This window comes from Aspergillus tubingensis, assembly GCF_013340325.1.
Source record: "Aspergillus tubingensis WU-2223L DNA, scaffold_11, whole genome shotgun sequence".
NCBI classification, from domain to species: Eukaryota; Fungi; Ascomycota; class Eurotiomycetes; order Eurotiales; family Aspergillaceae; genus Aspergillus; species Aspergillus tubingensis.
Window position 1 is genome coordinate 1 of NW_023336285.1, and position 1,064,148 is coordinate 1,064,148.

At 50.5% G+C, this 1,064,148-nt stretch overlaps 394 protein-coding genes and 3 non-coding genes across 397 annotated transcripts; 202 read left to right on the forward strand and 195 right to left on the reverse strand.

Annotated features, from left to right (window-relative positions):
• Positions 1–7,212: 7,212 nt before the first annotated feature.
• AtWU_09302 (cinnamoyl-CoA reductase) lies at positions 7,213–8,271 on the forward strand (the record flags this gene model as incomplete). The annotated part of the gene is made up of 1 exon (XM_035504408.1): positions 7,213–8,271. The coding sequence occupies one exon, from the start codon at positions 7,213–7,215 to the stop codon at positions 8,269–8,271; it is 1,059 nt and encodes a 352-aa protein (XP_035360301.1).
• Positions 8,272–9,270: 999 nt separating this feature from the next.
• On the reverse strand, positions 9,271–10,897 carry AtWU_09303 (NADH:flavin oxidoreductase/NADH oxidase family protein; the record flags this gene model as incomplete). The annotated part of the gene is made up of 7 exons (XM_035504409.1): positions 9,271–9,330; positions 9,381–9,734; positions 9,815–10,051; positions 10,114–10,133; positions 10,206–10,616; positions 10,670–10,775; positions 10,829–10,897. The coding sequence occupies 7 exons, from the start codon at positions 10,895–10,897 to the stop codon at positions 9,271–9,273; spliced, it is 1,257 nt and encodes a 418-aa protein (XP_035360302.1).
• Positions 10,898–11,614: 717 nt separating this feature from the next.
• On the reverse strand, positions 11,615–12,853 carry AtWU_09304 (NADP-dependent oxidoreductase; the record flags this gene model as incomplete). The annotated part of the gene is made up of 4 exons (XM_035504410.1): positions 11,615–12,093; positions 12,154–12,285; positions 12,340–12,626; positions 12,678–12,853. The coding sequence occupies 4 exons, from the start codon at positions 12,851–12,853 to the stop codon at positions 11,615–11,617; spliced, it is 1,074 nt and encodes a 357-aa protein (XP_035360303.1).
• Positions 12,854–13,611: 758 nt separating this feature from the next.
• On the reverse strand, positions 13,612–14,649 carry AtWU_09305 (alpha/beta-hydrolase; the record flags this gene model as incomplete). The annotated part of the gene is made up of 1 exon (XM_035504411.1): positions 13,612–14,649. One exon carries the CDS (start codon positions 14,647–14,649, stop codon positions 13,612–13,614), a length of 1,038 nt encoding a protein of 345 aa, XP_035360304.1.
• A 445-nt stretch (positions 14,650–15,094) lies between these two features.
• Positions 15,095–16,206, forward strand: AtWU_09306 (short-chain dehydrogenase/reductase; the record flags this gene model as incomplete). Its single annotated transcript, XM_035504412.1, has 3 exons — positions 15,095–15,170; positions 15,213–15,494; positions 15,572–16,206. The coding sequence occupies 3 exons, from the start codon at positions 15,095–15,097 to the stop codon at positions 16,204–16,206; spliced, it is 993 nt and encodes a 330-aa protein (XP_035360305.1).
• A 676-nt stretch (positions 16,207–16,882) lies between these two features.
• Positions 16,883–18,928, forward strand: AtWU_09307 (flavin-containing monooxygenase; the record flags this gene model as incomplete). The annotated part of the gene is made up of 7 exons (XM_035504413.1): positions 16,883–17,069; positions 17,128–17,529; positions 17,591–17,919; positions 17,975–18,312; positions 18,361–18,508; positions 18,576–18,680; positions 18,740–18,928. The coding sequence occupies 7 exons, from the start codon at positions 16,883–16,885 to the stop codon at positions 18,926–18,928; spliced, it is 1,698 nt and encodes a 565-aa protein (XP_035360306.1).
• A 139-nt stretch (positions 18,929–19,067) lies between these two features.
• AtWU_09308 (type 1 glutamine amidotransferase domain-containing protein) lies at positions 19,068–19,766 on the reverse strand (the record flags this gene model as incomplete). Its single annotated transcript, XM_035504414.1, has 1 exon — positions 19,068–19,766. One exon carries the CDS (start codon positions 19,764–19,766, stop codon positions 19,068–19,070), a length of 699 nt encoding a protein of 232 aa, XP_035360307.1.
• Positions 19,767–20,256: 490 nt separating this feature from the next.
• On the reverse strand, positions 20,257–21,294 carry AtWU_09309 (MDR family NADP-dependent oxidoreductase; the record flags this gene model as incomplete). Its single annotated transcript, XM_035504415.1, has 1 exon — positions 20,257–21,294. One exon carries the CDS (start codon positions 21,292–21,294, stop codon positions 20,257–20,259), a length of 1,038 nt encoding a protein of 345 aa, XP_035360308.1.
• A 2,920-nt stretch (positions 21,295–24,214) lies between these two features.
• Positions 24,215–26,290, reverse strand: AtWU_09310 (S8 family serine peptidase; the record flags this gene model as incomplete). The annotated part of the gene is made up of 1 exon (XM_035504416.1): positions 24,215–26,290. The coding sequence occupies one exon, from the start codon at positions 26,288–26,290 to the stop codon at positions 24,215–24,217; it is 2,076 nt and encodes a 691-aa protein (XP_035360309.1).
• A 385-nt stretch (positions 26,291–26,675) lies between these two features.
• On the reverse strand, positions 26,676–28,308 carry AtWU_09311 (CFEM domain-containing protein; the record flags this gene model as incomplete). The annotated part of the gene is made up of 8 exons (XM_035504417.1): positions 26,676–26,986; positions 27,039–27,106; positions 27,155–27,537; positions 27,588–27,658; positions 27,707–27,743; positions 27,795–27,979; positions 28,028–28,169; positions 28,222–28,308. The coding sequence occupies 8 exons, from the start codon at positions 28,306–28,308 to the stop codon at positions 26,676–26,678; spliced, it is 1,284 nt and encodes a 427-aa protein (XP_035360310.1).
• Positions 28,309–30,898: 2,590 nt separating this feature from the next.
• AtWU_09312 (2og-fe oxygenase family protein) lies at positions 30,899–32,110 on the reverse strand (the record flags this gene model as incomplete). Its single annotated transcript, XM_035504418.1, has 4 exons — positions 30,899–31,321; positions 31,395–31,619; positions 31,693–31,759; positions 31,839–32,110. The coding sequence occupies 4 exons, from the start codon at positions 32,108–32,110 to the stop codon at positions 30,899–30,901; spliced, it is 987 nt and encodes a 328-aa protein (XP_035360311.1).
• Positions 32,111–33,060: 950 nt separating this feature from the next.
• AtWU_09313 (gnat family n- protein) lies at positions 33,061–33,666 on the reverse strand (the record flags this gene model as incomplete). The annotated part of the gene is made up of 2 exons (XM_035504419.1): positions 33,061–33,362; positions 33,426–33,666. The coding sequence occupies 2 exons, from the start codon at positions 33,664–33,666 to the stop codon at positions 33,061–33,063; spliced, it is 543 nt and encodes a 180-aa protein (XP_035360312.1).
• A 1,976-nt stretch (positions 33,667–35,642) lies between these two features.
• AtWU_09314 (NADH oxidase) lies at positions 35,643–36,038 on the reverse strand (the record flags this gene model as incomplete). The annotated part of the gene is made up of 1 exon (XM_035504420.1): positions 35,643–36,038. One exon carries the CDS (start codon positions 36,036–36,038, stop codon positions 35,643–35,645), a length of 396 nt encoding a protein of 131 aa, XP_035360313.1.
• Positions 36,039–37,238: 1,200 nt separating this feature from the next.
• Positions 37,239–38,693, forward strand: AtWU_09315 (uncharacterized protein; the record flags this gene model as incomplete). Its single annotated transcript, XM_035504421.1, has 5 exons — positions 37,239–37,854; positions 37,906–37,955; positions 38,008–38,145; positions 38,217–38,514; positions 38,575–38,693. The coding sequence occupies 5 exons, from the start codon at positions 37,239–37,241 to the stop codon at positions 38,691–38,693; spliced, it is 1,221 nt and encodes a 406-aa protein (XP_035360314.1).
• Positions 38,694–41,132: 2,439 nt separating this feature from the next.
• Positions 41,133–42,275, reverse strand: AtWU_09316 (lactonase family protein; the record flags this gene model as incomplete). The annotated part of the gene is made up of 1 exon (XM_035504422.1): positions 41,133–42,275. The coding sequence occupies one exon, from the start codon at positions 42,273–42,275 to the stop codon at positions 41,133–41,135; it is 1,143 nt and encodes a 380-aa protein (XP_035360315.1).
• A 453-nt stretch (positions 42,276–42,728) lies between these two features.
• On the forward strand, positions 42,729–44,713 carry AtWU_09317 (MFS general substrate transporter; the record flags this gene model as incomplete). The annotated part of the gene is made up of 7 exons (XM_035504423.1): positions 42,729–42,932; positions 42,992–43,262; positions 43,314–43,481; positions 43,553–43,830; positions 43,884–44,234; positions 44,283–44,432; positions 44,492–44,713. 7 exons carry the CDS (start codon positions 42,729–42,731, stop codon positions 44,711–44,713), a joined length of 1,644 nt encoding a protein of 547 aa, XP_035360316.1.
• A 593-nt stretch (positions 44,714–45,306) lies between these two features.
• Positions 45,307–47,037, reverse strand: AtWU_09318 (carboxylesterase/lipase family protein; the record flags this gene model as incomplete). The annotated part of the gene is made up of 2 exons (XM_035504424.1): positions 45,307–46,535; positions 46,605–47,037. The coding sequence occupies 2 exons, from the start codon at positions 47,035–47,037 to the stop codon at positions 45,307–45,309; spliced, it is 1,662 nt and encodes a 553-aa protein (XP_035360317.1).
• Positions 47,038–47,491: 454 nt separating this feature from the next.
• AtWU_09319 (Zn(II)2Cys6 transcription factor) lies at positions 47,492–48,827 on the forward strand (the record flags this gene model as incomplete). Its single annotated transcript, XM_035504425.1, has 2 exons — positions 47,492–47,531; positions 47,602–48,827. 2 exons carry the CDS (start codon positions 47,492–47,494, stop codon positions 48,825–48,827), a joined length of 1,266 nt encoding a protein of 421 aa, XP_035360318.1.
• A 15-nt stretch (positions 48,828–48,842) lies between these two features.
• Positions 48,843–50,433, forward strand: AtWU_09320 (fungal specific transcription factor domain-containing protein; the record flags this gene model as incomplete). The annotated part of the gene is made up of 6 exons (XM_035504426.1): positions 48,843–49,487; positions 49,563–49,630; positions 49,722–49,803; positions 49,877–49,984; positions 50,088–50,243; positions 50,308–50,433. 6 exons carry the CDS (start codon positions 48,843–48,845, stop codon positions 50,431–50,433), a joined length of 1,185 nt encoding a protein of 394 aa, XP_035360319.1.
• Positions 50,434–51,126: 693 nt separating this feature from the next.
• On the forward strand, positions 51,127–53,223 carry AtWU_09321 (MDR family MFS transporter; the record flags this gene model as incomplete). The annotated part of the gene is made up of 8 exons (XM_035504427.1): positions 51,127–51,421; positions 51,490–51,511; positions 51,582–51,720; positions 51,793–51,880; positions 51,941–52,128; positions 52,182–52,345; positions 52,421–52,534; positions 52,770–53,223. The coding sequence occupies 8 exons, from the start codon at positions 51,127–51,129 to the stop codon at positions 53,221–53,223; spliced, it is 1,464 nt and encodes a 487-aa protein (XP_035360320.1).
• Positions 53,224–54,291: 1,068 nt separating this feature from the next.
• Positions 54,292–55,413, reverse strand: AtWU_09322 (alpha/beta hydrolase; the record flags this gene model as incomplete). The annotated part of the gene is made up of 4 exons (XM_035504428.1): positions 54,292–54,706; positions 54,758–54,909; positions 54,983–55,299; positions 55,359–55,413. The coding sequence occupies 4 exons, from the start codon at positions 55,411–55,413 to the stop codon at positions 54,292–54,294; spliced, it is 939 nt and encodes a 312-aa protein (XP_035360321.1).
• Positions 55,414–56,098: 685 nt separating this feature from the next.
• On the reverse strand, positions 56,099–57,490 carry AtWU_09323 (uncharacterized protein; the record flags this gene model as incomplete). Its single annotated transcript, XM_035504429.1, has 1 exon — positions 56,099–57,490. The coding sequence occupies one exon, from the start codon at positions 57,488–57,490 to the stop codon at positions 56,099–56,101; it is 1,392 nt and encodes a 463-aa protein (XP_035360322.1).
• Positions 57,491–61,156: 3,666 nt separating this feature from the next.
• Positions 61,157–62,800, forward strand: AtWU_09324 (MFS transporter; the record flags this gene model as incomplete). Its single annotated transcript, XM_035504430.1, has 3 exons — positions 61,157–61,353; positions 61,446–61,902; positions 61,976–62,800. 3 exons carry the CDS (start codon positions 61,157–61,159, stop codon positions 62,798–62,800), a joined length of 1,479 nt encoding a protein of 492 aa, XP_035360323.1.
• Positions 62,801–63,002: 202 nt separating this feature from the next.
• AtWU_09325 (GFA family protein) lies at positions 63,003–63,446 on the reverse strand (the record flags this gene model as incomplete). The annotated part of the gene is made up of 2 exons (XM_035504431.1): positions 63,003–63,071; positions 63,123–63,446. 2 exons carry the CDS (start codon positions 63,444–63,446, stop codon positions 63,003–63,005), a joined length of 393 nt encoding a protein of 130 aa, XP_035360324.1.
• A 1,460-nt stretch (positions 63,447–64,906) lies between these two features.
• AtWU_09326 (class II fructose-bisphosphate aldolase) lies at positions 64,907–65,929 on the forward strand (the record flags this gene model as incomplete). The annotated part of the gene is made up of 3 exons (XM_035504432.1): positions 64,907–65,001; positions 65,076–65,585; positions 65,662–65,929. 3 exons carry the CDS (start codon positions 64,907–64,909, stop codon positions 65,927–65,929), a joined length of 873 nt encoding a protein of 290 aa, XP_035360325.1.
• A 942-nt stretch (positions 65,930–66,871) lies between these two features.
• AtWU_09327 (Ldh family oxidoreductase) lies at positions 66,872–68,009 on the reverse strand (the record flags this gene model as incomplete). The annotated part of the gene is made up of 2 exons (XM_035504433.1): positions 66,872–67,813; positions 67,863–68,009. 2 exons carry the CDS (start codon positions 68,007–68,009, stop codon positions 66,872–66,874), a joined length of 1,089 nt encoding a protein of 362 aa, XP_035360326.1.
• A 241-nt stretch (positions 68,010–68,250) lies between these two features.
• On the reverse strand, positions 68,251–68,712 carry AtWU_09328 (Dabb family protein; the record flags this gene model as incomplete). Its single annotated transcript, XM_035504434.1, has 3 exons — positions 68,251–68,350; positions 68,407–68,635; positions 68,694–68,712. 3 exons carry the CDS (start codon positions 68,710–68,712, stop codon positions 68,251–68,253), a joined length of 348 nt encoding a protein of 115 aa, XP_035360327.1.
• A 502-nt stretch (positions 68,713–69,214) lies between these two features.
• AtWU_09329 (MFS transporter) lies at positions 69,215–70,888 on the forward strand (the record flags this gene model as incomplete). Its single annotated transcript, XM_035504435.1, has 5 exons — positions 69,215–69,409; positions 69,475–69,748; positions 69,799–69,927; positions 70,040–70,557; positions 70,631–70,888. The coding sequence occupies 5 exons, from the start codon at positions 69,215–69,217 to the stop codon at positions 70,886–70,888; spliced, it is 1,374 nt and encodes a 457-aa protein (XP_035360328.1).
• A 349-nt stretch (positions 70,889–71,237) lies between these two features.
• Positions 71,238–72,172, reverse strand: AtWU_09330 (RraA family protein; the record flags this gene model as incomplete). Its single annotated transcript, XM_035504436.1, has 4 exons — positions 71,238–71,519; positions 71,620–71,790; positions 71,862–72,032; positions 72,110–72,172. The coding sequence occupies 4 exons, from the start codon at positions 72,170–72,172 to the stop codon at positions 71,238–71,240; spliced, it is 687 nt and encodes a 228-aa protein (XP_035360329.1).
• A 357-nt stretch (positions 72,173–72,529) lies between these two features.
• AtWU_09331 (fungal specific transcription factor domain-containing protein) lies at positions 72,530–74,784 on the reverse strand (the record flags this gene model as incomplete). Its single annotated transcript, XM_035504437.1, has 3 exons — positions 72,530–73,629; positions 73,683–74,611; positions 74,711–74,784. 3 exons carry the CDS (start codon positions 74,782–74,784, stop codon positions 72,530–72,532), a joined length of 2,103 nt encoding a protein of 700 aa, XP_035360330.1.
• A 588-nt stretch (positions 74,785–75,372) lies between these two features.
• Positions 75,373–76,524, forward strand: AtWU_09332 (amidohydrolase family protein; the record flags this gene model as incomplete). The annotated part of the gene is made up of 4 exons (XM_035504438.1): positions 75,373–75,411; positions 75,456–75,523; positions 75,581–75,636; positions 75,698–76,524. The coding sequence occupies 4 exons, from the start codon at positions 75,373–75,375 to the stop codon at positions 76,522–76,524; spliced, it is 990 nt and encodes a 329-aa protein (XP_035360331.1).
• A 477-nt stretch (positions 76,525–77,001) lies between these two features.
• Positions 77,002–78,109, reverse strand: AtWU_09333 (glutathione synthetase ATP-binding domain-like protein; the record flags this gene model as incomplete). The annotated part of the gene is made up of 4 exons (XM_035504439.1): positions 77,002–77,025; positions 77,088–77,212; positions 77,280–77,912; positions 77,971–78,109. 4 exons carry the CDS (start codon positions 78,107–78,109, stop codon positions 77,002–77,004), a joined length of 921 nt encoding a protein of 306 aa, XP_035360332.1.
• A 599-nt stretch (positions 78,110–78,708) lies between these two features.
• Positions 78,709–79,927, reverse strand: AtWU_09334 (dTDP-glucose 4,6-dehydratase; the record flags this gene model as incomplete). The annotated part of the gene is made up of 3 exons (XM_035504440.1): positions 78,709–79,154; positions 79,213–79,754; positions 79,827–79,927. The coding sequence occupies 3 exons, from the start codon at positions 79,925–79,927 to the stop codon at positions 78,709–78,711; spliced, it is 1,089 nt and encodes a 362-aa protein (XP_035360333.1).
• Positions 79,928–81,060: 1,133 nt separating this feature from the next.
• AtWU_09335 (putative quinol monooxygenase) lies at positions 81,061–81,618 on the forward strand (the record flags this gene model as incomplete). Its single annotated transcript, XM_035504441.1, has 4 exons — positions 81,061–81,117; positions 81,187–81,317; positions 81,370–81,498; positions 81,558–81,618. The coding sequence occupies 4 exons, from the start codon at positions 81,061–81,063 to the stop codon at positions 81,616–81,618; spliced, it is 378 nt and encodes a 125-aa protein (XP_035360334.1).
• Positions 81,619–82,199: 581 nt separating this feature from the next.
• Positions 82,200–83,676, forward strand: AtWU_09336 (MFS transporter; the record flags this gene model as incomplete). The annotated part of the gene is made up of 2 exons (XM_035504442.1): positions 82,200–82,479; positions 82,544–83,676. 2 exons carry the CDS (start codon positions 82,200–82,202, stop codon positions 83,674–83,676), a joined length of 1,413 nt encoding a protein of 470 aa, XP_035360335.1.
• A 73-nt stretch (positions 83,677–83,749) lies between these two features.
• AtWU_09337 (Gfo/Idh/MocA family protein) lies at positions 83,750–85,093 on the reverse strand (the record flags this gene model as incomplete). Its single annotated transcript, XM_035504443.1, has 4 exons — positions 83,750–84,318; positions 84,375–84,902; positions 84,957–84,977; positions 85,042–85,093. 4 exons carry the CDS (start codon positions 85,091–85,093, stop codon positions 83,750–83,752), a joined length of 1,170 nt encoding a protein of 389 aa, XP_035360336.1.
• Positions 85,094–85,706: 613 nt separating this feature from the next.
• Positions 85,707–86,906, forward strand: AtWU_09338 (TDP-4-keto-6-deoxy-D-glucose transaminase; the record flags this gene model as incomplete). The annotated part of the gene is made up of 1 exon (XM_035504444.1): positions 85,707–86,906. The coding sequence occupies one exon, from the start codon at positions 85,707–85,709 to the stop codon at positions 86,904–86,906; it is 1,200 nt and encodes a 399-aa protein (XP_035360337.1).
• A 293-nt stretch (positions 86,907–87,199) lies between these two features.
• On the reverse strand, positions 87,200–87,985 carry AtWU_09339 (alcohol dehydrogenase GroES-like domain family protein; the record flags this gene model as incomplete). Its single annotated transcript, XM_035504445.1, has 1 exon — positions 87,200–87,985. One exon carries the CDS (start codon positions 87,983–87,985, stop codon positions 87,200–87,202), a length of 786 nt encoding a protein of 261 aa, XP_035360338.1.
• A 1,834-nt stretch (positions 87,986–89,819) lies between these two features.
• AtWU_09340 (MIP/aquaporin family protein) lies at positions 89,820–91,746 on the forward strand (the record flags this gene model as incomplete). Its single annotated transcript, XM_035504446.1, has 2 exons — positions 89,820–89,855; positions 89,926–91,746. 2 exons carry the CDS (start codon positions 89,820–89,822, stop codon positions 91,744–91,746), a joined length of 1,857 nt encoding a protein of 618 aa, XP_035360339.1.
• Positions 91,747–92,481: 735 nt separating this feature from the next.
• AtWU_09341 (tellurite-resistance/dicarboxylate transporter family protein) lies at positions 92,482–93,636 on the forward strand (the record flags this gene model as incomplete). The annotated part of the gene is made up of 1 exon (XM_035504447.1): positions 92,482–93,636. One exon carries the CDS (start codon positions 92,482–92,484, stop codon positions 93,634–93,636), a length of 1,155 nt encoding a protein of 384 aa, XP_035360340.1.
• A 176-nt stretch (positions 93,637–93,812) lies between these two features.
• AtWU_09342 (CRAL-TRIO domain-containing protein) lies at positions 93,813–95,025 on the reverse strand (the record flags this gene model as incomplete). The annotated part of the gene is made up of 4 exons (XM_035504448.1): positions 93,813–94,208; positions 94,258–94,641; positions 94,694–94,835; positions 94,886–95,025. 4 exons carry the CDS (start codon positions 95,023–95,025, stop codon positions 93,813–93,815), a joined length of 1,062 nt encoding a protein of 353 aa, XP_035360341.1.
• Positions 95,026–96,056: 1,031 nt separating this feature from the next.
• AtWU_09343 (bifunctional terpene synthase/polyprenyl synthetase family protein) lies at positions 96,057–98,612 on the forward strand (the record flags this gene model as incomplete). Its single annotated transcript, XM_035504449.1, has 9 exons — positions 96,057–96,336; positions 96,395–96,441; positions 96,498–96,745; positions 96,797–97,427; positions 97,487–97,641; positions 97,708–97,973; positions 98,037–98,103; positions 98,160–98,241; positions 98,295–98,612. The coding sequence occupies 9 exons, from the start codon at positions 96,057–96,059 to the stop codon at positions 98,610–98,612; spliced, it is 2,094 nt and encodes a 697-aa protein (XP_035360342.1).
• Positions 98,613–98,804: 192 nt separating this feature from the next.
• Positions 98,805–100,236, reverse strand: AtWU_09344 (major facilitator superfamily protein; the record flags this gene model as incomplete). The annotated part of the gene is made up of 4 exons (XM_035504450.1): positions 98,805–99,476; positions 99,536–99,746; positions 99,801–100,030; positions 100,093–100,236. 4 exons carry the CDS (start codon positions 100,234–100,236, stop codon positions 98,805–98,807), a joined length of 1,257 nt encoding a protein of 418 aa, XP_035360343.1.
• Positions 100,237–101,051: 815 nt separating this feature from the next.
• AtWU_09345 (dienelactone hydrolase family protein) lies at positions 101,052–101,902 on the forward strand (the record flags this gene model as incomplete). Its single annotated transcript, XM_035504451.1, has 3 exons — positions 101,052–101,139; positions 101,193–101,633; positions 101,694–101,902. The coding sequence occupies 3 exons, from the start codon at positions 101,052–101,054 to the stop codon at positions 101,900–101,902; spliced, it is 738 nt and encodes a 245-aa protein (XP_035360344.1).
• A 1,406-nt stretch (positions 101,903–103,308) lies between these two features.
• Positions 103,309–105,096, reverse strand: AtWU_09346 (amino acid transporter; the record flags this gene model as incomplete). Its single annotated transcript, XM_035504452.1, has 7 exons — positions 103,309–103,508; positions 103,574–104,014; positions 104,074–104,217; positions 104,275–104,606; positions 104,676–104,748; positions 104,816–104,829; positions 104,933–105,096. 7 exons carry the CDS (start codon positions 105,094–105,096, stop codon positions 103,309–103,311), a joined length of 1,368 nt encoding a protein of 455 aa, XP_035360345.1.
• Positions 105,097–105,740: 644 nt separating this feature from the next.
• On the reverse strand, positions 105,741–106,159 carry AtWU_09347 (RTA1 domain protein; the record flags this gene model as incomplete). Its single annotated transcript, XM_035504453.1, has 2 exons — positions 105,741–105,866; positions 105,971–106,159. 2 exons carry the CDS (start codon positions 106,157–106,159, stop codon positions 105,741–105,743), a joined length of 315 nt encoding a protein of 104 aa, XP_035360346.1.
• A 1,730-nt stretch (positions 106,160–107,889) lies between these two features.
• Positions 107,890–108,775, forward strand: AtWU_09348 (alpha/beta hydrolase fold family protein; the record flags this gene model as incomplete). The annotated part of the gene is made up of 3 exons (XM_035504454.1): positions 107,890–108,218; positions 108,279–108,517; positions 108,570–108,775. 3 exons carry the CDS (start codon positions 107,890–107,892, stop codon positions 108,773–108,775), a joined length of 774 nt encoding a protein of 257 aa, XP_035360347.1.
• A 217-nt stretch (positions 108,776–108,992) lies between these two features.
• AtWU_09349 (fungal specific transcription factor domain-containing protein) lies at positions 108,993–111,424 on the reverse strand (the record flags this gene model as incomplete). The annotated part of the gene is made up of 3 exons (XM_035504455.1): positions 108,993–111,084; positions 111,141–111,274; positions 111,344–111,424. 3 exons carry the CDS (start codon positions 111,422–111,424, stop codon positions 108,993–108,995), a joined length of 2,307 nt encoding a protein of 768 aa, XP_035360348.1.
• A 1,161-nt stretch (positions 111,425–112,585) lies between these two features.
• AtWU_09350 (salicylate hydroxylase) lies at positions 112,586–113,997 on the forward strand (the record flags this gene model as incomplete). Its single annotated transcript, XM_035504456.1, has 3 exons — positions 112,586–112,717; positions 112,777–113,125; positions 113,177–113,997. 3 exons carry the CDS (start codon positions 112,586–112,588, stop codon positions 113,995–113,997), a joined length of 1,302 nt encoding a protein of 433 aa, XP_035360349.1.
• Positions 113,998–114,493: 496 nt separating this feature from the next.
• AtWU_09351 (zinc-dependent alcohol dehydrogenase) lies at positions 114,494–115,816 on the forward strand (the record flags this gene model as incomplete). Its single annotated transcript, XM_035504457.1, has 6 exons — positions 114,494–114,884; positions 114,942–115,025; positions 115,084–115,174; positions 115,230–115,350; positions 115,401–115,536; positions 115,587–115,816. The coding sequence occupies 6 exons, from the start codon at positions 114,494–114,496 to the stop codon at positions 115,814–115,816; spliced, it is 1,053 nt and encodes a 350-aa protein (XP_035360350.1).
• Positions 115,817–116,027: 211 nt separating this feature from the next.
• On the reverse strand, positions 116,028–117,186 carry AtWU_09352 (NAD(P)H-quinone oxidoreductase; the record flags this gene model as incomplete). The annotated part of the gene is made up of 4 exons (XM_035504458.1): positions 116,028–116,657; positions 116,709–116,795; positions 116,845–116,900; positions 116,949–117,186. 4 exons carry the CDS (start codon positions 117,184–117,186, stop codon positions 116,028–116,030), a joined length of 1,011 nt encoding a protein of 336 aa, XP_035360351.1.
• Positions 117,187–117,684: 498 nt separating this feature from the next.
• Positions 117,685–118,628, forward strand: AtWU_09353 (aldolase; the record flags this gene model as incomplete). The annotated part of the gene is made up of 2 exons (XM_035504459.1): positions 117,685–117,952; positions 118,009–118,628. 2 exons carry the CDS (start codon positions 117,685–117,687, stop codon positions 118,626–118,628), a joined length of 888 nt encoding a protein of 295 aa, XP_035360352.1.
• Positions 118,629–118,743: 115 nt separating this feature from the next.
• Positions 118,744–121,005, reverse strand: AtWU_09354 (nitrogen assimilation transcription factor NirA; the record flags this gene model as incomplete). Its single annotated transcript, XM_035504460.1, has 3 exons — positions 118,744–118,958; positions 119,010–120,766; positions 120,851–121,005. The coding sequence occupies 3 exons, from the start codon at positions 121,003–121,005 to the stop codon at positions 118,744–118,746; spliced, it is 2,127 nt and encodes a 708-aa protein (XP_035360353.1).
• Positions 121,006–122,614: 1,609 nt separating this feature from the next.
• Positions 122,615–123,697, reverse strand: AtWU_09355 (isoflavone reductase family protein; the record flags this gene model as incomplete). Its single annotated transcript, XM_035504461.1, has 3 exons — positions 122,615–122,978; positions 123,039–123,405; positions 123,469–123,697. The coding sequence occupies 3 exons, from the start codon at positions 123,695–123,697 to the stop codon at positions 122,615–122,617; spliced, it is 960 nt and encodes a 319-aa protein (XP_035360354.1).
• A 431-nt stretch (positions 123,698–124,128) lies between these two features.
• On the reverse strand, positions 124,129–125,028 carry AtWU_09356 (amidohydrolase 2; the record flags this gene model as incomplete). Its single annotated transcript, XM_035504462.1, has 1 exon — positions 124,129–125,028. One exon carries the CDS (start codon positions 125,026–125,028, stop codon positions 124,129–124,131), a length of 900 nt encoding a protein of 299 aa, XP_035360355.1.
• Positions 125,029–125,919: 891 nt separating this feature from the next.
• On the forward strand, positions 125,920–127,537 carry AtWU_09357 (MFS general substrate transporter; the record flags this gene model as incomplete). The annotated part of the gene is made up of 4 exons (XM_035504463.1): positions 125,920–126,292; positions 126,350–126,496; positions 126,547–127,277; positions 127,340–127,537. The coding sequence occupies 4 exons, from the start codon at positions 125,920–125,922 to the stop codon at positions 127,535–127,537; spliced, it is 1,449 nt and encodes a 482-aa protein (XP_035360356.1).
• A 729-nt stretch (positions 127,538–128,266) lies between these two features.
• Positions 128,267–129,839, forward strand: AtWU_09358 (FAD/NAD(P)-binding domain-containing protein; the record flags this gene model as incomplete). The annotated part of the gene is made up of 8 exons (XM_035504464.1): positions 128,267–128,374; positions 128,433–128,558; positions 128,605–128,679; positions 128,728–128,913; positions 128,963–129,215; positions 129,270–129,461; positions 129,510–129,710; positions 129,757–129,839. 8 exons carry the CDS (start codon positions 128,267–128,269, stop codon positions 129,837–129,839), a joined length of 1,224 nt encoding a protein of 407 aa, XP_035360357.1.
• Positions 129,840–130,495: 656 nt separating this feature from the next.
• Positions 130,496–131,503, forward strand: AtWU_09359 (TatD family hydrolase; the record flags this gene model as incomplete). The annotated part of the gene is made up of 2 exons (XM_035504465.1): positions 130,496–130,531; positions 130,586–131,503. The coding sequence occupies 2 exons, from the start codon at positions 130,496–130,498 to the stop codon at positions 131,501–131,503; spliced, it is 954 nt and encodes a 317-aa protein (XP_035360358.1).
• A 53-nt stretch (positions 131,504–131,556) lies between these two features.
• Positions 131,557–134,025, reverse strand: AtWU_09360 (glycoside hydrolase family 95 protein; the record flags this gene model as incomplete). The annotated part of the gene is made up of 3 exons (XM_035504466.1): positions 131,557–133,235; positions 133,285–133,508; positions 133,556–134,025. The coding sequence occupies 3 exons, from the start codon at positions 134,023–134,025 to the stop codon at positions 131,557–131,559; spliced, it is 2,373 nt and encodes a 790-aa protein (XP_035360359.1).
• A 535-nt stretch (positions 134,026–134,560) lies between these two features.
• Positions 134,561–135,693, reverse strand: AtWU_09361 (carbon-nitrogen hydrolase family protein; the record flags this gene model as incomplete). Its single annotated transcript, XM_035504467.1, has 3 exons — positions 134,561–134,961; positions 135,019–135,458; positions 135,521–135,693. The coding sequence occupies 3 exons, from the start codon at positions 135,691–135,693 to the stop codon at positions 134,561–134,563; spliced, it is 1,014 nt and encodes a 337-aa protein (XP_035360360.1).
• A 3,177-nt stretch (positions 135,694–138,870) lies between these two features.
• AtWU_09362 (non-ribosomal peptide synthetase) lies at positions 138,871–141,966 on the forward strand (the record flags this gene model as incomplete). Its single annotated transcript, XM_035504468.1, has 1 exon — positions 138,871–141,966. One exon carries the CDS (start codon positions 138,871–138,873, stop codon positions 141,964–141,966), a length of 3,096 nt encoding a protein of 1,031 aa, XP_035360361.1.
• A 1,459-nt stretch (positions 141,967–143,425) lies between these two features.
• On the reverse strand, positions 143,426–145,051 carry AtWU_09363 (allantoate permease; the record flags this gene model as incomplete). The annotated part of the gene is made up of 3 exons (XM_035504469.1): positions 143,426–144,691; positions 144,745–144,813; positions 144,866–145,051. 3 exons carry the CDS (start codon positions 145,049–145,051, stop codon positions 143,426–143,428), a joined length of 1,521 nt encoding a protein of 506 aa, XP_035360362.1.
• Positions 145,052–145,360: 309 nt separating this feature from the next.
• Positions 145,361–146,785, reverse strand: AtWU_09364 (FAD dependent oxidoreductase; the record flags this gene model as incomplete). Its single annotated transcript, XM_035504470.1, has 1 exon — positions 145,361–146,785. The coding sequence occupies one exon, from the start codon at positions 146,783–146,785 to the stop codon at positions 145,361–145,363; it is 1,425 nt and encodes a 474-aa protein (XP_035360363.1).
• An 841-nt stretch (positions 146,786–147,626) lies between these two features.
• AtWU_09365 (putative integral membrane protein) lies at positions 147,627–148,512 on the reverse strand (the record flags this gene model as incomplete). Its single annotated transcript, XM_035504471.1, has 5 exons — positions 147,627–147,694; positions 147,749–147,910; positions 147,967–148,122; positions 148,169–148,294; positions 148,347–148,512. The coding sequence occupies 5 exons, from the start codon at positions 148,510–148,512 to the stop codon at positions 147,627–147,629; spliced, it is 678 nt and encodes a 225-aa protein (XP_035360364.1).
• A 1,679-nt stretch (positions 148,513–150,191) lies between these two features.
• AtWU_09366 (RTA1 domain-containing protein) lies at positions 150,192–151,168 on the reverse strand (the record flags this gene model as incomplete). The annotated part of the gene is made up of 3 exons (XM_035504472.1): positions 150,192–150,655; positions 150,710–150,958; positions 151,021–151,168. The coding sequence occupies 3 exons, from the start codon at positions 151,166–151,168 to the stop codon at positions 150,192–150,194; spliced, it is 861 nt and encodes a 286-aa protein (XP_035360365.1).
• A 443-nt stretch (positions 151,169–151,611) lies between these two features.
• AtWU_09367 (FAD-dependent oxidoreductase) lies at positions 151,612–153,231 on the reverse strand (the record flags this gene model as incomplete). Its single annotated transcript, XM_035504473.1, has 1 exon — positions 151,612–153,231. One exon carries the CDS (start codon positions 153,229–153,231, stop codon positions 151,612–151,614), a length of 1,620 nt encoding a protein of 539 aa, XP_035360366.1.
• Positions 153,232–154,269: 1,038 nt separating this feature from the next.
• On the forward strand, positions 154,270–155,374 carry AtWU_09368 (caleosin family protein; the record flags this gene model as incomplete). Its single annotated transcript, XM_035504474.1, has 5 exons — positions 154,270–154,512; positions 154,583–154,807; positions 154,877–155,038; positions 155,101–155,193; positions 155,249–155,374. 5 exons carry the CDS (start codon positions 154,270–154,272, stop codon positions 155,372–155,374), a joined length of 849 nt encoding a protein of 282 aa, XP_035360367.1.
• A 1,629-nt stretch (positions 155,375–157,003) lies between these two features.
• AtWU_09369 (glutathione S-transferase) lies at positions 157,004–158,054 on the forward strand (the record flags this gene model as incomplete). Its single annotated transcript, XM_035504475.1, has 2 exons — positions 157,004–157,550; positions 157,609–158,054. The coding sequence occupies 2 exons, from the start codon at positions 157,004–157,006 to the stop codon at positions 158,052–158,054; spliced, it is 993 nt and encodes a 330-aa protein (XP_035360368.1).
• An 884-nt stretch (positions 158,055–158,938) lies between these two features.
• Positions 158,939–160,628, reverse strand: AtWU_09370 (phthalate transporter; the record flags this gene model as incomplete). Its single annotated transcript, XM_035504476.1, has 6 exons — positions 158,939–159,208; positions 159,259–159,351; positions 159,402–159,899; positions 159,954–160,166; positions 160,215–160,340; positions 160,395–160,628. 6 exons carry the CDS (start codon positions 160,626–160,628, stop codon positions 158,939–158,941), a joined length of 1,434 nt encoding a protein of 477 aa, XP_035360369.1.
• A 482-nt stretch (positions 160,629–161,110) lies between these two features.
• Positions 161,111–163,237, reverse strand: AtWU_09371 (MFS general substrate transporter; the record flags this gene model as incomplete). The annotated part of the gene is made up of 14 exons (XM_035504477.1): positions 161,111–161,435; positions 161,490–161,581; positions 161,628–161,751; positions 161,798–161,888; positions 161,940–162,047; positions 162,097–162,148; positions 162,198–162,251; positions 162,313–162,472; positions 162,527–162,597; positions 162,647–162,700; positions 162,749–162,830; positions 162,874–162,953; positions 163,003–163,080; positions 163,136–163,237. The coding sequence occupies 14 exons, from the start codon at positions 163,235–163,237 to the stop codon at positions 161,111–161,113; spliced, it is 1,473 nt and encodes a 490-aa protein (XP_035360370.1).
• A 532-nt stretch (positions 163,238–163,769) lies between these two features.
• Positions 163,770–164,816, reverse strand: AtWU_09372 (NmrA/HSCARG family protein; the record flags this gene model as incomplete). The annotated part of the gene is made up of 3 exons (XM_035504478.1): positions 163,770–164,107; positions 164,167–164,587; positions 164,643–164,816. The coding sequence occupies 3 exons, from the start codon at positions 164,814–164,816 to the stop codon at positions 163,770–163,772; spliced, it is 933 nt and encodes a 310-aa protein (XP_035360371.1).
• A 526-nt stretch (positions 164,817–165,342) lies between these two features.
• Positions 165,343–167,378, reverse strand: AtWU_09373 (C6 transcription factor; the record flags this gene model as incomplete). Its single annotated transcript, XM_035504479.1, has 2 exons — positions 165,343–166,908; positions 166,986–167,378. 2 exons carry the CDS (start codon positions 167,376–167,378, stop codon positions 165,343–165,345), a joined length of 1,959 nt encoding a protein of 652 aa, XP_035360372.1.
• Positions 167,379–168,006: 628 nt separating this feature from the next.
• On the reverse strand, positions 168,007–169,120 carry AtWU_09374 (DUF500-domain-containing protein; the record flags this gene model as incomplete). The annotated part of the gene is made up of 3 exons (XM_035504480.1): positions 168,007–168,801; positions 168,864–168,967; positions 169,063–169,120. The coding sequence occupies 3 exons, from the start codon at positions 169,118–169,120 to the stop codon at positions 168,007–168,009; spliced, it is 957 nt and encodes a 318-aa protein (XP_035360373.1).
• Positions 169,121–169,985: 865 nt separating this feature from the next.
• Positions 169,986–171,820, reverse strand: AtWU_09375 (MFS transporter; the record flags this gene model as incomplete). The annotated part of the gene is made up of 4 exons (XM_035504481.1): positions 169,986–170,229; positions 170,278–170,409; positions 170,463–171,449; positions 171,516–171,820. The coding sequence occupies 4 exons, from the start codon at positions 171,818–171,820 to the stop codon at positions 169,986–169,988; spliced, it is 1,668 nt and encodes a 555-aa protein (XP_035360374.1).
• A 1,081-nt stretch (positions 171,821–172,901) lies between these two features.
• AtWU_09376 (oligopeptide transporter) lies at positions 172,902–176,368 on the reverse strand (the record flags this gene model as incomplete). Its single annotated transcript, XM_035504482.1, has 14 exons — positions 172,902–173,095; positions 173,160–173,246; positions 173,303–173,420; positions 173,470–173,651; positions 173,699–173,771; positions 173,819–174,425; positions 174,479–174,654; positions 174,703–174,985; positions 175,036–175,166; positions 175,222–175,380; positions 175,430–175,506; positions 175,569–175,625; positions 175,684–176,007; positions 176,167–176,368. 14 exons carry the CDS (start codon positions 176,366–176,368, stop codon positions 172,902–172,904), a joined length of 2,670 nt encoding a protein of 889 aa, XP_035360375.1.
• A 1,811-nt stretch (positions 176,369–178,179) lies between these two features.
• AtWU_09377 (DUF3425 domain-containing protein) lies at positions 178,180–179,149 on the forward strand (the record flags this gene model as incomplete). The annotated part of the gene is made up of 2 exons (XM_035504483.1): positions 178,180–178,333; positions 178,386–179,149. The coding sequence occupies 2 exons, from the start codon at positions 178,180–178,182 to the stop codon at positions 179,147–179,149; spliced, it is 918 nt and encodes a 305-aa protein (XP_035360376.1).
• Positions 179,150–180,013: 864 nt separating this feature from the next.
• AtWU_09378 (transcription factor domain family protein) lies at positions 180,014–180,303 on the reverse strand (the record flags this gene model as incomplete). Its single annotated transcript, XM_035504484.1, has 2 exons — positions 180,014–180,197; positions 180,257–180,303. 2 exons carry the CDS (start codon positions 180,301–180,303, stop codon positions 180,014–180,016), a joined length of 231 nt encoding a protein of 76 aa, XP_035360377.1.
• Positions 180,304–181,162: 859 nt separating this feature from the next.
• AtWU_09379 (CIA30 family protein) lies at positions 181,163–181,978 on the forward strand (the record flags this gene model as incomplete). The annotated part of the gene is made up of 3 exons (XM_035504485.1): positions 181,163–181,209; positions 181,270–181,725; positions 181,798–181,978. The coding sequence occupies 3 exons, from the start codon at positions 181,163–181,165 to the stop codon at positions 181,976–181,978; spliced, it is 684 nt and encodes a 227-aa protein (XP_035360378.1).
• A 63-nt stretch (positions 181,979–182,041) lies between these two features.
• Positions 182,042–183,505, reverse strand: AtWU_09380 (putative solid-state culture specific protein; the record flags this gene model as incomplete). Its single annotated transcript, XM_035504486.1, has 1 exon — positions 182,042–183,505. One exon carries the CDS (start codon positions 183,503–183,505, stop codon positions 182,042–182,044), a length of 1,464 nt encoding a protein of 487 aa, XP_035360379.1.
• Positions 183,506–185,743: 2,238 nt separating this feature from the next.
• AtWU_09381 (amidohydrolase family protein) lies at positions 185,744–186,082 on the forward strand (the record flags this gene model as incomplete). The annotated part of the gene is made up of 3 exons (XM_035504487.1): positions 185,744–185,857; positions 185,914–186,000; positions 186,050–186,082. The coding sequence occupies 3 exons, from the start codon at positions 185,744–185,746 to the stop codon at positions 186,080–186,082; spliced, it is 234 nt and encodes a 77-aa protein (XP_035360380.1).
• Positions 186,083–187,018: 936 nt separating this feature from the next.
• Positions 187,019–188,719, forward strand: AtWU_09382 (amidohydrolase; the record flags this gene model as incomplete). Its single annotated transcript, XM_035504488.1, has 2 exons — positions 187,019–188,201; positions 188,253–188,719. The coding sequence occupies 2 exons, from the start codon at positions 187,019–187,021 to the stop codon at positions 188,717–188,719; spliced, it is 1,650 nt and encodes a 549-aa protein (XP_035360381.1).
• Positions 188,720–188,947: 228 nt separating this feature from the next.
• AtWU_09383 (alpha/beta fold hydrolase) lies at positions 188,948–190,163 on the forward strand (the record flags this gene model as incomplete). Its single annotated transcript, XM_035504489.1, has 3 exons — positions 188,948–189,207; positions 189,259–189,461; positions 189,514–190,163. 3 exons carry the CDS (start codon positions 188,948–188,950, stop codon positions 190,161–190,163), a joined length of 1,113 nt encoding a protein of 370 aa, XP_035360382.1.
• Positions 190,164–190,200: 37 nt separating this feature from the next.
• AtWU_09384 (NADH:flavin oxidoreductase/NADH oxidase) lies at positions 190,201–191,757 on the forward strand (the record flags this gene model as incomplete). The annotated part of the gene is made up of 1 exon (XM_035504490.1): positions 190,201–191,757. One exon carries the CDS (start codon positions 190,201–190,203, stop codon positions 191,755–191,757), a length of 1,557 nt encoding a protein of 518 aa, XP_035360383.1.
• A 404-nt stretch (positions 191,758–192,161) lies between these two features.
• AtWU_09385 (peroxiredoxin family protein) lies at positions 192,162–192,900 on the forward strand (the record flags this gene model as incomplete). The annotated part of the gene is made up of 5 exons (XM_035504491.1): positions 192,162–192,208; positions 192,259–192,371; positions 192,435–192,598; positions 192,660–192,800; positions 192,865–192,900. 5 exons carry the CDS (start codon positions 192,162–192,164, stop codon positions 192,898–192,900), a joined length of 501 nt encoding a protein of 166 aa, XP_035360384.1.
• A 787-nt stretch (positions 192,901–193,687) lies between these two features.
• AtWU_09386 (type 1 glutamine amidotransferase domain-containing protein) lies at positions 193,688–194,523 on the forward strand (the record flags this gene model as incomplete). Its single annotated transcript, XM_035504492.1, has 3 exons — positions 193,688–193,765; positions 193,832–194,069; positions 194,135–194,523. 3 exons carry the CDS (start codon positions 193,688–193,690, stop codon positions 194,521–194,523), a joined length of 705 nt encoding a protein of 234 aa, XP_035360385.1.
• Positions 194,524–194,760: 237 nt separating this feature from the next.
• AtWU_09387 (MFS multidrug transporter) lies at positions 194,761–196,513 on the reverse strand (the record flags this gene model as incomplete). The annotated part of the gene is made up of 5 exons (XM_035504493.1): positions 194,761–195,655; positions 195,702–196,031; positions 196,076–196,149; positions 196,193–196,214; positions 196,260–196,513. The coding sequence occupies 5 exons, from the start codon at positions 196,511–196,513 to the stop codon at positions 194,761–194,763; spliced, it is 1,575 nt and encodes a 524-aa protein (XP_035360386.1).
• Positions 196,514–197,976: 1,463 nt separating this feature from the next.
• Positions 197,977–199,149, forward strand: AtWU_09388 (gelsolin family protein; the record flags this gene model as incomplete). Its single annotated transcript, XM_035504494.1, has 1 exon — positions 197,977–199,149. One exon carries the CDS (start codon positions 197,977–197,979, stop codon positions 199,147–199,149), a length of 1,173 nt encoding a protein of 390 aa, XP_035360387.1.
• A 387-nt stretch (positions 199,150–199,536) lies between these two features.
• On the reverse strand, positions 199,537–199,880 carry AtWU_09389 (uncharacterized protein; the record flags this gene model as incomplete). The annotated part of the gene is made up of 3 exons (XM_035504495.1): positions 199,537–199,572; positions 199,624–199,637; positions 199,682–199,880. The coding sequence occupies 3 exons, from the start codon at positions 199,878–199,880 to the stop codon at positions 199,537–199,539; spliced, it is 249 nt and encodes an 82-aa protein (XP_035360388.1).
• Positions 199,881–200,351: 471 nt separating this feature from the next.
• AtWU_09390 (Zn(II)2Cys6 transcription factor) lies at positions 200,352–202,374 on the reverse strand (the record flags this gene model as incomplete). Its single annotated transcript, XM_035504496.1, has 4 exons — positions 200,352–201,359; positions 201,414–202,190; positions 202,242–202,267; positions 202,326–202,374. 4 exons carry the CDS (start codon positions 202,372–202,374, stop codon positions 200,352–200,354), a joined length of 1,860 nt encoding a protein of 619 aa, XP_035360389.1.
• Positions 202,375–203,052: 678 nt separating this feature from the next.
• Positions 203,053–204,097, forward strand: AtWU_09391 (aromatic alcohol reductase; the record flags this gene model as incomplete). Its single annotated transcript, XM_035504497.1, has 3 exons — positions 203,053–203,088; positions 203,145–203,555; positions 203,642–204,097. 3 exons carry the CDS (start codon positions 203,053–203,055, stop codon positions 204,095–204,097), a joined length of 903 nt encoding a protein of 300 aa, XP_035360390.1.
• An 88-nt stretch (positions 204,098–204,185) lies between these two features.
• On the reverse strand, positions 204,186–205,846 carry AtWU_09392 (allantoate permease family MFS transporter; the record flags this gene model as incomplete). Its single annotated transcript, XM_035504498.1, has 4 exons — positions 204,186–204,617; positions 204,682–205,084; positions 205,151–205,574; positions 205,633–205,846. The coding sequence occupies 4 exons, from the start codon at positions 205,844–205,846 to the stop codon at positions 204,186–204,188; spliced, it is 1,473 nt and encodes a 490-aa protein (XP_035360391.1).
• Positions 205,847–206,362: 516 nt separating this feature from the next.
• Positions 206,363–207,366, forward strand: AtWU_09393 (DUF1445 domain protein; the record flags this gene model as incomplete). Its single annotated transcript, XM_035504499.1, has 2 exons — positions 206,363–207,109; positions 207,205–207,366. The coding sequence occupies 2 exons, from the start codon at positions 206,363–206,365 to the stop codon at positions 207,364–207,366; spliced, it is 909 nt and encodes a 302-aa protein (XP_035360392.1).
• Positions 207,367–207,454: 88 nt separating this feature from the next.
• On the reverse strand, positions 207,455–209,752 carry AtWU_09394 (putative C6 transcription factor; the record flags this gene model as incomplete). Its single annotated transcript, XM_035504500.1, has 4 exons — positions 207,455–208,609; positions 208,659–209,400; positions 209,457–209,579; positions 209,643–209,752. 4 exons carry the CDS (start codon positions 209,750–209,752, stop codon positions 207,455–207,457), a joined length of 2,130 nt encoding a protein of 709 aa, XP_035360393.1.
• A 499-nt stretch (positions 209,753–210,251) lies between these two features.
• AtWU_09395 (cytochrome P450) lies at positions 210,252–211,985 on the reverse strand (the record flags this gene model as incomplete). The annotated part of the gene is made up of 4 exons (XM_035504501.1): positions 210,252–210,626; positions 210,680–211,002; positions 211,052–211,685; positions 211,767–211,985. 4 exons carry the CDS (start codon positions 211,983–211,985, stop codon positions 210,252–210,254), a joined length of 1,551 nt encoding a protein of 516 aa, XP_035360394.1.
• A 953-nt stretch (positions 211,986–212,938) lies between these two features.
• Positions 212,939–213,350, reverse strand: AtWU_09396 (alpha-L-rhamnosidase family protein; the record flags this gene model as incomplete). The annotated part of the gene is made up of 2 exons (XM_035504502.1): positions 212,939–213,100; positions 213,150–213,350. The coding sequence occupies 2 exons, from the start codon at positions 213,348–213,350 to the stop codon at positions 212,939–212,941; spliced, it is 363 nt and encodes a 120-aa protein (XP_035360395.1).
• A 1,383-nt stretch (positions 213,351–214,733) lies between these two features.
• On the reverse strand, positions 214,734–216,362 carry AtWU_09397 (MFS multidrug transporter; the record flags this gene model as incomplete). Its single annotated transcript, XM_035504503.1, has 1 exon — positions 214,734–216,362. The coding sequence occupies one exon, from the start codon at positions 216,360–216,362 to the stop codon at positions 214,734–214,736; it is 1,629 nt and encodes a 542-aa protein (XP_035360396.1).
• Positions 216,363–219,199: 2,837 nt separating this feature from the next.
• On the reverse strand, positions 219,200–221,667 carry AtWU_09398 (Zn(II)2Cys6 transcription factor; the record flags this gene model as incomplete). The annotated part of the gene is made up of 8 exons (XM_035504504.1): positions 219,200–219,688; positions 219,793–219,967; positions 220,024–220,179; positions 220,277–220,480; positions 220,533–220,665; positions 220,715–221,373; positions 221,423–221,505; positions 221,557–221,667. The coding sequence occupies 8 exons, from the start codon at positions 221,665–221,667 to the stop codon at positions 219,200–219,202; spliced, it is 2,010 nt and encodes a 669-aa protein (XP_035360397.1).
• A 493-nt stretch (positions 221,668–222,160) lies between these two features.
• AtWU_09399 (SDR family oxidoreductase) lies at positions 222,161–223,143 on the reverse strand (the record flags this gene model as incomplete). The annotated part of the gene is made up of 4 exons (XM_035504505.1): positions 222,161–222,703; positions 222,760–222,915; positions 222,966–223,052; positions 223,108–223,143. The coding sequence occupies 4 exons, from the start codon at positions 223,141–223,143 to the stop codon at positions 222,161–222,163; spliced, it is 822 nt and encodes a 273-aa protein (XP_035360398.1).
• Positions 223,144–223,479: 336 nt separating this feature from the next.
• AtWU_09400 (epoxide hydrolase) lies at positions 223,480–224,968 on the forward strand (the record flags this gene model as incomplete). The annotated part of the gene is made up of 6 exons (XM_035504506.1): positions 223,480–223,503; positions 223,559–223,857; positions 223,915–224,122; positions 224,179–224,382; positions 224,442–224,732; positions 224,792–224,968. 6 exons carry the CDS (start codon positions 223,480–223,482, stop codon positions 224,966–224,968), a joined length of 1,203 nt encoding a protein of 400 aa, XP_035360399.1.
• A 1,352-nt stretch (positions 224,969–226,320) lies between these two features.
• On the forward strand, positions 226,321–228,116 carry AtWU_09401 (Zn(II)2Cys6 transcription factor; the record flags this gene model as incomplete). Its single annotated transcript, XM_035504507.1, has 4 exons — positions 226,321–226,380; positions 226,452–227,051; positions 227,109–227,243; positions 227,301–228,116. The coding sequence occupies 4 exons, from the start codon at positions 226,321–226,323 to the stop codon at positions 228,114–228,116; spliced, it is 1,611 nt and encodes a 536-aa protein (XP_035360400.1).
• A 934-nt stretch (positions 228,117–229,050) lies between these two features.
• AtWU_09402 (transcription factor domain family protein) lies at positions 229,051–230,439 on the reverse strand (the record flags this gene model as incomplete). Its single annotated transcript, XM_035504508.1, has 1 exon — positions 229,051–230,439. One exon carries the CDS (start codon positions 230,437–230,439, stop codon positions 229,051–229,053), a length of 1,389 nt encoding a protein of 462 aa, XP_035360401.1.
• A 635-nt stretch (positions 230,440–231,074) lies between these two features.
• AtWU_09403 (FTR1 family protein) lies at positions 231,075–232,367 on the reverse strand (the record flags this gene model as incomplete). The annotated part of the gene is made up of 4 exons (XM_035504509.1): positions 231,075–231,579; positions 231,643–232,088; positions 232,141–232,265; positions 232,340–232,367. 4 exons carry the CDS (start codon positions 232,365–232,367, stop codon positions 231,075–231,077), a joined length of 1,104 nt encoding a protein of 367 aa, XP_035360402.1.
• Positions 232,368–235,212: 2,845 nt separating this feature from the next.
• Positions 235,213–237,944, forward strand: AtWU_09404 (ferric reductase family protein; the record flags this gene model as incomplete). The annotated part of the gene is made up of 6 exons (XM_035504510.1): positions 235,213–235,842; positions 235,895–236,280; positions 236,337–236,569; positions 236,636–236,688; positions 236,746–236,867; positions 236,924–237,944. 6 exons carry the CDS (start codon positions 235,213–235,215, stop codon positions 237,942–237,944), a joined length of 2,445 nt encoding a protein of 814 aa, XP_035360403.1.
• Positions 237,945–240,984: 3,040 nt separating this feature from the next.
• On the reverse strand, positions 240,985–242,573 carry AtWU_09405 (major facilitator superfamily protein; the record flags this gene model as incomplete). The annotated part of the gene is made up of 6 exons (XM_035504511.1): positions 240,985–241,504; positions 241,559–241,701; positions 241,816–242,040; positions 242,098–242,202; positions 242,276–242,491; positions 242,553–242,573. 6 exons carry the CDS (start codon positions 242,571–242,573, stop codon positions 240,985–240,987), a joined length of 1,230 nt encoding a protein of 409 aa, XP_035360404.1.
• A 1,481-nt stretch (positions 242,574–244,054) lies between these two features.
• Positions 244,055–245,098, reverse strand: AtWU_09406 (arylamine N-acetyltransferase family protein; the record flags this gene model as incomplete). The annotated part of the gene is made up of 2 exons (XM_035504512.1): positions 244,055–244,604; positions 244,668–245,098. The coding sequence occupies 2 exons, from the start codon at positions 245,096–245,098 to the stop codon at positions 244,055–244,057; spliced, it is 981 nt and encodes a 326-aa protein (XP_035360405.1).
• Positions 245,099–246,167: 1,069 nt separating this feature from the next.
• Positions 246,168–248,085, forward strand: AtWU_09407 (amino acid permease; the record flags this gene model as incomplete). Its single annotated transcript, XM_035504513.1, has 7 exons — positions 246,168–246,275; positions 246,321–246,391; positions 246,445–246,558; positions 246,617–247,077; positions 247,132–247,155; positions 247,212–247,537; positions 247,597–248,085. The coding sequence occupies 7 exons, from the start codon at positions 246,168–246,170 to the stop codon at positions 248,083–248,085; spliced, it is 1,593 nt and encodes a 530-aa protein (XP_035360406.1).
• A 254-nt stretch (positions 248,086–248,339) lies between these two features.
• On the reverse strand, positions 248,340–249,547 carry AtWU_09408 (uncharacterized protein; the record flags this gene model as incomplete). The annotated part of the gene is made up of 4 exons (XM_035504514.1): positions 248,340–248,748; positions 248,801–248,918; positions 248,975–249,347; positions 249,395–249,547. 4 exons carry the CDS (start codon positions 249,545–249,547, stop codon positions 248,340–248,342), a joined length of 1,053 nt encoding a protein of 350 aa, XP_035360407.1.
• Positions 249,548–251,349: 1,802 nt separating this feature from the next.
• Positions 251,350–252,689, forward strand: AtWU_09409 (ATP-grasp domain family protein; the record flags this gene model as incomplete). The annotated part of the gene is made up of 3 exons (XM_035504515.1): positions 251,350–251,466; positions 251,525–251,613; positions 251,672–252,689. 3 exons carry the CDS (start codon positions 251,350–251,352, stop codon positions 252,687–252,689), a joined length of 1,224 nt encoding a protein of 407 aa, XP_035360408.1.
• Positions 252,690–254,020: 1,331 nt separating this feature from the next.
• AtWU_09410 (O-methyltransferase) lies at positions 254,021–255,459 on the forward strand (the record flags this gene model as incomplete). Its single annotated transcript, XM_035504516.1, has 4 exons — positions 254,021–254,191; positions 254,271–254,400; positions 254,481–254,607; positions 254,679–255,459. The coding sequence occupies 4 exons, from the start codon at positions 254,021–254,023 to the stop codon at positions 255,457–255,459; spliced, it is 1,209 nt and encodes a 402-aa protein (XP_035360409.1).
• Positions 255,460–255,961: 502 nt separating this feature from the next.
• On the reverse strand, positions 255,962–257,284 carry AtWU_09411 (FAD/NAD(P)-binding domain-containing protein; the record flags this gene model as incomplete). Its single annotated transcript, XM_035504517.1, has 1 exon — positions 255,962–257,284. The coding sequence occupies one exon, from the start codon at positions 257,282–257,284 to the stop codon at positions 255,962–255,964; it is 1,323 nt and encodes a 440-aa protein (XP_035360410.1).
• An 815-nt stretch (positions 257,285–258,099) lies between these two features.
• AtWU_09412 (uncharacterized protein) lies at positions 258,100–259,466 on the reverse strand (the record flags this gene model as incomplete). The annotated part of the gene is made up of 6 exons (XM_035504518.1): positions 258,100–258,455; positions 258,516–258,580; positions 258,639–259,015; positions 259,085–259,152; positions 259,211–259,247; positions 259,299–259,466. 6 exons carry the CDS (start codon positions 259,464–259,466, stop codon positions 258,100–258,102), a joined length of 1,071 nt encoding a protein of 356 aa, XP_035360411.1.
• Positions 259,467–259,871: 405 nt separating this feature from the next.
• On the forward strand, positions 259,872–261,662 carry AtWU_09413 (polyamine transporter; the record flags this gene model as incomplete). Its single annotated transcript, XM_035504519.1, has 5 exons — positions 259,872–260,021; positions 260,084–260,630; positions 260,688–260,821; positions 260,871–261,048; positions 261,097–261,662. 5 exons carry the CDS (start codon positions 259,872–259,874, stop codon positions 261,660–261,662), a joined length of 1,575 nt encoding a protein of 524 aa, XP_035360412.1.
• Positions 261,663–262,751: 1,089 nt separating this feature from the next.
• AtWU_09414 (NADH:flavin oxidoreductase / NADH oxidase family protein) lies at positions 262,752–263,855 on the forward strand (the record flags this gene model as incomplete). Its single annotated transcript, XM_035504520.1, has 2 exons — positions 262,752–262,940; positions 262,998–263,855. 2 exons carry the CDS (start codon positions 262,752–262,754, stop codon positions 263,853–263,855), a joined length of 1,047 nt encoding a protein of 348 aa, XP_035360413.1.
• Positions 263,856–264,175: 320 nt separating this feature from the next.
• AtWU_09415 (YwbE family protein) lies at positions 264,176–264,769 on the reverse strand (the record flags this gene model as incomplete). The annotated part of the gene is made up of 1 exon (XM_035504521.1): positions 264,176–264,769. The coding sequence occupies one exon, from the start codon at positions 264,767–264,769 to the stop codon at positions 264,176–264,178; it is 594 nt and encodes a 197-aa protein (XP_035360414.1).
• Positions 264,770–265,205: 436 nt separating this feature from the next.
• Positions 265,206–267,120, reverse strand: AtWU_09416 (acetolactate synthase; the record flags this gene model as incomplete). Its single annotated transcript, XM_035504522.1, has 3 exons — positions 265,206–266,831; positions 266,880–267,002; positions 267,049–267,120. 3 exons carry the CDS (start codon positions 267,118–267,120, stop codon positions 265,206–265,208), a joined length of 1,821 nt encoding a protein of 606 aa, XP_035360415.1.
• A 497-nt stretch (positions 267,121–267,617) lies between these two features.
• AtWU_09417 (plasma membrane Pth11-like protein) lies at positions 267,618–268,820 on the reverse strand (the record flags this gene model as incomplete). Its single annotated transcript, XM_035504523.1, has 4 exons — positions 267,618–268,397; positions 268,452–268,525; positions 268,573–268,609; positions 268,656–268,820. The coding sequence occupies 4 exons, from the start codon at positions 268,818–268,820 to the stop codon at positions 267,618–267,620; spliced, it is 1,056 nt and encodes a 351-aa protein (XP_035360416.1).
• Positions 268,821–270,155: 1,335 nt separating this feature from the next.
• AtWU_09418 (vitamin H transporter) lies at positions 270,156–271,928 on the reverse strand (the record flags this gene model as incomplete). Its single annotated transcript, XM_035504524.1, has 7 exons — positions 270,156–270,795; positions 270,851–271,063; positions 271,110–271,165; positions 271,217–271,317; positions 271,378–271,473; positions 271,530–271,696; positions 271,762–271,928. 7 exons carry the CDS (start codon positions 271,926–271,928, stop codon positions 270,156–270,158), a joined length of 1,440 nt encoding a protein of 479 aa, XP_035360417.1.
• A 1,525-nt stretch (positions 271,929–273,453) lies between these two features.
• Positions 273,454–273,987, forward strand: AtWU_09419 (VOC family protein; the record flags this gene model as incomplete). The annotated part of the gene is made up of 3 exons (XM_035504525.1): positions 273,454–273,596; positions 273,657–273,911; positions 273,969–273,987. The coding sequence occupies 3 exons, from the start codon at positions 273,454–273,456 to the stop codon at positions 273,985–273,987; spliced, it is 417 nt and encodes a 138-aa protein (XP_035360418.1).
• Positions 273,988–274,287: 300 nt separating this feature from the next.
• Positions 274,288–274,796, reverse strand: AtWU_09420 (uncharacterized protein; the record flags this gene model as incomplete). The annotated part of the gene is made up of 3 exons (XM_035504526.1): positions 274,288–274,440; positions 274,606–274,680; positions 274,788–274,796. 3 exons carry the CDS (start codon positions 274,794–274,796, stop codon positions 274,288–274,290), a joined length of 237 nt encoding a protein of 78 aa, XP_035360419.1.
• A 1,267-nt stretch (positions 274,797–276,063) lies between these two features.
• On the forward strand, positions 276,064–278,439 carry AtWU_09421 (vWA domain-containing protein; the record flags this gene model as incomplete). The annotated part of the gene is made up of 5 exons (XM_035504527.1): positions 276,064–276,147; positions 276,203–276,430; positions 276,488–276,671; positions 276,740–277,780; positions 277,832–278,439. The coding sequence occupies 5 exons, from the start codon at positions 276,064–276,066 to the stop codon at positions 278,437–278,439; spliced, it is 2,145 nt and encodes a 714-aa protein (XP_035360420.1).
• Positions 278,440–278,654: 215 nt separating this feature from the next.
• Positions 278,655–279,130, reverse strand: AtWU_09422 (major facilitator superfamily protein; the record flags this gene model as incomplete). The annotated part of the gene is made up of 2 exons (XM_035504528.1): positions 278,655–279,003; positions 279,066–279,130. 2 exons carry the CDS (start codon positions 279,128–279,130, stop codon positions 278,655–278,657), a joined length of 414 nt encoding a protein of 137 aa, XP_035360421.1.
• A 465-nt stretch (positions 279,131–279,595) lies between these two features.
• Positions 279,596–280,996, forward strand: AtWU_09423 (Zn(II)2Cys6 transcription factor domain-containing protein; the record flags this gene model as incomplete). The annotated part of the gene is made up of 1 exon (XM_035504529.1): positions 279,596–280,996. The coding sequence occupies one exon, from the start codon at positions 279,596–279,598 to the stop codon at positions 280,994–280,996; it is 1,401 nt and encodes a 466-aa protein (XP_035360422.1).
• Positions 280,997–281,072: 76 nt separating this feature from the next.
• On the reverse strand, positions 281,073–281,910 carry AtWU_09424 (transcription factor domain family protein; the record flags this gene model as incomplete). Its single annotated transcript, XM_035504530.1, has 3 exons — positions 281,073–281,315; positions 281,365–281,596; positions 281,645–281,910. 3 exons carry the CDS (start codon positions 281,908–281,910, stop codon positions 281,073–281,075), a joined length of 741 nt encoding a protein of 246 aa, XP_035360423.1.
• An 885-nt stretch (positions 281,911–282,795) lies between these two features.
• On the forward strand, positions 282,796–284,997 carry AtWU_09425 (Zn(II)2Cys6 transcription factor; the record flags this gene model as incomplete). The annotated part of the gene is made up of 3 exons (XM_035504531.1): positions 282,796–282,873; positions 282,928–284,875; positions 284,933–284,997. 3 exons carry the CDS (start codon positions 282,796–282,798, stop codon positions 284,995–284,997), a joined length of 2,091 nt encoding a protein of 696 aa, XP_035360424.1.
• A 621-nt stretch (positions 284,998–285,618) lies between these two features.
• AtWU_09426 (fungal specific transcription factor domain-containing protein) lies at positions 285,619–287,965 on the forward strand (the record flags this gene model as incomplete). Its single annotated transcript, XM_035504532.1, has 4 exons — positions 285,619–285,800; positions 286,147–286,316; positions 286,367–286,857; positions 286,910–287,965. 4 exons carry the CDS (start codon positions 285,619–285,621, stop codon positions 287,963–287,965), a joined length of 1,899 nt encoding a protein of 632 aa, XP_035360425.1.
• Positions 287,966–288,365: 400 nt separating this feature from the next.
• On the forward strand, positions 288,366–290,796 carry AtWU_09427 (Zn(II)2Cys6 transcription factor; the record flags this gene model as incomplete). Its single annotated transcript, XM_035504533.1, has 6 exons — positions 288,366–288,472; positions 288,525–288,882; positions 289,070–289,292; positions 289,344–289,375; positions 289,425–290,693; positions 290,740–290,796. The coding sequence occupies 6 exons, from the start codon at positions 288,366–288,368 to the stop codon at positions 290,794–290,796; spliced, it is 2,046 nt and encodes a 681-aa protein (XP_035360426.1).
• A 1,236-nt stretch (positions 290,797–292,032) lies between these two features.
• AtWU_09428 (ATP-binding cassette transporter) lies at positions 292,033–295,947 on the forward strand (the record flags this gene model as incomplete). The annotated part of the gene is made up of 11 exons (XM_035504534.1): positions 292,033–292,408; positions 292,464–292,697; positions 292,744–293,405; positions 293,458–293,620; positions 293,671–293,907; positions 293,957–294,155; positions 294,208–294,279; positions 294,339–294,454; positions 294,509–294,693; positions 294,761–295,275; positions 295,329–295,947. The coding sequence occupies 11 exons, from the start codon at positions 292,033–292,035 to the stop codon at positions 295,945–295,947; spliced, it is 3,378 nt and encodes a 1,125-aa protein (XP_035360427.1).
• Positions 295,948–296,070: 123 nt separating this feature from the next.
• On the reverse strand, positions 296,071–297,911 carry AtWU_09429 (WD-repeat protein; the record flags this gene model as incomplete). Its single annotated transcript, XM_035504535.1, has 3 exons — positions 296,071–296,166; positions 296,226–297,748; positions 297,800–297,911. 3 exons carry the CDS (start codon positions 297,909–297,911, stop codon positions 296,071–296,073), a joined length of 1,731 nt encoding a protein of 576 aa, XP_035360428.1.
• A 457-nt stretch (positions 297,912–298,368) lies between these two features.
• On the forward strand, positions 298,369–299,324 carry AtWU_09430 (5'-methylthioadenosine/S-adenosylhomocysteine nucleosidase family protein; the record flags this gene model as incomplete). Its single annotated transcript, XM_035504536.1, has 2 exons — positions 298,369–299,122; positions 299,176–299,324. 2 exons carry the CDS (start codon positions 298,369–298,371, stop codon positions 299,322–299,324), a joined length of 903 nt encoding a protein of 300 aa, XP_035360429.1.
• A 264-nt stretch (positions 299,325–299,588) lies between these two features.
• AtWU_09431 (DNA photolyase) lies at positions 299,589–301,593 on the forward strand (the record flags this gene model as incomplete). The annotated part of the gene is made up of 2 exons (XM_035504537.1): positions 299,589–300,957; positions 301,034–301,593. The coding sequence occupies 2 exons, from the start codon at positions 299,589–299,591 to the stop codon at positions 301,591–301,593; spliced, it is 1,929 nt and encodes a 642-aa protein (XP_035360430.1).
• Positions 301,594–303,971: 2,378 nt separating this feature from the next.
• AtWU_09432 (MYB DNA-binding domain protein) lies at positions 303,972–310,461 on the reverse strand (the record flags this gene model as incomplete). Its single annotated transcript, XM_035504538.1, has 2 exons — positions 303,972–306,149; positions 306,223–310,461. 2 exons carry the CDS (start codon positions 310,459–310,461, stop codon positions 303,972–303,974), a joined length of 6,417 nt encoding a protein of 2,138 aa, XP_035360431.1.
• A 1,962-nt stretch (positions 310,462–312,423) lies between these two features.
• AtWU_09433 (deoxyhypusine synthase) lies at positions 312,424–313,624 on the forward strand (the record flags this gene model as incomplete). The annotated part of the gene is made up of 2 exons (XM_035504539.1): positions 312,424–312,651; positions 312,725–313,624. The coding sequence occupies 2 exons, from the start codon at positions 312,424–312,426 to the stop codon at positions 313,622–313,624; spliced, it is 1,128 nt and encodes a 375-aa protein (XP_035360432.1).
• A 2,190-nt stretch (positions 313,625–315,814) lies between these two features.
• Positions 315,815–319,809, forward strand: AtWU_09434 (putative MATH and UCH domain protein; the record flags this gene model as incomplete). The annotated part of the gene is made up of 4 exons (XM_035504540.1): positions 315,815–316,223; positions 316,287–318,380; positions 318,430–319,177; positions 319,233–319,809. The coding sequence occupies 4 exons, from the start codon at positions 315,815–315,817 to the stop codon at positions 319,807–319,809; spliced, it is 3,828 nt and encodes a 1,275-aa protein (XP_035360433.1).
• Positions 319,810–320,576: 767 nt separating this feature from the next.
• Positions 320,577–322,868, reverse strand: AtWU_09435 (rRNA (cytosine-C5-)-methyltransferase NOP2; the record flags this gene model as incomplete). Its single annotated transcript, XM_035504541.1, has 1 exon — positions 320,577–322,868. One exon carries the CDS (start codon positions 322,866–322,868, stop codon positions 320,577–320,579), a length of 2,292 nt encoding a protein of 763 aa, XP_035360434.1.
• A 322-nt stretch (positions 322,869–323,190) lies between these two features.
• AtWU_09436 (uncharacterized protein) lies at positions 323,191–323,975 on the forward strand (the record flags this gene model as incomplete). Its single annotated transcript, XM_035504542.1, has 2 exons — positions 323,191–323,301; positions 323,400–323,975. 2 exons carry the CDS (start codon positions 323,191–323,193, stop codon positions 323,973–323,975), a joined length of 687 nt encoding a protein of 228 aa, XP_035360435.1.
• Positions 323,976–324,848: 873 nt separating this feature from the next.
• On the reverse strand, positions 324,849–327,495 carry AtWU_09437 (cell differentiation and development protein Fsr1; the record flags this gene model as incomplete). Its single annotated transcript, XM_035504543.1, has 4 exons — positions 324,849–325,108; positions 325,164–326,999; positions 327,061–327,339; positions 327,408–327,495. The coding sequence occupies 4 exons, from the start codon at positions 327,493–327,495 to the stop codon at positions 324,849–324,851; spliced, it is 2,463 nt and encodes an 820-aa protein (XP_035360436.1).
• Positions 327,496–328,872: 1,377 nt separating this feature from the next.
• AtWU_09438 (uncharacterized protein) lies at positions 328,873–330,006 on the reverse strand (the record flags this gene model as incomplete). Its single annotated transcript, XM_035504544.1, has 2 exons — positions 328,873–329,318; positions 329,376–330,006. The coding sequence occupies 2 exons, from the start codon at positions 330,004–330,006 to the stop codon at positions 328,873–328,875; spliced, it is 1,077 nt and encodes a 358-aa protein (XP_035360437.1).
• Positions 330,007–332,816: 2,810 nt separating this feature from the next.
• Positions 332,817–335,706, forward strand: AtWU_09439 (putative DUF221 domain protein; the record flags this gene model as incomplete). Its single annotated transcript, XM_035504545.1, has 6 exons — positions 332,817–332,864; positions 332,923–333,155; positions 333,213–333,505; positions 333,564–334,487; positions 334,537–334,935; positions 334,991–335,706. 6 exons carry the CDS (start codon positions 332,817–332,819, stop codon positions 335,704–335,706), a joined length of 2,613 nt encoding a protein of 870 aa, XP_035360438.1.
• A 1,219-nt stretch (positions 335,707–336,925) lies between these two features.
• On the reverse strand, positions 336,926–339,707 carry AtWU_09440 (DUF544 domain protein; the record flags this gene model as incomplete). Its single annotated transcript, XM_035504546.1, has 3 exons — positions 336,926–338,065; positions 338,115–339,013; positions 339,065–339,707. 3 exons carry the CDS (start codon positions 339,705–339,707, stop codon positions 336,926–336,928), a joined length of 2,682 nt encoding a protein of 893 aa, XP_035360439.1.
• An 889-nt stretch (positions 339,708–340,596) lies between these two features.
• On the forward strand, positions 340,597–342,395 carry trm6 (tRNA 1-methyladenosine methyltransferase subunit GCD10; the record flags this gene model as incomplete). Its single annotated transcript, XM_035504547.1, has 2 exons — positions 340,597–340,682; positions 340,739–342,395. 2 exons carry the CDS (start codon positions 340,597–340,599, stop codon positions 342,393–342,395), a joined length of 1,743 nt encoding a protein of 580 aa, XP_035360440.1.
• A 192-nt stretch (positions 342,396–342,587) lies between these two features.
• On the reverse strand, positions 342,588–343,920 carry AtWU_09442 (replication factor C subunit 3; the record flags this gene model as incomplete). Its single annotated transcript, XM_035504548.1, has 3 exons — positions 342,588–343,571; positions 343,641–343,728; positions 343,784–343,920. The coding sequence occupies 3 exons, from the start codon at positions 343,918–343,920 to the stop codon at positions 342,588–342,590; spliced, it is 1,209 nt and encodes a 402-aa protein (XP_035360441.1).
• Positions 343,921–344,223: 303 nt separating this feature from the next.
• On the forward strand, positions 344,224–345,203 carry AtWU_09443 (actin-related protein 2/3 complex subunit 3; the record flags this gene model as incomplete). The annotated part of the gene is made up of 6 exons (XM_035504549.1): positions 344,224–344,229; positions 344,297–344,342; positions 344,469–344,743; positions 344,839–344,951; positions 345,024–345,102; positions 345,156–345,203. 6 exons carry the CDS (start codon positions 344,224–344,226, stop codon positions 345,201–345,203), a joined length of 567 nt encoding a protein of 188 aa, XP_035360442.1.
• A 1,313-nt stretch (positions 345,204–346,516) lies between these two features.
• On the reverse strand, positions 346,517–348,110 carry AtWU_09444 (sugar porter family MFS transporter; the record flags this gene model as incomplete). The annotated part of the gene is made up of 4 exons (XM_035504550.1): positions 346,517–346,789; positions 346,845–347,177; positions 347,263–347,984; positions 348,032–348,110. 4 exons carry the CDS (start codon positions 348,108–348,110, stop codon positions 346,517–346,519), a joined length of 1,407 nt encoding a protein of 468 aa, XP_035360443.1.
• A 1,211-nt stretch (positions 348,111–349,321) lies between these two features.
• Positions 349,322–350,862, forward strand: AtWU_09445 (clavaminate synthase-like protein; the record flags this gene model as incomplete). Its single annotated transcript, XM_035504551.1, has 3 exons — positions 349,322–349,355; positions 349,409–349,627; positions 349,685–350,862. The coding sequence occupies 3 exons, from the start codon at positions 349,322–349,324 to the stop codon at positions 350,860–350,862; spliced, it is 1,431 nt and encodes a 476-aa protein (XP_035360444.1).
• Positions 350,863–351,087: 225 nt separating this feature from the next.
• AtWU_09446 (hexokinase family protein) lies at positions 351,088–352,797 on the reverse strand (the record flags this gene model as incomplete). The annotated part of the gene is made up of 2 exons (XM_035504552.1): positions 351,088–352,297; positions 352,349–352,797. The coding sequence occupies 2 exons, from the start codon at positions 352,795–352,797 to the stop codon at positions 351,088–351,090; spliced, it is 1,659 nt and encodes a 552-aa protein (XP_035360445.1).
• Positions 352,798–353,670: 873 nt separating this feature from the next.
• Positions 353,671–354,959, forward strand: AtWU_09447 (zinc-binding alcohol dehydrogenase family protein; the record flags this gene model as incomplete). The annotated part of the gene is made up of 5 exons (XM_035504553.1): positions 353,671–353,793; positions 353,847–353,869; positions 353,931–354,050; positions 354,123–354,682; positions 354,754–354,959. 5 exons carry the CDS (start codon positions 353,671–353,673, stop codon positions 354,957–354,959), a joined length of 1,032 nt encoding a protein of 343 aa, XP_035360446.1.
• An 88-nt stretch (positions 354,960–355,047) lies between these two features.
• AtWU_09448 (putative C6 transcription factor) lies at positions 355,048–357,288 on the reverse strand (the record flags this gene model as incomplete). Its single annotated transcript, XM_035504554.1, has 4 exons — positions 355,048–355,322; positions 355,401–356,474; positions 356,524–357,065; positions 357,122–357,288. The coding sequence occupies 4 exons, from the start codon at positions 357,286–357,288 to the stop codon at positions 355,048–355,050; spliced, it is 2,058 nt and encodes a 685-aa protein (XP_035360447.1).
• Positions 357,289–357,743: 455 nt separating this feature from the next.
• Positions 357,744–358,573, forward strand: AtWU_09449 (SDR family NAD(P)-dependent oxidoreductase; the record flags this gene model as incomplete). The annotated part of the gene is made up of 2 exons (XM_035504555.1): positions 357,744–357,836; positions 357,899–358,573. The coding sequence occupies 2 exons, from the start codon at positions 357,744–357,746 to the stop codon at positions 358,571–358,573; spliced, it is 768 nt and encodes a 255-aa protein (XP_035360448.1).
• Positions 358,574–359,460: 887 nt separating this feature from the next.
• On the forward strand, positions 359,461–361,103 carry AtWU_09450 (MFS multidrug transporter; the record flags this gene model as incomplete). The annotated part of the gene is made up of 3 exons (XM_035504556.1): positions 359,461–360,808; positions 360,870–360,914; positions 360,964–361,103. The coding sequence occupies 3 exons, from the start codon at positions 359,461–359,463 to the stop codon at positions 361,101–361,103; spliced, it is 1,533 nt and encodes a 510-aa protein (XP_035360449.1).
• A 560-nt stretch (positions 361,104–361,663) lies between these two features.
• Positions 361,664–362,782, reverse strand: AtWU_09451 (FPP/GGPP synthase family protein; the record flags this gene model as incomplete). The annotated part of the gene is made up of 2 exons (XM_035504557.1): positions 361,664–362,596; positions 362,663–362,782. 2 exons carry the CDS (start codon positions 362,780–362,782, stop codon positions 361,664–361,666), a joined length of 1,053 nt encoding a protein of 350 aa, XP_035360450.1.
• Positions 362,783–363,592: 810 nt separating this feature from the next.
• On the forward strand, positions 363,593–364,357 carry AtWU_09452 (tyrosine-protein phosphatase; the record flags this gene model as incomplete). Its single annotated transcript, XM_035504558.1, has 1 exon — positions 363,593–364,357. One exon carries the CDS (start codon positions 363,593–363,595, stop codon positions 364,355–364,357), a length of 765 nt encoding a protein of 254 aa, XP_035360451.1.
• Positions 364,358–364,533: 176 nt separating this feature from the next.
• Positions 364,534–365,698, reverse strand: AtWU_09453 (NAD(P)-dependent alcohol dehydrogenase; the record flags this gene model as incomplete). Its single annotated transcript, XM_035504559.1, has 2 exons — positions 364,534–365,490; positions 365,552–365,698. The coding sequence occupies 2 exons, from the start codon at positions 365,696–365,698 to the stop codon at positions 364,534–364,536; spliced, it is 1,104 nt and encodes a 367-aa protein (XP_035360452.1).
• A 371-nt stretch (positions 365,699–366,069) lies between these two features.
• AtWU_09454 (NAD(P)-dependent alcohol dehydrogenase) lies at positions 366,070–367,283 on the forward strand (the record flags this gene model as incomplete). The annotated part of the gene is made up of 3 exons (XM_035504560.1): positions 366,070–366,337; positions 366,399–366,931; positions 367,008–367,283. The coding sequence occupies 3 exons, from the start codon at positions 366,070–366,072 to the stop codon at positions 367,281–367,283; spliced, it is 1,077 nt and encodes a 358-aa protein (XP_035360453.1).
• Positions 367,284–367,531: 248 nt separating this feature from the next.
• On the reverse strand, positions 367,532–368,901 carry AtWU_09455 (aldo/keto reductase family protein; the record flags this gene model as incomplete). The annotated part of the gene is made up of 8 exons (XM_035504561.1): positions 367,532–367,707; positions 367,769–367,914; positions 367,970–368,025; positions 368,083–368,167; positions 368,217–368,413; positions 368,466–368,570; positions 368,630–368,776; positions 368,833–368,901. 8 exons carry the CDS (start codon positions 368,899–368,901, stop codon positions 367,532–367,534), a joined length of 981 nt encoding a protein of 326 aa, XP_035360454.1.
• Positions 368,902–370,587: 1,686 nt separating this feature from the next.
• On the forward strand, positions 370,588–372,021 carry AtWU_09456 (histidine acid phosphatase; the record flags this gene model as incomplete). The annotated part of the gene is made up of 1 exon (XM_035504562.1): positions 370,588–372,021. One exon carries the CDS (start codon positions 370,588–370,590, stop codon positions 372,019–372,021), a length of 1,434 nt encoding a protein of 477 aa, XP_035360455.1.
• Positions 372,022–372,636: 615 nt separating this feature from the next.
• AtWU_09457 (DUF3431 domain-containing protein) lies at positions 372,637–373,785 on the forward strand (the record flags this gene model as incomplete). Its single annotated transcript, XM_035504563.1, has 3 exons — positions 372,637–373,031; positions 373,091–373,681; positions 373,740–373,785. The coding sequence occupies 3 exons, from the start codon at positions 372,637–372,639 to the stop codon at positions 373,783–373,785; spliced, it is 1,032 nt and encodes a 343-aa protein (XP_035360456.1).
• Positions 373,786–374,229: 444 nt separating this feature from the next.
• On the forward strand, positions 374,230–375,951 carry cwc27 (putative peptidyl-prolyl cis-trans isomerase; the record flags this gene model as incomplete). Its single annotated transcript, XM_035504564.1, has 1 exon — positions 374,230–375,951. The coding sequence occupies one exon, from the start codon at positions 374,230–374,232 to the stop codon at positions 375,949–375,951; it is 1,722 nt and encodes a 573-aa protein (XP_035360457.1).
• Positions 375,952–376,664: 713 nt separating this feature from the next.
• Positions 376,665–379,107, reverse strand: AtWU_09459 (heat shock factor family protein; the record flags this gene model as incomplete). The annotated part of the gene is made up of 2 exons (XM_035504565.1): positions 376,665–378,588; positions 378,641–379,107. The coding sequence occupies 2 exons, from the start codon at positions 379,105–379,107 to the stop codon at positions 376,665–376,667; spliced, it is 2,391 nt and encodes a 796-aa protein (XP_035360458.1).
• Positions 379,108–379,376: 269 nt separating this feature from the next.
• AtWU_09460 (Zn(II)2Cys6 transcription factor) lies at positions 379,377–379,766 on the forward strand (the record flags this gene model as incomplete). The annotated part of the gene is made up of 1 exon (XM_035504566.1): positions 379,377–379,766. The coding sequence occupies one exon, from the start codon at positions 379,377–379,379 to the stop codon at positions 379,764–379,766; it is 390 nt and encodes a 129-aa protein (XP_035360459.1).
• Positions 379,767–380,352: 586 nt separating this feature from the next.
• On the reverse strand, positions 380,353–381,388 carry AtWU_09461 (putative aldo-keto reductase (AKR); the record flags this gene model as incomplete). Its single annotated transcript, XM_035504567.1, has 2 exons — positions 380,353–381,039; positions 381,122–381,388. The coding sequence occupies 2 exons, from the start codon at positions 381,386–381,388 to the stop codon at positions 380,353–380,355; spliced, it is 954 nt and encodes a 317-aa protein (XP_035360460.1).
• A 1,374-nt stretch (positions 381,389–382,762) lies between these two features.
• AtWU_09462 (putative GPI anchored protein) lies at positions 382,763–383,415 on the forward strand (the record flags this gene model as incomplete). The annotated part of the gene is made up of 2 exons (XM_035504568.1): positions 382,763–383,066; positions 383,132–383,415. 2 exons carry the CDS (start codon positions 382,763–382,765, stop codon positions 383,413–383,415), a joined length of 588 nt encoding a protein of 195 aa, XP_035360461.1.
• Positions 383,416–392,576: 9,161 nt separating this feature from the next.
• On the forward strand, positions 392,577–394,529 carry AtWU_09463 (putative R3H domain protein; the record flags this gene model as incomplete). Its single annotated transcript, XM_035504569.1, has 3 exons — positions 392,577–392,918; positions 392,983–393,529; positions 393,595–394,529. The coding sequence occupies 3 exons, from the start codon at positions 392,577–392,579 to the stop codon at positions 394,527–394,529; spliced, it is 1,824 nt and encodes a 607-aa protein (XP_035360462.1).
• Positions 394,530–396,713: 2,184 nt separating this feature from the next.
• On the reverse strand, positions 396,714–397,566 carry htz1 (histone H2AZ; the record flags this gene model as incomplete). The annotated part of the gene is made up of 3 exons (XM_035504570.1): positions 396,714–396,961; positions 397,045–397,114; positions 397,468–397,566. 3 exons carry the CDS (start codon positions 397,564–397,566, stop codon positions 396,714–396,716), a joined length of 417 nt encoding a protein of 138 aa, XP_035360463.1.
• A 967-nt stretch (positions 397,567–398,533) lies between these two features.
• AtWU_09465 (PHO88 family protein) lies at positions 398,534–399,256 on the forward strand (the record flags this gene model as incomplete). The annotated part of the gene is made up of 3 exons (XM_035504571.1): positions 398,534–398,550; positions 398,654–398,814; positions 398,871–399,256. 3 exons carry the CDS (start codon positions 398,534–398,536, stop codon positions 399,254–399,256), a joined length of 564 nt encoding a protein of 187 aa, XP_035360464.1.
• Positions 399,257–401,444: 2,188 nt separating this feature from the next.
• Positions 401,445–402,882, forward strand: gpdA (glyceraldehyde 3-phosphate dehydrogenase GpdA; the record flags this gene model as incomplete). The annotated part of the gene is made up of 7 exons (XM_035504572.1): positions 401,445–401,456; positions 401,536–401,571; positions 401,631–401,644; positions 401,746–401,809; positions 401,884–402,568; positions 402,624–402,794; positions 402,854–402,882. 7 exons carry the CDS (start codon positions 401,445–401,447, stop codon positions 402,880–402,882), a joined length of 1,011 nt encoding a protein of 336 aa, XP_035360465.1.
• Positions 402,883–403,990: 1,108 nt separating this feature from the next.
• On the forward strand, positions 403,991–407,092 carry hdaA (histone deacetylase hdaA; the record flags this gene model as incomplete). Its single annotated transcript, XM_035504573.1, has 15 exons — positions 403,991–404,636; positions 404,700–404,988; positions 405,038–405,051; positions 405,107–405,245; positions 405,294–405,406; positions 405,454–405,581; positions 405,631–405,841; positions 405,885–405,996; positions 406,041–406,088; positions 406,146–406,209; positions 406,255–406,347; positions 406,397–406,482; positions 406,533–406,612; positions 406,661–406,767; positions 406,820–407,092. The coding sequence occupies 15 exons, from the start codon at positions 403,991–403,993 to the stop codon at positions 407,090–407,092; spliced, it is 2,403 nt and encodes an 800-aa protein (XP_035360466.1).
• Positions 407,093–408,349: 1,257 nt separating this feature from the next.
• AtWU_09468 (putative BYS1 domain protein) lies at positions 408,350–408,829 on the forward strand (the record flags this gene model as incomplete). The annotated part of the gene is made up of 1 exon (XM_035504574.1): positions 408,350–408,829. One exon carries the CDS (start codon positions 408,350–408,352, stop codon positions 408,827–408,829), a length of 480 nt encoding a protein of 159 aa, XP_035360467.1.
• A 1,477-nt stretch (positions 408,830–410,306) lies between these two features.
• Positions 410,307–413,692, forward strand: AtWU_09469 (a-pheromone processing metallopeptidase Ste23; the record flags this gene model as incomplete). Its single annotated transcript, XM_035504575.1, has 2 exons — positions 410,307–410,537; positions 410,612–413,692. 2 exons carry the CDS (start codon positions 410,307–410,309, stop codon positions 413,690–413,692), a joined length of 3,312 nt encoding a protein of 1,103 aa, XP_035360468.1.
• A 274-nt stretch (positions 413,693–413,966) lies between these two features.
• Positions 413,967–415,186, forward strand: AtWU_09470 (cleavage and polyadenylation specificity factor subunit 5; the record flags this gene model as incomplete). Its single annotated transcript, XM_035504576.1, has 4 exons — positions 413,967–414,169; positions 414,247–414,498; positions 414,566–414,813; positions 414,894–415,186. The coding sequence occupies 4 exons, from the start codon at positions 413,967–413,969 to the stop codon at positions 415,184–415,186; spliced, it is 996 nt and encodes a 331-aa protein (XP_035360469.1).
• A 2,255-nt stretch (positions 415,187–417,441) lies between these two features.
• AtWU_09471 (lipase family protein) lies at positions 417,442–418,484 on the forward strand (the record flags this gene model as incomplete). Its single annotated transcript, XM_035504577.1, has 4 exons — positions 417,442–417,523; positions 417,576–417,741; positions 417,787–418,123; positions 418,176–418,484. 4 exons carry the CDS (start codon positions 417,442–417,444, stop codon positions 418,482–418,484), a joined length of 894 nt encoding a protein of 297 aa, XP_035360470.1.
• A 529-nt stretch (positions 418,485–419,013) lies between these two features.
• On the forward strand, positions 419,014–420,160 carry AtWU_09472 (DUF3431 domain-containing protein; the record flags this gene model as incomplete). The annotated part of the gene is made up of 3 exons (XM_035504578.1): positions 419,014–419,405; positions 419,457–419,899; positions 419,952–420,160. 3 exons carry the CDS (start codon positions 419,014–419,016, stop codon positions 420,158–420,160), a joined length of 1,044 nt encoding a protein of 347 aa, XP_035360471.1.
• Positions 420,161–420,986: 826 nt separating this feature from the next.
• AtWU_09473 (uncharacterized protein) lies at positions 420,987–422,366 on the reverse strand (the record flags this gene model as incomplete). Its single annotated transcript, XM_035504579.1, has 5 exons — positions 420,987–421,479; positions 421,536–421,678; positions 421,733–421,957; positions 422,015–422,119; positions 422,187–422,366. The coding sequence occupies 5 exons, from the start codon at positions 422,364–422,366 to the stop codon at positions 420,987–420,989; spliced, it is 1,146 nt and encodes a 381-aa protein (XP_035360472.1).
• Positions 422,367–423,675: 1,309 nt separating this feature from the next.
• On the reverse strand, positions 423,676–425,589 carry AtWU_09474 (amino acid transporter; the record flags this gene model as incomplete). The annotated part of the gene is made up of 7 exons (XM_035504580.1): positions 423,676–424,110; positions 424,172–424,497; positions 424,549–424,950; positions 425,007–425,089; positions 425,142–425,255; positions 425,307–425,377; positions 425,428–425,589. 7 exons carry the CDS (start codon positions 425,587–425,589, stop codon positions 423,676–423,678), a joined length of 1,593 nt encoding a protein of 530 aa, XP_035360473.1.
• Positions 425,590–426,628: 1,039 nt separating this feature from the next.
• On the forward strand, positions 426,629–427,063 carry AtWU_09475 (uncharacterized protein; the record flags this gene model as incomplete). The annotated part of the gene is made up of 2 exons (XM_035504581.1): positions 426,629–426,723; positions 426,844–427,063. The coding sequence occupies 2 exons, from the start codon at positions 426,629–426,631 to the stop codon at positions 427,061–427,063; spliced, it is 315 nt and encodes a 104-aa protein (XP_035360474.1).
• Positions 427,064–427,259: 196 nt separating this feature from the next.
• AtWU_09476 (putative transporter) lies at positions 427,260–429,191 on the reverse strand (the record flags this gene model as incomplete). Its single annotated transcript, XM_035504582.1, has 6 exons — positions 427,260–427,284; positions 427,341–427,424; positions 427,480–427,598; positions 427,648–428,491; positions 428,546–428,874; positions 428,925–429,191. 6 exons carry the CDS (start codon positions 429,189–429,191, stop codon positions 427,260–427,262), a joined length of 1,668 nt encoding a protein of 555 aa, XP_035360475.1.
• A 1,580-nt stretch (positions 429,192–430,771) lies between these two features.
• On the forward strand, positions 430,772–432,177 carry AtWU_09477 (TauD/TfdA dioxygenase family protein; the record flags this gene model as incomplete). The annotated part of the gene is made up of 6 exons (XM_035504583.1): positions 430,772–430,977; positions 431,026–431,231; positions 431,284–431,738; positions 431,792–431,828; positions 431,878–432,011; positions 432,064–432,177. The coding sequence occupies 6 exons, from the start codon at positions 430,772–430,774 to the stop codon at positions 432,175–432,177; spliced, it is 1,152 nt and encodes a 383-aa protein (XP_035360476.1).
• A 1,054-nt stretch (positions 432,178–433,231) lies between these two features.
• Positions 433,232–435,075, reverse strand: AtWU_09478 (HECT-type E3 ubiquitin transferase; the record flags this gene model as incomplete). The annotated part of the gene is made up of 3 exons (XM_035504584.1): positions 433,232–433,528; positions 433,589–433,891; positions 434,374–435,075. The coding sequence occupies 3 exons, from the start codon at positions 435,073–435,075 to the stop codon at positions 433,232–433,234; spliced, it is 1,302 nt and encodes a 433-aa protein (XP_035360477.1).
• A 271-nt stretch (positions 435,076–435,346) lies between these two features.
• On the reverse strand, positions 435,347–438,226 carry AtWU_09479 (uncharacterized protein; the record flags this gene model as incomplete). Its single annotated transcript, XM_035504585.1, has 1 exon — positions 435,347–438,226. One exon carries the CDS (start codon positions 438,224–438,226, stop codon positions 435,347–435,349), a length of 2,880 nt encoding a protein of 959 aa, XP_035360478.1.
• Positions 438,227–439,218: 992 nt separating this feature from the next.
• On the reverse strand, positions 439,219–440,598 carry AtWU_09480 (questin oxidase family protein; the record flags this gene model as incomplete). Its single annotated transcript, XM_035504586.1, has 4 exons — positions 439,219–439,973; positions 440,031–440,158; positions 440,211–440,356; positions 440,404–440,598. The coding sequence occupies 4 exons, from the start codon at positions 440,596–440,598 to the stop codon at positions 439,219–439,221; spliced, it is 1,224 nt and encodes a 407-aa protein (XP_035360479.1).
• A 548-nt stretch (positions 440,599–441,146) lies between these two features.
• Positions 441,147–443,777, reverse strand: AtWU_09481 (GABA permease GabA; the record flags this gene model as incomplete). The annotated part of the gene is made up of 18 exons (XM_035504587.1): positions 441,147–441,322; positions 441,375–441,453; positions 441,510–441,657; positions 441,714–441,920; positions 441,968–442,169; positions 442,218–442,242; positions 442,292–442,324; positions 442,375–442,403; positions 442,454–442,488; positions 442,539–442,617; positions 442,668–442,782; positions 442,834–442,905; positions 442,953–443,017; positions 443,135–443,163; positions 443,215–443,287; positions 443,405–443,474; positions 443,575–443,608; positions 443,695–443,777. 18 exons carry the CDS (start codon positions 443,775–443,777, stop codon positions 441,147–441,149), a joined length of 1,554 nt encoding a protein of 517 aa, XP_035360480.1.
• Positions 443,778–445,095: 1,318 nt separating this feature from the next.
• On the reverse strand, positions 445,096–449,616 carry pex6 (AAA family ATPase peroxin 6; the record flags this gene model as incomplete). Its single annotated transcript, XM_035504588.1, has 3 exons — positions 445,096–445,564; positions 445,623–449,367; positions 449,433–449,616. 3 exons carry the CDS (start codon positions 449,614–449,616, stop codon positions 445,096–445,098), a joined length of 4,398 nt encoding a protein of 1,465 aa, XP_035360481.1.
• A 733-nt stretch (positions 449,617–450,349) lies between these two features.
• Positions 450,350–452,757, reverse strand: AtWU_09483 (multicopper oxidase; the record flags this gene model as incomplete). Its single annotated transcript, XM_035504589.1, has 8 exons — positions 450,350–450,730; positions 450,802–451,388; positions 451,443–451,587; positions 451,643–451,695; positions 451,754–452,143; positions 452,190–452,213; positions 452,264–452,360; positions 452,419–452,757. 8 exons carry the CDS (start codon positions 452,755–452,757, stop codon positions 450,350–450,352), a joined length of 2,016 nt encoding a protein of 671 aa, XP_035360482.1.
• Positions 452,758–453,320: 563 nt separating this feature from the next.
• On the reverse strand, positions 453,321–453,656 carry AtWU_09484 (uncharacterized protein; the record flags this gene model as incomplete). The annotated part of the gene is made up of 3 exons (XM_035504590.1): positions 453,321–453,477; positions 453,559–453,591; positions 453,643–453,656. The coding sequence occupies 3 exons, from the start codon at positions 453,654–453,656 to the stop codon at positions 453,321–453,323; spliced, it is 204 nt and encodes a 67-aa protein (XP_035360483.1).
• A 5,119-nt stretch (positions 453,657–458,775) lies between these two features.
• ace1 (putative C2H2 transcription factor (Ace1)) lies at positions 458,776–461,230 on the forward strand (the record flags this gene model as incomplete). Its single annotated transcript, XM_035504591.1, has 5 exons — positions 458,776–459,307; positions 459,365–459,630; positions 459,685–459,893; positions 459,945–460,217; positions 460,267–461,230. The coding sequence occupies 5 exons, from the start codon at positions 458,776–458,778 to the stop codon at positions 461,228–461,230; spliced, it is 2,244 nt and encodes a 747-aa protein (XP_035360484.1).
• Positions 461,231–466,877: 5,647 nt separating this feature from the next.
• On the forward strand, positions 466,878–467,930 carry AtWU_09486 (DUF1917 domain-containing protein; the record flags this gene model as incomplete). Its single annotated transcript, XM_035504592.1, has 2 exons — positions 466,878–466,911; positions 466,963–467,930. The coding sequence occupies 2 exons, from the start codon at positions 466,878–466,880 to the stop codon at positions 467,928–467,930; spliced, it is 1,002 nt and encodes a 333-aa protein (XP_035360485.1).
• A 422-nt stretch (positions 467,931–468,352) lies between these two features.
• Positions 468,353–469,264, reverse strand: AtWU_09487 (COG1/VPS51 family protein; the record flags this gene model as incomplete). The annotated part of the gene is made up of 1 exon (XM_035504593.1): positions 468,353–469,264. One exon carries the CDS (start codon positions 469,262–469,264, stop codon positions 468,353–468,355), a length of 912 nt encoding a protein of 303 aa, XP_035360486.1.
• A 313-nt stretch (positions 469,265–469,577) lies between these two features.
• AtWU_09488 (OB fold domain-containing protein) lies at positions 469,578–470,300 on the forward strand (the record flags this gene model as incomplete). The annotated part of the gene is made up of 1 exon (XM_035504594.1): positions 469,578–470,300. One exon carries the CDS (start codon positions 469,578–469,580, stop codon positions 470,298–470,300), a length of 723 nt encoding a protein of 240 aa, XP_035360487.1.
• A 133-nt stretch (positions 470,301–470,433) lies between these two features.
• AtWU_09489 (SKI complex subunit tetratricopeptide repeat protein SKI3) lies at positions 470,434–474,807 on the reverse strand (the record flags this gene model as incomplete). Its single annotated transcript, XM_035504595.1, has 3 exons — positions 470,434–474,376; positions 474,432–474,632; positions 474,692–474,807. 3 exons carry the CDS (start codon positions 474,805–474,807, stop codon positions 470,434–470,436), a joined length of 4,260 nt encoding a protein of 1,419 aa, XP_035360488.1.
• Positions 474,808–475,414: 607 nt separating this feature from the next.
• Positions 475,415–477,880, forward strand: AtWU_09490 (sterylglucosidase 1; the record flags this gene model as incomplete). The annotated part of the gene is made up of 4 exons (XM_035504596.1): positions 475,415–475,798; positions 475,857–476,788; positions 476,841–477,159; positions 477,227–477,880. The coding sequence occupies 4 exons, from the start codon at positions 475,415–475,417 to the stop codon at positions 477,878–477,880; spliced, it is 2,289 nt and encodes a 762-aa protein (XP_035360489.1).
• A 1,017-nt stretch (positions 477,881–478,897) lies between these two features.
• AtWU_09491 (karyopherin MSN5) lies at positions 478,898–483,112 on the forward strand (the record flags this gene model as incomplete). Its single annotated transcript, XM_035504597.1, has 11 exons — positions 478,898–479,725; positions 479,789–479,977; positions 480,032–480,503; positions 480,553–480,677; positions 480,726–480,797; positions 480,859–481,083; positions 481,134–481,237; positions 481,286–481,544; positions 481,594–481,736; positions 481,785–482,383; positions 482,436–483,112. The coding sequence occupies 11 exons, from the start codon at positions 478,898–478,900 to the stop codon at positions 483,110–483,112; spliced, it is 3,693 nt and encodes a 1,230-aa protein (XP_035360490.1).
• Positions 483,113–483,624: 512 nt separating this feature from the next.
• On the reverse strand, positions 483,625–484,259 carry AtWU_09492 (putative NADH-ubiquinone oxidoreductase subunit GRIM-19; the record flags this gene model as incomplete). The annotated part of the gene is made up of 4 exons (XM_035504598.1): positions 483,625–483,673; positions 483,753–483,905; positions 483,980–484,086; positions 484,209–484,259. 4 exons carry the CDS (start codon positions 484,257–484,259, stop codon positions 483,625–483,627), a joined length of 360 nt encoding a protein of 119 aa, XP_035360491.1.
• A 373-nt stretch (positions 484,260–484,632) lies between these two features.
• Positions 484,633–485,898, forward strand: trm10 (tRNA (guanine(9)-N(1))-methyltransferase; the record flags this gene model as incomplete). The annotated part of the gene is made up of 1 exon (XM_035504599.1): positions 484,633–485,898. The coding sequence occupies one exon, from the start codon at positions 484,633–484,635 to the stop codon at positions 485,896–485,898; it is 1,266 nt and encodes a 421-aa protein (XP_035360492.1).
• Positions 485,899–486,396: 498 nt separating this feature from the next.
• Positions 486,397–489,027, forward strand: AtWU_09494 (uncharacterized protein; the record flags this gene model as incomplete). Its single annotated transcript, XM_035504600.1, has 3 exons — positions 486,397–486,415; positions 486,595–488,156; positions 488,209–489,027. 3 exons carry the CDS (start codon positions 486,397–486,399, stop codon positions 489,025–489,027), a joined length of 2,400 nt encoding a protein of 799 aa, XP_035360493.1.
• A 511-nt stretch (positions 489,028–489,538) lies between these two features.
• On the reverse strand, positions 489,539–490,718 carry AtWU_09495 (putative oxidative stress response protein Oxr1; the record flags this gene model as incomplete). Its single annotated transcript, XM_035504601.1, has 2 exons — positions 489,539–489,683; positions 489,748–490,718. 2 exons carry the CDS (start codon positions 490,716–490,718, stop codon positions 489,539–489,541), a joined length of 1,116 nt encoding a protein of 371 aa, XP_035360494.1.
• Positions 490,719–491,140: 422 nt separating this feature from the next.
• AtWU_09496 (epoxide hydrolase family protein) lies at positions 491,141–492,721 on the reverse strand (the record flags this gene model as incomplete). The annotated part of the gene is made up of 8 exons (XM_035504602.1): positions 491,141–491,224; positions 491,279–491,443; positions 491,511–491,631; positions 491,689–491,878; positions 491,926–491,934; positions 491,984–492,256; positions 492,315–492,448; positions 492,501–492,721. The coding sequence occupies 8 exons, from the start codon at positions 492,719–492,721 to the stop codon at positions 491,141–491,143; spliced, it is 1,197 nt and encodes a 398-aa protein (XP_035360495.1).
• Positions 492,722–493,472: 751 nt separating this feature from the next.
• Positions 493,473–494,465, reverse strand: AtWU_09497 (short-chain dehydrogenase; the record flags this gene model as incomplete). Its single annotated transcript, XM_035504603.1, has 1 exon — positions 493,473–494,465. The coding sequence occupies one exon, from the start codon at positions 494,463–494,465 to the stop codon at positions 493,473–493,475; it is 993 nt and encodes a 330-aa protein (XP_035360496.1).
• Positions 494,466–495,181: 716 nt separating this feature from the next.
• AtWU_09498 (shikimate/quinate 5-dehydrogenase) lies at positions 495,182–496,291 on the forward strand (the record flags this gene model as incomplete). The annotated part of the gene is made up of 1 exon (XM_035504604.1): positions 495,182–496,291. One exon carries the CDS (start codon positions 495,182–495,184, stop codon positions 496,289–496,291), a length of 1,110 nt encoding a protein of 369 aa, XP_035360497.1.
• Positions 496,292–497,116: 825 nt separating this feature from the next.
• Positions 497,117–498,645, reverse strand: AtWU_09499 (fungal specific transcription factor domain-containing protein; the record flags this gene model as incomplete). Its single annotated transcript, XM_035504605.1, has 6 exons — positions 497,117–497,310; positions 497,363–497,633; positions 497,684–498,222; positions 498,273–498,416; positions 498,473–498,558; positions 498,617–498,645. The coding sequence occupies 6 exons, from the start codon at positions 498,643–498,645 to the stop codon at positions 497,117–497,119; spliced, it is 1,263 nt and encodes a 420-aa protein (XP_035360498.1).
• A 1,192-nt stretch (positions 498,646–499,837) lies between these two features.
• AtWU_09500 (proline racemase family protein) lies at positions 499,838–500,872 on the forward strand (the record flags this gene model as incomplete). Its single annotated transcript, XM_035504606.1, has 1 exon — positions 499,838–500,872. The coding sequence occupies one exon, from the start codon at positions 499,838–499,840 to the stop codon at positions 500,870–500,872; it is 1,035 nt and encodes a 344-aa protein (XP_035360499.1).
• Positions 500,873–501,064: 192 nt separating this feature from the next.
• AtWU_09501 (uncharacterized protein) lies at positions 501,065–502,398 on the forward strand (the record flags this gene model as incomplete). Its single annotated transcript, XM_035504607.1, has 2 exons — positions 501,065–501,267; positions 501,327–502,398. The coding sequence occupies 2 exons, from the start codon at positions 501,065–501,067 to the stop codon at positions 502,396–502,398; spliced, it is 1,275 nt and encodes a 424-aa protein (XP_035360500.1).
• Positions 502,399–502,571: 173 nt separating this feature from the next.
• On the reverse strand, positions 502,572–503,489 carry rpnL (proteasome regulatory particle lid subunit rpnL; the record flags this gene model as incomplete). The annotated part of the gene is made up of 2 exons (XM_035504608.1): positions 502,572–502,850; positions 502,932–503,489. The coding sequence occupies 2 exons, from the start codon at positions 503,487–503,489 to the stop codon at positions 502,572–502,574; spliced, it is 837 nt and encodes a 278-aa protein (XP_035360501.1).
• Positions 503,490–505,968: 2,479 nt separating this feature from the next.
• Positions 505,969–506,423, forward strand: AtWU_09503 (transcription factor S-II-domain-containing protein; the record flags this gene model as incomplete). The annotated part of the gene is made up of 3 exons (XM_035504609.1): positions 505,969–506,035; positions 506,117–506,351; positions 506,405–506,423. The coding sequence occupies 3 exons, from the start codon at positions 505,969–505,971 to the stop codon at positions 506,421–506,423; spliced, it is 321 nt and encodes a 106-aa protein (XP_035360502.1).
• A 288-nt stretch (positions 506,424–506,711) lies between these two features.
• AtWU_09504 (NAD dependent epimerase/dehydratase) lies at positions 506,712–507,653 on the reverse strand (the record flags this gene model as incomplete). The annotated part of the gene is made up of 1 exon (XM_035504610.1): positions 506,712–507,653. The coding sequence occupies one exon, from the start codon at positions 507,651–507,653 to the stop codon at positions 506,712–506,714; it is 942 nt and encodes a 313-aa protein (XP_035360503.1).
• Positions 507,654–508,190: 537 nt separating this feature from the next.
• AtWU_09505 (S53 family peptidase) lies at positions 508,191–510,021 on the reverse strand (the record flags this gene model as incomplete). The annotated part of the gene is made up of 2 exons (XM_035504611.1): positions 508,191–508,470; positions 508,535–510,021. The coding sequence occupies 2 exons, from the start codon at positions 510,019–510,021 to the stop codon at positions 508,191–508,193; spliced, it is 1,767 nt and encodes a 588-aa protein (XP_035360504.1).
• A 1,308-nt stretch (positions 510,022–511,329) lies between these two features.
• Positions 511,330–512,673, reverse strand: AtWU_09506 (trichothecene 3-O-acetyltransferase; the record flags this gene model as incomplete). Its single annotated transcript, XM_035504612.1, has 1 exon — positions 511,330–512,673. One exon carries the CDS (start codon positions 512,671–512,673, stop codon positions 511,330–511,332), a length of 1,344 nt encoding a protein of 447 aa, XP_035360505.1.
• A 593-nt stretch (positions 512,674–513,266) lies between these two features.
• Positions 513,267–514,317, reverse strand: AtWU_09507 (aldo/keto reductase family protein; the record flags this gene model as incomplete). Its single annotated transcript, XM_035504613.1, has 2 exons — positions 513,267–514,201; positions 514,263–514,317. The coding sequence occupies 2 exons, from the start codon at positions 514,315–514,317 to the stop codon at positions 513,267–513,269; spliced, it is 990 nt and encodes a 329-aa protein (XP_035360506.1).
• A 1,429-nt stretch (positions 514,318–515,746) lies between these two features.
• AtWU_09508 (FAD-binding oxidoreductase) lies at positions 515,747–517,454 on the reverse strand (the record flags this gene model as incomplete). The annotated part of the gene is made up of 5 exons (XM_035504614.1): positions 515,747–515,999; positions 516,071–516,447; positions 516,513–516,865; positions 516,956–517,172; positions 517,233–517,454. 5 exons carry the CDS (start codon positions 517,452–517,454, stop codon positions 515,747–515,749), a joined length of 1,422 nt encoding a protein of 473 aa, XP_035360507.1.
• Positions 517,455–520,362: 2,908 nt separating this feature from the next.
• AtWU_09509 (Zn(II)2Cys6 transcription factor domain-containing protein) lies at positions 520,363–521,749 on the forward strand (the record flags this gene model as incomplete). Its single annotated transcript, XM_035504615.1, has 3 exons — positions 520,363–520,494; positions 520,549–520,978; positions 521,046–521,749. The coding sequence occupies 3 exons, from the start codon at positions 520,363–520,365 to the stop codon at positions 521,747–521,749; spliced, it is 1,266 nt and encodes a 421-aa protein (XP_035360508.1).
• Positions 521,750–521,924: 175 nt separating this feature from the next.
• On the reverse strand, positions 521,925–522,983 carry AtWU_09510 (aldehyde dehydrogenase; the record flags this gene model as incomplete). Its single annotated transcript, XM_035504616.1, has 1 exon — positions 521,925–522,983. One exon carries the CDS (start codon positions 522,981–522,983, stop codon positions 521,925–521,927), a length of 1,059 nt encoding a protein of 352 aa, XP_035360509.1.
• Positions 522,984–523,194: 211 nt separating this feature from the next.
• Positions 523,195–523,574, reverse strand: AtWU_09511 (aldehyde dehydrogenase; the record flags this gene model as incomplete). The annotated part of the gene is made up of 2 exons (XM_035504617.1): positions 523,195–523,215; positions 523,275–523,574. 2 exons carry the CDS (start codon positions 523,572–523,574, stop codon positions 523,195–523,197), a joined length of 321 nt encoding a protein of 106 aa, XP_035360510.1.
• A 320-nt stretch (positions 523,575–523,894) lies between these two features.
• Positions 523,895–525,830, reverse strand: AtWU_09512 (cytochrome P450; the record flags this gene model as incomplete). The annotated part of the gene is made up of 8 exons (XM_035504618.1): positions 523,895–524,054; positions 524,108–524,265; positions 524,316–524,580; positions 524,632–524,748; positions 524,823–525,384; positions 525,467–525,536; positions 525,590–525,682; positions 525,729–525,830. 8 exons carry the CDS (start codon positions 525,828–525,830, stop codon positions 523,895–523,897), a joined length of 1,527 nt encoding a protein of 508 aa, XP_035360511.1.
• A 947-nt stretch (positions 525,831–526,777) lies between these two features.
• Positions 526,778–528,269, forward strand: AtWU_09513 (Zn(II)2Cys6 transcription factor domain-containing protein; the record flags this gene model as incomplete). Its single annotated transcript, XM_035504619.1, has 2 exons — positions 526,778–526,903; positions 526,995–528,269. The coding sequence occupies 2 exons, from the start codon at positions 526,778–526,780 to the stop codon at positions 528,267–528,269; spliced, it is 1,401 nt and encodes a 466-aa protein (XP_035360512.1).
• A 238-nt stretch (positions 528,270–528,507) lies between these two features.
• Positions 528,508–535,919, reverse strand: AtWU_09514 (type I polyketide synthase; the record flags this gene model as incomplete). The annotated part of the gene is made up of 5 exons (XM_035504620.1): positions 528,508–530,205; positions 530,278–534,820; positions 534,876–535,184; positions 535,253–535,727; positions 535,790–535,919. The coding sequence occupies 5 exons, from the start codon at positions 535,917–535,919 to the stop codon at positions 528,508–528,510; spliced, it is 7,155 nt and encodes a 2,384-aa protein (XP_035360513.1).
• Positions 535,920–536,256: 337 nt separating this feature from the next.
• Positions 536,257–537,460, forward strand: AtWU_09515 (SDR family oxidoreductase; the record flags this gene model as incomplete). Its single annotated transcript, XM_035504621.1, has 7 exons — positions 536,257–536,341; positions 536,398–536,574; positions 536,637–536,810; positions 536,868–537,026; positions 537,083–537,139; positions 537,199–537,335; positions 537,386–537,460. 7 exons carry the CDS (start codon positions 536,257–536,259, stop codon positions 537,458–537,460), a joined length of 864 nt encoding a protein of 287 aa, XP_035360514.1.
• A 344-nt stretch (positions 537,461–537,804) lies between these two features.
• Positions 537,805–538,864, forward strand: AtWU_09516 (SDR family NAD(P)-dependent oxidoreductase; the record flags this gene model as incomplete). Its single annotated transcript, XM_035504622.1, has 3 exons — positions 537,805–537,841; positions 537,914–538,161; positions 538,250–538,864. 3 exons carry the CDS (start codon positions 537,805–537,807, stop codon positions 538,862–538,864), a joined length of 900 nt encoding a protein of 299 aa, XP_035360515.1.
• A 153-nt stretch (positions 538,865–539,017) lies between these two features.
• Positions 539,018–539,651, forward strand: AtWU_09517 (cupin domain-containing protein; the record flags this gene model as incomplete). Its single annotated transcript, XM_035504623.1, has 2 exons — positions 539,018–539,251; positions 539,316–539,651. 2 exons carry the CDS (start codon positions 539,018–539,020, stop codon positions 539,649–539,651), a joined length of 570 nt encoding a protein of 189 aa, XP_035360516.1.
• Positions 539,652–539,834: 183 nt separating this feature from the next.
• Positions 539,835–541,545, reverse strand: AtWU_09518 (major facilitator superfamily transporter; the record flags this gene model as incomplete). The annotated part of the gene is made up of 3 exons (XM_035504624.1): positions 539,835–540,740; positions 540,810–540,945; positions 541,001–541,545. 3 exons carry the CDS (start codon positions 541,543–541,545, stop codon positions 539,835–539,837), a joined length of 1,587 nt encoding a protein of 528 aa, XP_035360517.1.
• Positions 541,546–542,157: 612 nt separating this feature from the next.
• Positions 542,158–544,050, forward strand: AtWU_09519 (AMP dependent ligase/synthetase; the record flags this gene model as incomplete). Its single annotated transcript, XM_035504625.1, has 4 exons — positions 542,158–542,224; positions 542,287–542,850; positions 542,933–543,660; positions 543,721–544,050. The coding sequence occupies 4 exons, from the start codon at positions 542,158–542,160 to the stop codon at positions 544,048–544,050; spliced, it is 1,689 nt and encodes a 562-aa protein (XP_035360518.1).
• Positions 544,051–544,168: 118 nt separating this feature from the next.
• Positions 544,169–545,268, reverse strand: AtWU_09520 (thioesterase family protein; the record flags this gene model as incomplete). The annotated part of the gene is made up of 3 exons (XM_035504626.1): positions 544,169–544,826; positions 544,880–545,117; positions 545,172–545,268. The coding sequence occupies 3 exons, from the start codon at positions 545,266–545,268 to the stop codon at positions 544,169–544,171; spliced, it is 993 nt and encodes a 330-aa protein (XP_035360519.1).
• A 245-nt stretch (positions 545,269–545,513) lies between these two features.
• Positions 545,514–547,353, forward strand: AtWU_09521 (cytochrome P450; the record flags this gene model as incomplete). The annotated part of the gene is made up of 5 exons (XM_035504627.1): positions 545,514–545,751; positions 545,818–546,362; positions 546,434–546,504; positions 546,583–547,150; positions 547,222–547,353. 5 exons carry the CDS (start codon positions 545,514–545,516, stop codon positions 547,351–547,353), a joined length of 1,554 nt encoding a protein of 517 aa, XP_035360520.1.
• Positions 547,354–549,152: 1,799 nt separating this feature from the next.
• AtWU_09522 (1-aminocyclopropane-1-carboxylate oxidase) lies at positions 549,153–550,367 on the forward strand (the record flags this gene model as incomplete). Its single annotated transcript, XM_035504628.1, has 3 exons — positions 549,153–549,439; positions 549,495–549,561; positions 549,624–550,367. The coding sequence occupies 3 exons, from the start codon at positions 549,153–549,155 to the stop codon at positions 550,365–550,367; spliced, it is 1,098 nt and encodes a 365-aa protein (XP_035360521.1).
• Positions 550,368–551,796: 1,429 nt separating this feature from the next.
• On the forward strand, positions 551,797–552,537 carry AtWU_09523 (carbonyl reductase; the record flags this gene model as incomplete). The annotated part of the gene is made up of 1 exon (XM_035504629.1): positions 551,797–552,537. The coding sequence occupies one exon, from the start codon at positions 551,797–551,799 to the stop codon at positions 552,535–552,537; it is 741 nt and encodes a 246-aa protein (XP_035360522.1).
• Positions 552,538–552,972: 435 nt separating this feature from the next.
• AtWU_09524 (sterigmatocystin 8-O-methyltransferase precursor) lies at positions 552,973–554,581 on the forward strand (the record flags this gene model as incomplete). The annotated part of the gene is made up of 5 exons (XM_035504630.1): positions 552,973–553,475; positions 553,564–553,659; positions 553,735–553,820; positions 553,888–554,000; positions 554,099–554,581. 5 exons carry the CDS (start codon positions 552,973–552,975, stop codon positions 554,579–554,581), a joined length of 1,281 nt encoding a protein of 426 aa, XP_035360523.1.
• Positions 554,582–554,767: 186 nt separating this feature from the next.
• AtWU_09525 (uncharacterized protein) lies at positions 554,768–556,239 on the reverse strand (the record flags this gene model as incomplete). Its single annotated transcript, XM_035504631.1, has 6 exons — positions 554,768–554,808; positions 554,886–555,477; positions 555,549–555,584; positions 555,698–555,845; positions 555,935–556,020; positions 556,081–556,239. The coding sequence occupies 6 exons, from the start codon at positions 556,237–556,239 to the stop codon at positions 554,768–554,770; spliced, it is 1,062 nt and encodes a 353-aa protein (XP_035360524.1).
• Positions 556,240–556,823: 584 nt separating this feature from the next.
• AtWU_09526 (cytochrome P450) lies at positions 556,824–558,666 on the forward strand (the record flags this gene model as incomplete). Its single annotated transcript, XM_035504632.1, has 5 exons — positions 556,824–556,925; positions 557,002–557,490; positions 557,572–558,186; positions 558,262–558,428; positions 558,495–558,666. 5 exons carry the CDS (start codon positions 556,824–556,826, stop codon positions 558,664–558,666), a joined length of 1,545 nt encoding a protein of 514 aa, XP_035360525.1.
• Positions 558,667–559,167: 501 nt separating this feature from the next.
• AtWU_09527 (protein kinase domain family protein) lies at positions 559,168–560,475 on the forward strand (the record flags this gene model as incomplete). Its single annotated transcript, XM_035504633.1, has 3 exons — positions 559,168–559,217; positions 559,279–559,854; positions 559,911–560,475. The coding sequence occupies 3 exons, from the start codon at positions 559,168–559,170 to the stop codon at positions 560,473–560,475; spliced, it is 1,191 nt and encodes a 396-aa protein (XP_035360526.1).
• A 529-nt stretch (positions 560,476–561,004) lies between these two features.
• AtWU_09528 (PQ-loop repeat-containing protein) lies at positions 561,005–561,986 on the reverse strand (the record flags this gene model as incomplete). The annotated part of the gene is made up of 3 exons (XM_035504634.1): positions 561,005–561,566; positions 561,631–561,885; positions 561,949–561,986. The coding sequence occupies 3 exons, from the start codon at positions 561,984–561,986 to the stop codon at positions 561,005–561,007; spliced, it is 855 nt and encodes a 284-aa protein (XP_035360527.1).
• Positions 561,987–562,529: 543 nt separating this feature from the next.
• Positions 562,530–563,079, reverse strand: AtWU_09529 (PAN-1 domain; the record flags this gene model as incomplete). The annotated part of the gene is made up of 2 exons (XM_035504635.1): positions 562,530–562,598; positions 562,672–563,079. The coding sequence occupies 2 exons, from the start codon at positions 563,077–563,079 to the stop codon at positions 562,530–562,532; spliced, it is 477 nt and encodes a 158-aa protein (XP_035360528.1).
• A 1,185-nt stretch (positions 563,080–564,264) lies between these two features.
• On the forward strand, positions 564,265–568,579 carry AtWU_09530 (mutanase; the record flags this gene model as incomplete). Its single annotated transcript, XM_035504636.1, has 6 exons — positions 564,265–564,348; positions 564,422–564,848; positions 564,924–565,858; positions 565,920–566,872; positions 566,930–568,097; positions 568,250–568,579. 6 exons carry the CDS (start codon positions 564,265–564,267, stop codon positions 568,577–568,579), a joined length of 3,897 nt encoding a protein of 1,298 aa, XP_035360529.1.
• A 2,881-nt stretch (positions 568,580–571,460) lies between these two features.
• AtWU_09531 (uncharacterized protein) lies at positions 571,461–574,691 on the forward strand (the record flags this gene model as incomplete). Its single annotated transcript, XM_035504637.1, has 5 exons — positions 571,461–572,075; positions 572,128–572,805; positions 572,863–573,546; positions 573,604–574,053; positions 574,104–574,691. 5 exons carry the CDS (start codon positions 571,461–571,463, stop codon positions 574,689–574,691), a joined length of 3,015 nt encoding a protein of 1,004 aa, XP_035360530.1.
• An 843-nt stretch (positions 574,692–575,534) lies between these two features.
• AtWU_09532 (putative tubulin-specific chaperone c) lies at positions 575,535–576,929 on the forward strand (the record flags this gene model as incomplete). Its single annotated transcript, XM_035504638.1, has 4 exons — positions 575,535–575,655; positions 575,738–575,898; positions 575,947–576,669; positions 576,723–576,929. 4 exons carry the CDS (start codon positions 575,535–575,537, stop codon positions 576,927–576,929), a joined length of 1,212 nt encoding a protein of 403 aa, XP_035360531.1.
• Positions 576,930–577,818: 889 nt separating this feature from the next.
• Positions 577,819–579,351, reverse strand: AtWU_09533 (uncharacterized protein; the record flags this gene model as incomplete). Its single annotated transcript, XM_035504639.1, has 4 exons — positions 577,819–577,898; positions 577,947–578,164; positions 578,218–579,085; positions 579,132–579,351. The coding sequence occupies 4 exons, from the start codon at positions 579,349–579,351 to the stop codon at positions 577,819–577,821; spliced, it is 1,386 nt and encodes a 461-aa protein (XP_035360532.1).
• Positions 579,352–579,640: 289 nt separating this feature from the next.
• On the reverse strand, positions 579,641–580,294 carry AtWU_09534 (uncharacterized protein; the record flags this gene model as incomplete). Its single annotated transcript, XM_035504640.1, has 1 exon — positions 579,641–580,294. The coding sequence occupies one exon, from the start codon at positions 580,292–580,294 to the stop codon at positions 579,641–579,643; it is 654 nt and encodes a 217-aa protein (XP_035360533.1).
• Positions 580,295–581,061: 767 nt separating this feature from the next.
• On the forward strand, positions 581,062–585,117 carry AtWU_09535 (coatomer subunit alpha; the record flags this gene model as incomplete). The annotated part of the gene is made up of 8 exons (XM_035504641.1): positions 581,062–581,091; positions 581,187–581,236; positions 581,297–581,616; positions 581,670–582,005; positions 582,062–583,028; positions 583,079–583,674; positions 583,723–584,807; positions 584,863–585,117. The coding sequence occupies 8 exons, from the start codon at positions 581,062–581,064 to the stop codon at positions 585,115–585,117; spliced, it is 3,639 nt and encodes a 1,212-aa protein (XP_035360534.1).
• A 565-nt stretch (positions 585,118–585,682) lies between these two features.
• Positions 585,683–586,420, reverse strand: AtWU_09536 (flavin-linked sulfhydryl oxidase; the record flags this gene model as incomplete). Its single annotated transcript, XM_035504642.1, has 2 exons — positions 585,683–586,166; positions 586,230–586,420. The coding sequence occupies 2 exons, from the start codon at positions 586,418–586,420 to the stop codon at positions 585,683–585,685; spliced, it is 675 nt and encodes a 224-aa protein (XP_035360535.1).
• A 631-nt stretch (positions 586,421–587,051) lies between these two features.
• On the forward strand, positions 587,052–588,233 carry AtWU_09537 (putative transcriptional regulator; the record flags this gene model as incomplete). The annotated part of the gene is made up of 2 exons (XM_035504643.1): positions 587,052–587,309; positions 587,403–588,233. The coding sequence occupies 2 exons, from the start codon at positions 587,052–587,054 to the stop codon at positions 588,231–588,233; spliced, it is 1,089 nt and encodes a 362-aa protein (XP_035360536.1).
• Positions 588,234–589,102: 869 nt separating this feature from the next.
• AtWU_09538 (putative AP-1 adaptor complex subunit beta) lies at positions 589,103–591,710 on the forward strand (the record flags this gene model as incomplete). The annotated part of the gene is made up of 7 exons (XM_035504644.1): positions 589,103–589,179; positions 589,235–589,255; positions 589,326–589,457; positions 589,517–590,154; positions 590,210–590,778; positions 590,833–591,194; positions 591,257–591,710. The coding sequence occupies 7 exons, from the start codon at positions 589,103–589,105 to the stop codon at positions 591,708–591,710; spliced, it is 2,253 nt and encodes a 750-aa protein (XP_035360537.1).
• Positions 591,711–592,248: 538 nt separating this feature from the next.
• Positions 592,249–594,457, forward strand: AtWU_09539 (tryptophan synthase; the record flags this gene model as incomplete). The annotated part of the gene is made up of 3 exons (XM_035504645.1): positions 592,249–592,384; positions 592,448–592,751; positions 592,831–594,457. The coding sequence occupies 3 exons, from the start codon at positions 592,249–592,251 to the stop codon at positions 594,455–594,457; spliced, it is 2,067 nt and encodes a 688-aa protein (XP_035360538.1).
• Positions 594,458–595,932: 1,475 nt separating this feature from the next.
• Positions 595,933–597,143, forward strand: AtWU_09540 (NAD(P)-dependent alcohol dehydrogenase; the record flags this gene model as incomplete). Its single annotated transcript, XM_035504646.1, has 3 exons — positions 595,933–596,106; positions 596,173–596,784; positions 596,850–597,143. 3 exons carry the CDS (start codon positions 595,933–595,935, stop codon positions 597,141–597,143), a joined length of 1,080 nt encoding a protein of 359 aa, XP_035360539.1.
• A 323-nt stretch (positions 597,144–597,466) lies between these two features.
• On the forward strand, positions 597,467–599,233 carry AtWU_09541 (threonine synthase THR4; the record flags this gene model as incomplete). Its single annotated transcript, XM_035504647.1, has 3 exons — positions 597,467–597,520; positions 597,615–597,940; positions 598,009–599,233. The coding sequence occupies 3 exons, from the start codon at positions 597,467–597,469 to the stop codon at positions 599,231–599,233; spliced, it is 1,605 nt and encodes a 534-aa protein (XP_035360540.1).
• A 947-nt stretch (positions 599,234–600,180) lies between these two features.
• On the forward strand, positions 600,181–601,317 carry AtWU_09542 (collagen alpha-5(IV) chain-like; the record flags this gene model as incomplete). The annotated part of the gene is made up of 1 exon (XM_035504648.1): positions 600,181–601,317. The coding sequence occupies one exon, from the start codon at positions 600,181–600,183 to the stop codon at positions 601,315–601,317; it is 1,137 nt and encodes a 378-aa protein (XP_035360541.1).
• A 2,340-nt stretch (positions 601,318–603,657) lies between these two features.
• AtWU_09543 (DNA primase subunit PRI1) lies at positions 603,658–605,322 on the forward strand (the record flags this gene model as incomplete). Its single annotated transcript, XM_035504649.1, has 3 exons — positions 603,658–603,872; positions 603,934–604,131; positions 604,191–605,322. The coding sequence occupies 3 exons, from the start codon at positions 603,658–603,660 to the stop codon at positions 605,320–605,322; spliced, it is 1,545 nt and encodes a 514-aa protein (XP_035360542.1).
• Positions 605,323–605,586: 264 nt separating this feature from the next.
• AtWU_09544 (beta-lactamase/transpeptidase-like protein) lies at positions 605,587–607,367 on the forward strand (the record flags this gene model as incomplete). The annotated part of the gene is made up of 3 exons (XM_035504650.1): positions 605,587–605,844; positions 605,908–606,911; positions 606,974–607,367. 3 exons carry the CDS (start codon positions 605,587–605,589, stop codon positions 607,365–607,367), a joined length of 1,656 nt encoding a protein of 551 aa, XP_035360543.1.
• A 210-nt stretch (positions 607,368–607,577) lies between these two features.
• AtWU_09545 (MAM33 family protein) lies at positions 607,578–608,872 on the reverse strand (the record flags this gene model as incomplete). The annotated part of the gene is made up of 5 exons (XM_035504651.1): positions 607,578–607,603; positions 607,660–608,186; positions 608,260–608,318; positions 608,379–608,500; positions 608,674–608,872. The coding sequence occupies 5 exons, from the start codon at positions 608,870–608,872 to the stop codon at positions 607,578–607,580; spliced, it is 933 nt and encodes a 310-aa protein (XP_035360544.1).
• Positions 608,873–609,295: 423 nt separating this feature from the next.
• Positions 609,296–609,955, reverse strand: AtWU_09546 (translation machinery-associated protein 16; the record flags this gene model as incomplete). Its single annotated transcript, XM_035504652.1, has 3 exons — positions 609,296–609,578; positions 609,638–609,722; positions 609,787–609,955. The coding sequence occupies 3 exons, from the start codon at positions 609,953–609,955 to the stop codon at positions 609,296–609,298; spliced, it is 537 nt and encodes a 178-aa protein (XP_035360545.1).
• Positions 609,956–610,402: 447 nt separating this feature from the next.
• On the forward strand, positions 610,403–612,775 carry AtWU_09547 (putative exonuclease; the record flags this gene model as incomplete). The annotated part of the gene is made up of 3 exons (XM_035504653.1): positions 610,403–610,415; positions 610,474–610,621; positions 610,678–612,775. 3 exons carry the CDS (start codon positions 610,403–610,405, stop codon positions 612,773–612,775), a joined length of 2,259 nt encoding a protein of 752 aa, XP_035360546.1.
• Positions 612,776–614,634: 1,859 nt separating this feature from the next.
• Positions 614,635–615,605, forward strand: AtWU_09548 (Fig1 domain-containing protein; the record flags this gene model as incomplete). The annotated part of the gene is made up of 4 exons (XM_035504654.1): positions 614,635–614,662; positions 614,728–614,796; positions 614,849–615,176; positions 615,233–615,605. The coding sequence occupies 4 exons, from the start codon at positions 614,635–614,637 to the stop codon at positions 615,603–615,605; spliced, it is 798 nt and encodes a 265-aa protein (XP_035360547.1).
• An 808-nt stretch (positions 615,606–616,413) lies between these two features.
• AtWU_09549 (MFS transporter) lies at positions 616,414–618,304 on the reverse strand (the record flags this gene model as incomplete). The annotated part of the gene is made up of 5 exons (XM_035504655.1): positions 616,414–616,442; positions 616,502–617,084; positions 617,160–617,656; positions 617,727–617,913; positions 617,984–618,304. The coding sequence occupies 5 exons, from the start codon at positions 618,302–618,304 to the stop codon at positions 616,414–616,416; spliced, it is 1,617 nt and encodes a 538-aa protein (XP_035360548.1).
• A 2,765-nt stretch (positions 618,305–621,069) lies between these two features.
• Positions 621,070–622,938, reverse strand: AtWU_09550 (rRNA 2'-O-methyltransferase fibrillarin-like protein; the record flags this gene model as incomplete). Its single annotated transcript, XM_035504656.1, has 5 exons — positions 621,070–622,141; positions 622,193–622,461; positions 622,517–622,698; positions 622,753–622,800; positions 622,860–622,938. 5 exons carry the CDS (start codon positions 622,936–622,938, stop codon positions 621,070–621,072), a joined length of 1,650 nt encoding a protein of 549 aa, XP_035360549.1.
• A 719-nt stretch (positions 622,939–623,657) lies between these two features.
• On the forward strand, positions 623,658–624,800 carry AtWU_09551 (RING finger domain protein; the record flags this gene model as incomplete). The annotated part of the gene is made up of 2 exons (XM_035504657.1): positions 623,658–623,865; positions 623,914–624,800. 2 exons carry the CDS (start codon positions 623,658–623,660, stop codon positions 624,798–624,800), a joined length of 1,095 nt encoding a protein of 364 aa, XP_035360550.1.
• A 231-nt stretch (positions 624,801–625,031) lies between these two features.
• On the reverse strand, positions 625,032–626,790 carry sld2 (the record flags this gene model as incomplete). The annotated part of the gene is made up of 2 exons (XM_035504658.1): positions 625,032–626,581; positions 626,649–626,790. 2 exons carry the CDS (start codon positions 626,788–626,790, stop codon positions 625,032–625,034), a joined length of 1,692 nt encoding a protein of 563 aa, XP_035360551.1.
• Positions 626,791–627,311: 521 nt separating this feature from the next.
• AtWU_09553 (sucrase/ferredoxin-like domain-containing protein) lies at positions 627,312–628,241 on the reverse strand (the record flags this gene model as incomplete). Its single annotated transcript, XM_035504659.1, has 2 exons — positions 627,312–627,893; positions 627,945–628,241. 2 exons carry the CDS (start codon positions 628,239–628,241, stop codon positions 627,312–627,314), a joined length of 879 nt encoding a protein of 292 aa, XP_035360552.1.
• A 1,565-nt stretch (positions 628,242–629,806) lies between these two features.
• On the forward strand, positions 629,807–632,474 carry AtWU_09554 (putative C6 transcription factor; the record flags this gene model as incomplete). The annotated part of the gene is made up of 5 exons (XM_035504660.1): positions 629,807–630,466; positions 630,565–631,843; positions 631,894–632,195; positions 632,250–632,336; positions 632,394–632,474. The coding sequence occupies 5 exons, from the start codon at positions 629,807–629,809 to the stop codon at positions 632,472–632,474; spliced, it is 2,409 nt and encodes an 802-aa protein (XP_035360553.1).
• Positions 632,475–634,771: 2,297 nt separating this feature from the next.
• Positions 634,772–636,264, forward strand: AtWU_09555 (endo 1,5-alpha-arabinase; the record flags this gene model as incomplete). The annotated part of the gene is made up of 6 exons (XM_035504661.1): positions 634,772–635,583; positions 635,636–635,823; positions 635,874–635,902; positions 635,954–636,015; positions 636,069–636,154; positions 636,233–636,264. 6 exons carry the CDS (start codon positions 634,772–634,774, stop codon positions 636,262–636,264), a joined length of 1,209 nt encoding a protein of 402 aa, XP_035360554.1.
• A 225-nt stretch (positions 636,265–636,489) lies between these two features.
• Positions 636,490–637,352, reverse strand: AtWU_09556 (SDR family NAD(P)-dependent oxidoreductase; the record flags this gene model as incomplete). Its single annotated transcript, XM_035504662.1, has 2 exons — positions 636,490–636,679; positions 636,775–637,352. The coding sequence occupies 2 exons, from the start codon at positions 637,350–637,352 to the stop codon at positions 636,490–636,492; spliced, it is 768 nt and encodes a 255-aa protein (XP_035360555.1).
• A 568-nt stretch (positions 637,353–637,920) lies between these two features.
• Positions 637,921–638,467, reverse strand: AtWU_09557 (kinase domain protein; the record flags this gene model as incomplete). The annotated part of the gene is made up of 3 exons (XM_035504663.1): positions 637,921–638,114; positions 638,199–638,361; positions 638,423–638,467. 3 exons carry the CDS (start codon positions 638,465–638,467, stop codon positions 637,921–637,923), a joined length of 402 nt encoding a protein of 133 aa, XP_035360556.1.
• Positions 638,468–639,977: 1,510 nt separating this feature from the next.
• Positions 639,978–641,030, forward strand: AtWU_09558 (PQ loop repeat protein; the record flags this gene model as incomplete). The annotated part of the gene is made up of 3 exons (XM_035504664.1): positions 639,978–640,380; positions 640,454–640,737; positions 640,839–641,030. 3 exons carry the CDS (start codon positions 639,978–639,980, stop codon positions 641,028–641,030), a joined length of 879 nt encoding a protein of 292 aa, XP_035360557.1.
• Positions 641,031–642,186: 1,156 nt separating this feature from the next.
• AtWU_09559 (4-hydroxybenzoate octaprenyltransferase) lies at positions 642,187–643,189 on the reverse strand (the record flags this gene model as incomplete). Its single annotated transcript, XM_035504665.1, has 2 exons — positions 642,187–642,883; positions 642,942–643,189. 2 exons carry the CDS (start codon positions 643,187–643,189, stop codon positions 642,187–642,189), a joined length of 945 nt encoding a protein of 314 aa, XP_035360558.1.
• Positions 643,190–643,951: 762 nt separating this feature from the next.
• On the reverse strand, positions 643,952–646,597 carry AtWU_09560 (glycoside hydrolase family 95 protein; the record flags this gene model as incomplete). The annotated part of the gene is made up of 6 exons (XM_035504666.1): positions 643,952–644,743; positions 644,790–645,021; positions 645,077–645,943; positions 645,991–646,247; positions 646,315–646,397; positions 646,456–646,597. The coding sequence occupies 6 exons, from the start codon at positions 646,595–646,597 to the stop codon at positions 643,952–643,954; spliced, it is 2,373 nt and encodes a 790-aa protein (XP_035360559.1).
• Positions 646,598–647,115: 518 nt separating this feature from the next.
• AtWU_09561 (FAD/NAD(P)-binding domain-containing protein) lies at positions 647,116–648,737 on the reverse strand (the record flags this gene model as incomplete). The annotated part of the gene is made up of 4 exons (XM_035504667.1): positions 647,116–647,460; positions 647,520–647,888; positions 647,941–648,523; positions 648,604–648,737. The coding sequence occupies 4 exons, from the start codon at positions 648,735–648,737 to the stop codon at positions 647,116–647,118; spliced, it is 1,431 nt and encodes a 476-aa protein (XP_035360560.1).
• A 5,122-nt stretch (positions 648,738–653,859) lies between these two features.
• AtWU_09562 (oxidase ustYa family protein) lies at positions 653,860–654,752 on the forward strand (the record flags this gene model as incomplete). The annotated part of the gene is made up of 5 exons (XM_035504668.1): positions 653,860–653,929; positions 653,987–654,109; positions 654,157–654,275; positions 654,333–654,444; positions 654,499–654,752. 5 exons carry the CDS (start codon positions 653,860–653,862, stop codon positions 654,750–654,752), a joined length of 678 nt encoding a protein of 225 aa, XP_035360561.1.
• Positions 654,753–656,315: 1,563 nt separating this feature from the next.
• Positions 656,316–657,746, forward strand: AtWU_09563 (tryptophan synthase, beta subunit; the record flags this gene model as incomplete). Its single annotated transcript, XM_035504669.1, has 1 exon — positions 656,316–657,746. One exon carries the CDS (start codon positions 656,316–656,318, stop codon positions 657,744–657,746), a length of 1,431 nt encoding a protein of 476 aa, XP_035360562.1.
• Positions 657,747–658,363: 617 nt separating this feature from the next.
• On the reverse strand, positions 658,364–658,831 carry AtWU_09564 (endoribonuclease L-PSP/chorismate mutase-like protein; the record flags this gene model as incomplete). Its single annotated transcript, XM_035504670.1, has 2 exons — positions 658,364–658,662; positions 658,720–658,831. The coding sequence occupies 2 exons, from the start codon at positions 658,829–658,831 to the stop codon at positions 658,364–658,366; spliced, it is 411 nt and encodes a 136-aa protein (XP_035360563.1).
• Positions 658,832–659,107: 276 nt separating this feature from the next.
• Positions 659,108–660,659, reverse strand: AtWU_09565 (putative MFS monocarboxylate transporter (Mct); the record flags this gene model as incomplete). The annotated part of the gene is made up of 4 exons (XM_035504671.1): positions 659,108–659,537; positions 659,647–660,230; positions 660,343–660,449; positions 660,506–660,659. 4 exons carry the CDS (start codon positions 660,657–660,659, stop codon positions 659,108–659,110), a joined length of 1,275 nt encoding a protein of 424 aa, XP_035360564.1.
• A 376-nt stretch (positions 660,660–661,035) lies between these two features.
• AtWU_09566 (Zn(II)2Cys6 transcription factor) lies at positions 661,036–663,336 on the forward strand (the record flags this gene model as incomplete). The annotated part of the gene is made up of 5 exons (XM_035504672.1): positions 661,036–661,207; positions 661,256–661,343; positions 661,396–661,886; positions 662,133–662,214; positions 662,283–663,336. 5 exons carry the CDS (start codon positions 661,036–661,038, stop codon positions 663,334–663,336), a joined length of 1,887 nt encoding a protein of 628 aa, XP_035360565.1.
• Positions 663,337–665,066: 1,730 nt separating this feature from the next.
• Positions 665,067–668,713, reverse strand: AtWU_09567 (bifunctional cytochrome P450/NADPH--P450 reductase; the record flags this gene model as incomplete). The annotated part of the gene is made up of 5 exons (XM_035504673.1): positions 665,067–666,586; positions 666,650–667,636; positions 667,700–668,140; positions 668,206–668,451; positions 668,593–668,713. The coding sequence occupies 5 exons, from the start codon at positions 668,711–668,713 to the stop codon at positions 665,067–665,069; spliced, it is 3,315 nt and encodes a 1,104-aa protein (XP_035360566.1).
• A 782-nt stretch (positions 668,714–669,495) lies between these two features.
• On the forward strand, positions 669,496–669,567 carry AtWU_t237. The gene has a single exon. It is a non-coding gene; the product is annotated as a tRNA-Arg (tRNA).
• Positions 669,568–670,327: 760 nt separating this feature from the next.
• AtWU_09568 (glycoside hydrolase family 16 protein) lies at positions 670,328–671,482 on the reverse strand (the record flags this gene model as incomplete). The annotated part of the gene is made up of 2 exons (XM_035504674.1): positions 670,328–670,622; positions 670,686–671,482. 2 exons carry the CDS (start codon positions 671,480–671,482, stop codon positions 670,328–670,330), a joined length of 1,092 nt encoding a protein of 363 aa, XP_035360567.1.
• A 3,369-nt stretch (positions 671,483–674,851) lies between these two features.
• Positions 674,852–676,126, forward strand: AtWU_09569 (NACHT domain protein; the record flags this gene model as incomplete). Its single annotated transcript, XM_035504675.1, has 1 exon — positions 674,852–676,126. One exon carries the CDS (start codon positions 674,852–674,854, stop codon positions 676,124–676,126), a length of 1,275 nt encoding a protein of 424 aa, XP_035360568.1.
• A 632-nt stretch (positions 676,127–676,758) lies between these two features.
• On the forward strand, positions 676,759–677,556 carry AtWU_09570 (LOG family protein; the record flags this gene model as incomplete). The annotated part of the gene is made up of 2 exons (XM_035504676.1): positions 676,759–676,808; positions 676,884–677,556. 2 exons carry the CDS (start codon positions 676,759–676,761, stop codon positions 677,554–677,556), a joined length of 723 nt encoding a protein of 240 aa, XP_035360569.1.
• A 228-nt stretch (positions 677,557–677,784) lies between these two features.
• Positions 677,785–679,010, reverse strand: AtWU_09571 (adenosine deaminase family protein; the record flags this gene model as incomplete). The annotated part of the gene is made up of 2 exons (XM_035504677.1): positions 677,785–678,447; positions 678,507–679,010. 2 exons carry the CDS (start codon positions 679,008–679,010, stop codon positions 677,785–677,787), a joined length of 1,167 nt encoding a protein of 388 aa, XP_035360570.1.
• Positions 679,011–680,970: 1,960 nt separating this feature from the next.
• AtWU_09572 (uncharacterized protein) lies at positions 680,971–683,938 on the reverse strand (the record flags this gene model as incomplete). The annotated part of the gene is made up of 11 exons (XM_035504678.1): positions 680,971–681,340; positions 681,390–681,482; positions 681,534–681,604; positions 681,656–681,744; positions 681,797–682,338; positions 682,398–682,488; positions 682,544–683,059; positions 683,111–683,231; positions 683,282–683,428; positions 683,480–683,601; positions 683,668–683,938. The coding sequence occupies 11 exons, from the start codon at positions 683,936–683,938 to the stop codon at positions 680,971–680,973; spliced, it is 2,433 nt and encodes an 810-aa protein (XP_035360571.1).
• Positions 683,939–684,761: 823 nt separating this feature from the next.
• Positions 684,762–686,818, forward strand: AtWU_09573 (uncharacterized protein; the record flags this gene model as incomplete). Its single annotated transcript, XM_035504679.1, has 5 exons — positions 684,762–684,831; positions 684,891–684,945; positions 685,002–686,120; positions 686,174–686,460; positions 686,511–686,818. 5 exons carry the CDS (start codon positions 684,762–684,764, stop codon positions 686,816–686,818), a joined length of 1,839 nt encoding a protein of 612 aa, XP_035360572.1.
• Positions 686,819–686,989: 171 nt separating this feature from the next.
• On the reverse strand, positions 686,990–688,009 carry AtWU_09574 (sterol desaturase family protein; the record flags this gene model as incomplete). Its single annotated transcript, XM_035504680.1, has 3 exons — positions 686,990–687,162; positions 687,209–687,714; positions 687,789–688,009. The coding sequence occupies 3 exons, from the start codon at positions 688,007–688,009 to the stop codon at positions 686,990–686,992; spliced, it is 900 nt and encodes a 299-aa protein (XP_035360573.1).
• Positions 688,010–688,744: 735 nt separating this feature from the next.
• AtWU_09575 (CSN8/PSMD8/EIF3K family protein) lies at positions 688,745–689,755 on the forward strand (the record flags this gene model as incomplete). Its single annotated transcript, XM_035504681.1, has 2 exons — positions 688,745–688,914; positions 689,170–689,755. The coding sequence occupies 2 exons, from the start codon at positions 688,745–688,747 to the stop codon at positions 689,753–689,755; spliced, it is 756 nt and encodes a 251-aa protein (XP_035360574.1).
• A 740-nt stretch (positions 689,756–690,495) lies between these two features.
• On the reverse strand, positions 690,496–691,898 carry AtWU_09576 (PDCD2 domain containing protein; the record flags this gene model as incomplete). Its single annotated transcript, XM_035504682.1, has 2 exons — positions 690,496–691,701; positions 691,773–691,898. 2 exons carry the CDS (start codon positions 691,896–691,898, stop codon positions 690,496–690,498), a joined length of 1,332 nt encoding a protein of 443 aa, XP_035360575.1.
• Positions 691,899–692,457: 559 nt separating this feature from the next.
• AtWU_09577 (putative prenylcysteine lyase) lies at positions 692,458–694,175 on the forward strand (the record flags this gene model as incomplete). The annotated part of the gene is made up of 2 exons (XM_035504683.1): positions 692,458–692,617; positions 692,677–694,175. 2 exons carry the CDS (start codon positions 692,458–692,460, stop codon positions 694,173–694,175), a joined length of 1,659 nt encoding a protein of 552 aa, XP_035360576.1.
• A 608-nt stretch (positions 694,176–694,783) lies between these two features.
• Positions 694,784–696,404, reverse strand: AtWU_09578 (glycine hydroxymethyltransferase SHM2; the record flags this gene model as incomplete). Its single annotated transcript, XM_035504684.1, has 4 exons — positions 694,784–695,747; positions 695,817–696,181; positions 696,247–696,297; positions 696,369–696,404. 4 exons carry the CDS (start codon positions 696,402–696,404, stop codon positions 694,784–694,786), a joined length of 1,416 nt encoding a protein of 471 aa, XP_035360577.1.
• Positions 696,405–697,978: 1,574 nt separating this feature from the next.
• Positions 697,979–698,602, reverse strand: AtWU_09579 (RNA polymerase II mediator complex middle subunit MED9; the record flags this gene model as incomplete). Its single annotated transcript, XM_035504685.1, has 1 exon — positions 697,979–698,602. One exon carries the CDS (start codon positions 698,600–698,602, stop codon positions 697,979–697,981), a length of 624 nt encoding a protein of 207 aa, XP_035360578.1.
• Positions 698,603–699,223: 621 nt separating this feature from the next.
• On the forward strand, positions 699,224–700,967 carry AtWU_09580 (2,3-bisphosphoglycerate-independent phosphoglycerate mutase; the record flags this gene model as incomplete). Its single annotated transcript, XM_035504686.1, has 4 exons — positions 699,224–699,254; positions 699,317–700,054; positions 700,107–700,689; positions 700,757–700,967. The coding sequence occupies 4 exons, from the start codon at positions 699,224–699,226 to the stop codon at positions 700,965–700,967; spliced, it is 1,563 nt and encodes a 520-aa protein (XP_035360579.1).
• Positions 700,968–701,531: 564 nt separating this feature from the next.
• On the reverse strand, positions 701,532–702,211 carry AtWU_09581 (tubulin-binding prefolding complex subunit YKE2; the record flags this gene model as incomplete). Its single annotated transcript, XM_035504687.1, has 4 exons — positions 701,532–701,585; positions 701,652–701,712; positions 701,793–701,988; positions 702,151–702,211. The coding sequence occupies 4 exons, from the start codon at positions 702,209–702,211 to the stop codon at positions 701,532–701,534; spliced, it is 372 nt and encodes a 123-aa protein (XP_035360580.1).
• Positions 702,212–702,750: 539 nt separating this feature from the next.
• On the forward strand, positions 702,751–704,268 carry AtWU_09582 (AAA family ATPase VPS4; the record flags this gene model as incomplete). The annotated part of the gene is made up of 4 exons (XM_035504688.1): positions 702,751–703,049; positions 703,129–703,461; positions 703,531–703,981; positions 704,047–704,268. 4 exons carry the CDS (start codon positions 702,751–702,753, stop codon positions 704,266–704,268), a joined length of 1,305 nt encoding a protein of 434 aa, XP_035360581.1.
• Positions 704,269–705,289: 1,021 nt separating this feature from the next.
• AtWU_09583 (putative spindle-pole body protein (Pcp1)) lies at positions 705,290–709,079 on the reverse strand (the record flags this gene model as incomplete). The annotated part of the gene is made up of 3 exons (XM_035504689.1): positions 705,290–705,521; positions 705,590–708,441; positions 708,489–709,079. The coding sequence occupies 3 exons, from the start codon at positions 709,077–709,079 to the stop codon at positions 705,290–705,292; spliced, it is 3,675 nt and encodes a 1,224-aa protein (XP_035360582.1).
• Positions 709,080–709,495: 416 nt separating this feature from the next.
• On the forward strand, positions 709,496–711,442 carry AtWU_09584 (putative regulatory factor Sgt1; the record flags this gene model as incomplete). The annotated part of the gene is made up of 3 exons (XM_035504690.1): positions 709,496–709,760; positions 709,820–710,019; positions 710,075–711,442. The coding sequence occupies 3 exons, from the start codon at positions 709,496–709,498 to the stop codon at positions 711,440–711,442; spliced, it is 1,833 nt and encodes a 610-aa protein (XP_035360583.1).
• A 1,241-nt stretch (positions 711,443–712,683) lies between these two features.
• Positions 712,684–713,738, forward strand: AtWU_09585 (AMMECR1 domain-containing protein; the record flags this gene model as incomplete). Its single annotated transcript, XM_035504691.1, has 2 exons — positions 712,684–713,186; positions 713,270–713,738. 2 exons carry the CDS (start codon positions 712,684–712,686, stop codon positions 713,736–713,738), a joined length of 972 nt encoding a protein of 323 aa, XP_035360584.1.
• A 624-nt stretch (positions 713,739–714,362) lies between these two features.
• Positions 714,363–715,791, reverse strand: AtWU_09586 (serine/threonine-protein kinase; the record flags this gene model as incomplete). The annotated part of the gene is made up of 4 exons (XM_035504692.1): positions 714,363–714,954; positions 715,023–715,353; positions 715,423–715,513; positions 715,612–715,791. The coding sequence occupies 4 exons, from the start codon at positions 715,789–715,791 to the stop codon at positions 714,363–714,365; spliced, it is 1,194 nt and encodes a 397-aa protein (XP_035360585.1).
• Positions 715,792–716,878: 1,087 nt separating this feature from the next.
• Positions 716,879–723,688, reverse strand: AtWU_09587 (DNA polymerase epsilon catalytic subunit POL2; the record flags this gene model as incomplete). The annotated part of the gene is made up of 3 exons (XM_035504693.1): positions 716,879–722,832; positions 722,883–723,022; positions 723,081–723,688. 3 exons carry the CDS (start codon positions 723,686–723,688, stop codon positions 716,879–716,881), a joined length of 6,702 nt encoding a protein of 2,233 aa, XP_035360586.1.
• Positions 723,689–724,165: 477 nt separating this feature from the next.
• On the forward strand, positions 724,166–724,819 carry AtWU_09588 (cytochrome oxidase biogenesis protein, Cox20 subunit; the record flags this gene model as incomplete). The annotated part of the gene is made up of 2 exons (XM_035504694.1): positions 724,166–724,499; positions 724,563–724,819. 2 exons carry the CDS (start codon positions 724,166–724,168, stop codon positions 724,817–724,819), a joined length of 591 nt encoding a protein of 196 aa, XP_035360587.1.
• A 301-nt stretch (positions 724,820–725,120) lies between these two features.
• AtWU_09589 (uncharacterized protein) lies at positions 725,121–725,966 on the reverse strand (the record flags this gene model as incomplete). Its single annotated transcript, XM_035504695.1, has 1 exon — positions 725,121–725,966. The coding sequence occupies one exon, from the start codon at positions 725,964–725,966 to the stop codon at positions 725,121–725,123; it is 846 nt and encodes a 281-aa protein (XP_035360588.1).
• A 648-nt stretch (positions 725,967–726,614) lies between these two features.
• On the reverse strand, positions 726,615–728,322 carry sik1 (snoRNP complex protein NOP56; the record flags this gene model as incomplete). Its single annotated transcript, XM_035504696.1, has 3 exons — positions 726,615–726,890; positions 726,980–728,099; positions 728,159–728,322. 3 exons carry the CDS (start codon positions 728,320–728,322, stop codon positions 726,615–726,617), a joined length of 1,560 nt encoding a protein of 519 aa, XP_035360589.1.
• Positions 728,323–728,703: 381 nt separating this feature from the next.
• On the forward strand, positions 728,704–730,691 carry AtWU_09591 (chaperonin-containing T-complex subunit CCT6; the record flags this gene model as incomplete). The annotated part of the gene is made up of 7 exons (XM_035504697.1): positions 728,704–728,745; positions 728,829–728,923; positions 728,977–728,998; positions 729,059–729,100; positions 729,153–729,173; positions 729,229–729,402; positions 729,465–730,691. The coding sequence occupies 7 exons, from the start codon at positions 728,704–728,706 to the stop codon at positions 730,689–730,691; spliced, it is 1,623 nt and encodes a 540-aa protein (XP_035360590.1).
• A 622-nt stretch (positions 730,692–731,313) lies between these two features.
• Positions 731,314–732,405, reverse strand: AtWU_09592 (putative histone acetyltransferase (MysT1); the record flags this gene model as incomplete). Its single annotated transcript, XM_035504698.1, has 1 exon — positions 731,314–732,405. One exon carries the CDS (start codon positions 732,403–732,405, stop codon positions 731,314–731,316), a length of 1,092 nt encoding a protein of 363 aa, XP_035360591.1.
• A 1,310-nt stretch (positions 732,406–733,715) lies between these two features.
• Positions 733,716–736,770, forward strand: AtWU_09593 (TIGR00730 family protein; the record flags this gene model as incomplete). The annotated part of the gene is made up of 2 exons (XM_035504699.1): positions 733,716–733,937; positions 733,990–736,770. The coding sequence occupies 2 exons, from the start codon at positions 733,716–733,718 to the stop codon at positions 736,768–736,770; spliced, it is 3,003 nt and encodes a 1,000-aa protein (XP_035360592.1).
• A 396-nt stretch (positions 736,771–737,166) lies between these two features.
• On the forward strand, positions 737,167–738,929 carry AtWU_09594 (asparagine--tRNA ligase SLM5; the record flags this gene model as incomplete). The annotated part of the gene is made up of 3 exons (XM_035504700.1): positions 737,167–737,432; positions 737,505–737,625; positions 737,685–738,929. 3 exons carry the CDS (start codon positions 737,167–737,169, stop codon positions 738,927–738,929), a joined length of 1,632 nt encoding a protein of 543 aa, XP_035360593.1.
• Positions 738,930–740,414: 1,485 nt separating this feature from the next.
• On the reverse strand, positions 740,415–742,100 carry AtWU_09595 (transferase family protein; the record flags this gene model as incomplete). The annotated part of the gene is made up of 1 exon (XM_035504701.1): positions 740,415–742,100. The coding sequence occupies one exon, from the start codon at positions 742,098–742,100 to the stop codon at positions 740,415–740,417; it is 1,686 nt and encodes a 561-aa protein (XP_035360594.1).
• Positions 742,101–753,108: 11,008 nt separating this feature from the next.
• On the forward strand, positions 753,109–754,470 carry AtWU_09596 (camp independent regulatory protein; the record flags this gene model as incomplete). Its single annotated transcript, XM_035504702.1, has 1 exon — positions 753,109–754,470. One exon carries the CDS (start codon positions 753,109–753,111, stop codon positions 754,468–754,470), a length of 1,362 nt encoding a protein of 453 aa, XP_035360595.1.
• A 3,927-nt stretch (positions 754,471–758,397) lies between these two features.
• On the reverse strand, positions 758,398–758,893 carry AtWU_09597 (uncharacterized protein; the record flags this gene model as incomplete). Its single annotated transcript, XM_035504703.1, has 2 exons — positions 758,398–758,722; positions 758,784–758,893. 2 exons carry the CDS (start codon positions 758,891–758,893, stop codon positions 758,398–758,400), a joined length of 435 nt encoding a protein of 144 aa, XP_035360596.1.
• A 1,737-nt stretch (positions 758,894–760,630) lies between these two features.
• On the forward strand, positions 760,631–760,936 carry AtWU_09598 (fatty acid hydroxylase family protein; the record flags this gene model as incomplete). Its single annotated transcript, XM_035504704.1, has 1 exon — positions 760,631–760,936. The coding sequence occupies one exon, from the start codon at positions 760,631–760,633 to the stop codon at positions 760,934–760,936; it is 306 nt and encodes a 101-aa protein (XP_035360597.1).
• Positions 760,937–761,034: 98 nt separating this feature from the next.
• On the forward strand, positions 761,035–761,610 carry AtWU_09599 (fatty acid hydroxylase family protein; the record flags this gene model as incomplete). Its single annotated transcript, XM_035504705.1, has 3 exons — positions 761,035–761,140; positions 761,246–761,464; positions 761,516–761,610. 3 exons carry the CDS (start codon positions 761,035–761,037, stop codon positions 761,608–761,610), a joined length of 420 nt encoding a protein of 139 aa, XP_035360598.1.
• Positions 761,611–770,362: 8,752 nt separating this feature from the next.
• Positions 770,363–772,521, forward strand: AtWU_09600 (Zn(II)2Cys6 transcription factor; the record flags this gene model as incomplete). Its single annotated transcript, XM_035504706.1, has 3 exons — positions 770,363–771,027; positions 771,108–771,238; positions 771,335–772,521. 3 exons carry the CDS (start codon positions 770,363–770,365, stop codon positions 772,519–772,521), a joined length of 1,983 nt encoding a protein of 660 aa, XP_035360599.1.
• A 1,341-nt stretch (positions 772,522–773,862) lies between these two features.
• On the reverse strand, positions 773,863–775,786 carry AtWU_09601 (amino acid permease; the record flags this gene model as incomplete). The annotated part of the gene is made up of 8 exons (XM_035504707.1): positions 773,863–773,947; positions 774,013–774,084; positions 774,137–774,466; positions 774,528–774,842; positions 774,898–775,075; positions 775,120–775,235; positions 775,283–775,683; positions 775,730–775,786. 8 exons carry the CDS (start codon positions 775,784–775,786, stop codon positions 773,863–773,865), a joined length of 1,554 nt encoding a protein of 517 aa, XP_035360600.1.
• Positions 775,787–776,781: 995 nt separating this feature from the next.
• On the reverse strand, positions 776,782–778,757 carry AtWU_09602 (HET domain-containing protein; the record flags this gene model as incomplete). The annotated part of the gene is made up of 2 exons (XM_035504708.1): positions 776,782–778,622; positions 778,673–778,757. The coding sequence occupies 2 exons, from the start codon at positions 778,755–778,757 to the stop codon at positions 776,782–776,784; spliced, it is 1,926 nt and encodes a 641-aa protein (XP_035360601.1).
• Positions 778,758–779,826: 1,069 nt separating this feature from the next.
• On the forward strand, positions 779,827–783,115 carry AtWU_09603 (Sec23/Sec24 family protein; the record flags this gene model as incomplete). The annotated part of the gene is made up of 6 exons (XM_035504709.1): positions 779,827–781,152; positions 781,200–781,297; positions 781,347–781,687; positions 781,734–782,171; positions 782,221–782,412; positions 782,481–783,115. The coding sequence occupies 6 exons, from the start codon at positions 779,827–779,829 to the stop codon at positions 783,113–783,115; spliced, it is 3,030 nt and encodes a 1,009-aa protein (XP_035360602.1).
• Positions 783,116–785,331: 2,216 nt separating this feature from the next.
• On the forward strand, positions 785,332–785,874 carry AtWU_09604 (putative extracellular thaumatin domain protein; the record flags this gene model as incomplete). Its single annotated transcript, XM_035504710.1, has 1 exon — positions 785,332–785,874. The coding sequence occupies one exon, from the start codon at positions 785,332–785,334 to the stop codon at positions 785,872–785,874; it is 543 nt and encodes a 180-aa protein (XP_035360603.1).
• Positions 785,875–789,366: 3,492 nt separating this feature from the next.
• AtWU_09605 (cleavage polyadenylation factor subunit CFT2) lies at positions 789,367–792,479 on the reverse strand (the record flags this gene model as incomplete). The annotated part of the gene is made up of 2 exons (XM_035504711.1): positions 789,367–792,265; positions 792,331–792,479. 2 exons carry the CDS (start codon positions 792,477–792,479, stop codon positions 789,367–789,369), a joined length of 3,048 nt encoding a protein of 1,015 aa, XP_035360604.1.
• Positions 792,480–792,848: 369 nt separating this feature from the next.
• Positions 792,849–793,577, forward strand: AtWU_09606 (prefoldin subunit family protein; the record flags this gene model as incomplete). Its single annotated transcript, XM_035504712.1, has 1 exon — positions 792,849–793,577. The coding sequence occupies one exon, from the start codon at positions 792,849–792,851 to the stop codon at positions 793,575–793,577; it is 729 nt and encodes a 242-aa protein (XP_035360605.1).
• A 133-nt stretch (positions 793,578–793,710) lies between these two features.
• AtWU_09607 (vacuolar protein sorting-associated protein 4) lies at positions 793,711–795,376 on the reverse strand (the record flags this gene model as incomplete). The annotated part of the gene is made up of 5 exons (XM_035504713.1): positions 793,711–793,995; positions 794,057–794,190; positions 794,272–794,310; positions 794,374–794,475; positions 794,749–795,376. The coding sequence occupies 5 exons, from the start codon at positions 795,374–795,376 to the stop codon at positions 793,711–793,713; spliced, it is 1,188 nt and encodes a 395-aa protein (XP_035360606.1).
• A 1,752-nt stretch (positions 795,377–797,128) lies between these two features.
• Positions 797,129–800,421, reverse strand: AtWU_09608 (putative integral plasma membrane protein; the record flags this gene model as incomplete). Its single annotated transcript, XM_035504714.1, has 8 exons — positions 797,129–797,287; positions 797,352–799,159; positions 799,210–799,255; positions 799,310–799,394; positions 799,452–799,490; positions 799,602–799,728; positions 799,785–800,331; positions 800,383–800,421. The coding sequence occupies 8 exons, from the start codon at positions 800,419–800,421 to the stop codon at positions 797,129–797,131; spliced, it is 2,850 nt and encodes a 949-aa protein (XP_035360607.1).
• Positions 800,422–800,832: 411 nt separating this feature from the next.
• On the forward strand, positions 800,833–802,095 carry AtWU_09609 (snoRNA-binding rRNA-processing protein UTP6; the record flags this gene model as incomplete). Its single annotated transcript, XM_035504715.1, has 2 exons — positions 800,833–800,922; positions 801,004–802,095. The coding sequence occupies 2 exons, from the start codon at positions 800,833–800,835 to the stop codon at positions 802,093–802,095; spliced, it is 1,182 nt and encodes a 393-aa protein (XP_035360608.1).
• Positions 802,096–802,220: 125 nt separating this feature from the next.
• AtWU_09610 (peptidyl-tRNA hydrolase domain protein) lies at positions 802,221–803,144 on the reverse strand (the record flags this gene model as incomplete). The annotated part of the gene is made up of 3 exons (XM_035504716.1): positions 802,221–802,308; positions 802,381–802,641; positions 802,723–803,144. The coding sequence occupies 3 exons, from the start codon at positions 803,142–803,144 to the stop codon at positions 802,221–802,223; spliced, it is 771 nt and encodes a 256-aa protein (XP_035360609.1).
• A 1,748-nt stretch (positions 803,145–804,892) lies between these two features.
• AtWU_09611 (putative RNA-binding protein (Nab3)) lies at positions 804,893–807,905 on the forward strand (the record flags this gene model as incomplete). The annotated part of the gene is made up of 5 exons (XM_035504717.1): positions 804,893–806,213; positions 806,276–806,455; positions 806,515–807,010; positions 807,073–807,293; positions 807,358–807,905. The coding sequence occupies 5 exons, from the start codon at positions 804,893–804,895 to the stop codon at positions 807,903–807,905; spliced, it is 2,766 nt and encodes a 921-aa protein (XP_035360610.1).
• A 559-nt stretch (positions 807,906–808,464) lies between these two features.
• Positions 808,465–808,951, reverse strand: AtWU_09612 (cytochrome c oxidase subunit 6B family protein; the record flags this gene model as incomplete). Its single annotated transcript, XM_035504718.1, has 2 exons — positions 808,465–808,587; positions 808,727–808,951. 2 exons carry the CDS (start codon positions 808,949–808,951, stop codon positions 808,465–808,467), a joined length of 348 nt encoding a protein of 115 aa, XP_035360611.1.
• A 439-nt stretch (positions 808,952–809,390) lies between these two features.
• On the forward strand, positions 809,391–810,112 carry AtWU_09613 (protein SYS1; the record flags this gene model as incomplete). The annotated part of the gene is made up of 2 exons (XM_035504719.1): positions 809,391–809,638; positions 809,701–810,112. The coding sequence occupies 2 exons, from the start codon at positions 809,391–809,393 to the stop codon at positions 810,110–810,112; spliced, it is 660 nt and encodes a 219-aa protein (XP_035360612.1).
• Positions 810,113–811,408: 1,296 nt separating this feature from the next.
• On the forward strand, positions 811,409–812,585 carry AtWU_09614 (class II aldolase/adducin domain protein; the record flags this gene model as incomplete). The annotated part of the gene is made up of 5 exons (XM_035504720.1): positions 811,409–811,697; positions 811,773–812,033; positions 812,095–812,227; positions 812,285–812,453; positions 812,511–812,585. 5 exons carry the CDS (start codon positions 811,409–811,411, stop codon positions 812,583–812,585), a joined length of 927 nt encoding a protein of 308 aa, XP_035360613.1.
• A 251-nt stretch (positions 812,586–812,836) lies between these two features.
• On the reverse strand, positions 812,837–812,948 carry AtWU_t238. The gene is made up of 2 exons: positions 812,910–812,948; positions 812,837–812,882 (listed from the first exon to the last, which is right to left on the reverse strand). It is a non-coding gene; the product is annotated as a tRNA-Leu (tRNA).
• Positions 812,949–813,718: 770 nt separating this feature from the next.
• AtWU_09615 (Golgi transport complex subunit COG5) lies at positions 813,719–815,152 on the forward strand (the record flags this gene model as incomplete). Its single annotated transcript, XM_035504721.1, has 1 exon — positions 813,719–815,152. The coding sequence occupies one exon, from the start codon at positions 813,719–813,721 to the stop codon at positions 815,150–815,152; it is 1,434 nt and encodes a 477-aa protein (XP_035360614.1).
• Positions 815,153–822,297: 7,145 nt separating this feature from the next.
• AtWU_09616 (C2H2 transcription factor) lies at positions 822,298–824,324 on the forward strand (the record flags this gene model as incomplete). Its single annotated transcript, XM_035504722.1, has 2 exons — positions 822,298–824,103; positions 824,160–824,324. 2 exons carry the CDS (start codon positions 822,298–822,300, stop codon positions 824,322–824,324), a joined length of 1,971 nt encoding a protein of 656 aa, XP_035360615.1.
• A 1,409-nt stretch (positions 824,325–825,733) lies between these two features.
• Positions 825,734–826,269, forward strand: AtWU_09617 (uncharacterized protein; the record flags this gene model as incomplete). The annotated part of the gene is made up of 3 exons (XM_035504723.1): positions 825,734–825,845; positions 825,918–826,018; positions 826,099–826,269. 3 exons carry the CDS (start codon positions 825,734–825,736, stop codon positions 826,267–826,269), a joined length of 384 nt encoding a protein of 127 aa, XP_035360616.1.
• A 1,035-nt stretch (positions 826,270–827,304) lies between these two features.
• On the forward strand, positions 827,305–828,780 carry AtWU_09618 (DNA replication factor Cdt1 C-terminal domain-containing protein; the record flags this gene model as incomplete). The annotated part of the gene is made up of 1 exon (XM_035504724.1): positions 827,305–828,780. The coding sequence occupies one exon, from the start codon at positions 827,305–827,307 to the stop codon at positions 828,778–828,780; it is 1,476 nt and encodes a 491-aa protein (XP_035360617.1).
• Positions 828,781–829,197: 417 nt separating this feature from the next.
• AtWU_09619 (mismatch repair ATPase MSH2) lies at positions 829,198–832,104 on the forward strand (the record flags this gene model as incomplete). Its single annotated transcript, XM_035504725.1, has 2 exons — positions 829,198–829,221; positions 829,294–832,104. The coding sequence occupies 2 exons, from the start codon at positions 829,198–829,200 to the stop codon at positions 832,102–832,104; spliced, it is 2,835 nt and encodes a 944-aa protein (XP_035360618.1).
• A 460-nt stretch (positions 832,105–832,564) lies between these two features.
• On the forward strand, positions 832,565–833,017 carry AtWU_09620 (phosphatidylinositol glycan, class Q; the record flags this gene model as incomplete). Its single annotated transcript, XM_035504726.1, has 3 exons — positions 832,565–832,684; positions 832,767–832,859; positions 832,952–833,017. 3 exons carry the CDS (start codon positions 832,565–832,567, stop codon positions 833,015–833,017), a joined length of 279 nt encoding a protein of 92 aa, XP_035360619.1.
• A 21-nt stretch (positions 833,018–833,038) lies between these two features.
• Positions 833,039–835,417, forward strand: AtWU_09621 (phosphatidylinositol N-acetylglucosaminyltransferase subunit Q/GPI1; the record flags this gene model as incomplete). The annotated part of the gene is made up of 5 exons (XM_035504727.1): positions 833,039–833,173; positions 833,236–834,370; positions 834,427–834,888; positions 834,941–835,026; positions 835,073–835,417. The coding sequence occupies 5 exons, from the start codon at positions 833,039–833,041 to the stop codon at positions 835,415–835,417; spliced, it is 2,163 nt and encodes a 720-aa protein (XP_035360620.1).
• Positions 835,418–835,877: 460 nt separating this feature from the next.
• On the reverse strand, positions 835,878–836,293 carry AtWU_09622 (uncharacterized protein; the record flags this gene model as incomplete). Its single annotated transcript, XM_035504728.1, has 4 exons — positions 835,878–835,970; positions 836,027–836,097; positions 836,153–836,190; positions 836,253–836,293. The coding sequence occupies 4 exons, from the start codon at positions 836,291–836,293 to the stop codon at positions 835,878–835,880; spliced, it is 243 nt and encodes an 80-aa protein (XP_035360621.1).
• A 343-nt stretch (positions 836,294–836,636) lies between these two features.
• AtWU_09623 (exosome nuclease subunit RRP6) lies at positions 836,637–838,991 on the forward strand (the record flags this gene model as incomplete). Its single annotated transcript, XM_035504729.1, has 1 exon — positions 836,637–838,991. One exon carries the CDS (start codon positions 836,637–836,639, stop codon positions 838,989–838,991), a length of 2,355 nt encoding a protein of 784 aa, XP_035360622.1.
• A 315-nt stretch (positions 838,992–839,306) lies between these two features.
• Positions 839,307–840,148, reverse strand: AtWU_09624 (putative membrane protein; the record flags this gene model as incomplete). Its single annotated transcript, XM_035504730.1, has 4 exons — positions 839,307–839,389; positions 839,468–839,601; positions 839,676–839,892; positions 839,962–840,148. 4 exons carry the CDS (start codon positions 840,146–840,148, stop codon positions 839,307–839,309), a joined length of 621 nt encoding a protein of 206 aa, XP_035360623.1.
• A 956-nt stretch (positions 840,149–841,104) lies between these two features.
• Positions 841,105–842,339, forward strand: AtWU_09625 (amino acid permease family protein; the record flags this gene model as incomplete). Its single annotated transcript, XM_035504731.1, has 3 exons — positions 841,105–841,759; positions 841,820–841,899; positions 841,953–842,339. 3 exons carry the CDS (start codon positions 841,105–841,107, stop codon positions 842,337–842,339), a joined length of 1,122 nt encoding a protein of 373 aa, XP_035360624.1.
• Positions 842,340–848,118: 5,779 nt separating this feature from the next.
• On the forward strand, positions 848,119–850,545 carry AtWU_09626 (Ras GTPase activating protein IRA2; the record flags this gene model as incomplete). Its single annotated transcript, XM_035504732.1, has 4 exons — positions 848,119–848,236; positions 848,304–848,437; positions 848,487–850,329; positions 850,385–850,545. 4 exons carry the CDS (start codon positions 848,119–848,121, stop codon positions 850,543–850,545), a joined length of 2,256 nt encoding a protein of 751 aa, XP_035360625.1.
• A 1,714-nt stretch (positions 850,546–852,259) lies between these two features.
• Positions 852,260–853,504, forward strand: AtWU_09627 (SEC14 family lipid-binding protein; the record flags this gene model as incomplete). The annotated part of the gene is made up of 3 exons (XM_035504733.1): positions 852,260–852,477; positions 852,693–852,816; positions 852,893–853,504. The coding sequence occupies 3 exons, from the start codon at positions 852,260–852,262 to the stop codon at positions 853,502–853,504; spliced, it is 954 nt and encodes a 317-aa protein (XP_035360626.1).
• A 572-nt stretch (positions 853,505–854,076) lies between these two features.
• On the reverse strand, positions 854,077–855,021 carry AtWU_09628 (uncharacterized protein; the record flags this gene model as incomplete). Its single annotated transcript, XM_035504734.1, has 2 exons — positions 854,077–854,766; positions 854,845–855,021. The coding sequence occupies 2 exons, from the start codon at positions 855,019–855,021 to the stop codon at positions 854,077–854,079; spliced, it is 867 nt and encodes a 288-aa protein (XP_035360627.1).
• Positions 855,022–855,716: 695 nt separating this feature from the next.
• AtWU_09629 (peroxin Pex23-like-Penicillium chrysogenum) lies at positions 855,717–860,241 on the forward strand (the record flags this gene model as incomplete). The annotated part of the gene is made up of 4 exons (XM_035504735.1): positions 855,717–856,889; positions 856,979–857,332; positions 857,655–857,752; positions 857,811–860,241. The coding sequence occupies 4 exons, from the start codon at positions 855,717–855,719 to the stop codon at positions 860,239–860,241; spliced, it is 4,056 nt and encodes a 1,351-aa protein (XP_035360628.1).
• A 365-nt stretch (positions 860,242–860,606) lies between these two features.
• On the reverse strand, positions 860,607–861,387 carry AtWU_09630 (peptide alpha-N-acetyltransferase MAK3; the record flags this gene model as incomplete). The annotated part of the gene is made up of 2 exons (XM_035504736.1): positions 860,607–860,882; positions 860,956–861,387. 2 exons carry the CDS (start codon positions 861,385–861,387, stop codon positions 860,607–860,609), a joined length of 708 nt encoding a protein of 235 aa, XP_035360629.1.
• A 281-nt stretch (positions 861,388–861,668) lies between these two features.
• AtWU_09631 (phospholipid:diacylglycerol acyltransferase) lies at positions 861,669–863,681 on the forward strand (the record flags this gene model as incomplete). The annotated part of the gene is made up of 3 exons (XM_035504737.1): positions 861,669–861,983; positions 862,056–863,463; positions 863,536–863,681. 3 exons carry the CDS (start codon positions 861,669–861,671, stop codon positions 863,679–863,681), a joined length of 1,869 nt encoding a protein of 622 aa, XP_035360630.1.
• Positions 863,682–865,452: 1,771 nt separating this feature from the next.
• On the reverse strand, positions 865,453–866,848 carry AtWU_09632 (phosphatase PAP2 family protein; the record flags this gene model as incomplete). The annotated part of the gene is made up of 2 exons (XM_035504738.1): positions 865,453–866,350; positions 866,427–866,848. The coding sequence occupies 2 exons, from the start codon at positions 866,846–866,848 to the stop codon at positions 865,453–865,455; spliced, it is 1,320 nt and encodes a 439-aa protein (XP_035360631.1).
• A 6,054-nt stretch (positions 866,849–872,902) lies between these two features.
• AtWU_09633 (VIT1/CCC1 transporter family protein) lies at positions 872,903–873,862 on the reverse strand (the record flags this gene model as incomplete). The annotated part of the gene is made up of 2 exons (XM_035504739.1): positions 872,903–873,431; positions 873,498–873,862. The coding sequence occupies 2 exons, from the start codon at positions 873,860–873,862 to the stop codon at positions 872,903–872,905; spliced, it is 894 nt and encodes a 297-aa protein (XP_035360632.1).
• A 1,464-nt stretch (positions 873,863–875,326) lies between these two features.
• AtWU_09634 (phospholipase, PLC-D) lies at positions 875,327–877,011 on the forward strand (the record flags this gene model as incomplete). The annotated part of the gene is made up of 7 exons (XM_035504740.1): positions 875,327–875,425; positions 875,474–875,887; positions 875,934–876,110; positions 876,160–876,198; positions 876,244–876,452; positions 876,501–876,650; positions 876,696–877,011. 7 exons carry the CDS (start codon positions 875,327–875,329, stop codon positions 877,009–877,011), a joined length of 1,404 nt encoding a protein of 467 aa, XP_035360633.1.
• A 331-nt stretch (positions 877,012–877,342) lies between these two features.
• On the reverse strand, positions 877,343–877,840 carry AtWU_09635 (uncharacterized protein; the record flags this gene model as incomplete). Its single annotated transcript, XM_035504741.1, has 2 exons — positions 877,343–877,553; positions 877,635–877,840. 2 exons carry the CDS (start codon positions 877,838–877,840, stop codon positions 877,343–877,345), a joined length of 417 nt encoding a protein of 138 aa, XP_035360634.1.
• A 1,348-nt stretch (positions 877,841–879,188) lies between these two features.
• Positions 879,189–879,653, forward strand: AtWU_09636 (uncharacterized protein; the record flags this gene model as incomplete). The annotated part of the gene is made up of 4 exons (XM_035504742.1): positions 879,189–879,285; positions 879,359–879,384; positions 879,482–879,540; positions 879,596–879,653. The coding sequence occupies 4 exons, from the start codon at positions 879,189–879,191 to the stop codon at positions 879,651–879,653; spliced, it is 240 nt and encodes a 79-aa protein (XP_035360635.1).
• Positions 879,654–879,908: 255 nt separating this feature from the next.
• Positions 879,909–882,443, reverse strand: AtWU_09637 (carbohydrate-binding module family 48 protein; the record flags this gene model as incomplete). Its single annotated transcript, XM_035504743.1, has 3 exons — positions 879,909–881,702; positions 882,067–882,364; positions 882,421–882,443. The coding sequence occupies 3 exons, from the start codon at positions 882,441–882,443 to the stop codon at positions 879,909–879,911; spliced, it is 2,115 nt and encodes a 704-aa protein (XP_035360636.1).
• Positions 882,444–884,157: 1,714 nt separating this feature from the next.
• Positions 884,158–884,520, forward strand: AtWU_09638 (uncharacterized protein; the record flags this gene model as incomplete). Its single annotated transcript, XM_035504744.1, has 2 exons — positions 884,158–884,184; positions 884,263–884,520. The coding sequence occupies 2 exons, from the start codon at positions 884,158–884,160 to the stop codon at positions 884,518–884,520; spliced, it is 285 nt and encodes a 94-aa protein (XP_035360637.1).
• Positions 884,521–886,171: 1,651 nt separating this feature from the next.
• AtWU_09639 (cyclic nucleotide-binding domain-containing protein) lies at positions 886,172–887,407 on the forward strand (the record flags this gene model as incomplete). Its single annotated transcript, XM_035504745.1, has 1 exon — positions 886,172–887,407. The coding sequence occupies one exon, from the start codon at positions 886,172–886,174 to the stop codon at positions 887,405–887,407; it is 1,236 nt and encodes a 411-aa protein (XP_035360638.1).
• A 569-nt stretch (positions 887,408–887,976) lies between these two features.
• AtWU_09640 (uncharacterized protein) lies at positions 887,977–888,943 on the reverse strand (the record flags this gene model as incomplete). The annotated part of the gene is made up of 2 exons (XM_035504746.1): positions 887,977–888,263; positions 888,430–888,943. The coding sequence occupies 2 exons, from the start codon at positions 888,941–888,943 to the stop codon at positions 887,977–887,979; spliced, it is 801 nt and encodes a 266-aa protein (XP_035360639.1).
• A 531-nt stretch (positions 888,944–889,474) lies between these two features.
• On the forward strand, positions 889,475–892,801 carry AtWU_09641 (forkhead domain protein; the record flags this gene model as incomplete). Its single annotated transcript, XM_035504747.1, has 1 exon — positions 889,475–892,801. The coding sequence occupies one exon, from the start codon at positions 889,475–889,477 to the stop codon at positions 892,799–892,801; it is 3,327 nt and encodes a 1,108-aa protein (XP_035360640.1).
• Positions 892,802–899,961: 7,160 nt separating this feature from the next.
• AtWU_09642 (putative cyclin-like protein (Clg1)) lies at positions 899,962–901,380 on the forward strand (the record flags this gene model as incomplete). The annotated part of the gene is made up of 1 exon (XM_035504748.1): positions 899,962–901,380. The coding sequence occupies one exon, from the start codon at positions 899,962–899,964 to the stop codon at positions 901,378–901,380; it is 1,419 nt and encodes a 472-aa protein (XP_035360641.1).
• A 1,991-nt stretch (positions 901,381–903,371) lies between these two features.
• On the reverse strand, positions 903,372–905,294 carry AtWU_09643 (acid phosphatase DET1; the record flags this gene model as incomplete). The annotated part of the gene is made up of 2 exons (XM_035504749.1): positions 903,372–905,219; positions 905,280–905,294. The coding sequence occupies 2 exons, from the start codon at positions 905,292–905,294 to the stop codon at positions 903,372–903,374; spliced, it is 1,863 nt and encodes a 620-aa protein (XP_035360642.1).
• An 827-nt stretch (positions 905,295–906,121) lies between these two features.
• AtWU_09644 (Dor1-like family protein) lies at positions 906,122–907,627 on the forward strand (the record flags this gene model as incomplete). Its single annotated transcript, XM_035504750.1, has 1 exon — positions 906,122–907,627. One exon carries the CDS (start codon positions 906,122–906,124, stop codon positions 907,625–907,627), a length of 1,506 nt encoding a protein of 501 aa, XP_035360643.1.
• Positions 907,628–908,208: 581 nt separating this feature from the next.
• AtWU_09645 (ELL-associated factor) lies at positions 908,209–909,537 on the forward strand (the record flags this gene model as incomplete). Its single annotated transcript, XM_035504751.1, has 1 exon — positions 908,209–909,537. The coding sequence occupies one exon, from the start codon at positions 908,209–908,211 to the stop codon at positions 909,535–909,537; it is 1,329 nt and encodes a 442-aa protein (XP_035360644.1).
• Positions 909,538–910,480: 943 nt separating this feature from the next.
• Positions 910,481–912,139, forward strand: AtWU_09646 (putative cyclin; the record flags this gene model as incomplete). Its single annotated transcript, XM_035504752.1, has 1 exon — positions 910,481–912,139. The coding sequence occupies one exon, from the start codon at positions 910,481–910,483 to the stop codon at positions 912,137–912,139; it is 1,659 nt and encodes a 552-aa protein (XP_035360645.1).
• An 836-nt stretch (positions 912,140–912,975) lies between these two features.
• Positions 912,976–915,102, forward strand: AtWU_09647 (3'-5' exonuclease family protein; the record flags this gene model as incomplete). The annotated part of the gene is made up of 1 exon (XM_035504753.1): positions 912,976–915,102. One exon carries the CDS (start codon positions 912,976–912,978, stop codon positions 915,100–915,102), a length of 2,127 nt encoding a protein of 708 aa, XP_035360646.1.
• A 733-nt stretch (positions 915,103–915,835) lies between these two features.
• Positions 915,836–918,973, reverse strand: AtWU_09648 (protein tyrosine phosphatase-like protein, PTPLA family protein; the record flags this gene model as incomplete). Its single annotated transcript, XM_035504754.1, has 4 exons — positions 915,836–916,637; positions 916,685–918,330; positions 918,378–918,690; positions 918,744–918,973. 4 exons carry the CDS (start codon positions 918,971–918,973, stop codon positions 915,836–915,838), a joined length of 2,991 nt encoding a protein of 996 aa, XP_035360647.1.
• Positions 918,974–920,129: 1,156 nt separating this feature from the next.
• AtWU_09649 (AGC family serine/threonine-protein kinase) lies at positions 920,130–921,878 on the reverse strand (the record flags this gene model as incomplete). Its single annotated transcript, XM_035504755.1, has 1 exon — positions 920,130–921,878. The coding sequence occupies one exon, from the start codon at positions 921,876–921,878 to the stop codon at positions 920,130–920,132; it is 1,749 nt and encodes a 582-aa protein (XP_035360648.1).
• A 110-nt stretch (positions 921,879–921,988) lies between these two features.
• On the reverse strand, positions 921,989–922,508 carry AtWU_09650 (serine/threonine protein kinase; the record flags this gene model as incomplete). Its single annotated transcript, XM_035504756.1, has 3 exons — positions 921,989–922,051; positions 922,203–922,261; positions 922,319–922,508. The coding sequence occupies 3 exons, from the start codon at positions 922,506–922,508 to the stop codon at positions 921,989–921,991; spliced, it is 312 nt and encodes a 103-aa protein (XP_035360649.1).
• Positions 922,509–923,112: 604 nt separating this feature from the next.
• Positions 923,113–924,589, reverse strand: AtWU_09651 (dihydroneopterin aldolase; the record flags this gene model as incomplete). The annotated part of the gene is made up of 4 exons (XM_035504757.1): positions 923,113–923,301; positions 923,374–924,278; positions 924,338–924,347; positions 924,413–924,589. 4 exons carry the CDS (start codon positions 924,587–924,589, stop codon positions 923,113–923,115), a joined length of 1,281 nt encoding a protein of 426 aa, XP_035360650.1.
• Positions 924,590–925,174: 585 nt separating this feature from the next.
• AtWU_09652 (putative pre-RNA splicing factor Srp2) lies at positions 925,175–927,162 on the reverse strand (the record flags this gene model as incomplete). The annotated part of the gene is made up of 7 exons (XM_035504758.1): positions 925,175–925,561; positions 925,623–925,719; positions 925,782–925,855; positions 926,313–926,473; positions 926,536–926,541; positions 926,606–926,734; positions 927,111–927,162. 7 exons carry the CDS (start codon positions 927,160–927,162, stop codon positions 925,175–925,177), a joined length of 906 nt encoding a protein of 301 aa, XP_035360651.1.
• A 4,444-nt stretch (positions 927,163–931,606) lies between these two features.
• AtWU_09653 (electron-transferring-flavoprotein dehydrogenase) lies at positions 931,607–933,667 on the forward strand (the record flags this gene model as incomplete). Its single annotated transcript, XM_035504759.1, has 3 exons — positions 931,607–931,904; positions 931,996–933,517; positions 933,568–933,667. The coding sequence occupies 3 exons, from the start codon at positions 931,607–931,609 to the stop codon at positions 933,665–933,667; spliced, it is 1,920 nt and encodes a 639-aa protein (XP_035360652.1).
• A 659-nt stretch (positions 933,668–934,326) lies between these two features.
• Positions 934,327–935,262, forward strand: AtWU_09654 (electron transfer flavoprotein-ubiquinone oxidoreductase; the record flags this gene model as incomplete). The annotated part of the gene is made up of 1 exon (XM_035504760.1): positions 934,327–935,262. One exon carries the CDS (start codon positions 934,327–934,329, stop codon positions 935,260–935,262), a length of 936 nt encoding a protein of 311 aa, XP_035360653.1.
• Positions 935,263–938,342: 3,080 nt separating this feature from the next.
• On the forward strand, positions 938,343–939,341 carry AtWU_09655 (putative TATA-box-binding protein; the record flags this gene model as incomplete). The annotated part of the gene is made up of 4 exons (XM_035504761.1): positions 938,343–938,611; positions 938,685–938,772; positions 938,850–939,264; positions 939,325–939,341. The coding sequence occupies 4 exons, from the start codon at positions 938,343–938,345 to the stop codon at positions 939,339–939,341; spliced, it is 789 nt and encodes a 262-aa protein (XP_035360654.1).
• A 1,857-nt stretch (positions 939,342–941,198) lies between these two features.
• Positions 941,199–942,668, reverse strand: AtWU_09656 (NAD(P)/FAD-dependent oxidoreductase; the record flags this gene model as incomplete). The annotated part of the gene is made up of 3 exons (XM_035504762.1): positions 941,199–941,490; positions 941,559–942,543; positions 942,620–942,668. 3 exons carry the CDS (start codon positions 942,666–942,668, stop codon positions 941,199–941,201), a joined length of 1,326 nt encoding a protein of 441 aa, XP_035360655.1.
• Positions 942,669–942,956: 288 nt separating this feature from the next.
• AtWU_09657 (class I SAM-dependent methyltransferase) lies at positions 942,957–944,047 on the forward strand (the record flags this gene model as incomplete). Its single annotated transcript, XM_035504763.1, has 2 exons — positions 942,957–943,063; positions 943,150–944,047. 2 exons carry the CDS (start codon positions 942,957–942,959, stop codon positions 944,045–944,047), a joined length of 1,005 nt encoding a protein of 334 aa, XP_035360656.1.
• A 4,550-nt stretch (positions 944,048–948,597) lies between these two features.
• On the forward strand, positions 948,598–950,243 carry AtWU_09658 (uncharacterized protein; the record flags this gene model as incomplete). Its single annotated transcript, XM_035504764.1, has 2 exons — positions 948,598–949,037; positions 949,112–950,243. 2 exons carry the CDS (start codon positions 948,598–948,600, stop codon positions 950,241–950,243), a joined length of 1,572 nt encoding a protein of 523 aa, XP_035360657.1.
• A 1,538-nt stretch (positions 950,244–951,781) lies between these two features.
• Positions 951,782–954,650, forward strand: AtWU_09659 (C6 transcription factor; the record flags this gene model as incomplete). The annotated part of the gene is made up of 4 exons (XM_035504765.1): positions 951,782–952,176; positions 952,245–952,356; positions 952,434–953,149; positions 953,210–954,650. The coding sequence occupies 4 exons, from the start codon at positions 951,782–951,784 to the stop codon at positions 954,648–954,650; spliced, it is 2,664 nt and encodes an 887-aa protein (XP_035360658.1).
• Positions 954,651–955,380: 730 nt separating this feature from the next.
• Positions 955,381–958,500, forward strand: AtWU_09660 (uncharacterized protein; the record flags this gene model as incomplete). The annotated part of the gene is made up of 1 exon (XM_035504766.1): positions 955,381–958,500. One exon carries the CDS (start codon positions 955,381–955,383, stop codon positions 958,498–958,500), a length of 3,120 nt encoding a protein of 1,039 aa, XP_035360659.1.
• Positions 958,501–959,093: 593 nt separating this feature from the next.
• On the reverse strand, positions 959,094–961,392 carry AtWU_09661 (kinetochore-associated Ndc80 complex subunit NDC80; the record flags this gene model as incomplete). Its single annotated transcript, XM_035504767.1, has 2 exons — positions 959,094–961,286; positions 961,348–961,392. 2 exons carry the CDS (start codon positions 961,390–961,392, stop codon positions 959,094–959,096), a joined length of 2,238 nt encoding a protein of 745 aa, XP_035360660.1.
• Positions 961,393–961,949: 557 nt separating this feature from the next.
• pex14 (putative peroxisomal membrane anchor protein (Pex14)) lies at positions 961,950–963,308 on the forward strand (the record flags this gene model as incomplete). Its single annotated transcript, XM_035504768.1, has 5 exons — positions 961,950–961,979; positions 962,053–962,059; positions 962,120–962,372; positions 962,428–962,512; positions 962,571–963,308. The coding sequence occupies 5 exons, from the start codon at positions 961,950–961,952 to the stop codon at positions 963,306–963,308; spliced, it is 1,113 nt and encodes a 370-aa protein (XP_035360661.1).
• A 436-nt stretch (positions 963,309–963,744) lies between these two features.
• AtWU_09663 (uncharacterized protein) lies at positions 963,745–965,065 on the forward strand (the record flags this gene model as incomplete). Its single annotated transcript, XM_035504769.1, has 3 exons — positions 963,745–964,166; positions 964,247–964,530; positions 964,626–965,065. 3 exons carry the CDS (start codon positions 963,745–963,747, stop codon positions 965,063–965,065), a joined length of 1,146 nt encoding a protein of 381 aa, XP_035360662.1.
• A 283-nt stretch (positions 965,066–965,348) lies between these two features.
• On the forward strand, positions 965,349–967,254 carry AtWU_09664 (aminoglycoside phosphotransferase family protein; the record flags this gene model as incomplete). The annotated part of the gene is made up of 4 exons (XM_035504770.1): positions 965,349–965,496; positions 965,545–965,840; positions 965,906–966,290; positions 966,347–967,254. 4 exons carry the CDS (start codon positions 965,349–965,351, stop codon positions 967,252–967,254), a joined length of 1,737 nt encoding a protein of 578 aa, XP_035360663.1.
• A 229-nt stretch (positions 967,255–967,483) lies between these two features.
• AtWU_09665 (acid phosphatase) lies at positions 967,484–971,819 on the reverse strand (the record flags this gene model as incomplete). Its single annotated transcript, XM_035504771.1, has 7 exons — positions 967,484–968,786; positions 968,974–969,033; positions 969,084–970,003; positions 970,401–970,893; positions 970,953–971,408; positions 971,511–971,695; positions 971,766–971,819. 7 exons carry the CDS (start codon positions 971,817–971,819, stop codon positions 967,484–967,486), a joined length of 3,471 nt encoding a protein of 1,156 aa, XP_035360664.1.
• Positions 971,820–972,510: 691 nt separating this feature from the next.
• AtWU_09666 (CCR4-NOT core subunit CDC39) lies at positions 972,511–979,740 on the reverse strand (the record flags this gene model as incomplete). Its single annotated transcript, XM_035504772.1, has 4 exons — positions 972,511–972,576; positions 972,640–978,548; positions 978,611–978,935; positions 979,018–979,740. The coding sequence occupies 4 exons, from the start codon at positions 979,738–979,740 to the stop codon at positions 972,511–972,513; spliced, it is 7,023 nt and encodes a 2,340-aa protein (XP_035360665.1).
• Positions 979,741–981,343: 1,603 nt separating this feature from the next.
• On the forward strand, positions 981,344–984,684 carry AtWU_09667 (formin-binding protein HOF1; the record flags this gene model as incomplete). The annotated part of the gene is made up of 7 exons (XM_035504773.1): positions 981,344–981,386; positions 981,449–981,553; positions 981,614–981,900; positions 981,953–982,165; positions 982,227–982,325; positions 982,373–984,455; positions 984,515–984,684. The coding sequence occupies 7 exons, from the start codon at positions 981,344–981,346 to the stop codon at positions 984,682–984,684; spliced, it is 3,000 nt and encodes a 999-aa protein (XP_035360666.1).
• A 2,052-nt stretch (positions 984,685–986,736) lies between these two features.
• Positions 986,737–987,488, reverse strand: AtWU_09668 (UPF0132 domain protein; the record flags this gene model as incomplete). The annotated part of the gene is made up of 4 exons (XM_035504774.1): positions 986,737–986,807; positions 986,857–986,959; positions 987,012–987,054; positions 987,121–987,488. 4 exons carry the CDS (start codon positions 987,486–987,488, stop codon positions 986,737–986,739), a joined length of 585 nt encoding a protein of 194 aa, XP_035360667.1.
• A 406-nt stretch (positions 987,489–987,894) lies between these two features.
• On the reverse strand, positions 987,895–988,677 carry AtWU_09669 (DASH complex subunit DUO1; the record flags this gene model as incomplete). Its single annotated transcript, XM_035504775.1, has 3 exons — positions 987,895–987,954; positions 988,011–988,307; positions 988,381–988,677. The coding sequence occupies 3 exons, from the start codon at positions 988,675–988,677 to the stop codon at positions 987,895–987,897; spliced, it is 654 nt and encodes a 217-aa protein (XP_035360668.1).
• A 913-nt stretch (positions 988,678–989,590) lies between these two features.
• AtWU_09670 (uncharacterized protein) lies at positions 989,591–991,003 on the forward strand (the record flags this gene model as incomplete). The annotated part of the gene is made up of 2 exons (XM_035504776.1): positions 989,591–990,342; positions 990,406–991,003. 2 exons carry the CDS (start codon positions 989,591–989,593, stop codon positions 991,001–991,003), a joined length of 1,350 nt encoding a protein of 449 aa, XP_035360669.1.
• Positions 991,004–992,426: 1,423 nt separating this feature from the next.
• On the reverse strand, positions 992,427–994,916 carry AtWU_09671 (Mcm10/DnaG-type zinc finger protein; the record flags this gene model as incomplete). Its single annotated transcript, XM_035504777.1, has 2 exons — positions 992,427–994,834; positions 994,907–994,916. The coding sequence occupies 2 exons, from the start codon at positions 994,914–994,916 to the stop codon at positions 992,427–992,429; spliced, it is 2,418 nt and encodes an 805-aa protein (XP_035360670.1).
• A 608-nt stretch (positions 994,917–995,524) lies between these two features.
• AtWU_09672 (uncharacterized protein) lies at positions 995,525–996,769 on the forward strand (the record flags this gene model as incomplete). The annotated part of the gene is made up of 1 exon (XM_035504778.1): positions 995,525–996,769. The coding sequence occupies one exon, from the start codon at positions 995,525–995,527 to the stop codon at positions 996,767–996,769; it is 1,245 nt and encodes a 414-aa protein (XP_035360671.1).
• A 468-nt stretch (positions 996,770–997,237) lies between these two features.
• Positions 997,238–998,931, reverse strand: AtWU_09673 (galactokinase galE; the record flags this gene model as incomplete). The annotated part of the gene is made up of 3 exons (XM_035504779.1): positions 997,238–997,274; positions 997,335–998,216; positions 998,276–998,931. The coding sequence occupies 3 exons, from the start codon at positions 998,929–998,931 to the stop codon at positions 997,238–997,240; spliced, it is 1,575 nt and encodes a 524-aa protein (XP_035360672.1).
• Positions 998,932–1,001,177: 2,246 nt separating this feature from the next.
• AtWU_09674 (acetolactate synthase catalytic subunit) lies at positions 1,001,178–1,003,533 on the forward strand (the record flags this gene model as incomplete). The annotated part of the gene is made up of 5 exons (XM_035504780.1): positions 1,001,178–1,001,341; positions 1,001,421–1,001,519; positions 1,001,591–1,001,658; positions 1,001,732–1,003,417; positions 1,003,478–1,003,533. The coding sequence occupies 5 exons, from the start codon at positions 1,001,178–1,001,180 to the stop codon at positions 1,003,531–1,003,533; spliced, it is 2,073 nt and encodes a 690-aa protein (XP_035360673.1).
• A 1,043-nt stretch (positions 1,003,534–1,004,576) lies between these two features.
• AtWU_09675 (RING finger domain protein) lies at positions 1,004,577–1,006,019 on the forward strand (the record flags this gene model as incomplete). Its single annotated transcript, XM_035504781.1, has 1 exon — positions 1,004,577–1,006,019. The coding sequence occupies one exon, from the start codon at positions 1,004,577–1,004,579 to the stop codon at positions 1,006,017–1,006,019; it is 1,443 nt and encodes a 480-aa protein (XP_035360674.1).
• A 446-nt stretch (positions 1,006,020–1,006,465) lies between these two features.
• On the forward strand, positions 1,006,466–1,007,090 carry AtWU_09676 (mitochondrial 54S ribosomal protein mL40; the record flags this gene model as incomplete). The annotated part of the gene is made up of 2 exons (XM_035504782.1): positions 1,006,466–1,006,673; positions 1,006,756–1,007,090. 2 exons carry the CDS (start codon positions 1,006,466–1,006,468, stop codon positions 1,007,088–1,007,090), a joined length of 543 nt encoding a protein of 180 aa, XP_035360675.1.
• Positions 1,007,091–1,007,795: 705 nt separating this feature from the next.
• On the reverse strand, positions 1,007,796–1,008,786 carry rho2 (putative Rho GTPase Rho 2; the record flags this gene model as incomplete). Its single annotated transcript, XM_035504783.1, has 5 exons — positions 1,007,796–1,008,083; positions 1,008,134–1,008,325; positions 1,008,390–1,008,395; positions 1,008,466–1,008,544; positions 1,008,752–1,008,786. The coding sequence occupies 5 exons, from the start codon at positions 1,008,784–1,008,786 to the stop codon at positions 1,007,796–1,007,798; spliced, it is 600 nt and encodes a 199-aa protein (XP_035360676.1).
• Positions 1,008,787–1,010,746: 1,960 nt separating this feature from the next.
• AtWU_09678 (FAD-dependent oxidoreductase) lies at positions 1,010,747–1,012,058 on the reverse strand (the record flags this gene model as incomplete). The annotated part of the gene is made up of 2 exons (XM_035504784.1): positions 1,010,747–1,011,991; positions 1,012,041–1,012,058. The coding sequence occupies 2 exons, from the start codon at positions 1,012,056–1,012,058 to the stop codon at positions 1,010,747–1,010,749; spliced, it is 1,263 nt and encodes a 420-aa protein (XP_035360677.1).
• Positions 1,012,059–1,012,936: 878 nt separating this feature from the next.
• AtWU_09679 (putative serine/threonine protein kinase) lies at positions 1,012,937–1,014,105 on the forward strand (the record flags this gene model as incomplete). Its single annotated transcript, XM_035504785.1, has 4 exons — positions 1,012,937–1,013,035; positions 1,013,095–1,013,383; positions 1,013,439–1,013,650; positions 1,013,704–1,014,105. 4 exons carry the CDS (start codon positions 1,012,937–1,012,939, stop codon positions 1,014,103–1,014,105), a joined length of 1,002 nt encoding a protein of 333 aa, XP_035360678.1.
• Positions 1,014,106–1,014,349: 244 nt separating this feature from the next.
• Positions 1,014,350–1,015,139, reverse strand: AtWU_09680 (haloacid dehalogenase-like hydrolase; the record flags this gene model as incomplete). Its single annotated transcript, XM_035504786.1, has 2 exons — positions 1,014,350–1,014,476; positions 1,014,544–1,015,139. 2 exons carry the CDS (start codon positions 1,015,137–1,015,139, stop codon positions 1,014,350–1,014,352), a joined length of 723 nt encoding a protein of 240 aa, XP_035360679.1.
• Positions 1,015,140–1,015,603: 464 nt separating this feature from the next.
• On the forward strand, positions 1,015,604–1,017,582 carry AtWU_09681 (amino acid transporter; the record flags this gene model as incomplete). Its single annotated transcript, XM_035504787.1, has 7 exons — positions 1,015,604–1,015,779; positions 1,015,833–1,015,864; positions 1,015,921–1,015,960; positions 1,016,023–1,016,161; positions 1,016,217–1,017,035; positions 1,017,089–1,017,367; positions 1,017,421–1,017,582. The coding sequence occupies 7 exons, from the start codon at positions 1,015,604–1,015,606 to the stop codon at positions 1,017,580–1,017,582; spliced, it is 1,647 nt and encodes a 548-aa protein (XP_035360680.1).
• Positions 1,017,583–1,020,228: 2,646 nt separating this feature from the next.
• On the forward strand, positions 1,020,229–1,022,075 carry AtWU_09682 (AMP dependent ligase/synthetase; the record flags this gene model as incomplete). Its single annotated transcript, XM_035504788.1, has 3 exons — positions 1,020,229–1,020,549; positions 1,020,602–1,021,018; positions 1,021,068–1,022,075. 3 exons carry the CDS (start codon positions 1,020,229–1,020,231, stop codon positions 1,022,073–1,022,075), a joined length of 1,746 nt encoding a protein of 581 aa, XP_035360681.1.
• Positions 1,022,076–1,024,540: 2,465 nt separating this feature from the next.
• On the forward strand, positions 1,024,541–1,028,269 carry AtWU_09683 (putative stress response protein Nst1; the record flags this gene model as incomplete). The annotated part of the gene is made up of 5 exons (XM_035504789.1): positions 1,024,541–1,025,621; positions 1,025,689–1,025,933; positions 1,025,991–1,027,575; positions 1,027,630–1,027,743; positions 1,027,800–1,028,269. 5 exons carry the CDS (start codon positions 1,024,541–1,024,543, stop codon positions 1,028,267–1,028,269), a joined length of 3,495 nt encoding a protein of 1,164 aa, XP_035360682.1.
• Positions 1,028,270–1,029,503: 1,234 nt separating this feature from the next.
• Positions 1,029,504–1,032,339, reverse strand: AtWU_09684 (vacuolar protein sorting-associated protein 35; the record flags this gene model as incomplete). The annotated part of the gene is made up of 5 exons (XM_035504790.1): positions 1,029,504–1,029,821; positions 1,029,876–1,030,424; positions 1,030,474–1,031,432; positions 1,031,486–1,032,123; positions 1,032,203–1,032,339. 5 exons carry the CDS (start codon positions 1,032,337–1,032,339, stop codon positions 1,029,504–1,029,506), a joined length of 2,601 nt encoding a protein of 866 aa, XP_035360683.1.
• Positions 1,032,340–1,034,035: 1,696 nt separating this feature from the next.
• Positions 1,034,036–1,037,239, forward strand: AtWU_09685 (ankyrin repeat protein; the record flags this gene model as incomplete). Its single annotated transcript, XM_035504791.1, has 2 exons — positions 1,034,036–1,034,300; positions 1,034,349–1,037,239. The coding sequence occupies 2 exons, from the start codon at positions 1,034,036–1,034,038 to the stop codon at positions 1,037,237–1,037,239; spliced, it is 3,156 nt and encodes a 1,051-aa protein (XP_035360684.1).
• Positions 1,037,240–1,038,130: 891 nt separating this feature from the next.
• On the reverse strand, positions 1,038,131–1,039,108 carry AtWU_09686 (uncharacterized protein; the record flags this gene model as incomplete). Its single annotated transcript, XM_035504792.1, has 1 exon — positions 1,038,131–1,039,108. One exon carries the CDS (start codon positions 1,039,106–1,039,108, stop codon positions 1,038,131–1,038,133), a length of 978 nt encoding a protein of 325 aa, XP_035360685.1.
• Positions 1,039,109–1,042,251: 3,143 nt separating this feature from the next.
• Positions 1,042,252–1,044,562, reverse strand: AtWU_09687 (transcription factor TFIIIC subunit TFC6; the record flags this gene model as incomplete). Its single annotated transcript, XM_035504793.1, has 2 exons — positions 1,042,252–1,043,099; positions 1,043,149–1,044,562. 2 exons carry the CDS (start codon positions 1,044,560–1,044,562, stop codon positions 1,042,252–1,042,254), a joined length of 2,262 nt encoding a protein of 753 aa, XP_035360686.1.
• A 678-nt stretch (positions 1,044,563–1,045,240) lies between these two features.
• AtWU_09688 (uncharacterized protein) lies at positions 1,045,241–1,046,293 on the forward strand (the record flags this gene model as incomplete). The annotated part of the gene is made up of 2 exons (XM_035504794.1): positions 1,045,241–1,045,270; positions 1,045,325–1,046,293. The coding sequence occupies 2 exons, from the start codon at positions 1,045,241–1,045,243 to the stop codon at positions 1,046,291–1,046,293; spliced, it is 999 nt and encodes a 332-aa protein (XP_035360687.1).
• A 176-nt stretch (positions 1,046,294–1,046,469) lies between these two features.
• AtWU_09689 (dolichyl-phosphate beta-D-mannosyltransferase) lies at positions 1,046,470–1,047,270 on the reverse strand (the record flags this gene model as incomplete). Its single annotated transcript, XM_035504795.1, has 2 exons — positions 1,046,470–1,047,103; positions 1,047,170–1,047,270. The coding sequence occupies 2 exons, from the start codon at positions 1,047,268–1,047,270 to the stop codon at positions 1,046,470–1,046,472; spliced, it is 735 nt and encodes a 244-aa protein (XP_035360688.1).
• Positions 1,047,271–1,047,621: 351 nt separating this feature from the next.
• On the reverse strand, positions 1,047,622–1,048,099 carry AtWU_09690 (uncharacterized protein; the record flags this gene model as incomplete). The annotated part of the gene is made up of 2 exons (XM_035504796.1): positions 1,047,622–1,047,830; positions 1,047,895–1,048,099. 2 exons carry the CDS (start codon positions 1,048,097–1,048,099, stop codon positions 1,047,622–1,047,624), a joined length of 414 nt encoding a protein of 137 aa, XP_035360689.1.
• Positions 1,048,100–1,048,993: 894 nt separating this feature from the next.
• On the reverse strand, positions 1,048,994–1,051,141 carry AtWU_09691 (uncharacterized protein; the record flags this gene model as incomplete). The annotated part of the gene is made up of 1 exon (XM_035504797.1): positions 1,048,994–1,051,141. One exon carries the CDS (start codon positions 1,051,139–1,051,141, stop codon positions 1,048,994–1,048,996), a length of 2,148 nt encoding a protein of 715 aa, XP_035360690.1.
• Positions 1,051,142–1,053,537: 2,396 nt separating this feature from the next.
• Positions 1,053,538–1,054,797, reverse strand: AtWU_09692 (similar to An16g04370; the record flags this gene model as incomplete). The annotated part of the gene is made up of 1 exon (XM_035504798.1): positions 1,053,538–1,054,797. One exon carries the CDS (start codon positions 1,054,795–1,054,797, stop codon positions 1,053,538–1,053,540), a length of 1,260 nt encoding a protein of 419 aa, XP_035360691.1.
• Positions 1,054,798–1,057,320: 2,523 nt separating this feature from the next.
• On the forward strand, positions 1,057,321–1,057,447 carry AtWU_t239. The gene has a single exon. It is a non-coding gene (tRNA).
• A 469-nt stretch (positions 1,057,448–1,057,916) lies between these two features.
• AtWU_09693 (coatamer subunit protein) lies at positions 1,057,917–1,060,346 on the forward strand (the record flags this gene model as incomplete). The annotated part of the gene is made up of 1 exon (XM_035504799.1): positions 1,057,917–1,060,346. One exon carries the CDS (start codon positions 1,057,917–1,057,919, stop codon positions 1,060,344–1,060,346), a length of 2,430 nt encoding a protein of 809 aa, XP_035360692.1.
• A 391-nt stretch (positions 1,060,347–1,060,737) lies between these two features.
• AtWU_09694 (nuclear transport factor 2 family protein) lies at positions 1,060,738–1,061,718 on the forward strand (the record flags this gene model as incomplete). The annotated part of the gene is made up of 6 exons (XM_035504800.1): positions 1,060,738–1,060,744; positions 1,060,916–1,060,933; positions 1,061,104–1,061,168; positions 1,061,242–1,061,313; positions 1,061,389–1,061,487; positions 1,061,611–1,061,718. The coding sequence occupies 6 exons, from the start codon at positions 1,060,738–1,060,740 to the stop codon at positions 1,061,716–1,061,718; spliced, it is 369 nt and encodes a 122-aa protein (XP_035360693.1).
• Positions 1,061,719–1,062,218: 500 nt separating this feature from the next.
• Positions 1,062,219–1,063,244, reverse strand: AtWU_09695 (PQ-loop repeat-containing protein; the record flags this gene model as incomplete). The annotated part of the gene is made up of 3 exons (XM_035504801.1): positions 1,062,219–1,062,789; positions 1,062,859–1,063,116; positions 1,063,177–1,063,244. 3 exons carry the CDS (start codon positions 1,063,242–1,063,244, stop codon positions 1,062,219–1,062,221), a joined length of 897 nt encoding a protein of 298 aa, XP_035360694.1.
• Positions 1,063,245–1,064,148: the final 904 nt, after the last annotated feature.

A 1,064,148-nucleotide genomic window follows, 5' to 3' on the forward strand; every position in this document is an offset into this window, starting at 1 on the left:
AAAACCCTAAAACCCTAAAACCCTAATAAAACCCTAAAAACCCTAATAAAACCCTAAAACCCTAATAATAAACCCTAATAAAGTCAGCTGAAAAGTGGAAGTAGCTGGAATAGATTTATAATATAATTATAAAAAATATTTATATAAGTACTTTAAAGAAAACAAGAGATATCAGAGATATAATAAATTTCTTTAAATTATATACTACATAGATATATATTCTGTATATTATAATTAAAAATATATTATAAATTATCAATTACAAGTACCAGAAATAGTAAATACTAGAAAAAGTTATTATTTATATTTTAATTATAGATATTTATACATAAGATATAAATAGTATTTATACTATAATATAATATATTAAATAGCATGCTTTGACAACCAGTATATAATATATTATATAATAAAAATAAAAAACTCAAGATTTCTAAGGAAATATTTAAAATAATTAGAATCTAATTAGCCAGACCAGTAGTTAGCAGCTATTAAATTAAAAAAATATTTAAAAATCTAGATAACTATACTAGATCAACCAGTTCAAGTACTAGTAGACTTTAATATAATTAAAAATTATATAAACCTATAATTTATACAGTAACTTGGTATATTCAGAAAATAAAAAAAAAAATTAAAACTGATTACAGGACTGAATGGAGAAAATCTAGAAATTCTTATATTAATAATTAAATCAAGGACTGTATCTATAGCTGTAATAAATTATTTTAAATATATAGATTTTAATATAATATTATTAAAATAATATAATATTATATTAAAAATTTTATAGCTTAAAAATTATAATTTATAGATTAATTAAAGAACCAAGAATCTCTAGTTTATAAATTATAATTATTTAAGATAATATTAATAAGAATTAGATATAGAATCTAGATCTATACTACCCGCTAACCAATATAAAACTAGAGTAAAAATTAAATAATTTATAAAGAGATTAGAAACACTATAGAAATCTAATATATTAGATACCAGAGAAAGCTCAGAGAAAAATAGTATTTTAAATATAATTATATAAGTAATAATAATAACCAAGTTATTATAATAAAATTAACTTAAGAAATTATTAGAATAAATACTAGTAATAATAGATAAATACCAAGAGTACAGTATTAAGAATACTGACTCAGAAACTAAAATATAAGAATAAAGATTTAAAATTAATAATATAAAATAATAAAAGACTCAGGCACAAAGACCTAGATCTAATAATATAAGTTAAAAAATTTAAAATAAATAAAAATCTAAGCACATTAATACAGGACTATAAGATTTATAAAAATTTTTAATTATAATTAAAAATAACCCGTGCATCCCGCTACAGTATGAAAGATTTAGAAATTTATTTAAATAATTAAAATAATTTAAATTATCTCAGCACGGAAAGCATAACCATATTATTTTTATTAAAAAAGAAAAATTACTGATATATAAAAAAATTTATCTAATATCCAAAAAGAAATTACAGGCACTATAAGAATATATTAATAATTAATTAATAAAAAATAATATTAGACTATTAAAATCACCTGCAGAATATAGAATTCTATTTATACTAAAAAAAAATAACAGTTTATAATTATATATGGATTACTAACTATTTAATATAATTATAATTAAAAATTAATACTTATTATTCTTAATCTTAGAAATCTAAGATAAAATATAAAAAACAAAATAGTTTACTAAATTTAATATTATAAATATATATTATTATATACACATTACAGAAAATAAAGAATAGAAAACTATATTTATAATAAAATATAGATATTTTAAATATTTAGTTATATTATTCAGGCTAACCAATATACTTATATTATTTTAATAATATATTAATAAAGTATTTGAAGAATATCTTAACAGATTTATAATTACTTATTTAAATAATATTCTAATCTTCTTAAGAACTAAGAAAAAATATATTAAATATATAAGACTTATATTATATAAATTATATCTATACTAATTATAATATAAACTAAAGAAGTGTGAATTTCATATACAAAAAATAAAGTTTCTAAAATATTAAATATCTATAAAAAAAGTTTATATTGAGTAAGCTAAAATACAAGCCATTAAAGACTAGTCTTAATCTAAGAATCTGAAAGAATTATAATAATTTATTAGATTAGTTAATTACTATTAATAATTTATAAATAGATATATTATTTATATAATACTGTTATTTAAATTTATAAAAAAAATACAGAAATTCAAATAAAAAGAACTGCAGCAGTATATATTTAAAAATATTAAATATTAATTTATTATATTACCAGTGCTAGTACAGCACAATCTAAAAAAAATAATTATTAAAATTAATATATTAAATTATATTATTAGCATGTATATAATATAATTAGAAAATAATAAAAAATCCAGACTAATTATATTCTACTTAAGAAAGTTGGTTCAGGTAAAACTTAATTATAATATTTATAATAAGAAATTACTAGCTATAATAATAGTATTTAAGTAATGGAAAATCTATTTTAAAAAAATAAAATATATTATTACTATGAAAACAGACTATAAGAACTTAATCTATTTTATAATAATTAAAAAATTAACTAGAAGACAGACAAGATGGGCAGAGATTTTATTATAATATAATTTTTATATTATATATTACAAAGAAATAGAGAATGGATATATAAATATATTAAATTATAGATTAAATTATAAAATAAAAAAAAGATTATTAAGCCAGCTATTTTAAAGTAAAATAAAAATAGATTAATTAGTTATAATAAAGCTAATTTTACAGTAATATTAGAGATTAATAATAATCTAATTAAATAGCTAGCTGATACTACTAAAAAAAATAAAATATTTTAAGAAATAAGTAAAAACTCACCAGAAAAGATTATTATTAATAAAAAAAGATTAATCTATTTTCACAGACTAATTTTTATTCTAATTAATATAAGAATAGAAATTATAATTATACATTATAATAAACCACTTAAAGAATACTTAGAAATTAAAAAAACTATAGAATTAATTATTAGAAATTACTATATTCTAAACCTCAGATAAAAAATTTATAATTATATTAAATAATATAAGATATACATTAGAAATAAATCTGTAAAATATTAATTTTATAAATAAATATAAATACAGAAAATATTATAATAATTATAAAAATAGATTATAATTAACTTTATTAACCTATTACCTGAATTAAAAAAATATAATATTATTATAGTTATTATTAACCACTTTACTAAATATATTTATCTTATACTAAGTAAAATAATAATAATAGTAATATAGATAATAGAACTATTCTTAAAAAATATTATTATAAACCACGGGATGCTAAAGTATATTATATTAAATAAAAATAAATTATTTATCTTAAAGTTCTAGAGATTATTTATAGATTTTATAGAAATTAAAAAATAAATAATAATAGCTTATCACCTGCAAATAAATAGATAAATAAAAAGAATTAACTAAATAATTAAGTAATACCTAAGATATTATATTAATTATTAATAAAATAATTAAATAAACCTGCTGCCTATAGTATAGTTCTTATATAATAATACTAATTATTTAATAATTAGAGTCTTATTATTCTATACTAATTATAATTATTATCTAAGATTCTTAGAAATACTATTAGAAAAATAACCAGTTACTAATATAGCTAAAGATATTATTATATTTATAAGATATATGTATACTTAGCTATTTTAAAATATTAAATTTATAAATTTATAAAATAAGATTTATTATAATTATTGACACAGAAAGAAACCTAATTTAAAAAAAGAAGAGAAAATATTTCTATTTTATTAAAATATCAAGATAAAATAACTAAGCTAGAAACTTAATTATTATAAATTAGAATTATTTATTATCAAAAAAAAGAAAGAACCAGTTAATTATAAACTAAAATTATTAAAATTAATAAATAAAATTTATCTAGTATTTTATATCTTATTATTAGAATTCATGCTAAAGAATGCTAGAATTATAAAAAATATAAAAATTAATAATAATACTGAATAAAAATATAAAATTAAAAGAATTTTAGACTATAAGAAGATCAGCAGTAAATTATACTATTTAATAAAATAAAAAGATTATAATATCTCAGAAAATATATAGAAATCTATTAAGAATTTAACAGACTGTTACTGATTTATAAAATAATATTACTAATAAATAAATTAAAATTTATCCAGAAGGAAGGAGAATTAACTAATTAAATTAAATTAGAATCAAGCTCAGATACAGTAATTAATTTAATATTATTATTTATAATAATACTAGTCTTAGTCTTAGATATTACAGTTTTTTAATTATATAGTCTTTCTTATACTTTATATTTTTTCTACTTTTATTTTTTAAGTTCTTCCAGTTCCTTAATTTACTTTATATTATAAACTATGAAATCACCAGCTTATTTTTATAATAATTATTTTTATTTTTATAATTAAAAAAATTTTACTAGAATAATCTTTTTCTCTTTTTTAATAAAATTCTGAGCTTTAACTAAACATTTCTACTTAGTATCAGAAAATAAAAAGTTAGATATTTTATAATAGATATTATTTATTTTAATATACTTGCTATAATAATCAGAACTTTTAGATTTAATATATATTTTATATAAATAGATATAATACTTATAAAAAAAAATTATAAGAAAATCTTTGTCTTCAATCCGCTGGTAAAAATTCTTTTTATAAATAGAAGAACTAGATAATATAATTAATTCTAGATAAAAAAGAAATTAAAAAATATTATTAAATAATTTATCTCAGAGAAAGAGAATACCATAGATTTATATTTCTTAAAAATAAGAAATCTTAAAGAAAAAGAAATAATGTTATAGATTCCTGTTAATTAATTTACTAGTAAAATAAATTTACTAAATAAAAAACACTGATAAGAGCAGCACTCAGATAAAACTAAATTATTAATAAATATAATTTTAGATTATTTTTATAATACCTAAAACAGCCACGTGCCATGTAACCATAGTAATATATTATTAATATATTATAATATATTAATATTATAATCAGGATATATTAGTAATATAAGATAATATACTAGTAGTATAACATATCATGATAACAATATATAAAAAATAAGATATATAAAAATATTCTTTCATATACTTAGCTAGTTCTGTTTTTTATACTTAATAATATTATCTTTAAATAACTATATATTTAGAAACTTAGCTATAGAATACTTATCTATACTTATTTATAAATAGTTATATAGTATTATTTAGTTTTACTTCTCTTCTCTTATCTAAGATTAATTATCTTTAAATAATTATCAGCCTGATACCCCTTCAACCCAGTTCGTCGGTATATATACCAGTGAAGCTAAGCTAACAGGGACGGGAAGCGATCCTAGGGTTTGACAATAATAAATAATTAATAATATAATATTAAAAGATTTAAAAATAACCCTGTAAAACTTAAAATTTTTTTTAAAAAATATTTCTTCTGTATTAGATTATTAATTAAATTTAATTTATAATTAAAATTTATAATTAACAGCACGCCCCCACTTGACTATAATAATAATAATATAATAATATATTAAAATCTCGCGTCTAAAGACAGTTATATCTAAAAAAAAAATATAAGATGTTAATTACTTTATATTTTATTATATAATTATTATATACAGGTCATGTGACCCCTTAAATCTAAAAAATTATTAATAATAATTTTTAAAAAAATAATTAAAATACAGGACTTGCCAGAAGATGAAATAGAAATAAATTAAAGACTTAATAGAAAGTTAGTAGATAATTAGTAGAAAAGAAATAGAACTTACTAAATAAGAATTAAATTTTATAAATATATAAAGCAGCTTGATTTCCAGGAAATAGATAATTTTCTTTTTCTTCTTTAAATTTATTAGTTTTTATGAATATACAGGCTTCATTCAGACACAATTAGTCATTGTAGTCTTTAGATTCTCACACCTGGCAGGAATCTTGGCTCCCGTCTCAAAACAAATGGCCAGACAATGAATGAAGGTGATTATCTCCAATCTGAGAATGGTTTTTACCGATTCATTTGCCAAGGTGACAGTAATGCAGTTATGTACGGACCTCAAAGTACAGTTGTTTGGCAGTCACATACTGATGGGAGAGGTTATCCATCTTTTTGAATTGTCGCACAGGCGGATGGAAATGTCGTGCAGTACGACAGAAATAATACGCCGTTGTGGAAGACAGGAACTGCCACGCCTCAACGCGACCATTCAGAGTTTGTTTTTGTCCTCCAAGATGATCGGAATCTGGTTTTGTATAATCCAGCGGACCATTGGACGCCCTTATAGAGTACCAGAACAGCAACATGATTGTTTCCAATATTATTGGAGTATTCCCCAGCTTTTTCTCCAGAATGAAAAATTTTCCATTCGACTATATTAAATTTCTGTCATATATATTAACTAAATTCAAAATATATATTATTGTCTTTAAATATTTATAACTCCACAGAATAATTCAATAAAGAAATAAAAATTATATTATTATATTCCTTATATAAAGTCTTATTAAATAATATTATTTGACTGTTGTCCTGTTGTGACGATTTCCCTACTAGAAAACTTGATTTTGCTATGTTTTATCCGAAGTATCTTGGTGGAAAGGATCATTTGCTCATTAACTAAGGCTCAAGTACACTCACGTCGAACCCCTTGGTAGGGGTCTGCTCTGTAAGTCTGGGGCCTTTATGAATGCTATTACTCAGAATAGAAAGTATGAGTCGACTGCTGCATGTTCGACTATATATCTCTGTATTTAGGCATTTTCATTTCCTATACCGAACGGAGAGTATGAAGATCGCTACAATGCATCTTGCCACTCCTTATCGAAGGTAATACGAAGCTCGCAAGCCACACAGTAAATAGAGTTTTTTTAGCTGTCGGAGTGACTGTCCAGCCGGCCCCGACTGTGTCTGTCTCCACTGCTGTCCGGAAGTGGCAATGCCGAAATCCAAAAATGACAATATGAGATGGGTCGACCCACTAGAGCCATGGTTTATATGCCATAACCTTTAAAGGCGATTGCAAATGGTGGTATTAAGGATACAAGAAACCGTCTTTCCTGTGGTTCGACTGGCATTCTTTTTCGCCTGTCGTGCTACAGGATTAAAAGTCCAAGCAAGTTATACCCCTTATTCCATCCACATCAACATGACAGGCAACGTTTCAATGGTAACGGGCGCGAGCGGCTTCATCGCCAGCCACGTTGTCCAACAACTTCTTGAAAGTGGCGACCAGGTCCACGCAACCGTTCGCAGTACTAAGAATAAAAAGAAAATCGGACACCTCCTCGACATGCAAGAGCGATGGCCGGGCAAGCTGCATTTATTCGAAGCAGATTTGCTTGTCGCTGGTTCATTTGAAGCCCCAATGAAAGGATGTTCGGTGGTGTATCATATCGCCTCGCCGTTTTTCATCGAGAACAAGATTCGCGACGGCCAGAAAGAGGTTGTTGAGCCGGCTCTGAAAGGAACGCAGCATGTGCTTGATGCAGTCGACAAATGCGAGTCCGTCAACCTGGTGGTCTTGACCTCGTCTGTCGCGGCCATCTTCGGTGATAATGCCGATGTGCTAGGAATGAAGAATAAGACGCTCTCCGCGGACTATTTTAACACGACGAGCTCGGTCACCCACAACTCCTATTCTTATTCAAAAGTGGTCGCTGAAAAAGAGGCCTGGAAATTGTACGAAGCCCAGCCAACGCCCCGGCGCTGGAAGCTAGTCACCATAAACCCGGGGCTGGTCCTGGGACCATCCTTATCCCCCACCTCCGAGTCCGGCAGTCTGGCGTTACTGGATCAGCTCTTACGCGGACAGCTCTTTCTGGGTGTGCCTGATTTGTGGTTCGCAATTGCGGATGTACGAGACGTCGCAACTGCGCATATTCGAGCGGCCCGGAATCCAGATTCTCATGGCCGCTATATTCTGGCCGACAAGACAACACATGGTTTTGTTGAGCTCGCTCGCATTATTCGGTCATTTACACAGTCCTTTACGATTCCGAAGAATACAATCCCGAATGCCTTAGTACGCATGTCTGGGCCAGTACTTGGATTCAGCCAGAAGTGGCTGCGACTCAACCTCGGGATTTCCTTCAACATTGATAATCGTCCCAGTGTGAATGATTTGAATATTGTGTATAGACCACTAGAGCAGACATTGTTGGATCATTATCGGTCTTGGAAAAGTGCCCAGACAGCGTCACTCTAGTTTTTTGGCCATCCAATATCCAGAATTACTTGCTTCTCATAACAAGCTGTGAAGGCACGCGTCCATTTCCCATGGCTTTTTTTTTTTCTACTTTTCTCGTTGTGGTTGACTTCGGCCAACTGTTCATATCCCCGGGGCATACAGTTCGGACAGGTTCCAGGTTTAGTACGATAGGTTCAGAACACCAAGAAATGGCTTAGAAGATATGTTTATACTAAGCTAGCCTAATTATACTTATCAGTAATTATAATAACATTATGGGTATATCTCTAGACTCTAGTTTTAACACTCTATTTGACCGTTAGTTGGATACTTCAAATAATTATTTATTACTAATAGGCTGGCTCGGTGCATTATTCTTATATAGTATTTTTTTCCCCTATAAAGCTATTGGCTAGTTACTCCATATTTAGTATCTTTTATATTGAAATATATCACATAATCTTAGTCGGAGAGGTGTTAGTTCGATGTGAACTCTCACAAGTGTTCGAAGGAGACCTAGACAGCGCCCGGAATTCCGTTCAAAATAGCAAGAAAACACGAGAACCGCGGCCTACGAGACCTTCAAGATTTGAAACGTGTCGAGGGGTCCTCTACAAGTAGCAGTCAGTGGTGTTTAATCTTCTCCAGGGTGCTTACGAAAGAACAGCATGAAAGCTGTTTTATGCGGCGGTGGTGTCCTTCGGAAAGGCCCTCCTGCAATCTGAAAGGATGCGCTAAAGTTTTTGAAAGAATACTGTAAAAGCTGGGAGCTGTATGAAAATGCCTTCCCGGAGGTTTGTCCAAGAGGGGTACGCTATCTCTCCTGACACAATTGCCATTTTCCTGAGTTTGAGAGAGTTCCCAAGTATATTCAACATCTTAGATAAGAAGCTTTATTGGCTCTTGATAAACTATCTTTATATCCTCCGTATCTGCGTCAGAATTATCCCTTTACTTACAGGTTATTTCTAATTGCTTGAATACATCCGATAGTTATTTACGCAAAGGAATCAAAGCTCATGGCGCATACGGAAGTAAGCCCGTAGCTATACGCCGGATCTGGTCTCGGAAATACCGCTTCGTTTTATCAGCACTAATCCATCAACCATCGGCGGATATAAACTTACCGTCTCTGCCCCTCCACCTAACATGCGCATTTTGAGTAGACTCGCCAAGAAAGGAACTTGCACTTTGGAGAATACCACCCGCGCTTCTTGATCCGTGTACATATCGTCCATCATGAGTCGCGGGAAATCTGGCTTCAGCACTGCTGGACGGCCGATGCCGACCAGGTCGCATGCGCCGCTGTTAAGCGCGCCCTCAATTCCTTTCCGGGTCCGGAATCCTCCAGTGAGAAGGAGTATCAGGTCTGGGAACTGCTTTCTTGTCTGTCTTGCGAAGTCTAGGAAGAAGGCTTCGCGGGATTCGGTACTTTGGCTTTGGCCGCGGCTGGATTCGTCGCGGACACCGCGGCCCATCATCTGTTTTTGTTAACCCTGTTAGTGGGTTGATCTATATTTTCTAGAACTGGATTATTGTTTATCATTCTGTGGATGCGTACAGTTGGGTCTTCGTATGATCCCCCAGATATTTCAAGGAAATCGATACCGGCGTCTGCGAAAAGACGAATTTGAGACATTGTGTCTTCACATTCTGATGTGTTAAGATCAGCGGAGTTCAACTTGATCCCGATGCAAAAGTTTGCAGGAACGGCATTTCGAATTTGTTGGGTGATCTCGAGGACAATACGCGCTCGCCGCTCTGCGCTGCCGCCATATTCATCTTGACGGATGTTGCTCTGTTCGAGTAAGCACACATATTAAGGAAACTGTAGTTCATCTGTGGGTATATCATGCTTACTCGGGGTGAGAGAAATTGCGCTATATCCAGTATCAGTCAACCGTGTACGCACGCTCATAAGACCAGCATGAACTGAAGAAAGTAAAGCTTACACAAAAGGTAACCATGCGCCGCGTGAATCTCGATTCCAGAAAAGCCACAACGAGCGAGAATGCGAGCACATGTTACAAACTGGGCAATCACACGTTCTATTTCATAGCGCGACATTGCCTTCGGGACCCCGAAAATAAGATCCCTGATAGCATTCGCGACCCAACCACTTCCTACATCAAGTGGCACTTCGCTTGGAGCGATCGTTCTTTCGAAGAAGCCTCGTTCTCCGGCCCCTCTCGACGACTGCCGGCCTGGATGGCATATTTGAGCGATGGCAGGGGTGCCGTGCTTTTGACAGCTTTCTGCGTATCGCCTCCATGTATCCATTGACTGGTGATCATGTTCATGAGACTCACTCGTAGCTAGATCGCCGTTGCCTCCTAGGTGACGAACATCGACCTGTACGTTTCCTTCTATGGTGTTAGATTTTAAGCCGAATTATTTCGGGGTCGTTGAATTGTACCAGTGAGAAGAGCACCCCATCCGCCGTTTGCCCATTCGCCGTAGACTCGAGATATCCTTGGGCCTGGTAGGTGGCTTCCTTCCGCTAGTCCTTCGGCCATAGCAGCCTGGACAAGGGTATTAGTTACTATAGAATCCGTAGAGTGGTCATCTGCGGTACCTTCACTAAGCGATTAGGAAAAACCAACCCACATGGTAGCCTAAGGGGTTCCTTGATAGCTGTGCTCATCCTCAAGAAACTATGTTTTGTCAATATTTATTGGATTGATTTCCCGTCCCATCCAGGCAAGCGATTCAAAATATAGTCAGTGTTGGTATTGATTCTCTCGATCTGAACCTTAGAGAGAGAAAGAAAACTGGAAAGCCTAGGATCTAAGGTACTGCCGAGGTATTCGTCGGCCATGATTATCAATTTGCTTCTGTTTTTCGGGATCCTATCCAAACCTCATATGGCTGTGACGGATAATACGAGATTCATGCTGAGAAGATCCACTTTGGAGTGCGGACCCACCCAAGGCTTGTCAGTTGTCAATTTATCACGGACATCGGACCAACAATCCATCCGCCACAAAGTTCGATGGCGCCATAAGTGGAGACTGAACTGCATCATTAGCTGAACCCTATTTTTCCCATGCTACTCCTTCTTTCCGCATGGCAGTTTTGCTCGGTCTTTATATCTTTTTTATTTTATGAAATTATGGCCGTATTTGTGCAATGGCAATAGAGCGGATTGAGCACACATTGTCGTTCTATACTACCTGAAGAAGGGAGCAAATTTTCTTCTTATTCTTCTACACAGGGTGGGTATCCTTGTATTTTGGTATGCGTCAATTGACTTTATGAAATGTAATTAGCTGGTGTCCCAATAAGATCCTGCAAGAATTTCAAAAAATTGTAGTAGAATTAGCCTGACAGAAGAACTTCCTAATTATACAGCGAAATTATATTAATCAAACACAATCACAGACTTGCCAACGCCTCCCTTCCCATCATACACCACTTGACAAGCATCCCGGACTGCCTTAATATCATTAAAACTTGCTTTCGTTCCCACAACCGTTTTCAACTTCCCGGCCTCCACCCATCCCCGAATTGAATTTAAATCAGCCGCATTTGGTTCCAGGAAGATGGATGCGTATTTGACCCCATAACGAGATGCACGAGCTACTCGGATTCGATCCATCACGTTGAGTGCAATCCGGAGAGGGAAGGGGACTGTTGCTTTATCGTTCTTGTCGGGCGACAAGCGCATAACGCTTGAATTTTGAAGAACGTCTCCAGAGGTCAATATAGAGACTGTAATAATGGCTCCTTTCGGTCGAACTAGACTCAGATATTCCATTGCACTACCCGTCGTGTCGAAGATGAAATCGACAGATCCCTTGGGGATGACTTCCTTAGGATCGGACTTTCTGTAGTCAATGACTGAAAACATTTGTGAGTCTTCTGGTAATATCAATCAGACCAGAGTCAGTGTCTACTTACTCTCGTCTACTATCCCCTCTCCCAACAGCTCTTTCACCTTGGGAACCTTCTGGGTGGAAACCGTAGTAATCACCTTGCCGGCTTTGAAGATACTTTTTGCGAGCTGGCATGCGAAAATGCCAGTTCCGCCAACTGTGTCAAGGTTAGTTAAGTATTTAGCCTGTGATAACCGAATAGGGAACTTACGACCAGCGGGTATGAAAACCGTCTTACCCGCGAGATCGCCTTCGTAGCCACGCAGCGCCTGCAGGGATGTCATGGCCGCTAATGGAATTGACGCGGCGTCTTCCATAGACAAATTCTTCGGCTTCAATGCGACAAAGTCTTCAGTCGATCGGGCGAGCTCGCTCCATGATCCGCGGTGGCATTCTGGTAATCGCACGAAGACCTCGTCACCGACCTGAAACCGTGTTACCTGAGATCCAATGTTGACCACCGTGCCGGCACAGTCGTAGCCAATTTTATACGGAAAGCTGCTCAGAGAAGTTAGACCAAAAAAATTGTCATGGAGATCAAGTTCGTACCTATCCTTCAGAACCATTTTCGTTGCCCCCGAGGCTTTCTTCACATCTATCGGGTTGATGCTGGCGGCATGAACCTTGATCAAGATGTCGTTGGGCTTCTCCACGACCAGCGAGGGCACATCGCCCAGCTGGTATTGGCCGGGCGCCGTATGTTCTGTAATGTAGACAGAACGCATCTTGGTTGGTAGCAGGAGAGCGAATTGCTTTGAGTCCAAACGTGTTAAGGAATGGAATGCCTGTTAAGTAAGTCAGGAAGTGGCGGTGAATCAGCCAATCGTGCCGAAAGCTTATTTGAGTCGGCGTTTTAATCTGCCCGACGGAAGCGGAGGTGAGGTTACGTTGGACCCTTTTCTTAGTCATAGGTATTGATCCCAGGGAAATTCGTTTCCGAATACAAGCATTTTCACCCGATTCTCTAGCCCACCCAGCAGGCCGTGTCTGTCATTAGATGTAACACCCTGTTCGAGAATACAACACAATCATACTCGCGACCAGCAGACAGGTGTAGTGACAAAAATGGAGAAATTTGAACCTCACTACTCCTACGAAAGACATGGATGAACGACCTCGCTCAAGCCGTTGCTTTTCTAGATTCGCTTAATCTCGCACACGGCGACCTACAACCCGAAACCATTTACTTGATCGCGATCGATTAAAACTGACGGATTTTGAAGCATGCATCGCCCCGTATGGAAGAATTCCCAATAGCAACGAGCAGGATCAAGGACGACGTGGAGGTTCCGGTTTCCCAGGTTCTCGGACCGAACAATTTGCCTTGTCTATAACGTTCTAGAATACTAAAGAGCAATTGCTCTGCTTAGAGATTATAGGCGATTTATCGCATCTGTAGTAAGTATACGCGTCAAGTAAAATTTGTGATCAAAAAGACAAGCAAAAGTCCAACAAAAACACCTAACCAGTAGGAAAGACCTACCTACAGTTTATTCACATTTCTTAACACCTCCTCCATCTCGTCCGCTGCCTGCTCATAGACTCTTGACCGAAGCGTTTTCTCATGCTCCGTCTTACCCAAATGGTCCCAATAGTGCGGCACATTCTCGACCACTTCACACTCAACATGCTTTCCCGCGGCTTCGAATTGAGCAGCCGCCGCTTTCCCTTCCGCCAACAAGGGGTCTAAGCCAGCAAGTTTGACATATATGTGATTCGGCAACGCCCTGCTCATCATCTCCAACGGAGCTAGTCCTGGCGAAATGCAGATCTGGCTTTTATCGATTGTATCGGGCAAGTTCCAAAAATACGCGCGGTCAAAGATATCGCCTATCAATTTGGACGAGGAAGCGGGTTTCTTTTTCAAAGCCATAAATGCCGGGTTCGATGCTGCGCGCTGAGCACGGGTTTTCGTGAGGTCCATAGGCGGGTAGAATGCTGTTATGGCTTTGACAGTGCCTAGCGAGGCGCGATCAATCTGCGGATGTTCATGCTGGGCGAGAGCCTGCGCAAGCCAGTATTGAGACGCGAACGCCATCTGCCCACCGACGCTGAACCCCGTGATGAACGTGCGGTGTTTGTCGACTCCCATTGCTGTAGCATTCTTCCAGATGTAGAGCATGGCGTCCACGCAATCAAGTAAAGGTACCGGGTAGGCGTGCTCTGGCGCGAGGCGGTAGTTGACAGCTACCACGACGGCTCTACCGCGCTGCGTGACTGTCTCGATGAAGCGTTCGTCATGGCGCGCGTGCCCTACGCACCATCCGCCTCCGTGTAGTACGATCACTACAGGGTAGGGGGCTCCTCCTTTCTCCGTGGAGGACTGGTTGTATCCGGGAGGGTGGTAGATGTGTAGGTCGAAATTGCCCGGGGAGGCGGACAGGGTGGAGGGGATGGATATTTGGGAGGTCGGGGTAATTATTGAAACTGGATGTCTTTTGCGATCTAGCCAGGCTAGAAGTCGAGTTAGCCATCGAAGGATGCGTAGTTTGGTGTGGAATGCGAGGGATTCGAATGCCATTGCGATGGGAGGTTTGTTTTTTGTTTTCTTGGTTTTGGGGGGGGGGGGTAAAATAGAGTAGAATGTCTGTATCAGGTTCGGATGGCTAGATTTATCGTCCATACTACGTACCTACGGCCACCACATGGGAACAGTAAGCATCTTGTACCGAGATAGAGATCCGAAAAATGCAGGTGATTGCAATAGAACTAGTTGGTCCACCTACTTAGGGGTGAAGAGCAGTCGGGCGAACAATCCCTCCGCCCACAGACCCACTACCGGTATCCATGGGGCTTGTCAAGCCGGAACTAAATTCATCAGTAATGCAATGCCACTCCAGAACTTTAAGTCTTCTTGCAATGCTTTAACCAATCCTACTTCACATGAAGCTATCACCGTGGCCGGACTGGTGAATATCAGTCAACCTGTAGTATCTCATACACCAAACACCGAGAGTCCAGAGAATATGGTATCCCTTGAAGCTGTCCGCGCTCACAACAGCAATTTAGAAGATCTCGGCACGGGACTCGTTGCTGTATTTGGTGCGTTCAACCCCTCTTGAGACGCTGTAGCTGATGTTCCAGTCGGTGGTACGAGTGGAATTGGACTCTACGCTGCGCGTGAATTCATCCGCCATACTTTATCTCCGACGGTCTATCTAGTTGGCCGCAACGAGATTCGCGCAACAGAGATCATTGACGACTTGAAGTCGCTGAATCCGAGCTCCCAGATTAGATTTCTCAAAGCAGACGTATCGCTATTGAAGGAGGTGGACTCGACATGTGCCGTGATTCGAAGCCAGGTCAACCATGTCAACGTGTTATTCCTCAGCTGCGGTATTTTTACGCTCAACCGTAGTAGAGAAGGTGCGTCTGAGAATCGAGTAGTCCCTAGACCTTAAATAGTTATCTTCACAATCTAACCTAATTCGCCATACATACAGACACTGCGGAAGGCCTCGACAAAAAGCTCAGTCTCCATTACTACGCTCGCATGCGCTTCATCCACAACCTAATGCCGCAGTTGACCCGCGCCAGCTGTATCCTTGGTTCTGAGGGTAGTCATAACCTCTCCCGGGTTATATCCGTTCTAGGCGGTGGCCACGAAACAGAGCTATATCTAGACGATCTCGACCTGCAGAACCACTACGGGGTCGAGAATTGCGATATCCACGCAACAACCATGACATCCTTAATGGTCGAAGAGTTTGCGTCGCGGTATCCGTCGACGACATTTATCCACACGTATCCTGGGATTGTGAATTCGGGGATTTCTCGCGAATCGGGCCGATTCGTAGGCTGCATTGTCAAGGCCGTGATGTTTCTAGGTCGGCCGTGGATGGTGTCGGAGAAGGAGAGCGGCGAGCGGAGTCTTTTTGCGGCGACGAGTAGAGAGATCTCTACGTCTGCGAAGAGTACCACTGGAGATGGCAAAAGGAATGCTATCATACTGAACTGGGACGGGTCTGAGGTGGGCAATCGAAGGCTCCTCGAAGAGTATCGGAAAAAGGGTGTTGGTGATATGGTGTGGAAGCTTACGGAGGAGATTTTTCTAAAGGCTTCCAAGGTTCCTTCTTGAGACTATGGACATCGGTAAGCGAAAGGTGCTGGTAAAGAGTATTTCATAGTCAATATTTGACAGGCACTGCCTGCTAGGTGGCCTAGAAAATCGGTCAGAAACGTTTCGTATTCTCTATCTACGAGTCCTGCGGTGGGCTCAGATTTTCAGTCGCCCAGTGTGGGTTATCTGATGCACTGGCTACATGCAACCTAGCGCCGCAGCTGTACAACCGAGCTCCAACAATATTTGAATTACTGTCATAACGGTCAGGCAGGATGACGTGCACCCGAGATATGTAGAAATGCACGTTGCAGGGAATTATAGCTGTAATTGCAACTACATGCATACAATTACCGCTCGATATACAGGATGTGGCAAATCTCGGACGATTTGGGCTTAGATTATCAGCCCCTGAAGGCAAATTGTTCTCAGTCCTCGGTGATAATGCGAATTATGCGGATTATGCTTTCTATGGTCCCAGCCGGGGCGGCGGGATAACCTTGCTCCCGTCGGGTATGTTCGGTTCGATATTCGTCCGAAGCAGCCAGACATAATCATCGCTGGAAGGTATAACCCTACTGCCGAGGCAACTTTCTACCCTTCTGGGCTCCCGAAACGCTTGCGATTGGATAATATATAACAATGGGACTCAATACAAGCATCTTCAATCACCAGATCGGATGGTTACCCAAATATGCCAGACGCAAGTCCTATCCACGCTAGCTCTCTCCCCTCTTACAGCCAAGTCGCTTGCATTGGGGCCGGAGCAAGTGGCATTGCGCTGGGAGCCACGCTGAAAAGATGGTATGGCTTAGAGGACATCCAATACTTCGAGCGCCAGGCCGACTGTGGTGGAACGTGGCATATCAATACCTACCCCGGTACGAGAATGATTATTTCTCAACCCGCTTCCGCCGTGACGATACTGATGGTTCGTAGGTTGTGCATGCGATGTGCCTAGTGCCTTATACAGCTTCTCATTTGCGCCGAACGCTCGCTGGAGCAAGCTGATGCCCTCGCAGAAAGAGATCAAGTCATATCAGGATGGCGTTGTTGCCGATTATGGACTGAGACAGAAAATGAATTTCCGCACAGAGGTCAAACAGTGTATATGGCGTGAAGATGCATCGCGATGGCTTCTGTTGCTGCGCAACGTCGATACTGGGGCAGAATGGGCACACGAATGCCAGGTCCTTTTTTCCGCTACAGGTCACTTTGCGCAGCCGCGATCGTGCAATTTCCCTGGATCTTCATCATTCGAAGGTGCCATGTTCCATTCGGCGCAATGGGACCACAGCGTCAGTCTAAAGGGCAAGAGGGTCGTGGTTATTGGAAATGGATGTGAGCTGCACTAAAACTGCTTTACCGGGGGTCTTCTCTCATTTTCCTTACGTCAATGTAGGCACCGCAGCGCAGATTGTACCTGCTCTCGTCAAGCAGACGAAGCATTTGACGCAGATCATTCGATCCCAACACTGGATCTTCCCTGCGACCAATTTCACCTACCCCAAGGTTTTGCAGTGGATCTTCCAGTACGTTCCTTTCGCAATGAAACTCCATCGATTGCATATTTTCCTGCTGGCTGAGAATGGCTTTCGCCTGTTTCCAATGACAGCTCGTGCCGCAAGGCTACGACAGAAGCGCAGAAAGGAGGTCGAAAAATATATGAGAGATACCGCGCCAGCCAAGTACCACGATATCCTGATTCCGGACTTCGAGGTTGGATGCAAGGTGCGTTAGACTCGATGAAGCTGCAAGACCTAGACACTGACATTGATTTTATTAGCGACGAATTTTCAATGACGGATATCTCGAATCCCTTCACAGTGCCAATCTTGATCTCACAACGGCAAAAATTCTTGAGATCGTTCCAGAAGGCGTGCGAACTTCCGACGGAGTCATTCCTGCCGACGTCATTGTCTTAGCAACGGGTTTCGAAACAAACCAATTCACGCCCTTCATGGACATCGTGGGCCGCGATGGAAGCCTGAATGACCACTGGAAGAGATATGATGGGCCCGAAGCTTATAATAGCTCTGCCATGAGTGGCTTCCCAAACTTCTTCATGCTATTCGGGCCCAACGCAGGGACTGGCCATACTTCGGCATTGATGGCTGCAGAAAAGTAAGCGCACTGATTCGCGGACTTGATTACCAACTAATAACGCTGAAGCTCCGTCAACTACGCACTCCGTGTCCTTAAGCCAGTCTTCGATAAACGAGCAGACGCCGTCGAGCTTTCTCCGACTGCGGAAGACGAGTATTCCAAGGCGGTTCAAGGTGCCTTACAAAAGCGAGTTTGGAATGCTGGTTGTCAATCAGTAAGTTGCTTTCTCTTCCATCATCGTGTGTTCACGGGATTTACAGTATATCTAACTCTGTGTTAAGTGGTATATAAATGAGAAGAATTGGAATGCGATGGCTTATCCTTGGACTCAAGCCTATTTCTGGTACAGGAGTTTATTTCCAATCAAATCCCATTGGATTAAGAAGGTACGTTATACGTCTCAATATTTACCGGTGGAAAGGACCACAAATTAATGCTTTTCTAGACACGGCCAGGTGGCGCAAAGTCCGGAAACAGCAAATATTGGCTGAGCTTGCCGTTTATGCTTGGGTTGGGCGTCTCCTTGGCCTACAAGGAGATACTTTTGGCTGCTGTCCCCAGGAGCCTGGAATTTGGCAACAAGATACTCTCGTTCATTCATGGATGTGCATCTGATATGCTATCCAGACATTAGAGTGGAAGATGGGCTGTTGTCTGTGTTGAGAACTTGGATCATTCAGTATAGAATTTGAAAATTGATTATTATATTAGAATTGTTTCAAGTCCCAGTTGTGTGGTGGTTTTCCACCACCGAGATACATTACGCCTGCTAGTCACGACCCACTTAGAACCTTAACTACCTTTTTCGCCGTCTCCTTCGCCGACCCAGGGTTCTGCCCCGTCACCAAGTTACCGTCGTTCACAGCATAGGAGGTAAATGGCAGTGTCGCCTTCATATAGCGGGCACCGCGCTTCTTCAGCTCTTCCTCCACATTGTAGGGCACCAGCTTATTCACGCGCGCCAGCAATTCCTCCCTCCACGAGAACCCCGTCAACTTGCGCCCAGCCACCAAGTACGACCCGTCAGAAAGCGTGGTGTTCAATAGGCCGCAGCATCCATGACACACCGAGGCCACGACCCCGCCGCGCTCGAAAATCTCCCGCGTGATGCGCTGTAAGCCTTCGCTGTCTTTGAAATCGTACATCACCCCGTGGCCCCCCGTGAAGTAGATCGCGTCGAAATCGGCCGACTTAATTTGCTCGGGGCTGAATGTGTTCTGGAGCAACGCCATCCGTTCCACGTCCGCTTGCCACGTTTTCGCCGTCCTGTCGACATTAGGAAACTTCAGAGACCGAGGCTCAAGGGGGCAGTGGCCGCCCGCTGGGCTGACGATGGTTTGTGTATATCCGCTCGCCTCGAAGACATCCCATGCGTGTGTGAGCTCAGTCAACCACAGACCTGTCGGGTGGGATGGATCGTCGTAGTGCCCGACGTTGGTGACGACGTGTAAGATACGCTTGGGTCTTGACATTCCTTATGATGTAGAAAACTGTGTGTAGGAACTGTGTTTACGGAGGTGAAGACGTTGGAGACTGAAACAGATCCTTTTCTTATCATCAAGATTAAGGGTGTGAAGGTTCGAAGGGTTATACAGTATATTCATGACACCATGACGTCCTTTGGTTTGGATCCACGGAACAGTATTAGTCGAACCACAGAAACCTTGTTTTATGGGTCGAAGTCGGGGGAATAACTCCCCGACCGGCGGATCCTCTTCTTCGCGTCTCCACTTCAGATAGTTGGCTCGTCTTTTGCTGGACGAGTTTGTTCCTAAGGGAAGCTCTGGGACTTCACGGAATCCAGAAATGGTCGACTGAACCAAGCCACTTCAGTAACTAAGTAAAGCATGGGCCATTGACTGTAGAGTGATTTTTTAATTCTATGTCATATCGGAACTTGTGTAGTTACTACCTACAGAGCCCCAGACAGAACTCCATGATCTATCGATTTGGTCCCTTTACTCAAAACTTCAACAAGGCCTTCCCCTTGTTCTTCCCCTCGAAGATCCCCACCAGCCCCTCCGCAGCGTTCTCAACGCCAACAGTTTCATGGAAGAGACACTTGATCGAGCCGTCCTTGATCCATCTCTGCACATTCGCCTGATGCTCCATGAAATATGCAGGACCGAACTCAGCATCCGCCACAATAAAGCCCTGCATGTACAAGCGCTTCGTGATCACGGCATGGATATTCTTAACCGGGTACGTCGCCCCACTAACGTCCGAAATCATTCCACACGCCACCACGCGTCCAAAATCATTCAAGGCATCAAGCGCCGCCTCAAGATGGTCGCCGCCCACATTGTCATAGTAGATGTTGATACCTTCTGGCGTGAGCCGTGCCAACGCCTCGCGGGGCTTCTCGCGTTTGTAGTTGAACCCTGCGTCAAAGCCTAGCTCGTTCAGGATATACGCGAGCTTTTCATCGGACCCAACACTCCCGATCACTCGGAGGCCTTCGCGCTTGGCCAGCTGTCCTACAAGCTGTCCCACGGCTCCACTTGCCGCAGAGACGAATATCGTCTCGCCGCGCTTGGGCTTCCCGATCTTGTACAGTGACGAGTAGGCCGTAAGTCCGGGCATTCCTAGCGGGCCTAGGAACACGCGCACGTCTTCTAACCCGAGGGGATTCTCCAGGGGCCGCACGCGGCTGATGGATGTCTCCTCGACGGCGACGTATTCCTGAATAGGTAGTTCTCCGAAAACAAGCTGGCCCTCTTGGTAGGCTGGGTTGTTAGTCTTGAGAACCTTGCCGATGGCGAAGGTGTCAACGGGCGTGCCGAGCTTGTATGCTGGTACATATGATTTTCGTTCGGCGCCGCGCATGCGACCTCGCATGTAGGGGTCGAAACTTGCGTAGAGGGACTGCACCAGGATGCCATTGGCTGGGGCGCTGTTGAGGTCGCACTGGGTGACTGGCTCGGTGGCGAGGTCTTCTCCTGGGACTGGGAGGGAGCCAGTAGGGACTTTTTTGAAGATTAGGGCTCTGTTAAGAGACATTGTCATCGGTTGTGGATGTAGGATTTTAGAAAAGAGAAGGGTAGATCTCGGTTCTTGAGAGAGAGGGATCGCTCACGAGCTGATATCAAATAGTTGGGGAGATTTTGAGACAACGACCGAGTGCATTTGCTGGTCAGTCGCTTGTATTATATACTACATATCTGTTTCTATTGTGCTGGCATTGGAGGACCATAATAAACGGAGATACGTTAAGGGAATATCCACATTCTAACGAGGAGATATTCATGCGTCGGATGAATTTAAAATACCTCGCCGTCGGGCAAGTCTCATGGGTGCTTGGGTATTGGGTTCATACTTGGGGAGTTGACGAAATTAGGGCCGATACAAAGTGGAGATTGTTAACCTTGGGGCGTTGGTGGGACTACCTGGTAACGGATAGTTTGTTGCTCCGAACATCGAATAACAGGTAGACGCCACCGGAAACTTTGCCTTTGCCGGCAATAATAACTGATTATCCGTTCCATAAAATTATACCCACATAATCTCAGTACCGACTGTGACGGAGGAACGAGGACACGAAAGCTGTTTCTTAACACCTCTCATCACCCTTTGACATCAACATTTTAGGACAGCTGCAGTTTCTGACTGTCTTCTTTAAATACAAGATCAACAGTTAAGATTTTCCAATCAATTTGTCTGGTGTATGATTTAGCCGTTCATAATAACTAAAAGAGCAGAAAATAGTTGAGTACGCGGGCAGCAAACCAACAGACTAGAATGATAATTTAGCAAGACACTTTTACTCCTATACACCAAAGCTTTCTAATAATCTTATTAGCGCAGAAATATGTCCTACATTAATCTAGGAAAGCTCGCAACTTTACATCATAGATATGCTGAGATTATGCTTCACATCTTAAATAAAAGGAAAGTGACATCTCACCGCAAGTCTGAAGAGTTAGTATCCTCTCCCACTTGATTCGGTTATAGATAAAAATAACTTTAGCCGGGCTGATGTTCATTGCATTAGACATGTTTTTACTGCGTTACACTGGACGCATTACTGTGCGAGTCCAGTCACCATGAAACAAACTAGTACGCTTCCAGCTAGTTATATACATTCTTGAGGGAGATAATATATAATATTTAGTATATTGTCAAAGTCTACTCAAGCATAATACATTTAGTTGTCTTTTCTCCCAATACCCGGCTACAGTAACTGGAATCTGCATGAATAAATACCTTCACTGAATCTAACTACAAGCATATTGTAACCGGCCACTCGAACAATTAAAAAAGTGACTAAAGTATATATTAAGGCTGACAGGTACGGCTTGATAACTCATAATAATTCACACTAGATGCATTTCAAGGGTAGCTTAAGTTAAAGTATTAAATCCCAGTATCATTATACCGGTGACTCTCACATTATATACAGAGCAGGGCCATGCTGCTCCACAGGATCCATTATAAATATCTTATCTGCATTACACCACATTATCAGAGGACTTAGAAAATTATCACATCATATATTCTTTGTAGAAGCCTTGAATATAAATCTGAAGACTAGAAGACAAAAACTTATTAATCAAAAAAAGTTCAGGTTACTGGATACACTTTTACTAGCAGAATCTAATATCTTATCTGTACTAGATCATGGCTTCAGCACCCACGAATGTGGTATTATAGTGTATATACCTTGACAGCTACAAAGGATTTCCTTCTAAAGACGGCAGACTAATATTCTTACCATCATCCTTTATCATTTCTATAGCCTCCAAGTCAATCCCATGCAACAGGCATATCTGATTGACAGTATCTCTATTAGCTTATATATAATCCTCCAATACATTCAACATGCGGGGATCAAAGATAGTAGTAATGGGCTATAATCTACCACTAAATACTCACTTATATTAATAGCACATCCCCGTATTACTACTTTGCATTAACTAATTTATTATAAACATTAGCCCCGCAGCTTCTACAGAAAAAGATCATATAGTGTGCGTGGCGAACCAATATTCCTGTATTATATAGCCCACTTATCTCAGTAATTAATGATATATTAGATAGAACAAAGCATTAATCATTACAAGGATGTTATAAAAGCTGACTCATACTATAACTAATTCTATTTCTTGAATTTCCATATCATCTGCAAAAGCCAGCAAACTGCCTGCAATATAACAATAGCTGCCTCTATAGATTTTTAGTTTAGTAACTAATTCTTTTAAGAAAGATCCTTATTCCATGGAAATAAACAATTATATGCTTACTGGGTTCGCCTTGTACCAATATACATACAATTACAAAAGATTACAGTCAATTACGACAGCGGGGACGGAAACCTTACAGAGAAGCATACAGCCCTGCAATAACAGCTAAATAATTAAATAAAGAAATAAAAGTTATATTATTATATTTCTCATGCAAAGCTTTATTAAATAATATTATTTAGAAATTTATCAGACATCATCTGACCATTGTCCCGTTATGAAGATTTCCCTACTAGATTATTGATTTCCATAATAAAACTATTTATTCTGAATTTCTGATACATTTAATTATTTATTAAAAAATATATAAATAGTTAGATTAGACAAAAATCAATTTAACTACATTTTACTTGTACTAAGACTTAAATAAGTATAATCAATGAAATGTTGATTTTAAAAATAGTTAGAATAATTAATTGTACTAATTATAGTCTTGATTATAGCCAGGTATAAGATTTCTCTTAATCTAACTATTAATCTGACAGAATGTATAAACCTTGCTATTAACCTGGCCTAACCTGACCTGGCTGTTTGCCACTCTATAATAGACTGAAGAACATAGTAACGCTACACATATACTCAATGATTTAGAAACCCCATATAATGTACTTAATCCAATAGCCCGCTATTGTGATCTCTGTGTTGCTATCTTCTCAAACTCTTTAACTAGTACCCGATTTCTAACCCGTCTCTCCAATCACGCTCCAAACAAGTGCAAATGACTGCTTAAGAGGCTTTGGACCATTACCCAACAAGGCATTTTGAAGAATCACACGAATAGTAGCTCTTGTTTCTTTTTTCAACCCTGACCAGATAACCTGCTCGGTATTGTTGATGTCATCTCGGAGGAGATAATCGTGTTCAGTCGAATTTCCAAACCGATCGTCAACCCCAATAGTCACGCACAGATTAAGAATATGTTGCAAAGCCTCTCCTCCCCGGTCAGAATAGACCATAGTAGCCTTTAGAGTTAGTTTCGAGGCATCCTCCGACGGTAGATACTTCGACAAGGGGATGACAACTGTATACACGTCTGAATCATCTTCATCATATACCTCACCCTCAACAAACTCGCGATTTGTGCTTGTATCTCTACCAGGAATAATGATTGAGTCAGCAAGGCTTACACGACCAAAGCCCTGCTGACTGCGAGGAACATTTCCTTCAAGTAATGTTGCTCCGTTGATTAACATGGCCTTGATTAAAGCTGCAGTTGGATTAGCTTTCTTGCATGCAGTAATCAAGATCTGTCGTAATACTGCCACGCATCCTGCTACTTGACCAGTAGCCATACTAGTACCAGATAAATATCTCCAGAGCGGAAGTTCCGCTGGTCCATAATCTGTATATCCCTCTTTTCCCAAAGCCTTAGGATCTCGTGATGCCGCATACAGTACCATTCCACCAGGAGCTACCACATCCGGCTTGCTGCGATATTCTAATGTTGGTCCGTGGCTGCTGAATGGAGAGATAGAGCTTAATGTCCACCTGACATTTCCCCTGGGGCTATACTGGGTTCCAAGCTCATTATATGAACTTGTTCTATTCTGACAAGAGCCGACTGTGATAACGTTTTTGGATGCCGCAACGCCACCAATGTGGCCCGGCCACGATGTGTTGCCGCTTTGGAGTGGTTCCATTCCGAAGTTTCCCGCAGCAAAACAAACACACATGTCTGGGTGCTCGTAAATGAACTGATCAATATCCTTTGATTGCGAGTTGTATGGTTTTTGTCCGGGTTGTATACCCTTTTTACCGTCTGAGTTCGTGACCGCTGATCTCCACCGAGGGCTCCAAGAGTTGTTATGCACACGAGAGGCATGGGTGAAGTAAGATTGCTGGAGGAATGTATTCATGTTGGCAATAATTTGACCCTGCTCGTCGTCTATTGACTGCACAACCAATTTAGAGTTTGGAGCAGTTCCTCTTATATTCCCTTCCCTACACTGCCCGTTTCCAAGTATAGTGCCGCAGACATGTGTTCCATGCCCATTTCTGTCATTAGTTTGCCCTTCCCTGTTAACAGCAACCAGCTTTGAAACACGTGTGCCAAATGCAGGGTGCACGTCCTGTAGACTTCCTTTGTCAAATCCAAAATCAGCAACAGTTATTGTCTGGTCATCACCCTCATATTGCGTGTTGTTGGGCAACTTGTTTACTCCTATGGTCTCTCTCGCTGTGTAAATGTTGTAATCCAGGTCAACTACCTCGCGGATAGCGGCGACACTCTCGAATGATGCAATTTGCATCAAGTCTATTTGCTTTATTTCCATCCGGATTACTGATTGGTTATCTTCAATCGACATTGACTGAGTTGGAATACTGGTCACCGTACTGATTTCCTCGGAAACCTTTTCGGCTGGCATATCTATTTCGCTGCGCAAGAATATTTGCACCTGCCGTGTATCGATCCCTTCATCCCCAGATAGTTGCAGGCTTGACTCGATCTTGAGCTCTGAGGGGCAAGGAATGACACCGTGTACACTTTCTTGGTCATAGATGTCTTGCAGCCTTTCTTTGTCTTTGCAAAAGCACAAGTAGATGTTGTCACCATTATGCTGAAGGATTTGGACGCCAAGGGCTTCGAGCTTTGCTTTTAGACCACGCTTGAGGTAATCTCCAAGAACAAGTAGATAATGCTGAGTCGGGGAATCTTCAATGTGTTGACTGAGTTTTTCGTTCTGTTTATAGCATTCCTCTTTGATCCAGGCAGCATCGAGCTCATTCCCATTGATCCGAGCCTTTGACTGCGCCATTTCGGCCGTAGGTTCGATACTATGTGGATCCCATCATACTTTACTAACCAGAGAGTGAAACTGATGGCACCTATATCCAGACATAACGTGTTGATAAAAACGTGAATATGGAAGTCTAGTGTGTTTCTTTTCCTTAGTCTAATGCTGACCTTTATGAGAGCTCGTTGCTAGCTGTTGGAAATCGTTAGGATAGTTGTCCCGATGGCGTCATCCTTTCATCATGGAATATTTCTCTCCTGTCATTGCTTGTATGATTTCATGGTTAATGATATATACTTAATGTAAAGCAGTCCCAAACAAAAGAAAGGAGATTGTGGAACAGATGGTGGAGCGAAGATAAAATTACAAAATCGGCAATAATTTCGGCTAGAACCGACTCGCTTACTTATGGATGAGCCTGTGGGTCCAATTCCACCAATTGCACGAAACTGCTTCTTTGGGGCTTTTTTTTCCCCCCATAATCGACAGAGTACGAGACTGTTTTGTTAATATGGCTCTTGCTCAATGGTTGCTGGGATCCAAATGCGGCACCTCCGCTAGGCGTGTTCCGTTTGCCATAGGTTGAATGGTCGCTGGTATTGCCCAGGACTTTCGGGAAGAGATGCACGAGCATAGCACGGAATGTGGGCAGACAGGCGCACATGACGGCGATTTGGGTCTCCAGGACCGACCAATGAACGATGGGTTGGAGTTGTTCTGTACTTCTGAATTAGTAGGTATTGGTCAGGGGCGTGGACCCGGGACGAACCAGTGAGGTTGGTGTTCCAACGGTTGTACCAGAAAACGACGACACGAATGATTGCCACTGCTGTCAATCTGAGGAGGGTTAGCAGATACGGCGACAGCGAGAGAGACAATACGTACACTAGACCCATGGCGAACATGACACTGACTCCCAACTTTTTGCGAGCAGACAAGTTGAGCTTGGTCACTTCATAAACCGGCATGAGCACCATGATTATATCGACGGCGATGTTAACAAAAGCGTTGGCGAACGTGACAGCAATGAAGTCGACACATCTCCCTGTTTCGAGCCCTTCCCACTGCGTCCAGGCTAAGTGGACGGGAATGCATCGAAAGGAATCGGTAAGGACCCATGTAATCCCAATAGCAGCATTCAGGCCGATGACCGCCCATGTGGTATAACGAAACAAATTAGACTGGAAGATTCTCAACAAGAACAGACACACTGAAATCTTTGCGAGAGAAACCTGTGTCTTGTACATCACAACGAACCCCTGAAAGCACTAAAAATACAATTAGAACATAATTGTGGCAGTGATGAGTAGACACCCACCTTGAAAATCAGAGTGATATTGTCCATTGGGATAATGTCCCACATGTTTTTGCCGAAACCCAATTCAATCACTAAAGGATGGTTAGACAATCACCTGGTGTCCAACAAACCAAACTTACTCTTAACATTGACACCAAAGATGCCCACTGCAAGGGCCTATAGTCATCATGAGTAAAGAATACGTGGTACGTGTAGCGTGGTACCTACCCATGCTATAGTAATCGTAACATCGTCTGCACCCCAACCACCACCAAGACCCATGATCTTCGCGAGGATTCGGTTCAAGAAAAGGAGCGTTGAGATGACTAGCGGAACAATGGTAGCGGCCTCCACGGCGGGGCGTCCTTTATGAACAGGGATTCCGCATTGTCGGCTATCTAATCGTTTGGTGACTGCAAGTTGTTAGATGGCAGCAGATCAAAGCCTGCACTGCGACATACGGAGCTGTTCTCTGCCTGTACACTTCGCAGTAACACACGTCGTCATGTCATCTTGAAATGCGTCATCATTACACAGGCATGTTGTATCGGTCGTTGCGCATGAGGTCGAGTTGGCAGCTAGAACTTGCGTCTGACAGGTAACCTATTGTACGGGTTAGCCAGGGGCAGGGCGATCCAGTAGCACCCGAACATACCGCGCATTGAGGTAGAGTGGAATTCGCCGCTGAGGCCCCAGCGACCAGAGACACTGAGATCCCAATCAGTATTTCACGCAGGCGCATAATGGCCAAAAGGCCCCTCCAGGTACAGAGGTCACAGGGTCCAAGAGGAGGGAGGTTAGGGAGGAGTCACCACGAGACCGGACTGGAGGGAACTGCCATCTTATATGAAGTCTAGACCACGGGTTCCCGTTGGTGAGCTTTGATGCCGTGATCCACGGGACATGAGCAATGATCCTCATTGAAATTACCCCAAACAACCTTATGACCCGTTCTGTATGAGCTAAAGTTGACTAAACAAGTAGATCCTTATCTAGCATCCCATTTTACCCGGTAGAGACTTTTTCGAGGGGCTTAGGTCTATGGCACTATTTGGTATTCGGGGTACGGACCGGTATTAGCCTGCTACGGTAGCTCACTTTAGAACGTTCCAAGTGCCATGATTCGCGAGTACCAGCCCGACGGGGATCTTGTCCGATTTCCCGAAACACTGGATCGGCAGTCTTGTGCAGGCGGTTTTCGAGGCGTCCAAGTGCGACTGCCGGTCCAGGGGTTTTGAGTGGGTCCTCTTTCCCCGAGAGACTCGTGTTGGTTGCTAAAAACAATGGTCTCGTCGGGCCTCGGCATGGACGATCGTTGGAACAGAATTTGGTACCCAAGCGGGAAGCATTTCCCTTTGATATTTATAGAGAGTATAATAAAGAATACATAAATGTACCAAATACTGAATAAGCTCATAGGCTGTAAAATGATTGAGTTTAGCACTAGTCCCCATTCAGTTCACGTCAGAAGCGGCAATTTCTGACATTTTCCTTGTTGGCCTCCACAGTCCATACACTTTCAACTGCTACTTTCTTCTTTTTGTTTCGCCCCCACTCCCTCTTGATTATTGTAGGCATAGACAGCCCCAAGGTATTTTGGCAGATTGCTCACTTTTTTTTTTTCTTTCTTTAATTGATGCTTCCATGATTCTGCTCTGGCTCACAATCTTCCAGCCTGCCCGGCAGATGCCATGGTGGCCAGTAGCAATTTCCGCCAGCGCCTCGCCTAACCCTACACCGGAGATGCCGACAATACTAATCACAGGCTCGGTTATTCATCTTGGCTTCTCCACCACTTTCCCTCTTTGCTCGCCCCACTTGAACTTTCGCCAATCCCTTGGCTATTGCTGAGAGCTCGCCCGTCACGACTCCTATTCAGGACAAGGGGCGGATCATCAAAACTTACACTTTGCACACAGCATTTAGTGTAGCCACCGAGATCTTCTGGGTCCCTAAACATAGACCACGGCTTTCTATTCCTCTCGATTCATTCTCATTTACAAGCACGAGGCTCCGAAATAGAAAGTCTAACGAGCAGTACTTCCGATCTGCCCTCCATAATCAGCCAAGAACCCCTGACACCGCTCGTGCTAGTCCCTGACTGCCATGTGGTGCACAAACATTTGGGTATGGCTTCACTGGCTCAGACAGAAGAGGGAAAGAGAAAAATGACCGCGGAAAGGGATGCACGATACAGGAACAGCACCTGCTTTCTCCTCTGTACATCTTTCTTTCCTGTTAGTGCTTTGGCCGCTGGGCTACAGCCTGTGATAGGGTAGCCACTGTTTTTGAAGGTGCTCCCGTCTCTGGGCAGTGGGGTCTTGAATATGCCAAACTGCCCATTTCAGTTCATTGCATTATTGGTTAGATTGAGAATTTCCATTACCTCATATTGTCGTCGGGCAGCCTTTTATTTGCAGCGCGTTTCCCTGTCTTTCGGTCGGAAAACCTTGCGTTCCACCACGCAAATTTACATGCTCCTTTCGGCATTTGTGTAGAATAATATACTTAACCGTCGCTAAGCTTCTGCCATGATAACTCTAACCCTACCTGCAGGGTCGGTAACTCAATATATCTAATAAATCGATTCCACTCCGGGATTATGTCAATCAAATCCCTCATATTCAATATTTCGGGTAATTTGAATTAACTAATCCCAATCGATGCGGGACTCGATCTGCGGCCTGTGGGCTGTGTAGCGATAAACAGTCAACACCGTGTGCAGGAGTTCCTCCTTTTTCAGACTACCGAGGAAACCATGAACCACGGCTTATCGTGAATCAGGTAGCCCAAGTGGAGCAAAGACACGAGGGTGACAAGGGTATATAGTAGGTGAGGAGGGTTTATAGTGAAGTCAATGGTGACTAAAGCTTACTTGATCCACTAATAGATATTAATACAAAGAAGCTGGAAACGGATAAAAGCACTTGAAATACTCCAAGAAACTTAACACACGACCACAGAGAAAGGTGACGGGAAAAATTCATTATATGTAATGTTCACCAGTCAGTCACCTTAATGTACTGAGATATGGAAACATCAAGGTTCTCATCACGCAAATAGCTTTTTTTCTTACCCCCCGGCCTTTTTTTCCCACCTCATCTATGTATTTGTATAATCATTCAAGAGTATCTGATTTGTCTTGTGACGTTAAAAGATAGTATTTTGTCGGCTCTCACATCATGTTCGGATTTTCTCTACCGAATCGTCCAAGCAGAAATGGCGTTCTCATTTAATAATGGATGATACTCTCATCATTGCAGACTTGATCCAATAAATGACATCAACCAAAGGATAATCTTTTCCCAGCAATAGCTTCTGCCCACACCGGCCTAATAAAAAGGTGTTCTGTCTCCTGTCGGCTCATCCGCAAGAGAATAGAGCCCTTTTACGCCTCCCTTAGAAGGTAGCTTGAGCTCCTGAGCCATTCCACCCGAAAGTGTCGTGTGCTCTTTCTGAATGGTATGGGGCAGCTCATACATTTCATACTTCTTCATGTACCATTGTTTCGCGCTCGAATTTTCTCCATTGCTGTCCTCAAACTCGGTGGAGTCCGTAGCTCGCAGGAAGTACGATATAGAGTAGCGATCTTCAGTTTGGACGTGGCCCTGAGGCAACACGCGGTGCAATGCAGAGCGCAAACGCTTGTTTGAAAGGAAGCGCAATGTATCGCCGACGTTGACAATTGCATGACCCGGTCGGGGAACGACATAATTCAAAGTAGCATCCTCCGGGGAGAAGACCCGGAGACCCCACTGGCGCGTGGAGGATGGTCAAACTGCCAATATCGGTGTGCATGTTCTGGCCAATTTGGGTCGGGTCTGTCACGCTGGGAGGGAAGTGAAGAAAGCATAGGGTGCTTTTCGAGCGACAGTCGTCCCGGTGGTGACTTTCAAGCCGGGCGTCTCCCTTCAGGCCCATTTCATCCGAGATGCAGTCGAGTAGAAGCTTCGAGAAGAAATGGCACGCAGCGGTGAACTGGTCAAACAGATCGAGGTTGTTCTGTGCGACGGAAGGAAGAGCCCATCGACCATCCGATTCGAATTTGCCGATCTGACACGGTTAGGGCTGGGACTGAATTCATATAGGGGTAAGGAGGATGTTTTCTTTAATATCTCTTACTCACCTTTAGTGCCTCAAAGCCATCTTTGAGCGACTGGACAGCTCCAGACTGGTTTCCAATGGCTTTGAACCTGGATTAGATTGGTTTCAAGATCAGCTGGTTGGACTAACTATGAAATTTATCCATAGATAGACGACCAAACAACTCACCTATGCGAGAGAGACACAGTAGGGGTCTTCCTTTTGACATGCTCAGGCTGAGAAAACCACTTCTTGGTGATAGTGTCGATCTCGTACAGGTCCGTCCAAAACTTTTCGGAACCGCCATGTTGAAGGTCGAGGTAGAAGAAGCCATCTTTTTCGCAGGCTGTGATAATTTTTATCAACTCCGATTTTTCCTTATCAAAGAGATTGATGAACTGGATAGTGGAGAGGTCAGCCGTGGGAACATACATATACTCTGCGGGGCGAGGGGCGGCCATTGGAATTCTTCCTTGGTAAGAATGAACCAACTTTCAATAATGTTGATTGAGCATGTGTAAAATAAAGGATGTTTGCGATGCTTTTATTCTTCCTTGAATGGGACTTAAGAACTCCTTTTATTGTTTCGATGAGGAGCGATACCTGCTATAAGGGCAAGTTGGCCTTCGCACGGAGGGAGCGAACTTGATCGACAAAGGGTGTGACTCTTGCATTCCGGACCGAGTTGACTCATTCGGGGATTGTTTCTGACACTGCCGGCGCTCCAGCGGGTCTCGAAGATGCACGCCACTGGTCACTACGGAAAAATGGCAGCCTGACGGTGAAATTTGAGGCCGGAGCTTTTTTTGACGGGTCTGTAATGCCTTCGGAGCCGGAATTAAGCGGCAGTGGCTCGCTGCCCCCCGATGGCGTCGTTGCGGACGGCTGACCATTCGGCTTGTATTAACGACACCTTTCTAGGGTTCGTGGGCAGGGGGTACTTTGTTATGGATGTACCCAGTTGTAAGTTAATTGTGCCGAAACAGAACATAGTGTTCTCTCCGAAAAGTAGGCATACGTCGCAACAAAGTCGCCGATCTCCACCAGCAAGGGGGGAAATGGAATAGACGGAGATAAAACGTAATAGTAAACTATTTCGGGGAGACCAAGCTCGTGCAAAGATACAGCTCCATCGTACAACCATGATAATGTGGGAATATACTAGATTAAAGGAAGCTACGTAACACTCCTGGCTTGTCAGGTATTCACAGCAAGGAGGCGTTGAACTCCACGGCTACGAGCCCATTCATTCCTGATTAATTATACTAATCTGTGAATGCAGATAATGGAAATAGAAAAAATATCAAAGCCTATAACATCTCTTCCGTGCCGCTACTGATTAAACAAAGTAAATTGTAGAGAACAACCAAATATCTCAGAATATCCGTAGAGAGTTATTGGGCTTATGCAGTCAGTGTTGAGCACCTGGACCTTCCACCATAGCAATAGAGACCCCTTTCATCCCATCTAGCTCTCTATAATCCTTCATGCCAAGAGAATTTGCGAATAGAGGCATCTTGTTCGTAGTCAAGAGCATGGCTCGTCGAAGATGTGGCCACGCTTGCAATTTCTTATTCATGATTTCCAGTAGCCAGCGGCCGAGGCCCGTCCCCTGTTGTCCCTCCAAAATATACACATCCGTCAGATATGCGAACGTGACACCATCGGTTATAACACGAACGAGCCCTATCTGCTTCAGAGGAGTGCAATAGTCTGGCGGTAGATTCGATTATCAGTATCAGTGGACAACTGCTCAATCATAAAAGGCCCACATACTTTGAGGAATCTGCAATGTAGTTGCACAGGACTCGTTTGTGTCAGAGTCACCGGGCGCTTTCTGGTACAGACCAAAGCAAAGCGAGCCATCCAGCGCCCGTTTAAGGGCATCAACTGGCAGGTCACCAGCCCACCACACCATGTCCGATCCGAGAGCTGCATTGGTAGCATCAACCTGCAGCAAGGCTGGATCTGTAGAGATCAGGTAGTCACCACGGGACCAGTTTTCAAATTTCATCATGACTTGAAATGCAATAAAACCTTCCCACAGCTCGGACGTGCAATGGGTTGGATGAAACAAAAGATCTTATAACCCGATGATATATAATAATAAGGGGAGAAATGTCAAGGATGGTCAGTTGCACAAAGTTGAGAGAACAATATCTGCTGGGACTATACTTACATACAACACAAACTATATTGGTTGGCTTTACTTTTACTACCTCGCCTCCTATAGCCGAGCCATTATCGTTCCGAACTTCACCTATACAGACTCCATCAACGTTCTTTTATTATTTCAAACCACTTGGCCGACTTCGTGGGGCCGCTAAATATGATGATCCCAACATCAATAATCGCCGGTATCGCCATTTTCTCGTGGATGGTAGTCCGTACCCCAGGCCAACTGTACGCGTGGACAGTGGTGTACGGCATCATAGCGGGCAGCATGCCCAGTCTTTTCCCGGCGGGGATATCGAGCCTGACCAGTGACCTATCACAACGGGGCGCGCGTACTGGCATGAATTTCACCATCATTAGCTTGGCGACCTTGACAGGAGACCCCATCGGAGGTGCCCTTATCGAGGGTGATGGAGGCAACTATATTAAAGCCCAGGCGTTCATGGGGGCTTGCTTTTTCCTTGGCGGAGCTTTTGTATTTGCTGCCAGGCTCTCGAGGCAACTGAATGCGAAAAGGGACTGGCTGATCAAAATATAAACAGCAAGCAGCAGGCAGACCTATCATCAATACCCCGGTTCTAAGTACCAATGCAGTTGTATGCCTGTTCCCTTTAAGATAATCTTTGAATATACTTCAGATGATACTGAATAGTATGCTTTACATTCATTAAGTGGAAATTGTATGGTCATTAACTTCAAATAGCAGTTTCATAGAACAAATTGAATGTTGCTTCGACAAATGGCCTCGAAATTATTCCTGGATGTAAGAGTGATGCTTCTTTCGTGTCTGTCTGTGTCTTGGTTATGCCTCGGGTGTCGACCTAAGTGATCCTACTCCATGTTCTGTGCACGACAGAAGTCTTGTCGTCGCTTGAGGTATGACACCTCTCTCCATATTTATACTAATTCTAATCCAACAGAAGGCTGTCCTCAAGGTATTAGCAATGAAATAATGATCGTCCACGGTAGAATATACAATCAAGAGGCGTTCTTGCCTTTGCTACGACCTTCGAAACTCCCGTCAATCTGTGTCGCCATTGTTACCTTTACCCCAAGCTCATTGGCGAATGCACGAACAAGCCCAGGGCTTTGTTGAAACCAACGACCAGCTTGAACAGCATCAATGCCCGATTGTATTACCTCCTCCGCAAGATTACCTGTTTTGATTTCTCGAACCGCAGTCCCCACCAGTTTATTCCCCGTTGCTCTCTTGATCTTGTGGGCCCAGTGTACTTGGTATGCAGCGCCAGGCTTAATAGCAATTGCAGATTAAGGATGAATTTCACCGGAACTGACATCCAACAAATCAACACCATGATCAGCTAAGACAGGGACAAGGCGGATAGACTGTTCAACTGTCCAGCTCTCAGGAAACTCCAAGCTTTCCTGGTATTCAAACCAATCAGTTACACTGATTCAGACAAGAAGAGGCACTATATCTGACATAATAACTCTACTAACATCACAGACCTTTACAAGAAGTCTGATCCGATTGTTGAAGCTGCCTCCGTACCTGTCAGTTCGCTGGTTGCTGACAGGACTCAAAAATTGATATAAAAGATATCCATGAGCTGCATGAATCTCAATTGCGTCAAAAATTGCTTGAACAGCTCGTTGTGCCGCTCTTGCAAAATCATTGACCAAAGTACTGATCTTTTCAGAGGTCAGTGCTCGAGAAACTGTATTAACATCTCTCTCGTGTGGAATTGCTGATGAATTAATAATGTCTTCTAGCCATCCAGCAACTTCCTTAACACCCATAGCGTTGGTACTTAACCACGGAGCTACTGCACTGGCCTTTCAACCTGCATGAGATAATTAAATAGCAATTTTCTGACTCTGGCTATGAGCAAATTCAGTGATTCTCTTCAGCGGCTGGATCTGTCCGTCTTTGTATAGCCACAAATCTTGCGGTGTAATGCGACCAATGCTTTGTACAGTAGTTGACTCCATAATTGCCAGCCCTGGTCCACGCTGCAGGATTCCACCCAGATGTGTTAGATGCCAATCGGTAGCATAGCCATTCTGGGCAGAGTACTGGCAGAGAGGGGCTAGGAAAAGAGGATTTGGAAGGGTGAGACCTCGGAGGGTAATCAGATTGAAAAGCTTTACTGAACCCTCAATCTGCATGCCAGCTGGCGGATTCTGGGCCGGTGTGTAGTAAGAAACGCCATGTGCAGGAACTTTTTCAATTACTTCTTGATTGATGGCCATGACGAGGAGGGTCGAAGGATGAAATAGTTGGACAAGGGGTAGCCCAATCTAATCTTGTTTAATAGGTAACGATGAAATGAGTTTTATGTTTCTCTTTATTCCTATAAGCCGAGATTTGAGGTTGAATGGAAGATGCGAGAGAGAATAGACCTTATATCCATGATCGCATCCCTTGGTATCCTTGGTCCCGGTCGGAATATTCGCAGACATTATCACCTCTGCGATCATTGCGTTGCAGATTAATAATGCGCAATCACGCCATAGTGGACGTGATTGCATCGGTTCAATAGGAATATATAATTGGGCCACGGAGTTTCGGACAAGAGGAAACAGTCCATGCTAGTCGAGGATTACTGCCGCGCTAGTCAAGGTACGTCTCAGTAGCATGTGGACAGAGAATCATACGGCGTACTCCGTCCGTCTCCGATCTTCAGCTCGGTGCATAGTAACCAATCGGACGTTTATATTTTCTGTCTTGTAATATATCCAACCGTACAGTGCCCGAAGGGATGTTCAATACCCCCACATTCATGACGTGGTTGCGTTATTAGTGCTATTCAACCTCTTATCGCCCACGACGGGATTCTGGGTCGTTCTCTTCCTGCATCTGTTTACAATCAAAGCCAGGATTTACCTAGTAACTGTGAATAAAAAAGTATGGATTGGCAGGCTGTGTGTAAAGAGGCCCAGGCCTCAGTCCTGAACGCGATACCCGTCCAGTGGCGGTTGATCTCGATGATTATAATGGGCATAAAGACGTATCAAAAGTGCCCTTTACCTGTGGCATCTTGACGGAGGAACAGATTCAGATCACCGACCTCACCGCCACAGAAATCGTGGATCGGCTTGAGTAACGAACATTGAAGGCAGCACAGGTTCTGGAGGCTTTTGCAGCCCGGACCGCCATTGCTCACCAACTGGCATGTTTACATTCTCAGGCTTCACATCTAATTGAGCTAACGAGCGAATCAGGTGAATTGTCTCACCGAATGGTTTTATGAGGAAGGACTTGAACAGGCAAGAGCGCTGGATGACGCCATTGCTGGGGGCGAAACACTGAAAGGACCATTACACGGGGTTCCTGTTGCCTTGAAGGTAAGATGAAAGAGAAGAGATATCTCTCAGAGAACTGTTATTGCACAGAGCCTCTGACACGGAGTCCCATGGGATGTGCACGAACTCAAAGACCATGTTTCGACAATGGGTTATGTCTCCAGAAGGACGAATACCATGAAGGAAGATTGTGCCCTCGTCCAGACGTTGCGTGCCGCAGGTGCAGTCTTTTTCTGTAAGACCACCATGCCTCAATCCGGCATGACATTGGAAACAGTCAGCAATCTATGGGGTCGCACGACGAACCCATTCAACAGGGACTTGGTCGCGGGCGGTAGCTCGGGAGGAGATGCTGTATTGGTAGCTTTAAAGGGCAGTCCTATCGCTCCTTCCACGGACATGGGAGGCTCCATCCAGGTGCCAGCGGCATTTAATGGGCTGTATGGTATCCGGCCTACTTCCGACCGCATACCTAAAGGTGGTATGCGTAACACTAAAACTGGTAACATCACGATCAAACTCTCTTGCGGCCCAGTATGCAACTCTTTAGATGACCTCCTGTTATTTACACGAATTATCAACGCATATCCAAACAACCGGCATGATGTGACTTCCGTGCCTGTGCCGTGGAGAGAGCTTGATCCTTTACCTCGCAAGCTCACAATAGGGATAATGACTTGGGATGGTGTAGTTATGCCTCATCCACCAGTATTACGAGCCATAGACTACACTAAGCAGGTCCTTGAGAAGGCAGGGCATGAAGGTAAGTTTTCGCTTTCTAGAGCTAGTAACTGTCATTGACCCCGATCTACAGTCATAGCATTCGAACCTCCATTTGATTGTTGGGATGCAAAGCAAACCACGGTAATTTTATGTCTGTGATATTTAGGTATGGCTAAACTAACTTGGTATTAAGTTCGATATTTACTACCAGTCAGGGTCTATTGGAACGAAATCGACACTGGCTGCTTCGGGAGAGCCCCTCATACCAGCTTTCGCTGATCTACTCAGGATTTTCAACCCCCGAGAAAGGTCTGCTGCCGAGGCACTGAATGTATGTTCTTGTGGCCCATAGCACCTTGATGCCAGCATTCATGGAAACACTTTTGCTGAACGATTGTGCAGTTGAATCTGAAAACAAGAGCCCTCAAAGAACGATTTGCAGAGAGTTGGGATGGCACCGCTAGCCGCACGGCTTCGGGTCGAGTGATTGATGCTTTGGTCATGCCCTCATCCCCTGCAGTTGGCTATCCCCATGACTTTAACATATACTGGGGGTACACTTCTTTGCTCAATTTGATCGACTATCCTTCTGTGATTTTGCCCATTACCAATTTCAGGGTGGATACCCAACTGGATCCCGTGGATCACAGCTACCAACCGCTGAAAACCAACCCTTATGATAGACCAAACTATGAGTTGTGTAAGCTTACCCCACTGAGGCGGTTCATAGCAGGATTTTGACAGTTTCTCCCCCTTATAGATCGGCCCGAGTCGTTCACAAACCAACCGTCAACCATCCAGATCGTTGGGCGTCCATTCGAGGACGAGGAAGCTATTCGTGCAGCTTTCATTCTAGATGATCTATTTAAGGGGCAATAGAGCGACTACTTGGAGTTGAACAAAGCATAAGAGGGTAGTAATGGAATAATATCGGTTCTATTCGTTGCTTTTCCAGTTATTATAGGCATTTTACTAGCATTCTTGCCATAACGAACATAATGTGAAAAAATAGGCCGTAGATCAAATTAGACGTCGTTCGTCCCTTTGAAACTGTGTCCCAGTCTATCCCACTCTATGATTCCTAAGAACCTCAGACTGGCTATTGTCCGTATCTATATATTCTCTGACCTGCGAGCGTATTCATATTCCGGGTGATGACGTGTCCATAGCCAATGACTTCATGTGTAGGGAAAACGAAGGAAAAAAAAAAAAAAAAAAGACAAAAAGAAACAGTATTTTGCTATGAAATGGTGTAATTCTAACATCATCTCTACAATGCTAGTGGGGATGTTCCTCCCCATGGAATGGATTCTGTCATTTTGATACGTCCTTATCGGAAAATTTAGACTAGAACATTCCGCCGTTTTAGGCCTATGCTCACGGCAATGGGCTTCCTGGCCAGCCCCTCAATGACATCGTCTCTCAGGACAAAATCATATCTTCTCGCCCAAGTTGCCGTGATGAGTCGCAGTTCCATCTCGGCGAGGTTGCGCTCAGACACGCACGCGGGCCGTAATTGAAAGGAATGAAGGCTTTCTTTTGACAATCAGTAAAATTTCCCCACCTCTCCGGCTTAAACTCGTCTGCATCGGCGCCCCAGACGTTTCTCGAATGGTGAAGCGTATAGATCGGAATGCTCAGATAGTTCCCGGAGGGAAATGTTTCCCTTGAAAGGTTATGCCGTGGGGGTTCTGCGGGACCTCCCGAGGAAGACCAAGACTGATCGAAGAGTGGTGCCGTAGCGATTCGTTCACAACATATCCAAGATAGGGAAGGCCTTTCACTTGTTCATACGATTGCACATCAATATCTGGCGAAAGAGCGGAGTCAAACTCGGATTGCAGCTTCCTGAGGACTCCAGGGATTAGGGTTTATTATTATTATCCTCTTCTTCCGATGTAGCTTTCTAGCTGCCGACCAATGCGCATCTTGTTTATTTGCTTTCGTGATCGCGATGCATATTCTATTTTCCTATCTTCGGCCATTCCAGTATACTAATCCGTGGCAATCCAGCCGCTCTCGATAGATCCAGGGGTATGTTAGACTCGACTAAAAGTGTTATGATGGCATTACATGATTCGGATCACTAGATGTCATTTCTATACTGTCTTGTCTGCATGCTATCGTAAATGAGTAGGATATATAAACGATTCTGAGTTGACGCTTTCCGGCGCACCGAACCAGGGCCATGTACACTATCTTGCGTCTTTGCTCGTAACAGCATGATCTAACTAGGATATGGTTAGTTACCTGAACTTCTCAACTCTCGCCATTTTGTCCTCCAAAGCTTCTATTACTCCAGGTGCTGTCCCGTCTTGGGTATCAGATTCATTCTACGTGATTCCATTGCTATCAGTATTTTTGGAAACACAGTATTCCTCTTGAAGGCCCAGTGCCGTCTCAATAGACTTTGTTTTTGACTGCATGAGCTCCACAACCAAGTGACCACAGAGATTTTCGGGAAACGGCACCGTCAACCCTCCCAGTGAAACGTTTGGTCTTGAATTCAGGATGAACTCCTTCACTTTGGGATTGCTTGTGCTTTGTTGAAGGATGTGTGAAAAGATGCAATCATACACGCAGACCAGCTGTAGATAACATGACATTGCACCGAATGAATAGGAGACTATCATCTCCTGTCAGAAGCTCAAGCCACTCTGCACCTCCCTTCGAGACGTCGCATCTTTAGAAATGTGGAGAAGTTGTTCAGATTCGGAAATGGCTTCAAAGGTTCCCTGCAGGGGGTTGAATTCCACATCGTGGAATGACGAGGCCAGCTTGTTTGCTTGAGCGTAAGCTGGATGAGCATTTGGTCATTCCGATAGTATGTCAGAGAGTCCAGGTCCGGTGGTATTGAATCACGCGAAGGGAGTCCCGACACAGCTGAGGTTTATTTATCGGGAGGCTCGATCTTTTCTTTCTCATCGATCGTATCTTTGTCTGCGGTATGGCCCGCCAGTACTGGTAGTTTCTGGATTCTATTCGCTGGCCTCTCTTTCTACATTACCATATCTGCTTTGGCAGTCAAACCCCTCCAAATACTACTATAGCTGTCTCTGGGACAATTATGCTTCAAGACTTGGGGCTTGAGACCACCCCATAAGAATACAGTCAGGTTACTCCGCTCTTATTGCATAAGTTATCCCACTTAAATTCCCTGCAATACAGAACTTTCTACATTATGGCACCCTCTCAGCATGTCTTTCTCCTATATGTCATGACACAGACCACCGGGAGAATCTATCGGCAAGGGGGCAGTCTGTGTCGAAGAAGGGGTATGATGTTCTTTAATACGATCTCAAATCCGTTTCCTTCTCCTCATGGTGGTGTTAACTCTACCATCGTAATGGCGCTAGGCCGGCAGACGGCCACGGTCGCTTGGGTCGGCGTAAGTAGCCCGTTATCATCAATCGCCCAGACTTGCACTTCGTTGCTCACAGAAACCGCGATGTAGAAGAATCGGCCGTCGGGACTAAATGTGCAACCCTTGGGCGAGATCCCATTAATAGTGGCAGTCTGAATGCGGCGTAGGCGACCGGACACCTCTTGTACGGCAAAAGCACTGACAACGTTGTGGCCGCGAACGAGTGTGTAGACATATCTTCCGGTCGGGTGGACACGGAGATCCGACAGCAAGACACCGGGACCCCCGTTTAGGTTCTCTGGAAGAACATCCACTGTCCCTAAAGATACATAGTCACCGCCCAACTTGTAATTAAATACCTCGATTATTGGTCGGTACTCATAATTAACGTAGAAAACGGGCAACGTGGGGTGGAAGGCTGAGTAACGTGGGCCACTGCCTTGCAGGACGTCCCGAATACCCTGCAGGCGTAGTGAATGTGAGGTATAATCAATTATCATCGTGACGAGCTGGTCTTTCTCCATGTCACACTCGATGAGAAAGGATCCATCAGGTGATAGTGAGACAGAGTGCAGGCACGAGGGCTTGCTCTGATGGCCCGAGGCAGCGTGGACGTAAACATGGGATGGCTGATCCGAGCCACCGGTGTCATCGAGAGTAAATAGGACTGTTGTGGCATCATCGTAACGGCGCTCAATGCGATACCCTGACTGGGCATCACCGGCGATAGTGGTGATACCGGTCCGGCTCGTGAAATGGGAAACAATAACCATATCCTCGGAATTAGCAAGGGCTATGCCCGATGGTTGGGTGCCATAGCTGGGCCAGTGACCTCGCTCCGTCAAGCCGCCTGTTGATGGGTCCATTGAGAAGACATAGATCTGGCCACCATTTGGTACTTCGTCCGTGAGGTACAGCATGCCACGTTTGTAGTCAATGGCGAAACTGCCAACGTTCAGCCCAGGCACGTACGATGCCACGAATGTAAGGGCTCCCGTGTCATTGTCAAGTCGGAAAACATGTAGGCCTTCATGCTTTCCCGGTTGAGGCATCACGAAGCTGCCGACGTACACATAGGTTGTGGTGGTTGAAGACATAGTGTCCATTTTTCGGAAGTCCAACAGCCCCGGACAGCGTTACGCAGGTGAAATTGATTTCTGACTTACCAAATAAGATTCATCACCTTCATATTATTTTTGGAAAACTCGATCGGCACCTTACATAACGACTGCTCAGGGTAGGCGAGACAAGCGAGGGATGCCTTTGCTAGTGTCGGCTACCGGAAGAGCTCGCCGCACGCTCAGGCCTTTAGCGAGCCTCACCTGGCGGCACATTCATGGAAGAAAGACACATGAGCAATAGTATGGGTGTGCCTTTAGGCAACATATCCCGCCAGATACGTCAAGCTACCGGGTACATCCTTCAGCGGTGATTAGGAAGTATGGGTTATAACTACCCCGCGAATTCCCCGCAATCTGGGGAACATTAGAGGGATGGCCCTAGTCGCATCTCCACTTTGCCGATCCTCGCATCCAACAGCTCACTCGAACATGGAGAAGAATTCTCCTCCAACTATTGAGAGGGATAGCAGACCTGACCAGAATGCAGCAATATTGCTAGAGCGTGCGCATGCTGCCAATGCCGCGGACCATGCCCTCACCTGGTGGAAAGCGATATTCAAGTACCGAAAAGCCGTCTTCTGGGCGTGCATCTTTTCGTTTACCCTTACCATGCAGTCTGCTGATGCAACTTCAGTGAGTTCGGTTACAGTTCGAGCAAGGCCGTACTAAGTGGATTGCTGACCCGGAACAAGACTACTTCTTTCTACGGTCAGACCCAGTTCAAAGAAAGATTTGGCACCGTGGACAATGGCGTCCTTGAGATATCAGCCGAGTGGCAGACAGGAATCCAGCAAGCAATGGCTGTGGGCGAGCTGATTGGTCTTGCCATAGCTGGATTTTTGGCTGACCGGCTTGGGTGGAAACCAATCCTCAGCGGCATGATGGTCTGGCTTACTGGCAGCCTCTTCCTTTTTGCCTTTGCACAAAACCTGGGGATGATGGTAGCTGCCATGGTTCTCTGCGGTAATCCCTGATCCAACGACCCCGCTGCAAAGAGACTGACGGCCAAGTCAGGGATCCCGTGGGGCGCCTTTCAAACAGGTTGCATTGCCTACTCTTCCGAGATGGTCCCAACTTGTCTTCGCCCTTTCGTCACGGCGTGGATAGGCATCTGTTGGGGCCTTGGCTTCTTTATTGGCTCACTGGTCAATAGAGGCTGCTTGAATTTGATCGGCCAGTGGGGTAAGTAATCCCTACCTTACCATCCTACCATTAAGTTAGTTTTAGCTTCCAGTGACACAGAGTTAACCCAGCCTGGCGTGTGCCCTTCCTTGTTCAGTTTGTGTGGCCCGTTCCCCTCCTCATCTGCTTTCTTTTGGCCCCAGAATCTCCCTACTATCTAGTTCGCAAAGGTCGCTATGAGGACGCTCGTGCGACACTGCGCCGCATCCGGCAAAAAGATATAACGGACGAGGAGATTGAGCAATCCATCGCGCTTATTGACTATACCAACAAGATGGAGATCCAAATTAAAGAGTCCAGTAGCTACGCCGAGTGCTTCCGGGGCAAGAATCGATGGCGGACAGAAATTGTAAGTGGCGATCGGTATGCTGATTTACCTCAAGGGATATTCACAATCAGAAGGTCTGTATAGTTCAGATAGCCCAGACTTGGGGCGGCAATGGTATCAATGTACAGACGGTCCAGTTTTTGGAGCAGGCAGGCCTTTCGGAGCAGGGCGCCTTCGATTTGAATTTGATTCTCAACTCCCAGTACCTCACATTTGGTCTGTTCTGCATTTGGCTGATGACTAAATTTGGGCGTGCAACTATCTTCACCACAGGCCTCATTCTAAGTGACGTGTTCTTGGTTGTCATTGGGGTTCTTGGGTGCGTCAAGCAAAGCACGGCTGTTTCTAATACAGTTGGCTCGCTTCTTCTCGTGTCCACTGTCATATATATTTCCACTGTCGCTCCGTCCTCATACACGATCATCGTAAGTCATGCGGATGTACATTTTGGGACGAGTAGTGACACAAAACAGGGTGAAGTGCCGTCTAGCAAACTGCGAGCTAAAATGGTCTCCCTCGCCCGAGTTGCCTTCAATGTCTCCAGTCTTATTTCAAATGTTCTACTGCCAAAGATGTTGACCGGCGGGTCCTGGAATCTTGGCGCTAAGACGGCCTTTATGTTTGTCAGTATCCTTACCCCTGATCGGTTTCCTGCTAATTCCTGCTGATATGGGTAAAAAAGGCCGGTACGAACGCTTTGATTTGGATCTGGTGTATCTTCCGTCTTCCCGAGACCAAAGATCGAACCTTCCGTGAAATTGATTATCTTTTCGAGGAATCCGGACTACACCCTCGTCAGTGGCGGACGGCAAGGATAAATGTTTTTGATGATGATAGCAACGGCCCCGGCATTGTTGTGGGTAATAAAGAGAAGGAATTTCAGCATGTCGAAAATGCTCTGTAGGTAAGATGGGCAGCAGCGGACACCCAGACATATAGTACAAGGTTACTCGAGGATAAGAAAGAAAGTGTACTTGTGATTCTCCGCATTAGTCTCTACATTAGTGAGCCTGGCATATGTCGAGAAGTTAAAGTCGTACATTCTGTATCGCACTCGATAGCCTCACGTATCTAAGATTTCATAGAGTAATGCGATTGTCATATATTTTATGGTATGTGCTGGAGCGAAGCGTATTACACCTTTTGATGCTAGAGCCCAATGCTCATACATTTATGTATATCTTCCATATTAGCGTTGCTTCACATGTGTATGGAATTCATAGTACATGCAAAAGTGTCACCTACGCTTTAATGTATGATGGAACGCAATTCGTGCCAGTAACTCTCACTAAATGATGACGAGCGACTTCCGACTGTAAGTATTCGATCAGCCGGCGAAGTTGGTAACGTTGGATGTTCACAAAGCCGCGAGTGACATCTTATGGAGGGGTTATTTAGAAGTATCGATTTGAGTATTCATATTGGCAAATATGTCTATCCGGGCTCGGTAATGAGCCTTGCGTGCACTAAGTTTATATGATTCGCGGATAACTGCGTCTACCAAGCCTTCTGGGATCTAACATAGCTTGTCCAGAACTCCTCTATTTCCGGTTCCGTGGTCCGTATTGTCTGCCACTCCCCACCTAGCTCTAACAAAGCGTGGGGGTGTTCAATGAGGTTTGGCCAAGAAGCAACGCCTTCTGGACTCTCATTCTCCCCCGGACGGCCGTTAGGATTGCCACATTTGACGAAGTTGGCCCAAAGCGTAGACACTTTATCGCCAACGATGCGATCGGTATTGCTCCAGGGCCGGAGGTTATTAGTAATGAGGCTGTTGAATGTATAAGCAAATTCCGCACCATGGTAAGCCCCCGTAACAGGACCTTTCTGGTTTGTAAATCCAGGAACCTTTGGCTGCGAATAATCAGGCTGCCAGTTGTTCCAGGGGGGGATGGGATGGGTGAAGTAGTACCCGTACACGGGCGAGGCCGTTTTCTGATGATACTCCTGGGCCCAGAGCGTGATATTGTTGCGCGTGTTATCTCGAGCGGCACTGTTCCATGCGTCCAGAGGACCTTTCCCTGTTTCATGATCTGTGGGCGTGTAGAGTTGATGGAATCGTTTCACCCACTTCGAGTCACCTTGACCGTATGTCGAATGCTGCCCAAGACGACTCTCCACACATTCAACAAAGTCCTCGTACGTGAAGCGAGGCTCGTTGTAGGTGCCGCCCTCTTCACTGTTCATGCCAGCCAGGATTGGAACGTCATTAGCCGGACCCTCCGCGAAGATCTGGTGCCAGGGCTTCGGGATGACATATCCATCGAGGGTCAACCGAAATAGTGGCGGGGGACCCCAGCAGCGAGGATCTCTTCGGGTGGATAACTCGCACAGCTTGTCTATGTCATTGAACTCCCGGAGCTCTTCGATTGACTGCAACCCCAGCTCCTTGAGGAGGTGCACGCCATCATCCTCTGCCTGCTGTAGGGTACGATACGACATGGGGCCATTAGCCACGGCGGGCTCCTGGAATGACCGAGGCCCGGACTGCAAGATGACACCATGAAGGAGGCTTTTCGCTAGAGGCGACACAAGCAGGGTGTGACACATGGCATTACCTGCCGACTGCCCTCCTATCGTCACTTGGCTTGGATTCCCTCCGAAGGCTGCAATATTGGACTGCACCCAGCGAAGCACCTCGACGGCATCAAGCATTCCCATCATTCCGGAGGTGCCTGATGGAGACTCAGCGCTTAATTCCGGATGGGCGTAATAGCCGAAGATGGCTAATGGGTTTAACGTCAGCAATCGCGAGACACTTCGGCATCTCAAAATTTATTCAGGCTTGTACTTACAAAGTCGAAAGGAAGGGACCACAACAATTACACCCTTCTTTGCGAGACCAGTGCCATCGAAATTGGGATCGGCACTGCCACCCTCCCGAAAGCCACCACCATGAAACCAGATGAACACAGGATACGGCTTCTCATGCGCTTCACCGGGCTGGAACACGTTAAGATAGAGACAATCCTCAGACTGCTGATGACCTTGAAGAACATTTATCCAGCGGGGGTCAGGGGGTGCTTGCGGACAGATGGGTCCGATCTCATGGCATTTTTTGACACCTTCCCATGGAATTACAGGTTGTGGAGGCTGGAATCGACGGGGCCCGGTGGGCGGAGCGGCATAGGGAATCCCGAGGTAGAGGGTGATGGAGGCATCCACGTCACTTGTCTTGCCCTCAATCAGCCCTCCGTTAATGGCAACTGGAGGAAACGAGGCAGTCATGCTTATGTGTGGATACTTATCCTAAAGGACGTGCAGTGATAGTAAAAATGGCGCTGTTCATCAACAAAATCACATCGAGACAGCCCCATATTAAGAGTAAAAGTCGGATTGTCTACTGAGCTCGACGCTCGGACGTACAGGCGGGTTCCGAATCCCAGACTAAGCTTTGATTCCCCCGGAGTAATTCCCCCGCACGCGATCGGATCTTATAAAGCATCAGCCGACGCTCGCCTCTGCCACGTTTCAACATCTGTTCGTCCCCTTCCCCTCTCTAGGCCGAGCAGCGGTAAGCAAGCTGAAATCCCTCGCCTGTCTCTCCTTCAGACCGGGTCCCATTCAGAGCCTGCATCTCGTACACCAGCAAGTGAGTTAGCTGCCCGTCAGCTTGCCGCTACTCACGCTAGTGCAACCGAACGAGGGCTAGCATCCTGTTTCCGTTACTCCGGTTCGAGCCATGCCAGAGGAATCCCAGAAGAGAAAGCGGGCCAAGACTGGTAAGTTCCTTGCTATAGAATAGAGGATGACCAAGGCAGCCGCTGATCCACCAGTTAATGTCGCACTCAGGCTGCTTGACCTGTCGTGCCCGTAAAGTCAAGTGCGACGAGACCCGGCCGCGGTGCATCCACTGCGGAAACCTTGGGTTGGAGTGCCGCTGGCCCGAACCTACAATCAAACGTTTCTGTCGTGTCTCAACGCCGTCTTGCAACACACAGGGCCCTCAATCCATCGCTACAGGAGGTCCCCGACTGTCTGCATGCTTCTCTTGTCGTTATGCCCGCTCGAAGTGCTCCAAAGATCGACCGATATGCGCCCGCTGCCGTGCTCAAGGACACGAGTGCAAGTATCCCGAGCCCCAGGGGTCCCACTCTCTCACATCCTCGGCGCAGTCCTGGATGAGGAGACTCCAAACGGCGGAGCTGGGCAACTCCGCCGAACTCTCGCGTTCAGGAGCCCTCACCAGCCTCACTAACTCACCAGAACCAGAGTCTACTCCAACACATCCCGAGACTACTGATGGTCAACGGCTGGCAATGCGGCCAGTCGATGCCAGTGCCCCAGAGACGTCTGATAGGCTAGACGATATTGTCTCCGCTCCTTGTGGAAGCCAGTCATCCCTACCACAAGCTTCAGCAGGTGCCATCGTCACGCTGGGCCCGTGCAGGAGCATTCTACCCAGCCAAGATAATATTGAGCGTCTTGCTGTCGCTTTCTTCCGACACGTCCATGTATACCGGGCGAACGCCTTCCTGCATAGGGATCAGACTCTGATGGCTATTCGTGACGGCACACTCGGTACCCCGGTCGTCCTGGCCGTGTGTGCCGTCGGGGCGCGTTTCACCACTCCGCCCCAACCAGACGATGTGGTCATCAGCTGGGCCACCGAAGCGGCTAACTGGGTCACAACAGCGACCGAGGTCTCACGAAATCACGTTGTGGTCGCTCTTTTGCTCGCTATCTACATGCAGCAAGCTGGTCGATTTGCCCAATCTCATCTTTGGTCATCCATTGCCAATAGCCACGCAGTAAGTCTGGGTCTTCATCGCGAGCCCTCACCCGGCACCTCTTCTTTTGTTGAAAGTGAACGCGACAGGCGCCTGTTTTTCGCCTGCTATGCCATTGGCCGTTTTATATCCAATGGAGCTCCAGAGACAATTCAATGCCCTGCGTCCCGTATCAAATTGCGGCTGCCATGTGACGGCTTTAATTATCGCCACGACGTGAGCATCGAGACGCCTTATGCGACACTCGAGGCAGACGAGCCCGAGACCCCCGGCTCAAAAGGCATGTAGCGGAATGTTGGGGCCATGGGATTTTGGGTGCGACTTGTGAGCGTGAGGATGAAAATTAAGCGCTACTTCCATTCCCTGACGGAGGACAAGGAAGAACGACGCACACATCACCAACCTAGTGCCATTGGCCCGGCACTTGCCCCATGGGATGCTTCCTCCCCATTCGTGGTGTGCTTGGCACAGTTGGCCTCCCTGTCCGAGTCTTTGCCCCCACGGCTGCAGCTCTCCCCCGAGTTGGTGCGTCGACAACACGATGCGCCTGTTTTGGGTCAGATTGTTATGTTTTATCTCTGGTGGAACGAATGCCACCTAGAGCTTTACAGCATTGCTCTTCACGGATATCCCCAGTCCCTAGATCCGACGGTCATGTCAACCGCGCCTGCTGGCTGGATTGACCAGGCCCGTCACAACTGCTTACGGCACGCCCAGGCTATCACGGATGTTTTAGACCTTGTGGACCGGGAAATGCCTCGCCAGCCGTTGACTATCTCTGATCACACCATTGCGCACGTGGTTTATTTGTCTGTACGGGTACAATTGGAACTCCTGATGCCGACGCTCAAGGATGACGGGATGCGTCTTGAATTAGAGAAGAAATTCGACATGATGCTGGGATTCATACAAAGAACAAGTAAATATTTCCATCAAGTGTCCTTGGTCGTAAGTCTTGCCCCACGCGTCTGCTGTCAGATGTTGAGAAGGCGCCAGGGAGATCTGACGTTTTACATGCCGCAGCTTCAGGAGATGCGCCGTATGTTAGCATGCCACGAGCTTGCCTCGGGAACTTTCGAGAGCGAGGATGCGTAAGTCAGGCAAATCTGTCTGCCCCAGTCGTCTCTATCCCTCCTGTGCAGATACTAATCAATAGTGTGCTATTGTTGATCGGTAAAATAGAGTTTCTCAGACTGCCTCTTTGCCTTGGTTCTGCCGTCAAAAAGCGCTGGACTCCAGACGAGCAGCCGAGCAAGCTGATATAGTGAGTCTAAGCCAATTGTGCCTGTATAAAGGCCTGAGGCTTTGCTAACCCGAGACTCCAAACTATCCATCAGATTGCAACACACCTCGAAGCAAGTCTCGCTGAAATTTTGCCTGATTGCATCCCATTTGGCACTATGTCTTGGGTCCGGGGATACGACGTCGATGATTCTTGCAGACTTGTAGGTACTCCGGACTGGAAAGAAATTCTCCCGTTGCGTTTATATATATATATTTATATATATATGTATGTATGTTGAAACTAATTTGCTTCCGTCCGTCCAGCCCGAAACAGCAGAAGCATCGTGGGATATCTTGCCCAATTTGTGGATGGGAGGCCCGCACACTGGACAATCAACTAACAACCTTGTTACAGCCATGACTGATTTTAGCAGCCTCAATATGTTCAATTCCTGGGGACGCATTAATCCTAGCGGGACTGTGAGTTGTCTCCCTTCATAAATGTTACACTACAGGCCACAGGATGAGCTAATGGCATGAGCAGGGATCTCGTTTTGATCCACTGCTTCCTAATCACTCGTTCGCGCATCCCAATGCAACAGGGCCCTGTGGAAATTCAAACGTCATTTCTTCGGATGCTTCCTTCTCTTTGAATTCATTGGACACGTAGGCTGTACTCGGTATTCAAAGGTGGACCCAGCAGCATGTGAATGTGAATCCAAGTCAAATTAGGAATCTTAACAGAGGGAATACCATTGATGTATCATCATCTCAGAGCTGACTGAGAAAGCTTTCTATAGTGATGAGGGAAAGCACCCTTAGACGTCTTTATTTCCCTCCAGGGAGCGTCGTTACACCTAGTAACCATTAGAGTCTTGACTAATACAATACCACTGATTCTTAGGTCTCTCAACGAACCCTTACCATATTCCCATCATTGTTCGTAAATGGTACGGGCTAATTCCAGCATCATGGACTTTGTCTGGAAGGTCATGAAGAGTAATGATTGCTACAACCGGCGCTGTGCACATGGACACTTGCGCGCCGGACCAGAGTGGAACCGGGCCATCGGGAAAAGGATCATCGTCTGAATGCTACTTGACGTCAATAGGCAGGTAGAGACTCGGTTATTTAGGGGCAAAGCTTACATCCGTTATAAAATTAGCCTTGAACGTCAGTTGGCGACGGTCGCCTCCGGTCCTCTGTCAGATGAAATGGTGAATCTGCAATGAAGCTCACTCGTAGCCTCTTTAGTCCCACTACTGCGAGAAGTAGTGTTTATATAATTCCTTTCTACTGAGGCTAGCTTGCAGAGGGAAATGTGCTGTAGGGTGATCACGAGAAAGCCGTTCCCCTTAGAACTATGGCAAGCGACTGGAAGTCAATTACGGTGATAGCCGCTCCAGGCAATTGTGACAGCCCTGGAATCCATCCTCATCCGTTACCTACGGACTATGCTGTGAATGCCTTGCCTGGCCCTGTTGCATCCATACACGATAAGAGCTCTGCAGACGAAAAATATGCTGGCGATGACGACCACATTCAGGGCCGCCGTGCGGTCACGGATGGGCCAGGCAAAGAGCTTCAGACGCAGACAAACTTACTGCCCATGAAGCAGTTACTTGTGGTCTTCTCTGGTCTATCGATAGCGATGTTATGTGAGAAGACACCCCTTCAACCTAGGGATTTTTGGCGAGCTCTTCTGACTTATCAAACATTCTCACAGGCTCGATGCTCAACCAGACTATGTACGTTTATTACATCTCTCTGATTTCCGGGTATTGTTTTTTCCGCCCTAACTTGAACACACACCCCAAGCGTTGCAACTGCCCTGCCTACCCTTGGTGCTGTATTCCATCAGGCCGATATTGTCTCCTGGGTTGGTACTGCCTACCTTCTAACTTGCACGGCATGTCAACCACTATATGGCCGGTTGACGGACATCTTTGGCCGGAAGGTAAGCCTCCCAGATCCGACGACTGAGCAGTTCTGTCTATCATGCAGCATTTGACGGAGCTCAAAACTTTAGTTCATCCTTTTGGGCTCGCTCTTTCTTTTTCTCGTGGGGAGTGTCATCTCAGGTGTCTCGAGGGGCATGATTATGCTGATCATAGCGCGTGAGTCATGGTAACAGATTTGATCTCGCTAGTCTCGACGCTAATGCCATTTACACTTAGGGGCGGTGGCGGGAGTCGGTGGTGGAGGCATTGTTACCGTGGTTAGTATCGTCGTATCTGACGTTGTGTCCCTTCAGGACAGGGGGAAATATCAAGGGATTATTGGTATCGTTGTGGCAGCCGGAACTGCACTGGGCCCTTTGATTGGTGGTCTTTTCACCGAGAAGGTTTCCTGGAGATGGTGTTTTGTACGTTCTCTCCGGCATCCTTGAACTAAATGGCTGTAGCTAAGCGTTACCAGTACATCAGTGTACCCCTATCCGGGGTTGCTATGGTCGTTGTTGCCTTTGCGCTACCCCTTCGGAAGGTCGAAGGCCATGCGTTAGAGAAGATCAAGCAGATTGATGGCTGGGGATGCTTGATTAGTTTCTCTGCGTCAATTGCCATCCTACTTCCCATCTCATGGTATGTCCAACAGTTTTTCCATCCACCTGCAGTATGATTGCTCCCGGGGTATAATAACCATTCGCAATCTATCAGGGCTGGCACGCAGTATCCTTGGACTTCAGCAGCTGTTCTAGCACCCTTGTTACTCGGTGTAGCGCTCGTTGGAGTCTTTCTCTTTGTTGAATTTAAAGTGGCCAGGTTGCCCTTGTAAGTTGTACTTCGGTTAACAAAATCATCATTTATTGAGTGTAACATTAACTTCTTCCTTGCAGGATTCCACGTTAGTCTCAACCACTTCTTTACGGTAGTCAGCCGTTCTTTCACGGCTGATCTCTTCTTAGTGCATATGTTCAAGAATTCGCACGTCTCTATCTGCATCCTGACATCTTTTCTCACCGGATTCATGACTTTTGTTAACCTCTACTATGTTGGAATTCCCCAGGCCTTCTTCTATGTTTGCATCTCAGACTAACAACCCCCTTCAGCTGCCCCAGTTTTATCAAGTGGCCCGGGGCGACTCCTCGCTACGATCGGGTATCCTGATTCTTCCACTAATTCTCTCGCAAATTGTCACATCATTTTCTTCGGGCTTCCTCGTATCGAAGTACTCATGTTATCGAATCAACCTGATTGTCGGCTATGCTCTTTGGACAATTGCGTCGGGGTTGTTTACAATGGTCACTCCGTCAACGTCGGCAGCGGTCCTTGTGATCTTCCAGCTACTGACGGGGCTCGGCAGTGGGCAGACACTTCAGACGACCCTGGTTGCTATCCAAGCTGCAGTCAAGAGGGAAGAGATGGCAGTTATCACTGGCGCTCGTAATTATCTACGAATGATGGGCTCGACTTTGGCTGTAGCAGCCAGTTCGGCTATTGTCAACAACATTGTCCGGTGAGCGAAAATGCATTAATGTCCACCCAACCATTACTGCCTTGCTTTTATGGTTTCCCTTATCTTTTCTTAGTTGGCTCCCAAAGAAGTTTTCATGACAGGAAATAATAGGACGAAGCTCGAGGGAATCAACTTTCCGTCATCGATCATAACCGAAATCATCGCCGATCCTACAAAAATAGCCTCCATGTCACTATCCTCGGCACAGGAATCAGAAGCACTGAATGCGTACGGTGAGTTGTCCCTTGCCACTATTGTGCTTTATTTACCTTATCCGTTTACATCCCAAGCAATGATGTGCCCCCCTCTTTTACTTGGCGGAGCGACTCATTGACTAAATGATTGCGACAGCCCACGGAGTGCAGGTCACATATTACATGATGACTGCCCTGGCCGGCATTCAATTCTTTCTTTGCGTCTTTTTCGTCAAGGACTACTCATTGAAGAGAGACGATGATCAACAGCAAAAGGAGGCTGCTAGAGCTTGGCTGGAGCAAAAAAAGAACAAAAGGGCGGGCAGCAACCACCATGCAGAACCAGCAACTGCTGAAGCTCGACAGCAAGTCGAGAACAAGGTTTAAAGTTACTACGGAACTATGCTGGCGAATAGTATTCTATCTAAGACGCTGTTACACTGGAATATCTGGAATAGATTGATAGTTGGGTTTCTTCAGTATTATTTGTCAAATTGAGGCACGTTCTGAACCAATTTAGTCTACTATCTGCACGGCGAAGAGATATTCTATAATTGTTACCTTGTAACGACCATAGAAAATAATATTCTGCTCTCCTATCCCGAACGGTTCATAAACTATTTAATTTACAGGATGGTTAATGCGGCTATCTCTGACGATGTGAATTGATTGTGCAACGCCCGAGAAAAATATTATTTTCCGCCGCGTTATGGAGAGGTCGAATCCCCGTACGGGTGGCATACGAAGGCGGGGTGGATCCCATCACATACTTCATTCATTCTGTTATATATAAGAGCTTCTTGATGATGAGGCGGTAGGATTTCTAGACTGAGGTACTAGTACTACTTCAAATGGAAGTGCCCCAGCACGCCCCACTCTCAGGCGTCAACAACCTTTGCCCGTGCGTTCCACCAGAATTGGAGACCATCGTTGTTCAGGCCCCCCAGGACATGCTCTGCTGTGTGGGGAGCTCCCGGGACAATAGCTTTCGTGTAAGGCACGCCCAGAGCGTCCAAGCTGGTCCACATGTGCTCATGTGCTTCGCGTAGTCTAATATCCTCGCCGCCAATGAGCAACCGCAGCTCCGGCTTGTCGCGATGGACCTGAGGGAGGATTCCCTTCAGAAGCGTGAGGGCATGATTCGAGGTGAAAAATGCCTGCGAGCCGTTGTAAGTGTCGTAAGTAACCTCAAGGCCTTCCTTGGCTAATTCGGTTCTAAATGAGCCAGCAAGTGACGACAAGGCGCCTCCGAAAACATCAGGATACTTGAGACCAAGGTTGAAGGCACCGTAACTACTCAACTCTCAGTAAAAGGAACACTCTACGAGTGTTTTGGCCACCTACCCGCCTGCTGAGTGACCCTCCAGCCAACGCGCTGATGGATGTCTAATGGTCCTGTACCGCTCATCAATGGCTGTGACGAGATCGTGGCGCATGATGTCCCCAAGGCGGCGGCTGCCGTCGTAACTGTTGATCCAGCGACCTTTTGGCAACGCCTATGAACGGTGTCAGCAGATCCGTAGATAACAATGATCACTTCTCCTCTTATTATTCCACATCCATACGTACCTGCGGTGCGACCAAAATCACCTTGGGCATAGTGCCCAGCTCCATTTTGCGTGCATAAAATTGGAGTGACCAAAGCGCATGGCGGGAGCATGAAAAGCCCCCATGTAGCCAGTAGAGTACGGGGTATCGCTCTCCGTTTACGTCTAGGTCATCGTAGCCGGGTGGTAGGACGACCAAATAGGAGCCCTGGGCTCCGGGACCGCGCGTTGGTTGGCTGTAGAGCTCATAGGTAACATTTTCTGGAAGCTCCCACACGTCTGTGTCAATCCACATGTGGTTGTAGCAGTCCAGAAGGCGCTTTGGCGGAGTCCATCGGCCTGTGCAAATGAATGTAAGCATACTCACCCATTAGATCTAAATTACCGGGTCGACTCACCACCATATACGGGGATTGGGGGATAGACTTCGTCTGGTTTGTCGATAACAGTCATTTTGGGTATCCTGGCCTCAAGAAAGCTAAATTTGGGTTATTTGCTTGATGTACCAAGCAATGGGCCTTATAAATAAATATGTTGGTGGGGATCCGGGACGAATAAGCCATGACAATTACCGGAGACTGTCGCGGATGTCGCCTACATAGGCGATGCTCGCCAATCCGCTCCGACGGTCGCGGACACGTCAACGGCGAAGAGCTGGATGGAGTTCATGTCGCTCGAGCCACCCTACTCAACAGAGATTAAGAGGTTCGTTCAGAAAGTAGGGCGGTCCGTTCTCCTCCATTCAAGGGTGGAAGGAAAGAGAGCAAGAAAAGAAAAAAAAAGGGAAATATGAAACAAAATAACCCTCGCCTTCATTAGTGCTCTTCTGGTTCAACCGCAAGACCGGGCTCGGCAGAAAATAGCCAGTCACTGGTCATATTGTCTTCTTCAAACTAGTTGGTTCGGTATTCTTGGTAGATAGATTTTATTAGATACATATTGACAGGTGTTACTCCGGACACCGTCAGCTGGGCGAAACGGTAGGACTTAGTAAATACATTAGTTTATTAAGGAATACATTAAATCGTCCGACATAGCATGAGGGTTTCACTGTGACATGATGGATGATAGTATAAGAAAGAGTGGCTTTCAGGGTATCAGACTAGGACCATGAGCATATTGAACACGACTTGATGTATTAGTTCGCCCGACCAATCTCATCATCCTGGCGACGAGGTGGCGCTTCCGGGGCAGTAGTCGTCGTTGGTGGCACAGTGGTTTCTTGTGGGTGTGTGACTTGGGGGGAAGAAACCATCGCCATTTCGGGATCAGCCGGAGTAGAAGCCGGAGCAGTAGCAGCAGCAGCAGCAGCAGCGGTGGATGCAGAGGCTGATCCCGGTCGCGATTGTGGCGCCACGCTGGGCGAGGGACTGGGCTCCAACAGTCGAGGACCAGGATTCTTTGCTGGCTGCTTGCTGGTCTTGACCCGGGCGGGTGCAGGACCGAGTACCGGCGGGTACTTGTACCGAAATCCCCAGACGAAGAAGAGACGCAATTTGGTCCAGAACCCCATTGACTTCCACCGCTTGCGAAGGACCTCCCCATCTGCATCAGAGCGAGCCCGATAACCCTTCCGGAAAAAGCATAGCAGTAACAGGGTGAAGGGGAGAATAGTCAGTGACCAGCAGACAGGGAGACCGCGGCGTGTTTGCCAGCCCATCATCAGGCGGCGGAATCGGATCCACGCCTCAATAAAACCTAAGATCAACCAGAGGCCAATCCAGCCAAGTGTCAAGATAAGGGTGAGTGCCAGCGGCGTGATACCCATGTAGTAATCGTCCGTGAACCAGTTGTAACCGTCATCATAGCCGTAATAGCCGTAGTACGAGCTGCCGCTGTAGTACCCGTTCCCGCTGCTGCCGGTGTAGGCACAGCTAGAAGCAGTATACAATGAGGTAGGCCGATTGTACAAGCTCATTGACTCCAGTGAGCTTGTGGGAAGCTGCGTGGGATCAACGTAGACAATGTCGATAGTGTAGGTCGTCGGCTGAAAAGGTCTCACAGAGTCGACCGAGATCGATGTAGCAACAGCCGTGCGTGGGAGCAGATCCTGGATCTCTGTAGGCGGGACAACCTCAACTGCTGTTGTCTGAGTCCAGCGAGACGAGCAACCAGTGGGCGCCGAATATGTCATGTTGACAACGAACTTGGTACTGTGGTAAACGTCGTCGTCGTCATAGCCATAGCCGTAATCGTAGTCGTAATCATCAACCACTGACCCGACGCCTGTTGGGTAAAGTTGTTGAATGATAGTCACATCCTTTTCGGCGTCCTCGTCGTCGTTGTAGTAGTAGTAGTAATTCGAGGAGCCGAGGGAGGTAGCGGTGGAGACTGCCTCGGGCATGGAAGTGACGGTGGGAGTGATTTGCTCAATGAGAGTGGTGGTGTACGTAGCATAGTAATGCCTTTCTGTGGTGACCACCTCCTGGTAGTCTGCAGTGACAATCCATGGGGCAGCATAAACGAAGGAAGAGAGTTGGAACAGAAGCAGAAGGGAGATGAATCCCGAAAACGAACGTGAGGATGCCATCTCCGACGGACAACCGCTGAGGATGGTGGGTGAGGAAGGGAGAGAGGAGGGAGAATCCGAACGAGGGCAGTCCAGGGTCCATTGTGGTGTCCAACAGGGCTTATCTATAATTACCTCGAGGTTCGAGCCTCATATCACTCCACGTAGGAACAAGTGGAAATTGCTGCATCTTGATGGATTGCCTCCTCGGGTAACTGATTGGCAGGGTTTCGAAAAAGGGTCCGGAATGGAGCCATTTGGGAGGGTTTAGCGCCGGCGCTAAGACTCACGCTTTTTTTTTCTTCCTTCCCCGTCGAGATAATTTCACCAGGGTCCAACAGGGCAGGATCTGATACTAAGTTCTCACTGGTTATTATTCAGTCCTTGGAAACTTCGATATCCTCTCCCATCCTACTGTACACTCATGAACAAGTAAACATGGGTTTCTAGGCCTCAGACAAGTCGCGATACGTCCGGATTCCTTTCTTTGTGTGGCAAACCGGACTGGGGGGCGAGAACTGTTAGCGTCTTCGCTCTTGACATTCGATTCTGTTCACGGTCGCAATCGAGTCTAGTGTATGCCACTAGATCAAACAGACTTCGACGGCTTGTTCCGAAATTCCTCCAATGTTGCCTGGCTGGCCCCTGGTGCCTAAGTATCGAGCTATCTCGTGATTGTGCCCCCTAGTCGAGAAGTTGGCTGGAGTTCGTATTCCCTTTGGTCGAATCCACTCTTCGGACAAGCCACGCCGAGGGTTGAACCCTGTGCTAAAAGATGCAACCAATCCAAAGACTCAATAGCCTGTGGTTTTGGCTAAGTGAGCTGCCCTCCATCAGACCGACCTTTCTGGTCGATGGGAAGACACTGAGTTTGTCGATTTTTGCGTACCTTATATCAAAGGCTTCTGTGCGCTTCATGTACAATATACGTGGCGTAACATATAGGTAAATTGAGTCACGAATATCGCCAGCGGGCTAGTTGTTCGACTGGCAAATCGTATAAGGAAGAGCACCAGCAATTAGCATTGGTCTTCATACCACTCCTATGGAGCATCTCATGGCTCAAAGTCTAGGGTCATGTCGTTGGAGAGCTCTGAAATCGATGCACTCGGTGTCATGGGTTGACAGGGTCAGATTGCACAGAGTATCTGAGTATAGATAGGCCATATAGGTATTAATGTCGAAAGTGACGTCGTCCGCGGACTGGTACCCATTCTTGCAAATATCCTTTCCTGGTGCAGTGGTCACACCACTACTAGTCCTGGCAGTTGCTGATCTAGTGACTGCAAATGCTGTAGCCTTAATGCCAACGAGGACATTGAGCAGCCGGTCGAAAACATAGACTCGGATAGATGAAAGAAAAGGGTATTAAGTTCTACACATCCATATCGAAAGAGACTGGCAGAATTATATATGAGAGTCCATCTAGTGGTACTCATCGTACTGCTGCTGAGGTCGAGGTATATTCTTGTGTTGAGGCTTGGATAGCATTTCCGCCGCTTTCTCTCGCTGTTGAATAATGAAAGATGAAAGCTACCTTGATCCTGAAGTGGATGCTGGGCCTATGCCGAGTGATCTAGTAGTCTTGACGGTAGAGCCTGACAAGTCATCAGGAATGTGATATTGGAGCATCATGACATCTATCGTCCCTCCTGGGCTGTGATGCATAGGCCGGTAATGACTGCGAGGTCCAGCTCGCGGCAAAATGTCATGGCGGAGAGATATCGCAATCAATACTGTTGCTTACATCGACGGCCATCTCCAAATTCACGTTCTAGGTGTCCATGCTAAGATTATGACTCTTGATCAAACCTCCTGAAAGTGCTAACCACATATACTTCACGAGTGACAACAATAAAAGTACCGAATAGCAGGGCCGCTCCAATCCCCATAACATGCTACAGGTCAACAAAGCCTTCGCGTATGTTGCTTTTCAACGCAAACCAGCCCAAAGCTGACAGCAGGTAGCATCAGACAGTCTCTCTGGTCCCCTGATAAAAAAGTGGTCCTTGACATACCAATACTAAGCATGGAACCACCTCCTTAGTCAGCTCGAAATATACAGGAAAGGTCATATTCCAGGAACCATTGACATGATTGGCCGCCCCTGGTCTGTAAGCTCCATAACCAGTTCATCAGTCCGTGCGATCCCAGGCATTAAGCTTACTTAAACTCGTCTGGATGAAAAACTGCCACATGCTAGAGCCTCACATCGCGCCATCGCCCCACAGAAGCATGTCTGCATCATTATCTACACCGATAGTTAAGTATCCGGCTAATAGGTCAGTGATTATTCTTCGCTGATGTGTCTGCGCGGCAGATCGCTTCACTAGATACTTCCATAGTCCGTTCCAGGTGGAAGTATTCTATACATGGCAGAAATTGAAATCGGCATCCACCTCAGAACAGCTAGATAGAGGAGAACAATCAAGGAGCTACCTTGTAGCCAGTTTATTGCACACTGTCCTGTGGGCAGACTGATACAATACAGCAGTGAACCTGTTCAGAGCTTCCACCACTAAAAGCGCTTCTATGTCCTAAACTACAAGAATTTATTGGCATTGTAAATCTTGTTACCTTAATTTTGTTGTAGCCCTACTTGCTTGTATAAGCAATACCTAGGATAAGTTGAAATTGCTAGAGGCGTCATAGGGATAAATGTTGAGGTATTACTTTGGAGTACTAGGTTGAGGATATATATTTGTAATCAGTAGCATTGACTACTAGTATGAGTTAAACTTAGACTTCTTACAGAAAGAAACAAGGAGTCTCCAGGTCTGAAAGTGTTTGACCTGATATACTACTACTCCGTAGTGTTACTAGCCTTCTCGACAAGCACATCCAGACTGGCTACTGGTATTACCTCGCTTACCTGGTCATTGGATATTTATGTGAGTTTTTCGTTTTCGATCTCGTTTTCGGTTTCCCATTCGTCCCCCTATCAAATCCTGCTTTGGATTTAGTGGGTCGCCCCACTTTCGGGAAGGAAAACCCAGAGAGCCGAGCACGGCATAAGTATTTCTGTGCAGAATGAAGACATTGTGTTTTCATGCCCTGTCTCCCCAATTTGAGATTAATATCGCCCGACTATATTGTCGAATGATCTTGCCTCATCTACAAGCAGGTATGTTCCAGTTCTACTTGACGTTGAATAGATTATTAGAGATAAAGAGGCAACATTTAGGAGAAGCTAGCTGACGTAAGCTCCTCGGGAATTAAGTAACTAACAAATTAATCAATTTAATTAGTTAGTCTCGTTAGTGTTATGCTAGACATCTATCAGTTATGCATCGACATAAACAGAGTAGCCTACTAGTGTCCCTGTGCAGGGGCATTTATGATGGCTGATTTATGTGTATTAGGGGCTACTGACCCTTCCCATTGGCCCGCGGATGGAAGACAGCCGAAATGATTCTGGAAACTCGTACTAGGAGTGTGGCATAACCCGTTCGGTTACTACTTTGCCATTATTCTAATCTGCCAGTGTTCCTGACGGTCGGCATAACCTCCCATGGGTCAACATGCGATGGGGCTGCGGCCATTTCGTCCTCAAGTCGTCTGAAAATCCTCCTAGCATAAAATCTGGGGCATTGCCCTTCTATCCAGTAGATGTAGTCTGCTTACCCCTGTTTCCGTTCTTTTCCCACCTTCCTTCCAAATCCTTCTACTATACCGAGGAGGGCCAAGATGGGTGCATCCGATACCACCCTCGCCAACCCTGACTTGGAAAAGGGCCAGCCGCCCACGATTCTGCAGCCCACTGAACTGCATTCAGACAACGTCGTAGATTATGATGGCCCCGATGACCCCGAAAACCCATTCAACTGGCCTCGCTGGAAAAAAGGCCGCCAGTTAGTTCTAATGGCGTTCAACACCTTTATCACGTATGTCTCGCTGCTGCTGCTCTGATTTTGGTTATCATATCCTCTTCCGTGCTGTACGTTCTTGGTATTGATGGCTAATACCACCACGGTAGACCCTTGGCTTCCTCCATGTTCGCCCCCGGAGTGGAGGACGTTATGATCGATTTTCATTCCACCAGTACCATGCTCGCCTCCTTCGTGGTGTCCGTCTATGTCCTGGGATATATGATCGGCCCTTTTTTCATCGCCCCGCTCTCGGAGATTTATGGTCGGGTGCCCCTCTATCATGCATGCAACATCCTGTTCCTCATCTTCACCATCGCTTGCGCCGTGGCCCAAACCATGCCACAGCTCATCGTCTTTCGTCTTCTGGCTGGTACCGCCGGCGTTTGCCCCCTCACCATCGGCTCAGGCACCGTGGCCGACATGGTTCCCAAGGAGAAGCGCGCCGGTATCATGGCCATCTGGGCCATGGGGCCCATCCTCGGCCCCGTGGTAGGACCGGTAGCTGGTGGCTTCCTCGCCGAAGCTGAAGGCTGGCGCTGGGTGTTTTGGGTGATTGCGATCGCTGTAAGTCTAGACGTCCACACTCCAGCCCCCCTCCTCCCGTCACCCGCTAATACATGGATCGTCTTGGACATAGACTGCGGTGATGACTATTCTGTGCATGATTTGGTATCGCGAAACATATGCCCCCGTCATTCTGGAGCGGAAAGCGGCCCGGTTACGCAAGGCTACGGGCAATCCCAACCTGCGTTCGGTCCATGACCATGGCCAGCAGGCGCGTGAGCTGCTTCTGATCGCTTTGGCTCGCCCGATTAAGCTTCTCGTCAAATCGCCCATTGTTCTCCTCATGGTGCTCTTTGCCGCCATCACCTATGGCTACTTGTACCTGATGTTCACCACCATCACCTCCATCTTCGAGGATGTCTATCATTTCTCCCCGGGCGTCGCAGGCCTGGCATACCTGGGATTCGGTGTGGGCTGTCTGATCGGACTCGTCATCTGTGGCGCTGTTTCCAACCACATTGCGCGCACCCATTCGGCCAAGGGGTGTTTCACCCCAGAATCACGCTTGCCGCCCATGGTCTTCGGCTGTTGGGCCATCCCCATCGGCTTGTTTTGGTACGGCTGGGCAGCCAAGGCCCAAACCCACTGGATCGTCCCCATCCTAGGCACTGGTGTCTTTGCCATTGGCCTGATGACTGTCTTTATGTCGGCCAGTACCTATTTGGTCGACTCCTACCTCCGCTACGCCGCCTCGGTGACGGCCGCCAACACGGGTCTACGATCGCTGGTTGGGGCCTTGTTGCCCTTGGCCGGACCTTCCATGTACGATGCCCTGGGCTTGGGATGGGGTAATTCTCTTCTCGCCTTCATTGCGCTCGTGATGTGTGCGTGCCCGCTGTTCTTCTGGCGGTACGGGGCACGCATCAGGACACACCCTCGATTTCAGGTCAAGTTGTAAAAGATACCCTAGACGCGTGTAGACAAAAGCATTGATAGAATAATGTACATAGAACATCCTATATGACCAATATTATATCCGACTTACTCATCCCCATGTATCTTGTTCGTATGAGATGGACGAGGTAACATATACCGACGGTGAGTGGAGTGGTTCCGAGCGACGATGAGTGGTGGAGTGGCAGCTGGTACGTATAATCTGGTTAGAAAGATCTTCCATCAACCTTCTTGTAATTCAGTTTGTCTAGATCACAGTCCTCCAGCAAACGGACCTAGATCGATTAGCATCATCTTTGGCCTTTTAGATAGAACGATGCACTCACATTCACTGCTATGATTGGGGGCGCGTCCTCTGCCACCAGCCGGATGAAACAACTGCTCCCACAGGTCCCACAAAACTCGTGCTTCGCCTGACGCCGGCCAAACTGGTGCGTCCGGGTTGTTTCATCGCCGCTCTCAAGGGTGAAGTCTTTGAGTGAGGGGTACACGAGCAGGTATCCATTCTTGCTGCAGATAGAGCAGTTGCAGCTAACGACAGGATATTCGGACAGAGGCGGAGACAGCGAAAAGCGGAAGCTCACAGCGCCGCAATGGCAGTTGCCTTTGTGCATGCTCTGCTCTGATGTTGGGGTAGGGAAGAAGGACATGATGATCAGTCGATGGGTTTGGGCATGAATGACCGTGGGAGGGAAGTTGTAATCTCTTCAACCACCTCGTCTTCCAGGGCTTTGGGCTTCTTTCAAAAGGAGACTTAACCGATTAACCAACAAATCAACTATCAGGACAAAGGCTATTTAACGAACTTTGTGCCGTAAGCAGGCTATCCCCGCACGAATCTCACATCAGCGCGGATCACCGCAGCTCCCCGCCAATACGCCTGATGGTAGTTTTTCTTCGCTCTGTCAGAGGCTTACTATTTTGAGGGTCTTTTGGATTACTTTGACGGAACCTTTTTCTTCTTTCATTTCCCCCATCTCCTTTTTATCTAAGTATTTATTACTTTAATTTCTCTTTTTTTTCTTCCTTCGGCAGTTTTCCGCCAGACTCTCTCACCGTTTCTGTTGTGGAAAATCAAATTTATAATCCTTCTTAGATGACACCGGCACACTGGCAGCTATAACTACAAGTCCATCAATATTTCTATAGTGCGCGTGATAGAAACCAAGGAGTTTTGCAAATCTTGATCCCTCATTTTTCCCAGTACATGAGCCACTCTAGAATATTCTATATATTTCATGAAGCTTTTGTTGAATGACTTGGACGCTTGATGCCGCGATGACACAAATTGATCTGAAACACGCGTATAATACAACCCCGATACCTATTAGGGATGGAGGTTACATATTGATAGGACATTTGAATTTTTAAATCAAACAATAACCTTATATATAGAGTGTAAGGAATATATTGACCGGCATGCAACTAAACCGCAGGTCCATCCCACACCGAACCATCTCAGCACAGGTAATATGGAATACCTCTGATACTACTTTTACACCCTAGTACTATATCTGCATATACTTTGCGGGAACTGCTTGGAATTGAGTCAATCTGATCCCGTTTAAAGGCATGGCCGCCTCAAGTTTCCCACGTATGATGGTGTCTAATACAAATTCATAGACGAGTTACTATTATATCCGGGCCTACTACTGTGGACTCAACTACCGAGAAAGCTCTCAGCCTGAACACGACCCTTTCAAGACACTACATTATCCATTTCCTAAATGATTCACTAGATCATGATATAAAAATCATACTAAGCAACTCCGTCTCAGATACAACTCCCCTATCTACACAGGGCTGCCCGGCTCCTCTTGAAGAAGCCACTCTTCTTACCGTTTCCCTTGATACTATCCATGACAAGTTAGCAATCTGCAGATAATGTTTAACTGGATATATGATAACTAGGATAGGAGGGCCACTGAACGCGGCAACCGGTCGGACTCGGTAAAGATGCGCTCGGAATCCCCCGTTGACGGAGCTGTCCTCGGAGGCAAATCCGTCGGGATTGAGCTAGGTGACGCATTGTATTTTAATTTTAAACAGTGACTACTGCCTCAAATCTCCAAAAGGAACCTCTTCGTTTAACAGGAATTGGAACCTCAAAATGTCCACATACCCTCAATCTTACCACACTAACCGTACGCGATCCATCCTCCATGCCGCAAAGATTGGCAAATACGCTGTCGGCGCCTACAACTGGTACATATTTCCCCCGTGAATCTGTCTTCCAGCCCAATCCTCTCCCACTACGAGACCTGACGAATTAACAAAAGCTATAACACCGACGGCATCATGGCGGTCATCCGCGCCGCCGAGCGCGCGCACAGCCCCGCCATAATCCAACTTTTCCCCTGGACTATGCACTTCCAGGGCGAACACTTCATCCGCTTCGTCGTCACTGCCGCGCATGCCGCTTCCGTCCCCATCGCCGTGCATCTAGACCACTGCATCGAACCCGCGGACATCGATTTCGCTCTCACACTCCCCTTTGACTCGATAATGATCGATGGGTCCAGCATGGATGAGGCTGAGAATGTCGCGGTCTGCGCGAGCACGGTAGCCAGGGCGCATGAGCGCGGTATGGCGGTCGAGGTTGAATTAGGGCGGATTGAGGGTGGGGAAGATGGCCTTCCGAACATGGATCTGGGCAGTGTGATGACGAGCCCTGGCGATGCACGGGAGTTCCTGGAGGCGACTCAGGCAGACTTTTTGGCGCCCAGCTTTGGGAACGTGCATGGGGGCTACGGGGTTGTAGGAGCGGAGGGATGTTGGGATTTGGAGCTGTAGGCTACCCTTCATTTCTCCATGTGATTAGGTCGTGTAAATGAAAGGGGCACTGACTATATTCATACTGTGCAGGCTCCAACAGATCGAAGAGGCTGTACCGTCCACTCCGCTTGTCTTGCATGGTACACATCCGGTCTCCGACGAGCTTTTCCTTAAGGCAATTGAGTGCGGCATGAGCAAGGTGAATGTTAACCGGACGGTGCGCGACAACTACACGGCGTTTGTGGCGGAGCATGCGGGAAAGCTGGAGTTGACTGTGCTCAAGGCGCGGGCAGTCGAGATCTACGCCGAGTCGGTGGAAAGGGTGATGAAGTTGTTTGGCTCGGCAGGTAAGGCTTGATTTTGCTTGAGTGGTCATAGAGAGCGTGGCATCAGTGTGGATGCTTCCCGGCTTTAGCTGTCAAGAATGCATGCATCGAGTGGATACTCCAGAACGTAATCCGATTTGAGATTTCCCTTACGAAAGATTAATGATTATATGTACAGACAGAATGAATGGACACCAGTGGTGTGTGAGTAAGCATTCTGATTTTTTGACATATTGATCAACAAAGTGTTCACGTTTTACTCAATACCCGCCCAAAGACAAGTAGTTAGCTGATAAAACGAGTCGACTGGCGAGGCGATGAAGACGCGGGAAAGACGGATCTAACCGAAGTCTTCGGTAGCGGTCCGATGGATTGGCCCGGCCATAGCCGACCGAGGGTGGGGTTAATGACCACATTTGTGACATAGCAGTTTATGGAAAAGAACGAATCACGAGTATGAGCATCCCAGCAAGCTCGACTGCGCAGATTCTACAACACTCTGATGTAGCTGCCCGGAAATGGACGCCTTCCATTAAGTAAGAAAGAAGTGCATACAAACAGTCGCTGAACAAACGGTCTCAGGACACTAAACATGTGAGAAGCTGGCAACGACCATGACTTTCTGATTTATTAAGGTCTTGGTATGAACGAGTAAACAGGGACGGATTGCTTAACGTCTCCGATGGTATGAGGTGCAGTTTATTATACATATTTGACAATTATGATCACCACCGAATAGAATAAGCTGGTCTTAGATTATCACAACTAAAGTTGATGAAACATTTCTATAATCCAACGTACTATCCTAGATTATAGTATTCGTATGTATGAATCAAGTTAATCAAGCATTGAAGTATATAAGTGAGTTTGAATAAAATTAAGCGGACGTCACGAGACTCTGAACAACTCATTGTATGTTTCTCAAAGAGACCATTGCTGTACGCCTATACATTGTATTTTGGTCTTCCATGATATCAACTTAATGATAGCGGAAAATCTGACAACAGTAGTTCTGGGACACCATACTGCTTTGCGGCATCAGCGAAAAGAGTCTTCTCCGCATCCGCATAAGGAATACCCTCAGCCCGCCTCTGCAGCCCCAAGCGGTGCTCGGGCTCTCCAGGAAACAGCACCTCCGAAAATCCGGGCGCTGGACTAACCCCGTGCACACGTTGCACAAGTGTATCCATTCGAGCTTTGAAATCGTCCGTGCTCATGATGACATCGGGCTTGACAGCAATAAAGCAGTGGCCTACATTCTGGGGCTTCGAATCCTTATACTGGTCCCCAACCTGTCCGCCAAACTCGGCGCCTGCCAAAACGCCCGACATAATGTCCATAAGAATTGCAATACCGGATCCCTTCGGCCCTCCGATGGGCGCCATGCTGCCGTTTAACGCGACATTTGCGTCCGTCGTTGGGTTCCCATTTGCATCTAGGGCCCATCCCGGAGGGATAGGCTCACCACGGCGTGCGGCGCGTCGGATCTTTCCCTTCGCAACAACAGAGGGCGCCATGTCAAGAATATATGGCACCTCGGCGTTTGAAGGAGCACCGGCCGCAAACGGCGAGATACCGAGCAGCGTTTCTTTTCCTCCGAAAGGGGGCATCTGCTTCGCGGAATTGGTGAAGACAAGCGAGATCATATTTGCCTTGAGTGCTTGTAGGACGTATGTTGCCGCCATGCCAAAATGATTAGAGTGATTGACCGTTACCATTCCGATGCCATAGATTTCTGCACGCTTGATAGCTTCATCCATACCGCGAGTTGCGACGACGAAGCCGAAGCCATTATCGCCGTCCAGGTGTGCAACTACGGGGGTTTTGTCGGTGATTTTGATGCTTGGCCGGGCGTTGACCCGACCGTTGCTAACGCGATCAAGGTACTGCGGAAGCCTTGCAAGACCGTGGGTATCCTATCATCTGTTAGGTAATACTAGAGATAAAGTACTTTGGGATTCTTACGACACCGCGGACATCGGCCAAGACTAAACACTCTGCCATTGAGCGTGCGTCTTCGGACTCGAGGCCTGCTTTGACGAGGAGCGCAGCCGCAAACTCCTTTGCCTTTTCTGGATCGGCGTAATAACGCGACTGTATAGCGGTGGTCATCTTGATGATGAGAGGAAAGAAATGGTTAGCTATGTGCAAAACCTTTCGGCGTCTGTGGGAGTAGATTTATAGAGCTGCCAGGGTCTGATGTTCCGATAATCGGATGAGGGGGTTAGGTCGGTTAAACGCCGACACACCCCACACGGATCTTTAACGGTATTCATTGAATGGAACAAAGTGCAATACGTCCAAATTCGCCCTCTTCACATATCTCTCAGCGGCAACTATCTATGGAATTCTTTTACTGTGAGAACAAAAACATGTACTCGTCTTCCGGCGGAACCTCAAAGTCAAATCGGACCAGATCCTCCTTGTATGGGAACATATACGTGCTTGTAACCCTTCGCACAACGATCATATTAGCAGCTTCCTAGACAATGATTAGGTTGCCGCTCACCAGTGGTGTTCCTTGCTTGCCTGATACTTCTCAAGGTCTGCAAGAGACTCATGAAAGCTCAGAAGCGCAAACTCGAACCCCTTACTTCGTTCAATGGGGTCGGTCATTGATGGTCCTCCCACAACTAGTCGATGTTCTTTCACGCAGTCCAGATTTTTGAGCTTCTTGAGTTCTCGAGCGAAGGTCTCTTTATGCGCCGCAGTTACATCGGAGCGGAACTTGAACATTACTAACATCAAACAAGTTTGTTAGCTTGTCATGGCGCGAATGGAAGAGAACCAATGTACCCATGTGCACGATTGTCATTTCGCTCTAATTGCAGATACCGTAGGTGCTATTCTCTGGCTTTGGAAGATTGAAAGATATCTAGAGTAGAACCGGCCAATAACAAACAATCTTATATGGACATTGAGTGTACTAATACAGAACGACATGTCCCGGCTTCTAACCGTTCACGGGGTGGGAGAAGGCAACCTCATCTCTTCGGCATTTTGCCGTTCGCCTCCTTCCCCGAAGCGCCCCTTACGACTGTTATGGCTGCTATCCGAAGGCCTGGCCGGCATTACAGTTCAGAGTACTAGCAAACCGTGTCAAGACTAGTCTCAGCCAAGCACTGCTTCAGCGGGGTTGAAGTGCTTTCCCCGTGGGGTTTGACTGCTTGGCATCCCCGTGGGGAAAGGGTATACTTGATGATGGGTATCCCATGTATTGAAGCTGCCGCAATGATAATTTGTCCAGTACTGTCTCATTTCAACAGATACGACAACTTCTGCTTGGACTCATCAGTTACTTACGTAGTCGCCACACCATGGACCACAAATCCGTCGAGCATACCGAGTTTGTCAGTTCAGGCAAAGGTGGTGTCGAGCCTGATCGACTAACGCCTGCGCGAATAATGACCCCCGAGCAGTTTGCCCTGGCAGAGAGGAAGCTGAAGAAGAAGCTTGATTTGCGTCTTTTGCTCTGTGTTTGGGTTATTTTCGTGATGAACTACCTGGATCGAGTAATTTCCCCCTCCCTGTGCACCTTTGATGGGGCCCTCATGATAAAACGACTTACGTGGTGTAGAACAACATATCAGCCGCAAAGATAGCCGGCATCGAGGGCTCCCTTGGCCTAAGCAGCACGCACTATGCTACCGCCGTGGCTTTGCTTTTCGCTGGTTACGTGCTGATGCAAATTCCATCCAATATTTTCTTGGCCAACTTACGCCCTTCACTCTACATCCCGTCCGTTATGGTCATCTGGGGCATGCTCTCTGCGCTGGTAGGAGTCGTCCACAACGCAGCCGGGTTGTATGCCCTCCGGTTCCTGCTTGGGTTCGTTGAGGCAGCGTTTTATCGTAAGCTGCCAACCCCCTCCTGTGCGACACTCCTGACATGACTCTAACAGCCGGCGCGCTCTTCCTCATCTCATCCTGGTATAAGCGTTCCGAGATGGGTGTCCGCAGCGCCTTCCTCTTCTCCGGCTCCCAGCTGGGAAGCGCATTCTCCGGCCTTATCGGTGCCGGGATTACGAGCGGTCTAGACGGGGCCCGAGGGCTCGAGTCATGGCGCTGGATCTTTATTATTGAGGGCTCAGCAACCATCTTTATTAAACTACCCCTCGAATACCCCCTGGCTAACCCAGGAAGAGCGCGCCGTCGCCGAATGGCGCCTAATTGCGGATGCCGGTCAGGTTGACGAAGATGATGAACGCTGGAGCTACGGGTTCCAGATGGCTTTTAGCGACTGGCGGCTGTACGCCTTCGCGCTCATTTTTCTTTGCATCCAAGTCGCGAGTGCGACGTCTAACTTTTTTCCCGCTGTCGTTAAGACGCTAGGGTTTAGCACTGTTAACACCTTGCTGCTTACTGTGCCACCGTACATGGTAGCCCTAGTCATCTCTATAGCTAATAATTGGTCTGCTGATCGGCTTCGCAATTCGTCCTTTCACGCTATCTGGCCACTTTCAGTTGCGATTGCCGGTTTCATTATTGCGGCCGCTACGCTCAATACGGGCGCGAGGTATTTCGCCATGATTTTGATGGTAGCCGGGGGGCATGGCTCGAACGCTGTCGTGCTGGCCTGGACACAGAAAACAATGCTTAGGCCTAGAATTAAGCGGGCCTCGGCTGTGGCATTTGTTAATGCATTTGGGAACCTTTCGCAAGTACATACCAACTTCCTTACCTTCAGCGAACGAATCAAATAAAAGGATTACCATGCCAACAGTGCTTTTGCAGATCTTCTCCTCGTACTTCTACCCCGACAGCTCCGCTCCGCGGTACGTGACCGCCATGGCAGCGAACTCAGCCTTCTCACTTGGTGCGATTGTGCTAGCGCTATTCATGCGATTCGTTCTCCTTCGCGCTAATCGTCGCATCGATATGGGGGAGTCAACCGTGACGGAGGAGATGAGAGGTCACAGCCAGAGAGAGATTGCTGGTGTCTCTGATGAAGAGCGCATTGCGCGAAGGGAGGGGTTCCGATACATTGCCTAGCCTACCCAAAAGCTAGCGCATTTTGAGGACCGGATGAGTCACTGCTCTTCACTCACCTTTATGCTGCTTTGTATTCACTGCTTTCTGGCAATGTCATTTTTCTATTTCGATGTGTGTTCCCTGATTAGCCACAGTCAATTCAGATATATATTTGGTCCTCGGAGCCATTGAAGAACGTATCCTTTGCTTAATCAAACTACTAGTTACAATCAGACGAAACGAGACAAATCAGCTTTTATTAGATCTCCCTTGCTAAAGCTGCCTCTTCATGGACGGATATACTATCAGACGCGAAGGACCGGATAGCTAGGCTAATGCATCCACGCTTTATGTCACCTATCAACTACCCTTACCGCCCCCTAAACTCCTTGAACACATCTTGTACACTCCTTCCCGCCCTAATTCCCTCTGCACACTTCCGATCGGCCTCCACAATTTCTGGAATAACATCAAGCACCTCCTCCACCGTCTCCCTTGGCACACGCACAACTCCATTCAAATCGGCCACAATATAATCACCCGGGTTGATCCAAGCCTCCTGATGTTCAGAGTGCAGCCGCACGGGAACGTTTACTTCAGAAGGCCGACAGACTGCCCCACCAGCTGTCGTGCCGGCATATCTGGCGAACAGCTGTACCATTTAACGTAGCTGTTAGTAGTGTTGTTGGAGCCAGAGCGCCAACGTGTTTCGCCATGATGGCTCATGAGGAAGCAGAAGAAATATGACATACAGGAAATTTTAGCGCTCGGTGCTCTCCTAAATCTCGTACACGTCCGTCAATCACTACCCCCGCTGCACCTACCGCCTGTGCCCGCAGGGTCATCAGCCCACCATAGACGGCGTTTACCTGCGGCAGGGGCTGGGATATCACAATCACAACTCCGGGTGGGACCATATCAATCTACCTCATAGAAAGCAGTCAGCCAAAACAGAGCTGTGTGTTTGCATGCCCAGAAAAGAGACGTCACGTACATAGTTCCCACTGAGTCTCGGCGCAGCTTCGTCATCCTTTGGCACGAATTTCACCGTGAATGCTTGGCCAACGATCTTGGTCTCTCCAGCTTGGTAATCTGGTGAATACAGGGTCAGGCCTTCGAGGAAGCCTCCCTGTGGGTGTTTGAGTTTGCTGAGGCCATCGGCAACCTAGTGTGAATTAGCAACGATCACGAGCAGACCAAAAAGTACCAATGTGTTGGGTCTCTGCATGGTCATGGTCTTACGTCGCAAGCGCCCCATTGCTTAAGACGCTCGATGATATCTTGTGAATTGCTCGTAGGAGTCATTTTTGAGACAAGCCCAATAGTAGTCGGTGAAGATGATGTCTGGCTGAGGTCGCTGAAGTGCATTTAGTTGCCTTTAAGCGGTTTTTTGGCGTCGTGAACGAGCGATATCGGCGTTATCGGCTGATCCGACGGCCTTCGGGGGTTTGCCGTCTCACGGGAGAGGCTCGGCCTAAGCGGACTACCTGGGTGTGCCTCGATGAACTTGTCAAGGCAATAATGAAACAGTCTAGCAGGCTATAGATATATCTACCCTTGATCTACATAAAGGGAAGCACTTATTCGATCTACATCAATGATATTTTCGACGATATTGTGGGTATCAGCTCATTCTCCAAGACCCCCTCCGGCAAAGTTACCCTAACTATCAAAGCCCATCATAAGCTCGGAAGTATCCCAAACTGGTGGCTGGGTAGGATCCGAGCCCCAATCACTGAGCCAGCCGAGGTCAAACAAATCTCGCAGGATGCCCAATTCATCTATCAGCAGCGATCTACCGTCCTCTTGTGGCACCATGCTATCCCCATTTCCAAGCTGTGTTCCGGCGGTTGGATGCGTTGTAATGTCATCCGCAGTCGCAGATCCCCTTTGGTTCTCAGCGGTCTCGCGCATAGTTTCGTTGGTTAGGGCAATCAGTCGTGAGAGCTTTTCGCATGGCTCCTCCGCTACTGACCACCGCCGTTTAAGGAAGGTAAGGAGCTCCAAGGCGGAGTCTACACGGGATAATGGAACGGTCGCTGGCGTCAGATCTCTCACCGCTGGGTAGGCCCAGAGGCAGTACAGAACTGTAATGGCAGCGACAAAGATAGTGTGGGCAGAGAGCCACGACAACTCCATGTTCCTGAAGCGGTGAAGCTCCGTGTTGATCTGGATTATCTTCATTGCGCTACCAAAACAAGCCTCTATGGCTGCGAATGTCGGATATGGCAGTTGAGGACTGGGTCGGTAGAGAAGCATGATGCACTGGTGGAATTTGATCTCCAATCGTTGCACGATAGTTCCAGATAGTGAGCTAGGACCGCACACGGAAATCCCACGCTGCTGAGTGTAGACTTCAGTTAGGAGATTCTTGCAGGCTTGATCCGTCTCCCGTTGCCAGGCGGATATGTTTGATGGCCAGGGAAAGCGGCGTGGTGAGCGAGAAACGCGGTATATCATGAGCTTGATCTCGGCAGTGATTCGGTCAAATCGTAAGGAGTAAATAAATGCTAGATATGTCGACGGTATCTGCTCGTACGGATGGTGCGTAATTCTTGCACTATCCCACCGGGTTGCTGCTTCTTCAACTTCATCACTTGCATCCAGGCCTGGGAATGGCTGATCAATGGCCTCATCTCTGAGAGTCAGTGGACGACCGAGGATAGTGGTTAGTGTTCGATCCATTGAGTAGGCTGACCAGAAGATGGCGCTACGTCTTTGTGCTGCCTGACGGTATGTCGGCGAATTCGACTCTGCCACATCTTGAAGACAATGTCAGAAATTGGGGCGTTCACATCTTATTGCGTCAACTCACATTCATGCCGCCGTTGAAGTCCAAGGTCCAGACAGCTTGCAATGATAGTGTGGAGCAGATACCAAGCATTCAGACCCTCTGGACTATAGAAGCTGTGAAGAACCATCAGTAACAGAACTTGCACACCCTCCACGCTATCCTGAAGGCAGATCTGGGAACTGTGAGTCATGGCAGAGACGAAAAGGTCACTGGAATCAAAATTGGACCCTAGGCGTACTTCAAGGAACCGTGCACCCAAGGAAAGAACAAGTCCCACTTGCGCCGCAGCTAATCTGATCGGAAGCGCATGGTTCCATGTAGAAGATTCATTATACTTCCGAATCTGGCTTAGGAGCTGATAGAGCCCTTGCTGTGACATGAAAGGATAGAGATATGTGCCCTCAAAGTAAGCCTCGGCGTATTGCTGGCATTCTGCCGGAGAGGGTAGGGGGATGGGCGGAATGCTAGATGCATCTGAGCTCAGCGCTCGTCCCGTCACTGTAGGAGGAAGCACGCGAGGCTCTTTATGCGTGCCTTGGCCTTCAAGTAGCGACAGTGGGAGGCCTTGTGATTGCGGTGCGCTTTCATAAATAAGCCGAGCAAAAGAAATACCAGACGATGGGCCTAGATATTTAGGTTCCGTATTGTTGGCGAGCGACAGAAGGCCAACTTCATGGGCCAGGGGCTGGTTGCGAGTAATCTGGGTCGAGCCCGAAACGGCTGGTGACGGCACAGCAGGGCTGCGGTTGTCTTGACCCATGTGAATGCCATGATGGTCGGCGACAACAGGGGCCGGTGTTGGACTTGCATTGTGCGCATCAAATAACGCATTTTGATCACGAGCGCTTAGGCTATTGTCGGTACTCTCAGCATTATCAGGATTGTCGCGCAAGGGCGATGCCTCCAGTCTTTCCAGCTCTCGAACCCGCCGTTCCAGATAGTATAATCGACTAGCAAATCAATGGATATTAGCAGATAACATAACACCAGGGAGGAAAGCCACCTTCTGGACACAGCAGACGCAGCTCTCCCTTCCAAACAGTCCACACCGGCTTTCGCGCAATTCGAGCATGCGGGTACGGCGCCATCGCAGCGGACCTTTCGCCGTCGGCAGCGGACACATGCCGAAGGACGCCGTTTATGCCGAGTCAGGGCAGTTTGGGTCCGCATCTTAGAGGATGTATTTGTAGAAGGGCGGACCGATGCGTCTGGATACGATAGTAGGCTCCTCTGCTCCATCCTGGGATATCTGGCTACAGCACAATACTGAGGTCTCGGGGCCGAAGGAAGGACGGGCAGAAATCGGGTATATTCGTTGTCAGCGAAGGCAACAAGTTGATCGGGGGACAGGGCGGGGAAAGACAGCCTAGTAGTCAATTTCGGCTGGCAGCCGAGCCGAGGTGCGCTTCAAAATATATAAATACTAACTAGTAGTTAGTTTCGGCATTGGTCCGTTCGTAATTCTAATAACAAGTACTTAGACTCTAAATCTAAATACCATTCCGCCAGCTTCGGATAGATCCGATAGACCACCTAGCAGTCTTCAATGCTCGAACAAAACCTACACTGCCGAACTCCCAGCACAGATATTTGCGGGGTAAGGGTGGAGATGCTTTGATCTGATATCTGGGGAAATCATCAAAATACACTTTAAAAATGGCAGCTTGGTGGACTGCCGGTAGCTGCTGGTGTCTTCAGTTTCTTTGCAACTATGGGTTTCAAGTTTGCTGGCTTCGCCCTTCTACAGACAGTGCGTCCGTTACGTACAGTGATTGGCTCCACTAACATTAACAGTTGCTTCTTCTCGTCAGCATGACAATCGTCAAGGCTAAAGCTGGGCTAACAGTCCCGAAACATGCCTGGTTATTCCCCCGGATCGTGGCCACCAACGATTTACTCTGATGTTGACTCGAAGATAGGGACTCTCATATTCATGTCATTGAATCCGACAAGTTCCCCCTCAGTCCAGATAGAGGTGCGCGCTGTTGACTGTTTTCAAAACCGCAAGCCCAGATTTGACCGACTTGCCTTGGTAGACTACACTCCCAAAGCTGCGACTCGCGAACAGGCCCTGGCATTTGAACGCTCCGTCGGCATTCAGCATGCCGTCATTGTCTTACCCAGCGTATATGGAACCAATAATAGCGTCCTTATCGACGCCCTACGCTCCACCAACGGTACTTATCGCGGCGTCTGCGTCTTGGACCTCTCGGCAAAAATTGATAACAATACCCTTCAAACATTTCATGATGCCGGCGTACGCGGAATCCGCATTAATTATGGCAACGAAGGAACAGACGCACAAATTACCGCAGATACCATTCGCGCGGCGTCGATCGCGCAGATTCACGACTGGACCCTGCAATTATGGGTCCCCATCGCCTCCTTCAAGTCTCTTCACCCCATAATTCCAACCCTGGGGGTACGCGTCGTAGCGGACCACTATGCCCATGCGATGACAGCTTCCCGTACGGGCAATCTACACAATGCGATCGATCCTTTCAGCATCCCCGGTTTCCGCGAAGTGGTGGACCTCATGCGACGAAACCACCTTTTCGTTAAGATCTCGGCGCCATACCAGAACTCCCGGGACAAGCCGCTGTATAGTGATCTGCGGGTTATCGCGGAGACATTTATGCTGCATGGACCCGACATGGTTGTTTTTGGCAGCGACTGGCCGCATACGGCGAGTAAAGAGGGGAATGGGGCTGGTGGGAGATTGGTTGAGCAGGACTTTAGGGACGTCGACGATCAGGCTATTCTGCAACAGACCCTTGAGTGGGCCGGAACGCAGGCGCAGGTGAGGAGGTTGTTTGTGGATAATCCAAGAAGGTTGTGGGGGTGGACCGACATGGAGTCATGATATGAGACATTGTGGCAGGGATGGGCTGTGACAGGAACCTGTTGATCAATATTGTGTTCCTGCTGCTAGCTAATGCTTAGTCTACTTTATGAAGCGGTCCAAGTAATGGAATATTAATGCAGCGCTCGACCGCTTCCTTGAGCTATGTGGCAATGAGACCCAAAGCATATTTTCTAAGTTATTATGTCCGATAACAACGATGTCCTACTCAAAAGTGGCTCTGTCTTCGTCAATGCAGTAATGCATCATGTCCCATGACCACGTAGATGTTACATTCAATGTGCCATACATTGTTAGTAATATACACCACAGGATGAGCAAAAGCTGGAAATATTAGACATAGATATCTTGTCTAAAAAGGACTACTGTAGTTTCTAAATACATTCAACGGCTGCACTCCTTTCAGGATGTTGCCCAGTAACGTGCCGTAATTCCACCCAATCGCAGACGCAGCAATAGCAGTGAGACTCGTCTGATCTAGACGTCCTGGTCGGCCGGGACCTGTCATGTTCTATACTCCTTGAGTCTCTCATCAACGCGACTGGTCGGAATCGATGTCTTACCGGCTTCATGTTTATATCGAACAGGGCAACATCCGACCCTTCTGCAAACCGGCGGACGTCGACGCGAATCGGTGCCTTAGCACCAATGAGAGCAGCGACGCTCTCGCATTCACGCATCACCTTTCCTGTAAGCGGGGTCTTTGAGTTCGCTTCGCGAGACGACCCGGGAATTAGATGTCACGGCGACCACACCATTATAAGGGGCGATGCCTTCGGCATAGTTGAAGCGCGTGACGGGAAGCATGCTCCAGTGCTGGGGATGCTCTATAGCTGGAGGCATGACGGTGATAGTTGCCTCTTCACCAGAGAGAAACTTCTCAATCATGATTAGTGGCGATTCACGAAGGAGAGTCTGGACATGTTGCTGTTGCTGGCCCTTATCATGACACACTTTCACTCCATGGCTACCGCGTCCTCGAACAGGCTTGCCGACAATTGGGTACCGGTCGATATGGTTGATAATTTCACTGATATTTTTAGGACTCACCAGCCAGGACTTTGGTAGGGTGTAGCCTCCAAGCTCCCGTGGTTTATCGTTTAGATAGGCCTTGTCATCAAAGTTTTCAACCAGGCCTGGCGGCTGACCCACTACATAGATCTCAGAGGCCACCGGTGTTACTTCCGGGGATGTTTGAAGTGGGTGTGAGGTAAAAAGAATAGCGTTAGCCCAGAAATGCGTGGCGCCCTGCTGGGCCGCGCTGTAAATTCCCCCCTCCGTGTCCGGGAACGCCCAGCCTACATGGGAGGAGACTGGGGCCGAAGGATCCGACTTTATGACCTTCACGCCCTTCTGTCGAAGCGTATAAGAATGTCCGCGCCGGAATCCTGATAGCCTGGGACGGATTCAGCTATAAGCATGTCTATGAGGGTACTGAGGGCTTACCACCCGGCTTGCGAGGCTTTGTGACGCCATTGATCACGGGTGGGTCAATAGCCTGGTGGAGAACGGCCACGGTCGGGGCCTTTGTGCTAAAAGCACAGATGGCCTGAATAGACTTTCTGACAGCTTTTGAGGCAAACATGGTAGTAGTTTGTTGGAAAAGCCAGAAGCTGAATCGGTTGACGATGACGGTTATTTGAGGCTGTGGTGGGCCTGCTTGAATTCTCCGGGCGTCGGCTCTTATCCGCCCCCTGGGAAACTCTGCACTGCTTTTCGGCGAGTCTCCGAAGCTCATTTCTGGTGAGGGCTATCGCTTTTGTGAATCAAGACTTGGAAACCCATTAGTTGGGCTAGTCCAGACGGTTTTTATGTCCTAATCAAAGAAATGTCCTTTCTTGCACTTTGATGATCGAACCTGTAGGGAGTTCTGTGCTGACATTTAATGTCCTTACCAACAACGCCAGGATGATCCATGGAGTAAGCACTAACATGTGCACTTGCTGACCTGAGAGGTGAAGTTGTTTCGTGGTTAAGATTCGGAGAGTCAACAGCTAAGAGAGGGAAATGTCACAATTACAAGAGGTGTATGGCCGTTCAATAAGAATATAACGTTACTGTATTCTGTCTAGCAAGAGTGGACTCCAGAGATCGGTTATATGATGGCAGTAATACCCTCATATATGGGTCTTAACCTCACCTGAAACGCAAGCAACTCGATGATAACAACTTGAATAAGTAGGATTACCCCGGACCCCCATTCAATTTACAGGCTGGGCCTCTCTCAGACCAAAATGTTTCGCCATGGTCACGATACCATTCTAGCGTCATTGTAAGTGCATCATCAAACGAAACTTTCTCTGCCCACCCTAATTGCCGGAGCTTGGAGTCATCGGTCCAATACATCCGGTCATTGAAAGGCCTATCAGTCACTGTCTCGAGGTACTGTTCGCACGCATCGCTCGGACCCGCATGAAACCACCGTATAATTCGTTTCGCAACCTCTTTGACTTGAATCTGTTCCTTGGAGGAGATATTGTAGGTCTCGGATACAAGACCTCGATGAAGAATGAGATCGAAAGCGTTCACGACATCGCTGGCGAAGACAAACCCACGAACTGCGTTTCTCTCACCATGTAAAGTCATACGCTGGGAACGCAGCATTTGCATTGCAAATTTGGGGATGAGTTCTATGAAAAAATACGTCAGGAATCCGCAGCCCTCTAAAAGCCATCGAGGAGCTCTTACTCTCGGGGTACTGACAGGGACCGAAAACATTGTTGCAGCGAGTTATTATGATGGGCATATGGAAAGAATATCGATAGGCATTGGCGACCATCTCAGCAGCGGCTTTGCTAGCTGAGTATGGATTAGTCGGGTTCAGCCGATCTTCCTCGGTAAAGGCATAGTCCTGGTTTGGCCGATTTTCTCCGTATACCTCGTCAGTAGAGACGTGGATAAACCGTATGACCGTCCCGGCCTGTCGTGCTGCTTCCAGAAGAACGTGGGTCCCAGTCACGTTGTTCCGAGTGAAAGAGACGGGGTTAACTAAAGACTGATCCACATGAGAATTCGCTGCGAAGTGGACAATGGCATCCACTGTGAATTGCTGGAAGACAGCTGTTACACTGTCGGGGTCGCACAGATCGCCTGCAAGAAAGTGGAAGTTGGGAAGATGCTCGACGGGGTGTATGTTGCACTTGGACGCGCAATAATCGAGGACATCAAAGCAGAGTATCGTATACTTCGTTCCGTATACCTGAAGGAGGTGCCGAATGAACCACCCCCCACTGAAAATGCAATGTTAGTTCACCTATCGATGTCTCGACATCCGCATGATCATGGTCCGGTAATAGACTCACATAAATCCTGCGCCCCCAGTAACCAAGATGGTCTTCACACTTCTCATAGCATCCTCATCTTCTGAGCCATTGCTTCCAAGTCCTAGCTGTTGGACAGTCATCGTGCCGCCGAATTTGTGTAATGATTGCACATTAGCACTACAATTCTTGCACAGAGGTTTCGATCATCTATAAATTGAACAGTAGCCTCGAAACACAACTATAGGATAATGAGCACTGGTCTCTTCTGTCAGTTGAAGGAATCTAACATAAAGTTTGCTTTTCTTTGTTTCAATCTTGGGGAGCGGGATACCTTCGTCACCATGTCGACGCCTCTGCGCCTTCGAAGTTCAGACACTTGTGGGTGTGGTTGTACTCTTGTTCCGTACGGTCCGAAATAGTTCCCAAGTCACAATTGTCGCGGATTGAACTGAAAAGCCAGCGGTAAGGTAGGCTATTGGGGTGTGCCACGAGCGGAGATCTATCTATCGCTTTGAATCCCACAGCAAACGACATAGCCTATTGAGCAGTTTTGGCACTGCTCCGCATCACCTTCAGGTCTCCGCAAATAGTCATTTGAATCTCAAACTATGACCTGAAGTATACGTCGTGTTCCAGATTTATGCCCCGCATGACCAAAGCTGGACTCGAATTTGCAGTGCTCACTGTCGCTTTGTTGTCCATGTGTACAGAAAGACAGTAGTTCTGGTATGTTCTTATGCAGTCAGCGTAACCTACGCGGCATAATCAATGACACCTGTATGTACCGAGCCTTGGAGCCAGCGGGAATTTCCTAGTCAGCCTGACAGGCAGACCATATTCTCCACTGCTACCCCAGTAAATGATGGCCAAGATAGATATATCACTGTTCGATATTCACTCATCAATGTCGGTATCTGGATCGACATGCACAAGGATGTACATACCAACAATGCTCGTATCGTCCAGTCAAGATTAAAAGAACAAGTAATTATCCCTCAAAGGAAGCCGCTCCGCTTTGCTGAATATGTGAGCCCAGGAACTAGCAAGGCTCAACACAGTAGGGATATTCCACCAGGAGTATGTAGATGTTCAAGGTGGGCGTTGGGCGTTGCGATCCTCATGGATCTGCAAACACGGTCAATTTCCAGCGCCAATTGCATGAATAACTCGAGCTAGACAACGGAAACTACGACAAGGGTGTACAAGAAAACGAGATAAAATCCCAAACTCCCTCTCGCTAACATGCTGGTCCTGCCAGCAACTGAAGTGAGTCATGGCTGAAGTCCAACTTATTGCCACCCTGCGACCGGCCCATGGTAAAGAGACTGAGGTATGCGCCCCTCACCACACGCTTTGTCGGGCATTCTTCATAATGCACTGATATTCACTGATATATCAGCTCAGACACCTCCTTTGCGACACGGCACGTCTTGTGGAGCAGGTAGAACCATCGTGCATGGCATTTCTATTAACAGAACATCATCGAGTAGATGGTACCTTAGAGTTCAAAGTCATCGAAAGGCATGTATCGTACGGGCCTGGTTTAGGTCTCTGTAGGATAATTAGTTGACCAGTTACACAGATGGGCCGATACCAATGCCCTTGAGCACCACCATAGTCGTCCTTGGCTCCTCCAGATGTATTCAACATTTTCGGAGAAGCAGCTATTAGACGGTCCAGAGCAGATTGAGATGCTGACAGTTATTGCTGGGTTTGCCGTGCGTTAGAACGGGTCTTCATATTCGAGATACTGAAACCATATCCCTGCAGAGCACGGCTGGATGACTACCAACAATCGGGGGTATATCCTGACTACAAGAAGCGTCATTGATGTGGTGTAACTTTTCGGACCCGAATATGTGTTTCCATACAGAATAAACCAAATCTCTTTAGCTGCCAAATACAATGACTACTTGTGCCACGACATAGGCAGGAAGTACGGGCGGAGTGTCCTGATGGACGTGATTGAACCATTGCCACCGGAACTGCAAGTCTCAATGTCCTGGATATACGGAATGAGCCACAACTACAGACCCGGAAATCTCGCATTAGTGTGACACACGGTAGTCTAAGTTAATTGTTTGAGAGAACTAACCGACTTCCTTGCTTTTGTTCTGTCCTCCAGTCCATGCCAAGGCATAGCCTGGAGACACAAGAGATGTCAGATTTTACGAACAACACTATAATCACATATCTTGATAAGTTTGCAAGTAAAGTGAAGAGTCCGCGGTATCTTCTGCGCAAGCCATTGTATGACATTGATCCAATTTCCAACTATTGAAGAAGTCGCACCATGGGGCCGTGCCATCCGTCCTGCTGGAATTTCTGGGATTGATAAGGTGTTCAGGCTTACAGGAGCCTAGGCTCGAGTGGCCTAAATATTATATCTCTCGGTCGGTGGACATAGACTGCATGCTGCGCCTCAAATTCAGCATCTGCGACCGTGTTGCACTGCCTTGCATTCCCGCTTTGTCCCTCCGCAACATGTTGGCGAAGCAGATCCGGTCATCAACCACTTTTGCAGTCATTGTGGTCTGCGTGGCGGTTTTTACTGATATCTTCCTCTATGGACTAGTCGTGCCTATGCTGCCATTTGCCCTCGCCGAGCGCGTGGGTCTCTCGGATGCCGATATTCAGCGTTGGAATTCCATATTACTTGCCAGTTACGGGGCATCCATCATGCTGGGCTCATGTATGTGCATCCATTGTCAGTAGAACCTCACTGCATGCACATACTTATTGATTTATGGTCACAGTGCTATTCGGCTGGATGGGCGACCGAACTCGTACGAAGCAGCTGCCATTTTTGCTCGGGGTCGTGGTTATGGGGGGTGCTACACTGCTCTTTTCACTTACCAGCTCATTGGCTCTGATCCTTCTCGCTCGAATTCTACAGGGCTGCTCCACTGCCATAGTATTTACCATCGGCTTTAGTCTGATGCTGGACACAGTTGGTGAGCAACACATAGGACGTGCCATCGGCTTTACGAGCATGAGTCTCAGCGTTGGCTTATTCGCAGGGCCCATCGTGGGTGGACTTTTATATGATCTGGCGGGATACTTCGCCGTCTTTGTCCCAGCCTTCGTGCTTGTAGTACTGGAGTTTGTGCTACGGGTGCTTCTCATCACGCCGTCGCATGAGATTGATGTCAAGCAAGACCTCTTCGACGAGGAGGGGCGTCCGCTAATGTCAAATGTGGCACGCGCTCCTGTCACGGGCTCTCCAAGAAAGCCTGCACTGTTATACTTGATATGCATGCCTAGGTTTCTCGTGGCAATGGTGGGAATGTTCATGCTGAACTCGTTCATGACTGCCTTGGAGGCCGTACTGCCCGTGTATCTCCCTGAGATTTTCCCTTACCGGTCAACAGACATTGCCATTGTATTTCTGTCTAATACCCTGCCTATTATCTGCTCTCCGCTGGGCGGATCTGTGGTGGATCGCTTGGGTCCGTTCTGGCCGGCGATTTTGGGCTTTTCCTTGATTACCCCGAGCCTTATGCTGCTCTCGCTGATACTTGAGCCGACTGGAGTAATGTCAGTGTTGCTCCGGCTGTTCTTATTCCTTTTCGGTTGTGGGGTATCTCTTGCCATGCCTGCGATGATGACAGAGATTACCTTAGCGAAAGACGACATGGAGAGGGGACGTCCGGGGATTTTTGGGGATGGAGGGGTGTCTTCGCAAGCTTACGGTCTAAGTAACGCCGCATTTGCTGCTGGAACACTGGCTGGGCCTCTGTATGCCGGGTATATTCGGGAGGCTCTGAGTTGGGCTACCATGGCCATCTCACTAGGAACCTTCAGTGCCTTGATGATGATTCTCGCTATTGCATTCACTCCCATGAAAAGGTCGACTGCTACGGCGCGCTCGAATTCTGGAGTCATCTAAACAACGGTGTGATATTAAAAACTACCTAGAAGAGGCATCTTGCATTATACTTAAACGAAGGCTGATAACATGCTTAGTTCATCTTGGCGGGCATAGTTACTGGATAGTCATCTGACTCGACGATATCTGAAAAGAAAAGCCCATGCGCCCTGCGCACTACATCCAGTATTTCGATGACAGTCAGGCTTTCCATCCACGGCATGACTGCACTTTCCTGGCGTTCATCTCGGACACAACGGGCGACCTCGTCCGCTTCGAAGCAAAGCCCATGTGCGCCCCCTGGAACACGATACTCGAATTCTTCCGCTTCACCTATAATACCAAACTGCTGCACTCTTTTGATGATCCGGTACTTGGACGGACACCAAGAGTGGCCATAGATCTGGATCTCCCCTCTGTCCCCCTGGATCCGTACTACCGGGGTGTGACCATCGGGGTCCGCCATGGCGCGTAGGCTAGAACTGGCAACCGCCTGCACCGACACAGGCGACGGACTTGTGACAGGGAAGGCCATAAGAATGGTTGTCGATTCATCCACCCCGGCGCCGAGAAGGGGTGTTGTTGCTGATAGGATGCTGCTGGGCTTGGGATCGGGCCTGGGAGCGAGGGTCTGCATGATCCAGTGGATTGGATATACGCCCACTAAAGTCCAGCCGTCTTTAGTATCGCTCTGCGCTTAGAGGTTAAGCATCACGTACGATCTAGTAACGCGCCCCCAGCCAACTCCTTCTTGGTAAGATAGCTGTCCTTGAACTCCTTCAAAGCGTTCGTTCCGATCGAGTTGTCGGCGAAGATCCGAATAACGGGCCCAATGGCACCATTCTGGACTTCTTGCCTAATCTGAGCCGAGATTTGGAGGAAGCGTGTCCACATGGCTTCCATGAGGAAACGTGCACGCGCACGAGCGGTTTCGACGAGACGATGTGCCTGTCCAGCCGTCACAGTAAATGGCTTCTCGCAGAGAACATGCTTTCCGGCCTGCAGCCCGAGCATAGCGTTCTGGTAGTGATGGGAATGTGGGGAGGCGACGTAGACGACATCTACGCAGGGGTCCGCCACCAGAGCGTCGTAGCTACCATACGCAATGCAGGACGACGGCGCTCCGACCTTGTTGATGAAGCGACTAGCGATCTCGCTGGATCGCGAAGATGCCACCGCCACCAATAAATGCGACACATCAGTAACACCTCGCGAGGCGGGATCAACGAGAAGGTCTTTTGCAAATGCTACATGGCGGATTAGCCGGTAAGAATCACAGCACTATTTGCCAGGTGTAATACTTTCAGCAATGCTTCCTGTGGCTATCAGAAGTCAACAGTCTGGTAAACCTCTCCACGGACAAGGTAATGTAAGCAAGGCACATACCGATAATACCCCAACGGATGCAGAATGGCACGGGCGCAGAATGGGAACTCATGTCGTTGAGTAGGTAAATGACCGACCTCACTCTACCACATAATCCAAGGATGGGCATAAATCCGATCAAAACTTGTGGGGGATGAATAGAACCTGTCCATTTAGCACTTTACTGCAGTCCAAGTCACCTCAAGCTCGGGAATCTAAATCTGTGCCAATCTTGCCCGCCCGCATTCAGTCCAAAAAACACTTGGGCAACCACTCTATGGTGTGACAAGCGTCGGACAGACTGACACACCATTCTGTCATGACAGCCATAAGGGAGGGGTTTGTGTTACATGTCATAACAGCACGAGGGCTGAGGATGTCAGCCAGGGATGTCCGGGAATTTGAAATGTGTCTGGCAGTGACCTTCACGATTCAGGACTTCACCGAAAACAAGACCTTTCGGAAACCGACGTTCGAGCGTCCTCTGATTGTGCACATGACAGCCGTCAAGCAGCAAAGATAGAGAAAAAGGCGCAAGGAAAGTGTGACTAATCATATACGGTGTAGCAAGACTCCCAGATATCTAATGGCCTTACCTCAAACTTTTAGAATATAATTGCTTGAGTCAGATGAAAAAATACAAACTTCCCTCAGCAAGAGTCGGTTCCTAGATGCTTGACGTTGCCATGCCGGGGGCGAGCATACCCACTTTCCAGCCAACAGTCACCGGCCAGGAGCTGGAGGCCATACAAGAGGTACTCGATAGCCGAACTTTGATGGGGAAAGGGAACTACACGGCATTGTGCCAGCGATGGCTTGAATCAAGCATGCCACATGGCAAGGCCTTTGTGTTGAGCTCGTGCACTTCGGCCTTGGAAATTGCGGCCCTCCTAGCCGATCTGCGGCCAGGGGATGAAGTGATTGTACCAAGCTATACGTACGTGTCGACAGTCAATGCCTTTGTTGTCCATGGGGCGCTACCGGTCTTTGTTGATGTGGAAGAGACGACCATGAATATCGATGCGCAGAAAATCGAGGATGCCATCACGCCTCGGACCAAGGCCATTGTGCCGGTGCACTATGCTGGAATCGCCTGCGACATGGACACAATTCGAGATATTGCTAACCGACATGAGCTCCTCGTGATTGAGGATGCCGCCATGGCCTGCGGCAGCCTGTATCGAGGACGTGCGTTGGGAACCATGGGACACCTGGGTTGCATCAGTTTCCAAGAGAAGAAAGTATTCACTAGTGGCGGCCAGGGAGGTGCATTACTCGTCAACCAGGACGCACTTGTGGCGCGGGCTGAGATCCTATACGAACACGGCACGAACCGGGCTCAATTCCTGCGTGTAGAAGTGGATATCTATCGTTGGCTGGATGTCGGGATTAACGCAACCCTGAGTGAGATCCAAGCAGCCTTTCTCTACGCCCAGTTTCAAGCCGCACCAGAGATTCTTTCACACCGTCGACGTCTCTGGTCTCGCTATCACAGATGCCTGGCCCCTCTGGCCCATGCGGGCATCATCCGGCTACCCCACCCGGCTGCAGAGGCGTACCATAACGCAGCCATCTTTTGGGTTCGGTTGGCTGATGCCTCGGACCGACCTGTTTTCATCGAGTATATGGCCGGCGCACACATTCAGACACAGGCCCAGTTCGTGCCGTTACACTCTTCTCCGTTCGGCAAACGGGTGGGACGCTTTCATGGCGAAGATCTGGTGACCACACGCGCCGCAGAGGAAATTGTCTTGTTACCACTCTACTCGGAGCTTACGGAAAGGCAACAGGACCTCGTCATTCAGCGCGTTTGGGGATTCTGGCGGGAAGCGACGACAATCCCGACATTTGAAGACCTCCAGAAGGCTGAATTAATTGGTTCTTAGGCGATATTGTTGCTTTGGGGATGTAACTAGCACTGTTTTCCTCCAAAGTTTGAAACAGAAGGGGCGCGTTGCCAGCAGCAATGGTGGGCTCAAGTCGGTTAAACCCTCCCGAATATAATTCGCGAATACGGAAGGTAGGTTCAATATTCGACAGCCCTGGGATCAAAATGGAGTTGCATTACAGGTAGTAAAGGGTGGTCGAGAAAAGCATTCTTTACATTCGGGACGAGTCTTAACGACGCCCCCTGGGTCACGCACTGAGTCTGCTAATATGACATTCCATCCGGGCATTCTTAAGAGCGTCTTTCTACCGGGTGGTTGTCTTTGCTGGTGGTGCGCGTAACAGTAAATCCCAAGACCTTGCAGAGCGCCTTCAGCCCATGGCCGAGAATGTACAGCCCCAGACTGATGAAGTTAAACCACACCAGGGCGATAAAGTAGACGACTGCCTGAGGCGGGATCCATCGAAATAGTTGTGTCGGATCAAAGCCAGCCTTTTCCTTGAAGTCATTAATTTCAGCCAGGGCCGTCGTCGTCTGGGGCTGATCGGATACCGGCTGAGTGTGCCAATTTTCCGATAAGTTGGGGTCGTTGTAAATCACGGTCGCCATGACGCCGCCAAAGAAGGTCAACAGAAGCAGGAGGAGGCCTTTGCTCAGCAGCTCGTACAGCCATGTGCTGCAGAAAGAGAAGAAAATGAGCGCGCCCCGTCGAGAACCGTTGTCTGCTGTTGCAAGGAGATGCGCGATGGTTCTCCCCTCTGTGGGGGCGACAGGCTGAAGGCAGACCAGCAATCGGCAGACGAGAAAGGTGAGCAAGCTGATGGAGGCGGCCTGCGCGGTGAATGTGGATTCTGTATTGAGAACATTGATGGCGGTCAAACACAACGCTGTGATGGCCCACGAGGCTAGAAAGCCAACAGCGAGAAAGGTGGAGATCTGTCCATTGAGGCGGGAGAGGGCAGCCATAACAAGATAGCAAACAGTATAATTCGTAGTTGGGGTGAAGTCGACCTTTCTCACCCTCTGAAACCGGAGATTCCGAGTCTTATATTCTACAGTTGATGCTTGGCAAACCATTCTAAATACTTTGGACCCTTGGGCCCTTAATGAGCCGGACAGCGATAGCGTTGACAGGGCCATCGCCTATTCCCGAAATAGGGGAAGACGAGGCTATTCCAGGCCGAAGGTGGAAGGCGGACGCTGCTCAAGTGAGACACGCCCCACTGTTCGCCTTTCATCTCCTGTCGGAGTGGAAAACCCCTTCATCTCCGGGTACCTGGCAAGTGCTAAATAGGTAGATGTCCAGTGGCAGGCAGACATGGCTGCCTGTCGGGATCTATAATTAAGTAGCACGGTTCCAACCTGTCACAGTGAGTGAAAGGTAGCCAGCCAAAATTTTCGGCTCAGATTTTGCTACAGTCCGGCACCCGGGGACGTCAATGACAGTAAATTAAGTTATAAGAGCTGACATAGGAGGATGTGCTTTTGCACAAGGGCACTTATGGAGCATTCGTTGGGCTCTGAGTGATCCTTCCAGGGGCCATTTTGTGTTGAGCCGGGCAGAATCTCCTCTCTATGACAAGTTGCCAGGAGGGAACCGCATCAAAATGACGTTTGTCTTGATATAATCATGCGCCTATATAGGAATTGGCAGAGATAGATTCTATACAATGAAGACGTGTCTCCGTTCCCTCTGGAGTTGCCCTTCATTATTCCCTTCTGCCAACTCTTCGCGGGAGTCTCGGATAGACTCCTCGCCAAGACCTTTCCCTGTGCCCCAACAAAAGTCTGAAAAAAACTGATCAAAGGGACCCATGACTATGAGAATGGATGCTCATTAGGTCTTTCAAGCTGGAAAAAAATCCAGCAAACACTGATAAATGCCATTATTCCTCTCCATGCGGGTTTTCTCAAGGCGATAAGGGTTTTCTGTGTAGGATTCAGACCGGGAATCTACCGAGCATCGGAGAATCCTCGGAAGGCAAGATGAGAATGAAATGGATTGGATTATTCAGTGTCTGTCCAGAAAACCGAGAAGCCAGAATCAAGGAACGGAGGAATCGTGCCGGCTGGTTCCCTCGTGGCTGATTCCACGCACGTTCCATCCACCACGAACCATATCACACAACTCTATACAATATCCATCTCGCATTGAAGTACTTTATCACTATGCCGAATATTCACTGGACAATAGTCGGTATTGACACCCGATTACCGGCTGAAGTGGAAATCTTTGACATCTTTCTGGTCCTTCCCACATCAGCCCCCCGATCGATCGATGAGGAGGGGATATGGCCATCCATGGCCCAATAACTCAGGTTGATCGATGACGATGACCACAGAGCACCGTCATTGAGCGGGGAGCATAGTGGATTATTTCTGCCGACCAGGGCCAACCAGCGAAGCATTTGGGGGATCAGGCCAGGAACCAAACCCTGTTGCGTGTCTATTCTTTTGCCTCTCAAGCTTTCCGACAAGCCCCAGCAGGATCCACTCATGACGCCAGTCTTCCCATGTCTTCAACGCTCCCCAATAGTCCGCCCGCACCATCGCAGCCCACTGACCTGTACTTTGTAGATCTCGCGCATCAACTCTGCTCAATGACTGGTGCGGATGCGCTCGCTTACGCCGTCGCTGCAGTCTCTGATCCAGTCGGAGAAGCGGAGAGGGCGCCAGCATGTCGTCGTCATGGTCCATGCTGCTCCTTCACGGCAGTCATTGTTCTCCTATTCTTTATCGTACCCTACCCCTGTTGTTCACTAGCTGGTTCTTAAACATCCGGAACACCGGCTGGGGATCTGGGTGTCTCTCGTAGCCATTGCTTCCAGTTGAGTCGGCCATCCGCATCCCGTCAGCAGTAGCAATTTTATCATCCTCCGAACAAGCATATAGCATCTAATACCGTCACATCATGGACGACGGGGAGCCCAGGCGCCCACGGGCAACGGTATGTTCACACGCATTCCCCTGCAGCTGCACCAGGAGCTGATCGAAGGGTGTTCTACTCGCCTGAGCAGTCCGATGCGATCTCCCCTCGAGGAGAGAATCCTCCCACCTCACCTCTATCACCCACCCGCGGCCGTCGAGGAACTGCTGGTGACGCCGACTTTGTTTCTCCCACCCGCCGTGTGTCTGGTCGTGATGGCTCCGGAGCTGGAGTTCGTCGACGCAGTTCCGCCGCTTCCCGCCGCAGTGGTGGCAGTGGTATTCCCAGTTTGGCGCCACGCACCACGCTGGCTGAACGAACCCAAGGTCGCTTCACCATGGCTGGTCCCGATGAGACGCCTCAGCTGCGACTGGCCCATGAACCTTTTGTGCAACCCGGTTACGGCGATCTCAATCCATCCTACGAACAGCCCGCCAACTCCAAACCGGTCTGGGGTTTGGCGAAGCCGCTCCCTCGTGTCGTCCGACCGGGCATGGTGCCGACGAAGGAGGAGCTGTTGGAAGCCCGTCAAAACATTCAGCTGCCAGCCGAAAACTCACAGAAGTTGGGGCTGGAGGTCGACCCCAATGATCTGGAGCAAGGCCAAATCGAGAAGTCGGCTGACCCTCGTAAAATGGCGGCCCAGGTGGAAGATGCCCGGATCCAACGCGAGAACAATTTCATGAACAAGATTCTGAGTGGGGATGCCACCACAACGCGACAAGGCTCGCGCCTCTCGCGCACTTCGTCATCGCGCATCCGCCGTCCGTCTGCCTGGGATCTCCCGCCGGAGAACCTGTCAACAGTGCCCGAAGGCGAGACGCCGGCTCCCAGTGAGACCCATGAGGAACCCCCTCAGATGAGTAGTGAGGAGCCCTTGGAGCCCGTGCCGGAGGAGCCCGAGCTGCGCGCTGACGATGGCAAGGACGGGATGATGATGGACGACCTGCCCGACCTGGAGGAGATCGAGGCCGCCTATCCGGAGGACCTGCATCCGCTGGTGCAGGAGCTTGTGGAGGAGGAGGTGCACAACAACCACACCACCTGGTCCGTCATCCGCACCCATCACCGCGAAGCCCTGGCCGAGTCCCTGGGGGTCTTCGTGCAGCTGTTCGTCGGCTTTTGCGGCGATCTGGCAGTGACCGTGGCCGACGCCGGTAATCCCAACACCACCGACTGGGTCTGGGGGTTTGCTACCATGATGGCCATCTACGTCTCTGGTGGTGTGTCCGGTGCCCATCTCAATCCAACCATCACCATCATGCTCTGGTTCTACCGTGGCTTCCCCAAGAGCAAGATGCCCGAGTACTTTGCTGCACAGTTTTTGGGGGCCTTCATCGCCGCGCTCGCCGCGTACGGTCTCTACTACCACTCCATCCAACACTATCTCTTGACCAACTCCACCACGGGCATTATCACCAGCTTCGTGACCAGTCAGCGCGAGACCTGGATCGGTCCTGGCACTGCCTTCTTCACCGAATTCTTGGGCACGATGGTGCTGACGGTGGTGGTCCTGGCACTGGGTGACGATCAGAACGCACCCCCGGGAGCAGGTATGAACTCACTGATCGTGGGTCTCATGGTGACCTGCAATACGATGAGCTTTGCCTACCAGACGGGTGCCGCCTTGAATCCGAGTCGAGACTTTGGGCCGCGACTGGCCTTGCTGGCTCTCGGGTACGGCTCGTCGCTGTTCACCAATCCGTACTGGTTCTATGGGCCGTGGGCCGGATCACTTGCGGGCTCCTTCCTCGGTGCCTTCCTGTACGATTTCTTCATCTTCACGGGTGGTGAGTCGCCGGTTAACTATCCATGGGAACGGACACAGCGGGCGATGCGCAAGAGTCGGATGAAGTGGGGGAAGCGGTTGCATCTGTCGCGCCGAGACCGGGGAGAGAAGACTGTGCGTTAAATAGCGGTCGCGTAGATACATATGGAGTTTTGCATTGCCGGTTGATTCATTATATTGTCTGAGAAAGCTTCGCAACTTGCGTGAGGGATGAACCATGGTGTGTGTAGTTATAGGATACACTCAGAGTGACCGCATAGAGCGATAATGGTTGTACATAAGGATTGATGAATTTATTTTGATATAATATGGACAGTTGCATTCATCTTATATTCGGTGTTATAGTTACAGTTGTCAGGGTACCAGAAGTACTTTGTGCATGCATCCTAGTTGGCAGTTTCTATTCGCCTGTTTATTCTATTACGTAGCAGTAGTCCACAGTATATATATTGCCCCTGCGGCCACCCGATCGGTATCCCGAGCCAAATATCGGACCACTTCGGCAATAGACCGAGATGGGGGCGGATTGATAAGGTCTTGTTGACCAGATATTGATTGTTATCTGGCATCAGTTGTTCTTTCATCATCTGTGCCAACATGCCTGGTTGAGAGCGACTCCACTGCGAGTTGAAAATGACGTCACCAACCATTGCCTCCGAAACCATGAGAGACTTGGATATGATGCTCGGTGATGTCCAGGAAAGGCAACAGATGATAAATACAAAACAACAAGATATTTGGACACGCGGTCGGGAGAACACGGTTATTTAGCCCGTGGAGGACCCTACCACCTGGCCATGATTGTTAGTCCGACTCCTCCGCCCTCTTGCCAACCTCACCATCACCATCGCCATCGACATGAGCCAGGATGCAGGAGGACGCTATACAATGTCTCCCATTCGCAGGGTTACCTCATCGGTAGCCTGGGGCTGGTATGCCATCTCACTCAGCTGGGGTGGGATAGCGGTACTGCTGCACCAGACCCCAAACCAGTTCACCGGCCTCACGACCATCGGAACCATCGTCTTCATCGCCAACCTCGTTATATACACCACAGTTACCCTCTGTCTCCTATTCGAGGCTGTCCGACCACAGAAGGCCCCTAAGCCCCTGGAAGAATCGCCCAGTTTTGCCGCCCGGTGGCTGCATATCAAGAAGCCCCAGGACCTGTATTTTGTCCCCGTTTCGCTGCTCGCCTTTGCGACCATCATCTTCTGCACCTCCTACTATGGCACCCCACATTGTGGCCGCTGGTTAATCCTCACCCTGAACGTCTTCTTCTGGGTCTACACTGGCGTCTCGCTATTGCTCTCTATTCTCTTGGGTTGGTGGATTCCGTATACGGGCACCAACCATGGCGACCACTTTGCCATTGTGAACATCCTACCCTACTTCCCACCGATGCTCAGTGGCACCATGGCCGGCGTGTTGGCCCCGAACCAGGCCCCCGCTCAGGCGGTGCCCATGCTTGTAGGCGGCACCACCATGCAAGGATTCGGATTCCTCATGTTCCTGGTCGTTCTGGTGCAGAGTCTGACGGAGATTTCCAGCGAGGGTCTCCCGGTGCCAAATTTCCGACCGGAGATGTTCATCGCAGTGGGCCCGCCCAGTTTCACAATCATCGCCATGATCAGCATGGCGGACGCTGCGGTGGAAAAACTCCCAACCCAATATATCAGCGCCGCAACGAGTGTGCGCACCGCGGATGTCCTGCTCATTGTTGCTGTGGCCGCGTCGGTATTTTTATGGATCTTGGCCTTCTTTCTCTTCTGCATGGCGGCACTAAGCATGCTGGAGGCTCTCTGGCACCACACCATTCGCTTTGAGCTCATCTGGTGGTGCATGGTCTTTCCCATCACTGGCTTCGTTCTGGCGACGATCGACTTGGGGGAGTATTTGGCTTCACCGGCGATTGAGTGGGTCGGGACGGGGATGACCATCTTTCAGGTGTGTTTATGGTTAACCATCACGGTCTGCCAACTATTCAAATGGATGTATAAAAAGGAGTTCTAGCTTACTCATGCGGCATATACCCTTGACGGATTGGTTATTACCCACTAGAGAATAGATAGAAAGTAAAGTGACATAGCTGGCTATGTCCTTGGCGTTTGCGGTCACTACTGTCTTTAGAGAAATTCCTAATAACAAGACCATGCTCTATCTCATGGACACTAAATCATGCTTTGTAGTCAATTCGGTAGCTGCGAATTTATTGTCGGGTTCACTGGAAGAATTGCAACTTCCTCGCATCGCTGCCGACTATCGATGCTTCCTGTTGCTACGGCCCGTCGCTGGCCATTCTCGTCTTCGGTCCACTTGAGTGGCCCTTGCGGGAATGCCTCCTTACCGGAGATGGTCCATTGTAGAGCCTGCCGTATGCCTTCGTCCAAATCCGGCAGCATCCCATTCGTGAACTGGAAACCTCCTCCGAACTGGCTTGGGATGTCCTTGTGTTCGATGTATTCTGCCATGGTCGCGTATGCATCCGCGGGCCTGGTGATGACCAGCTTGTCCGCCGTCATGGGGTCGACAAAGTTCTTCATGAAAGCCCAGATCTTGGCAAAGTAGAAGGGCGCATTACCCACCTAAAAAAGAGTCAACATCGATCTCAGTCACGGTGTAAATATTTCTTACAATAATCCGATCAATGGTCTCTGGATAGCAGGTCGACAGGATCCAGCTGATATCGCGTGCAAAATCCCGCAAATCCCAGGCTTGCTTCAGCGAGATGGCAGAGGCATCGACGATGTAGATTGACTTGGTGACGGGGATGGTCGGGTCAGGCCGGTCGCTCATGGCTGTACAAAGCGGGAGCACGAATCGAGTTAGGCTATCAAAATGTATTGCTGCGCGTTGTTCCATGTCCGGAATGATTGGGTTCGATAAAATCATTTCAGTTTGCCTTGAAATGTCACGCGTCTTCCTCCAGGCTGCCATAGTCGATGCCTTCAAATGAGCGACATCAAGCGCCATGATAGGTCGCCCTCGGCGGTCCCGTCGTCCCGTCCAGTGAGGATACTAGCCCTCGTGTGAGATGGTTTGCATGCGACTCGTCGGGATTTCAGCATACCAGCTTTCGTGTCTCCTCATAATCATTCACGGAGATCAGATCATATAGACGGAGAACCTGTCTATCAGCCTGAAACTGAGCTGCCTCTTGCAATTGCTTTAGGGCGTCCTTTGGGTCCCTGCGACGGGCCTCCAAATATCGTCTATACATGCCAGTCAGTATGGTCTCAATGAAAAGGGATGATTTGCTCACAAAAGGGTAGTGTTGTCAGTGATCCCATCTTCCACATCCCCAGCCTGCAACCCCTCCCGACGCCCCAATAGGCCTTCTGCAGAACAGCACCCCTTGAAAATCTCTAGCACGGTCGACTGGTCTGCAGATAACTCTCCCATATTGAGGTACGAAAAGAGTGAAATGCCAGGAGGTCAGAGAAGTGACCAGATCTATGGCGTTGCAGGATAAGGGTGCCGCTTCAAGGCTTTTGTCATTGCAGTGTCACGGTGACATTCACAGAGCTGAGTGGCTGGGGGCGCGGCTGAAAAGAGTCACGGCCTTAGCGGCATGCAGCCGGATGATGTGTGATTGCTCGCACGCCCCCAATATTCTGGTTAAATTTAGTTGTCTGAGATATGAGGGGTGGATTTCCACTCTATGAACCCACAAAGCACATTGTCAAAGCCAGTTGTCGGGTTTCGCTTCCCGCCGTCTTACCCTTCCCTCGGGAACATCAAGGATGTTAGCGTCGTGAGAGATGAAGTTTAAATCCCATAATGATGGCTTCACTTGCCGATCTTCCGGTGCCAGGTTTCCCTCACCAACTGCCGCAATCTTATTGGTCCTTGCAAGGCAATCAACCCGAAATTAGATGCAATTAAATGTATGTAATCAATGACTTACACTTTTGAGCTTATTCCTTGAATGAGCCGAGCCTGGGTCAACCTTTCAACGTAATCCATAACACGAACTGCACTCTCAACGATCTTCATCTTTGCCCCAATTAGACTCGAAGAATGAAGGATCCAAGTGGATTTTGAGTGGATTCTCCAATCCTGGCACACCTCATCGCGACGCAACTCTGGTTGATGGTTCACAGATCTCCACTGCCCGCAAGGCATTGATTGGCCCATGCCTACAATGATCCCCTTCAGATCAGATCGTGCTTCCCGCTCAGATGAACGCCTGTTCTCGTATACAGATATATCCTTGCTGGCAACGTATGAAATCAAACAATTACGCCGAGTTGCCTCATTATGAAGCTGCGAGTTCTTTTTCCGGAAAAATGGGCTCGTCGGTCCATGGTATTGAATTTAAAGACAACCATGCCAGTCTTGTAGAACTGTCTTATTTTGGCCTCTCACTATCCCTGCATTATATGCAGAGCCACTTGAATGTTCAGTGTTCGGAGATTTATTCGCTTCATACAATGATGGCACTTCCACATTTATTCCCCGATGATACCTCTGACCCGGTTCCTCGTGCCTCACGGGATCTTCAAGGATTCTGCAGAGATTATCCTCTGCGACGTCATAAGTTTGAGGACTGGGCCAATACAGGATCTCAGCAATGCCGAGACGATTGGGAGCAGTATATCGGGCCGATAGAGCGCTGGGGATGCTGTAACCCGTGGGAGGGTCACTTCTCCGCGGTCGTCTTGCCCTTTTGTCGGCCCGATTGCATTGCCATCATTAGCTACTGTTTCGAATGTGAGATTTCAATGACACGCTAAGCCACAACTGTTTCGCCAAAGCTCACACGTAATAGACGCATTCATGTACGATAATGTGGTTGAATCAGCCGCCAAATCCACAGTATGCCCTACAGCGAAGTTGACTCCAGAGAGTCGCCCAGACCTAACCAACTATAGTTAAACAATAACACGGATGATATTGCTCTCGATGAGACAGAGTACCGAACCGTGCGATCGGTCACTGGAGCCAAACAGATCCAGTCTAAAATGCTACTCGACCTCCTGTCGATTGACACTGCATGCGCTGAGGTTGTTATTGACTCCTGGAAGACGATGATCAACACAACCGCCGAGCAGGACAAGACCCGCGCCTTTGAGAACCTGGAGGAATACGTGGACTACCGAATTGTTGACACGGGTGCACCGTAAGAAGTCCCTACTGATTCAAACTTACGCTGCTCTAACCAAAATTACAGGTTTGTGGACACAGTGATGCGTTTTGGAATGGGCCTTCTCCTCACGCCCGAAGAAGAGGAGCTTGTCGCTCCTATTGTCAAGCCGTGCTATGCTGCCCTGGGACTCGCCAATGACTACTTCTCCTTTGATATCGAGTGGGAAGAGTTTCATAAGCCAGAATCAAATCAAACCGCCTTGACGAATGCCGTCTGGTTATTCATGCAATGGCACCAGGTGAATGAAGAGGAAGCCAAACAGCTTGTCCGGCAAGTCACAAACGACTACGAGAGGGGGTACCAGCAACGAGTACAAGAATTTATGGCTGGCCAAGGAAAGTCCAACGCCAAGCTGCAATTGTATCTCACTGCGTTGGGATGCCAAATTCCAGGGAACGTCGCTTGGAGTCTACGATGTCCTCGGTACCACCCCTGGCTATGTGAGGAAGGCAGTGCCCTGTTGCAAGCATCGATGAAAGAGGCTCGCGACTTGCCTAACATAGGTAAACGACGGAGCGTCTCGGGAGATAGTATCTCGTCTATGTCCTCCCTCTGGACTGGAGCAAGTGATCGTTCTGCACGATCATCAGTTTCATCAGCTCCTTCTGTCGACGACAGGGAAAAGGAGACCGACCGGGTTATACTCGGAACAGAGGTATGAGCGTTGTGCAATGTAACCTCTTATTGATGGAAATTTTCTAACAGTCTATAAAGCACCTCAATGGTCCAGCAGAGTATATTGCCTCTCTACCCTCCAAAGGTGTTCGCGAGGCCTTTATCGACGCGCTGAACGTGTGGCTTGCTCTCCCGGATCGCTTCGTAAGCGTCATAAAGACCATTGCAAAGACTTTACATAATGCCTCTCTGATGTGAGTGATTGCATTAAAAGGTTTACCCCAAACGCCACTCTGCTAACGAAATATCCTCCTGCGTAGGTTGGATGACATTGAAGACGGATCGCCTCTGCGTCGGGGCCAGCCCGCGACACACACCGTCTTTGGACAGGCGCTGACAATCAACTCCGCTAACTTTGTCCTGATTCAGGCTATGGATCAAGTGAGGCTGTTGGAGGACTCGCGTTGTGTGGACATCTTCGTCGAAGAGATGCGTAATCTGTTCGTTGGTCAGAGTTTCGATCTGTACTGGACACGGCAGGGCGAGTGTCCGTCGGAGGACGAATACCGGGAGATGATACGTCAAAGTAAATCCAGGCTTTTCCATCTCATCATTTCCTATCACAAACTTGGTACTGACTGGTATTCAGAAACTGGTGGTCTCTTCCGGCTATTATCTCGGTTGATGATGCAAAAGGCGACGTCAAAGAAGAACCGGTAGGAAGCGCGGATGCCTTGATGAAAGACTATACTAATCTTACCCGACACAATAGATACCTCCCATTGGAACCTCTTGTCGACCTTATGGGGGAATATTTCCAAATCCGAGATGATTACAAGAACCTTACTGAAGAGGTCAGTTCACCAACACAGTACAGCTAGACATTAAAATTGACACAAAAGCGCAGTACACCGGACAAAAGGGTTTTTGCGAGGATCTAGATGAGGGGAAGTTCTCGTTTCCCCTGATTCATGCCAATAAGTCATTGCCTGAATCATCGGATATTCGGTATATTCTACAGCACGGCCGCCAGTCGGGCAGACTTGATATCGTGCAGAAGCAACTGGTATTGGACTATCTCCACGAGAGCGGAAGCATGGGACACACGCAAGAAGCACTTCGAGGCCTGATGGGTGAAATCCGGCATCGGATCGACGAGGTGGAAAAGGAATCGGGCTGCCCGAACTGGGTTCTGAGACTCCTTGTTCACCGACTGGAAGTCTGATATTGTATAGACCGATGGATGAAAGTCACGACAGTAATGTGGGATTTGGCGTTTATCTTACCATTGGGGCCGTGATGGCTAGTATGAAATGCTTAGGTGGTCTTGTCCATTTGAACATTTACAGTATATAGAATCTCTGTGTTATTAGATGTGTGCTATGAGCAATGAGTTATCCGCTGCACCGCGCCCTGCTTACAGATGCGGGACATAATCTGACCAGCTAACCGTCTGAAAGGCACTGGCAGGCAAACTGCGCAGTCCGATAAAGTCCTCCGTAAGAACGTACGCTCGACCCACGCAATAGGCTGCACAAAGAACAGAAGTAGGAAATAGCACACGGAGAGGAACCTCCCTCTTGGGATTGCGATACGGATCGATGTTTCTCAACTTGGCTGCTAAGTTTCGCAGAAACGACCGCTGCCGGGATGGGTTAGTCGAGGTCTTTATTGTCGACAAGGGCAGAACCATTCGCCGCTTATACTCCCTGGGCAGCAGAATCTTGTCGCAATAACCGGCATGCAGTCCACCGATGACGGTGAATACCAGGTTGTATATACTAGCGATACGCCACAAAAGATGTTCGACGGGGGAAGGAAAGTGGAAATTCCAGGCAAGCATGAACATTGAGCCGAATACAAGCAGCACTGGGGTAGCAATGCAATCGGCCTTCAGGTCGGTGACGGGAAAGTTGTCACTGACAATGCGATCGCGTGGTTTTGCGGTCATTGGGCGTGAAAACATCGGAATGTGCATTTTTCGCAGGATTTCTGTGTAGTAATGCCAGTGCACTGCGCAAAAGGAGACATCGTCACACACAAAGTCCAGGGGTGTCTCGTGCCATTCTTGCGAAGGATAAGGGCAATGCTAATCCGAAACGAGATACTGTTAACGCACATCACTGGCTAGAGTAGAGTCAAACATACCTGTTCCCGAATGATATTGATATCGGTATTTACGTCAAGAGTCAGGGTACTCGAGATGTCCGATGGCTTAAAGCGCCAGCAGAAAGACGTCACAAGAAATACCACTACAAATGAGATAGTAGTGAGCTCCAAGGTCGTCAGGGCCAGTCCCTGAGCTACACGCATGGCACAGTTGACGAGCAACCACAGTGCCTGGCATACCGCGATCACACTGGAAACTCAAATAAGCGGAAGGCAAACGCTCTCGAGCAAGCTGGAGACGTACCGAGAGAAGGCGTCAGATTTGTTTCGATCGTTGATGTCGTCTTCACCTATCATAGGGTAATCGACGTAGCCCTTCTCAATGAGGAATTGAAGCTGCTTCGCGTTTACTGGGAATGGCCTATCGGTTCCCGGGCCATCGACCAAGAAACCCCCCATATCCGCATAGAAGGCATGAGTTAAAGTCCAACGGGGACGCTTGGTGGTCTTCGTTGTCAATAGTCGCTCGAATCCCTGGCGAGGGTATTAGCCACGTTTATTGTTCTGGGCAGACCAGTACAGAATGATCTCGAGACCTTGACAGACGCTCGCGCCGAGGACCACTGCCCTAGCGCCAGCATAAGCAGAAATTCGGGGCCCAAAAGTCCCAGAGAGGCCAAATGCAGTCGGTCGCGTAGGCCATGATACCATCGGTCGGAGCGGGCAGGGATGTTGGGCATGACAGCCGTCCAGCAACATAGTACAATAGTCAGTAGACAGCTCGAGAGAATGGACCAGGTGCCCCGCCCATCGGGCTCGTCAATCCAGCCATCAACTATAGCTGTGGTAGAGGTAGAATTTGTTGACATGGGAAGCATGGCCCGGACTGAACTGGACTGCCTGTCAGTTCTTCCGGGGGGAGATAGGCTGCCCATATAGCCAGCCTACCACGCGCTGACTGCTTGGAGGTTATGCAGGCACCACCAAATCTTCCCTGGCGGAGATATGAGTGGCCAGGATATCGGCGCTTACCTGAAACCCTCGCTCAACGTGCACCAGCTGGGGATGCGACCGGTGGCTCGGCCAGTCCTTAGATCCCTGCAAGTCTGCCACCCGGTCCATCGCTAAGTGGCTGGTCGGGTCATTGGCGTCTCGAAGAAAGGACATTTAGTCCCCACTACAAGGCGCCGCGGACCGTACCGTGGTCCAAAGCCATCAGGCTGTGGTGTTTTAGCAGGTGGCCTCCTCCATGGTGGCTCAGGTGAGTTGCAACTATTTATAGGTGGTATTGTGGCTTTGCATCTGCATGCATATTCGACACAGTGAGGCCCAGTCCAAACTCCAAAGCTTTCTAACGATGTGACAAACCCGGTTCGATCAAATTTGTCTTATTAAATCGGAATATCCGCAGGGGTCCGACAATAGGCTGAACCTCCGCTGAAAGGATTACGCCAACCGCTGGTTGCCTGCGTCAGTATGCTTTTCCCGTCCCATATTAATTCCTGGCCAGTTCAGCACCTGTTGCTGGCCATTGCTTTGGTGGCCCATCGCAATAATGACTTCCAATGCGCCATCTCAATGCTGCATGGCAGGACATCTGCACGAGGGCAGGGCCAGTGGGGAGATCCAAGAACTTGCCAACAGTGTGTATTTACTACCGACAACGTTGTCACTACCACCACTGATTGTGTGATAGTCTCGACGTACATCGCCTATCCACCTGATCGGTCGACAAAGAATGCCATCTTGTTCCTTACTGATGGCAATGGCCATCGCTTCATCAATGCCCATTTGATGGCGGACCAGTTTGCCGCCCGTGGCTTCCTCGTGGTTATGCCCGACCTCTTCCATGGCGATCCCATCCCAGTCGACTATGGGCCCGACTTTGATATTATGGGCTGGTACAACCAACACCTGCCACCTAGGGTCGATCCTATTATCGATGCTATACTAGGGGAGATGCGCACTACCCTCGCCTGCCAGCAAGTCGGCGCTGTCGGGTATTGTTTTGGCGGCAAATATGTGTGTCGCTACCTCAAAGCTGGCAAACTAAACGCAGGGTTCGTTGCCCACCCAACCATGGTGACGGTGAAGGAGCTGGAGGGGGTCGAAGGGCCTTTGAGCATTGCTGCAGCCAGTGAGTTGAGCAGAACTGTGTACTCTCCTACATTATTGGTTATGCTGACCAATGGACAAGTTATTGATCCCGTCTTCACCACTGCCAACCGCCACGAAAGTGAGGCAATTCTCGCCAGAGTTGATGTCCCCTTTCAGATCAATTTATTCTCTGATGTAGAGCACGGATTTGCGGTCCGCTGTGATCTAGCAGAGCCGCGACAGAGATTCGCCAAAGAAGCGGCATTTGAGCAGGCTGTGGCATGGTTCGATCGTTATGTGAAGGAGTGAATGATTGGGGCCAGCCAACACTTGATTCACTGTTCAGGTTGGACGGCTGAGGCTAGACCTTTCCATTACTTATGGTTCATCGCATGCTCAACCTTCAGCGGGACTATGCATATATTGATGTCTACAAACTTCCATAGGTTACAGATGTATCTTCTTCGCAGACTTCAAGTAGTGCTGGTCCTTGTTTCGGGGATTACACATAGTACATGTACCACGGAGTACTTACTACCTATATACCCAATTCATCAAGGCCAGAGAACTTCCAGGAGAAGTATTGCATGAGCCGAACGAATAACGAGGTTCTATCTTAGAGAACAGCAGTATATCATATAGCCAGGCATCGATCGTTCCTTCCGCATCAGCATATCACGAAACCTAATTTCCTGTCTGGCAATGGAATGATTGCCATCGCGTTGTTTTGAGCGACGCGTTTTCCTGAATAGGCTACTTTCAGTCTTGTGTTATGTCAATGACTAAGCGGATAACTTTATGCACCTGCATACACCCGATCGCGCCACCTTCCGCTCGCAGCAGTCAAGGCAATTATGGCGCGAAGGTGATGTAACGTAGCGTCCTCCAGTGGACCCTGAAGTAGCATCGTCCCCAAATAGAGATCCTCGATCCAACAACGGCTGAGAGACTAAGAAAGATACCTTGATGGCCCAGGGGCCCTAACCGGGCACCTCGGATGATTATGCCTCCATCATGTGAAAGCGGAGATGCAATTCTGTGGGTGACTCACCTGCATCATATTATGGAGCATGTGCTAGTATTGTGAAATCATATGTTTTGAAACACTAGTATCTAGTACAGCCAGGGTTTGGCATTCCGGTTAACTTACAAACTGCTGAATGACAGTTGAAATTGTATGCTTTCAACTCTGGAGTGTGTGGGGTATGCAACGGGTAACTACTGGTGTTCGTTACGGACATATATATATACATTCAAATTCAACTTTATACACATTGGTACCACAAGTCGGGATTTCATCCTCCTTTACTCGTCGTAGAACAGTCTCATTACTACACAGGCTTGCAAATCGAGGTAAATCCAACATTACTAGTACGTAGTAGTAAGTGCCGACCGTAGTATAGGGACAGCTTTGTCGGGAATTTGCTGATTTGAGCAATCGATACTGACCTTGCATTGGGGGCACCATAGAAAGTGCAGCCTGGAGTGAAGAGGCCAACAAAATCACGTCAATATCGATGGAGATGAAACTAGTCAAGTGACACTTGGGAACAGTACTGGGAAATGGCTTGTACATGTCAATCTTGAGCATACATGTACGAATCCAGTGGTGAACAACAAACGCAAAGGGGTATATTAAATAAAGGTCTATCTATAATACAAGTCTATACATATATACAACCCAGTCATGAGGAGGCAGTAGCTCATGACCCGAATTAGGCATTATTGGCGCAGGAGAAGCTGCTGCCAGAGCTGTCACTGGAGATCGAGAGTCCGGAGACCCAGAGACCACAGACACAGATGGTGGCGCCAATGCCAAACAAGGCCACGTTGGCGAGGGTAAGCAGCGTTTTGCGGACAGAGGTGAAGTAGTTGCCCCAGTACATGTACAGCCAGAAGACACCGGGCAGACCGACTAAAAGATTGTTAGTAAATAACTCATAGGGTCAAGGACACATCGATAACATAAGGAATACTCACATGAAAACCAACTAGCAAACAATGCGCTGACCAAGCTGACAAGATCGCTGAAGACAGGGATGGCCTCGGCAATCACCCAGGCGATGATCCAGTAGCCCGCAGCGAGACCAATCCAGGCACCGACACCCAGGGCACTGCGCTTGTGCATGACATCCGTACCGCGGAACAGGCGGACGTAGACGTTCTTGATGGCAACGTGTCCCAGGACGACACCCGCGATGACGATGGTGGGAATGGCAATGCCATAGGCGACCTTACGGACGACAATACCGGCGGAGCCCAGAGCGGGGGAGGTGACGTTCTGACCAGCGTAGCGATAGATGACGGCGGATGCGACCGTGTAGAAGACGATTTCAAAGCCTTGCAACATGCAGAGGGACTTGGGGAAGTCCTTGGGATCCTTCATCTCGGCGATGAAACCGAAGAAGGCAGGATGACCACCTGGACCAAGGATTAGTACTCAGATGCGACCGTTCATAATTGGGGGATAGAAGACGAACAGTAAGCAAAAGCGATGTTAGTGACAGCTGAGAAACCCTTTACGAAAGAAGTTGAGCGGGTGAGCTGCATGGGCGGAGGGTTTGGGTGTTCAACAGCGACTCCAATCATGGTGATCAAGACGGCTGAGAAGATACTGATGAAGGCTGAAACACAAAGTTAGCATGATAGAAGGCTGAAGATGGACACAATGAAGTACTGACAAGTCACGGCCAGCCATGAGACGTTCTTCATGGTACGAGGGAGAGAGCAGGCAAAGGAAAGCACCAAGCCGACAACACCAAACACGACAGAGCAGGTTCCGTGGTTGGTAAGGGTGTTCATCATGACAGTGAAGGTCACCAAGTGACTACCCGATGCGAACATGAAGAACACCAGTTGAGCGAATTCCGTGAACATGCGACCATAGCGGCCGCACAAGACCTCGCCGGCATCAGCCATGCTGTGGATGAAGGGATACCTGGCCCGAAACTGTCCAATGACATAGCCAGAGTAAGTGGCGATGATGCCCATGCCGACGATGAGGATGATGGCACTGAAGGCATAACTGGTTAGCAACAGACTGGGTGACGATGTAGACGGTACGAAATCGTATACTACTTACGGGATCAAGCCAACCTCAGCCACGGTGGCGGGAAGAGACAGAACACCCAGTGACACAGTCTCGGCGATCATCACTGCAGACAAAAAGTCAAGGTTAGTTACATGGATCAGAGGAGACGATATCAAAGTGGAGCAGCATACGCATTCCAGATTGCCTATAATTGAGAAAAAAATGATTTGTCAGTCTCTGCCATGAAGAGTATATACCGTCCGATATAAACGGTGCAGTAGTATATAGTTCACGGGGTCCAAACGTACCACCAGTCGAGAGTCTTATAGTGAACCTCTCCAACAGCTTCATTTCCAAAGGGGTCCTTCTCCACGGAAGGTGTCTTCACGATATCATTCTCCCACATGCCTCCATCTTCTTCGACCCGGCGACCCGGTCCATTCTCAATATCCTTCACGTCCAAGGTCGACATGATTGCTGTTCAGGGATGGGTTGGTTGACAGGCCGACTCCTCGAGCAGGGTGAGTGAGATGGATGGGATATAAAGTGTTGAACAAGCACCCGTCTCGAATCTCTCGAAGTCTCAGCGACAGCAGCAACAGCACCAGGTAAAGGGAGTAGCGGAACTAAACCCAGGCACACCCGCACGATGCGGGCGTCAACCATATATGGCCAGAGTCTGCAAAGCATTGACGCATGGCGAGGAGGTTTTTCTTAGTTAATAGAAGGGTCGCTCTGGCAAATCAGAGGCCGACTTAATGCAATCTCTGCTGGTGTGACACAAACTTTGCCGCCCGCAGAATCCTGCTCCGACATCGGGCTCCTGCTCGCCCTCACGGCTCCACCGGTCGCACCATGCATCGTTCAGGCACAAAAAGCCTCTATCTAAGCTAAAAAAACGTCCAGGGACCATCTGAAGATGATCGACGAACATCCTGCACGATTTTCACACCTCGATTGGACGAGGAATCACCAGATATCGCAAATGCTTGCTGGTCCGGCACCGGACCTGGGGGAAGCATGAGGATCAAATTAAGCTCAGCCCCGGAAATACTACTTTGCGTCCCCTCTTTTTTCCTGTTGCAATCCGGCGGCCGGAGGGGGTTGTCGTAGCCACTAAACCTTATGCAGCGTCGCGGTGGCGGATTCCAGATTCCCCATTCTCAAGGTTTTCCACTTTTCCGCCTTCTTTCCCTCGGCGTTCTTTGTTAGGGCTGGTGGCCAGACGGAGGCCTTTCCCCACTGGGTTAAGAGTTTTTGTGTCTTGAGGCATGGCCGCTGCCGGTTCTTCGGAGCTTCCTGGCAGCACTCCGGCGTTGCCTCCCGTCTAGTTTGTCGAACCTAACCTGGAGAAATCGAAGGTTCTCTAGAAGCTTGCGAAGCCGATCTGACTCGTTCATCCGACCGGTTTGCCGACCGGTGACAGCTCCAGCCAAATTAGCCATGATCCCAAATGGGCCTGGATCCCATTCCCCTCCCCATTCATGCCACGTGCCTCCTTCTGGCGGATCCCCGGAATCGGCCGCGTTTCCCATCTTGCCCTGACTCATATCTAGCGAGCGAGCTCTTTGCAGCCTCACGGACGATCTTGTCCATGGACCCACCCTTTCCATCGGTGACTATCTTCGTTTTGACAGTGTCCATCATGCACCGGTGGCAAATATCCCCAGTTATAGAACTTCCGCATCATGACGTGCGCCTGACTCATACAGTGAGCCGATGCAATGAAGCTAGGGATAGTAGCTTCAATGATTTAGTCAGAGGCTGGCTGTTTCACATATTGCTGTTTCTTGGTGGACTACAGCTGCAAATCTAGCGATGGCAGGATGACGGGAGTGACTCATCGGGATCGTAGAGTGCCGGTTGACCATGTTCGACACTTCAAGTAGAAGGATTGACCATGAGACTAGACTACCTTGCAATCCCAAAGTGTTGGCGAGTATGAGAGTAGCGTCATCTTGTATCGTACACTGGTGACCGTGCAATGTGCATTGGGCTCTCGCTAACGAAGAGAGCGCTTCCAAGGCTATTCGAGCGAGGATCTAAATCGTCTGCAGCTGGCCACTTGGCTATTTGCTGACGGCCATCTGATGCCAATTGCGAGACGACGCTGACAGAATTGGAATTGCCCGCTTAGGCCGTAGCGGATATGTGCTGAGGTTGACGTGGTAGGAATCTGTCATGTCGCAGCTGCTTATACTCCGTGCATCAGATGAAGCCATCATGACTAGCCATAGTGAGCTTGGGCCCCCATTCCACGTAACAAAGTAGCTGTTTCGAGTCGCCCGAGGATGTCTGTGCCAAGGCTTACCCCGTCGTGCCATTTAAGCTTGTTACATTGCGTACATCTCGTACAACAAGATTGGCTGCGCGATTTCTCCGCTTCTGGTGTTGACAACTGCTTTGTTTTCTTAAGTTGACCTCGGTGTTACAGATACACCATGTCAGGCCGCGAATTGGAATATCTGTGAAATACTCAGTCTACTGTATCGTGGTCAAAGCCACAAAGTGGATGTGGACGAGGAATGTGCGTGCGTGAGGAGCAACGCACCTATCTCGCTACGGTGGCACTTGCTCATAGTTCCGTCGGAGTATGCTATTGTCGGAATGGTATTTGAAGCCGCTATTGATTTTCATAATTATGGATGATTTTGTCCACCGTACGTAAATCTATAACTATAAGTGGGAACCTAATCCAACTAAGAAGAATCCTGTGTACTTGCTGGGGCTCCATGTAAACTGTGCAATGTCAAGATAGAATGAGCAATTCCTGAAACACCCTTCTCCGACCCGGAGCAAAGCCCAAGTTCGTGTGAGTAAAGGATATGCGTGCATTTGAGAGTTACCTTGCATCTGCTCCACGATGCAGTGAAGTGCCCCAAGGTAAGTCAGGCGAAGCACCGGACCTATCAATTAATAGCCAACGTTGCTTTGCGTTGGGCGCATGGAGAGCATAATCTGATGTCGGATGCAGCGGAGTCTTACGCATCTGCATCACTTCGGATGTCGTAGGAACCGCTGCTATCAGTAGTCTAAGGAAGTTATGGTAACATGAGCGCTTAGCCCTTGACACAGGCTTTACAACACGACAAAACATAGCACACCTGTTGTCTGGACCACGAAGCTATAAGAAGTCCAGTCATTGCTCACTGAGAAGCCATGCCAGAGTTCGATTCATCGACAGCTTAAGCATCTCTCCCAGATCACAGGAAACCTTGTCTGATTATATCTCCAGCCACAGTCTTGTCTACAGGAATTCACAAAAATGGACGTGTCTCCCTTGTCTGGTGATAATGGACACAAATTTGTGGGAGCTCCAGAGGGAGTGGATGTGACTGGTGACTATGGCACCCCTAGTCTCCTCTTCATGTACTACAATCAGCCGGTCTCCGACAAGCATCGCAAGGCAGTGCAGGAGTTGAGACATGACCTGGAGACCTGGAACGCCTTTGAACTTGGGCGCGCTGAATCCCAGGTCAATGAATTGATGCAGAAGGGAAATCTACCAACCGACGACTACAACGAATCGCGCGTCAGACGCACCGACTATCGCAGCAAGGCGATCCAGTATCTGCGCAAGGAGCACGAATCCTGGTAAGTTTCCATGCTGGGAGTAAATTCTCTTGGAGTGGTCTCTAACGTTTCGCCACGAAGGCTGGTGGAAGCCGACAAGAAGGAATTTACCGTTGAGCTGAAGACAGATGAGAAGAACATGAACAAGAAGGTCGAACAGGAGCTGCGCGGGCGGCTGGAATCCAAGGAAAATATGCCGGCACAGTTTGGCGTTGTCTTGCGCATCATCAACCGCATCGTTGCTGCACGCAAGCAAGACGACATGCAGCAGTACCATTTCACCAATGTGGAAGTGTGTGCTGATGGCAAGGAAAATCCTGGTAGGCAGATATTACTGTCTTCGGTGACGCAGCCACTAATAGGATGTCATAGTAATCAAGTCTACAATGTTCCGGGTCTACGAAGAGGGCGAGGAGGATGAGAGAGGATCTGTCAAGGTCAAGATCGACTATGTCAACCATCGTTGCCAGTTCAACAGGGAGCATTGGGCCAGGGCACGACACAACGTCGAGGACTTCATCAAAGAAGGAGAGAAAATCCGCCGGGCTATGACATTGAACTTTTGTGTGGATGCCTAAGTAGGATCACCAGTAAGCCAGAAGTCCGTGTCGCGTGCAGGACTGCGATTTAACAGTGATCATGAAGGGATCGAGCACGTTGGAGGAAATGACATGTTTGATGGATTAGTGAGCGTAGTCTTGACAGAATGAATATGGTTTTTATATCGAGGTCTGCATGACGTAAAGCTGCCATCTCAGGAAGGTTCATCTGAAGTATCCACGTAGCCCTTGAAGCCTACGCCACATTCATGCTACCGAGAAATTGCTCAAAGTTGCTCCAGTCGAGACTGTACTGCGTGATCGTTTGCAGCGAATCTTGCCACAGGCTTGGGCTACCTAACACAGTGCCATATTGGTCGCTACTAGTCCCATCGAAGTTAGGGTTATGTAACTGCGAGATCTCCAAAGGTTCGATGCCTTCCTGTGCCAAGTCCAAAGATGAGACATTATCATTCTCACCTCGCCTCCGAAGTTGCCCGTTCGCAAGAACAGCTTCGTCGAACTTTTGAAGCACTGACTTAAACCTCTGCATGGTCAGACACCTCGCGTTTTCTTGCAATAGGGACTGCAACCTTGCCACCTGGCATTGAACATCACGCTGAGCTGTGTCTTCTAGCTGCCACATAAACTTGGGAAGATCCGGGGGCATGACCCACAGCTGACGGAGGAGCAGAACCATCCCAGCCGAGTATCCGTAAAAAAGGTCTAGGCTAGTTTTCCCATCGACCCTATTGGCATGATCGAGTAGGATGAGAAGGTTAACAATCCGCATCGCTGCTGTTACACAGCTGGAGGCCAGATACTCAGCGCTTCTCGTCCCGTCTTTCGAAGTATCATGAGATGTAGCCCAAGGGTATTGTTGTTTTGGATTATGCCTTCGACTCATGGAAATAACTGTAAGCAAATATGGCCGCGTAAGCTGGATAACGAGATTATTATAGGTCAAATTGAGGAGAACCGTTGGCCGTAGTTGAGCCGGTGGATAACCAGAAACGAACGCTTCCAGAACTGCCACTTGGGGAATGGTGCACGAATTCAAGATACCAGACGGTATAATGAGATAAGTTGGTATGTTAGTTTCCCAAGTTTTCAGCCTGGTCAGGAGCGATATTGGATCAGTAACCGGCGTATCAGTTGATGATACAGGGGAAGCAGGCCGATGCAAGAAAGCGATCGCATCGCGGAGTCGACTGACTTGTCGTTGAAGGTCAGTGGCCACCTGGTAATGGCTGGGATGACTGGGGAGTGCAGTAGCAGAGTCCTCGGGTGCAGGTCCCAGGGTTACTTCCCGACCGTCAATTACACTTGGGCGTCCCAAACATAAGCAGAGAAATTGCTCAAACGTGAATAATGTAGACCAGACTCGCCTTCGGGAGTCTTGTTCTGTTAGACGAAGGCTCTCGTCAATATCGCTCCGATGCAAGCCCAACGCAATAGCAATTCTCGCAGCACTACCTGTTAGGGTCCACGCTGCATTTCGATCATTGTTGTTGTGCAGGAAGAGTGCCATAAGCAAAAGAGCTTGGACATTAGAGACTGTACATGTGGTCAACAAGCTGGCCAAAGCTCCCCGGGTGAGGTTCCAGCAGCGAAATCTTAGTATGGCTGGATCATCGGCTTCAAATGTAGCGTCATCCTCCAGGATCCAGCAGCCGAAGGCGAGAGCAGCATGGATACAGGCCACCCAACCATCATCCAATCCCTCTATGTGGCCGATGGGATAGATGTAGGACTCGAGCTTGTTAGAGAAGCATCCCCTGTCCAGAAGTGGGAAATCTGCATTTACAGTGCAAAAGAAGGCATTTATTATTACCAGCAGACGATCTCGGGGCATTTTTTGCAGCTGTTCTTTGACAAGGGATGATTCTTGGTCGCGTGTAATTGGCGCTAGATTTGTATTAACAGTTGACGTTGACATCGTACTAGAACTTTGCCGAGCCTCGAGAGACTCCGTCAAAGTATCTGCAGCAAAGCAAGAGGACGGTTGTTGCTCCGATACTAGGCTGCGGAGATCAGCAAAGAATGCAAGGGATGCTGACGGCCCAATGTAATGACTTTGGCCTCGGCTGTCTTTGACCAGCTGTGGTGGGCGCTGGCTGGTTCTAATACATCCACGTTGATCGCTACCATTGCCATCGTACGCCAGCGTATGATTAGCATTTTCTGGGCTCGGTAGTTCAACGCGCTGCTCATCCCCAGTCAGTTGTGGGAGGTCCAGCTTGGGCAGTTCATAGCCGGCTTTCCGGCCCAGCTCCAACAGAGCAGGGATACTATTAATGGGTTCGCCCGGAAAGGCCCCTTTCACAAGTGCTTCAAGACAGTGAATCCTACAAGATAGTTAGTCGGCCATACAGTAGATTGAGGGAAGATTAACCTGGCATACCGATCGCGGATGGTCTCGACACTTCCGTACAATCGGGTCTTTCGCTGGTAGCTGGATACGCACGGGATGCCAGATCGTTGGCAGGCGACACAGTCCTCATCTGAGCCTCCGCGACGGATACATTTGCAACGACGCTAAGCATTCTTGTTAGCATAACTGTGACTGGAAAAGAGTAAGCCAGGCAGGATAAGTTCGCCACTCGCCTTCCGGCAGGTGTCACAGCTCGCGAATGTACGTTTCCGCAATTCATCAGGAACGCGACGGCCAGCTAAACGTTTCTCCATCCTCGGGGAGTGGACTGGTTCAGGAAGAATCGATCCGCAGACAGCATTCGAAGTGGTGGGTGATATCCCAATTGAAGGATATGACAGTTGAGCTCGCTCGGCACAGGGAGGGGGATCGGCGGATACATGCAGCCGGAGCCTCGGATGGCCTCTAATTCACTCAAAGCTTCCATGCTTGGCGTCCCAGCAGTGATGGATATTATCACTACTTCTCCCATTATCAGATAACACTTCCGCTACGCTCTACATTACCCTGTTTTGGGGTATCGAGCTCTTCAGTCTGTTCAACGCGGGCATGAAAGCTCACTGGCACCTGTCATGTTCAACAAGGATACATCACATAGAGCTGGTTACTCCTCCCTTATAAAGGAAAAGAAGAACGGAAATAAAAGGAACTAAAATACGATAAATTCAAAGAGAAAAGAAAACCATCTCATTGATATAATCTATTATGAATAGGAAGGGCAGCCAATCTGCCCCCTGATTATACTTTAACAAGAGTAGAAATGAATGAAAATCCATCAATACGCATAGCCTACGCACGAGGAGTCAACAATCCGCCTCGGAGACACCCTTCAGGCATTGTATAGTCAAATCAGTGATGTCGCATGGCAAGTATAGTCTTGTCGGAGCCACCTGGGCTGAAAAAGTAGGATCGTACTGTGAAGAAGGATTGTTGATACATCTCAAAGTCCATGCCCACTTGTGGTGTGACTTCCCAACGAACATGACAAGGTACTTCTGTCATCGATCTACGGAATTGCTTAGCAATGATATTTTACAACAGCAGACAATACCCATTTCGTAGGCGCAGAATATCCCTGATAGCAGGCGAGGCGGAGAGAGTACGGATTCTACCCCAAGCAGCGACTTGGTGGCTTGATCCGGGTGTGTCATAGTCGGAGCAAAAGCCAGCTGATGGAATTATAGACCCCTGAATCTTGGCAGACGAGCCACAATGGCGAGGCGCAAATGCTGCAGTCTTTCCTTTCGGGTGACATTTCGACTCCGGGTGCATACATCCCCGGTCCGAGGATTTGAGTCCAGGACGCGGATCAGTGCTGCAGTTCGTCGCATATAGCTCACCCATGAGATGCTTCATAAGGCCGCAACAGATACGTACTATAGAAGTTCACTGTGGGATGCCCTCGTAACTTCACAATGTCTCTGAAATCTGAACCCTTGAACATTCTGATCGTGGGTGCTGGACTCGGTGGTCTGTTCGCATCCTTGGCTCTGCGGCAAGATGGACACCGAGTAACTCTTCTTGATGCCTCTGCTGAATTCAAAGAGGCAAGATGAAGCCCTTCACTTCTTCCTCGAGCAAAGTGAGCTAATGCGCGAACAATTAGGCTGGTGCGGGTATCCGCATCCCACCCAACAGCACTCGTCTTCTCCGCCGATGGGGGATCGATTTTGACAAAATGCGAAAATGCCTTTGTCGAGGATACCATTTTCTGCGTTGGGAAGATGGCTCGACAATAACGAAGATCGAATTCGAAGACATGGTCCCACGTCATGGTGAACCATATTACCTGGTTCACCGAGCCGATTTGCATACATCTTTACTAGGGGTCGCAATCGAAGCCGGAGTTGTCGTTCATAAGAATCGACATGTGACCTCCTACGACTTCAGCGTTCCAATGGCTATCACAGCAGAATCCGAGAAATGGATGGCTGATCTCATCATCTGTGCGGATGGTAGGCTTTTCTGCCCAAATTGATGGACGACTGGACTGATGGAATCTATAGGTATCAAGTCCACTGCTCGACCTCTCCTAACAAGTCAGCCAGACCGTCCTCGAGACACGGGAGACGCCGCATATCGGATCCTCATACCTGGTCAGGATCTTCTGGCCGACCCGGATCTCGCTGGTCTCATTACGCACCCGGCAACAACGTCGTGGTGCGGGCCAGATGCCCACCTCGTCGGATATCCCATACGAGATGGTGAGCTGTACAACATAGTTGTGTGTGCGACATCGAAAGGAGAGACGACAGACGAGACTTGGGTGGTAGAGGGTGATAACGAGGAGCTTTGCGCGCGATTTTCCGGATGGGAGCCCCGGGTGCAGAAGTTATGTCGTCTGACAAAGTCCTTTATGAAGTGGCGATTATGCGACCTTCCGGCCCTTTCCACGTGGACCCATCCGTCAGGAAAGGCTTGCCTCTTGGGAGATTCTTGCCATCCCATGCTACCGTATCTGGCGCAAGGAGCTGCTCAGGCAGCTGAGGATGCTGCCACAATTCGCAGGGCTCTGGCCGAGGATACCGATATCACGACTGCTTTAAAGCGTTATGAGCGTATCCGCAACCCTAGAGCGTCTTTGATTCAGTCTAAGACGCGAGAGCACCAATACATCTTACATATTGATGACGGTGAGGAGCAGTGCTGGCGAGATGAGCTTATGCGACAGGACAGTCCGTCTAGTCCAATCTTTTGGGGATACGAGCTTCGCCGAGGATGGTTGTTCAGCCACGATGCTGAAAAGATGGAAGAGGCCACTGCAGAGCCACGTTTCAGAGAAGCTGTTCTACAATGTAGAGGACATGCCGATGGGCTTAAGTTATGAGATACGCGAACTACCGTTTCATCCTCATATGTTCAAAGGCATATCCTTAGATTAAAGAACAAAGCATACTTCTCGTTCGGTAGACCACTGCATTACTAAGATAGGCTCGGTGCGCAGGTTTGGTCCAAGCAGTATATCCGGATATGGCCAGGTAGTGAAGGCAACTGACAATATGCTTCCCATAACTTAAATAATACAATGTACGGTCATAGATTTCGATGCATTGTCTTCACTCCACCTTGCTACCGGCTGCCACAATCGAAGCTCGCAACCTGATTGACTGTCGATCACTTGTCCCCGAATACTATACCTGAAATACTCCAGTAGTTGCGGAGACCCCGCACTCCTCGGCTCCATATCAGGCGGATGGCTGCTTCCCTACAACCCTTAAGAACGGTTCACAACCCGAGGGTCGGCTTCAGTGAGGGGTTGTTTGACATCGATATCTTGCCAAACAAAGGTGAACGCTGACTTGACACACATAGGAGTATCCAACATGAGTACTGATATTCCCTCTACTGGCAAAGTGGCTGTATGTATTGATACCCAACATGTCGAAGTTGAAGAGCGCCCCGTGCCAACACCAAATGACTCGGAGGTTGTGGTATTGATTGAAGCGACCGGTATCTGCGCGACAGACTTACATCTCGTGAGACGGAGTATTCCTTACCTTCAACGGGAGGTCGACGTCTGTGGTCATGAGGGTGTTGGGCGTATTGTTGCTCTCGGGCCGGATGTAGATACTTCAGAGTGGCGCTTGGGAGACCGAGTCGCTCATCGATGGATTTTTGATGTCTGCCGAAATTGCGAGATGTGCCAGGAAGGAAACGAGCAGCTATGCGACTCGAGAAAGCTTAGTGGAAAAGATGTTGAGGGATGCTGGGGAGGTATTATCTCATCACCAACCCACGTCCCAAGTTCTGACCCTAACTGAAACATGCAAGAATACACAATCGTCAATTCGAAGTATCTCATGCGCATCCCTGAAGATATCTCTGCAACTGAAGCCGCGCCGACCTTGTGTGCTGGTATGAGGGGAAGACCCCATGCGAGCGTGTTGATGCTAACTAATAGCGGGGATTTCAGGCACAACGGCATATAGAGCTGTTCGTACTACCGGCCTCACTTCTGGGCAGTGGATAGCAATCATTGGAGCTGGAGGCGGGCTGGGCCATTTGTGAGATGTCCTTCAGACATGATCCCATGGATTCATTAACGCTACCTCCAACCAGGGCAATACAATACGCCAAAGCGAGCGGGCTGCAGGTTCTTGGGATTGACACAGGCCCAAGTAAACGGGAGTTGTCTTGCAAATTGAGAGTCACTTCATACATTGATTTCATGGAGACACCAGTACGCAGACTGCTGGCCTAGGCAGAATGTGGCTAACGGACGTTTTGCAGGATCTCACAGCAGATGTCATCCGTGTTACTGATGGAGGTCCCCATGGAGTAATTGTAGTTAGCTCTAGTAGTAGGGCTTATGAACAGGCCCTGCAATACGTCCGGAAAATGGGAATCATAGTCTGCATTGGGATCAGTAAGCTACGTGAGGCATCCCTGCTACCACATGTACTGATATCCTTCCAGCACCAAACAAGATGCACTTCCCTATCGGTCCTGAATATTTTGTGGCTCGTGGCGTACGCCTTACTGGCAGTAGCACAGGAACGATGGAGGATACGCGCGAAGCACTGCAGTATGTACGCGATGGTCGAGTCAAACCTATGATTGTTAAGGTGCGATTGGAGGACATCGGGGCGTGTCTGCAGGCACTCGAGAGAGGAGAGGCCGACGGTCGATTTGTGGTCAAATTTTGATGAGTAATGAGGCTATGCTTCTGCCAGCGGTCTTTGCGTACAGCTTGCAGTTTCCTTTAAGTCTCTTCATCTCCATTTCTAGCTTAACATCCAGTTCAGAGTTTGTGTCGCTCTCAGCTACCGTTTCTATATAATTGTGTCATGAGTACAACGGGTAGTTATATACACATCGCCTATCTGACCATATCTGTAAGCTATACGTGAGATCTATTCAGTCGTCATTAACCAGACAGATAATCTTCCCAGCGTTGACATTCGACTCCAAGCGCTTATGGGCATCCGATACTTGAGTCCATGGAAACACTTTATCCACCGTCGTCTTCACCTCGCCTGATTTGATATGGGGTAGAATCTTCTCAGAGAACAGATCACGCAACTGTCCTTGATAATCAGCGGCTCTCGTTCTCAACGTTGTAGCCATCAGCCAGATTCGCTTGTTGAGCAATGCACGCAGATCGAAGTCATCCACCTTGCTCCCGCTTAAAGCTGCAACTAGGACCATGCGAGAATCCATGGCTGCCGAGGCCATGTTCCGGTGAAAATAGTCCCGTCCTACGAGATCCACGATCAGGTCCACCCCGCGTCCATTTGTCTCCCGCTTGACCACTTCTGAGAAGTCCTCTCCGGAGCGATAATTGACCGCAAAATCCGCTCCAAGAGAGCGACACAAATCACACTTCTCGTCACTCCCAGCAGTCGTGAAGATCTTCGATGCTCCGCCGACTTTGGCAATCTGGATAGCAGATTGACCGACTCCAGAGGCACCAGCGTGGATGAGCACCGACTGGCCAGGTTGAAGGTTACCGACTAGGTGAATGGCCTGGATAGCTGTGAAAGAGGTCTGTCTGGTCAGTTGGGTGGAAGTGAATGCAGTGAGGATAATTAATCCTACCTCCGGGATACCAGCAGCTTCTTCAAAACTCAGTGTAGAAGGAAGATGCATGAGCATCTTCTCCGACACAGCTATCTTTTGTGCATACTATATCGTGTCAATTGCAATTTTATGAACGGTGTGAACAGTCACCTACTGCACCCCCGTATGCAAGACCGAACACCTTGTCTCCCACTTGGAAATCCCCGGAGCCTGTGACTGTCAACTAATGCTCTCGCAATGTTGAATGTACTAGCTCACAATCTGGTCCCTTCTCTTCTACAATTCCACTAAACTCCACTCCCATGATCTTCCCCGATTCGGGCATTAAAGGGTATGGATAGCGATCCTCTCTTTGCATTATGTCCATGCGATTGAGACCGAATGCCTTAATGCGAACCAGGATGCGATTGCCCGTCGGAACGGGATCAGGCACACCATCTTCGATGAAGAGAGCATCGGCATTGCCTTTGCCGTTTTTTACCCCAACTGCCTTCATGTTGACGATTGCGCTGTGATGTAGAGATGCTGTGTAAAGGGGTAAAAGCAATTTTGATGGACACACTACACGACCAGCGCGAGGAAGAAATAATAATGATAATGGCGCACACGCTGGATTGAACGCATCCCCGCTGACATCACCTGCGGGGACAAGACAAACAGTTTGTCGAGTTGAAAATGAACCATTACTTGCCACTTTCCGAGGCGGATCTACACCTCCGTCCGACGGAGAAAAACCCTCCGTCGCTGGATTTACCGCTCCGACTGGCTCACCCAGTGCAATGACCGCTAACACGGAGATTCTTTCTTTCTGGAAACATGCACGTGGGTAGGGTATAAAATACGCCAATCTCGGGGTCAATCGATCGACTTGTCTAAGCATTTAATCCTGGTCCTACCTCTTTTCGACTAACCCCGTTTGTCTACACCACCTTCTCTATAAGACTATATAAGACTATATATATAATCCGAAGGCACTGACAAGTTGACCTCAACGATGGCCACAACCACCGTCACTGAATCTGCCCCTCAGAATGGTCACAGCAATGGATCAGCTTCGACCAACAAGTTCTTCGACGATGTGCACTTCCTAGGCGACAAAGAGGGCAAGGTTGTGATCCGCTCGCCCCCGACTTTCGACAATATCGAAGATGAGCGGGCATACCAGAAACAGCATTTGGCCGTAGCCTTCCGTGTCTTTGCTCGGCAAGGGTTTGACGAGGGAGTGGCTGGACACATTTCGCTGCGCGACCCCCTGAATCCTCGTCAGTGACTGTGTTTCCCTCTGCAACAAACGACCCACTAACAAAGCCTACAATAGACCACTTTTGGATCAACCCACTCAGCATGCACTTTTCCATGATCAAAGTTTCCGACCTCGTCCTCGTCAACGAGAATGGCGAAGTTCTCCCTGGAGGCGCCCAGCATCCCATCAATGGCCCCGCATTTGCCATCCACAGTGAAATCCATAAAGCCCGCCCAGACCTGAACGCCGCATGTCACGCACACTCCGTCTACGGAAAGGCGTTCTCCTGTTTTGCGCGACCCATTGAAATGCTCTACCAGGACGCCCTGCGCTTCTACAACGATCTGGCCGTGTACCCTCGCTACGGAGGCACCGTGCTCTCCACTGAAGAAGGGGCTCGCATTGCCAAGGCACTCGGTCCAACCTGCCGCAGTGTGATTTTGCAGAACCACGGTATGATTACCTGCGGTAGAACAGTCGATGAGGCAGCCTTCCTGTTCATTGCCCTCGATCGGTGCTGTCATGCGCAGATGATGGCCAATGCGGCGGCCGGACCGGGGTGGGAGAAGGTCTACATCAACAAAGAGGAGGCGGAGATGACGCATAGGAAGAGTGGGAACTCGAGTAAGATGTGGTTGGCGTTTCAACCGTATTATGACCAGGCGGTCAAGGAGGATCCGAGTGTGTTGGAGTGAGTTTACTGAGCTACGATGTGATGTTTTGATGATGTTATGTAATTTATGGGTTCTATTGAACATCGGGCTCAAATCCCGGACCTTCTATCTTGAACTGTGATCTATATACACGTCGCTAATAGGGTACAACTCCGGTGAACATGGAGGATATGGACACGTCGGGCTCGTTCATGAACCCGAACAACAGGTCCAGGTCCTGATTGAAGTCCTGGAAGCCAGAGATCTGATTGGCATGATCCAGTCGCGCAGGACTGAAATCTAGACCCGGGAAGGTCTGAAAGTCTAAGTTGATGTCTACCTGGAAGGGGTCTTGAATAGCCGGGTCACATCCTAAACATCATTAGTGGGTTTGAGGTTTCTTGAGGTGTGTGCAGCGCTTACCAGTTTGGATGGACATGCCGTTGGCTTCCATGAGCCGGCGAATAATCTTTGATGGTGCCGACACACCACAGTTAGGGATGGCCAGCTCGTCCAGACACCGGAGACACACCGTCAGCGGGGACGATGCCTCTTTCCGACGCGTGCTTTCCCGGATAGCTGGATTGCGCGCGTGGATGGTGCAGGCTACATAGACCGCGTAGCTGAGCATGTAGTTTGCTCGACGCAGCGAGTAGGCTGATCGATAGGCCAGCGCCAGGCTGGTGATGTTGCGAGCAGCGGTGACACAACGCTCCCAGGAGTCCGCGGGCGGGTCATCGGAGCGCAGATGTCCGCTACCCATGAATGGATGATGAAGTAAGATAATGAGGGCGTTGTAGGTAGTTAGCAGGATGATGACATTGGGTGCTACAGTGGCGTGCGGTGACTGGCCATCATCTGCCCAGGGCTCAAATCGCAGCTCTGCCGGCAATTTACGATACCAAGCTTCTAGGCGACGGTCAATGAGTTCCAGATGCTTGCGAGTCTTGCTTCCAGTAGCACCAGCCATATAAAAGCGGTCTATAATGCTAGTCATGATCTTGGACAGGGAACATAGCTGCTGAAAAACGGTCACGGAGTAGATGCGCGTGGGGACGTGAGAACGAGCAGTACTGTCTGGTTTCAGGGGATCGATGTATGGCATCCACAACTCGTTCTCTTCAAAGGTATCCATAAAGTCTCGCGACACATGCGCATCACGCAGCTGAATCGTGAATGGACGTCCGAAGTACAAACTCTGGAGTTTATCACAAATAAAGGCCGCCCAAAAGACCCGGCGTCGAACCTCGATATCCTCCGCACTGGCAGCAACCTCCTTGCAATCCAGATGCAGGCCAAGGTCGTATACCATGCGCAAGGCGAATCCCGTATAGAGCCAGCCTTTGGAAGTCTGTCCCCGGGCATTGAAGGTACTGCCAAGCATGATCAAACCGGCAATGGTCGGGATGCTTGAATGGGTCAAGAGCGACTGTTCTGCCAGCAATTGATCACAGCGATCGAAGAACCGTTTGCCGGCTGATTCGGGCCGTTGCGGATCTTCCCGCACCTCAACCCGGGTCGAGAACTTGCTCGAACAAGCGAAGACAGCGTTAAGCAAAAAGTCTGAGCAGTACGGGCCGCCAGTGACGAGGTCACGCATGAAGGCAGGGCGATAGGTCAGCAGAAATGTGTGATGTTGCCGGTTCCAGTGCAGATCGAGCAGATGCAGAGCCAACTCGGATGGTATCCCTCCAATGGTCGGCAGACGTCGCAGATCAGGTTCACGTTGGCGCTGGAGGGCAGCCTCGGCGATAAGCTGGTATCGATCCGGCTCTGCGGCAGGTCGTGAGTTGGCACTGTTGGCTAGGCCCAGGGGACTCCGGGCATGCAACGCCGACGACGGGCCAAAGATGCCGACGGTGCCGCATTCATCGCGGGAGAGAAAGGTGGTGGGATCGTAGTCCTCGTCTTCGGAGGTACTATCATTCAATTCGTCATTGGGCGTACTGTACACATTTGAGCTATTGTCCGAGGCTTGGGTGGGTTGGGAGACCGGAATGTCGTTGATATTGGCACCGAGGCCGGCCAATGATGCCGGCAATTGCAGGACGCCGTCCTTGACATGGATCGAATCCAGGATAGCAGCTCGAGCAACCGGATCAGCCTTTTTCAGAGCAATGATCACATTTTCCGCCGCACGCCTCTGGCGGTGAGCGGCATTGATGAGAGCTCGCGACGGCCTGGCGCAGCAGCGTCAGCGCAGGCGTGGCAAGATAATTGCAGCCATGGATGGCGAGAGGCATCCAGGTGGGATGAACACCTACCTCTGGCGGGGTGGGTCGACCACATAGACACACTGTCGATCATGACGCTGACAGGAGCCACAGGTGGGTTTCTGGTTGTCACAACGGATCTTGCGGACGCGACAGAATTGACAGGCCCGGGGGGTGGTCGGAGAAGACTGGCGCTTGGGACTCATTTCCGCACATGGCCGACCTTGCTCGGAGAAAAAAGCAGTCAGAAGGAAACGAGAGGGGGTTACGGACAGTAAAGCAGCGTGGCCAGGACGGGCTAATTCAGAGACAGTAGGGAGCCGATAATCTGGGGCAGCCAAGAGGAGCTAGTTGGGGGGCACAGCCAGCATGACGCAGTGACCGATCTGACATCTGCGGGGAAAACCGTGCAGGGGAGGGAATTAAGCGAAGTAATTCCCGAGATACAGAGCTTGGACGTCTATCGAGAATTGGGATTGGATATCCCCGCACTGTATACTCAACAGGGGGTAAATGTTGGAGTCGAATTGAGGGCTGTTGCTTAGTCCAGTGTCCTTCCTCTTTGGGACGAGGGGATGCCCCGCTGAGTAATAACCCAAAGCACGCTCTTATTGGCCAGATAGTCACGAGGACGACGCCATACAACGCTAGCCTCTTCTAGACTAGAGTGACGGAGTATTTCGGTCCGTAAACTCCCGGATATCAACTGATGACAACATCTCATCCCCGATCCACAATCATCCCCACTCGCGAGACGGTCAGATCCCCCGTCGCTTGAGACATCGAGGCGAGGAGGTCACACCGGAGGTAGCACTGCGGTTATACTGCGTCTCTATGCAGCTCGCACCAGCATTGCCTGTGTACGCGAGAAGCTGCACGGAGGGTTATCTTCCGTTAGAGAGGTCGCGACAGTCCTTTGTACGACAATGAAAAGGCGTCCATGAAGTCGCTAGGTATTGAGGGCCATGCTGTGCGATATGGCGGTTTCAATTCAGGCGGTGGTAGTGTGAAGTTGTCACCATGGCTACAACACAACTCCCGGCTACCCAGGATGAGTGTCATCACACCAAGACTATACCAAGCCATATTTACTGACTTTAAGCATTCTTGGTACGCTGCTGATTGGGCCTCACCACCATAACCAGATACTCCCTTGCCCCCACCCCCGTGATCCCTAACTTTGCTGGAGACTTGGCTAGAGGTGTGGAAGAAAAAACAACTGCGTCTGTCTTCTTTGAAACGTTCCCCCACATCCCCGATACCGTCTCAATATCCAATCGAACGCGGCAAGACACGTTGGCTAGGAAATGCCAAGGATCAAAATTTGTCTCATACCACCCCTGGGATGAACATCAGGCAGAGTCTCGGAGGTATATGCGCACAGGGTGCTGAAGTCCGCTTGTTGATGTGCAGCTGTGTTTCCACTCGACCAAGAACCAGTTGGTCAATGGTGCAGGTCGTGTATCAATAAGAAGTGCATTTTGTCTGCCACGGACGTGAGGTCCTTCCTACGACGCCAAGCAATCTTCGACCCGGCCAGTGCGCGTGAAGTACCAATGCTCACAAGCAATACCCTGGCGCCATCAACGGAGTTTCAGCCCTGCTAATGGGTTCGCCTACTGGTATTGTGCGGCTTGGCCCGGTGGGTTCTACATAGGGGGGTATTATCTACCGGTCGGGAGCTATTTCCCTGAATATGCCCACCCGTTGTTAATCGGACGGCAAACGAATGACCAAGGAATATCTAATACCTGGCATGGAAGCAGGTGGGATACAAACAATACATCCTATGGAAAGCATATATCTGGCCATAACTCAATGCTTGGCTGGGACCCCCTCGATTTGTGCCCGGATAGAGTCAGTCACCAACTCTTGCAGGCCTCTCGTCTCCGTCACGCCAATATCTTCGTTATCCCGGCGCTCATACAGTGTGCCCCCCTCCGCCCAGATGCGCCGAAGTGTGTAGACCGTAGCTACGGGGTCCTCCTTCTCCCACGCCTCTTTCTCCAAAGCCCGCAGCTCATCTAGTGAGGTATACTCGACGCTCCACTTGGTACCGGTCTGACGTTCAAACTCGGACAAGGCGTCGGCCGGCGTGGTGGTGAATGAGTTGACTTTGAGTGCGCGGTTGCGAGCGGCCTCCCAATGGGTGAGAGCATGCACAACAAACTTACCAACGCTATATTTCATTAGCTATATTGAATCGAAGAGATCAATATCAGCCCAGGGGTCACCATACTCTGTACGTGCCGTGACGCTAATTTTGCCATGCTCATCTCCCACGATGACAGCCTTCTTAGCCAACACATCGAAACTGCCTGCCTTGGAATTGTTGGACCGACCCAAGAAAAACGGGAAATCGGCATAGGGCCCAGTCACCACGTAGGCGTACTCCAAGGTGCTGCGGACCTCTCTAAGAGCTGCGCGGACTTTCAGTTTTTGTTGGTGCGGCTTCTCGTGCTGTGAGGCGGGGCTGTATTCAATATCCGTGCCATATTCAGAAGGCAGGAAGCGCTTGATATTGGGGGTTTCGTTGGCCAGTTGGATCAGAGGATTTTGAGCTGCGATGGCTCCGCGACCGAGCGCGGAGATGACGGTGTCCACCCCTGGTGTAGTCGATTAGTTTAGGTGCATATGTAATGGAAGGGTGGATTGCGGCAGTAATATACCTGCGTATGCCTTGAGCACATCCTGACGATTGCCAACATCACCAATCAAGATGTCGACTCCCTTCTGACGCAGGGCATTGAGCTCGTCGGCCTTGCTACTGACGGTGTTGGGGCTAGTGAAGATAGCGATGCGACCGAAGGAATCCCGGGCGTTGACAATCGCTTCGATGATATACTTGCCAATGGTGCCAGTGGCACCGAACATGAGGAGATTTGACTTGTCGGACATCGTGAACCTCTGGTATCGTGCACAAAGACTATTCGAACGTGGTGTGGTTGTGGTGTGGAAGCTGGCAATTTGGATTTATAATAAAGGCCCGTCCCCGCAGTCCGGCTATCCATGGCTATTCCACCCCGCGGGCTCGGATCGGCGATCCGGCGATTAGAAACCAGATGTGACTTTATCTCATTATCAGTGCTCGGACGTACGTTAAATCCTATAGTGTCATTAATTCTACATATAAAGATTGCCATAGAATTTGCCATTTTCTCCTAGAAGACTGTAGATGCTCTATTCTACGTAGTTTAAGTAGTACTTCATCCAAGCTTCATAGCTATACGGCGATCGGATTCGTAGGAGATAAAGAAATAAGAGCAAAGCACGCAATGGTTTCTCGTGTCGACATAAAAAGACGTCATCGGGGAAATTCAATCCATTGACTACTGAAACAATCTGGCTGGGTTGTTGACCCACAGGTTCTGCCAGGTTTCCTCATCGGGAATCCATTCACGCAATGTCCGGATATGCCCGGCATCGTCGACCTCCCGGAATCCCTCCACCTCTTCCAACCGCTGCTGGTCAGTCTTGCCTTTGCGTGTCACTCCTAACTGCGTATGAGGCCAATCCGTGCCAAAGATGATGCGATCCGGACCGGCCTGGATCACTGCCTTCGCGATGGGCTCGATGGCCTTCATGCCACTTTCGTGACCGTGGTACAGTCGCTCGAAGCCTGAGACCTTCACCCAGACTCGTTTTTCCCGGATCAGGTCCAGGAACGTGGCAAACTCAGCAGAGTTCTCCTCCCCAGGGAACGTGCCCCCAAAATGATCAGCCACCATCTGGATCCGAGGATCCATGTTGCGGATCGTCTCTGCCATGGCAGCCCAGGCACTGACAGGGCAGAAGATGCCAATAGCCCATCCCAACCGGGCCAGCCGGTGAGCCAGAGCTTCTACCTTCTTGATGATGTCGCTGCCACCGCTCTGTTTGCCGTGGCCCCAGGCCATCTCGTGCAAGCGCGCCCCACGCACTCCAGCGGCATGCAACGCGTCCAGTTGTTCATCGGTGACGGTGAAGGGGTCGATGGTTGCCAGGCCTCGGAGAGTGTATCCGGGCATCTCTTGCTGCTTGGACAGAGTATCGACCAACGGGGCCGGTGAGACCCCTTGCATGGAGGCGTGGACGATCACAATGTTCCTGCAGCCCGTGATGACTGTCGGATACTCAGCCATCTGGGCGGCCTGGGGCGTGTACGAGCGCGGCACGGCATAGGGGAATTTCTTGGGATCAAAGACATGAATATGGGTATCCCACGCGTTTTTGGGGACGAGCTCGGCCATGGTGAGTGAGCGGGGAGGGTGATCAGGCCAGACAAATGGTCGGAATAAGACTTATCAACTTGGGAGCAGACGCGAACTCAACTTGCGGTGATTCTGGGCAGCCTAAGCTGAAATGAAGAGACAACGATCTATCCCAAGCGAGATATGCATGCACGACCGACATATATGTTGCTACCAGCTGACTTCGCATGGATGCTTCATTGGTTGGAGCTTGATGCTCCATCTGCCCGTCCCGGACCGGCGCCGCAGCCGTCGTGCGGACTATCGTTGTCCGTCGTGCCATTCTGTTGGATCCCAAGGACAACCAACCCCCGCAGGACGCTTGCTTCTTAGAATAACCCTTGTGGATGGAAACTGGGGAACTGGGGGATCGGCATCTGATCAGACCACGTCGTGGTGGCGACAAACTAGTGGTCATGGTCGCGCGATACAATGAGACTGTCATCAAGAACGAAGGGGAATCGGTTGGTTGATATCAAGCATCTAGGGCTCGATATCGGCGAAGAGCAGGAACACCGATGGGGGCTCAGATATTTCCGATCGGTCAAAGCTTTCACAGCCGACTTGCATCACTAGATCTGCTCGATGACCGTCATGGTGTCTGCACAGTTATGCCGCAATCTTACTGTGCAACCGGTTCGGTGAGCGTCTGCAGCTGGCGATTGGCGAACGATGAGGGGAGATACATGTCAAACCCACCTCGCTAAGGTCAAAACCCAACCAGCTGCTAGACCCTTTCTATTGCGTCTTCCCCCGCACATCTGGGATTCCCCATATGCCAAGATGATGCCAAGTATGGTGTCCCAGATTGAGGTATAAACGTTGCCTCGCTCGAAGGAGGTTTCGATTCTGTCCTCGACCACTCCCTCAAGTTCTCTGTCCACTTTCATCATGAATATCCTTGCTACCCTCGCCACTCTCCCCAGGGAGATCGGCTCCACGCTGCACATGAAGCCTGTTCAGGCGTTAATCTGGCTGGCTTGTTGGGCGTGCTGGACCCTGGGCTCTCTACAATACTATGCCCTTCCATTTACTCTCAGCACCGTGGCGGAAGCTCTTGACGTTGCTGAGACCAATGTGTCAGAAGCCAATACCACTACTATGCTGTCTCGTGCTGTGGGAGCAGTAATCTTTGGTATCCTGTCTGATCAGTACGGGCGGAAGATTCCCATGCTCATTGACCTTATACTCATGTGCGGCTTCACTGTCGCCACGGGGTTCTCGCAGACCTTTCCCCAGCTGATCGGATTCCGGTTTCTCTTCGGTAGGTGTTGAAGATGAGTACTGAAAGGGTTGACAGTGGTAGTGCTAACTTCCCCAGGGGTTGCCTACGGTGGTACTTATGGGTTGGCCATGGCGACGGTGCTGGAAGCAGTGCCGGAAAAGTCCCGTGGTGTGGTGGCCGGCTTCACACAGCAAGGCTTCTCGTCCGGCTATCTCTTCGCATCGGGCTTGCATCTTGCTATGAGTAAGCTTACAGTTTCCCCTTCCTTCGATCACTACTCACCATTTCGAAAGATGGCTACGGTTGGCGCTCTCTTTTCTGGCTTTGCGCCGGCTTGACAGTCCCTATCGCCATTCTTCACGCGGTGACCCCATATTATAGCGTTGCCTCTCCGGCCACTCAAGACGAAGAACACGCCAACGGACCGGTTCAAGACTCCCGCGCAGCTGTGGGAGGAAATCTTCCGTTCCATAAGAAGCTCGCCTACGTGCTACGCTATCATTACAAGGCCTTCATCTACGCCTGCTGTCTGACCTCCTGTCTGGCTACCATGGGCCACGGCACTATGGATCTCTACCCGACCTTCCTCGTCAGCCAACGCAAGCTGAACATTCTACAAGAGACATGGGTAACCTGTATTCTGCAGATCGGAGGTATCCTGGGCGGCGTGGTCGGCGGGTTCCTTTCGCACAAAGTGAGCGCCAAATGGGTGGCAGCGATCGCAGGACTGCTTATTGCTCCGTGGTTACCACTATGGACGCTGCCCACGAGATGGGGGCTTCTCGCTCTGGGGGCCTTCTTCTTGCAATTCTTCTACGGTGCTGCGATCGGTAACTTGGGAAACTTGTTGCAGCAGTTGTGTCCTCATCCTGGTATCAGAGCTGCCTTTACTGGTGTGGCGTACAACATCGGCAATGCAGTATCGTCGATCGCACCCACGATCGAAACGTCGCTGGGAGAGCGGTTTCCTACTGCTGACGGGTCACCGGATTATGCGAAGACACAAATGATCCTGGTGGGAATTGTAAGTATACACGGTTTCTACGTGTGTTTTGAACTGAGATTTGCTAATAGTAGTGCCATTAGGTTATCTTCTGCTTGGTTTTGACTCTGACGCTCATGCCGCTGAACAGCTTGAACAAGAGCTGGGACCGGGAGGATCCAAATGCTACCGTCCCTGCAACACATGCTGAGATGGAAGTCATCGATAAAACCGATTTCAAGGCACAGGAGGCAGATGCCGAGAGGGGTGGTTCGACTCATGTTGAGGATACCAAGCCTTAATTCATGATATGTCCATGATATTATTTGTATGCTCAAGTTTTACGCTGGCTGGCCGATTCGAAATCCTACAAAGTGGAATGTAAAGCACTGCTTCACCGTTCTGTATTACTCTGAATGATAGACAGTTGCACTGGCTGGCCTCATGATTCTACACGCTAGTCATGTTCTGGAGATGAGACAACATTTTCCTGTCCTGTAGAATTGGGACTGATAGTGAGATCTGGAGGAGCATGAACGAGGGTAGAACCCTTTACCCGCAACGGAACTCTCACCCTGGTTCCATGCACATGCACTGCATAGTTAGAGAATATTTCGGCATTGGCTCTCATCTAAATACCAATCGAAGCGCTGCACTGGATCAGTCCACCCCAAAGGGTCCCTGCGGCAGGAAAAAGAATGAGCCGCGTGGCGGGGGAAATACTTCATACCGCGACGGATCCATGGATTTACTGCGGCATCGAGGAAAGATCAGCGGCCCGGTGGAGCAACCATGGAACGAGCGATTTAACGCACTAGAGTATAGGTTCTTTTTGGCCTCTCGAGCTTTATAGGACAGGACAGAATAACAGATTCCGCCGGATACCGTATCTCCGAGCAATTTCCCGAGTCTTCATCTCCGACCTGCTGTGGATATCTTCACCCTGCATTAAAAGCTGTTCAGGAGGCAGGGATGGAACTACCAATCTTCACCAAGAATTTAGCACTACACTAAAACATTGAATCTACCCAATGACCATCTCTCAGGAATCCCGACCGCTGCAGGTCCTCATCGTCGGTGCCGGCATTGCGGGGTTGACGGCTGCCATTGCTTTGGGCCAACAAGGCCATCAAGTTGTGGTACGTCAACTACGTCTATACATGCATGGACTCCTGAAAGATATACTGAGGACTGCAGATCATCGAAAAATCCAAATTCGCCCGGGAGACGGGCGCCGCCATCCATGTGCCTCCCAATTGCACTGCTTTGCTGAATTGGCTGGGCATTGACCCCAAAGACTTTGGTGGCACCTTGTTGGAACAGGTATACCTGGCGTTGCTTGATATCCGCACACCTACTGACAGTATAGATTCACCGATATGACCAATTCGGAAACTTGAAGTACCTGAAAGACTTTGTCGAAATCCGGCAGAAATGGCAAGCAGTATGTCCTCCATACAAGTCTTGGGACAATTCTCACAAAAGAAACCAGGAATGGTATCTGGTCCACCGAGTCGACCTGCACAACTACCTCAAGCAGCGCGCCGTCCAGACAGCCACTCTCCACATGGGCTGCAAGATCGTCAACATCGATGTTGACAGCCCGCGCCCTTCCGTGACTCTCGACAACGGCGAGAGACATGAAGCGGATCTTCTTCTTGGGGCTGACGGTCTGCGCGTATGTAAATGCACTTGCTATTCATTGAGTGTCGACTTACCATATATAGTCCGTCGTCCGTGAGGTGATCGGACAGACGCCGCCTCCTCCATTCCCGGCTGGTAAGTCGTGTTTCCGGTGGCTTCTCCCGACAGACAAGTTGCGCCATCTCCCTGCCACTCAGGAGATTGTGCGCGATCCCGGAGTGTTTATCGAATGGGCTGGTGATGATCGCCGACTTGTGGCTTACCCCTGCTCGGACAATACGATGTTCAATCTTTGTGCTTTCCTTCCCACTGCCGAAGCTGGCGATGCCGCTGAAGGTATGCCCTTTGCCGATTGTTTAGTTTGAGTATTGTCGCTAACGGTGACCGCAGGCTGGCAAGCGGTCGGAAACAAGAATGCTCTTGTCACTGGATTCTCCGGGTTTAGTCCCGAAGTCAGGGAGCTCGTCCACGCAGCAGACGAGAATCTCAAGGTCTGGGAGTTGTTCGATATGAAGTCTCTCCCATCGTGGGTGAGAGGATTCTCTGCTTTACTGGGCGACGCAGCACACCCATTCCAGCCTTGTAGGTCCATCATTTTAAGAGGGTCATCGCATAAGCTAACGATAACAGACATGGGTCAAGGAGGTGCCATGGCCATCGAAGATGCGGTATCCCTAGCGGTGCTGCTCCCGGCTGGAACCCTGGTCCACGAGATCCCGGCTCGGTTGGCCCTATACGAAGAAGCAAGACGATCGCGTGTCGACCTGGTCCTGGAGTATACACGCATTAATGGAGTCGATGAGAATGACACGACCGTCAAGCGCATTACAGGTGAGTTTATCCCGATATAATGAGGAAGAAAGTCTGACGGTTGCAGCTGCCGAGATGGTCAAATTCATGGGCATATTGTTTTCGCATAACGAGGTGCAAAGCTCGGGGGAGCTACTTGCTTCACATTAGACTTATTGCATGATTTTTTCCTGATCTGGTGTTGACCTACGAGCTCGGTGGATTAAACTTCAAATACATACTCGATTCGCCACCTCGAAAAGCTTTGAGGGGAAGGGTCTTAAAAATATAATATAGGGAAGTCGAGTGCTCTCTAGACGTAGATAGACAGTTGTACCTACTCTCCTTCCTTCTGCTCGCTAGAATGGTTTTACAACATATTATTCGTTGTGTTACCCTAATATGCTGAATCCATTTGTGTTGCCAGTAAACTCCACTGCGGGGTGAACAGCAATGTTCCCGCAGAAATATATATTTGGTTAGCAGATGGACCATCGCCTCTAATTACACGCCCAGAACACCTAAACCGGGCGAACAGCAACCCCCAAGATTCAAGATTGCATATGAAACGCGTTTCGTTTGTAGGGGAAGGAGTGTCTGCGTGAAGCATCATGTTGGAGATCGTCGGATGCGCCAAGCACCTCACAAGAAAATTTTCACGCCTTGCCCCAGACAAGCTGCACGCAGCGCCACTCTCCACATTTACCCTCTCAGCACCCAGATATCCTAGATCAGCGATTAGAATTATAGAAGTACACTCTTTCCATCACAACAGTTACACCTCAAGGCCGCCAATAAAGGAATATCGGACACCCGCTCCCTCAACAATGGCGACAGACACAAAGCCCCTCCGCTTCGCCGATGTAAACCCAACCAGAACACAACAATGCTCTTGAACCTTACTAACAAGTAAATAGGTAGCGGTAACCTACACGGCCGACCAGTTCCAAGGCATATACCGCGGCAAACAATACCACCCCTGCGACTTCGGGGAAGTCATCCAGCGAGCCAAAGCCTACAACTGCGAAAAGATGATGTTAACGACTATGAACCTGGAAGGTTTCCACCGCAACCTGGAACTGGTCCGTCAACATCCAGAAACATGCACTCTCACACTAGGCGTGCACCCGTACCACGCAGGGGAGATCTACGCTTCCACCAATGAACCATCCTATCTCTCCCAGATCCGCGAACTAGGCCAATCACTTCTCCGCGAGGAGAATTCCCCGCTCGTAGCATTCGGCGAAATCGGACTGGACTACGAGTACCTCGACCGCGCCGACAAGGAGACGCAGATTCGCGCATTCAAGGATCAACTCGATCTAGCAGTGGAATTTCAACTCCCGTTGTTCCTGCACGTTCGGGAATCCTGTGCCGACTTCATCGACATCATCCGTCCGTATCTACCCCGGTTACCTAAGGGCGGACTGGTCCACTCGTTTACTGGATCTGTGAGAGAGATGCGGCAATTGACCGATGAGCTGGGTTTGGATGTCAGTGTGAATGGGGTATGTTTTCGGACGGAGGAGCAATTGGAGATGGTGAAGGCGATTCCTTTGGAGAAGTTGCAGTTGGAGACGGATGCGCCGTGGTGCGAGGTGTTGAGTGGGGATGAGAAGATAGCGCCATTCTTGGAGAAGGCGAGGGAAATGCCACCGGTGAGGAAGCACAACAAGTTTATCTCGGGGCAGATGGTAAAGAACCGTAACGAGAGCTGTTTCATGGAGAGGGTAGCGATGGTGGTTGCGGGGGTGAAAGGAATATCAGTGCAGGAGGTGGCGGATGCAGCGTGGGAGAATAGTGTCAGGATGTTTGGGTTGGGGGTACGGCAGTAGGTCAGCTCTACTTGAGGAGAGATGTGTATGTATATAGAACGAATGTGTATATACTAGACAGGTACAACCGTGTACACCTTCCCAGCACCTGTCTGTAGACCTCCCGTATATCTTTCTCCACTGACGGTAAAGTCCAACCCATCCTGGACACGAATATCTAACGTGCTGCCACTCTGCGAGGTGATATTCGCCCCCGTCAGGACACCCCCCGACCATGCCATATCAACGACAAAGTTCCCTCTAGCCACCAAACCCGAGACATGTCCTGTCGGCACAGCGGCCGGAAGCGCCGGCAGCAAATGTACAACTTTGTAGCTCTGCAGCAACATCTCCGCAATTCCGGAGGTAAACCCGAAGTTCCCATCAATTTGGAACACAGTATCCGGGCCGGAATCCGTGTTCCACAAGTTCGGACTGGGAAACCTTTGCAGATAGATCTGCGTATGGTTCCAGACCTGATCGCCATCAAATAGCCGGGCATACAGATTCATCGTCCAGCTGCGCGACCAGCCGGTGCTTCCGCTGCCGTGCGCAATGCGCCAATCCAGGAACGCTTTGGCGGCCGTGGCGAGCGTATCGTTGACGAGCGGGGCCAGTTGATCGCCGGGGAACAGACCGACGATCGGACTCATGTGTCGATGGCCGGGGTCGGATTCTTCGTAGTCCAGTCGCCATTCTAGGATCCGACCGGACGAGCCGATCTGTGGTGGCTTGATCTTCGCAAGATACTTTGCAGCGGTGGTGCAGTCTGTGTTATTGATTACCAACACACTGCAGGTTTCAGTGACAGCCTGGAACAGCTCATGGAGCAGGGAATTGTCCATCGTCGGGGCAATGTCTATGCCCTCTTCGTTGCCCGCTGTGGTCATGTCATCTGGCACGATGTAGGAGGCCTCCGGGGACAGTGATGGTCCGGTACTATAGTAGCCCTCAAACGGGAAGAGATAGCAGTAGTAGAACCTCGCAGCACTCTGTAAAAGTGGCCAGATGCGGTCCCGGAGAACACCCTCATCCCGTGTGAAGCGATAGTGCTCCATCAGGTTAGCCGACAGCCATGCCCCGCCCATAGGCCACATCGTCCAGGTGGTCCCATTATCGACGGGAGCAGCATCGCCCCAGAGGTCAGTGTTGTGGTGAAGGACGTACCCGCCGTTGCTGCAGTGGTACATGCTTTCAGCTACATCCAGCCCTCGGTCATGCACGATGTCCAGCAGATCAATAAAGGGCGAAAAGGTGTCAGCCAGGTTAGTGACCTCTGCTGGCCAGTAATTCATCTCGAGGTTGATGTCGATAGTGAATCGTCCACCCCAGGCGGGATCGAAGTCCTGGTTCCAAAGGCCCTGCAGATTGGCCGGTAGGGCCGGTGACTCGGTGGCGCGCGACGAGGCGATCAACGAGTGTCGCCCAAAGTGGAACATGAGGACAGCTAGCTCAGGGTCGCTGTCAGGATCAGTGCGATAGTTTACCAATCGAGTGTCGGTGGGCAGGTTGCCCGCTGAGCCAGAGGAGCCCAGGTTCAGGTCGACTCGCTGCGCCAGAGCTGAATAATCGGCGATCGCATTTTGCTTAACGGTAAGAAAACCCGATCTCGAGGCAGTGTCGAGTCTTGCTTTGATCTCTGCTGTCCACCTCTCGGGAGTTGTGTAGCGATAGGAAGTTTCAGTGTCGATGAATATATCGATTGCGGACGCATTTTGAACTATTAGATATGTACCGTTGGATGTAGTGCGCCCTATCCAAGTCAAAATCTAACCTGCAGATCGAATTCATTCACTACTGACCATCGGAGACGATTTTGGCCTCGGTCGTAAAGCGAATGGGATTCGTAACGTTGTTTGAGTAAGCCTTCAGCGTCAACACTCCGTCATCATCCGAAACGGTTGCTTTATTGGAAACAACATATCGATCACGAGCCAGCGAAGAAGCTACATTCAAACTCCCTGGCTGGCTGGACGACAGCCGCACAGCGACAACACCATCCGGATAGCTGGCCACATACTCTCGTCTATCTTCATCAGCTAATATCCGCTTAAGCACACCAGAGCAACAAACCGATATTGCACAGCCCGATAAGTGTACTCCACTACTGCCGCACCAGTCCTCAAATCTAGGTATCTGGTGTAATTACTTATCCCGGCCTGGTCATGTCCAAAATCCAGGACCAGCGATCCCAGGGCACTGTACGACTGCGGCGAATCAGGGATGCCAACCATATTTGCTAGAGTGGCATCATTCCCCTCTGTCATGTTTCCCTCTGCCAGAAGCGACCGAACTGACCAGAGGGCATCATATGAGCGGGGATTGACGCGGTTGATGAACGGACCACTCCAGATGGAGTTCTCATTGAGGGTGACATTCTCGGTCGCGGTGCCCCAGATGGCGGCGCCCAGTCTGCCATTACCGATGGGGAGAGTGGAGGTGAAGTTGTTGGCCGGGGTGGTATACCAAGAGACATGGGAGGCATCAAAGTTGCCGAGAACCAAGGGAATGGCTGCTACAAACGCGGAGTAGAAGGGACGCATTGTTGGGGGAACATTGGTGCATGCGGGTGGAATATCATTCGCACGTAGGAGATAAACAATATATAGAATAACCGTGCATTTACCCGAGACTGTGGATGAGTAGCATTGAAGTAATAACACGATGCATAGGAGTACAGAGGAGTGCAGCCACGGACCTACAGGGAGTGGTAGGATTCCACAAATCAGAGGTGTTCGACAGGGTGAAGACGCGCCCTGATCGGCAGGACCATTAGCAGTCGGACTGCAGCATCATGTTAGCTCATCCCAGATTTATCCGGTTGTCTTCCGGGCTGCACATGGTGCTGACCATGAGAAGAAAATATTGATGAGTCCGCGAAGTGTCTTCTAATTCTTGAATTGCTCGAAGAAACGTACTCCAAATGGAACATGGTCTTATATTAAATAATTTTATTGGTAATAATTTTGTTCAAAACAAGGTCGGGGTGGCTAATATAAGAAATGTGTTTGCCGGGACCACCATCTGGCAGGATACGTCGGCGGGCTCCGATGCAGGCCATTGAAAGTCGGGATAACCTCAGGTACTTTCCTCCTCCACAAGGACTGAACTAGTATCCAGATTGCTTGTGGTATTGTCTCCTTGTCCTTCCGGTCGGTGTGGTGTTTTCTCGCGCGTGTCGACCCCCAGCCACAACAGGTCGGGACGGCTATAATGGCCACAGGCATCCACAAAGTGTCGACACGACAAGATTACATCCAGATCCACATCTGCGTAGATGAATCCTTCCTCATTAGGGGGCAATGGCTCCGTCAGCTGGCGACCATCAGGGGCGATGACGGCAGACGCGCCTCCTCCCAGGGTATCCCACGGCGGTGACAAGTTCATCTTCTGCACGCAGCTGGGACCTAGCACTGCGGTCGCGAGCAAAACGAATGACGCCGACTCAAGCGCATATACCTGGGAGGCACCCATTCCACCTGGTATCTACGTTAGTTCTCCATGGTAGACCTCGCTGGTCCTGAAAGGGGTCTTACCTTCTTGCGACATGCCCCACAGTGACTCGCCCCCCATATGGGGATGTAGAACTGGCCAGGCGGAGACATGGATTTCCTCCCCTTGAATCATGGTGTGATATTTGAGCAGTGGCTGGATGTGTTCCCAGCACGCGAGGGCACCCACTTTACCAATCGGCAGATCGACGACATTCAAGAGACTCCGCCCGGAAGATTCGCCGAACACGGTGCGTTCCATGTGAGTGGGCTTCATCTTGCGCCGACGCATCACGATCTTGCCGGTGGAATCGATCGTGCACTGGCCGATGTAAAGAGAGTTGCCATCGCGCTCCGAGAAACCCAGGACGACGGTGATCTTGTACTGGGCAGCGGCATTGCAGATGCGGCGCATGTGCTCCGAGTCATACGACAGGGAATTCTTGAGGTAAGTAGTGAATAGGCCCATGTCGACGGGGCGGCACCTGCCTAATGGTTAGTACATATTCGGTCGCGAAATAACTTTCGGATTAAGGATCATGCTAACCAGATCCATGCTGGATACCCCGGAAGCCAACATTCGGGGAAAGCGATTAGCTGGGCGCCATTGCCCGCCGCCTCGGCGATCAAACGGCAGGTTTTATCGACGGTGGCGTGCAGATCTAGCCAGACGGGTTCGTGTTGGGTGACAGCGACACGGACCTTGTTGGAAGCCGACATGATTGCTAGTTTCAAGTCTGTGCGTAGTATGTGATGATATGAATGATAAGAATGAACGGTTCAAGTCAAGCGGGGAGAACACCAGATCTTTTATGTGGTGTGTTACTACCAGAGTGCCAATTCAATTGCGGCTGAGAGGATCACAAAATGGAAGTCAAAGCGACCAGCTGACGAGGCATCAGACAGCTGAGTACGATCGACAGTGTCAATCTACACGAGATTGGACCATGAAGGGTGTGGAAGGAAAGTTGAGGCTCGTCATGGCCCTGGGAAAGGGCGATTTAGGATTACTAGCTACTACGTAGTAGTATCTGGGCATAGGGATAGGGGGCAATTCATTCACTTCCATTGGAAACCACCCCATCCGAGAGACTCCCATTGGCCCGATCGCGAAGAGCAATGAAGGCGAGGCCAAAGAATGGATCAGGGATGCGGCGTAGCTGCTTCTTTAGGGGATGGGATCCGTTGTAGTGGGAGGAGTGGACCCGTTGAATCTGACACTATCCACTTTGTTGTTGGGTCCCTTCTGGGAATAAAACGTGGTGTTTTCTGTCGGAATTGACAATAAGAAAGATGCTGGTGATACTACTCACGGTCGGGTTTTTACCTTCTTGGCGGTGGTTCCAGCAGAGGCCACGGATTTTACATGGTGCAGTCTTCTCCTCACTACCTGAACCCTGAAAAGTTATCCAACCGCGGAGGCAGAAATGACTGCGGGAATATTAACATCACCCCCCTCCTCCCTCCTCTGGTAATGTTTATTTTTAGGGAGGAAAGAAATGATGGATGGATCCATCGAAGGACGGAAGAAAGACCCATGCACATTGGGCCAATCATATCACGGGATTCTGCGGGATTCTTGGCCCCTTCCAGAATCTCATCAGGGAAAAAGGATGGAAGGGATGGATGGCCATCGGGAATCATGTTTCTCGGCGACATACTCTGCCTCACTCCTCGTTCAGCTAGAAGGTTCGATACTGGTGAGAACAGACATTCCTCCTGAAATGGTTACTACCTTCCTGCCATGATGGCATGATTTGAGATCTAGCCACATTAGGGCCCAGGTGACGACTTCAGAATGATTGCAGCGGTGAGATGTGGCGTCCCCCCATACGTAACTAATCTACGAGTACTCTGTATATATTATAGAGAATATAACAGATGTCTTAGGATGGCGCGCTGGACGGTTACTTACTGGAGTCAGGGCTCCCTAAGTGGGATGAGACGTTGCAGGATACTGGCAAACGAATTGAACTTTATTATCCGGGAAATTGAACGGGACCTAATTCACTCATACTACGGTGCGTGTCGGGCTATATGAACAGCAGCTCATGGTAAAGAGGCGGCAAAGAGGCACCCCATCGAACCGTGCCAGAATGTTGGTCGTGCTACGTAAGACATGCACGATGTCCTGCAACTCACTGCTACCTACATACATGCGAAGGTTCGATTCCCTTGCAAAGCCTAGGTCGAGCGGCCTGGCCATGGCCATGGCGCCATCTCCACCCCGCCAGTCTTGGTATGCCCTGTTTATGTGCTGCTAACCAAGTCAATCTGGTTAATTTACAGTTGTCTACGAGGCTCCTCCACGCCGATCGCTCGCTACATCAAAATGATCCACGGACCAGCCCGCCGCTACAATACTTTGAAACTGGGGTTGGGGGTAAAAGAAAGGCTTATATAGGCTCTTGAACAACAACTACGGGGCACAATGAGTCGTACTTTATCTCGAGGTTTCTCCTTTCTATTTTTTTGCCGACAGCTCCAGCGATGGGAATTTGACCCGTAGCATGTATCATAGCGTTATGACGGATTGTGGTGCGCCTTTTTAGAGGTCCAGTCACTGGATAAAGTCCGCGCGAGGGGTGCCGGGTGACTGGAGGCTGCGCACCCAGGAAACTGGGCTACGGTTGCGCCTTGAAAGGGGGACATTTGGTTGCAGGATGCAGTCCGTGAGTGGACATCCTATCTAGTTTATCCTGCAGCAGCGCGGATTCTGATTAGTGACAATCGCCGGAGTCCTGCACGAGGCTGACATAAGCGGTACGCACAAGGGCCGTTGCTGGAACAGCAACAGCAGCTTGAAGAACCCACTGGATCTCCATCAAAGCTGCTCTGGATCATCTTATGCCAATGCTGATGCACACCCAAGGACGGTCCTGGAAACAGGGTCTGATTTATTGAGAGACAGATCATCCCCGCCTCACCGTGGGCGAGAGACTGAGGAACGCGCCGCGGCGATCTCTAAGCTTTTGTATCGCCTCAATCCCGCGCCAATCTCAACCTATTTGGAACGTGCCTGCCCTGTCCAGACGGCAGTGTTGGTGCAGAAAGCCGGGGGCATCATGGAAGCTGGGGGGCTGAGTTGTGGCTTCCAGACCCAGCCGGGTTCTTCTGGACTGTCCTTGTACGTTAACTTCAGCATGCATCATTCACCGCTGCGGCACTAGTTGGCACCGAAAGCCGCTCGCCAGAACACCATGGCAGGTTTGAGCAACTCTGTGGACCTTGAACCCACATATTGATTAACCATAACCCTCAACCTTGCGCCATCGGCCCATCTTACATGGCCACCGCGCCGTCGCCCGTACACCTGACCCATGTCGACTCAAAGTTTCCGGGACCATGTCAACATGCAGGGTCTCAAGTGAATAGACCTATTCTGTGTAAACGCCGCGGAGCCGGATCTTGGTATCAGGTCCAGGTTTTGCGGCATTCCAACCTCCTCGCACGAGCAAGGAGGACCGGTGGCTCGGAGAATCGCGCTGGCTTCGATATACCCCGGTCTTGATGGCGACGGTGAGGGCCTATGTCTATTGAACATCACACCCTGCGTGTCCATGCCATAGTCTTCCTATGATCATCGATCACATAAGCGAGCGGGATTGGCCGCTGGAACAGGCAAGGGATTCGCTTGTCTAGGTCTGCTTCAACAGATCGAGTAGTCGTGAATGTAACAGGAGAGGCCAATGGTATGCCTCTGGACGACCACATCAACCTCGGTGGGCGCAGATTTAGTCATGGAGCATGTCGAAGGCAAGCCCGAGACACAACACTGTCCGTGGAGGAAAGAGTATATGAGGAGACGTCCCCGAGCCGGTAGAGACTGCTCAACCACAGATCCCATTCAATCTTCACAATAGCATTAAGCTGCTGCTTATCTGCTAGTTTGCCACCATGTCACCGTCGTTACTTATCTCAGAGCGTCTGGAGAATGGATGTGACACCGGGCTGGGCCTGGCTGAGCTCCTGGAGCGGCAAGCCATGGTCCGCGGCACAGCCATTGCCATTGAAGAAGGCCAGTACGAAGTCACATACGGCGAACTTCACGAAAAGGCCCTCTTCGTCGCCGACCAGGTCAACAGTATCCTCCACGACGACCCTTCGCCAGTCGGCATTATTGCCCCCCGCAGTTTGAATCACGTATTGTCGCAGGCCGCTGTGATCTACTCGGGCCGGGCTTGTGTGCCGTTGGACCCCAAGCTCCCAGACGAGATGCTCAGAGACATGCTGGAAAACTTGGGATCGACCCTCGTCATCACGGATATTGTACAACAGCATAGACTACCGGGCGTTAAACATCTGGTGGTTGATCATCGCGTGGTTCCGGAGACCTTCGATTTAAACATTGCCCCCAGTCAGAACGGGCCGCAGACATGCTCTCATGTGCTCCACACCTCGGGCACAACCGGCAAGCCGAAGGCAGTCGAGGCGTTTGCGGAGGGGCTAATTAATCTTTGCCTGGATTCAGCGGACCTCATTCGGAAGGGACAGCGTGTTGGGCACGGTTCCAACGTCATCTTTGATACCTCCCTGGTGGAGATATGGGGTCCCTTGCTGCGCGGAGCAACCATGGTCATCATCCCCCATGAGATTGTTCTTGATCCGTCTGCTCTTAGCGTGTTCGTCAAAGAGAAAGAACTCAATGTGTTGCAACTCACAACCTCTCTGCTCACCGTGACGGCTTACGCCTGTCCGGATGCTTTCTCGACTCTGGACACCCTTATTACTGGAGGTGAGGCAATCAACTGCCAGACAATCCAATCCATCTTCGATGCCGGAGCCCCAGGCCGCATTATCAATGGTTATGGTCCGACAGAAGCCAGTATATATGTTTTGTATCACCAAGTCTCGGAAGACGAGGCCCGCCGGGGTGAGATCCCCGTGGGAAAGCCATTCGGCGACGTCGAGGTTTATCTCCTTGATGACAATATGAACACAGTCAAGGCGGGTGAAGTCGGCGAGCTCGTGGTATCTGGCGTAGGTGTTGCCGGGGGATATATTGGGGACGCTCAGAAAACTGCCAAGAGCTTCGTTGTTCTTCCGCAACTGCACCGGAAGGTGGAGCGGGGACCCCACCACATGTATCGAACTGGAGACTTGATGCGTGCAGATGAGAAAGGCGTGTACTACTACCTCGGACGGAAAGACAATCAGATCAAGATTCGTGGCCAGCGCGTGGAACTGGAGGCCTTGGAATCGGCCCTAGTTGGTACGGGCCTAGTGAGTGCTGCTGTGGTGGTGAAGATCACACCGGAAGAAGTTGGCCGTGGCCAGTTTCTGCTGGCCTACTGTATTCCTTCCTCATCTGATGTTGCGGATGGCGCCATCATGAAAGCCTACATGGAGCAAGCACCAGATCTCATGGTTCCCCGTTTGGAGCTCATTGACGTCCTGCCCCTTCGCTCCACCGGCAAAGCGGACCGGAAGGCTCTGGAAGAACGGTATTACCAGAAGCTCAAGCGCTCACGGGCTAATGGAGCCAATGGAAGTGTCAACACTGGCAGCAATGCTGCTAAGCTGGAGTATATCTGGATTGACGTCTTTGGTCTCACTGTCGAGCATCTACGCCCAACCGACGACTTCGTGGCCATGGGTGGAACGTCCTTGATCGCCGCCACCATGATCGCTCGCATCAATCAAACATTTGGCATCTCGTTGCGCGCCCAAATGCTCTACGAGAATACCAGCTTCGAGAGTCTGACGCGGCTTGTGACCAACATCCAAGTTCATGGAGACGACTCAAGTATTCAGGCCGAACAGGAGGTCTGGCTACAGGACTCTAAGTTGGGCGAACACTTGCGGCCTATCGGAGGCGTTATTGCTCACTGGCAGGACAAAAATGAAGGCAGGATCTTCCTGACGGGAGCTACGGGCTTTGTGGGCGTGTTTCTCCTGGCAACACTCGTGAAGCGGCCTGATGTTAAGAAGGTGGCTTGCTTGGTGCGCGCCGAGGACGAACCCTCAGCCCGGGCACGTCTGGAGAAGACCATGGAGAAGTACAGTCTCTACGCAAACATGGACAAGGTCATCGCCCTGCCAGGCAATTTCGGACAGCCAAGGCTGGGTCTGTCTCCGGAGCAGTACGATTACTTCGCCACATGGTCTAGTGTGATCTTCCACCTCGGGGCCAAGGTGAGCTACGTCGCTCCTTATTCCTCCCACCGCCAGGAGAATACTATCGGGACCTTGAACATGCTCGAGTTTGCCACCCACCGGCGGACCAAGGCCTTGCACTACTCGTCCACCATCGCGGCCTACGGTCCAACTGGATATGTTACGGGCGCCAAGCTGCTACCAGAGGATGAACGGCCCGCGCCGCACTTGGCTGCTCTGCCCAGCGACACTGGTTATGCTCAAAGTCAATACGTGGCGGAGGCGATAGTTTGGAATGCCATTGATAACGGCTTCCCCGTGGCCATTTACCGGCCTGGATTTGTCCTGGGCCATAGTAAATCCGGCATCTGTAACCCGGACGATTTCATCTCCCGTCTCTTCACCAGCTGTATGGACATGGGGCTGTACCCCATCCTACCCAACCAGCGCAAGGAATTCATCCCCGTAGACTTCGTTGTCGATTCCATCCTTCATATCTCCACAACACACGAGAATCTGGGCCACGCCTACAACCTCGTGCAGCCTGACCTTAACAACGCTATCGACATCAACACCAGCTTTGACCTGCTCAATCAGCTTTCTCCCTACAAGATGGAAGGAGTGCCTTACGAGCAATGGGTGAACTCGCTCTCTGAGCGATTGGATGATCCTCTGCATCCCCTCACTCCCATGCTCAGGGAGAAGGTGTTTGGCAACATGACCCGCTGGGAGGTCTATGAGAACATGGCTGAGTACGGGCGGGAGAATATCCGCCGCGCCCTGCAAGACGCTCCGCACATCCTGAACCGGGAGGATATTGAGGTGCTCTTCCACCGATCGTTGAAAAGTTGGCTACCATGCTGTGTATGGCACAAGCCTGTACGCATGCAAGTGTGAGAAATGTTCGCTTATTTCTTGTGGGTGATTAGTTCTTGTTCGGGCTGAGGTTTTTATTGGTGGCTCTATAATGGATGAAGAGATGAAGGACAACAAAGCACACCAGCACACCTCAACAGACATAAATGACTGATGATACAATGAAACATGGAATGAGAAAATAAAAGAGGTCTGACCCTAGGAGAACAATGATTTATAACTATTTGATGTCAGAAAGGACGACTTATGACTGCTTGGTAGAATACAATCGAATTTGCTTATCAGCGGTCCACGGCCTCCCTCGTAAGGGCAATGCTGTCACGATAACTCTTGGCACTATTGAAAGGAAATGCAAATGCTTCGTCTGAATGGCTAGATATCTTGCTGCCTGGAGCCATTGCTTGCCTTGCAGGTTGTGTATTCTTGGCCTTCTTCGTAGACCCAGGCTCAGAGTAAGGGTCATCAGGCTGAACAATCAGCTTAGCTGGAAAAATCCTGTTTTCTCTCCCATCGTTGCCTAAGGGATGATATGTATACTAAGTAGGGTAACAATCATGCCTATCAACTTGAAGGGTTAATGTGATAGATGTCTGCGTACTAAGGATGGATACTTGGGCTAAGCTTTGTCACTACTCTTAGACCAGTGATTCATAGATATACTCTATTTTTACCCAGTCCTCGCTAAGAATCTTTCTTCTGAACCTCGTGGGTAGCTTATAATGGGAGCCTGATGCTTCTTTTTGTGGAGTATATGGTTTCCTTCTTTAACGCCTCTGTTCTTCTACTTGCTTACATTCATGATTGTGTTTGGTGAGCACCCGCACTGTTTCCAATACTAGTTAATGATATGAAACGGTGGACATTCTTAACCTGATATTTTTATCGATTCTTTTTTTTCATTTTTTGGATATAGAATGGACATAGCTTTTGAATCGGTAGAAAAGAAGTTACATTAACAATGTGTAAGTTGCCAAAACATAGGTCTGTATACATCTACTGATTACTGACGATGGGTGCGCCGGCGCTACAGCTCGCTCCGTAGAAGCTACCGCAAAGGCTCCATAAGTCTGAATTCAAGCCCTGGATGACTACCATCACGCAGTTTAACCTGCAATGAGTCGGGATGATAAATGGAGCAGCCGAATGCGTCGGGACAGAACCTGGCGCAGCTACTCAACGAGCTCACCACAGAAACTCAGCGCAGGCGGCAGACGCCAGATGCCAGCCAGAGGAAACTTACGGGGTCCAGGAAGCATAAAGCCAAAGTCAATGTTCAGTCTGTTTACGAAGGCGGTGCGAGAGGACTCTTCGGGGCTTTCCTACTAGAGAAATGCAAAGTAAAAGAAATTCCTGGTCGGTAGCACAACTTCAGCCAAATAAACACACTTCCTGCTAGGAAAATACTCAGTAACATACAATTTCGATTGCCTGAAATCGGTCTTGACTCCATGTACATCTACTGAGACAGCTAAATCTCTACCTACAACCGATAGCGGAAGCCGACTGTATTCCAATCGGTCGCATCCTCATAATCCTCCGCCTGCAACTCGACGGACTGCACCAATACAGACACATCATTCCCATCCTGTCGCTGATTGGCAACTTTGCCACCAACAGCACCAGCCAGAGTGGCCGTACCTTGGACACCCTCTTCTCGATCACGCTTCTGATTGAACCACTGCAGATAACATCGCAGCGATAGAGCCAACGCAGCCGAAATAATATAGCAGATGAGGATGGCGCGAAACGAAGTCTGATAGAGGGGGGCCTCGCTCGACTTGAAGAACTGCGGCCCCGCAATATTTCCCGCGCAGTAGGCGATAAACATCATTGAGGTGATGGTCATTTTCTTGGTGACACCACGGTAGTTCGCCTGCAAGAGGGACATGATGAGTGGGAGGGCACCGGGACCCGTGGACAGCAGAAAGTAGCCGAAGAGCTGGGCGCCGAGGGGCACATGGTGAGCACGAGCATAGATGATGGCACTGCCAGTGATAGACAATGCGACAATACACACAATCAGCAGGCAATTCCAATGGTGGGACCGACTGGCTAGCCAGCCGGTGAGGGCGATGGTGCCGGCACTGATCACACTGGCAGGGATGACAATCAGTGTCGACTGAAGTGATGTAAAGCCGAAGGATTTGATGACGAGGTTGCCAAAGTTCTGTGTCCCGCCATTAGGGATCTGGGTCAGCACTGCCAGGGCGAACAGGTGCCACGTCTTGGGGTCGCAGAGGCATTCCATGAACTGCGCCCATTTCCATGTCGTCTTCTCTGTCCGACCGGTACCCGCGATCACGGCACGGTGAGCCATGAATTCTCGTTCTTCGGGAGTGAGGAATGTGGCTGTGGAGATGCTATCTGGAAGGAAGGCGAAAAGCACAAACCCCCAGAGAAAGGTGGCCACGCCGAGAATAATGAACATCCACATCCAGGGATGCAGGGGATGGTCAATGTGGCCGATGCCATAGGCGAGTAGACTGGCGACGAGCCCGCCGACCGAGTTGCCCGAAAACCAGATGCCCGTGCGGAAGGGAATCTCATCGCGGGTGTACCACGTCGAGGTAAGGAACATAAAGGCCGGTGTGATGGTAGCCTCTGCAACCCCGAGAAGGAATCGCACGGTTAACAGACCGCCGTAGTTGGTACAGGCGGCCGTCAGGGCTACCACGGCGCCCCAGAACCAGGTGTTGATGGACAGGTATTTGGCCACGGGCACCCGAGGAATCAAGACGTTGGTTGGCTGAAGGGGAGTCAGTTATCTCACGAAGATATCGAGATGGATTGCGGTCGCACCCATTCCCAGAAGAAGTATCCAAAGTAGAAGATGCTGGATACCCAGCTGTACTGCTGGCCGACCAAATGCTGGCGGATATGTGTTAGTCATACCGAAGATGCATGATGAAAAGGTGCTCACAGTATCTTCGATCAATCCAAATACCGATGCACTCGACAGGATAGTTTTGTCCATAAAGTTGAGCAAATACGTGACGAAGAGAAGAGGCAGGAGACGACTGTCGACCTTGCGTAACACGCGGGAGGCGATCACCGGCGACTCTTCGGGCGCGTCGTGCGCCTCTGCAGCGGGTGCGACCGTGTCCATCACAATAAGTCGCAAAGTTGAGGGATTAGCAAAGGATGATAGGCCTACACGGGTCGAGATTCCAAGAGAGATGATTAAGAATGATATTTAGAGCTTTGAAGACAAGTGCCATATCTTTTCCCCCGCCGGATCCCTTCCGATATCTTGTGCCAACCACCAATCGGCAACATGTACCCTAATAGCAAGGGATCGCCGCTGCGATACGCTATCCACCAATAATCTGCAGGTTTATGATCTGCCAGCCGTGCACTTTGTAGCTACAATCTGCCCATTGCTTCATGCCATTGTGTTCTTCTTTCTGCCACGCTTCTACATCTCTGGTTTCTGTGACCTCCCAATACTCTCAACAACCGATGGAAGCAGTCGATCCACCGCTCGCCAGATGGCCGAGGAACCTGGATATTCAAAAGTCGCCCCCACATAGTACGTATTGCGGTGTCCCTGCAGCTTCTTCAAGTCGTGGTAGAATCCGTCTTCGATGGCCTTCCGGCCAACTGACATTTCGAAGGGGGAATGGTCGGCAAACGCCAGGAATTCCGGGTCGCCGACATCGTATCCAGCTCGGCGCAGTCCCAGAATATCCTCCACAATCGCCCCCTTGACTTGTTCCTCCGTCATTGGCTCCTCGCTACCGTATCCAACGGCCATCACACCTGGTACTGCGGTCGGATACATCATCAAGATACACGGAAGAAGGGGAAGCGAGTAAGGTCTGTCGGACCCACGATTCACAATCTGGACTCCCTCGGGGCATCCGTCTACCCGCACCAGGCCAGCATAGTAGTGTCCGTAGATGAATTGACCGAACAGAGAAGACTCAAATTCATCCAGATCTAGGCCATCCAGCACATGCCCAGTCGGGGGCGCAGCCAAGATAGTCGTGTTGGCCTCGATCATCCAATCTGTGCCATCCGTCGATTCCACCGTCAATCGGTGCATTTCGTCATCTTCCCGACACGCGTTCATTACCACGCTATGAAGCAGAGCATCGTCTCCCAGTTCCTCCAGAGCAGCCTCGTATAGTTCCGAGTTATGGTGCCGAGCAGTGGATAGAAAGCCCGATTTAAGTGCTCGTAACATATCCAACGACACGAACTTCATTAGATAGACGGTCGGGTAGTTTAGCCAGTTGCGCACCCCCTGGCTGTAGATACTGATCAACTCGACGGCAGCCCCAAGGTCGTATTGGTCCACGAATTCTCCGAAAGGCATCAGGAGATCCTCCGGTATGTCTTCCGGGAGGTCCCATCCCTCCAAAAGATAGGGATATTGACGGAGAATGTCTCCGTAGCGTTCCAAAGCCTCGCTGACATTACCAGGATACGGCTCGACGACTTCGCCGGTCTCAAAGTCAATGCGTTCCATGTATCCGCCGCCATTTGAAGCCTTTACAAATGGCACTGCAAGATGAGAGAAAAAGTCTATGGTCTCCGGTGAATCTTCAAACAGGGTCACCCCGAAGTCAAGCGGCGTGTCCGTGCTCGGCTCAATATACGTGACAGTATGGCCACCCAAACGACCAGTCTTCTCAACCACAACGACTGAATAACCTTCTTGAAGTAACTTTATCGCAGCATAAGTACCCGCAGCGCCGCCACCGATAATACAAACGTCTCGGCGAATAACCTCGCATTCACTGCATGAGGACGAATTAATAGTGCTGGATTGACCGATTTGGAAACACGTTGCAAAAACAAACAGAAGTATGGGCGATTTAGCGAATGGACAGAGCATGATTGTGAAGTGCACGATGGACCCGATACGTATCATGCCTGTGTGCTGTTGGTGGTCAGAGCGACCTATCTATACCCGCCGACTACCAGGTTGAACGAGGTCTGCGGTGATAGCAATGTGGCAAACTAATGCCAAAAGAAGGACAGACATCCTTCCTGCAGTCGTCTGCCAGTACAAAGATGCACGTTTGCCTGGATCTTGCCGTTTCTGCTGTTACTCTGAGGGATAGCAGGTGGTACCCGGTGATCGACTGGACCAATTACGACAGTCATGGGATGCGATGACCACCTGTCATACATTCCTATAATGGCAGTAACCTCAATCCTTCCATTGTGATTTGCCAGCTCCGCCACCTCGAGAAAGCTTGAGCACCAAGAAGCTCAGACGTTCTGCCGCAAGACGTCTCACACCGTGGACAAATTAACAATCCATCCGGAGGATGCATATACCCAGGCGCAACAGACAATGCTGTGTCCGGGGAAATCAAACCAGGTGAAGTGCAGTATCGCCATCAGCATGTGATAGGCATATCTACCAGAAAGGCGCGTCATGATGAAATATCAATGAACTAATAATATAACGATGAGACAGATAGCTTTATTATACATAGTTCCGTTGTAGTTGAACAGTTTCTGCTTGTCATGGCCAGTGGCAGCGAGTCCGTGCGCTAGGTATTACTAGTAATCCTCTGAGGGTAATTTCTCAGGGTTTTGATTGCCTGGAGTAAAGAAGGAAACAAGCAGATTGTATCACATGATCGCACAATGTAGAAGGACCTGTCCTGTGTCACGCACTTTGGTCCAACAAAGTCGGTCCAGCTACCGCGGCAGTAGTACTGTGATCAGGCGCACTTGCCACTCTGGCAGGTGAGATTGTCGGAGCAGTCGTTCTCGGTTGAGCAGGAAGCTCCTGAATGCCATGGGTCAGTGTAACACAAAGCACAGGTTCAAAGAAGGGTCATACCGGCACAATGGCCTGACCAGGAGCAGGAAGATGAGGAGGAGCCGGACCCGGAGCCAGAGCTGGAGCTCGAACCCGAAGAACCGGAACTGCAGTAGCTTGAAGCGTCGGCACTGCTATAAGTGTTCGATGTATAGCATTTGCCGCTCGCAAAGAGCTCGTCCGCTTGGTTGATCAGTTAGGTCATATCTGGTAAGTACTGCCTGGGGTCTTTAACATACAGTTGACGGTGTAGGAGGTTCCCGGGCTGATGATGACGGTTTGAGAATCATCCGGGGTCAAAGAATCTTCGCAGTCAATCTGGGTATCGCCACCACTGGACTTGGTAGACCCAGTCCAAATATCGATGTGGAGCTTGCCGTTGTCATAATCGGTAGCTGTTTCTGTCAGCGGAGGCACACTACTAAGCGTGAGGGTACTTACTACACTGCGCGCAAGTGTCCTCGAAGCGGAGGTACTTGCGAAGGTACGGCAGATAGATGATCTCACACTTTTCAAACTCCCCAGGAGCAGTGGCAAAGGTAAGAGGGTCATCATACGTGCCGGTGCCTAGCAGCTGTTAGCTTTGACATACTCAGCCCGAAGAACTTCGAGAACGTACCTCCTGCCGTGTAACCACGACCACAATCATAGGCAATGTCCGCACTGGGAGGATCGTTGTCAGGATACCCGTAAAAGGTAATTTCCACATCAGACTCGGTCGAACACGCCACGGATGCCGAAAGAAGGCCGGCGACGGCAAGAAGTGTAAGAACCTTGGAGCTCATTGTATGATGAGAAAGAATATTAAGCAAAAAAATAGTAGTAAGAATACTGCGTTGCCAAAGAACATGAGGAACTTTGGAGTGGGAAAACCGCGTTTATATGCTTCATGGTCTGGCTAGGGAAGTTACGATGAATATTGTCCTAGAGTCAGTCTCCTGTAAATGCCGAGGTGTCATTGAAGCGATCGCCTACATCAGGGTATAGACGCTATGTTTCAGCCTACTACCTGTGAAATCCTTCTATCAGCGGAAATACGAGATGCCCAACTGTTCTCAGGGATAGACTGAAAGAATTGACTGATCGACACATCCTAGTGCTTATCGCCTGTACCCCAAATCTGACTATCCCAAGCTTCTGTGGTATGATGCCCCAGGTTTTGCGAAAAGGAATGACCGGGGAATTATCGAGCAATATTTATTCATTCCATGTCACTCTCCTACTCGACCATACAGCGTTATCTGGCTTTTCCGCAGATACACCGCTCTCACAGCAGTTATCAGGGTGAGACACCTTCCGTGGCGGCCCCAAATCAATTTTCAAAGCGTTCTGGAGGTAGCGTGGGGTCCGAAAACCCCGGGTCTCTAGCGGGCAGATCGGGTTCAATATGGGCCCGACATCTCCATTTAGCGAGGGCACTGGAGCTTGATCATTATATGGTGGCCCCATCCAGGTCTATTCTTAGAAATAGCTCAGCTGTGGAGTTTCCTGTCAAGGGCCGATTTGGATCTGCTGGTCCGATGGAAATATCCCCCTTGGACGTTCAGGGACAAGAGATATCCTGATATTGACAGCTGCTTAGCGGCCTTTCTGCGGGCGCGGCCAAATGATCCTACTTCATAACGGTTAGCACACCTCTATGCTTGCTTCAGGGGATTTTCCGAAAGAGGAAGGTCAATAGTGTCTGAATCATCGTGCCTCGGAAAATGTGAGTTCGGGGGTGGTATCCGTTATTAATGGCTTCTCAGGAAGCGGGCGTTGGACAATACGAGAGTTCAATAAACATACTAGCCCCACCGCTAGGAAAATGCCCTGTTGTTGCTGTTATTAGTGGGTAATACACTAAAGGGTCCATATCTTTGGCCATTGCATACAGGGTATCGCACGTTAGCTGATGGCATGAATTTGGCCCTACTGGATTACACTATCAGGCGCACGTTGCCATGTCAACTTAGAGTTGAGAGAATTGTCGTGTCCCCAAGGACCACAAGGGCTTTTGCAGAATCCCCAAAATGCCAAATTCTCGGATTGAATAGAGCCGATAAGAAAGCTTGTGATCCTTAAAGCTGCCCCTGACTCGGAATAATGCGGTTGCCCTGCATGGTCTTCCGATGGGGCCAAAACTTAGGGCCGTCGGGGTCCTACCTTGCCCCTTTGCGGAACGGGTTCAAGCGCGCATCAAGTCCATACTAGTGCTTCTTGTGCAGGCAACAACACAAGATGGTATGGTGATGCTAAAGATAGATACTATATCCTCATCTTAGATCAATACTGCCAGCCCTGATCCAACAATGGAGTAGGTAACCTGCGACCTCTTTGCGATGATGAAGGGAAGAGGCATTATATATGAGAACACAACATCTATTGTGGGCAGACTGACAAACACAAGCTAGATGAGACAGTTGACTTTAATAATCATAAAAATCATAAAATACACCGCCGGGAAAAAAAAAATGCAAGCTATTCAAACGGACGAAACCTCCATCTCCACCGGCACCGACATGAACTTTTGCGTCTTAATCACCTTGTCGGAGTAACGGTCTCCGCGCCCCAGATAGCAGTTGACCTGGCTAGGGTGGATGAACTGGAGTACCTCCATCGCCAGGAACATCAGCAGCGCATCAAATACATAGATGAAAACCTCGTGTTTCATAAGGTAGCCGTCGTATCCTTGGAGATATTCTACCACACGGACGATGGAACGGACAAAGATGAGGATGCTGGAGATGTAGAGGGCGTTCATATGGCGACGCCAGATGTGCGACAGTTCCGTCGAGGTGCTAGTGGGAGCCTTTGCCAGTCGCATTTGAAAGACGAGCGCTGTGATGATAAAGAAGCCGAAGAAGATAATTTGAACAAAAAGACCGCCGATGATAATGTGCTCGCCCGTGGTTGGGTCGCTCGAGCCACTGACCATGAGACCAGCGCCTACTGTCATTAGCGATGCTGCATCAGAAGACGGGAAGCTGGGGAAGAACGCACCAGACGCTTGCATCAGGAAGGAAAGAACATCGCCCGCGACAAAGATCTTTGTCACCCACTTCACTTTGAACACCGAGTAGTGTTCTGCTTGTACCAGCCGGATAATGCGACCGAGGGTCATGTAAATACTCGCCGCCAGGAAAGCCGGGGCGATGAGGATAAGGGCGCTTTGCATGGCATACGAGCCCGTGCTGTATTCGGGGCTTTCGAGCGATGAGAGCAGACGACCAACATATCCAATCGTTTCCACTGTGGGATTAGGCTTCAGGTCAGTGATAGTCCTGCAGTTATCGTTGAGAGTAGTGACTGACAGATTCCGCCGATGAAGAAGGGGATCATGAACCATGTTCTGGTGCGGACCAGCTGGAGAAAGTGCAAGACAGTGCTGATGCCGAACAGAACCACAAAGATGCCTGCTGCCGCAGCAGAGGGTGTGTAGTAGTATAGGATGAATTCCATGGCTGGTATGCGATAGAGAAGAGCTGGAGTCGATAAGGTCGCAAGGAGGTAGGGAGCGAGCTTCTGCTTTTATGGAGGGCCATCATCGTTGTCTCCCACTTTTGCAAGGTACCAATATGGCAACGGTCGCGATATACGAGAGACGATAGTGCATCTGTCCCTGAACCTCACATTGAAGACCCGTGGCTGTGAAATCAAGCTCTGCCCTACGTGGTGCTCCTCGTTTTCGTTGCGTATGCCGTTTCGGGTAAGATGCCATTCGTACTCGCACTCTTGCCCCAAACAGGCAATATCCGGGTGATCTCCAGTGGATCGGGAATGTTTAAATCTCTACTTTTCTGAATTTTTTATTTGATCCGGAGTGATTCCGTCTTAGAACTTTTTATGTTTCGTATGCTACACACTAAATACCCTTAAAAAACCATAGATAATATTTCAGCTGCCTAAATGGCTTGCTGCGCCCGCTGCTCCTTCTGAGCGAACGAATCCATGGGCTTCAAGTTCGCCTTGGACGGTCCCTCCACACAAACGCCATCGCAGCTGAAGCGACTACCATGCACAGGGCAATCCCAGCTCTTCTCAGTGTCGTTCCAATTCAACACCGCCTTCATGTGCGGACAGACAGCGCTGAACTTATGCGCCTTGCCTTGCTCATCTTTGTACACGGCTACGGGGTTCGTCAGACCCTCCTTGATCACGCCTCCGGAGCCGACGGCCAGATCCTCGATGTCCTTGATGTCGGACTTCATCCAGCGCTTGTACTGGGTATTGATTTGAACATCATGCGCCAGCATACTGGGCAGGGACTTGGCGATGCTGGACAGTCGGTGGGGGTTGTATAGGCTGGCCCATGGATTGGCAATGCCCATTATCTCGTCCGCAATGAGTCTACCAGCAAGCACGCCGTGTGTGAGACCGTTGCCGCTGTCTCCTGTGACAATGTATGTATGATTCAGACCCTGGTTCTTTCCAATGAATGCCATGTAGTCCACAGGCTCGAAGATCTGTCCACTCCACTTATAGTCGACTGTCCCGGCCTTGGTGAAGCGTTCGCGGACCCAGGTCTCGAGTTCCTCGAAACGCCCACTGGTGGTATCTTGGCCAACCTTATGATCGCATCCTCCGACCACTAGGTAGTCGTCATTCTCATCGCATTCGGTGAAACGAATGTACTTGTATGCTTCTGCCTCGTCATACAGAAGGCAGTCTTCGATCGAGCCCTTGGGAACACGAATGGCAATGCAGTAGGTGCGCATGTACTCCATCTCCGCAATGACGCTCAGTTTCTGAAGAGGCACACAAGTCGCCTCGACCATATCCTTGGCCGTGATAGTGTACCCGTCTGTGGTTGTCACTTGCACCAGGCCACTCTCACTGGACGACATCATGCGAGTGTGCGCATAGCATTGAAAGTTTGGCTGCTTCTGCAGCCACTCAAGTACGCCGACAAAGTACTTGGTCGGGTGGAACGTCGCCTGGTCTGCAAAAATGGCACCGTCCCGCTGGTCGATGCTGCCATCCCACCCCTTCACGGTGAGGCCATCGCGGTAGGACGCAGGAAGACCAAGCTGCTTCGCCAGCTCAACTTCCTTCTTCAGGCTGGAGACCTCTTTATCATGGTTTGGGTCCCCACGGGGGTACTGGGAGATCTCATAGCCTGGAAGCGTGCGGTACTCGCACTCGATTCCGAGTGATCGGGAAATCTCCCCGACTCGCTTGAGCGCCCAGGTATGGCTCTCAGCGGCGGCTTTGGCACCCTGGTGTCCATGCTTCTTCTGGATCTCGGTGTATCCATCGTCCAAGGCATTGGACAAATGGCCACTGGTACGGCCACTTTCGCCGGACAGGACATTGCGGGCCTCGATCATGGTCACTCGCTTTCCACGATTGACCAGCTCATAGGCAATGGAGATACCGGCAATACCTGAGCCGACAATGCAGACTTCGGTTTCGACGTTCTCATTTAATGATGGGAACTTCGGATATTTGGAGTACGGCATAGAGTGAACCCAGACGGGGTCCGTCTCGCCGGAGGTGTTCATCCAATGGGTGGGGCTGGACATGGTGGCTAGTTTGCGTGATTTGGGAGGGGGAGCAGAAGTTGAGTATGAAGAGACAGTATACAGAAGTTGACAATTGACGCGTTTGAACGAAGTAAGCTTACTAGCAGGATGGCAGGCGAAGCCGCGGAAGCTCAGTTTATACAACATGGCAAGGTCGTGCAGAGCAAGACCAACCCTTCACTATCAACTGGAAGATTGGGTGTTCCAATGCGGGTTTATGTTGACGATATACCCCGGGGGCATCATGATGACATAACGACGGACCCAAGAATTGAATTGTGCAAAAGCTAGATAAAGTTCGTTCTGGGATCGAGACAATGGAGCCAAGGACCTCGAATCTGCCTGAAACCGGGTTTAGAGTCAATTTCCCAGAGATTGGTGGTGGAAGCATAGCCTAGACCAGCCTGCGTGGATGTAGCATGCGGGGCGTGGAGATACCATAGAAGACCATTTCGTTTGTGGGCAGACTGTCAAACCCCAAGTAGGCCTGCGTGTCCCATCTTTTAGGTTACACAGCATAAGCTCCGACCCAGCTAGAGGGTATGGCTTGTTGTAGGTTAGACTTCACAAAGGACTCTTGTCACTTGACCTGCGCATAGCGGTAGCCTCTAAGCGTATAACTCAGCCACCCAGTCATGGTGGTCTTTAGTACTCAATGGCGGAAAATATATCCCCACCATCTCAGCGGAAAATTTCCCAGCCATTCACCCCACATTCTTTCAATTGGAGTGTTTCATGCTGCTACTGATAAGCATTAATCATGACATTCTCAGTGGCGATAAGCCCCCACTAATTTACCGACGAAATTTGGTGACTTTTCAAGTGATGTACTATCAATAACACCAAGTATGACCTCACCATGACTCCCGGACCAATGACGCCATCACCACCCAGTCCAACCAACCCTAACGAACGAATTTCCGATACTCCTAATCCGCCATCTCCCATTACCAACAATTGACTCTTCTACTCCATGTTTTATTTACATTTTACCTCCTGCGACCCGTTGCCTCCATTGACAATTCCATAACCACCAAAATGCCTCGCAAAGTATCCTTCTCCGAAACTCAACTACCCAACTTTGACAAACCTATCCGTCCACCCTCGATCAGCGTCGACTTTTCCACCACTGTCCCCGAATGCCCCGTCACTGCGGCCCGCCAACCAGCTCGCTATACCAACGACTACATTGAGAAACCGGGTGTGCCGCGGGCCAACACCACCGCGTCAATTGATCGGCCGGACGGGGATGAGAGCTATACAAAGCAATTTGGCGATTTTGTATGTAATAGCCTCAATAACCATTCTACTTAATCGATTGAACATACCACTAATTTGGTTATTGATAAAGACACCCCTCCAACAACATGTCCTCTTCTGGGACCGCGACCGCGACGGGCAAATCTACCCCTGGGATACATATAACGGCTTCCGCGATCTAGGATTCAATATGCTCTTTTCCTTTCTAGCCGTTCTGATCATCAATTTGAACTTCTCTTATCCGACCCGTCTGGCGCATTCGTATCTCCCGGACCCGTGGTTTAGGGTATATGTGGATGCGGTTCACAAAGCAAAGGTACATACCCACCCCCATGGGGTATTTACGCCTTCACTAAGGGGAGATTGCTAATGGACGAATGGTTAGCATGGCTCCGATAGCAATACCTACGACCCTGAAGGGCGCTTCGTTCCCCAGTCGTTCGAGAATATGTTCGCCAAATATGATCGAGATGGTGATGGCGCATTGACGTTGCGGGAGCTGTTTGATATGATGCATGGGAATAGATGTGCGGCTGATCCGTTTGGTGTATGTTCACTCTTCTCTCCACCAATCGCGCAAAAGATAGATGTAACTGACATGGAGTCTAGTGGGGAGCTGCGTTGTTCGAATGGGGTACTACGTGGTTGCTGATAGAGAAAGACGGCAAGGTATGGAAGGAAGATGTGCGGGGTGTATATGATGTATGTATATCTATCCCTTGGCTGGAGTGAGAAATACAGCTAATGATTATTACAGGGCTCATTATTCTGGAAGGTACGCGAAGCGAATCGTTCAGGACGGGGGTGGTCTCAGGGCTTTAGACCTGGATTATGGGTGAAGCGGACAGTGAAAGGATATTTGAATGCATATTTGGATGGCTGAGCATACATGCATTGCATTAGATCATTGTACACTTGTTTAGAACGATTACATCGCCATCATTCATGTATAACTTCATCATCGAGCATAGTACCAACGAGTTCATGCATTAAAGACCAGAACATGAATTGAGGCAAACAGCACTCTCGGTTAATAAGTGTATAAGTAAACTGTTTTGCTGCAATTCCTATTTACTTACCCAATTGGGGTGCCGCCGCTTTTATAAGGGCAGCACGTAAATAATCTGTGCGCGCTCTGGGATACTTACAGATTACTTACAAAGCACACACCAGAAAACTCCAGTCGCTTCCAGATTACTCTGGCTTATTTAACCAGCAATCCTAAGCAGCTCCTGCTTACTCACTGCAGCAACCCACATAATTAAAACAGACTCTTTAAACCGTGTACAATTAATATTTATTAAAATCTGAGATACTGATACAAACCTACAAAATTTAAGAACATCATCAAAATAAGGACTATCAGTTTTTTTTAGTTTTCCTAATCCAAGATATTTTCAACAGTGTAGTAGATATACTTTAACTATTAAAAATAAGATATTAAATACTTGAAGAAGCACCTTCAAGCCAGTCTATTAATTACTTATTAACCCACAAGGATCCCTATAATATTGACAACCGAGAGGACATAGGGTGAAGGGATATATGTATGGGCTCGAAGGAGATACAGCATATATATATATTAGGACATGTACTGATAGATCGTTTCAGTTGCCCTTTCGGCTTAGCCACCGGGCGTTAATGTAGTGTGTGTGTGTGTATTCCAAGTCCGAAGAGCCTGTTTGGAAGTGGGATCAATTGAAGCTATGTGGTCAGAGTATTGACATTATTTTGGACCGCCGAAATCCCCCACAGTCAGCCAGCAAACTGTCCGGATGGAATCAGTAAATGTGTATCCCAAATTTCCCAGTCCGGGAACCCAGGCTGGGAAATTGGGATCAATTTTATATCCCGGAACCAGCGCTGGGATGAAGGGATAGTCCCATTTTCCGGACCAGTCTGGGTCTGGTCCGGGCCCGGTCCGGGATTTTCTGGTTCCTGCGGAAGCCTACGGGCAAGGCACACCTATCGGGGCTTTTGGGTATGGTGTTCTGCTTCGACTCAGTAGAGGAAACTTTTTACTGTCCCCAGCATAGAGACTAGCGGCCCCGTATTATCACATCTTCACCAAACCTCATCACGAATCGACATATTCAACTCGGTTGATCGATGGCGATCAGAAGAAGAGTTATCAATTGGAATGACTGAAAGCATCCGGGAAGCTGCAGAAGTTGATCGGAAGGTCATTAGTAGACCTCAATTGCAGCACTCAGTAGGCGTCTCCTTTGTCACGTATGTGGATTATAAATGTGTTGGGCCGGGAGGTTCTAGAGCTGATATCATTCCTTGGTTCTCTGCGGATAGCGTGGCTCTAAGTCCTGTTCAGGCCTAGTTACTTGGGAGCCTTGTGTAAGCATCGAACCCACTCCCACGGAGACATTCACAAGTCTGGTCGGACTAATTCGGAACCGCAAAGTTGGTTCTGCTTTAAAAATGCTTGATGCCGAACCTAACCTCTGTCGCTGAGCTTTTGGACATTGAACAACAACTTGGTTCAAGCAGGTCGATGAAGATGCCCCGAATCGTACTTTACCAGTATCCCGGCTCCCCTTGGGGCGCCAAGGTGGCCTTTTATCTGGCCCTTCGAGGTATCGCATACAGCGAATGCCACCAGCCCATGACATGGCCACGGCCAGATCTTGAGCCACTCGGCATCCGATACCGTCGGATCCCGATTATGGCGATTGGGAGAGATATTTACTACGACTCCTCTCTCATTTTCGACAAACTGGAAGTCCTGTACGCGGAAAACCGGATGGGCGCTACGAAGCCGTCTGAGCAGGCTCTGGAGAAGTTGACCGAACGATGGGTCGAGACATGCGTGCTCCCCTCGGTTTTCTCTTTGCTGCCCACCGAGCTGCCATTTGTCAAGGACGAAAAGTTCCTCCAAGATCGGATGACGCTATGGGGGGAGGATATGAGTGCAAAAGCCATCTCCAGTGGCCGATCCAGGTCTTTGGTGGAAATGCAAGGCCACTTTGCTTTTCTAGAGCGTCTGCTGCAGGATGGACGGACATGGCTGCAGGATACTCCTGAACCCAGCTTGACTGACATTCATGGTACGTATGACTCCTACTCGCGGCACCCAAGGCCGGAAGCTCACCAACTTGCTTATAGCCGTCTTTCTGATCGACTGGCTTTCGAAAATGCCGGGCGCCTTGCCAAACAATTTCTTCCCTACCGATGTCTATCCGCGCACGTGGGCCTGGCTTGGAAAGTTCCAAAGTACACTTGCGGAGTGCCAAGGCAGAACCGGGGCGCCAATTCTACTCGCCGGACCCGATGCAGCAAAGCAGATTCTGGCATCCGATTTTGGCGAGCCTCAGGGCATGACCTCTGCCACGACTGGGGAGGAGGAGGATCCCACCGGGCTGAAGAGGGGGCAGTTGGTTGCCGTCTATCGAAATGATGACATCATCTCCCGCACCAAGCATCGAGACATCGGGCGTCTGATGTCATTAACCCCACATGAGATCGTGGTAGCAATTGGCGCGGGTACACGCTCAGAAGTGCGAGTCCACTGTCCTCGGTGGCAGTTTGCGATAGAAGGGGTTGAGGAATAGATAAGAGAATATGAATAATTGGGATAGGGGAAATGATGCATAATTTAGTGGGGCATTTCAGAACCCCAACACGTAACATATCCCAACACTGTAGCTCAGCGTAGTCTGAAATTAATTGGTAATAGATTCAAATCATAAATTCTAGAATTAGACTTTATCTACCTAAAATAAGAACCTATAGATTAACTAATATAATGATATATTATCTATTTTAAGTCCACTCTCTTCTTATCTTGGTTGTACTGTCTAACCATGACCAAGATCCATCTTGTGGAACGCCCTCTCGAGCAGCTGCAAAAACGGCCTCAAGTTGCTAGCAATTCCCATTCCGCATCACATTCAGCAATTCTTCCTTGGAAGACGAGTTTCAGCTCTTCCTGAGCAAGTTCTAATGAGATTACATCTTCATCGATAGCACGCTGCCTGCTTGACCGGGTATCTCCGTTTTTAGATTTTACTGGAGCCATATGGTAGTGCAGCCACTATGGCGTAGACCGGGGAGGGCTACAGGGGTGCTCGTTTATTATCTCTTAGCCACCCTGATCCCTTGAAGCTAGTCAGTCAGTAAGGGAAGTACGGAAATAATGGACATGGACTATGGGATAAAGCGTATGGTAGGCTTCAACAGCCATTTCAGAGTAGATAAGATGGGCGCTTTTGGTTCTTGCAGGATCAAGACCAGAAACCATAGCTGCAAAAACAAACCGTGGAGTATGTTCTGTCCGAAGTTTGTTCGAGATAGACCAGAGTACGAGTGATCCAAATTGCGAGATTGTTCCACCAGGTTAGCGTCAATCAAAGACTGGCGATCAGGGGCAGGCTTGGCGAACTACTGCACGGCATAAATAAGGCATTATCTTAAATCTAGCCAACAACAGTACTAGCTAATAAGTATACCGAAACCCCGGCAGATCCCCGATAACCAACTCTCCCCGATCCACGCGACGATTGCGCAGATACAACCGAATGGTCAACAACCCCACCAGCACTATCGCAGCAGCCTGCAACCCAATACAGGTAAGCATTCCCGGCCGATACTCCGGAGCATCCTGAGACCGAAAGACCAGAGATCCGACCATGCCGCCCGACGCACCGAGACCGACAAAGATGGCGCTGCAGGCCGCTCGCTTCCACTGACCGCGGACATTGTTTGCCTAAAGTCAATCAGCACTGATACTATGATGAGAGGGATGTATAATGGTACCTGATATGCCATAGCAGCAGGAACATTCGAGTTGGCTCCCATAGTAGTAAGGAAGCACCCGACCAGTCGTGGCCCGTTGCCCTTGGTGAAGGTCTAATCTTGTCAGCTGTGTTTACCATTACATTCGTATGGGGAGAATTGACCATCAAAGGCAGCCCAATCAACGCCAACATGGCATTGAAAACAATAATGGGTCCCCGCAACCGATACTTATCCCCAATCCACGATGTCGCCATCATGGTAATCCCTGCAGCCACGTACGGTGGAGCGAAGAGACACAACGATGCTCCCATCGAAAAGCCCATTCCCTGCCTGTATATCAGAGGTAAAAAATATGCAATCGAATAGGCAGTGGATGTAGTGCAGAAGTACACTAGTCCAAATCCCCAAATATTAATGTCCAGTGCAGCGACAAGGTATTTCTTCAGATTGAACGGCTCGAGTCTCACGTCTCCGCGGTCATCGTTGATCTGGTGAGTAATGAAGTCGTATTCTCGGTCCGACAGGAATCGACTCTTGCTTGATCGCATACGATCCAGGAAATTGATTAGCACGAAGTAGCTGATGGCTGCTAGCGTGCAAGTGAGGAGGCCTTGGATGACGAAAATCCAACGCCAGGCTGTGAGGCCGCCTAGGCCGTTCTGTTCGAGCCAATTCTTAGCATGAAAGCAATGAAGAATATGGGGGTCGCGTACCATGAAGGTGATGCCATAAGAAAGAATACCAGTGAATGCCGATGCCACACAGCCGAGAAGGTAGAAGATGGCAAATCGCTTCTGCATCTGATAGCGGGTGTACCAGGTCGCAATAAGATAGACAGCAGCAGGGAAGAACCCTGCTTCCAAGGCTCCGATGATGATTCGAATGCCAGCTAGTTGAGCCCAGTTGTGGACGAATCCACCGCACATCTAACAGGTTAGCTCTTCGTCGGGAGGGGTGTTCCAGTGATATCTTACCATAGCAATACCCCATATAAAGCAAATGCCCGCAAGGAAGATCTTCGGGCCCAGCCTGCGAATCAGCACAGGACCCAGCATTTGCAGACAGATGTAGGGAGGAAAGAACACGACAGCAATGATATTCTATACGACTGTGTTAGTATAGACATGTTTCTTCAACGGTAGAGAAAAACTCACATATTGATTACCCTGGAGGTGCAATTCCTTCTCCATTCCCGCAACCGCTGCAGTAGACAGGTTTCCCCGGTCAAGCAGCGATACGGTGTGCAGGAACCCCAGCATGACAATCAATCGGGCGTCAACTCGACGGATAACCCGTCGCTGCTCCTGTGGAGTCAGCTCCGTATCATCGGTTCGGGAGCTCTCTGCCTCAACGGACAGGCCTTTGATGGTGTCGTCGTCGGCCATCATCCCGAGTTGAGGACGTTGCAACTAAACCGTCGGCTACATTGATGGGAGTGCTCTTGCTCCTAGGGAGATGTGTAGGACCTAAAGTATGATCAAAGCAATGATGCAAATTTGGTATCGATGGCGACATTGGAAGCAATTCTCGAGACTATAGATGCTTTATCAGGTCATAGCAAAAGAAACTATACTAATGGATGGATTTTCATTTGCGGGGAAAGCTCGAGGTCGGAAATCGGCGTTAACCATGAAGCTACTACGTGTGAAGGAGCGATATGACTAGCCAAGCCCTGCAGACTGGAGATAGTCTCTGTCAGCCATTTCTAAACGCCGAAAGCCGAAAAAAAGAGACATGGCAGTTTGCGTAAGTGGTGAAATTTGCAGGGCCAAGGATTGATTGGCGTCGTTGTAGACAAGTCAATTTCTAGGCTGCCACGGAGGTCACAAGCTGGTTTATCCAGCTGTTCAAAATTTTCACGCTACTACCACTAAACTGTCCCTTGACTGACTCTATGTTCATCTTGGGTCACATTCCAATCGTCAAGCTGGCGTGCTTTTGCCTTTCTTCGCTCCTCCCATTTGAAGGCAAAATGAATGCAAACGAACAACACCGCTGCCAAGCATGAAAGACCTAGATACAGCTTTGCTCCAATACGCCAGTGGGGAGCTTCCGATGCTGGATATGCAGCTATGGGAAGGAAGGCACTTAGCAAATACGCGAAGAGGGTTCCGGTGGCGAACAAAACGGTGCGAACTTCTGGCTCCGTCTCCAAATGGGCAGCTGCCCACGCACACAACAGCATTGTTGAGACCCTAAAAAATAAATATCAGCTAGACAGCCGTACCTTCTGGATAGGTGAGGCTTACGCTCCAATATAGTCCATATACCACCCAGCCATATAGGTGTGCTCATTGCTCGGTTGGATCGTCAGGATTATGAGTGATACAATGTTGATCATCTAAATTTGGTCAGTACTGAGCAGTGCTTACTCAGGACCGACTTACCGAATGCAAGAGGAGGAATGGCAGTCTGACTCCAAAATAGTCACTGAACCCACTGAAAAGGATTTCAGCGACAAGTTGGATTGCTTGGCCAGCGATCGGAAGGTAGTCGAGCATGGCCACGGAGCTATATTTCATCAGCTTGGATGCATAGAATGGTAAGGAACACATACTATTTAGCGGATCCATTAGGGTTCTTCAACGACTTGAGCCAGAGGTTGAAGTAGCTCGTTGGCGTTGTGCCGGTGCCGATTGCCCACGCGACTGTGTCAAGATCAGTTATGCGTGCTACAGCAAAGTGAGGTGGAGGCATACTGGCGAACAACCATAAATGCCAGAATCTGAAGCAACGCAGAAAGCTTTTGACGTGGATGCCGATCTGCGGTTTCCGGCCCACGCGGCGTGTACGTGCAATGGCAGTCTCTGTATGAGTTTAGCCAGTTTCTCCACAACTCCTATAACCTTTACATACTAATATGCTGCGGCCCGAGATAGATCTTGGACAATGGATTTTGCCTTTCGGGCTATAGTCACTTAGCAGGGTATCCCACCCGAAGAGCTGGGAATTCTCACAAAGCCAGGTAGGATGACAAATGCCAACAAGGCAATGAATATGGTGCAAACTCCCTACCAGGGATATGAACTAGTCAGCTTCGTCATCTCGAGTATACAATCGGGTCGAACATACGTTTATGATAAAAGCCCATCTCCAACCACTTCGCCCCATGACACCTTCCAAATTGGTTGACATTGCGCCCTGCATGGCACCCGAGAGCATTGCCCCAACTGGCTGAGCCATGTTATACAAACTCATACGCAATGCCATCTCGTGCGGGAGATACCATTGACTTTACTTGTTAATAGTCTCACTACCTGATTATCTAGAAGATTCAGCGACTTACCTGATAATGGTAAAGTAGCCAGGCCACGTCGCACCTTCAAAGAAGCCAATGAGAAAACGCAAGCCATACACCTAACCGATTAGTTGTGCCGGTGCTTGTCGAAACGCTCGGGGTAAATACCTGTTTAGCAGACGTGACAGTGGATAAGCAACAGGTGAGTATACCCCATAGAACCTATTTCCTTGGTCAGCTATATGAATCCCCTATCTGACGAAGACTTACTTCGCATGCTGGCAGCCATATAGCTGGCCCGATGTGGGAGATAATGATGCATGATGGGTAGAGCATAATCATGTATCCGATACTGATGGAGTCAGAATTGCCGGTAGTCAGAGGTGATGACATACTTGAAGAAGGTCGTGAAATAATTGTACTCGTTACCATAGAGTTCGAGATCTGTTTCCATTCCGGAAACGTAGGCATTGCTCTGCCGATGATAAGTACACATTGTTTATGTGATGCATGCGGGTACTAACAATGTTCGTTTGGTCCAGGTACTTGAATGCATATCCCAGAAACCCCACGACGAGGAAGAAGCAGTCGAGTCGCCATACCTAGAATCGGTCAGTCGATGCACACATTTCCGATGTTGTGGACTGGAAATAATACCAGTGCCCTCTCATCCTCCGGCCGTATCTCATCAGATACCTGCTCGTTTACAGATGAGACACTATCAATAGGGCCTTTATTATTATCGTCGGGCGTATCCATCCTAGCGAACTTTCACTGAAAATGAGAAATCATAAAGCCGTGGAATTCGGATTAGAGCCTACGACCGGTATAAATTTCCAGCGACATTAAGGTCGTGGGAGGAAAGCGCGTTCGGTGAGGTCTTATCGGCGACCTGCAGGCATGGCATCAAGGCGGGATGTGAAGGCGTGCTCTGTATAGCCCGCCCCGCTCAATTGGTCTGATGCACGCCGTTATTCGCCAAGCAGACCAGGAAGCTGCTGACGTTGAGGTCTAGAAGATCGTCTCCGATAAAGATGCAAGTGCAATACTCTAACTGTAGCTATCAAATTAGGTAAAATCCGGCACCGGCGTCAAGTATCCTAACTACGCCACCAGCCGCCAAGATTACGAGACATTTGTCGCTCAAACAAATAAGAAAAATGATTCAAGCCATCCCAAATCCATACGATTATTATATCAGTGTAATATGATGACACAATATTATACCTAATCCCATCCTGGGTAATTTGACGACTACACCACTGAGCTCTGACCAAGGAACGCAGGTAGACTAAGCAAACGAAGCCTTGTTCTGCTGCAAGAATTCCTTCCAGCTGGTGAGTTTATACCCCGCCTTAGCCACCAAACCCTTACTCTCGTTGAGGCTCCGACCATTGAAGTAACCCGGGCTTCCAATAAAGAGGTGATTCTCGAGCATTTCCTGACCCATCGGACCCGGCATGAATGACTTGTACGTTTCGGGATCGACCTGCACAAACTGGGACTTCTGTCCGGTCACCTCTTCGAACTCTTCGAGAATGCGAGTAGAAGTGTAGTAATCCTCCGCCACGAGGATCTGCGTGCCGAGTGTCTCTGTCCGATTCTTCAGAGAGGCGGCGATATATTTACCTACATAACTTATCAGTCAGGGCACTCATACTAGAGCAAACGGCTTAAAGATCACATACCCATATCACCCGCGATATCAATCAACGGAAACTTAGCCTCCTTTCCAACAGGATAAGCAAGAGACCATACCCCGTTCTCGCCCTTCCGCAGCAGACCAACAACAGAGTAATTGGTCATGAAATACCCCGGCAAGACAAAGGTAGCCGGAACTCCCAGCGAGCGAATATACTGCTCGACCTGGGCTTTGTGATCGAAGTGATGGACATTCTTGAGACGTCCGGCTGTGGTCTCTGTCACGTTGAGCAGAGAAGAGAAAATGAGATGCTGGACGTTCAACTCCTTGGCCACGTCGGCAACGTTCTTGCCGTGGACCCATTCTGCATCAGATCCAGCAATACCCCAGGCGGGAGTGGTCACAAGGAAGACAGAGTGACTGCCCTCGAGGGCGTTCCGGATAGAGCCTTTGGAGTTCATGTCCGCCTATGTAGTCTGTTAGAGTGGGTTTGTGGTAGAGTTATGGGATGTCAAGCCTTACATTTCGGATTTCGACTCCCTGCTTGGCCAATGCCTGGGCTTCTGGTTTGCTAGCATCGCGGGTTATACCGCGGATCTTGAATTCCTTGGAAAGTTCGGGGTCGTTGAGGATCGTGCGGATGACGGACCCGCCCTGTTGGCCAGTGGCACCGAAGACAGTAATGATCTTGGACATTTTGTCGTGAGAGGTAGATGAATCGTTGGGTTCGTTGAGTTTGTATTGCGTTCAGTCTGCTGAAGTAATTGCCAATGGAAGAGTTCTGCTGCATGGAATTGACCCGGGGCAAGCCTCCATTAAATGTCCCTGGGCCACCCACAGCAGCTGACCAAGATTGAGGTCTCTTTCATGTCCCTTTCGGCTTCAATGTCAGAGAGATGAATTACAAAATACCCCTCGTATATCGGCTTCATATGGGACCGAGGTTAGTAAGAGAGACATTGAAGCCTGACTAAAAGTGGACGAGGGTCGGGTTTGAGATCAATGCCGAGGGGGATCGCCACCCCGACCGTGACACATCTAAAAGTACATGATGGCCATGTTCCATGATCGCTTTCTCCACAACCCGATTTCACATACACGTTACATATCCGTTTACATATAATTATACATATGATTATATTGATATTGTATGTCGAATTATTTTCCACATTTGATTTATGCCGACCAGATACGTCCTTCAAAGGGGTTGAGAGCCCGACCGTTACAGCAATGGCTCCCACAGCCACTCCATGCCCGAGACACCAAAACCAGCCATCCCTAGCGAATAGACATCTGAGGGAATAAAACCTTGATCCAGGGAGATCGGGGAGACATCCATGCCTGGAGCAGGGTTGGTATCTAAAGACATCAACTCCGAACCCATACTATCACCATCCTTAACCTCCGTGCCCAGAGAGGAGCCTGGCGATACACCCATTTTGGCTGCCCTAGTTGAAGCTGTCCGTTGCATCAACCGCTTGAGCGGCTTCCGGAGCATGACACTCTGAGGCGAGCCATCCTGCTCCCATTGCCGCTGGATCTCCGTCACCACCTGCCAGGCATGATCGGTCTCGGCCGTGATCGGGCGGTTGCACAGCTGGGCAAGAATGAATGCGACCGTGTGCCATTGCTTATACGTCTTGCACAACCACGCCCAGTGTGAAGTACTCTCGTTGGTATGCAGCAGAATGGTGAATTTGATGGTTTCGACGGCCGCCCGAAAGGCATCATCGCAGGCGGCTTGCGAGCATTCGGATTCAGACCCATGGCTGGGGATTTTGTTGTAATGAGCGTACAACCACAGCTTCGACAGGGTCAACCGAATGATCATGGCGTAAACCCATTGAATTGGGATATTGATGTCCAAGTGTTGCAAATACCGATTTTCCAGACGGTTCGCTACAGTGGTAACTAGCGGTTCCTGATCGGCCGAGGATTCTGGATCCTTTGCACCATTACGTCGATTTGGCCAGTTGAGTTCCGAGATGATCTCGCACTGAATAATGAGGAGGGTGATATCAGTGGCGCCTGTTTTTTCCGGTGGCAGCTCAGTCATCGAAGGGGTCAGATCTTCCCCGTCAATGTTATGCGGGAGTCGAGTGTCAAACATGCCTGGCTGGATCTGGGTGTCGGTTCCTTGGTCTTCGGAGCACACCATATCCAGGACACAGATGTGCCACCATAAGCGACGCCGCATTTCCGAGTCAAACGGGCTGAGTCCGAGGCTTTGACCGTCGCGATGGACGCCCTGTCCCTGAGCCACACGAACCACGACGGCAGACGCCGCCCAGACGAGTCTGGCATCCCCCCTCCAACGAAGGCAGAGCAAGAAGATCACTGCAGCTTGCAGAACACTGATATTTTGAGCTTTGATGAAGTTGGCTCTCACCAAAGCCTGGTCGACTGCAAGCTGGTAGCTCTGAACCGCCTTTTCGCAATCTACACCCACCAAGCTCATGCACTGGTCTGGGGGTAAACTTACGATGGCAGCAAAGCACACGGCCAGAATGAGTGCTTCGCGAGAAGGGTCCGGATTGATGTTCTCGGACTCTTCACGAACCATGATCTCCACAGACGGTACGTGTAGAACGGCAAGTAGCGGGGCTACATTGTTTTTGTAGACTTGCCATAAGCGTTGGAACTGGTCCGGCTGCAGGTAGGTGTCTCGTAAACCGTGATCCTGCCAGTTGCCCCCAAGGCTACTGGCGAAATGCAAGCCGGATGCCTGCGGGGTCTCCAGTTCATCCTCGGAGGATGATGCATCACAGATGTCCTGTAGTTCTCGGATCTATAGTGATCACGAACACACCCGTCAGGGTCCTTGTGGGGAGTAGAACAGGATTATACGAGGAAGGGAGATCTAACCTTATCCCCCAGCACGGCTGAGGGTGCATCCCCCACATAACGACTTTTACCTTGCTTGACCACCAGCCTGCCTTCCCGCTGGCCTGGTTCCAGTGGGCCAGCGGCCTCCTCCTGAGAATGGCCGAGTGGAGACGAGCTAGAAGCCGATCCAGCCTCCGCAGGTTGCTGAGCTTGGGCGCGCAGGAGCTGGACCTCTTGCTCCAGGTGTCGCAGCTGGGCCAGCACCTCGGCAATTGGGGGGCGTTTCAGCTGTCGAGGTGCTCGTTTAGGACCGGGAAAGACACATTGTTCGCTGCCCTTGACACATCGACCGCAGGGAAACCTCCGGTCGCATCGGACCTTCCGGCGGTTGCAGGGGATGCAGCTACGGGGATACGTGCCACTATCATCCATCTTGCGACATCGCCATCCCTGAGAGGGGTTTTCAAGAATGAATCTGGCGGAACAGAGGGTATGATGTTTGGAGATTGATTGGGTTGGGTTGGGAGAAAAGAGGAATCGGGCGCGGTCCGAGACACTGACAGAAGGAGAATTGAAACCCACGGTCGCGTCTTGCGGATCTTCACCGACGTCTGATTTTAACACAACCAGCAACCGATTACTGACCTCTCTTAGTCTGCTCCGCACCCACCATCACATTGTATATGATTACTTTCACTGCTATATATGAAGCTAGGATAATAATGTAAGAGTCGCTGTCCCAGCTTGCTCGCCGTGTGTCACTTTCATGCTCCCCAATCCTCCCATGGGCGCCATCACCCGCTCTTGCTTGCCTCAGGGGGATGTTACTTGGGACGATCCAACAGCAACCATTAGGTGCGAGGTTGAGATTCCTTTCCTGGATAGTAGTCCAGTGTGCATCGTGCATGCTGCTGTGACGAGAGGTCCCGTCGTGGCCAACCGGGATTATTCACCGTTATTTCTGCAGCCCCGACCGTGCTGGGAGGGAGTCCTTGCCTCCCGAGTTCAACATCTGAGTGATGTTCCCTTGTTATTTATACTGTTCCTCTCCTAGACACATTCAACTCTTCGCAGGCCGCAGCGAGGCTGTCTCGGAGGGCAACTCAGGCAGCAGCGTCTCCGACGAGCCAACCGGTTTGTCGTAGTAGATGTCAGGCACCACCTCTGCTGGGAGCTCGGCGATGAACTCAGCGGGCAGTTCGGCGGGTAACTGGACGATCTCATTGGCGGGCATCTCGATGGGCATCTTCTGGATATCCGTTCCTGCAGATGACTGTGACGGCCGTCCGGACGAGATGGAGCCTTTAGTGGATGCCGAGGAGGTCGCGTACAATTCTGGTCGAGGAGCAAAGAGATCGGAGCGCAACACGCGCATCAACTCGTCCGCCTCATCTGGAGGTGGGAATTGGCCCTCGATCAAATCGCGCGCTTTGATCTTTTTTCCGTATAGCTTCTGGTTTGCGCCGCGGCGTTCAAAAATCATGCTCCCTTCTGTGCTGAAGCCACCAAAGAAACCCTGATTATGACCGTAGACGAAAATGCCCGCCATTCCACCGGCACTGACCACCCCGTTGACCTCTCCAAATCTACCCGATGGACCCATGGCAAACGAGGCAGTCTTGCCCAGGGACAAACTCCCCAGCTGGGCGAATGTGCGAACGGCGCTGGTTGTGTTGAGGACGAATACAAAGTTGGTCACCTCCAAGCCCACCTGGGACCCTACTCCAACTCCCGCTGTCAGAATGGCCGAAGGCGCAGACCAGTCGCCCTCCTCGAGGCGGGCGATTAAGATGCCCGAGCCCATTCGTACTGATCCAACGATACCCAGTTTTGATACAGAGAATATTGCAAAGCCCTGCGCTCGACCGGTCAGTCAATGGCGTGGGGATTATTCGCGACCGTTGTAATGCCACTTGCCTTGGCAGCTCCGAGGATCTTCGGGGGAATGAGACTATCGCGGCCGTCTGGGTTCAATGGGTTCGTAAAGGCATCTAAAATCTGGGCGGCTTTGTTACATTCACCTGCAGGAATTGTTGGTCAGTCGCTGTCTTTTGTAGCAACCGCAGAACCCAGGCCGGCGTCGCTATGTGTGGTATAGACGGGGGAGTGAGCCTACTGCGAAAGGAGCCCGGGAAAGGGCTGTGCATTTTCCGGAGCTTCTCGAATGGCGGCATGGTTGCAATGATCCTTCTATTCCAGGCTATGATGAAGAAAATCGATGAATGATTCGCTCGCGATACAGGAGCAGAGTGACGCAGAAACAGAAAATCCAAGCTCCTCATTCAAGTGGGGGAAGTGGTTTAAAATCGACATTGTGACTCTCTGTTATCTTAACTAGCGGGGGGCTTGTGTTGAGGCGCAATTTAGGTGTTCTTTGCTCCTTCCAATCAGTAATCCAGGCTACTTGGATCATCGTGGTGAGTGGAGGAGCTAAAGTCGGCCAGCGCATGAAATCAATGGATTGGGGGCCAGCAGGATCAGCTTGTGCAAGCCAGAGTGGATCCCATCATTCTTTCTCTGCCGTGTCCCATGCACGCTGACCATCTCAATTCAGCAACCACTTCGGTGGGGGTTCTCATTCATGACGAACTTGTGCATTCTCGAATACTACTACATTTCTGCTTTGTAGGCCACTCTTGTTTCAAATAAGCGGCTGAGACAGTGGGGTGTTTCGAATTGCTTGCCGAATTAGCTCTGGTTTATCTCGATATCATAATCGCAGTAGTAGTAGATATATATTTCCGTTTTGAGCAGCTGGCAACTACCCCGAACGCTGTTAATACCCCCCACTTTATATATTGAATTGGTATTGGCAAACGACAAGGAACCGCACTATAGCCTCATCCTTACCCCTACAGGATGATAAGAATGAATCTCATGGCGACCTGGCTACCGGAGCAGGGGTAGATCGGGGAGAAGCCTGTTCCCCCAAAGCTGTGCCGGTCTTCAAGGACGTCCCCGAGCTGCAAGAGATAGTTTCTGGTGCAAACATAACATCATTAATCTATTCTATGTACAGTTTTCTCAGTCATAACAACATTAAGCATTACTGGTCTTTTCCGTATCGCGAGCCGGCGACGCAGCCAACTTACTCCGCTGACGGATCCACGGCCCAAAGATCATAAACGCAACGGGCATGGGAATCATAATGGCCGCAATACACCCCAGCAGGGTTCCCGCCCACTGCACTCCCAAATTGACCATCATCTGCCGCGAAAATAACGGGAACACGCAGCCCACAGCCGACCGGAGGATAGTGTTCGCCGCAATGGTGGATGCAGCCCTGCGCTCGTTAGCACGGTGTCATGGCTCGCAAGAGGAGGTTACTTACAAAGTGGGATAGCAGTCAACGATATAGTTGAAGCACTGCAGGAAGATGCACAGGATTCCGAACCCGATCAGGATACCAGCTGCTGTCGGAGCCAACCAGTGGATCTTGTTAGTGTACCCGGTCCAGCCGAACCTGGTTTTGGTCAGCATCATCTGTCACGGCATTTAAGAGATCGGACTACCCACCAGAACATTCCAATAGCAAACGCAATAGCGCCGACAATTGCAGCTGGAAGACGCCATTCGGGAATAGGCTTGCCCCCGTTTGCTGCCAGCTTGCGCTTATAAGATCCCTGCAGACAGAGGATGAAGACACCTCCGACTAGCTCTCCCAGGATAAGACCGATAAAGGCGAGTCCTCCCACGCCCGCGCTCATTCCATAAACGTCATCGAAGACCACCGGGTAGGCACCGAGAAGGGCATAGATGAGGCCGTATACGAAAGAGATGTACAGCGAGATGAGAAGCAGGATCGGCTCCGTGATAAGCATACTCAACGGACGAGTGAAGTTATTCCGAACCAACTCTTTGATGTCAACCTCCACCTCGTCCTGCTTGGCATGGATGCCCCAGTTACGGGTCTGTCGACGGAGGACAGCAGCCTTGCGGACCAGAATGACAGGTGCATACGACTCATCGAGGAAGAAGAACACCAGCACGAAGGCAAGAAAGACCATGATAGCCGAGATGTACATGGTCCAGCGCCATCCCAACGGACTCGCGGCGATAAATCCGCCCACAAACGGCGCAGCGAACGGGCCGATAAATACTGCCATGCAGAAGATCGACATGACGACTCCACGGTGCGCTGCGCTGAACAAATCGGCAAAGACGGCGGGGACAAGCGAGACGGGACTGGCAGCAAAAAGACCAGCGAAGAAGCGACTGATCATGATGGTCTGAATGTCTTTCCCGGTGGCAGAGGCAATGGTAAAGATACCGCATCCGAAGAGGCCAATGGACAACGGCCAGCGTCGTCCGATGAGTTCAGAGGCCGGGGCCCAGATAGTCGGTCCGGCAGCGAATCCGAGAACGTACAATGTGACTCCGAGGGTGCTGACTTCTCGACCGACGTGGTATTCCTCACTTACAGCACTGACGGCGGCAGAGAAAACGGCACTGGTGAAGGCTGTGGCGAAGGTGCAATAGCAAAGGATGGTGACTAAAACGCTCCTAGATGCGGTGAGCAATGTGTTCTTCATATCGAGACGACGTATTCCTTCTCCAAGTCCTACCTACCTCCGCAAGATAGACCAGTTCCAAGGATGAAGAGGATCATCCGCACCATCGAACTCGACGACATATTTCTCCGGATCAGGAAGCGAGGGCGGATACTCTTTCCCAGCACCCATGGGCAGCCATTCCTGGCGAGGCTCAGGGCCTCTCGTGGACCCTACGGTAGCACGTTGTTGTAGACGGTATGTGTTGATGCGAGCAAGTTCAAGGGAATCGGGATGTTCATCGGGATGATCATCGGAGTAATCGTCACTATCGGAAGTATGAATCGGAGAGACTTCTTTGGTGTGTTCGGTAACGTGCTCCATGGCTTGCCGATAGCACTGCACTCTGCAGACCAAGTGAAACAACACCGTGCTCGTTTCTCACAATCATCCTGGGCAAGAGACACGGCAACCACCAGATATAAGTATCAGTGACTAAAGAGCCCCATGCTACAAACTAGCCAGCAAAAAAGAGAAAAAAAGAACCCACTTCACTAGGGCCCCATTGCCATACTGGAGAAACACCCACTATCAGGGTTTTCATACCAATTCTATGACCTTCTGGCCATGGCACCATACCCATCCCGAGCCCGAGACACCAACAATGCCTTGTCCCCCCGATCCATCTTTTTCCGCGCGCCGTTACGGATACTCCCTTCTGGCCCTGATCACTAGCCACAACTCCGTTCCTGATGGCATGGAGCCAATCATGATGTCTGCCCTGGATAATACCCTCCAAGCTTGACAGCGGATACTCTCGGCGTTGTGGCTCGTGCAACGGCTAGCCGCTCGGTAATGTGGCTGTTCCCGATACCAACCGAGGATATCCGAGGATAGGCGTTGGGCAGACAAAATTTTCTGGTATACAAAGACAAGACATGTTGATAAGGGATGAAAGTGGGCTGGACTAGTCAATTTGTTTAGAGGCGTTTGATGTCACTGCCTTACGCATGCGGCTGACCGATAAGTCTTCATTGGCTGGTATGATTTGCATCAATCCATGTGGTTGTCAGAGCGTCACTGAAATCGGTTCCGTCGGATCAGGGCAGCTCCTTAATGCTCGGCGGTTATCTATTTTAGTTTAATATACATAATGTAGATGTGTGATTATCGGAGAATAAGTATACCATGTTCTGATTGTGCTTTTCCTCTACCATCTTCCTCACGCTTCCACTGATCTCGCTAGTATCTTGTTTGCTTACGCCTTAACCTTGCTCCAGGCGGTAGGCACCTGGATTTATACCATATCATCTTATTGTATATTCACTATTGATCTCATTGTTCTACACATATATCAACGTTATACTAAAATCCACGGGGCAACCATGTTCCACTATGACATTTATGTCGGCAGTGTATCCACAATGCTACCCCACCACAGTGTGCCCATGATGGCCAAATTCTATTAAAATTCACCAGGCCCCTTGCCGAAATGGCCCCCGGCAGGCACTGTCAGCCATGGCACGGAGTTCTGATCGTCGGTGTTCGATCCTACTGTATTACCCCACCAGTTGAAGGTGGTGTTCGTGTACCCGAGGGCGAAGAAAATCACAATGGTGGCAATGGCCGTACCGGTATCCATCGCTGCCTGGAAGAGGTCTATTGAGTAGTGATTAGTATTGAGCACTTGATGTCGTCTCACTGGTGGACGGGGAATACTCACAGTTGTACTTCTTCCACCAAGCCAAGGCACGTTTGCGAATGAGGTAGTTGAACAGGAATCCGAAAATGAACCAGAGCGAGTATTGTGCTGGGCCATGTTAGCATTTCTTCGTATGCTCGGATGGTATGAAGGAGCAAACAAACTAGTATTGGCAGGAGGAATGTTTCCTGCAGCGTTGAAGAAAATGGGCACGTTGACATATTTGACCCAACTCTGCGGATAACGTCGGTAGATCAGGTACACAATCACCGTCACAACGGGCTGGCTCTATCAGCAAGTATACAACATATGAGGAGCAGATCAAACATACACCAATGAGAAAGAAGTACATCAGCGAGTGATAGACTTGCCCGGACTGAAACATCCGCTGTGGTCCAATGGTACCCCAGATTAGACTAGCGTTATACATTACCTTGGCGCCAGCGCAGGTAAATCGCTGGGCATTGTCGGTATCGCATAGCCCCGAAATATTTCCCATCATCCACCGGAGCACTACCTATCATCAGCTTGTGTTCTTTGGTTAATAATCATGCCCTTACCTCCGGTCTGCGTCATTGTGGCGAGGATGCTGGCATATATCTGTCCGAAGAACAGGACACGGGGAGGAATTTTCTAGACCTGTTAATACTTGCGGCTTGCTATCGATCAGTTAGACTCACCATGTACTGCCCCATTTTGAGGTCCTGAGCAAAATCCATTCCATGCTTAACGGCATTATACCCGTAACACTTGACCATCATGTTGGCGATGGGCTTGCCCGGCCAAGCGTAACCAGCGATCAGCTCTGTGATAATATTGAGGAAGATACGCTGGTTTGTTGTCCCCTCGAGGATGCCTTCTGGGACAATGAGTACCACGCCCATTCCACAGCATACCACGATGAAACCCCAGACCGGCAAACCCGTCTCCCAATACTTCGTGGTGAGGATTCCCAGGCCCGCCATGACAACGAACAACGCGCCGTACCACCAGTCTGGGACTTCAGGGTAAGCACGCATCAAGCGACGATGGATGTCTTCACCACCGTGACGAGCGTTCTTGAACTTGGCCCAGATCTCGGATCCGTTGTAAAGGTAGGTGTGAACCACAATGGCTGTCACCGCCGCGAAGGACAAGCCGTAGGTGAGCGTGTACGACATGGAAAGATACATTGGCGAATACTCTTTGTATTTACTGAGGACGAAATCCCCGTTAGAGTCGACGACCCGGGTCACATTGTATTCGCTTCCGGTGTTGTCGAAAGTGGAAGAAGAGAGCAAAGGCAGGCTGAGCATGCTGTTAACAGACATCTCCATGTGTATCCAAGGTTGGGCACTCACTATGCGCTAAACCAGACATCCTTGTAGTATAGGATTGGGGAGAGGAAGAGGTAGAAAAAGACTACCACGGCAAAGGCATTGCAGGTAATGTAGAAAGGGGTCATAAGAGGGTATCCGGCGTAGTTAATCTGCGTCCAGTCCAGACTGAGCGGCAGCAGCCCCAGACCCGAGTTCATCTACCCATGTCAGCAAGCCTATGGAAGCATACTGTATGTAAGACTTACACCAAAGATAGTGTTGACCTTCTGGTTGTGCGGTGCAATCCAAGTGACGAATGCAAATGCGCTAAGAGTTGTCCAGATGTAGTCGGGGAACCAGTAGATGGCAAAGGCAAACAGAGTCGCGTACCCAAAGAAGCTATACCGACTCAGTCTCCAACCGTTGGCGGGTGCGGTATTTTGGGGCTCATGCAGGGCACGGAACAAGACCGTGGAGGATAGAGATTGAGGCCAGATCAAGGCCGCAGGATAGACGAGCCAACGCCGGCACATTCCAGCAAGGCCGAACCTATATTGTCAGGCAGGTGTGCTGGTGGGAAGTGCAATTGGAACACTTACCCCATCATTTGCGATGTCAAGAGGTATAGGAATGAGAACCCCGCCCCGTAGTCCTTGCCCCAATATTGTGGCATAACGATGGCTACGAGGGAGCTGGAGGCATAAGCAATTGAGGCACTGATGTTCACACACTGGTTCAATTAGACTTTTGGGTACAAACGCCATAGTATACTTAATTGCGCTTACAATGGTAATGAGTGCATGCTCCTTGATGCTGAACGGCCCCGGGTTCAAGTCAAAGGACAATCTTCCAAGAGGTATCCTCCATCGCGGCAGCCTCTCCCATCCTCGTCCGATGGGGTAGACGAGTAACTGAGCGACAACATATTGGACAGTGAGGGATGGCTAAACAGTTAGTTCCAGACACGACGTACGAATGGAGGTTCGCACGTACATATCGCAGACTGAAAAATTGATTGACTGCCGCGAAGACCATAACAAATATCGTGGTCAGAACCCATGCCCGGAATGCTGTGTTACATCAGTATGTCGGCCAGTACACCCCTCCATTCGCCTGGACAGAATTGACTGACTGTTGCATGGTAAGGTAGGATCATCGGTGTTTGGCACACACGCAGCGACTTCTGGAACTGAATAACCGCTATCAGTGAACGAACCATATCAGCCAAACAGGCCAGCAATACTCACAGGGCGATTGGTCCCCCTCAACGTTCCACTTGAAGGCCTCGAGAGGAGTAAGCTCCTTCTGTTCGGCGACAATGTTCTGCCTTTTCAGATCATCATTCTCCTCGAGCAGCTCGGCGTCCACATCGGTGACACCAGCTTGCTTAGTCTCGATGGCATCTTTGGCCTCATTTTCTGGATGATGAACCGAATCCATGCCTGCTGCCTCCTGAGTAACAAAGAGGACAACGTTTGGCGCAGGAGCGACCGAATGAGCAAGCCTTTGTAAGGAAATATGCACCGAGGTCAATAATATTACCCAGGAGCGCCCATAGACCCCGCGGATACCTGCATCTTATCTGTCACAACGATTGAGCAGGTACCACAAAAGTGGCAGGAGTAGCTGCAGTCTGGCGATAGTCCCACCGTAAATGATAACAACCCGCAGGTGAAGCACACCATCCTATCGGGGGAGACGCTTAGCAGATTGGTTCCCTTGCTCCTAACCCCAGCAGGCCAAGACCGACCGTGAAGCTCTAGCGGATGCAGTGTCACCAACCGTGAAGGTTTGTGATAACATGCCGCTCAGTCCACGAGTCATATCCACTTTCAATGGTGGCATCGGAGCGCCCGACACCGGATGGCCATTGTGCATATTTCGGCGCAGTTCTGGAATCCCGCGCGAAGTTTTAGCCAGAGGAGTCGCCATGTGGCAGGCAGCAATCATCCAGGGTTGACGAGCCCTACCAAACACCATTGGGGTCAACTCTTGCGTCTTCTATACTAAATCCATTGATTAAGGTGGTCCGACGTTGATTCTGTCTTTTGGCGTTGGATGGCGTGCTGGAGCACCGCGTTGACTGGCCTTATCGCCGACAGCGCTGAGGGGCCAGGATGGAGCTAAGGATGGAAGCTAATCGATGGTCGATCAACCATCTTCTCCAAGCTTGTTAGCACGTTTATCTACTTATCGGAGTTCAGCTTATTGGCCGCGAGTTTCCGAATCCTGGTCAGGGCTAATTGCTACTCCATTCCCCGCTTTTCGAGAGGTATTCTCCCGGTAGCCATCGCGCTCATGCCCTTGTCACTCCCTGCAGCGGGTGGCAATCGTGTGATCAATTCACGCTGATTTGCTCCCTATTAGAGTGAAAAAAAAAAGCGAATTAGTGTGTTGGGGTGGGGTAGTACCCCGATTCAGGTCTTACATTCCCATCAGCCGACATCCTGGTTAGTAGAATGCAGCTAAGGCAACACTGAGATGTAGGGAGCTGGCAGGTGATAAGATGTCATATTTGTCTCTTTTACTAGTTTACATGGTCCCCACAACTACTCTGACACCACATTTGTAGATAGACACTCCTCTTCCATCCACAGTGGCATGGTCTGGACGAGGCCCAGCAATGACGAACACGGTCAGTGTGTGGATTCTTGTGCCCAGACGTACGGAGTTCTATCCCAAGAGAGAAGGTCTGGCCAGTGGCCGCGGACGCCAGCCTTAAAGGATTTAGTCCAGACAAAAATGGGGGTGAGAATTCCAGCGGATGCTCCCAAGACAAGGCCAATACACGACAAGCATTGTGGAAAGAATAACCATGGCCATGGCTCACATATACATGGAAGGAAGCAGAAACATCTAGCTCCTGATTGGATTGTTTTGGGCCAGAAGGTGTCCGAGCGAGCGATAGGAGAACCTTCAGCTGCGGTCAACGCCGATCGCCCTGGTGTCCCGGTCAGCTGGCCCTTTTCAACCTAATGCTGCATATATACAACCAGTTGGCTGGTTATATTTTGGAACCAAATGTTCCTAGATACTTTCTCGCTAATGGTAGTCGGCTGCCAGGACTTTGCCGATCGCGCTGCGCAAAAATCATTTGAAAAAAGCAACTCTTTCCCACAATCAAACTGGGATGGGCAAGTTCAATACCACTTCCGGGGTGTCCGAGCCGAGGTTACATTATAACCATGCTCATCGGTCTCACTTTTTGTTCTTTTGGGTAATGCATCCCTTGCACCGACCTCGCGTACCGTCTGAATTTGAGTGCCGCAAGGGAAAGACCGTTCAACACCCATCGTCTCTTCGTTTGTCTCAAATGCAGAAAAGCAAGGAGTTCTGATATAATAACCGAGTCAAGCAATAATAAACCCGCCCGCCGAGCGGTACGATGTTAGAATATGCGCCTTGAAATGTGGCCCATCATAATGCCCAGCAGGTACCAATCTGGTGTGCAGGACGGTCTGGTAAGTGCCAGAATATTTCAATGTTGTCGTCGCTTACAATATGTTCCACTGCCTACATGAACTTGGAGGATGCCGTCTATAAGAACGGCAGGCACAGAGCCAAGCGGTGGGGACGGTGGATGACATGGGCCGGACATAAGATCGGCAATAACGGTGGAGAGCGAAAATCATCGTTGCAAACCAGTGCCTGCCCCTCCAACACAGCATTATAGCGTTCTCTAGGTGTCAGTTCGAGCAGTGCTACCACTCATCTTGCACGTCGCATCTCTACGTGGATCAGCCATGCGGGAAGCAGTAGGTGGACATGCGGCTGCTCACCGCGACGCCACATCACCGCCGCAGCAAATTGAGCTTAGACTCGAGGATATGTGGATCGGTGTGACTGATCCGAAGGAAAGGCGCAGGTTGCAGAACAGGTTAAATCAGAGGGCCCGAAGTAGGTTGGCGAACGAGTCTCTGCCGAGTGGGCTGGCTGACGATCCAGATAGGGCGCCGCCAGCACTTGACTAAAGCGCTGCCCGAAAGATCTGAGCCGTACTATCCTCACGCGTGGTCTACAACAGGGTCGACGCCCTATCAACTCGATTTTCAATGTTTGGATGAACTCCGTATCTTTGGTCCGCTTGCCGCGAAGTCCCGCAGTATCCTGCAGCAACTAGAGGCTATGGTGCATGTTGAGTTTGCAACTGGCTCACCACACGCCGATATGCGATTGGGAATAACTCGGTTAAACATTTTGCGGGCATTGTACACCAATGTTGAGATTTTGGGTTATAATGCCAAAGATATGGCGGCTGACGAGGCGCTATCAATGTTTGCCCTGATTGGACCACGATGTCTAGCAACAATCGGTCGGGAGGCTCTCCTGCCACCTGCATTGCAGCCCACAGAGATTCAACGAACCGTGACCCATCATCCCTGGCTTGATCTCATCCCCATACCTAGGATGCGCGACAATCTGATTCTGATGGAGAATTTGATGGACGATCGCCAATTGTGTCGGGATATGTGCGGCTACCGCTCTCAGATACCTCGGTCGGGGCATAGACGTCAGACGGGGATAGGAGAAACGGGCGTGATCGTGTGGAAAGACCCCTGGGATCCCGCTGGCTGGGAGATCACCGAGACTTTTTGGGAATTGTGGGGATGGACCGTCAAGGATTGCTGGGACTTGTTTCGTTCCACCAATGCATGGCGGATGCGTCGGGGAGAGAGGCCACTCTTTGTGATACCTTATGCCGGTAACGACTAGTGTAGTGAGAATGCATATGCTTTCGGAATATACTTCTCGTCTGTGGCTTTGATCATCTAGAGGAAGTGTCATTAGGTCGAACTCCTACTACAGCCTACTCATAGGAGGAGTATAGGTGATACATAAATTTGTTGCAACCCCGGGTTGAGTCAGCGGCGGATGTTATCATCTGGCGATCGCCAGTAGACATTGTTTACCTAAGTATAATCAGTGACCATACATCTCTTCTATTTATAATAAGGTGGTGACAACAACCGGTTTCAACCATGGAGCGTATAGGCGATGTGCATACCCTCGATGATCCGTAGAAGTCAGCCAGCCATCATCGCCAGGGAAAACCGCGGCTTTTCCCGATTTGGCCTGATTGTCAGCATTTAATGCTGCACTAATCCCATTCGGTACACCGTCTAACCGGAGATGGTTAGCTTAGCGAATCATGAGAGACGTTTATCTCGGAGCCTGAGGCAAGAAAATAAGAAATGATTGTGACAGCCAGATAGCCTGCGTGAAGAGCTCGTGGATGTCATCAGTCAGAGGCAGGCACATCCCCGATACCACTACTGTTGTGAAACATTCAGATGTGGATACCTCTTCCACCACTGACACGATCGCGAGCAGGATTGGGCATCACTGCGACTCGATGGGTAGGACAGAAAAAGCACACAGCTGCAGTCATACCCTTCATGACAGATCTCCATCCATTCCATTGCATTGACTTGATAACATTATCATCATAGTACATGATAAACTGAGATAACAGTTGATATGCAAACATTGAAGGTCATAACACCAGACGCCTCCATCATGCCCCTTCAATTATAATTATACGCCCCTAGATTAGACATACCCTTTCCACACATCAAATCAATCCTTCTTTTGATGGCTCAGTGCACGACCAACTCTGTTCTCGCCCGTCTGCCCGCCAACCATGGTATGGATGTCCTTTTGCGAGTACAGCTTCTCTTCCTTGCTTGGTGACTGTGCGCGGAAGAACATCCAACCACCAGCGATCATTCCGATCACACTGAAAATGGCAATGTTGCGAGAGCTATATTGGTCAATAAATCACGCATGATACATTCGAAAATGCAGAAAGCAGAGACATACCGAACCGAGGGCGGGTGACCGCCAGTAAGACCTCCAGCAGCGGCCATTGTGTTTTGAGAACGGTAGAATTGTGAATAAGTTATATGACCGACTAGACAGTGAATAGGCCGATATGATATAGTATATCTGTGCTGTGTATTGTTACTTCCAAGAAACGAGGGCTTGACTGTTAATATAGCTCTAGATGCGATGGCGGGTGGGTGACGTCAAAATTAAGCGTCCGTCCGTCGGGAGAGCGACAGTCGGTTCGTGTTCCGGCGGATAAGCTTATAACCTCTTTGTCTTTTTCACAAGCTGGCTTCTACTTTTACGAGCTTGCGTCAGGGCGACGTTATCATGGTTGAACCGAGGGGATCATGTCCTGCAATGAGAGATCCCTCCTTGTGTAACTGCGTGGCAGCGGCTTGGATTCTAGAATGGCTGCTGTTCACCCTTAACATTACTGACTATTGATAAGATCTACGACAATGGCAATGGCCCTATACAGTAGATAGCTTTGTTCACGAGGAATAACAAGACCTAGCCTGAAGGCAGTGGCAGGTAGGGCAGACTAGTCACGACATGCTCATCATGACACGAGACACATTGAGCTACAATAGTAACCGAAGGTACAGCAATCAAAGTAACCCTAAGTATCACAATTCACGAAACAATGCAATTCTACTCAATATTCAAGCTTTACACAGTGAACTCAAACAAGTCTAGCCCCGTCGCGACCCAAACCCGATCGATAAAGTGCGGCAACGGAAGCTATACAAAGCACCGACGTCATCGAGTCCGGACCGCGGCGATCGATCGATCCACATTCTATCCATTCTCAACAATTCCAATGTTATCGCAAAATTCCAATCGTTTACAATATTCCCCCACTAACCTCAACCAGAACGCAACGCATACACACAAGAAATGTGTACCAAACGTCCATCTGGCCCCTACTTCTTCGGGGGACCGCAGTAAGTCCATCCATCTAAACCATCACATCCGTTCCCACCTAACAAACCACCAAATCAAAGATGTTGGTCCTCCACCGATTGGACCTCCTCTGATGACCGTGTCCGCGGTGGCTCTTCGCAATCTCACCTCACCACCAACGACGACACCAACACCGTCACCTTCCACGGCAATCTCGACATCAAGACCCTTGGCGGAGCAGGCTTCGCCTCGCAATACACAGCCAGTACAACCGACTTATGGGATCTGAGTAGCTACGCTGGACTGGAACTCTCTATCCCTAACAGTGATGGACACACGTACACCTTGAACCTGAGGGATGAACTGCAGGATCCTCGACCGGATGGGCGCCAGCGGAGCGGGTTGGTCTGGGAGGCAAAGTTCAAGGTCGAGAAGGGGCAGACGAAAGTAAAATTGGGGTGGAGGGAGTTTCGGCCGACGTATCGTGGGAGGGAGGTGCATATGGGGAGACCGTTGATCCTGGCGGGGGTGAAGCAGTTTGGGATTATGATTCGGAGGTAAGTGTCTTTTTTTCTGTATTGGTTGGTTGGGCTGGGGGTGTTTGTCTGGTGCTGACATGGTTGTAATAGTTTCTTCGGGGAACAGGAAGGGGATTTTGAATTGGAAATAGAGTGGATAAGGGGTATTGAGAAAGAACAGAGACGGTATAAGGATGACCCGAATGATTTTGAGGATGATGAATATTACGATGAGAAGCATTTTAGCGACGATCAAGAGAGCAGGGGCCTAGGATGGCTATGCTGCTGGTGATGATGCTATATTACCTCTATCAAGAAACACCAATAAACGCCAAATTGAGCAACTATCATCTACTCATAGTTCAGCACTTTCAGCATATTCTCCCGTCTTGACAAATGTCTCGATAACACGAATCAACCGACCCAGTTTGACAGCGTCCTCCGCTCCCACCGTCAGGACGGCATGGCTGCTCTCCTTTTTAGAATCGGTGACCCATGCATTTATTATCAACCTTCCTTGCGCAATATCCGCCGCGAAGAGTTCCTCAAACGCATTCTGCGTGCAAGGAATATCTAAGCGGGAGAGAACTGCCGCTTCACATAAGCCACGTTGCATGAAATGGGTCTTAAGCAGCCCCAAATGGTAGGATCCGGTAACGCGTGGATTGACATCGACTATAACATGCTCCCCATTTGCATCTGTCATGACATCGGCTCCCACCGGCCCGTAGTACCCTTTGTTGTGCAACGCTTTGGCCAAAACCTCTATCGTAGATCTATACCGATCCTGAAACATGGGTTGCAAGAGGTACGACACGCACCCACCATTCCAGAACCCTTCCTGGGTGAAACGCTGTCGAGACGTGGCCAGGTACACCGCACGGCCCTTTTTAGTAACGAAAAATGTGACCCCATGGGCCTCACCTGGCACTAGCTCCTGAATGACGAAGCTTGCAGGGTACAGTTGCTCATTCTCTTCATTGACTTTCTTGAGCCCATCTTCGAGGAGACCCCGTATCTCGTTAATAGCAGTGCCTCTATCCGATTCACGTCGGATAACAAATGTTCCACAGCCCGAGGTAGCAATAGATATTTTAACCACAAAGGGGAAGCTTTGCTGCTGAACAGCTTGCAGCATCCGTCTGACTTCTGCGTCTCGGCCTGCTATCCAGGAGTTTACCGGTAGCGGATCGATAACCTTGGACTTTGGTGTTGGCAGACCACTCACGGCCAGCCAACGCTTAGACAGGACCTCGTAAAGCATCTCTGGTTCTAGTGCTTGATTTAACATTGCGCACATATGATCATGCGGCACAATGAATACTGCACGCGAGTCCGGGGTCAGTTGGACATCGTGCGTACTCCTGACTATTTGCGCGTTGGGCCGTTGCTCCGGGCTCAATTGGTCATAGAGACGCCGTAATTCGTCCTTTGACGTTGTCAAGAGGCTTGAAACTTCTTCACCCCCATTCCCACTCAGGTCAATCATCAGGACAGGGGTACGACCAGCCACGAAGGAATATCGTTGGGCGACACCGCGCTTCTGTAGGTTCGGCATCTCCCCTTCTGCATTCATATCGGGGAAATTGGCAGCGTACAGAAACCGCGGATACGGAGACGAATTGAGTTGGTCGTGGGGGAATTTGCAAGGGTGATCATAAGCGAGAACAATGTTTTCGGGAGTGTCATTGTCCAAGGAGTACAGGTCGTGTAAAGTACAGTCGAGTGTAATAGGGACTTTAGTGATGGCCGTCTTCGTTGAGGTATAAGGCTCAGGCGGCACCACTGGAAGTGGCTGAGGAAGTGTCACAGCAGTCATTATTGCTTGTAAGCAATGGCGAGTTTCGATGCTCTGATTCTTTTTTTGCAGCTCCCTAGAAGACTTTCGCTTGAAGATATGGCCTCTGAGGATTTATGCGTGAGCCACCTCAGATCAGCCCTAACACATGACACATTGTCCATGGAACGACGACATCACTACCTGACGGCCATAACTTCCTGTAGTTAGTAAACGTCAAGAGACGTCATTAAGAAAGATGATTACCGTTCGCGGTCGGAATTTCCGCGAAAGTTGAACAAAACTCCCCGCGGATCAATCCATCTGGTAGCCCACCACCCAGGGAGATAGCCAGAGATAAAATCAGTCCTAAAACAAGTGGATCATTGTTGGAGTCATCGATCTTTGTCCCGGTTCAGCGAGTGGGCGGGCACTTTCCCCACGACTTTGACGGGTCCTGTAGATCGATGTAACCCTGGGAAGTTGTGGGCTCGGGTATATCGGGACCCGCATTTGGAAGTCTGTAATGTACCAAGATTTTCAATTAAGATCGTGCACGGGGTTTAGGGGGGCCTCGCTATCAAGAACCCTTCCAGTTGTATCAATTCACAGTACTGAGTATTCCAATGTATCAGTACAGACATTACTTAATACATGGAGAGTGGAGGATTGAACGCGAAAGTGGGAAGAAAGGGTCAAGGAAAGGAATATCGGACACGCCTATCTGTTGGCTCCACCTATCTAGTGATTAGCTGCCCACCAAGGCAGTTTCGTCTTCCTGAATGGTCTAACCCTGCCATCCTGGCAAGCCAGTGCACACCCCACTCTTCCAACAAAGCTTCGTAGCCAGACATTTGCGGCAAGGGTTTCCATTCTTTCATACCCCCGGATATGGCTGAGAACTACCGCAGACGTCCAGGGTGGCTTCATGCCTCTGGTAACCTTCCTAACCGTATCCAATCATGAATAGAGTGCTCCACTCTGAACAATGGAATGTCAGGAAGCTGTTTAGCTCGGCCCGTGCTTTTGCTTGATCAACCATTCATCCATGGCTGAATGGCGCATATATACCATGGCATATTCGCTAAGACTTCCAGAGCTTTAAGTGAGCATAATCAAATCAAATTAAAGAGGCTATAGAATCCCGCATGTCAGCCTTTCAATTCCATGATAGTCAGTTTACATCTCCTGGTTCTCATGTTCCTGAGTGTGGACTTTGCTGGGCGCACAAGAAGCGGCCTTCAGAATCTTGATATCATCTCGGCGTCCCCGAAACTCTAGACTGCACTCTGAACGGAGGGAAGTTAGTTTACCTATGCCGCTCGGACGGCAGTAGAGTCCCACGAGTGCAAGTCCACATCGAAGCAGAGATTGCAAGATCACATACATGGTTTGCCAAGAATTGGGGAAGTCATTCACCAGAGGCCAATGGCATGATGTTCGATGCCGTCTCCGAGGATCAGGTCAGCTGTACGAATGTATCGAGCCATCAGAGCAAGCCTGGCTCATTATAAGCTTACATCTTGGCAGCAGAATTAGCTTTCGGAGTCAACAATAAGCTAACCTGTGTAACATGCGGAAGGTGTGCAGTTGTTCAGGGCACCTGCGATGGATGATGCTGTCCTGAATTGACGGAACCCATTCTTTCATCACATATATCCAGAGCGGATATGGGAATTAACACGACGTGTGTGTTTTACCTTCCTTCGCACAACCTAGCCCTGCAATATGTAGGAACCCAGTGGCCTTGAAATATAGGCGTAAAGGCTTTAGGTTGTGCACAAAGTCGACTGCGGTATCCTCCGCTCGTTGCACAAGCCTTGAATGCGGGGAGGATGACTGGGAGACTGTAACAACCCCATACTTGAACCGACAACTGTAGCATTCTCCCATCTTGGCGTCGGTGGTTCCTGCGCCGAGGAGGGCGTGTTGTATGAGCAGAAGTAGTAGGCTTGACTTTAAGGAACACAGAGGGGTGTCTCGGATACCCTCCGAATCGAATTGATCCAGTACATCCTCCGAGACAACAAGTTTCCATTGACAATAAGTAGTACAGTAATAATCATGCGATGGAAGGAAACAAAACTAAATGAAAGGTTCGTAGAAGTTGAGGTCTAACGAAGAGCTTAAATAGACCTAGCCTTCCCCAGAAGGCATCATTCTCGAGCTCGATCACGACAGGACCCACTATCAGATTGTCGACCCAATAGTTGATCTCTAATATGTATGTACAACTTCGATCTATATTGTAAGTATGCTAACAAACCAATCAGCATAATCATGAGATTCACCCTGCTCACATCCATGGCCCTCCTGGGTCTTGCCCTTACGGCTGCAACGGAGTCCAGCACTGATGATGTTGGCAGCACCAAGGTTACTGATGGCACTCTCGATGTATGAGCCAGAACCCACAATTTCGTCTGCAAGCCTAACTTTCATTACCTCAACAGGTAAACTACTGTGGCGAACGCTGCGAATATGATTGGGAATGTCGTCGCGGAAACCGCTGCCACGAATGCCGCAAGCAGCACCATGAGGTGAGCATTCTTGTCCTCTGCTAGATCGCCTACTAATTGTGGTTACTAGCGCTATGGCCGCTGCCGCGAGCGATATGATTGAGCTTATCCCCGACTCGGCCTGGCAAGGTGAGGTAGGCAGAATGAAGTACGGTGGTAGTCGGAATGGAAGTTGAAATTAAGCCGTTTACCTTAGGATCAGATACTTAATCAAATATGTTGCTTCTCGAGAAAGTGAGAGCATTCCCGTAGTTGGTACCTTCCAATGCGAGTGGACTGCCAGTAGATTGTGTAAAGTGGCATATACCGAGACGGCAGGCATCAGTTGATATGTTGTGATGGCATGGGGGCAGTATACTACTAGCCGCTTGACTCATCAACAGATTACTATTGCATCGCTGTCAAGTTGACGTTGTAATGAAGTGGGTTGGCTAATGCCGAATGATGAGATGTTACTCTGAGTGTATTTGCTGTATCTCTGGGAGCTAAGGCAGTGTATAGCGCGTACAATGTCGGACAACAGATCAATAGTATGACTGCTTCCACGCTACAGTGGATTCAACTGCAGTGAAAGAATCACAATGCGTGGGCCGTATTCGAGTGGCCCTTGATCGTGGCCCCATAAATTGGGATATGCCTACAAGTACTATCACACAGGATACGGGTGGTAAGGATAATTATGACTGGAAACACGTGAGGGATAGTTAACTGTCTGCTTTCGGGGCCGAATCTGACAATTTTAGAGGGAGAGTTCTGTTTACATGGCGGATGGATGAAGTACTTAGTCTACTGAGAGCTGGCCAGAAGAATCTAGACTGTACAAAACCTGGAAGCTACTCTTAGCCAACACATCCATTCAAGATGCATAGGACCAGTTCTTGGAGGCGTCTGATGAGTGAAATGTTGGGTGTGACTGGTCGATGTGATACGGAATTATTCCGGCATCGGATATCACCTCAACGTAGCCGAGGCAGCGCATGTATAAAGAGCATCAAGTGGACTCTTTTATCAATCATAGCAAACCTACCTATTATCCACAATGCGAGTCTATTCGTCGATCGACTCCAGCAACGCCCTCGCCTTCTACAACGGTCGCGTATATACCATCAACAGCGATCAACCTTGGGCCGAGGCATTTATTGTATCCCCGACGGGGGTCATCGAGCACATTGGCAGGAATGCAGCCATCTTGGAGATCGCCTCGGCTCGCGGCCTCATTCAATATGACCTCCGCCAGCGCTTCGTCATGCCGGGCATCCACGATGCCCATACGCACCTGCTCGTCGCCGGCCTGCAAGGGCTGAACGAAGCCCGCATCGGCTTCGACTCGACGCCCGACAACCTCACATCTCGACTCGCTAAAGGTTCCTGCGCATGCGCCTACGCCAATGTTACCGGGGACTGGCTCATTGGAAACTTCTACCAGGCCAACCATTTCCCGAACGGCGTGCCCGATCGCAAATACCTAGATGATCACTACCCCGATCAGCCCGTGCTCATCCGCGAAGTCTCCTGTCATCGAATCTTGCTAAACACGGCTGGGCTTATCCGTGCTGGAATTGATCCTAATGGCGCCGCGGATCCAGATGGCGGGTACTACGTCCGCCGAAAAGATGGAACAACCCTCACCGGGGAAGTAGTCGAGAACGCCATGACGGCTGTGTTTGACTGTCTGCCTATCCCGCCGTTGGCGCATGTCAAACGCGCGATTCACCATGCGATGTCTATATGCCACAAATATGGAATCACGTCCTGCCAGGAAGCGTCGGCGAATACGCTCTACTTACATGCTGTGCGAGAACTGGAGTTGGAGAACCGGCTGGATCTGGATATCCATACGCACATTGTGTCAGCGCCGGTGTATTTCGCCATGGAGCCGCAGGATAGTCTAGCCGGGTTGCTTGATGTGGCGGAGGGATTCAGAAGCCGACATGTGCATACTCAATTTGTAAAGTTCTGGCTGGATGGGGCTCCACTGCCTCCGGAATTCACGCAGGCGGATCTGGATGCGAATGGACAGCCGATTCCGACGCATTTGGCGCTGGATAAAGACTTCCTGTACAAGGCCGTGAAAAAATATGATGGCCGGGGCATGACGTGTAAACTACATACCGCCGGTGAGGGATCTGCTCGACTGGCCCTAGATGTCATCGCCAAGGTCCGGGAAGGAAATCCGGCTGGTCCCAGACACGAGCTTGCTCATTGTAATGCGGTGCACAAGGGTAAGTCCAGTTCCGTTTGCTGAATCGTCGCGCGTACTGATAAAGTATCAGATGACATCGCGCGGTTTGCTCCGTTGAAAGTGACTGCGGAAATGTCACCCGCCATCTTCCATCACGATGTGGTGGAAGAGTATCCCGAACTCAACAAATGGGCGTTCAACGGGGTGCTCGCGTCGGGCGCACTCATGACCATTGGCTCGGACTGGATGCTCCCCGAGACACCATCATTATTTGATGCTCTGGCTGCGATTGTTGAACGCGTCCGATACAAACCTGGAGGGAGATGCCGGCGTCTCGCGTTGGGGGAGACGGCGATGCAACGCGGAGGAGAGATCCTCTGTCGCGTTCTGACGCTCAGTGGAGCAGAGGCTGTTGGGGCGCAGCATCGCACTGGGAGTTTGGAAGTGGGCAAGATGGCCAATTTTATTGTCGTCGATCGGGATTTGAGCCAGGGGAATTTCAAGGGTGCAAACGTGCTGGAAACGTGGTTTGAGGGAAGGAAAGTGTATCAGGCGTAAGGCTGACGGAAATTGTACGTCCTGCCAAGCAGTAAGTAGGGATGGTTACATTGTTGAATGAAATCATTGTTGAGTACAGGCCGCGTACAAGCCATTCTGCTGTTGCTGCCTGTTCCAAATCCCAACGTTAATCTAGTCTATATAGTCAGGGTCCCCGCACTAACACAATTAACCGAACCGGGCTGAACTTCAACATCTTTCATAATCTTACCTTTAGCCTTCACAGCCATGTCGAATAATACCCATAATGTCCACCTGCTCGAGTTCGTCGCGCAAAAGCGCTTTCACCAGCGGATAGTTCTGCCTGCTACTGCACACCATGGGCGGCTTGCGGTTACCTATGCAGACATTGGACCCCGGACAACGAAGGATGGCTCACCCACCCCGACTATGCTGCTGATTCAGGGAATGGCAGGATCCCGGCTATGGTGCTGCCAGAAAGATCATCTCGCTAACAAACTGGAGGTCCGAATGATCTCCATCGACCGGTATTCTTTGTCACTATTTCCGCCCTTACTGGATGAAAGCTGACATCTTAGACCCGGCCTTGGCGGGTCAACTCCCGTTCTCCCTGGACAACGAGTCCAAGTATGGCTGGAGACAGTGTCAGCGGTGTTGGAACATCTATCCATTAAGCACGTCGTCCCTATATCTCACAGTGCCGGCACTATCTACATCTTGAATTTGTTGATGCATCGACGCGACCTGCTGTGCCCGAAGAGGCCAATGGCAGTACTAATGGGTTAGCTTATCTTTCGCTATCGATTAAACTCACAGCAGGCTAACATTTGCAGCGCCGTGGGTGGAGCCCAAACACTCGGAAATTCTCTCCTTACAAATGGCAAGGATGATCCCTACTGGCGTTCTGAAGCAATGGAACAAGGTGATGAAATTCGTGGTCACCAAAGCGGTCCCTTCGCTCTGCTCGAGTGTGGACGTTCTCGCCTCGATGGGCGGCAGTATCCCCCGTGCGTCCAAAGAAGACATTGAGCACCGTGAACCAAATCTTACTGCAGATGAGATAGACCCACGGACCGCTGAGGAGTTGGAAAATTTATGCATCGAGTACATCTTCCTAGAGGATACCACGGGAATGAACGATGAAACTGTTGTCTGCCTGAAGAAGTCAACCGGGTTATGGGGAGTCTGCGAAGATCTCCCGATCTATATCCGCTGGCTGGTGCGGGCAGAACTGTGGTACCAACAAGGCCACCCGGAGGAGAAGCAGCCTTTGCAGATCAGGGCTATTTTCGCAGAGAAGGATGGGATGATTGGACCCAAGGGACAAAAATACTTCGAGGACTGCTTCGCCAGATCGGATCTCAACGGTGTGGTCTCGTTTGAATCGGTCATGGAGAAAGGGACGGGACATGACACGCTCTGGGGCTTGGACACAGCATTCTTGAAGATGCTGAGAGATATTAAAGACACGATATCTCAGTAGATTTGCCATTCACACTTCTGTGTGCTGGTTGCATTGCATGGCGGCATCCTCGAAACAGCAGGGCTCCCCATCCGAATATCCGAGAATGGCCCATTTGTCAGCAAATCCCCAACCCGAAAATGCTACCATCGGAGGGTCAATTATTAATTCAATTCAACCTCACGGACGCGCTGGGTATAAAACCCACCCGGCCACTGTTCATCATGTCTTCTTGGCTACAGCAATTGCCTCTCGCTCCCTTCCTCCCGACCTCTCCATCGTCATGGGTTCCGTCCAGCAAGCCCCCCGTGTGATTCCCTCCACGGAGACTCCCTACTTCACCCCCGCCAACAATGGCGGAGAAGCCCTCAACCCCGCCGACCCCAACACTCCCACGCTCTTCCGCCCCTTGAAGATTCGCGATGTGACCCTCAAGAACCGCGTCGTCGTCTCGCCTATGTGCATGTACTCCGCCGAAAGCGATACCTCCTCTCCCTTCGTTGGCGCCCTCACAGATTACCACATTGCCCACCTGGGCCAATTCGCTCTGAAAGGCGCCGGTCTCGTCTTCGTCGAAGCCCAGGCTGTCCAGCCCAACGGGCGCATTTCCCCCAACGACGCGGGGCTGTGGGAACATTCCCCCGAATCGGAACAATTCAAGAGCTTGCAGCGCGTGGTGCGGTTCTGTCACAGCCAGGGTGCCAAGGTAGCCGTCCAGCTCGCCCACGCGGGTCGCAAGGCGAGTGTGCTCCCTCCGTGGGTGGCCGTGCAGGCCAAGAAGCCCTGCGTCAAGGCGGACGAGAGCACAGGTGGATTCCCGTCCGAGGTGGTCGGGCCCAGCGGTGGTGCGGACCAGGCCTGGGATGGAACTGGCGAGGGATACTGGGCGCCTCGGGCCTTGACGGTCGAGGAGATCAAGGAGATAGTGCAGGCCTTCGCCAAGAGTGCGGAGACGGCTATCCGGGCTGGTGTTGACGTGATTGAGGTTCACGCTGCTCACGGATACCTGATCAACCAGTTCTTGAGCCCGGTGACCAACAAGCGAACGGACGAGTATGGAGGCAGCTTCGAGAACCGCACACGCATTCTCCGGGAAACCATGACGGCCATTCGGGCGGTCGTCCCCAGCGGTACCCCGTTGTTCCTGCGGATCAGTGCGACGGAATGGCTGGACGGACAGGCTGTTGCGGCGGAATCAGGCAGCTGGAACATGGAGAGTTCGCTCAAGCTTCTGCCTCTGCTTCCAGAGCTCGGAGTCGACCTCTTGGATGTCAGCTCCGGGGGTAACCACCATAGCCAGAAGATCAACATCCACACCAACTACCACATCGATCTGGCCGCACAGGTGCGCAAAGCCATCCATGCGACCGGCGCGAAGGCACTGGTGGGCGCGGTCGGATTTATCACCGAGGCCGACCAGGCCCGGGGACTCGTGGAAGGCGCTGACGAGGCGCACGCCGCCAATGCGACAGTATCTGGACCGGAGCCCGTGGCGGATCTGGTGTTGATGGCGCGGCAGTTCATGCGTGAACCAGAGTGGGTGATGAACGCGGCAAAGAAGCTGGGGGCGAAGGTGGAGGTGCCGGTGCAGTTCTGGCGGGCTGGACTGGTTTAAACCATTAAGCGATCTAGATATAAGATTATAGACCCATCTAATCCACTATTGCATTAAGAGCGATGAATTGATATAAGAAATTTACTAGCGATAATCTCAATTGCCGAGCCGACCCGAGCAAAACGGCGGCATACGGAGACCTCCGAGCAGTGCAGGATCAGAGCTACTTACTTCTTCGGGGGTGGCATCGCGCAATCAGAACCTTGGGGGCGCCACCGACTAATGGATAGCTAGTACTTAGTGAGTACTTAGTTGCAGCTGTAGCTACTTATTAATATGGATGATTACTTCCTCCCACCCTTCATTCAACTACCCCGCAGTTCCATCTCTACAACACCAACAACTTCCCATCCCTTGATTCCTCATCCTCTGCATTCCTTCTCCCACCCACACTAGCAATAACCATGGCTCTCAAACCCGGCGATTCCTTCCCTTCCGATGTTGTCTTCCAGTGGGTGGTCCATTACACGAGTTACCTTATTGCATCTAACAAACATCCAGGTACATCCCCTGGAGCGAAGAAAAGGGCGACATCACCGCATGTGGCATCCCCATCAACTACAACGCTTCGAAAGAATGGGCCGATAAGAAGGTCGTCCTGTTCTCTGTTCCCGGTTTGTACCCCCCTAATTTACTTGTGTTCAAATAAACATCCGACCAACAAAACATTATAATAGGTGCCTTCACCCCCACCTGCTCCATCAACCATGTCCCCGGCTACATCCAGAACCTTCCTCAGCTGAAGGAGAAGGGCGTGCAGGTTGTCGCAGTCATCGCCTCCAACGATCCTTTTGTCATGAGCGCCTGGGGAAAGGCGAACAATGTTAAGAATGATGATATTGTGAGTCCCTCCCTTCGGAAATATTTTCCTTGCTCCATTGCTCACGATGCTTCGATGGTAGCTTTTCCTGACTGATCCCGATGCCCGCTTCGCCAACACCCTTGGCTGGGCCAACGCTGGTCGTACCGGGCGCTTCGCCATTGTCATTGACCATGGCAAGGTGACCTATGCGCAGATTGAGACGGAGAAGGGTGCTGTTAAGGTATGTTCCACATTTATGTAACCGCCTTTGTTGGGAATTGTGGTGTGTATACTGACGAATGTAGGTCTCGGGCGCTGATGCTATCCTGGCAAATCTGTGAACGTTGAGCGTTCACTAGATGGGATGCAGTAGAAACAGTCTCACTTGCGTGGTGGAATTAGATAGTACAGCATGTGGATAGTAATGAAGTGAACTGCCCGAGGTGGAATCAAGTATAGACTAGTAGGTGGTATATATATATCCACAAAAACTGATTAGAGAGTGCTATCACGTCACACTTGCACTTGAGTGACTTTTAAACCTCCATGACGATACACATCAGTAGAATAGTACTAGTACTATTCTCCTGCTACAACACAGTAACTTAAGGGTCACTCCGTATCGAGGCTCTGATCAGCGAGCCAGTCCCACAGCTCATCACACTATAGCGGTCAACCGGACAAATGGAAAGACAGACAACCAGGTCCTCGCACTAAAATGCTGACAGGATTATCAATCGCAATCGGACATAAGCATATTGTCTCCGCAGCCACTAACAGCCCTGAAAGGCTTGAACAGAACCCATTTTGAAGCAATAGAAACCCCCGGACCGGGATCGAAGCCAGCTGAATAATGAACCCTTCAGGGATCGATGCCTGACACTAGTCCCGTCTGGGGAAAGTCTCCTGTGGCCCCACGACATTGAGTGACTAATCAGCAATCACCCCACCAGAGCTATGCCTGTTTGATGTCATCATGTTCAATTCCCCCCAAGCCAGAACCCCGCCAGGCATTTAAATTTAAATACATAGTGGTTTCCTTCTCCCCAAGTTACAGAATAGCTAGGAAACCTCATCATCTCAATTGGCATTCAATCAAGTCAACCAAATATTAACAATTCATCCAAAATGGCCCCCAAAGTCCTCGTCGTCCTCACCTCCCACGACCACCACAATGCCAACAATAACCCCACCGGTTGGTTCTTGGTGAGCTTCCTCCCCAATCCCCTAATCTATCTTCCAAACCTCCTCCCTAACAAAATAATAATATAGCCCGAATTCGCCCACCCCTGGGACGTCCTGCACTCCAAAGCCGAGCTGGTAATCGCCTCCCCAGCCGGCGGCAAAGCCCCGCTGGACCCGGGCTCCATCGAAATGTTCAAGGAGGACCCCGTGTCCCAGAAATTCCTCAAGGAGCAGGAGTCCCTCTGGACCAACACCGTCAAGCTGTCGGATGTTGTGTCGCGGGTTTCTGAGTTCGATGCCATCTTCTACGTTGGTGGTCATGGACGTATGTATCCCATATTTTACCCGTCTATACCCAACATAACGCTAATGAATATCTCTGGGTTATAGCTATGTACGACCTCTACAGTGACAAGACCTCCCTGGCCCTGATCCAAGCCTTCGCCGTGGCCAAGAAGCCCGTCGCGGCGGTTTGTCATGGTCCTGCGGTGCTGGTGAATGCTACTACACCCTCCGGAACGGCCTTGTTGAAGGGTGCGGAGGTGACTGGGTTCTCGAACACCGAAGAAGACCAGGTGCAGTTGAGCTCGATTATGCCGTTTATGTTGGAGGATGAGTTGAAGAGGGTGGGCGCTACGTACGTCAAGGCTGAGCAGCCGTGGGGGGAGAAGGTGGTGGTGTCGCAGGTTGCTGAGTTGGGAGGAGCCGTGATTACGGGTCAGAACCCGGCGAGTGCAACTGGGGTTGGAAAGGCTATTTTGACGGCTTTGGGGTTGTAAGTTGATTTTGTGTGGTGATGGACTCGTTACGAGATAATGTCATTTCGATACGATGAGAATGATATATGCTACGTTGTTTTATCTACAAAAAATCGTGTTTATGAATACTTATTGTGTCTGACAAATCTGATCTCATCTAAAGTTGCATCAACGGATTGCACTCCGGAACGCCCAGACCACATTGCATAGGTCATGGAAATACCCAAACCCGGAAATCAAGCACGACACTAGCACTTTTCAACCTTGTTTGACAAATTGCTCCTGAACCTCCAAACTATGCTTCGCAAATCGGCTCTTCGCACGGATCCGCTCTCCATAGAACAGAAACAACAACGGCACACTGCAGAACACCGTGGCCAACGCTGCCAACAACGAAGCCGCAACATTCGCCCCCAGCCCATCAAACATCTGTCGCGTAAACAATGGGAAGGCCCCCGACATCCCGGCCCGGACCAGCTGCACCGCCGCCGTGCCACTAGCCGAATAGCTCAGATAGCTATCTGCTAGATATCCATATAACACAGTATCGAATTCGTTCAATGCGTATCCAATTAACACGAGAGATACCGTAGGTACCATCCAATGGATATCCTCTGCCTTCGGGGGAATGGTCCAGGCGAACCACCACAGCCCAATCGCAAAAGCAGGGGCCCCGATGGCCAGTCCGGTGAGTTTATCTTCTGGTTTGACGGGTTGAGAGGCTGCGTGTTTGGCGTCGATGATTCGAAAGTCGATAATGCGAGTGAAAGTGCTGAAACAAACACCAACACCTACGGCGAGGAAAGGCAAAGCGGCAGCTGATGGTGTGAAGTTCATGGACTCATAGATGGGCTGGAGAGCCTCGGTGAAGATATAGACCAAGGCGAAGGAGAAGGCGATCATCATGGCCATGGTAAATATGAGAAGCTCACCGAAGAAGAGCTGCAGCGGTCGGAACAGCGAGGCTTTGATGAAGGTGCGGAGGTCAGGGGAGTGGTCGTGGGTCAGAGGCTGTAGGCTGTCGTGGCCCGTTTCGTGGCGGATGCGTGAGACCTCTTGGGCCAGGAGCAGGGCAGGACGTGATTCCCGGATGAGGAGAAAGAACGCGCTCATGACAGCGAGGATGATCGTGTATATGTAAAATACCCAGCGCCTACAAAATTAGAACTAGCTTTGGATAGCCATATCAGGAGACATACCAATGTAGATTTTCAACAACAAGGATGCTGATAATTGGGCCAATTAGGAGACCGACGTTCGAGGCAATGGTCCAGAGAAAGGTGGTCCAGATCCGAGATCGCGAGTTGAACATGTCCTCATTGCTGCCGCTGCCAACAGTGTATGGGATAGCACTCAAGAACCCTCCGACGATGCGACAAATAACCACGGCGACCAAAGAATGAACGAGTCCGATGATCAGGCAACATAACGCACTACCGGTGCTGCTGATAAAATATAGTTTTTTGCGTCCAAAGCACTCGGACCACGGAGGGAAGACAATCGCACCAACAACCTGCCCCATGAGGAATCTGTATGGTCAGTCGGGTACGGTAAGAGGTCCGGAAGAACGTACAATGTCACGAAGCAGAATGTGCACAGGGTATTTCCAATATGGTATTCATTTTGGGCCTCTGAAGCCGCCGATGTCTATGTCCATTAGAAATGCCACACTGTCGGATGAGAAACATACACCAGCAGTACTCGTAGCGGTTCTGCGGTTGTTAGCAGTGTACCAACATCGAGATGTAAATACATACACAAAGAGATCCAGTAGAAAGATCAACCCAATATCATACACCTTGCGTGTTGCACTCCAGTTGCGGGGATGCTTCTTGTTGCCTTTTGCCCACCGGACATATTGTCCATCTGGCGTGAACTCCAGGTCATTCTTCAGCAGATATTCGTCCATGTCCTGAGTCTGACCGACGTGCTTTGCTTTCGACGGGCCTCCTGTGATATCTTCTTCGTCTGCCGATTTATAGTCACAGGGGACTATATGTAGTTCGTTCATGATTGGGGCCATGTCTACAGGACATATCTAAAAGTAGATCGACTGTGGTTTCAGTCGATCATCCCTGTAAGGTGAATCTCCCCTGGTCCGCGACATGTAGTACTTAGATAGTGCATAGCACGCGTCAGGCACTGAATCTGGTAGAGGATCATCGTGCATTGAGTTACTTTGCGTGTCCGCAGAGAGCTTATGTGGATAAACTCGTGTCCATCCTACCAATCAAGGGGTGCGCCATGATCTGGAGATATGCGCAGGTGATGGCCCAGCACGCAAAAAGATGCTGAAATGGAGGTTTGGAGCACTGCTGGGGGCACGCGGGGTTTATGGAAATGTATCTTCCGAAAAGCACGAGTACTCATTGGACGGCGCCGTGGTCAGGCAAGGAAATCTCTATAAGACCAGGAAAGTCGAAGGAAGCCAGTCCAAGGTAACGGGTGTATAGCGAGGAATGTTTGCGCAGCATTCCAATTAGCTGATAGGGATCGATCCATATTCTACGTGGCCAGTGCAGTGGAACGGATGCAAGGGACAAGCAGATGACGAGTGATCTACAGAAGGCATTCCGTACCAGTGTATTGCGGAAATTCTGGAGACAGCAACGGTACTTTATGCGCTTAAGACGATCCCCCGGAGCTTTTTTGTACTTCATCGGCTGCCTGATATACCCGGTGCGTCTGCCTGTTTCAAAGTGCGGCAAGATCAAATTAGCATCAGCTGGTGGTGTCGTCAGCTTAGTGGCTGGCGACAGCTGGGATGGTAAATCTGCAGATCGAGAGGCGGAAAGTTCAATATAATCTTCAAGGTGGTTTCAGTTCCCCTGCTGCTCGTCGGAGAGATGGATGCGTCACAGATGTCCCTCGCAGGCAACTAATGTGCGAGTAGACGCATAATCTTGATGCCCCAGGTCTTGAAGTTGGGGTATGGTAAGGTCATGGTGAGCAAGTGATCCATTGCCAGCAGTAAGAGCTAGGGGTATAAGTGCAATAACCTGTTCAAAATACTTGTGCAGCTCAATCTGTAAATTCCAAATGCAGGAGAGCACACCTCTACAGAATCGTCGTCTCCTAGGGAGCGTGGGAGGTTGTATTGCAGGCCATAAGTGGGTATATACGTTGGACGACCGTCATCGATGGGGAAACAGCATTGGCTCAACCAGAGCAGTGGATGTACGGAGTAGCAACCACGCGAGCGATACCGTGTCCAAGGAAGTCCCATTAACAAAAAATGACCCTGTGGAATGTTGATGACATCCCAACGGGGCAACTGGCCGGGGCTGGTTCAACACCCCACATCAGGCAAGCCTGAGGGCGATCTCCCCCTGAGTTCACCGCCTGCCCTACCCCCCGCCGGTTCTGCCGGACCCCGCAGAAGCAGCAGCTGCAGGACATGCCCTCAACTCAACAGTCAACACCCTTCTTATTAGCCGTTCTCCATTATCAGTTACCACTTCTCTCACCGACAGCATGCCCCCTCACGAAGGACTGGTCCACCCCAAAGAATACGACATCAAGGACAGCAATGTGGAACTAATCGGTTCCGACCTTGACCACCGTGTCAAGTACAACTCCGCCGCTACCGAGCCCGCTTGGAACAACGGATCTATCGGCCAGGAGCCGGGTCTGTTCGTGTGGAGGATCGAGAACTTCGAGGTTATACCATGGCCCAAGGAGCGTACGGGAGAGTTCTATAACGGAGACAGCTACATCGTGCTGCACTCGTACAAGGTTGGGGACAAGCTGGGTCATGACATCTTCTTCTGGCTGGGCAGTAAGACCACCCAGGATGAAGCCGGTACAGCCGCTTACAAGACGGTCGAGCTGGATGAATTCCTGCATGGCACCGCGACGCAGCATCGCGAGATTGAACAGGAGCCATCCGAGGAATTCTTGGGACTGTTCCGGCACATCTCCATACGGTCGGGCGGCGTGCGGTCTGGATTCCACCACGTCGAGCCTGAAGCACCCAAGGAGATTCTCACCTTGCTTCGCGTATTCAAGCATCCTTCTGTAGGTCGCTCGATTATCGTGCACGAGGTGGAGCCCACCTGGGAAAGCCTCGACGAGAATGATGTGTTCGTGCTGGACAAGGGTGATAAGATCTGGGTCTGGCAGGGCAAGAACTGCAGCCCCATGGAGAAGGCCAAAGCTGCGCAGGTGGTCAATGACATGACTCTTGCTAAGCACATTGATGTCGAGGTTCTGTCGCAGCTCGAGTCGCGCTCCAGGGTCATTGTGGACTTGCTGGGAGGCAAGGAGGCCGACCCATCCACATTCCAGGCTCCGCGACCGGGGCGTTTCGCCAAACGCACGGACGACGGCGGCGATGTGCGGTCACGCAAGCTCTTTAGACTGAGCGACTCGTCCGGCACACTCACTTTCGACCTAGTCAAAGATGGCCAGCGTGTGAGCAAGTCCGACTTGGTTGGAAACGACATCTTTCTCTACGATGTTGGCAGTCGGCTGTGGGTCTGGCAAGGCTCCGAGGCCAGCCAGCGTGAGAAAGCGCTGTGGCTCAAGGTTGCCCAACACTACGTCCGTCAGCTGCAGAACCAGCTCCCAGAGGCACACTACATCCCGATCGCCAAGGTCGTGGAGGGCTACGAGAGCCCAGCATTCATGAGAGCCATCGAGGCCTAGGTATGTGCTTAGGCCAAATTTGTGTAATTTATATGTGTGTGCAACAAGCATCGATGACCCCAGACACAGTTACTGGAGCGGCAGGTTCCATACAGTCACAGTCCATTGTCTAGGGTAGTATATACCATCAAAGGTCCAGTACCTTGGATCCATCGAAAATGATTCATTGAACATCAGTCAGAGAAATGTAAAGACCATGTTATGTGTATCGTGTTCTAATCGAAGCGGACTGTCGGTTGACTCGAGGATGACTAGATGGCAGTGAATTGAACCCTCCATCGTTATCTTTCGCACGAAGCATGTCTAAACAGCTTCGACACGTCCATAACGTTCAAAACCCAAACAGCTAACTCCAAACTCCAATGTGCGCCCGCCAGAGAGCCCCGTTCATATATCCTCGTATCTCTCAACACCATTCCAGCCCTACGTTCAGATATTAGCACATACAAGCCAGCGGATCACCAGCCGACATACCTTATCTTCAAAATCTACCATCTCCCTCTTCTTCCCCCACCAAATCCCCCTCTCCCACCAGGCGGTCCAAAGCCACCCCCTCTTCGACCACCAAAGCCACCGCCAGGAGGACCGTGGGGTCGTCCGTAGGAATGCATCGGCATGCCCCCGCCACCACCGTAGTGCGGGCGCGGGGGAGGGTAGCCGTAGCCACCGCCCATGCCCATACTGGGGTATCTCCGCCGGTTGCGGCCCATGAGGGACATGCAGAGGCCCATTGTAGTATTATTGTAGATTTATTCGTACGATGCAAGGATTGTAATAATATCAAGAATATGGTTCAAAGTGATTGAAAAGGTATTGTATCTGTCACACTATGTCTGGTGAAGTGAAGAGGCCCAGGTGTCGAAGTGAGTAGGGCAAGGGATAAATACAGGCGTCGTCAGTCATGGCGTCATCCAAGAGCCGTGACGTAGTACTGCCCCTTCTCCCACTACAACCTTAACTTTGCAACCGCAAGGAACTGAGATAAATTTGTCTTTTATCTTCTGCGAGTAGATCTCTTGGCTGTCGTAATTTATCCGGTTCGCCATTGAGATGGGGGGAATTGAACAATCTGGCGGATATGAGAGGAGCGGCCAAGGAATCTTGTATGTTCTGATGAAATATAGACATGGGCCTGGTGGGAGTCTCTCTGAGCCAGTGGTAGATATCCTGCTGTCAAATCAGGTACCCAATCTGTCGACAATCTATCCTATAAGAGTCTCCAATCCATTATCGATCATCACGTCAATCCAATGCACATGCAATGAACTACTCAACAACAACCGGTCCGCCCGAGCCCAGGTATCTCTTACAATCCTACATGCCCGCCGCACTGTATCTAACCCCATATAAGTGGCCAACTTGTCGAGTCTAGAATCGACAAATAACCGCCAGAACTGTATATCAAATTGTCCACCTGTACGAGATGATCCCGGAGCACCTTCAGTGGATACTTCCATATCGATATCCATGTCTTCAATCCGCTGAAACTGAAGCGTACTTCCCGCTATCACAAGAACCGGCATATGAATCGCCTTTGTGCCAGATGTTTCAGGTATCTTAGCAATAAGCGTGAGAATCGTGATGGCCAGCGTATTCAGATGTTGTTTCAGAGTGTCGTGATTTAACTCCCGTTGGTCCCGGCGCAGCAACTCGGGAAATGTTCGACACAGCTCGAGCATAATCGATAGTTCATAGGCTCTAGCTAGGAATCGGAAATGGAGGATTGGAGTAGATGGATCACCTGTACTTTGGAACTGATCCTGACGGGGAAATTTGTATTGGCATATCAACTCTTCTAGATGCTTGCCTTGCGATAGAAGTTCGTGTCGGTCTTTTTGTGTCCGTTGCGGGGAAGCTATTGCCCGCCGTAGATGGTGCGCCTGTCGGGCGAGAGAGCCGACCCTTGACAGATAGATGAAGAGTTTGGGAGACATACCGCTCCAGGGATGCATGATTGATATGTTGCTTTCGTCGTCGCCGAAGGGTATGAGGTAGTCTGTCGTGTCTGTGCTGTTGTCTATGACAAAAGACATCAAGGCTTCCCAGTAAGCTAAAGCTCCGACGAAGAATTGTCGAGGACGCGGGTCATCTGGTCCCAGCAAACAGGAGTCTGGCAAAGGCTCAGAGTGGCGTTCGCAATATAACGACTTGAAAATAGCCCTTGCCGCTTCGAGGTGCTGCGTTCCAAGTGACGATGGATCATTCCATGACTGGGTAGGGGTTAGAATTAGTGAAGGTTATATCAGCAGCAGAGATATACACACAGATGTTTTTCCGATCATAGTCATCCCAAGAAGTAAGACAGTCGTAGATCCGGTGTTCTTTCGGGAGAGTGAAGCCTTATCGGGTGAGTCTGACGGTGACTGTTTGTCCAGAGCGTCGAATTCAGAAGCAAGTTTTAAAAGTGCTGCTGTGTGGTGGCTTGCAGCCAGTTTACTCATCTCACGCTGTTGCTGCGAGAGATGTGCAGCCGATATGGATAGAACGCAGGTATCGATCACGGGGTGCTCACTGGACAGCCGTGCGACCCATTCTCGCAGTGGATTCGTTGGAGAATCATAAGCGGAAAGGATACGGCATGTGTCGGAAAAATAGTATGCTCGCAACTTCGTAGACAAATCAGTTAGCCGTGATACTATGCCAGCGTCATGTTGTTTCCCCGGGCTGCTTTCGGCGTCGGAGGTCTGCAATGTAAGTGCTGGACCGCTGCCTGTGGTCGAATGATCGGGCGCTTCTGTTCTTTCAACAAATGGATTTGATGTCTCGCATTGCTCAATGGTCTCAGTAGAGGACTGGCTACGCTCAAGAGGAGGTTGCAGATCGCTCAGCAAAGCAAGACGTAGCTTCTCCGCTGGTTCAGTGAACCAACCCATAAGAGGTCCATTTTGTGATGAGGACTCCGATTGTTCCGGATCATGTGAAGCCAGACCCTTCGCTTCATGCTTAACCGACCATTTGACATCCTTGCGATACCCCGGGCAGTCGTATCCTCTCCGAGAACAAGCCACGCAAGAAGGCCTAGTTTCGTCACATTTGATTCGCTGTGGTATTTAGTGTTCTGACGTTGACATGAGAACCGCCGACTAGCTTACACGCTGCTTACACCGTGCGCACCCCGCTTTAATCTATGTTAGTGGCTTATATACTTATTTAGGGTGTTATCAGGACTAGATTACCTCGAGATTTGACTGTTCTTCTTGATTGAGCCAGTTCTTGGCGTTTCATATTGCCCCATTACAGACATGAGGGCCTCACGCAACCAGAAGGATGAAGAGGCGCGTCAATGTCCGTTACAGGATGCTTGCAGCTGGCCACTCATGAGCTCAGGTGCTTAATAATTGCAATGGTACTGACAAAATGCTAAGGATAAGGTTCAGTGGCAATGGACCTGCACAATGCTTAATGCGGTACGTTGTGTTTCTAGCTTAGGTAAACGCTTATGAATAGACTTTGTCTTTGTGCATGTGCCTTATTTGCTTATTGGCAGTTATAATCCACTACGGCAGTTAAGTTGTGTCATTCTGCCCCCTTCTCGACCAATCGCACTTTCACGCCTGAAGTGGTTTAGCGTTCGAGGATCCGGAACAGAAGGCACTCGACCCTCGGAACTATACATGTCATTTCACTGCCGATTTGTAAACCGGGATCAATTCCGGGATGATGGAGATGGCGTGATATCCAGGTACCTATGGCTAAGCACATTTAGGAAACACTTTCCAGAAAGCATCACTTACGTGATTACCAATCCTAATGAGCAAGATGATGTATATAAGTGCTGGATGAAGACCGTCACATTCTTATTATATCTGCAGAACAGTACAGGAATTGGAAAACTTCCAGCAAGATACTTCGATACTCCCAACCATATAAAGCACTACAAAGCCTCATAATCATCCCAGCAAGATGGCTTCCTCACTAAAGAATGTGGTAATTGTCGGAGTAAGTGAATTCAGAAAGTCCTTACTGCCCTTCAATATTAACATCAGCTCTCCCAGGCCGGAGGAAACCTAGGCTCTCATGTCCTAAAAGCCTTCCTCTCATCCAAAGCCTTCAACATCACCGCACTCACCAGAGAGTCATCTACCAGCACCTTCCCCGACGGCCTCCAAGTCATCAAGTCAGACTACAGCCACGACTCGCTCCTCTCCGCGTTCAAGGGCCAAGATGCCGTGATCAGCATCGTAGGCAATGCAGGTCTTTCCTTCCAACAGAAACTCATCGACGCTGCCGTCGATGCAGGAGTGAAACGGTTTATCCCCAGTGAATACGGCAACAACACCGCCGACGACCGCGTCCGGGCTCTCGCACCGCTTCTCGACGGCAAGAAAGCCAACGTCGATTATCTCAAGGAGAGACAGGATCGGCTAACTTGGACTGCGCTCATCACTGGTCCCTTTTTCGATGCGGTAAGTAGATGTACAGCACACAGTTATAGTGCATATCCTTTCCTATGTTGCATTGAAGAAGAAAAGCTAAGATAATTCCACAACAGGGTGTCAAAAACGGCTTCCTAGGCTTCAACCTCCAATCCCACGAAGCAACCATCTACGACGAGGGCACCAACACAGCATCAGTGAGCACCCTCGCTCAAATCGGCCGTGCTCTCGTTGCCGTTTTGCGGAACCCGGAGGTGACCCAGAACCAATACGTCTACGTCGAGTCTTTCACCACCACTCAGAAGCAGATTCTCGGTGCTCTGGAGAAAGCCACCGGCAAGGACTGGAAGGTCACTGATGTTGCCTTGAAGCCGGTTATCGAAGAAAGTACCGAGCGGCTCAAGGGTGGGGACTTGACTGCCGTGAGAGTTTTACTCTTGGCGGCTGGGTGGGCGAGGTTCCCGGATGGCCCGTATGGAGATTGGTCACGGGTGCCCGGGGGATCGTGGAATGAGAGGTTGGGGCTTGAGAAGGAGAATTTCGATGAGGTTGTGGCGTCGCTTGTCAATTAGGATGTCATGGATGATATTCCGTGTTGTACCGTAGCAGCACCAAGTACTTGGAACGAGCAATAAATCTTTGATTAAATAAATAGAGATATTAAGTATGGTATCTGAACTCCACCTCGCCATCGCCGGTCTTCACTCTTCGCGTGTCTTCTTTCTCACCTGCCAGTATCTCCTCTTTCATCTTATTCTCGCGTCTCAGGTACATTGCATGAAGCGCGACAATTATTTGTGATACCACCAATGCTCCAAGGGAGAATGCATTCCCCAGTACATACGGCGACGTGCGGTATACCTGCCCCGCTACGATACCAGCACAGTTACCCACTGTCTGCTGCAGACCAATGGCAAGTGCACGCCGGTACTGCGGCGCCACGTTAACGTTCAACCAGGCCACGTTCAGACCGACACCAGTGTAGACAGCCACACCGCAGAGGTAGGTTGCAAAGTATTTTACGGGGTCGCTGGAGACGGTCAGGAGGAGAATGTAGCCGACTATGCCGAAGATGTTTGTGACTAGGATGAACTATCCATCATGTTAGCACCACCTCATCCCTAGTAAAAGGACCGCTAGGGGGGAAAAGACATACGATAGAAAACCTCCCAAATCGATCTGCACAAAACGCGACAGCAATAAACACAATGGCAGCCCAAATATACACCGGCACCGTGAGAACATTACTCATAAGACTGTTATACCCCAGACTCCCCAAGATGGTGGGGAGGAAGGTACTAAACCCATAGAGAAGAATATCCTGACAGAACTGCGTGAGAGCCGAGAACATGAGCTTGGGATCACGCAGAGCAATGCGCATCTCCTCCCAGCTGAAGTGCTCACTGCCCATGTACTTGCGGCGTTGTTCGTTGCGCACGCGCATCATGTATTTCTCTTCGTCGGTGAGGAAGTAGGCGTTGCTGGGGTCGTTGGGGAGACCGAACCAGATTAGGACGGCGCAGATTAGACTGAAGATTCCTTCGATGATGTAGACCCATCTGATTCTCTCATTAGCATTGGGAATGGGATGGCTGAGAATGATGAGGAAGGGGGGATAGGTTTACCTCCAGCCAGCTTTGCCGCCTATACCGTCCATGTGCAGCAATGCATAGGCGAGGAGACCGCCCACGGCACCGGAGATGGCGGCGCAGCTCATTAGGTATGAGACGCGCTTTGCCTGTTCTTCTCGACGGTATACCATGGTCAAGTACAGGTTCAGACAGGGGAAGAGACCGGCTTCGCAGCCTCCGAGGATCAAACGTGTTGCGTAGAGCGAGGCAACATTGTGAATGAACCCCGTGAACACGGTAGTGATGGACCAGATGATGCATAGACCGGTCAGGATATTCCGTGGCGTGAGCTTCTTCATTGCTACCGCCCATGGGGCTTCCAAGAGCACGTAGGTGGCATAGAAGATAGACACGGCGGTGGAGTACTCGCTGTCAGAGGCGTGGATGTCTTCAGGCATGCCAGCTACCTTTACATTACCTGGATGATCATTAGCCAGCTGCACCAACGTGGAGAATATGCATTGGGGGTTATTCACCGATATTGCTGCGGTCAAGGAAACACGACAGGTAGGTCAACATGATGATGGGCACAAAGGCCATGTCGAGCTTCAAGAGAAGCTTCTTCTCCTTCGCTGGGTCGAGCACGACATCGTCAATGTCGCCAATGGCGGTCTCTTCAGGAGACGCCTGCTCGAATGGTTTCTCGAGCGACTTGCGCTCAACAACGGGATCCATCTGATCAGTAGTCATGATGGATGAAGTGAGTTGTGAAACCCAGAAGAAAGTGGGGGAAGAGGGAAGATGATGAAAGCGTCAATAGCGGAAGATCTGGGGTTAAGAACCATGGACCAGGCCCTTCAGGGTAGCACCTGAAGGCGGCAACGGATCGATAACACGGCCATTAAACCGGGAAGCTATCTATCGTGAGGGGCGAGTAGCATTACGCTCCACAGGGTCACCCATCGGGCCGATGGACTGATAAGCAAAGTTAAGATTGCCCGGGAGGATATCATCTGGCAGCTGCTCATTGGTGAAATCGCGGACTAAAGCGACCAACGCTTATCACGCTGGTGGAGCACCAACACGTTTATCCCCGGATATCGGAGCCCACCTGCCGATAGAGACACGAGGAGTATGGGGTAGATACAAAACAATTGATAGGCTATCAGGTCTATCGGTCGAGAGGTTATTGATTATATATGCTAACTCAATGTCAAAGTTACTGCATGGTAGGTACATATGACAAGAATTCATACAGCAACCCAAATGACCATCACCACCCAGACACCGGAAACCCTAAGCAGCCAGAAAACCCGATTTCTGGCTCGCCAAAACACCATCACCAACACAGCCGGCTACTCCGGGACAAACCTGCAAGCCAATCTCCTCATTCTGCCCGAGAAATACAGCCAGGACTTCCATAACCTCTGCCTCCGCAACCCCGTAGCCTGCCCACTGTTAGGAATTAGCAGCATCCCGGGAAACCCCCACAAAATCTCCCCAACGCCATGCATCCGTAACAGCGACTTTGACATCCGCACCGACTGTCCTGCATACCGAGTATACAAGCACGGGAAATGCATCGCGGCCAACAAACGCGACCTTCTGGACCTATGGTCCACGAATGATGCGGAAGACCAACAAAGTTCAGAAAACTACACAGCCTTCCTCCTAGGCTGCTCCTACAGCTTCGAAGCCGCTCTCTGCAATGCCACCCCGCCTCTAACCCCACGACACCAAGTAACCAACACCCTCGTGCCAATGTACCGCACGTCGCTACCTCTCTCGCCTGCAGGGATCTTCACCAACGCAACATGCACCGTGTCGATGCGCCCATACCACGAATCAGAGGTCGAGCGGGTGCGGGACATCACGCGCCCGTATCTGGCCACGCACGGGGAGCCGATTGCTTGGGGCTGGGATGCGGTGAAGCGCTTGGGCATTCGGGATATTCACGATCCGGATTTTGGGGATAAGGTTGAGTTTGGGGAGGGGGAGGTGCCTGTCTTTTGGGTATGCAAGATATACTTTCTTATTCTTCGTTTTGTTTACCCCCTTGCGTTTTGATGAAGTGTATGTGGAGTATGCTAATGCGGGATCATGGTTAGGCGTGTGGAGTGACGCCACAGATGGCGGTCGAGGCGGCCGGGGAGAAGATTGATGGGTTGGTGTTTGCGCATGAGCCGGGGCATATGCTGGTTACGGATTGGGTGGTGGAGGATCTGGAGAGGTTGAAGGGGGGTATCGCGGCTTTCCGAGCAAAGATTTGATGGTACTCTACATACACGATAGAAAGAGCTGTTATGAAGCGGGCAGCGTCTTGGATACTAGAACAATGCTACATATTGGAAGATGGATTTAAAAACAATCCTTCATCACACTCGACAACTCCTCCCCATAGTCATATCGCTGCCATCCGGCATCAAATCCCTCGGGCGCCATGCCCATAATCTGCGTCTCCAGATTCCCCACCGCTTCGAACCACTCCATTAGCTCGCGTGTCATCTGCGCCCCGTCCAGCGGTGACTGCTCCTGCGTGCCTGTTGACTGGCTCGGTGCGACCTCCACCATGTTGCCAAGGTCCCCTCTCTCCGCTGGCACTGCAGCGCCTCCTCTCCACTCGGGCTCCTGTTGACTCTGCACCGGCCGATGCATTAACTGCGGACCTAGCTTCCTCAAGCTGCGAATGGACTTCCACAGCCGCTGCGAAATATACGACCTCGTCGAAAAGCCCTTGATCAGCTCCAGGGCCATGTAAAACTCCTCCTTACAAGTGGTGCTAAAGTGGGTAGGAGCCTGCGTGACAGCCAGAAAGACCACCGCGACAGCAGAGACCAGAAACCAATTAAAGGTCACCTGCTGCAAGCGATAGATATCCGTCGTCTCGTTCAGATTCGTGATGAATCGGATCGACTCCTTCGCTAACTCTACCACGGTCTGCGACTCTGCAGGGTACTTGGCGATATGTGCCGCCGAGTGCAGCACAGGACGATGGATCAGCATGCGCAATTGATTCGCCCTCAAATACAGCAGAGACCGCAAGCGACGCAAGCTCCGTGGCTCCTCCTCCTGGACGTTACCCGAGTCAATGCTCAACACGGGCGGAACGTCTGCCTTCCACCGCTGGACTTGCCAATCGAGGTAATTCATCTCTTCTTTCTTGATCTCATTGGTGTTGTTGAATGCTGAAATAAACTTCCACACTTTCGCTGCAATCCGACTATACCGAATCATGACACGCAGGTAGGGCGTCTTTTCCTCCGGCTCAGGTAGCCACGGGTCAATGTCGCTGTCCTCAAGGGAGAAGGGCATGCCCGTGCCAAAACTCCAGCGGATGTCGAGAATGTAAATCGACCAGAAGAGTCGGAGGACGCGGTCTTTGCCTGCCTTGGCTATGGATGGCTGGCTGAGGGTTTCGCGGCGGTGAAGGCCTCGTTCGAGACACATGCGCTCGACGATGCCGATGGTACGCCAGGCGAGGGTTTCTTCGTCGATTTGAAAGTAGAAGATGGCCTACAACTAATAAGACATATTTCCGAATATAGGGCATGGGTGTACTCACCACCAACGTCAAGAAGATGATGTTCTTGATCCCCGCTACTCCCCAGACAAAGTTATCCGCCACTTCTCGGACACTCTCGAACAAGCTCAGCGCCAAGGCACTGCTTCCCGCTGCCTCGGCTGTAAGCGCACAAGCAAACACCAGGCGCAGAATATGCACAGCGGTTCTATCCAGCTGCTCTTCGTTTCCCTGAGCAACGGGTATCCGGGGCCACGACTCCGCCCCATACAACAACTCGACCTGATGCAGGAGCTGCGGTAGCTCTAGCACAGGGTACATAATTCCCATTTCTTCCTCGTACACGCGACACAGCCGCAACGCTTCACTCTTCCCGATGGTCCACAGTGGATCACCGGACGGATAATGGCGCGTGCGTGGCGGCGACGCAGCGACAGCCATGGGGATCACCTGAGAAGGGGCCGTATCGCCCTCGTCGCCGTCAACATCGCCGTCTTCAGCATCCGCGACATCGGGATGTTCTTCGACGATTCCGCGACGCTGAAGGCTGGATTTCGCTAGGTCCAGACTGTACGCGGAGGTGGTTGGGCCTTGAAAGACAGATTCTTTCTCTTTGATGGAGGAGTGCCGCCGGAAGGGTCGCTGAGATGCTACGTCCGACCGCGGCAGTGCTGTTGCTGTTGAGACGAGGGTATTTTGCGTCAAGGCGTGCACGGCTGTGGTGAGGGTAGTGATTTGCTCCTGCATGGCTGTCATTTGAGTCAGGAGACGATCGAGTGTTTCACTGGTTCATGTTAATCGTGTTTCTCGTTTTTACATCTCTAGAGAGGATTATCGTACTGGTTCTCTGCGCTGCTCTCTGGTCGTGGCGGCGCCTCGTACACACACTCGATGCGCTGGCGACCGCATCGCTGACAGGGCGACTGCCCATTACATTTGATTTTGCGTCGCTTGCATTCATTACTGGAGAGTAGATTAGATGCGATCGGTGAATGCATCCGAGTAGCTAAGGGGGAGCAGCAATACCAAGCTTTGGCGATGTATTTGCGACGGCGTTTGCGCGGTCGGGCCTCGTCCCGATCGCCAAGATCGTCGTCTGGGGGTCGCTCCCACGAATCGAGGGGATGGCTGTCCATGTTGTGGGAGTGCCTGGTGGGTAAGTATCCAGAGGACAACGACGAGATGTCTTAGAAGAGAAGCAAGAATGCAGAGTCGAAAAGATGGAAGAACGATGCCGAGAGGCAGAGAATCCAGCGATGCATCATTGGATGGGCGGCGGTGAAGGAGCGCCGATCGGCCACCACGGCGGGGTTCCGCAGTCTAGTTCGCAGCCATTGCTTTAGTACGAGAATCTCTCGGGCTGTTATTCGTCAATGGAGATGATGGCTGACAGGCTACAGTGGGACGAGATGCAGTTCCTCGGCTGAAGGTGGGTTCAATGGGTTGCTTTGCTCGCTACGTGTCCTTCGTACAGAGTTGCACCGTGTCACCACTTGCAGGTGGGTTTCTAATGCCACGGAGAAAGTTTGTAGATAGATAGATAGATAGAGAGAGAGAAAGATAGGCAACAGGTCAAGGCAGCATTCTACTATGTATATACATCCAGAATCGTAAAATTCGTCAACTAGGAACCCTTTACAAATCCTTAGTCCGCTCATCACTTTCCACAATCCACTGTTGCAGCTTCACCGGATCTCTCGGCGTAAAGCCCACCTTGAATGGCTTGGGCTCCGTTGTCAATCCCGTGGGGATTTCATTGCACTCCAGCGCATCCAGGATAGGCCGATCGGCCACATCCCGTGAAGGGTGCATGGTGAACGCGGTGATTAACCGAATGTAAGCCGTGTAGAGCTCGCGGTTGGCCAGATGAGAGCCGGCACACATGCGCGAACCAGCCCCGTAGCCATAGTGCGGCGTGCCCGAACCCTCACCGATATCCAGATAGCGCTCGGGAATGAACTTTTCCGGCATCTTGAAGTGGTCCTCGTCGTAGTCGGCGGCCCAGGCGTTCTGACCTAGTTAGCAATCGCGTAGTGATGGGGCACTGTAGTGGCCAGACTCACCATGAAGAAGGTCGTTCCGGCAGGGATAGTGGCACCGTTGTACTCGATATCCTTAGTGCTCTCGCGGGGCAGGCAGATGGGAATGACCGTCCAGAAGCGGAGAGTCTCGCGGACCAGCGCGCTCACGTAGGGCACCTTCTCCTCCACCAGACACTTCTCCCAGGCCTCTCCGTTGGGGTAGACCTTCATAATTTCATCGTAGGCCTTTTGCTGGATCCGCTGGCCATCCTCGGATGCCAGATAAGCGATGCCCATGACCAGATTTCCGGGGACAGTGTCCAGTCCGGCAGACACCATAGTGACGCAGATGGATTTGATCTCGGCTGATAATTGTCAGAATTGTTATAGTCAGAAGCGCGTGGGGCTGCTCACCTTCATTCAACTTAGCCTCGGGGTCCTTCAGAATGTTACCCGTGATGCATGGCTTGTCGGTGCCCTTGGCAATACGGTCCTTGAGAATCTCCAGCAGATAGCTCAGATACTTGTCGCGCCGCCCGCGGAACTCCTGTGCCTCACGGTTCTGCTTGGGGAAGATACGAAGCAGAGGGATGTAGTCCTGCCAGTTGTTGCTGGTACTGCGGAAATTGGCGACACCACGCTCGACATTAACGATCTCGTGCAGCAGCTCATCGTTCACATTGCCCTCGATACGGAAACCGTAGTTAAGAGTAAGACTGGTGTTGAGGGCGAAGCGCTGGAAGTAGGCCTTGGGGTTGATATCGCGGGCGCCGTTCTGGCTGTCCTTGAACAATTCCTTGATACTGGCGGTGCATTCGAGGTCGATAATGGGCATGTAGGATTGCACGGCGGGACGGTTCAGCGCGGTCGCGGCGGCCTTGCGACGACGCTTGCAGGACTCATCCCAGGGCGAGGTACCGATAGTGAAGCCTTGCGAAGAGGATACGACGCTGTGGAAGGTGTGGAAGGTGGGACGGGAGATCAGAGCAGACTGGTCTTTGATCCAGAGCTGGCGGACAGAGTCGAAGCTGTTGGCGAAGACGACACGCTGGAAAGAAGCAAAGAAAGGGCGGGTCAGGAACAGGATCCGTTTAAATTAATTAGGTCTCCGATCGCATATTTCACTTACCTTGTTGCCCATGCGGACTTGGAACACAGGGCCAAATGACTTGGCCCATTTCCGGGCGACGATGGCATGTTGAGTGCCTAGTTGGAGGAGATTGCCAAAGAGGGGCACACCGGGGATTTCGGGGATGCCCTTAATCTTGGGCACATCGGTGCGGTTCATGTAGCGCACCAGGAAGTAGACCACCGCCGCAGCGGCGATAAGAATCGTCTGGATAGCCATGATTGTGGTGTAGACGATGTGATATGGATTCTTCAGTTTCAGGGAAGAATGCGAGCGACGCGAACCCTTTATAAGTATGCTGACCGCAATGCAGCTGTCCTCGGCTGGTGATGGTGGATACGATATCATCTGGAGACAGCCACCCGCCGTCATTCCTACGGCTCCAGTTCCGACCGAGCAACATGTCCAAGCTTTGGCTGGTCCAGTCTGGTAGTCTGGGCGCACTTTACCTTTCACTTTCCCCGCACTATCGCTCCAATCTTTGGCAATCGGCGGCCCGACATTGGCTTTCCACTTATGCCCCAGTGCGGCAATTCGGAATGTCCTTCCGCACTGCGGTTGGCTGCGGAACCCTCCCCCCGGTTGTGTTGGCTCCTGCAGCCGAGAGATGATGATCTTCGCTGGCTTGGAATGATAGGATGAAGATAGGTTGCAGCATCCAGTATCAATATCGAGCGCAGTCTATTGTTACTTAAGTGCGTCGATATCACCTCTGCAGCCATATCGGCATTATATATATATATATCGTTGTGCCCAGTACCTCTGGGGATCCATTCCCCTACAACATATTCCCGCACTTTAGTAGATACTTCACAATAGCTTAACACGGTCATTTTAGTACTCAAAGATACCAGTAGTAGTACTACTTCGTAGTACCATCGAGATTCGAAGCACGGGTGCCTTGATATACCTCAGCTGTAAGGAATGTTTTCAATCTGAATTGCCATGTTCTACTCAGGGTCTGCTTAGTGAGCTATCTATATCCTGAGGTCTACCCTAACTGTTTTCAGATAAGCAGTTCTACCAAGACCTAACCGGAAAGCCATGAGCAACAGAAAGAGGAGTCGAAGCGAAAAGAAAAAGACACTTTAGAAATTTTCTCCACAATTCTCTTTGCACTCCTGCATCATCTACCACCCTGAAACGTTTATGCCCTTTTCACATTCTGTTATTCAAGGCCGACGTGGCCGCCGAGGCGCGCCGGGATGGTAATAAGGATTCGGTGCAAAATAAGCACCTCCAGAATTCTGTTCGATGATATCTCCGTACGCCTTGATATCATCTTCGGAGAACGCCCAGCTGTTTCCGTTTTGCATGGTGTGAGAGGGGAGGGCCTACATCAATTAGCTCAATCACACTGACACAAGATGAAGTGGGGCCTACCTGATCCCACTTGTCATGGTACACATGATAATCGCGAGACCATGTCGAAATGTATCCCAAATAATCGAGACGCATGTATTGTCTCTTTTCGTAGCCATTCGCACTTCCCCCATCGCCATAGAACCAGTACAGACGCTCATGGTTGATGAGAATCGCCCACTTGCCCATGGTTCTACTGCCGTAACCTGTGTACCATTGCATGGTGATGAGAATATAATAAGACACTAAGGGTATATTCCTGCAGCTATTGTTCGATTGATTGTCATAATAGAAAAGGAATTTCTGTGTGCGGTACTTCATTGAGAGACGGGGTGAACATTCCCGTATTTATAGACATCTTCCAGCATCAAATCTATATACGACCGCAGATATCCGCAGATTTACGAATCATGTAGATCGATCGTGAAGAAGTTGAAGGTGTATCTACTTCATGTCCAAGGGGCAATGTGATGTCCAGTGTGATTGGCCCATATCAACTACGCATGGGCCGCCTGTTCACATAGACGGCATCTTTCAGCTCACCACTACCCTACCAGTATGCTAAAAGGAGTCATGATCACCCTGATGTTACATCTCTCAGCTTATAATCACATCTTCAGTGTGATGAGAATGGTCAGTATGAATACTGCAATATCGAATCGGATAGGCGATAATCCCATTTCTCAGCTCCTGCTCTACTCAGAAGTTGCGGAAATGGCGGTGATCGCTACCACAAGAGGAATGCTCATCTCTCAGCTCCCTGTTGTAAAGTGTGCACAAAGCCAGCAATTTTACATTCCAACTGGATATCCAAGTATAGCTGAGAAAGTCTGGTGCGCATGACCCATGTCCTCAGATAACCATGATATCATATATCAGATGGCAGATGACAACGTGTCACTTGATGTCCTTTGCCAACAGGAGTACCCCTTTGCTCTGCACAGGAGCAAGATATATAAGCCCACTACTGTCGTGTTCAGACTTGGTTCAGACTTGAGCTCTCGCACTTCAAGAACGCCATCAATACGCAAATGACCATATAATGAATTATTACCTTCCCCGAGCATCCGTTGAGAAGCTGTCTAACCACTGAAGTTGGCATAGCTCTTCCGCTGACCTAGGATACGGACAACCTGCTGAAGTGGGTGACCAATCCTTATCCTTTCGTACATACATCCAGGTTGGTCTACTCATCCTTCCCTCATCATGCCATATCATACCATACGTGATCCATTTACATCCCTACTGCTCTTAAAAGTAGAGAATTCTAGGCGACGAGGATATTCAATCCTGTATGACTTGAGTATACTGTGGCAAGAGGTTTGGACAAGAACTAAGCCCACCAACACCGGCAGGAACTACAGCTGATAGATCGACAAGACTTTTCAGATAAGTAAACCTTGTTTTATTCCACATACATTGAAGTACACGTGTCCCGACGCCCTGGGAAGACAGCACATCGAGCAGAAAAAGGAGAGAAAAGAAAAACGGGTATCTATGCATACATGCGGATCTTAACCGTCAATCATGGCGTCATTCGGACCAGCCAAAAAAGGAAACTCCGACAGATCGCTCCCTCAAATACCTTTACCGCAAACCAGGCGCTTAGGCCATGGATGTCTTGCGCGAGATGGTGACCTGACTAGACCGACGGACGGCTGCGTGCCGCTGCCGATCCGCCTCCAGAGTCTGGGCGAACTTGCTTCGGGCCCGGATCTCAGGTCCCTTCCAATAGAAGATGTAGATGGGGACTGTCACCAGGACGGACAAGCAGCCAAGAATGGTGCTCGCCCATTGGAGATGGAATCTGCCACCGATATTGGTGTACATCGGTGTTGCATACATGGCTGAGAGTCCAGCGAGCAGATCTCGCGCAAACCCATTGCCTCCCGTCGCAGACGCAGAGTATTCTCCATAAGCGGCAACCATGTAGTCGATGGTAGCCATGTAGATGCCGTAATTAGCAATAGCGATCAGGAACACAAATACTAACGGTACGATCCAGTGGGTGTACTCGGGGCCCATTGAGGTCCAGGCGAATCCAAACAGTCCAATCGTTTCAAGAGGCGCAATGAAGAGCAAAAGTAGAAGGCGTCGCTCAGCGTATCGAGAGGCATTTCCCTCCCGGCGTCGTACCAGGCGTTGACGGTAGATGTCGGGTAGGAAGATACCGTAGGCAAACAAGTAGCCGATCACAATGGCAACGAAGCACAGACCGATTTGGACGGCATTGAACCCCCATTGTGCGAAGACCAAAGAGAACGACTCAATGCAGGTGAAGATGAGCGCATCGGAGAAACCGGAGAGCAAAGATAGAAAGAGCACAATGGGTTCACAGAGGAACATCTCGAAGGGTCGGCGCCAAACGTGTAGGACCTCCTTGATGTTGAGTCGGGAGGGCTTCAGCTCGTTCGGTCCATACACGTTAGGATCCTCGCCGGTTTGTCGTCGGCGTTTGGCCTCTCGGTCCAGAAGAATCGTCGATCGAGTCTCACAGACAAGGAAGAAGTGCAGGAGCTGAGTAGCACCACCAAAGATAAGCTGGATCCAGAAGTTCCACCGCCAGCTCAACCACTGCTGCATCATTCCGCCAAATATCGGTCCAATGGTGGTGCCTCCCACGGAGGACAAGACCACATAAGCGACAGCAAAGCCCTGATCATCGGGCTCCCACATGTCAGCCGTCATCCCGAGAGTCACAGAGCCGCCTGCAGAGCTAATACCACCAAGGCCACGACAGACAACCATCGTTGCGAAGTTAGGAGCAAGAGCACACGGTATCTGCCAGATATTCACGAACAGTAGACTGAGCTGCATTATCGGCCACCGGCCGTACTCCTCACTCCATGGGGCCCACAGTTCACAGCCAAAAGCATATGTGACTAAAAAGATCATTTGGCCTACTCGGGCGGCCTGTTCACTGATATTAAAGTGTTCGGAGAGTTGCGGGACGGCGTTGGAGTAAGTACTGCTGTTGAAATTCATTGACATTTGCACGACGAAGATGACCGTAAGGATTGTCCATTTTTTGTACCATGGAAAACAGAAGCCCAGCTTCTCGTAGCAGTCGTCCTCGGTAAGTTCTCGTTTCACGGGGCCGTGAAACTTCCCTTGAATTTCGCTATCATCATCTGGCTGGGTGGCATGCTCGGCATGCATATTCCCAGGTTGGCGCGTGGGACTGAAAGCCTCCTCCTTTCCTGAGGGCTTCTCCAATAGCTCTTTTGTGTCCATGATCAGAGAATTGTTTCTTAGGTGATCCAAAGAAACACTGCCGTTGTGGGATTCATGAAATATATCTCGAAAAAGGAATGGGCCAGGACACGAAGGCCAAATAAAATGTCGGGCGAGGTTATAGTCCTGTACCAGTAAAACAGAGCGCTGGGAAAGAACAAGGAACTGGAAGGTAGGTGGGTTTGGTATGGATGGAGAAGGCCACACCAGGAACAAGGCGAGCGTCTTATATAGTGAAATCACATACTTCAGCCCTGCAGACCCAACATCGGAGTTGAGGGTGGCCGAATGCACCGCTCTAGGAAAAGCAATGGTGGCACGACGTCATGAACGTCGGAGTATCCGAGGAAACGATTGTAGCGTGTAGCAGTAGGCGTAGGGAAGGTGCAGCTCCGATATCGATCGATCGCCGTGGGGCCACGGCCGGGACGATCAATGAAAATGCCTGGAACGCTCTGGATTAACTTTCATTGCTTCTCCCCACCATTCCTGTGTTGATGAAGGTTAGCCGCACATGGCACACTCAAGTAACACAATGCACTGCGCCTTGTACCCAACGCCTGCAAAGTCCCGCCCTTGAAAAAAGAAAGCAAGAATGTGACAATTTCTATGACAAATGAGCTCAAGCTACACACCATCATCGTCGGCATTACCCCGTGAGATGTCCAGTGCCCAAGCCATCGAATACCTTTGATAAGGACGTTGGGTTGTCGCGCCAATCAGCGGCTCGAGCGCTTGTCGGGGTACCCAAAGCGGTAGTCCGGCCACCGACCGCATCCCAAACCGCAGACGTTGTTTGGTCCATCCCATCTTCAACCACCAACCATGACGCCATTCCAGAGGCAAAACCCTTGACAAATCCGGTTTGCATGGGGATATCCACGTTCTTACTGCATGTAACCCTGCAGCATGGCCATCCATGGATAGGCAAAGCGACCTATCGCCTGACATGAACGAGCTATGACTGAACTAGACGGGCATGTTCAACGTTGAGAATGGTAATGCCCGGTGTAAGCAGAATAGCATCACTTGATGGGCCGAGCAAATGGCATCACTTGCTCTAGAACATTGCCCGTTCAGAATTGTGCACCGCCACATTCCTGGGGGCTACTTCTAGACAATCTACACTCAAGACTCCTTACCGTGGACATTGTGTAGGGTACTTGCCTCCTATCCCTTGCTTCGGAGGATGGGGACCGGTAACAGCGCATTTCCGTCGTCGCGTGGCTGCCGGAAAAGAGACCGAGCGAGTGTCATTGACAACCGAACAGCAAGACGACATGTAGCCTGCAATAAAGGGTGTCGGCACCCAATCGCATTCAAGTATGTATTCACGATGTCCTTTGACAGGTCAATGACTCTGCCTTTCTGGCACCTTCTTGGCGTTACCACTACATTCATGGGGTGATGCATCTGGTAGCACAATAACCACCATGCCGGGATTGCCAAAGTGTTGACCGAGCCGAAAACGTGTCGGGCCGGCATCGGCAGGGCTGCTGCAACAGTTTTCTTACGGAATGTAACCTAATCTTAGTGATGGCGTACAGGTCGTCCAATCATTCGCCCACGGAGATGGTAGGAAGGATGAATCGAACAGCCAACAAAGAGTGTCAAGCGTTCAGTTTAACGGAAGATGGTATCACAGACGCCGACGGAAGTATGGCCTAGGGAGAGGCGAATGCAGAGGGAGTGAAGTATTCTAGTGTAGCTCGACCATGAAGAGGTCCATATTGTCGACCGGGCATTCTCACGATAACGAGCCAGGCATCAAAGCATTGTTGATTCGGGGTACCGGACTGATCCCTCGTGGTTATCCGTGGAACATGTGCCATTCATGCAATTCGATTGGCCTTGCTTGCATGAGGTGAACAAGATGTTACATTCTTGGAATGTAACCTGGCTGTGTCTGCAGGCATGCAGGGAAAGGAATGAGAAAGGAATGAAGATGGAAAGCAAATGAAAGGAAAGGATCACGCCCTTGCGCAGTCGGCAAGTGTTGCCCCCCGGACCCGGGGGCGCCGAAACATTCCCCATTCGGAAGGGACAACCCCAAATGATCCATCCATCTGACATCTCGCTCCATATCTACCTACATTGTACATTCTGCTTGACTCTACAAAACTCGCCCCTTACTGATTCCCCACGCTGTCTTCCGATTTAGCCGCATCTTTTGGTCCATAGCCTTGACATGAAGGTGAAATCAAAATTTCGCCCTTCAAAAGCAAGATTAAAGAGAAATCTCTGGTCCCCAACGCCCCACAGACGGGAGATCGGTTAGAGTATGCCGGACCCGCAGTCTGACCTTCAGCCAGCCTTTCGAAAAGTCAAATGCCGGGTGCTAATATTCGTCTTTCAGAGGTTGATCTAGATCGCAATCCAAATCCACTTCTTCCCACCCCTCTTATCGTGAATCGGATGCCGCTCTGTACGGACACCCCATGACACGCCCACTGCCCACTTGTCATATCGACCACACAATCTAGACAGGCCGAAACAACCCGTTTGTAATCCGTAGCGATGATTGAATGGGTAAGAATCCATCATGGGATTACAGACTAGTCTAGCTTTGTGCTAAGACCGGCGCGTGATCGATTAGAGTACTCGGTCGATGTTGCAGAACAGATTGACAGGGTCTAATAAGTCGTGAGGGCCAGACCGCTTGTAGACCTGCACGAGTGGGGTGAAATTTCAACGAGTATATTGATTACGCTCCGGGGAAACGGGCTTTTGCTTTCCAGATCAACAAAGCCAAGCCTTGTTTTCTCTTCCAATCTCCACCTGCAGGGAATTACCCCAGAAGATAAGAAACAACCATATTATTTCGGCCGATGCACTACCTACATATTTCGGTGGAGAGGCGGTAGGCCGCCCATGGGGTCATAGCTTTCGCATACCTCCTCCCACAAAGAGCTCTCGATGACATCATCAAAAACGAGTTGGTCGTTCAGAGGCAACTGAAACCAATCGAAAGCATTCTCCATGAAATCTATATGGCCGGAAATGTTCATCGAGTCTAGTGCTGTGGTTGGCGTTCCTCTTTGCCCCGCGGAAACGGAACCATTACATTCTGCTCCGCGGTCACGCATGGATGGTTTCGTGGTATTCGGCAGAATTGATGCACCCCCCTCACATTCTAAGGATGTAAGAGCCTTTATTGCGCGATTGCTGCCATAGTTCGTTGAGCTCATTTGGCCCAGGAAGCGGAGATTGAGACGGTAAAGGTGCGTTGTCCGTTGCGACAGAGTGGCATCAGCCGAATTGGCATTCAAAAGATGCACGAGAGATGAAGTTGCCAGGCTATGGACAGCGAACGGGGAAAGAGTTTCCTAATTACAGTTCAGTATTTTAGATAAGATTTCATTATGGGCCAATATGCGTATAACGTAGACGAAAAAGAAGGCGGTGGAGGTGATTCATTAAATGTACTTACCAATGGATAGAAGTTTCTATACGCATTAACGATGGATGTTATGCGAATGGCTGAAAAGGTTGCTGATTGGATATGTACCATTTCCGGGCGCTTGAATTCATCCAAATCATGCATTGACGGGGCTGTTTTGAAAAAAGGACGATGAAGCATGATTTTCAAGTTGTGATATAGCAAGCTGGACATACATTAGCTCCTCATCAACTCTCGTCGTGGTCTCCTAGGATTGTATACTTGAATTGGTAAACAGGTGGGCTCAGTTGCGTCGTAGCGGTGGCAGGGAGTCTGAGATGACTCGGTAAGTTATTGTAGAATTCGGACATGGCGACATGAGTCTTTGTAGCTTTCTCTTCCTTTTCATGTATGCTTAGAGGAGATGCCAGTGCATGACTTGAGGCGCAGTTAGTAAAATCTTCCAAAAAGGCCTCTCTGAGTCTGGCCGGGAAAAAACCATGAGCGCTGTCGATGTTTCGCAGTGAACACTTACATTTCATCCAGAATAGGTGATACCATGCACACTAGCTTACACGCATATTGAAGATTTGACAAACTCGAGAATGCCAATTCTGGACCTGACGCGTGAAACACCGGCCATAGGCGATACTCGACACTGGGAAGGATTGGGACAGGCCCTGGACGCATGTCACCGTCGCGTAGAGCACTTGGCTGGCCAAGGATTTGGGATATGTGTCTATCATGGTATTAGCTTGATGTTCACGTATAGCTTTCTAGATAAATCAGACTTTTCCAGCAGCCAAACACCCCACCATGCAAGTGACCGGGCTTCTAGAACTTCTTGGGAGCCTTGTATCGATTCATCCATTGTTGGTGTTTCGATATGAAGTCCAAGAGTCAGAGAATGTCGAAAGGCAATCCCTGAAAGACATGTGAGCCTTCAATGTGTGCTGTTACCACATGGACTTACCGATATACTGCGAAGCAGAGGACAGATTATCGACTGCTAATTCCCTTAGAGCGATAATAGCTGCTGCCAGGACAAGGGACAGACTGGAATATTCTATTTGCGCGAGTATTTTGCTTTTTGCATGTTTAGCAAGAGCCTCGCCTGATGTTCCCCACATGCTGAGCTGTGCATCACCGGCACACTGGGAGCTGAAGGCTACTATTGCTGCCAATAAGGTTGGGGTGGCATAGACTTTGACTCCACCGTTGGTTAAGTCTTTTTTGAACAGAGGCTCATGGACTAGGACTGGCCAAGTATTTCTCCAGGTCCAAAAGTCGTCTAAAAGCTGGCTTTGTGCATCTGGAAAAAGAAATAGCGGCTCTCCTGATACTGAATCTACATTTTCCAAGATGCCCACCCCGCTAGAGCTTTGCTGTTGTTCGTCAAGCTCCCTAGAGCAGAACAGTCCGTACGCCCCTGAAAGTTGAAAATTTCGCCCGAAGCCCGAAAGGCTATGTGATACAGGCTTTACATTATGCGTCTTCAAGTCTTCCTCGTCACTGCCTAGGCCCACAGTCAGGAGCTCACTTTGTTCTGCACCATGGCGGGTTGTTGCAAGTTGATGTTCCAGGAAAGCAATCCTGGAGTGGAGTGCATGGATGTAGCACTTGGTCGGAGGCCTAGGGTCCTTTCAGCGATGCGTCCAGCCAGAGTATCCGTATCACCAACTTTCGCTTCTCAAGAAGATATGTGTATTCACATTCGCGATCTTCTCTCTCACAGACTTGGCAAACGGGCTTCTGCCCATCACACTATACTCAGGGTCAGGGTCGCAACCAGCTGTCATATGTCTTCAGACTCACCCGACGTTTCTTCTTTCTACATGGTACACAAGCAATGGAGACACGCTGCCTCTTTTGTGTAGCTGGCATTCTCAGAGCAGCGAGATGATGAGGTATTGTGTCGATGTTCATGAAAGGATTGATCGAAAATGGACGACCCTGAGACTGTGGGCCCTGAGCGGGGTGGTTTGTCAGCAGCAAGAATGGGGCCCGCTCACTTAAAGTTGAAGATCCTGTACCCTTAATTATAAATGGCAGTCTGATGAACTACTATCTAACCCACCTTCCATTCCTAGGTACATCATCAGCTTCGTCGAGGCTGACTATAGTCAATGCGCAGAGGAAAGAAAGATTAGTTGGTGGCAAAAAGGGCATAAATAGTTACTGACTTATTCCGTAAGTGTGATCTACTACCATGCAATAACTATTGCCTAAAGACTTCTTTTAGGTCGAAGACCCAGTAGGGACTTGTCTCTTCTAGACCAGTTGTATTCTTTATACAGTAACCCTTGGACTGCTCCAACTTATGATTGATGAATAATAATGACAATCATAATAATGAAAGGAGACTTATTCAAATTCTCTTTAGGATATTTGTAAACTACCATAATGACTGTCATGCCTTTTATGCTTGATTGTCTCCGTCCTTTCGTGCATTCCATTCCCGGTCAAAGCGAGTAAGGCCTCTCTGCGCGGTTGGCACACAGTCGAGTGCTTTAATTGTAGTCCTCTCAGGACAGCTGACCATATACCATACCGCCTCAGCCAGATCCTCTGGTACCAGCGGTTCATAGCCATAGAAAAATTCATCCATCGCGTTTTGATCATATTTGACGCGCTGAAGATGAAAGTGACTGACCACACAGCCTGGCCGGAGAACTGACACACGAATGTTAGATCCAGCTGTTTCCATCCGCAAACTGTTGGAAAATGCCTCAAGACAGGCTTTGTTTGCGTGATATACGGCTTCCCCATCAAAAGGAGGGCATTCAAGCCCGGTAACCGACGAGACGTTTATGATAGTGCCGCGTTTTCTGGGCCACATACTCTCGTTGAGGACGCTGTGAGTCATGTACATCACTCCAGTAATGTTCGTGCCATTCATTTGCTCTACCATCTCAATCGGTAGTTCCCAGAATCTCCCCGGTGCACCAAGAGCGAGCCCAGCCTTTGGCGATGGTCAGCTTTCACATCTCTTACCTCGAATCCCGAAAGCAAGCTTACATTGTTGATCAAAACTTCGATGTCTCCTAGCGCAGATACGATAAGTTTCACAGCCGCGTTGACCTCCGCATGGCTTTGGATGTCAACGCTGTAGGCGCGAACTGTGATATTGGGGCATTTGCTTTCAATTCGAGCCTTCACAGCTTCTAGCTTGGACTAATTTCAAGTCAGAATTCCATGTGAACCAAATTTAGTGCTATACATACCCCGCTTCTAGCCAATAGAGCGACATTCATTCCATTCTCAGCTAGGGTTATAGCAATAGCTTCACCGATGCCCATGGAGGCGCCGGTCTTAGGATAGCATTATTAGCTAGTGAGGGACAACTACGTGGAACAGAGGACTCACAATAACTGCCGTGCGGCCTTTTAGGTAAGACTCCATTTTGATGTTTTTAATCAATAGAAAAGTTCACAATTTTTTGGTCCAAGAGATGTTACAGCCAGTACTGAGGTCTTGTTATAAATCTACACGGGGGATTAATCGTATTCGGTGGGGTTGGCGGGTAATGCCTTTCCGAAGTGGAGAACGCCGACTTGGCCAACTCTGGTTATGATATCAGCGTAAATTTAGGCTGAGTGTATACCACGCCTCTATTTCAAGGGTTCAAAGACGTATAAATCAACCTTCCTTTGTAATTACGTTTTTGACTTCGCAACATATTGGAATCTATGCTGTTGACACCAAAGTTCCTTTTCACAACAGAAACTAAACCGCAACATGGAAAACATCAGACCATTTACTGTAAGGTTTTACATGGCTGGCGTGGTGAAAGATACTAAGCAGAAAAACATCCAAGGTCCATATTTCCGAGACTCTCCTTGAGGAAGCCAAAGCGAAACTCAAGATGGCTCGTCTCGATGAGCGCATGGGTGAGGTAGAATGGAACGACCTAGAGATTGGGCATGCCGAATTCAAGCAACTTGTAGAATTCTGGCGCGATGACTATGACTGGAGAAAGTTCGAAGGCTTCCTGAATACGTTTCGTCATTTCAAGACGCCGATCCAAGTTCCTGGCTTTGAAGCATTGGACATTCATTTTCTGCACCATCCGTCGTCACGGGCGGACGCAATTCCTTTACTATTTGTTCATGGATGGTGTGGTAACATACTGCTTCTGGATTGCCGTTACACGTGCTAATGTACCTCTATTAGGCCTGGGTCATTTCTGGAATCACTTAAGATTATACCATTACTCACGGACCCTCCAGAAGGACGGCAGGCTTTCCATGTCGTCGCGCCATCTTTACCCGGCTATGGTTTCAGCGACTTTTCTCGGCAGAGCGGGTTTGGTTTGGAGCAATATGCCGATTGCTTTGCTCGACTAATGGCTACGCTACATTACGATAAATTTGTTTGTCAGGTAAGCTATAATGTTTCTCAACCGTTTCATCGCCACTGAAGTAAGGGACCGGTTAGGGTGGCGACTGGGGTTCGTCTATTGTTCGATACATGGCATTGGGCCATCCAGAGATGGTACTAGGGATCCACATAAACATGTTCCTAGCGCTTCCGCCCAGTCCAGAAAGCTCAGTTGAGAAGTTCCAGCGGTACCAGAGGATGGATTATGATACGCAAGAGCTAGAGAACTTGGAGAGGACAAGATGGTTTGCGCATAATGAAGTGAGTAGTACTAAGCAGATGACTAACTGCTGTTTGCATCTGACCGGAGCCAATCACAGCGCGGGTATCAGCGAGTCCAAGAGACAAAGAACGTGACGCTCGGTTACGCGTTACATGACTCCCCCGTCGGCATGCTGGCCTGGCTAGTGGGCAAACTAAAGGCATGGACTGACGACTTCCCTTGGACAAAAGAAGAACTCATTCATTGGACATTCATACACTATCAAGGAAGCCCGAGTGCAGCAATGCAAATTTATAAGGAGGCAGAAGCAGTTTTGAATGAAGACAGAAACAGTATGCTCGGCAGATATATATCCCAGCCTGTCGGTTGTTCAGTTTTTCCAAAGGAGGTATGTCAGCTGCTGTTGAATTTCTGTGGCATGGACTGAGATTTCATCCATTGTGATAGCTGTGGTTATATCCCCGCGACTGGATGAGCGAGACATGCAACATTCAATTTTGGAAGCAACATAAATCTGGGGGACATTTCATTGCGTGGGAACGACCAGAGGCCTTGGTGGCCGATGTTGCAGAATTCTTCGACAAGGAAGGACCAGTATTCAAGAACGGTGGAAGCCGTGGCTGAGGTAATATGACGATTTCAATACAGCAAGCAGATGGCCGCAACATTCGGTCGAATGATGAAGTAAGATGAGTTTTTCATGACGTATTTTGCTCTAGTCCCTTGGATATGGTTTTGTCACTCTCCTGTATCTTATGCGCAAGGTATAGGACACACATACAAACTGCACCAACTACGACCTCGAATATGTGGAGTTGAGATGCCGGACGGGGACTGTCAATTACAAATCTACAATCCACGTCATGCAGCCTGGGTTCTCCCCAGAAAGCACCTATCTCCTCCATTAGTCCCCGCTCATTCGGAAAGGAACCGAAGTGTGATAATAGAGACCGATGTACTACCGAGCACTACTGCCGGTGAACCCGCAAAGCGTTGTTAGTAGAGTGCTACTCGAGCATTTGACTCATGTGCCAGGTTGACTAGTCTAAGTATTGCAGATCCTAGGTGGAATGTCGGGGGCCCTCATTCCGAGAAGGAGGACTTAGTAGCCCTCAGCATGAAAAGATCTGTGAGGGCTCATGTGATGTGTGTTGGTAATCAGTAACCTAGATATATGTAGATCGAACACTGAACTCACTACGAGAGATATGAAACGTAGAATGGACTGTAGTTTATCATATACGACTTGGCATGTCCTTCGTAGGCGCTCGTGATATTAAAATGATGTATAAGCGTTGAGGACCCAGCTCTTGAAAGTACTGGCCGACAGGGGTGTAGTAGAATATGAGAAGATGTAGAGAGCATTTAGATCCAGGTAAATAAGCCGGAACATCTCTCCGTTACATGAATTTTTCTCATGTTGCATGAGGGTTCACCGGCTGGTTTTGTGTGCCCTGTACAGGGTATGGATAAACATTTACCGGATATAGAGTCGGCAGTCTCAAAGTAGGTCAAGCTTAAGCCAAGACCGCGGCAGAACTCCTTCTGGAAGGGAAACCTGGTACCGCTGGTGAGAACGGCTGCTTATTGGCTCGCACTCCCGGTGCGGTCTTGGCATCTCAGACGCTAAACCATTTCTGGGGCTACTTTGCGAGTGGCCCCATAGGGCCACGACAGCGCTAAGCCCCAAAGAGATGAGGGTCTGGCACACGTGACATCCACGGAGCGTCGATCCCGCCCGATATCCGATTGGTGGCGGAAAGCCGTCGCACTTCCCCTCTTCCAGACGGGGACCTGAAACCTTGCAGTTGCTGCCCGCTTGCTATTCTTTTTTTGCACTGGAATGAATCACATCGTCGGTCTCGCAAGCACTGCCTCTTTCTGTTGCATGCAAATCACAACCTCTTCCATTCTCCGAGCTGACCTGCATCTGTCCTTGCCTGCATCTGGTAGCTTCGTCTCCGCCGCTTATACACATGGTGTTCCCTGGAAGGCTTAGCACCGGCTGCTATGTATGCCGGAGGCGTAAAGTGAAGGTAAGTTCGGTAACTATGATAAAAACTGTTCTGTCTCTTCTTCTACGTGATTCCTAACTGACCTGGAACAGTGTGATGGTGCTCGACCAGCATGCCGTCGCTGCGTCACACAGGGGAGGCAGTGTACGGGTTATCCGGATGCCTTCGCCTTTCGTGAATATAAAGCCACGAAAGAACCTCAAGCAGGCAAGGCAGCAGCCAGGAAACGAACCAAAAAGTCTACGGACGGTGAACAGCCCGCGAGTGGCTCAACATCACCGTCCGCGGCAGTATCAGACCAAGATGGAACAGATACACGTCTGATTCCCACTAAATCCCCATCCACACCACCTAGTCCCCCTGCTGCGATAACACCATGTCTGGAGTGGCAGTCACTCTGCTATTTCTTTCATCAGCATGTCCTGCCTACTGAGAAGTCTCCCTGTGAGGGTCATCTTGCCTTCCTTCCTGAGCTATATCAGGAGAAAGGCAATGACCCTTCCCTGAGACATGCCATCCTTAGCGTATCTTACCTTTCGTTATTCAACACCGCTCGCGTAAATGAGCTTTACGTGAATGCTAGGAAGCATTATGGCGTGGCATTGAAATCGCTCACAACGTCACTCAGCAACAAGGAGACCTCGACTCAAGACGAGACGTTTGCAGCTGCGCTGTTCTTGAGTATGTTCATGGTAAGTTTACCAATATCGACCGGGGTTAACCGGCACCGCTTGCTTACCAAACCTCAGGATCTAAGCGGCGAGAGACAGGGGGCAGTGAATCCTCACATCCCTGGAATTTGCTCTCTAATGCATCTTCGGGGTAGACCGGAGCGCAGTAGCAAATATGCCCGCAAGCTATTCGGTTGGGCATTCACTCAAATAGTAAGTCAAACCACTGTATTCACAAAAGCCGTTGTTGACTTAGTTTGTACGTTGCAGCAAATTCAAGCGGTAGCCAATAATCAGTTTGCGTATGCCTGCTTGCCAGCATCTATCAATATGGCGTACAATCCCGACTACGTGCTACGCTCAGGAATAATCACCAGTATGATCTCCGAGTTTTGTCACGGGGCCAGCGAGTTCCGAAGAACCGAACACAACTACCCACCCACCGCCAGGGCCCGGTTATTGCATTCCATTCTGGGAAGGGCGTATTTCATCATGGAACAAATCAGTATTTGGGATGAGGCAGTTCCTCAACATTGGAAACGCCAATTTGCCGTGCCGGGTATGGGCCAAGTGAATCATGCAGAGCAGGCTGCTTCGAGAGATCCATGGACCCCATGCTTCTTGGCCGTCGTCCAGGCAGCACAAATTCTCTATCTCGTCCACGTGTTCGAGTGTTGGGAGAAGTACGTTCCATTTGCATCTGCGATAAACGATGAACATATTGAATATTTCCCTGTAGAAACATTCAGCGGGATAGACGATCGGATCAGAAGCCTGATAGAGGTGATTTGCGACACCGTGACTTACACATTGGGACATGTCACCCCAAATCATGAATTCCAGCTGCACCCCAACAGCAAGCTGGCGAATGGATACACGCTTCTGTGGCCGATGTGGGTGGTTGTAAATTCTGGGCTTGCGACAGCAGACCAATTGACTCTATGCCGGCTTGCTCTTGAGTGTGTTGGTTCGACCATGGGTTACCGGTTGGCCTCTGTCTTGTGTGCAGATGGTAGACAGGAAGAACCTCGTTCACGCATACTCGAACAATCCTCAATGACTCGCAGCCTCACGGCCGTGCAGTAAACCGAAATTTTATGAACCTTTCATGCCGTGTCATGAGACACGATGACCATTGTGATTTATACCCTTGATGCTGAGACGAAGCAGTTTCGGCGATTGTATGCCTCAACTGATTTCCCATGTTGCATTCTCATTTCAAAACCTGAATACCTTTTTCAATATTAATATATCTTTTACCTCTTCACCCAGGATAATATCCTTGCTTACCTGTACATATTCTGCTCAAACCACGTGTATTCGTGCTGTGTATATCACGTATGTTGAAGAGCAGGGAGCAAAGCAACTTAAATACTTCTCAGGGGATATTCCCCAGAGCGCAGATTGAAAAGCAACAACTCCCACTGGACGAAAAGCAAATAGAAAAGTCTACTAGAGTGAGACAGGAATAAGCCAGTACTCAACAGCCCCAACTGCCTGTTCGCAAAGGGCCACCAGAACGGGTTAGCGAGGTGATCTTCGTAGGGCTGTACAGGATAAGCCGGGGGTGAAATGCCGTCCACTCGGACACTGAATATCTTAGTGAGCCATTCCCACAGGGGTCAATTGCATGTGACGGCTGGAATTTAACCGTGCTAATATTGAGCGTAGTATTGCTCGGTTCGGGCCCGTCTAGACTGCCAGTGATAGATTTCGGGGTATGGTCGGGGTCGGCGTCGGTTTCCGAATCTGGCAATCGGCGGCGAGGGGACCCAGATTGACAAGCAAAAGTTTCGTGTGGGACTCATCGCAGCACTGCCACGGTGTCAAGGGACAATGTCTTTATCTTCATTGCTAAAAAATCTCTGTTCAAATAGACAAGACGGTTTGCTCATGTGATATGTGAAGATATGATGGATGTAGAATCTATAGTCGCAAATCTAACTAACTATCCAAGCCCAACACCGTATAATAACTCCAGTATAACATGCAAAAGAAAGACCAATGAAAGCTGTGCGAACTACCGCCATACAGGGCCCCAGTAGTCATTGTCCCCCTGAAAGGCGCTATCATACTTCTGGCATCGCGGATGATCGTAATCTTCCTGTGACCCCTGCGGCCAGATAGGAACAGCACAGAATTCATCGTCCTGGCAACCAGAACACTCCTTCCATACACTCCAGTCAAGATAGTGCATCAGGTCCTGCAGAATAGTTGTCACTATACCGTGCTCCTTAGCCTCCATGACTGCCATAAGACTGCTGCAGATCCTACTGCTAACAGTATAGACAGCTCGGTATCCCAAAGAGTCCTTAGGAGCATGAGTTGGAATGAACTGGCTAGCACATCGGTCAATCTCAGCGTAGTAATCACGATTGTCGCGATCGACAAATGGGGATAATATGCGCTCTGCCGTCTCCATAATAAACTCGAGACGAGCAGCCTGATCATCATGATGGGCAGATACTAAGCCGCGCAGAGTGCGACCGTATTTCTCAACCACCATGTCCACCACTCCTTGCCAGTTTATCACCCGCGTCGTAGGATCGTGATTCATGACTAGCGCAGTCAAATCATTCCTAATGGGCGCAAGCGATAAAGCAGGGAGATGCGCAAGACGTGGATGCTTGCTACCACCATGGAACAAATCAAGACCATAGTCATATGCAGTGACGAAAGCGTCATAGTTGACAATGACCCGGTCGCCGCCAATGCCATGGTACCTTGATATGACCGTCCGAAGCAAGTCACTAGGTTTGCCGCTCTTCTTTGCGGGATCCCGAATGGGAAGCGTCACTCGAGCAATATTGACCGTGTCTAGCTTCTGTTCAGGGTTACAGAGAATGATTTCAAAACCCGCTGCCATCCGGACCACGCCGTCGATACGTCCATTCCATTCCTCTTGCGCGATCTCACAGATGGCGCGAGCTCGCGCTGACTCTTGACTTACGCCTCCAGGCTCCAGTTTATCTTGAAATAGGACACGGTCCTGCAGGTCCAGCGTGCCTATTTGTGACTTCCCCGCCGAGGTACCGTCGATGTAAACGAGGCGAAGGTCTTCCGTGGTTGCGTAGGTGTGAAGCCAGCCAGTCTCAGCTGGAGTGATCATTACTTTCTGGGGCTCTGAGTCCACGTTGTGAGATGGTTGTTTTGAAGGAGGACGGGCGAATACCATGGCGTGCTCGGGGTCGAAAGCCATCCAGCCTATCCTGGAGATGGGGTCTGATCGTGCGTCGCCGTGATAGACCTTAACTCCCTTCGGGACAGAGGCAAGGAAAAAAGTCATGCCATTATGATGAAGTGATGATCCCCATTGTCGCATGGAGGAGTGGATGGCGTTGAAGATGTGGTTGGCGTTGTGCATGGGTTGCGGTTCCCTGATGGCGAGGGCTGTGGTGGTGGTAGTCATGGAGAAGGCTGCTAGACACGTTAATAAAATTGATTGATACATGATCATCAAATTGTTGGAGATTGAATTGGACTCACCTCTCTCTAGGTTTATTGGACTCTCGTATAGTTATATGGCGGCTGGCTAAGCTGTTGTCCGCAGCTCGGAGGATCCACATTGAGCTCAAGCCGTCAGGGCTTATCCCCGAGCCTTGCTCGCCACCTAGTTATCTTTCCTTCCCTGCTGATTGACGCGTACTACGAATTTCGTCATGCAGCATCGGAGGTAAAGACGTGATTCTGGCAGTCTCTTATTTTTGTTCCTTACCCCTCATGTTCCCAATTCTAGATCGGATGTTCCGATCAGCCCTACAAACATGGATGATTGTCAGCCGACGGTGGGAATAATAGAATAGTTGCAATTTGATTCACGAAAATAATTAGTTCCTCTAAATTTTCCACCGTAATAGCATTATGTGGCGGAAACTGACATTCCCAGCCCGTAAATCCGAATACAATCATCGCAATCACTAGCTGTTGCCTGGCCGTGCGTGGTAGGCAACTTCCTTTTTCAAGGCCTCATCTTTTGTAGCACCCTTTCAAATCTCGTTAAACGTGTTCATCACAACACCGACAGTAAAAGATTTAGCCGTACGCTTAGGCATTGATCTCCCTGGTAACAATCTGCGATGGCATCCTATCAACCTCCTTGCTCTTCTCAATCACGCCCTCACTGCTGGACCGGCTGGCAGCCTTCTTAGGGCGGATTCTGCGCATGCAGGCCGAGAAGAACGGAATGTAGCCGTAACGTTCATTGTACCACATGCAAACATAAGCAGTGATGATACAGATCCAGTAGAGGTTGTAACCCAGCACGGATCCATAGGTGGCAGAGTTGGTCCAGCCGAAAAGGGCGTTGAAGATACCCCATCCACCACCGCTACCCAGTTCGGGGTTGCAGCAGTTGACGTGCCAGACACTCTGGCGGATATCGTAGGAACCAGCTCCCGAACCCGTTTCGGACGCATCACCACCGATGATATTATTCCAGGCGTTGTTCTGGAGGTACCAGATTGCACGGGAGAAGAGACCAGCGGAGACGAGGTAGAGGAAGCAGGTCGAGATGATCAGGAAGTATTGCAGGGAGGCAGTGTTACCACATCTATTGCAGAGGAAATATTAGCCAGGACTGCAAGCCCTTTCAGCACGAGAGGGCAACACTAACCTGTAAAGAAGATATCCGACGGCAATACCGGCAGCAAGACCACAAACAACTGCGAGCGGGAACGAAGTAGCAGGGAGACCGAGACCCACACCACCGACATACACGACGGCCTCAAGACCCTCACGAAGAACAGTCACGAACGGAAGAAGGAACATGACATATTTCTTGGACCAGTCTTTGAACCGCTGGTAGATACCAATCTTGGTCTTCTCCTTCTCTTCAAGAGCCTGGGCCAGCTTATCACGCCACTTGTCCTGCAGCTTCGAGACACGCAAAAGACCAGCACCCATGATACTGATAATGATGGAAGCGATGAAACCGAAAATACCTTCCCAGATATCCTCACTACCGGTGAAGACATCCTTGTTGAGGCCGTAGAAGGCACCAATCATACCACCGCCGACACACAGACATATGAAGAGACCTAATGCTACACCAAGCCATACCTGGATTATGTAAGAAGGCAGAATGGGATTCTGTATGGGGGAAGAAACATACATGTCGATTTAATCGTTTTAATGTTTGTACATCGCCTTCTCCTCCTAGTGTCTGCTTAAGGAAAGACAGAAGCACGGAGACGATAATGACACTCTCGAGACATTCACGAAAGCAGATGAAGAAAACTGTAGATTGTGAGCACTAGATCAAAGAGCAAATGCCTTGCTATAATAAGGTGCAAGGGTGAGATGTATCATACCTGTCACTGCAAACACACTGTTGGCCATCTTGTCGACAGTAAGCCTCGTCTAAGGCAACTCCAAGAGACAGTTGAAAGCGTCAAAAGTGAATGAGAGTCCAAGCCAAAGAGGTCCTGTCCCAGTCCCTGAAATGACCGAGGGAGATGATAGCAACATATACCCCAGCGGATCAACGGTAGATTTCTCTAAGTCTTCTCCGATTCCCGCAACCCATTCGGATGTGTCTTTTCAGCGGCCCAGGTGCCACCCCAACCATCCATAGAGACACCACACCGAAATTGCCATGGCACTAAGAGCAAATTTGACCGGGACTCCAGCGTCCGGCTGTATACGATGCTGAATTACCTACGTAACAAAAATGGCCACTCCGGTTCTCGCTTATCAATCTTCACAGGGAATAATCTCTGGTCATATGCCTAAAGTATGGCTATCGCGGCATGCAAAGGGTCTCAGAGGCGTGCCTTGGTAACTACAAGCGGGTCAAGGATGTTTGCCAAGACGCAGGAAAAAATCTGATAGCGAGGAGTCAGAAGCGATTGGTTTACTGGAGTCAGGGGCATGGATCTGATTAATCGTACCCGGCTTAAAAATGGGTGCCCCATCGGGCGGATGGTTGAAGTTTGGGTTGATAGTCGGCTGTAACGATACAGTCATCGTATTCCGGATACTTCAATACCTTGCCAAGAGACACGCCAAGATATGGCATTATCACGAATTCACTATGGGCAATGCTCCTTTGACAACCACGTAACAGAGGTATGCTCTGCTCTTGTCACAAGGTACGATCTACTTAGTCATACACAGGAGATCGACTGAAAATGTGTCATTCAACGCCGTCATTGTTAAGTGACAACAACGCTGACGAGAATTTTTACTGAGGTACCTGAACCAAGACGTTGGATATGGTCGAAACATGGCTATAGCGACAGAGCTTAGTGGAAAATTCAGCTAGATTGATGAAGTAGGTGTATGTGGGACCCCGATGTTGGTTATTATACCTTCATAGTTTGGAGGACTAAGGTTTAGGGGAAGAGCCATCTAGAGGGACGCCAGAGTACCCAAGGGAGAAATCTTCTCCCACCGATGCTACTCACACTAACTGAAAGTAAGACCACTTGACTAATGCCCTGTTCTTGTATATCGAGGCGCCAGTGCGGTTGTACTAGTGGTCGATTTGACCTGCATCATAGAATCGACAATTACTCGACCCATGGCCGAAAAAGACAGGACGGCTGCAACCACACACGACGTCCCAATTCAATCTATACTTTGCTGATTCGCATCTGCAACACTCCCCAGTGCTCCAGAATAACGGTGATGTGCATGGGACCAAAGCCGTTCAAGTTACCTTTCAAGGATCGTCAGGCACACTGGACGTAAAATTACCACTCGTTCCATACAAGTATCGTTGATTGATAAGATGACCCATAGAACTCGGTTGCGCCATGAAATCCTAGCGTGCTCGCTAATTAAGCTTTAGGTTAGGCTCGCAAACTAATTCCTTTCTTTCTCATAACCTTCCCTCGGAATATCAGCGGCGGACCGGTGGGACCGCCATACGGGGAGTTCTCTAGTGACTTGCATCTCCTCCTCCTATGGGTCATGGGGCCATTAGATGAATAGGAGGCGGGGAGGGATCGGTTGCTTGACTCGGACAAAGGTGGATACTGGATGCGAAGTTCAACGGGCCAAATTTTGACTGCCTCCAGGCGTGGGATTGACGCCCACATATCTTCATTGCAAGAAGGGTTTCTCGCCGATAAACTCTAGGGACCGATGCAAGATTTGCCGGTTTACCCAAGGTTATTCTATTGTGACATACCATGGTCACATGCACAGTACTCGTGCGGTCATGTTGCCCAACTGATAACCTGTGCTTTGAGCCAGATTTTCATGATTGATAGGAGCAGTCTGAACCCAATATGTGCAACGTACAGCCCAACCATGAACAGAATGCCATGCCAAGCGGCAAAACTATCACAATCATACAATGCGTACATAATTGCCGCAAGAACGCGGACAGGTTACCCTGAAACGTGTATACTTTGCGACAACAAACCTGGAACAACCGCACCGAACGTGGGGAGGACTCCCAATATGGTAAGAATTTGATGCCAAGATAGACCGTGTCAATCCGCTATCTCGCTTAGGACCACCCGGGGCTCGGATACAACGCCCGAGGCAGATACACCAACTACCATTTTTAAAAGGAACCTCCCAAATCATGAGTCAAAGCCGGGAGATGACCGACGGCCCGTACGTCGCTGCGTTATTGCCAAGCACGGCCTTCCAGCTGGTGGCACCTTGTTGGTGGGTTCAAGTACAAGTGGCCAAGAATTTCTCGTCAGTCATATGGCCGCTGCTTGGCCTGTGGATCTTATCTGATGAAGCTTCGGCGATATTAGTCTTGGCAGCCCACATGGCCGGTGGGCTCCGTCGTCGGTGGCTACAGATACGGGCTCCTCTGAACGGGGAAGAATCACTTTGACGAGAACTAGGCATACGTATACTTGGTTGGATCGTTATTTCCGACTTATCAATCTCTTGCGTCTTGGCACGTCCAACCATATGGGTCAATGGTTCGTGGGCGCAATTAAACGGACCAGTAGATGGGGTATGTTACAACGCTTCCCACCATCGGCTGCTCCGGAACTTTGCACAAGGCATAACTGGAGAAGAAATCTCTGCTAGAAAAACGCCTCTTTCGAGAGACTTCAGTTAGTGGGCTCGGATGTATTTGCAATCCAGCGATTAGAATGGGTCCCATTAGGCACCGTATGACAATAGAAGGCAAAATTTTGGCCAGACATATATACCCGGCAATGGGCTTCCTCGACTTGGTCAGACAGACTCTCAGCTCATCCATCTCAACATGCGTTCCCAGGCTGCCATCCTGCTTGGACTGAGCTGGGCCGTGAGCCCGGTCCTCGCCGGACAGGGCTTGACAATGTCGGCTCCCAATCTGGCTGATTATTGCTTCTACGCTATATATTCGTCTCTCGGTTCATACACATTCGAAGGGGCAACCTCGACATCGTCGAGCTCCGGCACCACAGCGCATGGGTCTTCCAGCCAGTCTTCCTCCAGCAACTCCTCTAGCAGCTCCTCCAGTAGCTCCTCCAGTAGCTCTGGACATGGCTCGTCCAGCAGCTCAAGCTCACACCGTCGCCGAGCCATGCGAGAGAAGCGTGGTCATCATGGTGCCAGCTCAACGGGGGGTTGTACAAGTACCGTGGGAGTCATGTCCCTGTATGCCAGTGCAAAGGCTTGGTGCACTGAGGAACAACTCAGTTCCGCAATCCCATCCTACTGGGAGAGTCTTTGTGAACAAAGCAGTGTGTCCCTGATCAGCCTGACCGAGATCGAAGCCAATGCCACCGACGCCTATATTGCCTCCTTGCCTGTTATCGACCCGGAAACGAATAGTACTACTACAACTGGAACCATTGAATCACCTGTCCTTCTGAGCCATTCCTACTACAAGCGGGCTTACAAGTCTTACGTGAGTCAACTGCTCGACTATTTCTTACTCTAGTCAACTAACATGAGCTCAGGTTACTCACGACTATGCATTGATCAAAGACAAACGCTACGGATGGGGTCTCATGGGATACTGGGGCGGTATCCTGGCCCTTGGAATGATAGTGAAGGCCTGGAAGTTTGTCCGTTCCAGTATGAGACTTTCTAATTCTGGTGACGCCGAGAAAATCAGTGCAGGCCCCCGAAGTAAGGCATTCGCACCAGTCGCTGCAGTTGCACACCTTTTGCGCACATACTTTGTGATTCCTGCCAGCTTCGCTCCCTACCTGTCGAACCACCAACAGCTTTTCCTGTTTCACACCATTCCCAAACGACTGGACACCTTGATCGTCTTTGGTTTCTGGGCCGTCGCTATCATTCTGTCTTGCGTGAACTACGAGAGTTTCACGGGTAACATTAGGTGCGTTATCAGTCTACTCAGGGCTACTGCGCTTTAACTAACGGCTCAATTTCAAGCACGCCGAGTCTGTACCAGCAAAACTGGCAATATTCCTCCGACCGCACTGGTGTTTTGTCCTACGCTTGCCTGCCCTTCCTTTGGCTCTTTGCTGGACGCAACAATATTTTCCTCTGGGCGACCGATTTCAACGTGCAGTCTTTCAACATCTTCCACCGTCACACGGCCTGGGTGTGTACCCTTCTGGCTATTGTTCACTCAATCGCCTACACTGTGGTCTTCCAGGTTTATGGTTAGCCCCCTTATCACAACCAGTTTCTACCGTTTACAACTTGTTGACAACATATTCTACATACAGATGGTAGATACCACAGCGCGCTGAAGCAGAACTACTTCTACATGGGTATTGTAGTATGTTAAAGCTATTTTGATAATATGCGGTGCCCAAAAGTTCTAATTGTTCTATAGGCTACGGTTGTTATGGCAGTTATTCTCTTCCAGTCTGGTACTTGGCTTCGTCAGAGATTCTACGAGACCTTCCTAATCATCCACGTCCTCTTGGCCATTCTAACAATCTACGCCTTGTTCCGGTATGCTCTCCTTAACAACGCAATTCACATCACTATCTCTAACAGTAAGACTGCAGCCACACCAGCTTCGACGGAACCGTCTATAATGGCTATCTCTGGCCCATGGTTGCCATTTGGGGCTTCGATCGTGCCGTCCGCTATGCACGCATACTCTACTGCAACCTCCACGTCAAGTTCGGAAAGGGCTTCATCTCCACAACCTCCTCCACGGTCACCTACAGTGCCGAAAGCGATCTGATCCGCGTCGAGATGTACCCTGCCTCTCAGACCCTGAAGCCTGGCCCTGGTCAACATTACTACCTCTACCAGCCCGTCACTCTCCGCGGCTGGGAAAACCACCCCTTCACCATGGGATGCTACGAGAACGCGACTTCGAAGGAGGAGTCTTCGAAGCTTATCTTCTACATCCGTCCCTATGACGGCTGGACGAGACGTCTGCGTGACCAATGCCAGAAGGCCGGCTCTGAAATCCGCCCTAAGCTCCTCCTGGAGGGCCCATACGGACACCAGGCCCCACTTCACACTTTCGACACAGTCCTCATGATCATGGGTGGAACTGGTATTGCCTGCGCGGTGCCTTATATCCTGGACCACATCTCGCGCGTTGAGGCCGGCAAGACCAACACCACTCGTATCCAGCTCATCTGGACAGGCCGTCAAAAGAAGATCTTCGACGAAGTCTGCTGCAGAGATCTGTCCGCAGCTTTGGAGCACAGCGACATTACCACCACTCTTTTCTGCACTGACAAGTCGGCGGCCGGAAACGTAATTGACTCAGGCGCAACGACTCCGACGAAGGAGAAGGAGGCTGTTGCGGATGCTATGGCTCTTCAAGACAGATCCAGTGGGTCGATTCGCTCCGTCGAGGACCTCAACGTCGAGCTTCGCTACGGCCGGCCTGCTATTCGCGCTAGTGTAATGACTGCAGTGCGTGAGGCAGAGGCTAGCTCGGCCCGGTTGGCTGTTATGACCTGTGGTCCGGCCGTGATGGCGGATGAGTGCAGGTCGTCGGTGTACGAGGCCATGAAGGGTGGATTCCAGGATATTGAGTACTTCGAGGAGGCATTCGGCTGGTAAAGAGGGTTTGGGAAAGGGTATGATGCAAGATGATTGGAAGAGGTTTGCGGCATGGATTGATTATGTTTGCCAATGAGTATATGTAATGTGAAACTATGCAGGATTACTGCACAGTAAATGAAAAGTAACTTAATTTTGATATCTACAATTGTTAATTATCTCATTTCTCCCTTATTCGCAGATAGTGTATACTTGAAGCTCTTTTGCGTGAAAGATATAACGGCATCCTCCTGACTACAATTAGCTCATCAATCTATCCTGTAGATTGTACCTAGAGCTGCACCACACCCAGGCAACGACAAACATACAAAGTCCTCACCGGTAATCCCCCACCCGGCCAAACTCCGGCCCCATCGCCCGTTGACACCAAAAACCGGCCCTTCGGGTTAAACTGCCGACTCAGGCTGCTTTGAGCGGGAGGAACCACGGCCGGTGGATCCCGCCGCGTGGAACCATCGCAAGCTCGTACCCGAAATAAGCTAAGATGGCCCCATCCTTGCGGTGATCGATCTGTGTGTGGGCAGAGGGGCTCTCGCAAGCTTGTACTAGATATGCCCCTCTTGGGCATGGATGGGGTGCGTTGTAGGGCATCGGAGCTCGGTAAAACCTCTGCGCTTGGCGAAGCAATTGTTCGAGGAGGTTTAGTTTGTTGGTCGTCTCCGGGCTTGGCCGGGCTGAATCTGGGTGAGGGCTTGGCGCGGACTGGCCAGGCTCGGCTGGTATTCGAGCTAAGATTTTCTAGCGGAATGCGCGCCAGGTGCCTGGGCCGGTTTATTGCCATGGCGTAGGGCGGCATTTCACTCGCTTCTCGTAATATCCTAAATCGCCGAACGAGATCATAGTCAACAAGGCACCTCACAAAGGGGCGGCAGCATTTCCTGCTACTCGAGACAGCCCCAATGTAACATCTGGTTCCCAGTTTTGAAGATGACGACCAGGCTACCGGTGATATATTGTGTCTAATGTGTGGGTCCACGCATAGTCTCTCCTTTCAGCAAAATGGTGGATCTAGACTCTGCCAGGACGTTGTTGTTCCCTCCATTATGGTAATAGGCTCTCAGTCAGTAACCCTACCCAGGTTCCCAGTCGCTACCAACAAATGGGCAACTCTGATGGATAATGAGTTTTGAATAGAATAGTACTTTCATTTGAGGTTGTGACAGCTTATTCGACTCCGACCTATGTCACTTGCCTCTAATACAACCACCTGTACGGTACACATGCATATATATATATATATATTCCGTGCTACGGGTGGGTACACCTTGAAACATTAGACTCCATTCATAAAGATAACTAGCTAAAGGTCCCAATACCGAGGAAGAAATTACAGATGAATATAAGGAATTAAGTAGGAATCAAGTAGGAATTAAGTAGGAATTAAGTAGGAATTAAGTAGGAATTAAGTAGGAATTAAGTAGGAATTAAGTAGGAATTAAGTAGGAATTAAGAAAATACTCAATGCACTATGTCAAATAGAGATTGCGTTTGTTAATATTGGTCTCGAAATCTTCAATGCCCTTAATAACAAGGAATCGAGAGAAACAGGTCATGATGTAGCAAGATTGGTACTTCAATAGATCGCCTCAAACTGTCACTACAGCCATCGAGCGGATATATATATAATATCGCGCTGAGTGAGTACTTATCCCTTGCTGAAGTTATAATAGTATGTAGCTCATATATATATTAGTATATATATATCTCCCGAAGCGGGTGTTCATATTCACAAAACATGAATGAAGTTTTGATATGAGTAATATTGACGTGGTAGAAGAAGTATTACAGAATCAGTGACATTGAATATTCTACTATCACATCAGAAGTGATCTCTTTTGCCCAATTTCTCTAACAATATAACCTCCACCATATTCATTTCGAGAGATACCAGACAAAGCGTGCGTGGGGCACCCACACGTGATAGGGTTCAAAATTAGAGCGGCAGTGTCAGACCGGAGCTGGAAAAACATTTCGGGATGATACCAAATGAGCTTTTATCACGTGCAGAGACATTTTATTGTCAAGCTGGAATTACCCGTAACATCTACTATTTTAAAGAGTTTTGGGGATAATAATCATACTTTCTTATTCTGAATGTACTGTTCAATATCTCGTGCAGAGGTGATACGGTACCAGTAACATTGGCTCACAGTATCAGGAATCCTCCGAATCTTCCTCAACTATTTTTCCGGCTCAGGTCTGACACTGTCGCCCTAATTTCTGCCCTCGTCGGATGCGAATGCCCCGCGTACGGGCCTTTGGATGAAGCAGTTTCTGGTTCCTTGTATATATATATCCTGATTTGAGAGGAACAGTAAATGAATAGATACCCATAAAGTGGTCGCGGTACAGCTCATTGACACGTTATTGGTTTCCCTGGGAGCCCATATGCCCCATTTAAATTATTGATGACATATAATGAGCACTCAGGTCAGTCGCTTGATTGGATGGCCAGGTGTGAGATGTCATTATTGTGGTTTCGATGCTCTTAATGCATTCTGTTGGTTGTTTTGCTTAAAAGACACCCTTTACAAACCTGTCCGTTATCTTCACACGTTCAAGGCTATAAGGAAGCTTTATAATCCTATATTCTCTGGCAGAGATGAAGGTAGCAGGATATATTGTTGGCACATCAAGACGGGTGAATTATTACATAGAGTGACAGCTGGACTAGGCCGCTTTCATTGACGCTCTCCCCCCTCATTCTTTCTCTCACTTTACCGCATAAATGCTCTTAGATAGCTTCCATTTCTGGAACTCAATGCTGGCAAAGCTTAAAAAGAATCTTCTTCTAGCCGTTGGCAACTTGGCAAGAGTACCTTTGATGTGCGATGTTCGAAGATGAAGCAAGAAAACAAGTAAACAATCAGTCAAATATAAAACACACATCGTTGGCCTAATAATAGTATACACGGTATGAGAACCTAACTACACATATGCAAACAGCTTGGAAGCGGAATAGAATTTATTGAGAGGGAGATCCTGTCAGTAAAATCACAGAGCAATTATCTACTATTTGTACCAGAAACATAGGAAATTACTACAAAGAATGTTCACACCTGGCCACACTATTCTCCGACCGCTCCGTCACATCCTCAACAGACCCATTCCTCGGATCAACGAATTCGCACCTCACGCTCCACTGATCTGTTCTTTGAATTACCAGAGTTGACTCCCTCCTACCCAATGGCTGACCCGGAGATGTGACAGCAAACGCTGCAGCAGAAGTGCCCAAGCCCTCGATCTCATCCTCCATGTACCGTGACCTAGTGGCTGATTCTTTAACACCTTTGCTCATACTAGTCATCGCGTACGCATTGCCATAAGAGTTGCTATTGCTGCCTCCACCAATGCGCTTATGTAAGGATACGTTGAGCATGCCGCTGTCAAAGGCGTCGAGGAACGGTTTCAGGCACGGGATACAGGCTGTCATGATGCTGACGCAGAGGACGCATTCTGTTGTGATGGTTGTTGCAAACGCGGCGTCGTTCATGTCGGTGAAGGGGGAGGACTGGGAGTGGCGCATGAGGATAAGGCGAATAACTGTGGTTATGATAACGCTGGCCAGTCTCTTGTTAGGTTTATATTTGCAGTAAATTCTAGAATAGACCTACAAGATGCGGATAAAGAATGCAACCACAACAGTGACTTTCTTCCCGGAGACGACCTGGACTGGTTTCACGATGTAGATAGGTAGGATGCAGATGACGAGTTCTGTTATTATGTCGATAGGGGAGATGCCTGTCCAGAAGGCGAACTGCACTCGTATCTGTCAGTGTCGTTGCATGGTGTGGAAATATATGGATATTCTGATAGCATATGGGGGTGCGCGAGTTTTGGGATGGTAGGCGAGGAGGATCTGCTAACTCACACTATCTACGCAATGGCCTTCGCTAAAATCCCAAGGATTAGGCACTCCGCATTGTAGTGCCAGAGTGAAAAAGACTGGCACAGTCCAAATACCGACCAGAATTGACGTCCAGAATGAAACTCGCTTATGCCACTTGTTAACAGCCAATCTGTTCAAGAGCAGCAGTACTGAGGTCTTTGCTAAGCTAAGAGCAAGAATGTATAGAATTTCCGATGAATAGAGAACCTGACAGACATTGTGATATTAACAAACCTGTTTTATCAGAGACTGGCTAAAACTCACCTTCTCTAGTGTTTGGACTTCCGAGTCACTGAGGCTCAGTTCTCGCTTGCCCAACCCATTCCTCGTTCCAGCAAGAATGACAGCGCATTGTGCAACAGCGAAGATCTACTATCGTGATGGAACCGCATTAATGAATCAATACACCAATTGTCTCGAAAGGCTGGAGCGGTAAACATACCAGTGCAAGCGATATAGTCCCATCGTCCCATTCCAGTGAGCGAAGCATGTGAAGCCGGAAGGCCAGTCGTATCAAAACAGCCAGTATCATCATCACCATCAAGTATATAGTGGCAATGGCTATTTCGTCGACATGATCGGGCGCATGTTTCGTCGCCGGGTAAATTGCGCGTATGCCAATATTAGGGATGCGAAGAGGTTGGTAGATATGAGAGAGCTGTGGAAGCATGTTCGGGATTGACGTAGAAGCAGGAATGCAAACATGAAAGGAGACGTACCAGCATAGACTGTGCGCTCATGGTGGTTTAACACAGGGAGCACGAACGCCTGCGGCAGTAAGTATAGAAAGCAATGTACACGCGCACCCTTCAGTCCACAGCAGCGCCGATTAGTAACACTTATTGCTTGACTCGAGCTGGGAAGTCTCATTATCAGCACATGTTTTAGTTGAATGGCATAATCTCGGACAAGCCCGGCCACACAAATAACCCATCCTCCGTGGGAGTGCACACAGGAGCTGGGACGGGGTCTGAAGCTACTTCTCCGATCGAATGAGCAGACCCATAGTGCGCACTAGGCGCCTACCCCTATCAGACACTATCTCTGATCCCTGTTTAGCTTGACCACCATACCATTAGACCAGGGCTAATCAGTGACGCATGACGGACCGTCGTGTACGTAGGCGAGCGCGCATGTTGCTGGGGAAATTACAGGCCGCTATCCAGGATCCTCAAGCTGAAAGGCAAAACCAGTATACAGCAAGGTCCCCTAATGAGCTACTTGCCTCTGCTCCGCGGTACTATTCGGTCCTCTCTTGTAAAAGGATGGCTAGCTTATGTTAATGCGTCAAGGTTGCCAATCGGTCTAGGGTGGGGGTGGGAACACAAGTTGTAGGAACGGGCTAAAAACATAGCATTAATGGGTGATCGATGACGGGGGATTGTTACTCCTTGTTCCCGACGGGGAGATTGATCAGTGTTGAATTCGCAGTGTCCGTTTGCCTGCCAAAGACGAGTGCTAACCGTGTAGTATCATTGTGCATAAGAATTAAACCGCACGCGAGACAGGAGAGAGGCCGAAGCGAGGTTCAGGGATTGATTATGGACACTTCGAAAGGAAGCATTTCTTCGAAAGCAGCCACGAGCTAACCAGCTATGCGAAACTGGCATTTCCCCGGAAGACGGCTGTGAGTGAGTCGAGGATGAAAGGATTCCGTCCTCGCTTCCTCGGCCTAATTTAAACAAGTAATCCCGACTAATAACTCACGATACAGCTAGGACCTCAGGTTTCTGGTCCTAGCTCGTAGTCTCAACTCAGGGAATATTGTTTATGGCGTAGCATACCGGCGTGTTTTGCGTAGAATGAGCGGGTGCCCAGACGGAAAAGGAGTGAAAGGGCCAGCCGTTCGCCCACTCCGAAGGACGTTCCTATCATACTTAGAGCGAAGCTAATAAATGGCTAAGCAAATGAGCTTAGCATCCTTGTCCTATCTCATTAGTTAGACAAGCTTCATTTGCGCCACGTCAGCGGGATCGGGGAATTCTTATGACTGGCCAGTTCCGCGGCGGGGACAACAAACGGTCCGTACCCTAAAGCGCGTGCTAAATTAACTGTGGCGCTACAATATCAAGATTAAATTGAAATTCCTATCAGTAACAATAGTGGCCAATAAGATTAACTCAAATGTCCAGATGATATTTAATCAACAAATACCCATCAGTGCGCTGATTTGTCTTCCTACAGCCTTTTCCGGATGTCCATTCTCCGGCTGCGCCGTTCTCTAGAGGATTTCCGATATTGTATGGCGAATACTCTCCCGATCGGCCTCGGAGATATGAATCTCGAATACTCTCTCTAGCGCTAGCACGCGCTGCTCATCCGACGCAAATTTCTCTAGCTCCTTGGATGTCGCTCCCAGGCGCTCTTTAAGCGTGTCGTTGAACAGGGTCACATCGCCCACAATCTTGTCACCATCTTCGTTGAGTAACATCCGCACGCAGACAACATGATAAGTGAACCAGCTTTCCCGGCTGGTACTCATGTAGTAGTTGATCATAGTGAAGTCCTCTGGAAGGAACTCCATCTCGGTGAAGCAGTAAGCCGGAATCCAATGACTGTCCCCGTTGCGAAATTCGTACTGCCACAGAGATTGGCTCCTGCTAGTGTGTTGAGCGATAGGTCCGTTGACTAGCCGGCCCGACTGTTCACCAACGTTGTGGAACTCATAATCCTGGACCAGTGGGATGGGCTGGTGTGGCCCATTGGAGCCAAATCCAACGTCTACAAGGTACTTTTGTTCATCGATAGTTACGATGTTGACCATGTGATTCCTTCATTAAAGCTCGTCAGCACTTCATGATTGAGCTTTACCCCCAAAGAAACGGGAAACTTACCATCCGTCATACTTGGGTCCTCTCCAATTCTTCGAGGCAGACATGGGCTGCGCAGCTTCGTTGACTCGCCCCCCTACGGTGGTCACATCGTATCCCAGGCTTCGTAGGACGGTGCCAAACAAGAGACTGTTCTCCATGCAATAGCCACCACGACGAGACTTAGAATCAACGATTTTCTCAAACACCTTGTAAGGATCAATGGAAATACTCCGATGAACAGCATAGTGGAGGTTCAGGTTTTCGAAAGGGACAGCTGCTAGTTGGTATCGTTGCAGCACCTTCAGCAAAGCTAATGCAGACTGGCCATGGAGGATCGCTACATCCTGCAAAGCTTCTCGATAATTTTCGGGGAGCCCGATCCGGTCGAAGTAGCGTCTGAGCTGTTCCAAGGGATATGTGGGACGCGCCGCCCAATCGACCATGCCGCCCATTTCGGGTAACTAGAAGTTGCAGATTCGGACTGAGTTGGCTGAGGGAGGTGGAAATTGACAGTAGAATCCTAGGTTTAAAATGCGAGTGAAAAACGCCAACTTTGAGAAGGCCCATGGATTACTGGGAGAGTAAGCTAAATAAGCCCGGCGTGATATGGTGGTTGATTACATTAAGTTGCTTGTGTTGAGCAGCGGGGTCATGAGATTCAGGCGTTGTTTGCCATCCACACAACAGCGCGGGCGATGGCAGTCTGGGACCTTACTGTGGCACTTAGGACATATAGCTTACTCTTTCCGGGATAGGGTGAAGCTAAGGGCAAGTCATTATGGGCTGGAGCGATACGCTAGCAATTAGTGCATGCACCATGGATTAGTGCTGACATGATAATGACCCAGTCATCGCATCAAGATTAACTGTCAGTCATGGCGTCGCAGCTTGACCTCGACGAATCAGCCACACATCTTATTTCGATATAAAATCATTATCTGGGCATCTAAAATTTACCCCAAAGCTTGTCTGGGTCAGCCGTGGCCGTCTTCACTTCGACTCCAGTCCGACGACCTAGTGCTCGGGCAGTCGTCTAGACAAGGGGCTCGCAGTAGCGCAAACCACGGTGCAATGGAACTAGGTCTAGAAGCTTTCCATGAGCGTATCAGAGAATCAATTAGTGTCGTTTTAGATCCCCGAAGCTAATATGCAGTCAAAGCCGGTTCATTGACGGACTGACGGACGGCCTAATATCCTACGGCCACTTATCATACGAGGTCCAAGGCCTACCTCAGGGGGCACAAATGTTAATTTACTTCGGAAGGTCGGAGGTGAACAATGTTAAATGAGCATGGAAGGCGACCTGCCTATTCAGGGAATCCCCGTGTGAATATTTCAGGGATAGACCTAATTATCGTGCAGCAGACCTGCAGCACCTGCTAGTATCTGTCGGTCGCTCGGTCTAAATAGCATTTCCCATAGTCGTACACCAATATTTCTTTCCTTCTCTTCTCTCCCTGTCATTCTTTTTTTCTGTCTTGCCTGGTTGATTTTCATATTGATGTCCAGTCAAGCAACATAATGTCTTTCAAACATGGAGATATGGCAATCCAGGAGCTGGGCTCCCGGCAATACAAGGATCGTGATGATGAAGACATGGCAAAGTTCGGCAGGAAACAGCGTTTCGAGGTGAGCAATAATTCTGTGTCTGTACGTCGCAACTAATGTAGGCAGAGAAACTTTGGGTTCCTGTCAATGCTGGGCTTCACAACCACGATGATGTGTACTTGGGAGGCAGTCCTTACGTGAGTGTCGACATCTCCACTGTCGAATGTCAGGCAGCTCACCAATGGTACAGCGCTAATCCAGCAGCCATGACTGACGGGGGACCAGCAACCCTCGTCTACGGGTTTATCTTCTGCTGGATTGGAGCTTTGTTAACAGCAGCTTCTCTTGCCGAAATGGCCTCGATGTACCAGCCCCTTTGAACGGTCTTTGAAAAGAGCAACACTAAGACATTTGTCACACAGGGCTCCTACGTCGGCAGGTCAATATCACTGGGTGTCGATTCTTGCCCCTAAAGGCCAGGCTGTCTTCCTCAGCTGGGTAACTGGATGGTTGGACATGATTGGATGGTGGGCCAACACTGCGTCGGGTGTGTATTTCGCTGCGACCGTCCTGCAGGGCCTTCTGGTGTTGAACTATGATGGATACGACTTTCAACGCTGGCATGGAACCCTGCTCATGTTCGCGGCGCTGGTGATTTGCCTTTTGGTCAACTCCTTCGGGGCAAGGCTCCTACCCAAGATCGAAGGTCTAATTCTCATTCTCCATACCGCCGGCTTCCTAGCCATCCTGATCCCCTTGGTTTATCTGGCTCCGCACAAGAACGCCGAATTCGTCTTTGCAAACTTTACCAATACCTCGGGATGGAAGAGCTCTGGCCTTACCTGGCTGATTGGCCTGATGGGGACGAATCTTCCATTTATTGGTACGCTCACACTCCTCGGGCGGACTTATCAATCTAACTGACTCTGTAACCCAGGATATGATGGCCCTTGTCACATGTGTATGTCCTCGACCACATCCTAACTATATTTCAACACATATCTAACACATCTGCAGCGGAGGAGGTAGTGAACGCCTCGGTTATAGTCCCCTGGTGCATGATCGCGACCATCATGCTAAACGGCGTCCTCGGTTTCGCCATGGTCCTAGCCTTCCTCTTCTGCGTTGGCGACCTCGACGCCGCCCTCGACAGCGCAACAGGATACGACTTCATCGAAGTATTCTTCAACGCGACAAAATCCCACGCCGGAACATCTGTAATGACCGCCATCGTAATTGCGCTGACTATCTGCGCCTCGTTCGGGTTCCTGGCCTCCTCATCACGTCTTACCTGGGCACTAGCGAAGGACAAGGGAATTCCATTCGCTGATTTCCTATCTCATGTACGAAAACACCTCCCCCTTGCTTACAAGTACCGTCATTACTAACATAACTGAAATAGATAAACTCCAGGGCGTCCGGCTCGGCCCTCCCCCTCCGCGCCATCGCCCTCTGCGCCATAATCACAGCCATTACCTGCCTCATCAACATCGGCTCGAGCGCGGCCTTCAACGCCATGATCTCCCTGACCACAGCAGGACTCTTCTCTTCATACGAAATTGCGATCGTACTAATACTCATCAAGAAGCTCAAGAACGAGCCTCTCCAGTACGGCCCATGGAAGATGGGCAGGCTCTGGGGTATCCTGGTCAATATCGGTTCGATCTGTTTCTTGACCATCACTATCTTCTTCTCGTTCTTTCCCGAGGAGTTGCCAGTCACGCCAACAAATATGAACTGGTCGATTGTGGTATTTATGGGAGAGTTTCTCCTGGGCTTGGGGTGGTATTTGGTTAGGGGTAGGAAAATTTATCACGGGCCGGTTATGGACATGCCGGTTGCTGTTGGGAAAAATGCAGTGGTCGGTGGGGATTGTGTGGATGAGGAATAAATCTACCTGTCATAGGTCCGTTAGGGGGGTGGGATGGCATTGAGGAGAGATATATATAGAACTAATGTGTCAGTGTATAGTGTTTTCATCATGGTCTGTATGCCGGTCTACGCTAGGAGCTAAAGACAAAAATCATTCTTCGTGTCCCGCGTAACAGGTACTTCGAAAAGCATACTTCAACTACTGGTAGTATGTACACCGGGAGACTATATTAATGTATTATGTTGTAGCCAAAGCTACAAGCGCTCTTTCTATTATATCCATTTTGGTATCGACTCCTCCGCAACGGTCACTTCAACCAACTTGCTTATCCCATTACGACCGTACCGTCCTAACTCAACATCACCCAGAATGTGCCGCCTGTCCTCGACATCATCACCTACGGCTACGCGGTAGCTGCGCGAGTTGTGATAATCGCCCCAAGTGTTTTGCCTTGTCCTCCTACTATCTGCCTCCCGCTGCGACCGTGATCGACTGCTGTTGACTAGCAGACGTACAGAGTCCCGCACTAAGGTCCGAATACAGGGAATAGATGCCGTCGTGATGACCAAGTAGCATTCTAGCAAGGCCCAGATGGTCAACCGGTTTGTTGCAGCCGATTCATCGTCGATGATGGAGAGGGAGGGGAGATTAATGATCCGCATGATTGATCCTACCATGGCGCTGAAACGTCGGTTAGAATTGTGTTGGGTTAGACAATAGTTATAGTACATACATGAGCCCCAGGCTCATCAGAATGATGAGGATTGTCTTTGTCCGTCGTTTGAGGTTTAGACTCCACAAGGTGTATGCGGGGAATATTGCGAGGTAAAGGTCGGTAGCTGTATTAATAGCTGTGAATTCCACTATTAGTGCCATTTATTGCAAGAATATTGGCATGGAAGCTTACTGCACTGCACGTAGCTATATATGATTAGAATACTTGGATTCCAGCATTTGCTCTTTACACTAACATCCCAGATAGCGCGAATATCAGAGCACCGGGCCAGAATAGTCACTGGACTGGCATAATTGGCGATGAGTTGAAGGGCGAATATGAGCCACAGTAGATGTCCAGTGAGATATTTGTGTCGGAAAATGGGTATTAAATATAACACGAAAGCGACCCTTCCTGTGCCCGTGCTGACGATCGTGACGCATTGAAACACCGTGTAGAGCTTTGTAGTCAATATACGGTCCGTTAGATCGAGTTCGTAACCATGTCGTCCATATCCATGAGAGATTGCTATGGTGATAAGGATGGAAGATGTAATAGCCAAAGCCTGCCATTGTAAGCGGAGTTGTATGATCGTTGCAAGCGGTTGCATACATAAGCCAAGACCATGGTTGCATCGTCCCAAGAAAGGTTGCGAATACGATACTTCGCAATGAGCCTCAATAGCATGATCAGGGTTGCTACACCCGTTGCTGCCCACGTGAGGCCCAGAATGCCAGGGCCAGCATTGTAGGATGCAGACTCCATGCGTTAATAGCCTAGCCTGTAGGCTTGCTGGCACACCCGGTGCAAGCTTGCATGATGCGAGAGGAGAAGGCAGCGCGTGAGACGGGGACGGTGTTGCTTTTTATTCCGAGGGTGCCGGCGATGGTTTCAGGATTCGTGGATCTACCGTTCGGAGCTCCTCCATGCGAAAGCTAAACAACACCGAGTAAAGGCCTCATGTGTGATCGGCGGATTCGAGTATTTTTAGCCAGGGGCAGGTTGACACACAGGTCCGCTGATTCTCTGCATGGATCATCGTTTCCGATGAAAGAACGTTGGTACAAAGGTGGTGGCCGTTTGGGTCTCCCTTTTTACATCCATGGCCTAGTCGAGCGTGAAGGCCAGAAGGATGGATGAACCAGTGGGGCGGCGTTGCTCCGACTGTAGTTTCATGTCTGTTTGGGAACTTTTAAAGTTCAACCTTAGCTTCAAGTCGCGTTAAATATTTAGCCGCCAGGAGATCGACTTCAGGGTCCGACACCGGTTTCTGCCTATAACCATGGAACCGTGCCAGCCAGGGACCATAGTGCCGGACCAAGATCCCTTTTAGTCCATATACAACAAAAATAGCGTTTACGTTGTGGTAGGGGCTTGTTCTGGGGGAGCGGAATCGGCACCATGGTTTCAGTTGATCCTCAAAGTAAACTCCGGGCAAATCCCGCCCGTGCAAAGGTTAGGTTGATCAGCACCCAGTATGCAAGTTCCTCGCAGTGGTCCGTGGCTGGCTCGTTTCTCGCCATTGTGTTTCTCCAAACAGCCAGCAGCGATAGTGAATCTCTACGGAGTAGCAGTGACCGATAGCGCACCCCTCTGGGTTAGCGCTTCTTGTGGTCGCCGGACGGAAATAACCCATGCAGAAAGCGGTTGGCCGGTACTAGGGTGGAATGTGGCATAACAGTCACGCCAATCGTTGCCCCAATTACGCCTATTCGAGGTTGTTATCATCCTTGGGGTCTCTAAGAGCTACTTGGCATATCTACCTTATATGACGCCACACTATATTATGTTGAGATCGACGGTGGAATCCCCAGATCGAAGGTTCAGGCATGCACAGGCATATGTGAAAATAATCACCCTATTGGCGTTCGGCAGCAGCCGGCAATATTTTCCGCAAAATAACAGCCAGTGGTACTATTTCGCTGAGTGCACTTTGCATCATGGGGATTTGGTAATGAGGGGGTTAGAATTGCGAGTAAGAAACGGATAACTACTCATACAGCGGTGACCAGGATCAACAATGGCTTTAGTTAATGATATCTTTGACTGCTACAGAAGCTTTAAACTTTTGGAACAATCAACAATATCCCATGCAGCCCTGCAGCCCTGCGGCCAGCTACTAACTGACAAGACCCATTTCCAGCATTGTTTCGGCATAATTGGCCACAAATGGAAATCATTGGCATAACTCCCACCCCCTGCATATTTGCATCACCAAACAGAGATAAACACCCCTGGAAGGGTAGCTTTGGCGAGACACGTGTGTTCCCCTATTGGCTACTATCATGTCTATATCGCTATATTCCTTCTGACCCTATGGCCAATCGCTGCGGTATGTTGAGGTCTGAATATTTTTGCTGCTTTTAGTCTTCGCTTTCTTATTCCACATTCCGTACATTGACGGCACCCAGGAACTTTAAGAAAGGAGATACCCCGTAGCCATGTCCCGTATTGGAAAGTAACTAGGCGTTATCGACATCAAACGGCGCTGCTTGTGCTGGTGATCAAAAGCTTCAATCCACTTTCGACTCGCGCTACAAGCCTCGAACAAGGCTATACATTGCAAAATGCATCTCAAGCGCGTAGCTGTCCTCACGCTCTTCAGTTATGTCACCGCCCTTCCCAGTGACATCAATCTAGGCGTCGCCTTGCGAGCTTGTGATGCTGAGGCCTGTGATATGGAAGTAAGAATGTCTTCCCGCGCAAAGAATTAGATGGGAGAGGATAGCTAACAGCTCATAGTGTAGAATGGCAGGCAGCAGTGGGGGCAATTGTGGGGGCAATCCAGCTCTAAATCTTCTTGGGCTTCCGTTACTTAGCACAAACACGCCGTAAGTGTCCCGGGCTGTGCCATTTGCGTGTTTTACATATTTGATCTAAGAACGACAGCAATTGCACTTGTTCCTGGAGCAATTCTTCAAGTGCAGCCCCAGTCACACTTACAGCTACGGAGACCGTCACCGACGTAGAACCGTCCACGACTACGATGACTACCACCGACACGGAATCGGCCACGGCTACAGAGACTACTACTGACACACGGTCGCTTACGACAACACAAACTACAACTGATGTACAGCCTACCACCGCTACAGAGACGGTCACGGACACGCAGGCGTTGACAGCCACCAAAAGTGTTACCGAAACGCAGCCTACAACAGCTACGCAAACAGTCACCGACACAAAGTCTTATACAGTGATGCAGACTGCTACTGACACAGAGTCCCTGACAACAATACAGACTATCAACAACACAATTACAGCCACACAGACTACTACCGACACAGAATTCAAAACACAAACCATCAACAACACAATCACAGCTATACAGACTACTACCGATATAGAGTCATATACAAAGACAAAGACGAAGAACAACACCATCACAGCCACGCAGACTACGACTGACATAGAGTCTACTACAGCTACACTTACTATCAACAACACACTCATGGCCACACAGACAACCACAGAAACCGAGTCTTTCACAGCTATGGGGATCATCACAGCCACTGCATCCTTTACCGCCACCCAGACTACCACTGATACAGAGTCCATAACAGCCACACAAAACATCACAGATACGCAAACTATGCACCACACAGAGTCCGTCACGGCTACAGAGACCATAACCAATACGGAATCTGTCACAGCTAAACCCCCACCAACCACTGTAACGGACACTCAAATATCCACAACGACTGCCACCCAAACCGCTACCCCTTCTCCAGAAGTTGGGGCCTGCTTCTGCTGCACTGAGCAGGTCCGACTGCCGTATGAACTGAATGGCAATTGTGATAATATCCCAGTTTCTAATTCGACCGACGGCTGCCCATCCGGCGACGATCCGAAGCGGAACCACTTGCTTTGTTGCGATTCGAGTGGATATTGTACCCAGATGTCATAGACATTGATTGCTTTTCTGTCGCAAATTATATTTCATTCTCCCAATGAGGACGTAAGGTTTCCATTGGCATTTTATATACTATATAACTATAAGAATAATATTAATACTGCTGGATTTATATGCAACTATGTATACACACGTGCCGCAACAGGCAATCGAAGATATGAGCCCTCTTTCTGTTAGCATTGCATCTCTTATCCCAGTGTCGCACAGCGGTAATGACTCGACTTTTCTAAGATTAAAGCATGTAGCAGTCGTCGAATAACCATTGCTGACATGGATGCTGGCAGCATCAAATGCAGACAATAGGGTGTTTGGAGTATAAGCTCCCCGCAGTTTATGTCCGCTATTTATGCACCCTATCCGACTGTCAGCGCGCTAGCACACTCAGCGTCCAGGAGATTCTATCCGCAACAAGTCCGAGTTGTCGGAGATGACTACAGTTCCAGATTACTATGATATGTGATGCGAGGTCGAGACGTAGTGAATCATGTTCAAGGTTGTGCGTTACTCCAGATGCAACTCCGCTTTACCGAGGCTGTTAAGAAGGCCGGAGGAGATACTTAGCGTGATCTGTGCTGTAGATTGGTTAGCGTCATCTTCCGGGGAAACTTGGAAGGAAATTGGGTGGGTGCAGCAAGCTAAAGTCAAGATTTCCGAATTGATACAGCTTGGGGCTGCAAAAGAGCGGAAGATGACAAATATTTGCGCCGGGTTTGCGCATAGAACATGGTAGATTAGGAAAGTAGAGAACCATGGTTACTATATCAGCCGCACCGATGACGAGGGGAGGGAAGGATTAGGGGTCCGAGGCCTGAACCCTGCGTGACTGTCTGTCAGACGCAGGTCTCGCATGGGCCGTGCATCGCTAAATAATCTCCCCAAGGGGTATGGCGTGATCAACATCTGACGGTATCCTGCTCCCATTCTATTATATGAGAACCAATCGAACGACTCCCCAACGCTATTTTGACAAGAGCTATTCAGGTCATATCGCCTTAGCGCTGACTGTAGTACCCTAACAAACAGCGTAGAAGCAAAGGCCAAGGACGATACTAGCCAGTAGGCGCATTGATCTCGTTCACGCGAACCGCTGTGTCGGTCCCTCGGTCTTCTTTATTGGCCTCCCTCCAGCGCAACGTCAGATGCGGCTAGAAAGAGCCGTTTAGTAGACCGCGTCATAACACCAGGCGGAGATCATAAGCATAGTATAAAGCCAGCCATAATCCACCTCTATTCCGCGAGTTCCCTTCCACAAGTTGCGCAGTCTGATTCCCATTCGTTAGCACATATTTCAAGCTTGCCGCATTACTCTTTTACAATCATCCATAATGGCTCAGACCATCGCCGACGTAACTGCGACTATCAAAGACGCACTACCCAAGCTTTCGCCTACCGGCGATATCCCAGACTCAGCACGGTTCGAACTTCTCGATATGTTGGACCAACTGCGTGCAGCCGTGGAGCCCCCTATCCAGACAGTGCTGAACATCTGCTGGGCGGTAGGGCGCCTAGTACTTGATTGATCTGAAAAAGCAAATCTCAATTAGCTAACTTAATGCCACTGGGATCTCGTCGCAGCATCATCCCCTAGTCGCAATCCGCACTGCTATTGGAATGGGAGTCTTTGATGCATTTGCCGCTACCGACGGTGTTGAACTGTCTCTTGACCAGTTGAATGAAAAGACCAAGGGCGACAAGGACCTGCTGGGTAAGATGATTCTTTCCAAGCAGTACAATTCTCCCAGTCCTTCTCAATATCTTATTAATATGATGGCATTCACGCTACAGTCAGAATTATGCGCCTCCTCATTGCTAACCGCCTGTTCACCGAACCTGGTGTCGAAAAGTATAAGCCCCAGCCTTTGGCTTTGGCGTTCGCCACAGGCGCTCCGCCTAGCGAGGTTATCAAGAACTTGTACGTGACCTAATCCCAAATTCGAGGGTGAGGGAGAAACAGTGTGACTAACATCTAAACATTACGCTCAGTCACGTCAACTTCCGTGCCTCTGCATTTACGCATGACTTTCTCGAAGCCCGAGGATATCGCACCCCAGATGACGCCTACGACACTCCTTTCCAGCTAGCGTACGGGACCACCCTGCACCACTTCGAATGGCTTGCACAGGACCCGGCCGAGCAGCATGCTTTCAACACAGTGATGGAGACCAGCAATCGCGCAGTGGAGGGCGCTCAGTGGTATGACTTCTACCCCTGGCAAGAGCGGCTGTCACTGGCCACCGGTGATAATGTGGGGGAAGAGCGCGTATTCTTGGTCGATATTGGCGGCGGCAAGGGTCACGATTTGCAAGCATTCAAGAAAAAGAGAAGCCCCATTGGCCGCCTGGTGCTTCAGGACCTCCCTGAGGTCATTCAGGACATCAAGGAGCCTCTTCCAGATGGCGTTGAAGCTGTTAGCTACAGCATGTTCGATGCGCAGCCTGTGCGTGGCGCCAAAGCTTACTATATGCGGACGGTGCTGCATGACTGGCCGGATAAGCAGGCCTTACAGGCGCTGCAACGTGTTTGGGAGGCAATGGCTGACGATTCCGTGCTGCTGATCAATGAGAATACTGTTCCCGAAACCTGGGTACCGCGGTTCAATACCAGCGTCGATCTCATCATGATGAATATGTTTTCTTCGCTGGAGCGCACGGATAAGCAGTGGCTGAGTCTTTTGGAGCGTGCCGGATTCAAGGTCGTCAAAGTCTGGCGCTCGGACGATCAGGGAACGGGGTCCAATGCTTTGTTTGAGGCCGTTCGTGTTTAACTAGTGTCATTTGCTGTCAATCGATCAAGAGACGTCAGGATATAGTAGAGGTAAAGGAAACCCTTATAATCTTTTTCCCCAATAGTTTTATGATAACAATGCTTTTGCTTTTGGGCACTACGTAGAGATCACCATCGAGCGATGATAGAGTGTCGATACTAGAGACTCTTCACTAATAGCATTGTTGCCTGATTCGTATGGGAACTCCAATTGTTGCATGCCAAGTGGGTTCCGAATACCTTAGTCGCTTTGGTAAAGCTGGTGTTTGTTCTCAAACGGTCCGTGGAGTAGTATGGCCGATTATGAGTATTTGTCGCTCGATAGGCTCCGGGGCTACATCTTGGTGTCTATCCGGCTATTGGGAATTGCTCTTGCAGCCATTATATGTCCATTAGTATCGTGCCAAAATTATAGGAATTTATACCCTAATGCTCAATATACAATCAACAGCAGTCCCGACAAGGTACGCAGAGAAAACAACGTTGCGATCCGAAGTAAGTGTTTACACCGGTCCGTGTGTAGTATGAAAAATATCCAACGCATCTTGCAGGTGCTGCTCCACATCTAGCTCCCAGATCCAGCGCATGCGCATGTCCAAATCCTCGCGAATTTTGCCAACATCATCCAACACACCCTCCTTTTGGCACTCATAGAGCATGCCGGCATCCCGACTAGTGCGCACAAGTTGCTGAGTGCGAGGTCTTCGCACGGCATCATACGCCATGAATGCCCGCTCCAAGTGGCTCTTCTCACGGACTTCACCCAAGAGACGAGATAGAACAAAGACGTCTTCCACTGCCATACCGGCTCCAGCGCCCTGATGCGGTGTACTTGCATGGGCTGCATCTCCCACGAGACAGATGCGACCATCCCGGTGATAGGTCCTAGCGGGCGCATGATCAAACATGGCCCATATATCTGCATTCCGCATCAATGACAAGATGGCTCGGACATCTGGTCCCCAGCCCTCAAAGTCCTGCAACATCTGTTTCTTGTTTCCTGGTAGCACCCACTGTGACCCATGCTCCCAAACACGATTTTCCTTTGTCCGGAAGGCCACGACATTCATTGTCTTGCCGTGCTCAATCGGAAAAGTCAAGAGATGGCCGCCGTATCCCCAGTGAAAATGGTTATTGCGTGCTGTGTACTCTCCTAGAGCGGCAACTGCTTCATCCATCGGGATCAGGCCTCGATACGCATATTTACCTGTGAAGACAGCATTAGCTGCCTCCTCTCCTTCGAGCAGAATTTGCCGCACTCGGGACTTGATTCCATCACACCCGAGAACTGCATCGACATATACGGAGGTCCCATCTGCGAAGTGCACTGTGGCTCCGTCTGTTCCCTCATCGATCGATAACAGTCTTTTGCCGAAACTCACGTACCCCTCTTCAGGTGGCAATAGTTCGGTCATGGCCTCAAGAAACCGTGCGCGATGAACGCTACTCCTTGCAACCGGCGCATGCACCTCGTGCAGGTATTCGCCTGCTTTCAGACTGTTCGACGGCGCGCCTTTTCCATCCATGCCCATTCGATAACTAGACCAAAGCTTCTTATCCAAGGCGCCCGTATCTGGCTGAAATGTTGCATGCCGATTGTATGCCGCTGCTAACTCGGTGTCAATGAGCTCCATGGCACGAATGGAGTTTGACCCGAAGGCGATTCCCGCCCCAATCTCAGAGAACTCTGGAGTGGCTTCATAAAGGTGCGGTACGACATTCTGACGGGAGGTGTGCTTCAACAGTGCCAGGAGGAGGGTGACACCTGCGATACCGCCACCGATAATGGCGATTCGGAGAGGTTTGTCATTGTTGGACACGGTCATGTCTGGATGGGTTCTTGTTGCATGCAAAATTCTGGGCAGATCTTCACGGGCGATCCGGTTAGTGCGCTACGTTGGTATACGCAGGGACAATTATTTGACATGGTAGAACGACAACGCGGGCTAGAAGGAGGGGTAAGCTGCTTCGGAATGGCTACTTTCTAGCGTTCTGAGCTAAGGGTTCTTTGGTGGTCAGAAAGCTCCTAGTGTCTACGCTAGGGTCTGGTAGTGAGCTTGCTAAGCACACCGGGTCGGGCTCCCCCGTTCCCCGGCGGTCCCCCAAGCTTGCCAAGTGTGCCCCAAAGCTTATTGAGATGATCGATGATATCCCCTACAGAGAGCGCGCGAAGACGTTGCTAGAAGATAAGTTCGAAATCCCAAGAGTGATGGCAGTATTTTCCAACTCACAAGCGATCAAATCTTGTCACGCGGGGTACGCGTACCGGTGACCCTGACTCGTCGCGAGACCAGGATAAGATTTAGCGATGCCGCTAAGAGCTATCCTAGCAGGGGACTGCATCAGCATCGTACGTATATCGGCCTATCATCCTCCGCGATAATGTGCACACCGCAGCCACGGTCGGCTATACGTTCAGGACGGGAACGAGACCAAGTGACGTAAAATGCCAACATCATCGTCGTTTGATATGCAGTACCCACGGTCTATTCTTCAAACAATGCAATTTCCCAATATATGAAATTCCAGAGCGAAGGTTCCTTTAACGTGTAACCTCAAGGACATAACTTTTGGGCCAAGCCTCATGAAAAGGGCTGGCAAGCATCGAGCGGCCGGTCGAGCCACTAGATGTAGACTAAGGCTAAGTCTCGAAGCCACATTGACTGGCCGACTCCACCTGTTGATTAATCTCAGTGACGATCTCAATATCCCCAATAGCCTTCTGGATTAAGTCTGAGCGACTACTTCCTGACCGATGCCGTGTCCGACTTGCTCCCGAGGTAACATGATTTGACAGCTTTGACAGCTCGTACGGCGGTCGCACATAGCTGGGGTAGGAAGATGAGCCATCCTGGGGACGACTAAAAGATTTTCCGCTGCGCCGCAATTTTCTGTCCCTGACTAGGCGCACGATTGGCATCAAGCTGGGCAGGCAGGATACCACCACCCCGAGGCTGCTCTCGATCGCAGTCCACAGGTGGGAGTAAGTATCTGACCCTATCAGACCGAATTCAATTAGTAAGTCTCGCAACGAGTGACAAGCAATAGAAATCATACAAGTGATATCCGAATCACTGATTGCAATCAGGTTTCCGAGACGCACAATCGAGATGGCGCAGACACTATCAATCCATGATGGTCAGACCGCTGGACTTCTGAAAAACGTCGCAGATATCGTACATGATACCCAGAGTGAATATAATCGACAAACCTATCTTCCTAGGCCAGGGGATTTGGAGTTTCCAGATCTCTCGTGTGGGCAAAACCAACAAAAGGACGTCGGTGCACAAGTTGGTCGCAGCTAGTGTGGTCACGAAAGGGACAAAGTCTATGCAGTGCCCTTTAGTGGTCTTTTTTTGCCACTCGTGATGTATTGGGATACATTGGAAGATGGCAGTTGTTTGAAATGCAACGTACCACGCAGCCAAGAACAACATGACCGAGCGGCACGCAAATATCATGGAAGGCACTGGAAAAATGCGCTGGTGAAATAAGACGATAGACAGCTTGATGACCGGAAGGCATGTATTCCAAAAGAGCTGCATCACATAGAGGTTCTATCCTACCGGATTCGTGGTCAGCCTCAGTTCTATCCCTCGACTGTCACGGGAAATAATGGCAAATACCAAGGAATATTCCTGAATAGTAGCAGCGGAAAGCGTATCGACATGTTCCCCAACGCCGGCGTGGAGACCTTCAAATCACTATTAGCGATCACGTTTCCAATGGCTATGACTAGAAGGATCAGTCACTTTGGAAGAGAAGTGCATTAACTGCAAGAGCCAAAGCCTTTGATAACATCAGCGTGTCTTCGCAGGAAGCAACGAGCGAATTCCTTACTAGAGCGACAATACTCAGGTAGTCTTCTATAAACAGACTCAGACCCTGTAACCTGCGCGCCCAGAGTCTCAGGAAAACTGTTGAAATTGACAATACGACCAGGATGCTATTGATGATGACAATCTGTAGCTGTCTGGTGTTGTACGCGCCCGTCAAAGTCAGCCCCATGGTGTGCTCGGCATATCAGAACTATTCACTCTTTGTCTGTGTCAGACATTGCCAGTTGATTTACTTATAAGTCAGTAAGGCTATAATATATCCAACCAGGGTGTAAGGCATGCCTCATAAAACCCCCGGTCACTCTGAGACGCCATCGTAGGACGGAGAGGCTGGCGGATGCAGGCATTCGGGACAACCCCGGTCTAGTCCAGCAATCAGGATGGCCTAGAACTTAGCATGTCCCACAAAAAGGGCGCCGTTCGTACCACAGGATCTAGCATATAGTGAGCACATTACCCCCTGTCAAATTGCAGTCGGAAGTTTTGCTTTTCCCAAACTCTCTTGCGCGTACGCGGTCGCAATCCCTGTTGTCAATAACAATACTTTCCACGCCTGTGCCGAGAGCCAAGAAAAATGGTCATGTCTACAGCTGATTCATCTAATGCTTTGTATACCAAGGATCATGCGGCGCTTAAACCCTTTGACTCATCAAGTGATGGGCTACGTACAAAGGACGGCATCGTCTTAGTTCCGCAACCATCCCAGGATCCTGAAGACCCATTGGCATGTTGTTTATCTCCTTTCATCATTAACTCTGTCCCCACTGAATACTGACTGCTCACCAGAATTGGGACAGAGGAAGGAAGCTAAGAAATCTGACTATTCTCTGCATGGCAGGGTTCGCGGGGACCGCATTAGATCTCGCTAACCAACTTGCTATGAAGGACCAGGCCAAAAATTGGGACAAGGAACTTATAGACATCACGTACACTATATCTGCCTCGATTGCAGGTATTGCTTATGGGCCATTGTTGATTAATCCCGTGGCGCAGGCACTTGGTCGCGCTGCCATCATATTCTGGTGCCTTGTGTTAGCGATGGCCTGTGCGATTTGGTCAGCTTGCATGACAAGCAGAGGCGACTACGAGCGTTTCGTTGCATCGCGTCTCTTTGACGGCATTTTTGGATCAATTCCGTCCATCGTTGGCGTGGGAGCGGTGTATGACATGTTCTTCCTCCACGAGCGTGGCAAGGCATATGCCGTTTTTCATGTCTCCTTTCTGTTTGGCACTGTTGCGGGCCCGACCTTTGGGGGGTTCATCGTCCAGCATACCGATTGGCCCTGGGTGTTCTGGTGGATTGTCATCGCACAGGGAGTCGTTCTGATCCTTGGTAGGTGTATAGCCCTGAAGTGAATAACAGGTGGGCATCTGTCTTATCTTATTGTAGCTTTCCTTTTCCTGGAAGAGACCAGATACTTTCGCGACGGGGAGACATTATCCGCTGTCAAGCCTAAGAGCTTCTGGGCTAACCGAATGGCCACCCTGCTTCCTCATAAGACAGGGATTTCCCGCGCAGAACTAGTAGCCTTCGTCTCCTCCTCCTATCAATCAATCTCTGACTCAAATGCAGGGTCGCGTCGCTCACCTACCATTCCGCATTGGTCTCTCACCCGTCGGTCTCCTTATTGGCATCTTCCAACTGGCATCTTTCGGCTGGTTCGTTGCAACACACAGCCTCTTGACTGTGTGGCTGGAGAAACCTGTCTCAGTTGGCGGATGGGGATTCAGTCCTCAGCGAAACGCCCTCTGTACGTCTTCCTCTCCCTCTCAATTACTCCAAAGGCTAACCACCAAAGTCATCTTCTCCCTCTGGGTTGGCCTGCTGACAGCCGAACTATGGGGCTACCTCTGCAATGACCGGATCGCTCTATGGATCTGTCGCACGCGCGAAAAGGGCGTATGGAAACCCGAGTGTAGGCTACATGCCCTCTGGATCCCCTCCCTCATCGTTCTTCCCATCGGCCTCGGCATCGTTGGCTCTGCTTTGCAATACCATCTACACTACATGGTCCTCGCTTTAGGTGCCTATCTCATCACCTTTGCTTCTATGAGCTCTGTTCCCGTCGCTGTAACCTATATGATCGAATGCGTCGCTTCGCAGCCCACCGAGGTGGGTGCTTTCATGGGCGCGTACCGTCTTACGCTGGGGTTGGTTGTGCCGTTCTTCATCAATCAGTGGGTTGCCCGGGTGGGCTTCGGTTGGGTATATGGAATGATGGCTTTCTTTTCCATCTTTGCATTTGGGTTCGTGGTTGTGTTGATGATGTTTGGGGCTAGCTTGAGGGAGCGGTCCTTGGCCAAGTTCGCTCCTAGTGAGATTGGGGCCAAGGTTATATATACCAGCGACGAGGAGGGACCGTAGGATGTTAGAGCAGAAGGATCTGCTATAGCAATGCCACAGATGAGGTTACGGGTTCAACTCTTGGGGATGCCAGGTGAACCTTAGCAAAAAGCAATTTCTTTGTGTAATCACCCAACTGGCGATATGTGTTATCGGAAATATGAGGTAATTGATGCTATGTGCCTGATCCACTGTACCACAACAGCGTTGCTTATTGTAAAAGATACCAGTATTCATCAATTTGTTGATTCAATCGTTAATTTTGGATGAGGCACAGCGAGAGTACCCTTGCTCTTGTGAGTAGCCGAGGTTATGTGATTTACTGCTGGTAAATCTCATAGCGGATGTCCGGAACTGAAGGGTGTCCGAGAAAACTAATGTGGGAGATTTAAATCTGTTTCATACAGTTTATCATAGTTCATACCATCCCTTCATCTCAACTGAAGTTCTGGATTCCATGGGGCCGTTTGGCGCGCCCTAATGGAGGGCCCTGTCAGCACCCTCAATCCAACTGCACCCCAGTCAGACATCAGCCGGCCCACTAACGCATTGCGGCAAGACTCCATTTCCCATCCCAAGAAGCTCACGTAGGAAAAGGTAATTTAAGCCAGCTGGATATGGCCCCTGTACTCTGCGTTCAAAAATTATCTCTCTCTAAAATCAAGCATATGAATATCCAAACCACATTACTATCTTGCAGAGCATGCATGGACAAACCACCGTGCCAATATTGGCATTGCGTTTCATCCCATCACACAAAACGATGTGATGTTGAAGCCACGTGTATGCTACTGCCCGCCCATCGGTCTTACAAGCAAGCATGTCTCACATTAAGATCCAATAAGGGTCTATCCAGGGCCCCATAAGGGGTCAAAGTACCAAGATAAGCTCCACCGTTACAAAGGGTCTCGCCCTTAGCTTTAATGATTACCGGGTTCTATTGGCGGTTTGCGCTTCTGCCTAGTCTAAGTAGTTTGGACCTATCGATCAGCCAGGAACTGGTGTTTTCCACTTTCACCCTAAGCTTTGTACCGCATGAGCTTTATCTTCCCGTCATCCTGCTGTTTCTGACTGTCAGTCTTTCTTTGTAGACTTATTATCTACAGCACGATGGCATACGCCCCATCCCCTCGCTTGTTAGTGACCCTCTTTCGCACGTTGCTCAATACCTTTATCCACTCTGCTGGAGACGATCCTCTGCTTGCACAAGCTCATGCCATATGGAAACATGAAGCTACACATTCCGATAATGTATTAGTGATGGTACCTATTGTTATCAACATCATTTTGAGCGGGCTGGTAAGTCAGGGACCTAAAAGAAACTTCCCCCCAAAATGGCATATTGACAGGCTTCAGATCCGGTATATCCTTGGACATGTTTTGATGTCTATTCTCATACTTGAAAGTGTGGAAAATCAGGCTTCTAGATACATTCCTGAACTGAGCGGCAAGAAGCCTGGTCCATCCAGCCGTCACCTACTCCAAACCATCGCCACCCTGTACCGCAAGGGTAGTTTACGTCTCCTCCTGAATGGCATTGGCTCCGCCTCCAGCTATTGGGTAAAGCACTTGTGCACGAAGCAAATGCTAATGAAAGCATTATTTCTTCCTGGCCCGGTCGCGTATGTCGTCTCCTCGGTGCTGCTCGCTGAATACCATTTCTTGTGGACAGCGCGCACCATACTTCCAAGGGACCAGCAGCGCTTCGTGCCAGATTCTCGCGATCGCCAACGATGGAAAGCTTTGGTACCGGCCACGGCACTATATGCGGTTGCTGAATCGTTTATGATGCATGTACCTGCCATGTTTGACAGCGACCTCGCACCGTCCGCCACCACGGAGATCACGAAGGCATACTTGTCGGGTATTGTCGGGTCCGACATCTTGGTGTCGGGAGTCATGCTCGCCGCACAATTGTTGCTTTTCTTCCCTTCATTTATAGCGTTGATTCTCGTTCAGACCAGTCTGTTGCCGTCTGCATGTGAGACGCTGGTCTCAGCGCCGGTGAACCAGCGGCGACAGCAGCAGCAGCGGGGTAGTCGTGTTGGGGAGATCTTTGCAGCGTTCAACAAAGTCCCACTTCTGGTACAGGACGTGGTGAAGATCATTGGGGTGAGGCATGTGTTGTGGTGTGTTGAGTTGCAGGCAAAGATGTGCTTGAGTCTGGTTGGGGTTTCCGCTGTGGTGCATTTGGCGGTTCATAATATGAAGTAACGTCTCACGTCTGACAGATGACTAGAGACAGTGGTTCGCTTCAGGGGTTTTCTTTGTCGATATCTGTTTCACACCCTCGACAGTTGTCTGGAAGTCGCGTCATATGCGGCTGTTTTGTCCCTTTTCCTGTGGTGGCTCAGACGTTGTCCATAGCCCCCGTGCTGCACAAGCTCTCGCGAATACAAAGGTAGATACCCAGAAAAGTAGTATCCAGTCGTGAGATTCAGATAGCCAGGTATGAAACGGATATGAACCCATCTAGATCATCCATCTCATATTCACGACCACACGAGATAGTGCATGAAATCATCGATGGTATCTCAATCAAAATGCTGCGCAACATGATGCGCAACAGCAGCTTCATCGCCCTCAAACACGTCACAGACCGGACACCGAATAACCCCTGCATCCATACTACCTACCCCTTCCACCCCAGAAGCCACTACATCAGCAACACCATCCACAGCCCCATCAGCACCCTTGCCCCTACCCTTCTTCCCCCTCTGCCTCCCCCCATACCCAGGAGTAACATACGCATCCAACCCCACACTCTCCGCTGGCACCTCTCCTTCATCCCCGCCACCACCCAGATAACCTCTCCCTCCGCCCCTCCTACCACCTCTCCGCCCACCTCTACCTCCTCCCCAGGAACTTCCCTGCTCCAGGTCCCCTTGCTCAACACCCATACCTTCCGTACCACCAAGGTTAGAGTTAGAGCTAGGATTAGTATTCATAGCCTGCACCCTCCCCACTCTCCCATCCGTTAAGCGGACTTTGATCCCCCTCGGATGATTACCCCGCGTCAATACCTCACCGACAGTACCGCTGACTGTGCGGCCAGTTGGTTGGTCTTTTTTTAGGACGATATGTACTCCTGCGCCAGGACGGACCTGTTGGGTTGTGGGTGGCATCATCTTTATCTTTATGTTGGGGAAGTTATGGGTGTTGGTGAGTGTTAATGGATGAGTTTGTGATGATAAGATTGCGGTTAAATGGGTGGAGAGTAGGCTTGGCACGTGATTAGTTCGGTGTGATTGGTGGACAGGGGTACTCCCTACCAAATGGGTTGCTGTGAATATGAGGTGCGATGATATGGGATTGGTATATTGGCACAGCTGATTTGACCGAAATTACTTTCTGCATGTGTATTTCAGGTCTGTGGTGAGGTGTATCATGTTTTTGGTGGGAAAAATACCTCGACTATAGAGAGGCCCTGAACAACCTCTTGCTGCGGCCTACGCAGTTGAAGAGCAAGTACTATCGCCTCAAGTGGAATCGCCCTGCTATATTCAAACCACAGGAATCTCACAATAACTGAAAATGAATATGGGATGATCACGGCCTTCTAAATCACTGCACCACCACATCCACCACAGCCCCTCTCCCCTCCTCAACCACAACCCTAACCCCCTCCCTCAGCGCCTCATCCAACTCCTTTACACTCCTCACTCTCGTCGCCCACAAATTACCATTGGCAGCCGCCTTCGCAATTCCTCCATAATCCGGCCCATCCTCCACCAATGAGATCCCTAACTCCTTACTCGACAAACTGGCCGCCTCACCGCCGGGATGCACATCCACTAGACACTGTCTCGTCGCATTCCACCCACCATTGTTCAGAATCACAGTCAAGAACGGACAGCCATATCTATGGCTAGCCCAGTACACTGCCGACGGGACAGAGAAGATAAAACTCCCGTCGCCGGTGATGTTACAGATGAAAGGTGAATTCGTATTGGATTTCACGCGAACATCTGGACGATTAGAGATATCATATCGTGTTGTGGCTAGCTTCACGCCGATGGAGGCACCTCCGGCCCAGCCGAGGCCACTGCCTCCTTTTGTCAGATGAGAGCCTGGGCGGGTTAGTTGTAGCTGCTCGGTCATGGCAACTTGATTGGTAACGGAGTCGGTGACGAAGACAGTATCGTTGGGTACAAGTTCACGAATGCGACTACAGAGAAAATCTACACTGCAGGGTGCATCAGGTGTCTCGAGGAGCTTGGTTGCTCGGGCGTCAATGCGGGCGCGACCTTCGGCGTGGGCTGTGCGCTGGGCCTCACGTCGATCAGTCCAGCTGGTCTGGAGATCAGCGAGAGAGGACGAGGAGGTAATGTGTGCGTTGAGCTGGGTTAGTGCTAGCCCTGTATCCGCGTGGAAGGTAGCTGCTGCTCCAATGTCGAACATGTTCATGCGCTCTTTGCGTGGGTCAAGGTCGATGTGGAAGATGACTGCCTCGGGGGAGGGATGGATGCGGCGGGGAATCCAGGGCACGTCGGCGTCGAGGACGAGGATCACGTCTGCGGTTTGCACAGCTGGTGCGGCGCCGGTTCCTCTCGTTACGCTGGCTGGGTGCGTAGCTGGGAAGCATACTTCGCGAAGCTCGGAGTCGAACACCCTCAGGCCGTGGACGGTGTCGGCCAATTTGATCAATTCTTGGACGGCGCTGTGGTTTCTGCCCAGGTATCCGGTCAGTACTAGGGGTGACTTTGCATTGAGCAGCGCGCTGCCAATGAGTTCTACTGCTTGTGGGGATAGAGAGCCCAGCTGACAAGAAGGGACAGGCTTGAGGCGGGTTTGTGGGCTAGGAATAGGTGTGGCAAGGATTTCGCGGGTGGCAGTGAGGTACACTGGGCCCGGGGAGCCAGTGGTGGCCATGAGAACGGCGCGATGTACCAGGCTACCAACATTGTGCGGCGACTTGATCTCTGCGCTGAAACGACTATAGGGTGCCACGAGCGCAGCCTGGTCGCGAATGTCCTGGTACCATTGGACGTGCTCCGAGCGTGAACCCGGAGCTTCGCCCAGCAGAGTGGATGGAGCGACACCGGCGAAGATCACGACCGGGGCGCGTCCGCTAGATGCATTGTGCAGGCCTTGACCGAGCGCTGCAGTCCCCACGTCCACGTGGGCGATCACACAGGCCGGCTTGTGGCTCATTCGGGCATATCCATCGGCGGCGGACATGGCCACGAACTTGGGCGATCAGTACCACAGCCATCATTGAGGGTGTGTCAAACGTACCTCGTGTTGGAAGAGTACCATCTTGGGGTACTGCCTGGCAGGGTCATTTTGACGGCGGACATAGGCCTCGATGATGCTAGGATGATCCGAGCCAAGCACGGTGAAAAGGTAGTCGATGCCAGCCTATTTATGTGAGAGAAGGTCTATGAGACAGCTGAAGACACTTTACCTCGGCCAGAGCCTCTAAAAATGCATCCGCCACAGTATGGGGAGCAGTCTCAACTGTAGTTTCTTGTGACATTTTGCGATTAGAAGTATTGGTATGCAGGGAGATGCAAATGCCTAGTTAGCCCCTCCTCTTTATGCTGCCACTTGATGGATTAATGCATATCCACCCGTGTCAGCGAGGAGGGGTCGTGTATTGATAAGTATTACACTAAAGTCAATACGCAGCTAGATGGAAGTCTCCACTAGCTAGGAGTGTCCTGGCCTCTTGGCGCCGACCATCGACCCGTCAATATAAGCATCCAGGGCTAATGGGCGCTACGGGCGGCCGAGTGGCAGGCTAAGTCCCCACTAACGGAGGGCCGGACAAGCTCCGGACAAGCTCCGGACCAGAGAATGGACTGTGGCTGCAGCTGAACCGGTGCCAAGAGCAAGGGTCAGCCTTAGATGAAGCTAATAAGGGTGAAACCAATGGCCTGAGGGATGGCAAAGGCGAATGCAATTATGTGCGCTGTGTGGGTATAAGGGCTCGGACGTGTCAATACCACCACCCCGGTTCACGACCAGCGAGCCTCATGGATATGCCGCTTCACTGTGCATGGAAATGCCCGTCTTCACGATGATCTGGTTCTTCGCAATCGGACCCTGGCTTCCAACGCTCTCTGAATCATCTTCATCCCCGCCAATATCAACATCAACATTCCGCGTGCCATTTCCCGACCGGGACCCCAAACGACTCATCCGATAGCTCGGCCTCGTCCGACTCCGACTCTTTCTGGACCCATTTGACAAGGAACCAAACAGACCAGGCAGGACCTTCTGAATGGGATGTTTCAGGAACGGCAAGCAAGCGCAGATGATTCCCGTACTAGCCTCGATGGCACTCCATAGCAACGCATCGAACGACCCCCAGGTTGGGTCCGTCGTTGTCGTGCTCTTCTCCATCGCCCACATGCGAATGATACTCGTCACACACACAAAAAGTCCCATACAGAACACCAACATGACTCCAATCTTTCTAATTCGATCAAGCTGTAGCTGCGCTAATACCGGCAGCGGCAGTAAACACACCCAAATATCCATTGCCGTATTGTAACCCGCCCAAGACCAACGGAAGGGAGCATTCTGGACGCACTTCTTAGGGATATGCTTGTACCAGCTGGCACGAACGGGTGTGCATTGGAAGATGGTTGCTATAACGAAACCGAAGGTACTAGCGAGGACGAGACCGATGGTAATCCAACAGATTATGCGGAAGATGCGATTGGGGAAAACTCGGAGGTAGAAGGTGAGAAAGGAAAGTTTGTTAAGGCATAGGACAAGTTTGTAGAAGATTTGGAAGAGCCAGAAAAACTATTCTGAAAATCAGCTAGGCTTCATACAACAGACTTGGATCAGATAGCAAACCTTCAAGGCCATGACAATGTTGCCGCCTGTTCTGACAATGTCGGCTTTGTGCCGTCCAAAGGCATAGTGGCAGGCTGGATACATTCAGTATTAGTCGCAATCTGGTTGTAGGAAACCATACCTAAATCACCCATAACAGTATTGACAATTTGCATGGCCTGGCTTTGGTTGAGTAAACGTCTAGTACTGGAGATTAGGACTTACCATTGAAAACGCAATAATCCCATCGTCTACAGCAAACCTCCCTTGGACATAGCCCTTCCATGTCAGGCGACAGACCACTAGGACGAATGCAATGCACGTCAAGACGGCTGTTACTTTGACAAACTCAGGGCCTTTATTAGGGACATCCAGCGGACTAACCGCCATGGCGACGCTGCTGTGGCCTGAATAAGAGCAAACAATGGCTAATAACAACAAAAAAAGGAATTATAAAACGAATGACAACCGGAAGCGAGCGTAGGTGGATGTTAGGGACTGAAAGCGCCAGCCTACGACACGGAGTCAATAGGGTTCTGAACGACAACCGACTGCATCAGAAAATGACTACTATGTAGTAAACCAAGCATTGGGCTCAAAGGCTTAATAACAGCTTTTGCTTCAAATTATGCCGGTGGTACAGGGATCCTTAATTCCCGTGCCTAGCTCTTCCATTAGTCTGAGGGATCCAACTCTATGCCCAGTATACAGCTCTGGGCGTTCTACTGTGAGCACTGAAAAGGTCCGGCAAAGTTTCCCAAATACCACCGCTTTCATTTGTTCCGTTAGCGACTAAATCCATAATCTGGAAGGATTTGTTCGTCTCGAGACAATCTTACCATCGATCCACTGTTCTACTCGGCCGGATATTCAGACTCTCTATGGTTCGCATGCACATACAGACCCCTGCCTCTGGAATTTCCCAGTGGGTATGTGTGTCATTTACGTACACCTAGTGAAGCTTGCGTAAAATCTTAGGAAATGGTAATAAAACCACGGTGGGCCACATATGAGACCAGCTCATAGTGGCGTATCTTTAGGGCCGGAACGGCCCCGATACGAGGATCCACGAAGGGAACAGTGGCCACTCGACGCTTTAAAATAAAGACACAATATATATCATGCCACGCTAGATCATGATCCCTGTCAAGGTACTCCGTAGTGTACAACGAATGATTTTTTCGCTCAACGGATTCTTTGTCCTCGCCAAATTGGAGTGCTTAGCACGTGTAACCCTGCCGGTCGCGCGCTCAGGGTTTGAAACGGGAGAAATCGCCGGTCAGATTAATTTCGGTCCAGGGTCTTGAGATAGTACAGACTATGAGCAAGTTTCAGACGACCGATTGCAATTCCGGTGAGTATAACTTCTGCATTGAGAAGAGTGGTACCCTAAGAAGCAGTGGGAGGTGCGTGGCGATAGGTGCCCAATGCCGTGGATTGTCGTTCTAAGAACAACTGCCTCCTATTGATTTAGACTCCTCCTCTGTACTCCGGCGTGGAGGGAATTGGAAGAAACGTAATCACGCAACATTAGCTTGAGCTGCATATTTCAAAGCTAGAGCCTAGGCTACTGTGTGCTACAACAACGTTGGCTACATGATGTTGAGGCGTAATCCTTATACATAGCCGTACAAAATACTATTTTAGTGGCCACGCCATGGTGGATCCAATCAATTGAGCTTGGCCCCGTCCAAGCTAGATCGTGGTAGCCCACACAGATTAAGCCTACAATTGAAACCGGAAATCCGGATGGGCATCCCCGAGGTCATCTGCCTCCGGCGCCATCTCCGATGTTTCCTCCTTGGCCGGCTGGCCGTCCCTGCGGCGATTCTCCGCTTGCAAGGCGAAAAAATACACCGTGCACGCCAGCCCGGCCACCACTGCAAAGGCCAACCCAACACCGAATCCGGTCGGATACTTTGGCGATTCACTGGTGATGAAAACGTTGCCAGACACAAAGGCACCGCAATTGCCGAATGCAGGAAGCAGACCCATTCCAACACTGCGCTTCACGCCTTTGCCCAAGTTGACGCATAACCACACCACAATCGTAGACATCATGATGAATGCTCCGGATGCCACGAAAAATATGCCCATATAGCGAACGCCAGCAGATTGCACATGTGACAGCTCGACGCTCCAGCCGATAATCGTCAACACGGAGCCAATCATAGTGAATACATATCGGTGTCGCAAATGGTCACTCAGCCAGGCGCAGGATAGGGTTAGGACGAAGGCAACGGCATAGACAGGAATGGTGTGTTCCTGAGCGGAGCGGCTAGTCCATCCAAGATCCTTCAGGATGGTTGGTTGAAAGTTTACGAGAGAGCTGGCGCTCTCTTCGGCCCCAAGGTAGGCCAGCACGCTATCATGAGGGTTCAGTTAGTCAATGGCGAGATAGGAGAACGCAGAATACCCACCATATCCATATCTTCCAGTCGGCAGCCATGCTGATCACCCGCTTGAACGAAATAGGGTCGTCGCGAACGCTTCCTCCGTCCGCCTTCAGGCGCGCAAGGAGCAATGTCTTCTCCTCGGCTGTCAGGAATGTAGCGTCTTCGGGGAACGGGACTACAATCCAGTAGCAGATGAGGCTGACACCCATGGTAATGATGGACTCGATCAAGAAGAGCCTAGATTGTAAGAAAATGGACAAACTCCGTATCTGGCTAATCTTACCAACGCCATCCCTTATATCCGTCCAGATTCAAAGGTGTTAAAAGACTCGAGAAGAGCTATGAGCGCATCAGTGAGTGTCGCCGCAACTCTTAGAAACTAGTACTGACCCCGTTGAATGCTCCTGCGGCCATATTTGCACTGAAAAAGATGGCGTATCGTCGAAGAAACTCATCGCGCTTGTAGTAACTTCCGATCAAGTATGCGCAACCTAATTGTCTCGGTATTAGCGAACGTCCTCCAACGCAATCGAAATGTATCATGCGCTAACCTGGAACAAACCCAGCCTCACACATTCCCATAAAAAAGCGGCAAGCGATAAGTCCGCTCGCGGTCTTGACGAGACCCTGACCCATCACGAAAAGGCCTACCGCAGTCACCGCATTAGCAGACATACTCATCAGTAACCGCCAGCCATCTTACCCCATGTAAACATATACAGCACCAGCATCTTCGGCCCGAACTTTTTGACCAGCAGATTTGCCGGCATGCCAAAAATAACGTACGCGACGGTAAACATTGTGACAGCCAGATTGTAGTCATTTCCGACCAAGTGCAATTCCTTGCTCATGCCTGCAATTTTCGCATTGCTAAAGACGTTTCATCGTAAGCACTTCTGGGATTGAACACTGGTTGCGCAGGTAGAGATTCTCACCCGATATTCGATCTGTCCATGAAGGACACCAAGAACAGAAACCATAAAGCGGGGATGACTCTCCAGTCCAGCTTGCGCAAGAGCTTCTTCTCTAGAGCTGGGTCGATGTTGTCGCCAGTCGAGGCTTCCACCACCCGTGGCTCAATCTCAGTCTTCTCCAGCTCCATGATTCTATCAGTCCTTGTGTAATCGGAGAGGAAGGATGCAAAGGAAGAGACTCGGCCTCCACACTGCGGGACACCCTGTTTTTGTACAGGATGCAGCAGGGATAAGTTTCGGAAAATCCGAGCGGCAAAGGAAGAAAGGGAAATTAATCTTTCGGCAAAACTGCGACAAAGCCAGTCCTGATGAAAATGTATCCCTGGCTGGGGGTTAGGGTAAAGATTGGCCCATTGGTCGATACAGCTAACGGGATGATATGGTACGGTATCGTTGTTGTTCAGCTGGTAAAAGTGGCTCCGCTTAGCGCGCCCCACGCCAATATACTAAGTGCAACATGGCCGTCTTGCATGCGCGGAACAAACCCTGGTTTAGTCTGGCCATTAACATATTCACAGAGGAACAGGGGACGGGCAGCTAGATTGTAGATTTGAGTACTCGAGTCGCGACTAGTAATATGTGACTATCTTGATTAGGAAGTTGTCGGAGCCTTTCCCATCACGCATCTACCAATGACTGTCGTGCTTCCTGCAGAACGGCATGGACGCCTTAATGCAACTACTGCAAGAGTACTATGGACAGTTGGCAAGATGGGTGGCCTAAAACCCTAATGTATGTACACAGCAATGTATATAAATGCCACGGTGAATTATTTCATCATACAAGGATTCTAGTACCAATTCGGAGGCTTATCTCCAGAATAGACTGTATCTCTAGTCAATATAGATAAATAGCAAGCACCTTCACAGCTGTGGGTGTCATCTCCACGTGCTGCAGGGAATATTAGTTATTACCCACATAATGCACTTTATAGCAGCACTGTACGGTGTAGAGTGAGCACTATACATGCATGGGTAACACGTGGTGCAAAGTGTTCAATGAAGGAAGTGGGTACCATTCTATGCAACCGACATCGGGAATCGCACTAAACATCTGTTAAGGAATTCCTTCACCTTTCCAACGATCGAATCACCTGTCCTTTCCCTTCCTCATCAATATCCCTGGTGGTGCATTATACGATATTCTGGATTGCGAAAAAGCAAGTGCAACACTAGGGGAGAATTCAGAGCAATACAAACACGACTTGACCTACAAACCAGTCAAATAGAGTGATTCGCAGCAAAATAGTTAGACCTCACCCTATCTATCAGGCATCCAACATGTAGACGGCCATATTCATGTCGGCTCGTGTCAAGATACGCTGTCAAACGAAACTCGACACGATGCAGTAGAACTCGCTCTGTAACTGCATCATCTGCGACTCATGCAAAACCCAATCAACACGCCAGGCAGTCCAATATACATCACAAGTTCCTATCATACAATTCGAAGAGCTGGATCCATACGAGCCGAGGCACTACAGCTAAAACATGATGTTGCCTTCGGCGATTGGAATAACTCGCCGAGCCTCATGCTCGGCGAAAATTGCGACATCCCACGCAGCAGTCACTACTCATCTGGCGCGTCCAGTCATCCCAGACGTATCATATCTCCAAGTTCCCTTGAAACGAATATTGTACCATCTACAGCACTATGGCCGCCAAATTTGCTATCAAGTCTTTAGACCACCTGGTCTTGACAGTCCGGTCCATCCCCGCCTCCGTCGCATTCTATACAAGCCACCTGGGGATGAAACACGAAGTCTTCTCTTCACCTAGCAGTCCAGACATTCAACGGTAAACCTCAAATCCCTGGTCTTTCTTTCTTCAGTCACCCTGATAAATCTCATTCTTCAGACATGCCCTTCTCTTCGGGTCCCAGAAAATCAACCTGCACGAGAGCGGGAAGGAATTCGAACCTAAAGCCCAGAATGTCATGCCAGGAAGCGCAGACCTCTGCTTTCTGACGGACACTAAAGTGGAGAATGTTCTGAAAGCACTCGAGGAAGCTAAGATCGACGTCCTCGAAGGTAACGAAGTCGTGGAACGCACGGGTGCGGTGGGGAAGATCCGGAGCGTTTATGTGCGCGATCCGGATGGCAACTTGATTGAGTACGTATTCAATATCTATATCATGACTTGGCTAATCTGGACTATTAATTATGGTAGGATCTCGAACTACTGTTAAGATGGAAAGAGCTGGTATTTCCTAGCAGTAGGAGCAGAGTGTATTAGCTGCTGACAGCGGGGGTATTTATGCATATGCATATGCTTAGTCATGTGATGTACAGCCCGCTATTGTGCATACATATGAAATTGTTGACAATTTCCCTTTCTTTGTTCCATTTGGATGTAGTGTTCACATCAAACTCTTACTGTAACAAACAGGATGATGAACATCGCTCAAAATGCCACTTTAATAGGCTAAGTCAGATACACACATGGCTTCGTAACAATTTTTCAGTCCGTTCAATCTCAGTCCCTTCCATCATTTCTTAGGCGCCTCCACAAAGCCGGGGAAGCAGTCCTGCAGGGTCTTGTTGTGCTTGTTGGCAGCATGTTCAGTCAAGGCCGGAGCACGAGTAGTCTTGAGGAAAGTCGACCTGCAAGTCATGCAGATGATATCCTTTGCAGCTTCGTTCTGTAGTCCCTGCGTAAGCATGATCGTCGGGAGATTTCCCCTTTCACTTCCACACCTATACATTTCTCTCTCTCTACACAGATCGTGACACCACCCTACAAAAGCTACCCCCTTCTTCTTCAAGATTCAAACAATCAATAAAAACAACAAATAGAGGATACATACGGTCTTCAACTGCGACTTGCCGCCAGCCTTGGTGTCCTTGGCGTTGCGCTCGCGCTTGGTGGCGGCTTTGGCTCCCTGTGGATGATTCTCATGTTAAGTCTGATAAGGCGCAACCAAGTCGCTGGTCGCTTCACTCTAGGAGGAAGGACTTCGCGTAGAGTCAGTAACAGCGAGAGGCTTACGTTTCCCATGATGAATGTGGTGGTTAGTAAAAAGGAGTAGAGTAAGATAGAGATCGGTGTTATGATGTGGGGAAGATTGTCAAGGAGGGGGAAATTTTCAGATTTATATCGGCGTCCCTTTTTTTTGCCTCTTTTTTTTCCTTAGGGGAGGCCGCTTTGACACGCTAAGCCCGCCCGGGTCTGGACCGTGACTGGTCTGTTTGCCGTTCCCTGATTGGTTAGTTCTTGGCACGTGTTTTGTTGGGTTTGCACTACTAGCTGCCTCAGGCTGTCAATCACGCGCCCTGGGTTGCGACCAGCCCTCCCATGGCTTTGCACATATCATGATGGAGTTCAATTGGCATTCTAATTCAATTGAACTTAATTAAAGTAGTGAGTGGTCGGTTCACGCAAAATCCTTCTACCGTCATCTGCAGTCTTGAACCATCTCATGTAGAAGATCCCTGAATGCCATAGATACTACTACAAGGTATTTATATATCAATTTATATATCATGGAGACCCCGGAATGATACTCGCAATTACCATCCCGAATTAATTGGTAGGTATGTAGTTCTCAAGACAATCGGCGATTTGGTTTCGTTAAGATCGAAGATTCCCCATCATTTCTCGCTGATGTGATAATGGAGAAAACCCCCGTCTGTCAAGTGATCACTTGCTGCACGTGGATGCCGCCGCTATTCCTTCCCGTCTTCCGTTTCTTATCACCCCATGCAATCATTTTTCCGCGTCATCTGTCTCTTCACATGGATGTGTCACTGACCGAGGGATCTATGATATATCGTTGCTCAAACCACGGGAATTAAAGTGTGCTGATTTGGTGTCGCTGCAGCGATCTTCTGGTTCTCGTGCGACTCAAGCAGCAAAAGCGCTTCCAATTTCATACACAAGAAGGTACCACGGTTCATTGAGCATACCTAGCGACAATTTGACAGTCTCATCAATCCCCCAACGCTAATTGGAGTTCACAAAGATAGCGAACTCTAATTGATTCGTTCGAGTCTAATATCTCACGCAAGCTCACTTGGCGAATATAGCGCCATTTTAGTCACGATAAACCTCAATGCACCAGCCAATCTGCGGTGCGGAGACCAGCGGCGCCCGGGCCATCTCCGCATTCCGAGCCTTTTGCCTATCCATGATAACCCTCCATCAGCAGAGATAAATACCGCACACTGAGGCTGACAGGAGGGGAAATTGGGCTAATGTTAGTCTTTCTCACCCATGCCTACAGCTGTCATTCGAACATCTCAACGTACCCCTTGGTACCGTCACCATGTTGCCATCAACAGACGATATCGCCAAGTTCATCTCCATCGCCCCAGAGGCTACTGAAGGGAAGGCTCTTATTTTCTTGCAGGTATACAACACAAGCAGCCGAAAATTGGTCATGGTACTGACTTTGCACACCAAAGGAAGCGAGCTCTTTCGATGAGGCCCTTGATCGGTTTTACGAGAACCCGCATAGATACTCTAATGTCGCGGCTGCTAGCAGGTCCGACTCGAGGCTCCAAAGCGATCATGCTGACATGCGAGCATTACCCCCATCATATGAGTTGCACATTAGCTCCGTGAACGGAGCAGAACGTGCTCCTCACAAGAATGTTGTCACCGAAGCCGGGGATCTCCGAGCTCGGGATGAGGTACGCCTCGACGTCAGCACGTGTACGACTTATTCATCTAACATCATCGCCATTTAGCAAGAAATGCAGAACATGCTCTTGGACATCCAAATAAAGTGTCAAATCTATAATACCGACATTGAGCCGGAACACGAATCCAGTGAGTTCATGGCTTGTACGTGCGAAATTCATCAATACAGGCAGAGGAAAGTTGCACGCCTCGATGTGCAGGAGATGTGGTCCAAAGCAGTGATGTATCCCGGTTCGTACCGTCACCCTTGGGTTCAAAGATACCTCAGGGATTAATGCTCTGACTATGGCGGAGAATAGGAGAGAAGGCTTATCACGATTGTTACCAGTCGTCTGTTTTCTCAAATAATCCCTATATCCGGATCCCCTCAGCGTATGGTATTGCGTACACAACTTTACAACGTCCAGATGCAACACGATACACCAACTCCGTTCGGCAGACCATTGCCCTTAATGTGACACTGAACAACAAATCCCAGGCCACAATCGATGCTATGGAGCCACAATGCGACATCTGGGCATTAGATGAACCGGACAACGCCTCCGCTACCTCAAGCCCCGTAGAAAACAAAAGTGCTCCCGCAGCAAGCAGCATAGGGCCATTGAAATCGTCCAAGTTATCGAATTTTAGGCGGGCTCTGTCCATCTCGTCATTGAACAAATCAAGCTCCAAAACAGAAGAAATGTTTACTCGCGCCCGAAAGCTCCGACGGGAAATTCTGGAGGAGGAAACTGGTCGTTGGCCGGACTTAGAGTGGCGAAACATCGTAGCCGCCTACCAAGAAAAGGTTGGCATGAAGCAGAAAATCGCCGAGTTACGAGCCAAACGCCCGATTCAGTATTTGCATCTGCTTCGAGCAGGATACTTTGAGCCCATCCCAATAGCTTGGGCAACTCGTGCATCAAACCCCTTGAAGTTTCGCATCGAGGGACTTTCTGGGTGGAGAGGCATTACTCCGGCTTGGAGAGGGTACGAGAATACGGCAGAGGAGCGGCTCTATTGGGTCCTGAACCATCGAGAGGGAAACACGGGACCTCGCATGAAGCCAGACATGATATCCGCTCTGGAAATGGCTCGTGCGAGAATGGCCACAGCCGTTGAGCCACCCCCGGCTTACTACTCCATGGATGATACCTTCCGCCTTCAGCGTTTGCCAGAGAGTTACTCCCTGCAGGTGATGCCGCCTCCATTCACACCATTTGACCTCCCCGAAACAGCTACTGACAATACGATGATATTACTGGATGTGTCTGGATCAATGGACTTTGACCCTCTTCGACCACTTTACACTCAATACCTAGTCACCGGGTTCGCCCGTTCTAATCAACCTAAGAACAAGGGTACGTGGGTCCCTCTCTTCAGCAATCACACTATCTGACTTAGTATCATAGATGTTGCCAAAGCAATCATCCGCCGATTCACGGATGCAATGTCCATCCATGACCAGAATCTTCATGGCTATCAGCTCGTTACCTTTGCTAACAAGGCTGATTATATTGGGTTTATCAATCACTCGAACTTCAACGATATGTGGAGAAATGTCAAATTAGGGGGAGGAACACGCGTCATGACCGGATGGCAGAAAATCAAGGATCTGCATTTCCAGAGACATTCAGAATCCGCTACCTACCACCCTGTCTATGGCTGGCAAGCAGGCCCGCGAACACCAATGTTGAGATTGCTACTTTTACTTGATGGCGAAGCAACAGACATGGATGAGTTTGAACTTGATCTGCTGGGTCTCTCTTGGGTCCATGTCACCATCTTTCTGATTGGAGTGGACGGATGTCCGCACCACCACCGGCACGCTAACGAGCTGCAAAGGATCAGCGAAGTGAATCCACATGTCTCATTTGTGGATGCACAGGGCAATGCGCCGGAGCGTTATGTCACGCATGAACTACTGAAGCGGCACCTGGGGTATGATGTGCCGATGGCGGAGTTTGAGCGACTGGAGCACTGGCCAGCAAGTGCAGAGCCACCAGTGTACCAAGAGTAAAGTCGACATCCATCTTTACTGGGAGAAAGTGATGGTACAACTTATGTTTAATAAATAGCGCTCTCTATATTTAATTACATGCAATCATACTCTATAATGCGTGAATACAGGGGAATCCAAACAACATCTCGCTCAATAGAACCATGCCCGTAACCCGCTCCACCAAAAGGTAAACACAAAAGCCCCCAAACCAAACTCCACTATGAAGCTTCTCTCTAGCGCCACTCAGGATGCTGATGAGCCTGCTGCGGCTGTTGCTGCTCAGACCGCTGTACCGGCGCGTGTCCCTCGTGGTAGTGGACGGGAGGATGCTGATATTGCGGCCCGGGGTTGGCATAGTGGGGTCCATTGTTCGTGTACTGAAGTCCACCCTGGGGAGGGTACATCTGGGTGTTGTTGTTGTATCCGTACTCGTGGTGGGGAACTTGTTGGAGGGGAGCTTGTTGATGGGGAGGGAATTGCTGAGGGTGGGGAGGCTGCTGGTGGTGATGGCAGCAGGAGCATTGATGATTCTGGTTCTGGTTTTGGTTGGATTGCTTCTTGTCTTGGAATTCATTGGCAGCCCTAGGGGTGGAGTATTAGTATAAAGATCTGACGATCCGCAATGATGCATGAGTGTTACATACTTGGATCCGGCCTTGAGGAGGCCGTAAGCACCGGCGAGTTGGATACCAGTTTTGATGAGACCCATGTTGATTATTGATTGATTGATTGGTAGAAGAGAGGAGTAATGGATTGCGATGAAGGTGATGAACACTTGAGAGTCAGGAAGATACTCTTGGATGCAATTGAAAGCTTGATGATGTTGTTGACGATGAAGAACCCTATTGACTTGGGAAAAACATTCACTCTTTATCTCCCAAACACTCGACGATCTCTACCCGAAACGGTAATGCTAACACTAACCCTACAAGTTGAAGGATCCGAATCCGCCCCCAAACTGCGGCTCATTAGTGGAAACAGAGTGGACACTTCACAGCCTGACACAGCCCAGTTCACTAAAGATAAGCTAAGATAAGTCAAGCTTTGATACCCCCTTGGTCCCTATTCCTGCAAACACCTCTTTCCTAGCTACATACCCGAATCCGAAATTGCCCCTGCAAAGCACATTCGCACCTGTGCTGCACCTCTAACCGAGTCAGTCAAACTACTGGTCATGCCCCCGCGACTCAACCACCGCAAATCCACCCGCGGATGTCGGCGGTGCAAGGCTAGAAAAGTCAAGGTAATTGATCACTCCCTCTTCTCCACCCCACCGAAAGGATCAATTTCCCATAACGACTCGGTACCGAAGCCCTGCGTTAATGTGGACCTTATTGCAAAAACACAGTGCAGCGAAACCCGCCCCAAATGCCAGCACTGCGATCGTCACAACCTCCCCTGTGAATATGCGCCTCTCGAGCCGCGCATGTACACTTACCGAGAGGATACTTCCAGCAATAGAAGCACAAGCACAGCCAGCACTACCACCACCACCACAGCCCTCCTATCCTCACCCACTTCTACATCCACATCCCTATCCATTCCCATCCCCACCCCCTCACCATACACCTCCAACCTGCAAGCCCCCCACCTAGCCCCCCTAAACACCACCTCCCTCCGCCTGCTCCACCTCTACATCTCCTCCACCTCACACACAATGGGCACCGCACAGATCCCCTCCGTGCGCGAAATGTGGGAACTCTCCGTCCCCGAAATGGCCTTTGAGTACCAGCCCCTTCTTTCCACTTTGCTAGCTGTGGCTGCGGCGCATCGCGCACGGCTTGTGCCCCATGAAGCGGAGGAGTTGAGACGTGTTCAGGGCGGGTTTATCGCTCAGGCGGTTGGGGGTCATAGGGCTGAGACGGCGAAGCTGGCGGTGTCTTCCCCGGGGGCGGGTGTTACGGAGACATTGTGCATGAATGCGATTTTAATCTCGTTGTATACGCTTGCGTGCAGGATGGATGGTGGTGCAGGAGGAGGGGGAGGGGGTGCGTACGAGCCTCCGAACCTGTGGCTGAATATGGCCCGAGGTGTAAGGACGGTCGTGTCGATGGTGTATTATCGGCTTGTGGAGGAGAGGGCGCGGATTGCGCCGTTGTTAGTTGCCAGGCCGATTGTGCATCGAGGGGATGTGGAGGTGCAGGATGGGGGGCCTAAGGGGAGTAGTGGGGAGTTGAGGTTCTTGGTAGACATGTTGCTTGGTAATGAGGAGGAAGAGGTGATGGGGGTGTATGTGCAGTGTGTTGGGTATTTGGAGGGGTTGTTGATGGCGGTTAGGATGGGGGAGTCTGGGTATGATATTCGGAAGAGGTTTTCGTCGTTTCCCAGTATGGTTCCCGGGGAGTTTCTGGGGCTGGTGAGTGAGCGGAGGCCTAGGGCGTTGGTTATTCTGGCGTATTTGTTTGCGTTGGTTAGGGGTGCCGAGGGGGTGTGGTGGTTGAGGGGGATTCCGGAGATGGAGGTTCGTGGGATTAAGTCTATTTTGCCGGAGGTGTGGAGTGGGGTTATGAGGTGGCCGGTGGGGGTGGTTAAGGGGGAGGTGGATGTTAATGATGAGGTAGTGTTATGGTTATGATTATAATGGAATGATGGGAATTATATTCAGGTAGTCTATATATACATTAAGGATCGTAAACCAGTCATTAGAGTGATCAGACGGGCACTTCGGCCTGGTTCTTCGGCTGGATGTATTCGACACGACTGCGTGCCAGGTTCCGAGTGACGATACCAACTCCCACATAGATGAGCATGACGAGATACTCGGGAATGGTACCGAAGATGACGCGCACGGCCAGACTGCCACCCTCGAGATTGGAACTGGTGAATGCGGTTACAATGGCATAGACGATGCGAACACCGATCAAGGGCATGGCAACAGTGATAGCGGAGAGAAGCTGTTTCTGTTAGTAAGTTGATTTCCAAATATGAAGGAAAGATACTAACCTGTCTCTCCTCTCCCAGTCGACGGCTATGGGCATTAGCCCCGTACGAGAACCAGATCAGAACGGCCACCATAGTCCATCCCGTCGCAAAGACAACCATCCCCACACGAAGAAGTGTCTCGTTTCCACTGCTTGCTGCAGCAAGACCAATTCCGCCTGCGACAACAATGTGTGTGATGAGGAATCCCCAGAGGTTTAGGAAAGGAGGGAGAAAGCGGTGGATGGAGTGGTTTCTGTAAGGTGGTTAGTTGTGAACTAGGCTTCCTAAGCAAGATACATACGCTTCACGGAGCAGACCCATAGCAGCCATAAGAAGAGGGGATAGACCGATTCCGTTGAGGATCGCAGCTGTTGTGTTGACTTTGTCGTGATGGATAGCGTTGAGGGACATTGCACTGCCGGCTATACGCAGACCACACATGGCGAGAACATAAGCCCAGCCAACGAGGCCATGTTTACCGTGCACGACAAGGCAGTAGATTGTTGGGAGAGAGAGGAGAGCATAGACGGCCAAGTTGGCTGCATCGAGGTGTTCAGTTGCGGACATTGTGTCTGAAGTGGTATGTAGCAGGTAAACCGGTGGTGGGAGTGTACAGTAGTTGATAAAGCAAGTGAATTAAAGATGGATATAAAATTGTATTGCTATTTCCCAAGCAAAGGGCCCTACCATCCTTTATAACTACAATATTCCTACTAGTATATCTCATGTGACATAGCCCTATGTCAATTAAGCAGCGAAACCGAAACCGAGGAGGCGCGGCAGGACAGCCACGTTCTAGTGGATCCAGCGATCATCGCTGCTGGGGCCAAAACGATATCCACCACACATATCGCTTAGATCACTAGCAGGTCGATGGCGTCCTGGAGAATGAGAAAACTCTTCTTTTCGTTGTCGCTGGGTTGGGTAGCTGGCTGATCAACAAGTGATGGGCAGGCTAAGCAGTCTTTCACTGCTAGACCAGTTTGTAAAATGTCGCGAATGACTGAAATAGCAACATTGCTCACACGCCGTTGTTTTGTTGAAGGGGCGAAGCGCGCACAGCATATAGATGGTGAGGTGGATCCAATCCAGACGGATAAGTGTTTGCAAAAGAAGGTCAATTGATGTTGATGAATTGTTTGACGGTCGCAACCCTTTCCCGAGTAGATGCCTTATTGCCTTACAGCCTTCATGTCTTCATGCCTTGATGCCTTGATCATGTTGTGGCCTTGTAGCCTTATGGCCTTACAGCCTTGACTCCCCGCACGTGGCGGCCCCAGCCGCAGGTTCCTTGGCGGCTTCGTTCTTCCCCGCACATTCTGGTTGTTTCCCACCGGCAAACACAATCACTTTCTCTCCACTACCCCGGATTCTATTCAATACAGCCCAGGAATCTCATATATTGATCTCCTCGCTTCTGACGTATCCTTCAGCCACCGCTCTAATTGCTACATGCAGAAAGCCTCTAGGAGGTCGACTCGGTCGCGAATATCCAAGGCTTGCGACCGTTGTCGTCGACAGAAGCTCAAGGTAGGCTCCCACCATTGGACATGAGCAGCTGTGAGCGATTCTTATCTTTTCTAGTGTGACTCAGTTCGTCCGTGTGTACTATGCACTCGTGCTGGTCACAAATGCGAGACAACCACAGCCACAGCATCACGTCGTCGTGTTTCTGAATATCAGGCACCGGCCACCCCAGCGGCATCCGCCGGATCTGATACACCTCAGGTCTTACCGAGAAGAGCGTCCGAGGACCACCAACCATATGCCACTGGTACTTCGGCGATTGGTTTCGCCAGGCAGGTTTATAACGAGGAGGAGACAGGCCGGACCTTGACTGAAGCTGCTGTGCCGGGTGATGTTGGCATGGTGGGTGCTGATAACTCACTATGGGGCCTGAAAGAGACACCCATGCCCCCAACGACTGTCATGCTTGCATTGATCAACGCCTACTTTGACCGAATGCAGTGGTTTATTTTGGTACTCCACGAGCCGTCATTTAGAGAAATGGCCCAGCCAATTATCTCTCAGAATCAATGGCAACGCCGGGATCTTGGTGCAGTCATGACGGTGCTTGCTGTCGCTGTTATCAGCTTACAATCAGTCCTCCCCGACGCAGATTGGCCTGGTCATATCCTTCTATCCAGGCATTCAATTGATGCCCAGGATTTGCTGAACAAATTTCTGACAGAGATTCGTTCCCGTGTGCTTGACATCTTGGAGGACCGCCGTATGGAAGGGGTGCAAGTCTGTCTTCTACTCTGTTGTTATTACATGTTCCACAGCTCTCCAAATATGGCCTGGACCACGTGTGGCATGGCTTTCAGAGCCGCATATGCCCTCAATCTTCAAGAAACAAGCACATCGTCGCAACCTTCTGTCGCTAACGAGACACGCTCTCGTTGTTGGAACCAGATCATCGTTTCGGATACATTTTGCTCCATTCTCTATGGGCGCCCTGCGTCTCTGCCTTCGGCCAGTGTTCGTCATCTACAGCTCGTCGACGACCTGGTATTTGACCACTCACTGCTAAGTAATCTATCGGTGGACAATAGCGACGGAATATCGTCGCGCGCCCCATTTCACGTCTTAAAGACAGATGTGTATGCGATTGCTCGCGAAATTCTTATCCGCTTCCGTCGGCTTGACCTGACATCTGGAATAGAGGAACAGAACTTGGAAGCTATCATTTGTATTACCGAGGAGTCGAATGCTCTACTCACTGACTGGTGGAAAGCCGTCCCGAAAATATTTGACTTTGACTATTGGAAAGCAGATGGTCGCTGGGAAACCGTTGAAGGGCAGCTGCAAACGCTTCCGCCTCAAGCAAGGCAGCAGGTGGAGACAATCTATCTACAGGCTGCTGTTCTTCAGTTGACGTATGATGGCATGGTCATACAAGCAAATAGACCGCTGTTGGAGCGAAGAATCAACAGGCTAACATCCTCGCGGGCAATCATGGATGCGATGCACAGGGCACTAGACCGAGCTACAGCTGCTGCCCTTCGCATATCTCGTGTGCCAGTTCACACGTTAAAGAATCACTTCGCTATAGCAGTTGTATCCATGACAAAATTTACTGCTGGTGTGATACTCTGCATACCTCCAACTGTGAAGCCTTTAACGGCCACCGCTCACGAGGCAAAGGATGGGGTGGTAAGAATAATTCGCGCTAGTCGAAGTCTCAAGAGCCACGATCGAATAGCAAGGCAAACTGAACAGCTTCTGACAGAGCTGCTGAAAGTTACCACTCAGCGCGAGATAACACATGCCTTGGCCGATAATATCGAAACAAATTGCCCTTCAGACACGCGATTAACCGGTTCTGGGGTTGACGGCCCCTCAAATGACTCCTTGAGTGCAGGGCGCTCCAGGACAATTCACGGACCCGCAGCGCAGGCCGCTGTAGATCCTGTCCAAGGTCCCTGGGACACAGACTATAATGCCCCCACCGCCGTAATGGGACCATATGATTTCCTCCCTGCGCAGGCCTTTCAACAGCTGGACGATACATTTGGTGCATTTGGAGAATGTAATGACCCTTGATCCCCCAAGACACAATTCGGATTTTGACTGACCTCGTGCATAGCCATGTTTAACTTGGTCCCTGATGATCAAAACAGTACGTGGAACTGGGGCCGAACATTTCCCTAGCCAAAAGAGCGGGAGGGAGTCAACGTGATCAGTACAGCCTTGTAGGCTCGCTGAAATTTCCTGGGGCCAAGCTAAAGCCCAAGAGAGGATGGTGGAAGGGCAGACATCGCGATGATTAGTATGCTCATATGTAGTCACGCAAAATGGCTTATGGCCACAGTAGCAACAACGGCCGCGGAGTTCAATGGTATGTGGCAAGCCGCCGGATAATTGGGGTCACGGGATCCATGGGTTGGTGGAGTTAGTTCCGGTGGCTATCTTTCCGGTGGAGATAACGGTGGTGACCGCCAAAACTCCTGAGCCCGGAACACTCGGACTCCGCATCGTCCAGTTTTGTGTTTCACAACAGCCATTCGACTACTTAGAAGACGCGGGACACAATCTCGCTCGGTCAATTTGCTAATAATATTTTCTTGAAGCTAAATGGATCTCAAATATATACATTGCCACTGTTTGGTGTGTACAGCACTGCGCCTTGGTTTAACGATGATGATCTTCGAAACCCCCAAAAAGCTGGAGCGGGGGAAGGTCGAGAAGCTCAGTCTAGACTAGATAGGCTACGCATTTGGCAGGCCGATCGTCCGGCACACCACTGGATTGACAAATCATTTGTGACCCTTGATGTTCCGCGGCGTTGAAGCTGGTGAGAATGTGGATCCTGGTGGGGAAGACCAAATTGCCGCCGGAAAAGATGAGCTTCCTGCACATGTCCGGTGGCTCAATCTTGGGCCAGGTCAGGAACTTGGACATGAAAGGGATGCGATTGTTATTCCATATTTACTTCTTGCACCCGCCGACGGCCTGTCTGGACCGCAAATTCTTGGTCAAGTTTCAGTGGAGCAATTCAGGAATTAATATCCGACATGGAGAGTTGCCCTCGACCTCAGGTCTGTAGTCGTGTGACACAGCGGCCTCTACTCGCTTGCCTTGCATGTCGGAGCTCGAAGGTACGATGCGAACTAACACGAGGAGCGACTGTGTGTCGCAGATGCAACTTGAGAAACTTGAAGTGTGTCTACACGAAATCACGAAGGTATTTCCTGTCTAGCTTTCCGTGCGTATTGGTAGCCACGAGTCATTCGCTGCTCTTTGTATACAATGGAATTATGTTGGCGCTAGAGAAAGGCTTCTGACAATTGTATGTTATAGGGCACTCAGAAAGTCTTCAACTAGTCCAAACACGGCGTCCTCCCCTGACACTAATGCCTCGTCTTCGCCATGCTCGGACTCTAGTGGGACCCATGCTGGTATTTCCATTCCCCACACAGGGAGTCCCGGCAGTGTGGATGATTGGGAGAGCAATGGTCTCTTCGACGGTGGTAGGTAACAAGTTATGCTGTCTGCCGCACTTACTCACCTGTCTTTATAGAATCTCTTTCCCAATTATTGGTTTCAGGGACCAAAGCTATATCAGGCCAACCACACATCGCCATCAAGCCTGATGTTCTGTCTACCTATCCTCTTGACAATCTTCTCTCAGACGTTGAGGGACTTCTCGAGCAGCCAGTCTCTTATTTGGCTCCAAGCAAGGGAAATGTCACAGGACCGGACCGGAAATTTCGAACTCGACTCCCAGTGGTCTCACCTGAGGACAGTGAGTATTTGCTAAGGAAAGGAGCTCTGCAGCTCTTGCCACCAGCCTTGCGTAACGAGCTATTGGCGGCGTATGTCAAATATGTTCATCCGCTCTTACCAATTATTGATCTCGGGGATTTTCTCTCAAAAGTCATAGTTGGAGATGACACTCAGTTCAAATCACCACTGTTATACCAAGCTGTCATGTTTGCCGGCAGTATTTTCGCCCGGCGAGACACTGACGAAATGGAACAGCTAACGGGAGCTTTATTTGAACGTACAAAGGTCAGTACTGATCACAACACATCATATTTCATATTTACTGAGCGACTAGCAGGTTTTATACGAGTTTGAATCCGAACCATGTGCCTACACCCAAATCCAAGCTCTCGTACTGATGACTCTCTGGCATGGAGATATGTCACGCCATAAAGGGCCATCCTACTGGCTTGATGTCGCCTTCTCCACTGCGGAACGAATTGGCCTGCTCCATGATGAAGATTGGCCATGCGATAGCCGTTCCTTCAGATCCACTATGTGGTGCTGCCTCTACGTCCGTGATCGAACAATCTCGCTTGGGTCTCGTCGGCCCCCACGGATACCAGTCAGCATATATCCAGACTCGATCCTTCATCTTATGAGCGATGCATCTCAGGAATACGATGAAATCATTCATGAGAGCCTAGGGAGCGCTTCTCCTATGCTTACCAGCACTAACCAGGAACAATCTGCCATGCTCTTCAAGGAATTAGTCAAACTCTCCTACTGTGTTGGAGCAATATTAGACTACCTATACGAAGGGGCCTGGGTTCCAATCCCAGCACGTCGCAGCAGCTTCTATTCACTCGCCCCTAAATGTAGCATTTCGCCATCCATCAGACCCAGTTGTGAGAAGCTTCTCTATTCCTGGATTCAATTCCTTCCACTCAACGCAATTTACCATCCACCGCACATTCCCGCCGATTCGGATGGAAATTCGACCGAAGCAGTGTTTCTCGTGCACAAAGCTTTTCTCTACCTGCTATATCTAGCCGCCATGGCTGTGATATACCGCACAGGAACGCATGGCCAGCAAACCAGCACTGCGCTCCCGAACATGGAAGGTCTAAGGGCATCCACGTCGCAAATCAAAAAGGTACTCGGGGAGTTGCAGGATTTTGGACTACTTCCGTTCCTTCCCGGAGCATCAGTCACAATACTGATGTTCGCTGTTGAGGCTAGTCTGTTGGATCTTCAGGGCTCAGATACCATGGTCCGAAGGCAGGCTATGACAAATCTATATGCTTGTGAGGAGGCTGCGTTACACTTGATGCAGGCTTATCCTACGGCTGAGATGGCAGTATTGAAGACTAGGACAGCGCGCGCAAACCTTCTTGGATTGATTGAGGCTTAAGGAGCGATTACAAACGCCGACAGTTCACCGAAGACGTGAAATTTTGCTTGATGAGTTAATGGATTATGAGCGCCGGGCAATTCTTTGGATAGCACCCATTTAATGGACTTTTAGCAGGAGCATAAAATATACTTGTAATTTGACCAAAGCCCGGGAGCAAGAAGGAAAGTCACGAGGTGGTGGATTTACTTCGCTTAGGATTTTGTAGACGAGATTTCCATGCATCACTTACTACCACCGTCGTCATCGAGGACCACCGTGTCTTGTTAATGTGTCGGATCCCTTAAGTCCGTGGAGATAAGTCACGTGCACCGAGCTTGTCCCAAGCGGGGGATCCTGCTTCCATCGCCATGGACTTAACCAACTCCAAGCCATTCCATCTTCTTATACCTCAGTCACTATGGAATCCAATGGCGTCACAAAGCCCACTTGGGTCTCCAAACCAACGCACCAACCAAAACGGCGCCACCGGATCCCATTGTCATGTGATCCCTGCCGCGCTAGGAAGTGTGTAGACCACCATATGGACTACGTGCAAGATAAGTGCTGACAGTTCCAGGTTGAAATGCAATCGCGAAAAGCCTTGTCAGAACTGTATCACTCGCAATGAGCAGCCGTCCTGCAGATTCAGGGGATCCAACAATGGCGCACCCCCTATACGTCGGGATGGTGGGGATGAAATGAAGAATAGGATCGACCATTTGGAGGGTTTGGTCAAGCGACTGATTGCTGAGCGACAGAATGGACTGTCTGAAAATGCGCCTCATACACCGGAGAGCTCTACACCTGACGATAATAAGGTTTTGCAAGGTGCGCATTCGCATGCTTCGGAGGTTGCCTGTGCTGGGACGACGATGATTGATGGCACTCGCTCTGTGTATCGAGGGGGTGATGAGTGGTATGACGTTTTGGAGGAGGTGAGTCTTCTAATCTGCCTGTGGATCTTTGCTATAGACTATTTGCTTCCCCCACACTGGTCCATTCACTGTATGATCTTTGCTACACCACGTCTCCCTTTTATCATGTTAGCGAACAGCAGCCGCTTCTTCGACGTCGTGACAAGTGTCTTTCCAGAGTAAGGCCCCGCCAGCTAATAGTTCACAGATAAACGCACTCAAGCAAACATGGACCGAAAGTCAGGATGAACCGGCTTATGAGGTCGTCCGGTCTGCTCCCTCGCATATTGCCGATGGCTCGAGCTTGCTTTTTGGCCAGGTCAAGCCATTGGAGCGGATAGAGATCATTTCGACATTACCGCCAAAGCATCAGGTCGATAAGCTCATAGCTCTATTCTTTGACACAGAGAAATTCCAAATATCTGTTCCCCGTGAGTGACCTCGTCCAATGAATATCAAAAAGCTGACTTACCATTGTAAAGCCATCCTACACAAACCAACCTTCATGCGCGAGGTATCAATCTCTTTACTGCCATTATAACCACCTACTAACCACACATCAGTATAACGAGCATTGGAAAGACCCGTCCCGCACAAACTTCATATGGCTGGGCCTCCTCTTCTCAATCCTTGGCCTCACAATGCTCTCCTTTCATCAATTTGGAGAACCGCCAGAGTATGAAGGCATCTCAGAGTCTCTATTTCAACTTTATCGCATCCGTACAGCACAGTGTTTGCTTAATGGCGACATTGCTAAATGTCTTCCTTACACTATTGAGACCTTGCGGTTCAACGCAACAGCTGAGCTCAACAGAAAAGACGATAACCGTCGCGGCCTATGGATCATGACAGGAGTCATTGTACGAGCTGCAATAAACATGGGTTATCATCGTGACCCTTCTCACTCCCCATCTATCTCGCCGTTTCAGGCAGAATATCGACGTCGTGTCTGGATGTCGGTGATTATCATGGACGATATGGCCTCATTCCTTGGTGGCTTTCCTCGAACGAGCTCAACACTATTTTCGGATACAATGGAGCCACGAAACATCCACGACTGGGAGTTAACTGAAGAAACTACGTACCTCCCGCCATCCAGGCCCCTGGAAGAGCCTACCGCAACGACCTACATAATAGCAAAGACCCGCCTCTTCCGTGCCATCGGACGCATTGCAGATTTCAATAACACCCCAACGCTTGTCACCTACGACACTGTTCGCGAAATTGACCAGGCGCTGTATGATGCATATGAGCACTTTCCTTCACACCTAAAGGTCCACATGGAGGGAAATATTATCCCATTAGGGAACGCAGCAGAGGTTTCCAGATTTAGCCTCTGCTCAATGTATCACAGAGCCATGTGCACCCTTCACAGAAAGTTCATGGCTAAAGGGCGACTAGATAACCGATTCAAGCTATCTCACGATCGATGCTTATCCTCCGCGATGACTTTACTAGACTACCAAGTGGCACTAGAGCCGTCGTGGTACAAGTCTTCATTAACGAGACAAGTGTTGACTCTAGCTGCTATGATTCTCTTTCTGGAGTTGGAGCTCGCGCGGCGGTTTAATAGCCCAGATGCATCCAGGAGCATCGATATACTGCAGATATTAGAAAGGTCTTGCGATCTCTGGAGACGCGCGAAGGACTCCTACGAAGAAGCTGGGAGAGTGTACGATATTATTGTGCGGATGATCGCAAGCTTCCGGCCCGAATCTGCAACTACTTCAGCCCATGCCTTAGATCTTCAAGGATTCAGTTCTCTGATCACAGCCTTTGATGGCGTCGATCAATCGCTTGAGAAGGAGACCCTGGATATAGATATTGATTGGGTTCGTACTTCATGCTACTTAACTTGTCCTATACTGACTAGAACAGACTACGTGGGATGCCTTCATCCAGGATACCGAGTTGCAGGACGGGCCTATCTATTGATCAAAGGAGGCTATGTACCTAGGAGTCAAAATCTCATCATCAACGTGTACTCCTTCACAATATCTGAACATTTCATCATGAATTGAGAAGTGCCTTATTATTGCAAGGGCAAAAATGGCGGCACAACGCGCTATTATGACGTGCCACTGCAGCCCAACTGGTCATTGGCTGCATGCTTAGCGTGTAATATCATCTGAGACATAAGGCTGAACTATCGATGCACCACCGCAAGCGACACCTCATGTGGAGCTCAGTCCCCTTGTGGCTGCACGTGCATCAGTCCCCTTATCAGCATACCGCCACTTCCAGCTCCCTCCGGGTTCCAAAGTTTCTTTATTCGTGGCACTGACCGGAATCTCCACAATATTCGAGTTCCTGGTGGTGATTGAAGCGCAATGATCATGACTTTCTCTCAGGCCACCAACAGCGAATTGGGGTCAGTTGTACTATCGTTGGCTTTCCTCCTTGGGATAGCTCGGCGAGTCTGTGGCATTTACAACCTACCAAAGAAGCCAGATTCTGCTTCCCGAGGGTCCATATCGCAGGTAATCGCAGTCGCGCTCTGCATAATTCATTTGATGTCTGTGGCTGGGCCTGGGCCAGACGCACATCTCCACAATGGTCTAGCCGCTTTGGACAATTGCCTCTCGGTTGCTGTAGTAGCAGGTATTCTTGTTATATCCATCCTTGAACATGGTCGAGGAGTTCAATCGCCGCACCTCGTACCTGCGTACCTTGCTGTTACATTAGCACAAGATATGCATAAGATGAGGGGCATGGTATGTGAAACAGTCCTTGACTGTGGGACAACCAAGTTGAGATTATGCTTGGAAGCACTATGGCTTCTCTCCTATATCGGTTCCTGGGGATGGGAAGGATATCTGAATTCACAGGTGTCAACCTCAGAGGATGCGGCTGGGCTTTTTAGTCTTGTCTCCCTCTATTGGATGAGTACTATGCTGAGGGAAGGCTATATCTCGACGCTTTCTTCTGCACGATTGCCTGCGATCCATTGCATGCTGTCATCAAGAATTCTCCGCACGAGAGCAATTAAAGCGTGGAGTTCAAGAAGTGAGAGCATTCATCCAAATTTCACTATTATACTAATGTCTATTAGCTAAGTCCCCCACATGGGCTCTTCCTCTTAATTTGGCACGTTGCCTTAAATCTGCTTTCTTGTTGCCCGTGATTCCTCGGCTCTTCGTCATCGTGTTACGTTACGCTCAACCCTTAGTGATGGACGCCCTTATCCGCTTCGTGAATGATACGGCTACTGACACAGCTCGTGGCATTTGGCTTATCTCATCTGCCGCAATTACGTACATAGGAATGGCGGTCTCTGCGGCAATATATCAACGTTACATCGATCGACTGCGAATCATGGCTAGGGGCGCCTTGATTAGCTTGGTACACGATCAAACGATGAGACTCCCCGGCAAAGAGGCCGAATCAGAGGCTGTGACCCTAATCAATTCCGATGTTGACAGTGTTGAGTCAGTGGGAGAGATTCTTCATGACACGTGGGCCTACCTCTTGGAGGTAATTATTGGCATAACGTTGCTGGCTGCCCGGCTCCAATGGTTTGCTTTCCTTCCACTGGTTATCATACTCGGTATACTACTTGTTGATCCTCGAATATCTATGCTCATCGTACTAATGCACTACAGCGTGTTCGCGGATGAGTGCATACGTTGCTAAGCACCTTGAGCCCCGACAGAAGGAGTGGAATACCGCAACTCAAGCACGCATTGCCACAACCACGAGTGTGCTTAGTGGCATCAAGAGCCTAAAGATGATGGGTATTGAAGATGCAATGCAATCCCTTATTTCACAATTGCGCGAGAAGGAGTTACGCCTGTCAGAACGTTTAAGGCGGATTCTCGTCGCGTATAATGCCAGCGGTATGTGATAAATCCATATCAACAGCTGCAAGCTAACGTAACAAAGCAAATCTACTTGGTATATTTGCGCCGGTACTGACTCTGATCTTCTATGCGCTGTCATCTGGAACCGGAGAACTGCACGCCAGCGATATATTCACGTCAATCGCTCTTCTCTCCATGGTCACACATCCGGCCAACATGGTCATGACATTAGTCCCGCGTGCTGTTGGTATGATGGCAAACTTCACACGCATTGAGGCATACATCAGTAGATCAGCCGTTGTGGATCCCCGGCAGATTGCTGGTAAAGAAACGAGTCAACACTTGGTAGCACTGGATCATGTCTCCATTGGGAATTCAAGAACGGATGCGCCAATACTCCAAAATGTAAGCTTCAGCCTTTCTAAAGGGCAGCTAATCGTATGTACCGGAGCTGTCGGTATTGGAAAAACAACGCTAGTCATGGCCCTGCTTGGAGAATTACCCTCAACCGGGTCAATTAGTCTTACATCGAAGAAGATCGCATACTGTGCCCAGGCTCCTTGGCTACCAAGCGTTACTATCCGGGATGCGATAATTGGTGACTCTGACTTTGACCAAGAGTGGTACAAGCTGGTTCTGGACGCATGCTGCTTGAGCCCTGACTTAGAGAGCCTTCGCAACGGTGACTCGACGTTTATTGAGAATAATGGGATGAACCTATCCGGTGGACAGCGTCAGCGCGTAGTATGTTAATTATTATTGTGGGTTGTTCCTGTCAAGTCGCTAATTGACGCAGGCTCTTGCACGTGCGGTATACTCACGATATGATCTGGTAATCCTCGATGACCCGCTCAGTGCCTTGGACGAAAATGTCGCAGAGCAGATTTCTGATAGACTACTGGGCCCCAGGGGGCTATTCAAGAATATGAACGCAGGTGTTCTGCTCATGAGCAACACCAGTAAGTCTACTTTTTTCTAAAGCCAGTCAGATTTTTCTAATCCGTCATAGCAAAGCTCTTCCCCATGGCAAATAAATTACTGGTTCTGCAAAGATCGGAGGCACGCCTCCAGGATCCTAGCACCGTTCAGCAGGGAAAAATTCCGGGTAGCCTTGTTCCCTCCGCTGCAAGCGATCAGACTACCCAGCCATCAGAGCTGTATTACAGAAAGGCTCCTGGTCAAAGCCAGCGAAACGATAATGCCACCGAAGACTTATCACGGAAGGCTGGCGATATTGCTCTCTATGGTAGATTCTTTTCTATCAAGTTGTACAATGCGTGCTAATTCATACACAGGGTACTACTTCAATGCTGTTGGTTACCGAAATGCCTTTCTGATGACAGTCTGCACCGCCACATATTCATTCTGCTTGACCTTCTCACAGTATGTTCTGAGATGGGCAACAGAGTCTTCGTCTGGGGAGCTTAATGGATATATGGGGCTCTATGCAGGGATTTCATTCATTGCGTGGGCAGCAACCAGTGGAACGATGTGGTTGGTTACCCTGTGTACTAACTTGGCTTCGCTAACATCGAACATATGGAAGGTTTACGCAGATGAAGGTTGCGATTCGCTCGGGTATAGTGTTACATTCCCAGCTGCTTGAGCGGGTACTCGGGTCAGCCTTCACCTCCCTTTTATCACACTACTTTGCTGATGCAGGGTACCTAAATCCAGAGCACCATTGTCCTATTTTGCAGAAACACAGATCGGCATCACTTTAAACAGGTTCTCCCAAGACATCGCGTTGGTGGACAAGCAACTACCCTCCGCTCTCGCCAATTTAAGCACCCGTAAGCTTTCAATCCACCCTCTCAGTCACATTGTCCTAACAAGGTCTGTTCCAGAAATCTTCAAGCTACTAATGCAGGTAGCCTTAATTGTGTATGTACAGCCGGTGATGCTTGCTATGATACCACCATGTTACATACTGGTCTACCTCATTCAAAAGGTCTACCTTCGGACCTCCCGTCAGTTGCGCTTTCTGGACCTAGAGTCAAGGTCGCGCCTGAACACCAATTTCCTAGATACAGTATGCTCAATATGCTCTTGTCGTTCGCCATACATCTCCATAATAAGTCATGTCTAATATATCCCAGACCAGTGGTGTAACCACGATCCGTGCTTTCGGTTGGCAGGACAAATTCGCCACCGAAAATATCCAGGCACTGGACATGTCACAAAAGCCATACTACCTGCTTCTCTGCTTGCAGTGCTGGCTTAAAATTGTGCTGGACTGTATAATGACAATCATTGCCATAGGTCTGATAACACTTACGGTCATGTACCGGAACTCCACGGGGGCTGATGTCGGAATGGCCTTAAATTTAATGATTGGGGCCAACACCACGCTATTACGGTTAGTCCAAAACTGGACATCCTTGGAGACCTCGCTTGGCGCTGTTGCTCGACTGAAAGATGTGCAGGAATGTGTACCGAGCGAAGATGCTGCTAAAGGTGCTCTAGAGCCAGGTCCAAAGTGGCCATCAGCAGGAGACCTACGTACCGAGAATATCACGGTGTCATACTCCCAGGAGTCAGAGCCCGGTCTGCGCAATGTATCATTTCGAGTCAATCCGGGACAGAAACTCATTGTCATGGGTCGGACAGGAAGGTATGATCAGTCATTCCAAATATTTCATGCACCAGCTCACTTGTTGGCTATAGCGGTAAGAGCACACTTATGCTCTCCTTACTCCAGCTTCTCGAGACCAAACACGGATTCATTTCCATCGACGACATCAACATCGCACACGTGCCTCTACAGATCCTTCGACAACGCGGCATCATCGCCGTACCACAGGATGGCTTCAACATCCCCACCGCGAGCATCCGCTTCAATCTGGACCCGTATAATAAATGCACAAGTGATGAAATTGTACAAGCACTGAGGAGAATTCGACTTTGGAATAAGATTGCTGCCGCCTCCACAGGTGTTGACGCTGTACTGGATCTTCCCATGTCGACCATACTTCCCTTATCTGCCGGTCAGATGCAGCTCTTCGCGCTTTGTCGGATGCTGCTCCGTGTGAGGGCGACTGCGTCGACGAAACCGATCATTATTTTCGATGAAGCTAGTTCGTCTCTGGATCGTGAGACCGAGGCTATTTTGGGAGATATTCTGCGTAAAGAACTTCAGTATCATACGGTTATTATGATTGCTCATCGAACTGAGGGGATCATGCATACTTTAAGGCCAGGTGTAGATGCCATTGCTACGATGAAGGATGGAAAGCTACGGGTATATGTTATTGGTACGTCTACAGATTGTGTTGGAGAGAGCTAGATAGTCTTTCTGCGTGTATAGTGATGGTTATAATCTGGTTGAGAATATACATTGTCCAAATACAACGAAACGTACACTGAATGAGAAGTGTGCTAAAGCAATACATGCATATGGTGCTTCAATTTATCCTTGTCGTTGACACTGCGCAGATATCTCGGATATGGATTCAGTAGAGAGTAACTCATGAATGAATCCCTTGTCCTCTTCTGGGTTATCCTTCTATTTGAGATTAGCTATAGATCTCAATGGCTAGCATATCCGCTTAATGTATCACTCACAACTCTCTCATGAAGCGGATATCTCAATAGCTTTACTCTTTCTAACTTGTTGCTCAAGGCAAATAGTTGGATCCAACTCTTCCCGTGTGTTTCGAGAAACACAAATGCCTTCGTGTTTCGGGACATGGGCTCCTCTCCGAGATAGTAATGTTCTACCCATTGGGTGCACGCATACTCCAGCTCTTGGGGAATATTATGCGTTTTCGGCTCTCCCCCGTGCTGAACAAGATTCCGTAGGTTGCTACCATCTTGCCCACATGCTTCATTCAGGAGGTCAAGGCAAGCATCCGCTAGCATACAATGGCTCTGTTTTCGTGTTAATTGAAGGTCTGGGTGCCCCAGTTGACCCAGGTACCCGGCAAAGGATATATGGAGGAAGTTGATAGGTTTGTCACCATCCTCTGGAACATCCACAATAGAATGCAAGTCCTCTAGCATGGAGTCAATGTCCACCCGTATCAGTTTTCCAGAGACACTTCTTGGCAGACTACCAAGAATATGTTTGGGAACCCACAATACTCGCGAAATAGAGTTCCAGTAGGTTGCTTTCTCTTTCTCACTCCATGATTCGTTGACTGAGCCATCTAAGACGCTGGTATAGATTTGATATAACTGTTCAGTTGGAGTTCCTTTTTCCCGGCTTTTTTGCTCTATGTCTCTCAGTCTCTGCCTGATAATCTGGTGGTTTCTAGCATCTCGGACATATTGACAAGCAGTGGCCGCCCAGAGGAAGAGACCCTGGGCAAGACGAACGAAATACGCCACGATTCCGTTCCATGCAGGCTCTGCTTCGAACGGGGCCAGGAGCTTGCCAATCTCGTGGTCCAAGAAGATGCTTATATCTGAGTCAACGACCCTTTGTTCAATATCCTGTAGTTTCAACCTTCTATGCTGAATTCTGGAAAGTTGTGACCGAATGGCGGATTCTGGTCGACTCGCCACAAAGACAAGCACCTTGTTTTCACACGCCTGAGTAATGCCAGATAGTAGACGAAGAATCAAGCGTTGATCTTCCTTATCCGGGCACAAATCCAAGCCATCAACCACAATAAGTATCGGATTCTTATCGTGCTTCTGGGTGAATGCCATAAGTGGCTCCTTCACAAGCCGTGTCCACTGTTCCGACAACCCGTGATAGGGTAAAAGAGGACATCGTTCCAACACATCCTGAATAGCATTTTTCATGCTTGTATCGAAGTTGGCCAGCTGACAAGCAACTGTTGATGCGAAGGAGTCCGCACTACTAGCGTCTCCATTTGTATCTGTAAAGAAAAAGCTCGCAGCCAGCCGCGACTGCTGATCATAATTTCGAGCCACTGTGCGAGCAACCGTCGTCTTTCCAGTGCCTACCATTCCACTAAGCCAGAATATACCCTCGTCATGGTTTGTCTCAATCCATTCTGCTATGTCCTTCAACAAATCCACACGGGTGCCTTCGGGGCAGAATGAGTCGTGCTCCCTTTCCCGGGAGTTGAAGCAAGCACTTTTTGCGAATTGCAAAGTCGAGAATATTTGGACATCTCCTGTCTGGCCTCAGCCCGCTGCTATGGTAGATGGACTGCAAATGTACTCACCGGTACCCATATAGACCTTTTCTCCCGATACACTGCCGAAGTTGTACTGCTTTCCGGTTCCAGCATAGAATTGGCCTGAAAGGGCCGGTCCGACAATTGCTTCCCCTCCCATATTGCCGAACGGTATGAGATGCTTGAAGGAAATGGTGAACACACCCAATGTCCGGGCGGAGATAATGAGACAGTTTTGTAAGCGCCAGGCTAGACATCTACCCCTCAGCAAGTGCATTTAGTCTGGCCAATAACCGCTCGATATCTAGCGCCTGGACGCTGATCCCGGATACCTGTTCTGCGAGCCTTTTCTGCTCAGTTAAAATGGCTTTTATACAAACAAGGAGCATTTTTTATGACTTCTGCAATAGAAGCCCCGTGGTCATATTTACCTGCCGTCGAGCTATATCAGCCCAATGGCTCTGTCACAAGATTACACAGTTGGTATATTCTGCCCACTCGAAGTCGAAATATGTGCCATCCATTATATGCTAGATGAGGTGCACAAGCAAACACAATCCCGAACGACCCGATATGTGTTGGGTAATCTCAGCGGGCACAGCGTCGTAATCGCCACAATGCCGTACACATTCAGGGGAAAGATCTCCACGGCGACCGCTGTCAGTCAGCTGAAGCAAGACTTTCCTAACATCTCTCATCTCCTGCTTGTCGGCATTGGCGGTGGTATACCCACTCAGGGAGTCGATGTTCGGCTAGGAGATGTAGTCATCAGCACCCCTACAGGAACAAATCCTGGAGTGGTCCAATACGACTTGGGCACAGCATATCAAGATAGGTTTGTGCGAGCCGAGCAGCATCTCCTGCCTCCTCCACTGGAATGGCTACACGCTATCTCTAGAATGAAGGTTACACATCGAATGGAAGGTGACAATGTTGATCAGTTCATCGAAGAGCTACATGCACGCTGTGCGCATCAAGCTTTTGTTCGCCCATCAATTGATACAGATACCCTTTTTGAGCCCACATATGATCATGTCGAAGGTGAAGCAACCTGCAATCAATGTAACCGAGACAGGGTTACTCAGAGACCGCCACGCTCCGATCCAACCAAGCCAGTCATACATTACGGACTCATCCTTTCCGGTGACTCTGTGATAAAAGACGCAGCAACCAGAGACCAGATCGCCAGCGATGAAGGTGGAGCCATCTGTTTCGAAATGGAAGCTGCAGCGATGATGAACGATTTTCCCTGTTTGGTCATTCGAGGAATATGCGATTACGCCGATTCGCACAAGAACGATGTATGGCATGAGTATGCCGCTGCCGCTGCTGCTGCTGTAGCCAAGGAAATTCTTCGGTTTATTGAGCCTAGTGAGTCAATTGTCGCCGGATTCATTGCGCAACTGGTAACATTTCCAATGCAGTTGTTCCTCGAATCGAAGATGATCACAACTCTTCATCTGCAGGTACTATGTCCTCGAATGGGGCAATCACAGGCACCTTTTATGCGCAGAATGGCACTATCACCAACATTCAGACTATGACAGCAGCCGGGAATATCTATTTCGGATGAATCTACCCGCTTATTCGGCATCGCTACCGAGTAGTTAATATCAGCCACCATTCCATGGTTCCCAGTCCATTATGGTTGCATCCCGCACATCTAGAGTACAGGGTCAGAGTTAACCAGATACGGTGACATCATACTCACATTCCAACTCCCAACGACAACCCTCAATTCTGCACATCACCTTCACATCCACCTTAAAACATGCCCAATTGACTCAATTATTCCGTTGGCTCTCAATCACAACCCACCTTTTTACATCCGCCCAACATGCCCCAACAATCCCCTCCACCCACCGTGATATTCTGGCACCGCACCGACCTGCGCCTACACGACAACCCAGCCCTACAAGCCGCCCTCTCCCTCAACCCATCGACATTCATCCCAATCTTCACCTGGGACCCGCACTACGCATACCGGGTCCGCGTAGGTCCAAACCGATGGCGCTTCCTGCTAGAATGCCAGGACGACCTGTCGCAGTCCTACCACAAGCTGAACCCGAAGCAGAAGCTGTGGGTAATACGTGAAGCACCTCAAACAGTTTTCCCCAAGTTATTCGAATCATGGGGTGCGACACATCTCGTATTCGAAAGTGATACAGATGGGTATGCGCGGGAGCGCGATGAGACAGTCATGAAGTTAGCGAAGGAGGCTGGGGTAGAGGTTATAGTGAAGTCCGGACGGACGTTGTTTGATTCAGACGAGGTGGTGAAACATAATAAAGGCGAGCCGACGATGAGTATTCATCAGGTCGAGAAGGCTGTTGAACAGATAAATAATGGGGTGCCGGATAGGCCTGTTGATGCGCCGGAGAGTGTACCTGATCCGTTGGGGGAGGAGGAAATGAGGGCGTTGAGTGGAGTTGACCATGAGGTTCCAGATCAGGAAGATGATCTAAATGCTGCGCATCGAACTAAGCACAACGACAATCAATACAAGAACATAGCAGGTCCCAACGGCGACTTCTCCATCCCCACACTGAACGAACTCTCCATCGACCCCAGCCAAGCAACATCTCCCCACCACGGCGGCGAATCCATCGCCCTAGAGATGCTACGCACCTACCTCCAACAAAACGAAGACTTCGTCGCGACATTCGAAAAACCCAAGACTTCCCCAGCGGCATTCCACCCACAAGCGACAACCCTTCTCTCGCCGCATCTGCACTTCGGCTCCCTCTCCGTGCGCAAATTCTGGCACGACGTGCAGGATACTCTCCAACAGCGCGAATCAGCCCACAAACCTACATCGGACATTCCCACCAATCTCCCTGGCCAGCTTCTCTTCCGAGAAATGTTCTTCGCCGCGCAAGCAGCTCTGGGACCAGTGTATGCGCAAGCACGCGGAAACAAGATCGCGCGGTTCATTCCGTGGCATTTACAATCTAATCACGATAAGGAGACGGGATTAGTTGACAGGACTTATACCATCGATGATGAGCAAGCGGAGGTATGGTTCCGACGGTGGAAGGAAGGGCGGACGGGATTTCCGTGGATCGATGCATTAATGAGACAGCTGAAGTATGAGGGGTGGATTCACCATCTGGGGAGACATAGTGTCGCATGTTTTCTGACGAGGGGGGGATGTTACGTGCATTGGGAGAGGGGGGCGGAGGTGTTCGAGGAGTGGTTGGTTGATCGTATGACTCCCTTCCCTTTCTTTCTCTTTTTCGTTTCCATTTTGATAATGATATGATGCTAATAATAGAGTAATAGACGAAACAGCCTCTAATGTCGGAAACTGGATGTGGCTGTCCTGCACGGCATTCTTTACGCAGTTTTATAGATGCTATTCGCCGGTGGCGTTCGGGAAGAAGTGGGACCCAGAAGGGCTGTTCGTGAGATACTATGTTCCGGAGCTGAAACATTATGATAAGAAGTATATTTATGAGCCGTGGAAGGCGCCGGTAGAGGACCAGAAGAGGTGGGAGTGTCGGGTAACTGGGGATGGGATGGTCGAGAAGGATGAAGAGACCGGATTAACAACGTACCCGGAGCCGATGTTCGACTTTGATGAGAGAAGACAGACGTGTATTGCGCAGATGAAGGAGGCGTACGGGGTGCATCTTATGGGAGATGATGAGAAGGTTATGGATGGGTCGTGGAAGGAGGTGTTTGGGTATGAGGTTAAGGATGGGAGGGTGGTGGATGAGACGAATGAGAGGGTGGATGGGGATGGTGGTGATGATGAGGGAGGGCAGAAACGGGGGCGAGAAGTAGGGGATCAGAGTGGTGACGATGGAGATGGAGGACATACTTCGAAGAAGAAAAAATAGAATGCTGAAGGCTAGTTATTCAATACACGGTATCATCTTTTTACTAGTATTGAGCATTTCCTCCGTGTTGTTGACCTCTATGTACTTTGGTACCTGAGAACGGATTGTCTGCGGCCCTGCAGCGCCTGGAAGATCAGATCAGCGTGCTTTCCCCAATTCTTGGTATGGCAAACCCATGGTAATACCCTATTAAAGCAGATTTGCCGATGAAAGTGGAAACTCGCTTAGTTCTGGAAGGGTGCCCTGGTTCGCAGTGTCCGAGTCACCTTTGAGGTCGAAGATGCACTTGAAAGTGTAGACGAACTCATCCGTGTGCATCTGAAGTGAGAGAAATGTGATTTAGGGTATGTGCGCGTGTTTCGAGGCAAACACTAAAGTGAGGGAGAAGAGGGTGGCGCCGCGGAAAGAAGTGTTGAAACTAAGAAAAGACGAAAACAATAGGAGACGGAAATTATGATGGGATGGTGGTTGTTGGACGCGGAAAGAAAGTTGGGAAAGGAAGAAGACAGACGTGAGTTAGGGAAAGCAAAGAGGTGAATGACTTGAAGACAACGCTGTCCCATTTGTGAGCGTTGGCTATACCCTCACCTTCCAAATCGGGAACGGCAAGCGGATCTAGAGAGTCGCTCGTTTGAAACCAATAGCCCTTAAACCCCTCAGACCCATGTAACCCACGAAGTAACGCATGCCATGGCATAGGAAGGTCGTTGCTGTAGTTGATCACAACTGAATACAACAGAAGCAAAGCGTAGTCATATAAATGGCAAATTTGAGGTGTAAATGAGTTTTGCAACTGACTGGCTAGCTGCCAGCCCATTACCTCTGAGTTCACCGTCCTCTCGTTTTTCGCCCCATTTCTTACTTCCAACGTGTTTGTTCCTTCTTATACATAACCTGCTGACTTAGATAGGGCTATATCCATTCAGGATAGGTATACCTGAACAAACTGGTTTGATCCTATATGTGTCGTGGAGGGGAGTGTCTAGATGTGAACAAGATGATGGAAGGGTTGAGTATTATATCTATAACCGTCTCCGTTTACATTTATATTCCCTATCCAGAAACGAACCCTTATAAACATCCTCCCACTCGCTACCACTACCACTACTACTATCACTATCACCCCGTCTCTTCACTCCCAGCCCCTGTCCCATACCAACACCATGGACATGAGAAGGATACACATACACTCTCTCATCACATCCCCATTCGCCTAAAAACCAGTAAGCACACATACACACACAAATTCAAACAAGCCTCCCTCTCAACGGAAGCGAAAAACATACCTATACCCCCGCCACCCATACTACTAAAAGTACCAGGATGTTTATATTTATGACCCAGAAGAAACAACAGATCGTGAATATGTAACCGTCTCCTCAGTCCCTCACGAAGAAGCGCATGTTGATATCGTCGATGATGTAGTCTATTCTTTAGATCGTGGGTTGTTTGTTCGTGTGTTGATTGGTTTTGGTGGTTCATAGGGTGCTGTTGATGGGTATGATGTGGTCTGTGATGTATGAGTTTGTTTATATGTGCCTGTGCGTACTGATATTGATTTGGTAGTGGGTTATAGCAGTAAACTGGATGTGTAGTAATGGGAAGTTGTTTCGGATGGTGGTAAGTCGGTATTGGAATTTGTAGGGGTGCGGAGATATTCTGATGGTGGTCTTGAGGGATATAATATATCCTCTGTTCATGGGGGTAGTAGTATGATGAGGATAACATGATAATAGAATCCTGGATTATCAGAGACTGGAAATATAGTGTGCACACTACTAAAGATAAGATCGGATATACTCCACATATTAATACTACTGATACTCAGAGTACTCCCTTTGGCTACTCAATATATCTACATGATAAGGCTGACTGAATACTACGCAAGTCTTCAGCTTAGCTCACGCGTCATACTGGATTCCAGCGCTAGATCTCCTCGGTTACAGCGCTCCAGCCGTCTTATTGGATCGTTCACTATGGGGTGCTACCTGCCACGACACGGCGTGCGTCAGCTCCCACTAGCCAAGCGCCAGCGGCCGTTTCAGCTCTAAGGATCCACTTTGGATCTCAGCATTGACATACAAATTCCAATCTAGAATAGCTACAAGATATCTTCAATTAATTCTTTCACCCGCTGTCTCATGCTTTTCACTATTGCCATCCATCGAATCGTCTACTGTACATTATTCATAAGAAGATACGGCCCAGGCCGAACAATCCAACCAGGATTAAAAGTGAAAGATCGAAGAAGAATGAGAACAAAAGATGGCTCTAAGAATAATACACACCACACTCCCACGGTATAGACAGAGATGGCGGTGACTGTGCAGCGACAATGTAATCAAAAGATGAAATTATCAACACCTCTCACTCCAAGTCTATCGAGGTGGGTGCTGTGACATTGGCCCAGGCAATGGCCCGGCATTAGACCCCTGACTGTACACTCGGTGGTGGCCTGGCGTAGGGTGACCTCCCGGCACCGCCTCCACAAGCGTTCCAGGTCCCCCGGGTCGTGCTTGAAGTGGGTGCATCGACCCAACGGCCGCAGGTCCACTGGGCGCATAGCTCAGCCCTCCGCCAGGACTTGGCTGCAAGATTGCTGGGGGTGTGTAGGAGCGACCCATCGACATCGACTGCGGCCCCGGTCCAGGCAAGCCCGCTGCCCGGGAGACCGATGCCTGCGGGGGTGGAGTGTTGTGACCGTACGGCCCACTAGCCAATCCAAGCGTCTGGCGGTGCGCAGCTTGCTGATGAGCCCCACTGACCATAGTCTGCACGTGCTGCTGATATGACTGGTGCGCCGCATGTTGTTGCGCAGACATATGGCTGGATCCAGGCGTGGCTGGCGCGGGCGAGGCGTACGATACCGTGCCTGGTGGCTGTCGCGATCCCATCCCCAGCAGATTCGCAGGAGACTGTATCGGCGTCGGCGGACCTTGACGGGTACCATAAGCGAGGCTGCTGGTACGCTGGGTGGGTGAACCGATGCTCTGGCGATACATCTGGCTTTGTGCTGCCAGTTCGCGGGACGACGCAGTAGCCTGTGCGTGAGACACCGGTGAAGGAGCATATGCGGATCCATGATACGCTGGGCGCTGCGCAGTCACTGATGCGGGAGTTGGGACAGGGGATGGAGCGGTGAGGTTCGGCAAGGAAGGATTAGATAAAGATTGAGTGGAGGTATAGGGAGAGTAGGGTGGCTGAGAGGCAAGCGTGGTCGTAGGACGGCTACTCGATTGCGACGGAGCCTGCGGTGGTTGTGGGGGTGGCTGTCCGCGAGGGTCAAACCGGGCCATCCAATCGTTATTCGCAGGCGCTGCGGAGCCTCCTGGAACAGAACTGTAGGACTGGTAGTCTGCGTAGGCGCGTGATGGGGGCAAATACTGGCTTGGAGGACCGTAGGCTGGGGCTCTCTGCTGAGATGACATAACAGTCTCCTCTTGACGTGGGGGTGGCTGTTGCGGGAGTGACTGCATCCCACCGTAGACAGGCCGAGAGGGTGACCCAGTATGCCCTGCGGGTGTCGAAGACGACGGGTCGCCAGCGAACCGTTTGCGCGGCTGGGGTTCTTCCGGCTCGTCATTCAAAATGCTCATGATGTTCGACCGCTTCGCCGGCACGCGAGGGGCCTCGGGCGGCTCCGCAGGAGGCGGTCCAGGTCGAGACAGCTCCTTGGGTGGTGACAGGATTGGGGTGGACTGAGGAATGCCAACGTGCCCGGGCATTGCGAAATAAGGTCGCTGCGACATAGAATCACGTCGAACAGGCGATATTTCCGGCTCCGGCCGCTGCAGCGGTTGCGCCGGGGAGCTGGGCGTTTTCGTGAGGCTGTGCTGACGGGAGTGGGATCCTGTAGGCATCAAGGAAGGTTGATGCTGAGGTTGGAGATATGCCTGCTGCGAGCCTGGCAACGCCGATTGTGCCGGAAGCAATGGTGACCGGTGCACGTCCACGCTGGCGGGTCGGAACCCTTGGCCATGGAGAGGTTCCAGCCGCGCCATCTCGGATGCGGATACCGGAGTTTGTCGCACGGACATGGGGGCTTCCTGGGGCCGTGTGGCAGCTGTGTGCGACAGCACCGTTGCTGGGACTTCTCGTCGTTCTTCGGCAAAATACCCCAATCGGGGTCCCTGCATTCGCGATGGCAAGGGTGCCTGAGAGCTCATGACCCGAGCAGGATCCTCACTAAGCATGGGGCCGCTTGCCATTGGAGCACTAGCGGCTTGCGCAAGCGGTGGGTATCTCGAGACATTTCGCTCTTTCTCTTGGCCTGCGCGAGCTTGCAGAGGCGCCTGCTGGGGGGTTGAACTGACGGGTTTGCCCTTGGATCCCAAACGGCTATCATCTGTATCCGGCGCGGTATCAGTGTGCGGGGCGAGAGGCCGAGGCATGATGATAGAAGATGGTGTAGCTTCATAACGCCGCTTAGAGGCGAAGTTAGGAACGGGCAATGGACCTGTAGGCTCACCACGAGCTTTCTTGCCCTCTGCATCGGCAACGATATCTTCGAAATCTTTCTGGCCCGAGTCAATGCGGCGCTGAAAGTAATTCTTGACCTACTTGAAAGTTAGTTGCTGATAGCCTAGATGATTCAGGAAGGTGTGGGCGTGAGGAAGGGGAAGACCATACCATGACTGTGGTTTTCGTCTTCATGAAGTTGGATATACCCTCAAAGTCACGACCAAAGTGCGCCAGCAGCAAAGGAAAATCGCGCTGTTCAGGCACCGACCAGTAACTCGTCGGCTGTAGAGACCCGTAGCCGCCTACCTCGGGCTGCCGGGCAGGTGCTGGAGCCTCCTGTTCAGTAGATTCGAAGACATACACGCCCTCCTTCGGACGTCCCCGACCAGACCTGGCGCGCGGTGGCACATCGTTTACCTCTCGCTCTTGCGGCTCCTTGGGCCGCACGATCGGGGCTTCGGTGGCTCCATCCATGGATGGCTCCGTAGTCTCCACCTTTGGTGCAGGAGTGACAGCAGCGGCAGCCACTGGAACAGGCGTGCTCTGGAGAGATTGCTCCGACGGGGTGGGCTGTGGTGTTTGCTGTTGCTGCTGCTGCTGCTGCTGCTGTTGCTGCAATTGTTGTTGTTGTTGTTGCTGCTGCTGTTGCTGCGCTTGCTGTTGGGCAGCCTTCCCTCGTCGGCCACCTCGCGTGCCTGTACCGCTTCGAGGTCCACGTCTACTGGGCTTCTCTGCTTGCTCGCCATCCTTGGAGGCATTCCCACGGCGGCCGTTGTTGTCCGTATCGGCAGACGAGTCTCCGAACGTTGGGGCAGCGGCACGTCGAGGACGGCCCGTGTCGGTGACTGGAGCGGGCTCCTCTTCGCCTTCATAGTCCGGTTTGACAACACCCAGGTCAGCCATAAGCGCATTGGACTTGGGTCGAGCAGATCGACGGGCACGCCCACGACGGCTCCACCGTTTGTTGAGTTTGGCCTTGTACTTGATCTCTTCTTTGGTCAAGTAGTAGTGAATGATACACTGCTGGAAGTCCCGTCCTGGAAGCGATTCTGCAATCTTGCCCCATTTCTTCGGATGTGCCATGAACGCGTCGGTAAAGATCTCGTGCTCTTCTTGGCTGAAATCATTCCGAGGCGGCAGGAACCCAAAGACATCCATGGCCTGATCTGGGTCAATGATGTTGTTGGTGTCTTTGTAGATGCCTGCCTTCACCTCTGGGGGCTCAAGCATCTCAGGAATCACAGCCTCGCGGGCGAGGTCCGGCTGTGCAGTAGCCTTGTTGCCGCGACGCCTCTCCAGTTCTTCTTGGGCAGAAATCTCAGAGGCGCGCAGGGCATTTTGGAAGTCCAGTTCGCTATTGCCCTTGTACCGTCTTCCGCTTTCCACCGTAGGTGTAGGCGTCGCCGTGGCTGGGGCAGCAGGTGGTGTTGTGGGCCCGGGACTACCCGAAGTCTTTTCCTTCGCATGGTCCAACTCCCACACATTCAGCCTCCAAGGTTTGTAGTAGGAAAGGTAATCCAATCTCAACTCGGCATTCTTCCGCGCCACGTCCTTGCGACGTTTCATGATGATGTCGCGGAAGGTGTCCTTCAGACGTTCATGAGTGGCCGCATTCTCCTGGTAAACTTCCAAGTCCGATAACGGTGTGGGTGGGCCAGAGTTCAAAAACGGCAGACTCTCGAGAGTAAGTGCATCGGCCGCAGGAACAGAATCCAAAACCACCTTTGCTGGTGGCTCGTGTTCTTCAGCCTTGCCATTCGGCTCACTTTCCATCTCGGGTGCCGATGGTTCCTCCTTGGCTATCTTGGTATCCTTAGCTAACACTGGAGGTGTGGATGCCTTTTCAGGTACCTGGTCATGGGCAATCATCCCCAAATACTGGATGCGCATAAGTAGCGCCACGATATTGGGGTCTTCCAATGGTGGGGGCGGCAGCTCGGCACGGAGAGCATTCATATCCTTTTCGAAAATCTGCTTCCGTTCTTCTAGATAGTCTTGTGTAAACACAACATTCTCGTCCTCTTCTTCATCGCTTGAACGTCCAAAATCCGGTATGACGACGGTGCTCTGATCCTTGGGTGCCTCTTTGGGTGCTTCCTTCAATGCTTCTTTAGGTGCTTCCTTCGGTGCTTCCTTCGGTGCCTCCTTAGGTGCCTCACTGGGCGCCTCCTTGGGCACTTCCTTCTCCGCAGGCTTCTCTTCGGCAGCTGGCGTTTTCGCGACAATTTCGGGCATATCCACGTCCATGGCCGACTCAAACGACACCGCGGGCTTTGGGGGCTTTGATTCTACCGGTTCATCTTCGCCGACAATCTCACCCGCCTCGAGTCCGTTGGCAGACTCATCGGCCTGGCTGTGCGACTCGAGCTTGTGGTCTTCACTAAGAGACAGACTTCGCTCTTTTCCATCGATGGAATCGCGCTTTGATGATGGTGCAGCACTTGGACCAGAGGGTGCGCCGGGGAATCCCGCACGCACCCATTGTTTCATAGCTTTCGAAGAGCCACGAGAGATTGACGGGCGTTGCTGAAGCGCACGAGGTCCGGTAGGAATACTCGATGTAGGCATCCGAGGTGAAGTGTGCGGACCCGGGGAAGTGGCTGACCCTGCGGCCGATGGCCTCCGTCCAAGTTCTGGGGAGGTTATTGTGGGCCCTAGCTTTCTTGGAGACGGTGTTTCCTGAGCGCCTGATGCATCTTTCTGAACCATCGCCGCGGGAGCAGTGGGAGGTGAGATATCTGTCGGTTTCGGCCCGCCGGCTGCTGCTGCGACATGCAGCTTCGGGGGACGGGTAGCCGGCTCAGGCTTCGGCGGGATATCAGGCGTTTCTTCACGGCGCGTATCATCACGTCGAACCCTTTGCTCCAGAGGCTGTTGGGGAGGACCTCGCTCCGCTTTGGGCGCGGTCGGTGGATGCATTGGGGCTTTTGGCGGAAGCTCATGCCGTTCCTTCTCCGATTTCGTAGCTGCGGCGGTTGTTGATGTCGAATCTACCGGGGGTTTCTCCAGTTTTTCGGATTTCTCGACCTTGTCAGGCTTCTCAAGCTTTTCTGGCTTCTCTGGCTTCTCCGGCTTGTCCTGCTTATCCTGCTTCTCAGGCTTCTCAGGTTTCTCGGCAGAAATTTCAGGAAGGGGCGCGGTGACGGAACCGAATGCTGGCACCTGGGGGGCAGCGGGGGGCGGGGATCGTTTCACGGGAGGAGGAACCAAGTCCTTCGCTGGCTGCTCCGGGAGAGGCGCCGGTGGTTCGATGCGCTCGATGCGTTCAATACGTTCAATGCGGTCCATGCGTTGCGAATCACGACGTGCCTCTCCTCCCGAGGGCTTACGAGGGGGCTCTGCGGGTGGAGGGTCTGGAAGCCGTTCAGGCAGACCGGGAACCGGGAGGACAGTTGGCCCAGTCACCGACGACACTGTTGAGCTGCTCGGGATTCGATTCTCGGCGCGACTGGGAGGACGATCGCGCTTCCAATGATCGCCGGGTCGGTCACGTTCATCGCGTTCAACCCGACGGTCCACCTCCTCCCGCCGTTCAAACCTTTCCCGTCGTTCGAGCTCCCGTTCCCTGTCGCGCTCGCGCCGCTCAGGATCGCGATCACGATCGAGGATCACCCGGTCGCGGTCCCGATCACGATCACGCTCCCGCTCGCGATCTAAAATCCGGTCTCGTTCACGCTCCCGATCCCTTTCCCGGTCGCGGTCCCTCTCGCGCTCGCGCTCCCGGTCCCAGCGGGCGTCTCGTGACCGACTTCGACGTCTGAAGGAGTCTCGATCGTCCAGGTACGGCATTCGACCACGACCACGTCCCGAGTCCCATTCACCTCGGCCCCGTCCACGCATGGGCGGGCCACTGCGGGGGTGATGACCGCCACCGGACGGGACATCCGGTACTGCGGATGATACCGAGATCATGCTGTCTCGGGAGCCCCGTCGCATTCGAATCATGTCTGCATCTCGTCCGAGGGGTTCTCTCATATCGCGAAAGTCGCGGGGAGGCGGCGGGGAGCGCGAGCGGCCACGGCCAAAGCCGATACGTGACTCGCGGGGATCGAAGTCGCGGTCACGGCGGCCCCAGTCGCGGTCCCGGTCGAGATCCCGGCGAAAGGGCGGTGGTCCATCCCGAATATCTCGAAAGTCGCGATCACGGTCGCGATCTCGATCTCGTACGTCGCGGTCCCGGTCCCGAAAATCTCCACGGCCCGGATAACCTCTGCCACGCCCACCGAATGGGGCTCCTCGCGGGGGATCGATCAAGGCTTTGGGACCCCGGGGGGGTTCTCTGCCCAGCGGGGGTAAATTCGCATCATCAGTGCCACGGGGGCCAACAGGGGGTCGACGGTCACCGAAGCGTTGGGGCGAACGATCACGGGAATTGAACCCAGACAATGGAGGGTATCTGGACGACATCACCAGGTCATGCTAGTGAGCGTGAGCTAAAGTAACCTGGCAGGAGAGCCTGCCACAGGTTAGTTGCAAGGTAATTTGAGATAAGATCGTGATGGCGATGTGAATGGTAAGTAGATGTGAATATTATAAAAATAGAAAAAGTAAAAAAAAAACACAGAAAAAAAGAAAAGAAAAAACCTAAGGAAAGGGTCACACAATGAGCGCAATGAATGGTAGGCAGGGAAGAATCGCCAGCAAAGGGACGGAACTGGTCCCAGCAGAGGCAAGACAAGACGAGACGAGACAGCCGCCGGCCGCAGCAGCAGCGGCCAGTCAGAAGCGCCTAAGGCGGCGAACGGGGAGTGGAGAGCACGTGACGGTAGGGAAGCATGGAAGGGGCACGGGCCAGGCAGCCAGGCAGGCCAGCTTAGCTAAGCAGCCAATGAGTGGCGCCCAAATCGGACTGCGGATCCCAATTTGGCACTGAAGCAAGATTGCAGCCATGATTGACGGATTCCATCACCTTAGCGCCAGCCACTTGGCGCGGCCTGTTTCACCCGGAACTGCCAGCGCCTGTGGGAGCTTTTTTCAAGGTGGATCGATCGTCCAAGGGAAGTCACAGGATCAGAACCTGTTCATGATCATGGTGGATTTGACCCCAGTCCGCCAGAAAGGAAAAAAGGAGGAGCATGGCCCTTTCTCCTGGGGTTTGACATATGGGTTTGGAATGGGGGATTGAAGGAGGCGTGCCGAAAGTTCGATGCTGGCCGATCCCGTGTCTCCGGGACAAAGTGACTGGTGACAAAAAGTGAAGCACGATCCTGCACCCACGGACGACTAGCCCAGCCCAGCCCACGACCAACGCCAAAGAAAAAGGAGGGAGGGTAGTAATGACAGGCGTAAAAACCAAAACTGGGCATCAAACTGGAAAGCGCGCGTAAAATAGCAAAATTAAAGGAGAAATCTCCGCACCTGGGAGCCTATGCAACGTGTCAAGCCGTGAACCCAAAGTAGACCTGCAAGGAGACCACGCCGGGCAGCAAAAGTCGCAAATTGCAAGCAGTTACGGGAAAGTCTGCTTCTGGGATTATTCGAGACCCGTTCGTTGCTGTGTCTCGGAAGTCGGAGCCGAATGAAAACGTCGAGGACCAGCCTGAGGGGGAATAAAGTAGGGACGCGAGTTGTTGAATGGAATAATACAAAGAGAGTCGAGATGAAGGAAAAAAGTGAGTGTGTGTGTATGATGAAGAGGGGGGAGATGTTCGATTTGAAGGTGAGAAAGAGAAGAATGGGGGAGAGGGGGAGTGAGTAAGTTAGTTTGGTGGTGGTTTGAAGGCAGAGGATCTTGAGACAAAAACGGAGGAAGGAGGAATGGGGCAGAGAACGATGGATGGATCCCTGGTGAAGGGCAGCGGTTGGATGGTTGGATGGGCTGAGTTTAGTTGGCCAGGGACTTTCCCTCGGCCACGACTGACTGGTCTTAGTGTGACTAGTTAAAGGGAATTAAAGGGAACTCAAAAATAACTCTGGATCGCCTCCCCCGGCGTGCATGCCTCAGGCGAGGATCTCTTGCCCTGTCGGGAAGGCCCCATCAATGATGACTAACCTACATGTTTATGCCTCAGGCAATACTTGACCAGCTTAAAGGTGTCAAGTTTTGTGTACGGAGGATCGCTGGGAATTTCCCGGCGATGGCTCGGTCCAGCTTATTGCCTGACTGCCTCACTGCCTTACTGCCTGGGGCATCAGCATGGCGGGTGTCACGAAACGGGCTGTCACACCCCCGCCAATCCCGCCGCCTGCAGAAAAATTTCCAGAAGAGACGGAGGGGATCATCATTCAGTTCATCCCGCATTTGAGTGCCCCGGCTTTACTCCTCGCCTATATCAATTTGGTCCCCGCTTAATTGATAGACTCGGCATTTACTTCACGCTATTGATTACTTCGGCATTCTGGTTTATATTTCCTTTTCGCTCGACAGCCATGTCCGCACAAGACTCCGCCGCGGGCAATGCCCCTCCCTCTGCAGTCACCGATGCCGTGTTGGTGGCCTCGGAGCCCGTGCCTGAGGGGACGCAGCAGGTCAGCGGCGTCGACTTTGACCGATTCCAAGGCCGGGATATTACGGTCGCCGAGATGGTCGACAACATGAAATACACCGGGTTCCAGGGCAGTGCGGTCGCTGAAGCCGCCCGCATCGTCAACGAGATGGTTCGCATCCTGTCTTCTTCCCGGCCATTGAGTGACCTAGCAGTGTAGCTAATTCCGTGACACCTCTACATAGCAAGCCTACCGTCATCCGGAGACCGGCGAGAAGACCACCATCTTTCTCGGATACACCTCCAATCTGATCTCCTCCGGCCTTCGAGACACTATCCGCTACCTGGTCCGCAACCGTCACGTCTCCGCGATTGTCACCACGGCCGGCGGTGTCGAGGAAGATCTTATCAAATGCCTGGCTCCCACCTACATGGGCTCATTTACTGCCCCGGGCGCTGGACTGCGGGCCAAAGGATTGAACCGGATCGGTAACCTCATCGTCCCGAACAGCAACTACTGTGCATTTGAAGACTGGTTGATCCCCATCCTGGATAAGATGCTGGAGGAACAGGAGGCCGCCAAGAAGAAGGCACTGGAGACTGGCGATGAGGAGGACGAATTGCATTGGACCCCCAGCAAGATTATTGAACGCCTCGGCCGCGAGATCAACCACGAGGACTCGGTTCTGTACTGGGCTGCTAAGAACAACATCCCCATCTTCTGTCCCGCCCTCACCGATGGCTCCCTGGGCGATATGCTTTACTTTCACACCTATCGCTCCTCTCCGCAACGGCTGCGGGTCGACATTGTGGACGATGTGCGCCGCATCAACACCATGGCTGTCCGGGCCGCGCGGGCCGGCATGATCATACTGGGTGGCGGAGTCATCAAACATCACATTGCCAACGCCTGTCTGATGCGCAACGGGGCCGAGCATGCCGTGTACATCAATACGGGACAGGAGTTTGACGGCAGCGATGCGGGGGCCCGACCGGATGAGGCCATCAGCTGGGGTAAGATCAAAGCCGACGCCAAGGCCGTCAAGGTCTATGCAGAAGCCACAGTGGTCTTCCCGCTCATTGTTGCGGCCTCGTTTGCCCGAGCCAGTCCGGCGACCCCCAACGGTGAAACGTCTCAGAACTGAGTGTGAGTTTGAGGGACATCACTCCGATAGGGATATTCTCTGCTATCTGTTAAACGCCAACCCCCCTCCTTCTCGCAATTCCTCCTATCAACTCGATAAGATAAAAATTGATTACTGGTCCTAGGCCTGCTGTGTCTATCGACCGTGAGAGCTTCCCCCCTTCACGACAGCTCGGGCCGTTTGGTTGACAGAGGGGCAGCGACAGGGGCGGGCCCCGGCGTGGCAGGCACGCGAAAGGCGCCCCACATCATCCCCTCGAGTTAGGAGGCAAATCGGAGGCTTTGGTTCCGATCAAACACAAAAAGAAAAGAAGAAGAAGAAAAAAAAGAACAGGACAAAACAAAGCACGCAAGAGGGGCCACTCCCCTGGGATGAATTCTGCACGGAGAAGAGCAGCCGCCCGCCCCCTTGAAGAGCCGGAAGTCCGGAACCCACAGGCTTTGGAACCTCGGCGGAGGCAAAGTTTGGAAGGACGAACGAAGGTGGATGGCAAATCATGGGGAGGAAGAGAGTTGAGATGGACTTGGATTGCCGGGGGTCGTTCCACCGGTCGATCATTGCGGTCGGCACGGGGTTTTCATGGCAATAAAGTTTCATCCTTCCGACTTAACTTGCCACCCACTTGTTGGTGGGGGAATCCATCCAAGCAACTGATTGCCCTGATTGACTTGTCATGGGAAGATAATATTGACATGCAGGATGGAGGGGGGGATTTGTATGGAGGTATGGTATAGATTAGATTTTGTCTTGTGTTTGGATAATGGATATAGAGTGATACAAATGATTAATGAGATTACGAGCTCCGAAGAAGGATTGATTGATTGATTGATTGAAGCGGACTAATGACAGGTCAGTTCCTGTCTTTCTCTGGGCTGCAGGGATGCGACGCCCCGCGCAGTCGATCCGTCCGGTCACTCGATCGAATCGCAGGCCCGTATCATATCATTTTCCTTGGTATGGAGTAAAATGATTGATTGATTTCTCCCACCCCGAATTCTTTTATCCGTTGGGACTTTGGGGAGAGGAGAGAGATACTCAAGGGGGCAGTTGGAACGACGACCACCACCTGATGGGGATCCGAAAATGGGACCCGAGTGGCAATCGAGAAAGAAGGTCCAGTTCCAGTTCCAGTTCCAGTCCCATCGGGGGTGGATTGCAGGGGGGTCAGTCGAAGGCAAGACTTGAAGGGGACAAGTTGGGCCAGTCCGCGTCCAGGTTGCGGACCCTCAAGCAGCAGCTGCCAGAGGATTATTGGATGCCAACCAGCGGTGAGGATCCGTGATCTGGTCCTGGGCTGCATTGCCGCCTCATCCTTTTTCTTTTTTCCCCCATTTCTATGCTGCATTTCCTTTCTTTTTTTTCCCAATCCCATCAATTCTTCTTCTTTTTTATTTCTCTCAATATTATTTGCTTTTCTTCTTTCGTTTCGAGAGAAGTGTCTTTCTTTCTTTCTTCCCCTCTCCATCTCTTTTTCCTTCCTTTCTCATCTCAACTTCTCTCTTTTTCCTTATCTTCATCCCTCTCTATCACTCCCACTTCCCGCCCGATCTATATATATATATATATTATAGACCCCCTTCTATCCACCCTCGCCGATTGTTCCTTGGGTTTACCGCTCTGGGCCTAGGGTTACCCCAGTTTCCCTCACTAAAGTACTACTAGACTCGTTCTACTGGTGCTGATAAGCCCAGTTGCCTATTCTTATCGCCCGACCTTCTAGACTTTCATTGCTTCGTTGGTTAACTTACTTGTTCGTTGGGCTGTCGTGCTTTTACTGGCTTGTCATTGCTCGCTATTGCTCTTCTGGTGTGATCTGTCTTATTTCTATTTCTCTTCTTCCACCTTGAGTTTCTTGCTTCCCCTCCATCCCCACCCTCCCTTGCTGATTGTGAGGAGAATCTCATCTCTCTCTTTTTTCTTCTTCTACTTTTCCTCTCCACAGCAGCATCTGAATGTGTGGTTTTGCCTAGATCAGTCTCACTTGCATTCAGAGCCTGACTGCCAAGGCTACTCGTGTTGCTCTCTTCTTTGGCTCTTCTCATCTGCGGCTCTGTCAGCCTACCGGTTGGTCGGCTTATTTGCTGCTGCTTTGCAACTATCCTCTCCTTTCATCTGAACTGTGTCGGTTGTCTTCTCTGCTAAGTTAGTTGTCTTCGTTGTCTGTCTGCTTTCTTTCTTTCTATTTGCACAATGGATGCCTCTCCAGATTCTGGCTCCAATGTGGAGCAGCAGCAGCAACAACAACAACCACCCATCACACTCAGCACTCCAGTTCCCCCTGAGTCGGTCAGGGAAACCACCGTCACCATCGAGGCGGCTACAGATGACTCTACAATCTCTGTCACAAACCCCATCACAACAAGCATCCCCTTAGAGCCCCCCTCATCGGATTCACCCCCAGTCGAGATTCAGGATGAGGCACCTCGAGTCGATATCCCGCCTCCGGTGCAAGCAGACCCCGTTCCGGTGATTCAGCCCCCCCAACCGGAGCTGGAACATGCCTACTGGGCTGATATCGAGGAGGATCTGTCGGTTCCCGATGAGGCAGAGATGAAGGAAATTGAATCGGCGGCGGATGGCGACTACAGCGCCTATGAGTGTAAGCTCACACAAGCAATCACCGGCGGAGCTGGTCTAGAACTATAATAGCTGACAAGATCAGATGACTACTGGGAGAAGAACTTCCACCCCGATCTGGACGACCCCGAATACCGCCCGGCGGAGAAGGCCCGCATGACATGGAAGATCAAGGGCGTGCGAGGCACCCCAGACGCCCCCAACCGCGTCAAGATCATGCGTTCTCCGCCCGCATACATGGGTGGTTATTGGTGGACCATCAAGTTCTTCCCCCGTGGGAACAACGTCAATTCGCTCAGTATCTACATCGAGTGCTCTCCGACCATGCCCCCGCCCGACAAGAATCTGCCCGAGAGCGAGTTTAAGGTGATGCACGGCCCGGCTGATGCAGCCCTGGATGTCAATGCACCGGACGTTGACATGAAGTTCGCTCAGACCAACGATTCCGCAAGTTGGTTGGAGGCTTTCAAGGCCCAGTACCCCGCTGCCGCTCATCAGGCAGAATCGACCGGCACCAAGTCCTGGCGGGTGTCGGCTCAAATTGGCGTCATTCTGTATAACCCCGAGGAGCCGCGGACGGGCTGGATGCAGTCCTCGTGCCATCAGTTCAACCCCCACAACCTGGACTGGGGCTGGACCAACTTCCACGGTCCCTGGGACCAGATCCACCGCCGCCAGCGAGGCCAGCGTCAGGCGCTTCTCCGCAACGATACCCTGGCGTTTGATGCGTATATCCGCATTGTCGACGACCCCACCCGCTCCCTCTGGTGGCATGCTAGTGACACCGAGCCGACGTGGGACAGCCTGAGTCTCACGGGCTACCGGCCGTTGGGTGACTCCGTCATCAACCATAGTGCCGAGGTGGCTGGGTTGGCTACCTGGGTGCATATGGCGCCTTTCTGCAAGATCATCCAGAAGGCCAATGTCCTGGAGCATCTGACTAGCTGCGATGTCAAGCCGAAGCCGCTCTGTGATGCACTGCAAAAGTTCCTGTGGCAACTGCGCTCCCGGGGCCAATCGCTGCAGTATGTGGATACGGACATGATCACCTCGACCTTGCGTAACCTGCACGAATACTCCGGCGATGTGTGCGAGTTCTGGGAACGTTTACGCCGCACGCTCGAAATCGAACTGGCAGGCACAGACGCGGGGCAGGAATTGGCCAGGCTGTTCGACAGCCCGTCAATCGAGTCGCTTCCCAGCGAAGCGCAGACTCAGGACGTGATCAACACTGTCCCGAAGGACTACAACTCCCGAATTTGTGTGCCGGCTGACCAAGTCAAGACCACCAGTGAAGCCTTCAGCAGGTACTTGAGTGCCAAGCCCGGACGCTGGGTGCTTCCACCGGTGCTTCACTTGGAGTTGGGCCGTCAGAAGTTGGACAAGGCTGCTCGGCAATGGCGTTTGCTTTACAACCGAGTTGATCTGGATGAGGAGCTGGACTTGAAGCCATGGCTGCTGGATGGCCAGGAAGGCAAATACGTCCTCTACGGCTACATCGTTCACCGTGGCCGGCGTACGTCTGGCAAATTCTTCAGCATTCTGCGACCGGGAGGCCCTGGAACCAGGTGGCTTGCTTTCGATGATGGCAGTGACAACCGTGTCGAATGCCTGACTCGGAAGACCGCCTTGGGCCCTCACCTCGGCCTGGACGCCTCCCAGAAGGTGGACCACAAGACCGGCCATGATGTTGCCATTGCCGTGATGTACATCCGCAGTGATGTCGTCCAGGAGTTCTTGCCTGGCCCGCAAGGTCCATGGGACGTGCCCGCGAGTCTGAAAGAGTACTATGAAACGGGCATCCCTCCGATGCAATTGGATGACAAGTGCGACAAGGACGAGATCAACGTGGAGGTCTATTCGCTGCCCAAGTACGATCAATTGGGCAGCTTGTTCGATACGTACGATCTGATGTCACAGGCGAAGTTGGAAAACGGTGTCATGTATCTGACTGTGCCCCGCTCCTCCAACTATGTTGATCTCCGAAAGAAGATTGCCATGTGGGCATCTGCCAAGTCTAGCGAGAGCACTTGTGCGGAGCATGTCCGGCTGTGGCAGATTGGTCACACTCGTGACCAATTCGGGCCTACCCTTGCGTTTGCTCGGATCTCCGACCTGACGAGCACCTTGGACTTTCCGTTGAAGACCGTCCGTTTCTGGATGCAGGTCGTCTCTGATGGTATGTTCCTTTTCCTCCACGTATTATACAAGATACTAATGCACAGCAGAGAACGCCAAGTTTTTCGCCATAGCGGATCCACCACAGGCGATTTCGATTCAGGCCAAGCCTGAGGAAGCTGTGGTTGAACGCGCCGGTTCAGAATCCTCGGAAGATAGATTGCCTCTTCCCGAAGGTGAAGCTGCCCGCGCGAGCTCATCGGGAACTGTACCGGAGAACAGCATCAGTGCAACTGGGGGTGCGACAATCACCAACGCTGTGAATGTTTCACACATCGAAATTGTCCCTCAGGATCCTGTGCCTACGGACTCGAGCGGCACGGGTGCGCCTACTACTGGAGACTCCGAGAACGATGCAGTGATTGCTGCCATTATCGCGGAAGATCTCCAGCAGATGGATACCGACCGAGTCCCTGATGCAGCTCCCCCGGTCACTCAGGAGCCCAGTCAAGCGGTACCAGCTGAGCCTGAGACTCAGGCTAGCACAGCTGCGGACATTCCTGCTCCGTCAATCGAGCCGGAGGTCCCCCAGCCAGTAGACCACGTGTACTACTTCATCCAAAGGTTCGATGTGGAAGCGCAGGCCTTGCGCACAGTGGGATCCTTCTTCTCGAAGAAGGAAGAGAACATCAAGAATGCCGTCCGGAGACATCTCAAGATGCCGCCAATGAAGGATTTCCAGATCTGGCAACGTGTGGATGGAACCACCGTGACTACCATGGCTTCGGGCGAGACATTCGAGGTTTATGTTCCCGATGGTACCTGCTTTATTGTGGGTGACAAGTTGAACAAGGACAGGTAAGCGCAACCTATTATCATGTCATTACACCCAGACTAACCCCTACCCCTATAGACGATTGCAGCTCAACGTGGCCGGTCTCTTCGGCAATCCCGATCAGCTAGTCCGCTATCTGTGGGCTGATTCTCGCAACCACCCCACGCGTGCCTTCACTGGCTTCAAGACCATTGATGCATCGTTCACGAACGACTACTACAGTGGGGAGTTCAACAAGGGTCACTTCCACGGCAAGGGCAAGCACATCTCTGACCTTGCCGCAACCTACGTCGGAGATTTCGTGCTAGGCAAGCGCCACGGAACCGGCTTTATGGAGTATCCCACCGGTGACACGTACGACGGTGACTGGTTCGACGGCATCTGTCACGGACAGGGCACGTACGTCGAGCGCAAGACAGGCAACAAGTATGTCGGCGGTTACAAGGACGGCAAACGTCACGGCAAGGGCATCAGCTACTGGGAGGTAGCCGATGAAGAAATGGATCTGTGTCAGATCTGTTACGGAGAAGAACAAGACGCCTTGTTTTATGACTGTGGGCATGTTTGTGCTTGCGTGACCTGCGCTCGCCAGGTCGATCTCTGTCCCATTTGCCGGAAGAACATCATCAGTGTGGTTAAGATCTACCGCACATAGTGAGCCCGTCTGCCTGCCCTCATCCCAACTTTGTTGCAGGGCAAATGGGGAAATAGAGATATGCGTCCCCGCTGCATTTGGTTACAGTTAATATTGCATTGAAGAATTCATCATACCCAGGATGTTGCAAAGACCGGAGTGATTGGTTTGGTTGATATTAGACATGATGTTGTCAGCAGATTTGGAGTTTAGACTTGATTATACTATTCGTTTCAGTTTCATGAAGTCAAGCAATCAAGAACTTGCAGTTACATGTTACATTCCCACAGTAAATAAATACTATTGTAGACACTGTAGCATTTTCACAGCAATAGCTCAACTACTAGGGCATCGTTCAAGCAACTATAAATAAACTCACTCATCGTGCCAGTTATACATAATCACCCATTTACAATACCTAACTATACAGCCCTTAGCAAACAACTACGAATGATAAACAAAATAAAAGAAGAAAATAATGGTATCTATTGACTCGACTCGACTCAACTCACTCACCCAGCCCAAGTAGAAGAACGAAGCTATCTATTTATCTACCACCACCATCATCATCATACCAGAAATAAAAAAAAAGAATATAAAATATGAAGAAACATATGCATGCGCCGCCCGTACAGACCAACAAGACAAGACAAGACAATAACTAGACAAATAAATGCTTTTTATGTCGAACCATGAATATCAACAACAACAACAACAACAGTCACCTCATGAGTTAGATTACAAGAAGGGGAAGTAAGAGTCAATCAAGATAGCAGAAATTGGGTTAATCATTTCTTGCTTGTCTTCTTAGCGGTCTTCTTCGTCTTCTTCTCTGTGGGTTCTTGCGCAGTAGTGGTAGTGGTGGGTTTTTGTTGCTGCTTCTTTGTTGTGACGGGTTCTGTGTCTGTCTTGGTCTTGGTGGCGGGCTTGGGGGACTCAGTCTTGGACTTGGGCTTGGGCTTCTCTTCCTTTGATTCCTTCTTAGGGGTCTCCTTCTCCTTCTTTTCCTCGGTCTTCTTCTCGGCAGCGGGAGAGTCGGAGGACTCGTCCCTGGACTTGGACTTGGCGGGCTTGTTAAGAACAGCCTTAGGGTTCAGACCCTTACGGCGGAGACGGTTGCGCTCGGCGCGGGCGATACGGGCAGCGTCTTCCTCGTCTTCTTCGAAGGGACCGAAGCTGCCGCCTTCGGTTTCGATGACCATGCCGTCTTCGTCGGTGATGGGGGTCTTGTCGATGGGTTCGTCGTCATCGGTGGTGGTGGAGGCGACGGAGGGGGTCTTGGACTTCTTGGCGGAGGAGCCTTCGGTAGAAGTAGCGGCAGCGGCATCGCCAGGCTTGGGGGTAGGGGAGGCGGCGGTCTTCTTGAGCTTGCAGACGAAGAAACCGTCGACGTTCTCGCGGTGCGGGAAGTAGCGTCTCGTGAGAGTCATCTTGGGGTCGAAGTGCTTGCCCATGTAGCTGGTCATACCGGGGCTGCCGAAGTCGCCGAGGCCGGTGTCGACGAGCTTGACGTTGGGGCGCTTCCGCAGGACGTACTGCACGACGGCTTCGTTCTCTTCAACGGTGACACTGCAGGTGGAGTAGACGATGTAGCCGCCGGTCTTGGAGGAGTGGTCGACGGAGTCGATGGCGGCCAGGAGAAGCTGGCGCTGCATGTGGGGGATGGCGAGGAAGTCGCGCTCGTTCTTGGAGGTCTTGACGCCGGGATCCTTGGAAATGACACCGGTACCGGTGCAGGGGGCATCGAGAAGGACACGGTCAAACCCGCCCATGGCCTTGGGGAAGGCGGTGCGGGCGTCCATGTTGGTCACGATGGTGTTCTTGCAGCCCAGACGGTGGATGTTACCGATCAGACCCTTGGCACGGGGCTTGCTGGCATCGTTGGCGATGACGCAGCCGGTGTTGCGCATCAGGGCGGAGATGTAGGTGGTCTTACCACCGGGGGCGGAGGCCATATCGAGAACACGCTCGTTGGGTTGCGGGGCGAGGGCCATGACGGGGAGGAAGGAAGAGGCAGCTTGGATGATGTAGTGACCGGCCAGGTATTCGGGGGTGGCACCGAGGGGAACGGCGGATTCGAAGACCTGGAGACCGACCTTGGACCACTTGCCAACGGGCTCGAGCACGACACCACGGTTGATGAGCGCCTGGGCGAGGGAACGACGGTTGGTGCGGAGGGTGTTTGTACGGATGACGACGGGACGGGGGGTTTCGTTGGCTTCGAAGAAGGCGAAGGCTTCCATGGGGGTGAAGAGGTTGAAGAGCTTCTCGGCGAGGTAGGGGGTGTAGCCGTAGTAGGTGCAGATGTCGGCGATGAGCAGCTGGGTGTAATCGGTACGAGACTTGCCGGGGGCACCGAGGGTCTTGAGATCACCCAGGATACGGATGGTGTCGGTAATTCTGGTACGGAGCAGCTGGAGATCGGGAGCCAGGCCGGGCTGAGTGCCCTCGGCGTCGCCAAAGACATCGGGACGGTCACCGGCGATGTTGGTCTGCATGGCGGATTCCTTCATTTCGCGCTCGGCCTCTTCCTCCTCTTCCTGTCTCTGCAGGTCCAGCTTGCGCGACAAACCCTCGATGTTGGCGGCGGTCAGCTTCTCTTCAGCGTCGGAGAGGTCTTCGTCGTCGGAGAACATGGTTTCGCGAGGGTGGTCATCATCGTCGGAATCGACGAACGAGTCGTTGTCTTCCTCCTGGCTATCCATCGAGCCATCGCTGATACCGTCCAGATCGTCGAACTCATCGGCATCCATTTCCTCAATACCAGACATTTCCTCATCGTCGTCCTCATCGTCGGAGTCCATGAACTGCGGCTTCTTCTCGACGGCCTTGGCCTTGGGCTTGGATTCAGCCTTGGGCTTAGCCTCAGCCTTGGTCGCCTTGCCATTAACAGCGCCATTGGCCTTCTTCTTGATGGCGGGCTTCGCGACCTTCTCATCGGCATCAGATCTTCTCCGCTTCTTTCCCGTCTCGGGCTTCGACTCGGGCTCACCAGCCTTGCGCTTCTTGTAGATGGTGATCTTAGACTCATCCAGCGGGGCCGGAGGGCCCTGCTTCTTCATACGACGACCGACACCCATAATGAAAATGTAAATGGGAAAAGGGTGGTGAAAGTTGGATAACTGGAGTCTGAAGCGGAGAATCCAAACTTTTTTCTTTCGTTACTTTTTTTTCTGCGGGCGGTTGGCCGCGGCAGAAAGAGTCCCGCAAGGCGGTAAGTATTGTAGCCTGAGGCATGTAATGCAGTCAGAGGGATGGGCTTCAGCTACCGCCCAATTGGGTAATGGCAGTACCACATGCCGCATCCATATTGACTGTCTCTATCTCACCTACTCCACCTATACACTTTCTCGCTCTACATACAACCCACCTCATCCACGAACAGCAAAGAAATCCGCCAAAATGTCCGAAGTCGCCTTCATCAAGTCCTTCCTCTCATCGCTCGACTCCCGTCCCATCAAGCTCCGAGCAGACTATGTCCTGGACGAAGAGCGAGTCGGACCTCGCGTCCCTGTACGTCCATCCCATCCTGCCCCCCTCCCTCCCCTCTTCCCTATACCCTCCCACTTGGACCCCCATAACCCAATAAATCTAACAATCAAAACAAACAGTACCTCCTCCCCCGCCTCAGCGCCCCGCACCCCGAAATGCCCAAGAAAGTGCAACGGACGCAAGCCCCGGGTTCCTCGAAATCCATAACCGTACACGTAAAGAGCGCACGCAACCCCGCATTCGAATTCACCTTGCCCAACGCACCCATCACCACGACCTCAGTGCAGGATCTCAAAGACGCAGTTCAGGAACGGGTGGTTGACGCACAGGACGGAAAGGTGTCATTGGAGAAGATCAAGATTTTGTATAAGCGGAAGCCAGTGACGGGGAAGACGATTGCGGAGTTGTTGGCTGATGAGCCGGAGATGTTGGCGGGAGGCAAGGAGGTGGAGTTTGGGGTGATGATTATGGGAGGGGCGAAGGTTGTGGAGGGTGGTGAGGGGGGTGGGAATGCTGCTGCCGCTGCTGCTGCTGGTGGTGCGCCTAAGGCGGCGGTTGGGCCGAGTGGGGAGGAGGTGTTGAGGACGGAGGCGTTTTGGGATGATTTGCAGGGATTCTTGGAGCAGAGGTTGAAGGATAGTGAGGAGGCGAGGAGGTTGAGGGGGGTGTTTAAGGGGGCTTGGGAGAAGCAATGAGTTGTTATTTAATATTACTATTTAGGTTTATGTGTTGGGAGCGTGGGGTGCTTAATGGTGGGTAGATGTGTATGTATGTAATATGATACCTTGTCATGGAATTATTTGACATTGATTTGGATGTGTGGCGTGAGTTCTTATGTGTGAGATTGCATTGGGGTGGAATATGTGGATTGGAATATTGTACAGTTTAAGGGTAGACCAATGCTCAGCGACTTTGAATACATCTATACTTCAAGCTTAGGTACCCTAGTTCGCAAACGGGTTCGAGAATAATTGGGGCAGAAATCAGGCAATGTACAGGCTGGTGCGAAAGGCTCTAAAGGACAGGGCAAGGAGATCATCATACAGCGTTCATCCACAGCACCCCCCATGTACTGGGGACCAGGGATATCAAGACATTCAAAAAAGGCGACCACACGGTCCGCAAATCCTATTCATATGGAAACACACCAAGAAATTCGCTGGTATCGAAAATGTCGTGTTATAAAGACACCTTGCAGACGTGTGGCAGACAGCGGTTGAACGTCACGGAGTATAAAAGCACACATTATATCCCCCCTTCGAGTCCGCGTGGGGTATGTGAGTCAAGGACAGGGCTAAGGAAATAAAAAGAGGTATGAAAAACATAAGCTCGTACCATCAGGCAGGGCTGGACGAGCAAAGCAGCTGATTGTCAATAAAAGGGTAGAAGAGTAAAGAAACTATAACCACAGGAGTAGAAAGGAACATATGCCAGGTAGATTGACACCGTTGCAAATGCTCGAGAATCGGCCAAGCGCTCATCCATCTCATGCGTGCGAAGAACATGCCGTAGGAAAAGGAAGAATCAGCTGTCGAAAGAAAGAAACATACATCAGCAAAGGGGTCTCGCTATCTCGAGAACACCTTGACAACCCCGTCACCACCTCCACTGACGACCCAGCGGCCATCGCGGCTCCAGACGGCGGCACACACTCCTTCACCACGCATCAACCGGTGACTCGTGATTTCTTGAGTGCAACTCCGCTTCTCGAGGTTCCAGAACCGCAAGCTGGCGTCATGACCCGCAGAGACTAGCTCACGTCCATCTGGGGATAGCGAAAGCGAGGCAATCGCCGATGGATGGGCCAACATCGTGTATGTGCATTGGCCTAAGCATAAATTATTAGTATACCAAATATCTAAGGGAAGCTTGGTGAAACTTACCGCTGTTAGCATCGAAGAAGCGAATGTAGCGGTCTTCGTATCCACTAATGATTACGCCTTCGACACCACTGGAGCCAGTCGCACCATGGACGACTTCTTCTTCGCCCATTGTCCGACTGGGGTCAAGTCCTGCCGATCCATCAAATCCGACTGTAGTGGCGACAACAGAGTTAACGCCAGTCGAAGGCGTGCCATCGTATGTCTCCAGACTCGCCATGCCCACAATTTCCTCGCCAGTCCTTGTATCATACACAAGGATGGAGGCGTCGGTGTAGGACACAACAAAGTTGATACCTGCAAGCGACAACGGGCTAATGCACGTTGGGGAGGGAGACTCGGTCCGAACAATCTGACGAACCATACTGTAGTGGAATGGTGTGGTAGTCGCCGTGCTGGGCTGCGGTGACGAGGGGAAGTTGGAGCCGGAAGAGATCGAGTTGGCTCTCCTGCTACCACCAGCGCGTCGAGACCCTGCTTGAGGGGAAGAAAGCTGCGGGGGCGCACTAACAGCCCATATGATGATACGGCCGTCCGCACCACCGGATGCGAGTAGGATACGATCAGGGCCACCGTAATGGCTGCTGGATTCGCCTAGCACAGAGCCTGCGGTTCCAGGTAGAACACAGAGACCCCAGACGGCGTCCGTGTGGCCATCAAGAGTCGCCTTCGGGTCAACACGTCCACGTTCCCACACTCGGACGCTGGTATCTTGTCCACCTGAGAAAACCCAGCCGTCCCCGAGCGCACGGCCTCCATTGGAGAAGTTCTGCGGAGAGCATGCCGCCAGCGCAGTCACAGCCCCCACATGTCCGCGGTGAGTGAAATAGCTGGTAATGTCCAGGTCACTCGAGCTTGCGCCAAAGGTGCCATAAGTGGCGGGTATAATCCATCGTTTGATCGTTCCATCATCACTGCATGTACAAATTTCCGGCTCCGAAGGGCTTCCGCCGCCCGTGAAAATCACCGAACGGACGACATCCAAATGGCCGCGGAGGGCGAACCGAACCTTGAAGGTCGGATCTGGCTTGGGGCCCGCTGCAAGATCAACGGCACCATCACTCTTCCTTCTGGCACCGGAACTTTTCCGCCGATGCGAGAGAGATCCGGACCGCTGCGGAGACTTGGAACTGACAAAGTTTGCATTCGGGAAAGCATCCACATCAGGCCGGTGCGGTGGTACCTGTTCCGCCTGCGGTGCTGGTTCGGCCGGCTCGTCAAAGTTCCAGCCATCTGCATCATCACCTTGCTCTTCCATTCGCTGTTGCTTGGCATCCTTAGCCGCCGATTGTGAGCCATATCCATCATATGCCTGGTCCCCCTGACCGGCGCGCTCATCCATCAGCGAGTTGCCGAGAGCCTGCTTTCTATTATCGATCGCGGTAAGCGGGGTTTGTTGTGGCTCAAGGGGTCGTCTCTCCATCGCTTCCCTGGTCGCAGGTGGGAAACCAAATTGATTTTGTGCGCGAGACATGGCCGCGTTATCTGCGTAGTGTGTGATGACGGGTTGGTGGTTCTGAAGCGCCACCTCTCGCGCCATCATATCGTTCGCCTGTGCTTGCTGCTGCTGGTGCTGTTTCTGGCGTTGCTGCTGGAGGTATGCCTCCTCCAGGCTCTGCTGAGACAGCTGTTGGTTGCCGTAGATGTGATTTGGGAGATCCTGCTCGCCGAGTTCCGGAGGAGGGTGTGACGAAGGAATGACATGATAGGCAACTTCCTGAGAGCACTTCGAAAGGTACAATCGCGACTTCTCTCGCTCGTTCTCTTGGCGATACTCGTGTTCGTTCTCAAGGTTCACATCGATTTCGCTGGGTCCCGTATGAGGCTTGGGGCGTTGAGCTAGACAGCAATCAGTACACCGATACGACATCACCACTCCGTAAACCAACAATAAACTCACCTTTCAGAGAGTTGATGCTTTCCTTGGCAATCTCTTTCGGGTCCCTAGTGTCCTCAACCTTCTCATTGTTACTGAGCTTCTTGACCTTCTCGCGCTCCTTCTTCAAGGCGGCCTCGAGCAACCTGACGTGCTTCCCCAATGATTCATGTAACCGTTTACTCGTACGAACATCACCCTCCAGCTTTCCGATGCGAGACTTCATCTCCGCGCGTTCGATCTCCCAGGCATTGCGGTCACGCTCGTGCCGGTGCCACTCCGTCTGCAGAAAGCGCATCACACCTAGAAACGAACCGAAAAAGCAATTAGCCTCTCCTCACGACCGTCGAGATCTATCACTCGGTACCCACCTTGCAGGGTGTACTCCGTCCCCTGGGGATGCCCGCCGTTAGAAGACCCATCACCCCCGGGGCCGACGTACCCTCCGCCCCCAGCCATGGCCGAGGGAGACTGCCAAGCCATGCAAAATCGACAATGGGAGAGGATGAAAGGAGTGGAATTCGTAGCGACCGAGCAGCGTAGCTCACGAAGTCGCCAGAGGGAGGATCAGGAAGGCGCTGTTCCCAATGGAAAAGGGCGAGGTGTGGTGATCTTCTGAATCGCAGCCGAGTGTTTGTTCTCCGTGTAAGCCCACAGGTGGAGGGAACGGGGCGACAACGGCAGGAAGCGAAGTTCCAGGCCGTGTCAACGCCGAGGGGGAGGAAAAACAAACAATGGGAATAAATTTCAAGAGGGCAGTAAAGGACCCGATTTATTTTTGGGGCCTCGGAAATGGAGCGTGCAGGGGGAAAGGAGACGGTCAGCGATGCAAGCTTGAGCCCCCGAGACGATCGGAGTGACTGGGTGCGCGTTCTCTCCTCGCAGTTGAGGTCGGGGAAAGCCACCGCCGCCGCTGAGCTTTCGTTGGCTCTGTAGGCGCCCACGCGGCCGTAACCGCTTTTAGCGCTGGGCGAGCTGGCCTTCCCTTCCCAACCCCCAATTTTACTCTCTTCTTCACTTAGTATTAAGATGCGGTCAGGGTCAGTGCATGACACTTTTACATTCACTTCATTTCATTTGGGAGATGAAGGGCATGCATGGATTTTCTCTCACCCTTGTATCATACAGATTGCAAATCTGAGGTTGAGAGGGAAAAGTAATTAATCAGGTCCCGGTTGTTGCAGGTACCTGACAACAACCTCCACTTCAGCTACTTACTTCTTAGAAGTAGTAGCGCTGGACAGCTAGATAGTAGATAATAGATAGATCCAACAGTACTACTCCGTCCAGTTCAATACCTCAGGCACTTAATCCCGTCTAACCCACCAATCAGGATGGAATGACGGGTCTCGAATTGGATTTTAGCCTGGCAGGTAACTAAGTATTAGATGGGCCATGTAAGCACAACGTGTCGCTATTTTTATGGTTTTGTATTTTTCTTTTTTCTTTTGTTTCAACCAGCCATTGCCGGGCGGAATGCTGCCAGGGTGGCACGGCACTTGTCATGAGCCTTGTGGGCAATTAATTGTTCATTCAGCCCACATACCGAAACCTTCTTTTGGTACCTCTGCTGTGTTGTCTACGAGAATAATTTGTTGACGTACTCTTATTCCCAAGGCACTTATAGTCCGGAATAAGCTTCTTGTTGGTCACGAAGTCAATTCCCCTGGTGTCATTTACTACAAGATCTCTCTCTCTCTCTTGCACTCAATACATCACGTGGAGATAAGATGCCGATCAGGGGATAACGGATCCCGATTCATGGTATTATTATCCAGATCCAGTGTTTGTATGTATTCACATGATAAAGTCTATCTGAAAAATTAAGATTATAGTCTATGAAATATTAGGCGTCTCTTCAAACAACTCATCATCATCGCGCTCCTGTCCGTAAAGAACTTCGCAGACTCCACCGACTGGCACATCCAGCACAGCATCCGTCCCTTCGCTCCATATCTCTTTCCAGTTGACCTTTCGGTTCTGCGGCCCCATAATTTGATACGATGTCGCGCCAGGCCTCATCTTCGCGGCTCCACCGGGTCGTCGCCTGCCCTTGCCATCAATGACGGCCACATTGGCCACCTCATCCACAATATTCTCCATGCTATTCATCGGTAGCGTCAGATACCCCGTGTTATATGACGCCAGGGCAACGTATATGTAGATGATGGACATGACCAGCCATGAGGGAAACGCTAGGGACCACCACCGATTCGGGTAATAGTATATTCCAAGCTGGTGTAGAAACGGGGAAGGTAGGTAGGACCAAAGGATGTAGATCACTGCGTAATGGAAAGTGTTAGCATGTCTCTGGGCAGAGTGCGCGCTGGACAACTCACGGAAGGCTAAGGAGGAGGCAAGATATAGGACGAATCCATAATATTCATATGTCGGCACCTTCGGACTAGCTCTTGGAACAGTCGTTGCGCGACGGGCGGATTTCGCAACAGCAGCCTCCGTATCATTCGGTGTTTCCACATCCGAGCTGTCAGGGGTGGTAGGTCGAGAAGTAGTCGTGGAGAACGGCGGTCGGAGAAGGGAGGTCAATGATGGAGACGGGGGGAGCGGAGTAGGGGGTCTATTGTAGAAGGGTGGTGCGAACGCATTCGGCCCATGAAGGGAGCTGGTGGACTGGCGAAATGGGTGATGCATAGAAAGACCATCTTCTGGTGACTGCTCCTCCGAGTCCGTGGAGGCATCCGAAAAAGCTTGATCTTCTAAGGAATATTGTGATTGAAAGTCGGCATCGTCCTCTGCATCGATATCCGCGTGGGTGGGTGAGGTTGGATCATGGTCATCTTCTTCGATGTAGTCTTCGTTTTGCGAGCTCAGTGTGGTTGTCGCAAGGTCATCGGCGGGGAGCGGCGGGAACGGTTGCTTGGGTTCGACCGAAGATATCACCGAAGGTGACTCTGAATTATTTCGCAAGTAACCGGAATGCTCGTCTTCTTCGTTATCGAGAAGAGACATTCTCGCGGATGACTAGCCACGACAGACACGGCTCATGCGTGAGTTCAACAGGAGTAGTCGCGACATTGGTTATCGGCACGCCTCAATGGATCCTATACTGCCGCGATTCACCGCTTATAGCCATATCTGATCAATATCATTAGCGCATCTGAGATGGATGATTAAAATTGAATCCAATAGACATTCGGCCCTCGCTATTTTTCTAATAGCCTTTTGCATATCTCTATTTTAGGCTAGTGACTATTGGTTGTCTTGTTTTAGAATCTCTATACATGCATTTTCAGAACTATTATACATGTCCAGTACTAAAATATACATATAGCCGTCTCTAATAACTTTAAGGATCATCTCAGAAGTACTGTTGGACATCAATATCATCTTTTGAGCTTCCACAAGCCGCTTAAAGCTCTAAGAAGCTAAATCTACAAGCAATCAAATAACTTGGCTGTAGACTCTTACGCGCATTTTTTTTTTACATCAATCGTTGGAATCCAATCTCTCAATTTGCAGGAGCACATTCTCTGGGCTCTGATTAGTCTCATTCTGATGCCTTGTCCGGCGTGACTTTATGCAGAAGACTTTTATCCTGTTCAATGATAAGTCTACGTGCCATTGCCCCTAGACAAGTTATTGCCTTGGCTCAAAGTGTGATCAAATCCCGTAAATGAACGTGCATTCCGCGGGCATCGGAGGAATCCAGTGCAACTAGCGTCGAGAAAAATGTCGCAGCCTGGAAAGAAACAATACTACTTCGTGTAGGTAGTACTGACAAACCGAGCTATTCCCACTGTATTGAACCTACCTAAAATCGTGCTGGGGTTTCTTCTAGTCCAATATCTAGTAGATGAATAGCGGTGCAACATAGAAGTTTCTGTTCGAAAAGGGTCTTGGGGTGATCGATAGTCATAGTAATAATCCATTGTTGTGCAAGTAGCTGAACAAGGCATTGTGCGTGTCCGTATTTGCTGGGCTGCAGTCCGAAAGAGTGTTGCTCTTTGGGGTTGTGGTTGTGGTTGTTTGACAAAGCCAAGTCACCGGATCCCGACGCGTGAAGGCACCTCCTCCCCGATGCCTGTTTGGGTCAACTTCACTTCCCCTTGTTTCCCTCTCCTTCCAGTCTTCCTACATCCCCTCATTCCCGGCCATGTGTACCTAAAATTTTTCGCAAAATATTGCTGATAAAGTGTTCCGTTATTCAACGGGGACACAGAGCTGAGTATCTATTGCCCCGCAGGGCTATGATCGACAGTGGACGATCGGAAGGACGGTACGGGAATAGTTGGAAGATGGCTGTCAGCTTGGATGGCCAGCTAGGAAATTGCTCTCCATGTCTCCAGTCTCCCTGCTCCGTGCAGGGATCCTGCGCCAGCCACTGCAGACAAACAGTAGCTAGAATCCTACGGGGAGACTATGCTTTTATGGGGTTACAAGACATAACCTTTGTCGGTCAACCATGCGGCAGTACCCAGTCTAATTGCACGGTGAACCAGAGTTTGAACACGGCATATGTGCATCAGCCAGTCAGTGCAGAACTTGACATTTGACAGCAGGACGGCTCAACCGACGTTGGTCTCATGCAGTGGGACTGGAAATGATTTGGCATACGCCGGGGGCTAACACCTCAATAGCACCGGGACTACGAAGCATACTGATTACTGATCATGGTGTTGGGTGAGGGGAAGATCTGGTCATGCAGATGGCACTAAGATGATCCATGGTTAGCAAGTTTTAGGGTGCTCGGCGGATTCCCGGGAGCTCTCTCGGTCTTTTTGTCCACAAGCTGTCCTCCGAATTCGATAGTGCGCCAGGAACAGGATACGTTCGTTCTCTTCCCCAGATGGAAGTGGCTTTTACTGTTTCAATATCTGATATGAAAATCCACTGCATGTCTCAGTGCAACTTCAACGTGGCACTCCGCTGTCCGGCCGAGACCTTTGGCTGGAAAGGAAGGAGCCTAAACATCCCTTGCGGAGGCTTGAGGGCAAGACGGAGCTGTGATATCGCTGATCGGCGGGACCCATCGTCTATTGGGTAGCCTGCCCTCAAGCCTATGCGCACTAGTGAAGATTAGCGACTGTGGTAGCCTTCCTGCAGCCGATCTCATGCGCGTTCCGCAATAGGGGGTGTTTGTAAACTATCATTGGCCTCGACTTGCACTTTTGGGTTGTCCAGTGTCCATGCCTCCATGGGTCCCGACCGAACGCTTGATCTGGTTCGCAAGTGAAATTTCTCGACCCCTGGCTTCCGGTCGACATGCTGTGTGTAACTGCTCCATAACCCAGATTGATTGCGTCCGCGTTCCAGCGCCGTCCACGCACCGTGCCCGACGGCAAGTGGATCAAAACCTACAGTCGGTTAGTCGCTTAATTGCTAAGTGCCCGGAATTGCAATTTAGTACTTCTGTACAGTGGTCCTCGCCGAGGGCAGGGCGCATAAGCGAACCATGATTGGTGATGGCTGATTAAAATCCACGATAAACACTCGCACATTCCAGACATTTGGATTTCTTGGTCGTCCAATGACAGCCCTGTCAGACAGCACTAGTGCATGCTTCAGCTTGTCCGGACCAGTAGTAGTTTTCACTTGACACCTTTGAGTGACAGGTCCGACAGGTTTCTTGCTCGTGATTTACACACCATGGAATCCGCGACTGTGTGGAGGCAGGGGCCTTTTCCCAGAATAAACAGGATCTGTACGGAGTAGGGCTAGCTATATTACTTATCTATGCCGCCGCCCTTAATCGAACGCCCTTGCCTGCTTTTCACTAAGAGTGGCCAGACGAAGGCCGTCTGAGTTTACAGACAACCACCATGGCCTACCCAGCAGCTCTCAAGGTCCTGTTTACACGGGATCTCCTCGTATGTAGCCGACTGTATACCTCATCTCGTGCAAGTTGTTAACCCTAGGTCGGTCCAGAATCCAGATGACCCTAATGTCGGTTCATCACGAGGAAATGCGTCCTCGACGACGTCCGATGCCATGTCCGATCTTGGCCTTGGAGGGGACTCGACTTCCCTTTCTGCGTTTCTGACCACACTGATTCCAGCGTTGGTGATCGCTGCGTTCTGGTTCGGCCTCTTCTTGATCTGCCGGCGAACCCAGCTGCGATGGTACGCACCGAGAACTCACCTGCCATGTTGGCACCAGCAGTACGTTTATCATTGTCCGTCCCTACTCCACCAGGAATGTTGCTAAAATGCGCATAGTGAGCGAGCCCCACGATTACCTTCGGGGTTTATCAATTGGTTCGGCCAATTCCTGAAGATCTCCGATGCCCAGGTCCTCCGGCATTCCTCCATGGACGGGTATCTTTTTCTCCGATTTCTACGCGTGCTTTCTGCCACATGCTTCACGGGTTGCGTTATAACCTGGCCAATTTTGCTTCCAATTAATGCCACTGGTGGCGCAGGGAATACCCAACTGGACGCTCTAAGTTTCAGCAATGTGACAAACACGCAGCGTTACTATGCACACACAATTATAGCAATTGTCTATTTCAGTGAGAGAACTCTCCACTACATCGGTTGGGCACTACTAACTAATGTTTTGTGTTGAAGCCTTCGTGTTCTTCGTGGTAACTCGCGAGAGCATCTTCTATGCGAACCTACGCCAAGCATACTTTAACTCCCCGGCTTATGCGGAGCGTATCTCTTCAAGAACGGTCCTATTCATGTCAGTACCGGACGAGTATAAAAATGAAAAGACGCTGCGTCAAGTCTTTGGAGACAATATCAACCGGATTTGGATCACGTCCGAGTGCAAGGACCTGGACAAAAAGGTCATGGAGAGAGCAAAGCTAGCCTATAAACTGGAGCATGCCGAAACGAAATTGATTCGAGCAGCGAATTCGGCGCGGCTGAAAGCCATCAAAAAGGGGATCGCCTTATCTAAGCCATGCCTGGATTCAGATAGCTGCGAAGAGTGTCAATCAAACACTTCTACAACATATCATGGTATTAAGAGACCAACTCATCGTGTTAAACTGCTCGGCAAAAAGGTCGATACAATCCGTTGGTTACGCGCTGAGCTGGCAAAGGTCATCGAGGAGATCTCTATTCTTCAGAAAAAGCACCGAAATGGCGAAATGAAGAATCTTTCTGCCGTCTTCATCGAATTTACCACACAAAAGGACGCGCAAGTTGCTCTACAAACCGTATCCCATCACCAGCCACTTCACATGACGCCTCGTTATATTGGTATCTCGCCCAACGAGGTTGTCTGGTCAGCTTTGAACCTGAGCTGGTGGCAGCGGATCGCACGTCGGTTCTTGGTTCAGGGTGGCCTTGCTGCCCTCGTTATTTTCTGGTCTATCCCATCCGCCATGGTCGGAACGATCTCGAATATTACTTATCTCACTAGCATGATTCCGTTCCTAGGTTTCATCAACAAGCTCCCGTCGGTTATCCTAGGTCTCATCTCTGGTCTACTTCCTTCCGCTGCGCTCGCTATGTTGATGTCTCTGGTTCCGATCATTTGTCGAGGTATGATTCCCCACTAGTTTAAAACCCGCAGCTTCTAATCGCTACACAGCCTGCGCCAGAGTCTCCGGTGTACCTTCGACGTCGCGTGTGGAACTTTTTACTCAGAGTGCACACTTTTGTTTTCAGGTTGTGCAAGTCTTCCTTGTCACTACGTTGACTTCGGCGGCATCAGCTGCGACAGCTCAGATCATCAAAGACCCTCTATCGGCCAAGGACCTTCTGGCGGAGAACCTACCAAAAGCGACCAATTTCTATATATCCTACTTTCTTCTTCAAGGCCTGACCATGAGCTCCATGGCGGTCGTACAAGTTGCAGGGGCTGTCATCTTCAAGTTCATTACGACGTTCTTCGACCGTACCCCTCGACGACTATACCAGCGATGGGCTGCTTTGAGTGGTGTAGGATGGGGCAATGTGTTTCCTGTTTTCACAAACATGGGTGTCATTGGTACGTTCAATCTGCCGTTCTAGACTTTCCCCCAAGTCTAACATAGCATTCACAGCAATCACCTACTCGTGCATCGCTCCGTTAATTTTGGGATTTGCCTTCGTCGGACTGTACCTCGTATACCAAGCATATCGGTACAACTTCTTGTTCGTTTACGATCTCCGCATCGACACCAGAGGCCTCGTTTACCCGCGCGCACTCCAACACCTCTTGACTGGCATCTACCTCGCAGATATCTGCCTAATCGGACTCTTCGCCATTAAAGGAGCCATCGGACCACTCGTGATCATGGCCCTGTTTCTCATCCTCACCATCCTAGCCCATATATCCCTCAACGATGCGCTGGAGCCGTTATACTCATTCCTCCCAGCCAACCTCGACGTCGAAGAAGAATCGCAATTATCAAAAGCGGAAGCAGATGCCCTGAACCCCCGCAAAGTAGGGAAATGGGAAGCGGCCTGGAAATGGTTCCACCCGAATCTCTATCGCGACTACGCCGCACTGCGTGGAAAGGTTCCCCGCGACCACGTGGAGATCCGATACACAGAGGAAGAAAGGAACAAGGCCTACTACGAGCCGTGCATTACCGCACGCACTCCGACTCTCTGGATCCCGCGGGATAAATGGGGATTCAGCCAACAGGAAGTGCTGGATACGGATCCGTGCATCCCTATCACCGACGAGGGAGCTCATCTGAACGAGAAAAACAGGATTGTCTGGGATAAATATGACCCCAAGCTGCCGCTATGGGAGTTAAAGATTCTTTATTAGCATACTCTTCTTTATGACTAACGATTTAATGCTGAATTGACTTAGCCACAAGATTGTGATATGTATCTAACCTACTATCTATCTATCTACAAAACCGAATAATAGTAATGAATAAATAACACCCCTAAACTAGTCACTGTGCATTCTACTTCTATAATCTAGGATGAGCCAGATTTCAAGCTGCCCGCTATCATATACTTTCGGGTATCGCGCACCGACACTCACCCATCTTACCCATCACCCCATATCCCAGCCCCCAAACTTAAACAATGCTCCACCCTCCCCCAAAGCTTATAATATGGCCCCATCCCTTGCAGATCTTCGATTCTTCGATCCTCCGTTAAGACACGGTCGATTGCCTTCATGTTTACGGAGTAGAACAGACCGAAACGGAAGTATGCTCGATATTTAGTGTTCCACTGCCGTTGCTAAGCGGAGATTCAGTTATTATTCTATATTTAGGGCATTGCTTAAGTACTATTATCTTTCAGTGTTGTGTTTACTTAGTATCTAGTCAGAAATTGGAACTTACTGGACGGAAAAAGTAGCAATCTTGATCGCTTGGTTGATGCTAGTGGAGGGCTGTTGATGAGGCGTTTTTTATATATATACTACTAGTAGATTGGAGTATCCATGTGATTTCCTTCCAAGTGATATCTGAATGTCTACTTAGCTATTGAGTAAGACGCCATGAGCGAGATGGGATTGTCAGTTGTAGTAAGTAGTATGTTGCAGTTGTGTATTTAGCCGAACTGAAAAATATGACTGGGTTTTGGTGAGTGTGAATGATCATGTCGTTTAGTGCATGATGGTATGTAGATACTGCTAGTATGCAATGGCAGAACATGGCTTGAAAATAGTATGAAGGGGTTTACCCGGGCTTTGATCTGAAAGCTACTACTAGTTGTTCTTACTGAATATACACATGATCTGAGAATGACGGGAAGATATTCGGTATCGAACTTAACATATTATCCATGATAAAAGTACCATTTGCTCTGATATATATCTACCGGAATAGAAAGACAACCAATACCCAGATAAATCCCGCTGGCCATAGTGGCCTCATGTCGCGCTCGTGAATGATAGTCGTCATAGTAAGGCATGATAAGACATTAAATCCGCCTGGCTGCTAGGCGGTTACATAAAATACATAAAGTCATGTACATCGTTTGGGACCCGAAAGTACGGGTAGACTGTCTAATCTCGCAATGCAAGCTCACATCACGATGCAGTCTTTGGGTCGGTCCCTCGTGCGGTCCGAGGGTCCGGTGGTGAGAGGCACACCTGGAGGTCGTCTCCCCTGTTGGTTTCTTTGGTACGTAGACGCATTAGGAGAGTCCGTGAAGTTGGGGCTTCGCTGGGGTGACGGGTATACTGGGCTCCTCGCGGCCTGCTCATATGAAGGCGGAGGAACATCGTCGTCATCCGTCGGTCGGATGGTTGGTATATTAGACTGGGAGTACCGGGCAGGACGTTGGCTCTGCCTGGACGAGCGGTTTCCAGATGCCACTGTGGCGTAAGAAGCACTGCTGGGGTTTACAGCGCTTGATGAACGGTTGCGAGTGTATGCTGCCCCGGGTGCTAGTCCGGCCGATGGCGGGTGAGAGACCGAAGCTCGCTGGGAAGGATTTCTGTTGGTTGAATCCCTATTGGGAGCGGTATTGGCTCGCTGCTCCTCCTCCTGGTACTGAAGAGCGAGCGCGTAGGCGTAGTCTGCATCAGCCTGTTCCTGGGGAGTCATGGCGCTGTTACGCTGTTCCTGTGGCCCGGGAGCCAGGCCGGTGTTGCTCGATGTTCTTGGGCCCGATGGGTCAGAAGGCGGAGGAGCGTCATGGCTGACAGGGCGAAAGTCTCCGGAAAAGAAACCAGCCTGTGAACCATTGACGTCGACCAGACTCTCCCATACAACCTCAGCGTGACTGGAATAACCAGCATCGGTGACCAAGGTAAAGAGCTGATCGAGTTGAGGATGTTTGTACAGCGTTGAGAAATGATCGTTGCGGAATAGGATCGAGAATGACCCAGGCTGCAAGGTCGTCGCCAGATGCTTCAAGCCGAAAGTGCTCAGTTGAGTCGCGTTTTCGAACTCTGTGAACTTTTGGATGGTCTGAATATCACTCATGACGAGTTCTTCCTCCGGCGTCAATGCGTTGCCTCGCATAACGCGGTCTTCCAAATCTTGCTTTCGAAAAGGGAGCAACTGAATATCTTCGTGATACTGACCCACGCGGGCCAATGCTGCATCTGCATCTGTAGACGGAGCTGCAACCCAACCGTGAACCAAAGGAACTCCAAATGTTCCATAGAGACGGATATCTTCGGTCTCAAGGAAAGTACCCAGCGCATCATTAGATTCCTGCATTTATTAGCTGCTGCATCCATTCCCACGTGTACGAACTACTTACCAAGGTGAGCCGGGGATTGACGTTCATGCCGGTATGCAGCATAGTCAAAAACCGACTAAGAGCTTCAATGTCCGGAAACTCGTCATCAGGCCCCAGCCGTGTTGTTAATTCATCAAAGAGTGCCTCGATCAACAGCCCTAGTGAGATTTGTTCCCGAGTCTGCAAAGCTCTCACAATCGGTGGTTGCGAGTCGTGGATTGTAGAACGTAGCACAAGAGCATTAACCAGTGCCAGAAGAGGACACGGTCCATTCTTGTTCTGTACGAGGATAGGTGATTCGCGTAATTTGCCGGTGGTATCAGCCCAATTTACGTGTCTGATCGAATAGGTCTCTGACCGCTGTTCTTGCTGTCGCTTGGCTTCGGCTTCCGAAATTGGTCCACTGAATGCTGAATGAGTATAGACAGCACCGGGGCCTTTCGAGCGATCGGGCAATGGTGGAGCGTCACTAGGGTACTGTCGCAAGGTCTCTTCCCGTGTGCCGTCTGGCGAATTGAGGTTGTAGCTTTGGGGCGCTTCATTTGGAGTATCTGTTTTGGGTGGTGGAATAGGGGCTTCATCCAGTTCAATCAAGACGTGAGACGACCCGGTGGTATTGCTGGATATAGTCGCCGGAGTACTCATACTCCTCGCCGGGGATTCCCTGCCCTCGTCATGTAGCGGTGAGGTTGGCTGAAGATACGTTTGTTGACTAGCATAAGGCGCAGCCGGCACATTCGATGTTCCATATATTATGCCAGTTTCTTGGCCAGTATATAATTGACTCTGGTCGTGGTATTCGTACGGTTGTGAAGATGCCGGGGGTTGCATCGCAGTGGAGTGTTCGCCAACCCAGGGAGTCTCGTCCTCGGGCTGATCAAAGAGCGATAAGCGCGCTGTCATCGGGATGTATCCCTCATCTAAGTGGGTCAGTCTAAGCTGCTAGATTGACAATAATTGACAGTGCATACCTTGTCCGAGATGTCCACTGGCCCCGTCCTGATAAAGGGACGACTCTCCATATGAGGTGTGAGAGTTGCGATCTTGCCATGGATTTGGTTCAGGCGACTTCGGTTTCAGGAAAGGGTTGTTCGACTGTAGCTGCACCGGTGTTTGACCCGTGTACTCCCTGTCAGATCGCCATTCCGCAGCACCTCTCTCTTGAGCACCAGGAAAAAAGGTAGATGGAACTTGGTCTGATGCGTTTCCGTTCACCACCCCCATACCTTGCGAAGGACTACTAGATATTTGTTGAGCAGATCCAACCGAACCCTGGTGATTCAAACCGAACCGCGCAGTGAGCTCGTCCGCCCAAGGATTCGACCCGTCCCCGGCCGAATTCCGGATTGGCGACCTCTGCGCCTGTTCCAACGGCATGAGGTCAAAAGCAGGTGAGGTATTGAGGTCGGGGGAAAAGACTGATTCCTGAGAAACAACCCGATGAGGTTGGGGAGAGCTTTGAGCCCGTCGCGGGCGAGTCAGGCGTTTTGGCGACGAGGATGAGAGAGATTTGGAAGTCGGAGAGAGTTTGGAGTTGGTGAAACGGGACCCTGTACGGTCATTACCTTGAGGAAGGCTGTTGAGGCGTGGCGGAGCTCGTTTTCGCAAGACCATGAGGTGGAATCTTAGTGTACGAGGCCCGGGGTTACCGAGCTCACGGGGGAATCACAAGAGGGTTGGACAAGCTTGGGGGCCAATAAAGTGCGGTCAAGGAGCCAGTCAGAAGAGTTAGATCGACAGGCTTCCTTTGATGACAGGTGAGATTGCCTAGTTTGACAGTCTGACGCACGAATGGGCGCCAGAGTGCCGCAGACGTGGTTGGGAGCTCTCGGGGATGTATACGTAACCAGGCAGTGGCTCCGGAAAAGACGAGGAGATCAAGATTAGCCAGTATACGCGAGAAGGAAAGCAGCAGCCACAGCCATGCCTTTTGCAGGGGGGATTAATGGACGATCCTAGGCAACAAGAAGATGAAAAGTGAAAATTGAGGGAGGAAAGGCACACGAAGTCAACAACAATGGCGGGAATGACCGTCGAGGGTCACAGGCACCCGGATTCCCTGACGGAATGAATGGATTGGATGCGATCGATGCTCGGGATTGGCGGTGGACCCCTGCCTGTTCTCCCGTTACCGCTGTTACCGCTATTTGGTGCGGGGATTCGCAATGTGGCTGCCTGCGATTACTGTATTGTATGGTTACGCCCCGCCGGCACCGCCACACTCTCCGCGTATTGTGCACCGCCACATTAAAATGACGTATAATCACGGAACTGAGGAGGAATAGATGATCCGTTGCTATACTCATTACATAAGCCGTGCATTATCGCAGTGATGGAGGGTCCGTGCGCTATCGCAGAAAAAAGTAACGGAAATCAATTGGAACCAGAAACTGCGACTTTGGTGGGGTTATTGGCTCAGGTCGCTTGAATTGACCTCTTCTTCTTTGCATAGAATGCGCTGATCTTTATTCCATTACATATCACTTGAAGCATCCCCGGCATCATGCATTCCTACGTGCGACCCAATCAATTCATCGCCTTCAAGCTCCCCTCCGAGGCGACGAGGATCCAGAAGGTCGTCCCCAATACGTATGCGCGCGACTTGCCAGCCCCTAACAATTGCACGAGCTAACTACGTTGGGCAGTCAAATCTCTCTAGGAAAATACGGTGCTTTCCCCGCTAACCAAATCATTGGCCGTCCTTTCTACCTTACCTTCGAGATCCACGAGACCCCGGGACAAGCTGATAGCACCTACCTTCGCATCGTATCGGCGGCAGAGCTTCACGCGGAATCCCTCATTACCGAGGGCGAAGGCGACGGCGATGATGTAGAGGTCAATGAAGATGGCACGCCGGTGCGGTCGAACCGCGAAACCATCGACGACCGGTCAACGCAAAAACTAACACTAGAGGAGATTCTGGCGCTGAAGAAGGAAAGTACCGGAGCGGGCAGGGAAATCATCGCGAAGCTACTCGAGTCGCATCAGGCCTTGGATCAGAAGACGGCATTCTCACTGGCCAAGTATAAGCTACGGAAGGAGAAGAAGTACATGAAGCGGTTCACGGTCATTCCTCTGGATGTCAGTCTCCTGACGAACTACATGCTTGAGGACAAGGATGCAGCGCGGACTATGGAATTGCGCGACGAACTGATCGGCCTCATTGGGTGTTGGGGAAATGTGCATCACGGTGGTAGTACCTCTTTTGACGAGACTGTCACCTCAAAACCGAATGGTCGCTATCTCGTTGTCGATGATACGGGCGGTCTGGTCGTCGCAGCTTTGGCTGAGAGAATGGGAATTTTGTATCCTCACGATGGCGAGAACGACCAGGAACAACAGGATGCTATCGAGCGGCCTGCCGCGGCGGAAGCTGATGAGGCAGAGAAACCCCAAGACGGCGAAGAGAAAGCCCAAGAGGGAGAGGAGCAAACCACGACGACCACCACACATCGCCCACCCCGTCGACCACAGATGTCCGCTTCAGGAAATACCATCACCCTTCTCCACGCCAACAAACAGCCCAACCTAAGTCTTCTGAAATACTTCGGCTACGAACAAGATAGTCCGAGCGACACACATCCCCTCTACACAAACCTCAAGACCGTCTCCTTCATGCAGCTGCTCGACCCTAACGCGGACAACATCTACTCCGAGGAACCGTCGGTAGTACCCGAAGAGGAACTTGCCACATACAAGGCCAGCAAGCGTAGCGCCTACCACCGCAAGCGCGGGCGGTGGATGCGCGTTCGCAGGGTGGTTGACGAAGCTCGTGCCGGCGGCTTTGACGGCCTCATTATCGCTTCCCTCATGAGCCCGACAAGCATCCTGAAATACACTGTGCCATTGGTGGGAGGCTCAGCACCGATCACTATCTACTCGCCTACCATTGAACCGTTGACAGAGGTAATGGACTTGTACTCGACAGCGCGCAAGAACGCCTACATCGCCCGGAAGCGTGAGCTACAAGAACAGCAACAGGCCGACGGCCAGGATGAGTCTGGCAAGATGCACCCCGCACTGGAGGAGGAATACACAGTCGACCCTACCATGCTGCTTGCACCGACGCTGCAAACCTCCCGAGTACGCGTCTGGCAGGTCCTGCCTGGACGGACACATCCGTTGATGTCGGGACGTGGTGGTGCAGAAGGGTACATCTTCCACGGCATCCGGGTCATCCCGACGCAGCAGATTATCGAAGCGGCTGGAAATTCAGGCCGGAAGAGGAGGAAGGTGACCAAGGAGACGGAGACACCGACTGAGACGCAGACGGGCAGCGGGGATGTGGAGATGACGTCGTGACCTATCCTAGATTCAATAACCCTACCTGTAACACAGCCGAAAATTGGCTTCAAAAGTATACCATGTGCACACTACAACATGAGATAATGAATCCAGAAACGATGAGGAAGACATCCATCCGGCAGCTCAACCGAACTGTCTGGTATACTAATTAACCTTTATCATAACATTATAATCTTCTTTCGTAGACATCTATTTTCCCATCAACTCACACCCATTCCTCACCACACCCACCAACCCACCAGTCTGCATCGCCTCCGATCCACCCCCAGCCAACCTCCACTCAATCTCCGCCAACCCTTCCAACCACGTAACCCTCGTCTGCGCGGGCACTTCCAACCTCTGCAACTGATCGCCCAGGGCCGCGAGAATATCCGCCAACGCCAAGCCCTTATTGGCCTTGAGGGTATTAATGGTACTCAAACAGGACGTAACATCACTCGTAGCCAACAACGTCGTCATAATCTCCTCAATATCCGACGGATGAGGCGCAGCAATACAATCATAAATCGTCTCATTCGTAATGACCTCAGCCTCGGGCCTCCCCTTCGCATCCTGATCCTTATCCTGATCCTTGGGCGCATTCTTCATCGGCAACGGTATACTACTGGCAAAACAAGCCTGCAGGACATTCAACGCCCGTCGCATATCACCCTTACTCAGACGAACAAGACTATCCACCGCCTCCGGCTGAATATTCACCTCTTCCTTCTCAATAACAAGGTCCACTAATACACGGATATCCGCCTCTTTCAGTGGACTGAAGCGAAACCGCGTACATCGGGACAAGAGCGCGGGGGAGAGCTTGTGTGTGTAGTTGGCGATGATGCAGAAGCGCGTGTTGGCGGTGTATTTTTCCATGATGCGACGGAGGGCCATTTGCGCGGTGGCCGTCATGGCGTCGGCTTCGTCGAGGATGATGAGTTTGTAGGAGGCGAGGTTGGAGGAGGTGGAGGTGGAGGAGGTGGATGACGGTGCCATGGAGAAGATCTGTTTTGTGCTGGCGAAGGTCTTGATTTGTTCGCGGACGACGTCGATACCGCGGTCGTCACTGGCGTTGAGTTCCAGGACCATTTGGCGCATGTTCTTTGCGCCGTAGATTCGGCGCGCGAGGGCTAGGATGGTGGATGTTTTGCCGGTTCCGGGGGGACCGTAGAGGAGGAGGTGGGGGAGGCGCTGTTAGGGTGTTAGACTTGTGAGATTAGAGATATCATTGAGGGGATGAATTGGGGATGGGGGGTGTACGTTTGCTTCGACGAATTTGTTGATTGTTGCGAGGATGTCTTGGTGGCCGGATACATCTTCTAGGGTGTTGGGACGGTATTTCTCTACCCTATATTGTTCCGTTAGAGAATGGCACTCTGCCTATGTGAAGAGAGGGAATATACCAGGGGAGGTTATCTTGAGCTTCAACGGGCAGATCAGCTGCTACTCGCTTTGCCTTGCCATTTGTGTTGTCGGAGCTGAATTGGATAGCGTTCTTGGATGGGACGTCCACGTCCATTGAATCTTCGTAGTCGGACATGATGTGTATTTCAGAGGAGCGATGCACTCAATGTCCAAATAATAATGCAGAGCTCCAATTATATCAAAAGAAATGGGAGTCTGGTGAAATTGTAGCTATCCGGAAATCACGAGAGACGCGTAGCGCGTAAAGAGGCTCGGGCCGGAAAATCTCCCCGCCCAGGAGAAGGACAGCGGCAGCTCCTGGACTGGCACGGGTGATGACATGCACCTCCGTCCCTCTCCCTATTGTATCTACCTATTTCCCTTCCTTAGACCGGCTCTAAGGACCACCACCACCCATTATATTTCCCTGCAGCTCACAATGCCGGTACTATTCCTTTTCCTCCTCCCCTTCCGATATATACCCCCAGATAAATTGACTAATCCCATACCAGGCATACCACTCCATCTTCCTTGAGGACCGGGATGTCCCCGTAATAGGTACGGCCGCACTCACCTCCCCGCCATACACCCACCTAGCTACCCCCCATACAGCGACAGCTACCTACACCATCCACTCCAACCCACCTCTCCCTCTCATCAACCCAACTAATCACCCATTGATAGGAAACTTCCCCATCCTCCCCCTCCGCACTCGCACCCGCGGCCCCGCATACACCCTCCCCCCGCTCCCGCCCACCGCCGACACCACCGATGTGCCCGCCGACAGCGAATCCTACGACTGCGTCGACGAGATCCTCTCCCTGTTCCGCGCAAATGTCCTGTTCCGTAACTTCGAGATCAATGGGCCGGCCGATCGCATGCTTATCTATGGTACCCTGTTCATCAGTGAATGCTTGGGGAAGGTGAAGCCCGGTATGGTGATGCGCGAGGCTGAGAAGGTATGCTTTGCTTGCCCTGGTTGTGCGGGGTTGTAGCGGATTGGTGATGGTGATAAATGATGTGATTGTGAAGTGCTAATGGGTATCATTTGCAGGCGTTGATCAACGTTGCGCTCGACCACTTCGCTATTCCCGGTGACGTGTCCTTCCCTCTGAACCAGGCATTTGAGGCGCCCCGCGATCGCCAGGATGCGGAGACATTGAGACAGTATGTTAAATATCAAGCAGTCCATTTCGACCGGAGCTGGTGTGTTGGATGGTGCTGACTGGATTGCAATAGGTACCTCTCGCAAGTTAGGCAGGAAATTGCGATGCGGTTGCATGCGCGGTTATACCCCGGTGGTGTTGGGCCTTCCAAGGTATATCTCCATACCCTGCCAACATGGAGGGATCTAGGCTAACAAGGATATAGTGGTGGCTGAGCTTCGCCAAGAGAAAGTTCATGGGAAAGAGCTTCTAAGGCGAATGACTGATAGATGGATGTGCTTTTGTTTTTGCTGCCAAACTCAGCGTATGAACAAACTCTCAACTGGACTTTTAGCTGTTGTCCATGTCTAGTCATTTTTACTCTGTGTATATTTGAATCTGAAGCGTTTTGATCCGACTCCGAGTGCTTGGTTGGTGTCATCAGCTATGACTGCTCGAAACGTTAGAGAGAAGCAGATATAGAGTTCTGCTGCTGGCAAGGGATCCACAAGGCCCCTGTTCGACCAGAGTCAGTTGATCCATCATCATGATATCTAGGGTCCTGTTCGACCGGAGCCAAATGTCCTAGAACTGGCTTCCGTATTCTGACCCCGGTCGAACAACATCCCTCCCGTTCTCTTACAGACGACCCTCCCAAACCCCATCACTACACAACCACACACCACTTGCCCCCCAAAACACCAGCACCAGCACCATCAACCAACAACACCCCTATTCAACCCCCTCTAACCCCAATACAACAAGCCGTTACATAACAACTACCACACCCTCCACCTCAAACCCAACCCAAATGTGATCCTCAACCTCTACTATACTCCTCTTGCACCGCTCTGCTTTACAGTCCACATGGACATACTATAACTCCATACCTCGCAGCTCATTTCTGACAAGAGTTTCGGCACAGGTCCTATCCACTAGACACTGCATAGTCCAACCAGATAGATGACGAGGTGCTCAGATCCTCCGGCTTCTTCGATATCAAATCTTACCAAGCATTTCAGCCGCCACTCAGGCCTTTACATGACGCATGAGTCAGGATCAGGCAAAAGCGGCATGATGAGTCGGGGTAGAAGGGGCGGAAGAGGGTCTTTTGTATATATTAGATAGTTCTGAGCGGGAATTACTAGTCTAAGTTATATATTTGTTAGATGGATACTATTCCCTTACTATATATACATTATGCGTGGGATGAACTATCCAGATGCCAGGTGACAATGGCGAATAGATTTGTAAATGATTATGATGTGTAAGACTTGGAGATTAGTGTGAGTAAATGCATGGATGAGGCTCTGAAACTAGGTAAATAGTACTGATGGGGCTGACAACTGGTCATGTATCTACCTATTATCAGGTGAATGGGGTAGCTAGCCTGTTTCAATAATTTGCCCACTGTAAGCCCCAATTAGCGATGTAGAATATAACATATGAAAATTTTGGCATGATCTAAACCACCAGTGGGGTCGCAGCGCTAGTAACCATAAATTTATGGTGAGCAGCTTCATTAAGACATGCATCCGTCACAAATGTAGGCGTCTAAATAGCACGACCAGCAATGCAGACAACGAACTATGCAGCTTCATTATCACCGCCCTTCTCAAACAACTCCTCAATACTCTCCAAGCTCTTCCCCTTCGTCTCCGGCATCAGCACACACACCGCCACCGCCACAAGCGTCGAGAACCCATACAAGAAATACGGACCTGACGGAGACCGATGCAGAAACAAAGGGGCAGTAAGTGTGACGATAAAGTTAACAATCCAATTAGCAAGCAGTTCTACCGCACATACCTTTGCCCGGAGTCGAGTGGGAATAATCTCTGAGGCGTAGATCTTGCCAACCTAAAGAGAACCACATCAGTAAATCAATCTGTGCAGCTCGAAGAACAGTACTCACCACCGCCCACGACCAGGAAAAGTTTGCCACAAAGATAAATATCAGCACCACCACGGCCCATTGAGCAGAGTGAGATTCGAGGGTGACGGCATCGTGGGTTGTGTGACCGTAACGGGCGTACAGTGCTCCAATAATGATGAAACAGATGGACATTGCTGATCCCCCAGTGATCAACGGCTTGCGACGTCCCCATCGGTCTACCCAGATCTGGGCGGGGATGGTAAAGACCAACATCACAATGCCGATGATGCCGGATGACAGGAAGGACGCCTTAGTGGATGTAAAACCCGCTTGTTGAAAAAGGATAGGTGCATAGTATAGGACAACGTCGATCTGTAGTGATTTAGTCCAGCGTCCAGGAGGCCCGGTCGAGAACCATGAGCGCATTGGGAGGGAAGTGGGACGAAGCTGAACTTACCCCTGTCAATTGCTGAAAAGTCATCAGAAACACTCCAAGGGATGTACGACCAATGTACTTCCGACCAAAGATCTCCGCCATACTAGCGGTCGGTCGCCGCTGGTCAGACTGCAGACTGTCCTGAATCTCCCGTAGCTCCTCGTCCACCGTAGATGCAGGGCGCAGTTTACGCAAAACGTGACGTGCATCTTCGTTGCGGCCGACCTGCGCCAGCCACCGAGGCGAGAATGGCAGCATAAGCATCACGACCGACAGCACCGCAGCCATGATGGCCTGGATAATGAACGGCACCCTCCATGACATGCTACCATTGAGATACTGTGTCCCATAGGTGATAAAGTACCCCGCCATAATGCCAAAAACCACGTAGAGCTGAAGTGAGCAAGCCACCACGCCCCGCACATCTGCAGGGGCTATCTCCACCAGGTACACGGTGGTGACGGAAATGGCTTGGCCCATGCCGACCCCGGTAATCAGCCGGGCGACGATCAGGCTAGCGAAATTAGGCGAGCAGGCGGATATTATGGTCCCTGCCAGTGAGAGCAGGCTGCCGATGAGAATTCCGTACTTTCTCGAGATGCGGTCCGAGACATGGCCACTCGTCAGAGAGGATGCGGATGACGAAAGGAGGATACAAGCGACGTAGACACCCTGCTGCGTAGACGATAATCGGCCAATAGAGGATTCAAATTGGGGCATTTGCGTGATCGGACCAATCGAACCTGAAAGTGTGAGTTTCGGGGCCATGGGGTGAGGGAAGTGAACAGACCTGTGTCCAGGCCATACAAGAGTCCGGCCAGGGCGACATGGCCAGCAATGAGGAAAACCTTCCCCTTGGGCGAACCCATCGGATGAGACTGGTGCGGTTGAAAGAGAGCGAGACGGAAATAGATGTTTTGACTGAGGAAGAAGACGATTTGAAGCGACCTCCTTTTTGCATGGGCTTCATTCACCCCCTCTCTAAGGTAGCATCGCCTAAGTTGCTCTTAGACAACAGAATGGTCGCCGGCGTCGGAGTTGCGAGGACAGTCATTTGCGGTCTGGACTAATACCCCTGTAATTGAGACTGACTCTGATAGGATAGTGCAGCAATATATGCATGTTGTGCGCAGCATGATCGACTCCGAGCGGTCAGATCAGTGCCCCAGCGAGGTGGGATCACCGTTGGATTTAGATTGCAGCTTCAGCCCGAGACACCAAAGGCGGGGAGGTAGTGCAGCCCAGCCACCAATCATCCCTAGGAATGACTCGAATTGAATCTAAGTCGAGGTTACATTCACTCGCATGCTGTCTCTAGCGCTTATGCCGATCACTGCTCGCCATATGGGCCAACCCTGTACACAGTCACACCTATCGCTGGGCACCGAGCCGGTCTCGCGAGTCTTCAGGGCCAGTCTCCTTGCGTACATGCGATTTTAAATGCAATTGTCCCACGCGGAATAAGCGGGTGCAACCCACGAGCCTCGTAATCCAGGAAGATGCGTACCCGTTCTGGTAACACGCATCTGACTGACTAGAACTATACCTTCAACAGCAGGTCTTACTCATCTCGGTCAGTAAAGACCACCAAACGCAGGGGTTTATCGACTAATTGCATCGGGATCAGCGCCTCATGTAGGAACGCGAGGAAGACATTGGCGCACCGGGTAGTCCACGATGTAACTAGCGGCGACCAGGGTACGCAACCCGAATATGCAATGTTGCATTGTCGCAATAAAGCGCCCTGAAAGGGAAACAGTTTTATAGGTCATCCGCACACGCGAGCTGAGGCCCAGACATAATATTTACCTCGTATAGACAAGTGTACTGACCGGGATTTGACGCAACACTTGCCGTCGGCTAATTTTTCGCTGACGAAAACCACAGCTAGATGGTCTCGCCAGTGAAGGACCAAGGGGATTCCAGTGTTGACGACGGCGAAAATCGTAATGCCAGTGAATGCATGAGGATCGCCGAGCTGGAATCCCCAAGTATTTAAGGGCCTTGGTTCCTTCACTACCGAGCAGTTTGTAGGAACACTTAAAGCAGAGAGAAAAGAGCCTCTGAACGGATTATAGCCATGGATATCAAAAAGTGCGGTCTGGGTGCGAATGGTATGTTTGTCTTTCACTGAAAGTCTTATCATCTAGTTGACGTACCATTCCAGTCCCAACCTTCTATGACCCATCTGACATCGAGTCCATCCGTGCCTCTGTCTTCAATAATGGTATAGCATTTGTGGAGGGGTGTGAGGAAGAGGCCTTAGTAGGTCTTGCTCACCAACTGGGACAAGTCGTGAGACCGCGGAATGAGGAAACACCCGGCAGTGGTGTAAGTCGAATTCGATTTGCATCAGATTTGGTGGGAAAGGGATACAGCTCTGAAGGTTCGTCCTTAAAACGACAATAGTTTAGCAGGTCGTAGACTGACGTACTGATCACAGAGCTATTCTTCCATACCGATCGCAGCGGATGGGACGAGCCCCCGCGCATTTTGATGTCAACTCTCCGTTCTCAGTCAGAGTCCGGGGGCGAGTCATTGCTGGTTGACGGCCAGAATGTCCTCAACGCTCTTAGGCAACATGATGAGGATCTGTACAACCTATTCACTAGTTCAAAGCACACCAGCTTCCGTGCCGATGATGGAACGTTCGTGCCACGGGCCATGGTCGACAAAGAGACTGGAATCTTTCGCTTCCGGTTCGATGACGGCATCCAGATGTCGGCATCTATGGTTGTTGGCTTCACCAAGCTGCAGGATATCATCTATCAACATGCCTATTTCGTGTCCCTGCGACCCGGTCAGGGTTATGTGCTAGATAACCACCGGTACCTGCATGGGCGAGCCTCCTTCACTGGTTCACGGGAGTTGTTACGAGTCCTTGTCAGGCCCTCCTCTCCACCTAGCGAGAAGGTAATCTTGTTTGACATTGACGGCACACTCTGTCGGTCAGAGGCTCTCAGCATTGACGCATATTATTCCTGTGTGAGCGACATTGTCGGAAAGGACATCAATCATGCAAACACCCCGGTCAACTTGCACGGACGAACTGATCTCGGCCTGCTGCACGACATTTTGGATTATCACCAAGTATCCCTGAAGGATCAGGTGGTGGAGGAATTCCTCAAACTCCACCCACAGTATCTGGAGCGTTCTTTGTCCAAGGGTCTTCCATCGGTGATATGCCCCGGCGCACAGGAAATGCTCAGCTGGCTGATTAGGGAGAATGAGAACTCCGGCCAACCGAAGTTCCAGTTGGGTCTCATTACGGGCAATTCTCGTCCCAACGCGTTGCTAAAACTCCGCGGGGCGGGAGTTGACACCAGCATATTCGACCTTGACATCTCGTCATTCGGGGACAGCCACCATAATCGACTATCATTGTTTCAAGATTCCCTCTCAAAATTGAAGGTCCGCTTTGGCTCTCATATACGCGCAAAAGACGTTCTAGTCGTTGGAGACACACCCCTTGACGTGGAATGTGCGAAGCAAGCTGGTTGCTCAGTCGTGGCTGTTGCGACAGGGAACTATAAGATGGAGGAGCTGGCTTCGCTGAAGCCTAATTTCTGCTGCAGTCAGCTGACTGAAACGAAGGAATACCTTCTGCAGGCGGCCTTTTAGGTGCTACTGCCAGTGTCAATAATTTCCTTTCACACGCACATTATGAAAAGGCCACAGACTTTGTATCGCAGGTCATTAGAAAAGAATATTGGAGTGCAAGGTAGAAAGAAGCCTCATTCGCCCCAATATAAATATGTATAGGCTGTAAATTCTCCATATCGGTCGGAAGTAGTAATAATTATTGGTTCATATTGTTTTCGGGTGGCCTTCGAATGGTGCTTCCACCTAATTGCGCTCTGATTCCAATGTCGAGCCAATTATTCCCTGGATTTCTCCGGCCGCAGTACCAGCCAGAACGCCCACCCCAACTATTCCACCATCGCTGGCCTCTCGAAGGAAGACACTCTTCCCTTCACCCTGTGGTCCAGCACTGAGAATCAATCGGTCGATATGTCGCTGAATTCGGTCCTTGTAGTGAGGGTAGTGCTGGATCACACCACCAGACACGGCCACAACCAGCTCCTCTGGCCCTTTTTGCCAACCGGGTATCACTGCTTTGGAATCTGACACTGTATCATTCTGAGGGCTTATCGATTTGCCTGGTTTTGGATTTTCATCATCCGTTTCTAAGTGTGCTGTGCTCTTCAAATTTACCTCGCCAGTGCATGCCAAAAGACCAACCGTCGCTGCAGCAACCAAGGCAGATGATCTCTCTTGAACTGCCGCAGCGATTATTCGAATATGTCCAGCGAAGTCGGGGGTCCACATCCAGTCACTCGAGGATGGTGACGGGAGGTGGTTTGACAGTGCCACGGCCAGATGTTCGTTTGAGGAGTTCGAAGCCACCACAAGCGACAGAAATTCTGTAGATAGCGAGTTCCTTTCAACCAATTTCTCTGGCAATGAAGACTTTGGAATCTTCTTGACTCCGTGAAACCAATCATAAGAAATTATGCGGACGAGCTCGCCAATGTAACGGCCACCAACCATATACTCTAGTGGCTGAAAGCCGGGACGGTTGGAATGTTCTTCCAGTTCAGCATCCCACTTGGTTACGATACCGAGCTTCTCCAAAGGCCCAGTTGCTCCGTGGAGGGTCCATTCAGTCGAGACGACGGTTTCATCCGCTTCTGGCTGCTTTCCTCGGATATGGGCCACTTTCGATTCCTGTAGGTCAGCAAGTTTCATGGGAATAGCGGAGTTACAGCCGGCGCCGACGATGAGCCCCATGACAACTCGAGTATTGGGAAGGGCCCTTATCGAGTATGCCAGAGAAGCTAATGTAGCGACCGTATCATTGGTCATGACCGTGACCTTCAGCTTCGGTAGACAGTAAGTCTTGCGACGCTTAGTGGGCATGTCACCTGAGTCCTGATCAGACCGCCGGGTGTGACATTCATATCCATCCAGCAAGGCTTGGTGGAGATTCAGCGAAGAGCTCAAGGCGAACCCCTTGCCTGTGGGCATAAGAATGGCCTCATTGAGGAACTTTTGCCTGCGATCAGTTAACCCCACACTAGACACGTTAAATAGGCAAGATACGAACTTGGTAGGAAAACAGAAAGAAATTCCCATGATGAGCTCCTTTGGCGCATCGCCTTTAGAGTTGGCGAGATCGTCCGCAATGACTTCGGCAATGCAGTCACCAATCCAGGCGAATAGGGACTGGGCTTGGTCACGTCGGAGCCGCTCTTCGATGGGCCACGCCTTCTCCAGGGTTCGTCTTACATGAGGTTGCCTTCCGACTGGCTGATGTCCCAGCAGTTCAATGAAGGCGACTCGGAGATAGGAGAGGCCGAGATAGACAGCCAGGTAGCGACCGGTTTCATGGCCGGTGGGCAGCCGGGTGATGGCGGTGGGGAAGAACTGCTCGGATGAGCTGGCTGCCAGCTCCCGATATGTGTGTGACAGACGATGGGAGAGGTCATAGAGTGTGTCATGATCTATACGGAGGGGATGCAGAAACTCTTGGAGATCAGGATCCAACTTTCCCATCTTGGCGGATGGTTCCTTGCCCTGGGGAGGTTGCAAGGGTAATCAACTCACTATCTAGTATTAGTAGTTATTAATGGATGGAAGGAACCCAAGGCGGGCGGCGGGGACGAGCCGCTGGTGCGTGGCTTTTGTTTCATTCCCTGTGGCTCTTTGCCGCGATGGTTCCACGGGTCTTCATGCAAGGGGCAACCCTTGTATAAACGAAGGAAATTAATACTGCGCAGATACTCTATGCTTTGATATACTCAACATAAGTGACAAGGTGGATATATTCTTAGGGTTTGGAGAGTGCCTACTCGACACTTTATTTTTATAAATTTCTCCCGATCCTGCGATGCGCGACAGATCGCATATCTTATCAATCATGACATTATTCTATACTACGGTGAGACTCGCAGATGATTTGCATCAATTTATCTACCAGGGACTAAATTTGGGGAACTTTGTGTAATAGTAGGATTGACTCTGAGCGAGGTGGTCTCTATGATAGTATCTGGAACGTTGTATGCGTGGGTACTCTATCTTGATCTGATTTATAGAGATGCAGTTGAAGGCTTCAGCGACTACTAGTTAATAAGAACAATATTATGTCAGATGATATTTTTATCGTTAATTAGGTTAGTACGGTCTCATATGAGTAATATGCGGAATGGATGGAAGCCTGAAGGTTTGATCCAGGCCGTTTAAGTCCGAGTAAGCACCGGTGCCCCTCAGACCGGTGAATCTGACAGGAAGCACTTTCTTTTCGTGTTCATGAGGGAGAAGAAAGTTTCGACGTCGAAATCATAGAACATTTGCGAAATTATTGCATCGAAGGGCCATTCATTTAAAGTTATAGCAACTATCTACCATCTACTCCCCAGCCTTCACAAGATGACACACAACAAAGCGGCCTGGATTACAGCTCCTACTGAGCATCCGTTCACTATCCAGGACGCCCCATATCCCACACCAGGACCCGGAGAGATCGTGATAAAGAATTCTGCTATTTCTATTGTGCGATCAATCCCCTAATTTCATTGATCTCGGCTAATCTTCTGTTCTCGTAGAATCCCGCTGATTGGAAAATTCAGTACGAATACATGTTACAACTATCATGCAGCGTGAAAACAAAATTCTAACCATATCTACAGAATATATGGCGCACCTTGGCTGAAAAACTGGCCATTTGTTCTGGGCACAGATGTCGCTGGAGTGGTGGTTGATGTAGGCCCTGATGTGGTCCGCTTCACTAGAGGCCAGCGCGTTGTTGCGTAAGTACCACAGTCGCTTCTTCAAAAAGGTACGATAGACAAGCACGGAGACCTGCTAATAACTGTGCATAGATATTGCCACTGTCTGGGTACCGGCAATCCCGCCAACTCGGGATTCCAGCTGTACACACTGGTGAAGGAAACAACTGTAGCAGCAATCCCAGACTCAATTAGCTTTGAAGAAGCATCTGTCCTACCGCAGGCTATCTCAACTGCTGCGGCAGGTCTATTCCTCAAAGAAAGCCTCGATCTGCCCATACCCCCTCCTACCGGTGTGAAGCCGACAGGCAAATCGATTCTCATCTGGGGTGGCGCGTCTTCAGTTGGTGCAACAACAATCCAACTCGCAGTAGCAGCAGGTCTAACAGTGATCACAACTGCATCGGCTCATAACCATGAATTGGTAAAGTCTCTAGGTGCAACTGCTGTTTTTGACTACAAGTCCCCTACTGTCGTTGACGATGTTGTCAATGCGCTCACTAATACTGAGTTCATTGGTGTCTACGATGCTGTTTCTGAACCTGCGAGTCTTGAACTGGTGCGTGTGGTCCTGGACAAATTGAAAGCAGATGTTAGGACTATTTGTGTTATACCTTATGATAAACCTACGGAACGGTTTGCGCCTATATTCAGTAAGGCTCCTTGTGACTCCTTCCACTCACTTAACTCCCCCTACATTTGACTAACGACCTTTCCCATTTAGTCAGTTCAAACTTTCTGACTTTTGACTCAAACAAACATGTTGCAGAGGGTATCTGGAGAGACTTTGTCTTCAAAGCCCTAGAAACTGGACGCCTTCAACCGAAGCCGGACCCTGAGGTGGTTGGGAAAGGGCTGGAAAAGGTCCAGGAAGCTGTTGACACCCTCAAGAGGGGCGTATCGGCTAAGAAGATTGTTGTCACTCTGTGATCGTCAAGATGTGATCAAGATTCTAGGAAGACCTTTTGCATTATACAATATATACGTATTATTGACAAGACGAGGAGTATTTTAGGGTCTACCCAGGAATGGATGAGCCAGGAGCACCTTGTCCCCGCTCCTCCGAATAGTTGTCGAAGAAATTCTGAATCATCAGTCCACCCGCCGCATCCAGAAATTCGGCGTTAAATGACCCAGGAGCATATCCAGACATGTTATCATCCAGCCCTAATGTATTAGGTTTGAACGTTTGTTGGTCGTTCGTAGGGAACCAGAGGGCCCGGAAAGACCCCGGTAGCTGGCTGGAAGCATAGGGAGCCATGTCGCTGGGAACGGCAATTCCATGACCGTGCTCTACCGAATGTCAGCCACGTTCACCGGTGTGCAAGGACTTAATCTTCTTGAGGAATGTAGAAAGTGGTGGGGTCATACCAAGTATATTTTGGAGCACGTCTCTAGCTCGCAGGGCCATATCATGGGAAGAACCCAGGCTCCCTAAACAGTTCACCGCACGTTGTATTTGACATTTCCATGTCGGTGCCAAGCTATGTGCTGGCTCGTAGATATAGGACGTCGCTTGGACAAAGCTGGCCGTTAGCAGCCAGCAGGTCGCATACCAGGTCAGGCCGCGGCGGCGGTTGCTCGTTGACTCAAGAAAGCTGCAGATAGAAGCGACACACTCGTCTGCCGCGGTGAGACAGGCAGCGACTGGACCTGTGGAGGTGGCCAACTCGGATTTAGCTGCAATGCTTTGGAATAGAAAGGGGCGGTTGATAACAATGCGCAAGTGGAACGAGCGCCATAGAAGCACTCGACGCGGGATGTCGAAACGCGGTTCTAGAGGAACGCTGAGCCCAAAATGGGGCGGTAATTCATGGTACCAGGTGTGTATACGCTGCTCTAAATCCGCAGCTTTTTGTTGAGTAGGTAAATGGTGCGTCAATAGCTCTACCTGAACGACATTGGCGATTTTCGCGAGATTCACTTGCGCTATGAGGCAAGAAGTGATAGTTGGGCCGGTGCCACATTCAGGAAGTTCATCCATGTCTACTGCTAGATCGTGGTCATCAACATTGGCTGGTAGATGAACATTCACCCCAACAAGCGAGACGGCTGGTCGGCCCAGGGTCAGCTGGACGCCTGAGACGAATATAAAGAGTGTCCACCAGACGCGTCGACGGATCTCCATCGTGAAAGGGGAAGTACTAGGCATGCCAAATTCCCGGTGCAAGCCAATAGCCAGTGCCATACTCCAGCCTATACCGATCACAATAAAAGCAGCATTCGGCTTGTTGCGTTTCTGCATGTAGTTCGCCATGAGGACTATGGCTTGCACATAACTGAGAGATCCTTTCTCAAGGACATCCATGGACAAATGCTTGCGTGCTTCTTTGAAAAATGGTATATCCACTTTGGTGCCTTGCGAATCTCCGACGAAAGCACCAATGGCGAGTACGATATTGTACAAGATGGGCCAAGAACCATCGCGTGGCTTTGCTAGGGCACCTGCTCGTGGTTAGACATTCGCTTATTGATTGTTGTGACGAAGAGCTACCTGAGACCCTAGCACGAAAGGTTCCCTCATGCAAGATGGGATACGCGGGATGATAGATAGCAAAATAGTCATCAAGATAGCGGAGTACATCTGCTCGTCTCTGCTGTGCAGTGCAGTTGGTGCCACCATCCATGTCGTCATCAAGACAAGACAACGGGCTGAAGCTAGTAAGTGGTAAATATAGTGGAAGTGACTGGAGGAATTTGAGGGCCGCTATGCCAGACTGTGGCCCTGTATAGCCGGCCTTGTGCGGGTCGACCGTCAAAAAGCCCATGCCGTCGGTAGAGTTGTCAAAGTCCTGGGACTCGTCGAACTCGTAGTCTTCGGCGTTGCTGGGTTCTGCAAAACTAGCAGGAGGCTGCTCCGTTGCATGAGTAACCTCACTGAGGTGCTTCTGTCTCTGTGGGCCTTGCTGGATAGCGGTGATAGAGTCGTGTTGAGAGCGAACGGTTTGAAGTGCATCCTGGAGATCAACTGATGGAAGATAGATGGCCCATGCCCGTTCCATGTCAGCCCTCAAGCGCTCTAACTCATGAAGACGTCTATATAAATTAGCATTGATGAAGTAACCAATTTTGAAGCTAGTTGATAGGACAACCTTTGCAGAGTAGAAAGACGTTGGGATGGTGAGGAGTAACGACATGATTTGGCATCCCGACGACAGTTGTTGCAATTTTCGTTGCCAGAGCAGCGTATCTTGCGTCGCTTGCATTCATCACAAGCAAAGGTCTTCCGAAGAATGCGTCGAGACTGAGAGATGTCCATTTCCACGGGTGTAGTTCAAGGGAAGAATGAAGAAGTCGATTGTGGCGAACGGAGATTTCCCCGGGCGACGCCAAGACGGCTCCCCGCAGAGTCCGGGGATACCGACATCTACCTCGACAACGTTGTTCAATGCGGATTCGATATGAGTCCTGATTGTGAAGTACACGTATTGTCTATGAGGCATTAAGTTCAAGATTGGCAGTCTATACGACATGTAGAGGAAACTACGTGGCAAAAGGCAACGGTTTACCGATCCGGCATCCACTCATCGGCACCCGGAAATAGCCCCGATGCACGACGGCGATAGATCCGTTGCTCTCTGCACGGCTCGGACCCAATGACATATTGCAGATTTCGGACGATCATGCAGGCCATTTAAACAATGAAACCGCTGGCAAGACCCGGCTGTATTAGTTGTCAGTACTCGATTCACACACAATCTGAAGAAACCCATCATGTCTCTCGAAGGAAAAGTTGCGATTGTCACTGGCGGAGCGCGCGGAATCGGCGCCGGCATCGTCCGCAGTTTGAGTGAGCAGGGTGCAAAGGTAATCAGCAGCAAATTATACCTATGTGCAAAACATTAATGAATTTAACATAATCGATGTAGGTGGCATTCAACTACGTCTCCCCATCTTCGCACGAAGCCGCAAATGCGCTTATCGAATCGCTCCGGCAAGACAACCATGAAGCCGTTGCAGTTCAAGCCGACATCACCGACCCAAAGGCCCCGAAGATGATCATACAAGCAGCTCTTGATGCTTTCCAGACAGGCCGAATTGATATCCTTGTGAACAACGCTGGCGCGGGTGACAACCGGCCGCTGGAAGAAGTGACCATGGAAAGCTACATGCACCTGATGGACGTCAACGTGCGAGCGGTAGTCTTCATGACACAGGCTATACTTCCATACATACCCCGCGGCGGTCGAATTATCAATTTGTCGTCTATCTCTTCTAGGGGCGGTTATGCCACCCAGTCCGTGTATGCAGCTAGTAAAGCAGCAGTGGAGGGTCTCACACGGGTGTGGGCAACAGAACTTGGTCATAAATACGGAGTAACCGTGAACGCGGTCAATCCCGGCCCTGTTGATACAGATATGTATCAGGCAGCTGGAGAAGTGCATCTGAAGCGGATGGAGGAGCAGAACAAGAAGGTCCCGGCTGGGCAGCGATGTGGAACCGTGCAAGATATCGGGGACATTGTGTCATTCTTGGCTGAAGAGAGGTCCCGATGGGTGACAGGAGATGTGATATGCGCTAATGGTGGGATGTTGTATATTTAAACAGAGGCTTATTTACTCAGACAGAGGATAAATAGACTTGGCAATTTATTTATGGTTTCTGACCGATCTTTTGCCCTAGAGCTACAGGTTAACATCTTCGAGCTCGATACTACGCTTCAGATGTGGTTCTTTAAAACAAAATCAATCCGGCATTACGGCAGCAAGGTCGCCACAACCCCAGCATAATCCCGAAAGTCATCGCTTGGAGTATGTATTCACTGTTCTCCATGGGGAGGCCAAGTCTGTGACGAAGCCTAGTGGATTCTATCGGGAGAACCCCCGTCGTTTATCACGGCGATAGCTCCGCGAGCCGAGTCCCACAGTCAGGGCTCGTCCCGGTCATCGGCCCCAAATATGAGCTCGTGGAAAATTTCACAGCTGCAGAGAACCATATTTATCCGAATGAGGCCACAACTTGATGTGTAGATGTGGTAACAACATTGGTTACCTCTAATCAACTCATTTTCCCAGAGCCCGAATTAGCAAGCATTTGGTCTTCGTGCTGCCGGTACTAGATAGTAGTCATCTGTAGATAGGTCCGCGGACCCGTACCACCAGGAATTGACTGCTACTCAAACCTTTAAACTCAATTATGGCTATATCACGGTGGCTTGCCTCTCGGACAACATTGGACCGGGGCTAGGCAAGAAACCGGGGGTACCCATCAGAACCCATTGGCATGAATGCCGAATTGACAGCCAATGCGGGGGCTATCTCTGGGGTTCTGGGGTAATATAAAACGCCTTTCCTTCTTCGTATGTGGTGCTGTTCTTTCGTTTCCTCCTCCACATGCTCTATTAAGGGGTTCTTCTTCTCAGTTCCTTCACAGTTTGTCTCCCTTTAGTCACACCGTATTCCTATTTTCATGAGTTTTACCCTTCACAGACATGTCGGCTCCCTCAACTGGTTGCCACCGAAAGGGTGCCTCTCAGCAGCCTGCGTGTGACGAGATCGAATCCGCATCACGCCCAAAGATCCTCACCGAAGCCGATTGCTACTCAGAACTTGGATTTTCGTTCCCATCCTCTAAGAAATGGACGATAATCATTGTCATATTCCTCGTGCAGACATCCATGAACTTCAATACCAGTCTTTACTCTAATGCCATATCCGGAATCTCCGAAGAATTCAACGTGAGCAAGCAGGCGGCTCGTTGCGGTGCAATGATCTTTCTCATCTTATATGCCTTCGGGTGTGAGCTCTGGGCACCCTGGAGTGAAGAGATGGGCCGGAAACCTATCCTTCAACTGAGCCTTTTCCTGGTCAACATATGGCAAATCCCCGTCGGTATTGCTCCCAACTTTGCTACCATCATGGTTGGTCGGGCTCTTGGTGGGATCTGTACAGCCGGTGGCTCCGTGACTTTGGGAATGATAGCAGACCTATGGGAGCCAGATGACCAGCAGTATGCAGTGGCATGTGTGGTGTTTTCGTCCGTTGGTGGATCCGTCCTTGGCCCTGTTGTTGGGGGTTTCGTGGAAGCATACCTCCCGTGGCGATGGAACATTTGGATCCAGCTTATCTTCGGTGGCTTCGTCCAGCTGGCTCATTTGATCCTCGTTCCGGAAACAAGAACATCGGTCATGATTGACCGGATTGCCAAGCGGCGGCGAGAAAAGGGGGAGAATGTGTACGGCCCGACTGAATTGATACCTCTCAAGGACCGCTTTTCAGGGTCGGAAATTGTCGGGACCTGGCTTCGACCGTTCCACATGCTGCTCACCGAGCCCATCGTGCTGTGTCTCTCCCTGCTAAGTGGCTTTACTGACGCTCTGATCTTTATATTCATTCAATCCTTCGGACTCGTGTACGCACAATGGAACTTCAGTACCGTTGCTGTTGGTCTCTCCTTTCTTCCCATCATGATAGGCTACGTTATCACCTGGATCATGGTCATCCCAGTGATCAAACGCAACATTCACGAACGTCGCAGCAAGCCCAACGACGAGAGGGCCCAATACGAATCTCGACTCTGGTGGCTTCTTTACACTGCCCCGTGTCTTCCCATTGGACTTATTGGCTTTGCATGGACAAGTCTTCCGCAGACACATTGGATTGGCAGCATGTTCTTTTCAGCTTTGGTCGGAATCGCCAACTTTAGCATTTTCATGGCCACCATCGACTACATGATTTGTGCTTATGGCCCCTACTCTGCGTCTGCTACGGGGGGTAATGGGTGGGCTAGAGATTTTTTGGCTGGTGTGTTGACTGTACCTGCGACGCCCTTTTATGAGAGTATGGCAATCCTCAATCTATATCTGTTTGCCTATGTATAGTGTGCTGACAAATCCTTTAGATATTGGTGGAGACTATCATTTGGAATATGCGTCGACAATCCTATGTAAGTAACATTTGGTCCTGCTGCAGCAAATAACTAATCCAAACTATAGTCTGCATATCCATATTCCTTGTCGCGACGGTATATGTCGTCTACTTCTACGGACCTACCCTTCGCAAACGATCACCGTTCGCCCAGAAGCTATTGCACGCTAGGACAGACATACACGCAACAATGGAACACAGAAAGTAGTGCTAGGATTACGCTAGTGTTGGCCAATGGTGTTATGTGAATATGTCGTGAGACAGGATACCTGTAGGCCTTGCGATAGGTGATACGCTATTTCCGAATTGGAGTTCGTGCATGCTAGCTAGGAAATTTAGCAATGCGCCTGGTCATAGGATTTGTCCAGTATTATCAAGTCAAGTTACCATCTCTCGTCTACTCTGGTCATTATAACTGATGCAGTGAAACATGATTGAATCATGTACGGGGATTGAAGTGACGTAGCGGAGGGATGTCTGTAAGGGGTATAGAGAATCGGTCCACCGAGTAGGCTTGGTGCCCGTCAAAGAAAGTCATTACTCGCAATCTATGTCTCATTTTACCTGAATGAGAAAAAGTGGAATATTACTAATGATATAAAGAATAGCTCAGGAAGAAGACATTCCAGATGTAAAATATATATCGTCGGCGCGCTAAAGTCTAGACCAAAAAGGATATATTGCATCTAGTCAACCGGGCGACAGGGTGATATGTGTTTCAATATACTAGTATATCCCATTCGAGTTTCCGCTATTCCCAGTGGTTTTTCAATGGGGTACTTGCTGCCTTGTCACTCCACGAACAGAGTCAAAAAGAATCTTAAAAATGCCTTTTCTCAAGCCCTCGCTCTCATCCAAGTTGCATATACTAGCTTCCAGCCCGCCAAGGACACGGTCTTCCCTTGATCTGTATTCCTCCCTGAGAGGCAGAAGTTCGAAGATCCGCTGGCATTTCATAGCCGAATCTCGACTTGGCTGACCGTAATTCTCAAGCAGGATATGCCGCTGTTCGGTAGAACACATCCGCAATGCCTGAATAATAACCCAGGAGCACTTATTCTCCTGTACGTCGGTGCCAATTTTCCCGGTCAGACGGTGGGTGCCGAAGATGTCAAGATACTCATTCTGAAACTGGTAAAAGCTTCCCAGCGGGACAAGAATATCCCGTGTTTGCTGGATATTATTAGGCGTGTCGAGTTGTAAATACTGCAAGGTAAGAAGAACCGATAGGTAAAAGCTGTAGTATCCCCCCTTCAACTCGCATATATTATCATACTCTGCCATGTTCCATTGTTCGGTGCTCCGGTTATCGGAAGCAATGCCGTCACATTCTTGTCCAATTTCAGTCAAGAAAGCGAATTCGTGAAAAGTCTCCATGAATTTTAGATATTCTGGGTGTTTCTGGAAGTGTTGCTTGAGGAGAATAAATATAGACGACTTGAGCAGACATCCGTCGTTGACAGCCTTCATCCCGACTGATGTTCGTCTATACCAACACGGTTTGCCTCGACGGGTCAATGAGTTATCCATGATGTCGTCATGAATTAAAATATAGGCTTGGAGCACTTCTACGAGCCATCCAAGTATATTGAGGTCGTGCAACTCCTGTTCCGTTGTAGGACGATCTAGGATCGATAGACCTGTTTGTGGTACAGAGAGAGCGCGAAACATTTTGCCATTTCCTAAGTTCTCGTAGAAGCACTATTTTCAAAAGAGACCAATCAACCCTGATAGCCCTTCTTGGAAGATGTCATTTCATGGTCTTACCTTCGCAACATGGTTTATTACTTCACCAGATGCCCCATTCGAACCAAAATGCTCCTTAACATTCTCCACAAGCTCCGCGAGGACAGGGTCAAACTTGCTTCGGTCAACTGTGAAAGCCATCATGCCTGATCGGTCACTCCCGAGGTAAGGAATAGCTGTAAAACTCCCCAGAGTAGGTCTCGTTACTAATAATGATGAATGAAAGTAGGCTTGATAGCAAACCGTGGTCCAGCATCAATACTCCCTGATGGCGCTGAACAATTGCTTATAAGTCGTAACGTACTCCACAAAACGCAAGGATAGTGCCCTGTCCCGCACCTTCCACGGTCTTGTTTACACTCTTCCAAACCTTGAAGGGCATTAAACTTTCGGCATGCCTTGCCACAACATGTAGTTTGCTGGATTTTCAATGCACTCTTGCATGAGTTCCTATGTGCCTTGATATAATGGGTAGAAGTTTACCCTAGTAGGAGCAAGGGATTATGCATAATTTATTCACAAGCTACTCTTTATAATAGAATATACCTGAATTCGCTGACTTACGCATACCTTATCTGTAAGATATTATTAAAGGAAATTCTCCCACCATCACATTGCAGTTGTCTTCCCTTAAAGGACGTTAAACTTTTGGCATGCCTTGCTATAACATGTAGTTTGCCGGTTTTTCAACATACTTTTGCATGAGTTCCTATGTGTCCTGATACAATGAGTAGGAGTTTGCCCCAGCAGGAGCAAAAGACTATACACAATTCATTCACAAGCTACTTTATACAATAGAATATACCCGAATTCGCTGACTTACGCATACTTTATCTGCGGGACATCGTTAAAAGCAATTCTCCCACCGTCACATTGCAGTTGTCTTCCAAGTCCTTCATTTATTTCCCAAACATTCTAGCACCCTGCACATGTAATCCTTCAACTGACGAAATGTCGAAATCATACCAGGATCTTGGGCTATGGAATTTGCGGAACGTGGGAGGTTACCAAGTCTCACCCGACCGGCGCATGCGCAAAGACGTGATATATCGCTCGGCAAACTTGGATTCTATTGGGCATCCCGGGGCTCGTATACTTCAGTCACAACTAGGAATCAAAACTATTTTCGATCTCAGAAGCACAGTGGAACACAAAATGCCAAAGGTGTTGCTTGATGGAGCTGTTGTGTCTTTGCCCGCTGTCGCGAACCCCGATCATGAAACCCTCCAGACCTATTTCGAGGGAATATCTAAATCACCAGCGGAATCAGTCGCTCGCTTATACATCCATACCGTTAATAACTCGGTGAAGTGCTTCAGAGCTATATTCGAGTATATCAGAGATAATCCCTCATGCCCTGTGCTAGTGCACTGTGAGCTTGGAAAGGACCGAACAGGTGTCTTTATCTCTCTGCTCTTGTTCGTCCTTGGTGTGTGCGAGACGGATATAATCTACAACTACACTTTATCGCAGGACGAGATTAAGGATATTATACACGAGAGAAAAGCGAAACTTTTCAAGACTGCTTTCATGGGCGGGATTTCGGTTTCACCAATTGCCCTTGAGAATCATTTCAAGGCACTCCCGGGCTCTATGAAGCTGTTTCTTTCTGACCTGAGAGAGACGTATCGTGACGGTCGGGCTTATCTATCGTCACTTGGATTCAGTGATGTTGACTATGCTACTATCTACAACTCTCTGACGGAGAATCTCTAACCACATTCTGTAGAGTGTAGAAATGCCTTTGAATGACATATACGTTTCTTAATTTCACGTTTCGGTTCCTACGTCCTTTCTTTACATCCCTTCTCTACCTCAATAGACTTGGAACCTCACTAAGCACAATCCTTTATGCATTCAGATTTTGTAAGTCCAATTCACTATCTAAGGCATCATGCCATCCGCATATGGCTATCAACCGATGGTCCATATATAACACTCTTGATCCCTTTCCGTGCCACAACATTCTTGAACGCCTCTTCCGCCTTTTTAAAGTCAAACTCATGCGTCACCAAGCCATCAACCCGGACCCGTCCAGAACTCAGCAGTCCAATAGCCAATCTATAGTCGCCCGGCCCATACCGAAAACTCCCCTTGAAGGCGATCTCCTTATCGCAGACCATTCCAACCGGGAAGGCCACAGTAGGCTTTCCTAGTCCAACCTGCACAAAAGTACCTCCAGATGCAAGGACGTCAATCCCACACGCAAGACAAGCTTCTGCCCCTGAGGCATCAAGAACAACATCAACGCCCTCAGGTAAACCCGTGAGAGCACGAATCTGCGCTTCATTACTACTACCCCCCTCAGCCTGGGCTGTCTGCATCCGATAAGTATGCGTTGCGCCATAACGACGCGCACATTCTAGTCTCTCCTCCACAACATCAACAGCTACCACCGTACTAGCTCCAAACGCAGCAGCCACGGCACAGCAAAGTAATCCGACCGGACCAGCACCAAATACCACCACACTGCGATATTGCATATCGCCTCCCAAACGACAGGCATGTACTGCGACACTCAAGGGTTCGACCAGCGCACCATCACGAAAGGACACAGTGTCGGGAAGCTTATAGCAGCATTGAGCAGGAACCCGATAATATGTGCACAGGGTACCATTGACGGGGGGTGTGGCAGCAAATTGCATGGACGTGCAGAGATTGTATCTGCCGCTGCGGCAGTACGAGCAGACGTTGCAGGAGATTCCAGGCTCCAAGGCTACACGATCGTTCACTTTCAGTCCATCGACCTTGCTTCCTGTAGCCACGATCATGCCGGAGGACTCGTGGCCGAGAACAAGGGGCTGGGTGACTTCGTATCGACCGAGCTTTCCATGCTGCCAGTAATGGATCTGTGTGAAGACGGTGTCAGAGACTCGTATCTATTATGAATGAGAAGAAACATTCACGTACATCAGAGCCACAGAGACCGGTGGCTACCACGCGGACAAGAACATCCCGATCGGATTCTATAGTCGGGATTTCGCGCTCAGAGTAGGTGAAAGTGCCGCCCGGGTGCAAAACCAACGCACGGTTTACCGATAGCTGCGGTGTTGTCATATTGGTATCCTTGATTATGATTAATCCGAGAGATTTTTGGTCTATGCATCCATGCACTGCTTTGGTCTAATCTTATAGATCAAACATCGTCTCACATTGCGTACAGCTTGAGCGGCGATTGGCCCGGCGCTATCGCCGAACGAATCAACGGTGCCACAGGCTGGAAATATCCCCGAGAGCCCTTCCCCACCACTACCCCACATTTGTCCAGTTGTCCATCGATTCCCCCGCGTCTCGGAGGTATCGCCGCCTAATTTTTGAAGTATGGCAAAAATGAGATCCAAAGGCGAAATAAATCACATAAATATGGCACTTCCCCAATCCTTTCAGAGGTAGATCTTCCTCCTACAACGTTACGCACATCTAACACAATGGAGATCATCCAACAAAAACCCACCAACTACGCCATCCACACCAGCCCAGCCAACGACCTGCGGCTAGTGGAATGCGAAATCCCCAAGATCGCACCAACCGAGTGCCTAGTGCACGTTCGCGCGACCGGAATCTGTGGCTCTGATGTGCACTTCTGGAAACATGGGCATATTGGACCCATGATCGTGACGGGCGACAACGGACTAGGGCACGAGAGTGCCGGCGTGGTACTACAAGTCGGCGAGGCCGTTACACGCTTCAAGCCTGGTAAATTCCTCCCCACCTACCTACCTACATACAACCGCCCACTAACCATTTCAACCTCCAGGTGATCGCGTCGCCCTCGAATGCGGCGTCCCCTGCTCCAAACCCACCTGCGACTTCTGCCGAACAGGTCTCTACCACGCCTGTCCGGACGTGGTCTTCTTCTCCACACCTCCGCACCATGGTACCCTTCGCAGATACCACGCCCACCCTGAGGCCTGGCTCCACAAGATCCCCGACCACGTTTCCTTCGAAGAGGGCTCCCTTCTCGAGCCACTGACCGTCGCGCTGGCGGGTATTGATCGCTCTGGATTACGACTCGCTGATCCACTAGTTATATGCGGCGCAGGACCCATCGGTCTGGTCACTCTACTCGCTGCCAACGCCGCTGGCGCTGAGCCCATCGTCATCACCGACCTCGATGAGAACCTTCTCGCGAAAGCAAAGGAGCTGGTGCCCCGCGTCCGACCAGTCAAGGTAGAGAGGGGCGAGAGCTCGGCGGATCTCGGTCAACGGATCATATCCGAGCTGGGACAGGAGGCGAAGCTTGTGATGGAGTGTACGGGTGTGGAGAGTAGTGTGCATGCTGGTATCTATGTAAGTTTTCTCCTCCTTTTCCCTAATCCACAAATATAATTGTCTACAGTGATATGTGACTGACTGATTGATACAGGCCACCCGCTTCGGAGGCACCGTGTTCGTGATCGGAGTCGGAAAAGACTTCCAGAACATCCCGTTCATGCACATGTCCGCCAAGGAAATCAACCTCAAGTTCCAGTACAGGTACCATGATATCTACCCCAAGTCGATTGCTCTAGTCGCTGCGGGTATGATTGATCTTAAGCCGCTGGTGTCACATCGGTATAAGCTGGAGGAGGGGTTGCAGGCGTTTGATACGGCTAGTAACCCTCGTTCGGGGGCGATTAAGGTGCAGATTTTGGATGATTAGATACAAATAGAGAGATAGAGAATTTTGATTGTGTTTACTTGATGTAACGAGCCGAGAACATAGTTCGATCCTAATATCCTTGGTAATAGGCTTACTACTGCTCATTAAGTTGAATAAGGCAACCATATCTCTAATCAAGGTATCTCCAAGTTTCATTGTTTAGTTATGTACATCCGTCCGCAAAAGTCAGCAGAACCACACATACGACCCATCACCATAGCCTGAACTAAGATGTCAAATTTCTGAGATTAAGCCTTCGCCTTCAACACCCTCTGCTCCTCCGCCCAAGCAAGCGCACTCTTCCTCACACTCTCCTCACCCACCTCCGAGAAAATATCTACTCCAATTCTAGCCGGGAAATTCATCCTCTGGTGTCGCTCCAGTGACTCGATAGTAGAGAATGCGTCATCGGGGAGGAGGAAATCTTTTCAGTGCATATCAGCATATAGAAAAACTATGTACTTGAGGGCAAACAGGGGGATTACCTTGGAAGTTACTCTCGATTCTCTCTGGGGTCACGGATTTGGGAAGCACGACTGTTCCGCGCTGCACGGCCCAGCTGATTAGGACTTGTGCGGGGGTTTTGTTTAGTTTCTTGGCTGTTTCGATGACAAGGGGTTCGTCAACGGCGCTGTATTATCTGTTAGTGGATTGTGGTATGTGAAGATAGAAGATTTGGTGCATACCGGGGAATGTTATAGATGTTGTTGCCTAGAGGGGAGTAGCCTGCTATTACGATTCCCTGTACATTGTCAACTTAGTATGATAGACATGCAGTTAGGGATATAAAGTATCTTACCTTCTGCGTCGACCACTCCAGCAGATCCTTCTGCTGCAGGAACGGGTGAGCCTCGATCTGGTTCACTGCAGGGGTAATCTTCGCTCTATGTCTACCGTCAGCTTTGATACAGACATAGTATCAAAGACACTCACGTCTTCAACAACTCCTCAATCTTCTCGCGAGTAAAGTTGCTCACTCCGATCGAGCGAACCTTGCCTTTCTCCACTAGTTTCTCCATAGCAGCCCATGTATCCTTGATCGGAACATCCACGACATCAATCAGACCCGTTTGTTCATTAACGGGCTGGATGGTGGTTGTTGAGTATCTGAAAGCGACAGGCCAGTGGATCTAACATTTCTCAGCATCACTTCAACAGCTAGTGGACGCATCGTCAACATACAAGATACAGATCAAGATAATCAGTCTGCAAATCAGCGAGCGATTTATCCACAGCCTCTTCGACGTTCTCAGGATGGTGGTGGGTGTTCCATAACTTGCTTGTGAGCTATACAAACATATTAGCCATGTGTCATGTAGTTTAGTTCAGTTCGAGACAAAGCTCACGAAAATATCCTCCCGCGGAACACCAGACACTCTAATCCCATCACCCACTTCCTGTTCGTTGCCGTACACTGCTGCGGCGTCGATGTGACGGTAACCGCATTTCAGGGCTGCGATGACGGCATCGCGCACTTCGTCTTTCTTCGATTGCTATTTAATTGTTAGATATGAAGCGCATTTGTTTTGCGTAGAAATAATTGACGCACCCATGTTCCGAGGCCAACGGCAGGCATGTCATAGCCCGTGTTGAGCTTAAAAGTGCGACCTAATGCCATCTTTATAAAACCGATGTTTTATAGTAGGTGACTTGTTGGAAAGAGTAGAATGGCCACAGTAAATGAGAGTGCGAACGGTGGGAAGTGTATGTTTGAGCAATTTGAGCAACTATGCGGAGGTAGTAATGATATAACTATCGTCTATTTTGAGGTAATAATTCTTCGAGAAGGAAGAATATAGATCGCGTATAAATAATGACGTTGTCGGAAAAGTAGTAGGGTATCCGGATGCTTTTCCGGGCTATTTTCCGAGCTTCCCATAGGATAATATCCCACGCTGTGGGGCAGTGGAAGAGATCGCCAATATCCATTGTCGTTATTTTCCCGTAGGAATCCCCCAAGGTAGTGAGAAGCAGATATAACGCAAAATCAGGATGGAGATCTAGGTTAACCGGAACGGACAAAGGTGTTGAAGCAGGCCTCCATGGCTTCCGGTTACAAAAATCCAGATGCTCGGCACACGGTATAGTCGCAGTGACCAGGTCGATAGCAATGCAATAGTCCATGTTATTGAGAGCTGCGCAACTCGCAATTTGGCGTATATAGAAGGAGTGCTTCAGGTGCCACAGGGTAGCGGAGAAGCATGATCTACCTGGATACTAACTAAAGATTAATGTTTTGGGATTGATTACCATAACCTCAAGCAGATACTCCCGCGGTTGCACCCGGGAGTACCCTTGTGCATCAGATGCGTAGGTGATTCCGTCCGCGATTTTGCTGTGACGGTTATCTTCCCACCTTGTTGCATCTGATGTGTTAGTCCTCTCCCAGTAAAATGCGTTAGCAGAAAAGATAGTATCAAACACACCAAAATAATCAGTATTCACTTGATATAGGTCTTCGGTGTCTGCAATCTGGCAGAGAAACATGAGTGTTAATGAGGAGAGAGAACATAGATCAGAGAAGAGCGAAATAAGGGCAGGTTCAGACGGTATGATAGATATCTCCTGTGGACTAAAGAATTCAGAGCTTAAGCCGTAGGCCAATCTCACTCAGGTTTTAGGGCCAGGAAAGACATGTGAATTAAATTATGCGTAATAATACGTGGCAGAGCAATATCATACCACTGTAGTCATGTGATGCCACTCGGAATCTTCAGTATTTTGCAAGCGTGAAATCATTGGTCAACATCTCCGCCCTATACTGCAGGGACTCCAAAAGTCAAAAGTGGGGAAGAGCCCTGTTTTGCTTCTCCTCGGCATTTGAGAACAGCTCAGGGTCTGGGGAAAGATTAAGTCCCCAACAACACCTCTCAGACATCCATTGACTTTCTATCTCGATACCCATCTTGACATATACTATCGCTTATCTAGAGTATGCTTGATTTCGCTTATTAAAGTCAATTACCTTAATGTCTCTTCTGTTGACTCTTCGTGACAGCCAAGAGACCGGCTACAGCCAAGGCGGGCTATCCAAGCCAACCAGCCCAACGATTCGTCCACGGATTGCCTCCATCTGCATCCGGGTCTAGACTGGCTCAACTCTGTCGGTCCTTCTTTCCCTCTCCAATCCTGCCTTTCCGGGAAACACTCTCGCGGACCCCGCCGTGGGCGAGTCATCATGATAAGAACCTTCTCCGCGGGGTTTCTTCTAAATCCCCCCATGCATGCATGTCTTTACGCCCTTTATAGATAGTCTGCTACTTCCCCTCACTTCTCCTCCCAGTGACACCACGCTTGGCTCATCATGCGCACTTCTTCGCAATCTTCTGGTCTCTGTCTGGCCTTGATGGTCATGTCTCTGGCCCTTCCAGCGTCTGCTGAGAAGGTGCTAGGTGCTTACATCTTTGCTCGGCATGGAGACCGCACGGCTAAGGTGCTGAAGGACACGGAGTTGACCGATCTGGGTTACCGTGAGGTCTATACCACTGGTACCTACTGGCGGAGCCGCTACATCGATTCGGACTCCTCTCTGCAGATCCAGAATATCAGTGAAGACATCGTCAAGCTGAGCCAGATCAGTGCCTCCACCCCCTCTGACGATGTGCTGCAAAATTCTGCCACAGGATTCTTGCAAGGAGTCTATCCGCCTGTCGGCTCGTCAGCCAACGAGACCTTGGCTGATGGAACAGTCGTCGACTCTCCCCTGGATGGGTACCAGCTGATCCCCTTGTCCATGACCGACTCGGGATCAAACAGCGAGGACACCACCTGGCTGCAGAGTGCGACCAATTGCCAGAATGCGGAAGTCAGCAGCAACAACTACTACAGCTCGTCCTTGTATAATTCACTTCTTAATTCTACCAGCGATTTCTATCAATCGCTTTCGTCGCTATTGAACAGTACCTTCTCCGAATCTTCAATGAGCTTCAAGAATGCCTACACCATTTTTGACTACCTTAATGTCGGGTCCATTCACAATACCACCAATGTGCCAACAGCAGAGCAACTCCACCAGGCCTTCCTGCTGGCTAACATTGAGCAATACAACCTAGCTTACAACTCGTCTGAGCCCGTCCGAGCCGTAGCAGGCGCCATGCTGGCAGGTGACGTTCTTCAAGGCTTGAACAAGACGATCACATCCAAGGGGAAAACCAAGCTGAATATTCAGTTCGGCTCCTACGGCACGTTCCTCTCCTACTTTGGTCTGGCACAACTCCCCACTGCGGACGTCAACTTCACTGGAATTCCCGACTATGCTTCCTCTATGGCATGGGAACTGGTGACGAACTCAACCTCAAGTGAATTTCCTTCCACTTCCGACATCAGTGTGCGATTCGTCTTCCATAACGGTACACTCAATGAGTCAAAGAACGATAGCCCTACTGAGTACCCACTTTACGGCCGGTCAAGTGCCACTATTTCCTGGTCCGACTTTGAGCGTCTGAGCACGAAGATTGCCGTCACATCGCAGTCGCAGTGGTGCCAGGCATGTGGTAACACCGATGGTCAATGTGCGTCTTACTCGACCGGCTCCAACACTACCTCTACTTCTACGCCTCAGCAGAAGTCAAGCAGTGGTATCTCCCGGGCGGTAGCGGGTGTTATCGGTGCAATGGTAACTTTGGCGGTCATTCTTGGTGCAGAGGCGCTCCTCCTTCTCGTGGGAGGATTCCGCATTACCAAGAAAGGCGCAGTTGCACAGAACGCAGCTGCCGACGAGGAAGACAAGACCTCTTAGGAGAGACTAAAAGCAGTGAGCATGTATTCTTGATGAGTTTGGATGAGCGATGATTTTATGATGGCTGGAGCATCGTGATTCCCAGTCTTATGCTACTTTTTCCACCAATAACTGGCTTCGTATCGGCATCCTGGTCCGATTTATAATGAGCCTACATTAGCACTACAGTCTTTATGATATTCTACCAAGTTGACGCTGCCGTCATTCCAATATTCTGCGCCGCACCAAATATTCCTCGTAGCTATTTCCTCTTCCACCTCGGACTCTTTGTTAATAGTCAAACCGGTTAATTTCCGGTAACCACATCTTCAAAGTAAATTGCATCAAAAATTGGGTCGAGGCCTGGATGCGACGAACACCCTGAACCATGGATGGATGCACTTCTGGTTCCACCACGGGGAGGCCCGCCATCGCGACACCTAAGCCGTTACATCATGACCTCGGCTGTTCTGGATACAATCGCAAAGTTTCTTCGATGACGAGACACTCGTCTCTCCTTACGACTACCACTCCAGACACATCTACAGTCAATCTCCATGAGGGACTCCGGTGCGCTCTCCAGCCCGCGAACGCGACACCCGCAGCCAGCCTTACAGGCCCAGCATCTACTCGACCATGCAGGTCCTTATCCGCTTAACGATGGCCGCTCTGCTGGTCCTCACTGTACTCTGGGTCGGATCGCAAGTGAGCACAGTCCAGCAACAGCAGGAGGTTATCCCCGAAACGAATCCTCTGGAGGATGAATATCAATCCAGCAAACCTACCCAGTCTATACAGCCGGATATGGCAGACGTATCGCACACTCCTTCAGTGACGCCCTCCCCGTCAGTCGGCAGGAAGAAGCGTCCTTCGATAACGGACCTCCTCCCTTCGTACCAGAAGGACACTGCATCCCCTCAATGGGCCATCGACAACATGCTGGACACGACGCAAACACCCGTTGACGGTGTCATTGTCGTCGGGCGACTCAAGTTCGAGAGACCTGACTGGCTCATCAATGAACTACCTGAGTGAGCGCTCACCTCCTACACCTCATCCATACTTCTTGTATCACCACTGACAATTCCAGCTGGCGCCACGCAATCTACACGCGCGACGACCGGCGCCACCCCCTCAGCATCCCCAAAAACAAAGGCAAAGCCAGCACCGTCTACCTCCAGTACATCATCGACCACTACCACCATCTGCCCGCGACGATTGTGTTCCTGCACAACCACCGCAAACCAGGTCACACTGAGTTCCGCGACTACGGGAACGTGGCAGCCGTTACTTTTCTCCGACGCGAATTTGTGCAGAAGAACGGGTTCGCTAATCTCCGCTGTACTACTAGCAGTAGTTCTGGTTCCAGTTCAAATGACGAGTGCGGGAACGTGATCCGTCCGATTTCCGATGCCAACGAGACTAGTGCGCAAGTCACAACGATTGAACAGGAGTATCCGGTCATCTGGAAGACGGTTTTCAATAGCACTGACGTCCCGGAGATGATTGCGACGCCGTATTGCGGACAGTTTGCGGTGTCGAGGGAGCAGGTGCACAAGCGGCCCAGGGAGGAGTACATGAGGTATCAGCAGTGGGTGATGGAGACGAAGTTGAAGGATGAGGAGATTGAGCAGGTGATGGGATCATTGTGGCATGTTATTTTTGGGAGGGGGGCCGTATAGTAAGTCGAGTTCATGTTTGTCAATGCCTGGGGTGATGTATTTGCTAACTGGTGTTAGTTGTCCTGATACGGCCAAGTGTTTTGAGGATGTTTATGGGTTGTGATTTTCATTGATGTAGCTCCATAATGAAATAGGGATACTAGATTAATATAGTCAGTTATGCTCATATCGAGAGCAGCAGCAGCAGTAGTGGTAGAAGTAGGGGTTAGTTGTAGAGTAGATCAAGCGGAGGGGAGCTACGCTATTAATACTACCGCCGCGCCGGCGCGACATGACGTGCGTGACCCACGCAAATTTCCAACTGCTTCAACTTCATCTCCGACTTCACCTCCGCACGCGCTCCCTCGCACCACGGACCCTACTTCGGGTCGTCACCTCCTACTTGATCTTAATGAATTGAATTAGCCCCATCAATTCAACAACTACCACCTATCCACCTACCTACACGGATCTCCTCAATCGCGCAGCTCCAGCTGCCACCTACCACCAAACAACCACCACCCCAACACCCTCACACCTGCACGCCTCCGTGCGCTCGTGAACCAAAATGTCGACACACTACAACACCGAACCCACCGCCACCGCCTCCGCAACCCTGCACACAACCCTAGGACCCCTACACATCGCGCTCTTCGCCTCCCAAACGCCCCTAACATGCCGCAACTTCCTCCAACACATCCAAGACAACTACTACACAGGGACAATCTTCCACCGAATCATCCCCAACTTCATTCTCCAAGGCGGCGACCCAACGGGAACTGGCTCAGGCGGAACAAGCATCTACGAGGAACCCGAATTCGAATACGACCCGACAGCGCGCGATCCGAACGAGAAAGTAGTCCTGCGCGATGAACTGCACAGCCGGTTACGGTTCAATCGGCGTGGATTGGTTGGGATGGCGAAAGCCGAGGACGGGAGCTACGGGAGTCAGTTCTTCATTACATTGGGGGATGCGAGTCGGGAGTTGAATGGGCAGTGTACGTTGTTTGGGAGGATCGAGGGAGATAGTATTTATAATGTATTGAAGATTGCGGAGGGCGAGGTCGTGGAGGGGACCGAGAGGCCGGTTTATCCCATTAGGGTTACCGGGTGTGAGGTGGGTGAGTTGGGGCCGTTGGAGGGGAAGATTGTGAAGAGGGATTTGACGGCGAGGAGTTCTGCGACTGCGACTGCTGAAGGGAAGGGTGGGAAGAAGGCAGCACAGGCGAAGAAGAAGGGAAAGGCGAAGGGAGGGAAGACGCTGCTCAGCTTTGGTGATGATGAGGGTGAAGAGGGTGAGGAGATGCCTGTCAGGCCGGCGAAGCCGAAATATAATGCTGCGCTGGTGACGGATACTACAGCTGGGAACGGGGTTGCGCCAGCAGAGAAGAAGCCCAAGGCAAGGAAGGCGTCACCGTCACCACCACCGCGCAAGCGCGCTTCGCCCACCCCTCCACCCATTGACCGACCCAAGAGTCCCGACCCAGCGACGCAACTTCCTCTGCGCGATCCAGAGTCTCCTGAGCGCTCTCCCAGCCCAGAAGAACAGCCAGCACAAAAGTCCAAGCTCGAGCGAACCAACGCCGAGATTGAGTCCCTAAAAGCCTCCATGCGCCGCACCGTAACCACGGAATCAGATACAGGACGCAAGAAAACCGCCTTGGAAGCTATGATCCCTCAAACAGCCATCCGCGGCCGCAGACGCCCACCACCAGGATCCTCAGCAAGTACCAGCGCCAGCAACGGGATAACGGGCTTCTCTAGCACCAGCGACAACGCCGCACTGAAGATGTTCAACGCTTTCAAAGCGAAACTTGAAAACGCCGACTCTGCCCCTACCACCACCACTACGACCAGCAAACAACCCCAATCCAGACCCCAGAAAGAAGAGGAAGAAGACGAGGAAGACGAGGAATCTCAACTCTGTGACCTCCACTTCATCGTGAACTGCCAATCATGCAAATCCTGGTCTGACAACAACGCAGCCGGCACTGATGCCGCCGAAGGCAATGAAGACACCAAATTAGGCGACGACACAGACCAAGGCTGGTTAACGCACCAGCTCCGCTTCGGGAAAGATACGCTGGGCAAGGATCTGAAATGGAAGAAAGAGCATCCGGACGACGTGGATAGTTTGATGGTGATTGATCCGCGGGAGAAGGAGAAGGATATTGTTGCGTCCGGGTCCGGGTCTGGGAGGAAGAAGAGGGGGATGATGGAACGGGATCGTGAGAGGGATAGGAAGAGAGGGAGGGTGGGAGATTTGGAGTGGGAGAAGGGGAGGAAGTAACTTTTCTTTCATTGACATTGACATTGGTCAGTTGATGTGTAACATACATACATACTATACTACTTATATCCTATACTACTTCTATATGGTATATCGGAATTGAATGAGGATAGAACGTCAATGGAATTCAATTTCAGCTGGGGGTTTGGGAGAGAAACAAGAAAAAAGCAAGAGAGGAGAACCTAATGTCATTTTATTTTAATTCATACTATGAACAAAACGTGCGCCGCTATCATTAGAATCGTGGTATGTGTAGAAGCATTCTTTCGTGTACGGGAGGAAGAGGAAATAGGAAACCAGACGATTAGGCAAGGGGGAGGAGTGTGTGTGATAAGGGTATGATTGCTTTTTTCTTTTTTTCTTTTGTGAGGCCGTCAGTCAATGGAGAGAGGCGTGAATTTCAATCAATCAATCAGTCAATCAGTCAACTCAGCTGTGATGCGATGTCTTGATCTGTTGTTTGAAATCAGGCGGGAGAAGGGAGAGGGGGATTGACGAGTTCATCATATGGTAAGGTGTAGGTAGGCATGGGTATAGGTATGGGTATGGGGGATTATATGCAGCGATATACCTCATTTGAGAAAAGGCAAGGCAAATGTAAAGTTTAAGCTTTTATTCGTATTCGTAGTTCCAAGGTTGGCTCTTGATATTGCCTTCCGCAGACACACAGCCCCGTTAGTAATGTCATCAAGCAGAATGAAAATAATAAAAAATCAAGCCTTCTTGCGCCGCTTCGCGCCGCCGCCATTGCCCTTACCTCCCTGAGAATCGTTAGTTTCGGACCCGCCATACTGCAAGCCATCATCCACCGTGTTGGCCGGGCTGGTGCTCTCGCTGTCTGGAAGTGCCTCGATGCGATTTGTCTCGTGGTTGATGGGGATTTGCGCATCCGCGCCGACTCCTGAGCTCATTGCGTTGGTTCCATAACCGCTGCCGTCATATCCGTTGTAGTACCCGGCCGTCGACTGCGGGTTGGCTCCGCTGAAGATATCACCCTCTGCTGGGATCTGGTCGAAATCAAACAGCTCGGTGGCATCTTTGATCACGCCGTCCTCGGGACCGGTCGTCGCCGTTGGGTCGGCTGATGTTGTGACCGGTACCGAGTGCGACGAGTCGCCGAAATCTAAGCTGTTTTTATTATGTTCGAGGTCTCCAATGTCCGTGAAGTAGTCGTTGGTGAAGATCTCATCGAGGTTTAGTGGGGGAGGGGGGACGCTGCCGTCAGTGCCAATGCCAGGGATGGTGCCCGTAGGGCTCAAGGGTTGAAGCAGGTTGGTCAGGTTCTGCACAGAACGGTCTTGCTCCGCTTGCATCTTCACCAGGTTGTCGATCTCCGCACGGGTATTGGCCAGTCGCCCCGAGTAGTTGTGTGGCATCGGCGGTGGCGTCGGGGTCATCAGCGCGTTGTTCTGAGACACCGGCGGGCTGGTGCCGCTGGAATTGCTCTCGTTGGCCATCAGACGGAGCATATCTGCACGCTGGTTGGGGGTGAGTGGCGAGTTTCCTCCGGATGTTTCAAGGGATGACAGCACATTAGGGAAGTCGGCGAACGTCGTTGGCATGCCGTTGCGCGCATTGGAGTTCTGAATCACAGACATAATATCCCGTTGTGGGAACTGTTGATTCGCTGGCACCGCCGCCTCCTTTTGCCGCGGGCTCGTGTCAAACACCTCCTCGACATGGCCGGGTTGCGACGCACTCGGCTGCCGGCCATGGCCACGTGGTTGTGAGCGGTCATAGGCGGTGGCAGCAGGGGACAATGTTGTCGCACGGCTCTGCCGGTCAGCCCCCGGGGGGGCTTTCAGCAAGAGGGGTTGCTTCTTCATTGACCGTTGTCCACCAGGGCTATTCAGATTGGACGCACCTAAGGTGCTCAGCGTATACTCGTCCCCCATGTCGACAACGTTGCCTTGGTCTTGGGAAATAGCTCCCGCGAACGAGTTCGCCAAATTCTGCGGTCCCTCCTGCCCTTGCAGACTGCGGTTGTAGACAGTTGCTAGGAAAGTGAGGATGGCATTTATCGAGTTCTCGTGCCGCGTATGCTGCTCCTGGAAGTTGGCCGCCTGCGCGTACAGTTGCTCGTGCTCGCGCCGTAGTTTGCTGATGGTGTTGGAAATGATCTGTTGTTGCTGCCGAATAGCTTGCAATTCTCGATACACGCCTGCCAGTTGGTCTTTGGGCATGACATTGTTCGTGATGAGGGACAATTGGCGGTTGCGCGCACGATCATCTCGAGATCCAATGCCATCATCCCCGTAGTCGTCGTGGTCCTGGTCCTCCGCTTCCTCGGTCTTCACACGCACGTTTGCTTTCCCAGACTTGCTACCCTGGCCCGCCGTGTTCTTGGGCTTCTGAATCAACCATAGCAGGTCAGGATGCCCGCGCTTGAAGTAGGGGTTGGCGTATTCGCTCGGGCTCTTGTTCTTCCGCTCGCTAGCACGCATCGAATTGTCCGACAGCCCAACCTTCTTGTGAAAGCCGTACATGTTCAGCTGGCGAACGAAAGAGGCGTAGTTGTTGTGTTTGAACAGCTCCGGAATGAGGGTCTTCGCAAACTCATCTTCATCCATCACGATGAAAGAGTTTCCATCATCAGACCATCGGATAAGTTCAGTGTTCTTCGACTCGTCCAGAAAACTACACTGCAGTTAGTATTCGTTCATTCGTTCCTGTCAGTCGGTCGACCTACCTGCTCAGCTTTTGCACAAATGGAGGGATCTGCTTCCGCTTGGCCTGCGCCTCCCTCTTCGCAACCATCGCGCGCTTGTATAGGTCCTCCAGACTCTCCCCCCATCCCCCATTTTCTCCAGTCCCAGTACTATGATCGGAGAACGGTGGTGTTTGTTCATATCCTCGACCGCGATTCACCAGTTGAGTTGGGGTTTGACGACGCGCAAGCTGCCCCGGAGCAGCAGCAGTAACGTTGGCCGCAGGCACGTCCGGGCTGGATGTGTAGGCAGCAGCGCTGTAGGGGTTGGAATCAGGGAAGGAGGGACTGGACACGTTCGAGGATGTCTGACCCCATTGCAGAAACTGGTCGTTGGAGAGTTGGTTTCCGGGGTTCTGAGGGTAATTGGATAATGGGCCCAGCTGAGGATGGACGATCGGGGATGTGCCAGGCGCAGGTCTCTTGCGGGTAATTCCTTGAGGACTCATCACAGGCGATAAAACCAACGGTCGGTAAAGAGCAAAGACGTTCTAAGGGGCGAGTAAAGTCGCGTATACGATGGCCTAGGGTCGTCCACTAGGAGGGAAGGAAGAATAACGGCGATTGGGCGAGAGACGAGAGAAGTACTTAGTCGGTCGGGTAAATGGCGGGGTGAGCGGAAGGCCTTAGTTGGCACGGGCAATCCGAAAATGAGGAGGGGAACTTGTCATCAACGTCGTGATTTTCAGAGATGTCCAGGGCGATGGCACTCAGAAGGATGAAGAGCGCTCAGCAGCGGAGAGAGCGTGGGACTGCAGGCGCAAGTGTCAATGGCGGAGACGCGACGGCGCCGCCGCAGACGCTAGGCGTAGTAGCAAGAATCGAATGTAAGGCGGGCGTCAGGCAATCTGCGAAGACGGAAATTCTATATCGGACCGAAAATATGCGTCTGAATGCGATGCAGTCGCTGAATCCGAATTACTTGAGTGAATCAGGCTGGCGATGGAGAATCGACAGAGCCTATTTAACACGGGAAGGCTCTGGGGCCGAAGGTGGGTTGAGAGATACAACCGAGCCGGCGCAACAAAGGCAGGCACAAAGCGCAGAAGAAACAAAGCCTTCCACCACGGGAGGTGAAGAAGAATGGGCGCGACGGAGAACGGGATGAAGCGATGGAGTTGGATCTGAGGGGGCTCAGGACAGGCAACGGCGTCTGGTCACCGCCAGCAAACTCGGGAACTCGAGATGCTTGGCGGGCGGTGATGATCTCAAACCTCGGCGGTGAGTCGTGATTGGCCAATGGCTGACTCAGCGTACGGCACGTGGACGAGGGCGTCTCAGTCGCGATTCGCAGTTTTCCGTTGTTATTCACTCCAATATCCCTCCTGGGCGTCAAAGGCTTTGTTCTCACTTACGGACAGCAACCATCGTCAACGGCAACCATTGCTGCTGACCACGCTACTGTTATGACCTCTACTAAGTACTTGCTAGTGAGGTTGGCTCCCTTCGGGACGGCAAGCTCCCCACTGCCCCATTGTCCAATCACCACCCGCTAATCTTTGCGGCATCGACTTGGCCCATTTCTTCGGACGGCCTGATCCAAAGCCTGTTTTCCTTCCAGAGGTTTCACGATGCTTCTATGGATTTCTGACGCTTCAAATTTTTCCCTAGCCAAACATCTAGGGGCTGCAGAAAGCCAAGCACAGATGTACAGGATGAAAGCAATCAAAGACTTCACCATCAAGAGAATCAGTCTATTCCACCATCTGGTCACCAGTTAACTGCCGGAAGCGTTTCAGTATTCTCTGCCACAGGTCTGGCTGATCCTCCGTAAACCGCTCGATCTTCTGCAGGGCAGCCAAGTCTTCCTCCATATGATGGCGCTTGGTTGTGCCGTCCAACACCGTAGTGTGTCCCAGTCCTAGAACAAGACAGTAAAGTGCTGCAGCTGGCGAGATATCTGCTTCGTGGGCAAGCAGCTGAACAGCATCCGAGCGAATTAATTCTGGATTTGCCGATAGCGTCCAGAAGCTCTGGTAAATGATTTGGTTCTCCCGGCAAAAGGCCCTCAAGGGAACATCGTATTGCGTGTCGGCATAGAATCGGTTCTGAACCACAGCAGGCTTTACCCTTGCTTGGCCAAACAGCTCCTTCAAGATGGACAGAGTCGTGTTGGATATACCCAGGCTACGTATCTGGTGAGGAACATAGCTCTCAACCGCGGACCAAGCCTCCAATGTCTGAGACATCGTCGGCAGCGGTGAATGCAGAATGAGCATGTCAATGTATGCGTCGTTCACACTATCTGCCGTGCCTGAGGGCCGGAGATTATGCAGCGACGACTTGATAGACGCATGGACCTGATCAGTCACCGAGGCCTTGGGGTCATACGGCATATTATCCGGACTCTGGCCATTGACGGACGTGAATTTGGTTTGGACCTGGCATGAATTAGCAACAGGCAGACACGAAATGCAATGGAAAATTTCTAATTTTGGGTTTTGCTGTGGATTGACCACTTACATGAAGATCTTCTCGTCGGACGTAGCCGTCCTGGAGGGCCCTGCGTATGCCTTCCCCGACCAAGTCCTCGCGATAATGCTTGGGTTGGGCAGCAGTGTCCACGGCGCGGAAACCAGCCCCGAGCGCCTGGTGTACCAAATCGGCGGTCTGGTCTTTCTTCCAAGCGGTACCGTAGATTAATGTGGGAATGATGGCGGGAGGTGCGTTTTGCACGGGACGGAGGACGTGACTTTCCCAGGAGAGTTTGGTTATTGCAGCGCGAGCCATAGTGAGGTCGATCAATTCAATGGCTTGGATGATATGCAGGGTTGTAGCCGAGATGCCTTGTCATGATGCCTGCGGATGAGCGGATGCAGGAAGAAAGTAGCGGTTAACTCCGACCGGGTTATCCAAGGTGCGAGCACCTGACTTCATGATGACCTAACTCATAGGGACCTGCTGTGTTGATATCGACAAGACTTTGCAACCATAGGTATCTGGGTGTGTGTGATAGCGGTGGCCTGCAGCAAAGATTGACTAGTGGTAGCAGCTTTGTTCCGGTCCCTCACATTTGCACACAGGCAGCATCATTATCCGAGCTTTAAGTGGCAGATGCAGGTGTGATGTTTCTATAACCTGTGCAGGAACTAAATATAGCGGGGAGGCAGTGCATCCATCCGATGCTAGAACTTCACCCGCGGGTGGAGAAGGAATAGCTTCTTGTACTGTGTACCTGGGCTTTCCCCAAATTTGAGCATTGAACCATTTCATTCGAGACAAATTTCCATGCAGTGTCATGCCAGCTGATGGATAACTCCGGCAGATGAGTTCCTCGTTGGTTCCAGAAGAGCCCCGAGTGACAGTGTCACAGATGACATCATACCTTTATCCCATACTTGACTGCAGTAGAAACCTCCCTTGACTCTATGCAAAAACAGCACTACACCAGCAGCCCCCAACAACATTCCATGTAACCCCGGGAATCATTCCGATCAATCAATCAACCCACTCCACAACTCGCCTACTATTGAACTATCGCGACCCACACTCAGGGACTCCAACTGCAACGGCATATCGGGCTACCCCACCGTGGCGGTGCCCTGACACTATCAAACTATACAGCCATTCAGCAACACCAAATTCAGACTAACTTCCAGGCAACTTCGTTCTCATCTCCCAGATTGGTGTTATCAGAGATGATCAGGGTCCTCCCGCAGCTTGGCATGACCGAAGTGCATATACCCGAGCTACTGATCCTTACTTCCACCTATCTCTCGTGCCGAATCAGGCAAGCTGGGGGTGGGAAGACCTCACGAATGTAGGGAGGACAGTTGTTTCCGATATTGCATTGAGGAGTTGTTGTGCATATGATTCTTCTCCTAGCAGCATGTCACCTACCCCGACTAGTAGTACAGAAAAAAACAAATATAGAAACAAAGTAGGTAGTGGTATACAGAGAAACAAGGTATAAATAAGAAGCAATATCCATCCAACATCGATATATCATCATCAACATCAATTCCTTCGAGAACAAACCATCATCACATTTCAATCATCCCTACTACTTAACGCGGCCTTGTCTCTAAAGCCTCCCAATCGCCACCACAGGAACAACACCACAAACAGCAGCAAAAGCAAAAGCAAAAGCAAAAGCAATCGAAAATGCACTTCCACCTCATCCCAGCCCTCCTCTCCATCACCACCACCCTCCTCTTTACTCCTCTCGTCCGCGCCGACAACGACCTCGACTCTGACGATGTCCCCGACCGGTGCTGGTCCGTCTGCGGTCCCGTCGTAGGCATAACCCAGGGCTGCGACCACCGGTACGACGACAACGACCGCGCCGAGCTCAACTGCATCTGCAACTGGGCCGAGGCACCTACTCTTCTGCCATTGTGCGAGGCCTGCATTGCCAATTATCGCAGAGAGCATGACCATGACGACGACCATGATGCGCATGATAATGGTAGGTTTGCCATTCTAATACAAGTTTTGTATAGAAATGAAAGAATGATGTGCTAACTATAACAGACGCCTACGACATCCTCACCTCCTGCTCTCTGTCCACGACAACCTGGAACGCAGCGGCCGCTACTTCTGCCCTTCAGTCTGTGAACAGCACGAGTGCTACTGCTACCGCTACTGGCTCTGGTGCTGGGGCTAGTGGTACTGGCTCTGCGGCTTCGACCGGTGGTTCTGCTGCTGCCGCGTCTTCTACTGGTGATGTTAATGGGGCTGTTGGAGTGAGCGTTCCCGGGCTCTCGTCTGTGGCGGTGATGTTGGCCATGGGTATGGGGTATTTGGGTATGGTTTGAGATGGATGGATTATTGATTGAGGAAATGCATGGAGGATCATGGTCATGAGAAATGAGTTTTATATTGATGAGATGAGATTTTAACATCTCTAGGATACCTCCGTTGGTTATCTGATATTCTATCTTGGGGTGATGTTTGTGATAGCTGAGGGTGGAGGATGATATAAGGGGTGCTATATTTGATGGATAGGTATAGGACGTTCCTTACAGAAGTAATACATGATTCTGCGCTTTGGTCTTGCTTCTTTGTGGTGTGCATGTGGATAGCTGTATATGCACAACAATCAGTGATAAGATCTTATCATCCTTTCATTATCGAGTCAGATTCGGAATACGCCCCCAATTAGTCCATTGTGAGAACATAATTCTGCTTTGCAGTCAGATCAATGTCTATGACTGCTAAGACTTTGAGTTATTAAGATAGTATGGCCTTTAGGGCCGGGTTCTGAGACATGACGAGGCTCTTCGGTAAATATATATATGCCGTCCGTTATTGCTAAGTACCGGCATATAAGACATACTAATACTGCAAGATGTCACCGACCTCATTCTGCATAGATAATACAATATATCTTAATGCGATGTACATTATTATTTAGGGTAGTAGCATGGACTCTCTCATGCGTCTTAGCCAAACAAATTCCTCGCAGTTCTCATAAGCGCGCACATGGTTGAACACCCACACTTCAATAGCTGATAGTCCAGCCATGCACAAATAAAATCAAATGATTACTCTAGTTCTGTGTCTTTATCTCCTGCAAGAATTTTGAACACCCAATGTGAGGCAGTCCGAGAAAATAATGTCAACAATGTCGTACGGATCCCCTCGATGCACCTGATGTGGCTAGGTGGCTAAGTATCATGGTTCCTTTCCGCTAGTATGGATAGACATCGAGTACTCAGTTGTGAAGTTGGACTTGCTCAACATGCGTGGGTCAAAGCTAATGATGGTCTAATTACTGTGGAATTTGAGAGACGCCTGTTAACATAGCAGCGACAAAGAAGCGAAAATACAATGCAAGATCATAGCCCACAAGACCGGTTAAGCCGACAACGAATCATAGCAAGAGACAACAGTACCCCTAGACAAAGAGACGAGTAGAGACTTTTCTAAAACTTTATGTTCCGCCACTGACAATCTTAAACTCTGCTCATTGGCCTGTGACACTCCGAGTACAAGGTACTTTCTTTAATTATCGGGGATAGACGCCTTCGCACTAGCCCATGTCACAAAGCGTATTTGAACTCCATTCATACTCAATTGATTGAGGTACACAACTACAGAGTTTCAACAGACGCGGAGCGGAGCATATATTGAAGTCAATTGTACAAATAAGGACATAAGGGTCATGAAAGTGTGTAATCAGGAATATAAACGTGTCAATTTCTCTGGTGAGCCGGAAAAGAGCTAGCTTTCACATGTTTACTATGTACCAGTGTGACAGTTTATATAGTGTTTCACAAAGTGTTCTACAGATCCTTTCTATTGTAGGCAAAATCCTAATGAATTTATTCTTTATCATTAACCTTGATGGGAGACACTGAGATTCCCAAGTGTGAAAGGTATGATTCCATCACTGTACTTACTTTTCTGCACTGCTTGAGAAGGCGACCCATTTAGGAGGAATGTCGCTGCTATCAGCTGGCATGATTTCATCGTGCTTAATCCTATAATCACGATGCCCACTTGAACAATACAAAATTATTCAGAAAGAACAAATCATGATTCCGCAGTGTTCCTTGTCTTTGTGTGGAGTAAGAGTTGTGTCCGAGTCCAACGTATAATTGAGTCCGAAGGCCATCATACAATCAAAAGTGAGACAGAAGCACAGCGAGCGATATACTATCATCTCCAAACACCATTGGACATGATTCAAACATCAAAATATATCCCCGATTATACTATATCGTACTACCTACCATCATCCTCATGTCACACACAATCCAAATACAGTGCCTGAAGAACCTGTCACGACTAAGTAGGTAACCACCACCAACCCAGCATAACGTGCACCAGACCCTCATGCCTGTCTGTCTCCTTGCTTGAAAAACGAAATTACTTTAAACTCCTATCAGAGACACGGGCTAAGCACAGATAAGCCCACCACCACTTCCTCCTCAATAAACATTCGACTGGCAAAACAAGGAGTGAGAGCACGCCAGCCACACTCCAAAAGCCACCTAATTTCCATAATAGATACAAGCCACACATCACAGCCACAATTAACCAAATCCATCCTTAATAGGTTGTAGGCAACAAACAAAGCACACGCATTCTGCCTAAAGCCCACACACACCCGCAACTTGCACCGCCCAACCGGTAAGGATTACTTATCTTGGGAATAGGTAAATGCCACGAATACTCACTTAACCACAATACTGTGAATGTGTCCACAACTACTGTACCAGCAACTATGTCCCAACTTTAAGCCACCACTCCAAACACAAGATATAAATTAATCAATTATGTAAACAATACTTAAGCGAAGCGATACTTAACTATTAATTAACCACCAAAATCTTACTGCGCATTCCTTTGAACAATTATCCCATCGGATAAATGAGAAAGCAAAAAATCGAATAAAAAAGCAGCCCACCAATCCGCTGATCGGTAGGTTTTAGTTAGAGACTCAAGTACTTAGTTTCCTGCAACATGCAAAGAATCTGCAGCGCTGAACGAATTACGGGAGTAGTAGAACTCAGGCAGTGCAGTGCAGGGCGAACGAAGGAAAAAAAAGGGAAGGGGAAGGGGAAGGAAAGAAATTCCGATAATTCGGAGTTGAACCCTTACATGAGATTTACTGTAGTGCACGGATGAGTGAGTGAGTGATGGATGAGGTAGTCAAGGGGAGGAAGAATTTCTTCGTTTTGATTTACCTACTTGGTCTGTGATGGAGGACTCTTTATATGAGTTTGTTGGTTTTGGGTTTATCTGTCTGTCGAATTTATGTGTAGTATTTACTACTACTACCTTCATCTCTCATCTTTGGATAAAACTTCTAAACCCTCCATTCTTCTCCCTGTCAGTATCAGAACTACAAGCAAAACGAAGCACAGTTTCAGCTGTTTCATTTTCCGAAGTCTCGCTTGCGATTCCTGTGGCAACAAACCCAGATGGATCAGGTGGCTTACATGGCGGCGCGGCGCTTGCATTGCATTAGGCCCGGTAGCCGGTGCCCAGGATGAAATAGATCAACTTGGACTAGACTAGACTAGACTCTGTACTTAAAACGCCTCCCCTTCGTTTTGCTCAGGTCCATAAAAAATGAACATAAAAAGCAACTTCGGAGGCTCGGAATAAAACCCAGAACACTAAGTAGGAGATTTTGAAAGATTGGGTAGCAATATTTATTGTCATGGTGGAATAGTAATTATTATTTTTGGTTCTTTCTTCCATACTGCTTGGTGGCATGGACAGGTCTCGCCGCTGCAAAGCATACAAGAAATATTGCATAGCCCACAGTGGGCAGCAGTGGCCCTGACCTGCAAGAAATGGATAGTGATCTGACTTGCCTGCTGAAAAGGGCAAAATGTCTCGGATGAATGGATTGGCAGCTCTGTTTGGTCAAATCATGTCCATCCGTCAGTCAGTCGCCGAATACTTGGGCAGTCAGTAAACAATTGTAACTTGGCAGAAAAAAAGGAGTGCTTTTCGATGATCAGCGCTTCCTGGCAACGAAATATGAGGCATTCAAATGTGTTAGTCGTGCTTTTCTTGATTTTCATTGTTCGCACCATTGCCACAGAAAATCATGATGCAGCACTGCCGCACTGGCGTTTTACTCTCTTAAGATTGGGTAGATACCCTTGGTGCCCTGACTATTGATTCATGAGGGTGAGGCAGTCGTCGCCGGTTAACTCTTGAGACTATTCTCCGTAGCGCTTTCAGAGTGTGCCTGGTGCTAATTATAAGCATCGAACAACCATTCTGAGTGGCCGGAATTACACTGCACATTGAATAGTCTTCGATGATCCGAAACTTTTCCTGTACAGTAATCAGTAACACCAGTGAGCTACTTTTTCAGGCGCAACACTTGTGGTGGGCAGGAAGCCAAACCCACACCTGCGGTCTGTTGATCGGATTTGTCAGAGCGGACCACTCGCTTGCTTTCCACCCACTCACTTTCTGCACCGCCTGCAATAACAACAATGGCAGCATGTACTTGACCTACTGTGTACATACTGGACCTCTGCCCCTCCCTCTCACCTACTCACTCCCTAACCAATTCCCTGGCGATTCCGACGAAAAGGATCACGTAAAGCGGTCGAGATGGCCCGGAGCGGGCTGCTCCCCCTATCGGCACCGGTCACGGAGCGAATCACACCATCGTTACACTTATTTAAAATCGAAGCTTCCAATCAGCAAGATCGACTGCGCACTAGGCCGGCTCGTGGTGCCTAGCGGGCTCCAGTCCAATTTGCCTGGAAGGTGAATAGAATCGCTCTCGGTGGACTTGGGAACGGACTAAGAATGTTCTATAGAAACGCTTGGGAGTTTAGCTCGCGCCGGGATCGCCCCCAGAACTCCCCGGTAGGCTATGCGACGGGGACTGGCCCAGTCGGCCTCATAAATTACCCTTAGGGCGCCCCCATCAGGTACAAGTACCGAAACCGAATACGTACGTGCTGGAATTTCATCGTCATCTCGATCCCTCCGATGGCTTACGGTTACCGGCCTGCTGTTAGCCTGCGTGGGAGGCGCCAGATGCAGCGGGCCTCTCTCCATAGCAATATCGGGCGGACAACATCCCATCTCGGGAGCTTGCTCAAGAAGAGCGCATGGTAATCTGACGTCTCCAGTCAACAGGTTCTGGTGACACTCTAGCGGGTTCTAGCTCGGGGTGTTAATCCCAAACCGCCAATATTGGGTCCAGTTACCCCCCATAGGAGTAGTGGCCATAGTACTCTGTAGTAAGCCAAACACCGAGGCCTTGCGGATCCGCGAAAATGACCTCGCCACTTTTGTACTACTATTGCGGCAATTGCATTCTCGATTATTCGTGGAAGGTGATGGGTCACTAGGCTTGGTCTCGATGCCCTGAGGGAGGCGAGTCGAAGAAGAGTCAGGGGACAAAAATTACCTACCTAAATCCTGTATGGTAAGTATCAATTTCCCCGAAATGGATAGGGAGAAACTTTTAGGTATTTCTAGGTCCCGTCGTATAACGGGAGCCATGGAATGCATTCAAGACTTGCGTGTCAAGTAAATAGAGGGGAAATGATGGGAATGTCATGTCCAGACGATAATTATAGCACGGGGTAATCTTAACAGCATTTCCGTACCTGCCTCGAAATGACGGCTGCAGGGAAGGGAAGAAAACTGGACGGGAGCACCGCTAACCGCTCATCAGGGGTCTGCTAAATTCCGAGTGACAGGTATGATCTCCCGGCCAGCGTAGGGGGTTAGCCGGCCATCATCCTCCTCCATGGAATGCCTGATGGGTATCAGGTTGGTGTTCTCCAGATGGTGGTAGATAGTGGTTGCTTGGAGAGAAATCTTTCATATAGAAAATCGAGGTAGCATAACAGTTGCACATCGGCCAACGGACAAACGGGAAAGCTGCAAGAGCTCGTGAATACGGGAGCTTCCCCTATTCGGAGAGGTGATGAAGCTATAGGGCATCCGTTACCCACTCCAGGCGGATCCCGAATCCACCATAGTCTGGCCCTAGGGAGTAGGGACGCGTTGGAGGCTTGCAGCTTTCCCGGATAGGAACCATCAGTCAGGAACCTTTCGGGACCACTCAGCACAGTCGTTTTCGTGGACTAGATGGGGTTTCGATCCAGAAGGAAGCCAAGAGGCAGAGGATGGCCTGCGATTGTCCGGAAAACATCCGACAACGAAAAGAGGATGCGATCTTCGAACTGGTGCGTCATGCGTGATGACAGACCTCCGCTCACTCTAACTTTCCTAGTAGTAGTAGACCTGCTCCTGAAGGAGTCCAGTAGGTAAGGTAGCCCGTGCTGCCGGAAGTGGCAAGAGGGGGAGGAGGAGGAGGAGGAGGAGGAGGGAATTGGAGGCGGGGGGAGGTGTCCTGAGTGCTCCGGTATCGATTCTCAGGGACGGAGAGACACGTTGACGGAGAGTCTGAAACATTGCGACAGGGGGAACGGACCATACCGTCCGTGATATGGCTTGGCTACGGAGAAGGGGTTGACGATGACGCGGAGGAGGTAATCACCAGAGGAGATGATTTATTAATGGGATCAACAAACCTGGGGATGACAGGGGAGGAGGCGAAAGAATTGGAACAAAGAGAACGCCCCAAAGGAAGGGAAAAATAGAGAAGTGCACATGATGATGATGAAATAATGATAATTGCTCTAGATCAGGGGGTGTGTGATGTTATTTTCAGATCAAGGCAAGCAAGCAGGGAGGAAGGTGATGGAGGAAAAGTATCCTTTGAGTCAATTTTCTATTAGCTGGACCTCCGTACTTCCATTCTCTCTAGCAACCAGCGATACCAGAGGGTCCAGGGGGGGAAATCGCAAAGGGAGGGGGGGAACGGAGAACGGGGAAAATACGGCTGTAATACTGCTAGTTAGAACGAAGGGAAATGATAGATGGTAAATTAGTGCTCGAGGAAGGTACCGGATGGGCGGTGCAGCCGGAGGGAGGAAGAAGAGAGGAAAAGGTACCCCATTCTTGCTACTAATACTGAATAGGTACCTGGCAGCCACTCTACTGTCGGTAGAGGTACTTAAGTACATGGCAAGTACCAGCTGCCTATCCAAGAGTCATATCATCCGTCCCCCTCTGTATGCACAGCATCCAAAAGAACAAGAACCATCAAGCAACCTGAATCAATCAATCTCCTACGAGACTCTGACCAAAGGGTGCACTTTTCAGCTTCTTGCTAACTATTTTACTAACCACCATTGATTTCTCTTCTTTCATCTGGTGATCCACCTTCCTGCTTTTTTGGTTGGACAAATAGTTAGCATTGCTTTTTGTTCTCCTCTCTTTTTTTCCACTTTCACTTCTTTTGTTATCTTTTCTTATTTTCCATTATTTATTCTTGTTCTTGCATCTGCATCCGCACCCTCCACCTATTCTATTGTTCGCCCTGTTCCTGTTGGACTCATTCGACCTGCCTGTGTGTTTGGACCAATCAGGATCACACTCCCCTTTTGGGCAAAGCCTCAGATTCTCCATTCTGAATTTGTTCCCACTTCTTCCACTCCCAACGCTACCGGGACTCGCCTTTTTTTCCCTTTCCTCTTCCTTTTTTGTTTTTGCCTCCCGCCACTTAACGAGTTGTGCAGAAAACACGCGCAACGGGCATAGATAGCTCAAAGAGGAGTCAAGGCGGGCAAACGAAGCGCAGGCATCTCCGATCAGCGACGGCCGTCTTCTAGTGACTTCATCACCCGGTGATATCAGGATCAAGGTTCTACCACCATCGAAAAAAAGCACCGATCCGAACCCAAACACAAAAAGCAACGAAAAGCAGAACTAGGAAAAAAGGGAAGAATTGCTAGCAGCACAACAAATTGAAGGAAAATAAGAAAAGCTGCAGCAGCACCAGAGACGAAGAAGGATAAAAAAGGGAAAAGGAAAAAAAAAAAAAAAAAAAGAAAAAGTAAGAGCCCACTAGCGAAGGACATCCCACTGGATACCTTCGATCTTCCCCGTCCGCCGTCCCGTCCCCCATCTGACTCTGGATTACGGGAATCCCTTCATCCCATTCGCTCTCACCTTGGTTGTCTCTGTCTGTCTCTCTCTGGTTGTGTTCGGTTTCTGTGGTTTCGTTTCTCGTTCCCCCCTCCCTTCCAAAAGTTCTACCAGTCTTCAGTTCTCTCTATTTGTGTTGATCATCCTCTTTCCCCCCATCTCCCCATATCCCCCTACTACTCACCCATTCAACATCCGTTTCGGGTAGGGTGGCCCTTATTTAACATTCCCTGGCTATTGTCTTTCTTACCACCTCCAACATCCTTTCTGACAGTTTCATCTATTGTTGGAATTAGGGAGTCAGACCGGGTGTTCCTGACCTTTGGGGGCAAGCCGCGCTTCTCTCGTTGCTTTCTCTCCATCACATTTCCCGCACGATCTATCCAGTGCAGTGCAGCAGAGTGCGTTCAGCCATCCCCATCAATCCTTTTTTATTATTTTATTTCATTTTCTTTTGTTTTCCTTTCCCTCTTGCTCCCTTCCTCGGGGTGTGGATTCGCGGAAAAGCAGAAAAAAAAGACCAGACCAGACCGGACCCGACTAAGCGGTCGCGGTGTTGCCGGCTTTTCTTTCTGCGTGCCGTTTTGGCGGGCGTGCCTTTCCCTTTCCCTTTCCTTCCCTTTTCCCCCCCAGCAGCAACCAGCAGCAATAAGCAGCAACTGCAAGCCAAAGAGTGAGATTCCTTTGGTGTTCCTCTTCCTCCTGGACCACCTCCTGCTACTTGCTCGTTCCTCGTTTTCCTTCCCTTCCCCCTCACTCCTCCCAATTCTCCCTCTCTCCCTCCCTCCCTCTCTCTTTCTCTTGTTCGGCCATCAAAAAGCCTTGGGCACTGCTTATCCTTCCCAGGTAGTGGCAGCTCGTTTTCCTTTTTTTCCCTTATCTTCCTCTTCCCGTGTTAAAGCTCCATTTATTTTCCTTTTCTTCCTTCTCTTGCTACGTCGATTTTTTCCGCACCCCCATTTTCTTTTTCCCGAGTTCTCCCTCGCCTGCCCTCTTCTGATGCCCCTAGGGGTCTTGAGAAGCGAAAGACAAACATAAAAAAAAAAAAAAGCAAAAACGAAAGAAAAAATAGTTCCTAACATTTTCATGCTAAAGGATACGACGGCCATTGATGACCCAATAGTCACGAGAGAATTATTTCAGCAGCTGTGAGCGATTTTGCTTGTTTTTCTTCGGTTTTTGTCGCTTCCACCGCGCTTTTCCTCTCCGCAGTCAACCAACGATCGGTCACTCCCTCCTCCCCTTCGGAAAGTTGACCCTGTTTCGCTACGATCCTCTCGACCTTGCAAACATCCCCAAACCAAGCGTGGTTTGACATCCTCCTCTCCGCTACTGTCCAGCGCCTGTCCGGTCGCTCCTATGTTTGAGTAGTTTCGCCAGACACAACAGTTGCGATCTATTGAAAAGGGTTTGTTGTGTGGTGGATCTCAGTGCCCACATTCCTCGGTTTGGTTGCTTCTAGGGATTCTGCAATCTTTTCGCCGCCATGAGCTATCAACAAGCCCAGGACATGTACCACGATAACTCCGCGGCGCGTTCTCCTGGCTCCCAACGCCACCAGCAGCCGCTGCACCGTCAACCCTCTCGTCAGTTTGACGCGTATGGCCCTATGCCCGTGAACCTGTATGACGACATGGCTCGTTACGACACCGGTCGGCTGGAGCGCCTGAACTCGTCGCTGCACAATAACTCCTATGCCTACGATCTGGCGGGCTCCCAGACCTGGAACCCCAACGGCTTTGCCAATGCGCAAGCTCTTGGAGGCATTCGGTCGGCTTCGACCAGCCTCAAGACAACTTCGCGCACTGGCAGGGCGGGCTTGCCAACGGTATGTATCCAATTGCGTGGGTGGAATGAATTTGATGGAATTGGCGTTGCTGACTGACGAGTAGACATGGCTTGATCAGCAGCCTGGCATCCCCAGCGCCTTCTCCAACCTCGGTCCCGGTCCCCTCCAAAGCAGCGCGATGCGCCCGGAAGCCTCTGGTGGTCCGTCGGAAGCGGAGGATGAATTGATTCCCACCGCCATTGTCATCAAGAACATTCCTTTTGCGGTGAAGAAGGAGCAGCTGGTGCAGCTCATGACTGAGCTCAACTTGCCGCTGCCTTACGCCTTCAACTACCACTTCGACAACGGCGTCTTCCGGGGATTGGCTTTCGCCAACTTCACTTCTGCTGAAGAGACCGCAACCGTCATCGAGGTCCTCAACCATTTCGAGCTCCAGGGTCGGAAACTGCGGGTTGAATACAAGAAGATGCTGCCGCTGCAGGAGCGGGAGCGGATTGAGCGTGAGAAGCGCGAGCGTCGTGGTCAGCTGGAAGAGCAGCATCGCCCCATGGCGACCTCGCAGCTGCAGACTCAGAGTTCCATGTCGTCTCTTACCTCGCACCTTCCCGCTACCTCCCCGTCCCCCGTCTCCCAGCGTGGCCAAAAGTTGGGTAAGTGGCTTTGACACCCTTGTGCTCTTTTCTGCAAGTCGCTAACCCATCCCCCGTATCTGCAGAGGTCGACCTCAACGATAGCACAACGCTTTCGTACTACTCGCAGCTTCTCCTCTTCAAGGAAGATACGGCGCGTGATACCCTCGTGTTCCCGTCCAACCTTTCTCCTGTCCAGCGCCGCACCGTTCATACACTTGCTCACAACATGGGCCTAGGCCATGCGTCTCGGGGATCAGGTGATCAGCGGCAGGTGCATGTTTTCAAGGTCGCTCCTGGCACCAATGTTAGCCCTCCCTTGTCGTCCATCCCTGCCGCTGTCCAACCGGCGGAGACAGCGCGCCGTGGACTGAACCGCGCCGCAACCATTGATTTCAGTGAGTCTCGCAACGACGGACCCACTCATTTTAACACTTTGCGCGGTCAGCCTTCTGCTGGCTTCCTGGGAGTCTTGGACTCCCCTGGCAACTTTGGCAACACGCAGAACCTTCGAGCCGCCAAGTCGTTTGCAGACCTACGCTCCTACACGCCATCCCCCGTCCCCTCTTCTGCCAGCTTCCCTGCAGCGCTGCAGTCTAACGGAGCGCGCCTGCAACATTACGATGGTGCCACGAGCGGCACTTCCAACACCCCTACGCTTACGTCCGCGCCATCCGGTTCCTCCCTCGGTATGCAGCGCGACGACAGTCTGTTGGTGAACAGCCTTAGTAGCCTCTCTCTGGGCACTGGAATTGGTGGGCCGAATGCGAGCCCGAGGAGATTGCGGGGTATGTTCTCTTGGGAGCAGCCAGAAAGTCAGCCCTCTAGCGCTGGTCCCATCGGTAGTAACCGATCCATCGGAGTTGGATTTGACGGTCAGTCACAGGAGCGCATGCCCATTAGGCAGCCGAGAGGCCCGATGCCCGAGAAAGGTCCAGGATTCCGACGCCCGAACGGACACCAATCGCGCGGAAGCGACGAGTTACGCACCAGCTCTGGTGTAGAGATTATTGTGGAGTAAACACTTTGATGGGAAGACGAAGACGACGAAACTTGTTAGATTGCTTTGCCGCAAGATGCATACGACTCTTATATCACGAGGCCTGATCCTGTTCTGCGATTATTGGCTTACGATTCGATGAGGGATGACGAGATGACACTCAACCGAGAGAACCAAAAGAATATTTCTCTGATCTAGCCAAGTTTAGACGTTATTTTGGGGCAGCCCAGCAGGCACGCTGTTTGAACGCAACCTTTTTATGCTTTTCTCCTTGTTTCGCGGAAAATAAAGACCTCCCCAAAAAGAAAGCTGTGGACTATTTGAGACGCGGGCGCCTTGCATGCAGGAACATTTTTATTATCTATACTTTTTTTTTTTTCATTTTACTCTTACTTTTTACCTTCTACAAATTGTGTCGGCGGAAAGCAATATAAAACCAATCATCAACACCTGGATGGCTACGAAGGACGACAACAAAACGGGATTCGGATGTCTTTGTGTGCCCATGGCAAGAGAAATGACTCACCAGCATTTGCATTTAACCTTTTACTTATCTCCTTCTATCTACTTGTTTGTCACTTTGTATATGGGGCAATTTGCATCATTTAATGTTTTTATTTCTCTGTCAGACGTGTCCAATGTGCTTTTGTTCTCTCATCTCCTCTAATCGTGTTTTTTATGGAGCCCCTGTGATAGTGGGAGTGGAGGAATTGACGGAACGTTGTCGGCATACCACATCGTATGCAATGTGACTGTTGCCGAGGACGGGCCATTCATTCTCTTTACAATTTTTCAATTCCCTGACCTGCAGGTGTAATTCAAAAAAACTTGATGACTTGCATGGCGTGCGTTAGGGGAGATACAGTGGCGAATCGAATGGGCGGATATTTGCATTCTTTGCAGCTTCTTGGAGGGGGAGAGTTTTGCCTGTGGGTATTTTTCTAGGGATGAGAATGCCCGGGCAACTATCTAGGTGGACAAATGACAACTCTTGCAATATTGTCCGACTTGATGACGTCTCGTGATTTATCCCTTTTCCCGACGGCGGTCTGGCCGGATTATATTTCCCTTGCCATTAGGTGGGCTCATCACCCTCTTCCCTTATCTACCTTGCCATTCAGATCGCCATACCTCCCTTCCACTTACTAGCTGTTGTTTTTCTGTATTTATATATATTGTTGACTCTCTCCATTCCCTTTTCTCTCCTTCAGACCCTCACAGAGCTTGATTGATCAGTTCAGTTGTTGTTTTCATCATGGTCGCTTCGGGACTTACTAGACTGTAGTATAGCATAGTTATAGTACTAGGTATAGAGACGTCATTCATTCACTTCCAATGCTCAATCGCATCCGTGTTTCGGTTCACTTAGTAGTAGTTCTACTACTAGTGACAAGTAGCGTTTCAATATATGTATGTAGATCACTCTGAAACTACTTATCAACTCAACTAGTACTAACGCGAAGTGTTGGATATGATATCAGGCGTGAATATATACGTACTATGATAGTACTAGTAGTCATTTCATACAAGCTGGTTCAAGTATTCATTCAGTTACTAAGGTAGTTAGGATCTACTCACACCATACACATGTAGTACGACTCCTGTTATATCACACCCACCCATTTCTTTTTGAGTATCAGCAGGGTAGGAATGAATGAATGGGTCAGTCACATAGAAGGAAGAAAAGAAGAAAATAGAAGGCGGTGAATAAGGTAGACTCGTACAGACCCGTTGATTTTAGAGAAAATAGAGAGTACAGGAATAAAGGGGGTAAAAATGTAAAGAAAAGAAAGGTCATGGAAAATAAATAAATAAATAATAACTTTCCCACTACCGAAACATATCCCCTTTTTCCCATTACAGCGCCCTTGGAAAATTTGACATGAAACACGGAATACACACAAAAGACATCAAGCTGTCAGGGGAGATAAAATAATAATAGTAAAATAAAAGATGGGGGGAAGCAAGGAAGAACTTGGAAAATAATCATCTCGAGCTTCGTAGCGTCACGAGAATAAAAGGTGGGCTTTTTTGTTCGTCAGAAGGACGTGACCTGATTTCCTTGCCTCCCTGTTCGGGCGTAATTTTGCAGAGGGGGTGGAAGTAGCATCATGATCACAATAAAGAACCCGTTCCTAGCTTTTTTTTCCCTTTAACGATCATTCAATCACCAAACGCCGGAGTTCGTCGGGTATCCACCATCATTTAAGCCTCGGTCTTGCTCTTCTTCTTTTGCTCCACCTTCAGCAGGAGCGCGCGGTTGATGCGCGGCAGAACACCTCCGAAGGCAATAGTGGCGCGGATCAGGGTATCCAACTCCTCATCACCACGGATGGCGAGCTGCAGATGACGCGGGGTGATACGCTTGACTTTGAGATCCTTGGCAGCGTTTCCGGCCAATTCGAGGACTTCCGCAGTCAGATATTCGAGAACAGCGGTGACATACACGGCGGCTGCGATCGGGATTTGTCAGCATGGCTGAAAGAGAATACAAAGGAAGGTGCGCCTTCTGTAGGCCTGGATAAAAGGGTCGTACCTTTGGCGCCAACGCGCATCTTGTTCTGGGTGTTGTTCTTCAAAAAGCGCTTAACACGACCGCAAGGGAACTGTGATTGAAGGATACTGTCAGCGACCGGGACTGATGATAGTAGATAGGCATGAATGTGTGAAGTGAAGCTTTGATGTGAAGGTGGATACGGGAGGGATCGTGACCGCCACCCCTCTCAACCAGTCGCCCGAACCGCGACAAGCCGGTGCGATATAGCTCTTAAAGGGATTATGTTCGATATAAGAAAGCTATACGCGTGCTTTTGCGAACATAAAGGCGATCGCGAGGGGCAAAGGAGGCAAAAAGCAAAATCCCACGCCATAACGGTTTCAGTGGTATGTCGCCGCCAGACGCCATGGGATGGATCAAATGTCATATGCCTGCAGGGAGAAAAAAAGGACGAATACGGACCTGCAGACCAGCCTTTGCGCTGTGGGACTTCTGGCTCTTCCCCGCAGAGTCCTTGGAGCCGGCCTTTCCACCGATAGACTTTCCCTTTCCACCAGGCATTTTGCAAAAGCGTCGAGATTTGGGGCCGCAGGGGCGAAAATGTCGCGTCAGTCGAGTATTGGAAGTGGTAGAACGTGATGGTGGATGTTGGTGCGATCCGATGCAGCACAAGCACGCGCGTTGTTGATGGATGAAGGAGTCAGAAATGTCAGAGCCATCCTGGTCGCTAAAGACGGGCGTCGACCGTCGAGTGGCGCTAGTCCGTTTTGGGAAACCTGCTCAGCTTCCATCCACGGAGATGTCATAACGGGCGAGGTGGTTGTTGGTCGCCGTTGCAAAGGCAGCGATGTACAAGCTTCAAGTCCTTGTATCTTGTCATAATCCCGAGAAAGACTTTCAGCCAAAGCACCGATGGCCTCGCTTTATCGGGCGCATGGAGCTGGGGCTGAGCGTCCACGCCATTGCTGGGTAGAGTCACTCAGTAGTCGAATCCCCAAATCCCAGACATACCACACTTGTGAGCAAATATAATTGCATCAATATACTTGCACCAGTGGGCCTAATCGGCGGAGAGAGGACATAGAGACTCTTAAACCGTAACGTGGGGAGTTTGCACACGTTCGTAGCGATATAACAGAGGTTGGCAGGAGAGTGTGCAGACCATGATAGTTGCTCAGCGGATTATCTAAGCAACCAGGTGATCTGTGCCTTTTGCCTTGTCCGGGGGACTTTATGCCTCAGGCTGCAGTAGACCTTGAACCGCCGAATCAGGTAATAAACCTGCTTATCACTTGCTTATCGCCGCTATCTTCCCTCACGCCTTACACTGATACGGCTAAGCCAAGAGAGGTCAAGAGCAAGCACGTGATCCTCACTATCTGGACAGCTGTCCGACTTCCCCGGGGCTCCAGTTCCGCAGTTCGAAGTTTCTGTCCTTGCGCACGCGTTCCCCATCCTCCCCAGTTTCACATCATCGTGTGCTGCTCCTCACTTCTCAAGGCTCCCCAGTCCCAGTACTACCGGCAAGATGGTGTCTCCTCAAGTGTAAGTGATTCCTGCGTTATTCTGCACGCGACTCAAACGACCATGGTCTGCCATGTCGTGATGCTACTCGGGGAATAATACTGACATGTCGCCTGTCTTGCAGTACCAACCTGGCCATCATCGTGGTGATGATGCAGCTGGCGAAGAAGGTTCCCTTCGAGGACCCCGATGTCCTTATGCTGGTCCGTGGCATGTACATCCTGTCCAACGTGATCATTCTGGGAGTGTATCTGTACACTCAGTCGAAGATCAACAAAAAGAATGGTATGCTTTCTATTCAGTCTTCATTAAGCTACAGTCCTCTAATACTCTATGATCAGATCTGACTACCCTGAAATACGTGGAGCCTTCTCCTATGGGTAGCGGCGAGGAGCCCAAGCCGGTCACCACTACCAACATGGAGTACGACAAGGGACAGCTGCGCCAGCTGATGAGGAGCCAGCTGATGGGCGTGGGTATGATGGGTGTGATGCACCTTTACTTCAAGTACACCAACCCTCTCCTGATCCAGTCCATCATCCCCCTCAAGGGTGCCTTCGAGTCGAACCTGGTCAAGATCCACGTCTTCGGCAAGCCTGCCACCGGTGACCTCCAGCGCCCCTTCAAGGCCAACAACAGCTTCCTGAACCAGGGCCAGATCAAGAGCGACAAGGCCTCCGTTGAGAACGCGGAGAAGAACTGGAGGGGTGGTGTCAAGGAGGAGTAAGGTGACAGATTCTGGGGAAGGAGCGCGAGAGATATTGCTAGGCCTTGCCTCCTGTGTATTTATAGATGTGGTTTCAATGGAGTGAGCGCGAATTCACCTTGGATTTGCGCATTTCTGGCTTCACACTGGCTTTCTTGGCTGCTGTGATGGGAGACTTTTATGACTATGCATGTTGTCGATATCATTCGCAATGACCGCTTACTATCAATATAATAGAACCACGTCAGTGGTGACCTCACGTCCTATATTCTCCCATGCCGCAGCATGAGTCAGGGGGCAAATAGATCATTAGAAATCCTTGATCGCTATGGCTTCCCAACCAGGTAGGAGCGGAAACGATGATGAGTGGCGAAGTACCTGCCGATGCTTTGTTGTCTCACGGCTTGCGTCTCCTGACATACCAACATCGGTGGCCGGTGAAGACAATGAAGGCATTTCTAAGCAATACGGGCTGTGGCCACACGGTGTCACTTGCTCGAAGTAACCTGGTGCATTTACCCCATGTAAGGCTGGAGGCTGGATGGGGCCACTTTTCAGCAATATGTAGAAAGTACTAGAACCATCTCCCGGTCTCCGCGACCCTGGACATTGACACGCCAGCATGATCATGAAACCCGAGTCAAACCAGAGCCGTTTGGAGTTGTGCTACACTCCCAAGTCATGAATGTCGCCAATTGAATAAATCCGAGCACACCGATGTGGCGTGCAATTATACTTAGTATGTAGGGACAAACCTTGGTGCGCGGCCTTTAGGCGGCCATAGATAGTTATGCTACGGTACCACTGATGTTATTGTACCGAAAAGAAAGAAAAGTCCCAGCCAGTTAATTCCCAAATCAAAGCCACATGCATCCGTTATCATGCATCTGACATATCGGATTCGTCCATTTGGTTGGAGTATTTGAAAGAGGCCAGAGCATCACCGACATGGGTACCCTCAGCAATAATATGTATGCATTATGCCCCCCCATGGATCCGTAGCTTTCAAGCAATTAGACGCGCGCCCGGCCGAATGAGATGAACCGTTGGAGCCATCATCCCACTCATCCCGCTCCAAAAAGGAGAGGAAAAAAAAATATGACCAAGCGCGTGATGACCGGTGAGGACTCCGGTGAATTGATTTGGGTGACGGGAGAGACCCAAGAGGGGCCAGAATACTAAGAATGGGGAAGGAGAAGGTACCGCCTTTGGGGTCCAGCCACGCGACTCCAACATGGAGGGGTACTGGACTAACGTTATTCCATCACCGGGATCACGGGCCGAAAGCGGCAAGGCCGGCACTGCCCCTCTTTTTGGGTTGGAAGAGTAGTAGTTAGCAGTATTATTTTCTGGAGTGAATAATAATAATAATAACAACTGACTACCTAGTAAATACTACTATGGTATATGACTCTATGGATGGGCCGATTCTATTACATCATCTCATCCCGTCCAATTCCTCGCCTCCGCGGCAGTCTACGGGTAGGATCGTAACAAAAACCCGGGGGATAGACCCGTTGTCCCGAGCTGGAGTTCCGTATAACCTAGGTAGTAGGTATCAATTGAACCCGACGAACTGGCAAAATATTCTCGAGAATCGAGATAGTGAAGGGTGAGTACCCGGTGTGATGGAGGTGGGACACGCTCATTGGTCGGTACGGCAGCTGCCGAGGGGGAGCAGGAGATCCAAATATCGTGAGTCTCCTGCTTTGCCCGGTGTATGAAACCGGAAAGGGCTGCTGGGGAACTGGGGAGCGGCGCAAGCCGGGAATCCCAGCTGACAATTGACCCATCTTCATGCCGTGGCAGAGCTCAGGTAGCTTTTGCCCCGTCTGTCTCCCCGGTGTGCGCATTCGACTGGGCGCGGCATCTGTACCTCCTCCAGGAGCGGAGGACCCAGCAGAAGGCCTGATCTGGTCGTTGCGTCAGTCCTGAGGTTCCCTCCCCCTCTACCCTTTTTCTACTTCCCCTCCCCCACCGCTGAACTTTTCCTTCCTCCCTTTTACTTTCTCTCTTCTTCTTCTTCATCCATCCTCTCCTCATCACATCTGTCCTCTTTCCATCCAATTCATCTTCAAGTGAGTCTTCCTCCCATCTCTCTGGCTTTGCATCTTTCACATCATCTCCCTCTCTGCCAGCTTCCCCTCCTCTCATTACATCACGAAGCTTTGACTGACCTATTACCCCGCCGAACAGACACATCTACACAATGGCTCCCAAGGTACGCCAACGACTTGCCAGGCGTGGTTCAGCTATCTACCAGCCTGATGATCTTGTATACTCACATCAATCCCATTTAGGTCGGTATCAACGGCTTCGGTCGTATCGGACGTATCGTAAGTTGCTCTTCCCTCATTATTGCTTCCGGGTGGTAGAGACTAACATGAGTATACAGGTCTTCCGTAACGCGTGAGTGCCGTCTTTCACCGTAACTCGATGCGCCCTATCTGGGACCCATGGAGTCTAATCGACATTGCGAGAACGTTATACTAACATGTTTGGCTGCACAGCATCAACCACGGCGAGGTTGACGTCGTTGCTGTCAACGACCCCTTCATCGAGACCCACTATGCTGTACGTTCCGCCTCATGCATTGTCTGCTATAGATCAACAAGAAGCAAGTGGCTAACGAGGTGAATCTGCAATAGGCCTACATGCTCAAGTACGACAGCACCCACGGCCAGTTCAAGGGCACCATCGAGACCTACGAGGAGGGTCTGATCGTCAACGGCAAGAAGATCCGCTTCTTCGCTGAGCGTGACCCCGCTGCCATCCCCTGGGGTACCACCGGCGCTGACTACATCGTCGAGTCCACTGGTGTTTTCACCACCCAGGAGAAGGCCGCCGCTCACTTGAAGGGTGGTGCCAAGAAGGTCGTCATCTCTGCTCCTTCCGCTGATGCCCCCATGTTCGTCATGGGTGTCAACAACACCTCCTACACCAAGGACATCAACGTCCTCTCCAACGCCTCTTGCACCACCAACTGCCTTGCTCCCCTCGCCAAGGTCATCAACGACAAGTTCGGCATCGTTGAGGGTCTCATGACCACTGTCCACTCCTACACCGCTACCCAGAAGGTCGTCGATGCCCCCTCCAGCAAGGACTGGCGTGGTGGCCGTACTGCGGCCCAGAACATCATCCCCTCCTCCACCGGTGCTGCCAAGGCTGTCGGCAAGGTCATCCCCACCCTTAACGGCAAGCTCACTGGTATGGCCATGCGTGTGCCCACCTCCAACGTCTCCGTTGTCGACTTGACCTGCCGCCTCGAGAAGGCCACCAGCTACGACGAGATCAAGAAGGCCCTCAAGGATGCTTCCGAGAACGAGCTCAAGGGTGAGTTTCTACGTTAAAATGACACCGTCTGGTTCGATAACTAATCCCGTCATAGGCATCCTCGGCTACACTGAGGACGACATCGTCTCCTCCGACCTGAACGGTGACGACCACTCCTCCATCTTCGATGCCAAGGCCGGTATCGCCCTTAACTCCAACTTCGTCAAGCTCGTCTCCTGGTACGACAACGAGTGGGGTTACTCCCGCCGTGTTGTCGACCTCATTGGTAAGGACATTCTATCCTCTGCTCAGATATCTGTGACAATTTACTAACCTTTTTTCTAGCCTACATCTCCAAGGTTGACTCCCAGTAGGAATCAGGACGGCAAGCTGAATTCAGAAGTGTGCTGTGAGTGAGACTGATTGCCGAGCGCAGACGACTCTCGCGGAACCCAGTGTGTGGGGAAGCTTGAGAAGGTCTTAACTCCTAGCGTAAAAGCTCATGATGACGTACAATTTAATGAAATGATACAATGTTCATATTTCACGTTCAAAATTCCGGCCTTGGTCAGTACGTAAGATGTCCACGACGGCATACTAATTTCGTAGGGAGAGACCTGGTAGCATTGGCAATGTAGTAGTTCTCAGCATGCACCGGTTGATAACGTCGGCCCCAGATGCAATGCTGCGGTGGTGACTAAGCTCTGCAGTGAATTGGACTGCGTATGCTTGATCGACTTCGGCGAGCCGCGGGGTTTTCTCGGCGTTTTCTAGCGGTGCAAGAATGATGATACCTCGGGCTTTTGGTCCATGCCACATCCCAGTCATTGCAGATTTTCGTCACCTCCTTCAAGAAACAAAACGAGCTCCATATCCCCTTCTTGAGTGTTCACTTGGTACTTTTGGGTGGACCGAGGGGTGTCCGCGGCCATCCAAGTCACGTGGAGGGCAGCTCGACCACGGATTTTAGAGCTACATTGATCCAAGACTCCTGGACCAGATCTCCTATGCTGGTGTGCGCGTTGCGGTGACTACCGTACCAACAGCCACCCGTGGCCCTTTTAGACTTGGCCTCAAGTTGTATTTTGCGACGCTTTCACTTTCTTCTGATACGGCCTGGTCCTCCTTGCATTGGTCGTTGTCGCGGCTGAGCCTCTGAGCTTCGGACCTAGTACTATCTACTAGTTCCCTTGTTTTGTGCTCTCTCAACTCTCCATACAGCGACCTCGGTTCTGCTTGTGTGCTGGTTCGCAAGGCTCCAACCCCGACCAACTTAGTCTAATCTCTTATTTATCTCTCACTTGTCTGCCACCTGTGCCTTGGGTCATCTGCATTCGTCGTATTCCCGGTGTTACTTTTGAGCGGAACTCCACCGTCTAGTGAACATTATCTGATTCTAATCTGCACATTTGACCATGACATTTGCGCACTGGTAAATCATCAGTCAGGAAGAAACTAGGCGCTCTCACACATCCAATATCCATGGCAATGGATGAGGACGAAGACACCGTCATGGGAGAGGCAGGCTCCCACCACCCCACCTCTGTTTCTTCACATCAATGGCCAAGCAATGGGCCCAGCAGCCAGGGTGCTGGCCAGCTCAATGGTAGCTCGGATCCATCTATTGCACCGCCATTGCTGGGTCCGACCATGAAGCTGCCGTTGTCTGTACACTCGGGAGACCCGAGGCCTGAGAACACAGCATCGGCAGAAGATCAGGGAGTATCGCCACCCAAAAGCCTGCCCAAGTCAGACTCTGGCGACGCCACTACTGAAGACTTTGACAAGCAAGATAGTCTTGTCGAGGACAACTCGGATTGGTCTGATGAGGATACTGTAGCCCGCACTGGGCTTCCCATCGCCTCACTGCCTTCTGGGTTATGTTACGACGTTCAGATGCGTTATCACTGTGAAGTGCGGCCAACAGCGGACGTTCATCCAGAGGATCCGCGACGCATCTACTACATTTACAAGGAACTTTGTCGAGCGGGACTAGTCGATGATCCCGAATCGTGCCGTCCGCTTGTCTCACGACCGCTGAAGCGCATCAATGCTCGCAATGCTACTGAAGCGGAGATCTCGCTGATTCATACGCCTGACCATTTTGCATTCGTAGAAAGCACCAAAGGTAGACCTATGTTCATTGTCTTTCAGGTTCTGGTTCATGTTCTGGTTCTCTAACGGTTAACAGACATGTCTGATGATGAGCTCATTGCATTGGAACACACACGTGACTCAATATACTTTAATAAATTGACGTTTGCATCATCAATTCTGTCAGTTGGAGGCGCGATTGAGACATGCTTGGCTGTTGCAACCCGGAAGGTCAAGAATGCCATTGCGGTGATCCGGCCTCCGGGGCATCATGCCGAGCACGACAAAACTATGGGATTTTGTCTGTTCAATAATGTCTCCGTAGCAGCCCGTGTTTGTCAGAATCGACTGGGTGATAGCTGCAGAAAGATTTTGATTCTCGACTGGTATGCTTAGCCCTTTTCACTTCAATCTGCGGAGATACTGACCGACTAGGGACGTGCATCACGGTAATTAGGGGCTCATATTACGCATGGAATGAAAGCATCTGACTCACTCTTCTAGGAAATGGTATTCAAAAAGCTTTCTATGATGACCCTAATATCCTATACATCTCACTCCATGTGTATCAGGATGGGAAATTCTATCCTGGAGGAGAAGAAGGTGACTGGGATCACTGTGGCGAAGGCCCGGGTGTTGGAAGGTAGGCTGCTAGATTTCTGTTATGCGAAAGCTTGTCTGACATCTTCAGAAACGTGAATATACCCTGGCCGAGCCAAGGAATGGGCGATGGTGACTATATGTATGCTTTTCAACAAGTTGTCATGCCAATTGCTCATGAGTTCAACCCGGACCTTGTCATCGGTACGTAAGGACTCGAGTAGTGGGTGTGTATCTCTAACATGGATCAGTTGCCTCTGGGTTTGATGCGGCTGCAGGCGACGAGCTTGGTGGATGTTTCGTTACACCTTCGTGCTACGCTCACATGACACACATGCTCATGACGCTTGCCAATGGCAAGGTTGCTGTTTGTCTCGAGGTATGCGCACACAGAGGTTGTTGAGATTTGTAGGCTAACCAAATGATAGGGTGGTTATAACTTCAGGTCGATTTCCAAGTCAGCACTCGCTGTCACAAAGACGCTGATGGGAGACCCGCCGGACCGACTTCATACCACTTCACCTTCAGCTCTGGCCACCACAACTGTACGGCGTGTGATGATGATCCAGTCGCATTACTGGCACTGCATGTACCCTAAAGGGCCTCCTCAGGATGGGCTCTTCACCGATAGGCTTCATGGTAAGATCCCGCACCCCTTACCCGGCAATGCTAACTTCTACAGATGTTATACGCGCTTACCAGTCAAAACAACTTTACGACAACTACAAGCTCACATCTCTCTTCATATATCGTACTGCCATCTCCCGGTCTTTCGAAAATCAGGTTCTAGCAAGGTAAGTAGAACCACAACGCGTTTGGCTCTGCTAACTCCATGCAGCCCCAACTATCACCAAGCCGTGCCACTTATAGTGATATTTCATGATCCGTGAGTTCGCTGCCGATGAATTGTCGGCAAATCAAGCGTTTAATTAACCATACGCAGTCCTGAGATCATGGGTTTGCCCCATCCGGTCACCAACAAGTTGGAAGCCCATAACTGCTGGCTGGTATGTGTCTGCGCCATAATAATGCACATGTGCTGACAGTAGTAGGCTGATGTCATGAAGGAATACATTGGGTGGACTGTGAGCAAGGGGTATGCAGTCATCGATGTTAATATCCCTAAGCATGTGACGATCGATCCTGTAAGCTCGGTGACTATATCAGCTGTTGAATGAGTACTGATCCATACAGTCATCCGGTAAATATGAGGAAGAAGACGAAAATCGGCCCACGGCTACTGAGGAATTGGCGGGCTACCTGTGGGATAACTATATCGAGTTAGTGATGCCGGGATTATCAACAGGCAGCCTGAAACTGACAATCGCAGACCGAGCGAGGCCACCGAAATCTTCTTCATGGGCGTAGGCAATGCTTTCTACGGAGTAGCCAACCTACTGATCAACCGAGGTGAGTTATCTTCCTCAAAAAGGGAGGCAGCAGCTGACGTGTGAACAGAAACATTGTATAAGCGAGTGAACAGCGTTGTTTCCTTCGTTGCCGAGAACCCGGTTCGCGCCATAGCCTCCCACACCCAGGTCTGGCTGTCGCGGTGGTACAAAGATGTAAGCCGACCGGCCCCTTCAAATCCTGTGATTCCATACTCACATCCGCTAGAACTCCCTTGTCTTCGTCTCGCACACGCACGGCGTCTGGAACAACGTGGAGACTCGGCGCAAGCCATCCAAGCGCTACGGCCAGCTCGTCCAATCGCCCAAAGCCAGTCTGAGTGAGATGCTCATGCACCACAAAGAGGAGGTATACCAATGGATCTCCGAGCGTGCGGACGTGCAAGATAGCGAGGAGACGGAGGATGAGAAGAAGCCCAAGTCGAAGAGCCGGTCCCCGACGAAAGAGAACCAAGCGGAGCCCCGTTCGGTGCCGAGCTAAGCGAGGTCTTAAGTCGAGTGCGCGCTGTAATTTTGTTTGTGTTGGATCTATGCATAGGTGGGAAGTTCGGTTGTGTCTTGGATGACCATTGCAATTGTACCTAGTAGAGATGCAGGGTACTGGTTGAGCATACTTCATGATAAGGCATTCCGCTGTCGTTGTTCACATATCCCACACTAATTAAAGGGTAGCCCTATAACTGAATTTGTTAGTGTGCCGGGCAGGAAGAACAGTTCTTCATCCCATCCATTGTAGTCCAGGCTGCCGCATAGCACCATAACCACATCCATGCAAACCCCTCATACAACAAGAGATTCGACCCACGCAAGGCCTCCCATCAATATATTAATCTATCTCGCCTACAAAACAATGCTATCTCACCCCACTAACCAGAATCCACTGCAATACGAGCAACCTGCAGACACACCCGCTGACTACTTAATCTCCTGCCAAGGAAACCCCATCCGATCATCCGAATCTCCGCAACCGAACTGAGACATACATGAGTAGTTCATCCATGACTCCTCCACAGCCGAATCTCATGATTGGATCGTGATACCTATTATGACTTACATCCGACATCACGCTGCTTATGTGCTTACTTATGCACCTGACCATGACATACACAATAGTAAAGTTAACCATAAGTATTTATCTCACTCATAATGTAACTCTAATGTCTCACGCACGAACCCCGCGGGGTAAGCCGCACTGCAATATTTCCTATATTTGCATATGTACGGATCGGACGGGACTGAACTGAGCCTCTTGCACAATATATCTTGGAATAGGATGATTGTATGGCTAGTCTATGGGACGCCTGAATATAAGCGGTGTGATGGAATAATCCATTGGTTGGGTTTTAGTCGGGGTCAGTTGATTCATCGAGTGTTCTCTTCGCTTCGGTTCGATTGATTGGAATAGAAGTGGGTGTTATTTTGGGGTGGTACTATATGCTGCTAATGCATCTGGTGGACTGCTAATGTACTTGGCGATGGAGATGGAGAGGAGATGTGAGACATTATGACCTATGCCTATGCCTATGCCTTTGTTCATGATGAGTGGGATGATTGTGTTTGCTATGATGTAGTTGCTATTATTCTCTTCTCTTCATGAATACAAGTAGCTATGTCTACAGAGCAGGAAATAAATAGATATATAAACCACCCTTCCTCCCTTCATCCAAGTCCTATCCATCCAACCAACAATCCACACAACAACACCTCCCATCAAACCCACTCAAACCACTCTACCAAAATGCATCTCACCACCAAAACCCTCCTCTCCCTCCTCCCCCTCCTCCCCCTAACCACCGCCACTGGCTCCGCCATCGTGCAAAACAACTGCACCTCCCCGATCTACCTCTGGTCCGTGGGCGGCTCCGTCAGCAGCATGCAAACCATCGACCCGGGCTCCAGCTACAGCGAGACCTTCTACTACGATACGACCTCTGGTGGTGTTGCTTTGAAGATCACCACCACAGAGAACGGTCTGTACAGCGGCGCTCCGCAGACGGATTACGCCTACACTTTGGATACGTCCTCCGGTAACGTGTTTTATGATATCTCGGATGTCTATGGCGATCCGTTCTCGGGTAGTGTGGTTAGTCTCGTCTCGAGTGATGCTAGCTGCCCGAGTATTTGTTGGGCTGGGGGTGTGCCCCCTGCTGGAAGTGTTGTGAGGAGTTGTCAGGATGAGGCGGATGAGGTCTTGACGGTTTGTGCGGATAGTTGTTAGAGTTGGGTGGATTGTTGTATTGGGGGTTAGAGTGGGAAGTCAAGGGTTAGGGATTATTGGGGTATTTGGGGGTTTAATGTGATGTTGTTATTTGTGTTGACTTGGGGATTGATTGATTGATTGATTGATTAATTGATTGTGGGATGTCTGGAGGAGTGTGTGTTGGTATGTCATTAGCTAAATTTAATGATTGTATGCCATGTCATGATCACGGGAATTTGGTATAGAGTAGGGCAAGCTTATACTAAATCACTGCATAGTAGTAGTTTGTTTCACTGGAATCAATTCCTGCGTTTGGTATATATATATTAAAATATGAAGTAGTGAATATACGGTCTAGCTCTCAGTGAAGCATGCCTGTATGAGAGCCAATCAGTGTGCTGATGACGATATGGTAGGGCAAGATGGCTAATTTACTACAGGTATCCTCGCGTATTTGTTAATGTTTTTGTAGTTGCTGCATGCATCTATTTATATAGTGAACAGGTGTTCGCCGTAGTCGACTAGATATACTCGATAAGAGGAAACAATGGAATTGAGGTGAAGATACTAGACAATTACCATTGAGCAACACGTAGAAGAGATAATCTTAGTTCATGGGAAAATTGTTATTACTTCGAGATTGAATCCTTAGACTCATGAATTTGAATGTGGACTGATGATTGAAATCTGCACTAGCAATGAAGATATCCAGCTGCGGAGTTGCCGAGGTATATATAGAAGCAGTAGTACTAGTGACACTAATAGTCCCCGAGTGAAAGGCCAGCTACTAGGAGTTGGCGTTGCAATTCAACAAAGAAGCAGAATATCTTTAGAGATCAAACTCACATCACAGTAGTAAAAGAGTAACCAATTCACTAGCAAAGACAATATGCAATGAAGTACTATCCCACGTTGACCGCCTTATCGCGGGGCTTCACCGCCTAGTAAGCCCCAAGCCATGCATTGTGCATCGCCTCCCGCCGAGGAACCCACCGACAAGTCACTCTCCCTCCTTCGTGCCACAAGATATACTTCGACCATTGACCCCGGTAATTGCCTCGCTTGCCCTTCACCTCTTCCTACGTGGCGTTCTGCTAACCCCATTTGCTCTGTTTAGTTCTCAAACTGCTAATTTCAAATACGGGACTTCCCTTACCCCTTTCACTTTCCACGCCGGCAACTTTCCCAACACCGCCTGCGCCCCGAGCGGTGCTTCCCGGCAACCGATCCCTCCTTTCTCTGGATGCCTCCAAGGTCCCCTGCAACACGCCGCTTGTGGAACTCTCGAGTGCCTTTATATCTTCGCTCCCCAGCTTTTCGCGCCTTCTCTAAGTCAGGCGCCTCTGCGGCGATTGCCCCTCCTTCTATCTACCCCTCGCCACGCTTCCCCTCACCGAACGAGCGCTACTCCTCATCTCCTGCCCTGCGCTCGTCTCACGCCCTTGTCTCGCTTTCCCTCCCTTCTTGTGCTCGCCTCTTCTCTCATACCGCAACCATGGGATCTATCGAGCGCCTCGCTGAGCAGTTGGAGAAGCCCGAGCTCGATGATCGCTCCTATCGTGTCATTCGCCTGCCGAACAAACTAGAGGCTCTTCTCGTACATGATCCCGACACAGACAAGGCTAGTGCGGCCGTCAATGTCAATGTCGGCAACTTTTCAGACGCAGACGACATGCCGGGCATGGCGCATGCGGTAGAACATCTGCTTTTTATGGGAACGATGAAGGTAGGTGGTCACCCTCGGAATACGAGACCCCTTGTCCGTTTGGGCTTATGCGGAAACATGTTAACTCTGTGTAGTATCCCAAGGAGAATGCCTACAATCAGTACCTAGCATCCAACTCCGGTTCCTCCAACGCCTATACCGCAGCCACCGAGACGAACTATTTCTTTGAGGTCGGTGCCACCACGGCTTCTACTGACGACACACCTAACGGCGCCAATGGAACATCGAACGGCACAGACACCCCCGCAAAGCCGAACCACCCCACGTCTCCCCTGTATGGTGCTCTGGATCGCTTTGCGCAGTTCTTCGTAGAGCCCCTTTTCCTCGAGTCGACCTTGGACCGCGAGCTGCAGGCAGTAGATTCGGAAAATAAGAAGAACCTGCAGAGCGACCTGTGGCGGTTGATGCAATTGAACAAGAGTTTGTCCAACCCTGCCCACCCGTACCACCATTTCTCGACCGGGAACCTGCAGACTCTGAAAGAGGAGCCGCAAAAGCGGGGGCTGGAGGTCCGACAGGAGTTTATCAAATTCTACCAGGCGCACTATTCGTCCAACATCATGAAATTGGTGGTGTTGGGACGGGACTCTCTGGATGAAATGGAGCAGTGGGTGGGTGACTTGTTCAAGCATGTGAAGAACCAAGATCTTCCTCAGAACCGCTGGGACCACGTTCAACCTTGCCTACCGGAACATCTGGGCAAACAGATCTTCGCCAAACCAGTCATGGATATGCGCTCGCTCGACTTATACTTTCCCTTCATGGATGAAGAGTCGTTGTTCGAATCCCAACCAAGCCGTTATCTTAGCCACCTGATCGGCCATGAAGGTCCAGGCAGCATCCTGGCCTACATCAAAGCGAAGGGTTGGGCAAACGGCTTGTCCGCAGGTGTGATGCCTGTTTGCCCGGGCTCCGCCTTCTTCACCATCTCCGTTCGGCTGACTCCCGAGGGTCTGAAACAGTATCGCGAGGTCACCAAGGTGGTGTTTGAGTACATTGGTATGATCAAGGAGCGCGAGCCCCAGCAGTGGATCTTCGATGAAATGAAGAACCTGGCTGAAGTCGAGTTCCGTTTCAAGCAAAAGTCCCCGGCCAGTCGCTTCACTAGTCGCCTGAGCAGTGTGATGCAGAAGCCGTACCCCAGGGAATGGCTTCTCAGCGGCAACCTCCTGCGGAAGTTCGAACCCGAGCTGGTCAAGAAGGCGCTGTCGTACCTGCGACCCGATAACTTCAGAATGGTGATTGTTGCCCAGGATTACCCCGGTGACTGGAATTGCCGTGAGAAATGGTACGGAACTGAGTATAAGGTCGAAGATATTCCGGAAGACTTTATGGACAGCATCCGCAAGGCTGCGGAGACTTCTCCTGAGAGTAGACTGTCCGAGCTCCACATCCCACACAAGAACGAGTTCGTTCCTACCAGACTCACTGTGGAGAAGAAGGAGGTGTCTGAGCCGGCCAAGACCCCCAAGCTGATCCGTCATGATGACCATGTCCGATTGTGGTACAAGAAGGATGACCGTTTCTGGGTCCCCAAGGCGACTGTTCATGTCACCCTGAGGAATCCCTTGGCGTATGCTACCCCGGCGAACCTAGTCAAGACCAAGTTCTACTGCGAGCTGGTTCGCGACGCATTGAACGAGTACTCCTACGACGCTGAGCTTGCGGGTCTCGACTATTCGTTGTCTGCCAGCCTCTTCGGCCTTGATATCTCAGTTGGCGGATACAATGATAAGATGTCGGTTCTCCTTGAAAAGGTGCTTACCAGTATGCGGGATCTGGTCATCAAACCGGATCGTTTCAACATTATCAAAGAGCGTATGACTCGGAATTACAAGAACGCAGAGTACCAGCAACCGTTCTATCAGGTTGGCGACTACACGCGCTACTTGACTGCCGAACGGACGTGGCTCAACGAGCAGTATGCCGCTGAGCTGGTACACATCGAGGCAGAGGACGTTTCATGCTTCTTCCCTCAACTTCTCCGCCAGAATCACATCGAAGTCCTGGCCCACGGTAACTTGTACAAGGAGGATGCGCTGCGCATGACCGATTTGGTGGAGTCGACTCTTCAGAGCCGTGCGCTGCCCGAATCCCAGTGGCACGTTAGACGCAACATGATCCTTCCCCCGGGCGCCAACTATGTCTACGAGCGTGCCCTGAAGGATCCCGCCAACGTCAACCACTGCATTGAATACTACTTGTTCGTTGGAAAGCTTGACGACGATGCTCTGCGGGCCAAGCTGCTGCTGTTTGCTCAGATGACGGATGAGCCTGCCTTTGACCAACTGCGGAGCAAGGAGCAGCTTGGTTATGTCGTATGGAGTGGCGCCCGCTACTCTGCGACGACCATGGGTTACCGTGTGATCATTCAGAGTGAGCGCAATGCTGCTTATCTCGAGTCTCGCATCGACGCTTTCCTGACCGGTTTCGGGAAGAGTCTGGCGAATATGTCAGAGCAAGAGTTTGAGAGCCACAAGCGCAGTGTTATCAACAAGCGGCTGGAGAAGCTTAAGAACTTGAGCTCTGAGACCAATCGGTTCTGGTCCCATATCGGCTCGGAATACTTCGACTTCGTGCAGAACGAAAGTGATGCTGCGAATGTCCGGACGTTGACCAAGGCCGACCTCATCCAGTTCTACCAGCAATTCGTCTACCCCAAGTCCGCGACTCGGGCTAAGCTGGCGATTCACCTCAAAGCCCAGGCCGGTGCCCATGCGCACGCCACCAAGCCTGAGGAGCAGAAGGCCCAGGTCGTTTCGTTCCTCGGCAAGCAGTTGGAGGCGGCTGGCTTCGCTGTTGACCAGGAACGTCTGAGCACTGCTTTTGCGACCGTCGACGTGTCGGGCGGCGACGAGGCTCAAATTCTGGCCACTCTGAAGGCGTTCCTCGAATCTGGCATGAGTCTCTCCGAGCAGCAGACCAAGCCCGTCATCGCGCAGATCGAAAGCAGCCTGGGCTTGCAATTGAAGCAAGCGGGCATCGAGGCTAAGAAGAGTGATGGAACAGTCCAGCCAAATGGCACGAACGGTGACCTCCAGCAGTCTACCTACATCAACAATGTCCCCGAGTTCAAGGCTCGTCTGGCCGTCAGTGCTGGACCCAGCCCGGTAACCGATCTGAGCGAATTCGAAGACTTTGACGCCAAGCTTTAGACTTCATGATTGAGTTGGATGTTGGGGCGGAAGTCCGTCGCATTGATAGACATGATGTTGTATTGTTGGGTTTGCATAGTTGGCGTGGGCTTGTTGCATGGGAGGGATGGGGTTGTGTTTGGGGTTAGGTTGTGATTTGAGTTAGATTTACTCTGATAAATGAGAATAGAATCAGCAAGAATAAACATTATGATGATTCCACTATTACTCCTATGGAAGCTACACTGTAGACTTAAGACTAATAGACTCACACGGCGAGCATCGGGGCGGTCGAATGTTTTCGCGGGAGGGCCGCTCCGACGCCGAGCCCAGCTCCGCCATCATCGCCGATCCACCACCGAGAGCTCCAGCCGCTCTTGACTTCCTGGCTACGTATCCAGCATTCAACTCCTCCAGCCTGTTTACTCGCGGCGCATTGGCTTCCCCTGCGTTCACCATGTCGACCACCACCGCGACGGCGATCCAAAGCTCGCGCCCGTACGTCCTGCCACCGACCTACCTCACTACCGCTTCCTTCTCCACGCATTCACCACTGACCATATCCTGAATAATAGCCCCATCATCCCTAAAGACTTCTCCGCGCAACAACCCAAAACAATCCGCCTGTACCCCCTCTCCAACTACACATTCGGCACCAAGGAAACCCAACCGGAGGAGGACCCGTCCGTGCTGGCGCGTCTAAAACGTCTCGAGGAGCACTACGACCTACATGGCATGAGACGCACCTGCGAGGGCGTCCTCGTCTGCCACGAACACAACCATCCTCATGTGTTGATGCTGCAGATTGCCAACGCGTTTTTCAAGCTGTGCGTTCCTATACCATGTGGATTATGGAGCTTCGAGCTTCTTACTTACATTGTTTTTGGTCTCTAGTCCCGGTGACTACCTCAACTTCGAAGACGACGAAGTCGAGGGCTTCAAGAAACGGCTCAATGAGCGTCTCGCACCCGTCGGCTCGCAGTTCTCGGGAGAAGGCGTGAACGAAGACTGGGAGATTGGGGACACGTTGGCGCAATGGTGGAGGCCGAACTTTGAGACGTTCATGTACCCGTTTCTGCCGGGACATGTGACTCGGCCGAAGGAGTGCAAGAAGTTGTATTTCATTCAGTTGCCGAAGAAGAGTAAGCATTCTATCCCCCACATATGAATAGCAGTTCCGGGCGAGAAGGGAAGAATGGTCCGATTGACATGTGTTGTGCAGAGGTCCTTTCCGTCCCGAAGAACATGAAACTCCTCGCCGTCCCACTCTTCGAACTATACGACAACACGGCCCGGTATGGCCCGCAGCTCTCGGCCATCCCGCACTTGCTGTCGAGATACAACTTTGAGTTCGTCGATGAGAACGACAACGTGGTTGCCGCGACGCCGGGCACGCCCTTGCCGGATCATCAGATCCCCCGGACGAAGGTGCTGGCCGGGGACAGCGGTGACGGACAGGATGAGGGGATGACGGATTACCCATCTGGAGAGGGCGAGAATGGAGCTAGTGCGTAGTTGAGAGTATTGTCATGTCTTGAACTCAACCGGCATGAGCTGTTATTCCGATTATTCCCCGACGAAGGATGGCGGTGATGAGACAGTTCACCTGGCCGGATTGGATCGGACCCCTGCTGATCAGCTCGGGCATTTTTCCTTTTCCGTGGGTTGCTTCTCTAATTTTGTTTTTGTTTTGTTTTTTCTTCCATGCTATGCAAAAGACGTGATGTGAGTCTGGTTGGCGTTCCAGGAGCGAAGATTGATTGTTTCATTCTATCACATTATCATTTCCCTTGTTGTTCTTGAATTAGCTATGCAGGTAGCGGTCAATATATCCTTTGAGCAGATACCAGTGTTGCCATGTGCTGTAGAAGGTACATTCCCGATACTGGCAGTACATACTGCTACTAATGCTATATCACTGGTACATTAATCCCCGAGACCACAGAACCACAGAACCACAAAACAGACTAGATAGTAGCTACGGAGATATCGAGCACAGGCACATAACGGCACCTGCCCACGTACGCACACACCCACAGCTCCTCCTAACCACCTAATACTGTAGCCCCCGGTAGGCCAAGTACTCCACAGGTACCTATACATCCATCCCACACCATCACTTTGAACAACACTAACCACTTAGTAAATGCTAAGAGTAGATAACTAGTCACCTGCCACACCACCCCGACACTAACAAACCGCAGATCACAAGCCGGACTGATTTTGACCGATTGATTGAACCGCCAAAAAGTCTGAAGAATCCTTCAGTTCCAACCAACACACGCACACACACGGTATGGATTGGAAGGAAGGAAGGAAGGGAGGGAAGAAAGTGGGGTTACCCAAGCCAAACTAACAAACTCTGCAAGGTGGTTAACTAATAATAATAACACGAAGAAGAAGAAGGAGTGAAGGAGTCATCGACCTCCCGTCCCCTAACTAACTAACTAGTTAACTATACCCCGGGGTTATAGTACGGGATACTAAGGCATGCACCCCGCAGCCCGGGAAGCCCGGACGTTTGTTGTTGGTGGTGGACTACGGAGTACTAGTAGGGGACTCGTAAGGCAGCGGGACTAATTAACTAACTAGTTAGTTAGGCTGCCAAAGTAAGTACCTAGTGCTGTGTGGGTGGTGTAAGTGCCGGGATGAAGTGAGGAGATTACTTTTTAGGTGAGTAATACTTTCAGGTAGGTAATGGATTGACTTTAGTAGTTAGGTGCTACATGGTAGATGGTAGAGTTGGTTAGGTAATAGGAGATGTGTTTACTATAACTAGGTTATTGTTTGTATTACTATACTGAAACTGTGAGAGTTCTTGGGGAAGGCAAGGTAGTATTGGGGGCGGGAATAAGGGATGAGAGTATTGTTTCAATAGTGAGTTGAGGTATTTTTTTTTTCTTTTCTTTTTGTCAGGGTTAGTTACTTACTTCTTCGATAGTATGCTTGGTATTGATTATGGGCACGTGGACATGTTAAGTTTCTGTACATACGTAGATTTGTTTGTGTGCTTCTTCCCCATCTATAGTATGTATGTATCGTAGTCTGAATGAGTATAAGCGCTGCAAAGTGATCGGCAAAGTGACAAGAAGTCACTAACTCCACTAGTTACTTGCATGTCACGAACCACAACACTGACAGCAACAGCATGTGAAGAAGTCTCAGATTTCGTAACACTATTTCCCGTCTACTTGCTCTTCGATTTGGCCTACTTACCTCGGCCTGTGCACATGTCATGGCCCTATTCCCAATCTCCATCTCAATCTCAATCTATTGCTCATGTGCAGTACCACGCCCTCCACGTTTCTCCGCCAGTAGATCCCTTCGACACCGCCCATTCTCAGACAACATCTACTTTATTTAACTTTTCGGAGCAGACTATGCTTGTCTACGGGCTGCTATAGCAGCCCGTTAACCCCCACCGGGCTTCCGCTCCGGATGGAGCTGGGGCCAAACTGGCACTCCAGTTGCGCAACGGACAACCGCCGACCCGGAACAAAGGATGCGGGTGAGGAGATACGGTGCCTGATTGCATGGCTGGCTTCATCTGCTATCGTGATAGTGCTGTTGGGGTGAATATTGTTGTCTGACTTTACCCCGCTTCTTGCTTTTTTCCCCCCTGAGGCCCCTGATGGGGAATCGCGGTGGGTAATATGATATGGGTATAAAAGGGGGATCGGAGGTGCAGTTGGACAGAGGCAGTGTGTGTGCATTGCAGAAGCCCGTTGATCGCAAGGTTTTGGTCGCCTCGATTGTCTATATACTGCAAGATGTTCTCTGGACGGTTTGGAGTGCTTTTGACGGCGCTTGCTGCGCTGGGTGCTGCCGCGCCGGCACCGCTTGATGTGCGGAGTAGGTGTGCCCGATGTGAGATGGCTGGATGGCACTGATGAAGGGTGAATAGGTGTCTCGACTTCCACGTTGGATGAGTTGCAATTGTTCGCGCAATGGTCTGCCGCAGCTTATTGCTCGAATAATATCGACTCGGACGACTCCAATTTGACATGCACGGCCAACGCCTGTCCATCAGTCGAGGAGGCAAGTACCAAGATGCTGCTGGAGTTCGACCTGTATGTCACTCAGATCGCAGACATAGAGCACAGCTAATTGAACAGGACGAACGACTTTGGAGGCACTGCCGGTTTCCTAGCCGCGGACAACACCAACAAGCGGCTCGTGGTCGCCTTTCGGGGAAGCAGCACGATTGAGAATTGGGTCGCTAATCTTGACTTCATCCTGGAAGATAACGACGACCTCTGTACCGGCTGCAAGGTCCATACCGGTTTCTGGAAGGCGTGGGAGTCCGCTGCCGACGAACTGACGAGCAAGATCAAGTCCGCGATGAGCACGTATTCGGGCTATACCCTATACTTCACCGGGCACAGTTTGGGCGGCGCATTGGCTACGCTGGGAGCGACAGTTTTGCGAAATGACGGGTACAGCGTTCAGCTGGTGAGTTCTTCACAAAGGTGATGGAGCGATAAACGGTTCTGACAATCAATAGTACACCTATGGATGTCCTCGAATCGGAAACTATGCGCTGGCCGAGCATATCACCAGTCAGGGATCTGGGGCCAACTTCCGTGTTACACACTTGAACGACATCGTCCCCCGAGTGCCACCCATGGACTTTGGATTCAGTCAGCCAAGTCCGGAATACTGGATCACCAGTGGCACTGGAGCCAGTGTCACGGCGTCGGATATTGAAGTCATCGAGGGAATCAATTCAACGGCGGGAAATGCAGGCGAAGCAACGGTGAGCGTTTTGGCTCACTTGTGGTACTTTTTCGCGATTTCAGAGTGCCTGCTATAGCTGGACCAGCTGTCAAATTAGTGACGAGAGAAGTGTACATAGTAATTAGTATATTATCAGAGCAACCAAGTGGTGGTGTGGTGAAAGAGAAACAGAGTGAGATCTTATTACGTAGCAGATAAGCACGTGTGGAGGCGCTGTTCCTCCACTTCCAGTTGCGGCCATCAATCATCTTTCTTCTCCTTACATTCGTCCACCACATCTCCCATCCTGCCAGCTGTCGCATCCCCGGGTTTCAACAACGATCGCCTCCGGGGCCTCCGTGGTTCTCCTATATTATTCCATCCGACGGCCGACGTTTCACCCTACACAAAATCTCCCCGAGTCGGTCAACTCGTTCGAACCGCCGCCCGCATCGACCTCACCGACCCCCGACCGTCTGCGATCGTCCATCCGTGCAGCCATGTTCCCTGCCCCGTCACGCTGATTTGACGCTCAATTGACTTCCGTGATATACATACATACATCCAGCAGCATATGATTATAGTCCCCCCGCCTCGTGCCAGTCCCGCCGCCGCCATTGCCAGCCATGCTATTCTTCCGCGGCGGAGTTAACAGTCCGCGCCGGCGCAACCAAGAAAAAGCAATCTTCTGCACCATTCTCATCATCTACGCTCTGTACTTCCTCTTCTTCGCTGGGAGCTCCGATCCGAAACGCTCAGAGACGTCTGCTGAGGATGCGGTGAAGGGAGGCCCGCATCGGGACTCGCGGTCGGGGAAGGCTTCCCCGTCCGCCTCGGCTTCGCGACAGCCTCAGACCTTGGACAAGGACATGGTGGTGGCTAGTATGAAGGGAGACGATGTCTCATGGCTGTACACATACTTTCCTGAGTGGCATAAAAGCATCTACGTGGCGGACGACAAGAAAGCGCCGTTGACGGTGGCTTTGAATAAGGGGAGGGAATCGATGGTGTATCTGACGTGAGTCTCCGTGTCTTGGCCGGTTCTGGGCGCACCAACTCACTGCTGCAGATATATAATTGATAATTACGACAATCTTCCCGACTCGATTCTTTTCATCCATTCCCAACGATACCAATGGCACAACGATGACCCCTACTACGATGGTGTGCCCGTTCTTCGCAACTTCCAGGTCCCATATCTCCAAAAACAAGGCTACGTGAATCTGCGCTGCGCCTGGGTCCTGGGCTGTCCGGCGGAGATTCATCCCCTCAGTGATACGCATCGCAACGACGTCCACGCAGGAGAGTACTTTAAGACAGGATTTATGGAACTGTTCCCCGGGGCGGAGGTCCCTGAAGAAGTGGGGGTTTCATGTTGCGCGCAATTCGCCGTCACACGCTGGAAGATCCGCGAGCGGCCGAAGAGTGACTATGTGCGGTACCGCAAATGGTTGGCTGAGACGACGTTACCCGATGATCTCAGTGGACGGATCATGGAATACTCATGGCACAGTATGTTCCAATTCTTATTATAGCGCTAAGCAAAACTGACCAACTTGTACAGTGATCTTCGGCAAGGGCCCCGTCTACTGTCCCACGGCAGAAGAATGCTACTGCAAGGTATTCGGACTATGCAATTTAGATTGTCCGACGGAGGGAGACTGCGCTGGCCGCTATGTTCTCCCGCCATACTCTTCTCTTCCCAAGGGATGGCCCTATATCGGCTGGAAGGGTCAGAAGCAGGACCCTAGCAAGGGACTCCCGGAGGCTTGATCTATACCTATCGTCTCACAAGTCAGATGAGATGTTCGAGTATAAGATGTTGCGACTCGGGGTATACACTGCTCACTGAGATCAAAACCGGGACTCACTACAAGCATGATGAATGCTGTAATAGGATCAGAGCGGCAGCACATCTGGCAAAACAGGTGGAGCATCAACGTCGCGTATCTCTCTCTCCCAGTGGAACCAGATCTCAACTCTCCCACCGCTGCCAGACACAGTTTGGTACTCCCAAAACAGGCATATGGCATATAACTAACCTACTATGTATTGGCATCTTTGATGAGCGAACGCTGTCACTGAAAAAAAACTACCGATGTATTATAACAACACTATTTCCATTCCATGTGAAGTAATAACTACCTGCCAAAAATATACTACTCCATCTCTCAGATCTCAGATTACATCTTACCATTACTACCTTCAAAAAGGAACAAGTAGCCATGCACTCTGCCTACTTCGGATAGGCCCAGAATTGCGCCTCAGGATGGCTATTTATTGCCTCAGGCACCATAATGATTAGCTTAATGCCTCAGGCCCTCATCCTCCAGGCTACACCCACCTACCTTGGAAGTTCAACAGTAACAGATGCATACTCTAACAAGACATATAAGACATAACATCAGACGAACCGAATGTCAACGTCAGCAATCGTGTTATCTAAATACACACTATTACTTATCATTACCATTACTTTTCTTCCAATAGTATCTGAGCAGTATTCAGGCAAGACCTAGGAGAAGCTGACCAGAATCGAATGTACGTCTACGACTTAGGACCACCACTCTAACAAAAGAAAAGAACTTTTAACTAATTACTACCTCGGCTCACGAGTAACAGTGACCTCGACATTCTTCTTGATGATCATCTTCGTACTCTCCGAACTAGCCACGCTATCCCCATCCGTTCGACTACTACCATCGTACGCAGTAGCGTTGAAACTGCCGGCGGATTGTTCCGGCACAAACGTCGGCTGCGAGTGTCGTGAGTTGTTCAAGCCGTGACCGGCCTCCTCCTGGTTATCCATCGACTGCAGAACATAGCTATGTGATTGTTTCGACACATCCCGGGCGTAATTTCCTGACTTGGATCTAGCGCTGCTGGTGCCGAGGGTGACTTCGCCTGCGTTTCCGTAGGTGACGCTGATGGCGCGCATGAAGGGGGCGAGACAGAAGGAGGTGCATACGATGAGGGAGTAGTTCATGCCCATTTGGGTCCAGACGTAGCTGTCGATGATGTCTAGGGTTGGGTTCGTGGAGTAGGCATAGTTCTTGAGATGGTATAGATGTAGAGAGGTGAATATAATGAGACTATTGTAGATATCGGGTTAGGTGTGTGATGTTTGTGGGTAGTGGGGACTGCGTACGGTAAACGAACGGCGAAAGAAGAGAGGACGATGACTTTTCGGGATGTTGGCATTTGCAGGCTTTTGACGAGAAGGATCGAGAATAGGAAGAGCATGAGCTCAATGATGCTGTCCATCGCACCGATGTATTCCCATTTTTGGAACTGGTGAGGTGCGGTTAGTGTAATTGCAAGGATATGGAGCGAGAGGATTCATACTAATCCAGTGCAGTGGTCAATGGGTCTTGCCCAGGGTTTGTTCAATTCGCAGTTCACAAGGATGATCAGGACTGAAGAGAGAACCCAACAGATACTTAACCCCAGTATCGCGGAAAGAATAAAATGGTGAATGCGCTGGGGAGTCAACCGCGAGAGCATGCCAAGCACACAGCACTTGGACAGAAAGACGGTGATCAAGAACAAAGTATCTGTAGCAGCTGTTGTCTGCATGGCCATAATTCCTGATTAATTTGTGCCCCTGTTTAGATTCTGACAACGTACCCGCTGAACGTTCACCACCTGATCCGAAGAAAGAAGTCTTATAGATGTCCCGAATCCTTTGGCAGAGTTTGACATGACGAGTGAGGTCTGAATTATGGCAAAAGCCTATCCATAACGCAGTGGTTAGTATCAATTTCATAAAGGTATCACAGGAGACAACGTTGGAACTTACCGTAGCAACAAACAATAGATAATCATCACGGCCAAACCCCGGGCTCAGTATTGTTCTGACATACACACGGATAGCTAAGCAGATCAATGTCATTATCAGGGCCAAAGTCCCAACAACAATGACAATGCCGGCATGGTGACTCTCGTTAATGACCACAAGGGGCTTCCCAGATGCTGTCATGACCGGGAGCCACCCAGAGGCTCAGCAAGCGACCGTGAGTCACTTATCGTCCAGTGCCTTTTGGGAAATCAAGAGATCAGGTCAAGATCCCCTAATGCAGGGCCTCCAAAATATAAATACCGGTAGATAAACTGGCCTGTATGCAGGCTTTAGGTATGTTCCGAAACGAACGCCATATTGCCATCTCTTCCGGCTCAAGACTATGGTGGCCTGGTCAGATAGGTTATCAGAATCTGACTCCAATGTGCGAGTCATTGAGACCTATCATTGGCCAAAGTGATAGTACAAAAGGCTCAGCTAGAGCGCCTGGAAGGATTTATGGTCCAGCCTCATATAATGGCCAGTTGAGAGAAACGAACGATGCTTGTTCATTACGGCTGATGTTCGGAATCCAAAGTCCCCGTAGCGTTGCGAGTAGCCAAACCCAACCCTGTACAAATAAAAGTTAATAACGGAGAAGGAAGCACTTGCAGGGATCATAGTACCCCTAGAGTTTAGTATGATTGTAACACGCAATCATGTCGCATCCGTCTCGAACCGTGGCAGACTAGCTAACCCTTAGCTTGACTAGACTGCCACTATCCGTGCTAGTGTTTATACCGAGTATTCTTTCGAAGAAGCTGAACATGATTTTATTATAATCAGTGCAACTGAAAGGTGGTGGCCTCGCGGATATGACAGCTCAAAGATCACTAACAAGCTTGCTGCCTGGCTTCATAAACGTAGTGCTCATTGGCGTGATACCAAACAGGAGCGGGCATCCTTCCGGATCCACAAGGAACGCTCCGGGGAATGTGTCCGCAGCGGCGTTCCCGTTGATCGTCGGGGGACTTGCCCGGATCAGTTAGGGTTCGTGAGAGAAGCGCTGGTAAGCTCCCGGTGCTGTTCCGGTGGGCCGCGGCGGGATCATCTGGCGAACAAGATCCGGCCGGGCCGTCGCCGACATATATGAAATAGAGATTAGGATCCAGAAGTAATCAAAACCTGTCATTTGAGATTCGTAGTATTACCAGCGGTTGAATCAAACCATACGGTAGAAAGAAAACTTTTCGATTTCAATCCCACTGTGGGCAGAAGTCAGGAAGGAATAGCATCCTGGTCATCCTCCATACTAATCGCCAATAAACATAGTTCGGGCTCCATTACGCCGGCGAAGAATGCGCAGGCACTTGCGACACTGATGCAGGCGATAGGCCGGTGGGGTAGAGACCGCGAACGTCGACCTGTTACTGCGCCAGCATCATCAAAACGGAAAGAGGTGGCGTGTTCATGCAGCAGCAATAACGACTCCAACCAACGAACGGCCAAATCAGATTTCGCGCTTGACCAGGGCCACGGGCGGCACATAAGTTTTCCGCCCGTACAACGCATAGTAGATGATGGAAAAAATCAACATGCCACCATACATGAGTGAGCTCCAGTTCATGTTCTCGGGATCCACAGTCGAGTAAAGGGGGAACATAACGAAAACGAACTCCGGGATGAGGAAAGCCAGGGCCCCGAGGTTTACCCAAAGTCCCCATCGGCCCAGTGACCACCGATGTGGGGGTAATGGTTCCCCACGAATTCTTTTCCATGCGACACACGAAACAGTGACGATGTAGGAATTCAACAATGCTCCGACAGTGAGGGTGATCAAGGCATCCAGGGCGACAGTCGAGCCGATGTTGATGAGTGATAGCAGCATCGTAAGCACGAGGGACACCAGAACAGCGTTGAGGGGGATGTTCCAGTTTGGATTGACCTGTTGCCCATCAGTACTTAGTATATTAAAGCTGAAACTAACAAGAAGTGGGAATTCTTACATGACCGAAAAAGCTAGCCAGTGGGACGCCCCCATCACGGGCGAATGACCAAAGTTGACGGGACGCAGTAGCAACCTCCGTAATAACACTGGCAATAAGCGACATGGTCACAATTGCAGTCATTGCGTTTGTAGCTGCGTAGCTCTTGGTGGCGTTGAAGAAAACCTGAATGAAAGGGTAACCAGTAGCGGAGTCTAGAACCTCATTCACGTCACCCAACGTGAAACACAAAGTGACCATAACGACAAAGGCTAAGACCCCGTTCAAGGAGCACGCCGCCATGATAGCTTTGGGAAGGGTCGTGGAAGCGTCTCGAACTTCCTCGGCTGTGTACTGTATTAGCATGTCTGAATGATCGAGCCAGAGCCTTTACTTACACATGTGGACAGTACAGTCATAGCCAATCATGGCAGTAATAGCAGTGATTAGACCAACCATCGTTGCGGTACCATTGCTATTCCAATCACCACCGTTTGTAAACTGGGTGAAAACTGATTTTGCGTCCTTGATGGGTGCCAGAACCCAGAGGGGTATAATCACAATGAAGAATCCGGCAACGTGGAGGATCAAGATGAAGGCTTCAACGAGAGGGAGCTTCTTGGCGAGGAAGGTGTTAAAGAGGACAGAGAAAAGGGTGATGGCGATTGTAATGAGGGTACCGTGCCACCGCTCAGAGACATAATCTGGGTAGTTAAGGATAACCAGTCCTTGGATGATGGTACCTGCTAGGAAAGCAATTGACACAATTGCGCATTCCCAGCCCGTGGCACAGAGCCATCCTAGATGCGACCGGGCTTGTTAGGCTCAGCCATCCTCAGCGGGTAGCTATACATACCAGTGATATAACTCAAGAACTTCTGGTACTTCCTCGGTGCAAACTCTGATACCCAGTGATACTGGCCACCAGCAGTGGGTGCCCTATGAAACGATCAGCTGGTGTACAGTTTCATGATGAAGTGCGTGCACTCACATGGAAGCCATCTCCGCCAAACTGGCGAACAGAAGCAACACGCCAACCGAAACCACGACAAATCCCCAGATGAAGCCAGCAGTGCCACCATCAACCAGAGGCGAGCTCATCATGCTGTCCCAGTATTAACATCATGTACAAGCCCCGGGAAAAAAATTGACTTACGTCAACATGACCTCCCATGAAGCAATCAGAGTACACCCAAAGGCAACGATTGAAATGAACCGGAAATTTCTCTGAGAACACCGTTAGAAAACGCTTTCCCCTGAGTAGACAGATAGCGAACCCTGAGAACTTGTTCCTTTCCCAAAGCCTGCATATCCCTTTGGTCGGCCATAGTGCCGATATACTTTTGAGCGACATGGCCTTTGGCAAGCCCTTCATCAGCGAATACAGTGGAAATATTATTCCCACCCTTGGTGGTTGTGAGTTCAACATTTTCCGGCATTTTTTCGATTTCCTCTGTCTCTCCTTTGGGGGTTGGATCTTGCAAAGAATTGGCACGGATTTCAAGACGAGGGACGAGTAGCTATATTTCAATCTAATCACTCGAGGCCCTGCATCATGCATCCGGATTAGCCAACCCACCATTTCCTGACGAGTTCCCAGAAGGGAAACTCTGCCCTTCATCTCAGTCATCGACAGGGGGTAGGGGTGGCCTAGAAGCCATCGATGCGGGTGAGAAGCTTCAGTAGCCAGATACAGCTGGCTCCAATTCGCCTTGGGTTGGCTGCGATAAGAGGAGCTTCATCAAATCCTGGGTGTTCCACTATCAAGCTTGACCCACCTGGCGTTCTGGAGCTAAGGCGTTGGCGTAGGCTAAGTGGACTAGCGTTAATCTAACGCCCTCGGGGGAGAACCGCGCCATACCATCCCGTGTCGCTTGCAGTAGTATTTCGTCCGGTTATTGACTTTTCTCCGACTGTTTCAGCCTTAGTAAGGCATTTGTGTAAGAAGCCATGTCTCGTGAGGTTAGGTTTGTCCCTTGGAAGGCTTTAAAGACCTATTGGTGCCCAGTCGTTGCTTTATTGACGGTGTATGTTGTTGTCAGTCGCTTCTCGGGCGCCTGCCACTATAAATTAACGAGGGACTCTCGTATAGTGTAACAGAGAAACTGGGTCTTCTTTTCTTTCAGCAAAAGTAAAATCTTTGATGATGTTGGAGCAAAGAGAATGCCTTAGCATTGACACATTCAATGGCGCAGTTGGCCATTGCTATGTTGGTCAATGCCTCTAGAACGCATAGTGGCAGTCGTGAATCTACTCAGTAGTATGTCCAGCCAAGCAAGCACCATCGACAAATAGAATCAAACAAGATACTCCCTCCACGTGACCATCAACAAGCATCTCACCTGCCATGAATTACTAATCTTATCGACGTCATCGCTGTATTCCCCGCATCACCAACACTTCTATACAGCTTCCAGAATATCTATCTCCCTCAACATTATCCTCCTATAACCGGGTTGTGCTAGTTAAAGAAGCACAATGGCGGAAACATACCCCATTGGTACACGCAAAGAATGCGAACGTCTAGTCAAGGACTGGGGCTTCAAGCATGTCTTTACTTGGGCAGACGGAAGGTGAGTAGATAGAAACCATGGTTGTTGTACTATGTACCTCTTGGTGCGTTGATCTATATCATCATTTTGTGCATAGGAGTTACCATAATTCATCTACTCGTGGAGCTAATACTGTCCTAGCAATGCTCATTATCCACCACACTCACACGGTGGTGTCACAACGCATCTAATACGCCAAGGGAGTTTGACAATCACCTACCCGGACGACAATGCTAAGCTGCATAATGGGGAGGTAAAAAAAGAGACATTCGGTGTTGGTGCACGACTGGATGTTCCGGCGGGCAAGTTGCATGAGGTGTGGATTGGAGACAGTGGATGCGAGTATGTCATTGGAGAATAGGCACGAGTGGACATGAATTACGGCTTGTTTCTTACGGTTTATGATCACTTGAGCGAAGTGTTGTATTATGAATTTGCTCTATCGTCTAATCTATAGACTTCAGGGTATCCCGCGGGGCGTCCACCAATTTTCCATATATGCAGTTGGTCATCTATGTTTTAGTTGTATAATATAATCAATCATTAATCATGCTCATCTAGTGAGTAAACCGGAAATCGAGTCTGCAAGGCGATCAATTAGACAGATTATCAGGCAACCTTGCCGGAGGAAGACTCACCGCTTGTTTCCAAGATCCTTATTAGCTGCCAGATATTCCTCCCTCTCTTCACTGGACATGGCACTCCAGCGGGCAGCGTTGTACCTAGCAGCACAGTTAGCATTGTAGTCGTTACTATCGGAGAATTGGTGAGCCATACTTGTTGCGCCAGATGTAATAAAATTTGGCCCCAATGAATAAAGCCATGCTGAACACAGAGATGGCAATGAGAACCTTATTACCCACACGGTAGTAAGGCTTGTCTTTGTCTTGATAAATCTGCAAGGGGTTAGTAGTGAGCCATAATGTGGGGTAGTATCTCACGTACCTGACTGGCAATGATACTCGAGGCCTGGACCATCATGTTATATACCGCGCTCGCAACAGTGCGTGTGCGGACCGAGCCCGCGTTTCTAGATGTCATGGCCACAATGATTGCGTGTACATAAGGGGCTCCAATCAAGAGAGCATTGATGATCCACCGTGCCCATCCACTGGCTCCATCTGGCAGGACTTCGAGCGCGATGAGCAAGACCAAACACCAGAATTCAGAGACGACACCGAGAAGTAGACGCTGGTTGAAGCGTTCTGAGATCCATGTCCAGAACAGTAGGTTGATAATGAAGATGACATATGCGGGGATGGTCAGGAGGTTCGTCTCGAAGGTGCCGAACCCAAGCGACTTCAACTCCAGGGTAATGTAGTTGGTAGCAGGTGTGTTGGGAATCATCCACGTCAGACCAAGCAGGTAGATGGGCCACATGTCGTAGTCGCACAGAGCATGCCAAAGCATCTTCGGTGTGACCGCCTGACGGTTGTGCATGCTTCCCTTGCTGGGATCGTCACGGAGTACACGGTTGACAAGGATCTTCTCCTCGCGCTCGTTGAACCAACCGTCTTTACCGCGGAAACCGCCTTTAGTCTGGGTGGGAGATGCAGGCATCCAGAACGCGGCGATGATTCCGATGATTCCTGTAATAAGACCCTCAAAAGCGAATAGATAGCGCCATCCTCCAGTATAACCGTCAGAGCCGTGGATGTGGAGGAAGCCGAACGCCAGAAAAGCGCCGACGATCGATGTGGCTTCGTAAGAAACCCAGAAGTAACTCAACCGTTGCGGCAGCTCTTTGGACTTGTAGAAGAAGGACAGGAAGAGGATAGTGTCGGCAATGCTAGAAGCTGTTAGAAAACTCATACCCCAAGTAGGACGGTGTAGGAAGACTTACAATCCTCCCTCCAGGAGACCGAGAAGCGCTCTGCAGGCGAAATACCCGGCCTTGTTCTTGAGAAATGCCTGGAATGCTGCGACGAAACTCCAAGCGACCATTTGAATGGGAATCCAGCGGTCCGGACCGACCTTCTTAGACAGCAACTGCGAAGGAAGCTCAGAAAAGAGGAAAGTGAGGTAGAAAATTGTTTGTCCGGTGTTGTAATCGTTCGTGGTCATTCCGAGGTCCCCCAGCATGCTGTCCGAGTTTGCTTGCACAATGTTGCCTCTGTCAAGCTGAAGTGCGAAAAAGGTAACGCATGCGAAAGTACAAACTCGGATGTCAATCTGTTGCCATTAGCTATGTTTCTGAATATAGGCTAGGGGATGGTAGTTACCTTCTTGATTAGTGCCTTTTCTTCCTCTTCCGTCCATTCAAAGTATGGATCCCAGCGATGCGCGCTCTCATACTCGGGAATCGGCTTGTAAAACCTAGGGTCTTCCGTTGTATCGAAGGCGCAGTCAGTCACCTTTGCGACTCTGTGTTCCGAGTCCGTAAGTGAGGATGACGATGCCGATGATGTCGAGACATCAGGGTTCTTCTTGGTGTCCTCATTTACGGAGGCCGTGTCCGCGGGGACTTCCTTGACACCGTCTGTGGTCATCTCGCCTGTATAGCAAGGTGGTGAGAGGCAGAATGATAGTGAAGGACCAGCTTCGGGTGGTTGAGTTCAAGAAATAATCAGCGACTCAGGGGACATCGGGCCTTTTTGACGTGTCCATCAGCGATAAACAGGCGTCGAACTTCATCACGCAATTTTTTGTTAAAGTGTCAGCACGATGTGCTAGTTGTTAGCACGAGAGCTGTGGGTAGCTATACGTAGCCAATTGTCGCATGAGTGGGTAAGGTTCAGCAACCTAGAACGTTGAGCGCATCGATGTGCGACATGAAATGGTTGGCGGAATGGGGCCAACGTCAACTACGGCCGAGAAGTGCCTAAAGACTGATATTCCATGATTCAAGGGCCGCAGAATCTGATATGGCTTTACTTGCCGAAGTGCTTGTTAGTGCTGGAGACTTGCCCGATCTTGCGCGAAAGTCCCGGCAGGGGATGAAATCACGCAAGGGGAGCATAACTGACGTTATGAGGAACAAGTAAGGTTAAGCGGACAAGTGCCGGGACTGAGATTAGCGGCTGCTCCAGATCTCCGCAGTTGATGGCAGAGGAGCCAATAATAGTTCAGAGATTGTATCAAGTTCGCCAGAACTGCGATGTCATCATCGCATTGGCTTATGATGATATGCTAGGGGCTTGACATCGCAACATTGTCTTTTCTGCTGATTTGCAAGGATAAGCCGCTTATGGTGGGGGAAACTGATACGAATGGAGTTTTTATCAAGTTTTTATCGTCTCCAAAAGTTCAGGGTGAGCATTCAAAATGTGGTATATGCGGACTTTGATGTGATTCATCGCGACAAGACAACAGTACCAGTAACACCTCACAATTTGCGCAGAAAGCTCACTTGAGCATATTTTCCAGATAAATCTGGCCCAGATTAACATGCAATAAAATCTTGGAGACAAAGCCTTAGGCGGGGTATGAGTCTGGATTGCACGTCGCCTTGCCGGCGAGCTTAGTTAGGGCGAGTTGCGCGAAGCAACAGCACTATCACGCCATGCTTGGCCCGCTTTACTAGCAGCAACCACCTCCTCTTCTCTTCCTCCCATGCACTACATTGACTGCATTAAATGCAGCACGCCCTCGACGCGAAGAGTACAGGAACCTATGTTGGGTTTAAATGGACTTTAATGATTATGTCCGCAGGATATCCAAAAATAGTCAAGGGCATCTCTCCAGTCATTCATAGATCTGGTTGGCTGCAGCCTGGCTCGGTTCGAGTGAAACAATGATTGATAACCACAGCACTGACGTCTTAACTTTCTTGCATTATCATTGCACCATTGACATGCCCGATCGGCGAGTCATGCTGGCTTACACGACCTTCCCGAGGCTCGCGTAACTCCTTGTCCAAGTTCCCAGCATATCCGACTGCTGTATTGCCGTGATACCTGACAGCCGGGAAATGGCGTCAATCCATACCCCGCAGGAATTGCGTGACAAAAGACGGATATTCGGAATGGGGAACAGAATATATATGGATGATGTTCTCGGTGCAGGATGCGTTCTAGATATCACCATAAAAACAGCACAGCTGTCATAGTTGCACCTGCAGACATCCAACATGGCCCCATCTCTGGTTGAAGAAACTCCTCTGTCGCTTCGGGCGGCACCTAAAACTACGCTTAAGACCGATGCTGGTTTCAATAAGGAGAATGTGATTGGCTATGGAGAGGCTTACAAGCTTGAGAACGAGCTAAAGGGAACTGAGAAGCAGCCGCCTGCTTCTTTCCCCAACTATCTTCCTGTCTGGGACAACGAAACAGAAAGGTAACTATACCATCCATAGATCTACTCACATCGCACTGACAACCATAGATACCCTCCCCTCCAGCCCTTTGAGCACTACGACCACGGAAAGGATGCCGACCCGACCTTCCCCGACCTCCTTCCTAAGGACAAAGCCGAAGTGGACGACATCACACCTACCATTGGCACTGAAGTCCGCGGTGTCCAGCTGAGCCAACTGACCAAGGAAGGAAAAGACCAGCTGGCTTTGTACGTAGCTCAGCGGAAGGTTGTTGGTACGATCCCCTTCTCCAAGCCGAGATGACTTCCCATTAACAAACCATACAGCATTCCGCGACCAAGACTTCGCACACCTGCCCATCGAGAAAGCCCTAGAATTCGGCGGCTACTTTGGCAGACACCACATCCACCAGACCTCTGGAGCACCCAAGGGCTTCCCAGAGATCCACCTCGTACACAGAGGTGCCGATGATAGAAGCGGAGCTGAATTCCTGTCCCAACGTACCAACACCATCACCTGGCACTCGGACGTGACCTTCGAGAAGCAGCCTCCTGGCACAACCTTCCTGTACATCCTGGACGGACCCTCAAGCGGTGGAGACACTCTGTTCGCCGACATGGCCCAGGCATACAGACGCCTATCGCCTGAGTTCCGTAAGAGACTTCACGGGCTGAAGGCAGTTCACTCTGGCATTGAGCAGGTCAACAACAGTCTGAACAAGGGGGGTATTGCTCGACGGGATCCGATTACTTCTGAGCACCCGATTGTCAGGACTCACCCGGTATGCACAACCCCGAAACTGTTCCAAATATCTATTCTAAGAGTATCATCCAGGTGACCGGAGAAAAAGCCCTCTTCGTGAATCCCCAATGTAAGTTCATAATTATCTCACTCCTACCCTATGATATTAACAAGAACAGTCACCCGCTACATCGTCGGCTACAAGAAGGAAGAGTCCGACTACCTTCTCAGATTCCTCTACGACCACATTGCTCTCTCCCAGGATCTTCAGACGCGAGTGAGATGGCGTCCTGGAACTGTGGTCGTTTGGGACGTAAGTCTACCCTCCCCACCTACTCGACAAGAACCAATTCTAACGAGTATAGAACCGCGTTGTTACCCACTCTGCCCTCTTCGACTGGGAAGACGGCCAGAGACGACACCATGCGAGAATCACTCCGCAGGCAGAAGCGCCATATGAGACGCCGTTTGAGGGTTAGCCGCACTGCCTCGACAGTTTCTACTAATGAAGTGCACGATGGCAGCGGGACTGGCCTAGATATGATTTACAGTACAGAGCAGAAATTAAGCAGATTATTATCAACTGTGTGCACCCGTCCAGGACATTTCTACTAGTAAAATGTATAGCAGCGCTTGGTAACACCACAAGCACAAGAAGTTTGAACCCAGCAGTGCACACATCCCCTTTCACTGCTCTCACCACCCTGCAACACGAACCTCATCACGAATCAACACCCAATTCACCTCCCCAACCCCTCATATCTCCCAAAGAAAGAAGCAGACTTCGTAGACCCTTCTCCCCTTTCCTCGCCCCTAACACCAACCACACCAGTCGCACCAGACGCAGACGTAGACACAGTATCCCCAGGCGGATAAATCCTAATAGCCGGCGCCCTATCAGCCCCAGGCCCCATTCCCGTCCCCGTCCCAGTTCCAGTCCCGTCACCCATACCCATCACATCCTCAACATGCACCGCCTCAGACAGTGCATGCATTTCAGGCCTAAGAACCCTTCCACAATTGTTGTCCACAGTAGACCGGTTATCGTTATTGCGAGCAGTAGTATTTATCGATTGAGTTGAAAGTGACGGCGGAGCATGTTCAAGGTGTTCCCACGTGACGGTGTTGTTTTCGTCAGAGGTGGTGGAGGGGGAACGAGGGTGGGATTGAGGTTGGGGTGTTATTGTGGGCATTGCTTATGATTTTGTCTGAGTGTAGACAGTGAGATTGTAGGATTGTAAAGTGTGGATTGGAGTGGGAGTGTGTATGTATCTATGAACGCAGTATTCGGTCAGTATAATGTACAATCCAAACAGGACCAATCTAGATAGAACAGAGTAGAGTAGACTAATTATCTTACCTGCACGAACGCTATCACCACTCTGGAGTGAGTTCAGAATCTCTCTCAACTCTTACTATTCCTGTAGGAACCAATGTAAGTGTTCCCTCCATTCACTACTTCACTACCCCCAACCCGAACAGGAAGGAGCAAACACCCCCCTCCACCTCCTCCATCGAAAGACCTACTACTTACTACCTCCTCTCAAACCTCCACAACAACCCAACCCTCCACTCCCTAAACACCCTCGCCGAGGCCGGTAACATGCCATTCCTCTCCTCCAACACGCCCACCAACTCCCTATACGCTTCCTCCCCAGGAAGTCTCACCTCCTCAATAGCCAACGACTGACTTCCCTTCCCCGCCTCGGGATGCAACACCTCCTCAACATTATCAATATGCTGGTAGAATACCTTCATGGCGAGTTGTGCCGCCGTGCTGTGCGATGCGCTGGTCGTGGAGTATCGGAGGGAGGGGTTGAAGGGCCATATCTATATCTTTTATATTAGCTTTTGTGGATTTGAGGGTAATGGGTATGGGGTTAGGCTTACGAGAAGTCCGTCTGTAGCTCCGCAGTGGATGATGAATCGGCGGTAGCTTTCGCGTTCGATGAGTTCGAGGAGTTGTGCGGTGAGGATTGTTTCCGGGGCGTGGGATTCCCATGTAGATGTCTCTTCGGAGGGTGGGGATGAGGATGAGGATGAAGGGTTCGGGGAGTGGTTGGCCGATAGGCTGGTTTTGAAGAGTCGGTAGCCGTTGGCGATGGGGTCGGGGAGGCCGAGTTGGGTGGTGCAGGTTGTGCAGGTTAGGATTTTTGGTTCTGGCTGGGTTGGTGCTGAGTCTCTGGGAGGGACCTATGAGGAGGGCATTAGCCTGTGGAAGATGTAGATAGGCTGGCAATATATGTATAACACGCTTGATTATCTACATGTATTATCTTGAGCCTACGCTAACTGGTATAGACGATAGATGTACCTCTGCATAATCGCGTCGACTCCATCACTTTGGACCAAGACAACGGAGAAACAGCGAGGCGCAGTCATGATCACAGCACCAGAGCACCCAAGCTACACTGACCCATGCTGAGACGACCACAGGATGAAATCCATCTGCGAGAGAGGATATCTATCCCACAGCGCCCCAGCACCAGCCACTGCACTCGTTCATGCCGGGCCATACAGACCGACCAAGACTCTGTAGTTATAGGGCAATTGTATCGAAGGCCTCATCATTGACTGAAAAGGTCTCCTTCTTGTTGCCCATATCCCACCCTCTATTATAAAGCCATGCTCCCAAACAATGCAACCCAGAAACACATGAACGTAAAACTCCTTACCTTTGATTCCTCAACACCGAGACAATCCACACCCTTCACCAAAAAGCTCGTAACATCCACCAACACCGTCCCCTCGACCGCAACAAGCTGATTACCAGCCCCATACCCCTTCACCACCGCATTAGGATCTTCTCCATCTTTATTCCGCTCCTCCTCCGGCGGATCCGGTTTATGACAATGCCAGAAATCCATCATCTCAGCCCAATTCCCACTGGGAAGGTCTTTCCATACTTTCCCCTCATTAAGTATGGGGTTATGGCACTTGACGCACCGCAGGCGTGTATGCGCGGACATGTCCGTCGCTGTCCAGGGAATGAACCCGTCATTTAGTGTGCTTTCGTCCTTGTGTAGGGACGTGTCATTATCGTCTACTTGCATGCGGAAGGAGTATTCACTTTCACTTTCGCTTTGTGTGGAGGGCGGCTGCTGTTGGAGGATGCGTCGGGAGGATTCGCTGACGCGCGCAGGGAGTTTGATTGTTTCTGAGGTTGAGGAGGGGTCATCTTGATTGGTATCGGAGGAGGTTGTTACGGTGACTGCGCGTCGCGAGTCTGAGAGGTTGATTTGCAGGTCAGAGCGGGGAGTGTTTGGGGGGACGGAAATGTAGAGGGTTAGTTGGCGGATGTTGGGGAGGAGTTCGGCGTGTAGGTGGAGGGATGGAGTTTGGTTAGGTTGTGGTTCATCTTGTAGTAATTGTGACATTGTAGTTTGTGTCCCTGTTACTGTATTTAGTAATAAGTTAGTCTGGCGAGCACTACTTTTCTCTGTGTAGGATATTGTGCTTTTCGAGAACAAATGGATGGAAGACAAAGAGGACCGCGGAGGTGGAGATGCAAAGGAGACAAACTGAACGCGCGCTCACGTGAGTGTTTGTCTATATACATGCCTTAGGCAAAAGGTTAACTATATGTGTAACACCAACACCCTCCTCTTCATGCTATCAACCACTTTCTCTATATCTCAGCCCAGTAGGTCATCCGTTAACTGATGACTTTCGTCGTGAACGGAAAGGGCTCAATTCCCGAAGAAATGATCGAACCACGTGGAGTTTCCCCGTCTCCTTAGGCTTCGCATGCTGCTTCCTACTACCTTTCTGATTCCCACTATGAAATTTCCCATTTCTCTCATTTAGCTGTCTATCTTCAATCACCCTTTGTAGGCAGGCGTATTGCGCCGGAGAGAACAGTTCCTGCAGCACCATGACCGCCGTCCACTGATTTGAACACTGAGTGTCGGGATCAGCCCCATATTCTAAGAGCATCAGGACAGCTGAGTAGTGATTGTTGATATCATCCTTAGACATTAAACCATCTTCTTCGCACTGTTTCAAACGCATTAGATAGCTTTCCCAGGGGGAGCTGGCTGCTGGGCTATTAGGGTTAGCGCCTTTTCGTAGAAGTAGCTGGAGCATCGCGGTATCCGGGGCACTAAGGCTATCGGGCTCATGATCCTGTGCGGGAAATAGTGCTGCCTCCAGAAGGAACTCAGAATACTTCAGGAGCTGATATGGGTTCTCCTTTAGTTTATGCTCAGTATAGCGAGCAAGGCCTGCTTGGACCGACTGGCTGAGTATTGTTAGTTCTCCGTTCAACGGCTTTAGATGTCCCAGAGGCCCGGGACGTGAGAGGACAGTATAGTCATTGTCCGTGTTATGGGTCCGATCCTTTTCTCGATCCCGATCCCGATCCTCAATATGGACCTGGAGAGCTGTTGCCAAATCGTTTAGCAGCGCGAATTGGGAGTATTCGCAGTCTGTATCGCCTTCCAATCTCGCTATGTGACGGAAGAGGATTTTAAAGATCTTCGCAACAGAGGCCGAATGAAACGGTTCTATACCGTTGCGTATAGATACCTTGATCAAAGCTGAAATGGCTTTGCAGATGTCGAGATCAAGGTTAAAATCATGTGGCAGCCATGTACGGAGCAAATCTTGCATCCCCGGCGTCCAGAGGAAGTCTCGCACGGTTCTGTGAAGGAAATCTACGTGGAAGCCGAAGAGAGACATGGGCGATTTCAATTCGATAATTTTGTTTTCTGTGGGATATGGTACCTCGAGGAGCCCTTTGCAGTACGCGTTCAGTCGAGTCCGCGTGAGCTCCATCTGTGCGCTTACCATCTCCAGGTTCAGCGGTTTGACCTCTAGATTAAGCGCATAGTCAGGGACGTCTTGGTCCAGAAACCAGTAGCACATCAGAGGGAGAATCTCATCGGCTTCCAGAGTGACAGCGAGGGCCCGAGCCATTTGCGGGCGGTACCGTTCCTCGACAGTCATCAGGGCTTTCTGGAAGTACTCATCCAGACTCTGGGGGAATTCGAGTAATCGTTCTTGTAGATGGGAGACTGTGTCAGCGTTGGTGAGGCCATCCAGAAGCGAGTTCACCACCAGAAATACCCAGAGGAAGACACCCTGAGCTGCGTCGACAACTGATTTCACAAAATTGGGGCAGTTATCGTCAGATGTTTGGAGCTCTCGGAATCGTTCATGTTTCCCAAGTCTATCTTCAACGTATATACGGATATCTTCCCGCGTTAAGTCGTGAATGTACAGTTTCCACTGGTTGTGTTTACCAAAACTGGATTCGAATTCGTTCCATGGACGACTGGAAACACAAGCTTTGATGTTGGGTGAGGATTCCAAATATTCGACTAGCTGAATAATGTCTGCCGGTCGGCCCTCATACTCGTCTAGCCCGTCTATGAAGAAGCAGAATCGGATTTTGTAGGTTGCTAGGGCTGTGGTGACCTTGTCAAATGCTTCGAGCAGCTCTGGGCTGCTGAAGGGTGTCTCGGCTAAGCCCGTAACGCTGGAAATTGACTGGTTCCACTGGTCGGGAAAAGCGACTCGTATCAATTCTGGACATTGACGTAAAATCTGGTAGAGAATTGACCGGAGTAGGCCGGTCTGTGACTTTTGCAGGGTGTTTTTGGCAGCGCTCCAGAAGTAAAAACTTGCTAGGACAAGTTTGTTGCCTCCAGACCATGTGCTAAGGTGTTCTTGAGTTTGCTCATGTCTTGCCAGGAATTTCATGAGGGTCGATTTTCCAGAGCCCGGCTTCCCCGAAATCCAATATAGCCCGTTATCATGTCGGAGCCAATCCACGAAGTTCACAGGTGGGAGTGTGCTATCCAGTTCCGTGTCTTGCTCGAAGACCCAGGCAAATGTTCTTGCATGTTCTTTCGAAATAGCTTGATACCGATAGTCGATCAGCCGGAAGACAAGGCTGTTCAGCAGGAGCTGCTCAGTTGAGTACGCTTTCCCTTTCTGTGCGCCAGCGTACAACGCCGACCAGGCTCGCGTCTTCTGGCCCTCCTGCCGGACATCACTGATGATGTCGTGTATGGCGGATGTGATCTGATTTCTCAGCGTTTCCAGCTCCTTGGTCCGATTCATATCCAGGCGCTCATTCTCGTCAATAAGACGTTCTAGCTTATAGTCGATCTCTCGCTGTTGGTGAGTAATCAAACGATTGTAAAGCTGTGCTTGAATTTGGTTCAATCTCTGCTGGAGATCATCAATATCGCTCTGCTTCCATACCGATTTGAGCGCTTGGTGGATGCTAGCCCATCCACGCCGGTCGCTCTTGACCTTCACCGAGTTGAGAAGCGCGATAAGCTCATCAGATACACTGATACACTGTGAACTCAGGCTCTTGAGTATCTCATCCTCCTTCGTGGATTGCGTTTCCTCAGCCAATCGACGAATATTTGTGGCGAGATCTTCTAGCTCTAGGTTTTCCGCCGTAGCCCCTGAAGCGGACCGATAGAGTTCCTCGCATCGTGAAATCACCTGGGTTGTAAAATCGACGAAGGAGATGATATTGCTTGCTAGGCCTACTGCAGTGAGCGGATCCATCGTCCGTATTCAAAACGACATTGACGATGTCTGGAGGGGAACATATCTCCGCAAGAAATGATTTTTCAAGTTGCAATCCCATCGATTCACAAACAGTAGAATAATGCTCTCTTCTGTCATTCTCAGCCGCGTTTGCAGCTAGCGTCCCATTTGACCAGCTGCTTTCTGTTGGCGCATAGATCATTGATTGGGCACTCATGCATCAGCTGACGCTGTTCTATTGGCGCTCCAGTCAAGGCAGCGGATCGGCCAACTGCACGGAAGAAGGCTGGGGCTAAGCTCTTGCTGGGGAAGGCATCGACTTACGTTGCCCGGCGCGTGCGCCACAGGTACTGCTATAGCTCCTCAAGTAAACTAGACATTTTTTCCCCAAGCCTTATCGCCCCCGTGGGTGGCCACTGGAAATTTTTAAAACAGCAGACAAAGCCGTCCGGAATAAAAAGGACGGCAAAATAGGAGACTTACCATAGATAAAGAATGATGGTATACGCTTGCGCAATCCTTCTGGCCATACCTGTTTGTAGGAGGGATCACGCCCCTTTAGTACTGTTCACCGTATGCATCACCCTGAGGATGATTGTAGCCCATCGGGTTGGGTGCTAGAGTAGGAGTACAAAAGGGTGCGAAGAAGATGGGATGCAAAGTCAACTTTTCCAATTCAATAACTGTCGGGTAGCTACTCCTGCTTACTGGTATGCTTAAGACGGCACTCGTTGTATGTTTGCGCAGTTCCTTCCTAATATAACAATTTCATTTTATTATCAACTAACACATACTGATTTCTATCCTTCAGTATTATTCTGATACTCAATGAGCAGATAGAGGCAGTTATGTTAATCGAATCCAATTAGTCGATACAAGAACAGAGAAAAGAATTCCCATTACTCTGCACAAGCCTATTAAGTATCACTTTTCAAGTACATAAAAAGAGCAGAGATATCAAGTACACCACCAACAAACCGCTCTCCGTATCCCACACCCATCAATCAAACTCAAACAAACCCACCCCAGCCATTAAACTCCTCACCGAACCTCACCGCCGCCTTGAGATAAAACTCATCCGCATCGCCCCACGTAGCCGCACACTCCTTATAAGCGCGCAGGGCCTTCACATAATGCGCATCAGTGGAATGCTCACTCTTCACAGCCCTCTTAGCAGTCCAGCTCCAATCACGACCACCAAGATCATACTTGCGAATCCGGTCGAGGTCGATCTTCGGACGCAGCTGAGCAATGTAAACGCACAGCGTCATGAGCCACCACTGTCTGACCAGGGAGAGCTGGAACTGGGGAGGGATGAGGGGGAGTAAGACGCGGACAGCGTGGCTGGTAGTGAGGATGTGGACGAAGAAAAAGTCGTATTGCTCGCTGGTGCGGTCCGAGTGCGTGCCGGTCAGGATAGCGACGGCGACTTCCTGGCTCTCGCGGAACTGGGCGATAGGGTCTTGGATTTTCCAGGCGTTCCAGTGGTTGAGCAGGGCGGCTTCGCGGTCGCGGAAGACAATGTCCATGTTGTTGCCGCCGGGGGTGCCGAAGAGGCCATTGAATTGTTTGTCGAGATGGACTTTGTCGAGGATGTCGAAGAGGGAGGTTGACTGGTAGGAGGATTCGGCTTGGGCGTAGGATGGATCATCCAGGTATTTGTGAATCGCACTGTAGCAGGTTGATGTCAGGGCTAGGGCTTCCATGGCTACTTCGCGGCTGGCGAATTCGAAGGCGTATGCTAGGTGGATTAGGGGGTGGCCGACTGCGGTAGATGGTTAGTGAGGTGTTTTGAGTGGGGTGCTTTTCTTGCACAACGTACGATCAGCGATGATAGAGTTGAAGATGGGCTCTTTTCCGGAGAAAAGGTACTCGTTGACTACTTGCTTCCAGTCGTATGACTGGCGGACGAGTTCATCTTCAAAGAAGTCCACAAAGGCACGTTGATACCTATTGAACGCATATTAGCGAGTGGTCGTCAGGTTTGTAGAATGAGCCCTACTCTCTGCAACCCAGAAAATCTCTCCAATCAAAGTCACTAATTTCCCCAGGAGCATCAGTCCAAGGTTCCAGGTGCTTGGACTCTGCCTCATATACACGGTGCAAGTCATCCGCATCAGCACCTTGCATGAACGATGAGCTCAGAATCTGTGCATGTTAGCAGCATCCAAACCAATAAATAGCAGTCTACTTACGTGCGGAGCATGATTATGAAACTTTCGATCATTGTACAATATAGCATGGTTGGCATGGTTCAATTTCAGCAGATGTTTCAGGGCGCGCGCGGGCTTTTCATGGGCCGTATCAATTTCCTGAGTCTTCACAGGAGGCAGCGCGAATAACACGCGGTCCCCGAATATTCTGCTGATCTGGGGTAGAAAGGAAAACATGTTTACTCCAGTTGAGAGGGAAACAGAGACTAAAGACAGCTTAATCGCTATCTAGCACGGTAAACCCGATCTGTTGACGAGCCGTTGGAGCGGCTGGTCTTGGCGTTGAGATCGGGCAGTTTTCGAAGGCGCCGAGAGACACTCGAAGAATCACTCACTCGACAAGTAGATGCACGCTTCAGACCGTGAAGATCGGCAGAGTAGCAGCCTTATCGGTCTTATCAAGTTCAGATCTACCCTGATAATCGCGTGTAGAGAAGCACGAGGCGTGCACGAGGTCAACAAAGAGCAAGTGAGCCGAAGTGTGGGGAAAAAGAGGAGCGGTTATCTGGAGTTGTTGGGATCGGCCCATCTCCCGCCTCTGGATATGACGCAATTCATGCTGCATTCACCGGAGATGGCTGCCACCAGTGGTTCGAGTGAATGACTATTCAGGCTAAACTCTATGCTCCAAGACGCCGTGTGTTATATACAAAAAAGGTTTCCAAAAATGCCTGAGCACCTGTGCTCGGGCCCATGTTCATCCATTTCGCCAATTTGCGACCTGCTTATTTCTCATGGAAGTTGGTAGGCACCACGACTTCATCGGTGCCTTCACCGGGGGCTACCTGGCCACTGATGATATCTACATCCATCCGGGGTCCAGTGAAGTTCTTACGTCCGTCAACAAACCATTGGAAGATCGACACCACCATAACGATGCCAAACACGGCTACACAGTAGTCTAGAGTGGACGCGTTAGAAACTTGGTCAAGTGGATACCAGGACGAACTTACTCATGTTGCTTCCAGTCACAGGGTAGTCAGGGGGGAAGAGGAAGAGCACGGTCGTGAGAGAGACGTAAGCTAGCGAGATCTATCCAGGAAACATGTCAGTATTTCACGGATTAATAGTTTCCCAGTCAGACGTACCAGGTTTGCAATCCAGCCCACGACGTTAGGCAAAACAAAGGACCTTTCCGGTAGCATCTTCCGACCGCGAATGCAGTTCACTGCAATAGGGATGCCGTACGCCACATCAAGCATGACAACCGAAGCCGACACAATAGCGTTGAACGCACTGTTGAGAGGTTAACGTACCGCAATATGTATTTTTACTTTTTGCAGTTTACATACCTAGACGAGCCCAGGAAAATGCACCCAAAAATAATGACCAGAATGTTGGTAAGGTACAGTGCATTCAGAGGAACCTCCAGCTTGGTGTGCACCTTGCTGAAGAAAGGAGAAGCGGGGAGACCGCCATCTCTTGCAAAGGCGTAGATCATACGACTGCTGGTGGTCATGATCGTGATAGCAGCGAAGAGAACACACACGAGAGGGAAGCTTGAATATGTCAGTAAATGCGGGCCGACATCTTAGGAACAACTTACACGAGAAGGCAGATGGCGCCGGCGTTGTTGCTCGTCGCATTCACGAAAATCTGCAGCAAAGGCGTGGCCGCGGAGTTGATATCTTCGTAGATGTTTCCAGCCACAAAGAGGAGAACAATCAAGAAGATTGTGCCAGTAAAGGTTCCAATACCGACGCAACCGATCATGATCTTGGGCCCTACCACCGAGGGGTTTGGAATTTCTATGAATGTTCAGTATGTGATAACGCCAGTAATGTCGGCAGATTTACCTTCGATCATGTGTGCGACACCGTCCTGATTAGAAATTAGTACAGTGTTGTGCAATAGAGAGCAGAAGACTTACAAAGCCTGTGAGACCCAGTCCACCTTGAAGGAGCTACATGGTATGAGTAACAAACTTCATAGAATTTAGGTAGCAAAACATACTCCGAGCAGCCAAGCAAGTCCATCGGGCCCTAAAAGCTGTTAGCCTTGACCGATCAATAAGGGGTGTAGTCTGCCATACATCCTGTTTCGTTGATGAATTCTCCAAAAACGAACCTATTTGATCAGCATAACGTATAGAAGCAATTAGCCGATGTATTACTTACTCTCCGGAGTTGTAGTTAGGCGATGCACATGCTAAGAGAGTGATGCAGATTATAGTGAAGCCGGTAAGGGACCAGATAACTAGACATGTCAGCTCAAGATCATATGTCCAGGCAGATAAATTCACTTACAGGCACCCTTAGTAACCAAGGGAAGAAGCGAGCCCATAAAGGCATTGATGAGGAATGCAATAATGTTATAGGCGATGTAGATCAGGAACTGGTGCCAGCGCTGCGAAACATACGACTATTGAGTTGTGAGTAACTGTCGAGGTCAAAATGATAGAAAGGGACTTACAGGATGCATCAACGAGATAACACCCAAAATCAGTTCACTTCCAAGAAGACCTCCAGTTGCGGTCAGGGCAACCTGTAAGAATTAGCAGCTGTACGTATAAAAGGGGGTTGTATACATACCCAGCCAGTCACGTTCGCCCAACCCGTAATCCACGAAAGAAGGGGCATCCATCTCTCCCAGGAAACTTTCATCTACTGTCAGCAAGGAGCGGCAAGCAACAGGTATCGTAAAACATACTAACTGTAGAGGAAGAATAGTTAGCACTGTAACAGTCATGGAGTATAAAATATGTATCACTCACCTGCAACCCAGTGATATTGTCCACCAGCACTTAACCACAATTAGTCTCAGACACCAAGAAGCACAGCCAGAAGCACCTACGTAGGATAGGCAGACAAGAACTCGGCCAGCGAAGCCGACATGCAAAGGTTACAGATACCAGCCGTGATCAACCCTAGTAAAGACACAAATTAGCCAAGAAACCTCACCCACCACCAACACAATCAGAGCATGAAATATCCCCGCCATGCAGACAAGAACTAGGGATAAACCTTTAGCACCAATAACTTACCCCAGATGACACTAACGCAGCCACCAGACGGCAGACTGAGGGATAAACTGGCCGATAAAGCGGTCCATGACTGCGCGCAGACTTAATTAGCTATCAACTTCCTGGTGTGGTCTAGTACCAGAGACGGTCTCTTATCGAAGTCGAGCGGAGGCGATGATTTGCCGACGTACATTCAGAATAGCAAACGCTAAACCCAACATTGACCTGCATCAACCACGACCATCCATCAGTATTGGTCCACGTGAGAGGTAGATCAGCAGCATCAGGGCATGGGTGGGAAGGTGACATACAGCATAGAGAAATTGCGGTTCAGTTCGGCCTTGTGGCCCATGGCCGCCAACTGGGCGTCATCATCTCCCCGGAAGTCTTTCATAGTGGGAGAGGTGTATCAATTGCCCGAGTATGTGTAACCTGTGAATTGTACGGGATCAAGGGCGAGTCGAAGAGAGAGAATTAGGGAAAGGGAGGAGGGAAGAAGAAGAGGAGGAGGAGGAAGGAGGAAGGTATATTGAATAAAGAGGGTAAAAGTAGGGAATCCCGCGGGAAAATAAGAGAGAAAGCAAAGCACGTCAGACCAGTTGAGGGTTGTAAGGCGACAGCGGAAATGGGAGGAAAGGAAGGGGAGGGACAGGGACAGGGAGGGGTGGTCACGGAACAAGGCTTCCACGCCCAAGCCCGTCATTACGACAAACGGATGCCATCCATTCATTATCCACCGGGATTATCGCAGCTCAATTTGGGAGGGAGCAACAATATCTCCCCGAGGTATGAGAAGCCAGAGCAGCTCTGGCTGGTCGAGGAGCAGCGAAATTGCGGGGAGGGAATCGCAGTGGCGGAGATGCTCCGTCGTCTGTTACCTAATGGATATGGGGTAATATCAAACAGGTACAACTTTCACTGCAGAGAACTACCAGTCAGTGCCAGCCTTACTTGCTTCTCAACCCACCATGGCACTGAATGGGACTGAATGATAAGAACCCCCGTGGTGCAGCTCATCTTGATTCGTGCACAGCGCCGAAGTCGAATCGCCGACCGCCAGTCAGGTTCAAGATAGTGGAGGAAGGGCTGCTGGAGAAGACCGGAGTCTAACCAGGTTTGGGTGACGGAGACGAAGCTTATTTGGCCGGTGAAACATGGATTGGGGCAAAGGACCTGCTCCGATTCCAGCAGAGATAAGCTCCCGCTCCTGGTTTAGATATCTCATAGTTATTATCCCAATGATGAGAATGTGGCAACACGGATGATTAGGGCAGCAATTGACTCACAGGAGGCAAACAGTTTGTGTCGGTTATCAGGAACCGATAAGAAGATAAGTCCCATTTCCCATATTTTTCTCTCTTATACCCAAGATAGAGCTGATTATCTTCCCTTTGACAGCAAAACTAATACCCATCGCTAACTGGAATTCAAGGTCCCCCTAACCCGAATGGGGTTAACGCATTCGGATCCGATCGTTATGAAGCACGCGAGCCGCATGCAATATCTGCCTGCATTCTGAAATAGCAAATGTTTGAATAGTACTATCATGGTATAATAACATCATAATCTCTTCTCACATGGTATGCAGTCATAACAGCTATGATATATGTATAATATGTACACCAGCCCTCCAGATAACCTGATATAATGATAATTAATACAACAGGTCATCTGGTGGCGCCAGGAATCAATCGTCCCCTGCCTCTTCCTCATCACTTGGATCCACCATCCTGTGCTAAGTGGTCAGTACGGATGATATAGTCCTCATCTCCCCCGTTGGTCACCCCATCCTCATCGTCCTCGCCAACATCATCGTAGCCTCCTCCCGTGCCCCGGTCGGCCGTCGGTCCGTCCAGAGACGAATCTGAGTCGCCGTTCGGCATGGCCACGAGCTTGTTCTTCGACTTGCCGCCTGTTCCTGCAGGGCTCTTCCCCTTACCCTTCCCACTAGCCGACTGGCCACTGGGTACTTGCTTGCCTTTACCCTTTCCGGAATCGTTGGCATGCGAGTCTCCATTGGTGGTGGGTCCGTCCATACTGAATTCCAGTTGATCTCCCGATTTGAGTGCCTCCAGCACTTCCTCAATGGTTTGGGGCGCGGAATTGCCCGACTCCTGCTTCTTCTTATCAACCGATTCGAACGTCTGTCGGATCCGCTCGAAGTGTTCCAGTTCCTTGGCACTGCGCGATGTCAGGTCGGGAAATCTTGAAATTAGAACAATCAGTTGCTGTGACTTACCTAACACTAGGAACCAGCTCATCCTGTGCTTCCTTGAAGTCTTCCTCTGTAACCATCACCGCCACATCCTCTGGCGTGGCCAAGTGGTCGAAGAAGTACGCCGTGCTGACCGGTTCTCCAGGGAGTTGCTTGATCTTCTCGTCAACAGCCGTAGCCTTGCGCGTAATTGCCTTGAGCATAGCATCCGAGCACAAGGCGTACAGATCGGCACCCGTGTAGGTCAGAGGCAGCCGATCGGCGACTCTGCGGAGCGATAAATCCGGCGACAATGTGAACTTTCTCGTCAGGGCCTCCAGAATAGTAGACTGCTTTTCATGGGTATCGGAGACACCCAGATAAAGCATCTTATCGAACCGACCAGGACGCAGAAGTGCCGTGTCGAGGAGGTCGGGCCGGTTGGTGGCACCAATGACAAAGACACCACCGCTGTTTTCCTCACCCCCGTTCATACCGTCGAGCTCCGCGAGAAGTTGACTGACAATGCGGTCCATGACACCGCCGCTATCTCCTTGGTTGCCTCGCTTAGGTGCGACGGAGTCCAATTCATCGAAGAAAACAACACAGGGCCGAGCATCCCGCGCCCGCTGGAAGACTCGGCGCACGTTCGCTTCGGACTCTCCAATGTACATGTTGAGCAGCTCCGGTCCCTTGACGGAGAAAAAGTTCAGAGAGAACTCGGTCGCAATAGCCTTCGCGAGTAATGTCTTGCCGGTACCTGGAGGTCCATAGAATAGGATACCACTTCGCTTCTTCATGCCTTTAGCGAATAACTCGGGTCGCTCGAGCGGTAGCTGAATGGTTTCAATCAGAGCATCCTTGACATTGGTCAAACCACCCACGTCGTCCCAGCTGACGTTGGGGATCTTCGGCGCGCCGATGGAATCAGCAAAGTTCTTTCTGGCGGCATCAACTGCCGCATCGAAATCAATCTTCGTAACTCCCCGTGCTGCGTCTCCGCCGGAGACTAGTACATCTCTAACACTGACGACCTGGCCGGCGTTCTTGCTCGCCAGTTCTGCCAATTTCTCGAGACGCGCCGTTCTTGCGGCTGAGGCTCGCTCAACAACATCCACCAAGTCTCCCGCAACGAGAGCGGCGGTCTTCAGAGCAACAGTAGACAAGTCAACATCAGGTGATGTCTTTATACCGCGTTCGGTGACAGCGTTGCGCAAAATCCCCTCACGTTCTTTCTCCTCCGGGGCACCCATCTCAAACTCGTGCGTGAACATGCTACGGATGCCTTCAGGGATCTGCTCCACATCTGTGGTGGTCGCGATCACAACTCGCGCATCCGCCACAATATCAGCCATCGCTGAGATGATACGGTCAGCCGTCAAAACTTCAATATGCTTGATCAAAAGAGCAGTGCATTCCGGCCCACAGTGGAAAGCGCGCTCTGCTCTGGCCTTCAAGTATGCTTCGGTCTTCACATCACCTCCATTGGCGCCACCTTCGGTCAAAATATCGTACGCATCGATGGGGAATGTATGAAGACCAATGTCAGCACAAGCGCGGTTTGCGATGGTCGCCTTGCCGATATGCCTCTGTTGGGATCTGATCAGGATGACGACCGGTTTCATGCCCAGTTGGATTGCACGGGGGCTGGTTGCCACTGACATCAGGTCTCGAATGCGCTGCTGCAACGGAGGAATAAACGACTGTGGGGTTTCCGTGATAAGGCCATGCGGAGTCGGAGCGTCGTTGGCGGCCCGTGGAACTGTCTTGACTCCAAGCCAATATTCCCATCCATTGTTGATAGTGCCTGGTACCCTGCTGACATCACTACCAGCCTGGACCATTCGGGTGGTGGCTGAATCGATAACAGCAACACCTCCCCACTGATTCTCGGGCCCATCCTGTTCATTGGACGTGCTAGGGACAACCTGTCCGACGCGGAACCAGGCGACGCCCACTTTCTTGGATGCGGTTTGGTTAGCATCAGTAACCTGGCCCAAACGAATAGTCACATCATCATCCTGGGCACCAGTGTCACCACCGGTTGTTACAGGAAAGACGGCTCGACCAAGTCCCTCATCGACGCTGATTCCCACAAGATCACCACCTTTGAGTAGTCGTCGTTTCGATTCAAAATATTGCTTGAGACCAGCAAACAGAGCGGGTTGAAGGACACGGTCCATGGACAATGGAGTAGACACTTTAAGTAAAGTTACTTCCTTCGCCACAGGTGGACTCCGCACGACACTTGACTTCACCTGGTGCAAAAGACCAGGTTTAGCTCCATTGGCCGCAGCAAAAGCGATCGGGGAGATGCGTAGATATTTTGGGTTCTCCAGATTGTTCAAGAGCAGAGGCGGGACGAAGACAGAAGGAGTCAAGCGCGTTGGCGCACGCTGAGAGATACTCGACCGTCGCTCGCCAGACTGGTTGATCGAATACCGAGGTTTAGCCGATGGCAGGCCTGGGAGTCCGTATATCTTAGCAGCACGCCAATTTCCAGAGTCCTCCTCTTGTTCGTTGAAGCTTCCAAGCTTAATAGAGGCGAACATATTCAGCTGCGGTTCTTCAGTGGCCTCAATCCTGACCCAGTCTCCTGAAAAGCAACCAATCTTTGCAAGTGTGCTAATATCCACAAAGATGAATGATTCGGTATCATCATCTTCCCGTGGCCTTGGGTGGAGAAGGTCGCTCGATACCCTCCGAAGCAAGCCTTCCGCCTTGAATACCTTCCCGCCGTTTGTTCGCCCAGGGCGCATGGTCGTAGAGGTGAAGTTAGACGCCACGGACCCAGGAGTATGTGTACCGTCCCCACGGCGACCACCTGCCCGAGGTGTGGCAGCAGTCATCGCGGACATGACGCCGGACGGCGGTTGGGGTAGCTCAGGGGCAGCAAGAGAGATCATGTCATCTAGGGAGTCGTCCGATGTGTCGCTAGCATTTCCTGATCCTTCCGTCTCCGACTCATCTGCCGTCGATGTAGCTTCGACCTCTGTGCTGCTCTCCACCGGCTTATCCTCCGCGGCGGAGTAGAACTGTTCGTTGGACGTGTCATCTGCTTCGTCTTCCGCGACTTGCTTCAGAAGACCCGAACTCGACCGTAAGCTTCGCTGTGACCGATGGCCCTGTGGCCGTGCCTGGATCAAAACCACTTTGGTTGTTGGCATCAGCAGGCCCTGAGAAACCGGCTCGCAGTACGAGATGCGCGCAGGAGGGGACGGGGCATAGGTGATGGGATGGGGCGGTAGTGGGAGGGGCAGTACATCGCCAGTATGCACCACCTTCTCAGCTCCCAAGGCCTGCCGTACAGCAGCCGTCAGCCTATCTTCCGTCTCCGCTGCCGCCTTTTTCGACTGCTTCTTGGCCTCGACACCACCTTTCCCTCCCTTCGCCCAATGTCCGTTAGGCCCATTCTGACTGGGCGTAAAACCTCCACCGAACTTGTTTTGAACATCGTCGTGGTTCCGGAGGAGATTCCGCTCCACAGTCACGTAGATGGTGTCCAAAGGTAGAGGCGCAACATCCAACAGCTGAATCTCAATGGGACGTTGTGCTTGGAGGGTATGACGAGTGGGATCAAGCTTGCTCAGGGCATCGGTGAATGGTTGCAGAGAAGTCGCCGAGCTTGGGAAAAGGACGGTGGAGTGAGGGAGCGGCGACTGGGAAGAGCGTTCTTTGGACTGCGGCCGAACGGGAATGATGGTCCAGGCTAGATCCTCAACCGCGTTCGAGCCCGGTTGGTACGGCGAGACGGCGATGTAGTAGATGTCTGTTTCCTTTCCAGTCCCTTCTACATAGCCGGTGAATTCCAAGTCAGCGGAGTAGTACAACCCTGGTGCGGTATGTTTCCCTTACCGGAAGTGTGAAAGAGGTCACCGGCCAGATCCTCGGACACAACCCCGACATTCCCGCGGAGCTGAGGATCGAGCGAGAGACGGGCGGAGATGGGTGCTCGATTGCGCATCCGTCGTCTCACTGCATTCCGTCTCCGCCGCCTGGGCTGGTCTGAGTTGTTGAAGTCACGGTGTTCGAGGTCCATGATCGGAGGCGCGGGTCTGGTCAATTGCCGTGTGCTGGGCGGGGAGTGATGGGTGGTGTCTTTCCGCGACACAAGATATGATGAGGGGAAGGAGGAATTGCCACACAGAGAAGGAAGAAGTGGTCACATTCCTCGCCCAGTAGCGACTCAGGATAATGGAAGGAAAGGGAAGAGAAAGCCACCGATGGGACTAGTGTGCAGAGGAAGAGAGAAGCGGAGAGTCGCGACACAAGTCCGGGGAGAACGACGAGGCCGCCGCAGCAGCTACTGTTGCTCGGCACCGCCCGCCCTCGTTTCTGCCCCTTCCCGATGCCGAGGTTCACAAGATCTTCCTTCTTTCCCCAACTTTTGGGGTCTCTCCCTGATCCACTCTTGACACATGGACTGCTGTGCACATTCCTAGGTTTAGGTGTGGTAGCATTGAATTCCATTGTATTCTTCTACTGTACAGGCTCATTCCTGGAAATGGCCAGTACGAGTGATAAAAACTAGTCATCTAGCAAATTTGATCTGTGATAATTGAATATATATCTTGAGCCGCCTATTACCACCGTGTTGCTTCATCAAATATGATATTCAAGAACAAGATCATACTACTATAATACTGCCAGCACCAGAACGTACTACTATAGCACAACTCTGACAACACAAATGAAGCCACGTTTCTTTTCGCTACTGTTAGTATCAGTCACGTTCATTGACTCCCAACATTTATCCTCCCCAAACACAGACCTCAAATCCCCGAATCATCCTGAAACCTCCCATTCGGATTCCAATGATTCGAAGCATTCGCAAACCAAGCATCCCAACTCTGACACGTCCGATCCAATTGGATTCTCGCAACAGTAGAGTCTTCAATCCCCGCCTTGAAAGCCGGCTGCTCTTCCAGGACCTGGAAAGCCAAACCCGCAGAAGCATGCCATGCAATATGGCAATGTAGAGTCCAGGAGCCTGGATTGTCGGTCTTGAATGCAATCACGATAAAGCCATTCTGTGGGAGAAGAACGGCGTCGCGACGGCGTGGGTTTTCCAGATATAGGTCTAGGTCTTCGCTGCTGTTGTACTTGTCGGTGGAGTATTGTAGGACGGCGAAGTCGTGGCCGTGGAGGTGGATCTGAGGGTATACCAGTTAGTGTAAGGTGCGGCTTGGTTATTGTAAAAAGGGGGATGGGAAGAAAAGCTTACTGGATGTGCGTTGGGTGCCAGATTGCCTCCAGTTACTGGGGGCGTAGCGACGATGTTACCCCCAATTATCAGCATGGAGTTCCATGTGGTCTGCGCGGGCTGGGCCTCAGCAGCTAAGTAGATGACCTCACTACTGTTATAAGGAGGATCGAGGTGATTGACTGTTGGCTCCGCGTAGTTCACCCAAAGAGTATCGTTCAGGAACTGCCAGAAGTTGACAGTCACCTCAGGGTCATCTCCCACCGCTGAGAGGTTCCATTGGCCAATGGTAACGCTCATTGTCTCGATAGGCGATTGTGCCATGGTGTACTTAACCATTGGGATGATGGGGGGTGGCTCATCAATAGTCCAAGGGACGACCGGCACCAAGTCCAGCATGTCACTGCAGGTGTTGTTGTATGCGTGTGCGGTCGTTGTCGGGATCGGTGGATGTGAGCCGCCTCCATACCAGAGGATACCCTGTCTGGCATCTGGGATGGTTTCGAAGTTGTGGCACCCGGTAGCGGGATCGGTTCGGATCCAGTAGGCCATATTCATGGAGTCACTGAAGTCGGTCTTGGTCTCGAGGAGGATATGGTATCTCTGGCCTGGGCCCTGTTAGAATGTGCAAAGGGCTTTGACTCAAGTTGGTGAAGACACACCTATCCCGACATATATATGGTCTGTCGTGTAGGGTTGGACCGGTACTAGATCCATGCCGACCACTGTGAGGTTGTGACCATCAATGCTGAAGATGAAGGTCGTATCGGTTGACCCATTGATAAGTCTGAGAATGTATTTTTTCCCCTGAGCACCAGTTAGCTATGAATAAATGTGACAAATGATAGCAGTGGTTGCCTACAGGTTGAACCTTCTTGTGGTATCTTCTCTCCGGAAAAGAACCAGCATAGCTTCCTATACTGCGTTAAAACAAAACACTGCGTCAAAGGAGGACAAGATCTCTATGACTTACCATGTCCATTAAGCAGAATACTAGTCTGCTTCGGTGGGACTCGAGTCGAATTGTTCGCAAACTGCTCTTGATAGTACAACTGGAAGGCACTTTGGTGGTTGTGGTCCGTGAAGATGATGGGATCGATAGCTTTGTCAAAATTTGCTGATGTTGGTCCATGGATTGTCAATGGCCCCAACACACCATCGGAGTACTGAAGACTGTAGTGGCTATGGTACCATGTTGTGCCATACTGGGTTGTATTGAACACATGGTTGAAGGTGTCTCCAGGTGCTATGGGACATTGAGTTACCCCAGGCACACCATCCATGAGACCATTGCTTAGCATTCGGAGTCCATGCATATGAACTGCCGTTCCATTTCTCCTGAGATTATTCTTGACAGTGATGTCTAATGCTATAAGCGTGGGCCAAGGCAAGGTATGCACACAACTTACTTATCCAGTCTCCCCAGCATGTCTCTAGTCTCGTGAGAATTAGTCTAACAAGTCATGGACAAGGCGGCACTTACGGATCCAAGGACCAGGGTAGCTATTATTGAAGACCTTGGCATAGGGAAATTCAATACCATCCAGATTCAACGATCGTTCGCCCACTGTGAGAATATACTAGGCCATGTTAATCTTGGTAATGTACTTCAGAGAAGCAGGGTCTAATTGAACATACTTTGCGTTCAATCCCAACAGGCCATCTCGTTTCATAGTCCGTGTTTATGTCAAAGTCCAGTGAAGAATTGGTCCGATGCTTGAGCCAGACGCTTCGGTTCTCCGGCGTAGGATTGTATGTATACTCAGCTGCCATGGAAGGATAGTGACACCTAAAAGGCTCGCCAAGGGTCTCTTCCGCGGCACCAGGGGGTACGAAAGAGAGGTCTTTGGGAGCAGGCGGCGTAAGATCTACATCATCGAGCTGCAATGGGTATTGCAGCGAGGGCTGTTGAGTTTCATGGAAGGATGGAAATCCGAAATAAGTAATAATAGCAATAAGGTAGGTCTGGAGAGACATTTTGGACGGTCCTCTAGGCTTGAGCGAAGACTTCAAGGCTTACCACTATAGAAGTGAACTTGTTCGCCATAGGAAGGAGGGTGTCTACTATTTGAGAAAAGCAAGCAGTGAGATACGTCCTTAACCACGCTGGGCGGGCGTCATGCTGCAGCAATGATCCTTGAGAATGAGGCAACTCATTAACGAGCAGCTTTGCTTGTTCATACGGATTTGGACCACTAAGCTACGAGTTCGTTTGGATGTTCGAAGGGACATTCCCTGGAACATTGCTGTGGCTTGCGTTTAACAGAACAAGCGAGGTCGGATATGGTAGTATACTATTCGATAAGTTCTATGTAATTGGATGTCGGGCGCTTCCGGGTTCGTAATGTGTGGAATTACTGGTTTAAAATGAACCGTCAGTCCTGATCTTTCAACTTGACATGTATATATCCTAGGTTTCTCGGAAGACTCGAGATATTCTAATTCGGAAATCAATGGTTACTCCGGACCCAGAAGGCTCGGGGTATTCTAATGTGGAATCAATGATTAACTCCGGACGCAGATATTGGGACAGAGGCATCCTAGGGAACAGAGAATACGAAGGCCTCAGGCAGCATTCGCAAGACTCTCAAGCTCACTATGGTCAGAAAGGGCACACATACGCTGATACAGACTGACATAAGGTTAGGAGTATCCTTGGTCCAGATGAACGGGCCCTGGATTATATCCGAGACATGCCTACGAGCCACGACGGCAAACAATTAACTTTGAGATGAGTGGGATGCCAATGGCTTCGGTCATGTTAGGCAGGCAAAGTACATTGCGGGTTGATGGCGCTCGTATCGCGAGCTGCTGATATCTAGTCAGCGTGACTAGCTCTCGAAAGAGTAAATCCAGACACACCTTATAGGTCCCATATTTGAATGGAGAAGTAGCTGTGCCGTTGGCTACTCGTTTCGTAGTAAGCGGCAAGACAGCATCCGCTGTTGATACGTCAGCTAAAACTACGATCTTCTGCCGCTGAACTCAGCAAATTCACAACGATATTAACCAATGAAAGATTTCAAGGAGCAAAATGACTGCTGGACAGATTGGTTACTGACCAAGCCATCAGGTCAGACAATCTGAGATGGATACGAAGTGCAGATTATGTATCCCGCTCCCCCAATAGTACCGTGCATGACCCGGGAATCTCATAGGCGTTGCAAGCCCTTATACATCCAATAAGTTGCCTTGGTCTTTTGAGCAAAATATGGCAGGTTGCTGAACATTATGGCATAACAGTCTTCCTTGTAGCATAGGCCAGAATGAATGATGTAGTGCATGGTATAAGCTTCGTCGTCAGAAGCTGTATCTGTATGACCCTACTCATGAACAGTATATAACAAAGGCATCCAATTTACCTCTTATGGCCATATTTGTACTATGGTGCTGTGCTCTACTCAAGCACCTTCCGTAGGAAACCTGAAATGTTATCATGTATCAAATTCATACCACTCACGACCGGCGGTATGCGGTATGTGACAAAGAAGGTTAGCCGATGTTCCACAATTCCACTCACTCGGAGTCTATCAACCATCTTTGAAGATTTGGTGAATATTGTGTATCTGGGTTGCAAAGAGGCCGCCCCTCGCCTCCGATTTTTGGGAGCGAGCTCTTTGTTACTACAGTTATTGTGCGGATTTTCAAAGCAAAAATCGAAACATCAGTGGAAAGCTGAACTCCATGTTTCGAGGATGACCCCGGAAACCAGGAGCCGCACGACTGGCAGCCGGGCCCTTTTTTTCTGCAATCCGTGCGACCATATCCGCAATCGACCCATTGCGCCGGGTGCGCCCTTGGAAGTAAACGGAGGCAGCATGTATCAATGATGGCCATCTGCCCGATATGCGTCGATTAATATGAAGATCCAGCCATCCTTAGGACTGACCGACATTTGCTGTGTAACCGACATGCGGACCCGACGAACACCACACGGATCATTGGTTGCCCCTAGATTTCAATGCAAGACTCGCTTAGCCTCGGGCTGAAGTGGTTCAGCTATGCGGCTACATTCCAAGATCGACCTGGAGGATACTCGCCCTATCTTCGGTGATATGTGATGCACAAAGCGTGGAGCCTCATGTTCGAGACAGCATATGCGACCAGATCGAGGCTCACGGAATCAGCCGTGTTTTTACATGCTGTGCTATTGAGGTCCATGGAGGTGGGAATGTTCCTCACCGCAGTCGTGATCGGGATTGCCTTCTTGATCGTAGTTGTTTGAAGTATTGGCGACAGCATCGAAGAAGCAAACACAACACCCACCCTCCGTCCAGGCCGGGCCATCGTGTGATTACCTAGTACTGTAGACCGCTGCACTATCAACCATTGGCTCAATAATACCATCTTCAGATCTAGAACGGACCGCGTTAGCCCCTTCTTCTCTCCCTGGTACTAGGGTCTTGCAGTAGCTGGCTTGGCCAACACGGATGTCGTTCCTTTTGATCAGAAAAGCCTCATACAAACGAGCCCGTGCTAGTAACTACCCTATCCATTGCCGATCTGGATGAACTAGCTTCAAATTAGTACACAAAGATCAGTTGATACCCAAATCAAAGAGGCGATCATCTAATTATCCTTTTGCAGCAAGTGTGCTGTCAAAGTTTTCGCAAGCCTTTTTCAGGGAAGCTCCTAGGATAGTAGCGTAGAGTCAAATTCCCCTAGTGTCCGAATTAGTCCCGAGAGACCCCCTGATCGCGGAAGCTTCCACGAGAGAGGTGTAAATATGCCGACGACAGGTGTAGAAAGATGCAAGGTCTTGCTTTCTTCTTGAAGATCAAAGTGGGATCCCATCGTATTATTCATGATAGTCCTAGGAGGGGTCGGGCAGGATGCTTGGGAACCATAGCGGGTAAGGGTGCTTCTTCTTAGGGAGCTAGCCAAAGCGAATAAGGGGTTCCATTAATGCTCGCCTTGAAGTTAGTAGATCGTGTTGCACCGAGGCAAGCTATGACCCAATGTTTGCCAGAGGAAATCTAGAGGGAATCTGGACTAGCATATTGATGGTAAAGTGGATGTTTTGAGACAGCCTCAAAATACTACTCTGTATACTATTCGCTAACGGGGAAGCTGCGGGTTGACAACAATGTACCATACTGAGATACTGCGTTTTTTTTTTTTTTTTTTTTTTTTTTTCCAGTGAATAAATGAGCAAGTGTGAAGGTTTCGGCATTGTCACAGAAACAATCTCCGCTTGGGTCCAAATTATGAGGATTTCTAAATCCACGTTCCACATCACTAAGCCAGCCCCTTCTGCATTCATTCTGGCCCTATTCCCAGGATATTGAACCCCTGACTGAAGCAGAGACGTCCAGGAACAGCCCCTTAGAAGTAGGTGGTATTAGGTAAGATGGCGCTTCACACACAGATGAATGCATCTACATCGGAGGGGAGTGACAGGCAAATAAATTCTGGTATCTGTTGGTTACCGCGAGACAGAACACGTCTCACCAGTAGGTGGGTGAATGGAGATGCAGCCGTTCAGGTCCTAGAACAATGTTCCTGCACTTTGACGCCAGATAGTTGACATGAACTGCAATGAGCCCAAAGTGGTGAGAAGATCATCAGATAAACCACGAGACAGGCCAATTGATGATCCTGCTAAAAAAAGCTCCGACTACAACCAGGCAGTCTGCTATGTATAGTACCTGCAACTAGTGAATGTTCGATAGACAGTGTCTGTCAACTCTCAACGACCGACAGGGGGATCCCGTCCATGTTCCATCAAAATTGTGCTGCCTTCGACGGCGGCAGAGCACCAGATAATATATAGAAACGGGTAGAACAAACGCCCATTCCGCAATTAGTTTAGTGCTTGCAGAGCTCGACACTCTGTTGGTCGTAGAAGGGAAGAAGCAAAGACATGACAGGTTTTGGGGCCTCATCTCATACCTTGGTCCTGATTGTGGCGCAGCAGACATCAGGAAGCCGTGACATGCACGACTTGGTACTTCAGACTGGAAGTACAAAGCAGATTCCAGGTCGCTGGGCTCCAGAATTAACCCCACTTTGTTCTACTGGTCCTCTTAATGGTCTGTCCTCCCTGGTCTGATAATGTCTCACTTTGGGATTGCCGAGTTTTTCAGCTACTAGCCTCGTATTCAAGGGCGTCCCGGTCGGGGAATGACAAAGCAATGAATAAAAACACAGAGGCCTGTCACACAAATACTCCAGTCTGCGACAGTTTATGTAGGGCGAGGAAGAGATTGACTCCCGCGCGTCAGCGGAACAGTTAGGAAAGCGACACTTTTCATGGTCATTGGCTGTTGCCCTGCTGCAAGTGGTGAGAGACCCTCCAATCACTGAGATGTTGTTGGCATTTGAGGGGGTTGCCATGCACCTCATCGTCATAACAATGAGGCTCATATCCTCCAATGTACTTCGTAGTTAGACGGGAAGCACAAGGATCTACGAATGCTGAGGCTGGTCTGCGAAAATTTGGTGCATCAGATTCAACCCAGGCTACGTGGGTGGCTACGAGGCGGTTGGGGATTGGCTCAGAAAAGATCAGCCTGTCATAAAAGACAGATCCAATGGCATCAGCGACCTCCGCGGTTCGGTCCTCCACGGCCAAGGTCAGTGCAAAGCTCGGCCATGTTGGTGTTGTCCCTTTCTTAGCTCCGTCTTTGGGGTTGGTTACCCAAGTAGGTAGGTCTTTCGTAGTCGGTTATTACCTTGTTAGTACTTAGTACTAGTTAATACTCCCGGAGGCGGGCAGTGGTACTGTATCATATGATAACAGTAAGCGGAGACGGAATTTCTGATTGGCTCTCAACAGGAATTGTGTTGGCGGATGACAGTTTGCGCGATTAGTAAATAAATGAAGTGCTCCTGCTGAGATACATCGTTGCAGGTGTTGATAAATTGGTTGCTTTTGTTTGGTACGGAAGCAAGGTCGAGCCGTGTCCCAAACCCCGAACAAACATCGACCATTCTACTACGGAGGGACAACCATACGACTACGAGATCTCAAAGGAAAAGGACAGCAAGTCCAGGACAAAGTTTAAATTGCCCAAAGTTCCTCCGAGGTTCTGGAGCGTATGGATACTGTTAGTTCTATCGACCCCGTTGGTCTCTATTTTCGGCAGTCCCGGTATGAGCCCCCACTCCAGTTGGAATTACGCTGCGCTATCATTGGCCAGCCCTGGTGAGAGCGGGACCCGGATGAAGCGGAGAACGGGAGATAACGGCCCCGACCACGGATGTATTACCATCCGCCCGTAACTTACACACCAACCTGAGGCGCAAAGCGTGTAAATGAATTACCGTCTTGGCCGTCGAAGAGAATCGTCCCCGATGGGGCAATGCGAGATGGTCCATCCAATGGAATTTTGTCTTACTCTCCGACTATCCCTAGATTAGGCTAGCGCAACTCGTCTATCAGGCAGACATCGAAGACGACTCAGCCCGGATGAACAGCCTCAGTCTCCCTTACCTTCCAAGTGCCATGATCCATACTTGACCCCATCCTTTTCCTTCCACGTTCTATCATCTCCGCTATCCGTATTCATTATTCACCTTTCCCCCCAAACCCTCCTGTATAGCGTCCGTTTTAGGCCATTCATAAGCCTAGATCCATTCTCGTTGCTTGTTTTCATCGTAAGGGGTGTTGATTGTTTTCACCATAAGCCGCCCGGGGCCTCCCGTCACCCCCTTCTCCCTTCACCTTGAGTCGTGATCCTCGAAATACCATCGTCGGTCAGAACCACACCCCTTGAGCCCCAGTCCTAGTGAGTTCCTCCGACTTTCAGCCCCAGCTCCATCACTTACCCCCTTTCCCTTCTCCTGGACTGTCCTATAACCAACTAACTTTCTATCTCTTCGAATCAGCCCATCGCCAGCACCGTACGTCATTAGAGCCGCATCAACAGTGTACATTCATCGATCTCCCAAGTTCTTATCCGCAAACATACCGGACAAGTGAGTCACCGCGGCAAGAGGGGTGCGCCATACTCAGTAACGTGCCTTGGACCACTGCTCCGCTACTCGCCCACCATGAATACCATTCGGAATCCAGACGCCATGAAGTCTCAAAACCCCCGCCGGGGACGTCATGTTTCACGACCTCCATCGCTCGCCTCCACGGCAGACGTTCATGCATCGCGCTCGCGCTATCAGCTGAAGAAGAATCAAACATTTCACTCGAAAAGCCCCTCTTCGTCCGATGATGAGGATCCCCTCGCGGACCTAGCCTGCTCACCTCGTCGCTCCTCGACCTCCCCTGCCGCCCTTCAAGCCATTCTCGCCGGTCAGCAACGTATGAACAAGCTTTTGAGTCGCTTCGACCTAGATTCTAGCGACTCAGCGCCTCGACAAGAGCGCGACGGCCTCCCAGTTCCCAGGGGTTATCTTGACATTCACTTCGAGCGCTCACAATCCGGCAAAGGAGATTCCTTCCATTACGATCTACGCAGAGGCCCCTCGAGGAAGGATTCGCAGACCAAGGTCAGGAAGGTGCACTGCCACCCTTCTGATAGTGGTCTAGGAACATCAATTAGCAGCTGTGAGACCGCATCCGCACGTCAAGGTGAGCTATCATTGCTACAGGCTCCTGACATGCATTTTAATCTAATTTTGCCTGCAGCCAAAGAGAGCCGCTCAAAGACAGTCACGCGCACACAGTCGGCTATCACTAGCTCTTTAATGGCTGTTGAGCCGGAATCTGCTTCGAAGCAGAACCTCAGCCTCAGCGCAAGCGAGGAGATTGAAAAGCGAATCCTCACCCCCCTACTCGGGCAGGAGTTTTGCAAGCCCTTCCATCACCTTGTCGAGAGCGCTCGCGAGCAGATCGAGAAGAAGCAGATTGGTACTCTTCGTGATCTTGAGAAGTCTCTCCTCCACGGAGCTGCTGTAAGCACAATTCGAACACTAGCATCAAATTGCATGCCACTTACAAATTTGCAGGACGTGGAAGCGGAGGTTGGCTCTTACTACCAGTTCTGCAGTTCTACTATCTTGTGTCTGAGTGAGACGTACACTCACCTGGACCCCCGGGACCTGTGTATCCCTACGGATAAGAGCTACAGCAACTCGTACTTTCTCGACCTCACTGCCCAGGTCCACCGTTTCAAGGCCATGCGGGACGAGGCTCGCAAGAACAAGAAAGAGGCATCGTATGTTTACTCCCTAAACAATAGGCAGAGACCAGAAACTGACCAGCTCAGTGAGCTCAAATTGACCCTGGAGGGCGGCATGAGCCAAACTGGACGTCCTCTTGAGCTCGTCGCACAAAAGGAAGGCCAGGCGGTTTCTATGCAGACTGGTGAGGCTTATGATGCCCACGCTCCACCCTTGGTGAAGCGTACACTTAGTCTGAATGAAGCGGACGAGGGTGCTAGGCGGTCTATGGCTCGCCGCAAGAAGAACGCTCCCCCCATGAACATCAACACCAAGTGCTCTCACTGTGACAAGATCTTCCAGAGACCTTGTGATTTGACGTAAGTATTTGTGTAGAGTCAACTTATACGGCTACTGACGGTTCTACAGGAAACATGAGAAAACGCACTCGCGTCCATTCAAGTGCCCCTTTGAAGGATGCAAGTACCACGAGCTTGGATGGCCTACCGAGAAGGAGAACGAGCGTCACGTCAACGATCGTCATTCGACCACTCCCCGCATGTACGCCTGCACGTTCAACGGCTGCGCATACAAGTCGAAGAGAGAGAGTAACTGCAAGCAGCACATGGAGAAGGCTCACGGTTGGAACTATGTGCGTGCCAAGAACAATGGACGCAATGCTAAGCGGCGGGCTACTTCGGCTCGCGCCAGTCCAGCTGAAGACAGCACGGCTCATTCGAGCCCACTGCACATGAGCCCTGACCAAGTCAGCCCTGTTCAGCTGGCCCCCGCTCAGTTGGCTTCCCTCCAAATGGCTTCGGATATCAGCTCTTTGCAGATGACTCCGGACCAGGTCAACTTGCTGCAAATGAATGCTGATCATATGAGCCCTCTCCAATTGAGCCCGGACCATATGAGTCCACTCCAAATGACCCCCGATCGTGCCAGTCCTGCCGAAATGCTCTCCCTTCAGATGAGCCCGGATCAGGGCAGCTCGGTTCAAATGAGCCCACCCCAAGTCAGTCCCGCTCAGCTCAGCACACCGGCAACGGGCCCTCTCCAATCCCCCGGGTTTGTCAACAACTATTCGCAAAACCCGATGTTGCCGCTGCAGGACCCATACTCCCAGCTGAAGCACGAAGACTGCGTCTTGTATACCGACAATGACTTTGCCCCTCTCAACGGAACGACAGACTTCTTCGAGGACGCCTCCTTCGGGTACGGTGAGCATATGTACCAGCCTGGCCAGATGGACTTTAGCTCCATTGGAGCTTTTTACGATGACTCCATCATGAACAGCATGCTCTTCGACACTGCTGCCAATGGCAACAACAACAACTTCCCAGATGAGAGCATGTACATGTTCAACCAAACGCAGATGCCACCGTTTTAGGTAGCTCACTTATGCTGCAGATGAAATGTCGAGTCTGTTGGATCTGTTTTCGGACACTCGTTTCAATTGGCGTTGTTTTTTTTAGCGGATTTAAGGACTGGGAACTCAGATTTACTAAAAGAATGGCCACTCTCTACCCACAAGGCTGCACTAGTAGCCTATGTTTATTCTACATTTCTACCATTCGAGTTGTATGTATCATTTAAGGATAGATTGCCCTCTCACTAGTCACGACCATAGTCGAGAGCCTTCAGAAGCGCAACTTCCTTTTTTATCACGGTTGGACCATTCATTCTTTTGCCTGCACAGTGCAGGTGAGCTACAGGCTATGGGACTTTGGACGAAAGCGAATCTTTTTTCAATTTTTACGAGTTATTCATCTAAAATGGTATTTCCATTCAGACCATCCACCGAATTAGGCTTTCCATGCTGCCTTGTAGACATACTCTTTATGATCATCGTTGAGCATATTATGCATACTGCGAAACCCTGCTTAGACTCGCTCGAGAGGTCTCCGAGCGAGCCGCGCGTCGGTATAGTCAACGCATATGACTTCAAACAGCGTATGTTAATGATTCAGATCATGTAGGCATGCACATTATGAAGTATTCAAGGTGAACACAACACCTTTATCATAAGCCAGTCGTCAGTCACCTGTCTCAGCAATGTCATCCCGTAGCTTCACCTCAAAGTACCCTAGTTCATTTAGTAGGAATAATTACTTATACCAGACCTTAAATAACATACATTTGAGATACCACTTGCCCAGCTTACGCGAGTTGTCACAGTCCAGTATATCCTTTTCAACAGCGAAGAAATGCCGAAATATGGCAGGCGTAGTAAAATTGCTTTCGAAGGACTTTGCTAACTGGGTTGGTTCTTCATCATTAGCCATGCTGAAGCTCCTTGATAGTAAACAGTGTCTTGGGCATCCGTCGATCCAACGCCTTCTCTTACTCGTTCGGTCTGGGTCAGTTTAGTGTAGTACTCAACGGACGTATCCTTCACAAGGGTATTCCATTAAGCTAGTCTAAGAGAACAACTGAAAACCGGGGCCAACAGCCATGAGCACGCCCCGAAGGGCCGCAATGGGACTTATGTCTGCCTCTTTTAAATCACCAAGAGTCAGCGCGACTTCGCATACAGGGGGTCAGGGGTACTCACCATCAAGATCGGGGCAGAAGGGCGACGGCCGGACGAGGGGTTGGTCTCAGCAATTACCAGAGGGTTATTTGACCTTGCGATCCGCCAACTGGAGCAAGAGCTGTATGCTCTTCTCTGCGATGGTTTGACCGTCGGTGGTTGCGTACTTCCAAAGTGTGTGTCGCATCTCTGGTCTGAGGAACACCGGTTAACATCCTCAGTGTCAACTATGTCACTGGAGAGTTTCAGAGTTAGGTTCGTTGTCCATCCAACTTGTTAGCCGTGAGGCGTCAGCTCTGCATTTTTGGGTATCTTAGGTATATATGGTCTTCTTAGTGTTGACGACAAGGAGACGCAATATTAGGAACGGAAGGAGATAGGAACTCTTCTGCTGCACTTTTGCTCTTGCTAAGAGTCTGTACAACCTTCATACGAGTCAGCGGACTGTGTTTGGAGGTATACTTGGGATACACAATATAGTCACTGTTATGTTCAATACTTGTATCACGAGCAGAATCGATGTGGGCTCGGAATATGCATTTATTGGTGAAAGAGATGCAATATCGAGCAGGAAACGACCATGACTATTCCAGCTCAACTTGAGAAGAAACTTATACCCTAGATTCTGGCGAGAGTGACCAATTCTCCGTCCAAAGGTTAGCTCCTATGGAGAACTGCCGCCTCTTTGCACTTCGAGCGGGAAAGTGTTTAGCTCTTTCTGCTCTTCTGAAGTGCCCTTCACATATCTCTGCCGAAGATCTTAACATTCTATACCCACAAGCTCTACCTAGAAGAAATTCAGCTTTGATATATCTTTTTTCTTGAGAAATTGTTGAAGCTATTATTCCATCAAGGCGGAGCACGTTTAGTCTTCATCTGCTGTTGGATTGGCAAACGTTCTAAGGGCAAACTGGATCTACCTGCGAAATTAGTCGTGGATGGTTAGTATTTTCCCATAATTTCGGTGTCCCATGTTAATTTGTATGGCTGATATGGCAAGCCTTGAGATATCTATTTTTTTTTTGATGCTTGATCTAAACTCTTAGCAAGGGGAAGTCCCCGAACAGCCCGTGACATCCGAGTAGCAGAGCAGAGATGTTAGCCCTTTCTATAAATCAAGGTGTGTATTCTTCAATGCGATTTTGAGATTAAATTGCTGGTAATAGCTATCGGTATGCCAGTCGAAGTTTATCTCCTGATACGCACCAGGAACAGACATCCACCGAGCGTTGATTTGTAGCTCAATGAGTCTGTGGTATTCCCGGTTTGGGAGAACAGCTCCACGCGTAGACCGCAGAGTTCGCCTTTAGCTTAATCGCTAAGTGCTGCACTTGAAGCTCGCCCATTAGGATTTATCTTTGTGTGTTCTCTATCGAATGGCTGCTGGCTTAGACCAGGTACTCGGGTTTCGAGGGTAGTCAGCGATGAATAGATTTAAGTACTCCATGTTTTTCAGCCACAGTGGGCCCAAGCAACTTCACGAATAATGCCATGAGTTTCCTCTTTGGATGGAATCTTCCAGCAAAGCAAGATCTCGCTTCGACATTTTCGAGATGCCTTTGTGCGCCTTTTTGAGCTTCTTCTTCTCCACGCGGTTGCTTATGCGGGGATCACCCCTTGAGAAACTGCCGGCCAGAAAAATGGCCTTGTGGATAACCTATGTGAGTCGTCAACTTTAATACCATACGGGAATAATGTAATTGTTCTTCTTAATGGTCATAATTCACTTCAGTAGGATGTCCTCTTCTGAACAGAAGAGGAGTATTACTTTTCTGATCCGATATATGTAAGTAAAGGGGGCATAGAGGTTTCTTGCTTCTGCTTCAGAGACTACCCGAATGCATGTTTGCAGATAGCCAGGTTCGACAGCAAATAATAGAATATGCTAGCGCTTCTCTAGGAGAGTGACATGGGCATATCGAATTATATTGCTAAAACGGACGGTAATGACTGGATAACTGTGAATGTCATTTCCTTGAAGCAGCGGCTATTAAGACCTACGAGGTTTTGGTATCCCATTTGTGAGCGCTCCATGCTTTCTTCGAATATCGTCAGATAATTACTAAGGCATGAGGTCAAATCGTACGGCTCGTAAGCACCATTCGCTGTTCTTAGAGGAGTTCTTATCGACGCTCGAGTAAGTTCTTAGGCCAACAAAACGTAGAAAAACCAGATCGACCTTCATATCACGGAACAATATTCATCTCTTCCAACTCCCCGAATTGAACGACTTCCCCAGATTACTTAGGTCTGTCGAAAGTCACGTTCGCTTCAAGGCGTTGTTGACTGGGAGCCATTGAGTCAGGAGCAGAAATGAGGAGAAGCTCGATCTTTGGCTCCCGACAGCAGGGCCAGATGTCTGTTATTGATCGTGGCGATCCTGCCTGTCCTCAGCATCGGGTAAAGTACCGTCATTGCCATGCGTACCCTGTCACTATATACCAAGGTAATCGCCAGAGCAAGCACCAAGCAGAAGTTCAAGTTTTCGAAGCTTGTCCGCTCCCCATCGCAAGCCGCTATTGCTTCTGGTCCATTCTAAAGTGCAACCGAACCTGCGGAACAGCAATTAAAGTTACAGAGTGAGTAGCTTTCCAATGACTCGTGTAGGTAAAGACGAGTTTTCATGTTAGCGTTTTGGTATAATAGGGCTCGATTATCTGTCCGCCCTCCTTCTGGCCACTATCAGTCAGCAGGCATATCCGGCTTTATGACATTTAGATTGTCACTGTCGTTGTATGCTAGTCTGCCAGCATAAATGGTCCCACAAAGCGAGACAGTGGCTTCCAGGAGTGTTTTTTTGGGTGTTATTCCACAGTCATCTCTGGAGCGAGTCGATAGGAGTTCAACTTGCTCCTACTTGTGGTTCCCGATAAGGTGCACCAACCCTTCCGCGTTGAGTCTGCTCCGAACTACCCTGACATACTACCTTGTGCTCGTAGCGTTGTCCCTATATCTTCGAGCTGTAACATTTCCCGCATGGATCAATGATCTGGACCCATCCACTGTACTCTAGCCCTAGAAGGGAGGACGCACGATGTTCCTCTCTTGCTGAGGTTTTCCAAAAACTCTTCCGAAGAATAAATTGATTGGAGTTGAAGTTAACCTTGATAGGCACCAGCGCATGTTGTTTCTTGTCCCACAACCTGTCCACTTATCAAGGCGACGTGCTGGAAAACGGAAAGTATCGCATTCTAGAAACTCCAGGGCCATCGTTTGCTTCTGAACGATATATGTGCAATCGCAATGTGCAGTATTGGTTAGCCAGCTTATAGAATAGTAGCTGGTTTTCCTGCCTTGTTTCCGCAGGTAAGCTTATTCATTATCATGGCTTCTCAGAAAGAGTCTTGAACTCTACAGCAGGCTATACATATCTTCCACGTCTGTCATGTGGTAGCAAACTTGAAGCCTAGCCACGAGGACATAGCTTCTCATTCGACCCACAGTGTCTGATGCTCTACTTTATCTCTTGGGTAAAGCTTTCTCCTGTCAGTTGTCCCTAGTGAAAGTAGGTTTTACCGATATAGATGCGGCCGCTGATTTCTGTAAACGCATGCGTGCTGTCGCCTCGTCGTAGTCCTTTGATGGCGCAAGAAAGTGACAGCCTCATGGTTCTTGTACAGCTGCATGTTCGATCTCGTCAAGTTTTGTTGAATAGCCGTGTCTTGGCCAACTATCGGTCTGCAACGCTCTGAAATGGTTTTATGGCGTTGGTGCACATTCAGTGCAATTACAGGGTAGGCCTCATTCAATGAGAAGTTTAATAAGAAAGTCCTCGTGAGATTTAGGGCATTATTTCTTGCATTACAACTGTAGAATTATTGAGCAGGGCCCCAGTGCGTTTTGCTGTCCTCCACCATGGCCTCGACTTGAAGATAACATATAAAAATGAAAAGATATAGTAAAAATTGGAATGATCTCTGCAAAGTGTTGTTTTCATAGATACGACTATCAGTATGACCAGGTAAACTTCTCGTGATCTTGGGTCATTCCTTTGAATCCAAGCCACTATTGAGGATCAGGTTCCATATGCCAGAATCATCAAGCACAGCAGTAAGGCGTACTTGCGTTATTGTGATCGGATTAAGAAAGGCAGGTTTGCTTTCTTGATAGGGCAGAGTTACTGATCAAGGCTTGTCTAACACTAATGAACCAGGGCAGTAAGAAGGTCCAGTCCATATAAATGCCTGCAGAGGAGATGACCAACCAGATAGATGGAGAAGAGAAGAAGAGAAGAGCGAGGAAAAGACTGCAAATTTATAGGCAAACGCCAGACCACTAATTCACCCATAATTGGCACAGTGACTGTGGCAGTGGTGGGTGAGAGTGACAAACCCCAGTCGCCTTCACTTGTTCCACCTTCAGCCTCATTCAACCAGGCCTCTCCCCATTCGATCTATCACTCTTTCTCTACCCCCATCCTTATTCATATACGTCCATCTACTATCCTACATCTCGCCCTATTATCACTATCAAATATTCACCACAGATGTCTAACAAAGTCACCATGCCAGACCTATCAGAAGAATCCAGTTTCTACGGCTTGTACTCCCCTCCATGCAAACGAAACCACACACTAACCAACCCCACAGGTTCGGAGGAAGAGACAACACGTCTAGAAGAAGAAGTGTCCAAATTCAACATAGACAACTACTGGACAAACATCCATCCCCATGAGTACAATACCATCAAGCAAAACGTCCTCGCAGCCCGAGGAACCATGCCCTCATCGTCATCCGATGCATCAGATGCACCCGAGCCCATGGACCTCACAACTTCACACCTCTCCAGCGAACCCCCATCAACTCCAATCCCCACCCACGACTTCGACGTCCCCATCTCAAGCACAGACACAACCCCAATCAGACACAACCGCCCCTCACCTAACGAACCTATCTCATCCTTCCTCGCCCGTCTACGCCCATCATCTACCCTCTCCACATCCCCCACGGGGTCCTGGATCTATACCACTAGTTATAGCTATGAACAGCCGCAAGCAGATATCAAGAAGCTAGTGGCAGAAGGGACGAAAGCACTCCATGCTCATGAAGAGGCAATCGCTCAGGTGCGGGCCCAACACGCTAAAAAGCCAAAGAAGACGCAGACACCTGCTGCGCTGACGCGCGAACTCACTAAGCACCGTGTAAATTTGGAAAGGGAGATCTTCGCTCTGGCTAAGGAGACCAACGTGGTGTCCGGTAAATGGTTGCTTTTCGTCTCTGCGGAGAAGGTGGATGAGGTGTGGGCTGTCGTGGCGGAGGCTACGGCGAAGGGGGAGTTGGGGTTCGGGGCGAAGGTGGCTACTGCTGCTGCTGATGTTGCTGCTGGCGATGGAGGTTCAAACAAGACGAGGTTGATTTGTATTTATACGAAGGACTATGATGATAGAGCTGATGTGGAGAGGGTATTGAGGAAGATGGCGGCCTTGGAGCTGGTGGATTTGGATGGACGGCCGATTTATTATAAGTGTGATGCGTATACGCATTTGGATATCAAGGGGGGGAATGTGTGGGGGTTGAGGGCGAGTATGTACTCCAGTCGGGATTTTGGGAAGAAGTAACTAGACTGTGATATTGGGTTTGGAGTTGTGCTTGGTGTCTTGGACATTTGATGTGTGCTTGGATATGATATGATGTGAACCTTGGTATGTATGCATGTTGTGGGTATATGATTTCATTAATCTAAATTGGCTTGTGAATGGTTTGAAGATAGTGGTAGCTCAGAGACCGGCTCGAGCTGCGCAACTGCCTTCATGCGACAAATCTCTGTCGGTCTGGAGGTGACTGAATGGTGATAGCGCGGCACCCTCTTGTGCCATGCTGAGGCCCACGTTATGATTCCAACTTGAAGATAATCCTTCAACTGAACATGGGTGCACCGTAGCGACTTCCAAGAGGCGACTCTCATGTATTGTGGGGCATATCAACCCCAATCCAACTGTTGATCAGTCTCAAAAACCCCTCAGGTATAGAATCTCCCAACTCAAGCTTCCCTCCCCTCCATAACCTTTTCACAAGCCTCCCTAACCTCCTTCACACCTTTAACCCCCTCCCACTTATCCAACAACTTCTTGACCTCACTCCAATCCCCCTCCGCCTCATCCCCCTTCCCCTCCTCCAACAACTTCTCCAACCTCCCCGGCGCCGCAAGCACCCACTTCACCGTCCCCTTCTCCGCCCTCCTCCTCTCACCCCCCTCACTCTGCTTAACCTCCCTCATCCTCCTCTGCTGCTCCTCCCCCTCCTGAATCAGCCCCCCGGCAGTCTCCGCCACAAACGCAATCGCGGGCCCCAGCGTCTTCGTCATCGTCAACGGCGCTCCCCGATCATCCATCGTCCTTCGCATCTTCCCAATCGTCTCAACAGCCCTAATCAACTTCGAGTAATTATCATATACTAATGCTTTGCGCTCACTGTCCAACGTGCGAATATCCCCAACAAGCGTATTCTCCGCTTTCAGGACCGTCGATAGCGACGACGAAGCGAGGAGTTGGTTCACGTAGCGTTGCGGATCGAAGTCCGGGCTATCGAGCTCGGTTCCTGTTGTGGAGAGTATGGATGGGCCACCCGCCGCACCGGCACCGCTACTGCTACTGGAGATGTCGCCTGCGTCGGTGTGCCGTGGGATGCTGCGTGAGCGGCGTCCGTCATTGTTGGGATCGGCTGCGGAGGAGGGTTTCAGGTTGTAGTAGTCGCGGAGGGCGGCGCGGTTGCGACGGGGGTGTAAGGAGGGAGAGACGGCGCGGGCGGTGGATGGGGTGGAGGAGGCGCTGAGGTTGTTGAGGTTGTAGTTGGTGTTGAGAGTGTCGAGGGAGGGTCGGTGCGAGGATGTTGGTGTTGGAGAATGTGCGCGGGATGAGGCGATTGAGGGGCGGGGGGAGGAGAGGGTGGACATGTCGATTGCAGAGTTCGTAGATGTAGGTAAATAGGAAAAGGGAGGTAGAGTATAGGTGTCGATGTATTGTGTAGTGATTCGTGAAAGGAGTTAGTTTGGAGGTTTAGAGATCGCCCCGATAAGGAGAGTTGAAGTCCAGCTAACTTGGCTGGTCCGTTCCCCGGATTCGTTCCGCTCCGCATCGGAGCTACAAGTAAACATTTTCCACCAGAGCTATCCAGCATCTACGTTTCCCAGCACACCAACAACACCGCACAATCATGCACTTACACCCACCTTACATCTCTCCGAACAAGATCTAATATACTTCACAATGACCTCCACCCCTCATCAACAAATAACCACCAACCTCCTCACCACCAAATCCCTCCCCGTCTCCCCCACCTGGCTAACCACCTTCCTGACCTCAACATCAACATCACGCACCATCCCCCTCAGCGCCCTCACCCAAACCGCCCTCTTCCGTATTCTCACCTCCGACATCCGCGACTCCCTCAGCACCAGCAACCCCTCCACCCTCCTCCCAGTCGACATCTTCGACCCCACGATCCAAGAACGCCGTCTCAACGGCCCCATCCCACTCCAAGTCCTCGACATCGAAGACATCGGCACGAGTCTCTGGAGCCAGGTGGAGGCTATTGAGCGCGTGGAAAGGGGGGAGGCGATTCGGGGGAGGGAGATCGTGAGGACGGTGAATGTGGGGGAGGATAGTGAGGCTGCTGCTGCGGAGAACAATAGTAACCAGAATGCAGGCGGAGGTGGAGGTGATAGTAATGGACCGCATCGGTTGATACTGCAGGATGCGGCGGGGACGAGGGCCGTCGGGTTGGAGTTTGCTAAGGTCAATGGGATTGGGTTGGGGAAGTTGGCTATTGGGGCGAAGGTTGTCGTGAGGGATGTTACGGTTGCGAGAGGGTTGGTGATGCTTACGCCGGAGTCCTGTGTGGTGTTGGGAGGGAAGATTGAGGGGTTGGATGTGCAGTGGAGGGAGGGGAGGAAGGAGAGGTTGTTGGGGAGGATTAATGGAGGGGTGTAGACTGGGTCTTGTTATGGTGGTAGGTTGGTTTCCTTGTTGGAGGAATGTGGATGATGGAGTGTGTCTAATGCTTGTATGCATCTATACTAATATGTGTATGTGTGTGTGTGACAGTTAACTAACTACAACACGTCTAGCTGGTCGTTGAGACCGCGTGATTCAACTCCTCCCATCCTGTCTGCTTCCATGGCGCAACCATGATCGCCCGCAGCGCGTCGCTTGCCTTTCCGGTCTGTGCGTATGCCGCGGAGAGATCGATGGCCTCCAGGTTGCTTCGGGGAGGGACACTCCTCGCTGCCCGTTTGGTCGCCATCTCCGCAGGGTACAGTTCCTGCGTGGCGGACGCCAGCTCTACCCAGCCTTGAGGTTCGTACGGCGATCTCATCACCGCTGCTGTGGCCTCGCCGACGCGTCGAACATCCTCGGGTACGCCTGAGTTGTCCGTAAATCCAAGGGTCGAGATGGCGGTCAAGAGCTTGATTAGCTTGCCGCGTTCATGGATCTCAATGTCGTCTCTTGTGATCATATTCTGCAGATCAGACTCGACTGCATCGATGGCATCCGCATCGGCGTCAAGGAGTGCGATTGCTCCTAGGAGCGTGACAGCCCCAATGTGGTCGGGGTTCTCCTCAACGCAGTCGAATAGTTGCTGCCGTGCCACAGCGCGCTCCTCTTCTCCGCCCTTGGCCCACAGAACCTGTGCCAGGAGGCACACCACCTCCGGAGCGTTGTCGGCTTCCTGAAGGGCGTCCCGGAACATGTCAATCGCGTTGTCCATCGACTTCATGTAGTAGTGTGCTAGACCGGCTGTCAAATGGGCCGACAGGCGCAACTTGCGGTTTGTCTCTGGGTCAAACTTCTCGGCATCTTCCTCTCCAGACAGCATAAGAGCTGTCTCCGCCTTCTCAGCAGCTTCTTCGAAGTCATGGCGCGCAAGCAGAACACGAGCAATGTCTGCATTGGCCTGTGCATATCGGGAAAGGGACGACGCGGATTCCGTGACTTCGTATTCACTTTCCATGCCTGCGCAAACTAACCGCAGACTCGCCTCAGCGTCGGTGTGTTCGCCAATTCTTTCCGCCAAGAGAGCAGAAAGGTGGACGAACGGAAGGTCAGACGGGTCCTGGCTGGAGAGCTGGTGCAGGGCAAAGAATGGCTGAATGAGTTGTGAGATCTCGTTCGACAACGACGAATCCGAGAGGAGGTGGTCGAACAAGCTCATCGTATACTGCTTCTTGGACAACCGGGTCGACGAAGTGGAGATATCAAAGGCATGTTCAAAGAGGCCTCTCGCTTCCTGAGGATCTCCGAACAAGAGAGCCAAGAATCCTTGACCAACCCAGGCCGGGGAGTAGTCGGGGTCAGTGGACTGTGCCCGGGTGAAAGCCTCATTAGCGAGTTGAATGTCATTGTGGATGAGATAAAGAGTTCCCAGGTTCGTCCAGACTTGGGCGCTCCTGTCGTTGAGGTGAAGACTGCGGACGAATGCATGCTGTGCGACCTTGGGACTCATGCTCGTGGTGACTACTCCCAGGGCGTTCCAGAACTCCGAATTTCCGGCTTCGAGCTCAATAGCTCTCTTAAAGCATCGCATAGCTGCCTTCAAGAGCTTACGTGACTGCTTCTTATTCTCCGTGTTCAAGATGGTTTGTAAACACCGGTAGGCTCGGTACTCTGCCCAGCCCAGGTTGTACCAGGCGACTGCTTGGGCATGGCTGTCCCGCAGGGAGACCTGAATAGCACGCTTGTATGCCAGGATAGCAGCGTAGAGGCACTGGCTCGTCCGGTTGGCGGTCTCATCGTCCGCTGTTAACGAAGATAGATAGTCATGACCAACATTATCAACTTCTGTCAAGATATCGAGAGCCGTAGGTTCCAGCTGAGTCTCAAGTAGGTCTCGTAGCTCATCAACCGGCAGCCTACCCGCTTTCGACTGGACGTAGGAGAAGAGCGTACAGGCGTCTCCGATTCCTTTCCATAGGTTGAAGACGTCGACCCGTTCCAGAGCAAGCGACTTGGCTACTAGTAGAGCCTTCCGTGCCAGCTCAATACAGTCATTGTAAAGACCCTGGTCCAAACTCTTCCAGGAGCTCTCGGTGAGCGTTTGAAGCAGCGCAATCGCCACTCCAAATTCATTAGGCCGCACCTGCAAGACGTCCTCATATCTCGCAATAGCATCCTCGTACTCGCCGAGCTCTCGCTTGACATTAGCCAGCATGTACCTTGCAAACCAGATCTGCTCCTTGTCGGACAGGTTATCCTCGAGCTGCTGTGCGTGCTCAAACGCCTTTGTAGCGGCAATGAATCTGCCAGAGTGGTGGTAGCTCTCGCCTAGACCGACCCACGAATGGTAGTCATTGGGAGAGATTCTGAGAGCTGCCTGGAAAGAGACAATACTCTTAGGGTACTGTTGCTTGTTGATTTGCACTGTGCCCAGAGCTGCGTAGGGCCAGCTGTAGCCTTTGCGCTTCGAGCCTGGGGCAGGCTTAGCCTTCCCCGAATCAACGACACGTTGGGACACGGCTTCGACAAGATCCCATTCCCTCTGATCGGCGAATGTCTTGGCCAGTCGCTCGGCTGCTTCGATCTCTGACGCTGACAGCTCGAATGCTTTGTGGAAGCACCTGCGTGCTCGGGTCTTGTCCTTCTTGTAGTCCGCATAGTAAAGACCGAGGCTCGTATAGGCAGGAGCAAAATTCATGTTTGACTGGATAGACGCGAGGAAGCTGGCATATGCTCCAGTCCGGTCTTTGCGCGCTGCCGGCGATGGATCATTCTCCCACTGGCAGTATCCCACTCGGTAGAGGATCTCAGCTTTGAATTCTCTATTGTCGGACTCCGCTTCCTGAAGTTCTTCAAGGACGTCTTGCAGGCCCTCCAAGCCAGATGCAATATCGCCGTTGAGTGCCCTACACCACGACAGCTCACCGCGTACTTTAATGTTCGTCGGGTCTCGCTCCAGCGCACGCTCCAGGAAATTGACAGCTTCGGAGTAATCCTCGTCAACCTTGAGAATCAGACCGATACCCAACAAGCAGCTTGTGGATTTCGGCTCTCTGCCCAGAATCTCTTCGAAAATTCGCTTAGCTTCGGGGTGATGCCGGGGAGACTGGTAATAAATAAGCGAGTTGGCGAGCATTATGTTGAGTGCATCCGTGGTGTTTTGCAGACTGATGCCAGTCCTCCTGACAAGGTCCTGTACATTGCGAAGGCCTTTGCGACAGACATCCACTGTGCTGTCGTACTCTTCAAGTGAGAGATATAGCTCGGCCACAACCCGGTGAGCGACGATCGACGCCGAAGATCCTTCGAGGCCTTCCACCATCAAGAGCAGGTTATCCTGGACACCCAGTTCGTTGCTCTCGCCATTGTTGTTCTCGGTATCTTCATCCTTCTTTGCAGCTTCTCTGGGCTCTTTGGGCTCTTTGTCTTTCGGGAACGGTGACAAGTCGCTAGCCAAGAAGCCCTTCAGCAGCTTAGAGAGACCGTCTTCGGGAAAGAATTCAATAAAGTCGTCCAAGAAGTTGCGGTCCCACTCCGAGAAGTTCTGAATATCCTGCCATTCTAGCACGATCTTCCACGCGAGCTCGTAAGGGTGCTTGATGATCACCATATCGTGGGCGGCCTGGAACACTTCCGCTCGCTTGGCGTCCTTTTCATTCGCCGGTAGCACTGAAAGGATATCGTTCGCCCGCTGTAACAACTTCTCTTCGTAGGTACGCCGAACTTCATCATCATGAGACCAATTGACAATTCCACGGTATAGCTCCTCTAGCTCGCTCCGTTTGAAGGCCTCCCTCTTGACCTCTAGTGTAACCTGATCAATTTTCGCACCCAGTCGCGTACGTCGTTCACCGATTTCCCTGTTGATAAACTCCTTTTCCTCCGCCTCGGTCATTTCTATCAATCGGAGGTAGGTGTGCGAAGGATGGGGAACTCTCCCCTCGAGGAAATCGTAAAGCGGGCATGATGGCAGGTGTAATTCGAGGGCTTTCTTGTACTGCGACCGAGATCCGTTCTTCTTCGCGAACCCAACGTACTTGTCGACCAAATCTTGGCAGCGGTTCTTGTCATCTCTGCACTTATTTAGTGATCATTCGGTTTAGAGACGAACACGGAATGAGAACGCACGATTCGGCATATACTTGACCAAGTCGGAGAACTGCGTCGCGATACGTATCGAGCTTCTGAGCTCCCTGCTTCTCAAAGAGGTTGATGAGTCCCTGCCACGCTGTCTTGTCGTTCTCTTTCACCCGGATTGCCGAAAGATAGGCTCTTTCAGCCTCGGTGTTTTTGTTGAGTTTATCTAAAGCTAGACCAAGGAAGACATTGCTGTGATATGGTTAGATAGTGGGCAGCGCAATGGGTACCGCGGGGTCGGGGCAACACACGCATGGTAGATCTGAGGATCTTGCTGCACAATAGCTTTGGCTTTCTCAGCTGCAAGCTCGAAATCCTTTGCGTCGAGTGCTGTTCGCACCGCCTTCAGAGCGGATTTGCTTGACATTCTAGAACAATTGCTTCATGGCCCAGCCGGTCGAGGCGAGATTCTGGATAGACGAAGTGGAGGAGCTGAGCGCCGGTCGAGAAAAGGCTAGCTAGTCTATGTGGGGAAGCCCAAGCGGGTACGGATCGTATATTCGTATGGTACGTCAGAGGCCCGGTCGCCTTCCCGTTATCTCCAATCACCCGTGATACTCTCTCCGCAGTGATCCTGGATTCACTCTACCTTTGATAGCGGATTCTCCAGGCACCAGGGGGGTTTTTGCGGTGCAGGATTCGCGTCATATTTAATAAGTGCATCTCTTCACGTTCCACGTCTGTCTTCACTCTCGTTGACTCTTCCTTTGATGGTCGGACGGTTTGCTCATGCAAGGTTAGCGCGGATCCCCGATCGACACCTCATTCGGTCCCCCCGGCTGTCCTGCTGTACACCGTATCTGACTCTCAACTCCCAGAATAACCTATCTGTCACCCGACCTGTCTCGTTACTTTAGGCTGCGCTAGATATTCTCCGAGAAGTTGTAGTCGTCTGTGTCTACACCCCTTTTATCATACCTGGAGCGTCAACGCCGTTTCGTTGTCGCCTACTACCTACCTTGCCACTAGCAATCATGGGCCCTCTACGACTCCGCATTGATGGTCGGACTTTCAAAGACTCGCACAATAGAGAGATTACATTAAGAGGAATAAACGTTGCTGGTGAATGCAAATACCCTAAGAACCCTGATACACCGTCCTACATCTCCGATAATTTCTTCGACGCCGATAACGTTTCCTTCGTCGGTCGCCCTTTCTCCCTTGACGACGCTCATACACACTTTGCCAGGTTACGCAAATGGGGTTACAATACCTTGCGATACATCTTCACATGGGAAGCGATTGAACATGAAGGGCCCGGAAAGTACGATGATGAATGGATAGCATTCACTATTGAGGTCCTGCGTATCGCCAGGCAGTACCAATTCTATGTGTTCCTAGATCCTCATCAGGATGTGGTATGTTCCCAGTCAATATGCTTGCTTGGTGGTACGAGCCGTTGCTGAACAAGCCCAGTGGTCTAGACTATCAGGAGGCTCCGGTGCGCCAGCCTGGACACTTTACGCGGCAGGCTTGAACCCGCGGACGTTCAAGAAGACCGAAGCTGCCCTTGTTCAAAATACGTATGATGTCCCGGCTGAATTCCCTAAAATGATCTGGAGTACGAACTACACCCGTCTTGTCTGTCAGACAATGTTTACTCTGTTTTGGGGAGGTCGGGACTTTGCTCCGAAAGCGATAATCAACGGCATGAACATACAGGACTATCTGCAAGGCCACTTCATTGCAGCGTGTCGATATTTCGCCGAGAAGATTCATGAGGCTGGCGACATCGAGAATGACGTCGTTATCGGGTGGGAGAGCATGAATGAGCCCCATCGCGGACTCATTGGAGTACAGGACATATCCGTGATCCCACCGGAGCAACAACTTCAGCTCGGCACATCGCCCACTGCTTTCCAAGCCATGCTTACTGGCTCGGGACGGGCATGCGAGCAAACAACCTGGAATTTTGGCAGCTTCGGCCCTCACCAGACTGGCAGAGAACTTGTAGACCCTGAGGGTGAATCTGCATGGCTGCCAGCTGATTATGACGACCACAAATACGGCTGGAAGCGCGATCCCGATTGGAAATTAGGCGAGTGTCTTTGGGCCCAGCATGGAGTTTGGGATCCGTCGACGGACCAACTTCTCCAGAAGGATTACTTTTCCAAAGTGCCGCAGACCGGAGAACCCCTGAATTATGATAGGTTTACCAATACGTATTTTATGGAACACTATCGGGCTTACAGGGATGCTCTCCGAAGTGTCTGGCCGGGGGCCATCATGCTGTGCCAACCGCCGGTCATGGAAATACCCCCGGACTTGAAGGGAACAGCCGATGATGATCCTAACATGATCCATGCGGTACATTATTACGATGGACTTACACTCTTGACGAAACATTGGTAGGTAGTTAACTACTCAAACGTACACATCCTATGGTGCTGACAGCCACAGGAATCGGCTATACAATGTGGATGTAATCGGTGTTCTTCGAGGAAAGTATCTGACTCCGGCATTTGCCGTCAAGATCGGGGAGACAGCCATTCGGAATTGCTTGCGCGACCAACTCAAATTTCTCCGTGATGAAAGTCTCAAGTACATGGGGGACCATCCGTTGGTTTTCACGGAGATTGGTATTCCCTATGACATGGACGACAAACATGCTTATAAAACCGGCGATTATAGCAGCCAAGTTAGTGCGATGGATGCGAACCACTTTGCCCTAGAAGGAAGCACGGGCAATGGCTTCACGCTGTGGCTCTACACCACCACGGTAAGCATTGCCGCCTGACTGTCTGGAAGAGGATCTTGTCTAACAAGTTACTTTCAATGTTTCACAGAATAACCACGAGTGGGGCGACAACTGGAACGGCGAAGATCTGTCAATCTACTCCCTCGATGATCTGGAGCTGCCAAGTGGCAAGCTTCTGGCACTGGAGGGTGAATCCCGAACGGACCCCGACCCTCGTTCACCCGCCTACTCGGAGAGTCAAGGCAACCCTGAGCATCATCAGGTTGGACCCGGTAATCTGAAGGATGCACTGGCCACACCGTCCATCACGTCGGAATACACCCAGTCCAACGCAGACAAACTGGGATTCCGAGCTGGAGAGGCATTCATCCGACCCAGCCCAATCTACACCTATGGAGATGTCTCGAAGTATGTTTTTGACCTTCGTAACTGCACATTCACCCTATCGCTGGTCGGCAGCAAGCGGATCCTGGGAGATGAGGTGGCAACGGAGATATACTTGCCGGAGTTTCACTTTCCCGATACACAAACCGTGGTTTCGGTCAGCAGTGGAGAATGGAGCATCGACTACACGGAGATCAACTCGATCAAGGTGCAACGACTCCGCTGGTGGCATATGGAAGGGGAGCAGGATATCAAGATTCAAGGTGTAAAGCGGAAACCCGGCGACCTGAGCAGTATATCGGCAGATGATCTGAGCTATCTTGAGCAGTGCCAGAAGGGGGGTTGCACGGTGATGTAGATGGCTGGACCATCGCTGTTGCGTCCTAGTATAGCATTTGAGACGACAAATTATATTTTCTCGGATGTTGGGTGGAGTTTCGGTCATACTATAGTTTATGGGTCATACGTATTAGTCTAAGTACGGTAATTGGTTTGCCTGTCTTCTATATAAACTGTCATATAACATATCATCGTAGGTTGCAGTCATGGTCACTGAGTAGGGAACTGAAGCCTCCTATGGTTTAAGGGGTAAATAAACTCTCCTTTTCTGTATGCCGACGGAGAGGGGAAGTTCCAGGGCTGATCCGGGCCTTATCGATAAGGCCAACCCCGGGAAGCGGTGAAGAGCAGGGCGTGCTGTGAGTGGTGCAAGCCCCTCCCTGACCGCCTAGTCGGTGTGGTGATTGGAGCAGCGGCGCGTGGAAAATTCACAGTGAGCTATTTATGATTGATTATGGTTCACCATTCTATTGTTGTTCCCGATCCTCTTCTTCCCTTAAAAGGTACTTTTCTTACTACTACTGCAACTTACTTCCTATCCCACTTTTGCAGTCTTCTTCCCTCCCCCCAGTCCAACCATCGGACGTGATAGACTCGGGTTCCCCCGCTCCCCTTCAAATTAACAAGCTCCAAGAGGAGAGAAGCAATTCCTCAATTCCGTACTCGGAACATTCCTAGTTTCCCCGTGGTTCTCCCCTCCTTATAAACCCTTTCTTTAGGCAGAAACCGCATCCCCCATTCATTCCAGAACACCACTGCACCGCCGAGCCGCAACTGCCTCGGAGGCGGTTGCCGTGTGTCGCCCACCTTTTCTGGAAGGCTGATTGCGGCAGCGTTTGTTATTTGCCCAACGCAGTCCTACCTGACCCGCAACGACGGATCTCTCTCTCATCGGGAAGAGTGACCAAGGCTTTGCAAGGGCCTAGATCATGCCGGCATTGGTGCTGCCACTGGAAAAAGTCTTGAATTAAACCCATTCCGCTATACTTATCCTTTACTCGTCCCCTGGCGGCACTAGTTCCGTCAGATCCTAATCATGGCGGCTGAGGCAGATCTATCGGAGGGCCGCATGGCCGACATCATCCGTGCCCTTGAGCTCATCCATAGCCCCTCCTCGACAAATGAGCTGCGCAGGGAGGCCTTGACCTTTGTGGAGGCCCAGAAAGAAAGCAAATCTGCTGCTCGTAATGGTTTCCTGCTCGCTTCCCCCGAACAGAGCAACCCCTTGGTTCGCTACTTCGGCTTGGGTTTGCTAGATCACGTCTTGCGTCACACCTCCTTTGAGGCATCAGAACAGATCGATGCACTTAGGGGTCTGGTCCTCAAGCTGGCCGAATCGGTACGGCCAGAAGATCCCCCGTATATCCGCAACAAAATCACCCAATTATGGGCCGAAGTCGCCAAACGGAGCTGGGGTTTGGACTGGAACGACATGGACGCCACGCTCGTTCAGTTCTGGAATGCTAGTCTTGTTCACAAGGATTTAGTCCTGTCGATCCTGGAAACCCTTTCCGAAGACATCTTCTACCGCGAAGACACCGTTTCTTCCCTGCGCGGCACGGATCTCAATCGGGCTCTGGTGGAGATCTGCACTCCCCTGTCTGTCTTCGAGGAGATTCACCCAAAGAAGGACAGTATTGACCTGCGCTGTGGCCCGGAAGGTTGGCTTTCCCGCATCTGTGGGTTCCTGGCCGATTGTATTGGGAACATCCAAAACTCGAAGCAAGCAAAAGACTCGGCCCTTAAAGCTCTCGCGACTCTCAAGTCCGTCCTTGCATGGTCAATTCCCAAGGCAATACTCTCTGCCAATTGCGTTCCTTCAATTGCGAGGGCATTCACTTGTGATGACGAATATGTGTTGATGGTAAGTCTCCACCCAACCTTTGGAGGTCGTGCGAGGAGCATGTGCTAATGTTAACCAATCTAGGCCGCGGTTGAAGCCCTACATGCCTTATATAGCCGTTCCAATGTCGACATCGAGGGTTTCCAACCACTTGTCCACGTCATGTACGAAACGGAGTCCTTGAATGTGCTGCAGAAACTCTACGAATGGTCCGTCGTTGGGCCTGACGACGTCGATGACCTACGATACACCATATGTAAGAAAGTGTCTGAGGTATGAAAAAGAACCGCACTTGACGGGGAGGCGCACACTAACGCACATGAATAGATGATATCATATATTGCGGGTTTCCTTGAGGAAAAGTCATTTGCCCTGGAAAGCGTACAGGGCCTTAACCTTCCGTTCTTTTTCCACCTCACCGTCAGCGTTATTCAAAACCAAAGTCTTACTGTTTCGATTCCCGTTCTTCATGTGTGGTCTAAGTTAATCGCATCGGAGAGGATCGGAAATACAGACTTGGTTACTGGCCTCGTGCCTTCCCTACTGAGTATTTGCACCGAAAGATTGATTCGTTGGGAGTCATTCCCGTCCGATTCGGAGAATGCTACGGTTGTTTTCCTCAACGAAGATATTGACACTATCCCCGAAAGACATGCATTCGTTGGTAACTACCGGCGCTACTGCTCGTCTATCATCGAAAGCATCGTACAAAAGAGACCACAGGAAGCCATTCTTCATATCTTATCGGAAGTTGACTCTAACCTAGACAATCTCTACGCCGGAGTGGAGCCTTTCAGCGGTATGTATGTCTTGCCTGGGTTTGAACTGTTAGCTAAACCCTGCATCAGTCAAGTCGTTTTCGAAGAACTCAATGCCCCTGATGCGTGCCGACACGCAGTTCGCAGTCGTTGAGGCAACACTGAAGGGATACAATAAATGGGTGTCTGCACATGGACGGATGCCCCAGCAAGACGTGCGAGACACGACTCCAATCACCGTTATTCAGCTAACATAACTGTAGGAACAAAAGCGGAGCGAACTAGAACAGATGCTAGAAGCATGGGCTTTCAAGCTGATGCAGCGGAACTTTGAGGTTCGACTGATTTGCCCTCGAATATTATGTTTCAATATAACCAACTCATGTTACCCTACAGGATCCTATCCTTAAGCAGCGGGTCATCAAGCTTGTTGTCGATATCTCATCCAAAGCTCTGGATAAGACCCCTAGCTTTGCACTCAAGGCCCTAGAGTATATCCTCATGACGCGTCTACCTGACCAGCCGGAATACCCAGTGTACTCCGAGTCCGTCAAGGAACTCCACGGCTTGACCAGCCATGAACTCCGGAGGTTGGCTATGCGTTATGCAGACTACTTTGCTGTAAGTTAGACCACCATGGCTCCAAGCACTGCTAACTGTTCTGTCCACAGACCTTCTACGACATACTCGAGCCTAAGATCAAGGAGATTAGTATGGCCAACCGGGTAGATGACAAGCTCCAAATGGAGCTCACATCGATCCTGCTCATCATCATGTATGGCTCAACAACATCAGATCTAGCGTCCTAGTGCTGACCTTGCAGGCAACGTGCAAACAACGTCGAACCGTATCTCCGCCAGTCCCGCCTGGTGTCTTTTGTGGAACCCATCAAAAATGCTTGGCAGGAAGAGGAGTTTCGTAATATGAGCTCGACCTTTGAAGGCTTCTGCGTTATGCTCGGATTGCAGAGTGTTGGTCCATACATGCAAGCACGACATGCGCCCAAGCTCGAGGACTGGTCATCCGTGCCTCTGGATAGTGAGGGCAAGCTAATCCAGGAAGAGATGACCGGAAAGTTCCAGGTAATAATTACTCCCTAGTCATCACCAACATGTGCTAATTTCGGGATAGCAATTGCCTTTGAGAGGCACCAAGACTATGTTGGCCGTTTCCTCGGACAAACTTAAGAAAACAGATCAGGCGTACGAACTGGCCTGCAATATCTGGCATGACATTATTCCGACAATTCTGCCAACGCTACTGCAGCTTGTCAGGTAAGCCATCTGTCCATCAGCCCTGTATATCTGGCTAACCACACACAGTAACGCGCATGCCTTCCACAACCCAGAGAACTGGGGTGGCTTGCCTCATGACATGCGCGGTGTGGTCGAGCGTATCCTGACCGATAGATTTTGGCAAGCTGGAATTTCCACTGGAAGCCGGGATGAATTTTATGCCAAGATCACGGCCTCGAAAGCCTCTCTTGAGGGATTTGCGTCCTCAGTAAGAGGCAAGATTCGGGCAGTTAGAGAATCCTGCTACTCCATGTTGTTCAGCATGAGCAGGCTGCGAGAGCATTTCTATGGGTTCGCAGAACTTCCCGGCCCCCTTGCCCAGGCGCTGTTCAAGGACTCCGCCCATCTTTCCTCCCATCAGTTCTCCGTCCTTCTTAACATCTCAAGGTGTTTGATTGATGACTGCCCTGTCCGCTTCCGGGCCCAGTTCCTGCCTCCAATGCTCTCGACTCTTTTCACCAATATCGACAAGAAAGTGACATCCGAGTGGGACGCCATTGAACGTCAGAAGGAGGGCCTTGGGGAAGGGGATCTAACCGATGAAATGAAATCGGAAAGTATCCTACGGCAGTTGACATACTCCGCGGTGATCTTCGTGGCAAGCCTCCTAGACCCGCAGAGAGGGGGTAAGTTGGATTAAAATTATGATCTTTATGATGTGCTAACTCCTTATTCTAGACCCCGACGACGAGCCAGTAGATCCCAGTGTCCCACAGGCGGCACCAGCGCTCTCTGACTCCATCCGGCATTTTGTCCTGTCTTCTCCTGAGATCTTCGAGCCGGTGATGCTCTTCTGCACCCATGCCCTCCGTATGCGCGATACCCGGTGCTGCAGCATCATCACTCGCGTCATTCGCTCCATCCTTCAAGACTTTGCGCCCCCCAATGATACAGCAACAACCGTAACGATCCGCGAGTTTATCTCTTCCGAGGTGCTCAAGGCCTGCATCACATCTGTGCACGAACCTTACTTTGTTGACATGCAGAAAGACCTTGCCCAGCTCATCGCTTCCATCTGGATCCTGTATGGATCGTCCAGCCCCACCCCGCGGGCCGTGATGCTCAGCCTTCCGGGCTTGGACGAACAACGGGTTGCCAACGCAGAGGCTGCTCTCATACGTTCCTCCGCGGCGCGACAGCAGCGTGCGCTGATTTTGGATCTTCTGGAAGGCCTGAGAGGTGTGAGTATCGCCGAGCAGGGTAAAATTCTGGGCTCTCGTGAAGAACGCCGAAAGGCCAGGAGTGCGCTACAGGAACGGTACATGAGTACCGGTGAGATGGAGGGCCAACAGAATCACAAGGTCGATATCAACGATGGCCCGGACCTTGCCGGTGTCGCGGACTTGTTCGGTTAAAATCTCCCCCTAGATTCGGTGCGGCGGCCGCTCATACCCAGGTCCTCCCTTGTATAGTATGGTGGCTTTGGTTTCAAGCCTTCTCCGACATCACAGCCACCTTTTGCGGTTTTGACATTTCTCACATATATAAGCACATAGACGCCTCCCCGGAGGTCATGGCAGCGACGCAGCATAGTCTAATGTAGCAGCGGTTGATAGACGCCAATTGGCAAGAAAAAAAGAATACAAAACACTGAAAACGCATTGCGGAACTGGCCGGTCTCTTTGGTTTGGTATATCTACAACATACAATAGTAGCTCATCTTGACTATCCCGGTGCACCTGTTGATTCTCACGGAACCGCAGCCTACACGCCCATAACTGAATACTCCGAACCCATCATTTGCCTGCACATGAACCCCCCAATCAGATCATGCGCAAGACGCTCGCCGTCCCAAAAAGGGAACGATCTGGGCAAACAGAAGACAACATAATCGAATGCACGCAAAATTTTATTATCTTCCAAGCGCTTATTGAGTGACCTTGCTGGGGGTATAAGTGAAGGTAGGGCGGACGAAGCTGTATTTCCATAAACATGATTAGCATTTCCCTTGCCCAATTGACATCATCCCAAACACAATTGTAGAGGAACACATACCGGTCCGAGTTGTAGATCTTGGCATCCGTACCAAGGAGCTCCTTCTCACGAGCCTTGTCGGCATAGTAGCGACGAGCCTGGTCACGGTCCTCCTCGGCCTGGAGAAGAGGCATGATGTGTATACGGCCCCACATCTTCTCACGGGCGAGTTCGCTATTTCATTCCCACATTTGTCAATTTCCATTTCTTCCTTTGCCGGTTATTCGGGGGGTCAGGCATGGACATACTATTGTTCACGGACACCGTAGAAGAGCTTGTAGTATCCGTAGCCCATGATCAGGTGCATACCGATCAGGTAGTAGATGGGGCGGAAGCCACGGGCAGGGATGTTGCGCTATATAATTCAATTAGCCATTGGCCTTGCTTTGCTCGTTCGTTCGAATGTAGGGTGTGTGTGGTTGCTCGTCGTTGGAACGGATAAATCGGACGTTTCGTTTCGTCTCTGGTTTAACGCACCTTGTACTGCACGGGCAAGTAGCCCCCCTGCGGGGGCATATCCTGAGGCATGGTGACTGAGGAGGAAAAAGGACTGGCGAGACAAGAGGAGGGGAGTGGGGGGTGCCGCAGCCTTTCAATCGAGGGTGGTGCTGGGAGATATGATGCGGTTGCGGATGGGAACTTGGGATGTTGTGTCACGTGATACATGCATGGTTTGGTAATGAGCGCTGAGGGGGTTTTGATTGGTGGGGGGCGCATTTTGGGTGATCTTCAGCTGGATAGCCGCTGGGTGGGTGCTTCAACTGATTTTGTACCTGTTGGTGATTGTCTGTTCACTTTCTTTATTACTCTTTATTTTTTGTCTCTGTAAGGGATTATTTATCGGATTTGTTGTGATAGGGGAGAGAAAGAATTATTGCTGATTGAGGATTCCGACTACGTTATGGAGGAAGACAACGATCGGCCTAGAAAGCTTCCTAAGCTTGATCACGACGAGTCTCAGGATTCTGAGCCCAGAATGACCGGTGCGCTGCAGGTTGCTGATAATGTCTCTACGGCTGCTACGGCTGGGACAGACAATGGCGACAATGAGCAACCTATCATCACAGCCGAGAATGATACTACTACTACTACTACCCACGGCGCCGCCGCCGACAGCACTACAGTCCCCACCACCGAAGATGGAGCGCCCAAGATCTCCAAGCGCGAGATGAAGCGCCAACGCCGCCGCGAACAATGGGACCAGCAGCGCGATCTGCGACTCGCAAAGCGCAAGAAAACCGCACAGGCGCGCAAAGAGCGCCGCCGCGCGGCGTTCGAACAGGCGCGGCTGGATGGTACGGAAGCTGAACTGAAGAAGCAATACGAACGGACTCAGGAGCGCTTCCGCAAGTCGACGCTGCTTCCGCTTACACTCGTCATTGACTGCGGATACGACGAGTTGATGTTGGAGAAGGAGCGGATTTCACTGGGGTCGCAGATCACGCGGTCGTACTCGGATAACAGTCGGTCGGTGTATCGGTCACATCTGGTGTTTTCGTCGTTCAATAAGAAGTTGAAGGAGCGGTTTGATACGAAGTTGAATAAGCATTACTTGAACTGGAAGGGGGTTAGGATCCTGCCGGATGATTTCGCCGAGGTGGCGGAGAAGGCGAAGGAGTGGATGGTTGTTCCTGACGGGGGTAAGATGGAGGGGGTCTTTGCTGATAAGTCGGATATGAAGCCTGAGGAGGGGGAGGTGGTTTATCTGAGCAGTGATAGTCCTCATACGTTGACGGAGTTGAAGCCGTTCAGTACGTATATTGTTGGGGGATTGGTGGATAAGAACCGGCACAAGGGGATTTGTTACAAGCAGGCTGTGGAGAAGGGGATCAAGACGGCTAAGTTGCCTATTGGGGATTATATCCAGATGGCGTCCAGACAGGTGCTGGCTACGAATCATGTCGTGGAGATCATGCTCAAGTGGTTGGAGCTGGGGGATTGGGGCAAGGCGTTCTTGGCTGTTATTCCGCAGCGGAAGGGTGGGAAGTTAAAGGAGTCGGGGGCTGAGGCGGAAGGGTCTCAGCACGAGGAGGATAATGCAGAGGAGGAGGAAGAGGAGGTGTTGGAGCAGGCTCAGGAGGTTACTGATGAGGCGGTTGAGCAGGCCCAGCAGGCTGCAGAGGAGCCTGATCAGGCTATGGCAGAGGCATCTGCGGAGAGCAAGTGAGGGGCTTGCTGTTGAACATAGTGTATATATGCAGCGGTATAAGCTGCCATGAGCTGTCTATTCGATAAGTAGCTGGCTAATCTACATTTCTTCCAATGACTAGCAGGAAGTGATGCTTCATACATACTGGGTTTGTACTGTTGGTGGAAGTGGTGTAGTGAGATGACATAATTACACCGCCACACGTGCTGCGCCACATGGTTGCCACCGAGCGATGGATGACGGCAACCAAAACAACAACAACTTCGCCGTTCCATCTTTTTTTCGTTTCTTCCTTCCAGAAGCTCCACAGAGACTCGCCTGCTCTTTGCTCTGTTTGCTGTCTGGGCCCTGGCCTTCTTCACTCTGCCCCCGGACCAAGGCTCATCCTTTCCTGTTTACTTTCCGTCCCCTCTGTTGTCTGGTGACCTGCCACAATCCCTGTCCCTAGCAACCCACCTTTATCTCAAAGTTCAGTAAACAAGGTTGCTGTTGCTGAGCAGCAAAGCAGCTCCAGCCATGTTTGTGCTCCGCAACGGTAAGTCACTTCCATTCCCGGATGTCTTTTCCTCGAGGGCAGCTCTGCCTTTACTTTGGCTTTGCTACCCCGCCATCTGCCCCTCCTCCCCTCATCCTCCGTCCCTGCTTCCTCCCATCCTACCTTCATCACTTCTTGGTCCCCTCTCATACTGACGTATCCTCTCGGGACTTGTGCAGTGAGCAAGTACCTCTTCGGAGACTCTTCCAAGGAATCTATTATCGAGATCCCTCAGGGACAACTCTACCTCGTTCGCCCTCTGTCGCCCAAGGGCTACTCGGAGCTCATCTTCAAGGACGCCGCCGCCTCCATCAGACGCACCGGTCAGGAATTTCAGTACCAGCTTGTTATCCAGCGCGCCTACGAGGAAGGCGAGGAGGAGCTCGGGGAAGAGGACGACGAACAAGGCGGCAGTGACAGCCTCGACAAGGACGAAAAGGTCTTCCTGCTCGATCAGGCGTTGCACTTCCGCTCCGAGGTGCGCGACGGAGGAGCAAAGATCTTGGCCTGGAGAGACCTGAGTGGCGACGTTGGCGACCTCTTCGAGTTTGTCTGCGACCCCTCCGTACCTTCGGATAAGGTTTCCACCTTCGAGCTAGCCGCTCTGCAGTGCCAGTACGAGCGCGCATACCGCCGGAGCTCCCAGAACGTGAGCCGCGAAGATCTGCAAGAGTTCTCTTTCCAGGAGGAGAGGCCTATCCCGTCTGCAAGCCCTATCTCTTCTTCAGCACGGTCTCCTGCTCGGTCGCTGACATCTGGAGAGTCGACCGCCGCCATGGTGAAGGACGTCGAATACTCGCGGTCCAAGGGACAAATCAAGCCCGCAGCATCGGAGGAAGCCACGGTTGCTCCCCCTTCTGCAGCACAGCCTGAAGCTAGAGAGGTCCTCGCCCAGGAGAAGGCCGAGCTGCACCTGTTCGATTTTGTGAGCGGAACGTTCGTTTTGCAGGCGGCCAGCGTGACTGCAACGGTTTCTGAGGTTGGTGACTGGACGTACTGGCTCCAGATCAGCGGAGAAGATAAGGAGTGGCTTGGACAGGCTGTCGTTGCGGACATCAACCCCGTTTTCAATTTCGAATATCTGTCTTTTATCTTCAATGCCTACGGTGAAGATGGTTCGGCTTACTCCTGGCTCTTGCGTTTCAAGGACCAGGAGACTGAGGAGAAGTTCCAGGAGGGTCTCATGCAGGCTCTGTGGGAACAGCTGAATGAGATGAAGTGGACGAAGGTCAAGGAACAAGAACGGGAGTACGTGCTGGATGCCTTCCAGGATCTCACAATGGAGGATGCCGAGGAACGCGAAGCCGAGGCTGAAGAGGAGGAAGAAGAGGAGAGTGAGGAGGAAGACCACTACGACGGTCAACGTAGCGAACACTACGACTCTGACGAGGAGCAAGATGATGTCGTTACGCGGGATGACGATGGAAATGTCAACTCTCAACTTGCTGTCGGTTACAAGCATGACCGCTCCTTTGTCGTCCGTGGCTCCAAGATTGGCGTCTTCAAACACACTCCCGACAACAACCTGGAGTTCTCTACCAACATCTCCAAGGTTGAGACCCCCAGGGGCAAGCTCTTCAGCCCCAAGAAGGTCATGTTGCACGCCGAAGACACCAACATGATCCTCCAGAACGGTGACGATCCGAACTCGCTTTACCGGATGGACCTGGAGTATGGTAAGATTGTGGATGAGTGGAAGGTCCACGATGACATTCCGGTCACTACCTTTGCTCCTGAGACTGTGAGTAACCTCTTTATCTGGTTTTATGTGAAATATCTGCTGACTTGCCTAGAAATTCTCTCAAATGACCGCTGCACAGACCTTCGTTGGTGCTTCTAAGAATGCCCTCTACCGCATCGACCCTCGTGTCGACGGAAACAAGTTGGTGGACACCGACCTGAAGCAGTATGCTAGCAAGAACGACTTCTCTTCGGTGGCTACTACTGAGAAGGGATACCTTGCTGTGGCTTCCAACAAGGGTGATATTCGGATGTTTGACCGTCTTGGAATCAACGCCAAGACGCATATTCCTGCTCTGGGAGAGCCGATCATCGGTCTGGATGTGTCTGCAGACGGCCGCTGGGTGCTCGCAACCTGCCGGACATACCTCCTTCTCATCGACTCACTGCAGAAGGAGGGCAAGAACGAAGGCAAGCTTGGCTTCGAGCGCTCCTTCGCCAAGGACTCCAAGCCCCAGCCTCGTCGCCTGGGTTTGCAGCCTGCCCATGTGGCCCAGTTCCAGCACGAGACGAAGAAGCCTATCAGCTTCACCCAGGCGCGTTTCAACACCGGTGTCGACAGCCAGGAGACATCCATTGTCACTGCCACTGGTCCTTTCATCATTACCTGGAGCTTGAAGAAGGTCGTTGCCGGACGCAAGGACCCCTACACCATCAAGCGTTACGGCGAGGACGTCATGGCGGACAACTTCCGATTCGGCTCGGACAAGAACGTCATTGTGGCCCTGCCCAACGAAGTCAACATGGTTGCCAAGAGAAGTTTGATGAAGCCCACGCGCGAGAGTATCGCCGGACCCCCCGTCACTCCCCGTCGCCGAACCCAATGGGGCAGCCGGTTAGGCAGGGACGAGATTGTCAACTCGCCTTACTGATGAGTGGCTTTTCATGTTCTTTTGCGCCGCTGCATACCCTCTTGATGTTTCGGTTTCTCATACTTTTCTATTTTCTTCTTCCACTCTGATATTTTGTGAAACGGTTTAATGTCTTTTCACGGTGATATGAACGGATGGCGAACGGTTGCACTGCGGAATTAAGCATTGATATTTGTACCCTTATTAGTAGCTGATAATACGACTACGAATTATGACTGACGTTGCATGATGGTTAATGGATGACATTCTGGGCCGATGGCCACGTAGTATATAGTTGCGCTTATCGTCGACAGGTAGCCCGTACCTGTTGCGGCGCTGCCTCAATCCCGTAGCTAGCTTGACGTAGGCAAATCAAGCCAGCAATTGCACATCCAGTCCCAAAACACCACCACCATCCAACCAACCCATGATTATGGACCATTCTGCCAGCAGATAATAGTCATGTGACGCGTCCCACTCAAACCATTACAGCCAAATTAACATTGGCAATATAGCAAGCAGTACTTCCCACTCAAGACCCAACATACCACACCTCCACATCAATAATATCAAACTTGACGCCCTCATCGGAGAGCGGCTCATTCCCGAAAGTCTGGCACGACGCACTAACACCCTTTTCGAGACTCGAGTCAACCCATAAGCCATAATGTCCGTCACTACACCCATTAGCATCATCATCATAAGACACAGCACAAGCACAAAGAAAAGGAATCAACATACCCCCCACCCAAACTCAAAAACCCCGTCTCACAAAACATCATGTAATCATTAACCCCGGAATACGGAAACGCCTTGAAGCGAATCTGCTCGGGCGTGACAGTCCCACTCGTCCTTCCACTTGCACCACCATTTCCAGCAGCTCCAGAGGTAGAAGAAGTAGGAGAAAGCCACTTCTCGCCCTCCGCCCGACGCAGCGTCGTCGACCGTCCCGCATTCGTTGTGTCCGCGCTCGGAGGCAACGGTAATCCGGCTTTCTCGAGCATTTCGGCCTCTACACCTGCTCCAGCTCCTCCTCCTTCCTCACCAGCGGTATCCCCATTAGTGATGAAATTGCTCAGCATAGCCGTAGCAGGCGGTAACACGCTCGCCCTCCAGAGGAAACACTCCCCGGTGCCGTAGTAATGCGAGTCCGGGTGCGGGGGGTCAGTCATGTAAGCGCCGAAGACGGCGTTCGAGGAAGGGGATGCATCCCTGATGACGAGGACGTAGCCGGCGCGGGGGCTGCGGGTGGAGGCGATGTCGCGGCAGTTGTCGTATAGGGTGGAGAGGGAGGCGCCGTCGCGGTCCAGACTGTAGGCTAGGTGCCAGGTGTTGCAGAGTTGGAGGCGCGGGGGGACTAGCAGGCGGATTTCTTCGGCGAGGGAGCGGGTGAGGAGCGGAGAGGGGTCGGAGAGCGTGAGGGGGGTTAGAGGGGGTGGTTGGAAGGGGGAGGCGGTGCGGATGGGGGTGAAGACGGGGTTGGAGGGGTCATTGGTGGTGGTGGTTGTTTTGCGGCGCATGTTGTTGTTGGTGTTGGTGGAGGGGGGGTCGGTGAGGCGGCGGTAGAGACCGGAGACGACGTGGGTTACTGGGTAGGAGAAGTAGGAGGCGGCGGATTGTTGGAGGGAGGAGGGGGTGGTTGCGTTGGTGCTGGTGCTGCTGGTTGTGGGGGGTGGTCGAGATCCAGATCTCGAGCTGGAGGAGGACGACATGCGTGCTGCTGCTGCTGCTGTGCGGGCGATGACGTGGGTTTTTGGTTTGGGGGATTGATTAGTTAGGATGGGAGGGAAGGGGGGAGATTAATAATGGGGATAGGGGGGAGATCATGCAATTGAGATGGATGAGAGGGGAGGAGAGGATGATGTGGTGGAGAGTTAGAGGGAGATAAGACGATGGGACGGGGAGATGCAGAAGGGAGGAGATTAATTAATTGATTAATTTAATGTTCGTCACGCTTTGCGGATCGGCGGGAGAGCTTCTATACGGAGGTTTCCTCCTGCCTACTTTTGGTAATTAGTCGTGCTTGTGCATGGAACGGCACATGCCAATTGTCAATATTTGTGCAGTTAAGAATACTATTGGTGAATCAACAATTTACAACTACTTATCTGCTAGTTACTAAAATACTGTACTCCTACTTCTGCCATACCTGCTCGACAAACGCCGTCAGATCGGCTTTCAGCTCGCGTGGACGCTCCAATGCGGCAAAGTGTCCTCCCTGTCGATCAATGTCAGATTTTCAACGCACGAATTTATACTGGGGTTAACCTACCTCTACATGATCCCGGAAGAATACTAGATTTCCCGTTGTAGCAATCCAGCTCCGAGGTACAGGACAAAGGTCCTTGGGGAAGTAGGAGAACCCAAACGGCTTGTGAATATATAATTCCTTCTGCAGCATCGTCGCTCCATTGGGAGCGGAGGCAGTTGGGGTAGTCTACACTGTCAGCACAACACATACCAATAGTACTACTGTCACTTCAGGTGACATTCTTCACACATACCTCGCGGTAGGTATGAATTGCCCGTGGGAAACTTTCCGTCAGCCAATACAGGCTGACCATCTCGAGAATGGTCTCAGAAGGGAGGGGTTTATCCACCCATTGGAGATATTTCTCACCAATCCTGGATGCAGTCAGCCAGAAACTTTAACATATATTTGTCCGAAAAAAGCAAACCCACCATGCAAGTAATGCGATCGGACTGCTGGACAGCACGTGGCCAATCGTACTGGGCCGAGTACTGTGCTCCATGGCATAAGCTAGGCCATCGGTCATGAATTTCTCCATTCGCGCGACTCCCTCTTTCTCCGCCGCCGTCAAGCTCTCAATTGACGGGCCTTCAGGGGGAGCCCTCATTGCGCACAGGTTCACTATACTGTTGGTGTCTTGTAAACATATATGAGGGCGGTGCACTTACAATGAACCGCTGGTGGAAGTTAGCATGGCAGCATATTCGATGGCGGAGCAGCACTAACCTTTGCAGGCGTCGAAACCTACGCCCAATAGCCGTCCAACAAAGCTACCAATATCGCCTCCTTGAATAATATAACCACTTCCGAACCCGAGATCCTTCATCAACTGGTCTACGACCCGGGCGTTGTCCATCAAGCCGAAGTTCTTGTCCAGCGGGGGGCCAGATGAGAAAGTATACCCAGGAAGGGACGGAACAATCAAATGGAAAGGCAAGGTTTCAGGGCTGTACTCCTCCCGGAATAGCTGCAGGATTGGGTAGAACTCGACGAAGCTGCCTATGGATTCATTAGACCTGCTTGAACATACCGTAAGCGAGGCAAAGTATATATTTACCGGGCCAACCATGAAGCAATGCGATAGGTACAGCATCCTCCCTTTCGGAAAAGAGAGCAGCAAAGTGAATCGTGAGACCCTCAATCTCAGTAGTAAACTGAGGGAAAGAGTTCAATCGAGCTTCAAATGGTCGCCTAAATTAACCGATCAGCATTGCACATCGATGGACCAGCTAAGGAACCGAACCAGTCAAACTCCGAGAGCCATTTCTCTCGCATAGATGTCAGCCATTCGGAAGTGATGCCAAATCGGCCATCCGACTGCAGGCTCTCATAGGTGGGAGGAGCAATCTTGGACAGTCGGATGAGGGTCTTCAGGTCATTCAATTGTTTATCCGGAATGGAGACAGTGAAGGGACTAGGCGAAATGCTCGCCGACGAGGGAAACTTGGCGAATGGAGCGGACATGATGAGTTGAAGCCAAGTGGATGTATGAATAGAAGACATGGAGATGGAAGAGAGAAGTGGTGAGAAATGAGGGGTTGCCCAGAAAATGTATTGAATGATAAGCAATATTAGATGATGGGCGGGGTCACGGCTGGTCCGAGGCTCACCTATTGCTCATCCAGTGAGCATCACGCAGATACGACAGCGCAAATATTGGACAGAACTAGCATGCTTATAAGCATTTCTGCAAGCCCTCTTGGCATTGCACCAATCATCTGTCATTATAAGAGTCAGCATATACCACTACCTCTCACCTGATGCGGATGGGTGCAGCTATCACTCATTGAAGTAGCTTAGTTCTTCCGTCCTCTATTTATTCGAGACTATGATTTTCCACGAAAGGTTTGGAGAATAAGAACTACCTACAAGTATTTCGGGATCCAAGTAATTTTAACGAGGCCAGCAGATCGACATGCATGTATACGGCCATCATCATGCACAGGTTGTGAAGGCATTGCGACTGATTAGATTACTCTTGAGGTTACTACTGCAGTATTTGTCACTGGTCTAACTAAACTGATTGGAGCTTATTATCTAGACAAGTTACTTCCATTTGTGTCCGGAATCCCTTAGAACAGAACAAACACGGGCAGTATATACTGAAGTATCAAGACACCCTTGGATACCTCCGCGTGGTAATGAATATGGTAGCTAAGAAAATGAAGACACTAATAAACATCCTTTCTGTCATAATAAACCCTTCCAACCCTATCTACATAAAATCTCTCGTCCTCTCCTCACAAAACTCCCAAAACTCACACGCCCTCCCCGTCCCACCCTCCTCCTTACTCTTCATCGCATCCAACAACCCCGGTGCCACAGCATCATGAATCCTCCCCCAAGGAACAACATACGCACCATTATTATCTAGCCCCAGATCCCCCGACAACCCCGCATACAGCACCGTATGAGCCGCCAAAGCCGGACTATGCAGCAGCGGCCAAGAGAGAATCTTCATCCAGCGCGCATTCCTCAAGAGATTCGTATTAGCTGCGCCCGGATTCTGCGCTACGCTGACGATTCCCTTCTCGCCATACCGACGGGCCATTTCCGTGGACAGAAACCAGTTGCCCAGTTTCGAGGTGACGTAGTTCCGCACAGCGTCTTTCGGTGGGTTGGTCAGCTCCGACATGATGATGCCTTCGGGCGGAGCGGAGAGCTCGGCGACTTGACTGCTTGTCCAGATGACGCGGACGGAGCCGGGGGTGGTGAGTCCAGAGTCGGATGATGCTGCGGCTTCGAGGAGGGGAGTTAAGAGCTGAGTGAGGAGGAAAGGGCCCAGACAGTTTGTTGCGAGTTGGAGCTCGATGCCTTGTTTGGAGACGCTGCCTAGCGGGGGTTGGGACACGCCGGCATTGTTAAAGAGGAGATCGAGCTTGGATTCTTTGCTGATAAAGGTAGATGCAGTGGCCTTGATAGTAGAGAGGTCGTCTAGATGGAGTTCGAGAAAATGTAGCTCGCCCGAGCTGGACTTGCTAGCCTCAGGGACGGACTTCTGGATAGCCTGGATGGCCGCATGAGCAGCGGACTCTGATCGTCCTGCTATATAGACTTTGGCGCCTTTGCGGTAGAGGACCTTGGCTACTTCAAAGCCGATGCCTGATGCGCCGCCGGTGATGAGCACCACTTTGCCCGATTGCTGGGGGATGTCATCGGGGGTGAAGGTTGGGCGGGGAGGGAAGAACTGAGAGAATTGGGCTCCCATTGTGGATGTGGATAGTAGTTGGTGCCGTAAGATGGAGATTCAGTCACATATTTATGTGTTGGGTTCTTGGGCGAGACCCCTGCAGGGTATATTTAGTCCCGTCAATCGTTATACATGTTTAGACGAGCGGACCAACCGGCGCTACTATAGAACTGACCGGCTCGGTTGTTAGCGTTGACACTCAGCTAGCTCAGCCTGCTGGAGATTCGCTTTGTTTATGTTTCTGTAATTAGCATGTTTTAGGTAGATCATTACTTGTTGCATGAATAATAGGAAAAGGACGATGGACTGGGGGTAGAGTGTCGTTGGGGAGGAGGCTGTCCAAATGTTGTTCCAGCCTTGCGAAATGCATCCAGTCCTGGCCAGCAGATAGTCACGGGCTGCCATTGCCTTGCAAGATTTAGTTACCGCAGAATAGACCACTAATAAGGCCTTAAGTACATCCCCAATTCGCCCAAGGCTATTGTTGCCGTAAAAACGCCGCTGCGATATCAATCGGCAACATACCCGATAGTCCATAACGCTACGGCAACCCTCCCGACGCATCGGCATCTAAGTACAGTAGTATCCCAATCTCGTAGTATTTAGATGCATCCATACTCCGCATATTCCTATTCAAAGAATCTAATCCCCTAAGATAATTTTCCCTCTATTCATTCCTACCTCATTACACCCTCCATCTACAAATCCCAAAGGAAAAAAAACTAAAAAGCACCATGCACCACCTCCCCAACCCCACCATCCAAACCCTGCTCCTAAACCTCACACGCCCCGAAATCCACCACTTCCTCCACACCATCTCCTCCACCCTCATCTCCTTCTCCACGACCCCGGAACGACAACACCAACCCCCACCAAGCACCCTAACCCGTCCCAACGGACAACGCACACTCTTCCGCCCCTTCACCTCCCCAGACAGCATCGGCGCCAAGCTCGTCGTCGAGCCAGCTCCCAACTCAACCACCGGAAAACGCGAGCACCCGATCCAAGGCCTCCTAATCATACTAGACCCGCTGGGCAATCCCACAGGGATCTTATCCGCCGAGGAAATAACCGGCTACCGGACGTCGATGAGCGCCATGATTCCGTTCTCCTGGCGGAAGCATGTATCGAATATAGTGATATTCGGGGCTGGGATGCAGGCATTGTGGCATACGAGATTGATATTGGGGTTGAGGGGGGAGGAGGTGAGGTGTATTACGTTTGTGGGTTCTTCGAGGGGACGGGTGGAGGCGTTGGTTGGGAGGGTGAGGGGGGAGATGGGGGGGAGGTGGGGATCAGAAGAGTGTAAATTTCGGTTTGTGAGTGCTGATGGGAGCGATGGTGAGGTTGAGAGGTGTTTGAAGGAGGCGGATTGTGTGTTCTGTACGACGCCTTCGCAGAAGATGCTTTTTCCGGCGGCGTGGGTGATGGGTAGGAGAAAGCCGTTGGTTTCAGCGATTGGGTCTTGGTTGCCGGAAATGATTGAGTTGGATCCGGAGTTACTTAGGGGTGTGGTATGTGGTGAGGAGGGGGTTAATCCGTTGACTGGGGAGAGGGGGAGGGGGGTGGTGTTGGTGGATGATAGGGAGTATGCGATGCATGGCTGTGGGGAGTTTGTGCAGAGTGGGTTGGAAGAGGGGGATGTGGTGGAGATTGGGGACGTACTTGCTTTGAAGAAGGGGAGGACTCAGGTATCTGGTGATGAGCATGTTCGGCGTGTGGAGAGGTATATGGAGGAGGGGTTGGTTGTTTATAAGAGTGTCGGCGTGGGTCTTACTGATTTGACGGCTGGGAGGGAGGTATTGAGACTTTATCAGGAGAAGCAGGGTAGTTGTGAGATATAAGTAGTCGATTTTCATTTTTGACGGGAAGTTCACCATTGAGATGTTCAGCTGCAGGACGTATACGGGCATACTAGAACTACCAAATAGCATGGTTGTCCATCATCGTCGATACCCATTCTGCGTCAAACAATTCGATCGAGTTCGCCATGGCCATCATCTCAGAAGATGTCAACGATGGCTCAAATGCACATCCAGCCGCCGGTGTGGTATCACCACCAAGGAATGGATCAGAACAAGAGTTTCCGTCGATAGGTGTTGCAGTATGAGCTTCGTGCGAAGGAAAAGGCTGTCTTGTGTTAAAGTGTAGAGGAACTTCAGAATTGGATTGCCCATTCTGGTCCTGGTTTGGCAAGAGCAAATTCAGTTTCTCTTCTAGCTGCTGTATTTCCGAATGCCGGAAGCGTGCTATCTGATTTCCAGCCTCGACCATGTCATTAAATAGTAGGTCCGCTGTAGCATGCCACCACGTATCGTTGACTACCAATTGACGGTCAATTGCCGGAGCCATTAGAAGCACCACCGTGGAGATGAAAAGAGATTCCAGATCAAAAGTGAGGAAGGTTTCTAGTCGTTCTGTTAGTGCCATAACAATATCGGACGAACATGTTCTTTACCTATAAGGCCCTGAGACGCTAGACCGTGCAGAATTCTTATACTGTGCAGCGCAGAGTCTAAGCACATCTTGATCAGATTCCTTACATTCTGAGATTTTTGAAGGGATTGAACACCTGTTTCCGCAGACTCAAGTCGGATTTTAAGAAAGCAGAACAACAAAGGCCTGGTAGCCACTATTACGCACTAATCGAGTCAATATGAGAAGAATGACTAGGAAGATGAACCCACTTGTTGGTAAAATAGGTGCAAATATGCTGCTACTCGAGAGAGACCACTGTCTGTTGCTTCTAGACGCAGCGGGAATGATTTGTTGAGGTCATCTGCCAGTCCTGCTAGGTTGGACAATGCTCCTTTGATGTTCAATAAAAAGGTTCGGTTAAGTCTGCCATCAGTGGCATATACTGCTGTATGTTTTTGAATAAGGTTATCAAAGCTAGAAAGGAATGGGAACCTTACTGGCATTGATATCAGCTATGCTCCGGCATAATTTAATGTGCATGTCTAAGTTTGTCATATTTTCAGAGCCCTCAGGAGAGGGCAACCTGGCTTGAATGAAGCGGTCGTCGACAGACTGGGGAAGCCCCTGAATAGAGGTCATGTGTCTGTCCAAAATATAGACAGTCCACCAGATCTTCCGGCACCTCTCAACACTATGCCGTCCCAGTTCCGTGACGGGCATACAGGTGTGCATGCCATGAGCCATGGCCATTCGCATCGCTTGACCCACCTGTATCTAATCAGCTAACGACTTCGCAAATATCTAGTGAGGAGGCTGACATAGTTATGAGAGGCAGTTCGACAGTCGAGGGCTTGGTAGAAAATGGCAATACAGCATAGAATCTCGGTCGATACCATCGGTGAGGAGTAAAGGAGGGTGTGATCTGGTAGAATTTGCAAAGCTTTGACAAAGAGGCTGATACCAGGGGGCTTTCCCTTAAGGTACTTCACATGTGTGAACATTTTTCCGAAAGCCAGAATGATAAGAAAGTGGATGTACCATAGGCCTCTCGGTCTTGTCCTCTGACCTTCCGAGTAGAAACTATAGAGTGATTTCATAAAGTCACTGTCATCAAACAAGTGGTATAACTGCCCACAGCGAAACTTGACGGCATTGATCAGGAATATGGCATGGTCAAGTGTTGGAATGACAGGGCTTTCTGGACTCGGATCAGTTCGGGATCCGTCCCAGCCCAGGTCATATGCAGTTCCCTCGAACACCAGCGCCTCTGTTGGTAAGGATTCTTTATGAGCATGTTCATGAACCGCACTGAGTACGCGTCGAGCGAAGGACCAATTTGAGGATGTCCCTAAATAATCTAGAAAGCTGTTAGATGTTGCTCCATCTTATGAAGTGATATTAACATACAAGTTCTTCCATTGCCCGGTGACATAAAGGCAGGTGGCCCAGAGACAAGTGGATTCACCAATTCGGATTCAGGATAATCGCCTTCTGGGGGAGTATGGTAGTTATCCGGTATGCTTTCCGGAGGACGTTCACAAGAAGCTGAGCCTAGAAATGTTAGCATTGACTACGTCGCCAGACTTTGAGGAGAAACTAATGAGTACTATTGTCGGGAGCCAATCCTATCGTGTGAAGGTCACTCGTATGATTCTCCAACTGTGCCGCTCTCTGCTTCAATTCAGCAATATGCCTATGTAGCTCTCAATTGTGAGTCGACGGTATGGATGGTTAGGCCCGGGATGGCAGACCTCCGTGTCACTAGAACCTTCTGGCTCATGTCGTCAAAAATGCAAGAGAAATTTCGGTTGCTACAGCTATAGCATGGCTGTGTTCCAGAACACTTGATCTTCTGTCTTCGACATCGTACGCACCTTTTCAGACGACTATTAGCGACAGTAGATAGTTCAACACTTGAATGCCTCTTACACCTTAGCTGATCTCTTTCTGGCTTGTGCGACGCCTGCCACTGTACTCTTTCTCATATCGGGTGAAACTTCCAGAAGATTGATCCAGGAGAATGTTTCAAGTATGACGGCGCAGTAGGGGAATTCAGTAGAAAAATGCGATAGAACAACTTAGAGTGAGGTTCAGAAGCGAGGCAAAGAAGTGAAGTTCAGCAGAGTGTCAGAATAGAAAAAGGCACCGATCTTACACCTGTATTGAAAAGAGACGTAAGACGAAATCACAAATGAGAAAAAGCTATATACTGAGAAGAGATTGCAACTTGAGAAGCAACTCTGATAAGAAAGATACTATAATGTAAGAAAGATTGATGTGAGAAGAGACAGATGCTTATCAGAAGATACCCCCACAAACAGGCGGGGAAGTATTCCCCGCTCATCGGCGTATTTCCGTTCTAAGACTCGCAATAGCACCAGGTTTACTAACCATAGTGAGATGCCCTTCATGACTCTATGATCCTCTTTCGTGAATCTGATATCATGATGTCAACGGTATCTCTAGACTATTGATTCGGAATAATTTCTTTAAGAATTCAATTGGAAAGGATTGAGCATAGTAGCCAAAATCCTGCCACTTTCATCTAAACCACAACTAACCATAGATGAGTAATCTATTTTGATTGCGACAATTGGCAAATGAGGGTTTCACAATTGCAACAGCTTGTCGGGAACGTTGCCGATGCATGTTGAGATATCGCTTAGGCTCCCGAACAGACTGATCCACTTCCCCGCATGCACTCTATCACTGAATGGCAGTACTATGTTCCATCCAAGTCAGGAACGAATGACAAGTGACCTGAAGCTTGATGGGAAGATGTCTCTGATCGGCTACACTACCGGTGATGTGGCATTGGCTATCTCTCCTGCTACGGACAGTACGCAAAGTATCAGTAGAGCAGACATGCTCGAGCGGGCGCTGAAAGCGATAAATAGCCCACGAGCTCTGGCTAATCCTACAACTGACATCCATCTCAAACCTACTTCCCTTGAGTAATTTCCACCTCGAAAATGAGATTCGCCAGATCCATCAACGTCGTGGGCTGCCACTGTGCCGGCGAAGTATGCGATGTGATCGTCGGAGGTGTTTTGAATCCCTCGGGATGCAGCACCATGTACGAGAAGCTCGTTCACTTTCGCGACAAAGAAGACCATATCCGCCAACTTCTCATGCAAGAGCCTCGGGGACGTCCGGCCATGTGTGTGAATCTCGTCTTACCTCCTTGCAACCCAAAGGCCGACGCTGGGTTTTTAATCATGGAGACTGAGGAGTACCCTGCCATGTCTGGAGGAAACACCATTGCCACTACGACTGTTCTTCTGGAGACAGGCATGGTGCCCATGACTGAACCAGTCACCAAGATAGTCCTGGAAACTCCAGCAGGTCTAGTGCCTGTTACTGCGGACTGCGAGGGTGGCAAGTGCAAGGCGGTCGCGTTTGATAACGTCCCTTCGTTTGTTTTCGCCTTGGATTACAAGGTCGATGTCGCTGGACTGGGGACTGTCTCGGTTGATATTGCATGGGGAGGAATGATCTACGGTATTGTCGATGCGACTTCACTTGGGATTAGCATCAGCAACCAAAACGGGCCGAAGTTGATTGAATACGGAGAGCGAATCAAAGATGCTCTCCAAAAGGCTCCATTTGTTCCCGTCCATCCGGAGAACCCCAGCATAAGAGGCGTTAGTATCCTCGAGTTTACAGAGCCACTTCAGCGGGATACTATGACGGCTGTCAATACCGTTGTGGTTTCCCCAGGGCGGTTCGACCGGTGCCCGTGTGGCACAGGAAGCTGCGCAAGGATGGCAGTACTCCATGCTCGGGGTCAGCTCGCAGTAGGCGAGAGATTCCAGCATCACAGCATCATTGGAAGCACTTTCGAGTGTCACATCCGCGGGACGCAGAAATTGGGGGACTATGACGCTGTCTTGCCGACGGTCAAAGGAAGTGCTTGGATCAATTCGTTCAAGCAGATGGTGTTGGATCCTACTGATCCTTGGCCGGTGGGCTTCCGAGTTGGCGATCAATGGCATATGGCAGAGTAACAGCATGAATTTACGCTTTGGAGTGTAGCAGACAATCCCAGTTCGAGTTATGTCCATAGTTATGTATATATCCTGACTAAGCATAGCGGGATGTATTCCCAAAGCAGCATAAAACCCAAAACGGCAATGCAATTCATCCCACTTGAACATTTAATATAATGAAATATTGATATACTATCAACTATGACAACAATGGCCCAACACCCCTCCTCAGATACAACCATCTTTCTGGACCAGCCTCCAAGCTGTCTCCAATTCCACCCCTCCTCCCGAAACCACTTCCTCGTAGGCACCTACCTGCTCTCAGAACACAAGGAAGATGACTCTGCACCAATCCAACAAACCAAAACCGGCAGTCTCCAACTATGGCACTTAGATGCTGCCACAAACCAACTGTACCCTCCCCCTATACCATCTAAATACATAAGAGGTGTATGGAACTAACAAGTGACAGAACCCTCCGCCACAAACATCCTCTCCCATTCGCAGTCTTCGACCTGCACTTCCACCCCACTGACCCAACCCTGGCTGCGATAGCAACCAGCGCAGCATCAGTGGTATTTTTCCGCATCAACCCCGACGTTGATGCAGGAGAGGACGTCAGTTCCTGTATTAAAGAGATCCACTCCCACCAGGTCCACGAAGACCCCTCCATCCCAGCACTCTATCTAGCCTGGTTACCTGCTGGATGGCATTCTTCCACCACCTCCACTTCCAATGCTAAAACAGAGTACGGCTTCGCCGTAACCTTCTCCGACGGCCTAACCACCATCTTCAACACTAATCTATCATCCCCTCCCAATTCCTTCTCCATAGCAGAGGAATCATCCTACCCCGCCACCCAGCAAATAGAAGTCTGGTACGTAGCAGCAGCTACATACCCCCCACCTCAACCTGATGGTGATAAGATGCGCTACATCTTTACAGGGAGTGACTTTGGCTCGTTGCATACTCGCTGTCTTCCTGCCCCTTCCAGCAACACCAACTCAGACGATGAGGATGAAGCTGAGGCTAGCACGCCCATCCTCTCCCACGACGACCGCGCCCGCCACCACACTGCAGGCGTGACCGCCATTTTGCCACTTCCTGTGCCTATGACTGATGGCGCGCCGTGGCTTCTAACGGGAAGTTATGATGAGTCGTTGCGGGTGTATCATGCTTCTCGGCGGGGGGAGGTACTTGGAGAGATTGGGCTCGGGGGTGGGGTTTGGAGGTTGCAGATTCTTTCAACCCAGTCTCGTACCTTGGATGGTGAGGAGGGGGTTAGGGAGTGGGAGTTCCTGGTGTTGGCGAGTTGTATGCATGCTGGGACGAGGGTGGTTAAGGTGCGGGTTGTGGGTGGGGAGAGTGGGGAGTTGAAGGAGTGTGAGATGGATGTGCTGGCGGAGTTTACGGAGCATGAGAGTATGAATTATGCGAGTGATGTGTGGAATCTGGGGGGAAATCAGGGGGAAGGAAGGGAGTTGGTGGTTGTGTCGAGTAGTTTCTATGATCGGAGGGTTTGTGTGTGGCGGGTTAATGTATGAGTATACTTGCCTAGTCTACATAAGAGCTGGGAAGAGGGAGATGAAGTAGGTTTATGTTATGTTCGTAAAACGCTCGAGAGGTCATATGCAGAAGTGAACATCAACAACAGGTATACCAACGTAACACGCCCCGTCCCGAAACGAAACCCGAGAATGAAATGATTATAGATAAATCAGACGATCGTCTCCAGCTCGCGCGCATAGCCGATCGCATTCTCGATGATCGTGCCGCTGGCCACGAGGATATCCTTCTCGGACCGAGCAGCCGCCTCGGGTTCGACGGGGAAAAAGATGCGGCCGTCACGGAGGACCCAGCCGCGCTGCTGGGCGAACTCGATCACGGCGCCCTCCGAATCGAGGAAGAGGAGGTTCTTGGCGTTGGAGATGGGGAGCGACGGGTACGCCTTTTCGGAGCAGTCTGCGATTTCGCTGCGGATGGTTCCGACCAGGACCTGCATCATCAGCATTAGCTAAACAAACCATCGACGAGAAAACGCGGCGCGCATATTATAGTCAGGCCATGGTATACTCACATTCGAGAACAGCGCAAAGTCCTCCGAGGGCACGCGCTCAGAGTTGGTCTCCCTCCACACCTTATCGTAGCTTCCCTCCATCAGATTCCTCTCCAGCTCAACCGGATACTTGATGAACGGATCATCCTCGACGCTCTTGCCCTTTAGACTCGCCTCCTCAACCAGACCCTCCAGAACCGTGTGGAAGCTCGTGCTGTCGCCCATGCTCAACAGCAGCAGCAGATACAAGCCTGTGATCTTGCTGCGCTGGCTGTTTCGGATGTCCACGTGGCCGGCATTCGTGCTGTCCCGCTCCAGGTCGTAGAACGGCTGAAGCTGCTGGTAGTATCGTGTGAAGGTGGGTGCGTCGGTCTGTCGGATAGAGGCGATAGCTCCGAGCTCGAGAACCTCGCGGGCTTGGGCGACCAGCTCGGCGGGTGCTGACGGCGTGGGAATCAGGACATTCTGCAGGAGGAGGGCGCGCTTGCCGCGACTGAGGAGGTCGTTGACGGCTTCGAATTGTTGCCGGCCGAGGGCGCTGTGGAGCTCGGACACGATGACCTTGAGGTCGTTGGCCATTGTGGATTAGAATAGTAGAATGTATCGGCTGTGTAAATATATGTGTACGAGGAGCAAAATAGGGAGGAATTAGGAATGATAGACTGGTTGGATTGGTGTGGTGGTGCAGTGGTTTCGAGATGGAAGTGCTGGTTGTGACGTTGGCAGCCGCAGCTTCCAGGAGCTTCGGAGAAGCCCATCACGTGACATCATCGGGCAAAACTACGGATCGAGCTTATCTTGTTTACATCGTTTGAACTCTTTTCTCTCTTGTGTTGCAAAGAGCCACTGGCTCTTCTGCTTACAAGCTGCATACTTTCAACTATGCTTCATCATATATTTTCGCATAAAAGGAACCCGCCTTTCTGCAGCTTTTGAAAGACGCCCTCCGCGTCGTCTTTGGCCGCCGCCTCCGCATGAGCCTAATATTCCAGGCTCCGTAGCTGCCAAGGAGTTCCTGAGAGCCACTCGCAAAGGTCATACACCCGAAATCCAAGAGTAGGCCCTTCTCTCTGGCCAGCGACTGTAGCGTCTTGGACATACCTTCTACGGTCTTTTGGGCCGCGGCATGGTCACTACCGTCTTCAGGCCATTCACAGGTGAAAACCCACCCAATAGATTGCGTGACGTCCTTTGGTCCTGTGGTTGAAGATCAGGCATTAGGGGAGAACTGAAAGCAAATTATAGCACTGTTGGACACTTCAAAGGCCCATGATATTTCTCCGCGATCTTGAACGACCTGAACACCAGCCGTACCCATTGACTGAATGGTGTTATGCAAGACAGCGCCAGGAGGGCGGGTCTTGCAGACTTCGAGCCTCGTCTTATGGATGTCCTCATATAGCTCCTGGAGAAATACTCGTAGTAATTTTGCAAATGGGACGTCTGTGATCACGCATTTATTTATCATTTTCGATTGAACTAATGCGTATCGCCCCCGTGGGGTCTGTACTCACTTCTGGGAAGTTTGGGCGTGGCCCACCTCGCCCAGAGCTTGGGAAAATGACAGTAGCGTGCCGTTAGTGGATGGCAGCACTGTAGCCACCAGGCCTTTGAGGCTGTGGAACGGCCTAGAGGCCTTCGGTGGCTCGGCTTCGTGGTCCCTAAAGAACATGCCCACTGCGACAAATCCGTTGTTAAAGTTTGCAAATATTAAATCTTGATCAGAGGATGAGGTTTGTGGTCAAACAGTGTCACAATGCCTGTTTAGCATGTTAACGGATCATCCAAGTTATGTTCGGAAGGTGCCATCAATACCAAAGTTGGAGCCACCGCCCTTCAGGGCACGATAAAAATCAGGATCCTCCTTCGCGTTGGTGTTGATGAGGGTGCCATAGGCTAGTAGAAACTGCAGGGATGAATTGCTGTCAATATCTAGTCCTCAACAAAGACAAAGACTGTAGGAATTTTACCTCAGAATTCTTCACGTCATTAGCACCAAATCCATGGAGTAAGGGCAAAGCTTCCATGCCTCATTTGTGCATTAGTTAGTAACTTTGACTATTCAATTCAAAAACAAGCCCTTCTGCTCCCTTCGCCCCATTTATGCATCCCACAAAGCATCAAACATGTAGGCTGCACGAGGAGGATACAAATCTCCCAAAGGAAATCCGCCGATATCCAATCATACTGCTGATGTTGCAGTTGGTATATTCAAGCACAGCTGATTATTGGTAACGGGCATCAATATCCATGGTTGGAACCTTCCATGTTAGGCCGCGCTGACGCCGGTATAAATGTACATCAGATGCGCCTTACTAGTGGGATCGCTTAACACTTCTGGATGGGAATTCAGTCCGCGACACAAAGCTGTATTATAATTGGGTGTCTGGCTATTCTGAATTTTATTGCAGGTGCCAGTACACGGGAATAGACTTTCGACGCCAATTTGACGTACGGAAAACAAATTGCGATAGTACTTTCAACTGGTGGTCTGAGCACCATCGTCGCACTTTGGTGCTTGGGTTTTAAAACACATCTTAGGTTGATCGATGAGAGTTTGAACCGTTGTCCATGTCGCCCATTATTCATATACCTATGAGACCAAAAGGTCGGCGTAGTAATGTGTCTTGACATCTTATATGCGATCCTAGAACGTGACAGTGACTCACCCAGGAGCATTGTATAGTGTCTGCCATCGTAAGTTACTGCGCATAGAAAGCCGAATCTGACAGCCTAAGACGTTTTTCTATGGCCTTGGGCATTAGTATGCTAAAGGTGGTTAATTAATGCTTGAATAAAAAGGAATTCATTCCTAAACGGGCAAGTATATAATCCCCCGTCTTTGTGCCCAAGCACGTGTTTTACTATATGCTTAACTCGGGTAGTTAACTTCTACACGCAGTATATACTGGACCGCTGAAACCAGTGGCTTGATACATGCCGGTTCTTTTCACTCTTAACCCCAAGCTCCCCATTAAGGCCCTGCATCACCTTCCTAGGTACCATTCAGATCCTCCCATCCCCCTCAAACGCCGTGCCGACTATCTGTTAAGGAAACATGGTCGTCCAGTTCTGCGACGATTGTGGTAACCTTCTGGATGAATCATCCGATGACACTCTTAGATGTGGGATATGTGGAAAGACCGCGAAGAGTATACCCCCTCCATCCCCTCTCTAGGTACAACAAGGCTGACCAAATGCATTAGACATGGCAATACACCATGCGCAGGTATCCACATCGGAGAACTTCCCTTCCAGGCTCAGGAACAGACTGAAATCGAATACGCAAGAGGTGACTTATAAAACTATTGGAAAGGGTCCCTCTATTGATATGGCATGTGCCAAATGTCCTTCTAGGGAGGTGACCTATGCCCAGGTTCAGTTGCGGGGTGCAGACGAGGGAAGTACTATCTTCTATACCTGTGCTAGATGTGGACATAGGTAAGTAGGGGTCTCTCGTGAATGGGGAATGCTAGCTAATTCCGGTCCACCAGATGGCAGGAGGATAATTGAGGCGACATTGGGAACACTTCTTCTGCCCGAGGATCAGAAGGCCATTTCATCGTCGGCTCACGACTTTGATTTCACGAGGATTTTACGAATGGCGTGGGACCTATGCTTTGTCCAAGCCAACCTCTGCATGGAGGTTTTACAGTCAGATCTAATATGGCACGAGACATTGATATCATTTCCAGATAACCGTACATTGCAAAATCAAATAAACAGTCCTTTACATATAACATGCCCAAACAAGCAAACCAACTCATCTCACGTTCAAAACCATAATCAGCAGCATCAGCATCAAGCCAAAATCTCCTTCTCATTCTCCTTCAAGAATGCATCGACAGAAGTAAGTCCCTCCGCCAACGCTCCCAACTGCTCACGACAGTTACTCACTCCATCCCCACCGGGCACCTCATCCGCCCATCTCGACGAAGCAGCACCAAGATGTCCCTCCTTGATCATCCCATCCACGACCTCATCATCCAAAAACTCCACCTTCACCTCTTCACCCACCACCTTCCCAATCTTCTCTGCCAGCTGCTCCACCGTCACCACCTCGACCGCCACATCAACAGCCTTGTTCGCAAACCTTTCAGGCTCCTTAACCGCCGCCGCAACCACAATCCCCACATCCCGAGCATCCACCAACGGCAGCTCCGTGCCGGGCCGATATGCCACGCGCAGGACCCGCTCTTCCTTAAACGCAGGGAACATAAAGTCCCGCACAGGCGGCAGGAGGTTCTGAAGGAAGTGGCCCGGTCGGACAATTGTCCAGCGCCCGCCCTCCTTAGCTTCCGCTACTTCACGAACACGATTCTCCAAGGCATGCTTGTTCAACCAGTACGCTTTCATCGGATGAGCACCGCTTTCCCATCCGGGGAATGACTCGTGCTGGCCTGTCTTCAGCGCCGTACCAAGAATGATATGCGAGAGAGTGGACGACTCCTTCGCAGCGAGAATGATGTTCTCCATGCGCTGGAAATCAGCCTCGGGTTTGCCGGTTTGCACTTCGGTGAAGAACACGGCGTCCACGTTTTGTGTCGCATTGCGAAGAGATTCCAGATCATCGAGGTCGCCTGTGACGAGAGTCGCACCTTGTTCGGCGAGTTGGACTGCGGCGCTGCTGGCTGGGTTGCGCACGAAAGCGGAGACAGAGTGGCCCGCGGATAGGGAGTGCTGGACGACGCCGCGGCCTTGGTTGCCGGTGGCGCCGATGACGAGGATGGTTTTGGGGGACATTGTGAGGGGTTGGTTTGTGGTATTGTAGATTGAGATGTGAATTGTGTTTGATAGGAATGGGGTTGGCAATGGGGTGGTGGAGAGAGAACATTTATAGTCGTTGTGCTGCCTAAGCTGTTTGTTAGTGCTTACTGCGTGTATAGTAATTCTTAGATCTTACGGACTGGTGAAGGATCTCTCACCGTAGTAAGTTATTGTGTACAAGGCTGTACGTATGTGGGTAGGTAAGCTTAGATGTTTCAGAACGATTAGCTTATGTAGTATATTCTAGATTACTACTGCTGTACCTAAGACACTGGACACAGGTAGCGGGTATCCTAACGCCTCGCGGATATTGTCCTCAACACAAGCACCACAATCACTAGCGAGTTCTAACAATCCACCTTCAATCTCTAGTATCGTCCTTCAATTCCGACATTTATCGCCCTTGGTTTGGTTACGAAATCTATTCGTCGCAATCATCTCAAACTAATCACCATTGGCATAACAATAGACAAAACATCAGCAGCACATCAAACAAGGCCAGCCCGCTGCGTACTAAGCTGACAGCGCCATCTGCTCCAGAGTCTGATACAGAGGCGTCCCCAGCCCAGTAACCGGGTCCCAACCCTTGGTGGCATTCCAGCTAGCATACGGGATAAGAGCTCCTCCATTTGACCCCTCACAACCCACTGATCCGCCGTCTACAATATCCGTGAATCCCTTCTGATCGAGCGAATAGAGCCACGGGTTCAGGAACCCTAGGGTGGGTCTACCCTGCTTGAGACGTGCGGCGTTTAGTCGAGAGATGACCGCTGCGAAGACGGGCGCGGCGGCACTATAATATTATTAGCTCGTTCGATTCTAATTGTCCATTTATGTGTCAGTGATGGTTAACTGACCTCGTTCCCGCAGTCTGTAACCATTGTCCATGATCCCTGATAACATAGTTGCTAGCTTGAGCCGACACATCAGGAATGCCCCGTCCGTCTCGGTTATACAATCCATCCCATTTGTCACCCAGACGCGCAAGATACGCTTCCACGCTAGCGTTCTGGTACGACGGACGAGCAAAGCGCTCGGAGAACCCACCTCCCGAGAAGTCCACAGCCTTTTCCGGCTCGACGCCCTCCGTCCCACCCACGGATGTCACGAACGGACAGGAAGCCGGGAAAATAGGTTGGAAGCGGGTCCTCTGACTTCCATCGTTGGATACACAACCCCCTCCGACGCCCGAGTCTCCGCTACTGAAGATCACCGAGACCCCGCGCGCACCTAACTGGGCGAACAAATTGCACGTGGCTTCCGTGTATTCCTCCGGAAGGCTTTGCTCCTCCTCGCCGTAAGACGTGCTAAGTACTGCAGGGAGATCCTCATCCGGAAGACCCACCAGATAGTGGAGCTGTTCGAGATACGGCTCGTTGGTCGACCCGTCGGTACTCACCGTACCCGTGTCCGAGACGGACGGGGCACGTCCGGCCGTGGTGTAGAAGGTCGCGTTAGCGTTGAATGCCATGGAGAGGGCGTATTGGATGTCGAGGCTGGCTTCGGTGCTTCCTTCTTGGGAGTTTTGGGGGTTTTGGCCTTCGTTGATGGAAACTACAGAGAAGTCGGCGTCTATGCTGTCTGGAGAGTATACTTCTAGGAACTCGTCGAGGTCGCTGTAGCGTGCGTATTGGTCGAGGTAGCCGGATATACCGAGGACGTTTCGCGAGTCGGGAGTCGCTTTGGTGCTTGGTAGGCCGTACAGCTGGCGGAGGCAAGCTGGCGTTACGCCTGTTAAGCAGTCTTCGCTTATTTCGTCGATATTGATTGACACCGGCATGAGGCTCGGTAGGCTGGTTTGCGTCTTGGGTTGCCCGAAGCGTGTCGTTGGCTGGATCATTTGGAGAAAGGGATCGACTTCCTCCGGGACTGAGTACTGGAGCGTCCTGATCTGGGTTGTGTTTGTCTCCAGGTGGTGGAAGTTGTAGAAATCTGTCTTCATCATTGTCTGTGCTTGGGCCAACGGGACCGTGAAGGCGACCCAGTCCCCGCGATCTTCGATAGCATCCAATGGAACATGCTCGGACTCAAGCCAGGAGAAGATGGTCTTTGAAACCTGGTCGGATGGGCGCATAAAGGCTCTCACATCGTCGCGTTTCATATGCCGTCCATAGTCTCGGTGACCGGGTGTCGAGATATCGATGACTTTCTGCTCGAATTCCGCCTTGTAGTCGTGATGCATCGATAGCCAGAACTTCATCGAAGTGGATGGCGAGGGAGCTGCGCCTTTCGTCCATCCGTCGGGGATGCTGCTCAGTTGGTCTACCACGACATAATCAGGCGCTGTAGCTATACCCGTGTGCAGAAGGGACAGAAGCCCCATGAGATATTTGAGATACGTCATGGCCGCTCGAATGTCGCATTAGATTCAAGTACTGATACTTGCGCTGTCTCAGGCGAGGCTGTCTCAAACCGTTACCCACCTGCGGAGTAATTCACCGCAGAAACTGTCTCTTCCACTCCAGAAGGATGTCGTGCTGTGGTCGCCCTTAGCTCCCTCCCTCGATATAAACCAAGGAAACCGACAGTTGTTGTGCAGAACACCCCTCTTCTCACCCACGATACTTTTTAGAAATGTCGGGTATGCCAATAAGGCGGGGTATTGTTACCAGTTTCCATCGGTGTGGTTGGAAGAGACGCGTTAAAGTTATCGAGCAATCCAGAGGACATGGAGAATGTGACAGCGTGTTTACCAACAGAAAGAGCATGTAACTCCCGCAGATCCACGGACACTAGACGCCATGGTTGAGAAGAGCTTCAAGAATTGCCAAACTATAACCATGAATCAGTATGTCTACGATGTGCGTATTGAGTGTCTTTTTAGCGAAATCGAGGTATGATAGTGGTTCGAAGCTTCTGCGTCCTTGGCAGCAGCGCGACTCGCTTAAAGGGCGGTCCGGTCGGGATGGAGTCTATTCAGGGCTCAATGCGCGGGTATTTATTGACTCCCTTATTTAGCAAAGGGGCGTTGGGAATGCGCCAATCAAGGAGTGCGGGAGGCTGCAGCTTGTTTTCCATGGGAGATAATCTTGTGGTTCTCTAGCTGAATGGAACGAAGGAATTAGTGCAATTGACAACTTCCTCCAGTGCAGTGTAGATACCCTGCCAGCCCGAGTACGTCATAACAATTGATCATGTATTAAAGAGCTCATGGTCATATGCTGCTTGCTTGATTCACAAGGACAAAGGACTGGGAACATTCAGCAGATACTAGGTTGCTCATACTCTGATTTGTCTTTTGTAATGCTGACTGTCTATCACTGGTAGACACGTCCTAGCTGACACCTCATGAACTCGACAACTGTAGTATGTGGACAAACACAGCCAGCGGTGCGGATCCCAGTATTCGAAATTCGAAATTCTTTCAAGGAGCATAGTAGTTATAGATGTTCAATGTGATGTTTGATCGGCTCTCTTACAAGATTTTTAGACATTTGGGACAGAAAGGGATAGATACATGATTGCTGTATGATTATAAACTAGATGCAAAAATAATGTATAAGTTATTCAAAGAAAAAATATACAATGCGATCTAAGAGTGCTATTTCCTGTTGTATCACTTTTCTATTAGGTCTATCCAGTTCTAGCCTGAAACTTCTTGTCATCTTTATTGAATTGAGAGTTTCTTAGTCCCTGCTGTAGTGCGTCTTCTCTATCCAATGTACTCCGCATTTTCCATGAAGACGACATCAGACCGAAGCTCTTCTATATCCTCATCCCGTAGAGATATCGCAACTACGACATCGCCTTCACGCGTCTTGGGCAATAGAAAGGTCAACCCCTCTACCTCATTGCATCTCAGCTTTCGTACAGCTTCGGGCAATCCCAAGCCAAGGTTAAAGTCGAAGGAACAGCCCCCCAGTTTCGCCCACGAACTGAAAATGAGGTCCGTTGTTGTATCGATCCCCGCGCCAAAGGAGAATTTACTCTTGTCAGGCGTACGGCTCAGGAAGGTTGCAGTGGCACGTGTGTGGTGTTCCAAGTGCGATTTGTCGCTTAGGGCTAACCGAAGCTGCTGCGCAATGCTACCCAATGGCTCCTCAATGAGCCTTCTCATAGGGAACTCGTTATATACATTGCTTTGTATCGGGCCTGGGTAGAGAGAAGAAATACCGAGTACGCCCCGTACATCCACGGCGCGCATTAGGGTCGAGTGAGTGGATGGATCCAACCGCCGCAGACGAGCCCGAGTAACAGATTGCCAGATGAAGGCTGTGAGAGCATCGTCGGTGGAGACGAAGGATGGCGGTGTGAGGGATGCCATAGCAATTGTTTTTAATGCTTCCTGTGAGTGACGAGAGATCTTGAAAGATGTCCATGAGCTTTTGGGCATCGGAGTCTCTGGCGAGTCGGGTGGGTGTCTGTATGGAGCGGGTTTGACCATGTAACGATCGAGCTCGGTTCCTATCGTATGGCTGTCTTCGAGCAATGGAACTATATCTCGGCGTGGGATATTGCCGTCCCGGAGCTCCTTGTCTGTAAAGTCTTCGTTTTGACAGGCCTTAGAAAACAGATAGATGATATTAGTTAGGCCCGTCGCATCCATAGCATTGTGTTGAGCGACGAAGGTGAGAAGAAGGCCTCCCGTTATAAAATTCGCTTGAATGAGGAAGACAGGCGCCGATTCATCTTGGTTGTCTGGAAAAATATTTCGAGGCGCTAGGATGTTTTGGTCAAGCATGCGGATGGGGAATTTGGCACGCTGTAAGTCGTTCATTGTCGCGATTGAAGGGTCATGCTGTAGATCTCTCACTATCAGCTGGGCTTCGTTTTGCAGCGGCCTGATCAAGAAGGAACCCGTATCACCATCTCCCGAGCCCTCATTGACAACCTGACCTGCTAACCACGGAAAGCTTGTATTGAGTCTCTCAAGACCTTTGGTAAGCGTGTCGATGATTTTGGGGCATGCGGAGTTGTCTGGGAGGGGAAAGCAGAAACATGATTGAATATTGATAGTGAAGGTCTGTTGACCGAAGATGTCGAGGTAATCGTTCATACTGCTTGAGAATATAGAATGGGAAGTTAACTTAAGAGATGATGGATATATACATCTAGTGGATATATAAATTTCTCAATATGCAGTGGTTGTATAAATCATCATGATTCATAATGAGTTGACAGCAGACTAGTCCTGATCGGGTCGCCGACCGAACTTATATGTTAATGCATCCAAGAAACGCCCCGCTGAATATCGGCGCATGTAAAGAACTCAACGCATAATTAATACTGCTTTTCTAATGGGCTGGTTGAGTGGATTTGCTCGACAGGGGTACGTGATTCGAAGTCGAGACGTTGTGCGGCGTCACAGTCGGACACACCCGTCAAGAGCTACTACTTAGTAAGAGATCGGTGTCTTCCCTTGTATCGTGTCTGATACTGTTATGCGAAAGGGAGTATTCACCTACAACTATCGCCTAGGATGTGCCCTCAACATCAACATTGTTACATTTGTCTGCGTGGTCACCTCAGGGGCATTGCTCCACCTGACCCTTGGCGGAAATATATATCATTATTCAGGACCATCTGGAAAAGCCCGACAGATTGTATTTCTTGCGATCTGTTCCAAACCAAGACAACCTCCTAAGTATCCTACAAATTCATGAACCGGGCGAGGGCTCCCCCATACCGATCACCATGAACAGGGATCTCCTTTAGAATGGCAGCAATCTCCTTCACCTCGGACTCCGACAACTCCACATCAGCCAGGTTCTCCTCCACCCTCTCGACCGTAGTGCATCCAGGAATAGGAATAACCACCGGATTGCCAGGTAGCCCATTCTGGGCCCTCACCCAGGCAATAGCAGTCTGTGCTAGCGTCACATTCTTCTTCTTAGCAATCTGCTCCAACTGCTCCACCAACTTCAGATTGAGATGGAATACATCCGGCTGGAATCGAGGATAGTTGCGCCGAGAGTCATTGGCAGGCAGATCATCCAACGAGCGTAGTTGTCCTGTCAACCATCCTCTAGACAGCGGGGAGTATGCTACCAGCGGAACATTCAATTCCTTACAGGCAGCAGCAACTCCATTCTCCAATGGATCTGTAGAGAACAGAGACAACTCAACTTCCACAGCAGCTAGAGGATGTACAGCATGAGCGCGACGCACTGTCTGCTCACTGCATTCACTGATACCGATGCCGCCGATCTTCCCTGCCTTAACGTAGTCGGCTATCACGCCGATGGTGGTTTCAATGGGAGTGTTGGGGTCGACTCGCGCGGGCTCAAAGATACTGATAAATACTTTGCCGTTGAGGAGTTTCAAGCAGTTATCAATGCTGGCGCGGATGCCTTCGGGGGTGCCGTCGGGACCTTTGGCGCCTAGACCGCCCTTGACGCTGAGGACTACTTTGCTGCTATCTTCGGGATATTTGGTGAAGTAGTAGTCTAGTAGTTGCAGGGAGTTGGCATGTGGAGGGCCGTAGAATTCTCCGGCATTCCAGAAATTGGCCCCGAGGTCCAGAGCGCGCTTCATGACTTTGACGGCCTCGTCATATGGAGTGGGGTTGGCGCGCCAGGTAAGGCCTGTTGGTCAGCTTAGAAGGGCTGTTCTAGGAGATGGGATGGGAGGGGGATATGGACGTACCCATGAGACCAAACCCGATCGGGCCGATGGTTTTATTGACGAGAGTGACAGTCATGTTGGAAATGTAAAACAACTAAGAGATAAGTTAAGGAAAACGGGTACTGGTGGTGGTAAATTGATATTTCGGGGGAGCGTGTGATGATATCGAGATGAAGACAAAGAAGAGAAGTAAAACGTCAGATGAGGACGAGAGAAGACCAGCGGGGGGTAGTAATACTTAATTAATCCCGCCATTACTGTTTGGAAGGAGGGGTAAATCCAACACTCCATTAACATCAGCAAAATGCCCTCAATCACATCGGATATACGCATTAATGTCCGCCAAACTCCGTGAGAATCCCTGTCACGGACTTGCCTCTCTGAGAGCTCCCCGACCGATCAGAATGCAGCCCTGAGAGACCTAATAGAAATCAAGGTATGTTGGAGGAACCCTCGATCATCTACAGCCCCTCCACGGCCCAGACGCAGATCATCTGATAGCAAATACCTAACACATGCTTAGTGCTTACTTCTCCTTGAGACACAATTTTGGGATACAAATACTCGTACAGTGGCTTTGAATTGCGCTGACGTTTACTGAAGATCCCTCTTCTCTAAGGATCTTCATCTTTTCTTGGCCCAGTTCCTCGATTATACTGACGTTGAAGAGGCCAAGGAATTTAATAGATCCGCGCAAGCGTTTTAGTTTGTTTTACCTGCGCTTAGATGATAGTGCGGTCGGGACCCAGTCCCTGCAGATCACGAAGCAGATCCCCCAACTGCGGACGCAGCTTTTCGTACCATTGCCCATGAAGAAAAGCCAAAAGTACAACATTCAGGACCAGGGTCTCGTTCTTCGGGCACAGCCCCCCAAAGAGCGACGGTGATCGACCAGAATAATGCACGAAATTTAATGAACGTGAGAAATGTGTGTTGCAAAGTCCTGAACGCACCAAGCAGGAGAGAGCAACTCCAACTACAAAGGATGCAACTAGCAAAAATCAATATGATGCAACCGCTCTGCCAGATCTCATTCCTTTCTGGTACCAGACAGCCTTTTGCTCATCGAAACCTAAGTCCGTAGCTACTATGATGTGTCTCTAACCATCATCCAATGGATAATGAACACTAACTTCATCTCCTTCTAATAATACTGATTCACTGCACCCTTTGGAGTGCCTAGCAGGCGATCGTGCCTGCTTTTTCCCTAAGCTTCCCCTGTAGTCCGACTCCTATTACTTATCGGTGACCTCCACTGTCATGACATAATGAGGTAATCAATTGAGTAGGTACTGGGTGGATATACTAATCCTGAATTGGTAGTATAGACTCATAGAAGCAGCATACCGAGACCTTAATATCCAAATGACAGCAAAGTAGCCATTTTCATTGACAAATCTCAGAACAACCAAACAACCATACCTCAACCTATCTACACCTGCCTTCCTCCCTCCTTTCCTCTATCCTGATTTAACCTAACCCAACCTTCCTAATTATACGTGATATCAATGCCTCACCGGCAACCCATTGTTATAAACAAACAACCCCTTGGGATCCCACTTCTTCTTCAACTCCAACAATCGTGGCAGCTTCTCAGCCCCATACCACGCATTCAAGCCCTCCGTGCCATGAGCATAGCTCACATACACCTGAAGCCGATCGAATCCACTGGTCGCATTGAATCTTGTGATCCAACGACTAGCCAGGTCGTTCACCGGCTGTGACAAGGAGGCGTCATCGTAGGCGAATGTGAGCATCCTAAATATCCCCCTCATATTAGTTAATCCTTGCCAACTGAACGAATAGAAGCATTGATGTAAGCCACTTACACATGCGCTGTGATATCCCGATAAGGATACGCTGTTTCTTCATCCTTCACGGCACGCACTGCCTGTGTGGAGAAGAATTCAATCTCGTAGCTGGACCCCGTTGCTTCCGGGTATGCGTAGTAGAAGTCAACCATGGTGTTGAAAAAAGCAATGTGAGTGGGTACATCAATGCGCGCCACTCCCAGCGCCCAAAGATTGTGCATGTCGCCGTCGATGCAGAAGTCCGCGTCCATACCGAAGAGCGCCGATGTATCGAGTACGTTCCATGTCAGCTGGGTGATGTTGCGCTTGTGGTAGGGAAGGTCGAGGAATGGTTGGAGATGAGCGAGACCTTCGGATTTAGGGCCGGCGTAGGCTGCATTGAGGATGATAGAGGGCTAAGTTCGGACAGTCAGTCATGTGTCTAAGTCACTGCGAGTGATCAGATGAATAGAGCACATACACCATAGGTAGTATCGTTGATGACCAGAGTAAACAGAGAAAGTGGCTGTGGGAGAGTGCCGTTAAATGAGGCAAGGATTTCAAAGAACGAGCCATTAGCACTGGCCGGAAATAGGAAGTCGGCATTCAAGACGGAACCATTGTTGGTCAGGTCGTAGATGGTGTATGTCGCCTCGGTAACAATCCCGAAATTGAAACCCGCACCGCGCATGCCCCAGAAGAGTTCGGGCTCCTTGGTCTTCGACACGGTGATGAGACTGCCATTGCTGGTTACCAGTTGCACGGACTCGAGCGCGTCGATAATCAGGCCGTGGATGCCTTGGTAGCGACCCACACCGGCGCCCAGTGTGGCTCCTACCATTCCCACACAGGATCCAGATCCAGTTTCTGGTTTATATCTGGTTATTTACCGTCTTGAATTCCTTAGAAAGCCGATGAACTTACGGATCTCCTTTCCAGCGCTGTAGAGCGGCTCGAAAATATCACGGAACCGCACACCACCTCCTATGGTCATTAGGTTGGCGTCCGCATCCACGGCTACCTGATTGAAGCCGCTAAGGTCAATCTCGAGGCCGTATTGCAGCTCAGCGAACGTTGTCGTGTAGCCGTGTCCTCCACCCATGGCGAGGAAGGGGATATTGTGCGTCGAGGCATATTTGACCTTCCTACCATCAGTACTGGAGAATGGAAAGAGAACAGGAAGATTTGAGTTTCAACTTACAATCCTTTGCACATCAAGAGTCGTGTTCGGCTTGATGGAGGCGAAAAAAGTCGGTTCCTCATATGTTGTCCACCGCTGGGTAGTGTCGGTCCAGTTTGTCGCGTAAGGATAAAACACCTCAGCTGCTGGGGAGAGCTGTGATAGCAGCGCGGTAATATTTGAGGCTGTCGCAATCTGCGCGAGCCCGATCAGGGCCGTAGCGTAATGCTTCAAGGAGACCATGGCCTGTGTGTTTGCAGTAGAGGCAGAATAATGTGTTAAGGCAGTTAGTGTCCCAAAAACACTTGGAGTGGTAATGAGGGTGCATTCTGATGAACGCTGGCTGCTGTCTTTTATATTTTGAGAGTCAACGCAGTGCGTAAACGTAAGATGATGGCTTGAACCCACGATAGATCTGACATCGTATCGGACATCTCTCAACTCAGGTAGCCTCGCAAAAACAATAATATCCGCTGACGAGCAGCCGGGAGGCGAAGGATTCAACTACTATCCTGAAATCTAGATATGGAAATATTAGTGGACTCGCTAACGATGGTGCCTATTGGCAGGTCGTCTGTTCCTTAGAATGGCTTCCTTCATCCGCCGTGGGTGATGATAAGCTTTGAAAAGAATTTTAAGCATTTCTGGCCAATACTTAGTTCCTTGGTGAAAGCGTCCATTGCGCCGTGTCGCCTAGAACCTGCAGAGGTTCGTCAGTCCGTTACGATATCTTGAGAGTTGCGGCTAACTTTAGTGAAAAGCATCCAGCGCTTTTCTGGACTCGACAGGGGTATTCGAAAAGAGATCTGAAACACGTGGTATTCAATCTTAATCATCGTTTGGACCTTGGGTGCGCCTGAGTCAAGCCTTCAGTTGGGTGGAATCAGTCCCACTTCGACCTCTGCCAAAATCTCATGTCAGATTACAGTCCCTCTATCAGCAGGGTTGTGGATCCTAGATCACTTAGCTACTAATGCTGACGACGATGATTCTCGGACTGACCCAGATTGGTAACGCCGAGAGCGTTCGGGCCCATTTCTGGTCTCATTGACCTCGTTGGGTGTTCCTTTTCCACTCTTGGCAAGTTTGATGTATTTTTAACGGGGATTGTGATAGAACGATTTTGCGTCCATCCCCACTTACTCCTTCAATAAATCTTTGTACTAAGTTCCAGCGTCTCATTTTCATCCATAAGAGCGATTCACTATCGATAAAGCCACGTGCCGTGTACAAATATATGTAAGATAATTCTATAGATTCGAAACGTGAGGAACTACTCTAATATAGACCAAGTATGTACCCGACAGTGTTTGGAGAGCGGATCCTAATAACAATACAATTGGCGTATAGACAGGCTCTTTGAATTTACCAGATTAGTGTTCCAGAAAGAAGCTGGAGCCTACCGTCTCATGTCAGGTTCCATACACATTCGGACCAAACGCTCAGGATTGACCTTCATATTACGATTCCGGTCGCCAACACCACAATCCTGGAGAAGGCAACGGCTATCGCAATGCCCGGAGCGTATTGCTACACCTCTGAATGTGCTCCACAACACACCAAAAGCAGTGGTGCGTAAGCGAGGAGCATTCCTGAAGGATGGCCATGTTTTTCGCGGCAGCTCATGGGTGCTTTATGGCAGCGCTGATTGCTCACACGGCACGGGAAGACCTCCAGTCCAGGGGTGCAATCCTTCAATCATTCCTTTTACGGAATACATGTTGAATACTCGAGGCTGTCCAGGGCTGGGAGATGGGTGTCTTGCGGTAAAGACTGTAAGATAGGAATCGCTGACGAGCCTTCTCTACAGCAACCCTCATCAGAAGAACCGGTCCTGTGCTCGGGATTGTGTAAGGTGAAGATTTCTCTTTCTTTTTCTGCATTTCCCTTTCTCTGGCTGTCACGGTCACGGTCCTGGGCTTTGCGAGGTATTCGGAGAGGAACTTGGTGGCTTAGCCTCGGGCAACGGATCATTTCGCTTATTGCTTGCCAACCAGCCAGCTACATGCATCACAACCATCTCCCGCCGTAGCTGCTGTCTCTACAGGCCCCGTCCGGGGTTGTAAGACATACCCCATCCAGGGTCCTCACTCTGGGGCGCAGTGAATACGATGTGGCATTGCCCATGATCCTTCTTCCCGAATCTGGACAAATTCGATGTTATGTTGCCACGGACCACGCGTTGGAGCGATCTGCCGGTGGAGCAGTGGATCACCCCGCGCGCTAATCCAGATCGCTTCACCACCGAGCTGGCGGATTTCTTCACAAGGACGCCGTACAGTGCGACCGGGATGGCGCAGTGGCATTTGGTATTGGCAGGCGAATAACGGGGCGTCTCCGGTACTGGTTCTCACTGATCAGAGGTATCAGAGTGGCTCGCAGCCTGATATCTGATTGCGATCCTGCATTTAACCATCCCTCACCAAGCCCTTATCATCGGGTGGTCCTTGTTAGCTCGGGCAGTGGGCCTGTGCAGTACGGATCATCCGTCAAATAGTAGATGTTTGGTTTGGAATGGCCGGTAGGATGGCGATTTAGGTAGCCAGAGGCCTCCCAAATTTCTGAGCTGTGGATCTGACACAATAAAGACCCAACTACCAAGATGTAAGCACCTCGCTAGCAACCCCCGAAAGGGAAGCTGAAGGATGACGCTCACAGGGGCGGAAAGACAGCGGATGTACTTTTTATCCTCAGATAAATAAGCACTAAAGAATCATTGGCAGGGGAGCGGGCTGCAAGACGAGGCTCTGACAAGCACTTATGCAAAGATTCATGCAACACAATTTAGTCAGATAACCATTCCCAAGGTAATTGGACTCTGACCATCCAGCAATTACTCTATTCAGTTATTAAAGCATTCCATAAATGGTTCTAGCTCTCGTCCGTGCTGAGTGTGTATTCGAGTGGATGGAGTCTTTGGATCCTCGTCCCCCGCTTTCCTTTCCCTCCGTCTAATCTGTTGCCGTTCGTGGTAGTGATCGGCCCTGAGTATACATGGGGTCCGAGGCTATTATGCATGGAAGCAAACTGCACGGATACATTTTCCCGTCATGACATGATTATATCCTGGGTAAACTAATAGAATGAGGGGTATCGCCCACAGCCCTTCATCGTCTTGCACTTCCCCCACAATATCTCTCCAACTATCTCAATGTTCGGGACGCTATCACAGAACCATTCTACCCAGGCTTCCTACATTGTCCAGGTCACCGATCCTCCCTTTCAGACAGACCGCAATGCAAGAACCCCTCACTTGGCCTGCATGGCCTGTCGAACCAAAAAGGTGAGCCCTCAGCCTACGCCACTGCAGCGTCCTCGGTTAACAGAAGCCCTCCAGCTCAAGTGCTCGGGGGAAAAGACGGGCTGTCAACGGTGTCAGATGAAGAATCTGTCCTGTGTCTTCCCAGATCAATCTGCCTCTCGCTCGGCCAGGAAGCAACGCAGCAAGCGTTCCCAGTCCGCTGTGTCAGATACCTCCCATCACCCGACGAACAGCAGCGCCAGCGGCAGACAAGGGTCCCCAGAACCACGTAACCAGGAGGTACAAGGGCCCAGTCACATACATGTGGGCGAAGAAGAGATGGACGGGGATGTATTTCTTGACCTTCCCGATTTCTATGATACGGGCTTGTCCTCTACGCCAGACGCAGAGGATATATCCCGGTTAGAGGCTCCCCTGGGTCTGAACACTGGTCTACCAACCGGCTCTCTATCAACCAGCCTGGAAGACGCTCTTAGCCACGGATCTCTACTAGACATCAGTCAAGGCAAGTCATTAAACTTAACCCCATCATTTTCTCCCTGCGATCCGTCCATACTGACTGAAGGGTGGAGACCGGCACAAGCCCAACTATCCCGGACTGCCAGCCTGCATTGACCTCGACACCGATATTCTTCCTGTATTCTCAAACCCAGGAGTAGAACGCGCCTCCACCTCCCCTTCCAACCAGTGTCACTGCCCCAGCCAAGCCCTTGCTCTGTATGAGCGCACTCAAATTCTCTACAACCGACTTGACGCAACACCTCGCTCGACGATAAATAGCCATGACACCCGGGATACACTCCATCGAAGCAAGGAGATAATCTATCAATGTGAAAATCTAACAGAATGCGCCCTGTGCCGGACACAGTCTCACATCGCTATGATTCTCCTCTCCGTCAGCCACCAGTTGATTATCTGTCTCAAGCGCCAGTGCGCCACCACAAACCATCACAGGCTGACGGACTGGCATCCTAATGACGCTTACCCAGGCCAGGGAACGGGTTTCACTCACCGTAGTAGCCTAGAATCCGCGACACAGAGGCCGCCGATGACTTTCCATCACAGCTTGGAATCAGAGGACTTGGAAGACGAGATCCAGGTGCTCAAGACATTGCTAACGTTAAGAATGCAAGCTACTGCTAAGCTTCTGGCAAAATTACAAAACATCATTGACGTTGGGGGGTGGCGCGAGCATCGTGAGTTGCTGGACAGGGTGTCGGCGCTGCATCAGGCCGCCGCGGTCAGTATTCATCGAATGGGGGGAAGGGAGAGATGAGGCATCTGCGTATCTAAAGAAGTGGATGTTCCCGAGAGCTTACACCTCACCCTGCTTGCCACCTCAGGGACAAGCCACAAGAGTCACCTCATACTTTACAATAAACTTCATAAATATTTACCCTTTACTAAGGATCGTCCACAAGTACTGTAGTGAGCATCATCAAATCAGAGCCCTAAAAACAAATATACGTCGACTTCGCGTTGCAATACTGCAACAACCCAGCCTGTCCGAATTCCACCCCAATTCCACTCTCCTTATGTCCTCCAAACAAACCCTGAAAGCTCGGCTTCTGCGTACTGTTAATGTAGACACTACCCACATCCAACTGGGCGGCAATTCGACGAGCCCTCGCTATATCACTGGACCAGACACTTGCGCTCAGTCCAGTAGGGGTATCATTGGCCCAGTGGATGACTTCTGATTCCGAGCTCCATCGCAGAAGGGGGAGGATGGGGCCCTGTTCCATCGTTAGACATTTAATAATTCGGGAGAGAAGAGAGGGGACACTGACAAACTGCTCCTCACGGACAAGTCTCGACTCCCTAGGCGGATCATCCACCACCATCAAGGGAAGAAAATACCCTCCCTTCTTTCTGCCATCATCCACTCCCTCAAGGCCATGATTCTCCCCACCCGTCAAAACATCATACCCCAATTCCTTCACCTCATCAACCAAGCCCTTAACCTTCTCAAACTGCATCCGATTCTGCACCGGTCCAACCATAACCCCATCCTCAGCCGCACCATCACCGACCTTCATCTCCCCGACCTTCTTAACAATTGCATCTCTCACCACCCCATAAACATCCTCATGAATATAAACCCTCTTCGTAGCCACACACACCTGACCCGTATTCAAAAACGCACTGAGCACGATCTCCCCCGCGACATGCTCAATATTCTTCACATCAGGACACACAATACATGCATCATTCCCACCTAATTCCAACGTCACGCGTTTCAACGTCCCCGCACACGCAGCCATCACTTTCTTCCCCGTGCTCACAGACCCCGTTAAGGAGATTTTCCCAATCCCCGGGTGCTGCGTCATCAAGCTGCCTAAATTGTGCACCTCGTCGACACTGCTGCCAAGACATTGGATAACTCCCGGTGGGAAGAGCTGTTGGGCGATCTCACATATCTTGGGAAGCGTGTAGGGTGTGAAAGGGGAGGGTTTGAGAATTATGGTGTTTCCGGCTTGGATGGCGGGTCCAATTTTGTTCATGGGCATGGCAATTGGGACTAATCACATTCATATCATGTCAGTGGGATATTAAGTGGAGTGGAGGGGGCAAAGGGGGAAAATATACAATTCCAAGGACAAATAGCCCCCACCACACCGATCGGCTCAAAGGTCGTATGTACTACCTTGGAGATATTCTCGTCTAGCACGGTATGTTCGACGGGTTGAAGTGAAGAGAAATGCAGCAGAGTGTCTTGAGCTATCTGGATTTCTGCTTGCGCTAAGAACGTCTTCATGTGTGTTAGAATACGTTTGATATGGGTTCGGTATCATGCATACCGGCTTTCCTGTCTCAGCGATCAACAATTCCGTTAATGACGGCGCATTTTCAGCGATCAGGGCGGCTAGCTTCGTTAGGAGCTCGCTCCGGTGTTTCCAGGTGGTGCTTTTCCAGGTGAGGAAGGCGTCATTGGCTGCGATGACAGCTTCGTCGAGATCCGCTGAGCTGGCTACTGGGGCTTCATGAAGGGTGGTGCCTGTTGCTGGGTTGGTTGAGGTGTAGGTGGTGTTTGAGGTACGGAGGGTGCCATTGATGGTGTTATAGAAAGTAGTGAAGGTGGTCGAGTGAGACGAAGACATCTTGATTGTGTAGTACTATTGAGAAAAGGTACTTTATATTTTTGAGTTGTTGAAGGATATTACCATGCAGCGCTGCCGTCTATTGGTATATATATATTGTTTTTTCTATGGGACTGTACCCCGAGATCATCCCTCGGAGACCCTGAAAGGGAAAGAAGCGAATGGACATCCGCTAATTGAATCCTCCGAGGCCACGAACAGAAGCCCCGGACGATCGAATCGAAACAGACGTGTGCACCCTCCCTCTCTTTCGCTGATCTATGGGAAAATATCCAGTACCGCACATATTCGCGTCACTCTAACCACGGCATACTACGCTATCAAGTTTGTCTCGGCACGAATCGGACATTAATGTCCGGCTTCTGCCAGAGAATATAGTTCAACGACTCCCGTTCGAGGTCCACATCTTTATTGATCAGCTCGCAGTCGAACATGAAGTGGACTTTGGCCAGTACCAGCCGCAGTTCAATGAACGCCAGGCTATCCACTTGTCAGCACAGGTGAGAATGCCATAACATTAGGAGAGCACTCACTTTCGTCCCAAGCACACCCGCGGGCCCAACAGGAATGGGAAGAAGGCCGACTTATCGTCCATGTTAGGGTCTAGCCATCTTTCGGGATCGAATTTCGTAGGGTCGCTGAAATAACGCGCGTCGCGGTTCGTAGTCCATGCATGAACTGAAACCTCTGTCTGTTGAGAACGTCAGAAATGATTGATTTGCTGTTCACCCTAGCACCGACCTTCTTAGGGACATAGTGGCCATCTACATAGGCCCCGGGTGAAATCCTTGGTGGCCCAAAAGGCACCGGGGGGTAGAGTCTCATTGTTTCGTTGAGGACGGCGTGAAAGTAGGGCAGCTGGCCTACAGAACTGGATGTGATCTCACTATAGTCTTTGAACCGCGAGCGAATCTCGTCCCGCATTTTGGCGTAGACCTCTGGATGCTTAAGGATGAAATACGTAGCTGCCGATAACGTTGTCGCGGTGGTTTCACTTCCTGCGATACTGGTTCCGTCAGTCTCCTGGCCTGTGGCTGAATAGATAGTCAACACTCACACCAGATTCTGCCCTTGTGCTGCGACCTCTTCAGTCGAGATTACTCCCTGCCCAGCATTCTCCAGCATAGCAGAAAGAAAGTCAGTTCGCGAATCATCCTTGGGACGCGCTAGACGTCTGCCCGTGCATATGTGCGCTAATTAGCAATGGTCTCTCACAGAACGCAGTAAATACACATAATGAGGGCCTACCTTGCAGCCATTTCTCTTGTAACCTGCGTATGCCGATTCATGTCCTTGATCTTCTCAAAAGGCAAAAGTTCGAACACCTTCTTAAACCCCAATGCCATGCCAAACCGTCTCAAGACATCAATGATCGCCCCCGCCTGCATATTCCCTAGTATAACACTGATCCAGAACGCCGACGTCCCCTTCTCTGTAGCCCCAAATGACTCACCAAAGACCAGCTCCCCGATGATATCAAAAGTGAGGTAATTGAACCAATCCACGACGTTCATGCCCTGCGGACTGCTTCCGAACTTTTGAATCTGGTTGATCAGCAGATCCACATATCGCTGCTCAAGCTCCTCGTGCGCGATCAAGGCCTTAGCTGAGAACCCGAACGCCCAGAGTCTGCGCATCCGCGCGTGTTCGTTGATGTCCGATTCGCCAATGATATCGGAGGCTTCGAAATTGGCCACTTTGTAGAAAGTAGATTTGATGAATGTGCCGCTGCCAGTAGTGTTATAGATATCTTTCCAGGCTGATGCCGTGGCGAAAGACAGTTCGTTAGGAGCGATCCGGACTACGTCCCCTGTTCATTATTTCGCAATTAGCATCTGGTTTCCATACCTTCTCGGGATGTTGGCGGTGACAAGAAGTAAAACCAAACATACCATACTGACGATGCAGTTCCTCTAATTGGAGATGTATTTTCCCACTCATGGACATGCGACAGTAGAATACCTTTCTCCAAATCAGAATTTGCATCACTCAAGCGCAGAGCATGTACAACCCACCTGGCTTATTGCCGCCCATTTTGGTCCGGGAAACTTTGCCAATGGGTGCAACGTGAGAGAATACACAGCCCAAAGACAGGGGAGGGCAATGCCCTGATGGAGTTAGCCGTCAGATCATAACATTAGGCAATGCACTTACCAATAATGTTAGGAAAATAGCCCAATCTTTGAACGATCCCGGTAGCAGCGAGGCCAGGCCGGCTATGGTGCTGGCGACGTGTCCGTCTTCCATGCTGATCATCATTGCTACTACAATGTTATGTGAGGGTTATTTGCCTATCCTGTCATCGATCCTTGTCATATTATTGCTTTGGTCTAGAGGCTTTATCCCATTCCTCGGTAGCTCTCGCTCGGGCCATCCGAAATGGGGGAAACCGATGGGCGGATAAGCTGCAGCTGGGCTATACGTCGATCGCGGGCTACTCGTCATCAGCCATTAATAGATGGATTAAGAGCCCCCAGGATCCAAAGGTCCGGTTGTCCGAATCCGTCGGAGAATCACTCCCAACGTCAGCTCCAATTGTCCAGACCGGATAATCAGACCAGGGCTTATCAGCATATCCACCGTAGTAGCTCCCTGATCGACCGGCTAATCTGACTCATCGACCCGTTTATTATCCGAACAGGACAATAACGGTTATCGATGATAAAAGCTTCTGGAAATCCTTTGGCCAGGATTGAATCCTTTTGCGTTTGATGGATTCCGGGCGTTTCCACCATGACAATCCTCCCTTGCGCACCACTGCCTCTTCTGCTTATTCTCTCCGGCTGTTTCTTTCTTTGGCTCGGCCCGTTCGCTCTGGCTTACCACAAACAGATGGCAGGGTTCAAGATCCTTGCGCCTTCAGTCTGCTCCTCTCCTCTTTTAGGTAATTGCTTCACTCAATTTGTGGACCGGCCATTCGCCGCCACGGCGCTTAGAACGTGGACACATCGCATTAGCGCTGAGGTGAGAGCGAGGCGAGGTCCTCAGCGTGGCTTGTTGCGACAGCGGAGACACCTGTTCCTTCGTGCGGAGAAGATGGTGTTGGATTGCTGCTAAAGGATGCTTATGTACGGCATGCTGGAACTTGACGTTGGTGAGTGGTGAGAGGCCTCCAAAGTCCAGTATTCTGTACATTTCGCTGGCGATTTATATAGGGACGACAAAGAGAGTATCCGGACAGGTTCATTAGTTCGAATTTCAGGATGTTCGGGACATTAGTATCGACTCAATCGGAATCGGAGCCATTTATCTCCCATGTGATTAGACCACCGTTTGAGAGCGATCGCGAGTTGAAGCACTTGGCATGTTTGGCGTGTCGCACAAAGAAGGTATGACACTCCAGCAGCCAAGATACCATTAGAATAATGAGCAAACGATGTTACCATGCCCTATGAGTAAACAATTGACCTGCCAGTGTAGCTGAAATGCACCGGAGAGCGAACGGGATGTCAGCGGTGTCTTGATCGAGGACTTCCTTGCGAGTACCAAGAAGCTAACCCTCATCGAGGTCGACGTCCTCGAGGGGCCAGCTTGAATAACAACAAGAACAACGGAGAGGTCGAAGATTCGACAGATCAATCCTCCGCTTCTGCTGCACCGAAGAATTCGGACGGTTCGAGAAGAGCAAGTCATTCATCGGAAGCAGCAAAAGCCCGCATTAGGTACAGAGAAGAGAAAGAGCAAGGTGGAAGAAGGAGTGAGGGGCCCGGTAGTTTGAATGGAGGCACACCTCATGCCACATCGGACCTGGGCGAAGACGGATTGGACCCCGAGCTCTTGACCAGCATGCACGAGCCAGCAACAGAATTAGGGGCCGAAGTGCAGCTTTCAGACATACCCATGACACCCGATGATGATTTATCCAGCCTGCTACCTGACTTCGGCCATACAGACTTTGCCAGCAACGACGTCAACCAGGACTTGCTCTTCCTTTCACAGCTGGCTGCTTCCAGTACGCCGGAGCTCGTGAACCAGTCGTATCCTCCCAACCCTAGTCCCGCCATGCCACGTCTCTCTTCTTCAACATCCCGTCTAGGGATCCCGGGGATATCCCAATTAGCCAGTAGCCCGAGCATCGCAAATCTGCACATGCCCTCGTGCACATGTCTCCAGTCTACCCTGACCCTCTATGAAAGTATCCGCGCCGTGCAGTGGCGTGCCCAATGTGGTGCCAGCGCGGGTCTTTCGCGCGAAATGGCTCATCTGATCCTTAAAGCCTGCAAATTGGCCTTAAATCAGTGCCATCGGCTCATCGGCTGCTCCTCATGCAAGCGTGAGCCACTGTTCGTGATGTTGCTCTGTTCTGTCTGCGACCAGTGTCTGACCTGTTTTGAGACCTTTCACGACTCGCACCAAAGGCGATTGCGAAGTAGGAGTATGACCTCCTCGTCGACCGGAAGCAGTTTCGTCAATGCATCCGAGGCGCGCTCGGAAATGGATCAGCTTGGGGAGATTGTGCAACTGGCCAATTTGCCGTTTGGCGATGTGCCGGTATTGTTGGATGATGAGGATGATATCAACATGACTTGTAGCTTGTTGACCACGCGGGTGGCCTCGATGGTGAGCCTGCTGCGGTTATTGGGGCCGATAATTGATGGTTGTGGGTGGAGGACCCATCATGATACTTTCTCGGTGTTGCAGAAGCGGTGTCAGGGACTGGCGTATACATTGCAGACCAAATCTAAAGCCCGGTAGTGAGTGTAATGCTAATGTGTCATGATCGGTGGCTGTAGTATTAGATATATACTGTTTCTTTGCAAGATAGCATAAGAGCATTAGTCGAATACGTTACTAGATTGCAGTACTACAATACTACTACTTGTTTACATTCTCGGGAAGGCAAGAGCAACGATTGCAGGTCTAGGTAGTCTTTCCTATTTGTCTAGTCAAATCCTAATCTTCTATCACATCAAATGTATAGTATGGTCCAAGCCTATGCGTCAGCCTCTACATCCGCCAACACCATCTCGCTCAAACTGTCCAACGTCACCGTCTTACTCAACAGCTCCAGGAAGGGAATGTCCGTCTTGAACGCCTGGAAGAACCACGACCGGAACTCCGCAGCGATCATACTATCCATTCCATACGCCGCCAACGGCTTGCCCGCATCCAACTTCGCCAGCGGCATCAGGACAAGATTACTGAATCTGCGCGCGACATGGTCCCCTATGGCTGCACGCAGACTCGCCCCTTCCTCCACCGCGGCCGCGACCTCCATCGGCAACTTGCCCGCCTGATTCTTGAGCGCCATATCGCCCTCACCATCCAGCGCCCGACTGAGGAGAATTGCCCGGGGGTCATTCAACGTCGGATTCGTCCCTTCGAATCCCTTCTTGCGTAGCTCCTTCAACCCAAACGGCTCCAACCCGGTCAGGATATGAGCGTGCGCCCGCTCATCATAGGAATGGGGCACGGTCTGCGTCTCCGACAGGGCAATATCGATCACCTGGATCATCTCATCCTCATTGATCGCCTGGATTCCTTTCCGAAGCAACAGTGCCTCAATCTCTGGGTTTTCATGCAAGTAGCCCACCTCGGAGATCATACCTAGTCCCAGAGCTACCGCCGGTTTGCCCAGCGCGCGGCGATACCGGGCGAACATGTCCAGAAAGTGGTTGCCCGCGCAGTAGTTGGATTCCGTGGCCGTGCCAACGCTGCCGGAAATGGAGCTGGTCATGAGGAAGAACTCCAACGCCGCGTCGTGGCCCTCTAGCGCACGGTGAAGGTTGAGGGTGCCCTGCACCTTAGGGTCGATTCCCGTGTGCCACGCTGCGTTTGACATGGTCGTGAAGAGCGCTTCATGGAGGCCCATCGCGGCCTGGACAACACCGCCAATGGGGCCCGGTGCGGCCGCAACGACTTGGTCAACGTCCGCGCGGGAGCACACGTCCCCGCGCACCACGACGCATACCGCGCCCTGTGTCTCCAGGTCGTGGATGAGGGCCTGCGCACTGGGCTTGTCGGTGCCAGACCGCCCCAGGAAGACAAAGCGTCGCGCTCCGCGCGCCATCATCCATTTGGTCATTGCCCGGCCCAGACCTCCCAGGCAGCCGATCATCACGTAGCTCTTGTTGGCGCTGAAGGTAGTGCGGTGCTTCTGCGGGCGCAGCGCAACCTGTGCCTGGGGGTTCTCCAGCGTGATGACGACTTTGCCCATGCGATTGCGCGAGGAGAAGTAGCGGAAGGCCTTGGTGGCATCGGCGACGTCGAAGGTAGTGATCGGGTTGGCGCGCCCGATCGTGCCGGCGCGGTAGCGCGAGAGGACGTCTTCGAGAAGGGATGCCCAGCGCTTGTGGTAGGCGTCACTCGGATTATAGAACATGTTACTGAGATCGAAAGCCGTGTAGGTCGTGTTGCGCAGGAAGCCGTCCATCTCCAGCTTTCCGCAGTCAATCAGGTCGCGCTTCCCGATCTCGATGAACCGCCCGAACGAAGCGCAGCATTTCCAGCTCGCGTGCAGGAGATCGCCAACCAGGCTGTTCAGGACAACGTCAACGCCGCGGTTCTGGGTGGCCCGCATGATGCCCTCATAGAAGGAAGTGTCGCGCGAGCTGAAGATGTGGTCTTCGGATAGGCCGAGGGTTTCCACGAGGTAGTTCTTCTTGTCTTCACTGGAAACGGTAGCGAAGATCTGGACCAGGATTGATACTCAGCAGACTGTAATATGGAACCAAATTTAGGGGAATGGGGATCGGAGACTTACCTCAGCCTGAGCTTCCTGAGCGACTTGAATCGCCGCAATACCCACGCCTCCTGCGGCGGAGTGAATCAGGACGGTCTCGCCCGGTTGAATCCGAGCTCGGTCGTGCAAAGCGTATATGGCAGTCGCATATACTACTGGTAATGTGCACATGAACTCAAAAGACTCATTCTCCTCCAGTTTCTGACAACTCCACTCCGGCACGACCTCCGAGGTGCGGAAGTGATTAGGAGCCATCACGACGACACGATCGCCTACCGCTACGCGGGTCACCGCAGCCCCAACATTCTCAACAACACCGCAGAACTCCAAGGCGCAAGTGGCATCTTTGGTCTCTGTCTTGCCGCCAAGCACGTAGAAATCTTTAGCATTTACTCCCACGGTCCGTAGCCCGACCTGGACACTCAAGGGGTCTTCCAACGTAGCCGGCAAGGGGCGCATCTGATCGAAAAACAGGCTGTCAAAGTTGCCCGGTTCGAGTATCTGCAACTTCGCCGGCCGAGCCTGCTGCAGGGTGGTTTGCACCATCTCGTGGCCCTGGCGCTGCCGGAATGTGACGTTCAGATGGTCGTCGGGCACAAATCGGCTGACGTGCACCAGTCCGTCGTTCTGAATATATTCGTAGTCTCTGGGAAACTCACTAGAGTGGAGGACAGACAGGATGTTCTTGGCTGTGACGGGGGTCTTTGATGTTGTATTGTCGACATCAAATGTGTAGAATTTCAGCGAAGGATGTTCCATCATGACGGCCCGCGCCAGACCGGAGACCAGGGCAAACTCAGGCTGGGCCCCGTTCAGCGAGTCTCCTGCCGTCACCCACAGCAGCGTTTCCGCGTTGTCGGTCATTAGTTTGATCCCGCGCAGCTCGGATTCAGTGCTGGTCGAGAGGACCGGGTTTTCGGACTCAATAAGGCTGATGATTGTTGCTCCTGTGGGGATCATCCCGTCAACGAGATCATCGAGGTAGACATGCTTGCAACTCTCCGGGCCGTAGGTTTCGTGTAGCTCCGCGACGATGGACTCGCCTAATGCGGTGCTTATGCTGCGATCAACAACATACACTGGATATTGCTGAACAACTGATGTCGCCGGATCGGCGACTGGCTTAGCGAGGAACACACGACCTCCCCCGTATTCGAGAATGCATCCAATGGCCTGGAAGCCATTCTCCGCGGCATGCAGCCGTGCAGTAGAAGGTGACAAGCACAACAAGGATCCGTCGTCGGCCAGCAGGTCTTTGATGATGGAGAGCTTAGTAGCCAGATAGATATCCGTCTGTTCTCTAGCGGGCAAAATGATCAAGTCATATTTCGAACCATCTATGGCCGCGTGGTGTTCCAATGCGCCGTCTAGACGCTTTCCGAGATCCAGTTTTGTACCGTGAAGGACACCGTCATCCTTGATCAATCCCGATGTGAATTCCAGAACTCGTGGGAAAGAATCTCCTCCATGCAACAGATCGAGGGTGGCGTTAGTGATGAGGTGATTCTGATTGCCGAGTTCCAACACCCGCATGGACGGATTCTTGTGGGACAACAGGTCCAGCGTAGCTCCCATCTTGAGGAGGCCTTCGTCGCGAACCGGTGAAGTTGATTCATTGAAAAACTTGCTCAAATACTTCCGGAAATGATCTTCCGGCATCAACCCCAGCCCATACACATCCGGCTTCCACAACACGCGCAGCATCGGATGACGCTGTTCGCCCGCGTCGGCGCCCTGTCCTGTCTGATACGGCGAGAGCTTGACATTGGCGATTCTAGCTGCGACTTGCCCGTCACTGGTGCTCAGTTCGGCATCGATCTCAGAGGTGCCGAAGCCTACCACGCGCGCGACGGAATCGATCGCCCAGGATTTGGTAGCCGCGTCTGACGGCTCAGGGGCGTGAAGGTGGATGGAATCAAAGCTGACGGGCACCTTGGCCCGCAGTTCGCGGACGCGGCCTCCGGTCGTCGCCACGATGGCCGTCTGGAGCATGGCATCGATGGTGATTGGGTGGATGGGGTACTCAACGTCTAACCCTTCGGAGACGTAGTCTTGCAGGAGGGGGACTTGAGCCTTGCAGACAAGATCGGTCCGCATGCGCGAGACATCAAACCGCTGGATTGACTGAAATGCCGGTCCGAAGTTCAGCCCGACCTTGATGAGATTCTCGTACCACACCCGGGGCTGAGTGCTCTCCAACATAGCACGGTTGATCTGAACGTTCTGTACGAGGGACGGGGCCTCGGGGTTGATGCGGACTCGACCCGTGGCCCGAGTTGTGGAATCACCCTGGTCGTATGAGACAATGGAGAAGTCGTACCAGTATTTTGAGTTGCTGGCCGATGTGATCGGGGTTGGCCGGATGGTTGTAAACAGCTCGACTTCGGTCGTGGGTGAGTCCGTCAGGGCCAGGGCAGCCAGGATATTCACATTCTGTAGCTCGTAGTTGGCAGGGCCAGAGGTGGCAAACCCCGCAATCTGTCGCATTCCCTCCACTGCCATGGAGACATATCCGGCTCCAGGAAAGACAATTGTGTTCTGCAGCTTGTGGCTGTCTAGCCAGGGGATATCGGCGACGCGGATGACATTGCGCCATCGCGCTTCCAGACCATTTCCGCCGGGGATCTGTGAGCCCAGAAGCTCGTGTCTGGGATACTTGCGGGTGCGGAACTCGATGCTGCCGCGGCATTCGTGCCACAGCGCAGCGTCATAGGTCCACGGGTATGGAGGTAGATCAGGCAAGACCGAGCAGTCCGACTGGAGGCCGTTGACTTTGCTCCAGCAGATGGATTCTCCGCGGAGGTACAACTGGCCAACCATTCTGAGGATGGTGGTGACTTCATTCTTGCCTCGCGACAGAGCGGAGGCATACGGGAAGTGGTCATCGGACAAGGCAAGCGTCTTCTTGATCTGCTTGATGGGCATCTCCAGGGCCGAGTGAGGGCCTAGTTCAATGAAGTGGTACTTGTCAATCTCTGTCATCTTCTCTACACCATCGCTGAAGAGGACGGGGCTCTCCAAGTTGGATCTCCAGTATGCCGCGTCCGGGGTGCCCTCGCTCAACTGGCCTGTCACGGTTGAAACCCAGGTGACATTGCCTGCGTCAAGCTGTACTGACGGTTCCAACTTCTCCAATGCAGCTTGTAGAAGGTCCTCATAGTTCTGGCCAATCCGCGCCATGTGGTGGGAGTGATAAGCACGACCGCCTGTCTTCAGTGTCCGTGCAAATGTCCCTCGGGCAGCGAGGGTCTCCACCAGCTGTTGCACGGCGTCCCTGTCGCCAGAAACAGTCACGCTCTCCGGCGAGTTCACGCAGGCGACGTTGGCCTTGCCGCCCAACGACATCTCTTTGATGGCGGCATCGGCCTCAGATCTCGAAAGCCCGACAGCCGCCATGGCTCCATCTCCCATATCAAGTGCAACCGCGTAACCGCGATAGTAGGCTGCGGTGATGGCTTCTCCCAGAGACAGGCGACCGGCCGCGAAAGCCGCCGCAATTTCACCGGATGAATGGCCAACCACTGCCGCAGGCCGAATGCCCCAGGAGTCTAGGAGACACACCAAAGCAATTTGCACCGCGGTGCATGCCGGCTGCGACTGGCTCACGTGTTGGATATTGCTACTCTCCGCTGACGCTACTAGCGCGTCCTTCAGATGCCATTGGGGAGGATGGTCAAGGCTCTGAAGAATGCCGTCCATCTCGGAAATGGCGTTCGCAAACCCGGGATACTCTTCGATTAGGTGCTTCCCCATTTGCGGCCACTGTGCCCCTTGGCCGGTGAACACAAATGCGTACTGACCGTTGGCTGAAGAGCTGGGACGGCCGGTGACGAGGTCCTCGCTGACAAGTCCATTTGTGAGACTGGTATCGGAGACAAGGAATGCCCGATGGGGCAAATGCGACCGGCGCGAACCCAGGGTGTAGAGAAAATTGGTCAAGTCCGGATGCTGGGACAGCACATACTGGTGCAGCTGATCAACCCGGGTGGTCAAAGACGCCTCGGAACCTGCCGAGATGGGAATTAGAACCTTGGAACGTGCAATATCATTGAGGCGGTGCTGTTGCTGCATTGGGATAGCATAGGGCCCGGCAGATTCAATGATGGCATGGGCGTTGGCGCCCCCGTAGCCGAAGGAGTTCACGCCGGCTCGGCGCGTTGAAGAGGTCCCAGTCGAAGGCCAGGGAGTCATCTTCTTCACGATGTCGATGTTCCACTCCTCACATTTAATCTTGGGGTTGATCTGGTTGACTCCGATGGACGCCGGGATGCTTTCATGTTCCAGGGCGAGCACCGTTTTGATGATGCCAGAGATACCACTTGCTGCTTCGCTGTGGCCAAGATTGGATTTAACAGACCCGATGAGCAAGGGCTGACCAGCCCGGCTGTGGAAGATTTTCGATAATCCTTCGGCCTCGATGGGATCGCCTACGGGCGTTCCTGTACCGTGGCATTCGACGTACATTGTCTGGGAGAAATCGAGGGCTGCCTTTTCGTACGCTTTGCGGATCACGGCTTCCTGACCTTCTGCGGAGGGGAGGGTGATTCCTGATGTCCGACCATTTCTATTCTCATGTTAGCTGGGTTCCTTTTATTGATCGATGGAAACAGAGAACGTACGAATTTACTGCAGTTCCCCTGATAATAGCTCGAATTGGGTCGTTATCCTTGATGGCATCGGAAAGACGCTTCAAGTAGATACACCCAATGCCCTCTGCTCTCCCATATCCGTCTGCCTCGTCGGAGAAGGTATGACACGTCGAGGTGCCTGACAGCACACCGGCCTTCATTGTCCCGAGGTGTTGTTCAGGCGACTGAATCAGGTTCGCACCCGCGACAACGGCACTGTCGCACTCGCCATTCTCAAGGGCGGCGCAGGCTACATGAAGACAGTACAGAGACGATGAGCAGGCGGTATCGAGAACGAAACTACAATCCATATGAATTAGTGCACGGGCTCAATCCCCCTTTAGTAGACTTCATGGGAATGTATATACCTTGGCCCCTTCAAGTTAAAGGTATGACTGATGCGATTCGCAAGAATCGTCGTCCCCATACCCGTCGCACTATACCGATGCAAATACTCGGGGTCCCTCGTCTGCATCACCTGAAAGTCAACGGTGAAATTGCCGACGTAACATCCCACGTTAGAGCCCGACACCTCATCGAGACTGGCCCCCGCGCTCTCAAACGCCTCGAACACCAATTCCAGCAGTTTTCGTTGCTGCGGGTCCATGTAGGTCGCCTCGATAGGGCTGATGCCAAAGAAGTCCGGGTCGAAGGCGCGAGGATCCTCCTGGAGAAAATAACCACCCGTGGTGTGCATGGATCCAGGTCGATCCACACCTTTGGGGTGGTAGAAAGCATCAACGTTGAATCGACTTGAAGGGATCTTGCATTGTCCTGATTTTCCCTCCTTGAGGAAGTCCCAAAGACGGGAAGGCGAATTCACGTCGCCGGGCAAGCGACAGCCTGGCAAACTTTAGCATTAGCTCTGAAATATTATGTACGCCGAGGTAAGGGGGAGTTCGAACCCATTCCAACGATGGCAATTGGTTCATGCTGGCCACGAGCGGTATCTCTATGTGGGCCTGTGCCATTTGCAGTGAAGACGGAAGGCGACGAAGGAACGGAAGAGGGAATCGATGAGCTAGATGGAGCCATTGTAGAAAGCCTTGGACAATGAAAAGTCTGCTAAATGCAGGAATCATACAAAATTCTGAAATGCAATTGTCGATTAGATCTCCTTCATCATGGCCATATATGATGGTGCCCCGTAACGACAGAGGATAGACCGGGAGGGCTGACGGAGGAGCTCCTTTGGGAAAGCCCCGAAATACTACAGGGCTATGAGTGCCGGTCTCTCATGCTCCGGAGGTAGATGGCCTCTTCTCTCTTTACCTACCTCGATCAATGGTTGCACCTGTCTGAGTGACTCTTCTGTGGACGTTCCTCACTCGACACGCGCCCTATTGCTTTGATACCAGTTCTCTAAGAAAGGATGAGCCACATTAAAGGTGCAGTGATCACAGGATGTGGAAGTGGAGGCATCGGCCATGCGTTGTCTGCGGAATTGAAACGTCGAGGTTAGACTCACGCATGATTCTTGCTTGAGTATAGATAGCATCCTTACGATCGCCAGGGTTTCACGTCATCTCGACGCTCCTGTCCTTTGAAGACCCAAGCCATCTCGAAGCCCTCGACATTGAGGTGGTGCGGTGCGATGTTACCAGTGAAGAAGACGTGACTGCCTTGAAGAGACTAGTGGAGAAACGACTTGACGGGCGCCTTTCCATCCTCATTAACAACGCAGGAATATGTAAGTCATTACCTGGTTAGAAGCCCGATAGAGTGGCTCCAACTGACCGAAGCGCCGAGCAGGTTATACGATGACAGCAACTGATACCGAGGTTGACGAAGTTGAAAAGATGTTCCGGGTGAACGTCTTCGGGCCAATGCGCATGGTCCATCATCTCCATCCTCTTCTTGTGCAAGCCAAAGGCCTCGTTGTCAACATCGGTTCGGTCGGGGGAATTGTGCCCTACGTCTATGGAGGTGCGCTCCATCCCTTCAGCTAATCCTGTAGCTTACTGAGATGTAACTCCAACCCAGCCAGCTATAACGCCAGCAAAGCAGCGCTTCATCATTACGGCAATACGCTGCGCGCGGAACTCAAGCCTTTCGGTGTCCGAGTTGTAAATATTATCTCGGGAGAAGTCTCGACCAATGTCTTGCGCACTGATCGTTCCAACCAGCGAAAGCTCCCAGAAGGTAGGTTTGGAAGGTCTGCATCGCGCTTAAATTTGCCGCTGACCTGGACATTGCAGAGTCGATCTACAGTGTTCTAGCGGAAGACTTTCAGAAGCACATTTATCGTACACCCAGTAGGTTTCACAAGACCCCGATTTTCTCTCCATCACTTGCTCATATACTTTATCTGCAGAAACCATTACCCCGGAACAGTATGCCCGGGGTGTGGTCGACCAACTGCTCAAGCCTTCTCCAGCAGCTTGGGTGTGGTACGGTGCACAGACGGGAATTGTGCGGTGGTGTGACATGTTGCTGCCGCGCACATTCTGGGTAAGATACCCTGCAATCGGTCAATCTCATAGCTAACGCTGATTCAACAGGACTGGCTGTTCTATCATATGTTCAATTTCGAAAAATTGGCGAATGCTGTCCGAGGTGTGAAGGGAGATGTCTGATCCTGGAATTCTTTGTGTATATTGGTAGTAACTTTACCCTCGAATCCCAAACATTGTTGCAGGGGCCAATACTGGCTGTGCTTAAAGCCAGGAATAGTATGGATGTAGTGGAACTCTGAGCACTCAATTGTAACATTGTGGTTGGACCTTAGCTCGGGCCGGTTCTCAAAGGAGCGAACCCCGATATTGAATTTCATCGGAGATAACTAGGTCTGATTTGTGGCTTCAATGAACAGGTTCATACATTGCGATAATCATATTTAGCATTGAATCTGCTCATCGTATAAATGCAAACATACATACACCTTCCTCTCAAGAACAAAAACAAGAATCATTTAGCAAAGATGAACATTGACGGATTCGCACTCGTGACGGGAGCAGGTAGGCGCTGACTGGCAAAGACACCGACCCATAGTGTTCAACAACTGATGTGTATATCGGGATCACTAATAGGTAGTGGCATTGGCCGCGACTGTGCAATTGCCTATGCCATTGAAGGCGCAGCCGGTGTGGCATTCGCCGATCTTGATCCCATCGCAGCGACAGCCGCCGCCGAAGAAAGCAAATTGCTCGCTACGAACCCCAACTACCGAGCATTGACCATTGAGGTTAATGTCCGTGATCCAGACAGTGTCCAGGAGATGGTTGACACAGTCGTCATGGCCTTTGGCCGCATTGACTACTCCGTCAACAGCGCAGGGGTGAGTGACAAGTGACGCCCGTGATCCCAAAAATATATACAGCATAATCTTTGCTATCTTCAGCTGACTATTTGTTCAACCCTTCTAGGTTGGTGTCGAGCAGCCAGCAGAGATTTCCAAGGCGTCAGTGCGAGAGTTCGAGCGCTTCATGGACGTCAACGTCAAAGGCACGTTACTCTGCGTCCGCGCCGTGAGCGCCCAGATGAAGCAGCAAGAAGCTCGGCACTTCTCGTTGCGTAAGTCCACTCCCGCCCGGAGCTGTGGTCGGGGCGTGATCATCAATCTGGGATCGAGTAATTCGTATGTGGCGACGCCCAATATCGTTCAGTATACGGCCTCTAAACATGCGGTGATGGGAATTACCCGCAATGCTGGTGCGTTCCACACGCAGTTCTTCCTCTCTTCCTCCACATTTCAGAAGACTGACAATGAGAAAAATAAATCAGCCCTGGATTTGGCCCCATACGGGATCCGAGTCAATTCGATCTGCCCCTCGTGGGTGGAAACTCCGATGATCGAGCGAGCGGTGGCGGGCGATCCGAATTTGGCATTTGTGATGAGTCGAGTGGTGCCGATGGGTCGGATTGCGACGAAGGAGGAAGTCTCCGATGTGCTGATGTTCATGAGTAGTCCGCGGGCGAGTTTCGTCACCGGGGCAGGCTGGATGGTCGATGGAGGGGCTACTCTGCAGCTGCAGACTTGAGATCAGTATCCATAAACATATATAGTACCTCGATAGTATCAGTATCGTGTTCCTCCACTAGTCCCATCCACGCTTCATTGCTACTTGCTCTCTCTGCGTTCGTATTCCCATTAACAACAACCACTACTACTTCTACTACTACTGCCAACCACCATGGAAGACACCGGCCCTATCACCCAATTCCCAGCTGACGGCCTCCGCGCCTCGAAGCGGCTCATCACGTCCCACAATTCCGAGGGCAAAGGCGTCTTCATCACCGAGGACCACGGTGATCACCACAAGATCATGGTCCGCGGCAAGGGCGTGGCCAACATCATCTACAGCACCAAGGGCAACCCCGTAGACATGACCGATGACGCGGACGTCAAGTTTGCCAAAGAAAATGAGGTATCCCCTTCTTCCCTATCTCACAGCCTCGTCAATCACTTCCTTCTCTAATATTTCAAAACAGCCTCCCCTGCACATCCCCAACGGCTCAGTTGTCCGTCTCATTGACTTTGCCCCTGGCGTCGAATCACCCATGCACCGCGCCGTCTCCCTGGACTATGGCATTGTTATTGAGGGCGAAGTGGAGATTACCCTGGACAGTGGCGAGTCCAAGATCATGAAACCGGGTGATATCTCAGTGCAGCGCGCTACCATGCACAAGTGGCGGAACGTGTCCGATACGAAGCCCGCTCGCGTGGTGTTTATTTTGTTGGATTGCTTGCCATATTCGGTTAATGGGGTGCAGATGACGGAGGATTTGGGCGATTTGGCTGGTGAATATGCTGAGAGGAAGGAATAAGTGCTTTCCCGTGGGACGTGTGATGCGTTTAGATAGGTGATCTTCGAAGACGCCACACAGTTAGAGAAATCGTGGAGACAAATGTCTTAGAATACTACCAGATCTCGCGGAAAGTCAAGGTCATAGAGGAAATAGCAATTATATACAAAAAAGGCAATCAAACTCATAGACAGATGATGGGGCTTATGCAGACTCTGTGGTCAATCTCTTCAGCGCCCGACTCCGGACCCGCGCCTTGTGCCCCCAGACATAGAACAACACCGGGATTGGGATCAGCCCAAATTCCAAGGCAGCCAGCACAATCCCAGCCAAGCGTGGACTCAACGCGTGGTAGAACCGCTCGCCGGCTTCGACCAAGCCTGCCGCGAGCAGCGACCGACAAACGACATTGGACACCAGAGCCGACGAGGCAAACATCCCATACGAGGCCGCTACATAGTTCGTACCGTAGGTGAAGATGACCGTGTTGCCAAACCCGAAGAGGACACCGCCGATGATGGACGCTATCCAGGGAATTGAGGTCGGAAGTGAGGTCAGCGCGAAGATCAATTGCCCGACTGGAGCTAGCACGGCAGCGATGATGATGACGGAGACTGCTGACTCCGGAGCGCGTTTGCCTGTTCGCGCATCGACTGGATGTCGATTGATTAGTCGTCGCAGTATGGGCTCACACAAGACTGTCAGCGTATTACCGATCAGCACTCCCACGAAGGCAAGGCCGGAGATCTCGGGGGACCAGTGCCGGAGGTCGGAGAAGACTATGGGGTAGGCGATGAAACAGAGGTAGAGAACGGCGTAGATGACGGCGATGTACAGATTCCAGAACCACAAAACGGGCTCGGTGATGCACAGTTGGATGGGCCGCCAAATGGCCGTGGGAAGGCGTTGCTGGAGGGGGATTGTCTCATCGTGCTTCGACCACCAGCGTAGATCACCGGTGGACTGACGCTTAGCGGCTGCGCGTCGACGCAGGATGATGGGCTGGTACGTCTCTTTCATGCAGCTCATCAGCAGCCATCCCACCCCGGAAATGATCATAATAAACCAGTTGATGCCTCGCCAGCCCCAGCGCTCGTAGACAAATCCACCCTAGACGAACAAACCTGCCTGTTAGCGCTTTGTTCACTGTGCTTACGTTGTCCCCTCGGAAGATCCTACTATAATCGGTCCAGTTACTGGTCCATTCAATGGACCAATGGAATATACTGACATTGCCAGCGCCAGTCGCGAACTTGGCACAATATCGACCAGGCTCCCCGGCGCAAGGGTGATCATCACTCCACCGAAAATAGACCTAATCGATCGACATAAGCTTTACCAGTCCTGCAAACTGGAAACACAAGACTCACCCCAAGACGCGCGCCACCAGGACGACAGCAAACGAGTTGGCCATAGCAGCGGCTGGAATTAGCCCTACATAGACCAGTAAGGAAACAAAGTACACCGGTCGCCGTCCAAATGTCTCACTCAATGGAGCGAGAACAAGCGCCCCGACCGACCACCCAATCAGATAGAGCGAAATACCCAGGTTGGCGACCGTTTCGCTGGCAATACCCAGCTCGACCATCATCCCCGTGATGCCGCTGGAGTAGCACGTCGAATAGAGGACCGTGGCCCATGCAGTGTATGTGATGGCCATGATCGCGCAGACCTGGTACCAAGTTTTCCAGTTTTTGGGGTTCTCGGGGTCGTCATCGCGGAAGTCAACGCAGAACTCGGGAATGTGCCTGCTAGACTCATTGTTGGGTACAAGATATGCACTCGACGCTGCTTGCGAGGGCGGTGTCGCTTCGCCTGTTGGAGTGGATATACCCCTTTTTGCTTCTAGAGCGATGCTATTTTCGTCTGACTGAGGATCAATATTGGGACTCTCTCGGGTCGGATTCAAGGCCATGGTTGGAAAATGCTAGGCTTTGACACACTGGGACCGGAACCTTTTCGAGAAGATGGGACAACATAGTTCAATGTACAAGTACCCCCGATCGCATTCTTTTATCTTATACTACGTCTACCACCGCTTACGGGTTCTAGTTTCAGTCCGCAGTATTAATTTAGTCGATGTTATCTACCAGCTTATCTGACATGTTCTTCCAGTCACGAACAGGAGTTAGGGAGCGGCAGTGCATAAGGTCAATCACCAACACTAGGCTTCCACCATCAGCTCCCTCCTCTGAAACACGCTAGAAGCTCGAAGCCTGTAGTTCGCCACTGGGAAGTGACAGCTGAAACAAGGCACAATAGCGGGGGCGAAGCGTCGGAGTTCAAGATTTGGGGTTTAGTTGCATCCTGGGGATTTCGGGCTGGCCGAAATAGGAAATGACCATTAGGGCCGGCATTGATTGTGGTGGTCACTCAGTTGGTGCATCGGCCAGGGGCTGAGACACCAGCTGCATGTAAGTCTACTCATTCATAATCATGGGGGCTATATGATCATTTGTCCCTGCGAATGCGTCTACACACTTGTACCTTGACTATACAACAACGAGAGGCAATCTAGACGCCTATCATGGCCGTGTACTTGCCCCGTAAGGATTACAACCTCCCGCAACTCGATTTGTTGTCGGTGATATTTGGTAAGGACACAACAATGATAATCATCGGAGAAGTGAGATTTCTTTTTTGCTAAGATACGCAGACTCTCCCATTTCCTGGACCGAGGAAGACACCGTCCTCCATGCCGAGGCAGACGATCCAAGCAACCAGATCACAAAGGGCCAGGCACGAATTCTGACCAAGCGCGTCGCATACCATCTCCGACATGACTTTGGCGTCGGCTGCTCACCATCTACGGATGTAGTAACTGTCATTTCCTCCGGACAGGTCATGCTGCCAGTGCTGTTCTATGGAGTCATCGCTGCCGGGGGCGTTTATTCGTCCGCATCGTTTACCTGTACTGCATCGGAGTTGGCTGCTCAGATCAAGCGAGCAAGGAGCAATATTGTGCTAGCCAGCGAAGACTGTTCTGAGGTTGCCATTTCTGCCGCAAATAATTGTGGTATCTCCTTGAATCGCGTGCTCATCTTGCAGAGCATGGGACATCGGAGAGAACTCAGATGTGCAGCCACCGATCGCAACTACCTCCAAGAACCTTGGTTTTCAAACCAAAGGCTAGATTGGGAACGAATACAAGATCCTGAAACCCTTAAGAATCGGACGATATGTCTTCTGTACAGCAGCGGAACGACCGGGCTTCCGAAGGGTACGTCCACGAGTGTTGATCTACCTTATACCATTAATTTGGAATACACATTCAAGGACTGACTTATTCTTCTGGTAAATAGGGGTGCGATTGTCTCACCAGAATCTGGTCTCTTCCTCACTTCTTCCGTCCCTACTAGATCGAGAATACATCCTGCAAAGACGGCACAGCGATCCTAGCTACGTCTATCGCGGTACGACACTGGCACATTTACCCACAGCCCATATTGGTGGCTGTCAGGGATACTTCACCATCGCCGCCATCTCCGGTGTCAAGGTGTACTGGATGCGCCGGTTTGACTTTGCGAAATTCCTCGAATACAACAAAAGATACCAGATCACTGAGTTCTTCACGGTCCCGCCGATCTATCTTATGATCGCGAAGTCGCCACACGTCACGGACCAGTTTCAAAGTCTACAACGTGCCTTGTCAGGGGCCGCACCTCTGGGGCCACAGTTGCAAGCAGCAGCTGAGAAACGTCTCGGCTGCCTCATCACACAAACTTGGGGGCTAACGGAAACGTCCGGGGGGGTGACAATGCTCCCCTGGGACGGCAGCTTGAACGACAACTCTGGCAGTGTGGGAGCCCTAATGCCCAATTGCCGTCTCCGTATCGTGGACGACGACGAGAGGGACGTGGGCGATGGCGAAGAGGGAGAGCTATTAATCTCCGGACCAAATGTAATGCAAGGCTACCACGAGAATCCCGAAGCCACTCAAAACTGTTTTACCCGGGACGGTGCTTGGTACAAGACTGGCGATATCGGCCAGCAACGAGGACAACTGTTGTATATCGTTGATCGGAAGAAGGTAGGTTGAGCGTTACAACGAGCGAAATATTATCTCTACTAACTCACGTGCTCGGTATAGGAGCTCATCAAGTACAAGGGTCTTCAAGTTGCACCCGCTGAGATTGAGGGTCTGCTATTGTCCCACCCTTTGATCCAGGATGCGGCGGTGGTTGGTGTGACCGATTCGGAGTCTGGAAACGAGTTGCCGCGGGCATACGTGGTTGCGGATCGCGCCCAAATTCCTGGATCAGAGATCCTGAGCTTTGTGAGCTCTCGATTAGCTGCTCATAAGCAACTTAGGGGCGGTGTGGTATATGTGTCCGCTATTCCGAAAAGTGGCAGTGGAAAGATACTCCGAAGGGAGCTCAGAAAGATGGCAGCAGATGTTGGGAGATCCTCGAAGCTCTAAGCCGGGACATATTTGTCAGGGCCCATATTTTCTCATGGAAGTTGTGTTAGGTTTCCCGCGAGAGATGAGTAAGGTTAGATCATAGCGAGGGTATATACTATTCGTATCTAAATATTTGTCAAATCTTTGCCCGTCCGCCGTTTCTCTCCTTGGGTACAACCAGCACTGATAACTGGCCTATCGCCACCAAATCACCCTCAACATCGCTAATCCGAAGCTCAACATCCATTTTCTTCGACGTAAGCTGCTGAGTACGGGCCTCTTGAAATAACCATCTAACGCCTTCGGCTGGCAATGGCTTGTGCGGCTGTAGCTCTAGTGTCATTGTGGGATACCAAGCAGTCACCCACGTCTCTGCGTCCTCTTTAGTCAACCTCATGCCGACCTTCTTGTCCTCCACCTCCACCATCCGGTTCACCATCCCGACCGCGCTATAAGGCGACGGCTCCACTCGTTCCGCTTTGAAGTTATCTGGAATCTGTGGCCAAAGGTCACTAATCATCGGAATACATTCATTTGTCAAACGGTCGTGAGCAAACCGAGGACCTATCCATTCCACAACCTTGGTCGAGCCAAGTCGAGAATCTCGCGGAAGAATGTAATCGAAATGAGTTCTGACGCGTGAGTAGGGGTCGTGGCTGATTCTACACCGTATCCACGACTCATCTTGAACACTCTCTTCGTCGTCGATGACCATTCGAGGAACTGGCTCGGCTCGCCTTCGCTCAATTTCGGGGTCCAGAGCAATCGCCGGAGTTTTAATCCAAGGACCATATCTGGTTTTGTCTAACATCAGCATCTTCTCATCTATACATTTGTATTGTCCTACCGTATGTAGCACAATGCTCGTACTTGGCCATCCTGTACTAGTCGTATATGAAGCAGGCTGGTAAGGGTCCCCTTCTGTATTTCTTCTACTTCAAAGACTCCAGTTCTATGGATCGCAACGCGCCGCACATACTCCACATGCAGATTTTGTAGGGTCAAAGGGTTAAAAACATCCCACTCGCTTAAATGCACTCGCGCTGCCTCTGCAAAGAGTGCCGCGATGAAGCCGCCATGGGCAGCTTTAGAGCTGGTCAGCCTGTGTTGTTGCCCTTCGAAGATTGGAAAATTATTACCTTGTCCATTTGCATACGCCGACTCGAAATATTTTTCGTATGTATGAGGAGTCAAGCGCTTAACTGACAGTGCGTCACGGAGTTTGTTGGTCTCCATTCTAGTTTTGTATGATTGGGATCAGAGCTGAACAGCGTAGAAGTTTGCTCGCAGCCAACCGCAGGATGATGCCTAGTATAGTCCTGCAGATCGGCATGCACTAATCCGTCGTCGGGGCTTTCCGTAATGGGACGATGGCCGGCACAAATCAAAGTGTACTATATCAAGCAGACATCTCGATGTTAGTACCTGAGAGGAATAGACTACACGTTTCGCTCGCAGACACTACCATGGTAGCGCTCAGGATGCAGGACTATTTTTCTCTGGGCCAGATTGGCCAGATTGGCCTATGCGACGCCGCAAGGATCCTTTTCACCCTATTCGGCTCCTACGTTGTTCTTCGCTTGATGTACAATCGCTACTTCCACCCTCTTCGTAACTTTCCTGGACCGATCTGGGGGAGTCTCACGGATTTCTATAAGCTGTACATTGTGGCGCAAAAGGATGCCCACACTCGTGGTATTAAAATGCACAAAAAATATGGTCTGAAACTACAACTACCATAATGTAGTACAGTGCTCAGTGTCACTAATACACATCAACAATCAGGCCCTATCGTCCGAGTAGCGCCCAATCTCCTGGCCTTCAGCGACCCTCTCCTCCTCCCCGTGGTCTACCATCGTCGCGCCGATAAGACCGAGTTCTACAGCACCGGCATCCTCGGAGACATCCCGCCACCATTCCAGACCCTCAAACACGAGGACCATGCGGCCAAGCGCAAACGCATCGCTCCGTCATTTTCTATGTCTAACCTGCGCCGCCTGGAGTCCGACATGGATGTTCGCATTCTTGAGTTCTGTTCCACCCTACGCAACAAGCATGCCAAAACCGGCAACCCGCTGGATTTCGCTGAGTATGCGCAGTGGTTCGTCTATGACCTAGTGACGCAGCTGGCATTCGGCTCTCCGGTCGGCTTTGTGCGGGAGACGCGCGACATTGGAGGGCTAATCCATCATTTTCACGATATGGCGCCGTTGGCGGGCTTCATCGCGGCGTTGCCGTGGCTAGCTAATCCGATTTTTCAGAACCCCTTGTTCAAGAGGTATCTAATGCCGAAGCCGGGAGATAGTACTGGGACGGGGCAGATTATGAAGGTGAGAGGGGCACGAAGAATTTGGGCGCATGCAAAGAATTCACTTTCACCTTGCTAATGCGGTGCAATCAGTTTCGCGATGACATGCTTGAGCATCGACTTAAAGACCGCTTCGCCGAAGGATACGATGATTTCCTGTCCAAGTAGGTGCCCTTCATCTCCCAGCCTTCTCGGCCCATGAAGGCGCTAATCATCTGTTACCCTGTTTCGAATGAACACAGTCTGCTTAAAGCCCGCAACGAGGATGGCAGCCTGATGACCATCGAAGAGATCAAGACCGAATGCTTTGTGCTGATGGTCGCCGCCTCAGACACTACCTCGGCCTTCATCTGCCCCTTCGTGAACTATGTAGTGCAAAACCCACAGATCTACCAATCACTCATGGAAGAGATTACCACGTACGAGGGGAAAGGCCTGCTCTCGAACCCAGTGGTCACATATGACGAGACAAATGCGATGCCCTACTTCATGGCCTGTGTCAAGGAAACGCTGCGCTACTCGCCTTCCACCCCTATGATAATGCCCCGCTACATAGCCAAGGATGGGATCAAGGTGCTGAATGATACGTATATCCCCGGCGGAACGGAAATGGGCGCCAACCCATACGTGGTTCATCGTGACACGAAGATCTATGGCCACGATGCGCACTTGTTCCGGCCTGAGCGATGGTTGGAGGATGAGGCGCGATCAAAAGAGATGGACAGGTATCTTATGAGTTTTGGGTATGGTTCGCGCGTATGTTTGGGGAAGAACATCGCTCAGCTGGAGACTCAAAAACTGTGCTGCCAGGTACGTCTCATACTTTTTACTTCTGCATGCCCTTCAGCCTGGAATCTCAGTTGGTCTGACTTGAAGCGCAGCTCTTCCGTGACTTTACGATTGACATCGTAGATCGCAATAATCCTTGGGAGGCGAATAACTTGGCCATTATGGTCTTTGCCAAACAGTTTCTTCGAATCAGTGAGCGCACAGCTACCTCGGGAGCCGTTTGAGGCTTTCCCATGGGATGCGGTTTCTCCATTTGTGCTCACTAGTACTAGCTCTCAAATGTGACAAAGAAACCAGATGATTAATTACGTTACCAGGCCTCTCTTTTTAGCTCACTTGCTGTTCATACACGCTTGATGCAGAGAGAAGACATGACAAAATCTTTCCATAATCTTAGACTCTCAGGCACTCTTGTCTACCCTTCCAGTCGACATGTGCCGATAATGATAAATGATTTGGATTTGGATTATGACCATACTGTAACTCATCATAACGCAGTGTTGCTACCCGACCATAATTATTTCGAGGGACTTGGGGCTAACACGCGTTGAACGGCAAAGTGTACGGATCAGGGCATAAACTAGCATAACATTGAATGACATAATAGTGCAGAGGATAATTGAACAAATTAGAATCGGACTTTCCCTTTCTGCTCGGCCCGAGCCGTATCAGGCTTGGCCGATAAACGACCCGTACTGGAGTGCCAGAAAGAAAATGGCCAACTGAATGCATTAACAAATAATTATTTATTGCTGTTAATGTTGGCTATGAGACTATTCGAACTAAGTAGTCGTAGTGAGCACCGTAAGATACTATATTCAAGTAAATATATATGCATTGATCTTCAACGATTACCAACTAGCTTGATGTTCTAGACAGACCTGAAAGCCACCAAATATATTATACTATCACTCTTCCATCCGATACTTAAGTCACCTCAAGGACCAGGTGAGGTGGCTCAAGCACAATAATGGCCCTCACGAACGAAGTTATCATATTCAGGGCTTTAACATTTGGTCCCGTGACGTAATGCGAGCCCGACGAGTTGGAGATCACCTGGACGTTAGAAGCGTACATATAAACAGTTTTGCAAGGCCTTCGTTTGAAGGTGTCTTTGGCGGGCACAAGTAGAGTGGCCTTGGTGTTGAGTTCGGTGAACAAGGGCCGCTGTGGTGCTGAAACCCGAAGTCGACATATCTGCATTTTGATCTACCTTGAAAATAGAGTTAATACTACCTACCATATGTCGCGGGACGATGGTTGAAGCTTGATAAAATCATTTGATGAATTAGAGAATTGTATACCAACTTGCCACTTGGTCTTCACTAAATGAGAAGCAATATGTAACAACTATGAACAGCTCTGGTGGCCGCAAATGTTTTCTATGATCTCTCTCTGAAGTAAAACGCACTCAATAACAGCATCATTGCTTTTTCAAAGAGTTTTACTCATTTAATCTCCCACTTGAGCCCTCCGTCTCGATAGCAGTTGCTGCAGCCTTCAGTACAACCTTTTGGTGGCTTGTATTGGAAGACACCCATGTCTTGGTTTAATCAAAATATGTAGGGTTATACGGAGTGCTTGAAATTTATTCTCCACCTATACTACGTTCACAAAGCCATCTTGTTGGCTTTCGATATCAATACATACCTGGAGAGGGTACATGGTACCGTGATGCACTATCTAAACATAAGGGAAATCTGTTTCGTTTTCTCCATTATAAAAAAGGTATGGGGATGTTGATCTATTTCAATTCCCTCAATGGCCGTACGACGGAATGCAACAATTGTCTTCGATTTCACCAGCCCTCGGTCCTTCCTACTCTGGATGTGACCGGACAAAGCCCTATACGGCAAACCCCTAAACCTGCGGATGTGCATAGCGAATCAAGTCATGTCAGACAATCTGTCTCACTTTTAAGAAGCGTTTAGTCCAAGCGAAACAATAAGAAACTGTTATCGCATGCCCTTATTGTACTGTGGACTTCTTATCTCTGAAACCATATTAGAAATTGTCACATAATATGGACAAACAAGCCTTCCAAGAAGAACCCCCGTTTCCCGAGGGCCTCAACCTAGCGCAACTTGAAGTCATCGACTATGACAAACTCGTCAATGACCCTGATTCTGACGAAGCCAGGCGTTTATTTGAGGCCTGCAAGCATTATGGGTTCTTTTACCTGAAGCTGGACCACAGTGAGAAGGGCCAGCAGCTACTCGACCTCGTCAAAGAGACCTTCACTCTGCAGAAGAAGGTCTTTGACCTGCCTTCCGAGGAGAAACGTCCTTACGATACGGGCCAGTTTCTAGGGTACGTGTACCTGTAGCCCTATGTGACCTTCTCAGACCTCTCACCGGATACACAGATACACTGCCCCTGGCGGAACAGTCATTGACCGTAATGGCACTCGAGACCGCATGGAAGTATGGAATGTAAGTCGACAGGTAATTTCAAGAACATTAGCAAATGTCTCACATGGCATCTCTACTCTCAGATCGGGAAAGACGATATAATGCAGCCCGGCTACAGTATCCCAAAGCCGCCTCTCTTGCTTGATAGTCAGAAAATCCTCCAGACCTTTACGCAGAGCTGTCATGAAGTTGCTTTGACCATCCTGGCCGCCCTAGAATCGCTTCTCGACCTCCCAAAGGGCACATTCGCCGACTTGCACCGACTTTCCGCCGAGTCCGGAGACCACGTCCGGTTCCTGAAGGTTCCTCCTCAGCCAGACACGGACCGTCGCACCGCGCTGGGTGAGCACACTGACTTCGGCAGCATCACGGTTCTCTTCAACCGTCTGTCGGGATTGCGCGTGGTCGAGCCTGGCCGTCAGTACGGCGAGAACGACTGGGACGAATGGCCGTGGGTACAGCCACGGCCCGGTCATGCGATCATCAATCTGGGCGATGCGTTGGTGAAGTTCACAAACGGCCTCTTTCGCTCGAATGTGCACCGCGTGGACCCTCCCTTGGGCACTCAGAAGCTCGTGGATCGGTACTCCCTCATCTACTTCTCGAGACCGCGCGACGATGTAGTGCTGAAGCGCCTGCCTGGCAGTGGGGTTATTCCACCGTTAGCAGATGGAGTTGTGGAGGAAGAGCTCACGAGCAAAGAGTGGATCGAGCGACGTGCAGCTGGGAAGCGTCACGGCAAGTTCAAGGGCCCGGAGCACTGGGACCGTATGAGTGGCACGGAAAGTGCCAGCAAGGCCAAGGCTTCTCCTCTCGTTGCAGTCTAGCTCGCTTTCTCCGTTGCTTGTCTTTACGGGGCTCGCAAATTTGTCTGTTCCCTTTTGCAGTTGGGGATATGATGTTTTGTCGGCGGTACGGTGCCAGACCCGAATAGGACATTGTGAAGATTGTCATCATTGGAGTTTCTATTCAATATGAGTAAAGGCCAGAGACGTGATTATGGTAATGCCAAGTAGACACCTAAAGTAAGCGACACAATTTTGTCTAGGTTAAACTCCTGACATGTCTATGGTCCTACGAGTGTCAATTGCCGATATACTTTTGGCATCATGATACAGAATACTAATATCCATAGCTCGGCATACGAGACAAAGTTGTTGTCTTTATTTTTCCCCTTGCACTAATAGTGTCCTCCAAGGCTTCTCTCTTGGGGTGAAGCAGAAATACTGGTAAAAATAGACGTACTACTCGCGTATATATCACTCGAAGTATAAATATTATATCAAGAGTACCGAGGTATAGCAACCTCCTGGTTCATGTGCTCAGCCCTATCAGCTAACGAAAGGGTTCCTGCCATATTTTCAGTCATTAGAGAATGCAGCCTTCAAAGGCCACTTCATCTTTACATTTAGCGATCGTTTCTACGATTAAGCGCGTGAGAATAATCATACTCTGGTAGCAGTATTTAACGGGCTTTACCTCAGCGCTAACGCATTGTGCCCTCATTATAAACTACATGGCGCACAGTGACCGGCCCGTAAATCGAGTAAAGGAAGAGAAGAGGAGGGGACTGAAAATGCGGGGGAGCCTGACACTCCCTTCTATTGTGGTAAACCGAAGCGACGGGCTCTTCTAAATGAGAAATAGCCGGACAGTATAAGCAGAGACAGACACAGGCAAGGGAGGGTCAGAAGGTGCTGTCGTGGTACTCTGTGAAAGTAGCCGAACCCATCAGGGATCAGAGGCTCGAATCCCGATCACGGAAGCTTGGGAAGATTTTATCATCAATAAGCTTTTTTGTTAAATATAGCAAGTGGGCTGGTGGATCAGAAACCTACAATAATAGGAATATTGATAGTAAGCGCTAACCTCAGTATTTGTCCTAATTGGATGATTGAAGCTGACCTTGCCCGCGGGGGTTCGGGGACGGAGTCAGGCAATCGGGGCATTGGATTATGGGGGGCCTTGATTACATCTTCTTTGTATTGATGTGATGTTTGATGGTAAAGTACCGGGTTTTAACTGTGCATAGCTCGTCGTTAATGCCGATAGCTCCGTCCTCGCCGACGCCCTTTTTCGCCTTCCCCGAGTCGTTAGGATTTGCTTGCCCTATCAGCCCCCCTTGAAGGACCCTTCCCCTCCTTCTCCTCTTCCACATTCCTCTTTCTCAAATCAATGAATCGCTTCCCCGCCTCTCCTGCCCTCAGAAGATTGTCTCACATCGCCTCAACCCTTTCTTCATCTAGACTGCACAAAATGGCTTCTCCTGATAGCACAATCGTCCTTATCACCGGCGCCAACCAGGGGCTCGGCTTCGAGGTCGCCAAAAAGCTGGCTACCGACCACCCGGGCTACCACGTGCTCATGGGCTACCGCGATGCCGCCAAGGGCGAAGAAGCTATTGCCAAGCTCAAAGGCCAAGGATTGACCGTCGACGGAGTGATCATCGACGTGACCGATGACACCTCCATTCAGTCGGCTGCCAAGCAGGTGGCAGACCAGTTCGGTCGGTTAGACGTCCTCATCAACAACGCCGGTGTGATCACCGAGGGACGCTTGCCCGAAGGCACCTCCCTCCGCCAAACTTGGCAAGCGAGCTTTGACATCAACACCACGGGCCAAGTCGTCACTACGGAAGCCTTTATCCCTCTGCTAGAGAAGGCCGCTGTGCCGCGGATTGTCTTTGTATCCTCAGCCTTGGGGTCGTGTACCGGCCGGTTGGACCCCAAGGATCAATTTGCTGCCTTTCAATTCCCCGCTTACCGCAGCTCCAAGGCGGCGCTCAACATGATCGCCTGCCATTACGCCAGTCTTTATGGGCCTAAGGGGTGGAAAGTCAACGCGAGCGACCCGGGATTCTGTGCCACCAACTTCAACGGTTTCCGCGGCTGGGGCACCCCGGAGAGTGGTGCGCTGCAGACGGTTCACCTCGCGACTTTGGACAAGGATGGACCAAATGGTACCTTTAGTAACACCGATGGACCGCTGGGATGGTAACATTGCTGTGTCTTTGTGGGACTACTTTGTTGGGCATATTAACGGATTGGATACGGTTACTGCAGCTGAATGAACCTAGATTGTACACCGTGTAACTATAACCGTATCCAACGACGGGTATCCTGCTCATATAAGAATCAATGATAGATTCTCAGAGAATGGTCACTAAAGCAGTACAACAACACGACTACGTAACTGCATGATAGGCAAAATCCCTGCTGTTTCTTTCACCGAGCTTGCCCTCACACCATCCGACACCCCTTCGGCCATTACCAATTCGACAATATCCCGAATGCGCAATATGTCCATTATGCATAAAGGCAACAGGGGTATCTATAATACCCATTCCTCCCCGACAATAGGCGACATCCCCCCATCCTCATTCCTGCCTTCAATACAACAATCTCTCCATCGGAAGAAGTCTACTCATCCACAATGACCACTTCAGCGCCAACCCTCCTCTCCCTAGCCACGACCATCAACACCCTCACCCAAGCCATCATCACCAAGCTCACCGCGCACAATGTCCCCGAACCCACCTTTACCAGCTCCACGGACCACCCCCTCTGGCAAGACCCCACGCTGGACCTCAACACCACCAAAGCCCAACTTATGGATGCGGCCACCAGCCTCACCCGCCTTGTTGCAGGACCTCTGACCTTCCACCGCGAGGTTTTCGGCAGTCACTTCGATCTGGCCGCGCTGCAAGTTATGCTTGAGCACAGGGTGTACGACCAGATCCCGCTCGCCGGTGGTTGCATGACACTGTCAGAGCTTGGCGAGCGCGTGCGACTGGATCCAGCCAAGTTGGCGCGGCTGTTGCGGTTGCTGGCGACGCTGAATATCGCGGAGGAAGTCGAGGACGGGGTTTTTCGCCATACTGCCTTTTCGGAGGTGTTGGTCCGGGATCGCGAGTTGCGGGCACAGGTGGAGATGCAGTATGTCCTCACCCCCTTCTCTCTGGAGTGAACTTTATTTTAAAGATGAGAAATACTCTTTAGTGCTGATAGGAACGCGGGATGATAGATTAGATGAGATGCACAAAGCGAGTGTCGAGACAGCGAACTACTTCAAGGAGTATCCAGCGGCAGAAGAGAGTCATCTGTCGCCGTTCAAATATCGGTAGGGCATGCACGACTCGAAGAATTAAACCTTAATATTTCAAAGCCACAGCCAAACTGATGATATTACATACAGCTGGGGCACCCCTTTCTACGAGTGGTATGAGAAGAACCCGAAGAAGGGGGCTCGGTTCGCCGTCGCTCAGGAGGGGATTGCCAAGTGTACGTACCACGGCCACCCACACAATGCTTCACTGTCTCTTGCAATACTTCTGACTTACATTTTTAGTGGATCGATCCTCCGCCGCCCTAGTTGAATGGATCAAAACCAGCGGCCATCCCGAAGGCCGACTCATTGACGTGGGCGGGGGCAGCGGCCATGTCGCCCTCGAACTCGCCAAGGTATGATGTTGATATTTCCAGTTGTGTCTCTATCCCCCATCCATACTCTCTCTCTATATATCTCCCTCCTACCAAACCAAACACTGAAATCCGAACAGCAATTCCCGACATGGTCCTTCACAGTGCAAGACATCTCGGAAACCATGTTTTCAGAAAACTCCCAATGCGCTGACCCGAGTCTGCTCTCGCGCGTCGAGTTCAGCCAGCACGACTTCTTCCAACCACAGCCGGTCGTCCCGGAGGACGTGAAAGCGTGGTACATACGCTCGTGTTTGCACAACTGGGGCGACGAGGACTGTGTTCGCGTGCTGCGGCAGTTCGCACCAGCGCTGGAGGCGCGCCCGGACTGCTCGGTGCTGATCAATGAGAGCATTGTGCCGGCTCGGGGTACGGTGCCGCTGCGCGAGGAACATCTCGTTCGTCAGGTGGATGTGGCGATGATGGTGATTGCCAACAGTAAGCAGCGGAGTGAGCAGGATTTTAGGGATTTGATCTTGAAGGCGGATCGGCGATATGAGGTGGTGAGGGTTATTCGGTTGCCGGGGACGATGGGGGTGATTGAGTTTAAGTTGAGGAAGTAGGGTTTTGGACACGTAGGTTGGTTGATATTGATAAGTACTTGGTTTGTTTATTCTATTGATTCTTTGTTGGATTATTGTCAAGCATGGATTTCATATCGCAGCTATTTTAAAGTAGAAGGGACAAGCCCCTAGTACACACACTAACAATCTACCACTCTTATCCGCATACCTCAACACCACCCAACCTTAGAAAATCGCCATCGCATTCGCCTGCGAACTAACCCCACCTACACCCCATTTAGTCGTTAGCAAACACACCCTCCATCCAACACATCAGATCCAGCGATTCCGCTACCTTACTCACCTTCGACATTGGCCGGCGCACTCGTTATGAAGAAAGTCCACCTACCCAACTCTCGACACAACGCAACCACGCGCTCCAAATCCCACATTTCCCCAATTGGCATCCCCCACAATGCTAACACATACTCATGCAGGAAATACTCTTCCTGGGGCGGCCAGCGCTCGAACGCCGGCGCATCCCCTCCCACCGCCGCAAAGTAGCAATCATGCAGCCAGTCCAGCATCGCCGCCTCCTGCTTGAGCCCCGCATACTCAGTTTTCTCGTTCCGCAGAATATCGGCCCTATTCTCTGGAGACATCTGATTATACCTGGCCACGAACCCCGAACGGATCATTAGGATCGTGCCCACGGGGATATCCCCGCCCTGGGAGACGGGTAGGATGTTGATCCCCTGGCTGTGGCCGCAGGCCTGGAGGTCGGTGAAGGAAATGGCGCTGCCTTGGTAGGGGTCATAGGGGAGGCCATGGGTCTGGGCGTAGGTGTAGAAGTCGAGGAGGAGGCAGCGGCCGGCGATGCCGCCGTGGGTGGCGGACCAGTGGTGGATGCTGTTGTTCAGGGTCGGGGTCGAGCCTGTGATGTCGGTGGCTGTGGTCTATTTTTTTTTAATTTTGTTTAGTAGAGATTGATTTGATTGATTGGGGCGGTTAGGGATGGTATACGCACTCCGTTATAGAACATTCCTGACGAAAGGTGTGAAAACTAGTAATTATGTTAGAATACCGAGTGGTGGGGTCTTCACGAAGGGAATAGAATGAAATGAAATAGAGCTTGGAATACACTACAATACTGCTACGGAAGAGTTTCTCACTTACATGCCGGAATCCATCCCACTGCGTCCCGCTCTGGGTGTTCAATGACTCATACAGATCATCGTAGATGAGGTTCTCCTGTAAAGGCTTGATCTTGTGCACAAAGCCTGCTCTACCGAATGCAGGGGGGTTGGGTACACCTAGGGGAAGACTATAGGAGGAGCCCATGTATAATAAGTAAGTATCCGTCAAAGAACTGGAGTGAGCTTTTATGCGGAGAGGTAATATAATATCACCCACTCTAGCCGGATCATTTGGCCAGTCTTGATCTCTGAAGAGGCCGCATCTTTGACACGTGTGGGTGTCAACAAGTTTAACCGTCCGATCTGGGAATAAATTAGTCCCGATTATCCAAGATATGACGCGGACTGAAGGAAGTATCCTACCTGATCATTCTCTCCCCATACCCACGCAGCATCTTTGGGAGCACCAGGTATGTGAGGCAGGTCTTTTCTAGACGGGAAGATTGAGCAATTGGGATCCCAGGGAATCCGATCTGCTGACTGGACCGCACTGTCCTGATCTTGATACTGGGAGAAGGACATATTGACTTCACAGCTCGGTCGGACTCAATGATTTACTCCCTCTTGGAATTATGGGGTCCTTACTGGTTCGTTATAGTTAACCTGATTCGGCGATGCTTTAGGGTCACCGAGAACTACTAACTAAGCTCACCGTTCGGGATTACTGAATGTATACTAGTTGTTTTTGTCCATGACAACCCGGGGCATAAGCAGGAAGTGAATACATATACCACGCCAGAACTTGCTTTTGCTTCTACCTTTGCATGACTATGTGTCCTTCATCCCATTCCCAATTATCATTCGTAGGTCAAGGAAACACGACCAGGGCGCCCTTACCGTACTGGGATGGCCCGATGCTGGCTAACCCGTTCGGAGAGGCTCCGTGGCTAGACCGAATGCAGAATGCCCGGCCTTGAAGACCTTGATGTTGTGCTTACTTCAGTTGGGAAAATATGTTATAGACATGAATCAGAACAAATTTCCTATTTGAGGAAATGATACATCCGCCCCGTCTTTCCCCTTTATGGACTCATGTCCACTAGATAATACGCTGGATCCTGCTACAAAGCCCGCTGAGGCAAGTCACAGCCTTGGGAGAGGGCATCATGGCTGTCTCCAGCTTGCATGGATTGTATATCCTAGGAAGTAATGTCGCTGCGTCCCTGTGGTCCAACCCCCTATACGCGATAAGCGCAGTTCTCATCGCGGTATGTAGTACTACAATTCCATCCTGGTCTCTCACCTACCCCAGGTCCAATCAATCCCCACTAAACCACCATCCAGCTCCCCACCTATTTCACTGCCCTCGCTCTATACAACCTCTACTTCCACCCGCTCTCCAACTACCCAGGCCCCAAATACGCAACTGCCTTCCCACTCTGGTATGCCTACGCTCTCCTCCGCGGTAACTTCCACGAGGACATGCGCCGTCTCCACGCCCTTTACGGCCCCGTCGTGCGCTATGCCCCCAACGAACTCTCCTACACTGACCCGCGTGCCTGGACATCCATCTACAGCGGACGTCCCACGGGCACTGAATTTCCTGAACTAGGAAAAGACCCCACATTCTATGCGGGCTTTGCTTCGGGCAACAAGAGCATCACTACCGCAGGCTTCCACGATCACAACCGCTTCCGAAAGAAGCTGGCCCCCGCGTTTGCAGAGAAATCAATCCGCGAGCAAGAGCCCATCATCAAGGGGTATGTGGACTTGTTCGTGCAGCAGTTGGAGCAGCGCGCGGGCGAAGTGGTGGACATGAGCGCTTGGTTTAATGTGAGTTTCCGCGTGCAGCAGAGGACACGATAATCCCTCTCTGTTTAATTCTTCCACCATGTTAATCATCTAGGGATACAGTTCTGCACCTTCGACATCATCGGCGACCTAGGCTTCGGTGAGCCCTTCGGCTGTCTCAAACGAGGCGCCTATGACGACTGGGTGCGCTTGATCTTCCTAGCTCTCAAAACGAGCATGCTCATACAGATCAGCGCGCGATTCCCCGGTTTGCAGTCCCTCCTGCTGTGGTATCTGCTGCCAGTGGAGCTGGCGCGCAAGCGGCTGGCGCATATCGCCAAGACGACCGAGAAGGTGATGCGCCGACTGGGCAAGGAGACAGATCGCAAGGACTTCATGCAATATTTGTCGGCGGGAGCGCCGGAGCTGTCATTTGCCGAGTTAGCGAACAACTCGTCCACGTTGATCGTGGCGGGGAGTGAGACGAGTGCGACCTCGTTGGCGGCGGTGACTTTTTACTTGCTGAAGAATCCCGAGAAGATGCGCAAGCTGAGGCAAGAGATTGAGACTGCCTTCAGCATGGAGGAGGAGATCTCAATCCAGTCCGTGGCTGGCTTGAAGTACCTGACTGCGTGTTTGGAGGAGGGATGGAGATTGTATCCGCCAATTCCCTCGGGGTTGCCACGACAGGTGCCTGGGGAGGGGTTTGAAATTGCTGGGCGATGGGTTCCAGGCGGGGTACGTCTTGAATATAGTCCATTCTACTTTTGATTATTGAAGATGAGAGCTGCGCACTGACTGAAGACCAACTAGGCCGCCGTATCCGTTCATAGCTGGGCAACGTCGAGGTCACCCAAGAACTTTCGCAACCCGGACGAATTTATTCCGGAAAGATGGTTGGGCGATCCAGCATACAAGGACGATAACTTGCAGTCAGTCCAGGTGTTTCATGTTGGACCTCGGAATTGCATTGGAAAGAGGTATACTTTCCCTTGTCTTCATAGCTGATTGTATGTCTAGGTCGTCGACTGACAACGCTTTTTTAGTCTGGCGTATGCCGAAGTGCGTCTGATTCTTGCTCGTCTACTTTTTCGGTTTGATCTGCAGCTCATGCCACATAGCTCCAACTGGGCGGAGCAGATGTCGTACATGGTCTGGGAACGAGGGCCATTGGATGTCCGCGTGACAGAGAAAAGGACTGCTTCGGATAGATTGTAGAGTAGGGAGTGCTATGTATAGAATGAAAGGGACTCACCAGTCAAGCATATTCCATTCCCTAGGGTTGGAGAATACACGTCATGGCTCGTTTTAGAAACGGTAGGCGAGGTTTCATGTTAGTAGGCGTTAGAAAGAACTTGGCCCCAAATCACGTGATGGGTAAAGAAATACCGCATCCCAGCAAAAATACTAGTGCCGTTTATTGTCTACTGCGTATTGAAACACACCACCTTTATAGCAAGCAAGTAAGATAAGAGCAGCAAAACTAACTGCAACAAGAATGAAATATGAAGTTATCACTATTACAGTACTGACTTAGCTCGGCTAACTAGTTAACTACGTCTTGGTGGTGTCAAAGATACCCCGCTCAAGCACTTCCATATAAGGACGTCAGTTCCCCGTAACCTAAGTCCACTGACAATCTTCTTCTATACACTCCATTTCTTATCCCGACGCGATTTGCTTATAGCTTTAAATTACTCAACCAAGATATCCGTTACCATGAACGACCCCTTGAAACAGTATCTAAAATTCTCCGATGCGGACCGACAGTGTGTATCCCTCGTATTATTACAGCCCATTAGAAAGATACTGACATAAGGGATCGGAAAGCCCACATACTCCAGCGCTGGAGGTAACTCTAACTGCACCCGAAAACTTCTATACTGAAAGCTCGAATTTGAATATCGTTACAGTGACTATCACGAGATCCAAGGAGCACCAGGAATCCAAGCCATGCTACTTCTACTGGTCCCCCAGCACCGATGAAGGATTCAGGGTCTTTCGTGACTCGCCCAGTGAGGGCCTAATGGAGGTGGAGGTGGAGTCAGATTGCTCCTCACCAATAACGCGGCAATCAACCCCTCTTCACCTCTGGTACTTGGGTGCGGATGATGAAGCCGTGTCGTGGAATATCCCTCTTGGGGAGAATCTATCTCGATCCGTTATAAAAAGTGAATGGATCACATACGAGCTCTTCTGGCCCGGAGGTGAGGTTCATTTTTGGGATTGGGGATCGAAGGATACAAGTAAAGAAACGTTGGAAATCACGGAGCTGGAGGCGAACTCGACCCCGATGACACTGCCTGGAGGCGCACGATGCTCTTTCAGATTGATCGAAGGTAGTGCGCCGCCACCGCGGCCAAGGCGTTCAAGTTCTCCTGTGCTCGAAGTAGATCCTGACACTCTGTGAGTACTTCTCTGCTCATTTTGTGTGTAGTAGTAGAATGCTAACATCAGCTAAGTGCCCCAGGCGTACCGATTCTTACCCTCGAGATCGAAGCACCGCCGACATGGAGAACCCAGGAAAGCTGGCCTTTGACCTGGAAGCTTACCTACCATGGGGTATCAGGAGACGAGACCCCCCGACCAATTACCTTCTCAGTCAATGACTTGTATGCTTGGAAGGCATCTTGCTTCTATCGGCGTAGTCCGGAAACGGGAGAGTGGAACTTCTGGCGCAGTTATTCTACGGCCGGATACGCTGTGTTCGAGGAAGAAGATGTTCCGTGCGCAGTGGGTACAAGCGACAGTTTTATGTCACTACAGCCCAACGAGACCTGGACTGAAGTGCGAGAGCTTGAGACTATGATTGATCTACCAGAAGATGCTCGAGATGGAGAGGTTATGCGACACCTGTTCAAAGGATGCAGGTTAAGTTGGTGGGACTGGGGAAAAAAGGAAGATCATATAGATACCATTGTATCAGTCATCGGATTCGGCGTGATTACAAGTCCACCCGATAATGATGGACGGCCAGAGGTGGTGATACCAGCTTCCGATATGATAGAGTTCACAGTTGTGAACTAAAGGTTAAGACAATTGATTGTTCGATTAATGACTTAGCGTCGGGTATGATATAGCCATGGTACCCCCTTCGAGTCGCTAATAGTACTAGCCGGTAGAAGGAGAAGCTCCCTTCTCTAGCTATTGGGATTTGTCTATATAGGATTACCTAACGATTGAGTCGGAATGGTAGTATAATTCCTAGTATTATTACTACCCGACTTATTCTATATCATTCCTGCTACTTGAACATACTAGTGTATGTTTTAACTCTATCATAGCTTCAATATAAAAGAGCTATTACTAGCCTTGACTAGCCTTGACTACAGCGTCAATAAACTGACATGCTTACGAAATAGAGAGAACTACAGGGGTATCTGTGCTATGAGATCATATTGTCTATTTTCGTTTCCCATACAAACCAGCGGACTGGGAATCTCTTTAGCTGCAATGGGAATTAAGTCTACAACTCAGCCATTGACTAAGAGAGACACCAAAAAACAAGGCCTTGGGAGCGGTGAATAACCGACAATGTACACATCAACCGGCTCAATCATCTCCTATTAGCCAGCAACGGTTCAGTCTCCCCATCCTCAGCCAACTGCCAGTGCTTCCTGTTCCTACCCGCCAACCACAGCAGAATCACCTGAACCAGCGCAAAGACCGCACAGTCCACAGCCGTCCAACCAACAGAAACATACCAGGTATACAGCGCAAACCACGATGCAAAAACATTCCAATCAGGATCGAGATATACAAACCGAAATGGCCAACTCAAAGCAAGAACCGTGAACACAACTGCTTGGATCGCAAGTCCTGGAAGACTCAAAGCCCGCGGCGGCGACACCCCCTTTAGCAATTTCGGCGCCTGACAGAACACAGCGCTGAATAAAAGAAGTGTCATGACCGGGTTGACAAATATGAGATGTACACCACTCCAGAGAGCGAACTGCCACTCATTCTCGCTGGTGGGCGGATCCTCGCCTCTACGGCTTGTGAGGACCACGAATACTGACGGGACGACGGCTACGAGGAGGTAGACAATGTATGATAAGGCCGCGGAGAGCTTGACTCGGAAGGATGAGTCGGAGGGGTATCGCAGGCTTAGTGTAAATCTTTTTCAAGAGTTGGAGTCAGTACATGTTTCTCGAGTGGCAATGAATGCACATGTAAACTCACGTAAGGCCAGAAAGTATCCAGACAACAGTGATTTGAATCAGATTCATCCAGTCTCCTAAGGATCCGGGATTCTCCACAAACATATTCTGCTCTGCATCTGGGGTGTTGTTGTAGAGAAGCACAAGCAGAAACTGCTCTGTCGCACAGATGAGGTTTAAAAGTACATAGTTGATTGAAAGACCTGAGCTATTCTTGCTTTTCCAGAGGAGCTGCAGCTGGGGTAGAAATGAGAAGATGCTCAGACCCAGTAGGAAGCTGGTAGGATAGAGTCAGTGCTAAGACCTTCAGATGAGAGTTAAAACTATCCGAGTTACGCACATTCGGAGCCAAGAGGGGAGGAGTGATTTCGTGATCATCGCGATTTGATATAGTGGGGGATTGGGTCAAGAATCCGAGACGAATGATTAACATAAGGGGGGGCATAGGGTATTGAAAGAAATCATAAAATAGAATGAAGACTAACTATCCAGTTATCGTACTGTGAGAAGGGTGACAGATTGGGAAGGAGAAGATTAAAATTGCGTGTGGGGCCTGACTGTAGGCCAGGTACCAGATCGAGTAAAGTCGAAAACTTAGGGATATTGTGTATAAATGACACCTTGCGTGGTAGGCTAGAAAAGGACATACTGTAATTGCTGCCTAATCTTGCTACATATTTCCTCCACTTATTTGAGCTAAGGGTCCAGGTCTCATCATAGTAGCAGGTTAGCTCCATCCACCTTTCTACCTGGCTGAATACTTATCCGCCACTAGGTTCAATTGATTCAACCATGCCCATGATAGTCCATAAAGGTCCACCCACGCGATAGTACCTACTACTTTGTAAGTAGTCCGAGCGTCTAGCTTATCTTGGCGTCGGCGGCCCGTTCGGTCTTTGTCCAGTCGCTTGCCAGAGAGAATCACCGATGGGAATGGTAGCGATGTTGAAGGTAATGCCCGTGTTGCTCTACTCCACGCTTGGAATGAGCCTTTATCAAGGGATACACAAGGCTAGCGTCAGCTTTGCTATCTCAATCGAATTGGGCTAAAGGTGAGTCTTACCACTCCGCTTGGACTTGCCGCAGCATCACTGCTAGCGGCAACTGCGACGGACGAAATTGGAAGATGCGAACTTGTTGATACGACAGCCTCAGACCATAGCCCTGCGGTTGGCTTTGGAATACAGCCGCCATACACGAAGCCCTTATTGGGTGCAATGGCTACTGCCGTCGCACGGTAAAGGTCACACTGGCTGGAATGTCCGATATAAGACCAGGCTTGGCATTTCATTGTTTGGCCACACCAATGTTCACATTCGCTTGCTGTTTCGATATGAAAGCTGTATGTGATGGGAGCACTGCTGAACCAAGCAAATGTTTCGTTATGAACATTGGTCCAACACTCTGAAGTGGCCTCGGCGCCGAAAATGGCTATAGCAGCAGCAAGCATGAGAGAATGGATGAATAACATCGTAAGATATGGGATTACTGCTAGTATTAACGAAATGAAAGGAGAAGATGATGGTGGCACAGCCGAAAGAAAGCTGTCTAGCAGCATGAAATATATATCGTGAAAGTTTCATTCATTACTAGACGATCGGTTATTTTTCACGTTTTGTCCGTTGAACCTTCACCAAGCTACAATTCTGTAATTTTACTACAGACACCCGATGATGAGGAGTGCATGACTAGTAGTGAGCTAAAGAGCTACCTTTTAGATTAAAACCGCTCAGATAGTCATTTGCCCCTTTTGGAGCAGCTCTTCGAAAACTCGCATCCGTTTCTTTCGGTCACATTGCGGTGCAAATGTAATGACCAACAATGATGGTAGTTGTGAAACAATGCTTGTTCCTGCTCTACCGCTGGGCAACCTCTTAGTTCGCTACAAGAAAGCCAGCTACTGGAAGAGGCATATAAATACGAACTTCTAAGAGTACCAGGTGCAAAGCATTATGCATTGGACTAATAAGAACACCTAACAACGAGGGGGGGGAATTCCGAAATTTGTCCTCGAGCGTGACATCCTGTGAGAGCTGGAACCCTAGGAAATTAGTGCCACCGATTAGCAGGCAATTTTGGCTGGTGTGCTAAATTTGATTAATGACTCGGGTGAGGATCAAGTAATCTCTGCTTAGCCTAGCAAACTAGCAATGGGTCTAGGGATTTCGTCGAGCTCTTTCATCCACAAAGATTATACGGATAGATACCTGTGCCACTACCACTGTGGGTCTTCTTATTTTTTATATGGCTCAAAGAGCGGATTGAGCTACGAAGTAAGTGTAATGAACGCACACACTAGTAGTAGTCAAAGCTGTTCAGCCTTCGGAAGTCGAGACTGGAGGTTCGTATTATCTCTTATTCTCATACAGATTAGTGGATCTTCTGTTCAATCCTTGTATGGAGGGTTTATCAAGATTATGTCGAACTATTTAAACGAGTAATTACATATAAATATGAATAGGACAGCTAGCTACCTAATCTTTCCATATTTACCCCAACCAACGGTTACAGTCAGTCTCTCTTTTGTCGTATAGTCCCTCCTTTATTACAAAACTTTTCTTGTCACCTCCTACTTCCTTGCTTTCTTTCCTTAAGATCTATTCTTTCCACTTTTTCTTCGATTTCTGATAGACTGCATACCGCTGCCCAACAGAGTATGAGGCTCCTTTCTCTCATTTGGTGGACCTCATGGCTCGTTCCAAGTCATGTGCGGGCAGCAGCTGTGTTTGCTCACTTTATGGTATGCCTATTGATCATAGTTACTTCTTGAAAGTTTTTCAATGAGGCTGCTGACCCTATATATTCAAATCCAGGTGGGGAATGTTCCTACATGGGATGCTACCACTTGGGAAGACCACATGCTCGAAGCTATGGATGCTCATATTGATGCATTTGCACTCGACATTGCAAATGGTTGGTATGCCAACAATGCTTCGTTGGCTCTGGCATTTCAGGCTGCTGAGACTGCTGGATTTCAACTTTTCTTCTCCTTTGATTATGCCGGAAATGGATCGTGGGTGAAAGAGGATGTGATCGCTCTCATCAGTCAGTACGGAGGATCAAGCGCTTATTACCACTACAATGATCAGCCCTTTGTCTCTACATTCGAAGGTCCAGATAATGCTGAAGACTGGGTCACTATTAAAGCCCAAACAGGATGTTTCTTTATTCCTGATTGGTCTTCCCTGGGTGCCATACCGGCAGCAGCGGCAGCGGATGGAGTAGCTGATGCTTTATTCAGTAAGTAGCAGTGTTACCATTATATGATGACTGAGGTAAAAAGAAACTGATGTGATTGCACTCGGGCATTTGTAGGCTGGGCTGGCTGGCCATGGGGAGACTCGAATATGACTACATTCGTCGATGCCTCTTACATTGAGACGCTGAACAGTTCTGGAAAGCCTTACATGATGCCGGCTTCTCCATGGTTCTATACAAACATGCCTGGCTACGATAAAAATTGGCTCTGGCGGGGAGACGATACCTGGTATCAACGGTGGATACAAATATGGTTTCTCCAGCCTGAGTTTGTTGAGATCATTAGCTGGAATGACTATGGTGAGTCTCATTATATTGGTCCACTTGATAATAACTCCTACGGCTCATTTCCGACCGGCCGGGCTCCCTTCAACTATGCTGAGAATATGCCGCACGATGGCTGGCGAGAGCTTCTTCCTTATATGATTGATACGTATAAGAACGGACGAAGTCTTGTCAGTGAGGAGAAAATTGTGACCTGGTTTCGCACCTCTCTATCGAATGACTGTAATAAGCAGTGGACTACTGGAAATACTGCTTCGCAGTTACAAGAGGAATTTGCGCCTGATGAAGTTGCACAAGATCGCCTTTTTTTTACCGCTTTGCTTGCATCAAAAGCCGATGTTATTGTGCACTATAATGCACCTACAGACATCATTGAAGCTGACTGGGACTATTTGCCTCCTTCTCCAGAAGGACTTGGAGGTGTTGGTTTGTACCATGGAAGTGTCTCATTAAAACACGCAGAACGGGTCACAATTGAGCTTGTGCGTGATGGCACTACTTTCCTTACACTTACTCCTATTCGGAGTATTTCAGCAGATAACTGTGTCAATAATCTCACCAACTGGAATAGCTATGTTGCTGCTAGTGAAGGCCTAGAGGTGACGGCAGAATATGCTGCTTTCCATCTCGACCAGATGATCTGCACTGCTGGCTACAGCGTCGGTGAGTTTGACGAGATTTGTCAATTTACTTGCTCTTTGGGATACGTATGTGACGTCCTTTCATACTTTGCGCCATGAGTGAAACATCATACTAACCTTTATCGAGTGTCCAATTGGAGCTTGTGTCTGCACTAATCTGGGAGTAGTGACCACATTTCCGAATGCCACAGGAGAAGTGGGATACCCTGCTAACGGGGATGCCAATTGGGCTGGTCTCTGTACTTTCGCCTGTAACTTCGGCTATTGCCCCAGTCAACATTGTTCGGACAGTGTACAGCCTCAATGGGTACCAAGTGTGTCCCCTTTTACACCCTCCGCATGTGTGGCCGGCACTGGCGAGGGCAGTTTCTCAGGGCTCTGCAGCTATGCCTGCAATTATGGTTTTTGCCCTGAAAACCACTGCGAATGCACTGAAACTGGAGCACTAGTAACAGCTCCTGCGATTGTGAATGAGACTGGGGTCTCCCTGATTGGTTGGGACTCAGATTTGTGCAAATGGTCCTGTGAACGTGGATACTGTCCGGAAACCGCCTGTGCGCGTGCGGTGTTCAGATACCCGGATAACTCGTGCAGTGCCGCCCAAAAAGCTACAATTGAACTTGAGATGACGAACGCGATTTCTATAGCTTCCTTTGCTGCTTCTGACTTTCAATCTGGTCCATATTATGAATCTTTCTTTCCGGACAGTGTGCGGACGAGCGCTTTCACCTCGAACGCCAAAACAGTGTTTGCGCGGTCCGCCAAGATGCTTTCTGGACAAGCAGAGCAGTCGAACGGCGAGCCGTATGAGTTGCTGATTACCTGCCGTAACGTAAAACTTTGCACAAAGAAGACACAGCAGATGGTTGCATTCATGAATGATCAGCACCATACCATGAACTTCTGTGACCGGTTTTTCGTTGCAGACTCCGACCCAGACAGCAATGATAAGATCACGAGTACCGCCGCGAGGTTGGAACATTGTGGAACTTTGAACCTGCGCAAATGCTCTCGATCCCGGGCCACAGTTATTGTACATGAGTCCATGCATACACGATATGTCATGAATCAAGCCGAGCCGTTGGTTCTTCCCATTATAGTAATACGCTACAACGTGAGCTAATGCTATCTCATCAGGGCTAATGATTATGCCTATGGCCTCAATGGTTGCTTGAGCCTCGCAGCCAACACATTCACTCGAGCATGTCCTCTGTACCAGAATCTACCGTTGCTATGCCCAGATCCCACAACCGGCAAAGACGGGCACTGTGATGCAAAGTACACGGCGATGAACGCCGATTCATGGGCATTGGCTGCTGCTGGGGCCTACTTTAGCGCCCAGTGTAGCCGAGAAATCCCTATCTCTAACGAAGTACCCACGACCGTCAACCTTGCCTCTCATTTATCCAAGCGAGACACAGGTAGCTCTGGTGCCTGTGACTTAATGGACGATTTCATTGTGTGGGACTACTATTACAGCACGGACCAGGTGACTGGCATCGTGCACTTTGGCGATTCCTTCGCGGCAGGTATGGGGACCGGGTCGACAGCTTGGACTTACTGCCGCTTGGGCAGTAGTAACTATGGCCAGCTGTTATATAACTACCTCGATAATGCCAGCCTTCCATTTGAAAACCTTGCCTGCTCGGGGGACACCACAACTGGGCTGGCGGGTAAGGTCAGCGCATGGAAGGGCACATCGAGCACGAATATTGGGACGTTGACGGTGGGCGGCAACGACGTCGACTTCAGCAACATCCTTTACTATTGTATTTTGGATCCAAACTGGCTAACCTGGGCCCCCTACAATCGGAAATGGTGCAATAATTACAAAACCAAGGCACGCAGCCTGATGGCCGACGGTAGCAACGATGGATTGCAATATAAACTCAAAGAGGCCTATCTGAGCATAGTGAACACGGCAACGAACGCGGACTTCAGGCTTTACGTGACAGGATACCCCCTCTTTTTCAACAACGAAACCAGCACCTGCGATTCATCCTCTTTTCACTACTGGTGGGGTGCATATAAAGGTCCCTGGGACTGGCGCATGGTGTACTTGACCACTGCGCTGAGAACCGAGATGAACGAACTGGTGCAACAGATGAACTCAGTGATAACAGCCGCCATAAGCGATGCCAACACTGCTCTCGGAAGCCCAAGAGTTGTGTACGTTGATGTCAAGTCCAACTTTGTCGGACACGAGTTCTGCGAAGAGGGTGTGAAAGAACCAGACCCCAGTCGCGATGAGACATACTTCTTCCTTAGCGGGTGGAACGATGTGATTATTGACAGTCAGGAGATGGTGAGTTTGTTCCTTCTGCATAACTTCTAATACAGAGAGGCGCTACTGCCACACGGGCCCTTTCCCTCACCTGCCTCTGACCCCTCTCCTACCTCTCCTACCTCTTCTATCTCTGTTACCTGACCTACCGTTGACTGAACCAAACTTTGAAGACCACGTCCGCCGTGATAGCCTCCGAGGTGGCCACCCTCATTGCAGATGGGCTCACTCTTCCCGACGCAAACACCTGTAACACCACACTGGGCACGGACCCAGACCCCTACGCGGTGGCCATGTGTCGAACAGCTCTCCGCATCGCTGGTGATCCGGAAGGACTTGAGGCTCAGAGTTTCGCCCAGGCCGAAACAGATATCGCCAACAAGAATTATTCGAGCCAGGATATACCATTGTTCACGCCTGTCAGACAGATCAAAACCTTTCATCCTAGAAGCAACGGCATGCTTGCATTCCGTGATGCTGTCTTGGCGGCGCTTTACTTCTAGCAAGATTCATCTGATCTCAAGACGAAGGAGCAGGAACTGGTTGAACGGTTGAATGGTGTCAAGACAAAGGGGCAAAGATATGGATTTGATCTATCTAGATCTCAAGAAGATGGTTGGTGGTTGGATGGGTGGTTGGAAGAGGTGGTGGTCAGAGGCCACGCAGGAAGAAGAGGCGAAGGATCAGCTGACAGCTGCCTGGCTGCAGTGAATGTCTCAACAAATGGTATGTATGAATCTATCTAGGTTTCCAAGATGTTATGGGAAAGAACCAGCTGATGTCTAGCTAGAGTGAATGTCTCGACGTACGATGATCAAAAAGGGGAAGATGTAGAAGGAACACATGACACTACCCGGCTGTATCAGGGGTGTCGAGGCTAGTTTGACCCTTGATAACGATGCTCAATCTACTGAAGGTGTGAGAGAGTCACTTGTTCGGATTTATGGATCAGTCGAAACAAGTGTGAATAAAATAATACCTCGTAAACTGTGAGTTAGATTAATAGCGACTAGAGTCAATTAATGTCATGGATAAATTTTGATTTTCGTGATATATGATAATTACCTTTGGTTAGTACTAGTTGGCCGTAAGTTGGCCAACACACCTCGGCTTCGCCGCATAATGTCAATGCAGGAGTAAATATACCAGATCATTCTCTTCAATGCTGAGCGCCTTATGAATATGATCTTATTTCTTACCCGAAACAGGTGTCATACGTTTCTGAAACTGAGTATGCTTTTTCAGTACATATAGCTTTCAGCAGGCCTGTGGTCCTAGCAACTTGCATAGCTAAACTTTTATCTAGCCGAGGGCGGTCCCACCATTTCCGAATGAGCTTATAGAAGAGTCGAGTAAACTGATAATCGTAGCTGACTCCGTCCTAGCTGCAATATGATTGAGAAACCCGTCAGAGGTATCTCTAGATGATGCTCCACAATTGACGGATTTATGGGTGATTTGCCTGACACTACGGCAGAAGTAGACACAGAATAGTGGATGGTCCTACGAAGCCTCGTGCACGATCTTTAGTGGGGACCCTGTCAAGAGAGGAACCACCAGTTGCTACTAGGGCGCTCGGGCCTAAGAACGGGGAACCGCCGGCTGTGGCAGTGCACGAGACGAGACCACCACTACTACTTTGTACTCACTACTTAGGGCACAAACTTAATGGTCTCAGGCTCGGTGTACCTCGGTCTAGCTCAGCAGGGTGCAAACATGCTTTAGCGTCAGTTCTGGTTTGGACGGCAACATGATGCTATGAGACAAGCCCTGGGGTTGAAACAGTCGGCCTTGCATGGGCGATACAAGGCTGCATGCATGTCAGACCGAGGGTAGATAAAAAAAGAAAGGAAGAATAAAAAGAAGAAGGAGAAGGTGTGAAGTAATATAATGGTGGTGGTGGTTGGTAAGCACGATGGAGGAAGAAAGCCGACCGCGGCAGACTGACAGAGTACAGACTGAGTGTACAGACAGCAGCTGCTAGATTGGGCGGGGATTGACCATCGGTGGTTGCCGCTAATTGTAGGCGAGACGGACGGGCCGTGGGGTCCAAAACAGTTATAACGGCGGTACTACCGGGACCAGCCTAGTCAGTAACCAAATTAGTTAGCAGGTAGTCGGATCTTTACCTAACTAACTACATGTCAGCGATGAGTAAAGACCGACAGTAGAGGGGAGAGACTCCTACCAGAAATGGTGCCTGGAAAAAAGACTGGAATGATGAGAGACATGGCGGGGTAACGAGCTGACTAGTGAGTAACAATTAGTTATTAGCAGTGACTAGAATCACTAGATGGCAGATACAGCTGTTAGTACGAGGTTCTAGTTTAGCTTAGGCTATTTGGCCCCCTCGTTGTGCCGCTCATCCTCTCAGGCACATCGTAAGCATTCTATGCATCCCAAGTCGGTCATTATCCCCATGCATCTAACCTGCCAGGATCATTGGACGAAGCAACAATAAAGTCATGCTTCGTGAAACATGCCCTGAAGCTTCCCTACGCAACCGAGTCAAGCGAAGGAGCCCTAAAGCGAGCCAGATCCCTTCCACCTGCAATGAGGGTGAGGAGAAGAACCAGGGGACAGCAACTAGTTGCTCCGTCTAGTTGCAGCCTGGGGCCGGTACCTTACTGCTTTGGTCGTTCTCTCCACCCGCAATCCCTGTTCCTCGTCTCCATCCGTCTCCATCTCCTGCCAGGAATGATCTTCTCCGTTTCCACTCTTGCGCACACACTGCCCGCTATCCCTCCTGTTCTGCTTTGCTTTGCTTTGCTGTGCTTCTGTCACATTCGATCCAGCCCGGACCATCGCCCATCAAAGTCCCAATGGGTCCCCCCCAAGCTATGACGGTTCCCACATTAGCCTCTCCAATAACAATCCCTCATTCTTTCAACTGTCGTTGGTTCTCCGATGGCTAACACCACCAATGCGTTACTAGCAAGGGATTACTTCTTAACTTATCATCAACCAACGAGGCTGGGGCGTCTGCAACCCCTCCCGTGTCCATGAGCGGGCCGGATGACTGGGTGACGGGCTGCTAGCAAATCAGCAAAGCGTGTAAGACAGACACGCAGCCTCGCATAAGCTGGCCACAAAAAATTCGAGGAGGGCTGCAGGTCACCGACATAAGGCATTTTCGTCCTAGGACGGCATGGTTGCTTTCCCCCCCAATCAGTCGGGGTCACCTGGCAGCAGCCGGGCACGGCGCCTCAACCTGCTTTCTTCCTTCTCCTCTTACTCTGAAACAACTTCTTCTTTGTCGCTGCGGCTCTCTGTCGATGATCGGATCTCCTTGTCGTGCCCCCCAAACCAGTCATCTGGTGATCGAACTTTAGTCTGCTCGCTCGCTCGCTCTTATGTCCGTGGCCTGCCCTCCCGGTTCTCCCCATGTCACATCCGCTGGTGGCAGCCGTGTGGGAACAGCTGGGCCGCCGTGATCTTGCCCACATCCTACGCGAAATCATCGGAGAGCATGCGCTGGACATCGCGCTCTACCAACAGGATGCCAAGGCATCCGTTGAGCCTCTCACCCGCTCCGTCTTCTGGATCAAGACCATCTTCGACGCCCAGCGAACCTATCTCCAGGGTTTGAGCCATGTTCGCGACTGTCACCCTTACTTCCTGCCCTATCTGCTCCCCACCGAGACCATCTTCTCGGCCCTGATGTACCTAGTCAAAGTCAAAGTCGAGCTCTTTCCCTCCCATAAATCGACCGATGGCGACTTCATTCGATACAGACTCCTCATCGCGCATACGCTACTCACCGGTATTCGAGTGCTCCTGTTGCGCGGGGAGGCGATTGATACCGACCGGAAGTTTCAATTTGAGCGAGCCATGAGAGCGGCCTGGAGGAACCCGGACCTTTCAAATGTCGAGCGCTTCCTGATTAGTGATTTTCTGCCCAAGGCCCTAACTAGTATTGGATCCCCAGATCTGTCAACGAGTCAGGCCTTCCTGTTGGACTGTGGAAAGCCCTATCTTCCTCCTTTCGCAACGGGTCTTGTGAGTGTTGTTGAGGAAACATGTGATGGGACAGAAACTTACTACTTCTTAGTATCCCCTTTCGGGCGCTCCAGAGAGGCTTATCACTGATCTTCTGACGAACGTGATGAAGAATGATGCGGATCAGTTGGTGTCCTTCTGTCTCTTATACGATATGCTTTGGGCAGTAGACTCCGCCATCATCCAGTGTCACATTGATCGTCGTCGGATTTCCCAAGAACAGGGCTACACCAGTCCGGCAGCATATAAAGTGGACGAGTCCTTCAATCAAGCACAGGAAATCAAGAAAAAGCTCACAAGGACGGTCCTGGCTGCCTTCGATGACGAGTTCAATACCGCGCCTCTTCGCATTTTCGCAACGATCATCTTGAGTCAAACTGCCGAAGAACACCCGCCCCTACAGACACGGAGGATTCGGGATACTTGGCATCAAATGGCTCCTATCCGGACTTCATGGGAGAAGGCATCTAGCCAGTTCGTGCGGTGGCTTATCAACCGCCGAGTGCAAATGTGGGATTGTAACGGGGAATTAGAAGCATTCTCCCATGATTATCAACAACACCTCACGCAGTGGTTGCAGAGCTCTTCTGCAGCCGAAGCCGATCCGAAACCTCAACCTAAGACTTCCCGCGTCAGCGCAGTCTACGTGGTCAACTGCCCTGCGGTGCATCCGGTTCCTGGACCACTACTGGAGGAAAGCTTAAAGGCCCATGACAAAGGTGCTTACGAGGTAGGAGCGGAATCTTGATGGTCCTGGTTGTGATTGTGCAGAGTTAACGTTGATTAGCAATTACAAGGGAGCCCCGAATTTCTGACGATGGATATCGACTGTCCTCTATGCCCAGGCAACAAGAGGGTTCAGCATGCTCGGATGATCGAGCCTCTCGAGCAGTTATCAGATGCCTTACATTTCTTCTCGGACTCGGAGGCAGAGCGGCGCCATTCTCTCCTTGATTCGACCTCGAGGGACACCACATCCTGTTCCAGCTCTCTCAGTCACTCCACCAGTCAGTCCTCACGGCTTGAGTCCGACCCGTCAAAACGGCCGATTTCACCCAGCTCGAATCCAGCCCCGTTGTCGAAGGTAACGAGCAAGCAGGCTATCGCTACCACGACCGAAGTCTTCAGCCCGATCCTATCGCGGAGTAGGACGGACCAGTCATTTGACAGGCAAGCGATCAAAACCCTTTCACGCGACCTCAGAAATGTCAAGCTACCTTTTGGAGGCGGGGCATCGCTCTTCAGGAGGAACTCTGCCAGAGGACATCAGTTACCTCGTCAACCTCGGTTCTGCTTTTCGACCTCAGGAAGCTGTCTGCTGTTCTGGGGTGCAGGCAGCAACTGGGTGATGAGGTTCGAAACAAGCGTAGGGGACGGTAAAAAGCCCAAGGGTCACAAATATGATATTCCGGGCGTGCAACAAGCCGCGGCAGGAGACCAGCGGTGCGCCGTCCTGGCTTCTGTTGGACAGGTGTGTATTCATTTTCTATTGTTCTCGACTCCTTGAATTAGACACTGACAGACACAGCACTACGAGCTCGTCGTGTTCGAGAACGACAGCGATGTTCCTCAAGCGTACCTCACCATCGAAACAGAAAACCAGACCTTCCCCATTACCTGCATGGTGATGTCACGCAACGATCGGTATGTTGCGTTCACCCTTCAAGACCAGGTTCGAGTATACGAGATATGCACACGAACTATCCAGAGAGTCTCGCTAGGTAGTGGCATGGATCGGTCGTCGGACTTTGGTCACCGGTCTGTGATGGGCGCGTCCCCCAATGCCAAGGGGACGGCATATCAGGGGAAGAGACAGGAGGCTATCATCGAAAGGAAGTTGCAATTTTCTCCAGATGGAAAACACTTCGCCATTGCCACCCATCTTGGAGACCACTATGCCTACGTCGACGTGTGGAACTGCACGTTTCAGCAATGGAGCATTGTCCCTGACAAGTCGAAGTCGCTCAAGCTTCCATCGGTATGTATATTCGGTCTCACCGAAAGAGATGTACCACTAACTGTTCCTAGTGGACAAGCAACGACGGGGACTTCACGGGTGTGTTTTATGATGGGACACAGCATGCGGTTCTCCTGACGGCCTTCTTTGCGAAAGAATACCCCTCATTTTTCTCGATGTTGGACGACAAGACGACGAACGACTCCTTCAGTACTCGAGTGGTGCATGCGGCGCAGTCCCCCTCCGGGACGCGATTCATTATAGCAAACGGGATGTGCGAAGTATACGTGGGTGATTCCAAGGCCAACGGGCGTCTTCAGTTGTCGCGGGTGAGAAAGGCTTCTTCCAAGATTAGCCCGTCTGTCTTCCGACCAGGACAACTGGCATTGTCCTTCCCTCAAGAAACCGAGGTGCTTGCCTTCTGGGTTAAGGCGGGCAAACTGGTGCTGAGGTCGGTCCGCATGCAAGACGGCATTGAGACGACCAGCGACTGTGATCTGCGATCTGATTTCGACCGACTAGTGGTTGAGCGGCCCATGGCAGCTGATTTCCATACTCAACGTCGACGGCATTCGTTGCTCTCGACCGAACTACTGGCCGAGATCGATGGTCTACCCTCTCTTCCGCGGCCCGATCTGCCAGAGCTATCATCGACGTAATTCTGAAGGGAAAAATGAAGGTGGAGTCTGGCGGCTGACATTGGCGTTGGCGCTTTGGAATAAAAGGCTACAATGCATTCTGGCTGTATGTGTGATGAGCTACTATATATTTTGATTTAATGTGCAATGAATGTATGAAATGTATGCTATCCATAATATACTACTTACTTTCTTCCATAATAATTTATGTCAATTCGGGAGTGGCCGCTGTCGTGGCCTGAAAGAGACTAGTGCGGGGACGCCAGCAACGCGGAGGGGGAGAATCGCCGAATTCCGAACGGCCCGATTAGTCGACGTCACCAACCATCTTCTGGGAGTCAATTACTCTCTCATAGCAGAACTGACCCAGTGAATTCTGGTCTCGTGCCACCACGAGCTGGACACGCTGCTTGTGCATGTCATCCTAACCTACTGGGGTGGGTAATGCTGGATTCCCTTTGCTTCAATTCCGGGGTGTCCGGAGGTGGACCGGCGGGTGATCGACTCGGCATTGGCCATCGAAGCGCGCTTGCCCCTCTCTGTCTTCCCCCTATCGCTGGGGTGGACTGATGCCCTGTCGTGCATTGGACGTGAATAGCTAATCCTTCGTGTGTCTGGAGCTTTCTAGCATTCTGCTCCCTTCAGCAAGGGCAATATTCACCACATCCTGCCTACTCAGTCCCGAAAATTCAAGCTCCAACTTCTGCTGTCCCGGCTGCAAAAAAGTGAAGCGAGCTCGGGTCGACGTCATCAATACATCCCATCCGCCCCGTTCGTCCATCCCCAGAACGTCGTCGACTTTCGGTCTTCTCGTCCTTTCCCTATCTTCTTATACTTTCTATCTTCATCTAAATCATCGCCATCATGTCGATGCCTGAGTTTGACCCGGCCCGTCGGCCCTCTCAGTCCGAGAATCAAACCATTCTCAAGTCCGAAATCCCCTTGAAGGAACGGTTCTTCCGCTATTTTCAGCATGAGATCACCGGTATGATTGAGCTGATCCGTCTGATTACCTATGCTCTTCCTCTTTTCAGAAGAGAGGAATCTGACCCCTGTTCTTCCTGTAGCGCTCCAGGAACAGATGGATCGGCTGGCCGATACGTCGTTAGTGGGAGGTGAACGGACAGACGCAACCGATCACTGTCTGGCGGGTATTGCGCGCTTGTCCAACGAAGTCAAGGACGCAGCCAGCTACATCCCAACCTATGATCAGCGGATATATGCCGAGGTACACATCCTCGTGCCTGAGTAGCGCTTGCCGTACTGACTTTTCCAGGCCATCAAAGCTCTGCAGGACAAACTCGTTGAAACTCGAGCTGCCGTCGAGCCACGACCAAAGTTCAGCTTCAAGACCAAGAAGAATGCTTCCGCCATCTCTCTGTCTGATGCAGCGCATCTTGCCGCTCAAGGTCGACGCAGTATCCCTGGGTTCCCCTCCCCTGACACATCATCGGTTAGCTCGTCTGCGACACAAACCCCCATGTATCCGTCAACGCCGCTGAATGAACCCGACAACCGCCTCCATCTACAAAGACCGGAGCTTGCTCCGACCTCTATCCCTGCATTTACAGTGGACGAAGATGAGGACAAACCTAAGTCAGACGTAGGGGGTGGATTTGCCGCCACGGCCGTGTCCTCGGTGTCTGTGAACAACCATCATAACCTGCACATCATGCTCCCGTCCTCAGGCTCGACCGCAACTGTGCCGGCGTCCATTACCCATCTGCGACACTGCGTAGTCGACATGTCCATTCCCACCGCCAACGGGAAGCCGTACACCAGCTTGACCATCAAGAGCGTCAAGGAGAGTCTGCTCGTCTGTGGCCAGATCAACGGCCCAGCCCATATCACGGGGGTGGAGAATAGCATTCTCGTGGTTGACTGTCGGCAGTTCCGGATGCATAACTGCTCTAATGTGGACGTCTACCTCAGCTGTTCCAGCAACCCGATCATCGAGGACTGCAGCAATGTCCGATTCGGTCGGAAGCCCCGTGTTTACGTAGGTTACCTCTATAATAATGACCATTCTTCTACTAACGATGATAAATCTAGACGCTCGATCACGATCGCCCAGATGACGAAGACCACTGGAGCCAGGTCGAAGATTTCAAATGGATCAAGCCGGAACCCAGTCCTAATTGGAGTCTGCTGGATGCCGAAGATGCCGTGCCGGAAGAAGTCTGGGCGGAGATTGTCCCGGGTGGACCAGGCTGGTCGCTGGATGATATTCTACGTGCGATCAATATTTCATCTCATTAACTGAATGTTTGCCAGTAAGGAGCTGAGGAGGGAGTTGGCGTCCGGTTTAACGAGTGTCATGGTTGCGATTACTGCATTATGAATGCGATGGGGACAAACAAGGTAAACATATTCTATGTACCGGACTGGGTTCCGCGATGCGAGTGTTGCTTCTGAAGTACCCTCTTCTCTTGAGTGGTGGTCAATTTATGGCAGCCGGGTAACCACACACCCGGTGTCGGACACCCCACGGATTCATTTTATTAGTATTTATTAGTCTCCGCCTCTATGGTTCAATTTAAATATCCACTTGACAGTGTCTTATGCTGAAAATTAGCTACTGGATAAATTTGAGTTGTCGCTGCATTTTAATGGTTGTGCTCATGATGGTGAAGGGCCGCATCGGGTATCACCATGAAGTACCCGCAAAAATATACATATATAACTGCTTAGTACTAATAACCTAGTAGCCACCACAATGCTACCAATCCATCACTCACCGTCACGACCATAAGTTGCAGAACCTAAGTACCCCAGTCTAAAACCTCATTCTAAACATTACTTACACCTGATCATCAAGACCATATCCCGACCCATTTCGCATACCTGAACCGACGCGAAATTCATAAACCCTACCAAGTAATAGAAGTGCATCTCCCTTGTTAACTAATCCCAACTACTACCTCAAAAGACCGGATTTAGAGGAACGAAAGGGATACTAGTGCTGCAGACGCGTGGCGCTTCGCTGCATACAATTTGCTTGATAGGATGAATTAGCCAGAGCCGAGGGTCTAGTCCAGTGGCATACAGTTCTCTACAGGCTCTGCAACAGGATACTACTAGGTTCGAGTCATGTCATTTCATTTCATTTCAATACTTATTTTGAGATTCGTCACTACTTTTTGAGCTTTCACTCGCCACTCCAGGTCGTCGGCACTTTGGGATAGTTCTTCGCATCCAATCCTAGATCCTCATAGATGGTGTCGTCGCCTAAATAGAAGTTAGTCATCGGATCACAACATAGGCTTGGCAACTTACCCCGTAGAGCTTCAATCCGCTCTTCATTCTCCTGTTCCAACTTTTCTAGTTCCTCGCCGGGCTGTGCTTCGTTGGCCTGCTTGTCGCCCTCTTCGGCTGTCGCGGCCTTGCCCAGGTCGTCGGTAGCCTCGCCAATCATCAAGAATTGTGCGTTGGGGTAGTCGATGAATTCTGGCTGCAATGGGACCCAGCGGTAGTCGCCGAATTTTTCGCGCACACTGTGATTTGTTAGCGCAGCTCTTTGAAAGGATCTGTGGTGTCTGTAATGTACCTTTCCGGATACTCGGGGTCCTTCTGAATCTGAGCATAGGATGGGCCAGGGTATTTAGGGTTCTTCGACTGGATGACCCAACTGCCTCGAGAATGCAAACCAAAGTCCTCCTGAATGGATCCAATGGTCTCCGGAATGGTCAAGACATAAGCCAAGTGAGACGCCCGAGTCGTAGATGTAATGGCGTAGACGCCCTCGGCAAACGGTCTGGCCTCGGGAACGGTTCGTTCGCCACGGGTAGACGTTTCGTAGGTATCGCCAGCAATGAAGGTCTCTTGGAGTGACTTCATACTCTGTCCGGCCTTTTCGACGAACCCCATATCACGTTCTTTACCAGAGGTGGGAAACTTCTTCTTGGGCAGCATCAATAGCCGGCACTTTGCGCCAGGTTCCACAGAGCCCTGCTGTTGATTCAATGTGGCACCGATGGGTGTTGGTCGCAGCACCAGGAAGCTCCGGGCAACGTCGCTAACGCTCTGCGGGTCGGTCACATTTACGCGCGGTCGGTAGAAGAAATAGATGATTCCCTTTTCGAGTACGTTTGAGGCGACCTTCTCCTCCCGCTCCTGTGATGTCTTAACGCCGGCTTCGGCGCCGTCAGCAGCAGGAGCGGGTTTCTCGTCTTGCTTTGTCTCTGGCTCTGCCTCGCGCTTCTCCTCACTCTTTTCCTCCGGCTTCTCCTCTACATCCTTTTCTGGCTTCTCCTCGGGCTTTTCATCTGGCTTTGGTTTATCTTCGGCTTTGTCGGCGGGTTCAGCTGGTGCCGCTGCGGGCTCTTCATCCGTCTTCTGCGGTTCTTCCTCCTCGACAGGCTTCTCAGGTGCTTCTTCAGACTTCGACTCTGGCTTTTCCGGCTCTTCCGCACGTTCTGATCTCGTCAGCCCGAATTGCCATAGATTGACGGTACACCATACCTTCTGTGGTCTTCACTTCTTCCTCGGTCGTCGGCTGCTGATTTTCCTCGGGCTTTACCTTGTCATCCTCCTTCTTTCCTTTCTTCGGTGCAGGGCCCTTGTCAGAGGTTTCCTTGCGCTTTGCGCCAGCAGGACCTCGGCTCTTGACATCCGGAGCAGCAGCAATGGCTTCCTTCGCCTTCTGAGCCGCTTGACGGGTGGACGTTCTAGTGGCGGCCATTGTAGCAATATGGCTCAACTTTGAGAATGATCAATAGGCCAATTGGGAATGTATGCACACAGGAACCGCGAGTAGAGATGAATGGGCGAGGGGCATGAACGATCGACTGGTGGTCGCCAATGGAAGTCGTTGAGATTCGCCGGAAATGGCGATGAGAACCCCGTGACGTCATACAGGGTCCAGCCCGTTCTGGCTAGTGCCGCGTCAACTACGTCACGTGTCGCATATAGATTCGGAGAATTGCGTCGAAAGGATGAGCGACAGTGTCAATCTCCCGCAATAATATCGCTCATTCATCTAGGTCCATTGCATCGGCATCAGTGTGACTGGAAGGCTGTGTTGCACTGTCATCTGTCGACGGAGACCTTGAACTGTAGCTCCCCGACGAGGTGGTTTCGCTGCTATCGTGCTGCCAGAACATCCCCGGGGACAAATGATCCCTCGCGCATCTGCCTTTTCGGCGCCTCCTCTTGGGACCATCATTGGACTCGTCACGCTGAGCATTGGGTATAGAGTCGGAAGATGACTGTCGGAATGGTCGAGATGAACCGGTTGCTGTTGCGGAAGGCTTTCTTTTCTTCCCCCTCGTCCGGCTAGCGCTTTGGTCTGAGTCGCACTGGAGCCCCTCCATCGAGTCCACCAGCTCTCCCTGCCAGATCTCTGAGTTGTCTCCAACAAGTAAACGTATCGCTGGTTTGTCTGCGGTCTGTCCTGCAGCCTCAGCAGGCTCATCGTCTGGCTCCTCAATAGAATACGGTAGGACTACATCCGCATTCGCCTCATGTTTGTGAATGGTTGGTGAATTACCTTCCAAAGGAACTGTATCTGCTCCAGACGAGATTCCCGGATCGCCTTGCGTGTTGCATGGTTGAGATGTAAAAGCTCTTGATCCATCGTGAGGTTGAAACGTAGGGGGGCTTTCACTTTCAAGAATTTCCGTCATCCTGAGTCAGCCAAAGTCCAAAAGAGCGAATCTTGTATGGACGAAATCGCCCTTCTGAAGGTTAGCTGCTGCTCTGTAGAGCGTGACGCAATCCGCGCATGCGTTGCGAAACGGAAACGATGGTAATTCAATAGCGAACAAAGTCACCCGATGACGCTTTTCCATTGATTTAGATGTATGAACATATAAGACAAACGAAACTTCACAACCACGGCTTCAACCGCTTGTTGTAACAGACAGAAATGGCCCAGATAAGAGGAATCATGTCGGATGGTACTATTCTGAGGGGCCCAGAGGAGAGATGGACCCGACGGGGGAGATCCCGAAGAAGCATCGAGAAGGGGAGAGTGAGATCACACTCGAATAACCTCCGCCGAACTCCACTCGAACCGGAGTGAAGGAGGCAGAACTGCAGCTTGACTAAGTCCCCCAGGGAAATTAGTTAACTGTAATGTTTGCCCCAGAATGTAAGAGAGAGCCTAAAAGAAGTGCCTGGCAGCTGCTCACCGCCGGGCCCATCATTGGCCCGCGGGACTCGCTTATTGGCTGCGACACAATAAGTCCACGTTTACCGCCATCCAAGACGGAACCACCAGCTGCCCAGAGTGACTGAGTCCAGACACTCCGAACTACCCCCCGTCTTCCCCCCTTTGCCCATTATCTCCCGCCGTTGTTGTGGATGCGGTGGTCGCCTTTTTGACCTCTCTTAATACCTGAGTGCGGAGCTTGCTTCTCTATGGTGCGGCTCCGGCCAACCCTCCTTCATCATGCAGTCCTCCCCAAACATGCTCACCAAGGTCCGCTATCCCCTCCCCATTGCCAGCTCCCCCCTATCGCCGCGGAGCTGCTGCTGCTTTCAGGAACAGGAACTAATCTTCATCCTACTTGATAGTTTGAATCCAAATCCTCCCGCGCAAAGGGAATTGCCTTCCATCCCAAGCGGTCAGTGGACAATTGTCCTGTTCAACGCGTCGCAAACGAGTTCGGCTGACCCTCGAACAGGCCATGGATCCTAGTATCCCTTCATTCATCCACCATCCAATTATGGGATTACCGCATGGGAACCCTCATTGATCGCTTCGAAGAACACGATGGCCCCGTTCGTGGCATTGACTTCCACCCGACACAGCCCCTCTTCGTCTCCGGAGGTGACGACTACAAGATCAAGGTCTGGAACTACCAGACCCGTCGTTGCATGTTCACACTGAATGGCCATCTGGACTACGTGCGGACGGTATTCTTCCATCATGAGCTGCCATGGATCCTTTCGTGTTCGGACGATCAGACCATCAGAATCTGGAACTGGCAGAACCGCTCCTTGAGTAAGTCGGAATCTGGCCACCTGTCCCGAGGGGTGCTGACAATGGCTTCACAGTCTGCACCATGACCGGCCACAACCACTATGTAATGTGCGCGCAGTTCCATCCTACCGAAGACCTCATCGCCTCCGCCTCTTTGGACCAGTCGGTTCGCATTTGGGATATTTCGGGTTTGCGGAAGAAGCACTCGGCCCCGACCTCCATGTCCTTCGAAGACCAGATGGCCCGCGCCAACCCTGCCCAGGCAGATATGTTCGGAAACACTGATGCGGTGGTGAAGTTCGTTCTGGAGGGTCACGACCGGGGTGTTAACTGGGTGTCTTTCCACCCGACCCTGCCCCTGATTGTCTCCGCGGGTGACGATCGTCTCATCAAACTGTGGAGGATGAGTGGTACGTCGAGATACTTGATATGGAAATATGGATATCAGGCTGACACGGATGTATAGACACGAAGGCATGGGAGGTTGACACTTGCCGTGGACATTTCCAGAATGCGTCTGCTTGTCTGTTCCACCCACACCAGGACCTCATCCTCTCCGTCGGTGAGGACAAGACCATCCGTTGCTGGGATCTGAACAAGCGCACATCCGTCCAGTCATTCAAGCGCGATCTGGACCGCTTCTGGGTTATTGCTGCTCATCCAGAGATCAATTTGTTCGCTGCTGGTCACGACACCGGTGTCATGGTGTTCAAGCTCGAGCGTGAGCGTCCTGCCTCGGCTGTCTACCAGAACCAGCTCTTCTACATCACAAAGGAAAAGCACGTCAAGTCGTATGACTTCGCCAAGAACGTCGAGACCCCTCCTATGCTGTCGTTGCGCAAGCTCGGATCCCCTTGGGTGCCGCCTCGCACCCTCTCTTACAACCCCGCTGAACGTGCCATCCTGGTTACCTCTCCTACCGACAGTGGCGTGTACGAACTGATTCACCTTCCGCGCGATGCCACTGGTGCTGTTGAGCCTACGGATGTCAAGCGTGGTCAGGGCTCTTCTGCTGTCTTTGTTGCCCGCAACCGATTCGCCGTCTTCAGCCAAGGCAACCAACAGGTGGACATCAAGGATCTGAGCAACTCGACCACGAAATCGATCAAGCCCCCGGCCGGCACCACTGACATCTACTTTGGCGGTACTGGATGCCTGCTCTTCATCACGCCCACCAACGTTGTCCTCTTCGACATCCAGCAGAAGAAGCAACTGGCGGAGCTGGCTGTTAGCGGTGTCAAGTATGTTGTCTGGTCCAACGACGGCCTTTACGCTGCTCTGCTCAGCAAGCACAACGTCACGATCGTGACCAAGTCCCTTGAGCAGGTGAGCAGCTTGCACGAAACGATCCGGATCAAGAGCGCAGCCTGGGATGACGCTGGCGTCCTTCTCTACTCCACCTTGAACCACGTTAAATACTCCCTTCTGAACGGGTATGTCTCCTTCCAAGTGGTGAATGCTTTACATGCTGACAACTTTGCAGTGACAACGGTATTATTCGCACTCTGGACCAGACGGTCTACCTCGTCAAGGTCAAGGGTCGCAATGTCTACTGTCTGGATCGTAATGCCAAGCCCCGCGTTCTGGAGATTGACCCTACCGAGTACCGTTTCAAGCTTGCCCTTGTCAAGAGGAACTACGATGAAATGCTTCAGATCATCAAGACTTCCAGCTTGGTCGGTCAAAGCATCATCTCCTACCTGCAGAAGAAGGGTTACCCCGAGATCGCGCTGCAGTTCGTACAAGACCCCCAGACCCGCTTCGAGCTCGCGCTGGAGTGCGGCAACCTGGAGGTGGCTATTGAGATGGCTAGGGAACTCGACCGTCCCAAGTTGTGGAGCAGACTCGGAGCCGAGGCTTTGGCTCATGGTAACCACCAGACGGTTGAGATGGCCTACCAGAAGCAAAGGAACTTTGACAAGCTGTCTTTCCTGTACCTCTCCACTGGTGACCAGGAGAAGCTGTCAAGAATGGCCAAGATTGCCGAACACCGTGGCGATTTCACCTCGCGCTTCCAGAATGCCATCTACCGTGGCGACGTGGAAGACCGGATTCAGATGTTCAAGGAAGTTGACCAATGTAAGTCCAATACTATCAGTTATAACGGGTTTTGCTAATCAGTCAAAGATCCCCTCGCATACCTCACCGCCAAGTCTCATGGACTGACGGAAGAGGCTGAGTCGATCCTCGAGGCCTGCGGGCTTACTGAGGACCAGATCACCCTTCCCTCCATCGAAGAGCCTGCACGGGTGCCCCACCCGATTGTTCCCACCTTCAAGTCCAACTGGCCTGTCAAGGCTGCTGGTCATTCCTCTTTTGAGAAGGCCCTTCTTGGAGAGGTTGGCGCCGGCGACGAGGAGGCTGCGGCGATCGAGTTTGAGCCCGAGGAGGAGGACGAGGCTATCACTGCACGCGACACCCTCGAGGATGAGGAAGAGGACGTTGCTGGCTGGGATATGGGAGACGAGATCAATGTCGAGGAGGACGTTGACTTTGTGAACGTGGACAGCGCAGAGGCCGGTGCAGGCAGCACCGAGGCCGACCTGTGGGCGCGCAACTCCCCTCTGGCAGCCGACCATGTCGCTGCTGGCTCCTTCGAGACTGCTATGCAACTGCTTAACCGTCAAGTCGGAGCGGTCAACTTTGCCCCTCTCAAGCCCCGGTTCTTGGAAGTGTACAAGGCCTCCAAGACTTTCCTCCCGGCGACCACTGGCCTGCCCCCGTTGGTCAACTATGTCCGCCGCACTGTCGATGAGACGGATAGCCGCAAGGTCCTGCCTATCATCCCCAAGGACCTGGAGACAATCGCCAACGTGGATCTGCAGGAGGGTTACGCCGCCATGCGGGCCAACAAGTTGGAAGATGGTGTGCGGATCTTCCGCAACATCCTGAACTCCGTCTTGGTCAACACTGTCTCATCCGAAGCGGAGGTTGAGCAGGCGAAGAAGATCATTGAGACCGCTCGGGAATACATCCTGGCCATGACTATTGAACTGGAGCGCCGTTCCATCCCCACCGATACTCCTGACAACCTCAAGCGAAGCCTCGAGCTTTCTGCTTACTTCACGATCCCCAAGCTGGAGGTTGCCCACCGGCAATTGGCGCTCATGGCTGCCATGAAGCTGGCCTTTGCCAACAAGAACTACTCTTCGGCCCTCAGCTTTGCCAACCGCATGCTGGCTAACGGTGGCTCACCCAAGCTCCTGGAACAGGTAAGCAATACATGCCTTCTCCGTTGATGATTCGAAATGCTAACCCATGAAATAGGCCAAGAAGATCAAGGCGCAATGCGAGCGCAGCCCGCAAGACAAGATCGACATTGAGTTCGACCAATTTGCCGAATTCGATATTTGCGCTGCTTCGTTCACACCGATCTACGGCGGCTCACCGAGCGTGTCGGACCCGTTCACGGGCGCCAAGTACCACGAGCAGTACAAGGGCACCGTGTGCCGGATCTCGCAGGTGACGGAGATCGGCGCGCCGGCCAGCGGGCTGCGTTTGTTCGTCCCCGGTCAGTACTAAGGATGATGACGAGATGTGACGGCTTTCCTTTTTCTTTCTTCACGCTTGTAATTCCCCGTCTCAATGTGCAAACATGATAGAAATGGGCTTTCTCTGGTGGGGGGAAAAGGAGGATGGATTCTGGTTGGAGAGGAAATGTTGGCGCCCATGGCTGGAGGAAGCTCTCCTGCTTTGGATTGTCCCGATGTGTGAAATTCATAATTCCAGCGACGTTAGTATATTCATTCATCTATTTATTGTTATTGTTATTGTTTTTGATATACTTTTCTTCTTTTCATTTCTTTTTCTTCTTCTATTCTTTTTGCGAGACTGTTCTTGTACAGATAAAGAGGTGAGATAGTATTATCATATCATATCATATCATGATCAGATGCAGAGTAGAGATATCCGTCACCCAATAGTTATTATAGTACACAATGTAAACTCCCCACTCATCCCATCCTACCATCATATGCAATGATAGCAGCAGCAGCAGCAGCAGCAGTAGTAGTCTATATCTATAATCTAATCATACACACTCCCCTCTCCATCCCCCACACATCAAATACAGTATGGAGATGAAGAATCACTCACACCTCCCATCCCCCCACCCCTTCCTCCACCTCTCCTCCCAAAACCTACAATCAAACTCACTCTTCCCCAATTTGCGATTCACCTCATTATGCGCCCTACACATCCAATCCCCGAACTCCTTCCGACCGCCCAACCTAGGCTGATTCTCCCCACTCGGCTCCGCCATCCACGTCCGGAAATCGTCAGCACACACCCAGCACGGATACAGCTTCGAGAATATCCCCAGGAACTGGCGCATCTCGGACTGTTGTTCGCTGGACGCTTGCGCCGGGTACGACGCCGTCAATGAGTGCAGGAACGTCCAGGTGGAGCGGCCGAGGGCTTCTGAGTCCGGTGGGCAGTCTGTGTAGCCCGGGGTGGTGGTGAGGGTTTTTGGGATGGTGCTGGTGCTGCTAGTTGTGGTTGTGGTGGTGGGGGTCGATTTGGCTTGTTTGGTCAGGGCGCGCCAGGAGGCGGCGGAGGTGCAGAGGCGGCATCTATTCATGGGAAGATTTTGTTAGTTAGGGAGGTATGTGGGGAGGGGATGGGGGAGGGCGTACGGCTTTCCGTCTTTGTCGAGGATGACTCCGTTGGGGAGTTTGGTCATGCCTGCGGGGACGGAGTCATCTTTTGTTGTCGCTGTTGGAGCGGGTTGTTGTTGGGTGGAGGATGAAGGCGTAGCAGGTTGTTGCTGTTGTTGGTGGATGAAGAGGTGTTTTTGTGTGTCTGATGGTGGTGTTGTGTCTGCCATTGTGGGCTATGTAGGTGGTGACTGATGCTTGTGGGAGGTGGATGAAGGTATTCGGATGCGATGCGGAGAAGAAGTAGGACGCAGCGCAGAGCAGAAGTAGTCAATTCGGAAGAGTAGTATGTACACTGTAGGGTCTAGTATCCGAGCAGGGCAGAGATACAAAGGAGCAATGTCCGCGACAGAGCTTAAGAGACAACTTCTGGGGAATTGATAGTGATTGATTGGTAATGCAACAAAAGAATGTCTCCGTCGAATCCCTCCGGCTTCTAGAATTGCCATGTGCCTGCTTTGTCAGCCGAGTTATCTCCGCCGCTCCGCCTGTGCCTTGCCTGGAGCAATGGAATGATGGGGGACGTCCAAGCTTTGTGAATCCATACACTGTGATTGATCAACTAGTTAACTTGTTCTTTTCGCGTCAGTACGCGTCCTAGGTTGGACATCCACTGCTAGTGAAATAAGCTTCTGTGCCTGACGAGATTACGAGATTATCAGAAGTGCTGCCAGAACGCGATAGGTAACTCATCGAACTAGCTAATTAACTAGCGCCGTGTCCCCTCCTGCTAGGTACCACGCGACAGTTGAGGTTATCGGAACGCAGTGCCATCTACCCCCATACAGTTATACAAGCGCAATGGCGCCACGATACGCCCTTTCGAGTTCCGAGCCGGAGTCGGAAGCTGAATCTGCGTCTGGTCGACCTGCCGATGATGTCTTGGAGAAGGCACTGCGTGATGCGGTTACGAAGGTGTATAATTCGGGCAAGATGGAGGAATTGACGGTGAAGCGGGTGCGGCTAGCTGCGGAGAAAGCACTACAGCTGGAGGAAGGCTTTTACAAGACTCAGGGGGATTGGAAGACAAGGAGTGAGCAGATTATCAAGGATCAGGTGGTGAGTTTGCGGGTTTCCTGGCTGTCATTGGGGGCATGGCTAAGAGTGTATGATGTTAATGAAGATCGTCTACTGACTTGCTGATGTATACAGGAGGAGGAAGAGAAAGTTACCCAGGAACCGGTGCCGGATGACGAGGAAGTTGCCGCTTCATCTGCTTCGGAAGACGCAAAGCCTGCCAAACGAGCGAGACCAGCGAAGCCATCAACTTCGCGCAAACGCCAGAAGAGAAGCGCTTCGGAATCCGATGACGGAGATGCAACCAACGGATCACCAGTAGAGGAGGAAGACAAGGTAGAAAAGGTCCCGAAGAAACAGACCAAGGCAACACCGAAGAAGCAGCCATCGCCCAAGACTTCCGAAGACTACGTTCAAGATTTCGATGAGGAAGAAGGGGCAAAACCAGAGAAAGCTGAAGAGACGCCAAAAGACGACTCTGAGAGCGAACTTTCAGTTGTCCTAGACGAGGAGCCTAAACCGAAGCCGAACCGCAAGCGACAGAAAAGTGCCGAGGCACCCCTACGCAAGGGCAGGAAACATACAACGGCAAAGGGAAAAGATGCGGATATAGACCCGAACCAAGCGGAAATCAAGCGGTTGCAAGGCTGGCTGTTGAAGTGCGGGATCCGCAAGATGTGGGCACGGGAGCTGGCTCCCTACGATACGCCCAAAGCGAAGATCAATCACCTCAAGGGCATGCTGAAAGAGGCAGGCATGGAGGGGCGCTACTCGGTTGAAAAGGCTAACCGTATCCGCGAGGAGCGTGAACTCAAAGCTGATCTAGAGATGGTTCAAGAAGGAGCCAAGCGCTGGGGTAAAGGAAGCGGCAGCGAGAACAGTGATGATAGTCGACCGAAGCGGCGGCTGAATCGCGGGCGGAAGAGTCTGGCCTTTTTAGAGAGCGAGGGAGAGGAAACGGACTGAGATGGTGGGACGATCAATGTGCGGGTTGCTGCATGATTTAGCTGTCGCAGTATCTGCCTGGCGCAGGCTGTGGGTCGTAATGACACTCGAGATAATTGAATAGTCCATGTTGGCACATCACGCCTTATTTCCCTGTCTTTGTTCCGCCCATACGTTGAGCCACCAAGCTAAAGACGGCGACGGAAGAGATGAAGAGGACGAGGTTGTAGAACTATATAGCATGTCAGTCAATAATTGGAATCATTGTATAGCGACACCTTGCGAGAGCTTACCGCTGTTCTGGAGTACTCGTTCTCTTCCGCCTCTGTTCTAGCCTCGACAAACAGGCGTCGGAGATTGGGTAGATTTGCCTAGAGTGGAGAGGTGAGTAGTAGCTTTTGATGGGGTAATTTTAAGTTACATACCATAGCTCTGGTAGCAAGTAATGCTGTTTGACAGGAGAAGGAAAGAAAGAAAGACGGAAGGCGGCGGCGGTGGTGGTGGTGGTGACGGGGAAGCCAAACCGGGGAAGAAAGAGAGCGGCTCAGGTTAAGTTAGTGTTGGGTCCAGACACTCACTCGCTCGACTCCCTGATTGTATCTGTCCTCCTTCCACTTCCTGCCCGGCCCTCTTGCTTCCCCCCATCAACCCCCCATCTTCCCTCCCTTAGGGTCTTTTTCTATATTTTACTTCTTCTCTTCCTTTGTCCTTGTCTTGTTTCCTTTTACTCGTCCAACCATCCTCTGCCGGATTGCTGCCGTGTCCGGTTCTCCCTGAAGCTCTCGCCGCCTCGCATTAATTCCCCGCAGTCTCCTGCATTCCCACTTCCGATCCCATCTGCTTTTGCGGAGGCGCGACCCCGTCGTCGCTGAAGCCCGGTTTCGCTCAGCATGGCTATGAGTAAGATCAGGGGGGCCTTTGCGGTCCCCAGAAAAGGAGAGACCTTCGAATTGCGAGCTGGTCTTGTGTATGGTGTGCCCCGTGCCCGATCGGTGACCGACATCTTGCTGACCTCTCGACAGATCTCAGTATGCATATGAACGGTACGTCGACATGAATCTGCCTATGCAGAACCGCCGATAGCCCGTGACACATTCTCTGATGCGCGCATAGGAAGGAGTCCATTCAGAAGACCATCATGGCCATGACGTTGGGCAAGGACGTTTCCGCTCTGTTTCCGGATGTCCTCAAGAACATTGCGACCAGCGATCTCGAGCAGAAGAAACTAGTATACCTCTATCTCATGTGCGTGTTCGCTCTTTGATTTTCCAAGTGATCTCTACTAAACACTCGCTACGTACCAGGAACTACGCCAAATCTCACCCGGACCTTTGCATTCTCGCCGTCAACACCTTCGTACAAGACTCCGAAGACCCGAACCCCCTCATCAGGGCTCTCGCAATCCGGACAATGGGATGTATTCGTGTGGACAAGATGGTGGATTATATGGAGGAGCCCCTCCGCAAGACGCTTCGCGATGAGTCGCCATATGTCCGGAAGACCGCCGCGATCTGTGTAGCGAAGCTCTTCGACCTGAACCCCGCTATGTGCCTGGAAAACGGCTTCCTGGATATGCTGCAAGAGATGATTGGTGATCCTAACCCCATGGTTGTCGCCAACTCCGTCACCGCACTGTCCGAAATCTACCATGCTGCCCCTGAAACGCAAGCCCTCAAGGTGACCTCCAACACTCTGCGCAAACTTCTTATGGCCTTGAACGAGTGCACGGAATGGGGTCGAGTCACGATTTTGACTACTCTGGCCGAGTACAGAACCAATGAAGTGACTGAATCTGAACACATTTGCGAAAGGGTTGCTCCCCAATTCCAACATGCCAACCCCAGTGTTGTCCTGGCGGCCGTTAAGGTGGTATTCCTCCATATGAGGAACGTCAACTATGAGCTGGCGAAGAACTACCTGAAAAAGATGGCTCCCCCGCTTGGTAAGATAACCATCGATTTTGCCGACTGACTTACTTGCTGATGTATGATGTTCAGTAACGTTGGTGTCGTCGGCGCCCGAAGTCCAGTATGTGGCTTTACGGAACATTGATTTGTTGTTGCAGAAGCAGCCTGATATCCTGAACAAAGAACTGCGGGTCTTCTTCTGCAAGTACAACGATCCACCTTACGTTAAGTTCCAGAAGCTGGAGATCATGGTCCGCATAGCGAACGACCGCAACGTCGACCAGCTTCTGGCAGAGCTGAAGGAGTACGCGCTGGAGGTAGATATGGACTTTGTGCGCCGCGCCGTCAAAGCTATCGGTCAAGTCGCCATTAAGATCGAGAGCGCCAGCGAAAAGTGTGTCAACACCCTGCTGGATCTCATTAACACCAAGGTCAATTATGTGGTGCAAGAGGCGATCGTGGTCATCAAGGACATCTTCCGCAAATATCCCGGCTACGAAGGAATTATTCCCACTCTCTGCAAGTGCATCGATGAACTGGATGAACCTAATGCGCGCGCTGCGCTCATCTGGATCGTTGGTCAGTATGCGGAGAAGATCAGCAACGCGGGTGACATTCTTGCTGGTTTTGTGGAAGGCTTCAATGAGGAGTTCTCTCAGGTTCGTTTATTTTTCTCGCCAAGCCTCTCGACCAATTGCTGATCCTTTGTGCAGACCCAGCTGCAGATCTTGACCGCTGTCGTCAAGCTCTTCCTCAAGCGGCCCGAGAAGGCTCAGGGGCTTGTCCAGAAAGTGCTGCAGGCGGCCACGGCTGAGAATGACAACCCCGATGTCCGCGATAGGGCTTACGTGTATTGGCGTTTGCTGTCCAACACGAGCGACCCCAATGCTACGAAGAACATCGTACTGTCTGACAAACCGCCGATCGTCACCACAATCCACTCTCTTCCCCCGAATCTCCTCGATCAGCTACTGGGCGAACTCTCCACCCTCGCATCTGTCTACCACAAGCCTCCGGAGCAATTCGTTGGACAGGGCAGATTCGGTGCAGATGCCGTACAAAGAGCTGCCATCGAGTATGTTTTACTCTCGCTTTGCAAAGCTGGTTACTTGGAATCCAGGCTAATGAAAATCCTAGGGAACAAATCCAAAACGCTCGGGAGAATCCGTTGGCGGCAGCGGCGGCAGCAGCAGCTGTTACTGGCAGTGCTCCGCCTCCGCAAGCCCAGAGCAACGTCGAGAACTTGTTGGATATCGACTTCGATGGCACCGCGCCGGCATCTGCTCAGAAAGAACCGGGCGCTGGGATGTCAGGTCTCGAAGGCCTTGCTGGAACGCCCGTGCGGGTGGAATCTCCGGCCGCAGGGGCACCTTCTGGAAGCAACAACCTGGACGACCTGCTCGGAGTGTTTGGCGATGGCGCCGCCGCCGCCGCCCCAGCCAGCGGGAGCGGTGCTCCCAGTGGCGGTGCTGGTGCAGACTTGATGAATGGCTTTGAGGGGCTGGACCTGTCTGGAGGTGGCATGGCTTCACCACCTCCTGGAGGAAGCCAGCCAAAGAAGACAAACGAGGATATTTTGTCGTTATTCTGAGCGCAATGAGCCATGTCTGTATGTTGGCGCACGATTTCGTATAGCTGAATCGCAGGTGCGGGAAGGTTGAGCCAAAAGCACACATAATTCTGTTGATGCATGCCGAATATAGATCTATTTTTCGTTACTCTAGCTTGGGGTCTATCTTGATACTACTCTTGTCTATCTGCTTTTCTCCTGTTTGTCATTCTGGGTGTTTCCGCCCACCTGTATATCCATCTCATCATTGGACTTGACGAGCATTGATCAATTCGACGTATCCCTTACTTAATTGCACACTTCTTTCCCGGTCAACGCATTCAGGAAACTTTTCCCAACTTCAGAGGACTTGCTGACTTTGCATTTAACCATTCTAGCGGGGGGCCAGCAATGCTAGTTGGTCGGAACCGAAACCCTCCCTTGTCCGGGTGAGTCACGGCTGCTCATCCTGCCCGGACTTCCGGCAGTCTGTGAACCACTATAAATAGTCAAGCCATTCTCATGGCTCTCATCGCTTTTCTCAGACTGAAATTCATTGAACTCCTTTTATTAGCGTGCAATGGATCAACTAAAGAAAACTTTCGCCCGGTGTGCGCAGGAGGGCCGGCCAGCCCTTGTGACCTATGTCACGGCTGGCTTCCCTACGGCAGCAGAGACTCCAGACATTATGCTTGCAATGCAGGCTGGAGGAGCTGGTATGCAATGATTTCTAGCTTGTTCAAGTGACAACATCCGCTGGTGTGCTAATGATGTGGTAGATGTCATTGAACTCGGTCTCCCCTTCACGGATCCTATTGCCGACGGCCCTACCATTCAAATGTCGAACCTTAAGGCGCTCGATAATGGTGTTACCATATCCTCTATGTTGCAGATGGTTAAGGATGCCCGTCAAAGAGGCCTACACGTTCCTGTCCTCTTTATGGGTTACTATAACCCGATCATGCGTTATGGGGAATCCGAGCTCCTCGCTGCGAGCAGGACAGCGGGGGTGGATGGCTTCATCATTGTCGATCTACCTCCCGAGGAAGCTGTTCGATTCCGGAATCAGTGTAGAGATGCTGGGTTAGTTACCTTTCTAATACCAATTGTTGAGGCAACATGGCATTGCTTGACCATCCACTGACACGTATCCGTTGAGCAGTCTTTCCTACGTCCCATTGATAGCCCCGTCGACCACAGAGGACCGCATGAAAACTCTCTGCGGAATTGCCGATTCCTTTATATACCTTGTGTCCAGAATGGGTGTCACTGGCGTCACTGGCACTCTGAGTCACGATCTCCCGGAACTAATGAAGCGCGTGAAGCATCTTTCCGGCGGAGTACCGGTGGCCGTTGGTTTCGGCGTCAGCACCCGTGAACAGTTCCTCGGCGTCACCTCTGTCGCAGACGGCGCTGTCATTGGCAGTGAGATAATCACCCAGCTGGCAAACGCCCCTGCAGGCCAGGGTGCTGCTATTATCCAAGACTACTGCTCTCAGATTACATGTCGGACAGTCGAGCCAACCGAACCTCACTCTGTCCCACAGAATACTCATCCATCTTCATCATCATCAAACCTCCCTGTCTCCGAGCAGTCAACTGAAGCGTCCAAGCCCGGCCGCTTCGGCACCTTCGGCGGCCAGTACGTACCAGAAGCCCTAACGACATGTCTCAACGAACTAGAAGCCGGCTTCAATGCCGCCATCGACGATCCAACCTTCTGGGCTGAATACCGTTCCTACTACCCTTACATCGGACGGCCCTCATCTCTACACCAAGCCCCACGCCTCACCTCCCACGCCGGAGGCGCCACTATCTGGCTAAAGCGCGAAGACCTCAACCACACCGGCTCACACAAAATCAACAACGCCCTCGGCCAGATCCTTCTCGCCCGCCGACTCGGCAAGACGGAGATCATCGCCGAAACAGGAGCCGGCCAACACGGCGTAGCAACCGCCACCGTATGCGCCAAATTCGGCATGAAATGCACCGTATACATGGGCTCCGAAGACGTCCGCCGCCAGGCCCTCAACGTCTTCCGGATGCGCCTCCTCGGCGCCACCGTCATCCCCGTAGAATCCGGATCCCGCACACTCCGCGACGCCGTCAACGAAGCCTTTCGCGCGTGGATCACGCGCCTTAACACAACCCACTACATCATCGGCTCAGCCATCGGACCACACCCCTTTCCCACAATCGTCCGCACTTTCCAATCCATCATCGGCCAGGAAACCAAAACCCAGCTGGCACAGCAAATCAACCGTCTCCCTGATGCAGTGGTCGCCTGTGTAGGCGGCGGCTCTAACGCCGTCGGCATGTTCTACCCTTTCTCTGAAGACTCGTCTGTCCAGTTAATCGGTGTGGAAGCCGGCGGCGATGGTACCACTGGCCCCGAGCATCATTGCGCTACCTTATCCTCTGGGACTGGCTCGGTTGGTGTATTCCATGGAGTGCGGACGTACGTACTTCAGAACGAACACGGGCAGATCTCCGGAACGCATTCCGTGTCTGCAGGGTTGGATTATCCTGGGGTTGGACCGGAATTGGCGCATTGGAAGGAGGTGGGCAGAGCGAGGTTCATCTCGGCGACGGATGACGAGGCGCTGGAGGGGTTGAGGTTGTTGTGTCGGTTGGAGGGGATTTTGCCGGCGTTGGAGACGGCGCATGCGATTGCCAAGGTGGTAGATGTGGCGAGGGAGGTTGGGGTAGGTGGTCATGTTGTGTTGTGTGTTAGTGGGAGGGGGGATAAGGATGTTGATACGGTTATGGGGGTGGAGGGGATGGCTTAGGGAGGTGGTATAATACTTCAGCTTCTTTTCTTAATTTTCGGGATGTTATTAATTCTATCAATCTGGTACTTTTTCACTTGAACCTTCCATTGAACCCGAGTATAAATGCAGCATGTTGAAGATGCCAATGGTATAATTAATTGCTTGGGTCTTTCAATTGACGTGAACCCCCAATATAAACTAATAGAATGGATAAGCAGAAAGATACACAGCAAAAGCTGCATACCTTAACTATCCTATGATAATACGTCCAGTACATGCGACGCTCAATGCAACACATAGGCTACTTAAAAAGTAGTAGTATAGATAACGCCATACCACCCCAATATGACCGATAGTTATAGATACTAGTAGTTAGTAGCGGTCAACTATAGTAGTACCATGTCACCGACATAATTCCGAGAATATTACCGAAGTGTACCCTCACGATAATTCATCTCAGTATAGCGAATATGTCCTGATATTCTTTAAATCAATAATGAGACTGGAATAAGAATACCAGTCCGGAAATAATGTATGTAGCGAGGCAGACAGACAGACAGACAGCACAGTAAAGTAGGAAAGTTATCGCTATCTATAATCTGGATCTGGCAAAAGATAAAAGATACCGAATCGGACCCTCCCTTGTTCGGAACGAGATTACATTGATTAGAGTGAGATTCCCGATAAGATCCGATTCCTGCAAGGTTTCCGCGTCGTATTCTTCAACTTGCGGGTTATCCGGGCCGTGACGATATGTCTATGAGTTAAGATCACACCACACATGTCATTCACTTTACTAGGTATAATATTCAAGACATAAATATGGGAGATAATAGAATCAATCAATTAAGGTCGTTAAGGCTGTAGGGCGGTCTTCCCACACTGATTTTCTTTTATTTTTCAATTCTCAGTGGGGGCGCTTCGTCCGTCCACTTTATTAGTCTCATTGTCCGGCTTTGGAGAAGGAAAATTTGGAGACATTGGAGAGACACTAGCATTAAAAAGTATTCGTTCAGTTACAATTAATAATTCAATCTAGAATAATAATACCCAACCCAATTACTGATTTATGGTTTCTGTATAGCCAATTAATCTTGTAGTCTACAGGTAAGGTTGAATTAAGAGCATTAATAATGCTACAAAACAAGCCGACGGATCGAGGTAAGACTCCGCCAGATGTCTATCGGAAAGACTCCATCTAGACCACAAAGTACTTCTTCTCAGTGGGCTAATAGACCATCGATGGGATATCCGCAATACCCGTGCCCTTTCCGCCTCTTCTTCTCCCTTCTTGGCTATTCTGTCTCTGGCCAAAAGTGGGCCATCTGCCGATCCAACCGATGAATGATCCATGGAATAGCAGTTGCCCCTCTGTAGTGGTTCCTGGCGTATAAATTATAAAGATTTGGGGTTATCTCCTATCCCTTTACTTAGTTGGTTGCACCTGTCATACTCCAAACCTAAGCATACCTCTGTCCACTCAATCATTCACAATGGCTCAAGATTACAAGTTTGAAGGATGGATGGGTCTCGACAAGGACTCCGCCGACGGAAAGATGGTCTGGCAGGAGTTTGAGCCCAAGCCGTGGGAGGAAACCGATGTTGACATTAAGATCACTCACTGCGGTATCTGCGGTTCCGATTTGCACACTCTTCGCAGCGGCTGGGTAAGTCATTCATCACCATGTTTGATTTTGTGGAAAGGTCGAGAATTTAGATGCTAACCTCAGCAGAGACCTACCTTGTACCCCTGCTGCGTGGGCCACGAAATCGTCGGCATTGCCGTGCGTGTTGGTTCCAAGGCTGTCGGCGGCATCAAGGTCGGTGACCGCGTGGGTGTCGGCGCGCAGAGCGACTCCTGCCTTGGTCGTCTGGGAGACTGCCCCGAATGTGCAATGGGCGATGAGCAGTACTGCTCCCACAAGATCGTCGGTACCTACAACAATGTGCACCTGAACGGCGGCAAGTCTTACGGTGGATATGCTCTGTACAACCGCACCCCGTCTCACTTCGTTATCAAGATCCCCGACAGCATCTCTTCGGCGCAGGCCGCCCCTATGCTGTGTGGTGGTGTCACCCTATTCAGTCCCCTGAAGCACCACAACTGTGGTCCCGGCAAGCGCGTAGGTATCATTGGTGTTGGTGGATTGGGCCACTTCGGTGTGCTTTTGGCCAAGGCCATGGGTGCTGATAAGGTGGTTGCTATCTCCCGCAAGACTGGCAAGGCCAATGATGCGCTGGCTATGGGTGCCGATCTCTATGTTGCTACGGATGATGAGCCGGACTGGGCTACCAAGTATGCCCGGTCTCTGGATCTGATTGTCTGCACGGTTTCCTCGACCAAGGTATGATTTGACCCCGTCGACTATTCGCCAATAGTGTAAAAACTCGGATACTAATGGGGATATAGATGCCCATGACCGAGTACCTGGGCCTGCTCGCGACGGGCGGTGCCCTGGTCCAGGTCGGACTTCCTGATGACGGTGTTCTCCTGGCCCCTGTCGGCAAGCTGCAGCGTCGTCTAAAGGCCACCAGCTCCTTTATCGGCAGCCCCAACGAGATCCGTGAGATGTTCCAGCTCGTTGCCGAGAAGGGAGTCAAGGCGTGGATTGAAGAAATCCCGATGAAGGACGCCAATCAGGCCATTGTGGACATGCACGCGGGTAAGGCGCGGTACCGTTATGTGCTGGTGAATGAGCAGTGATGTGATGATGGTGATGATTTACGAAGTATGGAGTTGTTGGAGTTTAGTTGGAGAAGAGGACAGCGATGTTGCACAGACATAGATAGAGATAGAGATAGAGACTAAAATGATACCATTTTCGTTGACCGAAACAGGCAGGTGGCGGGCACGTGGCTGCGAGGGGCGCCGCAGTCGGAGGCGCTAAACCCAAAGTGGATTTTTCCCCTCGGCCTTCGCCGCGGGGATCTTTCCGACTTGCCTCTTTGACTCAGACATCTTTATCACTCTTTCTCCTTCTCTCCTTTGGTCCTTACTTACCATTGCCTCATTCATTGATATTCACAATGTCTCCCACTCTCTCCCAAAGATTTCTGAGCACCCGCGGTGGCTCCTACGGCGTAAGTGACATCTTCCGCCTAGATCATTTCTCGTCGCCTATAAATCCTCTCCTCCCAGCGGAGTCAATTGCTAACTGGCTATCTCCAACAATAGCTTTCCTTCGAGGAGGTCGTCCTGAAGGGTCTCGCCTCCGATGGTGGTCTCTTCATCCCCGAAGAGATCCCTACCCTCCCCGCCGGCTGGGAGTCGGAATGGCGCGATCTCAGCTTCGAGGAATTGGCCTTCCGTATCATGTCCCTCTACATCTCCGAGTCCGAGATCCCCAGTGAAGATCTGAAGGATATCATCAAGCGCTCCTATGCTACCTTCCGCCACCCCGAACGCACCCCCATCGTTGAACTTGACGCCAAGCGCAACCTTTACCTCCTCGAACTCTTCCACGGCCCGACCTTTGCCTTCAAGGACGTCGCCCTGCAAAAGTAGGTTTACTGGATACTGCGCATGCATGTGAGAAAGGACACCCGGTGCTGACTTCGATCTCTACCAGTCTTGGAAACCTCTTCGAGTACTTCTTGGTGCGCAAGAACCAGGGCAAGGAGGGCAAGGACAGACACCACCTGACTGTTGTCGGTGCGACAAGTGGTGACACTGGCTCTGCTGCCATTTACGGCCTCCGTGGCAAGAAGGATGTGTCCGTCTTCATCCTGTTCCCCAAGGGCAAGGTTTCGCCCATCCAGCAGGCTCAGATGACCACCATCCTTGATGCCAACGTTCACAACCTCACCGTCGAGGGTACCTTCGATGACTGCCAGGACTTCGTCAAGGCCCTGTTCGCCGATCCCGACATGAACTCCACCCACAACCTCGCCGCCATCAACAGCATCAACTTCGCCCGTATCCTGGCTCAGATCACCTACTACTTCTACTCCTACCTCGCCCTGACCAAGACCCCCGGCTACAACAACAAGATGAGATTCGTCGTTCCCTCCGGTAACTTCGGCGACATCCTGGCCGGTTGGTTCGCCAAGCGCATGGGTCTCCCCGCCGAGAAGCTCGTCATCGCCACCAACGAGAACGACATCCTGGACCGTTTCTTCCGCACCGGCGGTACCTACAGCAAGAGCGACAGCAAGGGTGCCGGCGTCAAGGAGACCCACAGCCCTGCCATGGACATCCTGGTCAGCAGCAACTTCGAGCGTCTCCTCTGGTTCCTGGCATACCAGACCAGCGAGGCCAGCACGGCCGACGAGCGTCGCAAGCAGGCTTGCGACAACGTCAGCAACTGGCTCAACCAGCTCAAGACCGAGGGTGGCTTCAGCGTGCCCCCTGCCCTCTTCCAGGCCGCTCAGGCCGAGTTCGAGAGCGAGCGCGTCAGCAACGACGAGACCATCGCTCAGATCCGCTCCACCTACCAGTCCTGCTTCCCGTCCAACCTGGGCCCTGGCAGTGCCAAGAGCTCCAAGACGGGCGGTTACATCCTGGACCCTCACTCCGCCATTGGTGTCGCCGCATCCCTGCGCTCCATCGAGCGTAACTCTGGCGTTAGCCACATCTCCTTGTCCACGGCCCACCCGGCCAAGTTCGCCAGCGCCGTCGACCTGGCCCTCCGCGGCCAAGACGGCTACGACTTCACTGAAGTCCTTCCCCAGGAGTTCATCGGCCTCGAGGACCGCGAAAGCCGCGTCACTGCCGTCGGCCCCGGTGCCGGCTGGGAGCAGGTGCGCGAGATCGTCAAGGCTGAGGTCGAACAGGAGTTGGAGGGAAAGCGGTAGGCACTTAATCATATAACCTGCATATCATATTTAGTTATCGTCTTCCTTTTGCAATGTCTGTTTGACCAAAAAGCCAAGCTACGTCGATGATATCTCACGATCTTCATGTTTCTTCCTCCCTTTACTTATATCTTACATCCTGTGCATCTTTGGCTTCGCTTCCCATAGATCATTTTATATCATACCATACAATCAAGATAGATGTTTCAATCCTGAGATGGTTATACTAGATGTTCCAGAATTGGGAGAAATGAACGTAGATACAGATAATGAAACTGATGATGGTTGCGACAGTACGAAACGTCAACCGTTCAACCCCGTTCTGTGTTGCAAGATACTTTTGGCTTGTGGATTGGCTGAATCCCCGAAGCGAAGGAGGGTACGTACTTAGGGATGTGAGAAAATCACGACACATGACCATCCATCTAAGTGTCATTGACTACAACCGACGACTCATGCTACATACTGTTACTATTCCGGGCAACGTAACCCGCCGGGGCCGATACGACATCAACCACACGACCCACAGAGCAATACGAACGACGACGTCTATCTAAATATATCTCGATATTCTGTCCACAAGTACAAATTATGCATTATTATGTATTAGAGCATCATTATCTGACACAAAAGCCAAATACATGACTCCTCACCAAAAGCCCTTGGAAACATTCCAGACCAAACAATGTAAGGATATACACTTTGGCACAGGTATGCGTTAGGAACTTGACAAGCAAGGAGCCCAAAGGAGGAAATCACGAAACGATATCAAGAAAAAGTAAAGTAATAGACAAAACAGTAAAAGCCAGATTTTTCTAAATGGGACCGTACCGTACCGTAACACCGGAGATAATATGGGTTATCTTAGTTAATGGGTGACATCGCGATCAAGTGTAGCTTGATCGTTAGATCACTCATACCGGACTGAGCCAATTTAGAGGAGAGCCATGACACCCATGACGGCCGCCAGGAAGCCAGCCGCGGGCTGCATGTTGGAGGAGGCGGCGCCAGTGAAGGCTGGGGAGACGCCCGTTGCGCCAGTGGTCTCGCCGGGGGTAACGGGAGAGACACCGGTGGTTTCTTCGGGAGTGACGGGAGAGACGCCAGTCGCGCCAGTGGTCTCGCCGGGGGTAACGGGAGAGACACCGGTGGTTTCTTCGGGAGTGACGGGAGAGACGCCAGTCGCGCCAGTGGTCTCGCCGGGGGTAACGGGAGAGACACCGGTGGTTTCTTCGGGAGTGACGGGGGAGACGCCGGTCGCGCCGGTGGTCTCTTCGGGGCTAACCGGGGAGACACCAGTGGCAGTAGTCTCTTCAGGAGAAACTGGAGAAACGCCGGTGGCGGTGGTCTCTTCAGGAGTGACGGGGGAGACACCAGTGGCAGTGGTTTCTTCAGGGGAGACGGGGGAAACGCCAGTGGCAGTAGTCTCTTCAGGGGTGACGGGTGAGACACCAGTGGCAGTAGATTCTCCAGGAGCAGCCGAGGTGCCGGGCACAGCAGTCTCGCCAGGCACAGCAGTCTCGCCGGAAGCACCAGGTACAACGCTCGAAGCACCGGGAACAGTGGTCTCACCAGGGACGACGCTCGTGGAGGCTCCAGGGACAGCAGTCTCACCAGGGACGACGCTCGTAGAGGCTCCAGGGACAGCAGTCTCACCAGGGACGACGCTCGTGGAGGCTCCAGGGACGCTAGTCTCACCAGGAACGCCGCTGGTAGAAACGCCAGGGACGCTGGTCTCGCCAGGAACAGCACTTGTCGAAACACCAGGAACAGCAGGGACGGTAGACTCGCCAGGAACAACAGGGACACTGGTCTCGCCAGGAACAGCAGGAACAGTGCTCTCGCCGGGAACAACGGGGACACTGGTCTCGCCAGGAACAGCGGGGACGGTAGACTGGCCAGGAACAACAGGGACACTGGTCTCGCCAGGAACAGCGGGGACGGTAGACTGGCCAGGAACAACAGGGACACCGGTCCCGCCAGGAACAACAGGGACACCGGTCCCGCCAGGAACAGCAGGGACAGTGCTCTCGCCAGGAACAATAGGAACAACAGGAACCGTGGTGTTCTGGAATGGCGGCTGAGTGGACTGAGTGGGAATAACAGTGCTGTTCTGGATTGGTACAGGTGTATGAGTAGTAACGGTTGCAGGTGGGATCACCGTTGTGCCGTTAGTGGGAATGGGGCCGACAGTGGTTTCAGTAGTGACCGGCCTGATAGGAGCGGTACCAAAGCTGGTAGTAGTGATAGGAGCAGTTCCATGGCTAGTGGTCGGCTGGATAGGGGCCGTTCCATGACTGGTAGTCGGCCTGATAGGAGCCGTTCCATGACTGGTAGTCGGCTTGATAGGGGCCGTTCCATGACTGGTAGTCGGCTTGATAGGGGCCGTTCCATGACTGGTGGTAGGCTTGATAGGGGCCGTACCATGACTGGTGGTAGGCTTGATAGGGGCCGTACCATGACTGGTGGTAGGCTTAATAGGAGCAGTCCCATGGCTGGTGGTAGGCTTAATAGGAGCAGTCCCATGGCTGGTGGTAGGCTTGGGCTGAGGCGCAGTACCAGTAGGAAACTGGATAGGAGGAGGGGGAGGCGGGGCCGTGCCAGTACCCACTGTACAAGAATTAGAGACGATCATAAGCAGTAGGGGAATTGGGCATATCTCTTACCAGGGTAGTTGGGGCCGACGACGGTTTTGATGTCAGGCTATCGAAGTTCATGTCAGCATGTGCAAGACAATCAGTGTCAGGATGAGTTCCAGCATACCTCTCCACCGCGGGCAATGACTCCTGCCAGAGCCGGGCCAGCAAAGGCCAGTAATGCGACACCTCCCTTGACCATTTCGATTATCGATACTCAGACCGGTTAATAAAAGCGAACACCGCAACACAACTTTTTAGGCGAAACGAGTGGAAATTGAAACAGCGAGTGACTCCCAGATGTAATACGAAAAGGAAACGGAAGCATGTCAAGGAAGCAGGGAGGCCTGCCCTTTAAATCTTTCATTGTTGAATCTTCCAACCGTTTCCGTGGCCATAGCTCGTGCATGATGGCGATAATGCCACAGTAGGATCCAATGAAAAACAGATCATCGCGCAATAGACGCTCGGTCCAGGAGAAAAAAGCTAGATTTGCTGCTCAACGCCAGGAGCTAGCAAGCTGCGTTGTAAATTAGAGTTAGGCAAACCATGGATAGTGAAGGAACCGATGTAATGGGAGAGGGAAAGTCCTGCCTGGAGAAGTTGTTGGGAGTGTCGCATTCCGTCGTATCATTAACATCAAGGCCCACAATGCTCACATCAGGGTCTTCACGATGCAAATTTGGAGAGAATCCAATAGATGAAAGAACATAGTGGTGGCGTCATCACTCCAATAGAAAATTATTTTTGTGTATCACAGGAACTTCCTCGCACCGAAAGCCCTACGTAAAGCTGGTGAACACCACCTATAGAATGAAGGGTTAACGAGCGGCTGACTATGCTCCATTCTCACAGATGACAACTACCATGGCATTGACGGCATACGTCCTTAGCAATATTGAGTACTCTGCTGTCCCTCAAGCTGTAGGGTCCCATAGACTGCCAAAACATCCGCGGGCTTCGATGGGCTACCCCGGATGGTGGATACTCAATGGGTACTTCTGCAACGTTGCATTTCATGGATAAAATTCAGGGCGGTGGGGGAAACCCTGGAACTTCAGAGTAAAAGAAAACAAGGAAGAGAAGAATCAAATCGAGCAGCTGGGGATGCCTCCACAGCATGTTGAGGCTGCTGTGGGTATCGTCTGAGAGTAACTGGCAAGCATGGGGGATACCCAGCTCACTTTAGGGGAGACCAGTTGTTACCACACAAGGATCCAACTGGATTGGCTCGAGTCAGGCTGAATCAGCTAATACATCAATGAGTCAACAAAATGGTGCAGCCGGATCAGGCTAAGAAGGCCAACTAGAGGATATAGATAGATTCAGTGTGTTGATGGGAGCCTTCAGGTTCCATAGGGCCCGAAGTTCATCCTCATGGGTCAGGGCAGTATACACGTCATCCACCTTTGATTACGAGAAAAGTCCAATGGAACAGCGTCAGCAGATACCGCAAACGGCCAAAACTCTGCCAGGGTGTTCCTGATCACGCAGGGGTGGACCCAAAGATGATGAGGTTGTAGCAGGCAAAGAAGTGGTTGTCGTCGTTGAGGCCATACTTCGGTACCTTGCTGAGTAATCGCCGTTTGCGGATGTAACCACTCACGTGATATGCAGCTTCTTCCGCCCCGAAGCAGCAGATGAGGTAGGGCTTAGGGCTGCCGGGGAACACGCCGATCGCGCTGGGCAACGCGTCGCGACGCGTGGGGTTAATGAGTTGACGATAATGGATGTGGATTGAAGCGCTCATGCAACTCACCACAGCTTAGCACTACGTCAACATTCGGAATGCCTCACTCAGTATCTTCGCAGGACTCATCTGCCGATCGCAAGGATGATGAACTTATGCCTGACGCTCCTCCTACGGAGACAGCATCGGCAAACCAGGAGGACAATGCAGCCGCAGGAGTGAAACTTGAAGACCTATTTAACGATGATGACGATGATGAATACCCAGCCTCTAGTGCACCAGAGACGCAAAATGGTGCTTCATCTGCTCCGGAGTAAGTATACATGCTGCGATATCTCGTGAACGAGAGCATTAATTTAACTGGGATTAAACAGACCTGCTGCTGCTCCGGGGCCCCAGGTTGATACCGATACAATGCTTGCGTTCTATCAACGCCTCTTTCCTTTTCGCTATCTTTTCCAATGGTTGAACCATGGCATTGTCCCATCCCCAGACTTCGGAAACCGTGAATTCGCCCTTACCCTCCAAAACGATGCCTACCTGCGGTACCAGTCATATGCAACTGCGGATCTGTGAGTCCAAGAGTCCTCTATTGTCATTTTTCAAAGGTCCTAACGTTTCCATATCATAGGTTCCGTAAAGATATCCTGAAAATGAACCCCTCTCGGTTTGAAATTGGGCCTGTCTACAACACGAACCCGCGCGACAGGAAGACGCTCCGAGGTGGCCAGATGAAGCCGATCGCCAAAGAATTGGTATTCGATATCGACCTTACGGATTACGATGACATCAGATCTTGTTGTGAAAAGGCAAACATTTGTAGCAAGTGCTGGGCCTTTGTCACTATGGCAATGAAAGTCGTCGACACAGCGCTACGTGAAGATTTTGGTTTCGAGCACATATTATGGGTCTATTCTGGTCGTCGTGGTGCCCACGCCTGGGTTTGCGACCCCCGTGCGCGCAGCCTTCCAGATGATAGGAGAAGAGCCATCGCGGGCTACCTAGATGTCATCCGAGGAGGAAATTCGAGCGGAAAGCGGGTCAACCTTAAGCGGCCTCTGCATCCCCACATGTCTCGCAGTCTGGAGATACTAAAACCATACTTCGCTCAAACTACGCTGGTGGACCAGGAAACCTTCTCCAGCTCCGAGCAGACGCAACGTATTCTTTCATTGTTGCCCGATAAGGGATTGAATGAATCCTTACGGAAACGATGGGAGTCATCACCCGACCGCAGCAGTGCCAATAAATGGGCGGATATCGACGCCTTGGCCAAGACAGGCAAGAGCAGCACTCTCAACCCTACTACACTGCGAGATGCAAAGCAAGACATTGTTCTCGAGTACACCTATCCACGCCTGGATTCCGAGGTCAGCAAAAAGATGATCCACTTGCTCAAGAGTCCATTTGTCATTCACCCCGGCACTGGTCGCGTGTGTGTTCCGATAGACGCCCGAAAGGCGGAACAGTTTGACCCTCTCTCTGTGCCTACGGTTACGGAGCTACTTGCGGAGATCGATGCATGGGATGCGGAGCATCCGAGCAATAATGCAGGTCCGGAAGTGGCGGATGGCGAAGGCAGTGTACCCGAATCTGATGCTAGGGGGAGTCGCAGACTGCAAGACTATGAAAAGACGAGTCTGAAGCCGTACGTCGACTACTTCCGCTCATTCATTGCCGGGCTTCTGAAAGAAGAGCGGACGGGCAAACGGGAAAGGGCCGACGATGCGACTGAGGTCAAGACCGAAAGCATGGAGTTCTAGACATTCCCTGCCAGTTCTATGTTGCGTGTTTGGCTTTAATCGTTGATTCGGATTAGCATGTCGGATATGATACATTTATGGGGAACGGGATTGGCGTCATCGTGCATTGCAAAGGCTGGACACGCTGGAGTTTACTTTTATTTTTCTAGGTCACTGCAACCTTATTCATCATTCTACGTAAATAATCAGTTTTTTTTTGTCATATTCTCAGAACTGTTCCTCGGCACATAGTCCTGACTGTCACCCTAAGCTTCTTCAATTGGAATGCGGAGCTCCGACGGGAAACCTCATGTTCAGCCTCAACCCCGCGCCGACGATGCTCTCAACTCCTTAAATGAGAGACCTTGGCTCGATCATAAGCTTCAATCATCATGCCAGGCAAACATGGCAGCAGACAACACCACTGCCAACCCGCTAGATGAGCGGTTCGAGACCCTCGTCCAAGAAACATTGGACTACTGGCACGTCCCAGGCATTTCAATCGCAGTAGTCGATGGAGACAACACCTGGGCCAAGGCAGGTGTCTCATACATCCCCAACGATCGAGACAACATACAAGAATAAATTATTAACCGATAAACACAGGGCTATGGCATCGCAGCCTTCCCCGCTGAGCCGGTAACTCCCTCTACGCTCTTCTACGCCGGAAGCACCACCAAAGCCTTCACCGCAGCCCTGATGGCCACCATCGTCGAAGATGACGACAACTTCCCCCAAGTACACTGGGATACGCCCATCAGCCAGCTCATCCGCGACGACTTCGTGCTACATGACGAGCACGCAACCGAACACACCACCATCGAAGATGCCCTATCTCATCGCTCAGGCCTCCCCCGTCACGATCAAGCCTACGGCAACCGTCTCACCCGCGACGAAGCCGTACGAACAATAGTGCGCCAGCTGCGCCATCTCCCATTGACCGCCCCTCCGCGCACCAAGCTCCAATACTGCAACCTCATGTACGTCGTCGTCTCCCATGTTATCGAGACCCTCGCCGGCGGAGAATGGCTAGGCGACACCCTAGCCCGCACCATCTGGCATCCCCTCGACATGAAATCTACCTACTTTAGCCTCAATGACGCCAAATCATCCCCTCACCACCTGGCCCGAGGATACTACCATACCCCCAGCGACAGCGACAGCGACACTGACAGCAACCACTACCACGAAGTCCCCTGGATGTCACTAGACGAAATCTCCGGCGCCGGGAGCATCATCAGCAACGTCCTGGACTACGCCAAATGGGCGCGCGCACTACTCCACCAAACCGAGCCCTTATCGCCAGCCGTATACAAAGCGATCTTCGAACCGCGAACTCTACTGCCATCCGAGGCGCCGTTCACGGGCCCACGCGCATACGCTCTGGGTTGGTACACGGGCGTGTACCAAGGCGTGCAGTTCTTCGAGCATACGGGGGGCATGAATGCGTTTGGGGCGGAGGTAATCTTATTCCCGAGTTTGAAATACGCGGTTGTCATGCTGGCCAATACAGCCGGGACGTCGAATTACGCGCAGAAGGCGTTGGCGTTTCGGTTGGTGGATGAGAAGCTAGGTGTGCCGGTTGAGAGGCGGTTTGATTGGAATGCGAAGTATGTTTTGAAGCAGAACCCCGCTCGTGATGTTTTTAATGCTAACAATTTCTTCTTTCCAGGAATATGGCGCATATAGAAGAGGAGAGGAAGAAAGCCCTTGATGCTATTCATAAGGCCCCCGCGCATGTGATACCGCATTCGTTGGAGCTAGGGGAATATGTGGGGACGTATGTGCACCCGGGCTATCAGACTGTTGAGATTTATCTTGATCAGTCGAAAACTATATTGCGCGCTGACCGGGATCGTACGACCTGGCCGGAGTATCTAACCTTTAAGCATGTTAATGGGGAGCATTTTCTCGCTATATCGGAGCATGTTGGAGACTTGGGGGCTTTCTTTCCTGATGTCTATGCGGCGGAGTTTCGCATCGGGGAGAAGGGGAAGCCATGCGCGCTTGGGGTAGCGTGGGAGAAGACTATGAAGGAGAAGATATGGTTTACGCGGTTGGATTGATTGTTTAGAGTGATTTATGCGTGTCTCGGTTTAGAGAGGGGGAGTATCAATGATTTTAACAGTGGTACCTTGCGAGGTTCAACTGAGCATCTACTATTAATATACATGAGCACACTGCAGAAAACAGTGGCAAAATTATTGAAACATGATTCCGATATTTTCATGACGGATTGTCATAACCGTATTAGTTTTAAAGAACACCTTCCACGCTTAAGCGGAGACGAAGTTCTTGACGTCTGTGGAAAGTGTTAGCCAAGTATCATTTGTAGGGATCTAATAGGATGTCACGTACTCTCGAGCCAGCGAACGTACTCCTTCTGCTCCTTAACCTGGATGTAGTCGGGGATCATGTTGGCAAGCTCGGCGTTAATGCCCCTCTCATCGAGGTAGCGCTCGAGGAAGGTCTGCAGGTCCTCATCGAGGTTCTCGAAGGGAGGACCAGCGTACATGCTCTGTCTGGTCCAGTCCTTCTCGGCAGTCTGGGCGTGGGCCAGGTCGGACTTGTTGAAGTAGGAGACCTCTTCGATCTGGAACAGGCCGTCCTGAGCAACAGTCTGGATCAGGAGGGCGCCGTTGCTGGGCTTCTCAACGGTGATGTTGACACGGGCAGGGAAGCTAGGCTCAAGGTCGCGGTCCAACTCATCGCCCTCGCGGTCAGCGGGAGCGACGCGGTCCTCAGCGTGCTGAGAGACGTTGCCAGAGCGGCCCTGGTTGACGGGCTGGTGGCCACCGAAGTCCATCTCATCGAGAGCAGCATCATCGAAGTCCTCCTGCTCGCTGAGGTTCTGAAGGTCGGCGACAGTGAAGGTGAGGCGGATCCTAATGATTGAACGAACCGTGAGAAGAAATGTCACAGTAGAGGGGGGGAAAGATCAGTAACACGGGTACTTACTCCTCGTTGCCGAACTTCTTCGTCAGGACAACCTCCTGCTCACCAGGGACGTCCTTGACCTGTTCACCAGTATATTAGCTTTGATCGACGGCTTATAGAATATCCAGCGAAGAGCGTACCTCCCAAGAGTTGTTCTGAAGAACATACTGGATGTTCTGAACGGAGGACTCGAGGTCCTCAAGGCCAGAAGCCTTCTCGTGCTTCAGTTCGTCCTCAAGCTTGGCGACGAGCTCAACATCGCCTACAATCACCGAAAGGCCCATGTTAGCATCATTCTTTCATAGCTTCGCAATTGACAATTAACAACAGGGTTCTGTCCCATTCCGCCACGAAGAAAAGTAAAGCACAAAGACTCATTCAATCGCTGTTCTCTGGAACCTTTCCTACACAAGCAGATAACTCATATATTCTTACCTTCGGCAGGGGACTGCTTGAAAGCGCGGGACGTCGAGAAAGCAGCATAGGAAGGTCTCGTAATCTGCTTCAGAGAGGACTGGAAGGCATTCTTGGGGACTGCGGACACCGGCCGGGAAATGGCGGAGCGGGAAGAGACGGCGACAGAGCGCGAGATGGTGCGAGGCACGGAGCGAGCGAGAGTGCGGAGGGACATCATTTTGAAGGATTGAGGATGAAAATGGAAAGTGGCAGGAGAAGAGGAAGAAATGGACGGATGATGAAGGATCGGAAAAGAAGACAAGCTGATGATGGATGATGTTACCGCCCGCCAAGACTGGAGCTCTGCAATGAACTGCCAGGCCAATCACGGGTCGCAATGCGGGACTCATACCATCCATCGCATTTCGGCATCATTAAGTTACAACTAGTCATGGGTTGGATGATACTGTGATGAGAATGAAGCATTCTGGTTACCCTCGAGACTTTCATGGACATTATACAGCTACAAAATATGATTCAACAGCTTTTGTAAAATTCTATGTGCAATCGTAACGCCGTTATGCCATCCGTCTCCGCGCATACTGCGAATCTTCGATCTCCGAAATTGAAATGCAAAAAGAAAACTAGAACTTTTGACGTCTCATGACATGCCCTTCGGCGGGAATACTGAAGGTTGTTTTGCTCCATCCTTAGTGATGCGAATGAACTTCATCGTGCTCAGTCCGGACCAGTCTCCGTTCCACGAGGCGAGGGCTTTGAGAACACTCTCATCGCTAAAGTCGGGCATCCAAAATCCCGTCTTAAACTCGCGATTCTCAACGTCTGTTCGCTGCAACAATGCTTCTTCGCGCTTGCTGGGTGGTCGGCCTTTCCGTCTCTCGCTCTGTAGTTGTTCGATCTCGGGCACGCTGCGGTTGATGTACCTATAGTTGAAGATCGTAAGTATATGCGATTTTCGCAAGTGACGAACAGTGTGGCGCACCTGACAACGATGTCCTTCATTTCATCCTCTGACATCGGAGCTTGGCCTTCTGGGACACTCTCGTGGAAATAGGCGATCCGTTCCACTAAACAGGAGAAACATTAGTTATCGCAACACGAAGCACAAAATCCCAACGAGAATTGCTGTACCATATGTCTGTCTGGCCCGCGACATATTGGCGGAGACACGAGCGACTCGATCTTCTCTGGCATTGGCTCGGCGCAGTCTTCTGGCATCTCTGCTAAACTCGTGGAGAGCCTCAACAGCGCCTCTCTTCTTGGCAATATGCTTGGTAACTTTCTGGAATGTCTTCGGCATGGTGGGCAAATGGTTTGATCGGATTCTTGGCTCCTTCCACAACGAATGAAGAAAGATTTTTGATCCGACAGTCAAAAGTCGAATTTCATCTTTTGCGGAGGATTTCTTTTTTCTCCGGCAGAATCTAAAGGCGGTGATATGAGGTGGCGGCACCGCCTCGACAAGACCAATCAGGGGAGCGGATGGATGGGGCCTCCCCATCGCGTTCCTTGCGCGTCAGAGGGACCAGGGAGGTAACATTCCAATCTTGTTGTCTGGGTCATCCTCATTTCGCGACTGTTTAGGTGCTCGTTAGGCCTGGTGCATGCTACTGAGCACTGATGTCCTCTAATTCCCATGTCCGTCGTCAAAATTGACCTCTAAGCACCAACAGACACCAGTTGATGTCTGTTTCGGCGGTGCTACTTCCCTGAACGAGGAGTATTCGGTCTTCTAAGGACGCTGACAATGGGCATTAAAGGTATGCTTCTTATTGTCCTTGACTCGCGAAGTGCTGCATTTGCTTACACACAATACAGGGCTTCATGGCCTGCTCAAATCGATCCAAAAACCATGTCACCTGAAAAAGTTTAGTGGGCAGACCCTGGGAATCGATGCATATGGATGGCTACATCGAGGCACTGTCGCCTGCGCGGTGGACTTGGTTTTGGAAAGGCCTACTAGGAAGTACGTTCATAGCTAACAAGGCTGTATGTCACCATCCCTTTCTCACAGGATCGCAGACACATCGACTTCGTCTTGAATCGAGTCCGCATGCTCCTCTACTTCGGGGTAACTCCATATCTTGTATTCGACGGCGATGAGCTGCCAAGCAAGGCTGGAACCGAGGTGGAGCGTCAAAAGAGACGGCAGGACAGCAAAGCCCTCGGTTTGGAACTCCAGCGAAAAGGGCGGATCGCAGAGGCATACCAGGAACTGCAGAAGGCCGTTGACGTGACGCCCTTGATGGCGCGGGAGTTAATAGAGGAACTGAAGAAGATAGATGTCCAATACGTCGTGGCTCCGTACGAGGCAGATGCGCAACTGGCCTACCTGGAACAGCAAGGCATTATTGCTGGTATCATTTCAGAGGATTCTGATCTGCTCGTCTTTGGTGCAAAGCGGTTGTTATCCAAGCTCGACCAACATGGCGACTGCATTGAGATCAACCGTGCTGACTTTTCGGCCTGTCGAGAGGTAAGTCTGATCGGGTGGACAGACGCCGATTTTCGACGGATGTGCATCCTCAGTGGCTGCGATTATCTCCCCAACATTGCACGCTTAGGATTGAAGACAGCCTACCGAAGCATTCGAAAGTACAAGAACGTAGAACGGGCGTTGCGGATGCTTCAATTTGACGGTCAATACCACGTTCCCTCCGATTACCTGGACAACTTCAGACAGGCGGAGCTTACGTTCCTCTATCAGAGGGTATTTTGTCCGAAAGCTGGGAAACTGGTCACCCTAACACCGCCTGAGGCTGATGTCAAGTTGGAAGAACTCACGTTTATCGGTGGTGACGTGGAACCTGACGTTGCGGTCGGAGTTGCTCGTGGCGATCTCGACCCGACGACAAAGGAACGTCTTGTACTAAAGCCATCGCTCGCAGCTAAGCCGGCCGATAAGAGGCTGACCAACACGATAAGCCGTCGACAGACCCTGGGCTCGTCTGCTGAACTCAAGCCAAACAAGCCGATCAACTCCTTCTTCACCCCCAAGCGCGTTCCCTTGGCAGAGTTGGACCCGAATAGTCTCAGCCCCTCTCCCAGCCAACAACGGCTGCTACAACGCCATGCAAACAGCTCTTGGGACAGTGTTCCTGCGCCATCACGGCCAGCACTCATGCGATCTGCGTCGTCAGTCGGGTCGTCAAACCGGGCTTCTAGCCCTTTGATTAGAAGTGTGGAGCGTAATGCCTTCCTGGCACATGCCTCCATAACATCGAATTTGCAGCCCGCTAAGCGGCAGCGACTATGTTCTGATGCAGAGGAAGCTAACCTCCCGAATCCCCCGGATTCCCGCAGCAGATTCTTCTCCGGCAGTGTTAACGATGCTAGTCCAAGCGCACAGAAGGCTACCCGCACCAAGAAGGCGCGCAAGTCTACCTTGGACGTCTTCTCCGATGACTCTGCAGAAGACCTCATGACACAGCTGCCAGACCCGAGCCAAGCGACTGAAACTCCAAGTCGTGTCAAGTCATCCTCCATCGATGACAAGTCCATTCAAACGCCTGCTGCAGCTACTTCTGAGCTGGGTGCTCCTGAGTCCCCTGCGGAAGACTGCAAAGAGCAAACTCAAGAGCAGAATTCATCCACTTCTGAACAAGCTTCGGAGAAGAGATCGGATGATGTTGGCGACGGCTATACACTAAACCTTTTGCCTGTCGCAAACTCTCCCACGCTTTCAAAATACGTCTTCCAGGCCGGAACTGCTGGTGTGGGTAATCAAAATGATAAGCTTGGTGGTAAGGGTCATCAGTCAGGTTCCTTAAGTGAGCACAAGGCGACTACCGGAGTGCGGCACGGCTTATTGGGAACACCTCCCAGACGTCAGCGGACGACGCCATTGCAACGGCTAGGCCAAAGCGCCTTGGCTCGGTCTCGATCATTGAATTGTGTTTCGCCTTCCCTGGCAGCATTTAGAGCCTCCAAATCACCGGCAAAGAGCCCTGCAGTTCCAAAGCTTGATCACAAGCCTGTGCGAAGTCTGGCAACTCCCAGTCAAGGCAGTGAAGACATGATCATTCCGGATAGTGAAGATGAAGAATCTGAGGGCGAGACCCGAGCCCCAGTGGGACTTGCCTCGTTTGATGTGCGACGATTCTCGTTCATGGGTAAATAGAATCATGGGTTGTCGAAGTGCAATTACATCTTAGACATTGGCATTATTTGGAAGTATCTTACATGCGTGGAATCGGACCTACACTCGCTCTCCCTCGATGTGAAAGCCCTTTCTGGAATTCATTTCATGGCCTTCACGTTGCACCACTTGATTTTCCTATACATATAATCTCGACTCTTATATGCGCTCGCCAGGGCCCTGTTTTGAAGACACAGACTTGGACACCTGCTCCCGTTATGGGTCCTTACAGATTTTGATTATACTTGGCCATCATTATACTTGGCCATGCCGGAAAAATTGGTAGGCCTTCTGTGACAGGGCGTTTGATAAATATCCTCTAGCCTTGCAGCACTCTACACATACCGCATCAAGTAGATGAACTATACTAATTAGATACCTCTTAAATAAAGCATTTGACTATTGTGGCCATGAACCTGAACCAGTAGATACACAGAAGTTGTCATTGTAGGGTCCTCTCTGGAAGCACCTTAATTCTGGGCATGTCTTCGATATTCAAGTGGTCCCAATATATACATTTGAGATTTACAGGTGGGGGAACATTGTCTCGCAGCACCTAGCTTCATGAAATGAGAGGCTTAATGGGGGACGACAGAGTAACGCAGCTGCTACTAGTCGTGCAAGGGCTCGGTTCTCTATGCAGCGCGGCATCTGAAAACAAGTAATATCGTTCAACAACAATTTCAGTATCAGTAGCATTATAAAAATATTACGACTAGCAGTACCAATAAGCAACTACTGGTGCTCCATTTTCATGGATATCAAAGATAACTCCTAGTAGATGAATTGTACTAAACTGGTTAAATATATATATCCAGTACTCCGTACAGCACCACGCTAAAATGTGAGCAACAAGGCAGCTATTGCGAGCGTTGTGAGGATAAGAATGGGACTAGAATTAGCTCTAAAATAGCATCTGCAGCGCCAGCTGTGGGCGGATATAATTAGAAGATGATCCAAAAGTTAAGCAAGGTACCGATGGAGCAGGAGGTACTATTGAAATTGATTCTTGATTTCCGAATTGGAGGCTGGACCGATCAGGTGCCGATAAGCCAGTGGGGCTGATCTGATCCGGCTAGAGTTATCGGTGGACACGATCAACCTGCCCGATCTGGACAAGCGCCAGTAACGGATAAAAATACAGCAGGCGGTGAGGGATGGTTACCGGGGAACGGGAGGCGGGCCAACGCGGTAAACAAAAGACCAGTGGCCCAGCCTCCCCCATTGGGCCACTTCCGCCCGTCACTTAGTTGTATACGCCCTTCCCAGCCTCCTCGATTATCACCACCATCATCGCCATCACCATCCACCCTGCCGCTGCGCGATTCGAGGTTTTCGGAGGATTCGTTTAGCTACGAGCCATCTCTCCCTCTCCCTCTCCCCTTCACTCTCTTGCCCTTCCCCATCTTCCCCCCTCCCATATTCCACTTGCCTCTTTTCGGCATACTGCAACCCATCTATCTCAACCCACAAGACCGATTCGTTACTTTTTCTCTGCATTCTGACTGCCCTTAGATCTGTCAGGGCCCAACGTGGGACAAGGGAGTTATCCATTCTTTCGATCTCCCGCATTGACACATTCCCAATACTCCATCGCCCACGAGATCCGTCACATTCCATTCCAACCATATCGGTGCTCTCCCTCACCAAGCGCGTGCTCCGCCTTACGACCCTATCGACAGTCGACTCGGGCTCTGCCCCTACCACAATAGCTATACCGCTCGTCGTCGGGTGGTGTCCGACAGAGTGAGCCGCACCGGACATTTAATACTCCTTCTCGGAGTCCCGAGAAGCGAGTTGGATTGGATAGAAAGAGGAATACGAAGAACATATCGCCCTAGATGCCGGGACTAACAGCGAAATTACCCCGTATGTCTACATTACGTGTCTCCAGATTGGTTATTTCTCTAGCAATACTGACTGTCCATATCTAGGGGTTCTGCAACTGGTCGGGTACCACCATGTGTTGATGATAATCATCGCAGTGGCCATCATCCTACTATGTGAGCAGTTATTTCCCGACTCTTCCCAACAATGCGACTAACTCTGTTCCAGCGTTACTACTAGCAGGATGCTCATCGTCCTCCCCGCAGATCCCCGACATCTTCCTGATCTCCATGTACTATGAGCGCTACAAACCAACTTTCAACCTCGCTCAGGTAGATCCGGGGGTAGTGACAGCAACAGCAAATATTGTGGGAGGAGCCGAGATGGAAGTCCGTGTGGGTTATTTTGGCATCTGTGTACAGCCAGATGCCGGATCCTACATTTGCAACTCGAATGCGACAGCATTGGCGGAGATTGTCACAGTCGACCAAGATCCGTTGAACCTGATTTGGGTAGCATCGACGTTCAAAGATGCAGTCGTCTTCCCATATCTACTGTACGTTCACACCCTCCACCCTCATGAAGGCATTTTGACTAACGGTCACAATATAGAATTCTTGCCGTCATTCTCGCTTTCTTCTGCTTCGTCATCCTCGCCACCTTCCCTGGATGGCATGACGAGCTAGACCCTAGCGGTTCCGAGATCGAAGCCAGGCCGATTCCGTCGCGGCCTGTATCCCAAGCAGCACTAGCCTTGACTTTTGTAGCCTCGGTCTTCGTCCTTGTGTCCGTACTATGGCAGCACACCGCATCCGTAGCCGCCAGCACGATAGTTCAGGATCTGGGCAACGGAAGTGTCAAGAGTGGCGTGGGTACATCTGCCATGGTTCTCGGCTGGTTTGGATTTGGACTTCTGGTGGTCGTGACGATAGGACTGCTAGTGATGATCCTGAGCGTCAAACTGATCCAGCAGTTGACGGACTAGCATGATCTCTTTTCGCTGTTTTTCTTTCTTGTTTTGATGCTGCATTATATCTGCTTGGATTGGTTTTGGTTTCTTTCCCCCGGACATATTACACCCCGATTCCCCTTCCCCAACGACACGACACGAATACACACGACCATCCCAGCAAAACGAATAATCACGACCCACACCCACACCCACCCCTCAAACTCGAAACGATTGAATTTTGTTATGGACTCTTTTACGGCACATGGATTACGGATATGGATTGCTATGGACTACAATGGATATGGAAATACGGGAATCATGAAGACATGCATAATGAGCATTATTGTCATCACCATCACCATGATAACATATTTGAGACCGTCTGTTTTTAAGTGTCTCGCCCGGATGAACAAAGATTATATTCACTACATGTTGAAAACCAAATGATTGATTGAATTACTGCCAAATATTCCCCGTTGTCCTTTCTTTTTTTATGTACATTCTGTCGGTTTTGCCTTGGATTTGGCTCATGGATGGTTCTCGTTATTATGGTTAGTATTGATGATTGAGCATGTATAAAAGATGATATGGTTCCCGCGATTGGTTGCACGATTGTTTTAAGTTTCTTAGTCTAGATGTAAGTAACTGCAAATGCAAATGCAATGCACGATACAAGATATACACTATGAACAAAATACAATACGCACAGATCATTTCAATTATCCTCGGGGTATTATACTAGAGATACTTTTATACAACGCGCTGTATGGAAAACCATCACTTCATAACCATGACGAGCAAACAAAACAACCCCACCTATCAAATATCATGTCTCGCATACCTACTCGCCATCCTCAACCTCCTCCCAAACTTCAACAACACAAACGGAAACGGCACAAAAAGCACACACAAACACCCGAGCAACGTACACGCCCACCCGACCCCCAAATTATGAAACATAGCGGTAGCAAACAACGGAAACCCCGCACCAAACGACGATCTCAAAAAGTCATTCCCGGCCAGCACCGACGCCGCATACTTCGGATACGCATGCGCCTGGTAACAGAAGATGCAATTGAAAATCAGACACCCACCGACGGCGAAGAACATCGATGCAATGATGGGGACGATCCAATGCACGGAGGCGAATTGGCCCGTCCAGCCGAACCAGAAGAGGGAGATGGGGAGAGCGAAGCATCCGACGCAGGCTGGGGGCAGCTGTCTTTCTGGTGTGATGTTCCAGTTCTCGTCGAAGTGTTTGGCTTGGTATTTCCATTTCCACCAGAAGTAGCAGGGGATGGTGATGGCGCAGGTGGAGATTAGGATGCCGAGGAAGGCGAGGCCGCTTTGGCCGCTGTTGAAGCCGTGGATTTCGCTGAAGATTATCGGGAAGGCTTCGAACCAGATGTAGAGGATGCCGTAGATGAGGGCGATGTAGAGGTTCATGATTAGGACGATGGGTTCGAAGAAGCAGAGTTCGAAGGGGCGGACGAGGGCTTCGAAGATTATGTCCTGTGTGTGGGGGGTGTTGTTAGTGCTGGTGGTCTGATTGTAGGGAATTGAGGGGGGTGGGGGGCGAGAGCTTACCATTTTTCTCATGTTGGCGACCTCGATCTCGGCTTCGCAGCGGTAGTTGGAGTTGCCGGTGATTTGGCGGACGCGACGAGCTCGCCGGTAGAGAATGTTGGGTGCAAATGTCTCCGGGAGGAAGAAGAATAGGAGAACCAAAGCAAAGCCGGAGACCCAGAGGAGCTGCCATATGGTCCATTTCCATCCTTCTGCTTGTGCTGCGAATCCGCCTACCAGGGGTCCTAGGACTGGGGCAGAGATGGCGAATGCTCCCCATATGATGATCATGTAGTCGCGCATCTTAGGATTCCAGATATCACCCATGGATGCAGCGCCAGTGGCTAGGGCTGGGGATCCAATGAAGCCAGTGAGGAATCGAAATGCTAGGAGCATTCCGAAGTTTGTGGCGTATATGACGGCAAATTGGAAGAAGACGAAGACGAACAGTGTGAGGACGTACGTAGGGCTTCGACCGACGGGAGGTAGTTCCGACAATGGAGACCAGACCATTGGGCCTATTATGCTGTTAGTTACCATTATACCAATTCTTGGAGGGTGGTTGTATCAGATTCTGCTAGCACATACCCAAGCCATACCCCAACACGAACAGGGTCAGTCCCAACGTGGCAGCCACACTGCTCACTCCGAACTGCTCACTGACGCCGGGGATGCCAGGGGTGTATATCGCCGAGCCGATGTAGATAGCAAACGTCAGAAGCCATATTAAGCTGCTAACGAACAGCTTCTTGAATGTGCTCCAGTTCTGCGGGTTCTATATGCCTGTCAGTATGTAATCAAGCTATCGGATGCAGGCGGAGACAGTGCAGAAGGTCTAAACGTACTTCAGGATCATCTGGCCCACTCCAGTCGATGACAAGCGATGCATTTGGGTTCGGATGTAATCCTTCTGCCCCGTCGTGTCTAGCTGTCGACGCAGATGATAGGCGACGTGATGCTCTGGACGCCTGCGAAAGAACAGTATAAAGACCCAGGTTTTCCTGATCGCTTTCAGAAGCTGCAGCTTCTTCATCTTTGACCTGTTTCTCCGTCTTCAGGTACTCTGTCCACATGCCCGTGTCATTCTCTTCGGGGTAACGTAGCCATCGCTTTCCGCTGAAGATGCGTACTAGCTTCCCAAATGCTGAGTCTCGAATAGTTTCCATGATGTGGGAGGGCTAGTCGATCTCGGAGGCCCAAGGGAAAAACAAACACACTGATTCTATATCACCACGATACATCAGCGGAGACATAGTTACTTTATAAAAACAAGATGCAGTGGCAATCTGCAGCTATTAGAGACGATCCTCTGGTCAATGAACTCTAAAACGAGTTTAACAGGCGAACGTCCATCTCGGCCGGGGTCATAGCCGTAATGCCGTATATAAAGCCGTATATCCGACGGAAAGACCTGGGGCTGTCGACAGCTGAATGGACGTTGATCCGTCGGATGTAGCTGCTGGTCTGGACTCTGATCCCTTGCATGATTTCATCTCATTACGAGAAACACTGTAGCACGTCACTCGCCCCGTTATGAGTTGCATCGCAGCTATTAGAGACTTCACGGTTGTGACGTCACGACTTGTTGAGCATCCTGGGGACATGCCGGCAGAAGATTTATCACTCAGAACTATCCAGTTCAGTCTTAAGTAGCGGTTATTGGTTTGTACATAATCAATATCTATTCCCGTCAGATATTGGAATGGTGTGTTGGATATGCTCAGCATGTGCAGTATCACAACCGCTGAGTCTGGATAGGCGTCCACCTCAGTAGAAGACCACCACTGCGACCCCGTACAGCAAATCTGCGAAGTGGATCGCGCGAACCGCAGGTCCCTGTCCATGGATTGACATGATGTCGAGGACGAAAAAGAATTTTGCGGATCTAGCAAGCTTCCGGCGGAGGGCTCCGTTGCTGCCAGCGAAACGGTTTACCCGCGATGTCGCAGCTGGCTTTATAGCCATACCCTAACTAGCTAGTACTCTAGGAATCCTGATCAATAGTATTCCATAAAGCCTTTTGGGTGCCACGGTGCTTGCATGCAGTCAATAACAACCAACTATTCAGTAATAATTCAGGAGAAGACCAATGGAATGACTGATTCATCCTCCATCCTCATTGTTGCATTCCTGAAAGTACCCTTGGCATCCATTAAGGAGGAGGGCTGCATCTGACCCGGAGATCTCCGCAGTAAGCGTCTGTTTATATTATGAAAATGATGCGGACAGCATACTTCTCGGTGCGTGTATACTCGATTGAAGGCTAGGTTTAAGCCTCGACGTAACTCAAATATTGAGAGACCACCTGAGCCTCACCAAGGGCAAATCATATGAATGTGTGAAGATTCGCCCCCTTGAATATATTTCAGCATTGAGTTATGTCCCGATGGGTAATCATCTGAGAATGTTGACAAAATGATGCTGGTAGGTGAGGAACATACCTGGATTCTGTATAAGTCGAATTTGATAGAGACTCTCCTCAAACGTGTTTGCCCCGGGATTTAGAAGACAGAAACCAACTTAGAGTAGCAATGTGCTTCACTTCGTCAAATCGCATTACCATGTAAGGAATGAAAGCCGAGCTAGGATAAAAAACCAAACTACTACCAACATCGGTCTTCACAGCCTACATTGTCTTGCATATACTGGTAAGAATCGACGACCATTTGAAGCCATAGCTGCACCCCCTGCTGGGTATTGTGCAGGATCTAATATATTGGATACGATATAATTCAGGGTAGTATATTTACAGTGGATAACAACAGTATTACTGTTTAATCATATATATTTGGTAGTACTAAGCGTTATGTCTGCGGTGCCATATATATAATTGGTACATTTATTATCATGTTATACAATAACGCTAAAGAGAGACTAAATCAACTTAGCACATCTTCAAATACTTTACACACTTCTTAATGGCCTGAAAGAGATTACTCGAATCCTAGCCATGGGTATCGCCGATCAAAGCGACCATTGGAGGGCCGCCAATCAGGCATAAATTAAAAGTGGGTTGATCGCAGTGCCGTGAGAGTCAGACCTCTGCAAGGCTGAGAGTCGGACCCATTCCATTGGCAGCTTTGATAGGCTTCATAAGAGACGAGTCTACCTAGCATATATCCATTTTTGTGTCTCTGCTTATGCAACCTACATGAGAAACTCATACTGCAGCTTGCATGGCCCAATCACAACAAAATCGAGAAGAGCGACATCTGCACGGAGGATCAGCGCATGTTGCATGTGAAGAATGAGGCCTTCCAGCGATTACTGAATACTCGCGAGGTAGATTCGGGTGCACAGGCTACAGAAGAAAACAAGCGGCGCTATGCTTGGATTGAACGAAAATCGGGTAGGGCTTACAAGCCTGATCCTGAGGTCCAGCCTCAACGCTGAATGTACTATTCTGTCATGATTTTCGTTGCTTTCAAGGTTGATTATTGCGCGGAATGATTTGATGACATGAGTTACTCTTCTTAGCTACAGACTGCCAGCTGAATTTCGAATCTAGGATTTTGCAATTGAACTGTTCTTTTTAGGTTAGTTTTATTCCCCTTCTCCTGAAGTAGAACATCTTCATCGACCCCGTGATCGTACCTGGTGAGGGTATGAAGAGACGAACTGAAAGGGAAGATATCAGCGTTGTGACATATACTACTAAACTTTAGAGGTGGTAGAGATGATGGATGTAATATCGAGTCCATTGTCGGAACGGGTTGAATGACATCAACTTGGGTCTCATGTGGTATCTATCAACTAGTCTGTATCATTTCGTGGACCCCTGCATCATGCAGCAGATTGGTCGGATGAGCAATTGCGGTACATAACCTTGGTGGTAGTGTGTCATTTGAGGATATCATTCAATAGCAGTATGCAATAAGTAAACATGAAATGAACAACCCAGGACACCATTGTTTGCTTATAAAAGCCAAAGCTAATAGTTCATCACCGGGCCCCCGCCTGGTCCTGGTTTCTCCTCGTAGTGGTTCCCATCATACCCGCCACCATAATCATCCAAGGACCGATACCCTCCTGGAGGTCCGGCGTCACGGCCACGGCCTCGACCCCGGGTGCCACCCCGGTTCTGATGGCCTCTACCTCGCTGTGATGACCCACGGCCGCGGCCGCGGTATGAGCCACCTCGTCGAGGTCCATCATCGTGGTGATTGCGGTTGTTGCCTCCATACCGCGGGTTATAGTGCGGCCTGCTATGGGGCGGCCCTTCCTGAGTTCCATCTGGATACAGGATTTCTTCATCCCGCTCCTGCTGATGACGCCTCTTGTGGTTTTTGTTCAAGAACTGACTCTCCCATTCGCCCTCATTGGGGTTCTCTTCTTCAACACGTAGGACAACCTTCTCTCCGACGACCGTTTCGAAAGTCAAGGCCTTGTCGGCAGGGACAGGATGCCAATTCTGGATCTTACCCGCGTCAATCGGACGGGCGCCTTTGCGCACCGCCAGCACTACCACGGGGTGGGGGTTCTCTGTGTAGTATTTCTCTGTGGCTGGCACAGGCGTCAGGCGCGCAGCCCAGACGCGGTTCTCAAAGCATGCAGTACCAGTAACCTGCCAGCTCAATTTCTTACCGATGCCACCGACCTTGTCAAGAATTGACCGGGGCGCTGGACGGGGAGTGATTAGTATACTGTTGGCCATGTACTTCAGATCATTAGAATCAGCATGCCCAAATGGCAGCATGGGGTTCAGAATCTGGCGGATTAGCCGACCAGAATCAGCATTGGAGATCAAATATCCAGTGTAGAAAATAGTCCGCTTGATGCGAAGCTTGCCGTAAGGCGATTTGGCCCGGTTGAGCGACGGATTGCGGATAGTAAGGTTATGAGAGTTGATCATCCGCTGCACTTCGGCAGTCTCCATTACAGGGGCAAGGTACATTGATCCTTCGGCGACCTGAATGACTTCAGAGCCGATGGGCCTTCTTCCACTATTTGGTGCCTGGAACCTGCGGTTTAGTTGCTCGAAATAATCCCGGAAAGCTTTCACACTAGCAGAACATCAGAAGTGTGTCATAAGAAAGGTAGTAGCGAACACGCACTGCTTCACGCGATCTTCATAAACGCGAATCTCTTCGGCCTGGTCGTAAGTGAGAACAAGGTCTTCTAGGAAAGTTTGCTTGAACTCCATAGTAGTGGAGAACCGCTGGCTCCTCGGGCCAACTTCAGGCTTGAGACAAATGAGATCAAACTCCAGCTTCTTACTGTCCACCATACGCCGGACAAGATCGGAGAAATTACTCTCGCCGCGGCCTGTCAGAAGCACCGTGAGGGCGTCTTTCTGCTCCATACTCAGCTTGACCAATTGGACCTGTAACAGGTCAGTTCTCTGCCAGCCACGCCAGTCACAATCACTTATGCCGCACAATCTGTTCGTTCCACCATCCCTCCCAAGCTCGTGGCTCTTCCTTATCGATACCGTCCCCGGTCGCGGCCAGCAAGTTCGGATCGTGCCACCAGCCTCCATTCGCGAAGCTCTCGTAGGCCTGCAGAAACCCGATGGTCGGGCCGTTCCATAGTTGTGGGTTTGGAAGAGGACTCAAGAACACTGGACGGTGTTAATTTGACGCTGTCGTTCGCCGGCACCACGGATCATTCTTACAAGTATTATCAAAGTCGTAGACGTGAATAGATCGGATATGGGATACCGCTGATTCGGGAGAGAAAGTCCGTCAGTACAACAATATTCATCTCGCAGAGCTAGCTTACCTGGCAGCTCTCTGTTGGCTATGGACCATCGCCTTAAACTTGTGATGGTTCGCGCCGGAGCGTGAGCCTGGACACGCATGGCGGCGGCTGCGTTTTCAGTGACTACAGCCTTCGCAGATCTCATTGTTCATCAATCATAGCAATCAGCAGTGTATCGTTAGTGCATGTCTCTACATAGAAGTAGGACTTGTCTTTGGCTACAGCTTGCGAGTTGGTGAGTTTGCGGAGATTTCGCCAATGTATGCGGCCGCGAGAGTTGTGATACGGCGGACGCCAGCACCCAGTTTCCCTCCGGCCGAATGGCACGGAATTGTTACACTAACCACACGGCTAGCCACAGTACTCGGATAAAGAACCAGCAGATTAAAGCTACTGATATGGTATGAAGTTAGAATCATATAACTATTATCTCCTTTGATTGATGCACTGTTGGCAAGTCCACCTATATACATCATCAAGCTTGCATTACTATTTGGTTCTTTGGTTCAAGTCTATGGCGAATTCTAGACACTGCTGAAGTTACACAGTAGTACACCCGTGGCGATAAATAACTCCGTGGCATTTAGTAATCCGCAGTGAATACCTGTTTTGCCAAAGAAGCACTACCGTCTCCCCTACTCATTCTGCCGACAGAAACCATTACATTCTGGCGGTGAAGCCCACAGTGAAGGCGGTAACGCCAGGAATGACGTCCCAGGCGGTCAGCGATACGCCGCAAAGCGACTGCTTCAACTCATCTCTCCATGACACCCATCAACCCGTCCTCAAGCTTCCAACAAGCGGTCGGGTGTCGATCTCATGTCCGATGATGTCGACCTGCAACAGGAAATCCTCCAGCGAACTCTGCAAGAGGTAGCGCACGATGAAGGCGAGCACGACGCTAACCCGTGCGTGATCTGTCTCGAACCCATCTCCGAAGCCGCCATCGCGGTGCCATGTCGCCATGCGAACTTTGACTTTCTGTGTTTGGTGAGCTGGCTGGAACAGCGTCGCAACTGTCCGCTATGTATGTATCCCAACTGGTCTTCCCCAGAAGCATTCTGACTCAATACAGGCAAGAGCGAGATCACATCCGTCAAGTACAACCTCGACAACACCAACGGACCCAAGATCTACCAACTCCCAGCCAGCACAAGCGACACCACAACCACCTCACACCTACCAAATCCCTCACACCATCGTCCACCCCGTCGACCCCGTCGCCCGCGCAGCCCCCGTCCCCAACAACAATCACAATCCACCGACCCCCTCCGCCGCCGACAACACATCTACCGCCACCAGCTCTACTCCCTCCGCGTCGGCTCCAACCGTCTCTCCCAATACCGCGAACTGACGCCGGAGCGCTTCAACCGCGAAGAAGACCTCGTCTCGCGAGCCCGGAAATGGATCCGCCGGGAACTGCAAGTCTTCGAGTTCCTCAACCCAGAGCCAGAGGACCAACGACAAGGCGGAGGAGGAGGAGGGGTTGCGCGGCCCGGCCAACAGAGACTCGAAAGCCGGCGTGGCAATAATGCAGAGTTTCTGCTTGAGTATATCATTGCTATTCTACGGACCGTGGACATCAAGGGTAGTGCGGGGCAGGCGGAGGAATTGTTGCGGGATTTTCTCGGCAGGGATAATGCCCGGTTGTTTTTGCATGAGTTGCAGGCTTGGTTGAGGAGTCCGTATGTTTCTCTTGAGGATTGGGATCGGAATGTTCAGTATGAGGATACGGTGGGTGGTGGTGGTAATGCTCGTCCTTCGGACTCGCGGAGGGAGAGGGAGGAGAGTAGTAGGACTGCTACGCCGGTGTATCGGGGTGATAGGGGGACGAGGTTCCCTGGTTCTTCTGGACGGGTGAATAAGCCGTCGTATCCTCGGAGAGGGGGTAGGTCGTCTCGCGATGCTGTGGCTCAGGCGAGACGGGTGCAGTATGCTCGGGATCGGTATGTACCTGATTGAGCTGTAAAGCTCGAAGTATTCGTGTTGTGTGGTATGTACTATAATAGACATATAGACGCCTCAAGTTGATGTATAGTTCAACTGATATGGTATCTCAACAAGAATTATATACTTATGCTATAGTCATTGCTCATATCATGTCCCGCGCAGACAAACACCACAGGGACAACATTGGGTATCCTCTCCACTGTGATCTAACCCCCCAGCCCTTTATACTCATCTACAACCTATCTATCTCCTCCCAAACCGCCCCCCGTACCTCCCCTTACTCCCTCGGTTCCGCAACTTCAAAGACCGATAATTAGCATGCGCCGCCGGATTAACTTTCCTAGCACGCGGCTGAGTCTGAGTCTTTTCCTTCGTCTTCTCCTTCCTCTTCTTCTCCTTCTCATTATCCACTTCCTGATCCTTCGCCCGCCCCTGCGGTTTATCCGCCTCAATCGCCTCCTTCATTCTCTCTGAGAAGCTCTTACTTCTAGCGGGAGGTTTAGATAATGTCTCTTCCTCATCATCGTCGAAGTCATAGTCGGGATCTAAGTCCGGTTCGGATCCTGAAAAGGAATGGAGTGAATTGAGTTCCTCTTCTTCGTCTATATCGTGCGCTTCCGTTCCGGTGATATTGAGGTGTTGTGTTTCGGGGACTATATCCGCATCCGCATCCGCCTCCTGAGTATCTTCCTCGTCGTCCGAAGCAGGTAGCTGGGGTTCTGCTTTCGGTTTCGCGGTAACAGGCTTCATGCGCACTTTGCGGGTAGTTCGTTTCTGGCCCTTCTTTTTGAATGGGCGGTGTTCTTCGGTGGGTGGGTATTGTTGTTGGGTTTGGCTATCTGCGGTATCCCCTCCTGCTGCCTGTTGCTGTTGCAGCTGTTCGGCCTCGATTTCATGAAGTATGTCCATGTCGTTTTGCATTTGCTCTTCTTCCATGTCGCGGAGGCCTTGGACGAGAGCTGAGAGGCCCTTTCCGACGAATTGGGGTCTCTTGCGTACTGCTATGGGGCTTAGACCGCCGTCGTCTCCGGGGTGGGTGTTGGGGTTGTAGCGGGTTGCTGGTGCGCGGCGGAGGAAGGATGGGGTTTCTTCGGCGTTGGGTCCGGGTTGTGCTTCTGTTGGTTTTGATGTTGTGTTGTCGGTTCGAATGTACGCTGGGTACCGGGGGCCTTGGTTTTCGTTCTCCATCATTGCGTAGCGCCATGTCGTGGGGGTTGCGAAGAGGGTGGAAAGCATCCATTTCTTGCCTGATGATGCAGGGGTGCGTGCGCCTCTCGGACTGTCGTCGTCTTCTTCATTTTCGTCTTCCTCGCCTTCTTCGGCGATCGTGTCGAGCTGTTTCCTTCGTCGTGAGGGGGTCTGGACTGCGTTGTCGCGGAGACTGGCGATGCGTGTTGCGGAGGGAGTGGCGGTGCTGCCGCCGGACTCGGAGAGGAGGTCGAAGAGGCCGAGAGCCTTGCCGTCGCGTTCTGGGGTCGGGCCGATGGCTGTCTTTAGGGGGGTTTGATGGGTGCTTGGGCTGAAGAGGCGACGGAGGACGGAGGGGGAGTCGTAGGGATCGACTTCGGAGGGGTGGGAGGTTGCGACGGGACGGGATTTGGAGGGTGTTTCGAATGCTGCCGCGGCGCCTTTGGAGGCTTTTCGGGGAGTTGATGTGGTGAGGGAAGTTGAAGGGCCATTTGGGGATGTGTGTTTGCGTTTCTTGGGCCGTTCTTCTAGTTGGACGGGGTTTTTGTCGGTGGATGAGGATGTCTCGAGGGCTTTTAGGCGGGAGTATTCTTTGTATTTTGCGGCTGAATCGAGGGGTGATGGTGAGTTAGATGATGGATAGAAGAGCTGGATAGAGAGTAGTGTTCATACCGATTTCAGGGACCTTCTTGATATCGCTTCGTTCGGCCTTTCTCCCTCCATTGGCGTCCGCAAAAGCCCGCTCCCATTCTTTCAGTTCGGCGCGTAGATTGGTGGATTGGGTTGCCATCTCCGGAGCCATGACGGTCGCCATTATTGCATGTTGGTGGTGATAGAAGATGTATATGGGGTATCAGTAAGAATAGACTGTTGATAAGTAGAGATGCAGTCTGCAGAGGTGGTTCAAGGGAGTGAGAGCCGTGCGTCAGGAGTAACTGTAGTAATGGCTAATTGCAGCCCCGGCGGTTGGACCGTCGCGTGCGCGAAATCAATTAACGCGGGTAGCACCCGCGTGGAGTGACGTAGCGTGTCTGTCCAATCGGGGTCCTTGACGGCGATAGAGTAGCAGTCACTATCATTTGCCGTGGTCTGCAGATAGTGGAGATGTTTGAGTGATCTTTAATTGCCAATTCTATAGTCGGGTGAATATTAAAATGGTTTCTACTGTGTAAGCCACTGCGGACAAGAGTTAATCACCATTTTCACAGCTGTATGTAGTACGAAGCATTTAATCTGGAAAATAAGGATTCATTGATCATCGCTCATTAATTTATTAGTGGTAATGGTGGTAGGTTCTAGTGTCAATATATATATCTCGCTATAGGAAATATAGTCTCACCAACTCGTCAATCCCCGAGCTCTATCGAATCCTCCGCGCAACTGCGTCTCAGGATGTACTACTTTTCCCTCTAAGAGGGTGTACTTGATGAGCCCCTCGCAATGTTCGGGTCTGATTCTGGCCAGCCAGATCATCTGCTGCTCCTCCTTCCGATAGATCAGAACGTTGGCGGAAAACTTGTGACCACCCACGTGGGAAACGAAGAATATTCCCACACCACCGGGACGCTCGTCGTTTGCATCACGGTAGAGCCCCAAAGGCCGTAAGTGGCGTTCCAATTCTTTCTTGATTAACGGAGCAGTAATTCCGCAGCGAGCGTCGCGTCGTTTATGGGAGCAGAGCAACACCACGTAGTCGTATTGGCATGGCCGGGGGTTCAGTTTGGACCCTGGATTAGCGGGGATGGCGCCATTTTGGGATAATGGTGCGTCCATAAAACGAGAGATCACTTCATTGACGTCGGTTTGTTTGACGGCATCAATAAAAGTGAACGATGGTAAGAGCAGAACTGTGGTTCCTTGGTTTGTTTCATCGTCGGTTTCTGGGGGTGTCAGATTTGAAGCGGAGATCATGAAGCGCTAGTTGCGATTAGCAGCGACTTTCAAAGGAGGAGTTGGGGGTAGACATACGCCATGTTTGGATAGATGCGAGGACTCGTCAAAGGCTTGCATTAAAGAACCCTTCTCGTTCTCGACCTTCTCGGTCCAGTCCGATTTCCCCGTTGCGACTAGGACATGAGTGTGGAACTCCTTAATATGACCGTATAACGGTTTGGCGGTTTCGACTTTCACTTTGGAGGGAAACTGCACGGTGCAGTCGGCGCAATCCCTCTTACAGTCCGGGCCATCTTTTGTCGGATCGACGGTCGGGAAAATGTAGCTGTCGTTGCGGATAAGGCCGCCGCGTGAGAGTAATGATCGGAACATGGTGATTGTCTCGCTAAACACAGCGTGTGTATGTACGATCGCAAGACCAGAGATCAAGAGAAAGATAGTTCAAGAATCAAAAATGATACGCAAAACACCAAACTCGTCTCCTTTAATCCTTATATCATTCTACGGCCGTAAGATTCGGAGATGGCCTTGGGGGCGAATATCCCGAGGCCTATCCCCGACCGGAGGAGATGGACATACGAGCCTGAAGTGCCTGCCAGGCATCCTAATTCTTATGCATAGTCAGACTAGTAGTTACGGAGTCATGGCGTCTGCTGCCTCCGTCCGTTCCCTCCGTTGGCAATCGGTAGTTAAGTACCTCCGTAGTGAAGGGTAAATCTCCAATGAGAGGAGAAAGATTGTCAAAGACGGAAATCCTTCAGCCCACTTCAGGGACCCTTTTTTGCCGTGCGTTTCACAAAGTTAGTAGTGATGGCTGTGAGCAGATGGAACCATTACACGAAGCACATGGCTGATCTCCCTTGCTGTCATCTTCAACTATTTCTTCTGCCTATTATACGGCCAAGACCTTGACATCTCTCTCTCAACTACATTCCATTCAACGAAGTAAATATCATTGAACCGCTGGTGGAAATTACACTCGTAGGTAGTTTTGACTCTCCGACATGGGTCTTTCCCCATCAAGCCTTGTTAAGCTTATAGAAAGTTTAAGAATAAAAATACTAAGAAGAAAAGTGCGCCGGAACCCTTGGAACCCCTACCACTAGGCTGAGACAGGCAAGAAGCCAGAGACCCTCTCATAGTTAATTAGTAGTGAGTTAGTACCAGATACTAGTTTACTTCTTAGTTAATCTGGATGTTGTCGTGACTCGGATGACTAACGCGATGGAGTCCAATGAGGCGCAGTGACTGGTTGATTGGAACCAGTCTGAGTTTGAGGGTCTGTCTGACTGTCTTACCTCGGTCAGGGGGGGTGGGAGAAGGAAGAAGAGAGTTTTTTTTTTCTTCTCATCTTCTTCCCGTCCGATAAATCCCCGCTTAGGGAGTGGCTGCAACCTCAGCAGTCATAATCCATCAAATTCCCACGATTTCCTGACGACACAACAAGGCCATTGGATAAGGTTAAGAGATAACCAACAGGGGATTTGATCTCTGCCTAAATCTCCCTGAACCAATACACGGCACACTCGGAGATCGTTAACATTTCAGGGAAGGATTGAAACCTGGCCGGGAGAAGCTGCCCGTTTTGGGGAAAAGGGCCGGTGGGCCAAACACGTAAGCCCAGCGACTCGCTTCTCTTATCTGAACTGCCGCGGCCGACCGACCGACCGACCGAGTGAGAGTCCAGACAGTAAGTGAGCGACCAACTGCCACTTGATTGAGTGTGTGTGTGTGTGTGAGTGAGAGCTGGGTTGTGTTTGCCCGTCCGACGGACATACACGATTGACTCTACTACCCCCGAGACAAAAAAGAACAATCAATATACAACGACTATCAACAGAAGAGGGGCCAACTAACTCACTCTTTCTTCGCAAGCCACTCCCTTCCTCAGCAGTTGTCTCCGATGAGAAAAAGAAAAAGTATTCATTCCGTTCATTATGGCCGACTTTCATCAGCAGCCTTTGGGGGCCGCTGCTGCTGCTGCTGCTCCTCCCGATCATGAACCCCCGCCCGAGCAGCAACGGGTGAGGAAGCGTCGCAGACGCACCATGGCATGTATGCAGTGTCGCAGCAGGAAACTACGCTGCGACCGTGAATATCCAGTATGCAGTCGTTGTCAGAAGAGCAAGACACCGAATAAATGCACTTATGAGGACGGCTTCCTTTGGCAGCAACCTAATACAGTTGCGTCGCCCGTTTTCTCCGAGCGAGGTCCCACAACCACGGTGCAAATGCCCCCAGCTGATCGGGCGACTGCCCACCCTACCCCGGACTCGGGGATAAGCAGTCTCGCGTCTCGGTCTCATCCCTCGCATCCCATTGAGGAAAAACGTGATAAATTTCTGGAAACCGTCTTGGGTGCCCCCAAGGCCGCCGTCAACCAGGAGCCATATGTCAACACCGACCTCCTCCAGCGACCCCGTCACCTTCCCGAATCCCATCATCATTCCACCTCCCACCCCTACTCAGACGATAACGATGACACTCCTGCATCGCCGTCGCAGCAATTGGATGTCTCCCCTCGGATCATGATGCGAGGACGAGAGACCAAGACCCGTTTCAATGGGTCGGGCATTTTTGCCAACCTTATCGCGCAGGTAAACCTTCTCTTGCTTCCTCGTCTTCCCCCAGCTTGGTATCATATTAGGCGCCCCAGGCATGACCTTAAATTGGCCGCATGTTTACGTCTATGTAGTTTCCTGACCTTAGGGCTTTTGCGGAGGAGATCCGTCAAGCCAGTCCGCATCTGTCAGCGTTACGGCCCGACCTAATGAGAGTCAGGAAAGGCGTCTGGAAGAGAAAGCCTTTGAATGAGCCATTCCCCATGCCCACAACAAGTTCCTTGATCACAATGATCCCGTCACGTGCAGTGGTGGACGAGCTTATCTCCTTGTATTGCACCTACATTGAATCCACCCACCGGATCTTTCACATCCCCTCATTCCTCAAGCAATTGGAAGCGTTTTGGCCGCAGCGAGATCAGCCGGATCAAGTCTCGCCGATTTTTGTGGTGCAGCTCCTCCTAGTGCTTTCGTGTGCATGGAATCTCGCCGATTTCCAGACCCTGCAAATGAAGAATGACGGGCATCTGCAATGCTATACGGCCATCGAGTGGGTCATGCATGCCGAGAAGTGGATAGAGAACGCGCATATCAAGCGCCCGGAGCTGACCAGTCTCCGCCTGAATACATTGCTGATCATCGCCCTCAATATCCATGGCATGAAACGCAGCCAAGCTTGGCTTGCGACGGGAACGCTAGTCAAGCAAGCCATGATGGCCGGTTATCACCGGGACCCGACTCGATATAGCCGGATCTCCGTCTTCAACATGGAAATGCGCCGAAGAATATGGACGACGATTCTGGAACTCGATCTACAGGTATCCCTCGAACGCGGCATGCCGCCGTCGGTCCAGGAAGCCGATTATGACACGGCTCCGGCACTCAATATCAATGACGACGAGATCCACGAGGACAGCACAGAGCTTCCGGCAGCGAAGCCGTTGGGTGTAATGACTGATTGCTCGTTTCAAGCGGTCCTCGCACAATCTCTTTCGCTGCGGCTCAAGGCCTGCGCGTTAATGCATGCCCCGCATATTAGCTGCCGATACGAAGAAATCCTACACTATGACTTCGAGTTGAATCGACACCTTTCTAAGATCCCTACCTGGCCGACATCAGACGTGGACGACTTCCAAACCGCGCACCGCGGAATCCTTATCCGAGCAATGCTGGAAAACAAAATCGGACATTCCCTCTTATCTATACACACGCCTTTCGCCATTGAAGCGCCCAAGGACTCCCTCTTTACACCGTCCGCCCGGGCTCGTTTAGAAGTGGCGTCGATGATTTTATCCACACAACGGCGCTTACGCGAAACCTCGCAACAGCTATCACTCTGCAACATGGGCGACTGGACCATGCAGGCGTACTGCACTATATGCGAGCTCCTACATCAGGGGCAAATGACCAACGGTAAGCCTAGTCATCCTTATGTCATTGGACTATATGCTGATTCAAACCAGGCGCTTCCACCTTTTTGACCCGAACCCTTCCTGGACTACCCGAATCTCTCATATCCCTGGTGGAGGTGGTTCTTACCTGTCTCGAATCCCGGCTTCTCCTTGTGGTCAAGGGAGCCAAGGAATATTTCTTCATGTCCACGATTGTCGCATTGGTTAAAGTAGGTCTCTGGCCGAGTCAAGCGCAAATTTACAAGCAGGAGGTTGTGGAGAGAGTTATTCTCTTTGCGCAAACCCTGTTTACACGACACGCCAATTGCGCCCATCTAGGCGAATGGGGATTGGGCAACTTCAAGACCAACCAAGTGAGTGTTTCTGTCTACTTCATATTCCAACCTGTATTAATCTGGTTGTGATAGGTTCCCAGCTTAAATGCAACCCCTGGATTGGCACCCCCATTTGTTCCCGACGTGAGCATGGCGCACGCGCCGAACTTTGGCATGATGGTAAGTCTGTTCTTATTTGTATATATGTCACGGGAGCAATGATCTAATAAGACACAGCAGCCACCGGGAGGAGATTTAGATCCATTCCTCGACGCCTTCGACTGGGGCGACCTAACCGGCTTCACGTTGCAGCAATGATGTAAAAATGCCTCTATATAATCATGACGACTGTATGTAACTGTACCAACACCTCTGTGTACACTCAATCCCTGGAATACTGTATTATGTATCATCATTCTGTATGAACACAACATTCTCTATCGCCAGATACGATCGTGATCCCTAACCGATCATCTATTACCATGACGCCACAACACAACAACCGAACAATGATCAGACACAAACAGGATGGCGATCATTGGATACATATACTTTGTAATTATCGATGTCAATAATAAGTCATTGCCCACAGAGGCAGAACCGTCATTCGTCTCCGCGGCAGGGAAAGTGGACCGAGGGATCGACAGCCCGACCGCGATGCAGATCGGATGATATCAGAAGTGGTAAGGATTTTGCCATTGCTGGTCCACAAAATGAGGTTCCTGGAGGACAACTTGATTGAGGAGTAGTAAACAATTGACTCCACAGTCAGACGAAGTACTTCAGAACTGGGGTGAGAGTGTTTGATCACATGCTCTAAGTTAAACTGTATTCTAGTACTGCAGACCTGATTGATTGTATTGGTCGCGGTCCTGAGTAGCCGAACAAGTCAATTGGTCAATACTAGATTACTGACCCCATCCATGAAGAATTGTAAAATAAAGATGTAAGGAGCGCGAAGATAGATACCACTGCTGAATTGACTTCAGGCAGTGCTGCGATCCGACCACCAAACCCCGGTTGGCGATGAACTCTCCCATACCCGAAACCACGAACATGAACGATTCAATTACCTTACAAACAAACACAGGGCTGAAGATGATCTTCAGGAGATTCTGCCCTTCTATTTCTGTTCGAGGGTTCTACTTTCTCTCAGTGGTCCTTTTGTGGCTTTGCATCGCTTTCATCCCCAAGTTGCTCTACTGAGCAAGAGGCTGAGCGTGGGGGCTAAGTGCTTAGCATGATCAACGAATACTACTTATCGCACTAGCTTTACGACTAACATAGAATCGTTCCCCTTACTGTGAAATAAGTGGTTTGTCCTACCGTGTATGTCCTGCCTCGTTTCTTATCTACGGATGAACGGCTGTCGCTGTCACATGGGTGGGCAGTCAACTGTGTGTGGCTGATTCTCTGTAGATATACCCCACTGTGTATCTATCGCAAATGCAGACCGACAGCGCCATATGCAGCGGAGTGTTTCAACGCCTCTCTTGCGGGGCCATTTCTCGAAGGTGTCAAGTGGGATTATGCAGTTTTGATGCGCTGTGGGGGAGAATTGACTCTTGCCTGAACTGATATCATGACAGAGGCTGTCACCTTGCCAGACAATGACTTCAGGCCGGATGAATGTAACATGCAATGCAACAATACAATCATCCCGTCCGAGTAGATCCACACCGCATTGATCCAAGTAAGAACCAAAATCATGAGCAGAAGCAGAATTTTCTAGCGTCATGCACTCAAGGGTTCAATACGAGATAGAAAGAAAGACTATGTTTTAGGCAGGCATATTACCTTAGCGGCTGTGGTATCCTCCGTTCGATCTATACGGTATTGACGGTATGAAGACCGTCTCAATGCAGGGTCGTGACCAGCTCTGGGTGATCCGGATCTGCAGGGTTCTGACCAACCCGGGCTGCTGATTGGCTGGGGGGAGGACATCGGGCGGGTACGGGTATTACAGCCTGTGAGAGCGGTAACGGTATTCCGTGTAAAAGCTTGACTGTGGCCTATTCTTGGAACGATTGCCGTCATGGAGACAATCTAGATTTCTCGCCAACTTTGTCGCTGGTGACGTGCTTCGTGGTTATCCCCTCTTCTGCTATCTATCTATCTACTACTACTATAAGTTTTGCAAATTCTTTGATCGGGATCCTTGCCATGATGGTCGTTCATCTTCAAACGAAGTCCAGGCAGTTAATCTTACTCCCACAGCCTCGTGGGCCAAATCTTAGCGGCCTTTCTGTGCGTCTGCGCTGTCATACAGCTAAGCCTTGTTGGCCCCGTTAGTCCCTTGACTAGCTTCACTTCCGGTCTCTCTCACTGCCAATCATGCTGCCCACGGCACGCTGCCTGGTCTAGCTCTGCGTCCCTATCTGCCTTGTCCTCAATTCCAACACCCTCATCCTTAATGGGGCCGGATCGCTCCGGCCCCATTCCCCTGGATCCTTGTCATTGATATATCCCGATGAGATTCCCTCTGCTGGACGCTGACCCATCATTTCAGTCATTCATGTCAGTTTTGCTATACTAGTACTACTCTTTTCTGTGACCTTTTGAGGACTATTCTCCTCGCGCCACTCCTTTTTGCAGAAATTTTGTTCCACAGCATCATGAAGAGCATCACAATGCTGCCATCTGTGATTTCCGTCTTATTTTTCCTGCTCTATGCAGTGAACGCTGTTCCGCTGGCGCCCCGGGCGAGCGCGCTCGCCGGGATCGACACCAAGTCATTCTCTAAGACCAAAGATTATCCTCTTCCCAACTTGGGCAACATCGTCGCCCATGACCCTAATGTCGTTCAACATGACGGCTATTTCTACTTGTACAAAGGTGGTGTGCACATCCCGATTCACAGAGCTCGCTCCCTCAGTGGGCCTTGGGAACAGGTCGGCACTGTCCTGGACGAGTCCAGCGTGATCCAGAAGCAAAACCGCTCTCGTCCTTGGGCGCCTACGACCATTCAGCACGACAACCGTTTCTACTGCTTCTACGCGATTAGCGAGAACGGCAGTCGCGACAGCGCCATTGGAGTCGCCTCTTCGGACACTCCCACCGGTGGAAACTGGACGGATCATGGCGCTGTTGTCAACACCGGCAAGGGAGACCTGTCGGACATCTATCCCTACTCGGTCTCCAATGCGATTGACGGCGCATTTATCACCGATCAAGAGACTGGACAGTCTCACCTGCTTTACGGGAGCTACTGGCATGGCATCTTTTCGGTGCCATTGGCTGATGATCTCCTCTCCGTCAAAACCCCGAAGACCCCGAACGCGACCAACCTGGCCTACATCCCAGACGCCAAGTCGAAGCCTATCGAGGGCTCTTTCATGACTTACAAGGAGCCTTACTACTATCTGTGGTTCAGCCACGGCAAGTGCTGCCACTTTGATATTCACGCTTTTCCGCCCATGGGAGACGAGTATGTGCACACAATCGTCTATGGAGAAATTAATAGCTAACAATCACAACAGGTACAGCATCCGAGTCGGCAGATCCAAGAGCGCGACAGGTCCTTTCGTGGACAAGGATGGCCATGATACCCTCAAGGGAGGCGGTACCATCGTCTACGGATCCAACCATGGAGTTGTCTATGCCCCCGGTGGTGTGGGCGTGTTGATCAACAACGGCAGCGACGCGGATGTCTTGTATTACCATTATCGTACGTTTGCGGTCCACAATGGTTGAGGAATTAGCTAACAGAATTTGCAGTCAACACTACATCTGGTTTCGCACAGGGCGTGAGTCCAACCCCAACAACCCATTGACAAGATTACACTAACGTAATACAGGACGCTCATTTGGGATGGAACTATCTGCACTATGTAAATGGATGGCCAGTGGCTGTCGAGGGGTATGTTAATGCCAACAGCAAATAACGCTCAGGCACTAAAGGTGGAAACTCAGTAAATCTAGCATAAACGCTACATCAACCGAAAGCAGTGGTCGGGCTACACAACCGAACCACTCGCTCAATTCACTAGCGCTTCTGTGTATGTGCTGTCTAATCTTGATACTGCTCCCTACCCACTATACTGGCAACAAGCTCATTGTTCTATTCGTTGCGCTAGTCATTGGTGCATTCCTTTGGCTCTACAGTTGAATCTACGCCTCTTCTAGCGTCCACCGATGTCCGCCAAGTCGTCTCGCACTGCCTGTTCCTGGCCAAAATGGGGCCAAATCTCAGGGTCCGATCCTGCAGGAACCAACATGGGGCCAACGCATTGCTCGATTGGTATATCTGAAACCAACATGTTGGTTCGAACTCCTCTATGGAGCAACTAACTGCACAGACACCATCCATCCACGCCACAAACATCCAGCAGGATCATGGGTCCCATCCACCATCCACATTCAGGGCCGTGCCCGTTGTATACGATGAGGCATCACTGAGCAAGAACAGCACAGAATGAGCAACTTCATCAGGCGTCCCCACTCGCGGCATCACCGTTGGCGTGGGAGTGAACCCTCCCTGGATGGCCGTGGCCCTATCCAACAACGGTGTCTGAATCGACCCACTACACAACCACGGTCAGCACCATCACCAACAAGCCCCCAAACCAGGGAAGCAAAGAAGCGAAATGAAGGAATAATAAAAGGGAGCAACACTCACGGCGCAACACAGTTCACCCTAATATCCGGCCCCACCTCCTTAGCCACACTCCTCGTCAACCCAACAACCCCATGCTTAGTGGCCGAATACGCAGCATGCAACGCAAAGCCTCTCAGACCCTGAATACTCGCCGCATTGACAATACTCCCCGTCTTACTCGTCCCCTGAATCGATCTTATCTGGGCCCGCATGCAATACATCACCCCAGACAAATTCACCCTCAACAACATATCCCATTCCGCATCATCCTGCTCCAACAACGAGCCCGTGCCATGCTTACTCCCGATCATTCCAGCCATGTTTGCTGCGCCGTCTAGCCGACCGAAGTGTCGGACCGTGGCATCGATCCACTCTTCCACGGACGAGCGGGATCCAACATCAACGACTCGGGTGAGAACGTTCTCGTCGGTGGCGTTGGGGAGCTGGGCCCGTGCGTGCTGCAGCGCGGAGTCGGATATATCTGCTAGGGAGAGACGAGCTCCTTGGGCGTGTAGTTGGCGTGCCACGGCGAGACCGATGCCTGAGAGGCCGGTTATGGTGTAGACTTTGTCTTTGAATGATGATGACGATAACGACATGATGCTGTTATGATTTGTTGATATGTTTTGGATATGTTTTTATGATTGTTGATATTATGCTTTGTTCTCAATTATGTGTTGAATCAGTTCGATAGTTATGTGATGGATGGTATACTTGAACCTACCCCGCATCGGCATCCACGGAGAAGAAGAAGAGGGGGAGGGTTTATATACCCGTTTCGGAATGACAGACTCGGGGATACTCCGATTGGGGGATAATAATGAACACATGATAGATCTAGAATTAGAAGCTACGGTTACATGGATAGATCAATGGCAGAAAACAATGTGGAGTAAATCAGCATGCCAAATCGGCTAAATGGGTAAATGCGATCACGACGGCTACTACTACTACCTAAAAAACAAAATCCTTCGACATGAGTAAAGCAGCAGCTGATTCCATAAGAATCATAACAAGTACCATGATAATCTAGTAGTGCTATTATTAGTAGTTACCGAGTGAGTCAATATGCATTACAATATCCACAAACACAAAATATTCTTTCTTAGGATTGGTACATTAACAATTGGTAAACCTATGGAGATGGGTGTAATATCCAACCAAATACTACGAATGTGAAGTCGAGTTCAACCACGGATCATCCAGTAACTCTCTCGCTGTCTTCCTCCTCTCAGGCTCCCATTGCAGCATTGATCGGATGAACTGGAGGAACAGTTCCTGGTTCTTTCCACTAAGATTCTCCTCGATCTCCTCGAGTGAGGTTGCAGAGACGGTGATTCCGCCTGCGGCTAGCCATTTGCCTATGAATTATTAACTTAATCATCATACCGAAGAGAGGACGGATAAGGGTGGGAGGAGGAAGGGGAATACTAGGAGAGACTAACCATCATCCGTAAACACATTCCGAGTCTCCCGATTTCGCTCGATAAACGACAACGGAGGCAGACCAAGAAACCCCACCATCTCAGCAACATGGTGCGATGGCGAGTAATCCCCGTCTTCGTCGACGGCATTGAATAGATGCTTGTCCGCGAATATATCCCATATCTGCGGTAATAATTGAGCCAGAAAGTTCTGTGAATATAGATGTAAGTAGTGACGTGCTTACCATGACGCCAATATTCCATATATCAACACTGAATCCCCATTCCATATCGAAGAGCACCTCTGGTGCCTTGTAGATGTTCGGTTAGATGATTCCCCGATGAGATGGTCCCATCCTCGCCTGCCCGAGATCGCAGAGTAGCGGCTGGCCCCATAACATGTCTTTCGGTAGGCGTAGCTTTCGAGATGTGTAGATTGAACGGGTGCTGTCTATGGTTTTCTTGGGGGTTGGGGTTTTATGTTGGGATATTTCGAAGTCTGTGAGAATCGAGTGATCGTCTATGCTGAGCATGATGTTTGAGGGTTTGATATCTATGTTTTTACATGTTATTGCTGATGACTTGATCAGTTGGTTGAGAATAGGGAAATGTACCGGTATAAACAACGTTCGCTTCCGTGTGTAGAAAGTCAAGCGCCTGAAGGATACATTTTAGGGTTTCTTTGAGTAGACACTCGCTCAGTCTTCGGGAACTGGAAAGCATTCGTAGATCATGTAGAGACATGTGCATTGGTAGATGCACTAAACATGGATATGTGCCGTCTGGAGTTGTGATGTCGAAGGTATCATACAAGCCACGGATATAGGAACATCCTATATGGGAAGAATTCAACCTGCTGAGGTGGTCGTATATCCTCAGCTCACCAGATAGTGTTCTCGATGAACCGTTCTTGGTTATGATCTTGACAGCCACGTATCTCTGTTCACTTTACAGAGGTAGGTCAGTACTAGAGGTCATTGTGTAGACTGAGTGGACGTACCTTTTCTCATGACATAGCCATACGGTAGAGTAAGAGCCATAGCTGAGCTTTCCTACTACTCTGTATCTTGAAGACAGAGCTTCGCCAATGTGTACGGGATAGAATTGGTCTGGTTTGTAGAATGGAAGTTTCTCTTCTTCAAGGAGCTCTTCGGGTTTAGTAGCAAATGCTCGAGAGCGTATTGCACGCTTGCAATTGAAGACTGTTGCTCGTGTTGAGATGAGCTTGTTATACCTGATAAGTGATAGACCACTCCTGATTGTTGAAAAGTACTTTTGTGTCATTGCAAGGATCAATGAGAGTACGAGGTAGTTGTCAAACGCAAGTCTGCCGGAGTGCGGCTCTAATGAGAGATGCGCCACGTGCGGGAGGTGGAATGCAATGCAAGGCGGAGATAATCCCTCCTTGCTTCGAGCAATGCACTTTAAACGCTCACTAACTCCACGCTCACTTACATGAGTAATATGAGATTGTTCTATGGAAGATGTTAGTCGGATGCTTTGATATCTGCAATGTGGACTACTCGGTTAGGGCGTTTCGCAACGATATGGGCTGCGAAAGCGGTATCCTTTTGCTAGTGCCTATTTATGGCACATCTTCCTCACTCTCTCCTTTGGCTAGTTAACATTACCGGACAAACCCTCTCCTGTTCATCTACCTGTGGACCTGTCCATCCATACAATAACGATCTCATCATCACGGACTCTATCCCTCCTCTCAGTAAGGCACCGTATCGCTATACTTCCATCCTTATTCTCCTCCTGACAGAGAAAGACAAGATTTCTATCGTCATTATCAGGATGCCCCCTTCAAACCAAAGAAGCTTCGAGCTCAGTATCAGAGGCACTCGAACTCAGGGCAACGAATCTGAGCCCCAAGAATCGCCCACCACTCCCCAGCAACTTTTGCAGCTGGTTAGACGCCGTATAGTCGAAGCTGAGGGACCCGAGTATTTCGAATACCAACAGGTCTCGCTTGAAGCCGGGTCCTTCGTGGTACGAAGCTTCTCCAGGGATGGCAATGTGGAACAAGCAAACCCAACCTTGAGCTACAATACACTAGACAGGGTGCTCTCGGTGACCATGTCAAGCATGACCCACGGCAGCGCGTTTCTTTGGGGAGTAACTGAAATGATTGACAGTCTTAGCCAAAGATACTTCACCAGGGACGAATTCAGAGATCTAATGATGGGTGGGAATGACGGTAGGAAATCCGATTATTACGCCTATGCTTATAATATGGACTGAATATCACTAATAAATCTACATGCATGCAGGGTTCTTCAACTTTCCCGCGCCGTGGGCCACCGGCAGCTATAAAGAACCCGATTTCCACATTATCCACCCTAACACATTGCTACCTACAGTGGTTATTGAATGTGGATACTACAATGAAAGCAATACCAAGCTGCAATGTGATAAAGATCTCTGGCTTCTGGGTGGAGCACCGCATGTCAATGTCGTTATCCTGATAAAGTGGGATAAAGAGGCGGATAGTAACCGCGTTTCTGGGTGGATCGAATTGCATCGCCGCGGGGATAATGGTGCCGCTACACGCAGGGTAAGTGTCATTGATTTTGGTTTCATGCTCAAAGCGATCATAAGTCACACATCTTATTGGCTGCCTATCCGATGACTGAATACATCTGTTTGACTCTATAGGACATCTTCCCAGCTCCTGCTCCTGGAACGCCTTGGGAGAGCGAGACCATCACCCTGTACAGAAGCGACTTTTATCCGGGAGGCGAAGTACCACCTAGAAGGAATGGAAACGATATCTGGCTATGGAGCTTGGACCGTCTGAGAGACATTGCAAGGCAGAGAATGGCCATTGAGGGACTTGTTCCAGCTTAGCAGCTTGGAATTTTGACCTGCAGCGGTGCATGGGTAAGGCGACACGAGGAGGCTCTCGTCTGAGTACTCGAACGCTACATCATTCCCATCTCTAGTCCATTTTGTCTAGATTTGCTTTACAAACGTCTAAACTTGCTTTACGAACTCCACGGTGATATCAATCTGAACAATCAGGTTAGATATCTATGTAAGTCCCAAATATGGACCAGTAGAAGATATGATATTACATCATACGCATAACCAGCACTAAGAGCGCCCGTAGTGTCCATCCTCTGAATATAGTTTAACAGTATAATATCACATTAGCAGATTAGGTAACGTGACTCCCACAGCTTCACTTATAATTACTTCATTAATAACCTCATCTACCACTATCCTTCTCCTGTCTATATATTGCAAAATTCCCAATCTCTCACCCACTACATAACCCTCAGCACTCCGAAGCCACAGCAACATGCCTCAAGCAAGCAGAACACCACAACAGCTCTTCTATTACCTAAAACACCGAATACTGCAGACCGACAGAACAACTTACTTCGAGCTAGAGGGTATACCTCCTGTCACAGGCCGACTAGTGGCACGGACCCTCGCTGAAGATGGCGAGGTCGAACGAACAAGTCCCACTTCGGGGTACGATGAGAATGGAGGGACTTGTGGAAGCCTAGGGTGACGCTCTGCAACTCGATTGAATCAATAATATCCTAATATAGCCAAATATCTCAAACGGGAGCAAGCAAGAGACATGAACCTTAGCACACCCTATACCTGATACGTTTAGAAGGGTGTAGCCCGAAGTACGAACAGCGACCAAGGCAATCAATCATACAGGCCCTCACCTGTACCTCACCTTGCGCTCGCCCGCCATTCAGTCGCGCCTCACTATAACTCTAAAAGGCATGAGTGTTCTGTTTTGTGGGAATACGACAGATACCTGGATGTCCAGATATCCTCAACATCTCGTAGTGTCAACGATAATTAGAAAATGATTTTGTACCAGCTTTATTTTACAGAGGAACGTGTTGAGAGTCCTGACGAAATTAAGACAATGTAGTGAGGTGTGCAAGATCATACTAAATACTGGGTTGAACCAGTCAATTCACATTGATTTCTAACGACAGGTAAAAGAGGTTTATATGAGAGGCTCAACTGTAAACCCTCAGAAAAGGTATGCTTGAAAATAACCTTCCACAAGCGTAACTACCGTAAGGTAAAAGCCAGCTTTGATGTTAAATCTAAACACACGTCCCCCCGACGCGCAGTCATTGAGATCCAAGAGAGATATGCTCCGCATCATACTTGTCACCCATACCCCAATACCAAAGATCCAGTAGAAAGGAGAGCGGTTACTCAGAAAAGCAGCCGCCACGAAGAATGCGCTACAAATATTAGCAGCGAGGCCAAGAAACACCCGAACACGCTGTCCCAGGAACACCGCAAGCGACTGAACTCCGCACTTCGCATCATCGACCATATCTTGGACAGCGTAGGCGGTATCGAGGAAGATAATCCAGCAGACAGTTGCGCCGAACAAAGCCAGAACTGACCCGTTGAATTCGATGTCTCCTTTCACAGAAACATACCCTGGCACCACCCCACTGGCAATAGAGAGGCCCACTACAAGCTGAGGGAATGGCATGATGCGCTTCATAAAGGGATAGATCGAGCCCAGTAGCCACGCCGGCGTGGTCCATAAAATTGCTTGAAGTCCTAGTGTATACCACGTGGTCCCTAGGGTGAGAAGTATCCAGTAAAGAAAGAAGAAAGTAGCTTCTTTGACAGAGATGAGTCCAGAGGGTAGCGGTCTGCTTTTGCATCGTTCGACCTGTCGGTCATATTCGACATCACAGATATCACTGCTCATGTCAGTAAGTAGCTGCTTGTATCGCAGATACTCTAGAGGGATATGCTCACTTCCAAGTACAAAACGCAGAATGAGAGACCGTTGCACTTGCCCAGATGCCGAACAGAACCCAGGCAAGTGACCATCCATCTGTTCTATGTGACTTCACACCAATACCGGCTCCCCACACAGCTGGAAATACAGACAGCCAGGCCTCGTGTGTATGCAGACGACCCATCTCCCAAATAGCGCGGATGCGCTTGCGTGTGTGGTCATCCAGCATATCGGTCTCGGGGATCAGTTTTCCTGCGACATCCATGATGGTTTGTTTACGACGTCACGTAGAGTGAAGAGATAGGATTAGTATGATAATAAGCACATCTCCCTTTTGAATAAATGGGTCTAATATAACTTGTCACGGTCATCTGTCAGCGAGTAATTTATGTAGTAGAAGACGGTGTGGGGTATCTCTTTTGCCCGAGTAGATACTCCGGTAGATCATCCATGCCCTGCTATGCCATGCTTATGCCTGCATCTAGACCCTACTACGTATATTAGTAAACTTTGAAAGACTAGACAGGCTCAGCTCAGCGCTTAAAGCGCTGCAGATCCGACGGGCCCGTAAGGCATGTCAGATAGTAGTATGGATATGAAGTGGAGTGATGTATTGCTTTTTCCTGTCTTCGTAAATGTCATTCACGCTGACTTGGCATCGTAGAAAAAGAAATTAATCCCCTCCCTTCCATCATGATCCTACCAAGTGATTCTACATGTCAGCGTATTTAGCTAGACTTTGCGTTGAGAGAATCCCCAAACCTCCCCTCACGCCCGGATGCAGCTTATCCTGCAAGATACGGCACTGGTGACTGGCGACTACGACTTATTGGTTCACCTCTACAGTAGGCTCTCTACCCCTGCACTGCTGATGAAGTGGGGTTAACCTACAAACCAGATTGGCGCGAAGTTGCTAATCCATGATGGTGATCCTCTTAAATCATACTATATAGCAGAGTATTCATGGTTGACACTAGCTGGACCAGTGGCCAGCTACTATTACCCTACAACATGGAAGCGAGAAGTCTCAGGATGACGAACAATCAATCGCCTTACCACCCGCAACATAGAACTCCACGCGAGAGACATCGCTCTCCCTCGCGGAAAGATCCGCCTTGCATGAGTCGACAACACCACTATCATCCCAACTGAAACTCACGACGCCACCGCCCCGCAACCGCAGTCCATCAACACTCCCACCTCCCCACGCAGCCGGAATCGCCGGTCCAAGCAGCACAGCCTGCGTCTTACCGGCACGAGCATCCGCATTAGAACGGTCCAAATCCCTAATAAGCATCTGAACCATCGCTCCCACAAGTCCGAAGTTGGCATCGATCTGGAACGGTGGTGATCCGGAGTACATGTCGAATCCGTTATCGGCAAAGTTGTCTTGAATCGCGAGCGACAACTCCGAGTATGCTTCGTCTGTGACGTTAAGGAGCGCCCAGCACGCACTACGCCATACCTTGGCCCAGCCGGTGTTGGAATCTTCGACGCCGGTGCCGCGGGAGTAGAGGGTGGTTTCGACGGCGTCGGTGATAGTTTTGTTGGATCCGTGCACGGAGGAGATGATGTATCCTGGGTACCAGCCGTACAGGTTAGAGAGATGGCGGTGGGTGTCATTTTTGACGTCAATGTCGAGCTTCCATTCTTGAATTTGGCCCCATGAGCCGATGTGAATGCCTGGGTCTAGGGTGGAGAATTTGGAAGTGATGGCGTTTTTGAAGGAGGTGTCATCGTCGCCGGACGCGGTCCAGCCTTGCAGGACGTGGTCAAATAATTCCCAGATTAGTTGTTGGTAGTGGGTGCAGCCGAAGGTCTGGGGCGTTAGCTGGGCGTCTGCTAACGGTTCATTGGGCACTTACTGTCGGTCCATGCTCGGGTGAGTTGCAAGGGTTTACCACTAGAGTGCCGTCTTTGAAGTACTCATCTTTCACAAGCTGAGAGAGCCAGAACTGCGCTGCTCCTTTGAGAATTGGATATCCTGTTTCGCGATACCAAGCACTATCCTGGGTATAGTCGAAGTGGTCCCATACGTGATGTGACATCCAGGCATTTGTGGCAGGGTAGTCAGCCCACTGTGCGACATCTTTCATGCTGATTTGGTCAGTGTTGCGACTTCATGCCGTTAATGAGCTGCTGATGTACTCACGCTGTATGTCCAAATGTGTTCATCTCATCATGCGTCACCCAGCCTTCCGAGGTACCATACAACAACTCTGCTGTCTCTGCGCCTCGAGGCATCCATGTCTCAGCCATGTATGTCCAGAGTGGCTCAGTCAGTTCTCCTAGTCCTGTTTGCTCAACAGCCCAGTGATTCATCTGTAGGTTGATGTTGGCATGGTAGTCCCCGCTCCAAGCCGGAGAATAGGATTCCGTCCAGAGACCTTGCAAGTTTGGCGGCAGAGACCCTGGTCGCGAGCTTGAGATGAAAAGGTACCGACCGTAGTCGAAGAGCAAATTCTCCACGTAGGGATCCCCGGGCTGGCTGTAAGACGACAGAAGCTCGGTAGTTGGACGGTCGGCTGAGCCATTGGGATCTGGGAGGGTTAGTGTGAACCCATTGAAGACGCCTTGGTAATCTTTGACGTGTGATGATTTGAGTGCAGAGTAAGTCTTTTTGGCAGCATTGGTAGCAGCCTGGAGTACTTTCGTGTACGGGTTGTCCCCTTTGAACGAAAAGCCAGCTTCTGAATTCCCGTTGGAGGCATCATAATTGGTTTCGGCAGCGAAAACAAGGAACACCTCTTTCTCTCCCTCTGGCACTTTAACAGTAGATGACGAGCAAAGATCAGATGTATTGCTTGACCCGGGAACGACAACAGTCACCCTGGCGTTGTAAATCATTCCGATAACGGGATATGTCTGACCATATAGGCTAATGCTATTCCCATGGCAGCTGACATTCGGGGCAGGCGACGTGAGCTGATTCTCGAGGCCAAGAGTGATAGCAGGTAGTGACGAATTCGAGCTGAGTTTGTAAACGCAAACATTATCTGGATACGAGCAGAATGCTTCCCTGGTATCTGTCAACAATCGAACCGCGGAACCGCTGAGGCTGCTCACCTTTCGATGTAAGTCTCCCCGGTGCTGAAATGATCCGAGTAAACAGCCGAACTCAAGTCCAGATTCCGACGATATCCATCAATATCACTCAATTCGCCCAGGTCGATGGTCAAATTTGCCAACACCTGATACGAACCATAGTACGGATACTCGCCCAGCAGCGCAGAGACATTGCCTGTCCCGTTCTGGAATATCCATTCCCTAATATCAGGAAGTGCACCTGCCTTGGAAACGTTTGGATTTCCTCCGGAGTATGTCTATATCGCTCTCAGTATTTATTCAGCCTCGAAGGCTGTTGGCGCGGGTAGTATACGATCCACACACCGGACTTTCAAAAGGTCCTCCGCGCCACAACGAGTCGACATTAAGATTAACAATCTCCCTGTCGTAGGAGCCAATAGGCATCGCTAATGATCATTTTAGTATCCGACCATAAAAACCTTTCGAAGTCTCGTCAAAGTATACCTCCCAATCGTCCATTTCCTAGCGGAAATGCAGTGCTTATGAAGCTACTGTAATCTCCCGGGGAATCAGACCATAATGCCTTGGCTGCCGCAAAAGGCAAGACCAGTGCCCAAAGGGCCGCCGATAATCCAGAGATGAGCATTCTGCGTGAGCTGGCTGCTTGGAGTCGAAGGCTGAAGTGCAGCGGAGAAGGGGAAAGTGGGCCATTTTATCGCCGTCGTGGGTTAACCCAGCGTTTGATTTACGAGATGAGCACACTGTCGAATGATGGGGAATGAGTTGAAAACAATTATATTAGCTGCAGCTACCTACATTAAAACCGAGGTGTACCGTGCCTCTATTGGAGGGATATCTCAGGAGGATAGGAACCGTCCGCAGTAGTCCCGTTAGCCTGCAGATCGGCAAAACCGGCTTCCTATAGAATTGGTTGCATTTCGCAGGACTGGACCAGTATTCTACGAGAGGATGATGCGGGGAATCGGTGGTATGATTGTGATTGATTGATTAATTTGAGGGAGGATCAAAGAGATGTACGCTTGAAACGGAGCCGGGGACCATGTGACCCGGTCTATATAGCCTAAATATCACGTCTAAGCAATGAGCGCTATACTAGTGCCAAAATAGTCCGTAAATAAGAACCAAATCCCGAATGAGCATCATCTACAATTTACTCTTCGTCGCCGCCTCGTTGGCCTTTTGCCACATCCGAATCCGGCGCTCATGCCCAGCATTGAACAAATCCAGCCACTCCTGTTCAAAGGGAGGAAGGACACGCCCTGGCTCTCCTGCCTTGGGGTTACCCGCCAATTTACGCAGGGTCTCAAAATATTCCCGGAAGTCCGGGTTGATGACACTGAACCCAGGCCCATCGCCCTTCTTTGCAATCCGATCTTGTTCCCATTTCTGCTGCTCCTCCAAGGGTGGCAATTGGGCCTTGCCAGCCAGGACCCGCGCCGCAGCTACTGCTTGCCATTCGAAGATCTTGAAAGTCAATCCGGCGCCAACCTGGTTCGAATATTAGCGTGAGTCGGTCGATGCGGGACAGGACGAGCATGAGTACATACCGCTCCCAAAAATGCCAGAGTTGGATCGTTCTGGTGGAAGACGTGCAGATATAGATCCGGAATACGGTTGTTTCTGGTCGGGATATCCGGCAGATAGGGCAATGCCCAGGTGAAGCCCGTTCCAAAGATGATATAGTCCACTTCCGAGACCGAGGTCCCATCTTCGAAGTACACCGTCCTCTGCCCGTTGTCACTGGAAACGCGCGAAATGGGTGGTTTGCGATTGATTGACGGGTGTCTGAACGCGTAATCCCCAAAATAAGGATTATACCGACCTCGGACCACAGCGTGGATGGGGGATTGCGCAGAGCCAATCAGGCTGACTGCTGTATCTGCCGCAGACACCGAAGCTCCAACGGTGATGACTTTCTATACGTTGTTAACACCGATTGTTGAATGTAAGGTTTAGATAGCACCATACCTTTCCGCGATAGCGTTCAGGACCACGATACTGCTTCGTGTGCAACACGCTCTCTGGGTCTTTGTCGATCCATTCTTTCAGGCCGGGGATAGAGGGAACATAAGGCACAGAAAAGTGCCCCGAGGCAACCACCAGTGCATCAAACGTCTCACTCCACCAGTAGTCATACCCACCCGGCTTGCCAGCCCGCCGTAAGACCAATTCCCATTGACCGGTCTTGGGGTTTTTGACCGCACGTTCCACGGTCGTGTTGTATTCTACAAGATCTTGATAACCATTGCGGTTCAGAAGATCCTCAACATACTGCCGAATCACGGTGTGGTGACGGAAAGGGGTGTCTGGCCCATGCACCGCGATTGACATCTCCGAGCGGATAGTCGGGATTGACTCTTGGGAATACTCCATGGTCGCAACATCCACATTGGTGTGCAAATTCGGGTAGATATGGGAGTCAGTAAAGCGATGCCGGGTCAATGCTGGTGTGAACGCAGGCAAATCGGACGGAATTGGGAGAGGAGCATCCGCTGTCCTTGTGGATAGCTTATCGACATCCAAAGGCACCTGTTTCTCGTCACGCGAAACCCTAGTGTCGATTAACTATCGGTCGCGTAAACCAGCAAAGAATTGCTCCCAAAACCTCTGGTAGAAGCTGTATAGACATACCAGCACCCACCGGCTTTTTCCTGTCTCTCGAAAACGCGCACCCGGTCAAATGCTTTCTCCTGCATCAGGGCATCCACGGCAATGGCGCCCGCAGGCCCCGTGCCAATGACAGCCACGCTCTTGATTGGAGACATTTTGACGCAAGCTCTAACGCGTCGGTGGTATGCAAACCGATGTTCTATAGCTCTAGGAACTGGTCACCCTCAGGGTTGGTGGTTGAGATTATCCTGACTTGCAAGGGGTCAGTTTCTGAGTTGTTCTAGCCAGCTATCTTGATGGCAATCATAGCGCGGATGGCGTCAGCGGAGCCCAGTAATACATCGACATGGGCGCGGGTGATCATCCAGCCCATTTCTATGCAGGAATATTGTACTCACAGAAGCTTCTGTCCCTAATCTAAGTTTCTGTGGCTTATCAACGACGAGACCTAACCATTGCGGTTCCGAAGCACGGTTCACTTTGCGTTTATCTCATTTTTCTTCGTTCTCGACGCTGACTGGTCCAACTCAGCCTCCTGTCACGTGGCTGCTGTTAGTCAGTTTTATAAGCACTCCCATTGGCCATAGTTACACCAAACCGGTTCCTTTCCAAGCATCACAACCAATCAGCTTGTGGCATCGGTTGGAGTCTCTCAATATCCAACTGCAATTGTGATTGTATTCATTGAGTTCGGAAAGACTCCGAAACACTCTCAGTAGCGGGCCTTGAGTCACAGCAACTTGCCGTATCGGGCGATCGGAGTAGTATGAACGAATGCCCTCTCATTCACCGCGTACTGGACTCTTGAACAGAGTGGGAACGTAATCCTTGGGTGTACTCAAAGGTCGCAGAAGACGGAGCTGGTAGCCACAAGTAATCACTATAAGGGTTAGCAGTCCTCCCTGATATAGTACAGCCTGCTATGTTTGTCCAGGGTCACGGAACCTGCTGATACAACCATTCAGATGCATGAAGGTCGGGGCTATTAACACATAGATGGTAAAAGGCAAGCGATAGAACTAGCGATTGTGCAGTATGGCGACATTGGCGCATGAGAATAATTAAATTTGCAGAATTATCGACTGCGTGGACCTCGTCTCGCCGAAGTTGAACAATTGTATCTTGGGTGGTGTACTAATCATCTATTCTTTGACACTTGAAGCGTACTTCCCGAGGTCCAAACTGTTGGCCAAAAATTCGTCATCAACAGTCCAGTTTTTCCTGAACAACTCGACATCTTCAGGCATTCCTCAAGGGAATGACTTCTCCGCTGACAAAGCTCGACACTTCTGTCTAAGATCATGCCATCGCAAGCCTACCCGTAGTCACAAGCAGAGTAACTAGCCCCGAAGAAGATCAACCGCCCATCACATCCGGGCACTGTTGCACGGTACTGCCTCTAATTAGCCCAAGAGTCTAATTAGGTTGGTTGTTCCCCACACTTAAGGATGATCTTTCTTTACTGAACCTGAAACACCTGTGGGTTTCATGGTAATTCTTGAAGCCTAAAATTTGGGACCTGGGCAATATTCTACTCACCTTCGATGGATCTAACATCTGCTCATGTCCGGTAGAATCGCATTGAATGGGTCAGTGCATGCATGTCCTTTTGCATCAGATATTTTGATGACGTGTAAGGTTTAACACGAAACTTCCAGAACTTGGGATATATTGGTAGCCAATCAATACTTGGTCTTTGCTTCCGATAAAAGGAAGGCACGCAACTACACTCACGTCTGACGCCAGATTAGACAATAAGTATCCGTTAGACGTATGAAGCAGGTCATGAGAAGGGGAGAGTCATCGACACTGATGAGTAGGCTGAGGAATGCCCATTAATTTAGACTCAACGGTCAATAGTTCTGTCCCTATTGTCAAAGAGTGCACATGTCAACTGGGGAGGGGCAGGGTTGGTTTTACAGAGCGACTAAGTCTCATTAGGCAGGCATGAGCGTGAAACACCCGGTTCGGCGATTGGATACAAGAATTATATTATGTTGAAGTAGAAAAGACCCAATGTGATGTGTGTATATCATATTCAAATAGTCTCAGTGTATGGGATGTAAACCGCTCTTGGTCATTTGACAGCTATCGATTATTCAATGGTCCAGGTCATAGTCATCGCCGCAGATGAGATCTATCCCTCCAGTATGGGTAACTGACTGATATGAGAGGCCAGATGCATATTTTTGAGGATCTATTCATTGATTGGAGCTTGTTCCCGAAGCATGATCGGTCGAGGGGTGTTTCATGTTTAACTCTCCTCTGACTGAGTTTGCCTATGCAGTCATAGGTGGTCGTGCCATTACGTACCAGCTGTGATCCTGTGGTCAAAAGCTTGGAGTGATGAATTGAGGTCTAGGGAATTCCTGGTCAATGTATATGCTTTCTTTCCGTGGCATTTATTTGGCCAGATGTCGAGAGTCAGTGGTACTCCCTATGACCATGAAAATCTGATGAGCTAGGTCAAATGTAGATGGTCCAGTGTCAATATTACAGGCAATTTGCATATCTGCACGTGTTTGGGATAGGTTTCAAGTAATCCACGATAATCAATATAATTAAGAGCCAAGGAGAGAAAAATAACAGTAGCATTCTAGATCAGAAGACAAAAGCCAGAACTCCTCGAGGAGGAGATACACTCGTAAACCCAGGGACCCAATTCCACTATAATCATACGATGATATATCATACCACCACATCACATCAATCAAGCCTAGTTATGGGGTGATCGGCTGTTGATTTTCAGGTATTATCAGTATGAGGAACTTTGGCACGTCGAGATCAAACATTGTCACTTACGATCACAACTGGATTCTGGGGTTCTCTTTGCCCTCGTTGATGTGGCGATCATCTTGGTTGTCGTGGTTATCCATGACATGAATGCCGCCCAGGAGCTGGTAATTATTGACAGGCCTGTTGTGACTTGGCCCAGTAGAGAGGGCTGCTCCTAATGCGATGAAAAAGAAGACGTAGGCAACGAAAGGAAATTGCATTGTTTCCTGTCAAGTGAAGATTGCAGATGGAGTTTCGCAGTATGACAGCAAGATAACGGATGCGCCGGGAAGAAGAGACTGGTAACCAAGATAATATTCGCTACTGAGTGGCTATTGGCACTCATTAAATAAGTTTATCGGTTTGGATAGTCCTACAGTAGACAGAACAGGCAGGCTTCTTCCCCCCCCCCAAATGTGATAAGCCACAGTGTGAACTCACTATGGCTTCGTACACTAAATGGCTTTCGTTAAATTGGTTGTCTTTTCTGCATCCCAACCAGTTCTGTATAACGACTAGTGACTCTCTCTTGCAGACTTTAATCCGCTGTTTCTGGCGACAGTTAACTAGTAGTTCTCAAACCTGCGACAAGTGCCGATGCCCTAATGCAGCCAGACCCCGCCAAATAGGTTTGTACCTGAAGAGCTTTGATTGAAAAAAACAACCTATATTGACAGTCAAGAACGTATCAGAACAAAACGGTCAAAAACTTGTCTGCACGAATACTAAGTACGGAGAACGTTTCAGCAAGGGGCATAATATATGTTAGATGGCGCGCCTTGACTTGACAGGTCACAGGGTTTATTCACTAATGACATGTATATTCCCATTTTGAATGAGGTGTGCAGGAGGCTCATAATCCCTCATAAAGTTCACTATTCTATCAGCATGATAAAGTCTGAGATTCTATCATTAGCCTTTAATGCCTATGGCTATTTATAAATTATTTAGCCACACAAATCTGGCCATTGTATAGTGACATTTGTGCACCTTTATTTACCTTTGCTACTAGATATTTAGGTATCTCTTGAATGGCTATTTTATCGGCCTCATAATTACATGAAAGCTGGCGCAGGAGTCCTCTACCTAATGCATATGAGCCAGAGCTCGACAGTGACTGTATTTGCGTGAGAAAGGCGGTTGATTCCGGGTCAAACCTACCATGGTACTGATGAAAACATGCTCTTCAGGGGCCGTGGACAGTATGTGACATGTCTTCCAATCAGTGGGCTCATTTGGTGAACCGGATAAGCCCAGTCGCTAAGCATTTGCTTAGTAGACAGGAGCTCTGAAGAATCTTGATCAATAAAGCATGGCATATATCAATAGTCGTATTGCTAAGCAATCTTTCTGCACACATATTGACCGCAGCTTCGGGAAGCTACCTACTTGACTTTTTTTTGAACGGCCTAGAAAATAGATGCTTTCCCCTGATGAAGAAGCATGTAAGTGCATTGGATTGGCACAACACTTCGTACCCCGGACCTATGCCATCACATTTGAAAAGCCCATAACGTAAACAACGGTTGGGCGGCCCATCATGCTGTCCCATATAAAAGATGTCTTCTTGATACTATTATATCTCTACCAATACTAGATTTGAGAAGCTCTCACTTTACCTATAAAGTATATATATATTAGAATAACTAACTCATAGTTTCCAGACTTTCATAATAATTTCTTATTTGAAATATATCGGACTTTCATCAAATACACATAAAATACAGATGTCATGATATATCACACTACTAAATAAACGTGAGTTGATTTTTGAAGAGCGTTTAATAGTTTCCTATATTATTTATAGAGTGTATATAAAGCTTGAATTTGCTCAGGCTTCTAATTGTTAAGATATAATATATGTTTAAGAAGGATCTTTTGTGTAGGATTACCAGATGGGCGGCCCGACCTTGTGGGCCGTCCAAGCATTGTTTACGTTATCTGATAAGAAGGAGATTACCTACGAGTTAGTGGTGCCTATCAACAATGGACATATGACAAAGCACATATTGATGTGAGACCATGATCTTTTGACAAACTAAGGAGATCAATAATACACGTTAGGTTCGTAAATCACATTAAAACTTGGAAAATGCATTCATATCTCCGCAGCTGCCACACTAAGAGCCAGCTAGGACCAATATTTCCCGTTCATTGTCATATATCATGCAATTATTGGCCGCATACTACGCTGACAAGCAATAACAACGAGTGGAAATTAGCCCTAGGAAAATCCTCAAGTTCAAGATAAGGCAGCTCATCCGAAATGATTGGTCCCTGTTATTTCTGCGTTTTGGTGTTTCTGTAAGCCTCTCCCAACTTTCTGGAAGAATGGGTTTCAGAATGCATAGTCAATCCAAGTTTTGTGAATTGTCCAATCAAGAGTCCAAAAGGCTCACAGAGGATGAAGAGGAAAGCCATTCTGTATCCTACTCGAAAAGGCGATTTTCTTATATATGTATTCTTCATGTTATCATCTTTCTTCTGTGCCTTTCTGTTGCGATGTCAGGATGGATGAGGCACCCAGCTACCCCTACCGACCTTGACTGTGCTACGCAACTTTCGCCGTACTGTTAGTTTTGTATTCATCTATTCCTCTGTATTTTGGGATACTTACCAGCATATATAGCGCCCCTGGTTGGTCTTGTTGAGTACGAGGATATCAGGTTCCAAGGTGACCTGCAGGACGTGAACCCATGGAAAGGAAAACCGAACCCTGCTCTGGATGAGGCATGGGAGAATATTACACATAGTAGGCAAAAGCCTCAGCTAACAACTATGTGTATTAACATCGTATAGTGTGGAATATCCAAGTCTCCGGTGATGACATGCTTCGCATGAAGAAGCCACTGAATCAAGTCAAAGCTCCTCCACATCTCGGCGATGGTTATGTTGGTGGAATTGAAGTTTTTCACCAGGTATGAACGTTTATCAAGATACAGGCCTTTTTTGGGCAAACTTGCTAAATCCTACAGCTTCATTGCCTCAATCTCATTCGTCAGTACACTTATTATGACTACTACATGCAGCCTGAGAATGAGCCACTCTCATTTCAGACCTCTCCAGGGAGACTCCGCGCACACATTGGTAAGCTGTCGATGGGGGCCTTGATTTCTTGATTTCATGTCTAACATGCAGCAGATCATTGCATAGATATATTAAGGCAGGTGATCCAATGTAATGGTGATGCTGGAGTCGTAACAGGAAGTTGGGTAAAGGGCTACAGTAGACCACAGGTTGACTTTAGCACCTGGCACAAGTGTCGTAAGCTTCAGCCTTTTATCGATTATCAGGAAAAGGCTGTGCTGGACTATGAGCCCGTGAAGCCCCTGGATGCTTTCGAGCTTGATGATAGGCCGTGCAAGCATGTCCCCATGGACCAAATATGTCCCTAGCAGTGGTTATCGCTAATTGTAGAATTAAATGATCTTTGTAATTAGAGTAATCTTACTACTCCTGCGATATGTATCTCATGATTATTATCTTAAACTTATATGTAGTGAATAACTACACACAACACTGACACTTAGTTCCATAATCTTTGATAAGACTTGGCTCTTCAGACATTTGCACCAGGTCTTGCTGTCATGCAGTGATGACCTTGTATGTGCTGAGACAATATGAAGTATCATACGGAGGTAGCAGATTAGGGTCGCCTACCCCGCGCAAATTGGCCCATGTGATGCCTTTATGCCTTAGGCACGAAGAGTGGGAGAGAAATCCGCCGATCAACCCTGCAATTGCTCCACATCTGCCCGTCCCCAACTTGTTCTTCTTTTTGAGTCTCCGGGATAGGACTTCCAGAAGATTTGGAAATGGCCTTGTACTTCAGGGCCGCGTACTCAATCCAGACGACGGATAAGCCATCTGCCGTCCACCATAGGGAGTAATACCGAGCCGTCTCCCTGCACCCTTGAACCTTGATCCATCACAAGTACTATAGCTGACGGACAACGGTCTGACAGGCATTCCTCCTTAGGCTTTATTCTCTTACAAGTGGTCGGGCTGTCTAGTCTGGGGCTTATGACTGAGCTCACCAGGTTTCTGGAATTCCTCCAGCGATTGATCTTGTCCGCACTACTCTTTGGCATCTGCAGCAAGAATTCTCGATACAAAGGCACTTCAAGGATAGGGCCAAGGCTAACGCAACCAGCCAGAATGTACCTCGGGAACTGATCAAGTGCCCTGGATGCTTGGAACGCTGATCAGGAACATGGTTGCGATTATTCGCTCCGATTGGCGGCTGAATTAACCATGACCCATGGCTATTCCGAAGGACGACTCCAAACCCATGGCTCTCCACGTTTGTGATTGCGCTTACATGGGCAGGGAAATTTACCTCCTCAAGACCCTGACTTCGTCAGTATGCATCACACAGAGAATGTTTCATGGACTTGTCTGGGGTAAATTAGTTATCAACTTCATAAAGTGACTGGTGGTGCCATGACGGACGTGTCGAATAAGGCTGGGTCCGTTCCCTCATTCTAACGGTTCGGCCTCATTTTTGGGAGCATCGATCAATTTCTGTCTTGGACTAAACCCCCGAGCCCGCCAGTGTTTCAAGATCCCTGCGGTTTAGAGTTAGGCATCTGACACAGCAACCGACTCCGAAGCCAAACTTGCTCATGAAGCGGATTGATGTTGTTTTTGTCCCGCAATAGTAAGATGCCGCTTGCATCATCTGGGAACGCGTGCTCAATCCCATTGCAAAACCTGGTTCATCGATGATCTCATCCGATCAACCCTCACGGACGGCATGTTGAACCCCTATGCCTATCAGCATATCACCTCTTCGCGAGCATCACCCATCGGCAGGCATATAAAGAATCCTCGTGGTCCCCGTCCCCTACCGACCGTACATCAGGCTTCATCGCTTCCTTTCCTTCAAACCTGACAGTAGTAGCTCTCAGGCTCTTCAATTCTTTCTTTCAACAACACTTAGGACAACAACTACTGCAATGAAATTCCAACACGTCGCACCGGTGTGCCTTGCGGGCTGTGCCCTGGCCTTGCCGACTCCGGTCGAGAAGAGACAGGATCTCTCCGACCTCCTTCCGTTCCCTATCCCAAGCAATCTAATTCCGACTGGCCTTTCCCTTCCGTCTGGCCTCTCCCTCCCATCCGGTCTCTCCCTCCCCTCAGGCCTCCCCAGCTTCTCTCTGCCTACGGATCTGTCCGACCTAGGCTTGAAGCGCCGGGACGTGCCTTTCTCTCTGCCCTCTGGTGCTGCACTCCCTACAGACTCCCAGGGACTGTCTCAGCTCCTGCCATCTGGACTTCCCGACCTGTCCGGCCTTGGCATCACCCTTCCCACCGGGCTTCCATTCGAGAAGCGCCAATTCGGCGGTGGTGGGGCCCCTGGAGGCGGATCCTCTGGTGGTCCATCCTTCGGCGGTGGCTCTGGAGGCCCGTCCCTCGGCGGTGGTGGAGACTCTGGCTCATCCTCCAGTCCCTTCGGAGGCCTATCCGGCTTGGGTGGCGGTGACTCCTCTTCTTCCGACTCCTCCAGCCCCTTCGGAGGCCTACCCGGCCTTGGTGGTAGTGGCTCTTCCTCCTCCCAGTCCGGCGGCTCTCCCTCACCCTCCAGCGGCTCATCCTCCTCCGGCGGAATCCCCGACTTCCTCAACGGCCTCGGAGGCTCTTCCAGCGATCCTTCGAGCTCTGCTCAGCCCTCCAGCGGCAGCACTCTTGGCGGTCTCTCCGGTATCTTTGGCGGGCTCGGAGGCGACTCTTCCCAGTCTTCCAGCAGCCCCTCTAGCTCCTCTCAACCCTCCAGCAGCGACCCGTTCGGCGGTCTCTCTGGTATCCTAGGCGGGCTCGGTGGCGATTCCTCCCAGTCTTCCAGCGGCCCATCCAGCTCCTCCCAGCCCTCCAGCAGCGACCCCTTCGGTGGACTCTCCGGCATCTTGGGCTCTCTCGGGGGCGGCTCCAGCTCCTCCTCGTCCACGGGTGACTCTTCCAGTCCCTCTCAACCCTCCGGCGGCGCTGCCCCTCCCAGCCAACCCTCCGGCGGCTTCCCTAACCCCTTCGGTGGCTCCTCTTCCTCTGACTCCTCCGCCCCGGCTCAACCCAGCGGCGACGCCCCCAAGCCCGAAGCAAGCGGCAGTGCCCCCCAGCCCAGCGCTGCCTTCCCCAGCATCAGCATCCCCGAGCCTACCGGCGGCAGCAGCAGCAGCAGCAGCTCTTCCGACTCCAGCGACAGCGACTCTTCTTCCTCTGCGTCGGACTCCGAGCCCTCTCTCAGCCTTCCGACTCCGTTGGCGTTCTCGCCCGGTGGTCTGAATCTCCCGGCTCCTTCGTCTAGCTCTGCTATTCCTACTAGCTCGGCTGTTCCTACTAATGCGGCTGTGCCGACTGCGCCGTCTTCGTTTAAGCAGTTCTTTGCTTAGAAGATGGTCGACACGGGTTATACACAGATGGGTGGGATGGGTGGGTAGAAGTAGGTAGATGGGATGAACGGGCGGAGGAATTGAGGTGGTGAGGATGGATTAGGTGGATGTGATGATGTCATGCTTGCTGGTCAGGATATGAGGATATGAAATTTACATAGTAGTTCTTTTGTTGAGATGGTTGTGGTGTGTACCTAGATTGACAATGAGATGGATGGTCAGTTGGTCGTTTAAGTGTGGGTTCATACGGTAGTAGTAGTCTGTTCTGTGGATTGATCTTTGGTATTTCAAAACGTCTTTGTTTTAGGGAGGTAGCCAAGGTGGAGGAGTGATTAGAACCGTCCTGGCTGTCAAACAGGTGATATATATGCCATGCGCAGTCCTCGGGTCACATTGAACGTATCCAATTAGTTGCCTTAATATGTAAAACCAAACAGCATTCTATATCATGCAAACCTATATAGAATACCTAGCTTAAAAACCTATAGACCCTTCATCAGTCATCTACCGATACTCTACAAACCCACAATATTCCGCTGATTCTATGTATGCGAGTAACCATCACGAACTAGTAAACTCTAATATACACATCGCAAGTTGGACTTCTCAACACCTCCTCAAGGAAGCCAAACATCCACCTCTAACTCCACGCGGTGTTCCGCAAACGGCAAACTCTCGATCCCCACCGTTGTGAAAAGCGCCTGGTGATTCGGGCACGCTTTCTTGATGTGTCGCACCATGATTGCCCGGGCTTCGTCCCGCACCGCAGACAATCCAACAACGTAGGCGTGCAACTTGACGACATACCCCGCCTGTTGGAGGGTCCGCTCGATGAGAGATTTGATATTCTCGAATGCCTGGGCAACTTGATCTTCCAGGTCAGGAGAGGTCTGAGACGTGTATGGATTCATTCCCGCTAGGAGTTTGGACGGTCAGTTGAGTACTGGCCTACGGGATAGGTACGCGAACTTACTCTGGCCGGTGACAATCAGGCGGTCACCAATGATGCAGGCATCGCTGAAGCCGTATAGCTGGCGGCATTGCTCCCCGAAGCTGGGCAGGGAGTAGTATGTGAAAGAGGACATGGCGAGAGACCAAGTGATACTATATCTCATGAAATTGATTGGAGATAGATACTCTCAACTATAGGTATTTCGTCACTCTTATACTTAGATTAGAGCACTATACAGCAGCCAAGTCCGAGATAGAATAGGTTAACTAATCAACTATGGCTCCGCTTCGTCAGCGGAGGGACCAGGATACTTTGGATCTGAAACCCGTCGAATGATGACAATATGATCTTCAACGACCAAGCACCGGAGACTTGGCCCTTAGATATTATGAAAATAATGTACGTATCATCATACTTTCGCCCAAATCTTCCCCTTGGACAGGTAAAGGCGAGCCAGAGCATAGAACAACGTCCCGCCCGCAAGCATCACACCGGTGAAGACCTGCAACTTCCAGTACTCGCCATCCACCGCCGCAATCAAGGAACCACCGATAGGGCTGCCTACAAGGGCCGAGATTGACATGAAAGCATACAGCGCTCCTGACCGTGTGCCAATCTCATGGATATTCGAGATCTGGGCGACCAAGGCTGGGCTGAGTGCCGTGTATGTGCCCGAGCTGAATCCAAACGCTGCAGCGAACACGATGGCCGTTGCGTTGGAGTGGCCGGGGAGCCATAGCCCGAGGACGAAGATTGTCGACAGGCCCGCTGCGCAAATTGAGATGTTGAAGTTGCCGAGTTTGTCTGCGGCGTAACCTGGTAGGATTCGGCCGATGCCACTACAGCGTTGGTCAGCAAGCCCGTTTTTTTTTTTTTTTTTCTTTTTTGATGACCGAGCTCTCCCAAGCTCGAGTTTACTTTCGTTTACTTTCAGAGTTGACATCTTACCTTGCAGCATTGAATATCGAGACTAGATACCCGGCGAGACCCGTACTCATCCCCACATGCTCGCCGTATGTGACCATGTAGGTAATAGGAATAAACATCCCCATCGAATACAAGAAGCTCGCCAGCGTCACCAGGACGAAGGGCACATCAGTAAACCCCTTGAAGTAACTAGTCAAAGTCAAAGCCGTGGGTTTCGGCCGCAAACGCGAGCGAACAGTCAAATTCGTCACAGCCAGCAATCCCAGCATCAAGAAGGCGCATATACGCATCGCCCAACCAAATCCAAGTCGCGTGATGATGTGATCAACCAGGATCGGCATGATAACGCCACCTAGGCTTGAGCCGCTCGCGGTAATGCCCATTGCCAGAGCGCGCTTTTGGCGAAACCAGGTCGCCACGCAATTGAACGAGGAGTAGAGGACCATGCTTGCGCCAAGGGGGCTGCAGATCGATTGGGAAAGAATGAACTGGTAGTATTGTGAGGACAGCGAAGCCATCATTAATCCGAATACGTGTAGCAGGGATCCTGTGAGGAGAAGCCATCGGGGTCCGTATGCGTCAAATAGCCGGCCAACAAAGGGGCCCTAGGGGGTGATTAGATGAGTCAGTTTGGAAATTTCTCAGTTATATTCTTCTTTTATTGAGAACTCATGGCAACAATAGAACATTAAACGCGGATGAGAATATGTAACTTACCGTGATGAACATCATGAACATAGATATGGCAGGAATCCACGACACTGTGCTTGCCGACAAGGTTCGCAGCTGGTGGGTTTGATAATATGCCTGGAAAATGCCCACGCCTGCGCAATACATAATGAATAAGCCAAAGTATTTCAAGAGTAGATATGTGGCTCACAATTTGTCCAGCCGAAGCTCGTAAATAGTCCAAAGAACGCTCCGACTACTACGAGCCATGCACGGAGACCGCCGTCTGGGAAGTCATTCGACTTTGTCTGTGAAGGGCCTGTGTCCTGGCATTCCTTCTCGTCGGTACCGTCTTGTGTATCCATCCTGGCAGCGATGAAATATTTCAATGGGTGGATTGAATGATTTGGCAAGAAAATTGATATGAAAATGTGGAATCAAAGACGAGGAACCTTGATCCGGATTCGTTTTGTGCTTGCACTTGCGTCAGGTATTTATATTACTGCAATGAAGCTGTGAGTTATTGATCTACTTCTATATCAATCAGAGACTAGATCTAATCAAGTATAGTCTGTGGGGAAGGAGATGGATTCTAAGCAAGCTGATTGGATCGGAGGTCCGCGGTGGTCCGAGTGACCAGGGACATCAGCATATTGAGTCATCGATAACATCAATAACTATATCCACGTCCTCCCCACAAGCAACTTTCCGTGCACCAAGAGATTGCTTATGTACCTAGAGATGCACTCGCTTAAGCGGCCAATCCCTGACCAGGCCGTAGGGCCGACAAAACGAAGTGCTTGGCAACAGCCAGCGTCATGTGAGTTCTGCCGGCTCAAGAAGATCCGATGTGACAAGCAACGCCCTTGCTCCAGTTGCGTAGCTAGAGATACAACCTGTGAATATGTTACATGTAAGCTTAGTTACAATGGTGCTTATTCTTGGAAGTTGACCCATGCAGTGGCAGGAGGGACCCTGCATCCAGCGGTCCAAACAGGTGTCAATGATAGTGCCCCGGCTACGTACATAGGCACTCCGTCGTTAGAAAGGTCTGCCCTCAATAACTACGTGATTTGACCAATTGCGCTAATTCTCACTCAGAGATATCCAGGAGGTTAAGGAGCGCTTGAAGAGGGTAGAACAACTGTTGCTGGAACGTCAGAGCCCACTTCAAGGCTCAAATCCGGGGGACGTAGATTCTCTGGTTATTACTCCCCAGCCTGAATCCAAGGCAGTATTGCGTAATGTTAACCACGAGGAGTGGGACAATCTGGAATCCATTGCAGCGTCCCCGCAGACTGAAGGATTGAAGGATTCGAAAACTGAAAACAAAAGTCTACAGAGCCAAGCACCCTCGGCAATAACGCAGGAGTGCGGTATAGATCGGCAGCTCCCTCCGGTTGACACAGCTAAGGCACTGCTTGAACACTACGTTCAAGGAGTAGACTATTTGGGTCGTGTAGTCCATGCCCCATCGGCACGCAGTCTCCTTGAAAGTGTATATTCTCAGCTGTCACAGTCAACCAGTCCTCCCGCCGAAAGTATCATATTCCTTCTAGCCATATTTGCTTCCGCGTCATTCTATCTAGAATGTGGGCAGCTCCATCTATCATCTGACGGGCTACACCTGCACGCAGGACAATCCCACCGTTGGAAAGAGACCACTCTTCAGCACATGTTGCAAATAGATCGGCTTTTCTCGTGCTCAATGATGTCATTGCAATCAGCTTTGATTATCTTAGTTCTTCTTTGGGATTCAGAAGGGCAATCAAAAAGATTTCATACTCTGAAAAGCCTCGCGTATGCGAAGGCAATTCAAATGGGGATGCATAATGTAGATGCAGGATCGTCAGACGTTGGGCAAGATCTCGAACAGGAGATGAAGCGCCGTTTATGGTGGCACCTCACTTGTACAGATTGGTTAGTTATATGCATGCTTTCAAAAGCAGACTGAATCTTTATGACTAACCATACTACTCACATCTCAGGTTACTTGGAAGCGCACCCGGCCCACAGCAGGGTATTTACATGATCAGCCCTCACCATACGACGGTCAAGTATCCTGCCAATATCGAAGACGAAGATCTGACCGAAGAGGGTATTCATCGATACCCGAAACCCGACCGTCACCCAACATCGATGTCATTCTTCCTCTGTCGTCTCAAATTCGCCCAACTCTGTCGAGAATCCATGGACGCAATTCAACATGCAAAGACTACACAACCATCACAACTCATATACCCGCTCATACTGGAAATAAGCGACAAGTACATGTCTTTCCTCAGGGAGCTACCGTGGTTCTTCCGTCTTGAAGACGAAGAAGACGAGGCGAAACGTACAGACTTGACCAAGAAGCAGCCCTACATCTCGCATCAGCGCGCTGTGCTTCTCTATGGCATTTACTCACGCCTGGGTCGCCTCCACCGCCCGTTCGTCACCAAAGGTATCGCCGACCCTGGCTTTGCAGGTTCATACAATATCGGTATCGAGTGCGCGGAGAGACTCCTACGGATCCGTCGCATGACGGCGGTCCACGGGAGTCAGCTGCTTGACATATTCGGCCGCTCGCAGAGTGTTGACCAGCATACTTTCAATGCTATGCTGCTGCTCACAATAGATGTGATGGCGCATCCGAACTCGCCTGATTCAGAGCGCCGCAGAGCGGACGTTATTGAGAAATGCCACATCTTGCAAGATAAGCATGTAAGGTTGGGTCAGCCTGCGAATGGAATTAGTCGAGCCGTGCAAATGCTGTTGGATATCGTGCGCAATTCGAACAGGCCCCACATCAAGGACAAAGATCGTATTGACAGCACCGGTCAGGTTGGCTCAAATACTGCGCAAAGTATAGATAGTCTGGTGGTTCCGGATCAATGCACGATGGCATCGGAAGCATCGTATCAAACGGCGTGGATCGACGAGTTCCTTTCAATATCTGATGATCAAGATATGGACACCCTTTTCGATGAGCTCTGGGGATCTTACTCAGAGACGAGCATTCCATCTCGGGAGGGCTTCTTGAACCGGGAGGGGCTATCCTAGTGGCTTTGATGGGGCACGTCGTCGTATAAGGGTATTAGTGTTATGTTAAGAGAGGACAAACTCGAGGCTACTTGAGATACAGGCATAATTGACTTGTACTCGCTTATCAGACCAAAGCGGCCAATATCTTCTTCACAGCGCCAAGAGCCCTGACCTACAGACCTGGTCCGTGCAGGTGTCTTGACCCAAACCCACCAATAGCACCTCCAATCCTCCGCACATGAACCCTGCATAGGCCATATCATGGTCACAAGAAGCGAGATTCATGCAGGCCTGTGCATGAATACTATGTAGGACAGAATGACCCTAGTGACCAATCATATCACAGATACAGTAGCACAAGCATGCATGTCAACCTCAGCACAGGCCAGGAACTAATGCACGGTGTTGCAGGACGATGGCTCTAAAATGTAGATCATCACGTGGTGTGTCCAATCATATCCATGGTTACCATCTACAATGACCCACAGGATATCTGGGGGTGATTGGACTTGTCCGGAGCCTGGATTTCTGATATTTTCGGGGGGAAGACTACTGCTTCGTATTATGGAGGAAGAAACATGTTTATCAGTTCTAGCTAGACTACTGCATTATTCTCTAGCTTCGAAGGAGAAAAAAGCACAGAAGGCAACCTACTATCCCTCTCTCAGAACAAGAACTTCTAATCCACACTTAGCACGGTCGCATATTCTTGATTCTGGTCTTTTGTTGATAAAAATGGTATAGCTGCTCACTAGAAGATAATATATTACTTATGTATATGTTGCATCAAGGCATATTGACGATGACCAGCTCGACACCATGTCTTGAACACCCGCAGCACCGAATTCCATCTCCATCGATATCACCGTTCAGCTCTTCTAGAGTAGAGACCCAGTAACTTTATAGGCAAACGGATAGGGTTTGCATTTGGCTGATATCCTGACAGTGTGAGGTGTAAAGAGGTCCTTGACGAAGCAGCGACAGCAAGGATGCATTGAAAAGAGCTCGTGGGATCTTGTTCTGTACATTATAAAACCAAGCTGAGTATATCTCCATTCAGTGGTTATGAGTCCAGGTCCCGTTCCACAGATATGGGACGAGAACGATACCTGCCGGAGACTATTTGACACATGGAGCGTTGCTGATACACAAAGCTGAGCTGGCGATTGCAGTATGCCTTGTAGACCACGCACGGTAAAGCAGCAATACCCTCTAGCTGTTCTTCGCTAGTCCATATTGAAGACCCCCAGAACTGGCACAGTGCCATAGACCTCGTCATTCACTCTCTCTCCTCATTCCGAGCCTTGTGTATGATTCCTAATCTCATTAGAAAGCTGTACCGCGAAAACGGATTTTCTTCTTAAGGACTTACCCATGTATGCTATGAGTTGTGCTAGTCCAGAAGTATTCTTTTGCCTCGACTACAAGATTGCATGACTCATTTGCGGCGGTTTATATCGGATGCTATAGTCGGTAAGCCTGGTCATATTGCGCTTCTTTACGAAAAGAAATTATCGATTCTAGCTTGCGGTCACAGTGGAGAAACAGATGCTGGGCGTTCTGCATGTGAATTCGTTGTCCAAGAGTGGGAAGTGAGTATGTATTACTATAGCATCCAGTCGGCATCTCATAGCCGCCCAATAAATTGCCCTTAATTGCTAGATACTGAGACGAGCACTTGCCCAAAAACAAGCAAGACACAATACCACTGCAGAGGTGTAAACATATGCAGCGTATTCAGAGTGTATTCAAGTAAACACGTCAGTCGCATAACGCATGCTCGCCTTCAAGTGATCAAAGAACTTTTCAACCTCCTCATCATTCACCTCAGGTGGGACATCTTCCTGCTTCGTTTCCAACGCAATCCGACGACGCTCCTTCTTCACATCAACGTAGATATTGTTAAACGCTTGGCGCACAGCCTTGCCTAGTTCCGCACTTCCACAAACATAGATCCTAGCCCCCTGCTCAAATAGCGAGACAACTTCGTCTCGGTCACTTGTAATCCGGTCCTGGATGTGCTGGGCTACGGAGCCGTCGGCGGGACGGCTGTATGCCCATCTGACGTCGACGATACCCTTGCGAGACCATTCAGCGAGCTCTTCTGCGTGGATGTCGTCCTTGCCTTTGGTGCGGCAGCCGACGTAGAGAATAGCCGGGGCGGGCTTTTCGGTAATAGAGTCGCTTCGGCTGAGGATCTTTTCAGCCCGGTCCATGACAAAGCCGCGGAAAGGCCCTAAGCCACTTCCTGCGCAGGCCATGATCATTGGCGTGTTCAGGTCGGTTGGGGGCTTGAAGCCTGAGTGGGAGGGACGGACAGCAATGTGAACGCGTTCGTCGGGTTGGAGAATGGAAAGGTAGGTAGAGGCTACGCCCATGTACGGCTCGTCTGTGCCGGAGAGAGAGGGTGCGTTGAGCACGGACACCGTAATTGAGCATTCTGTCGGGTCCGCAAGGGGTGAGGATGAGATAGAGTACTGGCGTACTCGCATGGGCGGGAGCATGGCTAGGAAGTCGCCGAGCGGTAGGCCGATGGAAGGATAACGATCCAAGATGTCCAGCAAGCTGAGGCGTTTGGTGACAACCTCCTCATTGAAGCGGCTAGGACTGTTGGCCATGTATTGCAGCTCGGCCTGGGATTCTTCGTCGGCCACGGCTGCATCTGCCAGAGCAATCAGGTCTCGTTTGGACGCGGGTTGGGACAGTTCAACATAGGAGGAGAGGAGAGCGAAGGCGGAGATAGGGGTGTCAATGGGAATGGCTGACGGTCCGCTTTGGGTCTGGGATGGCTTGCGAACAGTCAAAAAAGCATCCCAAGGCAGTTTGAACCGACGCATTGCTCGACGGACGATGCTCGTTGGGTTCACGGGAAGCACGGCAAGGTAATCACCGCACTGGTAGGTCATGTCGCTTGGAAGCTTGATTCTCACCAGTCGTTTCGCTGAAACGTCGGGTGCTGTTAGGAGTTGGTTCTCAATCACATATCCTTCCTGCAGCTGAAGACCCAAGGTTGTCACTCGCTTTTCTGAGCTGAATTCGACTTGTAGGCCTGAGCTGGCTTTCTTGGCAGCCTGACCCTGAGCTTTGGAGCCAAATTTCGCACTTATGGCAGGCCATAATGCCGACTCGCTCCAGTTATCGAAATCAGTAAACATGTCGGCGATGGCGGTATCAACTAATCCAATATCACACAAGCGATTCCCACCATGCTCGCCCACCAGCTCATTGATGGCTTTTGGAATCCGGTAAAAGGTAGCAGTCCAATCATCTTCATACGGTGATCAGCGAGTTACATAGAATAGAAAACACATGAGTGATAAGGTATACTCACGATGTCCACAACCGAATACGGCATAATTTATGCCCTCGAGTTCATTATCCTTCGCTCCGCTTAGCCACTCGAAAAAGTGGGCCGCATTGTCAGCGGGTTGGCCTTCATAAGATGCAGCAATGAAAACCACAGGATCTCCTTTCGGAACATTCTCAGTGGCGGAATCTAGCGAATTGACCTTGGCACTAAATCCCCATGCGGCTGCATCATCTGCCAATCTCCGAGCCAAAGCCTCGCAGGTTCCGGTGTTGCTACCGAAAAAAATGTGCATCGGCTTCATGTCTCCCTCAGGAAGGGCTGCGTCTTTCTTACGTTCCCTGCTAGCTACCTTGGAAGATTCAGGAGGCACAGATCCACTGTTCAAAGCTGACTCCAACGTTATCGGGTCCAGCCCATGCCTGAGAGTAGCTCTCATCTTGAAATCCTGCGGCTTGATAGTGAGTGTCTGTTTGATCCGCAGGTCATAGCTTGGATCATCCAGCTGAAAGTTGAAATTTTGCAACAGCAAGGCAATGGCCAGTAAGCCTTCTTGCCAGGCAAATGGCCGCCCAATACAGCCTCGCATACCATTTCCAAAAGGCTTCCAGGCGTTCCGAGGGAGATTGTTGAAATTCTCATCCAGCATCCTCTCCGGCTTGAAGTCCTCGGCGTCCGCACCGTAGACCTTGGGGTCGCGGTGTAATTTCGGGAGAAGCACCGTGATTGGCTCGTCCTTGCCAAGAACATATTTTCCATTGCCCAAGGTCACAGGGTCTTCTTTGTTCTTAGTCGGATGCGCATGGACTCTTATGGCACTCGCCGGGGGATTAAGGCGTAGCGCTTCTCGCATGACTGCATTGATATACGGCAACTTGGGGAGATCATCCACGGCAATCTTCCGTCGGCCAATCACCCTGTCCACTTCTTCCTGTGCCTTTTTATACGCAGATGCATTTTTGAGTAGATAATAGAAAACAAAGGACAGCATTCCAGATGTAGTTTCGTGGCCTGAGGGAGAAAAAGGTCAGAACATGATAAATCATAACGACCAAACTCAGACAAAGTACCTACCTGCAATCAAAAAGGTAATCATGTTGTCAATGATTGACTCATCACTGAGGCCCTTCCCTGACTGAGGGTCTCGGCCAAGGATGAGAGCGTTGAGCAGGTCCTTCTTGTCTGATGGATGCTTCCTCCTATCTTCGGTCAACTCCTTCGCCAAATTTCTCATATAAGAAATATCGTTCCAGAAAGAATTGTTATCGCTCGTGGGCAGTTGGTTCAACAAAGATGGGCGCTGTGCCCTATAGCTAGCTACCTGCAACCCACCAACCATCGCTTCTACGAAGGGGTGCATGCTATCGTGGTAGAAAGAGTTGAAGCGGGTTCCCATGGCGCAGAGAGCGATGGAGTCGAGAGTCAGACGGGTGAAATCTTCCGTGACCACAATGGGAGTCTCCGGTCCCTGTCGAGCCCATTTCATGACGAGCTGGTTGGCAATGTCTTGCATCTCTGTGGCAGATTGACAACTCATTAGTCCGACGCAATAGGGGTACAATTGGCGATGGGCTGCTTACCATCGAACATGGCCCTAATAGATAGGGGCCCAAAAGCAGGAATAAGGACACGGTGCGCAAGCGCCCAATTCTCTTCGCCGGGGTACCGGGCTGTGAATAAACCATCGTGAAGAAGATGACGAAGCTGGCCCAAACCACCATCTACCGATTTAGCGAATCGCTCCTCATTACACGCTTCGTCGACGAGTTCTTGAGTAGAAATCACCACTCTCGACACGCCGAAAGTGGTCAGGCGGTAGATTGGACCTTGGCAGATGCATCATAGTTAGCATAGATAACTATCTCAATGGAAGGAAGAAAAAGTCAAGGCTAGCTGTCTCTGGAATGAGACGCAAAAGGGATAGAAAAAGCAAACATGACATTGTGGAGGGGTAAGGGCGGGGTTACCATATTGATCTGCCAGCAACTCAAAGCTTCGGATTGGCATCTCCTGGTCAATATCGTAGACATTTCCCAGAAATGGAACGCCTTTGGGGCCTGGGATAGGAACATGCTTTACGCTGCTCATGATGGTGTATGGATATGGATTGGTGCCAATTGCACTAGAGCTTTTGACGGAGAAGATGTTTAGTTCTCACAAAAGGTTTGGTGGAACAAACAACACGGGGTTTAAGTTTCTCTCAGCGACCACAGATCACCTGACGGACACACTTGGATGAGTCGAACTGAACTGGAGAGGGGACACATGCATGCAGGGAAGGAGACTTTATACCTCGTAGAATTTTGAAAATATTGCGGTCGGAGGGAACGTATGCCTGATGATGGTGCATAAGTCCAGTGCAGATGAAGTGTCATCATCACTCCACGCCATCATCTGCGGAAGGGAATCCCCAGCCAGAAGGCCGCCCGACTGCAGTGCATACCAGGGCAACCATACTTAGTGGCGAACGTCATGGGGCTGATGAGAGTGGATCATGATCCAATGTAGATCAATGAGTTCAGAGGACGGGATCGTAAGTAATGGAGAAACCAGCACATCTACCGCGGCCTGTAAGCACTAGCGGGACCTCGGCCAGCCAGAGATGCAGGTTTACTATTCATAGCTGGGGCATGAATTATGATTAGCAAAGGGGGGCATATGATCGGTCCATCGGTATGTCGGACACGGAGATCGGTGACAACGGACCGATGGCTGAAGTTAGTAGATACTCCGTGACAACTCCAAAGTAAGTAAAAGCAACGATCCATGGATGCTCTTCTTTTATGCCACTTATGCGTTTCGGTGGATCCAGATGATGCTTGGTATGTGCGTATGATCAGTCATCATGGCCCCCACTTTGCTATCGAACTGGTCTCGTGGCGCAATGGTAGCGCATTAGTTTCCGGTACTAGAGGTTGTGCGTTCGAGTCGCACCGGGATCGTTCTTTCCTTTTTGCCATCCGACGGTTGTAATACTTTCTTTTTTGCACCGCATCTCACTCAACAAGCATCCTTGCGTCATTAAATCTCCGTCTTGAACCGTGTTCCCGGCTCACAACCTTATCGCTCGGTCTCGAGGCCTGTCCACCGTGCTGAAGCGGCCGCATATGCGAATGCCCAGAGATAATACACCCATCAATAATAATATTAGTAGAGCACCGTAGATGATCGTCGGCGCGCTACAGGACGTGACAGACGGCGGTATGACTCGGTCTGCATCACAATGGAAGCACTATACTACATAGATAGGCCGACGGGGCTACTCAGTATATCAGTCAGGGTGCTTAGCTGATTTCGCAAAGATATAGAAGCAATAATCTGCATAGCGCAGAAAGAATCCGTTTAAATGCAAGTTGGTATATATACAAGAGGAAATGAACGCTCGTCCTAGGGCCACAGGACTAGAGAAGATGATGGGAACAATATGAACAAGATCAAGAATAACTCAGTAACAGTAGGATAGTGCGCCGCTCTCCCGATCATGGTGCTCACTCAATATGGTTCAAGAACAACTCCAGCGCGACCTTGGCCAGCAAAGCAGGCGCTGGTATGGATTGCTTCGCCGCGTTGGTGTGATGGGCACGCAGAAGCTTCATACAAATCCCCACAGAAAGAGGCAAGGTGGCACCCCTGGAACAAAGGTTGGATTCATCGTTTTCGTCATGGACACAGAGGTCATTTTAATATGGATACTTCAGCCGGCTAGGAGACTGGCTGGTAGCCCTTATGTTTCCATTCGCTTTGTTTCCACTCGGACTGGAAGTTGTTCATCTCCGTCCGTTCGGAATCCCACTTCGCATCGTTCAGGGCATGTTCGAGACGGCCCCTCTTGCGCTGCCGAACACAGAAGAAGATGAAACCAGCCAGACAACTGGCTCCGACAGCTGCTACGCCAATGCCGACACCAGCCTTTGCGCCACTTGGTAGCTCGTTCCATTTTTCGGACAGTGACTTCGGAGGAGGCTTGTTAAGCTGTTCCACGGTGGTCGAATTACCACTAGGATTGGAAAGTCAGTATTGTAGGTATAGTGGGAGAAATCGGCTATAGGGAGCTACTTACGACACGACCTTGATGCTCTCCCAGGATCCCGAATGGTCTGAGTACGTATACTCCTTGCCGGTGTGGAAGTCATGCACGCGAACCTTCTCAACTACCATGGTGTACGGGCCAGCCGAGTAATCAATCTCACCACCTGCCCATACAATGGTACCATGAGGCTGACTGGGATCGCCGGCAGGCCAGATTCCAAAGCGGATGTTGCTGGGGGTCTGGGGGAAGTTCTTGCCACCCACAGCATCTTCATACTTCAGCGTGCGGACCAATTGCTGGTCAATCCACCACTCGACCTTTTCGCTCGTCCAGTAGGTGGTATAGTTATGGAATTCCGTGTCGGCATTAGGAACGTAGTGGAAGCCACCCCGGTCGAAAGACGTGTCGTTGCCCTTGCCGAAATAGTTGGACTGTACCTCACTGGTGTTGTATCCCACCCACTCCCAATCAATCTCGTCCAAGTCATCCGATTGGAGCACCACACTGCTCACTACACCACCACCCTTGGCCATCTTGACATGGGACTCGACAATGCCAAAGAAGATGAAGAAGTTGGATTGCATAGTGGGTGAATCCATCTTTTGGGCGATGGAGAATTCCGCACCCTCATCGGTGATGCCAATATTGCCGTTGGTGACATTCCAGATCGTGTCGTCGAGGGTAGAGTTGAAGTACCAGGTATGATTGGTACCTAAGGCTGCGTCTGCAGGACATGTTGTATTGAGTGGGTTACAGTTGCTGAAAGTCTGAGCGGTAACAAGACTAAGACTGGCTACCAGCAGCGCCAGTACATGAAAGAGTGACATGATGACAGGCTGTGTTGTCGAGGGTCACCACTCCCCAGAGATCTTGGTCGCAATGAGCGGAGCGACTCGGGTCAAGTTGCGGGTCAAGGATCTCTCCCGAATGTGATAAAACGTAACAGAGGGATCTAAATGGAGAGATCGAACCCTACAACGGCGTTGTCGAATATCCAACAGTTCCCCCACAAGAAAAAAAAGAGTGACGATTATTGAATGAATGGCAGTGCGATCGAATCGCACGAGGTGTGTTTGATGCCCACCGGCAAGGGAACGAAGGGGAGCAGGAGGAAGACAGGAACGAGATGAAACGGAGAAGAACAAACGACAGGAGAGGAGAAGAACGAGAGGGTATGACGGTTTTCCTTTTAATTAATTTAGAGCCATGGCATCCAACCCACACATGGGCGTTGGCAAACACTTTGCTTTCCCTTTTTTTCGTCCCCTCATCACTAATATCCGAGTCATGCTTATTTTTAAACCAGCATGTCTCTCTTTTTTCTTTCCCTACATTGGATGTCACTAGTTCGGCCCTAAACATTAAGGGGCACTTTTGAAACAGGAAACTGCCCGACCAAGAGGGTATGGCTAAACGGTATTGGGCCTAGCGGGCTGCCGATCCACTCTGGATTGGCCACTAGCGTAGTCCCTGACCCTGACGCTAGTCTGATCTGGAAAGGGTCGCTTGTACCCGCCAAGACCCTGCCGCGATGGGCGATAAGCAACGCTCAGGCACCCAAATCCAATCAGCTCAGGGGAGCGTCGTTGGATCTTCCTGAAGATTAAATGAGTTTGTGTTAGTATGGGTTAGTCTGATTTGATCCGGGCCAGAGATAACAATTGCCACTGTGCGGGATTCGGGGAAGGGTCCTGCCAACAATTCATCAGGCTGACACCCACAGTGTAAAGCCTCTGTTCCCTACACTCTTCATTAATAACAAGGGTCAAATTTGACCTTGCTTCGGAAGCATCCCAGGCACCAACATCCTGCACCTGGCCAAGACCCTTGGCCTGTCGAAGCCAAAGGCAGTCTCAGCAGGCGAATTACTAGTGGCGGGGCCGGCTGGGGAAGGTCTCAGCACAAGGCCAGTGCTGTGGCAGTGGCTGGTGGATGCCATTGAACAGTGGACACCACTGCGGCAAATTTTAGGTCCGTTAAATGGGGTGGTAATTTTGGAGTCAGGAGCCAGTAGAGACACCGCAACCTCCCGCAAGGTTCGCCTCCTTGTGGATATAATAGGCGAACCATAATTCTTCACCCTACAAAGATTAAGATATGAGGATCAGCAGGAGGTCTCGGTGCTGCAGAGGCAGAACATGCAGATACAAGGAGTGTTTTCAAGGTGAGGTTGCAGACCGCTACCTACCAACTTATGCAGAGCGTGCAGTTTCGGATTTGCCAAGCATTCTTTTACCCACTGCCAACAGCCGTTCGGATGAGCGCGAGGCCAAGATGCCGAACTGCAAAGAGGGTGCCTGACCTCGTATACTATTAGACGCCATCATCAGGGAAGTTATGCGCTGTCCCGTTACCCTTGTGTTTAGTAGATTGTTGTACCTCGTTCGGTAGATTGTCGGCCCATGACTAGTGGGGAAAACTTACAGCCCCCTTTTTGGGGGCTTAGTACCCGTCCACTGCTGTCAACAGTCCAAAGTAGATCCGCCATAATTTTGGGGCACATGACGAGGGAGCTTTGAGTGAACTGGGGTATAGTAGACTATAATTGTGGTTGTTTTCTCGTTTCATCTGTCTTGTTGTGATGTAAGGAAAAAATATCAAGCGTCGCCAAACTTGACTATCCATCCAAGCTCTTGTAGAAACTCTCGTACTGCGGCTGGAGTACCGTTATTATATATCCTGACAACAATAGTATCTAGGGGTGCTATTTCCTTTATCTGGGCATCGACCTCCAGACATATCTTCCGAATGGACTCATTGTTCATCTGGTCATTTGCGACCAGAATGTTGGCAAATTGACCAAAGATGAGCATTTCCAATGTCTTCAAATTGGCACAGCTTTGTTGTAATAGCTGTAATTTTCGCAAGCCATCTGTGAGTCTCGGATCTCCAGAGGCGCCTGATATGTGCTCGGTGACCGGAAAGTTGATGCATAGATGAGACAAGATCCCGGAATTTTTAGGTCCGATACAGTTTAGGAAGGACTCCAAGAGAGTGCCTGGACGACACGCCGTCTCCATCTCGTGGAAGATGAACCGATTCATACTATACAAAATCATTCTGGTCTCGTCCGATATTTGTCGGCAGACGTAGGTCAATGCAAGCCATGAGCCGGGTTTTTCGGGTGCAAAAGCTTCCAGTGGACATCCTGGGTCTTGGAAGATGTGAAGTGGATGAGGTAAAACGAGAGCTTGTTTGTATATGCTGTTACGTATCTTGATAGGTAAATCCAAGAAATTGAGAGGCAATGGCGATGCTGATATTGTAGGCGTATCTGCGGTACCTGAACAGGACATGATAAGAATATATCGAAGTGACTATGTTTGGTAAGTGAAGCGGTTCGGCAGCTCTTTAAGCTAAGTATTTCTCTATCAAGCGAAACAAAGAAAGGTTTAGTGTTGCGTGATCTACATTAGTTAGCAGAAATGAAGGTATTATACTTCTGTGGCATTGGAAACTAGCTACTCACGAATTTGTCAATACATCACCCGGGGATGTGCCATACTCTGCAACTCACTGGAAGATGTAAGCCAGATAATGACGCCCCTCCTTTCACAGTTTGGCTTTGGAGGAAAGGAAGAAATGGTCGATAGAAAAGTGACTACAACAAAGGATGGAAGCCATGTGACTTGCGGAAGCGGGGGATGTCAGAGCCCTGCCTCTTTCCGAGGATTCCCAACCCGTGGGATTGCTTCCCTACAATCCATGGCTGCATCAGTCCCACTGGATGCATCTAGATCTATTCTACGGAGAACGAATTGATCAACGAAACATGACAACTCTAAGTAATTTGAGCTTTTTAGTCCCTATGTTGATACATAGTTTTCGGCAGAATGTGCTGCCAAACTCACTACTCAGACAATATACAGTACTCCAAGCCAACCAAAGGATATGGGCATCAGTCGCTTCAATCCAAGGTTTACTGTCATTATTTCCATGGATATAGGACGTAGGTATCCATAGCAATAATATGTTTGATTCTAACGCGCTTAGAGTTTCTAAGTTCTAAGAATCTCCTTTGTCGAGCGACATAGATGGGCGCAGACATCTCGCATCTTTAACCCGACCACACATAAACAAAGAAGCGATGATCGACAGTATTCTTGAAGCAGCCAGTACATCAATATATAAATTGGTGAACCCAAACTAAGTCGCTGTTGTAGTCAATCTTACAAGAAAGTGCCCCATTTACAGAGATGGATACAATACCGCTTCCCGACCAGGTTTCTGAGCTCTACAATGACCTTCTTTCCCGCTGTGCACCCGATGAGCATAAAGATTGGGGACTCGCCATCACAGCTTTGAAGCTTCTGGCCATTACACGCAGACCATTTAGCATACTAGAGTTGTCCTGGGCGGTTACCCTGCATACCGCTCACCATGTTACTACTGTTGACGATCTTTCCAAGCTAGTGGACCACAAAAAGCTCATGAGCATAATACAACCCTTTATCGCAGATGTTGAGCTTGATGACTTGAGAAAATATCAAGTTCAGCTCATAGACGAGTCCTTGAAGGATTTAATCAAGAAGAAGTGGGCCACAAATCACTCGAATCCAGACGCCTCGGGGGACGATGGACAACGATATAGAAGTGCAGAAGCATTGATATTAGATATATGTGTGCGATATCTTCTCTTAGAAGAAATAGGCGTCAAACTTGTGTTCTCCGAAGAGCAGATTGCAATTTCGGAGCTTCCGCAAGCGTCCGACTTGTTCAACGACGAGAAAGACCCAGTCAAGTACAATTCTCATTGCTCGTGGGAAGCTTGGGAAGAAGATATGACTCGGTTCAATCCGACTGAGCGTGGATTGGGCGAGTTCTTTGTCTATGCGTCATGCTACTGGCCTGAATATTATCGTCTTGTTACGGCTGAGGCCCTTCCCAGCCTAGCGAGCATCGAAAAGTTGTGTCAAGCCGACTCGAACCGAATTCGCAATTGGACTCAGCAAAACCGTCGTCCAGGCTGTGCGATGCCGCCGAGGTTCCCATTTGACAGCCAGCTCTATGATCCCCTCAGTATCACCTGCCTTTATGGCTCTGTGGATATGCTGCATGTCATGCTCAGAGATTCTGATTTTGACAATGGCAATTTCCTCAAAATGACGGCCACGAAGGCAGCAGATCAAATCCTTCAATGGGGAGACATGTCCAGACTCAGGATACTTTTTCTGGATCCGAGACTTGGTCATCAGCTACGAAACCTGGAGTTTTTCCGCCTTATCATCCGCAGGTGGCGTGAATCAAGCGTCTCTCGACCCGACTGGGAAGATGCTTTTGCGCTGATTGACCTCATGACGGATCAAATGGTTCAGCAGCAATGGGGATATGAGCTCTGGTGCATTGCTGCCAGTGCAGGCTGCGCGCCCGTTGCTCAGAGGTTACTGTCTGGTGCTCGGCATAATGATGGGCTTAGAAGAGAGCTACTGCGTGAATTTTCACTTATGCCACAAGTGGCACCCTTGAAGTAATATGGTCATGTAGTGATATACTTGCTGGGGGAATAACAACGAACTACATCGTCATTATCTGCCTGCGGCAAGAATATGCCCTTCATTTGACTTTCGACGCCGTATCTCGGAAACGTTGCGTTGTGGTATATCTCCTGGTTTCTGCACGTTTTAGCTAGGATATGGCACAAGTACTATATGAAATAGCTTCAGACTTGTCTCACATACCACAGGATGGTCAGAGTCAACCACACCCTATTAAAATCTTAATCTTTCTGTTGTATATATCTACGTACTACTAAGTTGCTGGTTTGTAAACCCCACATCTACCCCCAAACAAGAAATTGCAAACAAATTAACGCATTATAATCAATACCCGCACTTCGAAGCTCCTAAAAACGAGGTAAAATGTTTCAAACGGGAAAGTCAAAAGCAAGCGGGTCAAGTAAATCATGCCGGGTACCATCGGCGTAGTTAACGGAACCGGCCCACCTCAAGGTTGAGTCATTCCTTCTAGACACCACCCAAAGCACTCTTCAATAGCTTTAGCGTGTTACATACTTAATCTGAGCCCATATAGCATTGTGACACTCTTATCCTCGCTTCAGACCACCCTTCTTCTTGCCAACAATTATCTACTCCAATCACACAATATGTCTATACCTGGCGGCCGGGACGAGCAGCAGCCCGTCATATGCGTTTTGTAGGTCAATCCCAAAACCGAAACCACCCGACCTAAAATCTATAACCAGCTATCTAATCTACTAATCCCATCCAGTTGCGGCGCCCAACCGGGCAATTCACCCGAGTACATAGCCGCCGCTCGCGCGCTCGCGCATGAACTGCACGCCGCCAACGCAAAACTAGTCTACGGAGGCGGAACAAAAGGCCTAATGGGCGAGGTGGCAAAGACTCTAGTATCACTATCTGGGCCATCTGCAGTGCATGGCTTCATACCCGAGGCACTGGTAGCACACTATCCTGATGCGAACGTCGGCCGCCAGGCCGAAGGCAAAGCCCAGGAGGATGGGAAACAACCCGAGCGAATGCTTGCCCCAGGGTCTTCACCAGCCGAGGGCGAATACGGGAGAATCACTATCGTGGACAGCATGCACGAGCGAAAACAAAAAATGGCAGAGGAAGTTCTTGCCGGTGGTCCTGGGTCAGGGTTTGTAGCCCTTCCGGGCGGTTATGGGACCCTTGAGGAGGTCGCTGAGGTTGTTACGTGGAATCAACTGGGGATTCATGATAGAGGGATTGTTTTGTTGAATGTTAATGGGTTTTGGGATGGGCTTGTGACTTGGATTGAAATGGCTGCTCAGCGGGGGTTTGTTGGACAGGCGAATAAGGGTATTATGGTGGAGTGTAAGGAGGTGGAGGAGGTTATTGGGGCGCTTAAGGCGTATAAGCCGAGTGGTGGGAGGTTGAACCTTTCTTGGGGGAGTAAGTGAGGATGAAGCGAGGGGGGATGGGCGGTATTTCGAGGGCTGGAGAATAAAGTTAGATTTCGGGGTCTTCCGACAGTTGCCGGCTGCCGGCCAATTAATTCATCGTGTGCTAATTTCATTATCAATGAGCATGCCCAGGTTTTTGATTTTACCATAGCTTTGTGCGAGGCTTCGGTGTGCGCAATTGAAAAGAACATAGTTATTCCGTTAGGCTAGTATCACAAATGCCTTCTAAATTGGATGGCTGCCATATTTCGCCTCTTCCTTCATCCCAAGTCCCCCAAGTTCCTTCAGAATTGCTGCTTTAATATCATCAGAAGCCCAACAGATATCAACGGCATTCCGTTGTAGCTGAACGAACTCCACATCAGTGAAATCACCCAGTACACGAAGCAGGTAGAGACTGTTATTCAGCCAAATATCTTCCATGTATGACGGGTCATCACTGCCAATCGCTATTTTGATGCCAGCGTTGAACAACGTGCGAACCCGATCAATAATCTGAGCCTCTCCAGAGTAGCACAGATAACCCCACGGACAAATCGTCATTCCAAGGTCCTTTTCTTTGACCCTCTGAAGAAGAAAAGAATCGTCGGCGGCATGTAACCCATGATCAATCCTGTCCGCTCCGCTTCCTCCCAGCTGGTCAACCACTTGGCCAATATTCCTCAGTGTATCCTTGTCGCCGACGTCGCAATGGCAGGTTATCTTGAAGCCGTCTTTGCGAGCGCGGAGAAATACATCTTCAAAAAGCAATGGCGGACGGTCCACCTCCAGAGAGTCCAATCCGATTCCAACGATCATGTCGCGATATGGTAGTGCCTGGAGATAATGCTCCATAGCAGATTCCGGGGACATGTCTCGCAACATGCACATGACCCATTGAGAGTGGACCTAGAACAATTCTCAGCGAGAGATCATATGATAGTATATGAAGGATCCAAGCGACCTACCCCAAGATCCCGAACAGCCTCACTCTGAGCCCTCTTAAACCCATCCATCATCGTCCTAAAAGGAACACCTCTTCGCGTATGACCCTGCGGGTCAAAGAACGGCTCACAGTAACGGACATTCATGGAAGCAGCCTTCCTAAAGTAATTCATTGCCAGGCGATAAAAGTCCTCTTCATCCTGGAGGACACTGAAACCACCGTAATACAGTTCAAAGAATCGCTGCATTCCACCATCTACACCCCCTGCATCCAGGTCATTGAGGAGCTCATACGTACCCTTCAGCTCCGACAAACTCTCGCAAGGCTGCTGGGTATTGATATTGATAACTGACTCTCCGCGCCGTTGCGCGAGCTCCCACCGGAGTTCGGGCGTCATTGTGCCCTCGATATGGACATGCATTTCGATTTTGGGCATGTCTTTGATGAAGTTGTCATTGTGCTGGTGGATTGCGCTTCGATATTCTCGCAGAGTTTGGTTTGATAGAATGGATGTGTTTGAGGCCATGATAGATAGAGCGGAAGATAAGACTCCGGTTGTTGACTTGGAATTGGGAAGCAAATGGATTGAACGTCGTTCATCTATCTTTTAAAGCTTGAGCAATAATCCTCTTGATAGCGTGTCAAATCGATCGGACGCCTGAGAAGCGGGGTTTCTGCCAACTAGCAATGATTGGGCGCGGGGTTACGATGTAATACTACCACTGAGTAGTCGATTGTCATGTCTGACTGCAGATTGATTGGAGCGTCCCGAAAACCTTGCATCTTCTTCGAAATACTACCGATGTCCCCGTACCTTATCTCCATCCAACCTGGCCACCAATTGTAATTTTGAGATAGGCTTAGCCTTCCGTCCCATGGTTTATGTGCTCTGCAGATTTTGATAATCAGATATATCTTGAGTGAGTTAGTGCAACATAATTATTGGTTTAGTACTATATTAAAAGATAATGGATAATAGGAAGTACATTCCTCTAAAATTCTGGATCGCAGCCAGCTTGTACTTTACCCTAATGTTTGAGTATGTCCCAAATCCGAGAGATTCTTACACTATTATTATATCGTAGTATCTTTCTATTTCTATCTATATTCAGCGCATGTTCCTTTACTGATTCCTCTTCTAAGGAAGGATGCAAATTCGCCTAGATCATATCGAGTCACCAACTCCCAATCCCATTCATATACCCCAGTCATCATCCACATATCGCTATACTATACACTAAGCCCCCTCGAATACATCGCAAACCATCAAATCAAAATCACAAATATTATTACTCAATAAATCACATAACCCCATAAATCATAGCTCATTATACTCCCTTACAAAACAGAAAATACATACACCATCCCATCCCATCCCATCCCCAATCCTCCAACCCAGCCACTCCAGTCCAAATATAAAACTAAGAAAGATACACCTTCGTCGGCCTCCTCACAGACGACCCCCCACCATGTCCCGACGGATGCTTCTCCAGATAATAAACCGTGGGACTACTATGGCGCCGTCTTCTTCTCCGCGTTGTCGAGGTAGCCAAGTTCGCCTCGCCGTAGTCCGACCCCCCGCTTGAACTAGACCCTGATAGGGAACACAGATGCCAAAGCCATAGGATGAGTAAGGTGCCTGCGATGGTGCCGAGGACGATGCCTGCGATGCCTCCGCCGGAGATGGTGTTGGGGCAGTCGGGGTCGGCGCGGGCGGAAAGGAGATTATTGGTGTTGATGTTTCTTTGATGGAGGGGAAGTGGGGGTATTATTGGGGCCTGGGGTTGTGTTAGTGATTATTTGATGGTGGTTGTAGATGTTGGATAGAGTGGTGGTTGGTTCGGATGAGACCCGCTTTTTTTTTTATCTTATGGCTGGGATGTTGGGGTTCGTTCATCCATGGATGAGGAGTGGGTGGTACGTACCATTGTTATTAGATTAATGGATTACGGTCAATTATATTGAAGGAGAAAAGAAATGATAGGAATTCGATGGGTATATTCACTGAATCGACTTAATTGAGGGCGACATCCAAAATATAACAATTAGTCGCATCTTTCTACAGTGTGCGGGAATCTCTATCCGTTGACGTCAACCACACGTCTTTGTCCCGACGATGCCAAACGAAGCAGCGATTGTCCGTTTCCACCACGGCCCGGATTTCTTGTTCTTGATTTTTGATTCAGATACGACGCGTGGAACTCTGCCAATGACTGTCCGTGGAAGAGTCAATTGGGTTTGATGTGCCTTGTGTTGAGGGTGCGGGGTATGGCTATCATTGGTGAGGGTTTGTCGGCGTCATTGTTGCAATTCTTGGTTTGGAAGCTTGCGGAAGTAGTTGCCGGTTGGGAAATTATGGGACTACTGTTTAGTAGAACGAAGTAACCGAGGTATAAGTGATTGCTCAAGTCACAGTGTGCATGTGCATTGGTCACTCTTAGTGGCTACTGACTAGAACTGGGTAACTAGCTTGCGCCGCATGTCCTTCATATGCTCCGATGTCCTGGCGAGGGAGGCACACTGCCAGTATCCCAGGCTGTCATGTCTGCGCCCAGCTCAAACTCAATGGTACCACCCTGGGTCATGACATCCTCGTGCTCGAACCAGTTCTTCGTCCAGGCTTGTCCGTTGATTTTCACGCTTCGCACATAGTAGCCCTTGTTTAATCCGTTCGCGATGATACGGAGTGTCTGGTTGCCATTGACGGTGATGTTAAGGTCTGGAAACCAGGGCGAAGCGAGAAGATACACTGGTTGTGTGACGACAGGATAGATACCCAACATCTGCCACAGGAGCCACGAGTTCATCGCCCCGGCGTCACTGTTTCCTGGGACCCCGTAGGCTTCATCCCGGAAGCTATTTGACTTTAGTTACTGTGGATAGCAGAGGATATTAGCTCACTTACTACTGATAACCCAGATTCCGCGACTTTTCCACGCTTTTGGCTTGCTTGTTGATGTAGTTGTATAAGTACGGAGTCGCAAAGTCAGGCTCGTTCCTTTCAAACTGTTCAGTCATCACCCATATGGCTATATATCAGACTACCTACCCAATGTTTATGATTGTCGTAATACCTGCCCCATTTGCTCCAAGGTTCTGGACTGACATGTTCGGCTCAAACTAGAATATGTTAGCTGTACGCCTACCCAGAGTTGTCACCTGGGTGAGTACCATCATATCCAGTCGGGATTCAAATGTATCTGCACCACCCATAAAGTCGATCAGGGTTTCCATGTCATGCGGTAGCACAAATGAGTATTCTAGAACATTATACTTGTCAGACCAATTCATGAATTGCGAATGGCGACCTACCCCAAGGAACGCCCTCATACGTATATGCGAGCCATTCACATCCGTAGCAGTAACGAGGATCATAGCCACTGTTGTTAAACGAGCCGTTCGATAATTTGGGCGCCAAAAAGCCACTGAAGTTCAGACTCTGCACATCCGGATTCCAGATATGTTGCCACCCAGCAGACCGATTCAAATACTTTTCTTGATCGCTAGGCTCTTCCCCTGCGGCCACTTGGCTGACCGCAAAATCGTTGAGACTATACTCCACGGTTCTAGAAATGCAGCGCGTATTGCGATCTTCCGAGACATATCCCAGCTCTAACCAGTCACCCAGTGCCCCACGGCCTTCCTTTGTACTTGCGGAAAGATCAGTAGCGTCCCAAGTGTTGTATGGAATGACCTCCGCATTAGTCTTCATTGCTGCATATCCATCCGTCCAATTAATTGCGCCTCGCAGACCCTTCACATAAGCATCTGCTAGCATGTTGTCCGCATCAGAGCCGCCTTGAACCAGCCCGTTCCAGTTCCCTGAGCGGCCATCTGGTAGGAACCCCTGATGTCTAAGGATAGATTAGCGTTTTGATATGTCATTTTCGTCTTGAACTGCTTTATCACCTACCTCCAAATGTCGATAAGCCCCCGGATCATGGACTCATAGTAGGTGGGCTGATAGACGTGATAGAAGCTGACTGTGCAGCGGAATATATCCCCTAAGCATAGTCAGTGCCACTCTCCAGTTGCTGTGCAAAACCTTTCACTACTGACAAAGCGTGTAGAAGTCATCCCAAAAAGGTTCATCTGACTGCCACAGAGGGTTTTCACCGGTGCGGTCGGATGGCATCAAGTGGATAAAGTAGAGAGAACTATAAAGTAGTCGCACATTTGTCATATTCGCCGTGCTGTCGAGAGATACTTGAGTCTTGCTGAATACATCCTGGTTCCATTCGTCAACAGCAGATTGCACGGTATCGTTCAGTGTCCAAGAAGGAATTTCCGATGTGATGTATGAGCGAGCCTTGTCTGTGGAGATGAAAGATATACCAACTCGAGAGCTGATCTGTGTATCTGCTTCAGCATCCCAGCTGAAGAGCGCCCCGATACGGTCATTCATAGGGCCTGATGTCGCTTTATCGGTGGTGTTGCCATATGTTGGTTGAGGTATGCCTCCATTTGCCAGGTTCTGATAACGTGGCATCGGATCTGTGTTAATGCCGGTAAATGTACGAGCATTCGTCGGTGCGGTAGAGAACTCGCCGTAGAAATAAATGGTAAAAGGTGCGCCTTGAAGCCCCATTAGAATGCATGCGCGGCGCTACGGAGTGAAGTGCGAACCATTGTTCCAGCCACCGACGTATGTTCCATAACCGGTATATGCTTTTCCATTATCTTCAAGATTTATCTCGCCACCGACGTAAAACTGCCCATTAGAATCGCCGGGTGACCCGGGAAGATACTTTAGTCATGTTAGCTTCTTCCATATATTCTGAGTGTGGAGAGTCATACGTGGGATATATCAACCAAAACGTGTTTCTCTCCTTCAGGGAAAGAATACTGAATGATACCAGCATGTCGGCTAGCCGAAAGTTCGATCTGTACACCATTCTGAAGCAAGGTCCTGAAATACCCCACACTTGCGGAGTCGTTCCCAACCTATTTCTGTGAGCTGGGACAAATGAATGTCAAGGACAGGCAGTTTCATACCCTGGGCTGGCTATAAGTAAGGTTATCTAACAGATTTACCGGCGACTCTACAGAGGTAAGAGGCATCTGTGGTATAAGACCATATTTGGGGGCACCTCCGGTGCCGCTCTCATGCATCATGGCTAGTAGATGGAGATTAGGCACAAATTCCAAGTATGCGAAGCAGTCCTAAGAGAATATAAACATACTGACTGCGGTGACATTGCCATCAGGTGTCCAGCCACCGTTTAGAACAGCGAGACTCCAATTTGCGGCTGTTGTATCGATTCCCACCTTTACTACTCCAAAGGGTCGAGCACCACCAACGAAGATATCACCCCCGCCGTAACCCTGACCGGGAGTTGGTCCTTCCGATCCCATGAAAGGATTAACATATTGAGAATAATCCACTTGAGTGGCGGAAATAAGCTCTAACACTCCAACGACAAGAAGAAGCAACAGCTGGTTTGGAACGCGCATGTTTGCAGCTCGCATGGTAAGGCATGAACAGAGGACGCTTCGAGAGATTGACAAAGTGAGGGGGAAAGCTTATAAACAAGAGATCTTCCTGGTTATTTAGATTCATGGAAATCTGCCATTTCCCCGCGGGGATGATCAGTGCGGAGTCGGCTGCAGCTCATCCCTGGCAGGAATAATTCCACGACACATTGCATAGCGACTGCAGGAATGCTGTTTATAGTTTGTTGGCTTGTGACCCTCTCGCTGCCACACTAGGGCCCCCGCATACTTATCAATGCTTTGACAGTCTCTAATCCTCGCATTCTTCGTTTTCTCCTTTTCTTCTTCACGCGGACGCCTGTAATTGTGGTAGACGTGTTTCCCAGGTAAGTCCCCATGAGTGCCACCCAAGGTCCCATTGATGTATCCGGGAGGTAACAAGATCAGGCCATAGTGAAATCATGCCAAACGAGGTACAGCCTGGGGCTTTAAATGTACCAACAATGGATAGCGTGTCATTGCAAAGTACGGCTAAAGTCAGTGGTTAAAGAGGGGAAGGCATGACCCCACGTGGGAAGGGGACGTGTTTGTACATTCAACAAACATGAAAGCCATCAGTCATTGGATCCATGACACTCTTTGGATACCATTCAGTCTTTACATCGTCAATACCTCAGTGAAAAAACGAGTGGGTGAAACGAAGAAGAAGGATATCTGGTAGGGCTTCGTGCACAATTACTAAGCGGCACGGTCGGACTATTCGGAGTCCAGATCAATTGAGTCGAACCATCTTCATCCACTCCCCCCTGTTTGTACGTCAAGGTGACAGAATGACAATAGCATCATGTTTCAGTGCTCGCAGTGCAACAAATGTTATCAGCGAAAGAGCCACTTGCTTCGACATGAATCAACACGTTAGGCTCCTGAACATCATGCCTTCTCAGGTACGCGGAACCTGCTGACAACCCGACAGATACCGGCGCCTCCCATTCAAGCTGCCCTTTCTGCAATAAATCCTTCTTGAAGAAGTGCGTAAACCCCGCGATACTCTGAATGAAGCCACTCTAATCTGATGCACGTCAAGGGAGGTTGCACGGAGGCATAGTAAGATATGTGCCAAAAAGCACAACCAGCCTCCTCCGGCAGCAGCTAAACCCGGAAGGAAGAAGCAGTCCTGTGACGAATGCTTCTTTGCGAAGACAGCCTGCGACAGGGCATCACCATGCTCTCGTTGCCAATCCCTTGGGAAACAATGTTCCTTTGGGGCCCAGACCCCTTCAACAGATAACACTTACTCAATGTCTCCATCGCCCTCGCCATCTCTCTCGCAGACTCCGCAAAGAAGAAACGACCCATTTTTCTTCCTAGCACACTTCACTGATCCCTCTATTAAGCAAGACAAACTTGCAATTGCAGAAACAGCCAAATCCTCTACTAGAAGGCATCTTGACTCGGCATACTTCCAACAGGAAGAACCACTCTTGCCCCACGACTCCTTGTCGGCTTACATGCCAGGCTTTTCAGGTGCTGATCTGTTCCTTCAGCCCTTTTTTACCCCAACTGGGCATCTTTCTATGGAGTTCATGCCTGAAAGTGCATTATCTTCTACGATTTCCCACAGGCTCGGTGAGATGATGATGATTCTGGTCGAGACTTTGAATTCTATGGGCCAGGGCCAACAAACCCAGCTCGAAATGGCCGAACTGAACTCGCTTTTCACGACCTCCAACCTTTCGGTGTTTATCTCGGCTTACTTCCAGTCTCTTCATTGGCATCTTCCAATTGTACATTTTCCGACATTCGATCCTGCAAAGATCTCGAACCCTCTTCTCCTGGCAATATTCTTGGCTGGAGCAACATATGCTACCTCGCAAGATGGCCCAGTATTTTCAAGTATAGTACTGGACGTAGCTGAGGAGTATATCTTCCGTCAGTTGGCTAATCTATCATCAAACCCTCACCCTACCAGCGCTCCCTATCTCCTACCTTCATTGGAAGTTATCCAGGGAGCTTTGATCATCGAGATGCTTCAGTTTGGGCAGGGAGAAACGGGTACAAGACGACGCATTCGTATAATTAGACATCCATGTGTCATTTCCACAGTACGATCGTTGGGGATTCTTCAGTTCAAGCGAAGTATGACACCCGATATGTGTAACGATGAGACATGGAGAGCAATGATAGCCGAGGAAGTTTGTATAAGGTAGGACCCTACCTGTTGAGCATCAATATTGGGCACTTCTCACCAATCTTCAGAATCGCCTGTTGGGCCTTTCTCGCGGATGGATTCCTCACAGTTTGTTTCAACAATCACCCTGCATTGTCGATATTCGAGATGGACTGTCAATTCCCTTGGAGTTCCGCTCTATTTGAAGCTGAAAATGCATCATCTTTCAACGAGATCGCCGCTTCTTATACGGCGGGGCGCCCGCTACCTTCGTTAAGGGAGTTTATTACGCGTCTGCTTGATGACAATGCAACGGAAGACCTGATTCAATGGAGTCGCTCACTAGTTGGCGAACATCTGTTGATCCTGATATATGGTTTGTATAACCGTCCCCATGCAACACAATCGAGCTAATCATGCCCCTAGCAATGCACTCTCTCGCGTTTCAGGCGAGAACTGGCTTGTTCGGGTGGATATCCACGAACTCGATCAAACGGGCCGCCGAAAATTGGCGAAACATTTGGGACTCCGTCTCCAGCAGTGTAGGTAAAGAAGGTATTCACCACTTGGGGTACCCTAAGCATGCTGAAGAGCTCTGGTGGCTATTGACTGCTACGCTTGATCGCGCCAGTGGGCGGAACGTGAACTTCCGATACCTGGACAACGCCGCAACCGACGACCTAGAAAGCTTGAACAACTTCATCCGGAATATCAAAGGTCCCAATAGGACATAGTTCATATGTTCTGTCTAATAATATGTACAGGCGAGGGGCTTCTCTATCCATTATTAACATTAATATTACAAGGTTGGGCTCAATGACCGGCTTTCCCGACCGGCGGTATGGACTCTAGTCATCGGAGCAGTGCTGCGCCCCTGTAGGCGAGCGATCTTATGCGCGTGCATCCTACTGACTCTTGACGATCTTGAACTCGTCGCCGCGGGCTTTCCGATAGGTTCCTCCAACACGATCCCAGAACGTTGTGAACTGCCCATAGTTATAATTGAAGTACAGGTGGTGCAGGGTGTGGCATTCGGGGCCATTGATGATAGCAGAATGAGAAAGGCAATCGGCGTCGTCTGGATGCGATTAGCGGGAGACACCCAACCAAAGGGAGGCACTTACGGATCAAAACCGTCCACAGTGTGACGAAAACAAACAAGCCCAGATATGCACCCTTCTGCAATGGGAACAGTATCGGATAGACGTGGTACGGGAGACTCTGCGCCCACCCGTCCAATGGGTTGAACGCGAAACTCGCATAAGGTGTCGGCACGAGCCACTTGTGATGTCTCTTGTGCAACCACCGATATACCAAAGGGTGATGCTCCGCTCTATGAATCCAATAAATGCCGGAATCTGTGAATGCCACGAACAGAGGGTACTGGAGCCAGTTGTACGCAGGGAACGGAGCTTCACTGGCGAAATCGTACAGCTTAGACCACCCGCGAATCTCTGCTAGGAAGAACGGGACCGTGAGGATAGCCATTATCGGGATGGAGAACAGGGCTTGCTCGATTTCCAGACGGACTTGATTCTTCAGGAATCGTGGATGTTTGAGCAAGGTCTTGTCCCACCATGTGTGGTAGAAGATGGTGCTGCCGATGAAGTATATGGCTAAACCGAAGAGCCTAGTTATGTAACGAATGTGCTGTCAGCTGGACCATGCTCGATTGACTTCAGGGAAGAGCATGAACAATATTACCATGTGATGAACAACAATGAGGTAGCTTGTCTCGGCAGGTCATCGCGCTTCCAGCGACTGGCGGTCGCCCATTGAGAGGGTTGAAGAGGGTAGTAACGGCCAACATGTTGGTTCAGAAAGAACGAAGTATCGAAGTCCGAGGTACTATTCCCACCTGGCAGGACTGACGCGTACACTCTATCGAGGACGAACGTGTCGAGAACATCGAGCACGACATCCATCGCGGGTGAAGGTGTGTAGTATAACCCGGGGATATCGTTAGGGCTGTTTAGGGTATTGTGGTTGCGCCCAGAAAATGCGACTGCTGCTTGGGATGAAAGAAAAGAAAATTTGCGATCGATTGTTCATACAACTCCGTACTAGATATCACACGCAGAAGCTACTACTGTGTTGATTGTTACCCCGGTCATCTTATATACGCGGCGAATCCCTACCACGGGATATACCTACCACGGGGTAAACCTACACGGGGGCGATTCCCTACTAACAAAATACACTGGCGACACGGGCTATCCCTACCAACACCGACATGATCCCACCACGGGAGTGGGAGATCCATTTCCCCCGGCGAGACCGATTCCGGGGGCACGTGGGAATTGGTCCATCTTAAGAAACAAATTATATCATACGATTACCAGATCAGCCACTAATGCTTAATTCAAAGTCTTATTGACTGAAGATTAGTAAACTGCGATGGATGGAATAAAATCATGCCAATTGCAGATGCATCGGACAAATTAACCGAGTTGGGGTTGGTTCCGACGGCCGGGCAGCCGCACAGCGAGACAATCGAAAAATCCCACCAAAAGCAAGTCGGGCCAGCCAAACCTCGAGTCCATCCATTCCGTTGCTCTCATTCTATCCCCTCGTTCTGCTTCCCTCCCTCTCCTCCTCCACCCACCCACGCCTTCCCCTCTTCTTCCCCCGACTCATCCATTCTCCTTAACTCCGTCAAGATGGGTGTCACCTTCGACAAGTGCGAGACCCGCCCGGCCAACATTGACGCCATCCTCAATGGCCTCGACCGCTACAACCCCGAGACCACCACTGTCTTCCAGGACTATGTCGCCCAGCAGTGCGAGGACCGCACCTTCGACTGCTACGCCAACCTGGCCTTGCTGAAGCTGTGAGTTCATGCGCCTCTCTGTCCAAACCAAAATACATTCAGCCGAAACAAAAAGAGCTCCGACGCGGGGAACCTATCTGGTTTTATGTGATGAAGAATCTTATATCATTATCACGTTTCCTATTACCTGACACCCTACTTTGGGGGATGTCGAGACTCAATTCTCCTGAAACAAAACCATTCATTCGACCTTATATTCTGTCGCATATACATCATACTCTACAGAGATGCTAACCCCTTCACGCCCTCTGGCAGGTACCAGTTCAACCCCCACCTTCTCCAGGCGGAGACCGTCACCAACGTCCTCGTCAAGGCCCTGACTGTCTTCCCCTCTCCCGCTTTCTCCCTCTGCCTTGCTCTCCTCCCCGCCCACACTCAGCCCTTCCAGGCCTCCGACGCTGAGGCCCAGGCCGCCGCCCAGACCTCCGACTTCGTCGAGTCGATCCAGAAGCTCGCCCGTCTCTCCACCCTCCTTGAGTCTGCTCAGTACACCCAGTTCTGGTCCACCCTGAATTCGGACGACCTGTACGCCGACCTTGTTGCCGACGTTGCCGGCTTCGAGGAGCTCGTGCGCATCCGCATTGCCGTTGAGGTCGGCAAGACCTTCCGTGAGATCCCTGCCGAGGTTCTGGAGCAGTGGCTCGACCTGCGCAGCCGCGAGGCTCTCGAGAAGTTCGTCGCCGAGGTCTGCAGCTGGGAGGTTGACAAGTCCGGCGCCAACACCGTGATCAAGGTGCCCACCAACAAGGAGAACGAGGCCCGCAGCGAGGTCAAGAGCGAGCGTGTCGGTGTTGACATGTTCGGCCGTGTCATCCGCCGGGGTTTCGAGCAGGCTGCATGAGCGGATCTCAACGATAAATAGATATCCGCATCGCAACGCAGCCTTTCTCGTTCTAGATTCCCTTTCTATTCTTGCTAATATCTTGCCTCGAACGAAGATCAGACCTTCCTTCAGGTCTCGATCTCGGTCTGTCTTGTTTGGAAGAATGACCACCCGAAAAGAAAAGTTTCAAAAGAAGAACACGGGACGAAGTGTCTGCTTCGGATACCCCCCATGACACGAGCTCGGAGCCTCTTATAACATAACCAAAAAAGATGATGATGACGGGGATAGACCAGCATGGGAGAGGGTTGGGAAGTCCGGACCTGGCGCAATTGGCGTTTCGAGTTTTGCTTCTGCATGACTAGGTTGTGTTTTATCATCATCATCATCTTTTTCTCTCTTTCCTCTTCCATCTTACCTCCTATATCATTTTTCTCCTTGATTATCCTCTCACCATATTTCTCTCTACGTGAAAAGATAACGCAATTTCACCGAAGATATCCACATTGTGCGTATGCACAAAAAGCGATCAGTACCAGTACAGTGCAATCTTCATAAAATCATAACCAGCGATGTAACAGACATCCAGTAGTAGTAGTAGTAGTAGTAGTATTGTATGTACTTTTAATTTCCAAATCAAACCTAAACAAAAAGAACACAAGTCTATATATGATATATATGTCATCAACATCAAGTCTTGAACGGACATTACGCTTCACAGGTCAAATCCGTAACCCATCATCATCCTCATCACCATTCTATTTCGCCTGTTCCTCCCACTGCACACCAGCCCACTCCTCTCTATAACCGACAACACCAACTTCCTTCGGTCCACAATCCTTCCCACAAACTCCCAAGATAATAGTCCCCCACTCCATACCAGCATCATCCTTGGGTCCAAGCCCCACCCCCTCCCTACCATCCTCCAACACGCTGATAACATGAGGCACAAGCTGCAACTCAAACACGCGCTCACTACCACAATACTCACAGCGAGGCATGCGACTTCCCCCACCAACCGTAGTAACCTTGGCATTGGGGTTCGCTGTCTTCGACGGATCGTGGAGCCGCTTGCCCACCGCATCAGCATATGAATAGAGCAATGGCGTACCGCGGAACTCGTAGCGGAGGACTTGTTCGGGGTTATGGCCTAGACGGGTGGAGAAGCGGATGAAGGCCTTGTCGAGCTCGGATTCAAAGGTATCTTTGAGCTCCGCAGCGCCGCCGTTGGGACCTTCTTCTTCTGTGTTGTCGATGGTCACGTTGGCGGGGATAGTGGGTGTGGAGGGACGGGACATGGCCTCGTATTCGGCATCGAGGTAGAAGTTCGTGTAGGGGGTGGGGAAGTCGGATTGGGCGGGCCAGGGGGTGTTGGGGGTGGTGGAGGCTTCGGGAGGTGGGATGAGGTTGGTTTTGGGTTGTTGTTGTTGAGGAGAGGAGATGCGGACTTTGTCGGCGAAGGATTCGGAGAGAGTAGGTGCAGGAGAGGGGGTGGGTTTGGCGGCGAGGCCGGGGGAGGGCGCTGGGGCAGCGAATGGATTGTTGTTGGTGCTGGTGGAAGAAGCGCCGGCGGAGAAGGGGTTTGCGCTGGCGGAGACGCTGCCGGTGAGAGTGGAGGAACCGAATAGGCTGGCTCCGAGGTCTGGCTTCGGTGCGGCGGGCTTCTTCTCTTCTTCTTCTTTCTTCTCCTCGTTTGAGGGTTCAGGCTTTTGTTCTTCCTTTTGGCGGGGAGGCTGGTGTTGGGGCTCGATCTTCAGCTTTCTAACGGCGCGCAGGGCCCGGATACTGCCTGGTTTGCGGTTGCAGGCTTTGCGGGGGCAGGAGAAGATGTAGAGACGGCGTTCATCGTCGGGGAAGTCGTTGGGGAGGTCACCGTGCAGCTCGAGGAGGAGGAGCATGGGCTGGTTGCAGACTTTGCATTTGGCGAAGTCGCCCGGAGGCGGGGTAGCGTCGTCGAGCCAGGTCTGTGAGGGGTATTTTGTTAGTCGGACGGGGGGGAAAGGGGATGAAGAGATGAATTGAGAATTGTACGTACCGGCCAGCCTCCCAGGTGACTGATGGTGTCTTCTACAATCTCGTCGGCTGCGTAGCCCAGCAGCACGTTGGTCTCGCTGAAGTCCCCCTCATCGTCGAAGGAGGAGTCGCTGTCGTAGGGATCCATGGTGCTGTTCCTGGTGTGGGCAAGGAAGGTAATATATAATAGTCAATTCGAGAATCAGTAAGTCAGATCCAGAACAATGAGATCCTAGTCCAGACGCAGAAGAAGTTGTGATGGAGATCGACAGAAGAGCGCGTCTTTCTTTTCTGCCCGAAATTCTGGCGCAAAAAAAGAGTGAATCGCCCAAACGGGAAAAGCCCCATCGGCGATAGCCCCAGAATGCGCTATTCCTTATATGGGCTAGCGCAGTAACTGTGGTATCGATACATACCCGTGTGATACGTCAGTCAATACATCTGCAGCATCTCGCCATCGACCGTCACTTCCTCTTCGTTTCATCTCCATCTTTAATCCATCTTCACTTTTCCCTTTCTCGGATTACTATAGATCTGCTTCATTTGAGAATTCATTATAAAAGAGGTTATAGAGCGAGCTCTTTTGCATGCGAGCCTCTGAGCATGAGCACCGTTGCTTCTTCATGCTCCTGCATCTGACGATCGTAACGTCCACTAGTGTGGAAGCATTGCTTCACTAAATAAGCAATTCATCAATTTGAGCAATCATGCATCGCTCATCTCTTTCATATTTCCTTCAGTTTATTCTTCACATTCATGTAGTATACTACATCTTAGCTTTATGCCTTCCCCCACATGCCAATGCCACCGAACAGCAACCCTTGGGCTCATTTGGAGTCACACCACCCAAGAGGGTCGCCGTGATCGGTGAGATCGTTCCCATAGTCCCCTCATGTGCCATTCAAAACAATTAACATTTTCAATAGGAGCGGGGGCTGCGGGGTCTAGCACGGCTTATTCACTACGCAAGTATGCGGATGCCTTGCACATTCCCCTCAATATAACGGTCTTCGAACGCTCTCCCTATGTTGGCGGTCGTTCCACAACAGTGAATGTCCATGACAATCCAGCTACACCCGTAGAGCTAGGTGCTTCGATCTTCGTGGAGGCCAACCATCACCTTGTCAACGCATCCAAAGAGCTGGGACTTCACGTTAACAGCGCCAATTATGACCGACCCAGAGAGACCGAAGACACCCTTGGCGTCTGGGACGGCGAGCAGTTCGTCTTTGTGATGAAGGAAGCTTCTTCCTGGTGGAACATTGCCAAGCTGGTCTGGAGGTACGGATGGACTCCCGTGAGGACCTATCGCTTAATGAAGTCGACAGTCAACAACTTCCTCAAACTCTACGACGAGCCCATATTCCCCTTTTCATCCCTTACATCCGCTTCAGAAGCAGTAGGGCTGGTAAATATAACTGCTATTCCTGGAGAGGCCTTCCTCCAGCAGAACCAGGTGTCCGCCAAGTTCTCCCGCGAAGTTATCCAAGCTAGCACCCGTGTCAACTACGGACAGAACCTTGCTCTGATTCATGGTCTCGAGACAATGGTCTGCATGGCAACTGAGGGTGCCATGGCCGTGGAGGGAGGCAACTGGCTGATCTTCGACGGAATGCTCAAACTGTCCCACGCCGACGTCCGCTTAAACCACACAGTGACAGCCCTCGACTGGGATGCCAACGGGTCCTCAACCCTAACTATCAACACAAACACCAACTCAGAAGAAAAGCTTGAGTTCGACGAGGTCGTCATCGCCGGTCCATGGCAATTCTCCAACATCACCGTTACTCCATCGCTCAAGAACACGCCGGACGAGATCCCCTTCGTGACACTCTACGTCACCCTCTTCGCCTCCCCGCACCGTCTCTCACCTAAATACTTCGGCCTCACAGAGCCCAACGCCTACACCCCGGAGACAATCCTCACCACCCTCCCTCCGGACAGCGATATCGGAAAAAGCGAAGCCGGAGTCGGCCCAGCTGGCTTCTGGAGCATCAGCACACTCCGGACCGTGGACGCCCCAGACCCATCAGAAGGGAAACACTACGTCTACAAGATCTTTTCCCCGGAACGGCCAACAGCCGAATTCATTGAATCAATTCTCGGCCTGGAGCACAAGTCATATTCTAACACCGACACTGAAACTGACACTTCCATCGGCGATCTCTTCAAGCGAGACATCAGCTGGTTCCATGAGAAGATCTGGCGGCCGTATCCGTTTGAATATCCACGGGTCACGTTTGAAGAGCCGCTTCTTGCCCCTCATGTCTGGTATACGGGCGGAATTGAAAGCTTCATCTCTACAATGGAGACAAGTGCATTGATGGGGAGGAATGTAGCTGCTTTGATGTCTCGAGAGTGGCAGGCCCAGGTTGAAGAGGGGGAGGGAGAGTCGGCAGCGGATTCGGTTCGTCATGAGCTATAAAGGGAACGGCAAGGAATGGAGAATGGGAAATTGGCAGGACTTCTTAGTATCAAGTCATCTGTTCTCGTGCCGCGCTGTCGGTGCAGGTTTTAATGGCATGACGATATATGGCACTTATGACCATATAATATAATTGTCTAGAGTATATAGTATTCACTAATGCATCGAGAATGAAGTCCCGGGAATATTTACACAAAACTCTACAAATACTCATTGGACGGCTGTTGTCTCATGGAACTTATTATCTTTCTATTTCAGTTCATAATACCTATTTACTAGGTAAGAAGTAATACTCAACCAGGCGTACCAAGCCTCCATGCAACCACGAACTTTTCCTGCCCTGTTGAAGAAGTGTTGAAGAAGCCATCCCGGTGCTATTTGTTCATTCACATGCTCAATGCATATCCATATCCCATGACCCGCGTAAGGTTGAAAAAGCAGACCTGTATAAAACCCCTTAGAACGCACAGCCCACAATCCGTTTTTGCTCGCAATGATGTTGAACTCGTAACCTAACAAGATAAAAAACAAAGAAAAAAAGAAAAGGAGAATAAAAGAAGATAGAATGTTAAGGTATCATATCAAAAGTTCACCCGGCTATAACTAGCTTAGACGGGAAGGGGGAAGGTGCTGGCCCAGTCAGCAACCTCCTTGCGGAGGCTGAGGATCTCAGGAACGGTCTCGGAGGCAACCTTGGCCTTGAAGTCCTTGAGCTTGTTGGCCTCCTTGGGGAGCTCGCTCTGGACCTTCTTGCAGAGGTTGATGGACTGGTCAATGTAGCGGGCAATGCGCTTGAAGTCCTCCTCACCCATACCACGGGTGGTCATGGCGGGGGCACCGATACGGATACCGCAAGGGGTCAGAGCAGACTTGTCACCAGGGATGGAGTTCTTGTTGCAAGCAATGTTGATCTGCTCGAGGACAGCCTCGACACGAGCACCGTCCAGGCTCTTGTTGCGGAGGTCGACAAGGACCATGTGGCTGTCAGTGCCGTCAGAGACAAGCTTGTGGCCGAGGGTCTTGAACTCCTCCTCGAGAGCCTTGGCGTTCTTGATGACCTGCTCCTGGTACTGCTTGAACTCGGGGGAAGCAGCCTGCTTAAGGGCAACAGCCAGAGCAGTGATGGTGTGGTTGTGGGGACCACCCTGGTGACCAGGGAAGACGGAGAAGTTGATGGGGCCCTCAAGGTCATACATGATGTCCTTGCCGGTCTTGGGGTCAGTGCTGCGGACACCCTTGCGGAAGAAGATCATGGCACCACGGGGACCACGGAGGGACTTGTGGGTGGTGGTGGTGACAACATCGGCGTACTCGAAGGGAGAGGGGATGACACCGGCGGCAATCAGACCGGAGATGTGAGCCATGTCGACAATGAGGTAGGCGCCGACCTTGTCAGCGATCTTGCGCATGCGAGCGTAGTCGATCAGGCGGCAGTAGGCGGAGGTACCAGCAACCAAGCACTTGGGGCGGTAGAGCTCGGCGTTGGCCTCGAGTTGATCGTAGTCAATGATACCGGTCTCAAGGTTGACACGGTAGGGGAAGGTCTCGAAGTAGGTAGAGACAGCAGAGATCCTGCGGAGAGTATGGTTAGCATCCAATGTTGATGTGCCATGTTGTCGGGAGGCAAATCCGCAAACTTACTTCTTGGCGGGAGTCTGGTAACCGTGACTCAAGTGACCACCGTGGGGGAGGTCAAGACCCATGAGACGGTCGTGAGGGCGCATGAGAGCCTGGTAGACCTGCAGGTTGGCAGGGCTACCACTGAGGCACTGAACGTTGACGCCCCACTTGGCGGGGTCGAGGTTGAAAGCCTTGAGGGCACGAGCCTGGCAGGTAAGCTCGATGGCATCAATGTGCTGGTTGCCACCGTAGTAGCGAGCGCCGGGGTAACCCTCGGAGTACTTGTTGCTCATGGGGGAACCCAGGGCATCGAAGACAGCGTGGGAGGTGAAGTTCTCCGAGGCGATCAGGACGATGGATTCGCGCTGACGTTGGATTTCCTTCTCCTGTAATCGGGCAGTTAGTACCATGACACCACATCTGCTTCAGAAGAAAACAGTGGAAAACGTACCATGATCTGGGCGATCTCAGGATCGCTGTCCACGAGGGACACCTCCATTTGCTACATCGATGAGTCAGTGAGTGCTGCTGCGAGGAACACCCCAGATGAAAAAAGTGCAGTGGGGTACTTACGTTCCGGTGAGCCGGAGAGAGAGCGTAGGTAGCCATTGTGTAGAGGGATGTGTGAGGAAAAGGGGGGTTAGAGGAGGAAAGAGGGAAGAATGAGATGAAAGTTGAGGATGAAGAAAAGGAAGAAGAAGAGGGAAGAAGGGGAGGATTAAGAGGGAAGAAGAGGAAAAGCTAGGGATGGGGTGGGGGAGGGAAAAAAAGATTGCCTCAGGACCCAAGAAAGACGGAACGTGAGTCTTACACCCCGCCGCCTGTGCTCTAAACCCGAGCTAAGCCCCATCGGGCCCCGGGGGGACGACATCGGAGCCCGGCCACGCCTTCACCGGCTCGGGGAAATTATTGGGCGCTTACTCGTCTCCATTACTCAATGACTACACTAAAGTATATCTCATCTTGACCCAGCAGCAACAGACCAACAAATGCAAGAAGCAATTGATTTGAGTGATATATCAGGTGTCATGGCTGACTAGAATATAGTATGACAAGAATTAATCTAGTAAATTTTCCCTCAATCTCGGAATCCCGACCGGGATGCCACTAAGTGGCTAAAGGCGACAGAGAGGCAGGAAAAAGTCAATCCACTAGCCTACCAGCCCAGCTCCGATTGGTGCCGCTGGACGATCAGCATTGGGTCAACTGAAGCTACCATCCCCAATGAAACACGAGGGGCCTCGATCTACATCTGGAGGGCTGATGAGTTGTCAAGGTTTTCAAAGAACAGAATATAATACAATATGAATCAGGTCTCGACGTTGTTGAGGCTATGTTGCGTATGAGGGACGTAAGTGTTGTAGTCATTCTGCAGAATGAGCTTCATCTCTTCTGAACTGATGATCCAACTATAGTAATGAGTCATAGCATATATCCACTCCACTATTATTTCGTAGCTTCTACTTTTAGATCGCCATCCGTATCACAGTGCAGCCGTTACAAATCCTGCTCCACCATAGATCTTCCAATTCCCATGGCAAGCGTAGCCTCTCGGGATGCTCGCACCTTGTTATGGGGACCGTGGTGGCGCTGGAGGGGTCAAAGCAGCTTGCGAACAGTCCCCCACCCGAGAGAAACCATCAGAGAGACACCATCAGAGAAGTTCTGCTGGACAACTGGGAGGTTTTGCAAACATTAAGACCTGTTCCTTTCTTCATGATCACATGGCAATTTGGACAAGCCATAGCTCATAATCTCGATAGCACGGGTAATGGAAAGACAGCAGAACCCCCAAAAAAGCTTTCCCCATTAGAGCATCCGTGTGTCCCTGCTCAATACAACCACTTGTGCGATACCAGGAGTCGCATACACTGACCAACCTATGGCTCCTCCAGCTTATGCTTTATCCGGAACTTGAGTGAAGATGAGTTGGGCGAAGCTAGTAACCTGCTCAACTGTATCTTCCGGTGTGCTGTTCCCTAAGCCCTTAACCCGGCAGAGTCGCAGTGTATGATTCCATCCCAAGATCGATATAGGTTGCTCTTTACCCTCGGGGTTGCGGAGGAATCTCAGGAGATTCTTCTCGGATCCTTGTCGTGGGCTTGACGCGATCAACGTGCGATCGAGGGTAGTTGGCATTGACCCTTTCACACATACTGTCATATCATCTTCCGCGCACACCCTCAAGGTCCCTGGGACTTGAGCTTCTTAGCACCTCCTGGGCTTGCCATCTGGCCAAAGTCGGCGATGACCGACTTGAGCTTTGCAATGCGGTCCTCCAGCTCCTCAATTTCCTCTTCCTGGTCGGCAACCGACCGATCTACGTCGGGTAGGTTTTCCACCACGGCTTGTGCCTTCTGGATACGAATTTTGATTGAGCTGACCTCTGTCGGAAGGTCCTTGATATCGAGCGCTGGAGAGGTATTCGAACCCAAGCCGGATATTTCTGCACCACCTGGACCAGCTGAAGGTACTGTCCCCAGTACTCCAGCAGTGTTGGTGTTCTCAGCCCCCGCTTGTTGTTGCGATTGAGGTTGGCCGGGGGTGCCTGAAGGTGGTCCGGTAGGAGCACCAGCTCCGGTAGGGTCATCGGCCGCTCTCACGCCATTGGATACGCCAGCAGCGTTCGTTGGCGGCGATAAAAGACGTGAAAGGAGGCCATGCAACGGTGGAACGATGTCGAATGTCTGTGGAGAAGGGAAAGGGACGGCTTGGGGGGTTGCGGGGGCGTCTCTGACCATCGGGGTCTCGGGCGCGACGGATGATTTTGGTAGGGGAGTCACCGCCGTGGGGGATCGGGACGCCATCGCGGGAAGGGCAATACCGCGGACCAGACACACGACGAAAAAGAAGAAGAAGAAGAGACAAAAAGTTGAAGTATCAGAGCAGGCGGCTCACGTGGGGAAAGGGAATAGCCTCGTTTCCCGGGGGAAGCTGGGTAATTGTTTAGGGAAGAGCCGGGGAAGCCGGACGAGAACGGGAGGGAGAGGAAAGTCGGAGAAAAAGAGACTAAAGAAGGGAGTGGAAGTGGAAGGTGACGTCGGGGCGGAGCGAAAACAAAACAAGTCCCAAAGCGTCACCGAAAGCCAAAGTGTGGTGCCCCTCCCCCTCCTCTCTATTACTATTACTGTTACTACGCTGGTCTTGCGATTGTGTTCTTCACCGGCCAGCCTTTTCGTGACTCCACCTATCAATTCTCCTTCTCCTTCTTCTATCCTTCTTCTCTCCTATCCTTCTTCTTCTTCCTTCTTTCACTTCTTCTTTTTCCACCCATTTTCTTGCTCTTGAATCTCTTTTCCCCACTTTTGGTGAGTGCTTCCCGAGCCCATCCCGCTCTATCCCCGGACTTCATTTTGCGCTGGGAATGTAAATTGCTTTGGCTAACATATGCACTCCAACAAGTTAAGAGCACAGAGTATATAGCAAAAATGGCCAAGGTTGATCAAAAGGTCGCCCTCAGTAAGTTGAACTTGCCAACTGTTTTCTGTCGCCCATCAATCCACTGATATCCTGCTGTCTAGTCGTCATCGATGGCTGGGGTGTCGCCGGTCCCAACTCCCCCAAGGACGGCGATGCTATCGCTGCCGCTGAGACTCCCTTCATGTCCGGCTTCGCCGAGGCCGACTCGAAGACTGCTCAGGGTTACACCGAACTCGATGCCTCCTCCCTCGCTGTCGGTCTGCCGGAGGGTCTCATGGGCAACAGTGAGGTCGGTCACTTGAACATTGGTGCTGGCCGTGTCGTTTGGCAGGACAGTGTCCGCATTGACCAGACCCTCAAGAAGGGCGAGCTGGGCAAGGTGGACAACATCGTCGCTTCCTTCAAGCGCGCCAAGGAGGGTAACGGCCGTCTGCACCTGTTGGGTCTGGTTTCGGATGGTGGTGTCCACTCCAACATCACCCACCTGGTCGGTCTGCTGAAGGTCGCCAAGGAGATGGAGATTCCTCACGTCTTCATCCACTTCTTCGGCGATGGCCGTGACACCGAGCCCAAGAGCGCTACCAAGTACATGCAGCAACTGCTTGACCAGGCCAAGGAGATCGGTGTTGGTGAGATCGCTACCGTTGTCGGACGTTACTGGGCTATGGACCGCGACAAGCGCTGGGACCGGGTTGAGATCGCCATGAAGGGTATTGTCTCCGGCGAGGGTGAGGAGAGCTCTGACCCCGTCAAGACCATCAATGAGCGCTATGAGAACAAGGAGACCGATGAGTTCCTGAAGCCTATCATTGTTGGCGGCAAGGACAGACGTGTGCAGGGTATGTTTTGTTCCCTCTGCTCAATGATGAAGGTGTTGACCTGCGATAATAGATGGCGACACTCTCTTCTTCTTCAACTACCGTTCCGACCGTGTCCGTGAGATCACTCAGCTGCTGGGTGACTACGACCGCTCTCCCAAGCCCGAATTCCCTTACCCCAAGGACATCCACATCACCACCATGACCCGGTACAAGACCGACTACACCTTCCCTGTTGCCTTCCCTCCCCAGCACATGGGTAACGTGTTGGCCGAGTGGCTGGGCAAGAAGGATGTTAAGCAGTGCCACGTTGCTGAGACTGAGAAGTACGCTCACGTTACTTTCTTCTTCAACGGTGGTGTTGAGAAGCAGTTCCCCGGCGAGGTCCGCGACATGATCCCGTCTCCCAAGGTTGCCACCTATGACCTCGAGCCCAAGATGAGCGCTGCCGCCGTGGGTGACAAGATGGCCGAGCGCCTTGGCGAGGGCAACTTCGAGTTTGTCATGAACAACTTTGCTCCCCCCGACATGGTTGGTCACACCGGTGTCTACGAGGCTGCCATCCAGGGTGTTGCTGCCACCGACAAGGCCATCGGTGTCATCTACGAGGCCTGCAAGAAGCACGGCTACATCCTGTTCATCACCGCCGACCATGGGTAAGTTTCGCCTCCGATGAGTTTGCGCAAGAACTTCTCACTGACCTTGGTTTCTTCTTCGCAATAGAAACGCTGAGGAGATGCTTACCGAGAAGGGCACCCCCAAGACCTCCCACACCACCAACAAGGTTCCCTTCGTCATGGCCAACGCCCCCGAGGGCTGGAGCCTCAAGAAGGAGGAGGGTGTTTTGGGAGATGTTGCTCCCACCGTTCTGGCCGCCATGGGCATCGAGCAGCCCGAGGAGATGTCCGGCCGCAGCCTTTTGGTTAAGGCATAGATTTAGCGTATAGAGTAGATGTCATGTATTGTCTGGATACGATTCCATTGATGAAGAAATGAATTATTACGGTGTCTATACTGGGGTTTAGCTTTGGAGCGAGATAGAACAAGATTTTGTTTATTTTCAATTTCTCCCATCTCTGATACAAGCGTACTTCCAATTGTGCCTTGACGGGCACACCGTATCTCGATCAATCACAGCACCCACACAGGGTAGGTGTCACACCTCGGTCGACAGACAGCAGGATCGATCGACTACGTATCCGCATACTCTTATGAGAATATTCGCAACGATCATTAACAAGGGTATCTAAAACCTCTCAACCTCGTCGTGCTGGGCCAGAATTAGCCATCGCACAAAGTAGTTCTGCTCTGCCGTCGGTGCTTGTTCTTCTTCTCGCACGACCTCCGAGGCGACATGCATCATCGCTTTCGAGGACCGATCAGGTACCTTGGCTGCTCTTTCACATCCGCCATCACCAACAATTATATATTTTCCTCGTGTGATAACAGTAGTCACTGCCTTCCACCTATAGTACTGATAACAGCGATCCGTCTACAATCAAGCAGAAGCCGCCGCCGCTGCTTGTTGCATCTGAGTCTGGAACTGAACGATCTGCATCACGATTGTCAGAACGATGACCGAAAGCATGCTTATTATTATGACAATCAGAAAACTAACCTCAGTGCGCTTCTTATCAGACTTGTCCTGGTTCTCCTGGATCTGTCCCTCAATGCGCTTGCTATAATGAATACATCACGTCAGTCACAGCTCCCACCCAATGAGGAAGTGGGGAGGGGGGTAACGGTAACTGAAACGTACATTTCCTTCTCAATAAACTCAAGACGTCCATTGACGGCCATCAAGGCCTCACTCTTCTCTTGCTTCAGCAAGACCGGTCCGATCAACTTGTAAATGTTCGACTCGTCATCGAGGGAGTTGAATTCCTTCTGAACGCCGACGTTCTCCTGTTGCTGGGATTCGAGCTTCTGGCGCGCTTCGACGAGACCGTCGAGCTCTGTTGAAAACAGTTGTTAGTATTTGTTCCATGCTTATGACCAATGGTGCGTATAGCATAGCACAACACCAAGCTAGCTGGAATAGATAAATGACACTTGCATGCCCATGCTCATGCACCCCTTCCCCGAATAGGAAAACAACTCATGGAATACCAACATACCCGTCTGCAAGGCCTGAAACTCCTCGGTAAGCGCCTGCATTTGCTTTTGTGCGTCCGCCATGATGCTGTGTGATAAATCCCTATTTAGCCCGTGATCGTGTGTGCTGATGTGGTGATTGATGGTCGTCGGGGGAATGAGTTATCTATCGGAGGGGCAAAATGGGAAGCGGAGCGGCAGAAAACCAACCAAAGACGGTAAACAAGACCGTCTGCCCGCCTTTTCGGTGTCTCTCTGTCTCTTGTCTCTCGTGCCATTCCTCCATTCCTAAGTATTTCCTCTTGAATGTCCTCCTTTACCATTCTATCCTGATTAGAGACCTTCTCAACTCTTCCTTGGAAGAAGTGTCTATTCGCTGAGAATTATTCATATACGTCATTGTTTGTTCCGTGTTCCGGTGCAATCGAGTCCCCGTCTCCTTCTTGCGCCCGCAGAGACACAGACTAGTACTAAGTACTACTCCAGACGGACGGACGAAACCAGGCAGGCTTCCGTCGTCATTCGCTCCCCGCCTTCGAAACAGTCCAGCCAGCCAGCCCTGCTTGCTTCCTATTCCTGCGATCATTCCGTAACGACACTTCGATCCTTTTCATTTTCACACCATGAGTAATACCGACTTCCTAGGGAGGGCGATTGACACCGTCAAAAAGGCCATCGAGCACGACAATGAGGGCGAATACGAGAAGGCTTATCAGCTGTACTACTCGGCGCTGGAGCTGTTCATGCTGGCACTGAAATGGGAGAAGAACCCCAAGTCCAAGGAGATGATCCGCGCAAAGGCGGGCGAGTACATGGATCGCGCGGAGAAACTCAAGAACCATCTCGCTACTCTAGATAATCGAAAAAAGCCGAGTGCGGTGGGCGCTAACGGCAAGGTGGCGCAGGGGAGTGGGAAGGGAGGGTATGTTGCCGACATCGCCTTGCGATCAGTTCTGGCACAGAGAGCATTGTGTGCTAACACTACTTGTTTGGTGAATTAGAAACCAGGACGAAGATGGCGAGGACGCCGACTCGAAGAAGCTACGGTCCGCCCTTGCTGGGGCGATCTTGTCGGATAAACCCAACGTGCAGTGGGAGGATGTTGCCGGTCTGGAGAGCGCAAAGGAGGCATTGAAGGAAGCGGTCATTCTACCTATTAAGTTCCCACACCTCTTCACGGGGAAACGTCAACCGTGGAAGGGTATCTTGCTCTATGGGCCCCCGGGTACGGGAAAGTCATACCTCGCCAAAGCTGTTGCGACGGAGGCGAACAGCACCTTCTTCAGTGTCAGTAGTAGTGACTTAGTGTCGAAGTGGATGGGTGAGAGTGAAAGGTATGGCTACATCAGGGATCTTATGTCGCCACATGCCGGTTCCTAGAGCTAACATGCCCACCTCTACAGACTCGTGAAGCAGCTCTTCAACATGGCCCGAGAAAACAAGCCGGCGATTATCTTCATTGACGAAGTCGACGCGCTCTGCGGTCCTCGTGGAGAAGGTGAATCGGAGGCATCTCGTCGTATCAAGACGGAATTGCTCGTTCAGATGGACGGTGTCGGCAAGGACTCCAAGGGCGTTCTGATCCTCGGCGCAACAAACATTCCCTGGCAATTGGATGCCGCCATTCGTCGTCGATTCCAACGTCGAGTCCACATCAGTCTCCCCGATATCAACGCACGAATGAAGATGTTCATGCTGGCCGTCGGCTCCACACCCTGCGAACTGACGCAAGCCGACTACCGAACCCTGGCGGAGATGAGCGAGGGCTACTCCGGTAGCGATATCAGTATTGCTGTCCAGGATGCGCTGATGCAACCCATCCGCAAGATCCAAACAGCAACGCACTACAAGAAGGTGAGCCCGCTTCCCACCATTGATCCATACAAAAGAGAAGAGCATCCCACTAATCACAAAAATAGGTCATCCTCGACGGCGCCGAAAAGCTAACCCCCTGCTCACCGGGCGACCAAGGCGCAATGGAAATGTCATGGACCACCGTAGAAGCCGACCAGCTCCTGGAGCCCCCGCTCGTCCTGAAAGACTTCATCAAGGCGGTCCGCAACTCCCGACCAACCGTCAGTCAAGAAGACCTGCAACGAAACTCCGAATGGACCAAGGAGTTCGGTAGCGAGGGTGCTTAATCCAACCCTTCATCCTACTCTTCACACATCCATCTTCTCTCCATCTAGAAGAAGACAAACGAGTCCGTCCGTCCTCCTTCCTCCTCTCGTTGTGTCTCATCACGACCCGATAGAATCAACCAAGCTCCCATAAAGTCAAGCCTTTGTTCTCATCCGTCCCTATCATGGTTTCAGGTTTCCCCTTTCCCCCATCCCGATATTGGTTCGATGAATGCATGCTTGGGTTTCAGGTTGCTCAATTGGAATGAACGAACGAACGAAAGAGAAGAAAAGAAAATCCCACGACCACACACACACATACGTTACACCATCGAGATGCTTCCTACGACTTTATCCCCATCATCTTATTATTCTTTATCTCTCTTATCTTCTTCCTCTCACCTTCCATCTCGGTGTTAGGCAAACTCTGTTTTTTATCATTGTGCAGCAAGGCGAGGCGTTAATTTAAAGTCCACTGTTTTTCTTATTTCTCTTTCTGTTAACTTAACTACATGACGAGCTTGGTGTGGAATGAAATGAATGTCGGCTGGAAATTCAATTCTTACGTTATGTGCGTATAGACCAAGTAGCCTTTGTGGTGGTCTTTATTGATTGTTTTCCTGAGGGTTGTTGACCGAAAACACACCCACTACTGGTAGACAATAACCATAGACTCAAAGTTAGGCTCAGACATATCTCATTAACCATTCAATCTAACCATCCAGAACCAACATAACTAAGAATAAGAGTATATGTGTGAGGGATCCAATGTCCCTGGGGTTGCAACTACACAAACACAGAGTGGGTAGCTAGTAGGTACAGTACCAACGACAATTCCTTTCACAATCCAACCTAGGAGAGGACAACGCCTTAAAACACATCCATCAAAATAACGCCGGGGAATCTTCTCAACGAACCCAAAAGGAAATGCAAAATCATTGGAAAATAATGGGGGATGAGTCAACGGAAAAGAGGGAGGGAGGGAAAGAAGGAAGGGTGGAAGGAAGAGAGAGGCTCGACATTAGACGGTTCGAGAGGGTGATCAGGATTTACTGTATGAAGCGTCTCGCCTCTTCAGCACCTCGTTCTTCGCCCGTCTGAGACCCTCACCAAGCTTCTTCGTCTTCTTCCAGTCTTGGCACATCCTTTGCATGCGGACGACGGCCCTGACCATGGAGACGGCAGTCTTCAACTTGGATTGGGGAGTGCGGGTCTTGTTGCGGTCACGGGATTTGACGCCCATGTCGGAGATCATGCGGAGATCAGCTTCGTTGCTGTTGGAAGGAGGATGTTAGCTAAACCATTATACAGAAAGGGTAGATGTAGAAATGAGGGAACTAACCAGGCAACCCGAACACGCTCGCCAAGTTCCATCAAGCCCTTACTCCAAGCCAGGTCACGGCGGAACTTCTCCTCACGCTTCAGTCGCGCACGAAGCCAGATGATTTCCTTGCCTAGACCGAGCATCTCCTTCTCATGCCTTGTCTTACTGCTCTCGCTCTTTGTCCCCATCTTCTCCACAAGATGGTCATATCGTTCTTGCAGGGCTTCCAGCTCCTTTAATGCCGATTCAGCCTTTCTAGCACAGAATGAACGCTCATCACGGATCCTGCGCATTTGCGCCTTGAGCTCGGCCATACGGGCCTCTCGCTCTGACACCTTGAGCGCGAGCGATTCAGCCTCCAGAGTCGATGATTTGAGTAGCTCATGAAGATCACGCTGGTCTTCTTCTCTCATTGCGGCTCTTTCAAGATCGCGATTCTTCGATTTGACCTCCCGTAGCGTTCGGTGTGCCTCAGACAGCTGTTTCCGTAGGTTCCGGAGCTCATCATGGAGTTTGTTGGAGGGTGAAGAGGAGGGTGAGTGGGATTCGTATTTCTTCATCATCGCATCGTGCAATTCCTTCTCCAATTCAGCAAGCCGTGCTTTGTAACTTCTGACGGACGACTTCTGGTCGGCTTCGCGCTGCAGCAACGTCTTCTCACGCTTCCGAGCCTCGTCCAGACTATGACGAAGCATTGAGAGATCTCCATTTGCAGTCGAATGTTCGTTCTCAGCATGTGGCTGCTGCTGAAGGAGGTTCTCAAGCTCTTGTATGCGTCTTTCGTAGCGTTGCGCCTTACTCTTCGTCAATGCAAGTTCGCGATCCCTTCCACCTGAAGTCGTGTGTAGTTTATCGTGAAGTTGGTCGATTTCGGCTGACAGACGGTTCTCTTCCAGGGCAGCCCGCTCGATCTCAGCGCTTAGCTGTTTTTCTAGCGTCTCCTTGGCTTCCAACAATGAGGTTCTGTCCTCCTTGAGGCGTCTAACCTCGCCTTCAAGCCGCAGAACGGATTTTCGGAGATCGACCTTTTCCTTATCGAAACGCGTCGTGTCGTCAACTGGATTTTGGGCCTGATCCAGCTGGACCTGAAGCTCATCGCGTTCGGTCTCAATCTCAGCAGCAGACGTCCGCAAGTCATGCAATTCGACATGAGCATTAGCCAGCTGATCACGGAGTCTCTGTTTCTCGCTGATGAGCTTCTGGATCTGACTGTCGTGTTCTGCAGACCCTTTCTGTGTTCGGCCCTTGGTATACTCCTGTTCTTCCTCCAAGCTTGATTGTAGGACAACAACTTCATCCTCCAGAGCCTGGATCTTTTCTTGAAGCGCTGCCTCTGAGCGTCTAACAATCCTCAAATCCTCCTTGAGAGAAAGGATTTCATTCCGCTGTTCATCAATTATCTCCCGTTTTGATGTCAGATCATCGTTCAGTTCTTTGACCTGTCGGCTCAAAACAGCCTCCGAATTGAAGTGGCGCGTCTTTTCGCTATCGATGACTTCTTGCAGTTTCATCTCCTTTCCGGACAGAGTATGTTCGACTTGCTCAAGCTTCTCAATTGTGCGCTTGAAACCAGCTGCCTGATCCTCGGCCCTGTCCTTCTGCAATTGCAAGGCACGCCTGGCGCTCTCCCACCTGTCTTGCTCGAGAGCAAATTGGCCCTCCTTGTCTTCGATTTCGTGGTGGAGAGCCTCAATCTCTTCTTGTAGTCTCTCGACTTCTTCCTTGTAGTGAGTACGGACAGTATTCGTATTGTCTAGCGCATGGTGATGCTCTTCCTCCAAGGCTTGTTGTAGCTCCTTAATTTTAGACTGCGCTCTCGCCAGCTCCTGCTGCAGGCCACCGGACTCGTCCGTCAATGCATGATGTCGGGTTTGTAGGAGTTCTTTCTCCTCCGATTTGCGTTGGACTTCGTCGAGGGCTTCCTGTAATTGGGCGGAGATCCTGTCATATTCCTGTTGGGCCAAATCTCGCTCGTGTCTTGCCTGCGCAGCATCATCCTGAAGCTTCCGCTCCTTGTCGTTCATCTGCTGCTGAGATTCCCGATATCGCTCCTCAAGTCGGGCTTCGTGATCAGATCGTGTTTCGATATCTTTCTTCAATGCGCTGTTCTCTTGTTGGAGCTCACGAAGCTCCTCCTCCAACTTGCTGGCCTTCTCCTCCAGCTGGCGCGTCAGTCCACTTGTACTGATAGACTTGTTCGCCATCTCATCGTGCAACTCTTGGAGATCTTTCTGAGCCTGGTCCTTCTCCATGACGGCTTGGCTTGCGGCATCCCTCGCTTCTCTTGCATCAGACTTTGCCTGATCCAGCGACTCTTGTAGCTCTTCCATCTGCTCCTTCGCACGTTGCAGTTCTGATTCCAGCTCAGTGAGTGCATCGCGTTCCTTGCCGTCTCTGTCCTTCAATTCCTCGATCTCTTCGTCGCGTTCCTCGATGGCCCGATCCCGCTCTCTTACCGACGCCTCAAGATCTTCAACTTCGTCACGGAGTTTCTCCATCTCCTGAGATTGGCTGTCCTTGGCATCCCTCAAATCCTCCTGGAGCTCCCTGATTTGGTTGTCTCTCGCTTCGATCTCTTCCCGCATCAAATCCATTTCGCGCTGTATCGTATCGTCGGTCGGTCTTCCCCGCGCTTTCTCCCTGAGCTCCTGAAATTGTATGCGGTACGATTCGAGGTCGCGTTCAGCCTGCTGAAGGCTCTTCTTGTAGCGTGAGATGTCGCGTTGCATCGTTAATTTCGAGACCTTTAGCTCTGTGTTTTCCTTAAGTGCTGCTTGGTTGTAAGCGGGACCGGCCTTTTCCAGTTGCTCCTGCAAGAAGTGAATTTTCAATTTAAGACCGAAATTATCCTTGTCTAATTGATCGATCATCTATTGCTGTTAGCAAAGTTTCCTGGTGACAAAATTCGTTTATTCACCTTCTCCTGTTCCTTCAATGTCATATTATTTCCCTCATTAAGGACACCACCGTTCCTTGACAACCCTGGAAGCGGTGTGCTCTGCACGCTGCTGCTTGCAACCTGCGGGATAGGAGTGGGCTGATCATCGGTCGCGTCCTCCTCATCAATATCGGTCATTTCCATTCCAGGAAAGCCCGGCGTGTTGCCATTGCTCAAATAACTCCTGCCTATATGTCCCGGGGTCTTCGGTCCGCGCGTCGTAGACATATTTCGCAAATAATTGTTCTTCGTGGCACTCCTCATAAGAGGCGTAAATTCACCCTTGGGAGGCGCTGCGGTAGGAAGCTGATGTCGACTATTTAACGCGCTTCTTGTCGATTTGGAAGCTGCGCCTGCACGCGGCGTATGAGTCTTGAAACTCCCGGAAGTCCGCCTTCGACCGTCACCAAGACCCTTAAGAAGGTCATCATCCTTGGAAGGCGTAGCAAACGAATTTTCCACTGAGTCGAGTGCCGTCAAATTGGGTCGTCCCACGCTGCGATAGCCGGTCAAGTAAGTCGCGTTTCCGTCGACTTCGGTGCGCGGCGTGTCGATGTACGGATACGCCATGGCCGACGGGTATAACGCGGGGTTGTAGTGCTGAAAATTGGTGTGAACAGTGTATGGGAAGGAGCGAAGGCCATTCAATGGGAAACCATCGCCGACAACACCATTAGAAATCGGGGGGAACGCGGCGGAGGGGACTGACAATCTAAGGTAGTACTGGAAATGCGATGCGATACGGGACGTGTTTTGGGCGGTGAGGCCTCAAGCCCTCGTTCTTGTTGACATCTAGCCCAACGCGACCTAGCGCCCGGTCACGGGGCCCGCGGCCAAGCAATTCGCCGCGTCTCGTCCGGTATGAAGTCATGCCGTAATTTATTTTCAAAGTTCTTATGATCGAAGAAGTTAGTTGAATTGCTGCACCCAGCAGCCTGAAAACTATATTCAAAACAGAAAGTGTGCCTGCTGCAGATATTCGCAACATGGCACCCATGTCTGAGGAGGATCTGGAGTGGTTCAAGTCCACTTTCCACCCCATTCCCAAGCCGGAGATCCCTGACGATAGTGTCGATTATTCTCTTTACTATATTCCTTCCAGCCCCGCCCCCGCTGTCGTCGACGAAGTCGCTGAAACACGAGCGAGATTGGTTGAGGTGCAACGTACCTCTGCAGAATTGGTAAAAGACCTACTAAAGGACTATATCTGGCAACGTGAAAGCTTTCGGCTGGAAATCACGAAAGATGATGGTGCGCGACGTTCATTTGTTATATTGATTGGCTTATCCCAGCCACTAACAGATACCTAGGAGTCACTTCTTTGCACGGGCGCACCAACTTCGGCGATTCAATTGAGGACGAGTGGGTTATTGTGTATCTGTTGCGCGAGTTGACCAAGAAACACAAAAATGTCTGGGCGAAAGCTGTGGATGGTGATGGTCAGTTCCTTTTGGTGGAAGCTGCCGCCACGCTACCTGCTTGGCTGGAACCTGAGGTAGCAGATAACAGAGTCAGTGGCACCTCCGGTATAATGTCTGTTATGACGCAGGCTAATTTCCTCTCAGGTCTGGATCAATCAAGGTCAACTTGTCATAATCAAGCCCAAGAACGATAAGAAAGGTAGAGTGACGGAAAAGATCTCGCTATCGGATGCAAAGAAGATCATCATGGAGGAGCCGGCACGTCTGATGAGGTCTACCATGATACAGGAGGAGGCGTTCTACCGTTTGCGTAACTATCCCCAGCAGATCAACGAAAACCTTCACTCTTCGTTCGTAACCATCCCTCGCAAAGTTGCCTTCCTACTTCATCAGAAACCCGCATATATTTCTGCCGCTGTGGAAGCCTTCTATCTACGCGATCCGATTGCACTGCGACCTCTTCGATCCAAGGATACTGACAGCTTCATCTTCAAGCCTGAAGATTTCGTCACCGTGAGCGTCCGCTTCACGCGAGTTGGATATGCGCAGCTCAAAAGCCAGGACTTTCCAGTACCGAAGTCATGGAACGACAAACTACCCACGACAGATGAACAGAAAGCATATGATCGGGCCGAGATAGGCATGAAGCTGGCTTGTGGATTTGAGATGCTTCTTACGGATCCTCAGAATCAAGACAAGGCGGCCGTGCGAGAAATGAAGCTTATACTGGAAGATCTGGACACTGGTGATGAACAACTGCCCACAGACAAGGATATCGAAACCTGGGACAAGCGACAAGATGACGAGAAGTGGCTCGACATCAGCTTTGAAGACTTAGATCGAGAGCTCAAAGGCAAGGGGAAAGACAAAGACGGCAGACCGAGCGCTGAGGGTACTTTTGGGGATGCGAACGCGCAAGAAAATCTTCAGCGTATTGTGGCGCAATTCGAGAAGTTCTTGAATGATGATGCGGCTGGCTTCGAAGGAGCAGAATTCTTTGATGACTATGGCACTGACACCGATGATGACGATAATGATGAGGATGAGATGAGCAGTGACGGTGAAGATAAAGAGGCCTCGTTCGACGAAGAGGAATTTTCGAGGATGATGAAGGAGATGATGGGAATGCCATCAGGCGGTTCTGGTCTGCCGGGCTCGTCTCGGCCTTCGAAGCCTCGGGGTCGGGTGGAGGAACTGGATAGCGAATCCGAGGATGACACGGAGCAGATCAAGGAGCTTTCGAGGCAAATGGAGGCAGAATTAAAAGGCACGGGAGTGCTTGATCTCAATCGCAAGCCCAAGACAGCCGGTGACAAGCAGACTTTGGCTGATACAAAGTCAGGAGAAGCAGAGGACGATGACCTACCTGAACTGGATGAGGAAGACATTGACATCAACTTTGCGAAAAACCTTCTCGAAAGTCTTCAGGGCCAAGGTGGGGCGGCTGGCCCAGCGGGAAACATGCTTTCTATGATGAACTTGGCTATGCCCAAGGACGATCGCCACCGCTGATACTGCGACTATAAATGACGAGAATACCAATGATGTCCCGGGTTGACTGTCAACGACAATATGAAATATGGCCAGTCGCTAACGTATGGCCCTTCAATGGTCCGTCACCAGACGAGCTGACCTCACATACCTCTGCCAGACAAGAGGGCAGGTACTTCCCTACCGTCGTTCTATGCTTAGGGTCCTGGGAAGCTGAACGCTTGCTGTGAGGAGCTCGGATCGAGCCCTTATACTTCAGCCTGCCAACGTAAATCTAATGAAGGCTCAGCTGACGTGCAAAGCGAGGTCAAATGTGACCTAGAAGTACGTGCTCACTGTCTGGGAAAGCTGGTCATTAGACATCTTTTAAATGAAACCACTCCTCACTTCCCATGGGACTGGCTGCTCTCATGGAGCTGTATCGGTGGTATATCGAACATGATAGAATATAGGTGCCGAAATTTTAGGGAACCATGGACATAACGAGATACTGTATATAGTTACTACTCATATAGTATGATCTGAAGACAGCCTGATGAAGTGGTTGCGTCACACAGTAGTAGTTCTCCTATTAACCCCACATACTAGTACGTAGTATATATATAAGTACAACTCAGACACTTACTGGTGTTGGACTCATTTGCTGAAGAATCTAGTACTTTAACCAACATCATATCCGTCACCCTATGCCAGATTCAGTGTCTCACTAGTAAACCATCAATTGATGAAGCCACCACCATGATGATGCTGTAGTACGCTTGTCACCATATAGTAACTGCCTGTGACATGGGATCTTCTTTCAGCGTCCCCGATAAGCCCGATAAAAGGTCGAAGGCGCCGATAAGCCCCCCCCGTGTCGATCACGTGGCGGCGTTATCGGCCGGGCTGGCTCGTACTTCCCCTCGTTGGGCTTCTTCCCCCTCTTCCTTCCCCTCTCTCATTTGCCTCTCTCTTGCTGCCTTTTCCGTGGACTCTCACCTTATGGGCGGATCCCTGGCACTGGACTGTACGTTACTGCTGGTCTCTTCGTTCAGCATCTGGTCCATCTCATCTCAAGTCCCATCGGACCTGTTGTGCTGCAAGTAGCCTTCTGGTGCCGGATTCCCCCGGTCAAGCCGAGCAACCGGGTGCCTGTCTAGTGGCAGAACTCCTAGGCTGTGACGAACAGACCTCAAATCGACATCGCTGTTTCTATACATATTCATTGAAAGTCCCGACTCCGTGACTCTTTATCTAAGCAAATATACATCTGGATATAAAGAATGGCCACCCCGGCTCAATGCTACTACTGTTTCGAGACCCTTGCTGCCTCCTATAGGCGCAGAGAACCAATCAGCCTTGCGTCTGTGGAAGAGCTCTGGGAACGACACGAACAATATAAGAAGCTCGCCGCGTTAGATGAGGATGACGATTCGCAATTCGTAGACGAGGACGAGAACACCGCGCCGCTTTCTGGGAAAAGCAGTCGCTCCCAGAAAATCAAAGTGCCCCGAGTCAGTCGGCTTCAGTCTGGCTCGAGCTCCTCTACAACACAATCTCTCGCGTCTACCAACTCATCGCAGTCTGTCCTGTCAAGCTCAACCTCAGTCACGACACCCAATTCCTCGTCAGATACGGCCAGTGGCAAGCCGAGAGAGGACAAATATCCTCTGTTTGTAACATGGAATACTGTCTCGAAACACGGCCACAAATCGCTCCGGGGCTGCATTGGCACATTTGAGGCGCAGGAGCTTGCCGAGGGCCTGAAATCCTACGCGCTCACATCGTACGTATATCCCTTTCATTATCCATGAGACCGGGCCTTCCACCTACACCTTGGCAAGGCTCGCGCATGCTAACCGCCCACAGCGCATTTGATGACACTCGGTTTCCCCCCATTCCAGAGTCTCTTCTGCCATCTCTCTCTTGCTCATTGACGCTCCTCGGGTCTTTCGAGCCATGCACCAACGCTCTGGACTGGATCCTTGGGGTGCATGGCCTTCGCATCTCCTTCATTCATCGCGGCAGACGTTATGGTGCAACCTACCTTCCTGATGTCGCGGTTGAGCAGGGATGGTCCAAAGAAGAGACCGTCAACAGCCTGATGCACAAAGCAGGCTGGGATGGGCCCTCCGAGAGCGTGGCGAGACGGTTTTTGCGAGGCAGCAGCAATGCTGGTCATGGCGCTGCCGCCGCAACCAAGCCATGGGAGCAGGTCTCCGATTTTCGAGCTGTCAAGTACCAGGGCCTCAAGGCCAGCAGCAGCTACGCGGAATGGCAAGAATGGCGCCAATGGGTCCTCTCGCTAGACGATGGGAGCCAACAGCTTTTGAGTTGACGAGCCCAACCAATGATTCCATTCAACCTGGATGTTCAATGATGCGATGGCGTTAATGAGACGGGAGGCGTTTTGTCACTTTTGGTTATTTTTATGCATTTGGGACATATTTGCCACATGCCATGTAAACAGCGAAACCTCGTACACGAACCGTTTATGTGGACATAACTAATGGGAATATATGTATCTTTCGGCTAAGCGTGCTCATTTCGCGATTAGACCCCTTCGGTACTATATCCTGTAGCTCTCTGATATTGTACACTGAAGTGCCTTGTGTGCTTAATGTCCAGCTACTAAGTTGAATCCATTCCTAATTACAATAGTAGGCGTAATGTGGGCTCAATCTAGTTGAAGGATCAACCAATTACATCATTTGCTATAGTTACTACTAGGTATAAAAGAAAAGTGAAAGGACCAAGACCGAAACATCTTTCTTTTGCCACGAAAGCCACACCAGATAATAATCAGAAGAATCCATCCCCATCAAGGGTAGTAAGCATTTATGATAATAAGAGAGTGGGTGACAGTGGAAGGGGAGCAAAAGGTATATAAGCTTTAGTAGTAGTAAAAACGATCCCACAAAAAGTAATAATAATACGATGTATATATACTTATTACCAACCCTTATTTCTTCCCAGTGCGACTCCACAACCCGGCGACCATTTCTTGAACTTTCCGCTCTTGAGCACGGATCTGCTCTTCCGTCTGACCACGAGCATTGGCACGGCCGTCGATTTCCATGTCTCCGTCGTGGTCCCGTCGTTCTTCGATGACGTCGTTGCCGTTGACTCGTTCGGGCTTGGGGTCGACGCTCATCATGCCGTCCATCATTAGGCCGCCGCCTTCGCGAAGCTTGTTGATGGCGCGAACGGTATCGATGGCCTTGTGGAGGGTGCGACGGGCGTTGAAGTTCTTCTTGACGGTCGGGAGGAGATCTTCGCCGGAGCCGAGCTTGTCGGCGGATGTGTCGTAGGGCGGGTTGACCCAGGCGTGTTGCAAGGCGTCGTGGGCTGTCATCCGAGCGCTAGGGTCGATGGTTAGGCAACGCTTGATGAAGTCTCGTGCGTCGTGGGAAACGCCGCGCCAGTATTCGATTGGGGTGAAGGAGTAGTCTGCTGCAAGGATGGCCTGCATCTCTTCCAGGTTGGAGTCGCGGTCAAAGGGGGTGTAGCCGCATAGCAAGAAGTAGGTGATGACACCGATGGCCCAGATGTCTCTGTTGAGCGGTCGTTAGTATATGAAAATAGTAGTCGGACTGGCAAATTGCCATGGCGAGGAACGTACACTGGCTTTCCATGACCACTCTTTTTGAAGATCTCGGGCGCCATGTATCCCGGTGTACCGCACGTCGTTGTAAGAACATGGAACTGCTCCTCGTCCATGATCCTCGACAAACCAAAGTCTGCGATCAGTAGATCTGCATTATCCTCCGGAGTGCGGAAAAGAAGGTTCTCTGGCTTCAGGTCCCGATGCACGATGCCGTGGTCGTGCAGGTATGCCACAGCGGAAAGAATAGCACGAATGAGGTCCGCGGCATCGGATTCGTAGTAACTGCCCTTTCGGCAAATGCGATCGAAAAGCTCGCCACCAAGCGCAAGATCGGTAACCAGATACACTGTAAATGGCGAGGATAGTTAGTCCTCAACAACTTTGATACTAGACCCCACACCAGTCATGCACATACAGTTGTTCATAGTCTCAAAGTAATCGACCAAGGTCAGGATGTTCTGATGCCCCATCGACACCCTTTTCAGCACCGCGATCTCATTTCGAACCTATCATGATCCCCCCATGTTCCTTATCATTAGCCTTCCTGCTATATCTCGACTTTCTCCCCAGCCACACCTGGATCTTCATGAGGGTAAAGAAATACCATGTGCTCACGTCCCGCCATCAAGCGCTTGTTGATGACCTTGGCCGCATAGTAGTGGCCGGTGTCGATGTGCACACATTCCTTGACGACCGAGTAGGAGCCAGCTCCCAGGGTCTTTCCGGTCTTGTATCGGCAGGGCTGGACCTTCGGCCGTTGACCTGCTTGCGGTTGCGACGCCATTTATATATGATATTTCAAGAAGCGACAGAGTTGTGTTTCAGGGGTGGAATTCGTAAGGGTGGACGGTCAATAGGGTCTGGGTTTCAAGGCAGACGGATAAGGGTGGTTCGGGCCTGCGTCTTCAGCCCCGCGGTTAGTATCAGATGGGTAGACAAGATAGCGTATCCTGGACCCAATGAAGGTGAGCCCAATCAGAAAATCGCTTACATACCTGCAGGAAGTGTGAAGGATTCACAGGCAAAGTGAAACGAGCCAGGGTGATAGGCAGAAATAGGGACTGGGTTGTTCCGTCGCAATGGGACGATGTGGTGGAGTTTCGACCGACTGCGGGGTTTCGGTGCAGACAGCCGTTGGGCGGACACGGTTCGGAGTGGGGGGAGGGTTCCCAAAGCCAGTTGAGGATGATGCTTCTGAGATATACCTACAGAAGACAGACACAGGCTGCTAGCGATGCTGCCCTTCTGGGGGAATGTGGGAAATAAAATTGATGGAGATCGGCGTGTTGGAAGGAAAGTAAGTTGGGGGTGACAGATCGGATTGTGTTGCGCCTGCCACAAACACACGTGCCGAGGTGCTAATCGAGTCTCATCCATGGATCGCGTGCACTTGGTCTCGTATATTTATAGATGCAATTAATTGCGATATACACCGATCAGACGAATGTGATCATTTCCCACATCCACTATAGAAATACGCTACAGGCCCAGGACCCTTATAAAATACATCTGTTTCTCAGATCGAAAACTCACTGTGGGAAGGTCCGGAGGTATTTCCCGACATCTTGAACAGCCCTTAAAAGAGGGCACTGGCACTGCTACAACAAGCGTCGTTTTGAGTTTCTAAGCAACATATTACCCACGTGCTAGATCCTATTATGCATACACTATGTATTGAATGGAGTCAAGATAATAACAATGCTATGTACGCCATTGAATTGACCCTTAATCCCCTCCACAACGCCTATCCAATGTTGCCCCCGGCCGCATGTATATATCGAAACGAAGTGTAGAAGAGTTACCGCGGGTATAGCCACCAACCATCAACGCTCAAAACGACAACAAGCAATCATGCAAGAACAAACCCATGTTCACATCTGTGCAAGCACTTCTCCTACAACACTCTCCAACAACTTGAGACCATGGAACTTGGCCACGCTGTTCAAGATGTGCAGTTTCCTCTCAATCTCCTTCCGATCCATCGTTTCCACCCACACTCCACTGCACGAGCAATGCTCCATGAAATCGCTGACCTTCAGCGTTCCACATTTCGAGCACTTCAGGTCCTGTGTTTGCCACCCGACAATGTACCCCTGGATTTGACCGATCAAGATCTCTTCCTGTGCCAACCGGTCATATTCCGTTTGGCAGAACGGACAGCGCCATGGCTTGGTCGAGCTCTTACTGGCGTCAACTCCGGGCTCGGGCAGTACATCTTCGTCCCGACACAAATCCAGATCTCGGATCAGGCAGCATGAGCCGCAGGTGAGTTCGGGGATCTTGAGGCTCGCGCCGGGGTTCTCGAAGCGGCCTTCCTTGCTGAATTCTCGTACTTCGAACAGGGCTAGCAATTCGCGACGCAGTAACCGGGTCTCCATGGTAGTTAACTTTGACAGACTAAGGACTTGCATGAGTAGTTTCACGAGTTCCAACACCGGGTTGCGCTTCTCTTCATTAGGGTCGGACAGTACACCAGGGAGGACAGGGAAGATGTAATCAGAGGCTAGCTCCGGGTGAAGAAGCTCGTCGCGCTGCCGACGAATGAGACCAGTGATTTGCTTCTTCAGTGGTTTCGAAAACTTTTCTGCGAGGGCAGCCGAGGCTTCCTGGCTATCCTCGTCACTGGGGCGTCCAATTGGAATCTGCGTCAATCGAGGCGTAGAGTCGTTTGTATCCGGCCGTTTGAGACCGTGCATGAGTTCGATATACTCCACAACCCAGTCATGGAAAATACTTTGCATGGGCGTGGGCAGTGTACGGTTGAGTTGCCAGTGCATGACGGTTTCCAACTCTTGTTCATCGGACTCGACGACTTCTTGGCAACCTTTGCCACCGTAGTTATATTCGTCGTACCAAAGCAGGTAGTCCCAGTACTCCTTGATCTCGAGGTCGATGAAATGAAACGAGGGGTTGGCTCGGATGGACTTGAGCACGTACTGACTGTATGCGTAGGCATTGCCCACCTCCGTTTTGGAGGTCTGGAGCAAGAGACGGGTGGAGCTAGCAAAGATGACATTTGACCCAACGCGCCTGAATTCAGCCATCAGGCGCTGGAATGATTTCCGTGACAGCATCCGTACGTAGTGATGCAAGGACCGATCATAGAGACATGAGACCGGACTCTCTACCCATCGGATCAAATGCTGCACCATAATATCTGCCATGCTGTTTCCGTCGCAAGCCTCAGTCCACCAGTGCTTGACCATCTCACGCAGCACAACCGCGCCGGCTGAAGCGAATGCCTTTTCGGAGTACAAGACACCGCCTCCGTTAGGGTCTGCGGATTGGCCGGACGAAGCCAGAAGTGTATCCGCACCCTCCATCTCGTTAATGATGGACGATGTGAGAATTGTGTTGATTGCCAGATTACGAACCTCCAACTCAATGCATACTGTGGTATACGCACTTGGAACATTCACCGATGGCATGGAGACTTTCTCAAGAGGACCGGAGATATCGTCCTTCTCATAGCCCGCATGATCAGGCCGAGGGTTCGAAGACCACCAGAGCACAACGTTGTTCTGCTGGAGCCGTCTGGCATACGAGATATCGATGAGGAAGCGAGGGTCATCGTTCTCCAAGTTGCAAAGAGGAACGTCACCGTATCTAGCAAGCAATGTCAAGTGTTGAATCCAGGCGGAGAGATAGAGGTAGTGAGTGACCAATCGTCTGGCAATGAAGGACTGCCATCCCAGAGGTGGGAGATCCATATCTGACACTTCCGGTTTGACTGGCAGCGTAGGGTACTCTCGAAGGATCGGAATATCATGGCACAGACGCTTCCTTTGTTGTGACTGGATGACCATAACAGCGGGCATGGTCTCTTCGGACTTGAACTTCTTGATCAAGTCTCCAACCTCCAGGTGAGCCTTTCTCCTAGTAGTCACCTGTGTGGTCCTGAAATGGATCTTGTCCTGATATTCAAAAGCAGCCTGTGACTGGTCTCCTTCCATGGTTTGCACTCTTCGCGCGAGAAGTTCAGAATAGATCTTGTCGAGGTTCGGAAGACCCTGAACATCCCGCGTGCGGTTCAAAATCACGACATGTGCCTCATTCTTCGTGCTGGAGAAAAGGGCGAAAATCTGCCTGTCCCCAGATGCGACATGATAGAGATAATGGAAGGCAAGTGGCGAGTCAAGAAGATACGGTTGCTCTGTGGTTGTCCGGCATAGAGTCGAAAGGTCAAAGCCGCGGTCCAGGCCTTCTCCGAGAACACCCCGTTGCTCCTCATCGAACGTACAAATGCTACCCAGCTTAAGGACTGCCCGGATATTGAGAGGGATGTTCTTCTCGTAAACGCCCTCAACGCTAGGGTGCTGGAAGAGAACATCGATCTTTTCCGCTTCGCGGAGATATGTCTCTTCCGACAACGTTAACTTGAACAAATGGACCGAAGGATGTCCGTTGGGCAGTGTGTGGTTGACCTTTTCAACCTCGCAGTCCGGCACGTCGACATCAGGAAGTGAGTCCTGTTTGAGGTTGACGTAAATCTGCCGGGGCACCTTGACTGTGAGAGCATGTATCTTTCGGTCGATCAGTACAAACGCTCGCACAATGCCAGGCCTTCCTGTCTCGGAAAGCTGCAGAATTTGCCAGGTATTGATGTATAACAACTCGGCCTGGTTTCTGAACAGATTGCTCAATGAATCGCCACCTGCGTTTGCCCTTTCACCGAAAAGTTGACGACGACGAATGCGGGCTTGTTTCTGTATCTTCCACTTCTGCTTCTGGTATTTCAGGAAGCCAACATAGTCATCCTCCATTGACGGCATCTTCGCGGGGAGGGTCGCGAAAGGATCAAGAGAGGTCTTTGACAGACCTTCCGGATGCTTTCGCTTTTGGGAGATCTTGGTTTCGGATGATGGCTTGAGCTTCTGTGTAGAGTTGGCAATGGCTTCATCCAGATCACCTGTATGCTGGACACGATGGTCGAGAATATTCGTCGAGATGTCTGTCAATGGATTCTTCTCCTGCTTATCGGACTTGATGAACATATCTGTCATCTTCGTTTGCTTGAACCTGTCATCCTTGGTGTTGATCCGCCGTTGCAGCCAGTCGGGGTGAGCAACTCGAGGAACCGGGTTACGAATCTTCTGCAACGCAGCGGGGATGGTAATGAGCTTCTGCACAACGGAGCCCAGACGCTCAAGATAGTAGTCCCAGTCAATCACAGTACGAGGATCCATATCGCCGGGGTCATCTTTAAGCCACTTGCGCAAGAAGAAACGCTTCACGTTCTCCTCAGCGGAGAAGATCGCCACGGGAATGGCTCGTTCAGTGACAGGGGTGTTCCGGGGCTTGGATGAAATGATGTATTTGCAGTTCAAGCCCTTGTCTTTCACCATCTGCTCACCCAGGAACTCTGCCAGACGCCGTGCAGTTGTGATAGATGTTGACTTCTGGTTTCCATATTCTTCAAGTGTCTTCGTCATGCTCCTGTTCTCCGAAATGAGATCGATAAGTTCTTCGTCGGCCAAAGTTGCACCGTGTTCGTAAAGTACATCCAACCATCGGTCAGCCACCTTAGCCACTGCAGCATACGTCTCAGTAAGATTTGTGCCTTCCAGGAAGAATCGGAAGATTTGAGTTTGGAAAATCTTGATCAGTTTCAGCTCTCCACGACGTTTGACCTCGAAACCCTTCAGTTCCGCCAGTGAGCCGTCATGGTTAAAAACTGCATACCGTTTCTTCAAGTTCTTGTCCTCCTCCTTTGAGGTTGGCAAGATCATAGCTCTGTACGGACCATCGACCTCGAAGAAGATTGAGTTCTCACTGTTTTTGTCGTATCTGAATGTAGCAGGGTCGACTAGAGTCTGGTACTGATGATTTGTGTAGCTTCCATGGACGAGGTGGTTCAGCATGACACACGGATATGAGATACCCAGCTTCTTGCCGTTTTTCAGGGTAAATGAAAAGTTCTCTGGGAATGAGCCCGGCAACATACACCAGATACCGTCAGTGTCGAGTTCCAGAGGTCGTCCAATGCGTTCAACTAGCTCTCTTGCCATCTGAATGATGCGAGCACCTGTCAGACAAGTAACACCAGCCATTTCCATGGAGTACCATCGAGATCCCTTTCTCATGACATAACCATAGAAACTGTTAAGAATGACTTTGTGGGCAAGCTGCAAGGAATCATAGAGGACGATCATCTTTTTGGCCTCTTCCACCTCCGCAGCCGATGCCCCTGAAGATTTGAGAGCATCAGTCTTGCCTTTCCAGACCTTCTGCTTTCCTTTAAAATCGTATCGTCGGTCACGGAAACTGCGGACAGTGTCGACGTAGAATGGGTTTTCTCGTTGACAAATGATGGCCTCCCTGACCATTGTTTTGCTGTCGTGAATCTTGTGGTAAATCTTTTTGCTGTAATCCTGTAGTCGCTTTTTGACGATGCCGGCTTGTTCTTCGATGCTCATATCACCGAAGGACCTCATCGGGCTATTCTTGTGCTTTCCAGGGAACCTCTCATTTGCAACAGCCTGACGAATCATGTTGTACTCGTCACGCTTGGCCGGAAGGAATTCACCTCTCCATGCCCATGGCATTCGCCTATCGCAAGACTTTCCGGGTCGGTTGAAGTCACAGGCGGCACAGTTCGACTCTTGAATCATAGAGTCAGGCTGCAGTCGATTGGTGATCATGATGTTCGGATACATAGATGCAACGTCCAAGTGATAGATGAAGGGCACTTCATCCCTGTGTGGCCTCTCTTTGAGGTCAATCAACTTGTCCGCAATTTGCTTCTTGACTTCCTCGTAGTTCGTAACATCGTCCATCGACTTCTTCTCTTCTACCTCGATACTGAACTTCAACGCCGCATCCAGATCCCGGAGGAGCTCGTCTATCGCAGAAGGTTGCACGTTGAACGTAACAGGGATATCGCTTCGAAACACACCAGCTTCGATACTCTCGACGTGTCCTCCGACATAAGTTTCCGATTCGAGTAAATGTCCTTCATAGAAGGATTCCGGGGGGTCTTTGTGCTTGTTCGGCAGGACGATGTTTCCTTGATACGCCTGCACCATGAGCAGCATCTCACATAGTGTTCCAGTTCCCTTTCTCAGCGTGTCGTCGGGGTTGATAGGAAGAATCGTACACAGGGAGAAGATGAAAGGATGGACATATTTCATGTAGAGGTAGTATGTGGCGACGGCATCGGAAACGGAATATTCTGCCAGGGTCTGAGGGCGTTCGCTTGCGTACGGAGTCATCAGCTCTGGGTCGAGCTCGTCGGGATCGTATCCAAGCTTTGCGACTGTAACAGCTTTCAAACCACGACTTCCCTGGGGCAAATAACTATCACGGTTCACCCAGGCGAAGCAATCCATGTGAACACAGTGGTCACTTTGGTAGATATCCTCGCTGTTCTTGCGGAAACCGATCTCTCTGTACATGTCGATGCCGAGAACGCTAGCCCTAGCTTCCACGAAAGGCCAATCAAAAAAGTCACCGTTATAGGTAGCAATGACAGTAGGCTTCGCTTCTTTGATATGTTCGAAGAATCGCTCTAGAACACCGCGTTCGTCGGGTTCGTTGAAGATCATGAAAGGACCACTGTACTCTGGCTTGGGCGTGTATTCAAAATCATTGATGTCTTCGGATACGATCTCACGGTTGGTGATTAGAAAACCTTGCCCGTCGATCATGTAGGATATCATCATGATTTGGTCAATCACGGAGTCGGGAAATTTCAGCGGTAGCTTGGTTGTTTCAATATCGAAGGCTAGAACGACAGGGTCGGCTCGCGCAAGTCGTTCTTCTATGCAGGTCAATGAGATAACGCCGTGCTTTGCCTCTACTGTATACCATTTTCCTATTCGGATGTCTTGAAGCCGTTAGCGACGTGAAGAGAATACACATGATGCGGGTACGTACCCTTGTCAATCGAGACTCGAACATGATAAGGAACATCATATTCTCGAATATCAATAATGAAGTCGCTCGCGTTCATAGTAGCATTAGATCGTGATTCATTAATAAGTTCATCGTCAAAAAGGTCAAACCCAGCATTTGCGCTACAGATACCGGTCAGCCCAAACTTCCAAGACATAGACTCCAGATCGATGCACGTACCTGGAGATCTCCATGTAAGTATCCATCACATTTACATTCTTCTTGTTCTTCTCCGCCAGAGGAAGGAGTGTTTTGCGAACCTCCAACAAGTGGCTCACACTCGCAAAGTTGAGTTGGAGAAATGTCCGTTTGTACCCAAGCAGATGGTTTGGCAGATTGAGGTCCTCTTTCTCCACCCGCGTTATCTTCTTGATGAGCCCTTCAAACATCCTCCGACACCAATCCTCGACCTCAGTTTCACGGCCCTTCTTCACGGCAATCAAGAAATATGGGTCGTATTCAACAGTTGCCTTGAAACTCCCACCTCCATCTTCGAGAAAGTAGTAATCCACGCCGGCGCGTCCTCCGGGGACATTCGGATCTTCGATGGAGGTACTGTGCATGTTGATGAGCCAACCGACTCGTTTTTCGCCGGACTCAAACCGAGGGAACCCCAAGGATTCATCGATGCTGTTGGCCAGCCGGATTGCCTCGAATTTCTCATCTTGAGAGGTTGCTTCGGTGGATCGGAGAGACGAGAACTCGATTGTCTTCGTTCTTTTGGGATTAAAGGAGGCCGCGCTTGATCGGAACTTGTTCCCAAACTTGCTGGGTTTTCTTGAAGGCATTGCGACGGCGACGCGCCCACTGGCCGGGGCTGAAGATCACTGCAGAGCAAGGCGATAATGAGTTAGGCGAAACATGGAAAGCAATGGTGTATTTAACACAGGACAAAGCTGCGCATAGTTGACTTTTGGTGTAAATTAGCTTCTTTTTTTGGTGAACTGGACGTTTCTTCACAGACACAGTTGAGCGCGCTCCAATGTAACTGAATTGGTCGTTGATCCACTTGCATGTTGCGGAGCCCAGATTTGCCCTACGCCATTCCGACGCGTTCGCGTTTTCTACTTTACGCGTAGTCATTGGATGATCGCGGGCACCTCGGGGAAACTATCCATTTCTGCTGGCTAGCCGGGAGGTACCGGATAATAGGTTGATCCGTATACCGCGCATAGTTACCCGGTAGAGAAAATGCCCGCATAAGGCAATAGATTGGATATAGAGCGACGACAAGGTATCTCGAACCCACAATTGGATCTCACATAATGGCCGACGATGCGCGGGACCCAACTACCTCCACTCCGGAAGTGAGAGAGCCTGGGCAACAGGGAGACCGGAAACCGAAGCATGAGTTTCCCAAGTCGCAGGTCGGGAAGCTGTGGGATGCCTTCGGAAACCCCGAAGAGCCCGTGAATATGCTGCCTACAGCGACAACCAAGACCGGACAAAAGGCAAAGGATATCACGGTCACTGAGGCTATGAAAACAATGTCGCTCGAAAATGCCATGTCTTTCCATAAAGCGCCGTGTGCGCGTGACTCGCTGCTGCTCGGAATCGGGGCCGGGTTCGGTGTAGGCGGCGTTAGGGGCGTGGTTGGAGGTATGACATTCTAACAACGGATCTGATATAATACATGGTAGCTGATGAATTGAATGAATTTAGGACTGCGCTCTATGTGGACCGCTTGTAACTGGGCAGTAGGTGCTTTCGCTATTACAGCGCTTGCAGCCCACGAGTTCTGCCAACGGCGTCGCGTGGAGGAATTAGACGGCATGAAACAGGCAGTGGAGTTGATGAAGGCACTCAAGGATAAGAAACAACGTGAGAAGGAACAGAAGATCGAGGAAGCCGCCCGTTTGGCAGAGGAGGAAAGGAAACGGAAGAGCTGGACCAACCTATCGAATTACAAGTTTTGGTAGGCTTTTTGTGCATCGCATGGAGTACTGGAGTTGGATGGAATCTCATTGTATAGTACTATGTATAAAGTGGGCTGGTTGCAAAAGTACATATTCCTCTCTATATTAGGGGCTGCTACCCTATCCAACCTTGAAGTTGTGATGTCGTCATGTCTCGTGTCGATTATTTCAATCCAACGCCCGTTTCGATAAAGCCATAATAACCGATAAACTCCAGAAGTGTTAGGGATATCGTAAAGGATAGAAGGTGTGTCTCGAGACAAGGGTGTTCATACGCATATGCATACACATGTGAAATCCGCATCTAGACGTCAAACTTGACCCTTTTCTGAATGGCACCAGATTGGATAGACCGTATCCTCTCGAAGTCGGCACCGTCTCGGCGTTCTCGCCGCTTTTCGCGCGCCTCTCTGGCTTCACGGCTCCTCCATTCTGCGACCTGTTTCTTTCTCCTCTCTGACCTGGCCCAAGCCATTGCCGCAGTCGGTTTGAAACCAATTCCATTCAGCCCATATCCGTCGTCAGTAGGATCAGTCGGATTGTGACCCGTGATTTCCGAGTCATGCCATGTAAGTGGGTTCTCAGCTGTATCGGTTATAAGGGGTGGTGATGCACTGCGGCTACGCATCCTGGGAGAAGTCGTAGGGAGCTTCTTCTTGCGAGGGCTGGGTGTCGATCGTCTCTTTCTGGGAGATGGTGAACCGGATCTAGCAATTTCAGGAGACTGAGTAGCTTCCGCAAACTCTGACAGCTCCCCTGGGCTGGGACTAATCTCCATCGAGGTGTTTGCTTCGGATAAGGTGTAAGACTCATGAGTATCACCGTCTGAGGTAGGCCAGTTCCCCGACTGTGCCGTATGTGCGACTATGCCCTGATCTACTCCATACGGCACTGGCGACGTAGAAAATTGATCCCCGCGGATAGCCAATCGCCCCAAGCGACCAGCGACTAGCGCTCGCGGGCTGTATCGACCCCAGTCCTCTGCTTCCCGGATCTTGGATTCCTGGGGGTTGGGGATTGAGCCGCTTGATGTAGGTGAAGCGGAAGGACTGCGGTAATCAGAATCTTCGGACGATGCTCGCTTACGTTTAGGCGATTCAGAGGACATCGTCGGCAGGGTAGCTGGCATCATCGCGGGGCTGGGATTCATTGCGAAGGTGGGGGCATCACATCGACCGCGCCGGCTATGGTAAAGAATGGCACAGTAAGTGTGCGCTAAATAATAAAGCTAGCTTCTTAGTATCTTGACCAGAGTCATAAACGAAGCCATTATAACTAAGTAAATGGGGAGAGCACTGATGCTCGGGCCATGATATATGGTAGTGGCTGAACGAAGGGAAAGTGCAATGGGGTTGTCAGTCCTCGCTGGGGGGGAAGCCGGTCTGGGTGGTCATCGGCCCCTTCCTCCGCCCGGTGAATAAGCAGCGATCGACCCTGTAACTTAGAGTAGTTAACTAGTTAGTAGCCAGGATTCCTCCGCTGTTGGCTCGGATTAGATATCCAGGATACGGTTGGTTCCTTTGTTTAGATCGCTACTGGAAGTCCGTCAAACCACTAGTACTTTATCGCTTACAGCCAATTGCCATGTCATATAAGTCTAGAACCAAAAAGCCATATCAGATTGGCAGCAAGAACTACAAACAAATTTTAACACGACACAGGCCTCAATCGAATAATTTACAAGATACCCAGCCCATCAAGTCGTCAAGGAGAAAACAGAACATGGTTGGCAAGAATAATAAAGAAAACCCATCAACGCCGCGACAATGACGCCCTCCTGTCCCAAGACTCGGTACTTTTAAACCTTCTTCTTCTTTTTGGACGGCTCAGCATCGCTGTCGTGCTTCCGCTTCTTCTTCTCGGACTCGCCCTCGCCAACGTCAGACTTGCGCTTCTTCTTCTTCTCCTCCTTCTCGCCCTTCTCCTTCTTCTCCTTCTTTTCCTTCTTGTCCTTCTTTTCCTTCTTCTCCTTCTTGTCCTTCTTCTCGGCCTTCTCATCAGCGTCCTGCATCTCGGCATCGCTCTCAGCGCCGTCAATGTCCATATCAGCAAGGACAGCATCCATGGCGTTTTTCTGTAAAAACCATCAGTAAACTTGTTACGAAAAATAGGGAGATTTGGTTCACTAGGGTAATAGCAAACACACTAGCTGTATTGACTTACCATGGCGACCTCGTTCTTGGTAGGGGCAGCACCAGTGGCGTAGAAGTCCAGACGCTCCTCAACCTGCTTCTTAAGGGCCTCACCGAACTTGGTGGAGGGCTCCTCGGAGAAGTTGTCAATTCTGGAGGCGATGGAGCACTTGTTGGCAAGGAAACGCGAGATGCGACCCTTGTTCTTGGGGCCAGCTCTTCCAATGAAAGAGGAGTGGTACAGAAGACCGTACTTGGGGGTGTTACCCTTGGTCTTCAAGGCTCTGAAGAGGGCCTTCTCAGCACCGAGAATCTGGACCGTAGAAGCGGGGTACTTGGACAGGTTGGTCAAGCTACCGGCGTGGGAGATCAAACGAGCACCAACGATCTCACCAATAAGGGCAGCAAGGTTGGGGGCGACAACGCTCATCTTGGAAATCAGGTACTGGTGGAGAGACTTGCGGTACTTGGACAGGCTGACAACGCGCTGGGCGAAAGAGATAACGTTCTCCATGTCGGTCTCGGAAATCTCCTGACCCATGCTGTGCTTAGCAGCGTCGATGATGCTCTGGGCGACACCCTCATCGTCCTCCACAAGGGCAGCAATGTCGTGCAACTTCTCGTCGTTCAAGCTCTTCTTGTCCTGAACGAACAAGGCAATCTGGGCGTAGCGCTGGTTGTCGGAGACGATCTTGTAGAGTTCGGGGAAGTGCCAGGAGTACCATTCCCTGACTCTCATGGAGAAAGTGTTGATGGCCTTGTCGAGCTGGTCGAGGATAGCAATGGCCTGGATGATGTGGTTGTCATCGCGCTGAACGGAGAACTTAACCTTGGCGCGAGAGTAAGCGTGACCAAGACCAAGCTGGGCGGTGTCCATATCACCCTCACGCAGCTGCTTCAGCAGCTTGGTGGCGTGCAGTCTGACACCACGAAGCATATCCTGGACGACCTCGCTGGTGTCTCCAGTCTCGCAGTCAACGAAAGAGAAGGCAGACTTGATACTTCCAGCCAAGGCCTTGTCGGCCAGACCCAGAACAACCTTCTTCTTCTTGTTGGGCTTGGGCAAGTTCAATTCGAGGAAAGAGATCAGAGTGTCCGAAGCGACACCCTCGGAGACATCGTTGATTTCACTGAGGGCCTGCTTGTTGTTCCTGGAAGTTGTCAGAATCCTGCGGGAAAGTGCCCCTATGGGAAAAATTGAACCACATACTCGAAAGGCAGGAAACTGGACAGTTCGACCATTTTACCGAAACTGGCCAAGTCGTTAACACCTTCTTGAACCTCCTTCAAGCGGTTTCCCACGCTGTCACCCTGGTGGGCGACCTTGAAAAGCGAGTAGCCCATGGGGCCCTCGAACAGAAGGAAGTCGGCCATTGCGAAATTGAGGGAAGGGCCCTAAAAATTAGACAAAACGGTCCTTTACGTGCGACTTATCGTGGTCGCGTCTCAATTTCCCGGGGTTATGCGACCGTAGACCTGCCGTGGACCGACGTGGAGTTGAAGAAAAGCCTGGGAGGGTAGATTTGCAGAGTCGAGCCGTCGGAGCTCTTTTTTTTCGCGGCGGCGCTAGTGCGAACATCGAATGTGGGCTTTTTGCCAAAACTACAGCTCACCGCATTCGACGGCAAACACCACCAGGTTTGTGGCCGCGCGGGCATCGTCTTAGGGGCCCTACAGCACCAGCCAGCCTTATCTTTTTCTCCGGATTTCTTTCGTTGGGTTTTTGTTGCTTGTCGCTCTTTCGTGCTGCAGAAAATGTCTGCAACGCAGTTACTCAATCCCAAGGCCGAGTCGAGGGTATGCATGCAGTTATCCTTCTTCCCTTTACCCCCCCGAAACATTAGCCCCTCAGTGGTCCAGCAGAGACTAACAGTTCGCAGCGGAGAGCGGAGGCCTTGAAGGTCAACATCAGCGCCGGTGAGGGTCTTCAGGATGTCTTGAAGTCCAACTTGGGTCCCTCGGGTACTCTGAAGATGTATGTTCCAATTTATGATGGTAATAGACAGATGCAGAGCTGACTGATCATAGGTTGGTGGATGGTGCAGGCGGAGTATGAGATATTCCCTCGAGTCCGGCAATTCGGCATTTTCATTAACAATGTTGCGAACAGATCAAGTTGACTAAAGATGGAAATGTTCTGCTGCGTGAGATGGTGAGTGGTATCTACAATCAGGAATTATAAACTCTCATGCTAACCGGTGCAGCAAATCCAAAACCCCACGGCTGTGAGCTAGACCTCCCTCCTCCTCCCCCAAACGCAATTATTAATACAGGCAAAAGGTTATGATTGCCCGGGCTGCAACGGCACAGGATGATATTACCGGTGATGGAACGACATCTGTCGTCCTGTTGGTGGGTGAGCTTCTGAAGCAGGCAAATCGTCACATCTCCGAGGGTCTGCACCCTCGTGTTATCACGGATGGTTATGAAATTGCGAAGAATGAGTCTCTGAAGGTCAGTACATCGGAATCTAAGATGGTGGGTCATCTACAATACTAAGCTATGGTGGTATATAGTTCCTCGAGCAATTCAAGCTTGAACGGACAGTTGACCGTGAACTCCTCCTTTCCGTTGCGCGGACGTCGCTCAGCACGAAGTTGAACAGCGCTCTGGCCGAGAAGCTTACGCCTGATATCGTCGACGCCGTCCTTGCCATCCACAGAGCTCCCGAGAAGCCCGATCTACACATGATTGAGATCATGACCATGCAACATCGCACGTCCTCTGACACCAGACTCATCCGTGGTCTTGCTCTTGACCACGGTGCCAGACACCCCGACATGCCCAAGCGTGTGGAGAACGCGTTCATCCTGACCCTGAACGTGAGTCTGGAGTACGAGAAGTCTGAAATCAACTCTGGCTTCTACTACTCTTCTGCCGAACAGAGGGATAAGTTGGTGGAGAGTGAACGCAAGTTCGTCGATGCTAAGCTGAAGAAGATCGTGGAGCTCAAGCAACAAGTCTGCGGCACCGACCCCAACAAGAGCTTCGTTGTCATTAACCAGAAGGGTATTGACCCTCTGAGCTTGGATGTCCTTGTCAAGAACGGCATTCTCGCTCTCCGGAGAGCTAAGCGGAGGAACATGGAGCGTCTTCAACTTATCTGCGGTGGTACTGCACAGAACAGTGTTGAGGATTTGACGCCTGACGTCCTTGGATGGGCTGGCTTGGTCTACGAGCACCAGCTCGGCGAGGAGAAGTTCACTTTCGTTGAGGAAGTCAAGGACCCCAAGTCCGTCACTATCCTCATCAAGGGACCCAACCAGCACACCATCGCACAGGTGAAGGATGCTGTTCGCGACGGTCTGCGGTCCGTCTACAACACCATCGTCGACAACTGTGTCATCCCCGGTGCTGGTAGCTTCCAGGTGGCCTGCGCCGCACACCTCACTTCCGAGGCCTTCCGCAAGACTGTCAAGGGCAAGGCCAAGTGGGGTGTTCAGGCTTTCGCCGACGCCCTTCTCATCATCCCCAAGACCCTTGCTGCCAACTCTGGCCATGATGTCCAGGACTCATTGGCGGCTCTGCAAGACGAGCAGTCGAACGGCAACACCGTCGGTCTGGACCTGACCACTGGTGAGCCGATGGACCCCATCCAGGAAGGTGTCTTCGACTCTTTCCGTGTGCTACGTAACTGCGTCGCGTCAAGCACGGGTATTGCCTCGAACCTCCTGCTCTGCGATGAGCTGCTCAAGGCCAGACAAATGGGCCGACAGGGAGGACCTGGCGGTATGGATGAGTAATGTGATGGCTACGTCTAAGGCGAGTTATTGTAAAGCGAGAACATCAGGTTCTTCCATATTCGGAATACCGGTATAGAAAAATATCCTACGTCGAAAATTGTACTTCACATACTTACGTATCCTAATCGATTTTAATCCACGAGGGAATTAATCGTGTTTCAAACCCGCTAGCATGTAATGTTGCCTCGTTCATGGCTGCCTAAGGGACGGTGAGTGCTTCGACTTGATCCGTTGAAAGTCAAAATGTAGGCAGCGAGATAAGTACCATGCTCATAGCACATGCAAAGTACTATTGTCGCTTGGCTGTAATTACTAGTGAATAAGAAGTGAGCGAGTTGCGTAACTTGCAGAGCTAACTCGCAATAGGTGGAGTTACTCTTCCGTTACAAGGTAGCATCCTAGAATGTGATGTTGTTTCAGAGAGCTTACATTGCATCCTACTATTTCCATGAGACTAGTCCGTCAGTATATACTAGTATTGCTAGGTATTCATTAATGATATGATGCTCCATACGGTCAGTAGCGTAAGTAGAGGCAAATGATAATACATGACACGCTGTTTCCACATCAGGAAACATGGCGGTAGAACGTAACGATAGGCTCAAAGATAGGCAGGAAGCTCCTATCCAGCATCTTCGTCAACCTCATCACTGTCGACCTCACTCTCTTCAGTGGAATCAGCCGGGGCCCATTTCCCCAGAAAACCTTCATCTCTAACAGGGTCTTGGAGCGCCATATGATGTGACTTGGCCCACTCAAGAATCTTAGACTTCCGAATCAACAAGGGCTCCTCTGTGCCCGATCCAGCCTCGCCAGATGAATCCTTTGTCCGGCGCTTTTTAGCAGGCGTCGCAGGCTCCACGGCCCCCAGGCCTTGAAGAGCGGTGACAACATCCTCAGGCAACATCCCCGTCGCCAGACCAATGTCCTGCACTGTCATGAGCTCGTGGGTATGTTTTCGCTTGGACGTCTTCGGAGACTTCTGCTTCAGTGGCACGGAGGAGCCCGACGGCGCCTCTGCTTCCTTCGGGTTGCCGCCCCGTAACAATAGATACCTGGCTATTCGTTCCTGCCAGAACCGAGTATAACTCCTATGACCCATCTCACTGAGCGGCCGTTCCGGACCGCCTATGAGACCACTATCACTCTCCCAGGAACTGATCTTGTAACTCACGCCCATCAACAGCTTTCCAAGCTGCTTATGCTGGTAGGGCGGGAAGACGAGGATGCATGCGAGATTGTTCGCATCCCAGGAGAGTTTCTCTTTCGAGAAGAACCCCAAGACGTAGTAATTCTCGGGGTCATTGGGATCGGTGAAGACGAGGAGGTAGTAGAGGAAGGAGACGACATCGTAAAAGACGGACTTGTGATCGAGGAAGAGTTTGGCGAACAAGGAAAGGTTTTGCGCGTAGAGCTTGTGACATTCACCGTCTAGCTCCCACACGGAGTATCCGCCATGATCGTAGACTTTCGTTCCGGGAGGTGTTGTCCGGTGTTGGCAGAGTCGCGTATGTTGCGCGTAGGCGTGGACGTCGCACGAGTACCGGAAGCACCAACGACAGACGTACAACCGGTCTGTGTCTTTACTGACGAGATCTTCCGGATAGATGGACTGATACCATGTTGGGAAAAGGAGGTCACCCAGTACGACGTGCTTGACGTTACGGTCGGTGGAGGATGGTTCGGTGCGCGACACAGGGTCACTGGGAGCCATTGGAGACACGGGGGAGGGAAGGGGAAACGATCAGGACTAGTAGTAGCTAGGAACGAATGGCGTCAATTCGGCGGCTTATTTCTTCTTCCTTCCCCCTTAATGATGAATTGATGGTAATCGGGGAGCGGACGCGTTTCTGTGGAGATGCCAGCCATCTGTGACGGCGGTTTGTAGTAGGTCCTGGACACTTTTTTTTTTACCCTTTCCTCCCTTACGCTGGTTGCTTTGGATAGGCCGGGCGGGAGGGATTAGCCTAAAAGAGTCCGGAAAGGCAGTACAGCTTACTTGCATATTTTCTGCTTACTATGGAGAGAAAGAAGAAACCCGGAAGGGAAAGGCGGAGGGATTATATTGGGGGAATTGGATACAATCAATTTGTTTAGCTGTTTAGCTAGTATATGATACGCTCAAGCTTTCTTTTCCCACTCACTCTGCAGGGACACTTGCTGCAGTCGTCACTAGATTAGATTTTGGTATAGAGGATACGTAGGACCTCCATCCACCTGCGGATTCCTTCCCGTCAAATGAAACCAGTCAGACCAGTTGGACCGGGTCAGTTGATCTCCGTCACCATCCAATCATATTACCGCCGCGCGGGGAGAAAGACAAGCTTGACTGCAACTAGTTTCGTTGCTGAGAGAGTCTTAGAGAGTCTTGGAGTTCTTGGGATGTTGGAGAGGATCCAGACTAACTAACTAACTAGTCTTCTCATCGTCTCTTATTGACGGATTACTTTACTTTCCAAAGTACTTTGGCTGACTAGTAGATCTCTCCTCATCCGCAACTTCATTCCTTCATATCACGTCAAACATCTCCTTCAATATCCGGTTGCCTGGACCCCTAACCTTTTCCTGTGCCTTCCCTTCCCGTTACACTGCAGCTGACCTTCGTATGACGATGGTCGGCTTCCTCTTGCGGAATCTTGTTGTCTGAACTGAGGCGAAAAGACGATCCAACGCCGAAACTAAAGCTGTTGTTCCCATAGGCAGCAGCAATAGTGACGACGACCGCCGCCTGCCAGCCTTTGTTCCCCCCCCTCCCTCCCTCCTTATCGCCGCTCCCCCCGGGGTTCAGACAGACCCTTATCCTACGGCCTAGATTCCTGTCAAGCTTGATCCCTTTTCTCTCTTGCTGATCGCCAGCCAGCTTACTGTTCCTTTCTGGTGTATCTGAATCCTTTAACTGGCTACTTTCTTCACCAGCATCGCCTGCGTGCTGCGTGGTTCATCATTCATCGTCTTCTCTTGGCTTCATAACGGTCTGGGAGCGGAACTTTGCTCTTCCGCGACCGTTGTGTTTTATCGCCGAAGATGTTGAAACCGTTCCAGATCAGAGATCTTCATGGATCTCCATCACATACATCTGCAGAGGTGCCCTCGGCATCCACTCAACCCTTGACAAGGAAACCATCACCACCCAGAGCTCGTCGGGGAATCGTGCAGCTGTCTGCTCCCCAATATGATGATCTTGCATCGAATCACCCGCGGGCACGGTTGACTTATGTTGATGACGATGATGGGGAGATCATCACTGTATGTCTTATCGCATATCCTGCGTCGTTTTGGTACTAATCCGTCTTTACAGGTTGGATCGTCTCTCGAACTCTCCCAACGCCTCGATGAGCCTGTTGACCTTGCGCACGACCCGATGCCGCAGGAAGCCACCGAACCCATGCACCTCTTCGATATTCGACGCTCGAACTCAATAACCGAATTGTGGAAGAAGTTCCAGATAAAGCAAGACGGCAAGGATGCGGACAACCGCGCTGGATCATCAACCGTGGACGCCCCGGCTGCTAGCACTTCAGCAGAAGTACGGTCAGGTACTGAGCAAGAGAACGTTGAAGCTACGAAGATCGACGACACAGCATCACTCATGGCCGCCTTTGAGGCTGAGATGGCCAAGATTCTCGATGCTTCTAGGAATATACAAGAAAATAACACTTCGGAAGGACCTTCAGCTCCCGCTCAGGAGCCAGCGGGAACCCCAAGGAGCAGGACTCCAAATCCCACGGATGCATTTACTTATGCAATGCGGAACCTGCTCAACGGGGCTGAGTTGCTCAGTTCTGGGGTGAGATCAAGTATACCCGAGATTGAACGGCAGCTGGAGAACGCTCAGAGGGCCCTTCCTGGAAATGTTGGGTCCTCGGTACAAGGTGCTCTTGCGAGTTTGGAAGCCCAGATGAGACAGCTTACCGGCTCTATCAACCATACCGTTGGTGGTGCGTCGACAGGGAACATTCTCCAGGGAGAACTCCCTACAGCCGCCGGCACTGTGGACAGTCTGCGTGCAATGGCGTCGGAACTTGGAAATGTAGGGCATACTCTGTTCGAAGCGTTTGAGTCGGAGTTTGGCTGCACTCGAACGGGTGGTCAACCCCAGGCTTCCTCTGAACAACGTCCAGATGGCCTCCGTCCCGACCAGGCTGAACCCTCCAGACCATCTGATGCCACTGCAGTTAATAGTGTTGTCCCCGATGTGGTAGACCAGCCAACCCAGGATCGGGATCTGGGAAGCCGCGAGACAAAATCCGGAGAGAAAGAGTTGGAACCAGAAGCAGACCTTAAAACTGGCTCCAAGAAAGCTGCAGAGGCGGATGGACCGACTCAACCAGGCGGCCCTAACCAGGCGCAGCCAGATGCACCTTCATACGTGCCTCACGGACGCCACGGCCATTTTGCTTTCACACCCTACTTTCAACCACCACCGCCCCCTCCTCCACCGCATCCTCATCCCCATCACCATTATCCGCCTCCGCCTCCGCCTCCTCCTTTCTTCGGTCCACCTCCCCATCTTTTTCACCAGCCCTTCCCAGGTCCACCGCCGCCTCCTTTCTGGCCGACACCCGAGAATTTTAATCATCCTCACTTCCCTGCTGGGCCTGAGGTTCCTCGTCCACAACCCACGAGTACTCATGCACATCCCTCTCAACACACGCACCGACGTTGGCATCCACACACATACAACTGTCGCCGTGGCCGCGCTCCCATTAGTCGCCAACATGCTCATGAACAAGATCGTGGTGTAACCAACGATGTACCATCTTCTAGCCACAATGCTACGCCGACAGAGACACAAAGCTCCACTAACACATCATTGTTCGTCGGCAATGTGGGCTTCAATGTTAGCGAGAAGATGATCCGCGACGTCTTTGCCTCCCGGGGTTTTCTCGTAGATGTACATCTGCCTCTTGATGTTGGGACCGAGAAGCACGCTGGATTTGGCTACCTATCCTTCCCATCTGTCCCTGCGGCAAAGGCGGCCCTGGAGGCCTTGCAGGGGACGCATATTGATGGGCATGCAATTAACCTGGAATTCAGTGAGCAGACCCCGGTCACCAGGCTGCACCCTGAGGAACCTTTTCCTCAAGCAACTTCAGACGGTCCAATGCCTGCTGTTAGTGAGCGCAAGTCCATCCCTTCTGAGCTTCAAGGATCTACAGCTACGCCCGCCAAGTTGAAGACATCACTTAGTAATCAAGATGATTTCAAATCGCTCAGCGGTAAACGTGCCGTCCCTTTGACCGTGGCGGACTTGTGTTCCAATGATAATCGCAATCCGGGCAACACAGCGTCTCCCAATAGTCTGGAAGACTCGTCCTTGGGGGATTCCACGCGGCTCAATTCACTTTACCCGTCCCTCTTGCCTGAAGGTGTCCCCAAGTCGGGGCCTTCTGAGCCCGTGAGTCCTGAATTTGATCGGATCCCCGAGCTTACGCGTGAATTGGAAGAGTGCCGCTTTCCCCCGGTCTCACAGCTCGAAGCGCACTTTTTGGCTGAGCAGCAGAAGGAAGCGGCTTCATCCAGCGCACAGACGAGGTGTGACGGTAAAGCACCGGAAGCCAGACACTTGAACGGCAATGCGGCGCTGCAGGGGCTTCCCGGCACGTTTCCGCAGGAGGTCCGTGAGAATTCGTCGGCACAGCCTGGACAGTTCTCAGAGACCCGTAATCTGCATGGTGTGCATGACCATGAGGAATCATCTTTTGGCCCTCGCCGCCATGTTAGACGTTGGAAGAGCCAGCGACCCCGCTCTGCTTGGCAAGATGAATTCTCGGGGTGGGACGCCCCTCGCGGCATATTCGGCTGGAGACCGGAAGGACGTCATCGTCACCGCGGCGGACGTCGGAACAGTTTTGAAACCCCTTCTTCCGAGACTCAGGCAATCAATCCTGATGTCAGGCAACGCGACATTGACGACTGCGTCTCTACCTTGGTGAGTTTGGGATATGGCGGTGCAAGCGATGGTGGCCATCAACGAATCGCGATTTATGCTGCGGCCGCAGACGGCAGGGTATCAGATGCGATTGAAATGATTGAGGAAGAACGCAAGGCATACGAACAACAGGGATCGACGATGTGACGACCAACTTGGTAATAATACTTCTTTTCTTACAACTTGATATGACCCAGACTCGTTGGGATCCAAGTAGCTGTGGACTTTACGGTCTGTTCTGAGACTGATACTGCTGGAATGCGTGTGCTTTGGGCGGATTACGCTACATATTCCCTACTCCATCGCTAAATCAGAAAAGTGACAATATTTAATCGTATATGGCTTAATTTAGAGCTGCTCGTAGCTGTCCGTCGCACGTAACAACGAAGAGATCCAGCGATAAGTGAGCGGCTTATCGCGTGCGGCTTGCGGAGCTGAATCATCGATCGGCCCGGCGCACTTCTTCCACGCCGATGCACACCCGCGATACTTTCGCCAATCTATCTTTCTGGCCCGCGCGATTTCTCCCATTGATTCGAAGAGATGCTGACATGGCGGCGGACGTTCGCCACATCGGTTGCGCGACTGAACAATAGGCCAGCAGCAAGGAGCGCCGGCTCCACGCTTCTTCGCTGCGCCCAGGTCCTCGAGCAGAGTCAGAAGGGATCTAGTCTGGAGGACCAGGAGATCCAATTGAACGGGTTCATTCGATCAGTTCGCAAGCAGAAGCGTTTCGCTTTTGCTGAGATCTCCGATGGATCGACAGTCAAGCCTTTGCAGGCTATCCTGAATCCCTCCCAGGCTGCCGAGTACGTCCTCCGCGATCTCGAAATCTTTCAACCACGACCCTAGATACTGACTGTCGCTCGCACGCTCTCCAGACTATCTACCGGAACAGCTGTCGAAATTTCAGGAGTATGGAAGGCATGTCCGCCAGGCAAGGAGCAGACACATGAGCTGCAGGCCACCTCTGTGAACATCGTGGGAAAGACCGACCCCGAGGTAGGATCCTCTCGTCCTCAATTACAGACGTATACTAACTCACAATTATCCTTACATAGACCTACCCTATCCAAAAGAAATACCACAGTCCCGAATTCCTCCGTCAAATCCCCCACCTACGCCTTCGCACGCCCTTCAATTCCCTCCTCTCGCGATTCAGATCTGAATGCCTATACCAACTCGGAAATGTATTTCGGCACGCTCCCAACGGCGGCTTCGTCCAGGTGCACCCGCCGCTAATCACATCGTCGGACTGCGAAGGAGCCGGAGAAACATTCACAGTGCTACCGCGTGAGGCAGTAGGGACGACGCCAGCCGATGGCGACCACTTCTTCCGCGCTCCCAAGTACCTCACGGTATCATCACAGCTGCATCTGGAAGCATACGCTGCGGAGCTAGGAAACGTATGGACCATGTCACCCATGTTCCGGGCGGAGAAGAGCGACACGCCGCGCCATCTCAGCGAATTTTACATGTTAGAAGCAGAGGCAAACTTCATGACCGACCTGGACACCCTCACAGACCTCGTCGAGTACCTTCTCCGCGACCTAACCCGTCGCCTCTACGACACGCCCGTCGGACAGGAAATCCTCACCACCAAACGCCCCGGCGAATCCAACTCGGAGGAATCGGCAACAACCATAGACCCTGCTGACCTTCGCCAACGGTGGCAGGACATGATCGACGGGCCCAAATGGCGACGCATGACATACACCGAAGCGATCGAGCTCCTCCAAGACGCCGTCGCCAAGGACTCCGCCACCTTCGAGTACCCCCCAACGTGGGAGGGCGGTCTCCAACTCGAACACGAGAAATACATCGTTGACGTGCTCAACCACGGGCACCCGGTCTTCGTAACCGACTATCCCAAGCCAATCAAACCTTTCTACATGGCCCCGTCGCACGCATCAGCGGCCACCACCCACGGTGAAACAGTCGCCTGCTTTGACCTTCTCTTACCAGAGGTCAGCGAAGTAGCTGGCGGTTCACTCCGCGAGCACCGCCTCCCGGAGATCATCCAGAACATGCGCCAACATGGTTTGATCAAGAACCTTGCCGCATCGAATGACGGCACTGACACAGCCACGCCCAACTCCCATCAAGCAGAAGAACTGTATCCTCATCTCCTCCCCGGCGAAGATCTAGGCCATCTCCAATGGTACGCCGACCTCCGTCGATGGGGTACCGCGCCGCACGGAGGCTTCGGACTCGGGTTCGATCGCTTCCTGGGATACTTGGCTGGCGTATCCAGTGTTAGAGATATTGTCGCGTTCCCTAGATACTTCGGTCGGGCGGATTGCTAGATCAGGTGAGACGAGACAAGACGAGACATGTATATTATCATCACCATTTACTCGAAAAATTAAATGTATTATAGTTTCTAAAATCTCACATTGTAACATACACCAGTAACCAGTAACCAGTCATCTTCTACTAACCGATGTAAGTAACAAAGCGACCAACAATCACAAGCATAAGCATATGCATAAGCATGGTAAGCAATCAATCAAAACAGCAACTAACCAGTTCAGTTCAAGACCACACACACACCCCAAGGCTTAGCACCCCAGCACACCCTACACAGCCATCACACTATACTACCCTAGACACTACCTACTTAGGTAGCTAAACTAATTACCTTCTATACTAATTAGTACCTGTCATCGCCTCATTCACACCCCCAACAAGAATCACAACCAACCAGAGATACTCACTTACCTAGTTACTCCGTCACTAATTATCCCTATCAGGAAACTAGTTCATCCCATCACTGCCCTCTCCCCTCCCCTCCCCTCCCAAACAAATAACCTGAAACCAAGCCATGCATTAGCTAGATAAACTACTGTAAGTAAGCATTAAGCCACGATACATCTAACCATAGTAACCGGGCAGGTAACTTGGACATGACAGTTAAGTTAAGTTACCAGTAACGTTAACTAGTTAGTTAACCGTTACAACTTGAGAGTAAGCACTAGGAGAATTAATCAATACATTGATGTTGGGATAAGTTCGGCGAATGCTTACTTGTTGGTAACTTAAATTGACTAAATGATTATGTTATGTATGGGTGAGTGTGTGTGTATGTAGTACTAGTACTGTAGTGGAATACATGGTAGGGCAGAACTTTTACTCTGTGTATATTTTCTCCATCCTACGTGGGAAAAAAAATGAATAGGAACTGCTACTAAAGTAGTATTGAGTTCTATGAGATATATACTCATGAGTGTTACTACGATCACTACTACTATCTTAAGAGACCACACCGGGTAAGATATAGTCCTATTTCATCAGATTCATTATCTATTTATATATAGGTAACATGATCATAGTGCAATAATTAGTAGTTACTTACTATTTAGTAGTATATGAAGTAGTAGGGACATGTGGAAATTAGTGGGTTTTACGCTATTTAAGTTATGTTACGTTATGCATGCATGGCTCAGACTGTACCTAGTTATGTATATATAGTATAGTATTCGTCTAACATATCGTATTACATTCGAATCATTACAAACGATAGTTACTATAAGAAGCATAACTCTAGGCCTAATCCGTAGTAGATGCTTAACAAACTTATTATAGATTCAGGGGAAGACAAGACGGCCGTTGAAGCCAAGTCCATAAGACAGCAGATAGGGGTTAGAAGTATATGCAAGTGGGTACATTTCACGACAGTGTAGCTGCCAAGCAGAGTATCTCTGATCATCCTCTTAGTAATTTATCTGATTCGATTGAGTATACGTAGTAAACTCAGACTAAGGTTAGTTAGTTATGTAAATAGTTTTGGTCTACATAGTGTCCGGCAATAGCAACGGATCTCTCAACAACCGGAGCATATCTTCACTCCGGAGATGAATCTGCACATCCACACCATGCTCCGTCCAAGCCGACGGAACGCGGCAGTGTCTGACCTCCGACTCCCGATCGGATGGCGACGGCGACGGCGGTGCCTCTCTAATCAAGACGAGGCCATCGAGATTGGCGAGGATACCATCCGCGTAGCGAGCCGAGGGAGAAGAAAGTGGACCCAACCCAAAATCCACATCATACAGCCCTGCGCACGCCCACGTCGTCACCATAACGTGCCGAGAACCCAGAAATCCCTGCCAAATGCGTTGCGGAGACGTTTCGTATGCCAGACGGTGGAGGTGGGCAGCCAAGCGGGCCGGGTGATTCTTCAGCTGAAGAAGAGTTTGGCGGATGCGGTGCGCGATGGGCGGAAGTACGGCAGTTTCCTTGCCGTCCGAGTTTGCAGTCGTCGTCAGTTCCGGCCCAGCCATCTCCACATTAACCATCACGGAAAGCGACCCCATAAAGGCATCGCTCAGATGAAACGCCGGTCGGCACCCGTACGCCAGGTCGCAGTGGACCGGCCCGGGGTCGTGTTGCATCTTCCGAGCTCGGTTGATGCTTGACCATATATGTGCCAGAATGGCATCGTGTCGACTCAGTCGGTTTGTCTTTGTGGTTGTGGAGGACATGTTGTTGGATTGTGTCCAGATCTTCTCGACCTGCTCGCGACTCAGGTGCACGATGTAATGAGACACCCGCGCTTTCGTGTCCCATTCTGACCATGGTAGTTGTTTCCCCGCTGGGGGAATGTCCTGGTTCCGGAAAGCTTCAGGGATGCGTGTCTTCAGAGGAGAGTCAGGGGGCACGTTCCACCAGTCGTAGCGATGAAACGGTAGGCTTTTTGTCCGTTCGATGATCGACTCGTCCGGCGTAGCAGCATTGATATCCCCTGCTGCTGCGTCGTCGAGTCGCGCCGGCTCAAACAAAGGTTTCAATACTGGTATAGGCTCGCACAGTAACGCAGAACGGCTAACACTTGCCCAGTCTTTGACGAAGTGAAACAGTGACTGCGCATCCGCTAAAGGATGAGCTATTTTGACTGCTAGGGCGAACCCTCCACAGGCCAATTCCGTGACTTGAATTGCCATGACCGGAGGGGTAATATCTGCATTGTCGACAATAGGTTGCTTGAGCGGGTTCGCCAAGCAAGTCTTTGGGACAAACTTCGATAAAGCCACCTTTTCCTGATTCCAGAGAGGCTGAGATGTCGTACGAGAGGAAGGACAGAGACCATCGAGGGTATCAGCTGCACGTGCAGTGACGAAGTCAACGCCTGGGTCAGCCCGCGTGCCATAATGGACATACACCCGGCCAAAACGGCGGGCATGAGGCTCCAGCCGATCTCGATCAGCAATCGCAGGGCCATCCACCGAGTCAACGGCCTTAATCAAGCCACACCATTGAGGATAAGCATCCAGCGTGATCCTGAGAGATTGACGGAGGTGGTTCACCAGATTGCCGCGGTTTTGCTGCTCACACTCAAAGAGCCAAACAGCGCTTGCATCCAAGAAGTCTACCGTGGTGGCATCCAGTAAAGACAAGGCAACGATGCAATCCGAGTTAGCTTCCTTGTTTGGAAACAGTCTCTCGGAATGCAGGATCGACGGATCAGAGGTTGACATCGGAGGCGTAGTATCGAGCAAAATAGCCCTTCAATCACTGCCAGAAAAACAAGGCTATAGGGTTAACTTTTCGGTAGATGGCTGATCTGGCTGGCAGCCAATACCAATCCTATTTGTAAGTATAGAAGAGCATGTTTTTCTCGCATCGTCCCGTCCCTTCTTGACTGTAGAAAGCAGCATCATTATGGCTCATGGCCAACTTGTTCCGGATAGTTTGTGTATAGTTCCTAACTGATTAGGTAGAGATAAGCCCATCAGTATATGTCCCTGTCATCATGAGTCATTATTATCCATGGATGGATGTATGAACGGGCACCGCAAAGAGGTGTAGCCAAGCGCCCAACGAGACACACTGATTCGTTGAATGCTCGAGACTTCATTTAGTGGCTTGAAGGCAATCAATCCAGGGCAGTAGTTCCGGCGCCAGCAACGGCGGACCGGCGTTCCAGCTTTCTAATTAGTTTACCTAGTGATCGAATGACTTCGTTGTGGAGTGGCAAGTAAGACGACGGGAGGCACTAGGTATAACCCACCTTCGTGATAACTTTTAGTCAATGTTTTGACAAGTGAAGTGATCACATACTGGCCCAGACTTAATGGATGGCTTGTTGGAATGTATCACCAAGATGATTGTTTGTTTGTGGGTAGCATGGATGGTAGATTGGCACGTGAACAACATAGACTCACGGGGAGCGGCGGGAATAGCGGTGAGATACTGCCATGGCAGGCCCTGCTGGCGTGATCTCACGTGTCAATTTTACGATACCGTCTGTACTGTCATAGATTACCCAGGGTGTGTAAGGAAGAAAGACAAGAAAACGAAAGAAACGCCCAGCAAGTCAAATTAGCTCAAAGAAGTCATCATCATCAAAGGGAGAGAGGGGCCAAAAAACCTTGGCCCCATCTGATGGATCATGGAACGACTGACAATCTATCTGTTTACGGAGAACTTTGTGTGTCCGGCTGCCGACATGAATACTCTCACATACCGAGTACACGCACACAGAGTGGGCTCAGCTCTACATTATCTGCGCAAAGTGGATCTCTATCGGACTATCCGGAGGAAGCATGTTCTATTCCGCGCCGAAGTTCATTCAATTCTTCGTCGATGATTCGGTTTCTGGAAGGTCACCGCGATTACCTACACGTCTCAGGGATGTGGCGGATGATTGGATTCGGGAGCTGCGGATAGGTGTGAAACCATCCACACCCTCAGCGCCAGTTGGGTCGGTCCCCTTTCAATCGAAATCGTTGCCTAGTGCTCCGTACCCAGGAATCAGGAACAGAAGGGAAGAAGAGGGGGGGAAAGCCTAACTAACCGACCTACCTGGGTGCTGGATTCTGGACGGGGTCCACATCGAACGGATACTTTATTCCCTCCAAGCTGCGGTCTGGGCGGAGCCTCGCTACGCCGGTTGCCCAAATCAGGATGGCAGCGATCCACTTCGTTTACGATGGTCGCGAGAGGAAAGGGTCGTCGGGCGGTTTCAGACGGAAAGCTTTAACTATTGGGCTGAACAGGCGAAATGACTGGATGGATCGTTTAATATCGGCACGAGACAGCGCTGAACAGGGTCAGCATCCATCGTGGGGGGGTCCGTTCGAAAAAAGGATGCCCCAGTTGAGGGAATATAGTTACTAATATACTTCCACTGAAAACAGTCGTGGTCAAGTAAGCGTTGGAAAACAAAGTCTTGGGAGACGGGGAGGAAGGAATCCATGGCTGATGGGCTCAATCCTGCTGAGCACTTCGTACGTAGCCAGTATTACTTTGTATTCCCTTTAGTCAAACTGCGGAGGAATACCACGCGGGGGGGCGAATGCCAAGTTGCCAACCTTACTGGTGTTAAGCATATTCTCTCGGCCTTTGTCCGGCGCCAGACCAGCAGGGCACTACTTCGGAGTATGAGCGTAAAACTGACATGGATGGAGTATGGACGACTGATGATCGATCCTCTGGCCCTTTTTGCCTAGAATGGGGACCGTGGATCGCCTACGCGACCCTCGCTCGTATCGGCTGGCTTGCTCGGCAACTTGACTCAGATGAGGACACCTGTACTTCTTCGTCCAGCTCTCTGGCTCTTCCGGTGGTTTTGCGCCCTCAATCCCGACGCACCAACTATGGTGTGGTCATTACATAATCGGTCCGGTATTTCCGTGGGGACCGGATTCAGATTGAAAAAGGCAGGTCGGCTGCCATGGCCGAATCCCGGACAAAAAGGGTGAAGGATGCGAGAATCAATAAAAATAGCCCCCCAGTAAATTTGCAGTGGCTCGGCGACATCAGATGGATAGTTAGATGATGGCCACGACGGAGTTAGCCGCCAGTCTCCCTTGCCATATCGGATATGACATGGACTATAAATTGCTTTCAATTTAGGCTGATTTTCAACACCCTATGAGGGAAGGGGGTGTTTCTAAGTAAGTAACTTAATGAGGTAAGACGATGAACTCTTGCTGGGGGGGTGTAAGGAGAAAGGGTGTGTGTGAATGGATGGAAAGGATCAGTAGCTGTGCTCGGGGAAATACCAACTAGGTAACTTAGTAGATAGGACACTGTTACTTAGTACATACACCATGTAAAAGACCAGACCACAAGGCCAGACAGGCTAAGCCTTGGCTATCTGGTAATCGAGGGTCCAGTCGGAAAACTCGTGTTACATCGACTTTTGCTGGACCAAAACGAAGTAGTCAGCGGGGATGGCTTGGCTTCTGCAGCGCTTTGACGCTTGGGCCTGGTCAGGGATAGCGATCCTCGGCTACGGAGGTCTGATACGCTGCCACGGAGGCGGCCAATTAGTCAAATCGCTCATGGAAATCTCCCAATCTGGTAATTCATCTCCATTCGCGTGGCGGATGGAGAGCGACAAGGAGGAGGGGGGGTGGAAAGCCTTCACACTAACTAAGCAATAGTCGCCCGACTAGGGCTGCAACGGTGGGCGCCTAGAGCACGCTTGGTTTGGAGTTATTGAAGTAAGCCAGCCATTTATGCTCATTCTTTCTTCGTCTTGGCTTATCAGCCTTGGGGCTTGGGGCGTGGAAGGAAGGAAAAAAGTGCGCACAGCTTGAGTAGTCTGTTTGTCTTTCCCTTGTCTGTAAGTCAAAAAATGACTAGGCTGTAGGCACACACCCTTATCTTCTCCGTACCTTAACCTAATTCAAACAGGCTATGATCGATCATTCATGCAACTTGAGAGGGGAGGAAGAGGGGGGGATGATCTCCATCAGCAATGTCTGCGTCGGGTAGTTGATCTGCGAGTGCGACGATGAAAGTAGGCTTACAGACATGGCAGTACTACAAGACCAACCAACAGAAGTCAATAAATAGCTTTGACAGCAACAGCAACAGCAACAACTCAATGCCACTGCCACTGCCATAGCAATAGCAAACAACAGGCTCCATCTAGTTTGGAAAAATTCCTGCATATCAGTTACATTGAATTAGATTAAAGCGGAATAACATAGAATAGAACAAAATAAAATACAGCCACCCCCCACGTCCACCCACAAGCCCACCATCAAAGTCCAAGCGCGTCATCCAACACGATGACACCTTAATCTAATTATCCAAAATAGTTAACTACGCCACTGTCAAATAAAAAGTAAGTAACAAAATAAATGAATCAAAGCGTCAATCTCTTACATGCATACAAATTACACCGGCCAAACCCAACTTTCGCAATTATTGAGAAAACACGGATGAATGGAATGAATAGCCTGACTATCTTTCCCAACCCACCATTTCTCCCAGTAAGAAAGAGAGGAAAAATAATCTACCTTAAACCAATTATGCTAGTGGAGATAAGCCCGTGCAACGTTTCACAAAATGGCTGCTCCTCTTCTCCTGTTTCTGTTTACTTACACACACACCCTCTAACCCCCTTGGCATTTGAGAAACCTTTTCCGAATCAAGGGTTGCATTGGAGCATAACCGAGCCCAAGCAGTAGGTAGTAGTAGTAGCCTAAGGAGTAAATCCAGGCATACATACATACATGCATACATTGGTAGCGGGTAACTATAAAAAATCTTGACTCACAAAAATTCCCAGAAAGCAAGTTTGTTCTTGTGTGACATGAGCTTATGCAAGGGAACTCAGGGGAGATAAAAGACAAAAAAAAAAAAAAAAAAAAAGAACAGAAAATAAATAAATAAATAAATCAGAATATTTGTATTGATCACACTAACTGATTTTTTCCGTATCATAGACACAATAGATAGATTAAGTAGGTACGGAAAGGGCGTTTGCCTAACACAGGCTACTACAGTATGATAACTTTAAAAAGCTACAGAGTACAGATAGAATAGTTTTGAATCAGACAGGTCTCAATGATTAGCGACCCATTGCGCATTATCCGGAACGCATAGCGTTCCTACTAACCTACGTAGATAGTTTAGTATTGCTGGTTCCAGGTTGATCCAAACCATGTCACCCTGTGCCTCGCTTGCCTGATAAGTAAGTTGAAGGCGAACTGGAAGGAAAATTAACTTTAGAGCTCCTCCCCGATCAGCGAACCTTCTACTACCCTACCACACTACCTACAAACACATTGCTCAACTCACTTACTTCACTAGTAGATACATCCTCTACAGCAAATAGTCCAGTTCAGCTAAACCCACGGACGGAGTAACTAAAACGCAAGAACCACTGACAACTGGAAAATAGAAAAGCAGGCAGCACAGACACACAGACATTCTCTCTCAGACAAGCCCTGTCCGAAAAATATGGAATCAGTCACAGTAGATCAGTGAAACAATCCACACTAGTTATTTAGTCTAGTCTAGTCTTTGGGCTTTTTTTGAGTCACGCTCAAAGTCCGATTGGTCGCAGATGGAGAATGAGGTTCAGTCGACTCACACACTTTAAGGTGTCATGGTACCTTGGGTATGACCATAAACAAGGTTTCTTGTTCACATTACACACACACACGGTTAATATCCCTCGCCTGGGAGGCGAAAAAGCTTGATTGTATCGCCAACTAACTGTCCGTGACATGTTGGGAGGGGAAGGGGGGGGGAGCGTTTGTTGTTTGGTTCCATACACCTCTTTAACTTAGATATGTGGGAACTCTTGTTCTCTGTGTATCTAGACGGTCTCCCCGGACTGCTATGATCGTCAGTTGCATGAGTGAGGGAGGAGGGAGGCAGATTCCAGTGGTACGGGCAAATACCGTTTTAAGCGTGTGAAGAAAAGGAAAGGAAGAAAAAGTAAAAACAAATAGTAAAAGCAAAAGAATAATAACATTCTTCTGCCTTCTGACATCATTGTTCAACAAAATATCGACAGGTTCGCTGCACTAACCCCCTCCAGCCAGCCCAAGGGAAGACGATCTGCTCAGAATGTATGGATGGATGTATGTAAGTGAGTGTGTACATACATACACACCCGCTGATCTATTTTCAGATAGGTATGGTGGTACTCCGGACTCTCCGCATCGCCTTGCATACATGGGTGGAGAGACAGAAAAGAAAAGTAGAGAAGGAAAGCAGAAGAGGGGCGAGCAATTCCAAAAAACAAGGCTATGCAGGTGATATGTAGGTGCTATAGCTATTGTCCGCCATAGGCGCCAGAGTGGGATGGGAGACGTCGGAAATCAAATCGGGTGTTGCGTTGGATCTAGCAATGTGAGTGAGTGAGTGACACCCTACTACTTCGCTAAACTAGGAGTTTGAGCATCCAGACGGAGAACATACATTAGTGTGAGTCCCACAACATGATGGCAGGGTGTACACATATTACATTATGTATACTAATCCTATCCCATACTTGGGTTGTTGTAGCACTGAACACAAGGTGCAGCAAGCTAGCTACCTAGTACCAAACTAATCTACATACCACCGGTTCGTGACTTGGATGGGTTTGTGATTCCTGCATAGGTAGTATAAGTGTTACCCAACGACTTGTTTCGTGAATAATTAATTAAGACGACCACACTTTGGCCCCAAGCAAACACACAGTACTACTGCAACTGGTAACTTGCAGTTAGATAATGTAGACAGGTTCCTTCATAATCCAAGTATAACATCAGCCTGCACTACTGTACTACTTTCTTACTGACTTACTACGCCAACTGCCTTGTGAAGTGTGATACGCCGTACCTTGCACCGGATGGGGGTCATCGAAAAATTAATCTAAATTAATAACAACAGTCGCATCCTTCATCGAAGAAAGTCTTGTTTCTTTTATCTCCTATTTGCCCCATGTGAGACATCAGCTGCAACCCAGCCCAGCCCTGTAAGTACTAGTATAGCTTAGTGTCAGCAGCAACTCCTGACCACCACACCTCCCCGCCAGAATCGCTTGGCCCGAATAATTTACGCATCCTGATGTGGGCCAGCCAAGGAGGGCCAAGAAAACCGGCCAGGATGCGACCGACTTTGTTGGCGATACGCTTATCCTGAACGCTAGTCGGTAGTACGGCTACGCTATAGTTCCAGGAGTTAGTGGTGATGGCGCTGCTGGTAGTTAGTAGTCCACTAGTAGTTAGTTAGTTAGTTGTGGTTGGGCCCTTGTAAGCTGTAACGTATCTATCTCACACCCCCTCCTCTCTGACATTGCCATTAACTATGAAGTTGTTTGTAAATAAGTAGTCACTTGGGAAGCGCCCGAATGGGTGAAACTTCCTTTTTCGTCCATGTTTCAGTATGTGTTTCTTTTTTTAACGTTGCTTTTTCTTTTATTATTATAAGTTTTATTATTTCATTTTTCCGATTTGATTTGAATCACTATCGTGATAAAGAAAAAGGAAAGGTGATAATTTAGTAGCCTAGCCGGCTTGGTCGGATACTTTCTCTTAGTGTGGTTATTTTCGATTCTAATCGATCATGGACCCCATTAGCGCCAAGGTGTAATAAGAAAATGAAAAAAAGCTGAAGCCTGAAATGGTGGATGATGGATGGTAATGGAAGAAGGCTGTGCAAGACCAGGATACTAACACGTCAAAGCTGAAAGTATTGATTTGATCAATTTTGCCAATGTGGAATGAAGTCAACTAGAGCAGAAGAATGAGAAGAAGGCAAACCTTCAATTTAAAAAACCTTCAGTTTAAATTAAAGTACGGAGTAATTTCAGGCAAAGAATGAAGCAACGGACAAAGCTCGATCCTGGTTGAATTGCGCCCGCAACTTTATCGAGTCTAATCAACGTTACTGGACAATAAGCTCCGGACTATGGGCGACGCGAATTTCCCGGTCAAGCGCCGCCGGGGAGGTAACGCCCGTTGATTGGAGTATGATAAGTCGCGAGCAGATCAGCTATGCTCTGGTCTTACGTGGCCGATTGATTTGCATATGACTGATCCTAGACTGGCTTTTTTTTTTAAGTTCTTCGTTCTTCTCTTTGCCTGTCGGAGTTCCTTGTTCTGCTTTTGGCTGGGTTTTGCTTTGCCGCCCAGAGCTGAAGACCTGCCTACCTGAGTAAAGAGAGGCGTTTTTGAGGAGGGGGAAGAAAGAGGGAGGGCCCACTATCATACTTATCGGACAGTATGTCATGCGAACCATCACCCCGGATAAGATTTGTCAAGCTTTTCACAGGGAATGCCTGGATGTTTGGTCCAGCGGATAAATTCTCAGCTGAGAAGGGGGACACATTAGCAGGCAAAAAGAATAATCATCTGCCTGGCGCTTATCACTGTAGGCTCAGTTGATCCCTGCTTGAGACCAGGATAGGTATTCAGACGCATGGAGGGAGAGGCCTGGGTCCAACGATAGGTTGGAAGTTATGCCACCCGGAGTTATAGTCCGAGAAACTCGTTAGTCAGAATGCTTAACATGACCAGCCAGATCACCAATATCGGGCCAATATTGCGACTATCTTTTGACTATATTAGGACTGGTTTTACTGCGGCGACAAAGAAACTGCTAATCAGGGGAAAGAAATTCCCTATGAGGGATCAGGTGCTCGCCCCGATACGAGTACGAATCGCCACAGTGGCTGTTGTCATCTGCCGAGAAGCCGAAAGTCCGAGTGTACGGAAGTAACGAGTCAAGAATGTCAGCGGAAAGGGAATAAAATGTGAAAAGTACAAAGTAAAATAAGAGGATCCGAAAATCCAGTCACGAAGCCTAAACAACGGCAAAACGGCAAAGGCAGGCGAGCCTACAAGGGAGAAAATGTCGTCAGTCTTGGCCCGAAAGGGTCACTTTCGGGCGGAACCGCTGCGTAACCCGGGGATAGTCTAACCCTAAATAATCATAAAAGAAAAAGGCGTATCGTATTCCCCGTCCGATACCGATTACGAATCGGGGGCATGGAACAAGGTCTGTGCTAAAGTTCTTCTAGACGATACGGAGGGCCTCCAAAGACGGATCAGATGAACACGAGAAATGCCGTAAAGTTATGGTGATGATGGCGACCACCCACAAACCCAGATGAGTGATTGGCGATCGCGTAGGGGTCCAAATCAAGACACAGGATCGGATGGAGCTGGCAAAACGGAAAAAAAGGTTTTACTTTTATTAATATTGTGCACACGCCGGATATCCGGGCATAATTATGAGAAATTCACACATAAAACCCAAGAGACTAATAAAAGCGACCATGGAACAAGTGGAACCCCAGCCACAGTGGAGGAGGAGGGGGCCATGTCTCTCTTCTAAGCGAGCTTAAGGTTCCTCGTGTTGGATTAAGCTTAAGCTTCAGAAAGTCGCGCACTAATCAATTTCCGGTTGGTATCAAGCGATCAGAGCGCCACTGGTATCTTCCTAGTGTAATACGGTAATATTCTTGGCCTTTCCCTGTTTGATTACTGAGAATATTCTCAATTTTCTGAATCATGGGTTTTACTGGAGCCAAGAAACCTCCAAGCCTCCAAGCAGCAGACCGGTCAAGATATGGTCGATCGACTGTCACCGGAGAAGCCAAACTGCGTAAGGAGGGCCGCCACGACTATCATGGTATCCTTCCGTCGTCATGATACGGACGGGAAGCTCAATCAGTGTGCAGCATGCTTGCTGCGGAATGAACATCTGGTATGTGGGAATCCTCCAGCCCTGTAAGCAGGAGCTTGTGTCACCCATCATGTACACCTAGTATGTATACAGTTACTCCATCTGTATACCGATGTATAAAGGCGTCACCTTAACTATTCATGTTGTGCTCCAAGTCCCATACTTGATAGTCATACCGGGCACATCGCTAAGCTTGGTTTAGACTCCACCACCGGAAGTCTCTTTATTTCCTCCCCCCTCTCCCACCCCTCCCTCCGCGCGCCCCCCTTTTGTTCATATCTCATTATTCACCCTGGTGCGATCACACTCAAGTTGATTACTACTCTTTGTTTCGAAGATAAGGAGGGAGGGGGGGGGGGGAAGGTGGGCACGCTCGGCTATAATTAAATCCCTTTCTTACAAGTGAGATTGACCGGATCTGACCTGGTAAGTATATGGTAACAATCAGCCGTAAGACACAAACGGAGTAATCTTAAGCCCCATGGAAAGGTCCAGCAGCAGAAGAGAGAAAGAAAGAGAAAAGAAGAACCGAAGCCTCCACCGGTGCCCACACCAGCCAGCCTCGCTCCCCAGAACCATGGATAATCATCAGGCGAAAAAGAAAAGGTTAAAAACAAGGTTCTATTTGTTTGTGATGAATCCAGCAACTAAATATCAGGCGGATGAGATCATTTGCTGCAGCCGGCTCCCATTTACCCACTTTTTCGGGGAGTCGTTTCTTTCGTCTGGTTGATTTTCGGTATGGCCAGCGCCTAGAGAGAGGCCCAAGCATTTAGTCCTCTGACCTTCAGTTGTCTTGTCTGCTGTGCTGAAAAGGTGTATTGTCAGAGGAAAGAGACCACTAATGGCATGAGAATAAATGAGGAAATAATAATATTACAACAGATTAGTAAAAAAGAAAATATCAATAATCAGGATAATGGTCATGAGAATTCTTTTTCCGGGAGCTGTTCGCTAAATTGGTTTTTAATCAAATACATACGCCAGTCTTAGTCACTCCCACCCTGCACAAAAAGGAAACTCCCATCACCTAATTTAATTTATTATTACATGGTCTTTCAATAAAAACCACTGCTTGACCTTGTGGGGTTCAGAGTTAAGTCGGTTCCCCACCCTATCTCTAATGCTAATTCTTCGAGTAAGCATTATTCTTTTTCTTTTTTCCTTTTCCCTTTTTGCTATTATTATTATTTATTTTTTATTATTATAATAATAATAATAATATTTTTTTATTTCGGGTTCCGATTAGTTTAGTTTAGTAGTCAAGTAGCTGGATTATTATTCTTATTATTACTACCACGATCCCTCTCCCCTTCTTCTCTTTCTACTGCGACTTGCTGCGACTTGCGACCTTCAACCATTCCCCATCTACTGCTCTATAACTGAGTATACCAAGTATAGTACTTGGTGTTGACGGTTAACATTCTATTATCGCCCACTAAACAGTTCGTCGCCCGCCTTGCTGCATCCAAGATCGATTTTAACTGCGACTACAACGCGCTACCTTCCGCCACGGTAAGTCTTGCCTGTACCTGCTCGGCCTTTGCATGCCGTAGCTCCCCTTGTCTCAGCGGCGTTTGTATAACGCTCAACCTCCGCCTGCCTGCATTCTTCTTTATTCTCCTATCAGTCCCTCCCCACTCCTTGTTTCCTATCCCCTTCCTTGCTGCCCTGGTTTCTTTACATTCCATCCCCTCTGTCCTCCCCCTCCCCTCCCACTCCACTCCACTCCTCCACCCTATCCATTCTTCAATCACATAGATGGGAAATTAATGTTGATTCTTGACCCTTCAGATTATTTTCCGCAGTGGGTTCTTCACAGCACCTGCTCATCTCTCGCCTTCTCTTGAAGCTTGGCCTTTTGTTTCCTGTTCCGGGAATATCGCACGCTTGTACGGTGTTTGTTGAACGGCTACCGAAGAGCCGTTGTTCGACTTCCGACCTCATCTAGATTGCCTGCATTCCGGCACATCTTTCAACATTTTTCACCCTACGAAACCCCCGGTACTAGCGCTTAAACCAACAGTCATCACGGGGACCTACACAGATCACCGAAGGTGGATGGAGACGTATCACGGGCACGTCCGCACTCCTGCGGACGCTATCATCCTCTTCGAAGCTTGTCGCATTGGCCTTCTTCCCCGCGTACAGAGACGTCTATCCGAGAAGGAACGTCAATTAATTCGTTCCGGGTCAGTCTTTGTCTGGGATGAACGCGAAGCGGGCATGCGAAGGTGGACCGATGGCAAGTCATGGAGTGCCAGTCGCGTATCTGGAAGCTTCTTAACATATCGCGAGATGGAAGGCAAACGGGGAGGAACCGGTGTTGCTCAGACGACGATGTCGAGAGCTGGTAAGACACCAGAAAGCACACGAGGCAGTGACGACGACCGTGGAGATGGCGCAGACGAAGGGCCGGACGGCTACCGCTACAAGCCTGATGGCTTGATGAAACAGTCCTTCAGCATTACGACATCTACCGGCCAGCACCTCCATCTGATCAGCTACTACTCGAGGTCACATCCGTCTGCGGCCAACCTTCAACAACCGTCGACAGACCCCAATTTGCGACATGTGCGTCCTCAAAAGGGGCTTTATCCGGAGTCTACTGTGAACGATCAACAGAATCTTCCCGTTGTGACTCGTGGTCCTATGGCCGGTGCCGCATATGTGCCTCCTCATCCCATGGCACCCTATGGGCGCTCTCCTGCTGCACACCCGGCGCCATACACTCCTTCATATACATGGCCTCCGACTCCACTGGCTACTCCGCCTGTTCCGGTCCACTATCCATCTTACCTTCCGTCAGTGTCTCAGCCCAATGGTCAAATACCATATGGCCATCAGGCTGCCGTGCCACCTGGTACGCCCTTGCCGCCTCCGCAACCACCGGGATTGCCGGCACACCACGAGCGGCCGGTGCATGTAGCTGAAGTTACGATGGCGCCATCTCTCCATCAACCGTCGAGCGTGCAGGTACTTGCAAGCCGGTCACCACGAGTGCCGCCCGGAGCGCACGAGCTTCTTCACCACCGCCCGAGTCCACCGGAGCTTGGTCCGCCTCGTGAGATTGCGAGATCGTCACCCCGCACACAGCCACATCATATGCCGCACAGCAACGGCATCCCATCGATTGCGCGCAGTCCCCAGCTTATCAGTCAGCCACCGTCCAGTAGCGTACAAATCCCTCCGCCGAGCACGATGGCGCCCAAGCCACTGGAAGCCAGTACCGGCACCACCGTGCCCAGCATCGGTGCGCTGATGAACGGCGCTCCTTCTGGTGGATTGCCGTCGATCGCCGCTCCCCCAGCCCCGGCCGCAGGACGCGCCGAGGGACCCCGAGACATTCCCAGCGAAAAGATCGGGTTCGGGGGAGAAGACATGCGCGCACTGCGGCAACTGGACCGGGTGTTCACCGCATAGTCTGTTGGAGGCATTTTCAGTTCTATTTGACGAAGTTAGATCCTCATGCTGTCGATCTCTTCTTTTATTTTCTTTTTTTTCTGTTGTATACGAATTAGCATATTGCCTTGGTTTGACACTGTTCAGATTGGAATGGTCATGTTTACGACACTTGTGTGGTTTATTCCCTGGGTTTGCTTTGATCCGTTGGTCCCAGGCAGGCTTGAACTGGATCGGCGTTGTACAAGAGGAGCATTGCTATACAGCATGGGTGGGGTCTTTTTCTAAATGTCTTGTGTGATTTTGTGTGCTGCATTGATGTTGATAATTGCATTGGGTTCGGTCACGACCGGCGGTTGGGCTGCGATGATACACCCTGAATACAACAGATCAAAATTCGCATCCAACCTACTTGTAGTTGCAGTCGTACACCAGACCAGGATTGATTCATATATCCCCCAGTCCAGTGGCAAAAATAGCATTCAGTAATGCCACAATCTTATCTCTGCGCCTACTTTTCCTAATGGATTTCACTCCAGCCGACTAATGTAACTGACAACTACTTAAGTGACTGACACAAAAGTCTGTGCTGTATCCAACGCTGTCAAACCTGGCACGGCATGAAGCATCAGCCTGGCCAACCTGACATGGGCCATCATGAATTCATGCCATCGCTCAGCGCACCGACCCTGTCTACAGCTGAAAGCAGCTCGTTCGTTTGGCAGGGTTGAGGGCCTGCTGCAGTCCAGCTACTAATTCATCACTATCCATCCATCCATGCTTAACCTACTACCCTGTCTGTCTTACTACCATGTATGTATATATCACTACCTCGTCCAAATTTCAATGAGTAACTAAACATCTAAATAGCTACAACTAAGTAACCGTAATACCATAACATAATAAGCTAAGTTACAATGGCATGTACTCATTAACACTCAAGCATCTAAAATAGCATCGAAGATCAATATCCGCATCTACATATCGGAAAAGTCAATTTCCTGGCGACGATAAGAAACTATTGCAGCCCTGCATACAGTAGGACTTACGTACGTATTGTACATGCATTCAATGCAGTGTTCCTTGTCATATGTATGAAGATCGTTCCTGGCTTGCAGATGGAGATTGGGAGAGAAGATTCCATCGGAGTATGGTATCTTAGTAGTGACTTGTTTGTTTGGTTGGTTTACCTTTCAGCGTGGAGGGACTGGGATGATCTGTACAGTAAGTACATAGATGACGATCGGAGTGGAGATGACAGGCAGGACTTGAGATGTGTTGGGAGGTGATGTGTTGGCATCTGGGCTAGGGAGTGCGGAGTCGAATTGGGGTGTGTGTGTGTGTGTGTGTGTGTGTGTGTGTGTGTGTGTGTGTGTGTGTGTGTGTGTGTGTGTGTATCTTTGCTTTTTGTTGTTCTTTCTTCTGCTGCTGCTTTGGGGGAGTAAGTTGGTTGATTGCTTTTGCTGGGTGGGTTGGGAATATGGAAGTAGGGTTGGTGGGTATTCAATCTTGAGGATGAATATGTTGGACATTGATTATGGTATAGGTGAAGGTGGAGGGGATAATTCACGGTTCGTCAAGGCTATATAAGTATCTTGTTTCTTGTCTTCTTCCTCTTCTTCTTTTTTCTCTATGCCCACTTTCCTATCCGTTTAGTCAAAGCTACACTATGTAGTGGCCATTGATCAAGTTATAGTAGTATACATCAGGTATACATAACCTACTCGGTTCAACCCCCTTGATGCTTTCTCTTTTAATTTACTACAATACTCTATCTCCAGTTTATTCATAAAAACTACAGAACTACCGAAGATATTGGCAATGTTGTGCACCATTTAGCGGCAATGATAGATGATTCGTTCGGCGCAGTTTAAAGAGCGAAACCCTCCCGGACATATATTTAATTATAGCAGAGGAAGAACTGCTATCTACCACGGTCCCATCGTTCCAAACCAAGCCTTAGAATAGACAGTGATGCAGCTAGATTATGATATGTACCATCGAAGATGAATGCCCTTTTCCTCAACTTGGCTGGCAAGGGCAAGAAGGGAAGGGACCCATGAAATGAGACTGAAACTGAGCCGATCTCAAATGATGCAACAGCTTCCACATTAACATCAAGTTCCTGCCATCGAGGTCTGGTAGATGTCTAACTTCATATACTATATGCCGTGGCGTACCTGAGAGACAGAGAAGTCTGTATAGAAACCACTTGTGTACAGTCTATCGGGGGATATTTACCATTGTTGAGCAGAATTAATAGCCTCATAACGCGCACAGCTTATATATGAGTAGGTCAATCTGATCGACGAAATACAATTTGGGCGTGTCTATAATCTATCAACCTGATTATCATTGGGATCAATTATGGTCCGGCCAGGATAAACCCACCGACAGCCATTGCTCTGAGACAAAGTCACGGCCTTGATGCTTGGGGCTTATAATGAAGACTCTACAATAGTCTTTTCTGGTCTTGTGCGTTTGCCAATAAAAAATAAAGGCAGTACTATACTAATATCTGCCAATTATTTAGACTTCTATTGCCATACTCTGGTTACATCTTGCTTCTCTGGCTTTTCCAAGACCCCCACAATGACGAACAAGGGGATGACGATTTCCCATACGTGTGGTAGAGCTACCACGGTGCGTTCCCTTGAGATAAAGCACGCCACTAGTACAATTACCACTATTCCTGCCGAATATATTTCAAAGAAGTACCATCCTAGCATTTCTGAGGACTTGGACGACGATATGTCTGTCCCAGCAACTCCAGGTCCAGCATATTCTCTTGTCCACATCACGACCAAATGAGAAAGCATGGCTTCGTCGCTAAACTGCGGCTGATAGCGTTGTTTCTCTTCGAGAATGTCAACTCCACTTCAAAAGCATACAACAGATCTACGGGTTCTTCACAACCTACAGACAAATAAAAACAGATACATACACACGTGCATGAGCATGATATGTCCTACAGAGTTAGGAAACATTATTAACCATGGGGATTGTTGTTAAGATGAATATATACAAGGCAGGTAATGTTTGACCGTGACATTCAGCTTGTCACTGGCTTTTAATTGCAAATACTCACGCTTGAGATGCAGTATCATTCCCCATTCTCATACTGGCACTCAGGTCGATCATTGTCGAGGATCTAAAGCATTCTTGCACATACCAATATTGGGCGTGGGCCCATGTACAGAACTCCTCAAAGTAGGATGACTAGAATGCCCTTGTCAATGTGGACAAGAAATCGGCCAGATGCCATACAGCCTACCCCGGAAACAGAATGCAGAAGATACCATCATCGTCGTCTATCTATCCTAAGCAAACCGACTGCCCTCCTGAATCTGCTCCAACTAAATACCAGTCGCCAAAGGTCCAGAAGCTTGGGTCGCTCTACGATGAATATGGTTCTTGGTTCTGACGATAGGCTGAGTTAGCCAAGATTGAATATCAAGCTGTCGTCAAAAGAGCTCTACATTCCGGAGAGGGCCCCAGTAATTAAAAGCTCGAGTGATAAGACAGAGTATACAATAGAGTGGGGGTTGTTGAAGCCGCTACCGCCGCGTATCTATGGCTCGCCGACATGGGCCGTTTCGAATCAATGATCCGGATATTCAGACTATGATTTTGTTTTTACAGTTTATGGATTACTAGAGGCTACAACTAATGACTTCCAAGTAGCAACTTCCCTAAAAGCCTGTGAGTATAGCATAATAACTCATAGCGTCAAGCCAGAACTGACACGACAATAGGATCTGGTCCTGGCAGGTCAATTGCTGTGAAGGAGAGAAAGATTGAAACCATAGCATGGCAAGCAGTCTACCCTGAGTTCATCAAAAGCATATAAGATCTCTGGATGCTAAATGCCTGGTAGGATAACAGTCCTTTGAAACCAGTTACTGCGTCCAAATCGAAGCACAGGAAACCCAACCCTCTTGACAATCATCAGAGATCCTGCTGCTTATGGACGCGGCAGGATGAGGAAGGGCAATGGTAGTCTTCTTGCGTACTGCGCTGCTCTAGGAGAGGTACTGCGAGGGGCTCAACACCGAAGCCCCGCCGCAGGGGCCCGAAATGTCGCCGGTGCACTTGATCCCTGGCGGGGGCGGAGACATCGTATGCTTCACTGGAGTTGTTGTCCCTGAGCTGGTTCGCGTGCTTTCCGAAGCGAAAGGTGAGACCTCCAAATTGTCTTCGGCCAAATAAAGCCTTGTATCTTCCAAAGATAAGCAGGTGGAAAGATTTTGCAGTGGGATACTCGACAATATCTCTGCAATTCCGGCATGCTACCAGCACTAGCCATGAACGCCATCCGATATTCTCTACTGTACTCAAGTTGAGCAAATATGGCCACTAGTGTCTGCCCATCATCGTGCAGACAGCCCAGGAATGGGACATCTCGCTCCCAAGGCACAGTGTCAAAAGCATGGTTATATTGCATAATGCACGCTGTCGCTGCATAGGCTGGGGATTAGCTGTACCCAGCGGATCTTAATAAGAAAGGAAGCCTCATGTTGCACGAAGTGTATGCATCCACTCGAGTAGCACTTCTAAATACTATGACAAAAGCTATTCTGCAACTATCTGACAGGGAGCTTTTTCTGTCTGAAACCCGTAGAAGTCATAAAGTGGCACGATATGGTAGAACGGCGGCGTATCTCTGCCAATGCTCGTCCTGTCAATGAGACGATAGTGTGGTCTTCGTTCTCCAGTGATGGAGTGCCTCCAAGCCTGGATCATCAGATCTGTCCGGTGTTGGACATCTTTTGAATTATGGATCTTCCAAGATTGCCAATATTCCGGTCAACAACAGATGGGCAATTGCAAGATAAGCAACCTGCTTCTATGATGATTTCATACCATCTAGACATTGATTATTGCCAGAATCAGACACAGACATGGAAGCTGATGGGCTCTGAAAATATCAACAGCAAGGTCCAAAATACCCTCAGGTAGGTGAGCAGCTCTAACTAGCAGAGATAGAGACAAGCTGCATCGTCCCTTTGGACACTGTCACAGAGGGTATGCGACTTCGACATATCCGGAAGGACCTCCTGATGCAGCGGATGGGGAAGACATGCGAGGTCTCTTACAGGCTGGAGAGGACTCCGAGTTGAAGACTGAAAGGTTCTCTGAAAAGACTCTCTGCGTTCCCACGAGGCAAATGGGGTATATCCCGCCAACAGGTCGAAGAGGATGTGCCGCTCGCCGTTGTGACACTCACCAAGTCACCCAAGGAGGTCTGGTACACTAGAAGGAGGGTTCTTACCCCCTACCGAGCACGGGAATATTGAAGAAGTTAGCAAAGAAGATTCTGCCTGTTTTGTTTACACCCACTATGATGTACACCGACCATTCGATCTGGGAACGGGCCACAATCACGAGGCCAAGGAAGGCGATGCTTATAAGGCAGGGCAGAAATGATCAAGGGGGATAAGAAGCTGCAAGCAATGATGGCCCATATACAAACTTGGTTCTAGATGCATACATGCCCTGGAGACGATGTTGCAGACCTCATGTTTTCAATAGTCATTTTGGGAAGAGCACCCACGAGAATTGGGCTGGAAGCTTCTCTGTTTTACCAGTCACAAAATCCGAATTAGCTGTTAATGCCAATAGAGAATGAGTTTTACTTCTGGGCCCTTATAATTAGCAGACTTAGGAAGCTTTCTTTAGGAAACGACGATGAAATGACATGTTACGGCTGGATAATACCGGCAGATTTGATTGATTACACCTGCTCCCGTTGAATTTTTGGAGAATACCGATGATTCCTCGATAAACCCAGCCTTGAATATAATTAAAAATATAGGCGCAAACCAAAAACTATAGTTTATCCCAAGTCACACTTCAAAGTAGCTTTTTAGCCTTCCATTTGTTAAAGAGTGTGTTCTCCTCGTATGAGCATCTGTACCTTACGAGTGGTATATACCGCGTAGGCCTTATATAGTATGTGACATGAAACGCCTCCGCATATATAAAGAATAAAAGCAGTGCTGCCTGCCTCTGTTGAAGGAAAATTGGCGTTCCGTAATATCCCCGGAATATCCCCAGAAAAAACAACTGCAGAGATATAGTTGCGAAAAGAGATATAAGGGACCAATCCAGTTCCATAATGTACTCCCACCATTCTGTCCGAGTCGCCTCATGCCCTCTCTATTCAACCACAGCATTCACAATGTCCAACGACTCCAGCCACACCATGGAGTGTGAAGAGCCAGATGAGTGCACCCAACCCACCGAACCCAACAAACCCATCGAGCTCAACAAAATCATCCAGTCCATCGAGCCCATCTGGCCAATCATACCTCTCAATCTCAAGCGATATTTCCCAACCACCAAAAGCGAGAGCTATGAAGTCGAACCCTTCGAAGCCAGCCCAAACCCCGAAAAAGAGAGCGACAGCGACGACGAACAGCTCTTCCAAGCGCAGAAGCTCTATTTCCGGGACCACACCAACCGCAGAACGCGCTACTCTGTCTAATCATCATATACGGCCATTCCTCCCACGAGGAAGCATGCAAAGAGGCCTTACGCATATCCTGGCATCGCAATAGGAAGAAAATGTCCTCGAAGGTGATAATGGGACTTATCATCGATGAAGAGAAACAGGCGTGGTTCCGCGGCAGTCATACTGACGAGAGGTATATCAAGAAGATGGGCCGAAATTGGGTTGCGAATAATGAGTGTATGCTGAGAAGGTACTTTCGTACTTTTCGACGCGGGTTGAGGAGACATGCTCCTAGTCCGGGGTATGATCCTGGGTTTGAGTCTGGGTCTGAAAGTGAGTTAGATCTTGTTGAGCAGGGGTTATTTGCGGATGGAGATGTGGATAAGTCTGTTGTTTCGGATGCCGTCAGTTCTGATTGCGATAGGGAGGGTGTGGATGGTCCTGATGGGGATGATGCTGTTAGTTCGGGTTCTTCTGGGTCTGGTCATGATGAACTACCGTCTGACGAGACTGATAGTGATGATGAAACTTGGGTCCCTCCTGAGAGTGATTCTAATGAGAGTTCGTCATCTTGACTGCTTAGTCTTGAGCGTGTTCGTCCTATTACTTTAGGGTTCATGAATCAGCCTCTCGCTCAGACTGATAGTGACGATGACGATGACTCAGATGAGCCTGAAGTTGATCCTGTTTTATTTGACTATGAGTGAAGTATTCTTGTTTTGGGTGTCTAAACAAAGATCTGCTTGATTATTGATTGATTATGGTGATTCTAACTGCTCGTGCAGGGGATCATACGAATATATCGGATACGAAAGAGCAGCTGAGCGATGCTTCATCGCTCATGCTTGCCCTTAGGCGGCGTCGTGAGCCTGCTCAGCAAGAGAAGGAGAGGAGTATACTCGGTTCTAAGGGGCATTTGAATGATGGTACATCGCTTGTTCTTGCTCTGAGACAACGTCGGGATTCTGCTATATAATACTCGATGCTTTGGAGCATCTTTGACTAATGATATTACTACTTACTGGGGGATATTCTGTGTATAAGCTCGTAGCATACCAATGAAGCTACTCTAATGATATCTAAAGACAACTATCTACATCTCCCTCATCTCTGCAGCTAATGAGATGGACATAAAAGCGACATCAAAAGACAGGATATCACGTGACACTATCCCAAATCCCCATGATCAAGACATCCACCAAAAGAACACATCAGTCTCAATACAAAACTATTAGAAGAAAAAGCCCATTCCATTCCAAACTCAAACATCTCCATCACCACCGCAATCCTTCCCGCCAAGACATGGCATACCCATCATCACCATCAGGTGACACCCTACTATCCAACGAACTACTCAGCAGCCATCCAAGCCACCAAGCCACCACCACAGCAGCAGCAGCCGGTTCGCTGCCCAGCTAGCTACTAACTAACTAACTAACTAGTAAGGAATCCAGAACGAACCTTCTTCCACCTTCCATAAGACAACAACATGACTTGACCCCATGCAGAAAAGCAAAAAAAAATCGGGTGGAAAAGTTAGCTAGCTATTATGGTACTTTTGGTTTCTAGTTGAAATGGGTTGCTGCCCAAGTTACGGGTTTTTACTATAGAGGGATTATTGGTTCGGGGATGTGTGTGGGTGTGTGTGGGTGTGTATGGGTGGGTGTATATTAGGCACTCTTACTTTTTGATTTGTGTTGCTTGCGGGTACGTACGGGCTGAATGAAGTATGAGTAGGAATGAATGGAGGGGATGGTTGGTTAGGGACAGAGAGAGAGGGTTGTGGAGTGGGTAGGTAGGTAGGTAGGTGAGTCATACTGTGTGTGTGTAGTATTTATGTATGTATGTGATGATATAGACATGTCTTTGAGTGTTGGTACATACGTAGAGATGTAGGTATTTGTGTGTGTATGTATGTGTGCTTTTGTTCACTTGGTAGTAATACTTTGTAAAAGCAAGCCGAAGGAGTAGAAGTCTCTATATAGAATACATACATCACCTATTTACAGATCTACTGTAGTGAACTTCACATACTTTTACTCATGTCTCAACTAATCAATAATCAACTGCACAGTATCATCATCAGATCTCTTGGTACCGTCAGTACCCAACCGCACGACACATAATACTCCCATCCACCCACTGTACGTAGTAAGCAAGTCAGTAAGTAAGTTAGTAATTAGTGGGTCAAAGACACCCATCCTCCCTCGGTCGGTCTGTCTGTCTGTCGGCCGACCGACCGGCCGACCGGCGCCTCCGAGAAACGGAACAGATCACATACACCTCCTCCTAACTATTAGGTACCTATTACCTATAGTCAAGAAGTGAGAAAAAAAAAAGGTCACATCATTCATTCTGAAGAAGGGGGAAACCGGGGGATGCCCGTGGTAGCTGGAGAGAGCAAAACCAAGACGATTGCCAACTTCTGCACAATGATTGGCTGAAAGGCTGTATGCTTGGCTGAATAAGTGTTCTTTAATGGGCGATGCTATTGGTTCAAGCTTAGACGGTTTTTAAATTTTGTTCCCCGCAATTGTTGGGTCAGTCAGTACTTAGTGTTTTGCTTGGGTGGATTTGATCGGTGGATTGGGGATGGGATGGGCATGGGATGGGATGGGGCTGTGTATGGATGGATGGATGTTGTTTGTATTGTTGTTGTATGGGTGGGTGTGTGTGTGGGATGGGTGGGATGAAACATTAGAGTACTATTGAGGATAAGGGTTGTTTTGGTTGTTTTGGTTTTTTTCTTGTTTATTTCGTTGTTCTATTCAGGGTGATTTTATATCAAGAGGGAGAGAGAAAGGGAGATATTAGTTATCTATCAATAAGAAGAACAGTACATTCTGGTTACTCTCAGAGCATTGTGTATGTACTGTGTACAACAGAGCAGCGTCAGAGAAATTACACTAACCGGAGTGGAGACATGGGGGATAAGTACTGTGCCCGCTTTATGCAGGCAATCGAGAAAACAAGCGGCTCGCTAGGTAGCTAAGTGTTAGGTAGGTCACCATAAGCAGTAAGTAACTAGGTAACTACCTGAATAGGTAATTGGATTGATGCGACGACAAAAAGTTGATCTACATGTACGAGTCGGGGTTTCTGATGTATACATTATTCCCATCAGGGTCACTCTACATATCTACGTTCGTTGATATTGTATTCTATTCTGGGATATTATTTACAGTTTTCTGTCTTTATCCTCGCTTGACATATAAGTAGTGTGAGGTGATGGAAGTGATTATGTGGTGTGGTAGGTAGAAATGCCCTATAGGGTAAATAGTAGATAGCTTCCTCTCACTCCCTCACTCACTAAAAATACTGCCACACTGCATGCACATGCTACCTCAACATACTAGCTAGCACACAGCCATAAGGAGTATCTATCTGCGAAGCAAAGAGCATAGAACCCCACAGAACTTCCTGGAACCGGACTCAATTCTCATCATCTCATGCAAGCTACGAATCAGGGCCATGCGTTAGTTATAACCAGGGCCTGAGTGGTCAGTCAACACCTATGTCAATCCATTCATCCCACCACTTTAGACTACGGTTAGTGTGTTGGGATGTGCCTTGCCTGCCCCTTTAGCAGGTTAATCATAATAAACCTGTTACTAGTATAAGCATCAACATCATCGCTCTCAACCGACGCACAAAGTTAAAGTTGGGTCAGCGCTTACTAGAGTAGGAACTGTAGCTGCCTATCCGCAGCAGGGGCTCGGCTGACTTGCCCGTTCTAATGCAGAGAATGGTCAGGTGGTATACGGTTATTCTGGTTCGTGTTTCGTAGACAATGCCAATATACACTACTTACGCAACGGGTATTGTGTCCGTCTGTTGAGTGTTTATAGCTTTTTTATGGAAACGGGATTATGGCTGCCGGGTGGCGGGAACGGAGCTTTGATACGGTCGGATGTATACCGGATGCTCTTATGGATGGATGTAGGTGCTTGTTAGTCCTTAATTGTCGAGTTTATAGTGATAATGTGATGAAGTGGTGGGTGAATAGGCATCACCATAACGTAGTCTGTATGGCGTGCCTATAGATTCGACCGTATTGACAAACTAAGACCAAGCACATCCAGGTCTCCGTGTCACCTCCGCATTTACGCAAGGAGTGATGAGGAGAAGACGATCGCAACGGATGAAAAGCGAAAAAGCTGCGAGTCAAGAGATCTGCTCAGTAAGTACAATACTCGGTACGAGACTCCGCAAGGACAAGAATGGCGGGGTAGGTAGGTGGTAGGCGTCTACGTGGACAGGCAGGCATAAGGCAAGGAAATCCAGTCGTACACCCATTTGTGAGCAGATGCAGGCCTTGTTGATCTGAAGCAAAAAGATGAGGATGAAGAATTTAGGTGACCAGAACCGGCGGTTCACTCCCTGTCTCTCTCTCCACTGGAATACGGCGGGAACACCCTTCCGTGGATCCACTTGTCCCGTTCCACTGACTCTCCTGGTTGAGATGGCGCTGTTAACCTTCTCTCATGCAGTGGTTGGGCTCATGCCCGCCCGCTTATTGTGCTTGCTTTCTAATGGGAAATTGGCGCAAAGGCAATGGCTCTCTCGCCATGTACGTATACCCGATGCGGTAGAGTAGTATGGAGTGCAGGAGGGGTCTTGTCACGGCCATTCCGTTGGTGAGTGGGGCGTGTTTCAACCCAGGCATTGTCGCTCCATCATGAATGCTTAATTTTCCCAAGCTGGCTAACTCGAATTCCCTGTTGTAGCAAATTGATCGTGAGGAGTGCACTTGCAGCGTCAGCACCTGCTGGGCTTTCCGGTGACCGGGCACGAGTGTTGGTTAGCCATCGTGACTAACAGAAGCTAGGCGACCTAGTGTCTTGTACCTGCCTGACCCTAAGACCGGCTTGACTCGTAGAAAAACGGAGGACTCGTGGGCTGAGAGAGCATAGCGCAAACTCTCCAGCTTCAATAGCAGCACCTGCTTAGGTGCTGGGTACATACAAGGTACTGTAATCTTCGTTACGGATTTCCCCATTGGGCGATCCGCCGTCTCCCACGACGCTTTCTTTTGTGCTCTCTCTCGGGCGAGTGCCAGAGGGAGAGGGAGAAAGAATCCACTCATGACCTTGGCTCTTACACAAAAAAAGCCATCGTCATGACCATCTGACCATCCATGATCATCAAGCTTAATCGCTAGAGCGAACCGGACGAGTGCTAGAGTGAAACCGGCGACACGCGGATAAATCAACGGAAAAGGGGAAGAAGCGAGGCACGGTCGGACCCAGACGCCTAGTCCGCTTTGTAAGTAGTGGGAAAAAGAATACGGCGCCAGAGCCTCTCAAGCTCCGAGCTCGAGCTCCAGCCAGCCTAAGCTCTAGCTCCACTTCCGAATTCGTCGTCTGGCAGATGGCGCGGACTACTACTCTTCGCCAGCCGTTTCGAATCACCGTCAGCCGTGAGGTCCAAGCCCTCGGAAACATAGTCCTCCAATAAAAGTCCGCTCTCTCCTCATGTCAGGGAAGGCAGAACATCTGATGAGAGGGGAAAGACAGCGTGGGAGGGCAAGGTCGAGTGAGGAGACCACCTGCGATGGAGGAGGACAGACCGTTGACCAGGACCCCCAACACGGCGATCCGTCGGTCGCGATGACACTCACGTACTCCCTGGATGTAAGTAGGTGTGATTAGTAGGAGTAGCAGTATTAGTAGTATGACTATGAGCGTTTACGGAACAGCTAGTTGTAGTACCTAGTCCTACTACAGGATCATTTGCAGGCGGCCTCTGCCTATTTTGCACGGAGCCTTCCCGGGGTGCCGTGCGCATAAACAGGGAACCAGTCGCCCATGACAAGATCACAGACCTGCCAGATTGAATTTGTCTCTGGTCACGGGAAGAGATGTAATACATCCAGTACCTACAGGAGTCACTTCCAAGCCATCCGTGCCTGCTTTGGTGGACAGATGGGTTGGCCGTCCTGGATGGAAGATTCATCTGCAGTGCCTTGAATGTCCGTGCTGGGGGCGCACAGGAGAGGAGATCTGGCCCACTTTTCCCCAGATTGTCAGGGTGAGGGCTTTTCTGGCCTTCCATTCCTGTCGCCGTCTGTAACACGACCAAGGCATGCTCGGAGGGGTATGTCAATCCTCGCTAATTACCGTCCGATCTGCTCTCACGAATAGCTTTCGCAGTATCTCTCAGCAGTCTGGGGAAGAGATCGGACGACTCGAAAGGAAGGCGTCAGACTGGTCAGACGGATCACAATGCAGGGAGTACAAGAGCTCCAAGACTAGTACCTCAAAGGGAAATTGGCCTGTGGTGTCACTGCCCGAGCATCTGGCCATCTCCGCACTTGTCCAACACCGGCTGATGAGACCCAAGAAAATGAGAGAGACAGAGAGCGCAGCGTCCAAGGTCGTCGTAGCGTGGGGTGTGGCGTCCAGCTGAGCCCGAGCCGTGTCATCCCGGCATGCAAGTAATACATAAGACCGACTAGAACGCTACGCCCCGTCATCACCACCGTCATCGGCGTCGCTCTTCCACTGCAGCAGGGCTGTCCGCGAACACATGGTGCATTCAATGCTTCAACGTGTCCGGTCTGTGAGAGATGAAAGAAGGTCTTGACTTTTCGCCTCTCTCCTTTCGATATGCTAGAGATAGATCGAAATGCGTAGTTGCTTTTTTTGGTAGACTGATCGTCTGGTGTGGTCTTTGGGGGCCCCGAAGATTTACACTGGGAGAAGCCAATCCTCCCGTTCTTGTTCCACCAAACCATTAGGGGCCCGGGGGAAAGTTAACTGACTATACGAGAACGAGATTCCCATGATCACGGTCAGTCGGTTGCTGGTTCCCACAGCAATACAAGCACCACCACCAACTCCACCTCCACCACTGCCACCACCTGCACATACCGGTGCGAGGCTGCTCCATAATCTGGACCTGCTTCCCGCTGGCATTGTGTCATCAGGACGGATTCGGGGGTTTCCAGCTGCAGTTCGCAATCAAGGTGACGAACTCTCTCATAGCGACGCGGCCCTGTACCACTGGGGAAGGTTGCCAGTCAATCTGGTTGTATGGAGACGGCAATAGCCTCACCGGATGGGGCAGATCCTCCACGCAAGCCAGTCGCTAGTTGCTTCGGCCATCACTAATTTTTTTTCACTCTAGTCTTACAGGCTGTCAAGCCCCTGGGAGAAGCAGAGGGGAGGGGGGAGGGGAGGACCATCCATTGCATTCTGGACGGGTCTGGGGAATCACCCACACCGGCCGGTCGCCAACCGAAAGGTGTGCCCAGCAGGATCTAGTGGTGAGCGACGAGGATCATCCGTCCGGCGACCTTTCCAGGGTGCACCATCCATGCGTTGGACTAGGGAAGGTTTATTTTCTGGAGGGGGACCCTCCCAGCTGGGGCTGTTCTACTGGGTGTAAAAACAAATTTCTCATTCGAGCAGCATCATTTGCTTTTGCGTATCCACCGTGCTGGAGCAGGAGTCAGTGGAAGCTGTAGGAACTGGAACTAGGCACTCGGCACTAAGGAAGGACGACGAAAATCAGGTCGGCGAAGAGAATCGCAGGTTAACCTAGTGAAGTTTAGCATCGCTTTGGCTCGCTTCTTTGGCGTTTTTCTCCGTCTGGCGATGGACCAATCAGAATGCAAATGTGCACTGTCTTGGCGTTCCTCGACCCCCCCGCATCCATGTTAGAGTTTAAAAAAAGCGCAGCCCGGGACGGGATGGATGGATGCCCTACTGACCCTGTCTTTTTTTTTTTTTCTCCTTCTTATTTTATTTCACCTGGTTTTTGTATTTATTTAGTTATTTTGTTTGATTTTCTTGATCATCATCATTCCCAGATCCTTTGACCCGCTATGTTAGAGAAATCAATAGAAACAAAACGCCTTAGATTACTCAAAGTAGTAATGGTCGAACTGCCGGTATAGTTGGCTTGTCTGGCACGCTGCGGAATCTCCGAAAAGTGGGCTTGGCTCTGGCGCGCATTGTTGTCATTGTCACGGTTAATTATTGCGATTCTCCCCAGACAGGAAGCATTGATCACAAAGTTTGCCTAGTTTGGATGCCCTCTTGATGGGGTCCACTTCCATGCCTCCAATCACTCCCCGACCGATGAGGAGAAGAGAATGAACCAGAGATGAGCAGGAGGATACTAATGATAATCCTAATGTTGGGAAAGTCCCCATCAGCATACATCACGAGAATGTTCCTCCTAAAGGAACTGTTTCTCGGAATTTTCAGGAAATTATAATAGATTATTTTTTACTTTTTTGTGCCTTCATTAATGTTGTTGCGCACGGTAGCTACTGTACTTATGTCGGTAGTAGTAGTATTAGTAGTCTGACGGGCTCTAGAGGCGTCAGTCAGTCAGTCCATAGCTCAACCATCAGAACTATAGTACTAAGAAACAAGTTGGTAGCAAGTAAAAATCATGAATTAACCACAAAAAGACGAAGAATTATAATTATAATTATAATTCTCATAATACTCCGGGTGCAGCCCAGAAGTACTACTAAAAATTCTACTAACTTTCTCCTCCTACTATTATTACTGTTACTACCCTCTCTCGACTTGCCCACTTGGGTTGGTTACCTTTCCGTCTTGCCATCCATCCCCCTCCAAACCATCCATTCACAGAGAATTACTGTTAATACCTTGCCCCATCCCCATCCCCATCGCCATACCCGTCCATACAATACGGATTGTCAGGAACATTATTCATTCCTATGACTACTGTTCGGAATCCTATTGAATAATAAGAAAGACAAAAAAAAAAACTCAAATTCAGTTCTTTGGTTCTACTTCCTCTTGCCAGTAAAAATACCATACTATTCCTTATATTAACTCGCTTCCCCATCCTTTCCTTCTCCCGGATCTTCGAATTCAGCCTCGTTTCAAGAGGAAAGATTTCTGCCTCTAGTGCACTCCCACTCTTCAATCACTGCCCACGGACGATCCACTACTACTCCTACCACTTCTTACTACCACTACTATTACAACTATTCTTACACTAACAGCTAACTGATTGACTGATTGAAACCTGCCTATTCCCCATCCACTCACACCACGAAATCTTCCTGCTCAACTACCGACTAATCTCCCTCGGGTCCAATCCGTGCTTCCACTAAATCGCAGCCAAGTCTTGAACTGCTCCCCACTCCAATCATAATTACTCTATAGGGAGATTCTATTATCCTCAACTCACTTCTTCACCTTCCCCTCCTTAAACAAGACCTCCCCCAACAACCTCCTTCTTAAACCACCTTCTTCCCTCCCCCAATATTGCCGAAGCATTGTCGCCCGTCTACCCCTCTTCCTCGCGCTGGTCCAAACTCCCCCAACCTACCAACCAACCAACTCATTTCGCTTCCCGTTCGCTCACCTTCCTTTCCACCTCATCCTCCCACCCCCTCTTTATCGCCCTCCTCTGTCTACTTCGCAATCATAGCGCACCTCAACTTGAGGTGTGTATGGGCCAATGTTGTCCATGCAGAAATCTCACTCCTATGTGCTCCCTCCATCCGCTACCTACAATAATGTCACCGGTCTCCCTCATGCCATGCCATCGGCCAACCCGGCAGCTGAGCGTCGCGACTCCACCCGCTCGGTCATGTTGACGGACGTCCCCGCCCTCGGCGACTGCCCATTAGTAGACGACTCGTCACTCTCGCACCGAAACAGCATCAGCACCACCGACGGCATATCTAACGATTCGCCCGCCTCGTGGGATGGCGACGCCCCCTCCGATAATTCTCCCTCTGCCGAGGTCGACGTCAAAATTCAAGACGGCTTACACCATCCATTTCCGACGACCTCAGACACCTCGCCGAAAACCTTCCGATTCAACGTGATCGCATCCCACGGCATGGAGGCGTCCATGGACGAGGTCACGCCCAAGATCGAGGAGATAGATGATGTGGACGAGTTGCAAAGCATAAAACCGGTGGGAGTGGAGACATCGATGGCCCATGCGAGTTCTACCCATCCGGATTCCACGGCTGCTCCCGTCAACGTCCCACGGAAACGTGGACGACCGCGCAAACATCCGCTGCCAGCGCCCGGGAATCAGATCAAAATCACCAAGGGTCGATCCAAGACGGGTTGTATTACCTGTCGTCGGCGGAAGAAGAAATGCGACGAAACCAAGCCAGCGTAAAGCTCCCGTCCTCCTTTGACTGGTCCATCCTGTGTCGCAACGGTCGCAGTGGTTAACTTTCTTTCCCTTCCTGCAGGTGTCTCAACTGTCAAAAGAATGCCGTAGTATGCGAGGGCTACCCGCCAAAAGAAATATGGAAGAGTGGTAAGCAGAAGCTTGAGGATGGTAAGTGCACCTTGGACCGTGGCATGCTCGAGCTGCTTTGCTGTGCGTATTTACTACTCCTGGTTGCTTATCCGGCACCTTTGATCCAATTACTCTTGACACTTGTGTGAACGTTCTGACTCCTTGGTTTCACAGCAGTTCGCACCCAGAACATGGTTGCCCGCTCTCTACCTCTGCTTATCGACGGCATCGAAACCGAGATTGACCGACGCTTCCTCGATCATTTCGTCTATGGCTTTAGTCGCGTCTTGACCCTGATCAACGATGACTCCAACCCGTTCAAGGAGATATTGCTCCCTATGGCCACTCAGCACCGAGGTTTGATGCACTCGCTCATGTGCCTCTCGGGCTCGCACCTGTCGGGTCTCCATCATGATCCGATGTTGGAGGAGCGAAAGTTCTATCATTACCACCGTGCTATCAGGGATCTCAAGGATAATATCACAGCATCTTCAGGTACTGCTGAGCAGGACCCTGAGCTTCTTATCGAAGATCCCATCATCGCATCCACGATTGCTCTCAGCTTGAACACCATCTGTGAAGGAGAAACCAAAGGGGAATACCGACCCCACATGGATGCCGCCCGGTATCTGCTGTCGACGCAGCAACCGAGGAATGAGAAGTTCCGGCAGTTTATCGTCGAGTTCTTCCAGTACCATGATGTCTCCAACTCCATCACTTCGCTGGATCGCCGCCCCGCCCATCTGCAGGGCGGCTTACGGCTGCCTGACTTTGTGCCACATGCGCAGGCAGGGATGTTCCTGGGAGTGTTCGATGGTCTGTTCAATTATATCTCCGAGGTAACTCGGATTCGAGACCGGATTCGACAGCGGTCCAATGAAGGCTACGAGCCTGCGGTTGACTACCAGATTCTGGGCGACGCCGTCTCCATCGACTCCGCCATCCGGGCTTGGGAGACCTCGTATACGCCCAACACGCCGAACTACTACCTGGCCCAACTATATCGCCAGTCCACCTGGGTCTACCTGTACCGCACCATCCGCCCGTCCCGACCAAGCGACAAAATTGCGCAGGTTGTGGACGACGGACTATCTTTTCTGGACCAGCTACCTCAGGATGCAGGTGCCTACAGTATTGTGCTGATGCCACTGTTCCTCCTGGGCTGTTCTGCCTTTGTGCCCCGCCAGCGTGAGAGGATCAAGAAGGGCTTTGAGACCCTCAAGGGCTACTCCAATCTCCGCAACATCGAGCCCGCCTTCAAGGTGGTGGAGCGAGTGTGGGAAGTGATGGACACGAAAATGGAAGAAAGTTGGGACTGGGAGAAGATCATCAGCGACATGAATATGGATTTCTTGATTACCTAGGCTATTTGCCGCTTCGATTTGCATTTTGCATATTTTCTTCTTTTCGGTTCGGTCCGGTTGCATGGTCCGTCGTTCTTACTGGTGACGATCTTTTCGTTGTTCGATGTATGTATTTCTTTCTTCTGTTTCTTTTTTTCTTCCTTTTGTCTTCTTTCTTTACCATTCTTTTCTTTTTCTGGTCTACCGAATGGCGAATGGGCAACAGGACCCAAGGGGATCAGCTCCCAAAGCGAGACGGACGGACATGGCGTCAGCGGGCATGGATAGGGGCACAGTTCCGTATACCAACATACCAAAAGGGACACTGGCCGGTGGGAATGGTTTTGAGATGTATTTATATATATGACGGAGTATGCGTCTGATGAGTCGTGATGATATTTCTTCTTTCTTTTTCATTCTTGTGATACATGTATAAGATTACTGCATTGTATATACAGATAGTTAAGATTATTATCTTTATCAATCCTTATACCAGATTCCACATTACCTTGCATCACCTCCAGTAATAGCTACAGCAAACTACCTACACTAGTCAAATACCAACCCCCCAATGCACCCAGCTGAATACTAGCTACCCAAGGCAACCTTACAGCAGTAGGTCCAAATTAACTTCCACTGACACATACCTGTTCCTGAATATGCTTGCTTTTAATTTGTTTCCTTTTTTTCTTCTCCTTATCATCATCCGTCTTATTTTCTTTTTCCTTCCCTCCCTTCCCCCTGCATTCTGCAGTTCATGTGTGTGTGTGTGTATGGTTGTAGATAAGCTCCCGCTAATCTCTTTCCCCTCTCGGGATTTGGCGTACTGGTACTAATTAGTAAAGTCGGGTTGGAATTGGTTGGGCATAAATTATTGCTAGTACTATGTCCATTTTTAAGTGAATACTACTGGATAGAGGGGTATGTGAGAACCAATGGATGGGTAGGGTTGGCTTAGTGCTTAGGAGGGAGATCAACATACCTTGGCTGATCTACTGAGGTAGATTTGTTTTTGGGTACTAGTAAGGAGCGGAGCTGAAAGCCGAGAGAGAGAGAGAGGGTGTGGTATGAATGATGATCGTGATCGTCGTTGGTTTTGTGATGTATGTAGAGGGAGAATATAGAGGAGGGTTTGTTTACTGGAAGGATATTTGCCTGGTTTACGAAGGTAGGTAATAACCACAGACCGGTTTATGTTAATGCGCATAGATAGATAAGTGCAAGGAGTCAATTCTATTCTATTCTATTCGATCTATATCTGTTCTCAGGGGTAAGGTTTTATCCAGCTGCTGGAGTCGGTTACAGAATGGATGGCTACGTCGGAATTTTGATGCATGCAACGGGAGGGATGGTATCAATCCATCACTGCATAGTCCCATAGTCAAGACCTGCTTCCTCAGTCGGAACAGGTTGCATATGCTCTGTTGTTCGGGGACCAGTGTATCTCCTGTTCATCTAGTCAGTAACCACTCTCTTCTTTATAACTCATAAGGAAATAGAAAGATAACTCACCCCCTCGCAGCAACCCACCACCAAACCAGCGCAAACGCAGCGATGAAAATACCGACGCAGATGCCGTAGTTCCTTATCACTAATCAGCCTCGTCTGGATACTCAATTAAGGGATATGAACGTACATATTCGACACCGTCACCGGCACCGTCGGCGGAAAGAACAGCACCGAGCTGATAAACATAACCCATATTACCGATACCCAGTTGATGTACGGTCCCCATCTTCCCAACGTAAACGGCCCCTCGATGAACTTGACCTGCTTTCGGTATATCTGATGCGCTAGAATCACAGACACGTAGGAGAGATCTAATGCCGGCGCGGTGATGCTGAAGATCGCGGTGGCGGTGTGGGTCGAGCCGATGGCAATGCAGTTCAGGCAGATGCTGAAGAAGACGACGAACCAGACGGCGTTGACGGGGGTTTGGGTGTATGGGTTTATTTGGGAGAGGAAGCTGGGTGGTTTGTGCTGTTAGTTGGATTTGCTTGTCGGATGAGGGGTGGTAGGGAGCATACGAAGAAAAGGGTAGGGCTTCATCACGAGCAAAAGCGTAGGCCATTCGAGTGTCTGCTAGCATGGCGGAACAGCCGGTGAAGAATTGTACGAGGATTGCTAGACCCCACATCGCTGAGCCACCTAGTTTTCCTCCGGCGTTGAGGAAGATCTGGGCTGCTGGGAGGCCGGTGGGGGTGTTGAGGATGCCTTCGTAGTCGGTGAGACAGAAGCACATTGATATAGTCAGGATCCAGCCAAGTATGCCGGAGACTATCACGGCCCATTGGATGGCTAGGGGGCCTAGGGCTGCTGCGTTGTGGGTCTCTTCGGACATGCTGGGACTATGTGTGAGCAGGTCTGGGTATTGACATAGATATAAGGTGGACTTACTGTGTGGTTCCGTCGTAGTCGGTCATTGTCCATGCAACTGAGATGAAGCCTAGTAGGAATGAGAATACCTTTGATCCCCATCCGGATCCATCTGTGAAGTGGGTGAACACCCAGGTAGCTGGCTGCTTCTCGGGGGTGAACCATAACAGGGAGAAGCAGATACAGAATGTCGCGGCAACTGGTTGGTCAGCTGTGTTCTAATTACTCGAGAGAATGACTTACTATTTATTGGGGCAAACCAAAGGAAGATCTGGTGCAGAGACTTGGTGGTCATTGAGCAGATCACACCCAGTAGGCAGAGCAATATCACAGACAAGAGCACCGTATCCAATGCAGAACTATCCCGTTAGCTCAGATAGTTGACAGACTACAGGCGATGACCTACGGTGAGTATGAATACTCCCCATCCACCAGCTCCGAATTCATACTCGCACATGCAAGTAACATCTGACTGACAGTATAGGCGACACTGGACACTCCCGCCGTCTGTCCGAGGAGGTTACACCACCCCTGCACCCAGGAGAAGATGGGCACATGTTCATCTGGAACTACATGCTTTGTAACAAAGTACATGCCCCCGGCAGTAGGGTAAGCAGAGACCAGCTCTGCCACCGAGCTGCCGATACATAAGGCCATGCAGGAGCCCACGAACCAACACCATACTGCGGTTGCTGGGCCTCCTGCAGCCAGGGGTGCGCCAAAAGTGGCGGGCACTGAGCCTAATATGCCTAGGATGGAGATGGCATAAGAGACGGTGGACCATTTTGAGAATTCACGTTTCAATTCCTGGACTGTCAGGCACCAGATGGTGGATACGGGCGCTGGACCATACCTGTTTGTAGCCAATGCGGGCTAAGAGAAGCTCGTCATTGTCGTGGATGGTAGCCATCGCACTGGGAGTGTGGATATAGTTTTACCCAGAAACAAATGAAGCAACGAGAGCGTGTGGTGTGTCGGAAGCGATATTCAAGTTAGGTCTGTAGATTCCGACCAGTGATCGTCGGGATCAGTCGATGCGGAACTTCACCCGCTCAGTTGCCGATCAAGAGTCGGTGAGAACCCCGCGAGGATCACCACGAGCACTGGCGATGAATTTGAAGGATTACTAATGATAAATAAGAGCTTGAGAATGCCGGTAGGTCTTCAGTATTGGGAAAGGTCAGAAAATCGGATAGAATTCCGTCGTGGGAAGAACAAATTCGAATTTCGACAGAAGTGGCTGGGGGAAGGGTAGATGCATGAGATGCATTCTTATCAGGGCCGAACTGATAAATCCCAGCAAGGGCATCCCTACACCTCCTACGCTTATACTCCGAGGACATCCTCGCATAATTCTCGAATCATTCTGATTCATGGCGTCTGGTTTCAGATAGCTTCTTACGTTCTCAGGTAACGGACTGCGCACGGGTTTGCTCCGCGCAGTCCACCCCTAAGTTCACGTCAACTGTACTAGATAGATGTTAGAAAACCAGTGCGCCATTGAAGCGCAACAGTCTTGGTAAGCATGACATGAGAAACAACGATGAGCTTTTCATATACCAGTACTGAATTAGTGGAACCACTGGCTTTAGCGATATGAGCGAAGTCGCAGAGTATGCTCTACGCTGCGCATGCAAGGTAGGATCTGTTAGCCCTCGTAAAAGTGACAGTGACGAAGAGTGATTATATATTTGAATGGCAGCTTGTATACTCATCGCATGCAGTAATCTACCGCGCGAATCCCACATTCGTTGATGCGCTTCATTCCAAAAAGATATATATATATATATATATATATATATATATAAAAAAAAAAAGCGGGCCAAAAAATCAGTCCGGTCAAAACCAAAGATGAGAGCTTGTTCATAAGACGTCCTGATCCGCTATATTCCACCTCCCGTACTACTAGTCAATCACGAAGGTTCCGACTGGCCACTCCTCTGAGATAACTTCATGATAGGCATCACACTCCAGGCGTGCTGTCACAGCCTCCCTGATGCTGTGCCTGGGGTGGCCTTGATAAGGCCTGAGCCGCAGCAACCCAACTCTACGATAACGATGCGTTCCACTGCTGCTGGCTGCAATTCTCGTCTGTGGCTGTAGAATGAGGAGATAGAGCACTGGTGGATCAAAATTGGTCACTTCTGCAACTTGGATTAAAGTGAAGTCCGTGCTGCTGCTCGGAACGATAACAGAGCCGCTCGTTTCCGTTTCTGCGAGGTAGCCAGGTCTCGCAAGAGCGACCTGCGCCAGCTCCCTCATGCTTGCCAACGGACCAGGTCGTATAAGGGCCCTTTGTACAACCCGCGTGAGGTTCCATCGGGACTTGGAATAGCTATCGAGTCTCAAATGGAGATGCCGATACGGCGCTTCCAGTGTTAGTTCCGCGCCCTTTATATGGCCGAAGACGCCATGGAGCTGGCCGTGGGCCTTGTAATCGACAATCTTTGCTAGATACTTGTATTTGCGCAACCATCTCAACCGGGGCCACTTCAAACCGACATAAGTGTCTGTCCCAATCCAGCTCCAGGACGGCTTGCGTTGCTTTGAATAGACACCCACCGGAGCATATATTTTTCTATTATGTTCGTATTCATAACTGATATTCCGAACCTCAGAGCATTTAGCGGTGCTAGCAAGCGGCCCTGGGTAGTGCCCATTACGGTGTGTGCTCCATAATAACCCAAATAAGAGGTCCCCCCTCCATAATCCCGCGCAGTACTGTTCTCCTAGCGGTGCATGGAAGAACTCGGCCAATGCTTCGATCGCCGGCAAGCGATCTCTTTCGAATTTGAGATCCCGTGATACATAATTTTCCAGCAGCAGGTACCAATTCAGATAGGGATCTGGCATGAAGTATGCGTTGCATACTTTATCTGGCTTAGGCAGAGGAACCGGTAGTGACTCTGAAGTCTCTAAGAAAGAGGCAGTAGTGGGTTTCTTCTCTGGCTCCCTAATCGTCCCAGTGCGGCATTTCCAAATCATCTCTTCTTTAGTGTAATACAATAGTCTTTTCGACAGTAATTCCTCTTGGAATGTCCAGCCTCTGGTGGCCCAGCGCGAATGCCGTGCCGGCTCCTTGTCAACCATATCCGTGTAACCCCGAAGGACAACAGGATACGCGCGCGAAACATTATTGACGCTACTTTTGTGGGACCCTCGACGCCAAGGGAAAGGGCAGCTAAAGTACGGTGCCCTTTTGTCTAGAAATCCATCGTCCGCAGTTTCTGCGCTGGTAGCGGCGATGGTGACAGCCGCATATCGGTATATGCGGCTCATTCTTGAAGCTTCGACCGCCCAGTCGTTACTGTCATCTTGAAAAATACAGAGAGAGTCAATCCATAAGTATCGTAGTCCCAGTGCTCTAGTCACCAGGACAGCGTCCCGTAGAGTGGCTGGAAAGGTCGCTAGAGATCGTCCGCTGCGGAGATTGTCAACAGACGAGGCGCTGAGAATGAAATTCGAGTCTCCGCCCCAGCAATAGCTCAATGCCGCCCATTTCCCGGTTTCACCGTCTGCACTGACGTGTAAATGTGGTTGTATGAGCGAGTCCCCTACGTCAATGACTCGTGTGGGAAGAAAATGCGCTCCGTCTTCGTATCCATCGCATATTGCATGCTTCCGGCAGCATTTATCTAGCCAACTGACCGCCAGAGAAAGACATCTCTCAGAGCGTAGATCAAAAGGCAATTCATCACGACCAACATCTTCAAGGAGATGTGCGTCTCGCTCTGGTATCTCTGCGCCTTTTCGGCGTTAGCGTACTCTCTGAGCCTTCCAGCCTCTGGGTACCTACCCTTAGCAGTGCATATATTCAACTTTGCGATTACTCCGACATCGTTGCAGATATTCGGGTCCCGCTTCCCCTTATCATCCGGCATGACTAGGACTACCAACCGAAGGCAGTGATGATGACGACCGATTCCCTGATGGATAGAAAAGAGCAGCGGCCCTCGACATCGCTTACATGCACAATCGTCCGACTCATGCGTCTCAGTGTCAACGCAGTACTTTATGTCACTCTTTTGGGACCAGAAGTGACAATGATGTGCCCAAACCATTCTGCAAAATTCACAACCAATCTTCACAGCATCATGAAGAGCGGTGATATTCGCGTGGTGTGCCTGAAATCCCTTGGATTTGAGAATGTTGTAGGACCAGCCAGTCCAAGGGTCCCTTGTTAGATAAAGCTCACGGGTATCATGGTAAGATTGCAAGAGATCTCGGATGTCGATGCTCTGGCAGGCATCGCATAACTTCATCCTTCAGAGAATACAGGACGAGATCTTCGTTAACTCTATCACAACACGATATGAATGTCTGATTTGGATCGACTAAAGCATTTTCAAAAGACACTGGCATCTGAGGGCCACTGTCCAGACATTTCAACAGAGAAAAAGCAATCCCGGAAGTTTACGAGGCTATGCTGTGACCAGGAGCCCAACCACTGAGCCATCAATAAGAGTTGGGCAGATGAATACATCGCGCACTGCGGAGTAATTCCTGTCGTTCGCATGGGCCTTTTCATATGAAGTCTTCCCACCCACCCAAGTGCACTATTCAAAACCCGTAGATACCATAGACACCAAACATGCATAATATTCTTTATGGTTTAGGAATCAGCCGTGACTTTTATAGTTGGCTGTACCTGAGTCCGGGCATCCACATAGACCAAGAATGCCAGAAATGTGGCCGCTGAATAAGCAGGCGCTAGGCCGAGAGGGGGAAGCGGCCAAGGCCACGGGTTCTCCTCCGACGAGGAAGTGTTTAGGTGGTCAGTTGCGATTAATTGCTATACTTCCCCTTTTCTTGGTGCAAATCCTTCCCGGCTGTCGTCTTGCAGCATTCGGTGATGGTCCGTGGCTGACAGGGTTTCTCTTCGCCGGTGATCGATCCCTCTGTCCCCTCGTTCACATTCGTTGATTTGCTTCCCCCGCGTTATGAAGCACTATGGCCGACCCCAACATGTATCATACCTACGGCCAGGCTCCGGTGCCTGGTGAAAACCCCTCCGATCCCAATCAAATGGCATATCAGGTGCCTCCGCAAGGCTATCCTGCCGCTGGAGTTCCTCCCGGCCCTTCGCCTCCCCAGCCCGGTGCTGCGTACGGAGTTCCTGCCCCTAATCAACAATGGCCCGCCTATGGCTCTCCCCCGCCAGCACAGCAGCCTCTGCAACAACCACCGTCACAATTCGCATACCAAGCCGATCCGCAAGCTGCGGGGGGTGCCCCTGTGGACCCCGGAATGGCTGGGCTAGCATCTCAGATGAGTGGTTTGGGAATAATGGGAGGTGAAGGAGGAGCGGCCCGGTCAAGCAAGAAGAAGCATCGGCATGCGCACCATGAGATTGCTGGTGCTTCGGCATCCGTCGCGCAACCCTTTGCAGCTGCTCCCCAGGACCCCATGCAGCCAACCTCGCAGTTCCTCAACACCGGCTTGAACCAAGCACCTCGTCCCATCTCGCCCGCCGCGAGCATCCCCGCCCCCGTGAACCCAGCGTTCGGAGGTGGTGCCGGTGCAGTTCCGACACAAGGGAAGGTCGATCCGGAGCAGATTCCCAGCATTCCCCGGTCTCGCGATATACCTGCGCAATACTACTTTAATCATGTGTACCCGACGATGGAGCGGCATCTTCCTCCTCCGGCGGCGGTTCCGTTCGTCGCCCACGACCAGGGCAATTCGTCCCCCAAGTACGCCCGTCTCACCTTGAACAACATCCCATCCACCTCCGACTTCCTCTCCTCCACGGGTCTTCCTCTGGGCATGGTATTGCAGCCGTTGGCACGCCTAGACGGCGAGCAGCCGATCCCGGTGCTGGACTTTGGCGACGCTGGGCCGCCGCGGTGCCGCCGGTGCAGAGCGTATATCAATCCCTTCATGTCGTTCCGCTCCGGCGGAAACAAGTTTGTCTGTAACATGTGCACATTCCCCAACGATGTGCCGCCAGAATACTTTGCCCCGCTGGACCCGTCCGGCTCGCGCATCGACCGCATGCAGCGTCCGGAGCTGATGATGGGAACCGTGGAGTTCTTGGTGCCGAAGGATTACTGGAATAAGGAGCCTGTTGGTCTTCAGTGGCTATTCTTGATTGATGTCAGCCAGGAATCGGTGAACAAGGGATTCCTGAAGGGCGTGTGCAAGGGTATCATGGAAGCGTTGTACAGCGAGGAGACGGAAAATCCCGAGGATGAGGCCCCCTCAAGGCGGATACCTGAAGGCGCCAAGGTTGGCATTGTCACTTATGACAAGGAGGTGCACTTCTACAACCTTAGTGTAGGTTCTCGAATCATCCCCTGTCGCTCCCAAGCTTACAGTTCCAGGCACAACTCGACCAGGCACAGATGATGGTGATGACCGATTTGGAGGAGCCGTTCGTCCCTCTCAGTGAGGGGCTGTTTGTTGACCCCTACGAGTCTAAGTGCGTCTCTTACACGATCGTGGTGGAACTATGCAACTAACAAAACTAGGGACGTCATCACCTCTCTGCTGCAGCGCATCCCGACCATCTTCTCTCATGTTAAGAACCCACAGCCAGCCTTGCTGCCCGCCCTCAACGCGGCATTGTCTGCCTTGAGACCGACTGGCGGTAAGATCGTGGGCACGATCGCTAGCCTGCCCACTTGGGGTCCTGGTGCGCTGTCCCTACGAGACGACCCCAAGGTCCACGGCACCGATGCGGAGAGGAAGCTGTTCACGACCGAGCATGCAGGATGGCGTGAGACGGCCGGGCATCTGGCTGAAGCAGGAATCGGACTGGACATGTTTATCGCAGCACCGAGCGGAACATACATGGATGTTGCTACGATTGGTGAGTTGACACGCGCTACCCTGCCTGACTACGCTAACGTTGGCAGGCCACGTCCCTGAGGTAACCGGCGGTGAGACCTTTTTCTACCCGAACTTCCACGCACCTCGCGATATTCGCAAGCTTTCGAAGGAATTGGCGCATGCGATCACGCGAGAGACGGGCTACCAGGCCCTGATGAAGGTCCGTTGTTCGAATGGACTGCAGGTGTCAGGCTATCATGGCAACTTTGTCCAGCACACGTTCGGAGCCGACCTCGAGATCGGAGCCATCGATGCCGACAAGGCTATCGGAGTGGTGTTCAGCTACGATGGAAAGCTCGACCCGAAGCTGGATGCCCACTTCCAGGCAGCCTTGCTGTATACTTCGGCTAATGGCCAGCGTCGGGTGCGGTGCATCAACACCGTGGCTGCAGTGAATGAGGGTGGCATGGAGACGATGAAGTTTGTGGATCAGGACGCAGTGGTCGCAATGGTGGCCAAGGATGGTATGTTTGCTCTATCGGCAGGAATGACAAATGCTAACGAAAACTACAGCGGCCTCCAAGACCCTAGACAAGTCCCTCAAGGACATCCGGGCAAGCGTTTCCGAGAGGACGGTGGACATCTTCAGCGGATACCGCAAGATCTTCTCCGGATCTCATCCTCCCGGACAATTGGTGTTGCCAGAGAACCTGAAAGAGTTCTCGATGTACATGCTCAGCCTGATCAAGTCGCGGGCTATTAAAGGTAAGACCGCTCAATTCCCCTTTCGCTCACCGTCAATCGGAGAAACACGGTTGTCTGACAGCATGCAGGCGGACAAGAGGCGTCGGACCGACGCATCCACGACATGCGGATGCTGCGGTCCATCGGGTGCACGGAGCTGTCACTGTACCTGTACCCCCGCATTATTCCGATCCACAACATGCAGCCGACCGACGGATTCCCCAACGAACAGGGACAACTGCAAGTGCCCCCCTCGCTGCGGGCCAGCTTCTCCAAAATTGAGGAAGGCGGGGCGTACCTGGTGGACAACGGGCAGCAGTGCCTGTTGTGGCTGCACTCACATGTGTCGCCCAACCTCCTGGAGGACCTGTTTGGCGAGGGCCAGACGTCGCTGCAGGGGTTGAGTCCACAGACCTCGACGATCCCAGTGCTGGAGACGCATTTGAACGCGCAGGTGCGCAATTTACTGCAGTACTTCTCAACGATCCGGGGATCCAAGGCCGTGACGATCCAGCTGGCGCGGCAGGGTCTAGACGGGGCGGAGTACGAGTTTGCGCGGATGCTGGTAGAGGACCGCAACAACGAGGCGCAGAGCTCGGTAGACTGGCTGGTACACATTCACCGGCAAATCAACCTAGAGCTGGCGGGGCATCGCAAACGCGAGGACACCGCGGGGGAGGGGGGATTGACGAGTTTGGCGGGTCTCCGAGCGCCATATTGGTAGGATAGAAGGGGGGGTTGACTACAGGGTACAGGAAACATTTCTACACATATTTTGGTTCAAGAGAAAGAATTTGGAAGAGAGGGGGGTTGTTCCAGAAGCGGCAGTGACTTGCAATATACCACGGTTGAGAAGCGCGTTGACAGAAAGGGTTCAGTTCCGTACAGTTTGGATTCTTGGGATCCTTTTCAGGGTCTTTTTCTTTCTCACGATCAGACAATGCCCAGGAAGCAGCAGTAGCAGTAGCAGTAAGCAGTAGTAAGTAGAAAAAGGCAGGTATGGCGTAATAGTAGATTGGTGTATGCGCAAGTGTCTGTGCCACCACAAACACACCATGTAAAGAGAAAAAAGACGTACAGTAAAGAGGCAACACCTTCCGAGAAAGGATAGGCACACGAGAAATCCAAGAAGAGGGGGGCAATGAGGGGGTAAAGATTCTTAGCAGGAGGGGAAGAAAGAAAGAAAGCGAAGACCACAAAATCTAGATGGCACAAGGTTCTAGACTTTCCATCCACCCAAATCGAAGAACTTTTATTCTCTACAAGGAAAAAAGGAAGAAAATCGGGAAAAAGTAGAATAAGGTCGGACTAGGTTCGGAGACTAGAATTAGTTAGGACTTAGTTAGTGGGTGGGTGAGTGGTGGTGGTGGCCTAAGCACAGCACTTCTCGTCCGATGAACAGTGTGTATGTGTGGTTCATCTCCACCAAATGAGTTGACTGGGATTGCGTAGGCATTGTCGTTGGTGGAAATAGAACAGATGATTGATTATTAAGATGTCCGTCTCTCGGACGAGCAGCGAAAAAGAACAGGCAAGGCAGGACAGACGAGCAAGCGAAGAATTCCGATCCGTGGATTGGGGTGGAAGAAGACAGTGCGTTCTTTTTCTATTTGCCCCCATTATTGCCATTGCCATTGGACTGGGGAATGAGTGGAAGTTCTTTGATCCACACCAGTCAAATCAGTCAGAATTGACTTACTGGTTCCGAGAGAGAGTCTGGAACGGTGCAGGGCTTGTGGGCACACACTAGTTTCTTAGTAGTGGGTGTTATTACCACGCGTCGGAATAGGAGTGCTGTGTATTTCCACGGCCTCCGAGAATTGGTACACTACTTTGACTTTTTTGGGCCCAGGGAAAGGCGAAGTTGGGGTTGTGGAGTGTCAGTCAATGGATGGAAGGATGGATGAAAGAAGGGAGTTGGGTCGGTAGGTAGCTGCCATGCTGTGTATGCTGGTGTGGTTAGGGGGAAAAGGGAGTATTATTGAGTGCCTATTTTTGGGATCAATATGAATTTAGTTACTTGACTCCGTACTATGGCTAAGATTTCATTGTTAATATTGGGATGGGATTGGCATGGAATTTGAAAGAAATGAGAGAGATTCTAGACAAGTATCTATTATGTATCTAGTGGATGGATCGAGGTCTAGATGTGTGAATATACTAAGTGGACAAGGGACAAGGTAGTAAGTACTACGTAGTGGGTGGTGATGAATGTATCTTCGTAGTACTGTAGAGTGTACACACCCACTGCAGGCGCTGTCAGCATCCACACCACCACTTCCACAATACTCCATCAACTAACTGCCTACGGTGTAGTGGAATGGAAATCTGCGTATGGCAGATGGCAGTGGATTCCGTCTCGTGGCGTCTCCAGGAACTTCTTCTCCACCTGCGCCCAACTTCCAGCACAACTTGGAAATCAGTGAAAAGGCAAAAAGAAAAAAAAAAATTAAAAAATTAAAAATCCATTCATGGCTCGCCAGGGACAATCCAATCCACGTCAGTGGCCATGTGGACCCCAAAGTCGAACAAACTTTTTACCCCTGCGCCTCTGGCGGCGATTCGTTGAAACGGCCAGGAACAGCAGCAATTGCAGTGGTGACCACTAGCCGATCTCTTCGCCGACGGTTGGATGCCTTGCCGCCGCAAAAAGCTATATAAGGATGCATCTCGCTGCACCTTTTGCTCTTCTATCCATCAGCAAATCCACTGACACTCTCTTGATCAGCTTTGTCTGACCTGTCATTCTCTCTCTCTTTTTGATACATCTGATATTAGTCTGTCGATCAGACTAGTCTGCCTTCCTTTTAGTCCTCTCTCTTTTGGACTTTACCCAACTACTTCGTTCTTCTGAACAATCACAACTTGTCAATCCTTGACAACAAAACAAAAATCTCATCTTTTCGAGTCAATCTCTTTTCTTCCACTACAACAATCAAAATGTTCTTCAAGACCATCCTCACTGCCGCTCTGGCCACCGCTGCCACGGCTCTTCCCCACTCCTTCAGCAACAACATGGTTCGTCGCAACGGTACCTCTTCTGGCTCCGGCGGCGTCTCCATCTCCAACAACATGAGCAACACTACCGTCTACGCGTGGTCTGTTTCTGATAGAGTCAGTAACATGCATACCCTTTCTGCGGGCGGTGGTAGCTACTCCGAGTCCTGGCAATCCAACGACAACGGTGGTGGTATCTCCATCAAGCTGTCCACCACTGAGAGCCAGTCCGATGTCCTCCAGTTCGAGTACACTCAGGATGGTGACACCATCTACTGGGACATGTCCTGCATCAACCTCGGCAGTGACTCTGCTTTCACCAAGTACGGTTTCTCCGTCACTCCTTCCGAGGAGGGTGACAACTGCCCTTCTGTCAACTGCGAGGCTGGTGACACTGAGTGCGCTGAGGCCTACAACCAGCCCGATGACAACGAGGCCACTCACGGCTGCCCCATTGACACTCAGTTCACTCTTACTCTGGGTTAAACGGATCCCTCCAAATCAATCAATCAATTGGGATTTGAAAAAGAGATGGATGGAATGGAGTTTTTCTTTTTTGGAATATACCATGGGTCGGATGGGTTTTGGTTTTGAAAGTTCTCATGTATAGATTGACTTGATCTGCCTCCTGGATGAGTTGCGCACAAGACAAAGCAGAACAAACACAACACTCTCTCTTTCGTGAATCACACCTACACCTTCTGGGTGGATTTCGCTTGCTGTGCTATGCGGTTATGTATGTAGTGATTTGAGATCACATGAATTACGCCTATAGACTTGCTTTTGATAGAAGAAAAAAAAATATCTTACAAAATACCTTCTCTCATACCTTCTCTCTTTCTTCCCAATTACTTCCGTCTACTATCCTCTTCTCTCCTCTGGAGAAGTGGTATACCTCAGAAATACCTATACGAAGTACCTTGATCAATAATTGACATCGAACTCAAATGTCTGACCTGTCAGAAGTATAATCGGTGTAACTGTCCCCTCAATTAATTGACTTAGCACTCACAAGATCAATATTACTCTCCTCCAGAAGGAATACTACCAACCAACCAACCAGCCAACCAACCAACATAATCTCTGTCACACCCCCCTAATCCCTCCCTCATCCCTACAATACAATCAAACACATCGAACACTCCTATCCAAATCCACAACAATATTCTCAATTCAAAGTTCTGACAACCCACAACCTAAGTACTATACATGTATACCTTCGATCTGACAGATCAAATACCCTAATTCCAGAACAAACCTACAGATGAACAAGAAAACAATAGTTTAATAGCTTAATGCAGGAACTATTTACACCTACTTTTTACTTTCCGAATTCACCTACTCAACAGACAGTACATCTTCCCCCCAGGCAAACACACAAGTGACTCACAAAGTAACCCCTCCCCTCCCCTCCTCCTCCCACCTACTCCCCAAAATCCTTGTGGAGGAACACACCAACTACGTAACTACTCCGTGGACAGGCAAAAATCAGCCACAGTGGATCCCCTTGAAGACTCCATCCAAAAGTGGGGCCCAAATCGCAACTGAATGGGCGGCCGGCCGGCGGCGGCGGGCGCCTCTTCCATTTGCATTCCCATTTTTCCCAGCCCCGATTCAGATTCATCGATTGGGCTGGATCCGGGACCCACCCTTTCTTTTTCTTTCTTTCTCACCGATGAATTGGGTGTTCTAGACTTTCTTTTTCTGCTGTCGCTCGGCTGAGAGGGGAGGAGGGGTGTGTGTGCCCGACAAGGATATTGAGGATGACACATGTTGTGGTAATTCTTTAGTTGACTAACTAATTAACTAAATAGTTTCTTTTGTGTGTTCAGTAGAAGAAGGATTATTAATGTACAAATCCAAAGAAGATTTTAGACTGATGAGTTACTGTGTAGAGTATCCCACACGATGAATGTAGGTAGAAGAAGAGGCAACTAACTTACGCGGGATTCTCACCCTCCCATGTGCCGGTTCTTACCACGCACGCACACACGCTCTCTCTCTTCCGATCCGTAGATACTGTGTTGTACGACGGAGTATAATAGGTGGTGTGTGTAAATTGGGTTCTTCAATTCCGCGGTTGATTGGTTGGTTGGTTGGTTAGTCACCTACGAGGCAAAAAAGAACGGGAAGAAAATGGAAAATGGAAAAAGAAAGAAAGTGGCGCAATACGTAAGTAAGTACCAAATATACGGAAGAACACGACAAAAAAAGAATAATTGGCCAGTTAGGCAGCCATTTCACTTGCACTTTCACAGAATGGAATATTATTCCTCTGTAGACATGATAATAATCCTACCACGCACACATAAGATTAAGTGAACACTGTCTAACCGCTGAAGAAACCCAACCAAGCAACGATGAACACCAGCCTAAAGCAAGCAAAGCGGTAAAAACAGGTGCCCTGCCTGCCCTACCCCCCCCATTTCTTCAATATGATTGGCCACTACACCAACCTTATCCTTTCATGGATCCCCCACATCCCATTGGTCAACCGCGGATCCGCCCGCATTGTCCATTCAAGATTCAAAGATCGATTCCGTTTCGATTGATTTTTGGTCTGACTATCCACTGAGGTCCACCAGTCAATGGACGTTACGTATGTCATGGTTTGTTCCAACCCATTGTGCTTATTCATCCAATGAGAGTGTGTATGTTTGATGGTTGACGTGGTGGGTTAAACCAACTGCTGATGGTGCTGATGGTGACGGTGAGTGGGGGTTAGGTAGGTGTGTTTTAGATGTGTTTCACAATCTACCCCTCCTCCTAGTAGTAGTAGTAGTAGTAGTACTTCGTCTATTGACTGTCTATCACTTGTTGCTTTGGTGGTTGGTCTTTCGAGTTACTATTGCAAGTGGTGGGTGAGTATGAATGTGAGTGTGGTTGTGAGTGTGGTGGGGGGAAATGGATGAGATTATCCGACGGATCCGAGAGAATGCCGCCGTGATGAGGGGAACCCTGCTTGTCTCCTTCTTCTCCTCGTTTATTGTTGCCTTGATGAATATTCCCGGATGGATGGATTGATTGCTACTGTAGTCTAAGTGGTTGGGATCACGATCTGGTCGATTCTACAAAGTTACGGAGTACTTGTTGTGTACCTGTAAGACAAGTATCGCTGCTCGCAATCAAGGAATGGGCAGGTTCCACTTCCAATGCTAAGGGATTGAAAGCTGACATCTGAGACAGATTGATCTCATTGTGAGTAATCTTACTAGATACTTACTGGGTAGATGGATAGATAGATACCTCAGGCTGAAAGTAATCACTAACAATACTCCCACATATTCAATTAATCAATCCAGGAACATGCTCGACAAATCCTCATTAGTATACCACAACTAGACTAATTAGATAATAATACTTCCCCCTGATTCACCCATCCCCAAACCCTACCCACCTATGTACTCACTACAAAGCATAGTACTAGTATACCATCTACCGAAAATATCTACACCTACAATCTGGACTCCCACACAAACTACACTATCACCATCTGACACAACTAGTTCCCGCCTCCTGGCCTGGCCTTCTCTAGATCATAGTTCTAGCCCTTCCAGAAACACCCTCCCGCGACTATTGATTCAACTCCGGGATCTGGGGCAGGAAAAGGGGTAAATAACATACAGTACTTAGGAATGTGGCTTGACGGGACTGAGACGTGTCCATTTATAGTATACTTATAGTAGATAGATGTGTATTAGTGAACGATTCATGATCAACAACTATATACCACTACGATGATGTGACAAGTGCCATTGAGTTATAATGCTGACTTACAGTAGTATACTACCTGCACGCTCAGCTAATGGGGCTAAATTACAGTGCTATTCGGAGGATTTGGCTGACGGGCCAAAGTTATGGCATGCATCATTACTACAGTTTATACATAGGTAAAGTGGGTAAACGGATATTTTATGTCTTGTTTAATCTACTGGGTTGGTATAATCCAACATCAGACGAACCGGTTCGTGGCAGCACCTAACTCCCCGACACAACAGCCAATCCTTCATAAATCTTCTGCTTCACAGCCAAGAAGCTCCCTCCTCCTCGTCCCAGATTTGTCGACGCTGCAGACTGCGCTGATGCTTCAATCTCAATCCGCCCCGTCGCCGACTTCCGCACTGCCACCATCCCATCGATAAGGAGCGTTCCCTCGCCCCTGAATTCTGCCGTATGTCCGGCCCCTTGCATGATCTTGCGCAAATCTGCCAGCCGCAGGTCGCCCACATGGAGCGGCCGGGTCATGGACCGCGTCCCCGCCGCCATGTTGACCGGCAGCACATCCAGCAGTGGGTATACCTCGGACTTGTCGGCCGATGGTTTGGCCCCCTCTGGTGGTGCGTTCGTCGCGACCTCAGAGCTACCTCCTTCTTCCTTCTTCTCTTCTTCCAAGAGTTTCGGCTTCTTGCTGGGGTTCTCTTCTGTAGAATCCTCCAGGACGGCCTGTTCCGGCCCCCGCAACTGCGCCGTCAGCGTAACCACGCCCAGGCTGCGTACGTGCTGCCACTTCAAACGCCGGACCAGGTTGTTGCTCAACTTGACCATCCATGCGTTGGTGTCGACGCTGGCGTCAACGACTTCACCGTTGACCGGCGTGAAGATGACTGCCGAATCCGCGGCCGAAACATCCATTCCGGATTTGGCTGCCAGGAGCTTCTGGCATTCGGTCGCCAATGCGGTCGTCTCCTGTTTCATGCCACCAACCAGGATCAGCTTCCGGGGCTGGATGAGTGGGATGAGCATCTCCAGACTGCGCTTGTCGTGTAGTCCCGTAAAGTCCACGTATGCCAGCCGAGCATTTATTGTCAGTGTAGCCTTTTCGTATATTGCCTTCGCTGGCCCTTCGAAGCTCTGTCCTTCCACCTCATCCTCCGAGGATACCGCGGCATCCACTTCGCCGTCTTCGGCGAGGCTCAGTTCGTCAGCAGTGCTGACATCCCGTTTCTGCGCATCGCCAAGCGCTTGCCGTTTGGCGCCACTGCCCGACAGTCGACGTCCGTGGGGCGCTGTTTCGTCCCAGCGACGTTTCTGCCCCAGCTTGGTCTGGGAGTCGGTCCGGCGCTGCTGCATGTCGGCCTCCTCACGTTCCTCGGCACGGAGGTACTCCTCAGGCCGGATGAACTCTCCATACTCGTCCCCCTTCTTCCGCGGTGCCACATATGGGAACATGCGCTCGCGACCTTTCTTGCCTCGTACATCGTAGTCGTAGACATTCTTGCGTCGTAGAAGAATGTTGACGCCAAGGTCTTCATCGCTGAGGCCGAGCTTGTTTCGGTTGGAGTGTGCTAAGGAGGTCGAGAAGTTCAGGACGCGACCCTGCTGTTCCGTCTCCGAGTCTTCTGATGTAGAGCTTGACCGGTCATCGAGGGCGTCGGCGGCATTGTCAAGATTTTCTTGTCCTCTTGCTTGTGAGGTATCTTGAAGTTGTCGTTTCGTGGCCAGATACTGCTGGTAGAGCAACTGCTCGCCTGCGTCCAAAGGCGCACGTCGCACATCCGTCCAGGAGAGGTCCCGGCCTCCGCTGTGCACCTGTTCCAGCATCTCACCATCCGATGCCTTTTCCAGAGCGACGCCATCCTTCCGTTCTTCATACCACTGCCAGATCATACTGCCGAGCGTCTTCCTGTGGGTGCTTTCCTGGCCCTCCGTGATCCTCTCCTTGTGCAGAGGCTCCGTCAACAGCAGCAGGTTGTTGGCGCCTTCCGCCACCAGACGTAGAGAGTCCTTCGCGAATCCCCAATCCAGCGACGTATCGGAAGCCAGGATGACCTTGGGCTTCTGGTCGGACAGAATCTTCTCTAATCGCTTTTTGCGTTCCAAAATCCGGAGATGCTTGAATGTAAAAGGCCCCACGCCCTTCCCTTCTGCCTTGCCCTGATTTTGACCTGCTCGTTGGCCTTCTGTATTTGACTGACCAGTCGCTGCATCCACACCCTCGGCCGCCTCAAACTCTCGCACGATATTCTCGTCCATCCACTCCAGCATACTCCTTGCCAGTCGCATCGTAGTATTAGCTTTGCGGCCGGCCAGGTATAGTCCGGCTCCTTTCAGTACATCGTCACCCTGGCCAGAGCCTGCCGCATCGCGCCAGGCATGTTCCAGTGCATAAGCCAGCTCCAGCACACGAGCGCTAGTATCCGTAGGAATCAGCACTGTACCACCCTTGGCGATGGTGCTCCGAATCATGTCCAGCAGCAGGTCATCCCGTTTCTTCCTGCCTCCGGGCAATGCAAACCGTTCGCCTCCCCTGGTGCTGCATACCAGTGCCGTGGGTTTGCGCAGCTGCTCAATGACCTCCGTTCCACTGGCACCGGAGCCACCAAACCAGGCAGCGCCCGCGACGACGCTCTCTCGAGCTTGGTTCCAGTCGACCGCATAGACAATTGACTCCATGCCATGTTGTACATGCCATATCGTACCACCAACGGTGTGTCCAGCGTTGTATGCGGTCAGCGTAAGGCCGTTCAGGGGCGGGGAGAATGGTGACGGAAGCGGTTGGTGTGGTTGTGAGTATTTCAAAGGGTGTATCAAAGAGAAGTACCGGGCAATTTCTTCGGCGGTAGGAGGTTGGAGGAGGATGCGCCCGGCATGAGTAGCTTCGGCGCTTTCATCGCCTTCGGCCACCGACGCAGCAGCTGATGCTGCGGCCGTAGAAGCGCCGGGCTCGGAGATCGAGGCTTTGGGTAGAAATGTTGCGGCCAGCGGAGAAGAGGCGTATAAATCCTGTAGCAACGTGCGACCGAGCGCAATGACGGGACTCGTAGCGTAGACGGGGATTTGCGTGAAGAGAGGGAAGGTCTTGCAACAATGGGCAAAGGCACCGATATGAGCGGGTGTAGCGTGGGTTAGAAGAATGAGCGACAGGGTCGGGACATGTCTATCATTAAAATATTAGAAGACTGACTCCTCCGATAGATATACAGGACTGCAGTGGTAGCTCACTTTTCAAGTTCCTGCAGGTCGAGAGGATCAAAGGTGTCATCCCAACCGACGTCCACAAGAATCTTGATTCCTCCATCAAGCTCGAGAATTGATTGTGAAGCCTTCGATGACGCAGACTGCGCGCCGAGAAGGGGGGTAAAGGTGAACATCTTGGCTTGGAGATTCTCGTGCGCGGCGATCCCAGGAGAGCTGCAGTTGAGGCTGTCGCGGAGACTCGGGAAGCGCTCTCACTTAGCTCATCGATCCAGACGGAGTAACGACGAACAATGCGCGACCAGTTGGCAATTATCGTAACATATCCAGACTATTGAGCAGCATTCACTAATATGAAACAATGGCTGAGTGCGAAGGATGCTGATGCCGCGGATTGTTTGGTCGACATCGGCAGACACAAAGCAGCATCACATCACGGGTCTTGTTTGTCCGGTTTGCACTACTCTCTGTATCGGGTAATTATGATGCAGATCATTTACATAGTACTATTGTCGAAGTATACAAAGACACAAACAATAACAAGCATGGTGAATAAAGCTACAAGACATGCTAAATACACAGGAACATATGCTTTGTCGCATTCACTTCAACCTTTCTTAGTCGCTTTTGCAGCCTCTTTCCCCTGGGACCTGGCCATGGCCCGCGTTTGCATTCGCCGCGGTGGCGATGCTGGTTCTGCTTCCCCTGCTGCAGGCCCCGTTGATGCTAATGACCGTACTGAGCGTGTCAATCGTTTTGGTGCTGCTGAGCGTTTTGGTGCTGCTGAGCTTTTTGGTGCTGCTGAGCTTCTCGGTGCTGCTGAGCTTTTTGGTGCTGCTGAGCTTCTCGGTGCTGCTGAGCTTCTCGGTGCTGCTGAGCTTCTCGGTGCTGCTGAGCTTCTCGGTGCTGCTGAGCTTCTCGGTGCTGCTGAGCTTCTCGGTGCTGCTGAGCTTTTTGGTGCTGCTGAGCTTCTCGGTGCTGCTGAGCTTCTCGGTGCTGCTGAGCTTTTCGGTGCTGCCGATCGTTTCGGTGCTGCTGCGCGTGCTGGTGCTGCTTCCTCTGCTGCAGCTCCTGCTGATGCTGGTGGCCGTGCTGCGCGTGCTGAGCGCGCTGAGCGTCTTGGTGATGCTGAGCGTGCTGGTGGTTCCATATTCTCCGGTTCTGTAACCCTCTTCCTCTTCGTCCCTTTCGCTTTTCCCTTCTTCGCTGGTTCTACTTGTGCTGGCGCCGTCTTGGGTAGCGGAGGCGGAGCCCTAGGTATCTGCTCAAGTTGACCTGGAGCCAGAGCAGAATGCAAACTGGTTGGGCTCACTCCGCCCCAATTTCTCATCCGGTGAAGTATATCTTGAGGGTAATATTCATCGTAGTGATCATGCATGTATTGCGTGCTGTCATTTACCTTGGAAATTACTCTTGGAATGATTGGTCCCTGAACAGGCGGTCCCTGAACTGGCGGTCCCTGAACTGGCGGTCCCTGAACTGGCGGTCCCTGAACTGGCGGTCCCTGAACTGGCGGTCCCTGAACTGGCGGTCCCTGAACTGGCGGTCCCTGAACTGGCAGTCCTTGAATAGGCGGTCCCTGAACAGGTGGCCCTTGAATAGGTGGTCCTTGAATAGGTGGTCCTTGAATAGGTGGTCCCTGAGCAGGTGGTCCCTGAGCAGGTCGACTCCTCCGTGAGCCGGCTTCACCACCTTCAATCCGACGTTGTTGTCCTCTTATCTCGTCGACCGGCTCGATCAGAGCCGGGTATACGTCGACATGTGGCCCTGTTATGTTGTACCATCCTGTCCACCCTGGTGGGCGGGCTCGAGCCTCTTGTATCGCTAGAAGTCTATTTCCATTAAGCGGTTCTTGTAGCAGCTGCCTCTTCGGTTCCGATGTCGCTCCTAATACCCCAGTAAGTACTTGCGGTTCTGCTAGACCTTGCCGTAGCTGTCTCGGTCTTTCCCTCGCTAAAGCTTTCGCACCTTGTCTTGATGGCCTGTCGGGCGCTCCTCCTGGAGGCACTAGATTCCCCATCAGCCAGACATTCCATCACTTTCAGAAGGAGAAGTCAACAGTGTCTTTACCTTGTTGCGGTACTCCAAATCCATATAACTGGGGATCAGGGGGCGGGTGAGGATGAATATCTGGGTCATATTGGTCATAGACTACCACATTACCCCCACGAGCTAAGCACATGGCCAGAATTAGCACATCAGAAAGAGTTCCGGAATGTATAACGCAAGGGATACATGAAGAATGTGAGCAATTCCTTCCCGTAAGCCGCAATATCTTAGAGATAGCTCGTATATATCGCCAAACAGGCTTGCTTATAGCGACTTAGGCCGCTCCGACAAGACATACATTACATCATCTGATAACCTTGAACACGTACAAAAAGAGGCATAGGAACATGCTCAACACAAGTAAAGTGACAACAATCCAAATCCATTTACACTCACCCTGATTTGTGACTCCACCATCATCCGCAGTGTATGGCGGTTCATGGTCCATGTACTCAGCTGGCGGCGTGTCTATTTCGTTGTTTGGATCATTTTCCTGTTGGGGAGGGTTGTTATGCATGGATAGCATCTTTAATGTTCCTGCTAAGTATCGACTGTGTCCTTCAATAGGGGACTTTGGCCGATGGACCTTGTGCTTGGGAGCCTGCGTGAATAAAGGCGGCCGCTTATATGAACTATAATTGTAACCTTCACCTATGCCAGGTTGAGTCGGTGCTACCATCTCACCAACGGGCATTTGTCGATGATACTTCTTGCCCTGAGGTCCCTCTGTCCACGTTGGCGGGACGACTGGTTCTCCATATGGTCGAGATCTTCGCGTCCCCAGATGTAGAGGTTGGAGGCTATTGCTCGTATGGCTAGTTGGTTGTTTAGCAGCGACATCCTGCAGTTCTCTGGCAGCATTGGCCAGGATGGCCCCCCGTCCTGCCGAAAGCCTCCCGGTACCACTTGACAGGGTTTCAGGTTCCGCATTGACAAACTCCACGTGTTGGTCCCCTGGTGGGTTTGCGTCAAGGGAAGTTCTTTGCGACGGATCCTCGAGCCGCTTGCCGGGTTCTTCAGACATTGCTTATCAAGTTGATGGAGTGGTGGATGTGGATAGCTTGAACAAGAAAATAATGCTCGAGTACACACTGGAAGTACGCCTCGTAGTATAAATTTCTCAGAATGCGAGCCCAAAAGCTTGTAAGCTCAAGATGACTTGGAAAACAATATGGTCAGCCCGGACACCCCGTGCGGAGCGATGGTAGTCAAATATATCTGGGACAACTTGCATTATCGAAGGGGTTCATTCACGCTAGGTTTCGAATGAACTTCCTTTCACCTATATCGACCGAAGTAATTGATTCAACAAAAATAGAACAGACGCAATGTATTCCTCCGTCTTTGTTGGACACTTCTTTGTCCCTGAAAGCATCAACAAGAACTTCCCACGAGGCGGAAATTGCAAAGTGAATGATCTATAAGCCGACGCCAGCATTGTCAGTAACAAAGCCAATCGATTTCGACATTAAACTTACCTAAACCTTCGTATACCCGCCGAGGTCTGAGAAAAAGCACTCATGCACTTTGCTGCAATCTTCACCCTGAAGGAGCAATTCTCTCGCAAGTTGTGCTGTTGATCGGTCCGTTAGTTCAGTCCAAAGAGAAAGACCCATCACTTTCGGTTCGCTGAGCTTCCAATGTACAGGGACGGTAATTCCCGCGAGGACAGCAGAAAAAGGACGTCAAATATCGTCTCTCCATGGCCCTCATCACATCTGTCAGATGTCCTTCTGGCCTTTCCTATGTACATTTTCAGCACATTTCCGCCCTAGAAGATAAACGAAGAAATTTCCTTCTTTTCTTTCATTGTTGCCTGATAAAGATCAAACAATCTCCATCTAGGGGAGGCAAAACTGGGACGAATATCAACAAAGAAAGTCAAAGTACTCGGTACATTCCTCGGAGGATTCCTAGCGCTGCTGACACCGAATGACTGGTAAACTAGCAATGGAAAGTGCTTACTTGCCTCAGCGTTAGTTTCTATTGTCGTTGGAATGTTCTTTTGTGGGTAGCTTGAGTGTTGATCTTAGTCAAAAGATTTTGTTATGGTGTGATATACGTTGTACTTGGTAGTCGTGCTCGCTGGTACTCGTCCAGGACAATGATTCAACACAAACGGTATCAGCTAGAATCTGACTTTATGATGCGACTGGGCTGTATTCTCTGATAGGGTTGCCTGCTCTAGAAGAATTATCAAGAGAAAAATGATGATCTTTGCAGCTGATCAGCTCAGAGCTTCGCTGTAAAGACCACCAGCATCGCGTACCTTGTCATATAGATTATGTCACATCAACCTAGCGAACATGCTTAATTGGCGGTTTCGCATTCCACAACCCAGTCAAGGATGCACTGAAGGTGAAGGTCAGTCCTGGACTACGTTCCACAGAACGAGGGGCAGGCCATCAGGCAGTCAGGCAGGCAGGCACGAGACCAGGGCCCTCAGCTCCTGCCATCCCCTTCTACTACTAATTTTACAACCAAACAGCAGGCAAAGCGCAACCCCGCCGTCCCTGAGCCTGTTAGTCCGTACAGCACTTCACAGTGCACCTTCGCTGCGGATTTGTTGTGCAATTTCGACTTTGAATAGAAGAATAAGGGAAAGATGACATTATGTACGATAAAAAAAAGACCACATATGATCACCGCAGGCAATTGGCCACGCAATGCTGGTATGCTTGTCGTATGAACTATACTCAAGAACAGTATATGGAAGACATTCGATGTTGCTCAAAGGTATCTGGAATGATATGCCCCTTCAATCGAGAGCTAACACTCATTGCCAGTATCGGGGCTCGTCAAAGACATGGTACCGATGACCACGAACTCCCTGGCCGCGGAACAATGCAGGGAATCGACGGCCTTCAGGGACCATTTCCTCTGGGATACGCATTTCATTTTCCGGTTCTGGCTCGCCAATCACAAATTTACCGACCTATCAAGAATAGCTGGTTAGAGGGGAAATATTCGTGGAAGTGAAATAGGCCAAAGGAGCATACCTGGATTTCAGTGTCGGTGATCGAGTCACGGCTAACTCTGGCGTAGCCTGTTCTCTTCAACTTCTTAAACAGAATGTACTCGCACCAACGGTCCCAGTCCGTGGGATCAATGTCCTTCATACCACTGATATCACTGACATAAGTGTTGTAGTTGCCCTCGAGCGGTTTGGTGACCAAGTAGCTCAGCAACACCATCGGACGAGACGACGAACCCATCAGGTTGGACAAATACTCCGTTTGCAGACGACGGTCTTCCGGATCCTCCTCCTGACCCGAATGGAAGACCACGACATCAACAAGCTCGCCATACATGTCCAAAGTGGCGTGGATGGCTGGGGCAAGCTCACCAACAGGTGAAGGGAGTAGGTGATGGGTGGAGTTGACAATCGGGAATTTGGAGAGCAAGGCAGATCCCCAGGTGTGCTTGTTGGGACCCGGTCCAAAGTCCGCGTACATTCCCAGGTCGTCCGCCAAGAATTGCGTAACATCACGGTTGCCCATGATGATGCGCTGGTTGTCTGACTCAAGCAAGCCGATCACATCAAGCTCAAGTTCCTGGATTACATCGCGCATGCGCCGCTCAGATGCCCACATATCGTTATCGAGGCCGAAGTGGATCGTCCAAATGCCCATGGTGGCAACTTTGTCATCCTTGTGATAAGGAGTGTAGTCATTAGTGGGGAAGCGGAGGTATGCGATGGAGACGGAGAGCAGTTGCAGGAGCGCGAGGACGTAGATGAAGTATGAACGCTGTCTTCTGCTGTTAGGGCTAACGGCCTTGATTTTCGGGCTGGAAGCATTCGACACACCCGCCGAGAAGACACCAGCGCCAATGGACAACATGATGGTGATCACGACCCAATCAGTGTGCTCTCTGACGAGGTATCCACCAGGAACAAAGGCGTAAGCAACAACCCAAACGTGGAACAGGATCAAGAAAATGTACAAGACGCAGCCCACACCGAACGTAGATGCAGGAGAATGTCTAACGGCCGAGGAAAGGAGAACGGGAGTCACGGCCAGGAGGTAGAACGTGAGGACAAGACCGCCATAGTATCCGGTCCAGTGACTGTAGCAGGTAAGGAATGTGGCACCCAGAGAGCCAAGTCCAAACGCTGTCCAACTACCGGCCACAGAAGGATAAAAGAGGCCGTAGACGAGACCAGCACCCATGGTAAAGATGGTGACGGCACCGTGGGGAGCCGCGATGGGGCCCCGCACCGGATAACCCTCCCAGACCCAAGACATCATCGTACTAGAGTCCGAAAGAAGATAGTGCATGGCGAACATCAAGCCGCCAACACCCAGACCGGCCAGGAAGGGAGAGCCCTTCTTTCCACTCGACGGCAGATAATCTCCTCCGCTCGTGGCAGGTCTACGGTAGGATCGAAGGACAGCCAGGACAGCGAGAAGAAGTCCAATCTTGTTCCATCCACCGTTCTGGGCGTGCATGATTGGCCACAGAGGGTTGTTGGTAGCGCATGCGAACTTGGCGACGCTAGACAGAATCAAACCGATGCTCCATGAAAGGATACGGGACTCCAATCTGACGTTGTTCGCCCTCTCCGCATACAAGCTAGCGGCCCAGGTCACACAGCTGCAGATAACGGCGAAGCCCATAACGAAGAGGCGGTTGGCAGGGTCTTGCACCTTATATGCCAGGAGTCCGGACAGCGAGAGCAGGTGGAAAAGGCGAGGGTTCTTGATTGCCGCAGATTTGATGGCCGGGATGCCGAGGAGCAAAGGTGAAAGGTAGCAGACAATGGCTGCCTCATATCCTGAGATGCCCATGTGCCAAAGGGGGAAGTCTACATCCAATCAGACATGCGATCTTGCAGATAAGAAACGCACTACTTACACCAGACGAGAACGGGAAGGGCAGTGCAGAGGGTCCAGAAGACGAACTACAACTTATCAGCAACCACATAATTTGAGGGAAAGCCCAAACTGAAGCGTACCCCATTGTAGACGTCTGCAGCAGCATCGATGATTTCAGACCAGAAAAAGCCCTCGCCAAACGTATTTCCGACAGGCTTGCCCTTCCTGACTACGAGTTAACTGCCATGTTCAGGTTAAGTCTGGAAATCAGATTGTACACACTCTTTTTCAAGGACAGAGTCCGCAGTGGTCTTCAACTGCCTGGAAGTTTGCGAATCTTAGATCACGTCTTTCAAATACCGACAACCATCTTTTGGCGACTGTACATTTTCCTCTCTTGCTCTGCATTACTTTGGAAGCCATTGTACATACCCTCTGCTAACCCCCTTGACATCCCTCACAACAATCTCGAATGCGTCAAAGTCAAGAGCTGTGACGGCATCGAATCCGACATCAAACAAAATAAGCGACCACTCGAAGAAGGCGTATCTCGTGTAAGCTGGCCAAAGGTTAACAATCTCATCCACAGCAGCAGCAGCATCCATGCGATCTTACCCCCAGGAACCTTGTGCACTTTGTGTTGGATGAAGTAGTAGATCAGTGGCACCAGAGTGCCAAAGAACAGGCTGGCCAGAATCTTGCGGTACTTGACAGCGCGGCGGTTGTTCGGGCTGAGGGCGAGGCAACCGAGAGTCCAGGGCAAAGTTGCCACCAGATACGAGATCATGAAAATATCGTGCCAGTCGTGGTCATCAGTCGAGGTAACATAAGTCCAGCCTCCGCACGTGAATGTCCGGAACAAGCCCACACCAGCGACCAGCTTTGGCAGGGCGGAGTTAGGGCGGGCAGTCAGGAGGTACCAAAGGAATACGAGGGCGAAACGAGGACCGGAAGTGATGGCAATGAAGACTTGGAAAAAAGAGCGTTCAGGATAGCGATCACCGATGGTGGCCGACACGGAAGGGAACCATTCATCAGGGTAGCCGTAATGTTCGTTCTGGACAATCTTGTGGAAATGCAAGGACATGCCCACTACCAGGGCACTGAAGAAGGCCGTATAGGCCACAGCCGTATGTGCCCAAGAGATCCATTTTCCATTGACCTGAGAGATGGTCAATTAGCTTGACAAACCGCGAAGCGCAGAGACACTAACCGCCACAACGGCATCCCCATCTTTATATCTGGGTGCCATGGCAGCACAGGGAGGCACCGAGCACGGACTCCGGCCAATTAAAAGAATAAGCTATAAAGAAACAGACTAAGGGGGATAGAAATGAGCGTCAATAAAAGTAAAATGAAATGAGAAGGGAAAAGAAAAGCGAAAGAGCGGGTCGTACAAAGAATCCCAACAGCGAGAAGCCCAAGATTCCCCTGAAGGTGAGAGAGAGACAGATGATGGGATGACCTTCGGAGCGAGGCTCGGCAACACGCGGGCGGCGCGCTCCAGCCACTAGCCCCGATCAGGCAGGCGGCCAGGTCCCTGGGCGGAGATCTCGTGCGGGATGCCGACAACTTTTTTTGCCTATCGTCTGGTTCTGGCTGGATTTCTGGGTTGCAAAGGAACTGCTGAAGTCGCTGCTTGCCAAAGCCATCCAGAGCAATCATGTCAGCTGCTACCGACAAGGCCCGCTTCTTTCTTGAGAAGTCGGTCCCTGAGCTCAAGGAGTTTGAGCGGAAGAAAATCTTCTCTAAGGTATTTGGCGCTCATGGTCATCTTCTATCTACCCACCTCAATGCGCCTAGAAAACTGACATGCCGTTTGATCTGCTTGCAGGAGGAAATCACAGCCATCATCAAGAAACGGTCCGATTTTGAGCACAAGCTGAATGCACGTGGCGCCCTGCCCGTTGACTTCGTCCGATATGCGCAATACGAGATGAACCTAGACACCCTGCGCCGGAAGAGGGTGAAGCGATTGGGAATCAGGTCGGCGGGATACACTGGGCAGAGGCGCATCTTTTTCATCCTTGACCGCGCGACTCGCAAGTTTCATGGAGATGTGGGCTTGTGGGTGCAGTACCTCGAATACGCAAAACAACAAAAAGCCTACAAAAAGGTCTCGAGCATCCTTACAGACGCCTTGCGGTTACATCCCGCCAATGTCGATTTGTGGCTATACGCTGCGCAATACGCTGTGGATGAGCATGCGGATATGACACAATCTAGAGGTTACATGCAGCGCGGATTGCGCTTTTGCAAAAGTTCGAAGAAGCTGTGGCTCCACTATGCAAAACTGGAATTGATATATATCGCCAAGTTGGTTGCTCGACAGCGAATCTTGGGTCTCGATAAGCCGATCGAAGCCCCGAAGCCAGCGGAGGAGGACAATATGGATGCCGACATGATCGCTATGCCCAAGATTACTGGAGAAGATATCAACCCCGGTGCTGGAGAGGATGGCGGTGTGGATCAAGTCGCTTTGGACAACCTTGCCAACACCCCTGCCCTGACTGGTGCCATCCCTCTCGCCATTTTCGATACGGCCATGAAGAACTTCGAAAATGACGACCGTTTCGGTCATGAATTCTACGATATGGCGGTCGAGTTCGACGACCTGCCCTGTCTGCACAAGATTCTCGGCCATGTGGTCGACGTGATGCAGCAGAGCAAGCCCAACAGCCCCCATACGCAAATCTGCTACATCAAATTCCCCACCGCCGGACTCCAGGTCACTTCGCCCGAATTCCCACGTGCGTTTAGCGCATCATTTGCCCGTATCAAGGAGTATCGGAATAACCCCAACGTCGCCAAGGAGATCATCAGCTGGCTACAGCCCCTTGAGAAGACAGAAGGCGTGGATGCGTCTCTCCAAAAGGCGATTTCTGCGACTATCCGTAACGCGGAACGCATTGTACAGGAAGCATAGAGCTTACATTTCATTTGAATCATTCATCGGCGTTTATCGGGCTTTTTCCGTCGCAAGCTTAATGGGCAATGAGAATGAGGGAAAGGTCCTCTTGGTTATTAGGTGATGAAAAGTTAGCATGTTTGTTAGTCGTCATAACTACCCCGGCGGCTGCTCTTTTTGCTGCTGTGCATTTTCTTCGACTTGATGCGGGCTTCGTTTGCAGCCTTCTTTCTGCGCTAGATCAGTCCGAGGTTCGCATGTTCCTCAAAGTGGATCCTAAATACCCAGAGGGGAAATACATACAGTTTTTGTACCTTGTCACGTTGTTCTTGCGAAGTCTCTCCGGGAATCGTGTCCTCTGCTATGCTCTTGAGGAGCTGGTGGAGCTTATCGTAGCAAGCCTCCACGTTGGCGGTCTGTCTGCGCGACTCATCCGATTGAATGACCAGAAACTGGGATTTCGCCGCGACGTATCGAGACGCTTGCAGCGGGGCATGTAGAAGTTGGGGGACGAAAGGCAGTAATGATTTGAGGGGGACTCGTAATGTGGCTTTCGAGTTCACCCTATACGAAGTAGCATTGACAGATACATGTTAGTCACCAATCAATGGGAGTGGCTGGTTCAGACCGATGGCGGCAACCGACTTGTTCACGTTTTGACCTCCAGGGCCACTAGAACGACTAAAGGAAATCTCGCAGATGTCACGCGGGATGGTGATAGCCTTTGAATTGAGCCTAGCGACCCATTCCCTAGCCGCCGTCAGGTGGTGGTCCGAATCTAGGCCCGAGGGAGTCGAGATGGCGGCGGCTCGCCTGGACGCAAAGGTTCGTGTCGCGACGGTGGGGCGGGACGAAGGGGGATAATAGCAAGCGAGGGAAACGCGGTGAAAATTACGGGGGAGAGAAAGCCGGGCATGTGCCATGATGGATTGTAATCCACGGCTTACATGATTCGCTCGCACCATGTTCGCAGCAGCAGTAGTAAGAGCAGTAGTAGCAGCAGTAGCAGTGCGCGGGGAAGGGAGGTGCCGCGCAGCTGCAGGTAGGACCGATAGGAACAGGGACATTGAATTAAGGATGGGTATGCTAACGAGTAACAAGCACGAGGATCTTCCAGAAGCCGAGCTAGAGTAAAGTAGCTTTTAGTACGGATATGACGGAGTTACTTTCACCAAGGACCCGTCAGGTAATTTAAAAAGTAGGGTGGCCGGCAGGGTCGGGCTGATGGTTCGTCAACGGGTAGGGTAGACACCAATCTCAGTAGTTAGCAGCGGTCGGCCTCGGTTGCGATTTTTAGTGAGATGGTAGCTTGATCATTAAGCAAAGATGGATGTTTAGATTCTTCAGACTAAAAGAGTACTAAGTAGGTAGATGGATAGGTTGGGTCGGTCACCGCTTGAAATTATGAACAATGGTTCCGATACCGACACGGAGGTGGCATTCCAAACAACAACAACAATAACAGACCAGTCAGTTGACTTCCAAGTGTTCCGAGCCTTTAGCCCAAGCTAGCTAGTTCCTACTAAGTTATTACTTATTAGTATTATTATGTAGTCACCACAGACGGAAGAACTCCGTCGGAGCGAGGCAACAAGGATCTGGCCCCGAAGATGGCAAGATGGCAAGATGGCATCATGGGGCCCAGGGATATTCTTAGAGGGACTTAACGTTTTTTAGTTTACTGTGTTAGTCTAGATACTCCGTAGTTAGTACAAAAGTAGTCGGGCTTGACTAATTGATACCGATGCCAACTACGGCCAGTTCCAAAAGACAAAAAAATCCAGGTGCGCCATGACCCGCCGCTAGTGTCCGATCCAGCCAGTCACACCGCCTGGCTGGACCTGCTGAAGCACTAAAGCATCCCGATCAGGCATGGCGCCGGTACTGACTTGCGCAAACTTTGACCTTTCCGTAACTTTCAAGTTACGCCGTGGAGCTCGAATCTTCTCAGTATTCTCACCACCCTTTCCTCTTTCCTCTTTCTCTTCTCCCCCTCCACCACCAGAGATTGAATCTGTGTGAAGCGCGAAAAAGCAGTCCAGCCATCCATCATCCAGCTGGTGGATAAGGCATTGTTTCTTCCCTGCTCCATTTACCATTTTAGCTCCTCCATCGCAATCTTGCGTCTGCTGATCGCTTGTCCCTCGTTCTGTTCCAATTCCTGGCAATTGTCATTGGGTATTGATGAAATAATACGCGCTCCTCCTCATCTCTCACTTCCTCATCGCCTTTCCTTGTTGTTCCGTGACTCCATCTTGCTAGAGCTTTCTATAACGGCTTGTTCCTGATCTTTCTCCCCTTTTTGCTCACCCAGCCTTGTACTATTATTTCTTTTTTCCTTTTCGGTTGTTTTCTTTTTATACTGTTCACTCCATCCATTTCTCCGTTGCGCTTATCGCTTTGTTATTTACGCGCTTTCTCCTTCCCTCCCCCGCCTCCCTTCACAAAAAAAAAATCTCACTGGCTCTTGTGTTATCCTCGGACAGGATCCAGGGGTGTGAGTGTCAGAGACTGTGTGTGTGTGGCTTGTCTTTTTATCTTCTCTCTCACCATCCGTCTCTTTACTCTTCACCCATCCACACCATCGGAAGACAAGAAAGAAAAAAAAGAAAGAAGCCCACCCCTCTCTCTTTTACTACTTCCCTCTGGGTTGCTGCTATCCCTTTTACCGCCCCGGCTCCAACGGCCCGGTTCATTTTGCAAGATAGCCCCACCTTAGCTTTGTCGATTTTCCAAAAACCCCATCTCCGTGTGGTTCTTGTCGGACCTTCTTGTGTGCTCTTGTAGATGAATCGACCTCTCCCCCCTGGTCTACATGACGCCCAGCTCCCCAGATGAAGCTCTTCACTTCCGCGGCAAGACCCTGACTCCCGAGAGCCCTCGTCCGCTACACGTCGCGGAACCTGCCAGGATCCCGGTGCTTCAGAATCAAATGGACCCTGTTTTTAACGACACGTCGACTTATGAGAAGTCCGAGGCCTTCCTTGGCAATAGTTCCCAGGCGCATCCCAATGATTTCACCTCACTTCGTGGCCAATATGCAGGGCCCGGCGAAGTGAGGGGAACTACTGGCTCCGTGCAAGTGCCGGAGCAACCACCACCGCGCCAACCACCAAACACTCAAGGTAGCTTCCACTCGGATTCGTCGCAGGTGGAGGATGGATCGATGAACAAGATTGCCCACGCACTGTCTGCTACGGCTACAACTGCCCAGGCGTCCTTTGCATCAGACCAACCCGCGCCTCCCATGGCCGGCGGTACCTCCTCCGCAGCCCAGGACGCTCCAACAGACTCTTCTCTAACCACTCTGCCTCCATCAGATCCCGCCTCCCTCCTAGCTCCTCCTCCTCCCCCCGATGTCCCTCCCTCTTCCTCCCATGCCGCTCAAGACACCCCCAGTGCGAGCGAGGTAGACCACGCAGTCGCCAGCTGGACCGCCCAGCCCGCGCCGCAAACTCGCCTAGACTCCCAGAGCAAAGCTGATGATAACACTGGTGAGGATGGTGTCGATTTTCAGAACCTCCTCGATAATTTGCCCCCTTCTTCCACTGCGCCCTCTGCCCCTGCGGTCTCAGAGACAGCGCCTTTGTCTACAGACGTTTCTGCCCTTCCCCAGGCAGGAACGGATGACGAGGCGCTCCAATCTTCCCTGGGACTTCCCCCTCGCCCCCCTCCCCAGGAGAAGCCCTCTATCCATCCCAACTACAATGCCAGTGATGACATCCGGTCATATCACCAGCTCCCCCCTAATACTTCCAATGCACAACCCTCCCCCTCCTCCACCTACACCGCCCAGCAGAGTAATTATCAGTCCAATCTGGGCCTCCCATCATTGGCTGCGGCTGGCGCACCGGGGACGTCCTCGGGTGCCAGCGCTTTGCCCCCTCCCCCCGTGCCGAGTTTCCAGCAGTCTACATCTACTACTACCTCCGAGACTCAGGACTCCCCAGGACCAGTGAATAACAGAAAGGGTGGCGGTGAACGGGTAGTGGCCCGGCAGAACAAGGGTTCCGATGAAGACACGCCATGGGGCCCCGAGGTGCAGAAGAAGTACGATGAGTTTCTGCATGACGAGAGGATCTACGTAACCGAAGGTCTTTGGGACCGGTTCCCGCCGGGGTCTAGATTGTTTGTTGGTTAGTACTACTTGCTGTGTATGAAGACAAAGGCCCAAACAGTGATCTGACCGAGGTCGCAGGTAATCTGCCCACTGAAAGAGTGACGAAGCGCGATTTATTCCACATCTTCCACAAGTTCGGGAAGTTGGCGCAGATATCCATCAAGCAGGCCTACGGGTTCATCCAGTTCCTTGACTCGTCTGCCTGTAAACAGGCTCTCGACGCTGAGCAAGGAGCTGTTGTTAGAGGACGCAAAGTCCGTAAGTATACCCACTCGACAATGGATGTCCTCGCTTGAGACTCATCCGTGTTGCACCAGATCTCGAAATCTCGAAGCCACAGAGGAGCACAAGGCCCGGGGCCGCCCCGGCAGAACCTTCTCGCGCTCCTCCACCAAGGCGCTCGAGGTCTCCAGAATTCAGCCGGAGTGGTCCTTCTGGCAGCCGCAGTGCGAGAGCCCCGGCTGATCGTTACGACCGTCCGTACGAATCGGGGCGCGTGCCATTCAGCGATTTTAGGGATGAGCCCGGTCACCGTAGACGTGACGATTATCGGCCACCCCCTCCGCCTCGCTCGCCGTCTCCTCGTGCTTTCCGCGCCAGGGACGGGTACCGGTCTCGGGATAGAACTCCAGAGCGGTACGATCGACGCGAGAGGCGGCGTTCCCGGTCGCCCTACACGAGAGATCGCAGATATCGCACCCCAAGCCCACGGGGTCGTGGGTCTTACGAGGGTGATGCAGACCTGCCCGTTCCTCGGCGAGCTCCGAGAGACGTACCGGAAGTACAAATCCTTGTGCTCGAGGAATTGGATCGGTGAGTGGTTCTTGTTTTCTTTTTGGTTGGATTTTCTATGCAATGTCTAATGCCGTGGTCAGCAACTTCATTTTCTTTGTGGAGAACTCTTTCCGTAACCGGGGTCTCCGGGTGGATGTGCTTGTCCTTGGACCCCGAATTCCCCTGAACGCAGCTGTTCAACGACAGATCCAGGAGGGCGTACTTGCCGTAGTGAGGCTTTCGCGCCCTAGTCAGTTCTCCAGGAAAATTCCCCTGCAGGTGTTTGACCGAAGCGGGGGGGCAGACAATGTTCGCTCCAACGGTGAGTCGCCATTATCCTCAGTAGGCCTGCATGAGTTGTGGTTCGCTGACAGTGTTCCTGCTAGAATACCCCGATGTCGAGCCCAGTATCGCCGCCGAGATTGTGTTCCATGCCCAGTCGATGCAGCGTGGCGCTCCTCCGGCGCCTTTCCCTCCCAACCCGGCATTTGGGGTTCCCCCGCTTCCTGCTCCGGCTGCAACAGTGCCTCCTCAGGCGCCGCTGCCTACCGTCGCCAATCAGCCCAATATTGCCAATCTGATTACCTCCCTTGACGGTCCCACACTACAATCGCTGCTGGGAGTGCTCCAGCAACGGCCGCCAGCCGTGCCAACAGCGCAGCAGCCGTTTCCTAGTGCCAGCACGCCGCATGGCGCAGCAGACCTCGCTAGCCTGCTGAACGCTGCCACTCGCCAGCCTGTTGCTGTTAACCCGCAACAGCCACTAGCTCCACCGCCCTTTCCTCTGCAAGCGCCAAATGCTCCTTTGGTATCCGACCCAAACTTGATTTCGTTACTTGCCAAGGGACTTGGAGGCCAGCAGCCTCAAAACCAGGCAGCCGTTGGTCCCCATGTGCAGAACATCATGAACCAACTGGGCAAATGGAAGCAATGATTGATGACATTCCTTGTTTTCTTTCGTCTTTTCTCTTTCCTCTCTTCCTCTTTCTCTCTGGCTTCGCAGTCGTTGGCGACATTTAAGGAGTCGGGCGTTGACTGATTGATTGATTGATTGATTGAGACTCGGATATGGAACGTTACCGCAGGTAAAGGTTATGAAGGTTCTGTTGTTGGGTTGATTTCTTGCGCACTCGATCGAATCAGCGAATACACGTTATAGGGGTGCAATGGTTCTGTTGGCTTTGAGGTATTGAATTAGACATCGGACAGCGATGTTGGGGTTCTATGCGGAGCTATTGTATCTATTTTTATCCACGGATTCTTGTGGGGTCTCAGGCATAGTGACTAGCATGGCAGACACAATGCAAGCACACGGTAATTCTAATAAGCTACAGTTCCAGCCTATAGTGGAGAGTATCTAGTAGCATGCGGTCCGGCAGTCATTAGAAGCCTGGTAAGCGTACATCAATATCGTACAGGTAGAAAGCCCTCAACGGGCGCCGCCACTTCCCCGATCACAAGCAATCACCTCAACTATTCTTTTTCCATCTTCTTTACCGAGAGTTCCACCCTTGTGCTTTTAATTCTTGAACCTGGGCGGCATCTTCCTTCTTGATCCGCTCAATTGTCTTGTCCCGGTTATACTCCATCACGCGCTTCTCCTTGAAATATTTGACCTGCCATGGGAACGTATACAATTAGTTTCAGATTCAATACTAAGTGACGAAAGTGCCATGGTCTTCTTATCTCGTGCCGCAGTGAAGCCCAGCAACAAGCGAAAACCAAAGCACAAGTAACAAAGCAAGAAACACATACCCACGCCCTCGAACAAGCTGTCTCGAACTCTGCAATCTCCTTTCCACACTTCCGGCGCGCCTCCTTGTCATCCTTAATTGCATCCAAGATATCATTGCGGTCGAGGCAGGAAAAGAACATGTCGCGGCCCTCGTAGCATCGTTGACGGGAGGTTCGATCGGGAGCTATGCGGCCACCATCGGAGGCGGTGTTGGTAGATTCGGAGGACCAGGGAAGCCAGCCCATTGTTATTGTGCGTATGTGGTTGTGTAGAGGGGGTGCGAGGAGTAGATGAGGTTTCTAGAATGTCCGGATATTCAACGACAATAATTGAGATGATGCATTGGTTGCTCCGCTCCGCCGCCGCGGACGCCGGTCATGTGGCGCTAACCCGTCCGGTCAAGTTGGCTCCAACATCGCCGAACGGCGCTCTGGATAATTATCGATCAATCAGCCCTGCAGCACCACGTCATACAACCCGAGGAATTCTGCCCTGGGATATTTTCTTTCCGGCCTGGCGTTATTCAGGAACGCGTTATTCAGACTTGACGTCTCGCAGACATCCACTCGGTTCGATAAGTTTGCGGTCAAATACACTACACAACTCCCGACCACCGCAGTTCGGGGGCCCTCCAATACACCCAACCTAAATCTAATCGCCTATACACAATAAAATAAACAGTTCATGCCCCCGCGCCGCCGGGCCCCTCGAGCGGGCTCTCGAACCGACCTTCCCCCGCTGAAGATTGTCCGGAAGATCCTCCTCCTTCAAGTCGCCTACTATGTCACCGCCACGGCTCTTATCCTCTTTACGACGGTCGTCTACGGTACTCCCTTCTCCCTCGACCTTGTCTTCAGCTGGAATGCCCTCCGCGGTGATACTACGATTGGATGGATGCTTGGCTTGGTGTGGTTGTTGACGAGTGGGATTGGGTGAGTTCTCTAGCTTGTCTTTCCACAGTACAAGGCACATTTTCTAATAAATGCACAACTAGGGCAATATTCCTCCTTCTCCTTGTCGCTCGGTCCAAGCTTATCCCTGACTTCGCTCTTACCCTACACTTCCTCCACCTCATCGCTACAACCTTGTACACGCATTCCGTGCCCGCGAATTGGCTCTGGTGGGGCCTGCAAGGTGCGAGTGCCGCGTTCATGACGTTCTTGGGCATCTGGGCCTGTCGTTGGCGGGAACTGCAGCCCATCAGTTTTGGTGGTATCGGCGGAGGTAGTAGCAATAGCGGTACATCTGCTGGGGCCTCGGGTGGTGGTGAGGCACAAAGTGGTGCTGGCGAAGAGGAGTCATTCTCACTGTCGAGGGGTAGAGGAAGGGGACGAGGCTTGCGCGATAGTAGCAGTGCCGGGGATGAGTACGAGATGGTGGAAATGAAGGGCGACGCGGCGGTATAGATTTCTCTCGTCTTCTCTGGTTTTTCTTCCCTTTTCTTTGTCATGACCTTATCACCCTTTTTATCATCTTTTTTTGACCTTGGAGTGCGTGAGACTCCCACTGGATGTGGTTATGGTCTATGTTCACGTTTGCTCCTGTTCTTTTCTCATGTATACCCTAGCTGGCTGGTACCTGCATTGGTGGCGTTGTTGGATCGATGCCAATTACTTCATTTCTCGATTTCTTCGACGTGTTGTTCTAACTTCTACTGTGTGAAATATATATTAAACTCGCTGCGGGAAGGAGTCCGCATAGATTTGAAAGACATTGGTTTTGCACTCCCTACGATCTCGGATATATATCCGGGAACGTATTACTTTAGCACCTAATCGGCCCATGACATTTTAGCAAGGACAATAGTATAAAGACGGTCAAAACAAAAAGGTTCTACAGAACTTAATTGCCTACAGTCCCTAACAGATACTAACGGCTATCAATATAAATGGCAGACCATTTTACAACAAGGTTGATTGCAGGTAACGTATTACAGGACTACAAGAAATATATCTGCATATAACTGAAAGATATAGATCCCTCAAAGAAGTGGAAAGTATAAATTGCCAATCGTGAAAGTAAGCCAGTAGCAGATCTTGCTGTTGACACCTCTAACCGGAGATAGTATCCAGTTCGTTGAAGTGTCAGCAGACTGTGCCACTTCCATCATAATGTTGCTGGTCTATTCATGCATTGGCTGCATCATCACAATTGGTATTTTGTTAAACCATAATGACCTCCACTGATTCTAGCAACATACAGTGCAGTGGTTGAATAGCTCATTCTCTTGCAACGGCAATAGGCAATGAATCCAACCCCCCATAAAACACACAAGTTGAGCATCATAGACTTCGCAGCCTCTACTAAACATGAAATACTTGATTATTATACTTTACATCCTCAAGGAAAGAATAATATACATCCGGGTACTGTCATCCGGACAAGTGCAAACACTATAAGACATGGATGGAACCATGTCCCCGGAAGGCGCACGACCCCGGCCCGGGGCACAGCTCTTATCAAGCTATCGGAGCCCCGTTCTTTCGGCGCAGTGCGCCTATCATTTTACTTGACATGCAATTCCGGGGCTGCGATAAGCCTAAAGGATAAATGCTATAGATTAGTATCTAGCGTGCCCCTCATACATTTAGTATTTATACTTTGTCCCCGCCAACTCATCCCCCCTCTCTTCCCCAGGACACTCTATTCCAGAAACTAAATCACAAACCAGAGAGAGGGTACTCTACTACTTACTAGTCACCATGTCCGCTACCATCACCCAAACCACCACTAACCCCGTCCCCGTCGTCGTAGCGGCCGACAACAACAGCTCCACCAGCAAAGCCCACATCGAAGATGCCGCCAACGACAAGGAGTTCCAATCTGTTGCACGGGGAAACCGTGCGGGAACGCTCAAGCTACGGGGTATCCCGACCTTTAGTGATCCTGTGGCTAAGCGGCAGTGGATGAAGGAGCATATGGCTGCTGCGTTTCGGTTCTTTGGTAAGAAAGGATACGGGGAGGGTGTGTCGGGTCATATTTCTATGAGAGGTGAGTGATCATTCCTAGTATCACAATGCAATTGCAGAAGTTCGGCTCGACAAGTATTGATGGGATGTGCTACAGACCCTATCCTCAAGGATCACTTCTGGATGAACCCCTTCGCCAAGCACTTCTCCACCATCAAAGCATCGGATCTTGTCCTTGTTGATGCAGAGGGTTATGTCACTGAGGGTGGTGCTCAGCTGCCCATCAACGAGGCCGGATTCATGATCCACTCTGAAATTCACAAGGCCCGGCCAGATGTTATTGCTGCGGCGCATACGCATTCGATTCATGGGAAAACGTGGAGTGCGTTTGGAAAGCCGATTGAGATGCTTACCCAGGGTTAGTAGATTCATTTTGACACTAGCTGCTTGAGAGGGATTGTCTGATTTGGTATCTATAGATGCATGCAACCTCTACGGAAAGGTCGGTGTCTACGAAGACCACGGCGGTATTGCCCTTGCGCAGGAGGAGGGTGAGCAGATTGCCCGTGCCCTAGGAAAGGATAATATTGCTTGCATTTTGCAGAACCATGGGTGAGTTGGATACATCTTATGACACTAGACACATCATGTACTCACGAAGGAAAACAGTCTTCTCACCGTGGGCCGAACTGTCGACGAGGCGGCTTTCCTCTACTTTAGCTTAGACAATGCCTGCCACACGCAGTTGCTGGCTGAAGCAGCGGCTGCGAACGGTGTTCCGAAGAGAATCATCTCGAATGAGGTGGCGAAGTATACTGCTGATGTTGCGCAGAACCATGTGAGTTACTCTTCTGTAGAATCTGTAGTGGATGGATGGATGGCTGACGATATACAGCACAACTTCTACACTGAATTCCAGCCGGAGTACGAGCTCATTGTTGAAGAGACCAATGGAAGAGTTCTGCAATAAGGAACCGGTGTCTGCTAGCAAAAGTGTCCATAATATGCATTCTACATTTTCATTGCAATGTCTGCAGCCTTGAAGATAAAACAACCCTATTGCAGAAGGTCTAACATAGAGCCTCCTACAACAGCACACGTTTCCTCGTGCCACTTTAATCTAATAGATGTGATCGATTATCAAGGGACATTATAAAAAGGAAGAAAAAAGAAAAAAGACAAACCTCACTGCTTGAGAAGTGTGGAAAAAGCAAAAAGATATGACAAGAGTGGGATTCGAACCCACGCCATCTTACGATGATCAGGAAGCTGTGAAGCTGGGTATTAAGGTGGACCTTAACCTGACGCCTTGGACCAACTCGGCCATCTTGCCTTGATTGATGAATAGGGCTGCTATTTAATGCTATATATTCCTAGAGATCCGACACAACAATAACGGAAGTTGTTATATGGCCATAAGTGTGCCTGAAATATCGCTTACATGCAGTGATTGACTCGTGTGTTATAGGTGGGTCTACTATGGGTCTAAGGAGAAAATACAACTAAGATTGATAAAAGTTTATCGACCACTTTGGGGACACAGAACCTTATCAAGTGTATGTTGGCAGAACGCGAGTCAGTAGATGTAGATATGGAATGTGGTAGGAGAATACTATTCAAGAGACGATGATACTGCCATTATCGGATATATAATCAACCAATGTGAATGCAGTGTGTTGTAAACCATGTCAGATATAGACTGACCTGGCAGGATGTGCTTGGGAAATATACACCGTCTTATGCTAGCTGACTAATGCACTAGGCGACACATGGCATCCCGAACAACAACTGCTGCTGCTTGTCTTCACGAGCATTTGAGCTGAACGATGGCTAGCTGGATCAGCATCCCCCATTCTATCCTCTATATCACATGGGAGTCTCTGCCACATTAAGCTTTGATTGTCCTGCGGTCAAGCGGCCACCTGGGGTAAACAACACGGCTGGCCTGTAATCCATCTGCTTTGTTCGATACGGTGATACCCAAGCCTCTCTTATTTTGAGTTTCAGTTCCATATTCTCCAATTTCGCTGCTTCTTTCTTTCCTCCCAATCTTTTCTTACCTGTTTACTTCCCTGATTGTCTTCCAATCAAACGCCACAAGCCATGGCGGACGGTGAACCCTCATACATAGACTACGAGGCCTTCCTAGACCCGGAATTCTCACCCGCCTCGTTTGCCAATTCCTTGGTTGTAGCCACCAACAATGCAACAGACACACCGCTGGACCTTTCAACCCCGCTTTCACGGGTGTTATTCGATCTTCAGGAGATCGACACCCACATCCATGCGCTGACCACTAAGTCTGCCCTCCCCCTACTGACGCACACGCGCGACCAGACCGCCGCAGCGGGCCGTATCCTCAAAGAAGCCGAAGAGCAGATCGCTTCGGTAACGCAGGGATATGAGCGGCTGGAAAGGGAAGTTCTCCGCAAATGGGAAGCTGCCGATGAGGCCAGGGTGGCTGCAGAGAAGTCGTTGGCTACTGTACGACTCGCACGAGCGGTTGCACGCTGCCTTTCGCTAGGCCGACAGCTGGAGAGCCAGCTTGCAGAGATCGGGGGTCTTGATGCCACAGCCCCTGCAAAGGATGACTACCGGACGCTGGAACGGGCCGCCTCCACGATTGTGAGTCTACGTCGAATGTTCTCTGAGACGGCAGTAGGCGAGGAGGGCCATGGACTAGACCGTGTCAAAGTCATCCGAACGCTGCGCAGTGAGCTTGTCATTCCCGCCGAGAACATGGTCAAGACGAGAGCACAGCAAGCCATCGGTCGATTCACCATGTCGACCATTGCAAGTGCAGGCTCTGGCTCCCAGTCACAAATGAGCTACAAACAGGCGCGCGATGCCAGAGCACGCCTCGTTTCTGCCGTCAACATCTTGTATCTCTTATCGCCGGTCCCCAAAAATATCACCTCCGCAGCAAGCTTCCAACCAGACTTGCTCCTCTCAACCCTGCAAGGATACATGCAAACGGCCATTTCCTCGTCCCTGAGTAACCTCACTCGGGCGCTCACCATGTTGCCCACTCTCGAGCGCACACTCTCCGACCTGTCTGCACGCTGCCAGGATGTCTTTGCCCTGGAAGCTATTCTCAGCAACCTGCGTCCACCCTCGCATCCACTCTTCCCCCCAGCAGCACCTGCTGCAGCTGCAGCTGCTGGCACCCGCAACGGGGAACAGCCGGAACCACAGGTCCAAGCCAGTGGCAAGAATAATTTGCTGCAACCATTGCTGAATGCTCTTGACACGTCTTCCCTCCCATCCTACTTCTGGCGATCACTCGCATCGTACCTCGCGGCTCGTGTGCAGGAAATCGTCAACCGCGGCGGCGTGTCCGCCCGGACATTGCGCTCCAATCGGGACCGTATCAAGAAGGAAGTCAAGGACTGCGTTCTGCGGGGCTCGCAGCTTCCCACGTCAATCCTGGGGACTGAGAAGCGACTTGGGGTTGACTCGGGATTGGAGAGGAGCTGGGAACGGGAAGCAGCTGTTATGGTCAGTTCTATTGCCAGTGTACTAGATAGACAGGCATGATGGGGGAGAGTATGAGGATGTGCAGTATGTATTATAATGATAAATAGCTACCAACTAAATACAATAACGCCATAATATATCCTACCACAAACCATCAAACACATGCATGCGCAGTGAGTAAGTTAGTTATTTCAGGCACACAGTCAAAGCAAGCAAGCAAGCAAGAAAGAGTAAGTAGTACAACAGACCCATTTCCCATGTGAAATATGTAATAGACACAGTACATGTCTATCAGGTACACACCGACCACATACACATACATACATACATGCATACTTACATACATGCATCATCATCATGATCATCAGCTGACACCAATCCACCTGCGCCCCATCTCCCCATCCCCTCCTCCCCTGGCTTGCCTTATCCTTCCACATCTCCAAACAAAAATAAAATAGTAAGCATGAAAGTGGTAGGTACTAGTAAGTAGTATTACTCAACTGTGCAACCATAACATCTCTGAACCAATCATGGGGGTTTGACTTCGCCTCACATTTTACTTTTCTTTCCCTCTTGTTTTGTTTTTCTTTTCTTACTACTACTAAGCAAGCATACGTATGCTTCGATTGTTTCAAATATTAGTATTATTGATAGGCTACGTAAGTTATCGGAGGTTATCTTGTTCATGTTTAGGGTTTCTTCTTGATACTTTTACTACTATAATAGTTTTAGAATGGATTTGCTTTTTGTTTTTTTGACACTACGTAAGTGTGTAATGTATGTTGTGTCTGTGCCTAGATACGATACGCACTGGCTTGTGGGTTACCGAAAGAGTAATGCGTAGTGGGTGGTACAGTAGGATTGTTGGTTGGCTGGGTTGATGTATGATGATGTGAGTCATACATGTTACTTAGCAACTTACTTGGTAGTCTACAGGTAACTAGGTAAAGTATTAGGTTAGGTTTGGGTTTGGGTTTCGATTTAGTTTCTTAATCTGTCAGTTAGTTACTACAGAGTAGTGTGTATACCTAATAATATAGACGATATCTATGGCTGAAGATATATATTCTTCGGCGGAAAGGGATTGATTAAGGACGGATGGAAGGAAAGTACTGTTTAGTAGATACTTACTCGCGCTATGATAAATGTTGTTCCATTAGTGTGCTGCAGTGTGTGTAGAGAGGAAGTGTTTTGCCGCCGGAGAAAGAGAGAGAGAGAGAGACAATCACATAATGTAAGACGTCAGCATTCTGGATCCAGGACCCGCTGTGATCTGATGGTCTTATACGTAAGCGTTTAGGTGGATGAGTTGTTGCTGATGGGATTCCTAATTTTCTCTATTGTCTTTTATTCTTACTTGTTTTATTGTATATATTTATCAAGTGGTTAGGGTGTTGTTTACCTACTACTATTTATACGGAGAAGATGGTATATGTTCAATGAACTACATTAAAGTACTAGGTAGTAGTAGTAGATACCCCAACAATACCTTACCAGGTACACCCCTCTCTTGCAACGCAGGTACCTGCTTTGTACTCCATCTCTCAGCGGGTAGTACAAGCAGACTAAGGAAAAAACGAAACCACTACTAGTTTAGTCCTGTCAGCCAGTCAGCTAGGCCAGATAGCACACACACCACATACATCCGTGCACGCGCCCTTCTTCTTCCCTTTCTCTATTCTCCCCTCTTCTCATTAGCTCCGGGGACATCCCACTTAGACTACTCAGTTACTGTACTTATCATAACCCCGCTTTCCCATTGATAAGAACCCGACGGCAAGGAGGGGAAGGGCAAAAAAGGGAAAGGAAATAATAATAGATAGATTAGAGGCGAGGGATGCACTGGCAGTTCCCGTCATCACCGATATCGATGTTTCAGATACAACAGGGATGGGACAGACCCGTGTCACCTGTCATCAATCATCATCATTGATTGAACCTGTCTTACGGGATCCCCTCACACCCGCTTTTATCCCTCTTCAGCATTTACTACAACCATCTTCTCCTCTTGTCTCCCTCCCGCTCCCCCTTGATGGACACTGTAGCCACTAAAGATGATCTTGGCACAAAAGGGGGAAACTAAACCTGATTGACTCTCTTTTTTGCCCCTCAGTGGCGCGCGCGTGTGCCGGTGGGCTTATCAGGTTTTGGAAATGAGGGGCAAACAACCAGTGCAAATGATGGAGGAAAGATGGTGGTGGTGCAATGATGAATGGGCCTGCTGGTCGGGGAGGCGTGGTACCTTTACCTGTGCGTTCGCCCGTGCTCCTGTGCCTTACCTGCTCTTGCACCTGTTCATTGGTGGATTACTAGACTGGCAGTGCCACGTCGATCACCCAGACCGGATCTCTGCAGTGCTAGAGGGGGGAACTAACTTACCCGCCCTTTTTTACGAGACGAGCGTTTCCACCCCCTCCTCCCTTTCGACCCTGGGAATGATGGCGAGATCGGACTTGGTTTGAGGTTGCTGGTTTTTACGATCCTGCTGGGAGTTGAAGGTCTGGGGGACCGGACTGATTCATCTAGAGCTTGGTGCCGCTACCTTCCGAGTGGAAGTTAGGTTAATCCAGGATCGGGCAACTGACGGGTTGCTTCATACTGACATATGACATATGTCGTTGTATAGCACGGCTAACATTGAATAGCCTGTTGAGCGTACGGGTTTCCAAAACAGCTGGATATTGGCTGCCAATCTGGGCTAGAGAGAAGGGTACACAGTAGTAAAACCCCCACGATCCCATCAATAAGGCCAATGCGGGACACTAATGCATTGTTCACATCGTTACTCACACGGTAAAGTAACTTTTGCGAGGCTCGCAGGCCTATACTCCGACGTCCTATAAGCACGGTGCTCCGCCTACTTGGGTTATCTCTTCCATGCTCAGGCTAAGTAGCCCCGCGCATGGGGATTCCAGGGAAAGCTGCTGTCAATCGGCGCGCTTTTGACTCCAATTTCCATACTGGGGAGCACATCATCACTCTAACATGTGGCGTTAGCTGTCCGCGTGCACCCCCAGATGGACTCCTCTTTGTCCCGCATCAACCAGAGGTCATAGACGCGATGAAGAAGCTTCCATCGACTCCCGTGCCGTTTGCAGGTGCTAGAGAGGCTGGCGAGGAGATGCGTGCAGACACCTGAGTGCCCTACTTTGACTTTGCTCCAGGTTTTCCCCAGAGTCTAAATGAATTGTATTACTATTGTCCACCGGGGTCTTGAGTTCAAGAAGGAACCTTATCAATGTCCTGAACGCGGCCATGATGGAGCCTGCTGGGGGGTTAATGCTGCGCTCTTCGTTAATCAGGAACAAGCTTTCAGCCAGTTAGTTCAGGCCTGACGTATATCACTGCTATTAACATCGACATTGTCATGACGATACTGCTAATCTTCCTTGGTGGGGATTATGAAACGGAGTGAGCGTCTCAAATAGAGTGTGCCGTTGAATGTGAGATGACACTGAGATGTCGAGCCATCTACTCAGTAGTATACCGGCGAGGACATGAATTTGTGACGAGGCCGATGTAAGGTACTGCAGCGTTCGGCCCGGAGAATTCCACCTCAAACTGCAGGTGTGGAAGCCCCGGAACCCATTGTGCGACATTCCGTTCGTATTCCACGCTGAATCCTGCTGTCCTGGGCCGTTTGATAATCCAGTCAGGCGTTGGCCGGCTTACGCAGTCGTCGCACCCTGTGCCTCCCCTCTCCTGCAGCATTGCAGCCTAGATCTCACAATATACCGTCCACACTGAAAGAAAGGTGGACCTTCATGTACCTTTAATCCGTTTAGTCTATACGGAGTCTAGTTTGGCAGGCAGGCAGGCAGGCAGGCAGTCAGTCAGTCAGTCAGTCACAGTGTGTGTATCTAGGCAATTAGTCAACTTTTCCCCATCTCAACTATTCTTTCCCTCTTCTCCCCCTCTCGAACCCCCGGATTGCCCGGTAACGCCGCTCTGTGCCACGCCACGAGACATGGCACACACTCTGCACCGCAACATTTGGCTCAGGCCCTTTTCCTTTTCCCCTCCAAACTCACGAACGGATGTCTGGGTGGTGGATAGACCAAAGGCGAAGAAGAGAAGAGCAGATCTGGGCTGGGGGTTTTGTCACCGGTCAAACTTACCAGACAAAGGGGCGAGGGAGCATTGAGTGGTTAACGTCACCGAGAGTCGCCGCCCGTGGGCCATCCGCGGAGGATTTCTGGTCAGCACCTGGACTCAGCCGGGCAAGAACGATTCATGAATCATCAAACAGTAATCCGTCCAGTTGACGGGCAGCCCTGGCACCGGGAAAAAGTAGCCGATCGGTCCCCCCCTCTGCGGTGCCCCACTGGCTGCAGTGCCTGGTGCCTCACCACTCACCACTCTTTTTCTTGGACGGGCCTCCTCCGTTATATGAACTGTCCAAGAAGGACCCTTGATCCAGACGACCATGGCACCGCTCCAGACAGACCTGGGCCGAGAACTTCTTTTGGGGCCAATTTAGCCAGCCTTACCGAGAAACAACCTCGAAGAAGCCCATTCATCCGAATTAGTTCTGGGTTCTCGAGGGAAAGGTGATCAAACCCTTGGGAAGGGTCTTCGCAAGCCAGCCCATCTTGTTGCCCGCTTCCTTCTCTGGCGATTGCTAAGCGCTGGGTTCCTGATACGGGGTTCATACCGGCGCGTACGAGCGGTATTGATTCGGTGTGCCCATCCTCTCTCATTTTCTGTCTTCCTTAGGATACTGGATACCTCCAATCTCGCCATATCGGTGTATCAGGTACTTTGCCTCGTAGATATTATCGTATCTCTCTTTTCTTGTCTCTTTTCTCTGCGATGTGTCGGGAAGGGATAAAACCGGGGTTGCCGACCGATGACCACTCGATGAAACAGAATCCTACAGTCCAACTTCCCATCGTTCAGGCAAATCCAAGGCTCCAACCCTCGGCGAGACTGGCTCATGAATTCATCCAACTGGAGTATCTCCACCGGTCTTGCGATCGATGATTCGTGTCCATCGGTCCGGACCAAGTCGTCAGTACCTGGGGCTAAAAGAGTTTACCTATCAACCTTCACTCTCAACCCCCCGGTGAGTTCATTATTCGCCCGAACTCAATAGAGGACAAATCCGCATCGTCACCGTCATGTTGATCAAACTGTAAACTCAGGCGCTATCCGTTCCTCTCCAACGATCGTACGTAGCATTGCGGCGGTGACTGGCCAAGTCGCCGCTCTCTATCTAAGTACCCTGTACCCCCGACCGAAGGTACTCAGCCTTGTAGTCTGAATAGATGGTGGTTTTTTTACCCTTTCTTTTTTGTAGGGTAAATTTGTCTGGTACCCAAAGGGGGAAAAAGAGAAGGAAAATATTAAGTAAAATAAGGATTCTTACTCTTTCTGGATGAGTATTCGACTTTATACTTACCACTACCACTACCGCTACCACTATCTACCACCATTACTACTTAGTACTCTTATTCTCTCTCCACCGGTTTTCCCCCCTCCTCTTGACGCCTGTTTCGTCTCTTTCTGACCTTCTCCCTCTCTCTTCATCTTTCTCCCTTCTCACCTCCTCTTTCTTCTCTTTCTACCACCATCTACTATCTATTCACTACTACATTACTCTTCCTCTTTGTGCCCACTCGTTTCGCCGTCCGCTGCCGAATCGACCGTTGTTTCCGATAAGCCTCCAGTTGCTTCTCCATCTCCTCCTGAAGTGTTTCTGGCTGGGGTCCTGACGCCCGGCACTATCGTCGTCACCATTCACCTGTTTGGGGTGGGTGGGTTGCCGTCATCTTCACCCTGGTTACAGGCTACACACTACTAGTACTACTACTACTTGTATGGACTCTCACCCTTCCCTTCCCTCCAATCTAAAGTTTGGGATCCATCAGCCTCCTCTTCCTCTCTTGTTGTTCTTTTTCTTCGCCTACTTACTTGACTTTCCCGTCTCACCCTCTGACCATCCATCCCTCTTCCCTTTCCATTCTTTCCCATCCTTCCTTTCCCTTCCTTTCCAACAAATCCCCCTCCCCCTCCCCTCATCCTTCCCATCCATCACCGCCCCTCGTGGCCCTGGTGCCTGTACATCATCGCTTACTAGTGCCCAGCCTAGCTTGGACCTGGTTGGTTTCGTCCCTATACTATTTATATGATTCATACAATTTTTGATTTTTTGTGGCAATCCATATCACATTTTAGTTTCTGATTTCGGTTGTTGTTGTTTTTCTTTCTTTTTTTTTCATCCTGTTCTATTTTCATTTGACTTCTCCGTTTATTGTTTCCGTTGCGCATGCCTGGTTTCTCCCCGGACGATCCGTAAACCAGGGGCCCGATCGGTTCGCGATACACCTATTTTTATTGCCATTAGTTCAGGTCTTGGCTGGGTCGGTGTCCTGACTGTCATACCCACAACCAGGACTCGACGTCGGCGGGAAACTCGATCGAGTCCGCCAAATCTCTCCAAACAACAACCACCGCTGACCACCTCCAACTACCACGTCCTCATCCTCCGTCGCCGCCGCCGCCTCTTTTCCTATTAGTGATCACCGATACACCTGCCTTAAACCTCACCTCCCTCCCTTCTCCGTCATCGTATCCTTCTGCCCGTTCAGTCCACCAGTCTTATCTGTCGGTCGATCAACCAGCTGTCCCTACCTCCTCTCGGCCAGGTCGATCTGTGAGCGATGCGTCCTCACACCTAATGGTCGTGCCCTTCCATCTATCGTGTACAACCTGGCTACCCTTGCTTCGCCATCTTCGTCGGGCATTCGGCTAAACAGGTCATCGCCATTTGTCTCCAACATTCCTCACTTTTCAACCCCTCGCTCGGATTTCAAAACACCTTGAGTTACCTCCCCTCCTTCGTAAGTTTTCCAAAATTCTTTTTTTTTTTTCTCCCCCTCCTCGTTCGCCCGATACCAGAAACCACAAAGATCCCCCCTCACTACTCCCTTGCTGGTAATGTTTACGCCTTCTTTGAGGTGGTAAAATTTATTCACACAACGGAAATTATGTTTAAACACGATGGTTCATTTGCTTACATTGCTGCGCACATTTATCCAGTAGTCAGCATCGTGCGATCGACACCGCGTTTTTGACATCTTGAAACCTCCATCTTTCACCCTTGAAACGGCTCGAGCTCGCATTCCGTCGATCGCTCGCCTGCCCGGTTTTCGGAACAGTACATAGACTACTCGGTGGAGTCGAGGGCTGCCCTCGCTGTCAATATGTCTTCATTTTTACCTGTGAATAATATTTCATCGCCGCCAGACCGCGTCATGGAGGAGGCGACAACATCTTCCACACCTCGCCCTCACGCCAAGCCCGGCGCGGCGCCCCAAGATACGACATCGTCCATGGTCGCTGCCCACGACGAGAGCACGCCTCGGAACATAAATAGCATCGAAGACTCACATCACCATGCCGACTCCCAGGGGAGTGCATCGCTGACCTCAGAGGATGCTATACACGGTGAGTCGGATGAAGGATCTGAACATGAAGCGGAAAATAAGGGTGGCGCTCCACCTTCGAAAAAGAAGAAGGGTCAACGATTCTATTGCACAGACTTCCCGCCGTGTAACTTGAGTTTTACAAGAAGTGAACATCTCGCTCGACATATCCGCAAACATACCGGAGAACGTCCCTTTCAGTGTCACTGTTCGCGTCGCTTTTCCCGTCTCGATAATCTGCGACAGCATGCTCAGACGGTGCACGTCAACGAGGAAATCCCTGGAGACTCTCTTGCAGCCACTGGAACACGATTCCAGCGCCAGATCCGGACAGACCGTGTACGACCCCAAGGTCGAGCTAGAGCAGGAACCGCAGGCAGTCAGGGCACCCATAGCAGAGGTCACAGTCGAAACCTCTCTGCCTCCAGCATTACGTCGACTGCGTCCACCTTCAGTCAGCCCCAGGAGCTTCGTCGCCGACCTCCACCCTTGATGATGGCGAATGATAGGGCGCGTCTGATGGAGCCGATGGACGCCCCTAGCACGCCACCAGCCCGCGGAATACCCGGTCCAACAGCCGGCGGATCTCCCTACACGCCGTCTCACCACATCTTCTCAGCGGGCGGCAACGGCAGCCCGCACGTGGCTTCCCCCATCTCTACGGCATCACAGGCCTCGGGCTTCTGGGAAGGCAAAACTGCCGCCCGCCGTCTCTCCGTTCCTACGGGTGCGAACCCGTTCGCATCGCAACACGTCAATGCCTACCCGCCGAACTACGTTCCGACGCAAGCGTATGCTCCTCATGGAGGCGTCTATGCGAGCCCTGTCAGCTCGTCCTACTCACTCTCCCGCGACGAAACAAACCACGGTGCTACCGACGCTGATCTCCGGAGAAGGACTTGGCATCCTTCGACTTGGTCTACGGTCCCTCGGCCTGCTACAAGCGGTCTTAGCAACTACCAGACGCCAGAAGTGTTTAAGCCATCTTTTGGCGCCAATGGATCAACAGAGCAGCCACCGCGGCTGCCTGGAATTGAGAGCTTTGATAAGGTGGTGGCTCAAAGGCCCTTGACACCGCCCGTTCGGCGGTCGAGTCCGATGCAAATCGACAACCCCAACAAGCCTCCTCCGAATTATAACCTTGCCGGGGGCTACAACTACACACAGCCGGCTAAACGACCGGCGCCGCCAATCTCTGGCCCTGGTCACCGACGGGGCCATGTCTCTTGGGACATGTCATTGCACACGAACCTCACTGGCCTGCACATCAGAGACAAGCCTCCACAGCGGGACGCATCGAACTGGAGCCAGCAGACCATTGCAGAGATTCACAATGTGGGAGCTCGCCCCTCGTCTTCGTACCAACCACAGTTCCACGATTATCGAGGACATGGGCATGCTCCTTCCTACAGCAATGCTACCTCGAGCTCTCAGGCCACGCGAACTTCGCCTGAGGACTCCAGTAGCAGTGAAGGGGTACATACTCCCTCAACGGCGTCCCTGGAATACCATCCCGCCATTGTGCACAACAATGGCTATGTGGAGCCGCACCACCCCCCGTTTTCATCCGATACTTCTCATGCAGTACGCACCCGTTACCCGGAGTATCGCTGAGGGCCAAATCACTGATTGAACTGCAGGCCTGTCCCCCGCTTCCCCCACAGACTGATAGCTATCACGGCAAACATGATCCACGGTCCGAATTCCTACCCCACACCGCCCGAGAGCCTGGAATGGGTCGGCTGGAGGCACTGGTTGCCGTTGCCACGAGTGAGAACAAAAGCGCAGCGAAGCTGTTCCTGTGAAGAAGTCTTGGTGTGAACATGTTGGATGTCCTCTGCGAGCAGGGGGTTTGAGTGGTTTCAATTCCGAAGTCGATCTTTCTCGGTTTTCCCGCCATTTCCTCTTTTGTTTCGAGCCGGAGTTGTATAGTACGGGGCGCCCGGTCTTTTTCTTTCTGGGGGATCCTCTACATTTTCTTTGTTCTTGATATAACTGCGGATTGCTAGATACTTTAGCCTCTCGTTACTCGGAGCTGCACACCACCGCTCGGCTGCGGGAATCTTTATGATGTGATGACTGACGAATAATGCATCAGTGGGTTGGATCGATATATGGGCTTCTCTGACAATTGCTGTGTCTTCGTTCGGGTGTTTTCTTTTCTTTTTGTCGTTTGGTTTTCTTGTCCGGTTGCATGTTTTGGCGTTCTCAACACCTCCGGTCTGCTGTCCATAGTGCATGAAGATACCCCCCGGCCTTGATCTCGAGCTCAGCTACGAGGTTATGGAAGGAGTTTCCTACTCTGGTCGTGGTGTGGCTTCGATTGTGTGTTCGGCTTCTGTCTATATCTATCCATTGCGCTCTCCTTATGGTGTCCAAGTGTGGCCCTCTGTGTATTTCATTATATGTGTCTTTTTTTTTCTGCGACAGTGAGGATTCAATTAGCAACCAGCTGCGGGTAAAGTGATAAATGTCAGAGAATCAATTCCATTCCAATTGTACCTTGTAACTGGTGGGTAACTACTACATAGTCAACATGAAGTAGATAACAGCCCCATCATGACGTGTTTGATTTACACCAGCCCACTCCAGCAACTTCTACCCCATGTACTTCGTTAGTACATGTGTCAGAAGCAAGAAGAGTCGGGTCATGGAAGCCGTTGGACCCGATGACCTTGCAGTGACGTAGTGTCGGTCCCGCAGCCGATCCTCGCCGCGCCGGAGCAGCATAGCTCTGTAGCTATCTGCACCCGCCCATACCTCTGCTACATAGTATATGGGAGAAATAGTAACAATACAAACCTCTATACTACAAACAAGTACCTAGATCAACTAATTCACACAAGCAAAAACACCTAATGATTCATAAGTAAAACAAACAAAAAAAAACCAAAAGTAAAAAAGAACCGACTGCACCACCCGACAAGAGGAGAAGAAGACCGAAGCCGGACCCTAACCCCCCCCAAAGACGTCATACCCTGTGACACTGCCTAGTTAGTTAGCCACTTGCACTCATTACTTTCTCTCTGCCCAGCCTAACAACCAAAGGTTTCATTTCCAACTTCAACTCATCTACAATCTATAAGTACCTGTCTGTTGTCTCCCTCCTGTACCGGATCACATTCAAGCTGCGAACAACAATAACAAGCATTCCATTCGAATTGTCTGTCTATACCCTCTGAAGAAAGTTCATACATACATACATACATCCACCATGTCGAAGAACCCTACCGCTCTCTACCTCGGCATTGCTGCCCTCGGCGCCGGTGGCTATTACATGTACCGCGCTGGAGGCGATCCCAAGGTTGCGAAGGAAGAGATGAGACGTATGCTAGCCACTTCTTTCTTTTCATCGTTGATGATGGGTGTTTGCTAATGCTGAATGTGTGTATGTGTAGATGACGCCCACCTCGCCCGTCTCAAGGCACCCACAGGCGATCAAGCCGAAAAGGCAGGTGAAAAGGCAGCGTATGAGGCACGGTTGAATGTTGATGAGGCGGTATGTCATACCCTTCTTCTCTTTTTATCCCATGGTGTGAGACGATGAATGCTAATGATATTGTGTGATGATGGTGATAGATCGATACCGCCAGCAAAGACGCCAAAGATAGCATGAACCGTCTGGAGAAAATTGGTCGCGACAAGACGGCTGAGTTGCGCTCAGGAGCAGAGAAGTTGGAGGGTAAGGTTGAGGAGAAGGCGGCGGAGGCGAAGGGGGCCGTGTCGGGGTGGTTTGGAGGGAAGAAATAATCCTGAAGCCTCTTGGAAGTGATTTATATGATTGATGATGAGGAGGAAAGTGGTTGTTTGGAAAATGAGGCTTAGCTGGGCTGGGCTTTATGATGATGCTGATGCTGTTTTAATATGCATCGTTCTTCTACTTTTATAATTATTCTGATGATAAGAATGACGAGTTGCGTCTTGTCTGGATATGTTGTTTATGTACTTAACTACGTATATCTGGGTTAAGGTGATGGTGTTATGTTAATGAATGATGCATTAATTTGCCATCTTCTCCCTATTCCTGAATATTGGTGTCTGTATAGGTTGGAATACGATTTAGTGGAATAGTTACGTAGTGTGCGGAGCCAGAGTATGATCTAGTCAGTAAGGTTAGATGACTACAGTCTAGCCAACTACCCAACCAAAGTGCAAAAATAGTGGAGAGAGAGGGAGCAACGTTCTAGAGCATACCTCCGTCCCCAATTTGCAGGACTTAGTCTAGACTACAGTGCGGGGGGTTACGGTATGCTGCATTCCGAGACTGATTATTGCTGTAGAGACTGAGAAGTATCAACATTCATTCTATTCATATATGACCAAGGAAGTATGGCTAATATCGAGAGAACAACAATCTCTCTCGAGTGAATCAATGATATAATTCTCTTTCTGCACTCATCAAAAGTCAATGTGATCATGACCCGCAGCTAAAGTTCCAACTCAAAAAACTAATATTACCCTTTCCGGCCAACACGGATACGCCAAAGACACCAGACGCGCCTTGATCGCGTCGCGCGTGAACTCCACCTAAAATCCACGCTACCCGCTGTTACCCATCCATTTGTCCCATCCCTTAAAGAAAAAAGAATGATCATTCCCCGTTTTAGTGGATTTTCTCTAACACTCATATTATCTTCTTTCTCTCTTCCCCAGACTTTCCATACATACACCACTACTACTTTTATCCTATCTTATCTTAAGGGTCTAATTGTTTAATACTTACTCTATGATACGCCAATAGGATTCCTATCCCTTAATTTCCTCATTTAATAATCGGAAACCGCGATGCCGCGCACTTATTCCACAAGGCAGGCAGCCCGAGGCCTGCAACAGCAGCAGCAACCGGGCATCCAGAGCTTCGCAAGAGCAACTAAGCCCGGCGTTGTAGCTCCTTCCTCCTTATCGGATATTAAGAAGCCCGCTACGACAACGACGACAAATGTCCCGGTCACGCCTTCCAAGAAACGCAAGTTGGTCGAGCTCGAAAACGTCGACTGCCGGGGCCCTCAAGGAGTGGAAAGCACGGATGCAGTCACACCTTCCAAGTCTCTTCGATTGGGAGAATTGACCTTGAATACGCCTAGAAGTGGACATTATGCACGGTCTTCGGTGTCAGTGAGGAGGAGCGGCTCGGCTGCTACTGCTGTTCCTGAGCAGCCGCCGAGTACTCCCTCGAAGCGCGCAGGTGCTAGGAAGACAACCACAAAGCCAGCTCCTGTGAATCGTCGTGCAGCATGTGTGGAGGATCTCGTAAACCTGCATGGAGCGTTCCTGAAGGCTGTTGCGCTTCATGCTATGCACAATGGTGTTACTGCCCCTGCCGACCTGAGAGAACTGCTCCCTACCATTGAACGACTTTGGAAGAAGCGGAAGGTGGTAATTAAGGATCTGCAACGACTCATTTGGATTCTGGACCAGGAGCCATCATCGACAGCGTTTCCCGCATATCGGATCGCGAATTATGGGCTGGGAAGGGTGTGCTTGGAGCGAATTGTACGGGATGGCGAGGAGCGGACGAGCGAGAACGAATTGCAGGAGCGGTTTGAGCAGAGCGTAGATCTGCTCTGGGAGAAGGCATTGGATGCAGTGGACGGAGACGAATCGAGGGTGGACTTCGTCAACACGCTGGGCGTTGCGACGATCCAAGAGTCGTTGACACCGTTCACCACGTTCCGGAAGGGACAGCAACGGTTGCAGGACTTGAGGGGCGGAGTGATTCGACTGAAGACGGAGAAGTTACGTGCGGATGGGAAGGAAGATGTGCCAGAGAAACCGATCGATGCGGCAAGTACGCGCCGGAAGGGACTGCTGGAGCGCATAAAGGATAAGCAGCTGCGACAGGCGACATTGCCGCCGCCGCCGTCGAAGGAGGAGCTGCTAAGGAGGGCAGCTGCGGAGCGCGTGGAGGAGGTCGCGGGGGTTTTGGCGCTGCTCAGACCTGCTGGGTATGTCGGGACCGGAGCGAAGGCCGTGATGGCTGCGCAGCGGACGCCGTTCCGGATCGAGATGATTGCGCAGCACGTCCGGGATTCTGTGCGGAGTCCGATTTCCCAGCAGGAGGTGGAGATTTGTTTGGAGATTCTGGCCCGGGAGGATGTTGCCGGGGGGTGGGTGAATCTCGTCACGGTGAATCAGATGAAGTCTGTGGTTCTTAAGTCATGTGCGGATGTCCAGCCTAAGGAGATTGGAGCCAAGGTGACCCAGTTGAAGCTTGGCTGGGAAGGGTCTGAGGCGCAGAAGACTGTTGCTTCTGCTGCTTGATATGGTTACGTTGGATACAGCTGTGTCTTTCGTTTGGATGGATGTTCTGTTTGATACCTCATCCGGGTGGCCTGGTATGCCTCCGGCATTATGATTGCATTGTTAGCGGTATGTAGCATTAGCATATGTATGTAATGATAGTATAAAAACAACTTATAAGACTATGACTCTGTGCTTTTCCTATCCGTATATCCAAGTGTATTCTTTCCCCATCTTCATGTCCATACCTCAGGCAGCAGATCCCTTAATTAACCCGGCGCGCGGACGCGTATACACGTGACCGCGTTTCCCGCAGCGCGTCGGCGGCCATACCTATCAACTATCAACTATCCGCAGCTTAGCTTTGAGCCCATCCCTCCAACGACCGACAAGCAGGCGCACAAGTCTCTTTCCTCGTTGGAGATAGACTATAGCACCATGTCATCTCGACCAGATCTCAAGGTAAGCTCAGGCCTTTTTAGGCAATTAAGGAAAAATGAAATTGGCTAACATTGGACTAATTGTACTGTCTAGGTGGACGACGAAGTCGGCTTCATCCGCTTCTACCGCTCCATTTCCTCCTCCTCCGACAACGACAACAACAATGAGACGATTCGAGTTTTCGACCGCGGAGACTGGTACTCCGCCCACGGCGCCGAAGCCGAGTTCATCGCTCGCACCGTTTACAAAACAACCTCTGTGATCCGCAACCTAGGCCGCAGCGACACAGGCGGCCTGCCCTCCGTGACGATGAGCGTGACTGTATTCCGCAATTTCCTGCGTGAGGCACTATTCCGGCTCAATCGGCGAGTGGAGATCTGGGGCTCTGCGAGCGGGCGCGGCGGACAGTGGAAACTCATTAAGCAGGCTAGTCCCGGTAACTTGCAGGATGTGGAAGAAGAATTGGGGAGTGTGGGTGGATTGAATATCGAGGCCGGGGCGCCGATCATTCTGGCTGTGAAAATATCCGCGAAGGCTGGAGAGGCGAGGAGTGTGGGGGTTTGTTTTGCGGATGCGAGTGTTAGGGAGCTTGGAGTGAGTGAGTTCTTGGATAATGATGTCTATTCGAATCTGGAGTCGTTGGTGATTCAGTTGGGAGTGAAGGAGTGTCTTGTGCAGATGGATGCCGGGAGGAAGGATGTGGAGCTGGGGAAGGTGAGGAATATTATGGACAGTTGTGGGATTGCAGTGTCGGAGAGGCAGAGTGGTGACTTTGGGGTCAGAGATATCGAGCAGGATTTGACGAGGTTGTTGAGGGATGAGAGGTCTGCGGGGACGCTGCCGCAGACTGAGCTGAAGTTGGCGATGGGTTCCGCGGCGGCGCTGATAAAGTATCTCGGCGTTATGACGGATCCGTCCAACTTCGGTCAGTATCGTCTGTATCAGCATGATTTGTCGCAGTTCATGAAGCTGGATTCGTCGGCGCTGCGGGCTTTGAATCTCATGCCGGGTCCGCGGGACGGATCTAAGTCGATGAGTCTGTTCGGGTTGCTGAATCATTGTAAGACGCCGGTAGGAAGCAGGTTGCTGGCGCAGTGGTTGAAGCAGCCGTTGATGGATAAGGCTGAGATTGAGAAGAGACAGCAGCTGGTGGAGTCGTTTGTGATGGACACGGAGCTTCGGCAGACGATGCAGGAGGAGCATCTGCGCTCGATCCCGGATTTGTATCGCTTGGCGAAGCGATTCCAGAGGAAACAGGCGACATTGGAGGATGTCGTGCGTGTGTATCAAGTCGCCATTCGCCTGCCGGGCTTTGTTGCGTCGCTGGAGAATGTGATGGATGAGCAGTATCAGACTCCTCTGGAAGCGGAGTATACGTCTAAGCTGCGCAGCCATTCGGATAACTTGGCAAAGCTGGAGGAGATGGTTGAGACGACGGTGGACTTAGATGCGTTGGAGAACCACGAGTTCATTATCAAGCCGGAGTTCGACGAGAGCTTGCGCATCATTCGCAAGAAGTTGGATAAGCTGCGTCACGATATGGACTCGGAACACCGTCGCGTGGGCCGGGATCTGGACCAAGAAGTCGACAAGAAGCTGTTCTTGGAGAACCATCGTGTGCATGGCTGGTGCTTCCGACTGACTCGCAACGAGGCAGGCTGTATCCGTAACAAGAGAGAGTACCAGGAGTGCTCAACTCAGAAGAACGGTGTCTACTTTACGACTTCAACAATGCAAGCGCTCCGTCGCGAGCATGATCAGCTGTCTTCCAACTACAACCGCACCCAGACTGGTCTGGTTAGCGAGGTTGTTGGTGTAGCTGCTTCCTACTGCCCTGTCCTGGAGCAGCTTGCTGGCGTTCTAGCTCATCTCGATGTTATTGTGAGCTTCGCGCATTGTGCAGTACACGCCCCTACGCCCTATGTCCGCCCCAAAATTCACCCGCGCGGTACTGGAAACACAATTCTGAAGGAGGCGCGGCATCCCTGCATGGAAATGCAGGATGATATTTCATTCATCACCAACGACGTGTCGCTCATTCGTGATGAGTCTTCCTTCCTGATCATTACCGGTCCCAACATGGGTGGTAAATCGACCTATATCCGACAGATTGGCGTCGTTGCGCTGATGGCTCAGACGGGCTGTTTCGTCCCCTGCTCCGAGGCGGAGCTGACTATATTCGACTGTATCCTTGCTCGTGTTGGTGCGAGTGACTCGCAGCTCAAGGGTGTGTCGACTTTCATGGCCGAGATGCTTGAAACCTCAAACATCCTCAAGTCCGCGACCTCGGAGTCCTTGATCATCATCGATGAACTTGGTCGCGGAACGAGCACATACGATGGTTTCGGCCTTGCATGGGCTATCTCAGAGCACATCGTCACCGAGATTCGCTGTTTCGGCCTATTTGCAACTCACTTCCACGAATTGACGGCCCTGGCCGATCGCTACCCCAAGTCGGCCAAGAACCTACATGTAGTGGCTTTCATTGGTGATGGCACAGGCGATGAGGAGAGCAAAGATTCGAAGCGGGACCAGGTCACGCTACTGTACCGCGTCGAACCGGGCATCTGTGACCAGTCATTCGGTATTCACGTCGCTGAATTGGTCCGCTTCCCGGAGAAGGTGGTCAACATGGCGCGACAGAAGGCAGACGAGCTTGAGGACTTCACTTCCTCCGGAGCACAGGGACAAGAGTCCAACATGTCACTTGACAAGTACTCGCAGGAAGAAGTTGAGGAGGGAAGTGCCCTCCTCAAGGACATGTTGCTGAAGTGGAAGGAAGCAATCGAGGCACCCGGCAAGGACCTGACGGTTGAAGAAAAGCGCCAGATCATGCGCGACCTTGTCAACAGTGATCCGAAGTTACAAGCGAACAAAGTGTTCCAGGGTATTAAAGCTCTGTAAGTCATGGGTATGAGTTTGCTGCCATTCGGGTTTATAGCGTCTGGGAGTTCGGAATGGGATTATTTGTATGTTGGCATGGGTCAAAGGGTAAATGTCTAGAAGAATTTCTTTGTTAAATTTAGTTTAAGGCGCACAATGCAAAAGCATGCCTCAAATCTTCATCTACATCGTACTGTGTAGTAGCATATATGTATACCCAGTCACGTGGGACCGCGGAGATCTAGACGCCTCAGGGTTGCGGTCCGCATCTTCCCCATCGCCCACTCCGTGCCTTGAGACTTCCAGCTTGCCGGTTGATTGAGAAGCTCTCATTGTCTTTGATCTCCTCTTGTATGACTTGTCAGCCTGTCTTGTGTGATCGTCACTCTTTTTCGGCAATTTCGCTTCCGCTTCCAGCCCTCTTCATTCCCCTCAGCAATGCGCGCAAACTGAAGCGACCACCCGCCGGACAGCTTGATTCATGCACCCCTTTTCCATCCTCACTCTCGGTATCTTCGTAGCGGGCTACATCACCGCGAGGTGGGATCTTGTTACTCGCCTATACGAATTGGCTATATTCGCCTGGGATCACGGCGTTGTGGTATGCTTCGTTCTGCTACCTGTTCCTTCGCGCAATCGCGGTAACTGAACAACGGACGGGCTAACATCTCCCTCGACTATAGACACGGACCGCCAAGGGTTTCCTCCTCTTATCAGTATTCTTCTTCCTTCTCGTGCTTCCCATCAACCATATAGCTGCGACTGAGGGTGAATTGGTATGCTACTATCGCGGTGGCTGGCTTGCCGTGCTGTTGCGGAACGGCCGTACAGCTATGACATCTCGAACAAGGCTGATATTCTTGATTAGCACCCTCGATACGTGCACCTGGGCGTCTCTGCGCGCGAACAACTACGCCGTCGAGGCTCCTTTTAATCGCGGTTGGAGGATGTCAACATGCTCATGAGCGATGGGTTGCTACGGGTATTTTGGCCATACGATCTTCCCCGGTCATCGTCGCCAGGAGTGATTGTTGGATGGCGGAATTCAGAGGTGGACTTTTTCGTTTTGACGGTCTTGGAAGATGTGGAGGTAAAACTGGGTTATACTGTGTTCATGCTGGGAGCGAGAGGCAGCTAACATTTGGCCGATAGCCCCGGAATGTCGACAACGCTTTGCGGGCGGGGATACTTTTCCGCAATAGCCCCCATCCTATCGTGCGCATATTCGCTCTATGTGGACGTTCGGCTATGCATGTCCTAGGATCGACTAATTCGCCAGATCCGCCAACGGCTTTCAATCCGTCCCATCTTTATGTTACTACGAGTTCGTCAGGCAAGGTCCCTCGGATCTTCTGTCCGCCGGAAACAAATCTGTCTGTCCAGGTTATCATGTTTCATCGGCCCCATCCGACCAGGATGGAATACATGTCTCTGGAACCGATCTCTCTGGCATTGGGCGACAAGGTGTTTGGCTCGGATAAGTCAGATGCTGTATCCGACAAGATTGATACCGAAGAGGAGTCGGACAAGGCTCAAGCTGGAATGCTGGTGGAGAAGTTGAAGCTCCACACGGTAGTCAAGCATGTTCCGTCGTCTAAAGAACAGGCACTCCCCCTCATCATCAACCAGGTCAACTGCGCTTATGAGATGGGGAAGCTTATGGAGAAGAATAGCCATTTGATAGGCATCCGTGTCAAGAGAAGCATGAGTGTTGGGGAGCGGGTTGTAGAATCCGCTACTACGCTGTGGGATCTCTTCGTTCTCGGCGTTTCCTATGTCTTCTGGCAGTGGATCTGGCCTGTAATTACCCGCATATTCATTGTTGGGCTTGTTTTCCATCGCACGATTGCAGAGATTGTCCTGCAGATTCTCGAATGGCGCGCTCGTCCTGATGCCGCTGCTCTGAAAGACATATCTGCGACAGCTCAGCAGGTAGATATTCGATTACAGCAGTTCTGTTACTGGCCCATACAATATGTGAAACTACGCCAGAGAAAAGATAATTGGGAGAGTGTGACTACGAGTCATCCGGACTATATTCGCTTCTACAACAGCTTGTGGCTTGTCGCCAACGATGTGATTATTGGAATTGCACTGGGGTCATACATTATCGACAATGCCAACTGGGTCGCCTTTCAGATCAGTTTCATCTTGACAGGCTATACAGTGGAAGGGCTACAGGGTACTATTTCCTGGCTCATGGACTGGCCGGCTGGTCTTAAGCTCAATAACGAACTCGCCGCGTTCTTAGGTGACCTTTTCTTGTGGGTCATAGAAAATTGGGCGGGTAAGCTTGGATTCCCAGTCCTCTTAATGTTTTATTTTGGGCTAATTAAACCATAGCTTGCATTGCCAACTTGCAACCTTACCTACCACATATCATTTACGTTGTCGGCTGTTCCAGTTTCGCCGGGGCAAGTATGCCAATTGCCCTGTTTTCCGACCTCATATCTATTTTGACAGTGCATATCTACTCTTTCTACATCGCTTCTGCCCGGATTTTTAACTGGCAACTTACCATCATTATCTCGCTTTTCCATCTTTTCCGCGGCAAGAAGCGAAACGTGCTTCGCAACCGTATAGATTCATGCGATTATGATCTTGACCAACTACTTCTTGGGACCATCTTGTTCACCGTTCTTTTCTTCCTCCTACCCACGGTTATCGTCTTCTATCTCGCCTTCGCGAGCGCGCGGATGTTGATCATTTCGCTTAAGGCAGCTCTCGATACCTGCTTGGCATTCTTGAATCATTTCCCGCTTTTTGCACTGATGCTCAGAGTCAAGGACTCACGGAGACTGCCAGGTGCGTTACGTTCACCTCTCATCGAAGGCCAACTAACTAATAGCATTCTCAGGTGGGATACATTTCGAGCTTCGTGAAGAGCACGACAAGTCCTCGACTAGCAAGTCGAGCGTCAGTGTGCCTTATATTCACCTTGAGGTTAGCAGCCAATTTCCACTGAGCCGTCAAATGCTAACCTGAACAGTCTATCCCTCTTACTCTTCGTGCCATGTTTGATCAGTACTTCCAACTGGGTCATCGCCTACGGAAACACTATCTTTCCCCACAAGTCATCTTCTGCCTTGTGACCGGCCGCTTTGTGCCTCCCATCCACCGCCGCAATCTGTACGGCATGCAGTACAGCATGCTTCCTGCGCGCCGGGCGAGCATGACTGAGGTATGGTCGATGCTGACACAGCCTCGCAAGACCAGTAGTAGCAGCAGCAGTTCCTCGTCCATGGTTGGAGGCATGGGAACTGCAGCGAATGGGATACTGAAGGTTCCAGGGGCGTTTGGCCAAGGCGAATTGAGGAGGCGAGGGCATCGATAGTATATGATTCATGTCGCATTAGATAATAATCTAGTATATAATGTTGATACACGATATAGAGACGGGTTGCAAGATCAAGCTTTAACCTTCAGTGTATGCTTCATATATAGTACAACCTAGCTAGATACAGTATTGCTCGATACCACAGTTAGAACTCCCGCCATGATAGCAAAAGTGTCTAGAGAGATGCACCCAAAACGCCAGAATGACATGTGTTAATAATACAATCGTAGACTCGTCTTCTCTCGAAAATGAAACACCCGATAGGAGAGTCCGATACAGCACAAAATAAGATGAGATGAGATGAATGCTTCGCTGGGCGGGATTCCTGGACCAACCCTATGTCGTCGGAGAGGAGAGGTCCATCGTAACCAACATCTCTAATGCAAGATAAAAACATCGAAAGAGGAACGAAATGAAACGAAAGAAAAGATTGATAAAAAATCGTGAACACAACGCATCAGCTTTTCCGCGTGTATTCAGCTTCGCTCTCCTTCGCACTCTTGCGAGCATCATCAAGCATGGTGTCGATACCCCGTTCTTTCAGTGCGAGCTTTTAGATAAGATTAGTTAGGTAACTTTTGAGAGCTGGTTTCAGCTGGGCCATACATTCAGACAAGCCCTGTACTTTTTGAAAAGCTCGTCGCAATCATTAGAGGCGGTGTTGCCACGGAGGTACTCTGCGGGTTTTTGGTGAGTTATGTGCTTACTTGGTGTAAGAGACATGAGACTTACTTTCGCTGTACCATTTTAAGAAGCATGTGTCATATTTTCTACTCAAATTGTTAGTTGGAGATAAGATATGTGTCGAGGTGTGCTGGTGAAGGAGTCGTACTCTTTGATATCATTGCACTCGGGGGCGATTGATGCTGACATCTTGGGTCGGATGAATCGGACAATTTCTTCCACAGATAATCAAAGGTATGAGATAGATGAATCTATTTCTTGTCTATGACTAGATGCTGATATCTTCGAGTGCATGTAAATGAAACCTGCTTTCCAGTTGAGATCATCTTCATTGCACCTTATGTAATCCATCTTCGAGATCACTCGTGATGATCACTAGTACTATTCAAGCAGGCGGTCAGTATCAACCGGCGCGACGATTTTCTCCACCTCCGACTGCTTTTTTTTCTTATCCAGGAAAGACAAGTCCACTCCCCATTGCTGCTGCCGCCAGAGTCCAACGGGTTTGTCTGTCTGGTCTCTGCTTCTCAACATGGATTCCACAGCAGATTTCGGTTCGTTACAGCAACAGGTGCAGTCGTCCCTGATGCAGGTGACGCGCACCGCCGGTCAACTTTCAGCCGAAGATCTCGATTTCCATCGCACCTCTAACGCAGAGGTCTCCGATTCCCTGGACGAGCAGAGCAACCGACTCTTGTCGCTCACTTCGTCCATCCTGAAAGCCGCCACCGCCGGGACCGATATTTCAGCGCCGACTTTGGACGACGAAGATTCCCTCGAAGACAATTGGCGCGGTGTCGTGGATGTTATCGATGCGCTTTTGGAAAAGGCCGACGCGTGCTTGGATGAATTCACTGGTGTTATTAAGAAGCTGAGCCCGTCGCAACAAGATCAGGCTGCCGCTGCCGCTGCGAAGGCCGCGAAGAAGCAACCCGCCAAATTCCCGACCATCTACGACTACGGCCCGTCGAAGATCCCGAAGCCGCAATTGCTGTTTGAGCGCAAGGCCGATAACACCGATACCGCGCCCTTCAAGCCGCTGCTTAAGACGAAGCCCCATGCTGTCGTTTCGTTGAAAGACTCGTTGAAATTGTCCGATTCTGCGGTCGGATATGTCAACCCATACGAGACGGAGATCCGTGCCGCGAAGTACCCCGCTTCGTCGTACAGTGTTTCGCCGCCTGTGGATTATCAGCCGTGGGAGTCGACAAAGGCGACTTTTGTGGATACTCAGGAAGGTGTGAAGGAGATGCTGGAGGAGCTTAAGGCTGCGAAGGAGATTGCGATTGATTTGGAGCATCACGATGTGCACTCATACCAGGGTCTTGTTTCTTTGATGCAGATTAGCACTCGGGATAAGGATTGGGTTGTCGATACGCTTAAGCCGTGGAGGGAGGAGCTGCAGGTTCTCAACGAAGTGTTCACGGATCCCAACATTCTTAAGGTGCTTCACGGTTCCTCGATGGATATCATTTGGCTTCAGCGCGACTTGGGGCTGTATGTCGTTGGCATGTTCGATACATATCACGCTGCGTGCGCGTTGAACTACCCGAAGCGCAGTTTGAAGTTCTTGCTGCAGAAGTTTGTCAATTTCGAAGCCGATAAACGTTACCAGATGGCCGACTGGCGCATTCGACCGATCCCGGAAGGCATGTTCGACTACGCTCGCTCCGATACTCACTACCTTCTTCACATCTACGACCACATTCGCAACGAACTTGTCGAAAACTCTCTACCTGACAACAACCTTGTCGACTACGTCTTGGAGCAGTCGAAGAAAGAAGCTCTGCAAATATACGAGCGTCCTGTCTACGATGCTGCTACTGGTCAAGGACCGGGCGGTTGGTACGACCTCCTTTCACGCAATTCGATCGTGGTCAACCGGGAACAGTTCGCCGTGTTCAAGGCAGTACATAAATGGCGCGACGAGGTTGCCAGAGAGGAAGATGAAGGCGTGCAGTGTGTATTCCCGAAGCACGTTCTCTTTCGGGTTGCTCACACTATGCCGCTCGACTTGGGCACCCTGTTCCGGACATTGTCGCCCGTGACGCCAATTGTCCAGAACCGCGCTGTAGACCTTCTGGAAGTCATCAAGAAGGCGAAGGATGAGGGTGCTGAAGGCCCTGAATGGCGCGACGTGTATGTCAAGCCAACCAGGGGTACACCTGCCGCACCGGCGACACAGGCAGTCGATGTCGCATCCCAGTCCCCAGCAGAGGCCAATCTCCCCACTGTCTCTCGTTACGAGTTATCCCAGTTCTGGGGCTCCGTTCTGGAATCGCAAGAACCCCCCACGGTCCCTGAATACTCCGCCGTTGCCTCAGCTGAAGCTCTACGTCTCTCCCTCCCTCTCCCACCTATGCCTAGAACTGTCTCCGAAGCCCGCGAGAAGCTAGCACCCGCTCAACCTCAAACCCCGAAACCCGCTACATCTGCTCCCGCCGTCAAGGAAGAAAAGAAAGAGGAGGACGAGAACAAGTACTTTACCGTCAAGGAAATGGGTGGTCCGCGTAAGCGCAAGGCCGCTCCCGCAGAGACAGTCGAGCAGTTGCAGTCCGCCTCTTCGGAAATCGATGGCCCCACCACGGACGCCAGCTCCTCGTTGGACATTGAAGATAAGCCATCCAAGAAACAGCGCCGCAAGGAGAAAAAGAACAAGGCCGCAGCACAACCTGAGTCTGCCTCCAAGGAGGACGGAGAAGAGGAGGAAGAGGAGGCTGCCTTCAACTACGAGTCTGCTGCTTCTGTCTTCAATGCCAACCCCAAGGCTACTTCGGGACTCCCGTCGAGGCGTCGCTATAACCCCTATGCGAAGGTGCTCGATGCCCCGTCGGGAGTGCGGAAACAGAAGCGCGAGACTGCCGGAAAGGCGTTCACGTTCCGGTGATTTTTCAAGTGTGATAGAAAGGAGTGTTGTTTCTTTGTCAAAGGAATGGTGCGCAAAAGCATGGGCATGGACATAGTGTTTATAAATGCATAGCGATACCCGGTTTTGAATCTAACTTCAAATCAATTCGATTTTATCTAGCCCAGTCTGTTCCAATCGTATTATTCGTCAATACTAGTTGTCAGTAGCGTAGTGTAGCTCACTATACCACCAACCAATCCATCCCCTGAAGTATTAGTATATAACCAACCAACGTTTTTTCCTGCCTCTCCTAGCACCGATCCACTAATCCCATCCAACTAACCCACCAACAACTCACTTCTTCTCCTTCCTCTCCTTACCACCAGCCAAAGTCTTCCCTCTCTGCTTAACCATGTACGAATACATCATGGGCGAACCTACACATAACTCATCAACAACACCACTTCCATACGACCTACAAATCGACATCAACAAGGAGAAAGGGAAAAACTCACCAGGACCATAAAGAAACAAAAAGAAAACGAACAACGCCTGAACAGGGATGCTATTCGTAACGCGCAGCGCCCGGAACATGAGCCACCATTCGCTTCCGATGCCGATGGGGTAGAGGATCAGGAAGAGGGAGTATCTAATCCAGTAATTCAGTCACGTTATCTATACGAATGGGGGGCACAATGGAAGTGTAAGTGCATGCATGCATACCTCAACCACCTCAACAACCCCGGCACAGGCGCACCGGCACTTAGGACCGCAAAATAAGAATACCGAATTGCATCTGCGAAGGACCATGCCAGCAGCATGTACTTGTATGCTAGCGAGGGACTGGTGGTCTCTGGGTAGGCGTAGTTGATGGCCCAGACTTGGACGCTGCGGGCGAAGATTTGGGTGAAGGTTGTGAAGATGGGGGAGCGGGTTAGGCCTTTTCTTTGCGGTTAGTTGTTGGTGTTTGGTGAGTGGTGGGGGTTGTAAGAGATTAGGCTTGACTTGCCTAATGCAGCATGTAGGATTTCAAGAATTGCGATGGTTTGGGTCCATCTTGTCCAGGGTTCGAGGGTAGCGTAGGTTGTTTGAGGGGATTGGAAGGGGGAGAGGACGATGGAGGAGAAGATGTAGACCCAGAGGAGGGCGTTGATGGTGTTGTAGACTACTAGGTAGGATGTTCTTAGGGAGGACATTTTGTTGGATTGAGGTATCAAGGTGGTGATGGTGGTATTGGAGGAGATTGGAGGAATGCGGTGTTGAAGAAACGGAGGAAATACAACTCCGTAAAAGTGGAAATTTGCATGTGATTGCGGCTGAAAGAATAGCTGCGGGTAAATGAGGGACTATCGATTTATTTTTCTCCAGCATTGCGGGTGATGTTGTATGTATTCTCTTAGGGCTATTTTGACATGTATATCTCATCATTGTAGGATTTGAATTTAAGCTTATCGGATACAAATTAGGGTTCATGCAGGAATGCGCAGGGGTTCGTACAGCCCGGTGGATGAAAGGGCTTTGTTCGGGGAGATTCAATGGCCATTCGGGTGCCTGGGGTCCACTTTTCGGGGAGAAGTAGTATATGTTTCAGTAGTATTGATTGATAGGTTGTATGCTTTTTTAAAATCATGCTTTCCCTTCCCTTATGATAGTCACCTGATTGAGAATGTGCCTGATGTCGCCTCTTAATTGTTTTCAAAAGACATACATTCCTCTCCCAGTGTAGAAGCAATAGTGGTAGCACCTGCTAGCCCCTTCTATCTTTGATCATGCCTGGGAACCGCCCACGGGATGTTCTTATTCCTACATCAATGTCTGGCTGTTTCCGATGCAATCACTCAACGCTGCTGTAGAGTACTTAGGGACATTCCACTTCTCTCACGCAGCAAGACCAATTCATGGGGATTACCGTCATGAAACCTTCATAATGGATATCTCCTCAGCATGTCCTCGACTAAGGCATGCTGTTACTCTCCGCGAGTCCTTCCTCGAACAACTATAAGAAGAGGCAAGTAACCATAGAAATCTCCTTCTTTTCCCAGCAACACGCCTCTTCAATCTTCTATCGCCTAGGAATTAGCAAAAAGCAAACCTCGAAAAACTAGAAACTTCTACAAAAAAAAAAAAACGTAGTAGCGCCTTCACTTACAAAATGGCGTCAAGTCATTCTGCGGTGAACCCAGGAGTTACTGGACCAAGTCTCTCCGACTTTCCTGAAAACATTCAAAACAAAATTATTCTGGTTGAAGTTCCCGCCGCCGAAGTGCAAGGCTTCATTCGAAATGAATGTCCTTATATGTTAGAGAGAATCGCACCGTATGGTGCTAATTGGATGAGACATGTCATGTACAACACCATCCCCAAGGAGATCCGAGTCTACGCGTATGTCCACTATGACATGGCCCAACCAGACTGGTACCGAAAGGAAGGCAATGTGGCTCTTCTGTCTCGTTACAATGCCCACAGAAACAATTTGGAGCAGGAAGTAACTGAGGAGCAGGCCCGCAGCATGCTGCGGTTCTACAGTATTGTGCAATTCTATGCCAACCCGCTTCCCGCCATCGGAATTCGGGCCCTGAATGTGGCACGTTCTGGGAACATGCGGGAGAGGGCTTCTAGAAATGAGATGCTACGTATTGAACGTGCCCTGTACATACATGATATTCTATTGCAAGCGATGACCAACATACCCCGCCACACCATGACCTCGGCTGCTGCCAAGTCGCCTTGGATGAATTTCCTAGAGATGTTCACTGGCTGGATGCTATACCAGGTGTTGACAGTGACTACGTTCCTCCATTATCCGGGTATGTTTTGACCCCAAACACTTGCTGGTACTAAATCAGAAATGCTAACCAATACCCTAGATCACACGAAGCGTTTCTCTGATGAAGAATTGGAAGACGCGCTTGTCGCTATCTCGAAAACGGAGAATCGCAACTATCTGGTAAGCTCTGGACCCGGGCTTTGAATTGTGCTATTAGCCCTAACAATCTGCAGTATGAAGGGCTGTCATTCAGAAAAGAGATGGACGGGGGTAGTTGGGATCGAAGACTGAATGATGAAGAGCAGCTTCGCCTCAAATGCTGGGCTGCTGCTGGCAGGGCCATATTTGCTGCTATGTATCTGAAGGTAGATGGCAAAGATCAGAAGTTCAACCAGCAGAACTTTTCCCCAGATGATAACATGTTCAACAAACAAATGGCTGATCCATTTGTATTCATCGAGGGGGACAATGGCCCGCATCGGCTCTGGTACGCAGTCTTGAAGAATAGGCCCAATCAAGACATAGGAACATTCTTTAATGAAACCGGCCACCCGAATTACCTGCTCTTCATGTGGGATGAAGACCGGTTGCGCTACCTGAACTTTCTTGGGCTGCAGTAAGACAGTCACTGAGAACAGGATGACCGTTCTTGCGTCTTACCCACGGCTTGAGATCACCTGGGAGCTTGGTATCATTAGTCGTTCCCTTTCTTACTTGCTTACTGCTAAAAAATAAGCTCTCATAAAATCCAACATACTTTTGCTTCATCGAATAACTATGGCTCCATTCCTTGTAGACCGCTTTTCTTTGGCTTTCCACTAACCAATTTAGAAGACAATTATATACCACACTAACTGTAGATCCTGTGCTCATAGTCTATCAGTATCATTCCAGAATAAGACCCCAACCCAACCCAACCCAACCCAACCCAGACATAAACCAACCAGGAGGAGCCTACTATGCTAGACAACCTCCACTGACAGCACAACCACACACTGAAATTTGTGGTGCATAATGCACAGATTGCAGGCTGCATGCATTGCATATGTGTGTCACTTGTGGATGTACCACAGCAACAAAGATATGTGTGACCCCACATTAGTATCGTGAAGGTGGTACACGATTGATTAGTGTGTGTGCGCGCATATGTGCATAGGCAAGCTTAATGCATTTAGTTACCTAGTATTGAAAAGAAATAGTTGATTCGTTAGTTAGCTAGGACCAGTAGTAATCCGTGACATCCAATAAGCGGATTGCTGATTTGCATGGCAGTGGATGATGTTTGCTTTTGACAGGTGTGGACTATCGAAGTTTAGTAGATTAGAGTTGGGGTTGGGCTGATTATCTACTATGGGTTTTTTCTGGATTGGGGAGGGTGGATATTGCTTCTTTCCCTACATTTTCTTTTTTCTTTTTCTTCTCTTTGAAACTGTCTTGGTACTTAGGGATTTGAAGGTAGGAGGTCGGGATCTGAATCATACCTTCTTACTCGCTTATTTTGCCGATTATATAGATATATGAGTTCATCTACAAAAACTGTGTAGTAATTAATGTGGAGTAAATGAAGCTACTAATGACAATGATGACGCTGACGCTGACGAGAAGTGGTCACTGCTGATTACTACTAGGCATCTGTGCGAGGTTAAGTTGGATCATGTCGATCGTTTCCATCGTTTGCTCCTGTCGCAGGATCCATGTTAATATCGGGAGATCATTAACAATTAACATATAATGAGGGATTTTTGGGGATTGATATGCTATCTAGATAGAGTAGTCGTCAATCCTGGGGCGGGAACTTAGTATGTTATGTTTCAATTTCACGGTTCGCTTCACGAGTCATGCAGGATTGATATTTGTATTAGGTAGATTACTTTGGTATTCCGTCTTTTTCTTTTCTTCGGTTATTGATTGTAGATAATTTATCATCATTTTACTATAACATCTCATTTTTCTTACTGTATTCCTGCCAAGCCCGGCAGTATGCACCGTGAGGCTTCAGAATGAAGAACCCCGGTCGATCTACATGCATACAACTGACCCTTATTACCAAGAATTTAAGCCACAAGGGTATTCACGGTTATTGACTGCTATTCTATTGTTGAAGATATTCAGGCCAAGAATAACAGACAATTAGATACAATGCAGTGGCAAAATCCATCATGGGTGCTTGGTATGCATCCAACTTGGCAGATAGCCGATCCCTGATAAGGAGGGAGTGGAATCTCTACTACGTACTCTGTATGGTACTCCCGCTCACGAGGGCAGGGCCAGTAGTTACCCACCGACCTTGATCGTATCTCAAATGTCTCGCATCGCAATGCTGCATCGTCATAGGCTTGCATTATCGCTCATCAATTCCACATAATTACCCGACTCCAAATTCCTAGACATGCTTTAGATCCTGTACTACGCGAGAATTGCAAATCTGCAGACTAGATTTATCAAACAACTGTGGGAAAATTACTACGACTACAGCTGTACAGTTACTAGTAAATAGGAAGGGATCAAATCAAGCATATCGCTTAACATTATTACAATAAAATGACTAACCCACTGATTCAGACCCCTCATCAGAGAAAAAGCCAATAAAACCACATCATCTCGACACATGAGATTTCGATTTCAAATTCTCCATTCTACGCGAAGCAAACAAACAATCAATCAATCAATCCATCGTGTCAGGCGGGCCTAATGTACGTACTAAAAATGAAAAAAGCCACCAATGCTGCAGGTACCACACATGCAACTCCCGTCCAATCCATGGATGGGATGGATGACTCGAATCGCGCAAATCTGAAACTTGGTCCTTTTTAAGATTCAGTCATACTCCGCCCCCGGCAACTTCGTCTCACCAATCTTATCCCGGCAGTAGTGATTAGTGAACCGGTGGTACCAAACTCTCTCTCTTTCTCTTACTTTTCCCATCAAGTGTGTGTGGTGTGTGGCTAAAGTTAGATTGGAACTGGGCGCCCTGCAGGTAAACGAACTACGGAGTAAGTCATGCTCCCCCCTCCTCTCTCTCCCCTCCTAGAATTTTGTGCTGCCCTGCCTGCCATGATGTTCTCCCATGACAGGATGATTGACCTATGGGGTCGTAACTCAAAAAAGCGATGTCATGCATGTGTAAATCGAGACTTTCTTGAGATTCTGTGCATTTTTTCATTTTTTATTTTCTTATTTTTTATTTCCTTTTCATCCCTCCACTTTCTCTCCGCACAGTTGCGTGTGCAGTAGCAAGTAGTTCAGACTAGTGCCGCGTCGCGTTGTCGAGTACGGAGTAGATCCCCTCTTTTTTTTTTACTTCTCTCTTACTGTGCCAAACCCCCGACCCGACCGAGAGGAGTGAGTGGGTGTGGTGGCAACAGACTAGATACGGACTACGGGGACTCAGGTACCCGTGGACGGAGAAGCACTGGGCCAGGGGTAAAAAAGAGACAGACAGAGACAGACAAAGCGAGCCAGCGGACGGATGGGGAAAAGGGACTGACTAAACTACAAAAGTATCTACAGCACTAACTAACTAACAACTACTCAGGTCACGCGAAATTAAACATTTCCTGCAAAACCTTGGAATGTGCCATGCGATGGGCTGATGCACTAAAAAGAAGATTAAGATATCATCTTAAGTTTCGAATTATCTTTAATTATTTTTCTTCTACTCTGTGAAAATGGCCTGGTTGTTGCTACTACTGTACTACTGTTGCAAATGATGCTAGTCTCTCTTCTACTTGGTATTTTATCTAGTTTGGTTTAGTGTCGCTATTTCTTTTTCTTGCTTAGCTCCGAACCTAACCTACGCGCTACTAAACATTTATCTGCACCCCCCGGTTACGGTACGTGCAAGCCGTGGGCTCCGCTGGATTTTTCCCCTTGCGTCTTCTTGCATGGGCGACCATCCGACGGTCAAGAAGCGGCGGCAGACGATCATCCGGATATCATTATTTGGGGGAGAGGACGGGGGGGACGATCCGGATGATTGATTTAATTGATTAATGGATACTACTGTGATTTTACTGGTTTAGATGTATCTCGGTATTATTTGTTAGTTGTTTGGATAACGAAGTAATATTTTTTTCTTTCATAAGAGGAATGGGATGAGGATGATGTTAAGGGCCATCCAAGGTTTGAAGGAGGGACTTGGAGAGGGAGGAGGGGGAGAAATAGTACCCAAAGCGGTAAATATAATTGAACGAACGCTAATTTATTTTATTATCTTTTCGTCCATGGGTATAGGCCAGTTATTATATCCAAAACATCTGACCTGGAGAATGTCTCTAAATTCTTTGTCTTGGATTGACAGTCATGACGCATTGATTAATTCAACCTCGTCTCTGTCTGTCTTGCCTATCTCTCTCTGTCTGGCTGTCAGACAGTCAGTCAGCTGGAAGCGGGATGGATTGACCAGTCCTTAAAAATCAGGAGGCGTATGCTGGTGGTGGTGGTGGTGGTGGTGATGATGGTGGGTGGGTAAAAATACTAACTAATAATCCCTGAGGGGAGGAACAGACCGACAGACCGACACACCAAGACCGTAGGGACCAATTTCAGGAACAGGAATTGTTCACTGGGTCTCTGGGGCTGTCTGGGTGGAGAGAGGGCCTTCATGTAATCCGTTCAACCGTTGGGCCACCCTGTGCTCCGTTCCCTCTTTTTTTCCTTTCCTTTCCCCCCCTCCTCCCCCCTCTCATGCAATACTTAGTCAGTGCTAGTTAGTTCCTCACTGATTGACACACTCGCTGTAAGAAGAAATAGGGAAGAGAAAATAAAAAGAAACAGAAAAGAAAAATACAAATGATGATACATACATACAAGTAGGAGAATTTGTCAGTCTAAAGAAACACGTTTATTAAACTGACTTCTAAAAAGAAAAGAAAACCAACCCTCAGCATGATATTGATGCAGATGTAGACTAGATGCAGGTCCACACCAGTCCATACTCAAGGTCAAACTGCCCTGACGAAATTTGAATCCTCGCGCAACTAAAAAGTATTTACTTTTGTTTAGTGGCAGTGGTACCTGCTTGGCTCTCCATCCCGTCCGCTGCAAGTCACGGAAACCAACTCCACCCTTAACCAACCGTAAACGCCGTCGTGAGGGTTCGAGCGGATTTATTTCTCCCCTCCTTAAGTCCACTCGCGAACCATCCTGTGCCTTTTTTTCCCCTCCCTCTTCTTGTTTCTCCTGGATCTCTGGTGCACTGGCTCAATCAATACCCATTCTTCTTATTCTTCTTCCCTTAATGATCATTATTTACTTTTATTATTATTATTGATTTTCCCTCTTCATTACTTCCAACCCTCCAGTTGTACCCTCTTTGTTCTTGTCGTCGTCGTCATCCCCTTCACCACATTGTCAACTTTCCACTCTGATATCCTGCCGCATTCTACAAAGTTGATTGATTGGGATCGCTTCTTCTTATTTTTATTTTTATTTTTTTTTCTATTCACCGCACTTCTTCTCTCCCTTATTACTTCTTTTTTCTCTTACTTGATCACCCTCTCTCCCTTCTTAATTCACTGTCATTCCGATCCCTTCCCCCTGTTGGTTAGTAGGTTGCCCTGATTGATTTTCCTCTGCATCCGACCGGCATCTTTCCTCCTGCCTGCCTCCCTCCCCTCTCTCCAGTCTCTCTCTTTCCACACTCTCTCCATCAATCATTAAATTAATCCTCTCCATCCTTGCCTTGCGCCTCCTTCCTTCTTTGGCAGTGGGAAATTTTCTCTTCCATACCACACAACCCATCTATCTCTCTTTAATCTCCTCTTCAACTCCTCCGTCCCTCTCCGATTCGGAATTATTCCCACCGCCTATCTTTGCTGCTCTCCAAGTTAACCCTTATAACCGCCGGGCAGTATCTGAGACGCCTCCTGTTGATCGCATCCATCGCGCTCCGCTACACGTTAATCCTCCATTCCGATCGCCCTTTACTTTTTCTCCATCCTATTTTTACTCCTTCTCTTACGCGACTAGCGGCGTCCACGTCTCGAGGTTGCCAACACCGTTAAACTCACCAACCGTGCACAAAGCTCGCTCCGATCGCTCATTCGCCTCTACAGCTACAGCCTTTCCACACGTCCGATAAGGGGGTTCTGGAACACCTGCGTTGCGTCGCTGCACTCGCTTGTCTTGTTCCAAATGATCAGTGGTTATTAAAGACAAACTCTGCGATCACAGCCGAATTGTCATAATCGCGATATCGAAGGTGTCGAGTATCGGTGTGGTTGATTGTTCGCCCGCATATATCGCGCCTGAACGCCCAATCGTGTGCTGCTCGATCCCAGCACACCTCTATACGCTCATTTCTTGCACATAATGTCCGTTGCTACGATGCTACAACCCGCTTCGAGAGCCTCGACTTCATCGTCTTCTTCCTTTCAGCCTGTCACACGCCAAAACACCATGTCTTCCCACGATACGCGGTCCCTCCGCCAGTCGAAGCGGCTGTCAGTCACTGCGCTGTACATGTCCATGAACGCTAAGGACAGGGATTTGGATATATCAGACGATCTGGCGAGAGGTTAGTCACTGGATTTGGGTGTCATCTCTTTCAACTTGGAAACGTTTGCTGACATTCTATGCGACAGCTCAAATATATCTGCGCGAACTGAAGGCGAAGATTTCAACACAATCGAAGAAGAACTTCGTCCTGGAAAAAGATGTGCGGTATTTGGATTCACGGATTGCCCTGCTGATTCAAAACCGTATGGCTCTGGAAGAAGTAAGAATTGATCCGTCTGTCTTGCATGGGTAGTTCCTAACAGTACCAGCAAAACGAAGTTGCCAGCCACCTCGACGACGCTATAGATCCCCAGGAGGGATTCTTTCCTAACGATGAGCGAACACAGAAGTACGGCAATCTTCTCTTCCTTCTCCAGTCCGAACCCCGCCACATCGCCCACCTGTGCCGCCTAGTCTCCATGTCCGAGATCGACTCCCTCCTGCAAACCGTGATGTTTACTATTTACGGAAATCAGTATGAGAGTCGTGAAGAACATCTGCTACTTACCATGTTTCAGTCGGTCCTCACCTATCAGTTCGACAACACGCCGGAATACTCGTCACTCTTGCGCCAGAACACCCCTGTTTCCCGCATGATGACCACCTACACCCGGCGCGGTCCTGGTCAGAGTTACCTGAAACAAGTCCTTGCCAACCAGATCAATGCCCTGATCGAGCTGCGCGACGTCGACTTGGAGATCAACCCGCTCAAAGTGTATGAAACCATGGTGAAACAGATCGAAGAGGAGCAGGGCTCGTTGCCAGAAAGCCTTCAGAGATCTGTTACGGCGGAAGATGCAGCGGCAAATGCGCAGGTGCAGGCCATTATCGAACCGCGATTGAAGATGCTCACCGACTATGCCAACCGATTCTTGAACATAATTATCGAGTCCGTGGAAGAGACACCGTACGGCATTCGGTGGATATGCAAGCAGATCAGAAGTTTGTCTCGACGCAAGTACCCGGACGCTCAAGATCAGACCATCTGTACCCTGATCGGAGGATTCTTCTTCCTTCGCTTCATCAATCCCGCTATTGTCACGCCTCGATCGTATATGTTGATTGAATCGACGCCCACGGAGAAACCCCGCCGGACGTTGACCCTTATTGCGAAGATGCTTCAGAATTTGGCCAACAAACCTTCGTACGCCAAGGAGCCGTACATGGCGAAACTTCAGCCTTTTATCCAGCAGAACAAGGAACGTGTGAACAAGTTCATGCTCGATCTGTGTGATGTGCAAGATTTCTATGAGAGCTTAGAGATGGACAACTACGTCGCGCTCTCGAAGCGAGACCTCGAGTTGCAGATTACTTTGAACGAGATGTATGCCACACACGCCCTGCTGGAGAAGCACAGCTTGGCTTTGGCCCAGGACCAGCACTCCCATCTCAATGAAATCCTGCAGGAGCTTGGTTCTGCGCCACCACAGGTCCCCCGGAAGGAAAACAGGACCATCACCGTGCCCTTGTTTAGCCGCTGGGAGACGTCTCTGGATGATTTGACCGCGGCCTTGGATATCACCCAAGAAGAAGTCTTCTTTATGGAGGCCAAATCCACCTTCGTCCAGATTTTGCGGTCTCTCCCTCCGAAACACCCCGCAATGCGTCGTCCGCTACGGCTATATCTCATTGCGGAGAGTGCTGCAACCCTCAAGAACGATGCGGTGATGGTCCGGAAAGGAATCCGTACTATAGAACTGCTCGATCAATTGATGAAGTTGGGCGTCATCGAACGTGCTGATGACTTCAGTCTCCTGCGTGATGAGGTTGAACAGGAATTGGCCTACCTGGGCGGCTTGAAGGAGAATGTCTTGAAGGAGACGAAGAAACTGGAAGAAGTCTTTGCTACCATACGCGACCACAATGCGTACTTGGTGGGTCAGCTGGAAACGTACAAGTCGTATCTTCACAATGTCCGCAGTCAGTCCGAGGGCAAGCAGCGGAAACAGCAGAAGCACCAGGAGCTCGGGCCGTACAAATTTACACATCAGCAGCTTGAAAAGGAAGGTGTCATTCGCAAGAGTAACGTTCCAGAGAACCGACGAGCCAACATCTACTTTATGTTCAAGAGTCCTTTGCCAGGCACTTTTGTCATCAGCCTGCATTACAAAGGTACGCCGTGAATCTAACCCTTTTCATTCCCATCTTAACTAACCAACCATGCCAGGCCGTGCTCGTGGTCTTCTGGAGCTGGATCTCAAGCTCGATGATCTGCTCGAAATGCAAAAGGACAACCAGGAGGACTTGGATCTGGAGTACGTCCAATTCAATGTCTCAAAGGTGCTTCTACTCTTGAACAAACGATTTGCACGAAAGAAAGGGTGGTAGAGAGACAGCACCTATGGCCTCTCTTTTACACTCTATCACGACGTCTATGAAACGGAGCGGATAGTCACCGGCAAGCCTCAAGACAGGCCAGCCTTTGGTCTTGGCTACTATGCCGCCAATTTGATGAACGACAATTGGTATTGGATATACGCCAACATGTCCCGAAGGCCGTGGCCGTGCTATCTGTTTGGATCGTCTATTCTACGTTATGACCTGGGGACGGACGATTGATTTGTACACTTCACCATGCGGCTTCCCACCCAGACGTGGTGCGGGTCGACCATGGATGCATAAGATGAGTTGCGTTTTATTTTTTTGTTTTCGTTTTGCCGATTTTGTTAAGATAGGGCTCCTATGCGGGGCAGTAATGTGGTGGGGCGACCAGCTCTGTTAATCCCCAAGCGTGTGGTCCTGGACTCTTCCCTCGCTGGCTCGGGGGTGAGTGGTCATGAGCCGGGTTTTCTGAGCAGTGTTGCTTTTCGTTTTGTCCTTGCGACGGCTATACCCCGTTGAATGATATTGCGCTTTGACTTTTTTTTAATTGGGTCAGTACGGTTTGATGAGATTGGTGCGCTGTGTTGCTCAGCGGCTCTGGTGAGGCCGGCCGTCATGTTACCCTGTGTTTATATGTACCAGTATGCCTTGGATTTAGCGTTGTGAATTCCCCGGAATCATATATCATATGGCTTTTAATGAGGATGATGCTCTGGTGTCTAGGCCACGAGCAGTCTGCAACACCGGACATTGTTTAGGATTCTGCGATTCTTCTGACTGTAAGATGATCGACCTGGGCTGTTCAAATCAGTCAATGTAAATTAGCGATCGTCGGGGATATCTGACTAGCAATTTCCGCCGAGTGATATTCGGCCAAGTTGCCCAGACACCCACCAGCATTGGTCCAGACACCTACGTCACTGCCGCCGGGACGCAGAATGGCAACGGCGCGACCGCCCTGAAACGAAAGGGCGCATTGGCGAAGGAGAGGCTTAGGTGGTCGCAAACCAGGGGTTGTGAGGGGTCTCAGTGAGAATAGTGAGAATGATGATCATGAAGCAGGATGTGTCCTAATCAACAAAGTAAATTGGATCGATAATGAAACAGGTGCAGCCACGCATGACGCCTCAAGAGTAGTCCGTAAAGACGAAGAAGAAGAAGGGGGGAATGGAAGGTTGACCGCTTTACGCGCCACCCCTCGGTTTTTCAGGCACGCAATTCAGGCCGACTGCTGCCACTTGACAGGCCAGACAAGTAAGTAGGCAGTGAGTAAGTACAGTAGTAGTGAGTGAGTGATCAACTCCAGCAGTAGTAGGAAAGTTGCAGTGAGTTCGACTTGGTTTGGATTCCCGTCTAAGTTTGGCTGTTTCCGTCCGCCGTCTCATTTCTTTCTCGCCTTCTGGCTTTTTTTTTTGCCTCTTTCTCTCTCCGCCTCTAGGTTAATTTCCAGTTTAGTTGTTCAATATTCTAGGCAGTTGTTCCTCCTCCTCTTCTCCTTCCCCTTAACCGCTGCTATCTGCGACATCCCGCTTAATTGTCCCTCCCCACTCCCCTCTCTCTCCTCCTCTCTTCTCCCCCCCCCTGCACCGCCCGATTTCTCCTCTTGCCTCCTCCTCCCTTTTGACCATCAACTCATCCCGCCTTCGGGTCTATAACTTTCTCTCAACTCTCCCCTCCTCTTCCTTTCCCCCAACCCTCTTCATCCACCATCACCTTCACAATGGCGGCTCCGTCCAAGTACGATGACTATGACTTCCCGACCACTGCGCCGGAAGACCAACCCGGCCACCCTGGCCACACCACCCCCGAGCAGGATGCGAAGGTAGAGCAGCTCCGGGCCGAGCTGGAACAGCTTGGCTACACCGAGAGGCTGGATACTCTGACGCTGTTGCGTTTCCTGAGAGCCCGGAAGTTTGATGTCGCTGCTGCCAAGACCATGTACGTTTTTGCTCCCTGACTATGTTGAGACGACTAGCGTCAGTTGCTGGAGCCTACGCGTAAGCGGGTGCTACTGGGAAAACGGAGTTGAAAGTCTCTGTCTTCTATTTTTGTCACCTGTTTCACGGAGACTTTGTTACGAGATGCTATGCACTGTGATCATGGAAACCTGAAACTTTCGAAGCGCGCGCTAACAGCCACTTCTGGGAATAAAGGTTCGTCGACTGCGAGAAGTGGCGGAAGGAGTTCGGCACTGATGAGCTCGTCCGCACTTTCGAGTACCCCGAGAAGGCCAAGGTCTTCGAATACTACCCCCAGTACTACCACAAAACGGACAAGGTGCGTGACTTTGAACAGACCGCTTTTTCTCCACCGCTAGACTGGTCGAGACGCTAACGATCGGAATCCAAAATAGGATGGCCGTCCTGTCTACATCGAGAAGTTGGGCAAGATTGACCTCAATGCCATGTACAAGATCACCACCGGCGAGCGCATGCTCCAGAACCTCGTGACCGAGTATGAGAAGCTTGCCGACCCCCGTCTGCCCGCCTGCTCCCGCAAGGCTGGTAAGCTGCTTGAGACTTGCTGCACCATCATGGACCTGAAGGGCGTCGGTATCACCAGCGTCCCCTCCGTCTATGGCTACGTCAAGCAGGCGTCTGCCATCTCCCAGAACTACTACCCCGAGCGTCTGGGCAAGCTTTACCTGATCAACGCCCCCTGGGGCTTCAGCAGCGTGTTCAGCGTGGTCAAGGGCTTCCTTGACCCGGTGACCGTGAACAAGATCCACGTTCTCGGCTCCAACTACAAGAAGGAGCTGCTGGCTCAGGTCCCCGCTGAGAACCTCCCTGTTGAGTTCGGCGGTACCTGCCAGTGTGCCGGAGGCTGCGAGCTTAGCGACATGGGCCCGTGGCAGGAGTCTGAGTGGGCTAAGACCCCCAAGTGGGCTGTCCCGAAGGAGGCTGCTACTGAGGCTTCTACTGAGGCTGCTGCCGAGAAGGAGGCTGAGGCTCAGGCCACCGCATAGAGGCTTTGTGTCATCAACCGGTTTTGTTTCTGTTTCGTTCTACATCTTGGATCAATATGGTAAAAGCTTCAGGCACTATCTTGCCGATCTATATCCCTTCTTTTGTTTCTAGAACTGTTTTGCTAGGGAGAGGTACTCCGCGGGTGCCTGTCCACTTTTCTTTTATATTTCAAGATACGTGCTGGAAGGGTTGTTGAGAGTTGTTCTCGGGGATTCCGCGGTCCTATTGTTATACGTTTTGCTTTTGGTCGTGCTTGTTTTCCTTTTGCAGTCAGATATCAAACACCATATGAGCGGCGCGAGGTGCTTTTTATAGATTGGAGCCGGGGCAGTCAGTAATAGGGGACAGAGGATAAAAGTGTTACGTGGTCAGGATGCTCTAGGTAGAACCAGGGTATACACTCATATAGCGTTAGAGTGAACGTTGCAGAGCGTGTCCATCAGATCTTTCATTATTGTAAACACATTGTAAACGGATTGGTATCATCCCAAGACCCCAGCAAACGCCGACCCAAACCCATAGCAGAGAAGATAAACAATGCAGTGGTAAGCAGACCAGCCTAAACAAATACTCATTTCTTGTCTTCCTTCTTTTTCTTCTCCACCACCTCGACAGCCCGCCCAGCCCTCTCGGCCTTCCCCAGTGTCGAAGAAAGCGCATTGCCATCCGTCCCATCACCACTCGTATCCACAGAGACCCCCTCACCCTGAAGCCGCAACAACGTCCGCAACGCATCCTCATACACCTCCGCCATCTCCCCACTCCGCCACCTCTCCGCCTCATTCTCCGTCCCCAGCGAGATCTCCAATTTCGCGCGCGACCTCGTCATCGGCCCCTTCCTCTGAGTCCGTGTCGTTGTCGCCGTTGTGCTCGTGGGCCCCGCATCAGCCATCTCCGTATCCTGTCCCGCACTCTGCTGTTCTTCTTCTTCCTCCTCCTCCTTCATCTCCTCCTCCCCTTCCAAATCCTCTAATTTCTCCTCCTCCTCATCCTCCCTCAACGCCCTCCTCAACTGCTCCGCATACGCCTTCGCCGCCCGGCCCGGCGCATCCCGTCTCAACTGCGCCACCGTCGTCGTCAACGACTCCAATTGCGCATACAGCGATGTTACCCGCGATGCTAGTTTCCCGTCGTACGCTTCGTATTCCACTTGTTCGGTGGGGGCCGTGAAGGCTGCTGGGAAGGGCCATTCGGGGGAGGTGGAGTCGAGTCCGTTGATGCTTATGGAGGGGGAGGCGGAGTTGAAGGTGCGGTTTATGTACTGGATAGATTACAATGTCATCGTTAGACATTGTGGGATTTATATGTATGTATTATCTGGAAAGGGATAGGGTCTTACCTCATCGACTAATTCTCGTACGCGCTCGCGCATGGGATCCGGTCCATCGTTGGGGTTCGCGGATGGAGGTAGGTGGAGGTCGAGTTTTGCTCGGGAGAGCGCGACGGTGTTGGCGTATAGGTAGGTGAAGTCGGCGGAGGATTGGAGTTCGATTTTGCGGTGGTGGTCGGTGGACATTTTCTATTCTCTTTATTATTTCTGGTGTGGTGGTGGTGAGGATGGTGGTGAGGAGGGAGGGGAATCACGCGTCGTAGAGTATGTTTGATGATTGTTTGATGCGGAGATACTAACTTTACGATAGCAACTATCCCTCTTTTGCTGCCTAAGGCAACAAGGGACACAACAAGTGAAATTATCTGCCTCAGGCATTACACAGCGTCGATCGCCCCGCAAACGATGTCATCATTGATCGAAATCGGGAAGGTGAAGTTTCCCATTCCCCATGCCTTGCTTTACGAACGAACTACTACTTTTTTTCTTTTCCATCATCATCTTCTCCCAACCAGGCAGGTTCCGGTGGGTTGTTTTTGTCGCACCATTCCAATGGGCTAGGCTCTAATCTTAATTGGAGAGAAAATCTTTTTGCTTTATATAGTACGTAGCCTCTGCTCGTGCAGGCTCCCATTATTACTTATTCTAATTGGAGAGAGTCCCCTTTTAATCTCCAACTAGTCTAGTCACTTACTTAGTTGTTTGTCTTGTCTCACATACAACACTTATTCATTAACTTCTATCCCTGCGGAATGATGGCCTTATTATCGCTGCGATGATCGGATCCCTTTTTCTACTTTATTTATATTTTATAATTACTTTTAAGATCGGTCTCAGCTTCTGATACAGTGGATGGTAAGGCAGGCAGGCAGGCACCTACAATGGACATCGACCACTCCAATACAACTGCCAGCTCTATCGCCCTCATCGATAATACTGCGCCCCGTCGCCGCCACTCTGAAACTCCCACCGCTACAACAAACGGCGGCAGCCACGTCTCCCGGAAATGGACGAAAAGGTCAATTCGCGGCGAGCTGAAGAAGCGCAAGTACGCTAAATGGCAACCGGATCGATTGGGGCTTACGACCGATGATGAAGACAATACCAACTACAACAACCATGAAGAGGAGGAAGGCATACCGTCATCCAGCAGACGACCCTCCGAAAGACCAGAAATATCAGACCTCTTTACTACAGAAACAGCAACCACCACGAGCCCTCCCCCCTCGCAATACCAAAGTCGAAGTGACAGCGCAAGCCAACAACAGCAACCCTCACCCCCTTCGCAGGATGTAAGCGCCACGGATTTCGCCCCAGAAAGCAACACCCTCTTCACCACCCACACCACCACTACAACTACAGGGGCTAACGCCCCCAAACTCACCGGCCTAAAACCCAACACCGAGCTCGACATCCTCTACGAAAACCAACGCGGGTGGTTCTTCTTCGGCATCCCGCTCTACTCGCACAGCTCCCTACTCAACTTCGACCCCTCCGCCTGGCAGACTGGCGATCTGCGCGACAGTCCCGTGGACATCACGAACGCGCAAGTGCCCGATCCCAGCTGGGTGTGGGCCTGGCGGTCCTGGTACGTCGATATGTCCGGCGACGTGGATGACCAGGGATGGCAATATTCGTTCTCGTTCAAATCGACCGCGTGGCATGGGTCGCATCCGTGGTTTCATTCGTTTGTGCGACGGCGCAGATGGGTGCGGGTGAGGACGAAACGGTTAGTGGATAGACATGGGCGGACGGAGTTGGAGATGGCGCATAGATTGAATGAGGATTATTTCACGATTCACTCGGGGAAGAAGAAGAAGAGGCCGGTTAGTGAGGTCGGTGGGGGTGGGTATGGGACTACGAGTTTGGGTCGGACCACGACTGCGACGACTTCAAGGGAGATGGAGGAGGAAGGGGCACCGATAGAGGAAATAGCGAATATCCCGGCGTTGATGCACGCGTTGAGAGTAGCGATTGTGGATCGCGAAAAGGTGGATGCGTTGGATCGGTTCGTCGACGAAGGCGGGGAGGAGTTGTTTTATTTGGATGAGAAGGTAGTCCCCCCCATAGCATTACCCGTTCCCTGCAGATATCCCATCCAGCAGGAGCAATATGCTAATTGTGATATGTCATGAACATCCAGATCCCCGAAATCATGTCCATGTTCGTCTTCCAAGCCTCCCGCTGGCACTTCGTCCTCCACCTTACCGACCTCGTCGAGTCTCTCTCCCAACAACTCTCCTCATCCAGCGGGGACAGCGAAGCCACCGAGCTGCAGCGCAAGCTGGATCATCTCCGAAAGGCCACCGAAACAGCTAGACGCCATCTCACGGGCCCGGGGGTCCTGCGAGCCGAGAACCGGAAATCGAGCATGGAGATGCTGGACCTGACCCCCGTTTCGAAACGCGGGAGTCTGTTGGCGAGATACTCTGGCCGGTTCGAGTTCAAGTCAATGGATGATGGTGGGGAGATTAAGGGGATTCCTAAGGAGGCGGAGGTAGGTAGGGAAGGGCATATTTTTCAGTATTCTTCTTGATTTTGGTATTCTGTCTGGATGGGGGTTGGAGTTTTGGGGTGGGTTAGTATTGCTTAGTTAGCGTGAAGTGTATGAATATCCATCTGTTTATTGTCAAAATGTATTCATATCATATAAATCATCTCAAAGAGCAGTCAGTATACGGAGTAAATGCTTGGCACCGCGGAGGCGCGGTAAAAATGCCAACCACGACCGCCTACCTACCGCCTACCAACCCCGGCAAACCACCCCAACCCAACACCTAACTTAACTAACAGTAATAATAACTTTTTTGGCTCCGAAGCTCCCCTGCCTCTTCTTCCCTCGGCCATTCCGATCTCTCTACGACCACGACCCCGGCCACCACGCCTTCCAAGTTCCCACCCCTCCGCCGCTTGGTTGGTGTGTCACTCCGATCCCACATGTTATCTCGTGGTCGACCGTGTCTGAAAAGACGTAGTCTATCTACCGTCTTAGACACCGTTGCGGCTAGTCCCGAAGAACCTCTCCTATTCCTGTACCCTCGCTGGGTTGGCTCGGCTGTACGACAACACCGGAGACTTGTTTCCTCGACTTCTCGGTATACACCAGGTGGAAATGAAAATGTATATAACGCTGCTGCTGGGAGGAGGACGGTAGCGAAGCCGCCACCGGCGGGACGGAAGCTCTCGTTTGGGAGCTCGTCGAGACGGTGGGTTTCGACGACGGCGGCGGAGGCTGCTGTTAAGACGGAGGTGAAGCGGGATGTTGTTCCGCCTGAGCAGGGGAAGTCAGCAACGGCTCCGCAGAAAGGGAAACGTGGTGAAGAGAATGCCGATACCGGATCACCTGCATCCATCTATAACCAATTAGACAATGACCCGGAAACCGAGGTGAAGAGCGAGCGACACGTCTTCAATATCTTCTCCGATTTACAGACGCGACCTGTGCAGCCGACGACGGGCCGGAAGGGTGTGAGATCATCTACTGGTGAAACGCCCGCTATTGCGCTGAAGCAACTATCGCACCGCGACCGACGGAAGTTGAGATATCGGCTGTTTTTGACGAAGCAGAGTCAGGGCCGTGATAAGGCGAAGAATAACCAGTGGAATAAGTGGACGAAGATTCGGGAGATGTTGGAGGAGATGCATGAGGATACGCATGTCTGGGCGAAGAAGGGTGTCAAGCAGAAGGAATTGCTCGTGCCGGAGGAGACGATCGCGCTGTTGGCCGGCGTCACGGACATGGCGTTGAAGGAGAATGTTTGGTATGTGCCGGTGCATAATGGGTGCAAGGTGCATGTGCTGCGTCCGTTGCAGAGCCAGGGTCGGTTTCGAAGAGTGATTCTGTCTGGCTCGGAGCGGGTGGTTGAGTTGGTCAGCGATAGGATTGCGCAGGCGAGGAGACTGCAGGAGCAGAGTGATCCTCTGGTCGATATCCAAATCCCGCTTTTCCCGATCATCCCGTCTATTGAAGCGCTGAAGCGTCAGGGTGCGCCAGTGCCGTTGGTTCGAGGTGTATGGGATATACAGTCGGCTGTCAAGCAGGCCGCGAAGCTGCATATGGTTCTACCTGCTGGGAAGAATTTGTCTGGGATTAGGGACTTCGCGGAACATGTGGAGGAATTGACGAGGTCAAAACCTTCGTATAACTCGAAGATTCCCTATTCGCACCAAAAGCAAGTGGCGCGGGCCCTTGTGCAGCTTTTCCGGAATGAGGCATATTCCAGCTTCATGTCGACGGCTGCATTGAATCGAGCGCTGTCCTATCTGCTTGACCATGAGTTTCTGAACGCCGCCCGCGACATCTTCCTCAAGTCCGAACACCTTGCGACGGTGGATACCTTTAATATCCTCCTGAAGTCTGCGGCTAAGAGGCAAGACCTCCGCTTCTTCCGTCAGTTCTTGCTGGCCATGTCTCGACTGAGCATTCGGCCGGATCCCAACACATGGCTCACCCTGCTGGATTGCCTGGTTGCTCCCAAGGCGAAAGCAGATCTCGTCACGTATATGCTGCAGCGCGGGTACCTGGAGAACATGGGTGCGATGCGGACGGCGCTACACCTGACCCTGCCGAACACGTTCCGAGCACACTTAGAAAGTGGCAAGAGCGTGGATTCATTCATCAGGCAGACCGCCGACTCGTGCGGAGATAGCTGTTTCGCTCCATCTCTGATCAGCCAGATGTTCGGTGTCATCGTCCGGCTGAAAGACTTTGCTGCCCTGGACCGGTTATTCGACATCTGCAAGCAGAACGACCTAACCTTCAACAGTGCTACCATCACCCAAATTCTCTCTCTTTTCCGAGCAGACATGCCCACCGCTCTGCGGTATCTCTTCCGATGCCTAGAGCGCCCCGAAACGAAGCTCGAACGGCACGCATGGGAGCGACTCTTCCTGGTCGCTTTCAAAGGCCAATACTACAACATCTGCCGGGTCCTCTGGAGGTACGCGTGTATGTCCGGAAACGTGACATACAAGATGAAGCGCACGGTCGTGACTTCCTTGATCCGCAATGTGCCCCGAAAGCCCGAGACCAACGTCCACACGATTTGGGATGTGAGTGCGGGCAAAGTCATCGTAGGACTGGATCTGCACCGTCCCGACCATAAGCTCCAGACCACCGTGCTCGACAAACTACCCCGGGAGTATCGCACCAACCCCATCGCCTATTTGAGTTCAGGCTACAAGCCCAGCGGCGAAGAGCGGGAGCAGCAGATCCAAGTGGCCTCTGCGCTCACGCAGCATGATATCGAGATCGGTTCCTGGCATCGCCCGCAGTTTCCTCTGCTGATTATGTTGGAGGCCGCCTCGGTCTTGGATCAAGAGTGGCGGAAGGTGCCGCGGCCGGTACACTGGCTGGTCCAGAATGCCATTCGCGTGCCGGTGAGGAAGTCGATGTATCCGGCTTGATCTGTTCCCTTGTTATTTGCTCGATTGTGGCTTCACCATGGCCCTGTTATATATACATATCTTGTACATTATGCCCTCCCATCCACCTCCCATCACCTCACATAACACTCTGTACATAGACCTGGAACCACCCCACCATATAGAAACCCAACAGCAATAGATTGTATCTATAGTAATCCACAACCTAACCCCGCACACATGCAATGCAATGCAAGCAGACCAAACCAGACCAACAAATCCACATATATATCTTCATCATAGCATAACATAGCATAGCATAGTCATTACAGTCATTCACATCCATCCAAAAAGGAAGAAAGGGGGCAAGGTATCCAAAAAGAGTAAAGGTAGGGTAAAAACAACCTCTACCACTTCCCATTTTCATGCGTCAACGCCGGCTCCGGCGCGGTCACCACCGTGTCCGTTCTATCCTCAATTAAGGGGTAAGGCGGCCCTGTTTGCTGAGCGTACGGATCCATATTCGTCCGCATCGACCCAACCCCTTCCTTCAAGTACAGTACAAGCCGATACGCCGAGTTGCCATTCAAGTAGTATCGATGCAGCCGTTTACTCCGCAGGAACCCGAGGCGCTCGTAGAGCTTTATCGCGGCGGTGTTGGTGGTTTCGGTTTCAAGCACGATCTACAATCGATGGATCGTTAGTGGAACGTGCACATGCATTTAGCTATGGGGAACTTTGGAGGTAGGGATTTACCTCATCTGCCCCTCTCTCCACCATAGCATCAATCGCCATACGAGCCAATTTCGTGGCTATCCCCTGGCCCCGATACTCCTCGCGCACGGCTAACATGGCGATGTATCCGCGTAAGGGGCCCCCGCGATGCGGTTCCAGTTTGCTCACGACGACGCCGACCATTGGTGAGGAGGATTGGAGCTCGGAGTTGTTGTCGTCCATGGCCATGAAGCAGAGATCGCCCCATTGGTAGAGGAAGTAGCGGTAGACATAAATACTGTAGGGTTCGGAGAGGTCTTTGGAGATTAATTGGCGCATGGCGGGGACGTAAGTGTCTTCGTGGGCGGCATTGTAGCGGATATAGCGGAGGGGTGTGGTGGTGGTGGCAGTAGTGGTATTATTTGTTGTTGTGAGAGTGGCGGTAGCATCTGTAGTAGGAGGATTGGAAGTCATTGTGGAGAGGATGAAGGACTCGAATCAGAAGAGAGAGCAGGGCATGAATGGAGAGAAAAGGGAAGCCGAGAATAAAAAGAAGTGATGACGTCCCGCACATGTGATTTTCCGGCGGTGCCTGAATTGGGACGGATTCGGTTTTCTTCATGTCAAACTCGGTTATTTTTGGCTCAAACCTTCTTTTTTTCTCCTTTCTCTTATGATTCTGCTTTGACGTGAACTCCTTCTTCTTCTCTTTGCTTTCCCGGCTTCTTACATGATTTCCGTCGTCTAAGTGCAGCATGCTCCGCCGTCGTGTGGCCAAGGACAAGGACGGTGCGTCCGCATCGCCGTCCCCGTCCGACTCCCGCGACATCCCCGACTCGACTGCGTCGGCGCAGAAGAAACCCAAAGGAGAGTCGTTTGTCACCAAACCTCGGAGTAAACGGCGCAATGGTCTTATCTTCGTTCTGGGTGGCTTGTTTGGTGTCCTCGTGGCCGTTCTCTTCGCCAACCAGCAGGATGTGATCAGTCTGGATAGCATAATGGATCTGAACTTGGAGTCGTTGATGGATGTTATGCCTCAGGGATTGCTCTCGGATGTCAGGGAATTCACGGTACGACCCAATTGCTCATCAAGCGACTTGGATATATCAATAGGACCCGCAGTATACTGACACCCCGCGCAGCAACATGAACGCGACACCGTCGCATACGACTCCTTCTCCGTCGGTCTGCACCTCCAAGCCGAAGGCGTCCACGCCAAACACCCCATTGTCATGATCCCCGGCGTTATCTCGACCGGCCTCGAGAGCTGGGGCACCGACGCAAACTCCCGCCAGTACTTCCGTCGCAGACTCTGGGGCAGTTGGAGTATGATGCGCGCACTGGTCCTCGACAAGACCGAATGGAAGAACCATATCATGCTAGATAAGGAAACCGGCCTGGATCCCCCCGGCATCAAGCTCCGCGCCGCGCAGGGCTTTGACGCCACTGACTTCTTCATCACCGGCTACTGGATCTGGAACAAGATCCTCGAGAACCTCGCAACCATCGGCTACGACCCGACCAACGCCTTCACCGCCGCCTACGACTGGCGCCTCTCGTACCCCAACCTCGAGCGCCGCGACCAGTACTTCAGCCGACTGAAATCCTACATCGAGACCGCCGTCCAGGTCGGCGGCGAAAAGGTCACGCTCGCGTCACACAGCATGGGCTCACAGGTGGTGCTGTACTTCCTCAAATGGGTCGAGCACCCGGACCACGGCGCCGGCGGCCGCAACTGGGTCAACAACCACATCGCCAACTGGATCAACATCAGCGGATGCATGCTGGGCGCCGTGAAGGGCCTAACGGCCGTCCTCTCCGGCGAGATGCGCGACACCGCCCAACTCAACGCCTTCGCCGTCTACGGGCTCGAAAAGTTCCTCTCCAAGGAAGAACGCGCCGAGATATTCCGCGCCATGCCCGGCATCAGCAGCATGCTTCCCAAGGGCGGCGAGGCCGTCTGGGGCAACGCAACCTGGGCCCCGGACGACCTGCCCGACCAGTCCCAGTCCTTCGGCACCGTGCTCAACTTCCGCGAAACCAACTCCTCCCACACCAGTAAGAACATGACCGTCACCGAAAGTCTCAACTACCTCTTCGATGAATCCGAGTCCTGGTACCGCGACCAGGTACTCAGCAGCTACTCCCACGGCGTGGCTCACACAGCCCGCGAAGTCGAAGAGAACGAAAACAACCCCCGCACATGGCTCAACCCCCTCGAAGCCCGGCTCCCGCTCGCCCCGGACCTCAAAATCTACTGCTTCTACGGCGTCGGAAAACCCACCGAGCGGAGCTACTACTACCAGGAAGAACGTGACCCCCTGGTCAACCTGAACGTCAGCATCGACACGACAGTAACTAACAACGACGGCGTCGATCACGGCGTCCTCATGGGCGAGGGCGACGGCACCGTCAACCTCCTGAGCACGGGCTACATGTGCGCCAAGGGCTGGCGCATGAAACGGTACAACCCTGCCGGAGTGCAAGTCAAGGTCTTTGAGATGCCGCATGAGCCGGATCGCTTCTCGCCCCGTGGTGGTCCGAATACAGGTAGCCCCCATCCCCATCCCCCCTTACTCCCCGTATTAGGAAAGAACTATATTAATGAGAGAGAGAGTATAGGCGACCACGTCGACATCCTCGGCCGCGCATCCCTCAACGACCTCATTCTTCGCGTAGCAGGCGGCCAAGGAGACCAGATCGAAGAGACGTTCGTCTCGCGGATTAAGGAGTACGCAGATCGGGTACAGGTTTTTGATGATGAATGAATGAGATAGATGTATTGTAATGTGAGTAGAGGGCGTTTTTCTTTTCTTTTCTTTCCTTTCCTTTATTGGGAATTACCTACCTATTAGTACATAGTACCTACTATACTATACTATATACCTATATTATGTGTGAGATGATGGTGGTGGGGTATGTTAGGTTTGTTATAGAGAAGTAGATTTGTGAATCTTATAATGGTCATGTATCATGTATCATTCGTTTCTCCTATCGTTGGGGGTTGAGTTGTATTCTGTCTATCTGGAGAGATATTTCACACGTACTACCTGGTGTCTAAGTGGCGTGACTAAGTTGTGATTACATTAATCAATCTTGCATGTGATCTAATCTCATATGATCTTTATCGACATGGTATAGACAGATAAGATAGTAATTTCATATAGTGACTTACTTCTAAGCTACATACGGCTAGACTGAAGAAACAAGGGCAAATATTCCAATAGGAGCACGTAGTAGTCATTCAAGAAGTTCCTAAGAGACATGAAATGTATACAGTAGAAACAAGAGGAAAATAGAATAAAAACATATATGATACAAGCATTCATAAATCATAACGCTACCTGATTATAATTAAAAATAGGTTTTGCTAATGGATACTTTCGTCCATCCAATCAACCACCCCTTCCCTTATCCCGTCACACGCAGCCGCAGCTGTTAATGAATTAGGTCATAGGAGCGAGCGGGCGGTAGAGTAGAGAAATGGTTTTCTTGCATCGATTGATACCAGAAAACCACACAACCTAGGGGATACAGGAGGTAAAAGAGTAGTCCCGTGCGAACGGAATTAAAAGGTGTAGGGTGTGATGGGGTGGGTGACGTGTTTCCATAGCAAAGCGAATCAACAAAATCCAGGCACACGTGTTGTTCGGGAAAGATGCCTCCGTCAACATCTATATTCCCGCGTCCCCTTCCTCGTGGGTGCGTGCGTCGGGCTTCATTTCGGCTTCGTTCCCCTTTCCGGAGAATGAGCAGCCCGCGTGAGCACGGCCCTCCGTATAACAAACAATAAAGGTCTCTGGTGCGCAAAAGAGACCGTAATACAAAGGTTCATCATAACCCCTCTGTCTATATGCCAATGCAATGGTCATTAAAATAAAAAAGCATTGAATCCCTTGAAAGCACAGCGAATGAGGTGCAAGCAAGTTGGGCGCCTCAATCAACTTTTTCTTCATTGAGTTCCCAATCCCAGGCGCCAGTGGTGTGAGCGATCGACACGAAGATAAAATATGTACCTGGCCGAGCAAAAGAAGATAAGGTAAAAAGCTCGACCAGCTGGTGAAAAGCGAAAGACTAAAGTAGGAAGTAAACGAGTGTGGTCGTCCTGGTTCGTCTAGGCGAGATGTAGAAAGCGAATGTCTCCAACGAGGGCATCAGGGGTTGCACGACCGGATGGGACGCGGTGTCGTGCAACACTGAGCCTTCGGTATTAATATTATCGACGGAGCTTCGAGGAGGTCGGGCTGCAGGATCATGCGGCAACGCAGCCCAGAAAAGTGTGCGGTATGATGTACAGTTAGGTCAAGACGAAGAGATAAAACATAGCAGTATCCAGGGTGACCAATCCAAAACGGAAAATCGAAACCATCCGACCTGGTCTGCGAAATAAAAAGCGGTATTAAAGATATTATGTGTCGAAATCGGCTCAATGCAATAAACCCAGCATGTCGTCAAATGTACTAACGCCGTTCGTAAATAGATGCAAGAAGTGGATGCTGTATATGCAGGGAGGTTGGTGCAAAATGGTGGTCGACTGGCTTAAGCACTGAGCATATGTCTGCCAGACTCGACATCGGCGATGGGCGAAGCCAAAGACTCTCCTTCCCAGGTGTAGTGATCGTCCACCGGGCTCAGGGAGCCAGAGGAGATGGAGGATGACGATCCAACCGTCCACTCATCGCTGTCAAGATTGAAGTCGCCGTCGTAGGCAGCCAAGTCGTAGCCATATTCGCGAGCAGAGTCTCCGATCTCCACGTAGTCGTAGTCCCAACGGAAAGTCTTGTCGCTCTGGACGCGCGGGAGGAATCGGGTCTTGGCGAAGTAGAATGCAACCGTGGCCAGGAGGCCACCACCGACCAAATCCACTGCATAGTGGTGCGACAGGTACATGGTTGCCCACCACATCCACAGGGTGTAAGTCACGAACAAGGGCTTCAGCCGCGGGAAGACATGGCTCATGAACAAAGCGGCCAGAGTCGAGTCCGCAGCGTGCAGAGAGGGGAAAGCACCAAACACGACAGGGGACTGTCTGAAGCCCGAGGTGTACAGGTCGATTCCGAAAAGCTTGTCGATGCGAGCAAGACCCGCGGGGTTACCCGGCATGGAGTAGTCGGCCGGTGCCAGCCCGTAAAGGTTCTCGTACCACGGAGGCGAGCAGGGGAAAAACAGCTGGATGGCGACAGCAGTCATGCTGATGTAACCGAAAGTCCGTGCAAAGAGGGGAGTCGTGCCAGGAGGACCGAAAATGAACATGATGAGCGAGCAGACAAATGGCGCGCCATAGTGACAGATGCCATAAGGCAACCACGCCAGCACGTCCAAGACAACGTTCTGATGAGCAGACAGAATGTTGCTGATGTTCGCTCCGTAGAGTATGTTTTCCAGAGCCGGAAGCACGCGGACCCAGATAGCCGGGCGCCAATCGCTTGGAACGAATCTATTTCAGACAGCGTCAGTTCCCAAGTTTCTCTCAAACTCCAGCATACTGCGATCTGAAAGGGTGGTTGACTTACTGGCAGGCGTAGAAAAAGATCAGCCACCCCGCAATTGGAAGGAACGGCAAGAAGAATTGGCGTGTAATCGGGAGTAGGAGAGAAAGGAGGAGTAGGGTAAACATCGCCGTCTTCCCCAAAGGCCCAGGAGATCCCATCACACTCAGGGAGAAGATCAGAAGGATCAGCAGGAGCAAGTATTGAAAATCATATAGCGTCCAACGATGGCTCTGCAGTGATCGGAGCGTATCCATGGGCGAAAAGGACGTTTGCAGAGACGATATCGAAGATGTCGGAGAAAGCCTGCTGCGAAGCTTGGAGCGAATCTTCCGTCGCATGCGATGCGGGACGAGGAGCTGGATCGACCGCCATGGTACCTGGATTTGAAGCTTGCCGAACTGATTCTGCGTGCGGTCCTTCCAAGAAGGAAGGGTGGAATTCATCTCGGCGGCTAGTCACGTTTGAAAACCCCCGTGGAATCTTCGATAGTCAGGAAATCCCAGCACTTTAGGCGTAGTTGAAGGGAAGAATGTCGCCAGTCTTGAGGTTCGAGATGGTCAAAGGAAGCGCCCGGCGGAGTCGGCGGAAAGGGGGATTCTGGGCGTCAACGTGACAGAAGCTGAAAGGGGCGGCGCCTGGAACAAAACGTTTCGATCGCTGGCTGGCTCAAGGCCCGACAGGCGTTTGGTGAAGGCGGAGAAATACCAGATTGGAGGGATCCAGTAATGAAGTGGAAGCGCAGGCTCCGGTCTCCAGCGGCCAAACGAGGATATTCGGGGACGGTCACGTTGCAAGGGTTACTCTGACGCAAGGCGGACAGTAAGGGCGAGAGAGGAAACCAAGAACGAGGGAGACGTGTTTGCGAGGGGCGCAAATGGCCACGGAGCCGGAGGGTCGACGAGGGAAGAGAGATTGGGGAGAAAGAGGAGGAGGAGCGGAAGTATAGGCGGGAGGAATGGAAGGAAAAGAAAAGAGAAAACGGAAGAGAAAGAGGAAGAGAAGAGGGAACAATGGATGGGATATGAGGATTTTGCAGGTTCTCGATCAGCAAGACAGACGACGGGGCGGACGGCGACGGGTACGGGGGCTTACGGAGCCTGACTGGGAAGTCGTACTCGTATTACCGGTTTGGCCCCGTATCATGTCGTCACTGCTATCCCTAATCAGGGTCGTCCGGGTAAAGCCACTAGCCCGCTTTGGGAATGAGAAAAGGAGGCCTTCCCCTGTTGGCTCTAGCTCGCATCGGTGGTGCCTCGGTGCGCTGGACAGGCAGATCCGAGTGCCTGAGAGAACCAAGGTCCAACCTTTTTCATATTGCAGAAATTTTCTTCATGGTCGGGCAACGGAGTCCGCTACAACCGAACTGCGGGTGAGGCTAAAATTGAAGATATGGGTACAAACAAGCATAAGCCTTGTTTTGTTCTGCCTGGCAAGGCATAATGTAAACGGATCCAAACAGCAGCTCTCGGAGAAGTCGGGATATACTACGGAACATGCAGGCTAGTAGTTACTACTACGGATTTTGGCTGACACCGAGCAGCCAGAGACACAGACATAAAATCTTCTCCGCAAGGAGTGACCTATGGGACACGCTCGCTGGTGACACGCAGGTTCCAAATGAATCTTACACATCACATTAATATAATTCAGATAGTGAAGAGGGGGCAGGAGTCTCGAAGGGAATGGAATAAGCAAACCTCAAAATCCAAATAAACAATAAAAAATATTATCACTCAGCGAGACGCCCAATTCAGACCATCCCAGCACAACTCCCGGATGCTCATTTCATGGGATTCCGGACTGCCCCTGATGATTGGTCTTGGGAGCTCCACCCGCAAGCCATCCGCAGCCAATTGGAAGCAGTGGATCTCCAGAACCAATTTCGCTTAACCCACAACGGTCTCACAGTCAGCAGCATCCGACCAAAGAAATCGCCGATTACCCTGCAGCCAAGACCCGCTGTCCCTGAATAGTCTGGTTGGTCACAATATCATCCTGCGCATTATGCGCATTATCAAATCTCCTCCTTCTTACCCTGCGGAAGCTAGGCACGATCGGACCCGGCATCGACACGATGCCATGTTGCTGGTGTGGGTTTTTGTACCTGTCTAGCTAGCTGGCTGACCGGCTGGCAAGGCTTATACAAAGTCCATGTGCCGGAATTGCCGTGTGAATTCCACTTTCAAAGGGAACAATCGGGGGTGTTGGCAAGAGCCCATTCCTCCCCCCGGATATCAATCGGTAATCTAAACTTCCGGATCCCGCTTGCTTCATAAGTAGATAGTACTAGATAGTAGTCTGGGCTCAGAAGACTCGAAAATTCGAATCTTGACCTTTGTCCAAACAGAGTAGTTAGCGGCTATGGAGCTCAGACGGATAGACAGGACCGTACGACCCATGACTGGGTCAAGCAGCTCGGACGATAGCCGCGTGCCCAGCCCGACCTGATATTTGCTATCTAGACTAGCTATACAGTGATCAGCCAACAGGTGCTTTTTGTTGAGGGATTGTCCAGTGGCGCGCCCCCTCCGTCCTGCACAAAAGTCTAACAGGGCTAGTCGCTCAACCAGCCATCTTTCTTTCAACACGAAACAGCCTGCGCCTGTCATATGCCCGATCTAACGCTCTCGAGGCACGCACTGCTGCTGCTGCTGTAAGAAAAAAGCGCGCGTTGATGAGAGGGACCACGCATGCGCCTCCCCCTCCGTCATCCGCTAAATTACTACCTAGTAACCTACATAGTAGAGACAGTTACTTGCTCCATAGTTACCTAATAACTAAGGTGCTAGCTTAAGGGGACACAGACACCGACGATGAATAATTAAACCTCCGTGTTGTAGCTAACTAAAGTCACTAAACTATTAGTTATAGGGGACATGACATTTTCAGGGTCAAGGATAGGCAATGATGTGCAAGTCTATGGGAGTCTAAGCAGCAGTCTAGTAGGGAATTATGTGTATTGGGCACACGAGTAGAAAGAAAGCTGGAAGCGCCGGGCCACCCATTACCGTCTGGTATGGTATTGTTGGCATACCATACGTATGGTACGCGGGCTCCATACCATAGTTGGAATACCTCGAGATGGGTGGGAAGATCACGGCAAGCCGCGCCGGGCAGAGCTGATCAGTGCACATCCGAGTAAAGAAGAGAGTAAAAAAACATCACACTCACTGGTAGGCTTTTTTTGGTGTGAAACTCTCTGCAGTAGTTAGTTGGAAGTCTGGGGATCTAAGTGGCAGCTGACCATGGCACACGGCAGATTACTGCATCCATCGTGATGATGCGGGGAGGGTGGACGCCGGCGCTTCACTTCAACTGTGGTGATTTCTGGCAGCTTCATTATTGAGTTGTCTATCTGTGTAAGAAGTAAGATATAGTAATATAATGCGTTGGGGGAGCACAGCGCTGAATGAAGGTATGGTTTCAGAATGCGGCGTCATGAGTAGTTTTGGCCCCAATTTACTTTGATGACAATCTCCATCGTGGTCGTGGCCGCGTTAATTACTTTGGTTACTTACTTACCTCAGTATGTTACTTCTTGCATCGTTTGAAATCCGCTGATTCAGCGTCAGGTGATTTTCATTTCGGTAACAAGTTAGATACATACATATTGGGAACACTTTACGAGGGCACGGGTCCAGCTTCATTTCGGAGGCTCAGAAGAGCACAGCTTCTTCTTACGTAGCACAGCGGGCAGTGCTTTTCGATAGTCACCTTGATAGATTCGTTGCTGGGATTAATGGTGAGCTAAGATTAAAGGACGAAGGAATGCCGCAGTCTAATTCCAGCCGCATAGGCAGCAAAGCAACCCCAGAATGGAGGTATACCTTGCGAATCAGAAAGGGATGCGAGAACAATAAGATAATAGTACTACTAGAGGGGGGGCAGTGAACGTGTCTCATCTATTCTTACAAATTAACTATCAGAAAAGGGTCCGATATTGAAACTAAAACCCTTTTTCTCCCTCCCCTAAATCCAGGGATATTTCTTTACAGCAAGCTCGTATTCGGGCTTCCTGTGATGGCTGAGGGTTGACGGTTGCCTGGCCGTGAGTGGATCGGCATAAGCTTGGGCCAACACAACGCGACCACCGCCCGACGCCGAGCCGTGGCTTGGACCAGAAAGATCATCATCATCACTACTTCAATTTGGGTTGTGAAATTCAAACGTCAGGGATGCATAGGGGGGTAACCCTAGAAAGAGTTGGAGGATAGTGACAGCTAACCTTCAATGTTTCGAAGAAAGCAAGAAAGTAACAGAAGCATCGGTCCCCGCTTCTTTTCTTGTTGCATCATGGATTTACGGTTTCCGAGGGCAGAAAACATGGGGTTCAACGTCGTATACATCATAGTACATCATGGAAAGCCGAGACAACCGTGGGCGGAGTTCCAGCCCATCAGCCACAATCGACTCGAAATCTGGTTTTCTTTTCCTGTAATCCGAGCTTCTCGAACGTCTCCCACATTATTGATGGATATCGATCTGACATCAGGAACGAGCAGTGAGTTGAGTGAGTGGGTGGGTGAGTGAGCCTTGCATTCGTTTGGAGTGCAAGTAAGGATCCGTACATACATACACATTTCACTTACATACAACAATACAGCATTAATTTCTTCCTTTCTCTCAAACCAAACTCATGATAGGTTTTTTTCGTTGACCGCCGCCCGGTCGGCAGCTGCAGGAGCCCAGCCCCATAGCATCACCTGATGTTCAAGTTGGCTTTTTTTTTCTTTCTTTTGCTCGTGCCATCCGATGGCACGAATCAGACAGCCACTTCATCTGCAGGGTGGTCCGGGCAATGAGGTCATGCCGCATGCCGTTCCGCTATGATGTTCGTTGTTTAATCATTTCAGTTGCTGCCCGCATGCCACTCGTCCGGTGGTCAAATTAACTCTTGGATCGCCTCCAGGATATACAGCGGTGTCTGGTCGGGTATTGCTTTCCTAAATGGATGGATAATTTACAGGTGATACGCAGCAATAGTATACTGTGTATAATATAGACGACCACTACGGAGTAGTTGATTCTCTCTCTCTGCGGAAGATCTACACTACTAAGGTAGGTAACTCCATCTACTATCACAGTACATACATAAGTAGTAAGTAAAGTATACTTAGCAAGCCAATCACGACACAGTCAACACTAGCACTGCCTTGCGCTGCAGTGCACTGCACTAGGCTTTGTAACAGCCTGATGGGTTACTTACCCACATAATCAAACCACCCACAAGGCTTCACTCCTTCATGAGTTCTCAACATCTGCAACATTCTATCTAAACCATCCCAGGTACAACTAATTGTACAACCCAAGATACCTCGTAGATACTTACTCCACAATGCGGCTCAAAGCCATGCTCCCCTTTCTTCCCGATCTCCTCATTCCACCCCTTCCAACCCGTGAAACATACCTACTCCCGAAGGAACAGTAGATGAAATGGAATGCATCTAAGTTCTCACCGGGGAGAAAATCAAGCCAAAGCGTGGCTAAAAGTGGGGAAAGGGAGGTAGTAGTTGAGAACCGGCATGTTGTTTCAGCCCAATCAATCGATCGACGAGAGATGGAATGCTTACCGGCTTTTAGCCTTTCTTGGTACTTCTTTTCTTTTTTCGTTTCTACTTTCTTACAACTAGATGGACGGTGATCTGCCAACCTGCCAGCCTGGCTGGGCTATGCCGAGTCGCAGTGGAGAACAAGGTACGGAGTTTCTAGCAGATGACTGGATAAATGTTGTCGATCTGCTTTGATCTGGGGAATGCAGGCACAGCCACTGCTTACTTAGTACACCGGTGTCACTGCCACTAATTGGGGGAGGTGCTAGATACTAGTATCTCGGCACTAGGTGGCATTGTTTGCTTTGTTCTGTTTGCTTGTTTATCGCTTGTTCGCTTACTAGTTGCAGTGATGGATCTATATTTGGGGGTATAAGGGACTACTGTATGTATAGTGGTTATATATAGTATCAGGTCTTTGTGAGGGATATGGGGAAGAATGATCGAATGGGTGGTGCCTAGTGTAATTGGTATTGTATGTTGTAGAGTATGTATGTATTCAGTAAATGTTGGTAATGGGAGAAGTAGATACCAGGTAGTACTACTAGTATGCTGTGAGGGTATTTTTGGAATGTTGGTTGATTGATCATGAACAAGTAAGAGGTGTGGTGATGGATGGGGGTTTGATGTTGCCTCAGGTTGAAGGGAGGATGTGACTGCCTGAGGTTGCAGTGGATGGTTGTGGATGCCTTGCTTGGGAGGACGTTTGCAGGGCTGACGATTCTGGGAAGATTTGCTCCAATGGTTATGTGGGGTGATGTAGTATTCGAGAAATTCGATTTACTATCAACTTAACTAAAACCATCCCTTGATTTAATAGATCTATGTACATGTTCCAAACCATGTCCTAACAACGCCGAAGATAATACCATTTTGAGCTCTTGTCATCCCGCCAAAAACGCCATTTTTAACAATCATGTCATGGACTGGACTGCTTCGCATGCTCGGCTAATGCTCATGACCATGAGAGTCTGCCAGCATCTGGAATCCCTTCACCAGTCCCATTGCAGAGCCTGCTGCAACACCTCCGACTAGAACCATCTGCAAGCCGCCAATGACGCCGCGTCTGATGTTCCGATATCCCTTCCATCCGCTCACAAAGCAAGTCTTGCCGTATCCAAATAGGAACAGAGCAACGGCCATCGTGGCGATTGACCAGCGCAGAGCAGAGAGTACATCATGAGGCCCAACGAAGAAGTAGGGCAGGAGTGGCACGAAGCCACCGATGAAGTATCCCAGTGCAATGGTCAAGGCGCAGATGAAGGCACGAGAACCAGAGGGTTCTTGGACGGTGTGATGGAAATTCATGAGGAAGGAGGGGAGGTTAGGGGATGAGGAGAGGTGTCGCGTGAGCTCTCCCACAAGTTCTGCGGGGAGATCATAGGGCGCAAAGACATCGGAGATCGTCTCGGTCACCGAAGCGGGGTCAGTCAGGATCTCTTGCTTCGTTTCTTTCAGGGTTGCGCGGTAGGACTCCCTGGAGTCCGGTTAGCTTTATCCGCTTCTTTCCTCCTCTTACGTGAAAAATTTGGAGAATACTCACTCTTCGCTCTTTGCACCCAAGTAGCCTCCCAGTCCCATGGAGATGGCTCCTGCAATGAGTTCGGCCATGCCGCCAAAAACCACGACCTTGGTGTCTCCCAAAGCCGATAAGCCTGCGGTTAGAGCAAAAGGAACCGTCATGCCGTCGGAGAGACCGATAATAGCGTCGGAGACGATACGTCCGTCAACAATCTTGGACTCCTTCTTCTCCGCTTTTTCCCGGCAGACAGACCGGGATGAGGAAGACTCGCTGTCGTCGCCATTTCGAAGGGAAACGTGAACCTCTTTTTCCAGATCAGGTTGACTGAATCCCTCTGAAACGGGAGAGTAACTGGAAAGAAGGCCTCGAAGAGAAGAGATCGACATGTTGACAGAACTGACAGGAGTTGGAATGTTGTTTCAACCAAATTTGAAGAAGAGGATGAGGAGAAAACTTTGCTACTCGACTGGCAGGTCACACAGTGGTAACCAGGCTAAATAAGCAGCAAGAAGACTAGCCTGAAAATCGGGGATTTCTGCTGAAGAGGACGATTGCTGGGTGAAGAAGTAGATTTCAGAACAGCTGGATCGGGGCGACAATTGACCTATGGGCTGCAGCAAACAGATCACAGCAGCAACATCAGCATGATCTCAGGTCCAGGAAAGTTTTAGTGATTATTATTATTCAGTCGGTCTACGGGAGCGTCGGCTACTACATATGAATGAGCTGCATTCACCGAGGAAGAGAGACCAGGAAGCGGGCGGGAAAAGCACAATGAAGCGACCCCCTCCAGGATGCATCTTGTGCTCCGGTGATAGCCAGCCAGGCTTATCATCTGCCTATGGAGAGAAGCTGACCGACAACGTGCCTGATGGCCTCCCAGTCATCTGCAGTCGCGGGGGTGCGCGAATGCGGCACGTGGGTCTCTGATTGGTTGGGGCAGCCGGGATACTGCAATCAGGGATCCACTTCACTGCGGAGTCCCTGAAGCTTGGGCCGGTAAGGGAAGGCGCCCTTGCCTCGTTGGGCTTAGTGGCACGGTGGGTGTCTCCGCCGATGAGGGTGACTCTCCAATCAGAGATGCTTATTTCCTAATACAACACTCTTTGTCCCTATCACACTCCACTTCCACTGGCTGATTAGTACAATCGGCTGTCCGGTCCAGCCCCGATTAGTCTGCCAAGTTAAGCTGCAATCGAGAAGCACGGCTGAAGCACGATGCACCGCTTGCATCGACTATCGTCTACTATCATCTGCTATCGCATGCACCGGAGGACGCCGATTTCACCGAGTTCACCTCTTCTCCCCTCTCCAGGAAGTCCTTCGCGTGAGCGGAGACGCTTTCACCTCCCTATTTCGGCTTAATCGACGCAGCTATCTCCGACTTACTGCTTCATGACCAATCATTCCAGCAGCTGATCACAATGCTCCGCGGCTGTACAGTCCGAATTGTGCTCGTTGCTCCAATTCTTTCCCCTCATCCCACTGCGGAGTGCATCCGAAGTTGGCATGTTCTTGTGTTGCCTTGCTTGCAACAAAAAGGCTCACGCGAGCAGCCCGTCTGCCTACCACGTGGGATGGGCCATCTCGCGTGCCATTGGACCATGACTGGCAGTTACGGAGCATCGCGACTCATTCTTTGGCTTCTAGCTGGCTAGTGAACGCAGGATGTCTGCCGCAGTGGATCCCTCATGCGCCGAAGGAGGCCCCCATGCATCCGACCAGGCCCGGATGCGTCCTTCATCATGCGAGGCAGGAAGATAAATATCTCACCGGTCAGCCCCGGTGTCGGTGAGGTGGGATTCAGAAGCTCAGAGGTGTCAAAAAGTGGTTGCGGAGCAGTAGTCAACATGAAGCTGAACGTAGCTGCTATCTCGGCCCTGGCCACTGTGGCCTCCGCTCTCCCTCACAAGCGCGATAGCGATCAATGGGGACACATTCGCTCCAATGTGAGTGCAGCTGCTTGTCGAAAACGATAGTGCCACTGACGTGGACAGATCAAACATGTCATCTACCTGATGATGGAGAATCACTCGTTCGACAACATCGCCGGGTACTGGGACTTTCACCCCGACATTGACAACTTGCGCAACATCTCCTACTGCAACGAGTACACCAATCCCAATTGGACGGTCTGGGACGAACCTCTCAATGTCTGCGCTGCGCCATTCGAAACCGAGGTGCCCTTGACCGATCCGGACCACAACTTCGCCGGCGTCACGTATGAGATATTCCGCAAGTGGTACCCCACCAAGGACGATGTTCCCAACATGGGAGGTTTTATTGAGCGCCAGTCGGAGAAATACGCAGCCAGTCCGGGCGAGTCTAGCTTCGTCATCAAGGCCTACGATGAGAAGAAGACGGCAACTCTAATTGAGGTTGCGAAGAACTTTGCCTTCTGGGACAGCTATGTGAGTTGCGGATGGTATTGGTGATGAGCGCACGCTGACCAGACAGTTCGCGGAACACCCTGGCCCGACCAACACCAACCGCCAGTTCGCTACTTCGGGATCGACCTGCGGTTTCGTTGACAACACCTACCAATCTGCCGGCTGGTATGCCAACTACACCGGTACGACTTGTGCGACCTCGATCTTCGAGGCTCTCAGCAAGAAGAACATTACCTGGAAGAACGTAAGCGATGTGACACATTTGGATACGGAGCAATGGCTAAGTGACACAGTACTATGAGACGGACATTGTCGATGCCTACATGTACAAGGTGAGTAGGCCAGATTCCACGTCAGTATAGTTCTAACAGGAGCAGTGGGTGCAAGACAATGCGATGGACCGTCTGGTTCACTCCGACCAGTTCTACCGCGATCTCGAGGAGGGAACTCTGCCCCAGTTCTCCTACTATAACCCCGAGTGCTGCACCATTGACTCGATGCACCCGACTAGCAACATGGCCTCGGGTGAGCAGCTGATCAAGCATCTGTACGATGCAGTGCGCAAGTCCAAGTACTGGGACAACGTGTAAGTGCCTGCAGAAGTTACTTTGAGCTTAAGCAACTGACATATCAGTCTGATCATCCTCAACTTTGACGAGCACGGTGGTTTTGCTGACCACGTTCCCACGCCGGTCAACGTTCCCCAGCCCGAGGATGGCATCACCTTCACTGGCATGTCTGACGGCCACAATGTGACCTACGACTTTACTCGTCTCGGTGTTCGGTGAGTATCCAGCCATAAGATATCTGACTTTAGCTAATGGCATAGTGTGCCGTCATTCGTCATCTCGCCCTACATCCCGGCGAACCACCTGATCCACGACCAGGGTACCATGTATGCCAACAACTCGGCGTACACGCACACCTCCTTCCTGCACTTCCTTCAGGAACTGTGGGGTCTGGAGGGACTGAACAATCGCGTGCAATGGGCCAAAACCTTCGAATACGTCTTCTCGAGCGAGAAGCGTGACGACACGCCGGAGAAGTTGACGACGCCGACCTGGTACGGCAGCAGCTGGGAGCCGAAGCCGGATCCATACTACAAGCTGAACCAGGATTATGACTATTACGAGAACCTCGATTAAACCCATGATGATGAGACAGATGAGATGTGACTAACATTATGATGACTGCAATATGCACATATGCACATATGCAAAGTTGATTTGAAATCGAGTCAAAGCGATTCGTTGATTCATGTATCTCGTCAGCAAGCAGAAGAGCAAAAAAAGGAGATAGCCGCATAATGCATAGCTAATAATGAATGCAAGCCAGCGTGTACAGCATAGCAGAGCATATTACCACCCGCACGCACCCCATGCAGAAGAAACCCAAACCAACACAGAACTCCAATCCCCAATCCCTAATCCCCAGTATTATATAAACCCCACACACCCCCAAAGTTCATCAAACTCATCATTGCCCCTTCTTATCCCCCTCCCCCTCCTGACCCTGCTGATATCCAGCCCACTCCCCAACCTTCCCCGCCGCACTCCAAAACCGATCCCTCAACCCATCATCACTGCCCCCAGCGCCATTCTCATTCCAATTCGTCGGCTTCGTCATATCCCACAGTCGACTCTTATACGCAGGGAAGGAGGTATGATTCCACATGCTAACGAGGATACTATACACAAACAAAAAACACATTATTAGCTTCAGGACCAGAAGGGGGTAAAGGATATTGAGGAAGGGGATATATATATACCTCTGACTCCGATCCAAATAATCCTCATCCTTCAACTCCTTCACACCGACGGTGACTCCATCCCGAGAGAACGTGACATTCTTCTTCTCCATCTTGGATCGCGTGTTGCGCTTCACATCTTGGATGATCGAGTAGGTGATGTAGAAGATTGTGCCCAGGATGAGGAGCACGAAGAGGAGGATGAAGAGGGGGTAGAGGCGGGTCATCTTCTTTATTCCCTTTTTTTTATTAACCCGTAGGGTTGTTGTTGTTGTGGTGGTGGTGGTGGTGTATTGTAGAAAGGAAGTGAGGTGAAATGTGGTGTGCGGTTGTTGACCTTATAAGGCGTAGGGCTGATCGAAATGGATCGGAAACTTGAGTTGAACACGAACACGAACGAACACCTTATATAACTAACCCACACGAGGAGTATTTAAATTAGTGATTTCAATCCTGGGGTGGGGGGATATTGTGGCTTTGACACGAGAGAGAAAAATAGAATAGTAAAGCCACAACAGTGTCTAGGTCACAGTGTAAGAAGAAAAAGGAGAAAAAGTAAAGATGGTTTTCTCCTCAAATTCAAGTAAACCCACCCAACTCAACCAAGGAAAGGAAAGTATGCGTGTGGCTTTGCGTGCGTAACTCGGACAATAATGCCAAGGCTTGTGTGCGGGCGGGGGCGTAAGGAAAATCCCTTGTGAACTATTTCCTATTTCCTAATTCCACCAACGGGGAATTCGGGTGCCTAGGATGCCTAGACTTATACTGCTGTTGTTTTGTATGTTAGTGTGGCTTGGTAAGGGGAGACAGGAATATGGAAAATGGCTGTGTAGGTGATGTGGAGTATTTATAGTAGTGCTAGTATTGGGGAATATGTATGAAGAGCAGGGATGGATGGATGATATATTGATGGCTGATGCAGGTCATGCAGTCAATTTCGGTTTTCCATCTATCAGCATAAACATTACCCGATTAGGTATGCAGAGCGTTGATGGGGAGGGAAAAAGCGGGAAGGGATGATGAATTGGGATGGGATGGGATGCAGGGTTCGGTAGTTGGTTGTGACATTTGCAGATGAGTAATAAATACTAAGTTGTCATGGTACTTTAATGATTAGAACTGTCATCTGATTTGACACCTGATCAATTGCTATTGATAAATGGTGTGTGTATGTAAGTATGTAAGGTACGGTGGAACGTGACCACCACTATCTCACTCACTATATGAGCATGTCAATTCTTACAAGTAGAATACTCAACTCAAATCTATCTAACATATAATTATATCTATAGAATAATAACAGGCACAAGATATCCTATGAAATAACCCTGCATACTGCCCTCTTATCATGCAGTTTCACTCTACTATGTAGCATGCTGCATACATGATTCATGATGACGACACAGCACTACTTCACAACCCAGGAATGTACTCCCAACACAGAATATACAACAGCACAACACCAGAAACTTCCCTCCATTTCCCATTCTCCATCTACCGATTGAATCCCCCTAATACCTAATTAATCTTAATACCTAATCCACCACTCAGTCAAACCCCCCAAAACAGAGGAATATGTGCGACATCCCCTTCCTTCCCATCTTCCCCATCTGCTTCCAATGCGGAACAGACCAGAACCCATGTCGCTGTAAAGTCGTGGGACCGACATTAGGTATATTCCTTCCTTCATATTCCCCCAAACCTATTGTTTCATATATAAGTATGTATGCTAATAACTCCTTCAGGCTTTATTTGTACGGTGGTTGCGGCTGTATGTATATTTACATCACCACTACCTGCTTGCTTGCTATATATCTACTCAAAAGGCCTGGGTTGAATATGACAACTAACTTAGTAACTGCCTGCAGGTCATTTGCTATCCGGCGTCGATTTTCTGTGGTTGTTGTTTGACGCAGACGGGGAAGGAGTATGTCTTTCTTTCTTTCTATCATGTCTACTGCGTATACTGACATCTCTGCTAGTGTCCTTGGGTATCCGGTCAAAGTCAATGGGGCTGTGAGCAACGCAATACCCATCTAGTATTCTAGTAATCTGGTAATCTAGTAATATAGCTACATCTTATCAATAGGTAGACTCGACATATATTCATCAGAACATTAACATTATCATACTAGCTATCGATGCTCCGTGGAGCAGCAATAAACCAAACAAGCCGTAGCAATTATACGAGCCATGCAAACAAGGTATCCAGTCAACGTGAAAAGCATAAAACCCCATTCCACCTCCCATTATACACCCGGGTCATTATCATAGAAGCCATATCATTGCATCCTCTTAAACCGATTTCAGCTTCTCCTTCAGTCGCGAGAAAAAGCCCTTCTTCTTCTTTTTCTCCTCCTTGCCATTCGTCGTCGCTCCAGCGGCATTGTTGGTAGCCGGCTTCGAGGTGGCTGCCGCATTGCTGGTCGGCGCGGACTCTGCTGGCTTGCTGGTACCACTGGTCGGTGCACCGCTGGTCTCGGTGGGATCGGCAGTCTTCGTTGCGCTGGCCCCCGTGGCACCAGCTGTCGGAGCAGGCGTCGTCTCGTCGGGAGCAATGCCACTCTCTACGCCAGAGTCGACAGTCTTGGTCGCACTCGCTCCCGTCGCACCAGCAGCGGGCTTCGTTGGAATCTCAGTGGTGTCCTCACGGCCAGATGCGCCAGGTCCAGACTCTTCAGGAGCCTTCGATGTGGCAACTCCGGTGGTCACCGTGGGCCCATCTGTAGGGGTAGTGGCCCTGGGAGAAACTTGGGCCGAAGCCGACTCAGCACCAGTAGCACGCGGCGCGCTCTCCGAAGCCGGTTCAGCACCAGACGCTCCTGGTGCTCTCTCAGATGTAGCAGCCGTGATCACAGGTGCGGGTGTGCCAGACTGATTGCTCACGGGAACCTTCTGTTGAAGCTCTTCTTCGACTTCTCTCTTCTCTCCGACAGCCTCCTCGACACCTGCTGCCTCCGGATCCCGATGAGCTTCAGAGATCGACTGCTTGACTACATCTGGGACATCGTGAGCCGGCAACCCGCTGGTTGTCTCTTTCTGAGAGCCCTGTGCAGCGGTAGCTCCAGCCACAGCGCCCAGACCGGTAGTGGTACCCATACCAGTAGCAACGTCAAGGCCAGTGGAAGGACCAAGGTTGGTCGAAGGAGCAGCCCCAGCGGTAAACCCAAGTCCAGATGAAGTACCAAGCCCAGCAACAGTGGTAGGCGCCGGCGCGCCAGTCGAGTTGTCCACCGGAACTTTCCTTCGAAGTTCCTCTTCCATCTCTTTCTTCTCATCGACAGCCTCCTTGCTGGTGGCCGCCTCAGGGTCCCGATGGGCTTCAGACAACGACTGTCTCACCACATCCGGGACATCTCTCGTGGGCACTCTGCCGCCTGTTTGTCGCTGAGACTCCAGCGGGACAGCAGCTGCAAGTCCAGCAGTTGTAGACGTTGGTGCAGCCGACTGGATTGTGTAGCTGGGCTCAGTGGCTCCCTGGCTTTCACCCATTGGCAGACTAGACTCGGGGATCATGTTCTTGGACACGGGGGGAATCGCAAAGGCACTGGCATCATAAGCAGGGCTTCCGGGGAATCCACCACTGGTGCCCTGCTCATAGCCGGCCCGGTCGGTACGTGCGGTCGAAGAGATAGTGTTGGCGTTGAAGGTGCTGGGATCAGGCACCTTCTCGCCCGGGTTCAGCTTGATCGGGTTTCCCGCGCCACTGGACGCCGGAATGGGATTCACGGAGAACTTGTCAGCTTCGCTGGCTGGGGTAATGGGATACGAGCCAGGGACATTGGCCCTCTGCTCGAGCGGCACATCCTGGCCGAGCGCGGCAGTAGTCGACCCCGGAGCGGCCGATGAGATGGTGGGATAGTATCCATTCTGTCCTTGTTTGCTGCTGGACTCCTTGGGGACTCCGGCTGCCAATGCAGCGGTTGTCGAGCCTGGTGTGACCCCGGCCATTTCTGCAGTGCCGTTTAATAAAGGTGTGGTTGATTCTTTAAGGATTTGGTCGGGATAGAGAACGTTGTTGATATTGCTACTGCCGTCGTCTTCTTCGGGAGCTCTGTTATCGGTGGTCCAGATGCCGTCAACGACGAACTATGAACCAAAGAAAAAAAACAATTGTTAGTTTGTGGAACCAATGCAACGATGACGCTGACAAGGGAGTCTTATAGTTTTGGGGGGAGGAGAGTCAGGAAACATGAGAGGGGGAAACCACGCCCGTCCGCGACTGGCGGCGACATGACGTCAGGCCACGGATGGAGCGTCATCGCGCGATGGAACTTGATAAGCAGGACAGGCAGAGGGACTGGAAGAGGAACGGGATCCTCACGATGGGTTTCCCCATCAAAGGACGTAATCCTCGGCGGGAAGTACAAACAATGGCATGGCAAGCAAATCAGGACAGGGAACGGCTCTGCGCCATAAAAGTCATGTGCAGAGCATGCGACTGCTGTCTCACCTTGTAGTGCACCTTCTCATCCGTCACTGGCAACGGAACTTCCTTCTCAAAGACATCGCCTACGCGATCCAATTTGACGGTCTTGCCCCAGTCATCAAACGTGCCGGTGACAAACACTTCATTCGCATTGTACGGCCTGGTCGCATGCGAGGATCCGCATCGGTCAGCGATCAAATCCACCCCGAGAGTTTCAAGCTCATGACGCTGAAGAAAGCTAGGCTTTGATCCATACGTGCTTGTCGCTTGGTACGGAAGGTGTCGGATAGAATAGAATTTCCACAGGAGGGCCGTGGAGTGGCTGATCCCCCACAATTGGAGGTTCCAGAGGGTGGGAGAATGGGATCTGTCACTTACCATGTAAATGTGTAGCTCCCCATTTTTACGGCGGGTGGGCTTTGGATCCCCCAAACTCAGACAATAGATGTGGTGGGAGCAGGAACTTGTCAGCAGCAGAGACTGTAGTAGGAACGGAGGGATAACAAGAGAGCTAAACGCTCGGAGCAAACAGGATAAAATAAAAAAAGATTAAAGAATGGTAAGAAATGGCGTATGGAAGAGGCTGGGAACGGCGATAAAGTGTTGCTGGGAAAAAGATGGAGAGGGGAGAGAGAGATGGAGCGGGGGGCGCTGTTCGGTCGCACACAGACCGTCACCGGTCGGACTCTTTGGCAGGAAGTATTGACTGGCAAGTGAGTAAGTAAGTAGGTACGCTGTAAGAAGCCGCCACTTGGATGTTCCTGGTGTCAAAATTGATCAAGGCGAAACAGCAAGCAACAGCATACACACACACGCAATGATTTTCGCCGTGGCTTATTCTGTGTTGAGGATTCGGTAATGATGAATTCTAAGCAAGCCTCGCGGAATAACACATGGATTGAGTCACCCCGTACCGGAAAGAATTCTAGACACTCCCAGTGGCTGCCAGCTCTTTGCCAGCCCGTGTACAACTCAGCGCAGCGACAGCTGGCATCTTATCGCGCTAGACTTGGCCAGTTTCATCAGAACCTTGTTGTGGGAATCCCAAGAGTCCGTTGGTATGGAGGCTCGTGCAGGGCTGCATTCCTGCCCGTAGTCACAGCCATTCGCCTTGCCTTTTGGCGCATCTTCCCAGGGGCTTCGCACAGGCAAGAGTTTCTACTGGATAAAACACGTCGATGGTACCTGACGGACCTGATCGAATCACTCACATTGCTTTACATATTAATCCGTACAGACTACAGAGAGCATGAGAGTAAGTTATTCAACATATGCACTGTGAGAGCCTGGAAAACTTTATATGGTCCGTGTAGATCCCAACCCACAGCCGAAGTACTAGACTGGACTACACTGTAAGACTGAAAGGTCCAGTCCAGCCATCGATGTGACTGTTGGCGAACTTGCATTAGGCACTCGCCCCGCCCCCCATTTTCCATTTTGTCGAAGCCTTCACGCCAACAGATAACCGCCCTGTCTGTATTATTGTTTCAGGCTATGATCACGAGAATAAGAGTTGACCTTTTGGATGAGCGGTAAGAAGAAGCGCTGGAGTGGATGAATTCAACACCCTTTCATTCTTGTCTTGTCTTTCCATCCTCCACCAACAGCACTCCCGGCGCTAATCCTGATTCAGAGAGCACGGACATCAGCTAGTCCGCACAAGGAATAGTCCAAGTCGACGAACCAAGAATGCGATAACGGCTAGAACGCTAACCGGATTAGGCTTGGGAGGGAAGGTCGGTTCGAATGGAGCCAAAAGCAGCAACGAGTTCATGGATCCATGGGAGCTCTGTGTGTCTGATAGCTCTCATTGCCTGCCGGATTGGCAAACAGCAGACCGTTACCTTGACCTTCTCAGTGGAGATGATGGCACTTTGACACCTCGAAGTGGCTGACGGAACCACTTGCCCTGTCAGAATGGTGGCTCTCCAGCAAACGTCAACGAACGGATAGTCTACCCTGGCTATGACCTCAGCAAGCAGATCATCCGAACGGAGAGCAGACTCACAAACGCAAGCACCATTTCGTTCGCCACCTGCGTCGGGCCTGATGAGAGAATTAGAACCCCCAATGAGCCAATTATCTGCAATCGAGACCGACCTTTGATGAATTGGGATGGGCAGGAATGATGCTTGGTCGGCAGTAAGTGTCTCCTTTTTGCGTCTGCTTGGCCTGGACTAATTGCGATTCCCCGCCCCCTTTGTTGTTGGTCGGTTCAAGGGTCTGATTGTCAATCTCAATCAACAGCGCCGGTGGCGCAACGCAACGCAACCCAGTGCTGGCTGGCACTCTGACTGGCCCTCCTATTCCGAATACCGCAATGTTCTAGAAACCGTCTGGAAGCCCCTGGGAGGGCCGATCGAAGCTTCCACCTCTTCCACATCGCGTCCGTTCCCGGTCGACTGGGCTGAAGGATTCGGAGGTCTGGGGCCCATCGTCCACGTCTCCTTTTCGTTTTCACCTTCTGGAACGCGCTGAGACGGTGCTAGTCCGATCGACTACGCCCGACTATGGATTTCATTTGATAATACCTAGGAACGGAGACAGACTATTGACCCAAGGCCGTCAGCTATTGAAGTAGTGGACTGGACTAGCGGGGTGTCCGTGACGTCGATCGAGCCGTCTGAGCCATCTTGTCCTAGCGATGGAGGTTCCCAACACATCCGAAATTTAGTCCGTTGCCCTTAATTAAGGAGGTGAGTCTACTAGTAAGAACGGAGGGTGGCCTGAGTGATGATGGTGGTGGTGGTGGTGGGTTCGACAAGGGCACCACCGGGGAGTTCTCCGAAGGATGGTGTGTACAGTCGTAGGAGAGAGCCGAACTCCTGGAATGGAATAGACTGGGAAAGGGGGGGGAAGGGAGATAATCAGAATGAAAAAGGAAATAAAAATGAAAAAACATGATTTTCCACTGTAAATAGAAGTAAAGAGTGATATGATCATGAGAGGACTTTACTTTTTAGACGCGAGTCATATAATAATCCATCCATCATCCAGTTTGGCTTTTTGGTTTGCTCCCCGCCTTTTTCATGGTTCTTCATTAATTCATTTCCCCTCCCTTTTTCTGCAACCCCTCCGGATCAAGTTCCCTGCGTATCACCACTTCACCACCACCACCCCTTTTCTGGCGCCATTCAATTTCATTTAAAAGCAGCCCCCCATTGAACTGTCTAGAAGGCTTCCATCCCGAAATTAGGTGTTTCTGCCATTTTTCTAGCCGGTCCCTCAACCCTTCCATTGTCTGCAAATCCCACGCGACCGAGAAGCCGCTGAAGTCTCACTGGTAAGAGAATCCCTCCTCCCAAAGCTACTCTCCATTAAACTTCTGCCGTGTTGCCCCTCCAAAGCTTGCCCGGTGATTTTCCTTTCCCGCTGTGATTGTTGTGCTTGTTGTTTCACACTGGACTCATTTATTTATTTATTTATTTATTTATTTTCTTTTTATTGTGTATTTCACTATTATATTCCTCAAGTTTTGTTACCTTTTTTTTTTTTTTCTGTATCTACATTGCTTGTGTTGCTTCGTGAGATCTACTCTGCACCAGAACAGCTCTGGCCAGCTATCTACGGGCAAAACAGCTCCCTCACTCCGCCAGAAGAAAGCTTCAGAGGCTCCGAAGCAGGAAAACGTACCACGGCGGACCTCCAATGAGGCCTGCTGGACCCAATACCCACACTGCTTAGCGGAGACCCCAATCATCAATGATCTTGCTTCCCTGACTGGATCCCCCATTTCTGTTCCATCCACGGCCACCTTCCAATCTGCTTGCTGCTACGACCTTCTGGTCGGTTTCCCTACCCGCCCCTCCTCCCTCCCCTCCCACTCTCTTTCTCTCGGGCTTGTGCTACCACATCTTCTGTTCCCCCCGTCCTTTCCAAACCCTGCTACTACTACTACTCTCGCTTTCTGATGACTACTGCCCCCTCCTACTTTTTCTCTCCTTCTCTCCCGCACATACACTCTATTTCTTCACCTGCCCGCCTTTCCAAATCTTGCTCAGCGTCTGACCTGCTTCAGACCATTTCCGTCCTTACGTGCCGGCCGCTTCAGTCGCCGTCTCCCGACCTTCCAACTTCCCCGCTTCACTGTGGCCGGAGCGGTGTTCTCTCCGGCCCTTCTTTCGCCAGCATGGCTGAGAGTGCATTCCCCAGCGCCCAACAACCCCTCCGGGTGGGCACAAAAGACGACAAAGCCGCTGCTTTTCAGAAGATCTCCGAGGAGGACGAATACGAGGTGACGTCACCAACCGATCCCACTTTTCGATCTGCCAACGCCGCTGCCGCATCCTCGTCGACCGGCAGCCCCTTCTTCGGTGGTGGTTATGGCGATAACAGCGGCCCAATTCGTTTCAACAGGAGTCCCTTCGACAATGGGCCCAGAGAGGAGGACGAGGAGGGTGCCGACGAGTTCCCTCCAGAAGACATCCGCCCCACGGGCGCCGCGAATCAGGGATTCCCTAATAACTACGCGCTGGGCCGCCGGACATCGGTTTCTGCAGAGTCACTGAACCCGACCTCGGCTGGCTCAGATAGCTGGACTCCCCCGTACCATGAGAAATCAGAGGAGCAGCTGGCTCGGCTGAAGACCGCGGTCAGCAGCAACTTCCTCTTCTCGCACCTAGATGATGACCAGTTCAAGAGTGTGCTCGATGCCCTGGTGGAGAAGCCTATCCCCGCCAAGGGTATCAAGGTCATCAGCCAGGGTGATGCTGGAGACTACTTTTACATCGTAGAGAATGGCCACTTTGACTTCATGATCCACCCGTCGGGCTCTGTGCAACCCGGTCCGGAGGGTATGGGCAACAAAGTCGGTTCCGTTGGACCCGGAGGCTCGTTTGGAGAGCTGGCTCTCATGTACAATGCGCCTCGCGCCGCCACCGTTGTGTCGGTGGACCCGAAGAGCACCCTCTGGGCCTTGGACCGCATCACTTTCCGCCGAATCCTCATGGACTCGGCCTTCCAGCGCCGTCGCATGTACGAGGCATTCCTCGAGGAGGTGCCACTGCTGTCCAGCTTGAAGCCGTATGAGCGTGCCAAGATCGCCGATGCTCTGGACGCCATCAAGTATCCTGCGGGCTCTACGATCATTAACGAAGGCGACCCAGGTGATGCCTTCTACCTTCTCGAATCCGGGGAGGCGGAGGCCTTCAAGAATGGTGTGGAGGGCCCTGTGAAGTCCTACAAGCGCGGCGACTACTTTGGTGAGCTAGCCTTGTTGGACGACAAGCCACGGGCTGCAAGCATCGTGGCCAAGACAGAGGTGAAGGTGGCGAAACTGGGCCGGGATGGCTTCAAGCGCTTACTCGGTCCTGTGGAAGATATCATGCGACGAGCGGAATATGAATCTAAACCTGTGCCCGCTTGAGAGGCGTAATGGTTCATAAATACACGAAATCCTTGGCGAAGAGGGAGGGAGTTTTGTGTGGGACAATGTGGTGACTTTTCTATCTCTTTCTTGTGTCGTTAATTCGCCTATCTATGCTCTTGGTTGGACGGACCAATCGGGGAAACCTGTTGGTCTTGAGATCTACGACAGATGGCTGAAAAAAGGATCCCCTATTCATCGGCGAAACATTTGGGTCGTGTTTTACTATCGGCATCGCGGGGGGTTGTGTATGTCTCTGGACTGTTCATACACGGGTTATATTCATGGCCGAGTCGCGCAGGAAGCCGCAGCCACCAGGCTGCTCACTTCGTTCGCTGCGATCGGACGCGTGTGTCATTGATAAACCACCTGGGTTATTCCTGTCTTTTGCCGTTTCTATGTTTATAATAGCTCATTGGCTACGAAGGATACATATATGGTTGACATGTACGACAAGTGCTTGACAGTGTCGATAGGATGCGTAAGATGATATTTATAATACAGCATAGCCTCAAAAGCAGCAGACTCTGTATCTGTAAACTCAAATGATACCCCAAGTACTTTGTAGATCATCGCGCAACCACCAAATCACTCCTCAACACCCACTTCTCCCCCTCCCGCACCTCCTTCCCCTCATGCAACATACACCGATCCCCATGCCGATGCAGCAGCGCCATTCCCGGCACCGGAGCGACCGATACAGGCTCCGGATTGCGATTGGTCCGGGTCGCCTCTGGATAGAAGACAGTTTCCCCTCCCTCACAGCTCGTCAAATAGATAAGGAGCGTCCAAGTCGTGCGGGCCGCACGGGGCGGACGACCGGGCGAGGAGAAAGTGATAGCATTTGAATCGTCATCTACGGTAGGAGCAGCTATCAGCATACTGAATTACTTTTGACTAGGAGTTGACTACGAAATAGCATCCTTCTACAACCCGACAACCCTTTCCCACCTCCACCCCCGAGATACCGTGGATTTTAAAGAAAGAAGAATAATGGGAAGAGGGGGATAGGATAGACTCACAATGTTTATCGAAGAACTGCCCCTTCGAATACCGATATATACGGATATTCCCATTCAGTCCAATAGGTTCCCCGCCCCAGATGTCTTTCATATCTCTTGTCATTGCTTCCTCTTCTTCATCTTCATCATCTGCCCCCGCATTCAAAACCATCTCCTTCAGCGCCGTCCCCGACCAAAGACCCTCCGCGAACCCCTCATCCTGGATCTGAAACCGATCATTGACTCGCACTGCATCGCCCTTTTTGGGTTTGCCCGGGGTGGTGGTCAGTGGCAGGGAGGCCAGGAATGAAGTGTAGGTTTTGCAGAGCGTCGAGGGGAAGAAGTTCCGGATGAGGTAGATTTGGTCGGGGACGAGAGGGTCGAGGGTGAGAGAGGTGGATGGGATGAGTGGGCGGAGAGGAGGCCAGTTGGGGGGTTGCTGCCGCTGCTGCTGGTGTTTTTGTTGGAGATGGGATTTGGGGGTGGATGAGGGGGGCTGCTGCTGCTGCTTGGAGTTGGATGTCTTTTTGGGCATTCTTTTTTTTGTGGGGATATGGGGGTGGTGATGTGTATGGTGATGGGAGTGAGAGTCGGTGAGGAGATGATAGTTGGACAGATGGATAATGAGTCAGTAGTAAGTAAGAGTGACTGGGATTATGGTCGTGAAGTACTATGCAGGTCGGTCTGGTCTGATCTGTCGGTCCGGGATGGGGAGTAAAAAAAAAGTTCCCAGGTAAGTTACTTTACTAGTGAGTGGTATAGTATGGGGTCAAGTTCAGGTACGGAAACAGTGAATCAAGGCCCGTGATACGTTCCCGGGTGGTAATAACCATGCGGGTACAGTAAGAATGCTACATCTGCATAGAGGAATGCCAAAAATACCGTCACAATCTGGCAGAAAATTTATGAAAAACCGACCGGGGCGTGACGGGCCCAGCCAGTCACAGGGCGAGTAGGACGGGGGCCTCAGCCTCACCGCCCTCGACTTCTGCTCCTCCTCCTCCTCCTCTCCCAGCCCGTCGTCCTTCTCCAATCCCCCTCCGCCCTCAAGACCTGCCCGCCGGTCATGTCGTCGTCGCAGACCATGACAGCGTCTGCGGTGGGCCATCGTCCGCCAGATGCTGCTCCAAATATGTCGTCCGTGTACGACTACGCCCGCTCCCAGCAGCAACACGACGACCAACCGCACCCCTCCCCGCCCAGCGACTCCGCAATCCGCCCTCTGCACGATTCTGCCCCCGACTCTCCTCCCAATGGCCTGTCTACCCTGTCCTCAACCACCCCCGTGGTCAAATCCGAACCCGGCGACCACGATTCTGCCCCCTCCGCGTCCGCTCCTCCAGAAGCCCAGTCCGATATGCGTCGTCAATCGGCCGCCAGCGCGCTCCTGGCTCAACTCCTCGGGAACCAGGTCTCGGCCGACGGGCTGGAGTCTGAGGATCATCCAATGCCGCAAGCCCAAGACGGGGCCGAGCCGTCCCAAAATAACGACCAGGATGTAAAGAGTCAATGGCACTTCGAATCGACCTCCGAACCCCCGGCTGCCCCTGCAGATTCGACCAACGGAGGCGCGGATCAATTTCCGCCGGAATCGACTGAATCGCTGGCTCCTCACCAACAAGACGAGAAAAACCCCGAACAACATACCGATTTATCTTTTTCGAACCCAGATCATGGCGATAGTATGTCAATAAAGGCATCAGATGCTGTAGAAGGCTTGACGGATCCGTTACTGTTCTCCAAAGCGAGTTTAGACCATCCCGACCTTTTTTCCTCCTTCGATATCACCGCCGCTCCGAAGACCCCGTTTGAAGCCCTCCAGCAGAATGAGATGCTTACCGCCGCCTACCTCTCGCAAAGCGCTGATCTTTCCGCCCTTGGCTATTCTGGTGGGCATTTGTCTCACGATATCGCTGGCTCGGTCGCGGGATCGGAGCCCCGAATCCAGGCATTTGCGAAGCTAGAATTCGATGACGGTCACTTTTACTGCAATACATACTCCTTCATTCTTGGACGTGATGTACGAGCGGCCCGGGCGGCGCATCAGCGCGAAATCCAGGTCCGTCAGGCGATGAGGACTTTCCGGGCTAAGAGTTCGAGCGGTGGCAACACGTCGCATACGCCCAACCGCGTGAAACATGAGGGCAGTGGCATCTTGGGAAGTGTGGTCAGTGACCGCGGTGGTATTATGGGGTTTGATCCCGATATTCCGCCTCATTTACCACACCATCTCAGTCGTCGCTCGTCCGTGTCTTCGCACGCGGAATCGGCTCCGTTGCATGCGACTCCGGCCCAATTGCAGTCGACTACCGATTACAATGCACTTGCAATGCAGTCCTTGAACGAAGAGAACGGCGATGCGAAGCCAGTGGATGCTTTGGCTTTACTTCCTTCGCCGGATGCGTGTCCAACGATCCCTATTCATCCCCCAGCGACGGTTGACGGTAGTGCTGCCGGGCATCGAGGGATTTCACGTAAACATGTCAAAATTGCATACAACTTTGACCGAAACCTTTTCGAAATGGAGGTTATGGGAAGAAATGGCGCTTTCATCGGCGCGGATTGGCTATCACCGGGGCAAGTGAGACCCCTACATAGTGGCGATTATATCCAAATAGGAGGCGTCCGCATCCGCTTCCTGCTTCCCGACGTGCCAATTGGCGAAACTGGAGCAGATAGAGTGGAAGAACCATTTACGGCCGAAGATGAGAATGCTCAGGCTTCAACCACGGCCGAGAACGAAACGCCAGCTCCGAAGCGCGCATCTGATGGCTCAGAGACAAAGGAGACGCCGAAGACCACGAAGATCATTCTCAAGACCCGGGCTGAACCTGATCCGTCGCGACCAGTGCAGTCCGTTGAAGGTTCCGGAGATCCCAATCAGCAGCCTGTTCGGCGTCGTGGTCCTGGACGGCCCCCTAAGGACGGCATCATGTCCAAACGCGAGCGAGCCGAACTGGCAAGAGAACAGAAGTTGGCGGCGAAGCGCGAGGCCAATGGAGGCGTCACTCCTCCGCCCATGAACCGTCCCAAAGCTGGAAAGGCACCGGCACCAACCAGTGGTGTTACGACAACACCCAAAGAATCAGTTGGTGCGGAGTCGCCTAATTCTAAGCCGGAGAAGCGCAAGTACACGAAGAGGAAGAAGCCTGATGGTACGCCAATGGACTTTCCACTACCCTCAACCGAGGGCGGCCAATTTCCCATGGAACATCGCCCGGAGGAGTTCATCAAGGCACCTCCAGTCAAAAAGCGCAAGCCCTCGCGCTCACCGTCGCCCAACTATCCTCCCGAATCCGCCTACACACCGGAGGATTTGGCCAAACCACCATACAACTATGCCGTGCTTATCTTTGATGCCCTCACTGAGGCTGGTACTCCGATGACGCTCAAGCAGATCTACCGCGCGCTGAAGCTGAAATACCCATATTTCCGATTCAAGTGTGAAACTGAAGGCTGGACGTCTAGTGTGCGACATAACCTGAATGGCAACAGCCATCTCTTCATGCATGCAGAGCGTGATGGCAAAGGATGGTCGTGGCAGCTCCGCCCAGGGGCATCAGTTGAGAAGGAAAAGAAGCGACGCCCGTCGCCTCCTCCGCCGGCGTCGCAGCCTCCGTCTGCACCGGCAGCTACTCCCCAGTATATGCCCCAGCTGAACCCATCCTATGGCAATCAGCATGGACAACCTGGGATGGCCAATCCGCACTTCCAATTCCCCTCTATGCCTCCCAATCCTTATGCACCTCCTCCTCCCCCAGCTCCTGCCCCGAATCCTACTCCTACACCTCACCATTCCAGTCCCTATCCGCCCCCTGCTCCAGCTGCTGCCTCTACACCCTTCCCAATACCGAGTCCGCTCCGCAACAACCTTCCACCTGCTTTTGCGCAGACTACGCCCTCCACTTATACCTCGCCTTATGCCTCGGATCCGCCGCCGCAGCTGGTTCAGCTGCAGCAGTCGCAACAGACGCAGCCAATGCCACCCCAACCACAGCACCAGTCACCTTATCCTCCGCCTAACCCACCGTCCATGCCGCCGATGAATGCACCGCCACATCAAGGCCATCATCCTCCACCGCCGCCTCCAGGTCCACCTATGCAGCACCCTCCGCCGAATATGGGCATGGGTCATGACCCTGGGCCAGGCCCAATGGACAACTCGGAGGCGTCGTCGTTCAATGAGCGGGCCAGCAAGGCGATTGACGACTTTGAAGCTGTCCTGATGGAAGACTACGAGGATAAGAACTACATCCGGGAGGTGCTCAAGAGTGCCCGAGCTCGCGTTCTCGGCAATGCCACGGATAGTTCGTTCCCCGGCGGCGAACCGAAGGACGAAGCAGTCATTCTGGATGCGCTTCGCAATCTGATCGGTAGCCTAAAGGACGAATAGTCAGCCTAGCACGGGACGACTATTTGCAAGCGGGAATAGGATTCAAACTGGGATGACGAATTTACGACTTGGGATTTGCTTTTATGCTTACGAACATACATCTACCACATGGAGACCGGGCCGGTGTTAGGAGATCTGTGATCTGGGATACAAAACATGCGCGCGCGATCACATAACTGGTCTTTATCTTTCATGATATTGAAACGGAGTCCGATTGCTATTATCCATTTCTGTTTCTGGGGCTATTTTGGCCGACTCACTACTACTACTACTACATTTTCCATTGCTATTTCCATTTGCGTCTCTTGAGTGGGTTGTGTGTTTTGTCTTTCTCACCCGCCACTGCAGTTGCTTCTCGATGATATCCCCTCCGTTCTGGACCGAGGGTCCATTTTCCAAAGTATTTGTTTTCTTTTTTATTAGTTGCTTATCCTGTTTTTGTCTCTTCCACGTCCGCGACATCCCGGACTTGCATGGATTATAAGCGCCGGGCAAGTTTTTCTTCTCTTTCTTTCTTGCATTGACACTTACTCCCCACCCCACCCCCTCCCTCCCTCCCTCCCCCTTGTGATGGGGGGTCTGGTCTCTTTTCTTCCTTCTCCGAGAATCGGAAGAAAAATCATTATTTTTGTCCAACTTTTCGTTTTATCTAAAATTACATCAAAAAAGCAGCTGGAGTTTATTTGCATAGATCTAAAACAAATAACACAATTTATTATACGAAATGGGGATGTCGCTATACGACGGGGTTTTGATTATTTGATGATTATCAATTCTGTAGACTTAATTTGTAAGTATGATAAATTAGTATGTTGTACATGATGGGGGGGAAATAAAGTAGGTAATGAATTACCGTAGTCCGGAGGGAAGTAAGTAAGTAGTAGTAAAATTCGATTTACCCCTCCCCCACTACTACTACTACTTACTATCTTCATCCGACTCTTTCCTTGATACTTCTTCCTTTCTTCCTTTTCTTACTTCCGACCGGAACAGCGGGGTTTGTAATTATATTTTGAACTTTGCACCTAATAAAATATATTATATATTATCTATTATCTACTGCATAGCTATAGTACCCGTGCACATACATACATAGGCACATACCCTATCGGAACAATAATAAGAAAAGAGAAGAGAAAGGTTATTGACCCGATGACCGGAGTCACCCGTGATGATTGATTGCACTGCAGGAATATATTATTATCCTTGACTACTAAGTATGTACGGTATGGTAGGGAGGGATGTCACCGGGCCGGTCGTGTGCATATCCCTCCACCATCTATTTTGTCTTCTCCATTCATCCGTATGGCCTGTGAGTAGTGTCAATTTCTATTCTATCTGTATGGCTAGCAGTAGTAGTGTCATCGCTATCATCGTGATATTATTTGTTTATGCGGGGTGTCATTCATGTATGTAGGATGTCATGTATGTATGTATGTATATGTAGAATGTCAGTTGCTGGATGGGGGATGATTATTGTGATCTATCTGAGTGTCTAGTAGTAGTGGTTGGTGGGTGGTTATTGGGTAGGTATTAGGTAGGTGGTGTTTATTGGGCGAGTGGTTAGTGACTGACTGACTGGGTATCAGTAATAGAATGCATGAGGTTGAATATCGGCTATCAATCATCATTCATTCCATCATTATTGTGTGGGCGTGCATCTTTAGTTCAAAGGGGGAGGAGGGAGGGGCAAATAGTGGTAAGTAGATCGGGCAGCGATGATGGAGGTTGGTAGGTTCGATGGTGGATGCAAGTGTGCTTGGGGAAGTTGAGAGTACTGTGTATGGAGGAGTTGGGGGGTGAACACCCCACTTGGGGTTACTGGATCTTGCTTGGTGCAGATTGTAGTACTGAAGTCTGTGTGGCTGGGATGTGGGAATATATTCTTGGTACCTGACTGAACTCTCGATGACTTGATTTGGTTCGATTCGGTTCGGTTGGCCATAACTTTTATTATATGATTATAATAACTCGTATTCATTGGTTGTTTCGTTGTAAGTGAGACATTACCGGCGTGATCATATTCAATTCGTTATTCCGGTGGTTGGGGGATTGTGAAACATAGTAGGGATGAGATTGATGATGGCAGTGATCACTCACTCGGGTCATTCATTCATCCTGAGGGGGGGTGGGATGGGATGGGATGTAGGTACCGCGCTTGGGAATCGGGGATGATTGGGTATCAAATTTGATAAGATGAAGGGGGCTGCGAATGGTTGTAGGTTGCTGTGGGAGACGCGCATATACAGGCGTGGTTGTATATTCCGTGCCTGCGGGGTTCACAGGAGAGAGAGCCTGTGAGGAGAGAAAACCCTCCAGCGTGAGGGATATACCATCGGCTATTACCATTTCCTACTACTAGTAAGTAGTAACCTTCCAGAGTAGGAAACTTTCTACTACTGTGTAGACCACCTCTATCGTGAGGTACAAAGTAATCAACGAGCAGGCTCCAAAATACTCCGGCCTGATCATATGCTGATTGGATTGCTCATCCTTCCTGACGGTCGGTGAGTCACTGTCCCTCTCAGCCCAGAAGGAATCGCAACAGCCTCAAAATCGGAAGTTGCACCTGATCCGAGAAACCAGTAGGAATCGCAATCACTGTAAGGTGCCTCTTCTCAGGCATCGACCTTACGTAGACCAGCCTGTTGTTCTAGCAACCGCGGAATGTAGGCATGGAATGTTGCTTTACTCAGCCACCTGACAATGATGATGATAATGGCGATAAGTGAGGATGTGTATTATGATGATGATGTAGGTGCAATGTCCCTGTCCATGTCCTGTCCTGTGTTATGCATGTGTGGTGACTTACAGTGTACAGATAGATAGTAGTACTCCTTAGTAACTTATCCTCTGTCTCTCTCCCTGTGTCTGCCTGTTGTGTCATTGCGCTTATACTTTGGAGTTCAAAATGAGGCTGTCCGCCTCTCGGATTGGCTGGCTCTCTTGAGGGTTGGTGGGTGGCATGGGACTCCGCCTTGACAGGAAAAGTCCAAAGCCTGGCTGGCCTCTCGAGGGTGACTGATTGACTGACTGACGGCATTGCCACTGTCGCTCCTGCTGCATCTGTGCTTCTCTAGTCGCATACATACATGATGGTAGTCATAGCAAGTAAAAAATAACTGATGATGCCTAGTATCTAATTTACTTAGTTGCTTCCTTCCCTTGTTCCTTTCCCAGACCAGGTTCCCTCTCTCACTGGCTATAAATAATCATCCCAGATGATTATATCACTCGCCTCCTGCAATAAGCCAAGCCACAGACCGACTAGTCCCATGTACCACTCAGACACGTTTTTCTCCCCTTACCCTTTTTCTATTTTCCCTCTTGGATTTTTTTTTCTTTTCGAAATTAGCACGGGGGCGCACGTCCCACCTATTTGTCGAAGCAGTTCGAGGTCCTCCCACTAGCGCTGTCCACCCACAGTTGAAAGTGTTCAGAGCACTACTTACCATTACGGAGTAAGACACCGCCTGTCACTTTCAATCCGACTAAGTTGTACTTGCTGTTATTTTTCTCCTCAACTTACAACTAAATTTGATCATCATCAAATCAGTCAGTCAGTCATGTCCACTTTCAACCTTTCTGTGTGACGCCTTGGGCTTCTTGCAGTTGCATTTGCCTCCACCCCCCATCCCCATTCATTCCTCTTGTCCTGCTGAACGATAGGCAAATCGCAGCTCTCGCACTGCCTCCTGTTCCACTCCCCTATTTGCCCACGGGCTGCAGCCAATGAAGGGAATGACGATTGCCTGCCGGGGATTGATTGGGTCAATTCGTCACTTTTTGCGCCTGCATCACTTTAATGAATGGTATCATTGGTAACTTACTTACTACTAGATACACTTTGTAAACTATCAAATCTACCGAGTAGAATCTAGAATAGATAACCATGGCTACTTACCACTTACTCCGTTGTTACTCGGGAAAGGAATTAATAATCTTTCCTTAGTCAAAGTCAAGTCAAGTCAAGACAAGACAAAAAGCAAGACAAGACTATTCAGTACAGTAGTAGTAACCGAAGTGGATTCGAGGAATTTTCCTTTCCTTTCCTTTCCTTCTCCCCCCTTCTTAGCCGCTAATAATCTAACGGTCACCACGAACTGCTCGTTGACCCCCTTAAGTTAAAGGGGAGTAAAAACTGCCGGTAGGTAGACAAGACACACTACGTAAGTACCAGTCCTAAACAGTCTGACCGGCCGGAGTCCTCCCGCCCCAGGGGTTTTTGGTCTGGTCCCGTCCGGCTGGCTGGCCTGCCTCTCTCTGCCTCTGCCTCTCTGTCTGTCTCTGCCGACGACGCAGGTCGTGCAGTCGATTATTGGATGGAGTTGCAGTCAGAGTGCCTACTTGACTTACTTTGACTCCCGGCCGTCCTGTCCGGTGCTGGATTTGAAGCATCTCCCGCCCATACCATCTGACACTTAATTTACTATCCACCCAGTAACATGACCATTTGCTCGTATTGCACCTGATGACTGATGGACGGACTGACTGACTGATTGAGAAGAGATACATTTGGGACTTTTGAATTGATGCCTCAGTCAACCAACAATTCAGTACAATTCAAGAAAAAAATAGACGATGGATTCATATCGCTACCCGTGCAAGATGCTATATTAAGATTGCTTGTTGTTGAGGGTGAGTAAGCACACCTCAACCATGGACCCGGGCTTCTCTTTCCGTTCTGGCCGCGGGTCTTTTCATGGGCGAGAGAAAAGTTGGTGAGAAAAGCTGGGTCTGAGATTGAAGTAACCTGGCCGTTCGGCAGCGTTACGGTGGAGGCGGTTTGGTCAGTCGGTCACTTCTTACTGGCTGGCTGTTGGTCTCCTCTTTTTTTTTTTTTTTTTTTTATCCTTTCCCTCTGACCTCTTCTTTTTTTCTTGTCCGTCTTTTTATTCTTTTTTAATTTTTTATTATTATTTCCTTTTTTCAACTTCTTTTTCCCTCTCCTCTGCCCTTTCTTCCTTCATCCTTCCCATCCTCTTTTTAATTTAATTTATTTCTTTTTCTTTGTTTTTCTCTTTTTGATTTCAGGTTCCCTCTTTCACCCTAAACATGCCTTAGTCAACTCCTCCACCCTCTCCCAAGGACGGCCGTTCCATCATCATCACTGGGTACTCCCCCTCTCCTCTAGCTGGGCTCTAATGGAAAATAGTAGGGAAAACTCTGAAAACTCTAAACAACCCTCCAACCCCATGAGGTGTACTCCGTGGAAAGCCGTAGTTAACTCACTACTAAGGATGTTACTAGTCTAGTAGTTACTTAGGACTGCTTCACTCGGGTGTTGCGGCTGGCATTCTGTTTGGTCTGACAGTGGTGTGTACCCTGTCCCCATTCATCACTACGATCGTTCTGGTAACTTCCTCCCTTTCCCTTTCGATCGTGGTGGTTGCGATTTAAATCGGTACCTGGTCTGCGTCATAATAAAGGAAGAGAAAATCCTTTTTTGCCTCATTCCCTCATAGGCAGATGCCACTGATCTTAATAATAATGTTTAATATTAATGATGTAAAATCTGGCTACGATTTTTATTCACTTTGGGGGGGAAAAGATTAAAAATATTCTCGAGGGAAATTTAATTGCTGTTAAACCTGATACATTTCCCTTACACTGACCTGGCCATGGGTCCATTCCGATGGTCTCGTTCCCCTAACGGAGGACTTGCCGGGAGGATCATGGACAGGAGATAAAAAAAACATTAATGATAATTAAAATAACAAAAAAAGGATGGGTAGGGGGCATAGGTTACTTTACAATGTAGTTTATCTTTTTCTTACTGTTTAAAGTTACAGTATAACAATGAGAATAGAACAGGGAAAAAGGAATAGAAAGGGAATATCCCATCCATTGCTCGGATAGGTAGAACAGGGCATGATATGGTGAACAGGCAGAGAAGGCTACATAATCAATGGCAGGGAACCCAGTGGATGTTGTGAAGGATCACGACTCGAATAATACTAGACAGACCCAACCTAGCCAGACACGACACAGAGAGACTAGAGAGACAAGAACCAGAGGGTGTATTGGTGTTACTCGTTAGTCAGAAGAGCAGCGAAGAAGAAGTGAGCCGGGGATCGTCACCTCCTCAACCCTCACTAGACTAGACTCTCTCTGACACCTCGGACCACTAAGCAGCCGCTCTCCCCTTCGTTTTTTCTCGTCGGGTCTCCTGCTTTGGCTTGTGGCTCTCTCTCTCGCCTTGCCTTTCCACCTCTCGTTCTCCGTCTCTCTTCTCTTCTCCATCCTCCCACTCACTCCCCCCTCTCCCTCTTCCCCTTCTCTAACCTACTTCTCCAATCCTCTTCCCCCCTCCTCTCTACACCTTCTCTCACCATCTTCGCTTTTTGCTCTTGCAACTTTACACCTTCCTCAATCCCCTCTCCCCCCCCTTTGCTCTCTCCATCTTCTCCTCCCTTATACCCCAACGAGCTTTTCACTAAGTGTCGTTGTCGCTGTGGATCGGGGCTAATTCCCACCAAACGCGAGAACTTGTTTTGCTCTAATTTTTTTTCTCATCCTTGACCTACACAAAATTATAAAAAAAGAAGAAAGGAGAAAAAAAAGAAAGAATCTCAACGTTTCTCGCCTGTTGCCTCCCTCCACTACATCATCCTTTGCTGCTTGCTATTCATTGTTGAGCGTCCCCACGCGTCTCCGGTGATTACCGTCAAACTCCGTCCCTTTTCGCCTCCGTCCTCGACAGCCTCGTGTTCGATCAATTGCCCGCCTTACAACACCGGAAGTAAAAAAACAGAAAGGGATCACCAGACTCGTGCCGCTACAGGACCGCTCCTCCCCGGCAAGGAAGAACTTCCCGAAGAGACATCTTAGTCGCGACCGCTCCGTCCGCTCCTTTCGACATTCGTGCCGTGGAATTGTTCCTCCATGTTATTCAACTAAGAAGCATTCACTACGAAATTATCTAGAGCCGCGGCTCGTTGAGCATTTGCTCTACCCCCCAGGATCAGGGCGTGGCGAACGTGTAGACGGTTCGTATCTTGTGTTTTTACTTGGTGTTTCACTCAATTTGCTCTTTGGGATTGCCCTTCGTCCCATTGAAACCCAATTTGCTGACTCGGGATCTTGTCCGTTGTTACGGCCTCAGACCGTCTACCTTCCCGCTCTGAACTGGTTCTTTTGCTTTTTCTTTTATTTTCATTATGCCGTCTTTCTTCGCTCCCGGCCTCCAGGGCCTTCCTCCTACTCCTCCCCATATCTTGAGCGGTGGCAGGATGGAACACGATCAACCCTTCTACCTCCTCGGTCCCTCGGCCGCATTCCCGCCTCGCTACCCCCAGAACGGCTGTGATTTCATTGAGCAGTACTCCCAGTCGACCTGCTACTCCAAGCCCATGAACTCGCAGTCCGCTCTGGGCGTCCGCAATGGCCGGGATATGGTCGCCGCTCACTCCGCGCTCAACCAGCCCATGTTCGGTCCTCTGGGTACCGCCAACGTCTTGCCTCCCATCCGCAACAACGTTCAGTTGCCCCCGATGGAGAGTGCCATCCCGCCCCAATACCGACGCCAAGAAATGATGGTGCAGCCCGAACCCCAGCGCAAGGAGGAAAAGGCCACTGGAGGTGTCGCCGCCCATTTGGATTATGAGATGGATCAGATGTCCGACTTTGTGGCTGAGATGGCCCAGGGAATGTATGCTTTGTACATCACCAAGATCAACCTAGCAGATATTGACTTAGCGCGAAGCGTCTACCCAGGATCGTCGGTCCCCCCTCAGTTCCGGAAATACGTCTACCAGATTTTGTCATCCACTCGTCTCCCGAGCTCCACCATCCTTCTGGGACTCTACTACCTAGCCAGCAGGATGCGCATGCTTTCTTCCACCAAGGTGTTCCACACCGGCAGTGGCCAGGTCTACCGCATGCTCACCGTGGCCCTCCTTCTGGGAAGCAAGTTCTTGGACGACAACACCTTCCAGAACAAGTCCTGGGCTGAAGTTAGCAACATCCCTGTGAGCGAGCTGAACTCGATGGAGCTCGACTGGCTGTTTGCCTTCGAGTGGAAGATTCACGACCGGATCTACGATCAACAGGATGGCTTTGCGTCATGGTTGTCTCACTGGGAAACCTGGCGTACCAAGACCGTTGCTCGGGCGCAAGAGTCCCGCCATGCTTTGGCTCCCATCGACACGAATGTCTCCCGCAGCCACCGCGTGTCGAAGCCTTTACTCTCGCCCGAAGGGCCGATCCCACCCCAGTACCAGCGCAGTACTAGCTATGAAACCTCGTGGCTGAACCCTGCCGCGTCGGAGTATTCGCCGCCCTCTGCACCTCACACGGGACCGAACACTCCGGACTACTACGCAGCTGGGCCGTGGTACACGCAGCCTCCCCCGCCATACTCGCGTACCTGGGTTCCTCCGCCCCAGCAGTACATTCCACCGGCCCCTCGCTCCCAGCCTCCGTCCTACCACCACACCCCCGCATATGCGTTACCTTTCGCGCAGAGCGTGTGGACGGGCCACGGGTCATCCTGTGGTTGCCTGTATTGTGCCAAGCATATGGAGCACTACATGTGTGCGAACCCGTTTGGCTCGATGCAACCGATCGTGGCTGGTTAGTCAGGGGCTGCGGCCATCTAATCATTTCTCTGACAGAGTCCACTGGAGAAACGTGTTTCCTTCGATCCTGTTCTTCACTTCATTCTAGACCTGTCCAGGTTGTCCTTGTTTGTCTCTTTCCGTTATTACTGATGATACCGTGTTTCCTTCGTGTTTCTGCATGACTACCCGTTTTCTTTGGTCAGTTTCGGTTACGTCTGTGTTTCGCTGAAAAGTACCATCGGTCGCCTTTTTCCTCCGATTCTTTTTGTCTTTCATGCTTTCCGAAAAGCAAAAACTCCCAAAAAAAGTGTCCGACCGGTTGCGCATTTTCTGCACGATGTGACACTATCTTCCTTTCTTCTTTTCTTTGCCTTTCGCTTTCCTATCTCGATACGACTTGTTTCTTACGAAACACTCCTCTCATCGTGTCGAAAAGTTCTTCCAAGAGATTCCTTGCGCTGAAGCTCTGGAGTCAGATGTCACGACAATTACGATTGTTTCTCTCTGCGTTTTCGCCTGTGCTTCGCCGTTGCCTTCTCCATCCTCCCTCTTTGACCTGTTCGATCTTTCCTCATTTTCTCTGGATTTGGGCATCTCATCTGGCGACTGTTACTCATAGATTGTGTTGTGTTCCTTGACGCTTGTCAAGTTGGTACATTTGGCTTTCTTCTCACGCACGCTCCACTTGAGTCCCGTGGCGTTAATACCTTGTCTTTTTTTGTTCGGTTGCCTTTAATCTGTTTCTTTTTTCTCTTCTTTCTCATACTCATCTGTTCCGGTCGACAGATCCTCTTTTACTTTTCGTGATGCGACCAGAGTACATTACTGCAGCTTCGTGTTTGTGGAGGTGCGCTCTCGGTTGTAACATTACCATTATTTGTTCGCTTTACCTTCGATGACCTTTTCCATTTTGCATGTTTGTTTATTCCGCCCGACCCTCAAACCATTGGTGAGGCATTTGAAAAGTGATACTCCCCTTATGCCCCTTGTTTTACATTTACTCTTTTGTCTTGTCTTATTCCCCTCCCGGTGATTATAACACCCTCTTGTGTGGCTTCCTTTTTTATCTTTTCTCACTGCTCATTCCCTGAATGTAAGTTAGATTCTTTCACTACTTTTCTATCACCATTCACAAGAAATATGGGACAAAGACATTTCGAGCTTCCCTTACAAAAAAAGCACAGGGATCCCATTTGATATATACTGCTCTCCATTATTCCATCCCAAGTAACTCCTGTATATGTAAAACCTCTGTCACATTTCTTCTTTTACCTTTCCACCTTTTTCTCATCGAGGAAAGGTGTATTTTCACTGATCTTTGAACTAATTAGTCGCTCCCACTGACTTTGATGAAACCTTTAAAGAAACAAAACAAAGGTCTTGTTACTGATCTTCTTTTTCACAGCAAAACACAAAATAAAAAAGTATAATGATACCCATAACGAAATAATGACAAAAAATGTATTGACATCTGTCCTCTAATTCTCTGTAGAAAGTAGTCAACTTGAAGAAAATAAAAATAAAAAAAATAAAAAATAAAAAATAAAAAACCACAATGAAAACGCAAGTACAGATTTGAGTAGAACTCTAGTACCGTGAATCTAATGCGAAAATAAAGTAAGTAAACTTAAATGAGAGGGAACAATAAGATAGGAAGGATATTTAGTATGTTATGTAGTATTAGGATAATTGGAATTTATTGGATTGATTGGTTGCCCTGGGGTATGTATCTATCTGTCGATGTGCGTGTTCATTCATTCATTGAATAGATGGTAAGTCGATAGATTGTTGGCGGATGTGGCATGTTTGACGTGGGTTGTACATACATCATGAAGGAGGAAATCTAGGTTTTAACCACATGAGTGTGAAAGGGGTTAGAAGGTTATATGTACGGGTTCTAATGTACTGCGATGGTGTGAGGGTGTAGGATAGGCAGGTTGATTTGTCTTGTATGTTTGCTTGTATATGGGTATAGAAGAAAAAAAAAAGAATTTGCCCGTAGTCCTGTGCTAGTATACACTCCCCCTTATGCTCTGGTCGTGTTTTCTTTCAGCTTCGAACGAGGCGTCTTCTTCGTTGTAATCGTCCTCTTCATCGTCGCCGTGATGGTGATAGTGTTCATGATCGTGATCATCGTAAAGGCTGTCTTCACGGTTGTGGTCGTCCACTTGCTGCTTCTCGGCTTTCGAAGTTGGAGGATTGTTGGGGAGAGGTTCATCATCTAATCTATCTTGGCCTGCTCGATCCTGGTTGAGGGCGTTGGCGACTTGCTTGCTCAGGGTTTGGCGTGCTAGGCCCGGAGGGTTTCGGACATGGTGGCTGTGGGATCGGGTACGTCGGGGTCGCGCAGCCTGCTTGGAACTGCTTTCGTCGTCGCCGTCGTTATCTAGGTCTTGAGATGGTCTAACTTGATGGGCAGAGGGTGTCGGTTTAGGGCGGGAATGTGTCTGTTTGTGGTTATGGGTATAAGCGTGCATGTTGGGGCGAGGCTTCTCTTCGCGTTCGTCCTCCGACGGGGCGAGGCTGTTTGCGCCGCTCATGGAACCGCCACCGTCGCGGCCAACGAGATGGATGTAAGCGTAGTTGCAGTTCGGAGGATGGAGGAGGTGGTCTTCGCTGTCACGGTGGAGATGAGCGAGGCCAGGGCGGCGGGGTATCGGGCTGAGGTTTGAGGTTGGTTGGCTCAGGTGACTGATAGTGGTGGTGGATGCAACGGGTGTCGGGAAAGTTACTTGAGAGGTGGACGTGGTTTCAAGCTGTACACCTTCGAACTCGTATTGCGGAGCTGGGGAAGGCAGGGTCCTTTCAAGAGGCCTTGCATCGATAGAACGATCTCCCAAAGCTGGCTCCGGGGCTCTGAGCATCTGCTGGTCAACCGGAGTGGCTGTCCCCGTTCCAGCCGGGACTGGTCTTGGGTGGCCGTTTTGGTTCCCGTGAGATCTGTGGTTGTGTGTAGCATTGTGTGTTGTTGTCTCCCTCGGCTGAGGGTCATGCTGATGCTTTGGATGGTCTGCGTTGTGTGCACGAGGCGTACGTAGAGAACTTCGTCTTCGGACGCCGTGATTGCATCCATCAGGACAGCCACCCCATTTGCGACGGATAGGGACTGACGTCTCTGGTGGTGCTGGCTGCACTGGATCCAGTCCTTTGGCTGCCCGCTCACGCTGCCGCTCTTCCTCTTTCTCCTTCCGCAGGTCGGACCAGGTACGTAGCTGATTCTGGAGGACGTATTTCCCGTTGTCTGGGTTGAGTTTCAAAATGACGAATTCGCAGTGGTTAATGTTGCGGAGATCTTCGAAGTATTCCACACTCCAATGGTACCATTTCATGAGGAAAACCCGCGTCATCAATCCGTGCGTAACGAGCACGCAGACACTGGCGAAGTCGTCCTCTCCGAACAGACGCCACAGCGACTCGTTGAACCCACTGACGCGGTCGTAGGCATCGGCAGCAGATTCACCGTTGGGAATTCGGTAGAAGAAGTGACCGTAGTCTGCCCTTTCGAGCCACATACGCTCCATCTCGGCTGAACATGGTTGAAAGTTCCCGAAATCTTGCTCCCGCAGCCGGGGTTCTTCGTAGACCTTGATGGTATGTCTTGGGAAAGGGGACGGGGCCGGGGAATCTGAGGACAGGGACTGTAGAATACCCTCCGTGGTCTCTCGGGTGCGACGGTATGGGGAGGTGAAGAAATGAATGGTATCATCCGGTCGTAGAAGGGTGCGCAGACGGGAGCCAGCTTCCTGCGCCTGACGGTGTCCTTCGGGGGTGAGTTTCACGCGGTGGTCGGGGATAGTCTGATGGATTTCTCGGTTCTTGTTTCCTTCCGATTGGGCATGGCGGATCAAGATGATCATCTGTCAGAGTGAGACATTGTACCGAAGACAGTGACAGTTTCGGGGAGAGGAATAACTGACCCGCGGCTTGCCCATGATTACTTACTAGATATCTACTGTTGCATGCAGAAGTAGTTGGGTGGAAGTGGGGTTGAGGGGAAAAAGAAAGCGCTACGATGCTAGATCAGTAAGACAGGCCCACCGCGATAACGACCTTATGTATGTATGTAGGCTAGCGATCAGGTTACTGAAGCACAAAACACACAGGCCAGCAAGATGTAGTAACGGGATAGAGGAAGCGACCGCGAAAAGAAGAAGAGATGAAAGAGGGATGAGACGAGTCAGTGACTTGGGACTCGAAAGGAGGAGAGAAAAGAGGAGAGATGATTGCGGAGTAGGGGAGAATTGCCAAATCCAGCACTGCCATTGGCCCCAGGCATCTAGAAATCGCCCGATCAGGTTAGCACAGCGCATGATGTCAGTCGGTGCTGGTCGGGTTTGTTACCGTTTGGTATCACGTATTACCATCTCGATTACCGGCCTGTAATCAAAAGGGTACATCCTTCCATAGCATCTCTCACATAGTAATGGTTTAGGAATCCCCGTTCCTTACGGACCTTGATTAGCTTTATATAATTGAGTAAATTTGAGGTAGTCCTAAAATAAAATAATGTACCTTCTCATTTGTGACCTCAATACAGTATCTATCTAGCACCTAGCTAATCCAGAAAAAAAAAAAAAAGAGAGGGATGGCCCTTCGCCAGTTGTCGCCGAGGTCGCCGTACGGAGCAGTAGTACTGTTCGGCACAGCTAAATCTGGCCTTGTTTCGCCCTCCTGCTCATCATCGCCCGCTTCCACGCTCCCCTTTACCCTCCATTGCCGACCATCCCGGCTCTCAGCAACGAAGAAGCCGACTCTCACGATGGCCGATTATCTATATGATCTTCTAGCCCCTCATCTGGCCTCGACGAAGGCTGCCACCGCCCTCTCCGATCCGGATCGCGATACAACCACCGCTCAATACCTGAATCGTCTCCCTACGCTCTCTCTCCAAGCATTACAGTCCACGGAACCTCAATCCCTAACTCAGTCCTCTCATTCTACCCTTCTGTCGCTGCAAGCTCTGTCGAATCGCTCCCACAAGGCCTTTGTCACCTCCGCAGATGGCCTGTCCAATCTCCGCGCGTCCATCCCCCAGTTGGCCCGGAACGCACAGCAACTGCGAGATGCGGTCCCAAAACTCGATGAAGAGGCAGTCCGATTCTCGTCCAAATACAGCCGAGCAGCGGAGAATGTCGCTCTAGAGCAACGGAAGAAGGTGATGCAGCTGGCGCGGAACGTCGACCGGCTGTCCGATATCCTCGAGCTCCCCACGCTGCTCGCAACAGCTGTCTCTTCCGCGGCCGCTAATTCGGCAACGACGGGCAGCTCGGTCTCCACGACGTATTCTACGGCATTGGATCTGTACGCGCATATCAAGCGGTTACAAACACTCTATCCCGATTCGCCGCTCATCAAAGATGTAGTCTCCCAAGCCGAGGATGCTATGAAGGACATGACGTCGAATCTGATCGCAGGTCTTCGGGCACAGAACTTGCGACTAGCAGCTGCTATGAGGACGGTGGGTTGGCTGCGTAGGGTGGCACCGGAACTGGATAACCTCCACCACGAAGGATCACCGGCTGCGGCGGAGGGCGCATTGGGGGCTATTTTCCTGATCTGCAGGCTGGCGAATTTGATCACGATGCTAGAAGCTCTGGATCCTCTACGGGAGCTGGCCGATCAGGAGACACAGCGCAGGGCTCCAAACACAGACAAGAAGAATGGGGCGACGGGAACCTGGTCCGAAGGACACCAGACGGAGAAGTATCTGAAACGGTATATCGAGATCTTTCGCGAGCAGAGCTTTGCAATCGTCTCTCTCTACAAGAACATCTTCACTCCAGATCAATCGGAGTCAGAGCTCGCCGTGACCGGCTTACGGGGCATCGATGCGCGGCTCAAAGCTGCGGCATCGCGACCCTCTCACCCAGAGGATCCACTCCAGTGTCTTCCACCGGCACTTGCTACCTTCCCAATGCACCTAATACAATTGTTGACGGACACCTTGCGCACCTATCTCCCCAACGTCCGGGATAAAAGCTCCCGAGAGAGTCTCCTGACCCAGGTGTTGTACTGTGCTGCCAGCTTGGGTCGACTGGGTGGTGATTTTGGCATGATTCTGACCGAGCTCAGCGAGGCAGCGGATGAGGAGCAAGAGGACGACGATGCCGATGACGATGACTTGGCCTATGAATGGGAGGAAGTGACTCGGAAACACAGAGCCTTGGCAGGACGCCTAGAGCAGCTGACAGGAGGTGCAACTCCCGGGTCCTCGGCCAAAGGACATTCGTCGCGACAAGCCTTGCCCCTGCAAGGAGATATTTGAGTGGTAGATGCCCTAAAGAATCTTTCACCACTTCTCCCACAGGCTGTGCAAAGTGCTATTCTTGGAGACGGCATTTGCTTTGGCTCGTCCCTTTCAAAAGGGGAAGTTCGGGCCTCCCCGGGCGGCACTAACCGGATGGAGCAAGGCCTCCGCCCGGGTTGCTGGTCCGGCCGTCATCTCATCTCATCCTCCCTCCTCACCTCTCCTTCTCCCTCAAGACTTGCTTTCGGCAACATCCTTGGTCTACTTTTCCCCATTTTTCTCTGTATCTTTTCCTGGGGATATTCTTACAGAACTTTCCCTTATATATACATCCCTGGTTTCTTAGTGCTTCGACACAGCCGTTGCTTCATGATCGGTGCTGGCTTGCCGGTCGCATTGGCCCCTTCGATTGCCGCCGCCGCTGCTGCTGCTGTGTGACGTTCTCCCTTGCGTACAGGGCCTGCTGGCGTTTTAGACACCGCATTCTTCTCAGCAATGAAGATTTCTCTCTGAAAGCGTGCACTAAAGCTATCTGAAGAATAGCGGCCGTTCCTCTTCAATATATCCTCTCTCTAACCCTGATCCTGCACCTCGTCTGGATGGCGGCCCCCGCTTTGTCTACCGGCGGGTTGATCGACCCGACCAAACAGGCTGAGTATCCCATCGTGCTGGGTGATCGACTCAATGGTAAATCCAGCTCGCCACAGTCGCAGCTGGTCAATATCCAATATAACTATAAGACCAAGTCAGCGACCGCACGGCAACGCATCACCCGAGCCCGACAGTCCCGCGATCGCTACAACCTCACAATCACCGATAAAGCACCCAACGCCGATAATGTCCTGACCTATTCATACCAAGGCAGTGTTGACCCAACACAAGCTGTCTCGGATGCTGGGGAACATAATTTGGTGCTAGTCTTTGACGCGGCGCGGAAAGTGTTTGTCTTGGAGCCGGTTTCAACGCAGCTGAACTTCAACCTCCGGTCTGCTCCGGCCAAATCCCAGAAGCAGGTGCTAGAGCAATATGAGCAGCTACGCACTTTGCAGGAAGAGGACCATGGGTCGGGTGATGATCGGGGCATGGACAATGCCAGCGGTAATGATGATGGCCCTGCTGACGACAGCAATCCCTATGACTACCGGCACTTCCTCCCCAAGGAGAATGCGGACGATGACAAGTCGGGCTCGGACAAGACACCAGAACCCCCCTCCTACACCAGCAAGCTCGATACTCCGTTGATGTCCGCTACCAGGTCCATGCTTAGCCCTCAACCACCCCCGGAGAGCCGGACGAAGCCTGTGAACGCAAAGAAGAAGAAGCCAGACGGGGTCAAGCCTCCTAAACCGGCGGCTGCTCGGCCACGGCCCAGGTCTCCGCCACGTCCTGTGCAGCCAAGGGAGGAGCGGAAGGCAGAGGTCGAGGAGGAGCCTTTAGTGGAGACATTTAATTCCTCGCCGTCCGACACGGGCCTGGGTGCTGTCTCTTCTCAAAAGGCAGTTCCATCACCGGGCTCAAATATCATCATCGACGGCGATCTCATCATTGATATGGGCTCTCCGCCGCCTGCTCGTCCCTTCCGGGTCAATCCCGCATACTTCTCTTCGAACAACACCCCGGCGGATGAAGAAGGGCACCGGGATGAGGACGAGGACCAGGAGGAGGATGAGGATATTGAGGACCTACGGCTCCCCTCTCCGGCTGGCCACGGAGGAGCGCCGGTGGCCTCGAGCGGCCTAAACCTGGAGCCCGGGTTGGATGAGGAGGAGCTGGAGGTTGATGATGATCCTCTCGCGGCGGAGATGGAGGCGGCGTTTGAGGAGGATGTACAGGAAGACGACCGGAGTCAGCCAATTTCCACGCAAGCGGTGTCGCAGCAGTATCATATGGCCAGTGAGGATGAGAGCGAAGTCAGTGAGGAGGAATAAGGGGGTGGAAGGGTCTACCGTGTAGCATGTTTGCTAATATCTCTCGTATTTCTCTTTGGGGGCATGGTTCCCCCGTGTTTGCGTATATACCAGCAAAGCAAGGCGCCATTCGGAGTTTTAATCACGGGCAAGGTTCAGAATACCAGGGAACTTCGTCGTATAATATGATAACAGCAATAACAATGACAATAACATTAATAATAGCCATGATAATGATAATGATAATACGCCAAAAATATAGATGTGAATCTCTCCGAAAAGCGAAGCGACGATCCCTGGGGCCCGGAATAACGGGATGATCCGAAAAGCCGGCGGTCATTGGCTGGGCGGTCAGTCGCCAAAAAGTGCCACAGCAAAAGGAAAAGGAAAGTCCCAAGTGAGAAAGGAGTCTCTCTCTCTCTCTCTCTCTTCTTCTTGCTCTCTCTCTCTCCGTTGCACTCAGAACTAGCTGCCTCCCATCGCCCTCCTCTCCCTCTATTTCCGAATCTTCTGCCCGCCTCCGCCGGCTTTTCTGACAATTGTGACTTCCCAATCCTCCTTCTCACCTGGTCCGGACATCCTGTGGGTGCGATTGGCTTCCCGAATCACCGGCTTCCGATGCATGCGATGCAGTGGCCTCTCCCGCGATGATTAACACGCCTCGGTAATCTCAGGACTCTGGGTGATCGGAACTAAAGTAGGACAAACTACAGACTAGCAGGAGGCCGTTTCACTGCGCTGGTCCCAGCTGGCCCTTTGTGCGCGATCAGTTAGTCTGAGTGGATCCCTCTGTTGTCTCTTTCACTTCGGCCTCGGGTCGACGCGAGCTCCTAGGCCTTCCTCTGTTCTCACTGGCAGCTTTGCTTTCTTCCCAAGTTTGCTGGGGATAGTAGAGTCTCTCACACAGCTCGCTACCCAAGACTCAAACCTCCAAGTTCATCGCTTCCGCTTCCACCTGTCCCCGATGGCGTCTTCCGCAGCCCATCCTTCCGAACTCCCGCCGGTTCCTGCCCCGTCGAATCCCGTCCTCCTTGCAACCCAAGCGCATTGGATCTTCACCGATGAGGAGCTTACACGGACGCCATCGCAGCTAGATGGCATGGCTCTGGAGGCCGAGCATATGAGCCGCAGCAAAGGTGTCAATTTTATTAACCAGGTAGGAATCATGCTGAAGCTACCGCAACTTACGCTCGCAACGGCCGCCGTTTATTTGCACCGATTCTATATGCGACACAGTATGGTCGACTTACCTCAACGACCGGGCATTCACCCTTACACGACAGCCGCGGCGGCTCTGTTCCTGGCTACAAAGGTGGAGGAGAACGTACGACGGATGAAAGAGTTGGTGGTAGCATGCTGCCGGGTGGGACAGAAGCAGCCGAACATGGTGGTGGATGAACAGTCTAAGGAGTTTTGGCGCTGGCGCGATACCATTCTGGTACACGAAGATGTTCTACTGGAAGCGCTGTGCTTCGATCTGCAGCTCGAGCAACCGTATCGCATCCTCTATGACTTCATCTGCTTCTTCCGCATGCAAGACAACAAGCCGCTCCGTAACGTCGCATGGGCCTTCGTCAACGATTCCGGATACACGGTGCTGTGCCTGCAGTTTACCGCCCGCATCATTGCGGCCGCCGCACTGTACGCGGCGGCCCAGCACTGTGACATTGGTTTTGAAGACGATGTGCTGGGCCGGCCGTGGTGGGAACAGCTCGAGGTGGACTTGACCCAGGTGCGTCGCGCGTGTATGCGCATGGCAAAGCTGTATGAGAATAACGCCGCGCATCGAAACGGCCTGTACTACTTGACCAACCCCATCAGCACAGACGAGGGTACTGAGAAGACCAGGATCCCGCGCGTGGATGGCCCGGCGGACAACACGACACGCTCCATCGATTCCGGGCATGAGGCAGACGCTGTCAACGGTCGGAAGCGCTCGCGGGACCCCGACGATGAAACGAAGCCCCCACGCCCTTTGGCCGACTCGATACCCCTGTTAGAGGCAGGGCCAGCGACGCAGAACGGGGCCCCATCCCCAAAACGACCCCGGAGGGACTCAGTAGGAGCATCGGCTGACCGAGTCCCGTCATCTCGTATTCCAAAGGCGCCTCTCCCTAGCGGCGGGCCGGCCTTCTCCCACGACCGCCCTTCTGCGAACGGGCACCCCCCTCCAGCACATCATTCGCACCCAATCCCTGCGACCAGACATACGCATCCCTTACCACCGCCTCCCCGGCCTTACCCTCGACGGGACAGCGGCAGCCGGCCCGGGGGTGGGCCTCCAGGGCCACCTGTCGATCCGATTCAGCAACGGATTGACGAGATCGTGCAACAGAACATGCCCACCCAGGGCGGTGGGCCTGGCAGGGCGGAACGACGACCTCAGGAACGGCATCGGGGCGATTGGGAGGCTGAGGCCGACTCGGGGCGACGGCGACGACCGTCCATGTCCACAGGAGGCCAGCTACCGTCGCAGGAGGATACCCATCCACATCCACCACCTCAGCATCTCCCGCCGCCGCCACCTCCGGAAGAAGAATCCTGTCCGCCGTCGCAACCCGAGCCGCCTCAGGCCCCGGAACCGGAGGACGAGGGAGGTGGCAGCGAGGAGGGCGAGCTATGATGGTTTCACCTTTGAATGAGACGAACGAGCCCATTCATGAAAGATGGAGCCTGACACCTACATACATAACTTATTTCGGCCGGGGGCGTCTCGGCCGGGGGCGTCGGAAAATGCACCCGACACATTCCTCATTATCCTCCGATGAGGACTGGGAGGCTGAGCGCATCTGCAAGGGCACGAACACCTCCACAGAGTGAGAGACACATACAGAGACACAGAGAGACGAGGGGACGAAGATGAAATAAACTCTTGAGGGAGATAAGGAATGATAAGGGGGTAGGATTGAGCCCCAGGAAACACGCCAGATCTGTAGTTAATCTATATCTTCTACCGTTGAATTTAGAGCGATCATCGTGGACAGAAGCCCTTGATCACAATTTCCATCTCCGGAGGGCTACCCGGGCTGGCCTATGACAGGGGAGCAACCATGGTTGCGCAACAACCCCCTTGCAGCCGGACTTGCCGTCAAGGTCCCAATGGGATGGCTCCGACAACCCAAGGCGAGTCAAGCAACACTGCAGGTGGACTTTTGGCATTTGGCAAGAGACATACCGGCCGGATTCTTTGTCCGCCGTGGCTGGCTGAAGCCTAGCAGCACCCACTGGACTCTCATATGTGCTGTTGGGAATGCTTGACATCACGACCCGCCCTGCGTCTTGGGAATCAAAGTTCATGGAGAGAATGTCGGCTTGGCCACCCAGCCAACAAAACCCTCTTGCCATCATCTTCTTTCTTCGGGCGAACGAGAAACTTTCGAGCTGCCCGTCCGTCAGCGTCAGTTGAACTAGCCAATGGGCACCCCGTTATGGCCACATCGCTCCCCTGTCGAAGCCAAGATGCACCCGGCTCCCGCGACAACGGACCGGCGACGCAGCTGTCGCTTTTGCCGCAGTCGCAAGCTCCGCTGCTCTGGCGCCAGCGTCTGTAGCGCCTGCAAGGATCGCCAGATCGAATGTGTCTATGACCAGGGCGGCCCCAAAGGCCGTCCCTGGGTCTCCGGGGCGCGCACCACCGGCCGCCTGGTAGCTGGCCAGCCGGGGCCCGAGCCCGCCACAAAACAGGCTCCCTGGACATCCCCTTCGAGTCCGTCGTCCGCCACGGCCGGCCAGCTCCTCTCGCCGCGTCTCAAGAGCGTTGCCGATGCTCTATCTGAGGTGACGGCCGAGATGCAGGAGAAGCTACAAGGTCAGAGGGTCGACGGGATTCCATGGAGCCAGGCTGGTTCTCCTCGCCAGCAGCCGGCTAAGCTGGGCTGTCGCGAGCTCATCATGGTGCTGACCCAGGATATTATCGACGCTACAGTGGCCCGTTTCAGCGGGCTCGACTGCCTTGCATTCTTCGCTAACCAGAGCCAATTCTTCCGAGCCAACCTGGCGTCCAGCACTCCCCCCGAACCGTCCCCTGCGCTCGAGCCGGCGCCGCTGGCCGCATACAACGGATACCGCATCACCCAGATTCTAGATGTGTGGTTTGGCGCACATCCGTTGTCCATGGCCCTTTCCAAGACGCTGCTGCTGCGTGATATCCGCAGCAACTCTTACGATCCCCTACTCCTGGCCGTCGTGCTAGGGGGCGGTCTGCAGGAGTTGGAGGATACAGACGCTCAGGTGGAATCCGAGCAACTTCTGCACTGGGCGTCGTCTCGCCTACAATATATTTCGACGGCGGCAGCCGACTTGTCGACCGCGCAGGCTCTCAGCTTGCTGGCCTGGCACGAGACATGTCAGGGAAACATTATCCGAGCAATGTCCTACAGCATATACGCGAACCGTACCGTAACACGGCTCACAATGGACACCTTGGCCCGGTCCTCACGCGATGCCCGACAGATCAACGGCGTCGACCTAGTTCAGATCGAGTTGGAGATGATGCACATCCTGGGGTGGATGACTCTCGCGTTGATGGTCTGGTATTTTACACATTTGGGGATTGTAGATGACAGTCTGCCAGCGCTCGCGATGATGTATGAGCATCCGCCCATGAACAAGGACGCGTCCTTGGTGTTACGACTCGACAAGGCGGCCGACAACTTGTCCACGCTTCCTCACCAGTGGGCCTGGATCCAGGAAATCTGGACCATCAGTCACATCACCTCCGCGGCTGTTCACCTCAACTCAATCTACCCGCGTCAGGCTAGCGGGCCTACGTCACCCATAGCTCATCCCCACCACTCCTGGCAAAGTCAGCTACACGAGCAATTGCGCAACATCCAGCTCTACAAGGTCGACATTGGCAATTTGTGTAACGAGGCCCGCGCTGTCCTGGCGCGCAACGTGCAGATCATTGAAGCCAATATGGAAGACCAGGTCGCCCAGACATGGATCCTCACCGCGTACCGCACTTTGCTCATCCACCTGCTGTTCCCCCGCATGGAAACCATTCCGGTCACAGCCGATCTTGTCCAGAACCTCGCCGACTGTCTCGCCTTTTTTGCGCGCAGCTTTCCCGTCCTCGTCCACGTTTCCACCACTCAGGCGCTCCCTCGGTCGAGCATTCAGTCGTGCGTTCGCTCCTACATGGCCGGTCTGGCCGCCTGCGGCAGCGCCATCGACGCGCTCTTCCTGATATCACCCAAACAACTCCAAAGCTGGGAACCGGAAATCCTGCAGGGCTTAGCCCGGCTACTTGAGCAAGCGACAAAGCTAGGCACACTCTTCACAGACGACACGCTATTGACAGACTGGCGGTGGCGAAATGTACAAGACCGATTCCATCGGTTATCCAAGTACAAAACGGAGCTGCAAAGCGTACCAACTGGATGGGACGGCCTTCCCATGCCTATCAGGCCGGCGGAGCGACAACTGCCATCCTCCTCCCTGCCCACAGTGACCGCGGCGGTGGCGGCAGAGCCGACAGAGCCGGCACCCACACCCATAGTGCCTCTATACACGGCTACTACTGAATTACCGTATGTGCCGGGATACAGCATGCCAGTTGCATCTTCGACGTATGAAGAAACATAGCATTAGACAGTTATCCTTTTGGTTTATGTTACATATGGCGTTACGGATGGGACGAAATGAAACTGGGTAGGACGGAACCAATCGCACAGGGATTGGTTGGTTCCTTGTGGATACATCATAATCATCATCTTTATTAGGATAGATTATTCTAAATCGAAATGCATATTCTCAATTACATCTATATCGCTTCCTCTTAACACACTTCATCTAAACTAGTCTTCCTACCTTCCCAACACCACCAACCTTTTAGTTCTCCCTTCATTTAAGACATCCGTGACTATTATAGTTAAAACTAAGCAATACCAGTAGAGCAAGGTGAAATCTAGGTCACTTCTTCCTCAGATTTACATGAACCAAGAATTACGTTACCTTATCTGTTCATCCATTCTAGATTCAATGACCATGAAGAAATACTACTAAACTAAACACTTACAATGAGTTCCAATTTGGGTTGGGAACAAAAAAAAAAAAAAAAAAAGGTATGTAAAGTTTTAAGTTAAACTCAAGTTAAGTAGGTTGAAATCTACTAATCTCATATACATACATACCCCCTTCTTGCCTGGCGGACGTAATGAATGTTCAATATTTAAAATGAAGTTTACTTCATTTTTAATATTGCTTTGTATTCCATGCTTCTATGTCATTTATAGTGCCCATGTATTGTATATATATTCACTCAACCTTTCTATAACATTATACTATCACCAATCTATTAAAAATCAAGGTTCTTCATTCACACCTCCACATCCCCCAACAACCACCCCCCTTCCCTACTTCCCAAACCCCCCACCAAATGCGCCTCTCCCAACACCCCCTTCACGACCAGCACCATCTCATCCACCGTGATCAAAAACCCGAAGTATGCACTCGCAGCCACACAGAAACGTCTATACCCTTCATCGCGCATCATGTCCCCTGAAATAACCTGCTCTTCCTGACCACGTCGACCTCTCGACCAATTATCCACTGCCTGCTTGAACAACGGCGTCGGAAGGATCTCCGGTAACGCGTCGCCCGTTTTCAGGGCCTGTTCGCAGAGACCCATCACCGCCATGACTTGGCCGATGAGGCGGTGGTCCAGGAGCCCCGTCTGACGGGCTAGTTGCTCTTGGAATTCCTGGGGTAGGGATGAAGAGAGGAGTAGGAGGCGGCTGAGCTGGCGGTTGAGGCTACGGCAGAGGGAGTTTACTTTAGCTAGGGATGCGCTGTCGAAGCGCGAGCTGGAGAATTCGAAACCGAGGAGTTTGATGGGTCCATCAAGTGCGACGAGCGTTTCGGCGAGTTGCAGGGAGAGAGGTTCGGCGAGCCTCCTACCTTCGGTGGAGTTTTGGGCCCAGACGGTGAGGAGGAGGGCGTAGTGCGTGGATAGGGTGCGCATGGCGCGGGAGAGGGTTTTACAAACGTGTCGGGAGGCCGATGGTGGCCGGGGGAGGGTTTGCAGGATGGCGGATGCGGCGACGCCGACGAGGACGAGGAGTAGACGTCGCCAGAAGACGTTATAGCCTACTCCTGGGTTGCCGTATTGGGGGATGTGGCTGGAAAGTTATTAGTGGGTGGTTTGATAGGGTTGAGGGAAACTTACGTATCGTCGTAGCTATACGCGATGACTAGCAGAAATGTGGCTCCACCGATGATACCTCCCTGCATCAGGGCCGGCGGCAGATATAGTCTGATCCAGACAAGAATGACTAGGATTGCGGCGGTGATAGCAGACAGCCCATACGGATTGCCCGGACCATTTGCGGAGCCAATATACCAAGCCAGCAGCCCCAAAACTCCGCCGATGACGGTTCCAATGACTCTTGCGATCAAGGAAAAGGTAAAATCCGCCATGTACACGAGCAGACCCGTCTGCCCCATGATCAGCGCCCAAAGTCCCTTCGCACGGTAGTAGAAACCCGCACTGTGAGGGATCACGCCCGGAATGCCCAGGGCGATTGTGACGACAACCATACGTATGGCATACAGGCCTTCATCGCAGGTAAACCAGTGGTAGGTTCCCAGGATGGCTCGACTGAAAGGAGGGCGTGGCTTCGTGCGGAATCCGCGGGTTACACGCAGCTTCTCTTGTGCTGCTTTGGTAATGTCGTCGGCGCTGACGCGATCCGGATCGTCTTCGGTACCCTCGGACCCTGGTGCCTTGACTTCATTCGAGGAGGCCCATGATGCGGCGTATCTGAACCGGGTTGGCAGGTAAACGCGGATCTTAGTTGATTCTTGGAAGACCGTAGATACCCGCGCGAGCAGTGCCTCGGTCTTCTGCACGGTGTTGGAAATGTGTTCCTCGAAGACTAAAACGAACATGAGTGGCCGGAAGTGATGGGCTTCGTCAACCGGCTGTTTTTCGTGTTGTCCGATCAGGATGTCGCTCATTTCATTGATAAAGACCGAACGGGCCTTGCTTAATGCCTCAAGTGCCTTCTCACAGCGTTGCTGTAGCTGCTCACGTTCAGCTTGGGATGGCCTTTTGAACCAGCGCCGACAATTCACCAGGTGTATACACTCTTGCACGACGCTCAGCCCCTCTGCACAAGCATCTATGGCGGTCGCGCTTGTCTTGACTAGCTCTTGGACGACCTCCTTGCGCAGCGGATGACTATCCGGGCTGCGAAATCCATCCAGCAGTTGTGCAAGCTGTGTGAGCTGATGCGCGCCAACCTCGCGCGTATGTTTCTCATCCTCGTCCGGGGTCTTATCAACATACTTACGCAGCACATCCTGCGTGCGAGCCTCCCCCACGATCCGGCCAATGTGAAAGTCGAGAAGGGATAAAACTGCAACTAGTACGTCTCGCAAAGGGCCCTGGAAGGAGGCGACATCTTCGGCTCCCCAACAGCCTACAGAAAAGTCCAGAGGCAGAAACGCCAAGGATGGTTCCATGCTTTTATATTTCTGGATGATCCCAGCCTGTGTCATGCGCAGATCGTCAGGATTCGGTTGTTCTTCCTTCTTGCAGAGTGTATTTGCTGTCATTGCTAGTGGAACTTGGAGGAGTCGGACGATATCCTCCATACTATCCAAAACCACATGCGATGTCGATTGAGGAAAGAAAAGGATTGAGCATGCTAGGCCGAGCCCGACCCCAATTGCGGCAGGTTTGACGAGAGTTAGGGGCAGGGTTCCTGAGAAAGAGGGCAGAAGCGGAGTGTAGTTCAGGAATAGATCCGAGATGATAATGCCAAATATAGCCGTCAAAGTTGCTTTGGGATTGCTGGCCCGAAGACGCGCCTGTATATTCAGTATAGCCCATTGCCCTTAATCGGAGAATTACCTACCATGAAATAAACAAAAGTGCAGATGAGGCAAAAGGTCACGGCAGTGACGCGCGCATCCAGCATGTACCCTTCGTAAACCAATCGCTGCGCTATTTCAGTAGCGGAGGAGGTCGAGTTCTGGGCCTGTGACACAGCCGTCTGCTGCAGGGCGGCCACTTTAGCCTGCGTTTCGGCCGCTGGTCTAGCTGCCTGAGCAGCCTTCATGGTGATGACGCCCCATGCCCAAGCCAGACAGATACCGATGAACAAGGACAGCGCACCCAAAAGATAGACGAATACAATTCCGGATGGAGGTAGAAACATTAATACGAGACTAAATCATATTCAGCATAACAATGCGACCCATGCCTTGGGGCAGATGCATACGCTGCGAAAAAGGTTGCAGTGCCGATGCTTTCCAGCGAGGGATGGATGAAGATCAACAAACAAGCCACCCAGACGGCGACCCAGCATCGAAAGAAGATCTTGAGATCGCGACCATTGAAATGGTCCAGAAACGGGGGTAACCGGCGTTTCTTCTCAGCAATGACGGGAGGAGCACTGTCCGAATCCGACCATGTCGGGGGGGATTCCTGCGTGGTTCGTTCGTCGGCCATGATGGCCTCGGGCTGTTTTGCTTGGCTTTAAATGGCCCACGTGGGCATGAGGACTGGTGGAAGAAAAGAAAGGAGATTTAAAAAAAAGAGAGTCGAGAAAGGGAAAGCAAAGAAGCAAGGGATGGATGCAATGCAAATAAGAAACGAGCGACGGAGACGGAATGGATGCACGAGAGAAGAGGTTGACAGGCCCGGCGTCGATCAAGAGGGGAACCGGTTGGCATTTGAAGGCCCTGCGGGCAAATATGTGGCGCCGCAAAAGGAGTGGCTATTATCGCGATTAGAGTTAAATAGATCGGTTGATCTGAACCAGGGCCGTTGGTCGTTCCATGGATGGTCCGGGGGGTCCGGAAGGTGTTTGCCTGAAGGATTGCCGAAGATAAGCTGGAAAAGGAGGTTATGCAGGACTCATGCTGATGCTGATGCTGATGCCATTCGCGTCCTGTTCCTCCTTGTCATTACTGCAAATTCTCTGCTCGACAGCATAACAAGGATGGTGGACTTTGCCGAGCGAGTGATCGACAGAGGGTTGATTCATAGTGACGCCCATGGATTGACACTGATTCAGCGGTGGAGCCGAAACTGGACATGACCCGAATCCGAGGCGAGTCTGGAACTGCAGGAGACTGTCTGACAAGTATAGATAGGTCGCTGTGTGGTATGATGGTCGAAACTGCTATCTACCCCAGTTCTCCACTCTTAAGGGTCCATACTATTGTCCCTGTTGCACGTGTCTTAGAGTCTGAAGAATAGCAATTAGTGTCTGGATATGTGCTAACCTCCCCTGAATGCCCTTGGTGAACATGACATACCAGACTTAGGTGAAGAGAAAAACCTTGGAGCTTGATACCAGGATGGGTGCAATGGGTAGGGACGATGAGAAGTTCTTGTGTGCTACAGTGACATACTAAATGGGGTCTGTTTGCGCTGTATGTCTGCTCTGTCTACTGGCGTGATGCCCGACCGTCACTTCTCAACCCTCAGAACTACAGCTGCGCATTTTCAGGAAAACAAGCACTAAAAGCCGAAATTCATATTAGAATTGCTGGAAAACGCTCATCTTAAGCATCGCACAATCGCATCGAAAAATATGCACAATGCTTGACCACCAGTCAGGTTCTATTTGTATGTTCTCCGCCAACCAGGTACACCCCGTTCAAACCATCATACCATTATCCAGCAAGCTGCTCGACGCCACGAAGCTGAATCCGCCAAAAAGCTCGCCCTCACCGGGGTGACTGGCTGGCGGACCGGACGCCCGGGCTGCATAGTGGTCGTCGAACGCGTGCACGATTGGACTCAGCGGAAGCTGCGTGAAATCCATCGAGAAGTTCTCCGCCAGGGCTGGGTCCGTCACCACCGGATTGATCGGAGGCGCCACCTCCCTGCGCTCCAGCGCCTTCCAGTCGATCTTTCGGAAGAAGCGGTGGTTCTTGATTGTCTGCAAGTCCTTGGGCATGTGATATCCCAGTCGCTTCGACGGTTCCTTGCGCAGCAACCGAGTCAACAGGTCCTTGGCATCGGGGCCCAGGAAATAAGGCAGAGCCAACTTCTGTTTGACAATCTTCTCCTGCAGCTTGGCGTTGTTGTTGGCCTTGAATGGAGGGGATCCGGTGAGCAGGTCGTAGCCCAGTGCGCCCAGTGACCACCAGTCACAGGCTTTGCCGTACGACTTGCCCTGCACGACCTCCGGAGCCATGTACTCGATCGTGCCCAGCGAGGAGTTGCAGCGATCGTCATCGTTGATGGCAATCTTACTGAGTCCAAAGTCCGTCAACAGCAGATGGCCCTCGCTGTCCAGCAGGCAATTCTCCGGCTTGAGGTCGCGGTAGATGACCCCAACGTTTTGGTGGAGATGTTCGAGCGCCAGCACCATCTCCGCCATGTAGAAGGCGGCGGCATCCTCGTCAAACATACGTTCCATAGCCAGGTGCGTAAACAGCTCACCGCCCTCCGCGTACTCCAGGATCAGATACAGTTTCTCGTGATCCTGGAACGCATAGAACAGTTTGACCACAAAGGGGTGGCGGTTGACACTCTCCAGGATCGTGCGCTCAGTTTTAGTCTGTTCCACGAGCTTCTTGTGAACGGTGATCGATGCCTTGCGAAACTGCTTCTGCGCGTACAGCTTGCCCGTTAGCACATGGCGCACCAGCAATACAGTGCCAAATGACCCCTTCCCCAGGCAAAGGAGGGGCTCAAAGTCATCGGTGGTCATCTTTCGGCACAGCTGGGTACGCATATCCCGCACGCTTGATGTATTTCGCGAGTCTTCCTCGGCGGCCGCATCGGCGCTGACATAGTCGTGCTCCAGAGGCACCTCATAGCTAGTCAGGACCTCCGTCTGATCACTATCTGAGCACACACTAGCGTTACTCGGGGTTTCAGCGGGGCCGGTTTGGGCTCCATTGCCGGACAGGCTCATAGATTCAAGCTGGAGTTTCAAAGCGCTCACCCCACAGCCAGCCGCGGGCTGGACCAACGGACTGCCCCCATTAGTCCCGGCACGAGTGCGCGGGTGAGAGCTCGGTGCACGAGAGCTGGCAGCCGATCGGTCCGAGTCTTCATCGGCGGAGCCGCGAGGAGTAAACCCGCGCACGGTTGAAAGGGCCGGGGCAACTTCATGAACCGCGTGCTTTTTCTTCTTCTTACGGCGGTCAGCCTTGGCGGCGAGAGGGCGTGCATTCAGCTCTGGAGCCGGGAAGGGATTGCCACCATGAACACCAGGCCCCTTGATCATGGGTCCTTGCTTGCGCTGGGGGCTGCGGGCGCTCATACGAAAGCCGGTTTCCGGAGCGTCGCTCATAGTGATATCCTTATGTGAATGCGACATGTCGGCTTGCGGACTGAATACATCGCTGACCGAGATGTCATCGTGACCAGTAGTATTCGCCGAGGGATCCATTGTGTCGTGGATTTCTTTTCGGATATCTTTCTATTCCCGTAATTGACCAAGCACGATCCAGCAGCCGTCCGACCAGAACGGCAACAGCACGATGCGTAAGCCAAGGGCGATCAAATGCACCCAGGCATCGACGAATCGAGGCACTCCTCTAGTTGAGGTCTAGTCAAAGTAACCTAATAACACAAACAGAGAGGTCAGCTTTCTTGTTTTTCTTTCCACGCCCCCACACGCATATCCACACACACGCACAAGCGCGGGGTATGCACGGAAAACCCTAATTTTCCATATGCAAGGGGGAATCAAGGATCGATCGGAGCAGCGTACACTTGGTAGCACACAATCCGAGAGGGCTAAGCGACCCAGCAGGGAAGTTACGCGGCAGCCTGCAAGATCTCTCGGATATAGCACCTATTTACCGTCCGCCCTTGTTCAGGACGGACCATGGACCCTAAGCCAGAACACCTTGTCGTCAGAGACGGAGTGAGCGGACGACACGGCCGAGAAGCCAGTCGAAGAGGAAATATCGAGAGACACCGAGGAGGACGAATTCAAGTCGAGGGTCAGCAAACGAGAGCGGGGGAAGCGGATAAAAGCGGACGACGAAATCGAGGGCAGCGCAGACAAGCACATAGAGGAATGGCTAATATGAGGATAGTTAAGATACCAGGGGATGGAAATAAGTCTCCAGGGAGCAGGCACAAGAGGCACAGCGAGGGTTTAAAACCGGGTGAAGATCCCTTTTATAAAGAGAGGGAGAAGGAGGAGGAGAAGAAAGTGAGAGCTGACTTGGATTTGCTTGGACAAACGGGAAAAGAAAGCTGCCCGGCCTCGGCGCTGAGTGTATTTTTCCCGGCCCGCAGACCAATCAGCGTGTGCCGGTGCTAAGCGACGCTAGACTCAATGGGGCAGGATGACTTCACGTGTTGCGGTCATTGGAGGATGGCACCTGATTGCCAAATCGGGCAATCCGGGGAAGCTGCCTGAGGAACCAGAGCCACTGATACTGTGTACGATGGACTACTTGAGGGGTTATACTACAGTATGTGTATCTAGATGGAGGAGAGAAGGAGGAAGGCGTTATCACAGGATCTTGTTATAGAGTTACTTACTCACTGTAGCTTATGCAGGGGTAGTAGATCTACCCGACGGGCTATTAACTCCACCCGCTGAACCAACTATTTAGTAATTATTTTGTACTAGAGGTTCAGATCCATCCAAAACCCCCTGCAGCCCTTCATGCATCTCTCCCTTCAAAAAAGGCCTGCGACCGAGTGATTTCCACCCCCGATCCCTCCACGAAGGCCAGCGCACTGGGCTTTTGTACCCGCACCGTCACCCGTTCATTCCCAAATTCCACCGTGACAATGCGCGCGACAAACGTCGCCAAGGCCTCCACCGTCTGGAAAGAGGTGGTTTCGACCCGCTAGTAATTTGTAGACTGGATTAGCCTAACACCCAGGGAAGAAAAGCACAGACACATCGAAGAAGAACTCACCTCAGCGACAGCCCGGGTCATGGCTTGGTACGTATTGACCACCGTAGACCCCCAAGGCAGCTGTCCGGGTCCCTTAAACTCCAGAGAGACAATGACCGCCTGTTTCTCCACCCTCTCGTGAGAGTTGACGCCCAAGATACAGTAGCACCGGATTCCATCAATGCGGAACTCCTCCTCCAGGACGACCGGACAGCGCTCCGACTCTCCTACATCGTCCGTAACAGCCTCATTGGCCTGACGGTACCCCCATACCGTCACACTCCGGTACTTGAGTCCTTCGTCCGCACGCAGCAACGCCTTGGGAAGATGCAAAGACACCTCACATTGGCCAAACACCCCATCAATAGGCGAAGTCGAAGATGAACTGAAAATAGCCGCCAGAGCCTGAGACTGCGAGCCCGCTGAAGCGCTGCTTCTCCGCTGGGTGTTGTGCACGTGCGACATCCTACGGACCCCAGCAGCAGTCTCATCCAACAGTCCAAGTCCACAGTGAGCCACAATTCCGGCCGTCAAGCGCACATCCTGTCCCACATCACTTGCCAACATCTCGTCACGGCGGCTCCCGTCGACACTGATCATTCGGTGTCCCGGGTTCTCGGGGTGCTTGCCCAGGTTACGGATATCCTCCTCGAGACGGCGATAGAGCTTGCCGTAGTCCAAGGAGAGGGAGACATCGTCGGCAATGGCGGCGGCCACGGCGGAGGAGTAGGAGAGCTTCAGCGATGCCGTGCAAGGCTGCGATTTACCGGAACGGTGCCATGGGTCCGGGGCAGCTGGGAGGGGCAGTTGGATGTTGCGGAGACGCACGCTGTCCAACACCGGGGGGTGGGATGGGATATGGACATTTACGCGTTGATCGGCCATGATGACTGTAGGATGGGCGACGGAGATATGAGAGGAGAGAGCTGGATCTAGTCAGTTCCTGGGGTACGAGCTCGAAGCTGCAGCTGCTGGAGTACCAGACAATCAATGGGCTGTTGTGACGTCAACCAGTAAGCGTGGAAGCCCCAGTCGAACTCTTGGTAGAGATAACACCAACCAGATAAAGAAAGCTACCACTGCAGTCGCATGGATCAATTGGCCTTCCTGACTTTGAGATTCCGTCCCACCGAGGCAAAATTCTCAGACAAAGAGCTGCGCTGGAAGGAAATTTCGTGTGAGCTGCGGATGACGAGACGATGGCGGGGTTGGGTTTAGCGCGGGGAGCTGCTTTCATTTTCTCGGGACCCACGCCAGTCACTTATTAGAATAATAAACTAGTAACTATGTACCCTACTTCCACGACCAACAAGCGTGGAAATACTATATTTTGATTTGATTGTTGCACTATACACAATATCCCGGGGTCGTGAAATGATCGACATCGTGGGTGATTACGTTAGATAAAAAAAAAAGAAAGGCCAAGATCCATCCACATCCGCAGGTCCATCCGTACATTATGTGCAGGAAAGTCGTCCACACCGGCAAAGAAACCACCGACACGGCTGTCCACATACGCCTACTTTTGAAACCTCGAAAAACCTTCCAGTCGGAGCCCGGAACCAGCGGGGCTAGAGATCATGGTCACATCAAGTGATGAAAGCAAGCGCCAGTGTCGTTCCGTTGTCCATGTCAACCTGACACACGCATTCGTATCTGAGGCCGTGTTCAATCCAGAAGCTGACTCCGATTGGGAATTGTCAACTCATCCGGAACGGCAATGAGGGAAACCAGTTCAACAAGAGAACAAAGGGGGAAAGCATGCACAATGGGTATCCGCCATGCGCTGAGGTAACACAAACAACGAGCTAATTACAGACGACTACCAGTATCCGCGGCGGTCGTAAGGCATGTATTCGCCCCGAGGCGGACTACGAGGCCGTCCATAAGGGCGAGGGGGGGCGTACGGGTCATCATAATGGCGAGGTGGTGGGGGTGGGCGGACATCGTAGGGGTCATCGTAGGGACGACGCGGGGGAGGGTAGTCTTCCATCCGAGGGCGAGGAGGAGTGCGGCGTCCGTATCCATCCCGGTCATAATAGTCCCTCCGGATTGGGATGGGAGAGCGTTCCCGATAGTGAGCCCGGGGGCTGTAGCCACGCGGCGCAGGGAACCGCCGGTCATACTCATCCATGGGCGGGTAACTCCGACGAGGGGACCGAGATCGGTACGGGTCACGAATGGCACGTTCATCCGGGTAAGTTTGAATCTAGGAAGGGTATGAGGTTTCTCGTTCCACTCAGATCATAGGTACCAGTAAAGTTGCTTACATCGGCAATGCAAGTTACGCGGGAGCCTTTGAATTCACGTCCGTCCAGCTTCTCAATGGCCGTCTTCAGGTCGTTGGCGGTCTCGAATTCCACGAATCTTGGGAGCATGTGTCAATGGGGTCCTGTCCGACCGGATAGGAAGTTGAAGGATTAACCCACCCTCTGCCGAGTTCACGGCCAGTTTCAGAGTAAACCACGTCCAAGCCAGACTGACGCGCAAAGTCTTTAAGATCCTAGATAACCCCAGGATGTGAGTCCATATCCAGGTGCAAGAGTGGTACAGTGGTATCCGATGTGTCCGGGTGCCAGCAATTAGAAAAATACAATATGGAAAAACAGGCCAGGAAGGGACCCAAGCGATACAGGGTAGTAGGCGAAGGGATCCTTCGATGACTGCGAGGGCGTTCCATCCTGGACAGGGTTGTCCGGCCTCGGCTCTCAGCTCTCAGAGCTGGGGTTCGACCATTGGAGGCAGCCATCCAGCCTTCCTTTCAGTTAGGTGGGGTCCGAAAGTTGGTTGGTGAACGACCCATACATCATGAGGAGCTGATCATCGTCGCCAGGATTCCCTTGGGCCGTAGGTGGAGGAACATAGAATGGAGTACAGGGAAAGGATAATTAGGGAACGCAAATCGGCCGAGATGCAAGGCGTCCGGTGGATCCAGAAGAAAGGGGACTTGGGCTGCTAACCTGCCAACTTGTTTCCGGGAGTCCAGAAACCATCATGCGAAAGATCGTGCGACGCGGACGAGGCATGTTTGGACGGTCCATTGGGCCAGGGAAGTTCTCCTTGCGGCGCGGTCCACGGGCAAATTGCACGGTGAGGCGCTCGCCTTTGAAGTCACTGCCGTCTGCATGGAGAGTTAAGTCAACCATGAAGATCTTTGAATATGGTGCTTGCGTTGGTACATACGGAAGGCTAGATAACCGTCCTAGATTAGCATGGTCACGCGACAGCTAGGGAGCAAAACAGGTTGACTTACCGGGTACAACATCTCTAGCATCCATCGCATCCTCGTATTCGATGAAACCGAAGCCATTCATGAGCTTAATCTCTGTGATCTTTCCGGAACCATGGGTGCTGAAATGTTCCTCGATATCTTGTTTAGTCACTGTAAAAGAAACCCCACTAATGGCGCCCACCCGGGGCGCCGTGAGTACAATGTCAGCCTACTGCGAATGGTTTTGGAAGAACAAATAACCGAGACAACTGGATTTGATTTCGAAGCTGCCAACCCAGTATCCGGAAAACTGAGTTTACCGTGACACAAGCAAGGAAGATTGAAACAAAAGGAAGGAAAATCCGCCATCAATCTCCGGAGGGGTGAAAACCTCGGTGACTCAGGGAGGTCAATCCAGACGCATGGCGATCCAGCGGAATATCCCGAATTCTGTGTCGAAGATAGAGGTGGACAAGAAGGGCAACATCCAGAGCGGGTTGAGGAGAAAACAAGGAGACCTAAGGAGAGTTTGTAGATGGCTTCATACCATTGCGGGGGAGATTCCCGAGATAGAGTCGGGTGGACGAGACCTCAGTCATGGCGGGTAGTAGTAGATGGCGAGAGAGATTGGACTAGCACAGCGCGCGCACAATGGTCGAGATGAAATCCGTCCAGGCGGATCAACAAGCAAATCGCAGTCGCAACGTTTCTGGCCTTGCGGGAACGTGGTTCAAACAAGAAAATTCCGATTCAATGATGGTACAGGCGACCGTAGGGAAACAGATCCTTGAGGGGTCAAATGGGTCGTTATCCTGGGCAATGTAGAGCTGGAAGTTGCGATGGCGGCAGTATTCAGCAAAGTAATAATTCCTGGGTGTTTATCCGGGGAATGCGAGGACCATAGAACGGTTCCAGAAGGTAACGGTGGGCCTGACTGATTAGGGAAGCAAGGAGAGGATAGTTTGGTACGCTGAGGGGACAGCTGAACCAGAGATGAAGTAGCTCTCAGGTAAGAGCTGGCTTTCACGCGCGCGCACACACACACAATCGGGACTGGAAGAGGGTTAGATGGTGACGGAGATCCGGTCGAGCGGGAGAAGAAGAGCGGCAGCACGGGGAATCCAGGGAAGCGCTGGGCAAAGAGAGCGAGACAGGCAGGATCAGAAGAAGATGAGGGAGAAAGGAGAGTTTTGAGGGCGAATGAACCGGGTCACAGCAGGGAAAAGAGGAGAAGCGCGAACTGATTGGGAGAGGCTGACCGCCCTGCCAAACCAGAAATCCGGGTGGAAATGGAAATTCAACTTGATGCTGGCGGTGGGAAGGCACCCAATCAGAGGCCGTAGTCTGGAATCGCCTCACTTTGTTTCCCTCGGCGGGATCCACGTGGCCCCGCCTGACCTTTTTCTGTAGTACTTTGTCCACTATGTCACTCTCTACTAGCTACAGAGGCAGTGCTGTTGCCCATATTTATGAGTTATTCATGTAGAATCTATTATGCTGAGCAGCCGATCTACATTTATCTTACTCAACACTTCTGAACCAGCACCACTACTCCGGTACAGCCCTGCTGCATCCCTCTATAATTATCTCGGCTTCAGCCCACTCGGGTGGCCCGGTCAAGCTTCCTACTAAAGTAGCTGAATGCTTTAGTCGTTTCGGCATTCTACATACTAAGTAGGTAGGATACGTACAGCACCAATAGTATATTAGGCAATGGTAGCAGGATGTACAATGACATCCCTATGTATATCATATCAATACTTGAAGCCTTCCTATCCAAGTTATCTACTTTTTAGTTTATTGTTCAACATTTACCCCATACTAATTAATATATTGATGTAGCAAAATGGAACCTCCACTAATCTGCACTGGGTCTAGTCCCTGCCAAGCAATTAACAAGGCTGTCAATTGCTGCAGGGATGGTAGTCGCAGCTGAGCTTCAGCTCCAATGAATATGACTGATCTCATCATCAGGCAAAGTGATGCCTATTTGCCACAGGGTGGCTGGACAAAATTAAACATTGTAATCTTATATATTTGCGTTGATGTAATAGGATCTACCTGCGATAAGAGTCAGCCTTTCAATCACACAACAGAAGAAATTGCGTTCATAGCATTGTTTACTATGCTAGTTAGGACGATGACGTTCTGGCTTTTGATGGGCGTGGGCATACTTTGTAACTTTGCACATCCTCTATGCACTAAGTAGGCAGTCCTTGAGATACATTACCTACAATGAATATACTTGACTATAGCTAACACTACCACTAAATACATGGATGAGATAATATCTTACCTTGATGTACGTGTCTCTGAAAAACACCAGATCCCTTCATATTGTATTGGATTGCGCACTAGTTCACCCAGTGCGTTTAAAATGGTATGGTAGAAATTTGGCCTGCTATGAAGCGGCGAATATTGGTTGTATGATAATACTGCTGAGTTATCTGAACACTTTGCCACTGAACCGCCTAGTATGAAATGTCCTCATAATTTACTAACCTTGACCGGTCAATCTTCCGTATAGAGTAACAATGTGACCATCCATTGTATACTAGTCGCTGAACTGCAGGTCAAACGATCGTAAAATGCTGTTCAAATATACGTGTTTGACCGAAGCCTACAGGACGTATGCCGCAGTCCGGCGTACAACAGTTTAGAGACAACACATCACCGCAATATATTCGGCATATGAACAGATTATACTTTTGCGTGTAGCAATCAAATGCTGGGGTGTATTAAGGGGTCATGCTAAGTAGCAGACTTAAAGCGCATCGCAGCACCACGTCAAAAGGACTATAAAGAATAAAAAGACACGCGGCGATCCAAAATAAAGCAGAAGAAACGGAAGAGGAAAAGAATGTATAGACCAATGGTGTGCTTGACTTCCAACATGTCTTCGGAGGCATGTACTTTTGTTTCTCCTTCTGATGCCTGCCCTTCTGTGAGCTATTTTCAACTGCCGCAGTCGTTGACAGTTGGAAGAGATCACGCAATATGTTATGCCTGCTTATACCCTGGTATCCCAACAATTTTGAGATACACAGCATAGGCAGGTATTAGAACGCAATAAAACGACCCTACGGTCATACGCTTTCTAATATGATGTCCATACCAGGTGGCAAAGTCTTCAACCAATTGGCAAGCCTCGTCACAGCCTCTTTCTTCACGAGCCTCACCAGATAAAATGAACACTAAAGGCTGCTCAGGGCGTTGTGGCAATAGACCTCGGGCCCACTTTCCGTGTTTTCAAGGCGAATGATGGCTTCTTTGGTGAGCATAATCACCTCTCTATCCCAGCCCTCCTGACCTTCCTCAGGTTCGTCATAGAAGCCAATATACCAGTCCAAAATTTATATGACATCGCCGACATAACCAAGCACCCCGGGGGAGCGTAGCCAGTCAGCCAAGTTGTAACAATCGGGGCGTCCGAAAACGTTTCGCAGATGTCGTTCTTGTCGCTGCACTGACGACATAGGGCTGAGATGTGGTAATCAAAATGTGAAATCGTGCATTGGTTTTCTAATGGTATCTTGGCTGGTATGGCCAGGATATGTGAGATTGGCCTTTTCTATGTAGCGAAGACACTCTCTGGCGTCTGACAACCTTTGAAATGGTTATAATTGTATTTGTACTCTTGATGTTGACTCATACGGCGAGTGAGACTCCAACCCCACGTATAGTCGTATGAGAAAATAGTAATCAACAGATAAAATACCAATCTTGTCGCTAGATAAAGTGATATATGTTGGCAACGGTGTAGTACAGATGTACTTCTTTTGCCTACACCGTTTCGACAAATCTAAGGCTTAATCCTTCAAGCTATCTAGAAAAAATATATAGGGGTAGTAGGAATAATCAAAAGCAGTCGCCGCTGCATGATATCGAGACAAGTGTGAGGTATTCAACATTATCATATCATATGAATGCAATTAAAGGGTACACTGTCTAGAAAGCAGAGTAGGTATGACGGGTGCAAAACTTAGGGTATGATGGATATGCCAATGGTCCAGTGCAGCGGTAAAGGGCATGAAGCCATAGTCTGCACTAATAGACGTCGGAGAGGCTCCACTTATGAGGAAACGATCTTAGTATAGCCCTAAGCGGGGATCCCTGCAGCACAGAGCACTAAGCATAAGGCTATATAGAAGAGCATTCGTGGGGAGGCTTCGCTTCACATGAAAATGGCTCTCCTTTGGGGTATGCCTGAATCACGTGCAAATGGATTATCAAGATGCTGGGCAATTTGTTCTCTTATTATTTGGGCAGATTGGGCATTTTGAGCGGCTGTCATTGAATGTTTCATTTGTACAGGATTAGTAGTAAAAAGTTATCTAAAGGTATGGGTGATCTTTCTACCGGCACCTCTGTCACATCAGCAGAGTGGTAGCAACTATAGGCGATGGCAATAATTCTAAATAATTTTAAAATTAATTAGCTAGCATTTGACACAAGATATCTGCCAGCACTCTGACGTCGACTCTGTGGGGGTTTCGCTCGGATGGAGAGTGGCAGCCCATGATATATCCGAAGACGGCTATCTAGATACTCGGTGCATGTGTCGAGACTCGATACTTACTAGTAGAAGATCATATCCGACGGGATTGACGGCAAACCCGCGGGCGAAGCGGCAAGCGTGCGAGTGATTCCCATCACCGAACCTCCCATTGGCCGACATAGCCTCGGGTAGTCCCAAGGCAGGCCAAGTTCTGCCCGCAACCTCCAGCACCCACCGCCAAATTTTATCCCACGGCCGCCATATTCTTAGTCACGTTCTCCATTGCCGGTGACGGAGAGGGGACTTACCTTAAGCCTACTTACTCTTCTTGATCTGGATCCCACGCTTGAAGTTGCTTCTTCCTTCTCCTTCTCCTTCACCATCCCGCTTGGTGCCATTCCTGTGCCCTTCTCGTCCGCCACTCCTTTCCCCCATTGCTTGCTCCCATCCTACCATGCAGTTGTCTCGTTTATAAGAGCTCCCAATTCAAGCAACACTACTGTGACCTCTCCTCTCCTACCTTGCTCCCTTTCTGAATCTCCGCCATGGCTTCGAAAGGAGCTGTCTTACCTCTTCTGAGGCGCGAATTGCGACCCACTTGGTCGCGATTCTCCAGACCCTCCGCCTCTCTCGCCCCCTTCAGCAACTCCGCCCGAATCTCGAACAGCTCCCTCGCAGCGTCCGGCAAGCGTGCCATTCGTCGCACCTCGTTCTTCCCGCCCGTTCAGACTCGAGCCTTTTCGCAATCACTATCCCGAAAGCTGACTGATGAGCATGGCAACTTTGATCCGCGACAGTTGGACAGAGAGTCGGATGAGGTCGATGTCTGTATCGTCGGTGGTGGTATGTAGAATGACCCGGACCTGTTTCGTTTGGCGTATAGAGATATGGCACAGGATTTAGTGACTAACCGACTGTCTTTATTACAACATAGGCCCTGCTGGTCTGGCTGCTGCCATCCGATTGAAGCAACTCGCCAACGAAGCCGGCAACGAGGAATTCCGTGTCATCGTGTTGGAAAAGGCCGGTGAACTCGGTGCACACGTCCTTTCGGGTAACGTCCTGGAGCCTACCGCCATGAACGAGCTGTTGCCAGATTGGTTATCGGAAGACAATCCGTCTCGCTTCGAGAATGTGACTCCGGCGAAGGAGGATAAGATGCGCTTTTTGACCAAAAACTCGGCCATTCCGATCCCTGCGCCGCCACAGATGAACAACCACGGCAACTACATTATCAGTCTGAACGAACTTACGAAGTGGATGGGAGAAAGGGCCGAGGAATTGGGTGTTGAAGTATACCCCGGATTTGCGGCCAGTGAACTCGTCTACAAGAAGTCGGATGGATCGGTTCTCGGTGTGGCCACCAATGATTTGGGTGTTGGTCGCGACGGCAAGGCCAAGGACAGCTTCGAGCGGGGAATGGAGTTCCACGCCCGCGTGACCCTTCTTGCTGAGGGTTGCCATGGTAGCTTGACGAAGCAGGTGGTCAAGAAGTACGACCTGAGGCGCGATAGCCAGCCTCAGACCTACGGTATTGGTGTGAAGGAGATCTGGGAGATCCAGCCCGAGAAGTTCAAGCCCGGTGAGATCACGCACTCCCTGGGATACCCCCTTCCTAGCGACACGTATGGTGGTGCGTGGATGTACCACTTTGGCGACAACATGGTCAGCATTGGCTTGGTGGTTGGGTTGGACTACCCGAACCCCTGGCTGTCACCCTACGGCGAGTTCCAGAAGCTCAAGCACCACCCTCTGTACAAGGACGTCCTCGAGGGTGGAAAGTGCATCTCGTACGGTGCACGGGCTCTCAACGAGGGTGGATTCCAGTCGATCCCGAAGTGCGCTTTCCCGGGAGGAGCGCTTATCGGTGATAGTGCCGGATTCTTGAACGTTCCGAAGATCAAGGGTACCCACTCCGCAATGAAGTCGGCCATGCTTGCTGCCGAATCCGCCTATGCGGCCCTGCAGGGCAGCTCGGAGGGCTCTGTATTCCTGTTCGACTATGAAGAAGCTCTGCGCAAGTCGTCCATCTGGAAGGAGCTGTACGAGGTGCGTAACATGCGGCCCTCTTTCAGCACGCCACTGGGTCTCTATGGTGGTATCCTGTACTCTGGTCTCGAAGCATACGTCCTCAAGGGCAAGGCTCCCTGGACTTTGAAGCACCACGGTACGGATGCTGCTGCGACCAAGATGGCATCTGAATGCAACAAGATCGAGTACCCCAAGCCAGACGGAGTGATCAGCTTTGATATCCTCACTAGCGTCAGCCGCACCGGTACCAACCACGAGGAAGACCAGCCGGTGCATTTGCAGGTGGAGGACTGGGACAAGCACACTGATGTTGCCTGGCCCAAGTACCAGGGTGTCGAGAACCGCTTCTGCCCTGCCGGTGTGTATGAGTACGTGGAGGACTCTAGCAAGCCTCACGGCGTTCGCTTCCAGATCAACTCTCAGAAGTGAGTTAACCCTAAATGCTCTTACTGTTTCTCTTGCTAACTAGTCATAGCTGCATTCACTGCAAGACCTGCGATATCAAGGTGCCTACCCAGGATATCAACTGGCAGACACCTCAAGGTGGAGAGGGCCCGAAGTACTTTATGACTTAGGCCTAGCGATTTTTCAACACTTACATATTTCTCTCTACCCTTCATCAGGGTACAAAAAGGATTGGATGGATAAGAGTACCCATTGTGGCGTTGGTTACTAATGTTTGATCATGTTTCAATTCCAGGCCGGCGGATGCCTGTTACGTTATTGCGTGTTGAGCCCGGACGGGGGCCTTGTATATATAGTTGTACTCCATAGTTTGCGGTGACGATGAATACTGAGTATACCGTGATACTCGGGAAATAAGCTGTTTTTCTCAGCGTAAGCTACCTGGAAGCAGCGCAGATGTCTAGATATTGTCCCAAGCTGAATGCTGAGGCAGCTTAAGCAAGTCTGATGGTAGGTGTGCTATATCACAATGAGCCTAGCAACCTCACGGCTAATTCATCATGGCTCTCCCACGAGCATATACTTCACATGATGCAACCAAGCAACCAACTAACACATGCAAATGACAAGCATCCAGGAACACACCTCCGTAAATACTCCCGAATTCCATCACTTCCCCATCACAACCCCCAAAGGACGTATCGCCTAACCTCACAACACCGTCATACACACCCTAACCCCCGCAACTACCGGTCCATCAACACTCTAAAGCAACAATCCAGACCAAGCCTTTACGGAACACACGTCAGAAAGTATCTTAATGGACTGAATGGCACGACACAGCTATAAAAGGCGCACATCCGTCTCCGAGTCCCAGATCGTCACGACTATCAAGCCTACTACGACCAAACTCACCATCACCATCACCATCATACAACAACCGTCAACAGCAAACATGGTATTTGGTACTAATTCCACCAGCATACCATCAACACGCACCGTTACCACCGCCACCCCTCGTCCCTCCTCTCCAATGGACGACGAAGATGTCGTAGAAGTGGTCGACACCGCCGCCTCCACTTCATCCTCCTCATCACCTCCATCCACCCGCCTCATGGCCGTCGGGAAATGCAAAGCGGAACTCAAATCCGGCAATATAGGCCTAGACTGTCCCTGCAGCAGAGGAATCTTCTCTCTATCCCATACCAACGATATTAGCGATAAATGCATCGACTGCGAGCACTCCATCGCAGAACACGAGGGCATTGATGTCGATATCCAACGAAAAGGCATGTCCCTTCTTACCCCCCCTAATCTCTCTAATCCATATAACCATCCCCCAACCAACAACAACAACCAAGATCTAATCATAGAAATAGAAGGAGACCCCCGGCACACAACCCTCACCAAACTCACCAATCTAATGGACCTTTACCCCCTCCTCTACGTCCGCGGCATCCCCGACAGCGGCAAAGGAACCGTGAACCAATTCCGGCGCGAGAACATCATGCTAATGACACGGGAGCAAGAAGCGAATAGTTTCTTTCTTCCTGTGGATAAGCCGCTCGAGGAGTTCGATTCGGAGGATGATCGTCTCCTCACGCAGATTTTGGGCTCGTTTAATCGTCTTTGCAATGATCCGCAGATCTTCTTCCTGTTTATTTATTTTTTGACCCTGTCGGCGTGGTTAAGTGATCGGTTTATTAAACAGGTGGTTTTGCCCTATTTGCCGGCGCCGGGGGCGGGGATGAGGGGGTTGAGATAGGGATTACTACGTAGTATTACTAGGTGATTTGGGGGTATTGGGTGGTGGGGAATTGAATGGATGTTCGGCTTATTGAATGGATGAATTATGGTTATTGTGAGTATTCTGTTGTAGTAAATTTGTAGTAGTTGTTGTAGTGAAGTCGAGATGTATACAACTAGTTAAGTGAGTATATATAGTTCCCAAAACGGTAAAATCACTACAAAAAACCAGTGTACTGACGATCCACGATAACCATAAACCAATCGAAATTAACTAACTATAGAAATGTATATCTTAGTTACTTCCTACTGCATCAAGTATGCAGCAACCGAAAAAAGGGGGTGTCAACGTGACCGACAGATGATGCTGATCACATGAAAAGGGCGAAAAAGAAAAATAGAAAACAAAAACAAACGACCCTATGACGCCAAGCTCCCGAATGCGAAAGCGATGCTGCTTTTGCCGCTTGCCGAATAAGCAAAAGCAAAGCAAGCAAGCGACAAGTAACGCTGACAGCCCATGTGATGGATGTTCATTACCGACCGACTTTTTTCTATTTATTTTAATTTGCCCCATGTTGCATAGATGCCTATTTTGTGACATCTCGATTGCTATTGTACACAGTAAGCTGATTCTTCACTTGGGCAACAACTAATAATACCGACGGAGTGGTACGGGAGTATCATTCTAGTCATGATGTCCTCCGTCCGGCATATATCCATGGTAAAGTAAAAAGTGAAAATAGACTTGAAACGGGATCCATCCCACACCAACCATTCTATCACAGTTTAGATATTCCGGGGAGGCTGAAGGTGGTGCGGTAACAAACTTAGATGGCAAAAAAAAGTATGGGAAAGGCCACCTGGCCGGATTACGTATTGAACACGGCTGTAGCCGCTGCCTGCCGACCGACCGACCGACAGTTTTGAGTCAAAAGTCGCGTCGCGGAAGTTTTCCCATATTTGCTGAGATTTGAGTTGCGCGTGAAAGCGATAAGTGGTTAGTCGCCTATAACCCTTGTCGAGGCTATTTCCGTCCCCTGCACTAAAATCGAATGAACACCGACTGCAGCGCAAGGCTACGATCGGGGGGCAAGATTTGTGGATCAAATAGGCTGGAAATTGCCTGAGATCTACTATAAGTTGTCTGGGGTATGTTATTATGGTATGGAACTTGGCTGGAAAGCGGCAAATCAAACGCCAAATGAGAGGCGAGAACAGCCTCGCGCGGGATGAACCCCATGACGCGACCGACGACGCGACCGGCGCGTACCGGGATGAGCGACCTCACGACTGGTCAACTTTCTTGGACAAACAGAAAGACTGTGACTCAAGAATGAGATTCATCAACAGCGGTTAGCTGTGACTGTGATAGTGTAGTGTCAGTAGTGATCTGTTAGAATGTTTTGGAATCCTCTTGATGATCATCGATGAATCGAGCCCAACAAAAAAAATTATCTGCCCCAAAGGCTGTATTTTTGGGGCTCGGAAGAAAGAGATCAGGAAGAGTGAAAGGGATCGAAGAAATTTTTGTTCAGTTGGCAACCGCTAAAGCGGCAAGGCAAAAGAAAAGAAGAAAAAAAAAAAAGAAAAAAGGAAAAAAGAAGGAGTGAAGGGGAAAAAGCCGAGAACAGTAAGGCGGAATGATTGGTAGACTGAAAGAATGGATGGACTGGAAAGTGGGTCAGAGTTATCAGTTGCAGGAGCGACGCGGACTGGCTGGGGAGATGAGTGGCTGCTGGCCTGCAACCCCAGCGTAAGGGGGGCGACAGCCAACGAGAACGAACGCAGGTGTGATGAGTGGAGTCGCCGATCAACAAACCAGAGATGACGGAATGGCGCTTGGCCACCCAAGAGCCGCTAGTGGAGGCGCTAACACGCAGCGAGCAGTGCCAGAGCGGCCACTTCCATGGGTGAAAGCGAGTGGAAAGCGAGTGAAAGCGACCGCTCGTCGCTGCTTTTGCCGCCGCCGCCGGGCCCAGCCCCCCCTGACGCCAGCTGCGCCCGGGCGCTGTGACTCAGCCTATATAAAGGCCCAACCTCCCACTTTCCTGTCGCTGTTGGAATTTTTGATCCTGGTCTTGGCACCGCCCGGAAAGCCATACTGTCCTCTCTTCCCGCCCGCCATCCTCCCCTCCCCTCCCTATACACTCTCTCCACACTCACGTACGGTTTGCAGAGATTACTGCTGATATCAGCTGTTTTATATCTCTGCTATCAACCTGCTGGATCTAAACACATTTCCGGGAAGAAGATTTTTTAGGGAAGCCAAGAAAAAAAAGAGTATCAAATCGGGAAAGAAAAATTCTTTTCTTCCCTTTTTCTCTTTTTTCTTCTGAACTCCAAACCGTTATCAGTCTCCGTTACTGAAACAGGAAGTTTGCAGCCTCAGGTGTGCATCTTCGCCACTCTCTCTCCAAATCGCAGATAGACATTCCCAATTCATACAAAAACCAAGAAAAGCAAACAAAACACGCACACCTCCCCTCTCAAAAAAAGTTGTGTCATCTACCACAAAAAAAAACAACGTGCTTTTTCTGTCATCTCACACTCCCTTCCTCTTCTGCATCTTGTTCACTTACTTCCATCCATAAGTTTGTGAACGTTGCTGCTCTTGAGTTAATCTCCCCTAGAAAACACTTGACTGTGCTTTTCTAGTCCCCTGGTCACTGCCTTATTCTCCCTTCCCATCCACCTTATCCTCCTTCCTCCACGGCGGCTTTTTGTCATCGCCTGTCACATACCTCTGCACTCCACCTTGACTTCATTCCGTTTCGTCTTCGAAACGGTTTATTGCTTGGATCCCAGAGCAGTATTGCTGCAGGGGAGACATTGACTTGTCCATCTCCCGCAAAGGGTACGTTGTTCTCTTCACTTGGTCTTAACCTCACTTGTCTTGCCTTTCCAGGCAGACACCTCAGGTGCCTGTCGCTCTTGAGTCTCTTTGAGCGTCATCTCCATCTGTCACTCACCTTGTCTGTCCTCTCTTGACTGACTTTGAGCTCTGCGTCTACACAGACTGCTATCTGCAAAAAGCTTTTCTATCTACTTTCAGCGTCGGCTGGTTTACGGCTCGAGTATTCCACTACTCACGTCGCGATGGATTCTCTTACGACCCATCCTTCTACCGCGCAGCAGGCCCGGGCCTTCACTTCCCCCGCCTCTCTGTCCTTCCCCGGTGGTGCCGGCGACTTGACTCCGCCTTCCGATAAAGACGGAAACATGGCGATGGCTCAGGGTGCGAATGGGATGATGAACGGTCAGCAGCAGGGAGGAAATGCCGCTAATGGCAACGGGGTGGCGCCCGCAACTCCAGCTGCGACTCCCGGTGCCAACACTCCGGGAAGTGGCATTGTGCCTACGTTGCAGTGAGTATACTCTTGCTGTCTCTATTTCTGGGTCACCAGATTACTGAACAATGATCTCTTTTTTTCTTTGAAGAAACATTGTCGCGACGGTCAACCTTGACTGTCGTTTGGACTTGAAAACGATCGCTCTCCACGCAAGAAATGCGGAGTACAACCCTAAGGTATTATTTTCCACACCTCCCTGTGCTTGATATGTCAGGGCATAGTGTGGCTGAACTGTTCTTTTTTCTTCCAATAGCGTTTCGCGGCCGTGATCATGCGTATCCGAGAGCCGAAGACGACCGCTTTGATCTTCGCCTCCGGCAAGATGGTGGTTACTGGTGCCAAGTCGGAGGATGACTCTAAGCTGGCTTCCAGAAAATACGCACGTATCATTCAGAAGCTTGGTTTCAATGCCAAGTTCACGGATTTCAAGATCCAGAACATCGTGGGTTCTTGCGACATCAAGTTCCCCATCCGCCTGGAGGGTTTGGCTAGTCGCCATCACAACTTCAGTTCCTACGAACCTGAATTGTTCCCCGGTCTTATCTATCGCATGATGAAGCCTAAGATCGTGCTGCTTATCTTCGTCAGTGGAAAGATCGTCCTCACTGGTGCTAAGGTCCGTGAGGAGATCTACCAGGCGTTCGAACTGATCTATCCTGTGCTTTCGGGTATGCATTGCTCTCCTCACTTCGGATTTGAAGTGGTCATCGTGCTAACCAACTGTAAAGATTTCCGTAAAGTCTAAAAGGGCATCGCCTTTTCTCAGGAAGATCTCGACCACATCGTCCTTCCCATCTTCATCAACTTGTATTAACACTTGGCTTTTCCCCTTGCACTGGCCCGCGAGGTTGTACTATGAACGGACAACGCGCTTCAACCCAGCACGGCTGATGCTTTTTTTGCTGTTCCGATTTTTTCTCTTCCTACACCTTTGCACATCACGATTTTCATGCTAGCATCTGTACGGCGTTCGAGCGATTTGTCTCTATTATCCTTTTTTCCTTCCTGTTTCAACAAACAAAGTGTCTCACCATCTTAGATAGTCGCACACCGCAGATTAAGGGGGCGGTACTGTGCGCTGGTCGAATGGTTGCCTCCTTCTAATTATTGGTTTTCTGTTCTTTGCCTATTGGCAGTGATCCTCGATGTGTATGGCTTTGGTCATCACTCGAGGTGGTTCGGACCTCCGAGGACTTGCTTGCTATTGATTCGGAGGGTTAACTTCTCAAGCTCAAGCACCCAAAAAAATCTTTCCTGTTTATTGTTCTAGATCGCTACGCTCTGCTACGGAAGTGGATGAAATACACTGGGAGAATGAAGGATGGGCGCGCGTGCCCAGGTTCCAAATAGTGGCATAATTATTCTTGACTATTTCCTTATTCCTTTGATGGGTAGAAAATGAACTCGAGACATGCATGCGCATATCCCTTGTCTGTTCCAGTGTCATATGATGTAGAACGTCAGTGTGTCGGACATTAATCTTAACTATGTAGTAGCTTGTAGTAGTTTATAGTTTAATTAGTCTTGGCTGTGTCTTATTAAAGTGTGTACCTGATAGATAACTCCTGCGGACGGACGGGAGCCTTGCATGAATTTAATTTCCCCGTGATTCGGGGTTATTATCTCCCACCCCCTCCCCCTGTTCTTCCTGAAACAGTGGGTGGTACATTATTGTCATGCAGCTGGAACCTGTCTGGGTGTTATGTAGTACTTTTTGTGTCTTTGAGGCCAGATCACGTCGGCCATGCTTTTTCCAATGAAGAAATGCTCTAACTTGGTGTAGTACTCATGTCCTTGTCTGTCCGTCTACCTATGAGTTTGATTAACATACACATATCAGATAGAACGATGAAATCTAATTCGACTAGAAGAATAGAATAAGATTTTACCTCTTGTATATCGGTGATGGACGAAATCACATTCGAAAAACTAGTCAGACGCCCTGTAAAGCCAACCAACCAACCCACCAACCATATCCGTAACATTCCCTGAAGCCCTAATCTGTCTCTCTCCTTGTTCCTTGGTACGATGTGCTGATAGGCATAGTTCCAGTTCATGTGTTGAAAGTGAAAGGACTCGGGCCTTCTTTGCTGCTTGAACAAATTGGGAGTCGTTCCATGGCTGCCGGAGGGTGGGGGGGATCATGCCCTGATTGTAATGAGGAAATGTCATGTTTACTTTACAGGGAACATTTAGTCGAGACTAGCACCGCTGTTGATTCTGTAGTGCACTTGTGAGAAGCTGTGATGCAGATAGGTGGGTGGTTGTTGGGCGAGCAACCTTGCCCAAGGACTCAGCAGGAGAGCAGATAAAACATTTCCAAGTCGCTTCTTTCTGTGATTTGATAGATATACTAGCAAGACCGCGATTACACGTCTTGCTTGCAGTCGAATCGTACAAATTTCCTAGCATCGAGTCAGATTATGGCTTGTCTCTTATATTCTCCATTTCTCCATTTCATCAGACCAAGTGCACGTAGTATGTCCCCAACCTCTATACGTACACACATCTTTTACTGCATATTTCCACCGTCAATATATACAGTCTGGTTAAGTCTACACAACAGCAAACCCTAATCTATATAACCCCAATTTTTGTTTCCTCACAGCAAACTACCTCTCTTCGCCTTCCTCGTCTTCAACAACTCGTCCATCAACCGCAACCCCTTCGGTCCTGAACGACTGCCGTCCTCAGTTCCATCGAATTGACTCTCCGACACTGCAGCGGGCCACTTCCACAAGTCCTGCAGAGCAGGATCCAGCTTACCTTCCAGTGCGTCGACGATCTTGTCGCCCAGCACGGGGAGGAATTTGTATCCGTGGCCGCTGCCGCCCGTAGCGAGGAAGAGGCCAGGATGGTCGGGGTGGTATGTTATGATGAAGTCGCCATTGGGGCTGTGCCAAGTGTATATATTAGCCAGGAATTTAACCAAGTACACACTTGAATGGGGATAGGCACTCACGTATCAGTGTACCAGCAAACGCGAGTCTCAGCGAATGGCCGATCCGCGAAGGAGGGAATAAGCTCCTTCAAAGCCTCCCGGAATGCCTTTTCGCCTTCGGCAGGGATAGGCACTCCCTTCTCTGGCAGACTGACTTGCATGTTCTGTCCCTCGTCCGTGGTGGTGCCAGGAACCGGGACCTGGACAGGATTAACGTAACCGTAAGCATGTCGGGCAATCTTGAGCATGTTTTTGCGCGGCGGGATGATGAAGATGCCTGTCGCGAAGTTGAGGATCGTAGGCATGTGCTCGAAACGCTTCTGTTCTTCGTCCGAGATGCGGATGTACGCGATCGCTTGACCGGTTTGGACGGTTCGACCGCGTAGATCGACGAGCTTGGCGGTCCAGGCTCCTGTTGCGAGGACGACAAGGTCGGCTGTCAGAGATGAACCGTCGGTAAGGTTGACACCCGTGACTCTGTTGGACTTGTCGTTGCTGTATTGGAGACTGCTCACGTCGCCAGTCTTGAAGATGACCTTTCCTTCCTGGTCCAGACGCTGCTTGGTGTACCGGACACCCGCTTCGGCGTCGGACCAGCCTGAGCCCCAGTTAACGTAGCCACCTGCAACACTGCGGTTCACTCCGTAGGCCGGGGCGACACGCGCGACCTCCTCGCGAGTGGGGAGGAGCTCGACATCTTGGCCGGGGATTTGCTTGACGTTCTCGTAGCTCTTGTTGGCGTAGTCGCGGGCATTGGTACTACCGGGGGGATAGACCAGGAGAAGACCGTTCTGGGTGTATCGGCCTTCTTTACCCCACTCGGTGTTGCGCCAGAGATCAAGGGCTTCGGCGGCGAGTTTGGCATAGTGTGGTTGGGAGTAGTCGGCACGAACAATACGGGAGGAGTCGACGGAAGAGCCGTGCGGGTTGGGGATAATCGGGGAGGCTTCCAGGAGGGTGATCTGAGAGTTGGGGTGACGGTGCGAGAGGGAGAGCGCAGTAGATACTGGATTGAATGAGCAAGTTGGCTCATGCTGGAGTTTCGGGAGAACAATGGGTGCGGTGTGTGTGGTGCGACTTACGGCCGAAGACCCCTCCGCCGACAATAAGAATGTTGGCGGGGAGTGACATGTTGCGGGTGGAGGAATAAGATAGATATATAAGAGAGAAGGCGAGAATGGTAAACGGAGTATATTGAGAGGAGGTCGACTCTCAAAGGATGAGGGGAAGAAAGAGACTATATAGTTGGTGGTATGATTCGGAGATGCAGCGATAACGGCGCATTGGCAAATGAAATTAACAAGCTCGTGCCTGATTGTCTTGGCGGTCGGTGTCCGATCTTTGAGTTTCTCCAACTTCTCCATCTTTTCCTCTTCCCACCTCCGCACCTTATACCATATCACTCCAGTCGCCGCAACCATGAGTGCACCACGGGTCGGGCGAGCAGCGCTGAAGAAGGCCAAGTTGCCTGCTTCTGCTTCTGCTTCCAAGCCAGCGCCTCGATTTCCAGTGGCAGATGGCACCGGGTTAGTCTCGTCGACTCCGCATTGCCCATGTCGCTTTTATCAGCAACATATCCAGTCCACGCCTACTGACTCACTGTGATATGCAGACCCAAAACCCTACCTAAACGTGCCAACCAACACCTCAAGGACCTCCCTTCCACGCCTCCGCCCGCCCCCGTATCCCCCAGAATCATGACCATCCTCGGCGTCAGCGCCCTCACACTCAGCACCTACATCGGCTACCTCTACGCCTCCTACCGTCGCGAAGTCACCCAATCGCAATCTCTCTCCGTTCCCCACGATGTCTCCGACCGCTACAATCACACCGCACGCACCTTCGACGCAGACGTCGAAATGTCCGAGAAAGTCATGCGCATGGGCTCCAAGCGCGCAGACCTGATCAGTCGCGCACGTGGCGATGTCCTCGAAGTCAGCTGCGGTACGGGTCGAAACCTCCAGTATTATGAGCTCGGGCAGCGGAGGGGACTCGATAACAAGGGACGTGTAGGTGTGCATGGATGCCGGTCCGTCACATTTGTGGATCTGAGTCCGGAGATGGTGGAGATCACCAAGGCCAAGTTTGCAAAACAGTTCCCGGAGCATGAGGTGCCGGTGAACTTCGAGGTGCAGGATGCGGCAGGTGTGTCTAGGCGTCCGGTTGATCCGTCACGGAAGGGTGACGAGGGTTATTATGATACGGTGGTGCAGACCATGGGGCTGTGTTCGATGCCAGATCCGGTGGGCACGTTGCGCCATCTGGGGACGGTTGTTGAGCCGAACAAGGGTGAGATCTTGTTGTTGGAGCACGGGCGGTCGCATTATGATTGGCTCAATCGTATCTTGGATAATTTGGCGTCGGCGCATGCGGATAGGCATGGGTGTTGGTGGAATCGGGATATTGGGAAGATTGTGCGGGATAGTGGGTTGGAGGTGGTGGAAGAGAAGCGCTGGCATTTTGGGACGACATGGAAGTATGTCTTGCGGCCGGCGAGGAGAGAGAAGTGATTATATAGGAGATGTCACTTGTATATTACTAGCTAGGGATTTTGATAGACTTTGATGACTGGATGTATTTGTAAATATGCATAGCGGGGTTATAGTTGTGACTGTATAATCAGACAATTTGGATCACAATGTGAAGATGACTTGACTAGTATCTACTCGCTACTATTCACCTTAGCTAGAGCTGTATCTTGTAGCTTAACTAAAGTAAACAAGTATTGAATAATGAGGTAAGCATTATGCTTATGATCATAAGTAGTAGTTAACCTAACCAGTGACATTCTTGTATGGAAACATGAATAAATATACTTCTAATTCAACCAAGGTACTATAGTAACGGAAACATCAAACCATTATCCTTAACCCCAGTCTCATTTATACCATACTCCCCGGATTATACTAAAATATTCCTAATACCAAACTCTAACCTGCTACTCGAAATCCCACCCCATTTTCCCAGTCACGCGACGCGAACACATCACCGGGCCAACAATTCCAAACCAGAACCGGTGTTGAGAAAATCCATCAAAACCAAGGTTTGACCCGATCATCTGAGAACAGTAGAAGCATTAGATCGTCGAGATGAAGTCAAGATGGCGTTGTGATTACGATGATGCTCTGGATCTGCGTCTGCGGGGTAAACATAGATGTGTTGGCCCTGATGTTGGCGTGGACTAAACTACATGTAGGTTAGGCTGGGATGCTACCTGTGTGTTGTGTAGTATGTATGTATGTAGGTCCCCTCACAGGATACAGTGTATATATTATCTATTATTAATGTAGGTATTGTGTGTGTATGTGTATGTGCATGTAGGATAAAGTTTATCTGTATAGGAGGGGCGGAGAATATTCCTGTTTGTTTGTTTGTTGGGTGGGCGGTGTTGTGCAGTGCAGGTATTGATGGATACATTGAAGTTTGGGGGTGGTTAGGTACATGCTTTAGATGTAGGGAGGAAGGGAGGGGAAACATGCGGTCTATCTATTATTGGGGTGAGGGTTACTATTTTACTTTGCGTTGAAAGGTACGGAGAGTTAGTAGTAGATAGTAGTAGTCACTGAGTGGTCAGGGTTCCGAGAGCCCTGATCTAGACTACTACTTACTACTACCATCTCCAGGGTATAGCATTTAGAATTCAGGAGTGATATACTCCGGCTGACGCTTACTTGCTATCTACTGTCTACTGTATACACATACTTTCTTTGCATAGATAGTAAATAGACACATCAGTGCTTTGAATACGAGAGCTGAATAGTGGGACAGACCCATCACCAAAGAGTACCGTGCATGAAATCCTGACGATCTGTGCACCGACAGAAGCTGAAGAGGTGGGATGATGATGTGATGCCGATGACGATACACAACTTCAATTCCCAGCCTGTCTGTCCTGCTGTATTCCAGCTGCAGATGCTGCCCGCCACGGAAAAGAGTGGAGATAAAGTACATACATACATACATACTACGTACATTGCAGCATGTGAGTTGTACGACTTCCCCTTCCACTCTCCCACCTCTCCGTCTCTACCCATCCTCTTCCCGTCCATCTGCATTGCATTCCTGGACTGCAGGAACTATGAAAATTGCATACGTACAATGATGAATGCATGGTGGAGAGAGAAAGTGGAGGGTGGAGAGTGGCTGTGACTAACTAACCAACCCATTGTCTTGTCTGCATTATTCTTTTTGTTGCTCCGTCGAGAACATACTTGGAAACAATGGATAACATTCTCCTCCTAGGCAACAGATAGGTAACTAACGATGGAGTATGAAGATGAGACCTGGAATGAATCATAGTTAACTATCGTTGGTGATGGTGACTTAGATGATTGGTGAACCGTCCACCTGTCGCATAAGGTTGGTGATCCCTTGCTGAGATGTGATACATCGCTCATTTTCCCGATCTACAGTAGGGAAAGGCAGATAATATTTACTGTGTGTGTGTCTGTGTGCACACAGACACACACATCGCATAGCTGAAGCCATAGGTATATTCTGTCCTATCAACCACTATCTATCTACAAGAGACTGGCCAGCTCCTCCTGCTACTGCAGTGCACAGCAATATGCATGACAGCCTCGTCGCGGTATCCCAAATCCACTGCATTTCCCCCCAGCCAAGACTAGGAGTGGCGAGGCCCGGGTTCCATGCAGAAAGGAGCGCGCTGTGCCCTTTGTCCAGCTCTGGTCTTAGCGCGTCCTCTCATCCATCCGATTGGGTCCTCTTCCAATCTTCTAGACGACCCGGCATCTACTCCACTCTCGCCGATCTGATTCGCCATAGGCTCCAAACGGCGACGCTAGGAACGATTATCCTTGGGACCGCGGTTGTAGGTGGAGCTACTGTGTACACCGTGATTCGTTACGTTTTTGCCTGCCTCCATTTCTCCTACGAAGTTAGTGCATAAGTCAAGTAACTTGGAAGGCTAGCGCCTGCAGCAGCGCTATGCGCTAGTGTAAGGCTCTTGTTTGTAGTGCTTTTTCCCTTCCTTTCATTTTTTTTTCTTTTACTTTTTCGGTGGTGGTGTGTGTCCCTTTTTCTCTGTCCCAAGGTTTGGTCCTACTTTTTCGAGTCACCAGCACTAGGCTCCCATGGCCAACACACTTCACACCCACTTGTCATGGACCAAAGCATTCCTTCAAGCTAGGCTGATGAGTACCATGGAAGGTGTTAAAGCTATGATGCATCTACCCGTAGGTGGTTGCCGCCGTTTTGCCGTCAGTGGGAGGGACACAGTATATACCATTGTAGTTTGAAGTATTGCCCCGTAGTTTTTAGACAAAACGACCGAGCAAAAGACTTGTTACTTGTTAGAGGCTAGGGAAAAAGAAGAAACATCAAATCCGATAGTCCCAAAAAATGGTCCGATTTTCGCGGAATCTGTCGGTGAGAAAAAGAAAACAAATAAACAACCACTCCGAGTTTTAGTCTGGAAGTTCAAGAAACTGGGCTGGAAGTAGTAAGTCAGTAAGTAGGTCGGTCGCCTTGATCGCGGGTTAGGGATGTTCGAGCAGGGCTTGTTTGTTTCTGTCTATCTATCAGAAAAATTTCTGCGCAGCAACCAGGTCCCAAGGCGCTCCAGTGAGCTGCAGGTTAGCCAGCAGTAGCTACCCGATTCGCCCTCCCTTGGATTGACTCCACGGAGCATACTCCATCATGGAGTCCATGCAGAACCTCAGTTGATCACGGTCTCCTCCACCAATCAACATCGCGGGCTTTCATTCTGGTCGTCATAGACACATGGTTGGTTCCACCGTACTTTTTGCCCCTTCAGTCCATCGGCCGTGTTTTAGTTTCGCTTCTCGCCCATCTTTCGCCCTCGGCCGGTCTCCTTCCCAGTGTGTGTGTCCAGTTGACGCTCTTTTTTGTGCTTGGGTTGCTTTGGTCGCGACACACGGACATTTTTCTTTCTTTCCTTTGAGGATAGGGGATTGGGATAAAGCGGTGTAGATGTGTACATCCTCTAGTCTCTTCTTAGTAGATTATATTCAATCTTCCGACTGTGGGGGGTTGCTCAAGAAGAAAGAGATAGATCCAAAAGCAGCGATAACAATCCCCTAGAATGGAATAACAAAAACAAGACACATCTTCAAATTTGAATTTTATTTATTTTATATTTTTTCTTCTCATTTTTCCTTTTAATGGAGGGAATCGGAGGGGGGCACACCAGTTCCAGTTCCCATCCCGGCATTCCTGGAAATCCCCAATAAAATTCACCCCCCATCGTGCGTCGGACCAATAATCGCCACCCTAAAACATCCACCCGTTTTTGCCCATTTTAATTTTCACCCGGGGCGCAAAAGAGAGAGAAGAGAAAAAAAAAGAAAATTTTTCTTTTCGAAAGGTGGAAACCATCACATCCAAACTTATCCCAACTTGAACATATCCACCTCACGGAACGGATTCCTCAGGCTTCGTGCCTTCCTATTGTTATTTCCATTACTATTTCGATTACCATCGTTGCTGCTTCCTGTTCCGACGGTAAGTACGGCCGGTCTCTAACTGGCCAACGATCGTTCCGGTGATTATTCCATTCCCATTCCCTCGCCTTTCCATTGCTCTCTCTGCCTCTGTCCTGTCCCCATCTTCCCGTGCAGCCGGTCGGCATCTCATCATCATCACCGCCGCCGCCGCCCATCTTTCCCTAACTCTCCCATTCCCTTCCCATCCATCCATTCATCCATCCTCCCTCCCTCCCTCATCCCCCCCCCCCTGTGCACCATACTTCCTGTAACATTTACCCTACTTTCCCCTTTCCCCCCCAAATCTTTCTCACCATCTCCTTTCTATCCTATTGTTCTTGTCTCTCTATCTGTCTGTTTATCTGTGTCTCTCTGTGTGTGTTATTAGACTATTATCTTGCTACTCTTAGTGCTACTTTTATTTCCCTGTTTCTATACTGTATTGTTCCTCCCTCGTGTTTTGTGTGGTTATCGGTATACTACTTTACTACTACTACTTCCATTATCGCCTATCGTTCTCCTATTTCCACTGTACCCCTACTACACCTTTTTGACCACCTTCCTTCCCTTCCTTCTTTTTCTCCGACTACGCAATTATGCCTTATAATACACGTCGCAAGTCGTTGTCGCTCCCCTCCTTGGGAATTCACCTCCCTAATACATCTCGCCGCTCTCCCTCCGCCACGAAATCGCCTCACGCGACCGATGATCAGCTCCCTCCCTCCAAGAAAGTGAAGAGGTCGCACGACTCGGCATACTCGCTATCTCCCGAGCCTTCCTCGTCTTCCTCTGCGCGCACTCCCGATGGCAAGGAATCCGCCGCTCCTCTACGTCAGAGTGGGCGGCGCGGTCCTTTGGAACATACGCCACCGCCATCCCCCACCGATGGTACTGTCGCGACTAAGATCGACACCGAGGGGATCAATGATGACATTGTGGTTGGTGTGATTGAGCAGTTGGAAAAGACTGGAAACCGTCCTCATTTGGTGAAGGAGTTGGCTGCCGTTCTTATCGCATTGAATGAGAATGTTGCAAAGTACGTGCCCCTCTTTTGATCTTTACCCTCTCCTATGTCGCTGGCCATACTAACGGGTTATTTTCCCTTTACAGCTCTGCAAACCCTGCAGCTCTTTTATCTTCTCGGTTAAGTGCATACATGAAGCGCCCGTGGACTGCTCTGGCGCCCTGTCCTTTGGCAAAAGAACTGGTCCCTATCCACCCGCGCAAAGTGTACTACTACTTGACGACATTGCCCCGTCAGCCTCTTCCAGAGAACTCGGACGATGTCATCATCCCCGGTGTAGAGGGCAAGGATATCACTCCCAGTGTCTCCAGCGCTGATCTAGACGAGGAAGACGCGATGGCGCGGGAGCGGTCTCGCCTCAGTCCCAGTCCGGAGGTCGACTTGTCCTCGCCTGACTTCGAAGAAGAGTCCATCGACTTGGACGGTCGCAATGGCCCCGGTGGTGCGTCAAGATCTGGCACCGACTTTAACGATCATCACCATGCGCGGTTGATGCACTCGAACCGTGCTGCCTCCCCGCCATTGGAAGGAGATGAGAAGGAGTTCACACAAACTGCCAGCGCCGTCCGTGAGCGGGCCTCGGAACAAAAAGGAGGTCAGCTTCAGATTCCGGGAGGTGGCTTCTCTGCTCTTTCGGAAGGTCTGAGCGAGTTGCACGATGGCGCCATGAGCATTTCCGATTCCGTGGAGGACAGCCCTCTCTCCTCCATTAGCGGTGATCGCATGTCGGACGACCAGGATGGCGACTACTTCTCGCACAACACATACCAGCAGCAGTCCCCTCTGCAAGATCATCTCCAGCAGCAGCAGGATCTCGACGACGCTGCTGTCGCCACCCTCTTCGGCACATCTCCCTCCCCGTCCCTCACATCTGTGGCCTCATCCATCTCGTCTGGTACGAGCGTGGCTTCCGATGACGGGCTGGATGGCGAGACGCAACCCGAAACCATCGGACGCACCCCTCAGATCAGCCTCCCGGAGGACCTGACCGTCCCCCCGGTATCGGCGCTCAAGCGTTCCATCGACATGCTGAATAGTGGGCTTCCCGATCTGGACATGAAAATGTCCGATCTCAATGAGCAGGACGACAAACTGCCATTGGGAGCCAGTGCCTTTGCCAGCCAGGATGTCGAGATGGTCTTTGATTCGTGGCGAGAGCTGCAGAGTCCTGAGACCGTGGAAGTTGATGAGCTGGACGAGATGTTCGGGGAAATCTGAACGTCGTCGTCGCGGCACTTATCATCCACCAATCGATAGACTAGAGGCGTTTGGATCGTGTGTTCCTTTCTCGGGGAGTCGAAAACCAAACAGACTCCTTCCATCTCCACTCCCGCTGTAGCCGGCCTGTTGAGCCGGCTGCTCACCTACACCACCTTGATACTCCGTTTGACCTAATCTTGTACAGTTTCTATTTGTTTAATGCCCGTTTCGCAACCTTGCTGCATCTTGTTTTGACCCCGCCATTTTTGGCGAGGCTCTCGCGCCTGCTGCGCCTGTACATATATACTCTTTACCCTTTCTCACTCTCTGACCGTCTTGATTTTTTATTATATCCCCTGGCTGGCCGTGATGTATCTGATTGATCGTTTTCTGGGGGTCTGAATTTGCAAGTTCTTCTCAAATGATGGGCAAGGAGAGATGAAGCCCGAAGCAGGTGATGATGAATACGGCCGAAGGAAGGAGAGGACCAGGGAGAAAGAAAACACTGGGATATGCTTGATGTCTGACTATGTATGCTTAGCGCCTGTGGCCTTTGAATCCAAAAATTCCCCGCAAGGGTTAGATCTGACGAGAACCATGTGTCCTGTTCACTCTCTGCTTTGTAGTTGAAGTAGCTCCTTCATCCTCGTATGCCCTTTCATCATAGTGAGTAGTTATCTACCTGAACGTCTGCTGTGCCTGATAGACGCACGGCCTCCCGCGCCCTGGGGAATGTGGATGACCGGATCCTTCCTGGAATGTGGGGGGGCCATTTGGCGTGACTGCAGGAACGAGACATGCCAAAGTAGCGGTTGTTGCAGGGAGTGAAAAAGCCCGACCTATGAGAAGAGATGTAGCACCATGGCAGAAGTTTCCTGTGTCAAGTAAGAGAGAGAAATGCTAGGATGAGTGGATACCTCAGGCACTAGAAGGCACTGGACTTCCATGACGTCATGCTACTACTCTTAGTCATGTAGGCGGTGGATGAATTTGGAAGGTTCTGGTTGGTTGGCGGGCAGTGGAAGGGGGACAAAGTACTTTGTTGCAATGGTCTCGAGTGGTCGGTCGTATCTAGTACTTCATAGTAGAAGTCGGAAGCCATAGTAGTTCTTATCCCGCCGCACGCCCCTCTTCATCCCGAATCCCCTGCACTTTTGGTTCCAGAATTACCCCCCAACTTCGTGCTTCCCTGCATTCTTATTCTCTTCAGGGAACATCGAACACCTTCCGACCTTCATCGATTCATTTGCGACCTTGACTTTGCGCCTGGTCTTCTGGTCCTTTGATCCCGGTTTAGAAGCCCGGTTCGCACTCCGTCCCCGCGCGACATCATGCTTCAAACCTTGGCTGGATCTTTCTCATACGTCCGCCTGAAGTATTGACCGGTGTGGTTCATCGCCTTCCAAATCGCAAAACATATCCAGCCAATTCTCATCCAAAGAATCTTTTCCGGACCCAAGAAATACCACGTGACCGGCTGTTAATTCTCTCGGCGATTCGACTGGTGTGCTGTGGCGTTACCCCTCCAGGAACCATCTATCGTTGGAGAAAAAGACATGGAGACGCCTGGGTTTTCCCAGCTTGACGAGGGCCTATCGCAGGGCGATATCCCCCTTCGTCCTCATACCGATGGTCCATCTATTGTCGTGCCTACCGCGCATCCGCCGGCTCTTCCGGGCACCTCGTCGCATAACCCCCAGAAACCCAGATTGGCCACCCGTCCCGCGCATGCCGAAAAGAAACAGCTTCTGTCCACGGGGAGCAGCAAAGTCGCCATCCCTCGACAGCGCTCGGCTGCAGCCCCGCGATATACCAGACGTGTCCCGCTGGCGTGTGAGTCGTGTAGGCAACGGAAGACGAAATGTAGTGGTGATACGCCCGTGTGTCGACAGTGCAAGGAGTTGAGGATAAGTTGTCGGTATCCGATCTCTTGGCGGGAGCGGACGAAAGGGTATGTTGGTTGCTGGTTTTTGTTGTTTTTTGATACTGAGGGTGGGAAATTGATATTGACGTTCTTAGGGAATTGGATAAACTTGCTGTGAGGGTTACGGACTATGAGAACTTACTGCGAGATCTTGGCACTATTGTCGATGGTCGGGCTGCGGAGCGTATTAGGACGGTGTTGGAGAAGGTTAGAGATATCCCGATCTTGACGCTCGACGAAACGAATGTCTATGCTAGTCCCACGAAGTCACTAACCCCGACCAGCACTCCTATAGCGGCAGCGGTAGCGGCGAAGGCACTCAGTCCAGCTCGGTGACACCCCAGGACGAAGACAACGATGACGAGGTGACCTCTCCTTCGTCCATCGGATCTTTGGATGCGATCGATCGGGTTGAGGAAGATGTGAACCGCACTCCGAGTTCCAGAGCCACTGGTTATATGGGGAAGAACTCCGAAGTTACTTGGATGCAGCGGGTGCGCATGGAGGCCGAGCATCGTGCTCGCAAACTGCCGGGCCCCTACGAGGCAGAACATGAGGGCGAATTTGCCATTCACTCCGTCAACTACCATCTAGACGACATGGATATCTCGGTGCCAGGTCCTGTGCATGTGTACTGGATGCCGCCGCGCAAGGTGGCAGATAAGTTCTTCGAAGACTACCTCGATACGGTCCACCCATTCTATCCTATCATCAGCCGGACCCTCTTTCGGGCGCAATACAAAACGTTCTTTGAGAGCGCTGCACGGCCAGGAGACAAGTGGTTGGCTATCCTGAACATGATATTCGCCATTTCCGCCAAGCATGCCCATCTTACGCGGGCCCCGTGGCGGGGTGATGAGAATGACCATCTGGTGTATCTGACGCGAGCTCGGATCTTGAGCATGAACGGCGACGTGCTTTTTAGTCACCCTGATCTCCAGCAGGTGCAGGTCGAAGGTCTGATCGCCTACTATCTACTTGCATCGGACCAGATCAACAGGTAAGCAGCTCCAGAGAATTGTCTTGCCAAATGTGTCTGTTCTAACCTGACAATTGATAGGGCTTGGAGAATTGCCGCTTTGGCTGTTCGTTCCGCAGTCACTCTCGGATTGAACATGAAGAACTCCAGCGAGGGAACGGCCAACATATCCAAGGAGGCACGCTATAGGGTGTGGTGGTGTCTATACACATTTGAGCACATGCTGGGCATCATGACTGGTCGAGCTACCACCATTACCGACGGTATCTGTACCACACCGTTCCCTCTCCCCTTTGAAGAAGATCAATTGGTGGAAGCCGCAGCGACCAAGCTTTTGAACGAGCCCGAACTACGCCAGGAATACATTGATACGGCCCTCGCCTGCATCTCTGTGCGGCAAATGCCATCTAATCCCAAAGGGGGTCGAAACGCTCAGACGACGGATAAACCGCGTGATCCGGCATGGCTGAGAAGCCTTCCGCCCTCAAGCGCTCTTGGATTCCTGTACTACGTCGACCTTGCAGTTATTTCACAGGAGATTGTGAACCGTGTGTACTCACTGGATTGCGTTTCCATTCCATGGGGTCACATTGAGAACCGCATTGGTGAACTGCGAGCCCGCACTGACCTGTGGTACGCCAATCTCCATGAGTCCTATGATTTCACTCGACGGGAAGACCAGCCAGCAGATACCTTGCGTGGCAAGCTCTTCCTCGCCTTCCACTACTACAGCGCGCGCATTACGCTAGGACGACCGTGTTTATGTCGCCGTGACGCACGACAGACGGCGTCTAACAAGAAAGAGACATTCAGCCATGAGATGGCGGTGATATCACTAGACTCTGCCCGAAAGATGCTCGACTTGATCCCTGATGTGCCTGACGCTGTTCGTCTCTACGATATCTGCCCGTGGTGGTGCATTCTGCACTATCTTATGCAGGCAACGACCGTGCTGCTGTTGGAGTTGTCTTTTGGCAGTATTCATATGCCAGATGAGGAGGCAAATTTCCTACATGCCGCCAAAAAAGCCATTCGCTGGCTCTTCGCAATGTCTGAGAACAGTCTTGCATCTCGACGCGCATGGGAGTTATGTTATGGCAGTCTCCGGCAGATTGCTGCAGGTATGAGCTATGACATCAGTGACTTGCCCGCGTGTGGCTTTGAGGCTCAGCCTCGGGCCCAGGATCAGAGCCAGGCGCTCAACGGTACACAGCCTGGCTATTCGAACCAGCCGGAACAGTCCATACATGCGGGACCGACCTTCTACAACCCTGCGGCATCAGATATGAACAATCCAGCCTCAGCTCCCCTTCAGATGAATCAGCAACCCAACATGTTGTTCGCTCAGATCGACCAGCCTTTCCAGGGCTTGGCGCTGCCAGCTTCCAACCCGTTGTCCACGAATTCGGAGTTGAACTCCGGTCCCGGGGACTCGTATTTCCCGTACGATCCGATCAGCGGGGAATTCATTCGCTCATTCTTCCCTTCCTCAAACGACGAGGAGCCATGGGGTGAAGCGTGAGTGTCTTTGGTTGTTTGCTTGGAGAGCGCAACCTTGCCATTCGTTGTGGTTATCTCGCGCCTGATGATTATTGTCTTCGTGCGAGCCAGCGATGCTCTATATCTCTTGTCTATTGGGATTGACTCTCAAGACTCTTTTTTCTTCTCTTTTCTCTTTTCTTTCCTATTTATTGAAAGTATGTTTAGGGCATGTATTTCTATCAACGTCTACGATATCACGCAGGGCGACTGGTGTTTTATAGGGTGTGATGGATAGAATGGGGTGATACAGGCTGGAACTGGTTGTTACTGCAACGATACACGAGATGGGATAGAGGTGACTGGAGCTTTAGGGTCTGATTGGCTTTTTATAGGATGATAGTTTATTGTGCACTGAAATACAATGGATCTCATCATATCTATGTTATAAATTCCATCCATCGATCTAGACCGTGATATGAATATGCAATGCCCTGATTGGCTGACCGCAACACGCTGACTCAGCAGGATGAATTTCCCCGGCGAAGCTTTTCTCTTCGGCGGCGACGAAAAGCATCCAAAGCTTTCGCTTCCCTCCAACAACTTCCCCCCAAGCCGCCGGTTTTCGCCAGGCCCACGCCTTGTCCGCTCAGATTGAGGAATGCCGACCCATCTCAACGATTAGACATGCGCCACAGAACGTCCGTCCGACGGTCACATCGAGATTTGGATTTCCTCCGCCCGCAGGTCTCCTCCGCTACCTCCGTCGTGTCATGAAAAGGTGCCTGAGTCCAGCTCGTCTGCCGTGCCTGGACCGCGGATCTTCCTCCGTCCTCCAGCCTTCGATCCTCCGTCGTCTCGTCCCCCGACACACACTCGCGTCCGCAAGCCGGGGACCTTTCCCCGATAGGCGACGACAATGGAGTCGCCGCCAGTTCTCCGTCGGGGCCGGTCCTCCGATCAATCGCCAATTGCTGCAAGACTATGTTAGGGTGGAAATGAAGAGATGTCCTATCGCAGGACCAGATCAGAGTAATCCGGAAGCTTGGATCGCAAGGCTGGATCAGTACCTGCCGCCTTCGTTGCGGAGAGATAGCGACGGTGGTCATACAAACATCGACGATGTTTCGGATGACAATGTGGTTCGGACCGATACAGCGGCTTATTTTGCGCAGACGATTCAATTGGCTAATTTACTGCTGCATGCGCGGGATTCCGGGAAGATGGATTTGCTAGCGTATGTTGGTTTCCGGTTGAATAATTGGCCCGCTGTGCAGTTCTTGATTAATCGTTTGCTTGATGCCGCGGACTCTCTTAAGGAGGTTACAATACCTTCTAGGCCTTTGTCTAGCTATGATTGGGGTCTGGGACAGGGGCTCTCGCTGGATGAGCTTACGGATAGGTCTGAGTCGCAGGCTCCGAAAATTCCGCAGGCGGCTTTGAACGGCCTGCCGGTGTCGGATATGACGAGCTTGGATGCTTTCACGGAGCGGCCGTATGCGGATGACCATTCGAAACGATTTATGGCTGAGGTGTGGCAGAGCTTGGGGTCTATCGTGCTGGAGGCTGCTGATGCTTCGTCTAACGAGTCGAAGTTGGCTATGTCTCATGTGTTTCAGATTCTAGCTCGGCTGCACCATTCTGATGCTATCTCCGATAGGGTGTATAAGTACGTCCCGCCGGATAGTTATCAAGCTACCTTCCGACCTCCGGGCATGCATCTGCTTTCCAGTCATATCATGAGTGTTCTGTCTGACGCTGCGTGGCTGGTTCATGAAGCGGAGGTTGCTGCTAAAGCGGCGGCTGCTGGAGAGGATTCGCCTTATCTTCCATTCAAGATGGGGGTTCGTGAGCTCGGGCCTGAGATCTGGCTGGAGTTTATCCTCTGGTGCTGTGTCGAACATGGTCACATCGAGGAGGGAGTATGGCTAATTGATCGAATGACAAGCAAGACTGGAGATCAGGCCTGGAAATTTCAGAGCTGGAAGCCCTTACTCGATGACTCTGGGTCGGTCTGGCAGACTAAAGTCGACCAGGAAGAGACTTGGCGACAGCCCGGCCACCAGGAGCGCTCTACGATGCTGCGAAAGCGGCATAGTCCGACGCCTTTCCACGGGCTCGGAAAGCGAACCATGAGCACTGAAGTGGCCGCGGCCTTGCTGGATAGCCTTCCCAATCAGGTATATCTAGGCCTCGGTTTCAGAGGTATGTCACCGAGCGCCCTCTTGCGCTATGCTTCCAGTCTCAAGTTCGCGATTGCCCCGTCAACGGACGACGGCAAATTATTGCCTACGCGCAGAACGTCGAACTGGTTCACCGTGCGGGTTGTGGAATCGGGAGGCCTCAAACCGGAAGCCGACCCCCGGATATTCGAAGACTTCCTCAGAATCACGCCGTGCGTCGTTCCGCCCTGGGATACCGACCTCCACCACGTCAATGAAGATGCATTGACCCGAATGAGCCCGTCACAGCTGTACGATGACACAGCTGCCTTGGTCGGACTGATTGAGTACAACATCCGGTTCTATTCGTCGAAGCGGTTCTGTGGTGACGCTTTGAACGCATTCTCCTGGCTGCAAGCCATCGTTGACAGCAGCAAGATGCAGCGCATCGACGAGTTCTTCTCTTCGCGCGTTGATCGACCCGGCGTCGTCCTCCCTACCCTCGACCTTGACGATCTGGACTCCGCCGAACCCTTCGAATCATCCATGCCGCAACTGTCCAGCGTCACCCTGGCCGAGCTGATCGACCTAATCACCGTCTCGCGCGCCTTCACATTCGGTAACTGGCTCTTCTACTCCGACGACATCGATGGCCCCCCAGTCCCTCCCCGCTCCTACGGCGACCAAGCCCTAGCTCCGTCCATCATCCGCTACGCTACAGCAACCCGGAACGCTGCCCTCTGCGACGCAGTCGTTCAATCCCTCTCCCAACCTCTCTCCTCCAACACCCTCCGCGCACTCCTCAACTCCCGCATCGCCCTACACCAATGGGACGCAGTCACCAAACTCTTCGAATACCTCCGCGACTACCGCGCCAAATCCTGGGGTCAGAGCAACGCCACCGCGCTCGCCGCAGAGATCATCCGTCTCGAGCACACCATCTACCGACAACAACCACCCCCAGACCCCTCAACCCTCCAAGAAACCACCACCTCCCTCACCCGCGCCAAGGACCTCCTCTCCCGCCTCCTCACGGGCGTCTACAACGAACCCACCCACGTCGCCACCTCCCGCTTCCAAGAACGCGCCATCTCCGGCCTCCACAACATCTTCCTCTCCATCCCAGGCACCCTCCACGACCTCGCCGCCTCCCTCTCCAACTCTTTCCCCCACAAACCCACCACCACCACCAACAATACCTCCCGCAACGCCATTCCCTACATCCCCACAACAGCCTTCCACACCCTCCTCTCCGCCATCGTCGACACCCGCGGCAGCGCCGCCGGCCAACGCTTCTACGACAAATGGTGTCTCGACACAAAATCCCCCACCTCGCGCCGTCTCCAAGAAGGAGGCATCGAGAGATTCTATCTCGGCAAGGAGCGGAACCCCGCGAAGGGCGACCCGCACTTCGACGCCAAGTACTTCAAGCGAGCCAGGGAGAAAGCCACGATGCCGAATCCCATGACCGTGAGGATTATCGCGCAGGCTGCTGTGGCGGAGTATTATGGCTTTGAAGGCCAGGGCAGTGTGAAGAGTAATCCTGCTGAAGAGGTTCTGGATTTCTGTATCAAGAGGTTTGAGGCCTTTGGGATGCGGAGACGTGAGATTAATCGGGAGGTTGGGGGGATTGTGTATAGGAGACGGAGGGAGGGAGGGAAGTTGAGGAGGGAGATGGAGAGGAAGGAGAAGGAGAAGGAGAAGGTTGATGCTGTGGCTGTGGCTGTTTGATTGAGCATTTGGGTAGGGGGGTGTTTATACCACGATTGATCTGTCTGTCTTATGTACCGTGTATGTATTATTTTGGTTTTTGGGAGATATATGCATGGGTTGTTCATAGATGAGCGATAATAGATTACTGTATTATACTTCTTACTACTTACTGAATCTGCATTTATGTGTTTATTTTTACAGATATGTACTGTTGGATCATAGTCGTAGCAATAGGCACTATTTTTGTTACGGTCAATTGGGATAGATGATAAATTATCCATCCCCTATGAACTAGTTTGCACTAGAGATAGAAGCATTATGAGACAGTTGTAAAAGGCATGGTATGTACACCCACATCTAGCAATTATCAACACTAATGGCGCATTTGAACATCAAAGGTATCATAAACAACATATAAACCACAACCGAGCATCCCAGAATACCCATAACACATAATCCCAACCAGCTAGCTCCCAATAGCGCCCCAGTAGTAGATAACGATATCAGCAGAACGAACAAATGTTTATGACACTGCGACTCCAGAGCTTCCCGCAATCATCAATCATCATACTCGAAGCGTCATCGTGGCGCAGAAGACACAGTAATATCATTTAAAGCTCCTCCTCCTCGTCAACTCCCATCTCAACGTCCTCCTCTGCATACTGCATGTCACCACCCAATTCCTGCTCGACCTCGTCGACAACAAAGCTCTCGTAGTCTTCCAAGCCCTTTTGGACATGGACCTTGAAGCGGATGACATCGTTCAGCATGCTTTCAACATTGGTGTGCAGCTCCTCTCTCAACGCGTTCGCGCGGAGGGTCAATTGCTCATACTCAATGTTTGTGTTCATCTCGCGCTGCTCCATCAACTGAACGCTTTCGCCCAACGTGGCTCGCATCTTGGCCAGCTCCTTCTCCATCTTCTCAATCTGTGCATCCGACGCGAGCTTCTGCGTGGTGGTGACCTCCTTGAGCCGCTCGAATTCCTCTTCGGCGGCACGTGCCTTGTGCTCCAGAGCCTCAACTTCGCTTCGCTTCTCGTCCATTGCCTCCTTGATGTTGTCCAGGAGATTGCGTCGTTCCAAGTCATCATCAATGGCACGCTTCCGGCGCTCGTTGATCTCCTTCCGGAGGGCCTGTAGATTGCTGCGCACAATGCCGCGGAGATCGAGGTTGAGCAAGTGTGCAGGGTGATAGCCAGTGAAGGGGTCCGCCAATAGTCGATCTCCATCGGTTGAGATTCGGTTCGCTAGACCACCGACCTGGGAGGCGGAGAAATTGCTCTCGTTCACGTTCAGACTAAGCTCGTAATCTTCGCCCTTGGCATTGACGGCAGACGAAGGAATTAAACTGTTCTGGTATCCAAGCGTGTTGTAGACCTTGACGATCTCCTCCAGATCTTCGAGTTTCCTACTAGCCTCGGCCTCTTTTGCCATGACCCGCGCGTGGGTCTCTTCCAATCGGTTGACTGTATCGTCAAGATTCCTCTGCAGGCGCTCACGTTCCGTGTTCATGCGGTCGATATCCTGGATTGTCAGGCCTTGTTGGTCAACACTGGCCTGAAGCCCAGCCCGCTCCTCTTCGGCGGCTTGCAGGTCATCTTCCGTCTTCTTGAGCTCGTCATCCAAGAATTTGATGCGGGTCTCATATTTTTCGATTTTGCCCTGGACATTCTGGTTGTAGTCTTCGAACTTCCTCTTGTCGTCCTCCAAGATCCTGAAATGCTTGTCCAACTTGGCCATGTCCGGAGCGTTCTTCTCCATCTCTTCGATCTGGTCACGTAGCGCTCGGTTTTCGGCTTCCAAAGATTCCATCTCCTGAACGTATTTTTCATTTCCTCTCTCAAACTCCTGGGCCATCATCTCAACATGAGGGACTAGTCTCTTCTCGGCCGTCGCGTCATCCTCATCTTCCCCGCCTTGCAGCCAGTCGTGGTAGGCACTTGTAAGAAAACGGAAGATGATCCGGTCACCAGACACATCGACTCCCATCTCTGCGCAAGCCTCATCATATTCCCCGAGCAGATATCTATCCATCATCTGGGCCAGTTGCATCAGCCAATGCAGCATACCGAGGAAAGTCGGCCAGTTCTGGCCTCCCACAGCCGCAATCTGCGACTTGGTGATACCCTTTTCGTAGGGATAACGTAGTTGCTTGAGAATTGGTGGAACCTCCGCGTCCATGCTCTTCTGAAACTTGTACCCAGGATCAATGCGATGATACAGCCACTGGAAAATGTAGTTGAAATCTTTTTGTGTAGGAGAGCGTAAGGTATTCTGCCCCAGTGAATGCTTCATCTCGAGCTCAAAATTGTTGTGTGTCAAGTATTCCAACAACTCTTGTCCAATGCGAGCTTGAAAAGATCTATCTCTGAGTGGCCGTGGGTCTCTGGGGACACCAGCAACTGACGGGACCTGAGTAAAGAAAGAATGGTGGCCCATGGCGCCACCCACGGACGGTCGTGAGAAGACACTACTCCTCCGTTGCAATCCTTGCGACCCTGCTGTGCTTTGCGACGACATCGGGCCCGGAGCAAAGCTTGGGCGCCCGACACTAGGGCCATGGAACATGTTACTGGAGACGGAGCGTCTGACTGATGAGAGACCGGCATCGGCACCAAAACCTCCACCTGAAGAAGACCGCTGGAAGTTGGGCTGTTGAGGACGACTGGCGGAGTTGAGAAGCGACATACGCGTGTGCTGAGACGTGAAAGGAGGGTTCTGGTATCCGATTGAGCTGGTGCGCTTCAAGGCCGAGGAGGGTTGCGGAAGAGCAGAGTAATTTTGGCTACCCATCGCCATAGACTGAGACAGCTAGATTAGTATTATACAAGAGGGGCAAGTCTGAAGGAAGCAAGGCACATACCTCGCGGGGGCGCCTGATGCTGAACAATCCTGTATCCTGCGACATGATGACGGAAAAAGCCGCGACTGCGGCGGGCAATCACAACCCTAGCAAGCGCAAACTCTTGAAAAACGGCTAATTTGCAAGGGGTATGCGATTTGTACCAAAATCGATATATCCAGAAGAGGCGCGACACCAAGTTGGCGACGGAGGCGCAATAGGAGGCGGGAGAGTTGTGGATGGCAGTAGCAACCGAGCGGGCAGCAATAATCATAATAATCAAAGTAAACAAGACATGCCACTTTCTCTCGTCCCAACAAAGTAGGCGGTGAAGTCCAGGGAACAACTGCCGGATTGGGCCAGGCGCTATCACGAGACTCTGGGGAAAGTCACGGGAATCTCCGCCGCGGTACGAAACCAGAACCACGTAAATTACCAGCGCTACTTCCGAGGTCCATCTGATTTGGGAAGGGCCGCTCCATCGCCTCCTCATCCTGTGTCTCTCTTCTCCCCTTCTCCTCATCGTCCCTTTCTCTCGGATCCTTCCCCCAACACTCCTCCTCGCTAAGAATAACCCTGTTACCACCCAGTTAGAGCTACTGCTCCTGGGAAAGTTGCCCATCATGGTCCGCGAGGAGCTTATCTCCTCTGCTGTAAGTGCCGCCTTTATCTATGATTAATATCTTGTTGCCGGAATCGGAGCTGACCCTCACGCTCGATCGCTAGGTCACCTGTATGTGCTCAACATTCCCATTTTCATGTTGATTCATGTGCTCGTCTAATGTCTCTGCAGTCCTCCAAGACCCATCTGTCGCCGCCTCGCCAATTGAGAAGCGAGTCGCATTTCTCCAGTCAAAGAACCTGACTAAAGAAGAGATCGATGTTGCGCTCGCCCGAGCAGGTGAAGATCCGTCTACAGCAGCTGCCGCCGTAACCGCATCATCTGGCTATCCATCGCCTCCCCAACAAGCTGTCTACCGACCTCCTCCTCCACCTGCTGCAGGCTATGGATATCCTCCTTATGGTCAATGGCAGGCTCCGCCAGAGTGAGTCTCGATTTTGCCCATTTCATACTGTATTCAACTAATCTTGCGTCGCAAGGCCCCCGAAACGGGACTGGCGTGACTGGTTCATCATGGCTACGGTGATGGGAGGAGTAGGTTACGGACTCTACACGATTACCAAGGTCGGTGTCTCATTACTCACATTGCTCGATCAATTGAAACATGCTGACATTGGTTAAGCGCTATATCTCACCTTTAATCGCACCCCCCACTCCACCCCAGCTTGAACAAGACAAGGAACACATTGATGAGCAATTCAATCGCGCATTTGCCCTGATCGAACAATTGTCCACAGATACTGCCGCACTGAAGTCTGCGGAGGAGACGCGCACAGAACGGCTAGACACCGCCCTGCGGGAGGTTGAGAACCTCGTTTCTGACATGAAGAACGCCTCCCGACGGAGGGACGATGAGACCCGTCGTATCAGCGACGAGGTCAAGTCACTGAAGGATGCGATCCCCAAGGCGCTGGAAGGCGCCCGGGAAGGCAATGAGACACGGTTGAAGGAGCTTGGTGCTGAATTGAAGAGCCTGAAAGTCTTGCTGGGCAATAGACTTGGTGGCAGCGGCAACAGCGCCACCTCTCCTGCTCCTGGACGGTTCAGCGGTATGAGCATTCCTACTGCTTCTCGGCCTGCGGAGGAGTCAACTCCCGCCGCTACGGCCCCGGTCAACGGTACGCCCGCCGCGCCAGCATCAACCGAGCAGCCCTCTCAATCAGCACAGCCAAGCGCGAGCCCTAGTACTACCTCGGCGAGCAACAGCCCTCTGTCGCACCTGGGCCGTTCTGCTTCCATTCCTGCCTGGCAGATGGCTGCTGCCAACCGCTCCAAGACCGCATCTCCCTCGACCCCTTCCACCAGCACTCCGGACAACACGGCTAGCGCGGCTCCTGAGTCGAGCGCCCCGGCTAGCTGAACACATACCAGATACTTTGAAGATTTCACTTTCCAGCGAACTGCATTGTTCCAATCTTGTAATTAGATGGAGGTTATCGAACGAACTTTACGCATGAGATGTCTAGGCGTTGCTGGATGGTGCGGAGGATGTACAGTATGTAGCACGTGAAAGTACCATGTCGCAACACCACTTCTACCCATAGGTATCCCGATTATATACAAAAAGGATCTTAGAAACAGCATGCTCGTTCAATTCCTCTAGACCACGAAACAGAATAAAGCCACAGGGCAGACCCGCTCTTATCAGTCGATAGACATTCCATGATTGACGCCCATCCGCCGCACCCAAAAGCTTGGCATTTCGACGTCAGTCCCGTTCACCTTCACAAGTCTCACCAATATTTTGCACCTTATGACAATTCTCAGATATGGACAACCCCCACCCAGAAAGAACTATGTCCCCCCGCGACTCCTACTCCCACTCACGCTCCCACCGAGATCGCACCCACTCCCACACCCGCTCTCGCACACGCTCACGCTCTCCCAATCGCGATCCTACCTCGAGATCCGACAGACACCGCAGCAGCAGACATCACCACCACCACCGCCATCACCATCACCGACACGACCGCCACCGCGACCATGATCGCGATCGCCACCGCCGCGATCGCCATACCTCCCGCTCAAAAGATCTACCAGAACCGGCACCAGCAGCCCCCATAGTCCTTCCCTTCAACTCACGCGAACTCACCAAATATGACCTGGAGCACTACGCCCCCATGTTCGATATGTACCTGGACATTCAGAAGGGGATAATCATGGATGATTTGCCGGAGGATGAGTTGAAGGGGAGGTGGAAGAGCTTTATGAGGAAATGGTAAGCAGATTACGAACTTGGTTCTTTGGATGGGTAGATATACATGAGGACGGGAATCAATTGACATGGTGTTATTGCAGGAACCGCGGAGAGTTAGCAGAGGGGTGGTATGACCCCGCTACGTTGGAAAAGGCGAGAACGAATCTTGCGCAAATGCAGGCGCAGACGAGTACGAATACTGGCTATCGAGGCGAATCGCAACAGGATGAGCGTGGGGATGAAACTCGGCATAGGGATGTTGAAGGGGAGGAAGATGAGGACGACGATGAATACGGTCCGGTGCTTCCCTCTACATCTGGGCGTGGTGGAGGTCCGTCTTCGGGACCTACGATACCTACGCTGCAGGATTTGGAGTTGCGGAAGGGTATGTCTCTTTTCATATTTACTGAGACTCTTTTGTCTACCAGATGGTGGTAGAAGGGTCTACTTGATACGGGCATGAAAGCTAACAACGAGCAGAACTAGCAGCTGAAGACGCAATTGCGGCACGTCAAGACTCGCGCGCCCAATATCGCAGCGAACTGCGCTCACACAAGTCCGAGGTCAAATACTTGCAGGAGGAGGTAGCGCCGCGCGCGGAACCGGGGACTCATGAACGGCGCATGGAGAAGCGACAGGAGGCCGCGGCGAGTAATCGCGCCTTTGCGGAGGCGAAGCGTGGGGGATCTCCGGAGGCAGCGCCGGAGGAGGAGTTGATGGGGTCTGGAGAGAATGATTTGGATTCGTTGAAGAAGGCGAAGGAGAGGGAGCAGCGGAAGAAGAATGAGCGGGAGATTCGCAGGGAGGAATTACTCCGGGCACGGGCGGCGGAGCGTGAGGAGAGGTTGCAACAATATAGACAGAAGGAGGAGGAGACGATTGGGTGGTTGAAGACGTTGGCTAAGCAGAGGTTTGGGTAGTTCTTCTGTCTTGGTTTATATACTACTAGTGTTATGATCGTACATTGGCTGTAGACGGGACGTCAATTAAATATAATATAGCCGCGTATCCCTGTCAACCTCTTGCCTACATATCATCCACACTGCTGCTGCTGCATCCTTGTTTTGCATAGAGGCGGCCACTTCTCTTGGTCTTTCTATTATAGAGTCCTTGATTCTGGATACTCGGATGATCACATGTTCAACTAGACGTACTTCTGTTTCCAAGCAGGGACATCATCCAAAGTATCACATTCTAAGAACGATGAACCAATGCCCAGCCGCGCCCCTTTGTCGCTACAGTTATATCCAATACACCCCAAAAGCCCTAAAGCAACCATACCGCCCAATCTCAAGGGCATCAACGCTTTCCTACAATGCCACTCCCACTAGCAGAACCTCCTCTCAGACAGGTAAACAAGCCACCCCAACACAACCCAACCGACTCTAATCACTACCAGACTGGAACACCCACGATGAATTCTTCAAATTCACACGAGGCCGCTTTCTCGTCGATGAAGCCAAAAACCTCAGCATGCGCGAGATCAAATTCGACATGAACAGCCTTGCCCGTATCGCAGCAGAGTCAGTAGGAGCCACGCACTGCACCTCCATACAGAAGTACCCCGACGGCATGTTCAACAAGGCGTTCCTCATGTCGATGGGCAATGGCCACGAAGTCGTAGCCAAGGTTCCTAATCCGAATGCTGGTATTCCGCATCTAACTACAGCTAGCGAGGTTGCTACCATGGACTTTGTAAGTATATCCTACCAAGTCTAATATATGTGCTAGATCCAGCTAACACAACTTGATCCTGGGAGGCCAGAAACGTGCTTGAAACACCAGTGCCTCGCGTCTACACATGGAATTCGCATGCAGAATCGCACCCAGTCGGGGCTGAGTTCATCATCATGGAGAAAGCTGCCGGCGTTCCTCTTTCTCATGTCTGGGAGACACTGAAACTACCTCAGAAGCTCCAAGTGCTTCTTGCCATGATACGTCTACAGAAAAAATGGCTGAGCGTGTCATTCTCGCATTACGGTAGCTTATCCTACGCGAAAGACATCAAAGCATCATCACCAGAAGACACCCACTACATCAAGGACGGCAAAGCCGTCAAGGATTCACAATTCGCCATCGGCCCTACCACAGGCCGCGATTGGTGCGATGCGAGCCGCTCACTTTTGGATATAAATAGGGGACCATGTACATCCTACATCAGAATCCCTCCCATCCGCGAGCAGTCGCTGACACATTCGTAGGGTCCGATATACAGCAATTTCTGCAAGCAGTCGGGACACGAGAAACAAAAGCTATCCAATCCCTGCACCCACCGAAACAACTAGCCCTATTCCGCGGCCCAAAGCTCTACCAACCATGTCCCCAAACCAAACTCACAGCCTTATCCCACTACCTCCAAATCCTCGAATCCCTCATCCCGAACGACACAGCCCTCACCACCCCCCACCTCTGGCACAACGACCTCCACAACGACAACATCTTCATCGACCCGCAGAACCCCGAATCCATCACCTCCATAATCGACTGGCAATCAACCCACCTCTTCCCGCTCTTCACCCACACCCCTGACCCGGCCTTCCTCGACTGGACAGATGGTCTCGAGCCCGAGACTCTCGACCTACTACCTAGACCGAATCTCTCCGGGCTATCCCCGGAAGCGAGATCCGCAGCTGTGCACGAATACACCACCCAGAACTTATTCATCGGATGGCGCAAGCTCACGCGCGCCAAGAACCCAGCTCTATATCGAGCTATCGAGTTCAAAAAGACACCCGCGTATGGGTTGATATTCCTCGCTCATCGGATGTTCGAGTATGGCGAGGCGCATTTCATGTCGCTGCTTGTTGATATGAAGGATCATTGGGGAGATTTACCGGATACTGGTAATGTCCCGCTCCCGTTCGAGTTCACAGAGGCAGAGATCGAGCGTATCAAAGTGGCCTGTGATGGGGCGGTGGCGGGGACGGAACTTGTCGATGGGGTGAAGGAGCAATTGGGCGATTTGTGGCCGGATAAAGGGCTTATTGAGAATGAGAGGTATGAGGAGTGTAGGGCTGCGCTGGGGGAAGTTAGGGATCGGATTGTGGAGGAGTTGGCGGAGAGTGAGGAGGAGAGGGAGGAGTATCGGCGGTGGTGGCCTTTTGATTGAATTATTCCAGAGGGATATGTTTGTTCGTTGGTAGGATAGAGAATCCGTTCGTATGTACTATGATGTTATTTAAAAAAAATCCAAAACTTTTTCTAGTCCTCTACCTCTATCTACCAACCATTCCCAGTAATCCAGCACCCCTTTTATATAAGTAAACAGATAACCATAAGAAACGCCACAAAACAACATAACCAGAATCAATCAAGAAAGGACAGAGAAGGCAAATAGATCAAGCCTTCCTCCCCAAATCCACATCCCTAACCAACTTCAACATCTCCGTCCCCTTACTCACATCCCCATCCTCCTGCAACCCAAAGAACGGCTTAACAGCCACATCGACCGTCTCCTCAAACAACCTGCCCACAACCAACTCCTTCAGATCCTCACCAGTCTGGGCGAAATCCGGATAAGCATTCAACTCCAACAACCAAGCATTGCCCTTCTTATCGACCAAAAAGTCCACACCGAAGAGTTCAAACACATTCGGCAGAGTCTGGAAATGCACCATCATGCCCCTAGCCGCAGCCTCGAAGATCTCGCCACTCACGGCGCAAATCTGATCAAAGACGTTCTGTTTCCATGTATCGCTGAGACCGGGGACATAGTCCTCTAGGTTCCAGAAGCGACGGACGCTGTCCGGGTTAGCGCGGCCGTTTTCCTGGAAACAGGTGTTGGTGAGATGGCGGGCGAGGTCGGTGACTTCGTCTTCGTCTTCGAAGGGAGGACAATAGGGTTTTGCGGCGAAGAGGGCGAGCATTTCCTTGAAGACGTAGATTTTGAGGGAGCCGACGGCGAGGACGTAGGTGCGGATGTGGAATTTGCGGTTGTGGGAGGAGGGGATGAGGAGTGGGGGGTCGATGTAGGGTTGGGCGATGAAGTGGCGGAGTTGGGAGGTCACCACGCCGTGGTTGTCGTCTTCTTCTTCTTCGTTGTCTTCGGGCTCTGGACGCTCGGAGCCGCTTTCATCGTCGGAGTCGGGCACTTCCCATTCTTCGAAGATCTCACGCAGCCCGTCTTCGCTGTTGAAGAGGCGAATGCCTTGGCCGCGGTCGCTCATGCCGGGTTTGAGAATCCACCATTCTTTTTCTTCGTCGGGGAGGGTTTCGTTCTTGGCGAGGCTGTCGCGCAGCTCGTAGGCCTCGAGGAGGGCGTCGTCGAGGAATTCGGCGTAGTCGAGCTCGAAGTCGAAGCCGGGCTTGAAGTGCTTGGCTAGGACGCTGTCCGGGTGTTTCGTTACCCAGTTGATGACGGTGTTGGACAGGTAGTGTTTGCGGATGAGGGCTTTGCGGATGATGTATGCGTTGGCGAGAGAGGTGGAGGTGTGCATCATGACATGCTCGAATTCTAGCCGTTCGTATTCACGGTACTGGAAGATAGGTGTAGTGCGAGAGGGAAGGTCAGCGAGAGATGAAATGGCGCGACATTGACCATTTCCAAGACGACGCTGGAGCGCCCGCTCCATCAGACTCTGGACATAGGAGTCGTCGCTGTCGACGAGAGAATAGAAGGTAGGCTCAGTGTTATTATCCGGTCTACATGAGATGGAATCTATCAGAATACCAGCCATAACAGACAGACCAAGATAAAGTGGTAGCAAAAACATCAGACAAAGGGGCGAACAGCAGAGCGCGAGATGCATAAACTAGCTTGTATATCTGACAGACGCGCAAATTCTATGTTATATGCAACCACGCCGCGACTCAGCATCATTCCACTCACAGCGTAATCTCTCCTTGAATTCCAGGGGTATGCATGAAATTGGCTCGAAGCGGCGTAACACTGTGACGTATTAGCGGATTGGCCAGCAAATTGATAGGGTCTGTACAAACCTGGTCATGCCCTCCTTGACAGCCCAGCCGTCGTTCCCTGGAGCACCCTCCTCCACACTTCTGTACACATCCGAGAAGTTTGGCGCCCACTCGAAGTGTTTGTGTTGGATGCGAGATCTCTTCAATGGGCTCGTTCCATCCACGGCTGATGGCGCCTTCTCTCCCGCGGGCACAGTCTGGTGTCGCACGTCGTGCTCCTGCTTCTCAGGCGAATTGGCCGAGGCCGAGGCCGAGGCATCGACCGCGCGGAAACAGCTGCCCGATGACCAGCGGTTATCAAGCATGTTGGTGTACAGCACCTTGTTCTGGCTCACACCAGGCTCCAGCGGGACATTGACGGTATATAGATCCACACCGTCGGCCCAGTTCTTGTGGAGGTACTCGATTAACCGAACGGCATGACGCGATGCCTCCGCGATGACAACGGGATCATGGTCTCTGGAGCTAAAGGCGTACGACAGTGCGATCGCGGGCTTTCCGCAGACTGCTGCCTCCATAGCACCGCCAATGGTTCCACTGGACAGGGCGAAGAGAGCAGTTGAATTCCGGCCGTAGTTCGGACCGGACACCACGAGGTCAATCGGGCCACGGTCTTGGAAGTAGTGGTACAGGCCAATCTGAACACAGCTGGCCGGTGTGGAGTCCACAAGAATCCATTCATCTCCATCGTAACTGTCATCATCGCCCTCGTTCATACCGTGAGGGAACTCGTGTGTCGTCCCATCGTCTTTGTGCAGAGTACCGGGACGGAAGTAGGTTGGCTTCACGGCGGCCCCGATCAAGTGGGCTTTACCGATCCATGATCGCTGCTGGTGGGGGAGAACGACAGATACAATGTGCCCGGCAGACTGCAACGATTGGACGAAGGAATGGATGTACGGCGAGGACTGGTTGGACGGCGGGCCGTCGTCGTTGACAACCTATAGGCGGAGGATGGTGATCAGCATGAGTTCAGAGGGGGATTGGGGGGAAATAATCCTGGTCTTGCTCCAGAAGAGGTCTTCGAGAATAAGATAAGCCACTTACTAAGATATGCATTGTATGGGCGTGAGGAGTCTGGAGCGAGAGAGACGGGGGCTGAGGAGAGAAGGAAGAGAGGGTGGAGGGGCAGGCAAAGGCAGAGTTGGGCGGCAGCGATATTCCCCCGCCTTTCTCTTCCTTCTCCACCCGTTATCGATAACTACGCTGCCTTAACTATATTCCTCGCTCCATCTGCAGTCCAGTGCTCATCAACATTCAAACCAGTACACAACTGTATCGTATTGGGTATCTCAAAAGGAATAGCTACAGTGCCTATCTCTGTTACTCTTGAATTACATGGCTTCGCCGTCTTTGCACTCCTCGGGCGTGAGCACTCTCCCTGGCTGTGCCTGAGCCAGAAGCCTCCAGAGGCTCTTCGCCTCGGCCATCTTCTTCGTCCCCTTCAAACAGAATTTTGTTTAGGGCAATTTCATCTGCACTTCCCACATCACCTTCCTCGTCCTCTTCCTTCACGGCATCCTCAGGCTCTATTGCCCTCCTTTTCCCCGCTGCTTTCGAGGATTCCGCAATCGGTACATCGGAAAGCGGCTCGTCAATTTCCTCCTCTTCTTTCTTGATGAGGGGTGTAGCGCTGCGATCCTCCTCCTTAACAACAGGACCGGATGTGTCATTTCGACTGCTATCAACAACAGGACCGGATGTATCATCCCGACTGCTAAGAAGCGATGCTAAAACCAGCCATGCGAGCCCTGCAGAAGCCATGCTGATGCTCCAAAACAGGAACCCGAAGACAACGAATGAAGTGAGTCTCCAGTTATACATTGCCCAGCTAACCTTTCTATCAGCATCATCAAGAAACCGAGAACATAAGGGGTATCAAGAACATACCGCAAGCCCGTAAACCGCGCCCGGAACATGACCTTCGCTTTGTATACTTGCATGATCTCCGAGCTGTGCAGCTCCAAGCGCAAGCTTCCCGGTATGTTGCGCGAACCACGAGCGAACTGCACTCGTTCCATCATCGGCACTTGCAGCTTCTCCGCTTCGTGGTGCCATCCCAGCACGTAAAACGGCATGAACGAGATCTTACTAGCTGTGTCCACCAACGGCGAAGCATAGGTAAGAATAGCAGGGCGGCGCGAGTGGGAGAGAGTCGTAATCGAAGTGTTTGTATCCTGCGGAGCAGACGTAAACGGACGGGATAGGAGGGCCAAATCTAGCATGAAATTTCCCGCGGCGAGATTGGAAGGTGTTCGTGGTAATTCGAGTTCCACCTGGACATCGTAGGGCAGGGATGAAACCAGGTCTGATCCCAGGCTTGCAATTCCCCAGGGAGGACCTTCGCTAGTATTCGGTAACAGAAAGAGTCAATCATCAGTCATAGACATTGGCCAAGCAAAGGTATCAATTCATCAATGCCTGCTCGTAATATAGATCCTAACTCACCCAAACTGCAAGTGAACAATCCGTTCAAGGCCCGCCTGCGGGATGAACCTGTAATAGAAGACCCCATACGCGACCGTCGAGGTGACGATCATGGCTATAGCCGTACAGAAGAATAGAAAAGCCCCTAAATAGATCTTTTGGGCTCGCTTCGATACAAGTGGTCGGAGATATTCTGTCACTGTGTGCTGCATGTTTGCGAAAGTCATTAGTTCCTGGTCTGCCATGATGGATGGGAGAAGAGAGAGGAATTGGTACCATCACTTCTGACACGACGCCCCTATGAGGGTCTGCTCCATCGTCAGGATTCATGGTTCCTTAATCGATCTGTAAAGTTAGGGAATTGGGAGGTGCGGCGACAGGAGAACCGCCGCAACAATTGTTTTGTCCCGAAGAGGTACGAGGATCGCGTCGACGTCACCGAGCAGCACGGCGCGGAGAATCTCCCCGACGCCGATCACCAATCTAAGAAGGGACCGAATTGCTCCACAAACAATGTGCTCTCTCACCATCTAGACCATCCCTCTACTGAGATCTGTTTTCTACAAATTCGTATGCACCGATACTCATGGAGTCATCTTTTTTAGGATAAACTTATCGTTACAGACTACCGATGTGGTAGATGGAATGGATAAGAAAAAACACCAACATGAAGCGTAAGAGACACGAGCAAAAAGGAACAAGATATAAGCACCATGTAGCGATGGACCATGCTAACACGTCCTAATATGCATACCCCGCCCAGAAACCCAACCGAAACAATGAGAATAGAAACATAGAACAATACAGCATGCCAACGGAAAGCAAAGCAAACGTAGAAACCCTTCAGATCATACACCCCGGTAAAGACCCGTATTTTTGCGCTGCATTGTCATGAGCGGCATCGATAGAACACCATCAGAGTCGGTCATCGCGGCTGAATGCAAGGCATGGAAACATGATCAAATACTTCGTATTAATATAGTGGAAGAAGATAGAGGAGAGAGTATAGGTTGGCGATCACTCAAGCCATGGCCCGCGGGCTCTGTTGCTGGATGTGCTGCAGGAGAGCATCGAACAGACGGCCGATCTAGTAGGGAATGTCACGTCAGTGAAACGAACTAATAAACCGTTCAAACAATGGTAAGCTTACCTCAGGCGCAGCCTGAATAAACGGAAGACGGAAGAAGGTGTAGCTCCGGTTCTGAAGCAGCTCCTGCAGGGTAATGATGAGACCCCATGGGTGAGGGCGGTGGACAATAAGCCTCTCGAGAAGCACCCGGATGATTTGCTGACGAATGTCAGAATCGTCCTGCTCCGAGTAGTCGGTGCCGAACAGGCGGAGAATGGCGAAGCTAAAGAAGTAGGTATGGCTGTTGGGGTAGCGGAGCTGATTGGCCATGCCGCTCAGGAGATAGTACCGCGCCTCAGGCCGGAAGGCCTTTGCTAGCTTCTCGAGAAGCGCCGAGTGAGGGGAATTGTCAAAGGCCGCGCGAATGTTGCCCTTGGTCGCATTCGCAGACACGGCGCTCTGACCAATGTAAAGTACAAGCGCGTTCAAAAGGACCACGTTGACGTTAATCGGCGTATAGTAGGGGCCGGTTTCCTTGGTGGGAGGATTGTACACGGCATCGGAGATCTGCTGAATGACCGAATCAGATGCATTGGTGCTCTGGAGTGCACTGTCGACAGCACTCTTGATGATGGCCTGTTCCAGCGGACCAGCAGTATCACCGGCGATTCTGGGGGCTTCCCGCATTTCTTCCAGACGCTCAACCTTCAACCCCTCCCTGAACGGGTCCGGGAGTTTGTGGAAGGACGACGGATAAGCACTCAGGACCAGGTTCCGAAGCTGAGCGCAATGAGCAGGGATGACGTTACAGAACTGGAAGTGATTCTCTGCCACGAACTCAGGGAAATCGTGATGCAAGATCAGCAAGATGCGAAGAACACCCTTGTACAAGTCCTTAGCAACGTATGAGATGCTGGCCGGCTTGAGCTGCTCGCCAATGTAAGAGAGCAGCGCCTGCATGATTTCGCAGTACGGTCCCCAGCCCGCCCGCTCCGGCATGTTCAGCATACCGGACATAAAGAATCTGTGAGAGACCAACGACAGCCACCCGTAAACGAATCCTGGGCAGTACTTGGGCTGAAGAGACAAAAACTTGTTAGCAAAGGCGAACATCATGTCCTGATGCTGATCGCTTTGCTGAAGCCCGTTCATGGAATATTCACAGAGAATGCTGGAGAATAGCCTAAAGAAGACACGCTGATTGAAGGCCTCGCCTCTCATGACATGGTGGTGGTTCAGGACAAGCACGAGCAGTGAGAGGGTAGAATTGAAGAAGGCTGCCTTGCTTGTCTTGGCAGCTCCTGTAGACTCGCCTTGGAACTTGACAAGTAAGACAACCAGCTTGGCAAGGGCATCGATGTAGAGGAAAGCTTCATCGAGACTTCCACTAGGGTTCTGCGACTCGTGATCGAACATTGCAACCGAGATGTCGATGCTAAGGCGGAAGAAGAGTGCCGAGTCTTCTTGGTTGTCCATGACCTGTCGCTGATGCAGATCCTTAAGGAACGAATAGTAGGTGCGATCAATGGCACCGGGAGCCTTGTAGATGCCAATCCACTCGCTGAAGATATACTCCATCTGGTCACGCTTGGACCTGGCCTTGTCACTGAGTAGGGGGTTGACGACTTCGGGAATGCCGGATTCACGCAGCTTGCGAATGATGTCGTTGGCCACAGTAACGTCCGACTCTTCTGCAAGCCATTGGCTCATGGCTTCAAGACTGCCCGAGAAGTCAGATCTTAGAGCAGAGGGTTCCTCGCTGAAGAGAACACGGTCCATGAGGTTGGAGAGGACATCCAGGGCAGCAGTGTTCTTTTGAAGGATAAGACGTGTCAAGATCATGTCAACTCGACGAATATCCAGAAGTCCGACGTCGATGAGTGCAACCGTAACTGGCACGTTGAACATGTGCTCGTCGTCAACCTCAGAAAGTAGGGCCCAGGTGTAGCGGGCCACAAGAGTGGACATATCGCACAGTTTCGCAAGCAAGTGTGCGAGGACTTCGATCTCTAAGGTCCCGGGTGTCTGCGAATACAGAGTCGTACAGATTCTGAGGCCAGTTAGACGAGCGAGTTCTTCACCGTTGGGAGAGGCAAGGATAGTGCGGAGTGCTTGGTTGTACTCTTGGAGGACAGCACTCTCCCTGCCAAGGTCCCGAATGCGCTCTTCAGGAGCGTTCCGAGCTGCCTGCTGTAACTCGGAAACTATGCTCTCGACCTTCTCACGCGGGCTTTGTGCTTCAAGGAAGCCATTGAGCTGAGACTGTGCGCCGACAAGACCAGTCTGCTGTAACCGAGCATCTTGCTGGGCTTGTGGTGTCCTATGGGGTACAGCTGGCTGTTCTGCAGGAGTAGAGAGATTGGGAATAGGCGAATACGGTTCCTGAAGAACATCTGGAAGCTGTCGACCAGAATCGGTGGAAACATTCTGAACGTGGGCCGCTGCCGGGCCACGGGCTTGACGGGCAAATTCCTCATAAATTGCCAGTTGCTCTTTGTTCAAACCTCCTGCAGCCTGTCGGTAAGGCTCGGGGATGAAAAGGCCCCAGCGATTCATCGATGGGTCAATGAAAGGCTCATTGGGCCGGGCCGCCCTGTGACGCCGACGAGCTTCCAACTGGGGTTCGATGACCTTCTCGATCTCAGGAAGAGACTTCTCCTCTGCGGCCTTCTCAACGATACCGCAAGCAGCATCGAGGTTATCGTTGACACACATGAGAATCAACCCCTCTGGCATTGGCTGATCGGAATACTCTTGCTGGATCATGCGAATGTAATTGGTCATGCTCACCTTGAGCGGTTCCTTACAGGTCACAAGAGCCAGGCTACCAGCCAGTTGCCTAACCATTATGCCAGCCGCATGACGCACTCTTTCCTCATCAGGCTCCATTGCGAAGTCCTTCGACACCAGTTGGACGGTGGAGATAGATGCGATGGTAACTGAGCGTTCCACAACGGGAGTGATAATTTCCGCGATGGCACGCTCGACCGCGCTGTGCACTATCTGCCGAAGGACATTCGGGTCCACCATGCTGCTGGCAGACGACGGGAGTACAAGGATCTTGTCCAAGCTCGGGAGAGTCGACATAATGGCAGCGGGTGACAATCGCTCGTGGCGGATTCCTTGATTGATGCTTGTGAGAGTCATGTCCTCGAACGCCTCCAGACCATCTGGAATATTGGCCGTAGACAGCGCGTCTTCGATGTGAGCAGAGCGGTCACGGATGATGACAGAGGGCTCAATGGTCTTGTGATCGAGGTCGAGGTCCTTGCACAGGACTTCAATTTCGAACTTCAAGTTCAACTTGAGTTCAGCGAAATGATACAGTTCCATGAGCAATGCAAGGATGTCCATCAGCCAAGGATTGGGAGGGTTGAACACCGTGGACTTGGTGGCTTGGACGAGCACCTTGCATGTGAAAGGAATCACGATAGTCAGGCGCTGGCTATCAAATCCCTCCAAGAGAAGTCCCTTGAAGTAGACATTCTTATGTTTGATGGGCTTGTCCTTGGCTATGGTCAAAGACCCAAGCCATGCACCGAGGTTCTTGAGATGACCGCGATCGGTGGATGAGTTGATTGTAGCTTCGGAGTTCAGAAGCTTGGATACACTGACATAGGTTTCCCTTAGAACTTCCGCCCATAACAACTTGTCATTGATACGGTCCAGCAGGTCAAGGTAGAGCTGCTGGAAATTCGGCTGCAATTTCGCACGTTCCTCCACCAGGTAAGACGCGAACCATTGATGGTGTTGGTCACGAAGAACATCCGTGAGATCACGCAGCTTTTCATCAATGTTTTGCTCAGACACATTGTTCAATACGAAGAGAATCTTGTCTTGGACATCTTCATCAGGATCACGATAGACCTCAGGTCTGAGAAGCGGATCAACATGAACGGAAACAAATTTACGAGTCGATCCATCCGCGGTCGCGTTCTCGTCAACGTTCCCATTCACGGCAGCACCCGGAATACTGTCCGCTCTTCCAGGCTCATCCCTAACTTGACTCCCTTGCTCACGCAGAACTTCCTCGGCTTTCTGGTAGATCGTAGTGCCCTGCAGGGTTGGGATTTGTAGGAGCAGGTGGCAGAAGCCAGCCCATTCAGGAAGACGGTTGATCAACTGCTCAATCGCCTCGACACCGAACTTGTACATAGGATCATGCATTTCATGATCACGCACTGCCTCCAGAATCATGCCCAAGCCGACCTTCAAGGTAATGCCGTCCACTAGCCGGAAGTTGATGATGCCACCAAACATCACAGCAGTTTTGGTAAGTGCCTCCAGGGGATATTCATGGTAGCAATGGTATTCGTCAATAAGGCCATGTACCATACAAGCGAATAGGTCCTGCTCGGCTGGTTCACGGGAGGATTTGTATCTTCTCATCAGTTCAAGGATTTCCCTGAGTGAGAGCTCCTCGTGATACATCTTGCCGAAAAGCTCTTGCATCTGCTTATCAACTGCCTCGGGCAACGAATTTCCGTTCTCTCCGTTGGCGTCAATGATGTCGTCGAAACCTTCTCCGTAGTTGATGAGTCGCGGATAAGTCTGAATGCATATCCGTTGGACAGGAGTAAGATTTTCGCGGTCACCGACATATTCTTCGAGAACTGACAGCAACGTGAACACCGTTTTAACCGCAAGACTAACCATCTGGGGAGCCGACTGTTCCTTCCGTTGGACGTGAAGCTCGTCTTCTGCCTTAATCCTCAGGAACTTGGATAGTAGGCTTCCCATATCCATAGGGCCTTTCTGTGCCGCATTACGAACCCATTGTTCCAGATCGAAGGGCCCTTTACGATGAGCGTAGCAAGCAAGATCCATAGCGAGACCATTCGTATATCCCAGGAGATAGTCGAGCCAACCAAACTCGACAGCATGTTCATAGATGGCAGCAGTAGATGTCGGGTCTTGCGTGAAAGTTGTGAAGAGTTGCTCTGCTACCCACTGCCGATCTTGATGCCAGGCCCCATGCAGTGCCAAATGATATCCTTCCTCTTGTTTGAGTATGAAAACTATCAAAGTTCGAAGGACAAAGCTCTGCTGCACACTAGTCCAAGGCTGGGGGAGAGAGAGGGCTGAGCACAAGAAAACGGGTAGACCGTACTGAACAACCGCCTTGATCATCAGTTGGCTCTCCGCGGCGGCCCAAGACGCTTGGGAAAACAATGCTAGATCGAATATGGCTCTCATAGCGTCCAAGGACCGGAGTGGTGACTTTGCAGCACGTTCGCCTTGCAAACGAACGAGCTCGGGACCATCGGCGAAGAAGTCAGAGGGAAAGGTGGCACGTAGGTTGGGGATTTGGGATACATCTGTCCTGGAAGCAATGAAAGCGGTCAGGAAGGACATCTGTGTATCACGATGCTCCCAATCACCACCCCAAAGCTTCTGAATATCCAGGGTTGGGTCATCCGTAGCTGCAGCCAACAGGACCGCATACAGCTTAGCGAATTGTCGAGTATCAAGCCTCAAGCCCTCACGGTCGAAGCTGCGGAAGATAAGAGACCAATTGATTCGCTTCTCGCCATAGTGTGCCTGAACAGCTCCGAGGAATGTCTCCAGAGAGAACTCGCGCCAATGCTGAGAGAGCACAAGGAAAAGCAGCGCACTGGCAATATGCTCTTCGCCCCAGCACTCGGACCCGGTTGAGTTTATCGTCTCACTGACGGCGTCGGCATTCGACGTTGCTTTCGGTCCTCTTGAGTGAAGTTGGCGGACAAGGGTATACCTGGGGTTAATGAAATTAAACATCTGAAGAGCAGACGCAACCTCAAATGGCATGTCCACGCCCAGCTTCTGATAGCGCAAGTTCGCCGCATACACCAATTTCCCTTTCACTTCATCTGTGAAATTTCTAGGCGGATACAGTATGAACCGCTCGATTGTCATGCCAATGAAAGAATTCTTGTAATCCTTGCTGACATCAGACAGAGTCGCCAGGCTTTGCAGGAACGGTGTTATGGAATTGGATATTATGGCATCAGCTGTTGGAAAGCATTCGTCAGTTGACTTAGAACACAGTCTGATATTCGGACTAACGACTCACCTTTAGCACGCAAGTCCGACTTATTAGCGGTTTTGAATGCCAGCGCGAGAGAAACCTTCACAAGAGGATCGAGTTTGAAGTGATCCAAAAATGTAGAGAGATCAAAATCGCGGAAGATATCTCCCTCGGATGTATCTACCGTCTCTGCGATCTTCTGGGCCTGTTCTATATCCTGAGACACTTTTTGCATCTCCTGAACTAGGAGCGGATAATTGCCAGCATTTTCCACGGACTTGTTGACTCCGGGGAAAATCTGCGGGGCATTGCCCGTAAGCAAGCGGCGAAAGTATTTGGAAAAGACCTCCATTCCGTTCGACTCAACAAGCTGGTACCAAGTCAGCATCGTACTGATACAACAAATAGTAGAGGGGGTTGACATCTGCGATGCTATGATGTGATGTACTTACCTTATGAATTTGAGCAGCTTTGGTCTCCCACTTTTCTCTACCCTCTTTCTCTGTGATAGAATCTAGGAGCAGGAAGACCTGTGCGATGGATATCTTCGTCAACGACGACTGGCTCGCGTGAGCAGCAGAGCCTGAAGCTGCCGATCCCGGCTTGTCAGAGGGAAATCCCGTAGGTGAGTTCACGGTTGTACCGGACAACAACGGAGAGAAGGTGGCGCCTCTGGAAGATCCCGTCCCACCTCCGCCTCCCCCGGAGCCTCCTCCACCCGCGACAGAACCCGCTGCGGAAGCCAGATGTGACCCTGAAGACGGGGTGTGAGCTCTGAATTTAGGTGAGGAGAGAGACTGCCCAGGTTGTTGGTGCTGTTGCGAGCCAGATTGAAAGGAGGCGAACGGTGAGGGCGTGGAGGCTGGCGAGGGTACGTTCCGACCAACAGGATGGCCCCTAGCAGAGCTCAGAACGGCGGAAAAGGAGGAAGTCAAAGGAGACGCGGTTGAACCACCTGGACCAGGACTGTTGGACTGAGGTGGCCCCCGAGAAGCTGAGGCGAGTGAGGAGAGGTTGTTGGTCGCAAGTGGAGTCAACCCACGCCGAACACTAGACTGGGACACGGACGGACCCCAAGGAGATTGCTGTGACCTTGCCGGCCTGGTCGAAGAGGATTTATCGGTGCCAGAAGCAATCGACGATTGGGAGGAAGGAGGAGGGGGAGGGAAGGTCATCTAGGAGACGCGATCATTTGATCTGAAGGCGAGCGACAAATTTTTATTATTTGCAACAGAATAAAAGCAAAGTCGAAGCCAAAATTGATGAGAACAATCGTGAGACGTGCAACAGAGCGACGGATTCTGGCAGCGGAAGAGCAGAGACCGATGGCAATGAAGAGGATGTTGCTTCGTGGCACAGGATGGAAGTTCCGATGGGTGTGAATGACGGGCAGAGAAAGCGAGGTTGAGTGGACGTGCGGGTCGGGAGGTGCCTGAGGAGCCCACACTAGGTGGCCTTAGGCAGCGAAAGAGAGCTGCGTCCTGCTCCTCCCACTTACTGAAGAGAGTAGGTAGGGGGAGGTCGATCAAACCAAAGTTTGAGGGGGAAAGTGTGGTGAAATTCGGCAGAGAGATGGAAATTCTCAAACCGGCAATCACGATTTAGGGGTTCTCAAGCTGAGATTAACGACCAGTGGAAAGGACGCGCAATATAGTTTTGGGCAAAGTGCGTAGGCGAGCGACCGGACTCGACCTCCAGCTTTGTCTCTCCTGCATAATGACCACTACGTTTAGGCAAGTGCGGCTGGGGGGTCCCGAGCACGTGAGCATGACGGGACCAATGCGGTGGCTTATATAACCGCTGAGTCATCAGGCGTTCCTGGGTTGCAGGTTGCACTCGGGTTATCTACAGTTAGTGGGTAGTTTTATCAAGGTAAAGTTATCTACGCTCTTTCGAATGTCCAAAAATGGGGGAAACCGGGATCCCCTCTTGACGGTTGTCCCCAGAGTTACTCGATAATTGATGCCCGACACCCTCAACATGGTCACCGACATTTCCGCTCGAGCAGACCTAGTGTAGATAATGGCGAGTTATCGCAATGGAGCTTCTCTCAACACTTTTTCGAAGAACCACGTATACGATCCACAGCACTAGATATATCCTATTTTACCAAGCGCAGGATAGATGGTAATAGGGGGTTTTCAAAGGAGAATGAATGTATGGGTAAATTGCGTTCTTCGCGCGCCATCGATGAGACCTCGGGACCAGCCACATCCATGGATGGATAATGACCGACCTCAGGGTTTTTAAAACCCTACAAGCCAAGGAAGGGCGCAAATAAAGTGTGGGAAGGGCGTCACAGGAACAAGAATCCATACCATTCGTCAGGTTCCGTTCAGTGGGAGAGAATGATAGCCACCGGCGGATATCCCTTGATGGGCCCTCGAGGAAGATGAGGTGGTCATTGGGCTGCCTGACGCTGCCCCGTGATTCTACCGCCGGTTGCCCCGAGAGACACGCCAGTGTAAACATGACAGCGTCAGCCATCTCCATTCCACAGCGTAGCTTGTGGCTAACTCCACCAGATCCAGTTCCATCTGTACTGCTTTCTCCATTCTTTCTTTCTGAAATTCTGGTTCTTTATCTTGCTTCTCCAGGGGCATCCAGGTTGCCATCTTCGTTTGGTTTTCCGTCGCCGTGGGGTTCTCGGGTTGTTCAACATTTCTTACAGCTCGCTCTGCGTTACCTTTCAAATTGCCCATATCCCTAGATACCGATAACCAGATGAGCAAAGGCTGGCCGAAGCTCTACACTTTTACCGGACTATAATCTGCCAAAATGCCGGGCACAGTTGCAGATGGGCCAACAGTGGCCATGTCCTGTATAGTACCTCGACATTCGATTAGCGAGTTCCATGTCCAGCTAACACTTCGACTTCTACAGTTGCCAACAACTTTTGGGGCAAGGAAGACGCGGGTGTTGGGCCAATGTTGGATAGAATGCACACATCGAAAGTATCGTGTGATGAGTTAAAGACATTCTACAACAGTACGTCGGCCGATCCTGGGCTCAGTAAGAGGATTGTTTGTGTTCTAACATGATTATTAGTACGGGCTGCTATCGAGGATGAGTACGCGCGAAAGCTTCTAGCACTATGTCGCAAGCCACTAGGATCAACAGAGATAGGCTCCCTCCGGTCGTCCTTCGATACCGTCCGCGGTGAGACTGAGGCTATTGCGAAGGCCCACGCAGCAATTGCGGGCCAGATGAAGAGAGAGCTAGAGGAGCCATTGATTGCTTTCGCCGGTGGTTCCAAGGAGCGAAGAAAGATCATACAGAACGGTATTGAGCGTCTTCTGAAGACTAAAATCCAACAGACTCAGACTGTCAACAAGGTAGATTGCCCTGCCCATGGAAAAGTGCACAGGACCGTACTGAACAAAGCAGACCAGAGATCGGTACGAACAAGATTGCCTGCGGATCAAGGGTTATTTGGCTCAAGGGCACATGGTCATGGGCCACGAAGAGCGTAAGAACAAAGCGAAATTGGAGAAGACGCAAATACAGCTGGCATCGAGCAGTAGCGAGTATGAAGCAGCTATTAAAATTCTCGAAGAGACTACTACACGCTGGAACAAGGAGTGGAAAGCAGCTTGTGATGTACGTGCGATCGGCAACTTGTCTTGAGTCTTGACGTCTGTATACTGATAAGTTGTTCCAGAAATTCCAAGATCTCGAGGAAGAGAGACTTGACTTTACAAAGAGCAGTCTCTGGACGTATGCGAATATTGCATCAACTGTCTGCGTCAGTGATGATGCGGTACGTTCTACCAACCCAACTTCCGGGCTTCCGCTAACGATCAATAGTCCTGCGAGAAAATCCGACTTTCCCTGGAGGACTGCGAGGTCGAAAAGGACATTATCTACTTCATCAAAGAGAAAGGAACCGGTCAGGACATTCCTGACCCTCCCAAGTTTATCAACTTCTGCCGGGGCGACATCAACGATACCAGCTCGGAAGTATCTGAAGAAGAAGGGTACTCGGTGGCCCAGTTCCAACGGACGATAAACCCAGCATATCGCACTTCATCACCGCAGCCTTCTTCGTACGAGCCTCAAATTGATCCCGATGCTGAAATTGCAGCCAAGATAAACGGCCCGTCCACTCCTTCGAGCAGGGAAGCTACAGTCACTCCGCAAAAACAACCACAGCAACCAATGCAGCAGCCCGTACAAAAACATGTGCAGCAGCCTATGCAGCAACAGCCGCAACAGCCAATCCAGCAGCCCGTGCATCCGCCAGTGCAGCAACCTATGCAGCCGCCAATGCAGCCACCCGTGCAGCAACCTGGTATGCCACAGCCAATGCCTCAGCAAATGCCGCAACAAATGCAACAACCGATGCAGCAACCCGCTCCCTTGGATCTACGGCGTGGCGGTCAGCTTCCACCGAACTATGACCCCAACCAGCATGGCGAAATTGCAAAGGTGCCACACAACGCTTATCCAACCGATGGTATGACCATGTTCTGCAGGACAGGTCCGCCTTCAGAGCGCAGCTCGGGATCCAATAGCGCCTACCGACCGTCCAGTCGGGATTCCCAGAGCGAAGTGTCAAACCCTACATCGATGTCGAGTCAGGAGCCACCAAGTGCCAGACAATCTCCCACGAAACCCACGAATGGTGTAGCCCTTCCAGGTCTAGGGGCAGACAAACAGGTACAAAAGAAGAGGAGTGCATTCTTCAGCAACAGTCCCTTCCGACGCAAGAGCCGCCATGATAAAGACCGCCAGTCTGGCCCATCTCAACCACCTTCTCGCGGCACTTGGGAATCACCGTCAAAGTCCACCAGTCCCGTTAAAGCTCCTCAACCCCAACAGCCAATTTCGGTTCCCGACCCCGACCGAGTATCTGGAAGCCCCGAGCCCGTGGATCCAAGGGCAAACTTCCAGCTTAATGTCGGAAACAATGTTTTCGACGTGGACTCCCCTGACAAGGATAAGAAGGGATCCCCATCGAAAGCAGCCAAGGCTGGTGAAGAGGAGCTCGATCCGATTGCCCGGGCTCTTGCAGATCTGAAAGTAGCAGGGAAGCAATCAACCACTCGTGTATCTGCTGACAGATACCACGGAATTGCAACTCCAGTGCCACCAGTAGCTGCTAACCCGGGCGCTGTGAGCACACCTCCCCCCGCTTACAACGATTCATCCCTGAAACGCCTCGACGCTCCGCAACCCGCATTTACGTCAGCGCAGATGCAGAAAACAACTCAGAGATACACTGGCCAGGCCCAGAGTATGCTTCGTGGCTCGAGCAAGCCCCCTTCTTTGACAAGCCGACACGGTGGACAGTCCCAGGAGGCCACACGAGCTCGTTCACCCGGTCCAGGACGAAGTGCGAGCCCTCATGTCAGTCCTCGAGTTGACACCCGCATGGGGCAATACAGTAGAGCGGCTAGCCCTAGTCCAACTTACCATTCGAGCAGCAGCATGAGAAGCCGGTACAACCAATCGCCAACCGTCCCATCGCCATCCCAGCGTCCCGTGGATGCATCTCCAACTGCAGAATATGCCCGAAGAGGATCTTCGCGTGCCGTGTCTCCTCAGCCACAATACCGGCAATCTCCCACCATGGCACCGCGCGGCGTGTCCCCGCAGCCTCAATACAGACAGCCTCAGAACACAATGCCTCGTGCCGTCTCGCCACAGCCGCAATTCAGACAACAAACCCGGCCATCCAGCGCCGGAGGCATGGAGCTTCAGCTTTCTGGACAACCCGACATGTATGCTGGCAGTCGTGACGGGTACGGCTCTCGACGTGGCAGTGGCAGACCCATGTCATACTACGACGAGGCCGCGAGCGTGAGGAGTCGGTCCAGGAGCAGAACAGTCGCTGTTGCCGATCCCAGTAGGCAATTCAGCCGCGACGGTCGACCCATCCTTCACTTCGGTAAATACCCCTTCCTCCTCTCCAACCCCATAGCAATAATCAACTAACCTTGCCTGCAGCACGAGCCATGTACAGCTACACTGCCGCCATCCCCGAAGAGCTAGGCTTCAGCAAAGGCGACGTCCTATCAGTAATCCGCCTTCAAGACGACGGCTGGTGGGAAGCCGAAATCACCACCGCACGCAGCCGAACCGGATTAGTCCCGAGCAACTACCTCCAAATCATCTAAAGACGAAAAATCCTAAACAAAAAACAAACGACAAAACACGATCAATGCCTATCTCATGAACCAACAACAACCAAATCATTCATTCCATCACCCCATCTATGACCCAACCATGTCCTACTTAATCACGTGTTCATGATCATGATACCAAATTGTGCTCATTTGTCTCTTCTTTGCCACATCTTCTAATCTTTGGGTCTAGTAGTATCTATTCCTCCCCTTCCATGGCACATTCTTTTTTGCGTCTTTTCTCCTCAGTTTCTAGCATGTCAAAATTGGTTGCCACCTCTTTGGACCTCTTTTTGTTGATCTTGATTGTGTTTCTTGTGTGCTGAATCTCCGATACCTGTGTGCTTGATTTTGCTCGAATTGTCTTTCGTTGAAGATACGGACTAGTTCTTCTTTTCTTTTCTTTTTGAATTAGCTGCGTTGAGATACTTGAATAATAACTTGGCGTATGGGCGCTGTATTTTTTGCGTATACGTACTACGTTCTATGACTAGACAATTTATTATAGCTTAATCTCGTTGGGGATGCATGTAACAGTTTCCAGATAAGAGAGTCACCATTCAATACTATTTACCTGGCCAAAAATTTGTAGACGTGGCTAAAAGAGCCCACAAAGAGAGACCAACTGAGCAGAGCAAGCTTGAAAAGGTAACCCAATACCATAAAGTGACCGCTCAATTAGAGGGAGGTCACATCTGGTGGCAGCTCGCCCCACTGGTAAAATAAGAGTAGCAAAAGGGTATAGAACCTGCACGACATCTAGGAAATGCTCAGAAACCAATACCAACTGATACAAAATGAGATGCCCGCGCACATGTATCGTACAAAACAAAGATGGGGGGAGAGAGAGAGAGAGAGAGAGAGAGAGAAATCGAGCCCTAGCAATCTAGAGAACACATGCCAGCGTGTGAAGTTTTGACGGACGCGAAGAGGGAGAAGATATGCCTGCAAGGCAAGCAATAGCAGGTCGATTTCGATTTCAAGGTTGTCTATCGTGAAGGAAGATGGTCGTAGGAGGGTTAGAGTTCATTGACGTCTTCGGATTAGTCTGCACGGCCGCATCCCTCCACCATACATCTAAAACCTCCTGGAGTTGTCAGGCAACGTATTCTACCGTCTTTGCAATACGGTTGTGTGGATGCGTGGAATCCAACCTGGGAAATCTTATCCCAGATGGTTTTCGGCGTAAGACTTTTGAGACCGGGCTGGAATGGTTCACCATTTCCATTCGTGTCAGCTGCGGCTTTGGCGATGTTGCAGACGAGGTAGACGTGGTCGTTAATATGTCCGCAACTGTTGCAGACCCGCTGGATGTGGCACATTTTTTGACTGTCTCAGAAGGATTTGGTGCATGCAGAAGCGTAGTAGAGTGGAAAGTTCGCCGTTGGAGGATTTTATTGGCCCTGGATCAAAGGGCATCGATTGTTAAGAGGTAAGAAAAAAGAGTTTCCTGCTTTCTCGATTCGATACTGGCTGATTATCTGAAGCCATGCAAATGAGTCTGGAAATCTTGGCTTGTCTTCTCGCTGATGGATCTGCAAGATGGTGAGTAGAGAGCTATGGCATCTTTGCTAGGCGCCGAAAGAAATCTTTCTATATGCCAAAGTGTGGTGAATTGGGGCACACGCCGAGCCATTGTGTCGACGTTTATTCCACGGAAAGCTGTGAATCAAGTTTTCAGCATCACTACAAGATGAAAATTTTGTTAAGACTTCACAGCCAGGCAGGCAACGACGGAACTTGACGAAGCACGGTATGGAGCAGCTAGAAAGGTGTGATAAAGAGATATTACAATTCAAGTGAAGACAGCATGATGGGTAGTGACAGGAATACATAGCAGAGCATCATGCACAGCAGGCCAGCAAATAACAGATTATAAAGACATAAGAGGTTCCGCAATATGTTCAATTGACACTGTACAATGGAAGGCTCACCAGTCCTTGATCAGGAAGATTGTCCAGGCAAGGTGGCTTAAGAAGCATCAGGCGAGCAGCCTCGGGACACATATCATGTGAAGAGCAATATCATGCAGTTATTATAGAGAGTTCATTCATCGTCAACAAAGGAGTTGGCCAGTCGGCCAAAGATTGGGACTTCGAAATGTTCGAGTGTGTCAACTAAAGTGTGGTCAGCTTGTGTTATCGTTGCGCAATCGTGAGAACACACCATCTCGATAAGCCCGCATGCTGAGAAACCCGATCATTGCAATATCACAAATAAACAAGAGCCATGAGAAGAAGCTTGACCAGGAGAATATTAGGTGGAGTATCTGAATGACGTTAGAGGTGTCAACGGTCGAATCGGTCGATAGCGTGACTTACAAACATGACGGTGAAAAGCATGCTCGATTGCCAGGCGTGGAAGCTTTAAGGCGTGTCAGCAAATCTGGCAAAGAGATGCCTCTGGGATATAGGAAAGATGGAATCGTACCGAACATAGTCGCTCTTGTGTTCTACCAACAGGAGGAAGACACCACCGGCAGGAGGCAGAAGCAGATATGCCAGCATAGCTTCAACATCCATGCGGATGGGGAGACTGGTGTCGAAAGCCCCGAGATTCCAACGACCGCTCTCAACATCATTTCCAAATCCCGTGTTTCCATGTCCACTGGTGTTTATATGACCCGCACCGGCGAACTGACTGGGGGAGGGGAGCCCCGGTGAAGCGAGTCCGGGGACGGGAGGAGATCCGCGAGGCGATCGAAGATTGGGGGACTTGATGCGATTCGCGTCGGCCAGCGACGGCGAAAAGGCGCGTTCCACCTCGGGGGACTCGTCCTGGTAGGGCGCAAAGTTCATCTTGAGCAGGCGATGAAGCGGAAGATGAAAAAACGAAAGCCAGGAGAGAAAAGTAAGGACAGACAAACGGGATGAATGGACGGGAGACGCGCTTATCAGCCCACGCTTTGAGCTACTAGTTTCAAGTAAGTAGCTTTATCGCGGTACCGCAGTTCGTCGCCTCAGGCAGCCATCACTTCCCCGCTGCTCTGCTGCTGCTGCTGCTGCTGCTGCTGCTGGTTACATTCTTCCCACCTCCACCACTCATCACGTAACTGCATGTCATCTTGGGTATCATCATATCATCATTGTCATTCCTCTCTCGTAGTACTGTACATGGAAAATCGTTTTTGTTCATGCCTGCCTCCTCTACACCCTGCCGCGCCCCCGCGCAATTCCTGTGCCCCGCGCGATCCCACTGACCGGTCTACGCGTCGTGGAGGTCGTCGATGGCTTGGATGTTGAAGATGTGGTAGTCCTGGTAGTGCTGGAGCTTGTTCCTGAGTACGAGGTGCTCGGTGTCCTTCCCAGACCGCTACGCACCACCCGTCCACGAGTGGTCGTCCCACGCGTAGTGCGGGTGCCCGCAGCCAGCGCTCTCTTGCGCTGGTCTTCTTCAGCCTTCCGGGCAGCAGCTTCCCTTTGCTGTTGAAGTTCCCGTTCGCGTCTCTCTGCTGCCTGTTGCCGGAGGATTTCTTCATTCTCCATGTCGGCCACATCTTGGACGGCGCCTTGCCAATTAGGATTGAGGATTAACCGCTGGTTGTGTTCGGTCTGGGAGAGGATTCGCGTCCAGGTTTGGAGCAAGGTAGAAGCAGAGTCTATGGTGCGCGAGACAGTCTACAGATCATCATCGGTGGTTAGCAATTGCTATTGTAGAAGGTCGATGACGGTAAGTTGGACTTGAACTTACACCCATGTTCTCCTTAGCACAATCCAAGCTTCCTAGTAGCCCCTCAATGACCTGGTTGATCTTGCGGACGCTCTCCAATTCACTGCGCAATGCGGCCTCCCGCGCCTCCTGACGGTCAAACAGAGTTTCCCCTCCGTCATGGGTAATGGTGGTTTCTGGCGACATGCTTTCTTCCTTCACAGCTCTATGGTGTAGCATTTTATTTCCGCGTTTGGAGGGGGAATCCCAAAGGTCATCAGAGTCATCATCCGACAGCTGAAGCCTGTCCATTTCCTCTGCGGTGCTGCGGTGCGTCATGGTGTTTTAGGAGGAGTGATAGATAGTATGGGTGTTGGTGGTGGTGGTGGTTATGGTGGGGGGGAGGCGTGGCTGTGGAAACAACAATGATTGTTTTGGTTGATCTTGAAAGGGAACGAGGATACAAAATCGGAGTAGTTGAATAATGAAATGCACCAGCTGGCGGAGGGGAAGGGGAAATAACCACCAATGAAGAAAGGAAGAATGCCGATCGACAGCTAATTATCGTGGGGCAGTCTCAGCCAGTCGTTAGGGATGGGAGAGTATAAGTAATAGCCCGACTATGGAATTAGTCTATCTAGTCGGTACCCAAGCAATTGGTTGGTTAGTTAGTTGTTAAAGCCTAACTAAACGAGGCGGAAGAAGGCGTGTAAGAAAAAAAGGTGTGGCTGGGACGCGACAAGGAAGCACCACCAAAGCGGGCCAAACATTCCAGATCGCGGGCACCAGCCATCCCATCCACTCTCTGAACCTCACCTCGTCTCTTCTTCCCTCCCTTTCCCCAGTCCACTAACTACCACCTTCTCTCCCTCACATCCACAATTCACATCCACTCTTACCACTACTACCACTACCACTACTCCTCCTCCTCCTTTCTTTGTTTACGGCTACTACCGTCCCATTGGTCTCGCTCCCTTGGATCTGCTCTTTGATAGTGACACGCCCATCGATATTGCGCGCCCTGTTGCCTTGGATTACACGGTCGGCTTTTGGCGTTTTCCTCCCTTTTTAACGCCCTTGAACCTGTCACGGCCTGATTCCCATCACCCACCACGCTTATATATCTCAATTCTTTTGGATTCGCATCTATCTGTTTAGCTGGGTATTATTGTGCACTTGAAGTTGGGGCTATTGAGCGTATCCACAGCCACACTGGACCTGTATTAGCCCGTGTTCGGCGTCATTATTCACAATGGCCACAACACCACCACCGCCCTCCACCCTACGAATCCCGCCTACTCCGCGACTTGGAGCTAAATACGATGATTATGAACCATACTCCACGCGATACTCAGCCAGACTAGCAAGCCAACGTGCTGCCAGAGACAGAGAGTCCCGTACCACTCCCCCGCCTACCTTCCCGAGCTCGAAGACCACCGCGAACAAGTACGACTTGGATGAATCCGACACACTGTCTCCTCCTGGCTCAGTTCAGACCTCGCCCCGGAAGCTCAAGTCGGCCCGAGCTACCGGCTTGTTTGCGACACATTCACTTGGAGGCCCCTCCGGCACACATGACTCGGATCCCTTCGGCGCAGAACCTTCCTCTCTCCGGCATCAATCGCGATCACTTCGACCGACTATGACCGAAGGAATGCTTCCTACTCCAGCCAAGACGCCTCGCAAGAAGGCTGTCGCGGATGTTGGAAATACCGCACGAGTGCTGTTCCCTCCGCCCCCTAGCGCCAGAAAGAAGACGAAGAAGCATACAGGCTTCTCGTTGGATAGTTTCTGCGAAGACAACGCCCAGGGCGGCTCCGAGATTCAAATTTACACCGACTCGCGCGATCGCATCCCAGAAGTCGACGAAAGCGAAGATAATCCGTTCTACAACAAACCCACAGTCAGCAATACAACTACTCGTGCCTCCAGACGCAAAGAGAGCCGCCGCGACAAGGAAATAGACGACTCGCTCAATCGTGAGGATGGCATGCTTTACGTTTTGTAAGTTCACTTCCACAAGTTTCCCTACTCTACTTTTGTCTTGTGTACTAACATATCCCGCAGCCGAGGCAAGAAAATGTTCCGCAAGTTTACGGATGACGCTGAGAGCGACCTTGATGATGACGATGACGACTTGGGCTTGCTGGCAGCCCGTCCGGACCTCATCGACTCATCTATCCACAATGTTCGTCCATTGACTCGCTCGTCAATCAAGCCTCGTGTGCTCTTCCCTACCGCGAAGTCGCAGACTCCCCAAGAATCTCGCTCGAGCGATGTCGATGAGGAGGCAGCCACTGATATTGAGGATCACCTGCTTCACGATGAAGTCGAGGAGGATGAAGACCCTGCGGTTGACGTGGAGATGCAGCAACGGCCAGTCACTCCTCCCCCGCAATCCTCCGTTGCAACTCCTGCGTCACCCGGGGCTACGGTGCGGTCACTGCGTTCGCGATCCAAGCGGGATGGCCCCGAGCATAGTGAGACACCCACGGCCTCCGAAGCCAAGAAAAAGCGCGTTAGTCCGTTCGATGGTTGGCTCCGCAAAAAGACAGCTCCTGCTTTAACAGGGACCAAAGCCAAGAAGCGAGATGCCGAAGCCGCTGGCAGCCCTGGTGGCCCAGCTCCCAAGAAGACACGAGGCAACAAAGCGACTGCGTCATGAGCATGATCTTGTCCGCCTATATGCAAGACCACCAGTGGAACCTTGAAGCCATCGGAAGCAAAGTCTTCCCTCTTGATTCTGCCCGTCACGGATTCTACCGCAGAAAAAAACAATCTCTTGACGAGCGTCCTTGTTTTCAGCGTTCTTCTATCTTCTCGTTCGATATTCACTGGCGTCCTTGACTCAATAGGTCGACTATACTAGGTTTTTTAATGTGTCCGGCTGTCCTCAATTCAGTTTCCATGTGTTTGATATCAGCTACAAAAGCATCATTGTCTTTTGTCTTGAACATAACAATAACTCCGAGTGATCAGTCGGAAAAGGGAACAGGCGCGATACTACGGGCTAAATGGGACGGACGGATAGGTAAATGGGCTGGACTGGCACATGGGATGGAGTTTTCTGTTCTTTTCTTTTTCTCTTCGCCTTTTGTTTCTGCTTTTCTCCGATGCTTCTTATTATCATATCGCCGGCGTGTTTTCTACTCCCTTCCACTGCTTCTGTCTCTGTGACTGACTTGGCTTGAGAATCTCGGCCTTTCTACCTACTTAGCTTAGTTAGCTAGCTTGAGAGTTTCAATTTCTCTCGTACAACCAACTTAGATACCATTCAATGAACATGAAATTGTGACGTCTGCTTTTCCTACTCTGCTTGTTCATTATACACATGACAGACACGATATATAGTGGCTTGAACGACTCACTACATACATCATATCATACTACTAATATCCCTTCTCGACCGTTTAGTAGTACTTACTAGTAAGTACTAAGATTTCACCACATCACCTCAGAACAGTTCCCACATACAAACAATTCTTGTTCAATGAAGACTACTAGTTTTTCTTCATATCTCATATTTCAAGCTACGAATGGTAGGTTCTCTGCTAATAATACACTTTATGTCCCAGATAATCCGCAAGAACTCACCGGGAAGAAGGAAAACGAAAAGGGGGGTACTCGTACAAATCAAGAAAGGAAGGAAGAAGAAGACAAGCGTGCTGAATACAAACATCATGAATCGGTTAGTCATTCGTTGTAAGGACAGACAAATAAGGAAAAAAAAGTAGAAATCTCGTTCATTCATTCATTCTCTTGTTGCGGTAGTAAGTAGTAAGGGGGGATATTCCAGTGGGTACCAAGATGGTGTATCTGATTTCTGTTGCTGTTCATGTTTCTGCTGCTAAGGAAAATGAAAGTGGTAAGTTGGTGTCAAATAGGAGTAGTCGAACATGTTCTTTTTCTGCTGTTTATGTTTAATCGGACTAGCGAGCGTGTGTATTTGCTGGTGAGTGACACTGGAATGACTGATATTTCAATGGAATATTCGCCGTAGAAGGACGGGGGTCAACTGCGTTGCAGGTAACGAAGGGTATCTATATTTTGTTTTCATAACATTGAAAGAAAAAAAAGCTGTTTTTTCTCTAGATGATGTCTAGTTCATCGTCGTCGTCATCATCATTGTTCGTTGGCACCATGTCGGGTTTTCCTCCTAGACTGTCTCTTCCGGCTTCCTTGATGCCATGGGAAGTTATGAACCGGGTCTTCTTGACACCGCTGCCGTGGGGTCTGTCGCCGTCATGAGCGCGTTTCAGAGGGCTCAGCTTCACACTGTCTGCCTTTCTAAAGTTTGAGATGCCCAGATTGGTGGTGGAAAATTCATCTAAGTTGTTCTTTGCCTGCTCGGGATGGGGTGATTGGACGTTGTTGTTATCTCGTGATCGGAGATATTCGGCGCCTACACCCCCGGAACGGGAGATCAGCCTCTCTGCGATGTCGCGTTCGCGTTTCTTCTCTGCGAGTCGTCGGCGGAAGCGCTCTTCTTTGCTTTCCATGCCACGGCCCATCATTCCGGCGGCGATGAAAGGGTCGTCGTGATCTGCATCGATTAGGGCTGCGGCAGACTGGCCAGACGGGTGAGGGTGGAAGGAGGGTCCGCCGCCCCTGGTTTTTGGAGCCGGTGCAACGTAATAGGACGATTGTGATTGATAGTCGTATCTTGCGCCATTTGGCTTCAGTCCATTCTGGGGGCGAACTTTCTTGTCTCCGCCGTAGAAACCGGTTCGAGACCCTGAGCGGCCACCAGGTCCATACATGCCCGTGCCGCCATTTACTCCCATTCGACCTGCTTGTGTTCGACGGACCTGTAGGTCGACATGAAAGTCGCAGAATTCAGTCTTCCGGCCATCAACCCATGAGTGGCAGGTCTTGCCATCCTTCCTAACGGCCTTACAGAATCCGATGTCTTGCGCATAGCCGACCTCTAGGATCTTGTCATCAGATGAGGAAATGGCGAGACTGAACCTGTTGGTGTCTGTCTTGTTCTTGGGCGGTGGCATGATTGTGGGGTTCAGAATGGCAATGAGTATTCCTTCGGAGATTCTGTAGTATCGTGGAAAGGCAGTGTCGAAAAGGAAGAGATCAATAGTCCATTTCAAATCTGTCAGAGTAATGACCATGTATTGGTTGGTGTTATTAGTTCCATCGTCAAATGGATCAACCTCCTTCTTAGTAGTGTTGGCCGGTTGCTTGATTTGCCTGGGCTCTGATTTCGATGCTACTATACCGAATACAACATAGTCTGTGTCAATTTCCTCTGGCAGTTCAAAGTCAGGCGCCTTCACTGTGCGTAAGAGATCAGGAATCTTAAGAGCTTTCTTGTCTTCCAGGGTTCGAGACAAGAACGAATGGGGTAGGATGCGGTTGGACAAGTGCAAGGAAGAGAATGCTTCAAACTTTGAGGAGTCACCACTTTTCTCGCCCTGAGAATCATCGGTCGCACTGTTCTGAGAGCTGGCAGGCACCTCGGACTCAGACTTGTGGTTCCGTCGGTGAAAATATGGCAGTGAATCCTTCGCATCAGCCACGCCATCATCAGATCTCTGCACGCTAGACGTGGTCTGGCTCCGGCCCCTTTTCAGCGACGGCTTCAGATTATATGACCGAAGGACGTCTTCTCGACTGAAGCTTTCGGCTCGACGCCTCCTCGTTGGCGAAGCTGGGACGTCCTTCCTTGACTCGGCAGCTGCTTTGAAGGCCTCCACTTCCGCTTTATCGATCTGGAAGGCAGAGCTTCGATTTGCCTGAATTCTCTCCATTCGTGCTGCTCGTTCTCTCCGAGACGCATCGGCAGACCGGCTCTCAGCCATACGTTCACTGAAGCTCTTTGGACGGTTGCGCTCCCCACCCACGGTTATTGCTTGCAGAAGACTGCCAGAACGAGAGACTAGACCATCTCGCGTCCCAGGTCTACTTGCTGGCTGAGCAGCTCCCTTTGAACTTGGCGGACGCTTCAGCGACACATCCCTACTTCTGAGGCCTTTGTCAATGCCTAACAAATACCTCCGCGGGGACACAGGATCCGTGGGAGGAGCAGCACGCCTCGTCGGCGATAGCGGCACCTGGACATCATCGATATGAGCATTGCTATCCGTCACATGACCATGACTTCTTGTCCCTAACGGCTCATCATGTCCTTGGAAAGACCCAAGGGCTGACGCAGGTCTAGAGAAAGTCTCCCCGTCGTGCCTCTCTGGACCAGGTGTCCCCGTCTTCGTGCGGCTTTTCTGAAGTTGCTTGAGCTTAAGACGCGCCTCAATGGCCGCGAGCTTCAACTGTAGTGTTTCCTCATCCTCGTCATCTTCACCCTCGTCCACCCCGTCGCTTAGAAGCTGTGACGCCTTGGATCGTAAGTCGGGAGTAGTGACAGAGTGTTTCAAAGGCGAGCCCAGGTGTTCGCGACGTCGCTGCAGTTCTTCATACCTCTTGCGACCATTCGGAGTGCTCAAGAGGGCATCCCGAGGGGACTTTGGCGGCCACGAGATCTCGGCCACTGCAACAGAAGCAGCGCGTCAGCGCACGGAAAGAAGGTCGAGCTGAACAGAAACACAAGGCACTCACTCACTGCTTGTCATCGCATCCACGGTGTCAATTATAGAGTATTTCCGGTTGTGAAAAGAAAAAATGCAGATTGAATTCCGATCCCGCTTATCGTCTTCTATCTATCGTGCTACCCTTCCTGCCATATTCACTCAACGAAGGGATGCGGGGAATGGCGTCTTCTCGAAACTGGGGCTCTGGGGTTCGGAGGACAGGAGCAGCAAAGCAACAACTACCTCGGCCACCTGACGGATTCAAGACTCTGACGAAGAAAAGAAAGGGGGAGCAGGAACCGGCAGGCCTGCATGAAATGAAACGCAAGGGAATGAAAGTGAGCTGCAACCAATCCGCCTTTAGTTTCCTTTCTCGCCCGCGGCCTGAGGCCCATGCATGCCTGCCCGCTGACTTGTGTCGCAACGGCCGATGATTGGTTAGCGCGTGTCGCGTTGAACCAGTGAAAAAGACGCGTTTCAATTACCATTATTACTTGTCTTTCCCCCTTCGGACTATCCGTCAATATTTCCATTTCGCTATCTTCATATCCAAATTTCGAACCTCAATTGCTGCTAATGAAACGCCCATAACACCTGTACACTTCATATAACCCCCTCGTATACTACCTTACACACATCGCATCATCACAATGCGAACCCGCTCAAGCGCTCCATCGGAGCAACCTCAATCCCCTCCATCCACCTCCGATCACCAAACAACAGCAGCAGCATCAACATCAGCACCGCCAGCACAATCCACCCCCAAGAAAACATTCATTCTCCCCTCCACCGCCAGCGCCGACGCACGCTTCCTCACCCTCCCCAACCCGCGAAGCGCCGAACCAACCCGCTACTTCTTCGATCCCAAACTCGGCGTATACGAATTCACCGTCCTCTCATCTCCCTCCGCGCCCCGAAGCACCCTACTCGTGCGCAACCTTGATTCCTCCTCATCCACACCCCAACCGCCAGCGCACATCTCCAAGAAAGCCGAACTCCTCCTCGCCACCCCCATCGACATCCTCTTCTTCCTCATCCCCATCCTCACCGCAAACACCAAACAAAACAACCTCTTCCAACCCCTAGACGACATCATCGACTCGCTGGACGAGGAGCTCCTCCCACCTCACCTCCGCCATGTGCTATACGACGAAACCTTCCGCGGGACACTGCACGCCCGCGCCGCTGCGATTAGCGACTCCGTTGAAGCGGGCGATGAGAAGTTGTTCCGGTTTAACGAGACGAAACTACTCCAGGAGCTTGTCGCGAAGGCGGATAGGATGGTTAGTGCGGGGTTGCCTCCGAGTCTTGAGGAGAGGTTTGTGAGACAGGCGCTAGCGACGCCATTGATGACAGTGAAGAGGGATGATGTGGCGGCTACGGGGGAGAATAAGGAGAATGAGGGCGAAGATAAGAGCGAGGAGAAGGGAACGGATGAGAAGACCACCACAAATAACGAAGATGCAAAGGAGGATCTCCCCGAAGGCGTAAAGGTTCCTGAAGGAGTAGCCAACCTCCTACGGATATCTGTGGCGTTATCATTCATGAAAGAATGCTATCTATCCAAGGAGATGAGCGCGCGGATAGATGAGTTACTAGCTGCGCCGGAGAGTCCGAGGGATTTCAAGCCGATGCGGGATCATTTGGACCTTGTGGCGAAGCTGAGGGCGGAGGCGCTGGCGTCGAGGTCGCTGGGTGATTTCTCTCGGAAGAGGAGCGTGGAGGATCAGGAGGCTGCGGAGTCGAGAGCGGAGAAGAAGCGCAGGATGGAGGAAGAGGAAAAGAAGAAGAAGGCGAATGAGTCGAGGGGAGTTCGGGATTTGAAGAAGGTTAATACGACGGGAATGAAGAAGATGAGTGATTTCTTTGGAAAGGCGGCTGCGAAGAAGGCTTGAGAGTTGGGGGTTTTGGTTATGTTGCGAATACATGGTCTAACATTGCTCCGAGTGATGGCGCACTTTGGAGTCTTGAGAAGACGCTATCAGGACTGTAAAGGTCCGTACTCCAGCAGGATGCATAGAATCCTGGGGCATTCCGTTACCCTCGAGCCCTGGGAGTAGTGATCTGGCTTTCTGGTTGCGACATATCCTGCTATTGGGACAGAAACTTGCAGACACTCATCAGTGCTGCTGTCTCTAAGCAGGGAATATTCCAAAATGATGATCCCGTCACAAAGATAATCCCATTTGTACATAGACTCTCACACGATATACACAAGTGCTTGGAAATTCCAATTGGACACAAAGGGTCGCGATTGAGTTTGCAATCTGCAAGGGAAATAAAAGCCAACGCTGAATGATCCAACTTCATGATGCCAACCATATGACGCACTACTTCAAAAAGAGAATAATACCACACTACCCCTAAACTTCAACCTGGGCAATAGCTGCGCCCGTGACCCTGTCAATTACATTAGTATCGTTCCACAAGTGAGAGAAGAACCTAGGGTAGGGGACATACATGAACGATCCGTTAGACGGCTTGCTAATGACCATGGCTTCAGCCAATTTCTCCTCGCTGATATCAGGGAAGTGCTTCAGGTAGTATTCCTCCTTCAAGGCCTTGGTAACAGCTTCGACCTTGGACTGGGGCAGCATGTGGACGGTGCAACCACCCCATCCGGCACCGGTCAGTCTGCTACCCAGGGTTCCCGCCCGACGAGCGATATCGCAGATCTCATCCACCTCCGGTGCACTGCAGTCGTACTGGGTGCGGCAAGAAGCCTGGGACTCGTTCAAGAGCTGACCCAGGTACTGGATGCGTCTTTCATCGAGGGTGCTCGCCTTCGCGAGGCATGCCTTGAAGTCCAAGACTCGGCGGGCCTCGGTGAAGCAGTGCAGGGCGCGTTGACGAAGGAGGAAACGCTCTGCTTGAACGGGGAAAGAAGAAAGGTACTTGGCTTCGAGTTCGGGGACAGTGATGCCGAGAAGCTTGGCGATCTCCTCGCGAGTGTATCCTTCCTCTTGCGTCAGAAGCTCCAGAGTGCTCTGGATGACGGAGTCAATCTGGTACTCCAGGGGGTCGCCGAGACGGCCCTCTTTGCGCATCAACTCGTTGTGGAAGTTACGGAGACTGAAGCCGAGAGAGCTGTTGTCCTTGGGGAGGGTCAAGCCGTTCCGGGCAGCCAGGACCACGGCGGCGAGCGTGCACTCAGCGACACGGAGGTTGTAGTGACGGGGAGCGGTCTCGGCCTTGTTGGAGGTGACGAAGCTCTGGGCCATAAGGAAAGTGATTTCCTCATCGGCCTTTGGAATGGGAACGTGCTGAACGGAGAAGTTAGGGAAGAATTGGGTGTACAGGAGGTATCCTCGGCGAGAGAAGATGGAGGCGGCTTGGTCCATGCTAGTAAGCAGTAGAGTTTAGCATCGAATGGTGGAATGGAGTGGTCAGTGGTAACATACCCTCCGGAGTAGACGCCAACTGCACGCTCAGACACTACTGCCAAATCAAGAAGATCCTGCTTCGAGACATCATGGTTGTTGGCCTTCATGACAGCCAAGGCACTGGCGCATACGAAAGCCGCACTGCTAGAGATACCACCACCCGGAGGTACATTACCGTCCAGGAGAACCTCCATACTAGCAGGCACAAAGGAGCCATCTGCATTCTGCTTGCGCAAAAACTTCAGGGCGCCCAGGAGTCCCGCCTTGAAGTAGTTAACCCACTCATGCTTCTTAGGGTCGATTTCAATGTCCGTGTCACGAGGCACGACAAACTCGCGGGTAGGGAACTTCTCCGGGTTGACATTGGCAATCTTTACAACAGAGTCGGAGCCAGTCGCAGGGACGACCTTTACAGCAATGATCACGTCCACGCTTACTGCTGTAGGGAGGACATCATAAAGGTTGTAGTCGATGTGCTCACCAATGATGTTCACGCGACCGGGACTGCGGGCCACGAAATCGGGACGATGGCTGTAAACCTTGGTGAACTGGGAGACCAGGTTGTTAAACCGAGACTGATGGTGAGGCGCAACTGAAGTGACGGAGGCATCGTCAGTTGCGTAGACCTCAGCGATGGACTCTGTCTGGGGGACGAGTTCCTGCGGGGTTGCCATGGCGGGGTAGAAATGGGAGGAAAAAGAAAAATAGCAGATCACACGAGGGGAGCGGGATATGGAAGATGATGAGAAGAAGCAAGAAAAGAAAAGAAACGAAGAGCGAAAAGGAGAAAAGCAGAAAGTAAGACAAATAGATTAATACCGGCTAAAACGTCAGCGTCCCTGAATCGCCAGGATAGGAGGGAAAAATTCGAGGTGGTGGTGCTCCGCAGAGACCCTGATCGGTTCCGGATTGAGCATAACAGGCTGGTCACGGGCGGGATAGTTCTGGAGGTGTGATTGCTTGAAGGCCGGGGAAAGAGTGGAGTTGCCCGGAAATGACACTCGCTCGCTGGAGTCGCTGGACGGCTCTCCGACTCGCTTCTCCAGTCCTTTTCAACCGATTCCCCGTGTGTTTCGGCTGATTCGGCATGGCCCTGGGGTCCCCCCAGCTCGGTCGGGATACCCTTCTGCTATTGTGTCGACGGCGAGCCGTTGTATCTTTGTTTCCGTTGAATCCTCATCACACTTCTATCTCATTTTCACTACCTCATTGTTAATGGATTCGACAGGTGCCAGCCAATCGACACCGTGTAAAGCATCCTCTTCCCTATAATCCCGCAAGACACCCAATTTAGCCGAACCCAGGTGGCCTCGGCTTCTGGACGGCCGAGTGGATGCCAACCGTTGCAAATCGCACGGCCGTGTGTATAATTTAGAGAGGTCAACCACCACCAGCCAATTGGTACACCCTAATCAAAAGACAATTTAATTAATCTATACTGCTCTTAGTCAGGTATTGGTGTTCAGGCCCAGTTAACTATTGCTAGCTTCCTCGCCCGATCGAGTCAAGACTGACTAGTATTGGATGGAAATTGTGGGGTAACAACATCACATTCCGATCGTTATCAAGAAACTGGAGAATTTATATCTTGAAATTCAAAGACTTTTCCAGAAAAGAAAGGGTTTCTGTTCGGTATATGAGCTCATCCCGTAACCTTCAAGAGTTACTTCACAAAGGTCGGGTGGTCCCGATCTCGGAAGAGCTCATTCCAGCAGAACCTATGCGCCTACTTCTAGTAACCCGGGAAGGGACAAAAAGCCCGCGGAGAATTTTTCATGCGCAACTCATGTGAGGCGATACAACATTATATCCTCTCTGGTTCTTACCTTATACGGAAGGACTGACTACACCATTCGGACCACAACGGCTCATTATTTAGGTCACGAGATAAACATGTACTCCGTCTGGTAGAGTAAACTGGATGGGATACTCAAGTTCCCATTGCGGCAGAAACTCTGCATATTTGACGCAAGGCCGAACAAGTAATCTGCAGGCAGCCTATGTATGCTCAGCCGAGCTCGGTCCAGCTTCATGAATATGAGGGAAGTGCAAAGGCCAAGGTACCATGTTCCTAGACCTTGAAAATTGGGGGCATTGTTCAGGTATCGCTGACCAATGTTCTGAGTGAGTCATCTTCAGAGTCGATAGACAACCCCTCCACGGAGAATTACTGCACCAGTAAATCGTAACTGGGGTAGAGTCATACAATACTTGCTTTCTTTTTCATGCCGGTTACCTGCATGTGATGGAGATGCATTAGCGAGCCGTATTCGGACCGGCACCCGCGGTAGGAGTATATGTAGAAAATCCGAAAGTTTGTGAATACCACAGATTGAAGGGGTTATAGTTCAAATAGAAACTGTAGAAGCCCTAGTTACTATATGATGTACTCTGCGGGTTGTAGTTAATTTTCTCTGTCTCTTGGTTGCTATGAGGACTACAAGTATGTCAGCAGTGGATCAGGCTAGTTGAGTCTAAGCTCGTATAGCAGTTGGAACCTTGACAAAAGGCCGCACCATGACAATTACTGAAAAATAAGAATACGTGGTTGTGCAACGTCAACTTCTATCATCAACATCCCTCGCCTGTATTATTGCGATCTTGCAAGGCGTTGCTCTGGGGAAGTCAGGACAAAACGAGAGGCTTGCATCCCAATCAGGTGACCGCTTTCGCGTCCAAGAGGGCCGATGATCGGAGCAGTGGGGTATCCGTAGCCAATGGGAAAACCCAGATTATTCGACTCCAACGGCGCTAGACCTGGACAGGCTAGAATGCAACCATAACCGTCCCCGAAGTCTGAGTCTTCGCTCCTGCCTTAAGGAACGGATCTCTTACTCACTCTTCCTGGTCCCGTTCTTTTTCCCCGTTGTGAGCACTCCCCTTTCTCTGTTCCCAGGCCTGGCAGTCATCCGCCATCAAGATGATGCCTATGAGACCTTCGAAAAGCGCCATGCGCGCTCTGCATTACCAGAGGTACATTGCCTCTGGCAGAATGAGTTTTACTACTGCTTCCGTCGCTGCGACCGCGCCCCACCGCTTTTCAGCTCAGAAGAGATTCCAGAGCACCGCAAGTGCCCCGGCTGAGTGAGTATTATCTACAACTAGCATCCAGCTGGCTACTGGGATGTCAATTACTGTTGCTAACATGCCTGTGAATTACCAGAAACACGAGACCGATCCCCAGCCCTGCCTTCAACCAGGAACCTCACCGCAATGAGGTCTCGCCACTGCAAAACCGCCAGGTCCCCGAACTGGACGACTCGTATGCAGTCCCCTCAACAATTTAAGATGATTATGGGAGTAGAGCTGACCTGGTCCTTGGAGCGTAAACAGTTTTGTCGGACTCAGTGGAGGAGAGATCTTCCATGAGATGATGCTGCGTCTTGGCGTCAAGCATGTCTGTGAGTCACGCGTCTTTTTTTCTTCGGATTCCCGATATCCTTCAAGACCATAAGGTTGACCCACCACTTTTAGTCGGTTACCCTGGAGGTGCCATTCTTCCCGTTTTCGATGCCATCTACAACTCCAAACACTTCGACTTCGTCCTCCCGAGACATGAACAGGGCGCCGGACACATGGCCGAAGGCTACGCCCGTGCCTCTGGAAAGCCCGGTGTCGTCCTCGTCACCTCCGGCCCTGGAGCCACCAACGTTATCACCCCCATGCAGGATGCCCTTTCGGACGGTACTCCCATGGTCGTCTTCTGCGGTCAGGTGCCCACCAGCCTGATCGGTACCGACTCTTTCCAGGAAGCCGATGTTATCGGTATCTCCCGTGCTTGCACCAAGTGGAACGTCATGGTCAAGTCCGTCGCTGAACTCCCCCGTCGCATCCAGGAGGCTTTCGAAATCGCCACCAGCGGCCGCCCCGGACCTGTCCTCGTCGATCTGCCCAAGGATATCACCGCCGGTATCCTCCGTAAACCCATCCCGATGAACAGCACCCTGCCCTCCCTCCCCAGCGCTGCGACCATGGCTGCCCGTGAACTGAGCATGCAGCAGCTCAAGGGTACCATCAACCGTGTGGCTCGCCTTGTGAACATCTCCAAGAAGCCCATCCTGTATGTGGGTCAGGGTCTCCTTGCTCGCCCCGATGGCCCCCAGATCTTGAAGGAGCTGGCCGACAAGGCTTGCATTCCGGTCACCACGACCCTCCAGGGTCTGGGTGGATTTGACGAGACGGACCCCAAGGCCCTGCACATGCTGGGCATGCACGGATCTGCCTATGCCAACATGGCCATGCAGGAGGCTGATCTCATCATCGCTATCGGTGCTCGCTTCGATGACCGTGTGACCGGTAACATCTCCAAGTTCGCCCCTCAGGCCAAGCTTGCTGCCTCGGAGAACCGTGGTGGCATCGTCCACTTCGAAATCATGCCCAAGAACATCAACAAGGTTGTCCAGGCCAACGAGGCTGTTGAGGGTGACTGTGCTGAGAACATCCGTCTCCTCCTGCCCCACGTCGAGGCTGTTGCTGAGCGTAAGGAGTGGTTCGACCAGATCAACGACTGGAAGGCTCGGTTCCCCTTCTCCCTCTATGAGAGGGAGACTGCTGAGGGACCCATCAAGCCCCAGGCTGTCATTGAGAAACTCAGCGATCTCACTGCTCACATGAAGGACCGTACTGTCATCACTACCGGTGTCGGTCAGCACCAGATGTGGGCTGCTCAGCACTTCCGCTGGCGCCACCCCCGTACCATGATCACCTCTGGTGGTCTTGGAACTATGGGATACGGTCTCCCCGCTGCTATCGGTGCCAAGGTTGCTCGCCCTGACGCTCTTGTCGTCGATATCGACGGTGATGCCTCGTTCAACATGACCCTGACCGAGCTCACCACTGCTGCTCAGTTCAACATTGGTGTCAAGGTTCTCCTCCTGAACAACGAGGAACAGGGTATGGTGACGCAATGGCAGAACCTGTTCTACGAGGACCGCTACTCGCACACTCACCAGAAGAACCCCGACTTTGTCCCGATGGCCCAGGCCATGGGTGTTGCCGCGGACCGCTGCACCAAGCCCTCGGAGGTTGAGGAGAAGCTGAAGTGGCTGATCGAGCAGGACGGCCCTGCCCTTCTGGAAGTGTTCACTGATCGCAAGGTGCCTGTGCTCCCCATGGTGCCCGCTGGCTGTGCCCTGCACGAATTCCTTGTTTATGACGAAGGTATGCACACTGATTGTTCGGATTGAGTGAATGAATGCTAATATAATCCTTGCAATACAGCCAAGGAGAAGGAGCGCAAGGCTCTGATGAAGAAGCGGAAAGTTCCCGGTTTCTAAGTGAGCCGCGGATGCTAGCGATGAGTTGCCATGCCTGTTATTTGAAAGCTGCAAAAGTGCCCACCCATTCCTGATCTCTTGATATCCATGGCGTTTCTGGCAGGTTCTAAAACGCTAGCGGGTGCCGGTCTGCGCCCCGGAGACAAGCTGCAGCGGTCTACTTTAACCAGAGAACCCTGAAGTAGCATGGTGCAGGACCGTGGAGAGCATGCTATAGTAGCTCCACTCGGTCCTGTACTGGGGTCCTGAGCTGAAAAGACCTCTGGCTGGGCTTGGACCTCCTTTCCCTTTTATTGCTTTTTCCATTTTCACCGTTTGCATTATGGCTTGCGCGCAAAAGTTGCCTCAAATGTTGTTGTGGGAAATCCAGCTGTATATAATCCTTATGTTGCTGTAATCTTTTGTATGACCTTGGAAATACTATCATGAGGCATTGAAAAGGGATGAGTGTTCCTGGATGACGCGATAATTAGTGCTGACTGGAGCAGCGACGTAGATTATCCTAAGTGGCTAGTGAGCAGCTAGTTTATCTACTATCTACAAGTCATCCAGATTGCTGCATCCGCCATGATGGCGCAAAGTGAGGTGATCAGTCTCGGCATCACGTGAGGGTCGAACAATTGGGGTCCGCGGAATGCGCGCCTTTATGTTTCGCCGCCGAACAGCCGCGGTTCACATCCGAAGGTCACTAGCGGGGGGCTGGGAAGTGGGAAAAGTAGTACGGAGTATCTCACTAATTAAGACTCGACTGAGACACCGTCGGACTTGGTTGCTGACTGACTGAGTTATTTGCTTCTGCTCTGCTGCTTCTGCTGGGGCAGAGTGCAGATGTCGGAGCTGCCTAATAGGGCTGTGACTCTCAACTCTCTACTCACTCCCCTCCGTTCTCGCCTCCAGTTCTCTTTCTTTCTCTCTCCCACCATCTGGTGACTGACGCAACTTGACTAACCTCCCTCTCCACCCATGATGCAGTGCTTGTTTCCGTAATTCCCCGTCCACTTCTCTACTACTGTTGTATCCACCCCTCTTGTGTCTCCAACATCATGGCCTCCCTCCCAGGTTATTCGGCCTCTAGCCGGCCACAGTCATCTGATAATAATACTACCTCCACTACCCAACAGAATAGCCTATCCACGAATATAACCAGCAGCGCTTCATCGACAGAATTGTTTGAAGCTAGCGATACCGTCCTGCTCAACGGCACCTCGGATACCGCCACCGCCCATGGCTCCCCGACAAGTCCGACTCTCGCCGATACGTCTGGTGAGGAACCACGCAGATGTTGGATTTGCTATACAGATGAGACAGAGGACTCTCCCCTTAACTCACAATGGCGCTCGCCATGTCCATGCGCCTTGACCGCCCATGAAGCCTGCCTGCTTGACTGGTTGGCGGATCTCGAGAATCCCCGATCGCGGAGGCGCAACGGCCACGACGCAAAGATGCTGTGTCCGCAATGCAAGACCGAAATCATCGTTTCTCGTCCCCGAAGCTATATTGTGGATATAGTAAGACTGGTTGAGCGCCTCGCGGGTCGGATGGTCCTCCCAGGAATGGTTTTCACGTTAGGAGCAACCGTGTGGGCGGGGTGCTGTGCGCATGGAGTATATTCGATGTATTTTGTCTTCGGGACAGACGAGGCACGCCAGATCTTGGAGGAAACAGCTGATGGGGCATGGAATTCGGGGCTTAACCTGGGGTTGCCCCTCATCCCGCTCGTGTTGATCTTCTCGCGCACCCGGTACGCAGATGGTCTTCTTCCTGCCATCCCCGTGATGTTCTTTGCCACACATCAACCGGGACAGGAGCTGGAGTTGAATCTTTGGCCGCCCAGTGCGGCAGTGACGTTCGCCGCTCTTCCATACCTAAAAAGCTTTTACGGCAGCGTCTATGAGAGAATGTTTGGCAAGTTGGAGCGGAGATGGATTGCAGAAGTACAACCGCGCTCGGATGTCAATGAGTTTGACGATAATGCGCCGCCCGAACATCCCGAGCCAGACCCACCTAACGATGATAATGGCGTCCTGATGGAGATAGATTTGGAGCTACGCATGGGCAATGAGGATGGGCCGCAGGGCTTGTTTGGCTTTAATGGAGGAAATGCGCAGGGTGGACAAGGGCAGAACCAGGGTGGAAACGGCCAGCCATTGGGCTTGGGTCGACGGGATGAGCTGGTAGCCGACACAAGTAGTCTGGCGGATATCATCCTCGGAGCACTTGCGTTTCCCGCCATATCTGCGTCGATGGGCGGGCTGTTGAAGTACATTTTACCTACTTCATGGACGACGCCATCTACGTTGGGCAAAGTCCGACCAGGGCTGCTGCAGACCCGCTGGGGCCGGAGTGTCGTCGGAGGATGTGCATTCGTGCTGTTGAAGGATGCGCTGGTGTTATATTGTCGGTGGAAATTGGCGCAGACGCACCGACGCCGCAAGGTGTTGAACTACGATCGATCGAAGAAGCGGGCTGGGAAGGCTGATCGATAGTGAGAGAGATGATGGAAGCATTTCTGGCGTTTAGGCTGATGGATTGAGATACACTCTTTGCTGGTTTTGAGCTCTTTGCAATTGATGACGAGCGATGCAGATGCCTTGGTAAAAGTGTGAATATATACCTTTTCCTTCGAATGAATCGTATGAATAATAGTAATTTTAAGCATTTATACAAAGTAATCCTGCGAATCGATTGTAGTATACACGGAATACAAAAAAGGCAGCAAACGGCGCTTACTTAGCGCGCGGCAGATAACCAACCGACCAGGCAAGCCAACCAGGCTAACCCAGTAAGTCAAACCCAACTAAATCCACCTAAACTTCCGCTCCGGCGCGCAGTGTCTGTCTTCCGAACATTCTCAGAACACCACCACCACCACCCCCGACCCAACACCCAACCCAGAAATCACCGGAGAGAAGAACCAGGAAAAGGAATCAAAATGCGCACCCTCTCCCCCGTCCTCGCCTCCTTGGCATCCGTTTTCCGCATCCCCATGACCCGCCCAACCCTCACCAGCAGCACCATCACCAACACTCTCCGCCAAACCCAATCCCAATTCCAGCCTCAGTCCCAAACCAACCAATTCAGCACAACCACCACGCTCCAAAAGCGAAAGGAGTCCGGCTTCCGCGGCGACCGCAGAATCAGTCCGTACCCCCCTTCCAATCCCAACCCCAATCCCACCCCCCAATTCCAACCCACCTACTAACCACATCTTCAAAATAATAGCATTGATCCGCTACTTCCTCCACCACCCCCTCACTCCCCGCCCATTGCGCTTCTCTCGCACCCGCTTCCTCCGACACTGGACGATCCACCGGGCATGGAACCTCTACCAGGGTCAGCAGCGGCGGAAGCACGAGCTGGAGCTGCAGAGACAGTGGCAGGCGATGCAGGCCGCGTGCGAGGAACTGCGTACTGGTGCGGGCGATGGCGGGAAATTGTTCCGTAAGAGTATGATTAAGACGGGTGTGTTTAGGGATTTGGTCCCTATTGAGTATGCCCGGTTGCAGACGGATGGGCCGGCTAGGGAGGGGTGGAATCATGAGTGGAAGAGGGATTAGATGATGTTTTTCTCTTCCGGAGGAGGAGGGGGGGATTTCTACGAAGGAGAAAGGAGAAATGTGATGGTGGAGAAGGGGGATTGGGGATGGGAATGGGATAGAGAATAGAGGGGGTTAGTTGAGGTTTTGTTATATTACTATTGTCATGTATGTTTCTGTCTATCTGTTTGTATAATATGTTACTATATTATGGGTTGTTCTCGGTCAGTCTATTGTGTAGGTACTGCGTGTCTACTGTGTCTACTGTGTCTACCGTGTCTACTGTGTAAAGTGTAGCATAGACTGGTGGGTACAATTTCAATACAGGTATAACCGCTAGTGACAGTAAGACACAGAAGAAGGCAAACAACACTTGACAACAGGCAAAGAAGACACTGAAGAAGGCAAACACCAAATGAACGAATGTCACCAAGCGTGTCCCCCCGGAGACCAAGGGTATGTCAACATGCGAAACTTGATATTCGAACACAAAAGAAGAGGCCCTCCCAAACGCCGCAAATGCAAGATATATCGATCAACATCCGTCACCTTCACTCTCCCTTTTCTTCGAAATCCAATTCAAACTGGCGCACGCGTGTCGCGCGGCAACTGCAAGTGCAACATGCTCGAAGCGCATAGCAAATGAACCCATCATGGCTGGCATGCAAATCGCTGAAATACCATCAGAGTCGGCGACGTATCTATCGCAAAGTCGTCATTTCCCCATTATAGCACAATGCAGCATGAGCTTTTTCGCTTGTCGAACGTCAGGAGCGCGGCACGCGTGGCCGCCTCGAATACATCGTCGACGCCCTCGCCGGTTAATGAGGAACACTCGAGATACTTGCGTGCTCCGATCTGCGTTGAGATGTCGCTTCCTTCTTTCGACGTCACGAACTTTAGCGACTTCTTTCTCATCTCCTCGACGGCCAGTGGATCTTCCCGCAGATCTTTCTTCAACCCGACAAGGATGATAGGGACACCCGGACATCGTTCGTTCGCTTCTTCAATCCACTACAAGAACCAGTCAGCGCAGTCCAACAGTAACGGAATGGTCAGACAACCTTATGTTTGACGTTCTCCAGCGAATCGGGCGTGTCCACGGAGAACCCAATAAGGATCACATGCGCCTTGGAATAAGCGAGCGGACGCAATCGTTCGTAATCTTCCTGACCAGCAGTATCCCATAGTGCCAATTGAACCGAACGGCCATCCACTCTGCAATCCGTCACGTAATTCTCAAACACCGTCGGAACCTGGTTGACACGCGACAGTCAGATGCATGCTAAGTAGTCAGCGAAGGAGGTGATAGGTACGAACATAGTGCTACAGATCAGAAACCGGTTAGCCAATGAAACTCCATCGATCAGCGCATTGGAGAAGAGGGTTGACTTACGGTTGGAAAATAGCCCAGGGTGAAGACGCTGAGCAGACTGGTCTTTCCGCAGGCACCATCCCCGATGATCACCAACTTCCTACATGCAGGTCAGCTCAATGCCCCATTCGTTCATGGCATGGATGATGCATTGGGACTGGCTGCACCCCCGCACCCCCTCTATACGAGCAATCCGGTCGAGTGACAGCGGGTGGGCTGATAACGGGAACCAGAAATCGGCAGTAGATAACATGATGGCCTCAGGTGCACACCGGAAGCCAGGAACGACAACAGGGCGGGAACATACCTTCGCATCACATTATCAGTCTGTTGTTGAGCCATTTTTTCACAACCGGCTGGGGATCACGGATCCCTGAATTGATGAAGCGAGAATGCACGAATGGGTCGAGGCAATGCGAGGGCGCTGACGAGCCCTGGCGGAACCCGGAACGGAATAAGAATCAGGCAGCAGCAGGGCAAGGCTGGCCAGAACTGCGGTCGGGACAATGGTCAAGGATAAGGTAAGAGGAATTCGGTGGGAAGTTTTTTTGGGAAATGCGATTTGTGGGAAGGAGGGGAGAAATTTGGGAAATAGTTGATGAAGCCCCTCCCCCTAAAAATTAAAGAATACAAGAATGAGGAGGAAGCCAGGGAAAATGGGGAGGGGGTGGATAGCTTTGCCGGGGGAATGAATGGATGGATGATAATCTGGGAGAAGTGGATTTGGGGGGCCCAGCAAAAGACTTGTCTCGTTCCTTCGGGAAGGCGGTCGAGCGTTGAGGCTGACGCTGATCCGGAAGGGAAAGAAACGAGAAAAGAATTGAAAGATTTGGGGGGTGGGAAATAAAACGGATACGCACCTTCAAATACAAATAAATACTCAACCGTGGTTAAGTCGACGGGAAGTAACTTGAGTAGTAACTTAGCTTCACTATAACAGCACTTGATATAGAAGAGATGACGAGGCAGGGAGGAAGGAAGCTGGTAATTGATGATTATGATAATGATGATAATATGAAGGAGTATTAGGAATTAGAATAGATGCATCCTTGTACCCTCACAATCCAGGCATCTCACTCCATATATATACATGAATCAGTACGGCCTCCCACCACGCTGACCGAATGGGCACAAATAGCATCAAAATGGACGCCCAGCATCACAGCTCAACCAACCAATCCCACTGGCAGCTAAACGACTTCCCCCATAGTAATCAAAGAGAAGGAGGGATCGACCCAGTGATGGCCCAGCTGAAGAATCGTCACCGCACGGCCGCTTGTTACTAAGGTTAGAGATTTGTCTCAGACGTTGCAGGCTAGACGGTGGTTTATTTCGCGATAGTCGCTGTTACTATTATGAGGGTGGAGAGAGAGAGAAAGAGCGCGTTGGTCCAGAAAAGAGAGGGGGATCACGCCGGGACCAAGGGGCCTGGCACTGCTGCTTTACCATTGGACCATTGATCCATTTCATGGCAGTTAGTATATTTATAGCCCCCCGGATGCTCTGGCAGGGAGGGGATGCCGATGAATGGGCAAGTCCGGTTTCCCGTTTTCAATTTTTCTTTTCCTTTTTCTGTTTCTATTTTCCCCAGTCATCCTCGTGGTGGAGGAGATGGTGGGATGTTTCTTTTTTATTTATTATTATTTTTTTTTCTCTCTTGCCCTGACCCAGTCAAACCCGTTGTTGATCAAACTTACACACACAAAAATGCACTCCATTTAGGATCCACTGGATAATCGCTAACTACTGACTAGATACTACTGCTAAACTCTCAACAGTTTCTCACTCACCTTCCTTCTTGAATCAGTTCCTCGTATCCTGTCTACCTTTGGAGCTGAGAATGCATGAGTAGTAGGTTCGGAACTAGTTACGGCGCCCTAAATCCTGGGCACCAGTAGTCAACCCGATCCCCTTTACACAGTACAGCCACTTCAGGGGGTTGAGCTCCATAATACTATGGCTGAGCACTGAACAGGGCTGTCCTCGTCTCTAGTCAATGCATGACATGACATCCTACTACATTCATCCCTGGCCAGCTTGTGTTTGCGCTGTTTATCTACACCCCCTAGGACATGGATAATACGACACATTATACCCCGGCACCGTGCGTATATTCTAGGCTTGAAATAGACCACTCATAGAGCTTCCCGGTGAATGAAGTTCCCAACACGATAAATGCTTCCGAGACATCGCTATTAGCGCCGCATTAAGGTACAAAAAATGAGTAGACTGTCCGAACCCCTCCGAAAATATTCACAATAAGAAAGGTAAATAGAAAAAAAGAAACTCCAGTCTCAATCAATCAGATCTTCACCTCATCAATATCATAAACCAAGTGCTTCTGACCAATTCCCCAAGCTTCCAACCCTAACCGGTTATATAGTCCATACGCAGCCCAAGCCATATTCTCCTTCACCCACAACCCCCACGGACTGACATCTTTTCGCTTCTTTCCGTTCTTGGCAGCCAGATTGTATATCTCCGTGATGCGCGGTCTGCGGATCGCCTCGTATTTGGCAAATGCCTCTTCCAAGCTCCGCTGATCGTCTTTCAGTAACCGCGATAGCAGGAACACATCCTCCAATGCCATGGACACTCCTTGGCCCGCATGAGGCTGCATCGCATGCGCTGCATCCCCGAGCAGCACCGTTCGAGATGTATGGTACTTCCCGCCCAGCGGGAGCCGGAAGATGGGATAAAACCCAACGACGTCCGTCCGATTCACCATCTCCGTCAATGCCTCCGGCCATTTACCCTTGCCTTCGCCGACGATCTTCAGAATGGTGTTCTTGTACTCCGCAACCTCCTTTTGACGTCGCTCCTCCCACCCGTCTCGCGCATTGCCAGATTCCGAGTGAGGGATAGGAGTTTCCCGGGAGAAGAACCAGAAGAGCTTATCGCCAGACGGAGAGCACGGCATCATGGCCAAAATACCCGTGCGGGTGAGGAAAGCGTTCGCATGCGTACTCAGCTCCTCCGGAAGGCCTGTGCAGTCAATGACGGACTGCGTTCCCGCGATACCGGAGTATTCGGGCACAATGGACGGATCGACATGCAGTCGACGGACACTAGAGTGAAGTCCATCGCATCCGAGCAGGATATCGGCTGTATCAGTTGAACCGTCGGAAAAGGTCACGGTGACATCTGTTGGGGACTCGGTGACGGAGACAATGCGCTTGTTGTAGTGGACAGGTATTTGGTCTTTCGCGACGGCGTCAAGGAAAACACTCTGGAGGTCTTTGCGACGAATACGCAAGTATCCGAAGCCAGTTTTCTGGCTTGCCCAGCGAGAGATGTCGACTTTGGCAATGTCACCGTTTGGCAGAGAGTGCATTTCCATGTCGGCGACGGAGAATCCGCGGGCGACAACTTCATCATGCAGCCCTAGTCGATGGACCAAGCGCATTCCATTTGGAAATAGACCTATAGCGCCGCCTAGGGTGGTTGGTTCCGGGCGTAACTCGTATACGGTAATGGCGATATTGTTGTTACGGTGCAGTTGGAGGGCGGCAGCCAGGCCGGCGGGACCTGCACCGATGATGATGGCCTGATTAGGCATGTTAGCTTGATCATATACCTCAAGAGAGTAGACTCACCTTCTGTACAGCAGGCATATTGGTATATTACTTGGAAAATTGCTTGGATTGAAAGTGGATTGTTGATGAGGCCAGTCAGCCATCGCTCGTCTTATACTTCAATCTCAAAATCAGTACCTGATAGTATCGGGTTTAGTCCCCGCGGAGACCGGGGGAGGCCGTGGAGGGAGTTACCAAAATAGGTTTAGACTAGTACCTGATACCAAAGAGTGACGATTGTTCCTGTGGCTCACCCATATCCATCATGTACCTGACCCAAAGCAGTGGCGATCTCTTTCTCATTTTGAATATCGACATGATCGAGATAGAATAAGTGGGCATGATTCGTGGGTGACAATGAGTTGTTACTGCGAATGCGCGGCCTACTGAGTCTATCAGCTTATCAGAGAATAGTACAAAGTAGCAGTGATCGGCGAAGAGCAACAACTGACATGTGATGGCGTTCTTGCTGGACCTAGCCCATTCGACCACCTTCCCTGCGATACTGTGCGAAATGATTCATGGGAACGGTATTTGTTTACTGGTGTTTATTTTATGTCTCATACACGGACGGCTAGAAATATTTCAGGTGGGCAAATGATGAAGTAAGAATACACAGACGTTTGAAGGTATATTCTGTCGGGTGGAGACATGACTTGAACATCTCAGGATAGGCTTATCGGCACATGCGTCCTCCATGTTAACGCTTCTCAGATCTGTGGTCTCTCCCAGCGATCTATGCTTCTTCTTTTTCTGCCTAATTCAACTCCGGCAACCTTATTCTGTTTACTTATGGTTTGCTTGTAATAACAGTACCAGCCTATTACATAACCTGCTCGGAACCTTGGCACGGTTCTGAATGCCACGGGTTTCCATGCTTACTCCTACTCCCTTGGTGCGGCTCAAGAAAATGTACAATGCCAGCCAAGGCTCTATTTTCTGTGGGTCAACGTCTTAAAGGTAGAGTAGGTATCTACAAAGTAACCCAGCAGATTTCGGAATTCGTTTACTTTGCAGTGTAAGTGCTGGCCATGCCCGGTATAAGCCATCTAGAACACTTAGCCGTGACCGATAGGAATCAACAAAGAAACCCGTTGTCGTGAAGAGTGTTGAAGGCCATTGGCGCCTCCACAATGAGCGTGACGTTCTCAATCGCTTTCAGAGTCGCTGCCCGAACCTGCGACCCCTGCTGGATGAGATCCAAGATCCAGTGGAGCCCCCGGCTATAATTCTGAAGTATCTTGATGACGACGTGACACGGGCATCTAGGAAGCAAAGACTTACCAGGCCAGAGCTCAAGTATGTGGCGAAGAATGTACTGGAAGCCTTGCAAGTGTTGCATGAGGATGGCTATGTTCACACAGGTTTGAGAATATCCCGTGTCACCACACATAGTGTTTGTCCTGACATTGCTTCCAGATATAAAACCAAGCAACATTCTCGTAAATTACGGCAATGAAGAGAGTCGATTTTCAGACGTTCAACTGGCCGACTGTGGGGGTGTTGTCCCTACTGATTCGGAGTACGCTAAAGATGGTGTGCAGACCGGAACAAGTCTCTTTCGGGCCCCCGAGGTTCATCTTGAGATTCCATGGGGCACTGCTGCAGATATCTGGAGTTTTGGGGTGACGGTTAGTTGACTTTAATCCCTCGATATGTGATGGCAAAGCTAATGCATCAATAGCTGATTAATCTAATTTGGGGTTTCAATTTCCCCATATTTGAGCCGGATGTACCAGAAGGCGACGAGTTATACGATGTCAAGATCCTGGTGCTGCATCACCAGTGGTTTGGACCGTTCCCTATCTCTTACAAAGAGATTTGCGACCAGGAGACACAAGAAAGTATTGTGCGCATTATGTCTGTAATCCCGCCTGAAAAACTGAAACCATTTCGGTTCCTGCGTGAAAGGGAGATATGTGATGCAGACAAGGCATTTGTTCTTAGGATTATGAAGCTTGACCCGAGGGATCGGCCTACCGCGAAAGATCTTTTGCAAGATGAATGGTTTACCGAAAAGTCGGAGAGGACGGTGGGATGGTATTCCAAACAGGAGTGGGAGGAAATGCATCAGAAAGGCAGATAGCAGTAGATCCAGCGAGATGTCTGTTTCCAATAGTAAGTCTGTGTTGAAGATAAACATTCTTTGGGGCATTATCAGCAACGAAATGGATCTGCAAGATATGCCCCATGTGCTATTATTTGAAAGGAAGTACTGCACTGGCTACGTATCATATCTATCAGTAGCTTGCACGCTCCCCAGACTAGTAGTATCTAGTGACCAAGCTAGTGCCGATATGCCTGCCTCTCGGCCGTCAACTTCTCCCTTCTCATTTATTTTCCGCAGCAATTATCTTGTCAGCCATCGCTGGTAGAGTGTCTGCCATGGCTTCCATCTCTCCAAATAATTCCACAATTGGCTCCTTCTCCCAGATGGTGCAGTACGCTCCTTTATACCTGTATCATGTGTGAGCTTAGTCCTGTATCCACCGCGATAACGCATCTTTAGTGCATCTGTACTCACCCCGCACGGCGAGCCGCCGAAACGTCCCACATATGTCCAGCAGCAAACCAGGGTTGTCCGTGCTGGGAGAGCTGCTCGAGGAGCGGTTGGTACACCCGCAAGTCTGGCTTGCCTATTCCCTGCGAGTCACAGGATTTCAGATTCTCTGCGGGCCATTCAAGTCCAGCGTTGGCGAAATATCCCCCCACTCTCGCGGCGTCCCCCGCTGTGAGCGCCCAGACAGTGAACCCAGCATCACGCAACTTAGTGACGCACTCGGCCGCTCCTGGACGGAGTCCAAGTTTGGCATACCTACTCATGATGAACTCAAGATCGCTCTTTGTGGCAAAGCTTCGCGGGTCTTGGATGCCTGCCATCTTGAGCATTCGCCAGAAGAGCAATTCCAGACAAGTAGCGAATGTCTTATACTGGCCTGACAAGCTCAGATATGTGTACTCGCGCTCTGCGACCTCAATCCAAGTGTACCCTAACAAGGAAGGCTTGATCCCCTCCGCACGGAGACGGTCGCCCAGTTGCGTGTCGATCGCTTCGAAGAGGACATCGTAGGAGACCAGTGTGCCGACAATGTCGAATACCACATTCTTACTGCCGGTCATGGTGCTGGTGCTGGTGCTGATCTATCGTAGGGATCAAATGAGAAGAGTTGGGAGTGACTGAGAGTTTAGCGTTCGTTCGACTTGCCTAAGCCATTGGTCTACCTTCTTATACACCTGACTCCAAACTAGGAGACAGGGTTCATACAGAACAGATGATCAGCAACCCCACTTTTGCTTCTAGTAAACTCCAGCTTTTCCTCATACAGAAATGGGGAAAGACTCGGACTACTCCGTACTATTATCTACAACTGGCTGTTAACGCCGCGAGTCGCTATCAAAGCTCCAACCTAGCTTATCTCGGACGCAATGTCTCCATTTCGCTGCCGCTTTCCAGATACGACGGCTATAATGGCCAATGACACTTATCATACCTTTTGTGACAGTCGCCAGAACTAACATATAAAATGCCGCTATAGGCCCTCTCTCCGATGGTCATGTAGTCAGTGGAGCAAGCTATCGCTACAATGCCGAAGATAGTGGACGTCAAAGACACCGTTGTCGACACCGACCTTGAAAAGACAGATGTTGCCAAGGGAGACAGTGAGCTCTTAGGAGCGAACGAGGATGTTGGTTACCACCGGTCGCTCGGTAGTCGTCAGATTATGATGATGACCTTTGGCGCTGGTGTGGGAACTGGCTTGTAGGACGAACCCTATATGCCGCTGGCTCACTTTAATTGACATTATCATCTAGATGGGTCGGTACAGGTACTGCACTGAAGTATGGTGAGGCTCCCCTGAGCGAAGTGGCCAAGATTCTTGCAACTAATTGCAGCATGTAGCTGGCCCTGGTGGCATCGCCGTTGCATACACAATCACTGCGTAAGTCCATCAAGCTGCGCTACAGCTGCGGGTTTGCTGACATGCCAACCTATCGTTGTTAGATTCATAGTGTACTTGCAGTATACCTCTATCGGTGAAATGACGACCTTTAAGCCGGTCCATGGAGGCTTTATCAGACAATGCATTGAATACGTGGAGCCCGCATTTGGATTCGCAGTCGGCATCAACTTTTGGTTCTCGGTAGGTAGCTCTGCCAATTCGAGACGATGTATGGGCGACTGATCCTTACTGGCAGTGGGTGATTTGCATTCCTGCCGAAATAACTGCAGCCGTTTCTGTGCTTGAATTCTGGCCAGCAACAGAGGTTGTCCCACTTGCAGCCTATATCACTATCTTCCTGGTAGTCATTGCCGCAGCTAATTGTTTCGGTGTTCGGATCTACGGTCATGTTGAGTATATCATGTCTTTCGTCAAGGTTCTGGCGATATTTGTCATGATTTTCTTCATGTTCATCATGACTTCGGGCGGTATCTCGGCCACACATGGCCCAATCGAGTTTCGCTACTGGCGCAATCCTGGCGCATTCAACAACGGCATCAAAGGTATCTCTAAGGCGTTTGTCCAAGCGCTGTTCAGCTTCGGTGGCGGAGAGCATATTGCAGTCATTGCTGGAGAAGCCAAGGACCCTCGCCGGACCATCAAGAGGACTGTATACCCCGTGTTTTGGCGCATGTTTTCGTTCTTCGTGGTCAATATTTGGCTCGTGGGAATGTGTGTTCCTTACGACGATGAAAACCTCATCAATGGAAGTGGCACATTAGGGAGCCCTTTCGTCATTGCCATTGAGCGTGCAGGCGTGATGTGGCTAGCGCACATCATAAACGGCTTCATATTCTTGACAGTGATAAGCTGTGGCATCACCAGTGCCTACATCGCTAGCCGCAGTCTTGCAGCCTTGTCTGACATGGCCATTTTGCATCCTTTCTTCGGCCGCAAAGACACTGTCGGAAGGCCCTACGTCTCTCTAGCCCTCAGCCTCACTATAGGAGGGGCTTTATGCTACCTCAATTGTAACGACACCGGAGCTACCGTCTATGGCTGGTTCTCATCTCTGGTTAGTATCTCACTTATTTGTGATCGTTGATATCCTATACTGACATCCCACAGGTATCTGTATCTGCCTTATTCCAATGGTCGGGAATCTTCATCTCCCACATCCGATTCCGACAAGGTCTTGCTGCGCAGGGTATCGATAAAAAGACACTACCTTTCCGAGACCGAATGGCTCCTTACGCCCAGTATCTTGGTCTCGTTGTGGTCCTCTTCATCGCAGGATGCGAATTTTACTTAGCGTGCTTCCCCTTCGGCGAGAAGGGGTCTGCAAAGAGTTGGTTTTCATCCTACATCGCGGCGCCTCTATTCTTCCTAGATTACTTCGGCTACAAGGTGAGTGATGATCATCGGAAAGCCTCACCGAACTACGTTGACCGTTCGTTCAGATCTACTATCGCTCCAAGCTGGTACGGCCGTCAGAAATGGACTTCTCGGCGGCAGCTGCTTTTGATGAAGAAGATCGGGCAAGGGCGGCTGTTGGTTATGAGTCAGATACCGGAACAATGAGCAAGATTGGGCAGTACATTAAGAATCTTATTTTTGGCTAGGCACGAATTGCAATATCAGCAAGCTCCGGTAGGATTTTGCGTTGAGGCTTGAAAACCTGGTCAATGGCCCAAGCAAACTCTGGACAGTACACATCAACTTTATTGTACTGGACACATTTACTGATTATACACACTCATAACTCGGTAGTAAATATAGGATTACCAACAACATGATCTATCCCAGTGGGCCTGATGCTATTTATATTCAATGGGGCGGCGGGGGGACTGAGGCGTATTAGGACAAAGAAAACCCCGAATTCACCCATCATGAGTAGTAAACACATCGTGAAGATCAACTTTTACTTAACCGCTTTCATCTCCTCACTGACTGTATTACTATCTTCTGCGATCACACTTTAACAACCCTACTAGAAACCCATGTCGTGGTCTGGCCCTCTCACTAGCGTACGATAGTCGCATCTGGTTGCAGTTCAGCTTGCGGCGCAGCTCTCTTGCATAAACTAGGCAATTCTAGTGTCGAGAGCCGAAGATGAGCGCGACCGGCTCATACAAATGAAAATTATCTGCATTCCCCTCTTCAAAATCGTGCATCTCACTCTCAGCAAGTCACCTAACAGCCAGTTGGGAATTCCTCTCCGAACTGAAAGCCGAACTATTCGTTCGTTTCACGCTGCCGACGTTGAACACCGAGCGCCTCTAATAGTGACATGCGTGCTTCATCTCAGTGCCTGCTAATCAATCTAACAAGATTGCCGTGGGTCTCTGATCGTCTTAGAAGCGTCTCGTCTCTTGTTGTCTCTCTCAATTTTTATCTGCCTGACTCGCAATATGCGACCACTGACCGAATGGACGGAGTCCGATTCTCAACAACCCGACGCATGCTCTAGACACCCAAGATGTGCCTATGGGCTATCATTCAAATCGACCGCCTTCTGACGATTCTCTCGATTATTGCTTACTCGATAGAATAGTTTACCAGAGGTTTGATGGTGCTCCTCGGTTTGGTATAGCAGGTCTAATGCTTTTCTTCTCAACAGTGTCTCTACCTCTCAGACATCGGCTGTGAGTCCACTTATTGACGACGAGTCTGCGATGCATAACATATAGAATTGGAGGAGATACGCCCGCTATTGCAGATGCTTCGTTGGTACCTGCTCATTGTGGCTGGACCCTTCATATAGTGCTGGTCTACATCTGCTCAAAAAGTTCGGCAAATAATCTCTGGCAGCCACTCATCTCAAGAGCAAAGATGGCTTTTGGCAGCCGTTAGCAGTGAAATGCTTAATACTACGACCATCCTTTAGCCGTGACCTTTGGGTCGGGCGTTTTCTCCGGACGCCGTCGATTAATTCGGGGCGCGCGAGGATGCGCCATTAACCGTTCTGCGAATCAAAGCATCGAGCGAAACGGGCCCGGACTGCGCATTTATCATCCGTACCCAATGATGGTCTCACCGGATGGCCTCTACGGATCTATGGGGGCCATTTATCTCTGGCCTCGCTTCCTTCGGCATCTACTGTAACCGTCACCGCTTATTTCCAAGCGCGGTTCATAAAACCGACGGACACGAAACATCAAAATTGAGACTTTGCCTGACGCTTCAGGAAGGGAGTGGCCGGTCAATGAAGTCATTAGTCTCCCAGGATTTCCTCTATCGGCTCTTGGAAGAATCCTGCAATTGGGGTTCGATCAATGATGTTCCCGCAAATTCTAACCTCCACCCTTCAACCATGGTGAGCCGGCCCGTCAAGACGTCAATCGCAAATTCCATCTTGGCCGGCCGCCGGAACATGCCAACTTCCACCGGAGCGGAATTGATCTGGAAACGACAATCGCAGATGCAATTGTGGAGCAGCCTTCAATTCCACGGGCGCACACTTGGGCCAGGCTGATCGGCATTCCCTAGTGCTTCTATCATTCCGCTAACCAAATAGTCGAGACAACTGCGGAGCACCTCATGGCCATCCAGGCGCCACATGGTGCAGTGCAGAAGATGAAAGGGGTGTTTGCGCCTTTGTACGTCCGTGTCATACGATAAGCTGGTCCTAGGTTAAACCTGGCCACCATCAAAGAGCGCACAATTTGGGGTGTGCCAAACGAAAAGAGCGTATGAACTACTAGACTCGTTGGTACAAGTGCCAGCGGCCCGCCAGTCGTCGTGGCGCGGGACAGCGGCCATTTCCGAGCAAAGAGCCCACTCTCAGTGTGCTTGCTAGTCAGTTAGTAGTTACAATTGACTGAACCTTCCTCCGGTCCGTTCAGCCGATTACACTTACAGTACGGCAGTCTTCCTCTTAGTTTCCTCCTTCTTCACGGAGGTTCCTGGTGCGGCCCACGGGCTCAATTATGCATGTTGCAGGCACGGGTCGCCCAACTATCATTGATCGAAAGACCAATTTAGCGCAGACCTAGACACGCAGGTCGATGGATTCCCACGAGGGGTGAAAACGTGCTTAGTCGCATCCAGTCTGTGGCATTTGCTTGGGCTAAGGTCCTTTGCACTTGGTTTACTGACTGACTGCCTACCCACCACAAGAGTTTGAATTAGCCCGCCACGGCCAATTTCCCCCGGGCAGTCATATCACAAGCGACAACAACCTCATTTTCAGACACGGCCTTGGGGATCGGCAGGTCTTCTCAGATCCCATCTACTAGAGAACTAGGCGGTCTTTACCATATTTTAAAATGGCTGCTTGTAACGGCACGGAGTCGTGGGTTCGGGGCGGGGAAAAGTTTAGAGGACATCGACTGCTTCCTGACATTCTCGATTACTACGCCCATGACGAGCCCGATCGCGTGTTCGCTGCTATCCCCAAGACGAAGAGCGTCATGGATGGTTACAAAGACATAAGCGTGAAAAAGATGGCGACGGCAGTAGACCATATGGCTTGGTGGCTTGAACGCGCTTTTGACGGAGTGCCCAAAAAGACAACACTGGCCTACATTGGCCCTCCTGACCTCCGCTACCCCATTTTGCTGCTGGCGCTCATGAAGTGCGGGTGGAATGTATGTGTCTATTCTCTCTAGAAATAGTATCCGATACTGACTCATGAGACAGGCAATGTTCGTCTCTCCTCAAAACACCCCCATCCAGAATTTGGGCCTTTTGCAGGAAGCAAACGTCTATGGCCTTCTCTATGCGGACGTCATGTGCTCGGCAGCAGAAAGTCTTCAGCAATTCGACCCCTTCATGCAATCTTTGCCGGTGCCAACACTGGCCGAGCTTTTCAAGTCCAAGTCCCCTCCATTCCACTGGAATGCTTCTTTTGAAGAATTCCAGAACAAGCGCTGTCTGATTCTGCACACTTCCGGCACAACAGGCCAGCCAAAACTGGTCCAATACACCCACGGCACTCTCGCCTGCGCTGATAATGATACATTCATGTCTGTCCCAGAGGGACGTCGTGCGCAGAATGCAGATCAATTCAATTTCTCTCCACCAGGACGATATTACTCCCCTTTTCCGCCTCACCACGTAAGTAACTCTACGCGGCCTTCGTATTCTTGAGCTCATGGATAAACAGCTCGCTGGCCTCCATGCATTCACCCTTTTGCCTCTCATCTCACGTACGGCTGCTTTCGTCATGGGTCCTCTTACTGTCCCACCAAGCGGGGCCCTGCTGAGCTCCATCATGAAACAACAGCCGCAGATACGAGCCATCTATGTTCCCCCATTTCTGGTAGAGCAGTGGATGCTTGAGCCAGATGCTTATGACCAGGCACGACGGCTTGATTTCATCCTCTGTGGTGGAGCGGCGTTGGCACCTAGTGTTGGGAATAAGCTCAGTGAGGTAACAAATATACGCCAGATGTATGGCTCTATTGAGACATGTCACATCCAGGCGCTCAATCCCCAGCCAGGAGAGTGGCAATATATCGAGTTCAACAATCTGCCGGAAATTGAGATGGAGGCTGTGGGTGATGACGTCTATGAGCTGGTTCTGCACCCAGCCGAGAGCTCACGGCCATATCTATCCCTTGCTCATAATTATCCCAAGGTACACACGTGGCGCACTAAAGATCTATTCAAGCCTCATCCCACCAAAGCTGGTTTGTGGCACTTTCATTCGCGCACCGAAGATATAATCGTGCTGGAAAATGGGCTCAAAGTGTGGCCTATTCCCATGGAGACTATCCTGAGAGGAGATCCTCATGTCACAGGGGCTTTGATTGTGGGGAATGGTCGTCCCGAACCAGTGCTTCTCATTGAGGCCAGGCAAAGCTCCTATCAAGAAATGAGTAGAGACGAGCTACTGGACGCCATTTGGCCATCTGTCGTCGAAGCCAATTCCGTTGCCTCCGAGCACGCAAAAATCCAGCGATCGCGGATTGTTTTGTGTCCACCGCAGCTCGGGTTTTTCCGGACACCTAAAGGGACGGTCATGAGGAAGCCAACCGAGTCCCTGTATGCCGAACTGATCTCTGCGACATTCACGGAAGAGGATGACAGTAGCAGCGGTGATGAGTATGACTTTTCCGGCGACCGAACAGAACTCGGCATGCGCGAGGCAGAGCTCCTGACTGCGACCTGACACAGCAATTTCATTCAACGGTTGCGGGCAGAAATGGCGCTATGATATTTCCACGGGTTCCAGACGTTTCGCATCGATTATTGGGCCATACAACGCACAGATGATTAACATGGATGACATCTGGCCTGCCAACCTCCGGAATACTTTGAGGCGAAAGGTCCACCAACAGCTTCTGGACCGAGACAGGGACACCACTACCAGTATCAGGGGACAGGAAAGATGCTGGCTATGACCCCGTAGGCCGTCAAATGCCGTGCCGTGTCTCGGTTCGGTGACAGTCGTGAGCGCCCTCGTATGGTCGGAGATCTATTTTGGGTTAGTCGATTGCCCTGATCATGTTGATGTGGTGTATATGACATGCTCTGGAGCCTCTCGGTCTTCCATTTGACCTCCAACCGTATGCAAACTTGTGCTCTTTACGAGTGCTATTGCGGGTATTTTGCGGGAGTAGCCAGCAGGCATTGCGGAGGAACAGTGCGGATCAGCATTGGATTACGAGATAGGTCAGCCAGGAGGATCGCAGGACTCACCATCTTCAACTTTTATAGACACATCATCTTTTTTACTTTAGGTTATATTTTGATCGCTACTCTGTAGCCGAACGACCAATTCGAACAGACTTTTGCAATAGACACCAGATAGTTCTGCCTATTGAGTGTTTCACGTAAAGTGATTCATATGTCTCATAGCATTTATGAATAGTAGTAGTTACGAATGTTTGGGTTCGGCCTTTTAAACCTACAGTGAGTGGCTATAGCACCTATCACACTTTTGAATTTCACACGGTTAGTTCCCCTCACATTCAGACTTCCTAGCGATACACTGCATCCCTTACTATCTCAAGAATGAATAAACACTGCCCTTCATAAGGATTTAATGACACATAAGAGAACCCTTGCCATCAGCAATAATAATGCCCCCAATTGTGTAATTCCAATCTTAACCCGAGCTAACCAACAGTACTAGAGACACCGGCGGCCAGTGGGGAGATTTATTACTCCGCACTGAGACATTCATGCCAACTATGCTAAAACCAAACGAACACCTGTTTAGCCTACGTAGTCACCTGCCCATCAGGGCATGTCACTTTCAAGAAAAACAAGCCTGTTCAATCGATCAACATATTTTACCCCAATTCAGGAATACCTGTGTAATCCACTCCGGATGGGCTGACAGCATCAGATCATGTCAGGTAGGATGGAATGCGCGCGCGCCGATCATGAGATTATGAACACCCCTCTTTTTGGGGGGTTGGCTTTTTGGTGACCCCGCAGGAGAGTTAGGAAGAAGGAAGATGAGGGAACTCTATAATAGCCCAAACCCCGGTCATATTAGAGGTTAAGTTCCGACGGTAGTCCGAGGTATCGTTAGTGGTACGTAGTGGGAGGTTGGAGAACACTACGAATTACCTGTCGGATTTAAAGCTAAGTTTAGATATTATACATGTTCGTTTTTGGCTGTTTGACTGGTTGGGTGGCTGGCAAAAGGGCGCTTAAAGCTAGTAGGCAGGTGATCTTGAAGTTGGGCGCTTGATTGCATAGATCTCTTTGGTGGGTAGATTGACAAGTGTGAACTTTATTATAGAGGGGAAGTGAAAGTCCAGGCTATTTGGTTGGTGGTAATCTTTCAACAAGATGTGATATATGTGATATATAGAATATATGTAGAATAGACACAGTGTGACCCTATATGTAGGCAGAATAGATAGATTCAGCCTGAGAACTGAGGCGAGCAACCTCGCTTGCGGCGGCTAATCCAGTTGCGGCCAGCGGCACGGCAACCATCCAGAGCCCAACGCCCGGCGTCAAGGTCCACCATCCAAACCCCATCATCTTCGCTGTGTCTGCGCCTGTGTCGCCGAATCCCCTCCTCCCATCTCCGGTTTACTGCATTCACTCGCTGTCATCTGTCTCGCCTTTTCACATCCTCTTTCTCCTCCCCGCTTGTTCCCTATCTTCCCCGATTGTTGGGGGATTGAACGCTATCCTCCCCCCCTCTCTCTCCCCTCTTGTCGTGCGGTTCCCGGGTCCTTTCCACCCCTCTCCGCCCTCGTTCCCCGTTTGTCGACCCTTGGGATTCACCCCAATTCACCTGGGCGCCTGCTTTCCACCCGCGGCCTCTATTTTCGCCTGCCTCGCGTGATTCACCAGACATCCTGGATTTGGGCCTCCCCTTGTCCCTTCCTCCATCCCCAATAATCTCCTCAGCCTTCGTCCGACCGCTGTCCGGTAAGCTTTGAGTTCTACACCCTCGCTACTATCTCTTACCTGGCTATCTCCGCCGTACCCTCCTGCTGACTTTTTCCCGCCGGAACGCTTCCCTAGCATGGTGCTTAGGTCGGAACATCCTAGGAGACTGAGAAGCCCGCCCTCTTCGTCCTCCCTACCCATCGCTATCATAGCCTCCTAAGTCCTCACTTCTCCATGGCTCCGCCGCAAACGCCCCGGCCGAATCCCGGTTCCACAATGTCCGATCCTGCGTCGACATCCATCCCTGCACACGCCACGAACGGCGAGGCCCATGCGCCCAACGACCACCATCACGACCAACTTCCCTTATCAGACTCCAAACCCGTGTCGGTTAACCGCAAGAAGCAAAAACGCAGACAAAAACAGGCCGCCCGCTTGGCTGCGGAGCGTCAGTTCGGAAACGGCCACATCTCCGCGGACATGTCTGAGCAGAACGGTCTGAGCCCTACCGCGCCAGCGTCTCATGTATCCGACGAGCACGACCTCGACGAACGCGCCAACGGCGAAACGTACTATGAGGAAATTCACGACGCGACACATGATCTGGACGACCACCCGCCGAGTCTGTCGAACGGGCAACCGGGACAACAAAATGCTACGGCTCGGAAATCCAAGAAGAAGAAAGGAAAGAAGAATCGGGCCGGCTCTCAGACCATGGGCGACGAAAGTTCGACACCACTGTCCACTCCTTCTGTCTCCATGTCACAGCATCTGCCCCCGCCATTACCGCCGCATCTGCCTCATACGCTTCTGAAGACGGGTAAGGACCGCAGCATTTGGAACACCTCCACGCAAGAAGAGCGAGAGAACATCAAGACGTTCTGGCTTGAGCTTGGGGAGGAGGAGCGACGCCAGCTCGTCAAGGTGGAAAAGGATGCGGTCTTGAAAAAGATGAAGGAGCAGCAGAAACACTCGTGCAGTTGTACCGTATGTGGGAGGAAAAGGACGGCCATCGAGGAGGAATTGGAAGTACTATACGACGCCTACTATGAGGAGTTGGAACAGTACGCGAACAACAACCAAGGCTCGTTCGAGAAGGGCCCGCCCATGGTCCCGCCTCCGCGTTTATACCACCCGCCTCTACGATCACCCGGTCAACATACACGGACGCAAGGCCAATTTCATCCCTCTCGAGGCCGGATTCATGAGTTGCCGGAAGACGACGAGGATCTGGAGGAGGACTACGATGAAGATGATGAGGATGACGAGCCGTACAGCGACGACGATTACGAAGACGAAGAGACCCGTGCAGCCCGCGCAGATTTCTTCGCTTTTGGGAATAGTCTAACTGTCAAAGGTAGGCGACGACCGAGGCTTTTTTAATTCTCGGAAGCTAGATACTAACCTCTTTGCATCACTTGCAGATGGCATCCTTACAGTCGCGGACGATCTGTTAAAGAACGACGGGAAACATTTCATCGACATGATGGAGCAATTAGCTGAGCGCCGAATGCAACGTGAAGAGGATACCCAGTACGGCATAGCAGCAGCACACCAATCCCTCCATGGCGGCCACAACCACGGTCCTCTAGATGACGACGATTATGACGAGGAAGAGGACGAGGACTACGATAGTCAGGAAGATGAAGATTATGAGGAGGATGAAATGGTCAGCTCCGGGAACTGGCCGGGTGGTGATGCAGTGCAAGCTGACTCGTTTCTGCAGGACGCCATGACGGAAGAGCAACGCATGGAGGAAGGCCGACGGATGTTCCAAATATTTGCGGCCCGAATGTTCGAACAGCGCGTCTTGACAGCCTATCGAGAAAAGGTCGCGGAACAACGTCAGCAGAAACTGATCGAGGAACTGATGGAGGAGCAAACGCGGAACGAGCAACGAAACGCCAAGAAAGCGCGGGAAGCTCAGAAGAGGAAGGATAAGAAGAAGCTCCAAAAGCAGGCCAAGGAGGAAGAGAAGGCGCGAAGGGAGGCGGAGAAGGCGGCCGAGGAAGCTGCGGCCAAGGCTGAACAGGAGAAGAAGCTGGAAGAGCAAAGGAGGAAGCGCGAGGAACAAAAGAAGAAGCGAGAAGCAGAACGCAAAGCCCAAGAAGCGGAGCGTCTCAGGAAGGAGGCGGAGAAGCAAAAGCGGCTGCGCGAAGAAAGAGAGCGACAGGCGGAGATTGAGCGAAAGCAACGAGAGCAGAAGGAGCTGGAGAAGAAGCGACGAGAAGAAGCACGGCAAAACGACCTGCGGGAGAAGAAGACGAAGGATGAGCGAGAACGTCAAGTCAAGGATGCGCAGACACGTCGGGAGGCCGCCCCCAAGACCGAGAACGAAGGTCAGGAGAAACGCGATCCCCAAGCGAAGCGAGTGTCGCATACAGGACCGGTTCCGATCCCAGCCAGCTTGCAACACGCCCAGGCGCTCCCTGCATACTTGCAGTCGCCGCATTACCAAATCGCCACTCCGATTGTCCCCAAAGCTCCGACACCTGCCAGGCCGCGGCAACCGTCTCAGCAGGGCTCCCATACATCGTCTCCGCGGTCCCAGCCTGCAAGCACCGAGCCATCCCAAGTATCCATTTCCCCACGATCGATGGCGCCTTCGCAGTCGTCAGGAGCGTCCAGCGTTACGTCCAAGCAGGGCCATGGACAACCGCCGTTGCTTCACCACCCCCAGCCCTCGACACCCCTGTCTCCCCTTGGTGCGTTGAACCGCTCTAATCCACCCGGATTCTCACCATCGAACCCGCCTGGGTTGGGCCTGGTCTCCCGTCCGCCGATTGGCCATGAGTTACCTTCATACCCGCCGCATTCGGGCCCGCTGATGAACCAACTGCGAGGGTTTCCTGCGCCAAATGGACTGCCCGTGCTTCCAAGCATGAACGGAACTCGTCCTATGCCTCCGGGACGTGGCTTTCCGCTCGATCCAGGACATGGTCTAGCATTCCATCAGCAGCCCATAACCAATGCGTTCGCTGCGCAGCCGAGCGGGCTGTCTCATGCTCATTCCAGACAGCCGTCCAGCTCGTTTGAGCGGTCACCTTTGGATGCGCATGCCTTCCCGATCTCCCGGCCTAGTCCTATCAAGCGCCCGTCAAGCACCCAACAAGACCAGAACAACCGGTCAGCGCAGCGCGACGTGGATGATCTAAGTGCGCATCTGGGCAGCAGTGCTCTTCTCGATGACAGTGATGTTCCCTTTACTTCGAATCTCTCCCAGTCGCTTCCTGGCGCGACTGCTCCTGGCACCTTCCCTGGACCGACCCGAGCCAGCTTTGCAGGAACGTCCCTCTTCGCAGATCCCCTAGGTAAGTGCCGTTGACAAGTAGTCATGGCTGTCGCATAAGCTGACAACTTCATAGCAGCCAAGCATAATGGTTTCCCGATTGGCCCGAGTGTAGGAAACACGTGGAGTACACAGATTCCCTTCGGCACGTCTCCTTTCCCCAGCGCTCCAACATGGGGAACAGGACCTGGTCAGTTTCACCTCGACGTCAGTCCTTTCTGTGCCATCAACTGACGACCTTTATAGGAAGTGGCTGGTCCAACAACGCATTTGCTCCCGGCGGTCACCACCGTGCGCATGCCTCTCGGCCCGTGACGATACGACTGCTGGTCATCCAAGCCTGCAAGCAACTCAACATGATGAGCCCTTCCAAGGGAGCCAGTGGGTACCATGATGTGAACGTTGTCCTTCGTCAGGTAAATCAGCTACGGCCGGCCAATGAGCCTCCGATCTCGTTGAAGGAAATGCTGGACATCTGCGACACAGAAGGCAACACGCAGAACGGAGGCGGATCGTTCTCGATCAGGAGCGACGAAACGGGCGAGTGTGTCAAGTTTGAACCGGACACCAACAGTGCGTCCTCAGGTCACAGAGGCAGCATTGTCCCCGGGGAAATCGGCAGTCCGGTTCCCAGTAGCAGTCTTCCAGCGTTCGGCGGGATCGGTTCATCGACACCATCCGTGCTCCGACAGTTTTCTTCTCCCACGGGGTTCTAGGCTTCCAGTTGCAATGGCACGAGAATCATTGATGACATTCTCACTTTCTTCCCTTTTCCGTCATCTGCTCTTTCTCCATCAATTCCCTCCTACTCCACCGAATGAAAGCGTCCATCATGTCATCAAACTCTCTTCTTCCATCCTCATTCCTATCTTCCTCCACCCTACCACATCACTGATGAGCTTCCTCGTGTTCCGAGTTCCCCCTTTCCATCTTCTCTTCCTACGCACATTGAACAGACATCAATCATGTCATGTACGTTACGTTGTTCTCTTCTTTTTGCTTTGCTTGTTTTTTCTTGCACCGCTTCCCCACCGGAAATCCAGGTGGGTGTTCTGAAGTGAAACCCCCACCATTTTCTTGTTTGTTTTTCCCTTTTTTCTTCCTTGTGTAGCGATTCCCAAGGAGCATTATTCTAAAAGGCTCCCAAATACCTCATGTTCGTTTGAAACTCCGTGTTAAAACAATTGCATGATGCGAATCGGATCTTTATCAGGTGGTCAATCGATTGACTGATCCTGGTCGTTCCGTACTTAAACTTCTTCTACCTTCTCTTCTTCCTTCTTTTTCTAATTCATATCGTTCAATCTTGGACGGTGGGGTTATTGTAGAGTTTCTGTAGAGGCGACTAGATAAGGTAGGAAGTATTAATTAGTTAGATAGTAAGGTATCGTAGGCATTATACCAGTATTCAACTAACTACATACCTACTCACTACGTAGTAACCACCATCTTCTAGGTGTCTTCAGTCTCTGCCCAGTTAGTACTAAAGTAGAAGCTATCCTAGGATAGAAGCGCGCAGGGTACTAGTATTGATAATAGTAGACGTAAACTAGAATAGCAGAATATGATATAAGTAGAATGAAATCAAGAGCTTTCTATCGGAGATCAAATTTTCCTCCCTAGTAACTATAAGAAAGGTGAAAAAAAGAAAGGGTATGATAATGATGTGAAGATGATGATAATACACTGATTGATATATTCGGCTCGAATTGAGGGCGGACATAAGATAGGGTAGGGTAGGGTAGGGTGATAATCGGTTCATGAAGCAGAAGATAATAGAAGTGGGGGAGGAGAGAGAACGGACAGGGAATCTTACACGCGCGAGGCTGGAAGAGAAAGAAGAAGAAGAATAGAAAAAAACAGGGCAAAACGGATGTCTGGGGATACATGGGCTGTAGTGGTAGTGGTAGGTAACATCGCTCATTCATACGGGAGGAGGGTCATGCAATTTCACTGTCTGGGATCGGTGACTACGCCTTCGAAATCTCGGGATCGGATGTAATCCAGTGTGCGTTGGAAGTGCCGCTTCGGGCCCTCCAGGCTGGGGTTGGGCTCGTTTTCATCCGTCTGCAGGTTGGAGTGGATGAGTTCGATGAGGCCGTTGAGGTATTTGATCGTGACGGTTTCGTTCTGTTGGTCAAAGTAGTAGACGTAGCGGTTGAGGATCTCGACGAAGAGTTCCACGGACACGGCAGTGTCCATGCAGGCGTCTGCGACGCGGAGGGCCCGTTGCAGGCACTCGAGGACGCGCTTGCCGTCGCGGTAGAGCTGATTGATGTTAGAAGTTGACTGTGGGATGTCACTAGATGAAGGTACACTTACGTTCTTGGGGTCTTCTTCGCCTCGTTGGGGGTTCTCGACAACCCACCACAGGTGACTGGCTAGGTATACAGCGCGACATTGGTCGGGCTTCTTCAGCAGCTTGCTTCCATGCAGAGCGGCCTTTGTAATGAGGGTATCATAGTTCTCCTTGGAGAACCCGCGGGTGCCGTGAAGAGCTCCCGCAATAACGCAGACGGCTTGGAATTGAGCACGGGAGTCACTGATGGAGTCCTCGTAGATGGTGAAGGCTTGTGCAAAGAATTCGTAACTGAACTCTTCGAAGCCCGTCTGGTCCGCCACTTCTCCGCACATCACAAACAGACGCAGGGACAAATCAGCACAACCAGGGTTCACACGCTGGTAGAGGTTGTTGACACACTGGTGCATGAACCGGTAAAGGGCTGAAGACTGCGACTGCCAGTTGTCGTCGTAGTGCTCGCGGGCCTTGAGTTTGCGTGCCAGACGGATCGAACTCGTGACCAGGGCCGGTGTTGTGTATCGGATACGCTCGTTACCGTCGAGGTAGGCCTTGCGGGTTGCTTGGAGTAACTTAGAAGGGGGTTAGTGGTGGTCATATTGTGTTGGGAAGAGGCATTACCTTCAACTGGGTATCATTGTCTTTGGCCTGGATCAGATGAACCAGACGTGCAAGCCACCCTTGTTCCTCGATGGTCTCATCAGTCTCACCTCGCCGCTGAGACTGAATGCCAGGATAGCCCATAGACTGCTGAGTGCCTTCCTTGATCAAAACCCTCAGGGCTTGCAGCACGCGGTCGAGGTTTTCCGTAGTCGTGATGAAAGTTCGGTTCTTGAGAAGACTGCGAGCGATTTCGCCTGCGACAGCTCGCCGGGTCGTGTAGGATTGCGAAGTCAGAAGTGGGATGTAGTGGGGCAGGGCAAGAGCCGTGAATATGGAGGCGTAGGAACGGAGGGGTGCGGTAAGGAGGTGCAAAAGGTTCTGCTGTGTCGGGGCAGAATGCAGGTCGGCATGGTCGGCATACGTCGCAGTCTCTTTAGTCGCAAAGTCGAGGATCTGGTCAACAAATTCGAGGCGATCCGGGTAGGTGTTAAGAGCCAGGTTGACAAGCGAAACCAGGAGCGCCATTGTGTCTTGGATAGGGAGGCCGCGGCTCTTGATCAGGTTGACCACTTGTTCATAGAAGATGTCGTATAGCTTGACATCTGCAGGGATTCCAGCCTTGTCGTCGCCATTGGCCGTGGGCTCGCCTTCTGTCGTAGCTTCAGCTTGTTCAGCATTATCAGTTGCGGCTTGCTCCACGCCGTTCTCCTGGGTTGCTTCCTCCGGCGCTTCCTTCTTGGTCTCCTCAGATACCTTGAGATTCCCAAGGAGCTTTGTGACAGCCTCCTCTTCCTTCTTGATTCTTGCATCGGGCTCGGCGGAAGACTCGGTCTCACGAGCTGCATAAGCTGACAAGCGGTCCATCAATCCAATGACAATCTTCTTCAGGTCCACGTGGGGGTTGAGTCGAGAGATTGCGGAGAGCAGGAGATCAAGGGTATGCAAGTGAAACTCGTCGGGGAACACCTTGGTAATTACTGCATCCTCAATTAGCATGCCAGACCTTCGACAGACAATTGCGTCATCTTACCTTCAAGGAGATACTCCTGCGCCAAAACATCACGACACTGGACCACTTGCTCCAGCAGTGCCTGTAGTATACCAGATTTGTATCCTTCCAGATCCACCAACTGGCTGAGTCGGACAACATTGCTACCAACAAGCAGCTCCAATTCCCGGCGCTCCTGCATCCGCTTCTCGCGCTCGCGCGAAGGGCCCTGGTGCTGGAGTCGCACCCACAGCTTGTTCATCTCGACAAAGTTTGTCAAAACGAAGCTGATCGAGTCCTGCAAGTTGCCCTCCGGACCGTCTCCAGAGCCTGTGGGCAAGTGGTCTCTAGCCTGTCCGGACAGATAGTACCGCAGGAACAGCCCGCGGATGGGATGCTGCACGCCTCGACTCATCTCCATCATGTCCTTCATAATCTCTTTGACCGGCGCATCCTCCACAGACATGTATACCGTGCCTACGGTGATCATAAGATAGAGTCGCGGGATGATATTTCCGGCATATTGAACGAGTTCGTACAAATCCGCTAGATGGTTAACCGGGTGGTTCTCTTTCAGGTAGACGGAGAGGTGTCGCAGGGCATCGAAGACGGCCATGTAAAGTTCGTAGTATTGTTTCGGACCAAGGCTAGGGGTTCGTAGCTCGGATACCAAGGTGGACCTGAAGCAATTGGCAGAAGACATCAGTTATCTCGATCCCAATGTCATTGCTGCCTGGAGTATCCGAAGCTCAAGCTTACCCGCATTTCAACGCATCCATCAATTTCCCCGGAGTTTCCAAACATTTTCGCATCATCTGGGACTGTTGCCGCACGACTCCCAATGCCTCCTCGAGGAGACGGCTCTGGTCTTCGGGGGCCGCTACCGGGGTGGCCATGGCGGATATGAGATGATGATGTGAGGGGAGTGTCGGACTCAGTGGCTTGAATCGGGCGGTAAACACCTGGTCGGAAAGGGGGAGGGGCGGAGAGGGGAATTCGTGGATGGGAGCAACAGAAAGGCACGATGCGCTAGAAGATCAGGCGGGGATTCAAACAGCTCCTGATCCATAGACAGGAGTAGGACAAAAGGGACAGCAGGAGCAGGAGAAGGTGGGAGGATGGGAAGGTGAATGCGAATGCGGACATGCGATCAGAATGCCAGTTAGTTTACGACCTGGGGCTGGGCGTGGGTTATGTAATCCCCGCCCCATTGCTGTACGTCACACTCTCCCCAGGTATAAATACTTTCTTTCTTCTCAAGGATTGAGAATATAGATATCGTGATATGCACTTTTACCACGAGAGCCTCAAGCGCGACCCTCTAAAGAGACCCGTGCTAATACTCTCGAGTGCCAGTTTATCATGCCAGGCTTATATGTGAAGAATGCCTTGACCCCGTACTGGTGACTGAACAGGCTGTTGGATAGGCATTTGACAACTTGTTCCCTCATCTCAGTTGTCTTTCTCTGCAGGGGACAACGTCCCTAAACTGCACTCAACTCCCTAAGGTCGAGTAATAATGACAAACAACGTGATCATATTGTACTGAACAAGAGTCCAGTTCATTGGACTGCCTTTGGATCCCACCATCTCCACACCCGTCACACCTCGTCTCGCGTTCCCCGATCACGGCAGGGTATAAACTATTGTTCGCTAGCAGCAGGCTGGCCAAAGACACAGGTCCTAAGACACTCCGAATATCGTTGGGAAAGTGAAGTCGATGTCTTCATGGTAAGGTCAAATCATGTCTTCCGAGTCTAGTTTCCGCTAGTCTCTATCTCTCGCACTCCCTGAAGCCGGGAGAGATCAAATGGCATGACCAGGCTGCCGACAGTGCCAGCAGAGGGGGTTTTCAAAAACGCAAGGCAGATGGGGTGACAATACTCACGCATAGGGGGCGCACATAAAGGTCATCTTAATGCGCATATAAAGATCATCCTCATGCGGGGTAATCTCGATGGCGGAGGTTCAAGCTCGCTAGTCAACTGGATGTAGTGTGCTATGAGACATTGTGGTATTGAACAAGCATTGCAGTTTCCACTGGCGCAGAGGATTGCCATCAGTTCGTCCTTGCATAGGGAAACCATAGCGCCTGTTGACTTCCATCTCTAGGCATAAATTCCGTATGCGAAGCTCGATTATCCATTTGATCGAGCCTCGATTTAGAACAGTCCATATACCCAGTCTTTACCAACACATGAATTACGTCGGGTCTATCTGGCGTCAACGACAAATTGGATTCCCTCAGTACGGATGGAGTCTACTCCGTCGGTCAAGTAGTTGGGCATCTTCTCCGCAAGTGGAGAATTTTGGTTAATGGAAAGGAAGATTGATCGTCCAAAAATGTATTGGAAACCACTGGTTGTACATCCCTGCCCTTAGTAGCGGATTCGGGGATGGACTTCCGCGGGGTGGAGCAGCAAAAGCAATCACGCCTATCACGCCTTTCACTAGGTGCTTAGACCGTGCCTTTAGGCCATGTCTTTAGGCCGTATCTTTCAGCTGCTGCGTGTTCAGCCGCAGACGAGAGAATCGGACTTGACATGACAGATTCTTCCCCCCGTCAACACCCACGGCACACGCACGGGCAAGATGGGTTGTTTGGGATTGAAAAGGTTGCTTGGAAAGAAGCCAACGCACGAAAAACATGTTCAACCAGCAAACACGGCGGTTGCAAACGGGGCAGTTGGTCCTCGGCCAGCTCAACAAGATCGGCCTGTGAAGTCAACCAATGCTTCTCTCAGCAAGGAAACACCGGCCCGTGATGAATCGCTCTGGGACCAGGCGTATAAGAATCTCGATCCAGGCTTGGTTGAAAAATATGAAGAATTATTGGCAAAACAAAGACAGGAGATTAGTGAGTTTCATTTTACTTTTCCTGGGTATTGAATACTAACAAGGAAAGATGATAATTCTTGCAAGAATGGAACCAACCGCCAACAAGACTTGGACATCATCATCAATCACGGGCTTCATCAGGCAGAAATCCAAAGGACGGGTGTTCAGGAAGGCTTGGCCCAAGCTGCAAGCTGGATTTTGTCCGTGAAAGACTTCATTGGAGAAGCGGTCAAGGCATCGCCAGAAGCGTCGTTGGCATGGGCAGGGGTCTGCATTGTCCTGCCATTGCTGACGAACCCCCAGAGTGCGGCACAGGCCAACAAGAGTGGATTCACGTATGTCACCGGTCGCATTCGCTATCATGTCGAACTGGAGCGGATTTTGTGGTCAACTTCCAGCCCGAGCTCGGATCATACGGGGCTGAAAGAACAATTCAATGCCAACATTGTCAAGTTGTACCAGGAAATCCTGCACTTTGAGGTCAAGAGTGTTCTGCGCTTTCATCGCAGCTGGCAGCGAAACTTCGCTGGTGATATCTTCCAACCGGAAGATTGGAACGGCATGGTTTCCTCGATCAAAGATCTCGAAAATTTGGTCCAGCAAGATGCTGCCACCATTAGCACCGAGGTATCCCGACGGCATCTAAACGAAGTGGAACAAAGTACTCGCCACAACTTTGAGTCAATGCAAAAGCTTCTTCCATTGGCACAACGGCACCTTGAAGTGGATATCGAGGCTCTCAACCTCCAACGCCAGATGCATGAGGAAGCATTGTCGGTCAAGGAACAAGAATGTAGGCAGCTTTTCCGCCTGGCCAGAAACGAGGAGGACTCATCCTATGAATTGTACAAGAGCCGAGTTGACGATCGGCTCGAGGGCACCTGCGAATGGTTTCTAGAACAGCCCCATTTTAACCAGTGGCTGGACAATGATAGAGGGCTTTTGATCGTTTCAGCAGATCCTGGTTGTGGCAAGTCTGTTCTTGCCAAGCATCTCATCGACAATGTGTTGTCCCAGTGCAATCCATCCGCCACGATATGCTACTTTTTTTTCAAAGATGGAGACCAGAATACACAGAAGCAAGCTATCTGCGCATTGCTGCATCAGATCTTCACGAACAAGCCTGAATTGATCAAGCTTGCAATGAACGTAATCAATGACAACGGGCAGGAAACCGTCAACGTGGTTACTAAGCTCTGGGATATCTTTTCCCGGGTCATCAAGGACCCTGCTATGGGACAAACCATCTTTGTGTTGGATGCGCTAGATGAATGCAAGGAATCCGAATTAGTTGACCTGACAGACAACATTAAGTTCGTTCAAAACGATGGTGAAACCAGGGCTAGGTTCTTCGTGACCAGCCGACCGTACGAAAATATCATATTGGAATTCCAAGAGCTCTTTGATCATTCTCCCCATATTCACATACCGGGCGAAAATGAATCCGACAAGATTAGCCAAGAAGTGAACATCGTCATCAAACATCGTGTTGAGCGCCTGGCTCGAAAGAAGCGTCTCTCTGCCCCCATCCAGAGCTACCTGGAAGAGCGACTACTTCGAATGGAGCACCGGACATACCTTTGGGTCCATCTTGTTTTTGAATACTTCGAAACACATAGCTTTCAAAAAGTCAAAAAAGGGATTGACAGGGTTTTCATCGATAAGCTCCCCAAGGACGTCAACGATTCATATTGCAAGATCCTTAGTAAATCTGAGGACATGGACATGGCGCGAAAGGCCTTTTGCATTATGCTGGCTGCATCCCGCCCCTTGACGTTGACGGAGATGAACATTGCTGTCAATCTAGACCTTGACTCAGATGAGCTGGATCTAGAATCGGACGAAGACTTTCAGGCCTCGTTGCGAAGCTGGTGTGGTTTACTTTTATCAGTGAATAACAAGAAGGTGTTCTTCCTACACCAAACAGCGCGAGAATTCCTGGCGCAGAAAAATGGCTTTGGTCGCTGCAGCGAACGTGGCCCGATTGATTCAAATGAGGCACATGGCGTCCTTGCCATCAGCTGCATCACATATATCGACAAGTTCATGCCACGGGCTCATCAGACCAACTCAGCAGAAGATCTAACTTCGATTAATATAAATCTAGACTTCTCCAAATATTCTGCTGACGGGTGGTCTTCCCATATCCGGGCTGCAGCACTGGAAGATGACCAGGACCTGGAGCCAATCCTCACCAGAATCTGTGATCCAAAATCCGATGTCTTTGCCTCTTGGTGCGGCGCTGAGCGCGGGGCCCCGGGGGAAGAAACCCGCAATACATTGTGGATGGCCGCCAACTTCGGCCTGACTTCGGTTGTTAAGAGAATCCTTCAGGACGAGGAGATCGAAGACGCTTGGAATAAGTTGGAACAAAGGATTTCCCACGTCGCTGCAACCTGTTGTAATTTCGAGGTCCTAAATCTCCTGCTTGACTGTGGGAAACTAGACTGGGATATGAGGGACAAACTTACTAATACTCCGTTGTTCCGCGCCATACTCTCAAAACATGTAGCAAGCGTGCGATGCTTGCTTAATAGTGGTAAAGCTGATGTCCGCGACGGATGCTACGAAGGCACACCCTTGATCTGCGCATTGAAGTTCTCAAGCGACGAAATGGTCGAATTTCTCGTTCATACCGAAGGTATCGAGGTGAATGGACTCTGGTGGGGAAACAACGCGCTCGCAGTGGCAGTGCGCGAAAGGAGATATAAAATGGTGAAGCTACTGCTTGATATGGAGGCGGTAGAGACGAACCCATCTGAAGGCATAACACCACTGTTTGAGGCGGTCATGCAGGATGACGAGGCCATGGTCAGGCTGTTACTAGATTCAGGAAGGATAGACCTGAATCAGCAGTGTGAGATAGGTCTTATAACAGGCACAGCTTTGATGTTTGCCCGATTCTATGGGTTCCATAGAATAGCGGAATTGCTCGTTAAGGCTGGCGCGGTTGAATAGATGTAATGCTTGACCATGAGATGTAGTCACCGTCTGAAGCTACTGACCTACGCCAAAAGTGTGCGCTTTTATCTCTCCTCCGCATTTCCATCCAAGGATGGCGCTAAATATATACAAAAAGGGCCCATGAAATGCAGTTATAATCTAGATTTCGACCTCACTGCCGTGTAAAATCTATTCAGTTAAATCTGCTCCATTTAGTACATCTAGACTAGAATATCAAATAAACTGGGGAAGCGATGAAGAAAAATAAAACATATGAAAGAATTAAGCCCAAAAAAAATAAGTAAAATAACCTAATACAAACGATATGCTGTAATCCGGTCATGTGTCTCTGAACACTGCTTGCCATCACAAACAAGTATTAACTGCGGCCGGTATAGTCAGTCCATTCGCTGTCCTCTAGTAGTTAAATCAAGTGCTTCTTCGTATATAATCAATCCATTCCAATTTTTCATAGCAATCTATCCTATACCTGAAATAACCCAACGACAATCTAGACCTAGTATGAACCCGAAATCGCAACGAAAGCAATCGCTACCCCTTATCTAAATCAAGAAAAGCCTTTCCCACAAGAGAGCATGAAACCGCCAGAGAACTATAAGAAGAAAAAAAAGAAAAAAAAAAGCAAATGAAAGGAAGGGATAAAAAAGAAAAATCAAAACGCCCCTATAGATGCATGCTATCATGACCATATCCCCCACCCCCCACCATGAGCAGTCATGACTCGTCGTGACAATGCAAAAACCGAAATCGTGAAAGAACCACATACTCATTATCCATCAAATTCATGAAACGTGTTTCATACCAGTCGTTCGCATCCAATTATCAACCTCCAGAACGATATGGCAGGCACCTGGGTAAGCGTCACAATGACCCCTGAAGATGACTCTACGCCTGAGAGTCTGTGTGGTTCAGGCCCCTGGCGTGGGGCCTGGAAGACATGACGGCGGTGTCAGAGGGGGTGTCATTGAATGCCCGGGCCTGCAAAACTGTATCGTTCCGGGCGTGAACTGCAACCTTGCTGCCAATATCAGTGGCATTCTCGGGCTTCTGAGTATCCCGGGCCATAATCCCGAACTTGCCACTAACATCGCTGGCATTGTGGTGCTCGGAAACAAGGGCATCCTTGAGCTGCCGAGTCTGCACGGCTGTCTCATTCAGGCTACGAGCCAAAACTTCGGAAGTGGTGTTGCTGCGAGCGGCAATTACATGCTTTTCGGTGCTGTTGGTAGGGGCAACTTCCTCGAACATCGCACGTCGGCTCGCAGTGTTATTGGTAGGGGCACTCTCCTCAAACATAGTGCGTCGGCTCAGGGTGCTGTTGGTAGGGGCATCCTCCTCGAACATCGCACGTCGGCTCGCAGTGTTGTTGGTAGCATCAACATCCTTCATGAGAATACGCCGGCTGAGGGTGCTGTTACTAGCATCCTCGAGGATTCCACGTCGGCTGGCAGTCTTGTTGGTAGAGGCATCCACCTCATATGTCACACGTCGGCTCAAGGTGCTGTTGGTAGGAGCATCCTCAAACATCGCACGTCGGCTCAGTGCGCTTGCGCTGCTGTTGGTGTCGCGGCGATCCAGCGGAGCACCACCCACGTTAGGCCCGGCATTCCAGGGTGAGGGAGAAGCGCCAGGCACGGAAGCTGGTGTGGACGAAGGGTACTCAGTGACAGTAATAGTGGTAGGCGGTGCCGGAGGGTTGGTCGCAGTGATGGTCTCGACAACGGGAGTAGTAGGACCCGCAACATTCACGACTTTGTAGGGACCTTCTTCTCTACGTTCGAGGGTGTCATTTCCACGAGCGTTGAGGACAGGCACCGCATGGGCGGAGAGGGAGAGGGCAAGGAAGAGAGCAGCGGTATGCATGGTGCTGCCGGTGCAATATGGAAAGGTCTGTAGATGCTGAATGTAAGGGAAGACCAGGACAGATATAACACAGAGGCAGAGAAGCAAACTAGATAGTCTAACAAACAAAACAAGGATTATGAGAATATTAGAATGCTTAGTATAAGAGTCTTTTGATTAGACCGAGTGATTTGAAACTGGAGCAACAGCAACAACCGACGAGACAAGGGCTCAATTTATGATTTGGATTCACCAGCAACACAGCACACACACACCGACCAACCAGGCTATGAACACAACAAAAATTGACGCCTAGAAAAAATAAATTAAAATCAAATCAGTGACAAGCAAGCAAGATCTACACGGGTGCGGCAGATGTATATGCCATCATACACGGCACGAAGCCCCATCGTCGGGGAGAAAAAAAGGTGCAGGCTGGCGCATCATGATACTGTCAAAGGAGGCTGGGATGGGATGGATGGAGTCTGTTTCTGCCAGCCACGTTGGTTTCTGGTGGGCAGAAGGGCACTAGAACAACGGATCGCCGTTTTCCCAGCGGCAAAGACCCTGTGCGTTCATTATTTTCTTTTGTGCCAATTATATCTTGGACAGGCAGCATGATTTAGATGGCCAATGGATGAAGATAATGAAAGGAAATAACTACTTTTATTTTTCTAACTAAATCTACTAAAATGTCGCGCCAAAAATGAGAAAATGGCACTAAACGTGCTAATTAAAGCTGGAAATCCCGTGACCTGACCGGGCCCTCTGCTGTCAAATCCAAAGTGGCTGGGGAGGGATCCACTTTCTCTAATCTACTTCCTCGCTGATCCCCTCACAGCCCAGTCCAGGTTCATCTCAGACTGTCTCATTGCCCTTGTTACTACGTACTTACTACATCCTGCTTGGATCACACAATGTCTAAAGTCTGGACCGTAGATCTCCATCACGTCTACGTCATGCTCCGAATTTCTAACCTCCAGCAGAGCTTACCGGAGCATTAACACGGCGGCGGTGTGAGCGCCACTTATCCCCCGTTTACACCTTATCTCGACAGCAGAAACACAGAATGTGGTGGTACAGAATAACAGTATCGACAATGGCACTGAGTCAAGTCAGTAGGGGATGAATTCCATCACACCACCAACGACTGACAATCCACCAAACGCTAAAGACTCGTTATCCCTTTTCCTCATCTTTACTCCCTTTTAGGCATGGCACCGCAGCAGGAATAGCTAATAAAGCAGGATCAGCATTTTGCCATGGGCATATCATATCACATCACATCACAGCGCATCACAGCCCCAGCTCAGGCAGGGTCCTCGGGATCTCCTTCCCCGTGTTCTCTCAGATCTAGATGCCAACTCAGGTTTCGAAGTTGCCTGCATCTCCTACGGCACCTCCGGATGCATAGGGGAGAAGCATGCACTCTACGACGGACACAATGATATCTGGTGTGTTACGCGTCGAGCCGTTGTCTATTTACCTGTATAGGTAATTGCTGCTACTGCTATGGTAGTATTTTGCAGTGGGATTCCAGATTTTGTTCATGGATTCTATCCATATCTAGAGTTATCCATCCAAACTCACTCGCGCCATGAGTTCCAGCCATTCAGGCGTTACTAAGTATATCCTATCTTAGTGGCTCACTCCTCAACCCAATAAAATCCCTTTATTTAGCACGCACCCTCTCGAGGTTCGGTGATCGACCATGCAAGCGCCCACGGTCCCCCGTGCCGATCCCAAGGAACAGCTCAACGCATCTGGCTGCGGTGTGACCGAGTTAGCGGCTAAGAAAGCCACAGCCATGGGGACATGATGTTGGTTCGTGGCCAGCGGTTATCTCATGCACGGTGGGCCGCGTAATAATATCTCCGGCCGCGGCGTTGCAAGTAGATATACTCCGATATGCCTTGAGGGATTTACTCCGTTGTAGGTAGTATAGATATATGTTTGTAGATCGTATGATTGCTTCTTCTAGATAGTAGATGAGAAAAAGCAGCCATTCTAGTAAGTTCCAAAGTAACATACAGTAGAATGGATATCTTCCCATGACTAATTCATAGATAAAACAAAGCCCACATAACCCTAACTAACCCAAAGGTAAACGATAATAATACTACACCATCACGAACTAATCCAAACTAGAAAGCACTAACTTTCTCTCACTTACACCTACAGGGATAACCCCAACACAACTAGGAAAGTCTACACTAAGAAAGCATATCCATCCACACCTAACTAACATCCCATCACTCAAGCTTACGCTATACCTATACTTCCCAAACATCCCTTCATCTGACTCGCACCGCAGAGTAGTACATAGAGAAGAACAGTAAGAAATTGCGCCATCCATCCCTGTACATGAATCCCCCCCTCCAGGAATTATTGAACTATAGTAATATCAAACATCACCGAGATGACGCAATCCACTTAGAAGGTTCCGGAAAGTAAGCAATCTCCAGGAGAGAATTTGAATAGTGATACGTACGCACACTTATTCAAGGAGAAGATAAGATTTAGAGAGTCATGACATGACATGACATGACATGACCTTAGATGAGACGAGACGTCATTACCTGCAATTGCTCATTAGATTGGCTGTAGCTAGACTTAATTATGTTGGAATGGTACTTACTCACCTGTCGAACTAGGTACTTAGTTATGGTCCAAGCTAGGAATATGAAGAACGTATAGTAGCTAGCTAGTTGAAATTATTGTGTGCAATATACCGGTCGCTGTGATATGCCTACACATGAGTGTATTTGTTAGACCGATCAGTAGTAGTAGTAGTCCTGATGGTCTCTTCAATGAGGTCGGTGATTTCGTGTGGTAGGGGTTCATCATCTTATGCTACTTAAACATTAGTATTGGCATTGTCCACGGCATAACATACATACACCTTAGGTATATGTGCCTGGTCTTGCATTTGGACGTCATATTACTCATGCCTCAAAAGAGTAGTATCAGTATTTACTGGGGCGCATGCTGCCCTACGAGCCTCAGGCAGGCTTCAAGATGCTGCTGATCGACGGACCCTGCATGCATGTATGCTACTTCTCAGACATGAGAGTCTACGTAATACAACAGTTTTCCTCTTGGTCCTTCGATTACGAGCAATATGTTCTTCGTCTCTACAATCAGGCCATTCCAATTCCTAAATCTCAAGACAATGCCAAATCCTCAACCCGAACCAGGCCACATCCCATCCCCGCAGCAGCCCACCCGGCGCACACGCGATTCGGGTTCCACGAGAGCGCAGTGACGTGTGTTTCTTCATCAAAGATCGTAATCACCGCCGTGCCATTAATCAGTCTCGGGTCACCGACGAGATTACGCAGCAAGCTGGTGTGTTCGGCGCGGTAGCCGTCGTGAAACCGACTAGTGCCTGTGCCTGAGCCTGAGCCACGCGCCCACTCATGCTGGAACCAGGTCTGTTGCCATTGTTTCTCCTTGGCGTGCATCATCCGTCGGAGGGGATTCGTGGCTTGCACGGTGCCGCCGGTGCAGCCGACGAGGAGGCTTGGGTGCCAGAAGCTGCAGGGTCCGAGGGCGGAGACCATGCTCGGGAGACGAGCCACGGCGGTGGAGGTGAAGAAGCGGCGGATGGCGAGGAGGCGCAGGAAGTCGTTTTCGTCGCCCGAGACGAAGGAGTGCAGGAGTGGGGAGTAGGTGAGGTGAGCGGTGCCTACGCGCATGCGGTTTGCGCTGACGCTGTCTTTTTGGGGGTCGATGATGGAGGTGAGTCGGCTTTCGCCGTCCATGGAGGTGGTGCTGATGAGATAGGGATGGGTTGGGTAGGCGGAGGCGAGGTTGAGGATCCACGTCGAGTGGAGTTGCTGGTAGAAGTAGGGGATGGGATTGGAGGGGGAGGATGGCGATGAGACGATGCTCCAGATGGCGACGAATCCATTGGCACAGCCTACGGCGATGTCGCTGGGAGAGAGCCATGTTACAGAGGTGCATACGGTCGAATGTGGTTTTGCTTCGAAGACGGGGGATTGCAGTTTGTCTGAACAGTTAGTTTGCGCCTTGGGCTTTGCTTTGGTAGGTGGACGTACAGTATTCGGTCTGGTCCGGCTCACGACTCAGTTTGACGTCGATGACCCTCACCCGGCCGTCTCCCCATATGCCTGCCAGTAGGCCGACGTTCTTCTGCGCGTCTTTGTCGTCTTCGTTCCGCGGGTCTCGAGGCATTGGGCACCAGGCCATTCGCCTCAGATCGCCCCAGTCGGTACACAGCGCGAGGCGTAATCGCGGCTTGGAGGTCATATCGGTTGTCTTGGTTAGTGACGCGGCTTCTTCAGCCTTGAACTCCCAAAGCTGCAGTGCAGACGGATAAGGCGCTGAGGGTCTGAATGCTGGAGCTGCCTGGTCCTTGTACGGATCTGGATACTGCTCTTTTTGGTCTGGTAGGATTGGAGCCACGACGGACAGATACTGCGTGAGGCCAGTTTGATTTGGCACCCAGGCCAAACACTGAACTTTGTTCCCTAAATTAAGAAGCCAACCCTCTCGCTTCCTTTTCTTTCGCTCAGGCTGTTTTGTTTTTGCTTGCTTCCCCTGTTTCTGAGCTTTAGAAGCATCATCATCCCATGCCTCGCCGAAATCAAGCACATCATGCTGGGCGAGGGAAAAGGCCTTCTGGTCATCAACCGGGCCAGCGAGCACGGTATGTGGTCCTCGGGAACGAGGAAAGTAGACCGAGCGAGCGTCATTCTCCTTAAGCTTCTGAATACGCTGCCTCCTCCTAAATTGCACACCCACATCCTTACTATAGTACCAGTCCCATGCACGGGAGCTTTCCCGTTTCATGTCCTCGGCCTCCAAGCCAAATGAATTCCCATATCCATAATCCGGCAAATCATGCGACTCGTTCAAAGTCTCGCGCGTCGGAAACGTAGAATCAACCCCCTTATACCAGCGATCCCGCGCACTTATAATAGAAAGTATATCCCTCTCATCCGTGCCGAATGTAACGCGCAGATGAACCGCCTTTCCAACATGCTCAAGGGGGTTCCAGGATCCGCGCGAATGCGTCTCCTCCCCGGGAACAGCAAGACTCCCATCCGGTCGACGTTTCTTAACACTGCTGCTGGGCTTTGGCGTAGCGGCAGCAGCGGGCTTCTTCCGCTGACGACGACTGCCCCCGTCAACTTCTGAGGCCGACGCATCGTCGTCTTCCTCTGCATCTTCATCTTCATTCTCAAGGACCATTTCCACGTCATTATCGTTGTATTCGTCATCATCGTCGTCGTCGTCATCTCCGTTGGAGTCATTCATAGCAAAGTCTTCGTCCGAGGAACCCTCATCCGCGACAGCTTGTTTCGCCTTTCCCTTGCCCTTTTTGCGCTGCGGAGTTTCGGAGGTGGAGGGACCCTCTCCTTCGTCGCTAAGACCGGCCGCTTCGAAAGGGTCATGAACGTATTTTGTCCTGGCGCCAGAGGCGCGATTGGATCTGCGGGGACGAGGCATAGTGAATTGGGCAAAGTGCGGAGTACTAAGTGCGATTTCCTAGAGGGTCAGAATAGATGTTCGTCGCATTGCGCATGAGCTGCGGTAGGCGGGTAGATTTGTTAGCTGCTGGCGGGCAATCGCTGCGCTAGCTATCAGGCATGCTGTAGACAGGTTGTGTCTTTTGATTGAGAGTTTGACGCATCAATTAGCGGAGAGAAGCAAGAAAAAGAAAGATAACTGAAATGAAGAATGATGGATGGAGCTATGCTGTTTTCCTGTTCCGGGCAAGTGGGCTTGGCGGTACCTGTAAATACGCATTACGCCCCACTAATGTGATACCGGCATCATCCAGTCTGACTATAAGATGAATCTTATAGGAGTGAAAGTTGGCATTGGATTAATTAATAGCGTGCTGTATATAAGTGAGCATAGCTTTTATTGCTAGGATTTACTCATCTATCCTGTTTCTCATGTGGCTACTATCCAACGACCTCCGTATCAGCCTGTCCACACTAAAAGACCCCGCTCATGCAAGCAGTGGGCCGGCAGTAGTTGCGCATCTCTTGAACCACAATCCATCGCAGCTAGCAGCAATGCTTTGACAACCTTCTACCTACCATCTATTTAACAAGAAACTACCCTCCAATCCCTTCTCCACTCGCATACTATAACGCATCTACAAGCACACCAACCAACATGTCTCATCCTGGCATCCTCCACCACTACGTACATCCCCTCCATCCCTCCAAATCTATACCCAACTAACCACCACCACTCCAGGCCCCCCGCCTCGTCGCCTTCGAATTCTCCCCTCCAAACAGCACCCCCAGCACCAACGCCCTCCTCTTTATCGGCGGTCTAACCGACGGCCTCCTCACAGTCCCCTACGTCCCAACCCTCGCCTCCGCCCTCTCCACCACCACAACCACCCCCAACAACAAGAACACATGGAGCGTCTTCAACGTCCTCCTCACAACCTCCTACCAAGGCTGGGGCGTAAACAGTCTCGACCGCGACATCGAAGACCTCGCCCAGTGCATAACCTACATCCGGAAACTCAAAGGCCCTGAATCAAAAATCGTCATAATGGGCCACTCGACCGGCTCCCAAGACGTCCTTCACTACCTCTCAGCCCCGAACCCAATCCCACACAACCCCGCCGTCAACGGACTCCAATACCTCACCAGACCCCCCGTCGACGGCGCAATCATGCAAGCGCCCGTTTCAGACCGCGAGGGTATGCACATCACTATCACTACGGCCGAGGCGCGAGGTGCGTACGAGCAGTTGGTTGGATTGGCAAAGGCTGCTGTGGTTGAGGATCCGAGAGCGATTTTGCCGCTGAATCTGACGAGTTTGGTGGGATTGGATGCGGAGACGCCGGTCAATGCGTGGAGGTTTTTGAGTCTGGCGAGTCCCGAGAGTCCTGAGAATCCGAGCCAGGATGATTTGTTTAGTGCGGATCTGGGGGATGAGAAGCTCCGTGAGACGTTTGGGGTTGTGGGGGAGAGGGGGCTGTTGGGGGGAAGGCTTATGGCGCTGTATTCGGGGGCGGATGAGTATAGGAAGCCTGGATTGGATGTGGAGGGGTTGATGAAGAGGTGGCAGAAGGTGACAGATGAGGGGGCTGGAGAGGTGAAATGGGATGGGGAGGGGAGTGCGGTGATCGAGGGGGCGAGTCATAATGTGCAGGATGTTGGACAAGAGGAGTTGGTGGAGAGAGTGAGGGGGTATTTGGCCAGACTCTAATCCATACAACACTACCTATAAGTCATATAGATGCCTAGACAGCAGACAAACACACATTGAACCCAGTAAATACTATACATCGCACTCAAGCTAGAAAGAATTAAAAAAAGAAAAAAAGAGGGTATAAAAGAAAACCACCCACACCACCCAACTACATACATAGTATAATAGTTCATTCAAACCTTCAACCAAAGCGTCACCACCCCCTTCAAATACTCCACAATCTCACTTCCCCCCAACTTACTCTCGCCATACAACCGATCCACAAACGTAATCGGACACTCCGCAACCCTGAACCCCATGGCCTTTGCGCGGACCATCATCTCCATCTGAAAACTATACCCCTTACTCTGCGTACTATGAATAACCTTCTCCAACACACTCTTCTTATACAACCGAAAACTGCCCGTCAAATCACTCACCCCAGGCATCAACATCACATCCGCAATAAGATTCGCCGTGCGGGAAGTAAACTTGCGGAACAAATCCCATCCGTACACACCACCCTTGATGCCATCGCGGCTCGCGTACCGTGTGCCCGTCACAATGTCGGCGTCCCCCAGCTTCTGGATGCGGATCATCTCCGGGATGAATTTCGGGTGGTGGCTGAAGTCGGCGTCCATGATGATGACGTAGTTGCCGGTCGTGAATTGGAGGCCGTGGATGTAGGCCGTTCCTAGACCGAGTTTGCCTGCTCGGGGGTGCAGCAGGATGTGGTTCGCGCCGTAGTGCTTTTGGAGTTGTTTGGCGATGTCCAAGGTGCCGTCGGGGCTGCCGTCATCGACGATGATGATTTCCCAGTCTAGGTTGCTATTATTATTCTTCGTTAGTAATTGATGGAGAGATGGGGGGGAGGGAAGGTGGGAGGTGTAGTACTTCTCGCGAAAGGTCCGCTCCAGGAGCCAGACGATGATAGGGAGGTTCCTGCGCTCGTTGTAGGTCGGCAGGATGACCGAGTATTTGTTTTCGGCGCCCATTGTGTTTGACGGTAAAAGAAAGGGAATGGATTCAGTTGGATAGAGTAGCGAGTGTGTGTGGGTGGTGACGGACAGATTGAAACTGTTGTCGTCAGGAGAAAAGAGGTGAGTTAGGTTAGGTATTATTATTGCCGCGGGAGATCCGCGTTCGTCGTAACGTGGCCAGTCTAGACTAGACTTACTACTACTGTACTATCCGGAGCAGACAGGGCACGGACTTCCTCTCTCTTTCTCTCACAACATAGATTGCATATTGTAGTCCTATTTATTCCATCCACAATCTATTCCACATCACAGATAATAAATACAAAACATACACAAACACAAACGCACTAACAATTAAAGACTGACTCAACCAACCCGTTCCGACGGCCGATCCGCCCTCTTCTCAATCTCCTCATTATGCCGTCTCACATCCTCGGGCGCATCCGCTGAGGTCTTCCCATCCTTATCGACATACGGCGACTGATCCCCATCAGCTAAGGTCGGGTGGGCCTTGTTCGATGGCTTCTTGCTGCTGCTGCTGCTCTTCGCGGATCCCGTGTCCGGTGCAGGCGGTCCTAAATAAATTGAATTGAATGATCAGCTTCTATGCGACCGGTGTATAACATCACTGCTGCATACCTGGGTGTTCAATGTCTCGCGTGGGTTGGTTCCGCGGGTTATTGGGCTGCTGGGCTTCGGTTTCGCCATCGCCCCCGTATGAGCTGTGAGCGTAGAGGCGTTGTCCCAGGGGGTAGTAGGCGCTGCGAAGAGGTGCCAGTTGGCGGGCGGAGATGGAGGAGGGTGTGGCTCGTAGGGAAAGGCGGTTACGGAGGAAGACGCTCATGATGTAGGTTATGGTAGCAAACTTGGTAATTGATGGTATATCTGTAATGGAAAATATAACAATCTAGCAGACAGATAGATAGATCATAGATGGTTGATCGTAGTTTGAAAGAAAGATAGTATGGAGTAACATCATTCAGTGGCTGTTCACCTATATAGTAGGCAGAGGTCGATGTCGCGATCGCCATGACGTTGCCGACCGGTCATTCACCTCGCAACTCATGGATCGACCAAACATCGCCCCATTTCTTAGGATTTACCTGTTCCACTGAATAGACGCACTCGTTACGCTCGCCCGCGAGACCAAAAAGCATTTCTTGAACCCAGAATTTATTATCTTGGCTGATTCAGCCCATGAGAGCAAATGAATTCGGACAATATTGCCAGAACATGTCGAAATGCCACAATACCAAACGCCATCCCATTGATGGCCGCCGATAACAAGGTAATAGAAAACAAAAACCAGCAAGGAAAGGTCCAGAAGTTGCGGGCCTCGATAGAATTAAACGAATGACTTGTCATGCCCGTAGTGTATAGTGCCTGGCACCGTTTCCCACCCAAAAAACGCCGCCGAACTGTTGTCGGACAAAAATGTGAAAATGTGCCAATGCAAATAGGCAAGCCAAAATCAACCAGAAAATAGCTCAAGGACAATGCCACCCAGCTTCAGGGGTGTTCAATACACGGAATGCACGCCGTACTCTGTCAATAGTACCGGATCTCATACCCAGGAAATAAACCAGCAGTCTTCGCAAGACAATCATTCATATGCACGTGAGTCGAGAAGAAAATCGTTCCTTGGTCTAACGCCGACGCCGTGGTTGTAAGAGGCCACGTTGGAAAACAAAAGCCGCTCTCGTTTCATCTTCGTTCTTCGGTTTCATGCCCCGTCGCATCAGTCCGTCAGGGATATGCAATAGCAATAGCTCTCATATTCGGCCTTGGCCGTATATGTCTGCGATGTCCCCGTGGCGGCCTCCACGGTCGTCGTCGGCGTGGGTTGAACCACCTTGATTTGTACTGTCTCTTGCGAAATTGGGCCGACTTGGCCGTCATCCAGGACCTGCATCTGCTGGCAGTATGGATTGGCGGCTGAAGGGTTGTCTCGCTTCTCCTCCATCTTGATCCGACGAGGGTAGTCGGCGATGCTGCTGCTGCTGTCTCTTTTGGAGTAGGAGTTCGAGCTCCCTTGAGTGGCCTGCGCTATCTGAGTGCTTGTTGTCGTCACAACTGCGGTGCTGCTGTACTGATACTCCTTGGTCGTCTCATTGATGTACAAAAAGAACTCCATGACCGTGCTATTCCACCAACAGAACCACGGCTTGTCGCCGGCCTGAGCCGTTTCCTTGCGACTCAGCATACTCGACACGACTTCATCTTCAGTCACATAGTCTCGTTTGGAGGACGAGCTCGATGGGAAGCTATCCTGCGGCACAATGACCAATTTATCATAGAACGTCATGAAGGTCAAAGCTGGGCCAAAGCTGAGATCATTGGAGTCCATCATCATACTCAAATTCTGAGTGGGGTTAGAGAAGACGGGCTGCTGGGCACCGTAAGTGAGTGAAGAAGAATAAGCGCTGTCGTATGAGTCCTCGAATGTAATATTGCGTTGCTCGTCCGTGCCTCCAACATTGATAGGGATCTTGCCCGAATTGAGGCAACCCCACGACACGCGGTAGTCCGAATCAGCCACGCAGAACTTCGACTGGTTCTTAGGAGATGCGGGGACAGCGTATTGGCCAGTAGGAAGCGTCAGCAGATTGGTGGGCGTGGCTGTCACTGGAGTCGCGTCCATCCTGGGCGTCTCCGTCACCGTCACGATATGTGGGCGACTTGGCTGGCCTCCGTGGTCTTGCTCGGCTGCCTTTCTTGCCCCTAATACGCCGCCAATAATACCACCAATGCACCCCCCAATAAGCATAACCACTCCCACCAAAACCAGCGTCCAGACCGGTAATCCACAACATGCCTTTTTCTTGCCTTTACTCTTCAATTTCTCCTCGAATGCCATGACCCCAGTGACCGGCGGCTCTTCGAGGCCTCTGTTTCCATTACCGTTACCGTTACCGTTACTGTTACCGCCTCCACTGGTTGTATTTTCCATCACTAGTGTATTTGAGGAAACCTCCGACATGGGTGGTCCAGCACGCTCATTATGGAGGATTTCGTCTTGTATGATGCCAGCATCATTGACGGTCGCAAAGGTGCCCTCCACTTTGGGAACAGCATTTTCGGGATAACGAGAGTAAGGAGGTAGTTGTTCAGTATGACCATCCGGTCCAATTAAGTCGCCAAGGTCGTCATCGGCCCGGTTAGGTGGTCGCTGATAGACTTGCGCGTTGTGTCCGGGAAAGCCAAGAGGTACCATGGAGTTGTCAATTCCGTCATCCTCTGCTACCACGTTCTGTGGGTACATTGCATACGGATGCTGAGGGGCAGTCGTGTCCTCTAACGGTCGGTCCACCGGTCGTAATGTCGATGTGGTGGCCACACTGGGAGAGCGACTAACGCCGACCTGCGGGTACATCGCATACGGATGGCTGGGACCGGTTGCCCCCGTGTAGGGGCTCAAAGCCCGAACGGGCATGGAGAAACGCGAGGAGGCACTTTGGCTGCGACTGGTGATGGAAGGAGCGGTGGACGCGACGGAGTTGCGATTCGCTAGATCCACCCCCTTCGGAGGAAGACTCGATCGGTGGGGGGTTTCATCGAAGGAAACCCGAGCCTCATCGCCGAAAGGATCCTCAGCTAATTCGGCATCGGTCGGAGGGATGGTGTTGTAGGCCTTGGGCTGCTGCTGTTGGGGTACCGAACCACGAAGGGTGTTGGAGGAGACACTGGAGGAGATGGAGGGGCTTCGAGGGGTGAGAGTGGCTTGTTCGGCATCGATAGGTTCTAAGGAGTATTCGTCGGAGAAGACATTGGGGTTGGAGGAGCGACCAGACATGGAACGATGATGCATTGAATCGACTTGTTGAGACGGGGGTCGCGAGGACTGCGAGAAGGAACGGTTGTGGTCGGATGATAGACGCCCAGACATGGCGTTGAACAGCCCTGTCGGGCTACCTGTTTGTTTCAATCAATCTCTCAGAGGAGTCGGCCAGTCACCTGGGTCGACTGAAGCCGGTTACCGAGTAGAGGAGATTGAGAGTTAAGAAGGAGAGAGCGAGAGAGAGTGAGCGGGAAAGAGTGACGAGTCGGAAGGAGAGGAAGGGGATAAAAGAGTGATAAAAATCACGACAGCCAAAGGAAGAAAGGTATCTAAAAAGATAGGACGAGGATAGAGAGGATGAAGCGTTGGTGGGATGGAAGTGGGAGAGGGTAGGAGGTCGTGATGGTGGTGGTAGTGGTGGTGGTGATTAGGTAGTGGAGGGAGGAATGAGAAAGAGGAGAAGGGAAGGGGAAGAAGAGCCGAGTTTCAAGCCAGTCAAGGCCAGTTCAAGTCAGTCGGACGAGTTGGGGACGGAGTGGCTGCTGCCTCAGGAAGCCAGGGCCGCCCGAGCTGTGGCCGAAGGGGGTTTAGCGCGGACTGGAAGTGGGCAAACGAGCGAAAAAAGTGGGCGGCCTCTTTTCTTTTCGGGACCCAAGAAAGAGAGTGACGCTGGATTGCAACAATAACAAGAATCAAGCTAATGAAAACGAAAGGATGGACTTGGGACATTGGAAAAGAATTAAATTTCAGCAAGTCCTTCCATTTAACTATCAAACCATTCATTCTTATTGCGTAGTCTCTAGATAGATACTCCGTCTCCTCCCGTCATAGTCGATTTGTGTTCTATTTGTGGCATGTAGCTACTGCTGCGCCTCGCCACTACGGGTTACTTACTATCTATCTATCTAGTCGCGCTGTCGTAGTGACAGATACGGGGTAGTCTACCTCCCTCTTTTCTGTTCTGCCGTGCTGGCCTAGAACATTCAACTACCCACTTGCTTCCATGTAAGTAAGAAAGGATCTGTAAGTATATAAAATAATAAAATAAAAATTAAAAAAACGAAATTTTTCGAATAACAGACGTGAAACACTGGCCATGGTTCTTGTCATCTTTTCAGGCCCTATCCGGCGCTGAAAGTATGAGGCAAAGTACCCCGGCAAGCAACCGGCGTGGAGGCGTGACCACTCAAGTAACGCACCCACACTCCCACTTTCCCACTCCCCTCTCTCTCTCTCTCCTCCCTCCTTGCGAAGCAACTTTGGGCCTGAAACACTACACTACATCTTCCTCCCCCCCATCGTCGTCAGAGGCGCCTGCAGCAGAGACACCGGTCGCTTCTTCCCTTAGTCCCAAGCGGTGTGCTCCGGATTCATCCCGTTCCTTGGCAGCATGACTTCGCTAATTCCAAGTATCTCGTCTACAGACCTTTCCATAGGTGATCTGATCCGATCGGTGGATATTTTGTTTTTTCTGCGTTGTGGGCGCTTCTTCTTTTTCTTCTACTTCGATTCCCTTCTTTCCATTCATTCATCTTCCCTGGTCCCTTGATCCGCCCTATCCTCCACAATCAAATATGCCAAAATGAGCTAAACTAACCGTACACATGGAAACCCACACCTTCTTTGCCTCGATCGGGTATGATCCGCCTCGAGTTCGGACAACCTCCAGGAGGCGGACTATCTCGCTGGAGGCAAAAGCGAGGAACGAAAAAAACTAAAACGGCCAGGACCAACCAAACTAGCGGCCACTACTGGAGACAGAGGGGTCTAGTCATATCCGCCCGACTCTGAAGAAGGGTTCGTGAGGTGCTGCCGGTGGAACCCGCGAGGACCTAGTTGAAGTAGTGCATGGCTCGGAAAACTCTATCTGGCCGAATTCGGAAAGGCGCGCGCAATCCCTGGCTTGGGTAAGGATGCACGCATCTTCAAGATCTACGCGGTTTGGTTATCATGCGGTCGGGCCATTATATCATAGGAATGGACGGACGCTCTTTTCGCCGTTTCCGGCCTGTCACACAGGCTTCAGGTCAAGTGACAGACACACACAATGGTTGAACACAATTCTTGAATTATATTATGCTAAGGGCAATAGTCTAAGCAAGTGATGGTAGCCTGGCTCGCTACCATGCACGATCTCCTGCCGGTCATATAGACCATGGGATGATCCGGATGGTGGGCGACCCATGGCATCTGGTACCTGTCTGTCAGGAACCATCTAATCAAGGGCCAATGAATGAGAGGGGTAGAAAAAAAAGAAAGAACAGAACAAAAATTGACAAAAAGAAAAGCAAACACCGAAAGGGTGGGCAGCTTACATCACATAGAGCGGAACCTCAAAACATGCAATAGACACGACGAAAGTATGGGAATGTTCACAGAAATGTACACACAACAAACAAAAGGAATCTATGTACTAGACAGCATCTCCAAACTCAAACATATACAGAGATCGTACTTTTGTACACAAACGAGTGGATACTTGCCGGGACGTCGCCCTTGACAAGTTAAATTTTGGCTTCAGTGGCGCTCTGCTTGAATTGCTCTAGCTTTATCCGAATATCTGGCCCCGAGCACTCAAATTTATCCCAGGCACGCCGGTTCCATTCAGAAACCCAGGGGTAGTCCACAACAACTTTCTGCAAGTTAGGACATGAGTCGAGGATGTGCTGGACTACATTGACCCAGCTTCCGTGCGCCAGGCCAATGGATTGAAGGTCCAGTATCCTCAGGGTACTATTAAAGCGTGTCAGCCACATGATCAAATCTTCCGGCTCAACTGTGAGATAAGAGAGCCTCAGCTTCTCGAGTCGGTTAGTTCGTATGTTTGCGGAGCTGGCTAACTTGAATATTGTTGAACGACGTGCAGGGGTGTCAGCTAGACTGTGGAGGGAAAGGCTTCGAAGTTCTGGGGCGTGCTGAAGGATGTGGGAGAGAGCAGTACCTCTCGAAAAATCCAATGAGGGCGACTCGGTAATCTTGAGCGACTTCAGGCGCCTCCACACCCTTGCAAGATTTGGGTGCATCATTGACTTCTCGTTCGCCCGCGACTTAACAACCCTGCTGTCCAGTATGAGTTTCTCGACTGGGACGGTGTTTTCAGCAAGGACTGCATAAAGAGCGTCCTCGATGTACATGATCTTGTTCTCCAAAGTCGACCCTGCCCTGGTGAGTGTGAAATGAAACTCCTTGCAGTTGACTAACCGATTCAAGTCCTGCCTCAATGCTTTCATCTCTGGAAGCTCATGAAGGGCCTTGCGGTCGTAAGATAGGCGCCCCCAACTTACCTTCCGTGCAGCACTGTACCCGATATAGGGCACGGTTACATGCAACGACCTGGGAAGGTGATTGATTGTGGGATCAATCGCCAGAGTGTGAATGTTTTCGATCTCTATGGGCGTGAGCCCGGTGTGTTTCCTGGCATGTAAGGAAGCAAGAATGGACGGGTATGCCAGTTTGCTCACCCTTTGGGAGACGAGATAGAGGCTATAGAGCCCATCCCGGTCAAGGTAGCTGGCGATCATGTCGAATAGCTCTGCAGGCAGAGTATCGAGATTCTGAGATACCTTTCGGGGTTCTTCGAGCACTGCCTGCTCCGCTGTTTCCTGCTCGGGAGATGACGGCTCGGTCGATGGCTGCTCTGGTAGTGACTGGGATAGAAGTGACCTCACACTGAAGTCTGTGGAAGACCAAGATCGGGCCGAAGTCGCGCTATCTTGTACACACAACGCCCACTTCCCCCAACTTGAAGAAACGCAGTTGCCCATAGCGAATGATTGGTGCCGAGTTATAGCACGGATAGGGTTCTATGCCGGAGCTGTGATGCCAGCTCGTTATAAACTATGATTTCAACATATTCTGCCATGGACAGCATGAGATGCCTATATACTAATCCAATCAGACGGCAAGCCATGGTGACACAAGGATCCCATGGCTTCTCAGACTGGCTTGTTACAGCTATGGGTTTTGGATGATGACGAACAAGGCAATAGGTAGGCCATGAAAAAAGCCGCCATATTGTGCCTATGTCTCATACAATGGCGGGCTTTTCCTCGGTCGAGGTTTTACTAATCAATAAACTGCCTTTGTTTGTTGGCATGGCTTCAGACGGTCGACAATTTGAAGCTGTCCATTGTTCAAGCTGTGTTTTGTTCTGGTCAAGAAAAGATGATTAAGCGGCATCCTTCTTTCATTCTGGTGTTGGTGGCCGGCCCGATTGGCTGAACCGTTTTAAATATCACAACAGTAGAGGAAGTTTCCCGTCGATGGATCCACGCACCGATCTCAAAGAAATAGTGGTTCTGAAGGTGGAGTTCTGCCTAGTAACAATCAACCAGTCAGACTGCAATCTGCTGAGAACCAACGATGACCAGGCCACAACAATTAAGAAAAAGACCCGGAGCCACCATAACCCCTCACAGTTCACAACTGGCTCAGACTAGTTGTTCCAAATGGCCCACCATTATGACCCTCCTACATTGGGTATGCCATGTGGTTGGGTTTATCCGCTGTCAGGTACCCTGGACGCTCTGTGGAGAGACTACACCCTCACAGCAGTTACAACCGACGGAGTCCGCAGGTTCTGTCTGAAGCCCGGCCAGACCTTCCAACCAGTCCACATTCCAGGCCAGATCGTGAATTATCCCCCACAGGTCAGGATGCAACGCTTTGGGTTGGAAAACAGGCCTGGGTTGGCACAAGGCTGCTACTAATTGTCTGACATCAGTCCCTGGGTCGTGTAACCAGGAATCGCCCGGGGCCTAGTGGAACTGTCGATACTCGTAATCGGCCCAGTGGTGCTTCTGGGATGATCCGATAACACACGCGGGTTTTTATCGGAGCCTTCAGGTTCTCGAACTGAGGCACTCAGATTCGCTGTGCTGTTACACGTCTATTGGTGGATTGGCAGCATTGACTCTCTGGGAATGGAGTCGTCGGAGTTCTCCCATCAACGCTCTTTGCATCCTAGAATCGCTTGGGCCGATTTTTTGTGGTCGGTTCCAGTTCTTTCCCGACCTTGCTGTAGAGATGTCTTGCAATTGGGTGAACTGATCACTTACTTTAAGTGTACTAGTTGGCGCGCATGTTCTTAGTTCACACGTCAGACATCCTCTACTCCTTCAGTGACGCACTGATATCGCCATTGTCCGATCTCACGCACGGATCTTTCCTTTGGCCTTGCGGTAAGATCGTCATCTTAACTTTGCACGCCCTCGCACTGGTTTGGCGCTCTGAGTACGAGGATATTCACAATACTTAGCAATAGTGGGTGTGTATATGTGCTGATAAGGTGTGCCGGCCAGTCTGGTATCCCCGTATGGATACTTCCTTCATATCTCGGCAAGGGTACGATATGATTTCTTTGCTGATCAGGCAAGAAAGTTCAGTCACCGTGCGCTTGGGGAGGTGGTTCTCGGACATTGGGGTTCATTCTATCGACATATCCAACCACCACTGAATTGACTAGAAAGGCAGGTCTAGCGGTGACTTTGTGGGACATTCTATGTTACGCTCTCATATCCAGTGGCACAATCTCAGTGCCACTATGTCATGCCTTCGGTGCACGAGTCGGGCATGAGCCGCTCGGCACAAAGCAGCATGGTCTGTATTAATGGCAGTTGGCTTGGTATCCAAGCCTCTCATATATACTCCATGGTTAAAGCTACTGGATTTGAGGTCTACAACTTGAAAGCCTTGGCATGCCACCAGCCACGGTGAATTCACGGTACTACCCATTAAGAGCGCATCCGTAGCTGGCGTGTTTGATATTGAGGTACCGTGTCACTACTGGTACTGTTTACTGGAAATCACCGGTACTTAGCTGAGGGCCGGTGGCATGACTTGTGCATGATCCTACGGAAATATATATCCAGACATCCAATGACCCCTCCGACGGAGGAGTTGACTGCGATACAACCACGGAAAAAAAAAGCCAATGACAGCATGTGAAATTACATGACTAGCATACAAATTTCATATAGTACAAAAGCCTGAGCTCAACTTTTGCCATACTGCCACCAGACCTAGACAGTGAAAGAGCAAGAGAGCGTGAACGAGACCGAGGCGAAGAACGCGGGGCAACCAAAGCTAGCATGACTTTATCAGTCACCAAATATAAGCGCGCTATGGCAGTTCCATATTCTAATGAACTAACAGTAATCATTTGTTATCAGTTATTCATGGCTTTCATCAAAACTCTCTCCAAGAAGAATCGACGAGCGAGCATACTCCATAGGGATCTTGAGTTCGCTCGATATGGGTTGACCTACTAAAAACGTTTTTCAACAAATGGGCCTATGGCGCAATTGGTAGCGCGTAGTAAGTTTCACTGAATCAAACAATGGTTCCAACATCCACTAACCACATCAACAGCGACTCCAGATCGTAAGGTTGTCCGATCGAGCCGGGCTGGGCTCATTCCCATCTTTTTTTGCTTTTTCTTACTTTTTGTACTCTAGTAACCTGACAAGTTATCTTAGTTGCATTGTTCACTGAGATAATACTCAATGGCGCTATGTTGGTCAGTTCGTTGCTATTGCAGAATTGCAGAATTGCATCATTCATTATCCATGAAGTCCGTAGAATCACACAGGCGTCATTTTGCTGAGCTTGGCTCTCCGTCTCTGTCTAAAAGAAACAATCTGTAGGCTGAACATAGCAAGTACTACGAGCAAGTCCCTCGCAATTGGACATGCAGATAGCATCCCAATGTAGAAAGATGCAGTCGCAGTAGCTATGCTGATGCATGCATGCCTCAGGCCGCAACAGGTCTATCTCCGCCTCCGCGCCCAAGGCCGACCGACCGACCAGCTTCTCCAATTTCCCCCTCTGTCAAACATACCTACTCCCCCAACAAGAGGCTTCTCGCCGCTGAAGCTTGGCCGCCATGTCGGACGAGTCGAAATCAAAAGGCTTCCCGGACATCTCGGCCAAACTGTCCGCAATCCCCAAGAAGTCGCTCTTCGAACGCCAGAAAGCCGAAGCGGAAGCCAAACGAGCCCGCGAGCAAGCCGAGACCGCCGCCGTATACGAGGACTTCGTCAAGTCATTCGAAGATGACTCGCCAGCTCACGACAGACACGCCTCCGATGGACGATTGAGCCGATTTCCCCCCAAGAATCCAGGCTTTGGAGGCCCCGGAAAACGCCATTTCACGAGCTCGGGGCCGCGCTTGAGCGGTCCTGGTACTCTTGGACCACCACCTCCGAGAAAGCGCCCACATGAAGGATTCCAGCCATTACACCGCAATCGGGATACAGCGTCGGGGGTATTGGGGTTTGATAATCCTGCACCGGCTGCCGCGTCGGCTTTCCGTGCTTCGGACGATGAGGATGAAGCAGCTGCTGATGCGAAAGAGGCTGAACGGGCTGCTGCGAAACCTACGTTATATCTTGCGTCCCTACCGCCGGGAACTTCGCCTTCGGTGCTTAAGTCTTTGATACCATCTGTGTTGACTGTTGACAATGTCAAGATCCTGCGACCCCCGGGCCAGCCTATAAACGACCGGAAATCGGTAGCCGCCATTGTGACTCTGGCGAATGAGTCCGCGGCCTCGGATATCGATAGCACTGTTAGCGCTCTACAGAACAGATATCTAGGATGGGGATACTATTTGACAATCTCGAGACACCTTTCCTCTGCCGCTATTGGCTCGACGATGCCGGTCACTGTCGGCCTGTCTTCCGCAAGCTCTCTTCCCTTTGGCGCCAAGTCGATAACGCCCGATATTCCTGGTCGACTCAATCGTGCTCCACCCCCGGGTATGCATCGTGGAGGATTCGCGCCACCATCGTCGTACGGATTGGCTTATGGGAGGCCTGGTCCTTCCACCCAGGTTGAGGTGAAGGCACCGTCAGACTTGAAACAACTGAAGTTGATACACAAGACACTGGAGAACTTATTGAGCTATGGACCGGAGTTTGAGGCGCTGCTCATGAGCAGACCCGAGGTTCAGAGAGACGAGAAATGGGCATGGATTTGGAATGCTAGAAGTGCTGGTGGGGTGTACTATAGGTGGAAACTGTGGGAGATTCTCACCAATACCCGCCCTCCAGCAAATCGACGGGGTCGGCCGCAACCACCATGCACTATATTCGAGGGTGGTGCGAATTGGGCCCCGCCGGAGGCACATATCAAGTTCGAGTATACAACACGCATGGACGAGTTTGTAACGGACGATGACTACGACTCCTCTGACGAAGAGATGTCGGATTATGAGGACGAAAGGCGGAACCTTGGCGGTGCACCGCCAGCAGAGGGCCCTGGCGCCGCAAATGAGGGACTGGGCTATATGAATCCTTTACAGAAGGCCAAGCTAACCCATCTGCTTGCTCGACTTCCGACTACGCATGCCAAATTACGAAAGGGAGATGTTGCTCGAGTTACTGCTTTCGCCATTGAGCACGCGGGCGCAGGGGCCGACGAAGTCGTGGAAATGATTGTATCGAACATCATGAACCCGTTTGCCTACACTGGGGCGAATCCCGATCGTGAGGCAGAAACAGGAATTGCCCGTCGTGAACAAGCAGACCTAGCCAAGGATAATCCCGCTGAAGAAGGGCGGCCACCGACGAAGGAGAATCTAGATACATCAGCTGCGAAGTTAGTCGGTCTCTATCTAGTTTCCGACATCCTCTCATCTTCCGCCACGAGCGGGGTGCGACATGCTTGGCGGTATCGACAGCTGTTTGAGTCTGCCCTGAAGACACACCAGGTTTTCGAGCACTTGGGTAGACTTGAGAAGGACTTCAGATGGGGTCGGCTGAGGGCCGAAAAGTGGAAGCGCAGCGTTGGCACTCTTCTTCATCTGTGGGAAGGCTGGTGTGTGTTTCCACAGTCAAGCCAAGAACACTTCTTCCAGATATTTGAGAAGCCGCCACTCACAGAAGAGGAGTTACGAGAAGAGAGAGAGAAGGCGGAGGCCGAACGCGCCGCGACCGCATTCTCCAAGAATAAGAGCCGCTGGAAGACTGTCGATGAGGATGCTACCTCCGGGAAGTTTGATCCTGGGCGAGCGTCTGAAACACATCCTCACCGGATGGATGTCGATAAGCCGACGGCTGCGCCAGCAGCGGTTGAGGGTTTTGATGGGGAATCTATGAGTGATATTGATGGAGAACCTATGGAGGACAGCGACCTGGAAGGGCCGGATGGGGAGCCAATGGAAGAAGACTCTGCTGCAGAGGAAGATCCCAGGGAGTCGGAAGAGCAACCACAAAAACCAGCCGAGCCACCAGCCCAACCGGAGTACCAACCGCCAGCCCGAAAGCCGCGGCCCAAAGCCGAAGATATGTTTGCCGATTCAGACGATGAGTGATATAGGGCTGCTCGGGTCTGGATGGTGAAGACGGAATGATATGTCTATATTACTAGGTTATAATGTCGGGCTACGATACCTTTTCTCGTATTATGCACATCACAATGGAGGCTGTCTACCGCGTAGTAGGTGTTCGGTTGCAGATGTAGATACTATAAGTCGACAAGATGTATGAAAGTGAGGCTGTAAGAAGTGAGCGGAGTGTCATGCTTGCTGCCTTAAGGGCGCTAAGGCACCGACCCTGGCGGCGCCCCACAATTCCCCTCGCGACGGAAATACTTTTGATGTTGATGTCAACCTCGACTCTTTCCTTCCTGTCTATCCCACTGCCACTGCCTCATCTCCTTGCATCCTCTTCTTTTTAGATCTCACAAATACCACATCCATCAAAATGGCCGGTAAGTCCACTCTTGCGCCGCTGCTCTCCTCGATGCGACGCCCCGTCCATCTCATCTGATGTTTTGCTGCCCCTCTCTGAGGCTCTTGGGCTCCCCTCCACAGCGAAACACACAACCACCATCGCAGACAATCCTGACAGTGAAAGCTAACGCAATGCCTTCAACATTTAGACTTCCAGAACATCGCACGTACGTGTTATCACCTCCGATCTGGCTCCCATACCCCATCAATCAGGGGATGCCTGCATGCATCGTCGCATCAGACAGTCCCCTCCTATTCCCATATGCGTCGCAGATACCCGAGTCTACCCAAATTGACTGCCCCCATAACATGGCCTAACATATGTCGCTACGAACAGAGCAATTTGTGCAATTCTACTACCAGACCTTCGACTCGGACCGTCAGCAGCTGGCCGGTCTCTACGTACGCTGAATACCCCGCAATCCCTCTATAGTATGCTCTCATTTGGCTAACGATTTCATCTCCTGATTGATAGCGCGATAACTCCATGCTCACCTTTGAGACCTCTTCTCAGATGAGCGTCGCCCCCATCATGGAGAAGCTGACCGTTAGTTTTCTCACTAGCCTTTGCTTGAGGACCCATTACCCGCTTGACTGACACATGCGATGCGATGAATTACAGAGCCTTCCCTTCCAGAAGGTCCAGCACCAGATCTCCACTCTCGATGCTCAGCCCTCTGTTAACGGCAGCATCATCGTCATGGTTACCGGTGCCCTTATCGTATGTACCCTGCCTTCGTTAGCGGAAGAATGCCTTCCCTCTTTTCCCGCACCCGCACCCCCTAAACCAACCGAGGTTGGCTTGCTGTTCATTTGACTGACTGAGTTCCGCCTTTCTTAATAGGTCGATGATGAGCCCCGCCCCATGAACTACACCCAGACTTTCACTCTCAACCCCGAGGGTGGCAGCTACTACGTCTTCAACGACATCTTCCGTCTCATCATGGGTTAAATTTGAATCATGAGGAATTAGCGGGGTTTTTGGTGTGACGTGTGTGATGGGTGACTTAGGGGGCTCCCATTCAGTAGACAGCTTTTCCATGAGATGAAGTTAATGAATTAGTTCCAAGAGGATCGACACGTTGCTTTTTGGTTGCTGTGATTCAATTTATTCCCCTGTCCTTTCATTGTGAGAGTTTATATTATTCTCTTCCTTTGTTCACTAATATATATACTATACTATCCGCCCCTTTCTCTCTATCATGTTTGTGCCTGGAGCCGAGCACAGTCAATCATACACAGCTGCGCCAGCAGCGATTGATACATTGCAGCCAAGAAGTATAGTCTATCCAAGCAAGGTATGTAGGTAGGATATACATGGCATATCTGAACAGAACAGGACGAACTCAGAAGAAGTACAGGTTTGCGCTTTTGCATCTTCGAACCAACCGACCAATCAACCACAAACCACATATCAGACTCCCCAAAAAGTTAACCAAATGAAGGTGACCATCACTGATCCCTCAACAAAGGCGTCTCCTCGGATGGCAAGTCCTGATCATCCTCATGCGCCACCTCCTCTTCCCCATCCTCACTCCTCACAACCACAGTATCCTTATCATGTCCTTCATGACCATGTCCCCGATTCGGTCCTAGGAACTCAAAGAACACACCCAAGCACAGCAACGTTCCCTGCAGACAAGCAGTCACAATCAACACACCCCATGTACTCCACCCCTTCGGACCTAATCGCGCTGCTAGACTACCCGCCCAGACGAGACTGCCGGGTGTTTGGATGCACATCATGGGGATGCTAAGCGATCCGACGCAGCGGAGTCGCAGGGTGGTGTAGATCTGAGGGAAGTATTGGATTGAGGCGAGGAGGGCGGAGAGGATACCGCAGAAGTTGGACCATGCTTGGAGGGAAGAAGGGCGGGTGTAGCCGACAGCGAGGGTGGTGATGAGCATGACGGCGGCGTGGATGATGCAGATTACGGCGACAGTTAAGGCGGTGCGGTAGGTTGGGCTGGATTTGGGGAGGTGGGTAGTGTTTCGGGGGAAGAAGAGGACGAAGAGGAAGAGACTGAATTTCGATATCAGTATTAGAATCTTTTGGGTGAGAATAATGAGAGGGGGATAGGGCTAGACTTACATGATGAAGAAGCAAAGGCATTGGGTTCCGACTTGGAGGATTCCGAGGATTCCTGCGAAACAGCCCATTCCGTTGACTTCCTTGCAGCAAGCCATGTCGTGAAGGCTTTGTTGTTGCGAGATTACGTTGGCTAGTGCTGAGGAACCAGATGTGGTTCCTAGGAGGACGAAGTACGGTGAGATACCGAAGGAGGTCTTCATTGTTAGGATGCGGACATGTTGGGGGGTGTAGGAGAGGAGGATTCCGAAGACGATGAGGCTGGATGCAGTTAGCTTGAGCTAGAGTTGACTTGGGTAATGGTTGGAAGATAATACATACATGGAGAGGATGAAGTTTTTGATATCAGGCGAGGCCAGATGCTCGCATCGCGGGTTGGAGAGGTCCATGTTGAGAAGCTACTGTGACTGCACACACAGGACCACGTATATACCTGATATATGGCTGTCACCAGCCAGAGACAACTGTTCCAGACAGATAGTATGAATCAAATCAATTTATTCAGCAAGCGGGATGTCGAGCACAGCTGGACCATTAGATATACCCCGAGCATAGGGGGCGGTTTGGAGGGAAAGGCGGAGGCGGCCCGAGACAGCGGCGGATTATTGGATCCTAAAACAACATTCTCATACCAGCACACACCCGCGTTGATTGGACCTGTGTGGCAGAGGAAGTGGATGAGGATGACTTGTCAGGTAGATATTAGTTGAGTAGGGTAGATAGTGCCAAAGTAGGAGGAGTGAGGAATGAGTTAGCAGATTAGTTCCCTTGACTAGCCATCACTAAGCACTTGTTCTCCTTATCGCCCGTCTCCGCATTGCCCAAATAGGCAAGGCTGGGCCGATCGCCCTAAAGAGTTAGCGGCAGATCATGTGCCTTGCATTAAGAAACATCAATAGTATACTTGATGTATATTGTTTGTTCACAGAGTCAACCAAGTCACGAAAGTCCCCCCCGGTCGCAGGTGGTGGGACAAAGAACCGGACAAGTGAATGGAGTCAGCCAGCAAGCCAGCAAAGCTTACTCAACTGCAGCTGGGGCACTAACTATGGGCCACTCTATCATCGATGACGCCAGAATTGGGGGAAGCTGGCCTGCTCCTCGTCATACGTCACTCGACGCTCATCCCGCGCCGCCTCCCTGATTCTTCTTTTTGACGAGAGATCGCCAGCTCTGCGACCAATAAATATCTTCATCCCGGGACGTTGTAGTCTTAATCTCTGTTGCTTAAGATCTCACAATTCACAATTGTAAGTTGCTCTCACTGATACTTTACATGGTTCATGGTAGAGC